The sequence below is a fragment of the Pleurodeles waltl genome, chromosome 7 (assembly GCF_031143425.1).
Source record: "Pleurodeles waltl isolate 20211129_DDA chromosome 7, aPleWal1.hap1.20221129, whole genome shotgun sequence".
NCBI lineage: Eukaryota > Metazoa > Chordata > Amphibia > Caudata > Salamandridae > Pleurodeles > Pleurodeles waltl.
Genome location: NC_090446.1, coordinates 1,138,248,591 through 1,139,209,073, shown reverse-complemented (window position 1 = coordinate 1,139,209,073; position 960,483 = coordinate 1,138,248,591). Strand labels below are relative to the sequence as shown.

Genomic DNA, 960,483 nt, shown 5'->3' with positions numbered 1-960,483 from the left:
AGGGACGTTATTGTTCAGTTCAGATTTTACACTAACAACACCATAGAAATTCAGCAATTATAGTTACCTCAGCTAATTATATTAAATTATAACTCCACCCCCTACCTCCACAAAGCACTGCTTATGCCCTCACATATTACATCACTCATGACATGGTCAGTGACATCATTAATATCATCCAGTTAGTGTGTTTCATAGAAGTTTGAGACTTTAGGATATATACTAAGGTACTGCATAATAGTACTGTACTACTAATAAGTTTGTGTTTTTGACATGTGTTATCTGAAGTATAATTATTATTTTAAAATTGGTGTACTATTTATCAGTGGACTAGCCTCTATAGTAACTTGCGATCCTGGAGATGTATGTGAATGATTGTGCTTTATGACACTCTAAGCTGTTGATTGAGACTTTACTCCATTGTGATGGCTCAGTATAGTTCTTTTCATGACATACTGACTAGTTTTTGTTTTTTTAGACCTCTGCCTTTTGTGATGAATAACTGTAGTAAGTAGTACATTGCAAAAAAATGATTTCCTAATTAATATGCTTGTTTAAATCAATGGCTCCGTGTAGAAGACATTTACAAAAGACTGACCCCCGATGCTAACAGTTTCCTCTAGGTTCAAAAATGATTTTACTAGTGGTGTGTAACACAGTTCCTTGTTCATTAAGAGATCTGTACTGTACATGTAGTTGAATGTATAAAACTGATGTCTCCACCAAAACTTATTGCCATGGTGGTGTTGGTGTTTATGATACAGTAACTATTAGGGATAGATTTGTTACCTTGGTAATTAGTGATTAGGCCAGTGATTTGGAAGAGCCAGGACTATATGATAAGAACCCTTTCTGGGATAATAACTGAGTATAGTAGTTGATAAGGTTACACTAAACCGTGTGCTATGTCTGTCATCCATCATTGTTTCTTATTGTAAATAAAAGTGTAATAGTATTTTATAAAGTATATTGAGTTGTAGTTTGTGGAGGATGTCATAAGTGATGTCATTTGAGATGTCATCAGTAATGTCACTGACAATATCATGAGTGATGTAATATGTGAGGTTATAAGCAGTGCATTGCGGGCGTAAGTTATGGTTAGCTCAAGTAACTATAACTGCGGAATATCAATGGTTTTGTGAGTGTAAAATCGGAACCCAACTAAAATGTCCATGTAACCTTTGTTTCTTTACTAAGGTTTTTTAAATTCTATTTCCTATAGTGTCCCTTTAATCTATAACTCATGCTCTAGGGTAACTATAACTCGCGCCTCTGTCAAGCACTTACCTTAGAGCACGAGTTATAGTTAATTGAAATACCTCTTACAGCTCAATTTCTATGGTTTTGTCCGTATAATTTCTGATTCTAACTATAACAACGTCCCTGTAACCTTTGTTTTGTGTTTGTTTAGTGAATTTCTAAGTTTTTTTTTTTTAATGCAGATTCCTAACTATAACATCCCTGTAATCTTTGTTTTTTCAGTAAATTTCTATGTTTTTTTAAAGCAGCAGGGATGGCCACCAGGCCTGACCTGTGGCCAACTTCCGGAATGCTTCCAAATCCTAAGCCACAAGAAAAAAATAAGAAGACACTCAAAAAAAAGTGGGGGAATAGCTAGGAGACAGCAGTAAAAACTACAGACAAGCAAGGAGGAGGCTCACAGAAATTAAGGGAAAAAGGAAGGAGAAAGCAGTGAAAATGAGGGAAAAACAAGGAGAGGGCACTAAAAAAACAGATGAAAAAGCAACAAGAACTCAGAACAACGGGGAAGCAACAAGAGGGTACACAAAAAAGGTGAAAAAGCAAGGAGAAATCCGTGAGAACGAGGGAAAAGCAAGGAGAGGGCACACAAAAAATGTGTGTTAAGTAAGGTGAAAGCAGTGAGAACAGTGAAGCAATGAGAGGGCAGTCATAATAAAAAGGTGAAAAAGCAGTGAGAACGAGGGAAAACAAAGGAGGGTCACATAAAATATGGGCAAAAAAGCAGTGAATAAGAGAAGAAAACAAGGAGAAGGCACCCACGATATGGGGAGAAAAAGCAAGGATAAAGCAGTGAAAACGAGGGAAAGACAAGAAGAGGGCACACAAAAAACAGGTGAAAAAACAAGGCGAAAGCAGTGAGAATGAGGGAAAAGCCAGGAGAAATCCAGTGTGGGGCTGAGTGTGTGTGTGTGTGTGTGTGTGTGTGTGTGCACGCGCGCGCATATGTGAGTGTAGCAGTCTGTCAGTGAGAATGTGAGTGGTGTACTAGTGTATGAGTGGCTGTTTTAGTGGCTGTATCAATCGCTGTGTGAGTGCTTGTATTGATGTGTGTGTGTGTCTCTGCGTATGAGTGGATGTACTGGTGTGTGAGTGGCTATATTGGTGTGTGAGTTGGTGTATCACTGTATATATCAATGTGTGGTATATATCAATGTGTGACTGGGTGTGTATGTGCCTGTATCAGTGTATGGATGGGTGTGTGAGTATCTGTATATGTGTGTTGCTGGGTGTGTGAGTGGCTGTACCGGTGTGTGGCTGGGTGTGCGAGTGGCTATATGAGTGTGTGTGTGTGTGTGTGTGTCTCTGCATGACTAGGTGTATTTGTGTGTGAGTGGCTGTATCAGTGTGTAAATGGGTATGTGAGTCACTCTATCCGTCTGTGGCTTGGTGTGTGAGTGGCTGTATCATTGACTAGAATAACAAGCTGTTTATCCACTTCTCTCTCTACACCCACAGTTTCAAGATTGCATTTAAAATCTAAAGGTAATTAGACAACTCTACTTTTAAGGCCTTTTTGTAGGTCAGTTAGTGGAAGTTTCCCACTTTTTGGTTCTCTGAGAACTATTGCTTGAGAAGGGTGTGTAGATTGTATCAGTATTGTTTCATAAACATTTAGATGTCGAAATTCCTCTGGAATTTGAACCAACCCTGATTTATTATGTATGGCTTTGACAAGCATGTAGTTGTCCTCTAATTTGTCATAGCAATACTCCCATATGACCTGCGTGTTGACAAATCGAAGATTTCCTCCACAGTTACACCGAAAATTCTAGCCACTTATTTCTGTTTTCTTGCTCAGTTTTGGAGAACACATCCATATTTCGAATTTGGCTTTATTAGTGAGTGCTTTAACAAAATATACAAGCATAGTTTGGTTTCTGTAGAAACTACATTAAAGCTTGCTATTTCTTGTGCAAAGTTATCAGTACTAATAATACCTTTGTTCTGTTTGTGTACACCTGAACATACCAACTCTTCCTTTTCCTCTGACTGTACTTCAGTACCAAAGAAACAGAACTGAATATCTTCTCCCATACACTCATTGGACCTCTGATACTATACTATACAAAAGTGCTTTGTTAATTTCTCCCAAACCCAGTGCAGGACATTTTACAAAGTCAAGTCTTCTAACTAAATTTCACATTTTTGAATGATGATCGGCCAACATTTGAAAATGATGAAAGGTGCTTGTGCACACTTCTTTGGATAGACACACCAATGAATGTCCTTGTAAATTTGTGTATTTTCTCACTTTCAATGGATCTAATTCTTGCAACACTGCAATTTTCTGCTTCACTGTTTTACTTGTGAAATTTACATGGAAAAATTCTTAATAAATCAATTGATTACTGGTGAACACTGCAAATATTACTGCAGTCCCATTTAGACACAGAGGTATGTCTACTCATTTCTTGTACCTTTTCAGCTATCTGTTACTCTACATTTCTGGAAACCATATCTTCTTTTGCAACTGAAGTACCATATTCTGTTGTAAGTGGCTTTCTTTATTAAAAAAAGTCTCAGTACTAGATCCGTGTTTCCATTTGCCTTTGAAAACTTTGCAAAAAGTACTTTTATTAATGGACCTTCTTTCGCTTCTTTTCTTCATAGACAAACATTTTATCCAGTGTTCTCATTTTATTATCAAAATGAACGTGTTGTCTGGTGATGTATGTGAATGGTTGTGCTTTATGACACTTTAAGCTTTTCATTCACTATATAGCGAGTCAGCCTCCTACAGTCTGTGAATGAGTGAGCCTGTAAGAGGGTGTGTGTCTGTATGGGTCTGTGAGTGGGTATGTGAGTGCCTGGGTGGGCCTGAATTGGTGTGTGAGTGCTCTTTATGGTTCTGTGAGTGTGTGTGAGTATCAGTGTGGGTCTGTCAGTGGGTGAGTGGGTGTGTCTGTATGGGTCTGTGAGTGAGTGAGTGTGTGTGTGTCAGTAGGGGTCTGTGTGTGGGTACGTAAGTGTGGGTCTGTAACTGGGTGTGTGAGTGCCTGTATGGATCTGTGACTATGTGTGTGGGTCTGTGAGTATGTCTATATGTGTCTGAGTAGGTTTGTGTGTGTCTGTGAGTATGTGAATGGGTATGTGCATGTCTGTATAGGTGTTTGGGGGGCCTGTGTGGGTCTGTGAGTGGGTGTGTGTGTATGTATGGGTCTGAGTGGGGTGTGCAAGTGCCTATATGAATCTGTCAGTGGGTGTTTGAGTGTCTGTATGGGTCTGTAAGTGGATGTGTGAGTGACTATGGTCTGATCGGGTTGTGCATGTCTTTGGGTGTGTGAGTGTCTCTCTGGATCTGTAAGTGGACACTCTGGCGATGCAGGCAGGGCAAAGGGGGGCTTCTCAGGCCAGCCACAGACTGGGCTAGGATGGGGGCCGCCTGCTGGTCACTCCTGCACCGGTAGTTGGTTCCTCTCGGTACTGGGGACTGCGGGTGCAGTGCTTCTTCCAGGTGTCGGGTTCCTTTGTTACCAGGCAGTCGCGTCAGGGGGGCCTCTGGATCCTCTCTGCAGGCGTCACTGTGGGGGTGCAGGGAGGTCAACTCAGGGTGTCCACGTTGTTGGAGTCGCCTCTGGACACGAGCCGGGGGCGTCGGGTGCAGAGTGTGAAGACTTCTGGAGTGAGGCTGGAGTCTCTTTAAAGTTGGTTTCTTTGTTGCAGTTTTTGGACAGAGCGACTGACCTCACGAGTTTCTTGGTCCTTTAGGTGCAGGTCAGTCCTCTGAGTCCTCAGAGGTCGCTGGTCCCACTGGATGTGGCACTTTGCAGGTTCTCTGAGTCTGGAGACAGGCCGGTGGGGCTGGGGCCAAATCAGTTGTCGTCTCTGCAGGGCTTTCAGGTCAGCAGTCCTTCTTGTTTCAGGTTGCAGGAATCTGATTTCCTTGGTTCAGGGTCACCCCTAAATTCTAAATTTAGGGGTGTGTTTAGGTCTCGGGGGCAGTACCCAATGGCTAGTGTCCTGGAGGGTGGCTACACCCTCTTTGTGCCTCCACCCTGTGGGGAGGAGGGCACATCCCTAATCCTATTGGGGGGGGAATCCTCCAAAACAAGATGGATGATTTCCTAAGGCATGGGTCACCTCAGCTCAGGACACCTTAGGAGCTGTCCTGACTGATGGGTGACTATTCATTATTTTTCTCATTATCTCCTCCGGACTTGCCGCCAAAAGTGGGGGCAGTGTCCAGAGCTGCGGGCATCTCCACTAGCTTGAGTGCCCTGGGGCGCTGTAACACCAGGCTTGAGCCTTTGAGGCTCACAGCCAGGTGTTACAGTTCCTGCAGGGGGAGACGTGAAGCCCCTCCACCCAGTGCAGGTTTTGTTCCTGGCCACAGAGTGACAAAGGCACTTAACCCATGTGGCCAGAAACCCATCTGGATGTGGCAGGCTGGCAGAAGCTGGTCAGCCTAACACTAGTAGTTGGACTGGTATACAGGGAGCATCTCTAAGATGCCCTCTGTGTGCATTTTTCAATAAATCCCACACTGGCATCAGTGCTAAGAAGTTTGATACCAAACTTCCCAGAATTCAGTGTAGCCATTATGGAGCTGTGGAGTTTGTGTTTGACAAACTCCCAGACCATATACTCTTTATGGCTACCCTGCACTTACAATGTCTAAGATTTGGCTTAGACACGGTAGGGGCATAGTGCTCATGCAACTATGCCCTCATCTGTGGTATAGTGCACCCTGCCTTAGGGCTGTAAGGCCTCCTAGAGGGGTGACTTACCTATGCCACAGGCAGTGGGTTGTGGGTATGGCTGAGGGGAGTGCCATGTCGACTTAGTAATTTTCTCCCCAACAGCACACACAAGCTGTGAGGAAGTGTGCATATGCTGAGTGAGGGGTCCCCTGGGTGGCATAATACATGCTGCAGCCCTTAGAGACCATCCCTGGCCCCAGTGGCCTTGGTACCAGGGGTACCATTTACAAGGGGCTTGTATGTGTTCCAGAGCTGTGCCAATTGTGGAGACAAAGGTACAGTTTAGGGAAAGAACACTGGTGCTGGGGCCTGATTAGCAGGGTCCAAGCACACTTTCAATCAAAAAAAGCATCAACCGAAGGCAAAACGTTAAGGGGTATCCATGCCATCAGAGGCATTTTCCTACAGTGCGAATGGGTCTGTGAGTGGGTGTCTGGTTTGTGAGCGGGGGTGTGAGTGAATGGGTTTGTGGGTGAGAGTGTGGTTATGGGCTATGTGAGCATCTGTGTGGGTCTGTGAGTGGGTGTATGGGTGTCTGTATGGGTCTGTGAGTGGTGTGTGTGAGTCTGCATGGGTCTGTCAATGTTTTATGGGTGTGAGTGGGTGTGTGAGTGACTGTATGGGTCTGAGTGGGTTGTGCATGTTTGCGGGGGGTGTCTGTTGGGTATGTAAGTGGGTGTCTGAGTATGTGAGTGGGTGTGTGAGTGTCTGTATAGGTCCATGAGTGGGTGCATGTGTCGCTAGACGTGTGAGTGTCTGTATGGGTCCGTGAGTGGGTTGTGATTGTGTGGGTCTGAGTGGGGGGTGAGTATATAGGTCTGAGTGTGTGTGTGTGTGTGTGTCTGTGAGGGTCTGTCCGTATAGGTTAGGTCTGTGAGCGGGTGTTTGTGTCTGTATAGGATTGTGTGTGCCTGAGTGAGTGTGTGAGTGTCTTTATAGGTCTGAGTGGGGGAGAGTGTGAGTGTCTGTGTGGGTCTCTGGGTTTGTGAGTTTGTATCAAGCTGTAGGTGGGTGTGTGAGTGTCTGTATAGGTCCATGAGTGGGTGTATGTGTGTCTGTGACTAGACATGTGAGTGTCTGTATGGGTCTGTGAGTGGGTTGTGATTGTGGGGGGTGTGAGTATATGGGTCTGAGTGTGTGTGTGTGGCTGTTGGTCTGTGGGTGTATGAGCATCTGGGTGTATGTCAGTGTGTGTGGGTCTGTGAGTGTGTAGGTCTGTGAGTGGGTGTTTGAGTGTCTGTATAGGATTGTGTGTGCCTGCCTGAGTGAGTGTGTGTGTCTTTATAGGTCTGAGTGGGGGAGGGGGGTGAGTGTCTGTGTGGGTCTCTGGGTTTGTGAGTTTGTATCAGGCTGTAGGTGGGTGTGTGAGTGCCTTATAGGTCCATGAGTGGGTGTATGTGTGTCTGTGAATAGATATGTGAGTGTCTGGGTCTGTGAGTGGGTTGTGATTGTGTGTGGGTGTGTGTGTGGGGGTCTGAGTATATGGGTCTGAGTGTGTATGTGTGGTTGTTGGTCTTTGGGTGTATGAGCATCTGGGTGTATGTGAGTGTGTGAGAGTGTGTGGGTCTGTATAGGTCTGTGAGTGGGTGTTTGAGTGTCTGTATAGGATTGTGTGTGTCTGAGTGAGTGTGTGTCTCTTTATAGGTCTGAGTGGGGGGGGAGTGTGAGTGTCTGTGTGGGTCTTTGGGTTTGTGAGTTTGTATCAGGCTGTAGTTGGGTGTGTGAGTGTTTTGTATCTGTATGGTTCTGTCAGTGGGTGTGAGTATCAGTAAAGGTCTGTGAGTGGGTGTGTGAGTGTCTGTATGGGTCTGTGAGTGTGTGTGTCAGTAAAGGTCTGTGTGTGGGTCTGTGAGTGCCTGTATGGATCTGTGACTGGATGTGTGTATATGTGTCTGTGAGTGGGTGTGTGCATGTCTGTACAAGTGTTTGAGGGCCTGCAAGGGTCTGTGTGGGTGTGTGTGGGTGTATGTATGTGTCTGAGGGGGTGTGCAAGTGCCTAAATAAGTCTGTCAGTGGGTGTGTGAGTGTCTGTATGGGTCTGTGAGTGGATGTGTGAGTGACTATGGGTCTGAGTGGGGTTTTGCATCTCTGTGGGTGTTTGAGGTTCTGTCTGGGTCTGTAAGTGGGTGTCTGAGTATCTGGGTGTGTGTGTGTGTGTGTGTAGGTCTGTAAGTGTGTGTGTGTGAGTGTATGGGTGTGTGAGCGGGTGTGTGTGACTGTGTGGGTCTGAGTGGGTGTGTGTTGGGTCTCTGAGTGGGTCTGTGAGTGACTGGGTATGTATGGGTCTGAGTGGGGGTCTTGAGTGGAAGTGTCTACGTGAGTGTCAGTGAATGTCTATAGGTCTGTGAGTGGTTGTGTGTGTGTGTGTGTGTGTATGGTTCTCTGAGTGTGTGAGGGTCTGAGAGTGGGAGTGTGGATCTGAGTGGGTGTGAGTAGGTGTGTGTGGGCCTGTGAGTGTCCTTGTGGGTCTTGAGTGGGGGAGTGACTGTATGGGTCTGTGAGTGGGGGTGTATGTCTGAGGGTGTGTGAACATCTGTGTGGGTCTGTGATTGGGTGTGTGCCTATGTGGGTCTGTGTGTGTGGGGGGGGTGTTTGGGCCTGTATAGGTCTGTGAGTGGGTGTATGAGTGTCTGTATAGGACTGTGTGTGAATGCTGTGTGAGTGTCTTGCAGAGGTCTGAGTGGGGGGGACTGTGAGTGTCTGTGTCTGTATGGTTCTGTGAGTGGGTGTGTGGGTGACTATTGGTCTGTGAGTGGTTGTGAGTGTCTGAGTGTGTGTGTGTATGTCTATGGTTCTGTGAGTGGGTGTGTGGGTGTTATTAAAGGTCTGTGTGTGGGTATTTGAGTGTCTGTGTGGATCTGTGAGTTGGTGTGTGTGTCTGGTCTGTGAGTGGCTGCAAGTGGGTGTGTGCATGTCTGTTGGTGTGTGTGTCTATGGGTCTTTGAGTGGGTGTATGGGTGTCTGTATCGGTCTGTGAGTGGTTGTGAGTGTGTTGAATGGGGGTGTGTGTCTGTATGGTTCTGTGAGTGGGTGTTATTAAAGGTCTGTGTGTGGGTATGGATCTGTGAGTTGGTGTGTGTCTCTGGTCTGTGAGTGGCTGCGAGATTGTGTGTGCATGTCTGTGTTGGTCTGTGAGTGGGTGTGTGAGTGTGGGTCTGTGACTATGGGTCTATGATGGTATGTGGGTGTCTGTGGGTGTCTGTGGGTCTGAGTAGGTGTGTGTAGGGACTGAATGGGTGTGTGAGAGTCTAGGTGTCTATGGGTCTATAAGGGTATGTGTGGGACTGCATGGGTCTGAGTGGGTGTGTGAATGTCTATGTGGGTCTGTGAGTATCAGTCTGTGAATGCATGTGTGAGTGTATTGGTCTGTGAATGGGTGTGAGAGGGTCTGTGAGTGGGTGTGGGTGTGAGAGTACGGGTGTGTGTGTGTATGGGGCTGTGAGTGGGTGTGTGACTGTATGGGGCTGTGAGTGGGTGTGTGACTGTATGGGTGTCCATGGGTGGCTGAGTGTGTGGGTCTGTGAATGGATGTTTGAGGGTCTGTGAGTGAGTGGGTGGGTGTGTGAGTCTGCGAGTGGGTGTGTGTGAGTGTCTGGGTCTCTGAGTGGGTGTGTGGATGTCTATATGGGTCTAACAGTGGGGGGGGGGTCTGTGGATATGTGTGCTTCTATGTGGGTCTTTGAGTGGGTGTATGGGTCTGTGTGTGTCTGTATAGGATTGTGAGTGGGTGTGTTAGTGCCTGTGTGGATCTGTATGGGTCTGTGAGTGGGTGTGTGAGTGTCTGAGTGGGTGGGTGTCTGTATGGGTCTGTGATTGGGTGTGGGTCTGAGAGTGGATGTGTGAGTGGCTGTATAGGTCTGTGAGTGGGTGTGTGAATGTCTGTGGCTTTGTGAGTCTGTAAGTGGGTATCTGTGGGCCTACAAGTGGGTGGGTGTCTGTATAGGTCTGTGAGTGTGTGTCTTTATAGGTTTGTCAGTGGGTGGGTGTGTGAGTGCGTGGGTGTGTGTGTATGTATGGGTCTGAGTGGGTATGCAAGTGCCTATATGAGTCTGTCAGTGGGTGTGTGTGTGTCTGGTTCTGTGAATGGATGTGTGAGTGTCTGCGTGGGTTGTGCATGTTTGTGGGTGTGTGAGTGTCTGTAAGTGGGTATCTGTGGGCCTGTGAGTGGATGTGTGAGTGTCTGTGTAAGTCTGTGAGTGGGGGGTGTCTGTGAATGGGTTGTGATTGACTTTGTGGGTCTGAGTGGGTGTGTGTATGGGTCTGAGTGTGTGTGTGGCTGTTGGTCTGTGGGTGTCAATGGGTCTGTGTGTGTGTGTGTGTGTGTGTGTGTCTTTAGAGGTATGTGAGTGGGTGTTTGAGTATCTGTATAGGATTGTGTGTGTGAATGCCTGTGTGGGTCTGTGAGTGTCTGTATAGGTCTGAGTCGGTGTGAGATTATGTGGGTCTGTGAGTGGGAGTGTGTGGGTCTGTGAATAGGGGTGTGAGTGTATGGGTCTGAGTGTGTGTGTGTGGATGTTGGTCTGTGGGTGTATGAACGTCTGGATGTGTGATTCTCTATGGGTCTGTGAGTGTGTGTTTTATAGGTATGTGAGTGAGTGAGTGTATAGGATTGTGTGTGAATGCTTGTGTGGGTCTGTGAGTGTCTGTATGGGTCTCTGGGTGGGTGAGTTTGTATCGGACTGTGAGTGGGAGTGTTTTGACTCTGTATGGTTCTGTGAGTGCGCGTGTGAGTATCAGTATGAGTCTGTGAATGGGTATGTGAATGTCTTCATGGGTCTGTGAGTGTGTGTGTCAGTAAGGGTTTGTGTGTGGGTCTGTGAGTGCCTTTATGGATCTGTGACTGTGTGTGCGTCTGTCTGTGAGTGTGTGCGTCTGTCTGTGAGTGGATGTCTGGGTCTGGGTGTGGGTGGGTCTAGGAGTGTTGGTATGGGACAGTGAGTGAGTGGGTGTGTCGGAGTTGGTGGGTGAGTGTCGTTATGGGTCTGTGAGTGGCTGAATGGGTCTGTGAGTGGGTGTTTGTGCGGGTCTTTGAATGTGTGTCTTTATATTTATGTGAGTGGGTGTTTGAGTGTCTATAGGATTGTGTGTGAATGCCTGTGTGGGTTTGTGAGTCGGTGTGGGACTGTCTGTGTGGGTCTCTGGGTGTGTGAGTTTATATTGGGCTGTGAGTGTTTTGCGTCTGTATGGTTCTGTGAGTGCATGTGTGAGTATCAGTATGGGTCTGTGAGTGTCTGTATGGGTCTGTGAGTTTGTGTGTGTGTCAGTAAGGGTCTGTGTGTGTGAGTATGTGGGTGTGGGTCTGTGAGTGGGTGTGTGAGTGCCTCTATGGATCTGTGACTGTGTCTGTCTGTTGGTCTGTGAGTGTGTGGGTCTATGTGTCTGTGAGTGGATGTCTGGGGCTGTGAGTGGGTGTGTGGGGGTCTGTAAGTGTTGGTATGGATCAGTGAGTGGGTTTGTGTCTCTGCATGTGTTTGAGTTGGTGTGTGAGTGGCTGTGTGGGTCTGTACGTAGGTGTCTGAGTATCTGTGGGCCTGTGAGTGTCTGTTTAGGTCTCTGAGTCGGTGTGTGAGTGTCTGTGTAGGTGTTCGGGGCCTGTGTGGGTCTGTGAGTGTGGGTGTGTATGTTTGGGTCTGAGTGGGTGTGTGAGTGCCTGTATGTATCTGTGACTGTGTGTGTGTCTGTTGGTCTGTGATTCTGTTTATGTGTCTGTGAGTGGATGTCTGAGTCTGTGAGTGGATGTGTGTCTGTATGGGACTGGTGAATGGGTGTGTCTGAGTCTAGGTGTCTATGGGTCTATAAAAGGGAATGTGTGAGTCTGCATGGGTCTGAGAGTGGGTGTGTGTGGGTCTGTGAGTGGGTGTGTCTGTATGAGTTTGTGAGTGGGTGTGTGAATGTCTGTGTGGGTCTGTAAGTATCAGTTTGTGAATGCATGTGTGAGTGTATTGGTCTGTGAATGGGTGTGGGTGTCTATGGGTGGGTGAGTGTGTGGGTCTGTGAATGGATGTTTGAGGATCTGAGTGGATGTGTGAGGCTGTGGTTGTGTGCCTGTGTGGGTCTGAGAGTGTCTGGGTCTGCAAGTGGGTGGGTGTGTGTGTGTCTGTCTGTGGGTCTCTGAGTGGGTGTATGTCTGTCTGTATGGGTCTAACAGTGGGGGGTCTGGATGTGTGAGCTTCTGTGTGGGTCTTTGAGTAGGTGTGTGGGTCTGTGAGTGGGGTTTGGGTGTCTGTATAGGATTGTGAGTGGGTGTATTAGTGCTTGTGTGGGCATCTGTATGGGTCTGTGAGTGTGTGTGAGAGTGGGTGGGTGGCTGTATGGGTCTGTGACTGGGTGTGGGTCTGAGAGTGGATGTGTGAGTGGCTGTATAAGTCTGAGTGGGTGTGTAAATGTCTGTGGCTTCATGAGTGTCTGTGTGGGTCTGTAAGTCGGTATCTGTGGGTCTGTGAGTGGGTGTGTGAGTGTCTGTTTAGGTCTGTGAGTGGATGTCTGTATAGGTTTGTTAGTGGGTGTGTGAGTGCCTGTGTGGGTCTGTGAATGAGTGAGTGGGTTTGTGTGTGTCTTTTTCGGTCTGTGAGTGGGTTTGTGAGTGGGTGTGTGTATGTATGGGTCTGAGTGGGTGTGCAAGTGCCTGTATGAGTCTGTCATTGTGTGTGTGTCTAGGTCTGTGAATGGATGTGTGTGTGTGTGAGTGTCTGAGTGTGCATGTTTGTGGGTGTGTGAGTGTCTGGGTATGTAAGTGGGTGTCTGAGTATGTGGGCATGTGTGTGTGTGAGTGTATGTATAGGTCTGTGAGTGGAGGGGTGTCTGTGGTTGGGCGTGTGAGTGTCTGTGGGGGGGGTCTATGATTGGGTTGTGATTGACTTTGAGGATCGGTGTGGGTGGGAGTGTGTGAGTTTGGGAGTGTATGAGTGTGTGGCTGTTGGTCTGTGGGTGTATGAGCGTCTGGATGTTGGTGTGTATGGGTCTGTGGCTGTGAATGTCTGTGTGGGTCTGAGTGTCTGTGTGTGTCTGTTTAGGATTGTGAGTGGGTGTCTTAGTGCCTGTGTGGGTCTGTGAGTGGGTGTGTGAGCATCTGTATGGGTTTGTGAGTGGGTGTGTGAGTGGCTGTATAGGTCTGTGAGTGGGTGGGTGAATGTCTGTGGTTTCGTGAGTGTCTCTGTGGGTCTGTAAGTGGGTATCTGTGGGCCTGTGAGTGGATGTGTGAGTGTCTGTATAGGTCTGTGAGTGGGTGTCTGTATAGGTTTGTTAGAGTGTGTGAGTCCCTGTGTGGGTCTGTGAATGAGTGAGTGGGTGTGTGTGTCTTTATCGGTCGGTGAGTGGGTTTGTTGGTGTGTGTATGTATGGGTCTGAGTGGGTGTGCAAGTGCCTATATGAGTCTGTCAGTGTGTGTGTGTGTGTGTCCGTCTGTGAATGGATCTGTGAGTGTAAGGGTCTGAGTGTGCATGCTTGTGGGTGTGTGAATGTCTAGGTATGTAAGTGAGTGTCTGGGTATGTGAGTGTATGTATAGGTCTGTGAATGGAGGGGTGTCTGAATGGGCGTGTGAGTGTCTGCGGGGGTCTATGATTGGGTTGTGATTGACTGTGTGAGTGGGTGTGTGGGTCTGTGAGTGTATGGGTGTGAGTGTGTGGCTGTTGGTCTGTGGGTGTATGAGCGTCTAGATGTGGGAGTGCATGGGTCTGTGAGTGTGTGTCTGTGGCTGTGAATCTCTGTGGGGGTCTGTGAGTGTGTCTTTATAGGTATGTGAGTGGGTGTTTGAGTGTCTGTATAGGATTGTGTGTGAATGCCTGTGTGGGTCTGTGAGTGGGTATGTGAGTGACTGTATAGGTCTTAGTCGGTGTGGGATTATGTGGGTCTGTGAGCGGGAGTGTATGGGTCAGTGAATGGGGGTGTGAGTGTATGGGTCTGTGGGTGTATGAGCGTGTAGATGTGTGAGTGTCTATGGGTCTGTGGGTGGGTGTCTTTATAAGTATGTGAGTGTTTGTCTCTATAGGATTGTGTGTGAATATCTGTGTGGGTCTGTGAGTGGGTGTGTGAATGTCTGTGTCTTCACGAGTGTCTGTGTGGGTCTGTAAGTGGGTATCTGTGGGCCTGTGAGTGGGTATGTGTGAGTGGGTGTATAGGTCTGTGAGTGGGTGTCTGTATAGGTTTGTTAGAGGGTGTGTGAGTCCCTGTGTGGGTCTGTGAATGAGTGTGTGTGTGTGTGTGTGTGTGTGTGTGTGTGTGTGTGTGTTTTTATCGGTCGGTGAGTGGGTGTGTGTGTAGGTATGGGTCTGAGTGGGTGTGCAAGTGCCTATATAAGTGTATGTGTGTGTCTGGGTCTGTGAATGGATGTGTGAGTGTAAGGGTCTGAGTGTGCATGCTTGTGGGTGTGTGAATGTCTAGGTATGTAAGTGGGTGTCTGAGTATGTGGGCATGTGAGTGGGTATGTGAGTGTATGTATAGGTCTGTGAGTGGAGGGGTGTCTGTGAATGGGCGTGTGAGTGTCTGTGGGGGTCTATGATTGGGTTGTGATTGACTTTGTGGGTCTGAGTGGGTGTGGGTCTGTGAGTGTGTGGCTGGTCTGTGGGTGTATGAGCGTCTGGATGCGGGAGTGCATGGGTCTATGAGTGTGTGTCTGTGAATCTCTGTGTGGGTCTGTGAGTGTCTGAGTGTGTGTCTTTATAGGTATGTGAGTGGGTGTTTGGGTGTCTGGGAGAGGTGGAGCTCAGAGGCCTTCAGTCTCCAGAGGAGTCACTGCTCCACATCAACTTTCTGGAACAGAGGGCCACCAACTTGGCATTGAAAGCTTTACTTCCATTCAGTTTGCACACCAACATTTTCTTGTTTAATTATCGGCAAAATAGAAGAAATATGTCTAGCCAAGATACCCTGAATATCTACATCTCAGGGTTGCATGGTATACACGTTAAGATAGAGAAGATGGTATATGTGCAAGAGGTGCCACATACTAGGAACACTGGTTCTGGCTGGACTTTTTCACTGTGTTTTTGCCTTGCTTTTTACTCATAATCAGCTAGATTAAGCAGTGGTCAGTTTGTTATATAAACACTGAGATTTGACCACTCAGGTTAGAGGGTCTTTTGCACTCAAGCTGTCCAGAAAGAAGTACAAATTCCAGACTACTGTTTGCTGTCCCTTTTTTGACTGAAATTGGACATCCACACAGAAGCTGGGTCCCGCTGACAGAGAGCTTCCTCCTCATACGGCTTATTCAGCTGAGAGTCTGATAACACAGAGTGTTGCTGTGTGGCAGGTATGCAGGGTGACTATCCAAATACTCTAATTCGGCACTGATAGTTTACTTTATGCTATCACAGCAGTGCTAAAAATAGGGTGTAGGAGTTAAGAAACACATTTTTGGGAAACATGGTAGAAATGTTTGTTGTTTTCACATTTATAGTAACTCTGATAATAGCAATATACTTTATATGTCTTGTGGTCACAATGCATGTACTTAGCAGGATACAGCAACAAATGATTTTCAACATACATTGTAACATTATTAATACTGATACTTGAGTGTGACATTCTGAGCACGAAAAGGAGGGTTTCCCAATAACCACTGCGTCCCTGAGAAAGCAACTGTTTTGTGTACCAGAAAGGATTTCTCCCCGTGTAACAAGGCAGTGTGCAGGTCTGCAGTAAAATGGATCTGCCTTTCTCATACATAGCACATTGAATTAAGCCCTTGTGTTATAGGAGATCTAAACCTGTAAACACTGGGTATATCCCTAAGGTACATAACAGCAGACTCATCCAAGCCGGTCGTCAACCACCTCCAGACTACGGCAAATTTCCTACCATCTTTGGGGTTCAATATCAATGTGCTGAAGTCACACTGGACTGCTTCCCAGATGCTCCCATTCATCTGAGTCATCCTGCCCCTGGTTCTGTTTCATGCCTTCCCCCAGGCAAGAGAGTCCACGACATTCAGGCTATGAGCCAATTTTTCAGCCTCTGTCTCGGATGTTGCTGAAGTCAACTGTGAGGCTGCTGGGATTGATGACCTTATGCATCATGCTCATCGAGAATGTCATGTGACATATGGGGTCTCTGCAGTGGGATCTGAAGTTCCAGCAGGCCCAACATCAAAGGGACATCTCCAACCAGTTTCAGGTTTCAGAGGAGACAGCAAAAGGTCCACCGCAGAAAGGTCACTGACCGACCCCTCTCCCTTTCGCACCCAGAGCAGACAGTGATGACTCCTGAATCGCTTCGGAGTTGGGGGGGGGGGGGGTGGTGACCTGGGAGAGGAGAAGCTCAGAGGCCTTCAGTCTCCAGAGGAGTCACTCCTCCACATCAACTTTCTGGAACAGAGGGCCACCAACTTGGCATTGAAAGCTTTCCTTCCAACCATCAAGGGGAGGCTGGTACATGTGCTTACACCATCACCATCTGGTACTGCAACAAACAGAGCAGGTGGGGGTCAGTGATCCAGTGCCAAGAGGCCTTGCAGCTCTGAGAACGGCTGGACCCCCAAGGAATTTTCCTTGTGGTGAACCACCTGACAGGATCATCGAATGCACTCAGCTATTGACAGCTGCCGTATCACAAAATGTGGCTACACTGGGAGGCCACACAATGTCTCTTCCACAATGCACAGTGTCAGTGCTTCTGCTCATTGGAGTTTCCTAGGCATCTCTCACTCGGAGATGCGTTCTGCCTCGAGTTCTCAAGAAGATCAGGACAGATGAGACCCAAGTCATCCTGATTACTCTGGACTGGGCACAGAGAGTGTGGTACCTAGTACTCCTGGACTTAAAAATATGTCCTCTGATCAGGCTGCCCCTCCAGGAGAAACTCCATTGTCTGCAGCAAGGCAGGATTCTGCACCCGGGCCTTCGCTATCTCCACCTTCATGTTTGAGCGGCGACAGCTTAACACGTTCGATCTTCCCCCGGAGGTCTTCGATGTCATCTTGGCAGTCAGGTGTTCCTCAATAAACTTTGTTCACTCCTGTTGTTGGGACAAAACATTAAAATTAGCAAAATAAAATAAATTTAATAAGTAGACCCACTCACTGACACAGTTCTAGCTGGTTATGAATGATCGATTTATATCACAGAATTTAAATATTAAGCGGTACAGGATCAATGCCATGAAGGTCCTCAAAGAAAATTATACAGAGAATGCAAAAACCATAAATAATTCCAAGTCTTAACTGCAGCAAAATTGGCAAAGTAATAGACAGCATTCCTATAACAACAGGAAAACCTTCTGGCTCACCTCCAAAATCAAGGAGTTTTATATATTATTTTCACATATGAAATTACAGAATCTACAGATTCATAGTTGGGCGAACAAATGTAGCATTTCATCAGCAAACCAGGGCACATGAAATAATATGTCCTACTGCCTTAACACCTAAGCACTATACCATACATGAATAATTATTCAGCACCCTCTGTGCTAATGTTGAGCTAGAACAAAAATAGATACATGTACAATACTGTTTTATAGGAATGAATAGCCACAGTACACCAATGGAAGGACCTTAGTAAATGTTTCAGGTTTTGACTGAAAGTTTATCAAGAACATAATAGAAATATCTGTGGAAATAAATCAGTGCATTTCAGCTCGACTGCGTGCTGCAGAGTTTGCAAGGAGAGGTGGGCAGGGGGAACTCATGAGTGACAGACAAGACTTCTATCTTGGAGAAGATGGCATTCATATTCAGACTGTGGCCTAGTTAAGTTATATCAGAAAAATACACTTATATACATCATTTAAATTTTGTTCCAAAAGGAAAAAAACGATATCAGTGTACATATGTGTTTTTGTGTGTGAAAATGCAATCTGCATTTTGTTAATGATGCACAAAAATATAAACACACAAGAAAACCGACAACTGTTTCATATATTGCACTCTACTGGGCAATGTGCTATTGCTCCACAACTGTGCTTTGGTGCCTCATTAGTGTGAAGCTCTGTATAAATACAACTTCAATATATTACAGCATGCTCAAACCCTCCAGCACTCACTGCTTGGCTGTAATAATGGGACAAACGGAGCTGGGCAATTTATGTTGACAGAAAATATCCCTGACTTTACTTTGGAACTGATTCAAAGTTGTGTTTGAAATTCTCAATCCGTTCACAAATGGATGTTTGCCAATAGATCGGAATTTGGGTGTGTGCATCGATTACCACACTCTGCAATTTTCTCCTCTCACAGGGAAAAACCCTAAGGAAATCTATCAAGATAAAGTGCTAAGACATAAATGCAAAACATACAGTATTCACTGTGGCAAACACTGTTTCCACATGTTAAGCTTCATTTTGTGGTGGGATCTTTGGTAGATGCCCCAGCTTCCAGGTCAATTGGGACAAATCCCTGCTGTATACGGTGAGCAGCTGTGAACACGATAAGACAATGCCACTTCAGCTGCAAGTGGAGCTCGGGAAATTAAAATCTTTGGGGACCTGGATTACCATGACTGAGACTGCCCATATGAGGCCAATCTGATACCCATGGCCAGAGACCGGAGAGGGATGTACTACACTGGCGTACGCTGCCATTGCCCATTATGGGCTCGGCGGCCATATTTAAAATGACAGCACTACCCCAGCTTCTCTACGTTCTTCAAAATTGCCCACAGAAGATTTCAAATGCTTTCTTTGCTACGGTGGGTGCACTGGTCAGTTTGCAGTTGTGGGTGGGAGGACAACCTAGGATTGCCATTAAAGTCCTCCAACGCAGCAAATATGAGGGTGGCATTGTCCTACCGGATATACAGAAGTATTATGATCTGGCACAGGTTGAAGTGGTTAATGACTGGGCCTACTCAGAATGGGGAGACCTGGCGTACCATCTGGACAGGAAGGGAATGGGAGATAAGAGTTACCTTCATGAGCTCTATGGGGGAAAGTTGAGAAACTGAAGGGACCAGCAACATGGACAGTGACGGGCACTTGGCGCAACTTACACAAAGACATGAAGTCGGACAAAACGCTGACCCTAGAACACCACTGTGGAAAGGTACTAGGGAGCAAACGGTATACTGGGAGGCTTTTGGGGATGAGACACCCTTGGGCTTGCCACACAGGCGGATGTCTGGGACATGAATAGCATAGTACTGTTTGAATATCTACAGAAGGAATATGAGATGCCAGCAAAACAGTGGTTGAGATATAGAGCTGAGACATGCACTTCAGGAATGCATTCCTAGAAAAGATGAAACACAGGAAGACTTCCCCCCGCCCCCTTTTGAAGGGAGATTGTTGGATGGCCACATAGGGAACAAATCAGTATCACTCACATATAGCACCCCTATGAGGAACACACTAGGCCCCTCATGCGGCTACAGGGATGCTGGGAGGAAGATATGGGGGAAATGGATGAAGAAGATTGGCAGTGCTACTTGGGTTCCCTGTGGCAACTGCGATAAAGACGAGTTATCATCTAATTCAACTTAAAACTGTGCACAGGACATACTACACAAGGGTTTTACTCCATAAGATTGGGAGAGCGGAGCATGGCCTGTGCGTGCAAGGTTGTGGATTTTAGGGCACATTATTACACACCTTGCGGACCTGTCCTAAACTGCATCCTTTCTAGGAGAGGGATGCGCAAGTCTCTGGAGGAAGCGGTTGGCATCCCCCCTGGAACTGACTTCCTAACTTGCCTTATTAGGTATTTGGGGGTCCCTTGGATTTAACGAGAAGTCAGAAAACACTGGTCTGACAATGGGAGTTGTATTGCCTTGTCATGTATTGATACTCTGTATTGGATGGCAAGTTACTCAATAAAATATATTTTTTTAAAATACTACACACCAGGGTTACAATAATTATTGTATATACTTACTATCAACTGAATTCTGGAACCATGGCCTTCAAATCTGTCTTTGAGCTTCTATCATGATGATATCCATACACTTTCATAGCTTACAATATTTTTGTCTCAATTTGGTGTCATGAAGCCCACCTAGTTTGCCCATTTGCCTACCTGCTTTAACCTCATAGCATCTAATAAATCTCTATCTCTGTCTTTACCCTGACAATATAATTACATATTAGAAATGAAGAAAGAGGAGCAGTGGAGTGTGATTTAGTGTCTGTGTATGTGTTTTGGTGTGGGGCGAATAAATGGACCGGTCTATTCTATTCATTTACCTGCAGGCACCAGCTCTGTCTGATATGTTTTCTGGATTGTTCAAATCACAGCCCAGGAACAGGCTTTCTAGACCCCTTGGCACCAAGGACTATGTCAATGTGCCACACAGCAGAAAGCCAATTGGAATTAAATCACCCAACCACCTACTGAGCAGTACCTGAATGAGATGCATTTAAGGTAACAGTCAATTCTGTGAGATATTAGTATGATGAATGGTGGAAATCAAACCCCCTTAATAATAGAAAGGCACACTCAAGAACACTAGGAAACAATAGATATATTTTAATGATTTATGTTGCAATCCAAAGTATCCTAGTGCACACAATATAATATTAACTATGATAAAAGCGAACAAAATAGTAGTTGCAACATTTAACAGAAATGCAAACAGCAAAAAATACTGCAACAAATTGTTGACTGCATGACGTTTTTTTTTCTGTCAGTATTTACAATCCTACTGTTCTCTCTTTGGCTAACTCAAATCACCTTCGAACAAAAGGGCCTAATTCAAGTTTTAAAGATGAATCACACCCACAAACCTGTTTTGGAGAACATGGCTAATGTTCAGTGTAATAACATCATCTGCTATTTCTGTCTGGTAAGCAGGCTGATAAGCACAGCAAGGAAATGCTAAATGAGCTTTGCGTTAGATTTTAGAAGTAGTAGGAGAAATGATTCAGCATAGCTTGCCTCAGTCTTCTGTCACAAGGTTCCTCTCAAACCCATCTCTCTCTGTTTTTAGCTTCTATACTATTATGTGGTCAGCTTTGAACTATTTAGAATAAACAATTATCAGAAAAAATCTCTGGTAACCTTTTACTTATTTTCATTCTGTTAAACCTTGAGCTTTTTAATAATAATGATATCAATAATAGTAATAATCAAAAAAGGAGATGATCATCTTCCATGAAACCTTGCTCATAACTCAAAAAGCAATAACAGAGCATTCAATTCAAATTAAATACCACAAATATATTCAAACTGTCTTGATTATTATATTGCAATGAAAATTGACATTAATAGATGCTCATTCTGTATTTATCACTTTTTTATCGAAATAACTTAATTATAACATGCCGCTGCCCTTGCACAATCACAACATCATAGAGGATAACTAAAGAGATAATCAAGCGCGTGCACAGACTTTAATAATACATAAAGGCCAAAGGATCCCTCAGATATGTTAAATGATATTCCCACTATATCCATGTAGGCCATGTTTATGGGGACATTTTGAACCTGGTGCACAGTCAGCAGATCTGCCAGGAGGGAAAGGCCAGTGGTACCAACCATTCTGGCAGAGGACTGTCCATCCTGTTTAGAGATCCCCCACCTGCCTGGCTGGGATTTCTGTGCTGTGATAGTAATCCCCACAGCAGCACCCCTTCAAAGCACTAGGGGCTTCTGTTTTTTAGCAACCACTTAGCAAACTTCTTTGTACTGAGAAAAAAGTCTCAGAGTGGGAGTTTGTTTTCTCAATACAAAACACAGATGGCATGATGTGAAGGGCGGTTTTTCCCCTGTGTGTGGGGGGTCGCTCAACATTTTCCTTCACTGTATCTACCATGCGTTGGGCAGGGAAAATTAATAATGGTAGCTCAGCCTTCAATAGCTAATAGGTGGTCTGCCAGGTCAGAGATTAAAACCAGCAGAGCCAGCCGAGGCTCCACTTGTGTAAACATTGCCCTTCCGTGAGTTTTGAGGGGCAGGAGAACCGTAGCGATTTGGGGGTGCTCCTGCCCAGCCAAACCTTAGTTTCACCTTTGTCTTTGCTCCTCGTGTTTTGAACCTGCCAGCACAAGGTATATAGTGCTAATGACACAAAGAATGGTCTGATAAACAGCAAAGCATAGTTCTTTAGAGTAAGACAGGCTGGGGGTAGTTTAGCAATATTTGGTTGAGGTCAAGGGAAAGAAACAGGGCTGCAACCCTTTCACTGGATTAGGTTACAAAAATATAAAATTTTGCTTTTAACAAAACACAAACCTGTATCCGCACACAGCAAACTTTAATACATGTAAAAACTCTTGCATTCAAAATTGTTCATATCGTCTGCTAATAAGACCTCTTTTATTTCAAATTGCAATTCCATTTCCAATTGCAAACTCATCCCTCAATAGCTCTTTACAAGGCAGACTCCAATCTGCTCTGTGTCAAAATGAATGTCCTCCTCTCCACGTTGCTTGTGACAATCGGCTTCTTTTTTTCTATGAGAACATCAACACCGGTCATAATTTATTAGCACAGCTTCTGGTTTCATACTATCTCGTGCAGAAGTATTGAAAGCCTTTATCTTTTTTTTAAATCACTCCTCTCATACGTCTCTCAGGAATTAAGGAAAATGAGATTGCATCATTGGTTATCTCCCTAAAGCAGGGCTCCCCATGTCCAACCAGGACTCTAAAATATTTATCTGTAATTATCACCCTCTTTTTACATTTATTCCTATCACCTACCCCTATAGGATTGAATAAAGAAGTTGTTAAACCCATTTTAAATAAGTCAACCACCACATGCTAGCTGGAAAAATGTAAGGCCTGATTTAGGGACTGACTGCCCAGTGGTTGTACCGAATGACCCCAGACATGATTTGAATGATGGTGTTTCCACTTGCCTCATTCTGCTGTTGCAAATGTGTTGTCCTGTTACCTCCAAATGAGGATCTTGAAGAAAAATTGCCTTTTAATTCACTACCATATATAGTTTTAATTATGCCAATGCTTGCTATGTGGGCATTCCAGAGTCAGCTATTTACATGTTTCAAGGTGTTAGAATACAGCAACATGACTTGTCAGGAAATGTGATAGTTTCTCTGAGGCTTGCCATAAGCTGTATTGGTTGCCAGTTCCTAGAGTGATCCATTATTTAGTGCACTTTGCTTTGCCCACAGAGCCCATTATGAAACAGGCCCCATGTTGCTTATGTTTTTGCTTCCAAATCTAAGTGATAACTTCATTTTGTATCTTCCCTCTTGTTGTCAGTCCTCGTTTTAGAAGGGCTTGTTGGATGGGTTGTAAGGGGGATCTCCCTTCTCTTTTTTGGTTTCCTGTTTTTGGAACGGACTCTGTCTTGGCCTGTTTAAAATATAGAACAATTGTATGTTTAGGAAAGCTCTTAAAAATCAACAATTTTATTGATCACCTTTGTATTTTTCAAATGTTTGTCAATTCAATGTTAGGACGTTTGTTTAACTTTATAAGTAATAACTCCCTTCAACTCATGTTCTGCATTTATAGCTTTTCAATATATTTAGTGAGTGCTCCTCAAGCACTAATACAGCGTCAGAGACAATTTAAACAGAAATCAAGCAGAAATTATGGTGATGGAGCATTGTTACCTGAGGGGTAGCTCAGTGTCTGATGCCTACTCTATGGGTGGAATAGGAGATAACTCAACTATGTGAAGCCTGAACATATAATTTATGTCTAGCTAGAGGCATACCTCTGCTGCCTAAAGCCAAAACTTCCATGATCAGTTTCGGAGAGTGGACTGTGACCCAAATTCAGAATTTGCTTTAATGTATGCCTTGTGCTGTTTTCTCTAGGATGGTTTCTATTCAGAAGAAGTGTACCAGCGCTTTTCTTGTCTACGCATAACATTGCTGTGTCCTGCCTCTTCAAAAAGGCCTAGTTTGACAGCAAAATGCTCATGAAACCTTATTCTGCTGTTAACATAGGAATGTGTCTGTCAAATCAATCAATCAAATCATTTGTCAAGCGCACTACTCACCTGTGAGGGTCTCAATGTGCTGATGGGGGGGGCTGCTACTGATCGAACAGCCAGGTCTTGAGCATTCTCCTAAAGGTAAGTAGGTCCTGTGTCTGAAGTATTTAGAGTGTTCCATGTCTTGGCGACGAGGTGGGAGAATGATCTGCCGCCGGCGGGCGTTCTGTGGATGCGTGGGATGGTGGCGAGGGCAAGTCAGCAGAGCGAAGCTGTCGGTAGGGGTGTAGAAGGAGAGCCGTGGGTGAAGTATTCTGGTCTGGTGTCGTGTAGTGCCTTGTGAGCATGGGTGAGGAGTTTGAATGTGATTCTCTTGTTGACGGGGAGCAAGTGCAGGTCTTTCAGGTGGCTGTGAGGTAGCTGTGGATGTCCAGGATAAGGCATGCTGAGGTGTTCTGTATATGTTGCAGTCTTCTCTGGAGCTTGGCCGTGGCCTGCGCAGAGGGCGTTGCCGCAGTCCAGTTTGCTGCTTACGAGGGCTTTGGTGACCATCCTTTTGGTTTCAGTGGGGATCCATTTGTAGATCTTCCGAAGCATGCGGAGGGTGTTGAAGCAGGAGGAAGAGACGGCGTTGACTTGCTGGGTCATTGATAGCAATGAGTCCAGGATGAATCCCAGGTTGCGTGTGTGGTTGGTGGGTGTTGGTGCGGTTCCCAGTGTGGCAGGCCACCAGGAGTCATCCCATGTGGAGGGGGTGGAACCGAGGATGAGGACCTCAGTTTTGTCAGAGTTCAGTTTCAGGCAGCTGTTCTTCATCCATTTGACTATGGCCTTCATTCCTTCGTGGAAGTTGGTTTTGGCGGTGGCGGGGTCCTTGGTGAGGGAAAGGATCAGCTGGGTGTCATAGGCGTATGAGACGATGTTGAGGTTGTGAGATTGGGCGATGTTTGCGAGTGGCGCCATGTAGATGTTAATGAGGGTTGGCCTCAGGGACGATCCCTTGGGTACGCCGCAGACGATTTTGGTGGCTTCAGAGCAGAATGGAGGGAGGCGGACTCTCTGAGTTCTGCCGGTGAGGAAGAAGGTGATCCAGTCCAGTCCAGGGCTCTGTTGCGGATCCCTGCAACTTTGAGACGTGTGCGTAGGGTGTGGTGGTAGATGGTGTTAAACGTGGCCGAGAGGTCCAGGAGGATGAGGGCTGTGGTTTCGCCATTGTAGAGTATGATCCTGATATCGTCGGTGGCATCGACGAGGGCGGTTTTGGTGCTGTGGTTGCTGCGGAATCTGGATTGGGACGGGTCCAGAGTGTTGTTCTCCTTGAGGAAACGGGTCAGTTGTTTAACAATTTTCTCAATGACTTTTGCCGGGAAGGGGAGCAGGGAGATGGGCCAGAAGTTCTTGAGGTCCTCTGCATCCGCCTTGGGTTTCTTGAGGAAGGCGTTGATCTCGGCGTGTTTCCAGCTCTCTGGGAAGGTGGCGGTCTCAAAGAAACTGTTGATGATCTTCCGGAGTTGGGCTGTGATGAAGGAGTTTGCTTTGTTGAAGATGTGGTGAGGGCAGGGTCGGATGGCAAGCCGGAGTAGATGGTCTTCATGGTTTTGATGGTGTCATCGTCGTGGTCCCAGGAGAGCAGGAGGCTGGTGGGCGGAGAGTTTAGTGTTGGTGGTTGACGGGGGTGTAGGTATTGAAGCTGTCATGGATGTCTGCAATCTTGCGGTAGAAGAGGCACCGCACCGACCCCCTCAGAACACGCACGCAACCTCGGTTTCATCCTGGACCCACTTCTCACCATGACCAAACAAGTCAACGCCGTATCATCATCCTGCTTCCCCACCGTCCGCATGCTCCAAAAGATCTTCCGTTGGATCCCCGCCGACACCAGAAAGACCGTGACCCACACCCTCGTCACGAGCTGCCTGGACTACGGCAACACCCTATACGCAGGAACCACCGCTAAACTCCAGAAACGTCTGCAACGAATTCAAAACGCCTCCGCCCGCCTCATCCTCAACATACCCCGCAACAGCCACATCTCCGCCCACCTGAGACACCTGCACTGGCTTCCCGTCAACAAAAGGATCACCTTCCGACTCCTCACCCACGCACACAAAGCCCTCCACAACAAGGGACCCGAATACCTCAACCGCCGCCTCAGCTTCTACACACCCACCCGTCCTCTTCGCTCCGCCAACCTCGCTCTCGCCGCCATCCCTCGCATCCGCCGCACCACGGCGGGTGGGAGGTCCTTCTCCTACCTGGCGGCCAAGACATGGAACTCCCTCCCCACCATCCTCAGGACCACCCAGGACCACTCCGCTTTCCGGAGACTACTCAAGACCTGGCTCTTCGAGCAGCAGTAACCCCTTCCCCCTAGCGCCTTGAGACCCGCACAGGTGAGTAGCGCGCTTTATAAATGTTTATGATTTGATTTGATTTGAAGAAGGTGGCTAGGGAGTCGCAGAGGTCTTGTGATGACGGGTTGTTGTTGATGTTGGAGCAGGGGTTGGAAAGTTCCTTCACGATGTTGAAGAGCTCCTTGTAGCTGTGTGCGTTGTTGTCGATGCATTCTTTGAAAACGGTTCTTTTGGCAGTTCGGATGAGTTGGTAGTGTCGGCGGATGGCGTTCTTGAAGGCTGGGTGGTTGTCCGGTGTCTGTTCTTGGCGCCACTTTTTCTTGAGTCTTCAGCATGTTTGCTTGGATTCTTGGAGGTCGGCGGTGAACCAGAAGGCCTTTCTGTCAGTGCGCCTGTTAGGGGGTTTCTTTATCGGGCGAGAGTGTTGGCACAGTCGTCGATCCATTGCCTGCGGTTGCGGGCTGCTGTGTCGGTGGTGTCGATAGGTGGGTTCCGGGAGAGGGTGGTGATCAGCTGGTCTTCTGTGACCTTGTTCCATCTGCGGTGGGGAATCTGTTGCGGGTGATGGTGTGTTGTGGGTTTCTCGAAGGAGAAGTGGATGCAAAGGTGGTCGGTCCAGTAGAGTTTGGTGGTGTGGCTGAAGGAGACGTGTTTGCTGGTGGACAAAATGGGGTTGAGCGTGTCCTGCGGAGTGGGTGGGTGTTGTGACGAGCTGCTTGAGGCCGAGATTGTCAAGCAGGGTGGTGGAGTTGTTGTCGTTGGTGTTCTCGAGGTGGAAGTTCGGGTCCCTGAGAAGTATGTAGTCTGTAGATGCGAGGGCGTGTGTGCTGATGACGTCAGAGATGGAGTCGCTGAACTGATGTTGGGGGTGGGGGTCTGTAGACAAGGGTCCCTCTGAGGGGAGTTTTTTGGATCGGTGTGGATCTGGAAGTGCAGGTGTTCGGCGGTGCTGAGGGTGTTGTCGGTGCTGGTTGTGATTCTGAGGGTATTCCTGTGGACGATGGTGATGCCTCCTCCTGGTTTGTTGGTGCGGTCCCTGTGGGTGATCTTGTAGCCGTACGGGATGGCTATGGCAATGTCGGGCGCTGAGGAGGGGTTCATCCAGGTCTTGGTCAGAAAGGCGACATCTGGGGAGCCTGAGTCAAGTAGGTTCCAGAGTTCGACGGCGTGTTTGTGGACGGAGCAGGTTAAAGCACTTTAACTCTAATCCTGTGTATAGCAGGTTACCAATGCAAAAACACCACTTTGTTTACTAATTGTTCTAGTGGTACAAAGACAAATTGGTAAAAATGTTATCTGATAAGTGTCTCTTTTGTGACCTATTCAGGGTTCTCCTTTTCCTGGGGGCAGGATAATTGCTATAATTAGTATAGACATTTAGGCAAACATGTTCATTCTACTCAAAGGAATTTTGGAGAAATGCGTAACATATTGCATTTTATTACGGACATTGCCTCTGCGGGGTTTAAAAACAACTTTTATACTTTAGTGGATGTGACACTTTGTGCAGAAGGCTTCAGAACAGAATTAAAAGTCTGGTTATTGTAGCATATGCTATTAGGAGGCATCACTTTTGTTGTAGTCACCTCTTTGCAGGAAATTGCCCATTAGCCACACATTCTATGTGTTTTGGAGCTTAAAGGAATACTTACATCCTTTGCATGCTAGAACACCATCCGTTGGATAGATATTTCAAACCAACTACCTATTTTTGCCAGTTCTACACCCATGGTAGATGTAGCGCCATCATCTGATATGAGAACTTCTCAATGTAGGGTGCTAACAAAAACTATTATATTGTGATTCGTGGCAGAGTAATTAACAGGCGGTAATGTTGCCATCTGATTGGCACTCACTTATGCAATCCAATAAGGAATGGAAGATATATACGAATGAAACCCAAGACTTTCCAGTCACACATCACCAAATCAGGTATGTTAAACATGATCAAGTATTCATGACCTGTACCTCTGTGCGGCCGAATACAAGCATATGTTGCAAAGTCCCAAACAGCAGACGGAAAACATACCTCTGGTCAACAGTCAGACAAGAAGGTCTTTCTGAAGATGGAATAAAAAATATTTCATGAGCTCATAATAATTTCACAGAAGGAATTTTCTAAGAAATGGCAAAAAGGGCTATTGTCATGGAATAACTTGGCAAAACTGATTCTAAAGTTCTTCATATTAAAATCTGCAGAAGCTGCTTTTTACGTGTCAAATCACTCATCGCCCTTTTTAAAGATTGGTCGGTGGCCTGTACATATTATTGTCAAATTCACTACAACATGTTTGTTGTTACCCTATTAGCTTTGATCAACATGTTTAAAATGCAAAATGTATCACTCTGTTTTATTGTATTGACTCGAAGGATAGCTCCTCCACATTGCTTGAAGTGCTAGCCCTCCTTTGCTAGTTGATCTGTCACACCTTCCACCCCACTCAAGTTGAAGTCTAGTTGTGCACCTGAAGCATAGTACATTCCAAATTAAACACAGAAGACACACACAACACAGAGCGACAAAAGACAACACTGTCTCACACACACTCCACAGGAGGAGGAAATAAATTGGCCCATAACACGAGACGAGTAAGAAATATTCCTCGGGTGCAGTCAAAGCCCTCTCTCTATATATATAAATTAGTATTAGTAACAATAGGTCACACTGTCAAGCTAGGCCTATTAAAACAAGCATTAGCAAAGTCAGGTTTTTGCCTATGCAAGAGCTTTTGGCTTTGTCAATGTGTTTTAACCATGTTGTTCACCAGTGTGGGTGCTGTTCAGCATGGCTAAAAGTTAGTGGCATAGAGGAGAGTAGTGTGGAGTGAGAGAGTGGAGTCGCATAAAGGGGCATACACTGGAGTGGCATAGAGTAAAGTGGACTGGTATAGAGTGCATTGGCATAGAGTGTTGCAGAGTATAGTGGGTAAGAGTGCAGTGGCATTGAATTCAGAGGTGTACAATGCAGAGGCATAGATTAGAGTGGTGCCTAGTAGAGGTGAGTAGCACAAAGTGGAGTTCAGCAGAGTGGCGCAGAGTAGACTGGTGCAAAGTGCTGTGGCATAAAGTGGTGTGGCGTAGAGTTGAGTGATGCAGATGGCAGTGGCACAGAACAGAGTCAAGTGTCACATACTGAAGTGGCAAACACTGCAGAGTGGAGTCTAGAAACATAGAATGCAGTGGTGCAGAGTAGAGTATAGTGCCGTAGAATGGAATAGCATAGAGTATCGCAGAGTAGAATGGCAGAGAGTGTAGTGTTTCAGAGTAGTGTCAGAGTGCAGTAGTGTAGAGTGGCGTAGAGAGCAGTGGCGTATAGTACAGTGATGCAGTAAATCAGGTCCTAAATCCAGAATTGCGTGAATGACCATCCCTCTCTTTTGCGTGATGTACCAGCTAATTCTCAAGGCATCGATTTCAAATGAGCAGTAGCATTAGTAACTCCAATTTTGTGTGTAATCCTACAACAGTTCTAGCAACTCATCTGCGACCTTAAGTCCTCTTCCCTTCGCGCATCTCTCTACTTCCGTTCTAGAAACCGTGGCGCGGCGGTCACGTGGGCTACGTGGTTGCTAAGAACGCCAATGGAGTTTTCCTCCAATAGGAACTGGACCTCCTACGTGTAATCTACAGAAACTATACTTCCCGTGTGGCTTTGCTGCTTGGCCCGGATGTCGATTCCCGAAAGTCGGTTGTGCTGTGTGATTTGGTGGAATGATTTTATTATGGCGGTGAGTTAGAAGTCTATTCTGGTGTACTGGGGGCACTCGGGTTTTGGTGGATGGTGAAGTATGGTACCGTATTGACGGAGTAACGTAGAGGGCAGATAACCCGACGCAAAGGGACATAAAAGCTGCTAATAGATGGTAACCATAGCAACAGGACGACGCCACTGAAAGTATCTGCGAGTACGAGGGAGGTGAGTAGTGCTTTGGGAAGCTGCTAGGGTGATAGACCATCTGCATTTTTAAGGGTTCTTTTGAAAACATGGATTCTGTCCTGTTACCCGCACTTAGGCGCTGCAGTACGACCGCTGTCGTCCTGCATTTTGGTTCCATGCCACGTTGACTATATCTCACAGGACAAGCAAGTTATCTCTTTCAGCTCTTCATTAGCTGTAAGAGGTGCCCGTCGGTAGCTTCAAGGGGGTAACTGCAGCGCAGACAGGGTCCTGTACAGTATAGCTTCAGGAGAACGCTCAGTCAAAAAGTTGCAAATACAGCCAAATGCCGATGCATCTTTTACATTGATTGTAAATACTCAGTGTTGCAAACAAGGGACATGGGCAATATGATAAAAAGTGACGACCCAAGAGGGTCCAATTTGGCCAAATTGGAGCCCAGCATTTGAAACAGTGTCTCCCGGTTTCACAGTTTCCATATAGTTCACTACTGGGGTGGCCGCGATTCTGATCGCAAGGCCAAGTAGCTGCCTTAACAGGAAATATTTTGTTGTGGGCCTTGCCCAGGCTTTTGAATAGAGTGTTTATTTCCAGATTATTTAGGTGACGTGATAACATTGAAATTGGATGTCAAGTATCCTAATTCCGTGTCTAAAAAATACTTACTGGAACACATCTAGGTCTGTTGTTTGACCGTCCCAGTGATTTGCCCACCTTGTAGGTCTTCTCAGGTTTTTTTTTTTTTAGCCATCTCTGGCTTTTCCATGGGCCTTGCGTCAGTAGGTGTTTACTTGGAAGTTACATGCTCTATGTTTATATGTATCATTGAGTTTTCAAAGTTTAGGGCTATTTCATTCCATTTGGATATCAAAACTGTTAATTCTCTTATCTTGTCTCTCAAAAGTTGGTATAGCAGTTGAGGCTTACTCCAGGAGGAGGTGAAGAGATTAGAACACAGCAGGAATAGTAATCACACCAGATAGTCTCAATCTTCAGCTGATATGTATTTCTTAAAAAAGCCTGATTTGTGGGGAGGAGGAGAGGAATTTAAAATGTAACCCCAAACTGTGCTACATGACTCATAGTCCCCCTACCCAACAAATGGCTTCCAGTGTGTTCGCCTGTGCATAAATGTCCTGCAGAATAATAATGGAAAGTTGGCCACCCTAGTGGGGATGACAGGGTGGTGAAGAACTTGGGAAAAGAGTGGCACAGTTGATAAATAGTTCTGGCGGGAGGAGAGATGTGCAGTTTTTTGATGTGCAGGAGTGGTGTTAATTTGCAGTGTTTAGGGAGGGATGTTACATGCTGGGGAGGGGGTTGCTCTTTTTGAGGTAGTGCAGTGAAGGAGTGAATTGAAATATAGAGAAAGCGCCATACTATGTGTTTAGAAAAACATTGAGGGCAAGGATTGAAGGCGGTTCCATGAGCATTTGCAATGTAGAGTGGTGCACGGCTGGGGTGTACAAGACTGGGAATACTGTTGTGTTAGGCTTATCAGACTGGATGTATATAGCGCTGTTAATCACCCAATTGGGTATCCTTGTGCTTATGGCTGGGGACAAGCAGTGCCCCTGTAGTTAAACCCCAAATAACCTACTCATGTCTAACTATAACAGGGGTGTGGAATTTAATAAAATATCTACTTGTCCATGGGACAGGTTGCTTTCTAAATCCACTTTTCCTGTTAAAAATGACTTGTCACTTTGGTGCCATGTAGTGCGGCGACAAATTATGACAGCAATCTCATTATGTGAGAGCTCTGATAATAGCCTCTTTGATTATGCCAGGGCTAATACTATAGTAGGGCTCAAATACTGGCACTTTCAAGCCCTACTGTAGCAATTTCCTTATTTTGCCACCTTTCCGCTGATCTACATACTAGGGCTGGAGGAAGCAGTAAGTAATAGTTCCAGGGCTGGAATGCCTTTGAGTCTGTGCAAACCTACTAACTTGTATGTTTTAAGGATTTTCGTTAGCTCTTCTCTAATCTTTTCCCATACTGAGAAAGGTTGAAAATTTACTCTTGGCGAGGGCAGAAGTAGAAGTTCTTCCAAGGCTGAGAAAAAAGTGGTTTGTGGGAAAGTGAACTTGTAAATGCTCAAAAGATTTTCACATGATCAAATCTACACATTCATATTTGCTTGTGCTAAAGTACAGTTCACAAATATTTGCTAGGAGTATGATTTCCTGGTCTACTTAAGTAAAATTATGTGAATTAATGAAAGCCACTAATTCAAAGACATGTACCAGAAGTGCACTTTTGTGACTTTCTTTACGAACTGTGTCCCTAATTAGGTCTGACATTGACCAAATAGTTTTTATTAAACATCTATCTATCTATCTATCTATCTATCTATCTATCTATCTATCTATCTATCTATCTATCTATCTATCTATCTTTACTGTGAGTGATCGCATTCTGCTCTTCCACAAGGCAATCAATGGTGTAACAAAACTGGGAAGGGCCCCTGCAAAGAACATGGATGGGGCCCTAACCACAGACTCACTCAGGCCAGGTGCTGTGCTGAGGGGGCCCCCAGAGCTGACCTCCCACCCTGCAGGGTCTGCGAGGGTCTTTGTTACACCACTGGTGGCAGTGTGTGCTTTTTTAGACCAAAAACGTTTTCGCTTTTTGCCAGTGTTCGTTACATTGGTGGGGGCCTGTCAGCTCCCACAACAAGAAAGTTTTACAAAAGCCATGTCAAAACAAGACATGCATTGATGAAACCAATAGACTCACAACAAATGTTGAATCGGTTGGCGTTGCCAGTGCTGGTTTATTTTCATGTTTCCCATAATCTTGTTGAAAACGGTTACACTGATTTTCCATCATGTATATATTTTTGGAAATACTAGCATGCATCAACACATTTTACTAAATGATGCTTCAAAGAAATAGTACCTAAAATTTCACAGTAGCGAAACATATTTTTTCCTACTTGCATTTTTTTCTTAACATTTTATTTTGAAAGCAAAGAATCCTCACTCTTGCTTAAAAACTTCTACAAACATTTGCATCTAACCAGAGAGCATTCTAGGAGCATTATACTTAACTTCATATTGTTAAACTTTTCAAACACGTGTATACACTTTTTGTTTCTGGAACCACTGTCAGTAGTGCAGTGTGACCTTAAAACATTTATTTAGAGTGCTCACCCTAATAATAAAGGCTTATCATTAATGAACCACAAATACAGGTTTGAACAGCATTAACATACGGACACACATATTACCTTAACTGCAGACAGTTCCCTTCCCTGTAAACTGGCAGCCAAAGGGTTTGTGCTGGAGGGGGTTGGGCCTAAGTGTCTCAAGGACAAAATAAACATGAAAACCTGTTGCCCTTGACCCTGAACAATATGCCCTTGGCGTAGGGCTATAGGAATTTCAAATCCCTGATATAAGATCCACTGAGAATGCTATGCCTGGAAAACTTGCACTGCTGGTGCTTTAATGTTAATTGAGCAGAACTGCCATCTGTGGCAAAATACAAGAGCTGCCGCTTATGGTGTAGCCTCTTTTGCACCATCCAGCACTGTGTGTCATTTGACCCTATTAATTATATGGCGTACTTCAGAGTAAGGCCAGTGTACTCCTACAGCTGCACAGAAACTGAGGTCTGGTCTCTAGCCATATACTTCTCCTTAGAAAGTCTCTATATTAATTGAATAAGGGCAACTGTCAATAATGGAAATACATTGGTGCTTACTGTGGCTGATTGAAACTAGTGCTAATTGCTCAGAACAGAATTGATGCTGAAGGGAGCTGAGAGGAATTGTCACTGGTGATAAATGATTGATGGATTTGGCTCTCGTGGTGACAGGGGAGAACTGGCCCTGATGATGGACTGAGAGTGACAGATGCTAATGCTGACTGGTGCTGATAGTGACTGAACGCAGCTAGAATGGTGACTGAGGGGAACTGAGGCACAGTGGTGGTGCTAGTGACTAATGACGACTGGTGGCTATTATAATTGAGAAGAGTGTCACTATTAGAGATTGAGGGGATCTGTTGCCTCTGCTAGCTAACTGGCTCGGGCACTGCTGTTGAGCGTCAAATGCATATACAAATGGTGGCTGAAGGGGATTAGTACAAATGGTGATTGTGAGAAAATGACACGAAGGTTGACTACAGGGAACTGACATGGATTATGTCTGTGAATTTGGTGTAGACTGTGATAGAGGTTGACAAGCAATTGATGAAGAATAACAATATGAACCTGATGAAGAATTAGGTTACTGGCACAGATGGTGGCTGTGGGGAACTGTGACCTCATATGACTAAAGGGAACTGGTGCTAATAATGGCTTGAGACTGTCACTGATACTCCCTGAGGGGAATCGGGTGCTGATGACAACTGATTGGAACGAATGCTCTCCCTAGGTTGTACCAGCGTCAGTTCCCCTTGTTCATCATCATCACCAGATCCACTCTGGGGCTGGTGTTGATAAGCGTGATGTTGGCTTATGCAGGACTGGCATGGTTGCTGAACTGTGGGGAATTCATACCTTTGTGGCGATTGAGTGCACTGATGTTGATTAATGGGAGCTGCATGGGTGGTGACCAAAAATACTGGCACTAATGCTGACTGAGCTGGTACCAGTGAGCCTGAGGGGAGATGGCAGAGTTGGTGCCTTAAGGGAAATAGGAACTAGTGATAACCAAGAACAGTGGTACGGATGGTGACTGAGGGGAACTAGCACAGATAGTGACCGAGGGCCCAGTACTAATGGGGAAGAGTAGCATAGATGGGGAGTGAGGGGAACTGGTGCAGGTGATGACTGAAAAACTAATTTGGCGTGGTGGTAGTGAAAGGAGCTGTCACAGAGCCAGGGATAATTGAGGAAACTAGTGACAAAAGAGAATAGTATCATTGATGATAATGATATTTAGAGTACACATAGTAATCACAATACTCTTTGCAGTATAACATTCAAAATTGCTCACAAATTTACGTCAGTAAAACAGATTAAAATTGTATTAATGTTATGTACTTTATACTTCACTGCAATTTCACTCTGCTGTTCATTATCCCATCAGTGTTTAGAACTAATGGGCTGTATCCTCAAATATGTTTTCTTATTATTTGAACATGGCTTCATACATATCTAGGACTTACCTGAAGAATGGAGTAATTCCAAAAGCAAATTATGTCACCAGAGGCCAGCTTAACAAGGTGTCTTGGAGCACTTTAAGGTCTTCCATAAAATCTCACATCTGGGTTTCCTGAGAGGCCTGTGACTCGCAACTAAACTGCAGCCTTGTTGCTCTTTGAAACAAAAGTAGTAAACCTCAGTTCACTTTACTTTCCTCCACTCTCGGCTTCACACAACATGGCCACTTATCCTGCCAACCTCTCATTGTAGCACAAGTCAAGTAGCAAAGTTGAAGCCTGGAAGAGGCCAGCAAAAACCTGCACCGCTGAAACATCAGCAGTCTTGTCCCAGACATCACCTACCTGCTCCTGTTTCCCTTCAGATGTGCTAAGGTCCTGATCCATTAAAACATAACATTGTCATCCCTCTGTTAACAGAACAAAAATGTAGGCGCTAGACAGTTGTTTAGTTCCTTGCCTTATCCCAACCTAGCACACCTGATCACTGTTTTGGAAAGAGATTCATCAAAGTCCTCCTGAGATGGCATCCACTGCCATTAGAGAAGAGTTAATTGAAAGAGGCTAAGTGATCTCGTATCTTGATCTCTCAGCAGTATGTTGTTCAGATGTTCCATACTGGGAGAGTCTGCCACCACCTTTGACTTAAGTAATTTCCCTTGAAATGGAGCCATGAGATCAGAATAAGCTCCATGTTTGTTACACAGAACCAAACTCCATGTTCATAATTTTTTAGTCAGCCTCTACATTTGCTGCCTTATCCAAGTAATCAGCTGGTATTTAGCCTGTGGTATTGTATGTAGTTAGTAGATGCACAGGTCTTTGTCTGGCTACAGGTTGATTACCAATGCAACACTACCAAGTGATCAAACCACTTTTATTTTTGGATGCAGCAGTCATACAGGAAATTGTGGTATTAGGCCGTTTCAACAAGCCTATTCAGTATTCTCCTCGCTTTATTCCTGGGTCCTCCCCCGGTTAAAAAAACTAAAAAGGTTGGCCTCATGTTTGACTCCCGTCATCCAAACCGTGATACGCTTAATAATAATACATATCCTGCAATCCCACCAGTGAATTGAGATCACAAGATCAGGTCATGGAGGTCAACGGATGTGCATCCAAGAAACAGATCCAGAAACTACACTTTGTTGAAAGTATTTTTAAAATAATAAATTATACAGCAATTCTGCAATTGTTTGCCATTTTAAGCATTGTAAATTAAAGTGTTACTATTGACCATATTATTAGTACTCAGCCTACCTTCTTTCAAAAGATGCAAATGTACGTTGGCCTTGCTGAGATTCAAATTCTCAATATGCAGATCACAGCCGGTTTGAGCAGCTAGCTTTTAACTCCATGAGTCCGTCTGCCGACTAGAATTGTATTCTTCTAGTGCAATATCAGCAGTGTTTGGTGCTTGATTCATCTTCGAAACAAGTGTGAGAAGAAAGGGTACTGCAAATTTCTTATGAAGAAACATCTTAACAGTCCTAAAAAAATAATGTTGACTTTAATGCCGGGTCTCTGTTTCCCTTAACTAGAAAACCATGTTACATCAGTGCTTATTTTGACATCATATTGTGTTGCATCAATGGCAAAGGAGCAAGCTCCAACTGTTATCTATTTCCTTGGAAAAGTAACCGTAATTAAACTTAAAAAATGTAATGTTGCTCAGATGGACCTGATGGCAGTTAAACCTGGAGCAGGATCAGATTCACAGGCACGTCTGGCAGAACTGAAAAGTGGCTGATTATAGTGATCCTTGTTGCATTTTCGGGCCCCAGTTTTGTGGGAGCAATCTATATTTCAGTCTGGTTATGTTTCTACATTCCCCAAAAAATTTTGGCCCGTCTGCCATATTGGAAGGGATACTTTGTACCCAGTGAAGCGTGCACACGACGTGGGGCCGCTGTCAGCACATGGTTAGTGGCACCTCCGATGACTCCAGGAGACACCTCTTGACGGGTCAAGGCGTGAGTACGGATGACATTAATATGTACAGGGACTTAGTACTCGGGGTCTTGTATTCAAATCGGAATGAATAGAGAAATGAAGTTTTGTGTTTCTTACTTTTATAGGTTATTTATGACTCTGAGCCTCGGGCTTTCTTTGGGACTCTGTCCAGCCTGCTGGCCGACCTGGTGTGGGGCAGTGGGCACCGACGGGTGGCCCTGACCAAGATTTATTTACCACTGGTGCAGGGGGGACTGGGTGCCTCGCAGTACGAACTGTATTATGCAGCGGTGCAGATACATTGGATCCTGCGCTGGCTGCAGGACCCCCTCAGCTCGGATAGTCGGATGGTGAATGCATTCTTGGGCCATTCAAATGTGCTACAATGGCTTTTCGATCAGGACGGGCCACCGCGCCTTCGGAATACCCTGATGAATGTGGCTGGATGGGTCTGGCGCCGGTATGTAATTGGGGGGAAGCGGCCTCCACCCTATTCACCCAAGATAGCCCTGCTTGCCATCCCGGACATAGGGAGGGTAGCTGTACAACACAGATTGGCTGTCTGGCCCATGAAAGGACCACAATAAGACAATAGGAGACATTTTTGAGGAGGGACGCTTCCTGACATACGAAGCGCTCATGACCTGGGACAGGGCTGGTTCATAGCATGCAGTGCGTTACATCGGCTGGTGTGTAACACATGGGGAAACGGGGACAGCGAACCAACGACGGCCTCTATCTTACATGAATTGCTAGCGGGAGCAGGTACACAGTCTAACATATCCTGGATATATAAAACATTACTTACTTGTCCTGAGGAGGCGCAGACACAGGCGAAGGCTAGATGGGACGCGGCTTTGCCCGCGCCACTGACACAGCGCGCATGGATTACAGCACTCACTTCAGTATGAGAGGTATCACGTAACTCTCTCTTCCGGAACATGCAATTCAATTACCTACACCAAACTTATTTATTCCCAAACCGGCTCAAGCGTATGTTCCCACAAGCTACCCTGGAATGCCTGAGATGTGGGGATCCAGATGCTCATTTCTTCCACATGACGTGGGACTGTCCCCCGGTGCTGCGTGCGTGGCATGTTACCTCAATGACGGCTGAGTGATCGGGACTCTCTCTATCCCCTACACCCGAATCCCGTTTATTGGGGATCTGTTTGAGACGCAGTGGGGGGAAGCAGGCACACCGGGGTGTAGACTTATCGTTCGTTTTATTTAAATGTCTTTTAGCGATGCAGTGGAAGTCACTGAGCGCGCCAGACACACATCGCTGGTCAAACAAATTGTTGCAATGGCCTGCAGCAGAGGCGCAGTTACTGCACTCCCTCCGTGATAGGGGGGTGGTAGTCAAGGGGGCGGACACGTGGGATTCCTTTATTAATCAACTAGAGAACAAGGACGATACCCACCCAACCTGAACAGTAGCCTCTATGTCCATATATAATACAAATTCACATGTAGCGGTAGACATCGGGGAGCGAGACACAGGTTGGGAATGACTAGATTGCTGTCTTGGTGTCACGCAGAACTGCCCCTACACTCTGCACGATGGAATCCAGTGCAACTGATGTGAATACGTGCCCCCGACGACCCTGGTTTCGGAGTTGGACCTAAAACCCACATGAGCATAGGGGTCACACCCGTCTGGCTGCTTTTGTGGACAGACTTTTTCTGGACTGTTCCCCATGTGTCCTCCCGTCCCTCCTTCCTCTCCCCCTTTTCTTTCCCCGGCCTCTTTCTAGGTCTTTAGCGAGCAGCTCTGTTCTGTTTTTAACTTGTTCATTCCTACTTCTTTTCTTTTATTCTCAAATCTCTGATAATATTTATTCTGTTCATACTCAGTGATTTAAGTCATGATGATGTACTGTCACAAGTGTTGGTATTGTACCCAGCCGCATATCTGGATTGAAGTGTGGAAACTTTATAAACGGATTTAAAAAAAAAAATGACTCTGAATACATTGTAGGCGTAATTTAAATGTGTGGACAGTGATTCGCCCACGCAAAATTGTTAAAGAAACGTTTCAAGATAAGCGACGGGAGTGACTGTTGGTTCTCAGCTGTATTGACTGGGAGATAAAAAGCTTATTGTGGGATAGCTTATGACTACGTTTTCGCCTTTTTAACTTTCATTGGGCACATACGACTTTGAAGTTGCTTCAACAGCTTTTTTTTTTTAATTTGTGTGTTTGCTGCAAACCTTTTTTACATTTACTGTGTTTGAGGTAGGATTGGATAACCTCCTATGAACTAATAAAATTATGGTTAGTTTATTCCGACAGAACCATTAATGTGTTGTACTGTTAAAAGACCAGGTACTGAGGAACCAATGGTTACCCAATTGAGTATTGCATACATTTTCTCAAGTAGTTTTCAGGGTTCAGCAGTAGCTGGTATGATTATTGTTTCTGGGGACTTAACTAATCCATAAAATAGCTTTTAAGGAACCACATTGAGCATATTTATTCCATAGCAACACCATAATAGGAAGGGTCTGTACGCTCACTGGCTAATCATGATAATATAGCCATAAGAAATGCTGACTTTGGCTTTGAAGTATTTGAAAGTTGCTGTAAGGCAAGATATTTGTATCCAATGACGCTGGCAATGGAAGCTCACTTGAATATCCAGTTTCTGTTGTTTTTACATTTTTATTTACCAACTAATACCTTTTAGTTTTTGAGACATTCATTGAGAAATTGGTGTCACAGCAGGCCTCCAGGGCAGTAAGGAGGCTTTGTAGGCCAACACCTGTCTTGTCTAGTTGATGGTGTCATCATCATATTGCATATTTGGTACTGGCTTCCCACCCTGCCTTGGAGGAGGGTATTGCGTGTCATTCATAAGCACAATACTTAAGTATGCAGCGTGCAAAAAGAAGAGCAAGGAAGCTAACAGACAGTCCTTCCTTGAACCCCTGATTTATTTTATTGCGTCAGAGATCTGATTGTCTTTCCCTGGTTTTGACATAAACCTAATTGATTATGATAAGACACTGCATGGCCTGGAGTAATATCTCTGGAAATCCCCACCAATGCAGCTTGTCTCATAAAAGCTTTCAATTACACTATATCAAAAGCAGTTTAAAAATCTATAAAACATGCATATAGAAGAGTGCTGCCCCAGAATACATTGTGCTTAATTAACAAAGACAACCCTATCTGCCTACATGGACCAGGGTAGGTCTGTATTAATATTAACAATTGTCCAGTGGGACTCATTAAAAAATGGTACCTTCTTTTGTGCCATAGATGGAACCCAGAGTTACGAAGACTTATTAATTGGATCAAAATTAATTACAAAGAAGACAAAACACAGGACTGATATAGTTTGCATTTTGTAATGTTTTGACTCCAATTAAGTGTAACAATCAACAAAATAAGTGATCATAGTGCATACAACGCAGTTCTCCAGTGGAGATTATATTTACAAAGAACATAGATAAAAGACATTGTATAATTCCCACAGAATACATTGGTGTTCTGTTGCACAGGCCTTTAGGTGTTCTGGACACAAAGAGACGTAACATTTTGCATCTACATCTATCAGGGTGATCATTCTTTATGTTTTAAAATCTGATCAAAGGCCCTTTCTGTGTAAAGAGTGCAAAACAGAGCCCAGCAATGTGTTTGGTATATCCGGAATAACTTCCCCAGCTCCCAGGGCTTTTTTTGCTTTTCAGTGAAATGACGATCAGTATGATCAGCTCATTTCACTTTCACTGCCTAGATGCTTGTGAGTCTATCTCAGACCCCAGAGCACCTCCTCAGATGGGAGAGGTAACATTGGAAAGAGGGAGAATGTCAACATTCCAGTGGTACCCTTCCTTAGTGGATCCCTGCTTGGTGATCGTCTCAGGAGGACGATCCCCAAGCAGGAATCCACTCTACTAGACACCAGGGAGTGGGGAGCGGCCCTTTGAGCAAAGGCTTTTGCTCCCCCCTCCATATTTCTATGGCCAGTTCAGTATTTCTGGCCCTCCCAGGGGTGAGATGGGGGCAATAGCCCCTGATTTGCCCCATGATGAGGGGAAGAAAGCCCACTAGACACCAGAGATTATTATTTTTTTATTCCTAGGGGTGGGGGCTGCCCAAAAAGGGCATGCCAATGCCCCAAACACAATTTTAAAATACTTTCTGGCCCCCACCTCACCCCAGATGGCAAATCGGTATTATCACTCCAGATCTGTTTTTCAAAAAAGAGAGGTGGGGACAAAGTCTTTGTGACCCCACCCCCTGGGCAGCAGGTTTATCAGCACAGGTGTGCCAATGCTGGGTGGTAGGAATTTAGTGGATTCTCGCAGACTCTGGAAGTTTCCATCAATGTAGTGAAAATTTGTATGTAAATCAAAACCTAATGGTATCCATGCATGTCACTCCATCCTGGATTTCCCTAGTTATATCGTTTTCAAAAATGTACAGGTTGGCTACGTTTCCCTAGATGCCGGCTGAGTTAGGTTCCAAAATCTACAGTTACAGCTACTCATATTGTAAAAAGAGGGTCTGTTTTTGGTGTAGAAATGCGCTGCGTCCATGTTGCGTTTTAAGCAGTTTCTTCTCACGGGCACTAGGTCTACTCACACGAGTGAGGTACCATTTTTATCAAAAGACTTGGTGGAATGCCGGGTAGAAGGAAGTTTGTAGCTCCCCACAGATTCCAGAACTTTTCACGACAGAAATGTGAGGAAAGTGTGTTTTTTAGTCAAAGTTAAAGGTTTGCAAGGATTCATAGTGAACAAATGTGGTGAGAGCCATGCAAGTCAGCCCATCCTGGATTCCTCTAGGTGTCTAGTTTTAAAAAAATGTACAGGTTGGTTAGGTTTCCCTGAATGCCGACTGAGCTAGGGTCTAAAATCTAGAGTTACTCACATTGGAAAAAGACGGTTAGTTTTTGGTGGAAAAATGCGATGCATACATCTTGCGTTTTGGGGGCGTTTCTTGTTGCGGCTACCCACACAAGTGAGGTACCATTTTTATCGGGAGACATGTGAGCATAGAATAGTAGAACATTTGTTATTACCAATTGGATTTCGCTGCGTTTGTACCTTTCAAATGTAAGCCAGTGTATAAGAAAGATGACATTTTAGAAAATACCCTCCAAATCATACATTAGTACAGGTACCCACAAATGCAGAGCTGTAGAAATAACCACTGCTCCTAAACCCTATATCTTGTGCCTATTTCAGAAATACATGTTTCCTTGATGATACCCATTTTTCCCACCGTCTATTTCGCTATAAGAATTAGTCTATACGTTGTACTCAATTAAACACAATTGTACAGTGCAGCTCAGTTGTTTGCTCTGTGTCCCTTGAGTTCTTGGAGAACATACAAACCCTATATATCCCCGCAACTAGAAGGGTCTAGCGGATGTAATGATATATTGTGTTTGTCTATCTGCCATCATGACAAAAATTTACAGATGAAAATGTTGTCACAAATGGCTGTTTTTCCTACTCCTTTTCAATGTTTCTTTTTTTTTTAACTGGTATTTTATTTGGAAAAACCTTGAGGGATCTACACACATGACCCCTTGTTGAATTCAACATTTGTGTCTACCTTTCTGAAATGTATAGCTTTATTGGATCACCCATGGGTTTCACACTGGTGTTCACCACACACTGGAAGTAGGTTGAGAGCACAAGAAAAAGGGGAAATAGACTACTTTTTAGAAAGGTGCTAAAACTGTGGTACAAAATAAGGTTTTGTGATTCAGCTCTGCATGTTCCTGAAAGCTGGGAAGATGGAGACTTTAGTACAGCAACCTATTCATGGGTGCCGTTTTTAGGGGAAAAAAACAGACACTTTTATCTGTAGCGCGTTTCTCTACTGTCCTATAAAAAAAAACAAGCCTCAAAATTTTGCTATATTTTGCATTATTTTCTCAAACTCTTCCAGGGAAATCCACAAACCCTGGGCACCTTTAGAATCCCCAGGAAAAAAAAGACACAAATTTGACACAAATAGCTTGTGTGCACAAAACGTTATGGATGCTTAAGTGTGAACTACGCTCAGCACTAGAGGCGAAGAGGCCTAGCAGTGAAAGGGTTAAGACTCTGTCCCTCGTTGCTGATTATTTGAAGCTCTTTAAAGCTTGGCTGCCTCTTCAGAAGCAACACGAAGAGATTTCATGGGTGTTTGCCATTGTTCTGGAAAGACACTGTTCAAACTATTGCTTTAATAATTCCAAAATCTTGTTGAATCCCTGGCTCTTATTTTTTAACGTATTTTCATTCATTGTTTATTGTTAGCTTCCCTTTGGCTTAACATGTCGCTCTTTAATGTGGATTTAGTTGAAAATATTATCACTGATGAGTTGATGGTGACCCCACATTTTCCAACAAATGCGTTGAAATGTTTTTTAATGCCGCCACTTAGATAGTATACCAGGTCTTTTACTGATGGTGTTTCCAACCAATTTCCTGTTGCTTGGCAGACTCCCTATTACTTAGTATTCTCATGTAATTCTTGCCAACTATCCAAAACTGCCAAAGACCCCCGTCCACTCTGCCTTTTGGTGCTCAGTAACTGGTACAGCCCTGTTGAATACTGTGTGAAAGTGGTTGCTCTCAATTCTTAAAATGATTTCATATTTGTTAATGGCCTGAAAAAAACAAACGGAGGTGAATTTGTAGTTCGCATATGTAATCCCTTAAGAATACTTCGCTTGCATGATAACTAAGGCGCAAAGCATCTTTTGGCAGAATATGCCCTGTATTTCTGTGACCAAATGTGAATCTCCTTACGATGGGCGGATCGGAGAAGCTGACTTAAAAGTGTACTACCGAACGTCCCAGTTGAAAGTCATTAATGAGTGACTGAATTATATCACGTAGCCCAGTTTATGAGACGGAGAAATGGATTATGGAGTGATGTGTACCCTTCCTATTACCAATAGGGAAACTCAGACATGACCCCCACTACCTCCCTCAGTGATTACGGTGATGACATTATGGAGAGACACCCAGCAACACGTGGGCTGGTTTGTAGACCAACTTGAGGGAGTCCATTATGACTGGGGCTTGATCAAGTTCATTCATTGCGAGGTTTTAAAGGATTGGATGACACTGGAGTATAAAAAGTTGGAGGGGTTTTGGAGAGAACCTATCTATGTTCATTTGAGTGCCTACTGGATAACTATAACGTACACAAAAGCCTTTCTTTAGATATCTGCTGTTGAGACACACCATTCTCCCCCATCAGGGACTGCACAGAACATCCTAAATGTTGCCCACTGGAGAGGAAACTGCTCATGGTCAACATGGGAAACTGTAAGATATCTACCTTATCCTGATCCTCAGTGCTTAACTCCTGACACTTTCCCGAAATTACATGGGCCAAGGGGTGAAGGATGTGGCCTCCCCGGATAATGGGGAAGGGCAATAAACCTGCATGGCCCAGAGGAAGGATTATTGAATTTTGGTGTTTTCACCGAATATATTTCACCCAATATAAATGATGGAAATGTGGGAGAGTCTCTTTCCCTTTCAGTGTACGCTGCATGGACGTAGAGCTGACCTTATCTATAATAATAATGTATGCGAGTCTCCTCAAAACCACACTCATCTGGGGTAAAAGTTGTCATGAATTAAAGAGGGTGACAGGGCGAACTATTGATGAGAATCCTAAACTGGTGCAAATGCACATAAACTGTGAGTGAAACACCAACAGAAATAAACTGCCATTAATCTATCTTGGCCTAATGCTAGTGAAAATGTATATTGCCAATCATTAGCTAGACTGGGACCTGCCCAACACTGAAGAATATGCTAAGGGGATAGTTCTGTCTATGGCCTTAGAAGTTCCTGTTACAAAGTATGAGGGTCTCTACATAAACACGTAAAGATCTGGGATAGATGTTCTATAGAGGCAATGTCATTGACCATCAGCTGAGGTAGGTAAGCCCGGAAATGAAATGATAGATGGCAGTGACACCATATTTTATTGTGCAAAATTGCCTTTGTTGGTCGGCTCACTGATTAAGTTGTGATTTCTGAAACGTGCAACCGTTTTATTAATGCATACATTTCAATAAAAAAAAGTCATACTGTTTTGATGTGTTTCCTTCACATGGGGCGATTGTTAGAAAATCTGCCATTCAGTGCTCATAGATGAAAAGCATGAATTGAGTTTAAGACGTGCAATTCGGTCATTGACAACTTCAGAAAAGGTCGGTCTACTTTTGCCTGAATGCAACAAAACTGTCCTGCTATTCTAAATATTGGTCTTCAGTCTCCTTGTTAGTAAATTCGAGTTGAAATGGCTTTTGGCATAGTTGCTGTTTTTTATGTAAGTGATGCAGGTTAAAGTAATTGTTAAGACACTAAAGCCTAATGCATACATCCATATTTTAGATGAAAGACCAGGATTAGAAACGCAGTGCCAGTGACACAGAATCATGTGCTTCTCCTTCTGATGGGGGCTGTACTCAATCAGCAATGGTTTCCACACAAACGTAGCTCCACCCAGCATTCACAGCCCCTATGTCTGGGGTGGGTGTTGCTCTGCCTAGTGATAGTGTCAGCCATAGCCAGTTTCTACATTAGGTGGGCCAGTGTGACAAGGCAGTGTAGGAAACTTTCAGAAGTTGAGTTTTCTCCCCAGTGAGATAGCTGCTGGCACAGAGGTGGAAGGCCCTGACAGCACAAATACACCCAACTAGTCGTTACAGAGCCATGATAGCAGAGATCCTATTCTTTTCATTCCCATGTTAATTGAATTGTGTAGATTAGTCCTGCCTCTCACCATTCACACTATTCTTCAGCTGTCCCCTAACAGTCTTTTAACTGATTATAGTAATATTTGACATTACTCAATTAGAGATAATACTGAGCTCAACGTAAACATATTGTTTAGTATGTTTACGAATTTCTGCCTTAAAAAATGCCTTATTGTGGGATGAAACACATGTCCGCTCTGAACACTTCAAATTGTACCTCACAAACTCACAAAGAAAAGTGGTTTGATTACAGCAATGATAGTCTTCTTGCAAAGCAACTTTTGTTTGAACATTGTACTTATGTATGGAGTTCTAAAACTCTGATGTATGCTGTCCTATAATTGTAATAAATGTTTTATGTACTACGTGCAAGCATTTACAGGACCATCTGACATGTTAAGTGATTGTGTTTCCACATTTCCGGTACTTTTTACAAAAATTGATACATTAAAATAATACACAGTAATGTTCGAAAGTGACAGTTTTTTGTTCTTCTTTCAATGGCATTGTATATACCACTGCTCTAAAGATTATGTGGTTTTACCATCATTATATTTGTGATCATATTGATCTTGCCCGGAGGATCCTGTAGAGGGCGCTATCCCTGATGTTGATGTAATGATTCCAGTGGTGGTGGGCACCCCAGGAGAATGAAGGCACAAACACTAGATTAGGTTTGAGTTACTGACTTTGATAGTAATTGAGAACACTGGCACACATGAAAACTGAGGGGTTGGAGATGATGGTGACTGAGGAAATGTCATTGATAGGGACTCTGGCTACTGACCGAGATTAAGGTACCGATCCTGATGGTGACTTTGCTCAATGGACACCATGGGGGACCTCCACTAATGGGATTCGGGTTGATTCGGGTAGTACCACTGTTGGTTGCTGAGAGGATTGCCACTTGAGGTAAATGAAGGCACAAATACTGATGGTATCAGAATCAGATTTATTAATAAAGTGCATAGTCAGTTAAAACAATTACACATAAATATATATAAATACTGATGGTAGCTGGAGTCAGTGGCTCTGCTAGTGACTGGGGTTGGACTTGATGGTGTCTGTAATGGTGAATAACGTGGAGCTCGGTACTGATTGTGACAGAATTTGTTCTGATTGTACGATAATGCACCGACTGTATCTTGTATATAGAATATTGTACTTTCAAGTATAAAAACATTCCAAGGTTAAGCCTGCTATTTTGGTGAGTGGTCATTTTTTTGGCATAGAGAATAACACTTTTGCACTGTCTTTCAGGCAAGAACTGGCGTGATTTTCCAAACGATTCTGGTGGCAGAGAGAATCAGCAAGATGTTCAAGGATATGTGACCTGGAGACACACGCCGTAGGTGTGACTCGTAATGAGCAGAGCCAGGAGTTTTTAAGAGTGAAAGATGGTGAGCAAATGATAGCAGTAATGTGGGTGCGCAGCTTGCAAAATTGAATGAGGCGAACTGCGCTTGCAGTGTGAACTTCATTCCCAAGCAGTATGAGCGCTCCCTCGCTACAAAGAAATATTGAATCAATGTCAGCCTGTAAACGAGTACCCCAGCACATGAAGGTTTCTGCCCCTCGAGGCATAGCTGAATCCTATGACCGTGTTAGAGATGTGCCTGTCCCCGCTGACACTCTGACAGCACGAGGAGTGTAACTGCCACATACTGATATTTTGAGCTAATGGTAGTGACAGAATTAAACTATCCTCTCACAGCAGATTGTGCGGCTGCATCCCTAATACAGTGGGACTTTTACCTGCTGCACAGAAAGCAGAAGCATTGCTCCTGCATCTCTCAGATAGCAAGTGTATATCCATTGCACCCCGCCATTTTGTTCTGCTTCTTACACCAGAAGTTCTAGAGCACTGACTCAAACCATTCATTACATTTCCAGTAGGTTTATTTCCTAATGAGCCTCCGACAGTAGAAAAGAAATCTTGACGATCCCTGATAGCTGCCCTTTAAAATCTCACTTGTGTGTTGTTTCCCATCCAGTACAGCAGCACCAGCTGAAGCACCTACATGTACTTGGGAAGTCCTTCTTTTCACTTTCAATAATCATAGTATGTTTCCCTTCTAGGCGACAAGAAGCAAGAAAGGCCTAAAAGGTAAACTTTTACATGCATCTATTGCTGCCTTCATCCTTGTAAAATATCTAATTTTAGTATCAGTCATAGTGCTGAAACTACTATGTGTTGCACTGTGCCCGGCTAGGACTAATATTCTGAACAAGGATTGCCTCCAATTCGATTGCTGTTTGAAAAGCCAGTGGATAAGATTGGTGTTAGTGAAAGTTTATGATCTGAATAGGGCTAAATAAAAGAAATATGATATTGCCCCTGTTAGAGGAAATGAAAGCAGAGACATACAGAACATCAGATAATCATGGATGTAGGATACCAGGTATTTGTAGGAACTGCAGGCTTTGAACAGTAGAGGAAGAAACAAAGTATGGGGTTGGAAGATAGCTTTTTTTCTGAGCAAATGAAAAAATGGTGTTTCGATAGGGTGCTGTTATTAGCTTATTACCGAAGATACATATGCACTCAAGTAATTATTTGTATGATTGGCTGACTTTTACGCTTCTTTAATAATTGGTGGTCACTTTAGCATAGCTTTACGGTGATTTGGTGGACATTTTGCAAGGAAACTGGTAGCATACACAAGAAAGGGTAGAATGAGTAAAGCAATATTATTGTTACAGAAAAAGTATGGGTTGATGGATATTTGGAGACCATTGCACACATTCCTTTATTGGCAAATATAAAAGTCAGGAACATACTGATTGTTTGCTGTAAAGTTCCAGGCGGATGGTTTAATTCCTACAGCGTGTTTTTTGATTATGCTCCCATTTATATTAATTGTGATCTTCTGGAGGCACATAGTTTGTCAGAATGTAAAAGTTCCTAGCTAACGTGAAGGAAATGTTGAGTTCTGTTAAGGATATGGAGGTGAGTTTTATGCATTAAACTCCTCCACCTTTATTACTCCACAACCCAACATAGTTAGAAATACTTCTGCATATAAGGAGACTACATGCCCCATGAGTCTTATAACTTTAGCAAACAATAGCCAATGGCATTGCTCCATCACCTTCAAAACAATACTTAAATGAAAAGCACTTCCTCTTTCTTCATGTGAACATCAAACCCTGCAAAATCTCACCTTAGAATTCCTGCTTCTGGACTAATCATAAAAGCAACACGCATATGGCTATAATTATCTGTGATCTGCAAATTATTCTTGCAAAGTCATTACCCACCTTATGGTCCTATAGAGCACTCAACAGAAAAGAAGAACAAATCATACTAGTTATAGTTACCTTAGGGCACCATTTATAGTTACTTGTGATAACTATAACTATAAATGGTTAATTTCTGTGGTTTCTAGAGTTTAAAACGTTACGTTGCTACTGAACGTTTCACCTAACTAGGTTTATTTTAATCTTTCGTGTGTGTGTGTGTGTGTGTGTATATGTATATGTATATGTGTATGTGTGTATATATATATATATATATATATATATATATATATTCACTGAAAAAACAAAGGTTAAAGTAACATTACAGTTAGGTGAGTTTGTCAGTGTTTAGAGACAACTATAACATGCTCCCCCACCATTCATTGCTTATGACCTCACATATGGCATCACTGTTGACATGTTCAATGACGCTGTTTATGACATCTCAAATTACTTCACTGATGACATCATCCAATGAGTGTTAAGTTGTTTTATAGTTTACATAGTAGTGGGTAACTACTGTATTACTTTTTTTCCTAATTTTGTACAGCTTGGGTCCAGCTAATTAGTGTGTTTGTAAAATGCACTTGTTCCTTATTCACCATTGTTGCATAGAGGTATTGAACACATTATAAATCTTTGTATTCAAGAGTAATTCTGTGTCCAGGCGAGAAATGACTTGTGTGCATGATGCTCCACACAAGTGTTTTGGTTCTGCAGAAAACATTTTCAATAGAACAAAGATTCTGTGCAGTAGATACTAACTTTTGTAAGCAGCCTGAGTTATTAGAGAGAATTGTGTCAGAATGGCAATTTCTCCTTCCATATAGAAAACTGTGTGCACCAGGTACTGCTGGTTTTGCTTCATAAGATGGGCTATCTGTATACGTTTCACCACAGTATGAAGGCTGCAGGTGGTATGATCTTTAGCACCTTCCGATTTATATTATTTTTAGCAACTAGTGTATTTTGTCAGCAACAGCTGCATAGAGTGTACACTGTTCTTAGTAGATTCTTTTAAATAGTCTGTGGTCTATTTCTTATGATGTTTGACTATTTGTAAACATTGTCTTATAGAATAAACTCTCGCAGTAGAGTAAACACTGATTACAGTACCCTGTTCTCTACTGATAACAACTTCATTTCTTAAAGTAGGTTTGGTGAATGTCAGGGGTTTGATACAGATTAAACCAGACCAAAGTATGGCATTTGTTTTACAATATGCATTCACTATTTTGGCTTTCTCTGAACACCTGTATGCAGAGTGAGCACCATAGTCAATATAGGTTTCCCATATATCTATGGTTGATTGTTAATGTGAACTATGCTGTCTTTAAAGTGTATGCTATAGGATCAATGTTGCACTTAATGCTTGCTTTCAGCACCTAAGGAAGGTGTATCTGTGTCTGTGTAGAGCAAGTGGGTTCGCATGGGCATTTACAGTTCACTAAAGTTTTTTTCCATGGTCTACAACTACAGGTGCCGTAGAGACTGACTAGAGATGAGTCTATACTGAAAACAGTGTCCAGCAGCCCATTCTGCTACACAATCACTAGAAAGTTTAGTGAAGGCAATCACGATTGGCAGCGCATGTAGGGAGTTAATCGGATAGAGTCAAAACAATTCTTACACACTTCACCTTAAAATATACCTAGCACCCCTGAACCTAAAAGAAGCCCTGCAGGCATTCCACACAGTCCTGACATTTGAAAGAGGGTTGGTGAGTAAAATTATCTTCAAGCAACTTCTGTTGGAGAAGAATGAATGTGACAAAGGAATCAAAGACATTCCTGCTATGCCCAGACATCTTTGTATGAGACAAACACGAAAGCAGTTAGAAACACAATAGATTGTCCATCATGACTTGCTTCAATATCCTTTTCATCAACCATTTTATCTATGCTGTTGCCATCATTCGGAAATACTGACTTCACACTCCTTTGCCAGGCATACCATCAGTTCAGTAAAAGAAATATCTTGGCAGTGGTAAAAAAAATAAAAATGTGACCTCAGGTCAACGATACTAATCAACGATACTAATGGTGACACACCTTTCCATGGAGAGGCTTGTCACATCGTGCAAAGGAACTGAAATTACAGAACGGCAGCTAAATATTCTTTAGAACCTTTCCACTACAAAGGTTCATCAAATTAAATCAAATCAAAATACATTTGTGAAGCAGGTGGCTGCTCAGCTGATGCGTCCCAGCGCTCAAAAGCAGAGACTGAAGAACAGATCTGACCATTTATAGCTACATATGATTGAAGAGCCAGGTTTTTAGATCCTTCCTGAAACAGTGCTTGGACTCAGTTATGCGATGGTGGATAGGCAATGTGTTTCAAAGCCTGGCCGCTGGTACCAAAAAAGAACTGCCACCTTAGGGTCTGCGTTGGGCTTCTTTAGCAGTAGCAGTAGGAACGCCTGTCTCCATATAGCAGAAAAGATACCAGACTTCAAGAAGGCGTTCCAAATCCTCTTGACAATTGTGACAGTGAAGCCAGCCAGTCCAAGAAATTGAGGTGGGCAAGGGACCCCCGGGGAGCCGGATTTACATTTCAGTAACTCCTGAAGAGAATCTTCCTTTGAAATGGGACAAAATACAGCCGGTTATGTGTAATGTGACAGCCACACCAGTAAGTGACTACATCTTAATAGTCTAAAGCCAAAATGAAAAGGTGGATTTATACTAAAGTTTACTCACTTGATTATTCTAGCTTTACTTTTCTTTTTTTTCCTTAACATCTTTCTTTTTCTTTCTATTTTTCTTTTGATATATAGTTCCACTTATTATTTTTTGTCCGCTTGTTCATGAAAGAGCTAAAATGTAAAAAACATTTAATTTCAAAACCATTGGCACCTTTCACATGAATAAGAGGAAATAAATCACGCCTAGAATTAACTCTGTGTGACAGTTGGGTCAAATTAAAATGTTTGCACTTAGTACACAGGGCCTTCTGAAACCAAGATACATTCTACCTCAAATCGTTGGTATAACTATAGCAGGCTAAAAGATCAGTGAGATCACGTGGAGGCTCAATGATAACCTGCATCCGTGCAACAACCAAAATTCAACAAACAAACCATTCTGTCATTAAGGCATACTTTTATTGAGTACTGTGGTTGCTTGCTTAGCTCAGATGCCAAACTATACAAACTGTGAAATGGCTCCGAAGAGTCATTAAAAAAAAAAAAAAAAGATTCTTTGGTAACCAATGACATTTGGGTAGTTCGGTCTCTTCTTGACCATGTTTCCTGCTTGTCCTTTCCACTGTATAACATTTTAGTCTTTTGTAAAACCTTGCTGCCTTTACATATTACTGCAGTGAAATTCATAAAAAGGTAAAAAATATGGTATTCTGAGACTGGTGAAACTCCCTTCTCCCTCTTCAGAGTAATAGCCCTTTTCCATGAGAATTGTGACAATATGTTAAACGATCTCTCTCTCTTTTTCTCTCATAGACACACTCCTCTTTCTTCTCTCTCTCTCTCTCACTTCCCCCAATCAAAAGAATCATAAGAGCAACTGAGTATTTTTTCTCCCACTGTGTGATCTGCATCTCTTCAGAGCTAGTGATAGAAATACTTTTGGGTAACTGAAGGTAATCTCACAGAGACACGAAATCTCCATGTTTGTTTGTTTATTTAGGAATATCAACTATTTTAACATAAAATGCTGTCATTCAAAGAAACTAACACAACCTAAAATGTTAAAATATAATCTAATGTAATGAACTCGGGTACAGCTACCTTCTAAACTTCACATGTGCTTTGAGCTCTCTGTGCATATCTATGTCTAACATCTTTGTATAAAAAAACTAATGATAGAAATGGTAACTGCTTCTTATAGCATCTACGTTGGTTGTGTTGTAAGCATAATTCAGTGTTATGATGTATCTGTCTGTCTTGATTCAGGTTCCATTGACGATGTGCTGGGAGGCCTCCTCGATCAGGATGGTAATGCGTTATCTTGAGAATTTAAAGTGATCTTATTCCGACCACTTGGGAGGCTGACTTTAAACGAATGTTAATACTTCTTCAGGCATTTTCCTGCTTTATTTACATTGTCCTTTAGCTCCTTACCACAAAACATGGGATCTGTCTTCCCTGAGATGTAATGAAATGGTATTTTTAAAGTTTAGTTTGGTCTCTAAAGTTTTGTTTGGACTTTAAAACATCCTCCCAACAATAATTTGGTTGCATGCTAATTCTTTCACCTTTCATTTCGTGCCTGATTGCCTTTAGCAGGGGCTCTGAAGTCTGATTCTTCTGTTTCAGATGCGGCCACTCGTAAGACAACCCTAGCCTCCCCCCTTTCAGGAGAGGCTACTGGCAGACCAAGGGGTATTGTATCTACTTCTAGTAAGAGGTGAGTGCATTCATCCCAGTATCAGGTGATAGTATATTGATCCCAGGGTGAGATGGTTTCTTTAGTCACAGCCCCTTTCCTATCTGCACATTAAGCATTAATTTGCTTTATGGATGTGGCAATGACAGTATCTTTATTGTACATAATTAATCGATTTGCACAAAATATTGATGACATAAAAGATAAACAATGTGTCCTTATTTCCTAAATTCTATGCAACAAGTCTGTCGATAACTAGTTGCAGTTCCACCAAGATTTGATTGAAGATTACAGTTTCATGTGCACATTGCAGAATGTGGATTTGTCAGTACCCCCCGAATCACCAACTTAGTAGAAAATGCATGTGTCTGACCTAAAATATTAGCCAGGACAGCCGTATGTAAAACAATTGCTTACAGACCAGCGCAGACCTATTTGGTGTTCCTGTTCATCTTCTATGATTCATGTTCCAATTTGTCTAGTTGGCTGCGGACCCGAGTGGTGTGATAAAGAGCTTGAGTTGCTGATAGCATGGTGGATCAGTATAAATGCACCCACTCTGAAAAGAGAGGTAAATGTTAGTGCAGCGTTACCTGCACTCTGCTGTACTCAGCCCCCTGGTTTTCTTATCTCTTCCCTGATAATTTGGCTGATGGTGCCCCCTCTTTCCAAACATGGTATTTCTTTTTTTACAAAGCTATTTTTACTTTTCCTTACTGATTTGTTTTTGTGTAGCACTTCCTAGGCTCCCACCGAATACAGCAGAAGGGTGTTTTCAAATAGTCCAGGACTGTTGAGCTTCCTCAGACACCCACAGGGCACTGCCAGCTCTGCTAGGCTTTTTATTATGGTAGGTGGTTTAATGGGGAAAAACAGCGCTCTCAATCAAATGCAACTACTCTAATGTAATATCCAATTTTGATTCACTTGTAAGATGGTGCTCTCTGGGAACACACCCCAGACCCTGCACATCAACAATCTCCGATTGTCAACAACAACATGAAAAATAAGGCAAACGTCTTCTATTATTTTATGTTCATACTGTAGTCTTCTTTATTCATTTCTTCTGCTCCAACTCCAACCCAGCTAACACGTGTTTCATCAGGGATGTTACCAAATTACTTCATCAGGGCTGTGAATCACATACACATACAATACTGTAGTGTCATTTCAAATTTTGTTCCTATTCCCAATTCCTTACCTACACCGTCTCCCTTTCATGCTTTGAGTGGAAACCAAATTAGTGTATAGGAAACTCCCCAAAAATTATATATCTGTGTAAGCACATTATACAATTCCATATACAACCATTGTGTTGATAAGAACTATTCGTACAAATACTTTGATCAATATGTGAAGACTAACCACATCTCCATCTGTTTTTTCATTTGCAAATTGTGTCCAAAAGGCATGCACACACATGTGGAACTGATCCTGGTTCAAACACCCTTCGTATGTATCCTTATATCCCAACTGGCACTCTAAGTCCGTTAAAAAAAGTACCTAATCTATAATCCACAAAAAAGTATTTTGTTGTGTTTCCTGGATTTCTATTCACATCCTTCTATCGAACTCTCAAGTGTATTCCTGTGTATCAGTATCCACCATGTTGAGACCCACAATGGTAGAGAATGGTGATTAAATGAGTAATCTTATCCAGTCTTCTAATATATAATATCCTTATTAGGTGTTACTGAAAATTATGCTTACCTAGCGGCGATCAGACTTGCCCATATACCTTGCTCATGTTCCTTGTGTTACCTATTTGTTTTGATCCTGTCCTGTAAAATTAATTAGTGCCAATTTCAATGGTCAACCAATTCTTCTCCCCTTAATCTTGAATAACCACCCCCACGCTTTCAATTTGTCTAACGTACAGGCACCTATTTGTTTGTTAAACTATTCCAATAACAATAACATGGCCCCTAATTCCTCCATTAATCCTTGTACTTCACTATTGCGAAGTTCCCCCTCGTTTAAATGGGAACTTCACTCCATCATTTTTATCTCTACATAGAATTGGAATGTGGCGCGAGTATGCTAGTTTACCGGCTAAGCCTTCATCCGATGTACTGTAAGCTACTCTGTCGTCTGTATCGCTGAGTAGCTCGAGAACACAGCGCGAGTGTGCTGAGTTTTACTGGCTAGTCCCGCCGTTCCCCCTTATGCCGCATGGTAAATCTGTCACGGTTCCAGGCGGGTCTAGTCAGGACTCTGGTTGGGGCACCCCTAGAGGTCACAGAATATCTCCCAAGGAGGTAGTGTACCAAAGCAGAAGAGCAGCTAAAGGCATACACGGAGAAGGACAGCTATGGTAAGGCGCATAAAACAGGATAGTGAAGGCAGAGCAACCTTAGTGTGAACAAACAGGGAACGGATCAGTAATGGACAAACACACTGGGGTTACCACTAAGGTTGTACACAGGGTAAGACTCAGAACTTCCCACAGCTACAGGGAACGTCAATGTCTCTGTGCAGTTACAGATAGTCACCCCGCAAGCCTCATAGAAAGGAGGCAGCAGAAGTGATTCTGTCGCTGGACCCTTAGGGAACAAAAAAACGATTGTACTTACATACACGAGACAAGCCCTTGTGGGTCCAGCTGGAAACACAGTGGCAATTCCTGGAAAACAGTAATAGCACACTGTCACTGTTAGGCACTAAAGACTACATACAACACTAGACAAAGGATGGGGCAGGAATTGCCTCTTGGAAACCAGGAGCTAACCCCAGTACAAAGGAAAACACTCATACACAGGTGAGAACTGATAGTACACTTACCAGACACATTAACCCAAGAGGAAACAGAAACAGAAGGAACAAATTAGGAGGCAAAGGCAGGAACAGGGAACAGGCTCAGGCTGAAGCAAAGCAGGAACAGGACTGGAAAACAGGGAGCAGGCACTGACTGAAGCAAGCAGAACAAGACTGGGAAACAGAGAGCAGGTTCTGACTGAAGCAAACAGGAACAGGACTGGGAAACAGAGCAGGCTCTGACTGAAGCAAACAGGAACAGGATTGGGAAACAGAGAGTAGGCTCTGACTGGAACAAACACGACTTTAACACAGAGAGCTGGAACAAGCAGGAACAGAACTGGGAAACAGAGCAGGTTCCGGCTGAAATAAGGCAGGAACAGGACTGGTAAAGAGAGAGCAGGTTCAGGCTGAAACAAGACAAGAACAGGACTGGAAAAGAGAGAGCAGGTTCAGGCTGAAACAAGGCAGGGTCAGGACTGGAAAACAGGGAGCAGGCTCTGGCTGAAGTAAACAAGAACAAGGCTAAGAAACAGGGAGCAGACTCTGGCTGAAATAGGCAGGAACAGGACTGGAAAACAGAGAGCAGGTTCAGGCTGAAAGAAGGCAGGAACAGGACTGGAAAAACAGGGAGCAGGCTCTGGCTGAAACAAACAGGAACAAGGCTAAGAAACAAGGAGCAGACTCTGGCTGGAACAAGCAGGAATAGGGCTGGGAAACAGAGAGTAGGTTCAGGCTGAAGCAGAATAGGAACAGGACTGCAACACAATCGTACAAGGGGTCTGGTACACAAAGAAATCGAACTCCAATGCACAACGGGGAGCTTCAGGAGATGGCAGCTTATAAGCAGTTCCAGGCAGCAGCAAACCCAGGGTGGAGTCACATGGCTGGGCTGCACAAAAGAGGTCACAGGTGTGTACAGTTTGTCTCGCACAAGTCCTGGAGGAGAGAATCCAGTACAAAGGAACAACCAGACTTTTCTCATAGGAAGCAATGGACAGCAGATTACAGGTCTTACTGACTACTAGGCAGTGCATTATGGGACCTGAAGTCCATGAGAGCAAATGTAGTTTTTTCATAGCATGCCATATCGAAAAGGGAAGCAAACAGGAGTCAGAAAGGGACTCTGGGTAAGTGTTAATGATGATTCCTAGGCTACAGATAGTCCGTTTACAGTGCCCTCTAGAGATGGGATTGCAGAGTTGTAACAAAATCGCATTGTTAGCTAAGTACAGAAGGTTACTTAAAAACCGGTCCCATCACTCACCAGTATAATCCTAGTATTTATTTATCCATGTCCCGAGTACGCTTCCTTCTGATCATTGCTTCCCCACATTTGAGTCGTCCCTAAATATGTCTCCTCACATCAACATAGAAAGAGGACTGACGTCCTTTTCTTCCGATCCCACAGTTGAACTCTATTTTCCTAGCGCCATCTTGGTCCACCACAATGTGTGTGCTATCGGGACAGTTCCCGTTTTGCTTTCAATTGTCCCTCACATGATAATATCCTTTGGAGACTTGTATTTCATATCGAGACAGTCCATCTCACTATTGCATTCCCATTTCTCGTCGGACACGCTCATGTTTTATAAACAATATCTCACGTGATTTACTTCAAAAAAATATAGTTCTTTCTTTTGTCAACATTTGCAATTATTGCTCATGTTTCCTATATAATTGTTTTAATACATGTGGCTGTGGATCCCTACCTTCATCAGTATCTCTCTTATTGCATACACTGGGTTATGATTATATTCAGCATGTAGATCTCTATCTACCTCTAGCATGGTGGGGCCCCACCCCCATGTTAATTTCATCTCATATGCCCTCGTCCATTTTGTGTAATACATTTCCGTTCAACATGTGTATGCAGATTGTATCACGCTTCGCATTTGTGCATTCCTTGCTACATGTTGCATACCACCGTTGTCACAGTTTCTTGGCTCGATATTGTGAGGATTGTGTTAGTTGCCCAAAATTTATTTTACCTTCTGGCACTGCTCTGTTGTATAATACCTCTCCGTTCTACGTGTGTGTACATAACCCTATGTTGGATTTAACATTGCGTTTCACATTATTGCATTTTTTTATTAATATTACATTCTGCTTTTGTCATATTCACTAGACATTACAATAATCTTATTATTCGCCCAAAAAAAAAACCAACTCTTGATCCGTGTTGAGTCCACTCTCAACTGCTTTTAAGCGCATGATCCATAATGATTCTTTCCTTCTCAAATGTAGTTCTCGATTTCCTCCCTGAGGGTTCTTAGTCACATGCTCAGTCCCAAAGAATTTTAATTCCTTGTGTACTTTCTGTGTGTGCATATTTTCATATGTTGTGTAATAGGATAACGTTCATCCTCGTTTCCTATTGCCCTTCAATACTCCCAAATTCTTACTCTAAGCGGACTAATCGTACTCCCAATATAGATGCAATCACATTTACATATTAAGATGTATACTACAAAGGTTGTATTACAGTCAATGTGAGTCTGAATTAAATATTTCTGACCCTCACCCACTTTAAAATCTTTCTTAGAATGCCATGTCCATTTATGTACTCCACATTTATAGAAACCCTTGTTCTGTTTAGCTAGCCAATTCTCATTAGTCTGATTCTTTGGATAACTCGGACACAGAAGGCTGTTCAAAGATTTCCCTTTTTGATATGCCACCTCCGGTTTATTCGTGATACAGTCTCTTAATGTTAAATCTTGGACCAAAATGCCCCAGTGTTTTCTCGTAATTCTTAATAAGATAACTGAGTACTCAGTGTAATCCATCAGTACTCTGATCGTGTCCTTGTTTCTTCTACTCTCTGTTCTAGTGTCAAATTCCAATGTTCTCTGCCTGGGTGTTCGGATAGCCTTTTTTAAACATTTTGTGTTTGATATCCCCTTAGTGTGAAGCGGTGATCCATATCCTGGATGCACCTTTGAAAGTCCATCTCCTTACTGCCATTGTGTCCTGCCCTTATCTCACCATATGATATTGCCTCTACTTGATATGTAGGGTGCGCACTGGTGGCATGTAAAATGGAGTTACCTGATGTTGGTTTGCGATATAATATACTTTCAATTTTGTTCCCTTCTACAAAGAGTTCCACATCCAAAAATCTGATGTGTTCTGAACTATATTGGTATGTGAATTTGATGTTCACATTGTTATTGTTCAAATATTCACAAAATCCCCTCAATTGGTCCGTATTGCCTGTCCAGATCATATAGCAATCATCTATATACCATCCCCCATTTAGAATATGTGTGTGCCATTTCGTCGCTCCAGTTTCCCAGATCCATTTCTCTTCAAACCACCCCATAAAGAGGTTTGCATATGAGGGGGATAAACTGGAAACCATGTCTGCTCCCTGTTTCTGTCTGAACCATTCCCCATTGAATAGAAAGAAGTTTTGATTTAAAATCAGTTCTATCATTTACAATAGCATTTCCGTATGACCTAACAAACTAGCCGACCTCGTGGTCAAAATATGTCTTAATGCCTGTGCGCCAATTTCATGCTTTATACTCGTGTATAATGCTACTACATCCAATGTCACCATAATCATGTACGTTTCCCACTGTATGCCACTCAACAGGCTCAAGATGTGTTCAGTGTCATTTATATAGGATGGGGGATTGACCACTAAGGGCTGTAAGAAAATATCTACATATTCAGATATTCTCTCTGTGGGACCCCTAATTCCAGATACAATTGGTCTCCCTGGGGGAAACAGGAGGTTCTTATGAATTTTAGGGAGAGTGTAAAAACAAGGATACCTTGGACGATCCACCTTTAGATACATAAACTCATCATCATCTAATAGACATTTTTCATGCCATACTTTCAATAAGTTGTTGATCCTGCTCGTCAGAATCGTGATGGCATTATACTTCATTGTTTTATAACAGTTGTTATCCCCTAGTTGCATGTAAATTTCTTTATTGTAATCACAACGGTTCATCACCACAATATTACCTCCTTTGTCAGCTTGTCTGATTATTATGTACTTATCATCTTCCAACCTTTTGTAGAGCCTGTTGTTCCCCATAGCTTAGGTTCTTTTCATGTCTTTTGACCTTGCCTTTAGCTATAAATTTATCCAAATCCTCACATACCAATTTATGGAAATCTTCGATATTACTATCTGTTGCTAATTTTGGCATTGAACTCGATTTATCCTTTAAACCACTAGTTATATACATATCAGGTGTTACATTAAGATCATTTAACACTCTTGATATAGTGGTTGGTACCTCTTCTTAATCTGTAATTGACAGCAGAGCCATTGTATTGTAAACATCCTGATGTCCTCGGATGTGATCTCCGAGTCTCTCCCTGTTGACCATTCAATTTGAAAAACATTTTCAATTTCAGACGTCTCACAAATTTATACAAGTCTATTTTTGATCTACATACGTCTCCTTTATCTGTTGGACAATATCGTAATCCGTTATTCAAAAGTCTCATCATATCTGGTGTTAAGCTCTGTCTAGGATTGGTGCAGCAGATCCACGCTTGTGATGTCTGTATTTCTGTTTCAGGAGATTCTCTCAGACGCCACTTCTACCACTGGAGATTCTAGGAGCCCTGATATTACCTACTCTCAACAAAGTAACATGGCAGAAGTTTGAGGTGTCCTCAAGGTGTAATGCCAGCGGTTTCCACAAGGTGCCCTATGTGCCTGAAGGCAGAGTGAAGACACTTAGATGTTGGTGCCTAACACTGGCTTGTGACCAGATGTGGTGCAACTTAAATTAGGGCCTGATTTAGAGTTTGGCAGACAGGTTACTCCTTCACAAACGTTACAGATATCCCATCCGCCATATTACGATTCCCATAGGATATAGTAGGATTGTAATACGGCGGACGAGAAATCCATCACGCTTGTAACGGAGTAACCCAACCCGCCAAACTCTAAAGCAGGCCCTTAGGGTTTGTCAGCAATGGTATAGAGGAAATAATCTGCATACACCAATATTAATACCTGCAGCTCCGTGCACCTCAGTAGCCATCCAGAATAAATGTGTTCCAGAAAGGTCCTTGAAATGGTTTTAATAGTGCAATGGTCTACTAGTACAATATTGGTGAAGGAGGCACGGGCAACAAATCTGAGTGCAGAGTAGGACTTAATCATTGCAAGCAGAATTCTTGTCTCACATTCGCTGCTAAGCTAAGAATACAATGAGATTTTGCAAAAATCACTCTAGCCTGGTGTTGGAATGAAAAAGCTAGGCGTTCTAAAACCTTACTTAACAAGCAAGATATTGGTATCATCCATTCTCAGAGTTAAAAAGGTAAGTTTCTATTTGTCTGGAGTCCATTTTGATCCTATATTCTCCTAGATCTTGCAGTCATTGGACGGGCATTATCTTGCAGCATAACGTCCAGTACAATTTTGTCCTATTGATCACTGAACAGGATTCAGAATTTTCCTTTGGGTTCTTAGGCTATGTCATCTCTGGCAACATTGCCTCGCGCATTATGCCTTTACGGACATATAGCTTCATGGACAGCCACATGGTTCCTCTGAATTAATTTGATTTCATCCATTGTACATTTCATCCAATACTTTCTATGTAACACCCGTTGTCGATAATAACCTTTGGGAAGCAATTCTGTTGTCTTCCCAGTACCAAACTTCCAAACCTGGCTGCCCATTGCTGCAACAGTCATCCATTTTCAATAGTTTTTTTCTCCACTATCTGAAAGGGACTTCTAGCCACAGATTCCTTACCTTAGAATTTTTCCCTAGGGGCGCCAGACTGGATCCCGAAAAGTTTTCCCGGTAGTACTTCTGGGCGTTGGAAGAGGGCGTCATGCAACCCCGTAGCAATGTCATCCACCGGATGTGACATTGATGGAGTCCAGATAATCCTCTCTCCGACACGCTGACGTGAGTTCCTTCTTTTCCATGCTACAAGGCAGATCCGGAGTTCCTCAGGCAGTTTTGGCCTATGTGGACAACAATTTTTGCCGGAGGAACAGTGTGCCCCACTTTTCTCTTGTTTTTGGGGTTTAAACCTTGTGGGTCCTTTGGCACGCAGAGGTCGGCCACGAACCCTTATACTGTTTGTATGTGGTGCCTTTGGGAACACTACAAGGATTGCGTGCCCTGCTATCACCTTTGCGCGAAGGGTTGCGGGAATAGTGTATAAAGATCCTTATGTCGCGTCTGGCAGGGGCCCTACATCATAGTTTTTCTCACTGTAGGTCTAGGAAGCGTTCCTGTGTTCATTCCTGAAGCCGTTCTCATGAGCATACATCACTCTTGATGTCGAAGGTGGAGACTTCGAAATGCAGGTGGTCTAAGTCGTGGCATCCACCTACGTCAAGTAAGTCCTAAATTCCCCACGCCCTCTTCCAACCTCTGGTTGAGGAGTTGGCACATGATTTCACCCCGTGCCTTCCTGCTTTCCCTGGAGCCGGTGGAACTCTGGAACAGATGCAGGATTATCACAATTTCCTCCATGCCTGCTTTGGGACCCTTCCTCCCTCTGGTGAGCTTTCAAGCCTCGAGGTGAGAGGTATCCTACCCGACTACGCGACTGATTCATGCTTGGCGTCAAATAGGCCCTCTGGATCCATACTCTGATCTATAACGACCCTTCGGGGTTCCCACCGGAGACGCTGGTGTTTGATCAGCTGACGTCGGTGGCGCTGGTCGACGCAGAAATGATTACCCTCTCCGCCGCACCGGATGGCATTGGTTGCGGCACCAGTGGTGCTGTCTAGCTTGAACACCTTCCCTCATCCTTATAAACAATCCCTTGGTGCTTTTCTCCAGGGAAATAGGCTTTTGGAGGTGAAGGAGAGGAGCTGGGATTTAGCAACCCCATGGATAACACTGTCCAGACTCTTGGCTGACGAAGCTGGGTGAGGCTAGTGGCCTTGAGTTGTCACTGGTTTCCGACCTCTTCCCCAAGCCTTGCAGTAGAGGTGAGTGTCTATTTCGCCGAGGTGCTGAAGAGGGCAGCTGCAGTTTCAGATTTGCAGCTCCTGTCTGTGGAGGTGACCACTGACCCCTTCATAACAGTGCGTCATCAGGGCCAAACAGGAAAAGAGCCTGTTCTCCCATACAGTGAATCACTATACGATCTTTTATGAGGGACCTGGGCTAAGCCCCCTACGGGGACCGCTGTGGACCAATAAATCACCCATAGACTCTGGCCCACCCCCAGGGACCCAGCTTGTCTTTTCCGGCACGCGACTTAGAGGAGTTTTGTAGTGCAGGCCGCTATGGCTTCTTCTGACTCCAGCGTCCTCCCTAAAGTTCCTCCGGACAGGAAGTCCAGATGTCTGCAGACTGTGAATGAAACAATTTCTCCTCAGCCAGCTCAGCTCTGTGGTTGATAAATAGCGCTTATAATAAGGGGGGGCTGTTCCAATGCATTGTGGGATTCAGTGGCGTATCTGCTACCTTCGCTTCTGGAGGAGACCTGGAGAGACAGCTAGGTTTGTAATATGATGTGGTATGGATACCACAAACTAAATTGGCTAAGCCTTGACTCACTCTGCAACACTGCACAGAGTGAGCCATGGCTTTTTGGAGGCTGTCCTATCCACCGTAGAAAACATGCCCTTTGCGCCCACCTATTCAGGACATATGTTTATTCTGCGTTGCAATGCTTTAGGCACAGTCAGGGTGGAAAAGATTTTTAGTTATATCTATTCCTATGCTTACAGATGGATCCATTCCAGAGTGGAGTCGTATACTTATTCCTGTTGAGTCCAGGTTTCAGCTCCTTTTTTCAGTTCAGTCTGAACCATTCCACCTTCTGGTGGCATCTGATGCGGTGCTCATGCCCTTTTGAAGGCATTCCTGTTTTTTATTAAGGCTGTTAATGACAGCTTTTATTTGTTGCTATCTAGGAGGTATATTCTTTGTGTCCCTAAGTGGGTTTAGCAGCTGTTGAAACAGGGTTTTCTTTTTCTTTGAAGACGGGCTTCAGGCTTAGGAGATAGTTACCAGTGTGGCATGTTTCCTTCTCTTTGTAGAGCATGTTCGAGTATATCTTATAGGCATTATTATTAGATATATTTGTGGTACTTTTCGTATCGCAGCTGGGAGCTTCTGTGCATGGCCTACCACTTGAACAAGTGCCTATATATGTTGGTTGTATTGTTTCTCCTTGCTTTAATTTTGGAGCATTACTTATGCTTCTCTTTCTACAGGGAGTGCAGAATTATTAGGCAAGTTGTATTTTTGAGGATTAATTTTATTATTGAACAACAACCATGTTCTCAATGAACCCAAAAAACTCATTAATATCAAAGCTGAAATATTTGGAAGTAGTTTTTAGCTTGTTTTTAGTTTTAGCTATGTTAGGGGGATATCTGTGTGTGCAGGTGACTATTACTGTGCATAATTATTAGGCAACTTAACAAAAAAAAATATATACCCATTTCAATTATTTATTATTACCAGTGAAACCAATATAACATCTCAACATTCACAAATATACATTTCTGACATTCAAAAACAAAACAAAAACAAATCAGTGACCAATATAGCCACCTTTCTTTGCAAGGACACTCAAAAGCCTGCCATCCATGGATTCTGTCAGTGTTTTGATCTGTTCACCATCAACATTGCGTGCAGCAGCAACCACAGCCTCCCAGACACTGTTCAGAGAGGTGTACTGTTTTCCCTCCTTGTAAATCTCACATTTGATGATGGACCACAGGTTCTCAATGGGGTTCAGATCAGGTGAACAAGGAGGCCATGTCATTAGATTTCCTTCTTTTATACCCTTTCTTGCCAGCCACGCTGTGGAGTACTTGGACGCGTGTGATGGAGCATTGTCCTGCATGAAAATCATGTTTTTCTTGAAGGATGCAGACTTCTTCCTGTACCACTGCTTGAAGAAGGTGTCTTCCAGGAACTGGCAGTAGGGCTGGGAGTTGAGCTTGACTCCATCCTCAACCCGAAAAGGCCCCACAAGCTCATCTTTGATGATACCAGCCCAAACCAGTACTCCACCTCCACCTTGCTGGCGTCTGAGTCGGACTGGAGCTCTCTGCCCTTTACCAATCCAGCCACGGGCCCATCCATCTGGCCCATCAAGACTCACTCTCATTTCATCAGTCCATAAAACCTTAGGAAAATCAGTCTTGAGATATTTCTTGGCTGTCTTGACGTTTCAGCTTGTGTGTCTTGTTCAGTGGTGGTCGTCTTTCAGCCTTTCTTACCTTGGCCATGTCTCTGAGTATTGCACACCTTGTGCTTTTGGGCACTCCAGTGATGTTGCAGCTCTGAAATATGGCCAAACTGGTGGCAAGTGGCATCGTGGCAGCTGCACACTTGACTTTTCTCAGTTCATGGGCAGTTAATTTGCGCCTTGGTTTTTCCACACGCTTCTTGCGACCCTGTTGACTATTTTGAATGAAACGCTTGATTGTTCGATGATCACGCTTCAGAAGCTTTGCAATTTTAAGAGTGCTGCATCCCTCTGCAAGATATCTCACTATTTTTGACTTTTCTGAGCCTGTCAAGTCCTTCTTTTGACCCATTTTGCCAAAGGAAAGGAAGTTGCCTAATAATTATGCACACCTGATATAGGGTGTTGATGTCATTAGACCACACCCCTTCTCATTACAGAGATGCACATCACCAAATATGCTTAATTGGTAGTAGGCTTTCGAGCCTATACAGCTTGGAGTAAGACAACATGCATAAAGAGGATGATGTGGTCAAAATACTCATTTGCCTAATAATTCTGCACTCCCTGTAGTGTTACTCATCTCGTGAGAGACTGTAATTTTCCTATGTGGAGCTGTGGGGCAAGTGGCACTGCCATTCCACATTCTTTAGTGAGCCACTCTTATTATACCTCAGTAGCATGTGCTCTTACACGGGTGCACATTCCTCCTTGTGTTTTTTTTTTTAACACAAACTTTATTGCATTTTTGTTAAGCTTATTACAGCATTCACATAGTGTTTCATTGATTAAGCAGTATGCATTATTTTAAAGAACGATGCCATAATCTACTTTATGAAATTGGAAACACGTAGTATGGTATAAAAAATGTTCAGATGTAATCTGTGTTGTGAACCTTTCACCACCGTTACCCCCCCCCCCAAACAAACTAAACATGTTATCTACAATAAGCAGTCCAGTGTGGTTGGAGCCATGTGTTAAATGAGTGAGAGTGCACAGGAACTGTGCATTGGGGGTGGGTCTCCAGGCTGCCTTTCCAGCCAAAAGGAAATATATCTAGTGTCCCCTGTCTAATGCCGTTTCTTGTACTTTCAATCTCTCCATTAGGGCCTCCCATTCAAGCAAGATGGGTTTCCTACAGAGACCCCTATACTCTTCCCTACGCAAGGCATTACTCTCCGCTAGTCTCCAGCGTTCTACCTCTTGTCTAGATCTCCATCAGAACCACATCCACCACTCACATTAAAATCCGTGCTATGCGCTGGACAAACTCCCCTGATCCCAAGCATTGGTACAGCCAATAGGTTTGGCCTTTGTTTTTTCTTTCTATCTAATTGGATTTTAAAATATAAGAAAATGTTGTAATCATGTTTGTTTTAAATATGACAAAGCATTAATGGTTTATCATATTTAAAACAAACATTATTATTGCATTTTTCTCATATTTGTAATCCATTTGAAGCACTATGAGCGTCTAAAGACAAATAGTTTTTTTTTTCTGTGGAAAGTTTATGATGCAATATTGTTGGGACTGGAGCAGGTGGTAGAAGACATACCTTGCACGTTTGTGATTGCGAAGCTTTTATTTGAGGTGGGATTATTAAGAGAGCACACACCCCACTGCGCACCAACTTTTTTTTTTTTTTTTTTTTTACAGTTTGGGAATGCATTACTTGGTACAACAGACACACCACAGGATTGTAATGCATTGCTTTCGCTGGAGGCCACCATGCATCTTTATGATTTGTGATGTTTGCTTGCCATTGGTGTGTGAGAATATAGAAAATAACTGATGGCAAACAAATTAGGTATTTCACAAGTCACAGTAATTTAATTACTCCAGACTTGCTACTAAGCAACACAATCAAGCTGCTAAAAAGAGCTAAAAAGAACTGTGATAAAAGCAGACCGTTTGTATCTAATGAGGAAGGGAAAGCGTGAGAAAATAAAGAGAAGGAAACCAGATTTATGAAGACATTTCTAAACGGGGATTTGAATTGAAAATATTGTTGCACACTTTAAACTGTTGATTAAAACAGAGACCCTCCCTTGTGCACATGCCTTCCATCCCTGTTCACAGTATCCATTGCATGCAGTTTCTTAACTGGTCCCTCTCTGAGGCAAGGCCACATCATGTGTGGAATGAAAAGAGAGGCCCAAAAGATCTTTTCAGTCCATCTCTTTTAGACCTTTTATAAAGGCCACTTGCGCATTAAAACACATGTTCATGGTCTGAAGCATTCACTTTCAATGCAAAAGAGCCTCGGTCTGAAGCATGCAGGGTTAAGTACAGTCAGCCCTTATTTTTATAGTGAGTTCTTTCTGCGATTACTTGAAAGAACACACCAGTGAAAAAAAAAATAGGGAGCCTGGACTTCTTCATTTTTTAAAATTTTTAACTCAAGATAAACAGAGCATCAAAAGTGGGAAATCGTACCGTTGTGATCAGAAAAAACAAAGTTCTTACTGCAGTTTGGAAGCAGCCAGAGGAAGGGCACTGTCCAGTGTCCAATGGGAAGTGACCGGAAGGAGTACTTGGTCCAGAAGCAACCCGATGGCCAGAACGGCAGAGAAGAAGACAACAGGAAGTGAAGAGGACGACGTGCTGGCCAATTTGAAGCACATAAATCAGAGCGAAGTTGGACTAAGCCAATGGTAAGTTCAGGTAAGTAAGTGGTTGTTCTAAGCCCCTTTTAAGTTTTTGTTTTTATTAACAATAGATTCCGCAAGCAGCGCGCAAGCGTGCATGCAGGTGAAACCTCAAAACGGGTAAGGTACCACCGTATTAAAAAACTGTAGGCCAATGTCCCTGCTTCCCTTCCCATCAAGGGTTCTAGAGGCCCATGTGGCTCAGAAAATGTGTGATCATTTACAGAGCCAAATTATCTTGACTCACTTCAGTCAGATTCCACGCAGCACAGATATTAGCTTTGGTCTCATTAGACCTGTCCGCTGCTTTCAACACAATTATCCATGCAATGTAGGTCAACTGTGTGGAAATCGCTGAAATTCAGGGGTCCCCTCTGAACTGGGTGAAGCCCTTCCTAGAAGGCAGAGCCCAAGCAGTTCAGCTGTCCCAGGTTTGGGTAACAGCAACACAGATTAAATACTCTCACCACACCTGTTCATAGGCAAGGCCATTGATAATGGAGTTTGCTGCTGAAGGGTGCATGTTATATAACTACAGATTACTCCGAAAAGGTGCTTCTACTGCACCTCTGAAACTATTCCCTCTTATTTTCCTCAACTCTTATGCTTTGCTCCCACAACCCAAGAAAAGCAGCTTCTTGTGCTTTCAGCCATCTGACAAACTTGTTTAACTTCAGCTCCACATAGTAAAACATCTGCCTCTCACTTCTATAGTTTCTGTCATTGGTGTGTTCTTTGAAGTAGTCGTCCATGCCTCTTGGTTAATGACATATTTCTCATGGGCTTCTGTTTTCCTACTTCAAAGATTAGGTTGTCCTACCTCCGCTGCAATAATACACTGCTGATTGCTCCTTCCTCTTTCTTTATCCCTGTCTCTCTACTTCCATGTTACTCCACAGCACAAGCCAGCTGAACTCTAGAATACCTTTTAGCCACCTGACAAACATACCTCTATCTCTATTCATTACTTTAACTCCATCCAGCCCAGTCTGTTTTCAGCCCCATCCAATCTAACAAAATAGTAGTTTCTTACATATCTTCTGTCACCTCTGCTCATCATAACCACTTATATTATAGTTTCATTCTGCATCACCTAAAAGCTTTGTTTGACATTATTGATCATCCAACACAATTTACACTTACCTGACTTGCCACTACAGGTACTGCCATAATTGGGATAATTTCTAACTCTATGATATCTCGCTTTCATCTCCTGCTTTTTCTCTTGATCTCAACCAATTCCCCTTCTTATTGATGTTCCCGCCGCCACTCCGGTTTCCTGTCCGCTGGTCCTATTATGAGTTTCCTGGTGGCCCAGCGGGACACTCACCACGACATTGTCGATTATGAGCCGCTTTGGCTGCGGTCCAACCTCTACCACTGCCCTGGCGGTCTCATGACCAAGAGGGTCATTATAACGGCCTCAGTACTGAGACCCACTCTATTCTTTTGTTACATCACTGTTTTACATGGTGTAATTGTGTCAAATGTCTTCCCATGTCTTTTCTGTACTGATGACCCTCTGAATTTAGTCTTTTTTGCTTTGTCTCCCTAGCTTCTGTCCCATGTATTGAATATCCCTGCATACCACTGGGATGGCTCTCTGTTCAGTTATGGTCAGTTTATCCAGACCAGATATTTAACTTCCCTGCCTATAGAGCACCACTTTTTATACCTGTCCCCATGCTGTTTCTTCCTGACATATTTATGTTAGTACTTCTGCCACACTACTTGTGCTATATTGCTGGTATTAAATCACTTATATTAAAATAATTCTCATTACTTCTACCTCCATAAGATTATGCCTATCCTAAAACTAATCCTAATTAGTGTAAGCCCTAAAACTAACCTTAGCCCAATTACTCATAAATTTTAAAACATTTATTTCAATCACTATTAACTGAATAACAAAAAGTGTAACCGTAACACATGTTAGATGTTTAATTGTAGGTATAGTGTTTGAAAATGGGTCTCTAGTTGGTAGAGGTACGCACCCTCTCCAAGTAGGGACTACAGTCCTAGTATGGGCAAGTCAATGACACAACATAAATTAGCCTGTACCACCCTTTGGTAGCTTGACACAGAGCAAGCAGGCCTAACTTAGAAGGCAATGTGTAAAGTGCTTGTGCAACACACACACTATAACCTCAGGAGGTACAACACAGAAAAATATTCCACACGCATTTGGAAAAATAAAGCCTATTTATCTGGTTAATTTAAGATCAGCACGCTACAAAGCCAATTCATGAATAACAAAATATTTGCTTTGTTGATGAAAAAATAAAGCAAGGTTGATGAGCAAATGCAGAGATCAAAGGGGTTGTCCTGGGGACTCCTCAGCACGAATGTGCAATGTTTTGATGGACTCTGGTACTGTCCTGGTTACGCTCCTCTCGGGGAGCTGTGTGTGGCTAAGCTGGGCAAGACCAGTCGGGTTGTCTGAAGTGAAGAGTGGCAAAGGCTCAGCTGGGCCCCTCCGGATGGTTCACAGATGCAAGTAGCAAAGTTTGGCAGAGCCGCTTAGGTTGACTGAAAGTAGCGATCGGCAAAGGTAAGCAGTGCCGCTTTGGATTTTTTCACAGGTGCAGACGGAGGAGGGCCGCTCCGAGCAGTTCACAGATGCAAGCGGCGAAGTTTGGCAAAGCTGCTCGGGTTGGGATTGAAAGTAGGCAGTGGCAAAAGAAGGCAGGAGCTGCTCTGAGTCACTCTGGGTTTGGAGAACGAGTCTTCGGCTACCGGGTAGAAATCAGCAGGCAGTAGGGTGGCACATTAAAGCATGGCAGCAGTTCCTGAGAGCAGTCAATTATAGCAGAATAGCAATCCTGGCACACAGCAGTCTTTACTCCAGCAGCTTTTTTTTGTGTCCACACATGTATTGATTTTAGTGGGTCAGAGACCCAGTAGTTACACTAATAAGAGCCTTTGATGTGGGAGGTGACTACAAAGATTTCTTGTGAACTGCACAGTCCACCGTTCATGTCCGCCTTGACTCTGGACTATCAGTGGGAGGTAATCAGCCCCTTTGTGAGGACTCTGGTCACCACCCTTTGAGGTGTAATGTGAGCCCTTCCCAACCTCTTCCCCAGGAAGACCCACCAGTATGCAGATGCATCTCAGTATCCTCTGTTGTGGGTGCCTGAAGGGAATGCACAAGTGTAGCTGTCCCCTAGCCCAACCCAGACTTGTATTGGAGACAGTCTGTGGGCGCACAGGGCAGTGAGTGCTGAGAAATGCCCACTTTCTAAAAGTGGCATTTCTTAAATAGTAATAATCAATTCGACTTTACCAGTAAGGAGTGTTTATTATTACCATTCCAATGGTACTAAACATGATGCAGCTACTCCTCTCAGATCAGGGATTACAATTTAAGAGTAATATAAAGAATTCCCAATGCTGGCCTATGAGAGGGTAGACCTCACAACAATGAAAAACGACTTTGAATGTTTTTCATTCGAGGACATGAAAACCTAAAAGTATATGTCCTGCCTTTGACTTACACGGCACCCTACCCTATCGGTTATCTAGAGCCGCCTTTAGATGTGGCCTATACGTATGAAAAGGGGAGTTTAAGGCTTGGCAAGAGGCTTTAAAATGTCAAGTCGGGGTGACAGTGAGACTGCACTGACAGGCTCTGCATTGACAGGGCTGAGACATGTTTACAAGGCCACTTAAGTGGGTGGCAGGCCCACTAGTAGCATTCCATTTACAGGCCCTAGGTATATGGTGTATCAATTTTTAAGGGACTTTCATGTAAATTAATAATGCCAATTGTGGGTTCACCAATGTTACCACGATTTCGGGGAGAGAAGCATGCACTTTAGCACTGGTGTAGTAAATCCTAGTTCGTTTTAATGGGATAACAGGAGTTAGCTTAGCCTCTGGCTTGTAGACTCGTGCCCCCGTCACCTAGTGACTTTTAACCTACTTAGCTTGCTCTGTCTTAGCCCATTTAATTATTTATTTCTTCTAAGATGGCTGCCTTGTTTATAGTTAGGCCACTTGTTATGGGTAATATTATCAGTGTCACCGCGCCAAGGCGTCAAGATCAAGCACCAAAGACAAACAAACAGTAGGTGTTCACACTTAGGGATTTTCCCTCTATACTTTCGAGGGATTGTTGATATTAATTGCCGTCCCAAGCATGTCTGTTATCTATTGTTTAGAAACACACCTACGTCAGGGGACCTTGTAGATCTGTATAAATACATCACACTTTAGACAGATAATCAGAGGGATTCCGACCAGGGGGCATCGCCACCATCGCGGATACCGATGCTGCAGTCGCCTTGACGCTGACCCAGTCTTCATGTCCCGGCGGAGTCTGAGATAGAGATCTCATTCCAAGGTAACGAGGGTTGGGGGCTCCTCTCATGGACATGGCATTGGCAGATTAGGTTTAACAAACCCAGCTCTCCTTTAGGTAGGAGGTTAGGCCTTTTCACATTAGGGTATTAGGGCATAATACATCTTGTATATCTTTTTTATGTATTGCAAGATGGTGGGGGTCTTTGTAATAATGACTCTCATCTTCACAATACTATTTCTTGCTTTATTCATTATCCTAATCATTGTATCCCATGCAACTTATCGCAAATTGCAGTTATGTTAAATAAAAACTATTGTAACTTTACTGCATCTGTGTCATTGCCTGTGTTTGTATGAGACATAATATATCTGTGAGAAAAGGGTAATCTCCGTTTAAGCACGACACTCCCTGAGATATCTTATTTTCGAGTCCATGCGCACACGGCTGCCATAAATCACCTTTTACTATTGTGTTTCTGGTGAGGTGCTGCTAGTGAGCCGGTAAGGTTGGGACAACAGTTGCGACTTGTTGTAGGAAAGACGTAGTCGCCTACAAACAAAAGTACTGTCATCCCTAAACCAGCAGTCTTGCTCAGAGCAAGAGTCCAAACTACGACATGGCACCACCAACGATGGTGTTTAGGCACTAATTTACGGATACCCTGACTATCACTGTCTCACAGACAACAGGTACCCTAAGTACCATTATACGGAGACGTCCGTGGTCTTTGGGAGAATCCTCCTCAGCTGAAAAGGTAACCCCTAATTAAGCTGTAGGTTGTTCGAGCTCGAACTCATAAAAGGAATATACTTCCCATTTCTGGTGTTCCATTTCTCTAAACAAATATGGCTGATGCCATAGACATTCCTGAAAATGCTAGACATGCACTGACGCAATATTTATTAACGCATGGCCTTACAGATGAGGGCGGGGATGTTACTCTGATAATAGAAGCTACTGAAGCATACCAAACAGAAACATTTTACTGTTGGGTCACCTTTCCTGAGGTTGACCAAAGAACAAAAACATTCCACACATATGAAGTTGCAAACGTACCTTTACGGTACCAAGCGTACCAGTATCATGAAATATCGCTCACCTACCAGGAGCATCAGAACTGGTTTAAAAGCGCCCTACCACATGTACTACGAAGAGCGAGGTTAGGTCCCTTAAGTAATGATGGACCTACCTGGCCTATGTTCGACACATACAAACATCTCCCAGGCATACAGAATATGCCAATAGCAGATTTACGAGTTTTATATAATGAATTAGTGGCATTGTATAGACGATTAGTACAGTTCGTAATGCGAACATTGAACACAACACCAGCGCGTCCAGCACCGCCAGTAGCTGCTGGTTATCAATTGGCTACTGGGATTAATCCACAAACAGTGCCTACTATTATGGGTAAAGTGCCCACGGTACGGGAAAAAATACCGTTCTGGATTGCCCAGAAAACGAATCAGCTGGAAGCTGTGTTTCCCCATATGGGACCACAGGAAAAACATAGATTGCTCACTGTGTGCTTGCCTTGTGGGATGGTTCCCTCGGTTGATGACTGTGCCACATGGGGTACAGTCTTTGCTGCCATATATACTACCACACATGGTACCCCGACACTTGCCAATTTACCGGAAGTGTTAAAACAAATACAAAATGAGCATGGGGCTGCACCAGCCCTGGATTTGGGGATGGAATTGATGCGTAACTTTGACGCCGTATCATCAATTATACTGAGTAATATTAAAGGGGAAGTGGTAGCACTGGCAATTCGCCAGCGTCTCCGGGAAACTCCAAACCAGGAACAGGAGAGACAGCTACTGAAAATAATTTCCGATACCTATACTAGTATAGGACGGGATAGTTTGGGAGCCAAACCTAAAAAATTGGAGTTACAAGGTACCACCCATAAGGAGGGTACAAAGCAGGCACAAGAGGGCTCTAAGAAGCGCTGGGACAAACAAAAAGATTTCAAAGAAAGAAGAAATAAGAGAGCTGATTCTCCACACCCTGAGAACTCTGAAAGGAGATATAATCTCAGAAATAGGGAGAACATTAAAACTCCAGACAGATATACTGATTCACTTCCCTCTCGTTCCTTTCATGACGCACCGGATAGACGTAGCGAGAGAAGGGGACGTCAAGATCGACGTCCGGAATACGTGAAAGAAAAGAAAGACTCACAACAGTCTACCATTAAAAAAGAAGAAAAGACTCCTCAGCAAAAGCCACAGTTTAAAAAGAAGAAGGTGGCAGCACTGACAGTTAAAAATGCCAGTAATATTGAGAACGCTGTTGAGGAACAAGAGGTGGGCAGTGATTCTGTTAGACAGCGCGGCAGAGGTCACGATATGGCGCCGGAGTCTGAAAGATCATCTGGATGCGACAGCAACTAGCGATTACATCGCAGTTGAAACAGCGGATGGCCGTGTTCTTCCCCCGATAGGGTTTATGACTTAAAAAGTCAGATAGAGGGAGATGTGGAGCGCACTATTAGTGTGATATTTTAGGATTAACTTACTAGTGATATCTTATTGGCCGAAAGAGACTGGCCACCTGAACACGTCCGCAAGCTCCCGCATGGGGAAGATGTCATTTTGCCTTCTTTCTCCGATCTTGTTCCGGAAGCAGCAAAAGGAGCCTATGCTGCTGAATGGGCTTTAGCGCAGGCACCTGCACTATATCGCAATCATGTAGGTTGGGACAAGGAGTCTCCTTGTCATATTATTCCCATTATGTCTACTCCCCAACCGCAGCCACAATACCCTGTTAAACATGAAGCAAAAGCTCCGGTAAAGGAGATCCTATCACAACTTGAATACCAGGGAGTAATTGAGCTCTGTACATCTGCAATGAATAATCCGTTATTCCCTGTTGCAAAGCCAGATCATTCATATAGAATAGTCGTTGATTATAGACACTTAAATAGTCATACACGCATGTATGCTATACAAAATTCACACAGCACAGCACTGATAAACAATATAGTGCGTAAAAAATATAAAACAACATTAGACATATCTAACATTAGACATATCTGGTTCTTCTGCCAGAGCTTATCTCATGAAAGTAGGGACCTAAGTGCATTTTCATTTGGCTCCCAGAAACGCTTTTGCCGTTTACCTCAAGTCTATAAAAATAGCCCGGGCCTGTTTTCAGCCCGTGTAACATAAGTATAACATGATATTGATTCCGAGGCATTGTCCTATGTGGATGACATATCTCACAGACGACGTCCTCGACATTCATCTTGCGAGGGTCAATCGGATCATTTTGGGATTTGCAGACCTCGGTTACAAATTCAATTTTAAGAAAAGCAAGATAGCCTTTCTTAGTGTGTTGTTCCTGGGATATGAGCTATCAAGCGAAGGGACGAGCCTGGCACCGCACTTTCTAGAGAAATGTGCTCAACTACAGCCTCTGAACACACTTAAGAAATTGCAGTCATTACTGGGTTTCTTCAATTTTGGCAGAACATACATTCCAGATTATGCTGAACGCATCAAGCCACTGTATGACCTAGTTCAACCCAAACTTTCTAGCAGACACTGGACAATTGAACACACGCACATCCTTAGGGACATGCAACAGGACATGCTAGAAGCTAAACACTTACACACGTGACAATAAAAAGAATTTGGTCATCAGAATAATTGCTGGTGCCATAGGATTTACTTATGTCACCTTTAATGAGGATGACACGATACCGATAGCATATAAATCACATTTATACTCAAATGCTGAACAACATTTTGCACCTACAGAAAAGATTCTGACGGCAGTTCAGATGGCCGTCATAAAAGAGAGGCCACTTGCCCAGGGGAAACGTATTATTGTTGTCTCCCCGGTGCCGGCCTTAGAGGCTGTCACTAAAGCGAGCGTTCCTAACGCTAAGGCATTACATACACGTTGGATTCAATGGGCAACGTCTCTGACCGCCACTCATGTCGATTATATATTCGATCCAAGACTTTAAACACAAGAATTTCTCCATTATGAACAAGAGTACCCCGTTCCTCTAAATATCTTGCCACTAGACAGCTACCATACTATCATATATACTGACGGTTCAGCACAACCGGCTGCAGGTACTAAACATCAATACTCAGCAGCTTGCACAGCCGTGAGCGGAGTGATGGAAGATGGAGTTTTCCACCCTCACAATACCTACACGCAGACCTTAGAGGACTGCACGGCACAGTTGGCTGAGCTTAAAGCTCTTATTCTAGCGCTCGAACATACTGAGACAGGAAGCCAGACTATGATAGTCTGTGACTCATTTTTCTGCGTCCAGTCATACAATGAATATCTCAATCATTGGAAACTGAACGGGTTTAGAGATTCAAAAGGGAACACCATTAAACACAAAACTTTGTGGGGGAGGGTGGCTGATCTTAAGGATAAGCTACCGTTTGTCCATGTAGTCCATACATTAGGACACCAACGTGTAGGAATACACGTTGCCGGTAATACATTGGCTGATGAAGCGGCCAAAGCATCAGTAGCTACGGCTTCTGTGGCTGCAGTGACTCGTTCTCGGACGAGGTTGGATAATGAAATACTGATCTCCGTTAAAGCTTTGGCTGCAGGCAAGCCCCTTCCGAAAGGATACCCTACAAACTATACTTACCATATCAGTGCACAGAATGTTGCTTATGCAACGATTCTTGGGGTTGGAGATCGAGTGATCCCCAATGAAGACCAGAGATTAGATCTGATTACAGCAGCGCATGAGGGTGTCGCTTATGCACATGCTGGTATACAGGCCACGATAACAATTCTACAGCAACGCTACTGGTGGCCTGGTCTATGCAGACGAACAAAGCAGTATGTCCTTTGCTGTGACATTTGCCAGCAGATCAAGGGCTCTAATATCAAACGCCCACCGCAGACATCCCTCTTAGTGTCCGACAAGCCACTTCAGTGTGTGTACCTAGATCATTATGGTCCCTTACAGCCTGATGGTGCATACAAATACATTTTAGTGGCTGTGGATTCCTGTTCTAGATTCCTGTGGGTATGGCCACAGCGGTCAGCTGATGCCCGGACTGTTATAAAAGATTTTCTGATATTTATTGGTACATATGCGGTTGCAGCATTCCATTCGGACCAGGGCCCTGCATTTGCCTCTAAGGCATTCCGAGACACCATGGGGACGATGGGTGTTGAACTCCATTACTCCTCACCCTACCATCCCGAGGGAAATTTGGTCGTGGAGAGGTGGAATCGTGATCTAAAGCAGTCCTTAACAGCTCGAGTATTAGGTTCAGGCCGCAGTTGGTTACACCACCTATATGGGGTCCAGAGAGCACTGAATAATCTGCCAAGACGGTCCTTGGGGGGACGTTCTCCATATGAGGTTCTCTTTGGGATACCTATGTATGTCCCAGATCTTGATGCCCCTGGTATGGTGGCAGCAGAAACACCATTTGACATAAAAGACCGTCTCACTGTTTTACAGGAGCTTCAACAATTTCGTGATGATAAATCATCTGCAAGTGCTGCCACCTTAGGAATAAGGGAATTGGCGAAAACTTCAACTGGCTGGATTCCTAAAGTTGGGGATCTTGTTTGTGAGAAGATCGCTGTGAAGGAGTAGTTCGGTCCATCATACAGAGCACCTGTACCAGTCTTGGGAATACAAGGCACCAGGACTGTCGTCTTACCACCACTGTCTGGTTCTAAGACGAACAGATTCATCTCCATTGATGACATCAAATTACACCATGTGGCCGATCCTTCACAGTACACCAGGAGGTCCCTTGGGTGGTTCCAGATCCCCTCTCACTACCCAACAGGACATCCATCTACATAGTAGGATGAACATCACTACTACAGACTATGCAACAATGTCAACTGCTGTCCCGGACACTTCCTCGATCATGGAGAGGGCGGAAAATTAACTTTTGTTGGTTCCAGTCACATCTTCAGTGACCACCGCGGTTCAAGATTTAGCTGTATTTTACACGAACACTTCACCGACGGATGACGTTGTCTACCAAGAGCCTCCACGTGCAGTGGATCAGAATACACCTGCTCCTGTGTTTGCAGAGACTACCTCTAGCTATTTCATTGCCAATAATGATTTTTCTTCGGATTCATCCTCTACTGTGATTGACAATGTTTCAAAAAGTAGTAAGCTGTATTGATGGCTTAAAAAGAACTATTTGATATACCCATGGAACTACTTGTGGTTCTGTTTGACATTTATTGCATTATTTTTATGGATAGGTTTTGTGACTGTTTTCTTTTTGCTCATAAATGGTCACTATATTCCTGATCGCTCCTCAGTGGAGCCTGTTGATGAGGTTTTAACACCACATCATTCTTCACATAAGGTCCGAAGGGATTTGTCTCCTGTAAATATTACGGCAATACCGATTCCTGATGGGATTGTGTGGGACAAGGTTCTATTTGATATATACTGGCCTACAGAAATTATTCAAATACCATACTTGTTCAAAATTTCAATGACTGATGTAATTACACCTGATGTTGTCTCTGATGATTGCGATGTCCAAACAGTTGATTCCATGCTAACTGAAATGAAGGACTATTCAGCTTTTGAAAGTGAGGATGTATATGATTATACAATGAATTATGGGGAAATGTTCTGCTATAACAATTGGGGACATCACTACTTACACCGTCCCACTAGCTACAGGCCAGTATTGAACTACACACAGTGGGAACACTGTTCTACACCACTGGTGGGAAGTCCAAAGTATTATAGCGATAAATTTACATACTTTACTGGGCATGATACAAGAAAAGCAGAGTCGTATTATTTTAAAATACCTCCGGCACAAATTAGGAAAATTTTGCTATCAGATACAACACTGATTTATTCAGATCCCTTTGTTTCCCGGCTCTCAGTTGAGGGTTACGAATACTGGAAGAGCACTATTGACTTGAAAAGTGTATGGGGAACACAAGATTGGCAAATACAGGGTAGGGAGGCTTTGTTTCGAGCATGCCTGATTCCTGTGCAAATGATTTTCTTAAATGACACTATTAAGCAGACATCCTGTCTGGGGTTAGCAAAAATTAAAGATCTGAACACGCCCAGTATCCCTACTCCGGCAAGGTTTAAAGATTGGCAACACTTCCTTAATATCACAGAGGAAAGGCTAGATGCAATGGTTAAGGCTGGTACCTATAATTCTTCACTTTCCAGTACCGGCGGGTGATTGGTATGGCCCACGGACACTAATGAGCGTCAAAGCCATTTTTTGAACTCTTCAGGGTTTTTTTCAATTAACAGGCCAGACCCTCGCTTTATATCGGGTCAACATACAGGTATAGTTACGACATACAGTGTGGGTAAGCTGTGCCAGCAATGGGTGCAAACAAACAGGTTAGCCGCAGTTAAGAAACACCTGAACACTCCTTCTGAAGATATAGACTTGCAGGATTTTCTGCTGGGTCCCAGAAAACAGCGCTCAAAATGTTTTTTATATGCTATGTACAATGAAATTTGGAAACTTTCCCAAATTGAGGCTGCTGCGCGTTTAAGGCAACTAGATAAGGAAAATTTGGAAAAAACATTAGCTGTTGTCGACAACGGCATGAATACACAGTCCAACAGGATTTATTCACTATCAAATATAGTGTTGTCTGCTATTGATATCACTCAGACAGACTTGTCCCGGTTATATCATGGGCAAACACAGCTACGTTCCATCATGCAGCTAGGTTGGACGTTACAGGCACTGAAAATTGGCCACATTCCATGGAAGTATATTAATGGGAGTGAATTCTTCACTGCTTTTAATTTTTCCAAGGAACAAGAGACAATGGCTAAGAGGGAGGCTAGTTTCACCCTGCTTCAAGTAGAGAAATTAGATAAGTTGCCCTTCACGGTAGCAGAGAGTCCTTCAACTATCTGGCTCTTACACGGCATTATTAATTTACCGATTTCGACCTTTCGTTTCTCGAGCTGCCTGAAACATCTTGCAGTGGGACGATATGAGCAACGATGAGATAGCTTTATTAAGGAAGAGTGGGAGTTGCCCTTTGACTATAGATGTCTGAACGGCGAAAGGGAGGTCTTTCTTAGCGGAAGCCAATGTGAGACTGCTGTTCGTCATTCTATGATATGCAAACAGTCACGGTCTTTGCAATGCAGGGGTCGCGAATTTGGCCTGTTTTCTGAAGCGTACTCCCGTCCCCTTGATTCGTCCGGTGTTTCATGTACTTTCAAATGGAAGTTATGTTGTACTGAACGATCAAAGTTGTTGCGGCATGCGACCCGGAATTGCCTACGCAATCTCGGTCTCGAAGGTCGTTACGTGTTGTGGACATGTTTTGTTTCCCCCCCTCACGAGAGATTAAAGTATCTGACATGTGGCCCCACATAGATAATATTATTGTGAATTACGACAAGCTGAGTAAGCTAAAGGCGCTATTGTTTCAAAAACAGGTCACCTTGACATCCGCAAAGGAGACGTCTGCTCTCCAGATTGCTAGATCATCAGCCGAGATACAATCCCTTTTAAATACCAATTTCCCCCATCACTTTGGAGAACTGGTATCCAGAATATTCAATGCTTCGAGCACCACTGGGATTGTTCATTTCTTTAAGGCTGTCGGGTCTGGTTTCGTGTCCATCTTCCAGACTGTCTTCGGAGTCATCCCATCAGCCATCCATTTTCTCTTTTCAAGTGTGTTTGGTGGCTTTCCAATTATTTCGGCTTTGATTGGCAGACTACTACTGCTATTTCTTCTGATTCGCAGTGGTTGCTTCTTTCCAGCAACGCAGAGCAAGGGAGCCGCTCCCACCAACTCCACTGTGCCGTGAGCGCATGGTTCGGATCTTCGGTGCACCTTTGCTGGTGGAACTGGAGAATGACTGGTCATTGTCATTCCGGCCCCTTCTCTGGTGTGTACAACCAGTCTTCCGCTGCATATCTCCTGTGGACCACGAACTGCTGATGTCCCCGATGAGGGTTCATACACGGTCATGGCCCTTGAGACTGAGGTTGCTCCGCGAGGCCACCTATGTGCCTTCCGTTTTTAGATCTACCATGGATGAGGACACTGCAACGGATAACGATACACCAGAAAATACGGCTCACTTCTGCTCTGTGGATCTGTTTGTCCGCCCAGTACTAGACTTAACATCGGACGATGTTGACTCATTGTTTAGGTCCTTGGTTGGTGACTTCGATGACATTCTTCAAGATCATGCGTATAACAAATGATTTGATAAATTGAATTGCCATTCCCGATTCAAAATTATGCATTTAAATTGAAAGTGTTGCACGCTGTGCTTGTCATAGTTGACATTAACGTCTCTGTATGTATTTTAGAAGATTTGTTTTAACATATTTTTTTAACACATGCTACAGCTTTTTTAGCTTGTTTTTTGCTTTTAGCTTTTAGTTCAGAAGCAAGTTTTATCATTTGGGTTCCTGTTCCTTCGTCATACCTGTTACGGCAATGGGGAGGGTGTAGTAAATCCTAGTTCGTTTTAATGGGATAACAGGAGTTAGCTTAGCCTCTGGCTTGTAGACTCGTGCCCCCGTCACCTAGTGACTTTTAACCTACTTAGCTTGCTCTGTCTTAGCCCATTTAATTATTTATTTCTTCTAAGATGGCTGCCTTGTTTATAGTTAGGCCACTTGTTATGGGTAACATTATCAGTGTCACCGCGCCAAGGCGTCAAGATCAAGCACCAAAGACAAACAAACAGTGGGTGTTCACACTTAGGGATTTTCCCTCTCTATACTTTCGAGGGATTGTTGATATTTATTGCCGTCCCAAGCATGTCTGTTATCTATTGTTTAGAAACACACCTACGTCAGGGAACCTTGTAGATCTGTATAAATACATCACACTTTAGACAGATAATCAGAGGGATTCCGACCAGAGGGCATCGCCACCATTGCTGATACCGATGCTGCAGTCGTCTTGACGCTGACCCAGTCTTCGTGTCCCGGCGGAGTCTGAGATAGAGATCTCATTCCAAGGTAACGAGGGTTGGGGGCTCCTCTCATGGACATGGCATTGGCAGATTAGGTTTAACAAACCCAGCTCTCCTTTAGGTAGGAGGTTAGGCCTTTTCACATTAGGGTATTAGGGCATAATACATCTTGTATATCTTTTTTATGTATTGCAAGATGGTGGGGGTCTTTGTAATAATGACTCTCATCTTCACAATACTATTTCTTGCTTTATTCATTATCCTAATCATTGTAGCCCATGCAACTTATCGCAAATTGCAGTTATGTTAAATAAAAACTATTGTAACTTTACTGCATCTGTGTCATTGCCTGTGTTTGTATGGGACATAATATATCTGTGAGAAAAGGGTAATCTCCGTTTAACCACGACACTCCCTGAGATATCTTATTTTCGAGTCCATGCGCACACGGCTGCCATAAATCACCTTTTACTATTGTGTTTATGGTGAGGTGCTGCTTGTGAGCTGGTAAGGTTGGGACAACAGTTGCGACTTGTAGGAAAGACGTAGTCGCCTACAAACAAAAGTACTGTCATCCCTAAACCAGCAGTCTTGCTCAGAGCAAGAGTCCAAACTACGACATGCTACGTTATGTTCTGATGGTAATTGTAATAAACATGACGTTTGATTCTGTAGTTGCTAAGTAATCTGAACACAGTTCCAGAACGTGGGGAAAATAAAACTTAAGTCTTCCACAGGATGGCTGGATGTACATTGATTCCTGAATAAAGCTCATATAACCATTTCTGTTGGAGCTTCTTTGTAAATGTTAGCAGTGCTCAGAGTCCTAGGTCTAACAAAAAAGATGGTCACACAACTAGGAGGAGAAAGGCAAAAATTGCAGAAAGGGCCATTTCCAATAGATATCAATTCATTTTAATAAAACAGGAAACCTTGATAAATGTGAAATGCTTAAATTAATATGCCCTAATCCTAGCAAATATTTATTATTTTATCACATTAATAAGCATATATTGATTTGAATTACAAAAAAGGAACCCTGGGCCAGGCTTATCATCCCAAATGACAATCCAGAGATGTGTAATATACATTCCCATTTTCAAACCAGTTAGTGTGTGGCTTACAGTTTGCCTTGTGGCCTGTGTACTTATAAATTGCACTGTAAATTGTCCATTCACAAGGGGTTACCAAAACGAACTGTCTAATGAATATTAATTAGACAAGGTGTAACCTATGATCCTCATCCCTGTATTTGCTTTCCAAAAATGTGATTTTTTTCCATAAAAGCTGTCTGTATTAATTCGAGGCACAGGTGCTCTGTTTTTTTTTTTAAACAAAATAACTTTTCACATTTGGTACTAATGTATGAGCCCCAAGGCTGCTGAAACCATCTCCTTTTTGAACCACCCCAGCTTGAGGTTTGGTTACTCAACCGTGGCTTGCGACTGCACTTGTGGTCCAAAACCATTGCTATATTCTTTTCCAAATCAGAAATAAGAGGAGAATGGCCCTTTCATGCCTTCTGTTATGCACGATTCGGGAAGGATCCCAAAAATCTTTTACAGGTCATAGATAAAAATTTTTACCTATAAGACAGCTTTTATACCTGAAAAAGAGACGTTTTACAGTCGCAAACCATGTGATCTTGAGTAGACTCATAGTTGTATCAAGGTAATGACAATCAAAGTAAAGTGTTACACCATGCAATCTCAATAAGTGTCTGGAAATTTTCTTCTCCGTCACACCTATAAGATACCAGGTTCTGGACTGAAATACCCGTCTACCTTCCACATAGCTAATGGTATAAACAGTGCTTTAGCTAGGAGTAAAACTGATTATTGCAATAGCTGCCGCAGGGTCGTACTCAGTATGGTCTCTAACACTTGGATAAGGTTGCTACTCTCACAATTTGAAATCTTTTAAAACTTCCTTGGCAAACATCTACCTGTGCTGTAGAACAGTGATTCCCATACTTTTGACTTCTGTGAACCCCCATGTTATCATTACTGGATCCCGGGGACCCCCACTAAATCATTATTGGAACATGGTGACCCACCACTTAGTAGGTACTGAAAACTGGGGACCTAATCTGTTAATCTTATTTAATTTTCTAAGTAGTTGCAGACCTCCTGAGGAGGCTACGCTGACCTCCAGTGGTCCCGGAACAAAAGGTTAGGAACCACTGTTTTAGAATATTCAGAATTTGAGGCATGCAGTACTAATCTTCTTTTTAGCCGGCTAAGCAAGTCTGCTGCATGTCTACGTGATGGTGAAGCAGAGAACAGAGATTTTGATGCTGAATGAGACAGTTCTTTCTATGTTGACGTTGGTGGTGGTCTTGGCGTAAATAGTGGTTGTCTCAATGTCAGTGGCGACTTTCTTGATGTTGATGGAGGATTTTACAGAGGACCCTACCTTGGCATGGACTGTGGTCTCAATGTTGACTTAGTGTAATTTCTTGACAGATAAAAACCTCTTCTTGATGGCGAGCAAGTTGTGACTATACCTGTCCTCAATGTTGAATAGGAACAACATTTTTCATGTGTCTTTCTGCACTCTTTGCACTCTTTGGGTAGGCTTTAGAGCAGGAAGAATATACAGAGGTAGGTGCTAAATGACACCCATGCTGCCTCTGATGTCCTAAGGATGCATCTTAATGCCTCTCTTTAAGCCCAGCAGTCTAATCCTCTGCCTATCTTTCAGTGTTCGCCTGAAATTCTTCCTGCAGTGTTCACAAGTTTCTGGATGATGATATTCTGGAAGGCATCCTATGCAGCGCCCGTGAGGGGTTGTCTACACTTTTTATTGCCACAATTGTGGCACTTCACAAAGAGTGAAGGCTTTTATGACTGGAAAAGATTAAAAATTCCTGCCATAATAAACTGGATTATCCCTCTAGTTGTAAAGGATATCGAGTGGAAATGCTTAAGGAAGCTTTCTAAAAGGATTTTGAAAAATAGAGCCAAATAAGGCAGAACTCCAGGTTCCTCCTAATGGGAGCTGGATAAATTAACAGACAACTGTCACCCCTGGTGCATGACGGAACACTCGAGCAAGGTGAACTCTTAAAAGTACAGTGCAAGTTTAATGTTCTACCTGGATAGTCTGTTTAACAATGGAGCTCTTTTCCTATAGTTTTTAAAAAGAGCAATTTGTGGCAGATATTTCTAAACACATTATTATGTCTGCCACAATTAGGAAATATTTTATATATATATAAAATCTTTTTTTGAGGTCTAGTGAAAATTGACAAATTTCATTTAGGTTTTATTTATATATAGGGCTAGCACGCCGCTTGGAGTGCGCGTGATACAATCTTACCAGACTTTTTTTCAAAGGAGTATTTTCACGCTGCATCGCGCCGTTTGGATACAGTGTTGCTCCCCCGCAGGACTATCGCAGCTGCCGAAGAGAGTTGTATTTCTCTCAGAGGTAAGGAGGATCGTCGACGGGGGTGGCTCTGACATATTTATTGGATGTATAACGTCGCTCGGCTCGAATGGACGATTATAGTCACATATTTGAATCATCCATCCATACTCCTTATTTCACATCGTGTATGTTATGCTCGTGCAACTAACTTTTGTAGAGTGCATTCCACCAAGTTTTATCGGCTTGCTTTTTGACTTTGATTTTTCACACACGCTGTCCCATTGTTAACGGTCCGGTGCTCTAGACTTTACATCTTTAGGATTCTATTTTTTGGAACGGAATTTTTTAGAACTTCTTTTTTCTTCTTTTTTTGAATTTTCATATTGGGATTGACTTTCAATAGACGACTGTCACTTTATAGATCTATAGATTGGCAACCTGAATCTATAACTGTGCTATCCGGTGCACCTCTAATATTGTGGATTTAACTTACTAGTTTTTGAATTATTTAACGTACTATGGCCAATCGGAAAGCCCTGTGGGAACAGGCTGCCACTACTTTATTTGACAGTGCTCCTGGAACATTATCGGCTTCGGATTTATCAACACGCACAGCAGCCAATATTATTTTTGAATTAGAAAAGGCAAGAATCTTAGAATTGAAAAAATGGTGGGAAATGACCTCGCTGACTAAATATATACAAAACGGTTGTGTGCCACGAGATCTAAGAATCCTAATATTACCCACCCTTGGTGATATAGATCCTGATCTCTTGGAACAATGGAGAGTACATACATCTGAATGTTCAGTTAAATTAATGGACACCCTGATTATTCAATCAAAACGACGTATGGAAGAACAAACCCACAAAATTGAACTTTAAACTAAAGAACTAGAAAAAAATGGGTAACTCCCCAGAGATATAACAACTATTGATGAAGATGGAAGAACGCATTGCCAAAAAAGAGGATGAAATTAAACTCTGTAAGGCCTCTAAATTTAATAGAGATAAAAAAGACTATGAAGTAGGTAGAATCTACACATTTGCTCGTAAATATAATACATTCAGAGCACAAGACAAAATCGTAACAACGGATAGCTCCAATGTGACAGCTAATTCGGTAGAAGACAGCTCTGACTTAAGCTCATCAGCTGATGAAGCTTCTGCAAATAAACTGGATTTTCACGGGGAAATGAGATTATTACAATCAATCACGCCACAATCAAACAGGGGCAGAGGACGAAGTCGAGGAGGTACAAGACGCGGAGGGGGAAGAGGCAGAAATCACAAATATCAAGACTAGAGGGGACTTTTCGATCCGACAATCCCAACATTATTGTAAATATTTCTAAAGTACAACTAACTTTGAATCAAGAACGTATTCTAAATTTAGGGTTAAGTTTTTGTCCAGACAATCACTGGGATTATGTTGACACCAGAATAGAATTGTATAAATACACACGCAAGTTGCGGTTGTTGAAACATTTCTCTAAAAAAACACGGGCCACTACATCTGGTCCTAACACAAATGTAGACATTCTATCTGGGTTTCATATCAATGATGTGCCTGACTTAGTAGAAATTGGGAAGTTGAGTTGTGTAGATGATGTTAGCAATGATACAGGTAAAGATAACAACATTTTGACAGATATGGGATTTGTTACTAATCAGACCACTGCCAGTATGTTAAAACCCTCCAGTAGATTCAATCCCCAATTACCTACGGGTAATATGATTGATATGTTCTATGAATTGGTTGTTGATGATATTGATCATTTTCGTAACAATTGGAAAAGTATTAAAATGAAAAAAGCTCAGAGAATTAATTTCTCAGCCTCAGATTGGAAAGATCTAAATGAGCTCAAATCCAACAATACCATTGTCATCAAACCCTCCAATAAAGGAGGGAACATTGTTATTATGGATATTAATAGCTATACGAAGGAGGCTAATTATCAACTTTCCAACAAACAGCATTATCAAAAATTAACTACCAATCCTACTAATGAATATCAAACCATCTACTTGGAGATGCTCGATAGTTGGCACACTAATCTGATTGACCAAAACAAATATCTTTATCTTAAAGTCATGTTTTCTAGAACTCCCTGTATCTATTTCCTACCAAAAATTCACAAAAATACAAAACATCCCCCTGGTCGACCTATTGTTAGTATGAACTCATCCCTATTAGAAAACACCTCCCGTTTTTTGGACCTCTTCTTATGTCCTTATGTCACTGAATTGCCCTCCTATCTTCGAGATACCAATGATTTTTTAGCCAAGATCCATAATGTTCCATGGCAATCCAATTATTTATTGGTAACCATGGATGTGACTGCACTTTATACTTCTATCATGCATGATTATGGTATCCAAGCATGTTGTCATTTTTTGGGCACTCGCAAAATTGAATTCCTTCAACACACCAACATGCTAGTTAGCATGCTAAGATTCTGTCTCACCCACAATGCCTTTTTATTTGACAATCAATATTATTTGCAGAAACAAGGGACTGCGATGGGAGCTTCATTTGCTCCCACGTACGCTAACCTTTATATGGGCTGGTGGGAGAAGGAGATAGCTTGGTCTGACTCCAATAGCAAATACATGGGACAAGTGGTACTATGGGTCAGATATATGGATGATCTCTTTCTCATTTGGGATGGGGATGAAGGTTCTCTTAGACAATATGTTAACATCTTGAATAACAACGAGCTTAATATTCATTTAGATTTAAAATATAGTGCTCAAACTATAGAATTTCTTGATGTCCAGATTTCTGTACAAAAGGACAGCTTACAGACAACTATTTTTCGTAAACCAACAGCTTGTAATTCAATTCTGCATGGTAATAGCGGCCACCCTAAAGCTTTGAATTGGAGCATTCTATATAGTCAATTTTTAAGGGCTCGTAGAATTTGTTCTAATGATGAATGCTTCAACACTGAAATTGTTACTATGACACAGAGATTTCTGGAGAGAGGGTATCCCTTAAAGATTCTCAAAGATGCTCATTTGAGGGTCCTGAACATGTCTAGAGAAAAACTGCTTTTCAAATCTGGTAGCATCAACAATCAAGACCAAAATGATGGATCTTCACCTAGACTGTTTTTGGAATTAAATTCCCAACATTCACAACTAAATAACATCATACAAACAAATTGGCATGTTTTGAGACATGATTCTGCTATAAAGGACAGTATAGGTCCTCATCCACATATCACATATCGTAAAACTCAATCATTAGGTGACCATCTCATCAGAAGTCTATTCAGTTCCAAAGCTAATTCATCTTGGCTAGCTAAGAAAAGTCTTGGTTTTTGGAAATGTGGACATTTTAAATCCTGTCTATATGCACAAAACACTCATACATATACTACATTCGAAGGGAACATTTGTGACATAACAGATCGCACCACTTGTGAAACTGAATATGTCGTATATGTTATTGAATGTGGTTGTCATAAAAAATATGTAGGCAGCACCATTCATAAATTGAAAGTCAGGTTCTTAAAACATCTCAGAGCTATCAAGAATCATGATCCATCTTACCCCTTAGCTAAACACTTTTGGGATGTACATGAAGGCAATTGCAGCTCTTTAACATTTGATGGTGTTAAAACCATTGCTGCTCATCCCCGGGGGGTAATAGAACTGCCCACCTGAGACAAACTGAGTCTAAAATGATTCTACTTTTAGGCACAGAAAACCCCTGGGGTCATAATTTGGATGCAGAGCTTCATGTACATCTGTGAGATTTTAAGTCCTTTTTATACTTTTTTACAGTAGAAAACATGAAATTCATTTGACACTTAAAATATTGCTTTTTAGGATCCTCTATTGGTTAATGAGATTTCCGGATTGGAACTTAGTTTATTTTGTTATTTTATTTATCACACTATTAATTTTCTTTATGGTGTTACACTCATCTAATTTACCTTTGCACTGTAGTACACATTTTTGAGGGAGGTTCTTGCGGTCTGTACATATATATTCCTATTGTTGAATTTGTTGGGTTTCCTTTGCAACTTCAAAATTAATGATAGTTTTGCCTGTGTTATGGACACAATAATCTTTTCCTTTTGACAGTATATCAACATCTAGAGGACTATGATCAATTTTATGTATTGTGTAACAATCTATCTATAATTGAATTTGATATTGTTATTAAGATTAATTGACATATTTATATATTAGCACAAATTGTATAGAATTGTGGTTATTACCATCTATTTATATATCTGTCCTTTTTATATTTATTATTGCCATTTTCTTGATAAGAATCGATTGGAATTATTCAATTTATTTATTTATTTATAGCTTGTATATTGATTGTATTGTAATTAAGTTATTGTACACATATTTATGTATTTATCTATTTATATATCAGGCTTTCAAAACTATCAAGTAAAAAGTGGACTATACTTTGACATTAGAGTGAAATAAAAAGGAAGAGAAAGAGAGAAAAAACCTTATATATGGGTTGTTCTTTTCCCTGTATTTAACAATTATCAATTAAGACTATATATCATTCATGTATTTACAGGCGATCATATCATATATGTGATATTGCATTACAACATAAAAGAAATACACAATGTTATATTTGAAGTTTATATTTCATCAAAGCACAGGATTATCATTTTCTAACTTTTAAACCCAGAACTGTTATGTTATAAAATGGCCGCTCCGTTTGCACTTCCCTCTAGCTATGTAGCTAACAACAAAGAAGGACTATAGGGTTTAAATAGTTGGGTGTAAAAATGTCTGCCAATGTCCTGTTGAAGGCTTCTGCCGAAACGCGTTGACATTTGGTTGGGACAGCGTGTGTTTGTTCATTGTGGGCACATTATTGATTTCCTTTTGTGCTTCTTATATCTTTTTATGCGGTTCGAATTTAACCTGCATTTAAACTTTTTTCAATAAATAGCAGCCGATGAAATTAATTACAAGTGGTTTTTGACTCTAAAAGTTTAAGAGCCCATTTGGATGTTGTGCGGCCCTTGGTGTGCAATTACACTGCACCAGTTTATATATATATATATATATATATATATATATATATATATATATATATATATATATATATATATAAATTTGCAAAGTGCTCCAGGGCAGGACAGTTCAGTGCTTATGAACTGATTAATTTCCCTGGAAGAGAACCACGATTACAGGTAAAAAACGTTTCCTTCCAGTATGTTTTGAACATATTGAGAAAATATATAGCTCTTGGAGGTTCCCAGAGCAACCTCCCAGATCACTAAGATCAATCAGGCTTTTTTTTCCCCGTTCTGGTAATTAAAAGTTGGGGGAGCAGAGCTTTAGATTACTGTGCCTAAACTGGGCAGCAGTTGTGGTTCTTTAAGCCAATGGAGGGCAGATCTCGAGGTTGAAACCAGGTATGACCCCAGAGCATTATATTTATTCTGTGTTTACGTGCTGTGAGCCTAAGTTGCAGCTTTGCTCTTACAATTTCCTTGGTGTCTTCGGTGTCTCACAGGTCAATTGGGGATGATGAGTTCTTCCGTAATCTGGCACAAGAGGCAGGAGGTGCAGATGGTGAGGTAAGAGGTGACTAGTTGACATATTGATGTGGAATATCTAGAATGGTATAATAGGTGTTTTTTTTATGACAAGCCGTTCCCCTCAGCACTGCCACATCACAACATGACAGTTTGTTCTGTTGTCAGCGATCTGCCTTTATAATAAGTTAAAAATGCAACCAGTATCAGCTAATTTATAAAGCTTTGTATTAAATAAGATAATCTTACTATTGAGTCAAGCGGCTGACCTAGCCAATAAGAATATGGCCACATGACAGAAGCAGCAGGACACATTAGAGTGATCAACACAGACATACGCTGCACATACGCTGCACAGCTCAGACATGCTACATCTCCAGTAGCATCATACACAGACTACCAGGTGCTGACCAGCCTAACGACCTAAGAGTTTGTAAGCAAAAGTAAAACTCTCCATCTGTACGTCTCCAACAGTAAGATCATACAGCCACAGCTCAGTGAATGAGATACTGTCACCCCACCATCTGATATAATCACTTATGTTCCTCCTGCATTGAACCTAATGTTCAAATGGCAATTTGCTGTATTTATCACTGTCTTCACAATGAACCAGAACCTAATAACCAAAACATTTCATCATATGACAACTCTGACCAAAGTCCAGTCTGCATGGAAACAGTGGAACAACATGAAAACGGCTCACAGTGCTAAAAGACATTAATATTTCCAGATGTGTGCTTTTTACATTTTGATAACATTGTTAAAATATCATAGTCAGATACTGCACTGTAAAATCAGCACTCACCAGGCCTTGGACCCAACAACTGTTACTCAATCCTTTCCTCTAGCTACTTGTCATGTGTATGCTGCTGGATTCTCCTCTGACCTTGTGTACATATAGAACTTAACAGGTTTCATTTGTACACTGATGGCTGTGTGCCTGCATGATATCTTGATGGTTTCAATGCCCACTGCAGAGAGCTAACTAAGCCTTTGCTGTGCTTTTGACATTTATTAAAAGCATACTGCTGAATAGGGTTAAGATAAAATCTATTAAACCAGACTCCTCTCCATCTTTGTTTCTTGTGCCCCTGTAGCCTCTAAATATTCTCATGTCCATTGTGTGCCCTACAGCTTGCCCTGTCATTCTAAGTAACTAGATTTGCAAAGTACTGAAACTACGCTCATCCAAAAATCCAGACTGGGCGAAGATGATGCACACGGCAGCTATGTCAGCCTATATGGTTTTGATGCAATACCAATACCAGGGGTATTTGCAGTCCTTTTATGCTTCTGACTTTCATCAAAACTGTACCACCAAGATGGGTAAAAGCAACATCTATTGCTCCAATATGGGATTTTCTTTCACATTCATGAACATTAGAATATCTACACATATCTGCTGGATCATAAAGAAAACTTCTATAGATTGCATTATGCTCTGTATTTTTAAAGAGTCTATTGGAATTAAAAAATGGTCTCAATAAAATACATGTGGTTAAAAATTCCACTTTGATTCTCACGGCAAAAGAAAAACCGATGATGAAATGTTGCACATAGGCACCAACCTTTAATTACATAGTAGTATTTAATGTGTGCATATACATTGTTTGTGTTTTTTATAACACACTATTGAAAACAAAGAGTAGTTAAGAGCACTCTGTAGTGCAGTTCCTGACAAGGATCAAGGGTAGTTGTCTTTCTAAGATGAGGAATCACAATTTACAGATGTTCTTTGCTTTTCTGGGGCTTTTGAGCAGAAGACAGGTTCAGTTTTTGAGCTAGCTAATTGAAGTGTGCTGGTGGAAGCCCAGTATGTGATATATGTTATCTTGTATGTGCTGAAGGTTTCTAGCATTTGCCTTTTGAAGGAAGCCAAATTGCAGTCTAAAGTTTTAGTATTTGTGACATCGGCAACAGTAAAATGTAGCATGGTTTTGAGAGCTGCCTGATGCATTTTGGGAAGCCCTTATTTTAATGTGCAAGATAAACATGGCTTGAACCGCTAGTTCCAAGTCAGCCTTGGAAATAAATGGTGTGATGCTGAACAGCTATTTTATTTGGTGCCTGTCTCTTTAAGTCATGGCCTTAACATGAATCATTTTTTCACTTGACAACTGGGTTAGAACCTATGAATTTGAAGGGGGTGACTATCATTTGGAAGCGCTACTTTGTAATGCCTTATCTCACCTCTATTCCTCATAATAAAACTGTTTTGAAAGCAAATTTACTCAATATATCATGATGTTAACTTCCTAATTGACAGCCTTTTTGGAAGAAAGCAAACACATTTTATTATTTTCACCAAGGAGACCCACTCCTCAGATGTTTTTTACATTACTTATTTCCTGAATTGTCTGAGTGCTTTTCACTTGGTAGTAGGACATTTTGGAAAGGTGAATGCATAGTTTGTTTGGTTTGTCTTTCAGACTCTCTTATCACTGATGACAATAACAAATGTCACAAGATGCCATATATTATGTTGAAGGACAGAAGGAAGTCCATCGCAGGGTGTTCACGTACATAGAAAGGAAGTATCTCTCTCAGGGTACGGGCTCAGGAAAATTGTCAGGCAAACTGTTTACACAGACTTAGAACATGGTAAGACCCATTGCTGAGACTCCATGTACTCTAGATCACCTAAACCTCTCTGGAAAAACTTTCCTTAGCTCACATGCTGACAAGGAAATCCATTGAAAGAAAACCAAAGTTAAACCTTTGAAGTCAGCTGAATGGGGGGAAAAATGAGTTTCTCACAGCTCAACCTGATCGTGGGGTAGTGGCTTCTCCTAACATCCCAAATAGGGTTCAACTGTCCTACTGTTTGCCATCAATAGAGACTTGAAGCAGCAGACCCAGAGGAAATTAGAATTTATATGGAAGAGTTAATTTCTTTGTTTCATGTTAGGCCCTTAGGTTACAGCAACAGCAGATAGGTCCTGCCAGTTCCCCATCCTCCCTCCAACTGCCCCTATCGCCAAGCTTCCACTACAGACCACACACCAACATTCTGTTACATCATTTCTTTTCAACATTCTGGACACTAGCTCAGACATACAAGTAATGGTAACACACAGGATGCTACAGGCAACAAAACCAAGAACAGTCATTCCCTTACATATAAATTACAAGAACCATATAAATTACAAGAACAATTATTCACCAGCACTCAATCCTCAACATGTCTCATTTATACATTCACCCAACCACAACCTGTTAAACTCTCCAATACCCATGGAAACAGCAAATAGCAGTCACAGAAACTCTGCGATGGGTCAAGACATGAGGCACCTCACACCTCATGACAACCAAAGAAATGATACCACAGCTAGGTTGTTACTACCAGGACATGCAAGTCTTGCTAATGCCTCAGAAAAGAGGCTCTACCACAACATGTCTGCACACTCAAAATGACATCATACAGTATTTATGCACACAAGATATGTAATCATGGACACTCAGCCACAGGACAGCCAGGGCACGGATCCCGCTGGCTACCTTCAACAAAGTGTTTCCCATCATCCCTAAGTCTACACATTCAAGGCACAGACAAAACAAAAATGGGAAAATGTAACCATAAATCACATTACCTCAAAACTCTTGAACAGAATCCAACAGAAGACTTGTCCAAACGCAACACTCATACACAAAATCCCCAGACTTCCATATCACAGTACTGAAATACCCAGTTTACACAGACACAACAAACTCTCACACTTTGTCCATCTTGCGCAAGCAACATACATAACCTCAGAACCACACACATCCACACTTTCTGGCTAAACCAACATGAACAAGTGTCAGGCTGAAGAAAGCATGTAATGCTCACCCAGTAGCCGGCCCTCTGAAAACTGCCCCAGAAAATTCAAAACCTCTTCTGAACACAATGATGACAGCCTCCAATTCAAATATTCCATTTGTACAGATGATGACTTCGGCAAAATATGTGGCTATCATTTACAACACTCAGGTGAAAATTGTGGCTATCACCCAGACTTTTGAGGTAATGTGATTTATGGATACATTTTCCCGCTTTTGTTTTGCAGATGGGTACTTCACCCTCTTCCCCAAATTGCTAACTAGACTCCATATATAGCCAAAAGAATATGTTCAAACAGAATTTATAAAACAACCTACAGGTGGATAATTTAAACTTCCAAACTGTCTTTTAACACTAAGCATTCAGCACACTACAACCATTAGCATAGACTGCAAATCCAAAACCACAGAACTCAACATATCTGGAAACGTACTAACCCAACTCATCCATTACCATTGCAGTGTATAAGAATCACCAACCAAACTGTTCCCCAAACTAATTATCCTAACAGTTTGTGGCAAACAAAGCATATTTTATTACAGAAGCATATTAGAATGACAAAAACTCCATAAATGTAAAGTAACCAAGCTAATAATTCAACTGAATGTCAAGTTGTAACATCACCATTGGATACATGCCGTGCAGGCAATGTTTCAACTTCCCATGACTTCATGATAGAGTATATCCTCGAACAACACAGTCTCATGTCGATCTCCAACAACCTTGGAGAAAGTCCTACTTCTTTTTCTACATTAACGCAAGGTCTAGGGTAGTCTTTCCTCAACATCAAACATCAGTTTATTACCCTCCCTCATAATGTCAAAGTCTGCAAAGCCAGTGCTTCCTCTTCGACACCCAGGTCTGGAATCAAGACACTGGTGATGCTCTCTCACATGCAAATTACACTGCTTAGCCCCCAAACATCACACCCTCTTTCTCTCACGGTGATGACTTGCGCCGGAGAGTTCCTGCTTAGCTGGTGCTGCTTATTGTCACAAGATCCCTGACTATCGTCTTGAGGACAGTGACAGCAGGAACTGTCATCTCCTCAGGTCACTTCATGCACCATAAAATATGCTGAACGGTTTTTACTAGCCCTCTTTGAGCCCATGTGCTGTCCACCTCAACTTGGCCAAGCTACATGAGCGCACCAGGGTTCATGCTTGTCACATGGTGCACCCCCATCTAGCGATGTAGGAAGAGCTTGTGCTTTTCAAAAGAGCACTGACCAGGCTTCTGAATAACGTATTATTCCAGCATGCATGATACTTGATTCTAATAGAGCAATGTGTAACCATTGCAATACATGACTTGCAGATATTTTGCTGTGGGGCAAACACAGACACACAGATGTTTTCTCCACTGTAATTACCCCATGTTATTTATATTTACAATGGATGCCCATTGTCATTACCAGTCCTTGCCCAACCTCTTTACTCAGCTGCTCCTGCCCAGCAGCTTGAGCTGACACCACTTAATAGTGGATTTGAGAGTTAGTATCCCCCAGACTAGTCCTCCAGAGCCACAGAGCCTTCATCCTTCTGACAACAGTCCTCATCTTCTGCCAGAAATGGATTCAAACTGCCACCAGAGTCTTGCTGCATTTTCACACAGGGCCTTTACAACTCATTGTCAAAATGTTAAAATTACAGATGCAGGGTCTTCACACAAGAATCTGGACCCACTTAGGTAAATAGTAAGTTCTATATTTCATGTTAAGCTCTTTGGTTACAGCAGTAGCAAGTAGGTGCTGTTAGTGCACTTCCCTCCCGCCAACTGACCCTTTCTTACAGCTTCCCTGCAGACCACAAAATGACATTTCTTTACATCATCCCTGTTACAACTGGGGTTTCTGGTTATCAGAGTATGCACCCTGTACAAACAGGAACAGCCTCTTATAGTCAGGGTAAGCTAGATACACACTGAGAGATAATCTTTGCTCATGCTCTGGTAGCTTGGCAGAGAGCAGGCAGGCTTATCTAAAGAGGCAATGTGTAAAGTGTTTGTGCAACACACACACACACAAACACAGTGAAAACACCACGAAAGACACCACACAGGTTTAGGAAATTAGTAAATATTTATCTGAGTAAAACAAGACCAAAACGACAAATATCTAATCAGTAGAAGCAGAAATATCAATTTCTAAAGAATAAACCAAAAATAGTGCCTACAAGTCTATAGCGCTAAAAAGTTACTTGAGATTGTGCTAGACTGGGATAAATCCAAAGTTCCGGCCTACTACGATGCAGGGCAGGACAGGTACAGAACCCAGGTAGGGTGTGCTTTGAAAGTATCTTGGATGGAGCAAGCATCGACGATGCGGAGGGGATGCGTTAATTCTGATATGCGCAATCGGGTCGATGCATCGGTGTCTGTAGGAGGCTGGCCTGGATTGTAGTGGGTACCAGAGGTACTTACACCTTGTGCCAGGTCCAGTTATCCCTTATTAGTGTAGAAGAGGTGTTTCTAGCAGCTTAGGCTGATAGAAGGTAGCTATGGCAAAGCAGCTTAGGCTGAACTAGGAGACATGTAAAGCTCCTACTATACCACTGGTGTCATATGCACAATATCATAAGAAAACACAATACACAGATATACTAAAAATAAAGGTACTTTATTCTTATGACAATATGCCAAAAGTATCTCAGTGAGTACCCTCAGTATGAGGATGACAAATATACACAAAATATATGTACACAATACCAAAATTATGCAGTAATAGCAAAAGGAAGTAATGCAAGCAGTGTAAAGTTACAATAGATTGCAATAGGAGCACATAGGTATAGGGGCAACACAAACCATATACTCCAAAAGTGGAATGCGAACCACGAATGGACCCCAAACCTATGTGAGCTTGTAGAGGGTCGCTGGGACTGTAAGAAAACAGTGAGGGTTAGAAAAATAGCCCACTCGAAGACCCTGTAAGGTAGGTGTAAAGTGCACCTACAGCCCCCAGAGAGCACAGAAGTCGTGATAGGGGGATTCTGCAAGGAAAACCAACACCAGCAATGCAACAACAGTGGATTTCCGGACCTGAGTACCTGTAAGACAAGGGGACCAAGTCCAAGAGTCGCGGCAGTGTCGAAAGTGGGCAGGGGCTCAGGAAATGCCAGCTGAGGGTGCAAGGAAGCTGCCACCGGATGGGAGAAGCTTGGTGTTTTGCAAGAACAAAGAGGACTAGGAACTTCCTCTTTGGAGGATGGATGTCCCACGTCGTGAAGAAGCTTGCAGAGGTTTTCCCACGCAGAATGAACGCAAACAAGCCTTGCTAGCTGCAAGGGTCGCAGTTAGGGTTTTTGGATGCTGCTGTGGCCCAGGAGGGACCAGGATGTCGCCACTTGGATGAGGAGACAGAGGGGGCGCCCAGCAAGTCAGGGAGCCATCACAGAAGCAGGCAGCACCTGCAGAAGTACCGGAACAGGCACTCAGAAGAGGAGTGAACCGGAGTCCACGCGAAGTCACAAAAGGGAGTCCCACAATGCCGGAGGACAACTCAGAAGGTTGTGCACTGCAGGTTAGAGTGTCGGGGACCCAGGCTTGGCTGTGCACGAAGGAAATCCTGGAAGAGTGCACAGGAGCCGGAGCAGCTGCAAATCACGCGGTACCCAGCAATGCAGTCTAGCGTGGGGAGGCAAGGACGTACCTCCACCAAACTTGGACTGAAGAGTCACTGGACTGTGGGAGTCACTTGGACAGAGTTGCTGAGTTCCAGGGACCACGCTCGTTGTGCTGAGAGGGGGCCCAGAGGACCGGTGATGCAGTCTTTTGTTGCCTGCGGTTGCAGGGGGAAGATTCCGTTGACCCACAGGAGATTTCTTCAGAGCTCCTGATGCAGAAAGGAGGCAGGCTACCCCCCAGAGCATGCACCACCTGGAAACAGTCGAGAAAGCCGGCAGGATGAGCAATACAAGGTTGCTGGTAGTCATCTTTGCTACTTTGTTGCGGTTTTGCAGGCGTCCTGAGCAGTCAGCGGTCGATCCTTTGGCAGAAGGTGAAGACGGAGATGCAGAGGAACTCTGGTGAGCTCTTGCATTCGGTATCTGAAGGATTCCCCAAAGCAGAGACCCTAAGTAGCCAGAAAAGGAGGTTTGGCTACCTAGGAAGGAGGATTGGCTACTAAGAGAGGTAAGAGCCTATCAGAAGGAGTCTCTGACGTCACCTGCTGGCCCTGGCCACTCAGAGCAGTCCAGTGTGCCAGCAACACCTCTGTTTCCAAGATAGCAGAGGTCTGGGGCACACTGGAGGAGCTCTGGGCACCTCCCCTGGGAGGTGCAGGTCAGGGGAGTGGTCACTCCCCTTTCCTTTGTCCAGTTTCGCGCCAGAGCAGGGCTGGGGGATCCCTGAACCAGTGTAGACTGGCTTATGCAGAGATGAGCACCATCTGTGCCCATTAAAGCATTTCCAGAGGCTGGGGGAGGCTACTCCTCCCCAGCCCATCACACCTATTTCCAAAGGGAGAGGATGTAACACCCTCTCTCAGAGGAAATCCTTTGTTCTGCCTTCCTGGGCCAGGGCTGCCTGGACCCCAGGGGGGCAGAAACCTGTCTGAGGGGTTGGCAGCAGCAGCAGCTGCAGTGCAAACCCTGAAAAGGCAGTTTGGCAGTACCCGGGTTCTGTGCTAGAGACCCGGGGGATCATGGAATTGTCCCCCCAATGCCAGAATGGCATTGGGGTGACAATTCCATGATCTTAGATATGTTACATGGCCATGTTCGGAATTACCATTGTGACGCTGTACATAGGTAGTGACCTATGTACAGTACACGCGTGTAATGGTGTCCCCGCACTCACAAAGTCCGGGGAATTTGCCCTGAACGATGTGGGGGCACCTTGGCTAGTGCCAGGGTGCCCACACACTAAGTAATTTTGCACCCAACCTTCACTAGGTGAAGGTTAGACATATAGGTGACTTATAAGTTACTTAAGTGCAGTGGTAAATGGCTGTGAAATAACGTGGACGTTATTTCATGCAGGCTGCAGTGGCAGGCCTGTGTAAGAATTGTCAGAGCTCCCTATGGGTGGCAAAAGAAATGCTGCAGCCCATAGGGATCTCCTGGAACCCCAATACCCTGGGTACCTCAGTACCACATACTAGGGAATTATATGGGTGTACCAGTATGCCAATGTGAATTGGTAAATTTAGTCACTAGCCTGTGACAAATTTGGAAAGCAGAGAGAGCATAACCACTGGGGTTCTGGTTAGCAGAGCCTCAGTGAGACAGTTAGGCATCACACAGGGAACACATACATATAGGCCACAAACTTATGAGCATTGGGGTCCTGGCTAGCAGGGTCCCAGTGACACATAACAAACATACTGACAACATAGGGTTTTCACTATGAGCACTGGGCCCTGGCTAGCAGGATCCCAGTGAGACAGTGAAAACACCCTGACATATACTCACAAAACAGGGCAAAAGTGGGGGTAACAAGGCTAGAAAGAGGCTACTTTCTTACAGTGTCAAGCCTCTCAGTCATGTCTAACGTCAATCTCCGTCAAGGTGAATGCAATGTGCCGTTGTCAAGCTGTGCAGCGATGTCTTGGATCGGCACTGCGTTGTCGTTGAACCTCCCAGTCGGGTCTTGCGTCATTGTTAAATCGGCACTGCTTGGGTCTCGGAGGCACTGCTTCGAAAAGGCAGCTGCAAACCCACGACCAAGGCCCAGGATTGGAGTGGCACATCAGGCAAGTGTGAGACTCACAGATGGCAGAATTCAGCAGCAAAAGCAGAGGTGCAGGCACTCTTTGATGTCCCTGAGACTGCAAGAGAACAAAGAACAAGCCAGCAAGCCCTTGGAGTCACTCTGGGTCAGATGAGAGGGTCCAGTCCTTCCTCAGCTGGACAAAAATCAGCAGGCAGCAGGGAAACTCTTCAAGGCAGAGAACGGTCCCACTTGGAAAGCAATCCAGCAGTGTGGTGCTCATAGCACAGCAGTCCCTACTCCAGGCATAGTTCTTCCCACGCCCAGTAGTGTACTGATTTGGTAGGATGAAGGACCCAGTTCTTATACCCAAATGTGCCTTTGAAATGAGGGTGACTTCAAAGAAGGGTCTTTGAAGTGCACAGAGGTTCTTTTTTCCTAGCTCTGGCTCTAGACTATCACTAGGGGGTAATCAGCTCTTTTTTGGGTACAGGCACTCCCTATTCAAGTGTATGCATCAGCTCCCCTTCTCCCTTCCAGGCCAGCAACAGCCATCAGAATGCAGATGAGTGCTCAGACACACCTAACCTTCCTGTGTTTGTGGCTGTCTAGAAGGACTGCACATAGTGTACCTGTCTCCAACCCCAGAAGTGTATTGGAGACAGGCTTCACTGTACACAGAGCAGTAAGAGCAGAGAAATGTCCACTTTCTAAAAGTGGCACTTCTAAAATAGTAATGTTAAATCCGACTTTTCCAGTAAATAGGGTTTATCATTACCATTCCAAAGATATGCATCATGATGTAACTGCTCCTTTCTAATCAGGAATTACAGTCTAAAAGTACATTAAGGAATTCCCACTGCTGGCCTATAAGAGGAGTAGGCCTCACTGTAGTGAAAAATGACTGTGGGAGTTTTTCATTACTAGGACATATAAAACTTAAACGTACATGTCCTACCTTTTAGTTACATAGCACCCTTCCCTGTTGTCTCCCTAGGGCCTACCTTAGGGGTGACTTTTATGTAAAAAAGGGGAGTTTAAGGCTTGGCAAAGGGTTTTAAATGTCAAGTCGAAGTGACAGTTGAATTGCACACAGGCTCTGTAGTAGCAGTCCTGAAACATGTTCAAAGGGCTGCTTAAGTGGGTGGTGCAAACAGAGCTGCAGGCCCACTAGTAGCATTTAATTTACAGACCTTGGGCATATGGTATACCATTTTACAAGGGACTTATAAGTAAATTAAATATGACAATTGTGGATGCAGCAATGTTACAATGTTTAGGGAAGAAGCACATGCACTTTAGCATTGGTCAGCAGTGCTCAGAGTCCTAAGGCTAACAGAAAAAGAGAAGGAGGAAGGCAAAAAGTTTTGGGTAACCTTGCCAAAAGGGCCATTTCCAGCATTCCCTCTCAGCAATCTGGACTCGCAGGATACTGCAACCTTTCACCTACTCCGAGAAACCCACCAGCAGTTACAAGACAATGAATGTGCTACTGCAATTCTCAGCACTCTGGTAATAGGGAGGATATTTACCCATCTTTGAGCATGCCTTAGCATGGCAAAAGACAAATTAGTCTTAAATATTGTACATAATGATGGCAAGCTTTGATTTAACGCCCCCTGTTCAACATTCCAACCATAAATTCCAAGACCCTTTCTCTTTTGGCACATTGTAGAACGTGCAAATATTGGTGTAGAAAAATGGACTACGTTATAGGACACATTAGAAAATAAGAATATAACCTTGCTATTTTCTTATTAAAGAAAAGTTCATAACTTGTATTTCGAGGCTTACTACATATTAAACTGGCTAATAAATAACATTAAATATAGCTCTAGTTGCAGCAGTTTAAAAGGATTTGTGCTATGTACTTTCAGGACCGTACCTTTGCTTTCCAATCCCATCTGCCTTTCAGATGGAAGCCTTACCTTGCATGAGTTTTGCGTATCACAGTAGTGGCAACTTTTATGAGCATCTAACAATGTTTGTATAGCCGTAATTGAATAACTGCTTGATGAAGGAAAATGCGGAACCAGTGATGTTGCAATAATTACAGATAACATCAGAGATTCTAGACAACCTAGGACTCCAATATACTGAAAAGACAGCAATTATACTAGCATAGCTAATCTAGTACTTAGTTGCAGATTCGGACTGAAGGATACAAATGGGAACCTTCGGTAGGACTGACTTACTTGTATGTACCAGAAATATCTTTTAACTTAGACAGTCCCTTTTTAGAATGTCAGACACATCTTCTCTCTTCATAGCTCCATATCACAAAGTGTATCATTGCTGTGAATGTGGGACCTCACATAACAACAATTTCTCAGGTTTGCCTAGAGAGAACCTGCTACCTGAGAACAGATCAGGGGAGCAGATTCTCCCAAAACTCTTCAGTGGTACCCCTGGGAGTGCCAGAGTTAGATTATTTTGACAGGAGTCCTATCCCTCTTTCTTCACCCACTCTCACAGTTGTTTGTGACAGGTTCCCCCACCGGGCTTGGATGCTCAGAAAAGTGAAATGACAGGACAAATAAAGTGGTGATCAAGCAGACAATACTAAAATGTAATATTAAACATACAAGGGGCATGAAAACCAGAAAACACTAAAAGTAGCTGGAGATCTCCAGGTCACAACTGCCCTGCTTCTGAGCTCTTCAGACTTTGAAGTAAGATAATTAATCTTAGAAAGTGAGTGATGATAGTTTTCGAGGATGTTCTCAATAAACAAAGGAGAGCACAACTATTTTTTTGCCACCACAAAAATGTTGAGTTTTACAGAGCCCAACTGAAAGGTGAGTGCTGTAAAAGCAGACCGGTCAGGGATGTATAGCCTTTCCTGTAAAACCTCTCTTTTTGAAATTTCTGACCAGGCTTAAACAACAAATGATCCTTATTGCTGTGGACTTGTTTGATATTTTGTGGTACTCTGTCCTAAGAACCACACTCATCTAAATATAGAATGCACTCTGATCCTTAAAGATACAATACATCCTAATATATGAGCATTGTACGCCTTAGTCTTGAAGAAATTCTTCATTAGGTGTCTGGCGGAACAGCAAACGCATACCGAAAGAAACAGTAATGGCTTCACGGTTTTCCTCTAGTGAAGTACATTTGACCAGTGCTTAATTTGTAAAAGAATATGTGCAGGAGCCCAGAGTTTCGCCCAGATGCCGCAACTGGTGCTATTAAATATCGGTGTGCCTAATACCAATACTGTGTAGTCCTCTTTAATCCACAACCAGATACTCCCTATACCTTATCTCACTCCTGCAGGTTCCTAATTTCCCCATTTATCACAGCTTTGCCATTGTTTTATAAATCTTTCTTCCACTTTACATGTTTCATTTTTTTTGCTCAGGGTCAAAGTCTGATGAAGAAAATAAGTGCAGATCCCTAAGAATGAGTGCCATTGAGCCCCACTTGCAACCTCAGGCTCAAATTAAGCACTGCATTTGACTGTCATCACTAGTTTTCACTTTTGGCTTTTTTAGGTATAGTTTTTCACTAACTCTGTTATTGGGGTCGTAAGGCCCTTATGCCACTATCCGGAGACATGCCCCCTTAAACCTAATGCAGTCAATATTGATGGCCTATATTTGAGTCCATACCTATGCCACATTCTTTTGTACTGGTCTCAGTATCAAAGATGGTCCATGGATAGGGAAGGGAATATATTGCTAATGTTCAAGGCATGTTTGGCTGTAGATACACATGCTTAGCATAATCCCGCCATCTAGTGTTGGACTCGGATGTGTACAAGTTGTTTTTCTTTGAAAAAAGTCTTTCGAGCCACGAGGTGTGGTGACTTCTCCTCTTGCTAGTAATGCTCATGGTCATCGGCTCCATTATTAGATTAATTTCTTCTGCCGTCTGGCTCAGACGTGTGCTCCTCTGCTCTGTCTCAACATTGTAGTTTTCCAGTGTTTAGGCCTTAACATTGGCATTGTTTTAGAACACAGTTATTTCTAGATCCCCCATCAATCATTTGTCGACGTCTTTGGGGTGTCTCAGTTTGATCGCAGGCCCCGTAGCCTTTGTCCTTTGGGGCAGTTCTCTATTTTTGACATCCTGTCTGCACCATGTCCACCTGGTGATGGAACAGACCCTCTTCCGTTTCTGCCCTCGCTGCCACATCAGGTTTCCACGCACCGACCTCCTTCAGGTGTGTGACTTGTGCCTCTCTCCGAACCATCAGGAAGCTACTTGTGGGGCTTGCAAGTAATTTCGATTCAAAAAGATGCTGCACGACTCACGAGCTTGGCGACTCAAGATGTCCAGCTGCAGCACTGAGGACACACCGGACCTCTTTAGATCCAAGGATGTTTGCATGAAGACAGCTCAAGCTCAGACTTGGAGATGCATGTCCTCCCACCAGGCAAAGCAATGATGTAGGAAGTTGGCTCTGTATGTGCTATTTCAAAGTAAGGAATAGCATGCACAGAGTCCAAGGGTTCCCCTTAGAGGTAAAATAGTGGTAAAAAGAGATAATACTAATGCTCTATTTTGTGGTAGTGTGGTCGAGCAGTAGGCTTATCCAAGGAGTAGTGTTAAGCATTTGTTGTACATACACATAGACAATAAATGAGGTACACACACTCAGAGACAAATCCAGCCAATAGGTTTTGTTATAGAAAAATATCTTTTCTTAGTTTATTTTAAGAACCACAGGTTCAAATTCTACATGTAATATCTCATTTGAAAGGTATTGCAGGTAAGTACTTTAGGAACTTTAAATCATAAAAATTGCATGTATACTTTTCAAGTTATTGACAAATAGCTGTTTTAAAAGTGGACACTTAGTGCAATTTTCACAGTTCCTAGGGGAGGTAAGTTTTGGTTAGTTTTACCAGGTAAGTAAGACACTTACAGGGTTCAGTTCTTGGTCCAAGGTAGCCCACCGTTGGGGGTTCAGAGCAACCCCAAAGTCACCACACCAGCAGCTCAGGGCCGGTCAGGTGCAGAGTTCAAAGTGGTGCCCAAAACACATAGGCTAGAATGGAGAGAAGGGGGTGCCCCGGTTCCGGTCTGCTTGCAGGTAAGTACCCGCGTCCTCGGAGGGCAGACCAGGGGGGTTTTGTAGGGCACCGGGGGGGACACAAGTCCACACAGAAATTTCACCCTCAGCAGCGCGGGGGCGGCCGGGTGCAGTGTAGAAACAGGCGTCGGGTTCGCAATGTTAGTCTATGAGAGATCTCGGGATCTCTTCCGCGCTGCAGGCAGGCAAGGGGGGGGTTCCTCGGGGAAACCTCCACTTGGGCAAGGGAGAGGGACTCCTGGGGGTCACTTCTCCAGTGAAAGTCCGGTCCTTCAGGTCCTGGGGGCTGCGGGCGCAGGGTCTCTCCCAGGCGTCGGGACTTTGGATTCAAAGAGTCGCGGTCAGGGGAAGCCTTGGGATTCCCTCTGCAGGCGGCGCTGTGGGGGCTCAGGGGGGACAGGTTTTGGTACTCACAGTATCAGAGTAGTCCTGGAGTCCCTCCTGAGGTGTTGGATCTCCACCAGCCGAGTCGGGGTCGCCGGGTGCAGTGTTGCAAGTCTCACGCTTCTTGCGGGGAGCTTGCAGGGTTCTTTCAAGGCTGCTGGAAACAAAGTTGCAGCCTTTCTTGGAGCAGGTCCGCTGTCCTCGGGAGTTTCTTGTCTTTTCGAAGCAGGGGCAGTCCTCAGAGGATGTCGAGGTCGCTGGTCCCTTTGGAAGGCGTCGCTGGAGCAGGATCTTTGGAAGGCAGGAGACAGGCCGGTGAGTTTCTGGAGCCAAGGCAGTTGTCGTCTTCTGGTCTTCCTCTGCAGGGGTTTTCAGCTAGGCAGTCCTTCTTCTTGTAGTTGCAGGAATCCAATTTTCTAGGGTTCAGGGTAGCCCTTAAATACTAAATTTAAGGGCGTGTTTAGGTCTGGGGGGTTAGTAGCCAATGGCTACTAGCCCTGAGAGTGGGTACACCCTCTTTGTGCCTCCTCCCAAGGGGAGGGGGTCACAATCCTAACCCTATTGGGGGAATCCTCCATCTGCAAGATGGAGGATTTCTAAAAGTTAGAGTCACTTCAGCTCAGGACACCTTAGGGGCTGTCCTGACTGGCCAGTGACTCCTCCTTGTTGCTCTCTTTGTTCCCTCCAGCCTTGCCGCCAAAAGTGGGGGCCGTGGCCGGAGGGGGCGGGCAACTCCACTAAGCTGGAGTGCCCTGCTGGGCTGTGACAAAGGGGTGAGCCTTTGAGGCTCACCGCCAGGTGTCACAGCTCCTGCCTGGGGGAGGTGTTAGCATCTCCACCCAGTGCAGGCTTTGTTACTGGCCTCAGAGTGACAAAGGCACTCTCCCCATGGGGCCAGCAACATGTCTCTGGTGTGGCAGGCTGCTGGAACTAGTCAGCCTACACAGACAGTCGGTTAAGTTTCAGGGGGCACCTCTAAGGTGCCCTCTGTGGTGTATTTTACAATAAAATGTACACTGGCATCAGTGTGCATTTATTGTGCTGAGAAGTTTGATACCAAACTTCCCAGTTTTCAGTGTAGCCATTATGGTGCTGTGGAGTTCGTGTTTGACAGACTCCCAGACCATATACTCTTATGGCTACCCTGCACTTACAATGTCTAAGGTTTTGTTTAGACACTGTAGGGGTACCATGCTCATGCACTGGTACCCTCACCTATGGTATAGTGCACCCTGCCTTAGGGCTGTAAGGCCTGCTAGAGGGGTGTCTTACCTATACTGCATAGGCAGTGAGAGGCTGGCATGGCACCCTGAGGGGAGTGCCATGTCGACTTACTCGTTTTGTCCTCACTAGCACACACAAGCTGGCAAGCAGTGTGTCTGTGCTGAGTGAGAGGTCTCCAGGGTGGCATAAGACATGCTGCAGCCCTTAGAGACCTTCCTTGGCATCAGGGCCCTTGGTACTAGAAGTACCAGTTACAAGGGACTTATCTGGATGCCAGGGTCTGCCAATTGTGGATACAAAAGTACAGGTTAGGGAAAGAACACTGGTGCTGGGGCCTGGTTAGCAGGCCTCAGCACACTTTCAATTGTAAACATAGCATCAGCAAAGGCAAAAAGTCAGGGGGCAACCATGCCAAGGAGGCATTTCCTTACACAACCCCCCCCCAAACGAAAGAGGATGAGACTAACCTTTCCCAAGAGAGTCTTCATTTTCTAAGTGGAAGAACCTGGAAAGGCCATCTGCATTGGCATGGGCAGTCCCAGGTCTGTGTTCCACTATAAAGTCCATTCCCTGTAGGGAGATGGACCACCTCAACAGTTTAGGATTTTCACCTTTCATTTGCATCAGCCATTTGAGAGGTCTGTGGTCAGTTTGAACTAGGAAGTGAGTCCCAAAGAGGTATGGTCTCAGCTTCTTCAGGGACCAAACCACAGCAAAGGCCTCCCTCTCAATGGCACTCCAACGCTGCTCCCTGGGGAGTAACCTCCTGCTAATGAAAGCAACAGGCTGGTCAAGGCCATCATCATTTGTTTGGGACAAAACTGCCCCTATCCCATGTTCAGAGGCATCAGTCTGCACAATGAACTGCTTAGAATAATCTGGAGCTTTGAGAACTGGTGCTGAGCACATTGCCTGTTTCAGGGTGTCAAAGGCCTGTTGGCATTCCACAGTCCAGTTCACTTTCTTGGGCATTTTCTTGGAGGTGAGTTCAGTGAGGGCTGTCACAATGGATCCATATCCCTTCACAAACCTCCTGTAATACCCAGTCAAGCCAAGGAATGCCCTGACTTGAGTCTGGGTTTTTGGAGCTACCCAGTCCAGAATAGTCTGGATCTTGGGTTGGAGTGGCTGAACTTGGCCTCCACCTACAAGGTGTCCCAAGTAAACCACAGTTCCCTGCCCTATCTGGCATTTGGATGCCTTGATAGAGAGGCCTGCAGATCGCAGAGCCTTCAAAACCTTCTTCAGGTGGACCAGGTGATCCTGCCAGGTGGAGCTAAAGGCAGCAATATCATCAAGATAAGCTGTGCTAAAGGACTCCAAGCCAGCAAGGACTTGATTCACCAACCTTTGGAAGGTGGCAGGGGCATTCTTTAAACCAAAGGGCATAACAGTAAACTGATAATGCCCATCAGGTGTGGAGAATGCTGTTTTCTCTTTTGCTCCAGGTGCCATTTTTATTTGCCAGTACCCTGCTGTCAAGTCAAAGGTACTTAAGAATTTGGCAGCACCTAATTTGTCTATGAGCTCATCAGCTCTTGGAATTGGATGAGCATCTGTCTTGGTGACAGAATTGAGCCCTCTGTAGTCCACACAAAACCTCATCTCTTTCTTTCCATCTTTGGTGTGAGGTTTGGGGACTAAGACCACTGGGCTAGCCCAGGGGCTGTCAGAGCGCTCAATTACTCCCAATTCCAGCATCTTGTGGACTTCCACCTTGATGCTTTCCTTAACATGGTCAGATTGTCTAAAGATTTTGTTCTTGACAGGCATGCTGTCTCCTGTGTCCACATCATGGGTACACAGGTGTGTCTGACCAGGGGTTAAGGAGAAGAGTTCAGGAAACTGTTGTAGGACTCTCCTACAATCAGCTTGCTGTTGGCCAGAGAGGGTGTCTGAGTAGATCACTCCATCTACTGTGCCATCTTTTGGGTCTGATGACAGAAGATCAGGGAGAGGTTCACTCTCTGCCTCCTGATCCTCATCTGTTACCATCAACAGATTGACATCAGCCCTGTCATGGAAGAGCTTAAGGCGGTTCACATGGATCACCCTCTTGGGGCTCCTGCTTGTGCCCAGGTCCACCAGGTAGGTGACCTGACTCTTCCTTTCTAGTACTGGGTAAGGGCCACTCCATTTGTCCTGGAGTGCCCTGGGAGCCACAGGCTCCAGAACCCAGACTTTCTGCCCTGGTTGGAACTCAACCAGTGCAGCCTTTTGGTCATACCAAAACTTCTGGAGCTGTTGGCTGGCCTCAAGGTTTTTGGTTGCCTTTTCCATGTACTCTGCCATTCTAGAGCGAAGGCCAAGTACATAGTCCACTATGTCTTGTTTAGGCTCATGGAGAGGTCTCTCCCAGCCTTCTTTAACAAGAGCAAGTGGTCCCCTTACAGGATGACCAAACAGAAGTTCAAAGGGTGAGAATCCTACTCCCTTCTGTGGCACCTCTCTGTAAGCGAAAAGCAGACATGGCAAGAGGACATCCCATCTCCTTTTGAGTTTTTCTGGGAGCCCCATGATCATGCCCTTTAATGTTTTGTTGAATCTCTCAACTAAGCCATTAGTTTGTGGATGGTATGGTGTAGTGAATTTATAAGTCACCCCACACTCATTCCACATGTGCTTTAGGTATGCTGACATGAAGTTGGTACCTCTGTCAGACACCACCTCCTTAGGGAAACCCACTCTGGTAAAGATACCAATGAGGGCCTTGGCTACTGCAGGGGCAGTAGTCGACCTAAGGGGAATAGCTTCAGGATACCTGGTAGCATGATCCACTACTACCAGGATATACATATTTCCTGAGGCTGTGGGAGGTTCTAGTGGACCAACTATGTCCACACCCACTCTTTCAAAGGGAACCCCCACCACTGGAAGTGGAATGAGGGGGGCCTTTGGGTGCCCACCTGTCTTACCACTGGCTTGACAGGTGGGGCAGGAGAGGCAAAACTCCTTAACCATGTTGGACATATTGGGCCAGTAGAAGTGGTTGACTAACCTCTCCCACGTCTTGGTTTGTCCCAAATGTCCAGCCAGGGGAATGTCATGGGCCAATGTTAGGATGAACTTCCTGAACAGCTGAGGCACTACCACTCTCCTAGTGGCACCAGGTTTGGGGTCTCTGGCCTCAGTGTACAGGAGTCCATCTTCCCAATAGACCCTATGTGTTCCATTTTTCTTGCCTTTGGACTCTTCAGCAGCTTGCTGCCTAAGGCCTTCAAGAGAGGGACAGGTTTCTTGTCCCTTACACAGCTCCTCCCTTGAGGGTCCCCCTGGGCCTAAGAGCTCAACCTGATAAGGTTCAAGCCCCAAAGGCTCAGTTCCCTCAGAGGGCAGAACTTCTTCCTGAGAAGAGAGGTTCCCTTTCTTTTGCTGTGTTGCAGTTGGTTTCCCAACTGACTTTCCTGTTCTCTTGGTAGGCTGGGCCATTCTTCCAGACTCCAGCTCTACTTGTTCACCCTGTGCCTTGCACTGTGCTCTTGTTTTCACACACACCAGTTCAGGGATACCCAGCATTGCTGCATGGGTTTTTAGTTCTACCTCAGCCCATGCTGAGGACTCCAGGTCATTTCCAAGCAGACAGTCCACTGGGATATTTGAGGAGACCACCACCTGTTTCAGGCCATTGACCCCTCCCCATTCTAAAGTAACCATTGCCATGGGATGTACTTTTCTCTGATTGTCAGCGTTGGTGACTGTGTAAGTTTTTCCAGTCAGGTATTGGCCAGGGGAAACCAGTTTCTCTGTCACCATGGTGACACTGGCACCTGTATCCCTCAGGCCCTCTATTCTAGTCCCATTAATTAAGAGTTGCTGTCTGTATTTTTGCATGTTAGGCGACCAGACAGCTAGTGTGGCTAAATCCACCCCACCCTCAGAAACTAGAGTAGCTTCAGTGTGGACCCTGATTTGCTCTGGGCACACTGTTGATCCCACTTGGAGACTAGCCATACCAGTGTTACCTGGATGGGAGTTTGGAGTGGAACCTTTCTTGGGACAGGCCTTGTCTCCAGTTTGGTGTCCATGCTGTTTACAGCTATGACACCAGGCCTTTTTGGGATCAAAGTGTTTACCCTTGTACCCATTGTTTTGTGAAGAGGCTCTGGGCCCACCCTCCTGTGCAGGTTTTTGGGGGCCTGTAGAAGACTCTTTACTATTTTTAGTTTTGGTTGTCTCATCACCCTTCCCCTGGGGAGTCTTTGTGACCCCTTTCTTTTGGTCACCCCCTGTTGAAGTCTTGGACACCCTTGTCTTGACCCAATGGTCCGCCTTCTTTCCCAATTCTTGGGGAGAAATTGGTCCTAGGTCTACCAGATGCTGATGCAGTTTATCATTGAAACAATTACTCAATAGGTGTTCCTTCACAAATAAATTGTACAGCCCATCATAATTACTTACACCACTGCCTTGAATCCAACCATCTAGTGTTTTCACTGAGTAGTCTACAAAGTCAACCCAGGTCTGGCTCGAGGATTTTTGAGCCCCCCTGAATCTAATCCTATACTCCTCAGTGGAGAATCCAAAGCCCTCAATCAGGGTACCCTTCATGAGGTCATAAGATTCTGCATCTTGTCCAGAGAGTGTGAGGAGTCTATCCCTACACTTTCCTGTGAACATTTCCCAAAGGAGAGCACCCCAGTGAGATCTGTTCACTTTTCTGGTTACACAAGCCCTCTCAAAAGCTGTGAACCATTTGGTGATGTCATCACCATCTTCATATTTAGTTACAATCCCTTTAGGGATTTTCAACATGTCAGGAGAATCTCTGACCCTATTTATGTTGCTGCCACCATTGATGGGTCCTAGGCCCATCTCTTGTCTTTCCCTCTCTATGGCTAGGATCTGTCTTTCCAAAGCCAATCTTTTGGCCATCCTGGCTAACTGGATGTCCTCTTCACTGGGGCTATCCTCAGTGATTTCAGAGGTGTTGGTCTCTCCTGTGAGGGAACCAGCATCTCTGACTATTATTTTAGGAGTCAGGGTTTGAGGGACCCTGTTCTCCCTAGATAGGACTGGTAGGGGGGAATTTTCCTCCAAGTCACTATCCTCTTCCTCTGAGTTGCCACCCTCAGAGGGGTTGGCCTTTTCAAACTCTGCCAAAAGCTCCTGGAGCTGTATTTTGGTAGGTTTGGGGCCCATTGTTATTTTCTTTATTTTACAGAGTGACCTTAGCTCCCTCATCTTAAGATGGAGGTAAGGTGTGGTGTCGAGTTCCACCACAGTCACATCTGTGCTAGACATTTTGCTTCTAAAAGTTAGAATACTTTTTAAGAATCTACAACTGGTTCTAGAATCTAATTCAAACTTTTACAAACTTTTAAACTCTAAAAGAAATGCTAAACAGGATCTAACACAAGGCCCTAGCAGGTCTTTTAAGAATTTAGAAAACTTTTCAAATTGCAAAAATCAATTTCTAATGACAATTTTGGAATTTGTCGTGTGATCAGGTATTGGCTGAGTAGTCCAGCAAATGCAAAGTCTTGTACCCCACCGCTGATCCACCAATGTAGGAAGTTGGCTCTGTATGTGCTATTTCAAAGTAAGGAATAGCATGCACAGAGTCCAAGGGTTCCCCTTAGAGGTAAAATAGTGGTAAAAAGAGATAATACTAATGCTCTATTTTGTGGTAGTGTGGTCGAGCAGTAGGCTTATCCAAGGAGTAGTGTTAAGCATTTGTTGTACATACACATAGACAATAAATGAGGTACACACACTCAGAGACAAATCCAGCCAATAGGTTTTGTTATAGAAAAATATCTTTTCTTAGTTTATTTTAAGAACCACAGGTTCAAATTCTACATGTAATATCTCATTTGAAAGGTATTGCAGGTAAGTACTTTAGGAACTTTAAATCATAAAAATTGCATGTATACTTTTCAAGTTATTGACAAATAGCTGTTTTAAAAGTGGACACTTAGTGCAATTTTCACAGTTCCTAGGGGAGGTAAGTTTTGGTTAGTTTTACCAGGTAAGTAAGACACTTACAGGGTTCAGTTCTTGGTCCAAGGTAGCCCACCGTTGGGGGTTCAGAGCAACCCCAAAGTCACCACACCAGCAGCTCAGGGCCGGTCAGGTGCAGAGTTCAAAGTGGTGCCCAAAACACATAGGCTAGAATGGAGAGAAGGGGGTGCCCCGGTTCCGGTCTGCTTGCAGGTAAGTACCCGCGTCCTCGGAGGGCAGACCAGGGGGGTTTTGTAGGGCACCGGGGGGGACACAAGTCCACACAGAAATTTCACCCTCAGCAGCGCGGGGGCGGCCGGGTGCAGTGTAGAAACAGGCGTCGGGTTCGCAATGTTAGTCTATGAGAGATCTCGGGATCTCTTCCGCGCTGCAGGCAGGCAAGGGGGGGGTTCCTCGGGGAAACCTCCACTTGGGCAAGGGAGAGGGACTCCTGGGGGTCACTTCTCCAGTGAAAGTCCGGTCCTTCAGGTCCTGGGGGCTGCGGGCGCAGGGTCTCTCCCAGGCGTCGGGACTTTGGATTCAAAGAGTCGCGGTCAGGGGAAGCCTCGGGATTCCCTCTGCAGGCGGCGCTGTGGGGGCTCAGGGGGGACAGGTTTTGGTACTCACAGTATCAGAGTAGTCCTGGAGTCCCTCCTGAGGTGTTGGATCTCCACCAGCCGAGTCGGGGTCGCCGGGTGCAGTGTTGCAAGTCTCACGCTTCTTGCGGGGAGCTTGCAGGGTTCTTTCAAGGCTGCTGGAAACAAAGTTGCAGCCTTTCTTGGAGCAGGTCCGCTGTCCTCGGGAGTTTCTTGTCTTTTCGAAGCAGGGGCAGTCCTCAGAGGATGTCGAGGTCGCTGGTCCCTTTGGAAGGCGTCGCTGGAGCAGGATCTTTGGAAGGCAGGAGACAGGCCGGTGAGTTTCTGGAGCCAAGGCAGTTGTCGTCTTCTGGTCTTCCTCTGCAGGGGTTTTCAGCTAGGCAGTCCTTCTTCTTGTAGTTGCAGGAATCCAATTTTCTAGGGTTCAGGGTAGCCCTTAAATACTAAATTTAAGGGCGTGTTTAGGTCTGGGGGGTTAGTAGCCAATGGCTACTAGCCCTGAGAGTGGGTACACCCTCTTTGTGCCTCCTCCCAAGGGGAGGGGGTCACAATCCTAACCCTATTGGGGGAATCCTCCATCTGCAAGATGGAGGATTTCTAAAAGTTAGAGTCACTTCAGCTCAGGACACCTTAGGGGCTGTCCTGACTGGCCAGTGACTCCTCCTTGTTGCTCTCTTTGTTCCCTCCAGCCTTGCCGCCAAAAGTGGGGGCCGTGGCCGGAGGGGGCGGGCAACTCCACTAAGCTGGAGTGCCCTGCTGGGCTGTGACAAAGGGGTGAGCCTTTGAGGCTCACCGCCAGGTGTCACAGCTCCTGCCTGGGGGAGGTGTTAGCATCTCCACCCAGTGCAGGCTTTGTTACTGGCCTCAGAGTGACAAAGGCACTCTCCCCATGGGGCCAGCAACATGTCTCTGGTGTGGCAGGCTGCTGGAACTAGTCAGCCTACACAGACAGTCGGTTAAGTTTCAGGGGGCACCTCTAAGGTGCCCTCTGTGGTGTATTTTACAATAAAATGTACACTGGCATCAGTGTGCATTTATTGTGCTGAGAAGTTTGATACCAAACTTCCCAGTTTTCAGTGTAGCCATTATGGTGCTGTGGAGTTCGTGTTTGACAGACTCCCAGACCATATACTCTTATGGCTACCCTGCACTTACAATGTCTAAGGTTTTGTTTAGACACTGTAGGGGTACCATGCTCATGCACTGGTACCCTCACCTATGGTATAGTGCACCCTGCCTTAGGGCTGTAAGGCCTGCTAGAGGGGTGTCTTACCTATACTGCATAGGCAGTGAGAGGCTGGCATGGCACCCTGAGGGGAGTGCCATGTCGACTTACTCGTTTTGTCCTCACTAGCACACACAAGCTGGCAAGCAGTGTGTCTGTGCTGAGTGAGAGGTCTCCAGGGTGGCATAAGACATGCTGCAGCCCTTAGAGACCTTCCTTGGCATCAGGGCCCTTGGTACTAGAAGTACCAGTTACAAGGGACTTATCTGGATGCCAGGGTCTGCCAATTGTGGATACAAAAGTACAGGTTAGGGAAAGAACACTGGTGCTGGGGCCTGGTTAGCAGGCCTCAGCACACTTTCAATTGTAAACATAGCATCAGCAAAGGCAAAAAGTCAGGGGGCAACCATGCCAAGGAGGCATTTCCTTACAAATGAGTACTGTGCTCCCGGCCTCAACCCCTTCAAACCGTTTCAAAGGATCACCTATCCTGTTTTGACCAACCAAAGTCTTTGCACAGGTCACCGCTGCTTTCGGGCCGGGGTCAGCAGGGAACAGCTGCATCGGACATGCCCAGCCTTGGCTTCAACAGATCAGCAAAAGATTCTTGCTACCCTGCCGACTCCCACAACATCAAAGTCAAGCCTACCTTTTGAGTCGTTAGCTTCCTTGTCGAAACACCCCTGCACTTTGGCACCAAAATCGGCATCTTAGGTTCCAAGACACTCTGCATCTAAACCTTTGGTATCAAAGTCTGGGTTGGAGCCGAAATCCTACTCTCTCTCCTAACACACACTCAGATCCAAACCTGTGGAACCCATGCTCCAATGACTGCAGGAAGAATGACTCTAGGCATCAACACCTAGCCATACACCTGGAAACTGGTGGTATTCTAGCAAGACCACCTCATACTGGAGCACATCCATCCAAGAGGCAATTGACATTTGATGAGGCTTTGGGGATAACCATCCCACCAAAGCACAGGGAGAAGGCGGACAAGGTTACAGGCCCACTGTGCCTCAGCCCACCACTTCCTGTTGCATCACAGGCACACTACCCACGCCTTCACCTCCTTTACAACAGCAATATTCTCCAGAGGGTTGCATACACTTTTTCATGGGAGAGAGGGATGACAGAGATCAAGTCTCCATTTTGCCACATGATGATCCGTGGGACACCTATGACACTGATCCACCTGCAGACACAGGGGCAGACCTGTATCTGGCCAAACCTCTTCCAGATGATACCACCACCTATGACAACATCATGGGAACGGCTGCTGTGTATTATAAGATTTAACTCCACACCAAACCACTGGAGGATGATTTCCTATTTTAAACCCTTCCTTGTACCCAACACTTGGCACTATACCTGCTGATGCTCAATGGCATGCTTAGGCACACATCAGATTTTTTAAAGGATCCAGTCAAAGCCTGCTTGAACACGCCAATGGTTGATAAGAAATGCAAACCTTCCCTATCTGATCTAACATACATAAAAGGTCAACTACCACCTGACTCTTTAGTAATCACCACTGCAAAGAAAATGGCAAATTCACAAACATCTGGTGAGGTGCCCCTACTGGCTAAAGAAAGCAAGAAAATAGATACCATGTGTAAGTGCTTGGCTGCCTAGTCTGCTAACCAGTGGCCTCCTCTCTTGCTACGATAGAGCCCACTGGGATGAGAAGGAGGGGCTCCTCCAACATCTCCCAGAGGAATACGAAAAGAGGGCGTATGAAATTGCCTCTGAGGGTAAACTATTAGCTACGACTTCTGTTTGCTGCACCCTCAATGCGGCTCGTACCACAGCTAGAGGCACTAACTCTAGTATTCTCCTTAAACAGCGTGCCTGACTTAGGCCCTGATTCAGTTCCTGACGTAGGGGGTTACTCTGTGACAAGAGTGACAGATATCCCACCCCGTATTACTTTTGTGATAGAGTATTCCCTGTAGCAAGATCTAAAGCAGGTCCTTAGTCTCAAGTTTCAAACCTGAAGTGCAGCAAAACCTCTTTGCACTTTCCCTATGATGGGGAACATCTCTTTGGACCTCAAGTAGACCCACTACTTGAAAAAATAAAAAAAGACAGCAAAATGGCCGAAACCATGGCATCGTTGCAGACAGCCTCGCCACGTGGTTCCTTTCGCTGCTCCCCTTATTGTGGAGCACCAAAACCCACCTCTATGGGACACCTCTACTGGGTCACCGAGACCAATATTGGATCTCAGACTCCAACATCAATACATTTTTTCAGAGCATTTTCACATGGTCACTCATAACTGTCAGTCGTATTAAGATCTCCATTGAATATAATGGGATTGCTATACGATGGACGGGATATATGCCACATCTGTGATGGAGGAAAACCCCTCCGTCAAGGTCATAATAAGGCCCACTGTCTGTTGCCACCTCATCACAGACTGGATGCCACTTTCCACACGGGAAACAGCTGCCTTCATGACCTCAACCTACTCCGGCTCACCCACTGTCCCCTGCCCACACTACATCTTCAACCTGAGTCAAAAGGAGATATGCAGTTTCCTCACGCACGTCTGCCACACCTCCATCAAGACTGTCACCTTCCCAGAAACATGGAAGCAATCAGAGATCAAACCACTCCTGAAGAAACCCTCAGCCGACCCCAGTGAGCTCATATATAACCACCCCATCTCTCTACTCCCCTTCCCAGCTGAGGTCCTGGAAAAAGTCATCAACAAGCAACTCTCCGAACACCTCCAAAGACACAGCCTTCTTGACCCCTCCCAATGCTGTTTCCTCTCCAACCACAGCACTGAGACTGCTCTCATCAGGAAACAACATCAGGACTCTCCTAGACCGCTATGAGAAAGCTGCTCTTATCCTCCTAGACCTCTCTGTTGTGTTTGATACCATCTCCCACTTCACCCTCACTTCCAGACTCCACCACATTGGGATCCAAAGCAACGTCCTCAAGTGAATCCATGAAAAGCCTACATCACCCCCCACCTCAGAGAGCTACACTGTCTACCAGTGCACAAGAGATGCAAATTCAAGGTCCTCACCATCGCATACAAAGCCCTCCACAACATCGGGCCCAAGCTTTTAAACCACAGACTCTCCTTCCATCAGCCAACCAGAGTGCTTCGCTCAACAACTCTTGCCCTTGCGCAGGTCCAAAGAATCCAGTGCAGCCTCAGCGGAAGTTGCTCATTCTTCTACCTCACTACAAAGTCCTGGAACAACCTCCCCCTCCACCTGTGACAACGCATACCCTCCTCGACTTCACGAAAAAGCTCAAAACATGGCAGTTTAAGGAGTAGACACTGATGCACTACAATCCTCCCAGAGGGCCTCGATACCCATCGGGGTGATTAGCCGCGCTTTAGAAATTGATTGATTGTTACTTATTTCATTACACACCTTTGGTCTAACTTTATAACTAACTCTATACGACGACATCTAGCAGCAGTTGCCACATATCTACAAATCACACAGCACACATCCCTATTTAGGATTACAGTCCTCAAGGCCTTCCTTGAAGGTCTTAAGAGTCAGTCTTCCTAGGGTACCACCAGCTCCCTCTTCGAATCTCAATATTGTAATACCAAAATTAATTTGCCTTCCATTCAAACCCCTCCACTCCTGGTCCCTCCAGTTTATGTCTTCAGTTATCATGAATAGTTGCTATCACTTCACTCAGTGAACTTCAGGCATTAACCTTAGAGGAATCTTTCTTCCAGCTACGTAGAGAAAGAGTGATACTGCATACCAAAGGTGGTGTCTCAATTCCACCTTAATCAGTCTATTGAATTAAAAGTCTTTTTTCCTCAACCTGACTCTGTTGCCGAAAGGGCTCTACACACCTTAAACATAAAACAAGTCCTCATGTATTATATTGATAAAACCAAATCATTTAGAAATGTTTGCCTTTTCAAAACCTAACAAAGGAAGGGCCATTTCTAAATTAGGCATTGCATGTTGGATTGTTAACTGTATCCAGATATGTTATGCTAAAGCTTAAACCTATCACTCCTAGAGCACACTCTACTCATTAAAAAAAAAAAGAAGCTTATTTGACCTTTCTAGGGAATATACGAATAGCTGACATATTTAAAGCAGCTACATGGTCTACACTGCACACATTTACAAAGCATTACTGTAGGGCTTGCTGGCTTGTCAGCAAGCCAGTGGGGGCCAAGCAGTTCTACGTACATTATTTCAAACAACTGTAACCCCCACTAGTTAGTCACTGCATATGGAGGAAGACCACTTTACAGCCTATGCTAAGAATGTGTATCTACAGCCACACATGCCTCAAACAGAAAATGTTTCCCAGTAAGCATCTGTTCATGGCATGTAGTGCCGTAGATTCCCATGCGCCCACCCTCCTCCCCGGACACCTGTGGGTACAGATAATTTTATACATTATCACAATTTTTACAGTATGGACACCTTACTATACTACATTCTGCTCCTTATAACTTCCGCACCTGCCTCGTGGGAAAACAATCTAACAATAGAGCCGATGAGCATTACCAGCAAGAGGAGGAGTCTTTCTTAGAAGAAAAAAACGTGAACACTGAATGGTGGGATTATGCTAAGCATGTGAATCTGCACCACTACATGCCACAAACATATGTTAACAGGGTAAGTAACATTTTAGTTTTCTATCCTGGGAATGTTCTTTGATTTTATAAACAGCCCAAACTACTCCATTTGAATCTAGGAGCATAGTTAGAAACTGGCCAATCTGATCTTTATGTGGACCTTCCCTGCTATTTCTACTCGTGCCTTTAGGCAGAGTGGCACGCCTTCATTCCTGAAATTAGATGTGCTATAATTCCTCAATACAGGGGGTAAGTTCTGCCCACATCTTTTCTTGTTTTTTAATTTCTTTGGAAAGTTGAGATGGACTTTTCAGCCAGATTAATCTTATTTGTCAATGTGTATTCCTGAATGTCTGATACAAAAAAAAAAAGAAAAAAAAAGAAACTGAGTATATACTTCCAATAGACATGTTTCTTTATGAAGCACTTGGAGATTATTTTTATTGTGGTACAACAGATAGTTTTTTTTAGGGTTTACCTCATTGGTGTTCCATAGTAGCACCTTCAGGCAATGGCAAATTGTTTTTTTAATATACGGCCTTTGGTACGTCCCCTTGGAAAAGTAAATACCCTGCAGGTGTAGGAAAACTTCCACTTTCATAGCAGAGTTTAAGAAAACAGTTCCCCCTGCTTTTCTAGCAATACAAAAAACAACAAAGATTATTTCATTTAGGGGGAAGCTATCATCTGAGCTTGAACTTCACTCTCCAGCAGGAAGTATGGGAGCTCCTTTTTGTTCTATCCGTTCTCTAGCTCAGATTCTATCTGCCCTGGACCCAGGAGACTGGATGGTAGTTTTGGACTTGCAGGACACTTACTTCCACATTCCCATCCTGCCTGCCCACAGACGTTACTTGCGGTTCACAGTGGGGCACAAGCACTTTCAGTTCACCATGACCCCCTTTGGCCATACCAGTGCTAGCGATGGTCGCAGCTCATCTGCCCAGATCAGAGGTTTTAGTCATCCCCTATCTCGATGACTTGCTGTTGAAGGCAGGCTTGCCCCAGGCTGTGTCTTCAACCTCCAGACTGCAGCAGACCTCCTGCATTTGCTAGGGTTCACTATAAAGGTGTTGAAGTCACATGTGACTCCCTCTCAGAAGCTCCCTTACATCAGAGCTGTTCTGGACACAGTGCAGTTTCAGGTTTATCCTCTTGAGCGGTGAGTCCAGGATATTCAGGCTGTGAAGCCTCTATCTTGGATTTCAGTGAGAATAACTCTGAGTTTGCTGGGCCTCACTATCTCATGCATCCTGCTGGTGACACATGCCAGATGGAATATTCGGGTTCTGCAGTAGGACCTGATGTTCTAGTGGGCGCAGCATCAGGGGAATCTCTCTGACATGGTCCAGATCTCAGAGACAACTGCGCAAGATCTGCAGCGATGGCTAAGAAACCTCAATCGGGTCAGAGGCAGAGCCTTCCCCCTTCCCCAACCAGATCTGACAGTAGTGACAAATATGTCACTCCTGGGATGGGGTGGCCACCTGGGAGAGGCAGAGATCTGAGGCATCTGGTCTCCGGCGGGATCCAGACTCCACATCATCCTGTTGGAGTTCCGGGCTATCAGACTAGCATTGAAAGCATTTCTTGCGTTTCTCAAAGGGAAGGTAGTGCAGTTGTTCAGGCACAACTCCACGTCCACGGGGTATGCAACAAGCAGGACGGGGTAGATTTGTGGACCCTTTGTCAAGAGGCTCTGTGCCTCTGGACATGGCTGGAACAACAGGGCATTTCCCTGGTGGTTTAACATCTGGTGGGCTCTCTGAATGTCAGAGTGGATGAACTCATCCGACAATGCTTGGTCAATCACGAATGACATCTCCATCCGGACGTGGCGCAAGGTCTCTTTCAGCAGGGGGGAGAGTCTTGGTTAGATCTGTTCGCCTCCACAGAGAACACGCAATGTCAGCAGTATTGCGAGTTGGAGTTTCTATGTTGGCACTCATTCGACAACGCTTTTAATCTCAAGTGGAGCTCAGGCCTCCTATATGCCTTTCTGCCCATACCACTTCTGCACAGAGTTCTCAAGAATGTCAAGAATGACCAGGCCCAAGTAACCCTTGAGGCTTTGGACTGGGCACAAAGTGTCTGGTATACCAAGCTATCGAGCATGCCCATCGGTCCTCCAATCAGACTGCTCCTTCAGGAAGATCTTCTGTCACAGCAGCAGGGGAAAGTTCTCCACCCAAACCTGTCCAGTCTCTGCCTTCTTGCATGGAGATTGAGCGGCGGCAGTTGACCGCTTTTGACCTTCCGTCCAAAGTTTGTAATATTATCTTGGCAGCCAGGCGTCCCTCCACCAAAACAGTATACGCCTGTCATTGGGATACATTTGTGGCATGGTGCACTGACAAGTCTGTTGACCCCCCTCTCTCTGAAGTTCTGTTGTTTATACTTTCGTTGGCCCAGCAAGGATCTGCTTTGGGCACTCTCAAGGTTATTAGTCTGCAGTCTATGCACTCTTATGACCGCCTGATCAGCGTTCCTTGTTTAAATCTCCTGTTGTGAATAGCTTTTCTGGAGGCCTTACTCATATGTTTCCAAAGTGGTGCTTCATACATGGGCTTCCTTTCTTCTGACAGCGATTACACCCTTCCAAGTAGGCCACATTTTACGGTACTTACCTTTGGTCACGCCTTCTGGAGATTCCTACCCATCTTCCCAACTCTGCGAACTGATTTCTAGGGACAGGGCCTCCCCTTTCAGGCCCCTAGTTTTGATGCACCGGTGGTCAGTTTCTTTATGGTTCTGCGCTTCTATACTTTCTACCAGAGTGGCACCCAATAGGACCTGCTGCAACATGTCTGGCGTGGACGACGCTGACGATGGACGCCAAGACGTGTGAAGAGGTACTGTTCGAGAAAAGGGTCCAGTTCCAGACTGATGCCTGGGGGAAATTCTAAGGTAAGGAATCTGCAACTAGACTTTGTCTCTACCAGAAAAGGCATTACCGAAGGTAAGTAACTTGTCTAACACCACCTTACTTAATGCTAGAGAATGTGGAATGGCAGAAGCTGTGTATTGTATACATAAAATATTACAGAAATTGACAGTTTGAAATGCCAATTTTAGCCATCATTAGCAGATAATATCAAAGAAATATAACAGTTACATTATGCAGCTTTCAAACATACTTCCTACAGCAACACGTTTAAGCATATTTTCATGCTAAATACACAGATGTGTTTGAGTATAAACTCTGCCAGAATTGTTTTTTTTGTCAATGCTTTTGTCAAATAGCTATTGACCCTCTAATACGTCTCCGTTTTCTGTGACTTACAGGAGTCCGATGTATCTGATGTGGACCCACTTGCTTTGCTGCAGAGCATGCAGGTAAACTAGTCTGTGCTATTTATTTAAATGCGTATGCTTAGTTGGTCCTTCAGTCTTTCAAAAACAACTCATTTGCCGAGTGTCTCCCTTCTGGTTATCCAGCACCTCTGGTACCAACACAATCAATCATTTCCTCACACGCAACACCATGTTGCACAGGCAACAGCTGGGCAAGATACTTTGGCACGTGCAAAACCCGAACAGCACAGGCAGCATTAGTACACACGTACACGGAAAATGTAGAGCTGAGAAAGCAGCATTGTAGACGGACCACACACAGCCTGAGTAGATGTTGTGGGAAAGTTTATTTTTTGTTAATAGCTGTTTGTCACTTGTCACACTTCACTCGCAATTGGATCATATTGTACTCATCTATGGCCAACACGTTTTTTTTCTCTTCTTAACGTTTTAGTCCTCTTCTTGTATTAGAGCCTGAAGAACTAGCTAGATTATATACTCTAAAGCCTGCATTCTTCCAGCTTAACCTACAATTATGTTCGAAATAGTGTATTTGGGGCTAATGCCCAGTTCTCCTGGTGAATGTGCATTTTACACAGCTCCTCTTTTATCATGACGTGTCTTCTGATTTCCTCCCTGTAGGATATGGATGACATGGATGCTGATCTTTTTGGTGCCAAAAACCCCAGGTCCGCTGCCAGTAGAACTGCTACAAAAGATTCCGGAATAGTTGGAGTTACTGGCGATTCTTTAAAATCTGCAGGAAAGACGGGAGCCTCAGGGAAAGGTAGGAAATAAAACAACAGCATTATCACACTGCTTTATGGCTAGCTGCCCTGCCCTGGTCCGCTCAGCATAATCTACATTCCTTTCACTATGGCAGCCAGTTCCCCAGTGTTAGCTATTAATGGCAATGTATTCTTGTAATGACTCTCATAGGTCCTCTTTGCTACTTTTTGTAATGTTATGTTGCCACCTGCGTGGTCCTGCAGCATCACAGTGCAAAGGCAGTGGTCCAGGCCCCTCATGATTATGCATCAGTTCCACAGCGTTTGCTCTCGGCCTCCTTTCATTCAGCATACAGCTTTGTCACACAACCTCATGTTAGCCTCAAATGCCTCTTGAATGCTGTTACCTGTAACAGAACCCTAGAATCTCCAGTGCTAATCCTCACTGCCATGGTCCTGTTAGTGCAATGCTATTTATGTTCCTGTTCCCCTTCTTGCATTAGCTGTATCCTGTGCCTCTCCTTATGAGCCTCATCACTCAACTGCCGACCCCCTGTGAAGCAGTTCCCCACCCACTAGACTGTCTCTGTGTTGTATTCCCTTCAGCCTGACCCCTTAGCTCATGATGAACTGCCCTCTGTATTTTGTTCCCTATTATTTATCTGCCCCTCCACAACGTGTACTGTAAGTGACTTTCTCTCTCCCCAGGTAGTTGGGAATTGCCTGTGCCAGCGATAGGCCCACACATGCTTTTCAGACATATGTTTTCAATTTACTGTTTACAGTCAAGCCCTTCCTGAACTAATTTCCCAATGAGGCAAATCCCCACTAGTGCATAACAAACTATTCCCAGCCAGTTCCTGTGTTCTTCCACGTATCCTCTGCTCCTCATTTCGAAGGGGTAAGCTGTGGGTGCATGTGTATTTGAGCATCTGAAAGATTAAAAGTACCAGGTCAAAACCTTTGGGCACATGGTGTGCCAGATGACTTTTTTGCACTCCTGACAAGGTATAACAAGTGCAACTCAAGAATTACTGTCATCATAATTCTATTGTGCATGACTGCAGCACCTAGTATCAGATAAGCAGCTGAGGCCAAGTCCACTAAGAAAGTAAATAGGCCTTTGGCCCAGTCCATTCAATAGGAGATGGAACCACTCTCCCTCCAGGATACCAGCACCTACTCATTGGTACCAGTGTTACCTGGAACTGATGAAGCTGCACTGACCATCCCAAATAAATCTCCATCCTTCCACATGTCAACATATGGTGCACCACTAATTGGAGGAATCAATACTAAAAACAGTACCCCACTATGCTTGATAGTCCTTTCTCGTGCACACAAATACAGGCACACTAAGATAGCTAAAACTGAGAACAAGCACTGTCAAGACTGATATGTCTCATCTTTGGGAAAGTGTTGAATAAGTGCATATTTGTGTGCAGGGAAACAGATGAAAACTCAGATTTCTGCAAGCGGGAGCTGTTTGATGGCTCCCACTTGCAGCAAGTGGAGTGTTTGCTCTGACTTAGTGGGAGCTGTTAAAGCTCCCGCCAAGTGAGAGCAAATAGCTATGTTCCAGGGGTGGGCACCCCGCGACATAGCAGGAGCTGGCCCTGGGGCTGGCAGTTGCCAGGGGCATTATTGGCTCCCTGAGAGGGTAGGCTCAGCCCCCCTCCAACCTGAAGTAGCCTGGGGTAGGGGGGGGGGGGGGGGTAGTTGGTTGTAGGAGGCCGTCTCAGTATATGCTGTATACCTATAGGTGAGGCACCCTGTACAGTGTTCAGGCAACCCTTAGTGATAGTGTAGGATGTTCTAAATAACCAGTGCTCTCATAGGGGTTGCTGTAGAGAACAGCTAAGGCTTATCCAGGAGGGTGTAAAGCAATTGCAAATACCACACAGGTCAGTCAGTGAAGTACACACAGGAAAGAACCACACCAGTGTTAGGAACATTTGTTTATTATAACACACACTCTAGGACTAACTTAGGTATATCTCCTAACCGGCAATATGGTCATACAAAAATATACTTAGCAACAGGTTAATAAGGGCATAAAGTAACATGGGCCCCTATTGGGGGCCAAACCATATACTAAAAAAATTGAATGCGAAAATCGCTCCCAACCCACACTACCACCCAAGGACCCTCGGGACTGGGAAAGTACTAAAACCCAAATGTAAGCAGGTAGGATTCCACAGGCGCACGTATGCAGAGTAGAAATTTTGGGTCAGTGTCCATAGGCTAACATGGGGAAGTTGCGGTCAGGGTATTCGCCTTTTACAACCCTTCCCAGAGGACCCCATGGAAACCCATTGGGACAATGGAGGGTGGATAGTGCCCCCATCCATGGGTACCCAGAACAGTGGAGTACCTACATCAGGGAGCCCAGGTGCATAGGGGTGAATTTGTGTCCAACCAAAGTTGCAGCAGGAACCCTCCTACTGGTTACAGTTTTTCTTCTGGTTTCAGCAAAGAACAACAGTGATTCCGGTGTCCAGGTTGCAGACAGTTCCTGAAGTCTTGCAGAGTGATCTAGGGTCCGACTCTCGGGGAGCCCTTAAATAACCCAGGGAGGGGGCTAGATACTTATTTACTGCAAGGACCCACCTATCAGAGGGGGTCTGGGACGTCACTCAGCTGGACTAACAAGTCAGATGTCCCCAGGGGCCTCTGCTCGTCTTATTTCCAAGATGGCAGAATCAAGTGTCCACCTGGCAGAGCTCTGCCCACCTCCCGACAGAAGGAGCTGGACAGGGGAGTGGCCACTCCCCTGTCCTTTGTGTGGTTTTGTGCCAGAGCGGGAAACCGGGGGTACCTGCACTGGGGCAAACTGGTTTATGCAAGGAGGGCACCAAATGTTCCCTTCAAAGCAGTCTGGTGGTGCTCAGAGGCATCGTCACCCCAGCCCAGAAACACCTATTTCTAAAGAACCTCACACCTCTCTCCTACAGGAATCCTTTGTCATGCCTTCCCCTCCCCGAGTCAGGCTCAGCAGAAGAAGGGCAGGACAGTGTCTGGGGTCGGCAGCAGCATGAATTGGTCTGCAGACCCTGCAAGTCTGTACAGGCAGACATTGGGGATCTCCTAGGGAACCCCCAAAGTACATGGTAGCATACAACTGGCACTGGAATCGGTGCAGTTGCATGATTCCAGCATGTTTGACACCAAACATGCCTATGTTCGGGAAAGCCATTATGTAGATGGACCACTCATGTTGACCAGTGTCCACTACATACCTTAAGATGGCTTCCCTGCACTTACAAAGCCCAGGCAATGGAGTCTGCCCATGCAGAGGTGCCTCTACAAACACACTTAGAACCATGCACCTTGCAGAGGTGCTCCTACAGATACCCTTAGAACCATGCACCCTGACCTTGGGCTAAAGGGGTCTGCCTCAGGGGGACTTACAAGGTCAGAGTGCAGTGACCATGATATAAGGCAAACCTTATATCTGGAGTGAAAGGTGCATGCACCATTTCACACAGGCTGCAATAGCAGGCCTGTAGTCACAGTTTGCATAGGCCCTCATGGGTGGCACAATACATGCTGCAGCCCATGGGGGACTCTGGGTGCGCCAATATGCCAATTGTGGGGTGTAAAAGTTATCTTACAACTTAATTTAGGGGTGAAAGCACTGACAATGGGGTCCTGGTTAGCATGATCTTAGTGTACTAAAGTCCAAACACACTGACACCATGCAAAAAGTGAGGGTAACTATGACAGAAAGGTGGTACTTTCCTACAGTGGTCCCCGGGGGTCCGTGATAATTAAAGCCCCGTAGAGTTGACGATCCCCGGGGCTGTAGGGAGGGCTTTGCGCCCTGCCCTCTCCCCTCCCCCATCCCCCTGCATTCCTTATGATTTTTGCCCCGGGGAGGTGGCAGTTTCCGGGGCATAAAAATGCCCTCTGAGGGGGGGCCCGGGGGGGCATGCCCCCCCCCCCTCCATTATTTCAACATGCCCCCGGGACCTGGCCCACCTGCGGGCCTCCTAAAAACAAGTGGGAGTCTGCATTTGTTTTTTGTTTTTTAAGTTTTGCCCGAATTCACTCGAATGTCGCAAATTCATGGCAAAAATGTTTAAAAAAGTGATTTTTTGCCTTGGTAGCACAAGAGCTAAGGGGTCAAGGTGTCCCAACCCTGGCCCTTTTCTCTTTTTTTTCTTTTTTCCTGGGACTCGGCTGAAACAGAGTCCCAAGATGGCTACCAACACTTCCTTGTTTGAAGTGTTGGCAGCCAATCCGATCTCTGCAGTTCTCTGCACAAGCTCCTATTATTCGCAAAGTCATCAAGTAGGATCCGGGACCCTTTAGATACAATTTGTTTTCTCCTTCAGTATCTCAAAGACTACTGCATGGATTTACACCAAATAACCAAAAGCACAATCTGCAGAACAAAATCTAGCTTTCTGCCCAAATTTGATTTGATTCTATCCAGCAGTTTGGGCCGTAGTCGTGTTCAAAACTCCTATGGGCATTAACATGGGAAACGCACATTTTCTGAAACCTCACTTTTTTCTTTGTGCTTGACAGATCCCCCCGAAATTTCCCATGTGGAACAAGAATCACTTACACACTTAAAAAAACTTTTTAGTGATGATTCGTCAAGTGGCACCAAAGATAAAGGCAAGTCCAAAAATGCTTTTTCTGTGGAAACATGGTCCTAACTACAACTACCTACTGTCGACCGCCAGTAGGTAATATAAGTATACAAATACATTTATATAACTAGGGCTACGGATCCATGGCAACGCACTATAGTGTTGATTTAAACTGTCTGTTGTACAGCACAGTGATTGCGTGATCAAGGCCGTTGTTCGGCCCAAACTTTCTTGTGATTCGGTTCAACGCCTGAGTGAGTGTTTTCATGGAGATTTTGGAATATATATATATATATATATATATGTGTGTGTGTGTGTTAGACAATGCGTGCACCCCTCAGGCTTATAATGCATTTCTATTTTTCATTGGCAAGTGATGCAAAGCTTGATATACATTTTATTTTTCTGTTATCACTTTACAGGCCTTAGAGGTACCGCAAAGAAACCAAAAAAAACAGTTCAACCTATTATCTATGATTGAGCACCATGAAAACCCGTCTGTGAAGGGCTAAACTGTAAAAGATACTGAATATAGATAAAATGCAGTGTGTCTCCTTGGTGCTGTAAAAGGAACATACAGCCCTGCATGAGTGGCTTTCTAGGCCCACTCACTAGAATTGACATCTGCATAAAATCACTTGCTCATGCAGGAAAACCTAATGTCCAATTCTTACATCTCCATAGAAATATCACAGGTGACTATCAAGAAGCAGCTCTCAGCTCCAGCAGACTCCAGTCGCGAATACAGAAAGCTCTCCTTCGATGGTAGGTTCAGCCTGAGTCCTGGATGAGAATGTGTTTGTGTGCATGATTTGAGGCGTATGTTGAGGGCCTTTGTATGTCTGTGTTGGGGTGCTCTCTCTGCATGCAGCATATTGGTGTTGCAGAGCTCTGGCTGTTTTAATCGAGTCAAGTGTAGAAGCTGCCTCGTTTTGATGCAGGCCAGATCCTGAGGCTTGAGGAGAGTGGAGATGCTTTAGACTACAGGAAAGGTCAGATCCCAGGAATTTGTGAAACTGGACCTAAAATAGAAGAGGTCAAGTCATGAAGCCTGAAACAAGTGGTTGTGCCTTTTTTTGTTCATGTCCATGGGAGTTTTGGAGAAAAGAGGACCTTCCTTCTTTAGAAACTAGTCCTCTTTAGGGAGGATTGAGCTTTCTCTCTGTTATTCAGTGGATGGTAGATGCTGGGATCCAGAAGGTGAGGGGCATCATCCTGTTTTATGTAATGGGGCCGGCTGTAGGTCTGTCTCCTTTAGAAGTAGAGGCCTCCTCTACAAGAAGGTGAAGTTTCAGAGGCCTGGCCCCCTTTAGGTAAGGCAGATCAGGCCTATGGACAGTGAGGAGAGTGAATATGTTATCTTTAGAAAAGAAGTGAGGCCAATGAGACCTAGGGAAGAGTGTCCAGGCCTATTTTAGTAGTTGCAGTAAGGGAGGGAGTGGCCTCCTACCACCTTAGAATAGGGTAGGTCACACCGTAGATGAAGGGAGATGTGTAAGCAGTGGAGGGGTAACTCTGTGTGATCAGTGACACGTTTTAGGCAGGCAGGAGTATGCAAAAATGTGAGTTATCTTCATTAAAACACCCATCTTTAAAATAATTATTTATGAAGATTTTAATTTATATAACAAACAGTATAACTTCAAATAGAGTGCAATTACAATCAACCAGCAAGGGAAACCAAAGTATCACAAAAGGTAATGCAGACATTTTCTGAACATTGTCATCCCAACTTGACTCTGACAATGAAAATATAGAATATATGAAAGTGGAAGAGGTAGAGGTGGGGGTGTTTAGATAGAAGAGAAATAGCAAACAATTCAAACATTGCTTTCTTTTCAAACTCCAATGAAGCATCTCATCACAGTGGTCGGCAAACATAAGGTGTGTAAGGCAAGAATCAATGTGAGTAGTTCATAAACAACTATCTATGATTTACTGGCTTGACTGAAGAGCCTCTCTTGTTCCAGAGAGCTTTATTGCAGTTTTGTCACAATTTTATGGAACTCATGTCTATGAATCTGTTTAGAGTGATCCCTGTAACTGCTCATATATGTCAATTTTTTCATTGCCTATAAATATTTTTTCATATGACACTATATGAATACATTCCATTAGCCATTCAACGTACAAACATACCATAAACAACCTCCTATGTCTCAATATGCATACCTTGTTTGTCCTATAGAGGTAGCTGTCCACTTATGGTAATGGTTCGTAATTCTCAAATTATTAAAAGCGTCATGGGAAAGAGTCAGATGTACCATGGAAGGGATAGGGAAGACAGCAGATGCAGGCAGTATCCCAAACTACCCTTCATTGAGAGTCTAATATAGAGTGTTTCCATACTGTGTGTAGTAAATCGTAGTTATTTATGTAAGTGATCAGACCTAAATAGCTTGAGAGGGGTTCCATAGTATTTATACAACATTTTAAAATATGCAAATTTCACTTACTTCTCTGACACATTTGAATCGAGTTGCACGAAGAGAAGACCTGTCCTCTTCCGAGTATACATAATTAAATATATTTTGCCAACAGAGATGTGAGATTGATGCCACCCCATTTGAAAACAAATGATTATTAAATAACCCATTAAGAAAAAGAAATAAAACCCTCTAAAATGCTTCCATGTTATAATAGTTGAGTGGGCATTGGTGAGATGTGTATGAGGTGTGATCAGAGTAGGCTGTTCATACAGTATTTGCATTATAGTGGCTGAGGCTCTCACAGATTGCTACATGTCACTATTTCCTAAGCCATTTATTGCTTTATTGCATCATCGATGGTGCAAGAGTTAAAGGGGTGATCACCCATCACAGTCTCCTACTAGGAGACAGCACAAGGTTGTCCCACACACATTAATGTTAAAGATTAACTCTGCACTCTTCTTAGTCACTCTTATATATTAATTGGTAATTTAAGATTGCTTTTATTAGACACAGGTTTTATAAGTGCAGGAAAATCCAATGTTATTTTTTGACAGTTCCTTTATGAATCATTCCTTTTAATATTAAACTTTGTAACCAACGTGTTTCGTTAAACTAGAATTTCTTCATACTACATATTATCATCACCATTAAAAACCTTTCATATATACTATTAAACAATACATATGTTTAACCCTAATTCATTCGATACTTATGTAAGTCTACATTGCTCAAGAGGAGCATTGCTTAAGAAACTTTTCTCACCCTCGTGTGACCAAAATAAGTGAACGTTCTTATCACAAGCTATTATAGGCCTCAAAAAAATCATTAAAATGTTACTAGACCTGCGGGTCGAGTACCTTGAACAATCTACTCGACCTAACTGTAATGTACTTGACCCGGAAACGGGTCTCGACTTGTGTGATCCTATGCAAATAGTGTTGCCTTTTTCTTCATCCTCACATATTAGTGCACCTTTTAAATATGCAAATTCAGTATTGCTGCTGTTAAAAAGTCCTCTTTTGTTTGATTAAATACAGCTAACATTTGCTCTATGTATAATAAATCTAGTCCACATATAGGGTACACATGATCCATGCATGACTTGCCCCGTAGTTTACTAATAGCTTTACCATCAGGGCAGGACTGTTTCTCAGTTTATGTTTAAACACTCACTTTTAATAATTATATTACTAAAGCATGATGTGGTAGCGCACTGCCATTTACAGACAGTAAATTTCCAAGAAAGGTCCAAAAACCTTCCCACCAACTTGCAGCTTTACTGAAAACATTATATAGTGTATACACAATAATCTGTGAAAATTAGGTTTCAGAAAAAATATTTATCATTTGCACATCACCAAATAAAGTGTCTGACTTTTTTTCATCCTATTAAAATATTTTTTTCATCACACAAGCACAGAAAAATGGTCTTTCACAGCTACTGAAATATATTTTGAAATGTTTGTTAAGTTGACTTAGTTATATAAATGTTGTTTGTTAGGAACAACCTGATTCGTACAGCCTTTCATTTCACACTTGTCAGACAGTTCACTTTACAAAATCCTTGAACTCTGCAGTCACAAGAAAAAGTATTTGCATTGCTAGAAGACAAACTGACTTTTGACCTCTTTCTCTTAACACAGGGCAAATGTGACAAGAATAAGATTTAAATCCATCTTAATTGCTAATTCAGTTTCTGTCTGAACAAAACACCTGTTCTTTGTCTACTTGCGGGAAGGGGCGAGTGGGTTCTAAAAATAGCTCGACCTCATAAAAAATGACTCATCATAGCAAGTGGTCCAGTAGATTTTCCGAGCCCTGTAATAACTGCAGTATTTGTAGCAAAACATTGTGTCTTGTTACACTATATTACCCATCTCAAGGAAGGCCAATAATCATGTCATGTATTATAAACTATATTTTTCTGAAGCAGCGTAAACATATTTTTTTCATTATCTGATTTAATATCTTAGATGTAGAAATTGTTACCTACATGACCATTGGAATCGTAAAGTCTAAAATTTACTGGTGAAGTATGTATATTTCTCTCATAGGGGATACACACGGAATAGTCACGTCCATGTGAGGGGACCCCGGAGCATCTCTTCAATATACCTTCTTAAATGTAGAATCTCGCCTTTATTCCTGAAGGCCTGTGGAAACATTTAATATAGAGAAAGATAATGCAGCCTATATACCTAGGCCACAAAGACCCAAATCTTCATCATGAAGTCAAAAAGGGCCAATACATCATTATATTTAAGTGCAATTTAGGATATTTTGAAAACAACACAATTCTCCTTCACAAACCCCTTGAGAAAATGCAGGGTAGAGTAGCCCAATAGGCTGTCATTATATGGCTAAAATAGAGACTGTTTCATTAAGAACCCAGAGGCCACCAGTATCCCAACACGCTCAGCAGGTGGCAGTTGCTTCAGTACTTTTGTCCGGCTCCTGATGACAGGACCCTGAAGCATTGAGCTTCACATATTTATAGGTTTTTTCACAAAAATATCTTGTAAAAAATTAACAACACTTTTTTATTCAACGTCTTTCAGTTTTTACTGCTATTTTCTGCAGTTTTCTGTAAGATTCTGACAGAAAACTGAGGTATTTTTCCATTCCAAATACCTTCCCTTTTTGATAAGTGTCCTGGCTGTGAGAGGAAAAAGGCCAAAAAACACCACCACCAGGTCTGTATTATCTGCCTTCCTTCATCTCATCTTCCTGATTCCAATGAAATCTGCAAGACGTTTTCCAGGCACACACTGCATGAAAGAGGACAGAAGAAGACAGGCACCCTGCCAGTGGGACCTCCACGCATGGGGAAGGTCAGTCTTCCACCAAGGCTCTCCCTTCAACCCCCATTTGAAGCATCAGAGAAGAGTGTTTCTGGCCAGAAACTAGTCCGGTCCTGGTCGAGGACATCGATGTCGAGGCATAAAGCAGCTCTCACCTGTTCGCTGTCAAGGACCAGTTTAACGTTGAGGAAGTGACGTCGCTCGATGTTCTCATGACATCAGTCGACGTTGAGAGATTACATGCCATTGAGGCTTCGTAGGCGTACAACTTCGAGAAGCTCTTCTTCATTGAGATGTGCCGGTTTGCCATTGAGAGACCAACGTTGACGTGAAAGATTGATGTTGAGAGAAAAGGTTTGACGTGGAAGATCGACATCGAGGAGTTTGTCGACATCAAGGAACATGAGATTCAACAGACTCTTCTCCTTCGTTGGTAGTCTTACCATCACCATCTCCTCCGCCATCACCTCCTCCGCAGACTGCAGGTTCTTCACCTATTACAACATATGGATCCACCACCTGTTTCTGTTGTTATTGGGCTGCTAAAAAATGTCACTCTTCTTCTCCTTCTTCCTCTTCTCCACCGGATAAGGAGAGCAAAAAACTGGATGCGGCAGGTCGCAAAGTCTGCTCCACAGCATGCATTTCAATGAAAACAGCAAGTGCTACGGCCCTCTTGGGCAGGTACAGCAGTGCACTCTGGGATTCCATACAACAATTCGCAGATCACCTGCCAAAAGATAAAAAGGAGGACTTCCTCAAAATTATTAACATTTTTCCAATCAAATTATCATTGCTTCAGCAGATTCTTCCATCCTTGCAGCACACGGCTACTGCCACGAAATATCCTTTCGAAGACATTCTTGGCTTCGTCTATCGTTCTTAAAACCAGAAGTGCAGCAGCGTATTCAAAACTTGTTTCTTATAGACTCTACTCTGTTTGGCTCTCACGCGGACAATGAGATGACCCGAATGAAGACCGAACTAGATATGTTAAAAACTGTAGGTATTGTAGAACCTAGAGAGCAGAGTAAATCATACTGTCCCTACCACTGTAGGTTTTTCTCTCAAAGGGTTCAAACCCCTCACTGGGTGCTGTCTAGATCTCAGCAACAACAGCAACACATGAGATAATTTCAAACCTAGCGCAAGCAAACCAGGGGGACATTCTATTCAACAAGCCACCCAAGCTGGATGACCACCATCCGCGTCAAAACCTAGAGTCCTCTCTTTCCCCTCTTCCGTTATCCACTCCAGTAGGGGGAAGCATTAAACATTACCTGGTAGAGAGGCAACCCATCACAACAGACGCCTGGGTTCTGAATATTGTGCAGAATGGATATTGTCTCAGATTTATCACCCCTCCACCGTCCATTTCACCAAAGCAGTCCATGGCCTTTCTCGACTTACTCAGGGCGGAAGTCAACACCTTATTGCAGATGAAGGCGGTAGAACCAGTTCCCATCAATCAGCATTGGAAAGGAATTTACTCAAGGTATTTCCTTGTACCAAGGAAGACAAGCACAAATTCAGACCTATTCTCGATCTAAAGGTAGCTAACAAATGGATTCGAAAAAATAAGTTCAGGATGCTGGCTTTTCATCAAATATATCCCCAGCTTCATCAGGTACATTGGCTTCGCTCCATCAACTTTCATGATACATATTTCTGCATTCCCATTGCCAGGAAGCATCAGAAATTTCTCAGGTTTCTCATGGGGCACGTTATCACTTGGCCTCAAGTGCTACCATCTGGGGCCCTGACCACATGGTAGTCTACACCGATCGGGACGACTAGACCTTCCCTCTGCCGGGAGTGATGACTTGATAAACGCGGCCCTGGCCCCCAGCAGCTACAGCTACCCGCCTGAGCAGGCACCGAGTCACTTGGCCTCAAGTGCTACCATTTGGCCTCAAGTCAGCATCTAGTCCGTTCTCCAAATGCATAGCTGTGGTGGCAGCCCATCTAAGGAAACATAAAATCTCCGTCTATCCCTATCTAGACTGGGGGGGCGTGGCCTGCGGCCGATGAAGCTGCACGCTTAGCGCGGCGCTCCGGTGCTGCAAACGGGGCCCGGCCGAAATAATAGCACTACCAAACCCTGAAAATGATCGGCAAGATAGGCCTCAGGGAGACGAGTCCCGCCCGACAAATGCGGTGTAAACTCTGGCGAGAAAAGAATAGCGGCTGAGGAGGTGAACGGCGTTTCACCCCGACGACCTCGAGGAACCAAGATGGCGGCAGCCTCTGGGCCCCGGCCCGGCTGAGCTCGGACCCAGGAGCGGAGAGACCAAAAACCTGACTGAAGCGAGGCGAGATCGCCCGCACTCCGGGAGCGACCCGGCGGCTACCCCCGCTCCCGCGGAACAAGGCACTGAGGCGAGCGAACGATAGCAGGCGAGCGGTGTATCAGCGGCCCAGCGGAGTGTCGGCCCGAAGTGAATCATTTTGGTCCGTGGCCCTGGAGGAACCAGCCGAGGCCTACGAATGGGTTACCTGCAGCAGAAAGAAGAGCCGTGAGATTAAATCTTCCATCAAGAGACACTGGAGGAACCCCCAACCCCTACAGTGAAAGGTACAGAAACCGGGAGTGGGAGAGGGGAGATTACGCGGCAGCGGGAGTGTGAACTGATGGGCCTACGCTCCGGCCTCATTGACGGCCCGGAGCGTTCCCTCCCGACCGTGGCCTCGCCATACTGAATAGTGGGAAAATACGTGGAACAGACACCCACGCTGAAGAAGCAGACGGCGAGAATAACATACGCTCAATCCCGGACTCTGTGTCCTCCTCCCCTGGGAACCCCCCCCCCCTCGGTCTGTGAACACTCTGGGAGTCGCGGCTGTGAACCGTGGAGGGAGTGGCCGTAAAATCCAGCACTTCCCCTCCCCCCCCCCACCTAAGATACGAAAGGTCGACGGGGCCCTGACCACATGGTAGTCTACACCGATCGGGACGACTAGACCTTCCCTCTGCCGGGAGTGATGACTTGATAAACGCGGCCCTGGCCCCCAGCAGCTACAGCTACCCGCCTGAGCAGGCACCGAGTAACAAGGATGGGGAATCCCAAGAAACGCGAGGGGCAGGCCCCGGAAGACTCCGATGGCACCCAAACTGCAGGACGGCCCCAGAGAACAGACACCCGAGATGGCACGGCTGACCAGGAAACAACTTTGGATACGGTGCTCCAGGCCATCAGAGAATCTCGAGAAGCAAAAATAGATAACCTGACTGTAGACCTCTCCCTACTGCGAGATGATCATCGTAGGCTAACAGAGAGAGTGGGAACGAACGAAAAGGGGATTAAGCTCATGGCCTCAACCCAGAAGTCTTCTTCTAAAGAACTCTTGGAAATTACCTCTCGTGTAAAAGCGCTAGAAGCAAGAGCGGAAGACGCTGAAAACCGTGCCCACAGGAGCAACATAAGGCTGATTGGCGTACCGGAGGGAGCGGAGACGGCGGCGGTAAATATGGAATCCTTCCTGGAACACTGGATCAAAGAAACAATACCTCCTGAAGGCCTTTCAAAGTTTTTTGCCATAGAAAGAGCTGATAGGGTGCCTAGCAGGCCTCCTCCCCCTGGAGCGAGAGCTCGACCAATAGTGGCAAAACTCCTGCACTTTAAAGACAGGGATTACATCCTGCCACAAACGCGCCTGAAAGGTGAAATAGCACTAAGTAATCAGCGTGTTATGCTCTTTCCGGATTTCACCAAAGGAACTCAGGAGCAAAGGGCCTCCATCAACAATCTCAAACGAATCCTCCGATGGGATAAAATACGCCATGCTCTTACCGGCAAAACTCAGAGTGGAATATGAAGGGAAAGTACATTTCTTTACATCCCCACAGGTAATCGACGAATGGCTGGAAGCCAAGAATATCACAGCCCTGGGCCCCCACCACGGAACTAGTAGCAAAACCCCCAGAAAGCGTAGCAGATCCTCCAAACAAAATAAAGAGATTGCTCCTCCAAGGCACCAAGCTCTCCAAGAAATGCGCGAGGCGGTGGACGCGGCTGCGGCACTGGACTGGGGCTCTTTCCCCTCCTTCCAGAATTCTGGACACACCTCGGACCACGACTCGTGCAGTGGAGACTCATTGAGCTCGTCGCGGGATACCCTCACCAGCCTACCAAAAGTGACCCCGAGATCCTCGGAAGAAATCATTTGACTCTTTGTTGTTAGAATGGTTACTAAAGGAACACTGAGAAGCATCAAATAATCAGGGTCTAGATAGCAGAAGAACAACTCTCCGGAACATCCACACTCAACACGCCCTGCGCAACACCCTACTGGGTAGCTAAATATAATCCAGCTGGGTCCCAGAACCGGCCTGGAGTGTAGGCTCTCGGTCGCTGACATGCCACCCTAGGATCTTAAGACAAGTTATAATGGTTTGGACGGGAATAGTTTTGACCACCGGTCCTGGGGAGTGGGAGTTGGGAGTTGAGTTTACCAAGTTAGTATTGAGGGATAATCTAGCACTTAACATTTATGAAGCTGACAGCTCACGCATTGAAATCACGCCGCCACAAAATAATCCTATACAATAACTTCCTCATCCTCCCTAGCCTCTACAAGGTTAGCAACCAAAATGGAAACCACAAAGTATAAGATAATAACCTGGAACGTTAGAGGTCTAAACAATATGTCCAAACGTTATAAAGTATACAACTATTTAAAGCGCAGGGGAATCCACATTGCTCTACTACTGGAAACGCACCTGGTAGAACAGGAAGTTAACTCCATTAAGAAACGGTGGAGAGGTCAAATAATCGCCACTAGTTACTCAGCTTTTGCAAGGGGAGTATTAATCTGGATCCGACCGGGGGTGCCCTTTCAGCTTCTTCACAAAGCACATAGACAGGGACGGGAGATATGTAGTGGCCTCCGGAAGACTGGGCGGAAGAGATGTAACATTAAGCGGGATATATGCACCCAACCAGCACCAGGGGAAATTCCTCGATAAATTGTCCCTTGAAATAGGCTCACTCCTAACAGGTCCTAATATAATTGGAGGGGATTTTAACTGCATAGCCATCGTTAGCCTGGACAGATCACACCCCCCCATTTCACAGTCCCCTACTCTAAAAATTGCTAAATCATTTGCAGAGTGGCAAAAACACTGGCACCTGGGAGACCTGGGAGACTGTTGGAGGCAGCTTAACCCTGATACTCAGGACTTTTCATATTACTCGGCGGGGCACGACCCACATGTCAGACTAGACACTTTTTTAGCCTCTCCTGAAATTCAAATAGACGTAATTTCCGCCGAATACCTGTGGCGTACAATATTTGACCATAACCCTCTGAACTATCGCTATCCTGGGGAAGGGAGAGAACGACTATTCCAACATGGCGTCTGAAGGCTGAAACGCTTGAGGATGAGGCACTCAAACATCTTTTGCATTCAACCATAGTTGATTTCTTTAAACACAACGCACAAACTGCGTCCTCCAGATCCATTGAATGGGAAACATTCAAAATAGTTATAAGAGGCACCTGTATCATTGAGAACGTAGGAGCCCGGAAATCTATGGAAAACGAGCTCCGTAGCCTGGAGGATTCCCTCAGAGACCTTGAGCGCAGACGCCCTACACAACATGATCTGGCCCCCCTCCTGAAAGACACCAAAAATAAAATAATAGAAGTAAACAATAGGCTGTCACGATATGATTATAAGCAGCACATAATCAAACAACACTCAGAGGGGGATAAGCCTGGTGCCCTGCTGGCGTGGCTGGCTAACCCACCTAAACAACAAACTGTCATAGTGGAAATTGAAGACACCCCAGGCACCAGCGTTTACAGCCAAAAAGAGATTAACTCTAGCTTTATCAACTACTATTCAACACTATATGCGCCCCCCACTGAGACACTAACTAACCTCCAGTTACAAGACCTAGAAGACCTCGCCCTCCCCAAACTATATACTGAGGCTTGGAGCGGGGGCAACCTACCACAATCTACTAATGAAGCCATCATGATTCCCCTACTAAAACCCGATAGGCCCCTAACAGATATCCGTTCTTACCGTCCATTATCCATGCTTAATATAGATTATAAAATATTAAGTAGGATTCTTGCGAACAGACTACTGCCCCACATGACCTCGTTAATCCACCAGGATCAGTCTGGCTTTATCCCGCAACGTAGCACCGCACAAAATATTAGATGCCTGGTGTCTGTTCTTCGCTCTATGCCTCCGGAAATTACTCAGGCAGCGATAATCTCGGTCAACATAGAAAAGGCATTCGCCTGCATGAGATGGGACTACCTAGAACAGGCCATGCTGAGAATGGGGATGGGAGAGGGATTCACACGTTGCACCAGGTTGCTATATTCAAATCTCACTGCTAGGGTGAGAACAGGTAACACCATATCAGATTCATTTTCGATTGGCAGAGGAACTAGACAGGGATGCCCACCATCCCCTCTCCTTTTCGCAGTAGCAGTGGAGCCCCTGGCCCAAATGGCTAGAACCGGGCAGCACTTCCAAGGCATTTCAATCAATGACTGGACACATTATATCGCCCTTTATGCCGACGATATGGTGCTTTTTCTCCGTAACCTAGGAGATGATCTACCAGGTGTAATAACCATGCTTGAGAAATACGGTTTAGCCTCCGGACTTCGGATCAACTGGAGGAAGTCCACTATATTCCCCATGTCAAGTAGCACACCAGAACCGAATGAGACGAGAGGGTTACCTTGGTCTCCTAACACTTTTAAATATCTAGGAGTAAACATATACCATACTGCAGAAGACCTCCTTGAAGGAAATATTCATAGAGCAATCAGAGGAGTCCGAGCTAGCATGCGCTTCTGGGAAACTCTACCATTAACAGTGTCCGGCAGAATTGCCCTACTTAAAATGATAGTGCTACCCTGACTGCTATACTACTTCTCTACCATCCCATTGGTAATCCCGAAAGCAGTATTCAGAAGCACTGACTCTATGATCGCGAGCTTTATATGGGGACCGAGCAGGCACAGAATCGCACTAAATTCATTGCAGAGAACCATTGCAGAAGGGGGCCTTGCTACCCCAGACCTAGAAATATATTACTGGGCAGGTCAACTACAATGGCTAGCAAAACTTATCAGCGAACCCCCAGGTGCGACAGACCTACGGATTCCACTGAACTGTCCATCTAAAAAGATACTAGGGATAGTACTGACTCCTAGGAAATCAAGGTCACAGTTACCAATGGAATGGGAATCAACTAGACACTGCTGGGAACAATTCCTAAGAAGAACCCATACAAAAACCCCATACACACCTGAGGCTCCCCTGGGATGTCTGACTTATGCTTTGGGAGACCACATTCTTAGGGGTCTCAATAAGTTAGAAGAACACAACATCACAAAACTAGGTGACATATACAATAACTGGAGACTCCGCACTTATTCGGAGCTCCAAGATCAATTTAATCTCCCGTCAGGTTTGTCCCTTATATATAACGCAGTCACCAGAACTGCACAAAAAATTTGGGGGTCGGCAGCTATCGAACCTCCAACTCACAGTGGCTGTAACATCCTCTGCACAATAGGAGAAAGGAAAGAAGTGATCTCAGAAATATATAAATCATTACAAAACAGTTCATGCACACCCCTAAATAAACTCAGAGACAAGTGGCAGACTGATTTAAACACAACAATTGAAGATGCGCAATGGACAAAGATCACCTCCCATACTTACTCCGTATCTAGAAACGCCAGATTCAAATTAATAAATCTTTACATTTATCATAGAGCCTACTTAACCCCGCAAATGATAACTAAAATATACAATACAAACGAAGCAAGATGCCCTAGATGTACCGAAACAGCTGCAGGTCTGGTACACATGCTGTGGAGTTGTTCACAACTCAAATCATATTGGTCAGAGATATTTAGGAGAATTTCCGACAGCACTAGTAGGAAGATCACCCTGTCCCGACTAGTGGCCCTGCTAGGAGACTTCCCCCGCCCTACTGCCCACAAAATGTCCAATAAATTTATTGACTTGGCTCTAGTCCTGGCCAAAAGAGAAATCACCTCACACTGGAAAGACTCAGTAGGCCCGCAAGTTAAGAGGTGGCAAGAAGCGCTAGAAAAATGGGCAGAAGTGGGAGGGGTCTGTGCTGCTAAAAGAAGCGCTACAGGGCCGGAGGCCGAGAGAGGGTGCTACACAATGGGACTCAATACTGGAAAGTTTGAAAAACTTAGACTCTCCGACACCTAAAAAGGATCAGACGGCTTCAGACTCCGAACCAGAAGCAGCCCCCACACCCACGACATAGAACTTTGGTAGTGATTGATACTCTGCTTAAACCATCAAGAACTGTCAGCTCAGGAAGATAATGTGTTGATTTAAGTGCAATGTGGGGGGTGGGGTTTTAACAGCGAGAAATTGGGGATTTACTGTTCATGGTTCAAAATCAATAAAAGATATCTTTAAAAAAAAATCCCTATCTAGACGATTGGCTCATAAAAGCATCCACCTCTCGTGAAGCCCAGCTGCATTCCAGTTGGACCAACTCCTACATCGGTTGGGTCTCCATGTCAACCTCAACGACTTAATGTCAACACCAGTTCAGGTGCTGCATTACTTAGAGCCACCATCAACACCAGTCACACAAAGGTGTTCCTTCGGAGGACCAACGCTTATCGATCCTTCAGAAATGTCAAGCTGTCAAGAAGGCATCTCATCCAACTGCAAGAGAAGTCTCCCCTACAGGAGTGCCTGGAGAACCAATTGAACCAGCTGATGGACAACTGGGAGGACAGGATCACTGTTCTCACATGCAACACGATCCCTCAGGTGGTGGCGTTCTCCAAACAATCTCCTCAAAGGGATGCTGTTCTACCAACAGGTCTCCACTCAAACAATAGTCACGGATGCTTTGTTGCTCAGATGGGAAGCCCATTTGGATCCTCTTCAGATTCAAGGCTCTTGGTCTCAGAGAAAGAGGACTTATCATATCAATCTCCTTGCGCTCCGTGCAGTTCATCTAGCCCTCAAAGTCTTTCATCCAGCATTCACCTCATACACTCTGCTTGTTCAGACGGGCAATACATCAACTATGTATTACCTGAAAAAACAAGGTCACACCTGTTCCACAGCCCTATCTCTAGAGGCCCACACAATCTGGAACTGGCTTCTGGATAGGAATCTGAAAATAATAGCAACTTGCATCCCGGGCATACAGGTTGCTCAAGCGGATGCTCTCAGCAGAGCGCTAGATTAAAATCCCGAATGGGTCCTACAGGTCGAGGTCATTCAAAGTATCTTCTCCATGTGGGGCACCCCTTTTATAGATCTGTTCCCCACAGCAGAAAACAAACAATACTGCAACTTTACATTCAGTTACTACCATACGGGAACACTGGGAAATGCCCTGTGGATCATCTGGTCTGGCAAATTTCTTTACGCCCTCCCACCAATTCCCCTGACCCTAGCAGTCCTGATCAAGCTGTCCAACTCCAGAGCCAAGATGATCCTCATTGCTCCAGAGTGGCTGCTGCAATGGTGGTTCCCAGACCTTCTTCACCGGTCGCTCCGTCCACATCTCAAGCTCCCATGCAGACCAGACCTGCTGACATAATTCGGAGGACAGGTGGTACACCCCAGTCTCTGCTCCTTGAGTTTGGCAGAATGGCTCCTGAGTTAGTGCAGTATGGACATTTGAACTTGCCACAAGATTGCATGGAGTACCTCAAAGAAACTAAGCAGCCTTACACTCACTCTGATTATGCTTTTAAATGGAAGAGAATTTGGACCTGGTGTTCTTCTGAAAACGTGGATCTGATCACCTGCCAAGAAGACGTTATTCTTCCATACCTTTTACATTTGGCTAAATCTGGCTTACAATTCTGTGCCATAAAAGTTCACCTGGCAGCTCTTGCTGCCTACATGACATGCCCCTCACAAACCCTTTTCTATCAAATCACATTCATAAAAGATTTCTTAGAGGGTTAAAGAAGGTTTTTCCTCCCATCAGACGGCCTTCGCCTGCTTGGGAACTTAATATGGTGCTTTCCCGTCTCATGAGAGATCCATTTGAACCCATCCACAAAGCTCCTCTACAAAATATTACATGGAAAGCAACTTTCCAGGTAGCGATAGCATCAGCTCACCTGGTCAGCGAGAGAGAAGCACTATGCTCTCATGACTCATACATGTTTTTTCACTACAACAAAGTAGTAATGAGGACTCATCCGGAATTTCTCCCCAAACTAGATTCGGATTTCCATGTAAACCATACCATCTCATTACCTACTTTCTCTCAAAATCCATTTACCCAAGCGGAAAGGTCTCTCCATTCACTAAATGCTAGGAAGGTTCTTAAATGTTATCTAGACAAAACTAAGGATATTCGTTGTACGGACCAATTGATTAATAACTATGGTCCAGTACTTACTGGTTTGGCCTCTTTTAAACACTCCATCTCTAGGTGGATAGTCTTGTATATATTGTTCTGCTACCAAAAAACGAATAAATCTCTACGAGCTACACCAAAAGCACATTCCACCAGAGAGAAAGTGGCTACTGCAGCTTTACTATGTAACATCCCAATTCCAGAAATCCGCAAAGCGGCAACCTGGAAGTCAGTTCATATGTTCATAAACATTACTGAGTAGACTCTGATGCTAGAGCTGATGCTCAAGTGGGAGAGGCTTGTCTTAAAAATCGATTTGCCTAATCTACAAAGTACTTACTTTTTCTTCTCCACAGCGTTATTTAGGGATGGCTTGCTATTCTATTTAGTGCTTATAATTATACATGGAAATCCCCTACTAGAGAAGGAATAGTTTCTTATCTGTAACTCCTGTTCTTTCGTAGGGGAATTTCTATGTTACGTCATAAGCAATCCTCCCTCCTCCCCTGTGGAGAGGTCAGAGATATCCTTTTATTTCACATAGGTCGCACATGGTCTTAAAAAAAAAAAAAACAGAAGCAACTGCTTCCTGTTGAGTGTGTTGGGATACTTTTGGTCTCTGGGTTCTTAAAGAAATAGTCTCAATTTTAGCCATATAATGACAGCCTATGTGGCTTCTCTATCCTGCACTTCCTCATTTCTACCATAAAAGGGGTTTTGTGAAGGAGATTTGTGCTGTTTTCATAAAAATCCTAAATTATACTTGAGTATAATATATTGGCCCTTTTTTGACTTCATGATGAAGAGTTGGGTCTTTGTAGCCTACGTATATAGGCTGCATTATCTGTCTCTATTGTAAGTGTTTCGACTGGCCTTCTGGAAGAAAGGTGAGATTCTACACCTAAAATGATATATTGAAGAGATGCTCCAGGCCCCCGCACATGGACGGGACTATTCAGTGCTTATGACTTATCATGGAAATTCCCTTATGAGAGAACAGGAGTTACAGGTAAGAATCTATTCCTTTTTTTATGATAAAAGTGTTAAAATTAATTCACTGATAGGAGATACTCTGTTGTGTATAATGCTCCAAATAAAAGGTTAAATTTACACAACACTAACACAATAAAGCCCCAGCTAGAATATTGAGAATTTTGGAAAGAAATCCAAAGAAATCCATTTTAGTAAATCCACAAACGTTATTAGTATAAAAATATCTTAATTAATATTAGGACGATTCTCCTATTGGTCCTTTTTCATACAGAAGGTTCTGATATTTCTTGGACTGCAAAGAGATTGTTGATCCACGGTCTTAAATGTTCCTAAGAACACAGCAACAAAGTCACCTAGTCGATGTCAAAAATCCCTAATTATTTTAATATAATATTTATTTCAACATCTTTTTTTTCATAAAATATACCAACATAATAGGGCAAGGTCACACAATTAATAAAGCAATCCAAAATTACAGTATCCCATTTCATGTCTGAATCTTAGTTTCTTCTGTTTCTAAAATGTATATGCAGCGAAAGCCATTGCAATTGGGGGGACATTGCTCACAGCCTCCTATCAGAATAAAGACACAATAATCATAAGGCTCTTCCTCTGTTTTATACTTAGATCCAATTATCAGTTGTATACATATTATAAATTTGAGATTCAATTGTACTTTAAAGACTGTTTGAGAGACTAGTTTTTAATAAGCAAACATATCATAATACAAACTACATATCCCCAGACACTGGTCTGCTGCACATATAAGACATCAAGCACCTGCAGAATAACATCAGCAATGGGCTCGAATGTCACATTGCAACATGGGTATCCCCCAATAAAAGTGTGGTGTGCATATCCAACAAAAAATGCCTACAAAGCCACATCAGTGCCATATTATAAGGGCTGGCATGGCTTGATTATCATTAAGAAAAGAGCAAGTTAGTTATCCTGTAGCCACTTCAAATGCATTCCACTTTAATCTTATCCAGACAAGACACCAAGTCAGTGTTGTGTTATGATAAATTTCCCATCTCCACCCACACAAAGTAATAGGCTCCTTGTTTTATCAGAAACACCTAAAACATAGTGCAATGTAGCAATATCATGTATCCACAATAAGAGCTGCCTAAGAAATAGGTTTTATATTAAGCAAAGGTAGAGTTCATACAAACAGAGCCCATTTCAAATAGCATTAAAGTGACCACGTGCACACATCAGTCTTAAAACTATGACAAAGTGAAATCGTCTTTCTCCTTCACTACATGATTATAAGCGAATCCACCGCAGTGGAAAAGACAAATATTTCTTGTAAGGAAAAACCCTTTCTACATGTGATATTAAATCGTATAATGAAAATATTATGGGGGTGATTATGACCCAGGTGGTAGGTGATAATGTGGCAGTAGTACCACCAACAGGCTGTTGACAATTTGCCGTTCCTACCACCATGGCGGTAGCACGCCACGAAAACCATGGCGGTAAGCCCTACTAGTGACAGGGAACTCCTTCACTGTCACTGGTAGGAGGCTCAACGACCCCCCCCAACACTCCTGAGATTCCCCTCACAGCCCCCTTCCATCCACGCTTCCTCCTTCCTATCTCCCGCTGCCACATTCTGGAACACTTGCAGACACTCACAAAGCATACACACACTCACTGACTGGCATACACGCATTCATTCACGCATGCAATCATTCATTCTTGCTCACATCCGTACACACATTCACACTGACACGCAGACAAACATTCCCATTTCCATTCATACATGCATTCACACACATGCATACACCCATGCAAACATCACTACACACACACACATGCATTCACGCACACACTCACACATTCATGCACACAACCCTCCCACCCCCACACACACACACACAACACCCCCATCCCATGTCGGAAGCCCAACTTACCTGCATCCAGGGAATCTGCCAGCAGAACACCGCCAGGCCGTATTATTTGTCATAATATGGCTGGCGGCGGTCTACTGACATGGTGCTGCTGGTGGTAGCAGCGCCACCTTACCACCATCCGCCAGCATGGCCACAGCTGGATTTCTGCTCTTCTTGTTGCGGAAGTCCGGTTGTGGTCATAATTTGGCGGACGGATGTTAGCCGCGGCGACAGTCTTTTGGCGGCCGTTGCCACGGCGGTAGGCAGCATTAAACGCCAATGTTAAAATAAGGGCCTATGTGTTTACGCTGAATCAGAAAACATAGTTTATATTGAACATGAACATATAGGGCCTCATTACGACCCTGGCGGCCGGCGGTAAGCTGGCGGTAACACCGCCAACAGGCTGGCGGGTTCCGCCAGCTATTATGGCCGTGGCGCAACAGCCACGGCCATACCGCCGGCCCCTCCACTATACCGCCAGGCTTACGCCTAGGGATTATGAGTCCCCGACTGCCAGCCTGGCCTCGGCGGTAAACACCGCCATGAAAGGCTGGCGGTAAGGGGGACTTGGGGTGCCCCTGGGGGCCTGTGCACTGCCCATGCACTTGGCATGGGCAGTGCAGGGGACCCCAGGCATAGCCCGTCGTGCATTTCACTGCCCGAATTTCGGGCAGTGAAATGCACGACGGGTGCTACTGCAACCACTGCACATCAGCATTGCCGTCGGCTCTATTATGAGCCGGCAGCAATGTTGATATGACTTTTCCGCTGGCCCAGCGGAAAAGTCATAATAGGGAGCCAGATATACCGCCAGTATTCTGTCTCCCGCAGCCTAGGCGGTCTTTTTGAAAGACCGCCAAGGTTGTAATGAGGGCCATAGTTTATACTGCGGTTAATATCTTGTGATAAGAATGTTAACTTATTTTGCTCACATGAGGGTGTTCGATATTCAGACAGTGTTGCATCTTTAAATCTTCTTAATTTCTTCATTTCTTGCAACTACAGATGGCTATAAGCAGCAGTCACTGTTGAATGAGAGACGAGGTTATGGTAACCAGAAAGGGTCGAGTGTTGTACTGTATTTAGTATTTGTGTGTGTCTGTGCTCATTCCATCTCTCTCGATCTTTGTGTTTTTGCCCTGTAGATTTTGACGATCCTTTGGCCGGCCTACTATCTGATGAAGAGGACAATACTGCAAAAAAACATCAAGGAGCAGTAACCACAGCAGTCTCTGAACATGCACCAAGTGCTGCAGTCAAGGGTGAGGAGGGTGATAGGCGGGAGGAGGGGCAATAAAGTGCCATTCCCTATTAACAGTGTCTTCTACAGTGTGCAGTAAGATGAGTATGATTAATTGGAGCAGCTTTCCAACCTATGAATGTGAGTTGTGTGCTGATAGAATATATGTGGATCTAGACTAACAATGAAGGACACACTTAAGGAATTTTGTTCTGTTGCTCCACCGATTAACCAGTCCCCTGCATTTGGTCACTGGTATGTGACTGCAGCAACACAATATGCAGCCCCTCCCTAAAAAAAGTAAAATAATGCCAGAATAAAATATATTTATAAAGCAGTGTGAGACATGTCATCTTGGGACCATGACGATCAGTGGTTATTGGGTTTATTTAGCAGTGGTATCCTAGAACCAGAGTACTATTGGACGCCAGGCTTAATATTCAAGTACTCTTTTTTTAGCACTTGACTCTTTGCTGTAATGAAGCAGAGCTCAATATAACACATCAATACCCCTACATAACTGCTTGTCTGGTTAGTCCTTTACTTCATAAAGGAAAAGTACTTTAATTTACATAAGAAAAATACACTACACTTGTGAAGATTATCAACAGAAAACAGAACTATCTACCCCAATTCCATTATAGAGTTTTTGCATTAATCAATATAGTTACATTTTGCTGTTCAGTGGGAATGAATTCCTAAGCATGCTTGCACCACTGGAACTTCAGCTTTAGCGTCAGTCCTTTCCAAGAGATAGTGTAATAACTAACAGTAGCTCATATCTCAACTCATAAAATGTGAACTTCAAACTAGCATGGCCTCTCTTACTGCTCGTCAAATGTTTGTTTTTTTACTTACTCTGCTGAGATTTGGATTTTATATGCTGTTGCTGTAATGTTAATAGGCTTCAAAGCATCTGGCACTAAATACACAAGTCCCAAAGAGCAGCCCAAAAGACCCACTTCCGTTTCAAGCAAGTGCCCACCTAGGTTTGTGAGCCAAAATGATAACTTGTAGACATGCAGGACCGATGTATGGTGCCCACTAACTGGGCACAATTACATGGAGTTCTTTTTGTCCACTGGTTAGTCATAGGAAGTAACAGCTGGTTTCAGTGCTAGTTAATTTGAATACCTATGGGGTTCAACTGTTTAAAACTTCTGAACCACCTTAGAGAGCGGCATATGTTCAACAATACCAGACTCAACATGACATCACCAGAAAGATCTCTGGAAGCAACTGGAAGGTCCACACAACATAGGCTTTCCTGCAGCACAGATGGATTCATGAATTAAGGAGGCTTACCCTCTTCAGAAGTATGAGGTGACTGGTCTTCCCTTGGGCTATAGGTGATACAGTCATTTGAGTTGATGATAAACTCAAGCAACCTGCCTCACTGAGTCCTCATATCCTAGAGCTGACATAGTTCAACAATGATTCTATTAGGTTCTCTTAAATCATCTGAGTTCTCACAGGCTTGCAGCCTTGCTAAAAGGTGAAGTCCAGCATCTTCTCCACAAGCAAGTCTTCCTCTTGAATCCTGGACCCAGGCCTGTTCCAAGCCTGAAAGATAGATAGTGACAAGCTGAGTGCTGTCTCTGGAACACAGTCTTCTACAGTTTCACTTTGGATGTCAACGAAATCCCGAAGCAAGGTGCAGATCAAGGGACCTCTTACTTATTGTCAGGGCTTACCAGCATCAATGTCTGCAACTTTTGCATGTGGGAGACTACTCCAGTCCTAGAGCAGCATGGCCGCTGTATGACTAAGTTATAAAGCTGATGCTTCTCCTGGGCTGGTTCATACTGGCCCAGGTTGAAAGTGGATCTGCTCCAGACGCGGGGTAAGATTCTTCAGAGATGCAAATCTTAGCTAAAAGGAGGGAGTGGAGGGGGTGGGGCGGATGGATGGGGGGTTTGAGGGAGAGGGGGCATAGGCACAAGGGAGCCAGAATGCAAAATCCTCTTGCAGTTGGAGGTAATTATCTGCTACTCTCTATAATTATAACTGTGCACTAGCCTCAATGAGCAGCATCAGTGGGCATGGCAATCCAAGATGGTGTCCTGGCGGCTGTTATTGGATAGTTGCACCACTCTTACTAGGACTGCAATTGAGGGCCTGAGCTAGACCCTGCACTAAGGTATACTGGGCTGGCGGGGGGGGGGGGGGTTGAGTGTGAACACAATCTGTGGTGTGTGAAAATCCTGTCAGACACAGTAAAGTAAACTGTCAATGACCGCCACGGGTACACTGTCTAGCGGTGTTTCTAAGCTGTGCCACTGACCTGACGAGGGCCCCAAGCTTGAGTGCAACATCAGTGTGGCAAGAATAACTGGTGCTACGGAGGTGGGCGTGAAAGCACTGCCTGCCATATTGGAGATACCCCACCCCCAATGATCTGCACCTTGCTGGGCTCCACGAGAGACTGTCTGCTGGGCATGGTGCTTGGGAGCCATGCAGAAATCATAGAGATTGCTGCCCCAACATCTCATTGAGATCCACTGCGGCTGGTGGGACATGCCCTTGCCTCCCCTGCTGGGTTACACGGAGCCGAGATAGATGAGAGGGAAAAGGAGTTTTGAGCCCTCACTCCAGGCACTCTGTGTATAGACGACGCACTTAGCCAGGGGTGGATGTGGGCGCCACGTGCACCCTGTGATCACATGTAATAATTGGAGCTCTAGAACCACAACAGGAGGAGCATTTCTGTGGGCACCTCCTATGAGGAAGGGCACCTTGAAAGAACGAGCCTAGTACAAGCAACAGGGTGCCTACTGTCTGCAATGCTAGAGGCACATATTTTGTCACAGATGTCCCTGCAACCTCTTGGGTATTGTGTGAACCTGATAAGCTCCCTCGTAAATGCAAATCCTACCGATCACTCTCCGTCATTAATTGTGGTGCCAAAATCCTAGCCAAACTTGTTGCCAACTGCCTCACCTTGCTGGCAACATTATTAGGTATTGGACCCCTTGTCTAGGAATTGTCAGAAAAGGTGAACTTTTAGCTGTTTGTCAAAGATTGAGAGGGGGTCATTTTTCCATGATAGCATAGAGAGGCAGAGTCCAGTCTGCTGTGAGTGCCTTTGTTGTTGTTGATGTTTTGAATTTAGGAAGCCTTTCTACATGGCTGTATCCACAAGCCAGCAAATTTTAAAGTGATTCTAGATGTGATGGAGGACCAAATGAGAATTCAAAGTGATTGGGGTGATGTGGTCATATCTACCTGGATAACGAAGCAGTCTTTCATCTGAGTTTAGAACAGGTCTGAGTGGGGCAATGGAGGTTTGTAGGGCCTCCTGCAGAAATGGAGTTTCTGAAGTCTGAGAAAGTTCTCTTGCATCCATATTTGGAATTGGGATAGACAGGATCTTAGAGTAGTGCTAGCATCAGCCTCTGAGATTTTTAAGTATAATTGGATTTCAGCTGCATCTTGATGTAGGGTTATAGCTGATTTTTTTGTAGTTTTATGCTTTTAGTGGTTCTGTGTACATATTAAATAAGGTCAAAGCAGGAATTGTGCCCTGAGGAACATCAGAGAGCACTTTGATGGTAATGTAGGTGGAGGTGCACACATACCCAACACTCAACCACAACCCTATTCAGGCATGTACCACCCTTCATGCATGGCCCCACATATGAGAAAGGTAATGGGCCACAGTTGAGGAAAACTGAATGGCGCTTTTACATTCATCTTCCCCAGAAGGATACGTGTAAAACAAGTAAAAAGACTATTCTGCACATAAAATTATACTCCTACCACCGTCATTCTCTCATATTGTAGGAAGATAGGGCAGCAACCAATGTCTGAAAGAAGGGTGCTTACAATCGCTATGGTGGGAAGTTTCTGCCTCAACAAGAAAAAACTTAATTTGTTCCAATATTAAGGAAGGGACCTTTGTGGTCATGCGAGCAACTAACAAAAAATATGCCTTTATCAATGAAAGAATTATCCTTACGTACTTGCTTGTTGCTTCTTTACTTTCTAAAGGAACAAACTGCTGTCATATTTTTCTGAGTTTCTAGTGGTCTTTCAAGTACCACTTGTTGACAAGACTGTTCCATATTTCCAACTCAGCATCTTGTTTTCAATTTGGAGGTGCAGAAAATGCATGCAGTGGTTCATTGGCTTTGTCTCAATCAATCAATCACTTGTAAAACGTGACTTATCACCTGTGGTGTCTCGAATCGCTGTTGCGGACTTGCTGCTCACTCAAAAAAACAGGTCTTGAGATCCTTCCTGACCTGCTTTAGCGAGGTGGCCTGTCTGAGGTTGAGAGGGAGCGTGTTCCATGTACGGGCTGCGAGATAAGAGAAGGATTTGCCACCAGCTGTGCTTTTCCTGATTCTGGGGATGGTAGCGAGGGCAATTTGGGGGGATCGGAGCTGCCTGGTGTGGGGTATAAAAGGTCAGGCGGTGGTTGAGATAGGCCTGTCCTACGTTGTTCAGTGCCTTGTAGGTGTGTGTCAGTAGCTTGTAGGTGATGTGTTTGTCGACCAGGAGCCAGTGCAGGTCTGTGAGGTGGGCAAAGATGTGGCTGTGGTGGGGGATGTCCAGGATGAGTCTGGCTGCTGCATTCTGGATTCTCTGTAGTCTTGTTTGGAGCTTCTTTGTGATGTCAGAGTAGAGGGCGTTGCCGTAGTCTAGTTTGCTGTGGACAAGTGCGTAGGTGACTGTCTTTTTTGTCTCAATGGGGATCCAGCATGCTTAGTATGACTATACTAACTGTTTCAGACCTTGCTTAGTTTATTTGTATTAGGGGATATGCCTTCCTGAATAGCCATGATGTGGGAAAAGAAGATTGTACACATGATCTTTTGCTGTTCATCCTAGTAAGAGTTGTGGAGAATCCCCAATTCAGTATCTGGATGAGACAGGAGCTGGCATTCTGACAATGCAAAATGCTAATAGATGAAGCTGCAGGGCTAGCCAGTTGTGTAACACAAAAATGATGGGGCTCCCCAGCAGAATGTGAAGAGGGCCCCTTACTCTCCTGTATCTCACAGATATTCATTGTCCTTGGGTTGATGTGGAGCCCCTAAAGGGTTGGGGACCTACCTGCGCTGCAGGGGCTTGCATTACGCCCTGGTCCTAGTGGCTGCTCAGGAGTTTGATATCCTGGTATTGGGAAGGTAAGAAGGGATCTAGGGCCAGATGTAGCAAGGGTTTAGCGAGTCGCAAACTGCGAAAATCTCTGTTTGCAAGACGCTAAAGCCTCATTGCTATGTAGAAATGCATTTTGCGAGTCGGATCCGACTCGCAAAATGCATTTCCGACTCGCAAATAGGAAGGGGTGTTCCCTTCCTATTTTCGACTCGCAATGCTATGCATTTTCATTTGCGACCGCGATTGCGGTCGCAAATGAAAGCGCAGTTACCATCCACTTGAAGTGGATGGTAACCCAGGCGCAAACGGGAAGGGGTTCCCAAGGGACCCCTTCCCCTTTGTGTCTGGAAAAAATAATAATTTTTCAGGGCAGGCAGTGGTCCAATGGACCACTGCCTGCCCTGAAAAATACCGAAACTAAAGGTTTCGGTTTTTTTCAAAGTGCAGCTCGTTTTCCTTTAAGGAAAACGGGTTGCACTTTGAAAAAAAAAAACTGCTTTATTTAAAAGCAGTCACGGACATGGTGGTCTGCTGTCTCCAACAGGCCACCATCCCCGTGAGTGCCCTGAATCGCTATGGGGTCGCAATTGCGACCCACCTCATTAATATTAATGAGGTGGGTCTTTGCGACCCCATAGCGACTCACAGAAGGTGTCTGAGACACCTTTCTGCATTCCAAATTGCGAGTTGCAATTTGCGAGTCGCTGGGACTCGCAAATTGCAACTCGCAATTTGGAATTTTGCTACATTAGGCCCTTAGTCCCTTGGCTAAAAAGAAGTGTCATGGAGCTGTTAAGAGGACTCTTCGGTGCCTTACACCAAAATCGGCATGTTCTGGAATGAACTGCTTCTGCACTTTGTCTGGTACATCATAATATTCTTTTAGAACTACAAGATGAAACCAGGTGTAGCGGTGGGCCGCATTCCCAAAATTTGCCTGCTGCTGTGAGGGGCCTTATTTCTAATAGTGGAATCTGTTCAGTTTCGTGTGAGTAATGCCTTTGCTTTGTTTTCACAGAAACACCAGTGGCTGCTGCTGCAAAACCTACTGTTGCCCCTCGCAAGAAGGATGAGCTAACTTTTGAAGATGATTCTGATGATCTTATGGATGCCCTGGGGTTCGGAGACAGTCCTGTGGTCCAGCGGAAGGAGCAGAAGACTGGAGAGAGGTGAGGAATTGTATTCAAGCTGCATGGTGTGAGAGTACAGTGAAAAAGAAGGTTAATATATAAAAATGCTAGAAATCAAATGCTGGTTAGTGAGGAAAAATGTAAAGACACATGAATGAGTAGCAGTAAAGCACTGGTCCAATTTTGTATCCACTGCAAACAATAAAATCAAGCAATAGTGTATGGCTCAAAGCCTTGGACCTCTAATTCCAGAACAGAGAGCCAGCCACAGCATAAAATGTGCTGCACACAAACATCTGGCCCCGTCATAGGATTCACTGCAGCTAAAAGTCCCTCTCAGCAAGCTGAATGCTACTGTGCAAGCATAGCACTGCAAAGTGCCCAAGAGAAAACATTGTTGCCCTGTACAACAAGCATTGGAAAAGCCAATAGGTCTCGCCAATGGCCAAGCTTTGGGAGAGTGGGTGGGGGTTAAACAATAGCATTGTTTTTTAACCCTGGGGAAAAAAGGAACACAGGAGGCAGGGTGTTATGGAGAGAAGAAACAGGGACCGTAGGTCAGGTGGGAGGGAGAAGAAGAACCAGGAAGGGGGTGAGTGAGGGAATGCAAAAAAAGCGCTATGATGCGTTAACTGCATCATAACACATTAAAAAAAAGCATAGTACCTGAATCACAGCACAAGCAGCGGGTTGCCAGCGGAGGGACACTAATTAAATGTATTCAATCTGTGCTTGTTCCATGCCCCGCCGAATGAAAAGAAACTGACGCATGCAAGTGCTGCCCAATTAGCAGGCAGCAAAAATGAGTGACAATGCTTCAAACGGATGTTAAGTATTGGTCTGGTTCCACCCCATTATAGAATAAAGATGAGAGCTCATGCACATGCTCACGCAGGCAAGACCTAACAAGAAAGAGCACATGCGCTAGTGCATGCTCACTGTGGCTAGACCTTAAACCACCAAGGCAAAAATAGGACATCCCGTTAAAACTGGATAGTCTTGAGTTGAAAGTTTAGCACATTCCTTCAGGAGAAGTGGAACTTCCTGTTTGCCATCCCTTTGTTTGGGAATGCAAACAAAGGGATGGTGGGCTGCTGTTCCTTGCAGGCCACAATCTCTGTTATGTAGCCAATCACAAGTGGTTAGCAATAGCGACCTGCCAAAATAATATTAGTTAGGTTGTTCTGTGGCCCTCTTCACCTGGAGACTTTGCAATGCAGCCTATTACTACATTGGATGCACCCTAAATTCAAGGACACATCACAGTATGTTAGGTTAACCCGCAAAATTCTCTTGCTTGCCTGGAAAACTACTATAGAGTTACTCGTCAGAGAACTTGGAAGAAAAATTTATGTTGGCAGAACACTAAAGTCCTTCCCATCATGGAAAAAACGGCATAACCTAATAAGCAGAGTTCCTTTTCAACTGACCTTCCCACCACAAACACTTGGCACTAATAGCTCCCTATTAGGGAGGTGGGGAGGTACCCAGGCTGACTGAGTGCACCTGCCATATTAATGTAGTATGTGCCTAAGTGTTTCAAACAGAAAATCCTGTGCCTCTAGTGGCCAGAGAACTGAACTAATCCGCACACTTTCCAGGAGAGAACAGTACTATCTGCTACTTCAATCAGATCTTAAAAGCAAAACTGCTTTACAGGCCTTGCTATATGTAGTAACTTGCTCACGCTGTAGCAATGTAAGCATACCTTTATTAATACAGCTTACACAGCAGGGACCCGGGCTCAGTGACATGAAAGAGGTGCCTGCTCAGTTGAGCCTAGGCCCCTGCTGTGTAAGCTGTATTAATCAAGTTATGCTTACATTGCTACAGGGTGGGCAAGTTACTACATATTTGACAATTAGTGAATATGAGTATCTACTTCAATTCAGACGATTTTTACATCTTCTTGCACATTCTATTTTTTATGAGGATTATGAAGTGTTTTAAACAGCAGGCACCTGGGGAACGCACCTGAGAAATATGTTTTTGAATTGACAAAATGAGAAATGAAACAATGGCAAATTACCTACCTTAATCTTCACAGTGAGAGTACATTCCTTAGAAAATCTTGTTTGTGAATTGTCAAAACAACAAAGTGTAAGAGTTACATCAGGGAAGAAATTAACTGCGTAGCTGCTGCATGCTAGCCAAGTGTTGACAGGCCTGCATGTTTTCACTTTCCATTTCATCGCAGCACAGTCGAAGAGTGGGAGTCAGGCACACAAATCATATTTTTGACAGTGAATTGGGAGAGCCCAAGTTAACTTGAGTGTGCTTTTTATTGAGAAGCAAGTTACCTTTTACTTACTTATGCCTACTACCCTTTCTGGGGTATAGGCCATCAGCGAGGACACTCTAGCCATCTCTTCCCTGGGCTTTTCTTCCAATCTGACTCCAGGTGTAACCCATTTCCTTGCAGTCAGCCTTCACACCTCAACACCAATTGTTTTTGAGCCTTCCTCGTTTCCTTTTGCCTTGAGTGTTTCAGGTGAGGGCTTGCCTTGTGGTGTTTGATACAGGCTTGCAGAGGGTGTGAGCTATCCAGTCCCAGCATCTTTTTATGATTTCTTCATGAGCAGGGAGTTGGAAAGTCTGCTGCGATAGGTCGTTGTTGCTGATGGTGTTTGGTCAGCGGATTTGGAGAGGTTTCCTCAGTCAGGTATTGATGAAGGTCTAGACTTTGTTGTTGGTGGTCACTGTTGTCCTCCAAGATTCTGCTCCATACATAAGGACTGATTTTATGTTGGTGTTAAAAAGCCTGGTCTTTGTTTGCAGCTTTAAGCCCTTGGATCTCCGATTTTCTTTAGCTGACCGAAGGCAGCCCTTGCTTTGAAAATTATTGCCTTGACACCAGTGTCTGTGCTACCCTGCTTGTCTATGACAGTGTCCAGATAAGTGAATGCCTCAACGTCTTCTAGTGCCTCGCCTGCAAGAGTGACTGTAGTTGTGCTGTCTGTGTTAGCCTTCAGGATCTTGTTTTTTGCCCTGTGGATGCTAGCCAAGTTGTGGTGATGTGGCTGCCACTGTCAGTCTTCTCTTGCATCTGTGAATGGGTATGGGCGAGTAGGGCCAGGGCGTCTGCAAATTCCAGGTCTCTGAGCTGCGTCCAAGGTGTCCACTGGATGCCATTTTCTTCTCCTTGCTGTGGATGTCTTCATGATCCAGTCTGTGGCTAGTGGGAGAAGAAAAAGAGAGAGCAAACAACGGGTGGTGGACTCCAGTCCTAACTTTGAAGGCTTCTGTGAGTTGTCCTTCATGGACTATCTTCCAGGTCATTCCCTTGTGAGAGTTTCTGATGATTCTTACGAGTTTATCAGGCACATTGTAGTGGTGGAGAAGTTTCCAAAGGGGTCTCTCTGTCCATCCTGCCTTCTCATAGTCAATGAAGTTGACATAGAGGGGTAAGTTCCATTGCATTGACTGCTCAACGATGATGTGCAGTGTTGCAATCTGGTCTGTGCAGGACCTATCTCTGCAGAGGCCAGCATGCTGTCCTTGCAACTGAGTGTCGACTTGTTCCTTCATTCTCTTCAGGATGACTCTGTTGAACACTTTGCCTGGGGTTGATAGAACAAGTATCCCTCTGTAGTTTGCATAGTTACTCAGGTCACCTTTCTTGGGGATCTAGATCAGATATCCTTCATTCCAGTCTGATTGCACCTTTTCCTCTACCCAGATTCTTCCAAGCATGGGGTAGAGCATGTCTACTGATGTTTCAGTGTCTGCTTTCAGTGCATCTGCAGGAATGTTGTCAGGTCCTGCTGCCTTCCCATTTCCCAAATGTTTGATGGTGTGCCATATTTCTTCCTTGGTTGGTCTGCAGTAGTTGATTGGCAAGTCCTTGTCAGCTGGCTGTATGTCTGGTTGAGACAGTGGCACAAGCTGGTTCAGCAGTTCTTCAAAATGCTCTAGCCATCTTCATTGTTGGTCTTCATTACCCATGATTGTCCTCCCAGCTTTGTCGTTAACAGGTCTTTTCATGGCTTGCTGTATCTGCCGGGGAGTTTCCTTTTACTTTATACTAAAGATTCATCTCCTGTTCTTAAGATGCTCTGCTCGTTACCTACTACTCCAAGGGTTCGAGCAAACTATTTACCTCAGAATTAGACCAGACAGGTCCGCTGTGTCCACTATGGTGGTATTTGCCTGAAAAGAATTTGCCAAAGACACCCTTTACAGGTGGGTTGTGTCTTGTAAATGTTATATCTGCGAATGTAGTTTGTAAAAGACGTCATGCTTATTTTATTACAGGAAGCAAAACATTTGGGTCCTTTTCAGAGATCTGCTTGCAGCCACTATTCTTTAGATTTAGGTTCCAAGAAATATGATCCAATTTGCAAAAGTATGCTTGAAAGCTTTGTTGTGTGTAGTCTGTTCAGCACATTCTCTGTATTTTGGGCTTCATAGTTTAGATCAAGCCAGAGTGGAAGAAGGGAGAGTTTGAAGAAAACAGTAAAAAACCTATTTACTTTTGATAATACTGGAATCATACGCTAAGTATATGTTGTGCTTCACCTGTTCTTAAAAGAAAAGAAAACAGGGTAGAAAGGGAGAGAGGACAGTTAGTGATACACAGGTTGGCAGTGGTATATCCGAGTGCAGATATTTGCCTTTCTTTCGAAGCAAGGAAGAAAAAGTTGACGGATGATTTATTGATGTTGTGTAATAAGGTTAATGTGTTATCAATAGTGGAACCTAGCATTCTCAGAGATGAGTCAAGGGCCGGGCAAAAGTCGTTCAATTACTGAGTATGAATTCATGCTTTTATGGGTTTTAGGAAGTTGCTAGACATCCATTGCTCTGTCTTCTTCAGGCATGTCTTCTGTGTGATGACGTCAGCTACACAAGATGTAAAGCTGCATGTCTTAACATATATTGCTGTATGCTGAAATCAGACACTTGTATAATTTAATGATTTGAAAGGAGTTCCAGATAGAGATTAAAAAGTAAGTGAGCCAGTATGTATCCTTGTGGAATTCAGCATGTTATGTAGGATTTAGAGAAGATTTTCTAATTTCACCAGTTGACCCATCCGGCAAAAGTCTGTTTAGTTGTATATAAACATGGAGAATGTACTGATAGATGGACGCTGGCAAGTATATGAGGTGACTAGGCCAGGTCATTGGCTGCTCATGTTTCTGCTTAAGGTTATTCTTTATTAAATATTTTATAGAGCAGACTAGTTATAGTATCGCAGTACTGTGCATTGAACACTGTACAGGCAGGAGAATCCAAATAGGGGTTAGATATTTAATTTAGACCATTGTTTGATTGTGAGCCAGTGCATTATTTTCAAGGCTGAAATTGGAGCATCTTATATCAAAAGTGATGTAGGATGCATACTTCTGAAGTCTATATAGCTTCAATAATGTATAGGCAGACAGTCATAAACCTGCCCTGCAATAGTCCACATAGGACATTACTGTAGGCCAGATTGGAGTATTGAGATTTGTTTACGATGAAAAGAAAAGGGGCACCTGATCTCACTGATTTAACACGAGAAGTGGTAACGTAAAGTTATATGGTACACCAGTAGGGAAGGAGGGAATAGGGGTGAATGATAAATGTGCTTTAGAAGCGACACCTAGATTGCAGAGTAGGAAGGAAGATGGAGTTCAGTAGGTGACAGTCTGTTGCTTGTGTGCAACATACATCTTTGTATGTGTTCATTCCATATTCATCTTTCACTCCTGGGTTTTAGAGGATACACCTTTTAAGCAACATTGTCCAAGTATGAATTTCCTGGTTCACGTTTATTGAAGTCTCCATTGTGTATCCACTTCCTTAGGAAGACCTTTCATTTATAGGAACTGTGCATCTCCATATTTTCAGCATTGAGATCTTCCTCTAGGGTCTGAGGGAGCCCTGTGCCATCTGCCCATGTCTTAACCTTGTGCATCTCTTTGACTCCCACCAGTGAACCCGTCCGTCCAGCACGTTCCAAATTGGATGAGCTCCTTGGGCGTGGGACACCAGCCAAACATCTGGAACGACCAACCACAGGAGAAAGGAAGGAGTTCAAATTAGACGCGAAGTACCAAAAGCAACCAGGTGAAAGCTTGCTATTAAAGAAAGACTATATCATATAATAGGACCCTCTTTCCCAGAGCTCCAACTCTGTCATCTACCTGACTCCCTCTGCTGTTCTGCATTCCTTGTTTTCCTTTGTATCACCCTTCTTCAAACATCCTTCTACTTCCCTCCACATTTCCCTTTTCTCATCTCCCTTTCTTCCTCTTCTATTTCCATCTTTGTCTTATGCCCCATTTATCCCATTTCATCTCCTCTATTTTCTTTACTTTCTCATCTATCTTTCCCCTTGTTTTTGTCATCTGCCTCTTTCGCTCGCTCTTGACCCTCCTCTACTCTTTACTCATGCCTCTCCACCTTTTCTACCCCACTGCATATCTTCTACCCTCTTTTCTCTTCCTCTTACACCACCTTTCCTTTTTTTAAAGTTTCTGCACCTTGCAGTTCTCTTTTTTCCTTCCTCACTTCTTGGTTAACTTCCCATCCTAACTTACTTTTCAACATCCCACCCTCCACTCCTCGCCTCTTCCTTATTCACTAACTTTCTCTTCTTTATGTTCTACTCTCCTGCCTTTCATGCTATCTCCTTATCTCTAATCCACCTTTTTCTTTGTCTGAACTATAGTGAACCTAATTACATATTTACAATATAAAGGGGGAGTTGAAAATTTGGAGTGCCCTGGAACAGTGCCTTGTAGTGATAACTGAAAACAAAATGTAAATTTGATAGCTAAGAGTGTTGGGGATTGGGTTGCTGTATGAAATCTAACCTACCTTAAAACACCACCCACGCTATTCACACATTAAAGCTAAATTATTGTTTTTGCATCAATTCTTTATTGATTATAACAAAGGAACGCTTCTGTAATCTCACAAAATGGACAGATGAATTAGATCCTCCCATGCTATAAGAATATGCGAAAACCAATTTTGAAAACATGCACCGTAACACTAGCATCACTCAGATAAATGAAGGACCTACATATTTCAAAAGATTAAAATGGATTGTCAACCGCATACACCCCACTCCGTTAGTATGTCAGCATTAATCAAAAAACTAAGAGGTCATGTCACCCCAACCCTCATCGAACCAGGAACACATGAGCTGATACACAAATGCCTTCCATGAGTTTCGAAATTGTGGTCATAATCCAGTGAGGACCATATAAACTGAGTCAGTAGTTCCCATAGTACCAACAAGATCCACATTCACGTACTTCATATAGAGTATCCAATCCTTATTACTGGGGTTCCAGTATTGTCTACAAAGGTCTCAAAGTAGCATAATTTTCGCAAAGTCTCCCTAAGAGCATGTATGCTTGTGAGTCGTATTTCACACTTTTTAGGACAGTTATGAGCCAATGTGATCTGATCAGAAAAGAAGGTGGCACCGACCATTCTGCAGCGGATATGGTAGTACTTTAGTGTTGATTTAGAATTATGCTTAGCAGTGTTGTCATAGAGCCTTTCCAACCTCTTTTCAGCTTGTTTTCATAACCTGTAGTTCCTCCATATACCGTGGGGCTGAAATATGAAACCTGTTTTTAAGGGCAGGACGTGATCTAAGGAGCTGCACAACCACTCATCCATTCAAGGCTGATTGAGCTTGATGTCTCACCATAATTTAGGAATCGAGTTCCTCAACTAACTGTTTAGGGCGCTAATGTCCAGCTTTGTCCAGATCCTAGTGCTAGCCCCAGGTTTATTCCTCTCCCTAGCGATGCCAGGTGGGATAGGTACTATAAAAGGACCCGCCAGATGATCTGACCACAGGAGAGGTACCAAGGGAAGAGAAAGAAGATTTTTTTATGTTTGAAAAACTGAATCCAATAAATGCCCTGCTTGGTGGGCGGGGGTAGAACTAAGAAGATTCAGATTCAAAGCTGAGTCTGGCCAGTGCTGCAAAGAGGTGCCTCTAGATGGATATTCAGGTTCCCCAGCACTATAAAATTGGCTGACCTCACAATAAGAGAGGCTAAGAGATCGGGTAAAGACTTGACCCAACTACCCACATTGCCAAGTGGGTGATAAATCAGAACTCCAGAGAGGGTGAATTTAAGAGAAAGTTCAAACGCAAAAGACACAGCCTCACAGAAAGGAATAGCCAGAGCTTGTATTTCACATATATATGTATCCTTAAATACTATCGCTATTCCACATCCTGGTCTATCCGCTCTGTCCCTCCGTACAATGGAATAGTTTGGGGGGAACAGCTGCAATCACACCCGGCATGGATGCCTCATGGAGCCAAATTTCCTCGATAAACAGGGCGTCTGTGGCGGGATCATCTAAAAAATTAAAAAGATTATGTTGATGACGTGAACGTGAGCAAACATTAAGGTTGAAAAAAAGAAACCCATTTTCACGCCCAATATCTGGTACAGAGGTTTCGCCAAGGTTTCACCAGGCTGTGAAATGTCACAAAGAGAACCACTAGGAGGCGACTGCACCCTTTCTCGTGGTTGAGTGAAAATCAAGCAGTCCTTACATATGTTAGAGTTCCCCATCAGATGAAAAGATCCTCGACAACCCTCTAAACAGGGGGGCTGCAATGCTCTTAACTGGATCGCTGAGAAAGAGATTGTGTTAGACCCAAAAGTTTCAGTAGTCCTTGGCCCTGGAACCGTTTGGGTGTGGACGGGCACAAAATAGGCTTGCCTTTGGTGTGCCTGCTTACGCACATCCTCTGCACGCTCGGTTTGTGGCCATCTCTAATTCATCAAAAACTGCTGACAGCGCGGCGAACGTGATCATAGCAATGGTGGCAGTGTAAAACAGTAGCGGGCACTTGAACACATGCACCCGCTCATAAAACTGGTATCTAGCATATAAAAACAATTTATTTTAAAAACAACAATGTTTCCCCATAAAGCCCCTAGCCCACATTAAGAGTCACAAAAAGAGAAGCGGTGTCGGGAGTACAGCATCCATTTTAGGACATCCTCATTCCTCACTCCTCATCCCTACTTCTCATCCCTGCTTCTCATCCATCATCCCTACTTCTCATCCATCATCCCTACTTCTCTTCCATCGTCCCTACTTCTCATCCCTGTGTCTCATCCCTGCTTCTTATCCATCATCCCTACTTCTCATCCATCATCCCTGCTTCTCTTCCATCATCCCTATTTCTCTTCCATCATCCCTACTTCTCATCCATCATTCCTACTTCTCATCCATCATATATCATCCCTACTTCTCATCCATCATCCCTACTTCTCATCCATAATACATCATCCCTACTTCTCATCCCTCACCCCTACTTCTCATCCATCATCCCTACTTCTCATCCATCATCCTTACTCCTCATCCCTGCTTCTCATCCATCATACATCATCCCTACTTCTCACTTCTCATCCATCATCCCTACTTCTCATCCATCATCCCTACTTCTCATCCATCATCCCTACTTCTCATCCATCTTTCCTGCTTCTCATCCATCATACATCATCCCTACTTCTCATCCATCATCCCTGCTTCTCATCCATCATACATCATCCCTACTTCTCATCAATCGTCCCTGCTTCTCTTCCATCACCCCTACTCCTCATCCCTGCTTCTCATCCCTACTTCTCTTCCATCATCCCTACTTCTCATCCCTCATCCCTGCTTCTCATCCCTACTTCTCATCCATCATTCCTACTTCTCATGCCTCAGCCATCATCCCTACTCCTCATCCATCATCCCTACTCCTCATTCCTCATCACTCAGTCATACCAACACATTTTCAGTTTTGTGAAACACAACTTCACACAGATTGGTTGGGAACAGCCAATCAGAGTTAAGAGAGTGAGCTGGATTCTATTTCAATGAAAAACAGCCTCCTCATTGCACATGGTGGGTGAAGAGAGAGGAGAGGAAATGCAACTGTTTGCTTGTTTCCAGTGAATTCAAGGCTGCACAATATTTCATTTTATTTAACTCAGTGTTTTTCTGTTTGCACAGGCCTCTGCAGAAAGCTGTGCTGGTTTGGGAAATACAAGGAGCCCATAGCCTGGGCCATAAATCAGCTCTTGGAGAAAGGGTTATACAGGCCATCTACAGTTCAACCGAAAACCTTTCTGGTTTCAGTTTCATATGTAGAAAGAACATGTTTAAAATCAACTCTGGTGACAGTGCAATCCAATTCATCCAAACCTTTTCTGGTTTCATTTTTATTTGTAACAAATAAAATGTTTAACTCTGAGCCTGTTTTTTATTTGTAACAAATAACATGTTTACATCTGAGGCTGCTTTTATATCTCAGAGCTGTTTATTTTTTTCTTTTCTGAAACCAGAAAGATTTTGGATGAACTGTAGATGAACTGTATAACCCTTTCTCCAAGAGCTGATTTATGGCCCTAGCTGTGGGCTCCTTGTATTTCCCAAACCAGCAGAGCTGTAAGAATGTAGCTCTCTCTCATAACTCTGATTGGCTGTTCCTAACCAATCAGTGTGAAGGTGTGTTTCACAAAACTGAAAATGTGTTGGTATGACTGAGGAATGAGGAGTAGGGATGATGGATGAGGAGTAGGGATGATGGCTGAGGCATGAGAAGTAGGAATGATGGATGAGAAGTGGGGATGAGAAGCAGGGATGAGAAGTAGGGATGAGAAGCAGGGATGATGGAAGAGAAGTAGGGATGAGAAGCAGGGATGAGGAGTAGGGATGATGGAAGAGAAGCAGGGATGATGGATGAGAAGTAGGGATGATGGATGAGAAGTAGAGATGATGTATGATGGATGAGAAGCAGGGATGATGGATGAGAAGTAGGGATGATGTATGATGGATGAGAAGTAGGGATGATGGATGAGAAGTGAGAAGTATGGATGATGGATGAGAAGCAGGGATGAAGGATGAGGAGCAGGGATGATGGATGAGAAGCAGGGATGATGGATGAGAAGCAGGGATGATGGATGAGAAGCAGGGATGATGGAAGAGAAGCAGGGATGATGGATTAGAAGTAGGGGTGATGGATGAGAAGTAGGGATGATGTATGATGGATGAGAAGTAGGGATAATGGATGAGAAGTAGGGATGATATATGATGGATGAGAAGTAGGGATGATGGAAAAGAAATAGAGATGATGGAAGAGAAGCAGGGATGATGGATGAGAAGTAGGGATGATGGATAAGAAGCAGGGACGAGACGCAGGGATGAGAAGTAGGGATGATGGAAGAGAAGTAGGGATGATGGATGAGAAGTAGGGATGATGGATGAGAAGTAGGGATGTGGAGTGAGGAATGAGGATGTCCTAAAATGGATGCTGTACGGGAGTGAGAGCACAACACCTTACGTGTTGCTGCGCACTTGTGTTGTTGAAGCTCTATAATGTCTAAATTGATCAAACACTAGACGGCTGACAGCACGGAGAACGCGATCACAGTAATGGCAGCCGTGTAAAACAGAAGCGGGTGCTTGAACACGTGCACCAGCTCGTAAAACTGGTATGTAAAATATAAAAACTATTTATTTTAAAAACACCAGCGTCCCCCTTCCCCCCCCCCCCCACTCTAATCCCATTAAGCAGGGCAAATCTCAAGACAACTTGTCCTACCCAAAGACCCCAATATTGGGGACTGATTTCTGCCTATGACGGATGAGGACAAAGAATGCAGAAGCTATCAGAAGACACACATTAGACCAATGTAGGCCTGCTATATACCAGTTAAGACTTAATAAGCGAGGGTTTAGGCATGGTTCCCACATCTGAATGAATGAATGAGGATACCCGCCTGGTCATTGGTCTTGATTATGATGTCTTCACAGTTAACTTTCAGTCAGCCATTTTGTATGAATCTATCAGAAGTATGCACCGCCTTGTCTTCTGAAGGTGGAAGAGAGACTCCATTGTTTGGACCATAAGGGAGCCAAATGGCTAGATATACAAACCTGGTTTTGCATTTGCAAAAGGTCTGATTTGCAGAATCGAGCCATTTGTGACCTCAAAAAAGTATTTTGGCATGTAAGAAACCCAAATTGCGATTTGGTAACAGGTTACTTGAATCGCAGTTTGGATTTGCAACCAAAATAAGTATTTGAAAGGGGCTTCTTATGGTATATATTAATGTTTTGCGACTGAAATCCAGTTGCAAAACATTAATGCTCTCCCGACTAGGCTAATGTAGTGGTAAGCCATTCGCAAACGGGAAGAGGTCCCCATGGGATCCCTTTCCCTTTGAGAATGTTGAAAAACTTTTTTTTTTAAGAACGGGCCACTGCCTTATCTTAAAAATCAGTTACTGTAGGAAAGCCACTCTGTTTGGCATAGTTACCCCCACTTTTTGCCTGTCTGTCAGTGTGTTTATACTGTTTTCACTGGGATCCTGCTAACAAGGACCCCAGAGATTGTGCTCTCTCCTCCAAAGTCAGTTACCCTGGTACCTTTTTACACCCCACAATTGGCATATTGTTGTACCCCTGTAAGTCCCTAGCATATGGTACTCGGGTACCCAGGGCATTAGTACGCCAGGAGACCCCCATGGGCTGCAGTATGTATTATGACACCCTCTCCCTTGGAACTAGGTTACAAGGCTGGGGAGGAGTAGCCTCCTCAAGCCACTGGTTTGCTTTGAAGAGTACCTTTGGTGCCCTCCTTGTATGAACAGGTTTACAGCATCTAGGGGCCCCGGTCCCTGCTCTGGTGCGAAACTGGACAAAGAAAAGGGTAGTCCACTCCCCTGTCTATCACCACCCCTGTCTGTCACCACCCCGAGGTGGTGCCCAGAGCTCCTTCAGGTGGCCACTCGATTCTGCCATCTTGGAAATAAGATGTGCACAGGCCCTTTGGAGCACCTGAGTAGCCAGGTCAGGCTGGTGACGTCAGTGACCCCCTCTGATAGGTGGTCACTGTGCAAAGCGACCAAACCCCCTTTAGGGCTATTTAGGAATGCCTTTGTGGTTGGGTCCCCGGATTCGGCATGCAAAACTCCACCAGGACTCCTCTGCATCGATCTCTTCATCCCATGGCCACCGGAACCGCAACTGGACACTTCAGGAACTGACAAGACTGCAACTCCAGAGACGACCTCACCTTGCAACCTTGTTTCCCAGGCTCCTTCCAGCAACTGCAACATTTCCACGGCTGTGCATCCTCTGGGATTGGCAAGACTTCAGCTGCACCAAGAAGGAATCTCCTCCCTGGAGTGAAGGAATCACTCCCCTGCATCTGCAGGCACCTAAAGGCGACAACATCCGTCTGCGTGGATCTGCCCTCCTCTAGAACTGCATGGATCCTGCAATACAGATGGTGGTCTGAAGTGGTCCCCTTGGTCCTCTCTGTCCTCTGTCCATTTTGGGAGACGGCGAGCCCTTGCTTCCCCTTGCAGGACAGTACCCCTAAGCACCGCAAATCTTGTAGCAACCAAGGCTTGTTGTCTCCTGCTCCAAGGGATCTTCAGGCTCCAAGTAGCCCCAGCTTCCAACACTTTATCCTTGCAAGGACAGTCTTTCTTCTGCTGCTCCTGTGGCGTGGGACTTCTCTCCAGGTGTTCTGACTGGGCCTCACTACGACTTACTGTGCCTGCTACCAACGGGTTGCCTGTCTGGACTGCAACTGCTTCTGGTGGCTCTCCCAATTGCTGAGGGTCAGCCCAGACTCCCCTCCAAGGGTCCAGTCCCCTGGACCTTGCTGGTCCTCTTCAGCTCTGCAACTCCTCTCATGCCCTGGTTTGCATTTGCAAAGGCTTGTTGGTGGTCCTTGTGAATGCAGACCTCTTTGCAATCTGGCAATCGGCATGGGACATTTACTGCATGACTCCAGGGGCTCCTCTGTAGCTCCTGGACTCCGCAGCTGGTCTTCATCCCCCTTCGTCGACACAGATCTTAACCCACAGACGGGTGGGCCATGGCTCCTGTCCCGTCTGGACACTCCATCTTTGACTGGACTCTTTCCCCTTCTTTTGCAGGTTCTCTTCTTCCGGAATCCACCTTTAAGTTCCTCTGGTCTGGTCCTGTTCTTGTAAAGTTCCCTTTTAAGCCTATGGGAAAACCAGGCACCTTAACTCCGCTGTCCTGGTCGCTGGGGGAGTCTTCTAAATACTCACCTCTTGGGGTCCCGAGTTCTCCCAGCTCCTGACTAACTATTCCACATCCTTGGGAGGGGGACCTAACTTCGCATTCCACTATTTCTTTTTTTATATATATATATATATATAGTGTAGCTCTCCCCTAGGGTCCTAGCTATTTTCTGCTGTTTCTTGCCAATGCTTGTTGTTCCTATATACTAATTCCTAATACTGATTGTGTATATATAGTGTGTACTTACCTCCAGTTTGGGGACTCTCTAGAAGTAATCCGATTTAGTGTTACCATAATAAAGTACCTTTATTTTGGTAATAGTGTGTGGCTCCTTTCAAGTGTGAGAAGTTGCTGTGTGACTAGTGTGATATTGCAAGTACTTTACATCTACAGCTACCCTTCGAGAGCCCTAGCTTCCTAGACCCCGTTACTAACTGATAAGGGGTTGCATGGACCTGGTATAAGGTGTAAACACCACAGGTGTCTACCACACAGCTTCCTACAGTTACCATTTTCAGTTGTTTTTTTTTGTTTTATTTTAAATGCAACCAGTTTTCCTTTATGGAAAACGGCTTGCATTAAAAAAAAATGCTTTATTTAAAAGCAATTGCAGACACTGTGGTCTGCTAACCTCAGCAGCTACCATCCTTATGATAACTGGGATTTTTTTTGTGGAGGACAGTTTGCGACCTACCTCATTAATATTAATGAGGTAGGTTGAATTGGGACACACTACCATTTGTGTTTTGGCAAAGCAGCTTATCATTACATAGGTCAGTTTTCAAAAGAAGAATGGATTTGGCAAATGTCAGTGCGCAGTTTGCGAAAAATTTCAGCAAAGCCATTCTTAGTACAGCTGACCTTAAGCTTTTATATTTGATCACACCAAAGATTATTGGGTGGGTGTTCAGCTCTTTATGGGGTTCTCCAGGGAAAAGAAGGGCAAAGCAGTGCAGAAACAGACCACCTGCTGAATGCTCATGGGCTCACTCCAACAGAGCTAAATTTGTTACACTGAACTGGCATGCGAACCGCCTGTTCTGGATATTTGCAAAGCTGATATGTGGGTGTCCATGCATACATCCAGGAAGTTCTACTTCCTCAAAATTCAGATCCTTTGAGAGGACTATTTGGCCCACTTTCACAGGATTTTTTGGTCTGAGCCAGATAACAGGCCCACCACCTGGGTAGGGATTGCTGTGGTATCTATTCACAAGGTGAAGAATCTGCAGGTAGAACTATCCATCAAAATAACAAGTTACTTACCTCTGGTAATGATCTTTTTTGGTGGGTACTCTCTCAAAACACAGATTTCTCACGACCCTCACCTTACCGTTCTGAGAACTGGACTCTTTTTTTTTATCTGAAAAGTCTCAGTTTAGAGATCTGCATACTAGTTAAGCCAATATGCTGATTGGCTCTGTGTCTGAGGGTGTGGACAGCCCAAGAAAACATCTGAGATTAGCATCAAGGGTGTGCTTTAATGCTACTCTGCTTGTCACTTCCAGAGCAGAACAATGTCAGTGTGGAGCCGCACGACAAATCTTGCTGGCACGTTGGAGTACTGCTTGAAAATCACCTTGTGCATAATCCTGAGAGATATTGCCAAGGTGAGACATCTGTGTTTAGATAGAGTATCTACCAGAAAGAGTGCTACCAAAGGTAAATAACTTGTTCGATTGGCCCAGAAAATAGACTTGCTTTTTCTGTTGCTCCTGTTTCAACTCTGGGTATATAGACATTATGGGCCTGATTCTAACTTTGGAGGACGGTGTTAAACCGTCCCAAAAGTGGCGGATATACCACCTACCGTATTGCGAGTCCATTATATCCTATGGAACTCGTAATACGGTAGGTGGTATATCCGCCACTTTTGGGACGGTTTAACACCGTCCTCCAAAGTTAGAATCAGGCCCTATGTGTGGATTATCTTGTACTCCTTTTCATTACAATGCACATATACATTGTTTATTATTTCACCAATCTAGATCTCCAAGTTGACTGCTAAAGTAATTCCTTGTGATTTCAAATTTAAATAAAAATGATGAACAGAGGGATTCAGATTAGTTTAAAGTTAAACTTTTGTAGTACAGCGGTTCCAGAAAAAATAAAATATGAAATATATATATATATATATATATATATATATATATATATATATATATATATATATATATATATACAGAGAGAGAGAGAGAATATCTATATTCTTTTTTTTTTATTTATTTTTTAAAAAGGTCATTTTTGCGTTATGTTCGAGGAATGGCTGTGGATGGCCTTTGTGCAAGTGCCTTAATAACAATCACTTTTACATGGTCTTTTGGAGATGAGCACCCTTGCAATAAAATATTCTTGCTAGTATTAATTGGTTTCCTTGGATGAAAGCATTTTGCTGTTTCTCTTTCCTTAATATCCCATATCTTCTGCTGCCCCAAACGTGTGGGTGCACTAGGTTTAAGGGCCAGCATTGAATTTAATTTTTAATATTTGATAACTATTAAAAGTAGTTCTTCACTTATGTTTCTTGCTAGGTCCATTCATGTGATGCAGTGTTAGGATTTTAGTCTGTACTCTTTTCGTTTTTTTTACATACGACAGCTAGTCCTGCACATTGAAAAATAGCTTTTGGGCACTAGTCACTGAAAGGACATGTTAGCATTAAATTTCTACATGTCCTACTTTTAAATCCCATGTACCCTGTCTTGTGGACTACAAGGCCTACATAGGAGTGACAATAATATTTCAAAGGAATGTTTTGACCTGTCAAATTGGTTTATTTTGACAGATAAACTTGCAGTTTTTACACTGCAACAGTCAGGCTACACTGGTAGGACTGAAGCTATATTTGCGCTGCCACTGTAGTAGATGGCACAATAGGTGCTGCAGTCTGTTAGTGACATTTCACCTACAAGCCCTGGGTACATTTTGTATACTAGGGACCTGTATGTAAGTTAAATATGACAATTAGAAATATGCTGATTCAACCATATTTAAAGGGGTAGCACAAACACTTTACCTCTCGTTAGCCAAGGTAAAGTGATCAGAATTTTAAAACTAGCAAACATATAAGGTCCAAAAAAGTTTTTAAAAAAAATACAGTGTTACCATGCAGAAAAGGTGGATTTCCCACACAGCCCCCCCCCCCTTGCCAAGAACTAGGGTAGACTAATCAATCCCTCTATGGGCTTCCCTGCTCAGGCGATAGAAAATTGACAGCTTGCCGTGCACGCTTCTGTGCTCCTTTGAACCTACCTGTACCCTTCTGTCAACATGTCTCAGGCACTACTTTTGTCCTTGATGAATCCTTCCCCTTATATGCAGACGCCACTTGGAAAAAAGCGAAATCTAGCAAGCTCACTGATACGTTCCAGTAGGTGAAATTACTATGATGGCCAACAAGGTTATGTGGCACATTCTCACCCTTGGTCAGGCTTTTGCCCCCAATGCGGGGCAAGCTCTGCCTAAAAGGCTAATGCCCAACAAAGGCTACTAACAGTGTCAAGGACCAGGCCCCTGGCCAGGTGGAGGCTCCAGTCTGAGGCCGTGGGAAGGCCTCCCTTCTAGCAGTGGGGCTGGCAAGGAAACCCCCAGTTGCTCTTGAGGTCTCTCTGGCCTTAGGCTTCTCAGAGTGGGAGGGCTCACCCTCAGGTGCTATACACCCTCCTGCCTCTCTTTCTTTGCCATCCCAGAGTTTACTCCTTTTAGATGGCCTTGCAGTTCAGGGTCTGTACCTTTAGACTGAACAGGTGGGTGGGAGGTTAGGACTTTTAGGGCAGACACACAGTCCCCCTCAAGGGTGACACACTATGTACCATGCAGGGGTGTGCTGGTGCAAGTCAGCCTTAGGGTGCTCTTCTTTTGGAGCAGGTAATCCCTGACCCTCTGATCCTCTGACTGTGGATGGCACCCACCTCCTATCGTTTACTCTTTGTCTGGGCCACATACCTTTCGCTTGCGGACAGGAGCCCTAGAAATTTGTATTAATGGGGTGCCCTAGGCAGCTGACCTCCCAGGTCTTTTGTCACCAGTGGGAGCTCATTGCAATGTATGCAGTCAGTGGGCATCTGGGGACTGATAATGGCATGCCTCTAAGCAAGGACCACCCTCTATTCTAGGGCTAACGTGACTATAGGGCAGAAAAGTTGCTTTCAACTGGCTGGGCCACTCTACAGACCTGTCCCAGGGAAATCGTGCTTGCTACCACTGTGGTCTGGCTGGCACATGTATACCGCAGAGCAGTGACGGACACCCCATTGACTGGTGACGGCTACCTCCCTCCGGGTTCACAAGCTTATCTTCTAGGTCAACTTCCCAGTTTAAGTATACTAAGTCTGTTCTACTCTCTCCTAGAGGAATCCTCCCCCTAGGGCTGGACTGGCCACCCTTGTTGAGTACCCACCTAAGGGTAGCTTCCTGGGAGATATAGAATCATCCTTCTTGTGCCCTGAATGAAGTCGGTCATAACACGGAGGTCTGGGAATTCTTCATCACAAAACAATTTTGGGGCCGTTTTTGGAACTTCTATGTATTATCCTGGTCTTCCCTTTCCATTTGTGAAGGGGGCCTGAACCACTTTTCCGCTGGTCACTCCTGGGTACCTTCTTTGACACTGGTGCTGAACGAGAGGTCAGTTTCCTTCCCAAGCTCTTTGGTGCTGCAATATGTGCTGCAGTTGTCTCGTAACATTTAACTGACATGCTACTTAGTATGTTTTGTACCATATGCTAGGGAATTATATGTATGTTATATGTATCAATTAAGAATATGCCAATTAGACCAGGTTTAAAGGAGGAGCACAGGCACTTTACCAATGGTTAGCAGGCTTGAAGTTTGCTGAATTATAAAACCAGCAAAAATATAAGGTTAGACAAAAAACAAAAAGAATGGGGTGACTGTGCAGAAAAGGCGAATTTCCTAGAATGGATCTGTGGTTTCTGGTTTGTATAGCATTTGCTAAAAAGATTGCAGTCTATGTATGTATAGTATTTCTATAGTGTGAACCTAGCCAAAAGGCAGCAGAGCTCTGTACATGGTCAAAAGCAAGCTTAAAGTTGGTGAATAAAAGGAGAGGAAGCTGGATTGTGGGCAATCAATGCATTGTGATGAAGTGTTCTGTAAAGACTTGAATCTTCAACTGTTTCCTGAATTGTAGCAGCATAGGGGTGGTCCTGATGGATACAGAGATGTGCTTCCAGGTCCTGGGTGCATAGATGGAAAAAGATTATTATTATTATTTTTTTTCTTTTTTACACTACCTAGTCAGCCATCCATTGGTATCTTTGCTGTGAGTCAGCTGAGAACCATCAGAGATAGTGAACGTGTCTGCAAGGTAAGTCAGAGGTGCTGGTTGTGATGGCTTTATAAATGATACAGCTACTTTTGAAGGTGGTGCAGGCTAGCAATAAGAGTCAACAGAGTTCCATCAAGGCGGGGGTGATGTGATCACATTTGTTTATGCCTTGGATGAGATGTGCTGGGACATGTAGGATGCAGTAAGGGAGACCAGTGTGGAGTTTTGAAGGCCATGGAGCAGGACACTACCACCATCCAGGTGTAACAGACGGTCAGCCTTTCTGAAGGTGCTTTCTGGAAAGAACGGTTTGACTTTCTGTAGAAGATGGAGCTGATGCCAGGTTTAAAAAAAAGAAAAATTAAGTACTGTGTTCCCTGAGGGAGAGCTTAATGCCCAGCATTGAATCTAAGTAGTCAGAGTTGAAGTCATTGAGCCAGGTTTATACTTTATTTTGTGTGTTGTTCTTGGCAAAAATAGGGATTCTGACTTTTAAGGAGAGTTCTGTATCATTGGTATATTTGTGAATCTTGATGCTGTTATCTGTGAGCAGAGCACCATGTGGCTCCAGGTAAAAGCTGAAGATGACAGGAGGCAGTATGAAACCTAGTGGGACTCCACATGCGATAGAGATTTTTTGTGACCTAGAGGTGCCCATGTGAACAAACTGGTGTCTGTTGGAAAGGTAGGAGGAGACCCAGTGAAGTACATTTCTGGTGATCCCATTCACTACTCAAATGTGTGTATGTGGGTGAGATGATCGACTGTCAAAAGCAACTGAGAGATCCAGAAATGTCAGGAGGCAAGGACATCTTCATTTGTGGTCAAGAGGGCATTGTCGATGATGTGTAAGGGGGCGGTCTTCATGCTGCAGTGTGACCTGAAGCCAGACTGGTAGTCGTGCAGGAGATGGTTAGCTTTAATATTATCTTGGAGATGAACCTAGACAGTTTTTAAAATCATCCTGCCGATGAAGTGTAGCTGAGTGAAGGGACCAGTAATTGGCGAGGTCATCAGGATCAAGTGTAGGATTCTTTAGGTCAGAGAATCTGGCCTGACTTGAGAGATTTTTGGAAGATGCCTTGAGTGACGTAGGTATTAACAATAGTAAGTTGGGGTTAGAGAGTTTCCCTGGATTTTTACCTAAATAATGTAAATCAAAGCATGCTTGTAATTTATTAGCTAGTAGGTTGCTCACTTTATTCCCATCTTTCAGAAAGTGTATGCCTAGTCTTTTCAGGAAGTAGTTGGCTCTTTCATTCTTGAATGTGTATCTGGGCTGTCAGATTCATTAGCCTGCGTCAAACTTTCTTGGAGGGAGCAGATTTGTGTCTGTCCTCCAGGTCTTACAATTATTTTACAAGATTGGCTAACATGCCTTCCCTCATCCCGCTTAAATGGGCTGCAAACATAAAGTGCTTCAAACTATTACATTTAAGACGTCCCAAATCACCCCTTTGCTAACTCACCAAAAAATTTGCATATTCTGTAATCTGACTGTGTTGACCTCCACAGGATCTTTAAGTAGAGAATCATTCAACTTCCCGGTTCCCATGTTCCTTCCTCACCCTTCCTGGGTAGGCCAGGTAAATGATTGGACAGCATTTATGGGCTTGGGTCCACTTATTCCAGAATGCCTATTATTTGTTTGTCTACTAGTAAATAGTAAATCCTAGCATAGATATGGTGCACAGCCTAAAAGAGTGAGCAATCTGTACAAAGGAATTTCGTGGGGCCAAGTATGAATGAGTCCCACTACTGCATCCTTGCAGCAAATATTTCCCCCGTTCCCCTCAACAGTGCTCCTGCTGTGGGGACATGACCAAGTTGAGCTCCCCTCTGCTAGAATCGAAAGATCCAAGACAAATACCCCTATGACCAGTGCGGTCTCTTTCAAAAAGGTCCTTGTCCATGTTTAGGAGCATACACAGAGGCCAGCCTTCCCATACACCATTTACTGCTACCCATCATCACTGTTTATTTTTTTCTGTCACCCGTGTAATGAAGAAATGGTTGAGGTTATCAATCTTCCCACCCCTACTATCTTCATAGAAACTGAAGAGAAGTATGTTTTGGAGATTTGGAGGGGGCTTATTCTCCTCTAATCCTTTTGTGGAAGGTGTGGCTCTTGAAGGAAGCAGATGTCTGACCCCAGGGCAGATACCTCCTGCAAGACTCTCAAATGTTTGCCTGGGTTATTCAGTTCCCTGTCATTGGATGTAGCAACTACTTGTAACATCATCATGTTGCAGTTTCATATAGTTCCCCAGACTCTAACCTACAGATCTATATTCCATATGTGGGTGTTTTGGGGTGGTGGGGGATGGAGACAGGCTGCTTATTGCTGTATGTCAGGTTTGTGCACATTCCCCTTCTGATTCCATCTCTCATCAATGCCAACCGTTGAGTCCAACAATGATAATGAACACATAAGCAAAGTTTGACTCTCTCGCACTAGTATGCCTCTGTGGGAGTTGAAGGACCCTGAACAACTCTTTAGATCCTAAAAGAGGCAATAGGTTTAGATTTAAAGAAAGTGTTTGGGTGTGTCTAGCCCTGTTGACCCTAACCCAGTCAAACTCCATTCCAGCTCCCACGTATGTGGACCACCACCAATATCTGTACGCCTACTGTCTTGTGAAAGCCCCATGAGTGGCTCAAGGTTCTCTTCTCAGTCGCAGCTGCTGCTCCCCTAAAGTCACTGTTGTCTTGTGTGTTTGTGCCAGAATTTCCACTCACGTATACAGGTGCGGAAAGATGCTCTCTCCTTATCCAAAGTGATTTCAGCTGAGTCCAGATGATTCCCACTGCATTTTTGGGAGACCCTGTGCCACCTCTCGCTTACTGTCAGCAGAGTTCACTGCTTCCCAGGAGAGGGCCTCTGTCACCTGCAAGGTTTAGTCCCAGTGCAGATTGGAATTATTTTAGTGAGGGAAAGATGCATTGTTTTTCATCCCACTGAAAAAATGTTGCAATGAGTGGCCTCTTTGATTCCTGATGCCCTTGTTCCATAGGAAATCTTTAAAAGGCTTAACTGCCTTGCATTTTGCCAGAGGCACTGGGAAAAGGTTGTGTAAAAAGAACTATGCGCCACTGTAAAAGAAAGTGCTCACAATCGTTGACTTGCTCATCGTGTTCTCCTCCAGCATATGCATTCTGTCTTTCTGCTCAGAGATGTCTACTCATAGCTCCACTTTCACTGATACTATTTATTCTTTAATTTCTTGAAAAACTTGGAGAAGGAAACTTTTGGCAATGGCTCCCTATTTGGTCTGGGCTGTGTCATCCAAATTGTCAGAAGATTCTCCCATTGTGGTCTTTCCAGGATACTTGGTAGACTTTCAAGTGGCTCCCTGCTGGGAATGTCTTTTAGGTTTGAGTCTTTTTTTGACTCATCCTCCACTTGCAGTAGGCTAGGCCAAGACAAGAGAGCAGGTCAAGAACCGCAAATGCCCTCTCAAATTTATGAGGTATTTCTTCTCAGCTCCTGGGGTGTGGCAATATCTTACCTGTTATGGTTCAGTATTCCTTACTTCCGTCCTACAGGGGTCTGGGCCCTGCGTGTGAGGAAGTCCAAGCCCAGCCACTGGACCAAGATTAGCCTCTTTCCATCCGTTGCAGTCCTGCCGGGAGGAGAATGACTGTTGTGCGGAAGACCCCTGTGTCCATCTGCCAAGAGGAAGAGTGCAGGTGGGGCTGCTCACATTCCCCACTGGGCTTTTGGCCCTTCACCTTTAAGCAGAGAGTTGGCAGACTATAGGTGGTCTGAGGGGTGAGAAGATTGTCTCCAGTAGCCAAGTAGGTAAGAGGTTGAGCAGTGAGTGTTGTTGTGCAGTTAGGCAAACAAAATGTGTTCCATGGATGGATCAGTGTATTTTCCTACAAATAGTACATTTGACAAAATTCCCCTTCGGATAAATGTTCAAAAAGACTCAAAAACTCAAAAATGATGATTTTACCACCCATCCAACCTGCATTCAACATGATTTGCTCACCATAAATGGGTACCACAAGGATTGTAAAAAATACACATGATTTTAATAATAAATATATAAACACTATAAAAATTGTAAATCTTCTTTTTTGTGTGTGCTCAGCAATCAAACCTCATGAATAGGTGAAAAACATATCCCCCACAAAAAATAATAATAAAACAATACTTGAAGATGTAAATCACCTTATCAAAAACAAATCAATAACACAAGAAAAACAATTAAGACTCAGCAATTGGTCTGTTTAACTTCAGCAGGTCTAATATTAGTATCAAGAGGGATCCATGATTTTATCAGTTTCTCATGTACGGTCTTGCAGTGTACAGAAGATTCTGCCTCTACGTACGTCAAGGCACTTTGGAGGAAATATTTGTTATAAACCACTTTCTTCGGGACAACACAAATAAATTTATCTCCAACACAGTTTTCAAGAACTGTCCACGAAAAAGGACAGTACATTATATTTAATACCAGCAACATAAAAAACAATGTAGATGAATCACAACATATATCATAACAAATCATCTTATTAAAATCACATGCATTACCCAACCACCATGGTACTCATGTGAATTCACCATCAAACTAAGTATTTGAGCCTTCAGATGCATACCATACATTTATCATACTAGGAATAAGTACCCAAATAAGTCAAAATGTTTTTTTTCTCTTGTGGGTTTGAATAATATAATGGCTCAAACGTATCGACTCACCAAACGGTGATAGGACAGTAAAGCTCCGAATGCTTCATCATGTTTGAAAATAACGTAGTGGAAAGTTCTAATCACCATTACATTGAATACGTGGAGAGTGGATAACATCATCCACTGCAGGAGAAGGAAAACCACAGTTAGAAAATCCTTCTCTAACGTCATTATTTTACCTATGCTAACCATTCTAATATTAAAGAACTCACCTTATGAATTCATAATTAAATCTGTGAGTTTGTTAAAAATGCCTCCATAATTAAATCTGGACTGGCCCAGAGGTAAAACACTCAATATTTGTTTTCCTCCTTCTTACATCCTTTCCAAAAAGCCAACCTATTTGTGGAGTAATTGATCGCTATATTAATATGGTAGAACCATGAAGCCGTGACTCTGACATCTTCATAAGTATAATCTTGTAAATTCAGACTCTAGTGAAACACCAAACTCTGCTTAAGCTGCACCCATCTCATATAAAAAGACTAGCCATTTTGGGAAGTAAAAAGTTTGACAGTTAAGGCTTGAGACCTACAATAATGTATAGTGATCAGCTTTGTGATGGTCTTGCATAGTGCAGAAACACATTTCAGAGCATGGGGGTTTAGGTACTGGCCAGCTTAGGTAACACGAAAGATCACCATACCATAACAGCAGTTTGAATACATTTCGCATAAAGGTCAATAAAAGGTTGCCCTCCTTGCCAATTGGTGAGGAACACATTTCAGAGCATGGGGGTTTAGGTACTGGCCAGCTTAGGTAACACGAAAGAGCACCATACCATAACAGCAGTTTGAATACATTTCGCATAAAGGTCAATAAAAGGTTGCCCTCCTTGCCAATTGGTGATTCTGTATTAATAATATAAAAACGGGGCCCCTTTAATGCCTGTGTAATTAATTATTCAACTAAATTAACTTATGTTTCAAGTAAGTTAGGTATTGGCTTGAATTATTTGCACAGTCAGTTGAAAATTGTGAAGCAACAACATAAGTGATTAGGGTGAAGAAATGTCGACCTGCTTGTAAAGTGTGGTGCTCCTGTCAATGCCTTTTTTTTACAATTGATTTATAAGTCTTTTGTTTTGAAGAAAAAGAAGATCCATGGGCAGAAGATGAATTTGTGTTTGGTTCTTATCAACCCACCATGTCGTCCACTCCTGAAGGCCGTCATTCACGCCGGCAGTCTGTAAGGTACACGTACATATGTCTCTAAATTGATCTTTTAAATTTATTTTATTACATTTTGTGACAGAGGACATTCAGAATAAAGCAAATCTAATCAGATACTGCGAACATAAATCATGAGTGTTATCACAAAAACTGGTTGGTAGACCATGTACATCAAATGAGTTTAGTTTATGATGAAATCATAGAAGGTGGATACTTCAAACTGCTGATTCCTTCCATTCTGAATATTCCCCAACCGTCAGACTGGATCAAGAAAAACACTAAAGCAGTACTCCTGCTCACTGGTAGGTGGTGCCTTGTGACTCCATATCGACTTCCTTCTGCTCCGAAAATGGTGAATGGAGCTGCATATAAACACCACCCTTGCACTATTCTATTCTCTTCACCAAATTTATGAAGCGCATGGCTACCTGGCACTGGGCTTGCCAGCGCTGGTGGAGTTGGCTAAAGTGAGAGAAAATAACCTGGTTACAGGAAAAGGTAGGTTTTAAACTGTTTACCAAAACTCATGAAATTGTTTTCCCTTCTCAAGTTGATAGGAAGGGAGTTCAAGAGCTTAGGTGCCAGATAAGAAAACCACCAGCCACCACATCTAGCTCTGAGAATCCTTTGAACAGCCAGTAGATACAGGTTATTCGACCTGAGTGCCCTGTTGGATTGATGGGGTGTATTCACCTGATGGAGAACTTTTGGGCCCACTTTAGATTTGACTCGGTGTACCAGACATAATGCATTAAATTGTACTCTGCAGCTTATAGAGAGCCAATGGAGGGTTTTAAGTGCTGCCCGTGGATTTTCAGTACTGCCCTTGCTGACTACATTCTTGGAAGACTGATTAGTGTTCGGGCCTCAGCATGCTGAATAATTTTTAGTTTATTAATAACTGACTAGAGACTTCCCAGGTAAAGTGAGTTGCCATAATCAGGCGTGGTAGAATCAACTCTTGGACCACTATTGTCCAAGACTCCACCGGGAGCCATTTCAAAGTTTTTCTAAGGGCTTGCAGGAGACCAAAGCAGCTACCGGCTGTCTACTTGTGATGCCATAGAGAGATGCTTGTCTAAGTTGATCACTAGGCTCTTCACTTTCAGCTTGGACATTGGGCATTCCCCAAGGGTTGGGGGGAGGAACTAATCTGTTTCCACTGGGATGGATTATTCCCCACCACCATAACCTCTGTTTTTTCCCCATTTAATTTTAAACAGCCAGCTGCCATCCATTTACCCACCTTCTCTTTAAAGTTGTTAAGTATCGTAGAGGTGGTGTCAATATCAGGTAACAACAAGACAACTGTGTATCATCGGCATACAATACCATCGTGAAGCAAAAGGAGAAGTTGATGTCAGATAGTGGACATACATATATGTTGAAATGTTTGGGGCTCAATGATGAGCCCTGAGGGACCCCACATTTCAACTGATGATTGGTTGAGTAAAAAGGTCCCTCACTAACTTGAGAGCCTTGCTTATCCAGGAATGAAGCAAGCCATTGCAAGGCATTCCCCGCAACGCCCGCTTCTTCCAATCGATGCAATAGAATGGAGTGAGAGAGCGACACTTAGGTTGAGAAGAATCCGAGCTACTGAACAGTCCTGATCCAGGGCCAGCTTAAGATCTTCTGTGGCCCTTAAAAGTGCTGTTTCTGTTCTATAACCAGCATGAAAACTTGTTTGGGTGTGATGAAGAATTTTATTAACTTCCCGTAAGGTTCTTAATTATGATCTTCTCCAAAATGTTATTTGGACCAGGGAATAGTGATATAAGTCTGTAGTTTTCAACCACCTCAGGGTCTAGAGTAGGCTTCTTGAGTAAAGTGTGGATGACAGCGTGTTTTCATTCCTTCAGGACGCAGCAGGTGTTCAATGACAGATTACAAAGCTTCTGTCAAAGCGATAAGCCTTACATCTCCCCCTTTGATTAGGATGTCTGTTGGGGCAGGATCAAGTGGTGAGCCAGATTTAACAGAGTCTGCCACACCTAAAACTTCTTCTTTACTCAGCTGACTGGAAGTGGAAAATTTGTTTTTGATATTATTAGTTCCAGTCATATCTTCAGCTTTGTCCTTAGCACCTGACAATAGCGAGTCATAAATGTTCATTACTTTCCCAAGAAAATGATCCGTCAGTAATTCACAGCACTACTTTAAAGTATGAGGGCCCAGATCCGGTAAATGGGGAAAGGAGTTTCCAATATTGTAGATTTCTTTTGAAGAGTTTGACGATTGGTCAATCCTATTCGCAAAATTATTTACCCGAGCACTCCGGATGGCATGCTAATATTTTTTCAGAGACGCTTAGTCTTTTTACATGCATCATCGTGATTGACTCTCCACTTTCATGTATCTTGCATTCTTTCTTTAGTTGTCTCAAATCCTGAGAGAACTAATGCATTTTGTCCTGTGATCTCATTTTCTTACAGGTTTATATCGGGATAGCATCATCAAGGGATTTATTGATCCAGTTTTTTAGTTCTGAGTAGGCCATAGAGACATGTTATGTTATGTTAAGATGTTTTATATAGCGCCATACTGCTCGGAGGCTTCGTTGCGCTAAGAAGGACCTGACATTAAAACAAGCTGGAGAAATAATGCAACATCAAAAAATAAATAAAAATAAATCCTAAATTAGAATTAAAATAGCCATGCTTTAATGGCCCTCCGAAATTCCAACTCCTGTCTCATCAAACGGATATTGTGTGGAAGTGAATTCCACAATTTGGCTCCCTGATATTTCAAAGATCAACCACCTCAACTTGCCCTTTTTACTTTGGGGAGGACAACTAAGTCTTTGGAGGAAGATCTTAAAGCTCTCGTAGGAGCATAAAATGAAGCTAAGGTTTTCAGTTGATGAGGGCCTCTATTATATAAAGCTCTATGAAAAATACATAAAGACTTGAACTTGATTCTCTTCCCCACTGGAAGCCAGTGCAAAGCAGTCAAAGATGCTTAGCCGATGTAAACTTAGGCATATTATACAGTAACCGAGCAGCCGCATTTTGTACTGTTTGTAGTTTCTTGATCACATACTCTGGTGAACCCAAGCGAAGACTATTACCATAGTCCAGCCTAGATAGAATAAGGGCCTGTACCGTAAGTCTTTTGGCCAGGGGAGGAAGCAAACCAATAACCTTTCGAAGTAACTTCAGTAATCCAAAACAGGTAGCGGAAAGCATCCTAGCCTGATAATCTAAAGTTAATTTGGAATCTAACCAAATTCCCAGTGCTTTGATGTGATCCTTCAGAGGAGGTAAATGTTCCAGCTGTATTGCCGGCAGAATATTCTTCGCCGGACTGGAGAGCTTTCCCAGGAACATTATGGGGGTTATTACAACTTTGGAGGTGGTGTTAATCCGTCCCAAAAGTGACGGTAAAGTGACGGATATACCACCAGCCGTATTACGAGTCCATTATATCCTATGGAACTCGTAATACGGCTGGTGGTATATCCGTCACTTTACCGTCACTTTTGGGACGGATGTAATAACCCCCTATGTCTGTCTTTTCTTCGTTGAGTTGGAGCCTACTATCAGTCATCCAACTCGAAACAGCTTGCAAGCAGGCTGGAGCGCTGAATTATCTGCAGCCTTGACCGAAGAGAAAGAGACGACCAACTGCGTGTCGTCGGCATAAGATATCAGGGACAAACCAAAAGGTTCCACTACATCTGCTAGGGGGGCCATATAAATATTGAAAAGAGTCGGACTCAATGACGAGCCCTGTGGTACTCCACATTGAAATATAAACTGTTCTGAAAAAAAGAACGATCTAAAACCTGAAAAGATCTACTTTGGAGAAAATATCTCATCCATTTGAGAGCCTGGCCTTTAATACCAGCTTTCTCCATTCTTTTGATCAATAGTCCACAATTAACTGTATCGAATGCAGCACTTAAGTCCAGCATTATGACAGCTGTTACCAGACCCTGATCCATCTGTTTTCTGGCTTCTTCCGTAACAGCTATCATAGCTGATTCAGTGATGTGGGCTGGTCTAAAGCCCATTTGCGTGGGATGCAGAAAATTATATTCTTCCAGAAATCCGGACATTTGTGTATTGACATGTTTGTCAATTAATTTTGCCATGGTTGGAAGAAGAGAAATCAGCCTATAGTTCTTAAATTCGGCTCCATCTAGGTTAGGTTTCTTTAGCAGGGGTTTAACCACTGCATGCTTCTATGATTTGGGTACACTGCCACTTTGTAAGGAGCTATTCAACAGCCTTGTTATCACAGATATTGTGGCAGACCCTCCCTGCATAAGTATATGAGGAGGCGCAGGATCTAAAGGGGAACCAGATTTCAGTTTACTAAGGAGCAGGGAGGTGCTTTCTTCCGAAATAGGGGAGAAACACTGTAAACTGGTGTTACACGCCTTACTCTCACTGGGCTGATCAAACCTTGTAACTTCTTCCCCTGGGAAATTCTTATAGATTTCCTCAATCTTCTGTAAGAAGAATGAGGCAAAATTATTACTGTGTTCCACTGATGCTACCGTTACAGCATTTGTGTCTGTTAAGTTTGAAGCTGATTTAAATAAGACCTGTTCCTATTTGGCTGTATTCAGTTTAGGCCATTGCTGGGTCTTCGTAGGAAGATTAACTTTAGGGGTTAGCTCCCCTGTTTTAGGAATGGAAAATTACGTAGGGGATATTCTCCTGGCAGGGGATATTCTCCTAACATATTCGATAGGTTGGTAAAAATTGGGTCTAAAATATCACCCAGATTATACGTAGAGGAACTGACCAGCTGGGATAAATGATTCACTGACAAATCCTGAAGAAGTCTGGCTTCCTGGGAACAGGCTGAATCCTCAATATGGATATTTAAGTCACCCAGTAGAGTCAAGATAGCTGACTGGAGGCTATAGGTTGCCAGTATATCTGGAATATTTGTCATTAACCCTGAGGGAGCTCCCGTAGGATGGTAGAACAGTAGTCCAGAGAAAGTAAAAGTATGGGAGATTTTTATAGAGTATAACAAGCTCTCACAGCCAGAGATTAAACTAGGGGTACACTTACATTCCTTATTCTGTTTTACAATAATAGCCACCCCTCTCCCATTGTGCTAGTATGATTGCATCTGGCGATCGTATAACTTAATATCTGCTTAATTGCAAAATGTGGCTCACTATCCTCTTTGAGCCATGTTTCTGTTAGAAAAAGTACATCTGGATAAGTTTCCACTGAAAAAGTAAACCCTTCCATCTTATGCTTGGGAAGTGATCTGCAATTAACTAGATACATATGCCACCTGTTGATAGACTTGCTTTTCACCTCCTGGATCCCTCCGTTGGGTAGGGGACTTGACTTTGGTATGGCTTTATTTTTGTCCATGGTGAGTGTGTATTTACATGAAAGACACTCACCTCGTAGACTCCCTGAGTCCAGGGAATGTAGAAATTCTGCCTTATATAGCTTATTAACACTCAGAAATTCTGTAGATGTGTAGTGAATTCTTTCTGCTATAAAAAGAGCAGGGGTCCTGTCCACTGGCCAGATGCAGATGGGCTTGCCTTTGACGCACCAGCAGCACGTCCATGCACCGGCCGCCATTAAATAGCCCAGCAGATGAGGGCTAGACCACCAACCAAGATGCGACTATAGCAACTAAAAACAAAACTTGCACCATTGAGCACTGCCGGGTAGTCAAGAATCCCAAATGCCCACAAACAGTATTGACAACTAGTTAAGCGGTCTAATAGCGCAAAGTGCGATGTCCAAATCCTCAATAAAAATACTTAAAAGCAGTAACAAATAGTAAAAATAAACTTTAAGGAAATGCTAAAAACAGTGCAGAGCTAGTAGTATGACTGGGAACTCACTTTGCTCACCCTCGCTCCCACACACCGGCCGCCATTGAATGGCGAGGAGGATGAGGGCTAGACCTCCAACCGCAATGCTGCCATACCAACTAAAGAAAGACTCTTGGCACTGAACATGGCTGGGTAGCCCAGAATCCCAAATGCCCAGAAAGAGTATTGCCAGTGAGTTATGCGCTCTAATAGTGCAATGTGCAAATCCTCAATAAAAATAATTAAAAGCTGTAGCAAATGATAAAAATAAACTTTGACGTCAGTTCCTTTCTTTCTTCACCTACAGACACTGATCCAGAGTGCTAATCCTTTTCCTCAATTTTTTTTCAGTATGCATGGGAAATATCCCCCCCTAAAACCATAGGGTTTAAACTTTTAGGGTCGCTAACTAAGGTAGAAAAATGGTGATAACAATCAGCTTTATTGGGACACAGGTCTTTAAAACATAGGCAAACAATACAGCTTGATAGAGAGAAAAAAATAACATTAAAATGTGCTTAACCCTATACGACTAAACTGTATTGTTTCACATTGAAGTACAGCTTGGTTGTCTAATATTGCTCTCTCTCTTTAATACACAATAAAAAACATGCCAGTCATACAGTTACATCGAGAGTGCAATCCCTTCCAGCCTAGACAGTGTGGAATATTTAATAAATAGAGTTTTAAAAACTTAATTTTCACTAATTTAAAATACACACAATCTATCAAAATTTGGCATACAAACCACTTCATCTTTAGGCCACCTGGGCGCACCCTGTTACGCATTTGCTAACTGTTATACCACTGTTAATGAAAATAGACTGGATTACACCCAAGCCGAGTTTTGAGCAACTCTAAACAATAATTCTGATCAGACAGATGGAAGACATGTGGTAAAAGATCTTCATGCCTTAAGGATTTATAAGTAAAAATGATCGAGGGCCTCCTTGACGTGATTTGTGGAAACATGGGCTGCTGATACGTCAGTGAGTGTTTTGAGGGAAAGGGATCCAATTTTGAAATTTCCCACAAAGACGTAAACAACATTTTAAATCAATTAAACCTATTCACAACTGCTATGGCCCATTCCCTTTCACTAATGAGGATCTCCTCCCAACACAGCCTCGAACTTTTGGAAGACTGATCACACAGAGCTAATTGGTTAGAAATCATTAGGAAGGAGATGCTTGCCATAAAATACCAGAACGTTAAATTGCATTCACGTCATAGCCTATGAACAATTGAACATTTTACTTGATCCATCGAACATTTTGATAGGCATTATGATCATTTGAGGGAACCCCCTTCAAGGGCATTCCAGGAATACCTATGGTTCAATTAAAAAACCTCCGCTCCATACAGGGCTAAAAGATTAATTTTGCTATTATAAGCTTTCATTGAGGGGACCCACGAGAATCCACCATAGACTAGATTGAATTTTACAAGCAAGCCCATCTGGAACAAGATTTTGGTCTTTCTGTAGTCTAGATAGGACTCCCATCTCAGGATACTTGAGAATGTTAGGCCCAAATATATATATTCGCTCACATTCTCAATTTGATTGCCATTCAAGTGCCATTTAAAGTTCTTTGCTATTTCTCCGGAGATCTTCATTTTCTACATATGTATTGTTAATCGATTTCCCATTCAATAAAGACCTAAGGCATCTAATTTTCTTTGAAATCCCATCGCTGTATAGTCAGGTACAATTGAGTTGTCTGCATGTAATAAATAGGGAATGTGGATGCAACCCATTTTAGGGGAGATCTGTTTAGTTCCCCTTAATGCAATGCCACATAAAGGCTAAAAAACGGCGGGGCCATTTCACAGCCTTTCCTCAGCCCATTTCTATTACCTTTTTTTCTCAATAGTCTCCCTGATGCATCCAATGCCACCAGAGCCCAATTCTAAGTGTGGAGCTCCTGAATTGCAAACCTATCACCAACTGTCACCAACTAATTTCTGTGAAATATCCCCACAAGATGTACCTCTGGTGCCTGAGATCAGAAGACGACTTCAAAACCTGTGATGGCTGTGCCCCGATGAACCCAAAAGCCATAGGAGATTGTGAAGCTATATGTTACAGTACACAGCAATAGTCTATGCTGTTCCCGGTCAAAGTCAAGGGCAAGGTCCTGCTTCCCCTCCCAAAGTTATACACACGCCAGATCTTCATTGTGGTTGAAGTCTTAAGGTAAGTTGAAGAAGAAGCACATGATGTCAAAACAGTAAGCTGCCCCTTCTCGCCATTTTGGTAGTCAGCGTGCACACGTTTTTAATCCTGAGAAGTCAACTTCATATCTGGCCCTGATGCACCCCGGTTTTCTAGGGCTGTTGCATGTTGCAGCAAAAATCGAAGCCTTTAGGGAGGCTATGCTGCACATTTATGGCATGTTTCCGGCTCCCCCTGGCATATCTCCAAACCCCAAGACTCTTCAACGGCCTCTAGTTGGCCTACTGCTGCCAGGTGTAACCTTCTGCTCTGCCTGTGCCCTTTAAACCTGCGTCAGGTTTTGCACTTGCTTCGGTGCCAACTTTGGTTCCGACACCACATTTTGCGCTGGTCCCTTCAACATGCTAGGGGAGGATCCACTATGATGGCGCTTAACGATCACGAGACAAACGTGTTTCGACCTTGGTCGAGGATGTGCCCTGATCCTTTTGCAGCATCACCAATTGGCAGCACTTCTGACTCTGACACTCTGCCTTTACTCACACACCAATACAGATTTTCAGCTCCGATTCAGACCAGAGTCAGACTTTGGTGATGACTGGGGAACGTTTGTCTCACAGTGTGATGAGGAAAACTAGTATAAAGAACTGTATGATGATAGTGGCCTTGACATCTCCCCAGATTAGATTAGTCTCCCCTCCCAGTCCATTTCAGCCACAAAGGAGAGTGCATCATTTGAGGTAGTGATCAGATGAGCTGCAGAGGTCCTTAACCTACAGCTCCCATCTATGAAGGTTAAAACATATGCTCTTATGGAGGTCCTTCAGCCATGCCAAGCACCTATCCATCCTCTTTTGCCTTTTAATGTTCTTGTCCTTCGATCAATGGACTGGTGTATACCAGCAAAACTTTGTTGTGCACAAGGGAAATATCACTTGTCAAAATGACAGGTTTTTAGCCCATTAAGGGCTATTGCAAACAAATCTCTATTGGGGATCCGCATCAGGTTTGTCTGTGGTGCCTGGGATCACGCCACAACTCTTTAAGGCCTGCAGTAACTGTGCATTGATTAACCCGAAGGCCTTATGAGACTGTGAGGCAAAACACTGTGTCGCCCAGCACCAGAAGTCTTTGCAATGAGACCAGTCCAAGTTGAAGGGTTGGTCCAGGTCCAGAAGTCACAGGAGTCATCATCCTCCAATTCTTCGGGAAAGTTGAAGAAAAAAACGTGAAAAAGTAAGTGGGACTCTGCCCCTTTTTTCCTCTCACATTTACCTGAGAAGGCAAGGGGCATCATCATGCCTCTTGATCTTGCTCCCAAAGTCAGTCAACCTTGTAGCCCATTTCACAATTGGTCCTAGCAAAACTTGAGTTCAGTGAAACCATGCCTTGACTCTTTTTACCCTTACTGACTCCCTCTAGTGTGCCTACTGGCCCCAAGGAGCTAAAAGTTCCTCCACCTGGGATATCTCTGGGGGTTTTACCTTCGGAGACAGTTGGACCATCCAAATCCACCAAAGGCCCTCTCTTGGCTTCTGTACTGACCCCGTCTCTGGAGTCACGCTCCACATCCGTTTCCGGAGTCTCTACTCTGATGCTAACTCCATCAACACCAGAAAGACGAATGTTCACTGTGCTCTCCGACTCAGAGTCGGCACCACTGACTTCAACCAAAGCAGCTCCTGATTTTCAACGATGTGCTTGCAACCCTCCCCCTCCTCCCCCACTTAACTTGCCTCCTCCACAAGGAAGAATTCACGTTGCATTCCTTATTTGATATGCATACGGACAATGATTATGATGCGGGGAATGAGATAGGGAACTGTACCACAAAGATAATTGGTATGTTAACCTTCTAGAAGCCAGTGGCCTTGACACTTCCCCTGAGTCAGGACTCCTCTCAATCCCAGGCCCTGATACTGAAGAGAGTGCATCTTATGCAAATGTCATTTGTAGGGCAGCCAAAATTCTTGATCTCCAGCTCCATTTCAGCAAGGTGAGGCGCTGCAAAAAATGCTGCAACTGGGGCAAACATCTAGTGAGCCCCCTTCTCTCCTTTAATAAGGCATTTAAGGGGCGTGGCCAAGATGGCTGCAGAGTAGGACGTGGTACCCACACCTCCGCTGCCCAGGTCTTACATTGCTATATCCAGCTGTTTCCCAAGGCCTTAACCAGTGGTTTTCCCGCCCTCACCACATCCACAGAGGACACCTAGGGCAGAGGGAGGGCCGTGTGGGCTATTGGGCGGATTTACAAATGTTGCGAGGCACTTATATAGGATTGTTGTGCGCCCTCTAAAATGGCCCATGCCTGAAGCCAGACTGCTGCATTGCTGGCCTCCCCTCCTCAAGCAGTAAGCACACCTAACTCAAGAGCCAGCTTTGACCTCCCGGGCACCCTCTCCTTTCGTGAAGGCTTGGGAGTCAGCGACTCTGGAGATCCTCCCTAATGGAATGGGCCTAAGATGCGGAGCGACTCCCACGAGGCGGCGGAGAACTCTTCACACACAACAAAGAGTGGCGAATGCCAGTGGGGCCGCGGAGGTCGTCTTGGGCCCTTGCCTTTATGGATCATCTGTCGCCTCCTGATGCATCAATAGATCCGGAGCAGCCTGAGACACCCCGGTGAGTCTGGGTACCCCACAGAGCAAGCATACTTCCCTACTGTGACACACTGGGAGAAAGGGCCCCTGCCCAAGCCGCACCAACAGAACCCCTGTGTTGCGCCTAAAGAAGCTGTGCACAAGCTAATACCCACAGCTTTAAACACTCCTGACATTAATGAAGGGCCAGCCTGTGGACCCCAACCCCTGCGGCCTCTTACAGCTCAGTCAGGTGGGGGTCATGAAAGTGAGCGGTTACTCTTGCGACAAAGAGGTCCTTTAGCAACTGCACCGGGGCCCAGGGGAGGCCTCTACGAATCTGCCGCTGCACCCCTCCCCATACCCCCCACCTCAAAACCCAGCCAGCTGTGAAATCTGGGGCCCATTTGGAGTAGACAGAGAGACACTGTGCCTTGAGTGGCTGGGGAACGCTTAGCGGCCTGAGGAGCACCTACGGCCTTATGCTGAATCAACCATATTATCAATGCTGATGCGTAGGAGCAGATACACCCTGAAGAACAACATAAAGTCAGCACCACTGGCCCTATCCAGATCAAGCGCCTGCTTTAGCCTATCTTTGCTCGTGGAGGATGAATCCAGCGGAGGACACAAGACAATGGTAATCTAAGATCCCCCGTGCACAAATGGATCTCTTTTAACATGGCAGCGACTAAACACACGTTTGATCCATCAGTTAGGGAAATGCTCAGCCACTCCACGCCAGGCGCTACCAAAGAAATCACATCGGCCTCACTTCCCTGTTAGCAAACCGAATCTGGAGAGATACCTGGCCCAGAGCAAGCACCAGTGACCTGGCCTTCCTGGTATCCCTTTTTGACTCCTTGAAATCAAACATCCATTACCTTAAAAGGGACCTTTCCCAAGGCATGTAGAGCGGGTCTCCACACTGGAAGACAACAAAACTACAAGGGGCAAGGAGGTAGAAATGCTTCACCAAGAAATCATCCAGCTACACGAACAGCAGGATGACCTCTGGGCCCAGGCGAAAGACCTCAAGAACTGATCTTGACTCAACAACATCCAACTCTGGGGGAAAGAGGCCCTATGGGCTTGGTCATCCAGGAATATTCCCAAGCTTTGTTCCGCTTCATTTCTGGGAGAACAATGCTACCCTGCGCTTAGACAGAGTGCAACGGGTGGTCCAGCCGGTGGGACCCAAAGCCAGATCACCAGATATCTTGGCCTGTGTACATGACTTTCAGACTGAAGAGAACATTCTGAAGAAAGCCAGAGCCAAACAACATACTCTCTTTCACGGTCGTACCATAGGCCACTTCCAAGATATCTCTCTCCTCACTCTCCAATGCTGCAGAGATTTCAAGCCAATTACAGACTTTCTGCATTCCAAAGAGGTCTCATAAGGAGGAGGGCACCCTTTCAGATTGGTCTTTTGGTGGGAGGGTCAGCTCCACCAGCTGAAGACACTTAAAGATGCCCACTGTGTCCTTGACATACCGGGTACCTCTACCCCTTACTCCACGCTTGGTTCCCTATGTGAATCTCCAATCAGATCACCACGCTGGCAGAAAGTCAGCAAACAAAAGAAGCATCCTTTCCGGGTCCAACGGAGCGCGCACTGAAGCGCAGGGCTGTACTGGACAGCCTGGTAGCTGGGTCCGACAATGCCACTTTATGAGCTACAAAACTACACCCAGGTAGTACCCCTTATACTTACCTTAAGCTTGGTCACCTTATTCTCTTATTGGCCTGTGGCGGCAGGGGACTCTGATCTCCCGCAGCTTCCCCCTGTCCTGCCTTAACGTCGGTCCAGGCCTAACCCAGTTATTGCCAACCCTAGTGGACTCCACAGATCTAAAGTTTGTTTGTTGGTATTTTGGGGGACTGTTGTTGTTGTTATTCCCTCACTCTCTCTGGTCTGCTGCTGGCACCCAGAAGCACTTTCCGATGGTGAACTCGCCATTAGAGCAATGTGCCACCCACACTCACCCAATGATAGTCTCCAGCCAGCCTACTCTTTACTCTTATTCATCCCTACCTTCTTGACAGTCAAAGTGACAAGCCTCAATGCATGAGGTCTAAACAACCCGACTAAATGAGTGGTGGTCCTTTCCCTCCTCTAGCTCTCGGGTAGTAAAAAAATGCCTCTTACAAGAGACCCACTTGCTCTCTAAAGACATACCTATAATGCAGTCACGGTGGTTACTACGCCATATCTGGTCTACCACCTCTACAAAGGGGAGTGGGGTGACTATCAATTCTTTCATCTAGTAAGTTTAAAGGTGAAATTCTCACCAAGGTCACAGGGCACACAGGTCGCCTTCTGGCATATAGAGTCCATCTGGTTTCCTTCCATTTCACTCTGGTCAACATCTATGCTCCCAAACGTCAAGAGGCATTTATCATAGGCGCACTAACTCCTTTACTTCATGCCCCAGACACCACAGTACTAATTGGAGGGGATATGAACCTCATGGTGGGCACAAACCTGGACCACTCCAGCCAACGCTTTCAACAAAAAGGGGCCTTTTCTGCCCATGGCCTTTGTTGGTTGTCCGACTGCTGGTTATGAGGTGTCTGGGGCATAATTACGTTTTTCTCAGCAGCCCACAAAACCTATCCCTTATTGATCACTTCCTAGCGACTCCAACTCTCCAGACATGCACCCACAACATCTTCATTGCCCCTAGATCACTGTCTGATCATGCTCCCTTGTCCGTCACAGTAAGACTGGACACGCACCAGCCTAGGCCCTTGCACTGGTGCCTCAGAGATAGCCTGCTCCAAACACAAGCCTCAATTGAGGTGCTGTGCCAGGTGATCACTGACTACCTTCAGAACAGTGAAACTCTGGAGATACCCCTGGCCTCCGTTTTGGAAGCACTGAAACTAGTTCTGTGAGGGGAATTCATAGCTATATCGTCTTCAGAAAATCACAGCTACAAGGAGAAACGTCAAAACTTAAAGCAGAAAGTCCTAGAGCTTGAGGCAATACATAAATGAACTGGGGCCCCTAGAATATGGAGGGAATTGGAAAAGACATAAATGCTCCTTAAGAGCCTGGACCTAGATAGAGCAGAATATGCTATGGCACATCTCAAACACAAATTATACCTGGGAACAACCGATGTGGTAAGCTGCTAGAGCATTGCCTTCGAGCTAAGATCCATACAGGCTCTGTTCACATGATCCTTACCGGCCTATCCACTGAAAAACACACATAAATAGCAGAAGCCTTCAAAACGTTCTATAGTACACTCTGTATAGTGGCCGACAACATTGTGTCAAGAAGCATACCTTGAGACAACATCATTTACCCCCTCCCACAACACAACTCTGAAGGGTTGGACAAAACCATCCGGATAGAGGAGGTAATTTCTGTCATCGCACGCCTCAAACTAAGCAAATCCCCAGGTCCAGATGGCTTTTTGCTGTGCTTCTATAAAGTCTTCAGTCGCGACCTAGCCTCACTGCTCACACGCCTTTATATCTCATTTGCCAACACTGGCTCTCTCACAGACTCAGTGCTACAGGCTGCAATCTCTGTAATTCCAAAGCCTGGAAAGGACCCTGCCCTTGATGGGTCTTATAGACCCATTTACCTCCTGCATATCGATGCCAAACTTGTTACCAGTATTATATTCCATCGCCTCAACCTCGAATGCCTGGCTTGATAGAGCCAGACCAAGCTGGCTTTATTCCTGCCCGCCAAGGCAGAGATAACATCAAGAGTGTCATACATCTAATGGACAAGAGCCACAGATCCCAGAAGGAGGCTGTCCTCCTCTCAATTGATGCTGAAAAAGCGTTTGATAGAGTACCTGTTCAACACCCTTAGACGATCCGGTCTGGGAGACAATTTCTTTAGATGGATCCCCTGCATATGTTGTGCTCCTAGGACATCAGTGAGGGTTTGAGTGCTTTCTCAATCCTTCCCCATACAAAGACGTACTCAGCAAGGATGCCCCCTTTCTCCCCTGTTATTTGCTTTACACATGGACCCTCTAGAGCAGAAAATAAGATCTAACGCAGCAATCTCAGGGATACTCTACACTGACGAAAGGATCCTACCTATCACTGACCCGGTGACTTTCCTCCCTGCGCTCGTGGCAGAACTCTAGGCCTTTGGGAATGTGTCTGGGTTTAAAGTCAACATGCAAAAATCCCAAATCCTTAACCTCTTAATGTCCCTGCCTCAGGAAACTCATCTCCGCTCATTGTTCCCCTTTGAGTGGGTCACCAAATCCATACCTCTCCTTGGCATTTAATTCGCCCGATTGGTTCCCAAAACTTTAATACTCAATTATAAGGCACTTACCTCTCACTCAAGGATCTTTTTATTTGGCGCCACTTGCGCCTCTCATGGTTAAATAGAAAAGCAGCCTTTAAAGTGACAATCCTTCTGTGCATCCTCTACCTCTTTCAGACTCTTCCACTAACCCCGCCCCTGCCAGCTCAGTGCGCTCCCTGCAAATAGAAGAAGAAACCCTGCCTGCTAATACACCTGCTCTATCAACCAACGCAAGACGGGGGTCACCCCTGATACGCTACTTTCAGGCTTCCCAGCTCTGCTTCCTAGTGGAGTAGAGTGGACCATCCTCAGAGAAACACTGGTGCTTCATGGAACAAGCCAGAGCGTGGGGCCTGTATTCCTCACCGGTGACAGGCTCCATCTTCAAAGTATAGGATGCTGTGGTGCTAAAAGCGGGTTTAACATCCTTCCCCTCCCCCATGACCCCCATCTTGTCCAACCCAGATTTTATACCTGGGATGCATCTCAACAGCTTCCGGCATTGAACAGAGGTGGGTTGCAAACGCATAGGTTTCCTGTTTGATGCCAAAGGGATTATCCCATTTAAACAGATGAAATCTGACTACGCCCTAGAAGAGTTGGACCAAAAGCGTTTCCTACTCCGACTTATGGGTGCCATTCGTCCACACCCTCTCATCAGAGTTTAATGAGCTAACCTGCCTAACTTACCTGAAAGAGCTCTGCTTACTCCCGCAGCCCGACCAACGGACAGCATTGCTCATACCTAACCTCTTCAGTAGCCACGCAAGCGTGAATGCCTGCTAACTCACCTAACAAACCACAACAGTAGACCATATTAACTACACCACATGAAGGAAATAGGGGGGAGAGGGGAGGCTTTGTTTGGAGAAGTTGAGTTTTTCCTAATTTGAAATTGGCGTTACAATGCTGCCGGCCCTAGGATTGTAGGCAGACAGCTGTGTTAAATGCAACCTGTTTGACTTTATTGCCTGCTGGCGCTTGTATGGCAAGGGAACCCTTTGGCAGCTCCAGATGCAGAAAGCCATTGAAGGACCCCTTCTAAAGCACGCAGTACTGTACGGCTGCCTATGGCGTCACTGCCAAGGGAAATGCCAGTGTGCGTAGACGAGGTACCAGGGTGGGTGCCTGTTTGGGGACAAGTCAGATTCTGGTTTTGAGTAATTCAAGGAAAGCAGGACCAAAGCAAGCTCACAGAAGGCCACCTGCATGAACATCCACTCTTCTGGTAGAGGGCCCCTATACCGGTAGCCAATGCAGCCACAGTAGGATGCCCAGAAGTTTTGCGGCTGGGGCTGTGATGCCCACCACCCCGTGGCCAAGGTCAGCAAGCCACTCAGTTCACCACACCCAAGTCACCTCCCTCTGGCTCCCCCTTCCAAACCTCTTTAGCGTGCTCTTAGTGGAGTAGGACAGGTGGGTCTTGAAGATAATCTGAAAGGGGTACACCTTGCCCTTCATCCCCTCTTCAACGCACATTCCACTGTTGTCAGAACGACTTACACAGGACCATATGTTGATTTTACAGCCAGAGGTGCAAGCCCTTTTGGCCATAGGGGCTATCGATCCGGTGCATAAGTGAGATGTAGGTTGTGGTTATTATTCCTGTTACTTTCTGGTGCCAAGGAAGGATGCAGGCACTCGCTCTATTTCAGACCTGCTCTCTCTCAATGCCTTCCTAGGCTGTGTATCGGGAGGCATTATGTCTCTATAAATGGCTGGACCATTAAGGGAGTTTCCTGGTAATGAACCATCTGGTAGGATCTTTGAATGGCAGGGTGGACAATCTGAGCCGGAAATGCCTAGTGGATCATGAGTGGCACTTACACCCAGAGGTGGTGCAAGATCTCTTCTGCGAATAGGGAAAATCTTGGCTCAATCTGTTCGCCACCCCCAAAAGGCCCTAATGTTAGCAGTTCTGCACGTTGGTCTATCTAATGCATCTCTCACTAAGAGTCGCATTTTGCCTAGAGTGGAACTCAAGCCTTCTGTATGCCTTCCCACCGATACCTCTTCTACCCAAGTTCTCAAGAAAATAAGGACCGACTGGGCTTAGGTCATCCTAGTACCCTGGATTGGGTAAAGATTGTATGATATACAGAACTCCTGGGCTTGAGCATCTGTCCTCTGATCAGGCGGCCCCTCCTGGAGGATCTGCTATCTCAGCAACGGGGCAGGGTTCTGCACCCGGACCTTCACAATCTCCACCTTCATTCATAGTGATTGAATGGCGACATCTGAACACCTTTGACCTTCCTCTGGGGGTGATCGATGTCATCCTGGCAGCCAAGTGTCCCTTGACAAAAACTGTATGTTCCTGTCTTTCACACCAGCAAGGGTTTCAGCATACTTAAAGGGTACCTTTCGGACCTTTATACTTTTTTAGTGTTGCCAGACCAACCCTTGTTTTTTAAATCACCTGTTGTAATGCGTTTTTTTTAAACGCCTGCAACACTTGTTTCCTTCCTCCCTTTTTCTTATGCCACAGTGGAACCTTAATTGGGTCCTCACATATTTGATGTGCACTCCCCTTAAGTCACTTCAAAACTGTTCTTTGCAGCTCCTCACTCTCAACATGATGTTCGTCGCCATAACTTCAGCACAGCGAGTGAGTGAACTTCAAGCTCTTTATGTTAACCTACTTCTTCCCAGACAAGCTGGTTCTGCGGACATGAGCCTCCTTCTTATGGAAATTGTGACACTGTTTCATGTCAGCCAAATCATCACCCTGTTGGTGTTCTGTGCTCCTCGCATCGATCATGCCAAAGAACACCAGCTGGACAATTGGCTGTGTGACCTTTCTGGCATGAAAAAAGGCAAGGCCGTACAAAAGCGATCCATCTCCTGCTGGATCATCCTTTGCATTAAGTTCTCCTGTGCGTTGACCAAGAAGCAGCGTCTGGAAGGGTTGCCTCCTCATTCCACCAGAGCCAAAGTTGCTGCCACTGTGTAAACACACGGAGTTCCTGTCCTGGACATGTGCCAGGCAGCTACGTGGATGACACGCCATATGGTCTCAAAGCAGTAGTGTTTCGACAGCCAAGTTCTCTGAGAGGTGCATTGTGCCCACTTGATCCTACAGGGCTTTATGGTTTGAGGCACATTCACAGAAACACCTCCTAATAGGTAATTATTTTGTATCTATTTAAAAGGTTAAGGATCTGCAGTTAGAACTTTCTATCAGAAGAACAAGTTACTTACCTTCGGTCACGCTCTTTCTGGTAGAGACTTATCTAACTACAAATTCCTCAACGACCTTCCCATCTTCTCTGTACTGTGATTCGGGCTCTCTCCATTAATAAAATGCTAAGTCTAGGAATCTGCACACTGGTCATAACCAATTTGCTCATGATTTTGGTTTTTCCTTTGATTTTTGATTGATTTACTTTGTAATATTTTCCATGGCTGCCAGTTGTGCCTGCAGGCTCCTCGCAATTTTAGAGCTCAAGAGTGAATCATCTGTGAATAAGAGGGCTGGTATTTTAAAGCTGTTTATTGTGGGGGTATCCTCTGAAGATATTCTTACTTCCTTGTAAAGGTTATTAATATACAAGGAGAACAGAAAGGGGACCAAGCAGACACCCTTACTTTACTCTGTTCCTAATGTGGATTATTTTTTTACTGATGAGCTCTTGCTTGCTCAGCCTGACTTTCGAGGTTGTATCAGTATATAAACGTTGTATTAAGGACTGAAGGGCTGTATCAATGGCCATTGTTGTTAACTTTCTCTAAAGGCGGTGCTTTACTACCAAATTAGAGGCTGATGTGAAATCTAAAACGGCTACATTTCCTTTAGACTGTGGGAGTTAATGTATTAAATAATTCAGTATACAGGAGTAATTTATCGTCTGCTGTTTGGCCTTCCAAGACGGATACTTGGAGAGAAGCCATGGCTGGTGTCTTCTTCCAATCTGTTAAATGTGGTGCAAGATCAGGAGACCATTTGACCCTCACTTGCCTTATGACATCCCAGGAGGATTTCATGTTTTTGAACTTCTGTTAGTTCACTTTGTCTGTTGTGTTTCAATTCGAGCATCGGGGGTTATGGTCGCACTCTTCCTGCCAATGAAGTTCACAGAACACGTTGCTCTACCAAGGTGAAGCGGCTTAATAGACAGCCCTGCCAGCATGCAGCAAAGGAGATTTTGGCAAGTAAAATGCAGCAATGCCATGAGGCAATTGCATCTACATACGCTAGATAGTTTGCCTTCTTTGTATTGCAGTACTGCAGTATTTATCAGCTATGAGATTTCTGTGACCAGATTGGCACTCTAGATGAGGAGTTGGTGCTAGGGCACTGAATTAGCGATGTCAGGGCTGTTTCCTGTTCACCATTTTATGGCCTCCTCACTAGGCCTTAGCTGCTACAAAGTTAATTTTTTAGATGGCACTAGTAGAAATGAGTGCAGGGTGCCTCTTCTATTCAGGTGGCAACATTATTGAAGCCAAAGGCTATACTGACCCTTGCTGGTAATATTTTTAAGATTGGCAAAGTGGCCAAGAAGTTGCAAAAAAAGAGCTACTGTCTCATGTCTTGTCTGTGTTACAATCTGCCTAACAAACCATTTTTAGTTGTGACATAGGTTTGCCTTCCAAAAGCCAGTTATGGTTACACTGCTACACTTGCTATTTGTACCTGTTGTCTCTCCTACATACATCTTAGTTTGCTTACCATTCCCTTTCATTTATTACTGCTGTGCTTTTGCTTTGTTCTCTCATCTTGTTTACTAATCTTTTTTTTTACTCTGTGTTACAGATTCTCATCTGAGGATATCAATGAAGTTAAACCGGATCAAAAGTCAAGGCCAACCACTCCAGCCACACCTAGCCCTGCACGAGGTGGCCGGAATGGGGGTGATTGGTTGGGATTGAAAGATGAGATTCCAGAATTTCCACTTAAAGAAGCCACTGCTTCATCTAAGGCTGTCCCCTCCAGTCCAGTCATAAAGCGTGTCTCAACAAGCCGCCCTCCATCCGGTGTCAAAGTAGCAGAGAATAAAATGAACAGGTCAGCTTTGTTGGAACCAGATGCTACTCCAGCAGAGGATGACAACTGGCTCAGCAATGCTTTGTCCAGGAAAAAAGCTTTGAAGCAGGAGAAGCTGGAAGAGAAGCAGTCTGAAACAGTGGTTCAAAGGGGGCAAGAAGAAAGGCCAGAGAGCTATCCTCGAGATAGGTGAGTACTTGTGATGATCGCATTGCAGGCAAGAACTAAGGTGCTTTGGCCAGACTGTGTGCCTATGTGCCTGATAATATTGAATTATTGAGTTGCTGCATGTCCAGACCGAGGCATTTAGTTTTAACAGTGTAGGGGTCACGCAGAGCCCTCTTAGTTTTAGCAGCTCCACGTTAACCTGCCTCAGTGGACTGTAGTCAAGCCTACAGGCAACTCTACAGCTATATCAGGCAAGCTAACCCCATAAAGTTGGAAAGATGGTCATGCTCAGCAGTGCCATATTAAGGATTTTTGGGGCCTATGGCATGATGCATTTTGGGTTCTGTTTGGAACACATTTGAATATATTACTAATTTCTGCTAATCCAAGCCCTCTTAAACCAGACAGTATTGTGTTATACATTAAAATATGGGGCATGCCAAAGGGCCAACAACTCAAAGTTGCCCGGCACCTGCATGACACATACTATTAGAGAAAGTTTTGAAAAAAACATTTATTTAGCTATTCCTTTTTTTGGGCTTGTGTTTAGATTATTTTTGCTTCTCATCAATTACCAACATTCTTTTATATGGTCTCCAGTGTTTAACTATAACCAGCCTGTTGTTCCTGTAGAATGGCACAGTTAAGGCCACTTTGTGGGTTAAGGTAACTTGGTAAATGCTTAGTGACCTAGTGCAAATTCTTAAAATAAGACACAAGCACATAACACTTCAAATGTACCTTAAATTGCTAGATATCTGTCTCCTTCACAGCTAACACTCTTACTCCCAATAAAGCTCTGATCTGAGGATTTTCACAATTTTATCATCTGTAATCTTATAATTTTCTCTTTAATTCTACCTCTGCATCTTATCCTGCTTATTGTCTTCCTGTATTTATGATTCTGTAGCTAAACAGGGAACTACAACCTTCCTGAGTAAGACAAATGGGAGTTGCTGGGATACAGGAGAAAGACAGAGAGGATGGTATACAGGGAGTGCAGAATTATTAGGCAAGTTGTATTTTTGAGGATTAATTTTATTATTGAACAACAACCATGTTCTCAATGAACCCAAAAAACTCATTAATATCAAAGCTAAATATTTTTGGAAGTAGTTTTTAGTTTGTTTTTAGTTTTAGCTATGTTAGGGGGATATCTGTGTGTGCAGGTGACTATTACTGTGTATAATTATTAGGCAACTTAACAAAAAAAAGTATATACCCATTTCAATTATTTATTATTACCAGTGAAACCAATATAACATCTCAACATTCACAAATATACATTTCTGACATTCAAAAACAAAACAAAAACAAATCAGTGACCAATATAGCCACCTTTCTTTGCAAGGACACTCAAAAGCCTGCCATCCATGGATTCTGTCAGTGTTTTGATCTGTTCACCATCAACATTGCGTGCAGCAGCAACCACAGCCTCCCAGACACTGTTCAGAGAGGTGTACTGTTTTCCCTCCTTGTAAATCTCACATTTGATGATGGACCACAGGTTCTCAATGGGGTTCAGATCAGGTGAACAAGGAGGCCATGTCATTAGATTTCCTTCTTTTATACCCTTTCTTGCCAGCCACGCTGTGGAGTACTTGGACGCGTGTGATGGAGCATTGTCCTGCATGAAAATCATGTTTTTCTTGAAGGATGCAGACTTCTTCCTGTACCACTGCTTGAAGAAGGTGTCTTCCAGGAACTGGCAGTAGGACTGGGAGTTGAGCTTGACTCCATCCTCAACCCGAAAAGGCCCCACAAGCTCATCTTTGATGATACCAGCCCAAACCAGTACTCCACCTCCACCTTGCTGGCGTCTGAGTCGGACTGGAGCTCTCTGCCCTTTACCAATCCAGCCACGGGCCCATCCATCTGGCCCATCAAGTCTCACTCTCATTTCATCAGTCCATAAAACCTTAGAAAAATCAGTCTTGAGATATTTCTTGGCCCAGTCTTGACGTTTCAGCTTGTGTGTCTTGTTCAGTGGTGGTCGTCTTTCAGCCTTTCTTACCTTGGCCATGTCTCTGAGTATTGCACACCTTGTGCTTTTGGGCACTCCAGTGATGTTGCAGCTCTGAAATATGGCCAAACTGGTGGCAAGTGGCATCGTGGCAGCTGCACGCTTGACTTTTCTCAGTTCATGGGCAGTTATTTTGCGCCTTGGTTTTTCCACACGCTTCTTGCGACCCTGTTGACTATTTTGAATGAAACGCTTGATTGTTCGATGATCACGCTTCAGAAGCTTTGCAATTTTAAGAGTGCTGCATCCCTCTGCAAGATATCTCACTATTTTTGACTTTTCTGAGCCTGTCAAGTCCTTCTTTTGACCCATTTTGCCAAAAGAAAGGAAGTTGCCTAATAATTATGCACACCTGATATAGGGTGTTGATGTCATTAGACCACACCCCTTCTCATTACAGAGATGCACATCACCTAATATGCTTAATTGGTAGTAGGCTTTCGAGCCTATACAGCTTGGAGTAAGACAACATGCATAAAGAGGATGATGTGGTCAAAATACTCATTTGCCTAATAATTCTGCACTCCCTGTAGTAAGAGACGTCAAATAGATGGAGAAGGGAGGTACAGCTAGAGCCGAGGTAGGGAGAGATATAAGGTAAAGAGAGAAAGGTGAAGTAGCAAGGAAGAAACATACAGAGATATAGAAATGGTAAATGATTGAGAACGAACAAGAGGTGGAGAGATGAGTAACGTTTTAGAGTAAGATAGAGAAAGCTAGGGATAGGAGGAAATGTAGGAAGAGGAAAAGGTGTGGCACACTGAGGGGCAAAGTAGAAAAAGAGGTAAGGTAGAGAGAGAGATGAGTTATTGAAAGGTAGAGACAAAGAGGTTGAAGTGAAGTGGTGAAAGAGATACAGGAGATGAGGATAGAGAGAGGGGAAAATGAGAAGAGGTATAGAAAGACAGGTCACGGAAAAGATGAGAAAAGAGAGTGGTCAGTAAAAAAAAACATGAGGTGCTGGAAAAAAGTGTAGAGAGATGTGAGGTGGAGAAAGAGGTTTGTTTGAAACAGGTGTAGAGGAAGAGATGGTTATGTAGGGTTTGGGCATTGTGAGGGAAAGAGATGTATAAAGAGAGTTAGAAATAGAGGTGAAATGGGGTAAGTGGAAATACAGAAGGAGGTGCAGAGAAAGATTAGCGAGAGGACGTAACAATAGAAAGGGACCTAGGTAGAAAGAGAGGTGTCAAGAAATGAGTAAATACAAGAGGTGAAATATAGTAGTGAGCAGCGATAGAAAGAGAAGGAAGAGGTGAATAGTTGTGGCAATGAGCAGATGGTGAGATAAATAAAGAAGTGGAGTAGAGAATAAGAGTTAACCTAGTAAAATACCTATGGAGGATGAACCTCACCATGTGGGTAGCAGAACGTTTCAGAGAGAGCAATTCAGGGTGTACAGCACTTTACATAGAATATTAAAGGTAACCAGAACACTGTCACACTTAGGAACCAAGGAAAGATAAAATGGTGGATGAATAGTCCAGAGAGAGGACAGTAGTTGGAGGCATCTGTGATTTTGATTGTGTTGACAACGGATGTGAACAGGTAGGGTTTGTAGACTTTATAGAAGGTTATCAAAATATTTTCTCATGTGGAATTATTGCAGTTTAGGCCTTTGTATAGTATTAGTATTAGGGGGCTTTCTCTTCATAAGTCTCTCAAGAAGGCTGAAGGAGTTGTAGTTTCCTCCTCAGTGACATACCTTTTATATATAGAATAGAATGCAGTTGTAATTCTATGCCTAGTAGGCCTGTAATATGAATGCAGAATAAAATATCTGATGTATGCAGAATGAAAGCGTAACAGTTTGTTACAGCCTCTAAAATGTACATACTTCATGCAAGCAGTGCTGATTTCTACACAAACGGGCACAGATTTTATACAATAATAGACAGCGAGGTACTGTTAAAATTGGAATGCAAGTTTTCACTGCTTATTCCTTGTTTATTGTTTAGTTACTCACCAACAATTCTGTCTGTACCTGACTTTTCTGTGCCTCGCCCAACAAATAGCTGACTAATCAAATGTTGTTTTCTATTGTTTGCAGTAAACCTTCAACTGCTCCACGTACACACCAGGAAGCCTCCAGTATGGCAGCAGTGGATGCGGACGAGCTTGTCAAGGCAGAAGCGTTTAGGTAGATATTTTATGGCCTACTTCATGCCAGACCTTATTGTCCGTTAGACCTCCTGACACGTGCTGACACATAGGCACTTAGGATGACAGGTGACTTTGGTAGATATGCCGAGTGAGAACCTTGAGTGACACCGGATTTTGAGGGCAGATTCAGACACAAATATGGGTGCAGATATGCTAAGGTCAGGTCTCGTAACGGCTGATGTATAAAGCTGGACAGGGGGTATTGGGATTGCATAGTCTTGCTTTTGGGATTGCATAGTCTTGCTTTTGACTGGTAGTGTGCACAGGCAGTAGAAAAACATGCAGACAGATAGGCAGACTTTCACAGGTAGTGCACTTAGGTTGTAGGAGTGGGTGCTCTGGGAGGCAACATATTGGCCTAAACAGGTAGGCCACATAAGTTGCTGGGTCACCCAGAGATGGACAGCTCAGTTGAACAGTTCAATCATACCAATTGTTCAGTGACCTGCCTGTGGATATGCTTATTTGGACACCCATCAGTCAGGTGTGTTGGTTTCCTAACAGCAAATAAGCAAATGTGCTCCTTTTGACAGTAGTGCACAGAGTCTATTGACTTAGGAACTTATATGGTCAACTGACCAGCTAAACTATGGATAATGTTGAATGGCTAATTCACTGACGTCCTCTCGTAGACTGATAGTGCATAGGCGTTTTGGGTGCTTCTGTGGCCAATTAGGCTGGGGGTGTTGGATAGCTTGCTCACTTGAAGTACTGATGCTGGATAGCTTGGGAGTAGATTAGACTGATAGTGTTAGTTGGCCTGGGGACAGATATGCACAGTTAGTTAAGAGAGCATACTATTGTGTATGTTCTGTGAAACATTTGGGGGTAGAGGTACTATTTTGGTGGTTTTCCATGCATGGAGTTAGAATCCTGCTGCTGCTTGAGAGCTCAGAACTTGGTATGCTCTTTTGGGTTGTTAGCATTTTGAAGACAAGGGAGCATATATGTGCCCCAGGATTTCACCTCCTTGCTCTCCTAAAACATCACTTATAGATAGCTTGAATAGATGCCTTCATTGTGACTGACATTTCACTACCAACCCTCATTGGATAGCTCTATCTATGACCCCGGCCGATAGGTCACTTAACTTTTGTCTCTTTTCTCTGAACTGCCGCTCTCTGGCTAAACATTCTCTTAAAATCTCTTATTGTGTTAATGAATATAATCTCAATGTTCTGTTTCTCATTGACACTTTGCTCAGTGAGGCATCCTTTCAATATAGCTCTGGCAGTCGCAGAACATTATAAAATCATAAGGCAAGATCGCAGCAGAGGATGAAGTGGTGAAATCTCCATTATTTTTAAATTTAGTCTTATTTGTTTCACTGAACCCTTATATGCTACTGATCGCAAAGTTTCAATATTTTCTCTTTAATTCATTGAGAAATTTACTATGTCAGGTGCCTTATTATACCCCTCCCACTCCCTCTGTCTCTGTGTCTGCTAGTCGCTGGAGTTTAGTGATAGTAGAGACCATGGTTTCTTTTGTCATTAATTTTTGCAAATTTTACTATTTTAGGTGATCTTAATATTTATTTTGATTAGTCCAATAATGGTCTGGCCACTGCTTTGTCTGAGACACTCCGTATATTAGGCTTGTTTCTTTTATTTTGTTTTCCAACCCATCTTGCAGGACATATCCTCAATCAGGGTTTTTCCAATGTGTCTTTTCTGTCTGAGGCTAGTCCAGTACCTTTACAGTGGATGGACCATTTTGCAGTCCCTATATCACTTCATATTCAAGGGATAATGCAGCGTGCACCTATCCGGAATAAGAATTACAGACCATGAGCAAAATTGAATTTAGTTCCCATTTGCAAGAGAAAGACTGTACTGTTGTGGCCATCCTAGAAAATGATTCTGTTGTTATCGACTCTTCGATTCATGACTCACTTGATAGTATCTTGCCATGTAAGGTAGAAGCTAATAAAATCCGTTGTGCACCTGCTCCTTGGCTTAATGATTCACCATTACTACTTAAGAGAAAATTTAAGCAGTTATTAACGAGCTTGCCGTAAGACCTATGGGGGTTAGGCTAAATCTGTACTCAAGGTAGTACCTAAGGAATACTCTAAATCTTGTCGCAGATCATGGGCAGAGTACTAAAATAAAAACTCTAGTGCTCGCAATTCATCTGAGGAACTTTTTGGAATTGTTAAATCTCTGCTAGATCCTGTGCAAGCATCCTCACTTTTATCTTTCTTTTAATCTAACAACGAGGATATTACCAATTTGTTCTAAAATAAGATAACTGACATGTATTCCTCCTTGAAGAGCTCCCTCTACCTGGAATCACACAATTGTTGTTCCTGTACTTAAAAGCCTATTCTGCCAAAATATGGGCCACCTTTCACCCAATTTCGCTCCTGCTGATCTGTGCTAATATCATGGAAAAGTATGTTAACAGACAGTTTTCTATCCACTTGAAGAACTATGGCCTGCTCTGGCTTTAGTATAGAGACTGCACTTCTTGGAGCAGTAGAGCATTTTAGAAAACAACTGGACTCTGGGGGCACTACTGCTCTCATTCTCCTTTATAGTAGTGCAGCCCTTGACATGGTATCCCATCCTGTTCTGTGTTAGAGATAGACAGATATTATCACCCAGGATTCTGCCCTTTCTTGGTTTTGCTTAGTCCTCCAGGATAACACTTTTCCGGTCTTTTCCAGCCCCTATGAGTACTCAACATTTCAAAGAAGAGAAACCACGGCACATCCCGGAAAGTTGAAAAGTTCCAATTTATTCCTTGTAATGTCCTTAAATGAACCAATGGCATCTGGCCCAATCTGACATCTTAGGACCAGAATCAAATGGTGACAACAGAATTCATTTTCACATGGATAACAGCCGACACGTGTTTCGTCTGGGTAGACTTTATCAAGGCTGTGGACATATACAAAAATAACATATCAAACACTGGTGATATTTGTAATTGGGAGAAATGTATTTGTTACCAAAGACAAAGATTCCTGAATTGAGAAAAAGGAAGCCCGATTTTATACCACGAAAAAGTGACAAACCGTAAAAGATGACGTTAGACATATCGCTATTCAATTAAAATGTGTACCACCAAAGAGTGTCAGAAAAACTAAGTGATCTAAAGTAAACCTATCAGAGAAAAAGGAAAAGAGTAAAACGAGTTAGAGGGAAAAACAAGAAAAGAGGAAAGAAAAGGCAAAAGCAACCGTAGTGCTTATGTGATGCAAAAAAATATAAAGAAAGAACCGTGTGTCAGAGTGAGCGTGTGTCGAAGATGTTGATTTGCCAAGAAAAAGACATGCACAGTCAGAGGCATATGTGTTATAGACAAAAAGAAGAGAAATATAGTGGATTGGATGACCAAGTAATGAAGAGAAGAACATACCTATAGTTAAGATTTTCACTCGATGTTCCAAAATTCCAAAAAAAGGTTACTGTTTTGTAAGTTGATATAGCAATTGAGGAAGAATATGAATGAGGACCATGGTAAGCCTGTGTAATGAGAACAAAAAAGGCGAATGTTGAAAAAGGCAGTCTATAGCAACCATGGTGACCCCCTAAAAGGTAGCTTTTTTATACTAGTTAATCTCATATGTCAGCCAAAGTATAATTAGAGAAAAGAAGCCGCTTATTTGTGGAAAAATTTGTCTGAAAAACATGAGCTGGTAAGGAAATTGTTTTTGAGTTTACTATTATAAATGGACCAGAATAGTGACCATGACGAGTTAAATTAATGGATGAAAATACTGAATAAAACATATTGTAGAGGGGCTCATCTGATTAATCCATAATGCGGCAAAGTTAAGATAAGTGAAATAACTATGATACTTGTGGGAGCGTAGCGTGTAAGAATAACAATTCCATATATTTAGAGTTATGTAAACCGTTACGGCAGTTTCAGGCAATAATAAAAAGCCCGCGTATCCCCGTGGCGATGCATTGCTCACCCACCGTGCTGCTAGCAGGAGAAACATACCTCCAATCCCTCACGCGTTTCTCACTAGTTCTGTTGACGGCGTCGCATATGGTAATTACGCGCCGATGGCAAGTTCCCTCAATTTAAAACCAAATAGAACGTGGAAAGAGAAAAAGGACTACCTAAATGAAGCAGTGTGAAATTGAATTGGAACAAAGGGCGCCATATTGGAATATCGATAAATCCGGAAAAGAGAAAAGAGGAGTATGCATGACACCAGATGTCAGAGAGAAAAGGAATATCAAGAGTGACTTGAAAGTTATAGAATCATAGAAAATAAAATATCTGTATACATTGAAAAACACGAAATACACATCTGGCAAAATATAGCAATTGAATTAACCATAGGAGAAAATGTTCGTAATTATACAAAAGCCAGCGTACAATGAAATTGACAAATGATATTGAATACTAGATAGTGCAGCCATGGAGAAACACATAACCAAAGGACATCACTTAAAACCCAAGACATTTTAGACTGATAAGGGACAATAGTGTGTTAGTGCATATACCAAACATTCAAAATTACATGAGTGCTGTCGACACAAAAGTGACGAGTTGCTAGAAAGGCAAAAATAGAAGTACAGGATATGCTACAGAAAGACATGTAAATCCTTGTCTGAATTTAAGCCCTCCTCTACTGCTCGTAGTTTTATAATCCATCTACTCTCTAATTGCCTTAGCCGAAGAGTTCTATTACCGCCCCTAGGACAGCTACCCAGGGTGGCGATTCCATATGTGTGTACATCAAGCCTTTCTTGTAATGGGTGTTCCTTGTTAAAATGAACTGCAAAAGGGTAATCAGTGTTGTTGTTCCTGATTGCCCTGATGTGCTCCTGTAATCTTTTCTTGAATGGTCTGATGGTACTCCCAATGTATATCTTCTTACAGGTGCAGATAATACAGTATACAATGTATTTAGTATTACAGTTCATGAACTGTTTAATAGTGTGTGAGTGACATCTGTGTTAAGCATAAACATTTTGGTTTTATCCTGTACATAATCACACACATTACAATGTCCGCATTTATAGAAACCCAGGGGTGGTGAGGGAAACCAATAGCCTTTTATGATAGTGGGCAGAAAACTATGGCATAGTTGGTCCCTCAAGGTGCGTCCCCTACGGTAAATCATGTCTGGTTGTTTCCGGAGACCCTTCTTAAGGGTCTCATCAGATGTTAAAATATTCCAATGTTTTCTTAGAATTTTGAAAATGTCGGCACTAGCGCAGCTATAGGTAGTTATGAAAGATGGTGGCTTTCTAGTGCCGACCTGTCTGGGTGGTTTTTTGGAAAGTAACGTTGTTCTGTTCACCTTCAAAATTCGATCATCTGTGTCCCTGAGCAATTTGTTAGGATACCCGCGCTTGGCAAAACGGTGTTCCAAAATTTTCAGTTGTGTCCTGAATTCCTGGTCCTCCTGACAGTTACGTCTAACCCTAGTAGCCTCCCCATACGGGATGGCTCTGATTTGTGAGTATGGATGTGAACTACTGGCATGGAGGAGCGAGTAGAGGCCGTGGGTTTCCTATATAATTTTGAGAAAATATGAGTGTCTTTAATCTACAATGTTAGGTCCAGGAAATCCACACAGCTAGTACTGGAATGACTGGTGAAATGTATGTTGTAGCAGTTATTGTTTAGGTACTGAAGGAATGTGTCCAATGTGATGGAGTCACCTGACCAAAAAAGAAGAACATCATCAATATAGCGGCCCCAATAGATGATGTATTGCCTGAGTTCCAGCGGGCCTCTGCTCCATAAATGATGGTGTTCATAGTGTGCTATGTAAAGATTTGCAAAAGACGGTGAAAATTTAGCTCCCATGGCGACACCCTGTTTCTGTTTATACCAGGCTCCCTCATGTAAGAAGACATTGTTGTCCATCACAAGCTCAATTAAATCCATTAACATATAAGAGTGTTGTAAGAAACCGGCATCTCTCTTGTCCAAAAAATACTGTATGGCAATCATACCCTTGTCTTTAGGTATACAAGTGTATAGGGAGGTGACATCTAATGTTGCAAGGGTGTGGCCACTGGTCCATTCAAAGTCAGCAATGAGGCTAAGGAGATAGGCGGTATCCTTGATATATGAAGGTAAATTACACACGAAGGGTTGTAAGTGAAAGTCAATGTATTCAGAAAGTTTTTCTGTGGGAGAATTGATACCAGAGATGATGGGTCTGCCAGGAGGAAAGGCAGCCTGTTTGTGTACCTTTGGAAGAGTATAAATACATGGAAAACTGGGCGTAGGATTATATAGATACTTGTATTCTAGGTCCGTTAGAAGGCCTTTTTCTCTCCAGGAACAGAGCTTTGTCTCAATGGCCCTGGTCATCACACCAATAGGGTTGCCCTGTAGTTTACAATAGGCATATTGGTCTTCAAGTTGTCTATCAATTTCTCTGATGTAATCTAGTCGATTCATGATGACGATATTACCGCCTTTATCGGCCTCTTTCAATACTAAGTCTTCATTTAGTTGCAGGGTGTGTAGAGCCCTGTGCTCCTGTGAGCTCAAGTTGTGTGTAAGGGTTTTCCGTCCATGTGTATACTGATCTTCCAAATGATAAAGTTCCTTGGTTACTAGCTTTTGAAAAACGTCAATATTTAATCTGCCATGTAGTGTGCCTGAGGGCTCTTCATTGAGCCCTTCACTCTTTAACTTCTATATTCGGCCTCTGGCCGATCTAGTTGAGGGTTGTGGGTTTTCTCTTTTTATGTATGGTTTTGACACACTTAGTTCTGAAGATGGGGATGGGGCCACTAATTTCACCTCTGCCTTACGGAAATGGCAGGATGGATCAGACTTAATTTTCTTAAGCTGGATGGCGATAAGACTGGTGGTTGGTAATCAACACCAGCTGTGGGGCTCTCAGTGATGGCCCACTCATTGTGGATCTGTGCCCACTCCTTGTAAGGTGGTAAAGAACCTTGTCATATGACTTGATTTAAAGCTGTCTATGGACTTTCACATTTCTAAAACCACAGCCTACTGCTTCCTGTTACTTAAGTGTCCTCTTTTGGCACAAAAAAATATTGTTCAAGCTGCGATTATTTCCAGGATAGATTATGGCCATGTGCTCTACAGGATCGCTGAGGAGACTCAAATTGTACAAATGCGTCAGCACATCTGCTTTGTCATGTTTCTAGGCATTCCACTGTAGCCATTCTTCTTCTCTCTGTTCAGTGGTTGCCCATAGAGAAGTGCATTTATTTTAACACACTATGGGGGTCATTCTGACCCCGGCGGTCTAAGACCGCCGGGGCCAGGGTCGGCGGGAGCACCGCCGACAGGCCGGCGGTGCCCCGCAGGGCATTCTGACCGCGGCGGTTCGGCCGCGGTCAGAAGAGGCAAACCGGCGGTCTCCCGCCGGTTTACCGCTGCCCTTAGAATCCCCCATGGCGGCGCAGCTTGCTGCGCCGCCATGGGGGATTCTGACACCCCCTACCGCCATCCTGTTCCTGGCGGTTCGCCCGCCAGGAACAGGATGGCGGTAGGGGGTGCCGCGGGGCCCCTGGGGGCCCCTGCCGTGCCCATGCCAATGGCATGGGCACGGCAGGGGCCCCCGTAAGAGGGCCCCGAAAAGTATTTCAGTGTCTGCTAAGCAGACACTGAAATATGCGACGGGTGCAACTGCACCCGTCGCACCCCTGCAACTACGCCGGCTCAATTCTGAGCCGGCGTCCTCGTTGCAGGGGCATTTCCTCTGGGCCGGCGGGCGCTCTTTTGGAGAGCGCCCGCCGGCCCAGAGGAAATGTCTGAATGGCCGCCGCGGTCTTTTGACCGCGGTGCGGTCATTCAGCGGTGGTACCCTGGCGGACGGCCTCCGCCGTCCGCCAGGGTCAGAATGAGGCCCTATGTTTTTTGCACAAGCCCTGTATGTTGGTGGCCCCTGTACCTTAGGGCGTTTGTGCATTTTTATTCCCCTAAGCATAATCTTCTTTTGGGGAATCATTTTCTAGTTACCATACCTTGTTATAAACTTGCAAGGCAGGGCAGTGGGTCTTTTACTGTTCTTGGCCTTACTCTATGGAACTCCCTCCCTCTTCAAATTCGGACTTGCCTTACTTTTTTAGGAGTTTCGTAGATTGTTGAAAACGTGGCTTTTTTTTTTAGATTCCTGCTGTCTCCTCCTATACTTGTAGAGCTAAGTTGCTCTATTAGGGTAGTCATGCACTTTACAAACTCATTGATTGATGAATACCTGCTGGTGTGGATCTACACAGTGAGGTTGTTTTCGGTGATTTGGGCACTGGTAGTGCATCGACCTATTTGTGGGCTTTTTACTTGAAGTGCTTAAATTAAGTTATTCTGGATCTTTTCAAAGTACAGAAAAAAACTGGAGACCCTCCACAAATATGAGCTAGGAATATGGAGGGTTATTCATAAAGCATTGTGTACAAATTATGACTACCCTATTTGAAACCTGTAAAGTACTCCTAATATGGTGTACATTTTATAGTGAAATTATTTTACATCTGACATCATTGACACTGAAATATTTACACTTTCTAACAATTGAAGAACGTCATCATTTTAGGCATGGAAAGGTAAGACTCCCTGTACAAAAAAGTTAACTCAGTTTCTGATACGTGTAATTTAGTTTGATTGGTAGTGCACAGAGTCCACTGTGTGACACTGAATGCTTATATTCCAGTTTGAATTGCCTCTTATCAAATGCTTTTAGAGCACACGTGCACTGATATTCATGGAGATTGGATGGCCTTGTTGCTTTATTCTCAGTTGTACTGTAAATGATCTTGGTGAGCACCGAAGACACAACAACCTCCACCACTTTAGTAGCCTCGGGCCCTTTTGGCTTGTGTGCAGGATACATGAAACTTAGAGAGAACTCTCCTTTATAAAATCGAGAATGAAAAGTAACTAAAGACATTTTCTGTCTATTGCCCTAAACAAAATAAATCCTCACTAAACAGAACAGCTAAGCCACTAAATTGCCTAACAACTTTAGGACATGGATTCTGCAGCAGTCTCTGCAAAGAAGCATCGTCCCTTAATGAAGTGTAGTGACAGTCAGTCGCTTAATTTTTCTCTCACTGGAACGAAGATCTATAAATTAGGAGCTTTTCCCTTTAACAACTGCAACAGCGTCAAGGTTGTCTAGATAGCCTTAGTGTTTGGGCTTTCTTGTCCTTGCTTTTTCATTTTTATGCAAGGAAATTCCTTGTCAGGCACATAAGTACCCCTTGGTTTAGCCTCCATGAAAGGATTCAGCAACAACAATATCCCTATAACAGAACCTTAATTGCTTTAACAGTAATGGACCCACAAGCGTCATGCAGTCCTTTTTAACAAAATGGCGTTCAGTATGTCTCACCTGTCACTGTCCAGTGGACCTTAGATATTGTTTGGAGGAACTTAAATCAGATGTGCTCCAAATACAGCCAGCAAGATCCAGAGGGATCACTCTTTGAATTATAGTTAACCTTTTTCAGAAGTAAATTTCTACAAACATGTTTAAACAATAAAGAGCTAGATATGCCTCTTTTTCTGATCAATACAACTACCTGTGGATTCCTCACCTAATGAATTCTCCCCAATGCGTAGCATTCAAGAGAATTCATTAGGAGAAGAATCCACAGGCAGCTAGTGTATCCACCGGAAAAAGCGTTGCCGAAGGTAAGTAACTTGCTCTTTACTGACACTCAATTCTACAAATAGCTACATTGCTCAAGGGGGTTAAAAAAAAACCAGTGTCATGTACAGACTAGCCAAGGTACAGTACAGCCAAATAGACATTCAAACAGTACAGCATTAGCAAGCCTATTGTGTTATCTAGTTACTCAAGATGAGCTACATACTGTATTTGCCTCCTTAACAGTCAGTTGCTGTATCAACTATATGTGAAGTAAGAACAATAGCCACTCCAGATATCCTTTGGTCTTTCAGCCGTGCACACCAGGTCCAGAATTGCTGTTCTTATTCTTCAGACATACCTAAATCCCCACCGCATTTAACACAGTTGGTTGGGATCTGCATCCATCTGAGAGCAATACGGCCTTTAGTGAGTAGAAGTGCCAGCCTAGTGAACTGGGATTGTATAATTTGAAGTTTTGGAAATAGGCTTAGCAAAACGACTTCTTCCCAGTGTGATACCTATGATGCCTGCGATATCACCCAGGGGTAGAATATATTTACGGATGGGCAAGACTGAACCAATAGGAGGAAGCATTCCTCAGGACCTGGCTGCAGGCAGAGCTGTAGGGCGTTTTAATCTTACAAATGGTGAGATAGCGCCTCATTAGTAAGCAATATTGTATTGTTTGAAATCCTGCATTAATAGACATCCACTTAGGTGTGAGGATGTTCCACCATTGGGCCTCTGAAAATTCACACCCCAAGTCTAGTTCCTCCTTGAATTTCATTCATATTGGCAGCTGGGTTCAGGACTCCTGCATATTTTACAGATTTTAATTACTGCCTCTCATCATCAGCACACAATCACGTATCAGTGTGAATTTCAAGTGGTGTCTTTTGTGGGTAGACTGCCATCGTTTGTGATGTTTCAGTGAGACTTGAACTTAGCTCTCAATTTCGTTGAGCCACTTCACATTTGTCTCTAGAGACTTAAAGTCAGTCTTTCTCATTGCCATAACATCAACTAGAGGTGTGAGTGAGTTGAGTGAGCTACTGTATACAGCTTTCATGTCTGGCAGGCTTTTGCCCTTCTGGCATCCTTTACTCCACCTCATCTCTCTAAGTTGAAAGAGAGACACTGGTGAAAGAAGCAGCCTCCAGAAGGCTTATGGGCTCATTCCACCTAGACCAAAGCTGCTACCACTGCGTCACTACGCAGAGTGACAGACCTGGACATTTGTCATGCAGCTACCCTGGTTTTGGTACACATGTTCACAAAGCACACCTTCCTTGACTGTCAGGTCCTTTGAGAGGGGCATATCGCCTGACTGGTCGTGCAGGACTTTTTAGTCTGAGACAGTTCACATAGCCCCTCCTTTGGAGATACTGCTATGGTATCTGTACAAAAAGTGAGGCATTTGCTGTTAGAAGTATCCATCAGATGAATAAGTTACTTCTGTTACAATTTTTCAGGGAGTGCTCTATCTAATTGCAGATTCCCCAACGCCCTCCCTTCTACCCATTCTTTGAACTGGACTCCTTTTCCATCTGAAAAGGTCCTGATCTAAAGATCTGTACACTGGTTATGCCATTCTGCTGATGGGCTCTGCACCTGAGGGCAGGGATAGCCTAAGAAAGTAACTGACATCAGTGTACAAGTGTGGTGCGTGTATATGGCTCTTCTCGTCACTTCCAGAGCGGAACACTGTCAGTATGGAGCCTCATATTGCTACCTACAGTAGTACTGCTTTAAAGTTTCTGGATCCAGTCTGACATCTGGGGAATATGTACAATGTGAGGACTCTGCAGTTAGATAGAGTATTCATCAGAAAGACAGTTACCAAAGTTAAGTAACTTTTTCACCATTTAGCTTTCGAGAGCATGGGTCAGAACACAAAAGACACATGGCAGCCAACTCCACCCCTAACACTACAAATCTGTATTTTATTGAGGAGTTACGTATACATTCATCCTCCAAGTGTTCTTCTGCATTTACATGGAGTTGTTGCTATTCCAGAGTAGGTGGTGCTCTCTCTGCAGTAGCCACATTAGCACCACTTGAGGCTGCTGAGACTCACTATGCACTCACCATACGCTGTAGGATGCCAATTGCTGATCGAGAGTAACAATCCCTGTATTTCTCTTTCCTTAAACTTTTTGCTGTTGCTTTCCATTAACACATAATAACAATGCCAACCTGTTGGTGCTATCACAGTTTTTTTTAATAGCAGCTCTGTCCACCCAACCCTCTCCCAGCTGGCAGCAGTCACACTCTAAATTCAACCAGACAACTAGAGAGGGGCAGGAGTTCTGCAAATGGAATATCTTTGAGATTGCCTCACCGCTCCATTCCCTGAGTTCCTGCTCAGCCAGCCCTTGGACAGCACATGGCAGGAACCAGCCCTGCTGCTGTAGTTTCCCCCCTGGCAGTCATATCAACATCCAGCAAGGATACCTGTTTTACACACAGTGCACACTCTTTTTGTTCCTCTGGTTAGAAAGCATCACTGCCCCTACACTGAAAAGATGGGCATGAGACACTTCTCACCACTCTTGTCATGTTATGGGCAGGCACTGCTGGGTCTCAGCCACTGAGACGGGCAGAGGTCTCCTCAGGCCAAAGGGGCAGCCCCACATAACTTAGCCACCATCAGGGTATTCATCTTGCTTGCACCCACAGCCTCGGTCGGCTTTACTCTTCCAGGCTGGAATTCTTGTTTCTTGTTCCATGTCCTCCCATATGATGCATGTCTGCCTAGACCAGGCTGTAAACCTAGGAAAATAGTCTCCCTCCACACAGCTGCTGCCAGCTCCACTGAGGTACTAGGGATTATGAAGGACACATTCCAGAACTGGGGAATATGGCATTTATTAGTGATTTGTATAGGGTTACTGTGGCTATTCAAAGGAGCTTTAACAGAGCACGTCCACCATCTAGCCCTACCTGCCCATTTCCCCATTTTCTCTTTTGTTGTCTGTTAGACATACGTAATGGGGAGAAAGATATCACTGTTAGACTACAAAGCTTGTGTTAACATTGTAATATGTTGAAGGACACAGGATTTTATTTTCTCTATAGTGAGTACACACTGCTTGAGGAAAACTGTCCTATAGAGGATGTTGTTGATACAATGTCAGATGGGCCTCTAGGGACTTTGTTTAATGGACACTTATACTTATGTATGCAGTCTGTTATGTGAGTGTTTGAGATCTACCAGGTTTGTCATAGCCATTACCAGATCCATCATAGGACAGTAAGTCATACGTTCTCCAATTCTATTTCATAATGATCCCAATCATGTTATGGCTACATTGCAAGTAAATGTTATGACGTTTTTAAATTGTATTTAACTTTCAATCAAATCAGAAAATGAAGCAGCTCTTATTCTAAACCTTACATTTTTCAACCTGATCTCTTTCGTGTTGGTGATACTTTGTTGCATAAACTCAAAAGCTGAGTCCATTTTGTGGACTAGAAGTGATTCATACGTTCTTCACTGATTTTTTTTTTTCTTCTTTTATAATCTATTAGCAACACTTATTATTTGGATAATACATATCCTTTGGATGTAGCAAGCACTGTCGCTAATGCATTAGATTTGGTCATAGACTGCAGTTCAGTATGAGTAGTCTTCATTTTCATTAGTGTATCAATACTTCCCAAGTGCATACTAGGGTGAGCAGCTGTTTTATGGAAGAGAATAGCCTTTGTCTAAATGCTTGGCGCATGAGGTATATCTCTTGGCAGTCTGCTTCTTTTTATTCTTTCCACTGCTCCTGTTTGTTCTGTTCATAACACTCGGAACTTTTTTTTAATGGGAGAGAATAGTATTTTACCAGTTCTAATATTCCATTTAGACAGGGTCCCATAAGTAGAGGAACTTTAAGCCCCTTTACATCATCAACCGACAGAGACATTTATAGTGTAATTCCCCCTTCAGTCTCAGCCCTGGTAATGTGTGAAAAAAGATTGGCATAAATACTATAACTCTTTAGAAATGTCTTCCTTCTACAGCAAAATATTGTAATCTGATAGAGACTTCTAGCTGCAGATTCCTTACCTTAGAATTCCCTGGCGTCAGCTTTGAATCCAGATTTTTCCTGCTGAGCAGTACCCTGCACGCGCCCTCGGGTGGCGTTGTTGGGATTCGCGTGCGTCGTCTGGCTCTGCGTGGCATCGACAGCGTTGTTGGAGCCTTCTGTGACGTCACGGTCTTCTATATAGGCACCACCCCGGCACGCGTATGTCAGTTCTTTTCCTTCCGCACCGGTTAAGCGCATGTCCAGATAGAGCTACCCTTTTTTTTGACGTTTCGTCAAAGATTTTTTCGATTGTTTGTGCGAAGGACTTCAAGGAAGACTGGATTCAAACCGTGTGGCGCATGTCATCGCGCCATGTCGGTCACTGATCCACACCAAGTTTGTCTCTGGTGCCTTGAGAAGGACCACAACGCAGAGTCATGCTCCAACTGTCTTGCCATGGTCTGAAGGCCTTGAGAGAGAGATCTCTCAAACTTCTAGCAGGCATGGCAGTCGACTTCGGTCAGTGCAACTCTGAGGAGGTCATGGTCCCGCTCAAGGAGGAGGTCGCAGCACCACTCTAGGAGCTCATCTTCCTCACATTCGAGGGCCTTGGGGCATTCAGGTAAGAGGCATAAAAAGAAGTCCAAGCGGACTTCGTCTTTGCCATGCCCGTTGGTCGACGAGGCGTCTAGGGAACGTAGATGTTCCGAGCGCGGTTCTGCTGAGCTGTTGCCAGGGCCGACTCTGCTTTCCGGGAGCCAGAGCTACCCCCACTCAATTAAAGGAATCTTACGAGGCTATGTGCCTTGTTTTTGAGCAGCTGCCCTCTCGGGTGGGTCTTTGAGCCCCATGGAATCAGCAGGGGCCCCATAGGATTCAACGTCAGTGGCTTCAGCCTCAGCGCCGTTGGGGAGCCCTGGATCCGATAGTGGATCCGGACCAGCTCTGGACTCTCAGTCGACCTCCTCCGGCGGCAGGCCCGACGTCAACGCTCCCTCCACCACCGGCGCCCACTGGTAGTAGTAGCCTCATCCTCATTCCAGATGATCGGGAGCTGGACTTCGTACATCGCCGATTCCGACTTCCACCGCGCTGATTAGGCCCAGATCAGTCCCTGAGGCTTATTTAGAACAGCCAGGCACAGGTGAGGATTGAGAGGGGTCTGAGGACCCCTTATAATACGGATTGGAGTCTGAACAGGACTGGTATGAGGATCTAGGAGAAGCCAGTGGACTGGATACTTCTCCAAATACTGGCATGCTCTCACCTCCCTCTGTGGCTACGGAGGAGTGGGCATCTTATGCCATGCTGGTGCGTAGGGCAGCTGAGGTCTTGGACCTACACTTGTCTATAGTACCAGTCAGAACTAATCTCCTGACAGAGGTGCTTCAGCCAGGGGTTGCTACATCAAAGCCAATGTTACCCTTCAATGAAGTCCTCACAGATATCCTTCTGGGAACCTGGTCCAAACCCAGCACAGGGGCTCCTGTGAATAGCCGCCATAGACCAGCTCCAAGTGACCCTAGTTTCCTCACCTAACACCCCACCCCACCCCGGAGAGCTTGGTGGTCCAAGCCTCCACTTCCCTTGGTACCTTCCCTTCTGCTCCCCCGACAGGTAATCCAAGAAGCTGGACCAACTTAGAAAAAATATGTTTTCTTCCTCCAGCCTGGCATTGAGGTCAGTAAACACCTCTTGGCTATTGGGCCGTTTTCCCCATACTTTATGGGATATGGTGGCACAAGTGCTGCCCCAGGTCCCGGAGAGCGTACGGGACACTCTCACCCAAGCTGTCAAGGATGGGAGAGATGCAGCCAAGTTCACCATCAGGTGAGGCTTGAACACAACCGAATCGCTGGGCAGGGTGATTACTTCGACAGTGGCCCTCCGATGCCACGCCTAGCTACGTTCCACTGGCTTTTCAGGGGATGTCCAGTCGAACTTGATGGACATGCCTTTCGATGGCTCACGCCTTTTTGGTGAGAAGGCGGACTCTGCGCTTGAGAGGTTCAAGGATTCTCAAGCTGCGGCCAGATCCTTGGGCCTCTCAGCGCCTGTTCGCGAGCAGTCTGCCTATCGCCCCTTTTGAGGCTTCGGGAGGGGCCTATGACCACACCAACCACCGTCCTCTAGCTTCACAGCAACCCATGCAAGGACAAGGTCGTGGTACCTTCAGACCCAGGTGGTCTAGCCAAAGGTCGGCCACCACCCAGCCCGCCTCTTCGGCAACACCTAAGCCCTCCTAGTATGGTTCTGCAAGACCATGTACGTCCAGTTGGAGGGAGGATTCAATTTCATGTCCCTCACTGGCGGTCCATAACATTGGACGACTGAGTCTTGCAGATCATACATAAGGGTTATTCCCTCCTCTTCCAGTCTTTCCATCCCTCTATCCCTCCGGTTAAAGAACGGCTGATGGAGGATCATTTGATCTTACTCCACGAGGAAGTTATGGCTCTCTTGGCCAAGGGGGCCATAGAAAGGGTCCCAATGTCAGAAATAGGCAGTGGTTGTTATTCCCGCTACTTTCCGATCCCAAAAAAGAACAAGGGTCTTCGCCATATCTTAGATTTAAGGGACATCAATCTCTTCCTCAAATAGGAAAAATTCAAGATGCTCACTCTTGCTCAGGTCTTGTCTGCCCTAGACCAAGGAGACTGGATTGTATCATTGGACTTGCAGTATGCGTAGTTTCACTTTCCCATCCTGCCAGCCCACAGGCGTTACTTGCGGTTCATGGTGCGCCATGAGCACTTTTAGTTTACAGTGCTCCCCTTCGGTCTCACCAGTGCCCCTCGGGTGTTCAACAAAGTGATGATGGTGGTGGCAGCTCATCTGCGCAGGTTAGGGATTTCAGTCTTCCCGTACTTCGACGACTGGCTGCTGAAGGCTCCTACGCCCCAGGCTTTCGTCAACCACCTTCAGAATACGGCGGACCTCCTGCATTAGCTGAGGTTCACTATAAACGTGCCGAAGTTGCACCTGACTCCCTCTCAGAAGCTCCCTTTTATTGGAGCTGTTCTGGATACAGTGCAGTTTCGGGTTTATCCTCCCAAGCTGCGAGTCCAGGATATTCAGGTTATGATTCTGATGTTTCAGCCTCTATCCTGGATTTTAGTGAGACAGTCTCTGGGGCTGTTGAGACTCATGGCTTCCTGAACCTGTTAGTCAAACATGCCAGATGGCATATGAGGGCTCTACAGTGGGACCTGAAGTTACAGTGGGCACAGCATCAGGGTAATCTTACCGATACAGGTCCGAACTGAGAGGAAATTGCAAAAGAGCTGCAGTGGTGATTAGTGAATTGCGACTGGGTCAGAGGCAGACTCCTCTTCCTTCCCCAACCAGGTCTCACAGTAGTGACAGATGTGTCACTTCTGGATGGAGAGGCCACCTGGAAGAAGTGGAGATCAGGGGCCTCTGGTCTCTGGTGGAATCCGGGCTCCATATCAACTTATTGGAGCTTTGGGCAATCCGGCTAGCATTAAAAGAATTTCTTCTTGTTGTGAAGGGGAAGATAGTGCAGATGTTCACAGACAACACTACCGCAATGTGGTACTGCAACAAGCAGGGCAGTGTGGAGTTGTGGACCCTTTGTCAAGAGGCTCTGCGTCTCTGGACATGGCTGGAACAGCAGGGCATAACCCTGGTGGTTCAACACCTGGCAGGTTCTCTGAACGCCAGGGCGGACAAACTCAGTTGGTTAATGCTAGAGGATCATGAATGGTATCTCCATCCGGAGGTGGCGCAAGGACTCTTTCAGCAGTGGGGAGAGCCTTGGTTAGATCTGTTCGCCTCCGCAGAGAACGTGCAATATCAGTAGTATTGGCCTTTGGAGTTTCCAAGGCACAATCTCTCATCGCTAGTAGAGTTCAAGCCTCCTGTATGCCTTTCCTCCCATACCACTTCTGCCCAGAGTTCTCAAGAAAATCAAGAACGACCGGGCCCAAGTAATCATAGTGGCTCCGGACTGGGCACGGAGAGTCTGATATCAAGAGCTTCTGAGCATCAATACTTCAATCAGGTTGCCCCTTTGGGAGGATCTTCTGTCGCAACAGCAGCGGAAAGTTCTCCACCTGTTAACTCTGTGACTTCATACGTGGAGATTGAGTGGCGGCAGTTGATGGTTTATGACCTCCCTCCCGAAGTCTGTAATGTCATTCTGGCAGCCAGGCGTCCCTCTACCGAGACGGTTTATGCCTGCCGTTGGAAGCGTTTTGTATTACATTGTACAGAGAGGTCTACTGATCCTCTTTCTTCTTCTTTCTCTCTCTCTAATATCCTTCTTTTCATTCTGTCACTCACCCAACAGGGTTCCACCTTAGGGACTCTTACGAGCTATCTTTCTGCCTTATCTGCTTTTCTTCGGTTGCCTGATCAACAATCTTTGTTTAAATCTCCTATTGTACATAGATTCCTAAAAGGGCTTGTACATTGTTTTCCACCTACGCTCTTTGTTATGCCCCAGTGGGACCTTAATCTGGTGCTCACATTTCTCATGTATGCTGCTTTTGAGCCTTTCTATAATTGTCCTTTCCGGCTGCTCACCATCAAGGCAGCCTTTTTAGTGGCGATCACATCTGCCAGGAGGGTAAGTGAGATGCAGGCTTTATCATCAAAACCACCTTATCTCATGGTATATCCTGATAAGGTGGTTCTCAGAACTTGTGCCTCTTTCCTCACTAAGGTGGTGACCCCATTCCATCTGAGTCAGAATATCACCCTGCCCACCATCTTTTCTCCACTGCATCCCTTTAAGGAAGAGGATCGACTCCACTGTCTGGACCCAAAAAGAGCATTGTCGCTCTACCTTGACCACAAAAAAGAGTTCTGGGTGCATGAGCAACTCTTTGTGGGGTACGTTGGTGCAAGGAAGGGTCCGGCAGTTCAGAAGCTAACCATTTCTCTGCATCAAGATCTGCTATGCATTGGCTAAGAAGCAGCCTACTGAGGGCTTAAGAGCTCACTCTACAGGAGGAAAAGCTGCTACCATGGTGTTAGCTCGAGGTGTACCAGTCCTAGACATCTGTTAGGCAGCAACGTGGGCCTCCTTACAGATGTTTGCAAAACACTACTTCCTGGATAGCCAAGTGAGGAGAGATGGGCATTTTGCTCGCTCGGTCCTACAGGACTGTCTTATATTAGGTATATGTCTGCATCCCACCGGCAGGAGATTATGGCTTGGGTATCTATTCAAAGGTAAGGAATCTGCAGCTAGAAGTCTCTATCAGATGAACAAGTTACTTACCTTTGGTAACCAATTATCTGGTAGAGACTCTATCTAGCTGCAAATTCCTTACACCCACCCATAACTCCCCGCTCTGAGGATATATTATGTAGTCTCAGGTTTTTACCCTTTTTCAGGGCATGTCATTTTGCACAAACAAACAGTTGGTTCTTCCATGACTGCGTTTCTGGCGTGGGAAGTTGTGGAAAAGAACTGACGTCCGTGCACCAGGGTGGTGCCTAAATAAAAGACCGTGACATCACAGACGGCTCTAACGACGCTGTCGACGCTACACGGAGCTGGACGATGCACGCGGATAAGAATGACTCCACCTGACGGGGCGCGCAAGGTACTGCTCAGCAGAAAAAAAACGGATTCAAAGCTGACGTCAGGGAATTCAAAGGTAAGGAATCTGCAGCTGTATGAGGCTCTACTAGATCATTTGTTACCGAAGGTAAGTAACTTTAAGTGCATTTCCATACGCATTTTAGTGGAAGGGGATGCACTACAAGATAATGCAGCAAAATACCTATTTTGGGTTTACCATGAATTGACAAGGGCTTAAGACCTGCCCATTGCTTACCAATGGTTGATTTTATTATCCCTTTCAAATGCTTTCTTTTCATTCAATGACTTTCCTTGTTCCAGCTTTTCTATCCTCTGTTTGTCTATCCCCTGCAGCATAGTATCTTTACCTTCTCTTTGACTGGATGACTTCTACCCTTCCACAGCTCACTTTTAGGGAACCACTTTTTTCTTTTTGGATTAGGACTGCATCAGAGTGCATGCGTTTTCTAGTGCTGATCCTGTTGTTCTGTCGCCACCAAACAGAAAAAAATAGGTGTTTTACAGTAAGACACAAATAAGGAGAAAGTGCGAAGCCGGCTGCATTGTTGTGGCTTTCTTTTTATCTTTTGGCCACACTGACAAAAAGTTATCCATGTTGTTGTTGGTATGCAGGCAGTTTGGGTTTCTGTAGAGTTTTACCCAATGAACCTTTGGCTGAGGAGAGGGTCAGATGGTGAGAAAAAGGAGCAAGAATATACCAAAGTCTTAAGACAGGTAAATGTAGAATTTCCTAGCTCTTCTAATGGAAAGTTTCAGTTCTGTTAATGACACGAAGGCAAGGATTATGCTGATCTTCCTTCACTTTATTCATTACATCAGCCTTCAAAGCAACATTAAGAACTACCTTTTGCCATGTACCCAAGGGAAAAGAAGATAGAAAAATCTGAACTATTCACAGTGCATCAATGTCCTTATAATCCATTAACCCACGTCTATACCTCCTCTTTCTTCGTTCAGTAGTAGCCGGTGTTCAAAAGCATCCTATTCTTGTTCAGAGTTGTCATTCCCTGCCAGAATTAGAACACAATATTTTAAGCCATATCACCCCAACAAACAGTGTACATAGAATGCCATCACTGCAGAGCATATAGTTACAACACAGCCTGTTCTGAAACCTAGTCATATGACTAGAACATATAATAAACCAATGCATCTGAATATCAGTAGTCAGTGCTGAGACCTTACACTATTCCTCCATCTAGGCTCTTCTGTTTATACCATACTTCGGGCCTCAGGGCGGGAATAGGATTGTTTTATCTCAATGAGTGAGATAATCCTCTCCTCTGTTTCTTTATTAGGATTCATACTTTCTATTACAACAGCTAGGAAATTTTACATTCTATGTCAGGACCATAACCGAAGATTATGTTGATCTTTCTTCACTTTATTCATTACAGCGCATTCAAACCAACATTCGAAATTACCTTTCCTATGATCCCAAGGTGTTCAAAAGCATCATATTCTTGTTTAGAGTTGTCATTCCCTGTGAGAATAAGAACACAATATTTTAAGCCATATCACCCAAACAAACAGTGTACATGAACATAGAATGCCTTCACCGCAGAGCATATAGTTACAACACAGCATGCGCCGAAACCTAGTCATATGACTACAACATAAAACAAACCAATGCATCTAAATATCAGTAGTCAGTACTTAAACCTTATGCTATTCGTTCATCCAGGCCCTTCCGTTTATGCCATATTCCATGCCTCAGGGTGGGAATAGGATTGTTTTATCTCAATGGGAGAGATAATTCTCTCCTCTGTCTCTTTAATAGGATTGAAACTTTCTATTAGAACAGCTAGGAAATTTTACATTCTATTTCACAACCGTAAGTGAGGATTAAGCTTGTTCAAAACTTGTCACCTACCAAACATGCCATATCCAAGACTGGTTTAAAATAGAATCCTTCAGACAAAGAATCTGAACACCAGTTTGCAGCATTAATGATGTCTTCCAGTCTTGCTCCCAGGGAAAAATCACTCCTCAGATCGAGTGTGCCCCAAACAAAGAGGTAACTATACCAACCCCCTGCATAATCCATCTAACCCACCTGGCAATAGTGGGGGACGAAACCACCTTGAAAGGCCTATGGATAGAAGTCAGGAGCTGACGCTACCTCGGGGGTCTGAATTCCTCGATCATATTCTTGTAAACAGAGAGGCATTTGACCACACTTATCAAAAGCCAAATGAGAAACAGTCCTAAAGCAACATTTGGTTCTTCTTGAGATCTAAAAGGGTATTCCGTCTGGAGAAAAAAACACTACCTGTAATATCCAAAGCCCAGACATCTGACAATGCCTGGTGAGAAACAAGACAGTACAGCATAGCCAGCTTACCTGATAACTCCTTCCGTGACAGGTATTTGTTACTCTGCAATGGAAGAAGGATGTTAAGGACTTTATTTACATCCCTCGAGGATTAGTATGGGGCCTCCAGAGGAGGAAACAAGCGAATCCCCTTCATCAACTTACTTAAAAGTTGTGTTCCCCTGCAGGAGAACCCTCAATCGGGAGGTGCCCCATGGAGATGGCAGACTGAAAATTATTTGTTGACCTGTAAACCATACCCTGGAAAGCCAAAAATGCCAAAAAATCATGATGTGCACCATGTTGGACTCCACAGTATACTCACCCCTCTGCACACACTAACGTATCCATCAAGTCCACGCAGACCTATAACTTTTGACCATTTCTTCTGCCTATGCCTTCGCAAAGAGTCGTTCAATTGTTTGCAAAAGACCTATGACTTTCCATCGTTCACTGTAATCATCCAAGCCACAAGTTGTAAACTCCCTGCCGTCACCATGGGATGGGGATTCCTTGACGGATCCCGGAGGAGAAGAGGAAATAATAGTAGACGGTTTGGCGAATCCCAAGAACGTTCCGTCAGAACTGGAAACCAAACTGCGATATGCAAATCAGTGTGATGACCACCAACGTCGCCTTTTGTCTTCATACTTGTGACGACAGTCCATGATCATTACGGAATGGGGGAAAGCAGGTACCCTTGCTCATTAATACAATCCTAGAGAAAGGCATCAGTTCCTGTGGCTAGGTGATCCAGTCTCTAACTGAAGAACCTGTCCAGTTGGCAATTCAACCTTGCAGTAAATAAGTCCACTGCGAAGAGACCCCACATGCGTTCCTGTTCGGCAATCATTCCTCGATCCAACTTCCACAGACACATGTCCTGCAAATTCTGTGAGTGCCTATCCGCAAACTTATTGACCTTGGAGATATTCCACTGTGACTGAAATACTGTCATCCAGACAGAACTGGCAGAACGGTCTTGCCAGATCCCCTAGAGTCTTCAATTTGGTTCTCCTCAGATGGTTGATGTAACGCACTGCTGAAATATTGTGCATTTCAGCAGGACCCAACACTGAACTCTCTCCCAGGACCAACGTTGTACTGCAAAGGAGCCCGCCAGTAACTCCAGACAGTTTATATGCAATTGTTGTTTGTGAGCGGACCACCATCCTCTTGTGGAAAGATTGCTACAACGTGTGCCCTAACCAGTCCTGCTGGCATCTGACTCTGCCACCATGTGGGACTTGATCCGAAAATGGCCCTCCCATTCCAGCCCTTTGTGTGGGATAACTATCATCTCATTTCCTTCCTCACTTCATCCATCAGTGGAACCAGCTCGGAATATGTCAGCCTGTTGTGAAGATGATGGGCTGTCAGTTTCTGCAGTGCCTTGTAGTGAAGAGGGCCCGGGAAGATTGCATGTATTGAGGAGGATAACAGACCCACAGAAAAACAAGCCACTTGTCTCAATAACATGGAATATTTGGTGACAGTTTCCACAGGTCCTGCCGGATCTTTCTTATCTACCTGGATGTGAGACTCTCATCTTCTCCTTGGAATCTATTACAAACCCCAGAAAGGTAGTCCATTGAGCAGGCATCAGCAAGGATTTTCGCTCATTGATGACAAAGCCCAGACCTTACATTAGGTCTACTGCCATCTGAAGGTACTCGCACAATTGCCTCGAGCATTGATCCATCAGTAAGATGTCATCCAAGTATATGACCAGTCGTGCTCCTTCCACTCTCAGAAACTCCATGGCCAGCTTTAGAACCTTCGTAAAGCACCATCGAGCCTAGGAGAGGCAAAAAAGGTAGCGCTGAAACTCAAATGCCTGTTACCTACAGACAAGCTGCAGCAATCTTTGAGGTGTCGATGTATCGGGCCATCAGATAAGCCCCCTTGAGGTCCAGGCAAGTTATCCGGTCATCAGGTCTTAGAATGTCCTTCAGCAGATGGATGCCCTCCATCCTGAAATGGCGGTACACCAGACACTCATTGAATTCTCATAAATTTACTATTGGACACCGGCCTCGCTTTCTCTTGTCCACCAAAAAGAGGTTGCTTACAAACCAGCTTGGATTAATGAAATTAGGAGAGATCACCTCTTTTGCCAGCAGGTATGCCAACTCTTGGTCTATGAGAGAAGCTTCTGGGTCCTAGAAGAACAAAGGTCTTGGCATTTGAGGCTGGAAAGGACTGCCTTAAAAGTCTTTGTAAAAACCCTTGTAAGGAAATGCCTCCTTGGCATGGTTACCCCCTAACTTTTTGCCTTTGCTGATGCTAAGTTATGATTTGAAAGTGTGCTGGGACACTGCTAACCAGGCCCCAGCACCAGTGTTCTTTCCCTAAAACTGTACCTCTGTCTCCACAATTGGCACAACCCTGGCACTCAGGTAAGTCCCTTGTAACTGGTACCCCTGGTACCAAGGGCCCTGATGCCAGGGAAGGTCTCTAAGGGCTGCAGCATGTCTTATGCCACACTAGGGACCCCCCACTCAGCACATGCACACTGCTTCACAGCTTGTGTGTGCTGGTGGGGAGAAAATAACTGAGTCGACATGGCACTCCCCTCAGAGTGCCATGCCAAACCCCACACTGCCTGTGGCATAGGTAAGGCACCCTTCTAGCAGGCATTACAGCCCTAAGGCAGGGTGCACTATACCACAGGTGAAGGCATATGTGCATGAGCACTATGCCCCTACAGTGTCTAAGCAAAACCTTAGACATTGTAAGTGCAGGGTAGCCATAAGAGTATATGGTCTAGGAGTTTGTCAAACACGAACTCCACAGTTCCATAATGGCTACACTGAAAACTGGGAAGTTTGGTATCAAACTTCTCAGCACAATAAATGCACACTGATGCCAGTGTGCAATTTATTGTAAAATACACCCAGAAGGCATCTTAGAGATGCCCCCTGAATCCATACCCGACTTCTAGTGTAGGCTGACCAGTTCCTGCCAGCCTGCCACACACCAGACATGTTGCTGGCCACATGGGGAGAGTGCCTTTGTCACTCTGTGGCCAGGAACAAAGCCTGTACTCGGTGGTGGTGCTTCTCCTCAGAGGACTGCCCTGGACTACAGGACCAAGAAACTCCAGTGAAGAGCGGCCCTGTTCAAAACCAGCTACTTCTTTGCAACAAAGAAGCAACTTCCAAAGACTTCACGTTTCCTGCCGGAAGCGTGAGACTCTACACTTTTCATCCAACACCCCCGGCTCGACCTGCAGAAAACCAACACCTCAGGGAGGACTCCCCGGAGACTGCGAACCTTTGAGTAACCAGAGACGACCCCCCCCTGAACTCCCACAGCGACGCCTGCAGAGAGAATCCAGAGGCTCCCCCTGACCTCGACTGCCAGTAACAAGGGACCTGACGCCTGGAACGAACACTGCAACCGCAGCCCACAGGACCTGAAGGAACCGAACTTCGACGCAGAAGTGACCCCCAGGAGACCCTCTGCCTTGCCCAGGTGGTGGCTGTCACAAGAAGCCCGCCCTGTGTCTGCCTGCACCGCTAGAGTGACCCCCGGCTCCCTCCATTGAAGCCTATACAAACCCCGACACCTGCTTTGTTCACTGCACCCGGCCGCCCCTGTGCCGCTGAGGGTGTACTTTGTGTGCCTTCTCGTGTCCCCCAGTGCTCTACAAAACCCCCCTGGCATACCCTCTGAGGACGCAGGTGCTTACCTGCTGGCAGACTGGAACAGGAGCACCCCTGTTCTCCATAGGCGCCTATGTGTTTTGGGCACCTCTTTGGCCTCTGCACCTGACCGGCCCTGAGCTGCTGGTGTGGTAACTTTGGGGTTGCCTTGAACCCCCAACGGTGGGCTGCATATGCCCCAAACTTGAGACTTGTAAATGTTTTACTTACCTCCAAAACTAACCTTTACTTACCTCCCCCAGGAACTGTTGATTGTTTGCACAGTGTCCACTTTGAAAATAGCCTATTGTCATTTTTACAAAGACTGTACATGATATTTTTTTCATTCAAAGTTCCTAAAGTATCTAAGTGAAGTACCTTACATTTAAAGTATTAACTGTAAATCTTGAACCTGTGGTTCTTAAAATAAACTAAGAAAATATATTTTTCTATATAAAAACCTATTGGCCTGGAATTGTCTTTGAGTGTGTGTTCCTCATTTATTGCCTGTGGGTGTACAACAAATGCTTAACACTACCCTCTGATAAGCCTACTGCTCGACCACACTACCACAAAATAGAGCATTAGAATTATCTACTTTTGCCACTATCTTACCTATAAGGGGAACCCTTGGACTCTGAGCACACTATTTCTTACTTTGAAATAGTATATACAGAGCCAACTTCCTACAACCCTCTACTGTTTGCAGGACTCACGCATCAGAGGTCAGAGCTCGCCAGCTTTGAATGAAACCAGCCAGCCTGCCACAACCCTTAGTAAGAAGAAGGGAGCATTCTCATCGGAACTGGATCCTTGCAGGTGTGCCTGCAGGTTACCTCTGACTCCACATTGTTTCTGAAAACGTCTGGAGGGGAAAAACCCTTCAAACCAGTTCTGATTCTGCCAGTGGCCTCACCATGAGCCTTGACCTCTTTTAGGGGCTTGTGAATGAAAGTGTCTCCCACGACCAGCCCCTGTGGAAACCTTACGTGCGAAGATCTTCATTGAGGCCTGAACCTTATCCAGTGATGTAAACGTGAAGACAAACTTCCTCAACATCTTTAAGAAGGGTTCACCAAACACACACCCTTGTGCAATTGTGCTTGAAATTGCCAGATTACCCAGCTTAAGATCTACTTTTATCAACAAGGGTCTCTTTCTCCCAGAGGACATGGCACAGTTGGCATTCTCAAGAAATAATATTTTAATTTGGGCCATTCCTGATAGTATCTCTGGGGAGATAAGAAAGACAGGATCTTTGGCCTGCTCCCTTATATCTAAAATTCTGGGGAGGGGCCCAGTGATATCCCACAATTTTCTTGCCATGACCCCCATGAACTGCTAATGCCCTTCTTCAGAATATAGATATATTTGCCTAAGAATATGGCCAAACTAGTATCAATCTCTGGGGCCATGACCACCTTGCAGTCCAAAAAAGACCAGGGACATTCTGCCTGGAGGCAGAGCTCTAACTTCTTTTTCTTGCTGAGCCTGCCCACCATGTAAGTGGCCACTTTTTCAGCTGGCAACCATTCTGAGCAATGGGGGTGCAGCAAGTCATCTGAATTGAACATATGCAGGGGGTGGCTGCCGCACTCTCCAATATGGGTGTTGTTTACAGGGTGCCATAGTCTTGCAGGACCTGCTTCACCGGCTTAGTCCCTATGGGAATCATCATCAATATGCTGTGCCGAAAACTATGGACAGCTCGTCTCACCTCATTTGCCATCATCTGGCAGATCCCCTTCGAGGGCTTCAGAGCCAGGGGAACATGGGTCAAGAGAGCCCTTTTCAACTTGTCAAACACATCCTGACCCACCCCCTGATTGTGCTATCTCTTTGCTGGGCTTTTGACTGCAGCTTTACCCTGTGGCCTTCGCTGGGGATGCTCGAGGGCCTTCCAAACTCCTTTCCCAAATGAGAGGTTCCAGATAGACATAAGCCAGTTGGAACAGCTTCCTCTCCAAGGGCTCTTTTGCAGAGGCTACTGCCTTTTGAATAGAAGCATTCACCACCTCTCAAGATTTGTCATCAAATAGGAGAGGAAGACTGCCTTCTCCTCCATGTACAACCCTTCAGCCATGGTCATGTTATTCAGTACTGCCAGTAAGGCTCCATGTGGTGCTGGGCGAGCCTACTAAGTTTGGGAGCCAGAGTACTTTAAGCGGGTTCTCACCCTGGGAGTGAACACACCTCCATGCTCTAAGGATTAGCAGGCTTGGGCAGCATCCCAGCAGTGTGCAGTACAAACAGAATTTTCCAGAGGGAAAATTATACAGACCTGTTTTAAAGCAAGGATCAACAGAGCTATTGTGTTAATATACAATGACACAGCCCAACTGGGGCATTAGGCCCCAGGCTGCTGCGGGGTTAACAGCCAAGCATCTGCAGTGGCACAGTTGCTCTTTGCTATCCGAAAGATAGAGATGAACTTGCCGCCTGGAGAGCCTGAGTCTGTATGTCTAAACCCAGGTGGCCCGATGTGGGTGCTCTCTAGGTGAAGGATTGCTCCACCACAGTCAAGCGGCCTGCAGACTCAAAAGAGAAGAGACACTGTGTAAGGAGTGCTGAGCCCTTTCCCGAGGGTTTCTGTTTGTGAAGGAAAACATTGTCATGACAACCAATGAATATCATACATCCACACAATAATATCAATAAATAAAATAGTGGCACTTACCTGAAGGCTGCTAGAGCAGTTGAGAAATGGGGGGTTATAGAAAGGAACAATGAATTACAAGGACGTTGGTGGACTGTGATCGGTTCAAATTGTTTCTAATTCCATTTCCCCTGGGTTCATGGGAAAGGTAGTTCTTAATGTTGGTTTGAAAGCTGTAATGAATAAAGTGAGGAAAGCTGAGGATAATGCTCGCCTCTTATCCTGACATAGAATTTATATTTTTGCAAAAGGTGAATGTCATTGCAGAGAGATGAGTACATTGCTGTGTTATGGAGGTTAAGTGTAAATTGCAGACTTGAAATGAATTAGATGGGCATTTAAGTGCCTCACTCCTGATGGAAATGTGTAATCCCAAAGTGAGAGAAGGATTATGGATGTCTAGATATCCCATATTGAAACAGACAATAACAATTGCACAAGAAATTGAGTTAGATGGAAAGAATATGAAAGCTGTATCTGAGAGCAAGAGTGAGGATGTGAATGTGGTGGATTGAGGTGATTACATGCACAAATTCAGGGATGACAAAAGTACTCATGACAGAGGATGCAATCTTCAGAAAAGGGAAAGTATTGCAGGTGCAGCATTAGATTTCAAAAGTGTGTGTTTTGTGGTGTGGTATTTATGGTTATTAGGCCAATGAGAAGGAAAGGTACCAGGTATCTCCAAGATAACATTTTGATCAAGACCAGCACAGATTAGGAACATGATAAACTACTTAACCATGCGGTACTGACACCTAAGGAGAAAGGATTAACAGTGAAGAGATCAAAATGAAGAATGATAGTGAACTAAGTAGCATCTTTGGGACACGTGATACCTAAAGGTGGCTTCAGTCCGAGGAGTGAGCTCATTTTAACAATGGTCAACTCAGCTTCACCTGGAAACAATGATGAGTGGAAGTTTTTCTGTTCCTCATTTCTCTGATCAGATATTTGATATGCATATGTTGTTGAAGAAATGATGGTTATGGAATGATAAATGTCAAGAGCCTTTTGAGTTCTAGCTTGAAATAAACTTCATACATTCACATGCTTGAATCATTCTCAGTCATCAAAGTGGGAGTCTCTCCGTTACTTAAACATAGTAATGTAAAGCCAAAACAATGTTCCTTTATTAGCACATTAACCTCATTGTAGAGGCCCAAACTTCAGCCAATGAGATGAGCATGTGCTTTGTCTCACCCCTCACAGAGGTCTTCACACATCAGATTTCTACTGCACATCATGTGGTCTCACTATTGGCTCAGATAAGTTTACAAATTACCTCAGAAGATATATTTTTAACCGTTTCTTTAGGCGGAGTATAACTTTCACCCACTAGCACTTTTATTCAAGGGTAAAAAACAGGAAAAGATTGATATTGTGTGTTGGAAAGTCACTGTTTTTGGCATGGTTACCCCCACGTTGTGCCTATCTGTCAGTGTGCTTAGACTGTTTTCACTGGGAGCCTCCTAACCAGGACCCCAGTGATTGTGCTCTCTCCTCCAAAGTCTGTTACCTTCTTACCCCCCACAATTGGCATACTGGTGCACCCCTGTAAGTCCCTAATATATGGTACTCTGGTACAAAGGGCATTAGCACACCAGGGGACGCTCATGGGCTGCAACATGTATTATACCACCCATGGGAGACCATGCAACCGGTGTCTGCAGGCCTGCCGTTGCAGCCTGCATGAAAAGGTGCATGCACCCTTTTTACTGCTGGCCACTGTTCCAGGTCACTGTAAGTCACCCCTGTGGCAGGCCCTTTCAGTAGAAAGGGCAGGGTGCAGGTCCCTGTGTGTGTGAGGGCACCCCTGCATGTGCAGATGTGCCCGTACGGCCTCCAGTTCCATTGCATTGCAGTTCCATTGCCCTCCTGCTGCTCGACCAGCTCACGCAGGGTAAGGCAGAACAAAGGATTTCCTGTGGAAGAGGAATGCACCACCCTCTCCCTTGAAAATAGGTGCTGAAAGGCTTGGGAGGCTGATTTGAAGGACACATTTGGTGCCCTCCTTGCATAAATGGTTTGAACCAGTCTAGGGACCCCCAGTCCCTGCTCTAGCACAAAACTGGACAAAGGAAAGGGGAGTTACCACTTCCCTGTCCATCACCACCCTAAGGGTGGTGCCCAGAGCTCCTCCAGGTGGCCACTCGATTCTGCCATCTTGGAAACAAGATTTACAGAGGCCCCTGGGAGCATCTGAGTGGCTAGGTCAGGCAGGTGATGCCAGTGACCCCCTCTGATAGGTGATCACCGTGCAAAGTGACCAAACCCCCTTTTAGGGCTATTTAGGTACTCCCTTATGGGTGGGTCCCCAGATTTGGCGTGCAAGACTCCACCTGGCCACCGGAACCGCAACTTGATACTTCAGGAACCGACAAGGCTGCAACTCCCAAGACAACCTCGACTTGCAACATTGTTTCCCCAGCTCCTTCCAGCAACTACAACATGTCCATGGCTGTGCATCCTCTGTGGTCAGCAAGACTTCAGCTGCACCAAAAAGCAAGAAGGAATCTCCCTTCGCTTGAAGGAGTCGCTTCCCTGCATCTGCAGGCACCTAAAGGCAACGACGTCCGGCTGTGTGGATATGCCCTCCTGTGGAACTGCGTGTATCCTGAAACACAGGTGGTGGGCAGGAGTGGTACGTTTGGCCCTCTCTGCCCTCTGTCCATTTCAGAAGATGGTGAGCTCTTGCCTCTCCTTGCAGGACAGTACCCCTATGCACCGTGACTCTTGCAACAACAAAGGCTTGTTGTCTCCTGCTCCAAGGGATCTTCAGGCTCCAAGTAGCCCTGGCCTCCAGCACTTCATCCTTGCAGGGACAGTCTCTCCTCTGAAGCTCCACCGATGTGGAACTCCTCTCCAGATGTGCTGACTAGGTCTCAGTGCGACTTACTCTGCCTGCTGCCAGTGGGTTCCCTGTAGAGGCTGCAGCTGCTTCTGCTGGCTTTCCCAACTGCTGAAGGTCAGCCTGGACTCCCCTTCAAGGGTTGAGTCCCATGGATCTCGCTGGTCCTCTTCAGCTCTGCAACTCCTCTTCTGCCCTGGTTTGCATTTGCCAAGGCTGGTTGGTGGTCTTCCTGACTGCTGACCTCTCTGCATTCTGACAACCAGCGTGGGACATCTTCTGCACGACTCTGGGGACTCCTCTGAAGCTCCTGGACTCCGCCACTGGTTTTCATCCCCCCCCCCCTTTCAACACAGATCTTCACCCACAGAAGGGTGGGCAGTGGCTCCTGCCCCTTCTGGACACTTCATTGTGGACTGTCTCCTTCTTTTGCAGGTTCTCTTCTTCCAGAATCCACATTTGGGTTCCTCTGGTCTGGTCCTGTTCTTGCAAAGCTTCTTTTCCAAGTCCCCTTGTTAGCCTATGGGAAAACCAGGTGACTTACCTCTTCTGTCCTGGTCACTGGGGGTCATCTAAGTACTCACCTCTTCAGGTCCCAAGTTCTCCTGGCTAACTATTCCACATCCGTGGGTGGGGGACCTAACTTCGCATTCCACTATTTTAGTATATGGTTTGGCCCTAGCTGTTTTCTACTGTTTCTTGCCAATGCTGGTTGTTCCTATATGCTAATTCCTAATACTGATTGTGTACATATAGTGTGTACTTAACTCCAGTTGGGGAACTGTCTATAAGTAAACTGGTTTAGTGTTACTGTAATAAAGTACCTTTATTTTTGTAACACAGTGTGGTTCCTTTCAGGTTTGATAAGTCGCTGTGTGATTAGTGTGGTATTGCAAGTGCTTTACACTCCTCCTAGATAAGTCTTGGCTGTTCATCCACAGCTACCCCTAGAGAGCCCTGGCTTCCTAGACCCACTTACTAACTAATAAGGGGTTGCCTGGACCTGGTATACGGTGTAAACACCACGCATGTCCACCCCACATCAGGCCAGCTTTCTACATTGTGGAGAAATCGAAGAGAAGCCTTTTCAAGGTTTGTGACTCCTGGCACAAATGAGAGTTTCACAAATGAACCACACAAAAGGTCTATTGCATGTATTTCGACCACAAGCCTAAGGACTGCAAAATTTGCAGAGCATTTTCAGCAGATACTCTCAATGACAAAGAAGAAAGGCTCTTGAGATGACACTGAAAGCCCAAAGCAGCTGAATACCCCTCCTTAGTGGATGAGTCCGAAGCCAGCTCTGACAGGTTTGAAGGGAAAGAAGCAGCAAAAATGATGCCATAATCTCCTCAGGCTTCGATGACAAAAATAGTGCCTAGAGAACAGTCTTCTGATGAGTCACACAAGAAATGCCGTAAGAAGGCACTCAAAAAAGCTGAGAAACCAACGTCTCCTGAGAGGCAACACAAAAGAGGCATTGTCCCACATCCATGCATCTTCCGTCCTCTATTCTGGCAAAAAAGACAAAGTCATCATACCTTTGAATGACACACCATTCACAGCTCCACCAACAACTGTGGTCAGTGACCCCTCTATAACAACACAAGCTAAAGGGAGGCGACGTCCATTGACGAGACCACCAGTGACTGACTCATCGACGAGCCGCCAACCTCTGAAGAGACAACAGCACCATCATTGATCGACTCGTTGACAAGGCCACTACCTACTGACCCACTGACGACTGCACCATGGATGACTCCACTTTCAACATCCTCACTTTTGAAACTTTTTTCAACTACATAATCTCAAAGCATGGGTTCAGGATATTTATACGCGGAGCACAATTCACCTTGCAAAATTCCTCTTCTTCTGCCATATAAATTACTTGATATGGAAGCTGAGGAGTCTAATACCTATGACTCATATGGAGTAGCACACAGCCCCGGGCAAATTAGAAATAAATGCCAGTACACAGAGAACGAGCAGTGGTATTCTCCACAAAGGCCGTCAGAGCCCTACATCCTAAATATTCTTCACACCACTGGGAGGTGCAAAAGAGAGAATTCTAGGATAGACATAGTGACCCATATAACACAGTCCATAAAAATTATCAACATTGTCAAATGATGAGAGTGCTAGTGGACCGGATACCAGACCAATGCCATCTGATAGAGACATCTAGTTGCAGATTCCTTACCTTTTGAACTTTCCCCAGGCGTCAGTCTGGATCCGGCGATTTTTGTCAAGCAGGACCCCCGCGTGCCATTAGGTGGTGTTGAGCGGTTCCATGTCCATCGCCGACATTATCCGCACCGAATTTAATGTCGCAGTTCCTATATAAGCGCCACCTCAGTGTGCTGACGTCAGTTCTTTTCTTTCTGCACCAGCCAGCACTGATCCGAAGAGAGCTATCCCTCAGTCATTTTTTGACTGGCCTTTTTCAACTTTTTAAAAAAAAGTTTTTTTGAGTTGTACTACTCCTGGAGCATCTAGGATGTCATCTAGGAAGACCAGGTTCAAGCCCTGCGGATCCAGTCATCGGGCAATGTCGGTGATGGATCCTCACCTCATGTGCCTTTGGTGTTTGGAGTGCAACCACGGCCTGAAGTCATGCTCAAAGTGTTGGGCCATAACTCCGAAGCCTTTGAGGGAGCGGTCCCTGAAGCTGATGGCTGCTCAACGCTTGACTCCATGTAAGTTGAGGTCCTAGTCGCGAGAAAGGTCCCAGGAGCGGTCGCGGAGTCCCCTTTCCTCGTCCCCCCACTCCAGGTCCTCTGGACAATCGGGTAAGTCGAGGCACAAGAAGCAGAAGAAAGCCAAAAGTTGTTAGACTTCACCCCTTCCATCAGCCGACGAGACAAGGGAGCGAGAGAATCGTCGAACGAGGCCTCCATCTGCGGAGCATGTTTCTGGGCCGACTTGCGCTGCCCGAGTTTCCCGGACCCCTGCCCAGCTAAAAGAGTTTTATGAAGTGATGCACCTCATTTTTGGACATTTGGACACTGCTGGAGTGCCTTTGAGCCCCGAGGAGTTGGAAGGGGTTCCTTTGGGTTTGGTGGTGTCAGTTTTGGCCTCCCCTTCAAGGGGCAACCATGAATCATTGCTTGGATCTGGTCCTGTATCGGTTGTACCATCTCAACCTTCCACGATGCCGGTGCCCCTGGGTGGTGCCATCCCTAACCGCATTTCATGCTCTGACATGGAGCCGGATGGGCGCCGTGCCTCCTATGTGGGATCCTCAGCCTGTTTCTTATGTGCTAGGGTACGGTGAGGAATGTGAGAGGTCGCTGGACCATTTAGAATACCAGCTCCAAGACCCTTTGAAGCCAGTGGACTGGGCACTACCCCAGATACTGGCATGCGTTCTCCTCCTACTGTTGCTAGGGGGGAGGGTGCTTCATACTCTATGGTGGTGTGAAGAGCAGCTGTGGTCCTGGACCTTGAGCTGCCTTCGTGGCAATCGGTACTAACCTCCTGTCAGAGATACTTCAGCCTGAAGTTTCATCCTCCAAACCTCTGCTCCCCTTCAATGAAGCCCTTACAGATGTCCTACTGGTACCTGGTCCAAACCCTGCACAGTGGTTCCTGTGAATAGGCCAATCGCATGCTGCCATCACTCTGCTCTGGGTGACCTCACGCAATACCCCACCCCTGAGAGCTTGGTTATCCAAGCCTTCATTTCCCAGGCGGTGTTCCCTTCCACACCCCGGATAGGGAATCAGAGACACTGGATATACTTGGGAAGAAGATGTTTTCTTCTGCCAGCCTGTCATTGTGGTCTGTGAACACCGTATGCCCTTTGGGCCCTTATTCCCACATCCTGTTGGATACGGTTGCGCAAGTGCTGCCACAGGTCCCGGAGAAGGCCCAGGCTGTACTCTCCCAAGCAGTTGCTGATGAGAGAGACCAGCAAAGTTAATGATCTGATGTGGACTGAACACGACCGAGTCACTGGGCAGAGCGGATGAATCGACATCGGTCCTTAGGCACCACGCCTGGTTGAGGACATCTGGCTTTTTGGGGGATGTCCAGGCCAATCTTATGGACATGCCCTTTGATGGCACCCGTCTCTTTAGAGAGAAAGCAGACCCTGCACTCAAGCGTTTCAAGGATGCTCGTGCTACAGCTAGGTCCTTGGGCCTCGCGGCAGCCCCTCCCCCCCTCAGTCTGCTTTTCACCCCTTGGCTGCAGAAGGGGCACCCTACCATGTCTAATCCTGTCCAACCACATTAGTGCACATACTTCCCAGCATCTGCATGGCTGGGGATGTGGGATCCACCTCTCTCATGGATCTGGGAGCCAGCGGTTTGGCCAGTCCACCACTCCCCACATTCAGCAGCTGCCTCCAAACCTTCCTAGTCTGACTCTTATTCCCCCCCACACCCTCTGGGACCGTTTGTTCAGAGGCAGGATCTGCCATCACCTGTTCCGCTGGTAGTCCATCACATCAGACAGGTAGGTTTTGCAGATAGTCTTAAGGGGCTACACCCTCCCCTTCAAGGCTACCCCTCCATCCATGCCACCAATTCTATGATCGCATGATGGAGCATCACCTGGCACTTCTCCAGGAGGATTCCCGTGCTAGAAGTAGGTTGTGATTGCTATTCACGCTACTTTCTGGTACCCAAAAAGGATAAGGGCCTCCACCCTATCCTAGTCCTTCGGTTCCTCAATCTCTTCCTCAGGAAGGAGAAGTTAAAAATACTCACTCTGGCTCAGTTTTTATCTGCTCTGGATCCAGGAGACTGGATGGTAGCATTGGACTTACAAGGCGCTTATTTCCATATTCCCATCCTGCCTACCCCCAGATGTTACTTGCGGTTCACAGTAAGCCATTAGCATTGTCAATTCACCGTGCTCCCATTTGGCATTAGCAGCACACCTCGGGTGTGCATCAAGGTGATGGTGGTGGTCGCAGCTCATCTGTGCAGATCAGGGTTTTCAGTTTTACCTCGATGACTGGCTGTTGAAGGCGTGCTTACCCTAGGCTGTCGTCTCCCACTTTCAGACTACAACAGGCCTCCTGCATTCGCTGGGGTTCACTATAAATGTGCCAAAGTCACGGCAGATTCCCACTCAGATGCTCCCTTTCTTCGGAGCTGTCCTGGACACAGTGCAATTTCAGGTTTATCCTCCTGAGTGGCGAGTCCAGTATATTCAGACTATGATAAAAATGTTACAGCCTCTATCCTGGATTTTGGTAAGACTGGCTCTGAGGCTCCTGGGTCTCATTGCCTCTTGAATCCTGTTAGTGAATCATGCAAAATGGCATAAGCAGGCTCTGCAGCTGGAACTTAAGTTTCACTGGGCGCTGCATCAGTGGAATCTCTCCGACATGGTCCAGATCTCGGAGGGAATTGCCCGAGATCTGCAGTGGTGGCTAATGAACCGCAATGAGGTTAGGGGCTGATCCCTCTCCCTTCCCCAGTTAGAGCTGAAAATAGTGACAGATGCATCACTCCTGGGATGCGACGGGCACATGGGAGAGGCGGACATCCGAGGCATCTGGCCTACGGCGGAATCCGGACTCCACATCAGCCTGTTGGAGCTGTGTGTGATCAGGCTAGCACTGAAATCATTTCTTCCCTCTCTTAAGGGGAAGTTAGTGCAGATGTTCACAGACAACACCACTGCCAGGTGGTTCTGCAACAAGCAGTGCAGGATGAGGTTGTGGACCTTTGTCAGGAGGCTGTGCGCCGCTGGACTTGGCTGGAACAACAGGGCATATCCCTGGTGCTTCAACACCTTGGAGGTTCTCTGAACGCCAGAGTGGACTAACTCACCTGACAATGCTTAGTCGATCATGAATGCCATCTCTATCCACAGGTGGTGCAAGGCCTCTTTCAGCAGCGGGGAGAGCCTTGGTTAGATCTGTTCAATGTCAGCAGTAGTGCACGTTGTAGTTTCCAAGGCCACCATCGCACGGCAACACTTTTTGTCTCGAGTGGAGCTCATGCCTCCTGTATATTTTTCCACCCATACCACTTCTGCCCAGTATTCTCTTCTGTCGCAAGGAAAGGTTCTCCACCCCAATCTGTCCAGACTCTGCCTTCTTGCATGGAGATTGAGTGGTGGCAGTTGACAGCTTATTATTTTCCACCTGAAGTCTGTAAGTCTGTAACATTATCTTGGCAGGCAGGCATCCCCCTCCCAAAACGGTATAGGCCTGTTGTTGGAAGAAAATTGTGGCATGGTGCAAAGACAAGTCTGTTGACCCCCTTTCTGCTCCTCTCTGTGAGTTTCTATTGTTTATCCTTTCTCTGGTGCAGCAGGACTCTGCTATGAGCACTCTCAAAGGTAATTATTCTGCTATCTTTGCATTTTTGAGGTTGCCTGATCAACCTTCTTTAAGTCTTCTATTGTTTCTAGGTTCCTTTAAGGCCTTATTCATAAGTTTCCCCTATCCACTTTCATTATGCCTCAATGGAATTTGAATTTGGTTCTGACATTCCTAATGTGTGCTCTTATTGAGCCTTCCCACAGCTGTCCTCTTAGGCTTCTCACCCTAAAAAGAGCCTTCCTGGTGGCAATTACATTTGCCCGTAGGGTGACTGAACTGCAGGCATTGTCATCTAAGCCACCTACCTGTCCATCTATCCTGACAAAGCGGTGCTTCGCACTAGCACCTCCTTTCTGCCAAAAGTGGTTATGTACTTTCATGTAGGCCAATCCATCACTGTGCCTACTTTTTACACATCCCCAAATCCTTCTATAGAAGAGGAGAGACTCCACCGCCTGGACCCAAAAATAACATTGGTGCTGAACCTTGATCGTAAAAAAAGTTCCAGGTCGATGATCAACAAATGTGGGTGCGAAGAAAGGTCAAGCAGTGCAGAAGTGGACCATCTGTCAATGGGTCATACTCTATTAAAATGTGCTGCGCAATAGCCAAGAAGCAACCACCTGAAGGTTTACATGCTCATTCTGCTAAAGTATCAGCTGCAACCACTGCGTTAGCATGCGGAGTTCCAGGCCTTGATATCTGTCAGGTGGCAACATGGGCACCCTTGCACACGTTCACCAAACACTACTTCTGGACAGTCAGGTCGGTAGGGATTGTTACTTTGCCCATTTGGTCCTGCAGGACTTTCTAGTTTTATCTTGGTTCGTAGACCCACCTCTGGGGATGGTATAGCTTGGGTATCTATTCAAAAGGTAAGGAGTCTGCAAGTAGAAGTCTATTAGATAAAAAGTTACTTACCCTTGGTAACTCCTTATCTGGTTGATACATATTCTAGCTGCAGATTCCTTACCGACCCACCCATCACCCCCGCTCTGCAAACTGATGTCTAGGGACAGGGACATCTCTTGCAGGTCCTTAATTTTGACGCACCAGTAATCTGTGTTCTTTATGGCTCTCCGGTTCTGGCTTGGTAAATCGTGAAAAGAAACTAACGTCAGCGTGCCAGGGCAATGCTCATATAGGAACGGCAACATCTTATCCGGCTTGATAATGTCCTAGTCAGTATGGTGAAATTGGTTTGTATACCCTGAAGCAGTGACTGAGTATACTTCAGTTGAACATGAATTGAAAGTTGGTGTAAGAAAGTTTTTGCATGGTGTCAGTGTGTTTAGACTGTAGTACACTGGGTTCCTGCTAACCAGGACCCCAGTGTCACAGCTCTCCCCTCTAAATTTGGTTGTATGGTAACTTTTACACCCCACAATTGCCATTCCGGTGCACCTATGTAAGTCCATAGTATATGGTACTTAGGTACCCAGGGCATTGGTAGCCCAGGGGTCTCCCATGGGCTGCAAATTGTATCATGCCATCCATGGAAGCGCATGCAAACTGCGTCTGCAGACCTGCCATTGCAGCCTGCGTAAATTGGTGCATGCACCTTTCACTTTAGATGTGAAGGCAAGGTGCATGGTCCCAAGTGTGAGGGCATCCCTGCATGAGCAGATGTGCCCCTACAAACCCCAGACTCCATTCCCTGGGCTTTGTAAGTGTTGGGAAGCCATTTTAAGGTATGTAGTGGACACTGGTCAACATGAGTAGCCCAACAACATAATGGCTTCAACAAACCCAGGCATGTTTGGTATCAAATAGGTTGGAATCATGCAACCACAAGTTTAGAACTCTAGAGTATGGTAGGTATACATAAATTACTCTAGTACCATGTCTTTAGTTGAGGAAGCTGACCAGACTCAGGAGTCTGGGTATAGGGTTTTTAAGTTCCAGGAACTTAGGTCCCTGTGTACAGCTAGGCAACTCAAGACCGGTAGCAACCCTACTAAATCTATGCTTTTGGAGATGCTCATCCAGGATGACATCCAGAACCCTGATAGGTAAAGAGAGTTAGATATGGAGGGTGAACCATTAGTGCTGGACAAGGAGGTACCCGGTATCTCATCTGACCACACTGGACAGGACCTTGAGGATTCTGAAGAGATCCTTGGACCTGCAGGGACAGTACTGGTAGTACAAGGGAGGGGTTGTTGTAGTATGAGATCCATGTTTTCGCCCCCCTGGGGTGATTAAAAGTGTTTCTGGGAGGAGTAGATCCTCCTCCTCATCATCTTCCCTTTCTTCTGCATCTTCTGCAGGGTCAATTCACTCTAGCTCAGAAGAGGAATCCTTAGACGCGATCTTCATCTTGCTGAAACTTGAAAAACGAAACTCAAGTTGAAAAAGCAGCAGCTAGCTCTTGAGAGAGAGGCCCTGGAAATGGAAAGGGAAAGAAAGAATTTGGGGTTAGAACCTCATGGTGGCAGCATTAGAGTGTCCAGAGTCAGGGAAGACCACTTTGATTCTAGGAATCTCAGCAGGAATAGTTCCTCCTTATAAATCTGGGGATGACATCCACAAATGGATAACTACACTGGAGAGGGCCTGTAAAGTCCAAAAGGTCCCCCAGCGGTCATGGACAGCAATCCGGTGGCTCTCCTTTGCAGATAAAGGCAGAGAGAAACTTTTGGCAGTTAGAGAAGAGGATGCAGACAACTGCCAAGCCTTGGAAGAGGCTCTGATTGATGGGTTTGGCCTTACTACTGAGGAATACAGGATTAAGTTGAGGAATACAGGATTAAGTTCAGGGAAACTCCAAAGGAGTCCTCTCAAGACTGAGTAGAATTTTTAGACTGTGCAGTTAACGCTCTTGAAGACTGATTACATGGTAGGAATGTACATGACTGTAAAGGGCTGTGCAATTTGATCATGAGAGAACGCATCCTTAATAACCGTGTGTCTGAGAAACTGCACCACTACCTGGTGGACTCTGAGCTGGCCTATACCCAAGAATTGGGAAAGAAGTCAGACAAATGGGTCCGCAGCAGTGTGAGTAAGAAAACTCATAGTGGGGGTGCCAAGAATTAAAAGAATGCCTTTAAGTGCAAGGAGAAGGATGGGGGGAAACCGAAAGAAAAGAAGACAGAGTCTTCTTCAGGGCCACAAAATGTTTCTGGGGATGGGTCCAAATCCTCCTCCTCTTCTTCTAATAAGAAACCCTGGTGCTTTCTATGCCGGGAGAAGCTGTATGGCAGGTGATTCAATTGTCCTAAGGAAATCACAAAGAGTACTACTACTACTACTACTACTATTACTCCCCCTAGTGCCCTTAGCAATAGCACTGGCAGTAGTACCACAATCAAGGGTGTAGTTGGGTTCACCTTGGGTACTGCAGTGCACTCTGGCATAGTCAGAGAAACCACTGAGGCTGTCCTGATTTCAGAGGGTGTCATTGACCTTGCCACTCTGGCTGCCTAGCCTCCTAATATGAGGAAATACAGGCAGCACCCCCTTATTAATGGTATTGAGGCAAGGCTTAGAGGGACACAAGTGCAAGTGTCACCATGGTGACTGAAAAACTGGTGTCACCGGAGCAAATCCTACTTTGGCAGAATTACCAAGTGACCAACGCTGATAACATTACAAAGTGCCACCCGATAGCAGTTGTTAATTTTAGCTGGGGGGGTTACTGGCCCTAAGGAGTTGTAGTGTCCTCATTTATTCCTGTAGAGTGTCTTATGGGCAGTGATTTGGAGACTTCAGCCTGGGCTGAAGTGGAGTTACAGACCCATGCAGCAATGGTCCCTAAGAGTGTATTTGTGGCAACTACAGCAGAGGTCAGGAAGCAGGTAGCACAATTAGCACTGGAGCCTGGAACAATGGCCCAGGCAGCTCCCAAAGAGAGAGGTAGGAAGGGTAAAAAGTTACCCTCTACCCAGACTTCATGTGAGGATCAGTCTCCTTGGGGAGATGATCTTGCCTCCTTGTGAAGAACCTGCACCAGAGGAGCTTGGTCCTCACAAGGCAGAACTCTTGGGTGCAGGTGGACCCTCGAGGGAGATATTGAGCCTTGAGTAGAAATTCTGCCCCTCTCTCGAAGGCCTCAGGCAGCAAGCTGCTGCAGAAGAGGCAGGGGATGCCAGTGGATGCCACAGGATCTACTGGGAGTATGGTCTCCTTTACTCTGAGGGTAGGGACTCCAAGGCAAGGTGCATGGTCTCAAGTGTGAGGGCACCCCCGCATAAGCAGAGGTGCCCCTACAAACCCCAGACTCCATTCCCTGGGCTTTGTAAGTGCGGGGAAGCCATTTTAATGTATATAGTGGACACTGGTCAACACGAGTATTCCAACTACATAATGGCCTCACCGAACCTAGGCATGTGTGGTATGAAATATGTTGCAATCATGCAACTACACCAATTCCAGTGTCAGTTGTATTATACCAGGTACTCTGGGGTTCCTTAGAGGATCCCCCAGATCTGCCTGTACAGCCTTGCAGGATAGGCATGCCAGCTTATGCTGCTGCCGATCCTAGACACTGTTCTACCCTCCTGCTGATGAGCCAAACTCAAACAGGGGAAGGCAGAACAAAGGATTTTCTGTATGGAAGAAGTGTGGCAAACTCTCCCTTTTTGATGGTTGTCTCTGGGCTGGGATCGGGTGGCCTCTCAGTGCCACCAGACTGCTTTGATTGGCACTTTTGGTGCTGTCCTTGCATAATCCAGTTTGCACCAGTGAAGGAACCCCAGGTTTCCGCTCTGGGGCAAAACCACAGAAAGGACAGGAGAGTGATCACCACCCTGTCCAGCTCCTCCCCTAGGGAGGTGCACAGAGCTCTGCCAGGTAGCTACTTGATTCTGCCATCTTGGAAACAAGATGTGCAGAGGCCCTTGGGAGCATCTGATTGGTTAGGCCAGGTGGGTGACGCCCCTGACCACCCTGTGATAGGTGGGTCACCGCAGACAGTGTCCAACCCCCTTTTAGGGTTACTTAAGGGCTCCCCTGAGGGTGGGTCCCTAGATTTGTCAAGCAAGACTCTACATAGAACTCTCTGCAAGACTCTTCTGCAACCTGGCCTCCGGAACCGCTGCTGGTCTGCCTTAGGACTGAAACAAGACTGTATCCAGTTGGGAAGGCTCCCAATGCAACATTGTTTCTCCAGCTTCTGCAAGAATTCTGAAACAACTGGGGCTGTGCATCCTCCAGGGTCACAAGGACTCTGCATCAGGAAGCAAGAAGGAATCTCCCTTTGAGTGAAGGAGTTACTACCCTGCATCCTCAGGCATCTCTATGACTGCGACCGGCTGGTGGATCCTGCTGTCCCACAGAAATTGAGAAGGCTGTGCAAACCAGGTGATGGTTCTGTGGTCCCCTTTAGGTCCAAGTTGTCTTCTATCCAGCTTGGGAGGCTGTGGGCCTTTGCTGTGTCCAGTGGGACGGAACCCCTGTGCACCGCTTCTGTTGCTGTTACCAAGGCTTGTTGACTCTTCCTCCAGGAGATCCTTGAGCTGCGAGAAGCCCCAGTCTCCAGCACTCAACAGGTAAAAGAAAAGCGTCCACCCTAGAACTCATGCGGCATGGCACTCCTTCTTTGCTGTGCTGCTGAGGCCTCCCCGTGACTTCCTGTGCCTGCTGCCAGTGGATCCTTGTGGGGGCTTCAACAATTTCTGCTGGCTCTCCTGCTTGCAGAGAGCCAGCCCTGGCTCCCCTCCAATGGTCAAGTTGCTTGGAGCTTGCTGCTTACCAGAATACTGCAAACTTCCCTGCAGCTTCTTCTTGCATTTGCCAATGCTGGTTGGTGGTTCTTCCGACCACTGACCCCTCTGCAAGCCGGCGACCGGCGAGGGACAGCTCGTGGGTGACTCCAAGTATCTCCCTGCATCACCTGTACTCTGCAGCTGGACTTCTTCCTTCATCGACCTGCAGGAATGTCTCCCCCAAGAAGGGTGGGCTTTGCCTACCTTCACTGCCTGAACATGTCCAAGTGGCTTGGATTCTGTCCTCTTCTTTTTCAGGTTCTTCTTGTCTGGAATCCACCTTTTGGTTCTATAAACCTGGTCCACAGGTTACGACAACAGCTGGACTATCAAGGCTCCCATTGACTCCACTTCACCCCTATGCACTTGGGCTCCCTGGTGTAGGTACTCCTGTTCCCTGGGTACCCACAGGTCAGGGCACTATCGAACCTTCCTTGTGCCAACTGATTTCCTTGGGGTCCTCTGGGAAAGGTCTTGAATCCTGAAAATTCCAACCGCAACGGTCCTTTGTTAGCCTATGGGATACCCGGCTAGATAACACCTCTGCACATCGGTGCCTGGGGTATTTCTATTACTTATCTTGGGCAATGTCGTACACCCCAGACCCTGGGATTCTAACACACATAACTTGATCGGGCACCCCCATTCTTATACCGCTTTTTTAGTATATGGTTTGCCCCCATCCCCCCATAGGATACCATGTATCTCTGTTTTTCCTGTTTGTTTCTAAGTATATTTTCTGTGTGTAGATATCTCCAAGTGGAGATATACCAATGTTAGGATAGTACTAGTGTTAAAGAATACTTTATTTTTGTAACAGTTGGTGTGGTTCTTTTTTGTGTGCCATCATGACATCACTGACTGACTATTGTAGTATTGTAAGTGCTTTATACTCCTCCTTGATAAGCCTTAGCCGCTCTCTACAGCTACCCCTTATCTAGGCACCAAAGCACTATCACTAAGGGTTGCCTGGACTGGGTATAGGGTGACACACCATAGATGTACGCCATAAACTGAGCCAGCCTCCTACAGTCATGGGTTGGGGGGGGTGAAAAAAGTGTGGTTTTCTGGTTGTCAACCACTTGAAACATTCCCCTATTTGCTGATACTTAGGGCCAGATGTAGCAACTTTGCAAATTGCGACTTGCAATTTGTGAGTCCGAGCGACTCGCAAATTGCAACTCGCAATTTGCAATGCAGAACGGTGTCTCAGACACCGTCTGCGAGTCGCTATGGGGTCAAAAGACCCACCTCATTAATATTAATGAGGTGGGTCGCAAATTGCGGCCCCATAGCGACCATGGGCACTCACGAATATGGAGGCCTGCTGTAGTCAGCAGACCTCCGTGTCTGTGACTGCTTTTAAATAAAGCTGTTTTTTTTTTTTCAAGTGTAGCCCGTTTTCCTTAAAGGAAAACGAGCTGCACTTTAAAAAAAACGAAACCTTTTGTTTCGGAATTTTTTCAGGGCAGGTAGTGGTCCCTTGGACCCACTACCTGCCCTGAAAAAATAATTTGGGGTCCAGTCACAAAGGGGAAGGGGTCCCCTGGGGACCCCTTCCCGTTTGCGAGTGGGTTACCATCCACTTCAAGTGGATGGTAACTGCGACTCCATTTGCGACCGCGTACGTGGTCGCAAATGGAGTTGCATACCACTCCGACTCGCAAATAGGAAAGGAACACCCCTTCCTATTTGCGACTCTGAAATGCATTTTGCGAGTCGGTCCCGACTCTCAAAATGCATTTCTGCATAGCAAACTCAGGTTTGCGACTCGCAAACAGCGATTTTCGCCATTTGCGATTTGCAAACCGTTTGCTACATCTGGCCCTTAGTACTTACATCTGTTAGCTGTCGTTTTAACAAATGTTTTTATTATTCCTGCCTATTTTAAGTATGTCAAACATAGTGTCACCTTGTCAAAATGTGTTCCTTCTCCTCCTCACCAGACGGCAGAACTGCATTTTCATTTAGCAGTCTACGACAGGAACAACCGTAAAATATAGGTTTCTAATCCTGTTTATGGAATATCCATCCATAAATATTTCAGAATTTCTGCAATAGTTTTGTATTGCATATTTTATAACTATTTTCTTGAAGTGTTAATGATCAAAAAATAGGTTATGGGTACTTTGCCAATAGTAACTGTTTTAGTTATCCATTTCATGTGCTTTTGCTAGTCATAACAATAATTTGGTAATCCAAGATTTAAAGCGGTTACTTCAATCAACATAATCGTGTACTTTTGTTGAATGATAAAATATTTGTCTCCACTCTTTACCTTTGAAAGGAGCAGTTACATTATTGTCAATTATATTGCCTCTTCCACAGGTCTCCAGCACTTCAAGAAATCCCAAAGGAAGCGGTGACAATTCCTCCTTCCTTTCCTAAGAGTCAAGAGCCACAGCATGCGGGTATGTTTGCCACCTCAGCTATCTTGCTTCGGGTAGCTAATCTGTGGTAGCTTTTGCTGTGTTGTTCCCACTCCTGTAACTTGTAAATTGTGTTATTTGAAAGTCAGCCTCACTTGGCTATTATATACACAAAAAGAAAACTATAAAAATAATTATGCTGCACTACTCTGCAGTGGAGGTGTAGCACATTCACTTACTATCGTTCACCAAAGGGAATTAAATGTTAAAACTCACCTCAAGGCCCTCAAAAGGGAGGCACCCCCAAGTAATTTCCAGTGTCTTAGATAAATTCAGGCATTTCATACATTACTGTTTGTATACTTTAGTGTGTCGCCCTAAGTGAGATAGGTGTGTTCCTTGGCCTGAGTCCAGTGCATATTCTGTCACTGAAATCAATCTATACCTGGCTGATGAGCCATAACTAAGGCAAAACCAGCCCTGGATATTCGTTCTGGACTGCTCGCATTGGAGCAGGGTCAATACTGATTTCCATAATGCTGGGTCCAAAGTGAGGTGGCATGGTGTACAAAAAAACAATGGATTGGGATGCAGCCCCAATGATTACCTGTGGCTGAGACTAATTCAAGCATTCTCTCCATCACTTTTTTGTATACTTTAGTGTGTCGGCCTAAGTGGGCCCCATGCACACTGATGTGGGCCCCATGCACACTGTGTCACTGAAACGAAGCCATCCCAGGTAATAAGCCCTAACTAGGGGGAAACCGGTCCTCGTTTGCTTATTGTCAGGTTCAGGGAGGACCTGGCCTGCCAGCTCAGGCTGGAATGTTCCTATTGTAGCAGGGTCAACACTGATTTGCACATGAATGTGTTCAAACTGAAGTAGCATGGTCTGAAAACTAGCAGTGGATTGGTTTGTGGCCTTGAGTAATTACCAGTGGCTGAGATTAATACAATCATTCCATCCATCACTTTTTGGTATACTTTAGTAATTGCCTTACAGGCCAGTCCAGCCCTGCTTAAAGGCTTTCTTTCTCAACTTAGAGACTCCTATCTCATCATTGAAGAGATTAAATAAATTACACTGCCCGAGCTTAGAAGAGCAGACGTGATGATTTCCTATCCTGTGAGAAGTTAATAAAAGCCTTGCAGCTAGAAAGCACAGGTATGTAGCCATGTATTTTGGACCAAAGTGTCTCAGAGCTGGAGGATGCCCTGTCCCTACTGGAAAGACTACATACTTTCTGTGGCAGCTAGATATAAGTTAAGGAGAGGTGTCTTGTCCAAATTGGGAAGGTGTTTGAAATAGCTATCCTTCCTGATTTCTAAGTATTTTTCTTGTCACATTTGGAATACTATTCAGAAGAATGCTATCCGAGCAGTCCTAGCGTCATCAGTAGAAGGATGCACTTCTGGTGCAGCTGGACAGGGTAAGGATAGACTTTCCAAGGTGTAGGAACTAAAGGAGCACGTCATTGCTGAGCCTACAAAGGAGGACGTCATTGCTGAGCCTACGCAGTGTTTCCTGTTATTGCTCTTTTCCCTTCAGCTTCCTTATCCTCTTTACTTGCTCAAATAGCCTTGGCTAATCGGTTACATAATCCTCCTTTGTCTGAAGGGCCTAGTCCTATATACTTCATTGCGCAACCAGTGTTTCTCATAATGCCCTGGAATTATGGGTGCTGGATCTGCCTAACATTTTTGAGCAGGCATCCCTTCAGACCCTCTCCTTTCTCCCTTTTTACTCTCAGACCCCCCCCCCCCAAACTGTGGGACCGCATGGCATACAGATTCCCTTCCTCCTCAGCCATCGACCCAGCCTCATCTCTTCAATAATCCTAATGCTATCCATGGACCTTGATTATTGCATCTCCCTTTTACCTTAGAACCCTTTATTCTGGGACATCAACAGCAGCATCCTGCACTTTCTTTACAACTGTCTACTAGCCAGCCCATCCAGAGTATGCCAGCCTCTGTCCTACACCCTGAAGGCCCACGTAGGTTAAAACATCCTTTCTCTTGAGTGTGTTTATGATATGGTAATCTTATCTAACTTAATCTGATCTTATCGAATTGTTCGAGGGGAGATCTGTTCAATAGGAAATGGTGAAATTTCATAGGCAATGTAAAAACCACTAGGTTAGATGTCAAGGCCTTCATACAATGAAATTTGTGTTCTAAACAAATATCTTGTCCAGTACATGGGTCACTTTTGAGAATGGATCTGTGCCAGCATGTAGCTGGATGAAGGGGAAATCCATGAATGGCAATCTTTCTTGAGCCTTTCAGAGTTTTATTGCAATTAGTTATTCAATCTAAATGTCACTGCAAACCATAATCCCTGGATTAGATCAGTTATGAGTAGCAAAATGCCACGTGATCCCAAATCACCATTAAAAGTAGCAGTCATACCTTTATTTTACTGATCAGGTAGTCTTTACATCTATTTGAAAATCTTTCACAGCATGCATAGGGTGTGGAAGCAGGAGGTGCACACTGCGTTGATTTAAGCCGACATGTTGAGCTTGTCGTCTAGGATGGATCCCTAGATTTTGTGTGCCGTCTGAGGGTGTGGTGTGTTGGTCCTAGCTCTGATGGCCACCAGATGGAGTCCCTTGAGGAGCTCTTGTTTCTGAAGACCAGTACTTCCGTCTTGTCGGAGTTGAGCTTCAGGCAGTTGGTTCGCATCCAGTCTGCTACATGGTAATGCAGTTGGTGAAGCTCATTCTGGTGGTAGTAGTCTTGTCCGTCAGGGAAACAATGAGTTGGGTGTCATCACCATAGGAGATGATGGAGATGTCTTGTGATCGGATGATGTTGGCAGTGTCATGTTTACATTGAAAAGGGTGGGGCTGAGGGACGATCCCTGCAGGACTCTTCATATCAGTTTCTTGGTCTCCGATGTGAAGAGCGGCAGCTTGACCCTTTGGATTTTTCCTGCGAGGAAGGAACAGATCCATTTGAGAGTGGCTCCTTTAATGCCTATTTTGTGGAATCTTCTTATGGGAGTGTTGTGGGAGATAGTGTCAAGGGCTGCGTAGAGGCTGAGCTAGATCAGGGCCACAGTTTCTCCTCAGTCCAGGATGATTCAAATGCCGTCGGTGCCTGCAATGAGTGCTGTTTCTATGCTTTGGTTCTTTCTGAATACTCATCCAGTGTCGTCTAGAAGATGGTGAAGTTTGAGGTGGGTTGTGAGTTGCTTGTTGATTGCCTTCTCAATCACTTTGGCTGAATAGGGGAGTAGGGAGATGAGTCGGAAGTTGCTCAGCTGCTTTTGGTCAGCAATAGGCTTCTTGAGGAGGGCGTTGATTTCTGCAAGTTTCCATTCACCTGGGAAAGTGCGGACATGATAGAGGTCTTGATGATGTGAGTCAGGGTGGTGCTGATAACTGATATTCTCAGGTTGTAGATGTGGGGGCTTAGGTCCATTGGGCCTTTAAGTGGATGGTCCACACGATTGTTGCTGAGTCATTTCTGGCGAGGGTTGTCCATTCGGTCAGGTGGCTGTCTTGGTTGGTAGTAGGTAGGTTTGCTTTGAGTTCTCGGGTGTTGGGTTGGTGTGCCAAGTTGATGTAGATGTTTACAATTTTGCTGAGGAAGAAGTTAGATAGGCTGTTGCAGAGTTGTTGGGAGGCAGCAATGTTGTTGACAGTGGCTGAGAGCAAGGTAAAGTCCTTGACAAGCAAGAAGCTCTCCTTGCAGCTGTTGGAGCTTCCTTTGTTGGAGTCCACTGGTGCCTTTTTCTTGGTGTCTCTTTTTTGCGGGTGATAGCGTCTGAGTGCCACCTTGTAGGTAATTCTGTCAGTGGTATATTCGCTGGCTCTCCATTTCCTTTCTAGCTATTTGTTGTGTTGTTTGGTGTCTCAGAGATCTTCTGTCTACCATATTAAACTTTATAACAAAATGATTAGACCCCCAAATCCAAAATACTGTTGATCAATCTCCCCTAAGTAAGAAGCCTATAAAGGAGCCACGCCATTCTCCGTGAAAGCCCCTCTGGCCATTTCAGGCCAATTGCCCCCACACTAAAAGCAATGGAACAGACCAAGCAAAAGCAACAATCCTCAACTACCTTCAAAATTATTGAGCAACCTTTATAAAACTCAAAACAAATGGAGAAGATTGAACCTTCTAGGGCTGCTCACAAGGTAATAAAAAGTATCATATTCCTGCAATCTTCTTCTACCTGCAGAATTAAGACTGCCATTTTCAAATATCTTTGAGTGTCTATAGATACTACATGCTCGGAAATACAAGGCATCAACAATCAAGTTGACTGCAATCGTGTGTTCTTTATTCAACCCATTATACAAAGGGGCGCTTCCCTCATCCCAGCAGTTCCCTCACACACAATGTAAAAGCATTCTCAGCCACCTAAGACTTCCCTATTTCATTTTCTGTACCTCATAAAGTTCAACCCTGAATGTTTTTTAAAAGGCATGTAGGCAAAGGAGAGCGTAAGTGCTGATCGGTTTGTGTGTGCGTGGAAGTTTGTTTTGGACTCTACTTGAGGGGGGCACTGATTTTCAACCCAGGATATTTTTAGTTCTTTTAGCAGCAGAAGCCTTTTAACTTGGGAAGGTAGGGGGCCTGTTAGAGCCCTCCCTTCCATTTTTACTGCTATTCTTGGCAAAACAAAGGCTAGCAGTCTAGCTGCTCCCAGTCACGTGAGCCCGTGCTCCCTCAAGCCGGTGATTTTATTTTCATTCCTGATGCGCCACGCAGCGAAGGAGAGCGTAAGTGCTGATCGGTTTGTGTGTGCGGGGAAGTTTGTTTTAGACTCTACTTGGGGGGCATTGATTTTCAACCCAGGATATTTTTAGTTCTTTTAGCGGCAGAAGCCTTTTAACTTGGGAAGGTAGGGGGACTGTGTAGGAAGTTGGCTCTGTCTATATTATCTCAAAGTGAGAGATAGTGTGCACAGAGTCCAGGGGTTCCCTTTAGAGGTTGATAGTGGCAAAATTAGATAATTCTAATGCTCTATTTTGTGGTAATGTGGTCGAGCAGTAGGCTTATCAGAGGGTAGTGTTGAGCATTTGTTGTACACACACAGGCAATAAATGAAGAATACACACTCAAAGACTTAACTCCAGGCCAATAGTTTTTATGTAGAAAAATATATTTTCTCAATTTATTTTTGAACCAAAAGATTCAAGATTTGAAGTAAATACATAAAATGCAAGGTACTCCACACAGGTAAGTAGGGAACTTTGAATTAAAGTAGTAGTACACACAGTATAGGTTAAAATGGCAATAAGCTAATTTAAAAGTGGACACACTGCAAAAATCAACAGTTCCTGGGGGAGGTAAAATCAACAGTTCCTGGGGGAGGTAAGTTTGGTTAGGTTTTGCAGGTAAGTAAAGCACTTACACAGTCAGTCTCCTGGGCATAAGCAGCCCACTGTTGTGGGTTCAAGGCAACCCCAAAGTCACCACACCAGCAACACAGGGCCGGTCAGGTGCAGAGGTCAAAGGAGGGCCCAGAACACATAGGCGTCTATGGAGAACAGGGGTGCTCTGGTTCTGGTCTGCTGGCAGGTAAGTACTTGTGTCCTCGGGGAGCAGACCAGGGGGGGTTTTGTAGAGCACTGGGGGGGACACAAATAGGCACACAAAACACACCCTCAGTGGCACAGGGGCGGCCGGGTGCAGTGTGCAAAGTAGGTGTCGGATTTGCTATAGGAAGCAATGGAGGGACCTGGGGGTCACTTAGGCAATGCAGGCAGGGCACAGGGGGGCTTCTCGGGCCAGCCACCGACTGGGCTAGGAAGAGGGCCGCCTGCTGGTCACTCCTGCACTGGAAGATGGTTCCTCTCGGTCCTGGGGGCTGCAGGTGCAGTGCTTGGTCCAGTTGTCGGGTTCCTTGTTACCAGGCAGTCGTGGTCAGGGGGAGCCTCTGGATCCTCTCTGCAGGCGTCGCTGTGCAGGTGCAGGGGGGTCGACTCAGGTTACTCACGTCGTCGCAGTCGCCTGGGAGTCCTCTCTGCGGTGCTTGTTTTCTTGAGCTCGAGCCGGGGGCGTTGGGTGCAGAATGAGAAGTCTCACGCTTCTGGCGGGAAGGGAGAGTTCTTTCAAAGTTGTTTCAAAGTTGCAAAGTTGTTGCTGTTTTTGAACAGTGCCACTGTTCTCAGGAGTTTCTTGGTCCTTCGGGTTCAGGGCAGTTCTCTGAGTCCTCAGAGGTCGCTGGTCCCTGACGGATGTGTTACTGTGCAGGTTCTTTGAGTCTGGAGACAGGCCTGTAGGGCTGGGGCCACGATTGGTTGGTGTTTCCATTGTCTCTGCGGGGATTTCAGGTCAGCAGTCCTTCTTCTTTGTGTAGGTTGCAGGAATCTGATTTCCTGGTTTCAGGGTCGCCCCTAAATACTAAATTTAGGGATGTGTTTAGGTCTGGGGGGCAGTAGCCAATGGCTACTGTCCTGGAAGGTGGCTACACCCTCTTTGTGCCTCCTCCCTGAGGGGAGGGGGGCACATCCCTATTCCTACTGGGGGAATCCTCCAATCTCAAGATGGAGGATTTCTAAAGGCAGGGGTCACCTCAGCTCAGGACACCTTAGGGGCTTTCCTGAATGGTGGGTGACTCCTCCTTGTTTTTCTCATTATCCTCTCCTGCCTTGCTGCCAAAAGTGGGGGCAGTGGCCAGAGGGGCGGGCACCTCCGCTAGCTGGGATTCCCTCGGGTGCTGTAACAAAAGGCATGAGCCTTTGAGGCTCACCATCAGGTATTACAGTTCCTGCAGGGGGAGGTGAGAAGCACCTCCAACCAGTACAGGCTTTGTTCCTGGCAACAGAGTGACAAAGGCACTCTCCCCATGTGGCCAGAAACTCGTCTGGTTGTGGCAGGCTGCCAGAAACTGGTCAGCCTAGCACTAGGAGTCGGACTGGTATTCAGGGGACATCTCTAAGATGCCCTCTGGGTGTATTTTACAATAAATCCCACACTAGCATCAGTGTGCATTTATTGAGCTGAGAAGTTTGATACCATGCTTCCCAGATTTCAGTGTAGTCATAATGGAACTGTGGAGTTCGTGTTTGACAAACTCCCAGACCATATACTCTTTATGGCTACCATTCACTTACAATGTCTAAGGTTTTGCTTAGACACTGTAGGGGCATAGTGATCATGCTCCCTCACCTGTGGTATAGTGTATCCTGTCTCAGGGCTGTAAGGCCTGCTACAGGGGTGACTTACCTATGCCAGAGGCAGTGTGAGGTGGGCATTGCACTCTGAGTGGAGTGCCATGTCGACTTAGTCATTTTCTCCCCACCAGCACACACAAGCTGTGAGGCAGTGTGCATGTGCTGAGTGAGAGGTCCCCCGGGTGGCATAAGACATGCTGCAGCCCTTAGAGACCTTCCCTGGCAACAGGGCCCTTGGTACCAGGGGTACCATTTACAAGGGACTTATCTGTGTGCCAGGGCTGTGCCAATTGTGGAAACAAAGTTACAGTTTAGGGAAAGAACACTGGTGCTGGGGCCTGGTTAGCAGGGTTCCAGCACACTTTCAATCATAACTGGCATCAACAAAAGGCAAAAAGGGGGTAACCATGCCAAGGAAGGCATTTCGTTACAGCCTGTTAGAGCCCTCCATTCCATTTTTACTTCTGTTCTTGGCAAAACAAAGGCTAGCAGTCTAGCTGCTGCCGGTCACGTGAGCTGATGCTCCCTTGAGTCGGTGCTTTTATTTTCAGTCCCGATGCGGGCGGGCAGCGGACGCGTGCTGGTGATTATGCCCCTGACCAGGCAATTCTAGAACATCTTTCTTAATCTTCCCAAATCCTCCATTCCTTAGCGGGAAGTCTATTGTGCAAGTGTTTGCATAAGATTGCCCCAGACAACATGAAAGAATGGAGTTGCAAACATTGCAATTGGACACACCGGATTTCAGGTGATGCCATGGTTCCTGGCAGGCCCTCATCTGTGGAACGTAAGAGGCAAAAAAAAGGGTATGGCCCTAATTAGGGACCCGTTAATTTGTGTTTTAATTAATGCGTGCTCTTTAATCAAACATAAAATGGAAATCGAAGATTTATTTGGTCATCACAATCTAGACTGCCTTTTTATTACTGAAACTTAGGCAAAAGCTGACTCTAATCCAGATTTTATTGTTGCTACGCCTCTGGGATATGCATGCTATAGACTGGATAGAACCAGTGGCAGAGGTGGAGGATTAGAAATTATTTGCAGGTCCTATCTCGCCTGCCAGTGGAACAGGACCATTCCCTTATCAGAGATTCGTGAAGGAATGTACTTCAAAATACGTCAAAATAATTCCATACTATTTGAAGGATTTATAGTCTATCAGCCACCTGGCCCCTACTCCAACTTTCTGCAGCAATGGCCAAATTTAATTGAACCTCTAACTCTAACTGTCGACTAGAGCCATTATTTTAGGAGATTTCAATCTTCATTTTAATGACAGCCAGAGCACACATATTGAGGAATTTTTAAGTTTCATGGCAGCTTTGGATTGGGAATTGAAAGTCACATCAGCTACTCATACAGCAGGCCACCTGTTAGACGGGATATTCGCTTGTTCTGAGGATCAGATGTTGTTGACTAATACCCCGCTTAGTTGGACAGATCGTTATCTCCTAACCTTCAGGTTTATGGAGGTTTATCCGTCCCAGCACTTGAGCTCTAAAGGGAAATCTGTTAGACACTGGAATCGTATTAATAAGCGAGAGCTAGAACCGGCTCTATCGGCATGTTGGGCAGCCGCCAAAAATCTTTCTTTGTCAGCTACGGACAGTTTTAATCAGGTAATAAATATTGCAATCGATCATCTTGCCCCACTTAAGACCTCTGTTTCTTTAAAAACTAAATTAAAAAAAACAGTTGCCCTCGGTTCACTAAGGACCTCAAGTTACTTCAAAGAAAATATCGCCAACAAGAACGGCGATGGAAGTTAGATCCCAACTTGGTTGAAAAAGAGAAATTAAGAACTGTCCTTAGAGCTTACAAAGAGGCGAGTACTAAAGCTAAATCTGAGTATTTCACCCAAAAGATTAAGGAGGCATCAATGCCCCCAGAGAACTTTTTAAAGTTGTACGCGCCTTGACGGTTCCCTCTTGCCCACCGGAGTTGGAAAACTCACAAGAATTTTGTAATAAGGTGCCAACTTTCTTTGAAAGCAAAGTTCTACAGATACACTCGAGCTTTAGCCATTCGGAAGGGACAGATCGCTCACTTGCTACTGCTAATAGCACTTTAGATATAGATTGTCCTTTGTTAACCAATTTTCAGTTACTACCTCCAGAAAGAATTAATGAGTTGATGTTAGGAATTAAGTCAGGTTCCCCTAGTGATCCTTATCCTCCACATATTTCACAGCAGGTCCCTGATCTTGTTTTGACAGTCCTCGCCCCAGTTTTTTTTGGAAGCCTTAACCACAGGAGTTTTTCCTCCTTCTTGGAGTGAAGCGACGGTGGTTCCCCTGAAAAAGAAACCTGAGGGACCAGGACATGACTTGAGCAATTTACGGCCTATTTCTCTACTTCCCTTTCAGGCCAAGATCTTTGAGAAACACATCAATAATGAATTAGCCAATTTTCTTCATACTTCAGGAGGATTAGATTCCTCCCAACATGGCTTTAGGAAGACACATAGGACTGAATCAGCACTTATTACCACCTCTGACATGATTTGTAGATTGGTGGATGAGGGGCAAGGAGCCATATTAGTCCTATTGGACTTATCTGCTGCGTTTGACACTATCTTGCCTCAGATCATGATATCTCATCTCTATCAAGTAGGGATTAGAGATACTGCATTGAAGATTTTGAAATCTTTTTTGAGAGACAGACCTATCACAGTGAGTTGCGGAGACTTTAGGGCCCCAACAAATTATTTGCCATGTGGTGTCCCACAGGGCTCCTCACTTAGCCCCACATTATTCAATTTGTATGTCACTCCTTTAGCCAGACTAATTCGTTTGTTTGGCTTTATGCCCACCTCCTATGCTGATGACACTCAATTGATCATCCCAGTCTCTAAAAATTGGGAGGAAGTGGCAGACCGCTTCAGTAGTTGAATGCGAGAAGTCAATAGGTGGATGGGCCTAAATTGGCTAAAGTTGAATGGTGACAAAACCGAAATTTTGTGTTTCGGCTCCGGCAAGGAGTTCTGGAACTCACGCTGGTGGCCTTTAGAGTGTGACAAGCCTCCTGTCCCTATTGCCGCTACTAGAAACTTGGGCGTCATCTTTGACAATTGTCTTTCTTTTAAGTCTCATGTAAACTCCATCACTAAATCCAGTTTTTGGACTATGAAAATGCTGAAAAAGATTTTTCCTTACTTACAGAGGGAGTGGAGAGTCACAATCGTCTTAGCATTGGTAATATCTAAATTGGATTACTGTAATGCCTTGCTGCTCAATCTGGATAATGCTTCACTTAAGAAGCTTCAGTTGATTTAAAACACTGCTGCTCGTTTCATATTGAATCTCCCTTGCTCGGCTTCTGCCAGTAGTTGCCTGAAACAATTGCATTGGCTACCAGTTGCAAAGTGCATTAGGTTTAAAACTTTGTTTGACCTATAAGTCTGTGCATGGAGGTGGGTCTGAATATCTATCCTCGAGGTTTCATTGGTATAGACCTAGTTGGCAACATAGGTCTACAGGAGCTTTCAAGATTCAGGTCCCCAGTACTCATAGGGCTAGATGGGGTGACAAGGCCTTTACGGTAGTTGCTGCCAAATGTTGGAACTCACTCCCTTTGTCCATAAGGAAGGAACAATCTTTTTTGGCCTTCAGGTGGTTAGTTAAAACTTAGCTCTTCCCTCGCTAAGCTTCATTTTCTTGAGTTTCTTCTGGCCCTCAGTCACTTACTCCTTTCCTACTTAGCGCTTCGATGCCACGGCCGGAATGAGCTTTATAAATACCAAATACAAATGTATCATAGATTGTCATTGTCAACCACACAATATTAAATTTGTTACCACTTTAAATGATTGCACACATAGCTAAGCATCAAAAGCACTTTCACAATTGCAGTTCATTATCAAGTTTATAAATCTGTATATGGTGTACATTAACCCCTTTTGCCATTTTCATAAATTGTTAGGTACTGTACATTTGTACACCCCCACTAAACAAACATTGCAATTGGACTGACATACAAAACCAATAGGCAAGGTCAAGGGCTATACACCCCTGATGTCAAATTGTCTTCGGTCTCCTGTCAGACAACCACAGTTTAGACATTAGGTTTTCACCTGTATGTCAAAGACAATATTCTGGTTTTTAGTGTGCCAACCTTATATTTTAAACAATCAGTTTAATAATGTTTTTTTATTTACCTCCAAGGAATTGGGAAATATGTATTACAAATAATGTGTTTTGATGCACGTAATCAACAAACTGTACCTTTTAATTGCACTATCCGTCCTCTTCAGCAGCATAATCACCCCTTGCAAATTTTTGAGGGCTGCCAAGTTTTCACATATTATCAAGTTCATCGTGACATCCTTCCATGACTGTCTGGTTGCCATGCAACAAATATAATCTTTGATTTTACTATTTCTTTACTAAAGAATACATAACTGACTCGGTGGTACTAATTTTATCTGTTTTCGAAACGTGGAAGTGTCTTTAACCTGCTGGACTGTGTGTCTTAGTTAAAGGTACTTAACTTCACTGAACTATTCTACCACTTAGCCCATGCACTTCGTAATGTATGTATGTTGGAATGGTCAGATGCTGGCTGTACATAGTACCCATGTAATTTATTAAAAGTCCAAGCAATACACATACTCCGGGGTATTCCAGCATTTTGCATTGTTGTAGAATGATGAAAACTGAATCGTAGGCAAAGAAAAGGGGCTCAGTCTCTGCTTTTCAATGTGTTGGCTGTTGGCAAACCCCCTGCTTTCTCCACCAGTCAGTGAGCCTCTGCTAAGAAGGAGATGTGGTCTGACGAATAAATTAATGAGTTTAGTCTGAACAGGGTCCTTGTTTCCACATTTAAACACTTTGGGGGTCATTACAACCCTGGCGGATGGTGTTAAAGCTGCGGTAATACCGCAAACAGGCCGGCGGACAAAAAAAGGGAATTACGACCCTGGCGGAAACCGCCAACTAAGACAGCCACTTTAACACACCGCCCGCCACGGCGGTACAGACAAACAGCGCGGCGGACACCGCCAACAGACAGGCGGAAGACAATGTACCGCCCACACTATCACAACACACCAATCCGCCACCTTTTCCGGGGCGGATTCACCGTGGATAAAAACACGGCGGAAACAGCTTTTGCTATGGGAAAACGCTCACCTCAACACATCCCACGAGGAACGAGGACACCATGGAGCCGGAACTACAAATACTCCCAGCCCTTGCATTCCTGCTCATCTACGACCAACAGCGACGTAGGCGCAGAACATACCGGTGAGTACTGCACCTACGACACGGGGAGGCAAAAGTTAGGGGGACACCCACCAAACACCCCCACCCTCGCATATCACAACATACACACCAATGCAGTCACAAAAATCACAGTAACAACCTACAATCCCCCCGGAAGAATGGAAACACAAAGCGAATTGCGGTCAAACTTTGTATTGTGCCAATATAGTACTAATAAAAAAATATACTGATATATATCACGAAATCTGTCAAAAATAAATGTACAATACAAGAAGTAGTGCAGATATGTACACAACAATGTCCGTGCACAAACAGTCCAAAAATGCATGGGCGAGACCCACAATAGATACCTGACCAAAATCCGAGAGGACACTGCCGGGGCATCAGATAGAAACAATACAGGCACCTCAGGAGGAAGGGAAGGGGGGGGGCACCTCAGCCACATGAATGCGAAGCCAGATCCACGACGGGGCTCCATGCCCATTGATGTATCCTGGGAAGTGCCAAGCCACAGTCTCTCAAGTCTCTACAGTGGGTGGTTTGCCCACTGCATTATCCTGGGGAGTGCAAAGCCACATCTTCGCAAGTAGATGCAGTTCTCTACTGGTACTGGGTGGGACTGGTGCCCAGACTGGATGAGTCTCCCCGTGAAAGTACATGTCCTGTCACAGTCCCAGCTGCACATGGGAGAACGATGCCTGATGTGCCGGACTATTCATACCCACACGGTCTTTGGCCTGTTCAGCGGTCTTCACCATGGCAGTCTTTGCCCTGTTCAGCGGTGCTTTGACATGGCGGTCTTGGCCTTGTTCAGCGGTCTTCACCATGGCGGTCTTTGGCCTGTTCAGCGGTGCTTTGACATGGCGGTCTTGGCCTTGTTCAGCGGTCTTCACCATGGCGGTCTTTGCCCTGTCAGCGGTGCTTTGCCATGGCGGTCTTGGGCCTTGTTCAGCGGTCTTCACCATGGCGGTCTTTACCCTGTTCAGCGGTGCTTTGCCATGGCGGTCTTGGCCTTGTTCAGCGGTCTTCACCATGGCGGTCTTTGCCCTGTTCAGCGGTGCTTTGCCATGGCGGTCTTGGCCTTGTTCAGCGGTCTTCACCATGGCGGTCTTTGCCCTGTTCAGCGGTGCTTTGCCATGGCGGTCTTGGCCTTGTTCAGCGGTCTTCACCATGGCGGTCTTTGCCCTGTTCAGCGGTGCTTTGCCATGGCGGTCTTGGCCTTGTTCAGCGGTCTTCACCATGGCGGTCTTTGGCCTGTTCAGCAGTGCTTTGCCATGGCGGCCTTGGCCTTGTTCAGCGGTCTTCACCATGGCGGTCTTTGGCCTGTTCAGCTGTGCTTTGCCATGGCGGTCTTGGCCTTGTTCAGCGGTCTTCACCATGGCAGTCTTTGGCCTGTTCAGCGGTGCTTTGCCATGGCGGTCTTGTTCAGCGGTCTTCACCATGGCAGTCTTTGGCCTGTTCAGCGGTGCTTTGTCATGGCGGTCTTGGCCTTGTTCAGCGGTCTTCACTATGGCAGTCTTTGCCCTGTTCAGCAGTGCTTTGCCATGGCGGTCTTGGCCTTGTTCAGCGGTCTTTGGCCTGTTCAGCGGTGCTTTGCCATGGCGGTCTTGGCCTTGTTCAGCGGTCTTCACCATGGCAGTCTTTGCCCTGTTCAGCGGTGCTTTGACATGGCGGTTCTGGTATGGATATTGGTGTGTGGCATGACGAACTCCATACTGGACGTTGGTGTGTGGCATGACGAACTCCATACTGGACATTGGTGTGTGGCATGACGAACTCCACACTGGACATTGGTGTGTGGCATGATGAACTCCACACTGGACATTGGTGTGTGGCATGACGAACTCCATACTGGACGTTGGTGTGTGGCTTGACGTTCCATCATTGCCCAGCGGGGCTGTGGGATTTTGGACCCTCCTGGACACTGACTCCGGTGGTGGCAGTGGTCTCCTGACCAGTAACGATACTTGGTCCCTCCTGGGCTATGACTCTGGCGGTGGTCTCCTGACCAGTAACGATACTTGGGTCCTCCTGGGCTGTGACTCTGGCGGTGGTCTCCTGACCAGTAACGATATTTGGGCCCTCCTGGGCTGTGACTCTGGCGGTGGTCTCCTGACCAGTAACGATACTTGGGCCCTCCTGGGCTGTGACTCTGGCGGTGGTCTCCTGACCAGTAACGATACTTGGGCCCTCCTGGGCTGTGACTCCGGCGGTGGTTTCCTGACCAGTAACGATACTTGGGCCCTCCTGGGCTGTGACTCTGGCGGTGGTCTCCTGACCAGTAACGATACTTGGGCCCTCCTGGGCTGTGACTCCGGCGGTGGTCTCCTGACCAGTAACGATACTTGGGCCCTCCTGGGCTGTGACTCCGGCTGTGGTCTCCTGACCAGTAACGATACTTGGGCCCTCCTGGGTTTTGATTCTGGCGGTGGTTTCTGGACCAGTAACGACGGTGCTGGCGGTTGTGTCTGGACCGCCGGAAATGATGGCGCACTTCTCCGCCGTGACACTCACAACAGGTTGGGGAGACTTCCTCGGGACCTTCCCCACCTTCTTTGGAGTTACAGATGACTCACCAATCGCCTTCGATCCCATTTCACTTTTTGTCCCACCAGGAGTCTTGACACGGTCCCGTCGTCCACTCTCCAATTTCAGAGCCTTTACAGGGGGTGGGCTGACAGTGCCTTGGCTCCGGGTCCTACTGCCTGCCCTGGTGGACGGGGCACTCCAAAAACCTGGTACACACACCACTGGTACTGGAGGCTTTTTGGCTGAGGCGCTACGACGGGACTGATGAACTGGAGGGGGGGGAGGGGCAAAAAGGTCAATTTGACAGAGGGACAGTTTCTGACGGACACTGGGATGGGTAGCTGGAGGGGGTCTGGGAGTGGAGGAAGAGGAGGTGGTTGTAGGAGGTGTCACTTTAGCTGTTTTGGGTGCAGGTACTGGAGGCTGTCGTGAGGTGGATGGATGTTGGGTGAGTGATTGCCGGCGTTTGGGTACTTTGGGAGGGGGCGTCACAGACACACTGGGAGAGGACACAGGGGACGTGTGTATGGCAGTGGAGGTGGTGAGTGCAGGTGAGCGGCTTGTGGTGCTGGGTGTCGTGGTGCGAGTCCTAGTGCCTGTAGATGTGGTGCATGCAGGTGTGTGTGTAGACGAGACTGGGAGGGAGGAGGGAGAAGAGGAGGAGGGGGACACAGTGGAGACAGTGGATGTTGCTGTGTCTGTATGGGTGTGATGCTTGTGTGAGTGCCTGTGGTGTGTGGTGCCTATGTTTGCTTGAGCTACTTGTGTGTGTTGACTTGTGTGCATGCTGGTGTGTAGGTGTGCTTGGGATGGGCTGGGGTACAGGGGATTGGGTCTGGGTGGAGGAAGTTGGAGGGGGGAGGCTGGACACAGGGACAATGGCTGCCATCAGTGCTGAGGCCAGAGATTGCAGGGTTCGCTGAAGGACAGCCTGACCAGAATGAATGCCTTCCAGGAATGCATTACCGTGTTGCAACTCTCGTTCTACACCCTGGATGGCATTCACAATGGTAGACTGCCCAACAGTGAGTGACCTGAGGAGGTCAATGGCCTCCTCATTGAGGGCAGCAGGGGTGACAGGGACAGGGTCTGAGGTGCCTGGGGCGAAGGTGATGCCCACCCTCCTGGGTGAGCGGGCACTGGGCGAACGCTGAGGGGCTGCTGGGAGGGCGGTGCTGATAGGGGAGGTGGCGGCTGTACCTGTAGAAGTGGGGCGCACAGATGGTGCCGCCACCACAGGGGAGCTCCCATCGGCGGACGAGTCCGTGTCGCTGTTTGGTGATCCAGTGGCCGACGTGAAGCTCCCCTCGCCCTCCGTCCCACTGGTGAATTCCGAGTCTGTGGTGTGGCCCTCCATGGCCATGTGGGATGCAGCTCCCTCGTGCTCCGGTGCCACTGTACCTCCGCCTGTTGATGCTGATGTACAGAAGGACAGGGAGAGCAGGAAAAGGGGGGAGACAGAAGAAAGAGAGTTATAGTGCATGGCATACCGCTACCGTTGACGGACAAGACAAACGCAGCAGCCCCCTGCATTACGCTGTGCTCCTGCCCTCTGCACATGCAATTTCTGGGATATGGCCTACATGGCAATGGTAGCAATCTGCCCACCTGGATGGCAAAGGGGCAACTATACATCAATTAGGCTTATTTTAGAGCTGGTGTAGAGTGCCACATGGCCTACATAACGTAGGGGCCTTGCCTACCTAACTCGCCCTGGCCTAGGGACACCCACAGCCCACCACCCCCACCCAGACAGCTCCACTGCACGCAAAGTCCATAGGATGAGGTTGTACTCACCCCCTTGTGTCTGCTGTGATGTCCTTAAGCGCCCATCCAACTCCGGGTAGGCCACCGCCAGGATCCGGAACATCAGGGGGGTCATGGTGCGACGGGCACCCCTCCCACGTTGGGAGGCCATCCCCAGCTGAGCCTCCGCCGTCTTCTTGCTGCAGCGGCGAATGTCCTCCCATCTCTTCCGGCAGTGGGTGCCCCGTCTCTGGTGGGCCCCCAGGGTCAGGACCTCCTTGGCGATGGCACGCCAAATGTCCCTCTTCTGGTGGGCGCTGACCTACATGACATGCACAAGGGAAGAGGAACAGTCATTACCTACTGCACCATCATTGTAATTGGCCCCCTCCCAACTCTATCCCTGTGGCCCATTCATCCCCATGCATGACTGTTCTATGTACTCTGCCCCCTTCCCTCATCCACCCAGCCCTCTCCACCCAGGCCTAGCCCATCCAACGTGCTCCCTGTGTATTAACCTGTTGGTCTGGAGGACCGTAGAGTAGCGTGTACTGGGGGAGGACCCCATCTACAAGTTTCTCCAACTCCTGTGCAGTGAAGGCAGGGGCCCTTTCCCCAGACGCAGCAGCCATCGTTGCTTCCAGACCGAGGTCACAGCAGCACTTGCAGTGTAGGTCCTCTCCTGTCGAAGGTCAGGTATCTAGTTATTGAAGAGATAGAAAATGGAGGTGACGTCCGCGGCGGTGACGTCCGCGGCGGTGCGCATCATCACCTCCGGCGCACCTGTTCATTGGCTCCTGGGACCCATAGGGTCCAATGTTAACCAATGCAGCATTGCGCCGCGCTCTACGACCGCCTACCGCGACGGTGTCCAACGCCAGCGCAGTTACCCCACAATCCCATTGTCCCAGTTTAGAGGTCAGGCAGCCGCCATTTCAGGGGCCCACATGGCTTCAATTACTACTGCGTCACACATACCGAGGCCTACACTCAAAACATTTCCCGGATGGGTTAATTGTCTGTTGTAGCCTTGTGTGTAACTGTGGGTACATACCTGGAGGAATGGTGACAGTTTCTTAGCTGTTGTCCTTCTTAGGCACCGTCAGTTGGGACATATTGGAAGATGGCGGAATCCTCCGGTGTACCGACCGCTGGTGGACCTGTTGACAATGGAAGAGCGACATGTCATTGTGACCTACCGGTTTGACCGTGCCACAATCCAGGAACTATGTACCCAGTTGGAGCCAGACCTGATGTCACCAATCCGCCATCCGACTGGAATCCCCCCTCTAGTGCAGGTGCTGTCAGTACTCCATTTCCTTGCAAGTGGGTCATTTCAGACAACAGTGGCCATGGCATCAGGGATGTCACAGCCTATGTTTTCCAACGTGTTGTCCAGAGTGTTGTCTGCCCTGCTGAAACACGTAAGGAGATACATCATTTTTCCTGAGGTGGCGGATTTGCCTACAGTTAAAGGTGACTTCTATGCCCTTGGACATATCCCCAACGTCATAGGTGCCATTGATGGGACCCATGTAGCTCTGGTCCCCCCCGCAGGAATGAACAGGTGTACAGGAACAGGAAGAATTATCATTCGATGAATGTCCAGATGGTCTGTTTGGCAGACCAGTACATCTCCCAGGTTAATGCTATGTTCCCTGGCTCAGTGCATGACGCCTACATCCTGCGGAATAGCAGCATCCCTGATATGATGGGTCAACTCCAGAGGCACCGTGTATGGCTATTGGGGGACTCTAGTTACCCCAACCTGTCCTGGCTACTGACCCCAGTGAGGAATCCCAGGACCAGGGCAGAGGAACGCTGCAATGAGGCCCATGGGCGGACTAGGAGGGTGATCGAACGCACCTTCGGCCTCCTGAAGGCCAGGTTCAGGTGCCTCCATATGACAGGTGGGTCCCTATTCTACTCACTGAAGAAGGTGTGCGACATCATCATCGCCTGCTCCATGCTCCATAACTTGGCATTGCGACGCCAGGTGCCTTTTCTGCAGGAGGATGATCCAGATGACGGTGTTGTTGCAGCGGGTGAGCCTGTGGAGCCTGTGGACAGTGATGAGGATGAAGCTGATGAAGAAGAAAACGACAACAGGGAGTCAGTCATACAGCAATATTTTCAGTGAGACACAGGTGAGTACAATTTCATGTATCACATAATATTAACTTTCACACGTCTACCTCTATCCTCTACCTACATTTCACTCCCTATTTGTTAACTGAGTTGTCCCCTTCCATTTCAGTTTCACTATTGTGGTAACCTACATGTCAACAGCTTGCACCCTTGAAAGGCTTGTGATGTGTGACATTGGTATGTTGGCCTTCCAATGGGTAACCTTTTTAACACTGTAATTGACAATACAAAGTTCACAATCATTGACTGACTCCAATATTATTGAGTTTTCAAGGGTGTTTATTGAAGTGCATAAAAATGTAGGGTGGTTGTGAAATGGGGATAGGTCATGGTGGAAGAATGTCCATGGCAGAGTCCAGTCTATTAGTCTCACTGGTACATTGCACATCTTGGCATTGAAAGTGGAGCTGGGGCTGTTCCAATGTGGACAGGGTAACAAAGTGGGACAGTGGGGGGACAATCAGGGTAGTCTTATTTCCTGGTGGGGGTCTTGCCATCTTGGTCTGTCCTGTTCCTGAATCTCAGGGACCGCTTTCGTGGTGGTTCTCCATCTGCAGGGGGTGGGGTGCTGGTGTGTTGGTCCTGTGGCGGTGCGTCCTGTCCACTAGCGCCGGCGGAGGTGGTGGGCAGTTCGTCGTCCATGCTAGTGTCAGGGGCCCCTTGGAGTGCCACGGTGTCCCTCAAGGTCTTTTGAATGTCCGTCAGCACCCCTACGATGGTGCCCAGGGCGGAGCCTATGGTCCTGAGCTCCTCCCTGAACCCCAAATATTGTTCCTCCTGCAGATGCAGAGTCTCCTGCAACTTGTCCAGGACCGTGGCCATCGTCTCCTGGGAGTGGTGGTATGCTCCCATGATGGAGGAGAGGGCCTCGTTGAGAGTTGGTTCCCTTGGCCTTTCCGCCCCCTGTCGCACAGCAGCCCTCCCAGTTCCCCTGTGTTCCTGTGCCTCCGTCCCCTGGACCGTGTACCCACTACCACTTCCCCCAGGTCCCTGTTGTTGTTGGGGTGGTGGGTTAGCCTGGGTGCCCTGTAGTGGTGGACACACCGCTGATTGACCTGTCCTGGGTAGGGAGGTATGGGCCCGCTGGGTGGGTGCTGTGCTGGTGTTACCAGAGGGTGGAATTTCGGTGTTGGGCTGTGGCTGGGCAAGTGGAACCAACTGTCCTGAGGCCCATGATGGTCCGGGCTGGTCATCAGGATCCAGTAGGGCAGATCTGTTGTCGTCACTGTGGGCCTCTTCTGGGGGTGGAGTGTTGTTGTCTGGACCTGATGGTGTGGTGACGTTCCTTCGGGTTCCTGCGGGGGTATAAGTACATGATTTTTGCATGTGTGTGTTTCATGGTGTGCAATGTTTGGGTGTGCGTGTACCCCAGTGCAAGCATTCCTGTGTGGGAGCTTGTGTGCTGATGGTTGGGGGGTGTTGTGGGTCTGTGCAGTGGGCATGCTTTAGTGATGGGTATCCATGCTTAGTTAGGTCATGCAGGTTTTGGGGTTGGGATGGGTGGTTGGTGTCATGGGTAGATAGGTGAGGATTCGGAGTGATAGGGGAGGGTGTGAGGGTGGGGGTGTGTGATAGCATGCAGGTAGGGTGGGGGATATGATAGTTGAAATTTGACTTACCAGTGTCCGTCCCTCCAACGACTCCTGCGAGGCCCTCAGGATGCAAGATGGACAAGACTTGCTCCTCCCATGTTGTTAGTTGTGGGGGAGGAGGTGGGGGTCCGCCGCCAGTCCGCTGTACCGCGATGTGGTGCCTGGATACCGTGGAACGCACCTTCCCCCGTAGGTCGTTCCACCTCTTCCTGATGTCCTCCCTATTTCTTGGGTGCTGTCCCACAGCGTTGACCCTGTCGACTATTCTTTGCCATAGCTCCATCTTCCTGGCTATGGATGTGTACTGTATCTGTGATCCAAATAGCTTTGGCTCTACCCTGATGATTTCCTCCACCATGACCCTATGCTCCTCCTCGGAGAAGCGGGGGTGTCTTTGGCGTGACATGGGGTGGTGTGTGTGATGTGTTAGGTGGTGTGTGAGGTGGTGTGTGTGATGTGTGAGGTGGTGTATGTGTTGATGAGTGTGGTGAGTGTAGTGGTGTGTGGTGTTTTGTGCGTGGATGTTGTGTGGGTGATGGTGTAGTGTGCCTCTGTGTGATGGTATTCTCTATTCTGTGCTGTCTCTCTGTGGCTTTCGTCTCTAATTTTTGGTCGTAGGGGTTTGTGTGTGATGTGGGTGTGTGTTTTATATTGTATTGGGTGTGTGGGAGTGTTGTTTGTATGTGTATCAGGTGTGTGTATTTTGAATTGTCCAATGTGGCGGTGTTTTGGAGATGTGTGTGTATTTTGAGCGCGGCGGTGTGTACCGCCAATGGAATACCGCGGTTGAAAGACCGCCGCGTGGATTCGTGGGTCGTAATAGCATGGGCGTGTTTCTGTTGGCGTGGAGGTGGAGGATGTGTTTCCGCCAGTTTCTCGCTGACCTTTGGTTTGGTGGTATTGTGTGGGTGTCTGAATTTCGGCGGATTCCGTGCTGTGAGTCATAATAGCTGTGGCGGTCTCCCGCCGCCGCGGTGTATTAGCGGTCTTCTGCACGGCGGTAAGCGGCTTTTACCGCCAATGTTGTAATGACCACCTTCATGTGATCCTAGAGAAATTGCTTTCTCTTTCCACCCGCTACTTTCCTTATTCATAACAACTGACAAGGCTTAGTAATTATCCAAATGTAGGTATTAAGAACCATTTATAAATAGCCATACTCAACGACTTCTGCGCTGCCCTTGAGAATTCATTTCTAGCACTCAGAGGTGCTTTGTACTGGCCATAGGCATGAATGTCAAGATGAAAAGGTGAGTAGAGCATATCCAGAGAAGAAGTGACATAAAAGAGCAGTTATTAAAACCAAATAAAGCATATACATCGCAGCAGTCAACATATGTTTTACATGTGCATTTATTAAAATATTCTCTTAGAGAAAACATAACTAGCTTTGTGGGAAGTATATCTACTGTTCAGTGTAAAATAGTTTTCATCTTTGACTGCAGCCTCTACCACTTCGAGAACATAATTCAGGTGCTTTAGGGGATCCTAAGCTTCAAAGACAAGCCCAAGAAAGTCTTGAAAAAGATATAAATGTCAACTGCTGCATTGACCCCCTTACCCACTGTGGAAAACCGTTTCAATGTCGCCTTAATATCCCCAAACTGATGACCAGCCACTTTTTCACTTTTGATATTGACCTGTTGGCTCTGCCATCTCCTTCTGATATCACTAATTCTGTTAAGAATTTAAATCTTAAAATAATTCCTAAATAGAATCTCCACATTCACTTTCGCCCTGCTGTTGTATGTTTCTGGAAACCCAAAGTTGTTCCCCAGTGAGCGAGGCCATTAAATGTGCTCCCTTGCTTTATTATTTTGTCAGGGATGACAAGCAAATTGTATCATAGTTTAAACTAGATAGTGGTGGGAGCATGACTAGTCACTGATACAGGTGTTTAACTCCTCTTCCCCTCCTTCTCAAAAACTCATTACTTGGTAGGAGGGGGGATACTCCAGCCCAGTCCCTTAGTTTTAGAGTAGGTGCCCTTGCTCAAGGGAAACCTACGCCTCCACGATTTTCTGTGTTGTGGTCCTCTTTTCTCACAATGAAGCGTGCAGTCAGAGGCCATACACAACATTCCGAGGCAGGCCAAACTGGCCCCTGCTGGATACCAGGCACAAAGCTAGCAAATATGGCCAGCACTAGCAGGGAGGTGCGCTTACAAGATTAGAGGAGTCATTAGATGTCAAATAAAGCAGATCCTGTTGATTCTAGCAGCTAACACAAAACACCACAGGAGTACAAGTACCAGTCAGTATTTTTCTGATAGACACTTCTAACCACTGATTCCTCATCTGGTGAATACCACCAGACACCGGACTGGACATGAAGATTTGTTTCCAATAGCAATTCTATTGTGCATCAGTAGGTGCCATTATGCGGTTCTGCTTCTGGTTTGTCCCATCTTGGATGTTACCTTGGGCCACTATATAAGCACTTTCTCCGTGCGCTGTCAATTACTTTCTTTCCACACCTTCTGACATGGATCTGGAGCGTGATCTCTTCTCTCAGTTTTGACGGACTACTTTTCCCTCAAATCTTTTTCGGTTTGCTAGGATGTTCCCTCCCAAAACCGCAAGTTGTTAAGATGTTGGTGAAGGAAACTCACAATTTCTGTCTCTACTCCAAACATGACTCAGCGTCTTGCAACTGCTGTGTGAAAATTAACCAAAAGCCCATCCTTTCGTAGAATCTGAGGTTAGTTAAATTCTCTACCAGAAAAGGCTTTACCAAAGGTCAGTAACTTGTTTGATTCATCTCTGTCAGATGGCCATCAAGGAGTCTTACACACCTTTTTAAAGAAAGAAGACATGGACCATAAATGGAACCTCCGGTGGGTTGCATTCTCACTCCAGAGTGGGACCAAATCTAGGAAAGTCTGCGGTCTTTTCTTGCTGCTTCACATTAGGAAAGAAAGAAGACCAACCTTGTCTGCAAGAGCAGCTGGCCTGCCCCTGTCAGGAGGAGTGATATAATCCCCAGGAATAGAACGCAAGATCCAGCTTAATGGGAGAACTGCTGTGAAAACAGCACAGATAACTGAACTTGTTAAAGAGCCACATGTCACCTAGGCCCAGTCACGCATGAGAAATCATCAGTTAAATCAGGGTCATGCACCATTGCCTTTAACATCGAGCAGGGTGAACCTACCATTTCTGAGCCCTAATCAGATCAGAAAACAGTATTCACACCCTGGTGTGGGGAACACCAAACATAGACCTTTTCGCAACAGGCGAAAACGCAAAATGCCAAAACTTCCCATCCAGATACCTACACCCTTAATCCAAGGGCAATGCTTTATAGATCAACTGGTCAGGGATATTTGCTTTGCTTTCCTCCTGTTAATTCCATTTCTGGTCAACAAAATGCATCACACTTCCCTCACTATCATACTCATAGCTTCCACGTGGGCACTTCAACACTGGTACACAACACTGTTGGATCTGTCAGTAGTACCACATCAAAAGCTTCCAAACAGACCAGACCTGTTAACTCAGAACAGAGGTCAAATCAGGCATCCCAATCCCAGTGTGCTCAGCTTGGCTATTTGGCTCCTGAGGTCATAGAATTTGGATACCAAAAGCTTCCACTAGAATGTATGGACATTCTAAAACAAGCATGTAAACCGACAACCAGGCAGTGCTACGCAAATAAATGGAAACGTTTCGTATAATACTGCCAGTCTAAAAATATTGATCCACTTAAAGCATCAGTATAAGATAGTGTATGTTATTTGCTGTATTTACAAAAAGCAAATCTTGCCTATATGTCTATTAAAATTCTTTTAACAGTAATATCAGCCTACCTACAAAACAGACAACATACCTCTCTGTTTAGGGTTCTTGTCATAAAAGCATTTATGGAATGGCTTAAACGAATGTTTCCACCTAGAATACCACCAGCTCCTGCATGGAATCTTAAAATTGTGCTCACAAGTTTTGTGGGTCCCCCATTTGAACCAATGCACTCTTGCACAATAAAGTTTCTCATATGGAAGGTTGCTTTCTTGGTAGCAATCACTTCCTTAAGAAGAGTAAGTGAAATTCAAGCATTTACTTTGGAAGAACCTTTCTTCCAAGTACACAAACATGAAGTAGAAGTCAAAATGCCAGTCTTCTTTCCACAGCCAGATTCTACTGCTGAAAGAGCTCTCCACACTTGTGATCTCAAAAGAGCTCTAATGTATTACGTAGACAGAACAAAAGACTTTAGAAAAACTAAACAACTTTTTGTTGCTTCCAACAACCTCATAAAGGTAATCCTATTTCGAAACAAGGATTAGCTAGATGGAGTGCAAACTGTATTCAAACATGCTATCTCAAGGCAAAAATGCATTTATTAGTACCTCCAAAAGCACATTCCACTAGAACAAAGGGTGCCTCAATGGAATTCTTAATTAATATACCAATGGCAGACATATGTAAAGCAGCCACATGGTCCACACCACACACATTCACTAAACTACTGTGTTGATGTGTTATCTCAACATCAAGCGAATGTTGGTCAAGCAGTGCTAAAAACAGTATTTCAAACTACTTCAACTCCTACTGGCTAACCACTGCTTACTTGGGAGGAGAACTGCTTTTCCGTCTATGCACAGCATGTATATCTGCAGCTACACATGACTTTGAACGGAAAATGTCACTTACCTAGTGTACATCTGTTCGTGGCATGTAGTGATGCAGATTCACATGCGCCCTCCCTCCTCCCCGGGAGCCTGTAGTCTTTGTAGTACTTAATCATGTAAATATGTAAATACATTGCATGGACATCCTCTTTACTTTCTATATAAATATTTGTACATACACAATTCTTCACTCCTTACTTCACCCTCCTGCGGGAAAACAATCTAACAAAGGAGTTGATGCCCATGCGCACTATCACCGAGAGGAGGAGTCACTCAATCCTGTGACTCGAAAAAAGACTTCTTCGAAGACAAACAACTTGTATCACTGCGAGCCCAACACTAGATGGTGATATTTGCACAGCATGTGAATCTGCAGCACTACATGCCACGAACAGATGTACACTAGGTAAGTTACATTTTCCATATATCACCACAATCAAAACCACTTACGGTCAAGCTAATTAGCAACCACACTGCGAACCATACCTTATACAAAAAAGCGAGTACCACATACATTTGTAGAAAATGCATGAGTTTTAATATAATAATGCAAGCACCTCAAGAATACATATATTTTCTCTTGCCAGTCTGTGCTAAAGCATTTTGAAAGTTATTACAAAAGCTTCAACATTATCATTAAAACCACCATTATCATAACATAACAAGAAACCATAAAACAAAACAAAAGAAAAGTAAATAAAGGGAGTAATGACTAAGACCACAATTCATCTATGTAATACTGCAGGTCCACCTAAATATCAATAGGAATCTGTGATGCACAAAAAGTCTCAGCTACGGTTTCTCCATGTATATCCTCTCTAGTGGCCCAGCGGAAGTAGAAGGTACATGACAAGGCCTTTTAACAGTGCCCGAGCCTGTGGCTCATAATATAGAATACTGTTGTATCTGCGGAGTCTGGGCTCAGTCCCATTCCCTTCAGTACCCTAACAAAAAGGAACAGTCCACTGTATCAAAGGCCTTTTCAAAGTCCAGAAGGAGAGTAGTGAGTGGAGTTTCGAGTTCAGCCATAAAAGCTATGGCCAGGAGAAGCTGTCAGATACAGTGTCTAGTGCTGTGTTCCGGCATAAAGCAATAGTGGTCTAGGTGGACCAATTTAGTCTAAAACCACCATTATCATAACTTAACAAGGAACCATAAAACAAAAGAAAAATAAGTAAAGGGAGTAATGACTAAGACACCTCAATTCGTCTATGTAGTACTGCAGGTCCACTTAAATATCAACAGGGATCTGTGATACACAAAAAGTCTCAGCTACGGTTTCTCCATGTATATCCTCTCTAGTGCCCAGCGGAAGTTGAAGGTACATGACAGAACGCCGTTTAACAGTGCCCACTCCTGTGGCTCATAATATAGAATACTGATGTATCTGTGGAGTCTAGGGCCCAGTCCCATTCACTCCAGTACCCTGGTCAAAAGGAACAGTCCACTGTATCAAAGGCCTTTTCAAATTCCAGAAGGAGAGCAGTGAGTGGATTTTGGAGTTCAGCCATAAAAGCTATGGCCAGGAGAAGCTGTCAGATACAGTGTCTAGTGCCAAGTTCCGGCATAAAGGCATAGTGGTCTGGGTGGACCAATTTAGTGCTGAGCGGAGCCTGTTGGCTAGTAGCTTAGCGAATATTTTGACTTCTGTGTTAATCAAGGATATGTTCCTGTAGGAGGCACACTGGTCCCAGGGGCCCCTGGTTTAGGTATGACCACAATAGTGGTAGGGTTGATGTCTGGAGGGGCTTACCCCTGTCAGCCACCCCCTGGCAGGGTTTGAGGATATGGGGGGGTTACCTGGGTGGAGTATCTACAGTAATACTCTGCAAGTAACCTGTCAGGACCTGGTGTTTTACCACATTTTAGCGGTGGAGCTTAGTGGGCACAAAGTAAGAGGCTAAAACTGCGGCTATGTCAGTGGATGCTGTGGCAGGGTCTGGGGGAAATGTTACGTATCTCTGGGACTATACGGGATGCCTTATCTCCCGTGACCAGCCAGCATATAAGTTTCCCAGATTTGTAACAATGGTCGCAGTCTTGTTGTGTAGAGGCCATCCACCATCAATGGCATACTCCATCTCTGTCCGTCGGAGGGTCTTTTTTGATGCCGTCAGCTGGCAATAGAGAGTTTCACTTGGATGCCTGGTATATTGTTGTTCAAAATCCAAGGTTAAAGTTTTGAGGGCAACCATGGCGTGCACCTTCTCTTTCTTGGCTTTTCTGACATAGCCTTTGACAAACCCCCTGACGGCGGCCTTGCTTGCTGCCTAGTGGACGCTTGGGAAGTCCACCATGCCCTTGTTGAGTGTGGAGAAGTGTTCTAATTCAGTGGAGAGGAGTCCTACACAATTCTCACCTGGAGGAGACAGGTGTTGAGGTACCATATCAGTCTTGGTGCCCACTGCCGCTCCCTAGCTCCACCACCACTGGATAGTGGTCAGATATCCCTGTAGGGTCTATGTCCACTGAAGTGACCTGCAGGATTCTGCTTAGGTTTAATACCATTTTTAGTACTATAATGTCCCAAATACTCCAACTCCTCACATTTAAATTTACATTCAGACTCTTTCAAAGTTAAATCATTCTGTTCCAAATGACGAAGCACATTTCTTAAATTTGACAAATGATCTTCATTCTTGCCAAAATCTACAGTATTGTCTTGGAATGCAATTTCTCCCTCAATGCCTTCTAAAGTTTCTTTCATTAAATGCTGGAAAACTGATGCTGCACAGGCCTATCTAAAAGGCATTGTGGAAAATTGAAGCATGCCTTTGTGAGTTACAAAAGCAGTTAAATGTTTAGATTCCTCATACACCTCAACTTGGTGATAAGCCCTGGCAGGATCTGAGGTGGAAAAACTGTGGCCCCAGCTAGAGTAGAAGCTCCATAATGTAAATTAGGTAAAGGATGTCTAGCTATCCATATTTCATTGTTGAAGCTCCTAAAATCAAGACACAATCTAAGCTCTCCAGAATGTTTCAAGGAAATTGTTACAGGCGAAACCCAAGGAGATGACTCAATTGGCTGAATAACCTGTTTATTACATAAATCTTGTAACATTTCTTTAAGTCTAGCACTATAGGTGAGAGGTACATTATGGACTTTGGGTCTGATTTACATATTGGTGTACGAGGTACTCCGTCACAATGATGACAGATATCACATCTGACAAAACCTAAGTCTCATTATACCCTATGGGATTTAGATTTCAGCAGACAGGATATCTGTCACCATTGTGATGGAGCAACTTGTCTGCCAATAGCTAAATCAGGCCCTTGGTGTCATACAGGAATAGGATTGTCTAACAGAACTGTTTTGTGCCTAAATCCTTCTCATTTCATCAGTTTGTCACAGAACACACTAGGAAAATCACTCTTAAAATCTTTTACAAATGGTTCATCATTCGAACTTGTCACTGCAAATCAAGTGGTGCAACATTAGTGTCTAATTCAATACCCAGTTCTTGTTGATGAAGCATCCCCAAAACATGATCACCTCGCCAGCTACATAAATCCAGCTACTGGTATTTCTGTCTATGAATTGTGCACCAGCCCAAAAATAACCCAACAAATCAAAATTATGACCAGTGTAACCTCCAGGTTGCACATCTGGAGGTTACAATTTGGAGTGGTGGTAACAATTTCTCATCTCTCCAAACTGTTTCTCATAAGGTCTTTCCATTTAAACTGTACCATGCACATGAATCCACCATCACTTCAGTAACTTTACCATTTATACTGATCTCACAATTAGGAAAATCATTGACATTTCCCCAACTAACACATAGCACAGCATTAGAAATGAAACTGTTATCTTCATCTTCTGGAACACAGTTGACATTTGCTTTGGACTTATTTTTGTAAACTGTTCCAAAACGCCCTTTTTTTCCTGCAATGATTACAGATTGTATCACCTTGAGTGTGGCATTCTAGTTATGACTTTGAGCTCGTATTCAAGTTTGGTGGACAGAAAACTCCGTCCGCCAAATTCCCAACAGAGTGGCCGCCGCGTACGTGACGACCTCCCCGTTGGAGTTAATAAAAGTTTCCCGCTAGATCAGCAGGCGGAAACCTAGGTTTCCGTCCGCTGGCATTGTGAGAAACAAGCTACAGCATTGCCTCTCGCTCGTAGTCGAGCTGGCGGCAATGCTGTAGCCTGCAGGGTGCACTAGCACCCTCGGTATGTTCCCTGTCTTGAACATTGCAATGGTGCTTCCCAGGTGGGCCCCTGCACTGCCCATGTCAGGTGCATGGACAGTGCAGGGGCCCACCTGGTGCCCCTTACACACTTTCTCCACCAGCATTTTCAAGGCAGTGGTACCTCCATGAAACCGCTGGTGGAGAAGGGGGACGTAATCCCCAGGGCAGCACTGCCCTGGCGGATTAAGACCGTCACCACCTCCAGATCGCCAGGATCTCTTATCCTGGCGGATTTGGCAGTTCCCTGGCAGCCCGACCATCAGTGTTGTAATGTGGCGCTTGGACCGCCGCATTGACCGCCAGACTTGTAATGACCCCCTTAGTGGGGGGGTCGAAGGCTAGTAGAATGGTGGGGGACGTTTCGGTGTATGGCAGTTGGAGCTTTTGGTTTGTTTGGACTGACTGTTTCTGTATCTGCTCCTAAAAAAGGTTGAAATAAACTTCACCAGGGAACAGAAGTCCAGACCATCTTTGTGATTATTTCATGTTGGCGATAAGCAGTAGCAGACAGACCCACGTTTGAAGACGCTGAGTGACATTCATATTCAGCTGATGCTGCAGTCGTCGTCTTTATGATCGTATTTTCAGTTCCTATTCAGTGAAATCTCATCCTGATTGGTGGTGAGATTTTCAGCCATTTCATTGTTTTTGGTGACGTACTGGGGATTAAATGATGTCATCAATAGGGGGATGGTGATGGAGGCAGCGTTTTGTGCTAGAGGGGCCAAGTGATCCATGAGGAGCACCGTGCTCAGAGTCAACTGATGCCCGTTGAAAATGGGGTGAAATAGAGTAGCTGTGAAAAGTGGTGGTAGGAACAGTAGTTTTCTGTAAATACCCAATACGAACTGTACACAGGATGCGAACAAGCTTTATTTCTCCAGAGGTGTTCAGCGGGGCAGGGAGATGTCTTACCCTCCTGAAGACAGAGCACACATAGTGCATTTCAGAGCATATTTTGTACCTGAATTTGCTAAAATAAATGTGGTTCCTGAAAGGATGCTCGTGAATAAGACCACCATATTCACTGTGTGCCAATCAACCAGGCCCTTAATCGTGGGTGTCCGGGGGTTACACTCCTCAGAACAGACTTGAGTCACTGTCTGACTATCGTGCTCTTTTCAGCAAAATGTCACTAACGTGTCTATGAAGCAATGGATATTACAGTCAGTTAAAAATAAAATACAAGGTATCAGTTTGTTTTTAAAATGTGTGCATCCTCTTCTTTGACGTCTACATTTCGTTTCCTTCCTTTCGCATGGATGGTCAGTCAAATATTATGGCTGACAATCTCCTTGGTGGAGACACTTTGGTAACATTACAAGTTACACAAAGCTCATTAATTCGTGTTGTAGGGGGCATAATCAGACAGACCTTGAAGAGTCATATAGAAAAAAATGACCTACCAGTAACTCTTTTTCTCCAGCATTGACATCTTTCATAGATTGTCATGCTTGAAGTATTCCCCACATAACGAGCTAAAGAATCTAACCGCTGGAAGCTGTGGGTTCTGGTCTCTTCTTGGCTGTAGTTTGGACCATTCATAGTGATGTGGGTAGGTTGCAGATAGTCTATGAAATGTCAGTGTTACTGAGTGTAAAGATTACACTGATGTATTAATTTCGTTACTGAGGGTTCACAGTCTGACAACAGGGACTAATTCAAGCTCGTGAATATATGAAAGATTCAGTGTTGGAGAAAGCAGTTACTACTACAAATCATTCAGGACTCACAAATAACAACAGCTATAATGTCATTAAAAACATTTAATATATTGGAGGAAATTCCTAGACAAGTAATGAAATAAAAGGTTGAAAATAAAAAACAACAGTAAGGTATCCAAAGCTCAGCAAGTATTCCAAGAATGTTGTCCTCAAACATCAGCTTGTGTGTTTCTGGGAATATATATATACTTTGTGTTCAAAAGTATTTATGTGGGGCAAATACACTCATTTATCCCAAAAAGCATGTAATTTTCATTAAAAAACACAACTTTTCCTTGAAATATTGAGCTTTTATTTTTTTATTAATATAAATTAGAACTCTAAAATAACAGCGTTTTATTACATGTGGACTGATTCTGTCCTGCACTTCACAGCCAAGGCAAGTTTATTACAGGCCATGTATTTCCACTACTGATATCTGTTGCAGCCTGATCGAATCTTGCAGTACGTAGAGGGTAGTCCAGATGTGTGCATGATTACCACAAAGGTGTTTCAGTAGTCATGGACAGCACCTCCTTCTTCAATAAAGGCTAAGGTACCCTACCTTAAAGCAGGAATGGGATTTGTATGATTTCCATGTCAGGGATGCAGTCGTAGCTACAGGCTGACATTTGAATGCGGCCAGAGCTAACCAGGCATCTTGTGATGAGATACTGTGTGGCTCTACCAAAGCACTGTGGCCCGCCCTGGGGAGCAAAGGACAATCCCCCTGTGCTACCTTCTCCTTCCAATGCCACGCTCCAGCCCTGTGATTGGTCTGAAATGAATACCTCCACCAGGGGTTCAGTAACCCATTCTGAAAGGTGCTAGTGCCAATCTGCATGCCAAATCCTGAGCCAACCCTGATATATTATATTTTGTGTGTTCACAGTTTCCTCCCAGCGGCACACAGCAATTTCAAGACCACCTGACAACAACCAGGTAGGTGTCTTCTTATGACTGTTGAAGTTTTTCTTTATAGAACAGTTTGTGTTGGCAGTGGAGGATAGACGGTTCTCTCAGCCAGGGGCTTTCAGTTGCCATGACTTAAGTCTTCTTCTAGACTTTGTTTTTTTAATTATAAAGTTCAGCCATTCCGGTTTTGAGCACTTATTCGGTTGCTATTTTACACATATAAATTTACTATAAGACCAAAGAAATTCTCCACAAGATGAAAGGCTAGAAAATGTCTGGTCACTGGGTTTCTCTTATGTTTGTCCATTGTGGCTTGTCTGAGATATGTATTGTGTTTTGGTATGTATCTCCTTTTCGTGCTTTTAACGAGCTGAACCAAGATATCTCCAAACTCAAGAAACCATAAGGTAGCACAGTGAGACTACTGCTTCTGACCTTATGGGGCAGGAAACTATGGCCCCTATTTACATTATTCCGATTTTGCGTTTCCCAAATAGTGAATGCGTACAAATCGCTATTTGGGATTCACAAAATGGAATGTATGTAATCTGCAATTTCCTAATAGCAAATCCTATGGATTTGTATTCGCTATTAGGAAATCGCAAATTAGTAAATGGCAAAAGTTAAATTTCCTAATAGGAATATGAGCAATATTTGTTATTTTTTTCATTCAGAAAAGCAGCTTCCCTTACAATGCACTTCTTTCATATACCTTTTGTTTAAAATGCATTTTTCAAATGTCATATGATAACTCACCGGGTGGTCTGCTTGCACAAAATATTATTTACAATCCTAATTGAATATTTTGGGGGTGGCGAAAATCTGTCGTAGAATGGGAGGAGAAATCCAACAGTTCTGTACCCATATTATCCGGATGATAGCAGCATTCCTCAATTAGACAAATAATGAGAAAGCTAGCAAAACGCTGTTTTTTTAAGATGTATCATTTTCCGTTTTTATTTTTTACATGCACAGCACAGATTTCATGCAAAGCACTTTATAAGTAATGTAGAGGCAAACTGAAGGGTGAGGTGAACAGGTGATCGCTCTCTGTCTTCCTCTTCCTCTCTCCCTCTCTCTCTTCCTCTCTCCATCTCTCTCTCTCTCTCCTTTTCTATCCCTCCATTCCTCTCCCAAGCCCTGTCGGGTATTGACACGCTTGTGTCTGCCCAAGCACCAGACACACAGATACCTCTTTTTACATTATTTGTAATCGCCCTTAAAACATCAGAAATTGAAATGGCGATTTACGTGCATAAAATAACTTGGGACTATGTTCATATATTTGGAATTTCGATTCCGTAATTGCAATTTGCATGGAATTGCAGTTACAAATGTAAGAAACTCTACTGAGTTTCTGTTGCGATTCCCGGTGGGTCACAAATAGGCCTGTCTCATTAATATTAATGAGGTAGTTCGCAATTTGCGACCCACCGTGAATCGCAAAAATCACAGGGGTGGTGGCCTGCCGGTGTCAGCAGTCCACCATGTCTGTGATTGCTTTTAAATAAAGCAATCTTTTTTTAATGCAGCCCGTTTTAGTTAAAGGAAAACAGGCTGTGTTTAAAAAGAAAACAAATGAAACGTTTCAGTTTCATTTTTGAAGAGTAGGTAGTGGTCCATGGGGCCACTGCTTGCTCTTCAAAAACGTTTTTGCATGCATTCACAAAGGGAAAAGGGTCCCTTGGGGACCCCTTCACCTTTGCGAATGGGTTACCACCAATGTGAAATTGGTGCTAACTGCAATTGTTTTGCGACTGCATTCACGGTCACAACACAATCACACATACCATTCAGATTCGGTATTAGGAAGGGATGCCCTGAACATGCCCCTTCCTAATACCGAATTGCAAAACCCAAATTGCGATTCGTTAACAAGTTACCGAATCGCAGTTTGGGCTTTGGACATCTCAAAAAGCATGTTTCTAGTCGCAAACGGGCCGATTCTGCGACTCGACCCGTTTGCAACTAGCAACATGCTCTGTAGATGTGGCCCTAGATCTCAAAGGCAGGAGTAAATTCATCATTGAGCATGTCAGTGTAGTGATGCTAGTCAAGTTTCTCTAGGTGGCGGTGTCGGCAAATATTCAGTATTTCCCAACCATATCTCTTATTCACGCAGACGAACAAGCTTCACAAAAGAATCGTTTTATTTCTGCAGTTATACAATGTACAGGGATGAGGGAACATGAACTCGTTGAGGGACTCCAATATATCCAGCAATGGTGCACAATATATGCAGCGCAAACACTAGATTATTAATCTTGGAAAGTCCTTTCACCCAGTCAGTTTTTTTCTTAATATAATACATTTTATACATTCACCTTCCACATTGCACAGGATGAGGTATTGGGATTTTACGTGGATAGGGTCAGGTTCACTGTGAAACTGCCAAAACATTGTAATTTACTAAATTTGTACCTTTTCCATCCTTTTGTAAATTGCAGCTTTTTGCAAATTCAATAGTATTTCCACTGTCACCAAGGGCCAGATATATCATTTTTTACAATAGTGATTACCTAATTACGATTTTTATTCATATTAATATTCATGAGGTAGGTCACAATTTGCGAGCCATTGCGAATGGCTACAATCACAGGGCCACCATGTCTGTGATTGCTTTTCAATAAAGCAATCTTTTTTTTTTTTTTAAATGCAGCTCGATTTTCTCAAAGGAAAACGGGATGTGTTTAAAAATGAAAAGTTTTCTTTCATTTTGTAAGCTCTTAAAAAACGTTTTTGCATGCATTCACAAAGGGGAAGGGGTCCTCTTTGCGAATGGGTTACTACCTACTTGAAGTGGGTGGTAACTGCAATTGTTTTGGGACTGCATCATGGTCACAAAACAATCATACATACCTCTACGATTCGGTATTAGGAAGGGACGCCCTTGACAAACCTCTTCCTAATACCGAATCGGTATGTAGTCGCGAATTGGACTTGATACATACCAAAACGCATTCTTGGGCCCTTTGCGATCGCAAAAATGTTTGATACATCTGGCTCAAAATCTGTGCATTCATGACCTACAAATTGCACATCGAGGCATTTTTGGGTGTTTTTATTTATTGCACTGGTTACCATCAGATTCAAGTCGATGGTAAAAGCATTTCCTAAATGCCCTTTTCGCAACTAGAAAAAGCTATGGTTTCCGATTCCCAAATAGGAAATCCCTATTTGCAATTTCCTATTTTGCAAATCGCAACATGTAATTTCTATTGGGTAGAAATCACATTTTGTGACTCCTCATATGCCTTTGTAAATAACAAAAGGCAGTTTTGCATTTCTTAATGGCCCGAAATAGCGATTTGGACAGTTAAGAATTGTGCAATCCTTTCGTACATATGGGTCTAAGTTATTCTAACAGAGTGCACAGAGCTGAGAGAGCACATAGGGATGGCTAGGCTTGCATCAATGAAATCAGCAAACCAGCTTCAAATACCTCCAGCATTTTAAGGGGACGACCTAAAACTATGCCAAGAGAAGCACTTTTCAAGGGACATAACTCACAGCCCTGCAGCACAGAGGGGGCGTCATCCAGCCTGAGGCCAATGAATATTTGTGAGTTAGGAAGATTCAGCAGCCCATCATCACGTTCTGCAGGGAGGGCCATCACCTTGCATTATGTTACTGTGTTTCATAAAGGGTATCTACGACAGATAGCTTTGCAGTGCCTCCCCTGAAACATTCCATTATAGCAGAGCACCCACGTCACATTGGTATCTAACCGTCAAACAGTGATGCACAAACAAAGAAAATAAATAATAATGCCGTTGAATCCAGTGGGTAGTGACGCACGAGCCAATGCAGCATTTTTGGGGAAAACTGACAGATTCTTTGAGCTAAAATACAACTACAACTATAATTACAGTACACAATGACAACACAAAAGCACAAAAGGAGCTAGCAAGCGATCTAAATAGACCTGAGTTTCCATACTAACATCAATAGAGATGAGTTTCTGAGGGGTGGGAAGGAAGCTAAAGGAAAGGCTAAGAAAACAGCAAATTACGTGAAACCAGGAGAGACTTCAGAGTACTAAGCATACCCTGCATGACACGAACCAAGAAACTCAGAGGAGACTTGGAGGAAAAGGGGAATAATCCTAAAATTAAACAAGTCTGGTTCACAAACGTTTTTTTAACTTGTGTGCATATTTTAGGGGTCTAAAAAACAATTATGCTTCAAACTTGCACATGCAGGTTTGACGATCGGGATGGGGGAAACGTTCAGACTGCAATATACACTTACAACAGCAGAAAACATGCCTAAGTGCCAACATATCCTCTGTTGTAAATTTAAGCTTGGGAGTAGGAAAGGGACATTAGTAGGTGCTACTGTCTCAGTAACATTCATTGAATACCCACAAGATTGTGGGGATTCCCAACATTTTGGATATCATTTCCCACCCATGTACCACACTTAAAACTGTTCTTGTTGAAGTCAGGTGGCTTTTCGGGTTGTGAAAGAAAGGAAGGAGTACATAACCAGCCCTGTGGGGAGAAAAACAAGCTGATTTTGCAAACACAGATTTTCAAATGATATACTCATGTGCATTTTCCACCTAGTGCATTTTGTGCAGGAGTGTTATGAGAGGAAATCTGAGATTGTTTTACATTTCCAAGAGTACTGCTTCTGCAACAACAACAAAAAAATACTCCTGGGATTCTTTGGGGATGCAAAAAAAAGTGTGACATCTTCTCCAAATATAGGGGTAAACCTAGAGTAAGTTTTCCAATAGTTTCCAGGCCAGTCAGGCTTTGTGAACCGAGCCCTATAGTGTGCAAATGAGAGCAATGAAGGAAAAAATATAATACATCTTGGATATAGAAGGGGAAGGCAGAGTTTAAGCTGCCAGTGTTTTTCAACTGTGCAGAAAATATGAATACTATAATCTGACACTCAAACTCTTAGAGCTGGGCTGTGACACAAGGTAACCTGGAGGTGCAACACACCTGTGGCATAGCTAATTTCCCACCTGTCCTGGTGCTAAATGGGCAGTAGGGCACAGGGTGGCATTCACTAGGTCTGGGGGAAGCCAGGGTCGCATAACAAAGGGTGTCAAAGGCTTTGAAGCCTCCAGCCCAGATATGCTGATTTACTTGCCATCCTGTTGAAATAGGTGATGACGCCTTCCTCTGGAGTAGGCATTGTTTCTTGCCTCTGAGAGTGTGAGCTCTCACCTCCAGGTGGGTCGGAAACATGTCTGTGGTGTCAGGCTGGTCGATACCAGTCAACCAGCACATTAGAAAACCAGTAGGTTTCAGCGCCCTCGGGGGCCTGTCATGATAAATTAATTACTGGCATCTGTATGGATTAATTAAGAGGAGGTGTTTGATACCAGACACCATAGATTTCAGTGGAGCCATTATTTCAAAGGCTAACTCGTAATAAATAGTGCCCAGTACATACCTTAAGGTGGCCTCCTTGTTTACTTGTGATATCTAGTGATTGTACTGGACATCCCAGGGTTGTATCTGCATCATGCAGATATGTTCTCACATGAAATACATTGCACCCTGCCTTAGGGCTCTTAGGCCTGCTGTAGGGGTGACTTACATATATTATATGCAGTGACGTCGGCAGGCACACAATGAGTGTGCCGTGTCGTGTTTTCACAAATGGTTTGCACCATGTCACCCAGCCTGCAATGGCAGTCTGTATGCAATTTGTAGGGAGGTTCTTAGGGTGGCATAACACATGCTGCAGCCCTTAGGGACACTCTTTAGTACCCATGACCTAGGTATCGGGGGTACCATTTACTAGGTACTTACAAAGGCTCTAAAGTGTGTGCCAGTTGTACACAATTAGACAATTTTACCTTGTTTTAGGGAAAGAGCAGTAGCACTGGGGACCTAGTTAGCGAGAACCCAGTGCAAATTGAAAAACCTCAGTAACAGTGGCAGGAAGTGGGGGTGACCATGTTAAAGAGGCCCCTTTCCTACACTGGGGCCGCAACTGTTTTACAGATTTGAATAATATTACAATTAATACATTAAAATAATAAAGTACATACAAATAAGGAAGCAAAATTCAAAATGTGAAAATGTTTTCTATAGTTAATTGAGAATTAAACATTGTTTAAAATATTCACACATTTGCATGGCGTATAGGCCGGGGTCTGCAGCATCTGGATTCCAGTAATGATTTAGTAGGGGAAGGGGTTGTCTACAGAAGTCAAAAGATTAAGAACCACTGGTATAAATGACACAGAAAGGCAAATATTAAAATGGCTCAGCTCTGGCCTTCGTTCACCGATGGCAGGAAATCAAAAGGATGGACTTGCAGTGGAGGTAGTCCTTTGCAGTGATCAACACACCCTCGGCAAGACAGAATGGAATTACCTAGGGTTCCAGCCTAGAGACAGGAAGCCCTCTGTTCATCTTGGACTTGATGGAATCCTGCCTCAGACCAGCGTCCAGGGGAGCTCAGTCAAGACTGCAAGTCTTCCGGCGTCATGGCAAGAGAAAGCATTTTTCTGTCCCATGAATGACTGATACCCAACCATAGTTATAGAAAACTGATACAGTAGGTGGATTGTCATTTGGTCTGGCTTCACATTCCCTTTTCACCCTCCTTCACTTTACTGTCCAGCTACCCTATCTTGGCTGCACCTTGTAATTTTTCTTTTCTTTTTGTCACTCTGCTCCAGCCCCTGAAAGTGGACTTTGTGAACAGCAGCAAGTATGAGAAGCACTTTCTGTCCATGCAGCAGGCAGAGCACCAGGCAGATGTTGGTGTCACTCACACTCAACTCATGGAGCTGATGAGCCAGGTAAGAGAAAAACGTCTAACCCACATTACAAATTGCCAGTGAGACCCTCCAAAACATGTATCCACCCTGGTCGATTAAGGCACACCCACCTGGCAGGGCTGTCCACCAGGCCTGCACAGTTCTGTTCATCTTCAGCCCTGCTGCATCATTTCTGATGCTGCACCAAGATCATACGCTGCTCTCCATTGGAGATTCAAGACTTACTATTAGTGTAGTGAAGACACCATGGACTGCCACAACTCGTTACTGCACTTCAGTCCTGCCCTGCAACACCACTGCCAGTGCTGTACCGAGACCCTACACAACTTTGTTATTCCAGAGAAGCAACCTCCTGCTAGTGCAGTAGATACCCTACAGTCTGCTAGTACAGTCTCCCTGCTATGAACAGCTGTAATCTACTTCCACCCCATCCCGCAGCCCCACTGTGAGTGCTGCACTGAGACCATGCTCCACTCAGGCACTGGAGAGACATAACCCTGCCCCCACTAGTTTAATGGAGACACCACAACCTGTTAATGCAGTACACCTGGAATGAAAGGTAAGTTAGTCTGCTTCAGGCTTGACCTGCAATATTCATTCATATTCATGCTTATGCTGCACGAGGCCCTGCAACCAGTAGAGACACGGCAATTGACCATAGCACTATATGAGCGCAGCCCATTGTCCAAGTACACATAGCCACACACAACTCAGCCATTTCACCTCACTCCTCACCTGCACCATGTCCAACTATTATAGCACTCAACCACCCCAGGCCTCTTTGGTCCTAACCGGCAGCGTTTGGCTCCTGGAATCTACACATAGTCTGCCAGTGTGCCTCAATCCTGTCTTGCGCACTTTACCCCTTACCTGCAGCGGATTCTGCTGTGCTAGTGCCATAACTCAAACACAGACCTTTGGGTACTGCACTAACAGGTTTTGGTGTCTCCATTACACTACTTGGGTGGGAGGCTATATCTGTCCGGTGCCTGGACGGAGTATGGTCTTGGTTCAGCACTCGCAGTGGTTCTGCAGGACAGAGCAGAAGTAGATTAACAGCTGTTCATGGCAGGCGATGTGTACTACTAGACTGTGATGTCTCTATTGCCCTAGTATGAGATAGTTTGTCTGCAATGTACGGAAATAACTTCTGCTGCCAGCCCGGTATCCTTAGCAGAGATCCCAAGTTTCAGGATTAGAGATGCTGGTTCAGAGTCTGTTTCTTTTCTAAGGTTACATTCTTTTGTTAGATCAGGAAGCTGGAACTGGAGCGGGATCAGCAGAAGATTCTGCTGGAGAGCCTGCAGCTTAGGCACCGTGAGGACCTGGAGCTGATCGAGAATGCGCACAGGTGGGTAAGAGTGCCACCACAACTTGGAGTTAGGGCATGTGTGCCTTCTGCGTATCTTTGAGAGAACTACGGGAGATCGGGTGAGAGAGAGAGAGAGTGTGTGTGTGTGTCTCTCATCTTCTTCATTATAGGATAGCCATCATACCTGCCCGATATAAGATAAGATAAGAGGCTTTAGGGGTCCTTTAAGCCAAGAATGCATGGAGTATGTAAACCTGAATAAGCAATATCAAACAAAAGGGCAACAAGCTGGTCAGTCTTGACAGTTTACTAGTCTGGTTTCACTAACTTAGACGCCTTGTATTATTTAAATCTGCATACCTAAATGTTAACAGTATAATATAGTTGAGGTCTGTTTAGAGGGGACATTATTTCATGCTTAGATATGATTTATTGTTTACAGCAAATTTGTTGTTCTGTAACTCAAGTAGTTCCCCAGCTGCAAACATCTTCAGACCTCAGTGCGGGTATACTAGAGCTTAAATATATTTTAGGATTTCAGAATTCCATACTGAAAGCTACAGTAAAGAAACAAAGGCTTGCAGAACAGTGCAATCAATGGAAGATCAGCCGAACAATTGTCAGTTGCAGAGGCAACTCAAATGGTCTCTCTGTGATAATAAGTTGCAGTACTATTATGCAACTCGATGCCAAATGCACTGAAACTCAAACTTCGGTGGCACCCTCTGCCCTATCTAGTTGAGGCTAGATTGGTCAACCAGCTTTTGGCCATGGTTTCCATAATGGGGGGGAAATCTGAATAATGGCAAAGTATTGCCCAGCTAAGTTACACTTTTGACCCTGATATGTTTTGCTCTATTTCTTATTCACAAAAAGCACAAGAACATCAAAATACGGAAGAAAAAACACACGAGGAGAGTTTGCAGCTGTTCATCACTATTACCCTCTGAATCTTTTTTTCCTGCAGTTACCCTAAGGTGGTTTCCAACTAGTACAAGAAAATGTGATTATTAATTGTTTGAGTACACTTTTGATTGAAACTGAATCACGGCGGAGTTCAAATCTTTGCAGTCTTTTTCTGAACCACCTGCAGAAATGTTTCAAATCCTTAAAGAATTCCACTTATTCCACCACCTGTCATTTCACCAAATTATTTTCTTGCGCGTATTCTATTAATCTTCCTATATATCTGCTGCCTCTATCTCTGCCTTCGCCTATATTTCTGGCAAATGTTCAGATCTCTAGAGCTGTAGAGTCTGGAATTATCAAACTTTCCCAGGAATATGCCCAGCAAACTGTGCTCTATGACATTCCCAGCGAGATCTTTTTCCCGCTGTGCAGAGTTCTCCATAGCAGGGAACGTATAACAGAGGGAATACAATCCACTGTGCAAGTGCACTTTTTTGTTTTTTTTACTTTTCTCCACAGGGAAGTTGACCCCTGCCCAACCCTCCCCCCTCCCAAAGCAAACATGGAATAATTCGTTTTTCTGCACCACCTGGAAGGGAAGGGGAGTAACCATTGCTAGAGTAAATCTCAAGGTCATTCCAGGGTGAAAATGGGAAGGAGAGGAGTTTGTGAATGCAAAGAAACAGGTTTGTTTGTGGATGTTCACAACCTTCCAAGGAAAACCCTGCCTTAGAACCCCCACTTCCTACCGCTTGAATGGTATTTACGGGTAGAGATTTCTACACACGTCAATGGGGTTATGCTTGCCAGGATTCTCTTTGTGAATTCCTGGCAGTTGTAAGTAAGGTAAATTTGGTCATAAACATATGTTTACGTGAATAGGCCCTATATTGTGTGAAACATATATTGATGCTGAAATCGTTCACTCTAACCAAGGCTCACACACCACAACCAAATGCATTTGATGCTCTGGATCCTTCTCAATCAGTAGAACAATCCCCGATATGATGGGAAACTCCAGTTAAGCAACTGAAGGCGGATCCTAATTCTGATGTAAAGTTTCAAACTGGAGCTAAACAGGGGCAACCACATTCCATCAAAAACCAAAAATTTCATACTGTAATGTTTAAAGCCATGATGTGGTAAACCCTGCAAACCAGCAACTGCATGGCTGTTTTAAAAACTCAGTCGTTCAGATTAATTTAGCCCAATTTTAGCTATGGAACAATCTATTGTAAATTATACAGGGGAAAACTGCATTCAAAGGAGCCTCTTTCAAAATATTTGGATAGTTTTCTGCATGCCTATGTTTACAAATGCTAGATTATTACTATTCACTTTGCCTTTACTTGCTTGTTTTTCTATGTGAGAGGCCCTAGGTGCACAGTGTACATCATGACATGTGTTCTGTGTTCGCTGTGCCGTAGGCAGTTGTGTGGGTCCTTGTATGCATGGGCCAGGAGCTTGAACTGGAATCTTTTCTATACATGGAGCAGTGAAGTTCCCTGAGGTAGGGGGTCATGCGGGTTTGTGTAGGGAGATCCAGGATGAGTCTGACTGCAACAGTCTGTATAGTCTGGGGTCGGAGGATGAGGGCCTGGGTGATGATGCGTCTGGAGCTTTGGGTAGCCATTTAAATATCATACGAAACATGCGAAGAATGGAGAAGAAGGTGAGGGAGACAGAGTTGACCAGAGTTGTCATGCTTAGTTTGTTGTTTAGATAGTGGCAGGTCCAAGTTCTGAGGGCCACCAGGATGCGTCCCATGGGGATCTTTTGCTTCCGAAAATCAGTATCTCTGTCTTGTCCATGTTGAGCTTCAGGCTGTTGACCTTCCTCTAGTTGGCGACATCAGTCATGCAGTTGTGGAAGTTGGTCTTGGTGGTGTCTTCGGAGCGAGAGAGGATGAGTTGTGTGTTGTCATCACAGGATATGATGTTTAGGCTTTGGGTTTTGGCGATGCTGGCCAGAAGTGTCATATCAGTGTTGAAGGTGGTGGGCCTGAGCGGGGATCCTTAGGGTACTTCACAGTTGATCTTCTTTGGTTCAGAGGTGAAGGGGGGAATGCAGTCTTTTTGCTTTCTTCCGGAGAGAAAAGAGCCGATTCATCTGAGGGTGGCTCCTTTGATGGCTATGTTATGCAGCCTTGTGATTAGTGTGTGGTGGGAGACCGTATTGAAGGCTGACGAGAGGTCTAGGAGGATTAGAGCTGCAGTCTCCTCTGTGGAGTAGGGTTCGAATGTCATCGGTAGTAGGGACGAGGGCTGTCTCCTTGTTGTGGTTGTGAGTGTGGATTGGGAGGAGTTGGGTGGGAGGCTCTGTTCCAGATGTGAAGAGAGTTGTTGGTTGATGGCTTTTTCTAATACTTTGGCCGGTTGCATAAACAGGGAGATTGGGCAGGAGCTGAGTTTGTTGGGGTCTGGTTTTGGCAGGGCATTGACTTCTGCGTGTTTCCAGTCCTCAGGGAAGGTGGCCGTGACAATTGAGGTGTTGAACAAGGTGATGAGTACGTGGCTGATTCTGGCTTTGCCTAGGTTGAAGATGTGGTGAGGTAATGGGTCGGTTGGGGCTTCAGAGTGGACTGAGTTCATGATGGTGACTGTGTTCTGTGGAGTGAGCTGGCTCTATTCCGTTAGTCGGATGGTTGTGGTGGTACCGGGGTCTCATTGTGTTACTTGAAGAAGTCGGTGGCGTTGGCCTGGGGTCTGAAGTTTCTTTAGATGTTTGAAATCTTGTTGTGGAAGAAAAGCAAGGTGTTCAGAGACATCCTGTGAGGGGGTAGTGTTGTTTGTTGCAGCTGACGGGTTGGAGACTTCTTTGACAATGTTGAAGAGTTCTTTGCTGTTATTGGCGCTTGATTTGATGTGTGAAGCCAAGGCCTTTTTCTTTGATTCTCTCAGTTCTCTGTGGTCGAGGTTGAAGGCTGTCTTGAAGGTGGTCTTGTCGTTTGTGTCCTTGCTTGTGTCCAGTTGTTCAGCAGTTCTGAGGTCTTCAGTGTACCAGCTAGCATACTTGTTGGACCTTTTGTGGGTGTTGTTGCTAACAGGAACAGTGCTGTTGACGCAGTTGGTAATCCAGTTGTTGAAGTTTCTAACATTCTGGTCTAGGCTGTTGGAGGAAATGGGGTTGGTGGTGTTGAGGGCGTTGACCCATGAGTCTTTTGAGACTTTGCTCCAGCTGCAGTAAGGTGCATTGGGTAGACTGGAAGCAGAAGTCCGTGAGTCCGTGAGTTGGTGATGTTAAAGTGAACAATGAAGTGGTTAGTCTAGGTGAGTTCCATGGTGTGGCTGTACCTGATGCAATCGCTGGAGGTGAAAATGGGGTCTAGCGTGTGGCATGCGGTGTGCATGAGGTCATGGACGATTTGGATAAATCCAATGCTGTTCATGCTGTCGAGGATATTGCTAGTTTTGCTGGCATTGTGGTTATTGAGATGGAAGTTCAGGTCTCTAAGGAAAATGTAGTTGTTGGAGTCTACGATGAGGGGGTAATGAAGTTGCAAAAGGCTGCACATGGTCCTGGAGGACAGTAGGAGACGGTACACCTGATGTTGGTTTTGTTGTCTGTTCGCAGTCGGAAGTTGAGGTGTTCCATGGCTGGAGTGATGATGTCATATGTGGTGGTGGATTGGATGAATTCCTTGTATTTGATGGTGAATCCTCTGCAAGGCTTGTTGATGCCTTGTTGATGAGACGGAGTGGGGGAGCTTGTATACTTCGGGTATTGCAGTGGCGAAGTAAGAGGCGGAAATGGGGTTAAGTCAGATCTCAGTGAGGAAGAGGATGCAAGGAGTCAGTGTGGAGATGAGGTCCCAAATTTCAGTGGTGTGTTTGCATAGTAGGCATGTGTTGAGAATGGCAAATGCGAGTAGGTGTTTTTGTTTAGGTGATTTCTGTGGTGTGTTTGGGGTGCAGCTGTTCGGTTGGCTGGTGTGTGTGCTGTGGCAGTGGATGCAGTTGAAAGGTCCTACAGTGGAGTGTGGGTCGGCGCAGTGGCAGAGTTTGTTGTGGCATCCAGGGTAGAGGGTGTAGAGCTCAGTGTTGCTGTGTTTTCAGGTGGCGGAGGGCCAGGGGTCATGCCGCCGGGTCTTTTCCATTTACATACAGGTGCAGATGGGCTTGCCTTTGGTGCACTGTTGGTGCGGTGAAGCTGCAGCCTGCATTAAGTAGGTCATGGGGTGGGTGGGGCTTCTGTTGGTGGGAACAACCGTGAGTGGGAAAGCCTGATTGGGAAAACCTGGGCAGCAGCGGTGTCACTGGATCTGGCTGGAACAAGCAGGAAATGGAGGCCACAGTGAAGTGGCAGGCTAGGTGTCCAGGTGCCTATCAATGTGGCCGAGCTAGGCCTGCATTAAGTAGGTCCTGGGGTGAGCAAGGCTTCTGTTGGCAGAAAGAATTGTGAATGGGAAAACCTGGGCAACAGATGTGTCACTGGATCAGACTGGAACAAGCAGGAACTGGAGGCCGCAAGCAAGTGAAAGGCTACATGTCCAGGTGCTTTTATGATGAGTACCAAGAGGCTGAAACCAGTTTGGGGTTGGTTGTGGTCTCATTAGCAGGACACATAGCTTAGGAATTCAGGCTAGTCAGTTTCCTACTGGAGCAGGATGTACTGATTTGTGTATAGTTGGCCCCAGTCTATGGTGCACAGTGAGCAAACAAAAAAACTAATGGACTGTAATATGGACCAGACTAATTACAAATGGCTGACATTATTTCTGACTTTACACTCTTCATTTTTTTCCTCAGTATTGCTGCTGTTGTTGCTGCGTTGCTGGCAGTTAAGATTGCTGTCCTGGCTGTGTTGGCAGCTCTTGTCACATTTATAGTACATGCTTGTGTGGCAGCTGTTTTTCTTGTTCTCCTTTGCTTGCTGGCAGCTGTTATTGATGTTGTTGTGACTGCCATGTTGGCACCTGTGGCTATAGCACCTCTAGTCACTGTTGATGTAATAGTTGTTGCTACGGAGTTAGCAGATGTGTTTGCTACTGTGTCCCCTGCTGTGCTTACAATACAGACATAGGCTGTTGTAACAGTTGTTGTTGCTGATTTGGGCCCTGCTGCATTTGCATCTGTTTCTAATGTGATGAAGGCTGTTATTCACTGCTGTTGTTGTGGCATCTGTTGTCTTTGCTGTGGTTGCGGATGTAGTTGCTACTGTTGTTACTGTCATGGTGCCTCCTATGGTCATCACTGAGGTCTTTGTTATGGTACATTTCTGATGGATACAACTACCTGTGGATTCCTCACCTAATGAATACTCCCATGGCGCCAGCATTCTACGGAAATCTTCTTCCTAGCTTCTGCACGTCGACGAGGACGTCACATTAGCCCACGCGACGCCGTCTGACGTCATACAGGCAATAAGAAGTCCACGCCGACGTCAGTTCCCTTTTTTCCGTGCATTCGAAACGGTTATCTTCGAGGGAGCTACTGTTACTTTCGTGGTTACAGTGTATTTTTTGCTGCGTGATTTTCTCTGCGGTTATAATGTCACAGAGAAAGTCTGGTTTCAAGCCCTTTCGAGAGTGTGGGGGCAAGATGTCAGTTACTGACCCTCACTCCGACTGTTTATGGTGTTTAAGCTCTGACCACGATGTCGCTACATGTGATTCATGTCAGCACATGAATCCGAAGGCCCTGAAAGAACGAGAGGCTAAGCTCTTCATGGCGAAGTCGAAACGGAAGGAGAAAAAACATCATAGAAAGTCATCTTCGCCGAGGTCTCACCGGCGTCATCGAGACTCCCGGCGCCGTAGGGATTCACGGCGTCATTCCAGCAAGGAGTCTCGTTCGAGGTCGCCTTCGGCTCGGCGTCGGAAGACTTGGGAGGTCAGTCCCACGGTCACGCCACATCTGTCGACGCCGTTGCCTTCTCCGGCGTCACCGACTTCGCCTGGACAGACTTCAGTGATTGAGGTGACGCAGCCCCAGGTGTTTTCTCCGGCAACGCAGACGTCGAGGCTGGCGTCGGGGTCGCCTTCGATCCAGGCACCCCAGTATGAATGTGATGTACACCATCTTTCAACAGATGGCTCCAGGCGGTGCTCCAGCTGGTCCTTCGGGGCCGTTGGCTTTTTCCTTGGGTGCTCCGGCGCCTTTACGACCGGCACCCTTTATGCCCTTTCTCCCTTTAGGGAATGTGGGCTCGGCGCCGGTGGCCGCTCCGGTGGCTTCAGAGGTTTTGGCCCCGGAGGTTTCCATCCCGTCGACTTCGGGATTTCGATCTGTGACTCCGACGAGACCATCGGAGACTCCAAGACGCGACCCTCTTCGTCCAGCTTCTACCTCGGCGCCGAAGCTGCCTGTGGCGCCGGATATGGCGTCGGATGGATCCGGAGATCGGCGCCGATCCGCGACTTCGGCGGATGCCATGTCGACGCCGCGCATCGAAGAGAGGCTGCACTCTAGAAGGCGTGCTCTCCGTCTTTTGGAGGAGCAGGAATACCAACGAGTCTTGGAGGAAGGAGAGATTGAGGACTCTGGTGATGGACTTCATGGTCTGGATACGGCCAGTGGGCTGGATACTTCCCCTGAGTGGGACCTATCATCTCCAGGGGAGTATACGGAGGAAGCTGCTACCTTTCACGCTGTGGTAAGAAAGGCAGCTAACTTTCTGGACCTGCCTTTGCCGGTGGCAGAGGCGAAGCAGAATTTGCTGACTGAAGTTCTGCATCCGGCCTCTACTGCAGCGGAGCCTCTCTTGCCATTCAATGAGGCTTTGCTTGATCCGGTGTTGGAGGTGTGGAAGAAGCCAGTATCTTCCTCGGCGGTTCATAGGGCTGTGGCCAGTAGATATCGTGCTGCGCCTTCTGACCCTGGCTTTCTGTCTAGACACCCTACGCCGGAGAGCTTGGTAGTGCAGGCCTCCTGTTCTTCTAGGTCAGCTCCTGGATCTTTCCCGACGGTGCCAGGGGACAGGGACTCCAAAAAGTTGGATGCACAGTCCAAGAAGATATTTTCGTCCTGCAGTATGGCGTTGAAGGCCACCAACGCGACTTGCATTTTGGGAAGATACCTCCATGCTCTTATAGACGACATTTCATCTTCATATACGGAACTTCCCCAAGGGCTTTTGAACATCGTTTCGGATGCCCAGGCTGCCGCAACTCAGATTATCCAGTCTGGGTTGGACACGACAGACTCGGTGGCTAGGGCGATGGGCACGGCTGTGGTGGCAAGGAGACAGGCTTGGCTCCGCAATTCGGGGTTCTCTGCGGACCTGCAGTCGACCCTTTTGGACCTCCCTTTTGATGGGGACAAACTGTTTGGAGCCAAAGCGGACTCGGCCTTGGAAAGGTTTAAAGAAAGCAGAGCCACAGCCAAGTCACTGGGACTGCAGGCCCCTTCTTCTGCCTCCTCTAGGTTTTTTAGGAGGTTTCGAGGTTTTGGACGGGGTTTTTCCTCCTCTTCATTTCGGGGGAGATACCAACAACCTGCCTCTTCTATCACCTTTAGATCGATTAGAGGGAGAGGTAGGATCCACACCAGGGGAGCCTCTCAGCAGCACTCTGCCTCTTCCTCGTCCTCTGGAGGGGTGCAGCAGGGGAAGCAGCCTTAGGCTTCCACCAGTCCCTACTCACTCCTCTCCTGTAGGGGGAAGGTTGCGGCACTTTCTTCACAAGTGGCAAACTATTACATCGGACACTTGGGTTCTCAGTATTGTGGGGAAAGGTTGCACCCTTCCCTTTCGGGAGTTTCCGCCCCCCATCCCGCCCTGCCCGTTGTATTGTTCAAAAGAACACCTCCTGTTGCTAGATCAGGAAGTCCAGATCCTCCTATTAAAGGGCGCAGTGGAGTTGGTCCCAGAGCAGGGAAGGGGTCGAGGTTGTTACTCGAGGTACTTCCTGATTCCCAAGAAGGATGGTCGGTTGAGGCCAATCCTGGACCTGAGGATCTTGAATTGGTTCCTCAAGCAGGAAAAGTTCAAGATGCTGACCCTAGCTCAGGTGCTTTTGGCGTTGAACAATGGAGATTGGATGGTGTCTGTCGACTTGCAGGATGCTTATTTTCATATCCCGATACTCAAGTCGCACAGGAAGTATCTCCGGTTTGTGGTAGGGACGCAGCACTATCAGTTTGCGGTCCTCCCATTTGGTCTTACTTCAGCACCTCGAGTCTTCACGAAGGTGATGTCGGTGGTTGTGGCAGAGCTCAGGAGAAAGGGGATAGCAGTATTCCCTTACTTGGACGACTGGTTGATCAAAGCCAGGTCCCGAAGCTTGTGTCGCATCATCTGCAGTCGACAACCCAGTTGTTGTTCGACCTGGGCTTTTCGGTGAACGTGCCCAAATCTCACCTAGAGCCCTCTCAACGCCTCCTGTTTATAGGGGCAGTACTGGATACAACATTGAATCGAGCCTTTCCTCCGCCTCAGCGGATTCAGGACATTCAGGCGTTGGTTCCAATGTTTCAAAGTGGAGCGGTCATTCCAGTTCTCAAGGTCCTACGTCTGCTCGGTCTGTTTGCCTCCTGCATACTGTTGGTCACGCATGCTCGCTGGCACATGAGGGCTCTTCAGTGGTGCCTCCGAAGGCAGTGGTCTCAACACAAAGGAGATCTAGAAGGTTCGGTCAAAATCTCCAGAGATGCTGCTGCGGACTTGAAGTGGTGGATTGCGGGCGACAATCTTTCACAAGGGAAGCCGTTCGCGCAGTCACCACCAGTGGCCACAGTCATAACGGATGCTTCCACTCTAGGGTGGGGAGCTCATCTGGTGATTCTGGAGATCAAAGGGCTTTGGTCTCCAGAGGAACAGATTTTTCATATCAATCTGTTGGAGTTGCGGGCTGTACGTCTGGCTCTCAAGGCTTTCCTCCTTTCCCTTCGCGGTCAGTCGGTTCAGATCCTGACGGACAATACTACCGCGATGTGGTATATAAACAAACAGGGAGGAGTGGGGTCGTACCTTCTCTGCAGAGAAGCTCTTCACCTATGGTCCTGGGCAAGGGACCATCAGACTTGCTTGGTAGCAAATCATCTGGCCGGAGTCTTAAATGTACGTGCAGACAGTCTCAGTCGCCATTTCTCGGCCGACCACGAGTGGCGTCTCCATCCAGATCAAGTCCGTCTAATCTTCCAGTTGTGGGGGGTTCCTCGGATAGATCTGTTTGCCACCCGGGAGAACACACACTGTCCGTTATACTGCAGTCTCCAGTTTCCGGTGCAGGGGGCTTTGGGGGACGCGTTTCAGATGACCTGGTGCGATCAGTTACTTTACGCGTTTCCCCCCATACCCTTGATTCCTCGAGTGTTGAGGAAAATTCGCCAAGACCGGGCCCAAGTCATCTTAATAGCCCCGGATTGGCCAAGGAGGGTGTGGTACTCTGACCTTCTCCAACTCTCACTGTGCCCTCCGCTCCGTCTCCCTCTCAGGGCAGACCTCCTTTCGCAGTCGCAGGGGCAGGTTTTACACCCCAACCTCCAGAGTCTGCACCTACATGCCTGGAGATTGAACAGGGCAACCTGAGTTCCTTCTCTCTCCCGCCTGATGTAGTGGATGTTATCTTAGCGGCCAGGCGACACTCCACTAAAACTATCTACGCTAATAGGTGGTCTAAATTTGTGGTATGGTGTGGAGAGAGACAGATTGATCCCTTACGTGCTCATTTGTCAGATGTTTTATCTTTTGCTTTGTCTCTAGCGCAAAAAGGTTGTGCAGTGGCTACCGTTAAAGGTTACTTGTCTGCCTTGTCAACTTTCATTTGTCTGCCAGACCAACCTTCGCTGTTTAAGTCTCCTATTGTTCTTAGATTCTTAAAGGGTCTTCTAAATAAATATCCTCCAAAACCATTCGTTATGCCACAATGGGATTTGTCCTTGGTACTGACTTTCCTTATGGGGTCCCCTTTTGAGCCTATGCATTCCTGCCCCTTAAGATATTTAGTTATTAAAACAGTTTTCCTGGTGGCCATAACATCTGCAAGGAGAGTGAGTGAGTTGCAGGCTTTATCAGTAAAACCCCCTTATACAACTTTTAACGGGGATAAGGTGGTGTTGAGGACCAAGGCTGCTTTCCTTCCGAAGGTTGTTTCACCCTTCCATTTGGCTCAGACAATCACTTTGTCCACGTTTTATCCTCCGCCTCATCCTTCAAAGGAGGAAGAAAGACTACATCGCTTGGACCCAAAGAGGGCGTTAAGCTTCTGTATCGACATAATGAAGGATATCAGGCTGGAGGATCAGCTGTTTATCGGATACGTGGGCAAGAGGAGAGGAAAGGCAGACCACAAGAGAACACTCTCCAGGTGGGTTGTTCTTTGCATTAAAATCTGTTACTCTATAGCAAAGAAGGATCCTCCTGATGGTATTAGAGCTCATTCCACCAGAGCTAAGTCGGCCTCTTTGGCTTTGGCTAGGGGTGTTCCTGTGGTCGACATCTGCAAGGCCGCAACTTGGTCGTCCCTTCACACTTTTGTGAAGCACTACTGCTTGGACTCTGAGGTCAGAAGGGACGGCCATTTTGCACGGTCAGTGCTGCAGGATTTCTTGGTTTGACCATACAGGCACCCACCACTGAGTGCGGTACTGCTTTGGGACTCTATTCATTAGGTGAGGAATCCACAGGTAGTTGTATCCATCAGAAGAACGAGTTACTTACCTTCGGTAACCACTTTTCTGGTGGATACATTAGCTACCTGTGGATTCCTCACGGTCCCACCCGCCTCCCCGTTGCCTTTTTGGTCTCTCCAAGTAATCCTTGAGTGTGCTCCTCTTGGTCTTTAGGACTGCAGTGGATTTTGTATATATGGATTCTTGTATATGTATATATTTCATTGTGTATATACATATTTGGTATATTTGAATGTTTTGTTTTAAAAAATAAAATAAAAAAAGATGCAAAGGTTTTATTAAATCTATAGACATTTTGTTGGAATGTTGTGTACTTTGCAATGTTATGAGTTGTTGCATAGGGTTATTGTTCTCATGCACGTAAAACATGTTGGTACTGACGTCGGCATGTCGGCGAGGACTTCTTATTGCCTGTATGACGTCAGACGGCGTCGCGTGGGCTAATGTGACGTCCTCGTCGACGTGCAGAAGCTAGGAAGAAGATTTCCGTCGAATGCTGGCGCCATGGGAGTATTCATTAGGTGAGGAATCCACAGGTAGCTAATGTATCCACCAGAAAAGTCGTTACCGAACGTAAGTAACTCTTTCATATGGTGCAAGCTGTCATCACTGCTGTAGCCCGTAGTGTGGCTCCAACTATTGTTGCAGCTGTTTTTATGGATACTTAGTCCCACAGTTTCCGCACCTTATGACCATCCGAGTTGCCACACTGTATCTGAAAACTTTTGATTAGCAATAGCTCCTTGGCATCACTAGATGGCGCCACTGTACTCTAGTGACAACTCAGCCCACACATGAAGTTACAGCACAGGCCTATTTATAGCGCCATCTGACACGCTTACCACAGTTAACGCTGTTAACCCTACTGCAGTGTCAGCAGTAGTTATAGCGGTGTCCCTGCTGTGCAGCTTTGATTGCTACTTTTGTTGTTGCTGCTGTTGTTCCTGCCATGGTGACACCTTTTGTGGCTGCTGTGGACACTGTTTTGTAGCAACTCTTGTTGCTGCTTCTTTTACAGCTATTGCTGCTGTGGTCCCTGCTATGGTAAAAGATACACTGTTGCTGTAACCATTGCTGTGGATAAGCATCAACATGACGGGGAGTGCCAGGAGCAGCATCTGTCTCATGGAAGTTCCAGTGCAAGGGAAGGCACTACTTTTTTAATTCTCAAAACCGTTGCATAAAAGCAATGTAAGATATATAATAGCTCAAAGCAAATGCCCCTCTCTATATTCTCTCTTTTCTCTTGGTATAACATGAATATTGGTAGGTGGCTAAAGTTGTATTTAGCTAGACCCAAGAATAGGGTCTTTGGTGCCAAGGCAAGCATTTGGACCCAAGTATTTCATGAGGTTTACCATGTCTTGTATTTTAGGCGACCTCGGGACCAGAACAATTGCTTAGTAAGGTGTATCAGTCATCTATGTCATGGTAAAGGATGGAAATTATATTGACACCCTACAGTAGGGTTTTCCTGAGAAGCCTGCCCTTACGTGGGAGAAGCATCAACCTGAGACTACTACATTTTGAGCAGCAGGATTGTCTACGGTGTGGGAGACTGAGTCTGACCCACTGTGGGTGACACCTGTTGCTCCAAATCCGGGTTTTGCTCCGGCTAAGTAGCAGTGCCTCGTCTCTCCCAAGTGGTACAGATGATTGGGCAGCCGAGCGCATGACATTTCATACTTCTCAGGGAAGTCGTGGTTACTCAGGTCGCATCCGGTTCTCTCATTCACAATTCAGTCTCACATATAAATGACAATATAAAGCAGTATGAGTTTTAAAGACTGGTTTAATAAAAAGACTGCATTTTAGATAGCAAAGCGTGAGCTGCAATAACTAAGACGACACAACATGACAATATTAAAATGGTGACAATGAGAGTGAAACATAAGAATAACACTATCATATTGTCACTAGAATCGATGGACTATTTCCTATCGGAGTCATAATCTGAGCACAGCATGTTAAGCTCTAATTTTGCCTTTCAGGTTCCCCCGGGAGGACATCGACCCTCATACCTGAACAAAGGCCTGTAGTCTGCGTTAGCATCTGCCGCAAAGCATTCAGCAATCAGCATACAGTCATGGTTCTCTGGCTGGAATCTCCCTCTTAACATGTAATGGGACTAAGAAGTGTTTTTATAATAACACAGCTGACATTCTAAGAAAATGTCCCTACGTAAGGATGTGTATTTTCTACGAATGTCTGAGACTAAACTTCTACCACGTTCACCGGCAATGTACCAAACTGTAGCCTTGACTGAAGCACAAAGTGATCAAGAATGTCTTGTTTGAGAACACAGTGCTGGGCTAAGCAAAACAGATAGATAGATGAAAATAAAACAAGACTTTAAAACTGGTTATTGTAAAAATAACAATGCGAAGCCGAATAAAATATATCTAGGTTAAAGTGCACAGCAGCCTAGTGTGTTAAACTAACGTGCATGGAGCTATAACTAAAATGGCTACACAACAATTTAATGTATGTCTTTTGAAGGTATTATGTTCCCTTTTCAATCCTGTACATTCTTCAAGTCCGAAATACCTGAACCAGAAAAGATCTTCTCCAGTATTGGATCTTTCAGAGATTGACATGCTTGAATGATTCCCCATTGTCGAGGTGGGAGCCCTACGGTACCTTTTAAAAGCAGTGGAACCATATACATTGCCTACAATGCCTAGAAGACATTATTTTTATTAACGTATCTGCACCATTTATAAAGAACCAAACTTCAACCAACCAAGACCCTCTAGAACACTCCCTACAGAGGCATCTTCCCTCAGATTTTCTACCACACGTCGGTTGTAGGGAGTCTCCCTGAACTCTGCTCAGTTCTTCAGCACTCAGCCTGATTTTGTTCACCCAAGATCATCTCTACTGTTCCATCTACTAAAGCCTGGCAATAAAATGTCAGAACCATCTAGGGACGGACTTTTCAGACCCTGTTGAACCTGTGGAAAGAAGAGACTACACTCCGAAGATCCTCACAAGGAGTGTATCTACTTTATTCATCCTGCCCACAAGGTAAAGGATTGTGAAATCTGTTGCATCTTTTCATCCAAAACTCTCAAGGGAGGGGAGACTTTTATTATGGCTACAAAAAGTAAAATCATGAAAGTCTGCTATTTCTGATGAGGAAGACAGTAAAAGATCAAAACTGAGGGAGAAGTCGCACAAGGGGTCACCAGAGGTACATAGAAAAACTCTAAAAAAGACTCACCATGAGTCTTCAAGGTACGTTTTTCACAGAGAGAGGAAGGAAAAAATCTCCTCAGAGGCCACAAGATCAGATCCTACCACTCTCTTCTTGAATTTGGCTTTACATCCTAAAAAGTCCTCCTCGGAGCCACCAACCATAAAATCCAGGCTGGTTACAGGGTTATCGACAACAGTATCTCTGACAAAAATGGCAGCAACAGCGTCAGTGTCAACAACGACAACAACCACATCGATTTCCACGTCAACAATGACAACCCCGTCAATGGCAACCCTATCAACAGCATTGACGATTGTGCCGACGGTAAGACCACCAATAAAGAAGATGCCAACAATAGAATTTACACCTGCTTTTACGACGACATAGTTGACGATGCCGTCAACAACAGGCAAACTGGCTCGGAATCTTTGGTACCAGTATACCCTTTGCCTAGCAAAGTGTCTCCTTTGCCACCAAGTCATCTGTTAGATGTGAAGGACTCAGGTGATGATGGTCCATTTGGCGCCTCTGAACATAATGTAAAATATCAAGAGAAGGATTGAAGGGGACTACTATGAACAGATCTATAAGACTACAGTATATAGAAAGAAGTAGGCAGTATGTAGAGCATTTTCAGCATTTCTCTTAACCTTCGTCTCAAGAGGTCATGGTTCAGATTCCTGTAATTGTAGTTCAAGACCTTCAGGGCATGTTGCAGGACTAATATATGCAATTCCCTGAACCCGTCACGTCAGCATCTCCGATGCATCCCCCTCACACTCCAACACTGAAATTACCTTGTCATGTGCCACCACCTGCAACTCCTAGAATGACTTTGGTGTCTAACGTTACCATGCTTCCTGTGGATGATTCATCTTCCTCAGATGAGTACAGGAAGAAAGGGGAAATTCCTGATAATCAGACTTCTCACAATGAATGAGATGATTGTCATTCCATCACCTTCTCCAGATCCAGTGGACCCCTCACTGGATGATATCGGAGGTTTCCAGAGTCTTATGGAGAGAACTGCCAAACATTTCCAATTACCTATATCAGTCAAGTAGTCGGTTTGCTTCTAATATGACTTCAAAGAACCAGCACAAAAATTGTTTGACCAATCCCAGTAGTGGACTTTATATGGGACAAAGGAATATAGATAATGAAAAATCCTGCCACGGTTTCAGCTGTCCTGCCAAGAGTTGTTAAAAAAAAAAAATACAAGGATCCTGAGGACTCGCCTGCTTGTCAGGTTGGACACCCGAAGCCAGATTTTGTGGTGACATAAGTGGCCTAGTGGGGGGTCAAAAAATATTTCAACACAAATGTCAACCTCACCTGACAAAGAAGGCAGATGGCTCGATAATATAGGAAAAAAGGGTTTGACTGTATCAACAACGACAGTTCGAGCAGCCAGTTCACTGGCAATATTGGACAGGTATGACAGGCAGATGTGTTCTGACATCACCACATATATAGATCTTCTGCCTGATGATAAAAAGGTAAAGGCAAAGAAAATCTTGCAGGAGGGAGAGAGATCCTAATCAGAGATTATTGATGGCGCTGTGGATATAGCTTCCACAGGATATGGACAGCTTGCAGGTTTTGCAGCCCTCAGGCATTAAGGATGACTGATGGCCATGTCATTCAGGCCGGGAGTGCAGAGCAAAATAGTGGACATGTCAAACCGTGGAGAGGCTCTGTTTAGCAAACACATGGACGACGCTTTGCAAACAATAAAAGCTCAGACAGGTATAGCAAGGTCGTTAGGCACCTTACAAATTAGGAAAGTGCCTTTTCAGGGAGCACGTGGAAAGAACTTGTATTCATAGACGGGGCTGTCAAAGATATCAACATTATCATCCCTTTCAACAATCCTATAGACTGTTCTACCAAAAGCAAGCTTATAGATCCCCACCAGCATCTGAACCTGACTTCCCTTCACTTGGCTTCTAGGCACCATGAATTAATGGCAATAGATATCCCTTAAGACTGCAGAGATATTATTGTGAGAGCCTGAGCTGATAACACTAACAGAACATACAGATTACGATGAAATTGTTCTTGCTTATGGTGCCAGAAGTAAAAACTTAACCCTTTCTTAGCACCTAAGGGCAAATCTTGCTTTACCTGCTATCGTTGGTTAGATTGGGCCTAGTTCACTCTTCTATTAAAGTGTACATAGCTGCAGTTTCCAGATACAGGCGCACATCACCATCATTATGGTCTACTAGAATATTTTAACAATTTCTTAAAGGTTTATCATAGCCTTTCCTCCAATAAAGTTTCCTCCTCCGCCCTGGCAACTTAACACAGTACTAGCAAAGCTGATGAATTGCCCTTTTGAACCTATTTATAAGACAACGATCAAATTCTTAACATCAAAAGTGTTGTTGCTACTAGCTTTGACATCAGCCAGAAGAGTGGGTGAAATACAAGCATTCACAATCAAGGAGCTTTGCTTGCATTTTAAATATGACACTGTGGTTCAAAGGACTAATCCAAGGTTCATCCCAAAAGTTCCTACGGATGAACCTGTTGTCCTGACTGCATTCTTCCCCAGCCTGCAGACAACAGCGGAAACATCACTGCACTCACTGGATTTAAAAACATGTTAAGTTTTATTTGCATTGCACTAAGTAGTTAATAAACACAGCTCAAGTGCTCGCAGCATATGGAAACAATAACAAGGGTGGTCCAATTTCCAAGACTAGTATAGCTCCATGGATATCAGTGGCTTTTCAGTTCTGCCTTTCACGGAAAAGGTCAAGAGCGGTATCTATATCAACAGCCCTGTTTGCTGGAGTGCCTACTGAAAGCATGTTCCGCACAGCATGGAAAAACAGGCATACGTTCAAGCAACATTATTGTCTGGGATTGCTGCAGCACAGTGATGCAGCTGTGGGACAAGCAGTATTACGCCATCTATTCAAATAGGGTGAGCTTTGTGTGTGTGAGAGAGAGAGAGTGAGTGAGTGAGTGTGTGTTTGTGTGTGTGCGCGCCCCCACCACCTGCTATTGTCTTATGTTTAGCATAATCCTATAAATGATTATTTAACTGATACCTAATGTGATTCAAACATGTGAATCTATGAAAGATCCAATATTGTAGAAAAAAATAAGTTATTTATGCAGTTTTCCCCTATTGGTATCTTTCATATTTTCACATGCGGTCCACCCTCTTCCCCATTGAGACTTTCATTGCATATAAGATAATTCCTACTTATGCTTAAAAATCTGAGGGAAGATGTCTATGTAAGGAGTTTTCTAGAGGGTGCTGTTGCCTCACTGGCTGAAGTTTGGTTCTTTGGTTCTCTATCCAAACAAGTTGATTACATAGAAATACAGTGCTTGAATATTTTAGGCTGTTTACCTGTAATATATCTGCCAACATTGATACATTTATAGATTCAGATATGAGCCCACTTAACATCCCCCTAGGAGATTGCAAGTAGTTGATTCTGTGTGCTCAGACTCTAATTAAGATGGTCCTTAAGGTAAGGCCACTGTTGAGTCGGTAGGTCTTGAAGGTAAAAATAGCCATACGTATTTTTAAATTGGGACTTAATATGCATATTAACTATCTTACTGTGGATTCTCAGTCTGAAGTTCTTAATACTATGTTGAGGAATATTTAAAAAGCATGGGAATTTATATAACATCTCCTTTTAAGACTGGTAAATTCACATGTAAGTTACTTAATTTTACTCATCATACTAACTTCTGTATTTTAAGTGAATCAACCTAACCATTTAATCTAAACAACTTGTCTGTCTTTGTCACCTATAAAGTAAAAAGCATTAAAAGGAAAAAAAGGAATGGGAAGTTAAACAGGAAGGAAGGAGATAGTGCTGGGAGAGTAAGTTATCTGAGCCCATGCAGTTGAGGAAAAGAGTGTGCTGACTGAATTTTAGCAATCGGATAGTATTGCAGTGGTCTCTGTGGTGAATGACTTCAATGTTGTGATGGATGTCTTGCTTGATCTGTGAATGTGCTTTTCCTGTGCATACACATCATTTTGCATTTATGTTTGCTGTAGTCCTGCTGTTTGTACTGTTTGACTTATTATTGTGCATTTATTAATGTATTTGTATGGGCAGACTGTGTGTGTGCTAGAGGCTTGACTGATTTTGATTGTGTATGGTTTGTGGGGTTACTTCATTTATGTGGTAGTGCAGGTGCGATAGCTGTCTTGGTTGAACTGTACAAATGTGTACATGTGTCAGCGTGCATGTTTATTTATTGCATGTGTGTTCACCCCTAATTGTGCATTATGTGCAAGCATTCTTGCCAAGGAATCTCCTCCGTTGTCTTCTTCTCGTGAACAGAAACCGCCTGAAGGTTCTGGAGCAGTCAGCACAGCAGCGTGAGGAGCGACTGCAGAAGGAGAACCAGGAGCTATCAGCACAATACATGTCTCGATGTCAGAGCACTGAAGAAGAGAAATCACAGCTCCTGGCACAGTACCAACGCAAGCTTGATGAATTTGAAAAGGAGAAGACAAAGGAGATTGAAAGACTACGAGAACTGCAGCGGTAAATTTATGCTAATGAGTAGACTATGGCCTCATATATGCTCTAGTGTAAAAGATACGCAGACAAACACTCAGTTGTAAAAAACATTTGTGCCCAGTGTGTTGCTGTCAGTTTTGACATTGCAAAAAGGGGTGTAACGTTATTTTAGAGTATTTTCCCATTTTTTCTCAATATTACCATTAGCTAAAATCTGGTAGTAGGAGTGAGCGTAATTTGTGAGCACTTTTTATGCTCTACCTTAACAGTGCAGCATAGTAGTGCAAAAATGGTGTGCACCAAATTGTGTGGTGCGCTGATCTCTAAATGAAACCATAGGAGTCAAGAGTAGGCTTTCTTGTAGGAAAACAGTGGTCTTGGGGAGAAATTTGCTGTGGCGTGGGAAGGAGCAAGCATACAACTATCTAGTGAGGGAATAACCTTAATTGTGGAGAGAACTGAAGTGGTCGGAACGGAGACATTAACAAGTGATTAGGATAACTGTAGTAGTCTTACAAAAAACACTTAGGGTCAAGAAATGTATCTGCTGTGTTCTGGGAAAGCAAATGCTTCTGTTCCCGATGAAGAACTGCAAAGTTTAGAAAAAACAGCAACAGTTGCCAGGGGAAAACTGCAGGGTTCTGGGGAGCAGGAGTAACAACGATGTTTGGAGAGAACTTCATAGTTATCCAGTATTGCATCTTTCATAGATTCACATGCTTGAATCATTCCCCGTCGTCGAAGTGGGGGTCCCACAGTATTATAGTAAAGTAGTAGTACGGAACACTGCCATAAAAGTGGCAGTCGTATGACATAATTGCATTACAAGAAAGTTGCTGTTGGAGCCGCTGCCATTGGTTGGATATGTACATTTTCATGTTGAGGCAGAAAAATTGCAACGTTTTGATAGACCGCAGGGTGGGCTTGCAGTTTTCATATCAGCATTATTAAACATCATGACTGAACAACTTCTATCCTCATATCCAGGTATTCAAATGCTAAAATTGAACAATTGGAAATCCCACAATATAACCACACTAGTGCTATGCAATGTTTACGCATACCCTAATCCTGAGGAAAACCACAACTGTATGCCAAATTTATAACAGCACTGACAGAGACAAGATTCATAAACCCCACATGGCAGATAATCCTGATTGGGGATTTCAACGCTAATTTATTCCATCATATAGAAGATGACAAAAAAGTATCTATAGACAACACATTTTACAATATCCCAGTACAGCATTGCCCAGCCGGAAAAGAAAGGGACATAACGGGCTGGCGCCATAACGGGCACCTTGGACCCGGAAGAGACCAGTCAAACTGGTTTTAGAGGAAATGTTGCGCCCGCACAAAGGTGACGCTTCCCCCTCCACCCCCACAGAAGTGGCAGGCGGAAATTAAAGGACGTTTTTACCAAAATTATTGCTAGGCACACTTAGTAAGGCAGTGTGCAGATGGAAGGCCACACACCTGGGGATGCCTTACAGCAGGGTGAAAAGAGGCCAGCTAAGGGGAGTAAGCGGAAAACGGCACTCGCAGCCCAGACCCACCAGGATGGATGGCAGGGCACAGACATACACCAGGTAGCGAGTTGGGCCTAATCCAAAACATTTGAAGCTACCCCCTCGGAGAAATATGGTAAAACAAACACTATGGACTGAGCCACCTCAGAAACGAAATGTGAAATTGCCTACAGACATAATGGGTCAATGAGACCTGACAAACAGAGGCCGGCACTCAAAGGCCGATCAGTCACTGCATTTACTAATTTTGTAATTTTGATTTTAGTGAAATTGATTGTTCTTGATTTATGAGACAGCCAACTAAGTTTGATTATTTGGTCAATGTAATTGTTATTTAATTAGCAGTGAAATTAAGGCCTTGCCACAGTAACTGAATGTTAACACTACTAGACAATTACACATGTGTCTATAGCAATAAAAGCGGCCAAGATATATCCATGAATAAGTGTGGACAGGCTTGTTTGTTGAAATGTTTGAAATTATAAATAACTGGAGTGAGCTTAGCCATCTCACTGGAGCACCTTGGGCTGAGGATAATCAGTGGTAGAACGCAGAATAATGTTCCCCCAAACTACACCTACTATGGTCCAAAGGCTTGCTCGTACCTGGATTTTACAGTCCTATCACTTGATTTAATGCCACTGTTAAGCAAATTAGAGATTGTCTTTACTACATCAAGCAACCATGCACTCCAGCAAGTTACTCTCAGTCTAAACCCCCTAAAGGATGACCAAGCACTGCTTGACACTGGCCTTCTTAACTCAACTAATTTAAAAAGACTAAAGTGATCTAGTGAGACAATAGCCAGTCTGTTGAGCTGGGTCAAGCGGCTGCTAGAACAAACAACCTCACCAGCAGCGAGCCATAAGGAACATTGTGATACCTTTCTCATGACGGTACAGCTAAAGGCCCCTTGTGGAACAAACCAGCAAGCTGGTAGATGTACTCCAATCCTCTCTCTAAGAAGTCAAATTTTAAATAACAAGCTCAAAAAAGCAATTAGCAGGTCTAAGAAAGTAACAGCCCAAGCAACAACATGGGAGACAGTAAAACAGCTTAGGAAGCAATTCAGAAAACAGGCCTGGGAGGAACGGAGGCTCAGGAATGAGTCCTTTTGGTCAAGGTTCATCTATAAATCAAAGAAAGCAAATACCAGCCTGTTTTGGGAAACGGTAAATACTTTAATATGCCCTCAGCCTAACAAATAGCTCAAATGTTTCAGCAGAATCATCTTGGGTTATGCACTTGAATAACGCTTTTTCTAACAACCTTGCCCCAGGGGCACTAAGGCCACTAAATTACAAATTCTGCAATCAAGGTAAGCCAATTGCGGCCAAATGTATCTACCCAAATACTCAGCATGAAGGACAAAATAGAAAAGAAACACGCAAGTGGCAGACTACAAGACATCTGCCTTAGTGCAATTTACTCTCTGAATGAGGTACAACAGATTACAAAAGAGGGGCGGTCTAATGGAGCCCCAGGCCAAATGGTATTCCACAAGCCATTTTCAAAATGGGCGCTCAGTATTGGGCATGTGTCATCTCGCCTTTATTCAGAGAAGTTACAGGGTCAAGCCCAAGGAGCTGGAGAGGGTCAATAATACATCCAGTCTACAATTGCGGGACCGATTATCTCCGGTAAGCTACAAGCTTATTGCACTAATTGATGTTGAAGCCAAGTATTATGCCTCACTGATCATGCAAGAACATAACGCAGGGGTTGAATACTAACAATTTGGTTCCAGTCCACCAAACAGGATTTAGAAGGGGCTTTGGCACGAGCACCAATATTCTTGCAGTTACAATGTTGCCCGATAAATGCAAGCAACAGGAAGCAATTGTATCTTAGCTTTGTTGATTTTAAAGCAGCATTTGACCGAGTTGATCGAGGGATCTTATGGTGTAAGCTAAAGGAAATGAGCATTCCTGCCACTCTCTTTCAAGCCATTGGAGATCTCTACTCGAATACATGGATCCAGGTCAAACTCAGCGACAGCTCCTGGTTATCAAGGAAAATTTCTACTGAAAAGGGACTGAAACAAGAGCGTGTGCTGGCTCCTCTTCTCTTTAATCTGTTTATGGCTGATCTGTCTATCAGGTTAGATGGTGTAAATTCACATTCACCACATTTGGGGTCTTTGACTTTATCTCACCTTGCCCATGCAGACGATGTTGTATTGCTGAGTCACACCAAAATACGCATGCAGAGATCAACTATCAAGTTAAAGAGTTACGTGGAAGCAATCAACCTAGAAATAAACACCTCCAAAACTAAAACCGTTGATTTCTAAAGGTCCTGCTCAGTCATTAAAGATACGTTGGGATGTTGAACTCCTTGAAGAAGTCAACTGCTATAAATACCAAAAAATGCTTCCCCAGCACAAATTAGTTTGGAATTTGACCTAACTGCCCAATTGTTGGGAAGAAAGTATGCAGCAATAAAGGCTTGGTACAAAATAAGAGCAACACAGAGCAGTTTACTAAACAATGCCTTGTGGTCAGCCTTAGTAAATGATCCCTTCTCCAGTCATAATAAATACCTCTTTTCTGCATGGAAACAGACGAGCTTTGGTAAAATAATTTACCCTGTTTAACCTTCAAGAAAGCAGCTATCAGAGCAGCCAAATTTCATTTGGTCTTGCATCACAAGAACATTTTCAGCAAACGATCCCATGCCTGGATGGTTATCAACAATCATGATACGATGAAACCTGCTAAATATTTAACCCAGACATTCTCCCTCTTTATCGAGCGAAAACTGATGGTGCTACATTTTGGTAACATTCCAGCCGTAACAGACCTGCCACCTTGGAAGCATAAGGGCCCAACAAGTTGTAGACTTTGCGGATCTAGAAAACAGGACCTTATACATTTATTTTGCATCTGTGTCATGTTAAAGCAAGCTATGGTCGCTTTATTGGAAAAAATGTACTTGAATAGAGGGGTTTTATCTTGTGCAGGTCAGCAATTATTTGCAGTCTTAACCCAGAAGACAATTGAATTGCAAATTAATAACATTTCTTCAGCGACACGCAATTGCTGTGACCACGAAACTGATCCTGGGTTAATCAGCATCCTTAGTAGTGTAGAATTAGTTGACTGGTGACACCAGGAAGCCCAGCTTCAAGTGGTCAGTGACTGGCTCCAGTTCCAGACTTCGTCATCACGACCGATGCTTCTTTGGAGGGCTGGGGCAGCCATTTACAGGACCTGCAGATCCAAGGGACGTGGTCCAAACACCAAACAATAATGCACATCAATAACCTAGCTGAAAATGATATTTCTCACGCTACAAACTTTCCTGCCACGAATAGCAGGCTCCTCCATGCTGATCCCTACAGACAACACAACAACTTCAACAAGCAGGGAAAATTCCGGTCTCTCTCTCTTTCTCAAGAAGCCCAAGCTCTTTGGAATTGGCTCACAACTCACAACATATCTCTACGAGCCAAACACGTATTTGGGTGAACAACACCATAGTGGACATTCTCAGCAGAACCGGGGACAATTGCCGCGAGTGGGAACTGGATCACATAGGATTGGACTTTCTCATGCTGGGGCAAGCCAGCATTGGATCTCTTTGCGACAGACAAGAACGCCAAATGCCAGTGCTACGCCAGTCAATACCCACTCCCAGGGTCATGGCTGAATGTCCTTTCGACGCGATGGTCCGCAATTTATGCATGTTTTCCCCCCTTCCCATTACTTCACAAGATTCTCAGCAAAATTAAAATGGAACACTTTTTAGTCATCCTGATGGCCCAGACGACTCTGGTTTACGGAACTCATACTCCTGTCCGTGACCAATCCCATACGCCTTCCGAAGAAGCGAGCGCTTCTGACCATGAACCAGGGCCAAGTTTTACACACAGAGCCAGCCTCTCTCTACTTGCATGTATGGCTACTGAATTCTATGAGTTTTGAAACGTAAGCATCACTCCAGAATGCAGAGATATCTTATCCAAAGCAAGGATGGACATTATGAACAAAACTTACAGACTGAAGTGGAAAAGATTATTTTCCTGTTGCCAACAGAATAGCTTGCACCCATTTGAAGCCTCTCCCGAACATATTATTCCATATCTCCTTTCACTAGCTAAGTCAGGCCTTGTTCATACATTGTTTAAGGTTCACCTTGCTGCTATTTCAAGGTACAGACGTTCTACACAGACAACATCTCTCTGCTCCATAAGACTCATTAAACAATTCATGAAAGGGCTGTTCATGAAAGGGCTCCCACCGGGGCAAGCCCCTGCTCTGGAATGGCATCTCAATGTGGTCCTCTCCCCTTTCGAACCAATTCACAACACTGACCTGAAGTTCCTCACGTGGAATGTTGCTATACTACTCACTCTCACATCCACCAGAAGAGTCAATGAGATACAGGCCTTAACATCCTGGAACCTTTCCTACACTTCACAGACAATTGTGTACTTCTTAGATCAAATCCAAGGCTCATTCCAAAGGTTCCTTCCCAATTTCACCTCAATGAACTTATCATACTTCGGACATTTTTTCCAAATGCTACCACACCGGCTGAAGGGGCTTTTCATACTTTAGACATCAAACGGTGTCTCAGTTTCTGCCTCCACCGTACTAAACACATTCACAAAACTGGCCAATTGCTAGTCTCTTATAGTCAAGGGCATCAAGTAACTGCAGTAACAAATTAAACGATAACACAATGGGCCTCAGCAACAATTCAGTTTGCCATTGTAAGGAGGGCAGACCCCTGACAAGCAAAGCTACAGCTCATTCCACAAGAGCAGTATCCACTTCAGCTGCTCTGTTCACAGGCATCCCACTGGAAAAAATGTTGAGCTGCTACATGGAAGAGCACCTACTCATTCACGCAGCAGTACTGCCTAGAGTCAACACAGCACAATGACTCAGTCGTAGGACAAGCTGTATTACGCCACCTGTTCCAATAAGGTGAGCCTCTTTAAATAGAGGTGTTAATTCATATTAAACAAATGCCATCTATTCCAATAAGGTGAGCCTCTTTAAATAGAGGTGTTTATTCATACTAATCAAATGCTTTTTAGTCAGCCGTATATTATTTCTTCCTTGTTCTATTAACATTTATCTAACGGTTCAGATATGAATGCTTATGATTTCAAATGTATATCTAGATACATATAGAGATGTATTTTGTATGGACCACTATGAAAGTGTATTGCTCTTGCCCACCATCTTCTAAAAGTATTAAGTTGCCTACAATACTTCTTGCTATTCTGATTCAAGCAGGTGAATCTATGATCTAATACTGGAGAAGAAAATGAGTTACTTACTTGTAACTGCAGTTACACAGTATTGACATCTTTCATAGATTCACATGTGACCCACCTTCCTCCCCTGAGAGGCTCCCCTTATTATTAAGGTTGTTATTCCCACTTATGCTCAAAAACCTGAGGGGATCAGCCTCTCTTGGGAGTGTTGTGGAAGGTGCTAGTACCTGATTAGTCATAGTTCAAGTCTGGTCCTTTTTTTTTAAAGGACATAGATAGGCTATCAAACTACTGCCACAATAGCCTATTATAGTTTTTACATACTGCTTTACTATGATACCATGGGACTCACACTTCCACGACGGGGAATGATTCAAGCATATGAATCTAAGAAAGATAATACTGGATTACTGAAGTACAGGTAAGTAACCAATTTTCATCTGGTGAAAGATGCTGCTGTGTGGAAATGGCACTGTATGAGTCAGGAAGAATGCTGTCCTGCGGTATGGAGCCTTAGTAGTCTTAAAAGAGGTTCTCCAGGAGACTGGAAAGTACATTGCAGCCTGATGAGGTAGGTCAGAACGCCTTTGCAGACTGTGCCCTCTTTCGCCATTCTGATGAAATAATAGAAGCTGAGGAAGGCTCTCATAGTGATAGCCTTCAACCAGTGCTTAATGTGTGCTTGTTGTTTCCGGTGCTGAGCACCAGCACTTATTTTTGAGGGCCGGGGCTTATTCTTCTGCTTCAAGCATTTGCTGCGAGCAAAAGACACATGTGAAAGATGGAGGAAGGGTAAAAGCGTCACAAAGGGAGAAATTAGAAAGCTGTTAGAGTGAGCTGAAAGGGCAGGGAATGGCTGCAAATGGATTGAAGAGGCCTGAGATTCCTTCAGGATTACGCTGCCTCAGTATTCCGTGTTCACTCATTTAATTGCAGCAGCCGCATGTTTAAAAGGAGGGCTTTGGGCAGCCCCTTTTTATTTACAAATTAAGCACTGCCTTTAACAGACTATGGTGATAGTTTTTCAGTTGTGAAATCTGCTTCTAGTCCCACGCTCTACTTAAACCCGACCCCCAAGTCTCCAACATTGACCCAAAGCCCATATGGATGAAAGAAAACCGTGGTTGATTAGGTCTACTCTGAAGTCTGGTACACATTACTTGGTAGCCTTTGAAGTACTCTGAGGTGACACAGAACCCATTTCGACCTTATACATAATGATTACAGAACTGAGGCTCCAATGTACTAAGAATCCGCTCTCAAAAAGTGTTTGCAAACTGCACACCGACTTTTTGCAAGCAAATTAACTGATTAAACAGGGATGATGGACTGCAAGGAACAGGTGACAAACGTTCTTGTATTTGCATGCTTTCTCTTTTTTATTTTTTAAATTGTTTTCATTAACATTTTCCAATGTAACATGCAATGTGAGCTTATAACATGATACTTTCAGGAGCATAACAAAATCATACATTATGCATACATTTAGGAGACACCTAGGAAAGATGATCAGTCTGAATTGTAAGCCCTTCCCTTGGGGTCTAGTGAGTCCATCATATCACCGGGAATGTAGGTCAGCTCTGAGTTCTCCCAGGCCAACTCCAAAACTCCTGTTGGGATGCAAATATGTCTGCTGTTAGGGCTCTGTATCAGCGTCTTGCTGTGTGGTTCCTTGCTGATCAGTGAAACCAGTCCTTAATGTTCTCTCCACATACTCCACACTCGGTCACATTTCTTAGGGCAGCCTCTTGTTGCATATACAACTTACTCCACCTCTATATATTTGTATATCCTGACAAGACACTCTGCCTTGGCATGTATAGTAGATGACCCCCGGGTCTGTGTGATATCCCTCTGCCACAATCAACCTAAGTGTGCCAAAAATCTTTTTTTTTCAAGACAGATGAATGTCCTCAGGGACACTCAGAAGTATGAACTGGGGATTATGTGGTATCTCCTCACCCAGTACAGTGCTAAGTTCCTGCAATATTGTGTCCCAGTATTTCTGAATCTCTTGGCACCCCCCACAGATTGTGATAGAGCCAACCTTCCGCCTTCCGGCATCTAAGACAATTTGTTAAGGGGATGTTCCCCATTCCTGTATTTGCATTCCTAAAAGGGAAAACATATCTTTCCCAAACCACCATGGGTTCCTTTAAAGGAACTGGTGCTGCTTTAAAAGAAAAATAGAAAGAAAAGTTTGCCATGAGGGTAAAGCAGTAGGGGGAGAAGGCAGTGGTCCAGGGTATTTCCCCCATGAATATCAAGGACAGAATATAAAAAATAAAGTATTGATATGTAAGTAAGCTTAGATTTTGCATACTAATTCCACATATATGTTCCTGTGCATTACATATATCTTAAAGGTATGTAGATGTGGAGTTAGAAATGTATACTTTCTATATGCACTGACCTTCTGATATTTTGTCTTGCAATATTCTGTCCTCGATATTAGTATTCCATAATATTGTTGGTGTCAGAATTCAGGAGTACAGTTGTGGTCCATTGGACCACTGCCTACTGTCTCCGAGACTGCCTACACTATTTCCAAAGGAGAAGGGGCTAGAGATGGACCCCTTCCTATTTGTGAATCAGTTAATACCTCCTTAGATACCTCCGCATAACATGCGGAATTGTAGCATGTTAGGAATGCTCCTTCCCCTCCCCTTGTAACTTACGATTATATATAGACTGCAAAACTCATTTTACGAGTCGGAAAACATTTCTGACTCATGAAATGGGTTTTGTACATTGGAAATAGCTATTTTGCAGTTGCAAAGTGTGATTTTGCAAATTGCAGGGTTTACGATTACAAAGTTGCTTAGCACATCTTGTCCTTTTTCTCCTTTTTTAAAGAGTACATTCTTTCCCTTGCTGGAACTTTCGCATCGCATGACATTATAGTCTCTCAGATGGTTACTGAAAGGACAGTTTGTCAGTTTGGTATTACTCTAACAGAGAGAGGTTCATAGAGCCTTATTCTTCCTTTCCTCCATGGCTATTACAGTTTTGGATGCTCAGTTTTTCTATTTTTCTGTTTCTCATTCCCTTTTCTTCCCTCTTATTTTGGGCCTTATATAAAGTGTATGTATAGCTCATGGTTCAGACCCTTTTTTGAAATCAAGGTCAACTTTTACATGCTTATCCGATCTACCAGTGCATTTGCTTTGGACTCTGTGCCACCCTACAGACGAGAAGGAATGGACTATTTTGAGCCAGAAAACTTGTTCCACAGGTTCATTTTCTTCAGGAGCAGAAAATCAACAACATTCCTTTGTGGGTATCCTGTTGATTTCTTAGTCAAGCCTTGAGATTGTGGTATTTACATTAGTTACTAATCAGCAAGCAGCAAAATATATTGAAAAAGGTAAACCAGCTTTCAAGCAACATTCAAGGGATTCTATTGATGTTCCTGACAGGACTGCAAAACATTTGCTCAGAGCATCTGTTTAAGAAGACTACATTGATTCTTAGGCACACACTTGTATTTTCTGTGAAAGCAAAAAGGACCCCTACTTTGCAGATATGACCTAAGCATTGTTTTTTTTAAACGTTTATTTTATTGGCATTTCAGTGGAAGTTTAAGCAGATATAACACAACACCTTGTTTGTTTCATGACATACTGCTTGGCATTTGTACAAGATGCATAATTAGGTTTTACAGATGTAGTGAACTTTCTGCAGTACATAGTATTTTCGTTTTGTCACTAAGGTTATCACTCCTCTGTTAAGATATAAGTAGTGCTCAATGGTTCAGCAGTTCCTATTAGTGACCTGGAACGGGGGGGGGGGAGTGAGAATATAGGTAATCATGTCACATAAGGCCACTGTCTAGTGTCCCCATCAGTACGTATTCATGCCATCTAGGGATTACCAATAAACTTCGTTGTCTGCAATACTCATAAAGAGAACCAACCAGAAATGAAGCCAACAATATAACAAAGCGAAGAAAAACTAAGAACGAATAATCTGCCTGTGGTCCTCGTATGTATACAAGCAGGCTGTGCGGCAATATTAGATATGGAAATCATCTTTTATGTACTATCTTAAAGTCAGTGCATGAGGATGGTTCCCCAATGAGGTGGGTGTGCAGGGGAGGTAACAACTTGCTCATGTGCCTTTCCCCTGGGGGTTCTGAAGTCGTCTTAAGGGCGCTCTCCCTATATCTTTCTCTCCTATAAACTCGTTGTAGTGCTTCCTGTATCATTTTCAGGGTCGGTGTCTGTTCCTGCAGCACCGTTTTCCCAGCCATCCATGACCTCTGTCCACAGTGGGGCCAATGGCCTACGCCTCATCCCTTTTGCTTTCTTCCCTCTTCAGGGCTCTCTCCTCTGCCCTACCCCATCTCGTGATATCTAGTGTCCAAGTCTGTAGGCTAGGACCCTGAGCTTGTTTCCATGCTATCGATAATCGTCGCTTAGCCAGCACCAGAGCCAGATCAACAAATCTGTTGCCCACTTTTTTGGGGCGTGGCCTAGTAAATACCCCAGGAGGCATGTCTGCATCATAGTCTCTAGTCGTCTATGCAGTGCATGGTTAATTATATGGATGATCCCCCCCCTCCAAAATTATTGCAGCTGTGGTCATCCCCATGTCATGTGCCCGAATCCCGCATCTAGTAATCGGCACCGTGGGCAGCACATCCCAGCCCCCCCATATATGAGCATCAGCTGACGTGGGGGTTAGGTAAGTCCTGTGCATGTAGTTATATTGTATATATTTTAGTAGGGTGTTTTGGGAGACCGAGGGAGCGTATGCAAGAATTCTGTTCCATTCCCCGTCAGTGAGGTGTCTATTTAAGTCCATCTCCCACTTAGCCCAGAGAGCATCCAGCGGATTATGTACCATTGCCAATAGTGCCCTATAAAGCCAGGAGGCCAAGTGAGAACCCCCCAATGGACAACTTAGTCTGTAAGACCTTGTGTGTGGGAGGCTCACCCTCTATCCCTCTCCAGAGGGTCCGAATAGTCCCCACCATCGCCTCATATATCAGAAACTGCCCACGAGGCAAACCAGTCTGGTCCCCAAGATCCTCAAATGAGCTCATCATTCCCTGACTATATAGTGCACCTAGTGTATGCAGGTCTGTGGTCGTCCAACAGTGTAGTTGTTGTTTTGTACAACAACAGAGGGGGTCACCATGGGGCATTCCCACCAGTGGCTTCACTCGGCGCCCATCGGGGTTCCTCAGGGGTCCGGGGCACATCGCCAGCAGCCCGCCGGCCGCACTCAGGGCACTGCAACTCTCCTCTCCGCCCCGCTCCAGCTCCCAGTAGCCGCCGAGCGTGTTGGTGCACGCTCGCACCAAAGGTTCCCTTTCACCGTCAGCCTCTCTACGAATCAGCGGTCCGCGTGGCAAGCGGCGTCAGGCCCCACCACTCCAGCCGGCCAGGGTGTCCGCTCAGCCCGCGCAGCCCACGGGAGCACCTAGCACCTCCAGGGACTCCGTCTCCCGGTTCTCTCCTGGCTAGTGGGCCCCCACCTGCTCAGTATCATGGGGGTCCCCTCCAATAGCCTGATATTATCAGGATTTTAGGCAGGCTGGCTTGGAGCTTCGGCTCTTAGCAGCCGCCATCTTAGCTCATGACCTAAGCATTGTTAGAGACCATCTTTTTGTTAGTTGCCGTTCTCAAATTTTTCTTGGAGTGTCTCACAGTGTATAGCATAATGGGGTAATTGATTGTTTGTCAGGCCGCTAGCCAGATTATCGGATGCCCTGACCTCCACTCCCTTAGTGTGGACTACCCAACATATTTAGAAATCCCCCCTCCCCTCTCCCCCTCCAACCCTCTTCCCTGTGTGGCACAGATGAATGCCAAGCAGATGCCATTATATTTTCCTGCTCAGAATTTACGTTTTGTTAAACTGAAACAAACACCCAAAGAAGAAGTTTGTTTCAGTAAAACAACAAATCATAGGCCATACTGCACAGAGTGCATCTTTGAAATTGTTTGTGTCCCCTGCCCAGGATCGCCATTACTTGCATGAAGGTCCCAGCCAGGGAAATCGAGTGAAGCTCATGCTGCTCTAAAATAGGATGAAATAACCATCAACTTTGCTTCTTAGCTTAGTGGTTGATGGCTTCCAGGACAACAGTTCCCACTGGACGAGCAAATCGGGGCTCCTCCAGAAGAAATGCTGCAGGGGTGGATGGTTCATGCAGTGTATTTCTGTTAGAGCCCGGCATCTCCCAACTTATAAATGAGACTGTATCGTATAGTACAGCATGTTATGTTTTGGCAAAGTATGTTTCACTTCTTAGGCAAGCTTAGGGCTTACCCTGCAAGAGGCAAGGTTATGATTGCAGCACTATTAAGGAATTACCCCATTGTGGACATTTTCAAAGCAACACCATATAATTGTGTTTTTTGCATTAGTGTGTATTTTCAGGTCACCATGTTTTATTTAGAGTTGTTAATCTAGAATCAGAAACCTGTTCTAGTTAAGGCTCATTTTGCTGATAGCTAAGCTAAGGAGCCTGAAGCTGTATCCAAACAGCAAATTTTCCAGAGAATCTTACACAAGAAAATAAACGTACCTGTAATTGTGGCTCACAAGCTCAAGTGCTGGAATTAGGCATGGACCTTTTATTTTTTTGGGTAGTGGTGTGTGTGTGTTGACATACTGTAGATCCTACCAAATAGAAGCTATGATAGCACTGAACAGCCATAAATAAATAGAGTGGCTTAGGATCGACTGGGGGCGTCTCTGATGTCAAAATGTTTAACTATATAGATACATAATTTGATGTGAAACCTCTTCTGTTACTTCAGGAAATCCATCCAAGAGATGCAAAAGGACCATGAAGAACAGCTTCAACGGCTGAAGCGCCTGAAAGACCAAGAAATTGATGCAGTAACCAGTGCTTCCTCTCACACCAGGTATCCATGTATAACTCCAATCTAACAAGTTTCATACCTCTTTCAGACAGTTTTCAGTGTTCACTCTCCTGATGGACTGGGCTCAGTAGTGCTGGCAGCGATTGCAATCTCTATTTTTCATGAGAGTGTGTGTCCATTTGTTATGCATCTGCACAAGAATGAGAGGACAGGACACCTGACTCATACAAAGAACAATTAAAACTGGGGCTGACACCCCCTGAACACACACTCCCAACCACCACCTTTCCTCTCACATGGGAACCTGTTTAAAATCCCACACCCACTCCATCCTCAGCCCAACCACATCATAATTTGTTGACCCAGATCCAGCATCCAGTAATTTCAGTTCTTCCTTGATTATTACTCGTACTGATTATTTCACTGCCAATGTGTGATAGGAAGTACACAGGGACGGGAAAGGAAGCATATATATATTATACATATCTGCAGCCTATAAGAAAAGCAAAAATGTCTAATTTACATTGAGTTTCCATATTAAATCACCTAAAAATTGCCAAGGTATTCTGGTAATTCATAAACAGAAAAGGAGACTTCTAAGATGATAAAAATAAAAGTTATTTCAAAGGAAAATGAAAGGGAATATGAGACATTCTTAGCTGGTAGACTGCATTCAAGATACAACAGAACAAAAACTGACACCATGCCTCTAAGACCACACAGGACTCCTGGTATCCCATCATGCCTCACAGGTGAGAGTTAGTTCAGTTCTTTTTTCCAGCTTCTACTGTTAGGATCCTAGAGCACTGAACTCTGCTATTTTTTGACATTTTGTCAGAATAATCTCTTCATAATCTTCAGTTCAACCTTTTCTGAGAAACCTCAGTACTTAGAGTATAATGTACTGTTTATTTCTTACAGGAATTATATATTTTTCTTGCAGTCGTGCATTCACTTTTTATGAAGAGCCCTTCTTGTGGAAAAAAGAAGGCTCTGATTGATCCCCACTCAGTCTGTATCGTGTGTCTACCACAGTCCCATCGTCCAGATTCTTGTCTTTGACAGAAGCCCTCCAGGTGCACCCTAAAGGACAGAGAGAAAATAAGGCTGCATAGACTCCAATAAAGAGGATTTACAGGATCTGCAAGAAGCCCAGGAGAGTCTCAATCCTCCTCCAAAGATCCCATCCTCTCATCCAAAACAAGCCCACAAAGGAAGATCACATGAAATACATGAAAAACGGTGAACCCAATCAACGTCGAAAGGTATGACGTCAAGATCGGAGAGAATACCTAGTTGTTCGAAGTCAATGTTGAGAGTGCCTTTGGAGACTTGCCCCTCGAAATCGAGGCATACATTGCCCTCGAGGGTTCCTTTGACGTTCCTAGCCTCATCGTCACTTAACATCAAGATCTTCACTGCTGTTGAAGCGGTTGTCGGTGACAGAACCGCTATTGAGGCATTCACCGATAGAGCCGTCAATGCCCAAGCGACATCAGCCATTGAGACACCTGGCAGTGTCAAGGGAATGGGCGACAAAAGATGCATGATGTTTGTTGATGTTGAGAGCACACCGCTGGATGTCAAAGCAGCCAGAAAAGCCACTTTCTACATCGAAGACACAGTCTAAAAGATTATCGATCTCAAGAAGTTGTTCAAGGTCAACAGAGGAGTAGGTTTTACCATCTGAGTCAGTTGAACTAGCGTCTCCAGCTAGACCTGCTACTGGGACACCTCTGAATCTCTCCACATGTTGGCTGGAATGCCTGCACAAGTGGTGAGACCCTGTTCCTCAGAGTCCTAACTCAGACCTGTTGTGGACATACTCTCCATCCAGAGTTAGCAGTATACTCCATCACCAAAGTGCACTCCTTTGCCTGCGTTCTCCCTGGACTCTCCATCAACACATCCGGAGAGATGTGTGCCTACATCCAATTCCCTGCGATGATCCAAGACTCAGCAGAGGGGTAGATCAAGGTCAAAATTTGCTAGAACAAGCTCTACCTCCATATCGCTATGCTCTCATTGTTCCAAGTCAAGACATAGGAACCATAGAACACCCTCCTTGTCCTCAGTGACGGATAACTCTCCTACCGTAACAGACATACCACCAGCAGGAGTGACCTCACAACTTTCAGTGAGATTCTGATAAGAGGCACATCAAAACTGAACATTGATATTTCTGCGCCTACCACCTTGTCATCGGTATCACGGAGCTGTGTCAAGATCACTAATACTTTTGGTTCCAGGTCTTTTGGAACCAGCAATGCAACTTTTCTTGACTCCAGCTCCTCTAAGAGCAGCTCCATTGAGAATATTAAAATAATATAAGGCTCCAGACCAGGATCTTTTGTTCCTTAGGACTGATACTCCACCAGATTCAGTCATAATAGCTGGTGCACGCAAAGACACATTATGTGTCCTCTTCCTCATCAGACTCTCCAGATAAGGAGAGTAAATAAGTTTGCTCTATTGGAAAGAAGATGTGTGGAATATCTGCCTCATTCATCAAATAGGCAAGCATTTCGGCCTTACTAGGATGATACGTGTTAGAAATTGGATCTCCAGTTGGCAGAGGTATACACATTTGTCCAAGTAGGGACCACAGTCCTAGTCCGGGCAAGTCACAACACAGTTCAAATTATCCTGTGCCCACCCTCTGGTAGCTTGGCACTGAGCAGTCAGGCTTAACTTAGAACAAAATAGGTAAAGTATTTGTTCAATAACTCATTCAACAACACAGTGAAAACACCACAAAAATACACCACACAGGTTTAGAAAAGTAGAGAATATTTACCTAAAACAAATAAGGTTGGGACAATGAAAATCCACTGTACACAAGCAAAGTTATGAATTTTTAAAGATTAAATCCCACTAAAGCGCTTAGAAACACAATAGCTCCAACTGGGGCTATCACAACATTGTTGATGGAGTTGTTCCCAATAGTCTGACACCACAGGCGCCGGTCACAGAGTCGCACGAACCCCTAGCTACAGTACCTTTGCAAACAGAGAATCAAAGACGTCGCACGGAGTTGTGGCGTCACTGGAGCCAGTGCGGCGTCGGTTCCTTAAGGCATCCGGGGAGGTGAGGTGTTGGTTCCATACCGTGGGGGAGGTGAGGCGTCTGTTCCGTCCGGTTGCAGGGGGAGCTGGGAGGATATCGGTGGTGAGCCGTTGGTTCCTTGTTACCCGGCAGGGTCGATGGATCCAGTCAGTCAAGGCATGATGTGTTGACTTCACAGTGTTGCAATAACACTGTGGGGCATCAGTGGCGTCAGGCTTGCATTACATGCCACGGTCGTTGCGTGCAACGTGGTCCACGGGGTCACCTTCTTGCGCAGAGGGAAGGTCAGGGAGAGGTTAATTCCTCCACACCCTCATCTGTCACAAGGAGCATGCTGAATTCAGACCTCTCAAAGTGAGGCTTAAGTCTGTTTACCTGGAGCACCATTAAAGGGTTTCTCGGGGTCTGGAGGTCCACTGAGTAAGTGGCCTCCACCTTGCGCTCCTTTATTTTGTATGGGCGAGTCCAGCAATCCTGGAGATCTCGAGGCTCTACTGGTTCCATGTCCCATACTTTGTCGCCAGGTCATACCAGCGTCATACCAGCGTTTCATTTACCTCTTGACTGGCCTCAAGGTTGCTTTTGGCCTTTTTCCAGAAGCAGTGCATCTAGTTGCGGAGGGCCAACATGTAGCTGACCACATCCTAAGGGGGTTTCCTGGGAGGTTTCTCCCATCCCTCCTTGACAATCCTTAGAGGCCCCCTTACAGTGTAGCCGTAGAGAAGTTTAAAGGGACTGCACCCTACTCCTGTCTGGGGCACCTCTGTGTAAGCAAAGAGAAGGCATGGCAAGAGGACATCCCACTTACACCTCATGGCTTCAGGTAGGCTGGTAATCATTCCCTTCAAGGTCTTGTTGAATCTCTCAACTAGACCATTGGATTGAGGGTGAAAGGGTGTGGTGAACTTGTAAGTTACACCACACGTATCCCACATGCACTTTATGTATGCAGACATGAAGTTAATGCCTCTGTCAGACACTATCACTTTGGGGAACCCCACACGGGTAAAGATCACCATCAGAGCTGTGGTCACCACAGGAGCAGTCACCGTCCTAGAGGAATTGCCTCTGTTGCATGGTCCACCAAGACCAGGGTGAACCTGTTGCCTAGGGCTGTCTTGGGGTCCAGTGGACCAATGTGTCGATGCCCACCCTTGTCCTAAATGTCATCCAGGGGTATGTCATGAGCCAAACCCGGTCGAAAGGCCTTGTAACACGTGCTGCCCCAGTACCCGGAGCCTTAGGCTCCCTATATAGGAGGTCATTCTCCCAGTAGATCAGGTGATCCCCAGAGGCTTCACCTGCTGCATGGGTTGAGGCCTGTAGCCTCAAGCCCTCAAAAGTGGGACACTCCTTCTGCGCTTTGCAGAATTCCTATCTGGTGGGCCAACCCTCAGATTGCCAACCAGCAAGCTCGAGCAGGTCACCTAGGGTTGGCAATGCCTCCCCCGGATGGCTCAGGGGCCTCCTCCTGACGGACCACGTCCACCTCCAATGCTGGTTTCCTACGCCCCTTCCCCTCTCCTTGGAAGCTGTCTGGGCCATTTTTCCAGGCCCCAGATGCCCTTGACTCCCCTCCCGGGCAGCTATATGGACCTTTTGGTCATACAGACCCACTCAGGCAATCCCATCATCTCCAAATGAGACTTGAGCTCTACTTCCCTCCAGGTAGTGTGCCCTAGGTCATGGCCTAAGGCATGGCAGGGCTCACAGCTACTTTCAGAGTACCAGAGACCCTCGCGCCCCCACTCAAAGGGAACCAGAGCCACCAGTAGATGGCTTTCGCAATTGTCAATGACTATGACTTGGTGGGGTGTGTTCGGTAGGACCTGCTCTGCTGACACCAGCTGACCCTTGGCAGTAGTCATGCTGGCTCCTGTGTCACGCAGAGCCTCCACTCGCTGCCTATTAATGGTGACCCATTTCCTATACTGAGAAGTATTGGCAGGTATGTGGGCTTTTGACACCATTTCTGCATCCCTCAAGGACACTAGGGTTACCTCTGTCTGTTCCCCAAACTATCTGGGGATACCTTCTCCCCAAGCGCTACACTAGCCAACCCAGGTGTCTGCCCACCAGTGGGGGGCTGTGCCCTCTTTGGACATTTGGAGTCACTCTTTGAGTGACCATACTTTGAGCACTCTGGACATTGGGGTACAAACCTTCCTGTCTTGTTATCAAAGAACCCTTTCTTCTTAGTCTCAGACTGCGACTGGTTACCACTATTCCTGTGGGAATTATTTCAGCGGCCTTTAGAGAACTCCTTTTTTAAAAGTTTTTCTCCTCCCCTCTTTCTTCTTTTGGGAACCCTGACCACCTTTGTGGGTGTGCCCCAGATACTTTTTTGGACACTCTGGTTTGCCTCCTCAGCAGGCTTCCCGGGATCAGGCAGCTTACTGTCAACTAGGTTCTGGTGCAACTCTGTAAAACAAATTCTCAGCATGTGCGCTCTCAGGATTAAATTTTACAACTTAACATAATCACTGACTTTGCTACCCGCACTCAGCCATTCAGTGCCTTACTGAAATAAACAATGAAGTCTACCCAGGATTGGTTGGGGAGCTTGCTACTGTCCCTACATCTTTGGCAATACTTCTCAGGGGTCTGTCCGAATTTTGTAATTAAAATGGTTTTCATGGGAGTGTACTTGTACTTCTAATGTCAGAAGTGTGTCTCTCCCAAGTGTGGGCATGTGTTTCCACAGGCCCGCCCCCTACTGTACTTCAGGGCCCCATGTGCCCTCAGTGCAACTTCATAAGCCGAAAACCACTTGTCAATGTCATCTCCCACCACAAAACATGGCACTAAATCCTTGGGTATACGAACCTTCCTGTCTCTGGCAGGTTCTGCATGTATGCTGCCACCATCACTGCGGGATTCAGACTGCCTAGCCTTGAGTTCCAGCTCTTTCATACTGAGTTCATGAACCAAGATAAGTTTCTTCTCAGCTAAGGCTCTTTCAACCTCAGCCTGCCTTTCAGCTCTCCACTCCTCTGCCTCTATTTTTAATCTTGCCAACTACAGCCGGAATTCTCTCTCCTCCCTCCTTTCCTCTGCAATCAGGCCATGACTGGAGACACTGCTTCCTGGACTCGCAGGAGGAACACATCCAGGGGTGTCATCCCCTACTGCTGTTGGCAGCACCTCGAAAGAGCCCTTTTCAGGCTTCCATCATGCTCTTGGTTGCAGGACTCTGCCCAGGCCCTCAGTGCCTTTTGAAGTTCTCCCTTCTTGGAAGCTCCACAGGCAGATACCCCCATAGCTTCGCAAAAGCCATTCAGCTGGGGGACTGTGTAATCCTTCTGCTTAGCCAGGTCAGACTCTCCAGCTCCACTTATGGACTCAGCCAGAGACATGATGTATATGATTGGTTAAAAATGTTAAACAGGGAAAACTTACAGAAGAAGAAAAAAAATGAAATGATCTTTAACTGTGGGTAGGTAGTGTGCATGTAGCTATTGTATGGCACTGCACAAATGCAAGTCCTATCCTCACCACTGATCACCATTGTTAGAAATTGGGTCTCTAGTTGGCAGAGGTATACACCCTTGTCCAAGTAGGGACCATAATTCTCGTCAGAGAAAGCCACAACACAATCCAAATTAATCTGTACCTACCCTCTGGTAGCTTGGAACTGAGCCGTCAGGCTTCACTTAGAAAGTAATTTATAAAGTACTTGTGCAATAACTCATGCAACACCACAGCGAAAACCCACAAAAATACACCACACAGGGTTAGAAAAATAGAGACTATTTATCTGAGTAAAATAAGGTTGGAACGATGAAACTCCAGTGTACACAAGCAAAGTTATGAATTTTTATAGATTACATCCCACTAAAGCGCCTAGAAACACAATAGCTCCAACTGGGACTATCACAGCATCATTGACGGAGTCGTTCCCAATAGTCCAACGCCACAGGCTCCAGTCACAGAGTCGCACGACCCGCAGGTACAGTACCTTTTAAAACGAAGAAATGAAGACATTGCATGGAGTCGTGGAGGTGAGGGGTCACTGGGGCCGGTGCAGCGTCAGTCCCTTACAGCATCCGGGGAGGTGAGGCATTGATTCTGTCCGGTTGCAGGGGGAGCTGGGGCAGCGTCGGTAGTGAGATGTCAGTACCTTGTGAGCTAGCGGGGTGAATGGATCCCGTGGGTCAAGACATAATGTGTCTACTTCACAGGGTCGCGATAAACACTGTAGGGTTTCAGCAGCATCGCAGCAACGTTGGACTTGCATTGCAGGGCGCAGTCGTTGCATGCAGCGATATCCACGGAGTCGGACCAGGCTGTGGCATCGGTGCTGGCATTGCTGAAGTTGTTACTGGCGTCCCTGAAGTTGGAGAAATAGCTAAAAGCTAGTAGATGAAGTCTTCGCTGATCCTGAGACTTCAGAACAGGAGGCTAGCTGAATCCAAGCCCTAGGAGAGCACTTTTGGGGGAAGGCAGAGTCCTTTCAGCACAGTCAGAGGACAGTAGGCAGCAGGGCAGCGGTCCTTCTCAGCAAAGCAGTCCAGATGATTCCTTTAGTCAGACAGGCAGTTCCTCTGACAGAGTTCAGGTGTAGATCCAAAAGTGTCTGATTTGGTGGGGTCAGAGACCCAGTTTATATACCCAACAATTCCTTTGAAGTGGGGGAAACTTCAAGGAGTGGTTTCCAAGTTCACAATTTCCTCTTTTAGCCCTGTTGTGCCTGCCAGGATCCCTGTGGGGGTTATCAGTCCTTTGTGAGAGAGCCCCTCCACCCTTTCTGCCCAGGGAGACCCAGTCAGTATGCAGATGAATGCAGATGTGACTTAGGGCCAGATGTAGCAAAGTCCGAATTTGCGATTCGGAAATTGAGAGTCGGTGCGACTCGCAATTTCCGAATCGCAAATTTGGATGCAGAACGGTGTCTCAGACACCGTCTGCGACTCGCTATGGGGTCGCAAAGACCCACCTCATTAATATTAATGAGGTGGGTCGCAAATTGCGGCCCCATAGCGAGTATAGGCACTCGCTAACATGGAGGCCTGCTGTAGTCAGCAGGCCTCCATGTTAGCGACCTGCTTTTAAATAAAGCAGTTTTTTTTTTTTTAAATGTAGCCCGTTTTCCCTAAGGGAAAACGAGCTGCATTTCAAAAAAATCCGAAACCTTTTGTTTCGGTTTTTTCAGGGCAGGGAGTGGTCCCTTGGACCACTCCCTGCCCTGAAAAAATATTTTTGGGTGCAATCACAAACTGGAAGGGGTCCCATGGGGACCCCTTCCAATTTGCGATTGTGTTACCATCCACTTGAAGTGGATGGTAACTGCGATGCCATTTGCGACCGCATATGCGGTCGCAAATGGTATTGCATACCATTGCGAGTCGCAAATAGGAAGGGAACACCCCTTCCTATTTGCGAGTCGCACATGCATATTGCGAGTCGGTAACGACTCGCAATATGCATTTGTGCATTGCAAACCCACGTTTGCGAGTCGCAAACGTCGATTTTCGCCGTTTGCGACTCGCAAAAGGGTTGCTACATCTGGCCCTTAGTTTCCTGTGTTTATGGCTGTCTGGTGGGAATACACAAGGTGAGCTGTCAACCAGCACAGACCAGACGTGGATTGGAGACACACTGTAAGGCACAGATGGTATTAAGTGCAGAGACATGCCCACTTTCTAGAATGGCATTTGTAATATAGTAATATTAAAGCCAATTTCACCAATAAGCAGGATTTTCTGTTATCCTTCTGGCCATACTAAAGATGACAGGCTACTCCTTCCAGATCAGAATCTACTACTTAAAAGTATATGAGGGCAGTTCTAATGCTAGTCTGTGAGAGGAGCAGGCCTCTCACAGTAGTGGAAAATGAATTTGTGAGTTTTCCCCTACCAGGACATGTAAAACACATACGTACATGTCCTGCCTTTTACTTACATGGCACAATGCCCTATGGGTTACCTAGGACCTACCTTAGGGGTGACTTATATGAAGAAAAAGTGGAGTTTAAGGCTTGTCAAGGAGTTTTAAATGCCAAGTCGAAGTGGCAGTGAAACTGCGCACACAGGCTTTGCAATGGCAGGCCTGAGACATAGTTAGGGGCTACGTATATGGGTGGCACAGTCAGTGCTGCAGGCCCACTAGTAGCATTTAACTTACAGGCTCTGGGCACATGTAGTGCACTTTACTAGGGACTTACAGGTAAATTAAATATGCCAATTGGGTAGAAACCAATTCATTACCATTCTCGCAGGCCAGCCAGGGGAAGAAGATCCCACCGATAACCTGTATCCTCTACCAGACCAACTAATAAAAGCCATGAGTCCTAACTCCCCCCTTCTATGTTACCCGCTCTGGTGGTGCGGGGAGTGTAACCAAGCACCTGGAAGAGTGGGGCACTGTCACAAGAGACAAATGGGTATTAAACATTGTGCAAAATGGTTTCTCTCTTAGTTTCAGAACGCCTCCTCCTGCTGTTCCACCTTCGAAAACAGCATGTCATCGGCAAGGCCTCTTACAAAAGGAAGTTATCAGTCTGCTCCAAAAAGACACCATAGAGGAAGTCCCTCGCACCCAAAGGTTTGAAATTTACTCTAGCTATTTCCTAGTGATGAAAACGGGTCTGAAGCGAGAGTTCAGTCTCATTCTGGACTTCGGAGTGCTAAACAAATTTATAGGGAATGGAACATTCAGGATGCGTGCTCTCCACCGGAACTACCCACAGCTCCACCAGGGGGACTGGATGTGTTCTGTAGAACTCCAGGATGCATATATCCACATCCGTTCAGCCTAAACTCTGCTCTCCAAAAATTCTCAAAATGTATGGCATTGGTCGCAGCATCCTTAAGGAGTCAAAGAATATGTGTCTGGCCTTACCTAGACGATTGGCTCATAAAGAGTTTCTGTCCATCACAAGCAACAGAGCATTACCGTATTTGTGTCAAGACACTGCAAAAGCTAGGTCTCCAGATCAAGTTCAACAAATCTACACAGCATCTAGTCCAAGTCATACATTGCTTTGGGACTACTCTGGACACAATCACCACAAGATGGTTTCCTTTGGAGGAGAGACTGTCCTCAATCAGCCTGAAGTGTTGCAATCTTCTGCACACTCCTCATCCATCTGCCAGCCAGGTGACCTCTCTGCTAGGAAGTATGTCCTCTTGCATCTTCATAGTCCCTCATGCAAGACTTCACATAAGACCTCTGCAACAATGTGTAGAGGATCAGTGGAATCAGTTTTCAGATCACTGGGAAGACAAATTGATCCTGTCACAAACAGCGATCTAGTCGCTACCATGGTGATCTCAGAGCCTACTGGTAGGAGTTCCTTTCCATCAGGATCCTACCCACACAGACGATGATCCCAGATGCCTCCCTCCAGGGATGCAGTGCTCACATTAGTTCCCTTCAAACCCCAGGGAATGTGGTTGGAAAAAGAGCAGAAGTATTATATCAACAGGCTACAGCTGAGAGCGGTTCATTTAGCCCACAGGTCCTTCTATCCATTGATAACCACATGCAATCTTCTTGTCCAAAATGCCAACATGACCACCCTGCACAACTTAAACAAGCAGAGAGGAACTTATTCTCATCCCCTGTCCCTGGAAGTGCAAGCCATCTAGAAGTGGCTCATAGCCAGGAACTTGACAATATCGGCCATTCACCTTCCAGGAGTTCAGAACTCCCAAGTAGATTCTTACAGTTGCAATTTCTAAAAAAATCAATATTGGATTCTGCACAACAAAGTTGTGCAAGATATTTTTAAAGAATGGGGCCATCTACACATCGATCTGTTCGTAGACGCAAACAATAAAAAATGCTCCGACTATGTACATGTCCAGGTTTTCCCAACCAGGTTCGAAGGGGAATGCCCTTTTGTTAATTCTGTTAAGTTTTGTTGAATTTCTTTCTGCCAATTGATCTGATTACCAAATTCATCAACAAACTGTACAAGTCCAGGACCAGAATCATCTTCATAGCACCGGAATGGCCTCTCCAGTGGTGGTTCACGGACTTGCCTTACTTGTTGGAGAGGCCACACAAGAGGTCGCCATGCAGGCAAGATCTCCTGTGCAAACTCGGAGGCCAGATGTTCCATCCCAAACTTCCCTCTCTCTGCTTGACAGCACGGCTCCTGAATTCCTTCAGGATGGACACTTAAGCTTGTCGCAAGAATGTATTAACATTCTCAAATAATCGAAAAGACCGCCCACCAGAAAATTGTGTCCCTTCAAATGGAAAAGGTTTTACTTGTGGTGTGCTCAAAATGATCTTCATCTGAGGTGTGGTCGGGCCACAGTGGAAGATGGCCGCCTAGTCTGGGAGCTCCACGAAGTGGTGGGCTCTGACCGGGGGCAGGGGTGTCACGGCCGCCGTAATCTTGTCCATGTGAGCCTCGGAGGTTCCCTCCAACCTACTGGCACCTAACCACGGATGGCGGGGCTGAGGGTAGAGCGCACCGCGGGCCGTGTGGCACTGAGGAGGCGGAGGCCTAGGAGGCGGGCTGGAGCCGCGACTTGTAGTCGTGGGAAGCAGTGCAACAGCGGCAGCAGGACGAGGTGTCGGAAGGAGATCGCCGGCACTGTTCCCCAACCCCCTCCCTCCCTTCTCAAGTTGGAGAGCTTCTTGGAAGGGCACACAATGAATATCACAGCGACAGCGATGACCTTTGCCTCATGATTCTTCCTGCATAAGCCTCGGTGCGACCCCTGAGGATGTCTGCTTTCGCCTAGAGAATGTGGAGGGAGCTGCGCTTTACGGGGATGGGGGTGAGACACGGGGAGGGGGCATCCGAGAGATGGGCGATGCTGGCTTATGACATTGGTGATCTGCACCTACTGAGGCGAGTCGCGCGGATGGAACAGCATTGCTGCACTGGTGCCCCCCCCCCGTTCTCCCCACCCCGCCGAGTGCATATCAACGCATTACCAAACCTATAAAAGAACTTCGCCTCCTACCTTTATTTTTGAGGCTCCTTTGAACTCTGGTCCTTTCTCTCAACCAGCTACTGCCGACCGGTGGGGTGAGCCACCTCACCCTGGGGCGATACTGCTGGTCCTCCTTCTTCCTCTACATACTATCCCAGCTGGGACACAAGGGATGGGGGACTACCAGCACCCTTGAATCTACCTCTGAGCGGGGCTGCCATATTTGCTCAACCATCGATTAAGACACAAATGGATCACACCTCTCCTGTGCTCTTGGTGGCTTTGCTGCGCCCAACCTGCGCAGCACTACGGACGAGGAGCGTAAACCGCATGGGTACATCGGCGTCAGGTACTCGGCTGTCCAGTGCCGCTTTGTCACACTGTGCCCTCCTCCCCATCAGGCCCTAGACTTCAGCGATGCCCCCTCTCTCTCAACCAGCACAGGACTCCTCATTGCCGTAGTTTGAAGGTCACGGCGTACGATCGACAGTGCCAGATTTACATTTGATAGCGACGTGAGGGCCAATTACTGCCTGGCCTGCATACGGCCAACCCTTGTTATCACCAGGACAAGGAGAGGACTCAAAGGGTGGCTCCCTCCTCCTCCTCTCCTTCTCACTGCAGTAAGCCGCAGGCTTGAGGTAATGGATGCCACCATAACTTCCTTGACATTTTAGTCAAAATCCATGCGATCAGATATAGCAGGTTTCTAGTCCAGAGTAATAGGGCTGGAACACTGTATGGTGACTTTGGAGTCCCACGTGCACACTGTCCAAGACTGAGACCAGGACCTTTTGTACCTTTGCAGCAAATTAACGGACCTGAAAGACAGAAGCCAAAGGGATAATGTCCGTTTTTTTGGCTTTCCGGAAAACAAAGAAAGTTCAGACATTCAGACCTTCCTTAGGTCACTCTTTCCCAAACTGACTGCACTAACCTTCGACCCACCATTGGAATTTCAACGGTCGCACCGGCTGGACCCGAGATGACAAGATGGAACCTCCATTCCTCGCCCGATAATCACTTGTCTTCTGAGACACGGACAGGCCCGTCAACTTCTCCAGGCAGCCCAAGCGCATGGACCCTTTCGGGCGGAAGACTACGAAATTCATATAACGGCTGACTACTCAAAGGACACCAATGAACGCCGGAAAGCATTCTTGGCTCTCGGACCCCGACTGCGGCAACTGGAGATAAAATACAGCCTTTTTGATCCAGCAAGGATGTGGGTCACCAAAAACGGAGTATCCAAAGACTTCTATGATCTTGAGGATCTGCGAGTTTTCCTGGACAATTTTCAGCACCAATCCATGGACACAGCAACCTCAGCTCAGCCGAGAAGGGCTACACAAGGACAACCATAATACGCCACCCACAACATCTGACCAGGGAGGGGCAGATTGACGTGACCCTGATCACCGTCTCGGAGGCAGAGATCTAGAGAGACTTGCGGGGACATACGATGACAGGGGCCAGGTGTTACAAGCAGTGGCGCTCCACACTCAACTCTCAGAAAGGGACAAATCTCGTTCTCCTTCCAAACTGGTCCCAATACTTACTTGACACTGCAGCTGCGCTGTGAGATGATCAGAGACCCGGAGTTCAGCCGAGAGACCAGGGAGCCTGCTACTGAGTATCTGCCTGCATGTTGATGTTAATGTTATCCTGTTTTTATGTTGTGATATTCTTGTTTATACGGCAAGTGTGCACTAATCGGATTTCGATTGAACCTTACCTAAAAATGTTATGCATATTCACACTTCTAGCGTGTACTACTGCTTGATGCTTACTACAAGACATTGTTTCACCTTCGTAGCCTATAGGTCCACTCTCTCCCCTACCCACTATTTCCCCCCCACCTCCCAAGCCGTCGCGGAGGAGGTCACCACCCAAATGGACAGTGTGGCCTCATAGTTAGCAGTTGAATTATGGGAGGTGCATTGCGTCTCAGCTACAAAGCAACGATACATATGATCGGCTGACCCTTTGGCATGACATGACATAACAAAGGGACTATGGCGGTACTGAAAACCACCATTAAGAATGCTCAGAGGAGCACAGCTAGATGCAACAACACATTTCACAGTAACATTGACAGTTAACACTTGTGATGGTCCAATGAAGCCTGAGCTCTCCCCCACCCTTCCCCGCCAATCATGCCCTGACTTCAGCAACCGTGTGGCGCAGGGATGCTGCTACTACTCCTGGCCAACGGGTGATATCCTGTACACGGGACCACCTTAGTTTCTTTCCCTCTCCCTCCCCCTTTTCCCTTAGCCCACCCTTTCCCCTCCCCCCTCCATTTCCATTTCCATCTCCCTTACCCCTCGCACCTGCTAGCGGGGAGACTGGCCGTGACAATGGCTTACTCATTTCTCTCTCTCTCTCTCTCTCTCTCTCTCTCTCTCTGGACGGACCACACCTCTTTCTCCTTCCTCCCCCCTGTCCCTTCATGGCATGTCACCTTTCGAACGCAACTTCAGTGCGCTCTTCACATGACGGCGGGTGGTGGGCGCCCCCCGCCTGGCCGGGGCCCAATTAGCTGAGTATAATGGCCCCACAGGTTAGGACCCGCAGTCCACATATCTGACCCCTAGGGGCTTTGCTCCCTAGCTCCCCTTGCCGATTCACAGCTACTTCTCCTCTTTCTTTCACTCTCTTTTCCTACCCCTTTTTCTTTTTTCTTTTTTCCTCCCTTCACCTCTATCCCATCCACCCCACTGTTCTCCTCCTCTCCCTCCGCCTCTCTAATCTTCCTCCTATCACCTCCCCCTGACCCCCTCCTGCAGGGGGCTGCCCGGTGTCCATCAGCTTCCTCTCCCCTAATCCATTTAACTAAAATTTGAACGCTCTGCGAGGAGTTCCCCCTCTCACTCCCTACCTGCTCAGTTTCCATCAGTACCATAACCCCCCACCCTCATTCCATTTGCCAGCATATCAGGAACTACTCCCACACGACCCACCCACTACAGATTCTCTCCTGGAATGTGAATGGCTTGACGAACTAAGTAAAACGGAACAAAATACTGTCCTGCCTCCAATCAAAGACGGCTGACATAGCTCTTCTTCAAGAGAAACATCTTGATATCGTGGAAGCCAGCAAACTACACCGAGATTGGGTGGGAAAGGTGCTTTTTAGCTGCTGCCCTACACAACAGGATGCAGGCGGTGGAGCCCTACGAAATGTGGGGTAGCGATATTGCTCCTCAAAACCCTACCCGTCACTGTCATTAAAACATGGAACGACCCGGAGGGGAGATACGTGTTCACCAAACTAAAAGTGGGAGACTCCTATCTTTGTGTGGGTTCCGTGTATGCACCGACCGGTTCTAAGCGACTTTTCTTCCTGCAACTAAACCACCTTCTGACCGAAATAGGGACAACCTGCTATATATAATAGGGGGAGACTGGAATCTGGCTCGCAATGCAATATTGGATAGGACGGGTCCCCTTGATGTGGGTAACAATCATGATAGAGCTCTCCTAACGGATGTGCTGACAGATACTGGACTAGTGGACTATTGGAGACTCACCCATCCTACAGACAAGGAATACACCTTCCTATCACCCAATCTCAGCACCCAATCTCGGCTGGACTACTTTATGGTGTCACATACTATGGTGGCCCAACTACAAGATGCTTGCATATTGAACAGCGGGCTCTTCGACCACTCTCCGATCCAGATGTCGATCCAAACGGGCCTAATATCTTCTGGCTGCAAACCCTGGCGTTTTGCTGTACACCGCTACCGATCCCCCTCGGTAAGGTACAATTGCAGGCCCACATGTCTGATAATGCTGGTACCGTCCTCTCCAAAAGGATCCTCTGGGCGGCAACGAAAGCAACCCTGAGAGGCCAATTGATGGGTGATGCAGCATTGGCCAACAGAGATAGGACAGCCCGTCAGAGGACCCTTGAGGATGATATTCGGCGTCTTACGAGGCAACGCGCCGTTCCCTGGAGCGCGCCCGCATGGCACACAATGAGCTCCACAGGGCCGAATACGTGCTGCAATACTTGCGTGGCTGGCATTACGAGCAGGGTGAAAAGGCTGCTAGCGGCGCAGCTCTGTCAGAGAGAAGCTCTAGCCATCCCGGCCATAACCTCTTCTAACAGGGAGATATTTACACGCCCACAGGACATCGTTAACAAATTTGCAACCTTTTATCAACATCCTTACACCCTGGAATCGGTGGCTGACACTGCCCAGATAGAGACCTTCCTCACTGACGCTAAACTACCTTCCCTCTTGGCTGACGGTGGCGCCCTCCGGAACGGTGAATTAAGCAGAACAGAAATAGTACAAGCCATTTCGGATCTTCCCTACCATAAATCGCCGGGCGAAGATGGCTTCCCTGCAGAATTTTCTAAATGGGCTGGCAAAAAGGCGGTTAGCGATATACATGAGGCACTCGGAGAGGCGTGTTGAGAGGGTTCCTTAGGAGCAATATCTAATAAAGCTACAATAGCTGTTATACCAAAACCAGGCAGGAACCCTCTACTTTGCGACAGCTATCGCCCCATATCTCTCCTGAACGGAGATATCAAAATATTGGCGAGTATCTTGGCGGCACGCTTGCGTAAAGTCATACCATCCCTGATCCACCACACTCAAGTGAGGTTTGTACTGGGACGTACCTCCAGAAATCACATGCACACTCTCTGCCATACCCCGTGCAAGGCCAATAATATGCCGGAAGAGGTTCTGGCCCTGTCCCTAGACGCTAAGAAGGCGTTTGACTGTATCGAATGGCCCTACCTGTTTGCCACCCTGACAAAATTCAGACTGGGAGAACAATACATCTCCGAAGTCCATTTGCTATATGACCACCCCATGGCAGAGGTCAACTGCAGGGCTTTCTATCAGACCCATTCCCCATTAGTAGGGGAACACAGCAGGGTTGGCCTCTATCGCCACTCTTGTTTCTAGCTGTAATGGAACCCCTTGTGGCTACAATCCGCCACTTTCAACAGATCATATGAATGCCCCTGGTGGGCGGGACCTCGAAAATCTACCTTTATGCCGAAATGTGGGGTAGCGATATTGCTCCTCAAAACCCTACCCGTCACAATGGTGTTTTGCTAACCCTAACTGATTTGACAAGGTCATTGGCGGCTTTACGGTTATAGACGGTTTCGCGATCCTGTCTGGATACCGGGTGAATTGGGACCAGAGCGAGGCGTTGCCTTTCTCGCTGATGGCGACAAGGGCTGCGATCCATGGCCTCCCATTCTGCTGGACCCCGAATCGTCTCAAGTATCTGGGGATCCTTGTTAACCGGGGTCTGCAGCGAATGGTTGTAGACAACCTGGACCCTCTCGTGGCGCGTATGAAACTGGACTTTGCGAAATGGTCACTCCTGGGCCTTTCCATGTGGGGCAGAGTACAGGTGGGGAGAATGGTCACACTCCCGCAATTTACATATATTCTTGGCATGCTTCCCCTCCAGGTGCCCCTCTCAACACTTCGGCTGATAGACGCAAAGTTGAGGGCCTTTGTATGGGGTTCCACACGTCCCCAGCTGACGCCGGCAAAAATAATTGCGCGCCGCTCCTGTGGGAGTATAGGACTCCCCTCAGTGGAGCATTAATCCCTTGCCCTTCTACTATCCCAACTGACATATATGCTGGCCGAAAATCCGGATCAGCTGCAATGGGTGACCACAGAGAAGCTCCTGCTGGCCCATCGTAGTGGACTTGGGAGGCCTGTATTGTGCAAGCCCCCTGCAGACCAACTCAGCTAACCCGATCCTCACGGCAACATTTGCGTTGTGGCGTAGGGCCCACCACTTACTAGGTATACACCCCTCTTTACACGCCCAGGCCCCCATATGGGGTAATGACAGCCTAAAGATAGGGGGAACTGCCCTTAGGTGGCCACAATGGAGCCTAGCTGGTATTGTGTGCATAGCCCAAGTCATACATGAGGGACTGCCTGTAGGAAAGTACCACTGCCCAAATCATTTGACAAATTAATGAGAGGAGTACAATATACATGTCAGACAGGAATGGCATTATTTGCAACTTAAGCACTGCCTTCAAAGCTCAATGGGGGCTTCCCCATGGGAGATCAAGGCCTCACCTATCGTTGCCTATCTGCAAATCCACAAAGGTGTAATGGCAGGCCTCTACGATGTTTTAGTGAGCCATCTTTACTCACAGCCCCTCCTTGAAACGCTACAATGTAAATGGCAGACTCGACTAGGGAATGATTACACCATAGCAGACTGGTCCGACATTCTAGACGCCCTACAAAGAGGCACTTGAGAAGCCCGACTGAAGTTCTGTCTCTTTAAGGTCATACACAACTGGTATTGGACCCCGTTGAAACTGCATAGGGCAGGTCTTCTGCTGCATACGAACTGCTGGCGATGTGCGGCGACTAGATGCAATCTACTCCACATCCTATGTGAATGCCCATCGCTTCAGCCCTTTTGGGAAGTGGTGTGCCATACTTTGAAAGATTATCTGCTGTTACAATCCCCAATCTCCCCCTCGCTCATCCACATACACGACACAGGACCTCTCCCCACCCTATTGCGCTTGCAACAGAGATTACTACATACAGCGCTTGCAACAGCAAAAATTTGCATTCTTAGACACTGGACCCCTACCCCAGTGGAGTGGATGACTGCAATGATCCAAATAGCTGCACATGAACGGGTCATTTACAATCTACAGGACCAAGCGGCCCTATTCAATAAGGTCTGGACCTCCTTCCTTGCAGGACCGTCATAGCCATAACTCTTCCACCGCTGCCCGTTCCTCCTCTTCCCCCTCCAAACCACTGCTGGTAGGATGTCGGTGCACTCTCCCTCCTCCCCTCCCCCCCCTCCACCCCTCGCTCCCTAGCCTATATCTTCTCTTATACCTTCTCCTATCCCCCGAGACTCTAACAAAAAAATCTTATCCCGCAATCTTAAGTCTTTCCTCCACTTCCCGCCCATACCCCGATCACCCCAGGCGCCACACTGCAGTACCACAGTTTACCATTCATAGTCTCGTGACCCTCCATATCCTCTAGCCTACGTCCGCGTTCACATACTTATTTACCCACCTGCCAACCGGCCATGTCCTCTCCTTCAATTCCCTCCTTCCCTCTCTTTTCTTTACTCTCTCCCTCTCCCCATCCTTTCCCAAATTTATCAAGTTCTATCCATATACCCAGTGCAGGACTCCCTACCCTGTCAACCAGGGGGCAAATCCTACTGGTATGCTTAGACTTGGACCATTCCTGACCTCCCTTACATAACTGCTCGGGGCGAACATTAAGCGCTTACGATGGCGGAAAGTCCGACCAACCCACACTCAGCCTACTAGCAGGCGACAACGTAGCCATCTGTCATGACTACTGTCCTTACTACCATGTAGGAAAACAATGTATCAGGACCGGCCAAAATGCTTACACCCGATAGTTTTCAGGACGTGCAACGTGCTATATCTCACAATAATACCCACTTCCAATAGCTTACAATTATGTATCCTCACATGTTAGCCCCTTCGGACTACTTTGACTACTCTGACGACTCTGATTACTCTGATCACTCGGACTATTCTGACTACCATAACGCATTGTCACACTGCTACCAATCTCCCCCCCTTCACTTCACTCCCCCTCCCCTCCTTTCTTTTCTTTATATGTCTTATTCCAAGCATGTTCCTTTCCCCATTGGTTTGAACAGTAATAATCTTACATATGGCTCCACCACAGCTGTAACCATTGTGGTATGCCTTATCCCCTTATACAGGCTTTTCAGCCTTCCTTTGTACTGTTACTTGTCTTATAATAAAGAGTTGCTGTAGGAAAATTGCTCCCTGTTGCAGTTACCCCCCACTTTTTGCCTGATATTGATGCTGACTTGACTGAGAAGTGTGCTGGGACCCTGCTAACCAGGCCCCAGCATCAGTGTACTTTCACTTAAAAATTTACCATTGTTCCACAATTGGCACATCCCTGGCACACAGATAAGTCCCTTGTAAAAGGTACCAGTGGTACCAAGGGCCCTGTGGCCAAGCAAGGTCCCTAAGGGCTGCAGCATGTGCTGTGCCACCCTAAGGGACCCCTTCACCTAACACATGCACAGTGCCATTGCAGGCTGTGTGTGTTGGTGGGGAGAAGAAGGCAAAGTCGGCATGGCATTCCCCTCAGGATGCCATGCCCACAAAATACTGCATGCGGCATAGGTAAGTCACCCCTCTAGCAGGCCTTACAGCCCTAAGGCAGGGTGCACTATACTCCAGGTGAGGGCTAGCTGCATGAGCAATATGCCCCTACAGTGTCTAAGTCCATTCTTAGACATTGTAAGTACAGTGTGGCCATAACAAGTATATGGTCTGGGAGTTTGTCAAAACAAACTCCACAGCTCCATTTGGCTACACTGAATACTGGGAAGTTTGGTATCAAACTTCTCAGAATAATAAACCCACACTGATGCCAGTGTTAGATTTATTACAAAATGCACACAGAGGGCATCTTAGAAGATTCCCCCCGTATTTTACCCAATCCTTCAGTGCAGGACTGACTGGTCTGTGCCAGCCTGCCACTGAGACGAGTATCTGCCCCCCTGGGGTGAGAGCCTTTGTGCTGTCTGAGGATAGAAACAAAGCCTGCACTGGGTGGAGGTGCTTCTCACCTCCCCCTGCAGGAACTGTAACACCTGGCGGTGAGCCACAAAGGCTCATGCCTTTTGTTACGGCACCCCAGGGCATCCCAGCTAGTGGAGATGCCCGCCCCTCTGGACACAGCCCCTACCTTTGGTGGCAAGTCTGGTGGAGATAATGAGAAAAACAAGGAGGAGTTACCCACCAGTCAGGACAGCCCCTAAGGTGTCCTGAGCTGAGGTGACCCCTACCTTTAGAAATCCTCCATCTTGACTTAGCACTGGAGCATTTTAAAGAGAGACATGAAATCTTCTTTGGACTTTTCAGTACCTGTCCAACAATTACTCCAACAGTTTTGCTCTTTTTTAGGGATATGCCAGGGGCTGTTTTGAGGTCAAGGCTTTGGGCATAACAGACTAGGACCAGGCCTATGGGGCAGTGTATGTTCCAATTCCCTGAACCTCCACCAACAACCTCAAAATCTCTTTAGTGCACATTTAGTGGTACACAGCCATCTAGTAGGAGTGGCAGAACATTTCATCTGACAGATGGATTGTTCAAATTGTCCCTCAGGGCTACACCCTGCGATTCCTCTTCAACCCACTGCACCGGCCACCAACATTGGAGCAGCTTTCGGAGGAGAATCTGTCTGTTTTGTGCCAGGCAATGCAGGCTGTTATGAAAACAGGGGCCATAGATTGGGTACCAGCCTAGGAAATGGGGACTGGATGTTATTCCTGCTACTTCTCCAGAATCGTATCTTTTATATATCCACATGCTTGAATCTTTCCCCATCGTCAGGCTGGGCAAATCAGTTGTCGCCCACGACTTCAAGGACGGGACCATCACTGACACCAGCAAATACTGGACAATCAATGTTGACATCTTGTGGGTTTCCTATGCTGCCCTCATTACACCAATCCCGTTGACGTCAATGGGAACAGTACAGTTGACCTTACCATCGTGACACCACTGGCGATGACAATACCACAAATGGCAGCACCATTGATGGCAGTTTTAACAGGACATGTCTTTTCACCATTCAAGGTGTCAACCTTACTCCTAGCTCAGATTTTACAAAGAGGGTGGTAATAATCATGCCATGCTGACTGCTTGCAGTCCAACACCATTGAAGGGGAGATATGTCTCCGATTTTGGGGAGGAAAACAAATGTTATGCAGGTTATGATTGCCCCCCAGGGTTATATTCCTCAAGTTTTGCGGTTTTGCGTGTCACCTATGCAATACAGAGAGCCTGAAGCGGTTCCAGTACCCATGGCTGTTTTATCTATGTTGCTGCAGATGATGGATACTTTCCAAAAGCTATTGTAACAACATCCAGCTAATAATCCTCAGTTTGTGTTGCCTGCTATGCCTCCTTGACAGTCGTCACCACTGCCTCCTCCTACACCACCACAAAAAGAATCATCACACAGACCTGTTCAAAGACCACTAGTCACAAAAATCTATGAAGACATGAATGATAATGAATCCAATAATGGGTGAAACTCCCAGAAGATGATGTTGGACAGGATTTCATTCTCTGAAGAGGAATAGATGACATACCTAAACCACAGAGTTCAACATATGATATTTCTAGTTTTCATTCACTAATGGAAAGAGCTGCCAAGGAGTTCAATCTACCAATGAATTCTGAGGATTAGCAATGTTTCATTTAGGACTTCAATGAGCAGCCTTGAAAGTAGTGGAAGACCTACAGTGAATGAAAACACTAGCTACAGTTCCAGCAGTGATACCTCGCCTGTAGAAGAAGTACAAAGCCTGGAATTTCGTTCCGGCTTGCCTCACTTGGCATACTACACCAGATCCAGTCATCTCCTCAGCAGCCTAGGAATCAACAATCCAATCAATCCATCCTCTGGTCCACCTGACGAGGATAGTAGATGTATTGATAATTTGGGTTGAAGAATTTCATCTATGGTAGTGTCTTCTATCAAGACAGCCAATGCTCTGGAAATTCTAGGGTGATATGATGGCCAGATGTGGCATGATATTGCACCATTACTTGAGCTAATCCTGGAAGATGAGAAGGAGACGGCAAGAGCCATCCATAAGGAAGGTTTATTTACTTCCTTGTTCATCATTGACGCAGCAATGACTGCTTCGAATACAGGTTTTTTGGCAGCTTGAAGGAGGAACTGTATTAAGAAGAAAAGGCTGGCAAAAGTCTAGAGCCTTCCATAATGAGGTACAATCTAAGATTCTGGGCATGCCTTTCGGTGGCCTTCCTCCTTTAGGTAAGCATGTGGATGAGGCTCGTCAAGGTCTTAAAACTGATACAGATGCTGCCAAGGCTTTAGGTCTTTTACAGCATTTTAGTGCTAATTTTCGTGGTAGTTGAAGATCATCAAATTTCAGAAGAGGATTCCCGTACGGGGGATCTTCAGGAAGGAAGAGAAATTCCTTTCCATCACACACCAGTGACAATCAGAAGACTTGACTCTCTGCTCTTGTCCCTACTTCCAGAATTTACCTTTTTGCTCTCACTTGGGAGTCTAGCACAAATGGTTGAAGAAGATTGTTCTTACAGGTCAAATGGAGTTCATTCAGAGTCCCCCCTCTATGCCCAACCAAAAAGAAGCATAATTTCCATTTGAGGGAGCTTCAACTAGAACTTCTCCAGGTTCTCCTCAATGTGGCTCCTAGAGATTTTCCCTAAGTTGCAAAGAAACCAAGGATTTTATTACAGGTCAGTGGGGACCAATCCTGGATCTCAGACAGCGGTACACATTTTTAAAGAAACAGTCTTTTCAGATGATTACTCTGAAACAAGTCCTCCTAATAATGCGGGAAGGAGATTTTATGATTTCCTTCAATCTTTGGGATACATACTTCTACATACCCATTTACAGAAAATATCTCTGATTCTTGGTAGCAGGACAACACTACCAGTTCAAGGAACTTCCTTTCATTCTTAAATCAGCCCCCTGAATATTTATCAAGTGCCCCACCCCAGTAGCAACCTTTTGCAGACGAGAAGGTCACACAAAGTGTTCTCATACCTGTACGACTGACTTGTCAAAGCGACATCAAAAGAAAGGCAAACTGTTCTACAGTGGCCTGCATCAATCTCTTCCAGAGATTGGATCCTACAATGAACAGAGAAATTATCATTAGAACGCCATACAAAAATCCAGTTTCTGGGTGCATCACTTGACACGCAGTTAAGAAAGGCTTTTCCATCATGGTAAATGGTGAGAAAGTTACAGTCTGTGGTGGGTAACCTTTCTGTAAAACAATCAGTCATACTGAGACAATAGAAGTCCCTGTCCAGCAAGAACTAGATGTGCAATGAAAGCAGGTCGAAGGATCATGGGAAGATACAGTCTGTGTCACAAGGTGACTGAAGCAGGCATTCCTGTGGTGGAGGCTTCCAGCAAATCTGGATGCTGGACTTCCTTCCCTGCCTACATGAGAAAGGATGATACTCGCAATGGATGTGTCCATGTACGAATGGGAAGCACAGTTGCAAGAACTCTCAACTTTAGGCCTATGGGCAGATGCAGAGTAGATGCTTCAGAACAATGTGTTGGAGCACCATGCCATACATCTAAGTTGACAAGTGTTCCTTCCCTGCTTAGCAGGTCAAACCAGTCCTAGTCAGAACAGCCACAAAACGTCTATGTTCTGCATAGTCAAATAAGGAAGAACGCGGCCAGACCCGTCTCAGAAGAGTCACAGCTGCTACAGAACGGGGCCATTTGTCATAACATAGACATTGGTGTGGAACTCTTGCCAAGCTGGCAGAACAATCAGGTGGATGCACTGAGTCAGCAGCTTTTGGATTGTCATGAGTGGTAAATAGAACAGAATCATATGATTCACATATTCAATCTATTTGGTTGACCCTTGATCCATCTGTTTGCCACTCCTGACAACAGCAAATGCCAGCACTTCTGAGGGAGATTTTGGAATCTAGGGACAATGGGCAATGCCCTTTTTATCCTTTGGTCTAAAGTCTTCGCTTACACTTCTTATCTATTTCCCCTGATTCCATGGGATAGATCATTGCACTCTGATCCTCACTGCTCTGGCATGCCCACACCAATATTGGTACAGCAATCTTCTTCAACTGTCAGCACGCCCAGCCATTCATCTAAGTGAGCACCCTGAGATCTTATCCTGACAAACTGAAGAAATTCTGCACCACAACCCCAAGTCTCTGAACCTCACAGATTGGTACCTGACCACCATATAGATTGACCATTTGGATCTGCTCTAAGACTGTCGAAATATTCTGCGGCAAGCTTGAGCTCCAGTGACTACAAAAACCTACATTGCTAAGTGTAAGTGTTTCTGTGTCTGGTACAGGGATAAAGGTCATCAACTCCGAATAAGACCCCATAAACTTTTCTGTATTTGTTGGATCTGTCCAAGAGTGAACCTAAATATTCTTTAGCCAGGGTCCGTCTTGCTGCAGTGTCAAGATTCAAGATAACTGAGCTGTTGTAATCTACTCTGTTCTCCCAGTGGATAATAAAACATGATATGAAAAGGCTCATCAGAGCATTTCCTCTACTCCATCATCATCTGGTTCCATGGGAACTTAATACGGTCCTCGGTCACGTGATGCCACTGCCTTTTGAGCCAATACACAATGCATATTTCAAATTTGTCTCATGGAAAACAGCATTTCTCCTGGCTCTGACATATGCAAGGAGAGTGGAAAAGATTTAAGTGTTCACCATTAGGAAACCCTCTTAATTCCCATTCACAAAAGGCTTTGTAATCCAGAGAACCAATGCTAAATTCGTACCTAAGGTTCCAACTGCCTTTCATTTAAATAAACTGTAATTTGCCGATCTTTCTTTCCAAATCCTCTAACAGCAGAAAGATCATTGCATTCATTGAACTTACGTAGATGCCTTGGGTTCTACTTAGATAATAGAAAGGACATATCTACATTGGACCAGCTGTTTGTGTCTTTTGGACGGCCACAGGGACATCATCCCCTGTTCTAACAGAGGATAGCTCGCTGGCTTTCTTCCTTCACTACCTTCTTTCATATCAAGGCCAAATGTCCGTTCCATGGAAGAGCGAGGGTGCATTGGCATCGGCTACGGCAGGCTGTTCCGGTGGGTGCCTTTGACGGATATCTGCCGTCTAGCCACCTGGAAGAGAAGGCCTAAGTTCACAAAGCATTACTGTCTTTATGTGGATGGAAAAGCTGAAGCAGCAGTGGGGTAGGTGTCCTGAAAAACCAGGACCGTTTTTTTCCCTCTTTAGAGCTCATCAACCAAAGTATAGCTTGGTTGCAGTGCCATAATGTGCACGGGACCCACATTTTGTGTTCCGGTTTATCGAGGATCTGGCTTGACAGTTTGAGCTGGACTGTTCCTATTGAAGCAGGGTCAAGACTGATTTGCATATGCCTGGATCCAAACAGAGGTGGCATGGTATGCAAAATACAGGGAGTGCAGAATTATTAGGCAAGTTGTATTTTTGAGGATTAATTTTAATATTGAACAACAACCATGTTCTCAATGAACCCAAAAAACCCATTAATATCAAAGCTGAATATTTTTGGAAGTAGTTTTTAGTTTGTTTTTAGTTTTAGCTATGTTAGGGGGATATCTGTGTGTGCAGGTGACTATTACTGTGCATAATTATTAGGCAACTTAACAAAAAACAAATATATACCCATTTAAATTATTTTTTATTACCAGTGAAACCAATATAACATCTCAACATTCACAAATATACATTTCTGACATTCAAAAACAAAACAAAAACAAATCAGTGACCAATATAGCCACCTTTCTTTGCAAGGACACTCAAAAGCCTGCCATCCATGGATTCTGTCAATGTTTTGATCTGTTCACCATCAACATTGCGTGCAGCAGCAACCACAGCCTCCCAGACACTGTTCAGAGAGGTGTACTGTTTTCCCTCCTTGTAAATCTCACATTTGATGATGGACCACAGGTTCTCAATGGGGTTCAGATCAGGTGAACAAGGAGGCCATGTCATTAGATTTCCTTCTTTTATACCCTTTCTTGCCAGCCACGCTGTGGAGTACTTGGACGCGTGTGATGGAGCATTGTCCTGCATGAAAATCATGTTTTTCTTGAAGGATGCAGACTTCTTCCTGTACCACTGCTTGAAGAAGGTGTCTTCCAGGAACTGGCAGTAGGACTGGGAGTTGAGCTTGACTCCATCCTCAACCCGAAAAGGCCCCACAAGCTCATCTTTGATGATACCAGCCCAAACCAGTACTCCACCTCCACCTTGCTGGCGTCTGAGTCGGACTGGAGCTCTCTGCCCTTTACCAATCCAGCCACGGGCCCATCCATCTGGCCCATCAAGACTCACTCTCATTTCATCAGTCCATAAAACCTTAGAAAAATCAGTCTTGAGATATTTCTTGGCCCAGTCTTGACGTTTCAGCTTGTGTGTCTTGTTCAGTGGTGGTCGTCTTTCAGCCTTTCTTACCTTGGCCATGTCTCTGAGTATTGCACACCTTGTGCTTTTGGGCACTCCAGTGATGTTGCAGCTCTGAAATATGGCCAAACTGGTGGCAAGTGGCATCGTGGCAGCTGCACGCTTGACTTTTCTCAGTTCATGGGCAGTTATTTTGCGCCTTGGTTTTTCCACACGCTTCTTGCGACCCTGTTGACTATTTTGAATGAAACGCTTGATTGTTCGATGATCACGCTTCAGAAGCTTTGCAATTTTAAGAGTGCTGCATCCCTCTGCAAGATATCTCACTATTTTTGACTTTTCTGAGCCTGTCAAGTCCTTCTTTTGACCCATTTTGCCAAAGGAAAGGAAGTTGCCTAATAATTATGCACACCTGATATAGGGTGTTGATGTCATTAGACCACACCCCTTCTCATTACAGAGATGCACATCACCTAATATGCTTAATTGGTAGTAGGCTTTCGAGCCTATACAGCTTGGAGTAAGACAACATGCATAAAGAGGATGATGTGGTCAAAATACTCATTTGCCTAATAATTCTGCACTCCCTGTAATGGTGGACTAGGATATGGCCCTTATTTATAGCCAGCGGCTAAGATTAATTCAGGTATTCCTTCCATTACTTTTTGTATACTCAGTGTGTCCTGGATCCTGTGTCAGGAGGCTCTGCGCCTCTGCAACTGGCTGAATTAATCATCAGCTCAATTCTCTGGTGTTAAATCTTTTTAAGGATCTTTAAACGGAAGAGCAAACAAACTCAGATGGCGACGCGTTGGAGATCACAAATGACAGTTACACTGGAGGTGGTGCAGGGAGTCTTTCAACAATGAAGAGAACCCTAGCTAGATCTTTTTGCCACCGCAAAGACCACGCATGTCAATATTTTTGCACTTTGGAGTTTCCATAAAGGCTCTCCTCCGGAGATTCATTTAGCTTATAGTGGCATATGGAACTTCTGTACATCTTCCTGCTGCTGCCCCTCATTTGGAAGGAGTTTAAAGAACTACTAAGCCCAAGTTATCCTAGTGGCTGTGGATTGGGCCAGGACAGTATGGTACCCAGAACATCTGGGTATCAGTGTTGAGATTCTCGAAGCACTATTGCTTTGACAGTCAGGTCTGCTGGGATAGGAATCTTTTCCTATTCGGCCCTCCAGGATTTACTAGTCTGAGCCATTCCACAGACTCACCACCTGAGGAGGTACTGCTTTTGTCAAGGTAAAAAAATCTGCATTTAGAACTATCCACCAGAAGGACAAGTTACTTACCTTCAGTAACGCTCTTTCTGGTGGATACTCCACCACCCGACCTCTCCATATTGTTGAATGCTCTCCTCTCCACCTAAAACTAACCAGTTTAGGAATCTGGTACAGGTTCTTCCAGTTCTTGAATGGGCTCCGTTTTTGAGGGAATGGCCAAACTTACCAAAGATACTGATGTCAGCGTGCATTGATAGCGCTTGTATGCAGTTCCGCTCGTCAGTACCAGACCAGAGCAGAACACAGTTGCACGATGCCACAAGGTAAGTAATCTGTGGTTAGACTATCCACCAGAAAGAGTATTACAGAAGGTAAGTAACTTCTTCATCAACCTCTGACTAATCAGTTTGTGCTACTGCTCTTACATTGTGGGTAATTAGCACCCATGAGGTTGGCCATATTTGCGTCTTAAAAATGTAATTCTCTTATTGTGAGATTATTATACCAGCTTGTTAATTATATTTGAAGTATGTTGCCTGTTAATTGAAATATTTCAAGGCATCTAAGTGTCTATGTAATATATCACTTGATATTTTCTATTTCTCACTAACTATATTAGTTTGATTTCAATTATAGTGTTTTGTAAGCGAGTATACCAATTATAGTGCCCCTGATTTAAGTTTAGAAGCATCTCAATAAACTTCAGGCTTAATAATTTCACTTATATTCATTTCGAAAGAAAATTTTAATATATTTTTTGTGCCTAGATATTTTTCACTAACCTTGTTTTCTGATGATGAGCTCTTGCCCTTACAAAATTTGCAGCACACCGTTAGCACATTAAATTCAGTTGTCTAGTGTTTTGCAGTATGAGCTGAAACAGAAATTGGCTTTAGCCGTGAACTGATTGTTATATATGAAATAGCTTTAAATGCTAGGGCAGCTGCAGGTCTGAAGGGCTTATGATGATTTCAATTATTGGAAAAGTAGGTGGGGATTGGTTTTCATTCTTAAAGAGACACTCATTTTCAGATGTTTCAGTAAGTTCTTAGTTGCTTTTTTGTGTTCTGGAGGGCTGGTACTGAGGATGTGTGCCTGTCAACTAGTGGGTCAAATGGCAATTTGAAATCCCTTTACCATTAGACTAATGTGGGAATGCTTCCATGTCAGTCCAAATAAATCACAACGTGATTAGAATTAAAAAGTGTCAATTTCCAACCTGCTGTGCAGTGACCATGGATAAATGTTACTGCAAGGAGAGGAATGAGGAGAGGTCTGCATGGACACCCCTTTCCTTGAGCCAGAGGGATGCTGAAAACAAGGCACCCCAGCACAAAGAGGAGCAGGGCTGGAAGAGAGCTCACCGAACCCAGGGGAAAGTTCACCTGGAGGCCTTGGACGGAAGCCCCCCCACCGGGCAAATGCTGAACAAGATAATACAGATGGAGACAAAATAGAGTCTTCAGTGTGGACTGACATGATGGGTGGGTGGGGGGTGCATCAGCTTGCTCCAAGACCAGTTGAGGGCTTGGCCTACTGTGGTGGTGGTTGGACTCTGAAGAAGGCCTTTAAACTAGCCTGCATAGTTGAGGATTGGCACTCTTTAGCCACAGAGAGAACTTGTATTTGAGCATTGGCTACCCAGAGAGGGACAAGCTGCCATGGATTGGCAGACCTGCACTGTGTAAACCATCCCTTAGAACCCTATAGGCCCAGAATCTGCGAGAAAGTAATGAGGGGGAGGCGAGATACGAGACAGCAGAGTGTCTGGATTGGTATGAGTGGTACCTCCTTAGCATCGACATGCTACAGCAGGGGGCATCTGAAAGGTCTGGGGACAGGCAGCCACTCCAATGTATCGAAGTGCCCAATTGGGTGCTACCTAGGACGCCTTGGGAGTGTCACACTAGGTGAGCTGAGTGCGAAAGTCTCGAGTGAATGGACAATTTACATTGGGTGTAATTTGTCAGGCAACTTGTGAGGGTTGCCTTCTATCACAGCTGCTTTTTGCTCTTGTTCTAGAATAACTGCTGCAGAAAATAAGGCACATTGAGGTCATATCAGGAATCTAGTAGAGGCAGGACACCTTAAAGGTCACTGCATTTGCTGATGACATTCTGATTCTTTGTGGAACCATTGGGCTCTTTTTGAGAGCTCATGGTTGAGCTAGTTTTCTTTAAGGCATTATCTGGTTTCTGCATCAGCCTAGTTGAATCTGGGACACACGTACCAGGGAGCCAAATTACAGGAGGCATTGTAGACTGACTCCCCCTTTCGGTGGTCAGCTTCTGGAATCAGTACATAGGTATTAGGTTGACCCCTAACCTACAAATTTGTACTGAGTAGAACATGACCGCCTTACTAAGAATGTTCAAGGTCACTGTGATATCTTGCCACCCCCCATATGATGGTACCAAATTCATCATGGTGTGCACCTAAGCGACAAAGAGAGATCTAAGGCCTGCTGGAGGGGGCTGAATGGACGGACACGATGCAGCTGACCCACACTTTTAGCTTTTTGAAGTGGGATACTAGAAAGTCTCAGGCTTGTAACAGATAAGAAATTGGGGAGATGTCCAGAGGTGTCTATGCATGGCAGACCATCCTTGGAGACATAGGGCCTTACATTTGCAGCTATTTTTCAGACTCAGTTCTCTGAATAATAAAGTCAGAGACTTGCGACCTCCAAATAGATTTTGGTAATGTAGATAATCCGAATTGCAAATCAGTAACTCATTACCTTAGGACAAAATCGGTTCCCGACTACATACCAAATCACAAATTGCAAGGGACTTGCTTAGGGCATCACTTCCAATTTGCAATTACTTAGGGTACATATCAATGTTTTGCAACCGTAGTTGTGGTCACAAATCATTGATGGGTTACCACCACCTCAAAGGAGGTGGTAACCCATGTGCAAATGGCAAGGGGTCCTTTTGAAACCTCTTTCCCCTTGTGAATGTTGCGTACATTTTATTTAGGGGAAAGCAGTGGTTCATGCTTATTCAAAATGTGTTTTTGAAACGTTTCAATTGTTTTTTTTAAATGCAGCCCATTTTCCTTAAAAAGGAACCACCATGCCTGTGATGGCAGCGAATCTTAGTGGGTTGCAATTTTCAACATACCTGATTAATATTCATGAGATAGGTTGAATTGTGATGCACTCAGATTTCATACTTTGCACACCAACATATTTGAGCATATGTCAGTTCACAAAATACCAAAGCATTCAGTAAAGTTGGTGCACAAAGTTCGACCACTTTCCTGAATGCATTGTACGAACTTAAAGATCTTAGCCCCTCCATTGTGTGAGTGGAAAGACAATAGCCCCACTGTTAATAGCAGAAAAGCAAATGATACTGGTGTTGTGGAGGGAGAACAGATTCAAAAATAAGAACTGTGGTTACAATAGATAAGGTGACTGTCGAGTCTCAAGAAACTCACGTTTGGTGCCTTAAATATGGGGAAAAAACCTGCATATTATGGGGACTTGTGCTTATGTGCCTAAACACAGACCATGAGGGCCTAATGTGTCAGAGATGGCTGAGAGTGTTGGAACTACCAGATTAGGCCACCTACCTGACATATTGCTAGCTGTTACCCAACCGTGTCAGTTCCTTCCTCCATTATTGGCAGAGTTTCAACCATTCAGCAAAAGTGTCTGGGTTTAAGTTAAAGGCACAGAAATCCCAAGTTTTAAACCTTGCTATCCCACAGAGCGAAAAGGCACATATAGAGACTCGCTCCCGTTCCCCTGGGCGAACCAAAGAGTCTCGTACTTGGGGATTCAACTGTTTTCCACCTTAGATAAGTCTACTGACCGCAACTACACAACTCTACTGCATACTGTTTGCTCCACAATACAGTCCTGGCGAGGAGGCCCTATATCGTGGCTTTGACGAATAGCAGCCATCAAAATTTCCATACTCCTCAGGATTTTGTATCTTATGTATACGCTCCCACCCCATATACTGCAGAAACTACAGCAGTTCCTGGAGACATAAATCTGGGAGGGAAGGCGTCCCTGTATGGCCAAGAGGCGATCATACTTACCGCCGGCAGTGGGTGGTTTGGGTATTCCGTACTTGGCATTATTATAAGGTGGCCCCGTTGTGCTACTTGGTAGAAGGGCTGCAGATGAGTACTGAGAAACACTAGTGTTTTACTGACCAAGCCCTTGCAGGGATACATATATGGAAAATCCCTTTGATCCTCAAAAAACACTGTCCTCCAGGAGTTTACATATCACCAGTGGTAAGGGCAATGGTGGGGACATGGGATAAAGTCTGTGTCTCTAAACACCTTTCCACACCTGTCTCCCTGCTTACACCAATCATTGGGAACCCAACTCCCCCCCTTAGCACCACTGCCCCCTTCCCCTCACCGAGCCCTACAGAACTGCTTTTGCATACATTGGCAGAAGGTTATCTGCAATCGAGCAGGGAACCTGTTTGATGCACATGGAATAATGGATTTCCCACAGTTTCAAAGATATAGCAGCCTTTCAGGCATGGAATACTGCTGCTATACTGTGTCTGCATGCAAGTAGACCTTTAACAACCTTTGAGAAGTAGCTTCTCACAAGGAGTGATGATAAATGCATTCTTTCAGATATTTATACCTTCCTTTATACGCACCATAAATACACCACCTACCATGCCTGTACCCAGTGGGAAATGGAATGAAAACGACAATTCTCAGATAAGGAATGGTCAGAAATTTTGCGCCGAGCCAGTACTTCTGCAGGTAGTGCATCTGGGAAGAAGACCCTCCTCAAACTGGCCCACTATTGGTATTATACTCCTCGGGCATAGCAAAATGGAAGCAGAGCAGCAACGACCACTGCTGGCACCAATGGAACCATACAGGCACCCTGACCCATCTACTCTGGCATTGGCCTAAACTACATCGTTATGGGGCAGAAGTCCTAGCAGACATAGACCGAATGTATGACACCAAACTGCCATGCTTCCCTGGCTATATCCTCCTCGGACTCCCCAACGCCTTGACCTAGCCCCCCAATCCTTGAAAGAGAGGGCAATTACTTTAGCGCTCTGCACAGCTAAACAAGTCCAACCATTGAGATGGGGCATAGACCATACCTACACATACACACACAGACTCGTTGTATAAACTCTGGGACCTTCTGAGCATGGAGAAATTGACAGCTATTGTTGATCATACCCTTCTCTGATTTGAGAAAACCTGGGGCCCATGCACGTGGTTCCCAGCCCACGGCTTTCATGGATTAACATGTCCAGCATATCTTAGAGTGCTGCGTCTTAGACCCCAGGTTCCACTTACCCCCTTATGGATAGGGGTCCTCTCTTCTGTTTTCACTTGGAATGAACTGAGGGACATTAATATGAGTGAGCACAAATTCTCCCCCTCTCCCAAGCCCCCCCACCGAGGACTTCATGGATAATCGGTTCACACCACCCAAGTACTCCTTCACCTTGTTGGCTCTTTCTGTACTATTCTTATTCCTCATCGGCCATTGGATGTAGGCGAGTGGATTTGTTATTCATAAAAATCAATTTAAACCTAAAATGGAGTTCCAGGGATTCACTCCACCTCTAGAATTATCCTATTAGTTATTGCCTAATCACAATCTCATGATGGAGAAATCTCACCAGCTCCATGTCCCTCAAGCCTGAGGAGCGTATGTCAGATAGGTAATCTGCTCGACTTTCTGAGTCCATCTCAAACACTATTCAGAAACACCTGATGATACACCACGCCAGACATAAAGTCATTTTCCTGTTAAAATTCACAACCATCATAGCACAACAGTCAGCGTTCAAAATCCAAGCTTTCCAGGCATTAAAACCCAAGGGGGTGGTAGGGTGAAATCCTTCTAAGATCAAAACTCCTTATGCAGAAGCTGATTCAGGGTCAAGAGTGGAAGAAGGAGAAGATGAGCATTTCTCATCGTTACCTAGTGTCAAGTCTTTGCCTCTGCTATTGTAGTGCTAGCTATGCTGTACGTTTGTAAACTATGGCATCCAAATGCACAGAGAAATTGTACACTATGCAGACCCATGACAACCACCACCAGACTTACAGCAATTGAACATAATGAGGCACTGAGTATGTGATGCAAAGATGGAGAGAGCATTGTTCAACCTGTGTATGGATCCGCTAGTTACTAGAGATGATGACTCCTAGCTTGCATCAGTAGGCTTAGTACTGTGCTCCCCTTAGATGTTCAGCACTTCCCCAGCCCCCAGTTTTTGAGATTTAACCCTTGTCTGTCTCCTACAGGTCTCTGAATGGAGTGATTGAGCAGATGGAGGGTTTTTCCAGTAAACTCCATGACCTTTCCTACAAGGTGGAGAGCACGCACCAGAACACCTCTCAGGAGCTGGAGATCGGGGCCCGCCAACGAGATGACCAGCTCCGCGGTATATGATGTCTCCCTGTCATCATGATGACCTGGCCCATTTACTTGTTACCATTATCTTGCTCCTCCTTTCTTGCTTACACCCTGGCTCCTTCAGCCGTCACATACTTTCTCACCTTGCAACATTTCCATCCATTTCCTAATTTGAAAAGTCCATAATGTCTCACCTGTTTTAAGAGTCACTTCTAAAATCAGTGCCAAGTCCCTTTATTAAAAAGGACATGCAACAAATGCTGTCACAAGAGGTCTGAAAGCACAAGGCGGCGTCATTGATCAAAGGTACAATCTTAAATACTGTTTTTTGGTGATTGTTACAGACTGAGGACACTTGTTTTCTCTATACTGGATATCCCCTTTAATAAGTGAGTGCTCTTTGGATGATGTCAGTCAGTTACACTTTCCTTGCCCTCAGACGTCTTCTGTCACACCCTGTTTCCTTTTAGCTTGTTGCTCCTTTCACTAAGACTCCCAGCTATATCATGCTGCTTTATGTATTACATTTTTCAGTGCTTCTTCTCATGTTATGTGCTGATGCCCTGAGTCTCTCTGATTAAGCCTGATGCTGTGGGGACACTGTATTTTTCTCCCTATCTTCTTGTAGTAACATTCTGATGTCCAGAGCAATTCCCGGTATCTCCTTCTCTGAGACTGTTCCAGGCACAGTGCGTAGTTGAGCTGGTGGTTGCATGAGGGGTCCACCAACACTCATTTTTGGAGACTGGCACTTATTTTAATTCATCAGATTTTTTTCCCTAAGCAGGAGGGGGAAAACACACCAGTGGCAAAGGAGGAGGAAGAGAAAACAGAAAAACAATGGCAAATGAGGAAAGCAAGGTTGAAAAAAACTTGCAAGAGTGAGATAAAGGGACAGGGTGTGTATGAGCGAATATGAAAGAGAAATGAGGTGGAATTAAGACAGTATAGCCTAAGTAGTCCGCTCTGACATTCAGTAGCCTAAACCATGGGCTTCTGTGCAAAACCTTCGCCCCTGGCACTCACTATTTTACAAATTAGGCAGTGGCTAGTGGAATACTTCTCATATAAGGTGCAAGCACATGATGGTTCTGATTTTAATGATAGTCACTGTTTTAATAAGAAGTAGGAATTGCTACTTACCACTTACCTACTTCTTCCCGACTCCAAAACAATATAGTAATGTGTGGAATATGGGATTAGGAAACCTCTGGTCTCGCAACAGCAAAGCTATGCCACGTATAACTTTGGCCAAAAGGCTATGGCTTCAAAAAGCCAAGGTATCTCTTAGAAGACTCAGAACTTAAAGGTTCAAGCTGCACACTGTCACAGTATAGATAACCCCAGGTGACTCCAAATTGTTGCCTTTGAGACCACTGAACTGTGTTTCAGGCCTCAATAATTTTACAGGCTCTGTTCGTACAAAGAAAAGCTATTCTTCAAAGAAACATAGTTGTCTTTAGACAGCAGAGCTTTCTGTCTCATGACAAAGAATTTAAAGATTTTGATGATATACAGCAGATCTATCTCTTAGTCTGAATATATTTTACATGTTTAGTCCCCGTACAGCACAGCTAATGCATAACATAAAATTCAGCCATTGTATCTATCTCATGCTTAAGGCATCAGGTTTATCTTTCATGTTGCAAACAGCAGATGTTTGGAGTCCTTGGGCTGCACTGCTTTACCTTGTGTTACAGACAAGCAGACTTTAACTTTAGACGGCCTAGCTTTATATTAATGGACCAAAAATTCACATTCATACCTGACATTGTAGAGCTACTCCTTGGCTACACACATCCTACAGGTGCCATCTTTTAACAGCAGTGCTATTCTACAAGTTGCACAGATTTGTAGGCATTCATTTTTTATATAACAAAGATATATCTTGGGATTCACAAACACGGTAATCCGTCACATAACCTGCAAACACAGCTAATGCTCAGATTATGCACAATTCATAGGATTTTGCGCTAATCAGCAAAGCTATTCCTCGGGTTACATAATACCTACACGTTCATCACTGAAATAACAGAACTCTCTCACCAACACTGAATGTACAGGTTTACACCACAGATAGCAAGGTGTTCTTCAAATGCCACTGAAAGCAAAGCTATTTTATTGGCTCAGGCCTTGCAATCAGATGTATTCCTCAGGATTATATTTCCTATATCTAAGGCCTTGAGAGCAGTGCAGCCTCCACAATTCATTAAATGCTGCATAGATCATCCATGTCAGATGCTTGGGATCACACCAAGTATCAGGCAAGGAGCTTTGTCCTCATTATTTGAAGCCCAGCCTCTGGCACAGCTTCTCTGCTGTCCACCCCGCCCTGCTTACTCGCCCAGGGATGTTTTTTTATTTATTTACAATAGTCGATATTCAGTAAAGATGAGTCCTGTCCATACTTCATTACTATTAGGCCTTTATACACAAACTCTGTGTCAGACAGTCTTTTTTCTTGCTCTCTCTCTCTCGTCCTTTCTCATTTTATTTATTTCTTTTCCACTAATTAATTTACTGTCTGTCTTATTAATTGTGTCTCACTAATCACAAAACTATACCATAAAGCAAAGGGGAATATTGTTTTGCATCTGTATCCTCCACTCCCAAGTGTGATGTGCTTTCACAGGGCTGAGGGGGCTGGAACCTAAGATTATTAAAATATTTAGAAAACATATAAGGCCTGATTCACAAAGGTAAACTTGGAGCAAAAGTCTAAGTTTACACTCTTTGATATTCAAAAAGTAAGTTACAAGCAATATCTTTACGTCCACACTTAGAGGGTAGTTTGCCCAATTGGGGTGGAATCTCCGCACTCGGAGCGGACATCAGTCCTGAGTGCTGAGTTTCTACCCGTCCAGTCCGAGTGATGAGTGACATCTCCGCACTCGGGACAGGTCTAAGTTTACATTTGTGAATCAGGCCCAGAGTGTTTCTAACATTTTATAATTTTATAACGAGTTCAACAAACTACTAGAACTCTACGATGAGCAGAGATTCCTCCTGTTCCCATGTACAAGTATCTGTTAAATGCTTCTGCAAAAGAGAGTAACACTTAAAAAGTTTCATTTTCTGAAAAGAGTTGGTAGAGAGGTAGCCTGTCTCATTGAGCTCCAGAGGGATTTAATTTTTGTTTTTGCAGTCCTGCAGGAAAGGTTAACCCGGCAGCAGAGGGACATGGAGGACGAAAGAAGCAGGCTGCATGAAGTCATCACAAAGATGGAAACCAGACTGAGTGAGCAGGCACGGCTTCTGGAGCAGGTGGGCAGTCAATGGCCAATCCATGGTGAATGAGAAGGTTCTGACTCAGAGGAGAATGTACTTGTAGAAACAGTACCTTCTCCTGATAGAGGAGCAGAGAAGTCCCTTTCTGGACCTAGGTCAAAGAACTAAAGTAAAAATTAGCATTTAGTGTATTGTATTGTAATAGTATGTATATATATATATATAGCTTACTACCCCCTTACCCCGGTCGAGGCGTCAAAGCGCTTTTCGGCAAGTAGCACGCTACTCCGGAACCCAACTAGAATTAGTGGTGGATTAGGATAGGGAAATATGAGTACAGTTTTAGTATTATTATGAGTTAATTTGAGCCGTGGATATGAGAGTTTGTTAGTTAGATTGACTGGAGTAATGGAGGGGTGGAGGAGGAAAGAATCCAGAAGGGTTAATTGGGGGTTTATGGTAATAGGATTTAGGCTTGGGATGAGTAAAGGGAGAATGGAGGAGGGAAGAGTCTGTGGAAGGGGTTAGGGAGATCATAGTAGCAGGGTGAGATAAATGAGGGAGAATATAGTAGGGTTGTTTGGGAGATCATGGTAGTAAAGTGAGGTTTGGTGAGTTAGATGTGGAAGCTGAGGGAAGAGCTTAGGCAGAGTTATTTAGGAGATGAAATTTGGGATGAGTCAGAGTGGGAATGGAGGATAGATTGATAGAGACATGACATGGTGATGGGTAGATAAGTGTGATATAAGATGAGAGCAGGGATTCATAAGTATCTAGTATAACAACTTATCTAGGAGTTATGCAATGACCTATGAACATGCTAAGCATAGAATAACATACACACACATATATATATATACACACACACATACATACACACCTGAATATACACACACTGATGCACACATATATGTACATACATAAACATAATTAAACCATGAGTAAATATACTTAGTTAAACAGGTTTAAAGAGTGTGTGTGTAGTTTATTGTTATGACATAGGATCGATACATATTTCTAAAGGCCTATATATAACTAGAATATACACATAATCAGAAAAAAATATTTATCAACATAGGCATATGCTGTCCATAGTTGTTTGAATATGGTGGTTATGAAGGAAAGAGCAAACTCTTGAGTAGTTTTCTGAAGACAAGATAGTTATATGTGGCTCTTATAGTTGGGGGTAATAAATTCCATAGTTTGGCTGCTTGAACAGAGAAGGATGTACCACCTATAGTGTTTTTCTTTTATGGTGGTGTTCTAAGGTGGGGTGCCAATCTTGAGCAGAGGTTTCTTTGTTGAATGTATTTGGTTATTTTGTTTCTGATGAAAAGAGGTCCTGTTCCATGTATAGCTTTGTGGGTGGTACAAAGCAGCTTGAAAGTGTATCTTCTGGCAATGGGTAACCAGTGTAGTCCTCTAAAGGCATGGGAGATGTGGGCTTGTGGCTTTACATGTAATAGTAGCCTGGCTGCGGTATTCTGAATACGTTGTAGTTTATTCATACTAGATAGAGATGATCCATGGTAGAGGCCATTGGCATAATCCAGTTTGTATAGTACAAGCGAGATAGTAGCTTGCACCTTGTGTGGAAATCCGAGGTGGGGGAAGATGCGTTGTAGAGTCTTCAAGGTGATGAAGCTTGTTTGTGGTAATTTGTCCACTTGGGCATTCATAGTTAACTTGGAGTCCATGGTGATTCCAAGGTTTTTAACTTCCTTGGATAATTGAGGAGGTGGTCGAAGATCATCAGGCCAGGCGCACAGTGGGTCATAACTTTTCCAGTCATGTCAGTATGTTCCTTTTAAATGTATTGCACACAATGTCTGTGCTTAACCTGTTTTGCCTCATGTCCGGGCTAGATGTGGTCATGAAAGCTAACACTGAAAGGTTTATAGTATGGCACAACAAAAAAAGCAAACAAGTGACAAGTCTTAGAACAAGACTGCTCAAATCATGGAAATTTCCCTGTCATATTTCATTATTGGCCACACCTCATTCACCAAAGAATGGTGAATGGGCTCCGGAAGGGGATGAGGAGTACTTTCTGGGATGGTGGGTGAAAGTGGAAGCAGGATCTAAACTTAGTAAATAAAATCTCTATATCGGATCGCAATTGAGGAAAGATCTAAGCCAGGGATCTCCAACCTTTTCTGGAGTGAGAGCTACTTCTGATCAGTGAAAAGCATTGTGAGCTACTGAAGGCTAAACATCTCACACATTGTTACCAGATATCTCCACACCCCGCTTCAGTTACTTTAAGCCTAATGTCCATACAGCCAAATAATATGGTTTGAACTAAATACTTTGATTAGAGGCACTGTGGCAGGGCTTGATTAGGGGCACTGTGGCAGGACTGCCATGTGTGTGAGTGAGAGCGTGGTCTTTAAGGATGTATGAACATGTGTCCGTATGAATGGGATATATGTGTGTGGGTGAATGAGAGCCTGTGCTATATGTACTTGTGGCAAAGGACATACCTTTCGCCATATGTGGTACCGTAAAATGTATAACACAAACATTCAACCATTTTTTTTAAATGGGAGAAATTTAAACTGCATAGACATGTTCTGCAAAAATGTTCAAAGTATGGAACCTTTCTGTGCTTTAAATTTCTCCCATTTAAAAAAATTACTGTATTTTTCGATTATACATATGGCACAGTATCTACTGGCCACTGGGAGCAAGAGTCCTACTGTTTGTAAATGTGTCACTTTCAAATGAGAAAAACTTAAAATGAAGAGTTAACTTTATCATTAAGGTAATTTTTCATTTGAATAGTCTCCCATTTAACAGCATTCAGAAACATCATTTTGTTCTCATTCTCTAATATTGGGTTGACAAGAACATTTATTGAAGCGTTAAATACCTCAGTGCTTAAGTCCTTCACTTCTGTGCCTGAGCCTTAGTCATAAATCTGACTGAGCACTGCTCATTATCAAGCCCGCTATCTCCATCCTGATGATAATGTAAAATAGACCCAGCCTTCCCTTAACTTTAAAAGGAAAATGGGACCCTGTGTTTAATTAAAAATAAACTCAAGCTGTGATCTATTCAGAATGTGTCTGGCAGCTACTGGTAGCTCGCAATCACCTTTTTAGAGACACCAAATCTAAGGGATGATCAAAAACTGGATTGACACCCGTGATTAGTTAGTATCCCTGCATCCTTGGAGTCAACATGTTCCAACCTTTATATAGGCCCTCAAGTAGGCTCAGGCTTTCTTCAGGACACCAGATCTTAATTTCCCCAAGTCCTAACTGTAAACATACATTAATATTCATACATCTCCAGGCACTCGATAACTGTTATTATGGTCCTGCACACCAGCCTATGCTGGAATCATGTGCCTTACGGGTCCCCATCTTCTTTAACTTAAGGCCCCATTGAGTAGTTTGTGACGAAATCTTTATAGTCACACATTCGTAAAAGGTATTGCCCCTCTGTTGCACCTATATGTAGACAGAGGTTAGTTTAATTAGGCAGGGGTGAGCTTAATTAGGGAGGACTGTATCAAGTGACTGCAATAAAAAAAACTCTCATTCCCTTCTACCTTTTCGACAGGTAAGGGCTGCCAGTTGTGTATGACACGTTTTGGTATGGCCAGACGTTATTATTAAAAAACAAAATTAGATTTGAATATCTTGCATTATCCCCCCATCTTAAATTGTTCTTGAGAGTTAAAGTAAAATTGTATTCTTATAGGTGAAAGCAGGCATGTCTTTAATCAAGCCATTGAAACCCCAGTGTGGCCCTCAACACAAGGCATTACATTATTTGTGCCTGGCTAAATAGGCGGTGTAAGTAGGGTAATGAAAGCCAGGTAGATGAAGGCATCAGAATTATAGTTCACAAGAGTGGTCTCCAGTCTTTGATATCTCAGGACATATCATTCTAAGATTTTTAGGGGTTTGATGTAGTGTAGACCTAATTCTGGAGAAGCAGAACACTTAAAAAGAGAAACTATTTTATTTTATCATGAGCATCTTGAATATTAGATGATGTAAGTATTACAGTACAAATGGGATCCAGAGTTCACAGAATTAAAGAAGACCAGGATGTGATGGCATGGTAATGCCACTGGAATAGTACAACAAAGCATGTGACAGTTGTTTTCTATGTCAATGACAATGTTTGTGTTCACAGTTGTTTTTGAGTACATTCTGACACATTGCACCCTTGCTGTTGTCAGTCACATGAGTTGTTTTATGCACCATATTGTATGTTTGTTCACCAAAGTGTTTTTTTCTAAATGCATTTTTGGAAGAAGTTAGCAGCTTTCAAATCCAAGGATGCCATGTACTGGCAGTTTGCCTCAGACCTGTTTTTTCAAGATCATGCGGGCTAGTTGCTAAGATGAATTGAGGAGATTTTTCTTCTTATTGCTTGAGGTGTGATTCATCACAATTAGAAATGTGTCACTTCATTCAATACTTTTTAATGTCCCTGTGCAAGTTACTCATCTATATTAGTGAAAAGTATCTTTTTCCAATGTCTTCACTATTTGTAGTGTGTCCTTCCTGTGGAAACATGCACCAGCACTACAAACCTCAGTATCTCCAGACCACAAAAGTAAAATAATTGATGCCACTGGCCACAGGGTGTGTGGTTTTGATATAGTCCCCTTTAAAACAGCTATTGAACAACTTGCTTAGAAGGTACGATAAACTGCTTTGGGACATTATACTTTTTTACAGAGAAGTTACTAAGAGAATGCAGACAAGATGTTTTAGAAGTCATTCAAGAAGGAAAGCTGGTGACAAAGTCATCAATTCAAATATTGATTCTGCAGATGTTGTTGCCTCTCACTATTGCTATATTATCTTGCTTCATCAATCATCCTGGTTGAGACTTACAACTCTTAAGCCAGACTCTGGGTCTACAAGAACGTAAAATATATGACAAATCCCAATATTGATGCCATGACTGCATATACCAGGAATGTCGGAGGGTTTAACCCTCTCAGTGGACCTCCAGGCAAAACAATCAGAGGCAGTAACAGTAATCTAAAGCACTTTATTGAACACGTCTCTTTAGAGGAGGAGTCCACCAACAGCAGCAACGTTCCTCATTTGCAAGTCAAAAACCGAGTCTAAACAATGAGGTCTTCACTTCTTCTCCTATATTCACCACTCCAGTTAGAGGTAGTGTATCAAAACACCTAACTGAGTGAATCCAAATAACATCGGCCAGATGGGTTCTAAAAATTATTGAACATGGATATGCTACCCAATTCAAACCGCTTTCCACTGTTCCACCAAAAGGTCATCTGCACGCATTAAAAAGGAGATTTTATCCCTCCTACAAAGACAAGCAATAGAACCTGTTCCTCTATCAATAAGAGGAAAAGGTACCTATTAAAGAAATGTTTGGTTCCCCAAAAAGGATAGTGTCTAATTCTAGCCCTAAAGCAATCCAACTAATTCATAAGGAGACAAGAATTCAGGATGGTGGCTTGAAATCAAATGTATCCACAATTGATAAAAATAGATTGCTATGTTTGGTTCATTTAAAAGATGCCTTTTTTTATGTCCCAGTATTGGAAACCCACAGACAATTCCTGAGATTTACTGTAGGAAAAGCACACTACCAGTACATTGTTCTTCATTTCAGTCTGAAATCTGCAGCAAGAGAGTTTTGCAAATACTTGGTGATAAGATCAGCTTTCTTATGGGAAGGAAGATTTATGTTTACCCATATCTCTCTGATTGGCTCATAAAAGCTAACTCGCCACAGATAGTTGTCAAGATTACAACTTCACCATTCAGTTACTTCACCATCTTAGCTTACAGGTCACCCATGTAAAGTCAAAAGCAACAGCAGTTCAGACTTTATTATCTAAGAGCAACCTTAAAAAAGGAGAGAGGTTGCTCCCTCTGGAAGTTTTATCCATGCTAGGAACGATGGCCTCTCACATTTTCTAGTTCCTAATGCACATTTGTACATTAATCTTTTTCAACAATCCAAGGAATATCAGTGGAACCCCACAAGGACAACTGGTAAGATAAGCTGATCCTCACTGTTCAAACCAAAGAGTCGCTGAAGTAGTGGTGTCAGAAAAAGAATATTTTAAAAGGGACTCCTTTCCGCCAGAAACTTCCTTCTCAGAAAACATTGATAAATGCGTCTGTGTCATTTTAGGGAGCCCATATACAACGCTTATCAATACAAGGATTATGGTTGAAAAGACAGCAGCTCTATTATATAAATGTGCTAGAACTTAAAGCTCTGCACCTAGCATTGAAAGATTTTCAGCTGTCCATAAAATCAAAGAGGTTGTTGACTCAAACACTCAGCAAAACCACAGTGTATTATTTCAGCAAACAGGGCAGGACCAGATCCAGCATTCTATATCTAGAAGCTCAAGCAATATAGTATTGGCTTCCTTAAGATAGTTGTCCATTCAGACAGTACACCTCTGGGTCTCCAGGATTAGCAAGCATATCTGCTAAGTAGATAGTAAATCAAAAGTCACAAGTGGGAGCTAATCTGCTGCATTTCTAATGATATTTTCTTAGAGGGGTGTGGCTGCAGCGCCATGGCAGGCTGAAGCTCAGAGCGTGAGCTACTGTTGAGGAAGAGTGCAAGCGGCATGAATCTGGGTCCTCCTGGAGCTCCAGATGCGGCCCTGGATAAAGGAAGGTGAGGAGACTGCCAGGGCCCAAAGCTGCCCTGCCAGGGCCCAAAGATGTAACGCTCTGCAAAAAGGCCCAACACTGAGTCTTACAGCGGCAGTAATCAAATATGACCACCTTCCACAAAGCACTGTAAGCAGGCCATCTACGAGCATCAGCACCACAGCAGACGATGGGCCTCACACTGGAAGGCTCCTTCCCAAGACAATGGGATATGAAGGCTTCCCAGATCACTTTCTGAGGCAGCAGGACTCAAAAGGGACAAGCAGAGACTACCTTCTGAAACAAGATGTGGAATCACAGGCAAGCTTGCATGTGAAAGGGAAAGACGTAACCTGCAGAAGATTTCATGCCTTTCTCCTTCCATCCCCAGGTCATTGTGTGCTGCAGCATTTAGTAGACCATAGAAGCTCTGCTCTGAAGTCAACTACACCCCATGGGAGGAGAGATCCACATCGCCCTGACTGGAGGGCAGAATTGTCGAGAACATAGTCCCGAAACACCAGTCAAACAAAATAGACAAATATGCCGTTGCTGAGCAGTAAGGCAGGGGACGGCGAAGGCGGACCCTTGCCCCAGGAAGGCACGATACAAGTGACAAGGAGTCCACACTGGGTGAGCTGCTACTAACCATCAAGGAACCAGATTGGCACTAGAGAAAAAGATTGACGCATTGGCGTTTGATACAACTCTCATTTGCGCCTATGTAGGTAAAATCGCCAGACGGATGCACACAGCAGAGGTCACCTAAGAGAACACACAGAAGCTATTAAAACCCTTCAAATTGAGGTCCACTGCCTTAAAGGAAAGACACAACATCCCATGCCAGGGCAGAAGACGCAGAAGGCTGATCGCAGCACAATAACGTGTGCATTGTGGTACTCCCAAAAAAGGTGAAGGGCCAAGCAGTTGAGTGGTTTGTCAAGAACTTTGTGCGCACTACCGCTAAACTGGAGGGACTCTCACTGCACTTTACAGTTGATTGGGAATTCCAGGTGCCGGGGACACTGCCAAAACCAGTAGCCCAGCCAAAACCACTTGTAGCCTGAATTCTAAACTACAGAGACATTGTGATACCATCATAAAAGCAGCACATCAACATAGCTCTTCACATTTTGAAAAACACGCAATAATGATCTTCCCAGAATACATGCAAGAGGTTCAGGAGCGGTGGAAATCCTTCAATATGGTGAAAGATGAGATGCATCAGCGTGAGGCACAATACATGATGATCTTCTCAGCAAAATTGAAAGTATTATAGAAGGACAAATCCTGATTCTTCAGGTTGCCAGATAAGGCCTGGGAGTGGCTGGAGAGAGGTGGAGAATAGGAGTGGTAGGATGATGCCACCCTCAAGGAAGGAAACCAAAACTTCTCAACGGCTGGAGGCACAAAGACGTTGATGACATGACGATTGGCAGAATGCCTACAGGCCCAGGCAGGACCAGCAATAATATGGCAGCATGGAGCACTCAGAGGCAGTGTCTGCACAACCACATGCCCATCTACGAGGTAAGGTTATCCTACGCTATGATATTAGAGGGAAAGCCTAGAACATTATAGTTCCCTTACAGGTTTGGTGAGGGGGAGATGAGCACCTCCGTCTTATCTGAGTTCAACTTCAGTTTGCTGTTCCTCATCCATTCGGCGACGGCCTTTATTCCTTCGTGGAGGTTGGATTTGGCGGTGAGGGGGTCCTTGGTGAGGGAGAGAATCAGTTGGGTGTCGTTGGCGTAGGAGATGATGTTGAGGTTGTGCAGCCGGGCAAGCGGGGCCATGTAGACCTTGAAAAGTGTAGGGTTGAGGGCCGAACCATGGGGAACGCTGCAGATGATCTTGGAGGCTTTGGAGCGGAAAGGGGGGAGATGTACGCTCTGGGTTCTGCCGGAGAGGAAGGAGGTGGTCCACTCCAGAGCTTTGTCCCGGATCCCTGCATTGTGGAGGCGTGTGCATAGGATGCGGTGGCAGGCGGTGTCGAAGGTGGCCGAGAGGTCCAGGAGGATGAGGGCCGCGGTTTTGCCGTTGTCAAGCAGAGCCCTGATGTCGTCGGTGGCGGCGATGAGGGCGGTTTCAGTACTGTGGTTGCTGTGGAACCCTGACTGGGATGGGTCCAGGATGTTGTTTTCTTCGAGGTAGTGGGTCAGTTGTCTGTTGACGATCTTCTCGGTGACCTTGGCTGGGAATGGGAGCAGTGAGATGGGGTGGAAGTTCTTGAGGTCTCTCGGGTCCGCCATGGGTTTCGTGAATAGGGGTTTGATCTCAGCATGCTTCCAGCTCACAGGGTAGGTCGCGGTCTCGAAGGAGATGTTGATGACTTTGCAGAGGTGGGGTGCGATGATGGCGCTTGCTTTGTTAAAGATGTGGTGCGGGCGTGGGTCTGACGGAGATCCAGAGTGGATGGTGCCCATGGTTTTGATTGTGTCGTCTTCGTTCACGTTGGCCCAGACGAGCAGGGGTTCATAGTTGAAAGTGTGTGGAGAGTCTGAGGAGTCGGTGATTGGCGGGGTGGTCTGGCTGTTGAAGCTGTCATGGATGTCTGTGATCTTGTGGTGGAAGAAGGCGGCGAGGGAGTTGCACAGGTCTTGTGAAGGTGGGATGTCGTTTGTGCTGGGGTTGGAGGGTTCATTTACGATGTTGAAGAGCTCCCTGCTGTTGTGTGCGTTGTTGTCCAGCATCCTACAATGCAGAAGAATGTGTTACCTAGAGTAACCCTGATTGTGCCTTACCAAAGTTATGTTTATCAAGATGTATTCTGCTTTCAACAGCACATGAAGGGGATGGTTCACTACTCATAAATTTGCTGGGATGTAGGCAGCAAAACATCTCAAATCGGGACTGAAATTGCAGGTTGTGAGGGATGGTTCACTTTGTGGTCTCCATACCCATTAATGTTTCTCCACTACGTTGAGAGGCCCCTGAAGGAGCACAACACAGCAGATGTTGTGGAGTTGGGTGTAAATAAGGGAATAATTGGTAACTTTTTTTGAGAGGATGACCAACTGGGGATACTGTAATTGTAATATTCAAATGGAAGCATCATCTTTGAATGTAAGAGATCATAAATATATATATTCCTATAATTTTGGTTCTTTTCCATTTGGTACATTTCATTCTTCCTTTGCTCAACCTCTCTCCCCAGCTTGCAACTCACATCTGGTTGGCTCTACCCAAATATATCTCTTGTTCGTCTTCAGGTTTAATCACAATTTTGCATCCCAGTTTATTGCTTTGCCTTTTGAACCTGCTTTGAATAACATCTTTACATAAGTTAAAAAAAATGCCTTTGGGTTATTGATTTGAGTTCTCTTCATATGACCACTAATTTGGTCAAGTACCATTATTTGTAGTTACACTTGGTGGAAAAGGCTGTTGACCTGAGTGCACAGGAGCTTTAAATCAGCTGGTAGCTAAATTAGCTGGTAGCTAGTGGTTTAGTCTTTCCTAAACCTATCATCCTTTTGGTACAAACTTCATGGATTCTCTTCACTTGATTGGCAATGAGATCCTATTTATAGTTGTGAATATTTTTCACTGGCTGTCCAGACAAAAATGTTGGAAAAACCCCTGGATGGAGAAGACTAGCTTGAGGCTAAGGTACACCATATTGTTCTGCAGACCTCAACAGTACAAAGCAGTACTACCATCCTTGCAAATACCCAAGTTGTGTTTGCACCAGTTTTATTTCAGGCAGCCTCATTATTGAATACTTACTGGGGGAAGAGTACAAGTAAAGCAGAAGAACGGCAACTGAAGCTTCAGCTACAATTACATTAGCAAATTTTGTTTACAACACTTTATGCTGGTGAGAGCGGGTTTATTTGTATTTTTTCAGCTTTGAAGAAACTGATCTCAGCCTATTGTTAAAAAAATAAAAACAGGCATAGCTTTACATTGAATATATTTTCATCAGATTTCCCTGGAAACTTGGCCAAAGACTGGGAGGTCCCCAATATACAAGCATCTATGAGAGCCTTTCTTGGTATCACCGACTTCCACAATAATTGTATGGCTAGCAGTGGCCCGTAGTTGTATCCCTGATTACTGTGAATGAAAGGAACTAGCCCTAGATAATCACCTAAATTCTAAAAGAGGTCCTGGAAACAGCATTGTGCAGTGTATAGAAGGATGCTGGCTATGACTATCCCTTCTTTGCAGACAGATGTAAGGGAGTTGGGTTTTTTCCTAGCCGCAACTAATGAGCAGGAGAGGGATAACCCAGCCACCTTATCAGTTTGACTCTTCCCTGTAGAGAGAACGTGACTGGGATTTGAGAATTAATGCATTGTCTGAGCTTCATAGTAGTTAAGGCTCCATTTTTGGGGTCCCATTTCATGCACCAGATAGACTGCAACCCCCTCAGATTGCTGAAAGCAAGAGATGGTGGAAACTCTTAAGCAGCTGCAATAGGCCATTCCACCTTTATATATTGACATTTTGGTAGATAAACAGGTTTCTGAAATAGTGCTTTGTTGCTCAAATTAGAATTTACCTTAAAAAAAAAGAAGACAAGAGGCCCTGGCAAAGCAGGAACAGTTTGTTTAATTAAGCATTACAGCTAGGAGAACAGTTACAAAACTGAGGGTCTGAGAACTGTCTTAAAATACAATGGTTCTGAGCGGTGATTTATAGAGCTCTGTGGGTACCACAAAACAATTACAACATTCATTTTTGGGGTGAAAAATTTGAACAGCTGTCCTGTTAACAAATGCAGGTGGCCCTCAACCTTGCGTGGACACAGTATGGACCAGCGAGTATGTGTCCAGATGTCAGTCCTGAGGGGCGCGTGGTTGATGCATGTTGCTGTGTTCTGATTGGCTAAGTGTTCATAACTTGTTTTGCATCTGACTTTATGGTGTGTTGGGGAATGTGGGCACCCCTCTGGCCATATGTGTTTTATTGAGGCCAATTTCCTCGGACCCTTGTGGTGTCACTGCGCCAATGTATGGGACTGATCTAGGATTCCTGTTTGTGTGTTTTTCTGCTAGCTACACACCACCCCACCTGTGACCTGCCACTCTGTAACCTCTGGCCTAGGTCTCAAAGCCTGCCTGACCACATACATTTGTGCTGGGGTGGATGGAGAGTTTATGACTATGTTATTTAATAGTGATGATGAGACTTAGCTCTTATATGTTAATGTATTGTGTGCTCTAACAATGATTATTCCAATATCAACATTTTCCTTAAATGAAGCACATACAGATCAGGTTAAAGAATTTTTTTTGAAGCCCAGTCTAGCTGAGCAGTGAAAAGACTATGGCTGTCCCTTCAATGCACACACATGCTTCTGAAAAGTTGGGATTGTGCTAGACAGACCTAATGAAGGTTTGATCAACCACCTCATAAGATTTAGACTCTTCTTTTATAGAAGAAATAAACAAGAATGTGGTGCCCTGAAAGGAAACATTCGGCATCTTCCAAACCCTCATTTCCACAAATAGTGCAACTTCTCTAAAGAGAAAGGCAGAAACTCAGACTCTGAGAAAGTATCAACCCCACTGGCACTATACATATCCATTAACAATACAGAATCTGCCTAATCCATAGGTGGTGATTTGTCTGCCTTCTATCATGGGGCCTAATTCTAAAAGGTAACTTACACTTTTGAATAATTTTACTACTTTTCTGTATTCACAAACTCAGAATGGAAATCTACTACAAAAGTGTAAGATACATGTCTCCAATCCCAATGTATAACAGTTGGCTTACTGTTGTGTTTGTGTGTGTGTGTGTGTGTGTGTGTGGCGGATGATGTGCAGTAGGGGGAACGGGGAGGGTTGACATCCCTCCATACACCCCTCTTATTCCTCCCTAGTACCATCCCATTTTGTAGTAAGTCTGTCCCTTTTTCCAAAAACTGCCTCCTGTTCCTTCCACATGTACTATCAAAATGTGGACTTGCATGTGCAGAAACACGGCAGTGAAACGGAGACCTCTGCACACATAAGTATAGGTAACACAGAGATTAAAAATCTACACATATTTTGTGAATAGCACTTTGTAGTTTGTTTTGTAGTATTCCAAAACGTACTAAAAAATGCAGTTTGTGAATCAGGCTCATCACGTTCATCTTCCTCACCAAAACCCAGGGGAAGTCCATTAGGAAAGAATAAATGCTCCAAAACCATTCAAGTCTTCCTTTCTCTTGAGCTAATCTTATCTGGACTTTGGAATATTCAGAAATTCTGATATCTTTAAGTAAGATGCAATTTTATCCTTAGCAATCCTCAAAATGGACTCATACAACCCAAAGGAGTTTCAGATTACCACGAAAATGATGCCAATGAACCAACAGCCACTTCAGTTTCTTCTTAAGAGAGACAAACGGTGCCAACACCATACCTGGTGCCAGAGCTGGAAGACTGTTCAAGAACACCTCTGCTAAAGAAGGCTTCGAAGCAGAGTCAGACGCTTTGCACTGATGCTTGCCAGGGCTGAAAATTACTAGATCGGTCAAAGTGGATCCCAAAGGTGCACAAGAGAAACTGTTGTTTATATATGGCAAACACAACTCCTTCAACTTTTGAGACAAGACTCCCAGAAGGTGATAAGATCCTCTATTTTTGTGTTGTTTTTAGTATCTGATAAGAGACTTTTAGCCGCAGATTCCTTACCTTTGAATTTCCCCAGACATCAGACTCGATACAGAAGATTTTCTTGTGCAGTACCCCTATGCGTCAGTAGGTGGCATTGATCGGCTCTGCGCAGTGTCATTGGTGTTGTCTGTGCCGGAAGTGACATCCACATCACCTTCGTAGGCACCATCTCAGCGCGCTGACATCAGTTATTTTCTTTCCACGCCAGTCATTGCAGATCCAGCGAAAGATACCCTTTGTCACTTTTTGACAGGCTTTGTTTTAACGTTTCTCGACCTCTTTGTTGAGATTTTTTGTCTCCTGGTGTGTCGAGGATGTCTTCGAGGAAGACAAGTTTCAAGCCTCAGGGCACCTGTCACCGCTCCATGTTAGTTATGGACCCACACCTTGTGTGTCTGTGATGTCTGGAGTGCGACTATGACTCCAAGTCGTGGTCCAACTGCTGGGCCATCACACTGAAGGCTTTGAGAAGGCAGTCCCTAAAGGTGCTAGTGGCTCAGAAGGCGACTCCGCATCGCACTGCTCCTCCGAGATCTTGGTCGAGTTCAAGGGGAAGGTCTCAGGACCGCTCCAGGAGCTTTAAGTCCTCCTCGTCTCACTTCGGGGCACTCAGGGTAACAAGCACTAGAAGTCAAAGCGTGCTTCGACTTCTCCTTCTCCATCGGCCGACGCAACAAAAGAGCATCACATTCGGGGCATGGTCCTGCAGAGCATAAACTTGGATTGACTTTGCTCCTCCCACCTTTTCTGTGAGATGAAGCGACCCCCGCTCACATCAAAGACTTTTATGAGGCCATGCACCTCATTTTTGAGTGTGCCGAACCCAGCGGAGCACCTTTGGGTCCCGCAGGGTTGGAGACGCTGACGGCTTCGGCCTTAGCTCCGAAGAGACCCCGTGGAACCGATCAGAGATCTAGACTGGTGCTAGTCGTGTCAACTCGACCTTCCCCGACATCGGTGCCCACTGGCAGTGCCAGCCCCATTTGGATCCCCGAATCCGACATGGAGCTGGCCAACTCCCGGGCCGACAGGACCCGTGTGTCCTAGGTCGGTGTCCTAGTCCTCTTCTAAAGGACTAGTCTTTGGGTAAGAATGGGAGGGGTCACTGGACCCTTGAGAATACCAGTCTGAAAGTCAGAACATGGACTGGGTTGAGGAACTGGGTGATGCCAGCAGTCTGGACATGTCTCCAGATACCAGCATGCTTTCTCCCCCTACCGTGGCTATGGAGGAGGGAGCAACATGCACTAAGGTGGTGAAGAGGGCAGCTGGATCCCGAGTTGCCCTTGATGGCAGTCAAGACGAACATAATGACAGAAGTGCTACAGCCGGGAGCTTTATCTTCCAAACCCCTACTCCTTTTCATTGAAGCACTAGCTGATGTCCTACTGGGAACCTGGTCCAAGCTCAGCAGAGGGGGTCCTGTGAACAGGGTAATACCCCACCGCCATCACCCATCTTTCCTCACCCAACACCCTACCCCGGAAAACTTGGCGGTCCATGCTTCCACTTCCCATGGCACGTTCTCGGCTGCAGCCCCGAACAGGGAATCCAAAAGTCTGGATAGCTTCGAAAAGAGAATGTTTTCTTTCACCAGCCTTGCATTGTGGTCAGTGAACACCGCATCCTTATTGGGTTGCTATTGCCACACCCTATGCTATACAGTTGTGCAGATGTTTCCACAGATCCCTGAGGAGGCCCAGGCCATTCTCTCTCAAGCTGTCAAGGACAGGAGAGACACAGCCAAGTCGACTTGCTGGGCAAGGCGGTTTCCATGGCGGTGTTGCTCTGACGCCATGCCTGGCTGAGAACCTCTTTTTTGGGGGGGAATGTCCAGGCCACCCACATGGACATGCCCTTTGATGGCAACCGTCTTTTTGAAGACAAGGCAGACTCTGCACTGGAGCACTTTAAGGACTCACGGGCTAATGCCAAGTTCTAGGGCCTCTCAGCTTTCCCACGTCAACCCCAGTCTACCTTTTGCCCCTTTCATGGCTACGAAAGGTGAGTTCAACTGCACCAGTCCTACCCCAGCCACGGTCCCGCAGATGCCTATCAGCCTTTGAATGGGCGAGGATGCAGTTATTCCCGACCCCGTGGATTGGGCAGCCTGAGGTCTGCAACACCCACTATCCCCCAGCAGCTGCAGCCCCTAAGCCTTCCTAATCTTCCCTTTCAAGATTGTGGGTGGCAGTCCATAACATTAGACAGGTGGGTCTTACAGATCATTCAGAAGAGCTACTGCCTCCCCTTCCAATCTCCCCTTCCCTCCATACCTTTACTGTATGACCAGCTGAGGGAGGATCATCTGTCCTTGCTCTGTGAGGAATTCAGGCTCTCTTGGCCAAGGGAGCCATAGAGAGGGCCCCAGGGCCAGTAGGCTGTGGTTGCTATTCCCACTACTTTCTGGTTCCCAAAAAGGACAAGGGACTTCCCCTTATCCTACACTTCCAAACTCTCAACTTCTTCCTCAGAAAGGAGAAATTAAAGATGCTCTCTTTAGCTCAGGTCCTGTCTGCCCTGGATCCCGAAGAATGGATGATAGTGTTGCACTTGCAGGACACGTATTTTCACATCCCCAACCTGTCCACTCATCGGCGATATCTGCGGCTTACGGTAGGCCACGAACACTTTCATTTCACCATGCTCCCTTTCTGTCTTACGCGCACCCCTCGGTGTTCACCAAGGTGATGACAGCGGTCACAGCTTCTCTGCGCAGATCAGGGTGTCAGTCTACCCCTATATTAACACCTGGCTGCTGAAGGCGGATTTGCCTCAGGCTGTCGTCTCCCATCTCCAGACTACGGCGGACCTCCTGCATTTGCTGGAGTTCACTATAAATGTGGTAAAGTCACATCTGACTCCCTCTCAGATGCTCATTGGAGATTGAGTGGTGATGTTGACAGCTTTTGACCTTCCTCCTGAAGTATGCAATGTTATCTTGGCAGCCAGGCGGCCCTCTACCAAGACAGTCTGCACCTGCTGGTGGAAGAAATTTGTAATATACTGTACTGAAAAGTCCATTGACCCGATCTCTGCTTCCCTTTCTGATGTTCTATTTATTCGTACCCTCACTCACCAGGGTTCTGCTTTGGGCACTCTGAAGGGTTACCCTTCTGCTCTGTCTGCCTTCTTGCAGCTGCCTGACCAACCCTCCTTATTTAAGTCCCCTATTATAAAAAGATTTCTAAAGGGTCTTGTATATATGTTTCCCCTTCTCCTTTTATAATGTGCAGTGGGGCCTTTACTTGGACCTCACATCCCTAATGTGTGCTCCTTTTGATAATGATCCATTCCAGTGCTTACGATCCAAACAGCATTTTTCGTGGCAATAACATCTGCCCTGGGAGTGACTGAGCTGTAGGCTTTATCATCCAAGTCTCCCTGCTTGTCTGTTTTTCCAGACAAATTGGTGCTCCGCACTAAGGCCTCTTTCCTCCTGAAAGTGATGACACCATTTCATGTGGAACAATCTGTCACCTTACCCATGTTTTATGCACTGCCACTTCCTTCTAAAGAAGAGGCGTGACTCAGCCGTCTGGTCCCAAAAAGAGGATTGTTTTACCTTGATTGCACAAAACAGGTCCAGGTGGATGACCAACTCTTTGTAGGGTTTGTTGGTGCGAAGAAAGGTTGGGCGGTGCAGAAATAGACCATCAAATTTTGCTGCTCATTGGCCAATAAAACAAACCCCCTGAGAACTTTTGGGCTCATTCTACCAGAGCCAAAGCTGCGACCACTGCGTTAGCACGTGGTGTCCCAGTCCTGGACATCTGCCAAGCAGCAACCTGGGCTTCCCTGCACATTTTTATCAAACATTACTGCCTGGACAGTCAGGTCCGAAGGGATGGGCATTTGCCTATTCGGTCCTGCAGGACTTCCTGGTTTAAATTTGTCCACAGTCCCACCATTGGGGTTGCTATTGCTTGGGTATCTATTTAAGGTAAGGAACCTATGTTTAGAAGTTTCTATTAGATGAACAAGCTACTTACCTTCAGTAGCACAGTATCTAGCCGGAGATACCTTACCAACCCACCCTTGCTCCCTGCTCTGTGGACAGATTTCTACGGTTAGGGATGATCCCTTTCAGGGCCCTAGTTTGGACAAGTCAGTGTTCTTCATGGTTCTGCGCTCCTGGCGTGGAAACTCATGAAAAGTAACTGACATCAGCACACCGTGGTGATGCCTATATAGGTGATGCGAACGTCACTTCTGGTGTGGACGACGCCACGCAGAACTTACCAACACCACCTACCTGTGCGCAGTGGTTGTCTAAAGAAAATCTTCCGGATCCAGTCTGACACCTGGGAAAATTCAAAGGTAAAGAATCTGCAGGTAGATATTATCTGTACCAGATAAGGCATTACCGAAGGTAAGTAACTTGTTCTTTAAGTGTCCTTCTTTCACACACGATGGGAGATGGTTCTAGGCCAGCTCCTATCACTGAGCTGTATGCGTAATGTAGCTCTTCATGTGTTATAGTGTAAAGGATGATGTCAAGCATTATAAAGTTAAAGCAGGCACAGCATGTGAAAATACAGAACTAATATGTAATTAATTATGAAAAATTCCTCTAAGAAATGTTCCATCTCTGTGTTAAATGCTGTAGGAACGCTGGCGAGTGAATGCAGAACAGTCCAAGGTAGAGTCACTGCAGCGCTCATTGGAGGAACAAAGGCGGGTCATGACCCAGCAGTTGAGCATGGAGCGTGAGGAGTTGGAAAGGGCAAAGGTAAGGCAGTTGGAGTGCTACTCGAGCTTGGGTGACTAGTTTGGAGTGGACTAGTCTATAGGCAAATTAGGACATTCCTAGGAGGCAGGTTTCTTGGAAATGAAAGTATAGCTTGAGAACCCCATACCCTCTTGAAACATCACTGTTCAGACCCTATAAGAAGCCGAGAGCTGAGATAGATACTGTTGCCTGTGTCTGCTGGGCATGGGAAGGGCTGCGCAAACACACCAAACTACCCCTTTTAAACACGCTGTCTATATCCCTGTTTAATTACCCTATGCTTTTGCCCCTTCACGAACCAGGTGTTAAAGCACGAGCACTCGAGCCCAAGGTATCGCAATTTGCAGATGTCTATTCCAGCGGCCATTACATTACACAATTACCAGAGTAGGAGGGTACAAGTAACACCCCTGTGGTTACACTGACATACTACCAACTTCGAGCAGCATGTCGTACCCTGCACCCCACTTTCCCAACAGCCCCACCAGCTATGATATCCCTAGCGATGGTGCTCAGGTCCACATCACCTAAACGACTGATCACAAGACTACATATCCACCCAGGCCTCTGCCCCGCTCTTGACCTTAAAAGCCACGAGGGGTTGGGACGAGGACCTCTCTATAACACTCACAGATGAACAGTGGGGCTATTGCTGCAACCAATTAAAACACCTCTCCCCCAGCTACAGTCTCCGCCTCATCCATTTACATTTTCTGCACCATCTTTACAGACACCGGTACACCTCTTCAAAATTGGTCTAATTCCAGATGCAAGATGCTTTAGATGCGGAGACGTGAGAGCTTCTTTTATACACCTAGCTTGGCAATGTCCTCGAATTCTGGTAGGAGGTGTTTAAAGTCATGCAATAAATGACAGGACACAGTCCTTCCCAAAGAAAACTTGTGCAATATTGGGGCACGTCAAAGAGGTACCAGATGAGAGTAGAAGCCTAATTGCCATGCTACTTTTGCTGGCAAAGCGTAGGGTGGCAGTGCATTGGGGCCGGTGCCTCGCTTCCATATTGACAGCCTGGATATGTGATGTTACTTACTGCCAAGAGCAACTAGATACATACTAGGATTTATTGCCACAACGTTCCCAACCCAAAGATATTTGGGGCCCCTTCCGGAAATACTTATACGCACACAATATACCTGAATCCCCTAACGCAACGACACATAACTCTATTTAGTCAAAGGAGGGATAGGCAAAAATACAAAAACGATAACCACACAGCTCACCTAAAATATCCAAAGGGATGTTACAAGATTCCTATTTTGCAAATCATCACACCTCAAGGGGAGTACGAATGTTTGGCGCGCAATTTCCAGGTTCCATCCACTAGCTGCAGTAATTCTGCAACAAGGATCAAGTTATTTCCATTGATATCTGTGCAATATGTTTATGGATTAGCAAATGCACGTCATGGTGCCATGGATCGATGAACATATATCAATTATCTCTTCAATGTACCTCATGAAGTTTGTTTGTGGTTGTTGTACATGCAAAAATCGAATAAAAAGAATTTAAAGAGAAAAAAAAGTAGAGCTTGAGAAAAGTAAATTAAGGCATGTGAGTTTGACTGCCACAGGCTTGACAAGCTCAGTCCCAGGTTATACTAGCAGTCTCTTCCTGGTTTGCAGGACTGCTTTCGTGGCCATGAAAGGCTACCACTACACTTTTCTACTTTTGTTTTTTTATACATTCAGTTTTCATTTTTTATCTTTTGTCTTTCATCCTTTTTTCTTTACCTTAACATATGGTCTTCCCCACTATTACCACTCTCTCTTTACCTCCAGATTTACTTGTTGCTTCCTTCTGCATTCAGTTTTTTCCATCTTTATTCTTTCTCCTTCCCCTCTACTCTCTGTTCCTCCTACATTCTTTCAAACTCCTTCTTTGGCCTTTTCTCTCCCTGTTCTTTTTCCATACCCCACTTTCTCTCAATTTAATTTCATGGCCTTTCTTTCATCCCTCTTATTCTGTAGTCATCCACCATTCCAGTTTCTTCCACGACGGTCCCTTCGTGCTTTTCCCCTTCTCCATCCCTTTTGCTCCCCTCCTCTGTTTGTCATTGTTTTTAACTATATCAGCCCCTCCTTTTTTGTATTCCTCCATCTGTTATGTTATTCTCCACATCTACTCTCCATACCCATTATTTCCCTTCATTCCTCTTAAAGTCTTCCCTCAATAGCCATTCTGCAATTCACTCTATTAACACATTATCATTTCCTCTACCAAGTCTCTCCCATTTTTCCTAGTTCCTCTAGATACCCATTCTTTCCCTTCATTCCTCTTATAGTCTTCCCTCAATAGCCATTCTCCAATTCACTCTATAAACACATTATCATTTCCTCTGCCAAGTCGCTCCCATTTTTCCTAGTCCCTCTTCCTCCTTCCTTTGTCTTGTAGTTTCTCTTCTTCCTTCCTGCTTTCTTCCTCATTTATTATTTGCTTGTCTTTCTTTTGTGGTCTCTCTCTCTCCCTTCATCCCTTGATTCTCTCCCTGGTCATGCTTCCTCCTTCCACATTCTCTATGCTTTCTTTTGTGGCCTCTCTCCCTGCTTCCCTGGTCTTTCTTCCTCCTTCACTGGGTTCTTTCATTCTGGTCCAAGGAACCCTGTTGACCAGTGTACGCTATGCAAGTACTTTCAATCAAGCAGTAATTAGTTAATCTCCAGTCTCCCCTTTTTCCATCCAGTTTCTGTCGCTGGTATCTTTGCTTCCTTTTGTATGTCTTCCTCTTTCCTAGGTATCCCTCCCTCACCTGCTTTCCAGTCTGCTCTTCCGTCTCTACTTTCTCTTCTTCTCCAGCATTGGATCTTTCATAGAGTCACATGCTTGAATCCTTCCCTGTCGTCAGGCTGGGAACCTCCGGAAATATTACCCAGAGCAGTGCAAACATGACTTTGCATCAATATGCATTGCAACATTTTCCAACATTGTTTTAATGATCTGAACTTCAGCTATTCAGAACCCACCACACCCAACTGTTCCCTTACTGATGCTTCCATCTGTCAGATTTTCTGCTGCACAATCAGAAATTTTTTAAGGGATAGCAGAGGCTGCACTTTAAAAGACTTTATTTAAGACATGTAAATCTTGTGGGAAAAAAGATAATTTATGTGGAGGGTCCACATACAGAATGTTTGTACTGCCTGCACCTGGGGCACAAGTCCGTGGAGTGCAGTATTTGCCAGGCATTTTCAACTAAAACACTGAAAGATCACGAGAGGCTACTGACACTGACCACTTTAGAAAAGGAAATGCTATTAAGAGTCAGACATATGGTAAAATACACTCAGGTGACAAACAAAAGACAAAGAAACATAAGTGAAAGGTTGACGAACCCACAATACATAGGAAAAAAGCAAGGGTTAAGTCATTAATAAATATCAAAACACCATTGAAAAAAGGAGATATAAGTAAGCAGACTAAGAAACCATTGAGTGTTGCAGAAACTATAATAAAAGAGGTAACCAGGTTAAGGTATACCTTCTATGCCGATGAATGAGAGATCGCTGACTGGAGTAACATCGTCACCAAGTTGGAAGTCGAGCACAAAGAAATCATTGTCGACGAAGGCTGTAGCATCAGCGAAGGGAACACATAGCTGAGTGTATTGCTGTCAATGGGAGATTTTCAAACTATGCTGTAGGCGAACAGAACAAAGATGCTCGAAGAAAAACAAGTAGTAACAACATGCATTAAAACAAACAGTCAGAAACAAGAAATGAGTATTGAGAGAGTGGAGCGATTATTGGAGACAATGCAAGTGTCTCCTGTGCCTTTGAATCTGCCAGGGAAGATATTTCAGGACACTTCACCAAAAGGTCAAGGTTTGTTGCAGTGTGGAGGAAAGGGCAACTCATCCAGAGGTTCTAAATGTACAATATATAGAGGATGAGGCGGATGAGATGGAATATGTGGATCGTTTTCAAGCCGAGAGGGATGCAAGGGATACAGGCAACCAAAAAACTGGTACAACTACCAATGAAAATGTTAACATCACTGAAAGACAAGATTGCAGATATCAATAAGTGACTACCACCTCAGACACCACAGGAGGGACAAGGGGCAACAAGAACCCATCAGCCTACAGTTCTGCGGCCAGAACCGTAGACACAAGTAAGACGGGGAAAGCAGCCATTTTCAAAGGATGTGCATCCAGAGGAAGCGACATCAGACAAGGAAGAGCAACATGGTGGTAAAGATAACACCATTCAATTGCAACAGTGGTAATAGCAAAAATACAGATGATGATGGAGAAAGTACACACATTTGGCCCCAGAAAATGATTCAGAGTGGAATCAGATTCTTGTGCCGAAGGTTGCTAGTCCAGATCCTGTACGACGAAATTGGCCCCCAGATAAAATTGGAAGGTTTCATTTACTGATAAATAAAACATCTGACCGATTTAGCCTGCCAGTTTCTGTGTCAGAAGAATCACATAAAGGCACAAGATCAATTCCTATTTTCGAACATCTATGGAAAGAAGTTTTACAACAATAAAAAATCCAGCAAGTGCAACAATAAATCAAATAGAGAAAAATACAAGCCCACAGACGATGCAGGAGGTGTATTTTGAACCAAGTAGGTACTGAGTAGGTGACTTCAGCCTTTGCACTACAGCGATTATAGAATCCTTCAACCCCATTCACAGTGCCAACTGACAAGGAAGGCAGAAAATGGGATTCAGTGGGAAAAAGAGTTAATGTGCTGGCTGCGGTTGCGATTAAGGTTGCAAATTGATCAGCAATCATAGGAAGGTATGAAAGACAATTATGGAGTGACATGACTCCACTACTTGAAAAAATGCCAGAGGAAGACAAAGAAAAAGTGAAAGCAATACTGAAGGATGCCAAACAAGCATCATCTTCGTTAATTGATGTGGCCATGGATGACTCAGCTTGCGCATTTAGGCAGGTTGGAAATGCAGCAGTAATGAGGAGATATGGCTTGTTAAACAGCACAGCTTTTATGCTGGAGGTCCAGGCACGACTGATAGATATGCCATTTGATGGCAGTAATATTTTTGGAAGTAAGATAGATGAAGCCCTTCAGGCAATTAAGGTGGACACAGAAAAAGCATGTTTGCTGGGTATGTTGCAGACATACACAGGGTATAGATGGCAGTATTTTCGTCAAGAACACCAGCTATAGTCTTATTTTCGACCGTACAGACAGAATACAACATATGAACACTACAGCTCATATGCACAACAGGCAAGAAAGCAGGGGCAGAGAGGACAAGGCTATAGGCAAGGTCAAAGCAGAGTCAGGAAAGGAAATCCACCCTCAAGGTTTGACAGCAGAGGCGGAAGATCATGACTTTCTGGAGAAAGAAGCCCCCAACAGTCAGAGGGAGGATGCAGTACTACTTCAAGAATTGGCAGCAGATAACAATAGACAAGTGGGTGCTGGATATTGCAAAACAAGGCCATGTATCAAAATGTATATAGGAACCACTATCAGTCCTGTCAATAAAAGAAAAACAGACATTTAAGAGAAACGCAGAAGGAGAAACATTAATGAATAAGAATGCAATCGAGAAGGTGCAGATGAAAGAAATATTCAAGGGGTTTTACTGGAGATTATTTCTAATTTTAAAGACATCTGGAGATTGACATCCAAAACTGAATTTGAGAGAACTGAACAGGTATATAAAAAGACAGAGTTTCTGTATGGTAACTTTTAGACAATACTTCCCCATTTATAAAGAAAGAAGATTTTCTCAATAGACTTAGAGGATGCATATTTCAATATACTGATTCACAAGAAACACAGAAAAGATCTCCTTTTCATGGTGGCAGGACAACACTATCATTTCAGAGCCCTTCCGTTTTGTCTGAGATCAGCTCCTCGAATATTTACAAAATGCATGGCACCAATAGCAGCGTTTTTAAGTAGGAAGGGGAGTATGGTGTATCCATACCTGGACGATTGGCTTGTAAAAGCAAAAGCAGTGAGTAGGAACAGAGAGATAACAGAGCAGGGGCAGCTCCTCCATTTGGGCGGCGGAGCACCTCCCCCGCCAGCAGCTGCCAAACCTCAACACTACAACGATAATAAACTATATTTGTTATCGTTGTTGTGTAGAAGGGGCAGGCCACAGGTCATGACGAGCACAAAGGGGGAGTGCTCAGCAATCCCCCTCAGTACGCACGTATGTTTGGCCGGCCGTCTCAGTCTGGCCAAATATATATATGCGCACTAAGCTCTATCCAACCCGGCCACGCAATGCCGGGTTGGAGAGAGCAGGCAGACTCTCCCAGTCTGCCTAGGAGCACCCTGGCAGGGCGCTCCGACCAATCCGAATGCTGTTGTCATGCTGCCAGCAACATGACGGCAGCATTCAGATTGGCTGCAGGGCAGGCTGGGAGCCTGTGCCTTCTGCAAAGGAAAGAAGAGCTGTGCAGTGGCGGCCGTTGGCGGGGCATTCCGTTTTTAAAAAAAATTTTTTTTTTTATTATTATTAATTTTTCTTCAAACCCCCCACCCTCCTCAATCTCCCACCCCCCACAACACCACTGCCCCGCCATGCACCTCGAGACGCTACTGTAACACAGTTATGCCATAAAGTACTTATGCATTTGGGCCTCATGTTAAATGCAACCAAAAAAACATGAAGCAAGTCAGGATTTGGTTTATCTAGGAGCAAGAATGAGAACATTAACCCCTTCTCTGCCAGGCCTCAGTTGGTGAGCCTTGTTTTGGCTATTTTGGGAAATTCGCGCTTAGGCCCTCATAACCTTTTGTCCACATAAGCTACCCACGCCACATTTGCATCCTTTTTTCCCCAACATCCATGGGATTCTAGAGGTACCCAGAGTTTGTGGGCTCCACTGGAGGAGACCAGAAATTGCCCAAAATACAGCTAAACTTTCGATTTGAAAAACAAAAATGGGAAAAAAAGCCTGCAGGAGAAAGCTTGTGGTTTTCTCCCTGAAAAAGGCATCAACAAAGGGTTTGCGGTGCTAAAAGCACAATTATCCCAGCTTTCAGGAACAGGCAGGCTTGAATCAGAAAAACAAATTTTTCAACACAATTGTGGCATTTTACTGAGACATACCTCATTTTTACTATTTTTGTGTGCTTTTAGCCTCCTTCCATTTAGTGACATAAATGGGTGTGAAAGCTGTGCTGGATCCCAGACAGCTAAACATTTCTGAAAAGTAGACAAAATTCTGAATTCAGCCAGGGGTCATTTGTGTAGACTCTTCAAGGTTTTTCTACAGAAAGTACCAGCTAAAATAAAAAAATATTGAAATTGAGGTAAAAAAGACCAATTTCTGTCCATGTTTTCTTCTGCAACTTTTTCCAGCTATGGCAGATTTTTGAAAGCAATATACTGTTACTTCTGCTGGACTCTTCTGGTTGCGGGATATATAGGGCTTGTAGGTTCATCAAGAACCCTAGGTACTCAGAGCCAATAAAGGAGCTGCACCTTGCAATGGGTTTTCATCATATACCCGGTATACAGCAATTCATTTGGTAAAATATAAAGAGTGAAAAATAGCCACCACCCCCCACTCCTTTTTTTTTAATTCCCTGGCATCTAGTAGGCTTTTTGCCTCCTGGGGAGTGGATTGGGGTAATTGCTCCATCAGCCCCCTGGTGGGCAGAACAACTTTGTCCCCATTAATTTGGGGTGGGAGTATGGCCATACCCCCACCCTCTATTTAAAAAAATATCTTTCCTGGTCTCTGGGGGCAGAAGGGCCCTAAAAAAAAAATAGGCCGATCTGCCCCCTTGGCCAACATTAATGTGCCCCCATGGGGAGTGACCATTGACCAAGGAACTGCCCCCAAACAAAAAACACACACACACATATAGCCCTGTTGCCCAAGTGGTTTCTGCCCTTATTGGGGGCAGATCGGCCTAATTAAAATAGGCTGATCTGCTCTCTTGGGGGCAGAAGTAGCCTAAAATAAATTTGCCCCCAAGGGAGAGACCCTTGCCTAAGAGGTGGCTCCCGTTGCATGAAATAGTCATGAAAAAAGAAATCCCTGGTGTCTAGTGGTTTCTGCTCCCCTTGGTGTCAGATTCACATAAGAAAAATAGGCCGATCTGGCCCCAAGGTGGCCAGAAATGGCCTAAAATAAAATGACCCCACCAGGGGAGCGATACTTGCCTGAGGGGGTCACACCCCATCTGTAAAAAAAATGTTTGTTTTTTTTTAAATCCCTGGTGCCTAGAGGTTTGCCTAATGAAAATAGACCAATCTGCTCCCAAGAGGGGCAGAAATTACCTTAAAACAAATCCCCCGCCACCCCACCCCCTGGGAGTGACCCTTGCCTAAGGGGTCGCTCCCCTTTTCGTGAAACTGTTGTGAAAAAAAAATCCCTGGTATCTAGTGGTTTCTGCCCCCCTTGGCCTAAAAACAATTTGCCCCCCAGGGGAGCAACCCCCGTGGGCTGCGTGCAGGGCGAGCTGGTCTTGTCCTCGGCACACGGCAACCGTGGCCGAGGGTGAGACCAGCTCGACCACAGCACCCAAGGGGTTAAAGGGGATGGTATTCCCTTTGCAGGAAACGGGCAAAAAGACGATAAAGCAGGCGGCAACCCTGATGGAGAAAGAAAGAGTGACTGTAAGACTGATGAAGGCAATGTTGGGGAACAGGTCATCATGCATTCTCTTGATTCCTCATTGCCGTCTTTGGATGAGAGTAATGCAGGAGGAGTTGAACAGGCAATGGCAACAGAAAGATGGAGGTTGGGATGATATAATCCTCATAACTCAGAATATGAAAGAAGCTCTTCGCTGGTGGATGCAGAGCAAAAATATTTTCAAAAGACAAAGTCTACAGATGCAGAATTCACAGAAATATCGGACTACAGATGGTTCCATGTTAGGTTGGGGAGCACATCTAGACAACAAGATAGTTCATGGTGTATGGCCAGAGCAGGAAAAGAGATTACACATAGATGTACTGGAGATGAAGGCGGTATGGCTAGTGTTAAAAGCTTTTTAGCACCTAATAAAGATGTGTCAAGTCATGATCAGAACGGACAATACGACCACAATGTACTATATAAGAAAACAAGGAGGAACAACACAGCCTGTGGATACCAATTAGTGGGAAATAGATGCAGAGCAATTGGACAAAGTATTTCAAAAGTGGGGAAAGACCGAACTGGATATGTTTGTAACGGATCAGAATCACAAATACAAAAGGTATGCAAGCAGATGGAATTGCCCAGAAACGCAAGGAAATACCTTTGCAATAAATTGGAAATTGAGTTTGTTTATGGGTTTCCTCCAATACCGTTGATTGTAAGGGTATTGTGCAAGATGAGGAGAGACTTGCAGGGCAATTTTAGTAGCGTAATAATGGCCACATCAACCTAATAAGTAGACCTGTTGGAGATTTGTGTGGACAAACCAGTGAAATTCAGGCTGGATGCACAGTTAGTTTCCAAGAGCAGGGGGCAGGTGTTTCTTCACAGACCAAAGTTGTAACCCCTGAGGGCATGGTTTATCAGGATTTGAGTTTGGAGATTTCAACATACCTGAATACTGTAGGGAGATTAAAAAAGGCCATGGCTCAGTCAACTGATAAAACATATAATTTGAAATGGCAAAGATTTGTGATATGGGCACTTGAAAAAGGACTGCATCCAACATGCATGAAACCTCATGAGTAATTATTTGTTGCATTTGGCAAAATCTGGATTATCACTTAGGTCAGTAAAAGTGCATCTTGCAGCAATTTCAAGATTCCTAAGGAAACCAAATAGAAAGTTTTTATATTCGCAAAGAATAATTAAAGAATTCATGCAGGGTCTGTTTAGAGTATTTCCACCAATACAGAAGGTGGTGCTTGAATGGGAGTTGAACATAGTGTTGGCAGGTTTGATGAAGGCCCTGTTTGAGCCAATTCAAAACACAACATTAAAGCATGTGTCATGGAAGATGGCCTTTTTGTTTGCCATAATAGTATCATGGAGAGTTGGTGAATTACAAGGTGGTACATTGTAAAGCACCATTTTTGATTTCTACAAATAAGAATGACGATGATGACAAATCCAAAATTTAGGCCGACAGTGCCAAGCATTTCTCATTTAAAACAAAAGATAATATTACCAACGTTTTTTTGTGAAGCCAGTAACAGCAGCTGAAAGGGCACTGCATTCATTACAGGCTACTAAAAAAATTCGAAATACAGATCAATTGTTGGTTGCTATGTTTTAGGCAGTAGAGGAAACGCAGTGTCTAAACAGATGGTCGCACGTTGGATTGGGGCATGCATAGTTAGAGCTCATTCATTGATGAGCAGATCTCTGACATGGAAAGTCGGAGCACATTCGACAAGGGCAGTAGCAACGACAACAGCTTTTTTTGGGGGGAGTCTCGTTAAAAGATATTTGGAAGGCTGCAATGTGGAAGACAACACATGCCTTTGTAAGGCAATATTGTGTAGACCTGCAAGTAAGCAAGGAGGCAGCTATAAGCCAATCAGTTCTTAGGAATCGGTTTGCATAAGGTAAGCCTTATTACCACCTTCCACTGTTAAGAATCATGTACTGCTATGTTAGTCTGGTATTCAAGCATGTGAACCTATGATGGAGAAAGGAAATAAGTTACTTACCTGTAACTCTCGTTCTCCAGCATTTCTATTTTTCATAGATTCACATGCAGCCCACCCACTTCCTCTATTCTGAGGCTCCCAAATGAGAGCGAATATAGCGCTTATCAAAATCTGATAGTTGGAAGCAAAAGCATGCAAACAGCTTGGTGTGTAGTGGGTTCTGAATGGCTGATGTTCGGATCATTACAATGATGAGGATTGTTTAGAAAAAAAATTGCAATGCATGTTCGTACTGCTGTTGGTAATGTTACTGGGGATTCCCAGTCTGACGACGGGGAAGGATTCAAGCATGTGAATCTATGAAAGGTAAGAATGCAGGAGAACTGGAGTTACAGGTAAGTGTCTTATTTCCTTCTGTCCCTTGTCCATTCCTCCTTTCCTGGACTCACACCATTCTTTCCTGATATTTCTTTATTGTTCCTTGGTTTCTCTTTCTTTTCTCCTGCTTCCAGTGTCTCTTCTCTTTTCTTTCTCTCTTGTGACCCTCTTTCTAGTTTCTTTTGTTTTCTTTTCCTCTTTCACTCCATTGTTGTTACTTTAGCTTTTCCTTGCTTTAAGTCATTTCTTCTCATTGTTGATCTCTATTTCCTTCCACACTTCGTAGCTTACTCTATCTTCATTACCATCTTTGGTCTCTCCCTTAATAGCTCTTTCTCTCTGACCTTTCAGAGCACCCTGCTGGAGGAACAGCAGTCGGTCATGCACAGATGTGCAGAGGAACGTCGAAAGTTGGCTGCTGAGTGGTCCGATTTCCATACACAGCAGAAACTGATCCAAGAGCGGGCAGAGCGGGATGTCAGCCGTGTTCTGCAGATTGACTCACAGCGTGAAGGTGCCATCATGAGCTTCGCCAAAGTAAGCAAGGAAATGCTCCTTCCGATGTGCAGTAGCACCTTTGACAGTTGCCTGCACATAAGTGGCTCAGCCGACAACATTCCTCCAAATGTCAGACTCAGACATGTCTTGGGGAAATCAGTCCTCCAGTCCATGCCAGGTTTTTACTCTTGTCCTTCTCAAGGCACAGGGACTAGGTAAGCAATTGTTTCATGCTAGACAAGCGCCTCTGAAGCAGAAAGGGAAGGGCTTATCACCAGCATTCGGATCTTCTATAGCTACACATACATGAAATATTCCCTGTAGTTGGGCTGGCAATCCTTGGTAATCAGTGTATACATTTACATTCCATTAACATTGACAACAAACTTCTAGTATGTGTAGCCTCCAAACATCATTGCTCAAAAACTATTCAAGGACGTGGAGAGACATACAGATCAGTTTCCATGAGAGGATCCAACTGAAATAATTTCTGTCACACGTTTTGTGAGACAATCCTCTGAAGCGCTGCTCCTGAATTGTTCCATTTTTCCTTTTTTTATTTTTTTTTACATTAGTTCTGCCTTTTTCTAAACTCACTTCAGCTCATCTGCGTTAAGGAAGAGTGTGCATAGAATTTTTATTCATTTTGCTTGCGGCAAATGACTGATTGATTGGATTTCTGATCAAGATAACCCTCTTCACTATGTCGGAGAAAGCCTTGAAAAAGTATCTGTAAAGGACTATTGTTCCTGTGGCAAAACGATTTAAATGGATGTCTCATAACCTAAGTGAGTGTACTATCTTAACTCTTCACATGAATCCAGCAAAAAATATATTGCCTCAGATTTTCTGCAAAGACATTGAATGACTAGGAGCAGTATTGTGCTGTGGTATTTTTACAGTAAAAGTCTACTGCTCCTATTCTTTTGTCATGCAACAGAAATTGCATTTAGTCATTACTATGGTGAAGTTTTTCACTGAGACTTGCTCTGTCACCATTGCACCCTGTAGCCCTACCCTATAGTTCAAATGGCAGGTCAACCAACTTCCTTCTTGTCTAAGGAGAAGGCTTCAACCTTGCAGCCTTTGTCTTTTTATGATGTTGACAATCCTAAGAAGTACCGGAAAAAGAATTACTAGCAATTCGTAATGCTTTTAAAGAATGAAGACTTTATCTATTGGGAGCGAAACACACCATAACTATATATGCTGATCATAGAAATTTACAGTTTATGAGTTCTGCCAGATTACTAACTCCTAGACAACTAAGATGGATGCTATTCTTTGCAGAATTTGATTTCATAGTGACTTTTAGACCAGGAGTAGATAATCGTAAGGCCGATGCATTATCTAGACAAGATTCTTCAATCACACCTACTGAACAAAAACCCATGCCTATTATAACACCTTCAAAAGTGTTGTGTTTAGTAGCTGCAGAGAAATTTTTTGATCTCATTCGTAATCATTTTCACATCACTAAGTGGCAAAAGTGGTTACAACGAGACATCAAGAGGTATATTCAACAAGGCTTACCTCTAAATGAATCTCGAGTATTCCTGCCTACTGAGGAGTTAAGAGAGACAGAGTTTCATTGGTTCACAGTCATCCTCTTGCAGGTCACCCAGGTCCTCAAAAAACAATAGAACTCATGAAAAGGTATTTTTGGTGGCCTACATTCGTTCACGACCTTAAGCAAATGCTACAATCATGTGAAGTATGTGCAAGATGCAAAAGCGAACATATCAAGCCCAAAGGTCTACTGATACCTCTACCCATTCCCAATCATCCATGGGAACATATCTCTATGGATTTTATTACTGGTCTTCCTCAAATAAGACAATTTACAACCATTCTAGTGGTAGTAGACAGCCTTACCAAGTATGCTCACTTCATTGCCTGTAAAGGGCTCCCAACTTCCGACACCTTAGCGACTATCATCTTAGAAAATATAGTTTATCTTCACAGACTTCCAAGAGTTATCCTCTCTGATAAAGGAACACAATTTTCTGCACGTTTTTGGCAACAATGGTGCAAGGCTTTACGAATTGATTCGACTTTATCTACTAGTTATCATCCACAAACGGATGGTCAAACAGAGAGACTATACCAAACTCTGAAACAATATTTACGATGTTACGCAACAAAGTCCCCTAAAACCTGGCTGGATCTTTTGTGGCTTGCAAAACTGGGTTATAATAACTCTCACCACTCTTGGTTTATATGGCCGTCATATGCACATTTTGCCAGTTACGTTACCTGCCTCTACTCAAACCACTCCAGCAGTCATGGACATGCTAACACACATGAAAAAGGTACATTCACAATTGCAAACAAATCTCCATCAAGCAAAGAAAAAATATAAAATGCAATATGACAAAAAACACCAGCCTTCTCCTCAGTATACAAACAAAGATAAAGTTTGGTTATCCACAAAAAACTTTGTTTAAAAAAATAAAAATATGGTTCATCCAAAATTCATAGGGCCCTATGAAGTACTACGACAAGTAAACCCGGTAACATATAAGCTAAAATTACCATTGTCTTTGAAAATTCATCCGGTGTTTCACACTTCGCTTCTTAAAACTGCTTCTCCCTCAAGCGTCACACAACCTGCTCCTCTATTAGTCCAAGGTCATTGGAAGTATGAGGTGTGATATTTTAGACTCTAAATATATGGTACTTGGTGTCCTAGAAAGGATACGGACCGGAAAATGACTCTTGGGATCCTGCAAGACATGTTCATGCACCACGTTTGGTGCGACGATTTCACCTCCTCCATCCTGATAAACCGGGCCCTGGACCGCGCTTGGGAGAGGGGTGTAATGTCAGGAATAAGGCCTTGCGCGGTCCAGGTCCCGCCCCAAACTCCGCTGCGCGGCTCTGCAGCGCTTTACGCGCACCACTTGTCATCCCCTCTTGTTCCAAAGGTGGCCATCAGCGTCGTTTGCCCTGTGGCAAAGCTCATAGAGCTGCAAGTTCAGGACATTGGTGGACAAGATGCACTTATCAGTGCTATTCCATGAAGGGACTACAATTCCGATGTTTTTAGAGGAAGCAGCCATTTTGGGGTGTGGCAGGCCTATACAGCCCAGCCACACCCAAGCAGAACAGAGTTTGTGTATGGCAGAGTGACATCCAATCGAGGTATCCTTGTTTCCATGGTAAATAAAAAAACTAGTAGGTCATACTCGTAGCTTTAAGGCCTTGATGAATCCAATTTTGGAGGAAGTCATTACTTCCAGAAGTAAGGCACCCCTTAGCACAACGAGCAAAACATTTTCAGTTTCCAGAGTACAGCAGCCTTGGTGCGACGATTAAAGGCATTTCAGAGCACAAATGTAAAGCGCTCTTTGCACAGCAATTCAAGCGCTTCAGTTCACAGATGTAAAGTGCTCTTGGCACGGCAATTCCATCGCTTCAGTTCACAGATGTAAAGCGCTCTAGGCATGGCAATTCAAGCGCTTCAGTCCACAGGTGTAAAGCGCTCTTGGCACGGCAATTCAAGCGCTTCAGTCCACAGGTGTAAACGCGCTCTTGGTACAGCAATTCAAGCGCTTCAGTCCACAGGTGTAAACGCGCTCTTGGTACAGCAATTCAAGTGCTTCAGTCCACAGATGTAAAGTGCTCTTGGCACGGCAGTTCAAGCGCTTTAGTCCACAGGTGTAAAGCGCTCTTGGCACGGCAATTCAAGTGCTTCAGTCCACAGGAGTAAAAAGGCTCTTGGCACAACAATGAAAGTGATTCAGGCCACATGAGTAAAGCGCCCCCTTAGCATAATGAGCGTAGCGCTTCAGGCAAGACAAGTAAAAGCGCTTCCTGGTATTATAAGTAAAGTGCTTCAAGTTCAATGAGTCAAAACCTTTCGGCCTTTATAGTTGCGAATGTGAAAGTATTTTTGGAGATAAGCAAATCATAGTTTTCATTGTTCTTTTTTTTGGAATGCATAATATGTGAAAGCATATTTAATTCTTTGAGATTTTCTAGGTCATGATCAAAGGTTTATGTTATGAATGCATAGATGTTACACAATTGATATTCTGAGTATGATCATAGTCCAAAGCTCTTGCCATCTCTAGGTTCTGAGGTCGTAGTTTATTCTTGTTCTATGTTTCAAAGAAGGGGCTTTGCCCTCATTTCAAAAGGGGTCTCCATCTGATATCACGGAGACGCATTTAGTCAAGAGTCTATTGATGAGTTACATTTCTATGAATGAGTAAGTGCCTATTTGTTCTAACCTTTTCTTTTCAGATCTCTCTCCCTGCTGTTCCCTACCCTACTTCCCTTCCCCCGACTGGCTTCATCATAACTCTGCTATAATAGCTTTCTGAGTTGGTGACGCCGGAAGGTGGGCCTTTTGTTCAGCAATGTGCAGTTCCAGAGGAAAGGACACTGTGACACTGTCCTCCAAACGCTGGTGGCCACTTATATCACTCCAACAGGTGACAACTTTGATGCAGTGCGACTCCTTCCTCAGCCTGTTGCAGAGAGACGAGAAGCACAGTGAAGACTAATACCACTGGGGTTGACAGGGCCTGTATCTAGAACGAGCATGCCAACCACATTGCATTGGTGATTGAATGCAGTCATGTTGCTGTCATCAATGGCAAACACCACCCTTTTGTGATATCACCCCTCCACGTTCCCACCGGAAGGGGCGACATGCATGGCTCTGACCTGCGTCTTTAAGGCTGCTAAAGCATTTCCTCCTGTTTTCTTTTAAGGAGAGTGTGCTTCACCACATTAGTGGCAGAGCTACAGTGTGCCTTTTTGAGCTCCAATAAAATGTCAGGAGCCTAGTACAGTTTGGACCTGAAAGACACACCGTACATTTGTTAAGATGCCTCGCCCTTTTTTTATTCACGGGCAGCAGGGCACACCCTCTGTGGTGCCTGCTTATTACACTTACTCTACTAGTTGAGGCCTAATCTAAATTTGAAGGGCAGCGGGCCTTGTCAAAATAACAGCCCCCTGCCACTGTGAGCTCCCTTACTAGGTTGACTATATTTGCAAATCCTGCACTTAACTCTTAAAGATGATAAACCTGGTGCCTGCACTCTGTGGCAGACGTGGAGAGGAAAGGTCACAACCACTCTTCCAGTACCATTACCTGCTGATCATTGCAGTAACAATGCCTTGCAATTGACTATTTCACATGCTCCCCACTTGATTAATTATTATCATTTAATTATCCAGGTATGTCGCACCAAAACCAACACGTTAACTCTAGTTTTCTGAAGTGCTACAAGGTGCCAAACTGTTTTCATGCACAGATCAAGTCCTGCAGCCGCATGCCACAATGGAGATAGTGCCAAACATATTTGCAGCCATTGGTTTCTCCTTTTCGAAATTTGATACAACTATTGCTGACCTATCTAATAAAGTCTGGTCTGTTTGTACAGACTTCTCTTCCTTCAACTTCAGACTGGAGCCCCTCCATCCTGAATACCACTGGTGGGTTCGGCGTCTGCGCCTTTTGGTCCCTCCAAGTCCACTGAGGGGCCACCTACCACTTAAGTTCCTACTCCACCTCCGTGTAAGGACCTGGAACTTCTATGCTGATGCCAAGTCCATCAATGTCAAAAGACGAGGTACCTATTGTACTCCCTGACTTCAAGTCAGCGTCAAACCTGGCCGCTATTGAGGTGCCACTTCCTCCACTCGAGAGAACACATACTCTGCATTCCATATTTAGCCCAGTCAGGCTACAATTTTGAGGTGGATGATAAGATTAGTTAACCGTATCTCGAGGAGCATTGGTACGATGAGTTACAAGAGCCTAGTGGCCTTGATACCTCTCTTAAGTCATGGCTCCTCTCACCCCCTGGTCATGCCACTGAGAAGATTGCTTGGTATGCAATGGTAAATTCGTAGGGTAGCTGAAGTCCATGACCTCCAGCTCCCCACCTTGAAGGTCAAGACTAATGTTCATACAGACGTTCTTCAGCCAGGGTAAACACCCACTGAGCCCCTCTTACCTTTTAACAATGCCCTTACAGATACTTTGTTGAGGTTAGGGGCCAAATCTTGTTCTGGCCACCGGTCAACTGCCAGATTGCAGGACGCCATCTCCCTTCCCTCAGAGACCCTGCATTTTTATCTCAGCACCCCTCCCCTGAAAGCTTGGTGGTGCAGGTGTCTGCAAGCAAGACTAGCCTAAGCACATTTCCAACAACTCCCCGAGTAGGGAGTCCAAATGGGTGGAGACCTTGGAAAAGAGTCTTCTTGCCCACCAGCTTGGTGCTTCGATCTGTAAATGCTAGCTGCCTCCTGGGGCACTATTCCCATGCCTTTTGGGATTTGGTGGTAAACGTCATCCCATGTGCCCCTTAACATTTTCCGCCCAGTCCTCACCCAGTACATAAACCCAGTCCATCAACCCCTTCACAGTCTCACCTGCCTCACCTCTTTAGCGTGCCCTTAGCAGGACAAAGCCACCTGGTGGGAGGATCCCATGATTCCTGCTAGGTTGGCCGGTCATAACATCTGACAGTTGGGTGCTGCACACTGTTCAGCAGTGTAGGAAGTTGGCTCTGTATGTGCTATTTCAAAGTAAGGAATAGCATGCACAGAGTCCAAGGGTTCCCCTTAGAGGTAAAATAGTGGTAAAAATAGATAATACTAATGCTCTATTTTTGTGGTAGTGTGGTCGAGCAGTAGGCTTATCCAAGGAGTAGTGTTAAGCATTTGTTGTATATACACAAGACAATAAATGAGGTACACACACTCAGAGACAAATCCAGCCAATAGGTTTTTATATAGAAAAATATCTTTTCTTAGTTTATTTTAAGAACCACAGGTTCAAATTCTACATGTAATATCTCATTCGAAAGGTATTGCAGGTAAGTACTTTAGGAACTTCAAATCATCAAAATTGCATGTATACTTTTCAAGTTATTGACAAATAGCTGTTTTAAAAGTGGACACTTAGTGCAATTTTCACAGTTCCTAGGGGAGGTAAGTATTTGTTAGGTTTACCAGGTAAGTAAGACACTTACAGGGTTCAGTTCTTGGTCCAAGGTAGCCCACCGTTGGGGGTTCAGAGCAACCCCAAAGTCACCACACCAGCAGCTCAGGGCCGGTCAGGTGCAGAGTTCAAAGTGGTGCCCAAAACACATAGGCTAGAATGGAGAGAAGGGGGTGCCCCGGTTCCGGTCTGCTTGCAGGTAAGTACCCGCGTCTTCGGAGGGCAGACCAGGGGGGTTTTGTAGGGCACCGGGGGGGACACAAGTCCACACAGAAATTTCACCCTCAGCAGCGCGGGGGCGGCCGGGTGCAGTGTAGAAACAAGCGTCGGGTTGGTAATGGAAGTCAATGGGAGATCTCGGGATCTCTTCAGCGCTGCAGGCAGGCAAGGGGGGGATTCCTCGGGGAAACCTCCACTTGGGCAAGGGAGAGGGACTCCTGGGGGTCACTTCTCCAGTGAAAGTCCGGTCCTTCAGGTCCTGGGGGCTGCGGGTGCAGGGTCTCTCCCAGGTGTCGGGACTTAGGATTCAAAGAGTCGCGGTCAGGGGAAGCCTCGGGATTCCCTCTGCAGGCGGCGCTGTGGGGGCTCAGGGGGGACAGGTTTTTGTACTCACAGTCTTAGAGTAGTCCTGGGGTCCCTCCTGAGGTGTTGGATCGCCACCAGCCGAGTCGGGGTCGCCGGGTGCAGTGTTGCAAGTCTCACGCCTTTTGCGGGGAGCTTGCAGGGTTCTTTAAAGCTGCTGGAAACAAAGTTGCAGCCTTTCTTGGAGCAGGTCCGCTGTCCTCGGGAGTTTCTTGTCTTTTCGAAGCAGGGGCAGTCCTCAGAGGATGTCGAGGTCGCTGGTCCCTTTGGAAGGCGTCGCTGGAGCAGGATCTTTGGAAGGCAGGAGACAGGCCGGTGAGTTTCTGGAGCCAAGGCAGTTGTCGTCTTCTGGTCTTCCTCTGCAGGGGTTTTTCAGCTAGGCAGTCCTTCTTCTTGTAGTTGCAGGAATCTAATTTTCTAGGGTTCAGGGTAGCCCTTAAATACTAAATTTAAGGGCGTGTTTAGGTCTGGGGGGTTAGTAGCCAATGGCTACTAGCCCTGAGGGTGGGTACACCCTCTTTGTGCCTCCTCCCAAGGGGAGGGGGTCACAATCCTAACCCTATTGGGGGAATCCTCCATCTGCAAGATGGAGGATTTCTAAAAGTTAGAGTCACCTCAGCTCAGGACACCTTAGGGGCTGTCCTGACTGGCCAGTGACTCCTCCTTGTTATTCTCATTATTTTCTCCGGCCTTGCCGCCAAAAGTGGGGCCTGGCCGGAGGGGGCGGGCAACTCCACTAGCTGGAGTGTCCTGCTGGGTTGGCACAAAGGAGGTGAGCCTTTGAGGCTCACCGCCAGGTGTGACAATTCCTGCCTGGGAGAGGTGTAAGCATCTCCACCCAGTGCAGGCTTTGTTACTGGCCTCAGAGTGACAAAGGCACTCTCCCCATGGGGCCAGCAACATGTCTCGGTTTGTGGCAGGCTGCTAGAACTAGTCAGCCTACACAGATAGTCGGTTAAGTTTCAGGGGGCACCTCTAAGGTGCCCTCTGTGGTGTATTTTACAATAAAATGTACACTGGCATCAGTGTGCATTTATTGTGCTGAGAAGTTTGATACCAAACTTCCCAGTTTTCAGTGTAGCCATTATGGTGCTGTGGAGTTCGTGTTTGACAGACTCCCAGACCATATACTCTTATGGCTACCCTGCACTTACAATGTCTAAGGTTTTGTTTAGACACTGTAGGGGTACCATGCTCATGCATTGGTACCCTCACCTATGGTATAGTGCACCCTGCCTTAGGGCGGTAAGGCCTGCTAGAGGGGTGTCTTACCTATACTGCATAGGCAGTGAGAGGCTGGCATGGCACCCTGAGGGGAGTGCCATGTCGACTTACTCGTTTTGTCCTCACTAGCACACACAAGCTGGTAAGCAGTGTGTCTGTGCTGAGTGAGAGGTCTCCAGGGTGGCATAAGACATGCTGCAGCCCTTAGAGACCTTCCTTGGCATCAGGGCCCTTGGTACTAGAGGTACCAGTTACAAGGGACTTATCTGGATGCCAGGGTCTGCCAATTGTGGATACAAAAGTACAGGTTAGGGAAAGAACACTGGTGCTGGGGCCTGGTTAGCAGGCCTCAGCACACTTTCAATTGTAAACATAGCATCAGCAAAGGCAAAAAGTCAGGGGGCAACCATGCCAAGGAGGCATTTCCTTACACAACCCCCCCCCAAACGAAAGAGGATGAGACTAACCTTTCCCAAGAGAGTCTTCATTTTCTAAGTGGAAGAACCTGGAAAGGCCATCTGCATTGGCATGGGCAGTCCCAGGTCTGTGTTCCACTATAAAGTCCATTCCCTGTAGGGAGATGGACCACCTCAACAGTTTAGGATTTTCACCTTTCATTTGCATCAGCCATTTGAGAGGTCTGTGGTCGGTTTGAACTAGGAAGTGAGTCCCAAAGAGGTATGGTCTCAGCTTCTTCAGGGACCAAACCACAGCAAAGGCCTCCCTCTCAATGGCACTCCAACGCTGCTCCCTGGGGAGTAACCTCCTGCTAATGAAAGCAACAGGCTGGTCAAGGCCATCATCATTTGTTTGGGACAAAACTGCCCCTATCCCATGTTCAGAGGCATCAGTCTGCACAATGAACTGCTTAGAATAATCTGGAGCTTTGAGAACTGGTGCTGAGCACATTGCCTGTTTCAGGGTGTCAAAGGCCTGTTGGCAGTCCACAGTCCAGTTTACTTTCTTGGGCATTTTCTTGGAGGTGAGTTCAGTGAGGGCTGTCACAATGGATCCATATCCCTTCACAAACCTCCTGTAATACCCAGTCAAGCCAAGGAATGCCCTGACTTGAGTCTGGGTTTTTGGAGCTACCCAGTCCAGAATAGTCTGGATCTTGGGTTGGAGTGGCTGAACTTGGCCTCCACCTACAAGGTGTCCCAAATAAACCACAGTTCCCTGCCCTATCTGGCATTTGGATGCCTTGATAGAGAGGCCTGCAGATTGCAGAGCCTTCAAAACCTTCCTCAGGTGGACCAGGTGATCCTGCCAGGTGGAGCTAAAGACAGCAATATCATCAAGATAAGCTGTGCTAAAGGACTCCAAGCCAGCAAGGACTTGATTCACCAACCTTTGGAAGGTGGCAGGGGCATTCTTTAAACCAAAGGGCATAACAGTAAACTGATAATGCCCATCAGGTGTGGAGAATGCTGTCTTTTCTTTTGCTCCAGGTGCCATTTTTATTTGCCAGTACCCTGCTGTCAAGTCAAAGGTACTTAGGAATTTGGCAGCACCTAATTTATCAATGAGCTCATCAGCTCTTGGAATTGGATGAGCATCTGTCTTGGTGACAGAATTGAGCCCTCTGTAGTCCACACAAAACCTCATCTCTTTCTTTCCATCTTTGGTGTGAGGTTTGGGGACTAAGACCACTGGGCTAGCCCAGGGGCTGTCAGAGCGCTCAATTACTCCCAATTCCAGCATCTTGTGGACTTCCACCTTGATGCTGTCTTTAACATGGTCAGATTGTCTAAAGATTTTGTTCTTGACAGGCATGCTGTCTCCTGTGTCCACATCATGGGTACACAGGTGTGTCTGACCAGGGGTTAAGGAGAAGAGTTCAGGAAACTGTTGTAGGACTCTCCTACAATCAGCTTGCTGTTGGCCAGAGAGGGTGTCTGAGTAGATCACTCCATCTACTGTACCATCTTTTGGGTCTGATGACAGAAGATCAGGGAGAGGTTCACTCTCTGCCTCCTGATCCTCATCTGTTACCATCAACAGATTGACATCAGCCCTGTCGTGGAAGAGCTTAAGGCGGTTTACATGGATCACCCTCTTGGGGCTCCTGCTTGTGCCCAGGTCCACCAAGTAGGTGACCTGACTCTTCCTCTCTAGTACTGGGTAAGGGCCACTCCATTTGTCCTGGAGTGCCCTGGGGGCCACAGGCTCCAGAACCCAGACTTTCTGCCCTGGTTGGAACTCAACCAGTGCAGCCTTTTGGTCATACCAAAACTTCTGGAGTTGTTGGCTGGCCTCAAGGTTTTTGGTTGCCTTTTCCATGTACTCTGCCATTCTAGAGCGAAGGCCAAGTACATAGTCCACTATGTCCTGTTTAGGCTCATGGAGAGGTCTCTCCCAGCCTTCTTTAACAAGGGCAAGTGGTCCCCTTACAGGATGACCAAACAGAAGTTCAAAGGGTGAGAACCCTACTCCCTTCTGTGGTACCTCCCTGTAAGCGAAAAGCAGACATGGCAGGAGGACATCCCATCTCCTTTTGAGTTTTTCTGGGAGCCCCATGATCATGCCCTTTAATGTCTTGTTGAATCTCTCAACTAAGCCATTAGTTTGTGGATGGTAAGGTGTAGTGAATTTATAAGTCACTCCACACTCATTCCACATGTGCTTTAGGTATGCTGACATGAAGTTGGTACCTCTGTCAGACACCACCTCCTTAGGGAAACCCACTCTGGTAAAGATACCAATGAGGGCCTTGGCTACTGCAGGGGCAGTAGTCGACCTAAGGGGAATAGCTTCAGGATACCTGGTAGCATGATCCACTACTACCAGGATATACATATTTCCTGAGGCTGTGGGAGGTTCCAGTGGACCAACTATGTCCACACCCACTCGTTCAAAGGGCACCCCCACCACAGGAAGTGGAATGAGGGGGGCCCTTGGATGCCCACCTGTCTTACCACTGGCTTGACAGGTGGGGCAGGAGAGGCAAAACTCCTTAACCATGTTGGACATATTGGGCCAGTAGAAGTGGTTGACTAACCTCTCCCACGTCTTGGTTTGTCCCAAATGTCCAGCAAGGGGAATGTCATGGGCCAATGTTAGGATGAACTCTCTGAACAGCTGAGGCACTACCACTCTCCTAGTGGCACCAGGTTTGGGGTCTCTGGCCTCAGTGTACAGGAGCCCATCTTCCCAATAGACCCTATGTGTTCCATTTTTCTTGCCTTTGGACTCTTCAGCAGCTTGCTGCCTAAGGCCTTCAAGAGAGGGACAGGTTTCTTGTCCCTTACACAGCTCCTCCCTTGAGGGTCCCCCTGGGCCTAAGAGCTCAACCTGATAAGGTTCAAGCTCCAAAGGCTCAGTTCCCTCAGAGGGCAGAACTTCTTCCTGAGAAGAGAGGTTCCCTTTCTTTTGCTGTGTTGCAGTTGGTTTCCCAACTGACTTTCCTGTTCTCTTGGTAGGCTGGGCCATTTTTCCAGACTCCAGCTCTACTTTTTCACCCTGTGCCTTGCATTGTGCTCTTGTTTTCACACACACCAGTTCAGGGATACCCAGCATTGCTGCATGGGTTTTTAGCTCTACCTCAGCCCATGCTGAGGACTCCAGGTCATTTCCAAGCAGACAGTCCACTGGGATATTTGAGGAGACCACCACCTGCTTCAGGCCATTGACCCCTCCCCATTCTAAAGTAACCATTGCCATGGGATGTACTTTTCTCTGATTGTCAGCGTTGGTGACTGTGTAAGTTTTTCCAGTCAGGTATTGGCCAGGGGAAACCAGTTTCTCTGTCACCATGGTGACACTGGCACCTGTATCCCTCAGGCCCTCTATTCTAGTCCCATTAATTAAGAGTTGCTGTCTGTATTTTTGCATGTTAGGCGGCCAGACAGCTAGTGTGGCTAAATCCACCCCACCCTCAGAAACTAGAGTAGCTTCAGTGTGGACCCTGATTTGCTCTGGGCACACTGTTGATCCCACTTGGAGACTAGCCATTCCAGTGTTACCTGGATTGGAGTTTGGAGTGGAACTTTTCTTGGGACAGGCCTTGTCTCCAGTTTGGTGTCCATGCTGTTTACAGCTATGACACCAGGCCTTTTTGGGATCAAAGTTTTTACCCTTGTACCCATTGTTTTGTGAAGAGGCTCTGGGCCCACCCTCCTGTGCAGGTTTTTGGGGGCCTGTAGAAGACTCTTTACTATTTTTAGTTTTGGTTGTCTCATCACCCTTCTGCTGGGGAGTCTTTGTGACCCCTTTCTTTTGGTCACCCCCTGTTGAAGTCTTGGACACCCTTGTCTTGACCCAATGGTCCGCCTTCTTTCCCAATTCTTGGGGAGAAATTGGTCCTAGGTCTACCAGATGCTGATGCAGTTTATCATTGAAACAATTACTTAACAGGTGTTCTTTCACAAATAAATTGTACAGCCCATCATAATTATTTACACCACTGCCTTGAATCCAACCATCTAGTGTTTTCACTGAGTAGTCAACAAAGTCAACCCAGGTCTGGCTCGAGGATTTTTGAGCCCCCCTGAACCTAATCCTGTACTCCTCAGTGGAGAATCCAAAGCCCTCAATCAGGGTACCCTTCATGAGGTCATAAGATTCTGCATCTTTTCCAGAGAGTGTGAGGAGTCTATCCCTACACTTTCCAGTGAACATTTCCCAAAGGAGGGCACCCCAGTGAGATCTGTTCACTTTTCTGGTTACACAAGCCCTCTCAAAAGCTGTGAACCATTTGGTGATGTCATCACCATCTTCATATTTAGTTACAATCCCTTTGGGGATTTTCAACATGTCAGGAGAATCTCTGACCCTATTTATGTTGCTGCCACCATTGATGGGTCCTAGGCCCATCTCTTGTCTTTCCCTCTCTATGGCTAGGATCTGTCTTTCCAAAGCCAATCTTTTGGCCATCCTGGCTAACTGGATGTCCTCTTCACTGGAGTTATCCTCAGTGATTTCAGAGTTGTTGGTCCCTCCTGTGAGGGAACCAGCATCTCTGACTATTATTTGTGGAGTCAGGGCTTGAGAAGCCCTGCTCTCCCTAAGTAGGACTGGAGGGGGGGAATTTCCCTCCAAGTCACTATCTTCATCCTCTGAGTTGCCATCCTCAGAGGGGTTGGCCTTTTCAAACTCTGCCAAAAGCTCCTGGAGCTGTACTTTGGTAGGTTTGGGGCCCATTGCTATTTTCTTTAGTTTACAGAGTGACCTTAGCTCTCTCATCTGTAGATGGAGGTAAGGTGTGGTGTCGAGTTCCACCACATTCACATCTGTGCTAGACATTATGCTTCTAAAAGTTGGAATACTTTTTAAGAAACTAAAACTGGTTCTAGAATCTAATTCAAACTTTTACAAACTTTTAAACTCTAAAAGAAATGCTAAACAGGATCTAACACAAGGCCCTAGCAGGTCTTTTAAGAATTTAGAAAACTTTTCAAATTGCAAAAATCAATTTCTAATGACAATTTTGGAATTTGTCGTGTGATCAGGTATTGGCTGAGTAGTCCAGCAAATGCAAAGTCTTGTACCCCACCGCTGATCCACCAATGTAGGAAGTTGGCTCTGTATGTGCTATTTCAAAGTAAGGAATAGCATGCACAGAGTCCAAGGGTTCCCCTTAGAGGTAAAATAGTGGTAAAAATAGATAATACTAATGCTCTATTTTTGTGGTAGTGTGGTCGAGCAGTAGGCTTATCCAAGGAGTAGTGTTAAGCATTTGTTGTATATACACAAGACAATAAATGAGGTACACACACTCAGAGACAAATCCAGCCAATAGGTTTTTATATAGAAAAATATCTTTTCTTAGTTTATTTTAAGAACCACAGGTTCAAATTCTACATGTAATATCTCATTCGAAAGGTATTGCAGGTAAGTACTTTAGGAACTTCAAATCATCAAAATTGCATGTATACTTTTCAAGTTATTGACAAATAGCTGTTTTAAAAGTGGACACTTAGTGCAATTTTCACAGTTCCTAGGGGAGGTAAGTATTTGTTAGGTTTACCAGGTAAGTAAGACACTTACAGGGTTCAGTTCTTGGTCCAAGGTAGCCCACCGTTGGGGGTTCAGAGCAACCCCAAAGTCACCACACCAGCAGCTCAGGGCCGGTCAGGTGCAGAGTTCAAAGTGGTGCCCAAAACACATAGGCTAGAATGGAGAGAAGGGGGTGCCCCGGTTCCGGTCTGCTTGCAGGTAAGTACCCGCGTCTTCGGAGGGCAGACCAGGGGGGTTTTGTAGGGCACCGGGGGGGACACAAGTCCACACAGAAATTTCACCCTCAGCAGCGCGGGGGCGGCCGGGTGCAGTGTAGAAACAAGCGTCGGGTTGGTAATGGAAGTCAATGGGAGATCTCGGGATCTCTTCAGCGCTGCAGGCAGGCAAGGGGGGGATTCCTCGGGGAAACCTCCACTTGGGCAAGGGAGAGGGACTCCTGGGGGTCACTTCTCCAGTGAAAGTCCGGTCCTTCAGGTCCTGGGGGCTGCGGGTGCAGGGTCTCTCCCAGGTGTCGGGACTTAGGATTCAAAGAGTCGCGGTCAGGGGAAGCCTCGGGATTCCCTCTGCAGGCGGCGCTGTGGGGGCTCAGGGGGGACAGGTTTTTGTACTCACAGTCTTAGAGTAGTCCTGGGGTCCCTCCTGAGGTGTTGGATCGCCACCAGCCGAGTCGGGGTCGCCGGGTGCAGTGTTGCAAGTCTCACGCCTTTTGCGGGGAGCTTGCAGGGTTCTTTAAAGCTGCTGGAAACAAAGTTGCAGCCTTTCTTGGAGCAGGTCCGCTGTCCTCGGGAGTTTCTTGTCTTTTCGAAGCAGGGGCAGTCCTCAGAGGATGTCGAGGTCGCTGGTCCCTTTGGAAGGCGTCGCTGGAGCAGGATCTTTGGAAGGCAGGAGACAGGCCGGTGAGTTTCTGGAGCCAAGGCAGTTGTCGTCTTCTGGTCTTCCTCTGCAGGGGTTTTTCAGCTAGGCAGTCCTTCTTCTTGTAGTTGCAGGAATCTAATTTTCTAGGGTTCAGGGTAGCCCTTAAATACTAAATTTAAGGGCGTGTTTAGGTCTGGGGGGTTAGTAGCCAATGGCTACTAGCCCTGAGGGTGGGTACACCCTCTTTGTGCCTCCTCCCAAGGGGAGGGGGTCACAATCCTAACCCTATTGGGGGAATCCTCCATCTGCAAGATGGAGGATTTCTAAAAGTTAGAGTCACCTCAGCTCAGGACACCTTAGGGGCTGTCCTGACTGGCCAGTGACTCCTCCTTGTTATTCTCATTATTTTCTCCGGCCTTGCCGCCAAAAGTGGGGCCTGGCCGGAGGGGGCGGGCAACTCCACTAGCTGGAGTGTCCTGCTGGGTTGGCACAAAGGAGGTGAGCCTTTGAGGCTCACCGCCAGGTGTGACAATTCCTGCCTGGGAGAGGTGTAAGCATCTCCACCCAGTGCAGGCTTTGTTACTGGCCTCAGAGTGACAAAGGCACTCTCCCCATGGGGCCAGCAACATGTCTCGGTTTGTGGCAGGCTGCTAGAACTAGTCAGCCTACACAGATAGTCGGTTAAGTTTCAGGGGGCACCTCTAAGGTGCCCTCTGTGGTGTATTTTACAATAAAATGTACACTGGCATCAGTGTGCATTTATTGTGCTGAGAAGTTTGATACCAAACTTCCCAGTTTTCAGTGTAGCCATTATGGTGCTGTGGAGTTCGTGTTTGACAGACTCCCAGACCATATACTCTTATGGCTACCCTGCACTTACAATGTCTAAGGTTTTGTTTAGACACTGTAGGGGTACCATGCTCATGCATTGGTACCCTCACCTATGGTATAGTGCACCCTGCCTTAGGGCGGTAAGGCCTGCTAGAGGGGTGTCTTACCTATACTGCATAGGCAGTGAGAGGCTGGCATGGCACCCTGAGGGGAGTGCCATGTCGACTTACTCGTTTTGTCCTCACTAGCACACACAAGCTGGTAAGCAGTGTGTCTGTGCTGAGTGAGAGGTCTCCAGGGTGGCATAAGACATGCTGCAGCCCTTAGAGACCTTCCTTGGCATCAGGGCCCTTGGTACTAGAGGTACCAGTTACAAGGGACTTATCTGGATGCCAGGGTCTGCCAATTGTGGATACAAAAGTACAGGTTAGGGAAAGAACACTGGTGCTGGGGCCTGGTTAGCAGGCCTCAGCACACTTTCAATTGTAAACATAGCATCAGCAAAGGCAAAAAGTCAGGGGGCAACCATGCCAAGGAGGCATTTCCTTACAAGCAGGATATGCCCTTCCTAACATTCTCTTGCCACAGCACCTTCCCCCGTCCAACCCAGTGATTGATGGAGGATCAGTGGCTTAACAAAGGCCCCTGTGGTGCAGGGGGACCATGAGCTCCAAGGAGCCCCCTCAGCATAGTACCTGGGCCTGAGAGCTCCTGTTTAAGTCCAGAGGAGGGCCCTCCTTGTACTTTGCAGGAGGGCCCTCCTTGTACTTTGCAGGAGGCCCTTCAAGTTTTGTTACGTGTAAGGAAATGCCTCCTTGGCATGGTTACCCCCTGACTTTTTGCCTTTGCTGATGCCAAGTTATGATTTGAAAGTGTGCTGGGGCCTGCTAACCAGGCCCCAGCACCAGTGTTCTTTCCCTAACCTGTACCTTTGTTTCCACAATTGGCACACCCTGGCATCCAGGTAAGTCCCTTGTAACTGGTACCTCTGGTACCAAGGGCCCTGATGCCAGGGAAGGTCTCTAAGGGGTGCAGCATATCTTATGCCATCCTGGGGACCCCTCACTCAGCACAGACACACTGCTTGCCAGCTTGTGTGTGCTAGTGGGGATAAAAAGACTAAGTCGACATGGCACTCCCCTCAGGGTGCCATGCCAACCTCACACTGCCTATAGGTATAGATAAGTCACCCCTCTAGCAGGCCTTACAGCCCTAAGGCAGGGTGCACTATACCATAGGTGAGGGCATAAGTGCATGAGCACTGTGCCCCTACAGTGTCTAAGCAATACCTTAGACATTGTAAGTGCAGGGTAGCCATAAGAGTATATGGTCTGGGAGTCTGTCATGCACGAACTCCACAGCACCATAATGGCTACACTGAAAACTGTGAAGTTTGGTATCAAACTTCTCAGCACAATAAATGCACACTGATGCCAGTGTCCATTTTATTGTAACATACACCCAGAGGGCACCTTAGAGGTGCCCCCTGAAACCTTAACCGACTACCAGTGTAGGCTGACTAGTTTTAGCAGCCTGCCACGCACCAGAAATGTTGCTGGCCACATGGGGAGAGTGCCTTTGTCACTCTTTGGCTAGTAACAAAGCCTGTACTGGGTGGAGGTGCTTCTCACCTCCCCCTGCAGGAACTGTAACACCTGGCGGTGAGCCTCAAAGGCTCAACCCCTTTGTTACAGCGCCCCAGGGCACTCCAGCTAGTGGAGTTGTCCGCCCACTCCGGCCACGGCCCCACTTTTGGCGGCAAGACCGGAGGAGATAATGAGAAAAACAAGGAGGAGTCACTGGCCAGTCAGGACAGCCCCTAAGGTGTCCTGAGCTGAGGTGACTCTGACTTTTAGAAATCCTCCATCTTGCAGATGGAGGATTCCCCCAATAGGATTAGGGATGTGCGCCCCTACCCTCAGGGAGAAGGCGCAAAGAGGGTGTAGTCACCCTCAGGGCTAGTAGCCATTGGCTACTAACCCCCCAGACCTAAACACACCCCTAAATTCAGTATTTAGGGGCTCCCCAGAACTTAGGAACTCAGATTCCTGCAAACTAAGAAGAAGAGGACTGCTGAACTGAAAAACCTGCAGAGAAGACGGAGACACCAACTGCTTTGGCCCCAGCTCTACCGGCCTGTCTCCCCCCTTCTAAAGACACTGCTCCAGCGACGCGTTCCCAGGGTCTAGCAACCTCTGAAGCCTCAGAGGACTACCCTGCATCTAGAAGGACCAAGAACTCCTGAGGACAGCGGCTCTGTTCCCCAAAGACTGCAACTTTGCAACAAAGAAGCAAGTTTGAAACAACACACGTTTCCCGCCGGAAGCGTGAGACTTTGCACTCTGCACCCAACGCCCCCGGCTCGACTTGTGGAAAACAAACACCATAGGGAGGACTCCCTGGCGACTATGAGACCGTGAGTAGCCAGAGTTGACCCCACTGAGCCCCCACAGCGACGCCTGCAGAGGGAATCCTGAGGCTCCCCCTGACCGCGACTGCCTGCGTCAAAGACCCAACGCCTGGTAAAGAGACTGCATCCGCAGCCCCCAGGACCTGAAGGATCCGACCTCCAGTGCAGGAGCGACCCCCAGGTGGCCCTCTCCCTTGCCCAGGTGGTGGCTACCCCGAGGAGCCCCCCCCCCCCTTGCCTGCCTGCATCGCTGAAGAGACCCCTGGGTCTCCCATTGAATCCTATTGCGAACCCGACGCTTGTTTGCACACTGCACCCGGCCGCCCCCGTGCCGCTGAGGGTGTACTTTCTGTGCTGACTTGTGTTCCCCCCCACCCCCCGGTGCCCTACAAAACCCCCCTGGTCTGCCCTCCGAAGACGCGGGTACTTACCTGCTGGCAGAATGGAACCGGGGCACCCCCTTCTCCATTGAAGCCTATGCGTTTTGGGCACCACTTTGACCTCTGCACCTGACCGGCCCTGAGCTGCTGGTGTGGTACCTTTGGGGTTGCCCTGAACCCCCAACGGTGGACTACCTTGGACCCAACTTTGAACCCCATAGGTGGTTTACTTACCTGCAAAACTAACAAACACTTACATCCCCCAGGAACTGTTGAAAATTGCACTGTCTGGTTTTAAAATAGCTATATGTCATTTGTGTGAAAACTGTATATGCTATTTTGCTAATTCAAAGTTCCTAAGTGAAATACCTTTCATTTAAAGTATTGTTTGTGAATCTTGGACCTGTGGTTCTTAAAATAAACTAAGAAAATATATTTTTCTATACAAAAATCTATTGGCCTGGAATTGTCTCTGAGTGTGTGTTCCTCATTTATTGCCTGTGTGTGTACAACAAATGCTTAACACTACCCTCTGATAAACCTACTGCTCGACCACACTACCACAAAATAGAGCATTAGAAATATCTCTTTTTGCCACTATCTTACCTCTAAGGGGAACCCTTGGACTCTGTGCATACTATTCCTTACTTTGAAATAGTGCATACAGAGCCAACTTCCTACATTGGTGGAACAGCGGTGGGGTACAAGACTTTGCATTTGCTGGACTACTCAGCCAATACCTGATCACACGACTAAATTCCAAAAATTGTCATTAGAAACTGATTTTTGAAATTTGAGCTATTTTTCTACATTTTTAAAAGTCCTGCTAGGGCCTTGTGTTAGTCCCTGTTAGCATTTCTTTTAGAGTTTAAAAGTTTTGTAAAAGTTTGAATTAAGTTCTAGAGATAGTTTTAGATTCTTAAAAAGTATTCCAACTTTTAGAAACATAGGGGGTCATTCCGACCTTGGCGGGCGGAAACCGCCATGCGGCAGCACTCACGCAGCCCCCATTCCGACATTCCCGCTGGGCCGGCGGGAATGAGGCCGCAACACAGGAGCCGGCTCCGAATGGAGCTGGCGGTGTTGCGGCCGTGCGACGGGTGCAGTTGCACCCGTCGCGCTTTTCACCGTCTGCTATGTAGACAGTGAAAAGCTGGCCGGGGCCCTGTTAGGGGGCCCCTGCACTGCCCATGCCAATGGCATGGGCAGTGCAGGGGCCCCCAGGACACCCCTTACCGCCAGCCTCTTCCTGGCGGTGAAAACTGCCAGAAACAGGCTGGCGGTAAGGGGGTCATAATCCCCAGGGCAGCGCTGCTTGCAGCGCTGCCCTGGCGGATTATCACCGCCGGGGCAGAAACTGCGGAAAACCGCCGTCCCCGGCGGTGCGACCGCGGCTTTACCGCTGCGGTCAGAATAGGGAAGAAAGCACCGCCAGCCTGTTGGCGGTGCTTTCAGTCCTTATAGCCCTGGCGGTCTCGGACCGCCAGGGTCAGAATGACCCCCATAATGTCTAATGCAGAAGAGAATGTGATGGAACTCGACGTCACCCCTTACCTGAATCTTAGGATGAAAGAGTTAAGTTCTCTCTGCAAAACAAAAAAGATTAGAACTGGTTCAAACCCTACCAAAACACAGCTCCAGGAGCTTTTGGCAGAGTTTGCCAAGAACAACCCCTCTGAGGATGACCTCACAGAGGAGGAAGCTAGTGATGTGGAGGAAGTCCCACCTCCAGTCCTAGTTAGGGAAGCCAGGGCTCCTCAAACCCTGACTCCAAATGTGATAGTCAGAGATGCTGCTTCTCTCACAGGAGAGTCCAGCGCCTCTGGAATCACTGAGGATAGCCTCAGTGAAGATGACCTACTGTTAGCCAGGATGGTCAAAAGATTGGCTTTAGAGAGACAGCTCCTAGCCATAGAAAAGGAAAGACAAGAGATGGGTTTTGGTCCCATCCATGGTGGCAGCAACATAAATAGGGTCAGAGATTCTCCTGACATGTTGAAAATCCCTAAAGGGATTGTAACTAAATATGAAGATGGTGATGACATTACCAAATGGTTCACAGCTTTTGAGAGGGCTTGTGCAACCAGAAAAGTAAACAGATCTCACTGGGGTGCTCTCCTTTGGGAAATGTTCACTGGAAAGTGTAGAGATAGACTCCTCACACTCTCTGGAAAAGATGCAGAATCATATGACCTCGTGAAGGCTACCCTGATTGAGGGCTTTGGATTCTCCACTGAGGAGTATAGAATTAGATTCAGGGGGGCTCAAAAATCCTCGAGCCAGACCTGGGTTGATTTTGTTGACTACTCAGTGGAAACACTGGATGGTTGGATTCAAGGCAGTGGTGTAAATGATTATGATGGGCTGTACAATTTATTTGTGAAAAAACACCTGTTAAGTAATTGTTTCAATGATAAACTGCATCAGCATCTGGTAGACCTAGGACCAATTTCTCCCCAAGAATTGGGAAGGAAGGCGGACCATTGGGTCAAGACTAGGGTGACCAAGACTTCCACAGGGGGTGACCAAAAGAAAGGGGTCACAAAGCCTCCCCAGGGGAAGAGTGTTGAGACATCCAAAGGGAAAAATAGTAAAGAGTCTTCTATAGGGCCCCAAAAACCTGCTCAGGAGGGAGGGCCCAGAGCCTCTTCACGATCCAATTTTGGGTACAAGGGTAAAAACTTTGATCCCAAAAAGGCCTGGTGTCGTAGCTGTAATCAGCCAGGACACCAAACTGGAGAGAAGGCCTGTCCCAAGAAAGGTTCCACTTCTAACTCTACTTCAGCTAACACTGGAATGGCCAGTCTCCAAGTGGGATCAACAGTGTGCCCAGAGCAAATCAGGGTCCACACTGAAGCTACACTAGTCTCTGAGGGTGTGGTGGATTTAGCCACACTGGCTGCCTGGCCCCCTAATATGCAAAAATACAGGCAGCAACTCTTAATTAATGGGCAAAGTGTAGAAGGCCTGAGGGATACAGGTGCCAGTGTCACCATGGTGACAGAGAATCTGGTTTCCCCTGGTCAGTACCTGGCTGGACAAACTTATCCAGTCACCAACGCTGACAATCAGACTAAAGTACATCCCATGGCTATGGTAACTTTAGAGTGGGGAGGGGTCAATGGCCTGAAACAGGTGGTGGTCTCCTCAAATATCCCTGTAGACTATTTGCTTGGAAATGACCTGGAGTCCTCAGCATGGGCTGAGGTAGAACTCAAAACCCATGCAGCCATGCTGGGTATCCCTGAACTGGTGTGTGTCAAGACAAGGGCACAGTGCAAGGCTCAGGGTGAAAAAGTGGTGTTGGAGCCTGGAAAAAGGGCCCAACCCTCCAAGAGAAAAGGAAAGAAGACTGGGGAACCAGCTTCAACACAAGAGAAAGAGAACCTCTCTTCCCAGGAAGAAGTTCTGCCCTCTGAGGGAACTGAGCCTCTGGAGTTAGAACCTTATCAGGTTGAGCTCCTAGGCCCAGGGGGAACCTCAAGGGAACAGTTGTGTAAGGGGCAAGAAACCTGTCCCTCTCTTGAAGTCCTTAGGCAGCAAGCTGCTGAAGAGTCCAATGGAAAAATAACAGGAACACATAGAGTCTATTGGGAAGATGGACTCCTTTACACTGAGGCAAGAGATCCCAAACCTGGTGCCACTAGGAGAGTGGTAGTGCCTCAAGAGTTTAGGGAGTTCATTCTAACCTTAGCTCATGACATTTCTCTTGCTGGGCATTTGGGACAGACCAAGACGTGGGAGAGACTAGTCAACCACTTCTATTGGCCCAACATGTCCCAGAAGGTCAAGGAGTTTTGTGTCTCCTGTGCCACCTGTCAAGCCAGTGGTAAGACAGGTGGACACCCAAAGGCCCCTCTCATTCCACTTCCAGTTGTGGGGGTCCCCTTTGAAAGAGTGGGTGTGGACATAGTGGGTCCACTTGAACCTCCCACAGCCTCAGGGAACCAATACATACTAGTAGTAGTGGATCATGCTACTAGATACCCTGAAGCAATTCCCCTTAGGTCGACTACTGCCCCTGCAGTAGCCAAAGCACTCATTGGTATTTTTACCAGAGTGGGATTTCCTAAGGAGGTGGTGTCTGATAGAGGTACCAACTTTATGTCAGCATACCTGAAACATATGTGGAATGAGTGTGGGGTGACTTACAAATTCACCACACCATACCATCCACAAACCAATGGTCTTGTTGAAAGATTTAACAAGACATTGAAAGGCATGATCATGGGGCTCCCTGAAAAACTCAAAAGGAGATGGGATGTCCTCTTGCCATGTCTGCTTTTCGCCTACAGAGAGGTGCCTCAGAAGGGAGTAGGGTTTTCCCCCTTTGAACTTCTGTTTGGCCATCCTGTAAGGGGACCACTAGCTCTTGTGAAAGAAGGCTGGGAGAGACCTCTTCATGAGCCTAAGCAAGATATAGTGGACTATGTACTAGGCCTACGTTCAAGGATGGCAGAGTATATGGAAAAGGCAAGTAAAAACCTTGAGGCCAGCCAACAACTACAGAAGATGTGGTATGACCAAAAGGCTGCTATGGTTGAATTTCAGCCAGGGCAGAAAGTCTGGGTCCTGGAGCCTGTGGCTCCCAGGGCACTTCAGGACAGATGGAGTGGCCCTTACCCAGTGCTAGAAAAGAAGAGTCAGGTCACCTACCTGGTAGACCTAGGCACTAGCAGGACCCCCAAAAGGGTGATCCATGTGAACCACCTCAAACTCTTCCATGACAGGGCAGATGTGAATCTGTTGATGGTAACAGATGAGGACCAGGAAGCTGAGAGTGAACCTCTCCCTGATCTCCTCTCCACAGACCCTAAAGATGGCTCAGTTGATGGAGTGATCTACTCAGACACCCTCTCTGGCCAACAGCAATCTGACTGTAGGAAGGTCCTGCAACAGTTTGCTGAGCTCTTTTCCCTAACCCCTGGTCAGACACACCTGTGTACCCATGATGTGGACACAGGAGACAGCATGCCTGTCAAAAACAAAATTTTCAGACAGTCTGACCAAGTTAAGGAAAGTATCAAGGTGGAAGTCCACAAGATGCTGGAATTGGGAGTCATTGAGCACTCTGACAGCCCCTGGGCTAGCCCAGTGGTCTTAGTCCCCAAACCTCACACCAAAGATGGAAAGAGAGGGATGAGGTTTTGTGTGGATTACAGAGGACTTAATTCTGTCACCAACACAGATGCCCATCCCATTCCAAGGGCAGATGAATTGATTGACAAACTAGGTGCTGCCAAATACTTAAGTACCTTTGACTTGACAGCAGGGTACTGGCAAATCAAAATGGCACCAGGAGCAAAAGAAAAGACAGCATTCTCCACACCTGATGGGCATTATCAGTTTACTGTTATGCCCTTTGGTTTAAAGAATGCCCCTGCCACCTTCCAAAGGTTGGTGAATCAAGTCCTTGCTGGCTTGGAGTCCTTTAGTGTAGCTTACCTTGACGATATTGCTGTCTTTAGCTCCAGCTGGCAGGATCACCTGGTCCACCTGAAGAAGGTTTTGAAGGCTCTGCAAGCAGCAGGCCTCTCTATCAAGGCATCCAAATGCCAGATAGGGCAGGGAATTGTGGTTTACTTGGGTCACCTTGTAGGTGGAGGCCAGGTTCAGCCACTCCAGCCCAAGATCCAGACTATTCTGGACTGGGCAGCTCCAAAAACCCAGATTCAAGTCAGGGCATTCCTTGGCTTGACTGGGTACTACAGGAGGTTTGTGAAGGGATATGGATCTATAGTGACAGCCCTCACAGAACTTACCTCCAAGAAAATGCCCAAGAAGGTAAACTGGACTGTAGAATGCCAACAGGCCTTTGACACCCTGAAACAAGCAATGTGCACAGCACCAGTTCTCAAAGCTCCAGATTACTCCAAGCAGTTCATTGTGCAGACTGATGCCTCTGAACATGGGATAGGGGCAGTTTTGTCCTAAACAAATGATGATGGCCTTGACCAGCCTGTTGCTTTCATTAGCAGGCGGTTACTCCCCAGGGAGCAGCGTTGGAGTGCCATTGAGAGGGAGGTGTTTGCTGTGGTTTGGTCCCTGAAGAAGCTGAGACCATACCTCTTTGGTACTCACTTTGTAGTTCAAACTGACCACAGACCTCTCAGATGGCTAATGCAAATGAAAGGTGAAAATCCACAACTGTTGAGGTGGTCCGCCTCCCTACAGGGAATGGACTTTATAGTGGAACACAGACCTGGGACTGCCCATGCCAATGCAGATGGCCTTTCCAGGTTCTTCCACTTAGAAAATGAAGACTCTCTTGGGAAAGGTTAGTCTCATCCTCTTTCGTTTGGGGGGTGGGGAGGGTGGGTTGTGTAAGGAAATGCCTCCTTGGCATGGTTACCCCCTGACCTTTTGCCTTTGCTGATGCCAAGTTATGATTTGAAAGTGTGTTGAGGCCTGCTAACCAGGCCCCAGCACCAGTGTTCTTTCCCTAACCTGTACCTTTGTTTCCACAATTGGCACACCCTGGCATCCAGGTAAGTCCCTTGTAACTGGTACCTCTGGTACCAAGGGCCCTGATGCCAGGGAAGGTCTCTTAGGGCTGCAGCATATCTTATGCCACCCTGGGGACCCCTCACTCAGCACAGACACACTGCTTGCCAGCTTGTGTGTGCTAGTGGGGATAGAAAGACTAAGTCGACATGGCACTCCCCTCAGGGTGCCATGCCAACCTCACACTACCTATAGGTGTAGATAAGTCACCCCTCTAGCAGGCCTTACAGCCCTAAGGCAGGGTGCACTATACCATAGGTGAGGGCATACGTGCATGAGCACTATGCCCCTACAGTGTCTAAGCAAAACCTTAGACATTGTAAGTGCAGGGTAGCCATAAGAGTATATGGTCTGGGAGTCTGTCATGCACGAACTCCACAGCACCATATTGGCTACACTGAAAACTGTGAAGTTTGGTATCAAACTTCTCAGCACAATAAATGCACACTGATGCCAGTGTACATTTTCTTGTAACATACACCCCAGAGGGCACCTTATAGGTGCCCCCTGAAACCTTAACCGACTACCCGTGTAGGCTGACTAGTTTTAGCAGCCTGCCACACACCAGACATGTTGCTGGCCACATGGGGAGAGTGCCTTTGTAACTCTGTGGCTGGTAACAAAGCCTGTACTGGGTGGAGGTGCTTATCACCTCCCCCTGCAGGAACTGTAACACCTGACGAGACCGTGAGTAGCCAGAGTTGACCCCCCTGAGTCCCTCACAGCGACGCCTGCAGAGGGAATCCCGAGGCTCCCCCTGACCGCGACTGCCTGCTTCAAAGACCCGACGCCTGGTAAAGACCCTGCATCCGCAGCCCCCAGGACCTGAAGGATCTGACCTCCAGTGCAGGAGCGACCCCCAGGTGGCCCTCTCCCTTGCCCAGGTGGTGGCTACCCCGAGGATCCCCCCCCCTTGCCTGCCTGCATCGCTGAAGAGACCCCTGGGTCTCCCATTCAATCCTATTGCGAACCCGATGCTTGTTTGCACACTGCACCCGGCTGCCCCCGTGCCGCTGAGGGTGTACTTTCTGTGCTGACTTGTGTCCCCCCCGGTGCCCTACAAAACCCCCCTGGTCTGCCCTCCGAAGACGCGGGTACTTACCTGCTGGCAGACTGGAACCGGGGCACCCCCTTCTCCATTGAAGCCTATGCGTTTTGGGCACCACTTTGACCTCTGCACCTGACCGGCCCTGAGCTGCTGGTGTGGTAACTTAGGGGGTTGCCCTGAACCCCCAACGGTGGGCTACCTTGGACCCAACTTTGAACCCCGTAGGTGGTTTACTTACCTGCAAAACTAACAAACACTTACATCCCCCAGGAACTGTTGAAAATTGCACTGTCTAGTTTTAAAATAGCTATATGTCATTTGTGTGAAAACTGTATATGCTATTTTGCTAATTCAAAGTTCCTGAAGTTCCTAAGTGAAATACCTTTCATTTAAAGTATTGTTTGTGAATCTTGAACCTGAGGTTCTTAAAATAAACTAAGAAAATATATTTTTCTATACAAAAACCAATTGGCCTGCAATTGTCTGAGTGTGTGTTCCTCATTTATTGCCTGTGTGTGTACAACAAATGCTTAAACCTACCCTCTGATAAGCCTACTGCTCGACCACACTACCACAAAATAGAGCATTAGAATTATCTCTTTTTGCCACTGTCTTACCTCTAAGGGGAACCCTTGGACTCTGCATACTATTCCTTACTTTGAAATAGTGCATACAGAGCCAACTTCCTACATTACGCCATTGCAAAGGATATTCATTTTGCGACAGGAAGTGCAAGTCTTTTTGTCTGAAGGGGCAATTGAGAGGGTGCCCACACCAGAAGTTTGATGTTGTGTTATTCCCATTAGTTACAGGTGTCCAAGAAGGACAGAGGCCTTTGTCCTGTTTCAGACCTGTGCCCTCTGAAGGCCTTCCTCTGGAAGTAGAAATTAAAAATGCTCACACTGGCCCAGGTCTTTTCTGCCCCCTACCCTGGAGACTGGATGGTGGTGCTGGATCTTCAAGACACCTATTTCCTTATACCTGTCCTGCAGGCCCTTTGGCGTTATCTTCAGTTTGTGGTTGGACAGGATTATTTTCCATTTGTTGTGCTCTCCTTTAGTCTCAACAGTTCCCCTTGGGTGTTCCTAAAAGTGATAGTTGTGGTGGTAGTATACCTTCAAAGGTCAGGAGTGCCACTCAACGACTAGCTGTTGAATTGGAGCTCGTCACAGGCAGTTGTCAAGAACCTCTAGACTAAGGCGAACCTCCTGTCATCTTTGGGGTTCACTGTCAACATGTTGAAGTTGCTCCTGACTCCTCAGGTGCTCCCTTTCAGCAGAGCCATTCCGGACACAGTTTAGTTCCTTTTCCCCCGAAAGAGAGTCCAGGACATTCAGACTCTGATCCCATCTTTCAGCCTCGGACCTGGATTTCAGTGAGGTCGACTCTGAGGCTGCTGTTACTGATGACCTCTTGCATCCTGCAGATTGAGCACGCCAGGTGGCATATGTAAGCTCTGGAGTGGGCTCTGAATTCTCAGTGGGCCCAACATCAAGGGGACTACTAGACTGCCACTGAGATAGCATCAGACCCCTTTCGCTTCGCCGCACAGAGCAGACAGTGGTGACCAACCACTTCTAGGTGGAGTGGCCACATGGAAAAGATGGAGATCAGTGGCCTTGGGCAGAAACACAACTATGTATCAACCTTCTGGAGCTGAGGGCATCCTATTGGTGTTGAAAGCTTTTCTTCGAGCCATCCAATGGAGACTGGTACAGGTGCTCATTGACAATTCCACTGCCATGTTGTACTGCAACAAACAGGGCAGGTTGGGGTCGTGAGCCCTGTGCTTAGAGGCCCTGCGCCTCTGAAAATGGCTGGACTGCAAGGAATTTTTCTGATGGTGAACCACCTAGCAGCATCATTGAATGTCAAGACAGACAAGCTCAGTCATCGACACGTTGCAGATCACAAGTGCCAGTTACACCCTGAGGTTTTGCAAGGTCTCTTCCTTGAATGGGGAGAACTTTGGCTTGATCTGAGAACACACAATATCAGTGGTTATCGAGGTGTCTCTCACTCAAAGATGTGGTCCGCCTTGAGTAGAACGCCTTTCCACCGATACCACTCCTGCCCCAAGTAAACGAGAAAATCAAAACCACCTACACCCAAGTGATCCAAGTGGCCTGGGAGTGTGCATGGAGAGTATGGCATCCAGATTCCTGGGCTTGAGTATCTGTCCTCTGATCAGGCTGCCTGTCCAGGAGGGCAGGGCTCTGTGCCCCAGTCTTCTCAATCATCTTCTTGCGTGGAGATTGAGAGGTGAGAGCTGAATACCTTTGACCTTCCTCCAGAGGTGGTTGATGTAATCTTAGCAGCCAGGTGTCCCTCAACTAAAACTGTATTCGCCTGCCATTAAGACAAATTTTTGGCGTGGAATGCTGCTTGGCAGAAACTCCCTCCAGGCAAATTTAACTGACGTTTTGTTATTTGTTTTGTCTTTAGTCTGGCAAGGCTCTGCTCTGGACACGTTTAAAGGGTAATGTTTGGCTCTTTCGTTTTTTTTTGTGGTTAATGGATGAGTCCTCATTATTTAAGTTTTCAGTTGTTATACACTTTTTGAAAGGTTTACAACATTTGTTTCCTCCCTCTCCCTTTGTCATGCCACTTTGGGACCTTAACTTGGTACGCGCATTTCTGATGTGAGCCTCTTCACAGAAGTTCCTTGCGGCTTCTCACTCTCAAAACTGTATTCCTCGTTGCTGCAACATTGGCACAGTGAGTGAGTTAGCTTCAGTGTCTATTTTAATCCATCATACACCATCAGACAAGCTGGTTTTGGAGACACTAACATCTTTCTTGCCCAAAGTTGAGATGCCATTCCACGGCTGTCAATATATCACCTTGCCAATGTCTTATGCTCTTCCTCAGCCATCTAGTGAAGAGCAGTGCCTCCACTATTTGGACCCTAAGAGAGCTCTCAGCTTTTATATTGATCGTACAGATGAACTTTGAGTGGACAATCTTTTCTTTGTGTGGTTCTCTTGAGTGAAAAAGGCAAGGCTGTACAGAAGGAAACCATCTCTAGCAGGATTGTGTTCTGCATTAAGATTTGATTCACAGTGGCAAGGTAGCAGCCACTGGAAGGTCTGTATGCTCATTCTGCCAGAGTGAAAGTTGCTACCACTGTGTTGGCATGCGGAGTCCCTGTCATGAACATTTGCCATGCAGCTACATGTACGTCCCTCCATTTATTCAGGAAGCACTATTGTCTGGACAGCCAAGGGCATCTTGCCTGCTTGGTCCTGCAGTTCTTTCTAATTTCATTTCATCCACAGGCTCACCTACAGATGGGTACTGCTTTGGTATCTATTCAAAAGGTGAGAAATCTGCTGCTAGCATTCTTTATCAGAACAAGTTCCTTACCTTTGGTAATGATCTTCCTGTTATAGACACTATCTAGCCACTGATTTTTTACTGACTCGCCCATCCTTCCCGTTCTGTGTTTGGACGCTAATACGATCCCAAGTCTAGGAATCTGCCCATTGGTCATACCAATTTGCATTTTCTGCTCTGTGTCTGGGGGTGCACACGCCCTTGAAAGTAACTGATTGCACACAGGAGTGGCACCTAAATAGGCTTCGGGTGCCACTTCTGGAGCAGAACGTTATCAAGGCAGAGGTGCACGGCTCTACCTACTGGCATGCAGAGGTACTGCTGAAAAGTTTCCTAATGTAGTCTGACATCCGGTGAAATATTCAAAAGGTGTGGAATCTGTATCTGGATACCGTCTCTACCAGAAAGTGAATTACCAAAGGTAAGTAACTTGATCATTTGTGTGTTGTTTCCTGATTATAGCTACGCTTGATCTGAAACCCCCATACACACCTTTTTGGAATTCCCACTCTTCACTTTCCACATCGGGGTATTGCCTTCATTACACTTTCACACTTGATCGAACGTATCTCTTCCCTCCACTTCTCACAACTCTTTTAGAATGCACATTACACTAGGATTATCCAGTGTCAGCCTAGGCTGAGTCTTTGTGCATTTTCCATTGGGAGACTTAGTATTCCACACTTACCATGTAGGTGGAGCGTACTTACTTAACCAAATATATTTCAGCATACATTTTGTCATGTTCTGCCTCATTGTTTATGGTCTGTACTGTGCTTGTGGACACCAAACAGATCATTCAGTAACCCACAAATATACTATGTGTCCTTATAATTGTTGTGTCTACGATGTGGGTTCCTGGAACATGTGGCTCTGGGATGACAGGTCCCAGCTCCTAGATTACAGTATGGGCATTTTATCACTAGCCCTTTTCTCTCTCCCCTATTCTTCCCATTGTATTTTTAATCATTACCTTTTCTGCTTAATATTATCTTTCCTCCCCTTGCACCTCATACCTCAATGCTTTACCCTCAACACATCTAGGAAAACTTGGGAGTAACACACACTAGCCTACTACACTTATCAACTTCACTGCCATGCCCGACAGTGCACACCTGTATTTATACTTTAGGGGCTCTTACTGCTTTTCTTTCTTCTGCCTAAGAGTAATTACTTGATTTACAACACTTCCCTGAAGCTCTGATTATGTGTCTCCGTTGAATGGGATATGCCCCTCCAAGATTCCACAAATAAACCCTTAAGTTTGGCAACCTTTAATGTAAATGGGCTTTGTGATTATGTTAAGAAGAAAATCTTACTTCACCTCTCCACTAAAAAGTTATCCACATTATTACTGATAAACCTTCTGATTTTGAAGAGATATGGGGTTCCTTCCTCCCAGAGGTAAACCCGTTGACTATGTGCTACATAGATATGTATCTCTCTGTCATTGCCACAAAAGAAAATTATTTTGTTCCATATTATGCCAGAATATGCAGATTTCACTATTGGTATCCTCATTGTAAATTGCACAGTGTTGAATTATACTGTGTGAAGCGCTCATTAGAACAAAAGCATGAGACATTATGATAATCATAGGAACTTGCCATGGACCTTTGTATTAGTCATGATCTATGCTGATGGAGCCAGTTTTTATGATGCCTCAACCTAAAACTACCGAGGCCTTTGTTCTTAATGCTATATTTTTTATAGTTAGATTTTTGCCTAGACTTAAATGATTATCTTCATAATAGTGCTAGAGACTCAGCCCAAGGCTTAGAGGGGCAACAATTTTTTACAGTATGGGGAATGGCATCCTAGCAACCTGAAGAACTATCGCAAGAAGCAGTGTTCCCATATCGCCATGCTTCAGGAAAGCTTTTCATTGGTCAACCTGTATAGTTCAAGCTTGGCGACACTACATCTGGTTCTCAAAAATCCTTCCCTTGCTTCACATGGTGGTCATATGGTTTCCTATTATGCCAGACATTCCAGCATGAAGCGACAATCATACTCCAGACTGTGCAGTCACTCAGCAAGAGCACCCGTTTCCACATGAGCCAGGCTTTTCCTAAGAAGGCCTCTACTAAGATAACCTGAAGCATTGGATAACTACAGAAACATCTACTACCTTGGGTTAGTAGAAAAGCATGGGGCAGATGTTTTACCACTTGCATTTGCCCTGCTGGGGGTCATGTCTTGTTCAGGAAACTACTAAAGTCAGGCATATAGGTGGATACCTGATTAGTGGCAGCCAGATCTTACAGAAGTTGGAAAGGAAAATCCTTTTCCACTGACAATAAAGTTATCAAACATTATCAGACTATTCTGTTGCATTGTTTCCCTCTATGGCAAGGTGTAATACCAGTTGGAATCTCAGCATTATCCTGTTGCACTTAATGCACAAGTCTTTCACACTATGTTGCAGCGTTAATTAGAAATAGTGTTCCTAATACCCATAACAACTGACAGGACATATTCCTTAGCTGTACAAAACCTAATCATGCACCATTTTATTTCAGGGCAAAGTAGTACTCTGGGATCACCCTTCTTTTGCTTAAAGGCATTGATTGCATTTTATTTAAATGGGGAGGCTTTAACTATAAGTCTTCTGTTTGCGCCCTCACACTTTGTCGACTGACGATATGTTTAATGTGAGTGTAAGATATACTCTTTATCACTTACGTATTAGAACTAGTGTTTCAAAAAAATAGGTGATTTAAGATGTCTATAAGGTTTCTTACAATACCTTTGTTCCCTAATAAATTACCTGTATCTCCTTTTGCTATTCCTTATAGAAGATGTCACTTATTACAGGTCACGTATTAGAACTAGTGTTTCAAAAAAATAGGTGATTTCAGATGTCTATAAGGTTTCTTTCAATACCTTTGTTCCCTAATAAATTACCTGTATCTCCTTTTGCTATTCCTTATAGAAGATTTCACTTATTACAGGTCTAATGGAATGTACAGTACAGGCAAGCATTGGGGGCATTCTCCAGATATGTTTCTGTCAGAGAAGATATGCAGGGGAGCACCACACATATATTCTGCAAGCCTACAATCCTATACTTTGGATACAATATCCAGTTTTACCAAAAGGTCTTAAAAAGGTTTGTTTCGTTTATCGGTTATGGAATCTAACTATAAGTTGGAAATTAGAGATAGCTAGTATGTAGGAATAGGATAAAGTTACTTTTATGGTGAGCTTCTTACTCATAACAAGCTATCTCCCATAGCTAGAGCTTTCTCTAACTCCTTGGCCATCTTTCATGTCTGGCACATCAATGGGTTCCTTTTTTGTAATGGAAACTGCAGATACTGAGCATAACGTGATTCCACTCTGTGTACATAAACAGGCATGCTACTCAGTGATAAAGCTCTACATTAACTGCTCAGAAAAGCAGTCTCCAGACCAGTCACTATGTGGTAGGATACCCATAGGTTGGGATTGAAAGTTGCGCACTATGATTAAAGGTGGATGAAAACTCAGAAAGGATGAAATCTGTTTTTTAGTTTGCACCTAAGCAGATTTAAATTTTCCATAAGAACAAAAATCTTCTCCACTGCTAGCTAAGATAAAAGGGCAGATTTTGTGCCCAACTTGGCAATGCCTCTTGCATTCAGGCTGCTTTTACCATCACTAGACTGCAAAACCATCCAAAAAGTGCAGCCCCCCCCCCAGCTATTCTAATTAGTCTCGGCCGTTCTTCTTTACAGGTCTTAACAAAGGGGCCAATTTTTGTTGGTTGAATAACAGTCAGTCAGATTGGCTGAAACTGCAGGTTGGTTGCGCAGTTTAGGTTTGCTGTCGTAAAACCAATCAGAACTGTTGTCTGTGTTCAGACCATGAAGAATAGGTGTAGCAGGTCACAAATTCCTGGACTGCCAACAATCGAGGAAGGTGTGGGTTATATCACATGGGAAGGGTAGGAGGTCACCTGGAATATTGCATCTGTCTGCAGCCTACTGCAGGACTCACCTCATTGTCTGTCCACCAGAAAATGTTATCACACAATAATTTGCTTCCCCAGTTTGTAGAAAGAATGCTAATTTTATCTACCCTTGCTAAGACGAACATAGTCATCATTAAGATTTCTTTAGCACATTATAAGACCAATGTTTTTCTTTAATGTCTTCAGGAGCAGGCTCAGCTGAAGATTCAGGCCAGCGAACTACGGCTCAGGGAGGAGCAGTTGTGTGCAGCAAAGGAGGTTCTGGAGCAGGAGCGGCAGGAGCTAAAGCTGGAGAAGGAGCGGGTGAATGCAATGGCACAGCGCATAAGACAACGAGCTGAGGAGATTGAGAGCATGAGTAAGGTGAGCTGTTTCACTTACCTTCACGTGTAGAGCGTGAACAAGATGAAAAGCTGCTCTTTGTCTCAAAAGTGGGCTAATTTCTTTAGCAGATGAGCTTTGTGAGCAGCCATTTTTTTGGATCAGTTCAATTTATTAAGAAAGAGGAGTATACACATACTCCTGCTTACATCTTCTGGTGCACCAGGGCCATTACAAAATTAAATATTTAGCTTAAATCTTTTACTTTATAACCTAGTTCCTATGCCACCCTCTTAAATCTCACTGCAACTTGCCCAGTATTTTCAAAGACACCATGAGTCTATGATTAATGTACAGTCACATATATTTATTCTACTTCATTGTAGGTCCATGATTCCATTGCCCTCTGGTTGTTCCTTCCCCACCCAGTTTTTCATTTATCCCAAGACTTTGAAGTTAGTCAAAGGATTCTAGGATACTTAGGGCATGATAGTTGTCTGAATCATCTGCTAGGAAAATTATACACAGAATACATATTTCTTCAAAGTCCCCCTCCTTGTATTCTAATGCCATTGAGGTTTTATCCATCACTATTCCAAAATCGTAATAACCAGTTTCTGTGTTGTGGTATGAGCTTCTTAGAGCAGGTATAACTTATTTAGCTGCACACAAATTGAATTACATTAATCTTTCTCTAGGGGAGTGCAAAGGGAAAGGGTAGGTTTGTCTGTTAGGTAAGCCTACTGTAGTGTGTGTTGGTAGTCACTGGAATGGAGAACTAGCTCAGAGTAACCACCCAGGCATGGGTTAATACAGAAGTTTCATGCCGTGGGCAATGGAAGGCGCCTCATCAGTTGATTGGCAAGGCATTTGGCGAGCACACTCAGGTGCTCTTGGCCAGACTGCGGGACAAATGGGGAGCTGATTTTTGGGAGGGCCCTTAATGACAAGAAATTTAACAAAATACTGGAATGCCCAGCTCCTGTGTTCAGAAACACCAGATTTAAACTCATCCAATTCTTTCTAGTGCACAGGGCCTACCTCACCCCTAATAGAATTAATGATTTGTTTTCCTGGTGCAGTGGCACAGCGTCAAAATGTCACATATGGTGTGGTCATGCCCCTCCCTCTCCTAGTACTTAGTAGAAATTACTACATAACTTAATCAAATCACACGAAACACCAAATTAAAGAGCTGGGAGGCCTGTACTCGTGGGCTTTTTAGGCTTTCTCAGAAAACAAGAAAACCAAACTCATAGCCATCTTCATTGACCTCTTGTTACAGCTCACAAAGCACATAGTGAACCATCACCACTGGAAAGCTACAAAGTCCCATACACCCCACGCTTGCCTGTTGGCGCCAGCATTAGCAGCGTGGGCAGAAGCGGAGAGCAGAGTACATAGACGGGTAGAGGCAAAAGTCTAGAAGAATCACCTCCTCTTGCAGGGATGCGATGAATTGCTGATTGCTTTCCGGACCATTATTAAGAATGACACCTTCCCTCCCTAGGAGCACTGCTATACATAGCAAAAACTATCTCATAACTCTACTGTGTCCGCAGGGATATTACCTTCACAGCCCGCATCATCTTCTCAAATTCTTCCTTGTGGGTACACTGCAGTAAGACTAGCGACTGGGCTACCCCTCTAGATCCCTACTCTCCCCCCAACTTTGTTTTAGACGCTGGGTTAATAGCAAACACTAGAATAATAAAGCTGTACACTAGCAGATCTTGAAAAATCATAAAAATGTTACTAGACCTGCGGGTCGAGTAATTTGAATAATCTACTCAACCTAACTGTAATGTACCTGACAGGTCTCAAATTGTGTGATCCTAGGCAAATATTTTGGTTTACAGAGTCTACTTTTTCTTCATTCTCAGATAAGAGCTCTGTTATTAACAATAATCTGAAAATTGAGTTTCAGAAAACATATTTATCATTTGCACATCACCAAGTAAAGTGTTCTGATTTGTTTTCATCCTATTACAATATTTTGTTTTCATGACAGAGAAGTGCAAACAAAAAAATTTGCTTGCACAACTACTGAAATAAATATTTGAAATGTTTGTACAGTTGACTTACTTATTTAAATTTGTATGTTAGGAAAAACCTGGCACCCTACAGCCTTTCATTTCACACCCTTAGTATAGCAGGTTAGAGAGTTCACCTTACAAAATCCCAAAACTCTGCAGTCAGAAGGAAAATGTATTGTAAGACAAACTGATTTTTGACCTCAGTCTCTGAACATAGAGCAAATATGACAAGATAAGAAGATTTAAAGACGTCTTTAATGCTCCTTTGCTTTCTGACTGACCAGAACACCTTTTCTTTGTCAACAGTAGGTCCTACAGAAATAGCCTAACCTGATAAAATATGACTCACCATAGCGAGTGGACGAGTAGATTTTTCAAGGCCTGACTAGGGCACTTCCCACAACCACTTGCACCTGAACCACATGCCTTGAGCAATCTCCCTCAGTGGCTTCAATAAACTGCCACACCTCCATGTCCACCACAGGCCCCTGGTTTCATGTTCAGTTTTTTAGGGTTTTGCTGTCTTTCTTCTTAACTATCACTCTGTCTAGAACAGGTGAGCTATATGGCAGACACCATGAATATGTAACAGCACATCTGCAACACCAGTTTAGACAGGAATTGCTCAACCAGGAGGCTACTGAATGCTATATATCTGTGCAACAAATGTAAAGAATGCTTCTCCATTATTGGATCTTTCATATGTTTGCATGCTTGAACAATTCCCTACATCGAGGTTGGAGTCCCACAGTACATTTCTAAAGCAGTGGAAATAGCATTATATAGCTTACAGTGTCAAAGGACATTGAGTTTCATAGCTTATCTAGGTCAGAGAACCAAACTCCAACCAGTCAGGTGACAGCACCCTTTAGAACACTCCCAGCAGAGGCTTCTTTCCTCAGATTTTCTATTGCACATCATCTGAAATGGAGCCTTCCTGAGCTCTGGACTGTTCCTCAGCTTGTATTTACATTTGGCCTATCCAAATTATTTCAACTGAACTGCTCTTCAACAACATGTCAGAATCCTGGAAGAAAGGACTCTTTATGCCTTATTGGACCTGTGGGAAGAAGAGGCTACACACGGAAGACCCTTATACGGACTGTATTCATTGCCTTCACCCTGCCCACAACGTAAAGGACAGCAAAATTTGTAGAACGTTTTCCTCAAAAACTCTCCACTAGAGAGATAGAAGGCTTCTACTTTGGCTTCAGAATCTTAAGGCAAAAGCAACTGCCATTTCTGAGGAAGAGGACAGTAAGGGTTCTCCTGTCTCACAAGAAAAGCCAAGAAAATGAGACACAGAATTCTCTTTAAAAAGACCTATCATGGGTCTTCAAAAGGTGCCTCTCATAAGGAAAATACTGATAGACCTCCTACTGAGACACAATCTGAACCTGCCACTCCATCTTCAACCCTGGTTTTAAAGCCTACAAAATCCTCCTCAGAACCAGTCAAGTTTAAACTGAGAACCTCATTGACGACGGTAACGCCGTCAAAACCATCATCAATGGCTACCTTGGTGAAAACCTCGATGATGACCACGCCGTCTACCACAGCTTCGTCGATGATGACACAACCTTGTCATCCATTACCCTTCATCGAAGGCAACCAAAGCAACACTGTCAGAGGCCACACTACCGTTGTCGACAATGACACCGCTGCCGAAAATTCCATCAAAGAGATCGTCGATGTTGCATCCAGGGGAGAAGTAATTTTGTCATCTGCGATGAAGACAGAAGACACCCCCCCATGTTGATGTTAACACCAGATTTGACAACGACATTGTCGGCCGTACCGACGACGAGGTACCAAATGGTACAAGACATTTTGCGGCCAGAGCATACCTCTCCTAACAAGGTGTCCCCCTTGCCACCAAGCCACCGATGTAGATGAACCTGATGAGGATGCTGATGATGATGACAGGTGTTTTAGAACATCTCATAGCCCTTCATGACTTCATGTCAAATACCAGGAAGATGAAGAAGAATTCTATGAGCAAACATATCACAGACAGCCAAGGCAATATGGGGAGCAGTTTCATCATTACGCTCCTCGTCCAACATCTGAAGGCATGATGCAGGTTCCCATAGCCCTACTACAGGATTTGCAGGGTATGTTGTACGATTATTACAAATGTTTCCCTACACCTGCAGGAACACAATCTTCACCGTTGTGTCCACCACCTCCTGCACCTAAATCACCCAAACCTATGCTATCACCTGCAACTCCGAGGATGACCCCAGTGTCAAATACTATTATGCCTCTTTGAGATTACCCATTTCCTCCTATGATGATTGTTGGAAATGGCCTTGTCTACAGGGTCACCCCAAATATTTTGGCCTTCCTCCTCCTACTTTTTGCTGGATTTTTGCTTCAAATGGCATATACCTGATTGGCGAATTAAATTTCCATGTAAGTCTCTTGTAAAGGTGTAGAAAAATACCCTCTTTTTGGCATGGTTACCCCCACTTTTTGCCTGTTGGCAGAATGTTTTGACCGTGTGCTCTGGGATCTTGCTAACCAGGATCCCAGTGACTGTGCTCTCTCCCTTTAAACCTGGTTGCTTGGACCACCGACGCCCCACAATTGGCATACTGGTGCCCCCTTATAAGTCCCTAGTAAATTGTACCCAGGGCATTGGGGCACCAGGGGTTCCCAGGGGCTGCAGCATGTATTATGTCACCCATGGGAGCCCATGTAAAATGTGTCTGCAGGCCTGCCATTGCAGCCTGCGTGAAAGGGGGCATGCACCCTTTCACTTCAGGTCACTGCACCAGGTCACTATAAGTCACCTCTATGGTAGGCCCTCCTAGCCCAGAGGGCAGGGTGCAGGTACCTGTGTATGAGGGCACCCCTGCATGAGCAGAGGTGCCCCCACAAACTTCAGCTCCATTTTCCTGGACTTTGGGACGCCATTTTACACGTGTACTTGACATAGGTCACTACCTATGTCCAGCTACATAATGGTAACTACGAACCTGGGCATGTATTGAAACTTTCATAGATTCACATGCTTGAATCATTCCCTGTCGTCGAGATGGGAGCCCCCGGTATATTTAATTAAGTAAAATTAACATACGTTTAAACCTAAAGGCCCTTAGGCCTCTCAGTTTAGCACTCTATCAGAAACATTTTAAGAAAAAAAGGACCCAAACTTCAGGGCCCACCAATCAGGTGACACAGCCCTCTAGAACCTTCCTGAGAGAAGCTCCAGCACCTCAGACTTTCTACTGCATGTCGTGCTAGGGAGTCTCCTCAGAGCTCTGCTCTGTTCTTCACAACTTTTAGCATAACTTCAAGGTGGTACTCTTCAAAAATAAGTCTGACTGATGGCTGATAAAGCCTACAGCATGTCAGACAAGGAAAAAAAAGGGTTTGTTCAGATCCTTCAAGACCTGCGGGAAAAAGATTACACTCTGAATATCCTCATCAGAACTGCATATACTTCCTTTATCCAGACCACTCTGCCAAGGTCTTCTCTTCTAAGACCCTGAAGGATAGAGAGTGCAGATTAATAATATATCTGCAAAAACTAAAATCTAAAGACAAACCAGTCTCTGATTCCGACAGCGATGATTCTTCCACATCTTCCCGAAAGTCATCTAAATGACCTAGATCTCACTCAAGGTCTTCCTCAGAGCAGCCAAGAAAGACCAACAAAAATACCACCTCAGGGTCTTACAAAGGCCGCAGCCCACCTTCATCAAATCACAAATTCTCCACAAAAGGGGAAAGAGGACATGTCAGCAGTTGTGAAAGACCTAAAAAAAAATCATCATCTGTGCCTCCCCTTAAGTCTGCTGAACCATTTAAAAGGCCTTCCTCTGCTCCTACAGTTATCAGGCCATTGACCAAAATTACACTGTCGACGACATCCTCTTTGATGACGGCAGCGGCGAGTGCCATTCCACCGTCGAAGACAGTTTCTGAATTAATACAGTCGATGGCAGCTCCGACGATGACAACGTTGACAACGAGTCTTCCACCATCAACAAGGGCAACGTCGACGAAGACCTACACGTCGTCATCATCTATGACGGTAACCACGGTCTCGTCATTGTCGTCTTCATCGTCAACGACCCAGTCGATGGTAGCTTCCACCACAAAGCCATTGACGGTTAAGATTTAGATGCGGACAACATTGACAACTGCTCAGGCTACGCCGTAGACGAAGGCGTCTACGACTCTGTCGACAAGCTCGTCGACGAGGGAACATTTCAGCAGAAGTCAGGAAACAGCAGGAATTACTCCTAACCCCTCTAATTCCAGTACATCTTTTGGAGGGTGATGACGACTCGGATGATGAGGGTCCTTTTGGGACAGCACAGAGCCCCTCACAGTTGAACGTAAAGTATCAGGATGACAATGAGGAATACGGCGAAGCTTATAATCCACAGTACTACACAAGTGAGCAACCATATCTAGAGGATTTGTGTTTACCAAGCTCTTTATTGTCTGACCTCAGAGCAATGCTAGCAGAGAGGCTCAGGAGATTTGGAACTGGGCTGTACAGCATGGCATACTCCTAACAGCAGTTCACCTTCCAGGCATCAAGAACAGGATAGCAGACTCGCTCAGCAGACAAAAATCAATATGTCACGAATGGGAACTAGACCAGTCTATGGTCAACCACATTTTTTCTCAGTGGGGATCATCCAACCTCAACCTCTTCGCCAGCAGGTCAAACACCAAATGCCAATACTATGTCAGCTGGCATCACCAGAGGGGATCATGGGGGAATGCGTTTTCCATACCATGGTCAGGAATCTTTGCATATGCTTTTCCACCAATTCTCTTGATCGCTAGAGTCCTAACGAAGATGAAGAGAGAACCATGCACGCTAATATTAATAGCCCCATACTGGCCTCGTCAGCATTGGTTCACAGAGCTTCTTCTTCCATTAGTGAAGCCTCACATCTCACTAAGAATATCTCTGCATCTGCTAACAATGAACAACAAACAAATCTTACATCCAAATCCTCAATCAATGCAGTTATCAGCATGGCTCCTGAGCACCTTGAGTTCGCACACTTAAACATTCTGCAAAAGTGCAGAGATATACTTTCCAAAGCCAGAGCAATTAGCACCAACAAGACTTACTCATGTAAGTGGAAAAGATTTTGTTTGTGGTGTCAACAACAACAAATTGAGCCTCTTTCCTCATCACCAGATCAGATATTGCCTTATTTGCTACATTTAGCGCACTCAGGGCTTGCACATTCCTCCATAAAGGTTCACCTGGGGGCGATAGCGTCTTATAGAAGGTCAGACTCTTCACCTTCGTTATGGTCCTCTAGGTTGATTAAGCAATTTCTGAAAGGGCTTTTCAGAGTTTTTCCACCATTCAGGCGTCCTCCTCCCTCCTGGAATTTAAATATTGTTCTCTTCCAGGGGATCCTCATCAATAGTCATAAACATTGAATATTCCCGCCCTTGTGCGGGGACCCCGGAGCATATATATATAAAATACATACATATTATCATGTGTAAAACAGCAATGCAGGCTATAATCATAAATAGGCTAAAATGCTTTATTTCTATGCAAGTTTTTTTTTTTTTTTTTTTTTTTTTTATATTATAAAATCACAATAGATCATAAATATCTACCTAAGCCCCAAAAACTGGACTTAGGGAAGTAAACAGCAGTAAATAGCTGAGAAAAATAGAAAAAACCACATTGAAAAACAATGAAGCATTCTTAGCCAATAGGCTGCATGCAGGTTAACACAGGAGAACCATAAAAACTTTGGCACCGTGCCTTTAAGACCCTGAGCACCTCCAGTATCCCACCATGCCTCAGGGGTGAAGGGAAGGTGACAGTTGGTTCACAGTTAGGTCAGTTCTTTTTTCCGGCTTCTTCTGAGAGGATCCTGGAGCATTGAGCTCTCAGTTTTTCTGAGTTTTTTCTTCAGAAAAATCCCTAAAAATAGTGTTTTTCCTGTTTACTCAACAGATAACATCTTTTGTCTGAGTTTGGCAGTCTTTTCTGACAGAAAATGCCATCTCTTTTTGTAAAATGTCCTTCTTGTGGGAAGAAGAAAGCCCAGTCAGACCCACACTCTCTGTGTATTGTCTGCCTGCCACAGAGTCACTGTCCTGACACCTGCAAGTATTGTAAGAAGATGTCAAGGAGGACTCTCAAAGACAGAGAGAAAATCAGGCTACATGGGCTTCAGGAGAGGAAAAAGTCAACATCCTCTTCACTTCCCAGGCCTACAACAGAAGGAATGGCCAGATCGACGTCGACAGGTAGGATTGTGCCTGTTTGTTCTCCATCGACGTCATCGGCGCCACCGTCTCACCGGCATACATCGCCGTCGACTGAGACCAGACCGACGTCGAGGGACAAAGCGTCGAAGCATGGACAGCACAGGGGTACATCTCCGTCGACGGCAGGCCGCCGTTCGGCGTCGAGCCATCTCCGGCGCTCCCGTTCGCCGTCGAGAACATCTCGCCCCTTGGCGTCGAAGGACACAACGCCAAAAACACCACGACGGCATGAACATCCGCCGTCGACCACTCGCCACTCAACGTCGAGACACACGACGGCGAGTAGGTCCAGGTCCCGCGATCGCGATCGGCGTCAAGACATTCAACGTCAAGGCCTTCGACGTCAAGACCTTCGACGTCGAGAACAACCGACCCATCGCATCTTTCGACGTCGAGGATGCAATCGACGTCGACACAACCTTCAGCTGTGTCACAGGCAGTAGAGCCAGCGGAAAAAGCTCCCTCACCGGTGGTCTCTATACGGAGTGCATCATCCCATTCCAGAGCGGGCTCATCGGGGCATGTTTCTCCCATCACTCTATCACCTAGATGGTTAGAGAGCCTGAATAGACCGGCAGCATCCCCGGATTCCCAATACTCTAGGATGTATTCTCCTACTGCCTCATTACCTAGAACGCCATCGCCTACAGCTAGAGCAGGACGGGCTTGTTCTGCTTCTCGTCAGCCGACCACAAGACCTGCACACTCTGCTACAGCTTCTCGTAGCAGGTCTCGTTCCCGAAGGAGAACCAGGTCGCGAACACCACACAGAAGATCACCTTGTTGGTCTTCTTCAGGATCGTCTGTTGGGCGCTACTCCCCCACACTGACAGATTCTCCACCTGCTAGGATCTTACCGGTGGATGATATCACCACTTTTAATGAGGTTCTTTTAAGGGGAGCGCAGAAACTAAATATTGAGGTACCGGAGCCGGCCACCTCATCCTCAGTTATCTTTGAGACCCTACAACACAGATCAGTCTCGAGAAAACTGCTGCCACTAGTACCGGGTTTGCTGCAACCTACTATGGACACCTTTCTGACTCCAGCCACTCTCAAGTCTGCCCCGGCTAGGATTCAAAAGAAGTACAAAGCTCCGGAGCAAGATCCTTTATTCCTGCGGAAGGATCCGCCACCGGACTCTGTTATCTTAGCCGCAGCCAGAAAAACACACTCTGTGGCATCATCTTCCACAGTCCCCCCGGATAAGGAGAGCAGACACCTAGACTCCCTGGGGAGAAAGATGTGCGGTACGGCGGCATCTGCTATGAAGGTCTCCAGCGCCTCAGCACTTCTGGGCAGATATGACCGCTCTCTGTGGGACTCACTCCACAGATTTACAGAAACGTTGCCCAGGGAAGATAGACAGGACTTCCAGGAAATCTTGCAGGAAGGGGGCCTAGTATCTAACCAGGTCATCAGCGCGGCGGCGGACGGGGCGGATTTGGCTGCGCATGGGTATGCGCACGGAATCTGCGCTAGGAGGTCTTCCTGGCTACGGCTCACGGGTTTGAAACAGGAAGCACAGCAACGCATTTTAAACCTCCCATTCAGCGGGAATTCGTTGTTCGGTACCCACGCGGATGAAGAGATGGCCCGAATGAAAACTGAGGTGGACACTATGAGGGCAGTGGGCCTGGAACGTAAGAAAGACTTCAGGCGGAGGTACAGGCCGTACGACAGACGACCATTCCAGCAGAGGGTTCAAACCCCTCACTGGTCTCAGAGGCCACAACAACGACAGGGACGTCCCCTGTTTCAGGCACGTAGACCCACAAGAGACCGAGGGGCAAGTAGACCTCAACAGTCTACAGCAAAGACACCAACAAAGCAATGAAGCATTGCTTCCCTCAACACTGTGCACCACTCCGGTGGGGGGAAGTATTACGCATCATCTTCACGAGTGGCACTCCATCACAAGAGACAAATGGGTGCTCAATATTGTCGAACATGGCTATTCTCTCCTTTTCAAAAAACCTCCGCCACACTTGCCGCCAGCAAGATGTTTTCCTTCTAATCTCAGCCTGCTACGCAAGGAAGTTCTTGCACTCCTACAAAAGAAAGCTGTAGAAAAGGTTCCTCTGGCACAAAAAGGAAAAGGGGTGTACTCCCGTTACTTTCTGGTGGCGAAAAAAGGTCAACAGGGCATCTTCAGGCCAATTCTGGACTTACGGCTCCTGAACAAGTACATAAGAAAACAGAAGTTCAGGATGCTAGCCCTTCACCAGATTGTTCCGCAACTGCATCAGGGAGACTGGATGTGCTCCATCGACCTACAGGATGCATATTTTCACATCCCAATAGCATCCAAACATCGGAAATTCTTACGTTTCCAGATAGCGTCACAGCACTACCAATTCAGAGTCCTACCATTCGGCCTGAAGTCTGCACCCCGAGTCTTTTCAAAATGTGTAGCAGTGGTAGCGGCACATCTTCGAAGGCAAAAAATATTCGTCTACCCCTACCTGGACGACTGGCTATTGAAGGCTTCCTCTCCGGATCAGGCGAGAAAACATTGAGACATTGTACTAAGAACTTTCGAGTCTCTAGGTCTTCAAATCAACCACAACAAGTCAACCTTGATTCCAACACAAAACCTCCACTACCTGGGAGCTATACTAAACACAGAGCTCCAAAGAGTGTATCCTTCGGAGGAACGACTTTTATCAATCCACAGGAAGTGTCAACAACTATTAACAGCCGATGCACCTACTGCTCGTCAGGTGACATCGCTTCTGGGCTCCATGGCTTCATGCATCTTCATTGTCCCGAATGCCAGGCTACACATGAGGCCCCTTCAGGAGGCATTAGAGAACAACTGGAGCCAAAAGACTGGTCGCTGGGAGGACAGAGTACGACTACCAGCAGCGGCTTTTCAATCACTACAATGGTGGATGCACAGACCTCACCTGTCGATAGGTTCTCCGTTTCACCAGACAATTCCAGCCGACACTCTGGTAACGGATGCGTCTCTTCAGGGTTGGGGTGCTCATCTGGGTTCCTTCCAAGCTCAGGGTCTGTGGTCCGACAAGGAAAAGAACTATCACATAAATCTACTGGAGCTCAGAGCGGTCCATCTGGCTCTCAAATCTTTCTCTCCATTGGTTCAGGGGAAATCTCTCCTAATTCAGACAGACAATACAACCACAATGTATTACCTGAACAAACAGGGGGGAACAAGATCACTACCTCTGTCTCGAGAGTCCCAAACGATATGGCATTGGCTCCTGGCCAGGGGAATGTCTATCACAGCGGTACACCTGCCAGGTCAGCAAAACGTAGAGGCAGATTTCCTGAGCAGACATCTAGAAGACGCGCACGACTGGGTCCTACACGACAAAGTCGTCGAGGACATCTTCGGTCAATGGGGTCGACCCCAGTTGGATCTCTTTGCAGACGAAGCAAACAAGAAATGCCCAGACTTCGCATCCAGGTTCTGCCGTCCGGGATCTCAAGGGAATGCCCTGTTGATCAACTGGTCAGGGATATTTCTCTACGCCTTTCCACCGATTCCCCTCATACCGGCAGTAATCAACAAACTTTACAACTCCAGAACCAGAATGATTCTGATAGCGCCACAATGGCCCCGCCAATTCTGGTACACGGATCTACTCAACTTATCGGAAAAACCTCACAGGAGGTTGCCGTGCAGACCGGATCTCCTAAGCAGAATGGAAGGCAGAATCCTACATCCCAACCTTCCCTCTCTGAGCTTGACAGCATGGCTCCTGAATTCCTACAGTATGGGCACCTAGGGCTCTCACAGGAGTGCATGAACATCTTGAAAGAGTCAAAACGACCTTCCACGCGGCGTTCTTACGCTTTTAAGTGGAAGAGATTTTACATCTGGTGCTCTCAACAAGGTATAAATCCCATACGAGCTCAGGAGGATGTCATACTGTCCTATCTGCTTCATCTGGCGAAGTCTGGTCTGCAGGTATCTTCTATTAAGGTTAATTTGTCTGCAATTACAGCGTATCGTAAGTCACCTTCTCAGGAATCCTTCTTTACGATACCTGTAGTCAAGGATTTCTTAGAAGGCTTGAAAAAGGTTTTTCCTCCCATTCGGAGACCTTCTCCTCCATGGGAACTGAATGTAGTCCTGTCAAAACTTATGGGCCCTCCCTTTGAACCTATCCACAAGGCCTCTTTACAGCACCTTACGTGGAAGACGGCTTTTTTGGTGGCCATTACTTCAGCGAGGAGGGTCAGCGAAATTCAGGCTCTGTCTTGCAGAGAACCGTACACGGTTTTTCACGATAATAGAGTGGTTCTGCGAACTCACCCATCTTTCCTTCCGAAGGTGGTGTCAGAATTCCATATCAATCAGACTATATCTTTACCGACTTTCTTTCCCAATCCGGAGACTCCGGCTGAGAAAGCATTGCATTCTTTAGACTTGAAAAGAGTGCTGAAATTCTATTTGGGCAAAACAAAACCGATTAGACATTCTAACCATTTGTTTCTGAATTATGGTCATTTAAGAACAGGAGAGGCAGCGTCTAAACGAACGATATCAAGATGGATTGTGTCTTGTATTGTTAACACTTACCAACTGGCTAATAAGCAATTACTGGCTAGGCCAAAAGCGCATTCCACACGGGGAAAAGCGGCTACTGCTGCCCTCCTTAACAATGTACCAATTTCTGAGATTTGTAAGGCTGCTACATGGAAGTCTGTGCATACCTTTACTAAGCATTACTATTTAGACTCGGATGCAAGAGCGGATGCCCAGGTGGGGCAGGCCTCTCTTAGAAATCTATTTGCATGAATATGTATTCTTTCCTGCACTTCTTTCAGACAGCCCGCAGAGTTTAGGGATGGGCTTGCTAATCTATTCAATGTTTATGACTATTGATGAGGATCCCCTGGAAGAGAAGGATAAGTTACTTACCTGTAAATCCTAGTTCTCTTCCAGGGGTATCCTCATCAAAGTCATAAACAACCCACCCTCCTCCCCGGACTCAAGTCTCCTAGAAGTGCAGGACAGATTATCTTTCTGATCAGTTACACAGATTGTCACCGTAAAAAAGTACTGACCTAACTGTGAACCAACTGTCTCCTTCCCTTCACCCCTGAGGCATGGTGGGATACTGGAGGTGCTCAGGGTCTTAAAGGCACGGTGCCAAAGTTTTTATGGTTCTCCTGTGTTAACCTGCATGCAGCCTATTGGCTAAGAATGCTTCATTGTTTTTCAATGTGGTTTTTTCTATTTTTCTCGGCTATTTACTGCTGTTTACTTCCCTAAGTCCAGTTTTTGGGGCTTAGGTAGATATTTATGATCTATTGTGATTTTATAATATAAAAAAAAAAAAAAAAAAAAAAACTTGCATAGAAATAAAGCATTTTAGCCTATTTATGATTATAGCCTGCATTGCTGTTTTACCCATGATAATATGTATGTATTTTATATATATATGCTCCGGGGTCCCCGCACAAGGGCGGGAATATTCAATGTTTATGACTTTGATGAGGATACCCCTGGAAGAGAACTAGGATTTACAGGTAAGTAACTTATCCTTCTCGAGCAACTCATAAAGCAGCCCTTTGAGCCAATCCATAGAGCTTCTACGAAATTCCTTTCCTGGAAAGTTGCTCTCCTTATTGCTCTGACATTAGCCAAGCGTGTCAGTGAGATACAAGCACTATCAATACAGGATCTGTTTTTACAGATTAAACATGATAGAATAATCTTGCACACAAATTCATGTTTCATTCCAAAGGTCCCCTCTGACTTTCATTTAAATGAGCCCTTAGTTATCAAGACATTCTTTCCAAATCCTACAACTCCAGCGGAGAAGGCATTACACCCTTTAGACATTAAAAGATGTATTAAATTCTATCTGGACAGGACTAAAGCATTTTGCAAAACCAACCAGCTATGTCTGGCTTTCAGACGGGGTCAGCCGCTGTGAGAAAGTAGCCTCTTTCTAGCATTGTTACCCCCACCTTTGGCCTGTTTGTGAGTATATATCAGGGTGTTTTCACTGTCTCACTGGGATCCTGCTAACCAGGGCCCAGTGCTCATAGTGAAAACCCTATGTTGTCAGTATGTTTGTTATGTGTCACTGGGACCCTGCTATCCAGGACCCCAGTGCTCATAAGTTTGTGGCCTATCTGTATGTGTTCCCTGTGTGATGCCTAACTGTCTCACTGAGGCTCTGCTAAGCAGAACCTCAGTGGTTATGCTCTCTCTGCTTTCCAAAATTGTCACTAACAGGCTAGTGACTCAATTTACCAATTCACATTGGCATACTGGTACACCCATATAATTCCCTAGTATATGGTACTGAGGTACCCAGGGTATTTGTGTTCCAGGAGATCCCTATGGGCTGCAGCATTTCTTTTGCCACCTATAGGGAGCTCTGACAATTCTTACACAGGCCTGCCAGTGCAGCCTGAGTGAAATAACGTCCACGTTATTTCACAGCCATTTACCACTGCACTTAAGTAACTTATAAGTCACCTATATGTCTAACCTTCACCTAGTGAAGGTTGGGTGCAAAGTTACTTAGTGTGTGGGCACCCTGGCACTAGCCAAGGTGCCCCCACATCGTTCAGGGCAAATTCCCCGGACTTTGTGAGTGCGGGGACACCATTACAAGCGTGCACTGTACATAGATTACTACCTATGTACAGCGTCACAATGGTAGCTCCGAACATGGCCATGTAACATGTCTAAGGTCATGGAATTGTCACCCCAATGCCAGAATGGGTCTCTAGCACAGAACCCGGGTGCTGCCAAGCTGCCTTTCCGGGGTCTCCACTGCGGCTGCTACCAACCCCTCAGACAGGTTTCTGCCCTCCTGGGGTCCAGGCAGCCCTGGCCCAGGAAGGCAGAACAAAGGACTTCCTCTGAGAGAGGGTGTAACACCCTCTCCCTTTGGAAATAGGTGTGAGGGCTGGGGAGGAGTAGCCTCCCCCAGCCTCTGGAAATACTTTGATGGGCACAGATGGTGCCCATCTCTGCATAAGCCAGTCTACACCGGTTCAGGGATCCCCCAGCCCTGCTCTGGCGCGAAACTGGACAAAGGAAAGGGGAGTGGACACTCCCCTGACCTGCATCTCCCAGGGGAGGTGCCCAGAGCTCCTCCAGTGTGTCCCAGACCTCTGCCATCTTGGAAACAGAGGTGTTTGTGGCACACTGGACTGCTCTGAGTGGCCAGTGCCAGCAGGTGACATCAGAGGCTCCTTCTGATAGGCTCTTACCTCTCTTGGTAGCCAATCCTACTTCCTAGTTAGCCAAACCTCCTTTTCTGGCTATTTAGGGTCTCTGCTTTGGGGAATTCTTCAGATAACGAATGCAAGAGCTCATCAGAGTTCCTCTGCATCTCCCTCTTCACTTTCTGCCAAAGGATCGACCGCTGACTGCTCAGGACGCCTGCGAAACCACAACAAAGTAGCAAGACGACTACTAGCAACCTTGTATCGCTTCATCCTGCTGGCTTTCTCAACTGTTTCAAGGTGGTGCATGCTCTGGTGGTAACCTGCCTCCTTCCTGCACCAGGAGCTCTGAAGAAATCTCCCGTGGGTCGACGGAATCTTCCCCAAGCAACCGCAGGCAATAAAAGACTGCATCACCGGTCCTCTGGGTCCCCTCTCAGCACGATGAGCGTGGTCCCTGGAACTCAGCAACTCTGTCCAAGTGACTCCCACAGTCCAGTGACTCTTCAGTCCAAGTTTGGTGGAGGTAAGTCCTTGCCTCCCCACGCTAGACTGCATTGCTGGGTACCGCGTGATTTGCAGCTGCTCCGGCTCCTGTGCACTCTTCCAGGATTTCCTTTGTGCACAGCCAAGCCTGGGTCCCCGACACTCTAACCTGCAGTGCACAACCTTCTGAGTTGTCCTCCAGCGTCGTGGGACTCCCTTTTGTGACTTTGCGTGGACTCCGGTTCACTCTTCTTCCAAGTGCCTGTTCAGGTACTTCTGCGGGTGCTGCCTGCTTCTGTGAGGGCTCCCTGACTTGCTGGGTGCCCCCTCTGTCTTCTCATCCAAGTGGCGACATCCTGGTCCCTCCTGGGCCACAGCAGCATCCAAAAACCCTAACCGCGACCCTGGCAGCTAGCAAGGCTTGTTTGCGGTCTTTCTGCGTGGGAATCTTCTTCACGACATGGGACATCCATCCTCCAAAGGGGAAGTTCCTAGTCCTCTTCGTTCTTGCAGAACACCAAGCTTCTTCCAACAGGTGGCAGCTTCCTTGCACCCTCAGCTGGCATTTCTTGGGCTCCTGCCCACTCTCGACACTGCCGCGACTCTTGGACTTGGTCCCCTTGTCTTACAGGTACTCAGGTCCGGAAATCCACTGTTGTTGCATTGATGGTGTTTGTTCTTCCTGCAGAATCCCCCTATCACGACTTCTGTGCTCTCTGGGGGTAGTAGGTGCACTTTACACCTACCTTTCAGGGTCTTGGGGTGGGCTATTTTTCTAACCCTCACTGTTTTCTTACAGTCCCAGCGACCCTCTACAAGCTCACATAGGTTTGGGGTCCATTCGTGGTTCGCATTCCACTTTTGGAGTATATGGTTTGTGTTGCCCCTATACCTATGTGCTCCTATTGCAATCTACTGTAATTTTACACTGCTTGCATTACTTTTCTTGCTATAACCTGCATAATTCTGGTTTGTGTACATATATCTTGTGTATATATCTTATCCTCATACTGAGGGTACTTACTGAGATACTTTTGGCATATTGTCATAAAAATAAAGTACCTTTATTTTTAGTACCTCTGTGTATTGTGTTTTCTTATGATATTGTGCATATGACACCAGTGGTATAGTAGGAGCTTTACATGTCTCCTAGTTCAGCCTAAGCTGCTCTGCTACAGCTACCTTCTATCAGCCTAAGCTGCTAGAAACACCTCTTCTACACTAATAAGGGATAACTGTACCTGGCACAAGGTGTAAGTACCTCTGGTACCCACTACAAGCCAGGCCAGCCTCCTACAGCCGCTCTCTAAACAGAGCATCGCCAGATGGATCTCTTCAGCAATTAGATTTTGCCATCAGGCGGCGCGCAAACTACTGCAAACCTCTCTCCGTGCACATTCAACGCGGGCAGTTTCCTCATCAGCAGCACTGATCAAGAGCTGCCATACCTTTACTAGACATTACTGCTTGGATGCATTATCTCAAGGAGAGGTAGCGGTGGGCCAAGCAGTCCTTAGGAATCTTTTCCAGTGAAGGTGAGCTATATCTTTCATCCCACCATCCTAATTTCAGGTATGCACGTTGCCTATAAAAAAGACGGTTGAAATACATGCTAAATTCTCATCAAAGTTTAGCCTATAATGTTTAGAATTTTTTATTATGTATACGTTTCTTTTAACATGCTCTGAATACTTGTATTGAACAAGATAAAGGCGTAATACAATGTGCATCAATACTGCTTACTACTCTGATTCAAGCATGTGACCCTATGAAAGTTCCAATAGTGGAGTAAGAAAATTAGTTACTTAACTCTAACTTTAGTTCTCCAGTACTGGAATATTTCATAGATTCACATGTGACCCGCCCACCTCCCGTATAAACTCACCTTCACCTCTCTTTTCTCTTTTAAATCCTATACACACGTGTGCTTAAAAAATCTGAGGTGCTGGAGCTTCTCCCAGGAAGGTTCTAGAGGGTGGAGTCGCCTGATTGGTGGGCCCTGAAGTTTGGTCCTTTTTTTCTTAAAATGACTGATAGAGTGCTAAACTGAGAGGCCTAAGGGCCTTTAAGTTTAAACCTATATTAATACTACTTAATTAAATATACCGGGGGCTCCCATCTCGACGACGGGGAATGATTCAAGCATGTGAATTTATGAAAGATTCCAATACTGGGGAACTAAAGTTACAGGTAAGTAACTAATTTTCTTCCATGCACTCTGGGGGCTCCTTGGAGGACCCCTAGCATTGCTCCTACCAGCTTTCTGGAGTTTTCCAGGCAGCCCACATGCTGCCATCCCTCAGAAGGGTTTCTGCCCTCCTGCTGTTTTAACAGGTCAAGCCCAGGAAGGCAGAACAAAGGATTTCCTTTGGGAGAGGGAGGCAACACCCTCTCCCTTTGAAAATAGGTGTTACATGGCCTAGGAGTGGTATCCTCCCCAAGCCAATGGTATGCTTTGATGGGCAGATTTGGTGCGCTCCTTGCATAAACCAGTCTGCACTGCTCTGCTCTGGAGCAAAACTGGACAATGGAAAAGGGAGTAAATCAAATCAAATCAAATCATTAACATTTATAAAGCGCGCTACTCACCCGTGCGGGTCTCAAGGCGCTAGGGGGGAAAGGGGGAGTTATCGCTGCTCAAACAGCCAAGTCTTTAGGAGTCTCCGGAAAGCGGAGTGGTCCTGGGTGGTCCTGAGGCTGGTGGGGAGGGAGTTCCAGGTCTTGGCCGCCAGGAAGGAGAAAGATCTCCCACCCGCCGTGGAGCGGCGGGTGCGAGGGACGGCAGCAAGTGCGAGGCCAGCGGAGCGGAGGGGGCGGGTGGGGACGTAGAAGCTGAGGCGTCTGTTGAGGTATTCCGGTCCCTTGTTGTGGAGGGCTTTGTGTGCGTGGGTGAGAAGACGGAAGGTGATCCTTTTGCTGACTGGGAGCCAATGCAGGTGTCTCAGGTGTGCGGAGATGTGGCTGTTGCGGGGTACGTCGAGGATGAGGCGGGCCGAGGCGTTTTGGATGCGTTGCAGGCGGTTTTGGAGTTTGGCTGTGGTCCCGGCGTAGAGGGTGTTGCCGTAGTCCAGGCGGCTCGTGACGAGGGCGTGGGTCACGGTTTTTCTGGTGTCGGCGGGGATCCAGCGGAAGATCTTACGGAGCATGCGGAGAGTGAGGAAGCAGGCGGAGGACACGGCGTTGACTTGCTTGGTCATGGTGAGAAGAGGGTCCAAGATGAAGCCGAGGTTGCGGGCGTGGTCTGCGGGGGTCGGTGCGGTGCCGAGGGCCGTGGGCCACCAGGAGTCGTCCCAGGCGGACGGGGTGTTGCCGAGGATGAGGACTTCCGTTTTTTCAGAGTTCAGCTTTAGGCGGCTGAGCCTCATCCAATCTGCGACGTCCTTCATACCCTCTTGTAGGTTGGTCTTGGCGCTGGCGGGGTCCTTGGTGAGGGAGAGTACAAGTTGGGTGTCGTCGGCGTAGGAGGTGATGATGATGTCGTGCTTGCGTACGATGTCGGCGAGGGGGCTCATGTAGACATTGAAGAGTGTCGGGCTGAGCGATGAGCCTTGAGGTACGCCGCAGATGATCTTGGTGGGTTCTGAGCGAAACGGAGGGAGGTAAACTCTTTGGGAGCGGTTAGCGAGTAACCACTCCCCTGCCCATCAGCACCCCAGGGTGGTGCCCAGAGCTCCTCCAGATGACCCCTTGATTCTTCCACCTTGAATCCAAGGTGGGCAGAGGCCTCTGGGAACATCTGAGTGGACAGGTCAGGCAGGTGACGTCACAGCCCCCTCCTGATAGGTGCTCACCTGGCTTGGTGACCAATCCCCGTTCCAGGGCTATTTAGGGTCTCCCTCTTGGGTGGATCCTCAGAATTGATGGGCAAGACTCCAGCCGGAATCCTCTGCAACGTTTACTTAGACTTCTGGCCACCTCACTGGACTCTACCTGAACCTACAATCAGCAGCTACAGTGACGACTCTGCTCTGCAACATTGTTTCTACGGCTCCTTCCAGCAACTGCAACATTTCCCCGGCTGTGCATCCTCTGAGGGCGGCAAGTCTTCAGGTCTGTACAAGAAGCAAGGAGGACTCTCCCTTGGAGTGAAGGAGTCACTTTCCTGCTTCCGCAGGCACCAACTGCAACGACGACCGGCTGTGTGGATCTCCTCTCATCCTGAGCTATGCGGATCCTGCATCATGTGTGGTGGTCTGTTATGGTCCCCTTGGTCCTCTCTGCCAACTGTCCAACTTTGGTGAAGGTAGGCCCTTGCCTGCCCACAAACGACAATAATCCCATGCACCATGTCTATGGGGCTGACAGGGCTTGTTGACATCTCCTCCAAGGGATTGTCAGGCTCCCAGCACTCTTCCCTGCGACATACAGCCCTCTGCGTTCTTCTCCTGCAATGTGGGACTTCTCTCCAGGTGTGCTTCGTGGACCTGTCTGCGACTCCTGGGCTCCTTGCATGTGGGTCTTCTGTGGGGGCTTCCTCTTCTTCTTTGGACTCTCTGCACTGCTGAGGGTCACCTGGGACTTCCTCCATGGATTGAGTCCCCCTGGACCTTGCTGGTCCCCAGAAGCTAAACTTTTTCACCTATTGCGACATTTGCCTTTGCCAAGCCTTGTTGGTGATTTTTCCACACCATAGACCAACTGCAATCCTTCATCTGGCATGGGGCATCGACTGCATCACCCAGGAACTCTTCATCTGTTCCAGTGATGCATTGCTGACTGTCTTCGTCTCACCTTCGACCAACTCCTGCATCCACAGCTGGGTGGTAGTGGCCCCTGCCATGACCAGACACCTCAGTGTGAACTGGACTTGGTCCCCTTCTCTTCCAGGTATTCCTCTTCCAGGGTCCACCTTTGGTTTCTTGCAGTCTTGTCTGGGTCTTGCAATATCCTTTTCTGAAGTCCTTTGGGTTGGTTTGGGGAAAACCAGTAACTTACCTCTTTTCCCCTGGTCGCTGGAGGGCAATCTGGTATTTACCTTTGGGGTTTCCAACTTCCTCCAGCGAGCATTCCACTTTTTTAATATATGGTTTGGTCTCAGTATTGCCTATTTGCTGATTACTGTACATATTTAGTGTGTTTACTTACCTCCTATTGGAGTATTGCTTAACTAGTGTTTTAGTGATTGTGCTACTGTAATAAGGAGCCTTTATTTTCGTAACAGTGAGTGTTTTCTTTCATGTGTGATACGTCTTGACTGCTCCTCCACAGCTACCTCTAGAGAGCCTGGATTCCTAGGCACTGACTACACCTCACTAATAGGGGATACCTGGTATAAGGTGATAATACCATATGTACTCACCACACAGCAGGCCAGCTTCCTACAAGATTGGTATAACATATACCCAGGGCCTACAAATTAAATGCTACCAGTGTGCCTGTAGCACTTACTGTGCTACCCACTTAAGGAGCACCTTAAAACGTATCCCGGGCCTGCCATTGCAGCCTGAAGGCAGTGTTCTACTTCCATGTCTTTCTGGCATTTGAAACCCCTTGTCAAGCCTTAAACTCCCCTTTTATTACATATGTCACCCCTAAGGAAGGCCCTAAGTAACCCATAGGGCAGGGTGCTGTGTAATTAAAAGGTAAGACATGTACTTTTTTGTTTTACATGTCCTAGTCGTGAAAAACTCCCAATTTTGTTTTCTCACTACTGTGGGGGGGGATTCCTTATTAAAATTAATAAGATGTAATTCCTAAGCCAGAGGTGGTAGATGTAGGAAGCTGGCTCTGAATATACTATCTCAAAGTGAAAGATAGTGTGCACAGAGTTCAGGGCTTCCCCTTAGAGGTTGATAGTGGCAATAATAGATAATACTAATTCTCTATTTGTGGTAGTGCGGTCGAGCAGTTAGGCTTGTCAGAGGGTATTGTTAAGCATTTGTTGTACACACACAGGCAATAAATGGGAACACAACCTCAAAGACTTAACTCCAGGCCAATAGGTTTTTATAAAGAAAAAATATTATTTTCTTAATTTATTTTAGAACCACAAGATTCAGATTTCAAGTAAGTACATACATTGTAAGGTACTTGGCATAGGTAAATATAGAACTTTGAATGAAAACAGTAATGGTCACAGTTTGGCATAAAATGGCAATAAGCTATTTTAAAAGTGGACACTGCAAAATTCAACAGTTCCCGGAGGAGGTAAGTAAAGGTTAGTTTTTCAGGTAAGTAAAGCACTTACAAGTTCAGACTCCGGACATAGGCAGCCCTCCATTGGGGGGTTCAAGTTAACCCCAAACACCCAGCACCAGCAACACAGGGTCGCTCAGGTGCAGAGGTCAAAGAGGGGCCCAAATAACATAGGCACCTATGGAGACTAGGGGTGCTCCGGTTCCTTTCTGCTAGCAGGTAAGTACATGCGTCCTTGGGGAGCAGACCAGGGGGGGTTTGTAGAGCCCAGGGGTGGGTGGTCCCAAACAGGCAAAAATACACCCTTAGCGGCACAGGGGGGGCCGGGTGCAGTGTGCTAACAAGGTGTCGGGTTTTGTATTGGAATCAATGGAGGGACCCAGGGGTCACTCTGGTGATGCAGGCAGGACACAGGGGGGCTTTGCGGGCCAGCCACTGACTGGGCAAAGATGAGGGCCGCCTGCTAGTCACTCCTGCAACGGTAGTTTGTTCCTCTCGGGCCTGGGGGCTGCCGATGCAGTGCTTCTTCTAGGCGTCGGGTTCTTTGTTACCGGGCAGTCACGGTCAGGGGGGGTCCTCTGGATTCTCTCTGCAGGCATTGTCGTGGGGGTGCAGGGAAGTCGTCTCAGTGTGGACACGTCGTTGGAATCACCTGGGGGTCCCCTCTGCGGTGTTGGTTTCTCTGGACACGGGCCGGGGGCGTTGGGTGCAGAGTGGTGGGGACGCTTCAGGAGTGAGTTCCTTTAAAGATGGTTTCTTCTTGTTACTTTGGTCAGAGCCGCTGTCCACAGGAGTTTCTTGGTCCTTTGGGTTTGCAGGGCAGTCCTCTGAGATGGCAGAGGTTGCTGGGCATGCAGGATGCGTCGCTGTCGCAGGTTCTTTGAATCTAGAGACAGGCCGGTAGGGCTAGGGCCAAAGCAGCTGTCGTCTCTTTCTTCTCTGCAGGGTTTCCAGGTCAGCAGTCCTTCTTCTTGTTAGCTTGTCAGGAATCTGATTTCCTGGGTTCAGGGTCGCCCCTAAATACTAAATTTAGGGGGGTGTTAAGGCTAGAGGACAGTAGCCAATGGCTACTGTCCCTGAGGGTGGCTAGACCTTCCTTGTGCCTCCTCTCTTTGGGGATGGGGGCACTTCCCTATCCCTATTGGGCTAAATCCTCCAAACCAAGATGGAAGATTTTCTAAGGAGGGGGTCACCTCAGCTCTGGTCACCTTAGGGGTGGACCTGGCTGAGGGGGTCACTCCTCCTTTTTTGTCTCATTATCTCCCCGGACTTGCCGCCAAAAGTGGGGGCTGTGTCCGGGTGGCGGGCATCTCCACTAGCTGGAGTACCCTGGGGCATTGTAACACGAAGCTTGAGCCTTTGAGGCTCACTGCTAAGTGTTACAGTTCCTGCAGGGGGGAGGTGTGAAGCACCTCCACCCAGTGCATGCTTTGTTTCTGGCCTTAGAGAGGCCATGGGGTTAGAAACTCATTTCAATGGCAGTCTGGCACAGATCAGTCAGTCCTGTACTGAAGGATTGGGTAAAATACAGGGGGCAGAGATGCCCTCTGTGTGCATTTTTTTAATAAATCCAACACTGGCATCAGTGTGGGTTTATAATTCTGAGAAGTTTGATACCAAACGTCCCAATATTCAGTGTAACCATTATGGAACTGTGGAGTTCGTTTTTGACAAACTCCCAGACCATATATTGAATATGGCCACACTGCACTTACAATGTCTAAGAATGGACTTAGACACCGTAGGGGCATAGTACTCATGCAGCTATGCCCTCACCTGTGGTATAGTGCACCCTGTCTTAGGACTGTAAGGCCTGCTAGAGGGGTGACTTACCTATGCCACAGGCAGTGTTTTGTGGGCATGGCATGTCGACTTTGCCTTTTTCTCCCCACCAATACACACAATCTGCAATGGCAGCGTGCATGTGTTAGGTGAGAGGTCCCTTAGCGTGGCACAACACATGCTGCAGCCCTTAAGGACCTTCCCTGGCCACAGGGCCCTTGGTACCACTGGTACCTTTCACAAGGGACTTTCCTATGTGCCAATTGTGGGAGCAATGGTACATTTTTAGTGATAAAACGCTGGTGATGGGGCCTGGTTAGCAGGATCCCAGCACACTCTCAAGTCAAGTCAGCATCAATATCGGGCAAAAAGTTGGGGGGTGTAACTGCACCACGCGCCATTTTCCTTCAGTAGATCTGTCATATTTGGTAACTATGAACTTGTAATGATAAACCCTCTTTAATGGTAAAGTCGCATTTATCCTTACAAGTTTGAAAATGTCACCTTTAGAAAGTTTGCATTTCCCTGCCCTTAGCCCTCTGTGCCTGTATCTCGCTTTAGGTCACATGACTTGGTATGACTGACAGTTGAGTCTCTGTGAATTCACCCCAGACAGTCACACAATAGTGGGATTAGCAAAGCCTGAATGATGACTTGATGGAGGACGGAGCTAAGCACAGCCCCACTTGCAACTGAATAGGATGGGTTCTGCTACTATACAATAGGCTTAACAACCTGTATTGTCAGTGCAACCAGCTAGGAGTCAGGACAGAGGAGGCAGGAAACTCCTGGATCTTCAGAGAACCCTTCTGGAAACTTCTTACAACTTCTAGGAGCAGGGCACCAGGGTATAAAAATAGGGCTGTCAGACCTACTCATCAGTTCACTACTGGACCTGCGGAAGGACTCTCAGAGGGATGTCTGCTACTGTGACCCACTGTGCACTCTGCCATACTGCTGCTGCACCTGGAAGGGTGGGTTTGCTACTTGGAGCCTGCTTGGAACTTTAAGAGGCCAGCCTTGCTGTAGAGCCCTGCGTCACCACCTGCACACAGGACTTCAGAAGTGACTCCAAAGGATAGTTTAGCTGGTCTCTGTTTCTGAGCCACAGGGGCGTAACAGGCTCCCACGATCTTGTACCACAACTGGACCCAGCCTGAGTGAGTTGTGAACCCACAAGAGGTCTCCATCCACTTCTGGACCCTTGGTTGGGGTGCTATAGGTACCCAGGTGGTCATTTTTCAAAACTGGGGATTTAAAAAATCATCACTCTGGTTCTACTAATTGGATTTTGATGTCAAATAATTTATTTAAATATTCTCTATTTTTCAAAATTAGTTTGGGATTTATTGTATTTTGTTTTCACTGTGTTGTTGGTTGTGTACTACATAATTACTCGCAGTCACATTGCCTCTAAGTTTATCCTGACTGATTTTTGTGCCAAGCTACCCGGGGTTAAGCACATGTCAAATTATTGACTTTTTGAGGTTCATCCTGCAAAGGATTGTGGCTGCTGCTTGACCAGGGCTCACATCCCAGTCAACGAACAACCCAATTTCTCACAGTAATAGAGATGAGGGTGAAATTCATGATGCTCAATATGTGGCCAATGAATAGGACGACTTTCTTATCCCAACACCTTCTCCTCCTGAACCACCACCTGTGCATTCCCCACCAGAAGATATCAGTCGTTTCCATCCGCTCATGGAAAGAGCAGCCAAGCTGTTGGATCTGGCCCTTTTTGCAATGTTATCTCCAAATTTTTTTCCTTCTTCCTTCTATTTTTCTGACCCTCCTTTTGTTGGTTTTAGGACTCTGGGCACTTTTCCACTGAAACAGTGCTAAAGTGCAGGTGCTCTCTTCCCTAAATCCTGGTATAATCGACTTCCAACTGTTTGGCTTATTTGATTTACCTGTAAGTCCCTTGTAAAGTGGTATACCATATACTCAGGGCCTGTAAATTAAATCTACTAGTTGGCCTGGAGGGCAGATTGCGCCACCCACAAAAGTAGCCTTTCAAACTTGTTTCAGTCCTGCCACTGCAGTGCCTGCCTGCACAGTGTACTGCTACATTGACTTGGCAAGTTAAACTACTTGCCAAGGTCTAAACTCCCTTTTTACTGCACCTACGTCACCCCTAAGGTAGGCCTTAAATAGCCCTATGAGCAGGGTCTTGTGTATGTAAAAGGTAGGACATATATTTTTATGTGTGACATTTTCAAGTAGTAACAAACAGCCTATTCTTATTTTCACCACTGGGCGTGCTGCTCCTCTCATAGGTTTGCATTGGGAATTGCCTTATATATGTCTAAGTGGTAATTTCTGATCTGTGAGGAGTAGCGTGGGCATGTTTGGAATGGTAGTGAAAAATCATGCTTACTGGTGTTGGTGGATTTTTCCTTACTATTTTAGAAATGCCCATTTTAGAAAGTGGGCATTTTCCTGGCTCTTTGTGCTTTGCAGTCTGACTTCAATCCACATCTGGGCCTGGTTGACAGCTACACTCTATGCATACTTTCCACACAGCTATCACACAGGAAGGGTTGGGTGTAAGAGGGTTGCTTCTACATACTGATAGTCTTCCTGGGCAGGGAGAGAGGGGGACGGGGCTCACTTCCATTTGTATAGACCGTGCCCTGCCCTCACATAAAGGGCTGGTTTAACCCCCACTCTACATCTTGAGCCAGGGCTGAGTTGAAAGGGGGTGTTGTGCACTTCTAAAGGTTCTTTTAAAGTTCCCCCTATAGCAAAGACATTTTGAGTATAAGTACAGGGACTGTGACCCTATGGTTCTAGACACTACGTGGACTTATAACCAGACGCTGCGGGCTCGACAGACACCACATTCCCAGAAGAAACTGTCATTTAACCAGGAAAAACCGCCATTGGACTGCCTAGCTTGTTTTGCTGATCTGTGGCCTGCTGGGCTTCAAGGACTGCCACTTTGCTTCGAGGACCCTGATGTGCTGGCATGCTGCTTGTTTCCTCCTCTTGTGCTCCCCTGTTGTTCTCCAGGGACTGGGTGGTGTGCCCTGCTTCCTGTTTTGCCTAAAGTTTGACTTGCAGTGTGTGGAGAGCCGTGCTGGGGTGCCTCTTCATCCTCCTGTCAGTGCATGGATAGCGCTCCTTACTTTCCCTTCTTTCTCGCGTGGTGAGCACTGCACTTGGCATTTCATGTTCTGTCAGGAGCTAGTCTGTGGTGAGCGCTGTTCTGGGTTTTACAAATATTCAGTTTTCAGCTCCGGACAAGATAACTCTCCTTTAGGAGAATGAGAACGGGGAAGAAGTGGTCCCCAGTTTTGCAAGAACCACGCTGTGCAAGGAGAAGTGCTGTGCGTCTGTGTCGGGAGCCAAGACCCACTGCGATGTGTTCCTCCCCCAGCAGTGCGCATTTCAGCCCGGAGAGGCTCTGTGCTGCTGCTTCCCTGCCCGGTGGGGCTCTTCATCAGTTGCTGTGCTCTGTGGGAGAGGGATGGGCCGTGCCGAAGCCCGCCTCCTGTTGGGAAGCCTACCTGAGCTAATGTGGCTGAGATCGGAGAGTACGGGGTCCCATGGGATCACTGGGACTCACATGGCGACTCCTGGCTGTTGCTTGCACCTAGCTGGAAGGGCCCCAGGCTCGTCTGAGCTTGGGGGGCATTTCTCACCTCTACATTCCCTGTACAACGGGACTGAGTTTCTGCGGCTACACCGTGTATTCGCAGGCAGCTGCCTTTGGTTATTCCACATGCAGGGGACCTAGCGAGGTATCCTAGCAGACGTAGGTAGTGTGTGAGCTTCCCTCATGTTTGCGCATACCTTAAGGGCATTCACAAATCAGCTGGAGAAGGAATCCTCGACCAAGGTCCCAATCGTTCTGAGTCTGCTTTGTATTACCGTAGTTACTGTAGTAGGCATGCAGGTGTTCCTGTAACCTATGGTTTGTGCTCACATTACCGCCTAACATATATTAGAGGTGCAGAAGCACTGTATTTATGCGTTTATGATAGTATTTTGTAACTCAGGTATTACTGACGATATGTGATGGCCATAGTGGTGATTAATGTACTATAGGGATGTTTGGTGATCCATGTGTTTTCTCTCACTAACCTAACACCCGCCGTGGTATATGTTGTTTTTGCTTTGTCAGGATAACGAGTATTATTTCAGGATTTGCCTTATATGCGCAGAAAGGTTATTTTGCATGATGTTTGCAACTTATAAGTCTTATTGCACTAACTGTGATGGTCTGATAATTGCCCAGTGGGCAAGGGAATTTATGATTCATGTCATGTTTGGTCTAGGATTTATGTACAATATACACCACATTTTTATATAATCCTGTATGGAGTCTCTTTTGTGGTGTTGTTTTACTGGTGTTGCGCATATTCTTTACACATTGCCGCTGGAATAACATCCTTACCGTAACTAGAGTGGTTGGATCTGCCTGGCTTAGGTCCATACCCTAGCCAAACAGAAACCCCATTTCTAACACAAGCATTTTCAACTTCTTATCACCATAAAACAGTCGGACTGTATCCTATACGATTTTAAAGAACAATCCAGGAAAGCAGTGAGAGCAACCCCTATAGTGGACTATATATGGGAGGAAGGATTGAAAATAATGAAAGCTCCGGCCACAGTCACTGGGGTTCTACCAAGAATCGACAAGAGATATAAAGTCCCTGAGGATTTTCCAGTATGTCTGATATCTAAAGTTGTACTCTTTCATTACCCAGGCTGTTCAACGTCAATCTAAGAACCTGTCTACACCAGTTTCATCACCACGTGACAAAGAAGGCACACGCCTTGGCTAATATTTGGAAGTGGTTCTCCCTCATGTTAAGCATGACTGTCCAGGCAGCAAATTCATTAGCAGTCTTGGGCAGATGTGACCGCCAGATGTGGTCCGTCATCACCACATATCTAAATGTTTTGCCAGACAATAAAAGCAGAAGCAACGAAGATTCTGCAGGAGGGTAAAGTTCAACTTCGGAGATTATGGACTGTGTCATGGACATGGCCTCACTAGGTTTCCGACAGGTCGCAGGATCTGCAGTGCTTGGAGGCCAAGGTTGGTTGAAAGCTACCACGTTTCAACCTGAAGTCCAAACCAAGATCTTAGATATGCCTTGTGACAAACGCATTGATGAATCCTTGTAAACAATTAAAACTGACACAGACACCGCTAGATCTTTAGGCACCCTGCAGTTCCATAAAACACCTATCTTAGGGGTGCGTGGTAGAGGTACATTTTCCTATCAGGGTGGATACCAGAGATACCAATTATACCAACCCGACCAGCAGCCCTTTTGGTCTACCTTACAACAACACCAGTCATATCGAACTCTACCAGAAGTTGCTAACTCTAAGCAGACATCGAGGAGAAGGCAAACAGCTCTGAATGAGACAGCAGCAGGAAGCAGTGACAATGTTGTAGTGCCGATTACTTCTGTTACAGCACAACAAGAATAGACGAATTTCAACAGCTTCATCTCTGTAGTCTAACAGACTAATCACACAATTTGTTAAATGTTTATTCAGGGTATTCCCTCCAATAAAACCAGCCCCGCCGACCTGGGAACTTAATACAGTGTTGTCGCAGCTAATGAAGAGCCCTTTTGAACCTATCCACAGGACAGAACTAAAGTTGGCTGTGCTTCTAGCTGTCACTTCCTGAGAGGAATGAGTGAGCTCTAGGCGTTCATGGTAAGGGAACCTTTCTTGCAATTTAGGAATAATACTGTGATTCTCCAGATCAACCCCAAGTTCATACGTAACGTTCCAACTGATTTCCACCTCATGAACCTGTGGTGCTTAAGACTTTTTTTCCCGAATCCGCAGACACCTGCAGAAAGGAATTTGCACATTCTAGATGTGAATCAGCTTGAACTTCTATCTGTACACAGTACAAAGCATCTTGGAACTACGGCCCAGATATTTGTGACATATGGCAACCATATCAATCAATCAATCAATCAATCATTAAATTTATAAAGCGCGCTATGTACCCGTTAGGGTTTCAAGGCGCTGGGGGGGGGGGGCGGGGGCAGCTGCTATTGGTCGAAGAGCCAGGTCTTGAGGAGTCTCCTGAAGGTGAGGAGGTCCTGGGTCTGGCGCAGGGGGGTCGGGAGTGAGTTCCAGGTCTTGGCGGCGAGGTAGGAGAAGGATCTGCCGCCGGAGGTCTTGCCTTGGAATCGGGGAGCGATGGCGAGGGCGAGGTTGGCAGAGCGGAGTTGGCGGGAGGGGACGTAGAAGTTGAGTCTGTTGTTCAGGTAGGCGGGTCCGGCGTTGTGTAGTGCTTTGTGCGCGTGGGTGAGGAGTTTCAAGGTGATCCTTTTGTCCATGGGGAGCCAGTGGAGGTCCTTCAGGTGGTGGGAGATGTGGCATCGGCGGGGTATGCCGAGGATCAGGCGGGCGGATGCGTTCTGGATGCGTTGGAGTCGTTGGATGTCTTTTGCTGGGATGCCTGTGTAGAGTGCGTTGCCGTAGTCAAGTCTGCTACTGACGAGGGCCTGGGTCACAGTTTTTCTGGTTTCCGTCGGGATCCACTTGTAGATTCTACGGAGCATGCAAAGGGTGTTGAAGCAGGAGGAGGAGACTGCGTTGACCTGTTTGGACATGGTGAGGGCGGAGTCGAGGATGAAGCCGAGGTTGCGTGCGTGGTTGGCTGGAGTAGGGGGGGTCCCAGCACGGTGGGCCACCAGGAGTCGTCCCAGGCCGAGGGGGTGCGTCCGAGGATGAGGACTTCCGTCTTGTCGGAGTTTAATTTCAGGCGGCTGTTTCTCATCCACTCAGCGATGGATTTCAATCCCTCATGGAGGTTGGCTTTGGCGGTGTGTGGGTCATTGGTGAGGGAGAGGATGAGCTGGGTGTCGTCGGCGTAAGAGAGGATGCTGAGGTTGTGCTGACGGGCCATTTGTGCGAGGGGTGCCATGTAGACGTTGAACAGTGATTAGGCTTAGCGAGGAGCCTTGGGGGACGCCGCAGATGAGGTTGGTGGCTTCGGAGCGGAAGGGTGAGAGTCGGACTCTCTGGGTTCTGCCGGAGAGGAATGAGGAGATCCAGTTGAGGGCTTTGTCTTGTATTCCGGCTTCGTGGAGACGAGTTAGTAGGGTGCGGTGGCAGACCGTATCGAAGGCAGCGGAGAGGTCTAGGAGGATGAGGGCTGAAGTTTCGCCGTTGTCCATTTGCTGTCTGATGTCATCTGTGGCGGCGAGGAGCGCAGTCTCAGTGCTGTGATTGCGTCTGAACCCGGATTGGGAGGGGTCTAGGATGGAGTTGTCCTCGAGGTAGTGGGTGAGCTGGGCGTTGACGATCTTCTCGATGAGCTTCGCTGGGAAGGGGAGGAGGGAGATCGGGCAGAAGTTTTTGAGGTCGTTGAGGTTAGCCTTGGGTTTCTTGAGGAGGGCTTGGATGTCGGCGTGCTTCCAGCTGTCCGGGAAGGTCGCAGTATCGAAGGATAGGTTGATGATCTTACGAAGTTGGGGGGCGATGGTGGAGTCGGCTTTGTTGTAGACGTGGTGTGGGCAGGGGTCTGAGGGGGATCCTGAGTGGATGGAGTTCGTGGTCTTTCGGGTTTCGCCGTCATCTACGTGGGTCCAGGTGGTGAGGTGGTCGGCGTAGGAGTTGTCGGGGGTGGGGTCTGGCGGAGGTGTGGTGTTGAGGCTGTCGTGGATGGCGGCGATTTTCTGGTAAAAGAAGGTGGAGAGTGCGTCACAGAGTTTATGGGATGGTGGGACGTCGTCGACGTTGGCGCTGGGGTTGGAGAGCTCCTTCACGATGCAGAAGAGCTCCTTGCTGTCGTGTGCGTTGTTGTTTAGGCGTTCTGTGAAGTGGGAGCGTTTGGCGAGTCGGATAAGTTGGTGGTGCTTGCGGGTGGCTTCCTTGTGGGTTGCCAGGCTGTCGGGTGTGCGCTCGAGAAGCCATTTTTTCTTAAGTTTCTGGCAGGTGCGTTTGGAAGTGATCAGTTCGTCTGTGAACCAGGCTGCTTTTTTCTTTTCTTGGTTGACGGTGGGCCTCTTGAGTGGTGCGAGGGTGTTGGCGCAGTTGAGTATCCACTGTTGGAGGTTGATGGCGGCGGAGTCCGGGTCGGTCAGCGGGTTCTTGGCGAGGGTGCTGGTTAGTTGGTCCTCGGTGACTTTGCCCCAGAGGCGGTGCGGCGGTAGTGGGGTGCGTGGTGTTCGGTGTGTTTCTTGAATGTGAAGTGGACGCAGTGGTGGTCGGTCCAGTGGAGTTCGGTGGTGTGGCTGAAGGAGATGTGGTTGCTTGCAGTGAAGAGTGGGTCTAGAGTGTGACCGGCGATGTGGGTGGGTGTGTTGACCAGTTGTCTGAGTCCGAGGTTGGAGAGGTTGGTGGCCAGTGATGCGGTGTTGGCGTCGTTGTTGTTCTCCAGGTGGAAGTTGAGGTCTCCAAGGAGGATGTAGTCCGTTGAGGCGAGGGCATGGGTGCTTGCGATGTCGGAAATGGTGTCACTGAAGGGGGCTCTTGGTCCTGGAGGTCGGTATATGAGAGTTCCTCAGAGGGTAGTGTTGGGGTCCGTGTGGATCTGGAAGTGAAGGTGTTCAGCTGTCTTGAGGGTGTCGTCCGTGTGGGTGTGGATCTTGAGGGTAGATTTGTGGATGATGGCTATTCCTCCACCGATTCCGTTGGTGCGATCTCTTCTGGTGATCTTGTAGCCGTCAGGGATGGCGATGGCGATGTCTGGGGCCGAGGAGTCGTTCCACCAGGTTTCGGTCAGGAAGGCCACATCTGGGGCGGTGGTGTCGAGCAGGTCCCAGAGCTTGATGGCGTGCTTTCGTGCGCAGCGTGTGTTGAGGAGGATGCAGTGGAGGTGGTTGGTGTTGGTTGTTGCAGGCTTCCTTGTTCTGTTACAGGTGAAGTTGCAGGTGCGGCAGGAGAAGGGTCCTTTGGTGTGCTTCGGAGTGGCCTGGAAGCAGGCTGTGGAGGAGCCAGGGTTGAGGGCGAGGAGTTCGCTGGCCGAGTAGCGAAGGCTGGTGGTGCGCGGGGCGTGCGGACCAGGGGGGGTGGCGCTGGGCGCGGTCCAGGCGCGGACGGGCGCAGACGGGCTTGCCTCTGGCACGCCAGCAGCGCGGATGCGCAGCGCCAGCCATTAAGAAGGGAGGGGGGAGGGAGGAGCAGCTGGGAGGCGGGAGGGAGCGGCGAATGGGGGCTCGAGGGGGGCGGGGCCGCAGGGAGGCAGCGGCAATGGGGAGCGCCTAAGGGGTGAAAAACGAGGTAATAAAGGCACAAAAGTGAACAATAAGCACAAGTCAAAAACAGTCACAAATACAGTAAAAAGGCACAAAGTACAAGCGGAAAACAGCAATCAGAAGGGGCACAAATGGGGGCAAGAGCGCAATGAGGCAAGGCGCTGAAAAGTAAAAACACTTACAGATACGGCAAAAGCGGCAGATTGCACACGGGTCTAGCGAAGCTTACCAGAGCCCACTAGACACCAGGGATGAGGCGCAGGAGGATGCCTGCGGGTGGAGGAGGGCCTCGAACACGCTAGCAGCAGCGTGGGCGGGGGTCAGGGGCACGAGGCAGCAATGTGGTGCTGCAGACGTGGGGGGCGAGCTCTAGACCAAAAACAGGTCAGAGGTCACTCACCCTCGACGCACAGCGCCAGCCATTAAGAAGGGAGGGGGGAGGGGGGAGGGAGGAGCAGCTGGGAGGCGGGAGGGAGCAGCGAATGGGGGCGCGAGGGGGGCGGGGCGGCAGGGAGGCAGCGGCAGGGGAAGCTGCAAGGGGGAGCGCCTAAGGGGCGAAAAACCAGGTAAAAAAGGCACAAAAGTGAACGATAAGCACAAGTCAAAAACAGTCACAAATACGGTAAAAAGGCACAAAGTACAAGCGGAAAACAGCAATCAGAAGGGGCACAAATGGGGGCAAGAGTGCAATGAGGCAAGGCGCTGAAAAGTAAAAACACTTACAGATACGGCAAAAGCAGCAGATTGCACACGGGTCTAGCGAAGCTTACCAGAGCCCACTAGACACCAGGGATGAGGCGCAGGAGAATGCCTGCGGGTGGAGGAGGGCCTCGAACACGCTAGCAGCAGCGTGGGCGGGGGTCAGGGGCACGAGACAGCAAGGTGGTGCTGCGGACGTGGGGGGCGAGTTCTAGACCAAAAACAGGTCAGAGGCCGCTCACCCTCAACGCGCAGCGCCAGCCATTAAGAAGGGAGGGGGGAGGGAGGAACAGCTGGGAGTCGGGAGGGAGCGGCGAATGGGGGCGCGAGGGGGGCGGGCCGCAGGGAGGCAGCGGCAGGGGAAGCGGCAAGGGGGAGCGCCTAAGGGGCGAAAAACCAGGTAAAAAAGGCACAAAAGTGAACGATAAGCACAAGTCAAAAACAGTCACAAATACGGTAAAAAGGCACAAAGTACAAGCGGGTAACAGCAATCAGAAGGGGCACAAATGGGGGCAAGAGCGCAATGAGGCAAGGCGCTGAAAAGTAAAAACACTTACAGATACGGCAAAAGCGGCAGATTGCACACGGGTCTAGCGAAGCTTACCAGAGCCCACTAGACACCAGGGATGAGGCGCAGGAGGATGCCTGCGGGTGGAGGAGGGCCTCGAACACGCTAGCAGCAGCGTGGGTGGGGGTCAGGGGCACGAGACAGCAAGGTGGTGCTGCGGACGTGGGGGGCGAGCTCTAGACCAAAAACAGGTCAGAGGTCGCTCACCCTCGACGCGCAGCGCCAGCCATTAAGAAGGGAGGGGGGGTGGAGCAGCTGGGAGGCGGGAGGGAGCGGTCGAATGGGGGCGCGAGGGGGGCGGGGCCGCAGGGAGGCAACGGCAGGGGAAGCGGCAAGGGGGAGCGCCTAAGGGTCGAAAAACCAGGTAAAAAAGGCACAAAAGTGAACGATAAGCACAAGTCAAAAACAGTCACAAATACGGTAAAAAGGCACAAAGTACAAGTGGAAAACAGCAATCAGAAGGGGCACAAATGGGGGCAAGAGCGCAATGAGGCAAGGCGCTGAAAAGTAAAAACACTTACAGATACGGCAAAAGCGGCAGATTGCACACGGGTCTAGCGAAGCTTACCAGAGCCCACTAGACACCAGGGATGAGGCGCAGGAGGATGCCTGCGGGTGGAGGAGGGCCTCGAACACGCTAGCAGCAGCGTGGGCGGGGGTCAGGGGCACGAGACAGCAAGGTGGTGCTGCGGACATGGGGGGCGAGCTCTAGACCAAAAACAGGTCAGAGATCGCTCACCCTCGACGCGCAGGGCCAGCCATTAAGAAGGGAGGGGGGAGGGAGGAGCAGCTGGGAGGCGGGAGGGAGCGGCGAATGGGGGCGCGAGGGGGGCGGGCGGCAGGGAGGCAGCGGCAGGGGAAGCAGCAAGGGGGAGCGCCTAAGGGGCGAAAAACCAGGTAAAAAAGGCACAAAAGTGAACGATAAGCACAAGTCAAAAACAGTCACAAATACGGTAAAAAAGCACAAAGTACAAGCAGAAAACAGCAATCAGAAGGGGCACAAATGGGGGCAAGAGCGCAATGAGGCAAGGCGCTGAAAAGTAAAAACACTTACAGATACAGCAAAAGCGGCAGATTGCACACGGGTCTAGCGAAGCTTACCAGAGCCCACTAGACACCAGGGATGAGGCGCAGGAGGATGCCTGCGGGTGGAGGAGGGCCTCGAACACGCTAGCAGCAGCGTGGGCGGGGGTCAGGGGCACGAGACAGCAAGGTGGTGCTGCGGACGTGGGGGGCGAGCTTTAGACCAAAAACAGGTCAGAGGTCGCTCACCCTCGACGCGTAGCGCCAGCCATTAAGAAGGGAGGGGGGAGGGAGGAGCAGCTGGGAGGCGGGAGGCAGGAGGGAGCGGCGAATGGGGACGCGAGGGGGGCGGGGCCGCAGGGAGGCAACGGCAGGGGAAGCGGCAAGGGGGAGCGCCTAAGGGGCGAAAAAACAGGTAAAAAAGGCACAAAAGTGAACAATAAGCACAAGTCAAAAACAGTCACAAATACGGTAAAAAGGCACAAAGTACAAGCGGAAAACAGCAATCAGAAGGGGCACAAATGGGGGCAAGAGCGCAATGAGGCAAGGCGCTGAAAAGTAAAAACACTTACAGATACGGCAAAAGCGGCAGATTGCACACGGGTCTAGCGAAGCTTACCAGAGCCCACTAGACACCAGGGATGAGGCGCAGGAGGATGCCTGCGGGTGGAGGAGGGCCTCGAACACGCTAGCAGCAGCGTGGGCGGGGGTCAGGGGCACGAGACAGCAAGGTGGTGCTGCGGACGTGGGGGGCGAGCTCTAGACCAAAAACAGGTCAGAGGTCGCTCACCCTCGACGCGCAGCGCCAGCCATTAAGAAAGGAGGGGGTGGAGCAGCTGGGAGGCGGGAGGCGGGAGGGAGCGGCGAATGGGGGCACGAGGGGGGCGGGGCTGCAGGGAGGCAGCGGCAGGGGAAGCGGCAAGGGGCAGCGCCTAAGGGGCGAAAAACCAGGTAAAAAAGGCACAAAAGTGAACGATAAGCACAAGTCAAAAACAGTCTCAAATACGGTAAAAAGGCACAAAGTACAAGCGGAAAACAGCAATCAGAAGGGGCACAAATGGGGGCAAGAGCGCAATGAGGCAAGGCGCTGAAAAGTAAAAACACTTACAGATACGGCAAAAGCGGCAGATTGCACACGGGTCTAGCGAAGCTTACCAGAGCCCACTAGACACCAGGGATGAGGCGCAGGAGGATGCCTGCGGGTGGAGGAGGGCCTCGAACACGCTAGCAGCAGCGTGGGCGGGGGTCAGGGGCACGAGACAGCAAGGTGGTGCTGCGGACATGGGGGGCGAGCTCTAGACCAAAAACAGGTCAGAGATCGCTCACCCTCGACGCGCAGGGCCAGCCATTAAGAAGGGAGGGGGGAGGGAGGAGCAGCTGGGAGGCGGGAGGGAGCGGCGAATGGGGGCGCGAGGGGGGCGGGCGGCAGGGAGGCAGCGGCAGGGGAAGCGGCAAGGGGGAGCGCCTAAGGGGCGAAAAACCAGGTAAAAAAGGCACAAAAGTGAACGATAAGCACAAGTCAAAAACAGTCACAAATACGGTAAAAAAGCACAAAGTACAAGCGGAAAACAGCAATCAGAAGGGGCACAAATGGGGGCAAGAGCGCAATGAGGCAAGGCGCTGAAAAGTAAAAACACTTACAGATACGGCAAAAGCGGCAGATTGCACACGGGTCTAGCGAAGCTTACCAGAGCCCACTAGACACCAGGGATGAGGCGCAGGAGGATGCCTGCGGGTGGAGGAGGGCCTGGAACACGCTAGCAGCAGCGTGGGCGGGGGTCAGGGGCACGAGACAGCAAGGTGGTGCTGCGGACGTGGGGGGCGAGCTCTAGACCAAAAACAGGTCAGAGGTCGCTCACCCTCAACGCGCAGCGCCAGCCATTAAGAAGGGAGGGGGGAGGGAGGAGCAGCTGGGAGGCGGGAGTCGGGAGGGAGTGGCGAATGGGGGCGCGAGGAGGGCGGGGCCGCAGGGAGGCAGCGGCAGGGGAAGCGGCAAGGGGGAGCACCTAAGGGGCGAAAAACCAGGTAAAAAAGGCACAAAAGTGAACGATAAGCACAAGTCAAAAACAGTCACAAATACGGTAAAAAGGCACAAAGTACAAGCGGAAAACAGCAATCAGAAGGGGCACAAATGGGGGCAAGAGCGCAATGAGGCAAGGCGCTGAAAAGTAAAAACACTTACAGATACGGCAAAAGCGGCAGATTGCACACGGGTCTAGCGAAGCTTACCAGAGCCCACTAGACACCAGGGATGAGGCACAGAAGGATGCCTGCGGGTGGAGGAGGGCCTCGAACATGCTAGCAGCAGCGTGGGCGGGGGTCAGGGGCATGAGACAGCAAGGTGGTGCTGCGGACGTGGGGGGCGAGCTCTAGACCAAAAACAGGTCAGACAACCATAACAAGGGAGGTCTGGTTTCCAAGGCCAACATAGCAAGATGCATCTCAACCCGCGTTTAATTGTCATTCTAAGGCTGGTAGGTCTTTGAGGCAAAGGACTAAAGCACACTCTACAAACGAAGTTTCTCCAGAAGCGGCTCTGTTTGCTGGAGTCCCTATCGAAAGTATAGACTGTGCTGCAATTTGGAAGAAACAGCATACTTTAACCCAGAACTGTTGCCTGGATTCAGCACAGAGCAGTGAGGCAGCCATGGGATAAGCAGTACTTTGCCATCTTTTCCATGAATGGTATCTTTTTATTCCCACCATCCACTTTTGTAACAGATTACATGATTTTACAGTCTGTGGTATGTAACTGCTAACTATTCTGATTCAAGCATGTGAATACAGGAAAGGACCAATACTGGGGGAAAAACTTGCCTGTATCTTCCGTTCTCCAGTATTGGTATATTTTCTATGCGACCCACCCTCTTCCTCTTAGAAGCTCTCCTTATTGGCAAGTGGTGACCTTTCCCACTAGTGCTTGAAAATCTGAGGGAATATGCCTTTGCTGGAATTGTTTTAAAGGATGCTGTTGCCTGATTGGCAGGAGTTTGGGTGTCTGTAAATGACGTAGATAAGCTATAAGAAAACTTGACGTCCTTTGCCATTGTAAGTTATGTAATACTACTTCCACTGCTTTAGAAATGTACCGTGGGACTCCCAACTCAAAGACTGGGATGATTCAAGCATGTGAATCTATGAAAGATACCAATACTGGAGAATGAAAGTTAAAGGTAAGTAGCAAGTTTTTTTGCTTGTTCTCATTTGCCATATGTAATGTCATGATAATGTGAAGATACATTGGCAGTGTTCCTACAAACAACCCAATCCAAACATTGTTTAAAAGAAAAATAGTGTGGGTTGTTAGTCTAGGGAGATCTGTTTGGAACATTATGTCAGTATCTGCTAGGACTTTTCTCCCAGTGTCACTTCAGTTTTGGGCAACTCCATAAGTGTATGAGCGAAGTGTATCCATAGCCGCACATTCTCAAAATAGGGCTTGTGCCCTCAAATTTTTTGGAACAAATGTAAGTTGCAATGCCCAGGCCCATTAGATGGCAGGAGTATGCAAAGCATGAGTGACTACAGCCAGACATACTACGAACAGGCATTTTTTCGTAACCTGCACAGCAGCGCCTACAGCTATAGTCTGAGAAACATTAACAAATATAATGGCATATTGCCATTTTACACACTATTACGTATAAATAGCTGATACCCCTCTAAATATAGTGATGCTGGAAGACGTGTAGGGTGTTGTCAAGTGTTGAATATGGATGTTGCAACTTGTTTTTGTTTGAAGAACTTGGAACGATAAGACCAGTTGTGACTCCTCCCACAATGCTCAAGAACACAGGTCCGCCAACTGTTTTCTCCCACAATCAGATTGGGATGTTTTGAGTATGAACTCTAAGACCAACATATTCTCACTGACTTTTCTGGCATAGCTCTTCAGTACTTCAGGACCAATGATTTGGAAGATAACAGATGAACCTTCCACGCACAACCACCTCTTTAACAAATTGCGGTTGACGACGGTAGCCTGAACTCCTGCACTGACCACAGATCGACAGCCTTTCATGAAATACAGGTCGCATCATTGGAGAATGGCATCAAAAGGATATGAAATGTATGTCCTTCCTGTTCAACCCTAGATGCAACAACAAATACGCATGGTCAGACCAACACAGTGTTTGCAACCTTTGTCTCTCCCCAAACACAACAACACCTCCTGCGACTTCTGTGTTGCCTTTCAGTGCAAGGAAAGTGTACCCAGGCTGAGGCCGATCGCTGCTTCGAGTGTGTTGGGCAGCAAGCCCTGAGCCAAGCCAGAAAAGACAAAACCTTCAGGTCTGGCTCCAAACCCTGTATGGGTCAACATTGAGAAAAGCAATTAATGCCTGACGAACCACCACCCAAAAGCCACACTAGCAGGCAACTCTTCCTGCATCAGAGGTATCGAGCTTCCTCTCTGGGAGCTGAGAACTATACAAAAACTCTTCCAAATGCAGCTGCCCTGAACGCCTAGTTTGAACAGTACCAACGTTCGCATCTTTCGATCTCTGTCAAAGGTTCTGACGCCAACCAGAGGACTTTTTTCATTCACCTGGACACCAGCAAGATCGTCACCATGGTCCCACTAGGCAACTCTTCACATGCGCTCTCACTCGTACCCACGAAGTGCAAACTCATTTTTGAGGACAGGATGGCTTTTCAAGGCTCCTAGGCTTCCTCATCCCTATAAACGAAAGAGCAAGGGTACAAGCACACCACTCCAGCCTCCTACTTCAACACACCTTAATTCTTCGTCACCACCTTGGCAACCTCCCACACCCACTCGGCCATTGTATCCTGACTCCCCTGATGAAGGAGGCCACACTTTTGGTCCCAGGGAGTCGTTGTGAGCAACTAGACCCTTAAGATGATCCCCTAGGAAGGGGGGGGACAACCCTTGGGAATATAATGGAATTTACTTTATGGATGACCAGGACTTAGAGCCCTACTATGCCAAATCATCTCCATCGAAAGGCACTACTGCCTACCATGCAGTTATCAGAAGGCTTCCCAACACCACAAGGACCACTGAAAGGACGGTGCTGTTCCTGCCCATGCTAAAGGGCATGTTGCAGCTCTCACCAGACAACCTCAATGAGCCCTTAACAGCTATGGTTGTCACACCTAGGTTGGACAAAAAAGTATAAAGTGTAACCCTCTGAGCCACTCCATATTCTGAGCTAGGATCCTCCAGACTTCATGCAGAAGCATACTTCAACACAAGCTAAAGCTGACACCTTTGCAAGAAAAAGAGCAAGTACATTGACGTGACTGGCAAACATGTGGCAGTTGTGGCCACACTCCATTGCCTAATCTATGGGTCTTGTATCCCAATATGATAGAGATTCCACTGGGAGAAGATGGGAGAAGATGGGGGAACTGATAAAACACCTCCCATAGACCCATAAGAAGAGGGGCCAAGAGGTTGTGGCACCCAGAAAAGTTATCTCTAATGCTAACATTCATTGCACCCTATCCTCAGCAGATACCACTTCATACAGCATCAACTTAAGCATCCTTTTGTTACTTCTTGTGTGGCAGGAGTGCAGCAGCACCTCCTCGGTGTTTTGTTTGACAGGGACCATCTCCTCAGCCCTCAAGTCGATGTGATGCTAGAGGAAATAAAGGAAAACACAGAGACAGCTAAGTAGATGCATGCCCTCAAGGCCACTACCCCACAAACTGCGTTTTGGGGACGAAAGTTCATAGGCGGAGCTAAGACAACTCTACACAGTCCAATCCAAAGCTACCAGTGCCATCAGCAGTCCCTTCAAGATTCTGAAACGGGGATCACAACCAAGGAAAAGGTAAGGGCTGCTACTACAGGAGCACCTCCAAATCCAAACAATGACTTGCCATCTGTTCCCCCTCTCCTCTCCCAATCTCAGAACACCTGTCTTGGGGGAAACGAGGATTGTGATGGTAGGGCAAGGCCACTGCTTTGAGTTCTACAGGACACGCCCTAATACTCCACCCTATGGCTTTTGGGGGTAGTAGTACAAGCACTCCCTTCAAAGGGCGCCATTGAACTAGTGCTTCAACACCAACAAGGCCAAGGAGTCTACGTACTTTACTTTCTAATTACCAGAAAGGGCAGTTCCCTTCGGCCCATCATAGACATCCTTCCAGAGCACTTCTACATGACCACCCTCCCAGATGTCATTCCTCTGCACTTACAAGGAGACATCATGACAGTGGTAGACCTAAAAGAGCTTACTTCTGTATGCCTAGATGCAAGGGTGCTTATAGAGTACCTAGCAGAGGTGGCCGTACATCTGTGAATAAACACTGTCCTTCCTTACTTAGATAACAGACTGGTAAAGCATTAGCAATTCACAATGCCTAGCACACACTCAGATGGCATGTCCCTGTTGATTTCAGAAAGTCCAACCCCAACAAATCCAGACCTTTCTAGGCTCCATCCTGAATGTCATTACAGGAAAAGTGTACCCCATCAAGCAGAGGGGGATGTCATTCCAACAGCTGCTGTCTCTTTTTCAGACAGAATGTGCTTTTACATTAAAGACTGTAATGAAATTGGAATGATGGATTCATGCATTGGAACAGTGAAGCTTATGAGGCTGCACATGCGCCCCCTTCAAGAGTGACTTACACAACCATGGTCACAAGCGGATGGCCAAAGAGCTTATCTGGTGTTGGTAAAGGCCCATAGTCCACACTCTCTTCAATTGTGGAACAGCACCAGCCTATTGCTCTGTAGGCTTTCCCTCAACCCTCTCCTGCAAATGGTCATTAACACTGATACCTCGCTGCTGGGGTTAGGAGCACACCTCAGTCAGCTCCCTGTCCAAGGTACCTGGACTCAGCAGCACCAGGGCCATCCCATCAACTTTCTCAAACCACAGATCGTCTAGCTTTCTTCAAGCTCATCCATAGGAAAACATACATTAAGGCAACATGACCACATTGTACTACATTCAGAAGCAGGGTGGACTCACTTTCCACAGCTATCCTCACTGGCTCAGGAGAGCTGGCCTCTGACAATCCTCAGCAAGAGCCACCTTTTAGCCAAGCATTTGGTGGGGGTAAACAAACACTTTGCTGACCTGCTTAGCAGGACACATCCACAAGTCCACTATTGGGAAGGGCACCTACAAGTCCTCTAAAGGTACTTGCATCAGTGGGGCACCACCAATCTCTTTTTCACCCTGCAAATGCAAAAGTCAAAACATCACCTTAAGGTACCCATACCCACAGTGCATGGGCAATGCACTATGGATAAATTGGTCAGAGATATTTGCCTACGCTTTTCCTTCTCCCACTCTCATCCCATACATGGGATGCAAATGTCCAAAACACTCATCTTAATGGTATCAAACTGGATGAAACAACCCTGGTACTCCATGATTCTGGAGATGTTCATCAGCCCTCCTCAGAAGCTGCCCCTGATGCCCGAACTTCTCATTCAGCATCATTGTCAACTCAAACACCAATACCCCAAACAGCTAAACCTAGGAATTTTGCACCTGAGGTCCTAGTATTGGGCTATCTCAGCCTCCCCAAAAAGTGAATGCTTATACTGCGTGAGGTGTGTAAACCCAGTACATGTGCATGCTATTCGGCCACATGGAAAAGATTTGTCTACTTTTGCATCTCAAACCAAATAGATCCATTTAAGGTCTCTATACAAGATCGTATTTCCTACTACCTTACGAAAGGCAGGCCAGACATACACCTCTGTACGCTTACACTTAGCCGCGGTTGTAGCATGTATACAATATGGGGATGTTTACACTTAGCCGCAGTTGTAGCATGTATGCAAAATGGGGAACATTCGCCTCTCTTCAAAATCCCCAAGTGAAGGCCTTCGTTGAGGTTCTTAAGAGTGATTCCACCTAAAATGCCCCCACATGTGGAATCTCAACATAGCCTTCACATGGTTCATACGTTCACACTTTGAACACCTCCAATTCTGTAACCTGCAGTTTCTGTGATTGATGGTAGCTTTCCTTATAACGATAGCCTTGCTCAGGCATATTAACGAGATTCAAACCCTAGCAATCCAGGACCTTTTCATCCCGGTCCACATTGACAATGTAGTCCTCAGGACCAACTCCAAATTTCTTCCTAACATAGACTCACCTTTCCACATTAGTCAGACCATTGAGCACTCTGTCTTCATTCCATAATCGGACTTTGTAGCAGAAAGGCCTTGCCCACTCTAGACATTAAAGGGGCACTCATGTACTATATTGACTTGACCAAATCCTTTCTTAAGATAAATAAACTTGTGGTAGTCTTTTCCAAACTCTACAAAGGACGTCCTATTTCAGTTATAATAGTTGTTGCTAGGTGGATCGTTAAATGGGTGCAGACCTGCTGTGCTTGGGCAAAGTGTGCACTTCCTGTCCCCCCGCCCACAAGGGGCACACTCCACCCACAAAATGAGTGCCACATTGGTTTTCTTGGGTAACATTTTGCTTACCAACATCTGCAAAGATGCCATCTGGTGTACTCCACAAATGGACATTAAACACTACAGTGTGGATATTGTTGTCTGTCAACAGGTGATGGTTGGCCAGACTGTATAAGAACTTTGTTCCCAATATGTGCATCATCTACCTGCAATCCACCGTTTTTGGGGGCGCTACTTTGTAGCATATTCAGAACATGTATATCTACAGCCACACATCCTACAAATGGAAAATGTCAATTTCCCCTTAAGCATCTGTTGGTAAAGTATAGTGCTGTAGATTCACATGCACCCACCTACCTCCATGGTACCGGGCAGTGATCACAAATTTCTAATCACTTTTTCTTTTACCATTCACAATACTCAGCACACATTATACTTGTCCTTGACACTTCACTCCATTTATACGACCTACACGCTGAACAGAAAACAACCTGAGGTGGAGCCTGTTTCTTCTTGTTTTGTGGATTGGGGGAGGAGTTTCTGCAGGTCTTGTTACTCGATGAGTTCTAAAAAAATTTAAAAAATCCCAGGCCACTAATGTCATCCTGGTGACGTGGGAGGAATACATACCCAGCCTTTGTGTTTTCTATGTAGTAATGGTACTTTCCTCATCTATGGGCCGATGATCATTTAATAAAGTAACAGTAATTTTCTCACTGTGTACTGTTCCATATATTTAATCTGAGCTCGCCGGTAATAATTGGTTATTTTAGGGACTAACCCCCTTTCTTCAGGGAATGGAGTCTGTAGCTCATCTACTTTGCTATCCTATGTTTCTTCCCATGCCCCTCCTCCAAAAAAGTATTCTACTATTTTCTAGGGTGTCTTTGGAGACTGAAGATGAGTTTTTGTGCAATGAGTCGCTATCTAGGCACAATGGTCATTTTGCTCACCCTTAGTCTACCTAGCCACGAAAGGCCCTCCATATACCAAGTTTATATATCTTCCTGGACCGCCTGTATTGGGTTGTTGTAGTTCACCTGTGCCATTCTATCTAATGATATCACTAACTCAAGGCCAAGATATTGAGTGCTGTCTTTAGACAATTGTAATTGAAATATGTCTTGAATCCAATTTGGTCAGCCTAGTTATGTGCTTATCTGAAGAGGTTTATACTTTTGGATATTTTTTTAAAGCCCAAATGTGGCCAAACTGTTCTAGGTTTTCTAGGACATTTAGAATGGAGATGATCAGATCAACCTAAGCCAACAAGTTGCCGTTTGCGTACATGCACATTTTGTGAACAACCTGCAAATTCTCACTCTTTTTATGACCTTGTTCTTTCTGGGCAGTGAGCTTTATGTGGACGGTGAGAAGCAACAGTCAGTGGCATCCATGTTTTGTGCCCCTCTGGGTTTGGATCACCCTTGAGGGCTCGCCATTGGTTATGACTTTGGCAAAGGGATCTCTGTAGCTACTGAACATCCATTATCAGAATTCAGGCAGAAGGCCAAAGGGTTTCATAGGTTATTCGAGGTAGGGCTTATGTATTCTATTTTTAGCGTTTTCAGCATTGCCTGACATAAGAACCAGTCTTTTTGGTTTTCTTTACATTATCAGTCATATGAAGAATATGTTTTGTGTTGTCGTGGCAATTTCTTCTGTAAATAAACCAGGCTTGGGCTGGGTCAATTATCCTGGGCTTTTAGGGGCTCAGGATAAATAATGGAATTCCAGTCAATAGGTTTACATCCACATTTAATAATGAAATGGATCTGCATGAGAAGCAGAGTTTTTGGGCCTTTCCCTGAGTTGGGGATAGCTATGATGGATGCCTCCCACATGCACTTTATGAGTGTGCAGCACCTAGGAAGGAAATAAACAATTGGATATGCTGAAACATTTCATAAAAGGTGAAGGTAAACTCATCTGGCCCAGGTACTTTGTTTTGTTGCAGCCTAGCATTAGCTGAATGGCATAGTTGACACGTTTTAGTCAAGAAAAATCTGTTGTAGAAACAAAGGAACAAAGGAGTGTGCTTCCACTAGTTAGTGGTAAAAAAGAGAGGTCCAAAGGAGAATCCAATTCTTATTGAATCCCTATTCTTAGTCAAAATGGCATGGTTTAAAAAACAGAAAACATTAACATGCCAGCAATATACCAAATCTTGACCTTGGTTACAACATGAGTATTGGTGTGGGCAGTGCCTAATTTGTTGTAGAAAGAGTGACTGCCAAAGCTCTGCTCAGAAGCCAGCAGCCTGTGTTATTAAATATCAGCGCTCCGAATACCAAAGCCAGTAGTCTTTACTACCAAACATTCCCTGCCTCTTTTTCCTGCAGGATCCTGCTTTCTCCTTTTGAGACGATTTTACCATCTTTCTCCTCCGCCGTCTTTTCAATCTTTGTGTTTTTCCTCTCTTACACTCAGTAAATATCTGATGCTAAGAAATAAGTGCCAGACCCCAAACATAACTGCCAGGGGCCCCCTCCAGCAACCACCACCACAAATGAAGCACTTGATGTCGGCGTACAGTTCCCATGCACACGTTTGATGTGCAAATTATAAAAAAAACAAGAGAAAAATATTTGCTTACAAATGTACAGCACATGCACGTTTTCTAGATGCATGTCGATTTTGGCAGCCTTACATAGGCAATCACACATTAGGATATAGATGATGAAAATCACCACAGGATCTGGGCCCCTGCAATTGTCCTGAAAAAAAGAGTATCTTAGAACTCCCACATTTGGTTGAGTCCGCTAGAGTGGTATCATCCTACTATTTTGTGGTGTTTTCCGAGGATGAAGCATGCCAGGGTATGTTGTGGATGAGTACAATTCTCAGATATCATTTTGTGATCCCTTAGGTTAGGACCTTGTCTACTTGTTGAAAAAACACCACAGTTCCTTTAGCACTCGAGCATTTTTGTGTGATTTCACAGCCTTTCATTGGCACCACAAAATCTTTCTCTGCCCATAGTTAGACAATTAGCTAATCAAGGCTCATATTTCTTAGAAGGTAATGTATGGTTTACAGAAAGCATTCAAATTATAAACGGTCAGAGGTGCAAGGAAAATGGCTAGCTGCTCTAGTTCTAGACCAAGAGATCCAACAGTTAATGGCAGTTCTTGTCACCAAGGCTTCAAAACGGTATTCTTCAGATGACAGACTGTTTTCTGAGATTGCTCAGTGAGCTAATTAATACCTGCCACTGATATATCATGTTACCCACAGGATAAAAGTTTGAATTCCAGCATGACCAATGCAATCTTTCTTCAAAGATCAGCGAATTGTTATTAAATTGGTTACTTGTATCAGCTCTTATTTACAGTTGTCTTAACTCCATCAAAAATAGCTTAAGGTACCTTAAACTGATAGGCAGACTGACTTCCTGTTTTTTAGGCTCCATGGTGTTGTGTGTCTGAAACCAGACTCTAAATTAGCACTCTGAAGAATGCCTGGAACAATGATGCTAAAGAACAAAGGCTGAAGACAAGTTGAATCTATTTCTAGCAGCCCGGCATGCATTCCATTGCTGGTGCCAGTGATGAGGAGGGTCTGCTTCTTGAATTGCCTTCCGCCAAACTGAGTTCTGAATAGATGCCTCTGTGTAAGGCTGAGATGCCCTCATAGACCAAGTAACAGTGCAAGGGAAAGGGTTAACCAGGGAGCAAGTGTAACAAACTAACTTACTAGAGGTTAGATTTTGGTATTCTATTTTATTCTTTGCAAATATCAAACTGAAAACCATTATGGCGTATTAAATATGGCTTGATTGGGATCCTAGTTCTCATTCATGTATGTCAACTTTGAACTCAAATACCGTCCAGGAAGAGGAATAGGAGTGCAGATAATCTTTGGTCTGCCCCGATAAAATCAACTGCCTAACACTGTGAAGCTTACCAGCCAGGAAAGTGTTTGAAATTAACTCTGACAATTAAAAAAGGTCATTTTATTTATGAGATCATTTTCAAATAAATACTTAATATATTGACAGGATAACATATTATAATGTTTATATATGCAAAGATGTTACCCATGATGGAGAAATCTGATTTAAGCTAAGTAACTCTTCTTAATGCATCTAAAGGCTTCAACCGTGCTGCATGTATTTTCGTTTGTGCTACAGTTTTGGTGTTATAACTGCCCCCCTTTACTGATGTTCATTCTGCACCATGCTATTCTTTTGCACTAACATCACCATTCAGTTGATATACAGCGTGTAGACAAGACGGGCATATTGGTTGATGTAGGCGCTGCCTTTGTTATTCTGTACCTGACCCCTTTGGTTAATGTTTAGTGAGAATCTCCACAGTAACCTTAACTTTTGCCCTGACTTTATTAGTGGATAGTAGATTTGTTTCCAATCCACAGGAAAGCAGAGAAGCACTAAAAGTTACAAGTTAATCCTTTTGAAGTATTGTTCTTTCTGGAATCTTGACTGCACTGACTAATTCTGTTCTCCTGTTCACAGTTGGCCTCCCAGAAGTATGAGGAAGGTGAGAAGGCACTGCTAGATGCCCAGCGTGTGGAGTCGGATCACCAATGTCGTCTACGGACCATCCACCAGCAGATGGAGCGACTGAGGATTCAGGAGCAGCACTTACATGAGGTGTGCACTTGAAGCAGGTATGGATCTCATTAGCAATCCTGAGTGTGAGGTTATTTTCTGATTCCTTCTTTCTCTCGTATTACAGGAACGGATAAACATGGCTCAGCACAGACGGCAATTGGAGCAACTTCGACGAGGGCTTCCAGCTAACCCAGCTCCTGTGCTCTTGATGGGAACTAAGGAGACCAGCCTCCCCAGAGTACACAGTATGTTTATTTTGTTCATTTTATATATTTATTTATAAACTGTGTGCAAAGCAAACCTGATTGTGTCAACATTCCACAGACCAAAAGGAATCAAAATGAGGGCAAGGGGAGATGGGACTAGCCAAACAGATGTTTTTGTGGTCTTGTGATTTGAATCAAGAGGACAAATGTCTTTATGTCTACAGGAAGATCATTCACGAACTGCCAGGCCCATTCTGGAAATCTTGGATATCCCTCACCTTTGAATTTCTATTTCACTACAACACTTGGCATGGATGAGTGTGAGACGTATGGGAAGGGAACAGAACCCATTCAAATAGAGGCTATGGATCTGATTTATTTGTGGGCAGACGACCCGCCGTCCTGCCGTGGGGAAAGAGTGGTTTACACTGTCCAAATGGTGGAGAGGCCGCCCACCCAATTTATAAGTGAGAACAAAGAAAACGGATATTTATAAAAACATTTCCAGGAACCTCTGATACAGTGGTCCCTTGCAATGCATACTACCCTGTGCTACAGGGCTGCGTAAGCAAGACTGAGCCCTGTAGCACACAGTAATTGTTCTTTCTTTACAAAAAGAGAATGTAAAAACAGGATTTTCTTTTTGTAAAGCCAAAATGTAATGCTCCCCTTGCCAGGGGGTTTTCTCCCCTGATAGGGGGAGCATTATAATGTTTTTACTGTTCCTTAACACCAGGTTTTACCTGGCAGTAAGAAACTGTGAAGGAAGACTAGATGTCCGCCCATCTAAATTGGGCGGGAGGACATGTAGCCATTTCTCCAACGGCCCTTACTCACCAGGGTCTTTGGAGAAGTTAGGCCACAGAGGAGGCAGAGTTGTCTTCGCCGTGGCCAAACTTAAGGCAGACAGACCACTATATTGGCGGGGAGAGAACTCCATCACTGATGCGATGGGGTACCCTCTCCTCTAATATATAAATCAAGCCCTATATTTTCACAGGTCTTTCCAAGAAGAGGCATCTCACATATTTACTTGACTTTTGGCCTGAGCTCTCTACCTGTTCGTCAAAACTATATGCAGAAATGGGAGGAGGATCTAGGATACCTATTGACAGAAGTGTGGTGGGAAGACATCTGAGCGTGGGCCCCAAAGGTTTCAATATGCATCCAACATAAAGAAAATGCATACAAAATCCTAACTTGTTGGTACTTGACCCCAGCTCGACTGAGGGCAATGTTAGGAAATGTGGATTTGTGGTGGCGGGGATGCCAGATGAGGGGCATCTTAATACATGTCTGGTGGACATGCTTCTGGGTCAAACCGTATTGGGCAGATCTCATGGCTATCATAAAGGCTGTGACAGTGCTGAAGCTACCATTAGACTTCAAAGCATTTCTCATAAGTTACCCTGAAGAGGATAGAGTGTTTTCCATGCATATGCAGTGGTCAAATTAATCTCAACGTTTCTGCAGGCAGAAATGGTAACACAGTCCTCCCTCCCCTCGTCTGCACACATGGTTTCCTATTTCTGTTTCCTTTTTGCGTTTTTTTTTTTGTCTTTGTGTGTGGGTTACACCATGTTGGTACTCAAGAGCTCTTGCTTAGTGAATACTTTATATATTTTCCGGCAAACATAAAAAGGTATCGGCCCTCATTATGACCCTGGCGGACGGTGGTATTTTGGAGAAAAGTACTGCCAACAGGCTGGCAGTACGCTCCCCCAAAATATGACATTGGCGGTTTGGCTCCTGACTGCCACGTAAACCACGCCGGCAGGAACTATCAGTGCCAGGGAATACCTTCCCTGGCACTGATAGGGTTCTCCACCGCGCCCCTCCCCTGAGTCCTCCCCCACCCTCCCCATCCCACTCCAGACCCCCCATGACATACACGCACATTCACGCACCAACATACACACGCATACACACACTAATACCCACATTCACCCACGCATGCATACATCTATTCACACACACATCCACACCCACTGACATACATAGAAGCACACACGCAACACAACATACACGCACACTCACCCGTTCATGCAAACACGCATTCCATATGCCACACACCCGCATGCACGCACAAAGAAACATACACCCACCCCCACACACACACACACACAACACCCTTGAGTCCCCCTCCTCTTTCAGAGCACCCGATTTACCTGCTTGCAGGGGGTCCTCCGGCAGGAGACGGGATGTGGCGCTGCTGCCAGCATCAGAGTCCGCCAGCATCAGAGTCCGCCAGCAGAACACCGCCAAGCCGTATCATGGGTCACGATACAGTCTGCGGCGGTCTACTGGCGTGGAGCAGCTGCTGGCAGCAGTGTCACCTTACTGCCGTCCGCCTCCATGGCCGCAGCCGGAATTCTGCCAGCCTTCTGGCAGCATTACGGCTACGGTCATAATATGGCGGACGGTAGGTAGCCGCGGTGACGATGTTTTTGCGGTCATTACCGCCATTGACATAATGAGGGCCATAGTTTGGAAGAATTAGCATTTTGTAACACAGTTAAAACAGATTCTCTGGTTGAAACACGCAACTCAAGCTATAGGGGCAGTCAAACAAATATGTGAGTGCCAAGTCATGCAGGCATTTAAGTCAGGCATAATAGATTGAAGTTGCTCTGTTTACCAACTAGGATCCATTGAAATCTTTTAATTAAAGAGGCTTTCAGTCTTCTCAAGTACCAGCATTTTGAACTGCCTGCCCATGTCTGATTATATAGGTTTGCAGGGCAGTATAGACAACACTACAATGTTTCGATTTTGAGCATACTTACCATAATTATGTGGCACTCCCTGTGCAGAAAGGTGAGTGTGCTGTTAAGCTCAAAGTTAACAAAAAAAAAAGCCCCTTTACATGGCAGTTTTATCTATGCCCCGTCCAAAAGAATACAGCATTTAATTACTTCGTTTGGAAACTCAAGCAGCAAATTTCAAGAGGTGTGATAACTCGAGTCAGCTATTGGACAACGAGGAGCAGGAGAAGAAACCTCATTTTTGGGTCGTTAAACTTTAAATCATTTTGAAACATCAGTCAGGTCATGTTTCTCTACCACAGTTCCACACCTCTCCTGTGTCCAACAATGTGTTGTCTATGAAAGAATGGAAAAGTATGCCAGGAGAATGAAAAATGTTCACCACGTTTCAAGTAGATGTTAAAAAAGTGGGGTGACAAAGGAGATACCTGTGGTAGTCCATCATCTACTTTTACTGGTTAAGAAAGACACAATGCCAGCCTCACCCTTTGTTCTGAAAGACCAGGAAAGCAAGAAACAGTCAAGCTCCACGCCTTATATGTATGCCCTATGTGGTCCACTAGAACACCAATGGTTTTTGTGCCAAAATGCAATTGAGGATGGGATGAGAATGGAATCTGCTTGTGTCCAGAACAGAAACCCTATTTCAAGAAGGTGGAAGAAAGATTTTGTTTTCTTTTTTCATCACCTGAAGTTTCTGACCACAACTGTTTTCAGAATCTTAGATGGCCATTGGAAACATGCTGTGGGCCAGTAGTTAGAACAGAGGACGCAGTGGATTAAAAAAAAAAAAAGAACTTTCGGAAACTTACTAGTATCAAGTAACCTCATTGATGGCCTCCTCACATTTGTTTTTTATTATAGAAGGTAGGATATCATCAAGGGACAAAGGCCCTTAAGGGGAGTTAAATAACTGAGTTATGTGTACCAGTTTAATTTATTTAAACATAACAAATATTGTTATTGGTTTCCTTAATGTAGACACAACTGTGGGAAACTACTCTTTCTTTAACCTCCTCTGTAACTCCAGTTGATTGTGTAGGGAACAAATGTATTGCATGTATCAAGATGAGTGATCCACAAGTAGCCAGTAAACTGAGTTTATGGATAATCTAGAAAAGTGCTTCAGCCACATTTAAGGGAATCTTGATACTTTACTCAACATAATCTCTATAATCTCTCTTAGTTTAGAAAACGACCTATATTTAAAAAATAGATAAATAAATAGATAACACATTTTGCCTTTATCTACTAACAAACACTTCCCATTCTACTTTTCCATCTTTTCCTTTTCTGGGTGGTCTCTTTTGAGCCAATCTAGGGCAGGATCAAAACATGAGCGATCCATTTAGGACTAAGAACCTGATTTAGATATTGGCAGACAGGATAATATTGGCGGACTGGTTACTCCATCACAACGGTGACGGATATCCCGCCCGCTAACATCTAAATCCCGTTGGATATCATGGTATTTAGGTTTGGCAGATGGGATAGACATCACCGTTGTGAGGGAGTAACCCGTCCACCTATATCTAAATCAGGCCCTGAGTCTTCAACAGGCTAATTAGGTCTCAGTAACCTACAAGTGCTTTGGAAGTCGGCCACATGTGAGAGCGTTCACTTATGTTGGTTCATTTAAAAATATCAGCGGACACACATTTCACCTTAGGCACTGCTCTTCAGTTGACATTTAAATATAACTGCCAAACCACTTTAGTCTTTATTTGTACAGTTTAATAGTTTAACTTGATGATCTGCTCACACTACTCAGTTTAAAGCCTCCAAATTAGAAGCTTTGTGTATAAGACAAGATCATGTACATGACAAAATATTCTTTGCCACTGACTGATTACTTATTAGTCTGAATTCCTAACCAGCTTTGAGAAACTCCAAAAATCTAGATTAGGATTCAATTTTCAGGGAACACTATTTCTGTTCTTATTTGATGCTGTAATCTTGTACAACTTCCCTTAAGGAAAAAGTGCCATGAGTGGTGTTGCACAGTGGGGACACATTGCATTGGAGCCCAGGACAGAACCCAGTGAAATGCATGTATGGAATATTAAAGAGAGATAACCTACCTGTCCCCAAACATATCATGCCCACTCCATGGAAGGTCTGGGTAGCATCTCACTCCCTCTACCTCCAGTTAAATATGTGATCTTTTTTTCTGGAGAATAACCTTTCAAATGATAGTCCGACAGGTTTAAAGTGCTTCTTAATGGAAAGGATTCTTCATTATGCAGTTGAAATGGTATTTTCTTGGGGTGGCTTCAGATCCTCAGATAGAAATAACCTGTTTCTAAGGTAGTCAATTATTTTTATGTAGCTTAAAATGCTATACTTTTGCCATTTCTAAGCACTCTAAGTAGCAGATGCCCTTACACTCCAATTTATGGTGCTACCGTAGCCACCTTGAATGAGAGGAAGGCTGAATCGTTTTGCTAGGATTCAAACTTACGACTTCAGAACAGCTCACAGGCTTAACACCAGACACTCACTAAACTTCATGTGTGATACTTCTCCCTGACTTAATAAAAGGTCTTTACTTATTGCCCATATTTAAGGTGATTGAATTCGATTTTTTTGAACTGAATTCTGGGACTGGAATGAATAACTCAAGTGACAAAATGTTACCTATCAGGATTATTAAGCAATTGTTAGGCTGAGACAAAGGTGCATTTGAGTAGTACACATTTCTTGACTACCTTGCAGTATGGAGTCCCTAGTCCATCTACCCTTTAGTGGATCTCAGCCCACTTGGGTCATGTATGCTAAGTACAGAAGCCAAGTAATATATGCCATTGTTCAGAGTTTAACTGATCTAAGAACCCCCCTTTATGTCAGGTATAAGGATTCTACCTTGTCCTTTGTAAGCACCAGGGGAGAGGTTAAAGTTGCTAAACTATAGTCTCCTACAGTGGCAGGACCGGGCAGCCAAGTGTACACACTTATGCCAGTGCCCATAACCTGCTGTCTCACAGTGAGATGTCAAATCTGTACATTTCTGTTAACTGTTCTCCTCTCCACACACATCTGTTTTGCAGCTGTGCTGACACACATTTCCATTCCCTAAACTTTTCCTTACCAATTTTAATGGGATACCATATAACCATGTCCATATTTGTCTGTGGATAGTTACTTATCTCATTTTCTCTCCTCTCCCTGCTTCTTTTCTAGATTTCCCTCAGTCTGTCGTTGGTTCTGTCCAGCTGAAGCCTTTGCCCTCTGTTGGTGCATCAGATGATGCAGCAATCGCGTCCTCTGGATTCCATGCCAAGTTGGCCCTCCTCAAGTATACAGCTGCCCGGGTAATATATGACAATGAGCACAAGTGTTAGACTCTCTCTCTCCTGAATTATTTAGATGTCAGGAAGGTACAGGTTGACGTATGTGACTCCCACAATAAGGGTATGGCAAGGTTGTCTTACTTTGTCGCTCTCACTGTAAGTGGATGACAGAAGCTGTGTGGCTGGCAGTATTATAGTGATTAGTTGTTGTGTGTTTGGCATTATGTGTGTGCAGGTCAGAAGAGTATAGAAGAACTGCAGGATGGCACCAGAGACATACCTTTCTGAAATATTAGGATTATATGGTGGTAAGTTATATCTATGGGTGGATGTTGTCCTCAGACATGTAGTTGTCAGGTTAAGATTTTCTGACACAGAGGCAGGAATTTATCTTACTCTGCTACCCCTGCAGTGTGTGGCTGCCAAGGTTATGCATATATAGCAGAAGTGCAGTTGAGAGTTGGACTTTGGCGTTCCTGAAGTAAGTGACTAGAAAGCAATGCAAATAAGGCAAAGCTGCCGGTGAGTGTTGTGCTCTGGAACACCTAAAACAAGTGGCTAAAAAGGTAAGCATATATGGTAGAGCAGCTGGTGAGTATTGGACTCTGGCACCCCTAAGTTGAGCTGAATATTGGACTGACAATCCTGAAAAATGTATCTTTAAAGGTAAGCTTGTAGGACAAAGCAAAAGATGAGTGTTTTATTCTGTCAACACTGAACTAAAATCAATAGAAAACTAAACATGTACAACAGCTGCAGGATAGTTTTGGCCACCTCTACTACTGAAATGTATGGCTGTCAGAGTTAAAGTGCAGAGGAAAGCATTGTGTATTTGTCGGACTCTAGCACAATTGAAGTATGTAACTAACTGTCTGTAAAAGTGTATGTAAAGCAGTGGTTTGGAAGTCCTGAAGTATGTGGATGCCAGATTACGGCATAGCTAAGGATGGACACAACTTAGAGACTCGGCTGAACTGATTTTGAGGATGATATTGATGCTTCAGAGATACCAAGATATAAGAGGTAGGTAGAATCTATAATTCTGTTTCAGGGGGTCTCCATCGATGATCATAAGCATGGAATAGTTCCACCCATGTGTAGGGGGATCCCAGAGCAATTCTTTTAAAGTTACATCTACTTTGCCTTACTTCAGAAAGGCCAGGAAAATGTATGTGACAGGCATGTTGATGTTTTGCAGCCTTAAAACACGCTATATTGCCAATGTTTATTGAACTTCTTTAATACTTGGAAGGGAAAAGGATCCTAGTCTTAAAAACCACAGCAGCAAAAATGAAAAGTGATCTTTTAAAAACATCCTTGACAAATGCTTTTTACTTCTTTTTAAAGTAAACTAAGGAATGCAAAGCAATGTAGCTCATATAAGCTGCAGCACTAAAACAATGAAAAGGGGACAGTGCACTTTTAATAGCCTTCTGACCTCCAGTGTCCCATCATGCCCTGTAGGTTTACTCAGTTCTTTTTTCCTGCTCCTGCTGACAGTATTCTGGAGTAGAGCTCTCCACAAATATTTCAGTCTTAGGTTTTCTAAAGCTGATTCACTCAAAGGCCTTAAGGGCGTAGAGTATTTTTAGATAATTTCCTGACAGGATAATTATCTAATTGTTTCCAAAATGCCATCCCTTTTTGTGAACTACTCAGACTGCAGCAAAAAAATGGCAAAAACAGACCAACACAGGATCTGAAATTGTTTGCCAGACTCATGACCCCTAAAACGTGTCGCCACTGCAAGACCCTCTACAGGCTCATTTTGAGAGAGATAGAGAAGATTTGCATCTATGGCCAAGTGGAGCACCGCAGACGGCAAGATTCCCTGACTGGTGAGGCTTCTGAAGGCCGAGGAGAGACTGCACCCTCTAGCAGTGCCCCAAAATCACTGTCTGAGAACTCCTGCAGGGACAGATCCAAAAAGAAAAAATCTGGAGTAAGACATCACTCCCGTTCGACAGCGAGGACTTTGATGTCAAAAAGAGGTGTACTGCACCTACTTGCTCGCCTTCCAAGAGCTGGGCTGGCCTGAAGAACACTAATGATGTTGAGGAGAATACCTTTGATATCAATGGGGAACTTTGATGTTGAGGCACCATACCACGTCAAGAACTTCGTTGTTGAGACATGGTTTGACATTAAGACGATCATACAACTGCCGTGACCAAGACAGCGGAGTGGCCTTCAAGGATGAAAGTGCACAGATTTCCTTCAGAGTCTGATTCAGAGTACTTTATGGCCTACTCACCATACTAGCCCACTTCTCAAGTGACCATTCCGGATCCGCAAGCACCACTTTGAGTTCCAACAAAATCTACTCCACCTTCCCAGTGCTCTCCTCATCCTTCTCCTCCTCAACCAGCGATTCCAGCAGTACCTCCATTGCCAATTTTGCAAGTCTCTCCTCCACCACAGCCTACTGAGCCAGTGATACATACACCAAGGCACCTCAGATATCGCTCCTGTCACACCGGACCTCACACATAGGTGTAGGTCAAGTTCAGGAATGAGTTCTCACCGTCAACTTCGTTCAAGGTCTCAGACTTTGAGCCATTTTATCAAAGGTAAACAGCTAGACCACCACTCCCTTTGGTTCCAGGCCTTAGAACCAATGATGGAGCTTTTGTGAACACGCCTCCATCATGCCTGCAAAAGAAATACAGACCACCGGATCAAGATCCATCCATCCTTTCTTTGCACAGATCCAGTTCTAGACTTGGTCATTGATCCAGCAGCTCAAAAACGTCATTCCACGGTGCCATCTTTCTACAGTACCTCCTGATAAGGTGAGCAAGAAAATGGATTGAGTGGGCAGAAAGGTCTGCAAAACCTCTGCAGTTTCTATAAAAGCTGCTAGTGCATCTCCTCTCCTAGGACTCTATTACAGGTCTCTTTGCGACTGCATTTAACAATTCATGAATGATTTTCCCACAGATAAGCATCAGGGTTTCCAAGATATTGTTAATGAAGGCATGATGATGTCAAACCAAGTTACAAGTGCTGCAGCAGATTCCCGAACTCTAGCAGCATATTGTCATGGCCTGGCTCTTCGGTATTCTGCTTGACTGAGAGACACAGGCTTGAAACCCAAAGCCCAAAATTGAATTCTCAAACTGCTGTTTTCTTTTATCACCTTGTTTGGATATCATGCTGACGATGAAATATGTAGGACGAAGTCCGAACTTGACACTCTCAAAGCTGTTGGATTGGAAAAAAGGAGAGAATATAGGAGACATTCCTATAGGCTCTATGAACACCACTATTTCAACTAGAGAGTTCAAACCCCTCGTTGGTCTATAGGACAGCAGCAACAACAATCATCTCAGCCACACAGATATCAACAACAGCATTGTCTGCCAAGAGACAGAGGACAGCAATCATCTGCCCAAGCCACTAAAACAACAGGTGGCAAACAGTGAGTCATCTCTTCTGTCTCTTCCGTTGCCTGCTTCAGTAGGGTGAAGCATAACATCTTTCCTGCAAGAGTGGCAAATGATAACCACTGACAAATTGGTTCTGAATATTGGAGAGCGTAGATACTGCTTCAGATTCAAGTGTCTACCACCACCTATTATACCAAAGAAAGTTCTCTTTTCCAATAATCAACTGCATCAAGAGGTGTCCATCCTTTGCAGAAACAAGTTGGAAATAGTCCCCACACACCTGAAAGGAGGGGGAATTTATTCCTGTTATTTTCTAGTGAAGATGAAGGGAACCAATAATGAATACTGACCCATTTTGAACCTAAAAAAAGTGAACAAATGGGTTTGCAAAGAAAAATTCTGGATGTTGCCTTTTCATCAGATCTCACCTCAACTCCATCAAGGGAACTTCCTATGCTCGATAAACCTGCAAGGTGCCTATTTTCACATCCCAGTAACCAAAAAATATTGAACATTCTTGTGGTTCATTATAACAAAAGACCACTGACAATGCAAGATCCTTACCTTCGGTCTCAAGACTGCCCTGCAAACTTTCTCCAAATGCATGGCAATTGTAGGAGCCCACCCCCAGAAAATCAGAATCTTCCTCTATCCGTACCTAGTTGGTTGGCTCATCAAGCTATCTTCAGCAATAAAGCCAACATTACTACCTAACTGTCATGACTCTCAATCAACTAGGTCTGCCTGTGAATCATTACAAATCCATCTCAACACCTGTTCAATCCCTGCATTACCTGGGTGCAGTTCTAGACACAGTATGCACAAAAGCGTGTCCTTTGGAAGAGAGATGATTATCTGTCCTTCAGAAGTGTTGCAATCTGAAGAAAAGATCCCATCCAACAGTGAGACAAGTTTCTTCCCTCCTGGGGTTAATGGCCTTGACCACCTTCCTAGTCCTGCATGCATGTCTTTTCATGCGGCCCCTCCAACAATGTATGGAATATCAATCAGAGCAGACCTCAGGAAGATGTGGTTCTGGCCACACATGCGAAACAATCGCTCAAATGGTGGTGCCTCTCAGAGAATTTCCCCAAAGGTATGTATTTCCACCAAGACATTCTGGCCTAAACCATAATGATGGGTGATTCCTTAACTGGTTGGAGTGCTCATATGGCCTGTGTAGATTGAAAGCTTGTGGTGTCTAAAGGAACAGACGTACCACATCAACCCTTTTGAAATGAGGGCAGTAGGTGTAGTCCGGAAGGTTTTTCTCCCATCGTTCAGAACAGACTCTCTCCTTGTTCAGGCAGACAATACAACAACACTGCATTATCTGAAGAAGCAGGTAGGAACTAGATCCAGGCCATTGTCCCTGGAAGCTGAAACAATCCGGATGTAGCTCATCGCTAGGGATCTCAAGATTACACCGGTCCATCTTCTGAGAATCTAGACTGCTCAGGCAGACACTCTCAGTAGTCATTCGAGAAATTATGAGTGGGATCGAAATGACGCTGTACCTACCAACATCTTGTGGGATTGGGGTTTTACTCAATTTGCAGACGGGAAAACAAAAAATGCCCAGACTTTGCCTCAAAGTTCTACCAGTCGGGCATACTGGGGAATGCCCTATGGATCGACTGGTCAGGCAAATTTCCTTCCTTCCTCCAATTCCCCTACTGCTGGCAGTGATCATCAAGTTCTCACATCCGAATGCCAGAATGATTCTCATTGCTCCAGAGTGACCACAACACTGATGGTACACGGATCTCCTTTACCTCTTGGTCCACACAAGAAGCTACCATGCAGACTAGAACTTCTTCAGACGTTTGGAGGCCAGGTTCAACATCCTAACCTTCCCTCTTTGAACCTGGCTGCATGGCTCCTGAACTCATAAAATATGTCCACCTAAGGCCATATTTTATGCCTTAGGAATGCATTTATGTACTAAGAGAATGTATTTATGTACTAAGAGAAGTCAAGAGACCATCTACTAGGACTTCCTATTCCTTCAAATGGAAGAGGTTCTGCATCTGGTGTCCTCAGAATAATGTCAGTCCTCTTTAAATTTCTCCTCAATTAGAGAACATCTTGCAGCAACCAAAGCTTCTCTAAAATGTCCTTCATAAAGGTCCTTTTCACGATGCCTGTCATCAAACATTTTCTGTAAGGCATTAAGAAGATATATCCTCCCCTCAGGAGACATTCTTCTCATGGAGGAGAATGCCCTCTCTCACCTGATGTCTCCTTTCTTCAAACCCATTCATAAGGCTTCTCGCCAACACCTCTCTTGGAAGGCCTCCTTGGTACTCATTTCTTTAGTTTGCAGAGTTTGCGTGGTACAGGCTCTGTGTTCACATGAATCCTATTCAGTATTCCATAGCAACAGGTGTAGTAGTGATGAGGACCTATCCTAAATTTGTACCTAAGGTAGTCTCAGATTTCCATGTCAATCGGACTATTACTTCACCTACATTTTTTCAGAACACCTCTTCTGCACAGAGATCTCTCCACACCCTTGATGTATGAAGGATTTTGAAATTCTATCTAGATAGGACTAAACAACTCTGTCAACTATGGTCCTCTACGGACAGCATATGCCACTTCCAAACAATCCTTATCTAGATGGATTGTCTCCTCCATAATCCTTTGTTATAAAAAAAGAAACAAAACCCTATGCAGTAAACCTAGAGCCCACTCCACCCGGGGTACATCAGGTACTGCTGTTTTGCTTAGGGACATTCCAATTGCTGAGATTTGCAACGCTGCAACTTGGAGATCAGTTCACACCTTTATGAGACACTATTGTCTTGATTTGGACGCTAAGACTGATGCTCGAGTAGGATGAGCATCTCTAAAGAATTTGTTTGCTTAATTTTACTGTTTCGTTTTTTATCTCTTCCTTCACGGAATCTTTGATGGATAAGCGTGCAGATCTGTTCAGAACTTATGATTATCAACGGAGGTCCCCTGAGAGAGACTTTAAAAAGAAGTATAAAGGTGTTTGTGAAAGATTTTTTTTTTAAATCACTTTTCATTCTTACTTCAGTGATTTTTAAGGGCATGACACATTTTTCCTTTTGAATTTTAACATATTTCAATAAACCTTGGCCATATAGCCTGTTTTGACACTGCAAACATTTAACATGTCTGTCACATATGTTTTTTCTGGCCTTTCTGAAGTAAGACAAAGTAGATGTGACTTTACAAGAACTGCCTTGGGATTGCCGCACTTGGACGGGACTGTTCAGTACTTATGATTTCAGTGAAGATTCCCCTGAAAGAGAACTAGGATTATAGGTAAGAAACCATTCCAAAGGGCTCTCATCAATAGTCATAAGCACTGAATAGTCCCGCCCACGTGCAGGATCCTGGAGTTCTTTTAAAAGTTATACATATATGTATGTATGTATGTCTAACGTTGTACGGTAGTACAGTACATACATGAATGATGCCTATACGACAATGCTACAGATAGCCAAATTTAATTTAATTTTAATTTTTATAAAGAAGCCAAATACATACATTTTTGTCACTGAAAGCAAAATGACCATCGAAAATGTTTTACAAACCTTTTCTAAAAAAGGAAAGGGAATGTGTGACATTGTTAGCCAATAGGCTGCAATGTAAAGCATAATAGAGGAAAACTGGCACTGTGTCTTTAAGAACCTCACAATACATCCTGCACCCCATCATGACTCATAGGTGACAGGTCAGTTCATATTTCCGGGTCCTGGAGACAGGATCCCGGAGGTCACTGAGCTCTGCTTTTTTTAACTTAAAATTATTGGAAAATCTTTCCAAAATCTTTCTTTTGATAGTCGCTCACTCTATATTTTCTTGTCAAAATGCCTTCACTTTTTTTTAAGTACCCTTCTTGTGGGGAGAAAGAAGCCCTGTCAGATCCACATGCTGTATTGTCTGTATTCAGAGACCTGTTCCACTGTTAAAAATTCTCCAGAAGGACCCTCAAGGACAAAGAAAAGATCAGGCTGCATGGCCTCCAAGAGAGAAGGCAAGAAATGGCAGCTGGGTCATCACAAGGCCTTGGGGAAGTTCATCCTTCTACCTTAGCCCCCTCCTGTCGCTCCAAGAACTCCCAGGGAGGGAGTTCCAGGATGAAACACCACCAGAAGAAGAGGAGACGCTTCCGATTGAAGTTGACAAGCTTTACGTCAAGAACAGAAAAGCTACTGGTGTGTTCTTCATCAACAGGTACACTGTCAAAGATGCTGTTGAGGCACTCTTGAAGTTCACTATCGAAGCACTCTTCGACTTCAAAGTTGACGTTGAAAGCACATCGACCCTCAAAAAGCATAACATTTGCCATCAGAGCACTCAATGTCGAAGCATATTTCAACACTGTCGTTACCAACAAAGCCATCTACCACAGAATCTAGACCTTGCCCCACATCTAGAGCAAGATCTCAAATATAACAAAAATCTCATATATAACAAAAAGATCACACCTGAGATCTAGCTTTGAAGCACACCATCACCGAGGAGATTGATGTCAGGTTATTTCTCTTCAGGCACACCACCTAATACAATATCACAAATGCCTCCTACGGCTCCTGTAAGATCCATGAGCAGCCGACAACTGACACCTTTGCCATCTAGATCTCCACAAAGATCTAGAAGTACAAGATGGCATCATCACTCTAGACCTAGGTCTAGGAGAACTTTAAAAAAACTGGTCAGTGTCCCAGTGTTCCAGAGGATCATGTAGGAGATCGTAATCTCTACACAGGCTATCTCCAACCTAGACTTTTGCTACTTGTTCTTCGGTCTGAGATTATTCACCTACTCTGACAGATACAAGAGTCTCTCCTGTAGATAATCTGCTGACCTTTAACAATGTATGTATATGAAGAGCAGCAAAATTAAACATCTACATACCTATTCCTACTATATCTGCCTCTATTTTTGAAACCCTGCAGTAAGACCCTCAATTCCTCTAGTCCCTGGCATACTGGAACCTGTGATGCATCTATTCCTCACACCTGCACCAGTACAACCTTCTCCCTCTAGGAATCTTAAAAATATAAAAAGGACCAGGACTCTCTGCTCCTTAAAACAGACCCTCCTCCAGATTTGATGATTGTAGTCACAGCAAGGAAGTCTCATACTGTTGCTCCTTCCTCTTCTGTGCCACTGAATGGAGAGTAAAAATAAGGTTTCACTGGCAAAAAGATGTGTTGAACATTGGCATCTTCAATTAAAGTTGCCAGTGCTACTGCCTTGTTAGGGAGATATGATAGATCTCTGTGGGGTTCTCCTGAAAGATCTATGGAAAGACTCCTCAAAGAGGACAAAAAAACTTAATGATGGCAGTCAGTTATCAAATCAGATAATACGTGTAGCAGCTGACACATCAGATCTTGGTGCTCATGACCATTGTCATGGAATTTGTGCACAGAGAAATGTCTGGCTTAGACTGACTGGACTCAAACCAGAACCAAATTGCATTCTAAATTTGCCATTTTTTGGGGACACACTCTTTGGATCGCATGCAGGCAACAAAATGTCTCACATGAAAACCAAAATGGACACTTTGAAGGCTGTTGGTCTACAGAAAAAAAAAGAATTCCACTAGAGGTACAGGCCCTGACAGGAGATATTTTCCTCATAGTTGCACCCTCACTGGTCCGACCACCCCCAACAACAACAAAGGCAACCTCATAAATCCTACAGAGGTAGAAGAAGCCAACCAGGACTGGCAGCTGCAAATCTCAAGCGTGGGAGCAGGAGGACGGCGTGGGGGTGGGGAGTAAGGAAAAATAAACTTACCTGTTCTGACTCTGCTGGCCTCCTCACACTCCTTTTCTGATGGTGACCCAGGATTCCCTGGGACACCAGCACAGGCTGACCACTCAATCCTGGTACTGCTCTCATGATATACCTAGCATGACAGCAGCACCAGGCTTGGTCTGCAGCTCAGACACTGTGTTGGAGTTAGTGAAGATTCTCCAACCCAGCTGTGTAACCCAGATTGGAGAAGTCTAAGGGCGCAAGTCAGTTCGGCCACGTGCACACTTAAGTGCACTCCACTCCTCCTCCCCCTCCTATGGCCCTGCCCCACCCCTCCCTTCACATGCTGACTCAGCTGAACCAACGGCTGAAAAATAAAATGAAATATTGTTTTATCTTTCAGCTGGTGGCTCTTAGCCAGTGGGGCGACACTCCTCTGTCATTGCAGAGGAGCCACCACTGAAGCCAACAGCAACATTCAACGTCCAAAGGAAAGCCTTTGACCAAATAATGATTTGCTGCTTTCCCCTTCTCTGTCAGGCACTCCAGTGGGGGAAGTATTGTCAAACATCTGGAAGAATGGCACTTCATAACAACAGACAAATGGATCTTGAATTTTGTTTAGAATGGATACTTGGTTTGTTTCAAGTCCCCTCCTCCTTCTTTTCCAGTAGCCATAAAATCAGCATATCTCAAAGATCTCCTGTAGAAGGAAGTCAACAGTTTATTGCTGAAAAATGCTGTGGAGTGGAGGAGGTTTCTTATCACCAATGAGGATTGGGATCCCCTCGTCCTTCTTTTCCAGTAGTCAAAAAATCGGCATATCTCAAAGACCTCCTGTAGAAGGAAGTCAACAGTTTATTGCTGAAAAATGCTGCGGAGTGGAGGAGGTTTCTTATCACCAATGAGGATTGGAAATCTATTCCAAACTTTCTGGTTAAAGAGAAAGGACCAAAAGAAAATTACAGACCAATTTTCAATCTCAATGTACTAAACAGGTACATAGAAAAATACAAATGCAGGATGTTGGTATTACACCCGATCTATGGTAAACTTCTTCAAAAACACAGGATGTGCGCAGCAGACATTCAAATTGCCTACTTCCCCATTCTGATAATTACAAAACCTTGAGTGTTTCTTCAATTTGTAGTGGACTCCAAACATTTCCAACACAAAGTCCTATATTTCAGATTAAAATCAGCTCTTCAAACATTTTGAAGATGTATATCGGTAGTTGCAGCTCATCTAACGTCGATCATTTAATAAAAGGCATATCATTAGAAGAGACACTGAATCACTTTCAAATCTGCCTCAAACCATTAACCAAGTTGGGTCTTCCAGTAAACCTCAGAAAATCTACAGATTACCCAGTGCAAACAATACAGTACAATACCTTGGGGCAATACTGGATACACAGTCTGCAAAAAGTGTATCTTTGGAGGAGAGGTTATCAGTTCATCTGAAGTATCGCCATCTCTTTCACACTAATCATCCAATGGCACGCCAAATGTCATCCCTACTGGGTTCATTGGCCTCTTGCACGTTTCTGATACCACATGCAAAACTTCACATGAGGCTTTTACAACAATGGCTAGAGGACCAGTGGAATCAACTCTCAGACCTCCAGGAAAAGAAACTGAATCTCTTGGAGTCTGCAATATATCTCTTCCATGGATGGTGGAAAGAGCCAAAGAATCTACTGAAAAGGTATGTTGTTCCATCCATTCCATCAGGATCTTCCAGTTGAAACTCTAGCCACAGATGCATCTTTCCAGAGATGGAGGAGCACATATGGGACACTTACAAACCCAAGGAGTAAGGTTTGACAAAGAAAATACCTACCATATCAACCTTCTAAGATTGAGAGCTGTTTATCTGGCTTTGCAGTCTTTTCTTGTATCCATAACAATAAACTCCCCTCTTCTTCAGCTAATAAAGCAACAATGTATTATCTGAACAAGTAAAGAGGAACTCACTTGAGACCACTATACCTTGAATATCAAGCCATATGGAAATGGTTGATAGCCAGGCATTTTACAATAGTGGCTGTTCACCTTCCAGGTATTCAGAACAAACAAGTAGACTTACTCAGCTGAGGATTTCAAGAAAATCATGACTAGGTCTTGCAAGAATTTTTTCAAGACTAGGGCTATCCACAAAGTTTTTTTGCAAATGCAGAGAACAGGAAGTGCCATTATAACACAGCAAGAATCTACCAACCAGGTAATGCCCTTTTGATAGAGTGGTCAGTGAAATTTCATTACACATTTTCCCTAATGCCTTTCATACAGTTAGTTCTCATAAAATTCTACAAGTCCAAAACTAGAATGATCATGATAGCACCAGAATTGCCTTGTCAGTGGTGGTTTACGGACCTCCTTTACTAGTCTGAGCGACCACACAACCTTCCACTAGAAAATCACTAGAAAATCGAATGCCTTTAAATGGAAAAGATTTTGCTTATGGTGTATTCAAAACTGCCTTAATTCATCCTTGTGTCAAGAAGATTTGATAATTAATTACCTACTTCATCTGGCACAGTCTGATTTACAATTTCCCTCTATTAAAGTATACCTTATGGCATTAACTCTTTATAGAAAATCTCAATCACAAACTTCAGCCTTTAAAACACTTGTAGTAAAAGATTCCTTAGGAAATATTAATAAGTTGCGTTCTCATGTAAAGTAACTTTTCCCTCCTTGAGAACTTAACATTGTCCTATCTAAAGTAATGGGACCCATCCTTTGAGCCCGTGCATAAAGCCTCTTTACAACATCTTACATAGAAACGACTTTCTTAGATGCTATTACTGCTGCTCTCAGAGTAAGTGAGATTCTGGCTTTATGCACTACTGAACCATACAAAGTATTTTACAGCAATAACGTGGTAATAAAAACGCACCCCAGTGTTCTTCCAAAGGTGGTTTCAGAATTTCACATTAATCAAACCATCTTGTTACCAACATTTGTTTGCTAATCCGGCAACTCCAGCAGAGAAACCTCTACATTCTATAGACATAAAAAGAGTTCTAAAATTCTATCTAGATAAAGCTAAACACTACGATGATCAGACAGTATTTTAATAAATTATGGTCCATTAAGAACATGCTTACCCTCATTCCATTTCTAGATGGGTGGTATCCGGTATACTACTTTCAAACCAGCTAGCTAAGAAGCCTCTACCAGGCAGACCCAAAGTACACATGGGAAAAGCTGCTACAATAGCTCTTCTTAGAAATATTCCCATTCCAGATACCTTTAAAGCCACTACTTGGAGATCTGTTCAAACTTTCACTAGGAATTATTGTCTAGACTCAGATTCCAGAGCGGATACACAAGTAGGACAGGCTTCTTGAGGAATGTTTTTGGGTGATTGCTGAAGCTGTTTTATTTTTCTTGACGCTTTTTCCTGATGGGATATGCTTGCTATTTGTTTAGTACCTATGACTACTTAGGAGGGTCCCTTGGAAGAGAAGGAAAAGTTAATCATCTCTAATCCTAGTTCTCTTCCAGGGGAATAGTCATCAAAGGCATAAACAACCCTCCCACCTCACCAGTGAAGAAATCAGACAGGTTTTCAGTAATTCTTTATTTAGAGCCCCTAACCTATGAAACAATGACCTCAACTAACTGTTACCTATAAGGCATGATGGGATGCAGGGTGTATTGTGAGGATCTTAGAAGCACAGTGCCAGTTTTTTCTCTACTCTGCTTTTACTGCAGCCTATTAAATAACAATGTCACACATTCCCTTTCCTTTTAAAATAAGAGGTTTGTGAAAGATTTTCCGTGGTCACTTTGCTACCAGTGACAAAAATGTTATGTATTTGGCATATTTTTTAAAGTGAAAATTAAACTAAACATGGTCATTTTTAGCGCTTCTTTTTAGGGTGCACACATGTATGTACTGGACTATTGTTCAAAGTTATATATCAATATATGTATAATATTTAAAAGTGCTATGGGATGCCACCGTATGGACAGGACTAGTCAGTCCTTGTGTCTTTGATGAGGATTCCCCTAGAAGAGAACTAGGATTAAAGGCAAGTATATTTTCCATCATCTGTGACCCACCCAATCCTTTCTGCTGCTGATACTGGGGCTGCACTGACATCGCTCCACTGTGGAATCGAGGCTCAGGCCCTATCCATCCATGTGGGTTGACATCTGGTCCTCCTTTTTCGGGTCAACCGGCGCAGATCCGCAGCTAACACTTGTCTCTTTCGAGGCTGTAATTTAGTTTTTTCCAAAATTGTGCTGAAGTGTGCAAGCTAAATCTATAAGATTTAAACCTTTGTTGCAAACACATTTCTGTGACAAACCTATACATTGTTTGCCTGTAGTGCCTTGGGTCAGACCACAACTTCAAAACCTGCAGTGACTGTGCCTTGATGCAACCAGGATCAGGAAGCAAAGCAGTTCATCAAGAACAGTTAAGGTCCAATAGAAAGTCCCGGTGGTCTAGAGGTTGTTCCTGCCAACAGATCATCTTTACAGTTCAAATCTAGGATCATAAGCCAAAGAAAAAACACAAAAAGTCCAAGCAGCACTTGGCCCCTTCCTGCAATTCTCAAACTCATGAGAAAGTGCAAAAGCGTTAACGTGCCTCCCTGTTTCGCTCCCAAAGCTGTTCCCCTTCAGAGCGGACTCTGGGGGTCATTCTCAGTTTGGCTGGCGGCGGGCGCCGCCAGCCAAACGGGAACCGCCAGAATACCGCTGCGCGGTTAAAAGACCGCCACGGTTATTCTGAGTTTCCCGCTGGGCGGGCAGGTGACCGCCAGAAGGCTGCCCGCCCGCCCAGCGGGAAACCCCTTCCCACGAGGAAGCCGGCTCCGAATGGAGCCGGCGGAGTGGGAAGGGTGCGACGGGTGCTGTTAGGGGGCCCCTGCGACACCCGTTACCGCCAGCCAGGTTCTGCCGGTCAAGACCGCCAGAGCCAGGCTGGCGGTAAGGGGGTCGGAATCCCCATGGCGGCGCTGCCTGCAGCGCCGCCATGGAGGATTCCCCAGGGCAGCGGGAAACCGGCGGGACACCGCCGGTTTTCCGTTTCTGACCGCGGCTGTACCGCCGTGGTCAGAATGCCCATGGGAGCACCGCCAGCCTGTTGGCGGTGCTCCCGCGGTCGACCCCCTCTGACCCTTGTCCTGAGGCAATCTGAATTTCCAGAGCCATAGGCAACGCCACAGGAAATCAATTAACTTGTGATGGTATGCTGCAGATTTTTGGCACATTGCCAACTTCTTGTGGCACTCCTTTGGACCTCCAAATAGCTGAGAGGCTTCCTAACTGGGCTTCTTCCAGCAGATCTGTCATCGGCCGCAGTGGGGGGCCCTGTGGTTTCATTTCCAGGTTCCACACTGTCTAAGGTACTGGCTCTCTCTCCAGCACCACATCGGAACACAATCCACAGATGCCAGTGCCATTGACACTGGATGACAATGGCCAACCCATAGTGCACCACCTTAACAGAGGTTGTGTGCTTATCAGAGGGAGCTGCACACTACTGGCCACCCTTCTGATTCTGATACGGTGCCGCTGACCCTTACAAGAACTTGTATCCTACATGAATTATTTGGCACAGATTCAGAAAATGGTGGCTATGATGCTGGGGTTGAGTTTGACCACCCTTATCATGAGGACAATTAGTATTAAGACCTCCAGCACCATAGTGGTTTGGATACTTCCCCAGACACTGGGTTAATTTCACCTTCAGGCACTGCCACAGAAGAAAATGTCTCTTTTGTGATCCTTGTGTAGAGGGTGGCAGTCCTTGATCTCCAGCTCTGTACTCAAGAAGTTAGGACCAATGTCTTAACTGAGGTGATTTAGTCTGGTCAAACAAGTTCTGATCCCCCACTTCCTTTCAACAAGGCTCTTACAAAAAAGCTTTTGGGGACCTGAGCTAAGTCCTGCTCAGGTCCCCCTGTTAGACTTCCACTTCCAGAGCCCACTCTGAGAGCCTTGTTTTATAGGCTTTGGCCAGGAACGTCAACCCAAGTTAATTCCTGTCTACTCCCCCTGACAGGAAATTGAAGAGGATAGTGAATATTGCAAAGTGAATATTCTCGTTCACAGGTTTGGCCTTGTGGACTCTAAGGCTCTGCGAATGGCAACTTCTATTTAGGATGCTACATTCACATTTTGTGAGAGTCGGTGGCCCATCTGAGGAAGCACTTGCCGTCCTCACCCAGGCCAAACAGGACGGTTGTGATATAGCCAAATACACCATCAGCTGTGACCTGGATACCACAACACCATTGGTAGAGCCATTAGCACCAGCATGGTCCTTCACAGGCATGGTGGATGTGGCCCATTGGTTTTTCAGGCAATGTCCAGGCCAGTCTTATGGGCATATCCTTCAGTAGTTCCCTTCTTTTCAGGGATAGAGCTGACTCAAGTGCTTTAAAGATAGCAGGGCCACAGAGTGTTCCCTAGCCCTGTTTGGTTCTTCACATCAACCACATCTCCAGTTTTGCCCCGCCTGTGGTTATAGTAGGGGTTTCCAGTACCGCCAGCAGATGCAGCCAGTACAGAAAGCCCTGCTGCCCTTTTGTGGTCGCAGCCACAGTACTCACAGACCACATGGACAACAGGTACAGCATGCAGCTCAGTCCTTATCCCTTCCTGCTGCTTTAGCCCCAAAGCCTCTTCAGTGTGCCCTTGACAGCGCACAGCCACCATGTGGGAGTTAGGACCTGACATTTTTCACCAGTGTGGCAGACGATAACTGAAGACAAGTGGGTTCTGCAAATTGTTTGGAGGGGTTATGCCTTACCATTTTTCGTAATCGGGCTGCATCTTCCACCACCTCTGTGTGGCACTACAACAGGCAGGGAGAGTTGAGGTTGTGGACTCTGTGTCAAGATGCCCTGCACCTCAGCACATAGGGTGAATGCAGGAGAGTTTCCTGGTAGTATGGTACCTTGTGGAATCTCTTAACGGCATAGCCGATGAACTCGGCTGCTGATACCCTGTGGATAACAAATGACAATTACATCCGGAGTTGGGGCAAGGACTCTTCTTTGAATGTGGAGCACCCTGGCTCACTCTTTTTGCCACTGCCAAGAACACGCAATGTCAGCACTTTTGAGGATTGCAGTTCCCAAGCGATCTCTGTGAGATGCATTCCATGTAGAGTGGAACTCAGACTCCTGGACGCATTTATGCCGATACCTCTCCTGCCTTGAATTTTTGAAGAAGATCAAAAGTGAGCAGGCCCAAGTCATCTTAGTGGCCTGGCTTGCGATCGGAGAGTATGGTACCCCAAACTCCAGGGGGCCTGAGTTAGAGTACCATACTGTCAATGCACAATAAGACTGCCATTTTGGGAGGACCTCCTGTCGTAGCAGGGTCCTCCATCACAACCTGCGCATGCTCCACTTCCATGCTTTGAGATTGAGCAGCAAAAGATGAGGACTTTCGATCATCCTCCTGTGGTTGTTGATGTGATCTTGGCAGCCAGGCATCTCCCTCATCGAAGTCTGTATAAGCCTGCTCTTGGCACAAGTTTGTGGCTTGGTGTACTACCAGGCAGACTGACCCAGTTCAGGAAGCACCTCAAGACCTGGCTCTTCGACTGATCCTCAGCGCGACCCCCCCCCCCCCCACACACACACATCCCCCAGTGCTTTGAGACCCTCATGGGTGAATAGTGGCGCTTTATAAATCCCTGATTGATTGATTGACCCACCACATGCCAAGCTGTCTGAACGGTTGTTTCTGTTATCTCTAGCCCAGCAAGAACTTACTTTGGACACAATTAAGTTGTATCTATTGGCTCTTTCGGCATCTTTACGGTTGCCAGATCAGCCTTCATTGTTTAAATCACATCTTGTGATTCGCTTTCTCAAGGGTTTAAATATATATTTTCCCTTCTCCGTTCATTATGCCGCAATGGGATTTGAATTTGGTTCTTACATTTCTCATGTGAAGGTTCCCTTCAAACCTCTGCACAACTGTCCTCTCCAGCTGCTTACCCTCAAAACAGTCTTCCTTGTCATCTGACCATTGGTACAAGGGGTGAGCGAGCTTCAAGCTCTCTCCATCAGCCCACTCTACACCAGTTCCTACCCATACCAGTTGGTCCTTCCGACTTGCGCCTTTTTTTTTAGCAAATGTATTTACTCTATTTCATGCCAGCCAGAAGATAACCCTTCCAGCTTTCTTTGATCCACATCAACCCACTAAAGAGGAAGAGGTACTCCATTGATTGGATCCAGAAATGGCTCTTAGTTTCTAGATTTATTGTGTCAGAGAACACCGGGCGGATGATCAGCTGTTTATCGGGTTCGCTAGTGCGAAGAATGGCAAGGCAGTTCAAAAAAGCACCACTTCTCACTGAATTGTGCTCTGCTGCGCACCGGACAAAAGGCAGTCTTTAGGAGGCTTGTGGTCTCCTTTTTCCAGAGCCTAGGCTTCTACCACTGCAATGGTATGCTTAGTGCCTGTCTTGGACATTTGTCAGGAGGCTAATTGTGCGTCGCTCATTATGTCCATGAAACACTGCTCTGTAGACAACCAGATCTAACAAGCAAAGAAATGTAGCAGTGGTAAAGCAAATACCGCACTTCCCATTAGTCACCAATTAGTACAGGTAAGTAATCTCTTTGTCTGCTCCATAGGTAGGAGACACCACGCTATCCCAGTGATGTCCAAAGTGTAGAGAGAAATTACCCACTCACAAAGAATTGCACAGAATCCTAGAGCAGAACCGAGTAAATTGAATAATAGTAGTGCGAAAACATTAATTGTCCACTAAGTATATAGAGAGATCGTAGACTATTAGCTAAATTAAGCTGTTTAATCCACACAGAACAGGCAGCGGACATGTGTTTCATCTAATGACGACTTTTTCAAGGCTGCAAAAATATATAAAAATACATACACTATGTCATTAAGCAAGTTAGCAAACAATGCAAAAGCTACTCCATTTGTGAACATAGTCGATATCAGTACCATATTAACCCAAGAGATCAAAAGAGGATGGAATGCACTGGAAATGTGTGCCAATAGTCTTGACATGCAGAAGAAACGCAGAGAAGAGGAGTTGTGCCATACAAGGTCCCCAACCATACAGAAAAAGAAATTCAAGATAATCAGTGAGTCAATAACTCCCATGATGATTAAAGCGTTGCGCATCTGACAACAGCACAAAGGAACAAAGTATGGAAGACTTTTTCAAAACACCTAATTTCCTCAATATAATACGCCAATAAGTTCCACAAATAATCTGATGTCATAAAAGCGAATTGGGCAAGGTATATAAAGCACTGTATCAGCAGAAAGAAGACTCTTGAGGGGCAGAGATATTATATTGTAAGTCCTGTATAAATGAAATAAAAATAAAAACAATTGAAGGAATGGGAATCGTTTATAGACTCACAACTTTAAATGTATGTAGAAAGAGGCGACAGACGCTACCTCAAACCCTAACATGTGTGTATAGTCTAATCACACAGCGTCTAACATCACATAACACTGTCACAAGACCAGTGAGTACACTCTCCATAATGTTGCAGTCAGGTTTCAGTTCTGGATACACATGAGGAAAACCTACCCTTTGGAAGAATGTGCCTCCCATCTTCCGAAGACTGCAAAGAAATTTCAGCAACTTCACAGTACAACAGTCCATAAATTTCAAGTCCATGCTTGGGATAATATCCTCCTGAATTTCTCTGGTGCCAATTGCTGTCTGCTTATGAAACCATTTTAAAGGGAGCTAAACCCGCAGTAAAGCCAGTCTCAAGGTACGTTTTGAGGATATTCTCAAAATCACAGTAAATTCTTCCCTCCGTTTGTGAAAAAAACAAAATGAGAGCAACACCTTTGTTGACTTCTATACTTTTCGCTTTCATGATGAACATTGAAGGATGGTAGCGGCACATCTGCAGGAATTATCAGCATGTGATTTCTGGAATCGCAACTGTTTGTCATTTCACATCAGTGTCATGGAGTTCAGAGCAATTTGCAACAGCCTAGGTTCATTCTGTTCAAGGATTCATCATTAATCAGTGTTAACTCAAATGGACAACAATATGTCCATGTATTACATCAACAGACAAGGAAGGGAGCATGTCACAAGCACTCACAGAAATAGCAGCAACCATAGGGATGATCGAATAGCACTGGCATATCACTAAAGGCAGAAAATCTACCAGGAGTCATGAACGAGTTGCCAAAATCAGTCAGCAGACTAGGAGGAGAGTGAAGTGAACCACAGGCTCTGGCCTCAGTATTTCATAATTCAAAAAATAATGTTGGTGCTTCAGCAGCAGACACTGGCAATCACAGACAAGGGGGATGCATTTTCTATGACATAGAATGAAATGTTCTTGTTGACCCATCTTGGTCCAAAGCTTCTGAGCCTGTCGATGGCACCTTCAGTTCACATAGGCAAGAGTCTGTTCCTTCTATCTGATAGAGATTTCTAGCCGCAGATTCCATACCTTTGCATTCACCCCTGGCATCAGACTGGATCCGTAATATTTTTTTGTGAGCAGTACCCCTGCGCACCGGTAGGATGCGTCAGTCGGCTCTACCTCCGTCACCTGCGCTAGAAATTAAATTGCAGTTCCTAAATAGGTGCCACCCATGAGCACCAACATCAGTTATTTTCTTTGCGTGCCAGCCAGTGCTGAACCGAATTCTTTTTTGAGAGCTTGTGGTGTCTGGAGAGCAACCACGACCCAAAGTTGTGCCCTGAGAGCTGGGCCATGAATGCAAAGGCTTTGAGGGAGTGGTCCCTAAGCCTTTGGACCCCACAGGGTCAGAGGAGGCAAAATCAGGCTCCACTCTGGCATCTTCGGCTTTGGTGTTGATGGGCTCTCAGGGACTTAGGGCCTGATTACAACTTTGGAGGAGGTGTTAATCCGTCCCAAAAGTGACGGTAAAGTGACGGATATACCACCAGCCGTATTACGAGTTCCATAGGATATAATGGACTCGTAATACGACTGGTGGTATATCCGTCACTTTACCGTCACTTTTGGGACGGATTAACACCTCCTCCAAAGTTGTAATCAGGCCCTTAGTCTTGGATCCGGACCGGCAATGACTGTACCCCTTTGACCTTTCCCAGTGTCAGTCCCAATGCTGACGCTCCTGGCAGCCAACAGTGGCTTCATCTCCATTGTCTTCTCTGACTCCAACATGGAGCCAGATGGGCGTCGCCCAACTCCGACGCCGGAAGGACCTTTGCCTCCTCGTTCAGATCCTGAGCCCTATTCTGCTGGGCTAAGAATGGGAGGGGTCGCTGGACTCTTTCGAATACCAGCCATACGAAGAAGAAAAGGACTTGTGTGAGGCCGATAGACTAGACACATCTCCAAATACTGGTATGCTTTCTCCCCCTACAGTGGGTATGGAGGAGGGAGCCTCTTATGCAGTGGTGGTGAGGAGGGCAGCTGAGGTCGTGGACCTTCAGCTACCCTCAGTGGCCATCAACAGTAATCTCTTGACACAGTTGTTGACACCGGGAGCTTCCATTTCTGAACCCCTTCTCCCGTTTGATGATGCCCTCACGGACATCCTTCTGGGGACTTGGTCTAAACCCAGCAGAAGGGCTTCTGTGAATAGGACGATTGCCCACCGCCATTGCCCGCACCTGGGAATCCTAGTTTCCTGATCACACCCCACCCCTGAGAGCTTAGGGGTTCAAGCCTCTACTTCCCATGGCGCATTCCCTACTGCTCCCCTGGATAAGGAATCCAAGAGGTTGGATTCATTTGGGAAGAAGATGTTTACTTCTGCCAGCCTTGCATCGCAGTCTGTGAACACTGCATGCCTTTTGTGCCATTATTCCCACACACTGTGGGATACGGTTGCACAAGTATTGTATTGTATTGTATTGTGGTATTTATAGAGCGCATTCAAGCCGTAGCATCGAATTGCTAGGGAAGAAAGGAATGAGAGGCAGGGGGACCCAGTTTGCGAATCGGCAGGAAGTCACTCAGTGAGAATGGGAGACCAACTGCCTAACGTGAAAACAGCCAGGTTTTGAGCTGTTTCCTAAAGCGGAAGTATGTCTCCTCCAACCTAATGTGGGATGGAAGAGTATTCCATAGTTTAGCAGCTGCTATGGAAAAGGCTATGTCACCCCAACGTACTCGGTTACAGCGAGGTACAGAGATCAGCTGCTTGTGCGCTGATCTAAGCTGTCGGCGCGGCAGATAGGGCTGTAAGACAGAACTCAAATAGAAGCAGCCCTCCTGGTGATAAGCTTTATAAGTAAGACATAAAGCTTTGAATTTAATCCGTTTTTCGACAGGAAGCCAGTGGAGCTGCTTAAGGCTTTCACTCGCAGAAGCCGTGCGAGGAAGATACAAGACCAGGCAGGCTGCCACGTTCTGAATGCGTTTACGTTTATGAAGGGCCAATATTCAGCAAGAGAGTGTTGCAATAATCCAGTTTAGAAATAACCTGGGCTAAAATAACTGTTGGTTTAAGCTCATCTTGGAGAAAAAGAAATATTTTCTTTTGCATTTTCATAGACCAATAAAAAGATCTAACCGTCTGGTTGACTTGTTGCTCAAAAGAGAGTGTTGTCAAAAGTGATACCTAAATTCTTGACCTACGAGCTTGAGGCTGTGCAGTCATTACAGGATGAGGGCCACCAGCATGAACTCAAAGGACTAGCGTCTGTGCCAAAAAAGTCATGGAATCTGACTGCGACCTCATCCCAGTTTTGACCAGAATGATTAACTGAGTGTCGTCTGCATAGGATACCACGTGAAAGCCAAATGAACAGACCAGTTTAGCCAAAGGAACAACATAGAGATTAAAGAGAGTAGGACGGAGTGACGACCCTTGGGGGACCCCACAGGGAAGTTGGAATGGTGTGGCCTTGAAGTCGCCACAGCTCACCGTAATGGATCTGTCCGTCAAGAAAGATTTCAAAATATCAAGTGCCTTGCCTCTAACTCCCGGCTGAAAGAGCCGTTGAAGCAAAAGCTAGGGTGATATGGTATCAAATGCAACGGAAAGATCCAATAGGACAAGTATGGCTCCTTCTCCCATATCAACTTTCCTCCGGATAATGTCTACCGTAGAGAGCAATGCAGACTCCGTACTGTGAGCTTGGCGAAACCCATGTTCAGATGGATCAAGGGCACCACTTGATTGAAGAAAAGTGGCCAGTTCAATATTGAGATGTTTTTTTAGTATTTTGGCTGTAGTGGGTTGCAGGGAGATGGGGCGTAGATTTGTTAAGTCATTGGGTTCTCCATTAGGTTTCTTAATGAGAGGGATCACAATGGATTCCTTCCAGACGGGCGGAAATAGCCCTTCCCTTAGGATATCAAGATAGACCGGTTCCAAGGCAGCAGAGGCCGGAAACTAGTTTAAGTATCCTCGGAGGAGAAGGATCATTCGGTGAACCAGATTTTATCCCATCCAATAATTCAGCAATTCTTGCTTCCACAGGTCCCAGAGGAGGCCGGGGCTGTACTCTCTCAGGCTGTTGCAGACAGGAGAGATGCAGCAAAGTTCACGATCCGTTGCAGACTGGACACAACCCACCTGGAAGGTAGAGCGGTTTCTATGACAGTGTCCCTGAGGCATGGCTGAGGCAGCTTTTTTGGGGGATGTCCAAGCTTCCCTGATGGACATGCCCTTCAATGGTCCCCACCTCTTTGGAGACGAGGCAGATTCAGCGTTCAAGCGCTTCAACTATTCCTGTGCTACACCCGGTCCTTGGGCCTCACAGCATCCCCTCATCCCCTCCCATTTTGCTTTTCGTTCCTTTTGTGGCAATGGAAAGGGCTGCTAACTACATCAGTTAAAATCCAGTCACTGTGCTGGGCACGCTGCTCAGCCTCTGCATGGCCAAGGGCATGGTACTCACCAACCTTTTGGTTCAGGTGGCCAGCGGTCTAGTCAGTCTGGCACTCCCTCTGCAACAGCCTCTAAACCCTACTAGTGTGCCTGTCCCCCACTAAGGACACCCAGTTAGCAAGATTCACCATCACCTGCCCCACTGACAATCCATTACTTCAGACAAGTGGGCTACTCCCTCCCCATCGAGACTATACCTTCATCCATGCCACAATCTTATGACAGGGTGACGGAGGTTCATTTTTCCCTTCTCTGCTAGGATATTGCAGCTCTTTTGGCCAAGGGAGCCATAGAGAGGAGTCCAGTGCCAGAAGTACACTGTGGTTGCTATTCCGGCTACTTTCTGGTCCCCTAAAACGACAAGGGTCTTCACCCTATCCTAGACTTATGACCCCCTCAATCTCTTCCTCAAGAAAGAGAAGTGCCATATGATCATGTTGGCTCAGGTCTTGCCTGTCCTGGACCCAAGAGACTCGATGGTAACATTTACTTGCAGGATGCTTATTTTCACATCCCGGGCCTGCCTGCACACAGATGTTACTTGCGGTTCACGGTAGGACACAAGCACTTTCAGTTCACTGTGCTCCCCCTAGGCCTTATCAGCCCTCTTTGGATGTTCACCAAAGTGATGGCAATGGTTGCAGCTCCTCTGCGGAGACCAGGGGTATCAGTCTTCCCCTATCTTGACGACTGGCTGTTGAAGGTGAGGTCGCCCCAGGCCGTTGTCTCCCACCTCCAGACTACGGTGGACCTCCAGCATTTGCTGGAGTTCACTATAAGTCTGACAAAGTCACACCTGACTCCTTCTCAGACATTCCTTTTCATCAGAGCTGTTCTGGACACTGCAGATTCAGTCTTTACCCTACAGAGTGGCGAGTCTAGATATTCAGGCTATGATACCAATGTTTCAGCCTCTATCCTGGATTTCAGTGAGAAAGATTCTGAGACTGCTGGACCTCATGGCCTCCTGTATCCTACTGGTGGCACATGACAGATAGCACATGCATGCTCTGCAGTGGGACTTGAAGTTCTCTTGGAGATAGCTGTAAAAAATCTGCATCTGGTGGTTAACGAACAGGGAGTGGGCCAGAGGCAGATCCCTCTTCCTTTCCCAACTAGATCTGACAGTAGTGACAGATGAGTCACTCCTGATATGGGGTGGCCATCTGGGAGAGGTAGAGATCAGAGGAATCTGGTGTCTGGCGTAAGCAGGGCTCCACATCAACATGCTGGAGCTCTGTGCGATCCGACTGACATTGAAAGCCTTTATTCCCTCTATCAAGGGGAAACAGTGCAGGTGTTCACGGACAACACCACCGCCATGTGGTACTGCAACAAGCAGGGTGGGGGGGTCATGGACCCTTTGTCAGGAGGCTCTGCGCCTCTGGACATGGTATATTCCTGGTGGCTCAGCATCTGGAGGGCTCTCTGAATGCCAGAGCGGACAAACTTAGCTGAAAAAATGCCTAGAAGATCACAAATTGCATCTCCATCCGGAGATGGCTTAAGGTGTCTTTCAGCAGTGGTGAGAGCCTTGGTTAGATCTGTTCACCTTCACTAAGAACATGCAATGACAGCAGTTTTGCACGCTGAAGTTTCCATGGCGACAATCGCCCCGGAAAAGATTTTCATCTTGAGGGGAATTCCGGCCTCCTGTACATCCTTCTGCCCATACCACTCCTGTCCATATTTCTCAACAAGATCAGGAACAACCAAGCCCACGTAATCCTTGTGGCTCGGGACTGGGCACGTAGTCTGGTATCCCAATCTGTTGAGCATGTCCATCAATCCTCGGATCAGACTGCCCCTTCGGGAGGATCTTCTCTCGCAGCAGCAGGAGAGTGTTCTTCAACTGAACTTATCCACTCATACCCTTCTTGCGTGAAGATTCAGCAGAGGCAGTTGACATCTTTTGACCCTCCTCCCAAAGTCTGTAATGTCATCTTGGCAGTCGGGTGTCCTTCCACCAAAACGGTATGTGCATTTCTTTGGAAGAATTTTGTGCCATGGTGCACAGGCAAGTGTGTTGATCCCCTTTCTGTCCCTCTTTCTGAGGTCCTACTGTTCATTCTTTCCTTTCCCCAGCAGGGCTCTGCTTTTGGCACTCTTAAGGGCTATTTCTGCTTTTTTGCAGTTGCCTGATCAACCTTCTTATTCACGTCTCCTAATGTACATGAGTTCCTCAAAGAACTTACACAGCTCTTCCCTCCATCCCTATTCAATATGCCCCAGTGGGATCTTAATTTGGTTCTAACCTTTTTTGTTGTGCACTCCTTTCGAACCTCTTCACAACTCTCCCCTCGGGCTTCTCTCATTGAAAACAGCCTTCCTTGTTTTCATCTGCCCTTAGAGTAAGTGAACTGCAGGCCTTATCATCCAAGCCACCCTACCTTTCTATTTGTCCTGACAAAGTGGGGCTTTGCACTAGCACCTCTTTTCTGCCAAAGTTGTCACACCTTTTTATGTAGGCCAATCTATCACCTTGCCTACTTTTCAAACCCCCTCACATCCTTTTAATGAAGAGTAGATATTCCACTTTGGACCCCCTCCACCCCTGGACCCCAAAAGAGAGTTGGCGTTCTACCTTGAGCACGCAAAACAGCTCAGAGTGGATGACCAACTCTTTGTAGGGTATGTGGGTGCGAAGAAAGGTAGGGCAGTGCAGAAGTGGACCATCTCCAGATGGGTTGTATTCTGCATTAAGATCTGCTACGCACTGGCCAAGAAGCAACCCCCTGAGGGTGTCTGCTCTCAATCTACCAAAGATAAAGCTGCGACCACTCTATTAGCACCCGGAGTTCCGGTCCTGGACACCTGTCAGGCAGCAACGTGGATATCTCTGAACACATTTACCAAACACTGCTGCCTGCACAGTTAGGTCCGTAAGGACGGGCACTTTGCCTGTGTGGTCCTGCAGACCCATCTCCAGGGATGGTATTGCTTGGGTATCTATTCAGAGGTAAGTAATCTGCAGCTAGACGTCTCTTATCAGATGGACAAGTTACTTACTGTCGGTAACGTCTTACCTGGTAGAGACTATATCTATCTGCAGATTACTTACCGATCCACCCATCCTCCCTACTCTGCAAACGGATTTCGAGGGGCAGGGACTTCACTTTCTGGGCCCTAGTTTTGACACCCTAGTGTTCAGTGTTCTTCATGGCTCTGTGCTTCTGGCATGGAAAGTTGTGAAAACAAACTGACGTTGACGTGCCTGGGTGGCACCTAAATATGACCCGCAGTGTCATTTCTGGCATGGACGCAGAGTAAATCAAGGCCACTTACCGGCGTGCTGGGGTACTGCTCACAAAAAATCTTCCGGATCCAGTCTAAGGCCTGGGGAGAATTCACAGGTAAGGAATTTGTAGCTACATATAAACTTTATCAGAAAAGGCATTACCAAAGTAAATAACTTGAACGTCACGCCAGAAAGGCCAAATACTTAATCTGGACCCAGGTTCATTGACTTTGGGAGCATGACCCAAGAGCACCATGAGTTTGCAGAATTAGAGGTTCTGGAACGTTGTAAAAGATCCTCTGAGGCCAGAACGCAATACAGAAATAAAATATTTTTGATGGATACTTCTAAATGCAGATTCCTCAACTTTTGAATACCCCAGACGTCAGACTGAATTCAGAAACTTTTCAAAAGCTATCCACACTGGTAAGGGTGATAGCTCTGTTTTGACCCTGGATTGATGTCATAACGATGCCACCACAGACTGGACGTCGTGACGTCACTAGAGCCATTAAGTACCTCTGTTGGCACTGTGACATCAGTTCACTTTTTGCCACAGCATCAACACGAAACCAGAGCAGATCAGCAATGTTGAACCTCTCTCTCAAAAATGTTGTCTACAGGTGCAGTTTTCTTATGTCACCCCCTAAAAATTCTGGATTTAAACCATGTAAGGACAGTGATGGACAAATGTCCATTAAAGACCTGCAAAAAATGTGCCTATGGTGCTTGTGCTCAGAACACAATGTTGAGGTCTGTGCCTCCTGTTGCAGAATGCTCCCCATGACCCTAAAAAAAAAAAGAGAGGCCAAGATGTTTATGGCCCGAACCCGGAATAAATGTCCAAGAAGATGCAAACCTAGATCAAGGTAGAAGTCACTGTTGCTGTTGAAGCCGCTGAAGGAAAAGCACAAGAAAAATAAATAACTCAAACCTGAACATCATTCTTCTAAGGATAAATCTCCAAGGCTTCCTCCCTTCTTGCAAGCATCCACATCAAAGCCAAACTCAAACTGGTAGCCTCTGCCTGAGCTCACAACCTATCATACTGTCATAAACAAAGCAGCAGAAATGTTGGACCTCAGGCTCTCTTCTACTGAGACCTAGGCCAACATTTTTACCAAATCCTTCATCTGCATCATACACTACAGAGCACCTGCCTCCCTTTAATGAGACCCTTAGAGAGCTCATCTTTGTGGTCTGGGAGAAACCTATGTCCTCCACATGCAGTTCACAGAGTGATTGCAAGACTCTACAGATCAGCTCCTGGCAACCCAACCTTCCTATCTTCTCATCCATCACTGGAAGACCTTGTGGTACAAGCATTGTTCTCCTCAAAATTGTCACCAGATTCCTTGCCTACCACCCCATGGGATAGGGAATCCAAGACAATGGAGCAGTATGCCAAGAAAATGTTCTCAGCTGGCAGCATGGCCCTACTATCACTAAACCCTATCTGTCTCCTTGCATCTTATACACATGCTCTGTGGGACATGGCACAGACAGTCCTGCCCAACCTACCCAACCATCTAGAGCCCAACCTTTCCGAATTAATAAGAAATGGACAAGCAGCAACTATACAGGTTATCCAGTATGAACTGAACATTACAGACTCCATGGGAACGTCTATTTCTTGACATTGCCACGCTTGGTTGGGGAGGCTCAGGATTCTCTCAAGACATCCAGATGACCCTTATAGACCTCCCTTTTAATGATTCACGGTTGATTGGGGCCAAGCCCGATACTGTCTTAGGTTTAAGGAAAGTATATCAACTACAAGATTCCTGGACCCACAGACTCAGAGAGACTTCTGCCAATTTAAGAAGTTTTGCAGCTTCTCAAGTGTTTTTCTTCTGAGGCTGCCACAGCAAACAAAACCCACTGCAGAATCAATATAGAGGCTTGGGTATTGGAACTGCGCATGCCCTGCCAGTCCTTCCCCTCCCCAACCTCTTCCCCAGCCACCGCAGGGAAGTAGCCCTAGTTCCCTCTTGTTAGATCACAAGGAGCCACGGAATGGGTTTCCAACTTTCCACCAGCCTGGAGGGCCATTACTTCTGACCTATGGTGGGTCTTCCAAATTGTGGAAAGGGGCTATGCCCTGTCCTTTCAGCAGAGGACATTTTCGAATTGGATCATCTTTTGAATTAAAACTTGCTTTGTTCTGTCCCAAGCGGAACCACCAGAGAGCATCAGTGGTCATTTCACTGGAGCAACGTCTTCTACACTGCACTAGCAGGATGGGTAACATGAGCTCCCTCCTCACTTTTGCAAAGCATAGCTGCATAGATTCGGAAATGAAGTCCATTTAAGTCCATCTGTAGGTAGTGTCTAGGTCCTGGCACTCCGATTCACCCCTCTCTCCTTACCAACAGTCATTAAGGAATTCATGAGGGGCCTATTCAGGACATATCCAACAGTCAAAAAAACATTAGTGCCCTGAAACTCAGGTGAAAAATGATTGGCTGGAATGCTATTTAGACTGATAGGGCGGAAAATGATTAGTAGGAATGCTATTCAGAGCAGTTGCCATTAGTGTACAGTATTAGCAAGCATTCTTCCTGTCACTTTTGTGTGTTTAATGTAATGTCCTAAGTGACCAAACATATACCCGAACTTTGAGTTTCTTACTCGCTGTGCCACAGGTTTCAAGCTCTGCATGGCCAATGAGGCCTAATAAGGGTTTGCTTATGTTACCTTCTGGAGGTGGCCTCTCTTAATAGTTTGGGATAGACTGTTCCAAAGAGACCAGGGGAAATACTGGTTGAATAAGGTGGGCCTTAATCAACCACTCCGGGTTTGCCGCTGTACACCCCAGGATTGGTTCGCTAATACAGTCTAGGCCTCATAAATTTCAGTCAACATATCAACAATATGAACACAGAGGGCGTCTATCCTGTCTTGGTTTAAGCATCATAGTCCTGAAGATGGTCTCGTGGATGTTTACACAGTGAGACCAAAATATCAACGCTCAACCCATCTTTCTTTTGGATAATTTATAACATCTATAGGAGTTTTTGTTTTGATCGGAAGAAAAACATTCTCTAGATGTATGCAGAAATTGGGTACAAATTACACGGTCATATGTCAGAAAACTCTGAAACTCAGATTATGTTGGAGGAGACATTGTCAATGTATTATGAAGCATTATTTGTTTTGAATCCCTATATTTATCTTATCTTTTGGTTGAGTCTGACACAAAGTTAAGAAACAAATACACCCATGTGTATGATTGATTTCTTTGTTTCAGAGGTACGGCATGTAAAATAAGACAATCAATTTATGTGAAATGGCATTCATAGACATCACAAAGTAACAATAAATAGATTTGTAGTAACATTGTTTTCAAGTGAATCCCTTGTTGGTACCTCTACCCACTCACAACCTGTCATTCAGAAGTCTTTCTTCCCTGAAACCATCTAATGGTGCCTAGAGACCTCTATGTTCACTAGGTGTTGGTAGGTCTTTGAAATTCTGTCGAGCCAAGATGAAACACTTAATGGGACTTGAATCAGCTCATCCCCTCTGGCAACCCAAACATAGGCCTCTATTGAAAACAAGAGATTGGGAGTTTGATTCCAGAAACCTTTTTGTCTTAATGAAGCCTACAGGTACACGCACACTCTACAAGAGGAGAGGTGGCAACTTCAGTTCTGTATGTAGGAGTGTTGCTCATGGTCATCTTCAGAATGTCAACTTGAAGTAACCAATATACATTTACTGAGCACTTCTGGCTAGACAACAGCTGCAAAGGACCAGGGCAGGTCTGCTACCGGTGTGAATGATATATCCACCTGTATCCCCCACTCCTATTCTCTCCTGCGCACTCCCATGGGTTTTTTAGCACACAATACAGATATTAACTCTGTTTTAGGGAATATTACACCCAGCTTTAAGGGTCCATCTGCTCCCCTTTGCTTCTATCATTGTCTCCCTTTTTGAACAGTTTACAGTTGCCCTGGATCCCAGGCCCCCGCAGGATGGAACTTTGTGCTACAACGCATCAAGATGAAGTTCGTAGTGCGATAAACAAACCGCCCGCAATAAAACCCCTGCCCTAGACGGTCTCCCCATCAAATTTTATGCCACCTACGCTTCCCGCCTGTTCACACATTTTGTAAGACTGTGTAAAACATCTCTGGATTCTGGCTCCCTTCCCCCCCACCGCATGCCAGGCCTTTGTTACTTATTTACTTAAACCTTGGCGTGATCCACAAGACATCTCCTACATGCCCTGTCCCTTTTGACGATTAGACTACTCCCCTTACTACCAGTCCTGATACACACGGACCATAGCAGGTTTGTCCCATGCCATCGTACCTCATTAAACATTAGACGGATTTACCAGATTATGGAAGGAGCTAGACACGCCTACCCTGCCACAGGATGTCTCTACAGCAGGCATTTGACACCTTAAGATGGAACTGTATGTTTGCCACTCTCACTAAATCTGACATTCCATTGACTTATATTAGGTGGATTAATCCCCTCTACACTAATCCCGTGGTATGGGCACGTTTCAGCCCTCACATTTGATCCACTTGCTCCATCTCCCCTGGCACTAGGCAGAGGTGTCCTCTGTCTCCTCTCATCTTTGTACTGGTGATAGAGCCACAAGCACAAAGTATTAGGCAGGCAGCAGCCGACTGTTGTCTTTTGCAAGGTCCCCGTAAACATTCTGTGTCTCTGTATGCAGATGACATGATCATATATGTATGATATCATACTATGCACCTGACACCCCTAGCCTCCCTGCTTACATTGTTTAGGGACCTCTCCGGCTTACGTGTAAACCACGCCAAATCACACACCTTTGCCTTCCAAGAATACCCCTTGTGAGATACCCTGTCATTAGGCCCACACACAATAACCATAGCCCCACATATGTTTCGCTACCTCGGGATACAGATTTACAGGACTACTGCGGATCTGATGGATGGTAATCTTACTAAGCCCATTACCTCCCTTCGTATGCAGATACGGTTCAGGGCCACACTGCCCATCTCAGTGGTGGGCCGGTTGGCACTCTCAAAAAAGGTGTTGCCACCCAGTGTTTTATACTTTTTTGTAAATCTGCCTGAAGTAATTCCAGTGATCTGTTTCAAACAACCTAATACTTATTGATCTGATCTGGAGACCGTGCAGGCATAGATGGAGCCTGCCCAATTTACAGATGCCTCAGCCGGAACTGTGAATGGGCACTCTGGACGTTTGGGATTAATGTTATGCAGGCCAATTACAATGGCTGTTTCACTGGCATGCAGGACTCCACCTAGCCAAAATGGACTTCACTCCACATATGCTACGAACAGGCAAACTGCACACGTTTCTGCTAATGCCTGTCTCCAACTGTTGCCGTTCCTGAGTAACACACTCACTTATTGGAAGCAGGCTCTGAAATACACGCAACCTCAGCTCTGTATGCACCCAGTATACCATTGAGGGAATTGCAGACATCACTGGGCATAATCAAAGCTGCTGCATTGGAACCCTGGGAGTCAGTGGGTGTATCCACAATGGGGGACTGTAGGAAGCTGGCTCTGTATATATTATCCCAAAATGAGAAATATTGTGCACAGAGTCCAGGGGTTCCCCAAGAGGCTTGACAGAGGCAATAATAGATTATACTAATGCTCTATTTGTGGTAGTGTGGTCGAGCAGTTAGGCTTATCAGAGGGTAGTGTTAAGCATTTATTGTACACACACACAGGCAATAAATGAGAACACGCACTCAAAGACTTAACTTCAGGGCAATAGGTTCTTTATATGAAAAAATATTCTTAATTTAGTTTAGAACCACAAGATTAAGAATTCAAGTAAGTACATAAATTGTAAGGTACTTGGCATAGGTAAATGTAGAACTTTGAAGTAAAACAGTAATGTACACAGTTTGGCAAAAATTGGCAATAAGCTATTTTAAAAGTGGACACAGTGCAAAATTCACCAGTTCCTGGGGGAGGTAAGTGCAGGTTTAGTTTAGTAGGTAAGTAAAGCACTTACAAGTTCAGTCTCTGGGGCATAAACAGCCCACCGTTGGGGATTCAAGTCGACCCCAAACACCCAGCACCAGCAACACAGGGCCGGTCAGGTGCAGAGGTCAAAGAGGGGGCCAAATAACATAGGCGCCTATGGAGACTAGGTGTGCTCTGGTTCCCGTCTGCTAGGAGGTATGTACCTGTGTCCTTGGGGAGCAGACCGGGGTGGGGGGGGTCCCAAGCAGGCATACAAAATACACTGTCAGCGGCACATGAGCGGTCGGGTGCAGTGTGCAAAATAGGTGAATAGAAATCAATAGAGGGACCAGGGGGTCACTGTGGCGATGCAGGTATGGCACAGGGGGGCTTCTCGGGCCAGCCACCGACTGGGCAAAGATGGTGGGCCGCCTGCTGGTCACTCCTTCACCAGTAATTGGTTCCTCTCAGGCCTGGGGGCTGCAGTGCTTCTTTCAGGCATTGGGGTCTTTGTTACCGGGCAGTCGTGGTCAGGGGGAGCCTCTGGATTCTCTCTGCAGGCGTCGCCGTGAGGGTGCAGGGAGGTCGTCTCAGGGTGGCCACTTTGTGGGAATCACCTGGGGGTCCTCACTGGGGAGTTGGGTGCAGAGTGTTGGGAACTCACGCTTCAGGAGTGAGGCAGAGTCCTTTTAAAGATGGTTTCTTCCTTGTTGTTTGCACAGAGCCGCAGTCCACTGGAGTTTCTTGGTCCTTTGGGTTGCAGGGCAGTCCTCTGAGTCGGCAGAGGTCGCTGGTCCCGCTGGGTGCGTCGCTGTTGCAGGTTCTTTGAATCAGGAGACAGGCCGGTAGGGCTGGGGCTAAGTCAATTGTCGTCTCCATCTTCTCTGTGGGGCTTTCAGCTCAGCAGTCCTTCTTCTTGTTTAGGTCATCAGGAAATCTAAAATCCAGGGCTCAGGGTCGTCCCTAAATACTGAATTTAGGGGTGTGCTGAGGTCACAGGGCTACACCCTCCTTGTGCTCCCTCCCTTTGGGGAGGGGAGCACATCCCTAGCCCTATTGGGCTAAATCCTCCAAAACAAGATGGAGGAATTTCCACGGAGGGGGTCACTTCAGCTCTGGTCACCTTAAGGGTGGACCTGGGTAAGGGGGTGACTCCTCCTTGTTTTTCTCATTATCTCCCCGGACTTGCCGCAAAAAGTGGGGGCTGTGTTCGGGGGGCGGGCATCTCCACTAGCTGGAGTGCCCTGGGGCATTGTAACATGAAGCCTGAGCCTTTGAGGCTCACTGCTAGGTGTTACAGTTCCTGCAGGGGGAGGTGTGAAGCACCTCCACCCAGTGTAGGCTTTGTTTCTGGCTGATGGGACACAAAGGCTCTCACCCCAGGGGGTCAGAAACTTGTCTGTCAGTGGCAGGCTGGCACAGACCAGTCAGTCCTGCACTGAAGGATTGGGTAAAATACAGAGGGCATTTTTTAATAAATCCAGCACTGGCATCAGTGTGGGTTTATTATTCTGAGAAGTTTGACACCAAATTTCCCATTATTCATTGTAGCCATTATGGAACTGTGGAGTTCGTTTTGACAAATTCCCAAACCATATACTTAATCTGGTCACACTGTACTTACAATGTCTAAGAATGGACTTAGACATTGTAGGGCCATATTGCTCTTGCAGTTATGCCCTCACCTGTGGTATAGTGCACCCTGCCTTAGGGCTTTAAGACCTGCTAGAAAGGAGACTTACCCATGCCACAGGCAGTATTTTGTGTGCATGGCATCCTGAGGGGGATGCCATGTCGACTTTGCCTTTTTCTCCCCACCAACACACAGACTGCAATGGTAGTGTGCATGTGTTAGGTGAGGGGTCCCTTAGGGTGGCACAACACATTCTGCTGTCCTTAGGGACCTTCCCTGGTCACAGGGCCCTTGGTACCACTAATACATTTTACAAGGGACTTATCTGTGTGCCAGGGGTGTGCCAATTGTGGAAACAATGGTAGATTTTTAGTGAAAGAACACTGGTGTTGGTGCCTGGTTAGCAGGGTCCTAGTACACTTCTTAGTCAAGTCAGCATCAATATCAGGCAAAACGTGGGGGGCACTGCAACAAGGAGGGCCTACTCTGCCTTACATCCTCCTGTTCAGATCATTCCCTCTGAGGAACTGACCTACTTCCACAGTGATAGGACCTAATCTGAATTGCCTCTTGTCTGTGTTTGTAGTGTCTTCACCCATTCTTTTTATTTTGGGGTTAGAGGTATCCACCTCTGCTAATCTTATTTTAGCCAGGGTCATCCCCAGCTTACCCAAATAGGTTACCCATAGCTGGAGTAACCCCACCATGACCAACAGGGTCAGGGGGCCTAGCTTGCTATTTGGCACGGGGTCAGACCACCATGCCAAGGACAGTGCAGCAATAAAGGCTAACACCCAGCAGTCAGTGCCCAGAACCACACCTTTAGCTCTTCACCAACAAGGGACGGGGCTAAGTTACAGGCTTTCTTGGGTTCAGGGTGCCTGTCTGCTCTGGTAAAGTGGGGGATTGCTACATCTTGTAGTAAACACCCTTCTTCCACTCTTTCTTCTGTTAGCTGAGGAGCCAACCACTCATGCTTAACAGTTGCCTGACTTGCCAGGACTTCTTGTGGGTCAGGTTGGGCTTTACCAGTGCCACTTTTGGAGTTCTCCCCTACGTGAGCAGAATCTCCTTGGCTTGCTGGAACCTTAGCTAAAGGTTGTCCACCTTTCCTGCGCTGTTTTCTTCTCTTTTTCTTCTGGGGCCTACTTGCAGTTACTGCAGGGGAACCACCTCCAGAATCATTGGAAGAGGACTGACACTGGACCAGTTCCTCTCTTGGGCTCTGATGAACCTCTGGGTGGTCATTTCCAATGAGACAATCAAGGGGGAGGTCTGCACTGACTACCACCCTTCTCCAGCTAAAAGTCCCACCCACTTCATAGGGGCACTAACACCACAGGCCTAATGACCTTGTCTGGGCTAACCCTTACTCTGGCAGTCTCACCTGGGATGTACTGGTTTGAGAGCAACAGCCTGTCATGCACAATAGTGTGTCTCTCAGGACAGTGGCTGGGATTCCATGCACCAGTAGGTGGTGGAAGTGTCTACTTCCCTCTGGAATCTCCAACTCACCTGTTGGGACCTTTCTCCAGTTGAAGGCTATGAGGACCTCCTCATCTGGGGAGTCATCCCCAATGGCTACACTGGTCACCCCTGGGGTTTTGCTAGGGGGTTTGTTTTTGGGACAAGAAGTGTCCTTGGTGTGTAGCCCTGTCTGTCTACAGTTGTGGCACCATGCCTTATTGGCATCCCAGTTCTTACCCTGGTACCCACTTTTGTTTTGGGATGTGTCTTGGGGCCCACGCACCTGGACAGGTTTTTGGGGGCCTACAGAGGACTCCTTTTCCTTACTTCTAGGAGTGTCACCCACTTTCTCCTGGGGAGGCTTTGTAACCCCTTTCTTTTGGTCACCCCCAGTAGAAGTTTTGGTTACCCTAGTCTTGACCCAGTGGTCTGCCTTCTTTCCCAATTCTTGGGGAGAAATTGGACCTAGGCCTACCAGATATTGATGCAACTTTTCATTGAAGCAGTTACTTAAAATGTGTTCTTTCATAAACCAATTATAAAGCCCATCATAGTCATGCACTTCATTTCCAGTTACCCAACCGTCCCTTGTTTTCACTGAGTAGTCTACAAAATCAACCCAGGTCTGACTCGATGTTTTGTGAGCCCCCTGAACCTAATTCTATACTTCTCAGTGGTGAATCCAAAGCCCTCAATCAGGGTAGCCTTTATAAGGTCATAGTTCCGAGGTTGTGGATGTGGGTCCTAAAGGCAGTCAATGGGCCAGCAGAGGTAACAGTCCTCCCATTCCACTATCCCCTGCTACAACAACAACCAGACCATCAGTTTGACCTTTGTGATGCATGCCCATACAGAAGGGGGCATGCATTTACCCCTACGGTGGCTAATCCGTCACATCTGATAGATAGGTCTTATGAAACGTTCAATATGGCAGTGTCCTGCCTTTTCTTTTTGCTCTGCCAAAGAGTCTGCCCATCAAGCAAAGTTCAGATGAGCACCTGTCCATTCTACTTCAGGATGTTTGAACATAACTCTCCAAGAGTGCTATTGAGAAAACAGGAGAGGATTATTACTCTCACTGTTTCCTTGTTCTGAAGTAGGATGGGGTCTCAGGCGTATTGTGGACCTTCGGCATCTAAATGTCTTCGTGCGGATGACAAATTCAGAATGCTCATGCTGTCACTGATCCTGTCTGCTCTAGAACTTGGTCATTGGATGGTGACCTTGGACCTGCAGGATGCATATTTTCACATACCTGTCCTGCAGTCCCACTGATGGAATGTTCAGTTTAAGGTAGGGTGAAAGCTTTTTGAGCTCGTATTTCTCCCCTTTGGCCTCGCCAGCGCCCACAGGGTGTTCATAAAAGTTATGTCTGTGGTAGTTGCCCCCCTTTTGAAGCTGTTAAAGATGAGCTTCGGTCCACCAATCAGGCTGCCTTTTTTGGAAGATTGTCTGTTGCATCAAAAGAGCAGGGTTCTGCACCAGATTATGAAAACGCTTTGTCTTGATGCATGGACATTGAGCAGTGGCAGTTTATAGCTTTTGCCCAAAGTCTGCATTATTATTGTGGCAGCAAGGCGTCCTTCCACTAAGACTGTATAAGCCTGCTGTTGGAGCATGGCGTACAGACCATCATATATTGATCCTTTGTTGATTCCGATGTTCTCCTGTCTATTCTTTCTTTGGCCCAGCAGGGTTCTGCTTTGGGCACGTTGAAAGGTTATCGCTTTGCCATCTCAGCAATTCTGCAGTTGCCAGACCAGATGTCCCTTTTTAAATCCCCTATTGTACATAGTTTTCTGAGCAGTCTCTAACATATGTTTCCACCAGCACCCTTTTATTATGCCCCAGTGGGACTTGAACTTGGTTTTTACGTTTCTGATGTGCGCTCCCTTTTAGCCACTCCACAACTGCCCTCTCAGATTATTAACCATCAAAACAGCTTTCCTAGTGGTGATAACATCTGCCCGGAGAGTCAGAGAGTTACATGCACTACGTGCAAATCCTCCATATCTATCCAGACAAGCTGATCCTTCGTACTCAAGCATCCTTTTTACCAAAGGCTCTTTCCACGTAGGCCAGTCTATCACTCTGCCTACCATCTATGCTCCATCTCATCCCTCTAAAGAAGAGGAGAGATTCTAATGGCTGAACTCAAGAAGGGCATTATTGTTCTACCTTGTCCGCACAAAAGAGTTGCGGGTGGATGATCAACTCTTCATGGGCTATAGTGGAGCCAAGAAAGTGAAGACAGGGTATAAATGGAACATCTCGATGTATAGTGCTGTGCATCAAAATCTGATATGCATTGGCCAAAAAGCAGCCCCCTAAGGGTTTGTATGCCCAGTGTACCAGACCCAAGGCTGCAACCACTGCATTAACCCGCGGAGCTCCTGTCCTGGATAGCTGTCAGTCCGCAACTTGGACTTCTTGGCATACATTTAGGAAGCACTACTGTTTGGACAGTCAGGTCTGGAGTGACAGTTGCTTTGCCCATTCTATCCTACAGGACTTATTAGTTTATTCTGTACTGCAACCGTGCCTTTGGGGGGGGTATTTCTTTGGTATTCCACAGTTAGGAATCTGCGGCTAGAAGTCTCTATCAGATGAACAAGTTACTTACCTTCGGTAATGCCTTATCTGGTAGAGACCCAAGCTGCTGATCCTTGCCGACCCTCCCATCCCCTCCCATCCTCCCCACTCTGTAAACAGATTATAGTGTAAAGGGTACACCCCTTCTAAGAGCTCTAGTTTCTCACAACAGAGATTAGTGTTACTGACTTGTGACTGTGCTTCTGGTGGGGACAGCCATGAAAAAGAAAGCAATGTCAGAATGCTGGGGTGGCGCCTATAGAGACACCGCACATGTCATTTCCAGCGCGGACGACTCCAGACGACACCGCCTACCAGCACTCGGGGGTACTGCTCATCAAAAGTTTCCGGATCCAGTCTGACACATGGGTAATATTCTAAGGTAAGGAATCTGTCACTAGAGAGAATCTCTACCAGATAAGGTGTTTGGCCAAACATTCAGCAGAGCACTCTACTCTATGTTCCAGAGGTGAACAATGCTCTTGTGCTTTGCTTCTTTTAAGGGCAATGCTCAACAAAAGTTCTAGGGCCATCCGTTTGTGGATTTTCACTTTCCAGAACTCCTGCTCAGGGCAAAGATAATTAGTACATTAAACAGGCTGAATACAGCATAGGGTATTACATTCTCACCAGTGGCTTCAAATATTCTATTTTCAGTAATGGCAGCAGCACCAACTTCAGCAGCATATCCATCCTTCTGTCAAAGATGCAGGCAACCTAACAAGGCTAGAAGAAACTGTAGTAAAGTCCCCTCTTTCTGGAATGGTACCCCAATTTTTTTGCATGATGTCAGTGTGCTTAGACTGTTCTCACCAGGATCATGCTAACCAGGACCCCAGTGATTGTGCTCTCTCCTCCAAATTTAGTTGATTTGGTGCTTCTTACACCCCACATTGGCAATCTGGTGTACCCCTGTAAGTCTCCTGTATATGGTACGTAGGTACCCAGGGCATTGGTACACCAGGGGTCCCCCGTGGGCTGCAGCATGTATTATGCCACCCATGGGAGCCCATGCAAACTGTGTCTACAAGGCCTGCCATTTGCAGCCTGCGTGAATAGGTGCATGCATCCTTTCACTGCTGGTCTCACAGATCAGAGTACGTCACCCCTACGGTAGGCCCTTCCAGCCCAAAGGTGTGTGTGGGCACCCTTGCATGAGCAGAGGTGCCCCTACAAACTTCAGTTCCAATCCCCTGGATCTTGTAAGTGTGGGGAAGCCATTTTAGCGATGTGCTGGCCACTGGTCACTTACCTGTGGCCCAGCTACATAATAGTAACTCTGAACCAAGGTATGTTTGGTATCAAACATGTTGGATTCATACCCCAATACTGATGCCAGTATTGTTGGCATAATTCCATGCACTCTGGGGCTCTTTAGAAGACCCGCCAGTACGGCTCCTACCAGTCTTTCAGGGTTTGCTGCCCCCCTGCTGCTTGACCAGCTCAAGCAGGGAAAGGCAGAACAAAGGATTTCCTGTGGCAGAGAGGATGCAACCTCCTCTGTCTTGGAAACAGGTGTTACTAGGCTAGGGAGCGGCAGCCTCCCCATTCCACCAAACTCCTTAAAAGGGCACATTTGGTGCCCTCCTTGCATAATCTGGTTTGCACCAGTTCAGGGACCCCCGGTCCCAGCTCTGGCACAAAACTGCACAAAGAAAAGGCGAGTGAACACTCCCCTGTCCATCACCACCCCAGGGATGGTGCCCACAGCTCCCCTAAGTGGCCAATTGATTCTGCTATTTTGGAAACAAGATGTGCAGAGTCCCGTGGGAGCATCTGACTGTTCAGGTTAGGTAGCTGACTTCAAGCCCCTTTTTGGTCTATTTAGGGACTCACTTGCGGGTGGGTCCCCAGATTCGTCATGCAAGACTTCACCAGGACCACTCTGCAAATGCATCTTTTGCTCCTGGCCACTAGAATCGCTGCTGGACTTCATAGGAACCAAACAAGACTGCAAAAACTGCGACATCCTCTCCTTGTAATGTTGTTTCCATGGCTTTTGTCAGCAAACTCCAACATTTCCACAGCTGTGTATCCTCTGGGGTCGACAAGGCTTCAGCTGCACCAAAGCAAGAAGGAATCTCCCTTGGAGTGAAGGAGTCACTCCTCTGCATCCGCAGGCACCTAAGGTAATGATGTTTGGCTGCTGGGATCAGCTGTCCTCTGGACTTGATAAGATTCTCCAACACAGGTGGTGGCTCCGAGGGCGCTTCTGGGTCCCTTCTGCCTCCTGTCTAACTTCAGAGACAGTGAGCCCCTGCCTCTTCCTCCAAGGCAGAACCCCTGTGCCTCACGACTGTTGCAGCAGCCAAGAGGATTGTTGCCTCCTGCTCCGAGGGATCTAGAGGCTCCAAGTAGCCCCATGCCCCAGCTCTCCACCTCTGCAAAGACAGTCTCCTCTCTGAGACTCCAGCGACGTGAGACTGCTCTTCAGGTGTGCTGACTGGGCCTCACTGCGACTTACTGTGCCTGCTGCTCGTGGGTTGCTCGTGGGAGCTCCAACTACTTCTGCTGGATCTCCTGTCTTCTCAGGGTTAGCCCAGACTCCAAGGGTCAAGTCCCCAGGATCTTTCTGGTCCTTTTCAGCTCTGCAAATCTCCAACAGCTCCAGTTGCATTTTCTTGTGCTTGTTGGTGGTCCCCCTGACCACTGACCTATCTGCAATCCGGCGACCGGCGAGGGACAGCTCCTAGGTGACTTCAGGGACTCCTCTGCAGCTCCTGGGACCCTCAGCTGGACTTCAACCATCACAGTCAACCCGGATCTTCACCTACAGAAGGGTGGGCATTGCCTCCTGCCCCACCTAGACACCCCTTCTTTTACATCTCTCTTCATCCGGAATCCACCATTGGGTTCCTTCGACCTGGTCCTGCGTTTGCAATATTCCATTTACGAGTCCACTTGTTAGCCTATGGGAGGACCAGGTAACTTACCTCGCCTTTCCTGGTCGCTGGGGATTGTCTGGATTCTTACCTCTTGGGGTTCCAGTCCCTTCCAGCTCTTGGCCAACTTCTCCATATCCTCTGGTGGGGTACCCCTTCTCGCATTCCACTTTTTTAGTACATGGTTTGGCACCCCTATAAGGCCCCTGCTATTTTATGCTATTTCCCATACTTACGTGTGTATATTTTGTGTGTACTTACCTCCAGAAGGGGGTTTACCTATAGTAATCTAGTTTGGTGTTCTTGTAATAAAGTACCTTTATTTTTGCAACACTGTGTGGTAAGTTACTGTGTGACTACTGTGTTATTGCAAGTGCTTCACACTCCTCCTAGGTAGGTCTTGACTGCTCACCACAGTTACCACTAGAGAGCCCCTGGCTACCTAGACACTGTAACACTATCTTTTAAAGGTTGCTTGGACCCAGTATAATGTGTAAGAGCATAGGTGTCCACCAAACACTGGGCCAACTTCCTACAGAAACAAGCTATTACGAGCTGTGCCTGGTAAGGCCTCAGTCACCACCAGAAAATTGCTATAGTCCCACCACTTATCGCCCAGGTTGGAGGAAGCATTACCAACTTTCTTCAAGGATGTCCCACTATAAAAAGAACACATTAGTGATATGTATTGCATCATATGGCTATAGCCTCAGGTGTCAGGATTCTCCACCTCACATTACATCTAAGGTGTTGAGATCAGTATGTTCTGCATCACATTGAGCAGACCGCCATACATAGAATGTGGTCGAGAAAGTTCTGCAGCATTAGTTTGTTCATAGAATCCAATGCTCAAATTATCCAACCATAGTCATTGATTAACATAGCAGTTTGTCAGTACAGCAAATTAATTTGAAAGTAAATGGACAAAACTTCATAGACTACACTCAGCCCATCAACCGCATTCCATGACCCAAAATCCAGACAATCAGGTGGAGGGGCTCCACATTCCAACCTTCCTTAGAGGCTCCAGCTGCCAGATTTTCTAGCACTTAGTAACAATAAACAAGGAATCATGAGACTTCTGCTCAGATATTCTTCTACTGAACCTTTTATCTAGACTATTTACTAAGTGAGCAGATTGTGTATCTTCCTATATTTTTAAGTACATATCTGATTTTGTTATTGACAAGAATCATAGCTAAATCCTCTTAGCTCTCTTCAAACACTGCAAGGGCTGTGGGGCCAGGAAGATCTGTGCTGATGATCTCTGTTTTCTGCCTTAATAAACCAGGCTACGAGCTTGCAGACTGCATTTTTGCGACCTTTGTCAGTAAAACTAAAGAACAGAGAAAGCAGGCTGCTGTGTTTTCTGAATACCAAATCTCCTGGGGTATCATCTGGAAAAAAGCAGTCTGAAAACTAATAAGACCAGATTAAACATATAAACAGCTGTCTGCTCCTGCCCTGAAGGCACAGATTCTTTGTCTTTCTAAGGTCACACTATACACTTCAAAAGCCTCACCACCAAAGAAACAGCCAAGAACAACATGAGTTCTGCTTCCTCCACATAAAACTGTGCCACACATTATGTCTCCATTCATACCAAGGACAAGAGGCAACACGTGCTCATCTGAAGGTTCATCACTGTAGCCATTAGCACTGTTGACAACCTTGTGGTCGATGAGCACACCTCGCAAAGGCCTCTCCTTCATAGACTGTTCCACAGTCTACGCCTTCTTCATCATCAATGAAGACATTATTGTCGATGACACCTACATATTCACTGACAAACACATTAGCACTATTGATGACAGCTCCTGTAGTTTCAACCACAACTACAATTGCAGTATCAACTACTACCTCCGGGACCCAGCTGACTGCTATTACAACAGCTTTGCCACAGAAACCTACAACTTGTCCGCTCCCATTGCTATCTCAGTGTTCCCAATCAGAGCAGAATCATTATATTGTCACGTGGGCTCTCTTTATCTTAAATGAGACTACTGGATTTCTAGGTAGCAGGATCGTTCCTGGTGTGGGGGACTGAGTCTGACCCACTTGGAAGGACCTCTGTCACCCTAAATCCGGTTTTGCTCCGGCTAACTAGCAGTGCCTCATCTCTCCCATTGGGAAGGGATGATTGGGCAGCCGAGCGCATGACATCTTGGGAACTTCTCAGGGAAGTCGTGGTCACTCAGGTCCCAACCAGCTCTCTCATTTACAGTATGATCTCATATACAAATGACAAAGGCAGTTTAAGTTTTATAGATTGTTTTTAATAAAACGACTGCATTTTAGATAGTAAGGCATGAGCCGCAATAACCAGAACCATACAACATAGTAGGATTGAAATAGTCAAGATGAGAGTGAAACATAAAAACAACGCTATCATGGTGTTAATAGATTCTATTCTCTCTCAGTAAGTTATATTTCGAGCACAGCATGTTAAGCTACTAACTTGCCTTTCAGATTCCCCGGGAAGCCATCAACCCTCATACCTGAGCAAAGGCCTGTGATCTGGTTCAGCATCTGCAACAGGGCAGTCAGCGTCTAGTTGTGGTTCCCTGGTCAGAATCTCCCTCTTGCGTGTATTAGGACGAGGAAGTGTTTTTATAACTAACATGTCAGTGTGATCACAAAATGTCCCTACGCAAAAATGCCAAAGACTAAACTCCTACCACGTCTATCTGCAATGTACCAGACTGTATCCTTGACTGAAGCACAGAGTGAACAAGAATGTGTTATTGAAAACTTCAGTGCTGAAGTAGGCTAAACAGTGTGATATAAAAAATAAAACAAGACCGTAGAACTGGCTATTTGAAAAATAACAGTACGAAGCTGAATAACAAGCATTTAGAGCAAAGTGCACAGAGGCTCTATGCTGCGAGCAAAGGAATAAAAGGCATCCAGGGCAAAGTGCACAAAGGCCTAACGCCTGAAGCTAACGCGAAAAGGATACATAAAACTGACCACACTACAATATCAGCTTCTCGATAACTCCTCATCGGAGTCTGATCAAAGTGAATGCTTCTCTGAACAAGAGTCTGACAAGTAAGAAGGTTATATTCAGATGATGAGAACATGCTCTCAGACATGGCTTCTGAGGCTGAGGGGGGCACATAATTTGGGTAGGCAACTGATCACAAGAAACTCAGATGAGTAAGAAAAAGGACCATTTGCATATCAAGAAACTACTTATAATGGCCAGCCACCCAACATTTTCACTGAACAGTCTACTCCTATACAGATGGCACAAGTTCCTACGGAGTTTTTACATTCAATGAAGAATTTATATACCAGGTTGCCTCCACTACAACAGCAACCAACTCCATTGTAGGGACCACCTTTATATCTGATTGCGTGGCCATGACCTCTTCACAGCCACAGGATGGGTCATGCCCTAAAAATATATCTCAAGAAGGACCTGTCACTAAACCTCACAAGCTTACCTGTGACATTTTGCATGATGCGCATTTGGAAGGAGAAGATCAAGACAAGCATTCTGACCAGGACTTTAATACTTCCTGAGAGGACATCCAAGATGCAGAATGGAAAGAATATGTATTAGAGGAAAAACTAAGCCTGAAGCAAATGCCTGGAGAGTTTCAACTAGATGATGTTAACATAATTCACTTTTTGGTGGATAGAGTATCTACAAAATGTAATTTGTCCATGATAACACTGGAGAATTTATCACTTCTTCATTTCAAGAACAATAATGAGATCAATCTGGACAATTCCAGAACTATTTATATTCCAGACCTAGACTATATACGGGAGGAAGGGCTCCCATGTATGAGAAACCCTGCATCTTCAATGTTACTAACCTCCAGAGTAGGAAAAAAGTATAGAGCCCCTAATATAGCCTTTGCATGTCCGATTAATACAGTTTCATTGATTCCAGCAGTAGCACAAATGGGATTGCGTAATCCAGTGGCACCATGCGTAGGTCCCACCAGATTCTATAAAGTGCCAAGAAAGAGGATGACAAACCTGACTGCCCAATTATCCGGGCCTCTCAAAGCCAATGCCCATGGGAGGAAAGGCTTAAAAATATACACCAAAGTGAAGAAGGATAACATCGAACCGATGGGTTCGGCATATAAGCCAGCAGTGCCATATGACAGAGTTTATGTTGTTACCACCAATACCACCTGCAATTAAAGAACAGCATTATTTAGAAGTCTTAACATGAGAAATGAACGAACTTGCTAAATGCTTCACTAGAACCAGAGCCTCATGACGTAAAAAACCTGTCATTCAACTCCAGATTTTTCCTCATCCAGAATGGTGGTCTTTCTAGATCTTCAGGCGCTGAGCAAATATATATAGAAAAACAAATGTTCAGAATGCTATCCCTAATTGATGTATTGTAGTCTGTGAACAAAGATGATTTCATGGATCGATAGGTTGGGAGGATATGTATTGCCATCTGCACATTCATCACGAACATTAGAAACAGCTGCATCTCATAGAGACTTCTAGTTACAGATTCCTTAACTTAGAATTTCCCGCAGGCGTCAGACTGGATCCGGAGATTTTTCTTCGAGCAATACCCTTGCGTCTCGTTAGGTGGCATCGGTCGACTCTGCAGGCGTCATTGGCGTCGTAGTCGCTGTGATGATGTCGGGAGTAGTACATAGATGACCACCTCAGGGCAGTGATGTCAGTTCTTTTCTTTTCACGCCATGTGCTGATCCGTAGAGAGATACCCTGGTCTTTTTTGACAACTTCGACCCTTTTGTTGAGTTTTTGGTGCATCGAAGATGACCACGAAGACCGGTTTCAAGCCTTACGAGGACTGTCACCGAATGAGATGTCGGTGACGGATCTGCATCTGGTTTGTTTGTGGTGCTTGGAGCGTGACCACGACCCGAAGTTGTGCTCCGAGTACTGGGCCATGCACCTGAAGGCCTTGAGGGAGCAGTCTCTCAAGCCCATGGTGGCCCGACGCTCGACTCCGAGTAGGTCCCGGTGTCGCTCAAGAGGAAGGTCTCAAGACCGTTTGCGGAGTCCCCACCATTCTTCTTCCTCCAAGTCTTCGGGCACAGGTAAGAAGAAGTCGGAGGTCCCATCACCCTTCGACTTCACCCTGTTGCTCGGCTGATCTGATGCGGGAGGAGCATCGACGCTCGAGGCCTCCGTCTTCGCTGCCTGCTTCTGGGTCTACTCTGCGCTTCCCCAAATTTCCAGGAGCCGGAGCTACCCACGCCCAATTAAAGGAGTTTTATGAGGCCAGGCGCCTAATTTTTGGACAGACCGACCCCGATACGGCACGTTCGGGCCCAAGGGGTTCGGACGAGGGGCCTTCATGTACCGCGCCAGTGGCTTCGGCTCCGGCTACCGAGGTCCACTCTGGATTCGCTCGCGGATCCACAGGTCGTACCACTGAGACTTTCCCCGGCGCCGGTTTGATTGTCCACGCACCTGATGTCGGTAGTGCCCACCATCTATCTTGACCCGATCCTTATCCCCGACGACTGCGAGTCGTAGCGGCGTCGGCCAACGCGCCTCTGTCTTCAATGGGGTCTACTCACCCCAGTTAAGATTTGGACCCTTTTCCTTATGGCTACGAATTCGGGAAAGGATTGGAGGGGTCCTTGGACCCTTATGAATACCAGGTTGACTCATCTTTGGACTAGGCACAGGAATTGGGTGAGGCCAGTTAACTGGACACTTCTCCAGACGTTGGCATGCTGTCTCCTTTTATCGTGGCTATGGCGGAGGGAGCAACTTATGCTATGGTGGTCAGTAGGGCGGCTGAGGTCTTTGGCCTTGTGCTACCTACTATAGAGGTCAGGTCCAATCTTCTGACGGAGGTGCTTCAGCCAGGGGCTTCCACATCCGAGCCCTTTTTGCCATTCAATGAAGCCCTCACTGATGTCCTTTTGGGTACTTGGTTCAAACCCAACACTGGGGCTCCTGTGGAGGCTATCGCACACCACCATCGTCCCGCCCGGAACGACCCTAAATTCCTGTCCCAACACCCCACGCCTGAGAGTCTTGTCATCCAGGCTTCCTCTTCCTCGGGTGCATTCCCTTCCGCACATTCGGATAGGGAATCAAAAAGGCTGAAACAATTTTGGAAGAAGATGTTTTCTTTCTCCATTCTCACAGTGGGGTCCGTGAGCACCGCATGCCTTTTGGGCCGCTGTAGTCACTCTCAGTGGTATACGGTTGCAGAAGTTCTGCCGCAGATACCGGAGGAGGCCCGTGCTATCATCTCCCAAGCTGTCAACAATGGGAGAGATGCAACAAAGTTCACGATCTGATGTGGGCTGGACACAACCGACTCTCTGGGCAGATCGGTTGCTACGACGGTGGCCAGGAGATGCCACACCTGGTTGCGTACTTCTGGTTTTTTGGGGGGTGTCCAACAGTCTCTAACGGACATGCCCTTTGATGCTTCCTGTCACTATGGAGACAAGGCGGACTCAGCCTTGAAGAGATTCAAGGACTCCCGGGTTACAGCTCGGTCCCTTGGTCTTTCCGTGGCCCCTTGCCCCCAACAGTCCACCTTTCGCCCCTTTCGTGGCCATGGAAGGGGCTCGCTGTCACGTCCCTCACCCAGCTACCATGCCACCCATGCTGTTCAGCCGCTGCGTGGCCAGGCATGCAGAATCCCATGTGGGTGTGGGACAGGGAACCAGAGGTCTGCCCAGTCCACCCCTGTCCCCCTGTAGCCTCCAAACCCTCCTATTCCGTCCCCTCACTCCGATCCAGTTGGCGGCTGGATTTGCCATCACCTGCCCCACTGGGAATCCATCACTACGGACGGGTAGGTTTTTCAGACAGTTCGAAAGGGCTATTCCCTCCCTTTCGAATCTGCCCCACCAGCCATGCCTCCATCAATCAGACAACTTCCAGAGGATCATTTGGCACTTCTCCGCCAGGAAGTCATGGCTCTCTTGGCCAAGGGAGTGATAGAGAAGGTCCCTGTGCCAGAAGTAGGTTGTGGTTGTTATTCCTACTACTTTCTGGTGCCAAAAAAGGGCAATGGCTTACGTCCTATCCTATACCTTCGGCACCTCAACTACTTCCTCAAGAAAGAGAAATTCAGAATGCTCACCCTGGCTCAGGTCCTGTCTGCCTTAGACCCAGGAGACTGGATGTAGCGTTGGACTTGCAGGACACTTATTTCCACATTCCGATCCTGCCTTCCCACAGACGTTACCTACGATTCGTGGTAGGTCACGAGCACTATCAGTTTACCGTACTTCCCTTTGGCCTTACCAGCGTCCCTTGGGTGTTCACAAAAGTGATGGAGGTGGTTGCAGCTCATCTGCGCAGGTTAGGGGTCTCAGTCTTTCCCTACCTCGACGACTGGCTGTCAAAGGCGCCCCAGAAAGTCTTCCACCTTCAGACTATGGCAAGCCTCCTGCACAGTCTGGGGTTCACTATCAATGTGCCAAAGTCACACCTGACTCCCTCTAAGACGCTCCCTTTCATTGGAGCTGTTCTGGAAACAGTGCAGTTTCGGGCTTATCCTCCTGAAAAGCAGGTCCAAGATATTTAGGCTATGATTTTGATCTTTCAGCATCTGTCTTGGGTTTCGGTGAGACTGACTCTGAGGCTGCTGGGCCTCATGGCCTCCTGTATCCTGCTAGTGACACATGCCAGATGGCATATGCGGGCTTTACAGTGGGACTTGAAGTTCCAGTGGGCGCAGCATCAGGGGAATCTCTTCCGACATGGTCCAGATCTCGGAGGGGAATGCGAAAGACCTGTAGAGGTGGCTTTCGAATCCGCATTGGCTCCACAGCAGATCCCTCTCCCTTCCCCAGCCAGATCTATCCATAGTGACAGATGCGTCGCTTCTGAGTTAGGGCTGCCACATGGGAGAGACGAAGATCAAAGGCCTTTGGTCTCCGGCGGACTCTGGGCTCCATATCAATCTTCTGGAGCTCTGGGCGATCAGGCTTGCATTGACAAAATTTCTTCCCTCTCTCACAGGGAAAGTAGTGTAGGTGTACATGGACAATACTACCACCATGTGGTACTGCAACAAACAGGGCGGAGTAGGGTCCTGGACCATTTGTCAGGAGGCACCACGCCTCTGGCCATGGCTGGAACATCGGGGCATTACCCTGGTGGTTCATCATCCGGCGGGTTCTCCCAACGCCAGAGTGGACGAACTCAGCCCTCGATCCACAGCCGGTCATGAATGGCGTCTCCATCTGGAGGTGGCGCAAGGTCTCTTTCAGCAATGGGGAGAACCTTGGTTAGATCTGTTCGCCTCTGCAGAGAACGCAGAATGTCAGCTGTTTTGCATGTTGGAGTTTCCAAGGTGGCACTCGCTCTGAGACGCTTTTCGTCTTGAGTGGAACTCCGGCTGCCTTTACACCTGTGCCACTTCTGCCCAGAGTTCTCAAGAAGATCAGGAACGACCGGGCCCAAGTCATCTTGGTGGCTCCGGACTGGGGCATGGAGAGTATGGTATCCAGAGCTATTGAGTATGGCCACTGATCCTCCACTCAGACTGCCTCTTCGGGCAGATCTTCTGTCACAGCAACAGAGGACGGTTCTCCACCCGAACCTGTCCGATCTCCACCTTCATGCGTGAAGATTGAGCGACGACAGTTGATGACTTTTGATCTCCCACCCAAAGGCTGTGATGTTATCTTGGCAGCCAGGCATTCGTCAACCCAAACAGTATACGCCTGTCATTGGCATAAATTTGTGGCATGGTGCACCAACAAATCTGTTGATCCCCTCTCTGCCCCTCTATCTGAGATTCTTTTGTTCATTCTTTCTTTGGCCCAGCAGGACTCTGCTTTGGTTTTGCTTTTGCTCTGCTCCCCCTGCTGCTGCGACAGAAGATCCTCCCGAAGAGGCAGCCTGATTGGAGGACCGATGCTCATTTTGAGAAGCTCTGGATACCAAACTCTCCGTGCCCAATCCGGAGCCACTAGGATTACTTTGGCCCAGTCGTTCTTGATTTTCTTGAGATTTCTGGGCACAAGTGGTATAGGCCGAAAGGCGTACAGGATGCCTAAACTCCACTCGCGACTAAAAGCGTTGCCTAGCGATAGCCCCCTTGGAAACTCCAACGCGCAAAACTGCTGACATTGCACGTTCTCTGTGGAGGCGAACAGATCTAACCAAGGCTCTCCCCACTGCTGAAGAGTCCTTGCACCACCTCCTGATGGAGACACCATTCATGATCCTCTATGCATTTTCGGCTGAGTTTGTCTGCTCTGGCGTTCAGAGAACCTGCCAGGTGTTGAACCACCAGGGTCATGCCCTGCTGTTCCAGCCATGTCCAGAGATGTAACACCTCTTGAAAAAGGGTCCACGACCCCACACCGCCCTGCTTGTTGCAGTACCACATTGCGGTAGTGTTGTCTGTGAACACCTGCACCACCTTCCCTTTCACAACAGGAAGAAATGCTTTTAATGCTAGACGGATCGCCCGAAGCTCCAACAAGTTGATGTGGAGCCCGGATTCCGCTGGAGACCAGTGACCTCTGATCTCCACCTCCCCCAGATGGCCGCCCCATCCCAGAAGTGACGCATCTGTCACTACCGTTAGATCTGGTTGGGGAAGGGAGAGGGGTCTGCCCTTGACCCACTCGCAGTTCACTAACCACCACTGCAGATCTTTTGCAGTCCCCTCCGAGATCTGAACCACATTGGTAAGATTTCCCTGATGCTGTGCCCATAGGAACGTCAGGTCCCACTGCAGAGCCCTCATGTGCAATCTGGCATGCTTGACCAACAGGATGCAGGAAGCCATGAGTCCCAGCAGCCTCAGAGTCTGTCTCTCTGAGATCCAGGATAGAGGCCGAAACATCGGAATCATAACCTGAATATCCTGAACCCACTGATCGGGAAGATAAGCCTGATACTGAACTGTGTCCAGAACAGCTCCGATGAAAGTGAGCTTCTGAGAGGGAGTCAGGTGTGACTTCGGCACATTTATAGTGAACCCCAGCGAATGCAAGAGGTCCGCCGTCATCTGGAGGTGGGTGACAAGAGCCTGGGGCGTAGGAGCCTTCAACAGCCAATCGTCTAGGTAGGGTAAGACTGAGATCCCTGACCTGCGCAAATGAGTTGCCACCACCGCCATCACCTTTGTGAACACCCGAGGGGCACTGGTGAGACCGAAAGGGAGCACGGTATACTGAAAGTGCTCGTGGCCCACCTTGAACCGCAGGTAACTCCTGTGGGCTGGCAGAATAGGAATATGGAAATATGCATCCTGCAAATCCAACGCTACCATCCAGTCTCCTTGGTCTAGGGCAGACAAAACCTGAGCAAGAGTGAGCATCTTGAATTTCTCCTTTTTGAGGAAGAGATTGACGTCCCTTAAATCCAAGATAGGGCGAAGGCCTCTGTTCTTTTTGGGAATCAGAAAGTAGCGGGATAACAACCACTGCCTACTTCTGACATCGGGACTCTTTCTATGGCTCCCTTGGCCAAGAGAGCTATAACTTCCTCGCGGAGCAAAGCTAGATGGTCCTCCATCAGCCATTCCTTTGTCGGAGGGATAGAAGGAGGGAAAGACTGGAAGGGAAGGGAGTAGCCCTTCCGTATGATCTGCAGGACCCACTTGTCCGTGGTGATGGAAAGCCAGTTAGGGAGATGAAAACGAATTCTCCCTCCAACTGGACGGACATGATCCCACAGAACCACACTAGGAGGGCTTGGGTGCAGTGGAGGGGGGCTGTGTGATGGCCGACCTCTGGCCAGACCCTCTGGGTCTGATGGTACCACGTCCTCTTCCGGGATGCTGTGAAGCCTAAGGACGGAGGCTAAACTGTAGCTGGCGTGGTACCACACCCCTTACGAAGCCTCGAAAGGGGCGAAAGACAGACTGCTGTTGTGCCGGCGCTGAAAGGCCCAAGGATCTGGCCGTGGCTTGAGAATCCTTAAAACCTCTCAAGCGCGGAGTCTGCCTTTGCGCCAAAAAGGCGAGAGCCATCAAAGGGCATGTCCATCAAGCTAGACTGGACATCCCCTGAAAAACCAGTAGAACGTAACCAGGCGTGGCAACGTAGGGCCACTGACGATGAAATCGCTCTTCCCAGCGAGTCGGTTGTGTCCAAGCCACAACGGATAGTAAACTTGGCTGCAGCTCTCCCATCCTTGACAGCCTGGGTTAGAGTGTCCCGTACGCCCTCCGGGACCTGAGGCAGCACTTACGCCACCGTATCCCATGAAGTATGGGAATAACGGCCCAATAGGCAAGAGGTGTTTACGGACCTCAGTGCCAGACTGGTGGAAGAAAACATCTTCTTCCCAAGCTGATCCAGCCTCTTGGATTCCTTATCCGGGGGAGTGGAAGGGAAGGCACCACGGGAAGTAGAGGCTTGGACATCCAAGCTCTCAGGAGTGGGGTGTTGAGTCATGAAACTAGGGTCGCTGGGAGCGGGTCTATGGCGGCAGCCCACCGTCCTATTCACAGGAGCCCCTGTGCTGGGTTTGGACCACGTACCCAGAAGGACGTCTGTAAGAGCCTCATTGAAGGGCAACAACGGCTCTGATGTTGACACCCCCGGCTGAAGCACTTCTGTCAGGATATTCGTCCTGACTGGCACCGTAGGCAAATCTAGGTCCAAGACCTCAGCTGCCCTATGCACCACCATAGCGAAAGAAGCACCCTCCTCCGTAGCCACATTAGGAGGAGAGAGCATACTAGTATCTGGAGACGTGTCCAGTCCACTGGCCTCCCCTAGATCCTCATACCAGTCCTGTTGCAATCCAGTTTCCAAAGGGTCCTCAGACCTCTGCCATTCCTCTCCTGTGTCTGGCTGTTCCAAATAATGCTCAGACAAAGATCTGGGCCGAATTGGCTCCATCGAAGTTGGAGTCAACGTCGCACGATGTCGCTCCGGATCATCTGGAATAAGGATGGAGCTGCCACCGGTGGGCGCCGGCGGCGGAATCGTCGGACCCGGCGCCGAAGGAGGCCGGTCCGGATCCGGTATTGGGTCCTGGGGTCCCCAACGGCACTGAGGCCGAAGCCGCCGGCGTTGAATCTGAAGGGGGCCCCTGCTGACCCTGCGGGGCCCGAAGACCCACCCGAGGGTACAGCCCGCTCAGAAACGAGACGCATGGCCTTGTAAAACTCTTTTATTTGAGCGGGGTCGATCCGGTCCCCGGAAAGGGGGGAAGACACGGAGTCGACCCTGGCCACGGCTCCGCAGAACCGCGCTCGGAACGTCGATGTTCCCTAGACGCCTCGTTGGCCGACGGGCGTGGCGAAGACGAAGTCCGCTTGGACTTCTTCTTCTTGTGCCTCTTACCTTCGGAAGACCTCGAATGCGAGGAAGAGGACTTTGGGCTCCAGGAGCGGTGCCATGACCACCTCCTACTGCGGGACCGTGACTTCCGCGGAGTCGCGCTGACCGACGACAAATGTCAGGCCGCAAGAAGCTTAAGGGATCTCTCCCTCAAGGCCTTCGGCGCCATGGCCCGACAGTTGGAGCACGAGGTGGAATCGTGGTCCTTGTCTAGGCATCAAAGACAGACTCGGTGCGGAGCCGTCACAGACATGGTGCAATGACATGCACCACACGGCTTGAATCCTGTCTTTCTCGAAGACATGACTCCAAACAGTCAAAAAAGCGTTGACAAACCGTCGAAGCAGGGTAGCTCTTTCCAAAACTGCGCTTAACCGGCACGGAAGGAAAAGAACTAACGTACGCGCGCCAAGACGGCGTCTATATAGACAACCGTGATGTCATAGACGGCTCCAACGATGCTGACGACGCACACGGAGCTGGTCGACGCACGCGGATCCGAACGGCGCGCGCGCAGGGTACTGCTCTGAAAAAACTCCGGATTCGAAGCTGATGCCAGGGAATTCCAATGTGAGGAAGCTGCAGCTAGAAGTCTCTATCAGATAGGGTATTTATCTGCCATTTCGGCCTTTCTTAGGCTAGCTGATGAGCCCTCACTCTTTAAATCTCCTTTTGTGAATAGATTCCTTGAAGGTCTCGCCCATTTATTTCCTCCCACTCCATTTATCATGCCTCAGTGGGACCTCAATTTTGTCCTTACTTAATGTGTACTCCCTTTGAGCCGATACACAATTGCCCTTTACAGCTCTTCACTTTCAAGACTGTCTTTCTTGTTGCCATCACCTCTGCCCGCAGAGTGAGTGAGCTTCGAGCTCTTTCTTCCAGGCCTCCATTCTTGTCTCTGCACCCTGATAAAGTGGTGTTGTGCATTAAGGCATCTTTCCTTTCCAAGGTTGTTACACCTTTTCATGTAGGCCACTCCATCACCCTGCCTACTTTTTGCGTACCCCCACATCCTTCCCATGAGGAGGTGAGACTCCACTGTCTGGGCCCAAAAAGAGAGTTGGCGTTCTAGCTTACTCGTACTAAAGATTTCCAGGTGGATGATCAACTCTTTGTCGGGTATGTGGGTGTGAAGAAAGGGAAGGCGGTTCAAAAACATACCATCTCTAGATTGAAAGTGTGCTGAGGCCTGCTAACCAGGCCCCAGCACCAGTGTTCTTTCCCTAACCTGTACCTTTGTTTCCACAATTGGCACATTGTAAGTCCCTTGTAACTGGTACCCCTGGTACCAAGGGCCCTGATGCCAGGGAAGGTCTCTAAGGGCTGCAGCATGTCTTATGCCACCCTGGAGACCCCTCACTCAGCACAGACACACTGCTTGCCAGCTTGTGTGTGCTGGTGGGGAGAAAATGACTAAGTCGACATGGCACTCCCCTCATGGTGCCATGCCAATCTCAAACTGCCTATGGCATAGATAAGGCACCCCTCTAGCAGGCCTTACAGCCCCAAGGCAGGGTGCACTATACCATAGGTGAGGGCATAGGTACATGAGCACTATGCCCCTACAGTGTCTAAGCAAAACCTTAGACATTGTAAGTGCAGGGTAGCCATAAGAGTATATGGTCTGGGAGTCTGTCATACACGAACGCCACAGCACCATAATGGCTACACTGAAAACTGGGAAGTTTGGTATCAAACTTCTCAGCACAATAAATGCACACTGATGCCAGTGTACATTTTATTGTAAAATACACCCCAGAGGGCATCTTAGAGATGCCCCCTGAAACCATACCCGACTTCCAGTGTGGGCTGACTAGTTTTAGCAGCCTGCCACACACCAGACATGTTGCTGGCCACATGGGGAGAGTGCCTTTGTCACTCTGTGGCTAGTAACAAAGCCTGTACTGGGTGGAGGTGCTTCTCACCTCCTCCTGCAGGCACTGTAACACTTGGCGGTGAGCCTCAAAGGCTCACCCCCTTTGTTACAGCACCCCAGGGCACTCGAGCTAGTGGAGTTGCCCGCCCCCTCCGGCCACGGCCCCACTTTTAGCAGCAAGGCCAGAGAAAATAATGAGAAAAACAAGGAGGAGTCACTGGCCAGTCAGGACAGCCCCTGAGCTGAGGTGACTCTGACTATTAGAAATCCTCCATCTTGCAGATGGAGGATTCCCCCAATAGGATTAGGGATGTGCCCCCCTCCCCTCAGGGAGGAGGCACAAAGAGGGTGTAGGCACCCTCAGGGCTAGTAGCCATTGGCTACTAACCCCCCAGACCTAAACACGCCCCTAAATTGAGTATTTAGGGGCTCCCAGAACCTAGCAAGATAGATTCCTGCAACCTAAGACGAAGAAGGACTGCTGACCTGAAAGCCCTGCAGAGAAGACAGAGACACCAACTGCTTTGGCCCCAGCTCTACCGGCCTGTCTCCCCACTTCAAGAAAAAACTGCAACAGCGACGCGTTCCACAGGGTCCAGCGACCTCTGAAGCCTCAGAGGACTACCCTGCATCTAAAAGGACCAAGAACTCCCGAGGACAGCGGCTCTGCTCCAAAGAAGAAACATCTTTGCAACAAAGAAGCAACTTTTAAAGAACACACGTTTCCCGCCGGAAGCGTGAGACTTTGCACTCTGGCACCTGACGCCCCGGCTCGACCTGCGGAGAACCAACACTACAGGGAGGACTCCCCGGCGACTACGACCCTGTGAGTAGCCAGATTTGACCCCCCTGAGTCCCCCCAGCGACGCCTGCAGAGGGAATCCAGAGGCTCCCCCTGACCGCGACTGCCTGCTTTAAAGAACCCAACGCCTGGTAAAGACACTGCACCCGCACGCAGCCCCCAGGACCTGAAGGATCCGACCTCCAGTGCAGAAGCGACCCCCAGGTTGCCCTCTCCCTTGCCCAGGTGGTGGCTACCCCGAGGAGCCCCCCCCCCTTGCCTGCCTGCTTCGCTGAAGAGACCCCTGGGTCTCCCATTGAACTCCATTGCAAACCTGACGCCTGTTTGCACTCTGCACCCGGCCGCCCCCGTGCCTCTGAGGGTGTACTTTTTGTGCTGACTTATGTCCTCCCCCCCCACCCACGCCCCCGGTGCCCTAAAAAAAAACCCTGATCTGCCCTCCGAAGACGCAGGTACTTACCTGCTGGCAGACTGGAACCGGGGCACCCCCTTCTCCATTGAAGCCTATGAGTTTTGGGCACCACTTTGACCTCTGCACCTGACCCTGAGCTGCTGGTGTGGTAACTTTGGGGTTGCCCTGAACCCCCAACGGTGGGCTAACTTGGACCCAACTTTGAACCCTGTAGGTGGTTTACTTACCTGCAAAACTAACAAACACTTACCTCCCCCAGGAACTGTGGAAAATTACACTGTGTCCAGTTTTAAAATAGCTTATTGCCATTTGTGTGAAAACTGTATATGCTATTTTGCTAATTCAAAGTTCCTAAAGTTCCTAAGTGAAATACCTTTCATTTAAAGTATTGTTTGTAAATCTTGAACCTGTGGTTCTTAAAATAAACTAAGAAAATATATTTTTCCATATAAAAACCTATTGGCCTGGAATTGTCTTTGAGTGTGTGTTCCGCATTTATTGCCTGTGTGTGTACAACAAATGCTTAACACTACCCTCTGATAAGCCTACTGCTCGACCACACTACCACAAAATAGAGCATTGGAATTATCTCTTTTTGCCACTATCTTACCTCTAAGGGGAACCCTTGGACTCTGTGCACGCTATTTCTTACTTTGAAATAGCACATTCAGAGCCAACTTCCTACAACTTTCTAGTATGATCTTGGTTCGCAGCCCACCTCCGAGGATGGCATTGCTTGGATATCTATTCTAAGGTAAGGAATCTGCAACTAGAGGTCTCTATCAACTGTACAAGTTACTTACCTTCGGTAATGAAATATCTGGTAGAGACATATTCTAGTTGCAGATTCCTTACCTCAGAATTTTCTGCAGGCGCCACACTGGATCTAGAGATTTTTCAGGATATTTATTAACCCGCTTTTTCACTGCCTTTATTTTCCATTAGAATGGTGAAATAATTCATGCAGGGTCTATGCTATACTTATCCAACTCTATCCAATAGTTTGACCATGTGGGAATTAAATAAGGTACTAGGCAAACTGATTACTAAGCAATTTGAGCCACTATATAAAGCTTCTATGCAAATGTTATCACAGAAGAAAGCTTTCTTATTATCAATAACATCAACATGAAGAATTGGAGAAATTCAAGCATTTTCAATTAAACTACCATATATAAATTTGATTAAAAAAAATCAAAAGTTTATTTTGAAAACACCGACTTCTTTTCAACTGAATGAAAAGATTCATGTGCAGCATTTTTCCAACAGCTGTCTACAATGGCTGAAGGAGCATTACACTCACTTGACGTCAAGCAATGGTTAAACTTTTATATTGACAGAATATAAAATGGGCCAGTTGATTGTCTCATATAGAAGGTCAAACAAAGGCAGGCCTTTATCGAAGCAGGCATATCCGGGTGGGTTGCTTCTTGTAAATCAAATTGTCATGTCAAAGCTGGGTTGCGTCGAACCTACTGCTTCTCTGGCTCCATCTCTCTTCCCACTAGAGTTACCCCGTTTTCCTTTTCCAGTTCCTTTTTAGCTGCTCTCTGGACCATGTTGTAATCTCTATGTGGGCTTCTAACCACGCCCATGTCACGTCCGTCACTTTAATTAGTTTATGGGCTTGCCTTTTAAAAATCGATTCATTCCATTTGTGAAAGGCATGCATACACCATGCCTTTTCCCGTGTTTAGCACTCCTCGAGCACAACGGTAAATTACTGAAAACATACAAGGCTCCATGTTTTCATCTGGTTTGTAAGGCTACTTTATCTTTTCATTTCCTGCGCCGTGCAATCTCGCTGGGCAGAAGTCGAGCGCTTTGAATGACATCGACCCTGTTACATGGATATTTGCACTTTTGCTGGTTACATGGATAATTGCACTTTTGCTGATAATGTTCACTGTGAGCAAACTTCTGTTTCCGTTTCTGTGTCTCCTTCATAATCATGACGACCATCGGCTCGCATATGTGAAACTGTTACTTTTCATTATCAGTTTATGAGTGGCAAGAATAGTCCGGTTAGGAGTTTACAACGTTAATAGCTTTAACGCGAGCAAACACGAGACCCATTGCATTGGAAATTCTTGTTTCCATTCTTTTTCTTATTTTGGGCCTCACCATACCTGCAGTAATGTCATCCTCCGCATTAAATTCACGTTCTCACTGTAAGATGAACACGACGTGGCATGGACAGTATTACTTATTTACTGTGTAAGTCAGTAACATTTAAGATGTCTAGCCAGTGGGACAGCAGCACCTCTCACCCTGGGAGAACTGTAAGCAGTACACAATGAAATGCGCTATTTCTAAATATAATTTTTATGGTGGTGTTCTCGTTCTTACCTTACAGGACCGGGACTTCCTCGAGGATGAGCAGCATTTCCTGGACTCATTGAAGAAGTCTGCTTTACTTTCCACCTCACAGACAGCCTGAATCAAGAGGGCTAGGCTCCCCACTACCGGTGTGCCATATAGCCTTTCCTCACTGGGATTTCATGCAAATTCACATTTTACCCCCCCTCCCCAATAAATGTATTTGAAAAGGTAACCAGAGTTTCAAATATTGATTTTTGTTTGTTTTTATGCAGGTTTTTAGGAAATCATTTTTGTACTGTCTATTGATGCCGCCCCATTTATTTATTTTTGTATTTCACAAGAGTTTTGCTGAGAGTAGTGTGAAATTGTGAGAATAAAGTCAGAAATGTGGTTTATCTTTGTTGGGGATCTTTTTATATCATGTTTGTTTTCTATAGCAGACTTTATAATAAAAGAATGTATTTTCAACATTGTGTCTGTGCTATTATTTACTTTTACGAACTTGACCTAGACACGCTGCTTTCACTAGTCCAACAGTCCACAACTGGGCAGAACCTGATGGGATACAAAGAGCACAGCAGGGGCACTACACAGCTTTAGGAGCAGGATAACATGGAAGCCACAACTCCCAGCGAGCAGCACCACGAATGGCAGTGCCCGACTCCTTTCTGATGCACATCAGTACTAGATTCTGGATGAAGCAAGAAGTTGGGGGGGAGGCAGGATAAGGCAGGAGAGAGTGGGAGACAGGAGGGTGAAACGGAGTAGGCATAATGGGACACAGACAGTGGGTTGGAAAGAGAGAAGAACAATGCAGAGAACACTGGCACCAGTCCTCATAGTAAAACCAGTGTACTGGTGTCTCTTTGCACAACAAAACTGTGAGGATGTATATACATGCACACTTTAAAGTGCGTATTCACAACTCCTCGCTGTTTTCCTATGGTATTCTGGGTCATTCATATCCTTTTTGTCAGGTCTCTCACTCCTGCAGTAAGTGCACTGCCCCCAGAGGATTAGCACAAATGGCCACATTTGTGTAGCCTGAGAAGGTACTATGCTCTCTAAAGCCTGACATTGTATGTTGTTTGCTGAGTAATAACTCTGCTTTCAGGGGGCTTGGCCTGTACAATCTGTGTAACTTGAAAAACATATGACTAGATTTACTCATTTTCATGCAATATATCATAGCCAGCAAATTTGCTGTACGGTGTTGCCCAAGGGGGGGGCAAACCGGTGGAGAGTCATATCTGCTAATATTGCTCTGTCGTCCCCTGCCCTACTGCTACAATAATAAAGTAGGACAATTGTCCCTTAAGGGGAAGTAGAAGCCTAAGTTCCTTGGCACATGTACTACCCATGTTTTGGCAAAGGCTAAATCAAATGTATTTACTTCACAACCAAAAAGAAATGTAAGAACACATCGCATCAACATAAGGTGCTCCAAAAGTGGTGAACGGTACAGTGAAAATGTGCGGGTGAATTTTAAAGTGTGCAGGTGCTATATACAGAAATAAGTACAAAACCAGCAGCTGATCAGAAAGTGAATTCTTTAAAACACACCCTATAATAGAGAATGATGCTCAGTACAATATTTGTAGAAGACAGTCCGCTAGTATATTTTGTTAACGTTTCAACCCTGTTAAATAATTTTCAAGAGTCATCATCAGGACCAAGTGAATAGGTAGCACCTAGAGAATGAAATTATCATATTAAAAAAATTATATATGGTTACCAATGTGTTCCCTAAAAAAATCTTTATATCAAATATATTATAGCATACTAACACAGGGATGTTATAATCAGAAGCATGTGTTATTCACCCTCTAGAAAACCTTTTCATTATATAGGCTATTCATTATTTTTGTAAAGGATTTTCATGATAAGATGTTCTAATTCTCATCTAAGGGAAGACGCATCCGTGTGTTACTAGAAAAGAAAAATAAATATAGAATGACCAAATATGTGCCATCCCTCAAGCACATAGGATAATTACTGAGGGAGTTCAAAAGTTACGTGCCCCAGGAAGGGATAAATAATCACCATAGTAAACTCTCATAGATCAAGGATTTGCAAATTAACGGCTTAACCGAGCACTTCCAAAGGATTGGTGTAAATCAAAAATCAGCTTGCACTCCTCAAAGATTATGTTTAGACTGACAAAGGTTTCAGATTGCTACGTGTGGCATTTTCATAATTTCAGTGTAATTATGAGTGGCATTTCAACTACTATGAGTGACACCTTCTTGCAAGCAAAATCAAGTGATGTAGAGGAGGGAACCATATAAATAATGTAATGTATCAAGAATCCTTTGCCTCCTGTTGTGCACCAGCACCAGCTTGTGGCCTTTGTTAAACACTACCTGGCGCTTGCCTAGCAAAGTGAGAAAATGGAACAAGAAGGTTTTACCGCATTTCAGAACTTGTGTGACAATCTCAGGCATTGCGGTAATGCGGGAAAAAGAACGGAAATGCATTATTCTAACATGAGATCCGTGACACTTAGCAGGGCTGAAACTAAAGCCCTTCTGCCATGCAGTGGCTATGAACGGGTCCTTACGTGAAGCTGCAGCTCGGATACTGTCTATTGCCGAAACTGTCAGTTTATGCATGCGCTCAATAAAATAGAGCACATTGGGTTTAGCCATGCGCACGTTGTACAATTCGGAAACCTTTAAACAAGGAACCTAGAATATATTTGAGTTAAAATAAATAATATTACTGAGAATTTGGCTACCTTTCGGTTGGATGAAATGAATTGTAGAAAAACATTATGTACAATTGTAGTTTCCCCGGGCAGAGAGAGACTACAAAGGAAATAAAATAACACTCAGGTACACCCAAGGGGATGTTCGTCTCCTCCAAAAAGCCAGAAAAAACAGTGATGGTAAAAATTAAAAGACCTTAAAAATAGACTTATAAATATGCACATGTAAAGTGGATGAAAACCTCAGCACGTCTGGGTTAAAAACACTGGCATAAATAGCAACATATTCCTGGAAACAATTATGAAGTTATGCTCAAAAACCAAATACATGCAGCTTGTCTCCCATCCTCAACTGTATTCAATCCATTCATGATCATGTGCAATTTCTCGATCCACTGTAATTCCCTGCGTGATAAGAAATTAGATGTCTCTCCACCTCTTCGGCTCAATGTCACGTGTTCTGTTACTTGCTAGCACATGTCATGTGCTGTTTGGTGCAAAAGCTGGAAGTATTCCACCAATCGTGCTCCCACAACTCCACCTTGGATCTTGCTAGGATGTTGCAAAATCTGGCATTTCAATTTCCTGGTTCTCTGTCCTATGTATACCAAATTGCATGGGCACCACACTACATTTATAACCTCTTGGATGTTTCAATTTGTGAAATCACTCAAAGTGATCCTGATATTGCAATTCTCAGACTCTAGTGTTTATACAATATTTGCATGCTACACATTGACCACATTTGTAGTGGCCTACAGAGGCAGGTAAACCACATTGAGAATATAAAGTAGGTTTGGGTGTCGCATAGGCTCTCATTATTCTAATGAGACTACTGGATTTCGAGCTACAGAATCGCCTGTGGTGTGGGAGACTGAGTCTGACCCACTACATGTGACACCATACCGCTCCAATCCGGGTTTTGCTCCGGCTAACTAGCAGTGCCTCACCTCTACCCGAGGGCAGGGGTGATTGGGCAGCAGAGCGCATGACACAACTGGTTTCTCAGAGAAGCCATGGTCACTCAGGTCTCATCAGTTTCTCTCAGTTACATTAGTCTCACATACACAATGACAATCAGAGGCAGTATATGTTTTAATAATGCTTTTAATGAAGCGACTGCATCTTAGATAGCAAAGCGTGGGCTGCAATAACCAGGATGATACAGCATGACAAGATTAAAATAGTGACAAAGAGAGTAAACCATAGAAATAACGCTACCATATTGTCACTACAGTCAATAGACTAATTCCTACATAGGCTATAATAGAGCACAGCGTGTTAAGCTCTAATTCTGCCCTTCAGGTTCCGCTGGGAATACATCATCCCCCATACCTGAGCAAAGGTCTGAAGTCTGCATTAGCAGCTGTAGCGAAACATTCAGCAATCAGCATACAGTTGTGGTTCTCTGACTGGAATCTCCCTCTAACGTGTAAGGGACAGGGAAGTGTTTTTCTAATAAAACAGCTGATGTTCTGAGAAAATGTCCCTACGTAAGGATGTGTATTTTCTATGAATGGCAGAGACTAAACTTATACCACGTTCACCGGCAACCTATATTGCTGCAGCCTTGGAAGAATCACAGAGTGAGCAAAAATGTCTTGTTTGAGAACAGAGTGCTGGCCCAGGCAAAAACAGTTAGATAGAGAGAAATAAAACAAGTACATAAAAGTTGCTATTATAACAATAATAAAGCAAAGCTGAATAAAATATATCTAGGTTAAAGTGCACAGCAGCAGGCCTAGTATGTGAAAATAACGTGCATGGAGCTATAACTAAAATGGCTCACAACATGGGGAAGAGGGGTAAAAATGCTCTCACCATTGAGTCCCTCAAGTTGGTACCTCGTTTGAAAGAAATTAGAGGGGCCCCTCTGCTAGATACGTGGCCTTTGACCAACTTCCAATGTTTTTGCACAACTTTGTTAACCTCATTACTTGCGGGACCAAATGTGCTGACACAGATAATGTCATTAAAGTGGTCATCTCATTTCTGCGGTTCCAACAATTCCTCCCTGGAGTTATACCATGCTCTTACCAAAAGGCAGATTATCTCTCAGGCTCCTAGGATGACTGCTGGAATATCGCAATAAGAAGTTCCTCTCAGTAGGCTTTTTGAACAAGACATGCATATTTTGTTTTCTTCTGCTTATACCCTTATATCTAAAAAAAGGGATGGCTGTGGCATCATGGCTCATGGTAAACTGAATGTCACTAGATAGCTCATTTAGCCACGTGTGTAATTCATTCAAAAACAGCCTCAGTGTCCCTCAAAATGAGGAACATGTCATCTATGTATCTCACCCAATGCTCGAAATTCCTAAAATAGGGATTGGTGGATACAAAAACGTTGCTCTCCTCAATATAAGCCATAAACCGGTACCAAATCCAGCTCCCATGGATATGTCTTTGGTTTGAAATAAAACTGATTGTCAAATTGGTAGTAATTTTCCCCATAGTTATCTCAGTGAGTGATAGTATAAACCAATAGAGCACCAGCACTGGGTGGTCCTATGAATTAATTAAACATGAGATCGCCCTCAGGGTTTCACCCTGGGGAATATTAGTGTACAAAGACTGTATGCACTGTGGTAACTAAAAAGTCTGTCTGATAGAGACTTCTAGCTTCAGATTCCTTACCTTTGACTTCCCTGGCGTCAGCTTTGAATCCGGAATCTTTTTGCTGAGCAATACCCTGCGTGTGCCGTTGGGTGGTGTCGTTCGGATCTACTTGCATCGTCCTCGTCGTTGGAGTGATCTGTGACATCACTGTCACCTATAAAGGCACCACCCCGGCACACGTACATCAGTTCTTTTCCTTCCGTGCCGGTTAAGCGCAGGTCCGGGATCGAGCTACCCTTTGCCTTGTTTGGCAAGCCTTTTTTTTTGACATTTTGTTGGGGATTTTTGTCGTCTGTGCGAGGAATATGTCATCTAGGAAGACTGGGTTCAAGCCGTGTGGCACCTGTCATCGCAACATGTTGGTGATGTACCCCCATCCGGTATGTCTCTGGAGCCGCGACAGGGACCACAACTCGGAGTCAAGCTCTGACTGCCAGGCCCTAGCCCCGAAATCTTTGAGGGAGGGCTCCCTAAAGCTCATGGCGGCCCAGCAGTCGACTTTGGTCAGCGCGACTCCTCAGAGGTCACGGTCTCCCTCAAAAAGGAGGTCGGGGGACTGCTCCAGGAGCCCCAAGTCCTCTTCTCCCACTCGAAGTCCTCGGGGCACTCAGGGAAGAGGCACAAGAAGAAGAAGTCCGAGTGGACTTCGACTTTGTCATGCCGGTCGGCAAGGCATCTCGGGAACGTCGACATTCCGAGCACGGTTCACGGAGCCGTTGCCAGGGCCGACTTCGCATCTTCCCCTCTCCCCCTTTCCGGGAGCTGGAGCGACCCCCGCTCAAATAAAAAAAATTTAGAAGCCATGCGCCGTGCTTTTTAGCGGGGTGACCCTGCAGGTGGGTCTATGGACCCAGCGAGGTCAGCAGGGGCTCCATCGGGTTCGACACCAGCAGCTTTGGCCTCAGCGCAGTTGGGGACCCCAGGAACCGATACCGGATCTGGACCAGAGTGGTGGAAGCCCCATCCTCATTCTTGATTATCCAGAGCCAGAATGACATCATACGACACCGATTCCGACTTCAATGGCGCCATTTAGGCCCAGCTCAGTGCCTAAGGCTTAATATGAACAGCCAGGTACAGGTGAGGAGTGGGAGGTGTCTGAGGGCCCTTTAGAGTATTGTTTGGAGCAGGAGCAGGACTGGTATGAGGATCTAGGGGAGGCCAGTGGACTGGATACTTCTTCAGATGCTGATATGCTCTCACCTCCTTCTGTGGCTACGGAGGAGGGAGCAACATATGCCATGGTGGTGCATAGGGCAGCTGAGGTCTTGGACCTACACTTGCCTACGGTTCCAGTCAGGACTAACCTCCTGACAGAGGTGCTTCAGCCAAGGGTTGCAACATCTGAGCAGATGTTACCCTTCAATGAAGCCCTTACAGATGTCCTACTGGGGATGTGGTCCAAACCCAGCCAGAGGCTCCTGTGAATAGGACAATTAGCCACCGGCATCGACCAGCTCCTAACGACCCTAGTTTCCTCACCCAACACCCCACCCCGGAGGGCTTGGTGGTCCAAGCCTCCACATCACGTGGTGTCTTCCCTACAGCGCCCCCGGATAGGAAATCCAGGAGGCTGGACCAACTTGGGAAGATGATGTTTTCTTCCTCCAGCCTAGCATTGAGGTCGGTAAACACCTTTTGCCTATTGAGCTGTTTTTCCCATACTTTATGGGATACAGTGGCACAGGTGCTGCCCCAGGTCCCAGAGAGCGTACAGGACACTCTCATTCAAGCTGTCAAGGATGGGAGAGATGCAGCCAAGTTTACCATTAGGTGTGGCTTAGACACGACCGACTCGCTGGGCAGGCAATTTCTTCGACAGTGGCCCTCCGATGCCACACTTGGCTACGTACCACTGGCTTTTTGGGGGATGTCCAGGCGAATCGGATGGACATGCCTTTCGATGGCTCATGCCTTTTTGGTGAGAAGGCAACCTCTGCGCTTGAGGGGTTCAAGGACTATCGAGCCACGGCCAGAACCTTGGGCCCCTCAGCACCCGTTCGCCAGCAGTCTGCCTATCACCCCTTTCGAGGCTTCGGGAGGGGCGCGGCACCATGCCAACCACAGGTTAGCCACCGTCCTCCGGCTTCACAGCATCAAGTGCGAGGCCGAGGTTGTGGTACCTTCAGACCAGAGGGACTAGCCAGAGGTCGGTCACCACCCAGCCCCCCTCTTCCGCAACGCCCAAGCCCACCTAGTGTGGTTCTGCAAGACCATGCCCGTCCAGTTGGAGATTTCATCTCCCTTACTGGCGGGCCATAACATCGGACAAATGGGTCTTGCAGATCATACAGAAGGCCTAGTCCCTTCCAGTCTTTCCTTTCCTCTATCCCTCCATTGAAAGGACGGCTGATGGAGCATCATTTAATCTTGCTCCGCGAGGAAGTTACAGCTCTCTTGGCCAAGGGAGCCATACAAAGGGTCCCGATGTAAGAAGTATTGTATTGCATTGTAATAGTATTTATATATCGCTTATTACCCCTGACGAGGTGTTGAAGCGTTTGTTCGGCGAGTAGCACGCTAGTCCGGAACCCATCAGGAATTAGTGGTGGATTAGTATAGAGAAATATGAGTACAGTTTTAGGATTATTATTAGTTAGTTTGAGCCGCGGATATGTGAGTTTGTTAGTTGACCTGACTGGAGTAATGTAGGGGTAGAGGAGGGAAGGATCCAGAAGTGTTCATTGGGAGTTTATAGTAATAGGATGAGGCTTGGGATGAGTAAAGGGGGGATGGAGGAGGGAAGAGTCTGTGCAAAGGGTTTGGGAGATCATAGTAGCAGGAGGGGTTTTGGATGAGTCAAAGGTGAGATAAATGAGGGAGAATTTAGTATGTTAAATACCAGTAACAAGCTCTATGCTTATAATAAACTTTATATTGATTTTCATGTAATGATACAAAGAATATGAAACACTTATGTACAAAAAGTGGGACAGTAGGTGGCTATGAAAATATTGAGGAGCCGAGTACCAGTTTTCAAGCACACACAAGCACTATGAACATTCGGTTTAAAGGTCAGATAAGCATGCTTATGCATGCTGATGGTGACGATTGTGTAGCACAACATCACATTCTGCTGCGACCACGGATTTAAACAACTCCAAGTACTGCTGTGAGACTGAGTAGACACCGTCCACGCCATGGTATCACTTTGTAACACCCACTGTGCAATCCAGGTCCAGCAGATGCTGCCTGTAGGCGCAGTGATAAGCAAAACAAATTGATTAGGAATTTTCCGTAGTACGATAGATATTTGGGCTCTCTTGATTCACTTTGTAGGGAAACAGCAGAGGAAGAAAAGGTGCTTTTTTTCTCTCTGTCTCACCTTTCTTTCTCTACTTCTCCCCTCTCTCCTACCCCTCCCTCCTCTCGCTCTCCCTCTCTCTCCCCACCCCCTCCATCTCCCTTTCTCACCCCCTCACCAGTAAAGGGCATGGTGCCCTCTCTATGCTGGTGCTTGTGCCAGCCAGAGTCATCAAAGGCCGAGAAGCACTCGTTATTAATGCTTTACCCACCACGACTAAGGAGTTTATAATTTCTCTTGCCACACCGCTCCTTTCATAACAGACTAACGCACTGGGCAGGGCACACTTGTTGGTTCCTAATCAGCTACATTTCCAGCCCTGTTCTCCTTTTTGGCAGGTGCCAGACCAAAGCCAAAATGAGAGGGGAGTCGCCGAGCAGCCACAACGGGGAAGGACAGTGACGATCGGACCCGGTAAGTTTTCGTGGTAGATGGCACCCTCCATGTAGGGTGTTATTGACGCTACTTTCTGATTCCAAAAAAGAACAAGGGTTTTCGCCTTATCTTGGATTTAAGCGACGTCAATCTCTTCCTCAAAAAGGAGGAATTCATGATGCTCACTCTAGCTCAGGTCTTAATTGAGCTAGACTAAAGAGACTGGATGGTAGCGTTGGACTTGCAGGATGCGCATTTTCAAATCCTCCTCCAGCCTGCCTACAGGCGTTACTTGCAGTTCAAGGAGGGCCATGAGTACTTTCAGTTTACCATGCTCCCCTTTGGTCTCACCAGTGCCTCTCGGGTGTTCACCAAGGTGATGGCAGCTCTTCTGCGCAGGTTTGGGATTTCAGTCTTCCCCCTACTTCACGACTGGCTGTTGAAGGCTCCTACGCCCCAGGCTCTTGTCACCTACCTTCAGACTGTGGAAAACCTCCTGCATTCACTGGGGTTCACTATAAACGTGCCAAAGTCACACCTGACTCCCTCTCAGAAGCTCCCTTTCATCAGAGCTGATCTGGACACAGTGCAGTTTTGGGTTTTTCCTCCCAACCAGCGAGTCCAGGATATTCAGGGTATGATACAGATGTTTCGGCCTCTATCCTGGATTTGGGTGAGACAGACTCTGAGGCTGATGGGACTTCTGGCTTCCTGCATCCTGTTAGTCAAGCATGCCAGATGGCATATGAAGGCTTTGCAGTGGGACCTGAAGTTCCGGAGTTCGCAGCATCAGGGAAATCTTACCGACAGTTCAGATTTCGGAGGGGACAGTAAAAGACCAGCAGTGGTGGTTGGTGAACTGCGAATGGGTCAAAGGCAGACTCCTCTCCCTTCCCCAACCAGATCTCACAGTAGTGACAGATGCGTCACATCTGGGATGGGGCGGCCACCTGGTAGAGGCGGAGATCAGGGGCCCCTGGTCTCTGGCAGAATCTGGGATCCATATCAACTTATTGGAGCTTCGGGAGATCCAGCTAGCACTGAAAGCATTTCTTCCTGTTGTGAAAGGGAAGGTAGTGCAGGTGTTCATGGACAACACCACTGCAATGTGGTACTGCAACAAGCAGGGCAGTGTGGGGTTGTGGACCCTTTGTGAAGAGGCTCTGCAACATGGCTGGAACAGCAGGGCATAACCCTGGTGGTTCAACACCTGGCAAGTTCTCTGAATGCCAGGGCGGACAAACTCAGCTGTTGATGCCTAGCGGATCACGAGTGGTACCTCCATCCGAAGGTGGCGCAAGGACTCTTTCAGCAGTGGGGAGAGCCTTGGTTAGATCTGTTTGCCTCTGCAGAGAACGCACAATGTCAGCCGTATCGCGCATTGGAGTTTCCAAGGTGGCAATCGCTCAGTCATGCTTTTCGTCACAAGTGGAATTCAGGCCTCCTATACACTTTTCCGCCCATACCATTTCTGCCCAGAGTTCTCCAGAAGATCAAGAACGACAAGACCCAAGTAATCTTATTGGCTCCAGATTGGGCACGGAGAGTCTGGTATTCCAAGATACTCAAAATGAGCATCAATCATCCTATCAGACTTTGAGAGGATCTTCTGTTGCAGCAGCAGGGAAGGTTTTCCACCCAAACCTGTCAACTCTGCGCCTTCCTGCCTGGAGATTGAGCGGCAGCAATTGATGGCTTTTGACCTTCCTCCCAAAGTCTGTAAAGTTATTTTGGCAGTCAGGCGTATCTCCCCTAAAATGATATATGCCTGCCATTGGAAACAATTTGTATGTTATTGTACAGAAAGGTCTATTAACTCTCTTTCTGCTTCTCTTTCTGATATTCTTCTCTTCATTCTTTTTCTAGCCCAGCAGGGTTCTGCCTTGGGGACTCTTAAGGGCTATCTTTCTGCCTTATCAGCATTTCTTTGTCTGCCTGATCAGCCCTCTCTTTTCAAATCTCCCATTGTACATAGATTCCTCAAAGGGCTTGTACATATGTTTCCCCCTACGCTCTTTATTATGCCTCAAATAGACTTAAATCTTGTCCTCACATTTCTTAAATGAGCTCCTTTCGAGCCTTTGTATAACTGTCCCCTCCGGCTGCTCACTATCAAGACAACCTTCTTAGTGGCAATAACATTTGCCAGGAGGGTGAGTGAGATGCAAGCTCTGTCATTAAAGCCACTGTATCTCATTATCCATCCAGATAAAGTGGTTCTCAGAACTCATGCCTCTTTCCTCCCCTAGGTGGTGACCCTATTTCGTCTGGGTCAGAACACCACCTTGCCCACCTTCTTTGCTCCATTTCAACCCTCTAAAGAAGAGGAGCAACTCAATCGACTGGACCCAAGAAGATCTTTGTTGTTCTACCTTGACCGCACAAAAGAGTTCTGGGTGGATGACCAACTCTTTGTGGGGTACGTTGGAGCAAAAAATGGTCTGGCAGTGCAGAAGCGAACCATTTCGTGCTGGGTCGGTCTCTGCATCAAGATATGCTGTGCATTGGCCAGGAGGCAGCCTCATGAGGGCTTGCATGCTCATTCAACCAGGCGCAAAGCTGCTACCACTGCGCTAGCTCGAGGCATACCAGTCCTGGCGATCTGTCAGGTGGCAATGTGAGCGTTTTTGCACATGTTTGCAAAACATTACTGCCTGGACAGTCAGGTACGAAGAGATGGGCACTTTGCCTGTTCAGTTCTACAGGACTTTTTAGTGTAAGGAGTAGTATCCGCAGCCCACCGCCAGGAGGTTATGTCTTGGGTATCTATTCAAAGGTAAGGAATCTGCAGCTAGAAGTCTCTATCAGATGAACAAATTACTTACCTTTGGTAACGCATTATCTGGTAGTGACTCTATCTAGCTGCAGAGTCCTTTTACCCGCCCATGCCTCCCCACTATGTGGATATGTCTGGTAGGGTTAGGGCTTACCCTTTTCAGAGCCCTAGTTTTGCACAGACAAATGTTGGTTCTATCCATGACTGCGCTTCTGGCGTGGAATTGGTGTGAGTAAAAGAACTGACGTACCCGCATCGGGGTCGTGCCTTTGTAGGTGACTGTGACATCACAGACTGTTCCAACAACGCTGACGAAGCCACAGGGAGCCGGACGACGCATGTAGATCCGAACGACACTACCCAAGGGGGCACGCAGGGAATTGCTCAGCAAAAAGATTCCAGATTCGAAGCGGACGCCAGGGAATTCAAAGGTAAGGAAGCTGCAGCTAGATAGTCTGTACCAGTTACTGCATTACTGAAGGTAAGTAACTTGTTCATCTTGTCTTTAAATTCAATGCCTTTGATTGATTTCTTTCTTAAAACCATGGGTTCCCAATACGAGGTGTACATAAGATACACCATGCATTTTATAAAGATGACGGAAGGCATTGAGTTTAATGACGAGACAGACTTTTTCAGTGTGAGATAGTGCTGCTGCTGTTTGAAAGCCAATACTACTGTAATTTGGGTGTAACACACTCTTCTGTGTACAGAAATCTCTTTTAAGATCGGTGGAGCCTTTTGGACTGCTCTGCTATCTAAAGCTAAAGGAACAATCCATACATACCTCTTTAGGATCAGCTCTTTTGAGAGGCCTGAGCCTTCAACTTCTCTATTGTCTGGGGAATATCTTGGCTGTCTAAAACAAAATTCCTGGTCTGTGTAATCTTTGGTGCATGCTGTGAGGCCTTTTCACAGGGTTATGCTATTAGGCAGAGTTGTAGTACACAGGAGATGGCACAAACCCCAATAGCATACTTTAGAGGGAGTACCCTTAAGATTTTGTTACATGTGCACTGGAACACCAAACTTGTTGTTTTGGGAAGGGGTTAACTTTGCCTAAATAGGATACTCCAACTGGCTTTGATCCAGCTATGTCTTTGAATCATTTGCTAAGGGAAAACAGGGGAAACAAATGAGGGAGTTGCCCACCCCACAATCTACCAGAGACATTTCCCACTCTCCACAGCCCAGTCAATCACCTCAGTGTAGAGTAGATAGAAGGCAGGAATTTACATTAATTAACTGGGATATCACTTAGACATGATGGATCCCAGGAAGCAGATCCACTCCTAGCTACAATCTGAAGAGGTTAATCAACAGAAGAGAATGGAGCTCAATTAGGGGCAGAGAGTCACCAACAGCAATTTATTCAGTAACACGATGTAGGGTGATCCCCATACAGGCCTTACCAGGGAAACAGTAGCTGAAAGCATTTTAAAGAATTGGAAAAGTTAGGAAGGAGTTTAGTAACCTTGTCTTGTTGGGGAGGGAGAGTTTGGAAATCATCCATGAGGTACTTGGAAAATAGGTATCTTGGAAATGGACAGACTCTGCTGCCAGCGGCTTCACGATTGCAAACACGGCGCATACTTTCTGGGGGTGGGGCACATACTTTCTCCTCCGGATGTCCGTAGACGAATGAGAAACTACAGGTAGAACTAAGGACACGGAGAGACACGTGGAACATATAAAAATGGTGGCAATGCTCAGCGCCTCATGACTCCTGTCTCAATCAAAGCTGAGTTAGTCCTCGTGTTCCAGATACTGAGGAAGGAAATACATGTTCTCAGCAAACGTGAAACAATACGAATGGAAATATGGATTTAAGTGGCCCAGGAAACAGAGTTCTGGATGCAACAGCAATTAGGGCGCAAATACAGGAACTGAAGATATCCTCCAGAGAAAAAGCTACGCCCTTACCAAGATGATGATTGGTACAAGGACCGTCAGAAGGCTAGTGGTCTCTAGACCTCCCCTGAAACAGAAGCCATCTCATTCCCTGGACCTGCCACAGAGGAATCTGCTTCCTACACCATGATGATGCGTAGACTGGCTGAAGTACTTGAGCTCCAGCTCCCGCTATGGAAGTTAAGACTAATGATCTGACAGACGTCCTACAACCAGAGTGTAGCAATATTGGGAGATAGTAAGTACACAGGAATCGTTCGTCAAATATATCTACGTAATATTTATTTGATGTTAATAAGGTGTTGGGCTTTTGTAGTTCTTGTTTTCTCCTCTTCTTTCTTCTAGCTTTGTGGGGTGCTGTTCTCCAGGATCGCACTTCTCACTCTTCTCTTTGGTTCCCCTCGTCTCACAGGTTCCCCGGGAAGCGCATGCGGAGAGACAGAGAGAGATAACGGTAAGAGATTTCTACTGCACTCTTTTTGTATTTTCCTCTCTCTTCTATCTCTTTCCTGCCTTTCCTTATTTTCTGTTTCACTCTTGTTTTCCTGGGGTCTTTTCTTTCCTTTGTTCCTCCTGAACTGTTTTGTCTTACTTCTTCACCCCCCTTATCTGCCACTGTGCCTGCTTTGGTCTGTTATACCTTCCTCTACTCTCCTTCCTACTTCTCTGATCTGTCTCCTTATGGTGGGGTATCTCCTACTTCTATCTTCTTGCCCTTGTTCTGTTCCTGCTCCAGCAACCGGTCGGGAGCTTCTTGTTTTCTAGTCTCTGTGCCTTTCTGTGCGCGGTGCCTTGGTGCTGATTCACACGATAGTGTTTAGTTTGTGCTCAGTGCCTTGGTGCTGCTTCATACAATCGTGCTCCTTTGTATACCCCACCAAACCTCCCCCCTTTAATGCCCCCCTCCAACTATAGGTACCCAGGTCTTTTCTCCTTAAGTCTCCCCCTATTCCTTTGTCTCTCCGCCATCCCGCTCCTCAGGGCAGTGCCCACACACACCTGGAACTGCCACGCTTCTCCAGAAGCATGGCGGGATGCAGCACTCCGTTTGCCCGGGTTCCCACGGTGCTCGGGACTCCGTCCGTGGTATTTGGTTCTCATCGTTCGTGAGGAATCCGCTCTCCAGTCCTCAGGCTCTTCTCGGTTCTCGGGTTCTCCTCGTCCTCTTTCCGGTCGTCTTCTTCTCTGCCTCCTTCCTCCTCCGCCTCAGGTGCTAACGCCGACTCTTTTGACCTCCCGGCTTCCGCGTCGGAGATGTAGACAGCAAATTACGGGAAGGGAAGCCAGGGAGGTCTGGAGCAGCGATGGCAGCGACAGCACAAGTCCGGTTCCCGTGCGGGCGGACCTCACTCAGCCCGTCACACAGAGCAATTATGTTCTGCGCCCCTTCCTCCTTCTTTAACAAGGCACTGATGGATGCCTTATTGGGGGCATGGGCCAAACCTTGCTCAGCCCCACCCCCCCAATAATCAACATATTGACAAGCACCATTGCTCTTCTCAAGGCGACCCTGTTTTTCTTTCGCAGCACTCTGCCCGATAGCCTGGTGGTGCAAATTTCCATGAGTTTCTCAAACCCTAACACCTTTCCTACTACGCCTCCTGGAAGGAAGTCTAAGCTGGTCGAAATGTTTGGCAAATGTGTGTTTTCTTCTGACAGACTGGCCCTCAGATCTGTTAATGCTAGCTGCTTGTTGGGCCATTACTTCCATGCCCTTTGAGATTCGGTTGCCCAAGTCCTTTCTAGTGCCCCCGAAGACCTTCGGCCTGTTCTCACTCAGGCAATTCAAGACGGCCCGAAAAGTGAATTGGTCATAATTAGTGAGCATATTCCTAGCCTTTGGATCATATTAATGGATAGAGTCCAAGAACAGAACTGGGAAGATGGGGGGGTGGGTGTTGGTGAGGAATCTGTGGCTAATTAGAGTCTCTTCCAGAAAGTGTGTTACCAAAAGTAAGTAACTTGTTTTTCTAGTTAAATGAAAATAAATTAAAATAATTCAAAGGCCATCAGGCAACTTTCTGTCAATTGTTTCCACTAAGAGTTCTCAATAATAATGCGATTGTGATATAAACGTAGAGTACAGAAAGACTTTACACCAGTTGACACAGGGACAGGCTGTATAGAACAAATCTCCAGTTACTTTTGAAGGCTACCGGACCTGGAGACACTTAGGGGCATATTTATACTGTTTGTGCATAATTTGCATTTTTTTTTTTAATGCAAATTTAGCGCGAACTTAATTCCATATTTATATTTTGACGCTAGACACCTCAAGCGTCAAACTATTGGAGTTTAGATGCACTATAGATGTGTGCACCTACCTTGAGTCAATGAGATGCAGGGTAGGCCTTCCCATCCAAAAAATGGTGCTAACCCCATAGCCCCATATTTATCCCCCCATGCTAAAATGCACCGGTGGGAGGAGGGGCTAAATAATGGTGCAAAGATTGCTTTGCACCATTATTTAACACCTGGGTCAGACCACGCGTTAGGGGACCAATGGACCCAATTCCTTGGTTAAACACCATGGAACTGGGCCCACAGGTGCACAACCCAAGCTACAGGAACACCCACACCAGAGGGACACCCGAGGATGGGGGACTCCATCCCATGTAAGTATGGCAAGTAAAGGTAAGTATTTTAAAAAATATTTTCAAGTGCCATTGGGGACCCCAACATGGGCCTCCCTGCATGGCACTGGGTGCAATGGCCATGCCCAGCGGACCCTGGTCCCCTGTGATGGCCATTGGGGTGGTGGGCATGACTCCTGTATTTTACTAGACAGGAGTCATGTGGTATGGATGGTTTTGCATCAAGAAATGATGCTAGGCTGGTTAATGGCATTTTTTTTACCTCTACCCAGCATAGTGTCATTTTTTGAGTCAAAATCCCCTTCACCCGTACCGCCACCCCCACCCGGCTAATGTCATTTTTTTCGGACTCTAGCCCAACCTGAGCGCCAGCTTGCAGCATTCCATAAATTTGACATGTTGGAATGATGCAAGCAGGCTATATACTTTTTGCCTCAAAACTGCGTTTGTGCGGTTTTGCAGCAAAAAGTATAAATATGGGCCTTAACCTTTACACACTGAGTTATACCCAGCCTCATGAGATAAGAATAGCATACCATGCTATTTTTGAACACAGAACTTCATTGTAAAATAAGGTATGTGGGTGTGCACCATCTCTAAAATTCATAATAAGTTTTATTCTCTGCTCTGCTAGAATTCTAGCGCTAGTAGACTAGTACCAGAAATAGGGTATGATTGCTATGTTTTAATAACAGCAATAATGTTGCAGTAGTATCTATTTTTCACACTTTTGTATGTTGCTGCTGTCATATTATTTGTCTTCATTATGGTTACAATTCATATTGCATGCCCTACACTAGGGAGTTAGATTTAAATGGTGTTCTAGTTACCTAAAACACATCTTGCTCAGTAGATTGTGTAATGTTTGCAGTACAACTGGTTTTCTGATTTTGCTGGAACTATGACTGAGTCCTTGGTTCCAGGGGGGCTAGAAAACCGACTTCTGTGCTTCTGGAAAAAAATAGAAAACATATAATTTCTGACTTTTCCTCTTTATCCTTCAGGTGGAATATACCAAAGTCCCCGTTGTCCCAGATGTATCTTATTAGTCAGTTTACCATAACTACACCATGCGGGCACCACATTGCTGTCCCTTCTCCATCCTTCTCCTATACACTTTACTAATCCTTAAAAACATATCTTTTTGAGTTAGTAGCACCCATCCCTCTTGTGCCAAGGCTCAATCTTCATCCTCCAACACATCTTCCATACTTGCTACTGCACAATTGGCCAGTCGCCCTTAATCACATCGATCTCTTGAAACTGCTAACGAACAGGCGACCCCGCTAGGCAATCAGCTTGTACATTCTTCCATTCTGCCACACACTCATTCTTGACTTTGAACTACTGAAGCCTCACAACTAACTAACTGAATCTCTGACACCTGCCCCACTTAAAACAGTCTGAGAAGAGGCTTACAATCTGTCCATAATTGAAGTTCACACCCCTCAAAGAAGTGTGAAAATATTATGCACCCCATGTCACAGCTAATGTTTCCTTTTCGTTAACAATATGGTTCTGCTCAGTCATAGTTCATGTTCTTGATGAAAGTGCTGTTTTTTCACACACCCTCTTATCTGAGAAAGCACAGTCTCCAGCCCACTGGCTTTCAATGCTTACATACTAGAAACTTTGCAATCAGGTGTTAGTATCATTGCATTAGGAATTTTTCTGTTTGATATGTTTAAAACCTCTTTTGCCATTCCTCCCACACAAATTCTTTCCCATTCCTCGATAGATATTTCTGTCCTTTAAGCAAATGCCTCCATAACTGATTGAAACAGCTCATTTCATTTTGGAGAAGATGCCAACCTATAAACAGAAATAGGTCTGCTTTTGGCTTCACACCTTGCCCCAAGATAGTATAACCTTCAACAACTTCAACAAAAACATTCTCTTTTTAGAGGGTAAGGTCTGCATTATGTCAAAGTTTAAGTACTTCTTCCAAAAGTTTGTTGTACGACTCCGTGGTACCAAAAAACAATATGTCATCTTGGAAAAAACTAACTTTCTGTAAGTGCTTGAATGGATGGTTGACTTATCATGTATTAAAAGGCACTGACCACTGAATCAGGCCAAAGGGAGACTTGTGAATTGGTATGTACCCTCCATTGTCAGAAAAGCCATCAATGGCTCTGACTTCTGGTGGAAGGCCAACTTCAAGTCTAACTGAAAGAATATCATTGTCCAACAGGAGAATTACCTTATTAACAATGGGACGCTGTGCAGTACCACAGTTTGGTTAACAATCCTGAGGTTGATGCAAAATGGCAATTTGCTTTCTTTGTAATAAAACATGGCAAGATCCACTCTAAGGCCTCCACCCCCTTTATGATTCCTTCTTTCTGCATTTCGTTCAACATGCTCTCCCCCGCCCCCTCTCGCCACAATGGGAACCCTTCTTATGCTGTGGCACTGCAGGTTAGTAGTTTTATTTCATGCATATACCATTTCAGTATGTCCATCTTTTCCTGAAACACCACTTTGCACTTACCAAGAACATGGTCTAATGTTACCCCTTCTTGAGCCTCTAGAATTTGCACCTGTGTTCTGGGATCCGGAAACACATGTAAGTCGTACTGCTGTATCACCCCGGGAATAGAAGGTCCATTGTACCACATACATTTTGCCTAACACATTGAGTCCCCTACACTCGAAAGTAGATAGTCAACAACCTATAATCTGTATATCCTCCCCTCCAAACCCTTTCAGTTTAATATCACTGGGCTGCAATGCAGTGCAATGTTAGGCCACGTTGCAGCGACTAAATCTTTCAGTAAAAATAGTAAACAAGGACTCCAGATCCACCACTAACTCCACTGCCTTATTGTTAACTGTAAAAACTGCTCTGGGTCTACTGCTTCTTGCATTGTCAGTGTTCTCTATGCATAAAAGCTTATTTATGTCCTCCGGACCCTCCTCAAAACTATCTAACTGTGTTTTGTTGAATTCTATACACACCCTTGACAGACGGTCTTTCTTGCTGCACTTAGAGCAGTCTTTATCACAGGTAAAACACCCTTTGAAATCATCTGCATGCAAAGCACTCCCACATCTGTAACCCCCCTTGAAGAATGTTTTACTGCCACTTTTACTTTCACCCTACTCTATATTATGATTTGAGTGTTTTTTTTAAAGACATTTTTATTGAGTCAAATACAAGAACATTACCTGAACATTGCCAGAACAGAGATATGCAGTTGTGAATATATATGAATAAAGAATATTGTACTTATAAATGCATATTAAACATGTAAATGAATATAGCCTTAGAACCCGCCGCAGCGGGCTCTACCGGCTATTAAAGGCCCGCTCCCTGCGTTAAATGCCTGAGCCGAAGGCGAGGGCATTTAACAAGGGAGAGGGACTTTAATAGCCGGTAGAGCCCGCTACGGCGGGTTCTAAGGCTATTAGAACATTCTGCCACTCAGGCCAGAATGTTCTATTAAAAAAAAAAATGTTCACGGAGCCCGAGGGGATTAAAATCCCCTCGGGCTCCGTGAGGCTTTGTTCACAGCTGCTGCTGTGAACAAAGCGAACATTGGAATGTTGGCGCTGCGGACTTTTACCGGCCAGTAAAAGCCCGCAGCACTCCATTTTTTTCAATGGAGCTAGCAACATTCCAATGTTCTAATTAGGGATATCCAGCAATATAGTATCAAAGACTCCAAGTTTGAATAAAGAAAGAAGAAAGAGAAAGGGAGAGGGAGAAGAGCTATAGGGATAGAAAAGGGAATCAAGTGATAGCCATGTGGAAATAGAGGTAATAGCCAGTAGTTACAGCGAATGGAAGATGAAATAAGTATATATAAGAAGAAACACGGGAAATATATTGACATTTTTGAAAAGGAGGAGAAAAATCAATTTCCTTTCCAGTGCTTGATAGATAGTTACTAGCAACCATAGCTGATGACGTTTGAAGAAAGTCCCTGTTGAATCAAGCTTGTAGCTGTCAAGTCTATGATGATAACATACAGAATTCCACCACTGTCCGAGAGTAATGTTCTCAGAGGATTTCCAGTTAGAAGTAATAATAGAGACTGCAATAGAAAGCAAGAGGTCAACCAATTTTCCAAGAGGCTTGAATGAACTCCAGATTTCGTGTATGCCACCCAAAAACAGTAATTCATAGGACATTGGTAAGGAGATCTGAGCTATTGCTGAAATGCGAGACAATATTGAGGACCAAAAAGTAGATAGGGATGGACAGGAAAAAAACAAGTGAAAGTCAGTACCCTGCCGAGTGTGGCAGCGCCAGCAATTGTCATTTTGTGTAAGTTTGAGTTTGTAAGGTGTACAGGAGTGTAGACAAGTCTATTATAAAAAAAATATATAGGGTCTGCGTGAGGCTTGCAGTGTGTGCAGTGGAATATATCTTATACCTTATTCTATCCCATAAAAAAGTTGGCCAAACAACACCAAGATCTGATTCCCACAATGTCTCAATAGGTGATTTGAGTCTAGGTGGAACAGACATTTTTAAAAGTTTGTAAATTCCAGCTGCCCTAAGATAATTAGAAGTTACGATCTGGTGGGGAGATGATGCAAGAGAAGAATAGTTGTGATGTATAAGTTTAGTGAGGGCCTCTTGGACCAGAGTAGAACGAATGGTATATTGGATTTCATGGAAATAGGTAGATTATGAGTTGCTGAGAGAGTAGGAAAAGGGATAAGAGAGTCTTTATGATATAATTGGGAAATTAGAACAATACCTTTAGTCATCCAAGCCTACCAACACAAGGTTTTAGGTGGAGAAGTGTGGCACAATGGTTAGAGCGGCAGACCCTGAAGCAGAGATCTGGCTCAAGACCAGGGTTCAAGTCCCGCTTCAGGTCTTGGGCTCAATTCCCTTGGACCAGATAATTCTCGCCTCAGTGCCTAATCTAATTAATGGGTCCCACTCTGCAACTCTGGGCAATAGCTTGCTTAATCTCCACAACGGCCCCACCAGCGCTTGGATGCCTGGCTTCACCCTGGGGGTGCCCAGGAGTGGGCACCTCACAGGGAAAAGCCAGGAGGGGTTCCATAGCGGTATGAGTACAGCGCCTTGAGACCCTAACGGGTGAGTAGTGCGCTATACAAGTGCAAAGTTTACAGTTTTACCTTGTTTCCTAAGAGAACTGTTGTGTCAAATAGGGCTGTTAAAGAATTGATTAATGTGGGTAAAATTCAAAATAAAAAAAGGTTTCAGTAAGTTGACTGAATGGGAGATAGTGCTGGGCAACCAGAATTTTGGGGGTGGGGGTTAGACATAAATATTATGTGTTTATGGGAAAAGGGAGAAATAAATGTTTCTTCCAAAGAGAACCATAGCTTTTGAGGTGCATCATTGAGTGAAGATAAATAGGGTTGTATTTGCTTAATGCCCAAAGACTTGTGATAAGTTAAAATGTCAGGAAAATTAACTCCACCTTGTACTTTAGGAAGTTTTAATTTCAAGAGAGAGATTTGGGGTTCTTTACCGTTCCACAGGAACTTGAATATAATTTTATCAATTGGACTAAAAAATGTTTAGGTATTTTAATAGGAAGCATCAAAAGGAAGAAGTTAATGATAGGAAGAAGCATCATCTTAATGGTGTCCAAGCAGCCCCACCATGTGAGATATAACGGAGACCATTTCTGTGTGATATCTACAAGCTTTGCAGATGAGATTTCTGAATTAGTCTTTAGTGTATCCTTGAGTATAGTGCAGAACCATACCCCCAGGCATTTAATCTTAGAAGAATTCCAAGATAATCCTGCATCAAGGAATACAGAGCCAGTGCAATGAGCATTAAGTGGTAAGACCACGGTTTTGTCTATATTAAGTTTATAGCCAGATACATTAGAATATAAGTTGAGCTCATGCAGGAAAAGAAGTGTCAGGCTGAGACATGAACAAAAGAATATCATCAGCATATGCCATATATTTAATGTGTGTATTATTAATCTGAAACCCCGTAAAGTGTTCAGAAGTTTTTGATTAGTATAGAAAAGGTTTGAAAGCCAAAATAAATAGTAAAGGAGATAATGGTCATCCCTAATGTGTCCTCCTTTTAAGAGGGAAAAAAGGAGATCGGGTACCATTTGTTACAACCGAGGAACATGGTGAGGAATAAAGAATGGATATAAAATGTCGGTACCTAGTCCATGCCATTCCAATGCCTTCGACAAGAAACCCCAGTAGACCCTATTGAAGGCCCTTTCCACATCCAATGCTAAAGCTGCCAGAGGAATCTTAAGTTTCGAAGCCTTGTTCATAATATTTTTAAAAGTAAGATAATTATCTGCTGCATTTCTATTAGGGATAAAACCAGATTGATGAGAATCAATAAATGTAGGTATATATGGGAGTAAACAGCTAAAACTTTGGCATCGAGTTTACAATCAGTGTTAATTAAAGATATGGGTCTATAATTTTTACATTCAGTCGCATCCTGACCTTTTTTGGGAATAAGACAAATCATGGCTGCCGTAAATGAGCCAGATGCAGAACCTGACTTTATAAAGTGATGAAATAATTGAAAGAATTTGTGGAGGAGAGACTTTGCAAACTGAATAAATAATTCTACTGTAAAGCCATCTGGGCCTGGAGCCTTACCCTTGGGGAGAGATTGTAAAGCTGTATATAGTTCAGTAAACTGTAGGGGTTGGTCTAAAGATGAGAGATAAATCTGCAATGGGTCTCTTGGTTTGAGATTAGAGAAATATTGGTTGATAGGTTCACCTGATGGTGTGTGTTCTGGAGTGTATAGGTCCTTATAGTAAGAAGCGAAACACAATGCTATATCTTTATCTCTAAAGTGTTTAACACCATTGTTATATAATTGTTGTTTTTTCTTTTCTTTGTTTCAAATATCGAGCTAGAAAAGAACCAACTTTATTGTTACCACCATAATATCTGCCATTTATTTTCAGGAGGGTGCCGCATGCTTGTTCAGTGGTATATTGGTTAAACTCCATTTTAGCTGAGACTAATGCTTCAAGATGTGATTTACTAGTTTTGTAAGGATAGTATTCATGTTCAAGGGACTCTATATTTTTAAGGATGGGAGCAGATTTTTGGTGTGCAGACTTTTTTTTGAGTGAGCGTACCTTATGATGAAACCCCTCAAGGCAGCTTTGAATGCATCCCACACAAAATGAAATTATAGTTGATCACTATCATTGTTGTGGAAGTATTCTTCTATAAACTTACAGTAGGAAGTGATAAAGGTAGCATCTGAAAGTAGAGAGTTATTAAACCTCCATGAAGACGTTTTAGAACCAATAAGAAAAAGATCAAGGTCAGTAATCACAGGTGCGTGATTTGAGATCAAAATAGCACCAATTTCAGAGTTGACCATATGTTGCAATAACCCTTTACTCAGAAAGATATAACCAAGCCTAGAATTGGGATGGGATGTGGGTAGGATTATAAAAAGAGTTCCAGGAGGTCGGGATTGTATATTCTCCAGGGGTCAGAGAGAGAATGCTGTAAAATAAAGTTTTCAAAAGCTTAGTGGGAGGCATTTGGAACGAAACGTGGAACGTCTGTCCAAAAATGGATCGAGAATTTGGTTGCAGTCACCACCTTCTAGTTAATTGTTTGAGGAAAGTTCAGAGACAATATGTGAAGGATTCCTCCAAAAATCTGGGTCTGGATGTGTGGGGCCGTATGTATTTAGGATAGTAAGAGAAATATTGTCAATTGTAAATGTAACAAGTACCCAGCAGCCTTCTGTTTCTTGATGTTGTGAAATTATGGTAGGTTTGAGAGATTTATTACACAGGATAATTACCCCATTTTTGTTGGTGGTAGAAAGGAAGTAGAAAATGTCCCCTGTCCATTGTTTTTTTAAGCTTATTTGCCTCAGAGTTGTTGAGGTGAGTCTCTTGCAACAAAGCAATTTGGCATTTCAAACGAGCTAGGTGAGATAAGACACGTTGGTGTTTAATGGGGGTGTTTAAGCCCCTTAATATTCCAAGTAACAGTTCTAAGTTGCATAACAAGAAGTATTAATAAACAACTGCTGTAACAAGGAAAAAACTAGGCATATCAATTTTGCAAAAGCAAAGAAATGGGAAAGAAACAAGATAGTAAAGAAAAAGAGAAGGAGGAAGTTGTATATGCATGGATGTGGCAATACAGGGACCAAAGTCCACGAAAGCTAAAGAAGACAAGATAGAAAGTGAATACCCCGAAACGTAGAGGGACAGCAGAGAACCTGAAAAGACAGGCAAGAGTGGCTTCAGCACAAGAAAAGTGATATTAGATATTAAAACATATGAAGGCGAGTTTCATAGAAGAAGAAAACATTATACAAATGTAAAATATACCATTTAGGAGACCAAATAACATGATAACTACAGTAAAGGAGTGGAGATATAAGAGATATAAAGAACAATAAAAATCAAACTTTACCAGTGGAACGTGTAGGAGAACAATTTGGATAGTGAGAAAGGGATACAGTTGGGAAAGGAACATAAGGATTGCACGAAGAACACTATCTTAAAAAATAAAATACAAAAATAAAAAAAAAGTAGACGCAGTGAAGGAAAATCATGGATATAAATACTAAACATAACCATTACTATTAAACTGTCCAGAAAAAAAAGAAAGGACATTAAAGACAAATTAAATGATATCTTCAAGTAATTGCAGATGCTCCTAGTTCCATTGCTTCTGTTTTGTGTTGGTTAATAAAAGTTAGTAGTGCAGAATGTTCCTCGAACGTGTAAGATTTGTCCTTGAATGTAATTTTGAAAAGGCATGGGTGAAGAAGACCATATTGAATATTCAAGGATTTGAGCTGTGGACGTAAGTCCAAAAACTGTTTGTGACGTGCAGCTGTAGCAGGAGAGAAGTCTTGTGTGAAAAACACGTTATGACCTGACCATTGCAAAGAGCCCATCTTTTTGGCTTCGAGAGTATTTGCATCAAGTCAGTAAATTGGAGAAAGAGAATAATAATGCCTCTAGAATGTGCACGAGGGCCAGTTGAAGTCTGTGGACCTAAACGATGTGCCTGTTGGATAGAGAGGGGAGAGGCAGAAGGCAAAAGAAGAATTGAAGGTATTGCTGTTTGAAGGAATGCAATCATGTTAGAGCCTTCCACACCTTCTGGAATCCCAAAAAGACAAAGATTATTTCTCCTATTTCTATTTTCTAAGTTTTCGGTAAGCCTTTTAAGTTGAGCTATGTCCTTGGAGAACTGAGGATTAACAGTGTAACAATCTTCAAGGTTACTGACTCTCTGTTCCAGAGTACAAATTTGTTGTTCGTGTTGGGACCATTGCTGCTCAATATGTTGAAAAGAGGCATTAGTGTCCATCATAAAGGGCTTTAATGCACGCAATTCCTCCATGATATCATCAAGAGTAAGATGTGTAGGTGATTTTGAGGGAGAATCAAGGTCTTTTTTGAGCGCTTGACGGAGGAGGTGTTAGATGTTTTTTTCTGCAATTGCGCCAGCAGCATGAGATGAAGAGGCGCTATCCTTTAAAAAGTCTGTAGAACTATCCATTGTTAAAGCTGATGGTAGAGAAGATTTAATTATATGTATGCGCACCACTCAAAGAGGTTTATTAGACTTGGAGGAAGAGGATGACTGGTGCTCTGAGAATTGTGTGGTCTCCCCATAAAACCAGCAGCAATTTGGTAATAGGAAGCCAACAATGTGAGGTGATGATGAAATTATATTACGATGAGAAGCTGCTGTGAGACGTTTCCAACAACAGAGCAAAATATAATAAAAAATAAATAAATAGAGAATCCTAAATTATTCTCTCAGAACAGGCATGGCAGAATTCCACAAGAGCAAAGCACTTCATTGCACATAGTCGAACAATTAGTGACTACTTTTAAGGGAACCTTCTGAAAAGAAAAAACTCTCCTCTGTCAAAGGAAAGCATTTACCATTATATGAAGAGCAATTTGAAATAGCTCCTTGACAACAAGAGCAGCCAATGAATACTGAAAGTTGAAAACCTCAGCTAAATGTGTTTGAAGAGAGAGGTCAAAAGTTCAGCTGGCTGTCAGAAGGTAATACATATTCCATTGCAGAGGAAATTAGATTTGTAGAATGACATCAAGGCAAGCAGTTAAAAGTAAAATAGAAACATCTCTGGGAAAGTTTAGGCTTGTGCAGAGGCTTATGAAGTGGAACACAAATGACTGATGCAGATAAATAATTACCTCAGACAGTCACATGAAGTCTCTGAAATGAAACTTCAAAACGCAATGTCTCTGTAAGATACAGAGATCGATCCTTCTTAGGGGTGGCTTGTCTAGTGGCCAAAAGAGATATAATGGCAGATTGGAAGGCCAGGGTTGCTCCGGCACTGGCTAAGTGGAGACGGGGAGTGGATTTGTGTGCGCAGCGAGAGAGACTTGTGTATGAGGCCAGAGGTTGCATACACAAACATAAGAAGATATGGGGGAAGTGGGAGGGTGTAGCGGGCCTTTAAGCGTTTGATTGTGAGCAATATTTAGTAATAAAAGGTGGCAGGGACCGAAGGTTTGACCATTATTGTTGATGCCCGTTGGCATCATGTTGAACTGTAAACATCACTGTTTTATGCAAAAATTAATAAATTCTCTTTATCAAAAAAAAAAGATACAGGCGTATTTATGCAGCAGCAGTGCTCCAGTGCTCAAAAATGCTGGAGAATTAATCATTTTGATGTGAAAACATCTCCTTCCTTCCAGGAAGTGCTGAAGCCTCACGGAGTTCTAAAGAGCAGCGGCTATCTTGCGTGACCTCCAGCCATGCCCCCTGCTTTGCCTGTTTTGGCTGCATATTCCTTTCTTTCCACTACATTGACTCCATCCAATAGGAGTTACTTAGGGGCAGCATTTCTACTAGCCAAGTGACAATTAGCTATCAGTTGGGAGCATGGTCGGTTTCCTACTGTCAGAGGCTGCAGGATCCAGAATATTTTAATAATACTATAAAATGTGTACGCCATCCCTGCTCACCCCATCCAGCAGAATTCAGTGGTTCCCTTTGATCATATATTTTTTAAAACAGACAACAATCGGCTGACACAACTATAGTCTAATATTGAAGCAATAGGTATGGTCACGTATAAATGTGGGTAAGTGTGGCTTGTTAACCCCTTCCCCGCCACGGACGTAATGGTTACGTCCATGGCAGCGCCCGTGTGGCGCCATGGACGTAACCATTACGTCCTGAATGCTTCCCTCGGGAGAAGCGCTAGCGCTCCTCCCGAGGGCCGCCCCCCCACCCCCCTAGGTCAGGGCTGACCGGGGAATCCCTTCCCCTTCCACCCCCGACCCCCCCCGTGACGTCAGCGCGCGAGCGCGCGCTGATTTGTCACAGGGGCCTCTCTAGTCGCGCTGGAAGCATTGAAAAAGAAATGCAAAAGCATTTCTTTTTCAATCACTTGGGAGGCCCGGAGGGGCTTCAAAGGGAAGGAAAAGTATTTCCTTCCCTTTGAAGTCCCTCCGAGGGTTTCAAAAGCCGGATTGCTTGCAATCCGGCTTTTGAAACCCCACTAGACACCAGGGAATTTTTTTTTTTTCATTGAAATTGACAAAAGGGAGCGACCCCTTGGGCAAGGGTCGCTCCCAGGGGGGGCATTTTTTTGAAAAGGCCTTTTCTGCCCCCCCTGGGGGCAGAAACCTCTAGGCACCAGGGACCATTTTTTTTTGTTTTTGTTTTTTTTGTTTCATTTTTTTTTATTGAGGTGGGGAGCGACCCCTTAGGCAAGGGTCGCTCCCCTTGGGGGAAAATTATATTTTGGCCATTTCTGCCCCCCTTGGGGACAGATTGGCCTATTTTGATGAGGCCAATCTGCCCCCAAGGGGGGTAGAAACCACTAGACACCAGGGTTTTTTTTTTTTTTATTATTGTTATTGACAAAAGGGAGCGACCCCTTGGGCAAGGGTCGCTCCCAGGGGGGGCATATTTTTGGGAAGGCCTTTTCTGCCCCCCTGGGGGCAGATCGGCCTACTATTAGGCCGATCTGCCCCCAAGGGGGGCAGAAACCTCTAGGCACCAGGGACCATTTTTTTTTTTTTGTTTCATTTTTTTTTTTTTTGGTGGGGAGCGACCCCTTAGGCAAGGGTCGCTCCCCTTGGGGGAAAATTATATTTTGGCCATTTCTGCCTCCCTTGGGGGCAGATAGGCCTATTTTGATGAGGCCAATCTGCCCCCAAGGGGGGTAGAAACCACTAGACACCAGGGAGTTTTTTCTTTGCGTGAATTTCACGCAAAGGGAGCGACCCCTTAGGCAAGGGTCGCTCCCTGGGGGGGAGGGCAATTTATTTTAGGCCATTTCTGCCCCCCCTGGGGGCAGATCGGCCTATTATTAGGCCGATCTGCCCCCAGGGGGGGAAGAAACCTCTAGGCGCCAGGGCAATTTTTTTTTTTGTGTTTTTTTTTTTTGTTCTTTCTTTTTTTTAGAGATGGGGAGCGACCCATCAGGCAAGGGTCGCTCCCCTGGGGGGCAAATTGTATTTAGACCATTTCTGCCCCCCTGGGGGCAGATTGGCCAATTTTAGGTCAATCTGCCCCCAAGGGGGCAGAAACCACTAGGCACCGGGGATTTGTTTTTTGGCGCCAATGTCACGCAGGGGGAGCGACCCCGTAGGCAAGGGTCGCTCCCGGGGGGGGGGAGGGGGGTTGGGGGGGCAAATTTATTTTAGGCCATTTCTGCCCCCCCGGGGGACAGATCGGCCTATTATTAGGCCGAACTGCCCCCCGGGGGGGGGGGGGGCAGAACACTCTAGGCGCCAGGGCAATTTTTTTTTTGTGTTTTTTTTTTTTGTTGTTTCTTTTTTTAGAGATGGGGAGCGACCCATCAGGCAAGGGTCGCTCCCCTGGGGGGCAAATTGTATTTAGACCATTTCTGCCCCCCTGGGGGCAGATTGGCCAATTTTAGGTCAATCTGCCCCCAAGGGGGCAGAAACCACTAGGCACCGGGGATTTGTTTTTTGGCGCCAATGTCACGCAGGGGGAGCGACCCCGTAGGCAAGGGTCGCTCCCGGGGGGGGGTGGGTGTTGGGGGGGCAAATTTATTTTAGGCCATTTCTGCCCCCCCAGGGGGGGGGGGGCAGAAACCTGTAGGCGCCAGGGGAATTTTTCTTTTTTTTCTTTTTTTTTTTTTTTAGAGATGGGGAGCGACCCATCAGGCAAAAGTCGCTCCCCTGGGGGACAAATTGTATTTAGGCCATTTCTGCCCCCCTTGGGGGCAGATTGGCTGAGTTTAGGTCAACCTGCCCCCAAGGGGGCAGAAACCACTAGGCACCGGGGATTTGTTTTTTGGCGCCAATGTCACGCAGGGGGAGCGACCCTGTAGGCAAGGGTCGCTCCCGGGGGGCGGGGGGTGGGGGTTGGGGAGCAAATTTATTTTAGGCCATTTCTGCCCCCCCGGGGGACAGATCGGCCTATTATTAGGCCGAACTGCCCCCGGGAGGGGGCAGAACACTCTAGGCGCCAGGGCAATTTTTTTTTTGTGTGTTTTTTTTTTGTTGTTTCTTTTTTTAGAGATGGGGAGCGACCCATCAGGCAAGGGTCGCTCCCCTGGGGGGGGCAAATTGTATTTAGACCATTTCTGCCCCCCTGGGGGCAGATTGGCCAATTTTAGGTCAATCTGCCCCCAAGGGGGCAGAAACCACTAGGCACCGGGGATTTGTTTTTTGGCGCCAATGTCACGCAGGGGGAGCGACCCCGTAGGCAAGGGTCGCTCCCGGGGGGGCGGAGGGGGGCTGGGGGGGGAAATTTATTTTAGGCCATTTCTGCCCCCCCGGGGGACAGATCGGCCTATTATTAGGCCGAACTGCCCCCCGGGGGGGGGGGGGCAGAACACTCTAGGTGCCAGGGCAATTTTTTTTTTGTGTTTTTTTTTTTTGTTGTTTCTTTTTTTAGAGATGGGGAGCGTCCCATCAGGCAAGGGTCGCTCCCCTGGGGGGGCAAATTGTATTTAGACCATTTCTGCCCCCCTGGGGGCAGATTGGCCAATTTTAGGTCAATCTGCCCCCAAGGGGGCAGAAACCACTAGGCACCGGGGATTTGTTTTTTGGCGCCAATGTCACGCAGGGGGAGCGACCCCGTAGGCAAGGGTCGCTCCCGGGGGGGGGTGGGTGTTGGGGGGGCAAATTTATTTTAGGCCATTTCTGCCCCCCCAGGGGGGGGGGGGCAGAAACCTGTAGGCACCAGGGGAATTTTTCTTTTTTTTCTTTTTTTTTTTTTTAGAGATGGGGAGCGACCCATCAGGCAAAAGTCGCTCCCCTGGGGGACAAATTGTATTTAGGCCATTTCTGCCCCCCTTGGAGGCAGATTGGCTGAGTTTAGGTCAACCTGCCCCCAAGGGGGCAGAAACCACTAGGCACCGGGGATTTGTTTTTTGGTGCCAATGTCACGCAGGGGGAGCGACCCCGTAGGCAAGGGTCGCTCCCGGCGGGGGAGGGTGGGGTTTGGGGGGCAAATTTATTTTAGGGCATTTCTGCCCCCCCCCCCCGGGGCCGGCTGAGCTACAGGCCAAACACCACAGGTAGGCACCTTGCAAAAAACACCTCTGTTTTCTGTGAAAAAATATGTTGTGTCCACGTTGTGTTTTGGGCCATTTCCTTTTGTGGGCGCTAGGCCTACCCACAGAAGTGATGTACCATTTTTATCGAGAGACTTAGGGGAACGCTGGGTGGAAGGAAATTTGTGGCTCCTCTCAGATTCCAGAACTTTCTGTCACCGAAATGAGAGGAAAAAGTGTTTTTTGGGCCAAATTTTGATGTTTGCAAAGGATTCTGGGTAACATAACCTGGTCAGAGCCCCGCAAGTCACCCCATCTTGGATTCCCCTGGGTTTCTAGTTTTCAAAAATGCACTGGTTTGCTAGGTTTCCTCAGGTGTCGGCTGAGCTACAGGCCAAAATCCACAGGTAGGCACTGCTTTTTATAAAAAAATGTGATGTGTCCACGTTGTGTTTTGGGCCCTTTCCTTTCGTGGGCGCTAGTCCTACCCACACAAGTGATGTATCATTTTTATCGGGAGACTTGGGGGAACGCTGGGTAGAAGGAAATTTGTGGCTCCTCTCAGATTCCAGAACTTTCTGCCACAGAAATGTGAGTAACATGTGTATTTTTAGCCAAATTTTGAGGTTTGCAAAGGATTCTGGGTAACAGAACCTGGTCCGAGCCCCGCAAGTCACCCCTCCTTGGATTCCCCTAGGTCTCTAGTTTTCAGAAATGCACAGGTTTGGTAGGTTTCCCTAGGTGCCGGCTGAGCTAGAGGCCAAAATCTACAGGTAGGCACTTCGCAAAAAACACCTCTGTTTTTTTCCAAAATTTAGGATGTGTCCACGTTGCGCTTTGGGGTGTTTCCTGTCGCCGGCGCTAGGCCTACCCACGCAAGTGAGGTATCATTTTTATCGGGAGACTTGGGGGAACGCTGGGTGGAAGGAAATTTGTAGCTCCTCTCAGATTCCAGAACTTTCTGCCACAGAAATGTGAGTAACATGTGTATTTTTAGCCAAATTTTGAGGTTTGCAAAGGATTCTGGGTAACAGAACCTGGTCCGAGCCCCGCAAGTCACCCTTCCTTGGATTCCCCTAGGTCTCTAGTTTTCAGAAATGCACAGGTTTGGTAGGTTTCCCTAGGTGCCGGCTGAGCTAGAGGCCAAAATCTACAGGTAGGCACTTCGCAAAAACACCTCTGTTTTTTTCCAAAATTTAGGATGTGTCCACGTTGCGCTTTGGGGTGTTTCCTGTCGCCGGCGCTAGGCCTACCCACGCAAGTGAGGTATCATTTTTATCGGGAGACTTGGGGGAACGCTGGGTGGAAGGAAATTTGTAGCTCCTCTCAGATTCCAGAACTTTCTGCCACAGAAATGTGAGGGACATGTGTTTTTTTAGCCAAATTTTGAGGTTTGCAAAGGATTCTGGGTAACAGAACCTGGTCCGAGCCCCGCAAGTCACCCCTCCTTGGATTCCCCTAGGTCTCTAGTTTTCAGAAATGCACAGGTTTGGTAGGTGTCCCTAGGTGGTGGCTGAGCTAGAGGCCAAAATCTACAGGTAGTCACTTTGCTAAAAACAGCTCTGTTTTCTGTGATATGTCCACGTTGTGTTTTGGTGCATATCCTGTCGCGGGCGCTAGGCCTACCCACACAAGTGAGGTATCATTTTTATCGGGAGACGTGGGGGAACGCTGGGTGGAAGGAAATTTGTGGCTCCTCTCAGATTCCAGAACTTTCTGCCACAGAAATGTGAGGAACATGTGTTTTTTTAGCCAAATTTTGAGGTTTGCAAAGGATTCTGGGTAACAGAACCTGGTCCGAGCCACACAAGTCACCCCTCCTTGGATTCCCCTAGGTCTCTAGTTTTCAGAAATGCATAGGTTTGGTAGGTTTCCCTAGGTGGCGGCTGAGCTAGAGGCCAAAATCTACAGGTAGTCACTTTGCTAAAAACAGCTCTGTTTTCTGTGATATGTCCACGTTGTGTTTTGGGGCATATCCTGTCGCGGGCGCTAGGCCTACCCACACAAGTGAGGTATCATTTTTATCGGGAGACGTGGGGGAACGCTGGGTGGAAGGAAATTTGTGGCTCCTCTCAGATTCCAGAAGTTTCTGCCACAGAAATGTGAGGAACATGTGTTTTTTTAGCCAAATTTTGAGGTTTGCAAAGGATTCTGGGTAACAGAACCTGGTCCGAGCCCCGCAAGTCACCCCTCCTTGGATCCCCCTAGGTCTCTAGTTTTCAGAAATGCACAGGTTTGGTAGGTTTCCCTAGGTGGCGGCTGAGCTAGAGGCCAAAATCTACAGGTAGTCACTTTGCTAAAAACAGCTCTGTTTTCTGTGATATGTCCACGTTGTGTTTTGGGGCATATCCTGTCGCGGGCGCTAGGCCTACCCACACAAGTGAGGTATCATTTTTATCGGGAGACGTGGGGGAACGCTAGGTGGAAGGAAATTTGTGGCTCCTCTCAGATTCCAGAACTTTCTGCCACAGAAATGTGAGGAACATGTGTTTTTTTAGCCAAATTTTGAGGTTTGCAAAGGATTTTGGGTAACCGAACCTGGTCCGAGCCACACAAGTCACCCGTCCTTGGATTCCCCTAGGTCTCTAGTTTTCAGAAATGCACAGGTTTGGTAGGTTTCCCTAGGTGGCGGCTGAGCTAGAGGCAAAAATCTACAGGTAGTCACTTTGCTAAAAACAGCTCTGTTTTCTGTGATGTGTCCAGGTTGTGTTTTGGGGCATATCCTGTCGCGGGCGCTAGGCCTACCCACACAAGTGAGGTATCATTTTTATCGGGAGACGTGGGGGAATGCTGGGTGGAAGGAAATTTGTCGCTCCTCTCAGATTCCAGAACTTTCTGCCACAGAAATGTGAGGAACATGTGTTTTTTTAGCCAAATTTTGAGGTTTGCAAAGGATTCTGGGTAACAGAACCTGGTCCGAGCCACACAAGTCACCCCTCCTTGGATTCCCCTAGGTCTCTAGTTTTCAGAAATGCACAGGTTTGGTAGGTTTCCCTAGGTGGCGGCTGAGCTAGAGGCCAAAATCTACAGGTAGTCACTTTGCTAAAAACAGCTCTGTTTTCTGTGATGTGTCCACGTTGTGTTTTGGGGCATATCCTGTCGCGGGCGCTAGGCCTACCCAAACAAGTGAGGTATCATTTTTATCGGGAGACTTGGGGGAACATAGAATAGCAAAACAAGTGTTATTGCCCCTTGTCTTTCTCTACATTTATTCCTTCCAAATATAGGGGTGTGTGTAAAAAAGACATCTATTTGAGAAATTCCATGTAATTCACGTGCTACTATGGTCACCCCGGAATTCAGAGATGTGCAAATAACCACTGCTCCTCAACACCTTATCTTGTGCCCTTTTTGGAAATGCAAAGGTTTTCTTGATAGCTATTTTTTACTCCTTATATTTCAGCAAATGAATTACTGTATACCCGGTATAGAATGAAAACGCACTGCAGGGTGCAGCTCATTTATTGGCTCTGGGTTCCTCGGGTTCTTGATGAACCTACAAACCCTATATATCCCCGCAACCAGAGGAGTCCAGCAGACGTAACGGTATATTGCTTTCGATAATCTGACATTGCAGGGAAAAGTTACAGAGTAAAAAGTAGAGAAAAATTGATGTTTTTTTCACCTCAATTTCAATATTTTTCTTTTTCAGCTGTTATTTTCTGTAGGAAACCCTTGTAGGATCTACACAAATGACCCCTTGCTGAATTCAGAATTTTGTCTACTTTTCAGAAATGTTTAGGTTTCTGGGATCCAGCATTGGTTTCATGACCATTCCTGTCACTGACTGGAAGGAGGCTGAAAGCACAAAAAATTGCACAAATGGGGTATGCCCCAGTAAAATGCCAAAATTGTGTTGAAAAATTGGGTTTTCGGATTCAAGTCTGCCTGTTCCTGAAAGCTGGGAAGCTGCTGAGTTTAGCACCACAAACCCTTTGTTGATGCCATTTTCAGGGGAAACACCACAAGCCTTCTTCTGCAGCCACTTTTTCCAATTTTTTTGAAAAATACAAAATTTTCCCTGTATTTTGGCCAATTTCTTGGCCTCTTTCAGGGGAACCCACAAAGTCTGGGTACCTCCAGAATCCCTAGGATGTTGGAAAAAAAGGACGCAAATTTGGCTTGGTTAGCTTATGTGGACAAAAAGTTATGCGGGCCTAAGCGCGAACTGCCCCAAATAGGCAAAAAAAGGCCTGGCACAGGAGGGGGAAAAGGCCTGGCAGCGAAGTGGTTAAGGGGTAATGTCAATATTAACCACTGGGTCTTGGGAATTTAAAGCCACAGGTTGTTTTACATAACACAAATGTGAGGAAATGGGTTGTATTATATAGTTTGATTGTGCAACCTGGCTGTATAATACACCTAACAAACCCTTAAGGAACGTTGCGTTTCATCCGTTGAACCCTCAGCTCATCCTTGGGTAGCTATGGCACTAAATAGCAACGAGGAACAAGTGTAAAGCAGCCCAAAACAATTGAAGAAGAAATCAACACAACACTCCAAAAATCAGACACCAATTTACACAAATAGACTGTATTTTTATACAAATTTAGACACTAGAACAAAAAAGATCCACCAGAGGGTTAGGGAGATATGGATTTTACATGTAACAGTAAATCAAAGCATTTCTACGCAACCTTGAACAAGCCTTAGCAAACACAACAAATCTGACACTTACAAACTTTTTTAAAAGAAAACTTGGGTAACAGTGAATGAGGTCAGGTAAAAAGTACTTGGGGTGACCAGTTCCGGGCAGGGACCTCATCAGGGGGACCAGCAAGGTCCTTAGAAACAATTACGTCCACAGAAGAAGCAGTCCTCTGGCAGTTCCAGACACTTTATCCATGAGGCAACAGATTTCCGATGCAAAGGATGCTGAAGCTGCTCTAAGGATGCTTTATATGCGGCACAGTTGACGGGGGTCTTTGTGCTGTGATTTCTCGGTCCACTAAGTTGGTGATGGGGCCCTGGCTGCAGAGTCGACATCCCACAAGTTCCTCTCTGGTCTGGCCAAAGTCCAGTCGCCACTTGACTATCAGTTGCCCAGTATCACAGTCACCCGGTCAATCATTCCTTGGTCAATAACTCGCCTTCGGAGGGTCCCAGCAGTTATCCAACAGCACTCCTGGGCTCAGCGAACCCAGGTGCAACTTTGTGCACTGGGTCTTGGTCCCTGGTGCTACATGGCATTGGTGGTACCAAACTGTCCAAACAGGCTTTTTCAACTGTTGTGTTCCTGTGCTGCAAACAGAAGGCCAGTTGGCTGACTCTTGGAGTCTCTTGGATTGACCGCGCTCTGGAGATTGCTTCTCCTTGAGTAAGACATGACAGGCCCAGTCCTTCACTTCACTAGCCACCAGGTGCAGCAGGTGTAGGCCTCAACAGTGCAGCCTCTCTTTTCTGGTCTCCTAGGGCAGCAGTGCAGCCCTTCTTCAAGGTCAGTTGCGATCTGAGGTCTGGGTGCTAGGGATGCTCCTTTTATGCTCAGAAAATTCCAGCAGTGCGGTTTGTAGCCAATGGGCTACAAGGTTCCCTCCCAACTAGTGACCACTTCCTGTGGAGTGTGGCATCTGGCTATCCCAGGATGCACCATTCTGCCCACTTGCAAGATGGTGAGATATTCTTTCAGTGTTCAGAGCTCCCTTGTCCACCTCTGGGGTGTGGCAACCTCAGGGCACACGCCCCTAAGGAAACAAGTTTGGCAACTCGTTTCCTCTCTCAGCTCCCCGTGCCAGCCTCTCAGCCTAAACAATGGGGCAGCCCTCCTGCCTAGTGTGACACATTTTCCATTCATAGGCGGCTTCCCTTTAACCCCTTCGCTGCCAGGCCTTTTCCCCCTCAGGTGCCAAGCCTTTTTTTGGCTATTTGGGGCAGTTCGCAATTAGGCCCTCATAACATTTTGTTCACATAAGCTACCCACGCCAAATTTGCGTCCTTTTTTTCCAACATCCTAGGGATTCTAGAGGTACCCAGACTTTGTGGGTTCCCCAGAAGGAGGCCAAGACATTAGCCAAAATACAGTGACAATTTCGTTTTTTTCAAAAAAATGGGAAAAAGGGGCTGCAGAAGAAGGCTTGTGTTTTTTTCCCTGAAAATGGCATCAACAAAGGGTTTGCAGTGCTAAAATCACCAGCTTCCCAGCTTTCAGGAACAGGCAGACTTGAATCAGAAAACCCAATTTTTGTAAAAAAATTGGCATTTTACTGGGACATACCCCATTTTTATGATTTTTTGGGCTTTCAGCCTCCTTCCAGTCAGTGACAGAAATGGGCATGAAACCAATGCTGGATCCCAGAATCCACAACATTTCTGGAAAGTAGACAAAATTCTGAATTCAGCAAGGGGTAATTTGTGTAGATCCTACAAGGGTTTCCTACAGAAAATAACAACTGAAAAAACAAAATATTGAAATTGAGGTGAAAAAATCAGCAATTTTTCTCTACGTTTTACTCTGTAACTTTTTCCTGCAATGTCATATTTTTTAAAGCAATATACCGTTACGTCTGCTGGACTCTTCTGGTTGCGGGGATATATAGGGCTTGTAGGTTCATCAAGAACTCTAGGTACCCAGAGCCAATAAATGAGCTGCACCCTGCAGTGGGTTTTCATTCTATACCGGGTATACAGCAATTAATTTGCTGAAATATAAAGAGTAAAAAATAGGTATCAAGAAAACCTTTGTATTTCCAAAATGGGCACAAGATAAGGTGTTGAGGAGCAGTGGTTATTTGTACATCTCTGAATTCCGGGGTGCCCATACTAGCATGTGAATTACAGGGCATTTCTCAAATAGACTTCTTTTTTACACACTCTCTTATATTTGGAAGGAAAAAATGTAGAGAAAGACAAGGGGCAATAACACTTGTTTTACTATTCTATGTTCCCCCAAGTCTCCAGATAAAAATGATTCCTCACTTGTGTGGGTAGGCCTAGCGCCCGCGACAGGAAATGCCCCAAAATGCAACGTGGACACATCACATTTTTTTAAAGAAAACAGAGGGTTTTTTTGCAAAGTGCCTACCTGTAGATTTTGTCCTCTAGCTCAGCCGGCACCTAGGGAAACCTACCAAACCTGTGCATTTTTTAATACTAGAGACCTAGGGGAATACAAGATGGGGTGACTTGTGGGGCTCTGACCAGGTTCTGTTACCCAGAATCCTTTGCAAACCTCAGAATTTGGCTAAAAAAACACATTTTCCTCACATTTCGGTGACAGAAAGTTCTGGAATCTGAGAGGAGCCGCAAATTTCCTTCCACCCAGCGTTCCCCCAAGTCTCCCGATAAAAATGGTACCTCACTTGTGTGGGTAGGCCTAGCGCCCACGAAAGGAAATGGCCCAAAACACAACTCGGACACATCCCTTTTTTGTTTACAGAAAACAGAGGTGTTTTTTGCCAAGTGCCTACCTGTAGATTTTGGCCCCTAGCTCAGCCGGCACCTAGGGAAACCTACCAAACCTGTGCATTTTTGAAAACTAGAGACCTAGGGGACTCCAAGGTGGGGTGACTTGTGGGGCTCTGACCAGGTTCTGTTACCCAGAATCCTTTGCAAACCTCAAAATGTGGCTAAAAAAACACATTTTCCTCGCATTTCGGTGACAGAAAGTTCTGGAATCTGAGAGGAGCCACAATTTTCCTTCCACCCAGCGTTCCCCCAAGTCTCCCGATAAAAATGGTACCTCACTTGTGCGGGTAGGCCTAGCGCCAACGAAAGGAAATGGCCCAAAACACAACATGGACACATCACATTTTTTCACAGAAAACAGTGCCTACCTGTGGATTTTGGCCTCTAGCTCAGCCTGCACCTGGGGAAACCTAGCAAACCAGCACATTTCTGAAAACTAGACACCTAGGGGAATCCAAGATGGGGTGACTTGTGGGGCTCTGACCAGGTTGTGTTACCCAGAATTCTTTGCAAACCTCAAAATTTGGCCAAAAAAACACTTTTATCTCTCATTTCGGTGACAAAAAGTTCTGAAATCTGAGAAGAGCCACAAATGTCCTTCCACCCAGCGTTCCCCCAAGTCTCCCGATAAAAATGTACCTCACTTGTGTGGGTGCACGAAAGGAAAGGGCCCAAAACACAACGTGGACACATCACATTTTTTCACAGAAAACAGAGGTGTTTTTTGCAAAGTGCCTACCTGTGGATTTTGGCCTCTAGCTCAGCCGGCCCCAGGGGGAGCAGAAATGGCCTAAAATAAATTTGCCCCCCACCCCCCCCGGGGAGCGACCCTTGCCTACGGGGTCGCTCCCCTTGCGTGACGGAGCAAAAAAAAAGAAAAAAGATCCCTGGTGCCTAGTGGTTTCTGCCCCCTTTGGGGGCAGATTGACCTAAAATCTCCCAATCTGCCCCCAAAGCGGGCAGAAATGGCCTAAATACAATTTGCCCCTCCAGGGGAGCGACCCTTGCCTAAGGGGTCGCTCCCCATCTCTAAAAAAACTAAGAAACAAAAAAAGAATTTGCCCTGGCGCCTAGAGGTTTCAGATCGGCCTAATAACAATAGGCCAATCTGCCCCCAGGGGAGGCAGAAATGGCCTAAAATAAATTTGCCCCCCTACCCCCCCGGGGAGCGACCCTTGCCTACAAGGTCGCTCCCCTTGCGTGACGGCGCAAAAAAAAGATCCCTGGAGCTGACCTAAAATCTGCCAATCTGCCCCCAAAGCGGGCAGCAATGGCCTAAATACAATTTGCCCCTCCAGCGGAGCGACCCTTGCCTAAGGGGTCGCTCCCCATCTCTAAAAAAACAAACAAACAAACAAAAAAAACTGAAAAAAATTTGTCCTGGCGCCTAGAGGTTTCTGCCCCCCCTGGGGGCAGATCGGCCTAATAACAATAGGCCGATCTGCCCCCAGGGGGGGCAGAAATGGCCTAAAATAAATTTGCCCCCCACCCTCCCCCGGGGAGCGACCCTTGCCTACAAGGTCGCTCCCCTTGCGTGACGACGCAAAAAAAAGATTCCTGGTGCCTAGTGGTTTCTGCCCCCCTTGGGGGCAGATTGACCTAAAGTCGGCCGATCTGCCCCCAAAGCGGGCAGAAATGGCCTAAAATAAATTTGCCCCCCAGGGGAACGACCCTTGCCTAAGGGGTCGCTCCCCTTACGTGAAAAACAAAACAAAACAAAAAACTCCCTGGTGTCTAGTGGTTTCTGCCCCCCTTGGGGGAAGATTGGCCTCATAAAAATAGGCCAATCTGCCCCCAAGGGGGGCAGAAATGGCCTAAACATAATTTGCCCCCTATGGGAGCGACCCTTGCATAAGGGGCTGCTCCCCACACCTAAAAAAAAAAAATCCCTGGTGCCTAGAGGTTTCTGCCCCCGGGGGGGGGGGGGGGGCAGAAAAGGCCTTAAAAAAAATGCCCCCCCTGGGAGCGACCCTTATGACAATTTTAAAAAAAAGAAAACATCCCTGGTGTCTAGTGGGCGTTTCAAAAGCCGGATTGCAAGCAATCCGGCTTTTGAAACGCTTGGAGAGATTTTAAAGGGAAGGAAATACATTTCCTTCCCTCTGAAGCCTCTCCGGGCCTCCCCCACGTGATCGAAAGAGAAATGCAAAGCATTTCTCTTTCGATCGCGCTGGAAGCTGAGCTTCCAGCACAATGGGGGAGGCTCTGTGATTGTCAGCACGCGCTCGCACGCTGACGTCACAGGGGGGGTGGGGCGGGTCGTGGGTGGAAGGGGAAGGGATTCCCCTTTCAGCCCTGGCCTGGGGGGGTGGGGGGGTGGCCCTCGGGGGGAGCGCTAGCGCTTCCCCCGAGGGCCGGTAGCAGGATGTAATGGTTACGTCCATGGCGCCACACGGGCGCTGCCATGGACGTAACCATTACGTTCATGGCGGGGAAGGGGTTAAAGCCTGCATTTGGAGCCAACACCTAGGCAGTTCCCTACAGGAGCGAGGTAACAATTCCCTGGCCTGCAATTCCTCATTGTTCTTCTTCTTCAGAGTCACTGGCACGTCTCTCTGTGACAGCAGAAAGCTGTCTCATGGAAAAGGCTCCATGTGTGCCCAGGAAGGCACAGGCGTTTTAAAGGCAGCAAGATGGCAGCTTTGTAAAAGCTGCACACTATAGCAAATTACATTATTTTCAAATTCAGATACAAGGTTGGCTTAATATAACAAGTTGTTTCATACCTTGGAGTGACCGCTTTGGTCCCACCAATCAGGTGTTAACACAGCTGCAAAGTCTACATATTACCAGGCACTGGCCAATTTGGCGACCAGGTCTTTCCACAGTAATAACAGTGTTTTCATGTGTTTACTGTCACAGCATGTAAACTATGGCCCTCATTACGACCCTGTCGGTCCGCGGTAATTTGGGGAAAGGTTCTGCCAACAGGCTGGCAGTACCTTTTCCCAAATTATGACATTGGCGGGCTGGAGTCTTCGGTCTCCAGCCCGGCAGCTTTCATAATCCCACCCTCGGGATTATGACTCCACCTACCGCCATGGTTTTCGTGGCAAGCGTACTGCCACAAAAAACATGGTGGTAGGCACTTTCAGTGCCAGGGAATTCCTTCCCTGGCACTGATAGGGGTCTCAGCCGCCACCCTCCCTCCTCCCCTCCCCACAGTCCTCCCCTACCCTCCTCCTCCCTCTCCTGCCCCCCACATTTACATACCCACACGCACACACATACACAATCATACACACACGCATACCCACATCCACCTACGCATGCACTTATAGACACCCACACACCGCAACACACACCACATACATTGTTCACAACACACAACATACACTCACATTCAGTCATTCATGCACGCGTTCAACGCGACTCACACCCCCATGCATGCATACAAAAACGGACACCCCCCCCCCCCCCACACACACCTGCACACACCACCCCCCTCTCCTGTCGGAGAACTCGACTTACCTGCTTGCAGGGAGTTCTCAGGCAGGAGAGGGAAGGTGGCGCTGCTGTCAGCAGCAGCGCCCGCCAGCAAAACATCGCCAGGCCGCATCATGGCTCATGATAAGGTAAGCAGTGTTTTGCTGGCATGGCGCTGCTGCTGACAGCAGCGCCACCTTACCACCATGACCGTTGACGGTATTCCGCCAGCCTTCTGGCGGAATTCCGTTGAGGGTCATAATACAGGTGGGCGGCTGGTAGCCACAGCGATGGTATGTTGGCGCCCATTGCCGTGGCAGTAGGCGGCATTTGCCGCCAATGTCATAATGAGGGCCTATGTGTCCTACCCCTGTCATATGCTTCACTCTGCCTTAGGATATGGCAGGCCTGCCAGAGTGCATACTTACACAGATGTAGAGGGAAAGCAGTGGTGTTGCCATTGCTTTCAAGGGCAAAGTTGGGCTAGCAGTGCACAACTTCTCTACCAGTCTTCAGTGGCAGACTGGGGTACTCGTTTTACTTGGGGGACCACAAGGGTGGCACAACCAGTGCTGCAAGCCCTGGGGTACCCCTCTAAATTACATGCCCTGGGTACCAGATTCCCATATACTTTGGACTTAGCGGTAAGTTAGCCACTTCCAGTTGGGTACAGCCAATTCGGCATACACTTTAGAGTCGGGCACTGGCACTGAGGTCTGATTAGCAGGCCTCAGTGCACATTCAGAGTGAAACAAAAACAGCAACATCAATCGAAAACCTTTGGGGTGACCATACAGAAAAAGGCATTTCCTTACACCAATCTTAAATTGCAGTCTCTGCAAGACAACCAGTATGATGTTTTTGACATGCTACTTTGGGCCAGATGTACCATCACGGCCCATTGCGATTCGGTAATAGCGATTTTTTAAGAAATCGCTATTACCGACTCGCAAAGGGCCATGTATCACATTTGCGAATTGGTAATAGCGATTTCTTAAAAATCGCAAATGCTATTACCGAATCACAAATTGCGATACTGGCCCCATTCACAACTATGGGCCTGTTGGCCCATGGCTGTGAATATTTTGCATTTCCAAAATTGCGATTTCTGAACCAGAAATCACAATTTTGGAAATGCAAAAGGCCAGGGTGCTGGGGGCCTAAGGCCCCCTCTCCAGCACCCCAAAAACTTTTTTTTCAACATGTAAGGTACACACATGCCAAAAGGGCATGTGTGCTTTACATGTTTAATTTAAAAATGCAGTTTAACTGCATTTTTACATTTTGCACCAGGCTACCACCTGGTTGCAAAGCATGGTATTTTGCAAGTGCAAAATGCCATTTTTTCCAGCATAGCCTTGCGACCTAAAAATTGCGACTCGCAATTTCCAGGTCGCAACGCAAGAAATTGCAATTTTAGCGATTTCTTATTTGTGGTCTGCGAATGCATTTCATGCATCGCAGACCACTGTTTTGCACTCACAACCGGCCGAATTTACCGATTCACACCGTTTGCGAGTGCAAAACTTTTTAATACATCTGGCCCTAAGTATCATCAGTGGTGCGATGTGTTTATTGCTCCATCTGCCATGGTTTTCTTTCCCTTCCACTACAATGAAGAAGAGTGTATGTGTGTTTGTTATAAATTATAATTGCAGTGCGACTACCTTGTACTTTGCTTTATGAAACTAGTAATCATTTTTTTTTAAAACAGTTACCTTGAGTAATAATGGTAAAGTGTGTGTTCATCGTTGTTGTGGGTACTGGCAACTTTTTCACATTTAAATAATCCACACTGTTATAACAGCTGGGGCATAAACACAGAATGCACATATTATGAAAGCAGCCCAAATATTATACAGTGCATTTTTTAGGAATACCTAAACCTTTCTTTAAGCATCAAAGCTTTTGCCATAATGAAAGTTTTGTATTTTCAGAGAATAAACGTATTCATATCTGAAGCACTTCACATGTTCTTTCAGTTTGTGGGCCTGTTTGCAAGATAATGTCAATTCATGTATCTGCATGAAATGATGTTATGAGACAAACAGCTCATCTGGCATTGGTATGGCTCAGCTTGTGGACAAACTGCTATGTTATCTGAAATGTCTTCGAAGTCTCATATTTTATGGGGATGGCTGTAAGTGGCTTATTTATACCATCCACAGTGATTATTTTGAGAAAAAACATTGTGATGTAAGGTAAAAGAAATAATGTGAGAATTCTCTTGCACACTCATGTTAAAGCCTACAGGAATTACTCTTACCTAAGCATCATCTATTCAAATTAATCTATAAACCTAGAAGCATATTATCAAAACACACAATATCAAGAGTAACGGGTCGATGTTGAAGCCAGGCACTGCTCCTGATTGTCATGGAGACAATGACTAAATCAAAGTGTGGCTTCTGTTAAAGAAACAACAGGGTCCTGATTTGGAGCATTATATTTCCTGTGAGTCAGGGAGTTGCTGACTTTGTCACAGTTGGGTCAAGCTTAGCTCCGAAGTTGGTTTGATCTGACCTGAAACGCTGGGTATCATTGGTCTTGCAGGAGCTATGCTAGGCTATTAGAGAAGCCAAATGAGCTGTTCAGCTTCATAAACCCTCTTGCTAATACTTCAAACAAGCATTTGCAAAGTCAGTAGGTCACACCCTTGGGACCTTTTGGCTTTGCTAATGATTTTTAGCCATTCAGTGCATCAAGTATCTCCTGGTGCTGTGGAACATGGCTAAAGCAAAAGAACAAAAACATGGCACATTGACTTGGTGGCCGCTTCTCGTTGTAGACATGTGCACCACGAATGCATGCACTTACAATTACAATACGTCACAAGTGTTTTTTTTTTTTAATTTACTGAGTTGCATAGTAAAATAAAAGAAATAATGCTCAAAAACATGTTAGGTTTATTTTTAAGCATAGGTGAGGGGAGCAACTTAGAGGGTGAGGGTGCAAGTATTACAAAAGACACAGGAATGGGGAAACAATATAGAGGGTTTGGGTGGTGGGAACAACACCAATGGCGTGGGTGGTGGGAAACACAACTCAGAGGGTGCAAATGAGGGGAAGCAACACAAAGAGTGCAGATGGGGGGGAGAAGTAATGGGTGAGATAGAGCAACATAGAGTTAGCAAGGGTGAAGCACACAGGTGTGGAAGCAAAGTGGGGGAGAAAAACATGAGGGCGAGTACAACATGGAGGGAATTTGGAGACATCTGAAAAACATAAGCGCTTTTATGACGTGCTCAAACAAAAATTACAAATTTGTTCCCTAAAACCAAGCAATGGAACCACAGAAGTCTGCCAGTCAAAGAGATGGTAAAGAGGCTATGCTCCGTAGGAGGGATAAACACCAGACTGACATGCTAGGACACAAATAAAAAGCAGGCGGATGAGAGTGAATATAAAGCCAAGCAATGGTAAGCAATGGGTAGGCTTTAAGCCTCAGTATGTTCTTGGTAAGCTCACAATATGTTAGCAGTTTTTAACCTGTGGTCTGGGGACTCGGGGGGTTCCATGGTGCCTACTCGGTGGGCCTGTGACTATTTAAAAGTATAAACCTTATAAGCAGGATATTAAATTTATATAAATAAAGAAGCAAATTGTAAAGTTGAAAATGTTTCTGTAAATTTGAAGGGGTTTGAAATTGGAGACTAAAAATGAAGTTGATTTCCTTGTACTGTGGGAGCAGAGCAAGTGTATCAAACAGAATATAGTATGGACGATGGCTGGCCTCAACTGAATTTAGAAAAACTCAAAATTTCTCATTAAAATTTAAGTTTTGTTTTTTCATATTTGTGAATTGAAAAGAATACTTAAGCTTTTGTGTATTTGTCTGATGAAAGCTTGTGATGAAAGATTGTTCCTTTATAATTGTGCATTGTTTTGTGGTTCAAATACTTTGTTTTGTTACAAAGACTTACATAGGTTTTCAATTAGTTATTGACTTAAGGTGATTTGCTCAATTTTAACTGTTTTGTTTTCTATGAGAAAGAGGCAGGTGCATGTTTTTAAAGTGTAAGAAAGAATGAAAGAAAAAGGAAGGAAGAAAGTATGAATGAAAGAAAGAATGAATGAAAGAAAAAGATTGAAAGAAAAAATGAAAAGCAGGGGGGAATGAAAGAGGGACAGAAGGAATGAAAGAACAAATGAAAGAATAAAATAAAAAGAAAGAAGACATGAAAGAAAAAAGAAAGAAAATGAAAGAAGGAATATAGAAAGGAAAGTGCCCCTTTTGGCATGGTCACCCCCCACTTTTGCCTGATATCTTATGCTAACTTGACTGCGTGTATGCTGGGATCCTGCTAACCAGGCCGCAGCACCTGTGTTCTTTCTCTAAACCGTACCATTGCTTCCACAACAGGCACACCCCTGGCACACAGCTCAGTCCCTTTTAAACGGTAACCGTGGTACTAAGGGCCCTGTGACTAGGGAGGGTCTCTAAGGGCTGCAGCATATATTATGGCAACTCAAGGAACCCCTCACTAAACACATGCACACTGCCATTGCAGTTTGTGTGTGCTGGTGGGGAGAAAAAGGTAAAGTGGACATGGCATCCCTCCCTGGATTTCATGCCTACAAAACACTGCCTGTGCCATAGGAAAGACACTCCTCTAGCAGGCCTTACAGCCCTAAGGCAGGGTGCACTACACCACAGGTGAGGGCATAGCTGCATGAGCAATATGCCCCTGCAGTGTCTAAGTCCATTATTAGCCCCTGTAAGTGCAGTGTGGCCAAATTGAGTACATGAGCTGGGAGTTTGTCATTGGAACTCCACAGCTCAACAATGGCTTCACTGAAGACTTGGAAGTTTGGTATCAAACCTATCAACTCAATAAACCCACACTGATGCCAGTGTTGGATGTTTTGAAAAATGCACACAAAGGGCATCTTAGAGATGTCCCCTGTAATTCACCCATCTCTCAGGTGTGTGGCTGTCCGGTCTATGCCAACCTGCCACCACCAGACCCCATGGGGTGAGAGCCTTTGTGCTCTCGGGAGTCAGGGACAAAGCTGGATCCGGGTGGAGGTGCTTCACCCCTCCCCACTGCAGGAACAGCAACACTTAGCAGTGAGGCTCAAATGCTCCTACCTTTTGTTCTGCTGCCTCAGGGCACTCCAGCTAGTGGGTGTGCCTGCCCCCCCCCGACCAAGCCCCATTTTTGGAGGCAGGTCCGGCAGGAAAATTAGTAAACACCAGTAGGAGTGTTCACCCCAGCTAGGACCACCCCTAGGGTGCCCAGAGCTGGGATGAACCCCTCCTCTCAGAATGCTCCATCTTGTTTTAGAAGGATGCAGCCAATAGGGTTAGGTGTGTACCCACCTCCCCAAAGGGAGTGGACACATAAAGGATGTAGCCACACTCAGGGTCAGTAGCCATTGGCTACTGCCCTCTGATCCTGTAACACCCATCTAGTATTTAGGGGCACCCCTGAACCTTGCTCTTCAGATTTCTGACAACCTTAAAGAAGAAGAAGGACTAAAGAGCTGCACCAGCAGAGAAGACTCTGGACGACAACTGACTTGGCCCCAGCCCTACCGGCCTATTTGCAGTTTCAAGACTCCTGCTATAAGAAGACAACTCATCCTGCAGAACCAGTGACCTCTACAAAACCCCAGAGGACTGCCTGCCTACCTAAGTACCAAGAACTCCCGAGGACAGTGGCCCTGTCCACAAAGAAACCTCCAACAAGGACTCTAGAGCCCTCCGGATCGGCGAGTCCTGCCCACTCTGCACCTGACATCCATGGCCCGAGTCCAGGTGGCCCATCTGACCAGAGAGAGTCCCCTAACGATTCCGACCTCAAGTCCACCCTGGGTTGAACCATGCTGGCCATCACGACGACTGCACCCTGAATCCAGAGGATCCCCTTAATTGCAACCGGATCTGGTGAAGATACCCAATGCCTAAAGTTACCCCTGCACCTGCAGCTTCCTCGCCTTGGGGAACCCAGTCAATGATCCATTGACGTTCAGAGGAACCTAAACTTAGCTGTTCAACCATTGGTCTTTTTCAGCCGACCCTCTGGACCAATCCTGCAGCCTCTTTGTGAACTCAGAGTTCCTTAGCGAAAAGCATTGGGCGCCCGACGCTCTGTTTGCACCCTGCAGCCGGCCGCCCCTGTGCTGCTGAGGGTTTGTGTTTGGTGCTGACCTGTGGCCCCCCAGTGCTGATCCAAACCCCTTAGGGCCTGTGCACTGAGCTGCGGGTACTTACCTGCAAACCATTCACTTCTAATTGCCCCCAGTCTCCATAGGATTCCACTGGGTGCCCAACACCAACTTTGACATCTGCGTTTGGCCAACCCTGTGTTGCTGGTGGTGAACCCTTGTTGCCCTGTGGACACCTTAACCCCCGAAGACTGGGACCATAAGTCTAGTACTTACCTGTAAACTGTGTATGTACTTCTAATCCCTGCGCCCCCATGACTGCATTGCCTTCAATGAAAATTGCACTAAGTGTCTACTTTTCATATTTAAAAGTATTACTTACCTGAAAACTGTTTTAACTGTGAATTCTAAACAAAGTTCATTTGATACTTGAAAGTGATACATTCTTGAAACTGTACTTACCTGCAAAAAAGATCCTTTTGGTTCTAGAAATAAAGTAACAAAGTATATTTTTGATACATAAAGCCTTAGACTGGAGTTAGTCATTGAGTGTGTGCCTCATTTCTTGACTGTGTGTGTACAACAAATGCTTTGCATAACCCTCTGATAAGCCTAACTGCTAACCCACATTACCACAAAAGAGAGCATTAGTATTATCTACTTTCAGCCTCTGTAAAGCCTCTGGGGAACCCCTGGACTCTGTGCACACTATACTTCACTTTTTTATAATATATACAGAGACAGCTTCCTACAGGAGGAACAAAAGAAATCAAGAAAGAAAGAAGAAAGAGAAGTGTGGTTGGCCGGGTTAAAGGATGACACGGATCTCTTGATTTCTTTACTACTGTGATTTATTAAAGATTATAATGGAGTGATGAATAAGTCTTTCTTTGTGCTTCCTATGTGGTTTCCTGGTTAACGTCTGTTGCTTTTCCCTGGTTCTTCACCTCTTCCCTGTTCTTTTCTTCTCTTTCAGGGCTCGTCCGGGAAGCGCATGCGTGTAAAAAGAACAAGAGAAGCACCGGTAAGTGGTCTTTTCCTCGTCTGTCACTTTCCTTCCCTACCTCTTCTTTTCCTTTCTTCCTCTGTCTTTCATATGATTTTCTCTCTTTCTCTCTTCCTGTTCCGTCTTTTACTGTGTTCTGCTTCTCTATCTCTCCCTCTCTCTCTCTTCACTATGATTCTGTATCTCTTCTCCTCCGCTACTATCTTTTGCTGTATTGGTTTTTCCCTTTCTTAGCGTAGCCTTTACTGTCCTCTTCTTGTTCTCTCTATCTTTCCTATATTTCTTCCTCGTATGACTCCTTCTTTTCCCTCTGCTGCCCTGCTGGTAGTTTTATTGTGGAGGCTTTTCCTCTCGGGGCTCTCCTCCTATAGGTCCTTGTATCATGGTGGTTGTATGGTTTATTGCTTTCTTTTATCGGGTTTACTCCTATATAGTGCTCGTATTTTTTCTCTTTCCTGTTATACCCCCTTCCCCACTCCCCCTTGCTCATTAAACCTACCACTCCCGTCCTCCCGCCACCCTGGTTCCCCTCGTTTCTATTGAAACACGCTCCTGGTCTTGCCACGCTTCTCCAGAAGCGTGGCAGGGTTTCTTGCTCCGCCTCCCGGGGCCACCGCAGACTTCGTTCCTCCGCCGGCCGTCTCTTCCTCTTCTGCGCTTTCACACGCCTGTACTCTCTCAAAGCCGCTCTCCTCCTTCTCCATGATCTCCTCTCGTTCCCCAGACGCCACCTTTTCTTCCTCTTTAGGTCCTGCGTTGCTGCTTCCTGGGCGCAGGGTCACGGTCAGCCCTGGCATCCGATTGGTTCCTGCATCATGATGTTCCCGGGCATCCGGGGCAGCGGCAGCAAAAGTCAGTGTTGTGTGCGGGCTGACTCCGATCGGCCCGTCACATGAAGAAAGAAAAAAGGTGTTTCTGCAAATTAAACATGAAAAAAATGTAAATGTTTTCTTCCTGGGAAAAGTTTATTAAAGAACCATTGGTGAAACTGAGCCCCGATTAATCATGTTCTAAATAATTGTCTGCATATGAATTCACATGTATAACATTGAAGCTTTCAATAACTTAAAACAGAAAGGTTCCAAATGGACACAATCTGTAATTCTGTGAAACATTAGAAGCCAGATAAATGACACCTCAAAAAGTATTTACCAGATTGGCAGAAGACAGGAACTGATAAAGTGCAGAATTTAGTCTGGGCACACATCTGGTAGACATCGCCCTGCTGTCACATCAGACTCTAAAAACAAAGAGAACATTAAAGTGATAAATTACAACCAAAAACATTGGCACAGAAGGAAACTAGTTTGTGTGGGGACCTGCTCCTTGTAAAAGAGCAAAATGTAGGCACTTAAAGTGATGTGTCCAGTGACTGATGTGCTGACCCCATGCTGTATGATAGGGGTCTTCAAACTGGGGGGTGGGCCCCCAAGTGGGGCCTCAAGTGATGCCAGGGGTGAGGACCAGGCTCTGGCCAAAAAAAGCATTATGCAGATAACAGTGCTTGCTTTTAAGCAGAAACAAAAATGTATTGCATTTTTTAGATGGAAATAGAATGTAACTGCAATGTTTAAATAAGTCTAGACATATTTAAACATTGCCAACTTCATAGAATAATTGTGAAACATTCTAAGGGGGGGGTAATGATTCCTCCACACCCCACACTTGGGGACGCAGCATTAAAAAGTTTGAAAACCACTCTTGTATGGTGTAGTGCATTGATACTCAAAGAACGGCACTGGCTGCATGCGGCCCCCATGACCTTTACATGTGGCCCCCTGGGCAACAGGAACACTGAGTTGCTGTTTACTTGACTCAGCTCTAACCATAAAAAAATATTAAACAGAGAGGCAAGCATTTATTTCAAAGTGAACTGGTGTTAAAGAAAGGAAGTGACTAGGTACTCCTGAGCTTCACTTTAGAAACACGTTAATTTTAAAGACATCTTGCAGTCGCTGCAAAATACAAAAGGTGTAGTTAGTTCATATGCAGAACCTTTTCACCCAAGTACAATTTATTATTTCAATGCATTGAGAAGTATTAATTTAAAAGTGATAGTTTTCAAACATTAATTTAGAAACATTAATTCTTCCCCCTACCCTGACAAATACACTAGTAGTAAATTAAAATTGGCAAGTCAGTTGTTTGGTGCAGTTTTTGGGTGACCTGGGTTCCTATTTTATAAGAACAACATTATAGTTCATTAAATCAAACACAGGAGCAGGTTTCGTGCAGCACAAACCCTGAACTCATATATTTCAAGGTCTTCATATGTGATAATGAGGTAAAAGAAGGGAAAGTGAAATTAAGCAATTGCCTCTGATCACACAATTTGGAAAAGTGGGGAAGCTGGAAATAACCCCAGGTTTTCTGGTTTCCCATTGTTCAATTCAGCCACTAGCTGTATACTTCGAGCGCAGAATTTTGTACAAATATTTTTCTCATATGTAATCATACTTATGTTTTAATATATAAATCATTATATGTTAAATTTTATGTATCACGCATAAGGTGCTTGCTAAATTGGCCACCATCGGCCTACACGAAAACTAACAGTGAAAAGCTAGCGTAATGTTAGGAGTTAAATTGTCTTCTGTAGAATTAATTTTCTGAAATAATATGAGTATTTCTTGTTCTCTGCTGGGCCTGAAGCTGAGCAAGGCCATTGTGCGATGTTATCTGTATTAAATGTTTCTAGTGTGCCCCACTCTTATGACTTCATGTTCGCTGTTTGACTAGCTCTGTTCATTTATGTAAAGACATGTTTCTAACTCTTCATTACACAACATTACATCCTGTTCCTACTGTTATTAAATGTTTGTAACTTATCCGGCAATGTCGAACAAAAGAAACTATTGAAACCGGATGGAAGAAACCTACGAGGATAATTTTTTATACGTTTGGAAATTTGTGAATGGAGAAGTGACCAACCAAAATCCTGTGAACGTCTAGAAGAGAAAACGTAGAATGTAATGTTGATATCTAACATCTTTGTAATTGGTTGTTCTTTCTTTGCCAGATGTTCTTGTCCGATAGAAAGTTTATTGTCTTTCAATATAACAAGACTACACTGAGATTCTTTAGGCATTCTTGGGTGTATTTACTTGGAAGCATTCTTGGAGCCACTCTGTGCGAGGATGGGAGATTTATGACGCTGAAGATCAATATCGTGGTTTCAAAGAACTGTCTTTTATTGGTTCTTGAAACAGTTTATACAGTGAGTAATATGTACAAAGTTTATGGAATAGAGGTAGGTTGTGGAGTAGTCCTCTGGTTGACTTCTTGGCTCGTCCTCCTTCTTTCTTCCAAGGCCTCGCGGGGAGCGTGAAAACAAGAAAATAAATAGATACGGTAAGTGGGGAAGCTTGTTAAGGCTTAACTGTTCTTATCTTTTCCTTTCCTCTCTCACTCTCTTTGTCCCTGTCGCAGCTGTCTTCTTAAAGTATTTCTTCTTTTCGCCTTGGTTTTCTCTCTTCTGATTCTCCTGCCAGACTTCCTTCCTGCCTGTTCCTTTGCGTCCTGAGTATCTCTTCTTTCTTATGTACTGTTTTTCTGTCTTTCTTCTCTCTCTCTCTCTTTATTGTTTTCGAGTACTTAATCGCACTTTTTCACTGTCTTTATTCCCTTATCTCCTCCTGCGTGCACTCTATCTTCTTGGTATCTTATTTTCTATATTTCTCTTCTCTTTCTTTTCTGTATCTGAAGAAATGCTATCATTTTCTTACCCCGTCCCTTTTTCCCCCGTACCCCTCAGTGCTCCCCGTCAAAAAGTGCCAGTTTCCCCTTCTCCCCTCTTTTCCCCTTTTCTTCCCCGTTAATCTCACCTCCCGCCTCCCTTCCCCGCTCTCATCTCCGTACCTGGAGAGGCCATGCTTCTCCGGAAGCGTGGCGGCTTAGGAGCAGGCTCCCCGGGCCAGCGGTCTCCAGGTTTCCTCCGTGGCTCCTCGGCTCCCGTCGGCTCCGTCTTCCGGCCGTCCTCCTCCTCGATGCCGTGCTCCTCGTCTTCTTGCTCCTCCTTTGTCACCGGGTCTCGGATACTTTCACTCCCGCTCACCACTCTCCTAGGGATACCTGACGCTCCACTTTTAACTCGCAGTTGGTCCCGCGGTTGCCGTAAGCGACCAATCAAAGCGTCGGAGTCTAAAGTATGCACCAGGTCGTGTGTGGCAGAGTCAGCACAAGTAAGGGAAGTGTGTGGGTCGGAACGGAGCAACCCATCACACACTCCTTTGCCATTTTGAGAGCCATACTTTGGTGCTATTCTTTAACCAGATAGTCTACTGACTTTTTGGTATTTTGTTATTTTCTGAGTTTAACGTACCTGTTCTATAATGAACTAATAGTCTGATGGTTTAGGAACATTATAGTCCAAACTTCTAAACCATCGCCGCATTCCCTCTCCCTGACATTGCTGTCCCCTTGATGAAGCTAAGCTGTTTGCTGTTCCAATTAGGATAGGTAAATATGTCTTGTTTTTTGTCTTTTGTTTTACAGGTACCAATCTGCTGCTTATTTTTATAGTACCATAGTCAAGTGTTTTCCAGATTTCTGTTATTAACATTTTTGCATGAAGCCCAACATGCTAATGCTAATTATTGGTTGGTGTGGTATTACTCTTATAACTATGAACGATCAGTGACACTTTTCTTTTGTTGATTCAATGTATTCAATTTCTCTTGCTCAAATACTATTGCTACTAATTTATGTATTCTCTATTGAAATTACTATTCTCATTGCTTTAAGCTTTGATCCTTTCACAGTTTCGATCAGCCTGTGTTGTTTCTTTACATGTATCAATTGATTTTGAGATTAATATTTGTGACCTTACCTTTGTTAATATAGGGAAATAAACATTTTATATTCTTAATAAACTGGTGTGGTTATTCATGGTCTCATTGATTATGGTGTGTTCTTTATTAGTTTTCTAATGATGTATATTGCATTGTTTGGTAATTGACCTCATGACTTTGATGTTTTCTTTAAAGCAGCAAAAAAAGGTTCATCAACCTAGAGCGTGAAATCTGCTATCTAGTTTATAATATCTAAAATATAGCCATGTTTTCTGCTTTATCAATACCCTTTGCTTTGCTTAACCTATCTCACCGCTAATCCCCCAACTCCCTTGCCAGACCAACACCCCGCTGGCATTGATGCGGCCCTTGGTCACATCAACAGTCCAAACTTCTTGGCCCCTGGGAAAATGATTATGAATACCCAGGGTATAGTGGATGGAAACAAAATGTGAATGACACACCAACAGACCAATGGATGAAGAAAGCTGGTTTAAATCACCTTTAAATAAGTGTATTGTACAAATATATATTTGTTTTTCATCAAAAACTCTTGGCTAGTGCCAGACCTAACAATTCAAAAACTGTGATTTATTTATTTTTTCTACAATTCTGCTTGTTTCTGAAAGCTGGGAAGATTGTGATCCTAGAACAGGAAACGTTTCCTTGATGCCATTTCTCGAAAAACCAAACATAGGCTTTCTTGCAAAGCATGTTCTCCCCATTTTCATCACAAAACCCAAACCAAAATTAGCTGTACCAATCATACATGCCAACATGTCAGAATCAAAAAGTGGGAGATGTTGAAAAAATGAACAGGAGAATATATTCTATAGCAGGACCGGAGGCGAGGATTATACAGATCTTTTTTCACTTTTTATTATACAGCAAGTTTAAAGTTCATTAACAAAAAACATTAGAACCACAAATCCCATGAGTCCGTAGTCATGGCAACCATAATCCAATGAACAACGATAATACCGAGAGTTTAAATGCCTCAAAATAACGTCATCCTCCCTCTTTCTTCACTGCTCGCGGTGACAGATAAGTGCCTTTCTGCCTCTACACTCTTTTGACTTGCTCGAAGTGTGTATTTGAGAATTTGGCTCGCACGCGTCAAGCGGAGCATTTTCTTTCACTTTCAGGTGTTTTTGCTGTTGCTACAAGCGCGCGGTAGGCTTCTAAGCCCGAGCGCGCTTCAATTGCGGTGACGCCTCAGGCCCTCTAGAGGGCGCACGTCACGGTTTCTGTGCTCGCGTTCGCAGCGCGTGAGTCTCTAACGCTTGGCGCTGCGTTTTCATAACGCGATAGGGCAAGTTTTGTCTGCCCTGTGCTTTGCCCCCTCCTGTGACACCATCTCGGTTGATTTTTCCTGAGCGAGCGTTACGCTCAGCCTGCACGGTCACACGGGGTTTGTGTGTACCGTTTTTTCTTGTTGGCTTTAAGCTCTATCTGGGACAGGAGTAGGAGGGGGTACCCCACAAGATTTTGGGGCACATTATCGTTGTCTCCTGTCTTTACCCTCGGTATGCAACCTGCCCAGGATCAGGATTCTTTTCCCCTCATGTCTCCTGAGGCCCCTTCTCTCCGCGCTCTCCCCCCGGGGGTGGATGTCGTCCTGTCTCAGGCCATTGCGCAGGCTCTCGCTCTTATTAAGGAGAGCATGGCGCAGCTGGCCGCACAGGTATCTAGAGGGCCAGGCGTGACAGGGGTTTCCCATGGGGCCTCCCCCCAGGAAACCACGCAAACGTGATGCGGGGCACCTCGGGGAGGCGGAAGTTTTTTCTACTCTCCCCGATAAGAGTGAGCGCACGCAACCGCGTTTACCCTCCCGGGAGGGTTCTATGCCCGGGGTTACTGGTGACAAGTGTCACCCCAAATCAGACCTCCTTCTGGGGTCTTCAGTGGGCATAGTTGGCGACTCTGAGGGGGATTCTTCCTCAGTGGAGGAGGTGGAAACGGGTCGTCCGTGGTGCCCGGGAGCCTCTCTCCCGGAATCCCAGGATCCGGGAGAGTCGGATTCCGACATGTTTGAGCCGGAGGGCATATACCACCCCCGCTCATCTGAGTGGCACCCGGATCCCAAGTTGGCAGACTACGTGGCGGGTAAACTTTGCCAACCTTTGGATAAGGACGTGCGGGCGCGGCTCAGAGCTGAATGCCCCCGTCCTATTCTCCCTGTTAGGGTGGCTGCCACCCCAGAAATAGACCCGAAACTGTGTACCTTCTTCGGGAAGTATGAGAAGGATCCTAAAAACGGGATCGATAGGTCTTGGCGAGCGTGCCAGGATAAGCTCCTGGACGTAGTCGGACCTTTGACTCAAATTATCCAGTTGGCCGAGCGGGCCAAATTGTCAAGTACACCTCTTCAGACAGAAGTCGTTGCAGGTTGGGCCCAGAGGGCTTTATGCCTTCTCGGAAATGCCAACTGCACTATTTCAGCGGAGAGGTGCCGTTCCCTGCTAATTAAGATTGACCCCAAGCTGGGGGAACTGTCATCTTCGGAGGCAGGGGCGGTGGCGCAGGGGAATCTGTTCGGTGACCCCTTCATCAAGGAACTTGGGAAATTTGTGGCCACTTTTTCGGCCCTGGATAAGGCCCAATCTTCGATAAAGAAGATCTTTCCCGGAAAGGTTTTTGGAAGGGCCGGACGAGGAAGGGGTCGCTCTTCCGGCCGCCAATTCCATCAAGGCCCTGGAACTTCCCGACAGTTTGGTTGGCAAGACGGTCATCAGGGAACTTTCCTCCCCAACAGGGGTAAAGGACGAAGAAAAGCAGGTAGAGGAACCTATGGTGCAGCCATTGCCCCATGAGGAACCTCGGGTAAGGATTACCCCTTCTTTCCCTCAAAAACTGGGAGGGCGACTCCGCTGGTTTAGAAACAACTGGGAACTCCTCACCTCAGACACATGGGTCTTGCAGTGTCAGGTTTTCACATAGAGTTCTGGGGGACCCCAGTTCAAGAATCGAGGCCTATGATTTTTCCGGACTCGGACTCCCTCCTCATAGACGCAGAGGTACAGGAGTTGCTGCGCAAAGACGCTATTTGCCCCACGTCGCTTCATCCAAGGGGTTTTGTCAGCAACCTTTTCCTTGTCGAGAAGAAGGACAAAGGTTTTTGTCCGGTGATCAATTTGCGTGCCTTCAACGAATGGGTTGTGTATCGGCACTTCAAGATGGAGGGTATTCACCTCCTGAGGGACATTTTACTCCAAGGGGACTGGATGGTTCGTCTAGACCTCAAAGACGCGTACCTCACGGTCCCCATTTTCCCTCCGCATCGCAGGTTTCTGCAATTTCGGTGGCGACAACAGGTGTTCGAGTTCACCTCTTTTCCCTTCGGCCTTTCCTCAGCCCCTTGGTGCTTCACCAAGCTTCTCAAGCCAGTGGTGGAATTCCTTCGTTCGAGGGGAATTTGCCTCATTATTTACCTGGACGACATCCTCTTGATGGACCAGTCCAAACCTCTTCTTCTTTCCAATGTGAACACGACTATTGCGGTGTTGCAAGATCTGGGGTTTGTGATCAACTTCCAGAAGTCCGATCTGACCCCCTCGCAATCAATGACTTTCTTGGGTTTCCTGGTAGATTCCCAAGCGGCTTCTCTGAGTCTTCCGCTCCAGAAGATTGCGAAAAATAAGAAGGAGCTGAGGATCGTGCTGAGACAGGACAAGATCTCGCTTCGCCAGTTAGCCAGAGTGGTGGGCTTACTATCCTCATCGATTCAGGCAATGTTTCCAGGCCCTCTTCATTACAGGGCTCTCCAGCGCCTCAAGGCGCATCATCTGCGCCGGGGGCTGACTTACTCCGAACAGATTGCCCTCAATTCAAAGGCCAAGACGGAGTTGCTGTGGTGGTTGGACCACATGGAGGCCTGGAACGGCAGGGCCATCTTTGGTTCCTCTCCCGATCTGATCATAGTCGGATGCCAGTCTGCTAGGTTGGGGAGCCCGTTCGGGGATCTTTCCTTCGGTGGTCCTTGGGCGCCCCAGGAACTCAACCTGCATATCATTTGCCTGGAACTCCTAGCGGGTTCGTTCACGATCAAATCCATGACCTGGGACAGGGTCTTTTGTGTGGTGCTTCTTCGGATGGACAATATATCGGCGGTTCAGTATATCAACCGCCTGGGGGGCACCCGGTCAAGGGCACTAGCCGAATTGGCGAAGGATTTTTGGCATTTCTGTCTGGCGCGCCAGATATCAGTCACGGCGGAGTATCTCCCGGGCATCCAGAACGCTACGGTGGACAGGAACCCCAGGTATCTGACGGATTCCAGCGATTGGCAGCTGGATCCGGCGATTTTTCAGGCGATCATGGCTCATTGGGGTCCTTGCACAGTGGATCTCTTTGCCTCACGGTGGAATGCGCAGCTTCCTCGCTATTTCAGTTGGCGTCCCGACCCGGGAGCGGAGGCGGTGGATGCGTTCCTACAGACCTGGAGCCCCTTTCTAGGATATGCCTTTCCCCCGTTTTTGATGATCCCGAGAGTTCTGTCTCTAGTACGTCGACAACAAGCCACGATTATCCTGGTGACTCCTCTGTGGCGCTCTCAGGCGTGGTTTCCAACCCTTATGGAACTGTTGTGCGATTTTCCTCTTCGCCTCCCGGCTTACCCCTCAATCCTTCGGGACTCCTCGGGCCAGTGCCATCCGCTAGTGCTCCAGGGTCACCTGCAGCTGGTAGCCTGGAGGATTTCCGGAGCCGCTGGCACGATTGCCGACTTTCACAGGAGGCTCAAACCTTCATTTCTCAGGCCTGGGCTCCAGGGACTGGCAAAAGATACGAATCAGCCAGGTCTCGATGGTCTCGCTGGTGTCTGGACAAACATACAGATCCCATGGGGGCCCACAGTACAGATGTGCTGAATTTCCTGGCGGAATTGGCAGCGTCAGGTCTATCGTATTGCACGGTAAATTCTTTTAGGTCCGCTATTTCGGCCGGACACCCTCCTTTGGAGGGCTTGCCCAGAGGGAAATCATCCGTGGGTGTGCAAACTACTCAAGGGCGTTCGCCTGTCCCGCCCTCCTCAGCCCAGATACACTGAACTGTGGGATGTTAACCTGGTTTTGCGTTTGCTATCCTCTTGGCAGGATAATTCTTTCCTCTCGAGGAAAGAGTTATCGGCTAAATTGGCCATGTTGTTGTGTCTCATATCTTGCAAGAGAGTGTCGGATGTTCGAGCTTTTGACGTATCGTCCAGGGTTTTTTCTCCTGAAGGGGTTACCTTCCTGATCGCCCGTAGGACGAAATGTAATACTAGATCAGTGTCTTATCCGGCATTTCCTTTTGCCCCAAAATTATGCGTGGTTCGTTGTCTAAAGGAGTACAAAGAGGTGACGGCTGCTCTTCGACCTCCTGGTGAAAACCATCTATTGATTTCCTTGAAGAAGCTGTTTAAGGCGATTTCTTCACCTACCATCGTTAGGTGGATCAGATGGATCCTGTGAGAAGCTGTTGTGGACATTCAGGCTTTTGGAGCCCATTCGACTAGATGTGCCATGGCCTCTAAGGCAGTACAAGTAGGTGGTAGGCTGGAGGACATCATGAGTGCAGCTGATTGGTCCTCGGAGTCGGTTTTCAAGAAATTCTATTTTAAACCGATCCATGGCCTCATTAGTGGTGAGTAAGCTTTGAACTTGCATAATCCTCGCCTCCGGTCCTGCTATAGAATGTAAAATTTCCTAGCTATTGTGAAGGAAAGTTTCAATTCTATTAAGGACACGGAGGCGAGGATTATCCCACCCGTCACACGATCAGTTCCTTCCCACCCGGAGAGGACAGTTGGATCACGTTCAAGGTGGTATACCTGCTTTTGTTCGGAGTGCATTCTCCGCTTCTAATGATTTCTGTCTACGTGTTGGACATTGCTTACGGGTGGATATGTGACTCTGTTTACAGATACAAGGTTGTGGGTTTATTCTATACATTGTTTGCATTGTATACCTCATGCTTCTCCTGGTTTTAGTTATATTTATTGGAAGTACCTTTTGGGTTGGCTAATGCTGTTTACAATCTCTCTTAGCTCCGGAGACAGCGACTACTTGATGTTCAGATGTCCCTTCGTAGTGAAGTCGAGGGAGGATGACCTTACTTTGAGGCATTTATACGGTCAGCATTATCATTGTTCATTGGATTATGGTTGCTATGACTATGGACTCATGGGATTTGTGGTTCTAATGTTTTTTGTTATTGAACTTTGAACTTGCTCTATAATAAAGTGAAGAAAGATCTGCATAATCCTCGCCTCCGTGTCCTTAATAGAATTGAAACTTTCCTTCACCATAGCTAGGAAATTTTACATTTCCCTTGCTGATTTCAATTGACGCAGAGGCATTTTCAGGTGGGAGACAGCTAAAATTAAGCCATCTTTGGTTTAAAAAATCTGGAGTGTCTCTCCTGAATCGATTACATTGGCATCTATCTATTGTGGCTATTTTCCTTGTTCCATCCATGTACTTCTACAAACGCTCAGTACACTTAGAATCCCCACAATGTTGGGGAAAAAAGACGCAAATTTAGCGTGAAATACTTTTATAAAAAAATTATGTATAAAGGTTTCAAACACAAGGTCTCCTTGCAAGATGGCGCGCCGCTGCTGCTCGGTGGAGCAGCGGGAAACAACCACCAAGCACCCTCTTGTCCCCGATTCCCAGACAGCCAGCCGGTACAGAAACGGTCGTTCTCGAATCAGAAGGAACCTTTCCTAACTGTTCGCTGCTGAAAGCCGACGACACTTTTTTTTTTTAACAGGCAGTAGTAGCAGGCAGCTTCTTTGATGCCCTTGAATTGGTCCTGAGCCCGTGACGTCGTAGGAGGCGGGTCTTGGGAAAGATGGCTGCGCCCTTGGTTAGTGGAGTCCTGCGGGCAGCACGGGCACCAAAGGGACCTGTTTATTGCCGTCGCCTGCTAAATATTTCTGGTAAGAGGGTTGAGCTGCGTGCAAAGCCTATACTCTTCTCGGAGAACCACGGCCACACTTACTCCTCTCAGAGCCCGCCTAATGGAGAGTCTCTTTCCCCTCTTCAGTCCCTCTGGATGGCATCCCCCGAATATATGACCTGCCTCTCACAGACAGTCCATTTCCACGAGAAGCCGGTCCCATTACAAGAGATGCAAGCAATCCTATCTGATAGCATCCAGAACCGAATAACAGGCCACCCAGACGGGCCGCCCCACACCTAAACACCAACGTTTTCCTCTAAGCAACTCCAAAGAAGTCAGGCCTGCCTTAGAACTGAACCTTTATAGTAGAGAGGTCCTTAAAAGGCTCCAAGGAATGCCATCTTCGCGAGAGAAGTCGGCAAAGAATACCTCAGTGGAGAGCCATTCTCTACTAGACGAAATGTCCAAGAATGCAACCCTTTCCTTCCAAGTCTTCATTTTGCCTAGATGTGTGACATCTTCATGTTTTGGGGTGATCATGAGATGTACTGAACCAAACACGACCACTAAAGCACTTTATCTCAAAATTAGAAAATTGAGTGGAATTACGTTTTTCTGTAAGACAATTATCTAGCAACACCCTTTACTCCCCCCTCCCCCTTTTGTGAAGCAGAGTGCACTACAACTTTCTAAGGCCAAGAGCACTATAAAGAGTCCCAGGCTACTTTTAAAGTCACACAGATGCAAACGGAGCACGAATTTACATTCTAAACTAATATAGAGGTGTGACTCAGTGCTTAACCCCTTCGCTGTCAGGCCTTTACCCCCTCAGGTGCCAAGCTTTTTTTTTTGGCTGTTAGGGGCAGTTTGCGCTTAGGCCCTCATAACTTTTTGTCCACATAAGCTACCCACGCCAAATGTGCGTCCTTTTTTCCAACATCATAGGGATTCTAGAGGTACCCAGACTTTATGGGTTCCCCTGAAGGAGACCAATGAATTAGCCAAAATACAGCGAAAATGTCATTTTTTCTAAAACAATTGTAAAAAAGGGCTGCCTAAGAAGGCTTGTGTTTTTTTTCTCTGAAAATGGCAACAACAAAGGGTTGGCGGTGCTAAAATGACCATCTTCCCAGCTTTCAGGAACAGGCAGACTTGAATCAGAAAACCACATTTTTCAACACAATCTTGGCATTTTACTAGGACATACTACATTTTTACTATTTTTTGTGCTTTCAGCCTCCTTCCAGTTAGTGACAGAAATGCGTGTGAAACCAATGCTGCATCCCGGAAAGCTAAACATTTCTGAAAATTAGACAAAATTCTGAATTCAGCAAGGGGTAATTTGTGTAGATCCTACAAGGGTTTCCTACAGAAAATAACAGCTGAATTAAAAAAATATTGAAATTGGGGTAAAAAAACAGCCATTTTGCTCAACGTTTTACTCTGTAACCTTTACCTGCGATGTCGGATTTTTGAAAGCAATATACCGTTACGTCTGCAGGACTCTTAGGGTTGGCGGGGATATATAGGGCTTGCAGGTTCATCAAGAACCCTAGGTACCCAGAGCCAATAAATGAGCTGCACCCTGCAATATGTTTTCATTCTATACCGGTATACAGCACTTCATTTGCTGAAATATAAAGAGTGAAAAATAGGTATCAAGAAAACCTTTGTAATTCCAAAAGGGGCACAAGATAAGGTGTTGGGAAGCAGTGGTTATTTGCACATCTCTGAATTCTGGGGTGCCCATACTAGCATGTGAATTACAGGGCATTTCTCAAGTAGACGTCTTTTTTTAAACACAGTCTTACATTTGGAAGGAAAAAATGTAGAGAAAGACAAGGGGCAATAACACTTGTTTTGCTATTCTGTGTTCCCCCAAGTCTCCCGATAAAAATGGTACTTCACTTGTGTGGGTAGGCCTAATGCTCGCAACATGGGCACACCACATTTTTACATTGAAATCTGACGTGTTTTTTGCTAAGTGCCTATCTGTAGAGTTTGGGCTCTAGCTCCTAGGGAAATCTACCAAACCTGCGCATTTTTGAAAACTAGACACCTAGGGGAATCCAAGATGGTGTGACTTGTGGGTCTCTCACCAGGTTCTGTTACACAGAATCCTTTGCAAACCTCAAAATATGGCCAAAAAAACACTTTTTCCTCACATTTTGGTGACAAAGTTCTGGAATCTGAGAGGAGCCACAAATTTCCTTCCACCCAGCGTTCCCCCAAGTCTCCCGATAAAAATGGTATCTAACTTGTGTGGGTTGGCCTAGCACCCGCGACAGGAAATGCCCCAAAACAGTGGACACATCAAAATTATCAAATACAAAACTACCTGTTTTTGCGGGGTGGGGGCACATGCGTTTTTGATCCTGGGCTCAGCAGCCATCTAGGGAAACCTACCAAACCCAGACATTTCTGAAAACTACACACCCGAGGGAGTCTAGGGAGGTGTGACTTGCGTGGATCCCCCAATGTTTTCTTACCCAGAATCCTCAGCAAACCTCAAATTTAGCTAAAACATCACATTTTCCTTCATTTCTGTGTGGGATCACCGCACCGGGACACATTTCCTACCACCAAACGTTCCCCTCAGTCTCCCGGTAAAAATGATACCTCACTTGTGTAGGTGGGCTAAGCGCCTGTGACAGGGAAGAGCCAAAAACATGTCACAATTGAGGGGTACCAAAGCAGGTCCAAAAGCGCAGTTTGAAAAACAAATTTTAGGCTGTCAAGTGCAGCAGAATTTTTATTGGTATAGATGAGACAATGTTGGGTGGTAGGAATTTTGTGGATTCATGCAGATTACGGAAGGTTCCCTCATAAAAATATGGGGGAAAATGTGTGATTTCCAGCAAAGTTGGAGGTTTGCAGGGCATTGTGGTAAGAAAATGGTGTGCGGTGCATGTGAAGCACACCACCCTGGAATCACCCAGATGTTTAGTTTAGTTAGTTTTCAGATGTGTCTAGGTCTTGTGGATTTTTCTACATGGCAGCGTCCCAAAGTCCAAAAAGTGCAGCCCTCACCATTCCAAGTGGGACGATTTTGAGAGTTAGCCAAGCTCTCATGGGCCAAATGTAAAACCAAAACCCAAAATAATCAAATATCCTCTTGCTTGTCCTGGGATAAGATGTTTTAGTGTGCAGGGGGAGAGCTGAAAGACTGTTACCCCCTTCAGTTGGGGTGGGGGCATAACCAGGCCCATACTGGTTGATAGCCACCACCCCACTATTTTTTTTACATTTCTTTTAATTACCTGGCACCTTGTAGACTTTCTGCCTCCCCCGGGGTGTGGATCGGGGGTAATTGCCCATTCTGCTCCCTGGTGAGCAGAACAACTTTGGCCCTATGTATTTGGGGTGGGGGTATGACCATACCCCCACTCTTTTATTTTGAAAAAAAAAAATCGTCTCTGGAGGGCTTGCTGCCCCCCTTGGGGGCAGATGGGCCTTCCAAAAATAGGCCAATCTGCCCCCAAGGGGGGCAGATATGGCCAACAGTAATGTGTGCCCCTATGGGGAGCAACCCTTACCCGAAGGGCTGCCTATCCCCACCCCCCCCCAATCCCCCCCCAAACAAAACACACACACACCAATCCCTGCTGTCTAGCAAAACAAAAATAAGCCGATCTTCCTCCAAGGGGGGCAGAAATGGCCTAAGTACAATTTGCCCCCCGGGGGAGCGACCCTTGCCAAAGGGGTCGCTCCCCATACATAAAAACAAAAATATATATCCCAGAAAAAGCCTAAAAATATTTTGCCCCCCTGGGGAGCTGCCCTTGTCCAATGGGTCCCTTATGGGTAAGTATAAAAAAAAAAAAAAATCCTGGTGTCTAGTGGCTTCTGCCTCGGTGGGGAGGGGGCAGAAATGGCCTAAAAATAATCCCCCACCCCCCGGGGAGCAACCCTTGCCTAAGGGGTCGCTCCCCACACATAAAAAAAAAGTATCCTTGGTGTCTAGGGGTGTCAGGCCATTTTGGGATTTTCTGCGCATGAGAGATGGCTGGCGATTTTCATTAAAAAAGTATCAATTGTAGAGCAGACCAGAGAGTCAGCTAGTAAATAATGCGACTGTAGACAGAGTCAGAAAATGATTTTGCAAGAATTTTGTCACTAAGAATTTTCGGTGGACCATATGTGCATCGTTTGTTTGCTAGGTCCTATTAGTGCATCGACAACAGTTCCTATTTATTTCCTATATCACACAAAATTAGGACAAGTCTGTGATCCACATGCTCAGTTCATAGTTGTAACCTTGGCAGAACCCTGACGACCGCAGGGTGCACTGACACGGACTAGGGTAGAGGTAAGATTTAGTCTTACAAATTTGCGTGATTTAGCCATGCTTGACTGACAGGAGGGACCTATTTTGACAGACATGCCCTGACGAAGGCCTAGAACCCTTCACCTGCAGTAATTGTTTTCTCTAGGCAGGTATCCTATTTTTGGTTTGGCGGTTAGGCTGAAAAAATGTTGGCATTAATGGATATGGGGGTGTGGGGAATCCTGATTGCTCCCAGACACACCTCCAGGATTGTTCCTGATCTATGAGCAACCACTTTTGATTCTACCCACTTTGATCCCAACAATAAAGGAAATATCCTGGATATGCACAGAGTCAGTTTTATGGTTTTAGGTTCTGGTCCCTTACATACAGCAGAACGTACTTTATTCTGAGCTCCCTTCTCCCAGGTTTTTTTGGGTTAAAGTTGAGACCACTGGGTTAGTACCATCTTAACAAGACAGGGCACCTGGTAAAAAATGAAGCACGCCACAATCACTTGTGTGTGGCCTTTCCTTCCATTAACATTGGATGTTGATAGTTGAGAATAGGGATACAGAAGGTTGCAACACTATAAAATGAGCATGTAGATCACAGACTTGCCCTACTTTCGTATGATATTAGTAATGAATTTGGAGATTGTGGGGCAGTATGAGTTCTCTTAAGTCTCTCTTTTTTGTGTCCCTTTTCATTTCCTGTCTTGGCTGAAGACATATGGGTGAAGCTCAGCATATTCTCTGAAGGAATGACTAGTGTTGTCATTGAAAAGCAACAAGTATTGAGACTACCAGAATAATCTTAATTTTCTTTTGATAATGGTATTTTATTTACAATATTTTTAAACACTGTACTGCAAGCATTCCAAATGCTGCTCCAGGGCATAGTACTCTTGGTCATCAATGTATTGTTCAGCTGATGTCGGCAGAAATCCAGGTTTAGGACCTGATTTATAGTTTGGTCGTTGGACTGCAAAGCCAATGGTGAGGCACAGGAAACTTATCCAGCACATGAGTGGATGAAGTTCTGCATTTGAATTTTGCTGACACTGCCGTCGTGGCAGCTGGGGTGTGTGTGATTTATATCGCCTGACGTCCAAGAACTGTTAATATTTACTTTGTCAGACCGATAACTAAACACGAAATGATGGTACTCCGCAACTTAGGTCTAGCATTTGGGAGTTAAGTCCTGAATTCCCTTGGGTTCCTGTTTTTGTAAAGTTTTGCGTCTGATTCTCTGCTGCAGTTTGATCTTCAGTGCATAAATTATTTTTCCATATCAGTGATTATTTCAGACCGCCAGAACACTGCGATGTGAAGTCCATCACACTCCATCTCTGCATCCCCATGTCCACCTATCACAGTACTTCAGTATGCAAATTGTGTAATCGTGCTTCATTCTAATTTGCATTAGATGGATTAGCACGTGGTTGGGAACAAAACGTTTCTTTATTTGAGTAAACATACACGCTTTTTACAACACTGGTGCAGACGTTTAGGAGGTGACAAACTATTACTGTGTGACACCATACACCATCCCTCTAATATGATGCAGCAGGCTGCAAATTCCACCATACTATTTTGTTTAAAAACAAAAATATGGATTACGCAGAAGTAATTGGTCACAGTGAGTGAGGTTTTGTAAAGTGTTTCCACTGCCATGATGCCATTGACTTTCACACACTATACCGTTCGTTCGATGCTACAAGTTTCATCATAGTCATATATATATATATATATATGTATGTATATATATCTTGAGAACAAAACTGTCTTTTTTTTAACATCAGACTGTCTTATTGCAAGACGTCATATCAGGCGGGGTTGTATCTTGAAAAGTGTGTTAGGATTTGTGCAAGGCTTTTTTTTTTTTTTTTTTAAGACTGATCTTTAAAGACTTATATTTATGTGAGATGCTTCTTATTTGGTTTTAATCTGTAAATCCGTATCAGTCGGTAGCATGCACAGGCTCTTCGTCCTGTCTAGATGCTGATTAGCAGGCACTGGTGTTTTTGTTTAAACGTGCTTTTCCTGACAGAGTTTAGTATGCATATTTTGTTCATTATAGAGTTACCAGATGCTCCATCTGGATACGATTTCACTCTGATTTTCATTAATAGGGTGTATTCTGGGAATTATAGTCTTCATTTATTTGAAAAATCTATTAACCCTAGTTTTGTACGCATTTCAGTTATGTCTGGTTTGTTATGTAGATAACTGTCTGTCGTCAAAATATAACATGCAGCCCATTTTATGCACTTTTGACCGTACTCCCACATGACCGTAGCAGACAGTGCTGTTTGATATACATTACAGAATTCTCTGTGAGGGTGAGACGGTGCCACAGCCAACATCAGTTCTGGCATGCTGGCTGCCCTCAAATGAAACAGCAACTTTGTAGAAGAGCTACTGGGACTTACCTGGAAAGCACTTTTCAGAATGCACGGAGCATATCTAGACCACCAGTTTCTTCACAACACAAGCAATCGATCGTGACAAACAATGTGTGTGTGTGTTCCCTAATGAGAGTGCCTGAATGGTATGCATGAAGGAGTAGGTTGTCTCCAGTATATGTATCTGTCTGCAGGAGTATGTTTGCAGGTGAATTCACTGTTAGCGGCACTGCAGGAATATAATGTGTCTGTAATTCTTTGGAGGATCTATGTACTGTGTCTGCATCTTTTCATGCAGTTGTGTTTCTGTACAAGGTGGGGGTGTGAAGGTGGAGATGTAGCCGGAGTGTGGGCTTCTTTCTGACATTGCAACACGTCTACAACCTCCAGTTCAAATATAAATGTTCTGTCAAGATGATTCTTCTCCAGATGGTCCTTTCCATTATCATTCCTTGCTTGTGGAAAGCAGGAAGGCAAAAGGAGGATGAGAAATGTAGATTTAGAACATGGAAAGAGGACAAAAAAAGAAAAGGACAAATAACCTATGTCAAGAACACTCAAAATCAGAAATATAGCGTTAAATGATGTACAGCGGAGAAGGGAGGCTAGGAAATTTTGTAAACAGATAAGAAAAACTGTTTGTTCTCTAGGATGTACAGCTATGAGTTTTGGGACTCTAGGGGTCTCTCCCATCTAGTGTAAAGAAACCTTGGTACGTGGTAGTGTGCTGTATGAGAACCCTACAGATATAGCATAATAAGGAGACAAAGGCAAAACAATTGACATATTTAAAAAATGTTGGAATGTAAATAAAAAATTAAAAAACTCTAAGTTGTAGGTTATTATTTGTGAGACGCATGGAATGTGCTTATTGTTGAATTGCTCTGTAATTTGCATATTCCAGGTTTCAGTCTTTGACATATTTCAGTGGGCCGATAAACCACTACATATTTAGAGCCTCCGTCAGAAAGATAAACGTAAACTTTTATATAAGTTTACAAATTTTTGGTACTCACAACCTACGTGCAGAGTTTTCTGACTTCACACTCCCTATACTTATGGGTGCGGAGTTCCAAAAATGCACCAGTGTTGCATCAATGTCCACCTTAGGTTCCCCCTGCCAAGAGCCTGTGTTGGCAGTAAAAGGAATAGGTTTTACTTTGTCATAATCGATATAAGACATTAATTTAGATTGGCATTGTAGAGAAGATAGCATACTGCGTCTTGGTAAGTACAAGGTTTTATTGGAGATAGCATACAGCGTCTTGGTAAGTACAAGGTTTTATTGGAGAGCAACCATGTGGCACCCTAACGCCGCTAGTTCAGACTCCATTTGTCATCGCCATCAACATTCCTACCTAGTTACCCGGATACAGGAAACCCTGATGCCACACATTCCCTCTTGTAATAATACGAAAACAAAATAACACAAAACTAAAAATTAAAAAACACGTAACAAATAAAACCAATCCAATGCGGTAAACATTAGTGAAATGCAGTAACATTAGTGAAATAGTATAACATTACAGCAGAGGCTCATTCCCCCCGCTTTGTAGTTATACATTACTAAATAATGTAAAAAAATAGCAAATAGAAAATTAAATGCTATGCTACCCCATTAAAAGATCTTGATTTTTTTTTTAGGCTATGCAAATGATCTATCAACCCGAGTATATATCTTGGTAATGCTAGATTCAGCATTACCAGCTATAACATAACATAACATTACTTAAATCAGGCTTTACTTCATTAGTACCGAACTATCCACTGTTTACTCTTCCAGACTCTCTGAGACTACTCGTGGCACAAGCACCATCATTCCACAACCACCTGTACTGTGGCACACATCCCTGGTTCCCTCGGTCATGTTCCCAGTTCAATACTGTAGGAAAGTACCCTCTTTGGCTTGGTTACCCCCACTTTTTGCCTGCTGTCAGTGTGTTTTGACTGTGTTCCCTGGGATCCTGCTAACCGGAACACAGTAACTGTGCTCTCTCCCTCTAAATTCGGTTGTCCCTGACTTAGTACACCCCACAATTGGGATACTGCCCCCATATAAGTCCCTAGTATATGGTACCTAGGTACCCAGGTCATTGGGGCATCAGGGGCTTCCCATGGGCTGCAGCATGTATTATGCCACCCATGGGAGCCCATGCAAAATGTGTCTGCAGGCCTGCCATTGCCCCCTGCGTGAAAAGGTTCATGCACCTTTTCACTACAGGTCACTGCACCAGGTCACTGTAAGTCACCCCTGTGACAGGCCATCCCAGCCTAGAGGGCAGGGTGCATGTACCTGTGTGTGAGTGCACCCCTGCTTGAACAGAGGTCTCCCTGCAAACTCCAGCTCCATTTTCCTGGACCTCATGAGTGCGGGAAAGCCATTTTATCTGTGTACCGGACCTGTGTCCAGCTACATAATGGTAACTCTGAACCTAGACATGTTTGGTATCAAACGTGTCCGAAACATACCCCAATACTGTTGTCAGTATTGGTTGTATGATTTCATGCACTCTCGGGCCCTTTAGAGGACCCCAAGCTTTGCTCCTATCAGTTTGCAGGGTTTTCCTGGGCAGCCTGTGCTGCTGCCATCCTACAGACAGGTTACTGCCCTGCTGCTGCTTGACCAGCTCAAGCCCAGGAAGGCAGATCAAAGGATTTTGAGTGGGAGGCAACACCCTCTCCCTTTTGGAAATAGGTGTTACATGGCTTGGGAGGGGTAACCTCCCCAATCCACTGGTATGCTTTGAAGGGCACATTTGGTGCCCTCCTTGCATAAACCAATTTGCACCAGTCCAGGGACCCCTGGTCCCTGCTCTGGTGCAAAACTGGACAATGGAAAGGGGAGTAACCACTCCCCTATCCATCACCACCCCAGGGTGGTGCCCAAAGCTCCACCAGGTGGCCACTTGATTCTTCCATATTGAATCTAAGGTGGGCAGAGACCACTGGAAGCATCTGAGTGGCCAAACCAGCGACGTGGGACTCCTCTTCAGGTGTGCTGTGTGGTTCTCACTACGACTCCTGTGCCTGCTGCCTCTGAGTTGCCTGTGGGGGCTGCATCCTAGACTTCTGACTCTCCTCACTGCTCAGGGTCGTCTGGGACTCCCCTTCGTGGGTTGAGTCCACCTGGACCTTCCTGGTCCCCGGCAGCTCTGCAACTCATCATCTGCGACTTTTGCCTTTGCTAAGGCTTTTTGGTGGTTTTTCCACACCACTGACGGACTGCAACTCTTCTTCCGACGTGGGACATCGACTGCATCACTCCTGGAACTCTTCTGCTCCTGCGCTGCATAGCCGACTCCTGGTCTTCACTGTTGACTTGGTCCTGCATCTCCAGAAGGGTGCGTCGTGGCTCCTACTCCAATACTGGACTTGGTCCCCTTCTTTTGCAGGTCCCCTTCTGTCAGGATCCATCTTCTGTTCCTTCCAATCTTGCTTGGGTCTTGCGCAGTCCTTTTACAAAGTTTATCTGTGGGGTTGGGGAAAAAACAAGTACTTGCCTCTTCTCTCCTGGTCGCTGGGGGGCACCCTGGTACTTACCTTTTTGGGTTCCTAGTTCCTCTAGCTCCCCTCTACAGATTTCACTTCCTTGTGTGGGGGACTGACGTTTGCATTGCACTTACTTAGTATATGGTTTTTTCCCAGTGTCTTCATTATTTTCTGTTATTTCACTGTTTGTCTGTGCCAATTCCTGACTACTAATGTTTATATAGTAGTGTGTTTACTCACCTTCTAGAGGAGTATTGCCTATAAAGTATTTTAGTATTTGTGTTACCATAATAAAGTACCTTTATATTTGTAACACTGTGTGGTTCTTTCACATGTGGAAGTGCTGTGTTACTATAGTGGTTTTGCATGTCTCCTGGATTCGTCTTGGCTGCTCATCCACAACTACTCCTAGAGAGCCCTGGCTTTCTAGACACTGTCTACACCACACTAATAGGGGATATCTGGACCTAGTATAAGGTGATAACACCATAGGAGCTCACCACACACCAAGCCAGCTTCCTACAAACACTGTGCTACGTTTTGACATCCTGCTGAAATGCCATATCTTTTTAGCACATAACTGTGCTGATTTAGAATAAACTTCCTTCACTTGAAGGGGTTCTGAAAATTTACTGCAGCCTTTCTTAGTCTTTGTTCCCAACATTACTCTTACCCAGTCATCTGGCATCAAATACACTTCTTTTACCCCATGTTTGCAGTTGAAATATTCCTTGTACACCCCTTGTGCTTTTAGCAAATTACTTTTAACCTCAGAGGGGAACCATTTACTACACAATTCCATGCCCATCCAGGCAGTGTTGTCCTTAGTAAAGGGTTTTCTACCCCTAGAACCCTGAAAGGATTGTAACTAGTCACCTTTGGTGTGATTCTGTAGGCACAAATTGTGTTTCTCAATTCTTTCTTCCAATTTCACCCACATTGATGGCTGCTTCTACACTACCCATTATTACCCTATTCAACCGTTCACCCCTTCCATTGACTGCGGTATGATAAACTGGTGTATGCCTTCCATTGATCTCATTCCTAAACACAAACTTCACAAACATTTCTGCTCTTAATTGTGGCCCCTTTTCACTTAACATGGATTTAGGAATTCTATCTCTCAAAAATACATTCTCTATGAAGTAAACTGCAGCATTGGCATCTACAGTGTCACACATTTCATACTCTGGCCATTTAGAGTAATGGTCCATAAGGACAACCACATGTTTAGGTACCCCATGCATGTAAAATATGTTCTAAGATACCAATACTCAAATCTTCCCATGGATTTTCTGGACATTTCTTATCCCCGAGGTGGGTTGGGGAATCAGAAAAATGCTTGTGACTTGACAGAACTGGCAAAAAACTGGCAACCTCTCACAAACGTCTCTGTATCCACATCAGTGCCTGGCCACCAATATGAAGATTTCACTCTCCTTCTTCAATTTTACTATTCCTAGATGTCCCTAATGATTGATTTCTAGAATGTTCACCCCTCTAAGAATGAACCCTATATTATTCATGGACAGCTCACCTTTTATCTCCCACATCTTCTTACACCCTTCGTGTAATTTATTCTTATCCGCCCAACCTTTTTTGATGAATTGTTTTACCATTTTCAACCCCTCACCTTTTTTTAACCAGCTGTCCAATCTTCGTCCAAAATTTCCAGATTGTGCCTTTTATCATTGCAACACTGTATTCATCTCAATCACTACTAAAATGCTCTGTCAAGTGTAATGGGGAGCGAAACAAAGAACGAAAAGCATATGGTACAGTAAGTACACTGTGTTCCAACTTAAGAAATCTGTGTAAGCACAGCACCCAAATCATTGCCACGGCATCTGTTTTCAGTATACTGCGAGCACCAATTTCAAATCCTTGCATTGGAACTGCTGTGCAAATATCATGTTTGATATTTTCTAAATCTGTAATTCTTCACTCTTGCCTTTCTTTCAACAACTGCCTCACCATATGTTTTCATGGGAAAATTCTTCCCAAATTCAGAGTACAATTCTGCCAGCCCCAGGAATGAATTGATTCCATTCTTAGAAGCTGGTGCAGGCACATTGCTTATTGACTCAAATATGTCTTTCTTTGGATAAGTACCATCCAAGCCTACCTCATGTCCTACATCTGTTACTGACCTTATGGCAAACTTGCATTTCTTCAACTCCGCAGTAAGTCTTTTCGCTGCTAACTTTCCTAAAACAAGTTTTAATCTGTAATCATGCTCTTGTCTGTCTCTGTCCATCACCACTGTCATCCTGGAATATGTCATCCCTTCTATGTCTCTGAACAACTTGTGCATTCAAAGTTTAAATACTGCAGCTGCCGATACTAGGCCAAAGGGCATGCATACAAACCTATTGCATCCAAATGGCGTTATAAACAACGTCAACTTCTTACTGGATAGATGTACCAGCACCTGGTGATAGGCAGAGGACAGATCAATTGTGGAGAACCGTTTAACTCTCCTAGTTTGAGCCAAAAGCTTGTCAATCCTAGGTAGTGGAATTTGTCCACTACAGTATTTTTGTTAATGTCTCTCAAATCGATACATGTTCTTATATGACCATTAGACGTACGAGCCACAACTAAGGGTGCTAACCATTCTGTACTCTCCACAGGGTCAATAATTTTATTTTTTTCCAGTTTGCCCAACTATTCCATTACACTTCCTTTCACACTTAAAGGTATGCTCCTGAATTTATGTCAAACAGGCACATCACCTTCCTTGAGCCTGATTTTGTGTTCAAAACCTCTTAATCTTAACATGAAAACACACTTGGAAACTGTTCCATCAGTTCTTCCTCCATAGAAGCTAGCGGTTCTTCTAGCAAGGAAACCTGGTCTTTGCTTTTGGAATCGAATGTAATACCTAAGGCTCCTTGAGCTATCCAATCAAGGACAGATGGTCCCTGTTCTGCAACATATAACTTTCCTTTGGATTTCTCCCCTTTAACTTCAAATGTGACAGATCTATATCTAACCATAGGGATTTCCTCACTTTTTAAAGTAACTGGGTGCACATCAGTTAGGGGTCAGGTGGTCACCTAAAACACTTGCAAACTTGTCTTCCCCACAGAATGCTGCACTACTATGTAGGGTGATCCATGATCCGCCACAATCATATTTGCCCTGCCAATAGTCATATTGCAAAAGGGTTTTTATTAATGTTACTGACACGCAGAACCGTGTCTTCAATATGAATAATGCTGTCCTCGCACATTGACTCCTTCTCTGCATCCTGCTCTTTTTCATTATTTTCCATAGCACATTTTACTAAGTCTTTGTCCTTGCCACATTTTTCCCTGCAAACTTTGGCAAAATGTAGATAGTACCACAATACCAACACTTTGACTTTATAGCAGGACAACTTTTGTACCTGGCTACTTGTCCCCACACCTAAAATACACTGAGTGTTTACCATGTTTATCAGTCTTCATTTTATTATTCTGTTTCCAAACAAAACTCTACATACCTTGCTTCCCGTACTTCTTTTCACTCACTCTGCTACTAGTGACTTTACAAACCGATTCAACCTCTTCCTCATTTTTTAACACAGCTTTAGCACATCTTATAAACATCTCAGCTTTATTGACAACAGCTATAATCTCATTGGGCAGTGCATCATAGCACACCCACAACTTCTGTTGAATAGCAGAATTTTTTAAATGCATGGCAATATTTTCCCTTATAAATTAATCATGCAAAGTTCCAAATTTGCACGATATAGCTAATTATTTGTGTGCAGCCACATAATCTTGGATGGACTCCGATTTAGACTATTTCTTTTGGAAACCATTATCTGTCTATGGTTGCACAAACAGCTGGCAGTTAGTGATTGTCTAAATCTTCAAGTGCGTTCTTAAATACACCAGTGTATTTATTTTTTATTTTTTACCTTCTGACTTTAAGTTCGTAGGCCTTTAGAACCCAAACTATGTAATACATTTTTTTTCTTCCTTGTAGAAAAAAAAGTATTCGCCATTCTCCTCCTCAATAGCAGATATGTAGTTTAAAAAATAATCTTTCCAGTCTAGCCATTTCATTTGGGGTTCACCAACTCTGGGGAAGAAAAGGCACAGGTGGAGTGAGGCTAAAATGTTGCATAGTCATTTCTTTTTACTAATATTAAATAGCTCCAAGAAGTTCAACAATTATAACTCCACCCTAAAACGACATACAAAGATATTTGCAAAAACAGTTCAAGGTTGGGTATCACCGTTCTGCCGAAGCTCAATGTTATAAAATAATTACTAAAGTTAGAAGCTTCAAGTCACAAACTTTTCAGAGGTGTGCGTATCACCGTAATTACATGTACGTACTAACTTCACAACAGTGCCAGGCTATTGTCAGCATAGGGGTGTATGTCACCGTGGACACACATTGCTTGCAGAAGGTTCCACAGAGAGCTGGACTATTGAAGAGGTGTGTGTCACTATCTACAGTCTGCATAGGTGTCCATGTCAGTGTGGACACACAATGCTCACAGAAGGTACAACCAGAGCACTGGACTATTAAAGAGTTGTCTTTGTGTCACAGCAGAAGCGCACAACACAACATGCAATATGCACTCGTAAATTATTAGTTCGAAAGAAGGGTATGCTTGTCACCGTAACGCGCACCACACAACACACACAGGGAGTCATTCTGACCCTGGCGGTCATGGACCGCCAGGGCCAACAACCGCGGGAGCACCGCCAACAGGCTGGCGGTGCTTCCTGGCAAATTCTGACCGCAGCGGTAAAGCCGCGGTCAGAAAAGGGAAACCGGCGGTTTCCCGCCGGTTTTCCCCTGGCCATAGGAATCCTCCATGGCGGCGCTGCAAGCAGCGCCGCCATGGGGATTCCGACCCCCTTCCCGCCATCCTGTCTCTGGCGGTTTCTACCGCCAGGAACAGGATGGCGGGAACGGGTGTCGTGGGGCCCCTGCGCTGCCCATGCCACTGGCATGGGCAGTGCAGGGGCCCCCTAACAGGGCCCCATAATGATTTTCAGTGTCTGCTTAGCAGACACTGAAAATCGCGACGGGTGCCACTGCACCCGACGCACCCCAGCAACTCCGCCGGCTCCATTCGGAGCCGGCTTCATCGTTGCTGGGTCTTTCCCGCTGGGCGGGTGGGCGGCCTTTTGGCGGTCGCCCGCCCGCCCAGCGGGAAAGTCAGAATGACCGCCGCGGTCATTTGACCGCGGGGCGGTCTTCTGGCGGGGGAACTTTGGCGGGCGGCCTCCGCCGCCCGCCGAAGTTGGAATGACCCCCACTGTCTCTACTTGGTAGAAGAGGTGAAAAGCTGCGTGTTACTGTAGACAGGCAACATGCATGTTGAATGCACTTGTGTGCTCCCACTAAGATGATTCGAACGTCTGTGTGTCATTGTCACAGGATTCACGTATTTAGCACAGGCGCTTTCAGGCTGCACCAAATCGAGTCCGATCACACGACCACTGTGACGGGCCCTTTACCAGTCGGTGCGAGTACCCAGCGAGACCTGCGCAAGCTTGACTAAGAATCAAAGAAATAGTAGAGAGCACCATAATTGACTATGTAACAAATATAATTCAAAACAAACAAATCCTATGGGAAAAGTGATACATCCCCCGTTTTTCGTTAAAAAACAGTTAACATGGGTGATATAGGTATTCATTCTCCTTTTCAAATATACATCACAACAATTATATACAAAACTTAATTTATTCATACATATATACACAAACTGAATGTGCAACCCAATATAAACATGTAACAAAAAAGAAAATTACCAAACAATACATATACACAAAGACCATACATTCAAATTACATGAACCAAAAAAAGTGTATATAAAAATATTCTCAGATGGTCCGACTTACAGAAGAATGGGCCAAAAGATGTGCACTTCGGCCAGTTTACTAGGGATTCAGCTGACATGTGTTTCGTCCTAATATGGACTTTTTCAAGGCTTATTCACAAATACTGACATCAGTTCAAAAGTTCAAAGACTTATAAAGTATATCCACTACTATTATATCGGAGTATTCACAACTGGCCAAATTATATTTGAAAAGGAGAATGAACACCTATATCACCCATCTTAATTGTTTTTGAACGAAAAAAGGGGGATTTATCACTTTTCCCATAGGATTTGTTTGTTTTGAATTATATTTGTTACCTAGTCAATTATGGTGTGCTCCACTATTTCTTTGATTCTGTAGATTTACTGGTTTTTCTGTAGAGGTTCCAGCATGTACATTTTGGCAACAGTGTACTTAAGTGTATGAGCACCAGGATCGTATATTGCATGTATGAAAAAATTAGAGGAATGGGCATTCACTTGATAGTCAGTGTTGCCTTTTTTTGTTTGGTGCAAGCTTGACTAAGACTCAAGCAAGTAAAAGTGCTTGCACGCTCACTGAAGGATTCCCCAGTGTCTCAATGCTTCCTCTTGTGGATCCGGGTAACCTTCAGCCGAATAAGGAGCTGTCCTCAAAATTATGCAGAATGCCTCAAGACAATACTGAAGACTCCTGCCTTCTTTCTCCTGCAGTTGCGCCCACACAACTCCGCTCGCACTCCTTCAATACAACAAGTGTGGATGTCTGGAACTCATAGCAGTCTGGAATTTAGTGACCCCATCCTCTTTGGCAAATTAGTAGAGAAAACAACGTACAGTGTCTTGGTTAGTGCAAGGTTGTATTGGAGAGCAAGTGTGTGGCACCTTAACACTACCAGCTCAGACTCCAACTGTCATCACCCTCCACCTTCCAGAACTTCTGTGAATACTTGGTTACCTGGATACAGGTAACCTAGATACCACAGGCATGTTCAATGAAGCAAAATTAATCTGCACAGTGTCTGTGCCAGCTTAAGTAATTGTATTAGGAAATAAAGGGTCAAATGGGTTTCTTTACAGGACAGGCGGATTTCTTCGGAGGACTCATAGATTTCAGTAGCATTTTGTCCCTGGGACAAGCAGATTTTTTAAAGAAAAAGTCCACACCCCTGTGGCAGGAAATTCCCTGAGGAGGAAAAAAGGTGAGATGGGCAAAAGAAGGAAGGAAAGAACTTTGATGGCTATTCCATAATACCTTTCTGGGAACTACTGACCACATTTCTAGCACCCACAGCACAAGAGCTGGGCCTCCCAAATTACCATGTTCTCCCTCAATCACATGCTTCCTCAACCAGGAGGGCCTCCACATGTAGAGAATAGTCACCCCAACCTAAGAGCAATGGCTCCTAAGATTAAACTCCCTCCACCCCTCCCCCAAAGCAATGTCACAACGGTCTGATTATGTTACCATTGACAGAACTGATGCTTTCCAAGTAGGAAATGGTCACCCAAAAGGGGTGCCTGTAATTGCCTGAAAGTGCTTTAAGCAGAGAAGGCAAGGATCAAATGCCTGGAGTGACCAAATGAGGCATTACACTAAATTCCTTTAGCATTAAGAAGGACCAAGTTCTGTGACGTAGTAAGAGGAAGAACTCCTGCATATCTACCTCGATGACTCTATATCATATGAGCCACTATTGATGTTGTATTTCTTTTTCTTTTGTGTACAAAGCAGAGGAATTGCTACAGCACTAGTTCTCGCCGACTGCTTAATGTGGTCAGTCTGTATATCAAAATATAAGTAACAGACATATTGGTTCACATGCATTTCTTTTTCCATTGTGAGCAGGCTTTGAACTGTTTTAAAGGCTTTTCTGCAAGCAGCAGATGGAGAGTTAGAAGATTGTTAAAATAACGTACACAAGGAAAAGACTACTAGTTTTAGAAGTAATTGTGATCTACTTGTTGGTCAAAAATACCACTGGAACCTGTTGCATTTTGAAGCTTTGTGTGTGTAAAAAAAAAAAAACCTAAGAGAAATTCTTAGGATACTAAAAAGTAATCTACAGACTCTAAAATTGTTTGTTTTTCAATTAGATGATACCAGGGTGCTTGAGAAGATGGCACATGAGTTGTTACAGTGTCACAAGACTGTTATTAAGAAAGAGAATTTGCATTTATTATTAAATTTCTTGTCAGGGCCCTTGCTAAGGTGCTTGCTCCACAGCAGAAGGCCACCACACACACACAACCTGCACTCAGACACAGCAGCCACATAATATTGCTGTGGCGAACTGAGGCTGAACATGGGGTTACGGAAGGGAACGCCTAAGTATAGACCCTATAGAGATAGATTTTCCATCAGTCCAGATTCTTTGTGCTTTGAAGCATTATCTAAGTACTTCACTTAATATTTATTATTTATGTTATTTGTAAAGTTTTATATAGGGCAAACACGACCCATAAAGTTATCAGACTGCCTTACAAAATGACCGGGAGAAAGTAACAGGAAAGCAAACAACAACATAATCAAGAGAGGTACAGAATGTGGTGGCTCACAAATTGAGGCATGATACCGCCACAGGACCAGACCGACCAGATATTAGTCAAGATCCATCATTTGAATAATAAACATGGGTATAAATACTGGATCATATTGTGTAAATTAGAGCAGAAATGTGTTCTCAAGTAATAGTATAACTTCTTTTTGAATGATGCAGTTGAGTGGATCAGTCTGATTTCAGGTGGAAGGGAGTTCCACATTCTTACCCAATACCCAAGAAAGCTCTGTTGCATGTTTTCTTTTTATGGAATTTCTGTGGTTCCAGCAACAAGGTCCTTTTGCTTCTACAGGATCTGCACAACCAGATATCTCTAGTTTCTGTGCCAAGTACCTCAGAGTGTTGTAGTGTATGGCTTCATGCGTCATGCAGACAATTTTTAACTGTACCCTTGCTTCATATGAGAGCCAGTTTAGGGATTTTAGATCAGGAGTCATGTGTTCCTTTTTGTTTCTGTGTTGCAGCCGAGTTAAAGAAGGCCTTTAGAGGAGCCATTTTAGATCTCGGAAGGCCACATTTTGTTGCACTTCCATACTACAGCTTGGGAATAACTAGGGAAAATTAAAACCCTTCCTCCCCCGTTATGACTTCAAGACTGCTGTCTTGAAGTCGTTAAGGGGGAGGAAGGGTTTTAATTTTCTTAAGATGTTCATTTGGTGATTCTCTCCTTTGGTGGCAGTACTGATGTGCTTTTGCATGTTCAGGTTCTTCTAAAGTGCTATTTCCAATGATCTTGTGTAATCTATAATGCGTGGTGAGCCGTTAATTGCTTCTTCCATTGCCCTCCACTACACGGCAATAACCTGATGGACACAGCCTGATTATGTTGGAGCAGATTTGTACGGAATAATACCACCCTACTCCCCCAAGATCCCATTGCTTAGTGTATGGGGTGCAAGGGACTTGAACACACATCAAACCCAGGGACCATGGTTGACAGCCATTCTAAATATGGTTGGGGAACTCTTTAGAGAAGGCTTACTTATGACACATACTGATATAGAGGATACCTAAAACATAAAACATAGGCCCTGGACGGTTCTTGATCTATTGCGCCATGAAACAGCTCATACACAATACTTTGCAGAATGGAGTCATGGAACCCCCTACATTACCCATACATTATTGTCTTGTTCGGGTCCCATAAAAGCTGTATCCTTGCTTTATAGCACCCTTCTTAAATGCACTGACACAGGTCAGACGGGGACAAGAACTCGATGGGATATGTTTCTCCCTACTCCATTATCCTCAACCGCCTGGACTAAAGCGCTCCAACAGGTAAAGTGTGTGTCTTGCAACCAGAGATTTTGCTTCACTCAATTTAATTATCTATACCAAGCATATTTATCCCCTCATCGGCTACAACACATGTTCCCCCACACGAGACATGAATGCCCACGCTGCGGAGAACAGGAAGCCCCTTTCTGTCATATGGGGTAGACCTGCCCGCCCATGCAGCTGACCTGGCACAAAATCACTACACTGACGGGGAAATTGGTAAACCACACGCTATCTCCTACCCCTGAGTCCTGTTTTCTTGGTATCCGCACCAGGGCTAAGAGGGACAATCACCTACACAGGTTTATAGAGCTGGCCTTTGTCCTATTCAAATGCCTTATAGCAATGCAGTGGAGGGTGCCTTCCACTCTGGATGTCTGTAAGTGGCTGGGAGAGCTGTTTACAGTGGGCCAGGAACAAGTCGCAGGCACTTCGCTCCCTGAGCTACAGAGACTTAGCTGTGGTGGGACACAGGATCTGGGACACCTTTATAGGCAGGACTGAAGCTAAAAAATTACACCTGACCTCCCTGAACAATGATCATAAGTGTCAACACAGGTAGTCCTTTGCGCTTCGGTAGTGTACTCCCTGTGCACGCAACATTGCAGTCAGACAATATTACAGTAGAATCTTACACCTGTGGCCTCCCTACAAGAACACATATCATACACTGGGGCAAGATTCATCACCTCTTGCAATGGCGGCTCTCCCCTGGGTTGCAATCTCGGATTAGCTAGCGTCCCTACACCTGAATATGAAGGCACTCTCCAGATGGTATTACATCACTGCACCCCTGCCCAGAATTACTGCGGATCACTAGCGGGAATGCACACACCCCTTTGACATCAGAACAGGACATCTGCAAATACCATGATAATATGTACTTGTCCATATTAATGAGATTGCTTATTGATTATTGCCAAATGTTGCCCTCATGCTCCACAGGCTCCAGGATTACCTCCCCCACCCCCCCACATCCTTATCCTCCCTTATTGTACTCCTTTTATCTCGCACTTAAGTGTGTACAACACGCCCAGTGGTCTGTACTTGTAGAAAATGTTGTAATAACAAAAATTAAAAACAGATTTCTTTTTTTAAAATAAAAATAGCTTCATCCATAATTTGATCTCAGGGAGAGTATTTGGGTGAGACTATTAGGAGGAATTCCGTTTAAAGAACATTTAGTTTGAGGTGGTTGCAGGTCAGCCAGTTTTTTTTTTTTTTGTAGAGTTGTGTTGAGGGACCCAATATCTTCAAAGGAGGAGATTTTCGTACTGTTGGATGGCATCAGCAAGTACCTGATAATGGATGTAGGACAGTTTCAGAATTACAGATAGAGGCTCCATGAGTAGGTTGAAGAGAGTGGCTGATAGGCAGGACCCCTGTGGGGCCCCTAGTGTGACCGGTGAGGCATTAGAAAGGGACAGGTTAATCTTGATTCTTTTGAGTTTTGTTGTGGAGAAATGAAGTGAACTGATTTAGGACAGACCTTGAAAGCCCCATCGTACCTTCCAGTAAGTCTAGGCGGCTATCTTGTTTAAACGTATCTGAAGCTAATGAAAGGTCTAGGAGGATTAGAAGGTAGGGTTGATTCTGATCAAGCATTTTTAGCACGTTGTCCACTATGTGTGGGAGAGCCTATTCAGTGCTGTGGTCTTGATGGAAGTCCGGATTGGAATTAGGATTTGTTATGTGTTTGCATAGTTGGACCTGGACACATTTTTCAAGGAGCTTTGCCAAAGTCGATATGTTGGAGAATGGGCAGAAGTTTAAGGTCTGAGTGATTTGCTGTGGGTTTTTCCAAAATGGGGGTTACCTGCTCTACTTTGAGGCTGTCCGGAATAGTGCCTTGAAGTGGTGAGGCATTTACTATCTTGGTCCAAAGTGGGAGTATAGAAGATTTGATCTCCCTGAAGGTATTTGATGTTAATGGGTCACTGCAGTGATTTGAGGGTTTCAGAGCTGTTAAAATGTTCTGAATGTCACTTTCATCAAAGGTTTTAAATGTGTTCCAAGAAACAATGTTTTTGGGGGTGTGCCCTGGTAGATATTTGGGCACAGCTATCCATGGAGGAGGGAGGCTGGTATGTTGTATGACTGAAGGCACTCCCTTGCTGTCTGCAGATCATTTTCAATTATTTCCTGGAAGAAGGAGGCAAATTCCTTGTCGTCTGGAAGTGGACTGGATCCAATTGTAGAAGGGTTAGGTTAGTTTTTCGATGGTTGTTTGACAAGTTCAGACAAAATTATTTTGGTCGGTTTTCGGCTTGATCTAGTTGGGTTCTAAAGAAATCCGCTTTCAAACTTCTGATGCATTTATTATAAATATTCCTCATCAATCTTAAGCATTTGAGGTGTTCGAGGGGTGGAGAGAATCTCCAGGATTGTTCCGCTAGTCTCAGAATACTTCTTTCTGCCTTTAGGCTGTCATTGAACCATGGTGTAGAGTCTTTGGTGGACATTCTTTTTAGTTGTAATGATGCAATCAAATCTAAAATGTTAATCATGGAATTATTGTAGAGGTCTGTAAAGACTTGGATATCTAGAATGTCCATCATAGGGGGCAGGATGTTATTGCTGTCAGTTCATTCAGATTTATGTTCCACAAGCTCCTTTTCCATTGTTCGGGTTTCTTTGGTTGAGCCTTTTTTGTTCTCCCAGTATCTGTGATGAGGAGGGTGATGCACTGGTGGCCTGTCCTGTCCCAAGGGACGATAGGTTCAAATTGATTGTTGTCCACCTTTGCAATGATTAGGTCCAGGGCTGTATCCTTATTGTTTGTAGGCCTCTTGCAGATTTGGGTGAGATTGAGGTCGGCTAGGAAGGTTTTAAGGCTTTTCGCTGCAGGGTCATTCGGGTTATTCCAGTGTAGTTTGAAGTCTTCAAGAAAGATCTGGGTGTGTTAATGTCCAGCATTGGTTGAGATGATTTCTTCAATGAATTTGAGGTTATCTCCCAGAGGATGGTAAATTGCGTGAAGTTTGCAAAGTGGTCTGTTGCTACTTGCAATATCAATGCATAGGTATTTGCAAGAGGAAAGAACAACGGTTTGTGACTGTTTCACTGATAGATTGTTATGGAAAATGCATGCAGCCCCACCCTCTGGTCTTTTAGAGCTATCTAATCTAGTGATGTCGTGACTAGGGGGACTAGGAAGTCCATTGTAGGTGCAGAGGAATCATTTAACCATGTTAGGATCAGACGTAAGAGGTTGAGCTCATTTGTAAGGATGAGGTTGGCGATATCTGTGTCTTACAGCTGATCTGCCGCTGAGTAGCATGCATTTCAGGTGCTTATTGGTGTCAGCTGAGAGAGTCTGTGTGATGGTAATACGTTTAAGATTGACTTTGTTTACGACTCTGGCCTTGTGCCTAGGTTCTCTGTGTGGATTCACAGGAATAGTTTGGATTTGGTCCAGAGTGTCCATGTCCGCAGAGTTTGTAGAGTTATAAGTAAGGAGGAGGGCATGAATGTCACTGTCAGATAGTCGATCACTTAGTTTAATGGGCCAGGACGTGCATTATGGTAGGGTCTGGTTCTCCATCTCAGATGAGGAGAGGAAGAGATGTGTCAAGACTCTGTTCCCACTGCTCTTGAAGAGTTGTGGAAGTTCAGCTGGGTTCAGGGGTTCATGGGATGTGGGACTTGGACCCCTCCCCCCAAAAAGTGTTGCATAAATGGTATTGTGAGTATATAAGTGATGGCCGATAGGTGGTGGGGGACAATGGCAGAAAACAGCTAAGGTACTGGGTTTAGCGAGGGCATGCATGGGCACTACTAGAGGGTCTTGTGAGAAGCCTCAGGAACTAGGACAGCATTCGGAGGTGGAGGGTTCCTTACTGGTTACAGTATTCTTGATGATAGAGAAATTTCATCAAATATTTCCAGATTGCTGTTAGGTGCTTGAATGAGGATAGTCCCATTATTCTATAGGGATATTGTTGCATCTGCTCTGCAAAAGAGAAGAGTGAGGGAGCTACTGGGAGTAATAGACCTTGAGGAGTTTCCCTGGAGGAAGTGATCAAGAGCAAAGAGTACATAGGGCTTACCTCTATCGTCTTTTTATGTAGAAGATAAGATCATTAATTATAGCTCCTTTATTTGAGCAGAAGTGTGGGTCAGAAATTAGAGTTTCTGGATGAGATTTGAGGAGTGTGTGTTTTTTAGGCTCTAAGATGCATTTTTTTTAGATTAGGAGGGTAATTCATTTTAAACGCATTGATTCAGACTGGCTCTAGTTTGATGTTAAGTAGTGCTCATAGGGAGTTAGGAACCATGTTCGGCGAACAGCTAGAGGCCGATGGAAGAAAAGGGTTTAACGAATGTGGAGAGGGGTTCCAGGTTTATTTCGAGCAGCTGCGTTAGGTAGAAGAGTAATGTTCAGAAATGTACCTACTATGAGTCGAACCAGGCTACTAAAAGGAGGTCCCAATCCCAGGAGATTTAGTCATTAATAGTATACTGCTGAGGGAGCTGTCAATCCAGGCTACAAACTCGAAACCAAAATACAATTAGTACTAACCAAATAGTTGCGGTGTTGTTTGCTTCCAGATCCGTGAGACATCCTGAAATTTCTTCCCCTCATTCTTTTCTTTTTATTTACTGACAGATCATATTCAGCTGGAGAGCAGGAGTTTCCTCCTGCTTAATATAATTTAACTATCAGTGTAAATGTATCTAACACGAGAAAGTACAGTTCACCCATCCGTGTTTAATACAACGTCCTACAAACAAATCACAGACACCCTGAAATTCCACAGTGAGGCTCATCACTGCTCCAAAATGCTAACTTTGTCCAGCAAGCCGCTTTTTATTTCGAGTGGTGCTACATTTAGCATGCACCACATTTCTTGCGCTTACAGTACCTTGGTTTCATAGGAGCCAAATGCAAATGCACAAAATCAGTCAAACCCACAAAAACACATGGTACAGTACCTGTCAGAGAGGTCACCAACACAATTGTGGACACTACTCCCCAGTGACATTCCAGTTCCCTGTCCGTTTTACTTCTACCACTCTATAATGTTTAACCATCAAAGAGCCCAAACCTCTAGAAAGTGGAACTCTAATATGATTGAATTTTACATTTGTCTGCTGCTGCAGGTAGATGGTGTTTAATTGCTCTTATATGAAGTGGAGCGTACATTCTGAAAACACTTGCTCCTCTCTTTTATAGTAAAGCAATATCATCATGTTTATCTTCATATTATTCCCTGGTGATCTGTTTTCCTTCCTAAAGATTCCACAATTTTAACAGGGATCCGTTAAAGAAAAAAACTTAAGTCACCATGCTTATTCAGCGTGCACATGACTAGCACTTCCATAATAGCACCTTGATAACTGACCACAATAGCCTACATTTCATTGTGAGTAGCGTGCTTTCCCACAATTCTATCCTACACATATTGGACAGCACCTACAAAATGTTCATTCATGTAAAAATTTAACGCTGTACTTCTATCCAGCGGTGACCAGCTTCTTCCATGTTTCTTTCCTGCCTTTTGTTTGACTTAGCAACTTTCCACTCAGTTAGCATCACTGTTTCTTGAGGGATCCTTTTTTCAATTAATTCTTCAACTGCAGGCTGCATTAGTACCTTTATATATGCATGCCTTGCTTTCAAGGTCAACATATTCTTCCTTACCTCATACACCTCAAAGGAATATCCCCTCCCCCCACAGCCAGAGAACAGTTACCCCACTCCAAGAGCTTAGTCACCCATGATTAGGTTCTCTTGAAGGGAAACATTCCTCCTTAAGGGAAGTGTATGCAGAAAAAAATTACATCTGTCAAGGAATGTCATCCTTTTTCCCCAAAACTCTTTTTGGAACTTTAAAATGTTTGGTTTAAAAGGGAGCCTTAGAATATCTTTGCATATAGTTTGTTTTGTAGTTGTGATTGGCAGGCAAATGCTTAAGTATCTAGTGGGCATTATAAGTGAAATGCTTCTCATTGTCAGATAATTAACATTATGCGTGCAGTACTTTCTTTGGATTTCAACCCCGAAGTTATGAGACAAGCAGAAGAAGAGGACTTGTATGTTTTCACACAGCAATACCTACATTTTAGCTTTTGACACTTTCAGTGAAAATTTGATAGTAATATCCTAATCTAAAAACAATATCGCTTTAAATCCACCTCTATCAGCCAAAGTCACAGTTGAGCAGTGTTAAGTAATCTGTGATGTTTCACACCATTTACATGTGCTTGAAGTTAATTCATTTTGCAGTGCACTTTTCTAAAGGAAGGTGCTGGTTACTTGAGGCTGTTTTTCCTGAAGTGTGGACATTGTTGACAACCAGAGATATTTTTAGGTCTTTGATAAATGGATTCCTTTGACGTAAGCGACATAAGAGATGCAATGGTTCATATTTCTCATCAACGGAAAAAGCTTTTGGCCTTAAGTAAAAGAGGGTATATTTCTCATATATTGGCATGACTAGGTTGAGCATGTAATGTTCTAGCAGCTGATAAAACTGTGTTCTTGGGTGTTTTTCTTTTCCAGCTGTTCTTTGCAAACGAACACCTCCCCTGGGGCCGATGCCCAATGAAGATATAGATGTCAGTAACCTGGAGGCACTAGAGAAATACCGCAGCTTCAGACGGTACTACAAGCTGGCTGAAGAAGAGCGCAAGAAACCCCAGTGGTGGCGAACCTACAGAAAGTACATGAAGCAGGACCATGGTGGGTTTGATTTTGTGCAGTTAGTGTTCTATTTCTCCAGAATTATCAGTCTTCTGTTCTCCTGGAAAGGTCATTGTCATGGCTGAGCTGTCTGAACAGTTAATGTGGTTAAACAAATACTGAAAATCTTGTAACCTATCAATAATGACCAAACTACAAAGCATAATTAATGACAGAGTATTTCATTTTAGTTCTAATATATCTTTATTGAAGATTGTGAAGTGGCTACAGTTATAACTATCCATATACCGGGAGCAAGGGTAGAGCGCATACCAAAATGAAGTTAATCATTGGCACACATAAATGAACAGCAGTATGGGTAACAGACTTTCTGTTTAAAAATAAAAAAATAAAAAATGTTTTCCAACTATTGCCATTAACAAACTGTCCACTCACTCCCCGGAGCTGATGCAGGAAGAGACCACCAGGTGTTAGCGGGGCCTAGAGCCTCTGTAATTCCCTCTTTACTGTGCCAGACTGTAGACTCAGATCACGGAGAAAGAGGACAATCTGGCCCCACCAACCCCCCCCCCCCCCCACCCCAACAAAACTTTCTTCCTTTTCATACCAGCTCACAGGATATGATCTTTGTGTTCAGGAAATCTCACAACATCATTACAAAAGGTTGCACATACATGTTCTTTTTTTTGTTAACCTCTTAGTTGGAAGTGAGAGCAACTTCTGAGCCATCAGGTATTCTAGGCTATCTGCACATCTGCCGCTCCAGAGTTGCCATAAGCTCATCCTCTGCAGATTTGGGAAGGGTGCCTACCATTCAGATCCACACTCCTACCTGCATGCTCTCCAAGGTTTATAGTTTTGATTCCATCAGAGAGATGCTGTTATCTGTGCACTGGTGATTTCGTCATAGAAATACTATTCTCTGTGCACTGCTGGAAGCAGATGTTATCCTTTAATGTATCTTTAGTGTAATAAGAGCCTGATACCTAAATTCCTTGTAATATCCTTTCTGGATACCCTGTTTACAGGGCGTTTGTTTCCTCCCACATGGTGTCGATCATCATTTGGGGAGGGCTCTGGGAGCTTGTGCTATGCAGATTTTGAGAACTCACTGGATAGTTATTGAATTGCTATCATCAAGCTGTGGCCTCATGAAACATGTTACAGACCCTTTAATTGCTCCTGCGTCAGTTCCTAGCCTACTGCAGTCTATGGGTCTCACACCATTGTCCCAGTAAAAGTGCACCCGCTGTTGTGGGTCAGTGGTTTCTCTTTCCGTTCCTGATAGCCGATGCTGGCTTTACAGGATGTCCATGGCATAGTGCGGAGAGCCTGCCTTCGGTTGTGCCACTGTCCATTGCATCTCTTTTAAACTGCTTTGTCAGAAAGGCATTGGTCATCAAGTCACCTATATTACTGGGTACTCCATCCTCTGCTTGTACCCCTTCCACTGCCTAGCAGCAGGGCCTTTACATCCTTTTAATATAGTATTTTTGTTTTTGTTTCAAGGGATCCAAGTGTAAGGCTAACTAGTAAATGCTGGCAGAGGAACAAATAACATTTTGGAACGATAATATATTTGGGAGTGGTGACATATGTTTTGTGTAATATTTGGTGAGACGTTGAAGGAGACACTGTACAGGAAAATGCATGTGTTATTTACTTAGCAGGTTTTTTTATAGTGCTGCATGTTGTCTTTCAGTTGCTTGAGACCACCATAACTAAAAGGGAAAACAAAATGAAGTCAGTAGAACCAATCTAATATTCCTCATCACAATATAGAATTAAAAAATTCAGTCAATGGCACACCAGATGAGTTCAGTCTTCAGACCATTCCTGAAATGCATGTTGTTGGGATGTGCCCTCAGGATTGGATTTACTGAGTTCCTGTCTAGGACTTAGAGTTTCCATGGTTCTTCCCCTGTGTTTGATTTAAAAAAAAACATTATTTAAATGGTTAAGCAGATTTGAAGTGCAAGGCCCGGTCACGTTTGGAACATGTGGTGACCCTTTGTGATATAGATATCATAGGCCTTTGCCCCTGTAGATATTATAGATTGTTCAGAGAAGTTTAAACTTTATCCTAGGGTATACAGGGTTTAGCAGAACACGTTTAAAGGTGCCTATATGCTCATACCACCTCAGATCTTGCCACTGACTAATTGTCTGATTTGTGTGTATTAATTTTGGCTATGAACATTTTTGATAGACAATTCTACACAATAATATAACAATTTTAATCGTAAAGCTCTTTCAAGCTACTCTCTGTGGTCCTGTCAGAGGAGTGACTGAATCCTATGAAGAAGTAAGAGTTGCTGCTGGGTGCTCTTAGCCTTTGCATTGACGTAGGGGAAGAGTGGACAAAGGAGAGCTGAGCATCAAAAATGGTTCCCAGGTTTTTTACTTTCACTGCTGTGTGCAGAGGTGCTCCTAGGTTAGATGGCCATTCAAAGAGTGTAGCCTCGGTTTCTGTACTGCCAGTATTAATTATTTATTTATTTAGCAGTCTTTTATGGCACACCTGCACCAGAAGGTTTTTGAGCATTTTGCATGGAACGTAACAGATTCAAACAAAAATTGAAAATATTGTTTTCAGGCTGAGTGTAAGAAGGTGAGTGAGAATAGTGCTAAAAGGTGGAATTCTTCTGATATATTAAGTTGAGCAAGTGAGCTAATGCAGGTGTGCTATACGTTTGACCTTTCATGGCTTTCTTGTATATCATTTTGATCCTAGACAATGAGGAGAAAATAGACATTGGTGTACCCTATTACTCGCCATCTAGGAAGAAGGAACGTCAGGACAGGATTCAGATGATGAAACAGAACAGGCGAAACACAGAACTTGAAAGCGCATCCCGTCTAAAGACATGTGAGTACTTTAATGCTTCCTAATGTGCAGAGCTAAGGGCCCGCTGTGCCTCCCTGTGAGGGCCTGAGATTAATTCTCTGCCAGTGCGTCGGCAGCGAAGGTCAATAATTTTCCCACTGTGTATGTAGCTGTTTCCTAACCCTGCTTATGTGAATTACCTGATGACAGTTCTACCTCTAAATGAGCATCAGCTCCACTGTTTCGTGACAAACTGTTTAAGTCCCAGAGTTCAGTCCTCTGCCTTTGTGGTGGCTCGAATGTTCAGCATGCTTCCATGGGGTCAATCAAGAGTGGCACAGTATTCGCAGGAGGATAATTCCACACCTGGAATTGTTACTACATTGTGGGTTCCTCCCTGCCGTTATTCTGCCAAAGCGAGTTAGTGGTCCGGATATGGAAAATAACATCCAGACGTGGATTTAATGCATGTGTTTATGCATATCTTCCCTCATTTTTAGTCCATTGTTTCGGATGGCAGTTACGCCTGCCTTTGGCAGGTGGAATTCAGCCCCATTATCACACACCCAATATTTTCTGATTAAGTGAAACCAAGGAATTCAAAATTGGGCAGAGTGGTATCGTCTGTTTAAATAACATTCTGCTCAACTCCAGATCAGGTGAAAATGGGAAATTCTGTGTTTTATTCATGAGTTGTTAAAATAATCAAGGAACCCATACGTAATAAAGACTGTACTTGGCAGTGTTAGCCACAAAGTTCAAATTTGTTATATAAAAGCAACTTTAAATGCTGAACCTAAACCTTGAAATAGCAAATTGCCTAATAAAAGATCAGATCCCTAGTACTATCCAAGGATTATTTGAGTCATGTCCTTATTTTTTTTAATTAAGTAAACACTTTAGACCAGGGGTCTCCAACCTTTTCTGTAGCAAGAGCTCCTTCAGATCAGTGAAAATCATTGTGAGCTACTTAAGTATATTCAAGTTGAGTATTATTACTAGACACCCTCACGCCCAGCTTCCGTGACTATAAGCCTCACGTTCATAGAGCCAGCTACTATGTTGTGAACAAAAGGCTTTGACTAGGGGCTGCGATGTGTGTCGGTGAGAGCGTGGTCTTTGGGGATGTATGAAGACGTGTGCGTATGAATGGAATATATGTGTATGGGTAATTGAGAGGCTGTGTTGTATGTACTTGTCTCACAGGACATACCTTTCGCCATATGTGGCACCGTTACATGTAGAATACAAACATAAACCATTTTTTTTAAATTGGAGGAATTTTAAGTACAGAAATGTTCATAATATGTAACATTTTTCTGCACTTTAATTTTCTCCCATTTACAAAAATGACTATTTTTCAGTTATAAATATGGCACAGTGCTCTAATGGCCACTGGGAACAAGAGATCTGCTGTTAGTAAATACATCACTTTGAAAAAAAAATGAGAATATTAAAATAAAAGGTTAATTTAAACATAAGGTAACTTTTCTTTCATTTTAATTTTCTCTGATTTTAAAAGCATCATTTTGTTCCCACCTCCAATCTTGAACTGACAAAGACTTTTATTTAAGAATTAAACACCTTAGTGCTTCGGTTCTTCATCTCTGTGACCTGGGTCATAGATCTGTCTCTATCTAGCACTGCTACTTATCAGGCCTTGCTATCTGCATCCGAATGAAAGTAATGTTAAATGTACACAGCTTTCCCTTAACTTTAAAAGGAAAAATGTGAGCTTGTGCTTATTTAAAAATGAACTCCAAGCTGTGAGCTACTCTGAATTTGACTGGGAGCTATTGGGAGCTCGCGATCAACAGGTTGGAGACACCTGATTTAGACCTCTAATGCAATGAAACTTGTAAGAAAATCATTGAAACAAAAATAGGCACTATGGACCAAATGTTCCAAGAGACCGGTCACAAAGAGGGGGACTTTAATTTCAGATTGACTTTTGGCGACCGGTTTGATTTTGCGATGTGACCCATGTTCTAATAGGTCACATCGCAAACTCTTTATTTCTAATGAGTCACAGAATGACCTATGTAATGAATATTAATTGGACAGGTCACTGTTTGCCACCCTGTCTGATTGGCTACAATCACAGGGATGGTGGCCTGCAAGGAATTGCAGCCCAGCATCACTGTGTTTGCATTCCAAGTGGGATTTTTTTAAAGCAGCTCATGCTTCCTTCTAGGAACTGGTGGTGCTTAAAAGAATCCCTTTGGCAGACCAGTGCTGCTCCCCTCAAGGTCACACAATGTCCTTCGTAAAGGGAAAGGTGTCACCTTCACATCTGCAAATCGGTTATTATGCCAAATCAGGAGCAAGTAACTCATTAGTAGTTTGCAATGATAGTTGCAGTCCCAAACCATTGATAGATGCCATACCGAATCGCAATTAGGAATGGACACTCCTTCTGTATTAGGATTTATTGTGGTCCCCTACATGCATTTGCGAGTTGGAGAGGCTTCTCCAACTTGCAAAATGGGTTTAATACATCCCTAAAAGCCATTTTCCTTTAGCAAACCATGCGTGTCATAGGATTCGCATTCGCCCAGTTCTTTTTGTTCTCAAAATTCGCTTTGTGTTTTAGAATGTTGTTTTGCTTTACTGCGGACCGATCCAATATACACACACTGAAAGGAGTCAAAAATAATCTCTGGAATGCACTTCTTAGTTTAAAGAAGACATTTATTATTGCAAGGCTCGTGAAAGAAGGTCAGTACCATCGAAAGTGTACCTTCAAAATGTGCAATGATAAAGTGAGAACATGTACAAGAATCTTCAATCTATAAACAGCTAATATATGCATGCAAAGATACAAATACCTATATTGTCATACATATATTCATACACAATGCAAAGCAAATAATTAGTAAAAATTCATCACTGTGCGGCCTATCTGGTGCTTTATCCTTCTTCTGCCAGAAAGTTGTTGACCCCAGTGCAACTGCAACGAGAAAGAGAGAAATCTACCCTCAGGGGAAATGTATCAAGCATTTGACGTCTCAATCCTGATTGAGGTCTCTGAATCTCCCACTGTCGATCTGGGTCTCTTATATACCTTAAACAAGCGAGGAAGGAGATTTCTAGAAACCCCTCCCGCTCTGCAAGAAGTATTAAAAAATGCTGGCTACTCTAGGTCAGTTTTGAAAGAAACATGTTGGAAGTGGCCCGTTTCCCAAGGTGTCTCCCAAAACTAATCCGTTCCCTGCTGTACCATAAACATCATTCTAGCACAACCTTATCTTGCTGTCTGACTGACTCCTCCACGTTATGTCCTAGCCCTTTGGAGAGAAAGAACACGTAGAATAGAAAACACGTTGCATAACCTGCTTTGTATGGAAAAATACTCACACCTTTAACGTGGCGGTGAAGCTAAGGCTAAGGTTACTACAAAATGTAACTTGTGACTGCTAATGTGTGACAGTAGACAGCTAAGCCAAGTGCAAAGTGGCGCGACACGGAGTCAGTGGTCAAAACACAAATATCACTACACTCTGCCCTTTGACCAGTGACTTGTGTAGCCTATATGTTTAAAATAAATTTCGGACTAAACATTGCAAGCAAATTAGGAATATATTGTGCACAGCAACATGATGATATAATTAGAGCTAATACCACAAAAATTCCACCCAAAACTTTGTGTAATTGTCCAAAATCAGGTAACCACTGAAACAACAAGTCCCACCATCCCTGATCCATATCCTGTTTTACCCCCTTCACTAATGTATGTAGTGTATCAATGTGCCTGGATAGATTTAGAGTGGTCAGAAAGGTTAAAACAGCACATGCCTTCGAATTCTATACACCCATGATTATGTTTCTACAACAGATAGTCTATAGCAGTCCTGTTTTGTAATGCAGCTTTTTTAGTACCACACACATCTTGTACAAATTCATATAAAGCAATAAAGTATGGTTAATGTTTTTGACCATTAGACATTCTAACTTATTGATCATTCTAGTATTGTATACAGCTAAACCAGGCACGCCTACAATAGAAAGATTTACGCTTGGATTCTCTGATTGGGATAATAATTGAATATCTGAATCACAATCTTCACTTAATTGCATAGTGTCTCTAGGATAACGAGTATGTATAGAGTTGAATGGAAACATCATGAGTCCCAGGCATGTAGAAGTACACAGTCCGCCTGTTATGTTAGCTGGAATGTAGGTAAAAGTAAGATTCCCACACAAGAACAGCCAGCCAACAGGTAACTTAACATGTTTAATGTGACTGGCAGCAGTCACTAGATGATAAGCCATGTAATTTGACATGTTTTTACAATGTCGGTCCGTTAGTTAAAAGCACAAAACTCTTATGTTCCCACGGTATGTTTTGAGAAGTTGATGTTCTCTTTTCTAAACTCAATTGAATGCATTTTCCAACGTCACGAGAACTGCAGGACATGTAGTAACACACGTCACCGGTAGTAATGTTGCATATACAGGGAGTGCAGAATTATTAGGCAAATGAGTATTTTGACCACATCATCCTCTTTATGCATGTTGTCTTACTCCAAGCTGTATAGGCTCGAAAGCCTACTACCAATTAAGCATATTAGGTGATGTGCATCTCTGTAATGAGAAGGGGTGTGGTCTAATGACATCAACACCCTATATCAGGTGTGCATAATTATTAGGCAACTTCCTTTCCTTTGGCAAAATGGGTCAAAAGAAGGACTTGACAGGCTCAGAAAAGTCAAAAATAGTGAGATATCTTGCAGAGGGATGCAGCACTCTTAAAATTGCAAAGCTTCTGAAGCGTGATCATCGAACAATCAAGCGTTTCATTCAAAATAGTCAACAGGGTCGCAAGAAGCGTGTGGAAAAACCAAGGCGCAAAATAACTGCCCATGAACTGAGAAAAGTCAAGCGTGCAGCTGCCACGATGCCACTTGCCACCAGTTTGGCCATATTTCAGAGCTGCAACATCACTGGAGTGCCCAAAAGCACAAGGTGTGCAATACTCAGAGACATGGCCAAGGTAAGAAAGGCTGAAAGACGACCACCACTGAACAAGACACACAAGCTGAAACGTCAAGACTGGGCCAAGAAATATCTCAAGACTGATTTTTCTAAGGTTTTATGGACTGATGAAATGAGAGTGAGTCTTGATGGGCCAGATGGATGGGCCCGTGGCTGGATTGGTAAAGGGCAGAGAGCTCCAGTCCGACTCAGACGCCAGCAAGGTGGAGGTGGAGTACTGGTTTGGGCTGGTATCATCAAAGATGAGCTTGTGGGGCCTTTTCGGGTTGAGGATGGAGTCGAGCTCAACTCCCAGTCCTACTGCCAGTTCCTGGAAGACACCTTCTTCAAGCAGTGGTACAGGAAGAAGTCTGCATCCTTCAAGAAAAACATGATTTTCATGCAGGACAATGCTCCATCACACGCGTCCAAGTACTCCACAGCGTGGCTGGCAAGAAAGGGTATAAAAGAAGGAAATCTAATGACATGGCCTCCTTGTTCACCTGATCTGAACCCCATTGAGAACCTGTGGTCCATCATCAAATGTGAGATTTACAAGGAGGGAAAACAGTACACCTCTCTGAACAGTGTCTGGGAGGCTGTGGTTGCTGCTGCACGCAATGTTGATGGTGAACAGATCAAAACACTGACAGAATCCATGGATGGCAGGCTTTTGAGTGTCCTTGCAAAGAAAGGTGGCTATATTGGTCACTGATTTGTTTTTGTTTTGTTTTTGAATGTCAGAAATGTATATTTGTGAATGTTGAGATGTTATATTGGTTTCACTGGTAATAATAAATAATTGAAATGGGTATATATTTTTTTTTGTTAAGTTGCCTAATAATTAAGCACAGTGATAGTCACCTGCACACACAGATATCCCCCTAACATAGCTAAAACTAAAAACAAACTAAAAACTACTTCCAAAAATATTCAGCTTTGATATTAATGAGTTTTTTGGGTTCATTGAGAACATGGTTGTTGTTCAATAATAAAATTAATCCTCAAAAATACAACTTGCCTAATAATTCTGCACTCCCTGTAAGTATCTGGGTGAGATTGTCCCACTTCTCATTGGTTGTTTACTGACAGTCCCTGCAATACTCATATGGACTGAAGTTGGTTTCCACATCATGTTCTTGCACATCCTTATCCTGGTTAGTGGCATTGAAAATGTTAACAAAATGCTTGTTGGTGTTGGTATGGCGATCAAACACGTTGGCAAAACATCCACAGTGCTTCTCATGGCACCCATGCAAAAGTCAGATCTCTAGAGCACGGCCTGCGCCTAATGAATCCACATATTGTCATTCAGTAAAGGTGTTGCGTAACGTGGTCGATCATTCAAGTTGAACTTGGGGGTATTAGGTCTTACCTGTCAGCGAGACCGGATCCTCGGGGTTTGCGCCTGTTCCCAATATGTCCACCTCTTGGCAGCTCCAAAGTCTACTAACCGTTATAGCACAGAGTTAAAGAACGGTTGGGAACAGCGTGGAAGGAGATCTGTGGAAGCAAGAGTTAGGAACACAATAGCAAAGTTATTCACATTAATCTTAATGAACTTTGTTAATAAATATCTATACTTTGATAACATGAGAGATCAAAAGCTTTTCAATAACATGACTTTTTAGTTATGGATACCTGGAAGTAAAAGAAGGATTACGCAAATTTTAATTTAAGCATTTCCAGAATAACACCTTATGCACTGACCATGGAACTCTCTCCAGTTAGTTCTTGGAATAGTAACTATGGCATGACAAAAGTCAATTAACACATTAATTCCCAAAACATGAACAGCGAAAGATTCATGAATAATATTGTAAAGTCACATTCTGTTTTGATTTAAGTTTCAGGATTCAATTGTCCAGAAATTACTATGCATTTTATTGCTAAACTGTACATCAAGATCCCAATGCCAGGAAATGATTGCGCGCTCTGTCGATCTGAACTGCAAGGATTAAATGCCAAGAATGAATCGAGCACACTGCTGCCTATTCAACCATCAAGATTCAAATGCCAGGAAATGATCGCACACTCTGCCGATCTGAAATGCAAGGGTTAAAGGACAAGAATGAATCGCGCACATTGCTGCCGATTCAACCATCAAGATTCAAATGCCAGGAAACAGTCGCACAGGCGATTTAATCAAAAAACCAAAACTCGAAAAATTTCAAGACATGAAGTTGGGGCCTAACCCGACCTCCGCCTTACCGCCCTGCTTGAGGATCACCAAGGTAATGAGGATAGGGCCCGGAAATGTCCAAGTAGGCCTCCGGAACGGGAGCCCTGGAAACTGCTGCTGCTCTGCACCGGGACCTCTGAATAGTGAGCACGTAGAGCTGTGCTGGGTTCCTTAAATAGACCCAAGCCCCGCCTACTGCCACACCCAGCCACACCTAGTCAGGCTGCAGAAAATGAACAATACATTGCAAACAGTATTAAAGACATATCAATATAAATACCTGCAATGCAAAAAGTTAATATGCAATATCAGCACACAATGCATGAATTATTACATTGCACAAGTTTTGTTTCTTTGCATTATGTTGCCCGTAGAGCGCGCATTGTCCTGGTGTTGACATTTCCCGACCCCACATGCACACGCCCAAAAGGAGACCACACGGCACACTCACGGCAAAGGCAAGCTGTAGTATGATCTGTAAAAGAAACAAGTATGATCATTCTCACAAATAACATTTATCAGCTGGAATGTGTTAGCGTTTTTCCTTTCCTGGTTTCATGATCAGCAGGACATATTTGGGGCTCTTTGTTATGATTTCTGCAGGTTCTGAAGAGCCATTTGGGGATTCCACCCACACTTTAGCTCCAGGGTTTATGTCAGTTAAACCAAAACCTCTTTCACCACGTACAGTAAGAAGGGCTTGGGCAGTCCCCTTCCTCATCAATCCTCCATACACTGGAGTAATGACAAGTTGAGCAGTTCTGTCTCCGATTTGTATTAATAAATAAGCCTCTCCACTATTCAGCAGAATAGCTTTGATTTCTCCTTGGTAATCTGCATCAGTCACTCCCCCTAAAATCTGAATACCTTTGAGGGCCAACCCAGATGTGGGAGCAAGCAATGCTCCGGGGGAATCTGTACTCCAACACCTGTTTCACACAGTGCTTTGTCTCGTGGTTTCAGTCTGTAAGCTTGTAAAGCATGTAAGTCAAGACCTGCAGATTCGGATGAGGCTCTGGAAGGAGCTAAAGCTCTGGGCTTTATTTCCCAGTACATGATGGAATTAATGGCCACGTGGTTGTATTTGCAAAGCTGAAGTGTGACCAATTGTCACTCTGGACCTGGAGTGGTACTCCACAGTATAACATTAACAAGTCCAGAGTTCTGATAATGTTGTGTTGAGTAGCACGTTTGCAAGGGACAGCAATCGGGTACCCAGAGAAAGTGTCCACTGTGGTGCAGGCGTATTGACACCCACGACTAATCGGTAGTGGTCCAGTGTAATCAATTTGCCATGTCTGTCCTGGTAACTTTCCTCTCCCCAATTGACCTTTGATTGTTTGCAGGACAGATCTCTGTCCTATTTGTCAGCACACACAACAATGTAAAATCACAGTTTTTATCAAATGTAGGGGACTGTGCATCCCTCTAATCTCTGCCCACCTGTAAGTGGCTTTTTCTCCCAGTTGTCCACAGTTGTGGTGCACCCATTTAGCCATCCCCACCAAGTCAGAATCCTGTGTTGCTACTTCTGTCTCTGAGATTTTGAGTTTGTCATCTGCAAGGGAATTGAACCAGCGTTCTTATGAGTCAGTGGAACAATGAGCATCCACATGATAAACTGTAACGTTACTCTGTTCTAGCATTTCCCAAATTTCTTGCCACAACTCTTTGTCCCACACCTCCTTTGAGTGGATAAACCAGTTATGTGCATACCATGTGGGAAGCCAAGTGGCTAACCCAGTGGAGGTGGACCAAGAATCAGTATAAATATGACAAGTTCGAGGCAGCTCTTGCAACTCTGCATATTGGCTAATTTTCCTTTCTCCTGTGGTGGTCAACAACTTTCTGGTAAGTGGATTATATGACACCGCTTTCCAATGTCTTTTGGTACCCACGTATTTGGATGAACCATCACTAAACCATACATGCTTCCTATCCTCAGGGGACAAGGATTCAAATGGTTCACCCCATCTCACTTATGACTCTTTTACCTGTGGTACCTCCTGTAACCTTCCATCGTCCTGTACAGGGGCTTGTGACACCTCTTCATGTAGCGCTTCAGTGCCTGCCGGTCCTTCTTGAGCCCTGTCTTGTATGTACTATTTCCAGCGTATGATACTAGCCTCTTGTGCTTGTCCTATACAGTGAGATTTAGGTGAACTCATCACCCACTGCATGTTTGGTATTTCAGGTCTCAGAATTACATTATGACCTAGTTTACTCAGTATCTACCAGAGCCCAATAACTGGCCAAAAGCTGTTTTTCAAATGAGTATAGTGCTCCCCAGAGTCAGGTAGTTTTCTAGCCCAGAACCCGAGAGGCACCCTCGTCCTTCCTTGTTTTTGCCACATACTCCAATTTACATACTGTCCTCGAACAGTTACATGTAACTCAGTGTCTCCCTCCTGCACCTGCACTGGCCACAAGTCTAAAGCCTGTTGAATTGCTTCTTTGCCAAATCAAAAGTACACTGCTGCTCTTCACCCCATTTAAACTCATGTTTTTTTCTTGTCACTTTCTACAGAGGGGCCAAGATCTGACTCAAATGAGGGATGTGCTGTCTCCACAAACCAAACAACCCAATAAATCTCTGTGTCTCCTGCTTGATGCGGGGTGTGGCAAACTCAAATCTTTTGCTTCGCTTGCGGTAACACCTCTTTGTCCCTGATTCCACTGAATGCCTAAAAACTTCACATTTTGAAATGGTCCTTGTGCCTTATCTGTGTTAATCATCCACCCCTTGCTCTTCAAGAGTTCCACCACTCTCTCCAACTGAATCTGCACCTATTCTTCTGTCTCTCCCTGAATCATCACATCATCAATGTAATGGGTCAATTGCTCACCTGGAATGACAGATACTTTATCCAGGTGCTCTGCCACCAGTTGGTGACAGATGGCAGGACTATGTATGTACCCCATTGGTAAAGATAACATATGAAACTGTCTTTCACTGTGTGAAAATGAGAATTGTTCCTGATATTCTGGCGCCAAGAGTATAGAAAAGAAAGCATTGGCAATAGCAATGGTGGCATACCGTGTCCCTGTATATTTCTGTATTCATTCAATCAGTGCGGTTTCTGGGACCGCAGCTGTCAAAGGGGGTGTATGTTTATTCAGCTTGCGGTAATCAATGGTCATTCTGTACCGCCCGTCAGGTTGTTTAACCGGCCAGAGGGGATTGTTCCATTCTGTAGTAGTTGGAGCTATCACGACAGCGTCAGTCGTATCTTTTATAGTTTCACTTATTTCATTGTGCCCTCCATGAATGCAGTTCTGTTTCAAACCAATTACCTTGGTTGCCAGGGGCATCTTCACTGGGGTATCTTCAGATGACTCCCTCTCATGGTTCCCACTGAAATGTATCTTTTTTGTTCCAAACTGATGACAACCATCATCCAGATACAAAATCATTCCCTTCAAAATGTCAATTCCCAGTATGTATTCTAAAAGAGGCATAATCTGCACAGTATATTCTCTTTTTGGTGTTTTCCCTATTTTCATTTGTACTGTGGTTTGCACAGCGGGGTTTGCCTCCTCCCCCCCCCCCCCCCCCCCCCCCCCCCAACCCTGTGATGGTGTAATGTGTTCTGTTAAACTTCCTAGGGTTTCCATAAATCAGAGGTCTCCGCCCCGGTGTCAACTAAGGCTCAAACTTGTTTGCACATTTTTATGTTTCCTATTTATTTCTAAAACAACATGAGGTCTGTTATCTCGACGAGCCCAACTTTGTACCGGAGCTGGGCCAGTTTCCTAGTCTGATTTAAACCTGTCAACTTTTGCTCAAGTGAGGTCTGGATATATCCTTTTATATTTGCGAGCAGGCTCGCCCCGTCCTCAAAAGTTAACCATTCTCTATCCAGGTTTTCGTCCCTCTCTTGTGAGGAATCATTTCTCTCCCTTTCTTTTCCTTCCCCTGATAACTGTGACTGGTTTCACGCTTGTTATCTTGCTTGTTTACCTTTCTGCTGCCTTCCTCATGATCCAAACCCCTTTTATGGTACAGCTCCCACAAGCTTTTGGTATCTATCCCATCAATCTGTTCTTTCTTGACACCATCTTTTAGTAACGCTGTAAACACGCCTGTCCTGCACACTGTTGTTATCTGTGTGACCCTCAGATCTAGAAGATCTCTCAGGTTTATCCCATTGTCCTAAATCCCCTAACTCTGACAGCCTCTAGGATGTCTTTTAAAGCCTGTCCCGTCTGAATAATTAGGAGAGTCATGATTACTTGTTTGTAGGCTGGTGGAGCAAGGCGAATAATTCTGTTACGCACTGAGATGGCAAGTGGTCCATCTAACAGATGGTGTCCATTGTTCAGGAAAATGGCAGTTTTCATACTTTCCTCTTTAAGTCTCTGCATTGCATCTCTTAAGGTGTACCATGGCTTATCATTAGGCGGCCAATTTGATTCTGTAGGGTACTGATGATAACACCCCTCTGAGGCTAACTGCAGTAGAGTAATTTTGTGTGGACCTTGAAAACTTCTGAACTGAGGGGGTCTGTGCTTAGAGTGCAGAATTTAGAAGAGTCCCTATATCAAGCATAAGCCCCGAAGCACCACAATCGAACAGTCACACCATCCAGATAAGTATTGACTCTCCCGCCCGTTTGTTAAATCTATCTATGATATCATTGACTTCTTGCTGTGTGTAATCTTCTAAGAAATTCATTTCAATCCCTGATGGATTTTGTGGTGTGTGCTGCAACTTTCGTCTAAATATTGGGTGTGCACGCACTACATTCTGCTCCTGTAGGTCCCCCTGTCCCTCACATTTTTTACTCTCCTCATCACTAGAGTTTGAAAGATCGCTGCTGGTCCAAATGTTAGTATCCCAAGAGGAATCTGGGCACCGGTCCAAACCAGCATTAACGATGACTAAATCAATTTTTTCTGATTTATCCTTCCTCCACGTTTACAGTATTTGTTTTGAGCTACTTTGATTTCAGCATGTTCTGCGATGGTTTGATACATGTCTGCCTTATCTTGCAATAATTTATTCTGACAAGACCACATGGTTGCAGTAATTTTTGAGTCAACAAGCTGCTTTTCTAACTGTTTGTTCTGCCTTTCTAACTGTTTGAATTTTTCATGAATATCCACCCCTGTCTGCCAAGAACTGAAGGATCATTCTCTTCAACTTGACTTTTCTTAAGCAAATCAAAACATCTGCAGTTCTGCTTCATTCAAGCATTCATCCCAACTCTCCGATAAACCAGCTAAATGTGAAAATTCATTAGCTAATACTTCATAGGGTGCCTAGCACCATCCAGGAATGTGAAACACACTCTGTTCACACAGGTTTTTGGAAGCAGATGTTTTACTTTTCCTGCCAAACATATTTTGACTTTTAAACGTACACTTTCAACTTATAACACGTTCCCTGCTGACCTTCACCAAAGTGTTTTGATTTACTGCGGACTGAGCCAAAATACACATACTGAAAGGAGTCAAAAAGAATCCCCGGAATGCACTGCTTAGTCTAAAGAAGACATTTATTATATTACCTCGCAAATCTCGTGAAGAAAGGTCAGTATGACCGAAAGTGTACCTTCAAAATGTGCAACGATAAAGTGAGAACATGTACAAAGAATCTTCAGTCTATAAACAGCAAATTTATACATGCAAAGATACAAATACCTATATTGACACATATATTCATACACAATGCAAAGCAAATAATTAGTAAAAATTAATAACTGTGGGGCATATCTGGTGCTTCATCCTTCTCCTGTCAGCAAGTCGTTGACTCCGGTGTGACTGCAATGAGAAAGAGAAAATCTACCCTCACGGGAAATGTATCAGGCATTCGAAGTCTCAAACCTGATTGAGGTCTCTGAATCTCCCACTGTCGACCATGGGTCTCTTATATACCTTAAACAAGCGAGGAAGGAGATTCCTAGAAACCCCTCCTGCTCTGCAAGAAGTATTAAAAAATGCTGGCTACTTTAGATCAGTTTTGAAAGAAACAGGGTGGAACTGGCCAGTTTCCCAGGGTGTGTCACCCAAAACTAAACCGTTCGCTGCTGTACCATAAACATCATTCCAGTACATCCTTATCTTGCTGACTGACTGACTCCTCCATGTTATGTCCTAGCCCTTTGGTGAGAAAGAACACAGACAAGTAGAATAGAAAACACGTTGCATAACATGTTTTGTACGGAAAAATACTTGCATCTTTAACGTGGCAGTGAAGCTAAGGCTAAGCTGAATGCAAAATGGAGTCTGTAATTTGTGACTGCTAATGTGTGACCGTAGACAGCTAAGCCAAGTGCAATGTGGCACAACACGGAGTCAGTGGTCAAAACACAAATATCACTACTAATGTATATTACTAATATGTCAATAAACCTATTGCATTGCTGGTAGGAAGCCTTATTACGCAGTAAAATGTTATTGAATGACACTAACAAATCTTTGGTGACATAATGTGTTTCTATGGAATGATTGCTATACAAATACTTGTTTGTCCGAATGAGTTTTGGTATAACTTTGTGTCCAAGGGATGTGATATCTTGAATATAATCCTTCTCAGTTAGCGACTGTACCATAAAACACCAGCACACATTCAACAGAAAAGTAGAAAGTCGTCTCCTGGCCATCTGATCATGCCCTAGAATCTAGGCAAACCTTCTTGGACTATTTTGGACACCTTTGATTTCTGATGTAGTTACTTACCTTGGTACTTAATGACTTGGATTTCATTTCCTTTAATGAGTAGGACACAAAACTTTTGCAAAACAATAAAAAAATAAATTGAGTTGCCGTGACTGGACCAGATACCAAATTAAAAAAACAGAATAATTTTGTAAGCATAAATTGTTTTTCATTGATTATAAAATGGGATGAAAAAAGTGCAGAAGAATAGTGTTTAATGAACAGAGTCCCTCCCCAGTGTCCTTGGTATATTTATCAGCTTTAGTGTGGGTGGGGAAATAAGGTAAGGAGCTAAAAGAAATAGTTTGCATTATAAATGATTGCCAAAACAGTAGTGCTTATCCTCAAAATTGACCTCACTATTCCGAGAGAAGGCAGGCCGTTGAGCAAAGTCGGCCTGCAGCATTATTTCATACTGATGTCAGAGACGTTCATTAAACATTCTTTCCTTGTGGTTTATTTGTGAACATTAAAATATGAAAGAATCTTTTTTGTGCTCCGCAATCCCTTGCCCACATGTATGACACTGTTTACTCTCCAACAGACGGTGTAATACAGTTGAGCAAAGGAGTATACAAATGCACATAGCCTGGAAGAGTTAGAACTCTGTGTGTAATGTTGGGCTTTATATGTCAGGTGTGACTAAGGTTTTAAACGAATGTGTTTTGATAGCCTCATGGATATAACCTTGGATATACGGCAGAATAGGTGCTCATTCTGTGTCATTAGACAGAAAGATTGGTTTCACAGCAGGAAAAGGCGTAATTGGCAGTTTGGACTTTTCTCACTTTCTAATTTCATATTTATCTAAATATTTTGCTACCTGTCTTGCATGTGTTGGTCTCAGCAGCCGGTCAAGTTTGGTCACTACAGATGTCCTAAGGAGCCAGTCAAGTTTGGTCACCATAGATGTCCTAAAATGGCATTACCACACTTTCTTAGTGGTTTCAGTTGCAACTGTGTATGGTTGATTACTTTTTGTAATGTGATTAAATAGGAGAACATGTTGACAAAAGTGGGACTTTTACAAATAAAAATAATCTGATCGTACTTTGAAGCGAGTATTGCGTGGTGCTACATATGACTCCTAAATAAATAAATTGGTAAAATTGAACAACCAGTCTCTGGGGGAAAAACAGTGAAGCTGAAAAAATAGATTTGTGAAGTGAAGAAAGTTCAGCACGCCCCTCTTCCTGCATTGAAATAGTACTATTAACATTTGTCCAAACATTGTTTTGAATTGCAGTGTTATAAAAGTAAACAGAATCCAGTGCCAAAAAGGACATTAGACCAAACTTAACCCCTTCGCTGCCAGGCCTTTTCCCCCTCGGATGGCAAGCCTTTTTTGGTCGTTTGGGGAAGTTCGCGCTTAGGCCCTCATAACTTTTTGTCCACATAAGCTACCCACGCCAGATTTGTGTCCTTTTTTTCTAACATCCTAGGGATTCTAGAGGTGCCCAGACTTTGCGGGTTCCCCTAAAAAAGACCAAGAAACTAGCAAAAATACAGCGAACATTTTGTTCGTTTAAAAAAAAAAAAAATGGGGAAAAAAGGGCTGCAGAAGAATGCTTGTGATTTTATTTTTATTTTTTCCCTGAAACTGGCACCAACAAAGAGTTTGGGTGCTAAAATCACCATCTTCCCCAGCTTTCAGGAACCGGCAGACTTGAATCAGAAAACCCAATTTTTCAACACAATTTTGGCATTTTACTGGAAAATACCCAATTTTTACTATTTTTTTGTGCTTTCAGCCTCCTTCCAGTTATTGACAGAAATGGGTGTGAAACCAATGCTGGAGTCCAGAAAGCTGAACATTACTGAAAAGTAGACAAAATTCTGAATTCAGCAAGGGGTAATTTGTGTAGATCCTACAAGGGTTTCCTACAAAAAATAACAGCTGAAATAAAAAATATTGAAAATGAGGCGAAAAAACCAGCCATTTTTCTCCACGTTTTAATCTGTAACTTTTTCCTGCGATGTCAGATTTTTTAAAGCAATATACCGTTACGTCTTTTGGTTGTGGGTGTATATAGGGCTTGTAGGTTCATCAAGAACCCTAGGTACCCAGAGCCAATAAATGAGCTGCTCCTTGTGATGGGTTTTTATTCTATACCGGGTATACAGCAATTTATTTGCTGAAATTTAAAGAGTGAAAAATAGGTATGAAGAAAACCTTTGTATTTCCAAAATCGGAACAAGATAAGGTGTTGAGAAGCAGTGGTTATTTGCACATCTCTGAATTCCGCGGTGCCCATACTAGCATGTGGATTACAGGGCATTTCTCAAATAGACGTCTTTTTTTTACACACTGTCTTAAATTTGGAAGGAAGAAATGTAGAGAAAGACAAGGGGCAGTAACACTTGTTTTGCTATTCTGTGTTCCCCCAAATCTCCCGATAAAAATGGTACCTCACTTGCGTGGGTAGGCCTAATGCTTGCTACAGGAAACGCAACATGGACACATCACATTTTTACATTGAAATCTGACGTGTTTTTTGCAAAGCGCCTAGCCGTAGATTTTGGCCTCTAACCCAGTCGGGAAACCTACCAAACCTACCAAACCTGCGCATTTTTTAAAACTATACACCTAGGGGAATCCAAGATGGGTTCACTTGTGGGGCTCTCACCAGGTTCTGTTACCCAGAATCCTTTACAAACCTCAGAATTGAGAGGAGCCACAAATTTCCTTCCACCCAGCGTTCCCCCAAGTCTCCTGATAAAAATGGTACATTACTTGTGTTGGTAGGCCTAATGCCCGCGAAAGGAAAAGCCCCAAAACACTACCTGGACACTTCAAAATGATCAAATACAAAACTATCTGTTTTAGCGGGGAGGCAGGGCACCTGCGTTTTTGGATACAGGGCTCAGCAGCCATCTAGGGAAACCTACCAAGGCCAGACATTTCTGAAAACTAGACACCCCAGGGAGTCCAGGGAGGTGTGACTTGCGTGGATCCCCCAATGTTTTCTTACCCAGAATCCCCAGCAAACCTCAAATTTAGCTACAAAAATCAAATTTTTCCCACATTTCTCTGTGGGATCACCGCACTGGGCCAAATTTCCTACATCCCAATGTTCCCCTCAGTCTTCCGGTAAAAATGATACCTCGCTTGTGTAGATGGGCCAAGTGCCTGTGACAGGGAAGAGACAAAAACATGTTGAAATTGAGGGGGAACCTAAGCGGGTCCAAAAGGGCAATTTGAAAAAAAAAACATATTTTAGGCTGACAAGTGCAGCAGAATGTTTATCAGTATAGATGAGACAATGCTGGGTGGTAGGAATTTTGTGGATTCCTGCAGATTCCGGAAGGTTCCATCACAAAAATGTGTGATTTCCAGCAAAATTGGAGGTTTGCAGGGCATTGTGGGTAAGAAAATGGTGCAGGGTGCTTTGAGTTTTCAGATGTTTCTAGGTCTTGTGGATTTTTCTACATGGCAGCATCCCAAAAAGTGCATCCCTCACCGTTCGTAGTGGGATGATTTTGAGAGTTAGACAAGCTCTCATGGCCCAAATGTAAAACTAAAATCCCAAATAATCAAATGTCCTCTTGCTTGCCGTTGGGATAATATCTTTTAGTGTGCGGGGGGCAGAGCTGAAAGACTGTTACCCCCTTCAGTTGGGGCGGGGGCATAACCAGGCCCATACTGGTTGGTAGCCACCACCCCACTATTTTTTTTTAATTCCCTGCCATCTAGTAGACTTACTGCCCCAATAAATACAATTTGCCCCCCAGGGGAGCGACCCTTCCCTAAGGGGTTGCTCCCCATACATAAAAACATAAAGTTAAAAAATATATATATATATCCCTGGGGGCAGATCGGGCTAATTATAATAGGCCAGTCTGCCCCCAGGGGGTGGGGGAGTTAGAAAAAGCCTAAAAATATTTTGCTTCCCTGGGGAGTGGCCCTTGCCCAAAGAGCCGCTCCCCCTTATGCGTAAGTATAAAAAAAAAAAAAAAAAATCCCTAGTGTCTAGTGGTTTCTGCCCCCCCCCCAGGCAGAAATGGTCTAAAAATAATCATGATTATTTTTAGACCATTTCTGCCTTGGGGGGGGGGGGTTGGGGGGGCGGTTGGTCAGAAACCACTAGACACTAGGGATTTTTTTTTGATACACACAGTTTCTTTAAGTTGAAATATTAAACTATGATTAAGTACTGTGAGAGGAAGGGGGCATGGCCAAGGGTCCGGAGATGGCGCACGCCTAAATCCCTTGCTCCGGAGGGGGCCGACTAAAAAGTCGGGAAGAAGCGTGTAATCTCCGGGCCGATCCGGGGCCCGAGTGGGAGTGCTGAGCTGGGGGCTGGCCCTGGGCGCTACCGGGCACCCGTTGCGGCTCCGGAGAGCGTTGCTGGGGGAACCCAGACCAGCCGGCCGGAGAGGGGACCGGCGGCCTATCTCCGCGGTTGGAGCTGTGGCCTCGAGTTGTATGGCGGGCCGCCGCGGGGCAGGGGCGGACGGCCCGGGTGCGGTCTCCCCGCTGCCTCGGAGGTGCGGGGGCCCGGGGCCCTGGGGGGCCTGCCCTGAGGAGCGGCAGAGCAGCGCGGGCACGGCCCCTGTGTGCGCTGGGGCCGGCCCGCGAACACGATGCCTGGCCCGGGCGGGGCACCGAGGCACTGAGGGGGCGGCGCGGCCCCGAAGCTGAGCCCGGACCGGCTGCCACATCTGCAGCAGGGGGCTAGAGCCCCGAATACGGAGAGAGCGGCAGGGGGCCCGGCTGACGGGGGACCCCGGTGGGCCTCTGAGGGCCCCCGCAGAATCGTGGGAGGCCGGTGAGGCATGTGGGGGAGCTCCCTGGCCTAGGGCAGGAGCTGACCTGAGAACATACTAAGCTGTGGTCCCTCGGAGCTGGACTGGGGACGAAGGGAGGCCGGCCCCCTGGCAGGACTTAGTCAGCGAGGAACAGAAACGCTCAGCGGAGACGGCGAGTGAGGAAGCAAACCCTGTAAAAGAAGCAGAGGGCAGATTACCTGGCGGGTGAAGCCCACAGACCGCCCGTGCACCCTGGAGCACCAACGACCCCTACGTGAGTAGCACTGTGGATGGAGCGCCTGGAAAAGTTGGAGCTCGACGGGTGAATGAATGTGCCTGGTCGTGATGCTGCCGCCGCAGGGGGAACAGTGAAGAGGTGATAACGATACCATGAGGAAGGGCGTCCGGACCGGGACCACGATGCACTAAAGGGCCCGAGCGGAGGGGCGTAGCCCTAGACACGCAGCGTGCGGCGGAGCGGCCGGGACAACCGGAGCTGAAGAGAGTGTCAGTTTGCCACGGACTGACAACGTGGAGCCCCCAGCTCTGCAACCGGAAATCAGAGGTGACCGGCGGGGTGACTGGGACCTGCTCTGGACCGCCTAGGGGCTGCGGAGCGGCCTATTGAGACAAGGGCGCGGAGGCAAGGACGGAGAAGAATTCACGATAACGTTTGGCCCACTGCCTGGGCCCCGGGGTGCGAACCCTTACACATCCGATGCCCCCCAAGAGCCGTCACAAGAACAGAACCATGGACCCCATGGCGCCGCCGGGGCACAAAGAAGCGGACTCACAGGACCATGCACAAGTTAAAGTACAGGACACCTTAGATAAAATACTTGGGGCGATAGAAGACACAAAGACAACGTTACAACGGGACATCAACCAAGTCGCGGTTGAGATGGGTCTACTGAGAGCGGACCACCATAAACTGGTAGACAGAGTCAAAGAAACGGAATCCACGTTGGCGGACATCGTACCGAAGCTGAAAGACCTGTCGACTGAAGTGACTTCCCTTGCTGACAGAGTGGCACGACTTGAAAAGAGAGCTGAGGATGTGGAAGGGAGGAATAGGAGGAACAACATACGCGTGGTGGGCCTCCCTGAGGGGGCCGAGGGGACGAACATGATGGAATTTCTGGAGAAGTGGTTCAACACGACAGTGGCACCTGGGTGCCTGTCTCCCTTCTACACGCTGGAGCGGGCGCATCGGGTGCCGTCGAGGCCTCTTGCCCCTGGTAGACCTCCCCGTGCTGTGATCGCCAAACTATTACATTATAGAGACAGAGACATCCTCTTGCAGAAGGCCAGAGAGTCGGGCCCGTTTAAAGTAGCAAACGGGGAGGTGACACTATTTCCGGACTTTATACTGGAGGTTCAGAACAAGCGTGCTTCATTTCTGGCAGTCAAGAGGGCCCTAAGAGAGGAAGGGATCCAGTATTCGCTGCACTATCCAGCCAGATTAAGAGTGATGTTGGAAGGGAAGACCACGTTCCTCCAGTCCACTAAGGAGGCATGGGAGTGGCTAGAGTCACATGGGTCCCAAACGGGGCAGTTGGCAGGAGGGGGCCTGACTGGGAGTGGGCCTCGCCGGGCCCCGAGGGGACGGAGACCCAGAGATCGCCCGCGACTAACGCAAACACAGAAAGAAAAGGGCAGGAAACCGGCCCTGGAGGCAGCGACCCGCGTGGGTGGAGAGATGTCTCCCCCGGAGGGCTCCGAGGAGGAGTCGGATGACACATTGGTGTCTTCTGCCGGAGAGTTGGGGTACTCGGCCCGTGCCCCGAAGGTGACCCCGCAAACGGCTGACAAACTTGGCTAATCCAAAATCGTAAAAGGCCACGGAGATATGGCACAACGTGTGAACAAGTGGCCCCTCCGGACCTGGCCACTCCCCTGACCAGAACCTCGCCTGTCTAGCCAGGCTGCCGAGAATTGCTGACATATGTTTGAACAAGTTGCACTGTTGCACAGTTTTCTGGGAAACCTACAGTTTGGAAGGCGCCCTGGGTTCGGGAGTTGGGGTACACAGTTACAAGTTAAAATGGCAAAGTGGGTGGTGAAGTCCGACTATAGCAAAAGTCTGAACATACGAAGGGGTAAATCCGAGGCCCGGGAGAGCCGGGGACACTTTTACCAGACTGATATACAGAGATGGCAGACTACAGTCTCTTAACATGGAACATCCGGGGGATGGGCACGCCGGCTAAAAGACATAGAATTCTCTCCTACTTAAAGAGGAGGGGGGTACAGGTGGCAATGCTGCAGGGGACTCATCTGGCATCGGGGGAGGGAGAAAAACTGAGGCGCAGATGGAGGGGACAGGTGTTTGCCACAGAGTATTCGGCTTATGCAAGGGGTGTACTGATATGGGTCAGAGCAGGGGTCCCTCTAACAATAGACTCTTCCAACATAGACCGGGAGGGCAGATTTGTGATACTGGAGGGGAGGCTACACGGTTCCCCGATAGTCCTGAGTTGCATTTACGCCCCTAACCAGGACCAGGTCTCCTTCATGACAGGTTTATTGAGCCACCTTACCCGTCAATGCACTGGAGAGTTATTAATTGGGGGGGACTTCAACGCAGTACTAGACATAAACATGGATAGGTCAACCCCGCCACTGCAAGGGGCAGTGTCAACTAAAACAGCCAAAAGACTGTGCGAATGGCTGGGCACTTGGGGGCGGGTGGATGTCTGGGGAGAGCAACACCCAAATGTTAGTGACTACTCGTATTATTCGGGCCTCCACCGGGTGCACACCAGAATTGATAGAGTGGTTTACACAGCGGGTCTTATGAGTAACATGACACGCTCTGAATACCTTGCCCGCACCCTATCTGACCATAATCCCCTGTTGCTGACGTTGAGGGCATGGGAGGATAGACCCCCCCCCCATACCGTCATAGAGATTGACCCCCGCAGCACTCGAAGATCAGGCATACAGAGAGGCCCTGCGCTGCCACCTGGCAGAATATATTGCGATAAATGGTGGATCCACCCCTTCCAGGGCCACGGAGTGGGAAACACTGAAGGTGGTGACGAGGGGCTTCTGCCTGGGGCAGTCGTGGGGGTGAAACGTACACTTGAAAGGGAATTGGCTACCCTAGATAAGGATATGCATGAGGGGGAATTGAGACAGGGCCTTGCAGCTCAGGAGAATGAGGAATATAACCGTGTCCGTAGAGAACATTCCCGGATTGAGGAGCAGCTTAGGTGTCACAGCAGGCAAAAATATTTGGCATCCCTACAATCGGAGGAGGGCAGATCGGGGAGACTGCTGGCGTGGCTGGTGCCCCCAGGCGGGTATAACGAGCCCATCACGAGTGTATTGGATGGGGGGGGGACTCCGCAGACTCAGTCCAGGCCCCATAAATGACACATTTAGGGAATACTATACACAACTATATGGGAGACCTAGCGACCTGGGAACGGAGGCCTTTGATAATTTTCTACAGCAAATCTCACTGCCAACACTGAATTCAGAAGAGAGAGCTAGCATGGGGGGACCAGTGACAGCGGAGGAGATAAGCGAGGCCATAACGCAATTAGCCCCCGGGAAGACCTCTGATACAATCCCCATGGATTTTTATAAAAAATATAAATCTCTATTGGCTCCCCAACTGGTGGAATTGTACACGGAGTCATTACACTGCGGGGAGTTGCCACGCATGCTACATGAGGCCTTGGTGGTGTTGCTCCCCAAGACAAACGCCAGGGAAGCATCAGTGACAAACTTTCGTCCTTTATCGATGCTAAACAGCGACTTCAAGATCCTTAGTAAGATCATGGCTGGCCGGTTGCTCCCTCTCATGACCACACTCATGCATGCAGACCAGAACGGCTTTGTTCCTCGTCTCAGTACTTCCCTGAACCTGAGGCGGATTTTTGCTGTTCTGCACATGCCTAACGAGTCGAAGCCACCAGCGGGGGTTTTGCTTGCTGTGGACTTCGAGAAGGCCTTCAACTCGATCAGATGGGACTTCATAAGAGCCGTGATGCTGAAAATGGGACTCGGGGAGGGTTGGGTAAAATGGGTGGACCTGTTGTATTCGTCCCCACTAGCAAGAGTGAGGACGGGCAGAACAATATCTAGTGCATACTGTAGGAATTTGGCTCTGTATGTAATAATTCAAAGTAAGAAATAGCATGCACAGAGTCCAAGGGTTCCCCTTAGAGGTAATATAGTGGCAAAAAGAGATCATTCCAATGCTCTATTTTGTGGTAGTGTGGTCGAGCAGTAGGCTTATCAGAGGGTAGTGTTAAGCATTTATTGTACACACACAGGCAATAAATGGGGAACACACACTCCAAGACAATTCCAGGCCAATAGGTTTTTATATAGAAAAATATATTTTCTTAGTTTATTTTAAGAACCACAGGTTCAAGATTTACAAACAATACTTTAAATGAAAGGTATTTCACTTAGGAACTTTAGGAACTTTGAATTAGCAAAATAGCATATACAGTTTTCACACAAATGGCAATAAGCTATTTTAAAACTAGACAGTGCAATTTTCAACAGTTCCTGGGGGAGGTAAGTTTTTGTTAGATTTGCAGGTCAGTAAACCACCTGCAGGGTTCAAAGTTGGATCCAAGGTAGCCCACCGTTGGGGGTTCAGAGCAACCCCAAAGTTACCACACCAGCAGCTCAGGGCCGGTCAGGTGCAGAGGTCAAAGTGGTGCCCAAAACGCATAGGCTTCAATGGAGAAGGGGGTGCCCCGGTTCCAATCTGCCAGCAGGTAAGTACCCGCGTCTTCGGAGGGCAGACCAGGGGGGTTTTGTAGGGCACCAGGGGGGACACAAGTCAGCACAAAAAGTAAACCCTTAGCGGCACGGGGGCGGCCGGGTGCAGTGTGCAAACAGGCGTCTGGTTTGCAAAGTAGTTCAATGGGAGACCTAGGGGTCTCTTCAGCGATGCAGTCAGGCAAGGGGGGGGGCTCCTCGGGGTAGCCACCACCTGGGCAAGGGAGAGGGCCACCTGGGGTTCGCTCCTGCACTGGAGGTCGGATCCTTCAGGTCCTGGGGGCTGCGGGTGCAGTGTCCTTACTAGGCGTCGGGTTCTTAGAAGCAGGCATTCGCAGTCAGGGGGAGCCTCTGGATTCCCTCTGCAGGCGTCGCTTTGGGGACTCAGGGGGGTCAACTCTGGCTACTCAGGGGCTCGCAGTCGCCGGGGAGTCCTCCCTGTAGTGTTGGTTCTCCACAAGTCGAGCCGGGGGCGTCGGGTGCAGAGTGCCAAGTCTCACGCTTCCGGCGGGAAACGTGTTGTTTTCAAAAGTTGCTTCTTTGTTGCAAAGTTCCAGTCTTTGTGGAACAGGGCCCCTGTTCTCGGGAGATCTTGGTCCTTTTAGATGCAGGGTAGTCCTCTGAGGCTTCAGAGGTCTCTGGACCCTGTGGAACGCGTCGCTGTAGCAGTTCTCTTGAAGTGGGGAGACTTGCCGGTAGAGCTGGGCCAAAGCAGTTGGTGTCTCGGTCTTCTCTGCAGATTTTTCAGCTCAGCAGTCCTTCTTCGTCTTAGGTTTCAGGAATCTAGTTACCTAGGTTCTGGGAGCCCCTAAATACTCGATTTAGGGGTGTGTTTAGGTCTGGGGGGTTAGTAGAAAAATGGCTACTAGCCCTGAGGGTGGCTACACCCTCTTTGTGCCTCCTCCCCGAGGGGAGGGGGGCACATCCCTAATCCTATTGGGGGAATCCTCCATCTGCAAGATGGAGGATTTCTAAAAGTCCGAGTCACCTCAGCTCAGGACACCTTGGGGGCTGTCCTGACTGGCCAGTGACTCCTCCTTGTTTTTCTCATTATCTCCTCCGACCTTGCCGCCAAAAGTGGGGCCGTGGCCGGAGGGGGCGGGCAACTCCACTAGCTGGAGTGCCCTGGGGTGCTGTAACAAAGGGGGTGAGCCTTTGAGGCTCACCGCCAGGTGTTACAGTTCCTCCAGGGGGAGGTGAGAAGCACCTCCACCCAGTACAGACTTTGTTACTAGCCACAGAGTGACAAAGGCACTCTCCCCATGTGGCCAGCAACATGTCTGGTGTGTGGCAGGCTGCTAAAACTAGTCAGCCCACACTGGTAGTCGGGTATGGTTTCAGGGGGCATCTCTAAGATGCCCTCTTGGGTGTATTTTACAATAAAATGTACACTGGCATCAGTGTACATTTATTGTGCTGAGAAGTTTGACACCAAACTTCCCAGTTTTCAGTGTAGCCATTATGGTGCTGCGGAGTTCGTGTTTGACAGACTCCCAGACCATATACTCTTATGGCTACCCTGCACTTACAATGTCTAAGGTTTTGCTTAGACACTGTAGGGGCATAGTGCTCATGCACTTATGCCCTCACCTATGGTATAGTGCACCCTGCCTTAGGGCTGTAAGGCCTGCTAGAGGGGTGACGTATCTATGCCATAGGCAGTGTGAGGTTGGCATGGCACCCTGAGGGGAGTGCCATGTCGACTTAGTTGTTTTCTCCCCACCAGCACATACAAGCTGGCAAGCAGTGTGTCTGTGCTGAGTGAGGGGTCTCCAGGGTGGCATAAGACATTCTGCAGCCCTTAGAGACCTTCCCTGGCATCAGGGCCCTTGGTACCAGGGGTACCAGTTACAAGGGACTTACCTGGATGCCAGGGTGTGCCAATTGTGGAAACAAAGGTACAGGTTAGGGAAAGAACACTGGTGCTGGGGCCTGGTTAGCAGGCCTCAGCACACTTTCAAATTATAACTTGACATCAGCAAAGGCAAAAAGTCAGGGGGTAACCATGCTAAGGAGGCATTTCCTTACACATACCCAATATTTCGGGGAACCAGACAGGGATGCCCCCTGTCCCCATTATTATTTTCCCTGGCAATTGAACCCCTGGCGTCCCGGTTGCGGCGGGAAGGTGTAGGTAAGGGAATTGAATGGGGACCAACTGAACATATTGTCTCTCTATACGCCGACGATATACTTGTTTACCTGAGGGATGGGACCAGTGGACTTCCATGGGTTTTGAGGATCCTAGAGGACTTCGGGGCATTGTCTGGGCTTCGCCTTAACCGAGGAAAGACATTTGTGTTTCCCATGCGGCCAGGCGATGCACGCCCTGGAGCATGCCCAATGTACATGAACTGGGCCCGAGGACCTTCAAATATCTGGGCATTCAAATATTGCACGAACTAAGTGATCTCCGAGATGGTAATCTTGGCAGAACACTACGATCCCTGCGGTCCTCGGTTGGGTTCTGGCGCTCACTGAAGTTAACAATAATGGCCAGAGTAGCGCTATCTAAAATGATTATGCTTCCTCGCCTACTTTACTACTTCGCTAACTTACCACTACTGGTCCCCTCGGCGTGGTTTTGCGAGTTGAACGCTTTGCTCAGGGAGTTAATATGGGATGATGGTTGTAGACGCACGGCACTGACGACCATTTGTAGACCGACCCATATGGGTGGACTGGGTGCCCCTGACTTCGAGGCATATTATCTAGCATCTCAACTACAATGGGTGTCTGGTTGGCTGGTGGGCAGGGGACATCCTGGATTTGTGTACCGCCCACAGTGAGATAGACACAGCTCGGATTGTAGCACGTATGGCAGGCAGGAAGGTTCCACCCTTAGGGGACAACATAATTAATAGTGTTGCAATGAAATGTTGGAAACAGTGCACGAGAAGGGTTGGAGTGGGCCCACCATACTCCCCGGCCTTGCCCTGGACCCGGGAGTAAAAGGACAGGGGGGGCTAGGGTTGGGACCGTGGACAAGAGCAGGAGTAGTGACAGTTGGGGGGCTGTTCAACGAGGGGGTGCTGAGGAGCTTCACTGACCTATCGGGGGGGAGTTCCTCAGGGACAGTTTTTACGCTTCAGGAAGTTAGTGCATACCTTAAAGGACCATTGGATTACGATTAATGCGGAGCCCACTGTCCACGGGGTGTTACACCTCCTGATGACCTCAGGAGAAGAACCTCATTTGGTTGCTAAAATATACCGAGCCCAGATTGCTGCTGCATTAGACCCTCCGCATTCTCTGAGAGAAAGGTGGGCGAGAACGATTGGGCGGGACCTGTCTGAGGCAGAATGGAACAGAGCACTGGCTTATCCCCGGACGATCTCACGCAACACGAGATTAAGATGCATCCAATACAACTACCTACATAGGACGTACCTCACTCCTCACCGACTGTTCCGTATGTATGGGGGGACCCCCAGGACATGCCCCAGATGTAGTGACGGGGAGGCTGACTTTGATCATATGGTGTGGGGATGCCCGGTACTGCAGGCTGGTTGGGGGGCGATGATGGCGGCCCTGTCAGGACTATTTGAGGCGGAACTGCAGCCAACACCTGCTATATGCTTACTGGGCCTCAAGGCCGGTGCCCCGCAGGGGAAAGTTAGGGGTCGTTTCCTGGACCTGACTCTGGCCCTTTATAAAAGGCTGATCACGAGGGGCTGGAAGGCCTCCAGCCACCCCTCGCTGACTGAATGGAAAGGCGATGTTACGAGATGGACCAGGGCTGAACTGCAGGTCTTAAAGGCCGAGGAGGCCAGGGGAGTTCGCCAGACCCCCATTGCTCCGGAGTGGGAGGACTTATTGACAAGCTGGGACGACCTAATGAAGAGACCAATAGCTCCCGAGGTGGTAGGATGAGATGACCAATACGTCCAACAGACTTGGCCCTTAGGGAAGGTCCCTGGAACTAGAACTGGGGCAATGACGAACACACCAATAGGCCGCACCCAATGACAAAGGGTAGAGAGGGACTGGACACAAATAGCTACATAACTACTGGAAGGGGGGGAGAATGGATGGCTGGCCATCCCCGCTCATTGAAGTGCCCCGGCAGAGTCTTCCTTTAAAAGAAGCGAAGGCCCACCCACATAAGCTATTAAGTTTATATATATATATATATATATATATATATATATATATATATATATATATATAGTTTGAAGTTGAGTTAAGTCTGTAATGAGGTCACATAATTCAAAATGGTAACAAAGAATCACGAAGTAAATAACCACTTAAAGTAGAAATGTTAGTATATTAGAATCAGTGATTAACGAATACTAAATGGTAAGCAAAATGACTAAGGAGTTATGTAACAAAGTATCTGTAAAGTATAACATGAACACGGATTGCTTGACTGATATGTATGATAAAAACAAGATGTTGCCGCAAATGGACTTGCATATGTAAGATAGCGAATAGTTAATAAACATATATTTGGACAAAATAAAATAAAGTACTATGAGAGGAAAATAAAATATTTGAGGTCGATTTAGAGACATGCTATACAGTTGTGTCATAGGCATAGCACAGAGAGGAATATAGAGATATCTAAATTATTTTGTGTGCAGTGTCAAGGTATGAGAAGGCATTAATGGAATCACTGCATTAATCTATGGAACCAATAGTATATAAAATTTCTTTTTGACCTTAGTATCTATGCACAAAATCGCTACTACCACTTTAACTTTAATGGAAAAATGAAAAGAAAATAAAGCTAGTAGATGAAACAAAACAGACAGAAGAACAGTGTTGGATGAGCGAGTCCCGTCGTCTTTGGCTCAGCCTCACTTTCTGAAGTGGTCTTGAACCTTTTTCTGAACCTTTGGAGACTTCCTTTTACCATAGAATAGTTGAAATGTGGCTTGATGTAGTTTCAAGGGAAATAACATTACCTAGTTTACTGAACAATGATTTTCAATTAGCCTTGTCAGCATTTAACAACACATTGGCCCTCATTACGACCCTGGCGGTATAGAACCGCCAGGGCCGCGGCACGCGGGAGCACCGCCGACAGGCCGGCGGTGCCCCGCGGGGCATTCTGACCGCGGCAGCTTAGCCGCGGTCAGTAAAGGGAAACCGGCGGTCTCCCGCCGGTTTCCCGCTGCCCCCAGGAATCCGGCTTGGGGATTCCGACTCCCCCTCCCGCCATCCAGTTCCTGGCGGTTCTCCCGCCGGGAACCGGATGGCGGGAGGGGGAGTCGCGGTGCCCCTGGGGGCCCCAAAATGTATTTCACTGTCTGCCTTGCAGACAGTGAAATACGCGACGGGTGCAACAGCACCCGTCGCACCTTCCCACTCCGCCGGCTCGATTACGAGCCGGCATCCTCGTGGGAAGGGAGTTTTTCCCTGGGCTGGCGGGCGGTCTTTTGGAGACCGCCCGCCAGCCCAGGGAAAAACTCATAATACCCTCCGCGGTCTTTTGACCGCGGAGCGGTATTATGGAGGGCTGAATTCTGGCGGGCGGCCTCCGCCGCCCGCCAGAATCAGAATGAGGGCCATTGTGCCGTAGTTCGGTGCATTGAGGTGAAAGGTAGAATTTCTCTCATATTAGTGATGGCACTCGTTCTGTGAAGATAATGAACATGATCAGGTAGTGTGCGGATTCTTGAGCACATGCACGCATCAGTGAAAATGCAGCACGCATCAGTGAAAATGCAGTGACCATTTGAATTCTAATACTTGTGTATGTGTTTCACTGTCGGGAAAAAGATAAACAATTTCAGAACATATCCACGAATTGCTAGGCATGTATAAGCAATGTCAGTTAAACTGATGATTTACTCATTTAAATGTTACTAAAAAATACAACATACACGTAATGGTAAAAAAAGGACATACCTTTGTCTATAATATGCAGAGCCACATTCAGTACCTAGAGGTACCAACTGTCTGCTTGAGCTAGCCCATCTTGACCTAGTTACTGTCCAGGTTTTCTTTTTTTATTGTTTGACATTTGAGAGGGATTGATTGGACAGCCATTTCCTAAAAAGAGGCTGTATTTCAGAAGGAGCATGATTGATTGATTGACAGTTTTCACTATTATTTCACACCTGTTCTTAATCCCGTTCTCATGTTGGAAAATCTGAGTCATGTAAGCACACCAGAGCCTCAACTCCCATTGCATTGCAGACCTCGGTGCACGCTTCTCCCGCACAATTGGCCTTTCTCCTCTTCACACTTCATGTCACAGGTTTGGTTTAAGCTCTGCTTATCCACGTTTGTAGGAATAAACAAAGTTGGTGGGTTGTCCCGTGGACAGAAATTCAGCTGCTCAGGCATACCTTCTATATTTTTGGGTAGGGAAGTAGCTCTGCTGAAAAGCATCAGTTTTATCGAGGGATCAAGATTTTTATACTATACTACAATATTGCTGTACAGCACAGTGCTCTTTATTCTACTTTAAGGTGTTGCTAGAGAAGCTTGATTCTCAGTATGTTTTCCGAAGTGAAACATTGTTGCAAAGCTTTTGTTTTGATCGTGAAACTGTATTGTACGTATATAATACATAATGGTTAGCTGTGTAATATTGTCTAGTAGTGTCATGACGGGGTTCTGGTGACATCATAGACTATGAAGGCATGATTGTGAATATGCCAGAACCCTGAGATGGCAATATAGACCCATATTATACATGCATACATATATACGTTATGTATAGCCGCTAGCTTGAAGTTGCAGGTAATAATGCACAATGACTGTATGTATAATGGTTGCGCCTTGTTTACCTTTATTGAATAAATTGTGTGTCAGTGGATTTAAGCTATTCAGTGGCTGCACTGTTTTTCCAGTTGGATAAAAATAACACTGACCGAGAATGTGCTGGATAACTTACTATTTTGCTGCATAATTTAGATAACCTTGATGCATGTTTTTGTCCTCTTTCCTACATAATCCTAGTAGCCTTTATAGTGTTACAGCTCTGCAGAATAGTTTGGGGGTTGTCATTATGATGATGAAATCGGTATTTCACATTTAATGTGAAATATTTCATGGTTCCTTGTTAGATAGTTTTATACCACTATATTTTGTGCAGTAAAAGCACCAAAGCATGTTAAATAATATGATATGTTCTTATGATTCTTATGTGCACATAATTCTTCTTTTTCCTTCAGTGCAAATCCCTCTGCATGAGGTGAGGGCAGAGTGGGAGAGAACCAGCGGACCATACCACCTACAGCATACTGCAGAGCATTATGGGATATATCACGATTTGTTTGATGCTGCTACGTTTGTCCCGCGGGTGCCTCTGCGAGTTGAGTACAGCCTGGAACAACAGTGGATCATGCCAGTATATCATGGGAATGTTGTTGCGCCTTCCGAGGTAACTCTCACATTGGTTATAATATTGTACTGGTCCTGACGGCACTGCTCTCTGTAATACATGCACACATTCTTCTTCCTGTGCCTCACCCCCAAACAGAAGAAAACTTTTACCCTTTTATCTTCCTCATCCTAGAACACCCAGGGCAAGAGTTCACCAACATGATAACCGAATACTGCCCTCTCTCCAGTGGTTGTTGGCAGACTGTCCAGTTTTGTACTTGTATTTGTACAGCACAGGAGACAAATAGGGAAAGCTAGTTGGCGCAACTGGTAGACTTGCAATATATAGACAGAAACTGGTGTGTGGGACCCTTCCACTGTGAGTGATTCTGGATTCTGGTTTAGGTAGTTTTAAGGGTTTGTGTCCCAGATAGCCAACATAGCATCTCCTATTACTCCTTATAATTAGAAAAGTTATCTCGCAAACAAGGCGCATAGAGCAGAGGAATGCAAAATAAATTACGTGCAACAAAAATCAAAGAATATGGCTCTACTTTCACCTTCACTTCGCTGCTGCTTTGTTCAGATCAATGCTATGAGCAGCAGTCGTTTTAGACCATAATGCCATAGGTCCTTTACTAGTTCTGACAAGACTTTAGATTTAATTTGACGTAGATGAATGCATTAGAGGAGGTGACTGGATGAGGAAACAAATGGGAGTTTCTGATGCTGAAGTATTTGGACGTCAATATCTGTTATGGGGACATAGATATCAGAGAAAGGGTTTGGGGGGGGGGTGCTCTACGGGTACTGAAGGGCAGCACCACATTCTGGTGTACACTGAATCGCCCATTAATGATCAGAGTAGCGCTGTTTAAAATTGTGATGCTCCCCTACGTTTTGTATTTTTTTATGAACCTCCCAATCTGTGTTCCCAAATCATGGTTCAGAGCCATTAACAACTTACTTACAGAGCTGATCTGGGATGAAGGAAGCCAGAAGATATCGCTCTGCATATTACCGTGCCCCTTCAAAGAGGGCAAAATGGGTGTCCTAGATTTTGAGCTTCATTACGCTGCAGCACCAATGCCCTTAGTGGCCAAATGGCTGGATGGTATGAGACCTGAAGAGTCCGGGTATATTGGAGAAACTCAGGAAGCCATCCTTCTGGGGACCTTAATATACTCTGTTAGGGGTCCAAGCCTCCTCATCACAGCGTTGCTAAGCTGGAAAAAACACATAGGCAAGAAAACCTGGCAGTGACTTTTGTGAGCTCAAACACTACGTCCAGGGGGTTTCCCATCACCAAGTGAAGAGAATTTCACAGCATAGAGAAGTAGACGGAAAGGCAGATACTCGCTGTTGGTGATTGCTATAATAATGAGGTGGTGCGCGGCTTTGCCCTTTTGTTTGAGGAAGATGGGTCCTCTGGGTCACAGTTTATAATTTACAGTGCCCTTGTATTTGCACTGTGTCTCAGTGGTGGGGGAAGACAGACAGATTTCCCCACACAGGATGTTTTACAGGTGATTATAAAGTGGTGGGGAGGGTGGAAGGTAATATCTTGGATATATAAAACTTCACTCTTCATGGGTATAGACACTATGGCAAAAGTAGAACTTCATTGGACGGGGTGAGCAGCTGGATAAAGAATGGACCACACTCCTAGAATATCCTCACAGGGTGTCCAGGAACTCAAGGTTCAGGTACATACAGCTCAGTTGCTTCCATACTGCCTATGAAATATTACACAGGTTAAACACAGTAGCAGGAACCAAAGACAAAACCTGCCCTAAGTATTTGCTGGTTTGGGTTTTTTTTGGGGGCGGGAGGCCTACAGCTGAAGATGGCGGATGTCTCCTTCTAGAGCTCCGGATGTTCTTGCAGCTCAAGGCCCTACACAGCACTAGGAGTCCTTGCTGAGCCGGCTGAGGCCCTTAACAGGCCTTTGGCCATTTAAACATAGCGCAGGCTCGCCCAGCAACTCTCCGGGCGTAGCGCGGCCTTCGCCCCTGGGGCAGTTTGTTCGCCCAAGGACTGCCCCGCAGCATCTGCAGTTCCGAACTGATCTTTGAGCGTTGCGCCAATAGACTCTGGACCCATTGCGTTGCCTTCCCACCTCCTCTATATTGCTGCCAGCACACCAGGTGCAGTGCCTGATGCAATGCTCTGCACTGGAGCCGGAGAGGACCGCGTTGGCACCATAATGCCCCATGCTTGTACAGTTGTTGGGACTGAGATTCTCCTCCAAATGGCCAGAGAAAAGACTCCCATAACAATGGACAATGCTGTGATATCATTGTTCCCAGATTACACACAGGAAGTGCAGCGTTGATGAGTGGCTTTCTCCAGGAAGTTTAACGTCAATTGCCAACCAAAGGGCTTACTTACACCTTAATGTACCCGGCAAAATTAAATGTGATTCATGAGCTGGCTACTCTATTCTTCGACTCCCCAGAACTTGTTTGGTACTGTTTTTAGAACAACAATATCCCAATGCGAAATGCACTTCTCCCTTGGAACACTCTCAACAAAGGACGCGGGTGCCTCCTCAACATCAAAAGAGCAGAATACTTTGGAAGGCTTCTCTCACTGCAACTCCATCCTTTGCCGCAGGATCTGGAGGGCAGCAGGGCTGTCTTGGCAACAATGTCCTGATAGCAGCTTTGTCGGCCGTCCTCTAGCTCCTCAGCAAGCGGTGCTTCAGATTCAGACTCAAATGAGAGCATGGCCCTTTTCCCGTCAATAGTGCCACAAACTCCGGACATGGTACACTGAGTTTTTTTTTTTACAACTGCCAATGCTGTGTTTTATATACTCCCACATTGGATTGTTAGACCAGGAAAGTTTACTTTTGTAGTTTCGCCTCTTTCTGCCTGTGATAGCGATCCTTCTCCAGTATTGAATCTTTCATAGATTCACATGGATGCTTGAATCATTCCCCAGAGTCCAATGGTACTGTAATAAAGCAGTATATATTACTAGCATAGGCTATAATGGCAATGGCAAGACCGTTTAATAGCCTATCTGTTTCCTTTTTTAAAAAGGACCAAACTTGAACCCTGACTAATCAGATGACGGCACCCTCTAGAGAACACTCCCAACAGAGGCTAATTCCCTCAGATTTTCTACTGCACGTCATGTGAGGGGAGTCTCCTTGAGCTCTGCTCATAATACCTGTTTCTTCACAGTTTTTTCAAAGAAATTTACTTCTGAAAACGCATTGTTTCTTCTGTCTTACTGATTTTTGACTGGACACTATGCCCCATATTTCCCAAAAAGGACTTTTCAGAACCTGTGACACCAGTGGCAAGAAAAGACTCCATTCAGAGGATCCACACAAGCAATGCATATATTGCCTCTATCCAGAGCATAAGGTGAAAGACTGCAAAATATGTTGCCCTTTTTCTTAATTTTTTTTAAAAAAAGTCAAAGGACATGGAAGGCCGACTTTTACTGTGGCTCCAAAGACTAAAAACCAGAGAATGCCCATTATGGGGGAGGAGAGTGATGATTCTTCACAGATAGCATCAATCAGTGAATGACCAAAAACTCAGAAACACTTGCCTCTGAGCCACCTGCAAATGTCAGTAAAAAAAATCAAAACATACTGACATTGGGCATGAAAAGAGGCATAACTATCCTTCAACCTAAAGAAAAGACAAATCTTCCTCACAAAAAATTAGATCTGAGTCCACTACTCCTTCCCTGAAATAAGCACTACCAAAACATGCGTCCCAAACTGTACCATTGAAAAAGAAAACTAAGAAAACTGTACCCTCATCGATGGGGATACTGTCGGCGATGCGCTTGTCGACGAATGCATCAACAGTAACAACGGCAACATCGACTTTTACTACGCCAAGCTCACCGATGATCATCTCATCATCACTGCTGGCATCCATGACAATGGTTACTACCAGGATCCTGAAGCCCCAGCCAACGGAGTCACTGCCTCCGCCATGCTTTCTAAACTCTCCGTCACTAATGAAGACCCTGTGCATGACGCAAGACTCACTGGTGATGGTCTCGTTGATGAGGATACTGTAGGAGGCTGGCCTGGTTTGTAGTGGGTACCAAGGGGTACTTACACTTTGTACCAGGTCCAGTTATCCCTTATTAATGTAGAAGAGGTGTTTCTAGCAGCTTAGGCTGATAGAAGGTAGCTATAGCACAGTGTTCCCCAACCCCCGGACCGCGGACCGGTGCCGGTCCGTGGATCAATCGGCACCGGGCCGCCCCACTGTGGCGGGCGGTAAATGTTTGATAATTTTTCATTGGCCCGCTTGTCACACAATGGGACAAGCGGGCCACGGAAAAATTATCAAACATTTACCGGTCCACGGCGATAAAAAGGTTGGACAACACTGCTATAGCAGAGCAGCTTAGGCTGAACTAGGAGACATGCAAAGCTCCTACTATACCACTGGTGTCATATGCACAATATCATAAGAAAACACAATACACAGATATACTAAAAATAAAGGTACTTTATTTTTATGACAATATGCCAAAAGTATCTCAGTGAGTACCCTCAATAGGAGGATGCCAAATATACAGAAGATATATGTACACAATACCAAAGATATGCAGTAATAGCAAAAGGAAGTAATGCAAGCAGTGTAAAGTTACAATAGATTGCAATAGGAGCACATAGGTATAGGGGCAACACAAACCATATACTCCAAAAGTGGAATGCGAACCACAAATGGACCCCAAACCTATGTGAGCTTGTAGAGGGTCGCTGGGGCTGTAAGAAAACAGTGAGGGTTAGAAAAATAGCCCACCCCAAGACCCTGTAAGGTAGCTGTAAAGTGCACCTACAACCCCCAGAGAGCACAGAAGTCGTGATAGGGGGATTCTGCAAGGAAAACCAGCAAAGCAACAACAGTGGATTTCCGGACCTGAGTACCTGTAAGAGAAGGGGACCAAGTCCAAGAGTCGCAACAGTGTCGAGAGTGGGCAGATGCCCAGGAAATGCCAGCTGAGGGTGCAAGGAAGCTGCCACCGGATGGGAGAAGCTTGGTGTTTTGCAAGAACGAAAAGGACTAGGAACTTCCCCTTTGGAGGATGGATGTCCCACGTGAAGAAGCTTGCAGAGGTGTTCCCACACAGAAAGACTGCAAACAAGCCTTGCTAGCTGCAAGGGTCGCGGTTAGGGTTTTTGGATGCTGCTGTGGCCCAGGAGGGACCAGGATGTCGCCACTTGGATGAGGAGACAGAGGGGGCGCCCAGCAAGTCAGGGAGCCCTCACAGAAGCAGGCATCACCCGCAGAAGTACCGGATCAGGCCCTTAGAAGAAGAGTGAACCAGAGTCCACCAGAAGTCAGAGAAGGGAGTCCCACAACGCCGGAGGACAACTCAGAAGGTTGTGCACTGCAGGTTAGAGTGTCGGGGACCCAGGCTTGGCTGTGCACGAAGGAAATCCTGGAAGAGTGCACAGGAGCTGGAGCAGCTGCAAATCACGCAGTATCCAACAATGCAGTCTAGCGTGGGGAGGCAAGGAGTTACCTCCACCAAACTTGGACTGAAGAGTCACTGGTCTGTGGGAGTCACTTGGACAGAGCTGCTGAGTTCCAGGGACCACACTCGTCGTGCTGAGAGGGAACCCAGAGGACCGGTGATGCAGTCTTTTGTTGCCTGCGGTTGCAGGGGGAAGATTCCGTCGACCCATGGTAGATTTCTTCAGAGCTCCTGGTGCAAGAAGGAGGCAGGCTACCCCTAGAGCATGCACCACCAGGAAACAGGCGAGAAAGCCGGCAGGATGAAGCAATACAAGGTTGCAGTAGTCGTCTTTGCTACTTTGTTGCGGTTTTGCAGGCATCCTGAGCAGTCAGCGGTCGATCCTTTGGCTGAAGGTGAAGAGGGAGATGCAGAGGAACTCTGGTGAGCTCTTGCATTTGGTATCCGAAGAATTCCCCAAAGCAGAGAACCTAAATAGCCCGGAAAGTGGGTTTGGCTACCTAGGAAGCAGGATTGGCTACTAAGAGAGGTAAGAGCCTATCAGAAGGAGTCTCGGACATCACCTTATGGCACTGGCCACTCAGAGCAGTCCACTGTGCCAGCAACACCTCTGTTTCCAAGATGGCAGAGGTCTGGGGCACACTGGAGGAGCTCTGGGCACCTCCCCTGGGAGGTGCAGGTCAGGGGAGTGGTCACTCCCCTTTCCTTTGTCCAGTTTCGCGCCAGAGCAGGGCTGGGGGATCCCTAAACCAGTGCAGACTGGCTTATGCATAGATGGGCAGCTTCTGTGCCCATCAAAGCATTTCCAGAGGCTGGGGGAGGCTACTCCTCCCCAGCCATCACACCTATTTCCAAAGGGAGAGGGTGTCACACCCTCTCTCAGAGGAAGTCCTTTGTTCTGCCTTCCTGGGCCAGGGCTGCCTGGACCCCAGGAGGGCAGAAACCAGTCTGAGGGGTTGGCAGCAGCTGCAGTGGAGACCCCAGAAAGGCAGTTTGGCAGTACCCGGGTTCTGTGCTAGAGACCCAGGGGATCATGGAATTGTCTCTGGCATTGGGGTGACATTTCCATGATCTTAGACATGTTACATGGCCATTTTCGGAGTTACCATTGTGACACCATACATAGGTAGTGACCTATGTATAGTGCACACGTGAAATGGTGTCCCCGCACTCACAAAGTCCGGGGAATTTGCCCTGAACAATGTGGGGGCACCTTGGCAAGAGCACCTTTGCACCCAACCTTCACCAGGTGAAGGTTAGACATATAGGTGACTTATAAGTTACTTAAGTGCAGTGGTAAATGGCTGTGAAATAACGTGGACGTTATTTCACTCAGGCTGCACTGGCAGGCCTGTGTAAGAATTGTCAGATCTCCCTATGGGTGGCAAAAGAAATGCTGCAGCCCTTAGGGATCTCCTGGAACCCCAATACCCTGGGTACCTGTAAGGAAATGCCTCCTTGGCATGGTTGCCCCCTGACTTTTTGCCTTTGCTGATGCTATGTTTACAATTGAAAGTGTGCTGAGGCCTGCTAACCAGGCCCCAGCACCAGTGTTCTTTCCCTAACCTGTACTTTTGTATCCACAATTGGCAGACCCTGGCATCCAGATAAGTCCCTTGTAACTGGTACTTCTAGTACCAAGGGCCCTGATGCCAAGGAAGGTCTCTAAGGGCTGCAGCATGTCTTATGCCACCCTGGAGACCTCTCACTCAGCACAGACACACTGCTTGCCAGCTTGTGTGTGCTAGTGAGAACAAAATGAGTAAGTCGACATGGCACTCCCCTCAGGGTGCCATGCCAGCCTCTCACTGCCTATGCAAGTATAGGTCAGTCACCCCTCTAGCAGGCCTTACAGCCCTAAGGCAGGGTGCACTATACCATAGGTAAGGGTACCAGTGCATGAGCATGGTACCCCTACAGTGTCTAAACAAAACCTTAGACATTGTAAGTGCAGGGTAGCCATAAGAGTATATGGTCTGGGAGTCTGTCAAACACGAACTCCACAGCACCATAATGGCTACACTGAAAACTGGGAAGTTTGGTATCAAACTTCTCAGCACAATAAATGCACACTGATGCCAGTGTACATTTTATTGTAAAATACACCACAGAGGGCACCTTAGAGGTGCCCCCTGAAACTTAACCGACTGTCTGTGTAGGCTGACTAGTTCCAGCAGCCTGCCACACTAGAGACATGTTGCTGGCCCCATGGGGAGAGTGCCTTTGTCACTCTGAGGCCAGTAACAAAGCCTGCACTGGGTGGAGATGCTAACACCTCCCCCAGGCAGGAGCTGTGACACCTGGCGGTGAGCCTCAAAGGCTCACCCCTTTGTCACAGCCCAGCAGGGCACTCCAGCTTAGTGGAGTTGCCTGCCCCCTCCGGCCACGGCCCCCACTTTTGGCGGCAAGGCTGGAGGGAACAAAGAAAGCAACAAGGAGGAGTCACTGGCCAGTCAGGACAGCCCCTAAGGTGTCCTGAGCTGAGGTGACTCTAACTTTTAGAAATCCTCCATCTTGCAGATGGAGGATTCCCCCAATAGGGTTAGGATTGTGACCCCCTCCCCTTGGGAGGAGGCACAAAGAGGGTGTACCCACCCTCAGGGCTAGTAGCCATTGGCTACTAACCCCCCAGACCTAAACACGCCCTTAAATTTAGTATTTAAGGGCTACCCTGAACCCTAGAATATTAGATTCCTGCAACAACAAGAAGAAGGACTGCCCAGCTGAAAACCCCTGCAGAGGAAGACCAGAAGACAACAACTGCCTTGGCTCCAGAAACTCACCGGCCTGTCTCCTGCCTTCCAAAGAACTCTGCTCCAGCGACACCTTCCAAAGGGACCAGCGACCTCTGAATCCTCTGAGGACTGCCCTGCTTCGACGACGACAAGAAACTCCCGAGGACAGCGGACCTGCTCCAAAAAGACTGCAACTTTGTTTCAAGAAGCAGCTTTAAAAGAACCCTGCAACTCCCCGCAAGAAGCGTGAGACTTGCAACACTGCACCCGGCGACCCCGACTCGGCTGGTGGAGAACCAACACCTCAGGGAGGACCCCCGGACTACTCTACGACTGTGAGTACCAAAACCTGTCCCCACAGCGCCGCCTGCAGAGGGAATCCCGAGGCTTCCCCTGACCGCGACTCTCTGAAACCTAAGTCCCGACGCCTGGAAAAGACCCTGCACCCGCAGCCCCCAGGACCTGAAGGACCGGACTTTCACTGCAGAAGTGACCCCCAGGAGTCCCTCTCCCTTGCCCAAGTGGAGGTTTCCCCGAGGAAGCCCCCCCTTGCCTGCCTGCAGCGCTGAAGAGATCCCTTGATCTCTCATTGACTTCCATTGCGAACCCGACGCTTGTTCTAACACTGCACCCGGCCGCCCCCGCGCCGCTGAGGGTGAAATTTCTGTGTGGGCTTGTGTCCCCCCCGGTGCCCTACAAAACCCCCCTGGTCTGCCCTCCGAAGACGCGGGTACTTACCTGCAAGCAGACCGGATCCGGGGCACCCCCTTTTCTCCATTGAAGCCTATGCGTTTTGGGCACCACTTTGAACTCTGCACCTGACCGGCCCTGAGCTGCTGGTGTGGTAACTTTGGGGTTGCTCTGAACCCCCAACGGTGGGCTACCTTGGACCAAGAACTGAACCCTGTAAGTGTCTTACTTACCTGGTAAAACTAACAAAAACTTACCTCCCCCAGGAACTGTGAAAATTGCACTAAGTGTCCACTTTTAAAATAGCTATTTGTGAATAACTTGAAAAGTATACATGCAATGGAAATGATTCAAAGTTCCTAATGTACTTACCTGCAATACCTTTCAAACAAGATATTACATGTTAAATTTGAACCTGTGGTTCTTAAAATAAACTAAGAAAAGAGATTTTTCTATACAAAACCTATTGGCTGGATTTGTCTCTGAGTGTGTGTACCTCATTTATTGTCTATGTGTATGTACAACAAATGCTTAACACTACTCCTTGGATAAGCCTACTGCTCGACCACACTACCACAAAATAGAGCATTAGTATTATCTATTTTTACCACTATTTTACCTCTAAGGGGAACCCTTGGACTCTGTGCATGCTATTCCTTACTTTGAAATAGCACATACAGAGCCAACTTCCTACAGTACCTCAGTACCATATACTAGGGAATTATAAGGGTGTTCCAGTATGCCAATGTGAATTGGTAAAATTGGTCACTAGCCTGTTAGTGACAATTTGTAAAGCAGAGAGAGCATAACCTCTGAGGTTCTGGTTAGCAGAGCCTCAGTGAGACAGTTAGGCATCACACAGGGAACACATACATATAGGCCACAAACCTATGAGCACTGGGGTCCTGGCTAGCAGGGTCCCAGTGACACATAACAAACATACTGACAACAGAGGGTCTTCACTATGAGCACTGGGCCCTGGCTAGCAGGATCCCAGTGAGACAGTGAAAACACCCTGACATATACTCACAAACAGGCCAAATGTGGGGGTAACAAGGCTAGAAAGAGGCTACTTTCTCACAGATACCATCAGCAAAGAAGAGCTTGTTGACGACAATACCTTTTGACGTCCCTGTCGACGACTATACCGCCGACTGTAACCAGCTTGTTGACGCCGCCATCAACAAAAATTGCAATGATGGAAGTACCGACAGCACTACCATTGTCTACACAATCGACAAGGACCTTGCTGTTGAGGACACAACAGACGACGGCGTTACCATCATCAAAGAAGCATATAGTGAGGGAAGTCTCAGAAACAACATCAAAACAGTCTACAAGGACATTTCAACCACTATCTTTGATACCTTTAAAGGAAAAATCATCAGCATTGGCCAGTCTACCAATTCACACCTCTCCAAGTAAGGTGTAACCTTATCCACCAAGGCACCTCTGGGATGAGGATGACGACTCCGAGGATGAGGGTCTTTTTGGTGTAACAAGCAGACCGTCTCAGCTATGAGTCAAATACCAAGATTTTGGAGAGGACAAAGATGAAGATTATCAGGGTTACTATAAGCTAGACAACACCCAGAACCATTCCAGCAGAAATATTCAACGCACCAAAAAGAGCAGTCCATTCCCATGCCTTCGTAACAAATTTGCAGAGTATGCTGCAGGACTATTACTGTTGATTCCCACCTTCAGCCCCTACAATACCTATGACTCATATGGCACATACTGTACAGCTGTTTCAGACCCCCTACTTCTTTGCTAGCGCCCACTCCATTGGTTACAACACCTATTGCCCCTCCACCAGGCTTTGCAACTGATTTATCTCAACCCCCTGCTGACGATGCACCATCTACAGATGATGATAGAGAAAGAGAGATAAGAGACGTAGCGACTAAACAAAATAAGTGGGATGACTACCTTATTCCCACCCCTCTCCACCTCTGGTGGCACCAGTAGATCCTCCACCAGAGGACATTGGTGCATTCCATAACTTGATGGAAAGAGCAGCCAATCGTTTTGAACTGCTGCTGTTAACAAAGGAAACAGACAGGTTTCTATACAATTTCATAGAACCTGCTAAGAAGACAGTCGGGCTATACCAATAATTTATTTTGTTTGGCAGGAAGGCCTAAAGGCCATGAAAAACCCGGCTACAGTGTTGCTAATCATCCCACGATTGGATAAAAAATGTAAAGCACCCAATAATTCTCCAGCTTGCCTTATAGGTCAACCAAAGCTTGACTCTGTAGTATCACAGGTAACGTCGTTCAAAGAACCCCTCCACACCGATTTTCTCTCCTCCAGTCAAGGATGGCTGTCAACTTGATAGCATCAGCAAAAGGTTTTTCACCATGGTGGCCTCTACAGTAAAAGCGGCAAACTTATTAGCTATATTTGCCCGTTAGGATTTACCAGATGTGGTCAAATATGTCACCTTACATTGACCTGTTACCGGAAGATGCAAAGCTTGAAGCACGTAATATCCTGCATGAGGGTGAACGCGTATCAGTGAAAATGATAGACTACGTCCTCAGTGTGTAACCTACGGGCTCAGGCAGTTTGCAGGTGCTGCTGTTCTCTGCAGACAGGAATGGTTGAAATCACATCCTTTCGCTGAGAAATCCAGACAAAAATACTGGATGTGTCATTCAGTGGGGAATCTTTGTTTGGCAAACATATGGATGATGCCCTACGATCTATAAGGGCTGACACAGATACAGCGAAATCCCTTGGCATGCGCTTATTCTGAAAACAGCCTTTCGAGGAGCTAAGAGAAGGGGAAACTATTCCTCTAGATGAAGTTACCAGCTCTACAGACAGTATCCGTCAGGCCAGACAAAATACTGTCCACAATATGGTCAACAACGGCAAGACAGGCAACCACCAGCAGCTGCATATAAACACTCTAGCAGAAGAATGTTGTCTTCTCGAGCCAGAGTTATAAAGAGGCAGTGACCCAATTGTGATACCGACTACCTCATCTTTACTAACTTCCTGAATTGGAGGTCAAATAACACATTTCCATCAGTGGTCCACAGTAATAGCAGGCAGGTGGATTCTAGATGTCATCTCAAGAGGACATTCCCTGGAATTTCTACAAAAACCTCTAAACACCCCACCATCAGGATCACCACCCCCTCGATTAAAACAACTCCTAAAGGAGATATCCAACATGATACGAAAAGGAGCATTAGAGATGATTCCAAAGACCCATAAGGAAATAAGCTTCTACTCCCACTTCTTTCTCATCTAGAAACCTTCAGGAGATTGGTGTCCTGTTGAAAGCTAAACACATTTCTGAAGAAACTTACATTTCTAAAGAAACAGTCTTTTCGCATGGTGACACTTCAGGACAGACTGCAACTCTTGAATAACAGAGATCATATGACGTCATTCAATCTTCAGGATGCATATACTTTCATATCCCAGTACACCCAGGATATTGCAAATTCCTTTGCTTTCAGGTAGCCGGTATCCATTTTCAAATCAGGGTTCTACCATTCGGACTAAAATCTGCCCACAGAATCTTCCCCAGATGCTGACCTGTAGGAATCTGGTCAGGTGTGTGGTGGGTACCCTTGGTACTTACGCCTTATACCAGGTCCAGGTATCCCCTCTTAGTAGAGTGTAGGCAGTGTCTAGAAGCCAGGCCCTCTAGAGGTAGCTGTGGATGAGCAGCCAAAGGCTTATCTACAAGACATGCATAGCTCATGCAATACCACTATAGTCACACAGCACTTACACATATGAAAGAAAACACTCAGTTATACAAAAATAAAGGTACTTTATTATTGCCACAAATTATCACAAATCACTAGACCGGTGACCCACCCTTAGGAGGTAAGTAATACACTAAATATATACACTAGTAATCAGAAATAGGCATAGAAAAGGTTGGAAAACGGTGCAAACAGTAATAACCAATAGTAACCCTAGGGGGAGCACAAACCATGTACTAACAAAATGGAATGCGAACAAGGTACTCCCACCTAAGTAAGTAAAATGTGTAGAGGGGAACTGGGGGAATTAGAAAACCACACAAGTAAGTACCACAGTACGCCCAGCAACCAGGAATGCAGGAGTAAAACACAGGATTTTCCCCAAACCACCCAAAAAGTGGAAAAGAAGACACTCAGAGAAGACTGCAAGAAAACCAGCAGTGGATTCCTGGAGAAAGAAGACCTGTGGAGAGAGGGGACCAAGTCCAAGTGCCACAGTAGAGTCCAGGAGGAGTAGGAGGTACTACCCACCCAACTGTGGATGCAGGAGTTGGTCGGCGGTTCTGAAGAACAGGTCAGCACTGTAGCCCAGGAGCTAGTGAAGAGTTCTGGTTAGATGCAGAAGATATCCCACACCGGAAGGAAGATTGCAGATGGGAGTCGGTGCAGGATTTCCACCAACAAGCCTTCGCAAATGCAAATTCGTGGTTAGTGGAAAAGATGTACTACCGGGGACCAGCAAGGCCCAGGAGGACTCAACCCAGGAGGGGAGTCACAGGGGACCCTCAGTGTCACAGAGAGCCCACAGAAGTAGAGGGAGCACCCACAGGACTCCCACGGGACAGGGACACAGAAGCCACAGAAGAAGCCCGTGCAAGCCCATGCAAGACTACAAACGTGGATCCCACGCTGCAGAAGAACCACGCGGGAGGCTGGAATTTTCAGGAAGGAGTGCTTGGGACTGGAGCTGCACGTCGCCTGAAGATCCCTTGGAGGAGACTCAAACAAGCCTTGGCAGCTTCAAGAGATGCAGTGCACAGGGTTTTGTCCTGCATGGGAAAGCAAAGGCTTACTTCCACCAAAGTTGAACAGCGGGCAGAGAGGACCAAGAGGACTACTCCGGACTACCACCCATGATGCAGGATCCGCGCAGCTCAGCAGGAGAGGGGATCCACCCAGCTGGTCTTCGCTTGTTGTAGGTGCTTGCGGTTGCAGGGAAGTGACCCTTTCACTTAAAGGGAGATTCCTTCTTCTTCTTGAGCAGGATGAAGAGTTGCAGTCTTCTGAGAATGTACGGCGAGGAAACTGTTGCAAAGCTGGCAGGAACTCTGGATACAATGTTGCAGAAGAGTCTTCCTATTGGATCTGCAGCTTGTAGGTTCCTGGAGGGTCCAGCCAGAATTCGAAGTAAAGGTTGCAGAGGAGTTCTGCTGTAATCTTGCAAGCCGAATCTGAGGACCCGCCCAAGCGAGAGACCCTAAATAGCCCTGTAAGGGGGTTTAGTCACCTAACCCGGTGAGCACCTATCAGAAGGGGGCTCTGACATCACCTGCCTGGCCACTCGGATGCTCCCAGAGTTCCTTGCCAACCTTAGAATCAAGATGGCGGAGCTCTGGGCACAACCCCTGGGGTGGTGATGGACAGGGGAGTGGTTCCATTGTCCAGTTTCGTGCCAGAGCAGGGACTGGGGTCCCTGAACGAACTGGTGTGGACTAGTTTATGCGCAAAGGGCACCAAATGTGCTCTTCAAAGCAAAACCAGTGGCTTGGGGAGGCTACCCCTCCCAAGCCAGTCACACCTATTTCCATAGGAAATCCTTTGTTCTGCCTTCCTGGGCTTGATCAGATCAAGCAGCAGGAGGGCAGAAACCTGTATGCAGGGTGGCAGCAGCTAGGCTGTCCGAGAAACACTAAGACTGGTGGTAGGAATGCTGGGGGTCCACTACGGAGCCCCCAGAGTGCATGGAATCACACTTCCAGTACTTGCAATAGTATTGGGGTTTAATTCCAACATGTTTGATACCAAACATGCCCAGTTTCGGAGTTACCATTATGTAGCTTGACATAGGTAGTGGCCTATGTTCAGTACATATATAAAATGGCATCCCCGCACTCACAAAGTCCAGTAAAATGGTGCTGGAGTTTGTGGGGGCACCTCTGCTAGTGGAGGGGTGCTCTTACACACAGGTATGTGCACCCAGCCCTCTGGGCAGAGAGGGCCTACCATAGGGGGGATTTATAGTGACCTGGTGCAGTGACCTGTAATGAAAGCGGGTGCATGCACCTGGTTCACACAGACTGCAATGGCAGGCCTGCTGAACCCTTTGCATTGGTTCCCTATGGGTGGCAGAATAACTGCTGCATCCCATAGGGACCCCCTGGAGCCCCATTAGCCCTGGTTACCTAGATACCATATACTAGGGAATTACATGGGGGGAACCTGTATGCCAATTGTGGGAAGAAAAAGGTACAATGTAGGGGAGAAAGCAAAACTACTGGGGTCCTGGTTAGCAGGAACCCAGTAGCCCTAAGGCAACAGGGAATCCAAGTATTTCCATACGTGAACGATTGGCTCATAAAAGCTTTTACATCTCATCAAACTGCAACAGTCACAGTCACAGCCACAACCACCTGCCTCTCATTATTCAGCAAACTGGGCCTGACAGCTAATTACCGCAAGTCTCAACTAAAGCCAACAACAAAATTAACATTCTTGGGGGCAATTGTGGATACTGTAAAAAAAAAAAAAACTAAAAAAAAAAACCTAAGCTTTTCCTTCCAAGAACGGACAAAGAAAAATTAATCAACTAGCTCAGAGACTATCCACAAAAAGGTAAGTTTCTGTTCAGATGTACAAATCATTCTTGAGAATGATCTCATCTTGCATTCTGTTGGTCCCAAACTGTTGATTGCATCTGCGTCCACTTCAGAAAGAATTCGACAAACAATGGCTTCAGACACAAGGCTTCTTCGAAGACCTCATTCAGATAACAATGAGAAAAGCAATGTATTGGTGGTCACAACCCTCAAACCTATCCAAAGGGCTCGGATTGCTACAGAAAATCCTCAGCTTCATTATAACAGATGCTTCATTGGAAGGCTGGGAGGGCCACCTCCAGGTCTTACAGATCAGTGGAAAGTGGACCACAGAGAAAAGGAAACGTCCCATCAATCAGCTGTAGCATAAAGCTATCACCTTAGCACTAAAACCTTTTCTTCCCAAGATAATACACTCATCTGTCCTCATATGAACAGACAATACCACCAGTATGTTCTGTCAAAACAGACATGGTGGAGCCCGCTCCTAGGCACTCTCAGGCAGAGGACATCAGGAACTGGGGTCTTCAGCAGCACATATCGATCAAACCAGAACATGTACCAGGAGTGTCCAATCTCCTTGCAGACTCCTTAAGCAGGACCACCATTCCGTGCCATGAATGGGAACTAAATCAACAAGTGCTGGACGAACTCTTCTACAGGTGGGGCAAACCGAACTTGGATCTGTTTGCAACGAAGGAGAACAAGAAATGCCCAATCCTTGCAAGTTGGCATCCCCAAAAGGGGTAGTGGGGGGAATGCATTTTCAATGCAATGGTCAGGAATATATGCCTATGCCTTTCTGCCAATCCCATTGATGCCAAAGGGGTCAACAAACTAAAGAGGGAACCTTGCAGACATCTCTACTCTTATCCCCCATGTGACCCATACAATTCTGGTTCACCGAGCTCCTACTCATCTGAAACTCAGTCACAGCACCACTAGAGCAAATCTTCGCATATTTGCTACATCTAGTCGAATCTGGATTGTCCCATTCATCAATAAAGGTGCACCTGTCAGCACATTCTAGATTTAGACGCACCAATAGTGCACCCCCATATCGTCTAGTCAGATTATTAAACAATTCGTCAAGGCCTTTTCAGGGTTTTTCCACCTGGTCGAAAACCTCCACCATTGTGGTATCTTAACGTAGTCTTGGGGCAGCTCACAAAGCCACCATTTGAGCCAATACATAAATCAGATCTGAAATACCTTACCTAGAAACCAACGCTTTTACTGGCTCTCACTTCTGCTAAGAGAGTTAGCGACATACAGGCTTTTACTATCAAACAACCTTTTCTTCCATTTATAGCAGACAGTGTTATTCTGTGAATCAACCCTAAGCTTATTCCGAAAGTCCCATCAGACTTCTACTTAAACGAACCAGTGGTTTTTAGAACTTTTTTTCTCAAATCCTCAGATGCCTGCAGCAATATCTCTGCATTCTCTAGGCGTCAAAGGATGCTTCAAGTTCTATTTACACAGGACCCATCACATAAGAAATATGGACCAAATGTTTCTGGCATTCGGGTGTGTCGGAAAAGTTCTCCCAGTAACCAAACAGACTATTGCCAGATGGATTGCTTCCACTATACAGTTTTGCCATTCACAAGCTGGAAAACGGTTGCAGGGCAAAGTAAGCACCCATTCCACCAGAGCCATGGCCACATCTGCAGCTCTTTTTGCTGGAGTACTGATTCAGCACATCTGCTGAGCAGCAACATGGTCCAGCAGGCACACATTAACAAAGCATTATTGCCTGGACGAGACTCCTAAAACGAATGCGGCTGTGGGACAAAATGTGGGAAGAAAATAAGTTACTTACCTGTAACTGTGTAGTTCTCCAGTATTGGTATCTTTCAGAGATTCACATGTGACCCATCCTCCTCCCCTTAGAGGCTCCCCTAATTCATAAGAACTACTAAGATCACACTGATGCTCGAAAATCTGAGGGACTCAGCCTCTAATCTGAGAGAATCAGCCTCTAGAAGGTGCATTCATCTGATTGGTCAGCTTTCAAGTTTGGTTCTTTTTTAAAAAGGACATAGATAGGCTATTAAACTGACTTGTCATTGCCATTATAGCCTATGATAGTATATATACTGCTTTATTAAGGTACAATTTGTTGACTACATGATTCCGACATGTTTGATGCCAAACATGCCCAGGGTCGGGATTACCATTATGCAGCTGGATCACAAGTGGTGGAAGTCCAGGGAATTGGAACTGGTGTTCATAGGAGCACCTCTGCTCATGTAGGTGTGCCCATACACACAGGGACTTGCACCCTGCCCGTTGGTCTGAAAGGGCCTACTTATAGGAGTGACTTACAGTGATCTGTTGTAATGACCAGCAGTGAAAGGAAGGGTGCATGCTCCTGTTCCCCAGGCTGCAAATGGCAGGCCTGAGGCACAGTTTGCATGGGCTTCCATGGGTGGCACAATACATGCTGCAGCCATTGGTGGACCCCTGGTGTACCAATGCCCTGAGTACCATACATAAGTATCATCTACCAGGGATTCACAGGGATACACCAGTATGCCAATTGTGGGGTGTATGAAGTACCCAGACAACAGAGAGCACATTCACTCTGGTCCTGATTAGCAGGATCCCAGTGAAAACGGTCTAAGCGCATTGACGGGCAAAACGTGGGGATAACCATGTCAGAAAGAGGGACTTTCCTACACTCACTCCACCAGACCAACAGCTGCAACCACTTCATTAGCACACAGAGTTCCAGTCCTGGATATCTGTCAGGCGGCAACATGGATATCCCTGTCCACATTCACTAAGCACTCCTGCCTGTACAATCCGCAGGGATGGCTATTTTGGCCATTTGGTCCTGTAGGACTTCCTAGAATGATCTTGGTTTACATACCCGCCTGTGGGGATGGTATTGCTTGGGTTTCTATTCTAAGGTAAGGAACCTCTTTCAGATGAGCAAGTTACTTACCTTCTGTAAGAAATTATCTGGTAGAGACATATTCTAGTTGCAAATTTGTTACCCACCCACCCATCCTCCCTGCACTGCAAACTGATTTCTAGAGACCGAGATTTTCTTTCAGGCCCTTAGTTCTGGCGCACCAATCTGTGTTCTTTATGGCTCTGCGCTTCTGGCTTGGAAAGTCGTGAAAGAAACTGACGTCCGTGTGCCAGGGTGGTGACTGTATATGACCGCAAAGTCATCACGGTGACCACGACGCCAACTGAGGATGCAGAGTCGACTGATTCCTCCCGAGGACATGCAATGGTACTGTTTGAAGAAAAATCTCCTGATCCAGTGTGACACCTGGGGTAAATTTTAAGTTAAGGATTTTAAGGTAAGGAATCTGCAACTAGAAGTCTCTATCAGATAGGCAGTACCTATTGGGACACTATGGAAGACTGTCTATTGGTACTTTATCTGAGACCCTAATTCTCAAAATCGGCAACACGTTTTGTGGTTTTAGCTCTACTCCTCTCCATGAGACAAAAAACAAGAAGTAGGAAGTCCTCTACTCCACCCCTGACAGATTTGCGTGAGGAGGTATGGCGCTGGGGCTTTGCCGAGAGCCTAGAGCTCAGAAGAGAGAAATACCAGGGTCCACAAAGACAACCCACAGCCATGACATAAGACGCTGCACTAGAACACTTTAAAACACAGGACATAGATGTGGACTGAGCCCAACACCCGTAGACACAGAGTACTTGTACATACCCAGTGCCCCTGATTGTCTATTTTCGTGCAACTGACATGTTTGGTTGCCCCTAACAATGAACATTATGTGATGTCCACTTCCTTCTCCATCAGAGTGAATTCACAACCATGACTTATGCTATGATAAGGCATCCAGGTGGTGCCAGGGAGGGTGAGTTTAAGGTTATTGTTCTTTGTTGATTATTGCTTATAACTCGGTTGTCTTGTATCACTCATTATGTCATTTTATCAAATTGTAAGATGCAGCAAATGTTTTGCCTTTTACATATACTCTTTCTGTTTTCTGTTACATGATTAATCTATATTAGGGCTTGCCATGTCTGTACTTACAGTGGCTTTTATAGTGTAACTGAAGATGCAAGACTCCTATATGTGATATAACACTGTGCTTGTCATTAAATGTAATCAAATTTGTTTAAAAAAAAAAAAGTGTTCACTGATAAAGATAGTCTTTATGCACATGATCTGGAACTTCTGGGTTTTTGCAGACTATTGTCCGAAGGTACTAACCAACTTAGAGCAAGTGATAGCAAAGTGAGCTACAGCAAAGCGAGCTACAGCAAAGCACTGGAGATCACCAGAGGTTTTCCCATAGCAGATGGAAGGCAGAAGTTGAGACATGGGGCATCATAGAGTGTAGTCCAAGGGGGCCGAAGAACGAAGAGAGTATACGCAGGTGGATGTTCGCATAAATAGTCAGATGCATTTATTGATTACATGCAACATTTTACTAGATTAAAAGAGACTAAGGGGGTCATAACGACCCTGGTGGACAGCGGTATTTTAGGGAAAGGTACTGCCAACAGGCAGGCGGTACCTTTCCCCAAATGATGACATTGGCGGTTTGGCTCAAGCCAAACCGCCAATGTACCAGTCCGTCCGCCAGGGTGGTAACTGCCGCCGGGCTGGAAACTTCGGTCTCCAGCCAGGCGGCCATCACAATCCCACCCTCGGGATTATGACCCCCCCTACCGCCATGGTTTTCGTGGCAAACTTACCACCACGAAAACCATGGCGGTAGGCACTATCAGTGCCAGGGAATTGCTTCTCCGGCACTGATAGGGGTCTCCCCCGCCCCCTCCCCAGAGTCCTCCCTATCCCTCTCCCCCCCCATTCCATTCACCCCGACATCCAAACACCCACACGCGCACACATACCCACTCATACCCACATGCACACATACACACCCACACACCGCAACACACACTGACATACATTGAAGCACACACGCATTCACAACACACAACATACACTCACATTCATTCATTCACACCCGCATTCCATGCAACTCGCACCCTCATGCACGCATACAAAAACAGACACACACACCCAAACACACACACACAACACCCCCCCACCCCCTCTCCTGTCGGAGAACCCAGCTTACCTGCTTGCAGGGGGTCCTCCGGCAGGAGACAGGACGCAGCGCTGCTGCCAGCAGCAGCGTCTGCCAGCAGAACACCGCCAGGCCGCATCATGGAACATTATACGGTAGGCAGTGTTTTGCTGGCGTGGCGCTACTGCTTTCAGCAGCGCCACCTTACTGCTGCCATGACCGTCAACTGAATTCCGCCAGCCTTCTGGTGGAATTTTGCCTACGGTCATAATGCGGTTGAAGGCTGGTAGCCACAGCGACAGTATGTTGGCGGCCTTCGCCATGGCGGTAGGCGGCATTTGCCGCCAATGTCATAATGAGGGCCTAAATATTCAGGGAGTCTGTGCTGGAACAGGTTGGGCATCACCTTTATTTTTTTTTATCACGTAGTTAAGTTGTTATTGAAAGTTGAACTTCATTATAGCCAGGCTGATAAACACTTTATCACGAATGAGATACTGCATGAAAATGTACAGATAAAAGTTACATTGCAAAGGCAATAAAAATACATAAAAATAAATAAATAAATTGACGTAGGTGATAGCTAAGCTGAAGTATTACTATATTGTCCAGATTGAGGTGAGTGCAACATTGAGCTCTGTTTTCTACTAAACACTTGACTGCAAACCAACACCCCAAGTGATCTAAGCCAGAGTGTGCCAGATAGGATGCATCTGAGCCAGATATTAGATGTCCCTTACTACTTAAATGTATTCCATTTATATTTATTGTATTGTTTTTGTGCAGAGCATTTGTCACAGTGGAAATAGTTTCACACTAAGCTTTTTATCCCCCCCTGTTAGAAACCTGAGAGTGGCCCTGTCGTTCCAGGCATCCGTGTATTCCACTTGTAAACAGATTTCTTCCCTTGCTTCCTCCAGGAGGGGATTCTGTATATTTTTCCTCTGAAGATGGTGATTTTTCAGGAGTTGAAGGACACTGCATTCAATTGGTCCCAGAGAGATTGTTTGAAAGACTAACTGCAACAAGACCACTAGCAAAGCTAGTTCATGAAGAGGGTGTATTTGTGAACCTATGCAAGGTAAAGCTCCCTCTGTGGTACAATGTGTCTTATTCTGAAGCTCTTTTCTGTATGGAGAGCCCCAGGAAGGCCCTCCATTGACTAGAGGACAAGCATGATTTCTTTCAGTTTATCAAGAAATGCAGTTATGGTTTAGATTGTTCTCCAGCCTATATTTGTCCTGGAGAACACTCTCCTACTTGTGAATGGCAGTTCACACTTCTCGTACCTTCTCCTGTATTCTTGAGAAAGGATGATAATGGCGACCTCACATAGCTATCTTACCACATGCTTCAAGTTAACATAAGGAAAATAAGTAGGTGCCAGGAAAGGTACCAAATATTGGTTTGCATATCAAGCTAAAAAGATGGGCAAAGATAAGGTACCTTGGCGAAGGAAAAAGAAAAATGGGGTTTGTATAGAAATTGAAAAATATACAAATTCTAAAGAAACTAGGCAGTAGATGCAAATAGAAACTTTGCATGAAAACATGGAAAAATGAGTCCCCTAGTATCACAAGATATAAGAAACAAAGGAATGGAATTCAGTGGGCGAACAACATGAAGGAGACTTGAATGCAGAGACGCAATGAGGATTTCAAATGGGTCCATTATATAGTGTGATAGTTTTGACCTTTGTCCACAAGCCCTGGAAGGGGTTTTCTTTCATAATATATTAAAAAGTCATATACTTAAAATGGTGCTTCCTTTTGTATATTGCAGTGTAATTCCTTCCACCAGCCATTAGAGAACTCACTGCCTAATATAATTTCTCAGTTTAGTCCTTTCTTTAGGTGTCACAGTGTGCATGCGGTGTCGCTTGCAAGAGATATTGTGTACAAGAATGGGTTTGGAGCCCATCCATTGATTACAATTTGTTCACTACATTGTCACTCTTATTTTCTGCTTTCTAATTGGATAATGCATGCCAGATTATTTTCCTCTTCTTTCGTCCGGAGCATGGACCAAATACTGATTGTTTCATATTGATTACAGTCCTATTGATGCTTGTGCTATGATTGAGGTACGATTTTCTTCTTCACCTGTCATCCTTGTCCGTGTTTCTCCTTCCTTTACCTCTTGTCCATGTTGCTTCTTCCCCTCCCACCCTTATCCTTGTTGCTTCGTCCCCTCCGCCACCGTACCATGTCTGTGATACTTCTTCCCCAGAGCGCCCCACTCGTCTATAGTCCGTGTTGCTTCTTATATCTCACCCTGTTGTCAGTGTTGCTTCTTTTCTCCCATCCCTCCCATTGTCAGTGTTGCTTCTTTTCTCCCACCCTCCCCCTTTGTCTGTGTTGCTGCCCCCACCCACCAACTGAAAAAGCACTATAAAACTTAGCGCTTTCTTATGTTAATATTGGATTAATTGGTGTTGTTGCACACAGCAATACATTCATATATGAAATCACATCACAAGTATTAAATTCCCCGTTCGTGACCTCTCCCTCAACCCTGGCACATGGGTACGTATCAGGCAGGCTTTGAGACCTAGGCCTGAGGTTAATGACTGACAGGTCACAGATAGGGTAACACTTAGCCAGCAGCCAAACACACAGACAGGAAAACTTAGATCAGATTCTACAGATAGGCACCGTAAAACCAAAATGGTCCCTGGAGATTGGCCGCAATAAACCACACATGGACAGAGGGATGCGTGCATTCCCCAAAACGTCATAGAGCTAGATGCCACATGTAATTACAAACACTTCGCCAATCAGAACACAGCGACCATGCGCTCCCGGGCCGGACATCTGGACAAATACTCGCTGGCCCACATTGTGTCCACACAAGGATGAGCCCCATCTGCATTAATTATCTGGACTCCATGACAACTGTTCGCATTTTTTTTACCAAGAAAGTAATGCTTTTTATTGTTTTATGATACTCGGAGAAATGTATAAAAACCTGCTTCAATCCAATGTACATTGAGAGATAGTCCTCAGACTCTGGTTCTGTAACTGCTCTCCCTGCTTCAATGTTTAATTAAACAACTCGTTCCTGTTTTGCCAGACGCCTCTTGTCTTTTAAGGTAAAATCTGCATTTGAGCAACATTTTGGCGAGCCAGGCAGGAGCTGATTGGTTCCTCTGACCTGGCTGCGACCAAAGGAAGGGGACCCCGCCTACACTGATTCACATTTACGCAACAAGAAAGGTGAGCAGATGCCACAATTGATTTGAAGTTCTGCTGAATCTGCGGGGTGGAGGTCCTTCCTGAAGCCACCCTGAGAAGGGTAAGAGATTACACCAGAGTCTTAGTCCTAGCATTTGGCATGTGGCAAACTAGGAAAAAACACTTGCATAACTTGCAGAAGCCACTTTTGTTGCTCACTGGCATCAGAGAAGGTGAATGTTGATTTTTTTTTTTTTTTTTTTTTAATGTTTTATTTTTTATTTTGGGTTGCTGGTCCTTGAACCTCTGGGCATGTCACAGATGGTACGCATAAGGCTCTGGGTGTGACATAGTGCCAGCACCTCTGTTGTGAGAGGTGCCTTTTGCTTGGACCACTGGGTGTGACACAGATGGTACGCATAGGCTGTGGGTATAATACATGGTCCACAGTTCAATCTTACTAGGCTAAAGAGGTTTTCTCAGTGCTACTGGTTTCTTAACACTGATAGTATATGAAAGAAGTGAGAGGTGTGTTCGTTTGGACCGCTGGGCATGACACAAATGGTTTGCAGGACCCCTGGGTATGATACAGAGTGTAATTCGGGCATTAGGGAATAAGAACGATTGGGATTCAGGACAATAGGCATAACTTGAATTTGGCCAAGAAGGGCCTCTGATTATTGACATTATTCCTTTCTTTCTTCACATAAATTATTCTTGCCTTTGCCCTAGAGCTGATTTCAACAAGATTATAAGGCTCACATAGTCCCAAACACTATATAGAGCTTTCCTTGCCCACAGAATAACATACACTAGGAGTGGGCTAAGGTATTTCTGACGTCCATTCCCTTTATTTTTTGTGTGTTGTCACCTTTTCTTGTGCCAGTTGAAAGGGTGTTGTTTTGATATTGTGGCGCTGGTGAATTAATATGACTGTGGTTTGTCTTGAGTGTTCTGTTTATTGGTGACCCAATGTGCTCCACCGGTATAGTTGAGTAATTGTATTTTACCTTAAGTGTTTAGTGTTGTGTTTTGTTGATTAATGTGCCATGAAGACATTGCTGATTCTTACAAATTGCTATTTGATACCAAAGTAAAGCTGGCTATTTTGATGCCAGATTTCAGTCTGTTTTGAGTTAACAGTTGCACTTTTCCTAGGTTGTGGTTCTTCATATACATTGATGTTTATGGTTGTTAAATGTTTATTTTGATGCATCTGTGAATAAGATTGAGCACATTAGATCTAGTAATACCCTTGTGTATGTATTTGCCACTAACAGATTAGATCTAGTAATCCCTGTGTAGATATAACCCCGCCCTAGAGTAAAAACGAAAAATTCTCTAAAAAACAGAAAAATTAGACACACATAACTCAAAATCCCTTAAAAACGTAAAGGCCAAAAAGAGTAATTATGTCCTAAAAGACTGACAAACCTATCATGGAATCGCCTGTAGAGCACCTGCAAAATAAGTTCCTCACACAGGCTAAAAAGTTCGACAAGTTCTGCCATGAATGGCATGCATACTCCAAGGCGCACACTTTCTTCTGCCCAAAAGAGTGAACCTTTAACACCAACATAATTGATCATACGAGAACGCACATACAAACAAAATACACAGGGCAAAAGCCAAGCATTACTAGAATTATGGGCCATATTTGAGGGAGGCCCAGTCCGACAACATTAACCCACAGTCAGCAAGTAAGGCGTTTGCACCTTTCCTATCATATGGGGGAATGGAGGTGCTCTCCCCAATGCCTGCTGTCTCCCCTTATTACGGTACACTGGTCCACCAGTCGAGGGAACCCAAAGAACCCCTACTGAACATCTGGCCGTTGGATCTAGAAATGAGCGGCTAACAGGTCTGTACTCACTGTATCACCTAGCCAAGCGCTAGAGCTCCCCGAAGTTGCGTTCCCAATCCCTGTCTGTCGCGTTCAGACCACTGAACCCCAGCGGCACTGAGAAAACTCACTTCCGCTGGTTCCGGTGAGCGCATCCGAGTAATAGGAATATTCATAGCAGTCCTGGACAATAAAACAACTAGCAAGGGTGAGGAAAGTGTCCCAGCCCAAAAGACCACAGAAAGCGAGCTCGAGGGCAGGTCCCGACTTAAAAGACAGCACATAGCTCTGAGCGAAGGAGGCAATCTACATGGGAGTCAGAGGAACGGTGCATACTAAGGGGAGAAAGAGAGTGCTCGCTCGCACCCTGGAAGCCCAGTGAGAAAGTAGAGCGACGCACCCTCCACCTGAGGAGAGTGGGGTAGGTGTAGAGCCCCATAAAGAAGCTGCAGTAGAAATAGAAGGGAGGTTTTTGACTGGGCTCCATGCCTCACTAAAGCAGCAACGAAAGAGAGGGGCTAACCAGGAAATTAGGGACCAACGCAGCCTGGTGCAAACCCAGCTTAGACATGGGAGAACCAATATGCCACCTTTGCGTGCGCATAAGAGGAGCAGCAACGACAATGCCCACTGCTTTCCCCCAAACACACAGGACAGGTTAACTAACCCCAAGAGATATAGTAACTCAGGAGGAAGGCGAGATCTTCACCCGACCCTTTTGCCAACTGCTATCTCGCTGGACCAAGAGAAGTCCTCAGTATGATAGAACCAGAGTACATAACGGTTGCAGAAGACTGCGTCCGGCATGGAGTGGGAGATCTCAAGTGGAACTTACCTTACATGCAGGATTATCTGAGGAGATGGGACCACTGTTGAAGGAAAACCTGTGGAACTGCCCAAAAACAGAATATGCCTGCTACTACAGAAGGACACATCAGGGACCATCTATGTGTCACGGGCTCAGATAGATGAGGAAGCGTTAACAGCCAACTGCTGCCATTATTCAATGGGGCTGGGAAATGATCTCATGCTTTGAGTTGAACACCGCAGGAATAACCCTAGTGATAGGTGATGTTAAGTTTGATAAGCAGTATTATTGGATAGCAGACTAACAGTGTTCGCCCGAAGGTCGCATCCCAGTGATCACGCTGACAAACACGGAGCATGACGGGCCGCATTCACTTCATATAGGCACCAAATATGGGCGGCCCTGAGGATAATGTTCCCTGACTGCCCAGATGTAGCAGGGTTGATGGCAGAAACCATGAAACCTGAGGACACCATAACACATTTTCTATACCGGATGAGAGAAAGGTGTGGGCACGAGAGAGGACAGCCATGGACCGATACGGGCCCTCAGTTCGTCTTCTTTTACAACATCCTCAAAAAGGGGCTGCCCACCGAAATACAAAGTGGTTTGGACAGCGTGGTTGGGCTCAATACCAAATTCTGGTGGGAGATACAAGCGCACATATTGCCTTTTCACAAAAGGAAACAGGAAAAGGATAAGGAAAAACTGGAGCAGGCTCAAAGGGATACCGCTAAGTTGGACTACCCTCGAGGGGACCACATTGACTGCAAGTGTGCAAATGGCACCCTTTCTGAAGGGCGCTCAACCGCAAAATCCCAGAAAGTCTCAAGATGGCTATAATGATAGAAATCAGGGAGTTTAGCAGCACCCGGACCCCATACAATGCTACTATTGCACAGAATGTGCCATATGGCTGACAGATGCCAACTAAAGGCGCACCACAAGCAGAAGTCAATGGGCTGGGGCCAGGCCGTGCAAAATTTTCAACCGCAAAATCAAACCCAGGGAAACCTGAATGCACCTTCTATTCAGGCGCAGGGAAGTCAGTCCACTGCCACAGCGCCGCAACAGTGGTCAGGTAGTTTGACCAATGAATGGCATCAGCAACTACCAACAGGGAACCCAGCCCAACAAGGGCTGGGGCCACAGTCACGGCAGGGAGCGGTAGCTGTTTGGGGAAGCAATGCCTTCGCAAAGGCTCAAACCCCATATGGGCAATACACCTTTATACCCCCAATGCAAAATACCCATTTCACATACACCTTAAAATTCACTGCACTAAATCTCAAAAGAAAGGCACCGAAGACAGCAGTAGAGATTTAAACCTTTACTTGCATTCGGCAAAAACTCAGGGTTGCTGTGTGGCTGTCCATCGGATGTCCTCACTGGAGTTCGCCATTCTGGGTCGCGAGGGGAGCCTAGGCCCCACTCTACTGCTGATCCCCTGGATCCCCTGGAGGGCAGGGCAGCTCCCCGACCAGTCCTTAAAAAGCAGGCATCCATGTACCTGCACCCACAAACAAATCTGAATGAGTTCCAATGACCAAATCAAAAGGTCCCCATTTTTGGACACTCAGGCAGGACCAAAATGTCTGTTGCGTAGTCCCAGCAGCAGTAGTGCCCCCAGCAGTCATCTGCCAAATGGGGACCCTTTTTTAGTTTCAAAGCTGTTCTTCAGTGCCAGGATCCAAGCTTATTGTGCACTTAGTGAAGTCCTCATAACCCTCACTGCACATACATGACTTCCAACAGATTGCAGAGCACCGCATGGCATTGAGTTGATAAAGTGGGCTTGTCAGGACATTTAGCCATCCCAGTCTGTTGTCATAATCCATGCAAACTTCGAGGTGTTCTTGGCCTTTCTCCAGACTCTCAATGCAGTGATATTTTTTGTCTCTTCCTTTCCCTCAAAACATTCCAAAAGAAGCTGGGAACCGTAGGCCTAAAAAGTTTCGGTCCAAGGGAGAGAAGGGTGCCAGGAAAGGGAGTCCAAAGAACCCATCACAGCTTCAAGCAGAGTAGAATACAGAAATTGTGCTCACCCCGCATCAGGCCTAGAAATCCAACAACACACAAGGCCTCATACGCAGTGATTGAAGGGAGCTATAAGGGCAATTTTGAACACCGCAGTTCAGAGGCACACGGAGCCGTGGAACAACTCTCCGAGCCTCTCTGGTTCTCAGCAGTTAAAAGAACAGATCATACAACTGTCTAGGGAAATGCCTAAAACCCAATAAAAGAAGCTCAAAACTATCCCAAAGGATGCCTCTAGAAAATGGCATATCTAAGACACCTGAGGCCAATTGGGAGGGTCATGTTCCCGCCACATGCTAGGAATAGAGATGCGCGCATGTGACCTCAGGGCGTGTTCACTGACCAATGTTACGTGCTATACTCCTCCTCGCTATACATCCCCCATGCACAATTAGGTCAGAAAACACTGCCCACACTGATAGCCCCTCCATGCATGCACCTAGGGTATTGGAGGGCTGTCGACGCTGACAGAGCACGAGTTAAAAAATTAAAATTACTCACATGCTCATGAGAACCACCTCATAAAACATACTCACAGATGCACTCTTCATCAAGCACAGAAAGGGGAGGCCCACCAACCCATAAAAAGTTAAAAACTGTTCAATAACCCATTTGCTCCAGACTAGGTATTCCTAGTTGAGCCACCTTCTGGTGCCTTACTAAAATCATAGAAATGCAGGAATTCCTTTGGATTAATTGGCAACATTCAAAGATGTAATGTTCTTTTATTTTATAACAACAAAGAGTAGCTCTTGACCGACAGGTCTGCAGTCAAGCCGTTAAGTGCAACACCTCTACAGCTGACCATCGCCTTCAGTGGCCGCAAGCATACCCCCAGCAGGATCAAGAAACACAAACTGCCACAAAGAACTTTCGCATCCAGTAGGATCAAGAGTCACAAACCGCCCCAAGAACTTTCCACAGCCATACCCCCAACGGTATCCAGAATGACGCCTTGCTCCAAAGACTTTGCTCTAACTGTTTTCAACCAAGAAACTCCCATCACCAGAAGACCACGGACAACTCCACCTGAATCATCTCAAGGCCTACAATGTTTCATAAGTCATGTGTTTTTATGCATTTATACATCCTCTGTTTACTAGGGATGATACTGCATCCATTCATTTCTAAAAAGCGGCCATGTCTGATGGAGACCACCACAGCGCTTGCGTAGGGACCTCTCCCATGCCACCTTTAATTACACAGCGCCAAGCACTAGCATTTCACACACACTACACAGCGTCCTTTTATACAACGCTTGGTATCAGCACATGAACATCGAGGGTTCCAAGACATCAGCTGGGTCATGTTACGTCTGTTCGCTGATACCACATGCCATAGGTGCAGTTAGGCTTTACTTGTCCCAAGAGATAAACCCTTAAAAAGCAAAATGCCTTCTCCATCTGTACCTATGTAGGATTAGCCACCCACCTCGATGATACGAAGGGAAATGGGTATCGTAGGGAAAAAAAAAAAATACAAATAAATAAACAGCATAGATACAGTGTGTCAGGAGCTCTCGGGCACTGCAGTAGATAGGTACACGTGGCTAGAAGGGAAGGGGCAACTAATTGTACAGAACCTTGCACTGTGTTCTTTATATTCCAGAGGAAAAGGAACCATTCTTCTGGGCACAAATGAAAACTGTGGCACTATACTGCACTTTCCGTACATGAAACATGGCACCTCCATGCTGACTGACACCTACTGGCAATGTAGCAAGTTTGGTTACACCAAGCTCATCCATGGATGGCATGGCCTTTGCTCCCTCATCACCGTACACACCCCAACCCGGGTCATCCCTGGAGAAGAGCTGCCTCATCTATACCAGCACCCCCTAAGGAATAAAATGTCAGGGAGACCAGATCCTTGGGGCTTGCGCATGTTCCCAACATGTCCACCTCTTGGCAGCTCCAAACTCCACTAGATATTATATCACAGAGTTAAAGAATGGCCAAGTGGGGGAATGGGTTTTGGGTTGGGAACAGCAGGTAAGGACACCTGTGGAAGCAAGAGTTAAACAATACAATTGCAAGATTAAACACAATGACTTTCAATAAGCTTTGTTTTCAAATAACATTATACTGAGAACTTGAATGGCCTAGAGTTTCACTATTACTATGCCTCAGAAATCTGGGTACCTGTAAATCAAGAAGGATTATGCAAACTGTCATATGAGCATTCCAGAGTTATCTCACACTTTGAATATTAAACACTCTCCATTTGGTTCTTAGAATAGTCATTGCTTTATAATAAACAACACATGGTTTTTCCTTTGTGAATGAACTGTACTAGAATCATCAATAACACTACAACGTCACACTCTAAGAGTCTTAAGTTTCAGTTGTTCAGGAATTATTATGCACATTAATAATCAAACTGTACTTCAAAGTTCTCAAGATCTAGAAATAATCGCGCACTCTGCCGATCTGTACTTCAAGAGTACGCGCACACTGTTGCTGATTCAAGCGACAATATTCAAAAGCCATGAAATGATCGCACAACCTGCCGATCTGAATGCCAGGGTTTCAATGTCAGGAATTAATCGCACACACTGTTGCCGATTTGAACATCAAGATGCAAATGTCATGAAATGATCGCGCACATTGCCGATCTGAATGCCAACAGTTTTAATGTCTGGAATGAACTGCGCACACTGTTGCCGATTCGAACATCACGATGCAAATGCCAGGAAAAAATCACGCAACCTGCCGACCTGAAATGGCAAGAGTTTAATGCCAGGAATGAATTGCGCACACTCTTGCTGATTCGAACATCACGATGCAAATGCCCTGAAATGATCGCGCACACTGCCGACCTGAATGCCAAGAGTTAGATATGCCAAGAATGAATCGCGCACACTGTTGCCGATTCGAACATCACAATGCAAATGCCATAAAATGATCGCACACACTGCCGACCTGAATGCCAAGAGTTTAATGCCAGGAAAAACAATTGCACATGCGATTTCAGAATTAGACCCAAAACTCGAATGTCACTAAAAACTGAGTTTGGGGCCTAATCCGACCTCCGCCTTACCACCCTGATTGAGGATCACCAAGGAAATGAGGACAGGCCTGGTGCCTAGGTAGGCCTCCGGAATGGGAGCTCAGGAAAATGCTGCTGCTCTGCACTGGGACCTCTGAATAGTGAGCATGTGGAGCTGGGCTGGCTCCTTTAAATAGAGCCAAGCCCCGCCCACGATTCACACCCAGCCATGCTGCAGGAAAGGCTTCTAAAAGTCTTAGAATAGGGACCACTCCCTAACCACACCCTGTAAGCCTGCGGCAAAGCCTTGCAAATGAACTATACATTACAAACAGCATTAACAGCTTTTCAAGGTAAAAGTTCTGCAATACAAAAGGTTAACATACTGAAGAGAAACACAATGCATGAATTATGACCCTGCATAAGAACTGGGTTTTTGCATTTACGTCGCCCGTAGAGCGCGCAGTGTCCTGATGTTGACATAAAACGACTCTGTTGCATCAGACTCAAGAGAAAAAAATGGCTGATTATTTTGTCTGGGACCAGAAAAAGGACATTTCTGAGGAATTCAGACTGTTCACCGACACCCAAGTAATGGCTGGAGGGTCCATACTCTTCTCAATCTTTCAGATGAAAGCAAATGCCTGTTGGTTGCAAATAAATCGGTGGGAAATGCTCAAAATGATGAACAGTACTGAGCTCGGCCTTAATACAATATATGAAGAACTGATAGCCATCCGCCTCATGGTGATGCAGCATCGGTATGTGTTGGACATGATAACCACAATGGAGGGTGGGGTTTGCACGAAGATCGGTGTATCCTGCTGTACTTTCATACCTGACAATGACATGAATAATGCAACTCTGACTCTTGCCATTCAAGCATTGCACCAACAACAGAAAGACATGGGTGAAGAGGGAGGTGACCCTAAGCAGGGGTGGTTCATGAACTGGTTCTCCTTGCTCCCTCAGTGGGTGGACTAGTCTCTGCATGCCATTGTTGCCCGTTTTCATTGTGTTACTGTTATTGTGTGGTTTCCTGTAGGTAGAGGTTTCCTGCTGTAAAAACAGTCCCTGAAATGGGTAGAGTACAAGTAGTTAGGGAAGTGGGACAGCCAACCCCCAACAATGTGACTGTCATGACGGGTGGGTTTGATGGTGTAGTTGAAAACTCAACTAGAGGGATGTAGGAAGTTGGCTCTGTATGCACTATTTCAAAGTAAGGAATAGTATGCACAGAGTCCAAGGGTTCCCCTTAGAGGTAAGATAGTGGCAAAAAGAGATAATACTAATGCTCTATTTTGTGGTAGTGTGGTCGAGCAGTAGGCTTATCAAAGGAGTAGTGTTAAGCATGTGTTGTACATACACACAGGCAATAAATGAGGAACACACACTCAGAGACAATTCCAGGCCAAAAGGTTTTTGTATAGAAAAATATATTTTCTTAGTTTATTTTAAGAACCACAGGTTCAAATTCTACATGTAATATCTCATTTGAAAGGTATTGCAGGTAAGTACTTTAGGAACTTTGAATAATCACAATAGCATATATACTTTTTACATAAAACATATATAGCTATTTTAAAAGTGGACACAGTGCAATTTTCAACAGTTCCTGGGGAGGTAAGTTATTGTTAGTTTTTGCAGGTAAGTAAACCACCTACGGGGTTCAGATTTGGGTCCAAGGTAGCCCATCGTTGGGGGTTCAGAGCAACTCCAAAGTTACCACACCAGCAGCTCAGGGACGGTCAGGTGCAGAGTTCAAAGTGGTGCCCAAAACGCATAGGCTTCAATGGAGAAGGGGGTGCCCCGGTTCCAGTCTGCCAGCAGGTAAGTACCCGTGTCTTCGGAGGGCAGACCAGGGGGGTTTTGTAGGGCACCGGGGGGGACACAAGTTAACACAGAAAGTACACCCTCAGCAGCACAGGGGCGGCCGGGTGCAGTGTGCCAACACACGTCGGGTTTGTCGTTGGTTTCAATGGGAGACCAAGGGGTCTCTTCAGCGATGCAGGCAGGCAAGGGGGGGGGCTCCTCGGGTTAGCCACCACCTGGGCAAGGGAGAGGGCCTCCTGGGGGTCACTCCTGCACTGGAGTTCCGATCCTTCAGGTCCTGGGGGCTGCGGGTGCTGTGTCTTTTCCAGGCGTCGGGATCTTAGAGTCAGGCAGTCGCGGTCAGGGGGAGCCTCGGGATTCCCTCTGCAGGTGTCGCTGTGGGTGCTCAGGGGGGACAACTTTGGTTACTCACAGTCTCAGAGTCGCCGAAGGGTCCTCCCTGGGGTGTTGTTTCTCCACCAGTCGAGTCGGGGTCGCCGGGTGCAGTGTTGCAAGTCTCATGCTTCTGGCGGGGATTGCAGGGGTCTTTAAAGCTGCTCCTCTGGAAACAAAGTTGCAGTCTTTGTTGAACAGGGCCGCTGTTCTCGGGAGTTTCTTGGTCTTTTTAGAGCAGGGCAGTCCTCTGAGGATTCAGAGGTCGCTGGTCCTGGGGAAAGCATTGCTGGAGCAGTTTTCTTCCGAAGGGGGGGAGACAGGCCGGTAGGGCTGGGGCCAAAGCAGTTGGTGTCTCCGTCTTCTCTGCAGGGTTTTTCAGCTCAGCAGTCCTCTTCTTCTTAAATTGCAGGAATCTGATTTCCTAGGTTCAGGGGAGCCCCTAAATACAGAATTTAGGGGTGTGTTTAGGTCAGGGAGGGCAGTAGTTAATGGCTACTAGCCCTGAGGGTGGCTACACCCTCTTTGTGCCTCCTCCCAAGGGGAGGGGGTCACATTCCTATCCCTATTGGGGGGATCCTCCATCTGCAAGATGGAGGATTCCTAAAAGTCAGAGTCACTTCAGCTCAGGTTGCCTTGGGGGCTGTCCTGACTGGTCAGTGACTCCTCCTTGTTTTTCTCATTATCTCCTCCGGCCTTGCCGCCAAAAGTGGGCCCGTGGCCGGAGGGGGCAGGCAACTCCACTAGCTGGAATGCCCTGTGGTGCTGGAACAAAGGGGGTGAGCCTTTGAGGCTCACCGCCAGGTGTTACAGCTCCTGTCTGGGGGAGGTGATAGCATCTCCACCCAGTGCAGGCTTTGTTACTAGCCACAGAGTGACAAAGGCACTCTCCCCATGTGGCCAGCAACATGTCTCGAGTGTGGCAGGCTGCTAAAACCAGTCAGCCTACACAGGTAGTTGGTTAAGGTTTCAGGGGGCACCTCTAAGGTGCCCTCTGGGGTGTATTTTACAATAAAGTGTACACTGGCATCAGTGTGCATTTATTGTGCTGAGAAGTTTGATACCAAACTTCCCAGTTTTCAGTGTAGCCATTATGGTGCTGTGGAGTTCGTGTTTGACAGACTCCCATACCATATATTCTTATGGCTACCCTGCACTTACAATGTCTAAGGTTTGGCTTAGACACTGTAGGGGCACAGTGCTTATGCGCTGGTGCCCTCACCCATGGTATAGTGCACCCTACCTTAGGGCTGTAAGGCCTGCTAGAGGGGTGACTTATCTATACTGCATAGGCAGTGTGAGGTTGGCATGGCACCCTGAGGGGAGTGCCATGTTGACTTACTCGTTTTGTCCTCACAAGCTGGCAAGCAGTGTGTCTGTGCTGAGTGAGGGGTCCCCAGGGTGGCATAAGATATGCTGCAGCCCTTATAGACCTTCCCTGGCATCAGGACCCTTGGTACCAGGGGTACCAGTTACAAGGGACTTACCTGGATGCCAGGGTGTGCCAATTGTGAAAACAAAAGTACAGGTTAGGGAAAGAACACTGGTGCTGGGGCCTAGTTAGCAGGCCTCAGCACACTTTCAATTCAAAGCATAGCATCAGCAAAGGCAAAAAGTCAGGGGGTAACCATGCCAAGGAGGCATTTCCTTACAAGGGAGGAATGTTAATATTGGATTAATTGATGTTGATGCACACAGCAATTCATTCATGTACACAAGCGAAATTGCATAATCATTTTTAGATTCCGCCTTCATGAACGCTCTGTCAACCCCGGTACGTGGTCTGGCAGACTTTGAGATCTATGCCTGAGATTAATGGCTGACAGGTCACAGGTGGGGTAACACCTAGCCGGCAGCCAAACGCACAAACCTAAAAACTTAGAGATCAGATCCTACAGATAGGCACAGCAACACAACACTGGTCCCCTGAGATTGGCCCTAATAAACCACACATGGTCAGAGAGATGCCTGCATTCCCAAAAACTCCATAAAGTTACATGCCACATGTAGTTAGGAACACTTAACCAAACAGAATACAGCACATGCAGCAACCATGCACCCCCTCAGGCCAGACATCTGGACACATACTCACTGGCCCATTGTGTGCCTACGCAAGGTCGAGGCTCACCTGCATTAATTATCTGGAACTGTATTCATGACTCCATGACAACCGTTTGCATTTTTACCAAGAAAGGAATGTTTTTTATTGTTTTATTGTACTCGGAGAAATGTAAAAACACCTGCAGCAAACCAATGTACATTGAGAGACAGTCCTCAGACTCCGGTTCTGTAACTGCTCTCTCAGCCATACTGTGTAATAAAACAAACCATTCCTGTTTTGCCGGATGCCTCTTGTCTTTTGTTTTTTAAGGTAAATTCTGCACTCAAGCAAAACTTTACTGTACAGATGCCTCCCAACCTCTATCCTATTGTCTGCTCTCTCTCACCCTCCCTCCTGTTGTCCATGTTGCACACCTCCTCCCGCAAATTAGACAAAAAAAAGCACTGACATGCCCAGCGCTGGCTGCATCATAGCTCTTTTTAGGATTCGCCTGAGACTATTGTTCTTTGAAAGAAAAAAAAAAAAAAACTTAACAGGGCTTAGAGCCCACTCTTTACTTACCATTGGTTGACTTAAACTTCACTCTCATTTCCTTGCTTCTCAAAGGTCAGCAGGTCCTGGGTTCACTTCCTCTTCAGTGTTACTTCCTGTAGTGTGGAGCATGGACCAAGTACTGATTGATTTCTTTATATGTATCCTTCTGCTTTGCATACTTGGTTGGAGGTACTTTTTTGTTGCATCGTCATTGTCATCGCTTGACCTCATTGCTTGCCCCTTGCTGCCTGCATCACATGTAAACAATATTTCTAAACCGTTAGCCTTTGATTGCATTGTTCATTGGTTAATAGTGTTGAAAGCATGAAGTATATCACAGACCTATTTCTAGTTACGCTAGTTTACATCACATTTGACAGTTCAAGTCTGCACAGAGAAGTAACTCAGAGAAGCTACAACAAACAGAATGCCTGTTGACCATGTTTATATGGAAGCATTCTCCGGGTGAGGCTCTTTCCTCTGACATGGCCACCACATTTGCTTGCAACCGTCCTCCTTTTGTGTTCATCGATCTGGTCACTGCTTCATGGCGGTGATGTCAAGGTGTGAAGCATGCATGTGAACTGTATGTGGGAAAGATGGCGCCATCCTGTAGCAGTATGATGAAGAGGTGCTTGATTTGCTGGCGCAGGAGAACATTAAGTTCAATCTGCCGGTGAGTGACAAACAGCATATTAAACGAGTACTACTACTTACACTTAATGCCTCCTCAACATTAAGTGCAAATTTTAGAGCTGCCATTATGCTCCATTTCATTAAGCGTGTCATTTTTTTTTTTTTTTCTTTTCTAGTCACCAGCACTTACATTCTGGCTCTCTACATAATATTCGTGACCTGAAAAATCAATATACAATGCTTTGTTGGTTAAAAAGCACTGACGAATGGTGCCAGACATGGAACTAGTTTGCCATCTATATTTAATCACCTTTGTTTCTGGAGCAAGCTTTGAGGACTGCTGTGCAACCCCGCATAACTAACATTGTCCAAGTCAATAGGTCTTGCGTATGGAAGTGCCATTGGCTTTGTCAGTTGGTTTTAGCCATGTTGTACAGTAGCTGTGCATCATGGCTGAAGGAAAATAAAACAAACACTGATGTGGTCATGGCTGGCTACATCTTAGCACCTTTTTTTCTTTACCTTTAGCCATGCTGCACAGCAGCAACACTTCTGTACAACATGCTAAACAAAACATTGACAGAGCCAATAGCTCTTGCATACGCGAGACCTATTTGCTTTTGCCAATCTTTGTCCTTTTTTCTACTTTTCAAAGGAAAATGGCAACAAAAGGTAAGCAGGATGCATGAAGGTAAGAGGAGTACTTCCACCATGCAACCAGGGGTGAAAAAGACAAGAAGGTTAAGAACATATCAACAACACACTTGGAGCCACAGCAGATAGCACTGCAATCTAGCCCCCTTAGAGCAGCAAGCAGCAATATCCCTGAAGCATATAAGATTGCCATTGAGCTTTAGGGCTAACAGTAAACAGGACTGCCATTGAGAGGATAGATGTGCACACCTCTTCCAGCAAGCCCTGGGATTTCAGCATTGTATAGAACTTTCATCATAGCACTAAAGCTAGCAGCACTACTATCAACCCTCAAAGCCAACAGCAAGCAACTCTGTCTTAAAGCCACAAGACGTATCTTGCTTGTGATGTCTCTTTATATTAGTAACCTTTTTCTTTCATCAGATCAGTAAATTCCCTATCTTATTGCCTTGCTTCCTAAGTAAACGAGGGATTATTTTGCCCATGTTGTCCCTTTTCATTCTCTTCCCACTAGGCGCTGAATCCTCCACAGGTGACATTTGATGCAGATAAAGGCTCTCTATGGACACTGCTACTCACTAACCCAGGTCTGTATATACTAGCAGAATTGTGAAGCATGTTGACTGTTAACATGTTTGTAAGCAGTGTAACATCTACTTGGAGGGAGAGAGGAACTCCGTTCATGCCCTACATGTGGAAATTCACTATTCCCCCTGCCCTCTTTTTTGGCATGTACGTATAGACTTAACATGTCTGCTGTACATATCTCTACACACTTCCATACACAACCCAACCCCCAGCTGCTGCTCTCACACACTCTTGCCTTTGGTTCCATAGCTCTCCCCTGTATTCTCTCCCACTAATAGATGTCTGTGATGATCCTTCAGAGGGTTACTTCACTTACCGCATCTTCACTTATGAGCCTAGATGTTGTGACATTCACATGTTTATTCAGCACTCACAGCCACTGCACTTAAACACCCTGAAACCTTCTAACCAATCTAACCATTGTGTACAGATATACAAATGTACGTATCTATGCGTGTAGATATGTCCATGTGTGTGTTATTGTCTCATTTGGATAACATTTAACTGGCAGCACACAATATGGTATATAATAAAATGCAGTTAGGTAATAGTTCGCCCTACCCCTTTATAGAAGTCGCTCTGAAATGCACTGTTCTTCAGTTTTAATGTTTTGTTCCCCTCTTTCACGCACCAAATTCACTTTTCCTTTTACCATTTGACTTCATTAATCTTGTCTTCTCTCTGATTTTTTAATGCTGGGTCTCTTTTACTACTGTCTCGCTTTACAACCTGTGATCCCTTCCGCTCCTCGCCATCCAGATAGAGTTAGGGTCCTTTGTACTCTGGTCCCAAAGCACCCTCTACTTTTTTGTACCCATGATACCTTTTATGTCAGCCTTACTAGTGCACTGGTCTCTTCTGTCCTTCTCTGCTAGTGCCACAGCTTTTCCTTTGTGTAGATCTAATCTCCTCCACCTTAAAGTAAGAGTCTCTTCTACTCCTCCTTGGTGTCAAGGTCCCTTCTGCTACTTGTTTTTGTCAGAGTCTTTTCTCCCCAAATCCCGCCCCCACCCTCCACACAGACCTCTCTAAAGACAGGATTTCTTCTACTCCACATCCATCAGTTCCATTTCCATGGCTTCTTCTACTCCTCCCCTCTTTAGTGCCATAATTAATTATATTGCCGCCCCACTGGGACATGTTCCCTTAATGAAGTTTCCTTCTACTCAGAACATAAGAACAAGGTGATTTCTACTCTCCATCAGTGGCATCATATTTCTTGCCATCACCCCCCTTCCTTTATACTGAATCATTTGTCCGCACTCTGTGTTAGCATTGGAGGGAGTCACCTACTCCTGCCTTGAATAATACCGCTGTTATTTCGACATCACCGCCACTTTAGTGCCACTTTCCTGATCAGACTGTGGGTCTGTTTTTAACCTTCTTTACCTTAAGCCAAAGCAGGGTCCATTCCACCTCCTCTCTCATTACAATCATTAGTGTTTCAACCAGCAGCGCTTTCAGTGCAAGGATCAGTTGTCTCCGTCCCTGTTAATTTCTGCATTTCTACCCCCTCCTCACCAGTACCAAAATTCCTCGTCATGATTGGCATGATACCGACTCCCTCCCATTGGTAGTGACATCTTTCCTACCCTCTTCTCCATAAATGCCAGTGTCTCGGTTTATCCCTCCCCATCGGTTTCTATCTATCCACTTGGTGCAGGCAGATTTTGCCTTTCTTTTCAAATAGCATGCAATTCTTCTGAAAAAGTGCACAAATTTGACAAATGTCTGTGCGAAAATGGGCAGATCCTTTAACAATGCACATCATTTGTTTAAAAAAAATGCATAGATCTTATCATGGACATGGTTATTTTGAGAAAAAAAATAAGTTGGTTATTTTAAGGTCACAGGACATTTTCAAAATGTGTAAAGTCTTTCAGGAAAATGTGCAAATCTATTTAGGTTTATAAAATAAATGTTACAAAGTGGAGAGTTATTTACAAAAGGCCGTCACACCATACCTACCATTCTTAACAAAATTAAGCAATAACATTTCCTATCACAGTAGAGAGGAAGCACCATACTTGTTCAGAGATGGGCTGACACAGGAAACCCTTTCTTAGTTCATATCCTTGAGCTCTGTGCCACACACGGACTGTCTGCTTCTGTTTTGTTTTAAGCTGCTTTTGTTTTGTGTGTTTTTTTTATGCAGACGGCCACCTACAAGAGACAAATGCAGAATATGTGCACTGGCTTCTGTGAGTACTGATCTGGGTGGTGTTTATGTATTTGTCTTCGGGTGAGGGTGGTTATGTGCCTTGACTCATGTGAATATTGTTGGCAGGGAAGTGCATGTATAACACATGAGCTTTAATCTAGCTTGTCTATACTGTCTAGCCTTGCCTGAGAGAGAGGTCATGTTTACATGAATGTAATTTCTTTGCTTGGGCTCTGGCTTCTGTTATTTGTAGCTGCTAAAGTCTCATGATCTTTACTTTTTCCTCCAGGGGAAACATTCCTGAGAATCAGGTGTTGTCCGGAGAGGAGGTTTGCCACTATTTTCCCCCATTCCCAGCAAAAGGAACTGGTTTTCATCGTCACATCTTCATACTCTTCAAACAAGAGCGGAGAATCGATTTCAGAGATGACACCCGACCAAAGCCCTGGTTAGTTCGGCCCATGCCTCAGAGAATTGGCAATTGTTTAAGTGTCTGCTGCATCCAGAATCTCAGTCCATTAAAACATGCAGGCAGCGCTCTTTCCAGTGAGCTCACAATGTGGCTAGAGCCCTTAACTGGCGCACTGATAATGAGGCAACTGATATGCCTTGTCTTCAAATGTCATACCTCTAAGAGAGCTAGGCTAATAAAGCTCTCACTGCTGAGATTTGATGCAATTTTCAGGTTGAAGTCCCGTCAGGGTTGAGAAATACTTTTATCTGGAAAAAGCTAATAAAATGAATTCTGAGTAGGGTAATAATATTATGTTTTGTTGAATTAGAGCTATGTTGAAGCATCTTCACCTATATGTTGTTTTTGTGATGAGTTAGGTGAGCTGTGGCACTTCATTTTTTGTTTTTTTCCAAAGGAATATTGAAGGATTTTGGATGATTTGTTTTGCCAACATCTTTAAGTAAATTCATCCCGTCAGTGGGTACATCTTGGCATGTGTTATGGGAGAGCCCTTAAGGAGTGTTGAGCATTCAGTCTTTATTTATAATTAGATGTCATATGCACATTGTAGGAAGGAGGTTACTTGTTATGTTAAGACACGTTAAGTAGTTTCATGTAAAGATGGAAATTAAAAAGGCACAGATGGAGCATTGAGGGACTCCAAAAAGGAATTTATTTGGCTATGAGAGATAATTACCAAATGGATGCATTGGGAACTGTCAGAAAGATAGGATTTACACCACTTAAGCCCTGTTCCTTCAGTTTCCACAGTGTTGGTTAGGGCTGTTAGGAGGGCTTTGTGGTCAGCAGTATCAAAGGCCACTGATAAGTTAAAAAGGATCAGAACGTGTGTTTGCCTCATCGAAGAGATGAAGCATGTTGTCTGTGGTCCACATCAGAACCAGATTGGAAATTTAGGAGATTATTGTCAACAACATATTTTGCCAGAATCTTGTGGGGGATTACCTGGAGGGTGTGATGGACCTGCAAGTTGTCCAGCATTAGCTGTCATTATAGGAGTGCGAAAATGGCCCACTGGACGTCACTCTGTATGAGAGCAATGCTTTAGAGAGGACTTCATGATTTATACCTCTGGAGGGCAGAGGGCATTAATGTTCTTTAGCTAATCATGGTGGGATTGTCTCTTGATGGTTTAGCAAAGACGTTCTCTAATGTTTCTATAGTAATAGGTATGAACAATTCTCCAGGTTACTGGGATATATTTCTTTGTGAAATTAACACCCTCGGATGTGTGCATGGCTATGTTTTCCATTACTGCTCTGGTTTTGTTGGAGAAATGGGTGGGCATATATGTTAAATTTAAATTTTGTGAGGTGATATTGATGCATAACATTTAGGAAGAGAGCATGTTGCATTGTTATCAGGTGTATTCCAGCAGTAAGGCTGGGTCAGTTGATATGTTAAGTTAATCCCTTTTGCAGGTCAATTGATGCTGTGTTATGGAACATTGTGATGTGTTGTATTTTGTTTCCGATTGGTGATGTTGAGTAAAAAGTTGGCAAGCTTAGTGGCCCTTAGAATTAGTACTTTGGAACATTTCAGACCATTGTATCTAAAATGTGGTATATTTCATTCATCATGCAAGTTTATTTGACATGTATTACATAATCATCATTGTCTTTGAAGTTTGTCAATGTATCCAACTCTTCGTATATTTATTGTTATTTCAGTTGTTGTTGGGGAGTTTCAAAGATTGTTGTGTGCTCTTTTTGTCTGTCAACTCTCTCTGAGTTGGTTATGGCAACTGTGTGACCAGAGGACACCTTTCAGTACTTTTTTCCTTTGATTGGTTGCGTTTTTATGGATTGCAAGTGAGTGATGTAGGAAGTTAGCTCTGTATGTGCTATTTCAAAGTAAGGAATAGCATGCACAGAGTCCAAGGGTTCCCCTTAGAGGTAAGATAGTGGCAAAAAGAGATAATACTAATGCTCTATTTTGTGGTAGTGTGGTCGAGCAGTAGGCTTATCAAAGGAGTAGTGTTAAGCATTTGTTGTACATACACACAGGCAATAAATGAGGAACACACACTCAGAGACAATTCCAGGCCAATAGGGTTTTGTATAGAAAAATATATTTTCTTAGTTTATTTTAAGAACCACAGGTTCAAATTCTACATGTAATATCTCATTTGAAAGGTATTGCAGGTAAGTACTTTAGGAACTTTTAATAATCACAATAGCATATATACTTTTTACATAAAACACATATAGCTATTTTAAAAGTGGACACAGTGCAATTTTCACAGTTCCTGGGGGAGGTAAAGTAATGTTAGTTCTTGCAGGTAAGTAAACCACCTACGGGGTTCAAATTGGGGTCCAAGGTAGCCCACCGTTGGGGGTTCAGAGCAACCCCAAAGTTACCACACCAGAAGCTCACGGCCGGTCAGGTGCAGAGGTCAAATAGGTGCCCAAAACACATAGGCTTCAATGGAGGTAAGGGGGTGCCCCGGTTCCAGTCTGCCAGCAGGTAAGTACCCACGTCTTCGGAGGGCAGACCAGGGGGGTTTTGTAGGGCACCGGGGGGGGACACCAGTCAGCACAAAAAGTACACCCTCTTCAGCGCGGGGGCGGCTGGGTGCAGTGTGCAAACACGCGTCAGGTTTCCAATTGTATTCAATGAGAGACCAAGGGGTCTCTTCAGCGGTGCAGACAGGCAAGGGGGGGGCTCCTCGGGGAAGCCACCACCTGGGCAAGGGAGAGGGCCTCCTGGGGGTCACTCCTGCACTGGAGTTCCGATCCTTCAGGTCCTGGGGGCTGCGGGTGCAGGGTCTTTTCCAGGCGTCAGGATTTCAGAGTCAGGCAGTCGCGGTCAGGGGGAGCCTCTGGATTCCCTCTGCAGGCGTCGCTGTGGAGGCTCAGGGGGGACAACTTTGGTTACTCACAGTCTCGGAGTCGCCTGGGGGTCCTCCCTGTAGCGTTGTTTCTTCACCAGTCGAGTCGGGGTCGCCGGGTGCAGTGTTGCAAGTCTCACGCTTCTTGCGGGGATTGCAGGGGTCTTTAAATCTGCTCCTCTGGATACAAAGTTGCAGTCTTAGTTGAACAGAGCCACTGTTCTCTGGAGTTTCTTGGTTTCTTGGAAGCAGGGCAGTCCTCTGAGGATTCAGGGGTCGCTGGTCCTGGGGAAAGCGTCGCTGGAGCAGTTTTCTTCTGAAGGCAGGAGACAGGCCGGTAGGACTGGGGCCAAAGCAGTTGGTGTCTTCTTTCTTCTTCTGCAGGGGTTTTTCAGCTCAGCAGTCCTCTTCTTCTTGTAAGTTGCAGGAATCTGATTTCCTAGGTTCTGGGGATCCCCTAAATACTGAATTTAGGGGTGTGTTTAGGTCTGGGAGGGCAGTAGCCAATGGCTACTGTCCTTGAGGGTGGGTACACCCTCTTTGTGCCTCCTCCCTGAGGGGAGGGGGGCACATCCCTATTCCTATTGGGGGAATCCTCCTTCTACAAGATGGAGGATTTCTAAAAGTCAGAGTCACCTCAGCTCAGGACACCTTAGGGGCTGTCCTGACTGGCCAGTGACTCCTCCTTGTTTTTCTCATTATCTCTCCTGGACTTGCCGCCAAAAGTGGGGGCTGGGTCCAGGGGGCGGGCATCTCCACTAGCTGGAGTGCCCTGGGGCATTGTAACACGAAGCTTGAGCCTTTGAAGCTCACTGCTAGGTGTTACAGTTCCTGCAGGGGGGAGGTGTGAAGCACCTCCACCCAGAGCAGGCTTTGTTTCTGTCCTCAGAGAGCACAGGCTCTCACCACATGGGGTCAGAAACTCGTCTCTCAGCAGCAGGCTGGCACAGACCAGTCAGTCCTGCACTGAACAATTGGGTAAAATACAGGGGGCATCTCTAAGATGCACTCTGTGTGCATTTTTTTTATAAATCCAACACTGGCATCAGTGTGGGTTTATTTTTCTGAGAAGTTTGATACCAAACTTCCCAGTATTCAGTGTAGCCATTATGGAGCTGTGGAGTTCGTTTTTGACAGACTCCCAGACCATATATTCTTATGGCTACCCTGCACTTACAATGTCTAATGTTTTGCTTAGACACTGTAGGGGCATAGTGCTCATTCACCTATGCCCTCACCTGTGGTATAGTGCACCCTGCCTTAGGGCTGTAAGGCCTGCTAGAGGGGTGACTTACCTATGCCATAGGCAGTGTGAGGTTGGCATGGCACCCTGAGGGGAGTGCCATGTCGACTTAGTCATTTTCTCCCCACCAGCACACACAAGCTGGTAAGCAGTGTGTCTGTGCTGAGTGAGGGGTCCCTAGGGTGGCATAAGACATCCTGCAGCCCTTAGAGACCTTCCCTGGCATCAGGGCCCTTGGTACCAGGGGTACCAGTTACAAGAGACTTACCTAGGTGCCAGGGTTGTGCCAATTGTGGAAACAATGGTACATTTTAGGTGAAAGAACACTGGTGCTGGGGCCTGGTTAGCAGGGTCCCAGCACACTTCTCAGTCAAGTCAGCATCAGTATCAGGCAAAAAGTGGGGGGTAACTGCAACAGGGAGCCATTTCTTTACAGTGGAGCTACGTTCATAAGAGTATATTTCAACCATCCCAAACCCTGACAATGTTCTTGGTTTCCCCTACAGTCAGACACCTTGTGGTGAATCTGCAAATGTTGATGCAAGCCGAAAACCATGCATCAACTTCCTGGGCGAGAATACCAAGATACCTACACCTAGGGAGAACGGTTATGGACAAGGAATAGGCATACTGCTGAGGTCAAGTAGGGGTGCTGTCTCCCTGCGCAGGTTGTCTCATTCATTAGGTCGCAGCCTACCAGACAGCTCAACTGTCTGGTTTGCTAAAGACCTCTGGAAGACTTTTAGAAAGTTGACCTAGGAATGCATTCTCTGCGTTGCTTGCCATTGGCTTAGTGGTTTGTAACTCGAATTATCTTGCTTACCATTTGCTGGCTTTGTTTTAGTCTATCCAGTTTTAGTTTGTACCTTACCTGCCCAAAACATATTTACAGTATACCTTCTGAGAGCTCAGTTTCTATAAATAGGTCTGTAAATCTTGTTTTCATCTCAACACAATTGCTGTGCATTCAGAGACCAAGGTCAAATACCAAGTGCCGTCTTCCGAGGGCACTTTTTTACGTTTGTTTCTTTGACTTCAAAGTGAGAGTATTTATGTGATAATCATGTGTGGACACTGGGTAGGAAAGAGTTTTTTTATAGCACACACCAACATTTAAATAAACTGTGTAAGTATTTCAGAGTATATCAGAATTAGGAACACAAATGAAGCACATTTCTTGTTAGTGTCGAGCCCACAAATGCATGCGCTAGCGCATGTGTATTGCTAGAGAGGCGCCCGTTGTTTACCATTTGTTGGTTTGCTTGGCTCTATTCTTTACAGCCGCGTAATTGGTCAGTGGTGGCCATATCATCATTTCCATTCCTGCCTGAGGAGCAGGGACCAAGCACTGATTGATTCAATTTATTCAGTGCCCGTCCGCTGCTCCCAATGTGATTGAGATACTATTTTCTTCTTTTGACTTCTAGTAGGCTGCTGGGCTGTGGAGTTAGAGGTGAGGCAGTCGTGGTAGTGGCCATGGTTTGTTTTTTCTCAACTTTGGTTCTCTGGTAGCCGCTCTGCTGGGCGCCTGCTGTCTGCACGGTCCTTGACTTATGAGAACTAAGTGTCACAGATAACTGTTTTCATCAACATGCCATTTTTTCTGCTGAGTCAGTGTGATGCCATTTTAGGTAAGTGCATGCTTTAGAGACCCCTTGTACATGTTTTATTAATATTATAATCCTGTGGTGAAGTCACTCCCTCGATAAGTGAGTGCTGCTCGTGATATACCACTTCCTGAAACTGGGCACTTTAGGACCGGATGCAGCGCAAGTGAAAGATGACAATATGAGGGGTCTGAAAACGAAGGTTTGCAACATTGGAACACTGCCAAATTTGCATACTGCGAAAGGTGCCCACCAATATTTGCATGGCAGTGGCATGGCACGTGATGAATGGGCCCTACCCAAAATCCGGGATTTCTATGAAAAAATTACACATCTACTTAGGCATAGATTCTCCCTCGCCCAACCCAACATTTTAAATCAGTGTGGATCCAATTTTTGTCAGTCGATCCCTGTTGTCCCCTTCCATCCCTTTCCCCCCCACCCCCCAATATCTTTCTCCCTCTCTTTTTTCTCCTCCTTCCTCTGCGGCAGTAAAAAAAAGCACTACGAAGCAGCCCACTCTGACCGCTTCATAGCGCTTTTTTAACCTTACCCTCCTGTCACTCACCCGCACTCGAGTGCCAACGCCAGTGCTTGTTATTTCTGAAGTGTGTTGGAAACAGATACCTTAGTATGATCAAAACAAAACATTACACTAGGTGATGTAATTTCCACACATTTTTGTCTGTGCTCTGTAAAGTTTCATGAGTAGAAATGGGTGTCTGTGCAAACGTAATGGGTCATTTCAGTTGAAAATGTGTTGTCTGTAATGGCAGTGTACTACCACACAATGAATACTCCAGTCTACTCTGCAGCATTCCACGCCACTGCATTCTACTCTGCACCACTCCACTTTACACCACTCAACTGCACTCTACTCTACTGCATGCTACACGTCTCTACTCTCCCTTGTACCACTCTACTCTGTGCCAATGCACACTACACCACACCATGTCAAGGTCACACCAAACTACTCTGCACAACTCCACTCTGTGCCACTGAACTATAGGCCAATCTGCAACACAGCCTTCTACACCATTGCAGGGTATGCCACTACACTCTATGCCAATCCACTATTCACCACTCTAATCTATGACAGCAATCTATGCCACTGCACTCTGCACCACTTTGCCATTACACTCTTTCACTATGCAATTGAACTCTATCCTGCACCTCTCCACTTCACTCTGAAACAATCTATGCTATGCCACTGCACTCTACACCACTCTGCACCACTCCACTCTATGCACTTTGCTCTGCAATATTGTACTCTACGCCACTGTTCTCTGCATTACTCCACTCTGTGCCACTGCACTGCACTTTACTATTCTCTACTGTGCACCACTCTGCTACTCTACTGTGCACCACTCTATGCACCTGCACTCTAGGCCACTCAACTCTGCACTGTATGCCACTTGATCCCATGCCACTCTACTCTCTGCCACTGCCATTTGCATCACTCAACTCTACGTCCCTCCACTCTGCACCACTCTATTCTGTGTCAGTCGATTCTGTGCCATACTCGGTGCCACTCCACTCCGTCCCAACGCACTCTTCTATGCACCACTCTAATCTGCGCCACTGGATTCTTCAATGCTGCATTGTACGCCGCTGAATTCTGTGGCACCGCACTCAATGCTACTGCACTCTAGACTACTATAGCCTGCAACACTCTGCGCCAGTGCACTGTACATAAGTCCACTCTACTCTATGCCATTACAGCTTATGCCTCGTTACGCCACTCTACACTGACACTCTCTGCCACTTGACTGTACAGCACTCTACACCACTCTTTGCCATTCCACTCTCTGACACTCCACACCCTTCTCCTCCACACCACTAACTTTTAGCCACGCTGATCAGCAGACACTCTAGTGTACAATATGGCTTAAACACATTGCCAAAGCCAAAAGCGCTTGCATAGGCAAGACCTATTGGCTTTGCTAGTTCTTGTTTTAACTATATCCAGAGTGTACTACACTCCTCACAAATTGTGTGCATAAAAGCTGAAAGCATATGGTCGCTGTGCCAGATGTGGCACACTAGAGGCCAACTTCTTACATCTTCTGTGGCAAGGCCCAGAGTTAACTGAATACTGGTCTGAAGTGGGTGACTTCCTCATACATCTCATTGAAGAAAACATAATGTCAACTCCCTCGTGGAATATACGAAAAATGTACTCTGCGGCGCTTTACATTGTTGTCCGTGCTATCCGCCAAGAGGCGGATGCTTTGTGTGTGGAGTGGAAACTGTAGACCTCAGAACGCACGACAGGCTGAGGGACGTCACATTGCAACAACAGTTAGAACTTTAGAGTTCCACAAACCCCCCAACTCAACGTCCCACAGATATCTAATACCTCCTGCCACCGACCCTTAAATCACAATATTGATAGCATTCAGGCTGACTGAGGTGGGGAGCTATGCAGGAGGGAGCTGTACGTGTGCCTGCATGTTAGGCGTTGATTAGAAGCCTTGAACACGGGGCGGACCATAGTGCTGAGAAGAGAGCTACCAATAGGCACACTGTGAGAGTTATTTTGAATGCGGTACTATTTTAATATCACTGAGCTCTGTGTATAATATACTGCTGAGCTGTGGCTGTTTGAGGTGGTTTAACTGAATGCATAAATAAATAAAAGAAGGATACTTAAATGTGACTAGCATGGCTACTTATTTTTAGCTGCTGTGGTGTGAAGTACAGTGGGGGGAAGCATAGTACACATTTTGAGGTGTTAAGGAGCACATCTCCTGGTTTGTGATCCCTGTGATCTTTGACTTTTGGGTCCTTATTGTGAGTTTTTATTTATTGAAGGGAGGTTTATGTAGTGAGTCGGGTTTTAGGCATTTTCAAAATATTTAGCAGTTTATTTTGGGAGGGAGTTTCAGCATTTGAAAATCTGAACTTTGAATGTGTTTCAGCTGCATGTGCTCTGTTACCGCTCTTTCGTTGAGAAAGTGGGTGGTGATTGGCAGAAGCTGTCTTTGTGGTAGAGAACCCATGAGCTAGGTGGTATGGAAGAGCGAATCCATGACCTGACTGTGGTCATCTGTCTCTGGATGAAACTGGTCATAACGTTGCTGCAGTCAGATATTTCGAGTCAGGTCAAACTATATTTTGACTTCAGTCTGCCTTGAGGTGAGGCTGGCTACCAATTAACCGCGGCCAATTGTCTTTAGGGGAGACTGGCCGTTATATGGTTGTTGTCACATCTGTGGATGAGACCATTCATGGTACAGCTGAGGGCACCTGCCTGAAGGTGAGGCCGTGGGATTGTAAATTCTTGGTGCCACTAATCTCTGCGTGAGAAAGTCCATGGGGTGGCTGCTGGGGGCAGGGATGACCATTATGTCTGTGTAATCTCTTCTTGTTCATTCCTCTATGTGGTTGATATTGTGCAGTGCTATCTTGTGGGTAGTGTGGCTCTATGCTGCAGTTATCAAGGACAATTAGAGTTGAATTGATATTTGATCGAAATGGTCAGTGCTGACGTGGTACTTTTGTTCCTTCAGTCACAGCCTTCAGAAGAGAACATTCAAAACCCTGGATTTCTACAGGAAGCACCAAGATAACATGACTCCAGCTGGTCTGGCCTTTTTCCAATGTCAGTGGGAGGAGTCTGTAACCCACGTATACCACCAGATGTTAAGTAAGGATGCTAAAAAGGAACTATGGGATTGGATTAAAAGGGTGCACACAAATAAATATCCTATTGTAAGAATAAGGGAGTGGGTGTGATAAGGAAGCATATTATTGGAGGAATGGGGAAATGGAGCTTAGTGAGGAGGCTAAAAATCAGGCGGGAGGGGCGGTGAATAAGAAAGTATGAGAGTGAAGAAAGTGAGAAAAGGCAAGGTAAGAACATTGCATGGGTTTGAGGGAAAAAAAGAAGAAATGCATGCTTGCTAAAAATGCATAAATTGTTAGAATGGAAAAAGGGACCTAAGGAATTTTAAAAAATCGTAGGCTTTGGGATAACCGATGGAGGTCTTTATAATATATAGCACATTAATTCCCTGTTTAATCAAATTAATTCCTGTTTAATCACTATTTAGAAACAAAGTATCTACTGGCTGATATGTGCAAAAATGATCACCTATAGAGTCTTTTGTGTGTAGTGCATGCTTGGAAATGAGCCTTTTGTCTTCTCTTCCCCTCAGATATGAAGGAGCCAATCTTTGAGTTTGAGCACCCACCTGTCTATCACCCGCCTCAAGTCAAGTTTCCCCATGGTCAGCCACTGAGATACCTTGACCGGTACCGGGATAGCGAAGAGCCTACATATGGCATCTACTGATTAGGAACCTAACTCGATCAGAAGAGGAACAGCCTACCAGAGAGCAAGACCCTCCTGAAATACACACCAGCAGACCTGGAGAGGGGATCGTGGTGCCGCTAGGATAAATGGGTATGAGGGCAGAGACAAAGGGGACGGACGCCATGGCAGACTTCTCAGTGCAGAAGTGAACTACATACATCAGAATAATTTATTTGCTAGAAACTGCCATTTTATGTACCCAAAAGACCCAAGTTTGATGTATGACTTCATGTACCCAACTTTCCCGACACCCTGGAAGAAAAAGTTCCAACTACATACGAATAGTGACTTCCAGCTTTTTGTCAGATATTTTATAATGCTGACTCTCTTCTGCCCAAATCTTGAAAACATCTGCAGAACAAGATGAGGTACAGCCCTTTTTTTTTTTTTGTTAAAGCTGCGATGTTTCAGTGACCCACATGCTGAGTGGAGTTTTGATACTGTACATGTACCCAAAGCGAGCTATACCAGGGAACTGGAGTTTGTTTGAACAGAAATTCCAATCACCCACGCCCCTTCTTTTGTGAATAAATAGTTCTATTAATTGGGGTTCCTAGACCTTCATGAAATGTTTAGTCTTTTCAGGGCAAAGCTTCAAGGGATCGTCGTTTGTTTTGTATTTATTTATTACTGAGTAGAATATGGTGGGTTATCAGTAATAAAGGAAGTGATAATTATCTCAGTGCAATATCCATACTGATGGTTTGGGTGTTTCACTGAAGCTTATACTGGCTTCTTGATGATTTTATTTTGTTAGTGCAGAGGTATAGCTGCCCCCCATTTCTCTGATGGGAGCTCTTCACACAGATGTAGTCCTCTCGAAAAGACTGAAAAGGCCCTTTGGAGGTGGAAGGAAAGGGTCGCCATTGAGCGGGTGGGATGGTTTCCTCTGTAAGTTTCATTCTTGTATAATCTATTATATTAGTTTTACATCTGTTTATTTTTTCAATAGAACTGTGAGGTCTGTTTTGGGTTGGGTGTATGGCAATGCAAGCACTGATGGCATTCTTTGTCCTCCAGATACCCAGGAAAAGCAAGAACTCCCTTTTGTTCATCCTGCAGACACTGGCCATTCCTAATACGAATGCAGATTCCTGCTAAGTTTAAGTAATAAATGCTTAATAGCAGTGCTCAAAGTAGGCCATATCCTGCCAGGGTCGGGCCTGGTAATGTAAAAAATTGATCTTGAACAAGGAAGTTATGGGACACTTCATTTCAGTCATTCTCTAGCTGGAGGAGAAAAAGCATATCTTCCTGCCCTCCCTGCTATTGCTGCAACATAATGTCCCAGACATTATGTTTGTTACACGGACTAAATGACGGGTGGCTATTGTTGTTTACCATTGGTTATCCAGGACACAAAGCATGTCATTTCAACTGAACAGCTAATGTGGAGCCACTTACTTTTAAACATATCTTGTCAAATGCTTTTGTTTCAAATCCCTGTATCTGAAGTTTTTTCAAAATATTTATTTACGATTTTCTGCAATATACAACAACAAAACGTGCAACAGTTATCATATCAAACCATTTGTTGACCAGAAGTATAAACATTATGGTAACATATTCCCGTGAAACAAAACTACAGTCCGTCTGTAGTCACATATCCAGGCCACACATTTACTGATGTAACTAGTTATGACACGCATGAGTCTTCGTAATACATCCTTAGGCATTGCCCCCTATGCACTTCAGGTAAATTAGGTCATGTGGCATGATTTGAGGAACCATCATGTGCATTTTAATTCACAGTGTAATTGTGCTATTGTTCACCCTCAGGCTCTCCGTCTCCTTGCCAATTAACTAGGTTTGATATGGTCCCCAGTAACTTTTTGGGCGATTCTGCAGTGGGATTAACTCGTTATAAGCATCTATCTGGGTGTTGCCATATGTCATATCAGCATGCCATTCTTTTAAGGTAGGTAGTGGGCCATGATCCCATTTTATAGCAACTTTCGCAAGGAAAATGCCCATAGCCACCAGATGCCTAACTCCCTTTTCCACGTCCCTGTCATAGCCAAGGATTTGAAATCGTGGTGTGACCACCAGTTGGACTCCTACTATGTCTGCCAGCTCTGCAAAAATACAGACCCAGAACCATTGGACCCCAGGGCAGATCCATGCCATGTGAAGAAAGCCCACCTCCCCCTCGCAACATCTTGGATAGTCGGCTGTAGTGTGTAGTCCGTATTTAAACAGTCTAATGGGTATATAGTATACCAGATTTATATATTTGAAATGAATGAATCTGTGTCTCCCATTAAGAGATATGGAAAGGGTCATGGAGCAGCAGTACCACCATTGGGTATCTGTTAAAACTATGTTTAGGTCCCTTTGCATTTCCAATCTTTGTTACTCCTGGTCTGCGTGCCTCCTGGGTGTATGGATGTAGCCTGGCTACTAATTTGCTGTGCGTATCCTATCTCTGTGTAGAGTGCTAGCATGTCAGGCGGTTCTAGCAACTCTTCTCCCAGGAGATCACACGTAGCATGCTGTGCTCTGCAATATTGATATTGCATACGTGGCATAGGTTCCTCCACTTGTTTTATAATTGATTCCCAAGATCGCATCACACCCCCATGAAAAAGATCTCCCAAATTTTAAATGCCTAGTTTATGAAGTGCTGCTATTGCTCCTTTGTCCCGGCCTAGTGGAACCCAAGCACACCATTCATATTTTTATGTGAGGCGAGTATAGTAAAGGAAGTGCCTGTTTAGTCATGAGACTATACGATGCATTTGTAGTGCTGTTCAGAGAGTTAAATACACCATGACATTGTTTTGGGGACAGGAATATTTGATAAGGCAGAGGGATAGGGTGCTGACATGTCTCGCTGTACATATGTGTGGCAAGTCGGGAAGACAGTGGAGCCAAGAATATGCAGACATTGAATGTGCTGCCCTGTAATAAGCCTCCAAATTTGGGACGTTAAGTCCCCCCTTTGTCATTTGACAATGTTAGCACCTGCCACTGAACTCTGGGTTGTTTTCCCACCCATGTCATTCGGACCAGAAGTGACCATAGATTGGAAAACACGGATCATGGCAGTAACATGGGAATATTCTAAAAAAGGAACCGAAACCTTGGGCGTACCACCGTTTTAATAATGGCAATACGTCCTACTAGGGAGAGCTGAGCTTAACTCAACGTTCTACTGTTTCGATTAGTTTTTGCATAGCTCTTCCTTAATTATCGGACATGACAATTGCAGGGTTTTTTGTGAGTTTGTATTCCCAAGTAACGTACTGTCTGTTTCCCATTTAAGGGGAAAGTCGAATGGTATTCGAGTCATGACCGGGGTCAAAGGGAACACTTTAGACTTGTCCAAATTAATCCTCAAATCTGAGAGACCGCCAAACCACGTGACCGCACGGAGCACGGGTGTTAGTTTATGAAATGGGTCTCGATATATGACAAGGTGTCATCTGTGTAAGTGGACAATATTAAGTTGTAGCCTGGGAAGTGAACACACCTATGACTATGGTATTTGCGCAAAGCACATTTCAGTGGCTCTGAAAAGAACGCATATAGCAAGGACAATAGTGGGCAGCCTTGCCTAATGCCCCAGGTAATTGATATTGAATCGGAGATGCCCCCATTGATTCTCACTCGAGCAGTTGGAGTGGCATAAAGGGTCTGTACCAGTTGGAAAAATACCTCAATAACCCCTATGCTGCAAAGCACCTCAATCATGAAGACCCATTCAACATAGTCAAATTCCTTTTAGGCATCTAGGAAAACAGCCACCGCCTGCACTGCAGGGTCTATCTGCTGTACAGTGCCAAATAAGGTTCTGAGATTCATTGTGAGGCTACTGCCTGGAATGAATCCTCCTTATTCCGAATATATATCGAGTTAATGGTGCCTGGTTTGTGGCCAGTCAATGCAGCGACCCCTGGAAGATGGCTGACAGAGCTGCCTGTGCTAGGATTTGACATGTTCACCTGTAGATTACAAAAAACATCTGTGACAGCGCTTGAGAGTACAAAATTCCCAGCTGTAAGACACAGGTGCTAGGAATGATTTTGCATGTTACTGTGCCTTCTACCACACAGATTCATCAAACTTGTTGTAACCTGCCTCTGCCCCTTTAACTCTGGTGTAACGTATGGAGTTATTGGGCATCATGTGGAAATGTGGGTGTCCAGGGCAACCGTGGATCAGTTGGATAGTAGCTGATTCAGAGGTGGCTGTGTAACCTGTGGTAGATGTGATTAAAGAGAGTTGATACAATCTCCAAATGTTGGTGGTTTCTCTTAACACTGCTGACGAGTTAGCGCATCCACCATCGAACCCTGTGTACACACAATCCGTATTTCCAAATAATTTTGAAAATGGAGTTGGTCTCGACATTTCTCACATTTTTGAAGATATAACCAGCAGTGAGCAAATTGAGGCACTCAAAGGGCCTAATTACAACTTTATATGGCACTTCCTACCACAGTAGTTAGCACTCAAATTGCTAAATGTAGCCCTTACCCATGCACAAACAGTTAGTGGCACAAGAATTCGGATGCCATGTGTTTGAAGAAACCCACAAGACTAGCGTGCGTTGCATCAGGCAATAACCCACATGTGCGCACTCTGACATCTGTGTCACAAGAAGACTAGAATATGATTGGCATAAGTAGCTACATGTGAGTTAAATGCTCATGTAGAACGTCAGCAGCATTGTTTGAAGCAGGCTATCAACATTATAGACAGCATTAAACATACATCCAGCTGGGTCAAGGATATGCGTGATACCTCCACAGTTGTTTCCACTCCCAGTGTTTCAGAAGTAACTGAGTTAGACCATGAGTGTAAATATTGTGATCGTTATCTCAGGACAGTGCAAAAAGTAAAAGTAAAAGAGAAGTCTAAATCAATTCGGGGTCACAAAGGATTCTAAACTCAAATGCTACAAGTGTGGCAGTCCAAACCACGTCTACCCAAATTGCTATGACAGAAATGCCAATTGTAGAAACTGGAAAAAGGGGGCATTTCACATGGGTTTGCAAAAATGCCAAGGTGAACTGTGTTGCAACGGGCCCGGCCGTCTATCAACATGAAATACAACATGTGCCATGCCCAAATGTGATGATGTCATTGGTGAAAAGATTGTGCCTGTCTTAGCGGACTCATGATCTCAGTTTACCTTCATAGGTGACAAGAATTGGGCCCAAATATTCGGTAAAGTGGCTATCACCATATGTTCACCTGACATCAATACAATAGGCTATGGTGAGCAAAGAATTGATCTGGTAGGTTACACCATTCTGACAATAAATTTCAAAGGTAGGGAGACCATTGGTAAGGTGTATGTGGCCAAACAGAACAATCTGCAAGGATTGCGCCACCAGAGACATCTAGGGATTGCTCTAAATCCAACTTCATCTAATCAGGTTATGCTAGTATCACACATCAGTGACTATGCCAGCATTGTGGAGAAGTTCCATTAAGTTTTCAAAGATGATTTGGGCTTGCTGAAGGGATTCAAGCTTAAGATCATCTTATGCTTGAATCCCACTTTTCATTCATTAAATTAGTAAACTAATCAAGTCTTTCTCTGCAGCCTTATCACCTGATGTTATACCAACCTGAACAATCATTAACACATCCTTGCAAGTGAGTAGTTACTCAGCAAACTAAAAATTTCCTTCATTAAATATACACATTAAGCAAAGACATAAACCACCAGGCCCAGCAATCAGTTCTAACATTGAGTATGTTTCTTCTCAGTACTAAGGCTCTCCCACACGCCCCTCTTCACTTCTGTGGTTCAGAGGCAAAGCCACTCCCATGCTAGGCCTCACTCGCAGCTTCACCAGGGCACCTCCAGGCTAACACTCGGCAACACTAGCATGCCACACGTAGCCACATTAACATACCTCACTTCTGACCTTGTGTGCCCATTACTATTCCAGTACTGCAGCCCACATACAACTCTGTCAGTGCACCTCAACCCTAACCTGCAGCGCTCCATTATTCCAATACCCGGAATTACAGGGTACTCCTTTTTCATTCCCCACCCACTGCCTTTCTGTCATTCCAGCACTGGGCCGGGACACAGCTCTGCCTATACCCTTAGTCCTGATCTGAAGCACCGAATATTACTGTATTGCTGTTCTGCAGTGCCCCTGCTGTTCCACACTCTGACTTTTGTTGAGGAAGTGGAGGAGCCAATTAAATCCATTCTTACCTGCCACCTTTATTTGGGAGGGTCTGTTTCACCTATCTCACTCCGTTCTTTCCTTTACTCTGTTTACTGTAAATGTTTTCTTTCTCCCCCACTTTTCTCTTTTCAGCTCTAAAAATCCACACATTAACAGTTTTGTTTTGTCTTTGAACTGTTTATTTCTACTCCTCTCCCTTTTTTTTATTTCTCTCTTCCTCTTCCTACCTCCTCTTTCAAACTCGTAAAAACTTGGTTCTTTACTTCCGTGTTTCGTACCTCTTTTTTCTTCATCAGGCGTTCATTCTTTCACTTTTTTCGCTTCCCTTCTTTCTTTGTCTTTTTTTTTTATTTGCTCTTTCCTTTGGCTCAGTATGAGTCCCTTCACTGTTTCTGTTTTTTTTTTGTAGATCTTTCTTCCTTCCTTTCTCTGGTGTTTTTCTTATCTTTAACTGTCAATTCACGTTTTACTATAAAACACTATTTTTCCCATTTGTATGTTGTAGGGAGTTGGCTCTATATATACTATTTCAAAGTAAGAAATAGTATGCACAGAGTCCAAGGGTTCCCCTTAGAGGTAAGATAGTGGCAAAAGTAGATAATTCTAATGCTCTATTTTGTGGTAGTGTGGTCGAGGAGTAGGCTTATCAGAGGGTAGTGTTAAGCATTTGTTGTACACACACAGGCAATAAATGAGGAACACACACTCAAAGATTTACTCCAGGCCAATAGGTTTTTATATTGAAAAAGATCTTTTTTTAGTTTATTTTAAGAACCACAGGTTCAAGATTTGCAGTAAACACATTCAATTCACTTAGATACTTTAGGAACTTTGAATAAAAGCAAAATTATATGCAGTCTTTGTAAAAATGGCAATGAGCTATTTTCAAAGTGGACACAGTGCAAAAATCAACAGTTCCTGGGGGAGGTAAGTAAAGGTTAGATTAGGAGGCAAGTAAAACACTTACAAGTCTCAGTTCTGGGGCATAGACAGCCCACCACTGGGGGTTCAAGGCAACCCTAAAGTTACCACACCAGCAGTTCAGGGCTGGTCAGGTGCAGAGGTCAAAGTGGTGGCCAAAACCCATAGGCCCCTATGGAGAACAGGGGTGCTCCGGTTCCAGTCTGCCAGCAGGTAAGTACCTGCGTCCTTGGGCAGACCAGGGGGGGTTTGTAGAGCACTGGGGGTAGAAAACAATGGAGGAACCCGGGGTTGTCACTCTAGCGGTGCAGGCAGGCACAGGGGGGGCTTCTTGGGTTAGCCACTACCTGAGCTAGGCAGAGGGTAGCCTGGGAGTCACTCCTGCGATGAAGTTCGGTTCTTTCTGGTCCTGGGGGCTGCGGTGCAGTGTTGGTTCCAGGCGTCGGGTCCCTTGTTACTGGCAGTCGTGGTCAGGGGGAGCCTCTGGATTCTCTCTGTAGGCGTCGCTGTGGGGGCTCAGGGGGGTCGTCTCTGGTTACTCACAGGCTCGCAGTCGCCAGGGAGTCCTCCCTGAGGTGTTGATTCTCTGAATCTCGAGCCGAGGGCGTTGGGTGCAGAGTGTGAAGTCTCACGCTTCCGGCGGGAAACGTGCAGTCTTGGAAAGTTGCTTCTTTGTTGCAAAGAAGTAGCTGGTTTTGAACAGGGCTGCTGTTCACGGGAGTTTCTTGGTCCTTTAGCCCAGGGCAGTCCTCTGAGGCTTCCGAGGTCGCTGATCCCTGTCGGATGCATTGCTGGTTGCAGGTTTTCGAAGTTGGAGACAGGCCGGTAGGGCTGGGGCCAAAGCAGTTGTCATCTTCCTCCTTCTCTGCAGGCTTGTAGGTCAGCAGTCCTCCTTGTTTCTTCAGGTTGCAGGAATCTGATTTTCTGGGATCTGGGGTGCCCCTAAATACTGAATTTAGGGGTGTGTTTAGGTCTGGGAGGGCAGTAGCCAATGGCTACTGTTCTTGAAGGTGGCTACACCCTCTTTGTGCCTCCTCCCTGTGGGGAGGGGGGCACATCCCTAATCCTATTGGGGGAATCCTCGTAACTCAAGATGGAGGATTTCTAAAGGCAGGGGTCACCTCCGCTCAGGACACCTTAGGGGCTGTCCTGACTGGTGTGTGACTCCTCCTTGTTTTTCTCATTATCTCCTCCAGCCTTGCCGCCAAAAGTGGGGGCAGTGGCCAGGGGGGCGGACATCTCCACTAGCTGGGATGCCCTGGGATACTGTAACAAAAGGGGTGAGCCCTTAATGCTCACCGCCAGGTGTTACAGTACCTGCAGGGCGAGGTGAGAAGCACCTCCACCCAGTACAGGCTTTGTTCCTGGCCACAGAGTGACAAAGGCACTCTCTCCATGTGGCCAGCAACATGTCTGGTGTGTGGCAGGCTGGCAGAAACTGGTCAGCCTACACTAGAAGTCGAATTGGTATTCAGGGGGCATCTCTAAGATGCCCTCTGGATGTATGTTACAATAAATTGCACAGTGGCATCAGTGTGCATTTATTGTGCTGAGAAGTTTGATACCAAACTTCCCAGATTTCAGTGTAGCCATTATAGAACTGTGGAGTTCGTATTTGACAAACTCCCAGACCATATACTCTTATGGCTACCCTGCACTTACAATGTGTAAGGTTTTGCTTAGACACTGTAGGGGCATAGTGCTCATGCACATATGCCCTCACCTGTGGTATAGTGTACCCTGCCTTAGGGCTGTAAGGCCTGCTAGAGGGGTGACTTACCTATGCCACAGGCAGTGTGAGGTTGGCATGGCACTCTGAGGGGAATGACATGTCGACTTAATCTTTTTCTCCCCACCAGCACACACAAGCTGAGAGGCAGTGTGCATGTGCTGAGTGAGGGGTCCCCAGGGTGGCATAAGACATGCTGCAGCCCTTAGAGACCTTCCCTGGCATCAGGGCCCTTGGTACCAGGGTTACCAGTTACAAGGGACTTACCTGAGTGCCAGGCTTGTGCCAATTGTGGAGACAAAGGTACAGTTTAGAGAAAGAACACTGGTGCTGGGGCCTGGTTAGCAGGGTCCCAGCACACTTTCAATCAAAAGTTAGCATCAGCAAAGGCAAAAAGTTAGGGGGTAACCATGCCAAGGAGGCATTTCCTTACATATGTGGAAGCCACAAGTTACTTGTCGGGACCCGAAGTGTCAAGGTGGTTGTTCCATTCTGTGTCTGTGGCAAATGTGTCAGTACATACATGCCCTGGTTCTTTCGCTGCTTGTTTTTCTCACCATCTCTCTTTTTTTCTCTAATGTTCATTTCTCTCTTTCTTTTCACACTTCTTTCATTATTTTCTCTTTATCTTTCGTTTGCTAGCTTCCAACCCTTTTTTCTTTTGTCTTACACATTTGCTCTATTTCTTCTCTTAGCTGTTTTCATTTTTTCATTCCTTCTTTTCCTTCTTTCATTTCTTTGTGACTGCCTTCTCTTTCTTCATTTTGTCTGTTGTATTCCTTTCACTTCTCTTTTTCTGACCCATCTGCTTTCTCTCCTGAGGCCTAGTTATCAATGGCCTAGTTATCAATGGAGCAGGTGTAGTGGCACTGGGGCCCAGAGACCCACGGACCTCAACTCAACTCTAATTACTGCTCTCTTTTCCTACCGAAATTCCAGTCAACCATTTTTCTTTCTTACTCCAGGGCTCATGACACTGTTACTATGCCACTTGTCCTCTCCATCTTTATCCTGACACTCCCTTTCATTTCACCCTCCAATCCATCCAAAATGATATTTTTGTTATGATGTTTTGTTCATTGCACTCTAATGACAAAAGTTTATTTCTGATAAAGGTTTATATGATAATTTTATATGTTTAAGATAGAGGAAAAAGGTAAATAGAATTACTTTAGTTAAATGCTGGGCCACTGGAATTATATTGCAGGAAAAGATGACATTATGTGGCAGGGTTAACCAATTTATGTAGGAAGAAATGTCCAGTTATTAATTTACAATGTCAATAGCTCTAACTCTAGAAAATGCAAGACCTATTGCATTGCAAATGCTTGTTTAGATCTGTTTTTAGAAAACCTTAACTACCCCAGAGCAAATTACATACAGCAGCATGTGGGAAAGACCACAGGGGAGACAAAGGAAACCTGTATGCAACAGAACATTGGAACCTGCTTAGAGGATTTGTACTACTATAAATATATAAAAGGAAAGTGAAAATTAAATATATTTTCTTTTTTTTAAAGTTTCTTAATTTGATTTTAAAGCTAATTACATATTTTAGGGTAATTGATACAGACACAACATCACAGTTGAGTAGTAGCTTGTTAGCACAAAAGTCCTGCACAACAGGTCACAAAACACATTTATGCTTGCATATGAAAAATTCATCATCAGAGTCAAACAGATTCAAACAGATTATAGTGCATTTGACACTATACCCCAAGAACACTGATCAAGAGATTGTGTTAGCATTGATTTTAATTTTTTTAAGTACGCATTTTGTGGCATGCCTGGTGCCACAGCAGTAGATCCCAAATACAGCTGGACCTTGATGAGCTCAGCAATAGAGTTGCACTGTTTTTAAGTCAATGAGCGAGCCTTTAAAGTTAGACATTTTGCCATGCCCAGCTTATAGCAACTCTGAGCTATGCCAAGTGCAAGACACAGGATTGTAGGGTTTGGGGGATCTCTTTCATGGACGTCGATTCACCAAAATGCCAGAGGTAGCAGAAATGACGTCATACACCCTTTGATGTTAATGACATCACGGGAAGTGATATTGTATGATCTTTGAACCGGAATCTTTCCAGGAAGAGATGTCGCATGACTTTACCCAAATAACATCACCGGAATTCCATAATAACTGCATTATAATAAAACAATAACACGCGGACAAATGTCTATTTTGAATATCATCTATATTAAGGTGCTGACATGATATTTTAAGGGAACATTTATCTGATTTGTACTAAGCAAGCAAAAAAGAATCAGTCACGTTTTCGTGGAGGGACAGCGTGGTGGGAGCTGTTCTTCCCTTTGAGAAAAGTTTGAAAAAAAATTGAATCTTAATAGGGAATTTTACAGCAGAATTGTCACATAAATGTGCTAAGAAGTGATAGGCCCTAAAAAGACAATCATTAAAGATTCATGTCCTTCCATGGTGTGCCAAGCTAATGAAATCTGACAGTTCCAATGAGTTTGATGTCCTATGGGTTCCCCCATATGTCAAAAATCACCTCCATTGCTAGGGCCAGATTTTTGTCATGGGTGCCCCTTTTGCTGAAACATTACGTACAATATGCCAGTGTCAGAGTGCTGCTGCAGTCCACATACAATAAGTTTGTCATGTGTTCTTCCCTGACATATGCCTCAGTTGTCCTCCTTTATGCCAAGAATTTCCTCCAGTGTGCCAGCGCCAACATTTTGCTACAGGTACCGCCTATGCCAAGAATTGTCCCCAGTATGTCAGTGCTAACGTTTTTTCCCGCAGGTGCTCAAGGCCAAAATTTACCATCAGTATGCAAGAGCCAGCATTTTGCCGTGGTTATTCCATTTGCAAGTATTGCCTCCTGTGTGCCAGTTCCAGCGTACTACCATGGGTGCCCCAATAACCAAGAAGCATGCCCAGTTCAGCAGCAGACTTGCAAGCATTGCACATTCTCCCTCATGCTCACTTACATTTGTTTACTCAGACCCATTCACTCATACTCACACTCATGTTTTCAGTTTCTTGCAATCACTCTTAACCTGAGTCATTCACACTCTCTCGATCACTCTTAATCTGATTTATATTTTCTCAATCTCTTACTTTCCCACACACAATCCCACATACAAATATACCTGCTCAGAACGCGCACGCACTTGCACCCATATGCACGCACGCAACATACATCCAAATAAAAGCATTTTATTTTACTTATCTATGATTCCAGTAAAAGTCCGGTTCCTGATCCTTTTGCGCCACTTTTTATCACCCTAAAAGTGAATGATAGACTAGTATTTACTATTATGGTAATAAAATATGAGCAGAAAACTAGGAAGCTGAAGCGTGCCGCTGCTAATGCGCTCCGACCTTGAGCTCTTGGCACTGTATGGCCACCTCTGAGGCCAGGGCTGGCCTGGGATAAGCCAGGCGTCCTCCTGCGAGCCTTTAATGACGTCGGTCATCTCTTTCACATATCTCACCTATGCGATGAGCTGACATTTCCAAGCTATAATCAGTTATTTTAGGCTATTACTTTGCATATGCGACCAATTTTCCAAAATAGGACAGTGCCAAACCAAGTGATTGATCCGTGCGACAGGAGCTCAAAACGTCTACAAGCTGAACTTACAACTAAACCAAACTTTAGCATGGTATCTGGTGCGTAATAGAATCGGTGGATGGATTTATGATGCATTAATCTGGTCCTCCCATTAGATGGCACAACTGTAGTTGGTTGACAGCAGTACAAGTGGGAGTCCGTGATGTATCGTATTGTAGAGTCTTGAACCCTGCTATATTTTGCGTTAGTGTTATCTGCCTTAAGATAGTTTTGTACAGTATTGTACACAGCGATAATCAACTTGGTAGGAGAGGACACAGATATAATTGCGGATAATAGTTTGAGCTCAGTAGGCTGGTCCAGGGAGGTAGGAAATAGTTCATGAACAGCTCGACAAGTCATATGATCTAATAGTACACCTAACTGGTTGTGCACTGCCAAGGTCATATAAACCTGTATTGTAATGTGCATTTTATTTCCATATATATCACCCGGTCTGAGCAGTGGTCTCTGGGCCAGTTGTTTGATTGACGTATGATGGACTAATTTTGCTAATGTCTGCCAATCTTGTCCAGGCCAAAATTGTGCAGTGTACACTATGGATTTCCTTGCAGGGTTTCTCTGTTTTTTTTAATTTATTATTATGTTTAGGGAAAATGGATCTGTCAATTTCGTTGTGAGGGGATGCCTACAATTATGGGACCAATGGTGTACATAATATGTCTGAGAAATCAAATAATACAGTTCAAATTTGGGGCTACAAAGCCTCCCTCCTTATGCCTTCTTTCTTATGCCCCCCCCCCTCCTTATGTTGTAACTGCAGCATGTTCCAGCTCATTCTGGGCTGCCTGCCCGTCCTAGGCACGTTTTATCATAGGAAATCTTAATGCTCGAAGAATTTGAGAGTTAGTTTAATTGGACTTGGGGCTGGGTGCTGGGGTGTAAAAATAGACCCAATTCTTTGTTGTCTGGCCTAACTTATTATGCAGTCATCTTTACAAGAAACATACAATATCTCTACAATTACCCCATCTTTGAACTCAAATATGTTTTCAGTAATGATTGTCAATGTTGCACAAGAAGCGAACATCATTTCTACACACCGCTCCTCCGCCCTCAGGTGTTACGTGATGCTTTCACCCCATTAACATTCCTCTTGGCTGGAATAAGTGCTAAATCTCTGAATTAGGAAACACACTTTAGGTTTTAGGACTTTTCATCACGCCCAGCAAACACTGATGGGCCTAAGGGCACAATTCTCCTTCCTGCTTTCCCTGTTAGTCCCACAACCAAAGACCAGTACATTTGAATATGTAGCAACTCTCCCATTATGTGGTAGAATTCAGCCCGCCACTGCTGGCCTCTAGAGCAGACGTCAGAAGGCAGGGAATATTTTAGCAACCCTCCAAGTATGTCTCGTGTATGTACTCTTTCTGCATCAACCTCAGTTGATGCTTTTCCATAACAATCTTGGGCTAACACAGGATGTTCAATCCACTTCCATGAATTCTTTCCCTAGACACTATTCCCTTCGAGCTCTAAGTGAGGTCATCTCTGAAGAGAAGGAGGTGCATTGGACAAGGTAGGCTAGTGTCAACGCGCCAGTAGAGCCCATATGCCAATATTTTACTAAGGACATAAGACCTCTCTGGTTCCACGTCCTCCGCCCACCATTTGCACAGAGCGTTCGCCATAAATTGTATGGCAGGCAAGCACGATTCAGCCTCTAGCAAGTCACAGGTGGTCAATAATTCACCCTGATAAAAGTCACTAACTATTCCAATTCCAGTATCTTCCCAAGGCCTCCTGTTAAACAGGAATGTCAAGTTCCTAAATGTAAGCATACCATTTTGGTGTCCTTGTGTAAGCTTTCATTCTCTTACCAGTTCTAAAGAGTGCCCCCTCAATTCCACCCATTCCTGTTGTACCACAGGTCTCTAAATATTCCTGCTCTAATTGGTCCACAGTCCAATTCACTGGCCACAACATCTGGGCATCCTGATAGTATGCCACAAAACTGAACGCCCCAATGTCACCCTCGACCAGGGGGTCTTACCATTTTAGCTAGGGTCTGTCTCTTTTTCTTGGTAACTCAAGTTAACTCCGTAAGAAGGCTATTTTAACTCTATAATTTTTTTTTTTTAAAGATTACAGGGTTGGCCACAAACAATTAAAAGATACATGGTAATAGCCACCCGTCCCATGTGCGACATAGGTAGTCTAGTCTAAAAAGGAATGGTCGCTTTGATTCTGCACTCCACCTTACCAAAATTTCCAGTTACTTAGTCATCATTGGTGTGATACACCTGTACCCCCAAGTAACAAAAGGTTTCGGGTTCCCACACAAGGGGAGTAGATCTCCAGGTGCAAGCCTGATGTATCTCCTTTTGGAAATACCTGGAAAAAGCAGGACTTTGGTTAGTTTATCCTCAACCCCAAGTATAAACCAAATGTGACCAATAGCGCCAGCATTCTTGGCAAACTATATCTGGCTCCCTTATATATAGCGGGCATTGTCTGCCTATCAGGGGATCTTGCCCACTCCCAATCCCCAATTTCTACACACGCTCCCACAACCCACACACCAGGGACATACTTGTTTCAATTCATTAGACTTTTTTCTTGCCCACATCCTTCCGGTGCTTCATGTAGTGCCCTTTCCTGCCACATTTTTTGCACACATCTTTACAGCTGGGCAACCATGTGGCCCAAGCCTCAACATCTGTAGCAGCGCCGTTTATATCTGCAGTCAGAGTTTTCCTGGTCTCTCAGCTCCAACTGCAGTTACCTCCTTGCTGCTTCCCTTTTTATTTCACCCTCCAAATGTTTTTGTGTTCTATCCATTTCGCTACAATACGTGCCTTACTCTTTGCAAACCTTTCCGCTGTTACAATGGAGTAGAAATTTACAATATAATCCTGTCATCCGTAAATACACCAAACTCGAAAGAGAAAGTCAACTTCCTTAATAAATATACTGTACATACTACTCCACAGTTTCTCCTTCCTTTTGTACCCTCTTCACTATATAGTATCTCTCTACTATGGTACTCAGTTGAATTAAATAATGAATATCCAGTTTCTTCAAGCAAATTTTATAATCCTTTAGATCACTTAGCATCCTCATGACTTAAGTCAGATAATTTTCCAAACGTCCTTCCTTTCTGCCTCCAAGTGCTGTAGTAAAAGTACCGCTTTGTGCTCAATACCCAGATTTGCTCTACACACTCCTGCATAATTTTGGGAAACTTTCCATTTCCTCCATTTTAAGAGTGGCTCTCCAGGAACACCAAAAAAGCTGGTGGTGCCACAGTCTGTATTTCTGTCTCCAGACTGAGCAGGCCTAACTTCCCTGATATATAACCTGAATAGGATATAAAATGTAGAATACAAATGCACCACAATAAGACCCCCGTTTTTCCTCCCTTTTAGCACACACAAAACAAATTATGTTACAAATAGATGGCGTTTAACCATTTTAACCAACTTAATGTTCTGTCATGATGCAGCAGTATGGAATCAATTGAGATCATCTAGTGATGTCAAGGTGGAATGTGGAGTAAGAGAGAAGAATGTAGAATGTTGAAGGAGTAGTACAGGAGATGAACATGAAGCAGGTTGGTTGCTTAGTCTCTCCTCTGCCTGCCAGGTCTTTATTTTCAATAAATCAAGGATAGTCTTTGGGCTAAAGGTGAGCCCCCATTACAGCAGGTAATGGATATAGTTACACGTGCTGAATTGACTCATAGATGTGCAAAAGCTGTATTGCCATAGAGTAACAAAGATCCTGTGGATGACAAAGATCACAGAGCAGGTGAAGTAGTCCATAAAATAAACCTAGCAAGAAACGCAGAGAAGCGAAAGAAAGAGTAGTGGAAAGAAAACGTATGGTACGCAGAAAACATCAATTGATGCTAAGCATGTTGTCAAATGTTACAGATGTGGGTTCTGTGGTCATTATGCTAATAACAAAATATGTCCTGCACTTAATCAACATTGCTCATGATGTGGTGTCTTAGGTCATTTCAAGAAAGTGTGCAGAAAAAAGAAAGATACTGTTATAAAAGTCTTAGAAGACGATTCAAATCATGATTCACAGTTTAGTGATGATGAGGATAATATTAATGTGTGGGTGATGAGTGTTGATTCCTGTTTAAATGTAACAGACAAACATAGTACCAGAAAGAGTAAACACAAATGTAAGTTAATGGTTGGTGATACAAATATAATAACAGCTGATTCAGGTTCACCTTACTCTATTGTGCACAAAAGTGTTCGGGATAAAAGGTTTGCATCACAGTTGTGAAATAAGTTGAAACCATTGGATGAGTCCCCAAATAGTTTTATTGGAGACTCTATAGATCTCTTGGGTTTCAGGAAATTACCTTTTGTTTTAAAAACTAGAGAAGCTTTCTGTAAATTATATGTCTAAAAAAACTGGGCTTTCTGTCTTGGGTTGGTGGGGCTAGGGGGATCTGGGCATTATATTACATCCCAAAGAGTCCTGCACCTGTTTTACCTGTGAAAGAAGTTGATGACAAAGAAGAAGCAAAAATCGTATCTGCATACCTAGGGTTTTTAAAGGAATTTCAGAACAAAATTACACTTAAGTAGAATGATGTGCGCTGTGTACGTTAATCCAGAAATGTACATATAGGTATCAGGGATGAGATGTTGTCGGAATTTGAAGAATGACAGGCTGCTGGAATTATCAAACTGGTGGAGTCTTCAGGTTGCTTAGATTTGAGGGACTTAAATAAGAATATTCTTGTAGACCAGTTGCCTCTTCCAAAAATCCTTGATGTTATCATTAACTAAGGGTAGAGAGCAATTTACCACCACTGACTTAAAGATTACCGTAGGCTAACTGTATTCATTACAACTTTCGGATGCTTCCAATTTGTAAGGGTTCCTTTTGAGCTAGCAACAGCAGCTGCCACCAGCTGCCATGTTTCAGCGTTTCATATTTCTGATTTTTAAAAGATCCAAATAAGTCTTATTCTTTCAAGACAACATATTGGTCATGGGCAGGACAAAGGAACATCATGATGCGAAGTTAACTAAAGTACTCAACACTTTGAAGGAAAAAGGTTTAACAGTGGAGTACGGCAAATGCAAAATAACTAAGAGGAGTGTCACATACTTGTAAGCAGTAAAGGGATTGCACCAAAGGCAGATTTGGTAGAAGCCATTGGGGATTCCCCAGCTCCCTCTAATAAGAATGAAATCGGGGCATTTCATGACCTAGCTGTGTATTATCTGAAATATGTACAACATTTTTCAAGTAAAACTTACCATATCAGACAACTACTCAAATTGAAAAATGGATTCAAATGGCTAAAGGAGTGTGAAAAAGTGTTTGTGTTAATAACAAGGGACATTACTAAAGCGTCCCCATTGCAAGTGTTGGATCCCAGTCCTAAAAGTATTGTTACCACAGACGCCAGTAACAAAGGCTATGGGGCAGTGCTCACACAGATGGATCAACTAGGAAAATAATATATTATAGCTTTTGCATCACGTTCAGTGTCTCCTCCTGAACAGAAGTATTCAGTAACCTAGCAGGAAGCTCTAGCATATGTTTGAGGTCTGGAACATGACTGGGGACACAGCAGCTTCACCAGCTCCTTGTGGGGCAGCACAGTTCTGGTTAATATGCATGTGAAAAAGTGCAGGCAACTAGTAAGTGAGAACAGACACTGTTATACTTTTAGCAAAGCCTAGAGCCTGGAATTTTTAAATTGCCTAATTTTTTTAAGAATTGATTTTTTAATGTGTCAACAGTTTAAATGCTGATATTTGCACCTACGAAGCAGGCAGGGACTGCCATACACCTGTCTTCTCACCTCTTAGGGATAATTTTTCATTTCTCTCCCCCTTGGTCTGTGTTCAGTGGCCTCGGTAGCAGGGAGTTCTGATCCTAACCCTCCGTCCACCATTTTTCCCCTTCCTCGGAAGCATAGCTATAGCCGGCATTTTAGGTGGATCGGCGGTACAGTCTTCATTTACCTTGGCATCCGGGCTATTTTTAACACGGATGCAAGCTACGCACAGCGGTCGCGCGCAGCGGGTGCACCGCTGGCGCGCCTAAGGCAAGCCCGTCTGCGCCAGAATGGGCCCAGTCCCTATGCCCATGTCCCTATAAAAGAGGAAAGAACCAAGTACTCCTCAGACTGCCTACATGCTCTGAGACCTCATACCCAATTTGTTTGCGCCCATAGTATAGACCTTGTGACCTTTAAGCACTATTGTTTAGAGTGCTCGCGGTCACCACAACCTACTCTGGATAATCTGGATCTAATAGCCCAGGAAGGTAGCAAATGTTTTATCCTCTTAGTCAATTGTCGATCCTTGGTAGCACATAAATTGGATATATACTTGCTCTTGGAACAGGTTAAACCTACGATTCTCTGTTTGACTGAGACCTGGCTACATGAGGGTTCGGCCCCTGATATTGCCTTGGCACTACCCAGTAGCTATCTAATAAATAGGTTCGATAGAGCCTCCGCCAGAGGTGGGGGCATTGCGATAACTTATAGGAATAACCTAACGGTTAACTCACACCCTCTGCAGCTAATAGGATGTGAAAGTATGTACTTTTCTATCAGTCTGAATCCCCAATATACCCTGTCAGGTGCTTTGGTCTACTGCCCCCCGGGTCCTCCTGAAAAATATTTACAGTCTTTTGCCGATAATATCGCTGAGTTGGTTTGTTCTGAACCTAATTTCACTCTATTGGCTGATTTTAACATTCATGCGAAGGCGGTAGACAATGTGGTAACTAAATCCTTGCTTTCTGACATGGATGCCTTAAATCTAGTACAACTGATCAAGGGACCAACGCATAATAGGGGTAATACGATTGACTTAGTCTTTTCGAATGTCACAAAACTAAAGCCCGTGTCACCTCACCCTTTGGCATGGTCCGAGCACTTTTTGATAATACTCGAATTAGCCATATCTAGGCATAGGAAGCCGATGCCTGGATTAATATTTTAGAGAGGCATAAACCATCTATTCAAAATAATGTTATGGATATGTCAAAGTCCTTTAATAATTGGATTGCCGGCAGCTTAGATTCTCTTTTGCCGCTTGCCACCAAAGTGAAAGGATGCTGTAGGCAGAGCTCACCTTGGTTTACCCCGCATCTTCTGTATCTCAAAAGAGAATGTAGAAAATGGGAAAGGAGATGGCGAAAATCATACGATGAAGCATTAAAACAAGGTTACAGGAAAGCAATTAGGTCCTATCACACTGAAATTAAAATATCTCAAACCAGCTACTACTACTCAAAAATTGAGCGGGCGGCAAATTCTCCCAAATAGCTTTTTCGCGTTCTCAGTGAGATCATCCAGCTACAGGAGGACCTGGCTCTCTTGGATTCCTCGCAGGAACATATTAATAATCTTGCAACATTTTCCCAACAAAAAGTACTAGACATCTATTCGACCTTCCCTAGAGCTGCTGATCGGGCACAGAAAGTATTAGAACAGAAGTCTATGGGTTCCGCTATTCTCTCAGACTTTCTCCTGATATCTGAAGAGGACGTGGGTAAATATCTTTCATCCCTTAAGTCAGGATCTCCCCTTGATCCAGCCTCTCCCCAGGTGCTGACTTTAGGTGCCCCAGCTACACTTCCTGTCATTACAAATCTTGTGAATCCTTCACTGTCCTCTAGCTCTGTGCCAGAATAATGGAAACATGCCATTGTTAAACCACTAATGAAGAAACCTAATCTTGACCCTGCATTGCTTAGTAACTATAGACCCATCTCACTGTTGCCTGTTTTTTCTAAGATAGCTGAAAAGCACGTTAATATTCAACTTTCCCGCTTCATGGAGGATAATAATATCCTACACGCACCTCAGATGGGCTTCAGACCACAACATGGTACTGAGACTGCACTGATCGCTGTCACGGAAGAAGCCAGAAGGCGCTTAGACCAGGGTTTGGAGACAGCTATCATTCTCCTGGATCTCAGCGCCGCTTTTGACACGGTGGATCTTGACATATTAACTGATAGGATACAAGAGACTGGCATATCTGGGTCTGCCTTAGACTGGATCACTTCCTTTATTAAGAATAGATCATATGAAGTTCTAGATAAATCATATTTCTCAGAGTGTGTTAAGAACAGCTGTGGAGTCCCGCAGGGGTCTTCCCTCAGCCCCACTTTATTTAATATTTACATGTTACTTCTTGCAGAAATAGTCAAGCCCTCTGGACTGGCCCTGGCGTCATATGCAGACGACACACAGCTAGTTGTATCACTATCTAATGACTCCTACACCAAAGCAGGATGTCCGTAAGCAAGTTCAAACTTAATAATAATATGACGGAAGTGATGATGCTCGGGCAACCCACAAGGCCCATCCCCCAATCCATCAATCACAGAGGGTTTGGGATACCGACCCCCACCTAAAGGACTTATCAAGAGTCTTGGTGTCTGGCTTGATCCACAACTGTCCATGACCCATCAAGCTAATAAAACGGCAGCCACCTCCTCAGGCTTCTAAGGAAGGTCTTCACAATCTTACTTTTAATAGCCAAAATAATTATTATACAGGCATTGATCGGTTCACGTTTAGACTATGGAAATGCATTGTATATTGGAGCGCCTGGATATGTGATTAAAAAGCTGCAGATAGTCCAGAATGCTTCTTCACGTCTGCTTCTGAACATACCTAAACATGAATCTATAAAAGCAGGAATTTCCTCTCTCCATTGGCTTCAGGTGGCTAAGAGGATGCAATTTAAAACACTGTGCCATATGCATAGAGCACTGCACAATAGAGGTACGGAAATGCTGAGGATGTTAGCTTCCTTCTACTCCCCTAATAAGCCACTAGATCATCCACAACCTACCTAGTAGTGACCCCTAGAGGGAAGAAGGCCAGACGGGGTGGAAGATCTCTAGCTTTTCAGGGGACAAAGTTGTGGAACTCTCTACCTTTTAGCCTACGAATGATCAACCATGAACTAACCTTCCACAAGGGTTTAAAGACTTGGCTATTTAAAACATAATTCCCTCCTCTCCCATTCTCGACTCTAGTGTTCTAGCTCCGAGTGCTGGGAGGCCTCCGGGTAGCCATGCACTATATAAATACACATAACATAACACAACATAACTAAAGTAAAGACAGAAATTGGGAATCTTAAACTGTTAATTTATATAAGTATGTAGCTGTATACAGACCAAGGATATGGTCTGCAGCCATGGATCATGACCCTATTTGCACATCTCCAGACTGAGGCCGAGTGGAACTACAACAATACACTTGGTAGGACCAGGGGTATAATGGAGCAGACTTTCGGAGTTTTGAAGTCTTGCTTCCTCTGCCTCGGCATGTCTGAGGGGAGATTGCTATACTACCCATCCCTCTCCATGGTATGCAAAATCATCCTTGAGTGCTGCATATTGCACAACCTATGTGCTCAGATCAATGTCCCATGGGATGACAGCCATGAGGTCCATGAAGGCACAGATGAAAATGATGACGAGGGTGAGGACTAAGGTTAAAATATACCCACAATTGCTGGTACCTGATGAAGAAATCTCATTGTACAGAACTTCTTCACAGACCAATGACGTATCCTGTTGGACACTAATTTATTTATTGTTCTCAAAGAGTTTTCAGAAATGGCAATAAATAAATGAACGCTATCTTTGTGTATGCAATCTCATTTCACATGCCCTGAAAACATCAAGACACACATACACGTGTTTTGGGAAGTCTTGCACCAAACAAAGCTAACACTGTGGCGCAGTGTGCACGTGTTGTATGTATGCTGCTGCAGTGTAGTGATTGTCGGACATCCTACCACAATCCAAACGGAGTGTAAATGTAAACACTGTGCATTGATTGTGTCTATATGTTGTACATCTCACCTATTGTAATGCCTCATGCTTGTGGAGGACAGTATAGTGAACTTATGTGGTGATGACTGTGACCAGAGGCACATAAGATGTGCAAAGCCACTCCGTTCAACACATATAGTCACCATATGCTACATCAATGTTTGCAAGTAAAGAGAAAAATCAATGTGGTATCTCACATATCACATATAAAATGTGGATTCCTTAACTGTGCTGGTGCCGGATTCGCTACCGAGGCCCAATGATGGCACATTTGCACCTTAGGCAAGGGTGCAACAGTAACCTGCATGGATGTATGTGACCATTTTAGTGTGTCTTACTCAGATACAAACAATGCTGTCACTCCTACAGCTCCATCTATGTTTGTTGGTAAAAACAGGACACAAAGAGATAGTAAATAAAACAATTGGTTTGAAGCAATGACTGTACACAAGATAACGTCTGCCAAGGTAGTATGCACTGATGCGTTCCAAGTTACACTGGCAGAATATGCCATGAAATGCCTAGATGAGCATCTTGTGTGACTGCTTACCCAAATCCTAAGTTCACTGTACCCCTCTGTGTTGCAAAATAATGTGATGCATGCCAATGGTAAACATATACTTCCTTGGAAGTAATCAGACTTATTTTGGTTACCCAAGCTGGCCTCGTGATCACCAAAATATAGGCTAATAATTAAGGCAAACAATAATGTACAGTGGTAATGTACATGTGCCACAAATATTGTTCCAGACACCAAGCCCAGACAGTAGATGTGTGTGTTCTGCAACATGATATGGTGGTTGTTGGGTATTTCTGTTTGGTAAAATGTTTTGCACATATCAACATGTATCATATAGGCTGAGTGAAATACCTTACATATCTAGCCAGTCAATCTGTCCCCCATATGTCAGATACACTGAACCAGCCAGTGTATGTCATTCTATGAGTGTGTAATGCATCCATAACACATCCTCGGTTAGCAAATGAGTCAGATATAGGCATATTTCCCAGAGGCTTGTGCCAATTGTGCCTCACTACCTTCGTACCTCGGTGGCACCAGCCATTCAGCCATAAAGATGAGGCCACGCTAAGTCAATTTGCATGGCTCCTCATGGCCTCATAGAAATGGAGTATGACAAGGTTGTGCTATTCACTGGCTTGGTTTACCATGCACAAGGGCAGCGTTCAAGGGTTCTTGCAGTGGGGATTCCCAGGCAACACCCATGGATATTTACCCGCCTCGGATTTACTTAACAATGTAAACCTGTTGCCGTGGCAAAAGCTTGTGCCTCCACCGAGCAGGCGTAACATTATGCAACACACATAGAAAGAGTAAAACACCTCTTGTGATTCAATATTTTGCAGGAAGGTACCCCTTCCTTCCCAAAAAATAGTCCTGTATTCAACACAGACACTCTTGCACCATGGTGCAAGGGTGCCTGTGTTTGCTCTGACAAAGTCTGCTCTGACAAAGGGGTAAAGGACAGGAATACACTGTAGTTCATAACAATGCTGGTTTCCTGCCATGTCCACATTGGCATAATGTAGCACAGCCACAAGACTTGCGGAGCAGTGCTTCGCAAATTACCCATAAAAATGGGTATGGTAGGCCATAGAGGTTTGCCCATTATCATGCATTGCAATCCGCATAACATATGAATACAGCACTTATATCTGTGTAAATTATGAAAGTACAATTCAGCAAGCCACATTCACCAAGGCATGATACTAACAGAAAGATCAACCTAAAGTTAACCTCTCAAGAACACCCAATATGTCACACAATTTCACATTGATACATTGTGTGTTCCAGTCTCCACACCATAAATGCACTCACTTATATGTGCACTGTCAACATACAAATGTAGCATATTCTAAGTCAGCAAGCATGTCAGCTCAGAAATTTAGAGGCAAATCACTGATCCCTAGGAGTGTTTCATGCTCTGCACAATACACTACACTCTAAAACACACAACTGGCCAATTGCGTCAGATTAAACAGATACATTCGCCTAATGCATGACACATTGCACCCATTGCATCATCTGGAAGACGAGCATCCACACCAGAGCATCAAAAATGTTGCATTGATGTGTTGTGCATAAAACATCCACTGGATAATTTTTCATGGATGTGTCAGAAAAGGTAACACATTTGGAGAAAACGTGACAGATCCAGCCAGGAAATGATGCAATGGCTCTGCCATGCTGCTAACCAGGAAGTGTGAAGTTACATTCACTTTCCCTTACAGTTTTTGTTTGTGATGGCTGGAGTTTGTGTTTGTTGGTTGCTGGAGAGTTTGGTGCTGTTTCTTAGTCTTGTTGGTGTCTGCTCTGTCCCTGTTGTGTCCAAAGAGTGTCATTTTTGTCATGTAATTTGTATTGTTTTGTGTAGTGTATTGTCGGGTGTTTGTTTAAATAGGGGTTTACAGTCTTAGGGGTAGAGGTACTTGTAAGTTTAGTTAGTTTCTTAGTAAGGCTGTTTTGTATATAGTGACACGTCAGGGAGGGGCAGGTCCCATAATCTGTCAGATGATGAGTTTGGGGGCCTCCTGTGGCTGATTGTCCACTACCTGAAAAATATGATAGCCACAGGGGGTAGGGTAAGCCAGGGATACCCTACCTGTCAGAGGAAGAAGCGTTGGTCAAAGGTACACTACCATCTGAACCGTGTCCTTGGTGTTGACTTGACCATCCATCAAATTAAACACAGATGGGCAGATATCATCAACCCGGAGGCTGATCTCATTGATTATCTCAGCATGCAAGCTGGTGAGCCTGTTGTGAAGTACATATATACCAGGAGCTCGTAGATGTGTCTCCTTGACAAAAACCTGTCATTGATGTTATGACTTGAGAGTCAGATATGTTTTGGGATTAGTATGCCATGCCACAGAGCAATGTTCACTGTGGCCTCCCACTGCAATCTGCCTGTCTGTTGCATGTTGCTAGTGTAGTTTTACACAAGGGAATGTATGGTTATTTTCGATGTCTGGGCCACCAAGGATTGAGGATTCCTACTTCAGTGCAGACAGATTAAGTTTGAATAGATATGGCACGTCACCAGTCCACCAAGGATAATGCAATGAATGCCCTGACTCTTGTCCTCTTGTGCGCAGACCCATAAGCAGCATGTGACCACACAATTCTAATATTTGTGGAAGTGAAAGGACAATGTGTACAAGGACACATGCATGTCTGCCATGTGTGGTCAGCATACAGGCCATTATACAGTCCAACTACTGGTGGCTTTACCCATACCGGGTCAACATGAAAAAATTCATCCTTGATGAACTGTAGGAAAAGTCATGCAAGGTACAGCACAGGATAGTCACACATATGAGAACTACAGCCTTCATGTACACACTCATCACATGGCTGGGGGTAGTGGTTTTGTGCATCAAGGTTACAATTCAAACTGACTTGTAGGGGCGGACACTAGGGTATGGATAGGACCACATTGTTTTGCTGGTATCTCAGTACTTGGAGCCTGTTATATGGTTCCATGTATTTACATATGTTAAGATGGTAGATGTGTCCAACAGGCCGGTGTGAAGGGAGGATAGCTAGCCCCCCGTCCATGTATGTCTGAACACTATTGAATGCTGCTTGAATCACCTACAATCTTGAAGCATCAGTACCTTTGCATCATTACAGTTGGAAAAGTTTATATTTCAAAAGAGTCCTTGTCATTTTTACTACCCAAAATGTAAATTTATGGTCAGGACATGCCACATGTGGTGTTTTTGTTGACTGAAGTTTAATGTTCAATCAAATAGGTACAGCATCAGCTTTGTCTGATACATGTTTCCATCGTCTCCAACATACAACATGACGCCAGACCAGGCCAGGGACCATGGGACCAGGCTTGAATGTTACCACCAACTCAGGTGTGTTGCCCGGGCATACCAGAGGGTGGGCCGGTAGATGGGCCACAGAACAACAGGCTCACCATGGCGCAGCCACGCTTGGACCCAGCCATGCAGCCAATATTCCCCAGGATGGGCGCAATGCTTAATTTGTGCTTGTTGTTTCCAGTGCTGAGCACCAGCACTTATTTTTCAGGGCCGGTGCTTATTCTTCTGCCTCAAGCATTTACTGCAACAAAAGACACAAATGGGAAAGACGGAGGAGGAGAAAAACGAAAAAGCGTCTCAATGTGAGAAAGCTGAAAGCCGCAAGAGTGAGCTGAAGGGGCAGGGAGCGACTGTAAATGGATTAAAGGGACCTGAGATGGCTTCAGGATTACGCTTACGTGCTCGCACATTTAAATGCAGTAGCTGCGTGTTTAGGAGGAGAGCTCAGGGCACCGGCACGTTTTTAGTTACAAATTAAGCATTGGGTGGGGGAGATGGATCAGTTGCCAGCATCTCTACTGGCCCAACAGCAATTGCAACACAGCCTAACCACCAACATCCATCTGGCTCCTTTTCATCCTGCCCTTCCCCATTTCCTTTGTGTACTTTTTATTCTTTATACAGTAGCATAGCTAGTCTAGACATTAGCATAGGGATAGTTTAGTATAGTTTAGCGTTAGTGATGTTTCATATTTTATATTTTCGTTGTTAGGAGGGAATGTTTGTGGGTAGTTTGTTAAGGGGGTGCTGATGTTTATTATATGTAGAAAAAATGTAAAAAAAAACAAAAAAGATACAAATAATAAAATATATATATTTGTTTAGCTTTAAATGTTTAGTTAGTTTGTGAATAGGAGTGGCTCATGTTAATGTGTGAAAATGTATCTTAGGGTGGCTGGGGGCTGATGTGTAACATGTCTGTTGTGATATATGTGTACAATTAAATGTTATGGTTAGGTATATTAGGCTAGTTTTTAGATAAGTTAGTGTAGATTAGATAGGTTAGGTTAGTTTAGTATTATTTTAGTTAGGATAAGTCATATAAGTTAGAGTAGTTAGGTTTAGATTCAAAATGCTGTAATTAGAAATGATTAAAATATTTTTTCTACTTTAACAACTGCTTTGTGATTAACTGCGTAGGAGTTTACATATATTGTTAGGTGGTGTTAGACACATGCTGTGGGGTTTTCATGCAGTGTTTGTTTACATGTGTGATTAGGTGAAATACCTATGAAACCAATCCTGTGAGGTTTGCAATGGATTCACGTAAGGGATCCTCACACATGATTGGATAATGTGTGTGTGTGTGTGTGTGTGAAATGCTACATGGATTATATGGTCGATCATGTCAAACAATTGTCAGTTTTCTGGGCGGTTTTGGCTCACACACCGATGCCAGCCACTTACACAATCACCCTTGCATCATTTGATTGTCACAGCAGTGTTGTTTGCTGGCTAGTACCCATGGGTGTGCTCCCCACCAGTGCGGTGCCTTCATTCACCATTACCATTGACTACATACTACTTGTTGCCCTTCATGCTTGTGACCTTGAGTAACTACTTGTTAGTCTAGATACACTTAGGGTTCACCAAAAATATTTCCCTCAGCCTGTGTAGCTTTGTCCATGACTCTGTGACACAGATGTCCCTTTGAGAAGTAGTTAATGTCTTTGGGGTCTCAACATTCACACTTAGTCCAATCACCAACAGACATACAACACACACAGGTTGAAGTCAGTGCATTTACTTACATGTGTATAAATGTGTAGGATAACACACACAGTTCTTTTTGCAACAACTCCAACATTGTTTTTGAGCTACAGGATGTCCAGACAGAGACCAAGGGGGGTACATGTCATGACACATGTAGAGGAGAGGAGTATTCCAGTGAGGCGGTGATAAAAATGGCATTAGAGAAGGGAGGCCATATTGACAGTCCACAGATGGATGAGAGCAAAAGGTGGGCAGTCACAAAGTAGACAGTGCCAGATGACAAGTGCAATGGCACGTTGCTCAATATAGGTCCAATGAGAAACTGGCTAAATGTTACTGGGAAGTTCTCCACCTGAAAGTGTGGAAATCCACTTCTTCCTCCTCTGATGTGTGTTGTGCCATCCCAAAGGGTGGTGGTGTTTTGTGCCTAGGGCATCTGAGACAAACACACACATTAGGGGCTGAAGAAGTGGCTCCCCTGTTCCCTGTAACATTTGCCTGTGCCAACAAGGAAGGTAGCACAGTGCTGCAAATGGCCTGCTGGCTTGTCAGCACAGCAACAAGGTCACAGTGGAAGGCACCTATAGTTGCGATATAGGGGTCCTGCTTCCACTCCTTGTATTCTTGAATGTTGCATATAGCCACCGGCTGGGTGGCAACCTCACTGGTCACAATTGCAGGGGAGTTGTTGACTCTGCCTCATGACACTAGCAACGTCAGCCAGGGGCTGTTCTATTCCCTTGAGCGGAGAGTAGGTGCCTATTATTGCATCTGAGGTGTCCTTATTGGGACTGAGGCACCCACGAACTCCCTCTAGGGTGCCCACATTGGTCTCCATCCCCGCCCAAGCCTCGTCCAACGTCTGCTGCAGAACTTCTACCGCTTTCCATTGAAATACAACCTGTGGGTCCTTCAAGTCCAGAGGTGGCCTGAGACTTGCTGATGGGTAGGTTGGTTTGTAGATGGTTCCTCTGGAGATCCAGTGATGCTGTCAGCCCCTCCCATTCCTGAAGAAGGTGAGACAATGTAATCAAGGATTTGCTGGAAGGTGTCATTGTCCATGGCATCGGCAGGAGGTTGGTCTTCATGGACAGTCAATTAATCAGGAGGAGGAGTTTTTCCCTCAGTAATAAATTGGATATATATCAATGTTGGTCAATGCTAGATGTTGACAGTAGTTATCTGGCTGACATACAGTATTTTAACTCATTCACTTTCAACCCAACATTGATGTGTGATACCTATGTGACTTGTAGGTATTGAGGGGAAGTGGCAATATATTTGCCTTTCAAATGTCAGGTTCTGTGCATTCTTCACATGCCACTGTGTGACCAGGGTGTTTGTTTGTGTCATACCACACATTACAACACAGTTACATAGCTTGCTGGCCTGCTCTGCCAGTGCATATAGGTTGAGTTAAGGTACATATCCAGCTTGGTGATTGTCACTTCTTTTAATGATGGCTCAGTCTACTATTTTTTCATGCATTCACAGCATTACGGTGCACATTGCACAAACATTGTGCCACCTCAGACGTGTTCCTGTCATGCCCTGTGACCTCTACTCAGGCCATAGTTCCTGCAATAGTACACAGTCTTTGTTGATATATTCAATTTGATCCTGTTGTCAGCCTTACACATGCTACATCATGGCAGTCTGCCTTGTGCTGTCTGGCATGCATGTTGTGCATTCATCTTGCTATGGTGCATACTGGTCATGCGTCCATACTACACAGTTAGCAACATGCTAAACATGGCAGGAATGTGTGGGGGCATGTTCTTTCCATGTGTGTGCTATCTGCCTAAACAGTAGCCAGTGTGTGTGAACTCTGATGGGATATACATAGTGAAACTAGCTAGCTAGCTAGCTAGCACTGATGCTCACCCCATTTTACTGTTGCCAGAGGTGAATATATGCTGAGTATCACACATTGTTAGACTCTTCCCCACTCACTTGAATGTGTACAGGACTCCACTGGCAATCTTCATTTGGGAACACAAAATGATGATGGATGGAGTGCTGAAACTTTTCAAACGCTCACCTCCAGTCACAGCTGGGTTAAATCCATTGTTCTTTTACTCACCATGCCACTCCAGTTTGGACCTAGCAATATGCAAATGAGCCTTGACCCTGCTCCCCATGGGAACAGTCCAGAATGAACTGCCAGGACCGGTCCTCCCTTGACCAGAAACAAGCATCCTGGGACCGGTTTTGGGGTATCACCCTTCACCAGCCAGGCTAGCTTGACTCCAGTGGCACAGTGAGCAAGGGACCCACATCTGGGCATACCCTGGCCACTTAGGGCAACTTTAGCAGCACAAAAGGATGATGGACGGAATGCTGAAACCTTTCAAACATTCACCCCCAGTCACAGATCTGGGTTATATCCATCATTCTTTTTCTCACCATTTCACCCCAGTTTGGACCCAGCCATATACAAATCAGTCTTGACCCTGCTCCTCATAGGAACAGTCCAGCCCCAACTGCCAGGAAAAAAGCATCCTGGGACCGGTTTAGGGGTCTAGTCCTGACAGTACCTTAGTAGCTGTATGGGCACATTATTTTACCCACAGGCCTGCAGCTTGTGCCCTGTAGCCTAGCTGTAATTAATTTTATTTCAACTTCATGAAAATACAATTAGAGGGAGACAGTGAGCACTCAATTGACATTATATTTTGGAAATAATGAACTGGCATTTATGACATTTTTGTTGGCGAAAAAGACTGGCTAGAGTCATACTAATTTGATTGGAAATTAATGTACCGCAGCCATGTTGGGTGGCATAAGGATTCTCCCTACCACATGATACCAATTAGGTCCCAACCACAGCCTCCACCTCAATATCTTATTAAGCATGGGGCTAAAGCTTCTGTGAGAGAGATTCTCGCACAGCTAGAGTACGAGGGTGTAATTGAGCCTTGTGTCTCACCAACGAGCAATCCTCTAATTCCTGTTGCAAAACCGGACCATTCTTATAGAATGGTCTTAGTTTACAGACATTTAAACAGTCATATACTCACATTTGCTATCCAAAATGTACATAGCGCCAGCACTCATTAACAGTATAGTGCACAAACAATACAATACTACTCTTGTTGGCTTCTTCTGCCAAAATATAGACCCTGAAAGCAGGGATTTAATGGCATTTAGTGCCTTAGGCTCACAGAAGAACAATTGTAGGCTCTCTCAGGATTATAAACATAGTCCTGGGCTATTTTTAGCACGTGTAACATCCATTTTAAATGACATTGACCCTGAAGCATTGTTCTATGTTGATGACATCTACCTAATGGTTGATGATCTCATTCACCACCTGACAGAGGCGGCCTGCATTGTTGTGGGATTTGCCGAATTCGGCTACAAATTCAATTTTAAGAAAACAAAATGTTTTAAGAAAACAAAAATTGCCTTTCTCAGTGTCATATTTTTGGGGTGCGAGTTATCAGATGAAGGCAAGAGCCAGCGCCCCACTTTCTAGAAAAGTGCCCACAATTGCAACTACCAAATACCATAAAAACATTTTGGCAGAACTTACATTCCTAATTATGCCTGATGCATTAAACCAATATATAATTTAATACGCCCGACTTTTCAAGTGAATTTTGGACATGCATTCTCAGCATTACAAAAAGACACGTTTGCAGAAAAATATTTGGTCATCAGAGTAATTGCTGGTGCCATCGGTTTCACCTACGTAACATTTAATGAGGGTGATATCTTCCCAATTGCATACAAATCACACCTGTACTCTACAGCTGAAAAACACTTTGCTCCCACAGAAACAATTCTGACTTCTGTTCAGATGGCTGTCAATAAAGAGAGATTTCTGGTGCAGGGGGAACTCATTATTGTCGTTCCACTAATCCCAGCCCTTGAGGCTGTCACAAAGGCTATCGGTCCTAATGGAAAGGCATTACATCCATGTTGCATCTAATGGGCAATGTCTCTGATGACCACTGATGATGACTACATTTTTTACCCAAAATTCCAAACTCAAGAATTCCTTCAATATGAAATAGAATATCCAATACCTGCAAATACTTTGCCAATTCATCAATATCAAACAATAATTTACACTGATGGTACAGCCCAGCCAGTCATCTGCACAAAACACCAAAACTTCTCTGCTTGCGCGGCTGTGAGTGGCTACATGAAAGATGGTGAATTCCATACAGAAAGACATGCAGACCTTAGGGGACTGCACTGTACAACTAGCAGAGCTCAAGGCTCTAGTTATGACACTGGAACACAAGGATCCAGAACAACTAACATTGATAGTCTGTGATTCATACTACTGTGCCCAGTCCTTCAATGAATATCTGCATTACTGGCGTCAAAACGGGCTCAGAGATTCAAAAGGCAACACCATTTAACACAAGTTACTGTGGGGTAAAGTAGCCGATCTGAAGGAAAAGCTACCCAATGCCCATTTAGTTTATACACTGGGACAGCAATGTGTGGGTGTACACTTTGTAGGCAATACCTCAATGAAGCGTCCAAGTCAGCATTAGCCACGGCTTCTGTTCCTGCAATAACTTGTTCATAAACGAGGTTGGATGATGAAACAATTGCTGCTGTGAAAGCTTTGGCGGACAGTAAACCAGTATCAAAGGCATATCCTGCCAAATATTCCTACCACACAGCTAGCCTAAGTAACAGTACCAGCGGTGGGTGATCGTGTGATCCCCAACCAAGACCAAAGATTTGAGTTGATAAAAGTGGCACATGAGGGAGTTGCTTCTGCCCATGCTGGGGTGGCAGCTACTATTCCTCTACTCCAAAAATGCTATTGGTGGCCAGGTCTAGACAGAAAAAACAATAGGTCCTTGGTGTGACATCTGTCAGCAAATAAAAGAGTCCACTGTTAAATGCCCACAGCAGACACCCCTTCTAATTTCAAACAAACCACTACAATGTCTTTGTACAGTCCATTGTGGCCCCCTGACACCTGATGGTGCATACAAATACATCTTAGTTTCTGTCAACTCGTGCTCCAGATTTCTATGGGTATGGCAACAGTGATCAGCTGACGCTCTGTTATTAAAGATTTGCATGTTTTTCTTATTACATCAATCAATCAATCATAGCATTTGTAAGGGCACTACTTACCCGTGAGAGTCTCAAGGCGCTGAGGGGGGGTGCTGCTCCTGCTCGAACAGCAATGTCTTGAGGTGTCTCCTTAAGGTTAGCAGGTCCTGTGTCTGTCGCAGGTGGATAGGAAGAGTGTTCGACGTCTTGGCGGCGAGGTGGGGAAACAATCTACCACCGGTGGTCATTCTGTGGATGCGTGGAACGGTGGCGAGGGCAAGGTCAGCTGAGCGAAGCTGTCGGGTCGGGGTGTAGAAGGAGAGCCGTCTGTTGAGGTATTCTGGTCCGGTGTTGTGTAGTGCTTTGTGAGCATGGGTGAGGAGCTTTAACATGATTCTCTTGTTGACGGGGAGCCAGTGCACGTCTCCCAGGTGGGCTGTGATGTGGCTGTGGTGGGGGATGTCCAGGATGAGGCGTGCGGAGGTGTTCTGTATGCGTTGCAGTCTTTTCTGGAGCTTGGCCGTAGTCCAGTCTGCTGCTTATGAGGGCTTGGGTGACCGTCCTTTTGGCTCCAGTGGGGATCCATTTGTAGATCTTCTGAAGCATGCGGAGGGTGTTGAAGCAGGAGGAAGAGACGGCGTTGACTTGCTGGGTCATTGATAGGAATGAGTCCATGATGAACCCCAGGTTACGTGCGTGGTCAGAGGGTGTCGGTGCGTTTCCCAGTGTGGCAGGCCACTAGGAGTCATCCCAGGCAGAGGGGGTGTAGCCGAGGGTGAGGACCTCAGTTTTGTCAGAATTCAGTTTCATGCAGCTGTTCTTTATCCATTCGGCGATGGCCTTCATTCCTTCGTGGAGGTTGGTTTTGCCGGTGGCAGGGTCCTTAGTGAGGGAGATCTGCTGGGTGTCATCGATGTATGAGATGATGTTGAGGTTGTGTTATCGGACAATGTTTGGGAGCAGAGCCATGTAAACGTTAAAAAGGGTCGGGCTGAGGGACGACCCCTGAGGTACGCCGCAGATGATCTTGGTGGCTTCAGAGCGAAATGGAGGGAGGCGGACTCTCTGGGTTCTACCAGTTAGGAAGGAGGTGATCCAGTCCAGGGCTGTGTCGTGGATCCCTGCGTGTTGAGGTGTGTGCGTAGGGTGTGGTGGCAGATGGTGTTGAAGGCGGCCGATAGGTCCAGGAGGATGAGGGCTGCGGTTTCGCCATTGTCAAGTACGGTCCTGATGTCGTCTGTCGCGGCGATGAGGGCACTTTCAGTGCTGTAGTTGCTGCGGAATCTGGATTGGGAGGAGTCCAGAGTGTTGTTCTCCTCGAGGAAGCAGGTCAGTTGTTTGTTGACAATTTTCTCGCTGATTTTTGCCGGGAAGGGGAGCAAGGAGATGGGACGGAGGTTTTTGAGGTCCTTTGGGTCCGCCTTGGGTTTCTTGAGGAGGGCGGTGATCTCAACGTGTTTCCAGCTCTCCAGGAAGGTGGTGGTCTCGAAGGAGCTCTTGATGATCTTACGGAGTTGGGATGCGATGACGGAGCTCGCTTTGTTGAAAATGTGGTTAGGGCAGGGGTCGGATGGTGAGTTACATATGCAGTTGCGGCTTTCCACTCGGACCAGGGCACTGCTTTTGCCTCAAGGGCATTCAGGGACATCATGGCTTCACTAGGGGTCTATCCCTACCATCCCAAGGATGATAGTGTAGGTGAGAAGAAGAATCGAGACTAAAAGCAATCCTTAACAACGAGAATATTAGGCATGGGTCGTAGTTGGCTTAGTCACCTATATGGAGTCCACAGATCACTTAATAATCTGTCCAGAAGGTTTTTGGGAGGGCACACACCATATGAGGCGCTATTTGGGACACAAATGTATGTTCCAGATCTTGATGGCCCTGGCGGCAGACACACCTTTGGACAGAAATGAACGTGTCACTGTCTTGCAGGATTTACAACAGTAAAGAGATGAAAATGCATCTGTCTGTGCCGCCTCCTTGGGACTACGGGATGCACCAATAACATCAATCGTCTGGATTCCGAAAGTTGGGGATCTAGTGCGAGAAAAGATTGCTGTGAAAAAGAAGTTTGGTCCATCATATCATGCACTGCTTCCAGTCCTGGGAATACAAAACTGTACCAGATCTGTTATTCTACCACTGCTTCCTGGATAAAAAAAAATCACTGTGCCTCCACTGATAATGTCAAGCTACACTATATGGCCAACCCTACACAGCAGACTTAGTAGACTCCTGGGTAGTTCCCGAATCCCTCTCACTACGGACCAGGAAGTTCCTCTACAGGTTTTGAGCAGCAATGCTGAAACTTTCAAGAGCTTGGGGAGGGTGGAAAATGATCTTTCATTAGTACCACTATCTTCATCTACAGCAACAAACAAGACTAATAATGAAGACTACTACACAAACGCAACTCAAACAGATGGAATTGTCTACTATGAACCACCAAAAGAGACTACTGTCAGTTCTCCACCTCCTAACGCAACTCAAAATTTTGCATTAACTGCTTCTGGATACTTTGCCGATAGAGATGATTCCTCTTTTGACTCATCCACTTCTTCTGCGACACCACCATCAAGAGCACGTAAGCTGATAACTTGGCTTAAAGATAACTATTTCATTCATCCATGGAACTATATGTGGCTTATACTAAATGTACTCACTTTTCTTCTTCGGATTGGTTTTGTCATCGTCTGTTTCTCACTGATACATGCTAATTAGCTTCCTGAACGCTCTGCAGTAGAACTGGTGGATGAGGGCCTAAAATCACATTTTTCTTCACACAAGGTCCGTTAAGGCTTGTTTCTAGTGAACATTTCAGCTATACCAGTTCCTGATGGATTGTTTGAGATGAAATTTCCTTTGATATCTTCGGTCCAATGAAGGTTCTTCAAATTCCATATGTTTTCAAACTATCTGTAAATGATGTAATAATACCTAGGATTGTTTCTTTTGACTGGGATATAAAAACAGTTGATTCTATGCTATCTGACTTAGAGTACTTAATTATTATGGACATCATTTCATTCATAGAGCAAGTATCCAAAAGACTAATTTTAGCTATACACAATGGGAACATTGCCCTAACCCACCAGAGGGGAGTTCTAAAACATATATGGATAAGTTTACATATTTTTCTGGCACAATGTTAAAGATACTGAATCATATTATTTTAAATTGCCCATCATGGAAATGCACAATGTATTGTTGACAGATACAAAATGTATTTATTCTGAGTCCTTTGTTTCCCAGTTGACTATAGAAGGCTGTGAATATTGGATGAAGTTGATTAACTTAAGGGAGTTTGGGGAACTAAACATTGGTAAATACAAGGAAAGGAAGCTTTGTTTACAGCATGCCTGATACCTTTACAAATGATATTTTTAAATGAATGGCCTAGTGCTGTAGACAAGTTGTTTTGGCTTGGTGAAAATTAAGGAATTTAATAAACCTAGTATCCCCACTCCCCCAACATTTTACAAATGCCAAAAATACATTAATGCAACTGAAGATCAGCTCAATGGGTGGGTCCAAAGTGGAATATTTAATACATCACTTTCAAGTCCTGGAGGGTGGTTCTTGTGGCCAGTGGACACAAATGGTTGTCATGTGCATTTTGTAAACTCCACAGGGAGTTTTAAAGCGGACATACCGGACGCTCGCTATGTTTCACCATAACATTCAGGTATTGTGACAACATACAGTGTGGGAACATTATGCGAGCAAAGGTTAAAAAGTTCCTCATTTGAGATTGTAAAAGGACACCTCAGTCTCCTGTCTAATAACACAGACTTACAAGATTTTCTGTTGGGTCACAGAAGACAATGTAAAAAGCACTTCTTATTTACAATTTCCCACAAGATTAGGAAACTTTCACAACAAAAAGTTGCGGCCCAGTTAAGGCAAATAGATCAGGAAAACCTACAGAAAGCTTTAGCAGTTTTAGATAATGGGATTAACACCTTGTCTGACCACATTTAAACACTCAACAACATTATTTCCTGTGCAATTGACATTATGCAAACTGACAGGTCATCTTTACACCATGGACAGAGTCAACCTAGGTCCATTATGCAGTTAGGTTTTTACATTACAGACATTGAAAAATGGCCACGTTCCATGGCATTAAATCGGAACCAAGGACCTGGTTGCTGCATTTAATTTGATGCAACAACTACAAATAATTGCTAAGAAAGAAGCAACATATACGATGCTGAACAATGAAAAATGAGATAAGCTGCACTTTACTGTGGCAGAAATACCATCTGCAGTATGGCTAATTTATGGGGTATTAATCTGCCTATTTCAACACTTCAGTTCACATCCTGCTTGAAACACATTTACGTGGGCAGATATGAAAGGCTGGGAGATAGTTACATTCATGAGGTGTGGGAGCTACCCTTTTTGTACAAATGTTTCAATGGCATGAAAGAGATTTTTCTTAGCGGCAGCAAATGCCAGACTTTTGTGAGCCATTCAATGGTTTGTAAACAGCTTTCCTTGCACGGAGCATGTAACGCTTCAGCAGCAAATTTAGCCTGTTATCTGAAGAGGGTTCCTGTTCCTTTGATTCGACCAGCATTCCAGGTGCTATTTAATGGAAGGTATGTGCTTCTTAATAGAGAGAGCTGTTGCGGAATGTGAGCTGGAATTCCCTACATAGTGTTGGTCTCCCAGATTGTAACTTGTTGCAGTAATGTTCTTTTTCCCCCCACAACACACAAAAGTAGCAGACATCTGGCCTCATATTGCTACTTCTAATGTAAATTTTGACAAGTTGAGCAGACTAAAAGCTCTTTTGTTTCAGAGAAATGTAGTGCTGACATCTGCATGGGATACCTATGTGCTTCAAGTAGAAAGATCATCCGAGGAAATACAGTCCTTTTTAAACACAAACTTTCCAAGTCACCTTCGTTAACTCGTGGGACAAATATTTATTGCGTCCAATACTGCTTGGAATGTACACTTCTTTAAGCCTGTTAGTTCTGGGTTTGTCAGTACCTTTTTACCTATATTTGGCATAATACCTTCAGCAATTCACGCAATACTTTCTGGTGTATTTGGGGGATTCCCAACAACTTTGGCCTTAATTGGTGGCATTCTACTGTTGCTATTTGTCATTCTCAATGGCTGCCCCATCTCAATAAGGAGAACCGATGGTGCTTTCACCAGCACAACTGTGTTGTGAATGCATTATGCAGTAATTCGGAGCACCACCCCATGAGGAACTGGAGTGCGGCTGGTCTCTGTCATTCAGACCAGTACTGAATTGTGTGCCTCCACTGTTTTGTTGCCTTTGGTGCCTTTATGAATATGCACTTGAACTGTGTCTTTTTATGTGACGCTTACTTTCACTGGACACTGATCTGTTGATGTTCTTGATGAGGGCTCATTACCAGACATGCACGTTGAGGGTGCATTTGCTACGGGAAGCCTCCCTTTGTGGATCAAGTGGCTCTGGGAATTTCAACATCTGGCACTACACGGAATGCTGCCGCTTTGGCTGGAGCAGATGCCTTGGAACACAAGTGCTCCTTAGTTTTCCTTGGCATTGATTTGGTTGCTTTAACACCTGCCTAAGTAGGATCTTTCCTCGATTCAATTGTCCTAGGAAATAATTGGAAGGGTTGTATGACGTTACCACGTGTGGTTTTACCATGCATGTCTTTACATCGTAGTTTTTACCACACATACCAATACCATGCTTTTACATTTGCTTTCATTATAAATACATTTACCATGCAAACAATGAACACGCACACTTACACCACACATACCATTGGTTTGGTTTTTTAATATTATAAATAAACAGTGCTGGAGTTTCACTGCAGTGTAACACTGCCACATACTGACAAACATGAGTAACAATTAAAAATCAACCTAAATACGCAAAACTAGATACATAGAAAATCCTAATACTTAAATAAAAATGTGTATATATATATATATATATATATATATATTTTTTTTTTTTTTTTTTTTTTAATGCCAATTTTATCGTTTACATGTTTATGTCTTATAGAAAAATAAATACTGGACTTTGAAGTTTCAAAATACTTATCAAACCTTTGCCTTTAAGCCCCCTGTATCTGGTCCCAGGAGTATATTTTTTTAATGCAACATATACATTGCTAATAAATTGATACTCAGGTATTACAAATAATACCTAAGTATTAACAAAATGACTCACTCATTGCCCCAAATCCTAAAAACAATGTGTGCACCCCATACCCATTTCCCACCCCTAAACCCTAATACATCTCTCTTTCTATATATATAATACTAATTTATATATAATATATATTTTGTATTGTAATAATTATCATAATTGCATTAATATAATTAATATAGTATTATGTTATGTTTTATATATATTACTAAAAGTACAAATTATGCTTTAAATGTTAGATTTTACTCTTTTTTTTAAATCCAACCACCAATTTGTCACATTTGTAATATGAAAAAAAAATATTATTAAATTAACACATTTCAAAAAATAATAAGATGATTGGAATACTGCAGTTTCATCCAGAGGGTAACACTGCCACCTACTGACACTATGGTGGGACTTTTCTTATTTTTCATTTTCTTTGTCACTGCATTATTATTATTCTAATCATTGCAGTACATGCAATTTTATCTAGAACAATTATTTCAACAGAGAATATTGATCAATCTTTGCTTCTGTTCGTCTTCGCATGTGTGAGACGAATGTAACTGGGAAAAAAGTATGAACTCTGTTTCACCACGATTTCCTCTGAGAGTCAGAATATCATGCGCAAGGCTGCCGCAAATCACCACCCAATACCCTTACCCTCCCCTAATACCAAAAAAAACTCCCTTACTACCCAGTTTCCTTGCCCCCACCTAAACGTTAAAATCACCCTTACCACCCATATCCCTTGCCCACCCATCAACCCTAAAAATACTTTTACAACTCAACACAATACCCACCCCAAAACCCTAAAAATACCCTTACCACCATATAGCCCTAACCAACCTTAAGTGTTAAAATCACCCTTACCACCCAATTTCCTTTACCAACCCTGAACCCTAAAAACACCCTTAAAACCCCAAAGATTTACCCACCCCTAAACACTTAAATGTGTGTACATCTCTCTTTCTATATATATAATACTAATATATATATAGTATATAATTAGTATTGTAATAATTATCATAATTGCATTAATATAATAATTAATATAGTATTATGTTATGTTTTATATATATTACTAAAAGTAAAAATGATGCTTTAAATGTTAGATTTTACTTTATTTTTTAAATCCAACCACCAACTTGTCACATTTGTAATATGAAAAAACATATTATTAAATTAACACATTTAAAAAAATAATAAGATGATTGGACTACTGCAGTTTCACCCAGAGGGTAACACTGCCACCTACTGACACTATGGTGGGACTTTCCTTATGTTTCACTTTCTTTGTCACTGCATTATTATTATTATAATCATTGCAGTACATGCAATTTTATCTAGAACAATTATTTCAATAGAGAATATTGATCAATCTTTGCTTCTGTTCGTCTTTGCATGTGTGAGACGAATGTAACTGGGAGATAAATGATGAGATCTGTTTTACCACGATTTCCTCTGAGAGTCAGAATGTCATGCGTGAGGCTGCCGCAAATCACCACCACTTCCAGGTGCTGGTTAGGTAATGCTAGTTAGCTGAAAGGGTTGCGCTGACAGTTGTCACAAGGCGTGTAATTGGACTAAGTTCCACACAAAATAGTGGTGCTACCGCCCAAATCCAGCAGCCTTATTGATACAATGAGAGCCAACACATTAATATCACCCCTCATCAGCCAGGCTAGCTTGAATCCAGTGGCACAGTGAGCAAGGGACCCACGTCTGGGCATAACCTGGCCACTTAGAGCAACTTTAGCACCACAAAAGGATGAAGGACGGGGTGCTGAAACTTCCCCAGTCACAATATGGGTTAAATCCATTGTTCTTTTGCTCACCATGCCACTCCAGATTGGACCCAGCCATATGCAAATCAGTCTTGACCCTGCTCCCCATAGGAATAGTCCAGCACAAATGCCAGGCCACGTCCTCCCTGGACCGCAAACAAGCATCCCATGGAATGGTTTTGAGGTATCATCCCTCATCAGCCAGACTAGCTTGACTTCAGTGGCACAGTGAGTAAGGGACCCACGTCTTGGCATACCCTGGCCACTAAGGGCATCTTTAGCAACACAAAAGGAGGATGGACGGAGTGCTGAAACGTTTCACTCACCCACAGTCACAGATCTGGGTTAAATCCATTGTTCTTTTGATAACAATGCCACCACAGTTTGGACCGAGCCATATGCAAATCAGCCTTTTTCTTGTAATATGGACTCATCTGTAATGCCCACAAATTAATTGTTTAATATTGTTTACAGTGTTATTAGAATAATGTTAGATGTAGGTGTTACATATGGGAGGGTGTTATATATGATCCAAATAGGATGCTACACATTTTTCGTGAGTTTCTATAATGAACTGGGTTAAGGAAAAAGAGTGATGAAATTGTAGATAGTGATTAGGTAGGATATGTATTTAGTTGTGACAGACATAACGTTTGATAAGTTGTCATTAGTGAAGAGATTTATATTACAAAATATGGTTGCCAGAGTGCAGAGAAGCTGAATATGTTAATTCTAGAGATGTAGTATTTGTACTTAATAGTCTACACTGCCTGAAATTCCTGCAATGCCGTGCCTTGACTGTGCATGAGTGGCATCTTGAGTGTGCCTTCAGTGTGGAGTATGGACAACACTTTCTCCCCCTAGGGCATGAGGTTAAAGGGTGTGGAAGAGCCAAAGGTTGCTAGGGAATATTGCTGTGTCCTTGAAGCGAGAGAACATACTCTGCCCCACAGATTATTCCACCACTTGAGAATGTCCTCCTGTGAGTGTCTGGAGACCGCATTTGCCTTAACCTCTATTCTGTCCCACATTTGACTTCTCTGGCTAATGGTTGTTGCCTGGACCAGGGCTCCAAACACCTGTACCTACCCATTTTATCTCATCCACCAAAACAGTGAACTCATTTTTGGAGAACCTGGGTTGTCATTTTGAAAAGAGATATTGAAATAGATCTCCTAGTGGGACTTTGGATTGTCTCCTACTCCAGTACTTTTGTCCCCCATTTTTAATTCTTTTTTTGAGTAGCAGGATTCCTGTGGGATTCTATCTTCTGGAAAATCTCATGGTGGGCTCTTTCTCAACTGTAATTTCAGGGTGTTTTGGTGCTTTGTTTTTTAACCTCCACATCAAATATCAACTACAACAAGAATTACCAAAATTGTTAAGCAGGTTTCTTCTGCTCATTGCGCTTTCCCTCCTAGCTAGATCTGTCTTGTATAGAAATTTGACACCTTTTACATATTGTAGTGAGAATAAGGAACTACCTGGGGGCCTAGTGCCCTTCACTCTTTACAACAGGACGCCAGTTGAAAAACAAAGTAAAAGTCACAACAATGAAGAAAACAGAAAAAGGACACGAAAAGACAGATGCAGCACAAACACAGAAAAGGAAAGAAGGAATATCTCCCATTCTCCAACAGTGAGCCAATGTGACCCCAGAAGAGCCGGGCAGAGCAGAAGAGGGCATGAGGGAAGACACGAGAGGGGAGAAGACAGGACCAGCGAGGAAGGACGATGGAGAAACAGACGGAAAGAAGATACTGTGGGATGGTGTAGAGAACAAGAGGAGCAGGAAAAGAATTTGGCAGCTGCAGGATTGACAAGGGAGGCAAGAGCTCATTGCCCAGTGCTTTCTGAACTGCAAAGGGGCTATACCCGCACCAGGCCCCACCCCATTCCTGAAGGAACATGGCTCTGTCAGGTGGCTGCCAGGGTACGCAGATGCTCTGCCACATTAGTGTGAACGCAAAGGCCTAAGAGTGAGCCACAAGGGGAGTACTGGAAGTACAGGGAGGAGGGATAGACCACAGTAGCCTGAGAAGAAAGTCGCTTATCTAGAGAACACTTCACATTATCAAAAGCCTCTAAAATGAGAAGCAGGAGGGTATCTTAAGTTAAACAGAAAAAAAGAATGACAAATTTGCGGGGAATAGATAAGGCTGTGTTCTATGAATCTAGAGAATATAAGTCTTGAAACTTAAGCGACATATGAAACACAGAAACGAATAGATAGGGTCAGAAGGAAATTAGGTTTCTAGAAAACCTTACCAGACAGTTTCCCTCTGTGTTCCTCTGGTGGTGGCAGCCGAACATCGGACAAGGAAGAAAAGGGAAGCTTCAGCCAAGGGTTTATTTTCTTGTTCAGAGAAACCATACTGTACTTATAAGAGAAGGATACGCATTTAATCTCTGCAAAGTATTTTTAAATTACTTTTGATCTGAGAATAAATAGAGTTTTTGGGGAACCCTTTTAATCTTCTTTTAACTACGACCAAACCCTTACCATGTTTATATTACTTTGCATGAAGGCATCCTAAAAACTAGATAAAGAATTTAAATACGTACAGAGCAAGAGGAGGATTTTGCCATCTGCCTGAAGTAGTGGAAAGACACAGCTGCTGGCTTTGGATGCGGTGGTGGGTGACCTCAGAGTGACGGCTTTGATGACTGGTTCTGTGGTGACAGCAAGGAACCAATACTTGATGCGTTCATTGAAGGTTAACACAGCTCAGAAGTCTTCCCTTTTGAGTATTCCTTTCCTGGATCAGAAGCTTTTTGTCAAGAAATCGAGGGAAGTTGTATGACCCCATGGAGAAACCCTTTGCAGATGTTTCTGAATCGCTTCGGTCAAACCCACACTCAAAATTCGACACTCATTTCAGAGGTGGTGCCGTGTATCATATGAGCCATACAAAGGTTGTTCTTCGTTTTTGCCAAAAAAGCCATCCTGACTTGAGGGTAGATGTAGCTGCTCCGAAGCCTCACCTAAAGTCCATTTCTACAGGGCGTCTAGTACCTTTATCAGTGTTTCTGTTACCAATGATTGAGTGCTTGTACTGGTACGAGATGGTTACACCCTCAAGTTCTCCTCCATTTCACAGATGTCAAGATGACAGCGTGATCTATTTATACCTTTAAGTATCAAGCTCTAAAAAAGGGAATTTCAAAGCGTTTACTGAATGGATTGATCGGCCTACTGCTACAAGAAAAAAAGCGGGGTTGGGAGTGTTTACAGTCATTTCTAGTCCTGGTTCTTCCCATTAAATATTCAACTCAAATTGTCTGAACGACTTTGTGCGTAACACCACAATTCAGATGATTAGGACATTCTTCGCCTGGTTTCTAAAGAAAACATTATTTCTACTATCTAATAGTCCTACTTTATCAGACCTTCCTCTGATTTGCCGACCCTAGAGGCCTATTTTGAGTCTTGCCTTTTGCCATGAAATTGAAGAAAGCCTCTGTTTGTCTGTGGTTGAGGTCACAGATTGCATGCTTCTTTGAGTACCCTGGGCAAGATTCCATCTGAAGACTCTAGTCCAGCATGGGATTCTTTGATGGAACCTGCAGTTCAACAGCTACAAGATTCTGATTCCTGTTACAGTGGCTATTTGTCTGCACCAATGGTGGTAAACAGAAACTCATTTGTCAGTGTAGGTTCTTCTTTGATCGTCCTCCACAAACTTTAATAACAGATGCCAGACGCTCATATGGGGTGCAACCCTATTTGGTCCTGTCCGAAAGCGGAGATCCTCAAATTGAAACCAGTTGATTGTACTGTGAGGTTTGGTCCAGTTTTTCGCTCCTTAACTCGGGAATGAGGCACTTCTATTTCGAACAGACAATCAAATGGCCACATGCATATGAAACAGAGGGAAAGCAAAGCCTCATCTCTTATCTTTCTTGGCCCAATCACTACTGTCATGAGTGGAAACGCATATTCTCCCAATCAGTGTACCTCACATGCAAGGGGTGGAGAACGTTCAAGTGGATGCAGTCAAAAAAGTGTTCCCCTGGTCTACAGACTTCTTGCTTCATCCTAGGATATTCAAGAGGCTGGTGCACAGTGGGGCCTTACCACACAGGACCTATTGCGTCCAACCAAGTCCAGCTTCCTGCTCTAGTGGTAGGTCAAAGGCAGCTTGGTGGGCTTGTGCTATGATCTTCCCACGAGTGAGGGGTCACTTTTCTCCTTTTCCTTTACTCTTGAAGGTTCTTGTGAAAATCCATCACAAGGGACCTCTGTGATTCCAAATGTCCCCAGAGAGTGTGATTTCTGACAGTCCATCAGCTGGCTGTGATTCCTGAATGGCAACTGCCTTGGTCTCCTTCTCATCTTAGATGACTCCATCAGTTAGTCTCATTAGGAGCTGACGTCATGGAAGTTGAACAGATTGGGTTGGTGAAGCTGGGTATTTCTGACGATGTTGCTGGGACTTTACTGCATTCCAGATACTCGGATACCTATAAATCCTATTGCAGACATTGAAAGTCTTCCTGGACACGGTGCAAGGCCTGTTCATTTTTCCCATTGTAATGTGTATCCTTCAATTCAGGATGAATTTGAGAAGGGTTTGGCAGTTTCCTCCTTAAGAGCACATTTGGCTGATGTTAGGGTATTTAAGGGGGACCCTGTGGTAGTTTGGAGTCAGCAATGATTTTTCATTGTAGCTTCTCCATAGATTTGAACTATCTAGATCTCCTGTTTACCCAGTTCGTCCTTCTTGGGATATGTCTTTTGTTCTTAGTTCCAGTTAGGGCTGCTCCTTTTGAACCCTAGCAATCGTCTGGGTTGAAAAGTTTGATTTTAAGGTGGCTTTCCTTGTAGCTATTACATCTTCCAGGTGCTTGGATGAGTGTGGAGCCCGTCTACGTAGAGCTCCTTCTCATAGATTTCTCTCTGATGGTTTGGTTCTTCACCTCTCTCTATTCTTTAAACCTAAGATTCTGTTTTATTTACTTCAGGAGTTTGTGCTTCCCCCTCTTCCTCTGGATGGTTCTCACCTAGCTGGAATGATCTATCATATCATGGAGGTGTAGTGAGCAGTTCGGATTTACCTATCCAAAACCGACTTGTTCCATAAATTAGGATTCTTTGGATTATGTTTTTTATAACACAATTCAGTTTTTATCAGTTATTAAAAAAGGGATTACTAGGTTACACATCATATACAATCAGGACACCGATTTCAGGTCATTAATTTTCTATAGGGTTTTCACAAGATGAAAGGTACCTGAAGTGCAAGGAGGACATTTCACATCAACACTAAACAATTTACTGTAGACAGAGTGCACGAGTAAGTTAATGCACATTGCACAGTGTACCATCGCAACACAAAGACCCCCGGATGTTTCAATACAATTTAAGCAGCTGGGGCCAGGTAGAGATTCACAATTGTATGTCTCACTTTGGCACCTCTCGTTCTACACCAACCATCTCCTATAAATTACATTTGCATTCTTTAATTGTAGTTATCAAACAATAAATACTTTTCGGTCAATCAGGCCTCTTGTTATATCAATAACTCCACCGACTCTATTGTGTGATGTTCTGCTGTAAGTGATCCTTGCTATCTACCCCTATATGGCAATAAAGAAATGTTGATAGGGTTGATGGGGTCATCTCATCAGATTTCTGGGAGAACATGTCCAGCGCTGCTTCACAGGCGCTCCTTGCCAAACCTGGTTGCCATAGCACATCTATTCGTTGTTGCCCAGCTTTGGAATACATGCAGCGTTCCATTCCGTGGCTATTCTGTGTTTGGATAATAATAGGACAACATTTTCAATTTTATTTTTATGTTCCCCTAATCTGTGTTTTAGAACATTCCTAACAGACACACTTCGGGGAGGCATGGAAGGAGCCACTGATAGCCTTGCTAGACACATCTAAAATTTCCTTCTAGTACGAAAGTAATACTGGACCACCCCAGACACACCTTGGAAGGGCATGTAAAGAGCCTCTAAGAGCATTGCTAGTCTTATCTAATAATTCTTTCCAGTATGGAAGTAATGCAGTACAACGCAACACTGTAAGTAGAAAATGTGCATCAACCACTCAGCATCTAGGGCAGGGAGTGGAACTAAGATTAAATAAAGTGTGATTTAGCAGGTATAGGATACGTTTGATGGAGCTAGGTGAATCAACTCTAATCTGCTGTCCCTAGAGACCGCCGCTACATATGTAGTTACCTGCGCCTAGTCCTCATCTGTTCTACCTCTTCCTATTGCTGGTTCCATTGCCTAGCTCAGAGGGCAATGCCCTCGCGCTCTCTTGTGGTGCCTCATGTATTGTTGAGATTGTTGTTTTCCTTTCCTCCATGGCTGTCAGGGAGGTTTGTAACTCTGCATTTTTTCTGGTTGAATCCTTAGATTTTTCAATGGCATATCTCTAGAACTGAGCGGGAAGTGCATCATCGTATTTTCTAATTTCTTCAAATGTTTTGAAGTACCCTGCACAGTACACGCCTCCGGCTTACTGCAAGGAATGCCCGTGCCACACATTCAACTCTGGGCCTGACAGGGTTTCTCAAGAACCCTTCAAGCATATCAAGGGCAATACATTGTTGTGTAGCGAATCCTAGTAATATATCCATGGATGTCATTTAGGGGTCGCCAGGGGTCGCAGCTGTGACCCCTGACTTGCCCCTTGCGACCTCTGATACTGCCTCTGCGACCTCTGGCGTCAGAGGTGGCAAGATCAGTGCCTAGAGCACAGGGGCAGCTCTTCCTTACGGACGTTGCTTGGGGATTCACTTCCTTGTTTTCAATCAGTTTTTTTTTATTACACTAATAGTGAGTAATATATTATCCACTATTAGTGTAATCAAAATGGAGTACAGTTTGCTGGAATATGCCCCTCCTTAGTACCTGAGGTAAGTAAAACACTTTTAAATGTGCGCTGTGTTCATGCTTGCGGGTGAGTGTGCTTATGTAAAAGAGTGTGTGTGTGTTTGTTCAAGCTTGTGTGTGATTGAAAGTAAAGATGAAATGGCGTGTGATGTAATTTCCGCTACCCTTGGCATGTTGGTGAATTTACGTCCATTAATATATCTACACCCAAAATATTGGCTCCCAAGTTGTCTAGTGGTCTGAATCAATATAGGCATCATGACTCCACTGTTTCGTCTTTAAAACAGCCTAACCCATATTGCATCAGGGCGCCTCCTATTTAACAAGAGTTGTGGTTCCTGTGTTTGGGAGGCGGGGTCCATTTGATTATGTGTTGCAGTATGGTAAAACTCAAAGTCTGGACCCCTAGCCCTCCTCCTAGGAAATGGGAGCTCATCTAGAGCTGCAGTGTTGTCTTCTTTTGTTCCATATCAACCCTGCCAGAATGGAGCCCAGTTATTTCAATAATTAGCCAGCTAAGATACTGTTAGGACAATACAATAAGCGAGAAGAAACACCATTCTGCCTAAAAAAACTCTGCTCATAATTGAAATAGTTAGAATGGCCAGAAACACACTGAACTATGAATCACTATTTAGATATTCCCTGCAATAAGGTCAGACTCCAAAGTATATACAAGGATTTCCTGGTGTTTAAATGTGGTATTAACCCAGGACAACGGTAAGGGATCAACCTGTTTTGAAGCAACAACCACTGTACTGTGCGGCAGACACAAATATGATGAGTCCCAGTTGACTTTAAGGCATGAAACACCTTCAAATTCATTTCATGACCATCACCTCTCACTATTGAGTCACGGGATCCTGGGTATATAACAAAATGTTCTTAGCGTAGAGGGAGAGGATAGGTTATATTTCAGCTATTTTTAACCCTCTGTTAATGTGATATATTTTCTGAAATGCAGGCCAATGGCTCTATGTGAAGGATAAACAAAACTGCACCGTAGCTGTGAGGTGGGGGCACAGTAATTCAGTCCAGTATAACATTTCATGTCCAAAGCCCATCTTCCCCTTCACTGTCACCATTTAGGGCCAACCTAGCAATTCAGAAGTCTTTTCTATATGCACAGACATTGGCCTATCTGTAGGAGTGCAGGATGTTATATATGAAAAAAAGCATCTCAGATTTGGGAAACTGTTTTAACCAGGGACAAAACCAATCTGGTCTCTGTGTACAAGCAGGGCCGGAACTCGTAGCATCCTGTTCGATGGTATTTTAGCCAGGATTTTGTAATCCAAGTTTAAAAGTCAATGGTGTCCGTGGGATGCAGACTCTAGTAGATACTTTCCCTGTTTACGAAGCGTTACTATGACTGATTGTGGAAAAACACACTGTTCATAAGTTTATTAGATAATGCCACTTGGGCATAGTGGTAAAGCACGTTGTTCATAAAAGTCAAAGGGTACCCCATCTAAGCCTGGTAATTTGCTCCTCCCCATGTCTTTTATGGCATTCCTGATTTTCAAGGATCGAAGTAGCTGATCTAGTATTTTGGTATACTTTGCTACTCAGAGGCTAGGTGTTTTTGGGTAGTTTGTAATTGTATCTGACTTTTGTTATGATTGTACAAGGACTTGAGATTGTTCGTAAACATGTGAATGCTATCTAACTGAGAACGTTCCATGGTCACTTTCTAGTTTTTAAGGTCTTCAGGTCAGGCTTGGTTTGTTTGGAATGATCATGAGGAAGCTAACAGCCTACCAGCCATTTCCCACTTCGCATGCATCTCGGTTTTCTAAGTCTTTTACTTAAATTTTCTTAGTCTTTCTAACGCTATTGTCAATTTTTGCTCTCATTCTTCAGGGTGAAACCATGTGAGCTGTCGTTTTCCAACTGCCCAAGTCTCTTTTCTAGGTTTGCTGTTTTTTAATAGGATATCCTATACTCCTTTGGAAGTTGCTGTGCATACTTCCCTCATAACATATCGATCTCGATTGTATGTGTCTTTTACTCAATGTTTCTTAGTCTTTCTAAAGTTATCGTCAATTTTCCTTCTCATTCTCAAGGGTGAAATCATGTGACCTATCCTTTTCCAACTGTCCAAATCTCTTTTCTAGTGTTGCTGTTTTTTAATAGGATATCCAATACTCACTTACAAGTTGCTGGGCGTATTTCCCTAATAACAATGTGCATGCTTCCCATTATATTGAAAGGGTGCCAATGGACCACTCACTCTCAATGAAGTAATTACCAACAGTACCCTGCGATGATACTGCCTCGAGTCTCCAAGCGGGGATGGTGGTAAGGGACCTATGCCATTGTATGGATATCAACAGTGAGTTGTGGTCAGATCTGATTCTGAGAGATATTCTATTTTAGTGGTATGCAGGACTCTACCCGTCAAAACCAAAAATGTATCGATTTGGGAATACAGATTATGTACCAAAGGAATAAAGAGAATAATCTTGTATACCAGGATGAACGTCTCTTCAGACAAAGCATAAGCCTTTCATGCATTGCCATTGCATTTAGCGCACTCGTGAGAAGTAAGGGAAAAGAGCTGTCATTAGCCACATCAATCAATCAATCAATCAATTTATAAAGCGCGCTACTCACCTGTCAGGGTCTCAAGGCGCTGGAGGTGGGGGGAGAGAGCTATTGGTCGAATAGCCATGTCTTGAGGTGTTTTCTGAAGGCCAGGAGGTTATGGGTCCGGCTTAGTTGGAGCGGTAGGGAGTTCCAGGTCTTGGCGGCAATGTAAGAGAAGGATCTTCCTCTGGTGGTGGTACGGTGAATGCGGGGGACGGAGGCGAGGGCGAGGCGTTTTGGATACGTTGCATTTTCTTTTGTAGTTTGGCCTTGGTTCCTGCATAGAGCGTGTTGCTGAAGCCCAGTCGGCTGCTGACTAGGGCGTGGGTGACTGTTTTTCTGGTTTCAACGGGAATCCACTTGAAGATCTTGCGGAGCATGCGGAGGGTGTTGAAGCAGGAAGAGGAGACTGCGTTCCGTACGTGGGTGGTGGGGGGGGTAGGGGCGGCTCCGAGGGAGGTAGGCCACCAGGAGTCGTTCCAGGCAGAGAGGTTGTTGCCGAGGGTGAGGACCTCTGTTTTGTCTGTGTCCATGCTTGAATCCATCCAGTCGGCGATAGCTTGAAGTCCCTTGTGGAGGTTGTTTCTTGCTGTTGTGGGGTCTTTCGTGAGGGAGCTGATCAGCTGGGTGTCGTCTGCGTAGGATACTATGTTGATGTGGTGGGATCGTGCAATGTTGGCGAGGGGGGCCATGTAAATGTTGAAAAGTGTTGGGCTGAGGGAGGATCCTTGAGGGACGCCACAGACGGTTTTGGAGGGTTCGGACAGGTAGGGCGGAAGGCGGACTCTTTGGGTTCTGCCGGAGAGGAAAGAGGAGATCCAATCGAGGGCCTTGTTGCGGATTCCGGTGTTGCGGAGGCGTGTTAGAAGGGTGTGGTAACAAACGGTGTCAAAAGCTGCGGAACGGTCCAAGAGGATGAGCGCTACTGTTTCGCCTTTGTCGAGCATGGTCCTGATGTCATCTGTGGCAGCAATGAGTGCGGTCTCCGTGCTGTGGTTCTTGCGAAATCCGGATCGGGAGTTATCGAGCGCTTTGCTGTCTTCCAGGTAGCAGGAAAGTTGTTCTGTTCACGATTTTTTCAATGACTTTCGCTGGGAAGGGGAGGAGGGAGATAGGTCAGTAGTTAATGGGGTCATCTGGATCTGCTTTGGGTTTCTTCAACAGGGCGTTGACGTCGGCGTGTTTCCATCTCTCCGGGAATGTGGCTGTCTCGAAGGAGCTGTTGATGATTGCGCAGAGGTGGGGTGCAATGATGTTGCTGGCTTTGTTGAAGATCTGGTGGAGGCAGGGGTCCGAGGGGGAGCTGGAGTGGATGGAGGCCATGGTGTTGATGGTGTCTTCATTGTTGACGTGGGTCCAGGCGCATAGAGGGTTGGTGTTGTTTGATGCGTTGGGTTCGTGGTTGTCTGTGGTTGGCTGATGGGTCAGGGGTTCAAAGCTGTTGTGGATTTCTTCGATCTTTCGATGGAAGTGAGTGGCAAGGGAGTTGCAGAGTTCCTATGATGGGAGGGTTTGTGTGAGCAGGTCCTGGTGTTGGAGAGTTCTTTTATGATGCCAAAGAGCTCTTTGTTGTTGTGGTCGTTGGTGTCTATTTGGCTTTTGTAGTTGGTTCTTTTGGTAGTGCGGATCAGCTGGTGATATTTGCGGATGGCAGACTTGAGGGCGGTGTGGTTGGATTCATGGGTGCAAGGCGCCAGGTCTTCTCCATTCTTCGACATTCCCGTTTGGAGGCCTGCAAGTCAGGGTGAACCACCTGGCCTTGGGTCTGTGGTGGGAGTCTGAGGGTTGTTTGTGTGGTGCGAGGGTGTTGGTGCAGTCTTCTAGCCATTTGTGCAGGTTGGTGGCGGCTGTGCTGGGGTCCCGGGTCCTAGGAGGGGGTGCCTGGGTGAGGGTGGAGATCAACTGTTCTGTTGAGATTCTGTTCCAGTAGCGGCAGGGGGTTTAGTGGTGAGGTGGTGAGTGACCGGCTTCTGAAAGGAGAAATGGATGCAGCAATGGTCGGTCCATAGGAGTTCGGTGGTGTGGCTGAAGGAGACGTGGTTGCTGGCTGAGAAGATGGGGTCGAGTATGTGTCCTGCATTGTGGGTGGGTGACTTGACGAGTTGCTTGAGGCCGAGGATGGCGAGGTTGTCGATTAGGTTGGTGGTGTTGATATCGTTGTTGTTTTCTAGATGGAAGTTCAGGTCGCCGAGGAGGATGTAGTCCGTTGAGGTGAGAGCTTGGGAGTTGATGGCGTCGGCGATGTCGTCGCAGAACTGCAGTCTTGGGCCTGGGGGTCTATAGACCAGTTTTCCTCTGAGGGTGGTGTTGGCGTTGATGTGGATTTTGAAATGGAGGTGTGTAGCCGGGCGATCCCGGCTACAAGTGAGCCGAATGACGTATCGGCCGAGGCCGATACGTTATTTCCGCGTCCTCCCGTTGCCGGGGAGACGCGGTCTGAGAGCGGCTGGCGGGACGGCGTTGCCCGGGAAACGACGTCAGTTTCCTGGGCTGAACTGCCGCATATGAGGGACGCGCTGGGGAGCCGAGGGGAGGGAGAAGCGGAAAGGACCACGGAGAGTCACGAACAGAACGAGGAGGAACCGAAGACCAGGAGAGACGCTGACCAGAAGCTGGAGGAGAGAGGGAGAGAAGAAGGGCCCCAGAGCCTGGAACCTGGAGACCAGCAGGAGGAACGCTACCAATCCAGCCACGACCCTGGAGGGTCGTGGCTAAACAAGGTACGGTCCATTTGGACTAAATGAAGGGAAATTGGAGGGAAAGGGACTGGGGAGGGGTCATAGAGGAGGGTTGGAAAGGGAGGTAGGGGAAGGGCACTATGAATGGCTCACGAGTGTCACTTATCCCCACATTAGAGAAATAGTTGTGGTTACACTTTTCCCCTACACCACTCCTCACCAGCACCACCCCCTCCTTTCGTGTGTACCACCTCCCAGTCCAGAGATAAGAGAAAAGGGAAGAGTCCCACATAACATCCATACTTACCTTAGCATTTTCCCTTCTATTTTCGGCATCCAACCGGACTCCGACGGGCGAGCGAGGCAGAACGGACCCCTGTAAAACAAGAAGCAAGAACATAGAATCACGAACCTGGGAAAAGTTACGAAAGAAGAACAAAGCGACTAAGAAAGACTATAACACTTGTGGTTGGGTTACACATAACCTACTTTCCGCCTAACTAAACAAAATAATAAACCACTTACCCTTAACTACACACCGCTTTAGTGGTCTTTATACTGTTCGACCTGCGACAGTGGTGTCAGAAGTGGGATTTTAGACCTGCGTACCCTCCCCGCAGCAATCGAACAGTATAACAATGAGTGACCAACCCTCGTTAGAGGATATGATAAAGCAATTGGCCGAGGGCCAACGACATCTCCAGTTGGTGTGGGAGGCCCACCAGCGAGAAGCCAAAGAAGACAGGGAAGCGTTACAGTCCGCTTTGAAAAGTCAGGCGACCATCCTTGCGAATAATCAGCTGGTCCATGAGACGGCTATGAAAAAATTGACTGAGACTATTGCTAGTAGTAAAGTACACCCCAATGTTCCAAGTTCCGTGCTACAGAAATATCAAGATGGAGAAGACCCCGAAGCCTTTTTTACTAATTTTGAGAGAGTGGCATCCTCCGCTCAATGGCCTGAGGATAGATGGGGTCAGTACGTCGCCCTCTTACTCACAGGGCTATTACAAGCAGCGTATCAAGCAGCAAACCCGGGGGGGACCACACCATACCAAGAGATAAAGACTAGTATCTTAGAACGGGTGGGACATGACACGGAATACTACAGGGTAAAATTTAGAAAAATCAAATGGGGACCGAATGAAGATCCCCGAACCTTTTATTATCGGGTTAAGGATTTGGCCTTAAAATGGCTGGGTTTGTCCGGAAATAGTAGGGAGGAAGTGATCCAAACAATTGTCCTAGAACAATATCTGGAGTCCTTGCCTACCACCACTAAGCACTGGATCCGTCAGCATCCAAAAGTGACTACTGAGATGGCAATTGATTTAGCGTGTGCTTATCATCGCTCCACTGATGTGAGAAATATGTCTCTCCGACCCAGCCTAAAGCCAGGAACTTCCGCTCCTAAAATTATGCCACGGACTTTCTCAGAGGAACCAGTACCCCACAGATTTCCTAACCCTCCTCCGGTAGCAGGACCCCAATGTTACAACTGTGGAGAATGGGGCCACATTACCCGAATGTGCCCCAGAAAACAGGATAGTAGTGAGCCAATGGAAATCGGAGTTACTAGGCGACGGGTACTGTGTACCGGAAAAGGTAACCAGAAGTTTAAACAGCTTCTGGGAGTCAACGGAAAAACAATATGGGCCCTTATTGACTCAGGGTGTAGCCAGTCAGTGGTGAGAAAAGACATAATTCCCATTGTTGATAAAGGAACCGAACAATGGGTGAATATATGTTGTATACACGGAGATAAGGAACAATACCCGTTATGTAACATCACAGTAGAATGGGGAAAACACCGGGATGTCTTACCGATGGGTCTAATGTCCAATTTGATTGAAGAGTGTATCATTGGAACTGACTATGAACATTTCCAAGAAATACTAGATTTTGTTCGACAACCTAAACTGACACAGGATTGGTGGAAAGACGCTCCTTTTTCTGATAGCAGCATAGAAAGTCCCTCAATCAGGAGGAAATTATCCCATAGAGAGAAAAGAATAGAAAAATTGAATTACTTGGGAAAAGAGAGATCAAGGTCGAACACCGGCATTATTGCAGAAACCCATGAAGTCCCTGTTAGTTTTCCCCAACAACAAAGAATAGATCCTTCTCTCGCCCATGCCTGGAAGTCGGCCAGAGAAGAAGAAACCGAAGAGGTGGGTCCCTATTTCCTCATTAAGAAAAACCTCTTATATCGGATAACCACTACTGGTACCGGAGAACGTAAACAACAATTAGTGGTACCCGATCATTATAGAAATCAGGTCCTAACGATGGCCCATTGTCAACCCGGGGGAGGTCATTATGGGAGGGAAAAAAATGAAGAATATCTTCTGAGACGGTTCTATTGGCCGGGAGTGTTTGCTCACATACGTAAATATTGTTCCCAGTGTCCCCGATGCCAACTTACGGAACCCGGCAGACCTAAGAAAGCACCGTTGATGCCCCTACCCATAATAGACGTCCCCTTCAGTAGGATAGGAATGGACCTGATTGGACCTGTAGTACCATCCACAAAGGGACACACATATATCCTAGTCATGGTTGACTATGCCACTCGATACCCCAAGGCCGTTCCTTTAAAAAGTATGACAACTAAGACAGTGGCACAGGCAATGATAACTCTTTTTTCCCGGGTTGGGTTCCCGCATGAAATACTTACCGACCAGGGGACTCCTTTTATGTCCACTCTTATGAAGCAAGTATGTAAGACCTTGGGTATTTCTCAAATCCGTACCTCGGTATATCATCCACAGACGGATGGACTAGTGGAACGATATAACAGAACAATAAAAACCGTACTAAAAAAATTGATGGAAGAGTCAGGGAGAGACTGGGATCAAAAGTTACCCTTAGTATTATACGCCATCCGAACACATGAACAGTCCTCTACAGGCCATAGCCCCTTTGAGCTGGTGTTCGGAAGACAGCCGAAATCTCTCCTTGACATGGCTATCGAAACTTGGGAGGAAGAGGCAGAAGAAGGGGGAAGGCCCCTTCTAGAATATGCACACAATTTGAGATCACAGTTACAAGGTCTTTGGGATTCAGTCAAAGTAAATATGGAACAAGCACAAGCAGTTCAAAAACAATATTATGACCGAGGGAGCAAGTTACGGGTGTTACAACCAGGAGATCAGGTTTTGATAATGCGTCCAACCTCAGAGCAAAAACTAATAGCTAAATGGCAGGGCCCCTATAAGATAATAAGAGCGGTATCTCCGGTTACCTACCTGGTTGAATTATCGCACACTCCCCAAAAATCACAGATTTATCACATAAATCTCCTTAAAAAATGGGAAGAACCAGACCCTTCCAACACTGCCAGCGTATTGGCAGGATTCCTATGTCCCAATAATAAGTCAAGTATTGAATTCTATCCCACCGAACACAGTAACGGGGAAGACCTACCCACAATAAATGAAACCCTAACAAAAGCCGAAAAAGAACAGGTATACCTTACTAGAACACTTCCGAGATTTTTTTTCAGCATTACCAGGCAAAACCACCTTGATAACCCATAAAATAAGAACCATACCAGGGAAAATTGTGCGGTTACGGCCGTATCGTATACCTGAGGCCAGAAAGCAGATTATGGAGGCTGAAATACAGAAAATGTTAAAACAAGGGGTGATTGAACCGTCTACTAGTCCCTGGTGCTCCCCAGTTGTTTTGGTACCAAAACCCGATGGCACTGTTAGATTCTGTATTGATTTCAGGAAGCTTAACGAAAACTCCATGTTTGACACATATCCTATAGCCAGAGTTGATGACATTTTAGAGAAATTAGGAAAAGCCAAATATATGACTACCCTGGATTTGACAAAAGGGTATTGGCAGATTCCTTTAGCCACTGAAGATAAAGAGAAAACAGCGTTTGCCACCCAGTCTGGTCTTTATCAGTTCACGGTGCTTCCCTTTGGTCTCCATGGAGCACCAGCGACATTCCAGAGGTTAATGGATAAACTCTTAAATCCCTTCCAGTCTTTTTCAGCAGCCTATCTAGACGATGTAGTGATTTTTAGTGAAACCTGGAATGATCACCTACAACATTTATACCAGATTTTCCACACCCTTATCACTGCTGGATTAACTGCCAATCCTAAAAAGTGCATCATAGGAACACCCGACATATCGTACTTAGGCTACAAAATTAGTCAAGGGAATCTAAAACCTCAACAAAAAAAAGTAGAGGCCATACTTAATGCACCTAAACCGACAACAAAGAAAGAGTTACGATCCTTCCTGGGGTTAGTTGGCTACTATAGAAGATTCATACCGGATTATTCTACACTAGCCGCCCCTCTCACGGACCTTCTGTCTAAGTCACATCCTAATAGGCTAGCGCCCTTTTCGGATCAACAGAACACCAGTTTTGAACAACTAAAATCCTTCCTAACCAAAGATCCAATACTCCGATGCCCGGATTTTTCCAAACCTTTCCATCTCTATACTGATGCCTCAGATGTGGGTTTAGGGGGAGTATTGGCCCAACCCGATGGGGACGGTAAGGATCATCCGGTAGTATATGTCAGTAGGAAATTGTTTCCCCGGGAGCAACACTATCCAACCATTGAAAAAGAATGTCTGGCCATAAAATGGGCCGTGGATACCTTACAATATTATCTTCTGGGACGTCCCTTTATACTTTTTACCGATCATGCTCCCCTCACGTGGTTATCTGCCCATAAGGACACCAATTCCAGGATTTTAAGATGGTTCCTTGAACTACAACCATTTTCCTTTCAGGTCCGTCACATCCCAGGTCACCAACAGGCCCCAGCTGACTATTTATCTTGTTATCCGGACACTGCTACGGTCCTCGAACAGGACCTTTCATGGGGAGAGGTATGTAGCCGGGCGATCCCGGCTACAAGCGGGCCGAATGAAGTATCGGCCGAGGCCGATACGTCATTTCCGCGTCCTCCCGTTGCCGGGGAGACGCGGTCTGAGAGCGGCTGGCGGGACGGCGTTGCCCGGGAAACGACGTCAGTTTCCCGGGCTGAACTGCCGCATATGAGGGACGCGCTGGGGAGCCGAGGGGAGAGAGAAGCGGAAAGGACCACGGAGAGTCACGAACAGAACGAGGAGGAACCGAAGACCAGGAGAGACGCTGACCAGAAGCTGGAGGAGAGAGGGAGAGAAGAAGGGCCCCAGAGCCTGGAACCTGGAGACCAGCAGGAGGAATGCTACCAATCCAGCCACGACCCTGGAGGGTCGTGGCTAAACAAGGTACGGTCCATTTGGACTAAACAAAGGGAAATTGGAGGGAAAGGGACTGGGGAGGGGTCATAGAGGAGGGTTGGAAAGGGAGGTAGGGGAAGGGCACTATGAATGGCTCACGAGTGTCACTTATCCCCACATTAGAGAAATAGTTGTGGTTACACTTTTCCCCTACACCACTCCTCACCAGCACCACCCCCTCCTTTCGTGTGTACCACCTCCCAGTCCAGAGATAAGAGAAAAGGGAAGAGTCCCACATAACATCCATACTTACCTTAGCATTTTCCCTTCTATTTTCGGCATCCAACCGGACACCGACGGGCGAGCGAGGCAGAACGGACCCCTGTAAAACAAGAAGCAAGAACATAGAATCACGAACCTGGGAAAAGTTACGAAAGAAGAACAAAGCGACTAAGAAAGACTATAACACTTGTGGTTGGGTTACACATAACCTACTTTCCGCCTAACTAAACAAAATAATAAACCACTTACCCTCAACTACACACCGCTTTAGTGGTCTTTATACTGTTCGACCTGCGACAAGGTGCTCGGCAGATTTGATGGTGTCGTGGGAGCTGGTGGAGACTCTTATGGTGTTTTTGTGGACTATGGCGATTCCTCCTCCTGGTTTGTTGCTGCAGTCTCTTCTGGTGATCTTGTAGTTTTCTGGTATGGCTATGGCTATGTCTGGTTCCGAGGCCGAATTCATCCAAGTTTCGGTGAGGAAGGCGACGTCGGGCGAGGATGTGGTCAGTAGGTCCCAGAGTTCGATTGCGTGTTTGTGGACGGAGCGAGCGTTAAGCAGGATGCATCTTAGGCGGCTGTCTGAGGCTTTGAGTTGGAGCTTGGAGGTTGGGTTGCAGGTGAAATTGTAGGCTTTGCAGGAGAAGGGTTCTTTGGTGTGCATCGGTGTGGACTGGAAGCAGATAGAGGAGCGTCCTGGATTGAGGGCATGGAGGTCATTGGCAGTGTAGTGGTGATTGGTGGTACGGGGGGCTTGTTGGCCAGGGGGCCTGGCGCTGGGCGCGGTCTTGGCCCGGACGGGCGCGGACAGGCGCAGACGGGCTTGCCTTTGGCGCGCCCGCTGCACGCCCAGCATAAGAGGGAAGGTAGGAGGGAGTGGCAGCTGGGAGGGGGAGGGAACGTCCAATGGGAGTGCAGGGGGGCGGGGCAGCAAGGCTATGAGGCGGCAAAGAGGGAAACGGAGAGTCGAGGTGGAGGGAGGGGGGTGGGGATGCGGGGACGCAGTGGCGAGTCTGAAAACGGGGAAAAATGCCCAACATTGGCTTGGCACCTGAGTGGAGCAATGGTGGGAAGGAAGCGACCTGCCTGCAAGAGCAGGGTCAGAGGTCGCTTCTTTCACCGCGCTGCGGCCGGCATAAGAGGGGAGGTGGGAGGGAGTGGCAGCTGGGAGGAGGGAGGAAGCGTCCAATGGGAGTGCAGGGGGGCGGGGCAGGAAGGCTGTGAGGCGGCAAAGAGGGAAACGGAGAGACGAGTCACATCATTCACACCTTTAAAATTTTCCTCCCATTATGACATATAAATCTTCCGGATAAACTACATTTTGCGTCATCTTTTGCAGCAATTGCACTGGCAGTACATTGGAGGAATAAATGCAGGCCATTAGTATTGTAGTTCCATCCAGTAGCCTCTTCACTCAGGTAAAACACCATTCTGCGTCAGTTATTGCTTTGACAACCTCCAATGGAATCCATGGCTGTATTCATATCAGAACACCGCGAGCATTAGAGGAGAAAGTCATGGCATATCATTTCCCCTTCCGTCGTCTGAGCAATCAATTTGCTTTCACTTATTATAGGTGAGGTGAGGGTCCTAAAGAAAAGTGATGATGGTTCCTCTTCACTTTAAGGAAGATAACATTTAATGCTGTTTTGACCCAGATTATATCTTGCTCACATTCCAAATTAGGAAAGTACATTGCTTATGTGCGGCCATGATATTGTCAAGTTAGACGAACATCTAGTAGGTTTTAATACCCTTTCTTTATGTGTCAGTCCACCATCTTAGTCTCATCACAAGCTTAATCAGCATGCCTGGCAAATTTTTTCTCCATGTAATTCATCATTACTCTTCCTATTTCACGTTCCCTGAAGTAATTACCTTGTAGTGTCGACATCCATTTTTATTAGGCCTTCTGCATTAATCTTTACTATGCATGTGCATCTCCAACATATGACTTTCTCAAAGGGCTAAGTTTGGTAACTAGTCAGAAACAAGCATTTATATCAAGAGACAATGGTTCCCTCGGAGGAAGCAGAACAAGCCGTTGCTTCCTAGGCAAATTGAATTAAGCATCAATAGTGATTCTTTGTTACATAACTTAATTTTATTGGACATGAACAAATAATACAGTGATCAGAATGAATTGTTTCATTATAATGGGTGTGCTCCAGTGAATGGCGTAGTGAAATGTGAGCAAGCGAGGACAAGTGATATCAAGACAAATAATAAAACAGCACATAGAAATATCCGCACTAAGTTCAGTCCAAAACCGACTCAAATTTGAAGTACAGTACAAAGTGGAGGGCAATGAATGCATGTCTACATGCCTTAGCGTCTACGTTTCTATTTCTTTAATGATCTAATTTCCTTGGGGTCTTTAATAGGACAATTAGGTAGCACTGAGAACACTAAGGGGGTTATTCTAACTTTGGAGGAGTGTTAATCCGTCCCAAAAGTGACGGTAAAGTGACGGATATACCACCAGCCGTATTACGAGTTCCATAGGATATAATGGACTCGTAATACGGCTGGTGGTAAATCCGTCACTTTTCCGTCACTTTTGGGACGGATTAACACCTCCTCCAAAGTTAGAATAACCCCCTAAATGTTCTAGGTCAAACAACTATATCAACCATCTTCTTATCCTGTCACAATGTGAAATGCAGTCTCTGGTCAGCAGAATCGCAGATTCACAATACAGACCCTTGCATCATCCATGAAACAAAATACTTGGATTGGTGTGAACATTAGTGTTTCTCCAAGGCCAGCTGACTCTGTATTGACAGAAACAAGCATTGGCAAAGCCAAGAGGTATGGCATTGGCTGCCAGTCTTCTGACTTTGACAATTTTTATTAAGTTCTGTCATGGTTTTTGCAGGATGTTATGGTTGGGGAAGCTGCTGTGCCCTCATCAATCTAAAAAACATTGAGTAAAGGGAAAAAAAATGTTTGGTCCAAAAAGGCACACATTACCATTGTAGTCCCTGGCACTAAAGAGAACCACTTTGTATTTGGACGTGCTCCTTCTGAGTGGAATCCATGCAGCATGTTGCAGTGAAGTAAAATAACGTCTGAAGTGGGCTGTGGGTGGAAGAAAAATGTGAGTGGCACAACAGCAGTATGGATGAAGTCTGGCTGAAAACCCTGATAAGTAACTATGGCCCTCATTATGACATTGGCGGTAAATCCCGCTGACCGCCGTGGTGACGACTGCCAACATACAGTCGCGGAGGCGAACATCCGTTCGCCATATTATGACACACACACACACACACTAAAGCAAAAGAGTACTGCCACAAACACATATCCGCCAAATCAAAGCTAAGTGGTAAAGTGTCGATACGAACACCCATACCAACCGTTACGCCAACAAAAATACCCCCACCACATTATGACCCACGAATCACCACGGTGGACATTCAACGGCAGTAAACTATTGGCAGTACACACTTGCATGGTCAGAACGGCCACCCAAATACAAAACAACACAACATTGGACAAAATGAAAATCACACACCTGACACTCACACACACACCACATCCACCCACCCACCCACAGCACTATAAAACACACACCCACATCACACACACTTTACGAACACGAAAAGACTGCAATAGCTAGCCATGCAAATCACAGAGACAACTACACACACACACCACAAACACCCATTCATCCGTCACGCACCCCACATCCCATACCACATTACTCAACACCCTCTGCACAACACACACCACACAACACCCATGTCCCCACTAAGGCACCCCGTTTCACAGATTATAGGTTATTCACAGTTGTAGGTCATGGTGGAGGAAATAGTCAGGGTAGAGCCACAGCTGTTTGGAGCACAGGTACAGCAAATATCCATTGGCAGGAAGATGGAGCTATGGTGGAGAATCGTGGACAGGGTGAACACCGTGGGACAGCTTTCAAGAACAAGGGACGACATCAGGAAGAGGTGAAACGACCTACGGGGCAAGTACGTTCCGTGCCAGCAAGGTACCAACTTGCCATCCAGATAACTGGCGGTGGACCCTCACCTCCTCCCCTACAGCTGACAGCATGGGAAGAGCAAGTCTTGGCAATCCTGCATCCTGAGGGACTCACAGGAGTAGCCAGAGGACTGGACACTGGTGAGTTAATATTTGCTACTTATCATCCCCCACACCTGCATGCCATCTCACCCCCTCACCCTGACTTCCATCACTCCACTCCATCCCACACAGTGCACCTACACATGTGACTAACCCCAATGCCAATCTCTGCATGCCATCCAAATGCATATACAGCCCTCCCAGCCCTGCATGTACACACAGCACCAATGCATGCACAGCATGGAGAACTAACAATCCCACAATACATCACCATACACAAACAAAGGTGTCAGGGCAACAGCAATGATAATGGGGAAGCTAGGGGTGTACAGACATGAAGCATAATACATCACTTACATCCCCGTAGGTGCTCCACCCAATACCCAGTGGCGGGGAGGTGCCACGACTATCCAGTCCCCCAACAAAAGATGCCCCCAGTGATGACAGGATCTGGATAAACTACCTGGCCCATCAGGGACCACTGGTCAGTCGGCCACCCCAGCCCACTCCCAGTCCACCACAAAGCCTCCACCCTCAGTATCCAAAACCACAGCACCCACCCAACATCCCCACACATCTGCCCACCTGTACAGGGACCCCAGTCCACACCTCACAGCTGAGACAATCAGGGTCCTGGGGTCCGTGGCAGTGGGCACACCATTCAGGGGACACAGGCACAGGGGGACAGGGACACACGGAGGACAGTTGTGTGCCAGGGGGAGGACAGGCCCAGGGAACCGACTCTCCAGGAGGCACTCAGTAAAGTCCTGGGGGCTTACCAACAATCACAGGACAAGATGGGCCAGATCCTTAACAACATGCAGGAGAACAAGCAGCTGCAGGAGGTACACCATCAGGAGTTCAGGGAAGATTTGCAGGCCCTCAACACCACCATGGTCTCCATAGCGGGAGTGCTGGCTGATATGGCCAACATCAAGAGGGAATGGAGAGCACACCATCGGGCCCCTTCCACTAGCCAGTCAACTGAACAACCCACCACATCTGCTGCAGCTAGTGGACAGGAGGCCTTGCCACAGGACCCATAGGCCACCAGCACCCCCTCCCCCTGCAGAAGGTGACTCTAGCCAAGACCAAGACCACCACCAGAAAATGAGACCCTCCTGGGTGTCACCCTTGTGTCCCACCCTGTCACCTTGTCCACTTTGAACTGCCTTTGCTCCCCTTCCTATGGCCCCTTTGACACTTTACCTGTGCAACAAACAGACTGGACCAATACCCTGGACTTACCTCTACCATCACCCTATTCCATTGCACTTTTCCATCTATAAAGTTCACTCCACTAAATACCATTGAACACAACTTGAGTGATAGTGTTTTATGTGCTGAAAGTGTGCAAATATGAAAACAGTCACATCTTGTGCAAATGACCTGAACACTATGATAGCATACAAATAATGACCTGTAGCTATCTGTAGTCATCACATCAGCACACGCAGTGTAGGTGCTTCACAGCACACAGTTGTGACAACACCAACATCTGAAAAATGAGAAGCTATAGGTGACAGTCAGTCGTGATGCAAAGGAAGTGAATGTCATCCTGCTACAGCCACACTGCAAAACATTAATAATCAGAGGAATGCCAGTTCCACTGTCTCACCTGTGTCTCATTGGAAGTATTGACATATAACTGATGTTCTGTTGTCCACGTGCTCATCCTCTGCCTCCTCATCCTCACTGACCTCAGGGTCCACTGCTGCCACAGGGGCATTTCCAATCTCCTCCTCCTGCAGATAAGGCACATGTGTGAGAACCAGGTTGTGCATCATGCAGCATGTTACTACTATCTGGCACCTTCTCAGGGGAGTAGCACAGGGGTCCACCTATCAGATGGAGGCATCTGAACCTGGCCTTCAGGAGGCCGAAGGTACGTTCTATGATTTGCCTTGTTTGCCCATGTGCATCATTATACTGAATCTCATCCCCTATCCTTGCATTCCTCACAGGAGTCAGGAGCCACAATAGGTTTGGGTAGCCAGAGTCACCTGCAAGTATTGAGGTACAAACACAATGGTAGGGGGGATGACTCCTGAAGGCATACACTGACAGACAGTGGATGGGGACTCTGGCTCACCTATTAGCCACACCCTGTGCCTCTGTAGTTGTGCCATCACATTTGGCATGCTGCTATTCCTCAGGACCAAGGCGTCATGCACCGACCCAGAATACTTGGCAGCAACGTGGGAGATGTACTGGTCAGCCAGGCACACCATTTGCACATTGAGTGAGTGGAAACTCTTCAGATTCCTGAACACCTGTTCATTGGCCAGGAAGGGGGGGGGGACAAATGCAATATGTGTTTTGCCAGTCGCCCCAATAATATTTGGTATATGTCCCATTGCATAGAATCCTGTCTTCACAGTGGCCAAATCTTCCACTTGGGGGAAAGCGATGTAGCTGCACATGTGTTTGACTAAGGCAGACCAAACCTTTGCCAGTACAATTGAGAACATTGGCTGTGACATTCCTGCTGCCAAGCCCACTGTCACTAGGAAAGAACCAGTTGCTAGGAAATGGAGCACTGTTAGACCTTGCACAAGAGGCAGGATCTTAGTGGGATGACGGATAGCTGATGTCAGATCAGGCTCCAATTGTGCACACAGCTCTGTGATTATGGCCCTGTCCAGGCTATAGGTCAGTATTTTGTGCCTGTCCTCCAGTGTAGCCAAATCCACAAGGGGTCTGTACACGGGGTCTTTTCTCCTCCTCCTATCCCTCCGCAGTGGTAGGTATCTAAGGGACACAAGAGTGAGTAGGGTGTCACAAACTGAACAATGGAACCACCACCTCAGTGTAAATAGAGCATTTATATGATGGGACATTGTGAATGGCAATGTATGTGGAGTTTACAGCAGTGACGCAGTTCTCAATGTTCTGAATGTTGTCCACCACCATAAAATGCTGACCACCTGTCCTGTCTGTAGGGACAGCTGCAAGTGAGGTAACTCCACCGGCGTTGGGCGTTATGGTGAAAGGTGGTCTTGCACCGCCATGCTATTCCTTATTGGCTAAAATGGGGCTCTATGGAGTACAGTGGCCAATGGTATGACGGCCATTTTCTGTCTGAAACCTCACTTGATTCCTTACTTTCCACAGGACAACACCTACACTGCGTGTGCTGCTGTGTCTGGATACTGCCATGGCCTGTGTGACCGGGGAAAGGGCCCCTGCCTTCACTTCGGAGGAGTTGGAGCGCCTGGTGGATGGGGACCTACCCCTGCATGGACAACTGTATGGGCCTCCAGACCAACAGGTCAGTATACCATGGGCACGATGCATGTGACAAGGTTGCATGGAGATGTGTGTGCCAGCAGTGTGTGATTAGGGGGGGATGTCTGGTGGTAGTGTACATGGTGGGCGCCTGGTGATGTGTGTGCCAATGGGGATGGAATGGTATTTGTGGGCCAAACATGTGACAGGCTGGATTGTATGTTTAAGGGTGTCCTCCTGTCTGTATTACCTCTGCAGGTCAGCACCCATCAGAAGAAGGGATTGTGGTGTGCCATCGCGAAGGATGTGCAGACCCTGGGGGTCTACAGCAGGCGGAGCACCCACTGTAGGAAAAGGTGGGAGGACCTGAGACTCTGGGCCCGGAAGACCGCAGAGGCCCAGCTGGGGATGGCCTCCCAATGAGGGCGGGGTGCCTGTCGAAACCTGAAACCCTGATGGCCCGCATACTGGCGGTGGCCTACCCAGAGCTAGATGGGTGCTTGAGGGCAGCACAGCAGCCACAAGGGGGTGAGTACAGTGAGCGTGACAACCATGTTTGTTGGCTGGCATGGGATCCTGGTGGTGGGTTTCAGTTAGTGGGTACCCCTTAATGTCAGCTCAGACATTGCTGCGTGGTCCAGCTCAAGGTAAATGGGTGTTCAGCAAAATCTTGTAATCTAGCTAGGTGGCATTCTAGGTCAGACAGGGCTTAGTGGGTCGTAGGAGGGGTGCAGTTGGTGGGGGTTGGCTCTCATCTTGCTGTGGTATCTAGCCAATGGAATGCCAGAGCAATGCATAGTGCTCAATTCTGATCCCTGTCTGTGATGGTGATAGGTATGCCATCTGTGTGTTGGTGCTCCAATTGACACAGTGCTCCCTTTCTCTCCCCCCCTATTTTCTTCTGTCATCCTGTCCATGTGTGCATTAGCATCATCTGGCAGAGGAGCAGGGGCACCGGCGACTGAGGGAGCTGCATCCCACAGGACCCAGAGTCCACCGACGCCGAGGGGACCAGTGAGACGGAGGGTGAGGGGAGCACCACGGCGGAGACAGGAGGTGACAACACTGACTCTGATTCCTCCTCCAATGGTAGCTCCTTGGTTGTGGCGGACACCCCTGGGACCACCCAAGCTACAAGTACAGCCGCTATCCCCCATGCCAACACCACCCTCCCAGTAGCCCCCCAATGAGTTGGCCGTGCCAGCTCACCCAGGAGGGTGGGCATCTCCTTCGCCCCAGACACCTCAGGCCCTGCTGCCCTCAGTGAGGAGGCTATTGACCTCCTGAGATTAGCACAGCCAAACACATACAGAATACTTCAGGCCACAAGCACTCACACAAACAACAGACAGTTGTACACACAACAAAATCCACTGCCTCCACAGTCTCCCCCTCTTCCCTCACAGTCACATCCACACTCACACCTGCATGTACTGCATCAACAGCCACCACGCCATCACCACAATCAAGCAGCACACACACCTCACTTGCAGACACCTCCACAACATCCATCCACGCATCCCCTTTGTCCTCTCCCACCCTGTCTGCCCCCCGGAGACACAAACGCATGCACTCAGACTCCCGACAGCCATCCACCTCACACACGCACACTGCCCATGCACCTGCACCCAAGTCCAGCAGACATACACCTCCAACAACCACTCCCTCAATCTACACTCCCATCCCTCCTCCCACATCCCGCCCCTATGTCCCTAAGAATCTTTTCCTTGCCCATCTTGACCTCTTCCCTCCCCCCTCATCCCCCACCCCCTGTCCTGCCCATAACAGCAGGGTCCCATCAACCTAGCACAGCACCTCAGCCGAACAGTCTGCCACTGCTCCCATCAAATCTTCAGCTACTGGCACAAAGGGGCCCCAGAGTGTGACGGCTTCCACTCCTACTGTGAGCACACCTCTGCCTCAGAAATGGAGGACTAGGGTGGTAAAAACCAAGGGACATGAGATGGGGACAGTAAGGACCTCCTAGCCGTGGATGCAAGAAAGGGAAGGATTCCATTCCACCACCTAAGAAAGGGAAGGATCCCACTCCACCACCCAAGAGAGTGAAGGATCCCACTCCACCAGCAAAGAGAGACAAAAGGCCCCCTCCACCAGCAGTGGGCAAGGAGCCCTCACCTCCAGCAGAGGCAGCCAGGGCTACACTGGGCAAGGAACCCTCACCTCCAGCAGAGGCAGCCAGGGTCACACCTCCACCAGCAGTGGGCAAGGAGCCCTCACCTCCAGCAGAGGCACAGCAGCCCTTACCTCAGCAGAGGCACAGCAGCCCCCACCTCCAGCAGAGGCACTGCAGCCCCCACCTCCAGCAGAGGCACACAGCCCTCACCTCCAGCAGAGAGCATGTAGGCCACCCTCCAGGGAATGTTGGGCAAGGAGCCCCCTCCAGAACCAGTGGGCATTTTCCCCACTTCAGAGACTGTGGCCTTAAACTCTGCACCAGAGAGAATTGGGCAAGGATCCCCCTCCAGAACCAGTGGGCATGTTCCCCACTTCAGAGACTGTGGCCTTACACTCCCCACCAGAGACAATTGGGCAAGGAGCCCCCTCCAGAACCAGTGGACATGTTACTCACTTCAGCTGAGGTGAACCCCACACCCACCCCATTCCCCCTGAGGTGCCTGCCCATTTCTAACATGATGCCCCTGCACAGTGGAGTCCGGATACTGTCATGAATCAAGTTGGGGCTTGGACTGTGCCCTGTGGCCATGTGGCCCTTTCTAGACATTGACGCCTATTTTTGTTATTGCATGGACAATATAGTGGCTGTTTGCATCATATTACAGTATCAGTTAAAGCTCAATTGTCCTTGTTTTAATTAGACGTGGGTCTTGTGACATTGGTTTTACTCTGCAGCTGGTTGAGTGTATGGTGTGTGTGTGAATGGTGTGTGTTGTGCATGTGTGTGTTGCTCTCCTTTACCTCCCTCCCTCCCTTGTCTGCTAGGTGGCTGTACTCGCTGTCGTCCTTAATGTTCTTGGTGGACCATGGCGTAGAAGAGCATTGGGAAGACTTGAAGTTCTGGTTTCATGGCGGCAGAGGTCTTCTCTGTGTCTCTGATGGTGATCTTTCGTTGTCTGTGCAGTGTTTCTGCCAGGCTTTTGATGGCATTGGTACCACCCCGGAAATCGTGGCGGTTTGCTATGTCATAATATAGTGGGCGGTACCTTGTCTTCCGCATGGCTGTTGATGGCTACCGCTGTGGTCAGTGGTGTTAACGTCCTGGCGGTTGGTGTGATACATTGGCTGTCTATGGGAGGTATCACCGCCATTGTCATAATTTGGCGGTAACTACCGCCAGCCTTTTGGCGGTATTACTGCCACTTTAATAGTCACTGCCAATGTCATAATGACCACCAATGTTATCCACTTAATTTTAGTAAAATCAAAAGGTCAAACTAACAAGCATTTACAAAAGCCATTTGATGTCTGGTGCTGGCTACCAGCCTCTTGCCCTTTGCTAATGCTTTTTTGTAATGTTTTTGTAAACTTGCAGACAGATAGAGAAAGTTGAAAGGATCGATAAACAGAGAGGCTTGCAAAACAGATAGAAGAGAGGGACTCAAAAGAAAGACAGAGAGGGTTGTAGATAGATAGACAGATAGATAGATAGATAGATAGATAGATAGATAGATAGATAGATAGATAGATAGATAGACAGATAGATATAGACTTGCACAGATAGATGGATAAAGGCTTGCATAGATAGATATAGACTTGCAGAGATAGATATGGACGTGCATAAATAGATATAGACTTGCATAGATAGATATAGACTTGCAAAGACAGATAGATAGAGACTTGCAAATATATGGATGGATGGATGGACAGATAGACAGATGGTACAGCACAGATTCAATTAGTAATATAATAGTTAAATATCTATATAAACACAACATACAAGAGCACTGAAAGCAATCTAGAAAGACATACAAGCAGGACACCGAGACTAAATTGATTTACATCTATAGTCGTAGTCCTCAATTAAAATCATACACAGTGCAGTTAGAAATGCATTTCATTTTGTGTATTCCAGAAAGAGATTTACTTTAGAAAGAATAGTTCAAAACAACACAACCTGGTATACTATGAAACAGCAGAAATCAGATAAAAAAGCAGATCCAAAAAGAATTTACCACATCATCAGCAGGTGGAACTGATAAAGCTGGAATGTGTCCTGAGCTGTGAAGAGCTGGTGGAAAGCATCCTACTGTCACATCAGGTAAGACTAAAGTAATAATTACGTACAAGTAAAAACCCGTGCCCTGAAGGGAACTACCCTTTGTGTGGATGTGCTCCTTGTGAAAGAGCAAAAGGCAGTCACTCAAAGTGAAGTTACCCAGTGGCTGAAGTAGGCTGACCCTATGACCCTTGCTGTTTTTGAAGCAGGCGTAAGCAAAATTTGAATGACACAACTAAAAAATAAAGGATGAAGAGAGCAGGCTGAAAGCCCTTCTAAGTATGTATACTATACATATATTTTTTGTAAAATCAAAAGGTCTTGGCTAATGCCAGGCCAAAAAAACAGAAAAGTTGACACAGTCTCTGTGGCACCTCGCACCGCTAGAAGCTAAATTGTGGTATTTTTTACCTACCTGGCTTCCCAAATCAGAGTGCCAGGAGGGGCGGTCCATGTCAGTACACACATGGAATTGAATAGATTATACAGCTATAAATCTGCTGGGAGAACAATATGCTTAATCAGCACCCGTGTTCCTTCGTTCCCATTTTAAAGTAACATACACATAGCCAGGCAGATACCTTCTACCTCAATCGTTACAGGCAGTCTCATTCACCAGTCTTATAAATACCTGTGTTTTCTGTATCAGATCAAAGAAGGCTCATTTTTAGACCATATATCCATGATATCAATGTAAACCTGACTCTTTCAGAATTTCTGCTGCTGTTTGATCTTTCAGTATTTGTTGGCGAGGGACTCAAGTCAAGTCAAGTCAAAGAAACTTTATTTAGTTGATATATGCGACCATAAAATAATTTTTTTTAAAACACATCAAAGTTTTTAAAACATGCGTCAGTTAAAAACCAATTTAAAACGTCTCAAGAATTCATCCACTAGACATCCTAAAAGATAATACATATTTATTTAGTCAACGAAAAAGGGTGCAAAAATAACAATCTGGAGGAATCATAGAACATGCAAAAGAGCATAGAGTGTGAGGTGGATTGTTCTGCAAGCCCACCCCAAGGGCAAAATGGTAGAGATGTGTGCCAAGAGCTACCAGGATGGCCACTAGATGGTGGACTGTATTCAACCTTAGCCTAGTAAGATAAACAGATGACAGATATGGTTCCAAGCTGGAGGTTGTACAAATGTGCATGTACCTGGTAACTGAAGGCATATCTAGAATACCCTCAGATCTAGTTTCCTCTCTAGTAAAATCCATAAAGCTCTTTTATTTTCGCTTTAGAATTATCAGCAATGTTTTCAGGGTTATGGAAGTAATGTCTGCAACCTAGAGTATAAAAGCTACATTTTATATGTGTCTTTCATATAAGTACACATAGTACACAGTCAAACTGTTGGTATATCTCAGATCCAAGGATAATCCCAATCTTGATTAAAAGGATGGCACTTTGGAAGTCAATATCTTTTTATTTGACTTTTTGTAGGCGCATCTTGTGATTTCTCCCAAACACTCATAGTGCAAACCAGCCAACACGTGTTTCGCCCCCTACTGGCATGCATGCCAGGGGCTTTCTCAAGGTTGAATGTACATTGCAATTTTTTTTTTACCAAAATGAACTTCAGGCAAAATACAAGCAAAGTGACAACAACAGTGCCCAGTACAAAGTGAAGAGAATTATTTGAAATTCAAGTCCAACAAAAAATAATTGAATACATTATAAAAATAGAGAAAGAAGAGGAGGAAAGAGACACAAGAGAAGGAAAGGAAATCCCCATATCACTGGGGTAGATCATATGTAGATTGATTACAATATATTAAGTAACATCACATCCCTGGTTCATCACATTTAGGTAAGTTTTTCCATGAGCCCACAGCATGAGAAATACAGTTTGTAGTTTTGTGGACATATCATCAATAGAGTCCCAACAAATACATAATACCTAGGGTTGGCATGTTAGAAATCACGTTGTTGTTAAAGTTATGCTATGGTATTCCAAACTGGGTCAGTCTTGGCTCCGCAATCATTAATATGTAGTTATTAAATATTCAATGTTGTAGAATAGGTCACAAACAAAGATGCATAAAGAAATATTCAAATATTGTAGAATACATGCAGATAAATATTGTGGTCCCACAGCATCCCATGCAAAGATTCAGTGATATCCAAACGGGGCAGAAGATCAATTAGCAGTTGTCGAGGAAGAGAAGCGAAAGTAAACTTGTAAGTAGTGTAGTTAAGCTCCAAATAAACTCATGCAGTGAGTGAGGCGAACAAGGAAAGTGAAAAATAACACGTAAGGGTATTAAATATAAGAGGACCCCAATTTGTGAAGGAGTCACACTGCGAGCAAAGGCTGAGAGACATAGTACTAAAGTTATATTTTGCTTAGTCTTATCATCAATACACAACTGCACTTAGCGTGTCTGCTTTGATTTGCACATATATCTGGAACAAGTGTTGAATCTGGTGTTTCTCTGCAATTTGTCTGTGAAAGGAACCCACTATATGACTTATTCAGAATGTGCTTTCAGGAGTGTGTGGCTTCCCCGTCTGCTTGAGAGGTTGTTGGTTAGTTATTAATGGCAAATGTGGTAAATGTGTCATGTAGCTTACCTTTGTAAATTGTACTTTGGTAATTCAGTTCTCAAGAATCAGTATTCAGAGCTGTTGGAGAATAAAGAGAAGGGGGATATTTGTGCTTTCCCTCAAGACCCACAGACCAAGTAGCCTTTACATTGACAGTAATCCAGCCAGACAACTAGAGGAGAGCAATGTCCTTTGATATTGAAGCTGCACCATACCCTTTTTTCATAGAAGGTGGGACATTGGCAAAGGGGGACGGAGTCTCGAGGAGATTCAGCATTCTTTATGGCATCTTACCTAAATCAATCAACATAGAACCCTATCGTCAAACCCGGCGGGCACCACCTTGCCTTCACTGTGTATCCACTTCTTCACCTCCCGAATCGTGAGGAATAATCCGTTGGATAACCTGACCATTCCAGCCACTAATCTCTTCATTTCCATGGCCTAAAGGACTCTGTCACTCACTCCAGTAGGCCCATCCCATTTAGGAACACTTGGTAAGTAAAAATGTCTCTCTTTCCAATTTAAATAAACTCAGAGAGGAGCCAACATCTTGCCTCCTAAGCCGATCGGCCTGAACAGTATGCTTAAATTGCACACCGGAGGCAGCACGGGCCCAGAATCTATAATTAAATAACAACATGCCACATCGGAACAAAGCCCACCATCAGAGAGTAAGCTTGTTCCTACATGACAAATGGAAGCAATGGAAGAAATACAAACATTTGACCAAACCAGCTTACATAGGACTGGCCTGGGTCTTTAGAAACAATATTATTCCTGTCACATCTGTTGAGCGATCGTGCCTTAGGTTTTTCCCACTAAGTGCTATTAATGGAGACATTCTGTTCTTCACAGCCCCTAATAGCTTGCATGGTTGATGCTTGTTCAGGTGTAATCTTAACCACATCTCTTTTGCTCCACCACCCTCTGCCATATAAAAGAACGTATCCCTTTGAAACTTTCTCAATACCTACAGACTTGGAGAGCTTAAACCCACCTTTTCTGACTCTTGTGGGATTTTTTTATCAAAACCAAATCACCCACATTCAATGCTATTTCCCTAACATGGTGTTTTTTTATCAACATTTTCTTTAACTGGACTTACCTGGGAAGCTACAGTGAAAAAACAATTATTGGTAGATGTTCTTTTTTTTTGCTCACCTTTTTTACCCAATCAGGACAGACTGAGAATCTATAAGATCTTTTGTGCAAAAACAAAAATAGGCAAACCCTTGTGGTACTATGAGGTGTTACAAGATATGACCAGACCCTTTCTCTCAGAAATGTTTTAACCTCATAACCCATGGTTAAAGCTGTCTGCACACCTTTCTTCAAAAACTTCTTCCTTAAAATGTCTGGTACATCGCATGAACGAGAGTAGAGGGCTACCTTAACATGTGTAATGTGAAAGTCATTAATGAAATCCTTCATCCGAGCTGAAGTAAAATGAATGCTGTTGTCAGTAACAATCTCTTTGGATGCACCCCCTATACTAGAATTTTCCTTAAAAAGTTGATTTTAGAATCGATATGGGGAATTGAAGTGAAATTAAAATAGACCCATTTTGTAAAATATTCTACTAAAACCATCACATATGTTTTGTTATTAGGTAATAGATCAAACAGACCAGTAAAGTTAAGAGTTACCTTCTGCCAAGCTTCCTCTGATAACAGGACTATGGGATAGGGAATTCATGCAACTTCCAATGCGTGTCAGAAACTAAGCAGGTGGTACAATCATCTAAAAATTTTGCAACATGACCTTCCATGGCAAGCCACCAGTAATTTTTTTTACAGGGGCTATTGACACCTAAATGACCCTAATGAACGTCCTTAATTAGAACATTTCTGAGAGACACTGATGGCACACTAACATCACCACGTAATAATACCCTTTCAACAACAGATAGGTCCTCTGAAATCTGAACATAGGTCTCAATGAAGCCTCAACGTTTCTCTCTTTGGGCCAATCATCCTTCATGCACTTATAATAGGTTTCAAAGTGGGATCTTATTTGGAAGCCTCCAGCCATTCCTTATGAGTGATTGTACCCTTATCTCCCAGTATATGTTCTACAACAGCATCACTCACTCATTCTCTTAAATGGTGCTTGTACATTCATCCGCAGTGGGCAACCTGGATAGGCAGTCAGCCCTTACATTTGTTTTCCACCAGGTATATACTTTACAGTAAAATTGTACTCCTGTAACCTGGAAAGCAATCTAACTAGCTGTGATGATGCTTTTCCAGAACCAGTGCTGTTAAGTAGATGTCATAACGGTTTATGATGAGCATAAAGAACAAAGTGCAAACCCCAAATGAAGATCTTGAATCTTTCTACTGCCCAACATAGGCCTCTTGCTCAATGGTACTGTGATGTTTTTCGGCATCACTGAGAGAGTGAGAGACCGAAGCAATAGTGTGCTCTTTATCCTGAGACATTTGCGAAAACACATCGCCCAGACCAACTTGACTAGCATCAACTGCAATGGCACACTTCCTGCCAGCAGCAAATGGAGACAAAGCTAGGGAAGAAATTATGAGATTCTTCACTTTTTGAAAAGCTTCGTACACTGAATCTGAACAATTATACTTCACATCCTTTTTGAGCACCTTCATCAAGGGATGCACAATGAAAGCATAGCTGTGTACAAAGCGTGAATAGTACTCACTAAGGCCAAGAAAAGAGGTAGGTGTATCCTTGTCTCGAGGTGGTTGGGTGTCCTCTATGGCTTTAATTAGGGAAAACCTCAGGGATACCCTACTGAGACTAATAGATTGCCCTAACTAATCAATGCTTTGTGCCATGAACTTACATTTTTCTGTGAGAAGAGTGATACCATATTTTTTTAATTTGTTAAAAACACTTTCAAGAATATGGTTGTGTTCAGTCAAAGACTTTGCAAAAATTAGAATATCATCTTGGAAAGCCAGCACCCTCTTCACCCCTTTCAAGATTCTGTTCATGAGATGCTGGAAAATGCTAGCAGCAGATACTAGACCAAATGGAAGCCTGCAAAATGTGTACGCCCCAGATGGAGTGACAAATGTAGTTAAATCTGGGGAGTTTTCATATAATGGAATCTGAAGGTATGCTGACTTGAGGTCCAATAACAAGAAAAATTTAGAATCACCAATGTTAGCTAACAAGTCCTAAACCTTGGGAATAAGGTGATAATCAATTACAGTGTTCTTATTGAGACTTTGAAGGTCAGCGCGCAAGCGAAGCTCCCCATCTTTCTTATGGACAATTACAATTGGACTTACTCATTCAGAGAAGTCAATGTTTTTACTAATACCAACTTTAACCAATTTGTCTAGGAGATTCTTAAGTTCATCTGTAACACCAATGGAACTTTGTGTGTGAAGGGGATGGGATTTGTTTTTTAAATCTTATTGTGTGAATATATTTTTAAGAGACTAATCTTGTCACTGACAATTTCTGGAAATCTTTTAATCGTTTCCTCAGCAGGGATTTGTTAATCTACATTAATCAAGGAAATTGGTATATTAGCTATTCTAACCGGTATCGTTGGAACAAGAATGAGTCCCAAGCTGGTCAGATCCTGTCAGCTTACAATGTTCCTTCTCTTGATATTTTTGTCAGTGTTCTCCTACCAAGGCAAGAAACATAGTCAATAAAGAACCTCACCATATTGAGTTCTTAGTCACTGTATGCCTTGGGATGTATGTCCAATGACTGTAACACCACATCAGAGCCCCAAAGTAGAGTGAATAAAATAACCGAAATTATAGCTATGGGTTCTCCCCAGTCACACACCATGTCAAGTGTTACACCTCAACCCAAAGTAACCTTACACACGGGGCCTTTAACTTTGTTAGTGGCCAAAGAATCAAACTCCAAATTTATGACCAAGTTAGATAAATCTAATGAAATATCAAAATCACTCAGTTCACTGTTGTATACCTTTACGAGGTTTTACCCAATTTGCATTCACTGTGAAAATGACCGGTCTTTTTGCATTTCATGCAGCGTTTACCTATCGATAGGTACTGTACATTGTTACTTAAATGTGAATTCAACCCCCACCTGAAACAGAAAGAGTTATTATTTCATTATACACTTTTAGAGTTTTTACACTTAAAATGGATGACATCATGATTAGTACTCCCAGTAGTAGTCACAAATGCTGCTGAAGAATGTGTTCTCACGAGATATGTGTGTGACTTTAAATTATTGTGTGGTCAATACTTATAGCAAGATCAAGAACCTCGCCCAACGAAGGATCTCTGCAGCAGAGCAGTCTTTCTTGCATCTTCGTAGGAAAACAGCTGCACACAAATTGATCTATTATATATGTGCCAGATGATGCTCCGAAACTGCATGTTGCTACCAGTGCCCTTAAAGCAGAAATTAATTCTTCAATGGTTTCATCAAATGTTTGTTTCTTCCCTCTAGTAGCATACTAGGTTTTACTGAAAATTTCAGCCTCAGCCTAGTAATAGCTTCTGAGTATTCATTCCAATCCCTAGATTATCCAGAAGAAGCAATAGCTTGAGGCAAACTGTCAAAAACGTGTTGGCAGTCACGGCCTAAATGACTAAACAGAATTGCAGTTGTGTTTTGGTTAGAAATTGTCGGCACCAACAGCAATTAAATAACTTTCAAATGATCTCAACCAAGCATTCGATTTGACAGGTGGCTTTCCGAGCATTTGCAGAAAGGGTGAGAATCTGAGCTAAATTGCTGGAAGCCATATGTATAGTTTCTCTAAGCACACCCACTAAACGCATTAACCAAACACTAAAAATATATAGAAAACAAAAAATATTCCTTTTATATTAGGAGTGCTGATATAAATGTGCAAAATTGTAGGTAGGTGGCATGACAAACCAGTTAACCAATGTTTGAATATTGCCAAAGGTGCACTTGTAAAATTGGCGTTTTAGGCAGAAAGCTTCAAATAATTCCCAAAAGTCTCACCAATGAATGAACCAGTAAAAACAGGTTCCCAGTCCAAAATGGGTGACCCAAAATAGCTGTCAACCAGCTTAAGCGTGATGACGAATGCTTATAGATGCAGGCGTTACCAAGGGCTCTGTTAGTAAGTGAATGCTGCAGCACAACAGCATGGGAAGAATCGCGCTCCAATGTGTGTGTGTTACTAAAAACTCCGTTGCTAAGTCAGTGCAGCGCAAAGGCATTGGGAGGATCGTGCTCCAATACGCGTGCGTAAGAGCATTGACTGTACAAAAGTTAAGCAATTTGGATTGCAACAGTATTTACATAGCGCAACTACCCCTGAGGAGGTGTTGAAGGGACAGTTATGTAAAACAGAATGTATTACATACAGTCTGGGTGTTACTAAAATCTATATTTTGGAACCACCAGTTTATTGTAAAACATTTTGCACATTTTGAAGCAGTCGATCTTATACTATGTGTATGCAAATATAAAATAATGACTTACATAGTCACAATACTTTCTATCACAGGCTGTGACCTTGTAGCACTAAAAATACACAAGTCACTATTCTCCACTGCACCAACCACGATTTAATTCTGTGGCTCTCTGACTACACACAGACCTCTGCAGTGCATTAACTACTAGAGGTTTCATAACATACTATAATGCATTTCCCACAAACAAGTTGTTTTTATTTATTTTTCATTTAACCCGTTCAGTGCGTTAGACAGCTAGGAGCCGGCCATCCACGCACATGCACTGGAAATCCCTCTGGTACGGGCATCATAGGGATTTTCTGCAAAATGCAACAGGCTCAGGAGCTGAAGGAGACCTTACCCAGCTCCCAAAGCTGTTTTTTTGTTTTCAGTGAAATGATGATCAGCGTGCTTGGCGCACTGACGTCATTTCACTGAAAACGAAAGTGAAATGTGCCAATCGTCTGATTTCACTTTCCCTGCCTTGGTGCTTGCGGGGATATCTCAGCCCCCGGAGCACCGCGGCAGATGGGAGAGGTATCATTGCAAAGATGAGCATCTCCCCTTTACAACTGTATTCCTCCATAGTGGATTCCTGCTTTGGGGATCGTCACAGGAGGGCAAGCCCCAAGCAGGAATCCACCACTAGACACCGGGGAGGGGGAGCCACCCCCTGGGCAAGGGAATTTGTTTCCCCCAAAACTTATTTAAAGGAATTCAGTCTTTCTGACCCGATCTGCCCTTCTGCCCCTCTGGGGTGGGGGGGGGGGGCAGAAACCGCACTAGGCATTTTGTTAGTGAGTGTGAAGGGGTAGGGGCTGCCCAAAATGGGCATGCCAATGACGCCACCCCATTAAAATCAATGGGGACAGTATTTCTGCCCCCCCTGTGGGGGTAGATGGTATTATTACCTCCGATCTGCCTTCCAGTGGGGCAGAAAGTCCAGCAGACACCAGGGATTTTTTTTGTTTATAAAAGAGGGTTGGGGCTGCCCACAATGGGCGTAACCACACCCCTACCCAAGACAAATGGGGCGGGAGATTTTCTGCCCTCATCCCACTAGGCATCAGGGATTTTTTTTTAAACATCTAGGGGTGGGGGCTGCCCAGACTGGGCACAGCAATGCCCCACCCCCCAAAAAAATGGGCAGAGGCTGGGGAGGATAGGGTAATTACCCCCAATCCACCCCTTTGGGGGCAGAAAGCCCAGCAGACACCAGAAACTTTTTTGAAAGAGGGGTGAGGACTGCCCACCACCATGGGGGTGATTTTGCCTCCACCTCAATTGCATGGGGCAACAATCTTTCTGCCCCCCCCGAGGACTGAAGCATCTCATCCCAATGACAAGCAAGAGGACATTCGACTATCTTGGGTGTTAATGTTACATATGGGCGAGAAAGCTTGGCTAACTCCCAATATCGTCCCACTTGCAATGGCGAACGGCTGCCCTTTTATGGCCTGGATAGGCTGTTGCCTGGAAAAACCTACCAGCCATCTGGGGGAGTCGAGGGTGGTGTGCTTCACATGCACTCCATACTATTATATTACACAGAATGCCCTGCAAACCTCCAACTTTGACTGAAGTCACGCATTTTTCCTATACATTTTTGAAAACTAGACACCTAGGGGAATCAAGGATGGCATGACTTGCATGGATGCCATTAGGTTGTGTTTACCCACAATGTCCTGCAAACCTCAAACTTGGACTGACATCACACATTTTCAGAGTCCAAAATCTAGAGCTACCCATATTGGAAAAAGAGGGTCAGTTTTGGGTGGAACAATGCGCTGCATCCATGTTGCGTTTTGGGACTTTCCCTGTCGTGGGTACTAGGCCTATCCATACAAGTGAGGTACAATTTTCATCTTGAGACTTATAGGAGTATAGAACAGTAGAACATTTGTTATTACCAATTGGATTTTGCTGCATTGATGCCTTTCAAATGTAAGCCAGTGTGTAAGAGAGATGACATTTGGAAAAATGCACTCCAAATCATATGCTAGTATGAGTACTTCCAAATTCAGAGATGTAAAAATAACCACTGCTCCTAAACTCTATATTGTGTGCCCATTTCAGAAATACATTAATTTCTTTGATACCTGTTTTTCAGTCTGCCCATTTCGCTAGAAGAATTGGTCTATACTTGGTACTCAATGATAAGTGTCTGAGTGGTGCAGCTCTGGGTAGTTTGGATTTTTGGAGAACCAACAAATCATATGTATCCCCACAACCAGAAGGGTCTGGCAGACATAATATTATATCGCTTTTGTTAATCAGCCACTGTGACAAAAAGTTACAGATGAAAATGTTGTCTCAAATGCCTGTACTTTCCTACTCATTTTTAATTTTTCTTGAATTCAACAGTTATTTTCCTTGGGAAAACTTTGAAGGCTCTATACATAGGACACCTGGCTGATTTCAGAATTGTGTTTACTTTTGAGCAATCTATAGATTTTCTGGATCACCCATGGGTTCACACAAGTTTCCACCACAAACTGGAAGTAGGTTAAGAGCACAAAAATAGGGAAAATAGTCTACCTCTTAGACAAATGCTGAAACTGTGGTACAAAATTATGTTTTTTGATACAACTCTGCATGTTCTTGAAAGCTGAGAAGATAGTGACTTTAGAACAGAAAACCACTTATGGACGCCATTTTAGGGGAAAAACAGACACTTTTATCTCGAGCACTTTTACCTATTTAAAAAAAAAAGAAAATCAACATGCTACATTTTGCCTATTTTCTTGGTCCCCTCCAGAGAAATTCACAAACCTCCGGTATCTTTAGAATTCCTAGGATGTTTGGAAAAAAGGACGCAAATCTGGCATGGATAGTTTATGTGGACAAAAAGTTATGGAGGCCTAAGCACAAACTACCTCAAATAGCCAAATAAGGGGTCAGTACTGGGGGTGAAATGCCTAGCAGTGAAAAGATTAAGCTGCCCATTATTTTATATGTAGCTACCTGACGGCAAAAGACCTAAAAACTGAAGTCTCCAACAGCAGCAAACTAATATAACCAGAAGTCAGTTATTGCATATATAGAATCGTCTGTTTTTATAATGTTAAAAATTAAAACCTTTTTAGAAAAACAATATGAAAGAAGATTAGGGGACCACCTTCTTCCCTGGAATTAAAGAAAACGTCCTACTTGGACATTACAGTTCATCATTAATGATTGTAAATAGTATGTTTTAGAAAAATAGTATGAAAGAATGTTAGGAGACCACTTCCTTCCCTGGAATTAAAGAAAACATCCTACTTGGACCTTACAGTTAATCATTAATGATTGTAAATGGTATGTTTTAATTATAATGACTGATGTTCACAGTCTCCAGTTCCATGTAGCTGTAAAGCCAAGCTGTCCGCATCCCATGAAATACAGTACAGTTCTCCTCGGATGCCGTGCACTAAAGTTGCAGCCCATGCATTACAGCCATTATACCCAGGGCCACTGAAATTATGAGATTGCACGGCTGCAGGGATTTTTGCATAATTATCGATCTGTGGCATTCATCACATAATCCATCATCTGTCACATAATTTGCTGATTTTAACAAACAAAATTGTTTATGGCTCAAACAGTTCAAAGGTTACTAAAAAACAGTGACGTGTGTTGTCCCTCAGTAGAAGGCCCTTTGAAAATCTGGACTGGTCACCTTTCTGTTGCTTATTGCTATATTTGAGTGTTAAACTGATACTGATGGAGAGGCAGGTGGTACCTTTTGAAAGTGGTAGGGTGAGTGAAGTGCCCCACCACTTCCCAAACAAAAAAGAAAAGAAAACACCCCCTCCCACCAAATCCCCAAAGTAAAAAAACCCTCCTTCCAAAAGCCCAAAATAAAATATCCCCTTCCTCCAAAGCACAAATAAAAACATAACCACTAACTACAAAATAAAACACACCCACTACACTTAGACACATTACATATTTCAAATAAATGGTACTTACCCATGAGCTGCACGTCTTCCTTAGTGTTCTTCTGCTCTCTCATGCACGAAGAGCTCCTCTAACCAATCTAGAGACCAGAGGTGGCTGCCCCATTAGGGCAGAGGAGCGTTACACCCCTGTGCTGTCAGTGAAGCAAATGTTACAAATAAAATGGTAATAAAATGAATTACCATTTTATTTTTAACTTCTCAACCTGAGCAGTGTTTGGAGGCAGGGCATTGCTGCTGACTGGCAGCAGAGGAGTGGCACTCACTCCCCCAGTTTACATGGCATATGGCCGTTTGGCCAGCTCTCTTGAGCCAGCCAGCCTCACATGCGCAGTGTGAACCTCTCCACTCAGCTGCCTGAGACAGCTGAGTGGAGAGGAGGCACAGGCACCCTATGTCTGCTGGAGCATCGAGGCAGCCTGCTCCAGCCAGTCCTGGTGCTGCTGTCATGCTGCTCATCTGCAGCATGATAGGAGTGTTGGGATTTGGAGAAAGGAACTGCATGAGGCTCCAGGAAGTGCTGTCGTGCTCACTGGGCAAGGGCGAGGAGCAGGAGAGTGGCTAAGTACATTTTTCTTTTTTTGGCCTCCTGACAGGCACCTTTAATTCCAGAGCTCTGAGTCACGCCCCATTATAATAATGAGCCATGATGAGGAGCTTTGGAATTTGAACCTAAAGGCATTATGTTTTTTTTACTGTGCCTCCCACTGAACTGCGGCTCGACAACCTTCCACTTCTAAGGGTCACCGGCTGCTACTGCTAGATGCTGGTCTCATGCTATTAACCAGCATGAGAGAAGCACCTGGATTGGATGGAACAGGATGGCTGGACGCTCCTTCAAGCCCTGAAGGCCTGTGCTTGGTCTGTATCCAGGTGTCCAAGACAACTGGGTGGAGAGCTTCAAAGTGTCCATGTACATTTAAAAATACTTTATTCGTTAATAAAAACATAAAACACATTGAAAAAATAAGCCAAGTTAGCAATACCAGGGGTGATCTTGCCCATTCCCCCAAAACCATCTTCTGTTAACACACAAAAGCTCTTGTATTCAGTGAAATGCAAGTGCAAAGGTGTTGAGTAAACATACACATACTAAAAGAAACACCCAGAAACAGTTCTTAGGCAGAAAAATCCTACTTTCCCTTTTGACATGGCGTATCACATTTAGGCCCTCATTACAACCCTGGCGATCAGTGTTATAGCGGCGGTAACACCGCCAACAGGCCAGCGGTAAAAAAATCAGAATCATGACCACGGCGGAAACCGCCGACACATACAGCCACTTTAACACTCCGACCGCCACGGCGGTAGCAACAAACACCGCGGTGGTAACCGCCAACAGCCAGGCGGAAGACAATGTACCGCCTACTCTATTAGAACCCGCCCATTCACCAGCTTTTCTGGGGCGGTACCAACGCCATCAAAAGCACAGAGGAAACAGTACTCTGAAGGGAAACGACTCACCTCTCGACATTCAAGGAAGAACCACAACACCATGGAGCCCGAGCTACAGGTTTTCCCCATGCTGGTGTATCTTCTCATACACCAGGAGCATGAACGCCGGCGACAACGACCAAGGTGAGTACTGCACTTAGCACACAAGGGGGGTGGGGGAAGAGAGTGACACACACACGCAGCACGCAACACCCTCACCCCCACCCTCACTCACAACACCATACACACAAACACATGCAACAACATTACATATACACCCGTAACCCTCAGGAATAACGCAAGGACAAAAGGAATGGAGTCAAATGAGTGTAATATTAGTAATACTTAGAAATACGTTCATAAAGCAAAAACAGTATGTACAAAATATACAATATATACAAAACGCGGGACAATGCCCACTCAAAAATTGTCTGTGGCCCACTGGGCCAAAACACATAGGCCAAGCCCACACTTGACTCCTGCCTCAATACGAAGAGAACACTGCAGGGGCATCAGGTCAAAAACACACAGGCACCTCAGGGGGACGGGGAACGGGGGCACCTCATCCGGAAGATGGTACAACGCCACTGCTCCTGGAGGGGGCTCCATGCCCACTGTTTGGTCCTAGGGAGTGCAAAGCCACAGTCTCTCAAGTGGGTGCTTTGCCCACTGCTTGGTCTTGGGGAGTGCAAAGCCACAGTCTCTCAAGTGGGTGCTTTGCCCACTGCTTGGTCCTGGAGAGTGCAAGGTCAGTCCCTCACGTGGGTGGTTTGCCCACTGCTTGGTCCAGGGGAGTGAAAAGCCACAGTCTTTCAAGTGGGTGGTTTCCCCACTTCTTGGTCCTGAGGAGTGCAAGGCCACAGTCTCTCAAGTGGGTGTTTGCCCACTGTTTGGTCATGGGGAGTGCAAAGCCACAATCTCTCTAGTGGATGGCTTCTCCACTGGTTCTGGAGGGGGCCTTGTGCCCAGTGTGCTTCATCCTGGCAAGGTGGGGCTGAGTGTATGCCTTCTTCCAGTGGTTCTGGAGGGGGCCTTGTGCTCAGTGTGCTTCATCTTGGCAAGGAGGGGCTGAGTGGATGCCTTCTTCCACTGGTTCTGGAGGGGGCATTGTTTCCAGTGTGCTTCATCCTGGCAAGGAGGGGCTGAGTGGATGCCTTCTTCCACTGGTTCTGGAGGGGGCCTTGTGCCCAGTGTGCCTCATCCTGGCAAGGAGGGGCTGAGTGGAAGTCTTCTTCCACTGGTTCTGGAGCGGGCATTGTGCCCAGTGTGCTTCATCCTGGCAAGGAGGGGCTGAGTGGATGCCTTCTTCCACTGGTTCTGGAGGGTGCCTTGTGCCCAGTGTGCTTCATCCTGGCAAGAAGGGGCTGACTGGATGCCTTCTTCCACTGGTTCTGGAGGGGGCATTGCGCCCTGTGATGCAGATGTTTTGGAGTGCAAGGTCACAGTCTCCCACCTGGGTGTCACAACGACAGCTTTTGCAGGGGCCAGGACGCACTGCAGCCCATGTAGTCACCACTACACACTGCTCGCTGGCGGTGACGGCTGCTCAGTGAATCGCAGTTGCACTGCAGGTGGCGGTGCAGGCAGTGGTGGTGGTAGCCTCCAGGCCTTCACCTGCAGCCTTGGACGGCTGCCCACTGGGGCTACTATTGCTGGCAGTGGTGCTGCTTGCGGCGGTGCAGGTGGCAGTGCAGGTGGCGGGGCTGGTCGAGATGCAGGTGGCGATGTTGGTGGTTGTGATGGTAGCCTCCAGGCCTTCACCTGCAGCCTCGGACGGCTGCCCACTGGGGCTGCTGCTGCTGGCAGTGGTGCTGCTTGTGGCGGTGCAGGTGGCGGTGCTAGCCGTGGTGCTGGCCGTGGTGCAGGTGCCGGTGCTGGCTGCGGTGCAGGTAGCGATACTGGCGGTTGTGGTGGTAGCCTCCGGGTCTTCACCTGCAGCCTCAGACGGCTGCAGTGCCATGGCTGGTGTTCTGTGCCCCTTCCTGCCCTTGGCAGATGGTGGTGCATCCTTGCTTCTGCCAGCTGGAGTCTTTGACTTGGCCTTGCTGGCTGGTTGTGCTTCCTTCCCCTTGCTGGATGCTGTCCCATTCTTGCCCTTGCCAGGTGGGGGAAACCTTCTTGGCCTTGGCATGTGTTGGTGGCACACAGGCTGGGCTGACAGGTGCCTCCATGGAGCCTCTCACAGCTGCAGAAACCACAGCGGACGTGGACTGGGTGGCTGAGGTGCTGGGCTGGGTTCTGGCCACCCTGGCCCAAGGTGAAGGACAGGGGGGTGAGGGGTAGGGAAGAGGTCAATGTTGGCGAGGAAAAGCTTCTTAGGGACACTGGGGCAGGAAGAGGGTGAAGGTTTGGGAGTGGAGGAAGAGGCAGTGGTTGTAGGAAGTGTCAGTCTGCTGTATTTGGGTGCAGGTGCATGAGCTGGATGCTGTTGTGAGGCGGATGGCTGTTGGGTGGGTGTGTGCTTGCATTTGTGTACTTTGGGAGGATGGGTCACAGACACAATGGGAGAGGACACAGGTGACGTGTGCATGGATGTGGGCGTGGTGACTGCCAGTGAGGGGCGTGTCGTGATAGGCGTGCTGGGTGATGGAGGTAGTGGATGAGGATGTAGTGCATGCAGGTGTGAGTGGAAACGCTACTGGGAGGGAGGTGGACGAGGAGGAGGAGGGGGACACAGTGGAGGCAGTGGATGTTGGTGTGTCTGCATGTGGATGGTGCTTGTGTGAGTGCCTGTGAGATGAAGTGTGGTGCTTGTGTTTGCCTGAGCCACTTCTGTGTGTTGATTTGGCTGATTGCTGGTCTGAAGGTCTGCTTGGGATATGTTGGGGTTGAGGGGATTTGGACTGGGTAGAGGAAGTAGGAGGGGGGAGGCTGGAGACAAGGACAATGGCTGCCATCAGTGCGGAGGCCAGAGCCTGAAATGCTCTCTGTTGGGCCGCCACGCCAGAGTGAATGCCCTCCAGGTATTTGTTTGTTGCAACTGCCTTTCGACACCCTGGATAGCATTCAGTATGGTTGACTGCCCAACAGGGAGGGATCTCAGGAGGTCAATAGCCTGCTCACTGAGGGCAGCAGGGCTGACTGGGGCAGGGCCTGAGGTGCCTGGGGTGAAGGAGATGCCCACCCTCCTGGGTGAGCGGGCACGGGAAACACGCTGAGGGGCTGCTGGGAGGGTGGTGCTGGTACGGCGGTGGCAGCTGTACCTGTTTGTTGGGGTGGGCACAGAGGTGTCCGCCACCGCCAGGGAGCTTCCATCGGAGGAGGAGTCGCTCTCGGTGGTGTCCCCTCCTGTCTCCGTCGTGGTGCTCTCCTCGCCCTCCATCCCACTGGTGCCCTCACCGTCGGCGGCTTCGGCCTCCAGGTCCATGTGGGATGCAGCTCCCTCCGTCGCTGGTGCCTCTGCTCCTCCGCCAGATGATGCTAATGCACACAAAGACAGGGTGACAAAACAAAAAGGGGGGAGAGATAGAGGATACACTTGGTCAATGCCAGCAACAACACTACCGTTGGCATACACAACACACAGGGATCAGCCTTATGCACTAGGCCATGCACTACCAGTTACAAAGCTAGTCACCAGCCCATGGGGTACATTGCCTAACGCCATTAGCTGCACACCTGAAACCAACAGGACCCTGCCCAGTAGTAGATGCCCACTAACACTATTGGGGTTGGAGTGCTTCAGAGCCTGCCCAACAAGGGACCTACCCTGCCAGTTCGCCCTGACCTAGGGGCACCCACAGCCCACATCCCCCACCCAGGTAAAACCTTAACGCGCGCAAAGTCATGATTCTGAATCTGTACTCACCCCCTTGTGGCTGCTGTGATGCCTTCAAGAGCCCATCCAACTCCGGATAGGCCAGCGCCAGGATGCGGAACATCAAGGGGGTCAGGGTATGATGGGCACCCTTTCCTCGTTAGGAGGCCAGCCCCAGCTGGGCCTTTGCCGTCTTCCTTGCTCAGTGGCCCAGGTCCTCCCACTGTTTGCGGCAGTGGGTGCTCCGCCTGTCAAAGACTCCCAGGGTCCGCACCTTCTTGGCGATGGCATGCCAAATACCCTTTTTCTGATGGACGCTGACCTGTAGGAAAATATGCATAGAAAAAAGGGATTAGTCATACTGTCCGGACTGTTACACTCATGGCCCACAATATCCCTTCCATCCCTTTACACACAGACATTGACCACCAGACATGCAGCACTCTGCCCACGACCCCTCAGCCCCCCCCACACGAGGCTTACACACACAGCAATCCATACATTCATGGCCCACGCATCATGCTCACAGTGTGCTCACCTGTTTGTCTGGAGGACCATAGAGTAAAGTGTACTGGGGTAGGACCCCATCCATCAGTCTCTCCAACTCCTCGGAAATGAAGGCGGGGACCCTTTCCCCAGACACTCGAGCCATTGTCACTTCCAGACACAGGTCACAGCAGCACTTGCAGTGTAGGTCCTCTCCTGTTGAAGGTCAGTTAGCAAGTGAGTGAACAGATAGAAAATGGCGGTCATGTCCGCAGCGATGCGTGCCGTCACCACCGGCGTACATCGCCATTGGCTCCTGGAACCCATAGGGCCCAATGATAACCAATGCGAAGAGACGCAGCGGTCATCGACCGCCGACCGCAAGGACACACAACGCAAGCGGAATTACCTCATTTCCACTTGTCTCTCCTCACAGGTCAGGCAGCCGCCATTTCACGGGGGCACAGGCCATGGCACCTAACTGCGTCACAGCAGACATTGGCACTTCAACTGACTCTCAAATTCACATACTGTTTCTGTAAAGGAAGAAATGCATTTTATTTTCACATATGTGTGAATATGACCCTCTGCTCACCGTTTTTCACTCTAGAGTTCAACCGCTGAGGATGAATAGGATATGGAGACATCCCCAAAGACAGACCCCTGGTGGACCTGGCAACAATGGAGGACAGGCACATTATCCTGACCTACAGACTTGATAGGGCCACAATCCAAGAACTGTGTGCCCAGTTGGAGCCAGAACTGATTTCAGCTATCCGCCAGCCCACAGGTATCCCCCCTCTAGTGCAGGTACTGTCAGTGCTCCATTTCCTGGCAAGTGGTTCCTTCCAAGCAACAGTGGCCATGGCATCAGGGATGTCTCAGCCAATGTTCTCCAACGTGCTGACCAGAGTGTTGTCTGCCCTGCTGAAACACATGCGCAGCTACATCGTATTCCCCCAGCTGGAGGATTTGGCCACAGTGAAGGCTGAATTTTATGCCCTGGGACATATCCTCAACATCATTGGTGCCATTGGTGGCACACATATAGCATTTGTCCCCCCCTCCGGAGAAATGAACAAGTGTTCAGGAGTAGAAAAAGCTTTCACTCTCTGAATGTGCAGATGGTGTGTTTGGCGGACCAGTACATCTCCCATGTGAATGCCAAGTATCCTGCCTCTGTGCATGATGCCTTTATCTTGAGGAATAGCAGCATTCCATATGTGATGTCTCAACTCCAGAGGCACTGGGTGTGGCTAATAGGTGAGCCCATGGTCACCACCCAGGGTGAGTGTGTGTCTAACAGGTATCCCTCGATATTTACAGGTGACTCTGGTTATCCCAACCTCTCATGACTACTGACCCCACTGCGGAATGCCAGGACAAGGGCAGAGGAACGTTACAATGAGGCACATGGGTGAACAAGGAGGATAATTGAGAGAACCTTTGGCCTCCTGAAGGCCAGATTCCGGTGCCTCCATCTGACAGGTGGATCCCTGTACTACTCACCCAAGAAGGTGTGCCAGATCATCGTTGCATGTTGCACAACCTGGCCTTGAGACGCCAGGTGCCTTTTCTGCAGGAAGATGAGCCTGGAGATGGTCTTGTGGAAGCGGTGGAGCCTGTGGACCGTGTCAAAGGGGAGGCAGAGGAAGAAGATGTGGACAACAGAAGAACACTCATTCAACAGTACTTCCAGTGACACACAGGTAAGACACTGTAACTTCACCTTCCATTGCAATTTGGTGTATGACATTGAACATGGCAGCCTGATTTTCCTATGTCTATGGCCACTTACTGTACCCTTTGGCATCTCTATTTTTAGATCTCTGTGCCCCCCTCTGGCTCCTCGTGTGTTTACTGCTACCCACTACAGGTTATACCTTTGTTAATATACAGTAGATTAGAAATGCAATGTTTACAGTTTGTGAAACTAATATATGTGTCATATTAAATCTACATTTACATTTATATAATCTACAGACTCCATACTTGAATTTGTTCAAAGGGTGTTTATTTATCTGCTAATACGTGGAAGGGGTATTGCAATGGGCTGGGTTGCTGATGGAGGAAAGTCCAGGGTAGAGTCTAGTCTATTTGTATCACAGGTGCATTGTTCAAGGGGGCATAGGAAGGGGAGCAATGGCAGTTCAAGGTGGACAGGGTGACAGAGTGGGACAGAAGGGTGACAATCAGGAGAGTCTTATTTCCTGGCGGGGGTCTTGGCAATGTTCTCTGGCTTCTGCCTGGATCGCAGGGACCGTTTGTGGGGTGGTTCTCCTTCTGCAGGGGGTGGGGTGGTGGTGGCCTGTTGTTTCTGTGGCAGGGCCTCCTGTCCACTAGCGCCGGCGGAGGTGGAGGGTTGTTCCTCGGTGTGGCTAGTGTCAGGGGCCCGTTGGTGTGCCACTGCCTCCCTCATGGTGTTGGCCATGTCTGCCAGCACCCCTGCAATCGTGACCAGGGTGGTTGTGTATGTCTTTCAGGTCCTCCCTGATCCACAGGAACTGTCCCTCCTGCAGCCGCTGGGTCTCCTTCAACTTGTACAGTATCTGGCCCATGGTCTCATGGGAATGGTGGTATGCTCCCAGGATCCCTGCAAGTGCCTCGTGGAGAGTGGGTCCCCTGGGCCTGTCCTCCCCCTGTCGCACAGCAGTCCTCCCAGCTTCCCTGTTGTCCTGTGCCTCTGTCCCCTGAACCGTGTGCCCACTGCCACTGACCCCAGGTCTCTGATTGTCTTGGGTTTGTGGGGTTGCCTGGGGTCCTCTTCCTGATGTCATCCCTTGTTCTGGGGTGCTGTCCCACGGCATTGACCCTGTCCACGACTCTCCGCCATAGCTCCATCTTCCTAGCAATAGACCTCTGCTGCACCTGTGATCTGAATAGCTGTGGCTCTACCCGGATGATTTCCTACACCATGACCCTAAGCTCCTCCTCAAAGAAAATGGGGTGTCTTTGTGGTGCCATGGGTGTAGTGTGAGTGGTATGTGTGAGGGAGTGTGGGGTGATGTGTTGGGGTGTGTGTTGTGAGGTGTGTGGATGGTATATGGGTGATAGTGTTATGTGGCTCAGATTCAGTGGGTGCTCCTGGCTTGTCTCTCTCTCAGTTGGCAATATTATTTATCGTTGTAAGGGGTTGTGGGTATTGTGGGTGTATTTTATATTGGATTGGGTGTGTGGGTGTGGTGTGTGTATGTGTGTCAGGTGTGTGTAGTCTGAATTGTCCAATGTGGTGCAGTTTTGTTAGAGTGTGTGTATTTTGAGCGCGGCGGTGTGTACTGCCAATGGTTTACCGCGATTGAATGACCGCCACGGAGATTCGTGGGTCATGATGCTGTGGGCGTATTTCTGTTGGCGTAACAGTGTAGGTTTTTGTACTGCCAGTTTGTCACTGCCCTTTGGTCTGGCGGACGTGTGTGGGTGTCTGTATAGTGGTGGATTTCTCTGTGTGTGTCATTATACCCATAGCGGTATACCGCCGCGGTCACGGTATGTTGGCGGCCGTCAGCATGGCGGTAGGCGGCATTTACTGCCAATGTTGTAATGAGGGCCTTAGTCTTTGCAAGCCGAGCTATTGTACTCATAATCCCAGAGTGCAGTACCCCATATTAGAAAGACCTACAATCCAGGGGCGATTCCTAGACTGTGATCCTAGTGTCCATTAAGACCTTACAGATCACGTTTAGGCTTTACAGGCGGAACTTCCTGACATTAAAACAATAATTTGTCAAAATAAAACAACATGATAATAAAAACATCTCTATCCCTCATACTATGTGGCATAGGAAGATAACCCTGCTCCTTTGTGAGCGCAAGCGAAGGGGTAGAGACAAGGGAAATAAAAATTCTCAGGAACTGAACTAACCTGATGTTTAACTTTCCATTACTTGGGTCCAATGCTGACATGACCGCTGGCCTACAGGACCGAACTCCTAGAGTGTTAAATTCCCTTCTCAGTAGGTTCGTTCTCTGTCTTTGGAGAACTGGACATGTACAAACCACATGGATCAATGTCTCCCTCGTCTGGTGGCATAATCTGCAATCCTGGATTTGTATCTCAGCCTCCTTTTTTCATTTAGGTAAAAAACTAAGGGTTGGAAGAACTCCCAAACTATGCCATAAAAGGCTCTGTTTATATTTCAGGGGTAAAGGAGCAGAAAGAATGTGTAGTTCCGTACCTAGTCTATACGTGTTTAAAACCAACCAACCATGAGATGTTTTGGATAGCTCTTCCATATCTCCTAGCCAGCTGAAGATTTTGGATGATTTATTTACTACTTTATTAAAGGTAAAGGACGGCAGTGATTTACCCCATAATTCACCCACCTCTAACTGTGCAATACCTTTTTCAAATGCTCCTTGAAATTGCTATTACACATTTCCAAATTAATTTCCTCCCAGACTAGGTTAGCTAGTGTTCCCTTAGTAGCATGACTTAGTTTATAGCAAGCCTTAGTAAAAGCAGCCAACCTATCCAGGGACTGCTTTACTAGGGAAAATTCCAATCTAATTTGGGCCGGCGAAGCCGATCTGGGTAGCCGAAAGACTTGCTTATACAATTTAATTAATAGCCTATCTAACAGGGCCACCTCCTCTCCTCTCATTATTTCTGTACCATAGGAGAGAGTAGGTAGTAATTTGGCTGTCATAGCTATGGTAATCGGCTTGAGAGGGTGGCCGAGGATTGATTTTGCCAAGTTCCCAAAAGCACGATTTAGAGCTTTGGTCTTCTCCCTAATTAGTTCTCTATGGTCCACGAATGTACCTTTTGAGCCAAACCTGACCCCCAGGTGTGTATATGCTGCCACTTCCTCTATATGGCAACCATTCAAATACCACTTACGAGATACAGAGGGTTTACGGTTAAGGGGAATTATTTAGTTTTACCTTGATTTATTTCCAGATCGTTGGCCTGCACATACCCTCCTAAACTGACCAGGAGCTTCTGTAGACCTACTCTGGAGTTGCTAAACAAAACCAGGTTATCTGCGTAAAGCAGGTTAGATAATTGGCGGCTGCCAACGGAGGGGGAGTGAGCTGGCTGATTTTCTAAAACTGGAGATAAATCTGATATATATAGATTAAAAAGGAGTGGAGCTAAAACACAGCATTGCTTCAATCCAGGTGAGGTACTTATAGGCATATATAGGTGGGAGTCGTCCCCTAGTTTTATTTTTACCCAGGTATTTGAGTAGAGCATAACAATGGCATTCAATAAATTTGCTGGAAGCCCCCATTGCTGTAATTTTGCCCACAGTTTGTTTCGAGAGGACACAATCCAACTCTGCTTTAAAATCCACAAAGCACATATAAAGGGGAATCCCTGTAGCCTTTGCTCTGTTAACTATTAAACTAAGAGCCATAAGATTAGTTAGGGTGCCCTGCTTTTTAGAAACGCCTGTTTGGTTAATAGGGAGCATATCATTGTCCAAGGCCCACCGTTCTAAGTGCTACAGGAGACCTGTAATAAAATATTTAAGGTCCACATCCAGTAGGGCAATTAGACGATAGTTGGATGGTTTGGACGCTTTCCCTCCCTTATAAACAGGATGGATTATCGAGCCCCTCCAGGTGTCCGGGATTAGACCTGTTGCCAAAATGTAATTAAACATAACAGTAAAGAAGACCACTCATCTTGCTGTCAACTGTTTAAACAGGGCCTGGGGTAGACCGTTAGGGTCAGGTGCACAGTCTGTATGTGATTTTTCTATTATTTTTGTTAGTTCAAATGGGGTGAACATGATGGATTCCTGGGCCTCTGACCCACCAAAGTTCATCTTCCATTGGGCTGGGCCAGCATATGCCGAGGGTGCTTCCTTCAGGTGGGATTTCAGGTATCCCTTCCATAACTCCTCGCTGATGTTTGCGTTGTTGGCTGCCCTTGGGCCCTTCTCAATACTATTAACCCATCTCCAGAAACACTTTGAGAAAAAAGGGGAAAAAGTGGTTGATGCTATAGAATCCGCACATCCGTAGTTATGATGAAAGGCTGGTCAGTCCAAAATACAGTGTTGAGGTGCCAGGTTCGGTATGACACCCAACCACCCAGGTGTCCACTGCACTGATCATAACAGAGTTATGAACTGTGCTGGAAAAACTTATTAAGCAATATACCAGGGCACACCAAAAGGTAGTCCAAGCAATAAGGTAACAAAGTCCATAAAGAAATGTTTTTCTTCTTCTTCCAATGAATAACCTTTATTTCTGGTAAGTATACACAATGCACATAACAGCCAACATGTGTTTTGTCCAAAGGACTTTTTCCAGGCAAAATATAATGAATGAAGATGAGATCGTATATGAGAGGACTGAGATGGCCATGATAAGCCCAGAAGGAGCGGTGTGAAGCAAAGTCGGTCCAAGTAATCCGACGTTCAACCAGCGTATGGCCTTTTACATTCCATCATTATATTTTCTACTTGATGCCCTGAGATTTTTCCTGATAAACCACGTTACAGTGATTTGCTGTTCCATTTTCACCATAGTGTTTCTTGTTTTCATTTTTTGAAAAGCCAAATGTCCAGTTTGAGGAGTTTCCTTTCCTCACGTAGAGATTTTAAGATGGATCCGTCTTCCGGGTATTTCCGCAGTTGCCTCAAAAGCCTATTCACCACCGATTTCCTCAACCGTATTGCACGAGGCATACGTGTGTTGTTGCTATGTCCCAAATATGCATCCCTAGACCTGCCCTTTGCCAGAGATTGATTAGCAAGGTTTTTTTAGAGAGTTTCCCATATGGCGACTACATTCCGAGGTTCGTTCGGCAAGCTTTCCAGGGTCACGACTGCTTCCTCCGCTTGTGTTTTAACTGAATGGGAACTCCATTTTATTCTCTATACATTTTCAGAACAGAGGGCACCCTTACGGAGATTTGATTCTTCCTGGATACGTACTTTGCTCTGAACTGTGGTTATTTGCGGGTTATGGTCGCTACCTTGATGATCTTGTATTCTGAAATCACTCACAAAATGAAATAAGGAAGCACTTATCAGGGTATAGTGTAGGTGTGCAGCCACCTTTTCCGAGGTTCTTGTCCAGGCATGCGGAATGTCAGATGGTAGCCGCCCATTCAGCGCAAAGAGACCTGCTTACTTACAGCTCTTAAAAACTTTTCACCAATTTTATCTTTCTTCCTCTGAGGAGGCAGAGTTTGAGTAGGCAGTGGGACTGCTATTTGCACGTGGTCCTCACTTGGTGAATGAAATAGATTAAGATTAAAATCACCTGAGACTAACCAGTGGACAATGTTGAATTCGTTTTTTTCTATGAAGCAGATGATCTAGAAGTTTATTGGCTTCCACCTTTTTCTCTTTAGGATTAACATAAACGTTAATTAAGATTAGAGGATCACGTATCTCTTTCGCCTAGTCGTCCAAGCCAACCATCAAGAATGGCTGATCTCCTTCCTTTATTATTATGGTCCTCTGGTTTTGATTTGCATTTGTTTTTTCTTTCTCGTAAGGGGGTTCTTCAATTCGTCATAGAATGCCTTATTTGTGCTGTCCTTATTGTTTTTAACTAGTATGACTGCGACTGTGTGAATGCAAGTTTTCTGTTTCATCCTTTGGCCTTTCCCAGGTTGCATAGGACTATCTGTGATATATATTTTTATATATATATATATATATACACTGGAAGATGCAGGATCACAAGAAAACAACAGCCAGCCAGGGCAAAAATCTGGATCCCAAAGGATACAAAGAGCCACCAGAAAATGTAATATCCAAGAAAGAAGTGACTTAGTGAGATCATCTGTTTGAGTCCCTTCTTTCTTGGATATATATATATATATATATATATATATATATATATATATATATATATATATATATATATACATACAATATCAAAATAAATGTGATTACAATTGTAAAAAAATTGATATGCAACACATAGATATGAATGCATACTAAGGACCTTGGCTTGACGAGTTGTCTTTATCAAATTTGGGGATTCCGACTCTTTGGAACCATTAGTGAAGGTGGGTTATTTGTACTTTGTTGATTTATTTTCCCTGTCCACTTCCATATTGTTTAGTTGGGGAACCCTGGCCCCGTACCAGGTTTTAGAAACAGCCCTGCCAATTACCATGCATCAGGCGTTAGACTAACACATTTTAATGTGTGGGTCCGCATCACTGCATTAAAATGCATTAATCACACATTTTTAGCACCTTGACAGTCACAAACTGTGCGCTGTGAAGGAAAACGTGAGCACTGCATTTACAGCAGCACCTCATCCAAGTGTTGGTCAGATGGTGCTGCAAGACTCCTACTGGCCACTCAGGTTTGTGTAGTAATAAATCAAATATTGACTGACACGCTGAGACTAAAAAACAGCGAATATAATGTAATTTAACAGCCTAAAGCCACTCAGAACTGCTCACACACCTGGGTTTGGCTGACTGCATTTGTTAACAGCCGACACCCAGCCAGGGCTGCCTCAGTAGGTAGCCTGTAGTTCCTTCCATGCTAGTGGACTAAATGAATTATCCAGGGGTGGCACCTTCCCTGTTACTGCTTTTTTGGCAACTGGCGTCACCCCCCTATGTCACTGACAGTTATCTTTCCTTTTGGAGGCATTGCATTCTGTATGGCGTGATGATCACTCACATCCAAGTTTTGAGTTACCTAATGCATTACATTTCCTTGATTAGTGTGTGCTTATGTGTGCCAGTACAAGTGACACTTCGTCAGACATTACCTACTTTTATGTAATGTACCATTATGGAGGTGTTCATAAAATAGCCCAGGATGCAAAGTGAACTTGGTTAAAAAGCCAGTACAGCATCCATTTTAGGACATCCTCTCAGTATTCCCTGAGGGGAGGTGAGGCCTTGTTCTTGTTTGTGCCGCTTTCGTCATTCCTCAGATCTTTCAAATCGAGAGAAAACTCCTCTCTCAAAATGCATTGCGCATAATAGGTCTTTGCGGTGGCCATCTTGGATTGAGCAGTAAACTATGGTGGCCATTTTAGAGCACGACCACTTTCTTTAATATTCCCACAATTCATTGCGCTTGCCATGTTGTTATGGTGGCCATTTTGGATTGGGCAATTTTTATGGTGGCTATTTTGGATTGGGAAAGATTCAACTTTTTTTGGAAATCTATATTTTCGACGTATCTACAGTGGCCATTTTGGTTTGGGTGACATTTTACAGATTTAAAAAATATATATATATTTTTGATTTTCTAAGGCTTGCAACAGATATTATTATTATTTGGCAACCTTTGTCAAGATGTCAAACATTGTGGCTCCTATTCCATTTTTGCAAGTTGCAGGTGAACCTCCTATGGAATGGGAACTATGGCTTCCAGTTTTTCAAACATATGTAGAAGTAATAAAAGACAAAGACTGTTCTTCTCAAAGGAAACTCGCTTTACTCAAACATTGTTTGGGAGGAATGGGGTTGAAGGCATTTAATAATCTTCCTCCTTTAGAAAACATAGGCGAAATGGATATATTTGAGCAAGCGGTGCAAAAGTTTAAAAAAAAGATTTGGGAAGAAAATAAATACAGTGATGGAAAGGTTCAAATTTTATTCTCGTTGTCAAAAAGAAGATGAATCGATTGAAGACTATGTTTCAGCATCAAGAGCTCTAGCTGTTTTTTGTGAATTTGAAATGATCACGTACGATCAAGTACTTTCAGATCAAATAATGATGAAGACGAAAAGTAAAAACATGCAAGAAAGGTTGTGGGCTGGTACAGAGATTTAATTGAGTGCTTTAATAAATATTGCAAAAAGTATTGAACAATCAGGGAAATCTATAAGTGAGATTAGAGGCCAAAATCAAAAGACTATCGATGTCAGTACAGAAGTTAATGCCATCAAAAGCAAGCTTAATGTTAAACAAAGAAGAGACTCAGATTTTAGAAACATAGATAGGAAGATAATTGGCATGATATGTTACAGATGTGGTAGTCCTTACCATGTTGGCAATTTTAAAGGGTGTCCAGCCTTAGACAAAATTTGTATAAAATGTTTTTTTAAAAAGGACATTTTGGAAGAGTGTGTAGGGCTGTTATGTCCAACAAAGTCAACTGTGTGACAGGGAATGACTTTGAGTCAGAAACATTTAGTGGTGGTTCTGTACTTTGTGTTTCCGATAAGCAAACTAAAGGATTTCCTAAATGTACTGTGAAATTGGACTGGAAAAACATTTCTTTGATGGTAGATTCTTGCGCATGGCATAGTATAGTAGGGAAATCGAAATTTGATGACTTATGGAATGAACGAGAGTTATGTCCTCCAGATGTACAACCTGGTGGTTTTTCTGGGCACAAAATTGATTTGGAAGGATACTTTTGGTTTGACATTGAATTTAAAGGTAGGAGAACAAAAGGAAAGATTTATGTGACCAAGAAGGGTGATTCTATTTTGGGATGGCCGCACCAGCAAGAGCTGGGAATGAAGTTAGATTCCAATGCTTTTCCAGCAGTTATCTCATCAGAGGTAGACAATTCTAAGTTTGTGAATGATTTAAAATGTTTGTTCCCAAACTTGTTTAAAGATGATTTGGGGAAATTTCAAGGATTCAGACATAAGATTATTCTGAAAGAAGGGGCTGTTCCTGTTAGACATAAAGTCAGGAAGGTACCATTGGCGTATTGGGACAAATTAAAGGTGATGTTAGAAGACTTATGCCTCAAAAAAGTGGTTGAACCAATCGAATCATCTCTTTGGGTATCTCCTGTTGTGATTTCTGTTAAAAGTTCTGGTGAGCTACTCTTATGTGTGGACTTGTGTAGTCTAAATAATTAAATTTGGATTGAGAGACATCCTTTGCCTAATTTGCATGAGATGGTTTCTACTCTTGCAGGTGCAGCAGTGTTTTCAACTATTGATTTAGCGAGTGCGTATCACCAGGTTGAACTGGAGATGGATTACAGGTATCTTACCACTTTTATAACACCGGAGGGACTGTATCGATTTCCGAGAATGCCCTTTGGTTTAGCAAGTGCGGCTTCAGTGTTTCAACGCTTAATGAAGATTACACTGAAAGGGGTCGCTGGTGCTGTGGCTTTTCAGGATGATATTCTAGTGTTTGGGAAAGGGTATGAAGAACACAATAAGAATTTACATGTAGTGTTAAATAGACTGCAAGAGAGGGGTTTAACTGTAAGATTGAAAAGATTTTATTTCCAAAGAAACGTTGTTGAATATTTGGGCCATGAAATCTCAAAAGAGGGGATCAAACCCAAAATAAACCATGTAGCTGCAATTGTGAATGCCATCGCGCTTACCTCTAAGGAACAATTATTGTCCTTTTTGGGACTGACAGAATTTTATGCAAACTTTCTGCAAGACTACGCTACAAAAGTTGATCCTCTCAGAACACTGCTGAAGAAAAACATGAACTTTGAGTGGGCTGTGTCACAGCAAGAATCATTTGATCTTTTGAAGAAGGAAAGTATTCAGGCTCCTTGTTTAAAACCGTACATTGTTGGTAAAGATTGTGTAGTGGCTGTGGATGCAAGTAGTGTGGGTTTAGGTGTGGTTCTCATGCAAAAGGATGGTGGAAAGGAGTGGATTGTAGCATATGCTTGGCGTACTCTTAATTCTTCTGAAAGGAATTATGCTGTAATTGAAAAGGAATTATTGGTATGTACGTGGGCTGTTCAACATTTTAGACAATTTTGTATGGTGAACAAAATTTACAATCAAGGTAGACCATAAACCTTTAATTAATATGTTATCAGCTGGAAGTGGGAGGACATTGACAGCACGTCTTAATCGTTTAGCTGCAAAATTGCAAGAGTATAAATGCATTGTACAGTATGTTCCCGGTAGAGAAAATATTCATGCTGGTTGCATGTCACGCTTTCCGTAGAAGGATAATAGGGAACTGGAGGAGGTAAATGAATGTGATGTCGCGTATACAATTGAAGATGTGAAGGATGAGTGTGTGTCCGGTGAATCTTTGTGTGCAATTTCTCAAGATATTTGGAGAGAATCTTTACTAAAAGATGAGGTGTTGAAATTGGTGAACGAATATTTAGTCAAGGGATGGCCAGAAGAGAGGAAATTGAGAGGGGATTTAGCTTCTTTCTACAAATGCAATGATGAGCTAATGTTTAATAAAGGCATTATTTTGAGAGGTGATAAAGTTGTGCCTCCACAAAATTTGTGGAAGAAAATATTTACTCTAATCTAGCTCATGCGGGACATCCAGGGATGTCATCTACTAAAAGGAGAATTCGAGATTTTTACTGGTGGCCACAAATGGATGACATGATAGACAATTGGATAAGAGAATGTACCCCTTGTACGGGCAGTGATAAAACTGCAAAAGCATGTGTGGTGGAAAATGATTGCATTGAAGTACCTTCAGGTCCTTGGAGAAAACTAGGTATCGACATAATGGGTCAATTTGCAGCTATACCAAGGAAATCATCCTTTGCTCTTGTTTTAATCAATTATTTTTCAAAATGGCCAGAAGTAAAAATGGTTGAGAGAGTGGATTCTAATGTGGTGAATGAATTTTTGGATGACATTTTTTGCAGAAAAGGTTTACCTGAGGAGATTGTGTCAGACAATGGTCCTCAATTCATCAGTAATGAATTTGAATTGTTTCTATCCAGATGTGGTATTAAGCACAAAAAAGTATCTAATTACCATCCTCAAGCAAATGGTCAGGTAGAAAGGTTCAATAGAGTAGTGAAGGAATCTATCCTGGAAAAAGGCATTACAAGCAACTCTATTAACATACAGGACGTCTCCCAATTCTGTCACTGGGGCTTCACCTTTCGAATTGTTATGAGGTAGAAAACCAGGATGTAAAGGTATTCCTTGGTGGTTGAGAGGGAAGAGACAAGATGATGATTTTGTGGATTTTTCTCCTGTTAGGAGAAACATGATGGATCACCAAAGGAGGGTGGCAGGAGTAAAGAAAAACAGTCTTAATTCTAAGTTGTGTGTGGGGAACTATGTAAGAATTAAGCTGCCGAATGTAGTTGGAAAAGGTTTTCCTAGGTGGTATGAACCTAAGAAAGTGGTGGAAGTTTTCAGCAAAACTGTGCGTGTGGAAGATGGGAAATTTGGAATTTGAGAAGAATATCAATGTATAAAGGAAACCTGATTAAGATTAGAGAACATTTGTTCAATGAGGGTGACACAAATTTTAATTTTACTATGGGGAAAAATCTTCCCAGTCAGAGCAATGAGTTTGATTTGAACAATGATGTGGAAGTGGAGAATTTTTCTAATTTGTTAAAAAAACTTGCAAAGAGAATTTTTAGTAGAAGCCAACGTAATTTAAAGCTTCCTGAGAAATGTAAGGATTATGTAATGGATTAATATATCATTTATTACAGTAGTGTTATGTGTTTCCCAATTTTGTCTGTATAATTTATGTAGATCTATATTTTGCATATATAGGGAGTGCAGAATTATTAGGCAAATGAGTATTTTGACCACATCCTCCTCTTTATGCATGTTGTCTTACTCCAAGCTGTATAGGCTCGAAAGCCTACTACCAATTAAGCATATTAGGTGATGTGCATCTCTGTGATGAGAAGGGGTGTGGTCTAATGACATCAACACCCTATATCAGGTGTGCATAATTATTAGGCAACTTCCTTTCCTTTGGCAAAATGGGTCAAAAGAAGGACTTGACAGGCTCAGAAAAGTCAAAAATAGTGAGATATCTTGCAGAGGGATGCAGCACTCTTAAAATTGCAAAGCTTCTGAAGCGTGATCATCGAACAATCAAGCGTTTCATTCAAAATAGTCAACAGGGTCGCAAGAAGCGTGTGGAAAAACCAAGGCGCAAAATAACTGCCCATGAACTGAGAAAAGTCAAGCGTGCAGCTGCCACGATGCCACTTGCCACCAGTTTGGCCATATTTCAGAGCTGCAACATCACTGGAGTGCCCAAAAGCACAAGGTGTGCAATACTCAGAGACATGGCCAAGGTAAGAAAGGCTGAAAGACGACCACCACTGAACAAGACACACAAGCTGAAACGTCAAGACTGGGCCAAGAAATATCTCAAGACTGATTTTTCTAAGGTTTTATGGACTGATGAAATGAGAGTGAGTCTTGATGGGCCAGATGGATGGGCCCGTGGCTGGATTAGTAAAGGGCAGAGAGCTCCAGTCCGACTCAGACGCCAGCAAGGTGGAGGTGGAGTACTGGTTTGGGCTGGTATCATCAAAGATGAGCTTGTGGGGCCTTTTCGGGTTGAGGATGGAGTCAAGCTCAACTCCCAGTCCTACTGCCAGTTCCTGGAAGACACCTTCTTCAAGCAGTGGTACAGGAAGAAGTCTGCATCCTTCAAGAAAAACATGATTTTCATGCAGGACAATGCTCCATCACACGCGTCCAAGTACTCCACAGCGTGGCTGGCAAGAAAGGGTATAAAAGAAGGAAATCTAATGACATGGCCTCCTTGTTCACCTGATCTGAACCCCATTGAGAACCTGTGGTCCATCATCAAATGTGAGATTTACAAGGAGGGAAAACAGTACACCTCTCTGAACAGTGTCTGGGAGGCTGTGGTTGCTGCTGCACGCAATGTTGATGGTGAACAGATCAAAACACTGACAGAATCCATGGATGGCAGGCTTTTGAGTGTCCTTGCAAAGAAATGTGGCTATATTGGTCACTGATTTGTTTTTGTTTTGTTTTTGAATGTCAGAAATGTATATTTGTGAATGTTGAGATGTTATACTGGTTTCACTGGTAATAATAAATAATTGAAATGGGTATATATTTTTTTTTGTTAAATTGCCTAATAATTATGCACAGTAATAGTCACCTGCACACACAGATATCCCCCTAACATAGCTAAAACTAAAAACAAACTAAAAACTACTTCCAAAAATATTCAGCTTTGATATTAATGAGTTTTTTGGGTTCATTGAGAACATGGTTGTTGTTCAATAATAAAATTAATCCTCAAAAATACAACTTGCCTAATAATTCTGCACTCCCTGTAGTTTAAGGAATATATATAGCATAGTTGTATTGTTTATGCAATTTTTGAAACTGTTATTGTTTATTTATGGTTAGATTGAATTTACTTATGTTAAATATTGTTATCAATGTGGTAATTAGTACTTTGTATTTGGGGGGTAGGTTTTGTTATTGTTTCTTTCTCTTCTGTTTCTTTTGTTTTTGCAACAAAAAAAGGGGGAAAGATGTGTGGTATGCTTGTATTGCTACCATGGTAACATAGGATAGAATTTGGGGGGTGGAATGTCAGAATGTTGGGGGGTGACAGTTGGGAGGGGAGAGCTGATTTTTCATGGATATTGGCAGTTGTTAAACTGCCTCCTGTGTTGATTAAATTCCTTCTTGCAACGGCAGTCCCTGCTTCGTTCTTCTTTTGAATGCCACACTTACTTCTCATTCATCATAAATCATCCCTACTTCTCATCCATCTTCCCTACTTCTCATCCAGCATACATCATCCCTACTTCTCATCCATCATCCTTACTTCTCTTCCATCATCCCTACTTCTCATCCCTCATCCCTGCTTCTCATCCATACTTCTTTTCCATCATCCCTGCTTCTCATCCCTACTTCTCTTCCATCATTCCTGCTTCTCATCCCTCATCCCTGCTTCTCATCCATACTTCTCATCCATCATTCCTACTTCCAATACCTCATCCATCATCCCTACTCCATATCCATCATCCCTACTCTTCATTTCTCATCCCTCAGTCATACCAACACAGTTTCAGTTTTGTGAAACACACCTTTACACTGATTGCTTCCAATAGACAATCATAGTTAAGAGAGAGAGCTGCATTCTATTTTACTGAAATGCAGGCTTCTCATTGCATGTGCTGTGTGAAGACAGAGGAGAGGAAATGCAACTGTGTGTTTCCAGTGAAGTCAAAGCTGTACAACATTTCATTTTATTTAACAAGGTGTTTTTTTTGTTTACACAGGCCTCTGCAGAAAGCTCTGCTGGTTTGGCAAATACAAGGAGCCCACAGCTTGAGCCATAAATCAGCTCTTGGCGAAAGGGTTATAAATTTCATCTGTGTGAGTGTATGTCTGTGTGTATGTGTGCGTGTATGTGTAGTAGTTGTGTGAGTGTGCATGTAGGGGGGATGTGTGTGTGTCAATGTGGGGAGGGTGTGGGGAGGGGGGTCCAACCACCTTTGAGGGATGTTAGGGGGGTTGTGGGTTTGGGGGGAGGACTCTGGGGAGGGGGAGGGAGGAGGAGGAGACCCCTATCAGTGCCAGGGAAGGAACTGACTTTAGTGCCAGGGAAGGAATTCCCTGGCACTGATAGTGCCTACCACCATGGATTTTGTGGTGGTACAGAACCCCATGAAATCCATGGCGGTATGCGGTGTCGTGATACCGCTGGCAGTGTAGTGACGGCCGCCGGGCTGGAGACCGAAGTCTCCAGCCCAGCAGTTGTTACCACCCTGGCGGTCAGAGTGGAGAAGTGGCGGTTTGGCATGGCAGTCACCGCCATGCCTGTAATTACATTTTATTTACCGCCGGCCTGTTTGCGGTATTACAGCAACTTCTCCACTGGCCGCCGGGGTTGTAATGAGGGCCATAGATCCTAAGATGTGTACCTTCTTCGTGAAGTACACTAAAGATCTGAAAAAGGGCATTGACCGGACCTGGAGGGCATGCCAGGACAAATTGTTAGACGTGTTAGGACCCCTAACACAGATTATCCAATTGGCCGAGCATGCAAGGCACACAGATACCCCACTGCCGACGGACATTGCGGCAGGCCCAGAGGGCAGTTTGCCTCCTGGGCAATGACAAATGCGCTATCTCGGCAGAGAGCCGATGTTCTCTACTCATCAAGATAGACCTCAAACTGGGGGAACTCTCTAGTTCGGAGGCAGGGGCGGTCGCCCAAGGTAACTTGTTTGACGATCCATTTGTTAAAGAACTGGGCAAGTTTGTGGCCACTTTTTCAGCGCTTGACAAGGCACAGGCCTCCATTGAGAACATTTTCCCTGGGAAGGATTTTGGGGGGCCGGAAGAGGCAGGGGTCGCTCCTCCAGCCGCCTATATCAGCAAGGCCCCAGCACCCACGCCAATAGGAACAACGGATGCCGGGACATCTGCCAAGGTGCCTTCTTCCCCAACTGGGGTCGAGGGAAAAACAGAACAGGCAGAAGCGCCCGTGGCTGAGCGAACGCTCCAGGAGGTCCTAACGGTAAAAATGACCCTTTCTTCCCCTCAAATTCGCAGAGGGAGACTGCGTTTTTTTCACGCACAAGTGGGCACTAATAACCTCAGATGCTTGGGTTTTACAGACAGTGACGGGTTTTTACATAGAGTTCTGGGGAACACCAGTCCAAGAGTGTCTTCCGAGACCTTTGGTCTATACAGATGCGGATTAAGCACTGATAGACTCGGAGGTTCAGGACCTCCTGCGAAAGGATGCCATCCGCAAGTCAATCCTCCACCCCAGGGGTTTCGTGAGCAATCTCTTCCCGGTGGAGAAAAAGGACAAAGGATTCCGCCCGGTGATCAATCGCAAGGCCTTCAACGAATGGGTAGTATACAGACACTTCAAAATGGAGGGCATCCACATGCTCAGGGACCTCCTCTTACAAGGGGATTGGATGATTTGTCTGGACCTCAAAGATGCTTATCTGACGGTCCCGATTTTTCCCCCGCATCGCAAGTTTCAGCAATTTCTTTGGAAGGAGAAGGTGTTCGAATTCACGTCCCTTCCCTTCCGCCTATCTTCGGCACCGTGGTGCTTCACGAAACTGCTCAAATCAGTGGTAGAGTACCTCCGGTCTCTAGGGATCCGTCTAATCATTTATCTCGACGATATCCTCCTGATGGATCAATCCCATGCACAGCTTCTATCCATTGCAACCACGACTACTGCACTCCTCTAGGACTTGGGGTTTGTAATAAACCAGCAGAAATCGGACCTCCTACCCTCGCAGTCTATGACCTTTCTAGGGTTCCTCATAGATTCCAACACAGCCTCTCTCAGCCTCCCGATCTCGAAGATAACCAAGATCAGGAAGGAGTTGACAAAGGTCATGAGGTGCGACAGAATCTCACTCAGACAGTTGGCCAGAGTGGTGGGACTTCTCTCTTCCTCAATTCAAGCCATTTTCCTGGGCCCTCTTCAATACAGGGCTCTTCAACACCTGAAGGCTCATCACCTCCAGCACAGACTAACCTATTCCTAGTTAATAATTCTTCCCCAAGAGGCAAGAACGGAGCTCCAATGGTGGTTGGACAACATGGAGGCTTGGAACTGCAGAGTGATTTTTGGATCCTCGCCGGACCTGATAATAGAATTGGACGCTAGCCATCAGGGAAGGGGAACCTGGTGTGGGAACATCTCTTTCGGTGGACGTTGGACCCCAGAGGAACTCAATCTACACATCAATTGTCTGGAGCTCTTGGCAGGATCCTTTGCAGTCAGGTCTCTGACTCAAGGCAAGGTCTCTTGCTGTGTTCTTCTGAGGATGGACAATGTATCCCCAGTGCAAGACATAAATCGCCTAGGGGGCACTCGCTCGAGAGCCCTAGCGGAATTGGTGAAGGATTTCTGGCACTTTTGCCTTCAGCAACAAATATTGGTGACAGCGGAGTACCTGCCGGGCTCCCAGAATACACTGGTGGACTTGAACTCCAGATTTCTGGAGGATTCCAGTGACTGTCAGCTGGACAGATGTGTATTTTAACACTCATGGAGCACTGGGTTCCGTGTTCAGTGGATCTCTTTGCGTCCAGATGGAACGCACAGATACCGAGGTCCTTCAGCTGGCGCCCTGATCCGTGGACGGCAGCAGTGGATGTGTTCTTACAGAATTGGGGGCAAGACCAGGGTTTCGCTTTTCCCCCCTTCTTACTGATTCCGAGAGTGTCAGCCCAAGTGCGTTGTCAGGGGTTATGGTGGTGTTGATAACCCCACTATGGAGGTCACAAGTATGGTTTCCAACCCTGCTAGAGCTCTCTTGTGATTATCCAGTACTTCTTCTGGACTTCCCGAGAATTCTCTTGTACCCGGAGGGGCACTGTCATCCTCTTGTCCTTCAGGGCCATCTCAATCTGATGGCTTGGAAGATTTCCCGAATCGCTGGGAAGACAGCAGACTTTTAAAGGAAGCTGAAAAATTCATCAGACAGGCCTGGGATCCGGGCACATGCAAACGATATAGGTCTGCCTGGAACCGCTGGGTTCGTTGGTGTGTGGAAAGACACATCGATCCCATGGGGGCCCAGGTTACAGATATCATAGATTTTTTGGCGGAACTGGTGGAGGCTGGGTTGTCTTATTGCTTGATCAACTCCTTTAGATCAGCAATCTGGGCTGTACCATTCCCCTCTGAACAATAGCCCAGTGGGGGAGCACCCAAGGGTGTGCAAATTGCTTAAAGGTATCAGGATATCCAGACCTCCAGAACCCATTTATTCGGAATTGTGGGACGTCAATCAAGTGCTGTGTTTTTTGTCCTCTTGGCAGGACAACCAGTATCTCTCCCGGAAGGAGTTGTCAGCAAAACTAGCTATGTTGCTATGCCTCATTTTGTGCAAAAGGAGAGGAAATGCAACTGTGCGTTTCCAGTGAAGCTCTTGATGTATCGGCAAGGATTTTCTCTCCTGAGGGAATGACCTTCACTGTATCCAGATGGACCAGGGTAATACCAGGTTGGTAACCTATCCAGTTTTTGAACACATGCAAAAATTGTGTGTTGTAAGATGTCTGAAGACATATGAAGAGATGACTGCCAAACACCGACCACCTAGGGAAAGGCAATTGTTGATTTTGATATAGAAACCTTTTAGGGCAGTTTCCTCTCCTTCGATTGCTAGGTGGATCAAATGGGTTCTGATGGAAGCGGCATCAATGTATGAATTTTTGGGGCACAATCCACTCGGGGTGCCATGGCTTCCAAGGCCATCCAGGTAGGTGATAGGTTGGAAGACATCATGGAAGCCGCTGACTGGTCCCCAGAGTCTACTTTAAAAAAGTTTCACTTTAAACCTATTCACGAAGCGGCCTCTTTGGTGGTAAGTAAGCTGTAAACATGCATAATCCTCGCCTCCGGTCCTGACATAGAATGAGAAATTTCCTAGCTATCGAGAAGGAAAGTTTCAATTCTATTAAGGACACAGAGGCGAGGATTATCCCGCCTAACACAAGGGATGTGTCTCCCGCCCGAGAGGCGATTGGACACAACGCCATTTGGAGGTGGTATCTGCGTTTACAATTGTCAGATGATGAACCCTTGATTTGGATTTGTTTCATGCTTGATGGTGGGCTTTATGTATTTCTTTATTTTTCTGTTGTGGTAATTCCTACCCTACAATGTACAGCTATTGCAATTGATCAGGCCTTTTGAAGGAGGCACGTCCACTTTTCTGACCTTATTGCATTGTTCTCTTAGGATCCGATGCAGCAGCAACTGAGAAATTTCCTAGCTATCGAGAAGGAAAGTTTCAATTCTATTAAGGACACGGAGGCGAGGATTATCCCACCCTACACAAGGAATATGTCTCCCACCTGGGAGCTGTTTGGAAACATCATCTATCGAGGTGGTATCTATGTTTACACTGTATGTATAAGAGTGTGCCCCAAAGACCTGTACATTGATGCCAGCTTCCTCCAAAATCCATCTGATCCATATAGCTATGAAAGGAGAAGAAACTGCCTTAAAAGGCTTCTTTATCGAGATCAACAATTGTCGTTCTCCAGGAGGCCGAAATTCGTCCGTCACCTCTTCATTGGTTTTGAGGCATCTTACCACGCACAGTTTCGGTGGGTTAGTAAAAGCTGGAAAGGTTACTGACCTGATATTACACTTGGTCCTCCTGGATACCGTGAAGGTCACCCCTTCTGGGGAAAAAACCCTTGCCGAGACATCCAGGGCTCTGACATCCGACACCCTTTTGCATGAAATAAGGCATAGCAGAATAGCTAGCTTAGCTGACAACTCCTTCCGAGAGAGGTATTGGTTATCCTGCCACGAGGATAAGAGACGCAGAGCCTGATTGACGTCCCATAATTCTGAATACCAGGGTTCCGGAGGTCTGGATATTCTGATACCTTTAGGCAATTTGCACACCCAAGGATGCTCTCCCACTGGTCGATCCTGCAGTGGAGGATGACCCGCCGATATAGCTGATCTAAAAGGGTTTATGGAGCAATAAGATAAACCAGGCTCCGCTAGTATGATATCCGTAACTTGTGCCCCCATGGGATCGATATATTTTTCCAAACACCAACGAGCCCATTGATGCCATGCAGACCAGTACTGCTTACATGTTCCCGGGGCTCATGCCTGTCTGATGAATTTCTCAGCGTCCTGTGAAAGTCGGCAGTCCTTCCAGCGAGCCCGGAAATCTTCCAAGCCACCAGAAAAAGGTGGCCCTGAAGGACCAGAGGGTGAAAGTGCCCTGCAGGGTCCAGGAGAATTGACTGAGGATTGGGGAGAAGAATGGGGAAATCGCAAGAGAGCTCCAGCAGGGACGGAAACCACACCTGTGACCTCCAAAGTGGGGTTATCAGAACCACCATAGCCCCCTGATGACGTACCTCGGCCGACACCCTCAGGATCAGAAGGAAAGGGGGGGGGACGCATACCTCTGGTCTCTTCCCCAATCCTGCAAAAAAGCATCCACCGCTGCTGCACTCGGATCCGGGTGCCAACTGAAGTAAGTCTGTAACTGGGCATTCCATCTGGACGCAAAGAGATCCACAAAGCACAGACCCCAGCGTTCCATGAGTGCCTGAAAAAACACTCTGTCCAGCTACCAATCACTGGAGTCCTCCAGAAACCTGGAGTTCCAGTCCGCCATAGTATTCTGGGAACCCAGAAGGTACTCTGCGGTCACTGAAATCTGATGCTGGAGGCAAAAATGCCAAACATCTTTTGCCAATTCGGCAAGGGCCCTCAAACGCGTGCCCCTTAGACAATTTATGTACTGCACTGCGGACACGTTGCCCATCCTCAGAAGAACAACACAGGAGACTTTGTCCGTCCCGAGTCATAGACTTACCACAAAGGAACCCGCCAGGAGCTCCAGACAATTGGGCCCTCATTCGGACCTTGGCGGGCGGCGGAGGCCGCCCGCCAAAGTCCCGCCGTCAGGTTACCGTTCCGCGGTCGAAAGACCGCGGTGGTAATTCTGACTTTCCCGCTGGGCTGGCGGGCGGCCGCCTTCAGGCCGCCCGCCAGCCCAGTGGGAAAGAGGCATCCACGATGAAGCCGGCTCGGAATCGAGCCGGCAGAGTGGAAGCTGTGCGACGGGTGCAGTTGCACCCGTCGCGTATTTCACTGTCTGCGCAGCAGACAGTGAAATACATTTAGGGGCCCTCTTACGGGGGCCCCTGCAGTGCCCATGCCAGTGGCATGGGCACTGCAGGGGCCCCCAGGGGCCCCGCGACCCCCCCTACTGCCATCCGGTTCCCGGCGGGAGAACCGCCGGGAACTGGATGGCGGTAGGGGGGGTCGGAATCCCCTCGGCGGCGCAGCTAGCTGCGCCGCCTTGGAGGATTCCAATGGGCGGCGGTACACTGGCGGGAGCCCGCCAGTGTTGCCGGTCCGACCGCGGCTTTACCGCCGCGGTCGGAATGCCCATTGGAGCACCGCCGGCCTGTCGGCGGTGCTCCCGCGGTCCTCCAACCCGGCGGTCATGGACCGCCAGGGTTGGAATGACCACCTTGATGTGCATACTGAGTTCCTGTGGGGTCCCCCGAACGAGACATCCCCGCATCGGGCTCCACAAACCCTGACAGCTGGCGTCCGACTCTATGATGAGATCCAGCAAGGCTCCAAAAATAGCCCGGACGTTCCACGCCTCCATGTGGTCCAGCCACCATTGGAATTCCGTTCTCGCCTCCTGAGTAAGGGAGATGAGCTCGGAATAAGTTAACCTGCGACGGAGATGGTGCGCTTTTAGACGCTGGAGAGCCCGGTAGTGAAGAGGGCCTGAAAAAATGGCCTGAATCGAGGATGAGAGAAGTCCCACTACTCTGGTTAATTGTCTGAGTGAGATTCTGTTGCATCTCATGACCTTCGTCAGTTCCTTCTTGATCATGGAAATCTTCGAGCCCGGAAGGCTGAGGGAAGCTGACTGGGAATCTATGAGAAACCCCAGAAAAGTAATCAACTGCGATGGCAGGAAATCCGATTTCTGTTGGTTTATCACGAACCCCAAATCCTGGAGTAGTGCAATAGTGGTGGTCACGTTGGATAAAAGTTGTGACCTGGATTAATACATGAGGAGGATGTCATTGAGGTAAATGATCAGGCGAATCCTGCGGGACCGAAGGTACTCCACTACTGGTTTGAGCAGTTTGGTGACATACTAGGGTGCCGAAGATAGGCCGAAGGGGAGTGACGTGAACTCGAACACCTGCCCTCTCCAAAGAAATTGGAGAAATCTGTGAGGGGGGGAGAAAATTGGGACCGTCAGGTAGGCATCCTTGAGTTCCAGGAGAATCATCCAGTCCACCTGCAGCAGAAGATCCATGAGCATATGGATGCCCTCCATCTTGAAGTGCCTGTAGACCACCCATTTGTTGAATGTCCTGAGGTTGATAACCAGACGAAACCCCTTGTCCTTCTTTTCTAACAGAAAGAGATTGCTCACAAAACCCCTAGGGTGAAGGACAGACTTGCATAGGGCCCCCTTCTGAAGAAGGTCATGCACTTCCGCGTCTATCAGAGTGGAATCCGAATCTGAGAAGATCAGCAGTCTCGGAAGACATTCCTGGATCGGTGTTCCCCAGAATTCTATGTGGAACCCTGTCACTGTCTGCTACACCTAGGAATCGGAAGTTATACGTGCCCAATTGTGCCTGAATAAACTTAATAATTTGAGGGAAAGAAAGGGTAATCCTTACCAGAAGGATGTACTGGGGCGTTCGCTCCTCCGCGGGCGTTCCTGCTTGTTCTGCCTCTCCCTCTACCCCGAATGGGGAAGAAGGTGCCCTGATGACCGTCTCGCCATCCATTGTTTCTGTAGCCATAGGAGTTGGGGCCTTGCTGATAGAGGCGGCCGGAGGAGCGGCCCCTGCCTCGTCAGGCCCCTCCAAAAACCTTCCCAGGGAAGATTTTTTTGATAGAAGATTGCGCCTTGTCCAGTGCCGAAAAGGTGGCAACAAATTTGCCCAATTCCTTGACGAACAGGTTGCCAAATAAGTTACCCTGGGCGACCACCCCTGCCTCTGAGTTGGACAATTCCCCCAGTTTGGGGTCTATTTTAATAAATAAAGAACGGCGCCTCTAAGCTGAGATGGATGCAATTAGCGTTTCCCAGGAGGCAAACCGCCCACTGGGCCCATCCGGCCACGACCTCCGTCAGCAGGGGTGTGTCTGTGCATCTGGCATGTTCGGCCAACTGAATTATCTGTGTTAGTGGTCCTAACACGTCTAGTAGCTTGTCCTGGCAAGCTCTCCAGGACCGATCAATACCTTTCTTAGGATCCTTGGTGTACTTTGCAAAAAAAGCACACATTTTCGGATCTACGTCCGGAGTCGCCACAACTTTGTCTGGTAAAGTAGGGCGCGGCACCTCCTTGTCCAGAGGTTGTCGAATCTTGCTGGCAACATATTCTGCCACCTTTTGCTCCGGTCGCCACTCCGAGGATCTGGGGTGATAGATGCCCTCGGCTTCGAACATACACAAACTGGAGTCTTCTGCCTCTTGTGGATCTGGCCTGGTGACCCCAGGCCGCCAGGAGTGACTGGAGTCCTGGTCTTCCGCAGGGGAAGAATCCCCATCAGAGTCCCCATTGAACCGTTTGGGTGACCCCCTAAGAGAGTCCAATGTGTGGTGAACCACGTCACCAGTCACTCTGAACTGAGATCCCTCCCGGCTTGGGCGCGCAAGCACTCTTATAACAAGCCTCAGCAAGACGCTCGAAGCTTTCTAGGTGCCCCACGTCACGCTTGCGTGATTTCTTGGGGGCGGAGACAGTCACAGTCTTAAGTCCAGCCCCCGTCTCCCCAATCATGCCAGTCCCCTTAATCACTTTTTCCGCCAGCTGTGCCACACTCTCTTTAATAGGGGCCAGAGCCTGGGCAATAGCCTGAGAAAGCAAGACATCCACCCCAGGAGTGCGCTGTGAAGGGCCCTCTACCAGAGACATGGCAGGGAAGAAATCATGGTCCTGTGTGGACTGCATCATGGAACTCAAGAGGGATAAAGTTGCAACAGACAAAAAACACCCTGTAAACTAAGTAGGGCAGCCCCCCACGTACCTGTTCCCCAACAAGCAAAATAAGGGACCTAATGGTCTCCCAACGTGATCCCAGGATCGTGCGTGCTTCCCCAAAGCGAGAGTGTGCTACCGCAAAGCGGTGTTCAACTTACCGCAAATCGGTGTATTGTGGGGTTTGGAGGGGTTAATTTGAGCCTAAACTCAATGAAACCCCTATTGCGTTGATTTTTTAGAGATCAAGCACAATCGTGACTCGAAACGCTAGAAAACGCGCAGTAAAACACAGAGCGGCGCATAAGAGCACCCTCTGGTGGAGCCAATGCGTCACCGCATGATGAATCAGCGCTTGGGCAACACAGTGTAGTACACGCGTGTGCATAATATAATGTTGTTACATATGTGTACGAGTACATGGTTAAAATCAGTATGTTATGTTTCATTGTACTTTACCAATGTTTACTTTTATTAACTGTAAGTTCTTTTACCGTTAAGCGGGGAGAACCTCGTTGAGGTTCTAGATCTCCGGCGGGCACTGCTGCTCTGATCTTCATACTGTACAGTGCGTGTCCGAGCCTGCCGTGGGCCAGTTAATAAACGTAGCGTCTATACTTACTTCAACTTTGTGCCTGAAGACTTATTTCAGCGGAGCCACCCTCTGCCACGTCCTACATTATATGGTACCAGGAGTGGGGTGGAATCAAGAAGAAACCAACAGGTCCACCGACCAGCACTGACGGGCGATTGATTCCAGCAACAACTTCCGTTGTGGATTTCCCGGTAATATTTTTCTGGAGACGCCATACTTATACAGCGTTTATTCAAGGGAGTTTTGCTTTGGAGGCTCGAGACGGATGATTTGCCGGACCGTTGTCAGAGTGCGAGCCGAGGTAGTTGTGTGCACTACATCGAGGCTGGTCACAGAGACGTCAGCGCTAATACGTGCTTCCTCTTGGACGCATACAGGAACTCCGCGTCAGAGGTTGGCAGGTGGTTGCCAGTACACCTGCTGTTACGCGCATAAACGTGCATCACGCGTACGTAGTTGCCTGGATACACATACGCTCTACTTTTGCCAGAGGGCCTCAATGTGCATTGCAGTTTCCAGGAAATTCTGCATTGTGTGTTAAAAACGCTACAAGTGAGATACATTTGTTATTTACTCGCCGGAAACTCTTGAACACTTGTTTGGCAAAATACTTAAAATTCCTACAAGTGGAGCCTATATATTTTTTTGTTGTTTGTTTTCAAATCTGCAACACTCATTTGACTAAGGAAACATACTCTGCTTTAGCAAAACGAGACTCTAGACTCGCTCATAATATTACTGGACTGTGTCTCTTATGTAATGTACAACTGTTTTGAAAGTCGACTCATGTGCTTGTAGGTTTATGAAATATGGCCTCTAGTCATATGGTTGTTCAACCACCACCTTTCTTACCAAGGGGAGAGAAGCCAGACATCAAATGGAGTGAGTGGTTAAGGATTTTTGTAAACTATTTAGTTGCAATTGATGCCAATTATTTTTCACCTGCAAGGAAGTTGGTCCTTCTGTTCAATCATCTCGGTGTGGCTGGGCAGCGTGTATTTGATAATCTACCTGCTGTTCCTCCACCTACTGGTGACAGTTGCAGTGGAGACAACGTGGTATGGAATTTGTATATTGAAGGGAAGGAAAGGATTAGGAAACAATTTTCCGATGAGTCTAATGTGTTACTTGAGAGGTTCAACTTTGCAATGTGCAAGCAAGCTGTGGATGAGTCAGTGGATGAATATGTGGCTAATTTGCGTGTGCTTGCTGCAAAGTGCGAATGTGGATGTGCAATTTGTGTTCCATTGCTATTCTAAAAAAATTCAAGAACGCTTATTAGCATGTTGCAATCCTTCTTTGGATGAAACTGTTGACATAGCCAAGGCTGTAGAGAGGTCCATTGTCACATCTAGAGTAGTGTGTGGGCAGAGTGAACAAACAGGTTATTGATGATTCTGAGGTCTAAGGAAATTACGGACATTAAGGAAAGAGCCGTGAAGCAAAACAAAATGTTTTCGGCATGCTTCCGGTGTGGCTCATGTAATCACATTGGTAGTAGTCAATTCTGTCCAACCTTGGGTAAGAAATGTTTAAAGTGCCAAAAAATAGGTCATTTTCAAGTAGTATGTAGACAATTCAATCGCAACTACAAATCAGTTAACAGTGGCATGAGGATGAAGGTTAACAATCTTCACACTCAAGATGAACATGTAGTCCAAGAATGTACAATAAAATTGGCCAAAGTTGTTTTGACTGTAGACATTCCTGCAGTCGGGAACATCAAAGGACCAATTTGTCAGGCAATCATTGACACAATAGAAATTTCTATTATGGCTGATTTTGGTGCACTGATTACCATATTAGCAGATGTTACTTATCGTAAATTCTGTCCAGTAACGAAGGTGTTACAACAAGCTGACATCAGTCCCAAAGCCTTCAGGGATCATGATATTGACCTATTAGGATATTTTCCTGCTAACTTGTCTATCTTGGGGAGGAACATTGTAACTAAAATTTGTGGCGTTGAATGGCAGAGACATTGTGGGGGGGAGAGATCTAGCGAAATTGGGCATTGTACTCCGCCCTGGATGCGATACCCCTCTAACCTTAGGAGATATGCCTGTAGAGGTATCAGAACTTAGATTATCTAACATTGCCACTGATATTGTCGTGAAGTCCTTTGTAGCGAAGTATTCTAGTGTATTTGCTGATGAAGTTGGCACAGTGAAGGGTTTCGTACATTGTATTAGGGTCAAGGGATGGGGCTGTTCCGGTTTCGCATAAAGTTAGAACAGTTCCCATTTCTGTGAGGGGACAACTTAAAGCTCTTCTGGACAAACTAGTCAAGGATGGTATAATAGCCCCTACAGACTCGTCGGAGTGGGTTTCACCTGTTGTACTTACCAAGAAAAGGAATGGGGATTTAAGGCTATGTGTGGATCTAAGATCCTTGAACAAGAATATACTTGTAGATTGTCACCCTCTTCCACGCATACAAGAACTGATCTCTAGTCTGTTTACCTCAAAGGTTTTTTCCACAATAGATTTGCACTCTGCGTACCATCAGATTGCTCTCAGTGAATGTTCTCAAGAACTCACCACATTCGTAACTCCATTTGGTGCCTTTAAATACCTCAGGCTGCCTTTTGGATTAGCGTCTGCGGGGAGTGTTTTTCAGAAAATGATGGACTCTTTATTTGGGCATTTTAAGAACGTGCCTTTCAGGGTGACATTCTGATACATACTGACAGTATGGAAGAGCATAGAGTTCTACTTGACAAATTATTTTCCATTCTCAGAGATTGCGGTATGACTATTAAAAGTGAGAAATGTAAATTTTTGGTGAAGAGTGTGGAATATTTGGACCACCCTATTTCTGCAGAAGGCATTAAACCTAAACAAGGGAACTTGGAAGCAATTAAGAATGCTCCCTGCCCCACCAACAAAGATGTGCTCCGCTCATTTCTTGGTTTGTGTGAATACTACTCAAGATTTGTTGATGGCTACGCTATGATAGTACAACCTCTCAGGTCCTTGTTAAAGAAAGGTAACAAATTTGTTTGGGATGAGCAAGCACTTGATGCGTTTGCTGCCATTAAACAAATTGTCTTGTCTGCCCCAGCCTTGAAATCTTTTATACCTTCAGCAAAGTCCTTTATTACAGTTGATGCCAGTCTGGAAGGTCTAGGGGCAGTGTTTGGGCAATGGGTTGGTGGACAGGAACACACTGTCGCTTTCGCGTCCAGATCTCTATCAGAAGCCGAGAGTAATTATAGTACCATCGAGAGAGAGGCTTTAGCCTGCGTTTGGGCAGTGCATAAATTCAAGACTTATATTTGGGGCACGTACTGTGTTCTATATACTGATCACAAGCCCCTCATGTTTCTCATGGATGGTAATGGCCTAGGAAAAGAATCTGCTAGATTAGTAAGGTTACTTTCAAAACTACAAGAATACAACTTGGATGTCAAGTATCTATCCGGTGGGAAAAATGTCAGGACGGACTGTCTTTCTCGGTTGCCTCTGCCATTTTCTCAGCCGAAGATGAAGACACCGTGTGCGTAGTTGGATCTTTAGACATAGTTTCTGCATCGGAAGGCTTATTTTCAGAGCAGGATTGGAACTCAGCTACGTCTAGAGACGCATTATTGTCGGAGGTAATGGATCACATCAGGCATGGTTGGCTCAACAATAGGAAATTTAAGGCGGAACTCAACACATATTGTCAGCTAGCTGCTGAATTGTCTTGCGAAAATGGAGTCTGTATGAGGGGTTCCGTTTGTATTCCTCCGTGTGAGTTGAGGGCCCTATTAATAAAGGCTGCACACAAAGGTCATCTTGACATCTCAGCCACTTGCAGGAGACTCAAGGAGAAATACTGGTGGCCGAGTCTCGATAAACATGTGTCAGATTTTGTGGATAAGTGCTCCTCATGCATAGTGTCTGATATGCATTGGAAGTGTCACACTAAATCTTTGCATACGATTCCTTTTCCTAATAATGCTTGGGAAAGTGTTGCTATTGATTTTTCAGGTCCTTTACACTTGTTACCCAAGGACATGAGGTACATGATTGTTGCCATAGACTATTTTTCTAAATGGATCTACTACACCTTTGTTGAGCACGCTGACACAGAGTCTGTGATATTGTTTTTATCTCATCTTTTCCTTTTGGAGGGTCCACCGTCTGTTATTGTTACGGATACTTTACTTCCACCAAGATGGAGAATTTTATGATTAAGTTTAACATTAGACATTCGCATGTAGCTTTGTATAGTCCAGCCTCCAATGGTGTGGTTGAAAGGGCCAACCGCATCTTGAAAGAGGGCATTAAAACAGCAATAGCAACTAACTATAATGTCATCGAGTTTTTGAAAGAGAAAATATGGGCATATTTGAATACACCACATTCTACTACTGGCCTTTCTCCTTTTGTGCTTCTCAGAGGTAGGGAATCAAGATCTCAATTACTACCGGCATGGATGGCTTCACTACGTAACAAAAGTGTGTACATGGATTTAAATGAGTTGAGACAAAGAGTTTGTGAGAAACAGATGGTGCAGAAACATGATTATTATTCCTGGAAAAATGTGAATGATGTTCCATTCAATGTGAATGATTGGGTTTTGATTAAAAAACTCCATAAGGTGCCCAAAGGAGTATCAAAATGTTCCCTACCTGTTAAAGTGATTAGAGTTACGAAGTCTTCTGTTCTGCTGGAAGGTAAAGGGTGGTGGAACAGAAACTGCGTGATTCCCATATCCTCGCCACAAGCAGAGATCTTCAGACGTGTATTTGCAGGGAGAGAAGACGGTGCCAGTCCTAGTGACATATTTAGAGAGGATCCTTTGTTGAAACAGACAGAAGACAGAAGGACAAATCACGAAGATTGTGGCAATTCAAGTTATGTGGAGAACTCTTGTTATGATGATAGATTTAATGCTTCTTCGTCTCTGGTTGCGGAACCTGTATACACGTGCAGTCACAGACTTGTAAAAATTCTACTAAAGTTTGACGATTACATTTTAGGTTAAACTCATTTTCCGTTCTTTCCTCCTCTTTCTTTAATTGTTTTGTTGTAAAGGAGGAAGATGATGTAGTACACACGTGTGCATAATATCATGTAGTTACATACGTGTACGACGAGTACATGGTTAAAATCAGTATGTTATATTTCATTGTACTTTTCATTGTACTTTACCAATGTTTACTTTTATCAACTGTAAGGTATTTTACCGTTAAGCGGGCGGAACCTCGTTGTGGATTCTACATCTCCGGCAGGCACTGCTGCTCAGATCTTCATACTGTACTGTGCGTGTCCATGCCTGCCATGGGCCCGTTAATAAACGTAGCGTCTATACTTACTTCAACTTTGTGCCTGAGGACTTGTTTCAACTGAGCCACCCTCTGCCACGTCCTACACACAGCCTGCCGCGCTTGGTGAGCGTCGCTAGCAACAGCTCGAGAAGAGCAAATAGGATAATACAGTGCTGTACACAATGCAGTAAGCAGAGTAAACAGACAATCACTTTCCAAAAATAGACTCAAGAGGCAATAAAGGCAATTTAACTGACACCGGAGCAGTGAAGAAAGAGGGCGGACGAAGGCGGCAAGGGATAGTTATACAGATAGTTGGAAGCAGCGTCTATTGGACAGAGGTTACCATGGTAACGTTGACTCATGGGAGTTGTAGTTTTTTGTGTACTTGTTGAACTTTTAACTTGCTGTTGAATAAAGAGTGAAGAAAGATATGCATAATCCTCACCACTCGTCCTGACATAGAATTGAGGATGCCTTAACTTCCAGTCGCAGTATAGGCGAGGAAGGACGGGCCGAAGGAGAGATATATATGAACTTTGAACAGGCTGTTTAAATAAAAGTGAAGAAAGACATGCAAAATCCTTGCCTCCATGTTCTTAATAGAATTGAAACTTTCCTTCTCGATAGCAAGGAAATTTCTCATTACACTGAAATTGCGTCTCAGAATTTGAAAACCTCTGTTATGCAATTTAAGTAGCCTATCAATATCTTTATGTGCATCTTCCTTTGGGTTTGTCTTTCAAGTAAATTGGCCTGAGCTGCACCGTCCATACACTTCACTTCCTGGAAGTTGTCTGTGCTGGAAGGACTTTCCCCACACTTGCCAATTTGCCTGTCCACCCTTTCCTTCGGGCTGCGCGTCTCCCACGCCCTATTTATCCAGAATACTCAACCCCAGGTTCCCCTTTGCTAAAAGCACTCACAGGACAGTTTGTAGTTTGCAGGCTTGAGCTCGTCGTGGGTCGCCTTGGCGTTTTGAAGAATAACAGCAGCCTCTGGTATTTGCATAGCTAGACTACGATGGCAAAGGTTGTTTAAAATTACCATCTATCATCTCACCTCGGATCTTCCCGTCTGTCTCATTCTCTCGGCTTTTCTATCCCTCCGCTCACTCGGCAGTCCCCAGACACCCTTCCTGCCTTCTCGACTTGCCTGCCCTGGGCACGATCCCTTGAGCTTTCTCTCCCGCGACTCCTCCGCCCGCCCGTCCCTTCCTGTGAAGCCGCAGCCCCTGAGGCGAGCCGCACTCTGCCGCCCTGGCCGCTGCCCTCTCTTCTGCCGGCATGCTGAAGTCACTGCATGACAAACTCACCTGCTGCATCTGCCTGGACCCCTACAAGGAGCCGGTGACCACGAAGTGCGGGCACAGTTTCTGCCGGCGGTGCATCGAGCTGCACTGGGATAGGGCGCCGCAGGGGCCGGCGGGGGGTGACCCCGAGCACCCAGCCATCAGCCTCACCTACTGCTGTCCCGAGTGCCGGTGCCCGGAGCTCGAGAGGCCGCAGCTAGCCGCCAGCGTTACCCTGCGCAGCATTAGGGAGGTTGTGGTGCCGGCCGGCGGACATCTCCCGGATTCCCCCGAGGCGCTGTCTGCGGAGCCGCAACCTCTGCAGCATCTAGAGCCCATGCACGAACAGAGGATCCAGGCCCTGGGGCGCCCCTTGTCCCCGCGCAGCATGTTGACCGTGCTCCAAGAAATGCTGGTCTGCTCCATCTGCAGAGAGGTCTACAAGAAGCCAGTGACCGCCCCCTGCGGCCACAGTTTCTGCAGGGAGTGCATAGAGAAGCGCTATGATGACGAACAGCAGGGCCTGCTGGGCGCAGCTGGCCAGGTCGTCGGGGCCCCAGGCTACACCTGTCCCGTTTGCGGCGCGTCGGAGCCCCGGAGGCCTCAGCTCTCCAACAGCGTGGCCCTGTGCAACTTCACAGGTGATGTGATGTGGTGGGCTCGTGGGGAGGCTACGGGATCACCCGAGAGGCGGCCCTCGGAGCAGGAGCTTATGATACACTCCCAAACTCCGCACAAGAGACAGTGCCAGGCCCTCTGCCCCCGCCACGGCCGCCCCCTGGAGCTGTACTGCATCCCGGAGCAGTGCTGCATTTGCTGCGAGTGCACGGTGCGTGAATGCCGGGAGCACCCCAGGGCCCTTACCGAGGAGCAGAGGAGGTGCCAGGAGGTGAGACTGGGTGGGCGCACTGGGGAGTTTTTTTACTAGGCTAGAGTGTGAGCAAGGAGGGGGTGGCTGGAACCGGAAGAATTTGAGATGCGCAAAATTGACAAGCAGCGGAGTGGACAGGAGGTGCAGTAACGGGAGACCAGCGAAAAGCAAAGGGGCTGGTGGTGGTGACACAAACTGTTTTTGATAGTCTATCTGAAGGTTAATTTTCGTAGCACTTCCTCTTAAAAAACACTTGGGAAAAATCAGAAAGAGACTTCATCTGTTACTTTGCTTTATCTATCTAACGACCAGGCGCGGTTCTAGGAACTTTCACCTGGGTGGGCCAAAGGAACATTCGGGTGGGCCAGTGCGGTCCCAATTTCTGTTAACTCTGGAGGTAGCCTGCAAGTCCTATCTTCTTCCAAACAGGCATACAGTGCATGTAGAAAGTTATTTGACAGTAACAGCTGATGTCTATTCTCATCAGCCACAGCCATTATAATTTCCATCAGGTCAGGCCATGCAAGCAGCTGGATACCAAGCAGATTTTATTAGGTCCGTGCTACAAGCAGATGGTTGTGCAGCCTCGTCTATAATAATGATAGCTCTGGTGCTCATTGTAGCCAGTGCTATATTCAGAGGGCTTTCCCTCATTTGCATGGGGCATGACCCCACGCAAATGAGAGGATCCCTTTGCCTCAGCCCGACCCAAATTATAGATGCGAGTGCAAAGAGGCACACAACATGGGAAACAAAAGTAGTTATCCAGACTAACGGAATACTCCAGCTATGGTTGGGTTTTGTACTAGTCTGAACTGAATGCTCTGAAAAGTGCATTTGCTTCTCTCAAGTCATGTTATGTTATGTTGATGTGGAAAGCGCAGTCTCACCCACAAAGCTATCATGGCACTGAGCAGGTGTGAGATTAGCCAAGCCTCGGGCCTAATGTGGTTACTCGAAAAACCAGGTCATCAACTTCTTGTGGAATTCAAGAAGTGAGGAGGCGACTAGGGTGTGTAATAGCACATCATTTCACGCTTTAGGCGCAAGGTAAGAGGAGGCTCAGTGCAAGATCTGTTTTTTGTATGCATGGGATGTGTGCAAATAGGAGTTCTGCTGAGCTGAAGTGTCTGGAAGGTTTCTGAAAGCAGATGGTATTGTTGAGGGATGCTGGGCAAAAGTCCCTTGAAAGTTTGGGTTAGGAGTTTGAAATACCCACATTTATGTATGGGTAGCCAGTGTAGATCCTTGAGATGAGATGTGTGTGAGTGCTGAGGGTGATTGAGAGTGATTTGCCTGCCAAGTTCTGGATGTTCTGCAGAATCCTGATGAGATGCTTGTTGATCCCGGTGTAGAGGGTATTCTAGTAGTTCAGTTTTCTGGTGACATCAATGTGGGTGATGATTTTCTGGGTTTTGACTGGGAGCCATTTGAAAATTTTGCACAGTATCTTCAGGCAGCGATGGTGTTGACTTTGGCTAAGGTGTTGAGTTTGCAGTCGATGACTATCTGAATGTTCTTGGTGTGGATTATTTAGTTCTGCAGTAAGTCTAGATAATTAGCATTAAGGTGACCATTTGTATATCATGCCACATTGCATAACCCGTGGGAGTCCTTCATTGAACTGAATTATCATCTGCCCCACTGTAAGTAGATCTGGTTAGACAGAGTATCAACTACATCAATTTATGCGATGGGGAGGAACAAATTCTATGGCAGAGTAGACTAAATTATGCAGCAGGAAAAGGCAAATTATGTGGTGTAATGCAGCAACCTTTTGTGATAGCATTACTTAATTATTTGGTCTTTTTGCACTTAACACTGGCTGGGCCTAGGTTATACCTCATTAGCACGAGTTTAACACACAAGCATAGCAATAAGCAACTGAAAGGTGACTAGTTATTGCAAAGGGTCTTCGATTACGCTGCAACATGTTGCAGCATTTTTTAGTAACATCTGATCACTTTGAGCTTGAAATATTTTTTTGAATCTGCAGATTATGCAGCAGATGATATATTATGTGGCAAATGCTGTAAACCCATAATTTGGCGGAAAAAAACACAGCCATAAAATTGTATAATTCCAGTTGTCCTGATTGTAACTGGGAATTTGCATTGTAATGAAAAAACATATTAGAACATGAAATGCTCACATTTGTAACTCTGCCATACTGGTGAGAATAAATTCAGCCTAGCATAATCTCTTACTTGAGATAACACAGTTGTTTACTTTACCACAGAATCTGGCAGCAAACACACTCATAGTGCCTGATTCACAAAGGCAAAGTTACACTTTTGTGTAAGTTTACCTTTTTTTCTGGTATTCGTAAACTACAAGTTTAATTTGACAAATAGACAATTTACGACTGCAGAGACTCACCAGATAGGCCTATCCCATCAATTATGTACGGTGCTTTCCACCCAACTGTGGCTTCTCCGATGTTGTAACATTACTGTTAGTAAAAATAAATTTGTAGTTTGTGAATACAAAAAAAAATAGTAAATTTACACAAAGTGTAAGCTACCTTTTGTTAATCAGACCCTTGCTCTGTTAGCTTCCATGTGTTAACAAAATAGACTTTTTTTTAATTTTGAAGAAACTTGATTATATTTTATGTGATGAGTTATGATTTAAATAGCAAATATTTTCAGGGCTTGGCTCGTGCGTCAGCTCTAAGAGCCAAGGAAAATTCTTGGTCTAAGAACCAAACCAGAATTTGGCTCGGCTCTTCCTGTTAATTTATTGACTCACCCTCTTCTTGCCCCAACACACATCTGCCAGTTGCAGTTTGCTTTAAACCGGAGCTAGGGTTCCCACCTGTACTGTTTTTTTGTTTTTTTTTGTTTAACCAGCATGACCAATGTCTCAGCCAGTGCAAAAATAGAGAAAAAATAAATTAAAGCCTGTATTTTCTCTCCTTATCAAGGCATACTTAAAATACTAATCCAGGCTTCTCCAACGAGTAGCTTGCAAGCTACTGGTGGCTCTCCAGCTATCAATATGTAGATCTCCTGTGTGCAGCCCAGCCTACTAAAATAGAAGCTTTTGCTTGGTTAAATTAATATATCCTTACCATAATTGAGAGTATGTATTTTAGACAAAAATTGGTTTATTTGCGGAACTCATCAGCAGATATTTGAAGAAAAATGGCTGAATTTCCAAAATAAATTTAACGCTGATATTTGAATGATAAATCATGTGGAATTGGGGAGATATTTTCCAAATGTTATTACCTTGGTACAAAAGGTATTGCAGCTATGGCTGTTATATATTACCCATGTAGAAGCATTCCATATTGACAGTCATTTTAACATTACTGTTGGCAACTACTCCTGATGCACTGAGATGATCACTGGTAGTAATCTTGAATATGGTAGCTGCAAACGTGTTATTGTCTGATGTGGACACCATTACAATACTAATAATAGTAGCGCTTGATGCATTTTATTGAACGTTAGTACTTCTCATTACAGAAAATATTGGGGACCTCTCTACTGTCCATACAAACAATGCACTTTAACATGTGTTCTGAAGGTTCCTCAATGATCCCTGACTGATAATTAACGTAAAGGCAGTGAAAAAACATCACAGCATTCTGACGTTGACATGGAAGAAGCACTTAACAGGTGCTTTCTCCGTGCCCTCTTCTGCTGTGACTGGATGGGCCAAAGCTCATGATTGGGCCTGGCCCCCTGCTAGAACCGGGCCTGCTAACAACGCAACTAAACTTTGTGAAACCCCCAAACGCACACCAAAGACTGTTAATAAAAATACGTTTCCACAGTCCCAGTCTAAGGTTACTTGAAGACTCTGCCCTTGGCAGGTAACATTTCCAATCCTATTCTTTCCTTTTACAAATCATTGTTTTCAGATTTGCAATTCCATTTAGGCCACTTCCATCCAACCAAAGCTATAACGCACTGAATGTACTGATGAAAGAGCATAAATGAAAGCACAGACCTGATGACATAGGGCCAAATAATGAGTGCTCTGAATTGGGGTGGGGATATTCACACTAATTTATCGATACCCACCTTCTTGGGTGAGGTATTTACTGGCTGTGTCCAATAACAAATATTGCAATTTGTCACTGTTGTTCGACTGATGTATGTTTAATCACTTCATGCATGTGTACTTGTATGTATGTAACACTTCCTTTTACCTATGATTTTTGTAAGTAGACACTGAGCCTGTGCTCTGCTCGCGCTGTGATACTGTGTACTGCGTTTATGTATTGTTATGGTTTGGTTCTCGCTCCATGCCCCGTGCTGCCTCTAATAGCGATTGGTTTAGAACGACTACGATTCGGAAGTTCACACCAGAGGCAGATTGGACATGAACTCCATTTCCGATTTGAAATAATCTAAAATAAAAACCATGTCGCTCATCTGAGAGTCCAAGCTTCATTCATCACAACAGTCACTCAGTAAATGATGAATAACATCCAGATGTTGGTGCCCACCTTACCGAATTGTAGAAGTATCAGAATTTTTTTGCATTTTATCCATGCTAAATATCGTTGGGTTCTCCTGCCGAAATCTCCGTGGGGATTATGAGGGATAAAGCAATGGCTGAAAAATGCAGACTTCTGATATGTACATTAACAGGAGTTACTCCTCATATCGAAAGTGGATTACCTAATTTTTAGCAGTGTTGGGCACCAGCACTTGAGGCCATATGTACTGTTTACAGGGCAACAAATACCGGTCACAAATTGTGACAGGTACTACCTATGTACTTATAGGTTAGTTCTTAAAATTCGGAATCATAGTGGGTCAAAATCTGACCTACCCCTTGCATGTTAATGAGATGGGTTGCAAACTTCTCCTCACTATGATTGAAGGCCATCACAGGGATGGATGGTGGCCTGCTAGGGTCAGCAGACCTCCATGTCTGTGATTGCCTTTTAATAAAGCAAACTTTTAGTTTTAAATGCCACCAGTTTCTTTTAAGAAACGGGCCTGAGTTTAAAAAACAAAAATGTTTTAAAAAAAGTTTTGTTTAAGAGGATGGAGAGGTCCCCTGGACCACTGCCTCCTCTTAAAACTGTTTTTTAATACATTCACAAAGGGAAGGGTCCCTTTGAGACCCTTCCCTTTAGCAAAAGGAATATCACCTCCTTTTAATTTGTTGGTTAAAAAAAAAAAAATAGTCTTTTGCGATCCGATTTCCGTTGCAAAGCATTGATATATTAGATACTGATTTGGTGCGCCTATAACGGACTCCTTCCTGATAACTGAATCTGTATCCATTAAGAATCCTATTTCGGGAGTTGGAAAAACTTTTGTGAATCCTAAAATGGGATTAATAAAGACGAAAAGGCCTTTTAACATTCGTAAATGCCGAATTGGGGCGTCTGTGACCGTTAAAATGCTTAGTACACCTGGCCCTATGTTCTGAAAACCAACAGTTTCTTATTACAGTTCATTACGTGGTTGCACAGTCTGCCGATTTTCAGCAGAACACATCATCTTAGCAATTCAGTATACACCAAACAAAGTAGTAATGGTGGTGTGTCCAGGCCATTGATCCTGGACTTTTACAGCACTGGCAGGGATGATGGGATTGCAAGCTGCAGTTGCATCCTAAACGATACCTTGGGTCTAGATACTTATTATTATTTGTTTTAATAAAGCACTGGGCCAGAGTCAAGTGATAGCCAAAATCAGTTTAGGTTGTACTCTGTATATGGTTAAGTGCTTTAAAAACAATATACAGCTCACTAGAATCTACAGTGTGCTCCTTTCTATTGCTGCACAGGACTTTCGTCTGCTAAGCTTCACATGACATAATGCGACAAAGACAGAAACTCCTAATTAGACCAGGTTAACTCTGATGCCCAACTGTTTCCATGTGTGCTTCACATTGCTGTTCCTTTCAGGAGCCGCTCTATGACCCAGGGTCTCTGTCCTTCCTTACTTTATGAATTCAATGAGACAAGGTAGCCAGGCCTAACACACGACGCTCACTGATACTATCCAGGGTTTTGTGAAAGGCAGTTCTTAACACTGGAGTGGTGCTCTACAACAAAGGTTGGCTACCAAACAACTCCAAACATAACCATCTCACTTAGGGGTTGATTAATGATAAACACAATAAGAGTTCTAAGCACTAAAAAGTTCCAATGGATGTCAATGTCCAGTTCCAGGAGTCGTGAAGTTTCAAGTAGTTTTATTGCAGATCCACCATATAGTTCATACGATGTTGATGTATTTACAAGAGCAGCCAACGTGTGTTTTATTGTATGGTGAGTAGGCCCTCAACTTCCTCAGGGCTGAAATGTAGCAACACGGTTTCTAAAGTAAGGCTGTAGAAGCCTGAAACATTTTCAGTATCCAAACCGTATGTGCATATCAAGCGTCAGGTGCCAGAGAGTGCGCCATGTGGCAGTAACACTACTGGAATTGGACATTGGCTTCCATTTGAACTTTTGAGTGCTCTGAACTCTTATTGTGTTTATCGTTACTTTATGTACCACTCGCACATCACATGAGTTTGGGGAAAAAAATATATTTCTGTTCAGCATATGAGAGAAATAAAAAGTTTTGGCTTTAACAAACAGGGTTGTGACTCAAGGGAACTGCGTGACTTGTTTTGCACAGTAGGCAGAATTTGGCACATCCTAGCTGTTTTATGTTTTCTAACAATCCACAGGTGTATTTTGACATGTGTTGCAATATAAATGTCTCCAGATTGTCCTGGCTGCATGGAGCATATTATTGGCAGGAGTGATACTGCATGATTCTGACCTAGTATTCTGTGTTTTTGGTTTTCCGTATTCAGATCGGATCCTATAGTTTCTTTGACTCTCTTCAGTAGATGTGGGCGAGCTGTCCAGAGCTAGCTTAAAAGCAGTAGTGCTGGAAAACTTTGGGCACTGATACACACAAAAGGGAATACTTCAAGAGTCTCTTTTTCATCTAATCTGAGTGATGTCAACTTGGTGGAAATAAACGTAAATTCCAGCCCAAAACCAGGCATCTGGAAAACTCATTTTAAGGATATTATTAATTTATGCCAGGGCTCATGGGGAACAGACGTGGCCGGAATTGGGCGACCTCTCTGAAGACATGCATACTGTGAGGAGGTGGCTTTACCATACAGTGTTCTTTAATTGGACACCACACAGCAATTGGGTTGCGGAGGGGCATATAATTAAGGTGCTGTTAGGAGACTGTACGTGAGTTTTAACGAAGGAGGTCTTTAGAACTCAGTCAGGGTACAAAAAAGAGGCTGATAGACACACTACAACCTGCCAGTATTCCATCAACTACTAGAGCTTACTCTTGTAGACAAAGAAAAGTGGACATCACGGCTCTGCTGGTGGACATTAAAGAATGCCATATTGTGGTGAGACACCCCTGGAGGCATGGGGTAGCAAAGTGGACTGGGAAAAAACAAGCATTGCAAATTTGGAAACCTACAACATACAGGACCTGTTTTTTGTCCTTATAGCTTGATAATTTGACACTTGGCCAGAACCAAAAAACTAATCCATAATAGGTAGGGATGCAGTCACTTCTTGGCTTATACAATGATGTAGAACCCTATTTTAATTTCTGGCATGGATTTGCTCTGTGGGCAGCAACAGGCTGATGATGAGGGGCCATAAGTACTCTGCCGCTTTCTTGTTGAGATAACCCAGTATGGCTCCACCTCAATTGTCTGTACGGTTAAGACCTGACTGAAGTTAAGCGGACACAGGACAGTCACTTCACAAAGGGCATTTTCTGCCTTTTAAAGTTCTGGGCCTGGTGTAGTGTTTGGCAGACAGGTTTTCTGTCACAAACGTGAGGGATAGCCTGTCAGCCTTTTTACAAGTTCCATAGGATATAATGCATTTGTGATGAGGTGGACCGAATACCTGTCATGCTGTGATGAGTAGCCCATCACCTAAACTCTAAATCAGGGCCTTTGTGACAATCCTCATTCAAAACACCCTCTCAAACTGGTTTTTGGAGTTGAGTAGAACACCTCACAGAAGTACTCCACAGTGTTGTTTGTTAGTCATAGCATTGCCTGTACAAGGGGGGAAACGCCCTCTACGCCGACTCTTTAATAACGAAGTCCTGGTTAACGAAAGCAGAACAACGCTTTCTTTAACCATGACTTCGTTATTTTGTGCCTTAACCACGCATGTCCTGAACAACGAACATGCGTGGTTAAGGCACAAACAAGGGAGTCGGCGTGGACGACGAGGATGACGAGGCAATGACTCAAGTAAGTGGGGGGGGGGGGAGTTTAGGTTTTGGGGCGGGGTTGGGGGTTTTTAGGTTTTAGGGTGGGGTTGGGGGTCGAGGTTTTGGGGCAGGGCGTTTTAGGTTTTGGGGCGGGGTGGGGGGTTGGGGGGGTTTTGGGTTGGGGTTGGGGGCGTGGGGCGTTTTACGTTTTGGGGGTTGTCGGGGTCAGGGGGTTTTAGGTTTTTGGGTGAGGTTGGGGGGGTCGGGTGACGCATGCAGGATCAATGGGTGCCTATTACTAATGCCTTTACCAGGAATGCTTTTACAACCAAATATCGTTGTTAAGGCATTTGTGGTAAAGGCATTAGTGGTAACAACGAGGTCGGTGTTCCGACTCATTGTTCAGGCACTCGTTTCGGCAGGCGGAGTTCCGACATACAACCGTACAATGGTATCAATGGTTCAAGGGGCCCCAGTTGAGGACTGCTTAGACGGTGCCCTGAAGATGCATTACTTTCCTATATCCTGCCTGGTGTCTAGGTAGACCACAGAACTGTGCCACACCTGGCAGCTCAATCCTCTGTATGGTGAGCTTAGCTCGATGGAGTGCCTGCATTAGATTTGAGAACTGGAGCTGAACACGACTGTATTGTTCCAAAAAGGCAGTAGTTGCTCAGTCATGTGAGGATGTGGTTCACCAACATGTGCCTTACTTTAGCTAAACAGCAGTAACTAAAACGTGTTTCTCGGCACCTGTGATCAAACAGGTTTTCTTGTCCTGGTTGGTAACACTTAGTCAAGTAGAACAACCCTGAGAATTGTCTCAGCATCACTTTGAGGCAGTCTCTCTGCTGTTTTGATGTAAAATTGGAGGACCGGGGCATACTTGCACTACTTCAGCTAGACCAACCTTTTCTGTTCAGATTGGGGAAAGACCCCATATCTTTCTGAATTTTATGAGTGCACACGTGCTCAGTGGTGTTCCCAGGAGAAAATTAAGAAATTGGTACCCAACGAGGGTGTCCTTTTGATTGTACCACTGTTTTAGAAAAGCTGGACTTCATCTTCCTTGATCCCAGCCAATAACCTGATTCCTTGGTCTCAGCACTTAGTCCACCAAATGGCAAGAGGGAAATTTGGGGTTTCATTTGCATCTCTGCTTCATTAAAGTTGGGAAACCCCAAAGAAGGAGAAGTTCAGGGATCAAATGCTACTACTTTCCAAGAGGCTTCTTTGTTGGACTTGGAGTATGATGTTCCACTTTCCACTTGGGGCCTACCCCATGCTCTTCATCCTCTTTTGAAAATGCTCCATTCGTTTATTGGTGTGCTGTTGGAAAGAGACTGAGGACTTGTAGATTACTCTGCACTTTTCCAATATGATCTTCATGCATGAAGTGGGTTTCCCCTTTGAGGATGACCATCCCGGTAAACCAATATGGGGAAAAACACTAATAGTGCACAAGCTACCCCGGGCGACTTAAGCTCCTTGGAGTTACAGCCCTTGATATGTCATGGTGTTGCCCTCAAGAAGAAGTATGTAATTATTCCCTCAGATTGCTGATGTATGAAAGTGTCTCACTATATTCATGCCTTACTTCTCAAGGGGTACATCCTGCAGTTTCACTGTCATCAGAATGACATTTGAGTAACCTTCACACTACCTTACACAAGTTATGCCTTGGCTTGCATATCACCACAACCATTGGTCAGTCAAGAAAACTGCATGGTCTTCTCTAACCACTGCAAACGTAATACCTAAAATTTAATAGTGACTGTAACGGTAGTGATGCCTGTAGTAACGTGATAGTACTCTAACTGGCGGTGATAATGTCCATATACCCACCTCACAAACCTCCCCCCCCCCCCAATCCTTTTTTTGTATATTTTTTTATTGGCATTTTAGTCTATAAACATACACAGGGGAGCAGTGCAAAGGCCCTAACACACAAGCAGCCTAATAAAACAAATAACAATGATTGCAGCTGATGTCAATAAAGGAGGCACATCACAAGATAATACAACGTGACAACAATAGAGCACTTCTGCAACAAACGGCTGTCTGGTGAGGCCAGCACAATGAAGATGTCATACCCTTGCATAAGTCTGGATAGGAAGCGGGTAAAATGGGGGTATTCTTAACTGCAAGATACAAACTCCTAGCATGGAATAAAGCCTAGGAGGCATGGAATCATGTATGTCAGGGATGGGGGCATGCACCCAACCGGGATTTGGATTTGCAACAGAGGAATATTTCTAGAGCGATCGGGACACATAGGGTTCCGTCTTTATGTGGCATCAGTCAGCTGCAGAAAGATGTAGTTTATTAAGCAATTGAAGGATGTACCTGTCCCAGTCGTGGCAGAGGTAGATTACTGATGGTGTACCATGTTAATGTTCTAATTAACAAATAAAAGCAAGTACCTTTTTGTCAAGCTCGTTAGTATTTGCAGCTAACAAATCATGTTAGGTCGGTGTGTATTGTGCTCTATTACTGTGAACTGAAAGAAACCTCCGCAGATAATTCTTTTGCCAAAAATATACTGTGCTTTAATCTTAAAATCACAATCTTGAGAAGGCAAACTGAAAAGCAGGCTAAAGCTTTATCAGTCAGTCACTTGCCAGCTGTTCCAGACGGGACAGATTCTCCCAGATCTAGCTGCATTGCAGATGCACCACTGGTTATGAAAAAAAAATTCTTGAAGTAGGCTGGTTGACCTCTGTGATCCTGCATTTAAATTTACTCGGATGCAAGTGTGCTTCACAGAGCTCTGAAACAGTCACTTGCGCAGTGCAAATCACTATCTAAAAGGAGTTAATCGAAAATGTTTAAATTCCCATTCCTGTCACCTGGTGTCACGTGTTTGCTTGGAGCTGAACACAAACCAGAGAAATGTTTCTAAAATACACCATTCCACAAAGTATGGGTTGAATGCTCATTTTTTTTTTTTTTGTGCGAAAGTGGCAACTCCTGGATTTTTTTTTTCAAGTGATTTTGCAAGTAGTGAGGGTGGTTTGGTAAGATGGGTGAATGGATGCAGGGCTTGACACTGATTGTGGAATCAGACTTCATAGGGTATGAGCGAGTCCAAATAGCTGTGACTAAAGGTAAGGGGGGGACTGCTGTGTTAAAGAGTAGACTAGCCGAGAAAGGGGATGATATAAGATTGCTACTAAAGGATTGGGGCTATAAGTGAAGTTAAGAGGAAGTGCGGGGCGTCAGCAAGTCTGTCATAGAAGTTTAGCTTGGCAAACGGCACAACATGCATCAATTTGGCAATATTGTCAGAGATGTTGTTTAGACTTATCAGGTATTTATGAATTTTGATGTAGCTATAGGATCAGTTAAGCAGAGAATAGCAGCAAAGTGCGCAAATTAGGAACTTGGAGTGTCATGAATGGGTCTGTGATATGGCAGCATAGCTAGTGGATATTGGAGTGAGTCGATAATAAGTTGATCTGAGAGTACGTACAAGAACCCTGCAAATAACACTTGCTTTGGGATGAAAGATCGGAATTATTGGTGAACAGATATGAGAGCGGTAGAGGATTTGGTGAAAACTGACTTTAATGCTATCCTAATATGTCTGTTGGTTTCTAGAAGAAATTACGTGAAACACTGATGACAACTGAACATCAGCTGGCTACAACAGAAGCAGAGTTATGTGAAACAAAGGAGAAAACAAAAAAATTTCAGGTAAGCACGAGCATTATGTGTACTGAGTTTCAAAAACTGTTGTACATTTGCTGTCTCCTTATGTTTTCTGCTAGCAAGGTCTAGAACCTTTCTTGGTTGTGATGTGTGTATGCTATTAGATGAGTTAATGCTGTTCTTCATTTGTTTCATTGTTATTCAAAGTGGATTTCTAGAAATAGTCCTATAAACATTAGGTGAAACCCCTATGCTGTAATAAAAAAGACTTGTCCATTCTTCTCATATTAGAAGGGTGGAGTAAGGGTAAGGGTAAGGATGAGACTTGAGTGAACTACACTCTCCCATTGTGTTTTTTCCCCATTACTTACACAAGTTGTGTGTGTTTAACTGCATGGCAAGCAGTTTAAAGTTTCGATTAGTGTGAAACAGCAGAGAAAAAGAGAAGAACATTAAGATGGCAGTGTAACACGAATGACCTGTCTCGTTCTCTGCAAAGTATCTGCCCTGGGAGGGTGAAGCAGATATGGTTTAGTGACTGAGCGCGTTGTAGGAGGCCGGCCGGCGCTGGGCTGGTGCAACTCGGAGGGCAGGAGCCGCACCGCGGAGCCGTTTGGCTCGAAGCTGAGGAGGCCCTACCGGATGGCTGCTTGAGTGCTGCTCCCCTCGGCGGTGCCTGGCTTCCCCGGCCCCCGGTTGACGCACCGTGATCCAGCACAAGTGAGCACAGCGCCTGGGAGCCAGGGGCGGCTGGAGGCAGAGCTGTGTGGTGCACTCCTCCGCCGGCAGAGCGAGTTAGTGCCGCTTCTGACAGCTTGCCAGCGCTGCCTGGGCTCGGAGGCCCGGTCCGAGTGGGTGAGGCTGAGATGGCACGTGAGGACAATGGAACAGGGGGTAAGGTGAGGTGCCTCTGGGCTCCAGCGTTGGATCCACTGTGGGGGCGCAGTCAACTGTAAACTCACACTCCTCACCTCTGATGAGCCGGGCGCACGCTGGACCTGTTGCCGATGGGGGATGCTGCAGCGAAGGGCAACATGTGCGGCGCCAGCACCTTTACACAGAGGCTGTGCGGGCGGAGTAGAGGAGGCGTGGGTGTTGTGCCCTTGACTGCATGGGATCTCTTGGTGGAGTGGTGCTGGTACCAGCCATATCGGAGCAGTAGACTGCTGGAGGAGAGCCACTGAACTGTGTGCTATGGTCTCTGTGCGCTGTCGCTAAGGTCCCCATCCTCTTACTACCAGTGTCACCCATTGTTGATGGCATAACCCAGCCCTGCCAGTGGAGCTACGGTCTTTGGGTGTACTTGGCTACCATTCTAGGGACACTATTGGGCCTCGGAGTGCCCTGTGTCTTCCTGCTCACGCTTGCTCGCTGCAATCTAACAGGCAGTATTGGGAAGGAAAATTCGGCCCGCTCGCACACTTGGAACATTATCACACAATATACAACGCCGCGCCAGCCCTCACAGAGAATAACGAGGCAAGTTGGGCCCCCGAAGGGGGATGACTAGCTTGAGGCGGGAGAAGAAGCCACCAGGGCAAAGATATTAGCTGCAATACATGGCACCCGCTCTGTCTTGAACCAACGCATTGATTCTGCGCATGGATCTTCCAAGGGTAGCGGAGAAAGTTGAACAAACATTGAAAACTTGCAAGGCGAGGTCTCCACACTGAAGCTCCAGATGGTGGAGGTGAAGACAGCGGCGGTGGAGTTGGAGAGGCCAGCGGAGGATGCAGAGGGCCGCTCTCCTTGCAATAATGTCTGGCTGCTGGGCTTCCTGGAAAGTGCGGAGTGGTCCTCTGTGGACTAATTCGTCAAAAATTGGGTGCGATCTGTCCTCCGGCCGCCGGGCCTTTCCAACCTGTTTGCAGTTGAAAGGGCGCATAGAGCATAGGTGCCTTCGCCCCGGCTTGGGGCACCCCCTAGGGCAATCATCGTGAAAATATTAAACAACCGGGACTGCCTACTGCGTGCGGCGAGGGAGCAAGAGATTCCCCAATACGAAAACTGCAAGATTGCCATTTACCCTGATTACACAAAGCAAGTACAACACCGCAGGACTTTCCTCGCTGTCAAACAAAAGCTTTAAGCACTGCATTTACGCTATATGCTCCTGTATCCAACACAGTTAAGTTATCCTAAGTGATCAGGTTCATTTTTTTGATAAACCGGAGGAAGTATGGGAATGGTTGGAGGTTGGGGTCCCTTCTACTGCCAGTGGCCCAGCTGGCCCCACAAAGAAGTAATGGGGGATGCATACTGTGGGGGGGGGGGGGGTTGTCTCCCGCTTGGGTACAAAGAACGGAAATCTTACTCCTTGGATCACAGCGAGTGCAAATTGGGGAGGATGGAGCCACGCATCTCGCCACAGCTGGGTATGGGCACTGTATGGTGAGGGGGTACAGGCGATAGATACTGAAAACAACACTTAGCTGAGGCGTACTGATTACAAGCTACTCGCCTGGAATGTCTGTGGTCGGGGAACCTATGTAAGCGATACAGAGTTCTATCCCTACTTAAAATGCACCGTATTGATATTGTTTGCCCTCAGGAGACTAACCTTGATGATGATGGGGTAACTAAGCTAGCACATAAATGGAGAGGGCAGGTATACCATTCTTCATACTCTACCTATGTGCTGGGTATGCTGGTCTGGGTTACACCTGGGGTCCCGTTTTCCCTCACTTTTACGGAGGCTGGCATTAATGGCAAATCTGTTTTTCCGCAGGGCTCACTAGATGGAAGGGAGGTATCCTTGCTGAATACTTACACCCCCAACAGAGATGATTCTGTTTTTTATTTTTTTTGTTAAAAAAAAATTATACGCTGCAGGATCTACTCACTCCCACCAATGATACAATTGGGCGATGACAATTGTGTCCTGGACCCCTGACTTGATTGGATGCCACCAAGGCCAGGAATGATACCAGCTATGTCCAAAGCCCTCACTGAGGTGATGAACAATCTGGATTTAAGGGATGTGGGGAGAATGTCTCATGCCACTCCCCTACTCACAACACTTTTAGTAGGCTTGATAAGAACACTGGACCACACAGTAGGTGGACCACACAAACTGGAGGATTTAGAAATCACACATTTGTCCTGCTACTTGTCTGATCATTCCCTGGTAGTTTGTAAGGTGGTATGGGGAGATGACTCATGCTATGGGAAGACCTGGAGAATGCCTTCAGACATTCTTGATGACATGCTGGGGCAGGAAACCCTGGGCAAAGTACTTGGCGAATACATGGAAGGTAATTGGGGGTCTGCTACTACAAGATCCATAGAATGGGAAGCTTTAAAGGCAGTCATGAGGGGTGCATGTATGGGCTAGCAATGTGGTGTGCGATGACAGTTGCACTCTGATATTCAGAAAGAGGAAGCAGTGTTGCAGACTGCTTTACTGGGGGACCCATGTAGATAAGTATACACTGCGAACATTTCAGCAAAGACTACATAGGGAGGGGGCTAAATCTGACAAGGGGGCTAAATCTGGCAAGTTGTTGGACTGGATTCTATGCTCTTATTGCCAGACACCCAGGACATCTTGTTTGGGGTCAAGGGCAACATGTTTTTATGTTTACTTTGTCCTTGGGACAAGTAGGCCCAACCCTCTGCAGCACAAACCCTTTGGTTGCCTGTTTACAGAGAATGGAACTCTCTGCAGTTGAGGTATTGTGTTTCCAAAATATAATGATGTTCGAACTTGTATTTATGGTTCATTATTTGAAAGCCTTCATTATTAGGGTGAGTGCTGTAAATAAATGTTTTAAGGTCACACTTCACTACTGACGTTGGTTCCAGTACAAAAAAAAAAAACGTGTATACACATGTTTGAAAAGTTTAGGCTATGAGGCTAAGTATAATGCTCTCTGATTAGATGCAAATGAAGTGTCATTTAGTAAAATGTGTAGATGCATGCTAGTATTTCCCAAAAATATTTCTAATGGAAAATCAGTGTAACCATTTTCAACACGAATATGGGAAGCATGAAAATAAACAAACACTGGCAAAGCCAACTGATCTGACATATTTTTATAAGTCTTTTAGTTTCATCAATGCGTGTCTTGTTTTGACATGGCTTTTGTAACACTTTATTGTTGTGGGAGCTACCAGGCCCTCAACATTGTAACAAACACTGGCAAAAAAAAACCAAAAAGTTTTTGAACTCTAAAAGCACACGTTGCCACCAGTGGCATAACAAAGGCCCCGCAGCCGCCCTCCAGGGGGCCCCTTCAGCACAGCACCTGCCCTGAATGAGTCTGGAGAGGGGGCTCCTCCATGTTCTTTGCAAAGGGGCACCCTCCAGTTTCGTTACGTCACTGATTGCCACTGTAGTTCCTGACACTGAACAAAACTACTTTGTGTGCCAATATGCTCCTTGTGGAAGAGCAGAATGCGATCACTCACAGTAAAGTCAGCCGAAAGAGAGAGAAATGGAAGTTTAATAAAAACAAAATGTCTTTGTTAACACCAGACCTAATTAGGGACCAAGACCCACATGTAGGTAGCTTTTTGCATGTCGCAAACAGCGACTTTCGCTGTTTGCGACGTGCAAAAAGCACATTGTGATGCACAAACCCAGTTTTGCGATTCGGTAACCTGGTTACCGAATCGCAAAACGGGTTTGCGACTCGCAATTAGGAAGGGGAGTTCCCTTCCTAATTGCGACTCGCAGTGCAATGTAGGATTGTTTTGTGACCGCGGGCGCAAACCAATCGCAGTTTGCACCCATTTCAAATGGGTGCTAACACTTTCGCAAAAGGGAAGGGGTCCCCATGGGACCCCTTCCCCATTGTGAATGACACTGTAATTTTTTTTTCATTTTTGTAATGCATCTCGTTTTCCTTTAAGGAAAACGGGCTGCATTACAAAAAAAAAAAATAACTGCTTTATTGAAAAGCAGTCACAGACATGGTGGTCTGCTGTCTCCAGCAGGCCACCATCCCTGTGAGGGCCGCTATTCGAAAGGGGGTCGCAAATTGTGACACACCTCATGATTATTCATTAGGTGGGCATGTGCGAAGCCCTTGCGAATCACAGATGGTATCGGGGACACCATCCTACATTCAGATTTGCGACTCGCAAATTGCGAGTCGCTCTGACTCGCAATTTGCGGGTCGCAAATCTGAACCTACCTCCATGTGGCCCCAAATTCTTAAAGAAAGTCACAAAAGTGCACCCATGGTATATGTCGTACCCCTATAAAATATTTGTTAACTGTATTTTAGCATGGGTAAATACGCATGTGTAGATTTGCTCATGTGAAAATCTGTTGAGCATTTGCAAGTTCATTTTCCCTGCAGCCACTTTCTTCCCAACCCTGGAAGAAGTTCTAATTCTGCCATTGTCAGGAGTAAATGTCCAACCTTTCTTATTATGGGAAAATATTAGAGAGAAGCTGGTGAAAATCTTTAAAACATGCAGGTTAGTAGGTTTGCAGACTCAAAGGCATTCCAGCCCTGGAACTATTGCTTACTGCTTCCTCCAGCCCCAGTATGCAGATCTGCAGAAAGGTGGCAAAATAAGGAAATGCTACAGTAGGGATTGAAACTGCAAGTATTGAAGCCCTACTATGGTAGTAGCCCTGGCATAATCAGAGAGGCTATTATCAGAGCTCTTACATAATGAGACTGCTGCCATAATTTGTCGCCACACTACATGGCACCAAAGGGAGAAGTAGATCTTTTTACAGGACAAGTAGATTTGAGAAGCAGTCTGTCCCCTGGACTAGTAGATATTTTAATAAATTCCACACCCCTGACCACTCATCACTTCCCTAGTTAATCCAGACGGAGACAGGGTCACATCTAGGTTGGGTATAATGTGTAAATTACAGCGACATCTGCAAAAGGTCTGTACGGGAGGTCCGGGTATCAGTGGGCTTGGATATGCCCCATACATGGCTGCTGCAGAGATGCCTCCAGATATTATTGAACAATTAGATGCCCCAATGACTTTGGAAGAGATTCGGGAGGCATTGCAGGCTCTGCCGTGTTCTAAGGCCCTGGGGGCAGGTTTTCTGCCCGAATATTACCAAGTCTATGCTGAACTCCTGGCTCAGCGACTGCTGGAGGTTCTGCAGGAGGTGTTCGGCCTGGATAGGTTGCCCCAGTCTGAGGGATGGGGAGATATGTATGTTACTTAAGCCAGGTGGAGATGCTACTAACCCATCAGCTTATAGGCCCCTCACAGTGATTAACACCGATACCAAAATACTTTGCAAGGCCCTGGCTATGTGTCTCGCATGACATATGCCCACACTGGTATATGAAGACCAATGTGGCTTTGTTCCAGACCGCAGTACTAGCTTGAATTTGTGCCTACTAACACGTGCTGCATGAGGTCCGACACCAACCAGATAAATTGGCCCTGGTGGCCATTGATCTGAAAAAGGCATTTGACACGCTGGACTGGGGCTATCTGCTGGAGGTTTTACGTGTCATAGGATTTGGCCTTTATTTTTGTGGTTGGGTGTGCTTATTGTATGAGGACCCGCATACCCGTGTATGAGTCAGGGGACACCTCTCTGGCGCGTGGTTGCTGGGCAGGGGTACACAACAGGGCTGCCTGCTCTCAATGTTCCTATTCGCACTTGCGATAGAACCCATATCACTCAAGGCGAGATGTGAGCTGCAGCCCTGGGGGATACAGACTGGGGCTACTCGTCATGTGGTCTCATTATATGCAGACATGCTTTATTCTATTTGTCCTCACCTAGGGATGCGGTCCTGGCTCTCTTGTGCATCTTGGAAGAATTTGGTACCATTTCAGGGCTGCGTCTGCATAAATCCAGGTCATTGGTGTTCCCGCTTGCGGGTATGGCTGCCAGTCCCCCTGACCTGCTGCAGGAAGTAGGACTTTGTTGGGAGACTACCGATTTTCACCACTTGGGCATTAGAATTGCATGTACTACCAAATTGCAGATATCGCTAAAACCGGAAAGAGTAATTGAAGGCCTAAAAAAATTAGGCACATTTTGGAATACGTTGCCACTTTCGTTAACAGGCTAGTTGGCGATAGCTAAGATGGTACTTCTTCCCAGATGTCTATACACACTACAGAACTTATTGACTATAATTCCACAGAGGTATTTCCGTCAATTATTAGATTCTATACTTGTCTCCTTATTATGGGCAGGTAAAAGGCCTAGGGCTGCCCTGTCAATTCTAACAAGGCAATATGATGCAGGTGGGCTGGATTTGTATTATTATGCAGCACACATTCAACATGCTACACACTGGCTGGACCCAGCCGAGAACTGGGAAAAACGCCTTCTGTCTGACGTGGTAGATGTGGAAAAGCTGCCAGAACGACTATTGGAGGGACAGAACATGGAGAAAATGGCCCCATACTTAGTACGACAAATGGCAATTCTTTGGCATAGGTTTGTGCGTATTGCTCTTAAGTGTGCACCCTTCCATCACGTGGTCCCGGTGTGGATTCTTATACCAGTCCGTCATATGATGGACAGTATGTCCTTTCAGCAATGGTGGTTGCGAGGTGCTGGGTGACATTTACCAAATGAACAGTTTCTTTCTTTCGAGGAGGCTCGAGACGCCTTCTCGCTGGGGCGGGGTCAGTTCCTCCAATATGAAGGGCTGGCTGGTGTTGTACGTGAAACGTGGATAACTTTTCCTAATGCACCCAAGGAAATGCACACAATGGGCATCCTCCTTAACTGTGGCGCAGGCAATCACCTGATCTCCTTGCTGTATTAAGCAATGCGCTCGGTTGTTGCGGGCCAGCCACCGCTGGCCCAAGCGGCATGGAACTAAAACTTTGCTGCTCCGTTGTTGGAGTGTGACTGCACGAGTGAATGCTCCTCTCAAAAACAGTGTCCTGTAACGCCCGCTTCAAATTAGTCCATTATAATTTCCTTCATAGAGCATATGTTACTCCTAGCAGGTTACGGAGGTTTTCTGCTGCTCGATCTGATGCTTGCCTAAGGTGTAGTGGCGGAGCAGTGGACTTTATGCATCTAGCCTGGCTTTGCAGAACAATACGAGACTTCTGGGCACAAGTGACTACAGAAATACAAAGGGTGGTGGTTTTGAAGTTTGATCAGACGCCCCAACACTGTCTCCTTGGTAATATACCCCGTCCAAAGCGTAGGAAGATGGAATATAAGTTCTTGCATCTCTCTTTGGTATTAGCTAAATGCAGGGTTGCCATAATGTGGATGGGCTGTAAGGGCCCGGACTAGAACTGCTGGAGAGCAGATACTATGGAATGGGCGGTAGCAGAAGAAATGCATATGAAAAAAAATCGTCACGATAAGGCCTCTGATAATATAGCTGATTGTAAAGAGATTTGTGCAGTATTTTCGGATATGGGCTGGATCCTAACATCCTCGGATAGTGAGGGTGAAGATCCGGAGGTATATGAGGGGATATAGAATGTGGGGATTTGGAGATGTCCTCTCATCCAGTCTGGGGAGGGGGAACCGAACGACGAAGTCTCGACTAATGATGTGGGGTTGTCTAGGGGAGGGTGGACATGGGCATGAAACTGATGTAATGTTGTATTGCTATTGTATGATGGAATTCATTACGTTTGTCTGCCTCCTTCTCTACATTCCACCGTACGATGCAGCTGTATGTTTTTTGGTTAAAATATAAACTTAAAAAAAAACCAAAAAAAGTTAAAATTCAGCATCTGTTGGATATTTAAATAGTGGTTTTACTGTAAGGTGCCCTCAAAGGGTTGCTACGTAGGAGGAGAGATTTAAAAACAGACACACAAGGACAGAAGAACCGAGGAACTAAAGAAAGAGCTTTCTAGATAAAATTGTCTTTCCTCACAACAGTAGCATCTGACTCAACTGAGAAATACTGCATCATGAAGAAACCAGCCTTGGGTGTTCATAGGGAGGGCAACAGAATAAGAGTTGAGGCAGGTGATGGAGCGAAGCTTGGAAACAAGAGACCTAAGTAAGTATATGGCTGCCAGGCTAAGAGACAAATTGAGGTTCTGGCAGAAATGTACTAACCATAGTATGTGACCTGAGAAAACTCACAGGAGACTACCTCCTCCACCACCCCTGTCTCGCTTCCCAAACTGAAAAAATGTACACTCTCGCCTCAAGTGCAGCTGAAATGATGAGGACTGCAGATGAAATAAATAGGCTGTTAATTCAATTTCCAGGAACAAACTCTATCATCACTGAGACAAGGAGAGCAGAGGATCTAATCTTCTCTCTATTCTATTCTGTTATGTAGTTCTTGTACAGCACATAGCTACCCATTGGCCTCCAAGTGCTAGAACAGTCATCGTGATAACCAATATACAGTTGAGAGGGAGATAAGTTACTGAAAATCTAGGTTTTAAGGGCCTTGTGAAAACAGAGTTCATTAGTCAGCTGACGCAGTTCAGGAGGGAGGTTATTCCAAAGTTTGGGGGCCAGATGAGAGAATGAGCACCTGGGTTTATGCGTATATGTAGTATTTGTATAATGTGTACCTAGCTGAAAGGCAGCCGAGTGCTGTACTTGGCCAAAGGCGAAGATAAAGTCAGTGAGCTATTGAGGGTCTGAAGTGGACTGTTAAGGCATTGTGATGTATTGTTCTTTGAAGGCTAATTCTGTTATTAACATTCTGATCCGTTCAAAAGTCTAATCTCAACCACCAGTGCTGTTGAATTACCCTACTTTTAGTAAGATTCTCACTATATCAACAACAACATAAGCAAACCACATAAATAAAATATGACATGATGAATTGCCCAAGAGCTTTCCATTGCTCCCCTCTCTGACACAGAGTAACTTATCCCTACTCAATGCAAACACTCCAGAGACAAAAGCCATTATCTTTTCCTTACCTCCCACAACTGGAGTCAAATTGGTCCTCAGCTCCTCATATTAACATCCGTTGTCAGGATTTTATGTTTATGAACACAAACCAGCCAAGAATGAACACAAACCTACCCAAGAATCACCCCCAGCAAATTTCTTTCTTTACCTTCTGCAGCTTTAATGTACTCTTCGACCAACAAAATACACTCCCGTCTATAACAATCCTCTCAGTCGTTCAATCCCCTTGACAAAAACATAGACTCAGTTAGTGTAATTCTATGTTAATGCTAAAAATATTTAAATGCATCCTTATTCCTTGCTTGTGGGGGCCTTTCTCACTGCCTCCAACAAATCTTCTAATTTGTTTCATTCCATATTTTGCTACAGAATGCATCAGATAGGTGACAAAACTCACTCCCCCCTGGCTGTTCCCCCTATTTCAGTGAGTCCATCTTTTCTAACACTTTACAAAACCTGTTTTAGAAATGAACTATCCTTCCCTTATATCAGGGTTTCATACATTCGAGAAAATTTTTCAAATGCAACAAGTCTGAATGTAATCCAACTGATGAAATGCTGACGAGCAAACGAGGAGACTAAAATAACTTGCTTCACCCTGCGTGCTGAACTACTCCAATATGTTGGAAAAGGGATGACCGCCTACTCATGTATTTGTATCTAACTATTTTATGTCCATGCACATCCTCGGGTTCCCACTTTGGTCACTAGAATGGCAGGAGCTAACCACTTAGACAAGACTGTTCCTTTTAAGATCCTTTTATCAATCCATTAATTACCAGTAGCCCCCTCATCACATTAGGCACAGACATGCGTTGTGTTACAGCAACTACACATCTTTCTAAATAATTTTATGTTCAGAATTCTTTAAAAATTGTAATTGATCAGAAATCTTCAAAAAACAATATGTAAATAACTTTTCTTCAATAAGTACACTAAATGATCTCTAATGAGTAAATCACAGAGTGCTGGACATTCTGATTTAAAATACTTTGTACATTAAGATCTTTTCTCCTTTTGCTTGGATATGACCAAAACACATTTTGTGCTTAGGCCACATTTTATCTTTGACCATAATGGATCTCAAGCATATTAAGATATTTTGAAAAGAACATCCTTGTATCATTATCCCCCTCTACAACCTGAACTACAGATACACTCTCAAATAATTTCCATCCTTTTTACTTCTAAATGATGCAAGAGGATCCTTTTTTTCCTAAAGATAGTGTATTCCTTAACCCCTACGACATCAACTCACTCCTGTCTGTAAATGCAGGAATCTTTGCAAACAGTGCACAGTAATTTCTGTAGCTAAGGGGCATGGCTTGGCCTCGGCCATGATGGCCGCAGTGTGAGACTGCTCCGCGGTCCCTACACCATTAACCCCACCATCCATTCACACATCTGCCCCCATCGGACCTGAGCTGGCCCCTCTTGTGAGTGCCTGGGGGCACCGAATATTTTGAGACCCCCGTGGCACCGTAGCTACTGAGGAGGGCGAGATCCCGAGGTCTGGGCCTGGTGACTGCATGGTCTGGTGGGACGTGGACATTGCAGGGGCCCAGCGGGAGGGGGCGCGACTTGCCTGGCACCCAAAGGTACCTGGCCCTGTCTTCCTGCAGGCCAGGGGCCCACTGGCTGCTGCCATCGCAGGGAGGAGGAAAGGCAGGCCTCCAATCGGAGTGTTGAGGGGGCCTGCTGTGAGGGACACGGCCCTGGGAGAAGGTTGACAGGCGGCTGCAGCGATCGAGGGCACCCCTGTCCTGAGCTGGCTCGGTCATAGGGAAGAGGAGACTGACGTCGGTGGGGGCTGGAGCTGAAGGTAGGAGCAGGAGCTCCAGTATACTGGGGGAGTGAGGGAGCCCCCCCAACCGCCTGAGCGAGGTAAGATCGCCCTGGGGGGGGGGGTTCAAGAGTTAGGGGAGCTGGGAGCCTATTAGTGGTACTGACTGTGCAGAGAGAGAGAGAGAGATGGGGGCACATTTTCTAAAGATGATGAAAGAGGCGCAGTGAGGCTGTTTGGGCCTGTGTATTCAGGCCGCCTTCCACAACAAGCCCACCTCCCTAGAAGACAAAGACTGGGCCTCTCACCTTCACAGGTCTGGATCCCGCCTCTGGGCCAGCAGGAAGTGGGCGGCCTGCGCTGAGTCCCTGGGAGGGGCAGTTGAGACGGGTGGAACTGAGTGAGGTGAGGTGGTGAGTGGCCCTGGTGGCGTGAAGTGTCTGCTCACATAGGGGCTGTGGGGGTCCACGGTGGCTCTGGGGCTCTCACGTGGCTGCTGGTTTTGGAGCGGGTCTGTCCCGCTTGGGCCTGTGCTGCGATAGTGAAACCCAAGGGACCCCCACAAACACAATCCAACAGAATGGATAAATATGCTGTAGCCATACCGCCCGTGAGCGCTGAGGAGTTGAGACCTGAGACGCCTGTGGTGCAGGAGCCCTCCTTGGGTGCCATTATAGCCGCCATTCAAGACCTGAAACACGCTCTTGAGCCAAAACTTGATGCAGTGACAATCGATGTTGCCCTCCTGAGGGCTTTCAAAAAATGTCGGAAAAAGTCCTGACTGCTGAATTGCACATTCACATGCTTCAGGCCACCACTAAATGGATGGAAGATCAGGTTCAGTATCTCACTAAACAACATGCATCAATGGCAGCTAAACTGGAGGATCAGGAGAGAAGAACCAGATAAAACAACATTAGAGTGGTGGGGGTCCTGGAGGGGGTGGAGGGACCCAGTGTGGACCACGTCTCGGAAGCAACTTTCCAAGTTCTTCTCCATCGAACAGGTTCACAGGGCACCCGTCGCCCTGCTGAAGCTGCCCCCCCCCAAGACTGGCACAGCCAGGATTTTTAATCAGAGACCGTGACGCCATCCTTTAGGCGGCCCGTTCCCATGGCGATCTACATTTTGAGAACTCTGTGATTCATTTCTTTCTAGACTTCACTCTCCAGGAACACCGCCAATGCCAGGATTGTGATGAGATTAAAAAGGAGCTTTGAGCTAAAGAGATTAAGTATATGGTGCTTTAGCTGGCAAAACTATGAGTACTTTGGGAGGGGGAGTCATGGTACTTTACCATGCTGGCGGAGGCCTGGGAATGGTTTGAGGGAATGGCGCACACCCCGTGCGCCGTCCCCCGCGGGGCATAAAAGGGAAGCCCACTGAGCAATGCAGGGGGGAAACAATGGAAGAAAATGAGTCAAGTCCCAGGCAATGGAGAATCTAGAGATAGAGAGGATTATGGAAGACGAAGGGGATGTAACCTTGCTTCATGTATTCAGCCTAGGGTGCCCTCCAACTAAATAGCTCTTTCAAGTTGCAAGTATTACTGTTTGCATGACAAAACTTTCAGATGCTGGAATAAAAGAATATGTTGCCAAGCTGGGGTTTACCTGTTCTATTACTGTACCGCAGATTGTTGTGGTGGAGCAGGCCACCTCCTGACTGTGTTTTTTTTTGTTACCTATTGGGCGACAGGTGCTCTGCTAGTTCGGGAGCTGGGTAGACAGTCACCTAAAGTGCAGGGTAGCAGAGTGGGGGGGGGGAGGGAGGGCTTTGGTTGGGGAAGGTTGTGATAACATGTTTTGACTGTTTACATAGTTTGTTGCATTCAGACTCAGCTACATTTGGGTACCATGGGGAGACCACCTGAGTTCCTATGGGTGAGGATAACCGGTACAAAGCACTCGATCGCATGGGATACTTCCTTGCGGCTCATTCGGGCTTTGCTTCCAACTCCAGAGTAGCAGGCATTCTCATCAAATCATCAGAACCATACACACCACATAACACCTGGTACGATCCCCTAGGCAGCTATGTGTCCCAGACAGGCACTTGAGAGGGCCACACACTGAACCTCTGCTCAGTCTATATACTGCTGCGACTACGTGCGGCCACTCTCTCAGCGCTCAGTACACTGGTATGATAGGCTCTTTCTTTCAAATACTTTGGGGGTGTCCCAAAATTCAGGCCTATTAGCAGGAGGTGGTAGCAGTCATGAATTAAGTAACAGGTGTTATGATACCACTAGAGGCCAGGTGGCTTTTATTACACATAGTTTGATAGGAGAGGTGACCTACACCTCGAAGGACATGGCTCATGCTAGCGGTGGGGTTGGGCAAAAGGAACATTGCGAGGGCTTGGGGGGGCAGTACAACCACCAACTATCACAGACTGGAAGATGGACCCGGACTGGTGCCAAAGGGCCGAACAGGTGACTTACATAAGTTGGGGTTGCCCCAAGAAATTCAAAAAGATTTGGACCCCCTCGGTTAAGTATAGAGGTTAACACTGGGCATTGGGGAGGGTGCCGGGAAATGTCTGAAGTAGAGATGTCCCCTTGTGGAGGCCTCCATGGGGTTGTAATAGATCATATCAGAGTTTTATTTTCTTTTTTTGCTTAATTTCTGGTTGGGATTGTGTGTGTGTGGGGGGGGGATTTATTGTTGATACAATGCTGCACCCTATTCATGATGATGCAAAGTTGGGTATGCTTAGCAGTTGTCTGAATAAAAAGATTTCTAAAAAAAACTATTACTGTAGCTCAATCATCTGCTTTTTCATGTCTTCCAATGCCTGGCACACAATCCTATTTTGTACAACAGCATCCTCACCAAAATACATAGATTTACTAGTGGGCCTGAATCCAAACAAGGAGGGAGAGATAAGAGTGACTGATTTCCATAGGCCTTCTTGCTTTTGGCAGGAAAGTGTTGTTGGAGTTCAAGAAAGAGCTTGACACTCTATGCCGAAATCTTTGTAGCAGTTACTTAGCCATATATGTCCTGGATTTGGTTTGACACTCAGATCTCAAGCTACAGTGTCCAAAGGCTGCTCGTAAATGCTCTTTTGGTCTTAGCCAGTAAAGCCTGCGTCACTCTAGGATTTTATGGGGGCAGCATTCTGTAACCTAGTTTTCACCATGACTGATTTTTCAGGGACGAGGACTTGTGGGTAAAGGTCATTTAGAGAGTGTTTAAACAAAAGCCTTGTTTCTATGGAGGAATGGTTGGGAGGATCATTATGGCAGTAGTGTGCTTTGGAGTGCTGGGATTCTATGGCAGAACCTGGAGGCTCAGAGTATGGATACCTCTTCCTTTTACTCGCTACACAGCAGCCACAATGACCTCAGTGACCAGGACAACTCAGGAGAAGTGCCATAAACCTTCCTCCAGTGAAATCTCAAACATAATCCAAAAGAGAAAATGAAAATCAGCTACACCCTCCTTTTTTCACTGTTCTGAAACCAGGTTAGTGCTTTGTTTTATTTTATGCTTTCATCCTGCTAGTTGTCATGAAAAGATTATATTGCATAGACCTGATTGCTTTAGCAGAGATTAGGCTGTGATGGCTATTTTTAGCCAGGTATTGCTTGGGCTGGCAGTGTGTTGATGAAATCATTGAGTGATCAGAAAAAGAATCATGGGTCGCTTCAGGCATGCTGGTAGAGGTGGTTTGTTACACATGTCGCTGAACTATTTTAACGTAGCCCATGTAAGAGAACGAGCTGCATTGTCTTCTTAGTTCCTCTCCATGTCTGCCTCTTTAGAGAGCGTTGTGGGGCTCAAGACCACAGAGCAGTTTCCTCTAAGCCACGGTCAGCTTGCAGAGTACAAAGGTGTATCACTACTTATGGAGTATACCACTATTCCGCTGCCTGCTTGGCTGCCAGTTCTTGTCTTATAAATCACCTAGTTGACCTTGAATGCCATGCAGTGCCTGTATTTGGAGACACTCGTTCAGTGAGGAGGCTGTAGCTGACATGAAATTCTGTACTACTCACTGGCTGACAGCTCGGATTAAACCCATAGGGGGTCACTATTGCATCGGTAAACACCAGTGAGTGATGGACGACTCCAGAAACCTAAAGAGTAAAGTTTCAGCACTGCAGATAACTAGTATGCCTGGTGAAGGTAACGATTAAAGAGAGGAATTTTATATAGAGGATCACATTTTTCTGGGAACAAATTATGCCCTCCCAGACGCTCAGAACATTTTGGTCCAATTGGTGATTTTTGATATCCTGGGCAGCCAAATGGCATAGGTAGCAGTTGCCCAACTAGATACCTGCCCTCAAGTTCCCAAGGACAATGATATCCAAACGGCTGGAGACACATGAGACTTTGCAAAAGAGAAGAGAATGAGATAATCACCTTCAGCATCTCAATGCTCTTGAGTGGCTCAAGGCAGCCTTCTGGGATAAAACGCTCCTAATGTGTGGCATAGCCTCTGGCCAGGAGGTGTAGGAAACCAGTGCTTTGAAGAGTTTGTTGACCCTACATTATGATTTCCCTCAAGGAGGCGAGACTCTAAATGAAAGGGAGAAAGAGTGTGAATACGTGGGAGACTGTGATTCAGAGTGATCTCAATAGGCCTTGAAGGTCTTACCCTGGCCTGAAGCACTCTAGATCACCGATTACCCCCAGATCAAACCAAACACTGCATGAGGGCGAGAAAGATAGATGTCCGAGCCTGAAGATATTTTCTATCCCAAATACTCAAAATGGGACCTGGCAGTGAATGTGACCAGGCACATAATAGGATGTGTAAGCCCCTTGGTAAATGAGGTTAGAGGTCTAATTTGGGCAAAGGGCCTGCATCCATTCATGGATGATAGTTACATTGACCTTCAACTAGGTATGAAGATGGCCACTTTTATTGTACAGCTTGTCAAAGACACTCTTGGAAATAATAGCAGGAAAAGATCTTAAACTTGGCTGGTCCCTTTAAAAAACAATTTGACCTGGAAGATGAGGCCATGGTCACAGGCCAACCCATTTCATCATGGATCTTGTCAGGATAGGCGTAGTGATCTTTCTGCTTCCCCAAGAAAGTAAATCACACTATATCCTCCAGAAGAAGACAATTTCTTTCTTAGGATTGACCCACAACCTGGGATCTCACTACTACCACATCAGAACTGGTAGAACAATGTTTGTTAAAGAATTAAGGACATTTGTGGCAACCTTTAATTCCTTAGACAAAGCATAGTCATCCATAAAAAGTATGTGTGTATTGCTATTTATGCAGTCCTTGCAAAATCAAAGGTGTTACCAGACCTTCAGGTCTAGTGACTTGAATAATCTACTCAACCTAACTGTAATGCTCTTGGCACCTAAACTGGTTTCAAATTGTGTGATGCTAGGCAAATATTTAATTTCACATAACAACCTTCATTATAACATGTGAGAGCACCTTCAAATATGTGAGTTTGTTGTACAAAAAACTCTTTTGTATGATTTAATAAATTAAATTTTTGCTCCATGTATGAAAAGAATCAAGCCCCCATGTATGGTACACATGACCCCTGAATTACCTCTTAGTTAATTTATAACATTGTCAGTATGGCGGGCAGGAATGTTTCTCAGTTCATGTTTTAAAACTCTCATTTTTAGGTCGCACTTTCAAGACCTCTTGTTTACTTCTTTGTAGGCTGAAAGCCCACCCAGTGCTTTTCATTTGTTTGATTCAGTGTCTTTTAAAAATCCTTGCTTGCTAGTAGTCAGTCCTTCCTCTTTGTCCCTCCTTTTTAGATCGAACGTAAGTGTACGACCTCTTGTATACTTCTACTGTGGGCTTAAAGCTATTTAATTTGTTCATGTCTGTGTCATTTAAAAATCCTGGCTTGTTAGTGATCAATCATCCCTCTTTGTCCCTCCTTTTTTCTCTTTGGGAGCAGGGACTAACTACCGTATAATTACTCTTTGTCATGTTCCTCTATTCTTTTGGGTACTTTTTTTTTTCTTTGTTTCCTGCTTGGCGAAGCTACCCTTTTCATTTTCAAGGCATTCTTGCTCTCAGGGGAGTTTTGTCTGAAAACAAATGGCTTTGGTCAGCTGGTCTGCGCAATATTAGTAATGCAACATGCTGTAACTGTGAGTTGTACCTTTTTGGCTTGAATCTGATGAATCGGAGTTGGAAATCCCTTTCGAGGCATAGTGATTTTGCTTCGTTACGTAACTATTGCATCATTTATTGAGCACTATTGGATAGTTTAAATGAGAAAACAGAAGAAGGACTCAGCGCGTTTGTCTCTTTAATATAACGTGGTTATTGCAGCGGCCATATTAGAGTGGTACCTGTGACCTGCATCCACAACATGCGAACAACTAATAATGTGCTGTGGTCTGTAAGTATGTCTGGGGTCCCTTATTTCATGTTTTTTTTAGCCAAATGATGGTGAATGGTAGTAGAAAGTCTCAGCGTAGGCCTCTGCTTTCCCTATGGGTTGACTTCGATTACTTGCAGTAGTGCCGTTGACCCTTTAGCCTGTAGTACAGTATCAGCGTTAGCAGGCGGCTCCTGAGAGGAGAGTGCAGGCTGCGGGGGGAGCAGTGCCAAGTCACTGGTTGGGCAGGGAACCCTAGCAGCCTTTACAGCAGCCCGGACCTGGATCAGAGCTCATACAGCCACAGCATGGCCTACCACTAGCAGCATCAATCCCAGCCCGCAGACCCCAACCAGAGCTTCCTGTGGAACATCTTCCAAATGTAAGGAGCTAGCCTGTGGCAGTGGAGGCAGCAAGCAGTGGCCAGGGACACCCACTAGCCTGCACTGTGCGGGGTCTGAAATTGACTGTCTTGATGCTGCTCTCTTTCTGTTTATGAAGTTACAGACAGATAGGCTGGCTGCCTAAGAGGTGTCCTTGGTGCACGTCCCAATCTCTTGAAATGGAATAGAATTTATCAGCTAAATCAATGTCACTTTTGCTGCGTACTCTCTCTTTCTCAAATTATACATCTGCCTTTGTCATCCAGTTGCCTCAAATACGCAAAGCAGTACTCCGCCTACCGCTCAATGCCAATTACAAGACTATGCTACATGTCCCTTTTTTATCCTATTTTCATTTTGTATATGACAAACCGTGTTTGCAAGGGTGCCTGAACGTTGTAAAGATATACAAGTAGCGAAATGCTCTCTTTGGGTATCCTCGGTGGATTTGGCTTGTTGACCCTGGCCTTGGTTTTAGTAGAACAAAATGTTTGACTCTTAAACAATTTGTCCTTCATGGTCTAATTTGTTATTTGCTACTGTTCCTTCATATTGAGGTTTCCTGATGGATCTGTGTTCTCAAGATTTCTATGTGATGCTGTGCGCGGATGACCAGAGAGGTGCTGTTCTCTTGTCTTGTCACATGGACCATTTGTGTGCTTTCAGTGTGCAATGTGTCCTTTGTGTGCTTTCTGCACCTCAAGGAATGCTTGGAGTATATTCTGAGGTTATATTAAGTGGCTGCAAGTGTTCTTCTGGACGCAGTTGACTCAGATGGGGATGGGCTGAATGAAGATGGACATCCTACTAGCTCTTAGGTGGCTCGTTTTCACGTAACTCAGTGGGCATACACATATTAAATAAAGAATATTGATTTCCATCTTAAAATACCCGCACATTGGTAATCTCATAGTGCAAGGAGGAGTAAAAGGAATGCGGGAACTTTTAGGTGCATAGAACAAAGAGACTTAAGAAGATTCATAAAGAGAAGGAAACCCCCATCAGTTCATTTGAATCACCAGACAGCACAGTTAGCTGTACAAAGCTGCAGCAAGGGTTGAGAAAATTCAGCCAGTAGCATTGAGGAGGCCATGGCACCTAAGGATCAATGAAAATCAGAACAATTAAACAGTAGTGAAAACAGCACGCTTCAATGTCAGATACTGCAATTCTTGTTGCATAAGAAGTCCAGGTACTAGTGGGAGGCGTACCCCCAGTCTTGCGAGGCTTTGTGAGTTTCAGTGTAAAAATGTGTTGTCATGATAAATGGGGCACCAGGACAGGCAATCAACATATTCAAGAGCTAGCCAAGGTCTGAGAAGTTGAGATGGAAGTTTAAGACAGGTATGGGATTCAAGCAGCAATCTTAAAACCGACGGCAAGACCCCTTGGGGCCCATTGAAAACCCTTTACGGGTTCTAGACACTGGCTAAGATGAGCATCATGCTGAATTCAGTGCTATGATTTAGTGAAATCCACAAAGTGGCTATGTTGCAATGGACCACCAGTAACATCTTTTGTCACTAATGTCCTGGCTAGGAGTAGGTATTGAAGGGACTAGTGGACTCCAAATAAACTTCAGTTCCCCATCTCCCTTTTTAGGTCGAGCATAAGGGTATAGCCTCTTGTATAATTTTTTAGGTCGAGCGTACGGCCTCTTGTATACTTCTGTGGGCTTAGAGACGTTTCATTTGTTTATTTTAGTGTCATTTAAAAATTATTGCTTGCTACTGGTCAGTCATGCCTCTTTGTCCCTCCTTTTCTCTGTGGGAACAGGGACCAACTACTGTATAATTACGCTTTGTCATGCTTATCTATTCTTTGGGGGACTTTTTTTTTTTCCCTTGGTTTTCTGCTCGTGTTCAGCAAAGCTTCCCTTTTCATTTCCACAGCATTCTTACTCTCAGCTAACACAATACTTTACTCAATCTAGCATTCTCTGAGTATTTGTTTTTTTCAGCCAGCATATTACTCTCGTCTTCCCTCCCTCATAGCCTATTTCCCATTTTCTTGTTCTCCAGCATGGCAAGGTCATACGAATGGCAATAGCACTATGCAAATATCATCACTGGACTGAATACGAAAAAAAGTTAAAAAAAAAAAAAAAAAAAGCTATTTTCAATTCCACAAGCTCTATCTTTCACAATTGTGTGAATGATTGCATTGCAAATGCTTGTTTATTTTTTGTTTCCTCCCATGGTGTGCAGGCCAAGTACTGTATCCTTACTCTTTGGCCATGTATCTGTTGTTTTGTAAGACTATTGTTTTTTTATTTGATTCATGCTGGTGTACTGGTTGCTTGACTTCACCCTCCCCTCCCCTGACTTTATGGCTGCCGCACTTCATCTTTAACCATGGTGGCCGTGTGCCTTTCTTTTGGTTTTGCACATCAGACAGCTTAGATCCGGCCTAAAAAGTTGTAGTCCTGGCTGACATTAGGCAGGATGACCAGGAGGCTGTTGCTTGTACAGCAAGCAGCCCCTGCATAGGTTTAGCAATGAAGCCTTTGTGTCTGCACATGCAGGAATCTGATGCTAGGGGGTATGAATGTTCTGCTGGAAAGCTTTGGTTTTTTCAGGGTCGTGCCCCGGCACACCATGCTTACCTGCGGATCCATTTCAGGCGGTGCAGCTGCTATGGGGGCAGAGATGAGGAACCAGAAGCCGGAGTAAGTATGTGTGGGACGCAGAGCTGAGGCTTAGGGGAGTAGAACCCCAGCCTTTCATCTTAAACCAGACATTCAGATTGTTTCTTTTACCAGTTGTTTGCATCCTTACCTATTCTCTCTACCTTTCGCTGTCTCCTGCTTCTCCCCCCCCCCCTCTCCTCCTCAGCCTTTTCCTCTGCCATCTCCGCTTGACCCGCTCTCCCTGGGCATTGGTATGCACAGCACCCGCTCACCGCTGGGCCTGGCCATTGGCACCAACATCAGTGTTGGCAGCCCTGCCTTGGGGCACCCTTTGGCCTTGTCGCCCTGTGGGAGACCTGTGGGGTCAACTCTAGGCCAGCCCTACCCCCCAGGGGTCCTCCCTTGTCGACTCCCTTCTCAGCAGCCCCTTCGTCACGCTTCATGCCATGATGTATTTGGACCTATTTCAGCACACAGCTTATTGGTGGCGCATAGATTCTGCTGCAGGGGCCTGGTGTGTCGTGAATGCACCCGACAGGGTAGTGGGGGTATCAGATTGACACCATCCTGTCTGAGACTAGGGCGCTTTACAGTGCGCTGGAGAAAGTGTAGCGAGAATGGTACAAGTACAAAAGGAGGTGAGAGCCCTGGACAAAGTGAAGAGCTCCTCGATCTGACAGGTGCTCTATCTGTGTGAGACTCTTTTACTCAGTTATACCCAAGGGTGGCTGGGCTGCCCCCACACAAACAGTAAGATGCCACACCAGTAGCAGACGTGCTCCAGGCAAGTCTCAACACCATAACATAAAGCAACTGCTCGTTTGACGACTTTGCCTCCTCTGTGCATAGCAGGAAAGCTGGCAGTACTTCTGTTTATTCTGCTGTGCACCTCCACTACCAGTTAAGAAAGTGTGAAATGAGCTTGTACTGCTGCTGCCTGTGTTGTAGTTCTACTGTGTGAAGCAAGTGTGCACTGCCACCACTGCCTCTTATTTTGAATGAGGAAAGCTTTCACTGCTACTACTTGTAATGTGGCTCCCATATTTGTGAAAAAATCAGGCACTGCCCCTACCTGATAAATTGGAAAGCAGCCTGTAATGCTGCTTCCCGTGTAGTAGGTGCCTCGTGTGGAGGAAGCCTACATTGCTGTTATGCCTGAATGAAGCTTGCACCGCGGTCATATTTAAATGTGTTATGCATGCTAAAAGATGTACTGTTGCACAGCTGCTGCTTTTGCTGGACCTATTTTGTGTGCGAGCGAAGCTTGCTGAGAGTGTCCCATTGTGAAACAAGCCTGTACTGCTACTGTTCTATCTGTGTGTGAGGGAACTGCAACTCTATTTCCTTTACCGTATCTCCTGTGTGTGCAAGCACAGAGTTTGTAATTCTGCTTCTGCTTTTACATCTACAGTAAATTTGCACTACTGATTTATGATGAAGTGTTAAATATGCATGCAAAGCTTGCGGTCACAACTGCTGGTGTCTGTTTTGGCGCATCTTGGGGTGGCCTGCCATGCAGTGGGAGTGGCGGCCCCCTGACTGCAGCTTGGCATGAGCCCCTGCCTCGCCAGTGGTGGCGCTCGGGGAGAGAAGAGTCACAGAGCAGGTGTTATAGTTGGTGCTCCGCCGCACCCTGCAAGTCTGTCGCAACCCTCAAAGGCATCCTGGGCATCTGCCGACCCCTAGTCGTCGTGAAGTGGCACGGGGCGGTGGGCTGTGTGGTGCATGGCTGGGCCTCCCCTGTGCAATTCGGATCCCGGATCCGCATCATAGGATTGGCAGAAGCCGATGAGTGAGGTCCTAGCCCCCATGATAAGCTACAGCGACCCACCCGGCAAGACAGAAACTTGTGTAGATGGAAAACTCTGATCCGGGCTACACTCTGCCTGGATGGGGGAGCAGATGCCATGACTGGGGCCTGCCATGAGGTGGGAGCGGTGGCAGTATGCTTGCAGCCACTCTGTGATCTCCATCTGCGATAGTGGCGGTGCCTGGGGGGATGGGAGGGAGAGGAGGCACGCAGTGTCACCTATTGCTTGAATATCACCACTGGGTCTGCATTCCCGTTTCTCACTGAGGGCGAACTGTGCAACTGCCGGCACTGAACCGGTGAGAGATGGTGTGAGGCGGTAGGCTGTGTGGCGCATGAGCAAGTTCATCCTGTAAGTCCCCGAGCCTAGGCCCACTCCGTAGGACTAAAGGAAAGTAGACTGAGGGAGGAGGGCAAGAATCGCACGAGCCCTAAAGTGAGGTGATGTGAGGCCACAAGAGGTGCTCAGGAGGTAGGAGATGGGTCCGGGCGCAGCAGCCTACACCCTGGAAGCCAAGTTCCTCCTTGCGGCACCCTTGCTCAAGACACAGTCAGCAGGACAGGCAACCTGCGCAAGTAATGAAGAGGTGGCCAGTGAACCCAGGAGTGTGCATACGAGGCCCCCGGGAACCCCTCGTAAAGCATCTGGTGCTAACGGTGCAGGCCACAGCCTGGTATCCGTAGCTCTGTGTACAAAACGGGGGAAAAGGGGGCAGACACCCCATGGAAGTCCACCACTTAAGGTAACTTACGGTGGGATAACGAAGGGCTAGTGGAATGGCCTGTAATCAGTTTGACCCCCCACTTGAAGTAAAGACTGGCATATCTAGGAGGACTACTGGGGACTGTTGGTGCCAGTGCAGACAACCAGTGCGGGCCCTCCTTTCAGCATTGATCCAGTGAGGCACCCAGTGCCCACCCTAACCACGGTAACTCCTTTCTAGGGGGCTTTGAGCCCTGAACTGTGATAGAAAAGAATTTGCTGAGCCAGAGGGGCGATTCTAGGATCCTCCGAGGCATAACACTGGACTGCCTCTTTGAGCCCTAGACAGCAAGAGACAGCCGTCCAGACTTGTCTATACAGAGGGCCCCATCAGATTAGGGGCATATAACCGGAATGCATAGACCTAGCGCGGTGACACGACTTGCCCACCGATGTCCATTTCAGTGTTTTTCTGTGTCCCCACTGGCCATGACAAAGGATAAGGAACAGCAAACTCCCCCACCCCCAGGGAAACTTGATGCCAGAGTAGTCTCTTCGATCGCAGGTGAAGATAGGCATCTGCCGGTGCAGACAGGTCCAGACAACGCTGCCCTGCTGCAAGCTATACACTCTTCCCAGATAGCCCTGGAATTTGGGATTGGCGAAGTCAGAACAGAAGTCTCCCTCCTTCAACAAGACCTTATAAACATAGCGGGAAGAGTGACTACAGCTGAAACAAGGATATCTGATCTAGAGGACACTATGCACACCTTCAGAAAAGAGGTTACAGAAGTTCGGGCAGACAAAGATGTAGTATGACGCCTCGAAGATGCGGAAAACTGGGCACGGAGAAACAACTTCAGTTTTGTGAGGTTCCCGGAAGTAGCAGAAGGCCTAAACACAAGCAAATTCCTTACAGACTTGCTCCCCCAAGAGTTCCCCAAAGAGAGATTTTCACAGTGTTTTGTGCTAGAATGCACCTACGGTGCGCTGAGCAATAAACTGCCACCTCGGCCCCCCACCAAGACCAGTGATAGCACAGTTTTTAAATTCCCAGAACCGGGACTTAATCCTATCTGAATTGAGGAGGCTGAAGGAGGTGCACTATGAGAACTCATTGATACAAATTTTCCCCGACTATACAATGGAAGTTCAGCACCTGCGATGTACCTTTGATGCGGTAAAAGCCAAACTGCGCACTCTCCAATTGCAATATATGCTCCTTTCCCAGCCAACTTGAAAGTTATTTTCCAAGGCAAGATTAATTTCTTTCACACTCCAGAATAGGCCTGGGAGTAGCTTGAGAAGAGGCCAAGACTAACCACCGGTGATGCACTGAGGAAAGCAGACTCCCCGCCAGCCCGAGAAAGAGGTACTTACTCCAGATCACAGCAGCCATCCCAAACAAGGAAACCAACTCTTCCAGACGATGTAGGCCTTACAGACGTCAAAAGACCAGGTCTGTGACACAACCCACACCCACGCAATACTCTGACTCGGAAGAAGGATCGATGATGGCCACAAAGAGAAGCAAAGCGACTTGCCAATATACAACATCGACAAGTGATACATCCAGAGCCAAAGAAGCTGATGTATCTGACTCGAGACACCCATTGGTGTCATCCATAGGTTGAATGGAAGAAGGGGCATGGTCTGGGAAACCCCAGTGCCCACTAACGACACCCCTGCTTAAAAGGGGTTGGCTCCGCTGGCCGATTATCACGTAATTTTGGGACGCAGATCTAGAATTATGAAACCTCCCATCCCGTCCTAATTCCCCCCCGACTGTCAGCGCCTGCTTGATCCATGGACACAACACGGTGCCTGTTGTATCATGCAATAAATGACTGCCTTTGGGAGTTTTAAGTTCTTGGCGCAGACATACGCCTTAAATAGTGGTAGTCTAATATGGGTAGGGCGGGAATACAGACCTCTCCAGCCTCTCCGCGGAACAGTTTTTTGGTTGAGGATAACAAAATCTGCAGAGAACAGTGTGGGGTGGGGTGGGGTGTTGTGAGTTTATTTGATGATTACATTATGTTTAGAGATGTGGTGCATGGATTGCTAAAAAAAAAAAAAAACTACTACAATGTAATCGTAGGACACGATGGTATTGTCAAATCAGAGAAGGGTCTGTCATGCAGAGCAGATTTCAGATATACACAGTTAAGGGGTGAGAATGGTAGATATACTGTGTTGTCAAGCAACATTAACGGACTGGGTGATAAAAGGTGCAAGCCGGACCTAGTCCTCCTTCAGGAAAGACACCTCAAAGGTCCAAACTGTATCTGTATTGCCAGGGGTGCATACTCAGTAATAGCACATGTGGGTCTCATCACTGGGTCCAGAGAGGTAGTGATCCTACTTACTTTTAAGCTCACTCTGTGCTTCTTCCAAGGCTGCAGCAAGATAGGTTGTCGGTGAATGTGGTATAAGTTTAGTCTCTGACATTCGTAGGAAAACACACATCCTTACGTAGGGACATTTTCTCAGAACATCAGCTGTTTTATTATAAAAACACTTCCTTGTCCCTTACACCTTATAGGGAGATTCCAACCAGAGAACCACTACCTAAGGATGTGTGTTTTCCTATTAATGTTGGAGGCTAAACTTATACCACGTTCACCGACAACCTATCTTGCTGCAGCCTTGGAAGAAGCACAGAGTGAGCAAGAATGTCTTGTTTGAGACAGTGAGATAGATAAAAAATAAAAAAGGACCGTAAAAGCGGCTACTGTAACAATACTAAAGCGGAGTCAAATAAAATATATCTAGGCTAAAGTGCACAGCGGCAGGCCTAATGTGTTAAAATACGTGCATGGAGCTATAACTAAAATGGCTACACAACAGTAGGAGTCCTGTTAGAATCAAATTCACCCCTCCACTTAATAGGGGGGATTTTAATGATGTCACTAGCCCTTAGCAGGACCGATCACAACACACTGCAGCCTCCTCATGGAGAATCCAAGTAGCCAACGTGGTGGCCTCCCTAAGTCTGACTGATCTCTGGCACCGCTGCCCTCCTGGAGACAAGCAATTCTCATACAACTCGGGGGCACATAGTCTTCTCAGGACTGGATTGTGTCCTGGCTGTGGTAGAAGAGGCAGACTATTTAGCGAGAGGGCTGTCAGACCACTCCCCTCTATGGCTTACGATTGGACCTGACACCATAAGGAGAGGGGCATCTGGAGGCTGAACGCCTGGGAGTGAAAAGATATGGAGATAGCACAGGGAGTTAGGGTTGACACCATGTTATACTTTAAGGAAAATAAAGACTCCGTGGCCTCTGCAATTACACTCTAGGAGGCATGTAAGACAGTTCTCAGAGAGAGGGCCCAACATATCATAGCACAAAAGCGAAATCCAATGTCTGCTTCCACTGCACTAGGGAGAGTGGGTGCTCCGCGCCCATTGTGTGTCAATGTCTCTTTTAGCTATAAGCAGCACTATGCCCAAAATGTTTTTTGCGCCTGTGTGCCATCGACTCCCTCTACCCCCAGAAGAGCCACCAACAGGCACCGCCAAGAGCTCATCTAAGATTTGTGACCAGTTGCGTGCGATGACAGGGCAGGACCAGGCTATATGGAAGAAATTGGCAGGTGAATGGGTGCATCTATTGCAGTCTGAGGTTGTGCGCAGCCCTGCCCGATGGAGCCTAGTAGGAGTGAGGTATGCACTGTTTAAATAATGTTTGTATTAAGGGTAGTCTGGCAGATATGGTGAGACTGCGTGGTGCCATTAATGCGTCTCTCCAATCATCGTCTTCCATAGGCCCAATCCATGGCTCCCATCAGGAGCGCAGAGGCTGAAGAGACGTTGAAGCATCGAATACTAAGGATTGATAAAATCCCCACACTCCCCCGGCACCCAAGGCCCCCATCATTATCTTGGCTTCCATGGGGCTGAAACCCGGGAGGTGTCCCTGGGGATATGGATCGCCAGTGAGTGTCTCAGTTGTAAAAATTTGTGGAATTGTGTTGTAGCCAGGGCATAGGTTTGTCAGAGTTCCTGAAAGGACATCATATGATTACAGCCCCAGACATCACCGACTACAGTAAGACTAATGTTATCCCATTTGGAGAATCACTCAGGGCTTCCACATCCTGCAGCAGTGTCCCTTTCCACAGTGGTGTGCACCGGGTAATTCAGTTCCACCATCCTGTGTGTTTCTGGGCAGCGCACCACCCTCGAGAAACCAAGCGCGTAATCTTGGAATTAGTCCTAGGGATGGAGTTCCCATACATCACACCCATGATTCTGGAAAACCCGATCGTAGTGAGCTCAAGGTGGTAGGCCGGATCATCCCACCCCTGTTGAGCCATTCATCAATAATTAGCGTTTGCGTAGCCAAGTGGTACAGATACAGATTTGACATGCCTAAGCCGCCTTCATATGTATCCCACTGACAAACATCCCAAGAAATGTGACGCCTGCCATCTTGCCAAATAAATGCGTGGGTAACTGCGTCCATTTCTCGGAACCACTGGCGGAGGAGCTGAATGGGGAGATTCTGGAGGACGTACAAGAAGCACAGTAGAACCAGCATTTTGTACAAGGCTATGCGCCTTGCCATCGTCCGAGAACAGCTTTCACTCTTTTGACAATGGGGGTTGACGTTTAGGGACCGTGTCATGGACAGCTCTAGTGCAATTTTGATTCCCAGGTAAGTGAAGCTAAGGCGTCATATTGGTATATGAGATTGCCAGTCCACGGCATCACAGGAGCTCGTGAGTGGGATCAAGAGGAATTTCTGATGGTTTACTCTGAGACTGGAGGCCTCTTCAGAAACCCGGAGTACGTATAGGCATCTGGGACCGCTCACTGCCGGGTGCCATAAATATAAAAGTACGTCATCAGCATTAAGATCTATGTGGTCTTATTCCCCTCCAGGCACCTTCACCCAGTAAGAAAGGCATGCTGATAAATCAGATGTGCTAGGGGTTATATGGTGAGGGTGAAGTGTGGAGGGGGAACAGTGGACAGCCCTGCCGCATCCCTCTCCTCACTGGGAAGGGCTCTGACAATATTCCATTAACGAGAACTGGGGCCATTGGCTTCTAGTAAAGAAGATGCACCATATGACAAAAGGCACATCCCAGACCCATTTTCCAGAGAACTAAATCTGGGTATCCCCAGTCTACAGAATTAAACGCCTTTTCGAAGTGTATTAATAGCAGTGCCGGGGGGGAGAAGTGAGCTGTCTGTGTGCCAGGGCAACATGTAGCCTCCGTAAACAGTGCCGAGTCCCCTGGGCGGGCATGAAGCCACATTGATCGGGGTGAACCAACTGCCATAAGACTGTCTTCAGGCAGGTAGCTAAGATAGTGGCATATATTATTATCTCCCCGTTTACTAAGGAAATGGGCCGGTAGGCAGTGCATGACATGGGAGGGCTGGGATTTTGGGAGTACTACTATTGTGGCCTGTTCTAGTGCCACTCATGGTCCCTCCCCCATTCCTGGTTCAGCTCTTTTTCTAGCAGCAGCGCTTGGGCTTAAAGCCTTGTTACGTGTGTTTGTTTCTCCTTTTCTGTTTGGCACAGGAGAGCTTTAGCGTGACCCCGGATAGCTGCCTTGCCCGCTGCCCATAGTGTTATATTGGACTGGACACTGCCTGCATTGTCCCGGAAGTAGTATTCTATTTCTACCCGGAGAGTGGCGGAGTAGGCCACATCCTGCAGAACCCAGGCATTAAGGCGCCAGATTGACCTCTGGGGAGCCACTAGTGAAGAGCAGAGGTGCATAGTCAGAAATGCTCCACACAAATATCTGTACTTGGGTGAGCAAAGGGAGGTTGGTGGCCAGCATAAGCAACATATCTATGCGCGCATATACACATTGCACAAACCCAGACTCAGACATTTTTTAGAAGAGTGGACTGCCTCTGTCGGAATTGGGAGGGGGGGGAGGGGCTGTAATATCTTGATCTAAACCAAGGAGGGTATTCGTGTTGCCCCCTAGGATGGAGGGTCCTGTGGGCATCTGGAGGATTATATCTGTTATGGTGGTGAAGAATGTTTCGAATGTTGTTGGGATGGGAGGGAGGTATATACTAAGAAGATCAATGGGATGCCTGTCTATTGTGCCCGCCGGGGCGCTAGCCCTCCCCTTAAGGCCAAGCCATGTTCAGTGCACCACCATCGGGTAGCTGCGGTGTAGGAGTATTGGGACTTATTTGGCTCCACGCAAGAAGCCTGCATGATACACCCAATTGTAGCCATATGAGGCAAGAAACGGGCAAGCAATCCCATTAGATGTGTTTCCTGAAGGAGCAGTACGGAGGGACAAAAACATTGTGAGTGTCGCAGGACAGCAGCCCTTTTGATTTTATCAAGGAGTCCATTGACCTTCCACGATATTCTGTTACATGGGGCCATGGGACATAGGAGTACAACAGTAGGGCCCAGGAGAACCCCTGGATTAAGGGTCCCTGAAACCCAATGAAGGACCATATGATGTGAGTAGGAGCTTCAGCATGGGTCCTATTTGTGTGTAGTTATTTAGTACCACCGGACAGCAACATACGAAGCAAGAGATAATAACAGTACTTGACCTTGAGTGATAACAGGTTTAAACATACATCGCCCAACAGCCCGCCTTCCCACACTTCCCACCCCAAATGGAGAAGCATCTGTCACCCTTTAATAACAACTAAAGTAACTTAGATAAAATCAAAGACGTATACAGTATAGAGTGGTGGACTCCTCCAGGAGTAGGATTTTTGTATCTGTTCTGCCTGATGACCTCAGCAGTCACTACCTCTTGGCTCCAGAGTTGTTCAGATTAACGGTGATTGACTTAGTCTCTCCCCCTCAGGCGGAGGGGTCTGGGCTGGCTGGAACAGACTGCTAGATGCACTGGCACGAAGCGGCACCGGCAGGCCGGCAGAGCAGGGGCTGGACGATCTTGACAGTTGTGAAGTTTTCCGCCTCCCACCGCTGGGATCTGGTGTGAGAGCGTCTGGACCACGCACCCTCTCTCTCGATAAGCCGAGGGCCGGCCAGGAAAACCCTCCGCCCGAGACGTGGTTGGAGCGGCAGCTCCTCTGTCGCCCACTCCCATGCCGCTTCAGGCGTATCAAAGAAGTGGTCCTTCCCGGCATGTAAGACCTTAAGACTGGCAGGGAAAAGGAGCATGTGTTGCAGGTGTAAGGCTTTCAATTTCTGCTTCACTCTGTCATAAGAGCGCCTCTTGTTCTGGTCATCCCGGGAGTAGTCCGAGAAAATCAGGATCTTTGAATTTTGGAAGTGCACTTCTTCTTGTCGATGGGCCTCTGTCAAGAAACAGGAAATTAAGGGAGCGGGCTACCAGTGCCCTGGGAGAGGCACCCCAGGGGGGGGAACTGTTTCACTGTAAGTGCTTTATGAGCTTGCTCCACAGTGAACCATAGGGACATTTTAGCAGGGGCATCCATGTCTTGAGCCAGGTCTTGAGGAAATCACCAGTGCAGGAGCCCTCAACTCCTTACGGAAAGCCAGTGAAGCGCAGATTATTACGTCTAGATTTGATTTTTCGGCATCCTCTGCCTGGCGCTGCAACTCATGGGTGTGGGTATGTAAGCAATTCACTTTAGACTTTAGCTCTCAAACTTCATCTTCCACTGTGGAAACACGTTCTTCTGCTTCAGTGATATGTGCTGTGTTGTTTTTAAGGTCCTGTCGTAACAAAGCCATATCAACACTTACCTCCCCAATCTTATGTTCAGCTGTTGTCTGTGATTTCTGGATAGCCTGTAGGATCTTAGCGGCCTCTCCTGTGGTAGCGGGCACATCCACCATGTCCCCTCTGCCCTGAGCCCCAGCTGTGGCAGAATATGTGTCTATGTGGGTCTGAGACGTTGAAAGCTGCGCCCGTTTCTCCTTTCCCATGGTCAGGACCGCAGGGGTGTGGAAGTGTTCTGCCTGAATACCACCGATCAACAGGACAGAGGGGAACTGGGAAGGTGCAGAGTCCCTGGGAACGTATCCACTGTCACTGCTGCAAGCCGGCCCTGCTATACATCTGACCTCATCAGTCACAGTATCGCCACAGGGGCACCCCAAGCTCCGGAGAGGGGCAGGCGCGAGGCCCTTTGAGTCTGTCGCACACCGCACGCACCCTCAGTGGTCTCTGTGACACACAGCGTGCCCCCTTGGGCTGCGGAATTCAATAATGCGCTGTCTCTGGGCACTCCCATGGCATGTCACTTGGCCTCTTGCTTCCATGCGATTTCGGCATCCAGCCACTCAGCCTCTGTATATTGGGTGGGGTTCCTCGCCCCTCGGGCGAGCGGGAAGACGAAGCCAGTATGGTGCCATGCAGTCCAGCTTCGGGCCCAGGATACTTCTGGCGTGCCTGGCCTCCCCACCAGGGTCTCCAGTTCTTGTCTTTTTTGGTGGTGGGCACACGGACCACCCACAAAGGCCCACTATGTGTCTTCACCCCTACCCTGAGCCCCTTGTTTTGCCAAAAGGGAGGGGGGACAAGGGGAGGGAGGCAGCCAATGGTTTACTGTTTAATATTTATGGCACGTAGCCTGCCCCCTCTGCTCCTTCTCCCTGCATGGGAGCGCCCCAAGGCAGGGCTGCCTGCAGGGGTCAATGTGGCCTCATGGCGGCAAGAGAAGCTCAACTTGCCCTGCCACCGCAGTCCAGGAAGCCGGAGCAGAGCGTCCAGTCCGGCCCCCTACCACACGGGGCCCCGGGCAGAGACACCCGGTGCCTCGCACCACTCCGTGGGCCATCCCCCCCGCTCCTCACCTCAGGAGGCATCAACGCCATTGACGGTGGCCCGGAGAGGCTTTGAGTCCCGGTCCCAGGGGCCCGCAGCTGCCGGCAGACAAGAGTGAGGGGATGGCACGCAGGGGGGCAACCCAGCAGGCTGCAGGCATGTCCTTACTGCCACCCCAGTGGGACCAGATTCCTTCAGATGCAGCGGGGGGGGGCACAACACAAGCAGGTCATCATTTTGGAGGCTCAGCAGGCACTTGAAACAGCATAGCGTGCGGCGGATGATGGAGGGGTCCCGAGCACTCTTTGAGTGCGACTGCCAACTTGACTCCCCAAGCTACGCCCCAAGGAACTCTACCTTAAGCACACATCCACAGCCACAACCCTAATTGAGAGCTACATGGCCTTTCAAGAGCTCTTCAATAAAAACACTGATTATTCTCTGCCCCTATCCTCTCAAGATGTTTCAAGACGCCAGAGAGACAGGTATGCTACTATGGGATTTACGAAACACCACAGTAGAGGTGATTCCTAAGGAGGGAAAATCTTCATAGGATTGTAATTCCTACCGGCTGATCTCACTCTTGAACATAGAGATCAAAATCTTACTAATGTACTCGCCACGCAGTTAGTTCCAGTCATATCACCCCTGATTCATTCGGACCAGATGGGCTTTATACCCAAGTGATTGAAACCATTATATTTCCTACAAAACACTTATGTGCATCTGCCCGAGGACATCTTTAATAAGATAGAGCAGATGGTCTGTACATTCCTTTAAGGTGGGAAACATCCCCAATAATCCTTGCAGACACTTCAGAGTAACCCCTACAATTAAGGGATTGCATACTAATAGATATTAGAGTTTATTCCTATGTTTTCACTTGAATTGTTAATGCCTCCTGTCTCCTTGCCCGTTGGTATGTTTTGATATGTTTGTTTAAAATGCAAATAAATGTTTGCACTGTAAAAAAAAAAAAAAAAAAAACCTGCAAAATACATTTGTGAGTGAAAATCGTACCCCAGCAGCATGTCCTGTTCGATATCTGAATAAAGTTACAATACTTATCTGCTCTGCCTGATCTGTGTGAGAGAAGCTTCCCATGCTACTGTCTGTGCTCTATACCACAAAATGCCCACCATATAAACTGGGTTCCTAGAAACGGAATTCCCAGCTCATAAAGAGATAATGTTTCAAGCCGCCAAATTCTAAATGTATATAAATGTCTGTAATATCAAAATCCATTTTTTATTTATTCAATAATGTAAATATTCATAAATCAAATTATTACGAAGAGAAAAAATTGTATAGTAAGGAAATATTCTTATATCACCTGGGAAGTGAAAATGAAATACTAAACAATTCACACAATCACACCAAATCAATCATACAGGATATAATACAGAAAAAGACACGACATATGTATAAATAGCACATTGAGAAACAAAACCGGAAATCCACTCGCAGACGGACCAACCGGTCTCGCTGGTTATACTCCAACATGATTGTAGCTTTCCAATGTGTACAACTTCATTGTCCACAGGTTGTCATATTCCAAAAAGTCCTCTATTCCTGTTATAGTATTTATTACTGAATTGAGACTCCTTGTATGTTGATACACAGTATGTTGGAGAGGAAGGATAAATCAAGTGCAATGTCCTTGTCCTACACAATAGTGCCGACGTACGTTTCGGTGATAAGTGGCCACACAGGGCCATCACCTACTTCTGGGCACATAAGGTTGATATAGATAAGAGTCGGCCCAGGAAAAAAATATATTGTTCATAAGATATATGTTCCTGAAATGTAAAAAGATTAACTATAACTCTCGGCTTGAGACAAATAATATCCAGTGCTCAAAGAGAGAAAAAGTGGAAGAAAAAATTATAGTTCCAATAGCCCCCAGATGATGTGATTCTCATGCAAGAAAAACTTACACCCTGAGCAAATATCCACAGGATGTATCTAAGTGCACCAAATCATGCATAATTAATTGTTTAATGTCGTTTCTCGACACAATCATCGTTACTCTAAAACAGACCATCCAAAGAGTGGTCAAGGATAGCTTATTATTATCCATGACTCCAGTGAATATAAAACCTCAAATGGTTGATAACACAATTACTCCCAAAAATAGTTCCATTAGAAGTGTTGCTATACTTGAAAACTGAAGAAGTATGAAATAACTCTCTTACTTCGAAGAGGGGAGCCAATAGAGCTCCTACCACCTTCTTACGTAGATGGATTACTCCCTCAAATCGTCTCCTTGTAATCAAAATACCTAAATGGAGGTAAAAAGCCATATCCAGATGTATTAAAGCTTCAAAAAACTGTCTGAGCTATCAGCCAATGGACTGTCTGTGCTCTACACATGCACAGTGTCTGAGAGAAGCTTGTGTTGTTGTGCTTGTTCCGTCTGTGTGGGAAGTCAATTACACCTACTACTGCCTACACTGTACTATTTTCAGCGAGAAGGAAGCTTGCCCTGCGCCATGTATGTGTACATGTTACATGTGTGTGAGAAGCTTGCATGGCAGGTTACCTTTGCTACTGTTCTTTGTAGAAGGGGTTGTAAACTGCCCGTGCTGTATCGCTACTGCTCTGGAGGTGAGCCTGCGCCTCTGCGGTCTGTGCCCCATCTGTTTTATGAATGGGGAAAGCTTGCGTAGTCCTTAGTGCTAGGGAAGCTTGCACTGCTGGTCACCGCACTACTGTTCTTTGTAGTAGGGGTTGTAAAGTGTCAGCGCTGTATCTCTGCTGCTCTTGTTTAGTGTATACGACCATGAAACTCGTACTTCTACTGGAGAGGAACGCTTCATAAGCAACCACCCACACCATGACCTAGCGTGTCACAGAAAAAGAACTGACCACGTCTGATGCACGTCTCTTTGTTCACCTGCTGCACAAAATTAACTTCGTTTTGATCTCGTTCCACTACATTTTGAGGGATCCGAGCCAGGACTTGAGAGATAGCCTGGAATTGAGAAAGTCACCCTCTGTCCAAGCTCCCCTGCAGTGCCCCCTCCAGGACTTTGCAAAAACATTGGCCCTAGGTGGAGGCAAGCTGCAGCTCTGCAGGGAGCCTGAACAAGGGGAGAGTGTCTGATAATTACCACTCATCATCCACCTGAAACCCATCCATCGAACACCCATCAGACCACCACCTCCCACTCCAGCCTCTCTTATCAAGATGCCAACATCAAAACATGGCCAATTATTCTGCAAACTACTGGTGGGGAGCGTTGCCATCTGCAGACAGAGCTCTGCTTTGATGGCACCCACATAAATACACCCACTGTCCACACAACCCGGCCTGTGTTCAGTCTGAGGCTTCACTGAGTTGTAGCCATGTAACCTGAGTGAAATGGCAGTGAGAACCGCTCAGTCTGACCTTTCCCACAGTGTCCACCTCTGGAATTGTACCATTTAAATAGCCACACCACTTCTGAAAGGCTTCAATTCCAATGGTCCATCTCTTTCTAGCTACAGCTATCCCATCATTCTTCTTACTGGTGGAACAGACATACATCAGCATACCACACCTTCTTTGTTTCCGGATCTCAGCTATGATGGCCACTGATTAAATCACAAAGGATATTCACTGATAGCCAGGGCCACTGGAATTATGCTGCAGGAGAGGGCCAAATTATGTGACAAGATTGAGTAAATTATGCTGCAAAAAAGGCAAATTATGCAGCACATTTTGTAGTAATATTACTTAATTATTTCATCATTTTTAAACTTGGTAACACTCTGTGGGCATGGGTTGCACTACATAATTCCAGTTTAATAGCCAAACATGCACCGGAAATGTGACCAGTCCAGCTTTGTAAAGGACATTCCACTTCGCAGCAACACGTCATCGCATTTTTAGTAACGTTTGAACCGCTTCAGCTTGAAACAATTGTTTTTTGTTAAAATCTTCAGATTATGCGGCAGGTATGGATTATGCAGCAAATCTATAATTATCAATGTAGACTTTGGAAACTGAACTGTTTTACCTTTCTTTAATCCTTTCTTTCTTACCATGAGAGGGAATTTTATTGGCACTGCTAAACATCTAAGACACAGGGACATATTAATTTATTACTTTACTCCTACCATAGAAGAAGAAAATATCAACAACTGGCGGTGCATGTTAGGCTGCAGTCCACAGGCGTGCCTTGAAGGATAGAATACATGTTTACCTTCACATAGAGGCATATCTAAATTGCATGTCAGCTTTACGTCATGTTTAACAATACACCCTTGCTAAAATAATGGCTTTGAAAGTCAGGGCCCGAGGTTGTCTGGCAAGTGCTCATTGTTTTTTCCTGCAATACAGCGTACCGCATGAGGTAATATATGTCATAGTATTTTGCATTTTTGCCATTAATGAAACCTCAAACACATTCTCTGGGTTTCTGTGAGCTACCGCTCTCTTCTGCGTGATTGGTAAGGTGTGTGTTTTGTGTTGTGGGAAGAAATTTGATGCAGCCTGTGAAGTTAGGAGTAATGTTCTATCCAACTATTGTGTGGCAGACCTGTGGGTGTGCTTCTACATGGCAGGAAAGTGTGAGAGAGAGTTGAATGCTCTCGTACCATCATTATTTCTTGACTATTATATTTTATACCCCTATGCGGTGCACTGTTGCACTTGCCTGGAAATTACTCATTTTATTTAGATTGTTGGTTAGATGTGGTCATTTTAGCCTCCTCCTTGTCAAGTAACAGTAGATGTAGAACCAGGATAATCTGCTGCATGACTAAACACTTTTAAGGTCCCAAAGGCAAGACCTATTGGCTATGCCAATGCTCGTTAATGAATATATTACTAAAGCATGATGTGGTAGAGCCCGGTCATTTACAGACAGCACATTTTCCACTAAAATGGCCTCAAACTTCCCCACTAACATGCAGTTTTACTGATAAAAGTATATAGCATTCAAACGATAATGTGATTTATCACCAAGGAAAGTGTTGTGATTTGTTTTGACCTTATTAACATCTTTGTTTCCATCACACATTACAGTGCTTTCGTAACTGCTATATTTTCACAGTTAATGTACATGCTGTTAGAAATGGGGTCTCTAGTTGGGAGTGGTTTGCACCCTGTCCAAGTAGGAACCCTGACAGGGTAAGTGAGTCACACAGCTAAGATAACCACTGCTCACCCCCTAGGTAGGTAGGTAGACACACACACACACACACACACACACACTCACACTCTGAGTAAAACAAGACCACATACAACAAAAATCCAACATGCACAAGCAAAGATATCACTTTTAAAAGGTTAAATACAATTGTAGTTCTTTGAAACCAATGAAGTGCTTGACTGAGGCAAAGTACCTGAGATGCATCAAAAACAAAGACGATGCGAGCTGCAAGGGGAGGTGATGGGTCAAAAGAGCCAGAGATTTGTTGGTTCCTTACTGCTGCAGGGGAATTGATGCATTGGTTCCTTACTGCTAAGCAGAGGCAGTGATGTGTTGGTTCCTTACTGCCACAAGGGAGGTGATGCATCATTCAAAGCATGAAACACCTGTTTCTTACGGTGGTGTAGTGTTGATGAAGAATCCAGGAATGATGCTTGGTGATGCATCAGAAGTCAAGCTGCGATGCGTCTTATCTCAAATCGATGAAGCAGGTACCTTGTCGGAGTCAGGGCGGTGTTTCATGGACTTCAGTGATGCCGTGCTCAAAACTCATGCAGCAGTGGTTCTTTTGACATGCTACAACCGAAAGCTGGGGCATGCATTGAAAGCTGCGGTTGTTACGTCAAGCGGAGACCACGCTCTGACGCAGGCAGCAGTGATGTGTTGAATCCTTCCAGCGATGCTTCGGTTTGTAATGGCCCAGACTGGATTTAGCACTGCTTGGCAGGACAGGGCACTCAGCAGAGGAGCTCAGTTGCTGGCAGATGAAGTCTTTGATGTCCCTGAGACTTCTTAACAAGAGGCAAGCTCAACTCAAGCCGTTGGCGAACCTTTGGAAGCAGGATGTAGAAAGTAAAGTCCAGTCCTTTCACTCCAAGGACAGAAGTAGCAAGCCAGCACAGCAAAGCAACAGGCAGAGTGGTAGACCCTCCTAGAGCATCCAGCTCTTCTTCCTGGCAGAATGTCCTTCCTCCAGAAGTGTCCTATCTATGTGGGTTAAGAGGTCCAGTACTTAAACCCGTTTCTGCCTTTGAAGTAGGCGAACTTCAAAGAAAAAGTCTTTGTAGTACACAAGACCCTGCTTTTCCTGCCCTGGCCCCAGAAACATTATAGGGGGTTGGAGACTACTTTGTGTAAGGACAGGCACAGCCCTATTCAGGTGCAAGTGTCAGCTCCTCCCACCACTCTAGCTCAGGAAGACCCTTCAGGATATGCAGGGCACACCTCCGCTCCCTTTGTGTGACTGTCTATAGTGAAATCACAAACAGCCAACTGTCATCCTGACCCAGACGTGTTTTCCACAGACAGGCAGAGGCACAGAATGGTTAAGCAAGAAAATTCCCACATTCTGAGAGTGGCATTTTCAAACTGGCAATTTAAAAAAACATTTTCACCAAAGATGTATTTTGAAATTGTGAGTTAAGACACCCCAGACTCCACATCTGTATCTGCTCCCAATGGGAAATTACACTTAAGATATTTCAAGGCAATCTCCATGTATCTCTATGGGAGAGATAGTCATTGCAGTAGTGAAAACCAAATTTAGCACTATTTCTCTATCGGGACATGTAAAACACGTTGGTACATGTCCTAACTTTTAAATACACTGCAACCTGCCCATGGGGCTGTCTTGGGCCTACCTTAGGGGTGACTTACATGTAGTAAAAAATAAGCTTTGGGCCTGACAAGTTGGTGCACTTGCCAGGTCGGAATTGCAGTTTAAGACCGCACACACAGACACTGTAGTGGCAGGTCTGAGACATGTTTACAGGGCTACTAATGTGGGTGGCACAATTAGTGCTGCAGGCCCACTTAGTAGGATTTGATTTACAGGCCCTGGGCACACACAGTGCACGTTACTAGGAACTTACAAGTAAATCAAATATGCAAATCATGGATCAACCATTCACCAATACCTTTTAGACAGAGAACTCTTCCACTTTAGCACTGGTCATCAGTGGTAAAGTACCCAGAGTCCTAAAGTCAAAAACGAAATGCAGCAAACAGTCAAAAAAAGAAGGTCAGAAGCAAAAAGTTTGGGGATAACCCTGTGGAAAGGGCAATTTCCAACACACGTTATTTAAATATTGTGTTAAAAAAAGCTAACATCCTGCAACCTTTCATTTCACACTCCTTGTACCCTAGCACGATTGTCACAGTTCAGTTTACAGAATCCTATAACTTTGCAGTCAGCAAAATAAGTACACATCACTTTCCAGGATAAAACACACAGCAATTTGTAAGAAGACATAAGCTGTCATTTAACTTCTGTCTTTGAAGGTACAGCAAATGTCACAAGATAGACACAAGTCATTTTTATTACTCGTTCACTTTTGGAATGAACAGAACACCTGTGCTTTGCCAGCTCAAACTGTCTCTTTAGAACGGGCCACTAGGACCTAAAAATTGCTCGCCCTGATAAAAAATTGACTTGCCATTGTGAGTGGGTGAGTAGATTTTTTTGAGGCCTCTTATGTAGTGCAAACTTAGTTAAAAAGCAACAGAGCACTGTACAGGGTTCCAAGGCAAAAACGCTATCAGTGTGTGACTGAAGGGAGAACTAGTTTCAAGAGTTAAAGTGGAAAGTTAATGCATCAAGACATGGTTTTTTGTTTTTGTTTTAGTAAGAGGTGTTTCTTCAGCTCTCATCTAAATTGGAGCAGTTTGGGACAGCCTTGATTGATACAATGCTGTTGTTCCAAATTCTGGATGCTTAGATGTAGAAGGCCTGTTGCCTTGTTTTTCATTTTTTTCTTATTAAAATCCAGTCTGAGGGTGTCCTGGCTGCAGGCTTGTATAAAGAGTCTAGGGATGGTAAGCTTGCCAGTTAGATAGGCAGATATGGTGGTAGAGATGGCTTTTTACATTAAGTAGCTGGTTTTGGAGCTGGCACAGGCTGGCAAGAGCAGCTAATTGTATTTGATCATGGTAGGGGAATAGTGTGGAGTCTGAGAGGCCATGAAGCAGAGCAAAGCCACAACCCAGATGGAAGAGTATGAGGGCTTGAAAGGCAATTGTGAATGACAACGCTCTCTGAGAGTAATGGTTTCACTTACTCTTTCTTTAGGCGACAGATTAGATACTATGCTTTCTTAATTTTCTTGGCGATATATTCCTTGAAAAGTGAGCTGGGGTTCAGGGTGAATAAGAATGTCTTGGCTTTGAGTGAAACAGTGCTATATTTTAGCAAGCGGTTTCCGGTGCTTAGAATGGTGGTGCTGTCTGTCTAATTTAGACAGTTGTTTATTAATTCAGTACACATTATAAAGAAATAATACCTGCCGCCCAAACCATTTTTATTGTGTTGAGCGCCTGGAATAGCTTGAATTGTCACACTTGTAAGAGTATAATTGTCATTAGCAGAGCTGGCAGGGGTGATGAGTGGCACAAGCTGCAGGGACCTCTTGCCGAGGGCCCTGGCACAAATTACTTTACAAATTAAGCACTGGAGTGAATGCTGGGGTTAGAACCTGTCTAGTCATAACCTGGGTCCATTCAAGACTGGGAGGTGGTTTGGCCTTCTTCATCCGCCAGTGGCAGGATTTGATGGAAAATGCCTGGGTCCTTCATACATACATATCTCATATATTTTTCTCTACAGAGGCGCAAATACTAATGGACAAAGAGGTGCCTAGTTTGGAACGGACACCCACCCCAAGGTGCTTCATCAACTACACTGTCCTAATGGAAAAAAGGACAATAGGTTTTGACACATGTTCAATCTAAGGAAGTTCACAGAGTGGTTGATTTACTGGTATTTCAAGATGGAAGCATTCATCTTCTGCTTAGGTTAGACCTCCGGGATGCCAACATTTAATGTTCTCATCTTCACACTGTATAGTAGGGTTCTACAGTTCCCCTGGAAGTATCAAGCCAACTAATTCATGTCTTGGCCCTCTGGCCCTTCATCTGCCCCCTGGTGTTTTACCAAGCACTTGAGACTGGTAGTAGAGTTCCTCAGACCCAGAGATGTGAGACTGTTTAGACAATGTATTTCTCATGGATTAGGATCCAATTTTTGTTCTATAGAACATTTGAGCCTAGCAGCGAATCTCGTTGTTAGGTCTGGACTTTGTCACAAACTTGGACAACTTGCCCCTACAACCAGATCAGTCCATGTTTTTTTCTAGACTGTGTTTTAGATTCTAAATTAGTAATGTTATGATTACATCAGCAGAAGGTCAGGAGCATCAGGCTAGAACTTTGTAGAACTTTGGTAAAGGACAAAATTCTTGCTCAGACACTTCATCAGAGGCTTGGGCCTTGTTGCATTGTCAGTTCAGGTGATTTTTCTAGGGCCTCTTCACTACAGTACCTTAGTCGCTAAAAGCCTCCCAACTGCAGATGGGCATGGTGTACCCAGAGCTGATCCGCCTTTTGGAAGATTCTTAGTCAGAGCTGCACTGGAGCATATGGAACACCAGGACCATATTTGATCTACCACTGGTGGGTAATTTTGGAAATCGGAGCCTTGATCCATCCTCTTGAAGATGGCCAATGTATTTATAGTGCGAAACATGAGCCATTTAAGGGACATGCAATCCAGTATGGTGGTATAATTGCCTTTGGACGATGCGAACTTCTGCTCGATCAAGAGGATCTCTGTGTGAGCGGAATACCTTCTGGACAAGGAGAACCTGCTAGCAGTCTGGGGTTTGGTTTTCTAACGGACTCCAGCTACCGCAAATTAAATGTCTTAGTGTTTCGGATCCAGAGTGTAACAGACCTATTTCACTCAAAATTACAGATTCCCATGTTTTTCAGTAGGAAGCCAGATCCGGAAGCAACAGAACAAGGGCACCGTGTATGCCTTGCACCCAGCTCAGCCCAGGCACTGAGTCAAATAAAACACCTGGTGGGAAACCTACGCTTGTTTTCCAGTGATGGTTACACTTTCCTAGGATTCTCAAAATGGTCTCCCCCTCTTTCCAACTCTTCTGATGAATTATCATTCAATGACGATGGCACTACCCTTGCACCACATGGCTTGGAGGAGTTCCAGAAATGCCATTTGGTCCTGTGCATTTCAGGACACACTATGCAGCATATTCAGTCAGCATGGTCAGAAGGTACGTACACAAGATATTGTTCCACTTGGAATAGATCGACAGGATGGGTTGTGGGATTGGATTTACCTTCCTTGGGGGCTGAAATTGTACATATCATAAAATGTTTGTCTGAAATTAATGCAATGGGCTTGGCAAGAAACAGGGCTTGAAAAATCTATCCATCCACTTGCTATGGGGAGTCACTTTTTTTCAAGATGAGGGAGTGAACGGGCCTACTGGTCTGTTCTGGTGAGAGAGCTCAGTCTGGCAAAGAGCATATGTTCTGTTCATTCAGAAAGTGAATGAGCAGTAAAGATGTCATCAAATTTTGGATTTATTTTGTCACATTTGCTGTGTGTTCAAAGATGGAGGTCAAATGTCAGGTTATGTCTTGTTACAAATTGCTGCTTATTTTAACATAGAGGTTAGTGTTTACTTTTCCTTCTCCAAGCCTCAGAAAAAAACATTAAAATGTTACCAGGTCTAGTAACTTGAATAATTTACTCAACCTAACTATAATGCTTCTGACCCATAAACTAGTCTCCAATTGTGTGATCCTAGGCAAATATTTCATTTTCCCAAGCTGCCTTTTTCTTCATTATTGTATACGAGAGCACCTTTAGATATGTGAGCTCATCATGTCTGCTGTGCAAAAACACTCTTTTTTTTTTTTTTTTTTTTAAAGAAAAAATTTAAACTGGAGTATTTGCACAAACCTATCAATAGCTTCAGGAGAAGCGTCAAAGTATTACTGCTCGAAAAACACCTAAATCTAGTGGAGAAATAAAGACCCTTAATGACAGCAGAGAGCAATTTACTGTTTACAATAGTAAAACCTCTATAATCTCCAGTTAAGAGGCACTAGGTAACTGCCAATGTGCACCATGTTCATATTGACATATGTAACAAGTGTACAACATTGTTTGTAACCTCACAATCTACATATCAACTTATGGGTGAGGAACTTGTGTATACGTTGCAATGACCATCTACAAGAGTATACCTCCTGGAATCTCCAGTCACTAAATACTAAGAAATCACCAACTGGCATCCTGCATGTACTGAACTATGCAACAATTATGTAAGTCTGTTTATAATTGTATTGTCTATACAACCACCAGTTTACAGGTGGACATCTTGTGTAAACTGTACAGCAGTCTGACACCTTGAGTCATATTCGTGCTACATGAAACTTGCAAAATAAATAAAATAAACTTTTGCTCCATATACAAAAAGGATCTAGCCCACGCATGCGGTAAATGTGACCCCATGACCATTGCAATTAAGAATTGCAAATAAATGTGCTTTACCAAATGTTGATATATTCTGAAATATTTGTACAGTTCATGTACAAGCTACTTAAATAAAGCGGTGTTTTAGAAAAATATGACATTTCCTATAGCCTTTTATATTACACTCCCTATGCCCCAGCAAACATGTCAGACAGTTCACTTTATAAAAACCTCTAACGTTGCAGTCAGAGAACAGGCTTCAAAATCTACTCACCCAGTGACATTAACAGTCTCTTAGAATCGAACTTTCCCTTCATTCATGCTCTGATCATGTCTTTGCCCCGTTGCCTTTCTGCTCAATGTTTTTTTTTTTTTTGATTGAGTCCTCATATGTAACAAAAGACAGACAAGAGGCCGCAGCGTGCCCCAGCCTGTATCATGGCTCTAGTGCTCCAGTAACACGAAAGGAACGAACGGCCCCCATCAGCCTTGGGGGGAGGGGCAGCACTAGTCCGCTCCCATCCTCCTAGCTGTTCGGTCTCAAGACTTAATCATTGGACTCTTACCAGAATCAGATCTCAGGAGTCAAATCGGGAGGAGTCTAAATAATTCACACTATCCTGATGCCTGGAGGAGATGGTTCCATAGAAAGCCAAAAAGGGTTCCCACATTCTAAGGCACCTATCTGAACTGTTGCTACAATCTAAGTCAGAGATTCTCTTCGCTGCCAACAGCCAGTCCATATGAGTCGGGGGGAAGCTAGAGATTCACTTAATGCATATTTCCCGCCGGGCTTTCAAAACCAAATAAAAAAAGAGATGCCTCAGTGGTCTCTCCAGTCTATATGGTAAACTCCTCTTAGCAACCTCGAAAGGCCCAAATACAACCATTGGTAGAGTTATCTCATTACGCCTATTTATAATAGACAGGATCGATTTGCCCACTTGTTCCCAAAAAGTATGTATCCCTGGACACTGCCACCAAAGAAGGATATCATCTGCTCCCTCTAAGTCACATTTCCGGCAGTTGCTCTTTCCTTGGAAAGCTATTTTAGTAAAACTTTTGGGGGTCCAGTATGCCCGGTATTCAGTGAACAGGTGGTTCCGCCGCAAGAGGGCAGGTTTAACCACAGACCAAAGAATCTTCATTGAGGCCTGCCAGTAAAAAAGAAGGTCTAGGGCAGGAAAAACAAGATCCCATCCCTCTGCAGAGGTTGGAAAAGATGCATCTTCAGCGTGTATGAGTACCCAGTACCACTTTGAAACCTCCTTTTGTTTTTTGGCACTGTGGGCCAGTGGTTTCCCTCTCCCAAGTTGTGGAACACCCGGCCTCCGGTTCCCCATACGCCCAGGCTTTAATCTGCACATATTTAAATCTAGACAATTTACCATTAGTTGCTTCAGATAGAGATTCCCAAGAACTAACAGAGCCCGCACTAGCTAGCTGTCCCCACTGCATAATTCCTCCCTCTACTAGTGGCTTAGCTAATACATCCTGGAGACATATCTTGGTACCGGGAGAGTTCCGAATTGGGGCCTGTTCACTATAATACTGAATGTCCAATCTCATTCTTATTGCATACCAGCTGCTGTAAGCATTATAGAGAACTTTTAGCCTAACTTATTTTGTAGCATCTGGGGTGACCAAATTTATAAAGAAACTGTGTACCTTGGTCCCGGAAACACCCTGTCAGTATCTGAAGTTGAGGGCTTTCTGCTAGATTTGTGTACATAACAGGCCAGGTACAGAATTGAGATAATTTACAGCACTGAAATAACAGGATAGTTGTGACCTGGCTAAGTGTGGTGATCAATAAAGGCGCAGCAGTGAGGTAATGCTGGCCAAGTCCTAAAACAATCTAGCTCACTGTTACCCCCATGGGATTAGTTACATCTCTAAAATGGGGTACAGCATCGAGTACATATATAAGACAGATGCAACATTGAGATCATGCATCAGGCAAAAAATAGCTCAGGAGTATCAGCCCAAGCTAAAGAACTTGGTTACAGACCTAAGATGAGTGTAGAATCTTCAGGTCACAAGTCTGAATATTGCTTGGCGAGCTCAGCCACTCATCCTTCCGAAGTAGATACATTAAATGATCAATACAGGCACAGCAGTGAGGTAATGCTGGCCAAGTCCTAAAACAATCTATCTCACTGTTACCCCCATGGGATTAGTTACATCTTTAAAATGGGGTACAGCATCGAGCACATATATAAGACAGATGCAACATTGAGATCATGCATCAGGCACAAAATAGCTCAGGAGTATCAGCCCAAGCTAAAGAACTTGGTTACAGACCTAAGATGAGTGTAGGATCTTCAGGTCACAAGTCTGAATATTGCTTGGCGAGCTCAGCCACTCATCCTTCCGAGGTAGACACATTAAATGACTGTTGGGTCAAACAAAGTAAGATCTATCATTTGCTGTGGCGTGATGCTGCACAACTGTCTTCTTGTGTTAAACACTTGCTTTAGTCATTGTTGGTTCCCATTAGTTTATATAACTGGGTTTTTAGGTCTCGCCTAGGAAGCACAAGCGGTGTCTCTTAGAGACATGCTGTTTCTATTCAATGGGCTTTCTGCACGCCCATCACTTTTCATTGGTTCCTTCATGTGCCTTTTGAAATGCCTTTCTTTTGTGTGGTGAATCGGTGCAATTTGCCCTCCTTTTGGTGTGTTTGTCACGCCCATGGAGACTGTCCCTGTTACATGGATCATTTTGCTTCAGGCCATTTATTTTACTTTTGGTGCACTATTTTATTTTAGTTGGTTTCTGGCCATACCACGAGGGCTCATGTTTTCAGCCGCTCTATTCTTGGGCTCTTTGTTTAGTTTAATTTTAATTTGGCGCTCTACACCGCTTTGAGCTTTTCAGGCTCCAATAAATAAATAAACCCAGCAGAGCCCCCTATCATCACCAGCAGTCTGCCAAGGGCCATGTTGACCTCAGTCCTTGTTTCCAGGCTCGGGCAGACAAAACTGTGCAATTTAGTGTGTCAGCAGGCCTCCTACTCACGGAGGCTGGGGTCTGCCAACAGCTTTACTGTCTCTTCGCAGTCTCGACCCTCTTACCACACCATATTCCAGTCCACAGTTGCTCAGACTAGCACTCAAACAGACTTCTGTCTCGGGAGGGGTGGGGTTGAGTCAAGACTATGTAGTGAGTTACACTGCGCTTGAGCTAGTCCAAGTTCACATCATGTGACGCTTGCTGAGTCACTGAGCTGCTTCCTGGGTTTGGAATTGATCACAGCGGACCTGTTGCAGTGCATCAGTGGACTGGAGAGATGAGGCTCAGATTCATTGCCTGGAGTTGCCCTGTTCCCCTACTGCTCTTCCTCACGCATATGTACATGGTTTGCTGTGTCCGCCACTCCCCCCACAGCAGAAAAGCACACGCACAACATGCTTCAAAGTAAGGAATCAGAACCACTCTGTGCCAGCTCCAGCCCCCACCCCCTGTTTGTGCTACACTTTCTCTTAGTACCGGCAACACATGTGCCGGATTCCTCGCTTAAGTATTGCACTATTAATTGTTTTTGTGTATTCTTCGCTCTGGCTTAATCAGACTGCATGACCCAGTATGTAGTAATTGTATAGCTCTTCCAGCACAGTATAATGTTTTGCTCTTGGAAAGTGCACTTAAATCTTCTCCCCTGCATATTTTTAGCCACCTTCTTGGGAAGTCCTCACATCAGGTGTGCACATTTGTAATCGTTAAAAAGCCTACAACTGATGGCAACTTTTATTTTTTAATTCAATTTGGATTTTGGGATACTTTTGGTACATTGGAAAGTACTTCACTGCTTTTTTCATCTGTTCAGTACTGTAGTGATGCAGTCACACACAGAATGTTGTAGTGCTGTTGACTTGCATCAAAGCACTTGTCTTTCTGTCTCTGTATTAAAAAGCCTTGGAATGTGTCCATAAATGTTTCCTGAGGCAAGCACGTATTCCTGAGTCAGACTGCATGACCCAGTATGTAGTAATTGTATAACTCTTAAACCTCTGACAGCACAGTACCCAGGATAATGTGCTGCATGGCTAAACACTTAAAAGGTCCCAAAGGCGAGAACTGTTGGCTATGCCAATGTTTGCTATCTTTCCATTCTCCCCGGACCAACATTCCTAGAGCAGGTGGTTTACTTGCATCTCTCTGCCTTCCTTTCCGTTGAGGTGGACGAGCCAACAGATTTGACTCCTGCATCTGAACTTCATGTTGATCCTTCTCTGACCAAGGGGCATTTCAGAGGCAAGTGTGCTTGTCCAGCATTTTTTGTAGGAATATAGTCATGCTTAGATTTCTAAAGAAAAAAAACATGAAAGCTCAAAAATGAACACAGTGAGTAAGATGTTGGACGCTGTGAATCTTGTTGCATTGATTTCAGGGTTGAGAAATTACCACACACCCCTAAAGTTGATAACACCACAGACTAGCTTACACCTCATCCTCTTTTTGTAAATACCCATTAGAATTTTCTTTTTCCTCCCTTAAAATGGAGACAGAACATTTGTGCAAGTGCACCCTCAAGTATTTTACAGTAAACTCCAGGAGTCAATTATAAATGTAAGTAATGCTATGTCATAATGGTGCTCCAGCTGCAAAGTACATTAGTAGCAACGCAGACTACTAAACAATGACTAATAGCTGTTTGTGTAGACCTAGATTGGCATCAGGGTGGAACACATCTAGGAGGGAGGAGAATGTCTTGGTCAGGTCGTATTACTACATCTGAACAATAAACGTAGCTACAGACAGCAATCTAGTGCCAGTGGGTATAATGAGGATTGAGATTAGAATTTGAATAAGTAGGGTAGAGCATGGCAGAGGATGGCTGGGGAATTGATGTACGAGAAAAGGGCCTAACACTTTGTTGGGAGGGCAGATGTTAACGAGGATTAAGGTTCAATCTATTGGTTATCTGGAGGGGAGCTGGCTGGGCTGTCATCTGGAAACTGTGTACCAACTACAGCAGTTTCCATGTGGGAATGTGGTCGTCGTGATAGCTGCAAGCTATGCAGGGGGTCGACGGAGGCTAGAGAAAGCTCTATGGCATTAGTGTGTTACCTTCGGATACTTAAGAGTTTCTAACCAGGCGTTTCAGTCCTTGGCAGGACAGCGATTGTGCAGGCCTCTGCTTCTTCCAGGCGTAGGGCCTTGCTTTCGGTTTCAGCTCATTTAATAACCCATTGCCTTCATGACGTGTGTTGCAGACTATGGGCCTGATTACAACTTTGGAGGAGGGTGTTAATCCGTCCCAAATGTGACAGATATCCTGCCCACGTATTACGAGTTCCATAGGATATAATGGACTCGTAATATGGCGGGTGGTATATCCGTCACATTTGGGACGGATTAACACCTCCTCCAAAGTTGTAATCAGGCCCTATGTTCCCTGTAGCCTTCCAGCACCCCAAACTCTCTCAGGGAGCGCGCTCATCGTTCCCTAGCTTAATAGACCTTAAAGGGAGGCGTGGAAGGACCCCTTTTCTCTTTTCTCGGCCGGCAGTGCACCAGGAACCTCAGCAAATTCATCAGTGACGAAAGGAGTTATTTCTTTGATTTTAGTTAAGTGTTTTATGAGGCCGGCAGCAGTCAGTGTGAAATAAACGTTGTGATTGTGTTTCAGACGGCAATGAGAGGGTGAGTATGTGGAATTACTGGCAGAGCTGCTGACGTTTGAACTGGGAAAACAGGTTCCAGTCTCAGCACAGGTAAAGCGCTCCAGTAAGTACTTTTATGACGTGTTTGCTACATAAAACTGCAAAAAAACAAAAAAAAAAAAAAAACCTTTAATGACGTTTCTCGGTTCAGTTTAAAAACTCATTTTTAATAAATCCTTAGCACATAATCTGATGTACTAAGGTCAGGGCCGCTGGTTTTATGTTGCAAGGGAGCACCAAATTCTGCGGCAGGTTTGATAGACTAACTTATGCCACAAAAAAAGACAAATTATATAGCATAATGCGGTACAGTTTTTAGTAGTGTTACTTTATTGGTTTGTCATTTTCTACACATGATAAAATTGTCTGTGGAAAGATTTCACCTCTTTACTACCGGTTTAACAACCAAATGCAGAAATAAGCAACTGAAAGATGACCAGTCACCATTTGCGGAGGGCCTTCCGTTGCACGTGAACATGTGACATAAAAACCTTTCTAGCTCAAACGGATCAAAAGCTACAAAAAATGTGCCAAACATCTGCAATTATGCAGCAGATGATGCAGAATAACATTATCCCAGTGGCCCTGACTAATATGAAAAATTACACGTTTACATTTTTTAATTTTGAAAACACCTTAGCATGTTCTCACATGATCAGTGCTACATGGTTGACATCCCACATATTTTCAAGGCTCTGCTTCTGCATGGGCTCCCAAAACTATCGCTGACCCTTTGCTCAGCTGTCCCTGTTAATTTGTTGGCTCGCCCACCTGTACCTTGCCCCATAGTCAGGGCCATTGGAATTATGCGACAGGAGAGGAACAAATTGAGATTGAATTTAGTAGCAAGAAAAGGAAAGGCAAATTATGCAGTGTAATGTGGCATATTTTGTGATAGTATTACTTTTATTATATTGACATCTTCACACATGTTAACACTTTCTGGGCAAATTGTATTGCTCTGAGTGTTCTGTTTTCCCGTGGTTTATGTGTAGACATCCAATTGTAGAATTTAATCACATTCAACACAGTATGATATATGTTCAAGCTTTATTTCAAGAGCAGTGTTTGTAAAGCATTCTGCATTTTCATCATACTATGTTTGTCAGGATACATTACTGCATTACAGCCAGAGGGGTGAAACGTGTTGGCTTTAAGGCAGAAATGTATCCTAACAAACATAGTATGATGAATGCAAGGAATGTCAGGCCTGGTTCTCCCTGAACCAGAACACAAGCAACCAAAGAGTGGTTTTGCCCTGATTTAGCTATGATTTTTTAAGTGGCTCCTTGGGTTTAGCTCCTCTGGGAGGGGCTGGAGAAGAATCATACAAACAGAGTGAAACTGGTCCCAGGGCGGCAGTGATAAAGTTCAGAATAGAGGATACAGCGAAGCAAAGGCCAAACTAGCATTCAATGATTGAGGCAGGAGATTGGCATAAGGTAGAAAGGAGGACAAGGAAACATGGTGGAAGCTGAAGGATGAGGCAAAAAGACAACGGACATGAAGAAAAATAGAAGGGTGAGATTAAATAGAGGTGGATACAATGAGGTTTTGAGGAAGTCAACTGTGTAGACAAGATATTAGGAGGAAAAGAATGAAGGAATGAGATTGGGATATGAAGTAGAGAAAATAAAGGAAGAGGAGATACAGAAAATGAACAAGAAGCTAATAAAGACAATGGAAAGAAAGATGGAAGAGTAGTGAAAAAGAGAACCTATAAGTAAGGTATTTGGAAAAAGAAAAGGTACTGGATGGGAAGGGAGAAAAATAATAAAGATGGAGAGGAAGAAGATTTGGGAGTGCAAGGGAGAGTTGAGATTTGAGTGTAGCAAGAAAGGAGCCATGTATGAAGAGGATGAGCTATGAAAGTGAGATGGAAAAGGAAACAAGGGAATTAGCTAGAAATGGAGAGTAAGAAAGGGTATTTAAATGTAGAAAGGGAAGGAAATTAATAAAAAGGATGATAAAACAACCAAAAAGGGATATGTATACCAAAAGGTGACAAACAAGGATGTTGGAGACAAGAAGAGGAATGATGAGTCTGGGAGAGAAATATATTCAAGATATAAATGTCATAGAGTAAGGTTGGAATGAGAGGACAGGGAGATCAAAGGGAGTCTGTGGGAGAGAGAAGGGTAGGACATAGATTGAAGAGAGGAGAGCGGATGAGGAAAAAGTGGAGCAGAGCAGAAATAGAGAAAAAAAAGTAGGGAGGGGAAGGAGGAGCAAGTTAAGAAGGAAAAAGCTTAAAAAAAGGAAGGAGATAAGGGCAAGCGAGAGTGGTTGTGGTAGTGGATTGGGATAACAAAATGTGCAAGGAGAAGATAAGAGCGGCATGGAGATATCAAATAGAGAGGAATTGTAGGTAGAACGATTAAGAACAAGTTGCCCTAGTACCTATGGGCAGGGGTGCTAGGAGCCGCTTTTAATACCCACCCAGAGGTGAGAGGGGTATTGTTTTGGTTTGTATTAGGACCCATGGCACCCTTATTAACCACTAATTTCGGTAGCTTGCACACCACGTGTGCTTGCATATTAAGTTGTTGCTTGTCTTCAGCGCATGCAGCCATAGCTGCAGTGCACAGAGCACCTTTATTGCCACACACAAAAAAATTATAGGGAACATTGATCAGTGCCCATTGTGCAAGAAGATTCTTACAATCAAATGGAAGAGGATTGCGCTTGGATCAAGGGAATAATGAATCACTCAAAGGCTAATTTCCCCAAAATAGGTCTCCTCCTGCAACAAAGTGTTAAAGGAGTGCCTCTGACAACATGCCAAATATAGGTCTCTTGTCACAGAATCTGCAAGAACTAGTCCCTTTTTAGGCCACAACCTACAAGGCAGCACAGCTGTCTGGTTAGCTAAAGACATTTTGGGACTTTCAGAAAGTTAACCTAGAAATGCGTTCCACTCATTAATTACCATTGGCTTTGTGGTTCATAACTCACACTTTCTGGCTTCTCATTTGGTTGCTTTATTTGCTTTAGGCTCTTGAGGGTCAGTTTGTCACTTCTGTTGCCTATACTGTGTTTTCTGTATCCTTCCACAAACTCGCTTTCTGTTAACAGGCCTTTAAATCTTGTTCTTATCTCGTCTTATTTGCTGTGCATTAAAAGACTGAGGGCAAATGTCCGGTGCTGTCTTCCAAGGGCACTTTTTTAGTTTTTTTTCTCTGACTTCAAAGTGAGAGGATTTATGTGACAATCTTGCTGGATACTGGGGAGAAGAAAGAGTTTTTTCTAGCACATGACAACGTTTAAATGAACTGTGTAAGTATTTCAGAATACACCAGAATTATGAACGCACAGATGAAGCCCACTTTTTGTTATTTCTGAAGTGTGTTGGAAACAAATATGTTAATATGAGCAAAATGAATCATTAAACTAAGTGATGTAATTTCCACACGTTTTGATCTGTGCACTGTATAGCTTCTTTAGTAAAACTGTATGTCTGTGCAAATATAATGCAACACAAAAGGATGATGGACGAAATGCTGAAACTTTTCAAACACTTAAACCCAGTCATAGATCTGGGTTAAATACATCGTTCTTTTTCTCACCATGCCACCCTTGTTTGGACCCACCCATATGCAAATCAGTATTGACCCTGTTCCTCATGGGAACAGTCCAGCCCGAACTGATGGCAGAGGTCATCCCTGGACTGAAAACTGGTATCCTGGGGCCGTTTTCAGGGCATCACCTCTGGTCAGCCAGGCTAGCTTGAATCCAGTGAGCAAGAGACCCATGGCTGGGCATGCCCTGCCCACTTAGGGCGACTTTAGTAACCGAAAAGGATAATGGATGGAATGCTGAAACTTTTCAAACACTCACCCCCAGTCACATGTGCAAATATGATGGTCATTTCAGTTGAAAATGTGTTGTCTGTAATGGCAGCGTGAGACCACACCCTGAAAATTCCACTCTATGCCGTCCACTCTGCATCGCTCCACTTTGTCAGTGCACTCTGCACCACTCCACTGTGTACCACTCCACTCTATGGCACTGCATTCTTCACCACTTCACGCTATGCCTGTCGTCTCTACCCTGTACCACTCTACTCCATGCCAAAGCCCCCTTGGCTGTCTACTCTACACCACTGCACTCTTTGCCACTTCATTCCACCACTTTAATCTCGGCCACACAAATCTATTTTGCACAACTCCAGTCTACGCCAATGTACTCTATGCCACTTTGCAACACTGCATTCTGCACATACACTCTATGCCAATGCACTTTACTGTGTAACACTCAACTCTGTGCCTCTGCACACTACGGCAATCCACTGTATGCCACTCTAATCTACTCAGCACCACCACACTTTATGCTACTGGACTATACACCTCTTTACTCTATGCCTTTACACTCTATGCCACTCTACACAACTGCACTCTATGCCACTTCACTCTACTTTGATACAATCTACTCTACGCCATGCACTCAGTGCATCTCTACTCTACTCTGTGCCTCTCCAATATGTGCCACTCCACAACAACTGCACTCTGTCACTGCACTGTATGCCACTGCACTGTACTCTTCATCACTATACTCTACGCCACTGTACACCACTGCACTCTCACACTCTACAACACTGCACTGTCCGCCACAAACTCTATTGCACTCTACTCTGCACTACTGCATTCCACACCACTATATTCTGCACCACTCTGTGCTACTCTACACCATTGCACTGTCACTTGACTCTACTCTGTACGCCACTGTATTCTAGACTCTGCTGCGCGCTACTCCACTCTGCACCCCTTCACTCCATTCTACACCCCTCCACATCCCTCCACTGCACTCTGCACCACTCTAATGTACCCCACTGCATTCTACGCCGATGAATTAAATGCAACTACACTCTACACCTCTATACTCTGCAACAGTATACGCCAATGCACTCAACACCAGTCCACTCTACTCTATGCCACTCCGGTGTATGCCCCTCTGTGTGACTCCACACTATTCCACTCCAAAACACAACACTGTCTGCCAGTCCACTCTACAACACCCTGCTCTTCACTATCCTACTGTACAACACTTCATGCCACTCTTCTTTATGCCACTAACTTTTAGTCATACTGACCAGCAGCCACGCTGGTTAACATCATGGCTAAAACGCATTGGCAAAGCTTTTGCGTAGGTTTGTTACCTAGAGCTCACCTAGAGCTCAAACTGGATTCAGTTAAGGTTCTACGACATTGGGCAACGTTATGGCTTTGTACCTTGTGACTTTCATACTACCCAATCAAGATTGAAGGTTGTACTTCAATGCAGCCTTTGACTGCGAGGATAGGCCAACAGTTTGGCAGAAGCATGAAAAACATGACGTATAACCAAAACTGCTGAACCTTGTAAAAAGAGCTGCATGACTACACCTGGGTTCAGGGCAAGACTAATACAAATTATGCATTGACTGCAAAAATATCCACCCCTTTTTGGATTGAATCACAGTTGCACATTGGCACTCACTTTATTTTTTTGTGTTGGACATGACTGTGTTTTTACGGAAAGTTCGATGTTTTCATATTAAGGTGGGGTACCAATATCTCTACGAGTGCATGCTGATGACCAGAAACCATCAGTTTTGAACTCTTACAATAAGACCGTTTTTGTGAGTATTAGCAAGACTAAGGTAATGGCTTTTGGGAAGGATAAGTTAATTGCCTTATGGCTGGATTAAAATTGCAGTACTTATTTACCTTCAGTTGGGTAGTACAATTAGATAGTTTATCTACCAGAGTTAGAAAGTCATATATGGGTCTTGAGGCTTCAGTCTGTCTTTGAGGGGACTCGGAAGACTCTATTGTAAGTTACTTTAGAACTATTTTTTTTGTTGTATTGTTTTTTACTTCAATGACTGCTTCCCAGTTAGATTTCCAGGAAAGCAAAATACTTAAAGTTTTTTCATTTAAGAATATTCGTGCCACATGGCCTCTCTAAGAGAAGCGATGAAGCTTAGTGTTGTAATAGTTTCTTGTAATGTAGATTAGGTAGTCATATTTAGTGGTAATGGATAATTAGTATAGTAGTGGAAATATAATAGTTTGTTAGAAATTCCAGGTCATTAGAATTGGTATGTTCTGTTCCCCATTGTTGGAGATGGAACATTCAGACAGTTGGAGGCTGGAGGGTGAATAGAATTTGGGAGAGATCACTGGTGAAGCTGTGAGGTGAAGGTGAACAAAAGGGCTGTGTGGAGGGCATGAAGAATTGAAGCAGTGGAGATGAAAATAAAGTCTGAAGCTTGAAGAAAAGAACGTTGTATTCAACTTTATATCACTTAGCTTGTATTTTCTTAACTTAATTTCTTTAGTCGTGCAGCACAACATCTGGATGCTGTACAGCAAGGCTGGCATCTATTGGCTTTACCAGTGTTTTTTTAGGCAAGAGATGTTGACTTTGCTAATGCTTGTTGTGTTTTTAAATGCGCGCTCTCTCTCTCTCTCTCTCTCTATATATAATATATATATATATATATATATATATTCCGCTATTAAAAGTATCAGTGGCTTGGATGAGTAGAAGTAGGATTAAAATTACTGGTATGCTTAAACACGGACACTTAAAAGGAGGTCAACAAATTAATTCCAGATCCTGAAAGCTACTATGTAGGGGAAGAAATCTAGTTCATACTTGGTTGGTTCTCACAGGATGGAATCTAAGACACTAAATTGATGGCAGACCTACTGACTTCAGTAGAAATGTGTACATTGGCTAGTCACCATTAAAAAGTGTAAATTTACTATAAAGTGCAGGCATACAATTTTCAGGGGATGAAGCCAAATTTACAAATGCATAGATACAATCCAAAGTATAGAAAAAAGGTATATTAAAGTTAAACAATTACTACAATGTTGTTAAGATAATGTAAATTAAGTTTATGTATTTTAAGTGTAGAACAAAGTAATAAACATTATTTTGCACTATTTAATTTTGAATGAAATATTTAATTTGAATATATGAAATTATTTTTTAAAGATTTATTAAAATAAATCAACCTAAAGTAAAATGTTGATGTATTTATTTAATGCTGTACAAATTACTGGTTTGTATAAAATCTTTACATTTACAATAAAATAACTTTTTTTTAGATGTAATATTTTAAACATTTTAATTACATTGATATATTTTTTTAAGAAGTCAAAATTAATAGTTATATTTTAATATTATTTCCTTCACGGTGTCACTTTAAGTCCCGTCCAACATTATTTTGTATCGGAAAGAGTTTCCAGTACCAGTGCTTGGCCATATGTACATCTGCACATAAAAAATAGAAGAGGCAGAGACGTAGACCTTCCATATGTAGGTCAGTAATTAAATAGCATTTTTCAGTATGGGAATAGTACTATTGTAATATGAATGAACCTACTAGAAAATGCAGAAGCTCATGAACAGGCCCGATGTGCCTCACAGCATCCTTATGGTCGTTGCCAAAGTTTATGGCGATCTCAAAGTATATAGATCTTTCCAGATGGATAAGCAATAATTCTGTTGACATGGAGGACCTGTAGTCGGTAGACCATTTATACTGATCGAAACAGTGCTAGAACTATACTCATTCCCAAATTCCAGTATGGTGAGCTACGCAAAACCACATCAGCCACGTGGGATTATGGTGGTACGTCTCTTGTGTTGTCACACATGCTGTCACTGCTGGTTATGGTTAGGGGCAGGGTAATTGCTTCAGTGTTAAATGCATCCATTGGGAGAGATGTACAAACACTTGAATAGAAAAGCAGCAGCAACTGGTGTGGAGATTCTGGACCCCCTCTATCAGATGTAGAATGGAATAGGGCACTAGACTTAGTTTAAGAAAAAACATCAAGTAATGCTAGATTTTGATTGACATATTATAAGGCAGTGCTTTCCAAACTCTTTAGAACCCACAGCCCTATTTATTTATTTAGAAGGCCAAACTTTCACGACCCATCTAGCTTTTTTTTGGACATGAGACGGGCGTTTTGTAATTTTTTTTTATTATTATTATTTTTTTAATGTAACTAAAGCATCGTATGGTATCGCCCTGTCTTTTACAGACAGTACATTTTCCATTGAAATGGGTTCTAAATTTACACCAACATACATTTTACTGACAGAACTGTATTGTACACAAAAGATGAAGGATGGAAATCTGGTTTCAATGAACATTTATCGTACATCCATCACCAAGTAAAGAGTCTTGATTTGTTTTGATCCTGTAAAAATCTTTTTTTCTATCACACTTCACTTTTGCTTTCGTAAAGGCTGAATGTGTTCAGTTTATGTACAGGTATTTACATGTTGTGTAACAACAATTACATCCTATAGCCTTTCCTTTCACATTGCCCGTATCCCAGCAAGTTTGTCACAAAATTCACATTATTTTTTTTCCCTACCTGTAAAGTGTGAGGAGTTTTTAAACATCAATCCCATGTTGAAAAAAAAAAAAATAGCTTCAGTTTGTCAGGAAACATAGGCTCACACTTGACCGCTGTCTGTGAGGCAGCAAATGTGTAAAATAGATATAGAATTCAAAGGCCTCTTTGTTTATTGCTTGATCTTTCGTGTCCCACCAAAAATCGGCTGGCGACCCACAGTTTAAAAACACTATTCCACAGTAGTACATAGAGTATAGTGTAGTGTGTATGACCCCTCTGACCCTGCATAAATTGATTCAACAAGGACCAAATCGTCAGCAGTGCAGTAAAGAAAGTCAGTTTATTCATCTGGTTTACGGATGTAACTCTTTCCTTATCTGAGATTTAAAATTGCATATAACGCTGAGTGATGGCACACCCTTAATGTACATGTGGTAATCCGTGAATTGGGAAAACACTGCCACTTCCGATTACAGGAAGAGAGATATTGGCCAAAATAGTGGTCCTGCTGTGCAGTTAGTTTTTGTATTTTGTATATATCACTTATCTATCCAGAGTTTCGGAAAATTAGACAGAATTCGAATGTAAGTGTTTTGGGTGGCTACACCAGTGTTGGGGGTGAGGGAGGAGGAGTGATTGCAGTGTTTTGGGTATCATATGGGGCTGGTATTGCGGAAGGTGCTAAAGGCATGCATATAAGGCATTAAGACGTTCAAAATTCCGAGTTTTTTTCAAAAAGGAAGCGGAACGTATTTTTGTTGGAAAAAAGAACTGTTGAACATTGGTTTATAAATCAATTAAAATATACTTTTGGAACAACTACAGTTAGGCATACACTGAATATGCAGCAGTCTCTTAATCGAACACCTCCAATCAGCTTCCAGATTGCTGAGTGCAGCGGGGGAAAAAAAGTCGGTCAGGAAAAGATCAATGAAGGGCACCACATTGCTTTTCAAAGTCATGCAGAGGACCTCTCTCCTGACATCCAATCCTTTATAATGTATATGTGTTAGGAGTGCAAATGCTTTGTGCTCATGTACTTTTGCACCCTGTTTCTTCATAATGTATAGTTACTGTATTTTAGGATACACTTGTGTTCAGCCATGCAATGTTACTTTGTAATGCATCCATGGGCAATGCATTATACATCATTTAATCAGCTTCTGTACCTTTCTCCCTTGTAATATGTTTGTCCTGGTATACCCTAGCCCCGTGCTGTATATATCTCAAACTGTATACTAGAATACATAAGGTACATATCTTGATGTGTTCTAGCTACTTGTAGTCCGCACATATCCCTTACACTGTGTGCATGAAATAGAATCTGCTGCTCTATACTTGCACGTTGTTTTGCGTAAGTACTGTTTATCAGTATACACTGTGCACTTTATCGAGTCTGCTTGCTTACCCCTTAGTTATTTGTAATGGTTATGCACTGTACATTAGGCTATTGAACATTCTTTTATCATTCATTTTGCCCAGGACAACTCTGACAAGTTCATTGTGGGGATAGCTGAGCGTTTTGCCAAGCTGCACCGAATACTAGAGGAGTGCCAGGCCCTATCAGAGGAGGTCATACAAGGAGTAACGCTTGTGGCACTGAAGCAGGCAGAGTCGAACTTGGAAGAGCTGCAAAGCCGCAAGGATGCCCTGATGCAGCACCGTATGAAGGCAGAAGAACTTTTAGGCTGCTCAGATGATGTAGCCTTTCTTCAGGTATGTTGTCTTTGCTATAGACATTGGGATAAGGAAAGGGATCACGTGTGCCATCAAATAATGAAGGTGGCCAAGCACTACTTTTGGAAGCCTTTACACATGTTGATCCATATATCAAGCAAACCGTTATTTGATCCCATGAGCCGTCTCCTGTTTCAAATCTTGATACAATGAATCGGTTCAGTTGTAACGTTAAGACCGGATGTCTCTGGACCAAGTGCACACATCTGCAGTGACCCTGAGATATGGAATTTGCTTCCAATGAGCAAACTGTGCCCCCTACAGAAATTGCATATGTAATTTTCACAGTACAATTTAAGTTAGCACTTTAAAAAAGCAGTTCTGAAGCATCTGAGACGCATACAAAACCTGTGAAATTCTGGGGGGATTTTCCTCATGTGCATACGCAAGTATATGGCCAGGCCCCAGGACTGTTAATGAATATTTCCTGATTCCTTCAGATGGTAATGTTCTGGAGCATTGACTGATACCTGCTGTCAGACCTCTCTACTGTGCTTGGGTATTTTTCTTATTGCCTGCAGAGAGATTGTTTCACATGTTTTACTGATGTCTACCAAAAACTTATGGGAATGCTTTGGACCTCTTTTCAGATATCTAAAAATGTGTTTTGCTGTAGAGCATTTTCCTTCGTTTCACAGACAGGCCTAAAAAATACTTGTAACTACTGTGAATTGCTTTCATCTAGATGTTCCCTCTGCTTTCCATCCCGGGGGCACCTGTGACTTTGCCGGCTGTCGAGTTCCCACTCAGTCAGAAGGTGGCGCCCATTGTCGAAATTCTTTCCAAGGTTTCAAAGTTGCTCCAGGAGGATTTGGCCAACTCTTTACACATGGTACCCAGTGGCAGTGGGTACACAAGTAAAGGTGAGACTTATGAAGCAATTTGTATAGGGAAATGTGCAAACATACAAGCTTTATTAAGCTTAAAGATCCCCCTGGCAGGCTGTAGTCAAGATCAAAGACTGGGCCAGCTGACACCTCTTCAAGACTTTGCGTCAATACAACACCGTGACATTTAGTAGGGTTCTACTAATAGTTCGGTTTTACTGAGTAAATTGAGGCTTCAGACTGGTTTGCTCCATACGTGTTTGTTTGCAAGGTGGATGGGAATATTTGCATGGATGGGAATCTTTAACACCAACACAAATATTTCAGTGGATAGGCATCTATTATTGCTGAACATTAATACAATGTTGAAAATGATAGATCATGCAGAATGATTTACCACAGTGAACCACTCATTGAACATCTAGATACATTTTTGCACACAGTGTTTGTGCCATTTTAAATACTTTTTCATGCCATTAATGACTTCTCTGTTTCAGCTTATGTCTTTTGAGAACTAACAACATCAGATGTATCCCAGTGTGCAGTGCAGGGGCTGTTTGGGTTACAAGGGTATCCTTTTTCCACGGTGTCATATTTATTTGTGGTTGAAGTGAATACGAGTATGAACAATGACCTGGAAAAATCTTTGAGATACTGAAGAGAAGTAGTTTAGTCCAAAAATGACAAATGTAAGTTTAATGAGCATGGTGTTAATTATTTGGGACTCACTTTGTAAAAGATATGCAGCTGAGGTTTAGTAAAGGCCATGACAAAGCTGGCAGTTCTGACTGTTACGGATGAGGTTCAGTCTTTTGCCTGGGTTTCTTGGTTTTGGCTTACACATTTTATCCTATCAACAATATTGGTTGTTTCTCGGTATGTAATGCAGAGGCTGCTCGGGTAACATTGCGAGTGTCGTTTTTCCAGAGTGACATTTAGTATGATGAATGACTTGGAGAAGTTTTGGAGTCATTGGAGCCTTAAGGAAATACAGTTGTCAGATTAAGGGCCTCATTACAACCCTGGCGGCCGGCGGTAAGCTGGCAGTAACACCGCCAACAGGCTGGCAGTGTTCCGCCAGCTATTATGACCGTGATGCAATATCCCCGGCCATACCGCCGGCCCCTCCACTATACCGCCAGGCTTCAGCCTGGCAGTCATAATCCCTAGGGCAGCGGTGCAAGCCTGGAGATTGAGTCCCTGACTGCCAGCCTGGCCATGGAAAGGCTGGCGGTAAGGGGGAGTTGGGGTGCACCTGCACTGCCCATGCACTTGGCATGGGCAGTGCAGGGGCCCCCTGGCATAGCCCCATTGCGCATTTCTCTGCCCGAATTTCGGGCAGTGAAATGCGCGACGGGTGCTACTGCACCCGCTGCACATCAGCATTGCCATTGGCTCTATTACAAGCCGGCAGCAATGTTGATGTGACTTTTTCGCTGGGCCAGCGGAAAAGTCGAAATAGGGAGCCAGTAATACCACCAGCACTGGCGGTATTCTTGTGCCCGCAGCCTCGGCGGTCTTCTGTGAAGACCACTGAGGTTGTAATGAGGGCCTAAGTATCTTAATAGTACTTGTTTGGGGCTCACATTGTCTCTGGAAGATGGTCAGTTTCATTTAGTTCACTTTATTTATAATGCAAAGCAGTGCTAGAAGAAACAAGATGATGCACATAAAAATGTCAACAATAAAACCGAATAATAACAAGCCATACCTTGGAAAGATTTAAATGCAAACAGAAGAACACCGGCAGAGCCCAAAAAGTGTGCTACGCTATCCAAATATAAAAGTTATAGCAGGTATTGTTTGTCTTTTTGTTTGTTTTTTGGTTTTCAAAGTTGTCAATACGAGGTCCATTCTCAGGCTTTTGGGAAGTTCATTCCACATCTGGACATTTTCAGGATAAATGGCATTAACCATTTCATAGAAACCAATCCATAGAATGTATCTTTTTTTAAATTGGCTAATCCATGCCTATTCCTTTAACATGTAAATGCAATGGTTTCAGGTTTCACTTTCAGAAACATTTTTGCAAAAGGTTGCCTATTTCAGTGCTTTACTTCAGGGGACATTTTTGCGGATTTATCTCTTTTACATTGTCAAACTATTACATTGGATGCCTTTAATTCGCTGATTCTTCACTACCCATACGCACCATCAATCTCTGCTCCCTAAAAAACGCTCACTATGCCTAAACTACACCCAACCTGGCCCTTAAACTCTACCCATTACTGAACTCTAAAAGCCCTTTCTACCTCTATGCTTCACCTATCATGAACCCTGGATCCACTCATACCCCTAAGCCCCAGCCCTTGCTGAACCCTAAAAACCCTTTTCTATGCCTACACCACACCCATCCCGAGTTCTTAAAATCCCTCACCCAACCCATAAATCTCACCCTTCCCTGAACCCTAAAAACCCTTCACCATCCCTAAACTCCCCCATCCATGAACCCTAAAAACCTTTTCTACATCCAAACTCCACCTATCACTGAACCCTTAAGATCCCTTGCCATCCTAAACTCCACTTATTCCTCAACCCTAAAACGTTTTCTGCCCATAAACTCCACCTTTCCTAGATCCCTAAAACCCCACCACCTGTAAAGTCCACATATTCCTGAATGCTAAAAACAATTCACCACCCCCAAACTTTATCCATCGCCTATGTTCACATTAGTCTGTGTGCATGCAGATTAACTTTCATCCCCGCCCAGTAACTTTCTAGTAGCATGCACACTGCTCCTAATACGAAGTGAGGTACTTACTGTACAACCACAATAACAGGTGACTGGGGCATAGGAATGCTCTTTGGGATCAAAGATTGTGCAGCTATGCAACAGAGGTGTTTTCAACAGACGTTTCCATTCGTATCATCTGAGACACCTTGTAATTCAGCCGTGGCTCCGTGGGTGGTAGATGAGAAGAATGACTTGTTTTAACCCCTTTGCTGCTAAGCCTTTTCCCCCTCCTATGCTAAGCCTTTTCCTCCTCCTGTACTGAGCCTTTTTGTTGGCTATTTGGGGTAGTTTGCACTTAGGCCCCCATAACATTTTTTCCACATAAGCTGTATACGCCAAATTTGCATCCTTTTTTCCAACAACCTGGGGATTCTAAGAGTACCCAGGATTTCTGGATTCCTATGGAGGGGACTGAGAAATTAGCCAAAATACAGCTACATTTTTTTTTTTTTTTTTTGAAACATGGGAAAAAAGTGCTGCAGGAAAAAGCCTCTGTTTTTCCCCTGTAAGTGACATCAACGAAGGGTTTGTGGTGCTAAAATCACCATCTTCCCAGCTTTCAGGAACAGGCAGGCTAGAATCAGAAAAACTAAGTTTTCAACTCAGTTTTGGCATTTTACTGGGACATACTCTATTTTTCCAATAGTAGATCCCAGAAACCTATACATTTCTGAAAAGTAGACATTTCAGCAAGTGGTCATTTGTGTAGATCCTTCAAGGTTTTCCTATAGAAAGTAACAGTTGAAATAAAAAAATATTGAAATTGAGTTGAAAAAAGGCCATTTCTGTCTACATTTTTACCTGTAACTTTTTCCAGCTATGGAAGATTCTCGAAAGTAATACACCGTTACGTCTGCTGGAGCCTTCTGGTTGCCGTGCTATATAGGGCTTGTAGGTTCACCAAGAACCCAAGGTACCTAGAGGCCATAAATGAGCTGCACTTTGCAATGGGTTTTCATTGTGTATTGGGTATGCAGCAATTCATTTGGTAAACTGTAAAGAGAGAAAGATGGGTATACAGGAAACATATGTATTTCCGAAATGGGCACAAAATATGGAGTTTAGAAGCAGTAGTTACTTGCACATCTCTGAATTTATGGGTACCCATATTAGCATCGGAATTACAGGGCATTTCTCAAAATGACTTCTTTCTTACACACGGTCATACGTTTGGAAGGCGCCAAGGCAGAGAAAGACAATTGGTAATAACACTTGTTCAGCTATTCTGTGTTCACCCAAGTCTCCCAATAAAAATGTTACCTCTCTTGTTTGGTTAGGCCTAATGCCCATGAAAGGAAACAGCCCAAAATGCAATGTGGACACATCACATTTTTCCACTGAAAACGGACCCTTTTTTATGCAATTTGTCTAGCTGCGGATTTTGGGCTCTAGCTCAGCCGGCACATCGGAAAACCTAGCAAACCTTTAAATTTTTTAAAAACCTAGACACCTAGGGGAACCCAGGATTGGATGACTTGTGTGGCTCTTACCACATTTTTGTACCCAGAATCCCATGCAAACCTCCACATTTGTCTAAACAACACCACATTTTGTTACATTTCTTTGATGCAAACTTCTGGAATCTGAAGGGAGGCACAAACTTCCTCCAACCAGCATTCCCCCAAGTCTCCTTATAGAAATGGTACCTCACTTGTGTGGGTAGGCCTAGTGCCCTCAAAGACCAACGTGAACACATCATATTTTTCCACTGAAAACTGACTTGTTTTGCAGTGCGCCTAGCTGTGGATTTTGGGCTCCAGCTCAGCAGGCACCTAGGGAAACCTAGCAAACCTGTAAAAAAAAATTAAAACTCTGCACCTTGTGGAATTCAGGATTCAGTGACTTGTGTGGCTCTTACCATGAGCTGTAAAGGCACAACAAGGCACCAACTGCTTTACAGACCATTCACACTCCTTTCATACGTGGCGCGCACAAGATCATTCACACCCCCCCCCCCAGCCCCAGGCCCAGCACATAACAACATTCATGACATGAGACAATGTACACGTTGGCAGAGAAAGACATTTATTACTGCACAACCATATATTTATCAAGCACACACTGGTTGGATTTGGCACGAGGGTGAATGATGGTTCAATGTATAATATTTTATTAAGAAGAGATTTCACAAAAATGAAATGAATTGTTAATAATTGAAAGGTCAAAAAACTGAACCAGTGGCTCACAGCTCGTGAGCTGTACAGCCACATCCAGGCACCAACTGCTTTACAGTCCTTTCACACACCTTTCATTTGTGACACACAGGACCATTCAATCCGCCAGCCGCTGGACCAGCACATTACAATACTCATAGTGCCATTCAAAGGCCCAGCACTTTCATATGCCGACATACCTGACACAGCAATCACACCGGCTGACAGTGTGAGTGGACTTGTTTGGCTAGCAGAGTGGATAATGACCCGCAACAAGTCACTACTCACACACTGCCAGCCAAGCGCCAGCTCACTTGCACTGCCAGCCAAGCGCCAGCTCACTTGCACTGCCAGCCAAGCGCTAGCTCACTTGCACTGCCAGCCAAGCGCCAGCTCACTTGCACTGCCAGCCAAGCGCTAGCTCACTTGCCCTGCCAGCCAAACGTCAGCTCACTTGCACTGCCAGCCAAGCATCAGCTCACTTGCACCGCCAGCCAAGCATCAGCTTACTCACACCACCACCCAAGCGCCAGTCCAAGCATACTGCCGTCAAATTTTTTTAACAAAAAAAAAACCAAAAACCAACTGTAAGTAAATACAAACCTACCAACACAACAACTGTAACTAAATACATCACACTAATGCCAACTGAAACTGAACAAAAAATATAAAACGATGATACAGATCAGGCAACGCTCACTAGTGCTCCCAACAATTATTTTTCATGTGGTACATTCTAAAACAATTGGGCACACAAATCCCAGGTTTAGCAGGACAATCAGGGCAGTGCATACAACTCTACTTCTGCATGCCTCTTATTATACAGACTCTACATCACTTACAGAGATTTTTGTTTTTGCATTGATTTTTAAATTTGTTCTTATTCTTTTGTGTTTTATGTTGAAGGGAACCCAAAGTTAAGTCTCGGACCACCATTACCACCAGTATGTCACTTATCTCTCCCTGCACCTGGCCAAGCTAGACACATACCGACACATCCACTAGGACATAGATAGCAATGCCATAAGGAGTCTCTCACACTGACTTTATGCAACATAATTTACGGATACTCACCCTTAATGTCAAAGATCTTAATAACCCTGTTAAGTGCTGGGCCATACCTTCCTACCTCGAACACTCTGAGGCACACATCTGTCTACTCCAGGAAACAAACACACCTACTGGCTAGTGACTGGCATAGAATGCGATCTAGGGCCTCCCCACTCAATTTTTTTCTTGCAGCTCCTCCAAAACATCGAGGGTTGCGATTTTGTTGTCCAGTTCTTTAAGCAGCAAGATAGGTCCGAAATGGGCTGAAATTAAAGGTAGGCTGCTCGCCCACTCAGTGCCCCTGGGTAACCACACTTTTACACTTGGGACTATATACACGCTTAATGAGGGACAATTAACCCTTTTTATGCCGCACAGTGGCTGAAGTCATGACCACACAGGACTGCCTTTTGCTCCTAGGGGTGACCTAAATCTGGTATTTAACAGTGACCTAAATAGGTCTGCCCAGCGCCAAGGTCCCACTGCGTCTCTCTCTCTCTCTCTCTCTCTCTCTCTCTCGTGCGCTCTCGTGCGCTCTCGTGCGCTCTCGTTAGAGGAAGTGGATCCAGGGGACATGTGGCATACCCTACACCTGCAAACGCACCACTACTCATTTTTCTCCCATGCCCATAAAACATATGCCAGCATAGACTACTTCCTAGGCACCTCTGCCCTTTGATCCATTTTTACGGCCTCCGAGATTGAACCACGCTCATTATCGGATCATGCTGTAGTGTCCCTCCCCATGATCTTTCCACTTCTGAGGACCCTCCCTAGACCCTGGCTAATGCAAGAGACACTTCTGCATCAACCAGCGGTTATCCAGCAACTTAATAAAACTCTAGTGGACTTCCTTGCGGTAAACAACACTCCTGATGTCTCTATTTCAACTCTATCGGACACCTTGAAAGCAGTAGTCCGAGGAGAACTGATTGCAACCCCCGCAGCTGAAAACAAACTTTGACAGGACAAGGAAGAACTGTTGTCACTGCAGGTTCTGGAACTTGAATACATTCACAAACGAACCAGGGCTTCCTGGATTTGGCATCAGCTAGAAGCCTCTCTGCAACAGTTGGTGGGTATTGACCTTGATTGGGCGGAGTACGCAGCACTTCAACTTCGCCAATCCTTTTATGTTGGCAGAGACATATGTGGCCATCTCGTAGCAAACAGGCTAAGGATGCAACAACAAACTGCTGGAGTTCTGGCTATACTTGCTGAGGAGGGCTCGGAGTGCACTGGCGATGACCAAATCACCTCTGCCTTCCAAGATTTGTATAAGACACTATACGCGGAGCAGGACCTACCCAAAGATGCACTGGCACTTTATCGCCAGGAATCCCGTACTCCGAAGCTAACATCTACGCAGGCGTCTGACCTGGATCACCCAATGCAGGTGTAGGAGGTGATCTTGATCATTGCCAAACAGAAGTTACTTAAATCACCAGAGCCAGGAGGCTTTCCTGCATTCTTTTAAAAGACTTTCTACTCACCTCTGGCCCTCCTCCTCACCCGACTGTTCAGTTTGATAAAGGAGCCAGCCTCGGTCCCCCCCCCCCCTCTATGCTGGATGCCTCCACTATGGTCATCCCCAAACTGGGTAAAGCTAAGTGCCACTGCGCTTCGTGCCAGCCTATCTCCCTCTTGAACGTAGATCAAACTTTTCATTGGTATCTTGGTAGCTCTCTTGGGACCCCTTCTGCTTCATCTTATCGCCCCAGATCAGGCAGGCTTTGTTCACCATTGCCAATGCAGAGATAAAACAAAGCAAATTCTGCATTTGATTGACAAGGCCCATCGCTCCAACAGAGCTCAAATGCTTTTAGCAGTGGATGCTGAAAAGGCATTACACCGGATCCATTGGCCATACTTGGAGGCTGCACTTAAACAACTTGGACTGTGGGATCGCTTTTGCTCATGGGTCCTTAACAATTATGGTACTCCAGTCGCAACTGTCAGGGTGAACAGACAGATATCAGCTCTCTTTCCCATCCACTGACGCACAGGGCAGGGGTTGTCGTAGTTGGACTATTGCTGTGGGCAGGACTGCTGGTTTAAGGATGATGGTACTAATATTTGCAGGCGATTACGGCAATCCTACAACAAGTCGCAACTGTCGTCCTAACCCTTCGGCTCACAAGCAGCACCTCAACAAAAACCCAAACAGTAAAAGGTGATTTGTGGCAGCCTTTACGCATGGACTCGGAGATTACCGCTTTCTCACATGAACAACATGTCTCAATCAAACACAGGCAATGAAGAAGATGAAGTAAAGTTTCAATAGGTTTTATTTAGCAAAACTGCAATCTGCGATAAGTTGCATGGACTGCAATGATTAGGATAATGAACAGTGCAAGAAACAGAATGGTAAAAACAATAGTCATTAATACAAAGACCCCCACCATCTTGCAATGACATGAAGTGTGAAATATGTCCTAATACCCTAATAATGTAAACCTAATCTCTAACCTAAAAGAGAGTTAGGCATGTTAAACCTAATCTGCCAATGCCATGTCCATAAGAAGGGCCCCCATCCCTCATTACCTTGGAACAAGGTCTCTAGCTCAGACTCTGTAGGGACACGAAGACTGGGTCAGGGTCAAGGTGACTTGCAGCATCGATAGCAGCAATGGCATCTGTTCGGAATCCCCCTATCTGTCTAAGTGAGGTGCATTTATACAGATCTGCTCAGACCCCTGACTTAGGTCTGTTCCAAACAATAGATAACAAGACATGCTTGGGACGGTAATTTATATAAACAATTCCCTCGAAGTCGTGAAGAGGAAAAGTACCAAATGTGAAAACCTACAGTTTGTTTATCTTTGTCACTTGATATTGACGCCTTAGCGCAGTGACACTGATAACATGAAACTAAAACATGGGCCTAACTAAAAACAAGGCAGCCATCGTAAAATATTTAATTAAATAAATGTGCTAAAACAGAGCAAGCTAAGTAGGGTAAAAGTCACTAGGTGACGGTGACGAGTCTGCAAGCCGAAAGCTAAACTTAAATCCTGTTTCCCATTAAAACAAACTAGGATTCACTAGAGGGTGCCCCCCTCTCACCCTTGCTTTTTGCATCATAGATTGAGCCCTTGGCCCAGAGAATTTGGGACAACCTGGTGATTAAAGGGATTCCTTTTGGCGGTAAAAAGCATACCATCAGTATGTATGGGACGATGTCCTGATGGCTTTAAAGGAACCTTCTATCTCACTCTCAGCCTTTTTGAAGGAGCTTGAGTCTTTCGGACAGGTGGCAGGATTCCCGGTCAATGTGCACAAATCCCAAGCTCTCAGCCTTTCCCTCACGCCGGATACGCAACGGGTCCTTTCCCGCAGCGAACAGATACAATGGGCATCTTCTTCTATCCCCTACTTGAGTATACAAAAAGGCCTCCATGGCTCATGAGATTGCTCGTCTTAACTATAAGATGTTGCACCACCATGTGAAAACAGACTTTGCTAGGGGGAGAGCTGACCTCCCCTTTTGGCTTGGTTGAGTGGTTGCCCTGAAGATGTCCGTTCTACCTAGGATTCTATTCCTCTTTCAGACTTTGCCGGTTGCACCCCCAGCCAATACCATTCAGGCCCTGCAGAATGACCTGAACCGCTTTGTATGGGCTTATAGCTGTTCCCGTATGAGGAGGGAGTTGAGCTATAGACCCCCAAGAGAGGGTGGCCTGGGCATCCCGAATCTCTTACACCGTTTCCAGATGGCACAACTTTGGTTTCTGCTCAAATGGTCTCAGGAAGAGTCCGAAAAGCACTGGCTGGTAATGGATAGGGCAGTAGCAGGACAACACCTTTGGAAAATTCCCTTTCTTCATAAGCGTGCCCACCCAAGAAGCCTCTGCCTCTCTCCTATTACTACAACGTCTGTGGAGATCTAGTACAGAGTCGGTATGAGAGGAGGTCTGACCTCGTTCCCCTCCCCGCTGACACCAATATTTGGTAATGAGGACTTCACGCCGGTGTTATACCCAACAGCTTTCCATCACTGGCAACGAGCAGGCTGTCGATCCATAGGCCATCTATTTGATATAGTGGGACCCCTTTCCTTCACACAACTACACTGCCTCCAAATTAGGCAGTAGGTGATGCACCCTACAGCCCTCCCGGGGGCCCAGCATGCTCTCATTACATTTGAAAAGTGACTGATCACCAAGACGTCAGATAGATGCCTCATCATTGAAGTCTAAGACCTTTTACGCTCCCCCATCCCACAGGTCAAATTGATGCACCAGAAACACTGGAAATCCGGTGGACCAATCTCATTGACCAAGGAGGAATGGGGGAGACATATATTACTGTGCACAACACAGCCCGTAACACGGCAAGTATTGAATCTGCCACCAAAATCACTATTGGTACCTCACACCAGTTCGACTGCACCAGGGGAACCCCTTGACCAAGCTTGAGTGCTGGTGCGGCTGTGGTCTTCCGGGTACCTTACTGCACATAATATGGGAGTGCCCAAAACTTACCTCTTATTGGGCACAATTGATGATATCGATAGTCACCCTCACATCCAACTTCTGCGGTTCCCTGCCTATACTATCTTGGGGTTACTCAATGCTCTTACCTTCCCACTCAAATCCCACAGGGGGAGACAAATCTGATTGGCATTGGGGGTGGCCCTGCAAAACATCCTGATGTATTGGGGTTCAGGACAGAACCCTACTCACCACGACTGGCTCCATCCCCTTTGGTACATATTAGGGATGAAAAGGTTGACCCTAGCCCTGTCCTCACAGGGCATTTCATATGATGACCTCTGACGTCCCTTTCTTGTCTTGCTGTCCTCTGAATTTCATGAGCTTACCTGCTCCAGATATCTCTGCCTACTCCAATTAACGGAGCTTGATGCCGATTCCAACTACGTGAGCGCTAATTAGAACGACACATCAAGACTTACGAGACCACATCATCTGTATATTCCGTAGCACTGTGGTTCCCAGAGGGATGGGAAAAATGGGAGTTCGGGGTTTGTTATGTTTAATCAAATTTGTGCTAGAGATGGTGGGTGCTATGAGCTCACAGAAACACATTACTTTCCTTAGTCTGAAACTTAAAAATGAGATTTGAAACTTCCTTTCACCCAGCATTTGCCCATCTCTCCCAATAAAAATGCTACATCACTTGAGTGGGTAGGCCTAGTGCCCGAGACAGGAAACGTCTCAAAATGCAACATCGGTACACCACATTTCTCCACTGAAAACTGACCCCTTTTGTTTTTCTTTCTTTTTTTGTTAGTTTTTTGCAAGTGGGTAGCTGTGATTATTGGGTCCTAGCTCATCTGGCACCTAGTTAAACCAAGCAAACATGTACATTTTTTAAAACTGTATGCTTATGGGAATCCAGAATGGGGTGACTTGAGTAGCTCCCACCAGATTGTGTTACCCAGAATGCAGACCTCAAACGTTGACTAAAAAACACATTTTCTTCACATTTCTGTGATGGAATGTCTTCAAATCTGCACAGAGCCACAAACTTCCTTCCACCCAGCATTCTCCTAAGTCTTCTGATAGAAATGGTACCTAACTTGTGTGGCTGGGCCTAGTGCCAGTGACAGGAACTTATCAAACCAAGGACCATGGGAGCCCTTGCTTGTGGGCTCCTAATGCCATTGGTTGGAGGTATTCCTGTCTCTGGCACTAGGCCCAAACACACAAGTGGCTCAGCATTATTATCGGCAGAAGTGGGGCAATGTTGGGTGGTAGGAATTTTGTGAATTACTGCAGATTCCAGACGTTTCCATCAAAGACATGTGAGGAAATGTGTGTTTTAGTCAACATTTGAGGTTTGCAGGGCATTGTGGGTAAGAAAATGGTGTGGGATGGATGCGAAGCACACCACCCTAGACTTCCCTAGATGTCTAGTTTTCAGAACTGTCTGGGTCTGGTAGGGTTTTCTTGGTGGCAGCCTACCCAAGTCTAGAAGGTGAAGCTGTTCACCATTGCAAGTGGGTTGACACTGGGAGTTAGCCAAACTCTCCTGGCCCACTTGTAAAAACAACGCTCAAAAGAATCAGATACCCTCTTGCTTGCCAATGGGATGAGATGCTTTAGTCCGCAGGGCTGTTTCCCCATTTTTGCGGGGGTAGGTGTCAGGGCATGTCCATGCCCATGCTGGGCAGACCCCAACCTAGAAAAAAAGTAATTCCTGGAGTCAAGTGAATTTCTGCCCGCCTGGGGGGGGCGCAGATGGGGATATATACCCACACATGCAGCCCTAGGGGGCAGAAAGACTGTTTCCCTTTTTTGGGGGGGGTGTGGGGCATAGCCATGCGCATGCTGGGCAGCCGCCACTGATACAAATTTAAAAAAAGGCTGTATTTTTGGGGGGGCTTGTGGGGCAGCCCAACCCCTACAAATAAAAAGAAAAAAGTAATCCCTGGTGTCTAATGTTGGCCTTTAAATAAGGGCAATATGCCCTCAGGGTGGGCAGAAAACAGTCAAAATAATCAATCCATAATAGAGAATGGCCACTTGTGCAAGGGGTGACTCCCCAACTTATATTATTTTAAATCCCTGGTGTCTAGTAAGGCCAATCTGCTCCCATGGGAGGCAGAAAATGGCCAAAATGTATTCCCAAACATTGGGAGTAGTCCTTGCCTAAGGGGCTTTTCCAAGCTCCCAAAAAATCACTGGTGTCTAGTTGAGTTTATACCTGCTTGGGGATCACCCTTCATGGCTTCTTCTGACTGACTCATTTTCAATGCAAAAAGTGAAATTATGTGAAACTCATCCACCATTTTGCACCTGGCTTATCAGAGTAAATCATACATGTTGTGAATTAAAAAAGTCATTACGCGGCTGCTGGTGTGATCATTGTTGTTTGTGACATAATTACATTAGAAAACATGGATTATATTGCACAGTTTAATATTGAATTTCAAGCCGACCTTTAGAGTGTCAAATGCCACAGATAATAGCTTGCAGTGCTATGCTTGCTTACATAGGGAGTCGTCCACATAGCCTTACCTGCATTGCACAGACATATTTCATTGCCACGCACAGAGGAAAAAAAATAGAGGGAACGTTCCCCATCAGTGAACATATAAACAGTGAACATTTAAAAACCCTTCACCACCAATAAACTCCCCTGATCTGTGAACCCGAAAAAACCCTCACCACCACAAACTTCACCTATTTCTGATTCCTACAAAACATCACCACTCCTAAACATCACCATCCCTGAACCCAAAAACTCTTCACTACCCATAAGCTTGACCCGAAATCAATGTAATTTTGTATTTTTCCTTAATTATCTTTCCTTTAAAATGTTTCCTTTTAATTTTCGTTTTATTTGTATTTCCTTAAAAGTGGCTTTCTTTAAAACTGGTTGTATATGATTTGCTTTCCTCTAATGTGGTTTCTTCGTTTTTGTTTTTTTCCATTAATTCACACGCATCAATTTGCAGTGGTTTACCTCCAGACTTGGTTAAGCACTGCTTTTCTTTGGTCCTTACGTAGCAGAAGAGTCTTACTGGTTGATGACGGGGACAAAATGTCAGATAAGTTCCTAGGTGCTTTCCAATTCACTGTCTTCAGATGCGGCTCTATGTTGCATAGTCATATTTTTTTAGCCAATTAAATTCCACTTTTTTTTCCCCTGGAAGATTATTTCTTTCTTTTTTAGAGTAGTTTTTATTTTATCTGAAAATATACCCAGATAAACAACTAAAACATGTAAAGAAATGCTCATCATGTTACAGTACTCGTATGTACATAGGTTTCTCACAAAACCGTGTCTATTACATCATTTGTAGAATTACTGATCATACATACTGCATGTATACATAGGCAGTGCCTTTGTTGTACAGCCTTATTATAATAGAGACTATTGGGCAGTTCATCTGGATTCGGCAGAAACGAGTGAGTCACATCCCTAAGCAAAGTAATGTTCTCGGTATGTATCGAAGTTCCCACCATTGAATGATGATGCTCTTCTGACAATACTTCTTTCACAACATCTTTTCTGTGTCTGTGGTAGGTGCTACAGATTATGACCAGTGAGTAGCTACTCTCTGTCTTGCTAAGAAAAGGCACAAGGATAGTAATTTACTTTTAATTTACCAAACACTTGAGGCATCTCAGTGCCTGGGAGTGTTTTTTATTTTTTTATTTTATGCAGAATGTTAGAGGCCATACAAATCTAATGTAATATTTTAAGCTGTACTACTATGAACCGTCTGTTACTTGTTGCATTTTTGACAGGTTTGCATGCTTATGCCCACTCCACATCCATGAGAGGTAGGCCATAATCAGTCATGTTACAAGATTCTCGTACATCATCTCGGGTTGTAGGAGCCTCGTTTCATATTGCTTTATGTTGCATAAATATTGTATGGCAGTTCTGGGACCAATTTACTATTTACACAGGTGTTTAAGACACCGGGAGATGCTGGAGGAATCCTGCCCATGTCAGTCAACTTGCACGTGTGAAACATGCATCAACTAGGAATTGTCCATATTGCAACCCTAGCTGTGTGTGTGTGAGACACACACACACACACACACACACACTCTTTCTCTCTCTCTCTCTCTCCCCCCCTTCCCTTCCTCCCTCCCTCTCTCTCTCCCCCTCCATCCTTCCCTCTCTCTCTCTCCCTCGCTCTCTCTCTCTCTGTCTCTGTCTTTCTCTCCCTCCCTCCCTCTCCATGACATTATAGGCACCACAAGGGAGCCTCCGACTGGTACAGAATATTCCACCTCCAATTTGTGTATGAGCATGCTCAAACTATCGACCCTTAAGGAGATAAAAGGTCAGCTTTTGGGATCAGCACAACCTGTCCCAGGCAAATCTTTTTTTTCTCTTCTTCTTCATCTTATATATATGTCTGTTGGTGCCTATCAGTAAGACCTTCTCTGTGTTGTCACCAACCATAATGCCATGTACAGTAAGTGAGGTGTCTGTATGTACCCAGGTCCTGGAGCACCACACCTCCTGTTCATAGGGCTGCATCAATGTGGCTCAGTTAATCCTGGGGTACAATGTGGCCCAAAGTATTGAGGTAATAAGCATGTTCATTTCTTGGAAGTTCCCCTGCAGCACCCATATCATTCACCAGTTGAGCATATAAACATCTGGGCAACACCACTATTGTAACTAGGCCCATACGGCCCACTAATAGCAGCAGTAGCTTTTTCTATAATTTCTCGAATCCTCTGAGACCCTCTGTTACTCTTCCAATGTTGTGTTTCAGGACCACCCTAACATCCAAGTAATTTAGGTGTTCTAGCTGCCAAGACAGACCCAGATTCTGCCTCAGCCCTTTGCCATCCCTCACCATTTCTCCCATCAGAACAAGCTAGTGATCTGCCAGTCAGTAAGAATACAGAACACTGCTGCAAACTTTAGTAGATTGTATTGCAGCAACATGATTGAATGCTCCAGGTCTTTAAGGTATACAAACATGTATTCTGCATACAGCAAAACCACATTGGTATTGTTCCCAATCCAAAGGCTCCATTCCAACATTGTATTGCTCAAGATTGCCCCTAGTGACTCCATCACCAGAGCGAACAACGGCCATCCTTCCTTGCTTCCACATTCCAAAGTGCTGGGCTCCAATATTGTAGTCCAAGTCTTCACTTTGGCCCAAGGAAGGGTATACAAGAATCTATTCAACTTTTTCATCAACGGGCCAATACTATAGGCCACTAAAACACTAAAACCAGGAATAGATATTGCCATCTCACTGTATCAAATACCTTTTCTATAGTTATTGAGGCAGCTAGATATTTCCCAAATTAATTTTCTACATCTCTTTTCAAATTTGTGAGCTCCCTCAGATTCCAAAAAGTGTTTCTATAGGACATAAATCCCTGCTGGTCTGGGTAGACTGTTCCCTGATCCAATGTCATGAATCTAGTCAGTAGTTATTTTACTTTTACTATCCCTGTTCATCATGGACTGCAGATAATAGGATCTCCAGTCCATAGGCTCTCTGTCACACTTCAGAACTACCACCACTAGGGATTCACAACATGGTTGGGAACACATTACCTCCAAGTACACTTCTTCAGTTTGTCTAGTAAGGGCCCCACATACTCCATATAAAATTCTACAGGAAGGCTATCCATACCTGGAGCTCAAATGGTGTTTATATTTTTGATAGCCTCCAGTAGATCTTCCCAGTGATGGGGGCCTCAAGCATTTTTCTTTGATCTATAGCTAGGTGCAGCAATTTACTGCTGCATTGTACTGCTTGATCCAGGGTCATCACGCTGGGATTAGAGCTTAGCCATAAACATCTAGAACGCATTGTTACTTCTGTCTTGTGACACTATCTTCATCCTGTAGTGACAAGACTTCTTATTTGAAGCATGTCACGACTCAGTGATTATAGAAAGCCAAGCTATCTTTTTGCCAGATTTTTCACCTTCCCTATGCATAGTCTATAAATAATGTATGTGTATTTATCTAACGTACGCTAGTCCAAGTGCTCGCTTTTTTGTCTGGCAGTTCATGTCCCTTCTCTAGGATATCTCTTGTCTCTGTCTCTGTGGTCATCGTCCCCCCTCCATTTCCTTCCTCATGGTCTTCAGATGAACTAGATTACTGGGTGATCAAATAAATGACTGCTGTCCTTGCCTGAAGTCATGGATCCTGTAGATGTGTCGTTGAAATTGGGCAGGTCCTTTATTTCCTCATTGGCAAACGCAGAGAGTAGTATACTGGTTGGCATTCGCCCTTAGCTTAGGCGTGTTGAACTCTGGGGATGCTTGGACTCTAAGAACAGGAGTGGTGGCCCAGCTCTGGGTGAGTTGAGGTTGCCAACTTGCCGTTTTTAGGTCCCTACTACGCAGTGCATACACTGTGTTGCGAGGCTGATAGTTTACAATTTAGTGGGCTTACAGCCTGCTCACAGCATACCATTAGTTGTTATCATTGTCACCCTCATTTGCAATCTTTCAATTGCTTAGCTTCCATTGACTTCCCTTCCTTTCTTGTGTTAGCTTCTCCCTAGGTCATGGACCAAGTACATGTGTACTTCCTTGTCTTTGTTGTTCTGTTTTTTTTTCTTTGCAACAAACATCTTAATTTTATAAGTGTTTCTGTATTATTCCTGGAGAAGCAGTGGTCTTTCTTGGCTGCTTTCACCCTATCTGCTGTCTCTACTGAGGCTTTAATCATTTACACCTGCAACTGTACTATTCTGTGCCACTATGTGCCACTTTATGCCACTCCACTCTACTGTACTCCACTCCACCTTAGCACAGTCCACCCTACGCCACTCCACTCTGTCCTACACCACTCCACTGTAATCTAGGCCAATCCACTCTGTGCCACTCTAATCTGGGCCATTTTACTCCACACAATGCTACTTTTTGTCACTCTACTCCATTCCACACTCTACGACACTCCCTGCCATTACACTCTACGCCACATCACTTTATGCCACTTTATCCACCTCACTCTATGGCACTCTATCTGCACCCCAATACACCACTCCACTCTATGCCATTCTACCCCATGCCACTGTACTCTAAGGCACTCCACTCTGTGCAACTGTACCCTATACCACTCTACCCATCTCTTCACCACTCCACTGTAATTTACACCATTCTGTGCCACATCACTGCGTCACATCACTCTGCCCCGGTCACTCTGTGCCACGTCTCTCTACATCCCGGCACTCTTTGGCACTCTGCCACTCCAGTCTGTGCCACTCTATGCCACTCTATGCCACTCTTCTCCACACCACTCTATTCCATACCATCTTATTCCACCACATTTCCTGCCACCACACCCCATGCCATCCTATTCTGTGCCCCTCTAGTCTATGTCCCTATATTCTATGTCCCTCCAGGCCTCTCCACTCTGTGCCGCTCCACTCTACCCCACTTCACACAATGCCACTCTGTGCTACTCTACTCCACTCTTTGGTACCCCACCCTGTGCCGCTCTATCCTACGACACTCTACTCCATGTCACTCTACTACCCTCCACCGCACTCTATGCCAGTCTACTCTATTCCACTCTAGTTTGTGCCACTCTGTTCCACTCTACTCCACCCTCATCTGCTCCACACTGCTGTACATTACTAAAAACATTGGCACTGCCAATAGCTCTCACAATGGCAAGACCTATTGGCCTTGCCAATGCTTGTTCATTAAAGGGAAACATGGGGGTATCTTTTGTATCTAACTTTGGATTAGACAGTACTGCAATGGTGTAATCGAAAAGGCCTGCAATTTCTCCAACTCCTCTTGCTGAAGTGACAAGTAAAAGTAAAACAGTTTTCCAAGATAGGATTTGAAGTGAAGCCCAGTGTATAGGTTGAAATGGTTCTCTGGTCAGTTGGCCTAGAGCTCTGTTTAACTCTCTTTGAAGCCGTTACTGAAGGTTCGACCGCCGGAGGACACACAACGCTTAAAGGCACCTTATATTTAGGTACTAGATTGACATTGGACTTCGATGTTGATGTTGCGATGAGCTTTGGACTTACATTATCAACTTCAATTAAAGATTAGTAAAAAAAGAAATCTTCAAAGCCTTGATAAAGTCCCATTTGGGACGAAACACGTGTCGGCTGAATCTGGATGAACCGGATAACTTTTTTCTCTATTGGATGAAGACAATTCTTTCTGCTTCCATATCACCAGAGTGGACATTTTCTGTCCCTATGATCAATTTGCTGGACTTTGTATGAATTTGCTAAGGGACTAATTACTCTTCTGTTGATTTGAATATATTTTTGTCCTATTCTGGTATAAATAATTGTTTTCATGTATGGATAGGGTATTTGATATTGAATTACATTTGTATTGTCACATTTTGTAAACAACAATTTTTCTTAGTACATATTAAATGAAATGACTTTGATTTATCAATTAAAATTTCCTCTTTAACTTTTTAACTATCAATGTTTGTACTGATACCACTTTTTGTAGGAATTTATATCACAGTTCTCTTACACAACTTATTGACTTATGACCATTCTATAATTGTTAACAGATTGTTATTACTTTTTATGTGTGCTCCATTCTCATCTTCTCATAAAGTTAATTTGCTGGCACAAGCTCTCTTGTGCCGACACACATGCTTGACAACAGGCATGTTTTGAATGTATGAGCACCTATACAATACTCGGTATTATAGGAATGTGCGGCAAACTTTGGGTTTATGTTGTCAATTTCTTGTAACAAAAATAATCTGTTTAACTCCCATGTTGGTAGGCTCTTTAACAACCAAGGAAAAGTATGAAACTAGCCTTACATAAATTATTTTATCACTCTACTAGTGAATACCGAAGGTGTAGATGGGATTCTTAGATACCTAGAAATGCACACTAGGCGCACTCTAATTTAGAAATACTTTAGCTCACAGTGTGCCATGCTCAGCAGAAAAGGTGGTATTTCATGTGAATTCATTGATAATTAATTTATCTTGTTTGCCGATTCCCATATGCAAAACCTTTTCCACTTTAAAGAAGAAACCTTTACTATTGTTGAAGCAGCCCTAGCTGTGTGTAGGGTCTTTTTACAGCTTTGTGAAATATTTGATAATTCAAATTCTAGATCTGTAACAGCCAAGCAGTCACATGCAGGGAGGTTGGATCGTGAGACAAGATCCTGCCTTGATTCTTGGATAGTAGGAATGGATTTGTAGGAAAGTGCCACTGTTGGCATGGTTAATCCCCCCCCACGTATTGCCTGATGTTGATGCCAGCTTTGATTGAAAGTGTGCTGGGACCCTGCTAACCAGGCCCTCACCAGTGTTCTTTCACAAAATCTGTACCTTTTGTTTCCACAATTGGCACACCCCTGGCACACAGTTAAGTCCCTTGTAAAAGGTACTAATGGTATCAAGGGCCCTGTGGCCAGGATAGGTCCCCAAGAACTGCAGCATGTATTATGTCACCCGGGGGACCCCTCACCAAGCCCATATACACTGCCTTGTGTGTGCTGGTGGGGAGAAAAAGGCAAAGTCGACATGGCCCCCCTCTCAGGGTACCATGCCCACAAGTCACTGCCTGTGGCATAGGTAAGGCACCCCTCTAGCAGACCTTACGGCCCTAAGGCAGGGTGCACTATACCACAGGTGAGGGCATAGCTGCATGAGCAGTATACCCCTATTCTTAGACATTGTAAGTGCAGTGTAGCCATATTGAGTATATGGTCTCAGAGTTTGTTATTACGAACTCCACAGCTCCATAATGGCTTCACTGAATACTGGGAAGTTTGGTATCAAACTTCTCAGCACAATAAACCCACACTGATGCCAGTGTGGGATTTATTGAAAAATGCACCCAGAGGGCATCTTACCAGCTCACCAGATTCCTAGCGACCTACAAGAAAGAAGGACTGCTAAGCTGAACCCCCAGCAGAGGAAAAGGAAGATGACAACTGTCTTGGCCCCAGCCCTACTGGCTTGTCTCCTGCTTCATAGAACCTGCACAAGAACAGCAACGCATCCAGTGGGACCAGCAACCTCTACTAAGCTCTAGAGGACTGCCCTGCACCCAAAAGGACCAAGAACTCCCGTGGACAATGGCCTTGTCCAAGAGGAAACGGCAACCAAGGACTCCAGCCCCACTCCGGATGCGTGAGTCCTGACCACTGCACCCGACGCCCACGGCCCGTTTCCAGGTGGCCCAACCAACTAGAGAGGATTACCCAGGCGATTCCGAGCAAGTACCCACCCTGAGTTGACCTCGCCACCCCTCCACGATGATGCCTGCAGAGGGAATCCCGAGGACTCCCCCCCCCCCCCCTTGACCAAGAAAGCTCCGGATTAAGTTATCTGACGCCTAAAAGACCATTGCACCGCACCCCTCCCAGTCCTTCGAGAACCCCACCTCCGATGCAGCTAAGTTCAGCAGGCGACCCTCCTCTCTGTCCAGCCTGTGTTTTGCCCTAGTCGACCCCCTGAACCTCACCTGCAGCATCTGACTGAGCCCCGAGGTTCATTCATAGAGAATCATTGGAAACCCAACACCTTGTTTGCACCCTACGCTTCAGTGCCGCGGAGGGTGTATGTTTAGTGCCTACATGTGGCCCCCCAGTGCTCCTCTGAACCCTCCAGGTCTGCCTTCCGAAGTCTTGGGTACTTACCTGCAGGCAATAAGCCCAGAGTGCCCCAGTCTCCATAGGAGCCCATGTTAAATTTGCCTCAACTTTGACCTCTGCACTGGCTGGCCCCGTTTTGCTTGTGGTGGGTGTTTGGGGTTAACTTGAACCCCAACCTGTGGACTTCCTAACCCCCGGAGACTGGAACTGTAAGTCGAGTACTTACCTGTAAATCGTAATAACGTTTCTTCCCCCCAGGAACTGTTTCTGAAAATTGCACGGTCAACTTTTTAAACAGATTATTGCCAATATTTCTAAAACTTTATAACTTATCGATTTCAAACAAAGTACTATTGATATATGTGTGAAATACTAATCTATTGAAGTACTTACCTGCAACCTAAATCTTGTGGTTATAAATTAAGAAAATATATTTTTGCTATATAAAATCATTGGTCTGGAGTTAAGTCATTGAGTTTGTGCTGCTTCTATTGTTTGTGTCTGCACAACAAATGCTTTGCCCTACCCTTTGATAAGCCTAACTAGTCGACCACACTACCACAAAAGAGTGCATTGGTATTATCTACTTTAGCCTCTGTTAAGCCTCTGCGGAACCCCTGGATAGTATATACAGAGTCATCTTACTACAGGATATGTCTTAAATTGTGAAGGTGCATTAATCGAGAGATCCCAAAGATCTGTGCACCCCAATCTTCTGGTCCAAGCAGGGGTGACTAATATGATGGTGCATGAATCCTTCTCTCTTCTCAGTTTCCCTCAGGATTTTTAGTAAGAGCACTATCAGGGGCAGCTAGCATATGCAAATTTCGATAGCCCAGGGAGTTGAAAATGCTTTTCCTTGCTAAAGTGGAACTTCTACCCGCTTGTTAAGCGTCAGCATTTTGCTTTCTCTGGCATTGCAAGCAGATCCATCTGTGGTTTTCCCCATCTCCCTGAGATCTAATCTAAATGATTTGCTGCCTGTATCCCATTTGTGCTGTCTCACAGACTTCCTGCTGAGGGCAACTGTTGTCTCATTTTGGAGACCAAGAATATGTTCCCCAGTTAGGTCGATGTTGTACATTAAGGCCCAGTGCCACAGTTTTTGCATTTCCCTAGTTGTCTGGACTTTTTTTTAATCCCTGCTTTAGGATATAATAGTGTTATCTTGTTGCCCATTCGTAGTTTTACATTGTTCTACTGTATTATGGGTAGGAATGTCTTCAATTCTAGCTTGACTGGTCTTAATTCGGGTTAATATACATATTTGCTCTTGTTAGACAAGTTTCTGCTCATCCACAGATCTTCCTGATGTGCTTCCCAGCACTTGATCAAGGTGCCTATTGTCAGATGAAAACTTGGGGCCAGATGTACCAAAGGATTTCACCCATTCTGTGTCTATGGGAAAATGCTTTAGTGCATATGGCCCTTGGTTCCATCTCATTTAGGTGACAACCAGGATAGATGGATTCCTTTTCTTTCCACCAGGCCTTGGCTTGTTTAGTTCTGTAGGTTTACTGTATTAGTTGTCCCAGCAGCATGTTACTTGTTCTCATTGCATATCCAAACCTTCCTGAAGGGGCCTCATTCTCATCCTGGATTGCTGTATGAGTGGAATGAAAGAAAACAGTATTCCTAGCAGCACCTTGAATGTTTTTTTTTTTTTTTTTTTACCATTATCATTTTTTGTACTTCTCTCCTGAATCGTACAGTGATCTTTCTCCTCTTTCCACGACAGTTATTCCTTTTGTTGATCTGCGTATGGATATACTCATTCTCTTGACAAGGTAGGCAGGCAGCTATAGGAGCCATGCATTTTGTGAAAACTCCAGGTGCTGACTTGAGGCCAAAAGAGCAATATGTACTGGTAGTGTTGACTGTCTGCCTTAAATCGGAGGTATCTGCACTGCTTCTGATGGATTGTCGGATAAAAATATGTATCCTCTATATCTGTGGATGCCATATGTAATCCTCTTTATCGACTGAAATGCATTCAGTAAGGGAGAGCATTTTGAAACTCTGCTTTTTCACCAGTTTTCTCAGTGTCTGTAGATCTAGGATAGCTTTCCATGCTCCATTCTTTTTGAGAATGAGGAAGATGACATGGTCTTTTTGCTTCTGGTAATGGTTCAGTGGCATTTTTGAGACTCAACGCTCATATCTGTTGTCTCAGTGGCCCCAAGTGGTAGTGTTTTCCTTGATATCTTTCTTGGCCCTTGTATTTTGATGGGCATCCCTATTGTTGGTTTCCTTGTTTCATTCGATGTGTTGGGTCTGAGTATAATTTCCCTGTCCTTAGAAATGAAGAGCAGATGAACTGCCTTCTTGAAATGATTTTGCCCACACTGTTAGCTTACCTACATTCCATCTTCCCAGGACATCTGTAATAACCTCACCACCGTCTTCCACCATAAGATACAGGACATCTACAAGGGATATGCAAGCAAAGGCCCACCAAGCCCCTCCTTCCCCCCCACCTCCACAGACTCCAGCCACCAACCATTTGTGAACCACTGGACCTTCCTCACCCCGAAGACACCCTGAAGCTCATGAACACCATCTACTCTGGGGCACCCTCCGACCCATGCCCCCAACACATCTTTAATTGAGCCTGCCACACCATTGCACCCAAACTATGCCGCACCATCAACTGCCCCATTGAGGCCACCACCTTCCCAGACACCTGGAAACACACGGAGATAAACCCCTTACTGAAGAAGCCCTCCGCAGACCCAACAGAACTGAAAAACTATAGGCTAATCTGACTTCCCTTTTCATGCCAAGCTAATTGAAAAAGCAGTTTAGGAGCAACCACAGCACCGAAGCCACACTCCTAGCAGCCACGGATGACATCCGCTGTCTACTGGACCACGGCAAGACAGCAACACTCCTCATCCTCAACCTCTCCACCGCCTTCAACACCGTCTCCCACACCACCTTGAAACCAGACTACATGACCCCGGCATCCACGTCAAAGCCATGGAGTGGATCTGCTCCTTCCTCACCGGCCGAACCTAGAGTCAGACTTCCACTCTTCACCTGGATGCTGACAGAAACCAGATGTGGAGTGCCCCGGGGATCCTCCCTGAGCCCAACACTCTTCAACCTCTACATTACTCCGCTGACGCCACAAGCTCAACATTGTCTCATACGCCGACACACAGCTCATTTTCTCCGTCACCGACGAACCATCAACAGCCAAAGAGAACTTTCACAATTGAAATTAAGGCAGTCGCTGACTGGATTAGAGACAGCTGCCTCAAGCTCAACTCTGACAAGACGGAGATCCTCAACCTGGGCCCCACCACTACTGCATGGGATGACGTCTGGTGGCCTAGCGCCCTAGGAACTGCCCCCTCTCCTACTGACCACGCACGCAACCTCTGCATCATCCTCGACTCGTCACTTTCCATGACCCGTCAAGTCAACGCCGTCTCATCTGCATGCTTCCACACTCTCTGCCTACTTAGAAAGATCTTCTCGTGGATACCCATCTACGCAAGAGGGACAGTCACTGACGCATTCGTCAGCTGTAGGAGGCTGGACTGGCTTGTAGTGAGTACCAAGGGGTACTTGCACCTTGCACCAGGCCCAGTTATCCCTTATTAGTGTATAGGGTGTCTAGCAGCTTAGGCTGATAGATAATGGTAGCTTAGCAAAGCAGCTCAGGCTGAACTAGGAGACGTGTGAAGCTACTACAGTACCACTTAGTGTCATATGCACAATATCATAAGAAAACACAATACACAGTTATACTAAAAATAAAGGTACTTTATTTTTATGACAATATGCCAAAGTATCTTAGAGTGTACCCTCAGTAAGAGGATAGGAAATATACACAAGATATATATACACAATAGCAAAAATATGCAGTATAGTCTTAGAAAACAGTGCAAACAATGTATAATTACAATAGGATGCAATGGGGAAACATAGGGATAGGGGCAACACAAACCATATACTCCAAAAGTGGAATGTGAACCACGAATGGACCCCAAACCTATGTGACCTTGTAGAGGGTCGCTGGGACTATTAGAAAATAGTGAGAGTTAGAAAAATAACCCTCCCCAAGACCCTGAAAAGTGAGTGCAAAGTGCACCAAAGTTCCCCTAAGGACAAAATAGTCGTGTTAGAGGGAGAATGCAAGGAAAACACAAATCAGCAATGCAACAACGATGGATTCCTGTCTGAAGGTACCTGTGGAACAAGGGGACCAAGTCCAAAAGTCACAAGCAGCTCGGAGATGGGCAGATGCCCAAGAAATGCCAGCGGTTGGTGCAAAGAAGCTCTTACTAGGCTGAAGAACTGTGAATACTGCAGGAACGACAAGGGCTAGAGACTTCCCCTTTGGAGGATGGATCCCCCACGCCTTGGAGAGTCGTGCAGAAGTGTTTTCCCGCCGGATGGACGCCAACAAGCCTTGCTACACGCAAATCGTGCGTTTGGCGTTTTTGGACGCTGCTGGGGCCCAGGAGGGACCAGGAGGTCGCAAATTGGACCTGCAGAGAGAGGGGACGTCGAGCAAGACAAGGAGCCCTCACTGAAGCAGGTAGCACCCGGAGAAGTGCCAGAAACAGGCACTACGAGGATGCGTGAAACGGTGCTCGCCGAAGTTGCACAAAGGAGTCCCACGTCGCCGGAGACCAACTTAGAAAGTCGTGCAATGCAGGTTAGAGTGCCGTGGACCCAGGCTTGGCTGTGCACGAAGGATTTCCGCCGGAAGTGCACAGGGGCCGGAGAAGCTTGCAAAGTCGCGGTTCCCAGCAATGCAGCCCAGCGAGGTGAGGCAAGGACTTACCTCCACCAAACTTGGGCTGAAGAGTCACTGGACTGTGGGGGTCACTTGGACGGTGTCGCTGGATTCGAGGGACCTCGCTCGTCGTGCTGAGAGGAGACCCAAGGGACCGGAGATGCAGCTTTTTGGTGCCTGCGGTTGCAGGGGGAAGATTCCGTCGACCCACGGGAGATTTCTTCGGAGCTTCTGGTGCAGAGAGGAGGCAGACTACCCCCACAGCATGCACAAGCAGGAAAACAGTCGAGAAGGCGGCAGGATCAGCGTTACAGAGTTGCAGTAGTCGTCTTTGCTACTATGTTGCAGGTTTGCAGGCTTCCAGCGCGGTCAGCGGTCGATTCCTTATCAGAAGGTGAAGAGGGAGATGCAGAGGAACTCGGCTGAGCTCATGCATTCGTTATCTAAAGTTTCCCCAGAGACAGAGACCCTAAATAGCCAGAAAAGAGGGTTTGGCTACCTAGGAGAGAGGAAAGGCTACTAACACCTGAAGGAGCCTATCACAAGGAGTCTCTGACGTCACCTGGTGGCACTGGCCACTCAGAGCAGTCCAGTGTGCCAGCAGCACCTCTGTTTCCAAGATGGCAGAGGTCTGGAGCACACTGGAGGAGCTCTGGACACCTCCCAGGGGAGGTGCAGGTCAGGGGAGTGGTCACTCCCCTTTCCTTTGTCCAGTTTCGCGCCAGAGCAGGGGCTAAGGGGTCCCTGAACCGGTGTAGACTGGCTTATGCAGAATTGGGCACATCTGTGCCCAACAAAGCATTTCCAGAGGCTGGGGGAGGCTACTCCTCCCCTGCCTTCACACCATTTTCCAAAGGGAGAGGGTGTCACACCCTCTCTCAGAGGAAGTTCTTTGTTCTGCCATCCTGGGCCAGGCCTGGCTGGACCCCAGGAGGGCAGCTGCCTGTCTGAGGGGTTGGCAGCAGCAGCAGCTGTAGTGAAACCCCAGGAAGGGCAGTCTGGCAGTACCAGGGTCTGTGCTACAGACCACTGGGATCATGGAATTGTACCAACAATGCCAGGATGGCATAGAGGGGGCAATTCCATGATCATAGACATGTTACATGGCCATATTCGGAGTTACCATGGTGAAGCTAGGTAGTGACCTATATGTAGTGCACGCGTGTAATGGTGTCCCCGCACTCACAAAGTTCAGTGAATTGGCTCTGAACAATGTGGGGGCACCTTGGCTAGTGCCAGGGTGCCCTCACACTAAGTAACTTTGCACCTAACCTTTACCAGGTAAAGGTTAGACATATAGGTGACTTATAAGTTACTTAAGTGCAGTGTAAAATGGCTGTGAAATAACGTGGACGTTATTTCACTCAGGCTGCAGTGGCAGACCTGTGTAAGAATTGTCAGAGCTCCCTATGGGTGGCAAAAGAAATGCTGCAGCCCATAGGGATCTCCTGGAACCCCAATACCCTGGGACCTCAGTACCATATACTAGGGAATTATAAGGGTGTTCCAGTAAGCCAATGTAAATTGGTAAAATTGGTCACTAGCCTGTTAGTGACAATTTGAAAGTAATGAGAGAGCATAACCACTGAGGTTCTGGTTAGCAGAGCCTCAGTGAGACAGTTAGGCACCACACAGGGAACATATACATGCACACCTATGAGCACTGGGGCCCTGTGTGACAGGGTCCCAGTGACACATACATATAGGCCACAAACCTATGAGCACTGGGGTCCTGACCAGCAGGATCCCAGTGACACATAACAAACATACTGAAACCATAGTGTTTTCTCTATGAGCACTGAGGCCTGGCTATCAGGATCCCAGTGAGACAGTGAAAACAGTGACAAACACCCTGACATACACTCACAAAAAGGCCAAAAGTGGGGGTAACAAGGCTAGAAAGAGGCTACCTTCTCACACAACCCCCCCCCCCAAACGAAGGACAATAAGGCTAACCTTGGCCAGTTGAGACTTTATTGTCTAAGTGGTGATAAGTAGAGAGTAGCTCTGCAATAGACTGGTTACTCCCTTTATCATCCACTATATGGTTACTTCCCTGTGGGGATGTAAAACACCCTGTTTGAAGTTTTTTAGCTAAGCAACAATGTGAAGATGTATTTTCAGAGTTTCTATCAGTAAGTTTTAGTTTAGAGCAGTGGGAATTGTCCACTGAACCTATTTGTAGTGATGGAAATGCCAGACAGGGATGCTGTCTCAGAAAAGCCATAGCTGGGCAAAAACTTTGTCCATATGGCTGGAAGAGAGAACAGGGATGCTGTTTCTCTTGGGTTGGAGCAGGGCAGGGATGCTGTCCTATCAGCTCCACACTAGGGCAGGGATTCTGTCCTAAGTGTTGTGAGGCAGTGCAGAGTTTCTGCACTAAAGTTTCTCTGGGAGGGTTGGAGGGATGCTCCATGTTAACTAAAATGGTGCTCTTTTTCTCACCAATGTTAGTTATCCCACAGAGAGGTACTTCCACCTCAGGGAGTCCAGCTTTGCCAGCTGATGATTCCCTTGGAACAGGTGCCACCCCAGGAGAGGTTTCTCCCACCACAGGAATAGTATCCTGAATGGTAGGGTGGTTAGGGGATACTGTGATACCCTTTTTACCTGTTGCTGGAGAGGGATCCTGAGTTTTCAGGCCTTCTCTCCTTTGCTTTTTCATTTCACTTGAAATGAGAGGGAACAATTCCTCAGGGATGCCCAGCATGGCTGCATGGGCATAAAACTCTACATCAGCCCAACCTGAGGCATCTAGGTCATTACCTAAGAGACAGTCTACAGGTAAGCTAGGTGATACCACCACCTGCTTAGGGCCAGTAACTCCACCCCAACTAAACTGAATTATAGCTAAGGGAAGAAACTTAGTGGAGTTATGGACATCAATAATCTTATACTGTTGTCCAATGATGTGTTGTTCAGGAGGCACTAGGTTTTCAGTCACCAAAGTGAAACTGGCACCTGTGTCCCTGTAGGCCAAGGCCTCAACACCATTTATTGAAACTGTCTGCCTGTACTTATCCATTGTAAGGGGACAAGCAGCCAGTGTGGCAAGGCCAATGCCACTAGGTGTGACAGAAACTGTCTTGGGACTGATTACATCAGTTTCCACTATGGACCCATAAGTGAACCCAACTACACCCTTTGCTTGACTGTTGCCAGCAGTCCCACCACTAGTATCACTACTGCTAGGGGCACTAGAGCTTGATGTATTAGTGGTGGTAGGCTCAGGGGGTTTACCTGGACAGGACTTATCCCCTGGCCTATGGCCTCTGTTTTTACACACAAAGCACCAAGGCTTTTTAATGTGTGCAGGTTGGGAAGAAGAGGAAGAATTTGTTTTATCCCCACCCTCTGAAGAGTGTTTAAGATTTGAAGTGGGATCTTTGGTTTTACCCTTATCCCCATGCTTATCTTGAGATTTTTCACCATCTTTCTTCTTATTGCCATCTTTGTCACCCCCTGTATGAACTTTTCTGTTCACCCTTGTTCTGACCCATTTGTCTGCCTTCTTTCCCAATTCTTGGGGAGAGGTCAGATCAGAGTCTACCAGGTACTGGTGCAACAAATCAGACACACAATTATTAAGTATATGCTCTCTCAGGATTGTGTTATACAGGCTTTCATAATCAGTAACTTTACTGCCATGTAACCACCCCTCCAAGGCCTTCACTGAATGGTCAATGAAATCAACCCAGTCTTGTGAAGACTCCTTTTTGGTCTCTCTGAACTTTATCCTGTACTGTTCAGTGGTTAAGCCATAACCATCCAGGAGTGCATTCTTAAGAACTGTAAAATTATTGGCATCACTTTCTTTCACAGTAAGGAGTCTATCCCTACCCTTTCCACTAAATGATAGCCATAGGATAGCAGCCCACTGCCTTTGAGGGACATCCTGTACAGCACAGGCCCTCTCAAGTGCAGCAAACCACTTGTTAATGTCATCCCCCTCCTTATAAGGGGGAACTATCTTGTGCAGATTCCTGGAATCATGCTCTTTTGCAGGATGACTATGGGGAATACTGCTGCTGCCACCATGGGTATCTAAACCCAACTTCTGTCTTTCCCTCTCTATTTCTAAAGACTGTCTATCCAAATCCAGCTGTTGCTTCTTGAGCTTCAGTCTGGTTTGTTCCACTCTCAATCTATTGAGCTCCCTTTCTAACAATCTGTCATCAGGGTGGGTGGGAGGGACATTTCTAGATACAGAGGTATGATGGGAATGAACAGAAGGAGACCTGTCCCTTACAAGGGGCACCCTAACAGCTTGGCTACCAGCATAATGTGAGAGCACATCATCAGTATGATGTGATTCAACCTCTGTACCAACTATGCTAGACTGTCTAGTAATGGGCAGGCTGAGAAGTTTCTTTCCTGAACCTTTTCCTGGGGGAGTCCCTGGATCAGATTGAGAACCATTAGCTACTTTTTCTACAGATTGGGCACTTATGGCCTTATCCTGTACTCTAAGCATATTAATTAACAGTTCTAAGGAAGGATTCTTCCCTACACTCAAACCTCTCTCTATGCAGAGACTCCTTGCTCCTTTCCAGCTAAGGTGATCATATGCAAGTTTGGACAGTTCAACTTTTTGGCCTGTGCCAGACATTTTTAGAGAGAGTTAAAGTGATAGGCAAAGAGAAAAAAGTTTTCAGAACTTTTTGGAAAGACAGAAAAAACTTTTTAAACTTTTAAGAACTTTTTGAAAGTTTAGAAGTACTTTTCAGCACTTAGAAAAGAGTGAAAAGAGGAAATGCAAAACTTTTTGGCTATGTGTATATACACTGACCTTGTTTTGTATATTTTTCTCTTATGAAAAGTACAATGACAAGAGTGGTAAGTAGTCTCAAAGAACTTATCCCACCGCTGCACAACCAATGTAGGAGGCTGGACTGGCTTGTAGTGAGTACCAAGGGGTACTTGCACCTTGCACCAGGCCCAGTTATCCCTTATTAGTGTATAGGGTGTCTAGCAGCTTAGGCTGATAGATAATGGTAGCTTAGCAAAGCAGCTCAGGCTGAACTAGGAGACGTGTGAAGCTACTACAGTACCACTTAGTGTCATATGCACAATATCATAAGAAAACACAATACACAGTTATACTAAAAATAAAGGTACTTTATTTTTATGACAATATGCCAAAGTATCTTAGAGTGTACCCTCAGTAAGAGGATAGGAAATATACACAAGATATATATACACAATAGCAAAAATATGCAGTATAGTCTTAGAAAACAGTGCAAACAATGTATAATTACAATAGGATGCAATGGGGAAACATAGGGATAGGGGCAACACAAACCATATACTCCAAAAGTGGAATGTGAACCACGAATGGACCCCAAACCTATGTGACCTTGTAGAGGGTCGCTGGGACTATTAGAAAATAGTGAGAGTTAGAAAAATAACCCTCCCCAAGACCCTGAAAAGTGAGTGCAAAGTGCACCAAAGTTCCCCTAAGGACAAAATAGTCGTGTTAGAGGGAGAATGCAAGGAAAACACAAATCAGCAATGCAACAACGATGGATTCCTGTCTGAAGGTACCTGTGGAACAAGGGGACCAAGTCCAAAAGTCACAAGCAGCTCGGAGATGGGCAGATGCCCAAGAAATGCCAGCGGTTGGTGCAAAGAAGCTCTTACTAGGCTGAAGAACTGTGAATACTGCAGGAACGACAAGGGCTAGAGACTTCCCCTTTGGAGGATGGATCCCCCACGCCTTGGAGAGTCGTGCAGAAGTGTTTTCCCGCCGGATGGACGCCAACAAGCCTTGCTACACGCAAATCGTGCGTTTGGCGTTTTTGGACGCTGCTGGGGCCCAGGAGGGACCAGGAGGTCGCAAATTGGACCTGCAGAGAGAGGGGACGTCGAGCAAGACAAGGAGCCCTCACTGAAGCAGGTAGCACCCGGAGAAGTGCCAGAAACAGGCACTACGAGGATGCGTGAAACGGTGCTCGCCGAAGTTGCACAAAGGAGTCCCACGTCGCCGGAGACCAACTTAGAAAGTCGTGCAATGCAGGTTAGAGTGCCGTGGACCCAGGCTTGGCTGTGCACGAAGGATTTCCGCCGGAAGTGCACAGGGGCCGGAGAAGCTTGCAAAGTCGCGGTTCCCAGCAATGCAGCCCAGCGAGGTGAGGCAAGGACTTACCTCCACCAAACTTGGGCTGAAGAGTCACTGGACTGTGGGGGTCACTTGGACGGTGTCGCTGGATTCGAGGGACCTCGCTCGTCGTGCTGAGAGGAGACCCAAGGGACCGGAGATGCAGCTTTTTGGTGCCTGCGGTTGCAGGGGGAAGATTCCGTCGACCCACGGGAGATTTCTTCGGAGCTTCTGGTGCAGAGAGGAGGCAGACTACCCCCACAGCATGCACAAGCAGGAAAACAGTCGAGAAGGCGGCAGGATCAGCGTTACAGAGTTGCAGTAGTCGTCTTTGCTACTATGTTGCAGGTTTGCAGGCTTCCAGCGCGGTCAGCGGTCGATTCCTTATCAGAAGGTGAAGAGGGAGATGCAGAGGAACTCGGCTGAGCTCATGCATTCGTTATCTAAAGTTTCCCCAGAGACAGAGACCCTAAATAGCCAGAAAAGAGGGTTTGGCTACCTAGGAGAGAGGAAAGGCTACTAACACCTGAAGGAGCCTATCACAAGGAGTCTCTGACGTCACCTGGTGGCACTGGCCACTCAGAGCAGTCCAGTGTGCCAGCAGCACCTCTGTTTCCAAGATGGCAGAGGTCTGGAGCACACTGGAGGAGCTCTGGACACCTCCCAGGGGAGGTGCAGGTCAGGGGAGTGGTCACTCCCCTTTCCTTTGTCCAGTTTCGCGCCAGAGCAGGGGCTAAGGGGTCCCTGAACCGGTGTAGACTGGCTTATGCAGAATTGGGCACATCTGTGCCCAACAAAGCATTTCCAGAGGCTGGGGGAGGCTACTCCTCCCCTGCCTTCACACCATTTTCCAAAGGGAGAGGGTGTCACACCCTCTCTCAGAGGAAGTTCTTTGTTCTGCCATCCTGGGCCAGGCCTGGCTGGACCCCAGGAGGGCAGCTGCCTGTCTGAGGGGTTGGCAGCAGCAGCAGCTGTAGTGAAACCCCAGGAAGGGCAGTCTGGCAGTACCAGGGTCTGTGCTACAGACCACTGGGATCATGGAATTGTACCAACAATGCCAGGATGGCATAGAGGGGGCAATTCCATGATCATAGACATGTTACATGGCCATATTCGGAGTTACCATGGTGAAGCTACATATAGGTAGTGACCTATATGTAGTGCACGCGTGTAATGGTGTCCCCGCACTCACAAAGTTCAGTGAATTGGCTCTGAACAATGTGGGGGCACCTTGGCTAGTGCCAGGGTGCCCTCACACTAAGTAACTTTGCACCTAACCTTTACCAGGTAAAGGTTAGACATATAGGTGACTTATAAGTTACTTAAGTGCAGTGTAAAATGGCTGTGAAATAACGTGGACGTTATTTCACTCAGGCTGCAGTGGCAGACCTGTGTAAGAATTGTCAGAGCTCCCTATGGGTGGCAAAAGAAATGCTGCAGCCCATAGGGATCTCCTGGAACCCCAATACCCTGGGACCTCAGTACCATATACTAGGGAATTATAAGGGTGTTCCAGTAAGCCAATGTAAATTGGTAAAATTGGTCACTAGCCTGTTAGTGACAATTTGAAAGTAATGAGAGAGCATAACCACTGAGGTTCTGGTTAGCAGAGCCTCAGTGAGACAGTTAGGCACCACACAGGGAACATATACATGCACACCTATGAGCACTGGGGCCCTGTGTGACAGGGTCCCAGTGACACATACATATAGGCCACAAACCTATGAGCACTGGGGTCCTGACCAGCAGGATCCCAGTGACACATAACAAACATACTGAAACCATAGTGTTTTCTCTATGAGCACTGAGGCCTGGCTATCAGGATCCCAGTGAGACAGTGAAAACAGTGACAAACACCCTGACATACACTCACAAAAAGGCCAAAAGTGGGGGTAACAAGGCTAGAAAGAGGCTACCTTCTCACATCAGCAGTAAACACGACTACAGCAATGCCGGAATCAACATGAAACACCAAACTAAACTTCAGAGAAAACAGAACGTCACAGCCAGACTGATTCTGGACATCCCCGCCACAGCCACATTTCCACCCCCGTGAGAGACCTACGCTGGCCCCCCTTCAACAAACGCATCACCTTCAAGCTCCTGACCCATGCATACAAGGCCCTTCACAGCATTGAACCTGCCTACCTCAACCACTGCCTCTCCTTCTACACACCCTCCAGGAAACTCCGCTCTGCTCAACTGGCCCTCGCAACCCTCCCCGGGATCTGGAAGAACACGGTTGGAGGAAGATCCTGTACCTCTGGGTGAAAGGTGGTAGAAAAGCACTTGTTGCCATTTGCATGTAGAGCTCCATCCCTGAAGCCTAATTATGTGGTTATGTGTTCTCCTAGTATTTATTTTGCCTGTTCCTTACAATCATCTGGAAGCCTCTTGAGGAATAGCTATTTAATTTCATAATTGTCTGTTGTATCTCTACAGGATGGCAGTTGTGATGTCAGTTTTTACTGATGTTGTGCCGAATAATTCTACTCTTTTATCCATAGTATTTCATCTTCTGCCTACTTTGTTTATGGGTACCACACAAGGAGTGTCTGGATTTTGTGATCTTCACTGCAGGAGAAATCAGTGTTTTGATTTGATTCAGTCACCACACTGGTGCTTTACCTGATGCTTTGAACTTTTCTGGTAATTTTTGCTATTAATATGGATCGTGTTGCACAATTTCTCATACAGGCAAGACCTTCTATTTAATTAAGCACCCAGATTGTTCTAATTATCTCTTCCTTTTGACCTTAAAATCAAAAAGAAAGGAAGTATTTTCTACTTTATCTATTGGCAAATTAAACGTTTGAGGAGCTCTGCCCACCACCATGTTTAAATATCATCCAATGGTGAGTTTCTGAAATGGTTCCATGCTCTGCTGTTGTTCACGATCATAGTCTTGGTATTGGTGTATGATTTGAAATTTGAACACATTCTTTTTTATTTGCTTCAGGAGGTGTGTTATGTCCAGTATCCCTTTTCAGCAATTCTGTCTGAATTCTTGGTTCTTCTTGTGGAGGTAGTTGAGGTGGTGCCAACAGTTTAGCTGTTGGCAGTCCCCTATAAAATACATCCATCAATTTTCTCATATCCTGAAAAAAAATTCCATATGCACTTGCACATCCGGGAATTGGAAGTCTGTAGAGTTTGTGTTCATAGCATGTGTGGTTGTAGATACATATGCTCTGCACAGTAGATACACTTGCTTTGTATACTCCTTTCTTGTAGCATTAGGCTTGGACATTACAAGTTATTTGTCTTCAAAGAGGTTTTGAGTCACACTATGTTTTGTGATTCCTCCCTTACTCCATAATGCGCATAGCACTGACTCCACCTTAGGTATTTTTTTTGTTTTTTTTTACCACCCATGAGTTTGGACGTGTTCAGCAGTGGCTTCAAGGTCAAAATGTTCTTGCAGCTTTTTTGGTCTTAACAGTTCTACGTCTCGAGACTGACGACCAGTGAACAATCGCTGTGCATGGCTGTCCTGATGGGTATACCGCTCAGACATCTCCTCAGATGTCCGACATCTCTGGCGAAGTGGACCCACTGGGATCTTGCTTGCCCAACTGATGCCTAGCCCGAGACATTGTCCACGAGTGCCTAGTTGATCAAGATGGGGCACCTTGAGCATCGACACCAATAGGGACTCTGCCTCAACACCACCCTTGGGCTCTGGTTAGCATAGAGAAAAGGATTCTGAGGTGAGCAGCTCCTGACAAAGGGTGTCTAGGTATGACACACATTGACACCCTATCACCCAAAAGGCACAGCATCTCCCCCTTTGTACCCAGAATCGTTGCCATCAGAGTCTACTAAACCAAGCACAAAGTCGACACCAAGGTCAAAAGAGTCAGACACTCATCCTCAAGAGATGGCTGGAGGAACTTGATACCAAGCAAAAGCGACTGTCCATACACAGAGGGACTGGCAAGATTCCTGCTAAGCTGCAACTTTGGAAACCATTGACCCTACTGCACTGATTCTCAAGAAGTGGAGGCTGACATCTGTGGAGGAACTCACTTTGTAGCACAATAGTAGCCGTCTCTAAGAGGCATAAGGACAAAGCTAAAAGCCCTCTACCACAGCCTCCGACAACCAGACAGCAGCACCACTGTGGCAATATTCATCACCCCCTCCACGTCCACCATAATCTCCTGAGAGGTTAATGCATTTCTTCTCTGATCCAGATAGCTGTTATGGGGAGGAACACCTTACGACCAACCTGCTGGGGCAGGGGACAGGGGTGACTCCTGGGACGGCTACAACATTAGCTTATATGATCCAGGCCTGAGCCTTACTCGGCCAAACCATCTCTGCTCGGTGATACCACTAATTAGCATTCCATCTTTCAGAGGGTGACCCTCCATCATAAAGTTGACATGCATCTCTTACAGGATGAGGACAACGTTTTCGTGGAAACTCTTTCCAAGAAAGAGCATACTGACCAGATCCGTCCAATGCTCAAGGGTAAGTTTTTAATTCAGCACCTGACAACTTTGAGGAGCAGGTCAGAGCCAGGGTGGTTTCACCAAAGGTAGAAAAGAAAATGTTTAAGGCATAATGAACTTCTTTACAACAGAAGATATGTCCCCCATAGCTCCTTAGTGGTCCATATTGCAAGGCTGTAGGACTATACCCAGGCAAAATGAGACACTCCCTCCACCTACCCTGTCCGATAAAGAAAGTAAACAAATAAATTGAGCTGGCAAGCTTGTAATTATTGGTGCAGCCACTCAATGGTAAATAGCCATTTTGGTGGATTTGCTGTTGAGATATCACAGGTACCACTGGGAGAAGATGGTCGCCCTAGAACAACACCTTTTTGGGACACAGTGGAAGAAAAGTGAGGCGCTAGCTGCTGAATGAAAAATAATTCCCAACATGAATATCCATTGCGTATTGGACGCTGAAGATACTGCTTCTTGCAGTGTCAATACCAGCATTCTGCTCCACTACCAAGTATGGCTCTGCATCTTGGGGTTTACATCTCACCAACTTCTCATTTGATGGAGAACACCTGAGATGTTAAAGAGAAGATGAAGGAGGACACAGAGATTGCAAAGACCATGGGCGTCCTACAGTCTGCAACACCAAGGGCCGTTTTTCGCAGATAGCAGTCCAGTTGCAGAAGTAAGATCACACCTTCCGGCCAGGTGCAATCCTGCCAGCGCTAACATTAGCCCTTTCACTAGTGCCAGTCAGGCAAGGGTTACTCCAGGGTCACGCAGTATTGCCAAAAGCAGGGGTGGAGGGCTCAGTAAATGAGTCTCTACTCCCAAGCAGTGACTTGCCCACACTTCGACAGGTGTTATGTGGCCAGTGGGGGAGAGAAAGAGATTAGGGGATTTCTATTTTCAGTGGAAGGAATTGTCCTTAGATATGTGGATTCCTGCTGCTGCTTACATTTCCACACCACCTTGTCCAACATGCTGCCATGCAGACACACCCTCAGCCAAGACCACCTTACTCTTGTAAGAAGAGGTCTGAGCTCTTCTTCAAAAACAATAGGACTACCTAATATTGACAAAGGCCACCATTCTGCACAATTTCAGTGCTTCCCTCGCTCCTTCATTGTCTTTGCTAACACAGGAGTCTTAGCAACAGATCACAAGATCCATCTCCTGGCAAAACACTTTTTGAGGTGGACAACAACTCTGCAGACCTGTTAAGCAGGATCCATTATCAAGTCCACATCTGAGAACTCCACGGGTGCTTCCAGTAGTGGGGAACCACAGCCGTCAGTCTCTTCACCACCTCAGAAAAAAAACAAAATTCCCAAGCTTCCCCTGCAGGCATCCACACCCACAGTGCATGGGCAATGCACTATGTGAGAACTTGTCAGGGATATTTGCCCACCCTTTTCTGACTCTCCTGCTCACCCCATACATAGTGAGGAAAATGAGGCAATGCTCCATGACCTTCAACCAGGTGTCCCCAAGTTGGGCCAGACAGCAAGGATACTCAATGCTCCTGGAAATGTCTTTTGTCTCCACGAGAAGCTACCAATCAGGCCAGACCTTATCCCACAACAAGGCAACCAAATTGGGCACCCAAATCCCAACCAGCTCAGTCTAGCAATCTGGTCCCTGAGGTCTTAGTTTGGCTGCCTAAACCTAACAAAGGCATATATGATGCTATTGTCTGAGGCATGTATGCACAGTAGATGTGCATGCTATGCAGCCAAGTGGAAAACGTTTTTCCTACTATTGCATCTCCAAGCAATTAGACCCCTATATGGTGAAGATTAAGGATATCATTTGCTACCTTTTTACACCTTCAAAACACAGGTCTAACATACACCTCTAAATGCCTCAACTTAGCCTCTGTACCAGCATACATGCAGAAAAGGGAACACCCATCACTTTTCATGATTCCCTTGGTCAAATTTTTCATTGAGGGACTCGAGAGTGATACACCCATGAGCACCTCCAGCCTCAATTTGTAACTTTAGTTCGATTCTTAAAAGGCTCATGGGTCTCCCTTTTTTTAACAAATCTTTTTTATTTCCCCCTTACTCCCGCAAGCACTCAACCACTGCTATCCAGAACTCCTGTATTACCAGGAAGTCCTACAGGATGTGGAAGAAGTTACCCATCTGCCCACAAGCGCACAGACAGTTGGTGTCTATCACCCTTCCCATCTTTACTAGCATTGTTTTGGCGTAGTAAGAGTGATGCAGGATCCTCAGCTGGACCAGTCTGAATCCTGACCGTATGACCACCTCTGTTGGGGCTGCAAGTGCCTCTGCCCATTCCCCATCTTCAGTACCCCACTACCGCTCAATCCCATTGTTCTCTCACATGTTGTAGGACATCTAGTGTGTGATTAAGCAGTTTTTATAAGTCATTGATGTGGCCTTTCAGGCATGAATTCGCTAGTGGAGGAATTCCAGAAGATCTGTGCCCCAGGGCAGCACAGCTGTAAGCACCTGCTGGAGTTTCATATATCTGTATATCTCAGAGGATGCTAGTTGATATTCTTGTTGCACATCAGGGAGGTGGGATCACTTCACCATGGGTCCATATGTCCCCTACCTTGGAGATTCCCCTGAGGTCCCATTAATCAAATTCTGGCTGCTTTCATAAGCTGCCTATAATTTCACTGTCCTAGAGTGGTGTCGCTTGTGTAACCTTATTTTTCTACACCAGGTATTTTGTCACTGTTTTCCAAAATTGCACTATCATCAATGTAGGATATCGCCAGTCTCTGGGCTTCCTCCCACCAGATATAGCATTGAGGTATCCCTCAGTTGTAGTAGTCTCCTGTCCATATGGAACACTGGCTGTGCCGGTGAGAGGAAAGCCCAGCCATTAATCGGGCTCAGCTGCATTGGCCAGTGATATTTTTGTATATCCGTCAACGTAAGCGGCCATCTTATCAACCCCTTGTTAACTGGGGCAGTGCTATGTGGACTAGGCCTCCATCCTATAACAGTGATTGGATCTCCCCCTCAATTGCTCTGAAATAGTATGTGTTCTGCAGCATATGAAGAAAGAAAGTGAGGCAGCAACATAATTTTGAATAGTGCCACCCTTCCCAGGAGCGAAAACGACAACGATTTCCAATGTCATACATCCTGCCTTAGTCTGCTGAAGAGCGCAGTCAAGTTGCTCTTGAAGAAAAGGTCAGTGTCCCAGGTGATATATTTCCCCAAGTAACGGAAGTCCGTAGTGGCTATTGTTGCTGCACAGCCAGGCAGGAGACGCCACTTAAGTGGATACAGCAGGGATTTGTGCCAGTTGATGGTGTAACCGGAGAACTTCCTAAATATTCTAATAATCTGCATTAATCTGTTAGGGTTATCTCTGGATCCATAACATATAGCAGCATGTCATCCACATAGAGGGATATTTCCACTTCCCGCAGCCCCTCCCAATTCAGGCCTCTGACTAATGGATCTTAACGGATCCAGGCCGCCAAGAGATCTAGGGACAAAGCATAAACGGTGGAGAGCGTCCACCATTGATTTTAACCTGTGCCACTGGACGCTTTCGCATTGTGTGAACTGTGAGCCAAATACCAAATTCTCCAGTACTTCAAAAATATAGTCCAATTCCACTATATCAAATACCATTTCGCCTGAGCTGACTGCATCACTGATAATGCGCATGATGGCAGAAACAACGCAACGCACAGTGTACCAACTCTTCATCCTGCATCACCACCTATCTACTAGACACGCTATAGGTGTCCCTCATGTGGTCTGTTATGTAGTGGTCGTTGCCAGATTACTCTGAAGGATTTTGGAATATGCTCTTACAGTCTGCCTACCCATAGGCCCACCTATGGGCTTCCCCCTGTTAATTGTACTGTTGGTTCTCATTTTGTACTGTTTTGAAATAACTCAGATGAAAATATACCATTTGAACTCCTTATCGAGACGCCACATGTACGAACCTACTCACCACAGAACAAGACAACTCCATAACTTACATTACACTAACATTGACTCAAAGCCAAAATACTCTGTACTGGATAATACATAACATTATGTTGTAGCAAATTGGTCTCCATTGCCCCTGTCAAATGCCATGAACTGTCCATATTCTTCAACTGCATTTAAATGTACTCCTTGAAATTATGGAAATTGAAATGTGGTATAAAACTGTTATAATATACTAAAATGCAATAAAACAGATTCAAACAAAAATTCAGATGCCTTTTTGCCATCTAGTGATAGTACCAGGGCTTGCTCCCGTAAGTTGCTCCTCTGTCCCAAGACACCGTGGAGGTGCCGTAGATTAAGGGCGGTACTTCGGTGAGGCATAAAACCTTACTGATCTGGGTGGATCATGGACTGGATCACTTTAATTAGACACATGACTAACACTGAGGCCATTATTTTCACTTCAGTGTTTGAGTGAGATCAGCCTATAGGAGGTGCAATCTTCAGGTGATTTCCTCTCCTTGTTTATGACCACTACAGTGGCCAGTAGGTGTCTATCACGCTGCTTACTTTCTTTGTACATTTTCAGTAGGTGGGGGGCTAGTGGGGTTGCTGGCATTTTGTAGAGCTCAATAGGAATCCCATTAGGGTCCATGGCTTTTCAGGCTCCCTCATAGCCATCTTCAATTTCTCCTTGGTGATATCTGCTTCTAAGAGTTCCAGAACTACTTCGGACAAGTGCAGCAGGCGTATGTCCTGGAGAAAGGCACAGGTGTCGTCTGCTGTTGTGCTGACCACTGGGGAGAATAACTGAGCATAATATTCTGGAAAGGCTAACACTATACAGCTTCTCTCCTGTACTATTTTCCCCCTCCCCGTCTTAACTTCCAGGACTCAGCGACTAGATTGATGTTGCTCATCAAGCCACCTCAAAAGATTGCTCATTTTATTTCCTATTTCATAGAGGCCAGTGGGTTGTGGCATGGTGGGCTCCCTCTGTCGCAAGGCCCATATATTCCCTTTGTTTTAGGGCTAGAGTGTGTCACGCATCTGGCCAATCTACTGTCAAGAGACATTGGTCCTGAGACAGAATGTCCCTTTCAAGTTCATCCATTTTGGCTCTCTTCAAGCTTGAGATAAGGGATATAGCCTGGACCCTGATCACCATCTTGTATGCCTCCCAAAGGGTTTGTGCCAAGCCGATCGTGGCCAGATTTTCTGTGAAGTGTTGTTCTGCACTGTTTTTAAGACCCTCCCTTATAACTCTTTGCTTCAGGTACCAGGAGTTTATTGGTCAGATCGCCCCATGTACTTTTGACTCCGGGCAAGCAACGTCCTTATCGAGGAATGATCTGAAATCCCCCTTGCCAGGTGCCTAACCTCTGAGTAGTGTTGTATCTGCTGGTGGTTTGTAATAAGGTAGTGTATGCAGGAGAAGCTTCCATGTTTACCCGGTGTATTGTTGTTCCCTGGGATTGTGTGCTTGCCATATATCTGCCATCTCAAGGGATGCTTAGAATTCCGATAGCACTGTTTGAGTGGGCCCTTTGGATTTGTTGGGCCATTGGTTCCACTCCTCATTGAGTGTCAGACTAAAAACACCCCCTTGAGCAGCATTCCATCTGCCATTTACAGTAACAGGGTGCTCAAATTGGGGAATGTGGAAGCATACAAGCGTGGTAGCAGATATATTGAACATATGTGAAGTGTTCGCCCGGCGCCCACCCACCCCCAAGCTCCCGGATAAAGTTGCATATCTATCCTGTGAATTTATCCAGATACATTAAACAATAAGGGGAATCGATTGCTTCAGTAAAATCCCCACTCCTTTCTAGCCTGACGTGCCCCTCATGGGCCACCGTTTAATACCCCCACCTGTCCGATGCCTGGTATGTGTTACCCATCATGTGCCTTTCTTGCAATAGATTCAAGCCAGGAGCATGATACTTAAGATACTGCACTACTATCCCTTTCTTAATTGTGCCCCCAAGCCTGTTGACATTCCAGAACAGTATCTTTGCTGGGGCCTCTCCAGCCATCCTGTCCGTATTGTTCCCAATGCTGAGCCTGCAAGGCCTCATGTATTTCCTTCTTTCGTCTTAGGGCCTGTACTGGTCGGTGTAGGTGGCTATGCTCGATAGTATGGATCAACAGTGCTACTGAAGAAATAAAAATTAACAAACAACCTGGTTAAGTAAAAAACATTTCCCTCTTAATCCCCCCCCCTCTGCTCCCTACATTGGGGCCTTTGAACTGCCCACCCCTCAACAATGCAGAGTGCCTGTCACACCAACTAGAATCTAAAACAATTGGATTTAGTGGTCTTACTAAGCCATATGTTGGATTTTTATTACGTCTCTTCACGTCCTTTGACTGTCTGGCCCCAGCCCTCGCGTGCATGCCGGCGGCATCGAGCTAGAGCCTGCGGCATCAGACCAGTCCTGACTCCCAAGAATCCACCCCGTATTGCCTTCATAATGTCTTTGAGGGTGAGGGAGCCACTGTCTCCTGGGGGGTCTCTGGTATCTCTTCCCCCGGCACTCTCCCCACCCCTTCTCTGGGTCAGGTATACTTGTTGAGCTTTATTTGCTGGGAAGTCCTAGTTCCTTTGCCTGCTGTCATCATGGGTGGCGACATTCTTCTGTGCCACACTAGGGAGCATGATGGCACTCACCACCACCTGCTAAGCTCACGCCTGTGCTCAAAGCCCGCCCCATGGCTTTTTGGGTTTCTCATCAGTCACCAAGGGGCCCCTTCTCTGCCTTTGTCTGTCCTGCTCGGATTATGTATCTCCCTAAGGGCCAGAGTCCGTGTCAGGTGAGCAGGCCATTACATTGGCTGCCCTTTATCGCTCTTCGATGTCTAGCTGTGCCCCCAGGTCAGGATTCAGTGTCCCCTCAAATCTATGGGCTCATATTCCTCGCCTCCCCCAACTGTACTTAAGGGCTTCTCGTTTGCGGGCCCCAATTGAGCTTTTTTCAGGCGAGACAGGGGAGTACTCCTCTTAGGTCTCCTTTGCTTCTCTCAACGCCACTTTCTTGGGCTCGTACTTCTGCTCACCTGGCCCATCCTCGTGTGGGGGCAAAGGGGGCTCCAGTCCCTGCTGTCTGACCCCAGAGTGTTCGCCGGGCCATCCCACCCCACCCTATTTGCCATCTGGAGGGGCTGGAGGGGGACCACAACTTCACTGTGTCCTGGGTGCCGGAAAGGGCAAACCTTTTCGGGGCCCAGCCCGGATGCCTAATCCTCCACACTGAGTCCGTCCTCCCATGTGGGAGCCCTCTGTGGCCTGCAGTTGTGACCACCATCTTCCCCGTGCTTCCTGCAGCCCTGAACAGTGCCCGGCAGGGGAAAGGATTATAGGATGGATGTTGGGGGGACTTAGCAGCGTGGGTGACGCAGCTGCACCGGCAAGCATCCATCTTAATCAGTGGTTGGCCACCTCATGGGGCTGCCTTTTGATCCCCCTACAGTCCTGCAGCTTACAGTTCCTTTCTAGAAATGTGGCTTTTATTTTAGGTATAACTTCTTTGTGCATCAGTGAGTTATAAGCTCTTACTGTTCAGGAACAATCCATTCAGGTACACTAGGACAGAGTAGTCCTTGGAATCAGTCTGAAGTTCTTACATAAGTTAGTCTTTCCTTTCCACATTAACCAAACTATTGACCATCCCATATTCTTTTCTACAAAATGATTGTATAGTGGAAAGGGCTCTACACACCTTAGACATTAAATGCTGCTCATGCATTACATTGACTAATGGCCTGATTTAGAGTTTGGCGGATGGATTATGTACCTTCGCCATGGCAAATTGCTTTATTCCCACCAGGGCAAGGATACTCCACCCTCCAAATTAAGAGATGTCCACTGGCCCAGTGGACATCTCTTGCATTTCCAGCATTGAAACTTTGACAAAGGGCTGCCATATTCAATGAGCTGTATGTCAGACTTTCTCATTTTTTTAATTTTTTTATTTTCAAAAGCAAAATCCCAGGGTCAGATTTTGTTTTTGAAAATAGGATATGCTTCCCGCCCGGAAACGAGTCTGTCTGGCGATCCTCGGTGTGGGAGGAACTGAAATGTTAGCAAATCCTTAATTACTCTTCCAAGCCCTAGCTACAGCTGGACTAGCTTTCTGACCACCACACACACATACCCGCTCCCTGGATGTCGTCTTACCGATACATGCTTAATTAATCCCTATTCCTGTCTTCTACAGGGTCACTACCCATCTGTTTCTTCCAAGGAATAGCACCCGAAATACACATTGCCATGCACTCTAATTGCCACTTGCATCACTGACAAATTCTCTGGCATCCCACCATTTTGGACAGTCCGTTCTCCTGAATATCGCCTCCACCACACACCTACCAATATTGATAGAACCTCTGTCCCAATTTCTTGCCGCCTAATCGCTAGATACTAGCTTCAGGATCTGTAATTCTTTTATCGTGGCTTCCTAGGAGCATTGAACTTTTGAATTTTCCTTAGATTTCTACTGGAATTAATTTTGAAAAAGAGTTTCCTGCCTCTTTAAAGTCTATCGCCATATTTTATTGATCACGTTTATTGGGTTGTTTTAGTTTTTGTTTACTTGCACCATGTTATTACCCACTTCACAGAATATTACATTTAAGCACTTCAAACATTACTTTTGAATATATGTAATCTATTTTTTGGATATGTATGTATAATAATAAAATAATAACCAGTCCTACATACATATGGACTCCTTATAATGTACTTAATGTAAGCTATTTTAGGAGTGGTTACTATCTCAGATGTATTAAATAGCTTTAGTTATCATTGATATCTGGTTGGACTTTGTTGCTTTTTTCTTTATAGTTGATGCAAAGCAAGTGTTTCTGCAGCAACACATGCTATGTGTTAAGCGTTACTTATCCTGTGAGGATCTGTTTGTACCATGTAGTGGTGTAGATTCACGTGTAACCACCCTCCTCCCTGGAAGTGATGGCACTTTTTCCTTTATTGCCCCCTATTTACAAACTTACAATGTACAGGGTACATCATATTACTCTTACTCTACCCTTCACTTTCAACTACTGAGTAAAAAACAATCTAAGGTAGAGTTTGTGCCCATGCTTATTGTGATCAAAGGGGTCTTGTGACTCGAAGCCTCTGCAAAGAAAAGCAAGATGTAAAGTGCTAGCCCAATACTAGATGGCAGGAATATGCAAAGCATGTGAATCTACAGCGCTGCACGTAACAAACGGATAAGTAACATTTTACTTCTTGTGGTTGACAAAAGTAGGATGGCTCTTAATAGCTGTAAGATTCATCCATGCCACTGTTGGTATCTACCTCGTGCAAGAGAATTCCAGGGTAGAGGTGAGAGACCATTTCAGGCATATCCTTAGCAGAATATGTTCTGTCTGATTCCTGATCTATAAACCTCTAACTGTGAGAGGGAGCTATGGATGAATCATCAAGGAGTTCTGCTGGGTGGTTCTGGCTTAATCCTTATAGATGATAACAGCTACTTCATCAGTACTGTAAAGGATATTGGAGTTTGAAGCAATACAGTAGTCATTGTAGTGATAAACTCTGCAGTTGAGGTTGTCACTTTCAACTGTTACAACCAGTAAGGTTATGGAAGATGTGACTGAACACTCAATGTCAATGTGTCTGTTGATGGCAGGTAATGATTTGTTGACGATGTCTTCGTCGAAGAAGTGACTGCCTGTCTACAGTGTTTTCAGCGATGGATACTTTGTCAAGGATTGTGATTCCGTCAATGATGTCATTGTTTCTGGTTGCTGGGTCTTAGCCTTCGGTTGTTTCAAAGACGATGGGGGTTTCTTTCTCTCTGATGATGTTTGTATTTCAACAGTGACTTTGAGGACTTGAATTGTAAGAGGAACCTCACTGTGGCCAGATATCTGTCACTTCAAGACAGGTATAGAGAGTCTTTTGGTGCGTATAATACAGGCTCTGCGATAGCCCCATCAACTACATACCTTGAAGAATATCCTAACTTGCACATTTTTGATTTAGAGCACTTTTTCAGAGTATGCATCTGACATTTCAGGGTTGTGGAGGCATAGCAGCCTACCCTCTGTGTCCTTCAGAGCTGAAAGTCGCACATATGTCGCATTTCTTACATTTATGGCCAGACATGCGTAGGCAGATAATACATTTAGTGTGTGGGACATTAGTGAAGCCCTTTCTAGCACTACACACTTTACATGAATTGAAAAGAGTCCTCTTTCACAAAATATAAAAACTGTAGCTCACATCCTTAGGAATATGTAGTGATTACATTCTGGCTACTCATAGTCAAGATTTCCTGAAGAATTCTGATCAAACTTTGAAATGAACGAAAGAGAGCTGAGCAGATCTTAGGGGATTCCATGTAGCCTGATACCAAGCAGTAGAAAACACTAGCAGTTGAAGCCTATTAAGAGGGTTAGAACCCTGCTCCCCTCACGCTGAATACAGTTTGTCCACTTGGTTTCAATGTTAATTGCTATAGTAGTATATTGCAATAATATCATGGTCTACTGGGACTTAACATCTCAATGTTGGAAGACAGTCCAAGGATGTGAATCTTTGAAAGATTCACTGTTGTAGAAGCTGAAGTTCAGTTTTATCACTGTAATGACAAATACCTTATGTATAAAAAAGAACAGGTGTCTGGGCTCAGAAGAGGCGCAAACCCTTGTGTGCTTACAGTAACAAAAAACATGTTCAGTGTCAGATGGTGCTCCAGAGCAGGAAAGGGGCCACCAAACACTTCCACCAGAAACTCAATACCTCCAACAATATATAAAAAGCCCCCCGAGCAACCAGATTTAAATAAAGTGGAGGAATAAAGTCCAAAATATTCTGTCGTTCCTTATTTTGTTCTTCAACCAATCCAAATTGGTCAATAATTACTAGTTAAGGAGCCGTCACCCTTCTTATTAATTGGGACTATCTCTGCACCCCTATATGTTTCTAGTATCAGGGTGTCTGTGGCTTTTGCATTAGTTTAAACATTTATGTAAGCGACCCAAATATTGGGCTCAGAATGAAAAAGGTCTGGGGATTGTTATCTAGACAAGGAGCCTTGCCCCTTTTCTGAGCACTGACAGCTATCATAATGTCAGATAAAGAAAAAAAATACACAAGTCTCACTGGTAGACTTTTGCTTGACTCGACAAGTTCCAGAGGTGCATCTAGGTTGACTTTTGCCAACTGTGCAAAATAGAGTCTGGTAATGTGCAAAACAATAATTGCCTGAATGTGAACTTCTTCCCTCATCTGGTTATATCAGCCCTGGTCTGTCCATAAATATTATCACCATTGAATTTAGCTGAATCTAATAAATTGTCCTGCATTCCTTTTTCCTCACCTGATCTTAGCTCCTTTGATAATCTTGTTGTAAGTTGCCTTTGCCATTAGATCTTTTTCACCCAATTTAATAGCAGCTATAAGATCAGACATCTTTGTTCTACAAACAGAGTTGAACCATTCTTTACCTTTAGGCAGTTCTGGTTTTATAATAAATAATTTGAGGGCATAGGAAAAAAATTGTGAGCATCCAAAGGTTAAGTGAACAACCTTAAATTTTCACCCAAAAAAACAGTGTTAGGCTATTAATAACTCTACGATAATTGAATTAATCTATGATACTGTTATTTGTTCTTCATTTGACTTTCTACCTTTTATTGGTAAAAGCTATGTCAATGCCCTTTGTGTTAAATGCGTCCTCTAGGTCATGGATTAAAGATCCAATTAAGTAGAGAGGCAGAAGATCTTGGTCACTCTTATATCTCAGAATCAACATCATATTAATCATTTCACCCCACAGTCTCACATCAAAAAGTATAGCATCAATAATATTTTATAAAAACCTCTTTCGAATGTTGCAGCAGCTCACGTGTCTCAAGGGTATTGCCATTGCATGTACATAACCCAAAAGATAGTGAAATGTCAACCAGTTGCAACCCAGATCTAGTCATATGCATCTTTATTGGTGCCATTCATTTTGCTGTCTTTCTCAATAATATGAAGAGTTCAAAAGAAGCAGTATTAAAGTCTCCCCTGATGATTACTATTGAATCTTTACTGTATGTATGTATCCCTGTATCTGTAACAATAGCTTTTCAGCTAGATTCAATGAGCGTCCCTCAGTGTTGTCTCTTATTATTAACAACCCTGTATTGTAATTTGTAAAATTACATGAACAAGGTGCAAGAGCATTGGGACAAGTACTGCTGTTAACAATAGCCACACGTCTAGCCTGCAAGGGTATAGAAAAGACATGGACCTGCCTGTGCATTAAATCCATTAACATTACTATTGTCTGTCTTTAGTCGAAAATCTCTTTTTTTAATGAATTAATGAGGTTACTAACCTCACTGAGATTCATATGACAAAGCTGTTAGTTAGAACCTTTATTTGAGCTCTTGGCCATGCTTGATTACCCATGTTGTCTCCTGGATAGTCAGGATTCTGATTCCAACCTACTGAAAAGTATTCTGGTCATCAGTAAGAGAAATTCCTAATCGCAGAGAGTCCAAGAAGCATTGGCGAATATCTTCCTTTAGAAGATGAAAAGGTACATAAGAAAGAAGAGGGAAATCTAGACGGATGTCTGCATCTAGAAAAGCACCTTGAAGAAATATGCCAAGATAGTCTGCAGTGGCATGAATGACACTGAGGTCTTAATCTTGATCATGATCTTCATCTTGGTCTGTGGGGAGAACTAGAACATGGACACTTAGATCTTCTGGGCAAAATTGGAGGAGGAGCTTGGGGTGGATTGGACAGATGTGTTTCTGCAGGTCCTGTTGGTGGCACTGCAGGCAATATTGGTTGTTGCGGAGGAGGTGGCAGTGGCGAAAGAGTCATTGCTGGATGATAAAGTGATAGTTGAGGTACCAGAATTGGTGGCTTCAGAAAGACCACTGGAGACAAGGTGTGGAAGAGTACTATGTTGTTGAGTACCTGGAATCAGAGGTCATTAATAGCTTCCTTCTTTTCATCATTTTCCATCATTCACAGACTTCCTAATAGAAGAATAAGTTTCTGTGTGCCTTAATATCATGGACTTCCTCTATGGGCAAATCGTCCTCCACGCCCAATGTCTTGACTTCTTTGATGTCTGATCCTCTTGTGACCTACTTTGGTGTTGTACTGTGTCTCAACATCAAAGTACACAACAACTAACAGGATCTTCTCTGCCTTTCGTGATAAAGGGTCTGATTTAGAGTTTGGGTTACTTTGTCACAAATGTGATGGATACCCAGTCATCCGTATTACGATTCCCCTAGGCTATAATGGCATCGTAATGCAGCAGACGGGATATTCGTAACATTTGTGACACCATCTGCCAAACTCTAAATCACGGCAATAGTCTCTTTTTTAGATCTCCCTTGGAGGAGAGGGGGGGGTAGAGTGATCAAAGATAGGAAATGGAAAATGCCTTCTCTCCTTACCATACTAGTTTTTATTTGGGGGGGGGGATTTTTTGGTGACCTGATGTCTTTCTTTCCTCCCTCTACAGCCCTCCAGCCCAAATATAACAGATGTTCGATGGCATGTGTAGCTGCGGATACACAGGCTATGCATTATTCCGCCATCTAATGTTCGGAGTGTTAAAAGTTGTTTTTCTTCAAAGAAATCTTTTTGGAGTCACAGGTTCGAGTGACTCCTCCTCTCGGTCATACTGCGCATGGGTATCAACTCCGTTGTTAGATTGTTTTCTTTCCGCTGTCGAGTTCGGACACGTTTCCACTCGCTCTAAGATTTTGAATCGGAAACTTTAGAAAACTCCCTTAATCGTCGGTATTGTTTTGATCACATTTCCACCTAGCCTCAAACCGATAGTACCGTCGGACACTAGATTTTGCCCTTCTGGGTGCATTCGCCTGACTCAGGCCTGTTCGGGCCTACCGCTTCGAAGCCTGATGGATCGGACTGCATTCCGATTTTGTCCTCGATGCCACGCAAAATTTCCTTACATAGAGCAATACCTTGTTTGTAAGCTGTGTCTTTCTCCCGATCACAAAGAAGAAGATAGTGAGGCCTGTCACTCGTTTCGATCCAAGAAGACCCTGCGTGATCGGAGAGCCAGAAGATTAGAAATGGCGTCGAACAGTACGGAACATCTCGACATCATGGAGGAAGAACAGGTGCAGACAGCGGTCTCCATCAGAGACACCGACTCCGAACAAGAATCGGAAGAAGATAGGCCTATCACTGCTGGACAGCACATGAGTACGTCTGCCCCTACGCCCACATATAAAAAATCATTGAAGGCCTTGGGTGCACCACTACCAGAGAGCCATGATTTGACCCGAAACAAGACTCTCGGCGACCGATCCTTAGGTTCGGCGTCGAAAAAGGCCACTCCTATGTTGGTATCAGAGTCAAGTAAATCCATTAAGAGTTCTACTTCAGATTCGAGCAAGCGTCCTCACTCCTTGAAGTCGAAGCCTCGACGCCCTGCTTCGGAGCCGAAACAACCGGCTGCATTTTCGGGACCGAAAAAGCTACCATCTTCGGAGCCGAAAATCTTCTTATTCAGAAGAGCAAGGACTTTCGAGCCATCGTAAACAGCGCTCAAAATCACTGCACGAACAATCTTATAGACCTTCTGATGAGGACACTGAGATTCAGCCTATCCTTGAGGTTAAGGATGAAAGACATCCAAGGATCCACTCCATAAAGAAACTGGCAGAATAGTTACTGCACCTCCTCTACAAACCAAAAGGAAACTGGCTTTCAAGAACAATTAGACACTGCTCAACCACCAGCAAAAATGTATAAACAGAAGAAGCCGGTACCTGCCCATACTTCTCCCCCTCATTCACCGCAACTTTATTTTTCGACCCACTAGCCACCACCTTTACCAACTAATTCGCAATATTCACACGGTGATACGATTGATCCTCGGGATCTATATGACCCCGATCCTATTTTGACAATGACCCTGATTTATACTCTTCTAAGCCTTCTCCACCAGAGGACACTACTGCATACACACAGGTTGTTTCTAGGGCAGCAGCATACTATGGTGTGCTTACGCACACTGAGCCCCTAGAAGAGAATTTTCTCTTTAACATTCTATCCTCCACCCACTCAAGATATCAATGCCTTCCTATGCTACCTGGCATGGTTAAACATGCAGATCAAATATTTAGTGAGCCAGTCAAAGCTAGAGTAATAACTCCATGCATAGATAAAAAGTATAAAACTGCTCCTACAGACCCTGATTATATTACACACCAAGTTCCTCCAGACTCAGTGGTAGTAAGTGCGGCTAGAAAAGGGGCTAATAGACAGTCAAGAGGGGATGCTCCTCCCCCTAACAAGGAGAGTAGGAAATTCGATGCTGCTGGCAAAAGGGTAGCCACACAGGCTGCCAACCAATGGTGAATTGCCAACTCGCAAGCCTTGCTAGCAAGGTACGATAGAGCCCACTGGCACGAGATGCAGGAACTCCTACAGCACCTCCCAAAGGAACACCAAAAAAGGGCACAGCAAATTGTGGAAGAGGGTCAGGCCATAAGCAATAATCAAATACTGTCTGCCCGTGATGCTGCAGATACAGCAGCTAGAAGTGTCAATACTGCCATTACTATACGTAGACATGCATGGCTCCATTCGTCTGGTTTTAAACTAGAAATACAGCAGGCAGTGCTGAATATGCCTTTTAATAAAAAGCAACTGTTTGGCCCTGAAGTCGACACGGCCATAGAAAAAATGAAGAAAGATTCAGACACTGCCAAAGCAATGGGAGCCTTATACAAAACACCATATAGAGGCTCCATTCGCAGACAACAATTTAGCGGAGGAGTCAAGCCACAATCCACAGAGGCTTCTACCTCCCAGGCAAAACAAGGGCAACAGCAACAGCAGTACCAGAGAGGGGGATTTAGAGGGTCTTGTAGAGGCCACTTCTTTAGAACTAGAGGCAAATTCCAGACTTCAAAACAAGCCACTACCCCATCTAAACAGTGACTCGTTTATTATCCCCCAACCCCACACGTCTGCTGTGGGGGGCAGACTGCAGCAATTCCATTCCCAATGGCAAAATATAACCACAGATTAATGGGTATTGTCAATTATCCGCAATGGCTATTGCCTAGAATTGATTTGTACCCCCCCCCGCCCAAAAACATTCCTCCACGTTATCACAAACTGTCCCAGAACACAATGTGCTGTTACAACAAGAAGTGCAATTGCTACTACTAAAACAGGCAAAAGAATTGGTCCCACATTCTCAACAAGGAACAGGAGTATACTCACTACACTTCCTCATCCCCAAAAAGGATGGCACTCTGAGGCCCATCCTAGATCTCGGATCCCTAAATCTATATATCCTGTCAGAAGACTTTTACATGGTAACTCTGCAGGACATCATTCCACTACTACAGAAACAAGATTACATGACTGTATTAGACCTCAAAGATGAGTATTTCCATATACCCATCCACCTAGCTCACAGAAAATACCTAAGATTTGTGATAGCAGGAAACCATTATCAATTCAAAGTTCTACCATTCGGCATAACAACAGCCCCAAGGGTATTCACAAAATGTCTAGCGGTAGTAGCAGCCTACCTAAGAAAACAACACATAAATGTCTTTCCATATCTAGACGAATGGCTAATAAAATCAGGCAATTTTATACAATGTCAAAAACACACTCAATACACAATAGAGACACTACATACACTAGGGTTCACTCTCAACTACCAAAAATCCCATCTTCAACCAGCACAGGTTCAGCCTTACCTATGTGCTATTCTCAATACACAAAAAGCATTAGCCTATCCAAATCCACAAAGGATACAAGCTTTTCAAAATCTTATACCACAAATGCAGCCAAATCAACAATACACTGTAAGATTTATCATGAAGATTTTAGGAATGATGGCATCATGCATAGCAATAGTACCCGCATGCAAGACTAAACATGAGGACACTACAACAGTGCTTCACAGCAGTGGTATCAAGCATGGGGTCAGTTGCAACATCTAGTGTTGTTAGACTGCCAAACGCACAAGTCCCTTCAATGGTGGAATCTCAGCAATTTAATGAAGGGGCGGTCATTTCAAGACCCTCTGCCTCAGACCACAATAACAGATGCATCAATGACCGGTTGGGGAGCTCAAAATCGCAAAATCCCAAAACTTTGCATCCAGACACCCACTCCCTCTGTCCAAGGGCAATGCTCTATGGATCAACTGCTCAGGGATATTTACTTAAGCTTGTCCCCCTCTCCCACTACTTCCATTTCTGGTCAACAAACTGCGTCAGACTTCTCTCACCATCATACTCATAGCCCCAACGTGTGCACGACAACATTCGTACACAACACTCCTAGACCTGTCGGTAGTACCTCACTACAAACTTCCACACAGACTGGATTTGTTAACACAAAACAAAGGACAAATCAGACATCCAAATCCCAGTGCTCAACTTAGCGATTTGGCTCCTGAAGTCATAGAATTTGGATACTTACAACTTCCGTTAGAATGCATGGAAGTTCTCAAACAAGCATGCAAGCCTAGAACTAGGCAATGCTATGCTAACAAATGGAAAAGATTTGTTTATTACTGTCAATCTAAAAATACTGACCCCATTACAGCATCAATACAAAATATTGTATGCTACCTACTTCATTTGCAGAAATCAAATTTAGCTTTCTCATTTATTAAAATTCATCTTACTACCATATCAGCATATTTACAAACTGTACAACATACCTCACTCTTTAGAGTCCCAGTTATTAAAGCCTTCATGGAAGGACTAAAACGTATTATTCCACCAGAACACCACCTGTTCCTGCTTGGAATCTCAATATTGTACTCACCAGATTAATGAGCCCACCTTTTGAACCCATGCATTCCTGTGAAATTCAATTCTTAACCTGGAAAGTTGCTTTCCTAGTAGCTATTACTTCATTGTGAAGAGTTAGTGAAATACAAGCATTCACTCTTGAAGAACCTTTTTTCCAAGTATACAAACCTAAAGTTGTACTTAGAACAAATCCCAATTTTCTGCCAAAAGTGGTATCCCCTTTTCACATACACCAAACAGTGGAATTGCCAGGCTTCTTTCCACAGCCAGACTCAATTGCAGAAGGAGCCCTTCATACTCTTGATCTTAAAAGAGCTCAAATGTACTATGTAGATAAAACCAATGAATTCAGAAAAACAAAACAGCTTTTTGTTGCCTTTTAACAACCACATAAAGGGAATCCTATCTCTAAACAAGGGTTAGCAAGATGTATGGGTAAATGTATACAAACATGTTACATTAAGGAGAAAAGACAACTTTTAATCACACCTAAAGCACATTCCACTAGAAAGAAAGGTGCGTCCATGGCATTCTTAGGAAACATTCCAATGGCAGACATATGTAAAGCTGCCACATGGTCTACTCCTCATACATTTACAAAACATTATTGTGTAGATGTACTTTCAAAGCAACAGGCCAATGTTGGTCAAGCTGTCTTAAGAACATTATTTCAAACAATTCCAACACCTACAGGCTAGCCACCGCAATTTTGGGGAGAGTAACTGCTTTGCTTTGTGGTCTATGCATAGCATGTGTATCTGCAGCTACACATGCCATCAAAAGGAAAATGTCACTTACCAAGTGTACATCTGTTCGTGGCATGTAGTGCTGCAGATTCACATCCACCCTCCCTCCTCCCCGGAAGCCTGTAGTCGTTGCAGTTTATATCTTTTGTACATATGTATATACATTTACATTTGCATGGAGATCTATTTTTACTTACTTTTTATATACAACATTTATATCACTACACTCTATCACTCCTTCCTACACCCTTTGGCGGGAAAACAATCTAACAATGGAGTCAATGCCATGCGCAGTATGACCGAGAGGAGGAGTCACTCAGTCCTGTGACTCCAAAAAGACTTCTTAGAAGAAAAACAACTTGTAACACTCCGAGCCCAACACTAGATGGAGGAATAATGCATAGCATGTGAATCTGCAGCACTACAGATGTACACTAGGTAAGTGACATTTTCCATACTTGGCATCTTATAAGCTCCCCCAAGTCTCCAACTGACGGGCTCTCCTCTCCTTTCCTCTCTTGGTGTGATGATATCTGTGCTCAGTTAGAGAGCTGCACATAGGTGATATGCTAGCAGCTGCTCTGTCATAGGTGCTGCCAACCACGAGAGATCTATGCGAATATCTGGAAATCCTCTGATGGGTTCGTGGCTGAGGAAAAGTCAGGTTGTGACAGTGCACCACCACCCTTCATTCCTTCACCGCTCTTGGGTCTGTGGAAGTGTGAAAGCTGTTGTGATGATTATTAGTTATAGGTCATTATAATGCCTCACTTTAGTTTCTGGAGCCTCAAGTGATACAGAGAAAGAGTGCTTGTCCATCCGCTGTTTCTTGCTGGCTAAGGAGACCTGGGGGGTAAGGCGAGTGAAGACTGAGGAGGCAGCTGGTTCCCAGCAAGATGTCACAACACTGTAAAATGGGTTTTGTTTTTCATTGCTTCAATGTGAAGGGTGTGAATAATTGGGTTTGGAAACCAGTATTCACACTGGTGGCTTGCATGCACAAAAAATAAAATACATATCAAATGAACCTCCTTTTTCTTGACGCACATTCTCATATCTGCAGCACATTTCTGTGTTAATACTACCTGACGCACTGTTACATTATCCACAGAAGCATACAGGTACATACGTATGTGGATGAAGATAGTCATCCTTTGGTGCTCTGCTTTTCACTCCTGTTGGAAGTGTACTTATCACACCCATGCCCTTTGGGAGTCTGCTTATCCTTTCAGGATGCCCTGCCTTTGTCACTTGGGATTTCCTTTCAAGTTTTAATTTGTCAGTCAATGGCTTTGATTCTCTGCAAGGTATATTGTTGAGTACATATTCTGGTGCATTACCAACATTGCAGGATTCTAGTAACAGCCTTCATCCTCTCTGCATCTTTATTTCCTCTCATCTTTCCCCAGAATCTCCAGTGTTAAAGACACCCTCAGCTGTAAAGCTTGAACCCAGCAGCCTTCCAGGAGGAGCACTGAGGACAAAGCTATTTAAAAGTAAGGGACTTGCCAGTGTCTGCTTTCTATGTCGGAGGAGGAGCTTTAGGGGCATGTTATGGTCACTGAGGAATTTCCACACAAGCACTATGTTTTACCCCGTTAACAATTATAATGAAACTAGAGGATGGAGGCACTTTTAAGGGGTATTGGGAGTGCAGATTCGTATTAATATAAGAGGGAGGGGTAATTATATTTTGAAAAGTAAACTACATTCTTTAAACCAATCAAACATATTATATGCTTGAAGTATCTGCATGTTTTACAGAGAAACTTAAGAAAAGTTGTCAAACTGCATCATCTGGAGGTTGCATGATTGAATCCCATCTGCTGCAGTGGTCTGTGTGTATAAACTGCAGATCGCAGGTTCCAATGCAAGTAGCCTGGCTCAGTGAGATCATGCATCTACCAAACACACCTATGTAAACTCAAGGTTATTTTTTCATTACTTTGTTATTTCATAGTGTGAACATAATCCCAAGAAGCACTGAGGCTCTTTAGAGAGAACTTTTTAAGACTGCAAAATGATTTCAAACTTAAGGTGCGGCATAAAACAACTTTGTGGGGTCTGATTGAAATCAGATAAAAAAACAATGTTATGAGGCAGTGTAAAATAGCAATGCATTAGAGCATTCTCACATTGTCAGGTCTCCATGTATGTTAATTACTTCCTTGATTTCCCCCACCTTGTCTCTGTGAATAAGGGGGAAGAGGTGTTGGTGTAAGGAAGCAATCAAGGATTCAGGATAATACAATCCTGTTCGTTGATTGCTGCTGATCCCATTGGACCCCAAAGAGGAACACTGTTCAGGAGCTCGCATGGGATGCTCCTCTGTCTGCATGCCAGTTTGTGAAAGTAAGTGCTCCTTATTATGAAGTTCTTTATGGGTCATCTTTCCACAGTCAAGGTTGTGGAAAAGCCTCTTTGCACTGTATACCTTGAAGGAGGGGCTCCTCTGTGAGATTTTTTAAAGGGTTCTCCTTATACAGGCTTGTGGAAAGTGTTCCTCACTCTATTGAGGAGCTTGTGAAGAGGTTTTGCCCACTATAGAGAGCACCATTTTAAAATGAGAAGTTCATGGAAGGTGTTCCTCTCTCGAGCAGGGATTAACAGCTGGAGTCTGTGATGCAGTGTACTATTTCCTGCACTTGGGTGGATAGAATAGCAGCAACTGCAGGTGCCAGAAGTGCAGGATTTGTCACTCATACATTTCTTTTATCCTTGCAGACTACCGAAACCTGACGTTTGATCCCAACACAGCAAACCACTATTTACAACTGTCAAGGCAAGACCGAAGGGTGAAGCACATTGAGACCCCTAGCAAGCAACGGCCAGAACACCCTGATCGTTTTAAGTCATGGCAGGTGCTCTGTTGCGAGAACTTCCATGAGGGGAGCCACTATTGGGAGGTGTGCCTTTCAGATTACTTTGTCTACCTTGGTGTAGCCTACAACAAGATTGACCGCAAGAACACAGAGAAGAAGACCAGCTTCATTGGACGCAATGCAGACTCTTGGAGCCTACAAGTGCAACGCAACTCTCACATTGCCTGGCATAGTGGTCAGGAACAGAAGCTTGTAGCACCCCTGTATCTCCACATAGGAGTGCATCTCGACTACTCAGCGGGCTCCCTGACATTTTATGGCATTGGGGATAAAATGGAGCTCTTACATACTTTCTCCTGTATATTCACAGCCCCGGTTTATCCTGCTTTCTGGATTGGTGAAGGAGTGCAAGTTTCTTTGGTCCATCGGTAACTAAGAGAGAACTCTCCTCTAAATGAAGGTGGTGCCTTGTTCTGTGACCCTAGGAGTGTGGTTCCACCTTGAACAAAAGAGACTTGTGTCAAAAAATATGCTTCCAGAAATTGATTACCTGGGGCAGAAGAAAAAATGTAATAATGATCAGTCTAGAATGCTTCTGAGATTGGTGGAGTAATACTCCACTGACCAGCATATATCTATTATTTCTAAGAAGCCAAGGTCCTAACATGATTTCCTGTTGTGGAGGAACCCAGGAGATGTTCCACCCATACAGCAGCTTTTCCTTCTTCAAAAGGCATAGTGCTAAAAACCCTGATATTTACATTGCGGAAAGCCAAAACTAGTTTCCAGCCTTGGTAAGGAAAGTGCATGGGGGACTCTCCAGTGCTGCGTAGGGATGCTTCCCAAAGCATTACGCAATATCTGTGTTTTTCTTAATGTAAGATATCAAGCCATCTGCTTGGGATGGAAATGAGTAAATCGATAGTGCACCCGTTAGCCTTTCTGGGAAATAATCCTGACATGAAAAAGCAGGTGTACATTTTGCACAAGCATAGCAAACCACATTTGACCGCTGTATGTGGGGAGAAACACTGAGATTGCTTCCATTATAAGGAAATCCATGGGGGTGAGAAGATACAGAGTAAGCCGCTCGAAAAGGGAAAATGGTGAAGCCCATGTCAGTGTGGGTGATTTGGAAACCCACTGAAAGAGTGGTAGGCATCTGTAATTTATAGGACGAATAAAGCAATGGTGTGCTGGCAGGGATGGACTGGTAAAGGCTTAGTTTGTTAGGTCTCATTTAGGGAGGCAGTGTCACAGTATATGAAGTGAAGTAACCAGTCCAGTTTTCCTAAATATGTAGCCAGGCCTGTTTTACAGTGAATGATTCCAAAGCAGAGGGAGTAGGAACTCTAACACTTTGCGCCCTAAAATATGGAGTTGGGGCTACCTTAGCTTGAGAAGTGGGCAATACCTCTATACCCACAAAAGAAGCAGTTTAGGGAGATTAGGGTGCAATATACATTTTTTTAAAGACTTTCTAATTAGATGAATCTCTGATATTCACTCAAACAATTGAAATCCTAATTTGCATTGCAGTATCAGTGTTTATTTAAATAAGGTCTGTGTGAAAAGTTAAGCTAGCCAACACTTGGTCAACCGACAGAGACTGCATCACCCGACAGGACTATCCTAACAAGGCCCCTTTCTACAGTGTCACATCATGTAAGCACCATAGCTAGACCTTTATCAGCAGTGCTTCAGTTTGTAAAGCACAGTAACTTGAAGAGTTTCCACAGTGGGGCATTATGTAAGCACCATATACAAGCCAGACCTGTTCCATAATGCCCCGGTACGTAGCACCATAGGTGGGCCAGTTTTCACAATGTGTCTGTGTAATAAATTGGATTATAGGAGGCCCACGTCAGTGAATGATCACAACTCTTGTCAGGGTAAGCCTTCCAAATCTTTAAATTTACATGAGCTCAACTGCTAGTAAGGTATGGCACGAAACAGACAGGCTTAACTTAGGGTGTAATGTACATATGTAGCAACAAAAGAACAATAAGGTAAAAACACCAAACAATAAAAATCCCAAGCCGACTTAGAAAAATAGAGTAAAATGTAATACACTAGGGGCCATATGTACGAAAGCTTTTTCCCATAGACACAGAATGGGTAAAATCCTTTGGTACATCTGGCCCTAAATGACACCAAAATTACAAAAATCCAACAAGAGATATGAATTTTTAAAGTTTTTAAATAAAAAACAGTGCCACGAAGCGCCAATGATAGACAATGATTGCGGTAGACTGGAGCTAGGCACGATTTGAGGACGACCACGATAGATCGCGAGTTGGATACATCAACCGGGTTCATCCTGGTCAAGAATTTTTACCTTCTGACTTAGGGGGTGATTCTAAGCTTGGCGGGCGGCGGTAGCCACCCGCCAAGCGGGAACCGCCAGAAGACCGTACCGTGGTCAAAAGACCGCGGCGGTCATTCTGGGTTTCCCACTGGGCTGGCGGGCGACCGCCGAAAGTCCGCCCGCCAGCCCAGCGGGAAACACCCTTCCCACGAGGACGCCGGCTCAGAATGGAGCCGGCGGAGTGGGAAGGTGCGACGGGTGCAGTAGCACCCGTCGCGAATTTCAGTGTCTGCTAGGCAGACACTGAAATTCTTTTTGGGGCCCTCTTACGGGGGCCCCTGCAGTGCCCATGCCATTGGCATGGGCACTGCAAGGGGCCCCGCGGCACCCCCTACCGCCATCCTGTTCCTGGCGGGAGAACCGCCAGGAACAGGATGGCGGTAGGGGGTGTCAGAATCCCCATTGCGGCGGAGCGCGCTCCGCCGCCATGGAGGATTCTCAAGGGCAGCGGAAAGTCGGCGGTACACCGCCGACTTTCCGTTTCTGGCCGCGGCTGAACCGCCGCGGTCAGAATGCCCAGCGGTGCACCGCCAGCCTGTTGGCGGTGCTACCGCGGTCGTTCGCCCTGGCGGTTTTTACCGCCAGGGTTAGAATGACCCCCTTAGTCTTTTAATTCTCACCAAACCACAGTCCAAGTACGCCAGGACTTCAGGGGAGGGCACTTGGAGAATCTCAGGGTATCAGGCAGAGGCCAGCAGCAAAGTCCAGTCCACATGCAGTTGCTACTAGATAGCAAGGCACTTTAAGAAAAAAAAAAAGACGCTTGTGATGTCCCCATAGCCACGCGAGGTCAGCCAGCTTACCCTTGGAGTCCATGTCTTTGTCCTGGGTACAGGCAGGAGGTGGTCCAGTCCTTCAAGGCTCCTCTCTGGTCACAGATATCAGGCCCAGTTCACTTCTGTTATTCTGTAAGTCGAGAAGTGTTCTAAAGTAGGGGCATGGCGGTGCTACATTTATGCCTGGTACCAGCCAAGGGGGTGGGGTGACTCTTGGGCACTCTGTAACTAATGGGTTATGGGAGATGCTTGATCACTTCTTCAACCATTATTGGTTTCGCAAAGCACCATTTTTGGGTTCCACTAATGTTCCAAAGAATGTTTTCCCCATGTGTCGTCTTTGTAAAGAGTTGAATAGAAAATGTAAAAAACCTGACCAGTCTCTTTGTCATTGTAATACTGTGTGCCTGCTTCTGTTTGGATAGATCTGATATAACTCTTCACTACCTGCTCGCTCAGTTTGCAGGCCAGGAGCCTCCCAGGCCTATTGCCTAAACCCCATATCCCCCCCAAACACACACACACACACACACTCCTGTGATATTTTTATTTCAATACTTTCACTGTAACCTAGATAGAAGCATAAACCGAAATTGCCTGCAAGCCATCTTTGCTATTTCCTCCTGTCCCATGACCGATG

At 45.4% G+C, this 960,483-nt stretch overlaps 3 protein-coding genes across 5 annotated transcripts; all 3 read left to right on the top strand.

Moving 5' to 3' along the window:
* The first annotated feature begins 29,742 nt into the window (after window positions 1–29,742).
* FBF1 (Fas binding factor 1) lies at window positions 29,743–536,134 on the top strand. 3 transcript variants are annotated; one of them, XM_069200193.1, is made up of 30 exons: window positions 29,743–29,822; window positions 47,053–47,192; window positions 47,872–47,899; window positions 52,946–52,987; window positions 53,309–53,399; window positions 91,057–91,120; window positions 122,831–122,881; window positions 123,482–123,626; window positions 128,853–128,933; window positions 147,802–147,918; window positions 154,021–154,171; window positions 160,053–160,186; window positions 179,237–179,339; window positions 198,926–199,345; window positions 203,395–203,484; window positions 248,454–248,536; window positions 280,297–280,346; window positions 286,972–287,094; window positions 288,324–288,424; window positions 307,390–307,596; window positions 321,105–321,212; window positions 355,635–355,774; window positions 358,892–359,010; window positions 376,818–376,940; window positions 388,201–388,386; window positions 422,578–422,754; window positions 470,918–471,055; window positions 471,141–471,261; window positions 477,168–477,298; window positions 535,701–536,134. In XM_069200193.1, the coding sequence occupies exons 2-30, from the start codon at window positions 47,190–47,192 to the stop codon at window positions 535,782–535,784; spliced, it is 3,411 nt and encodes a 1,136-aa protein (XP_069056294.1). In that variant the 5' UTR covers window positions 29,743–29,822; window positions 47,053–47,189; the 3' UTR covers window positions 535,785–536,134. The 3 variants fall into 3 exon arrangements, with proteins under 3 accessions (XP_069056294.1, XP_069056295.1, XP_069056296.1); XM_069200194.1 differs by having other exon boundaries at window positions 29,795–30,010; XM_069200195.1 differs by having other exon boundaries at window positions 29,808–30,010; window positions 179,243–179,339.
* Window positions 536,135–595,921: 59,787 nt separating this feature from the next.
* Window positions 595,922–707,272, top strand: MRPL38 (mitochondrial ribosomal protein L38). Its single transcript, XM_069200192.1, has 9 exons — window positions 595,922–596,068; window positions 622,357–622,536; window positions 625,232–625,366; window positions 655,763–655,971; window positions 693,839–693,911; window positions 696,068–696,113; window positions 696,363–696,521; window positions 705,741–705,877; window positions 706,389–707,272. Exons 1-9 carry the CDS (start codon window positions 595,981–595,983, stop codon window positions 706,523–706,525), a joined length of 1,164 nt encoding a protein of 387 aa, XP_069056293.1. The 5' UTR covers window positions 595,922–595,980; the 3' UTR covers window positions 706,526–707,272.
* A 118,456-nt stretch (window positions 707,273–825,728) lies between these two features.
* LOC138246028 (E3 ubiquitin-protein ligase TRIM65-like) lies at window positions 825,729–960,219 on the top strand. The gene is made up of 6 exons (XM_069200191.1): window positions 825,729–827,134; window positions 838,897–838,992; window positions 898,036–898,269; window positions 898,976–899,153; window positions 955,287–955,373; window positions 956,602–960,219. Exons 1-6 carry the CDS (start codon window positions 826,241–826,243, stop codon window positions 957,129–957,131), a joined length of 2,019 nt encoding a protein of 672 aa, XP_069056292.1. The 5' UTR covers window positions 825,729–826,240; the 3' UTR covers window positions 957,132–960,219.
* Window positions 960,220–960,483: the final 264 nt, after the last annotated feature.

Bases quoted from the DNA above. Each gene is read 5' to 3' on its own strand.
- FBF1 (XM_069200193.1), top strand. The intron at 355,775-358,891 runs GTATATGATGTC...TTGTTTTTGCAG, and splicing joins ACGAGATGACCAGCTCCGCG to TCCTGCAGGAAAGGTTAACC. The intron at 422,755-470,917 runs GTGAGCTGTTTC...TCCTGTTCACAG, and splicing joins AGATTGAGAGCATGAGTAAG to TTGGCCTCCCAGAAGTATGA.
- MRPL38 (XM_069200192.1), top strand. From the start codon at position 595,981: ATGGCTGCGCCCTTGGTTAGTGGAGTCCTGCGGGCAGCACGGGCACCA. The intron at 625,367-655,762 runs GTGAGTACTTTA...TTTTTCCTTCAG, and splicing joins CGCATCCCGTCTAAAGACAT to TGCAAATCCCTCTGCATGAG. The intron at 705,878-706,388 runs GTAAGGATGCTA...TCTTCCCCTCAG, and splicing joins CGTATACCACCAGATGTTAA to ATATGAAGGAGCCAATCTTT.
- LOC138246028 (XM_069200191.1), top strand. From the start codon at position 826,241: ATGCTGAAGTCACTGCATGACAAACTCACCTGCTGCATCTGCCTGGAC. The intron at 827,135-838,896 runs GTGAGACTGGGT...GTTGGTTTCTAG, and splicing joins AGCAGAGGAGGTGCCAGGAG to AAGAAATTACGTGAAACACT. The intron at 898,270-898,975 runs GTATGTTGTCTT...GCTTTCATCTAG, and splicing joins ATGATGTAGCCTTTCTTCAG to ATGTTCCCTCTGCTTTCCAT.